Source organism: Erythrolamprus reginae, chromosome 4 (assembly GCF_031021105.1).
Source record: "Erythrolamprus reginae isolate rEryReg1 chromosome 4, rEryReg1.hap1, whole genome shotgun sequence".
Lineage (NCBI taxonomy): Eukaryota > Metazoa > Chordata > Lepidosauria > Squamata > Dipsadidae > Erythrolamprus > Erythrolamprus reginae.
This window is the reverse complement of record NC_091953.1, coordinates 44073660-45227092: the sequence shown is the minus strand read 5'-3', so window position 1 is coordinate 45227092 and position 1153433 is coordinate 44073660. Positions and strand designations below refer to the sequence as shown.

At 38.7% G+C, this 1153433-nt stretch overlaps 14 protein-coding genes, 1 long non-coding RNA gene, 2 other non-coding genes and 2 pseudogenes across 40 annotated transcripts; 9 read left to right on the top strand and 10 right to left on the bottom strand.

Moving 5' to 3' along the window:
• Nucleotides 1-7045: 7045 nt before the first annotated feature.
• On the bottom strand, nucleotides 7046-8150 carry LOC139167127 (calmodulin-1-like; annotated as a pseudogene).
• A 1996-nt stretch (nucleotides 8151-10146) lies between these two features.
• Nucleotides 10147-120079, top strand: POU2F1 (POU class 2 homeobox 1). 5 transcript variants are annotated; one of them, XM_070750186.1, is made up of 17 exons: nucleotides 10396-10527; nucleotides 61217-61382; nucleotides 62421-62489; nucleotides 68078-68172; nucleotides 88129-88182; nucleotides 89658-89777; nucleotides 92498-92677; nucleotides 94450-94576; nucleotides 100016-100110; nucleotides 104670-104843; nucleotides 106417-106558; nucleotides 107596-107741; nucleotides 108529-108708; nucleotides 109109-109214; nucleotides 111489-111831; nucleotides 113499-113584; nucleotides 116364-120079. In XM_070750186.1, the coding sequence occupies exons 3-17, from the start codon at nucleotides 62429-62431 to the stop codon at nucleotides 116672-116674; spliced, it is 2220 nt and encodes a 739-aa protein (XP_070606287.1). In that variant the 5' UTR covers nucleotides 10396-10527; nucleotides 61217-61382; nucleotides 62421-62428; the 3' UTR covers nucleotides 116675-120079. The 5 variants fall into 5 exon arrangements, with proteins under 5 accessions (XP_070606284.1, XP_070606287.1, XP_070606285.1 ...); XM_070750187.1 differs by having other exon boundaries at nucleotides 10479-10527; nucleotides 94459-94576; XM_070750183.1 differs by lacking the exon at nucleotides 61217-61382 and having other exon boundaries at nucleotides 10147-10527.
• Nucleotides 120080-134805: 14726 nt separating this feature from the next.
• On the bottom strand, nucleotides 134806-179885 carry CD247 (CD247 molecule). Of its 2 annotated transcripts, none has more exons than XM_070750181.1 (8): nucleotides 179729-179885; nucleotides 144904-145007; nucleotides 143236-143292; nucleotides 141208-141294; nucleotides 140780-140815; nucleotides 138161-138217; nucleotides 136752-136787; nucleotides 134806-136119 (listed from the first exon to the last, which is right to left on the bottom strand). In XM_070750181.1, exons 1-8 carry the CDS (start codon nucleotides 179784-179786, stop codon nucleotides 136051-136053), a joined length of 504 nt encoding a protein of 167 aa, XP_070606282.1. In that variant the 5' UTR covers nucleotides 179787-179885; the 3' UTR covers nucleotides 134806-136050. The 2 variants fall into 2 exon arrangements, with proteins under 2 accessions (XP_070606282.1, XP_070606283.1); XM_070750182.1 differs by lacking the exon at nucleotides 179729-179885 and adding an exon at nucleotides 145113-145174.
• An 11459-nt stretch (nucleotides 179886-191344) lies between these two features.
• Nucleotides 191345-213492, bottom strand: CREG1 (cellular repressor of E1A stimulated genes 1). 3 transcript variants are annotated; one of them, XM_070750177.1, is made up of 4 exons: nucleotides 213115-213492; nucleotides 205732-205851; nucleotides 196548-196735; nucleotides 191345-191966 (listed from the first exon to the last, which is right to left on the bottom strand). In XM_070750177.1, coding segments are annotated over exons 1-4 (669 nt in total). In that variant the 5' UTR covers nucleotides 213475-213492; the 3' UTR covers nucleotides 191345-191965. The 3 variants fall into 3 exon arrangements, with proteins under 3 accessions (XP_070606278.1, XP_070606279.1, XP_070606280.1); XM_070750178.1 differs by lacking the exon at nucleotides 191345-191966 and adding an exon at nucleotides 193340-194175 and having other exon boundaries at nucleotides 213115-213442; XM_070750179.1 differs by lacking the exon at nucleotides 191345-191966 and having other exon boundaries at nucleotides 196547-196735; nucleotides 213115-213442.
• An 11060-nt stretch (nucleotides 213493-224552) lies between these two features.
• On the top strand, nucleotides 224553-266651 carry RCSD1 (RCSD domain containing 1). 3 transcript variants are annotated; one of them, XM_070750176.1, is made up of 7 exons: nucleotides 224553-224683; nucleotides 225550-225646; nucleotides 249062-249166; nucleotides 249488-249577; nucleotides 251302-251373; nucleotides 260410-260607; nucleotides 263786-266651. In XM_070750176.1, exons 2-7 carry the CDS (start codon nucleotides 225596-225598, stop codon nucleotides 264371-264373), a joined length of 1104 nt encoding a protein of 367 aa, XP_070606277.1. In that variant the 5' UTR covers nucleotides 224553-224683; nucleotides 225550-225595; the 3' UTR covers nucleotides 264374-266651. The 3 variants fall into 3 exon arrangements, with proteins under 3 accessions (XP_070606277.1, XP_070606275.1, XP_070606276.1); XM_070750174.1 differs by lacking the exon at nucleotides 224553-224683 and adding an exon at nucleotides 225071-225214; XM_070750175.1 differs by lacking the exon at nucleotides 224553-224683 and adding an exon at nucleotides 225071-225254.
• Nucleotides 266652-269079: 2428 nt separating this feature from the next.
• Nucleotides 269080-270059, bottom strand: LOC139166515 (uncharacterized). The gene is made up of 2 exons (XR_011558969.1): nucleotides 269799-270059; nucleotides 269080-269157 (listed from the first exon to the last, which is right to left on the bottom strand). It is a non-coding gene; the product is annotated as an uncharacterized lncRNA (long non-coding RNA).
• Nucleotides 270060-270190: 131 nt separating this feature from the next.
• Nucleotides 270191-270262, top strand: TRNAP-CGG (transfer RNA proline (anticodon CGG)). The gene has a single exon. It is a non-coding gene; the product is annotated as a tRNA-Pro (tRNA).
• A 669-nt stretch (nucleotides 270263-270931) lies between these two features.
• On the bottom strand, nucleotides 270932-271003 carry TRNAP-AGG (transfer RNA proline (anticodon AGG)). The gene has a single exon. It is a non-coding gene; the product is annotated as a tRNA-Pro (tRNA).
• A 1216-nt stretch (nucleotides 271004-272219) lies between these two features.
• MPZL1 (myelin protein zero like 1) lies at nucleotides 272220-321253 on the top strand. 2 transcript variants are annotated; one of them, XM_070750208.1, is made up of 6 exons: nucleotides 272220-272479; nucleotides 288325-288480; nucleotides 289067-289280; nucleotides 295855-295987; nucleotides 300204-300309; nucleotides 311434-321253. In XM_070750208.1, the coding sequence occupies exons 1-6, from the start codon at nucleotides 272297-272299 to the stop codon at nucleotides 311533-311535; spliced, it is 894 nt and encodes a 297-aa protein (XP_070606309.1). In that variant the 5' UTR covers nucleotides 272220-272296; the 3' UTR covers nucleotides 311536-321253. The 2 variants fall into 2 exon arrangements, with proteins under 2 accessions (XP_070606309.1, XP_070606310.1); XM_070750209.1 differs by having other exon boundaries at nucleotides 272222-272468; nucleotides 288320-288480.
• A 1129-nt stretch (nucleotides 321254-322382) lies between these two features.
• MPC2 (mitochondrial pyruvate carrier 2) lies at nucleotides 322383-340539 on the bottom strand. Its single transcript, XM_070750210.1, has 5 exons — nucleotides 339834-340539; nucleotides 330764-330804; nucleotides 327383-327467; nucleotides 325557-325668; nucleotides 322383-324132 (listed from the first exon to the last, which is right to left on the bottom strand). The coding sequence occupies exons 1-5, from the start codon at nucleotides 339937-339939 to the stop codon at nucleotides 324087-324089; spliced, it is 390 nt and encodes a 129-aa protein (XP_070606311.1). The 5' UTR covers nucleotides 339940-340539; the 3' UTR covers nucleotides 322383-324086.
• A 75-nt stretch (nucleotides 340540-340614) lies between these two features.
• DCAF6 (DDB1 and CUL4 associated factor 6) lies at nucleotides 340615-410819 on the top strand. Of its 9 annotated transcripts, none has more exons than XM_070750207.1 (21): nucleotides 340721-340922; nucleotides 353322-353383; nucleotides 358088-358180; nucleotides 358909-359094; nucleotides 360041-360154; nucleotides 361229-361364; nucleotides 364772-364986; nucleotides 376133-376226; nucleotides 379622-379741; nucleotides 381412-381654; nucleotides 385246-385413; nucleotides 388802-388913; nucleotides 393153-393268; nucleotides 394863-394934; nucleotides 395366-395684; nucleotides 399013-399051; nucleotides 402384-402522; nucleotides 403317-403473; nucleotides 408743-408831; nucleotides 409277-409382; nucleotides 410386-410819. In XM_070750207.1, the coding sequence occupies exons 1-21, from the start codon at nucleotides 340829-340831 to the stop codon at nucleotides 410448-410450; spliced, it is 2739 nt and encodes a 912-aa protein (XP_070606308.1). In that variant the 5' UTR covers nucleotides 340721-340828; the 3' UTR covers nucleotides 410451-410819. The 9 variants fall into 9 exon arrangements, with proteins under 9 accessions (XP_070606301.1, XP_070606300.1, XP_070606308.1 ...); XM_070750203.1 differs by lacking the exon at nucleotides 385246-385413 and adding an exon at nucleotides 350291-350388 and having other exon boundaries at nucleotides 340736-340922; XM_070750204.1 differs by lacking the exons at nucleotides 340721-340922; nucleotides 385246-385413 and adding exons at nucleotides 348685-348852; nucleotides 350291-350388.
• Nucleotides 410820-411204: 385 nt separating this feature from the next.
• On the bottom strand, nucleotides 411205-411303 carry LOC139167419 (U6 spliceosomal RNA; annotated as a pseudogene).
• A 3913-nt stretch (nucleotides 411304-415216) lies between these two features.
• LOC139167288 (putative CENPB DNA-binding domain-containing protein 1) lies at nucleotides 415217-416439 on the top strand. Its single transcript, XM_070751743.1, has 2 exons — nucleotides 415217-415665; nucleotides 415898-416439. The coding sequence occupies exons 1-2, from the start codon at nucleotides 415257-415259 to the stop codon at nucleotides 416371-416373; spliced, it is 885 nt and encodes a 294-aa protein (XP_070607844.1). The 5' UTR covers nucleotides 415217-415256; the 3' UTR covers nucleotides 416374-416439.
• A 1741-nt stretch (nucleotides 416440-418180) lies between these two features.
• On the top strand, nucleotides 418181-448415 carry GABRR3 (gamma-aminobutyric acid type A receptor subunit rho3). The gene is made up of 9 exons (XM_070751742.1): nucleotides 418181-418314; nucleotides 424693-424805; nucleotides 429506-429573; nucleotides 433171-433394; nucleotides 436574-436656; nucleotides 441363-441503; nucleotides 442497-442649; nucleotides 445616-445812; nucleotides 448119-448415. The coding sequence occupies exons 1-9, from the start codon at nucleotides 418181-418183 to the stop codon at nucleotides 448413-448415; spliced, it is 1410 nt and encodes a 469-aa protein (XP_070607843.1).
• Nucleotides 448416-454336: 5921 nt separating this feature from the next.
• Nucleotides 454337-470565, top strand: RIOX2 (ribosomal oxygenase 2). Of its 2 annotated transcripts, none has more exons than XM_070751740.1 (10): nucleotides 454337-454704; nucleotides 459312-459744; nucleotides 463831-463950; nucleotides 464718-464846; nucleotides 465232-465335; nucleotides 466462-466564; nucleotides 467100-467265; nucleotides 467632-467720; nucleotides 468130-468234; nucleotides 469946-470565. In XM_070751740.1, exons 2-10 carry the CDS (start codon nucleotides 459316-459318, stop codon nucleotides 470105-470107), a joined length of 1407 nt encoding a protein of 468 aa, XP_070607841.1. In that variant the 5' UTR covers nucleotides 454337-454704; nucleotides 459312-459315; the 3' UTR covers nucleotides 470108-470565. The 2 variants fall into 2 exon arrangements, with proteins under 2 accessions (XP_070607841.1, XP_070607842.1); XM_070751741.1 differs by having other exon boundaries at nucleotides 454509-454704; nucleotides 469949-470565.
• Nucleotides 470566-472513: 1948 nt separating this feature from the next.
• CRYBG3 (crystallin beta-gamma domain containing 3) lies at nucleotides 472514-549194 on the bottom strand. Of its 2 annotated transcripts, none has more exons than XM_070750194.1 (22): nucleotides 548769-549194; nucleotides 529733-529811; nucleotides 527598-528031; nucleotides 519342-523896; nucleotides 515228-515275; nucleotides 513838-513953; nucleotides 512517-512661; nucleotides 508220-508353; nucleotides 505854-505968; nucleotides 505284-505319; nucleotides 503993-504126; nucleotides 499360-499486; nucleotides 494658-494800; nucleotides 493366-493492; nucleotides 492040-492072; nucleotides 488614-488723; nucleotides 485939-486065; nucleotides 484488-484627; nucleotides 479013-479136; nucleotides 476586-476744; nucleotides 475287-475446; nucleotides 472514-473067 (listed from the first exon to the last, which is right to left on the bottom strand). In XM_070750194.1, the coding sequence occupies exons 1-22, from the start codon at nucleotides 548900-548902 to the stop codon at nucleotides 472979-472981; spliced, it is 7269 nt and encodes a 2422-aa protein (XP_070606295.1). In that variant the 5' UTR covers nucleotides 548903-549194; the 3' UTR covers nucleotides 472514-472978. The 2 variants fall into 2 exon arrangements, with proteins under 2 accessions (XP_070606295.1, XP_070606296.1); XM_070750195.1 differs by having other exon boundaries at nucleotides 519426-523896.
• Nucleotides 549195-554301: 5107 nt separating this feature from the next.
• Nucleotides 554302-569458, bottom strand: ARL6 (ARF like GTPase 6). Of its 4 annotated transcripts, none has more exons than XR_011559096.1 (8): nucleotides 569386-569458; nucleotides 567076-567241; nucleotides 564028-564089; nucleotides 561723-561791; nucleotides 559009-559103; nucleotides 557381-558235; nucleotides 555990-556045; nucleotides 554302-554545 (listed from the first exon to the last, which is right to left on the bottom strand). XR_011559096.1 is itself a non-coding variant. In XM_070751737.1 (8 exons), exons 2-8 carry the CDS (start codon nucleotides 567196-567198, stop codon nucleotides 554520-554522), a joined length of 564 nt encoding a protein of 187 aa, XP_070607838.1. In that variant the 5' UTR covers nucleotides 567199-567241; nucleotides 569386-569450; the 3' UTR covers nucleotides 554434-554519. The 4 variants fall into 4 exon arrangements, 3 of the variants coding, with proteins under 3 accessions (XP_070607838.1, XP_070607839.1, XP_070607840.1); XM_070751737.1 differs by having other exon boundaries at nucleotides 554434-554545; nucleotides 557381-557510; nucleotides 564025-564089; nucleotides 569386-569450; XM_070751738.1 differs by having other exon boundaries at nucleotides 554434-554545; nucleotides 557381-557510; nucleotides 569386-569450.
• An 11835-nt stretch (nucleotides 569459-581293) lies between these two features.
• On the bottom strand, nucleotides 581294-1056648 carry EPHA6 (EPH receptor A6). The gene is made up of 18 exons (XM_070750196.1): nucleotides 1056540-1056648; nucleotides 1026980-1027044; nucleotides 943083-943746; nucleotides 837888-838043; nucleotides 834379-834714; nucleotides 751988-752112; nucleotides 736062-736224; nucleotides 718403-718511; nucleotides 712889-712959; nucleotides 707520-707645; nucleotides 704841-705026; nucleotides 667844-667969; nucleotides 651800-651861; nucleotides 632971-633180; nucleotides 595547-595696; nucleotides 589523-589716; nucleotides 583710-583859; nucleotides 581294-581646 (listed from the first exon to the last, which is right to left on the bottom strand). Exons 1-18 carry the CDS (start codon nucleotides 1056646-1056648, stop codon nucleotides 581532-581534), a joined length of 3117 nt encoding a protein of 1038 aa, XP_070606297.1. The 3' UTR covers nucleotides 581294-581531.
• On the top strand, nucleotides 585795-587786 carry LOC139167053 (ribosome biogenesis regulatory protein homolog). The gene is made up of 2 exons (XM_070751484.1): nucleotides 585795-585809; nucleotides 587163-587786. Exons 1-2 carry the CDS (start codon nucleotides 585795-585797, stop codon nucleotides 587784-587786), a joined length of 639 nt encoding a protein of 212 aa, XP_070607585.1.
• Nucleotides 1056649-1153433: the final 96785 nt, after the last annotated feature.

The window sequence follows — 1153433 nt, the reverse complement described above, 5'->3', positions numbered from 1 at the left end:
TTCAAAGATCTGCAATAGAAACAGTACAGCAAAGGAAGTGTTTTGAGACAAAAGAGTACAGTGGTCCTTTTAACACAAAAACAATCCATGTCCCTCTTTGGGGCAAGCAGCAGCATGAAAATGGGACAGGTTGAAACATGGCAGACTTTGAACAATACCTAGTGCCACTCAGGGAATTCAGAATAAAGAATGAAGGATACCATGTCCAATTGAAATTACAGAAGAATCTGAGGTAGGAAGAATGTAATTATCCATTTGGAATCTATACTGTGACATTAAAAAGAAGTGCTCAAGGTTGAAGAGACAAAGGCTCTTCGTCAAGCTAGACTGTATACCACAGAAGCAAAGGATATGAACTGGAATAAAAATAGAAAGAAAACGTAAAGGCAATCTTCAAAGCCACTTAAAATCCAACTGCACACTTGTTTCAAAATTCACCCCTATTTTAAGGAAGTACGGTAATTTTGGGACCCTTGGTCACTTTTAAAATAGAATTTTAAAATATAAATAAGATCTGCATTTGGAAACATTAGGTTTTCCTCCCAGAAAAACTACAGCTCAATATAACTTTTATTATCTAGTGAGTACCAGCCATTTTTTTCTGCCTACCTCTGGATGTCAAAGATCAAACAAGTGATCTTGTTTGGATTCATTCCTACTGTTTCAGAGTACTAAACAGAATGTATTTGTTTTATATTTTCTTCCCTTTTATCTAATCAGGTAATTGTGCTGTTGTATGAAAGAAAATATTGAATGGAATGGAATGGAATAGAATAGAATAGAATTGTTGAGGTTGACTCTGGGCCAGCTCCTGCCCCAAGGAATGTGGGGGTGGATGTGAGTGAATCCTCCCAGTGTCAAAGGCCTGTTTTAATGCCGACTGCTTCGGACAGCGAAGTATCGTCGGAAGCAGGGAGTGACTGTGAAATGGGACCCTCAGAGGGGGTCATGGCAGACAGCCAATTAGGAAGTCATTCATTATCCTCCTTATCCTCCTTATCTTCACTGGACTCTGATGAAGAAGCAGTCATGGCATGCAAAGGGCCATGAATAGGAGAGAGCAGTTACGTCGATATGACAGGAGATAAGAGAGTTCACCTGTAGTTGGGTGTGGTGCAACTAATTAGGGCTGCTGTTAAATGGGCAGCGTGCAGGCTTCTAAGTGTGGAAGATTATCTGTTTGTGATAGTGGATTGTGGATTGACTCTCCAGATTCTCCAAGGACTCTGTGCTTGGATATCAGGATTCTGAATGTAAATCATTGTTAAACGTGTGAGTTGGACAACGTCTGAAGGAGAGTAGCTGTGACAACTTCACAGCTACTTGTTAAGTGCTTTGAGTTTGTTTTTGTTTTTGTTGTTTCACTGCTTTCAAGTCTGTCTGCTTTGAACGCGAACCCTTTGACTACAAAAAGGGAGTTTTGCCTTTATTTTTCTGTGGATAAAGAAAGTATTCTTGACTTCTCCAGTGTGTGTGTCTGTTTTTGCTACCGTTGCATTTAATTAGAGGCTTGTGCAGAGAGCCGGCAGAACAAGAATAGAATAGAATAGAATAGAATACTTTATTGGCCAAGTGATTGGACACACAAGAAATTTGTCTTTGGTGCATATGCTCTCAGTGTACATAAAAAGACAAGATACATTTGTTAAGAATCATAAGGAAGAACACCTAATGATGGTCATAGGGTACAAATTTATTTATTTATTAATTAGACTTCTATGCCGCCCTTCTCAAAGCGACACAGGGCGGCGCGAAGCAATCAGGAAATAAGCAATCAGGAAACAATCAGTATCAATATAAATCTCAAGGATACAAGCAACAAGTTACAGTAGGAGAAACATTCTGAAATAAATAGCAATTCCATACAATATTTTTATAAATAACAGCCAGTTGATATATTCACAAAATAAATGAGTAATAAATGGGAAAAATGATGCTGAAGAAAGTAAATCCAACTGTTCTGGCGGATATAAAGTAATAGAATGAAGTATATAAATACATGCAAATTATTTTCTGTTGTTGCAGTTATAGCTCTTTAGAATGACAAGAACAGAATATCAGAGATATAACATTCCATGGCAATAGGAAGCCTGCCAAGTTGGAGACCAAATGTGAAGACTGTAAAAAATATGGCATTACAGATGACAAGTAATGTTAGTAGAAAAGGAGGAAATTTGTTGTGAATATAAAATGGAGCTACAGTAGAGAAACCAGGATAATATACTCTCCAAAAGGTCAATAAATTACTAATACTGTATAGCTTAGTCTTCCTAGCTAATATTTGATTTACCGTAATTTCTCTCCCCTCTATTGTTAAAACTGGGTAAGTTTCTGATATTTCAACTTCAATCAAGAATTCCCCAGCCAGCATGTTCTAAATGGACTTAATGGCTGCCTCTTATAAGAATAATCAATCATTGCTGCAAAAGCTAAATATTAGCAGTATCTTGGGATATCCACCCCTATCTGCACCAGTTGTTTTGAACTGGTTACTAAGATGCACTTTGTAGCATGTTATATGGCTTCCACAAGTTCACTGATACCTACATGTATTACTGCAGAACAGAGTGTGTTGGCAATGAATTGCATGTCACATGGGATCAATCAGAAGAGCTTCAGTGTCCCAATAAACTTAGATTAACTGACGTAACATAGACAATGCACAAATATTGTGTTAATAAGTAGACTAACCCCATGGTTAAATAAACAACAGTTTATTAATTAGCTGTAGCCTGCTTTGCCCAAAACATTCAGTGAACCAGCCACAGTAGTGGGTCTGCACAACATATTGAGTCACTAATTTTAATTAGTATTTATTTATTCTCAGTGTCCCGTTGGCCAGACAGTGTCGGCTGGTGAGACCGCAAGGGAGGGCCTTCTCTGTGGCAGCTCTGGCTCTCTGGAACCAGCTGCCCACAGAGATCCGTGTTGCCCCCACCTTACTGGCCATCCAGAAGGCCCTGAAGCTTTGCTGGCAAGTCTGGAGTGACCATTGATAACCTTGATGGCATCTTGATCTGGCCACTAAGGATATGAATGATTTCTTAATAGGTTTTAGATTTCAGTGGTACTTCTACCTAAGAACGCCTCTACTTAAGAACTTTTCTAGATAAGAACCGGGTGTTCAAGATTTTTTTGCCTCTTAAGACCAATTTTCTACTTTCGGAAAAATTTCCAAGGAAATTTGAGAGCGACACGAAGGCCTGGCCATTTTCCTGCCATTCCCCCTTTAATCCCGGCCATCTCGGGCTTTTCTGGGCTGCCAGAAGAGCCTTTTGGTGGCGCTTAAGGGGCTTTGGCAGTCCAGAGCGAACGAAGCATTTTCCTTTCTCTGGGCGCTTGGAGAGGGAATAAACCTCTGCCAGCACCCAGAGAAAAGAAACGCTCCCTTTGCTCTGGGCAGCCTGGCACATAACATCCACAGTTTAACTGAATTGACATGGGGTGGAGTTATACAACTGGGTATCATCAGCATATTGCTGATATCTTACCCTGTGTTGTTGGATTATCTCAGTCAGTGGTTTCATGTATATGTTAAATAAAAGAGGAGAGAGGACCGCACTCTGAGGCACCCCACACAGGAAGGACCTACCAATATCAACTGCAACTGAGCAGAGTGATAGGAAGAGAACCATCATACCTCCCACTCCCAACTCTTTAGATGTGGCAGAAGGATACCATGATCAATGGTATAGAAAGCAGCTGAGAGATCAAATAGCACCAAGATAGAGGAGTGATCCCTACCTCAGGCTCACCAGTGATCATCCATCAGAGTGACCAAAGCCATTTTTGTGCTGTAGCCAGGCCTGACACCAGATTGAAAAGGTTCTAGATAATCCATTTCATCCAATGACCATAGGAGCTGGAGTGCCACCACTTTCTCCACAACCTTTCCCACAAAGGATAGGTTGGAGACTGGATGAAAGTTGTTCTCTTTGGCTGGATCCAGGGAAGGCTTCCTGAGAAGGAGTCTCACAACCACTTCATTTAGAGGTTGTGGGAAGGACCCCTCCATTAAGGAGACGTTGATCAAAGTCTGGAGCAAGACTCGTGTCACCTCCCTGCTGGCCAAGACCAGCCAGGGGGGACAGGGGTCCAATAAACAAGCGGAGGAACTCACGGCTTGTCCACATCCTCAGGAGTCACAGGATCAAATTCATCCCACACAACAGGCCTTATACCTGCCCATCAATATTGTCCAATCAGAGTCTAGGTTCCTCCGAATCTGGGTGACTTTATCTGCCAGAAACTGAACAAATTCCTCAGCTCTACCTTGCAAGGGCTCCTCTGCTCTCTCCACATTAAGAAGGGAGTAGATCATCCTAAAAAAGGGTGCCTGGGCGCGAATCCCTGGATGCAATAAGTGTGGAAAAATGCAAACATTTTGCCGGCCATATCTCCACTAGATAAATCCTGACAAAGGCCCTTAGTAGTGTTTGGTCAGATTTGGAATTACTGGTTCTCTGGCATTGCGCTAGATGTCTCTTCTGGCATTTCATCTCCCGGAGTTCCTTGGTAAACCAAGGGACTATCCTGGATTTACCGCTATGGAGAGGTCGCAAAGATGCAATCCGGTCTAATGTGAAAATGTCCAGAGAAGAGGCAATTTACATCCAGCAAATATTTTTCTCTAATGGTATAAAAGGCTACCATTCATTCTATCATCTTGATATCATGCTGAATATTCCATTACTTCACTTTCTTATACCCCTATATTCACAAGGGATTAATTCTATATTATATTGGGGATCACTTGTCTTCAATATACAGTGATACTTCGTCTTGCAAACGCCTTGTCATACAAACTTTTCGAGATACAAACCCAGGGTTTAAGATTTTTTTGCCTCTTCTTACAAACTATTTTCACCTTACAAACCCACCGCCGCTGCTGGGATGCCCTGCCTCCAGACTTCCATTGCCAGCGAAGCACCCGTTTTTGGGCTGCTGGGATTTCCCTGCAGCATCGCAAAAACACAGAAGTCCAGAGGTGGGGTTTCCCATGGAGGGGAGCCTCAGGGAAATCCCAGCAGTGCAAAAACGGGTGCTTTGGCTGGCAAAAGGGATGAATTTTGGGCTTGCACGCATTAATTGCTTTTCCATTGATTCCTATGGGAAACATTGTTTCGTCTTACAAACTTTTCACCTTAAGAACCTCATCCCGGAACCAATTAAATTTGTAAGAAAAGGTATCACTGTATTGTTATATTTGTACAAGTCAACCTTATCAAACGCTGCTTTCTAAAGAGAATTCCTACTTGCCTAACATGTTTTTTCTGAAGCTTTATCTAAGAACGCTTTCACATATTTACAATTAATGTAGACCAGATGCTACCATTTTAGGTCTGAATATTAGATGAACAAGATCCAACCCTTTCCATGGATTCAGTCTTCTCAATAGCCCTGGGCAAGTACAATCAACCTAAATGACCTCACAAAGTTGCTGTAAGGCTACAATATGGTTTTGATCGCCACAGAGGAAGGATATGGTATGAAATATTAATAGGATATGGAGCTGTACTACTGCTCCTACTCAGAGTTCAAGTCAGAGATCATGTCATTTTATTTGGATATTTTTTGTGTTCCTGGATGTTTCACTTGTGTTTTTATTATGTTTATACTTTGTCCTTCTTGAACCCCATGGGTAATACAAAACAAACAAATGGCATAGGGACAATCAAGGCAGTTAACATAGGAAAAATGCAACTTCAATATACAATTAAAGATACAGAAATTGATTTAAAATTAAATCAACTTGCATGCAAATTACTGCTGAAATATTTTTTCGATTTTTTAAATTTTTTCTCTGCAAATTCCATTTATATATCAAAACACACATACCTTTAAATATATAAATAGCATAGATTTACATACATTTTAAGTCAATCAATCATAAGTCAGTATCTTGTTTTGCACCAATTTTCAACTCTTATTCATCAGTTTGCCTTTCGCACTCCCCTCCCTCTATTTCTGCTGAAATATGTGGAAGGATTGTTAGCATACTTCAGTTCTTGAATTCTAAAACACCTTTTAGATCACAGAAAATACATTTCAATGAAGTGTAGGTGTGTCTAATTTGAAAGTGAAGTTTGTTTGTTTACAGCATTTTTAACATCTCTGTATTTAATTCATTATTACAATTACGCCTGTACAACTACGCCTGCAACACGATCCCTCCAGGCATATGTGACTAATTCCCACATTTCCTTGTCAGCAAGTCTTTGGGGCATACTGGCAATGGATTCTAGAAGTTCAATGCCTGGAAGACACCTGGTTTGAGATTGCTGCTCTATATTCTATTATTCTATCACAGATTACATTTTGGGAGTGGTAATAATGTAATCAAACTTTACTGTTACACTGCAAGTGGTTTGTTGTTGTTTTTTAGTGTTACTACAGATCTATCTATGTGATTAAAAAAGAATATGGTTATTGAAAATGACTTCAAGCATTTTTTATTAAATTACTTGATTTGATTATTTAAATTTAATTCAATTTTTTAAAAAAAACAAATTACATTTTAAAATGGATTTGAGACAAGTTGTTCCATAAGCATTTTTTTTTTAAAATAAGTGGCTGAGCAAAAGTTTTTAAAAGCCTAGTGACCAGAGAATAAAAATGTCTTCTGGTACAGGACCAGGAGTAGAAAAAATAATGTATGAATACCTGGATAACCTACAGCATGCAATAGTACAAACCTTTTAAAGTTCCATATTGTCAACTGTCCATATTCCACACCAAGTTAATATTACACTTCAACATTTTGCTACATTTCCTAAAATAACTAATTTCAATGTAACTTAGATGAACCCTCATTTAACCAACACCATCTAACCTTATAAGTGTAGAAGGGCTTAAATATCCAGAATAAATAATACCCAAACACTTATTATTTTGATAATTTCTCCAAAATAACAGGATGACAGATAAAGGGGAAAGCATGAAGGAATGAGTTTAGCAGAATGGCAAAATCCTTTAAGTTATAGTCAGAGAAAAAGGCAAATAAAATAATTTGTACAATTAATTTAACACATTCTCTGCAGTGTCTTCACTCTGCTGTCATCATTTGTATAAACTATTCACAGTTTTCTTAATCATCACCATCAATATCTGCTTCTTTAAGCATTTTATTAATTAATAGCTTCTCTCCAAGATATGTCAGCAGATGGCGAAGTTTTGCAGCACTAATATTACTTACTATCCTTGTCAAAAACACAGAATGCTTCCTCATTGTCTTTATCCTTCATTTTTCTTGCCATCATTGTCAAATTCACTTCTGGGATCAGAAGAGGCATCAGCATCTACTTCATTGAGTAAGTCCTGTAATTCTGCTTCTGTTCGATACTACCAAGTGATCTCATCACTGTCCTCCATACTTGTTCTTATTGCACCATCTCCAGCCTTACTAAAAGTAAATAGGCTTATTTGAATTCTGCAGGCTAGTTTTCTGTTGATCTAAGGCTTTTTTTTAATTTATCAACCATTTTGGCTTATGCTTGTCTTGGGGGTGGTTACTTGCAGTTGAATCAAAACTGGTGCCTCTTTGGTTAGCACAGAAGGCAAGAGTGGCACATTGTCTACCTCTTCTGTTCCTAAAACTGGACAGCTATTCAATGTAGTTCATATTGAATAAAATTGTAAAACTATATTTTTATTTATTTATTAATTTTTATATTGGAACTGAGATAGAGCCTTACAATGTTCTCTTTTAGCTTACTTTGGCTGATTTCTCAAAAGTGCTAGAGAGTTGGACATGATTAGGCTGTTGGATGGAAGATTACAGGGTTATAGCCAACATTGCGAAATGGGAAAAAAAATTCAAACTACTTCTGTACAATTACCAAAAATTCCCTGCAAAGTTCCATGGAACCATCTGAACTGAACTGAAGCAAGTCTTTAACTTTTTAAATCTCACAACAAAATAATAAATCAAATGCACTCCTCTATATTGTTGTTCATTAAAACCTTGTGTCTATTTTTGTAAACTTAAATGGTAATACAGTAATGGCTTTGGTAAAAACCTCAATTGATGCTTATTTATATAATATTACATAATCACTGAAATTACATTCTCTCATCTCTTGAGTTGTGGACAATGGAACTTTTCTAAAAATAATTTCATAAGGATTGAATTCTGTTTCTAGTTTTGCCATTGTTGCTTGCCCCTTAGATGATAAGCATAACAACGAGTTGTCAAAGGACACTTTCAGGTTGTTTGCTCATCTCTTTATCTGTGTGCTAAAAGATACTGCAATAAGATATCCTTATGACGCCACCTTTGTTTCATCTATAGTCCATGTTGGAGACAGCTCACTTTCATCTTTAGAAATTCCAGTAATATTTTCCTTCTTCTCTTGACCCAAGGCAAGTCATTGATTATAATTTACCATTTCATCAATGATACAGGTGATAATATATTGTGTCTGGAATCTACCCAGCTCCTATTGGCCACTGTTGACTGCTGTAGCAAGTCTTGCATTTCAGGTTGGGCTGCTGGACAGACTGAATACCTGGCTTAGGTGCAATGCCTCCCTGGTTGGTGTTTTCTAAGTGTTTGTTGGGTATTATGCATATTCCACACAACCTAGGAATATAATTATTTAAAAGGGGTGGTAGTCTCTTTGATATATGTGTGTGCACATTAGCAAAGTGGAATTTGACTTTGAGTTGTAGTGGCGAATCCAGTGAACAAATAATTCTGATCCCAGTCAACCTCACCCCCTCAATTGCTTATTCTCATATACTAGGTAGGACAATATCTAAAATCTCTCATGTTCTTTGCCTCCACATTTAAATCCATTAGTGAACTCCTTCACTCTCCAACACTTTAAACTCCAGAGGAAAAGAAAAAAGAGTAAACATATGCTTATATGCAAAGGAGACCCACGGGACTCTTCACTCATACCTCATATGATTTGTCAATATCTCAAATGCTTTTTTTCTCAAGAGACTGAAGCTTTTTGAGGTTGAAATTTACCAGGTAACCTTTCCCCACACCATCCAATGTACCTTCTCAGGTACTTATCACCTGTTCTGGGATAGATGGCCTGATTTTAAACACCTGTGCACCCAAATGAAAGCATGGTTTGACAGATAGTTAGAGCTACTAGTCTAATCATGTCAAAATCTACCTCCCCCCCCCAGTCCCCCCGCCATTAAAGGTAATTCTTTTCCTACTGGCAGGTGGAAGGAGTAATGAAGCAAAGGGATTATGACCATGATTTTTCCTCAGCCATTTCTTTACTTTCTGACTATCCTAACCTCTTGAGGCAGAGCAGGGATCAGCAGTATGTATAAGTGCACCAGTGTGCCTTCTGTCCTCTGTCCTAATGTTTCTCTCGTACTGGTATCATGTATGTAAACAGTTATATCTTTGCACACTACCGATATGTACTTGACAAAATAAATAAATAAACAAACATTGTTTTTGGTTATGGACATTTTGTAATTCTTTATATTCTGTTAATTCTTATGACAACAGTTTTGTGATTCTTAAACTTCCGCTTGGTATTGTTTTATTTTGCAGGCAATTTGTAAAGAATCGGGAAAACTAAAAGGTAATAGAAATATATAACTGAAATTTCTACATTTTATTATTTTATTTTATTTATTTTTGTTTATTTTTTCCAATACACAATACATATAGAAGAGAATAGACATGAGGTAAGGAAAGACAATTGGATAGGGGACAAAAGGCACACTAGTGCACTTATGTACGCTTAAATCATAAGTGGTGAGAATGAATTTCCAAATGATGTACAGGGATTACGTCTGAATAAAATATGGAAAGGATTGGAATGCTTAGATTCAAAGGCCAAAAAGAACAAGTTTCACACGAAATAATGTTCACTCAGCGGTAGCATAAGGCACGTGGGAAGAAAATTGCAGTAACTGAAGAATTCCCTACAGCTGGCGGGGGGGGGGGCTCTGTTCCCAGGCAATGTGGGAGCTATGAGGTCAGGAAGAACTCAATACGAAACTAAAGCTGGTGCATACGGACAAGTTGAGCACCTCTCCGCGATTCAACAAGAGCAGAGCGTGTTTGTAGTTTGAATAAACTTTTCACGGAGTTCACTTAACCGGCTTGCTTCTGCGTCTGTTACGGCTTTGAGCAGTCGCAAAAGAGCCAGAAAAAGTCGCTTTGTAGATGGTTGAATTTACTTCGGTCCGCGGGGCCATCCCATATTCCGCCCACTCGCCCTCAACGCGTCTCGATTTCGTCCAGCAAACGGAGCCGGGAGGCGTGGGGGGTGGCGGAGCGGCGCGGTGTGGGGGGGGAGCGGAGTGTGTGTGGAGAGAAGCGGTGATGCGCACCGGCCGCGTCAGGCAAAAAAAAAAGGGGGGGGGAGAGGGACAGAGGCATCCAGTCGGCGCCTGCGCAAAACAGGAATGCGAGCAGGGAGGGGGCAGCCAAGGAGCAAACAAGCAAGGGAGGGTTTATCGGGCGGCCGATTTTGATTAAAATATTCAAAATGGCGGACGGAGGAGCAGCGAGTCAAGATGAGAGTTCGGCGGCGGCGGTGGCGGCAGGTAATCATTACTGCATTTTACATATTCATATTCATACTCGTACACGCGCCCCCCCCGCCGCCCGCCTCCCTCGCTTAGCATAATTTATTAGTACTCAGAATTATTATAATTAACGGCACAGGAGGGAGCTTGGTGGGGGGGTAGCCGCCGTGCAGAGACAAGAGACACAAGGCACGCATAGACATACACACACGCGCGCGCGCGGGCACGGGGGGCAACGGACAGGATCCCCCACCCTCGCTCCTGGAGCCCAAACTCGGAGCGCTAGGCCGACCGTTGCCGCCGCTACCCAAAGCTGCTTTGCATATTCATCTACTGTATAATAGTAGGCTCAGACAAGAGGGGTGGGGGGCGACGCAGCAACGGCCGGAGGAGGGGGGACGTGTAGAGAAGAGCCGACAGGAGGACGCTCAGCCTTGCCGCATCCAGTTTTTTAGGGGGCACTCCAATGGATCCGCGTCCCCTCAGAGGTCGCGCTGGCTTGGGGGGAAGGCAGAGAAAAGTGCATTTAAAAAAAAAAAAAGTGCATTCCCTTCAGCCGGCTGCCCTTGTCCTGCAGGCAGCCTAATTTCCCCAGAGGCCGAGGCCTACACGCTGAGGGGAGTTTGGGGTTGCCCTCGGGGTGGGCATCTTTGGCCTAAAAACAAACCTCGAAGGAAGGCGCGCGCGGGCTGCTCGACAGGGATTTGCTCTCCATCATTAAAGTGCATATGGGGGGTGGGGGTGTTGCATACAACCTCCTTTCTTGGGAGGGAGGGAGGTAAGGCTGCGTTTAGGAAATGCACTGGGTCGGTTTTGTCCGCCTGCCCGACAGGACTTGGCTTGGCCTGCCAAATCTTCCCTCAGAGAGATGGAGAAGAGAGCGTGGGGAAGGGGGGGTCTTTCCTTGGTTTGTGGGCAGCGGGAGACTTAGGGAGCGGTCAACAATGCTTCCCCACTTCCCATGTGTTTGTTTGGCAAGGTCCGGGGTTCTGGGGTGACAGGTTGAACGCGCCTCCTTTTTAAAAAAAATTCTTTCCTCTTCAACCCCCCTCCTCCTTCTCGTTCTCATTTGAATAATGTCTAATTCGGGGAGGTTTATATTATTGAAATGGCCGCCCGACTTTCCCCGCCTCTCATGTTTAGTAATTCAGGCCTTTAATAACAGCCACTCAGAGCCCAATGCCGTGTTTATATTTTACATTCGCCCCATGTGCTTTTGTGGTTCAATATGATTCTTCTTTCTCGCTCTCTTGCCTTTTTACGTTTTCTTGGCAAACGAATAAGGGACCTGAGATCAATCCCAGGCTGTGTGTGGAAAGGAGGGAAGAAAGCTAGGCCCGGACTCCTTTGGCAGGCGTTTAGGCCTTGCTCTCTGCTGCTTGATTTATTTACTAATAACAAATGCTCCCCCCACTCCGCCTTGGTAGTGAAAATAAAATCCTCCTGGGACATGGGCAACATCAGATCTCCTCTCAGCTTTGCCTCTTTTTTTAAAAAAAAATCTGCCTCAGATAAGGGGCTTGTTTTTAATTTACTGACCACAACAGGACTTTCTAAAGCTGCCCCTTCCAATTCAGTATGTGTGAGGTCTTTCTTTGTCCTTATTAGCCATGTTTTTAAATGATGAAAAGAACAGTTTGTCATTCACATTTTTGGAGTGTGAAATAAGCTAACAACTCAGCTCAACAGATTAAATACAAAATTGTTAAATACAGAGATAGAATTGGTAATAGTTTTAATCTGAATTACAAATAATGTGCAATAGTTAAGATGATGTAAATCAGAATATTAATCTTGAAAAAGCTGATCGGTACTGTCATATTTAATTGCTAATGTCTTTTTTCAAAACTTTTAAATAACAAGTAAAAAATATCAAGAGAAATGGGCAGTAAATGCAAGGAAAGGAATCTTGAGTTTGTTATGGTTTGATATAGGTAAATTTTGAAACATTCTTGTTCTTTTTAGAACAAATACAATATATTTTGTAAAACACAATGCCCAGTAAAACACAGTTTTGTTAAGATAGCTTTATAAATGCAATATTGCTATACTTGATTGATGTAGTGAGTATTTTCTTCAATCTGTGCAGAAAAATATCTGGCAGGATATTTCACAGAATCTGTTTGATTCTTTAAAAATAATAATTAAGACATGAGGCTAAATTATACACACACATATTTTTTTGTACATTTTATTTAAAATATCATGAGATCAGTATAATTGACCTTATGTTCCTTAGTCTTAGAAATAATATTAAGTGGAAGCATCAGGGGACTGTGTAAGTTGTAATCAAAATTCAGTTACCCCTATTTATAGCAGCAATGTGCACCTGATTGGGCACAAATATATGTTTGCATTATGACTATTGTAAGTTTAAAGCAAATGCTCCACCACTTTTTAAAATGTCAAATTGGTATCATCAGTGATCAGAGGATGAGGTCCTGTTGGTTTGATTTATTATTCTATATAAGCAGGTATAATGGAAAAATCTTATAGGAAAATGATTTATCTGGGAATAATTTCCTTTATAGATTCAGTTTTATCACTGTTGTGATTGTAAATATATTAACTCTAGAGATAAAAACATTATCTCATATTTTGAAAACAAAACATATAATTGATAATCATTTTAAATCATAGATTGTTAGATGCTTATTTGAATTTATTAAGAAAAAATGGTTTATAAATCCAAGCACTTTAGTTTTGCCTTTGTCAGAACCAGTTGCAATATAGTCATGTGATTGCCATTGCAATCTTCTCTGCCAGCTTCACACAAAGTCAGTGGGGAAGCTGTTTCCGATCCCAGTTGCCATGGTTAATGGAGGACAAGCAAAAAGTAATTACAGTACATATACCAAAATTAACACAGAATTATGTATCATAGAAACCCCTCTCTTAAATACTTGTATTCTTGTATTTAATGTAAATACATAAGGGAGTGATGTAAATACATACATAAGGGAATGATGTCATGTATGTTTTGTATTTAATGTAAATGCATAAGGGAGTGATGTAAATACACATACAGTATAAGGGAGTGATGTCATGTGTGTTTTGTTGTGGTCAGCTATTCCAATGTTAAGCACGCTAATTACAAGTTATTTTGTATTTCTGTTAGAAATGTTATTAAACGTATGTTCTGAATACTGTCCAGTATTTAATAGATATCTTTGGCATTATTCTTGGCATCTGAAGGATATAAGAACAACAACTGCAATAGATCTCTTAGGGGAGATCATCAGGGATTACTGAGGTGGGCTTTCTCAATTGCTGTCTCCTTTAGGCTGCGTTTTTCTGAAGATCTGTACATGTTTTGGAACTTATGAAGAATATAAAAAAATGATTATTTCAACAAGACATGGAGTGGATACGTTAGAACCCTGGTTCCCAATGTGGGGACCACACCCCACAGGCGGGCTATTTCATTTTTAATGGGGGGCAATTGGAACCTTGTTTAAACCTAGTTAATGGCCTTTTGAGCTTCCTCAGTGTGATTAGTTCACTTTTTGAATGAGTATTATATGTGTGTGGGGGGGGGGGGGGAGGCCTCAGGATTTTAGAGATGCTTAGGTGGGGCATGGCCAAAAAAAGGTTGGGGACCACTATGTTAGAAGATTATGTTATTTCTTTTGTAGTAATTTATTGAATGGTGACTTTATTGATTCTTGATGTGTGAACAGATGTATGATTTTGTTGTTTCTTGTGGTGTTCATCTTACTTATGGATGTAATGTAGGTAGACTATAGGTAGTTCTCGATTTATGACATTTGTTCAGCAACTTTTGACATTAAAATTGCACTGAATGAAGTGACTTAAAAAACATATCCTAAGTTACATTTGTTGCATTGCCCCCGCTATCACACAATCCAAATTCAGGTGTTTAAAACCCTTCTCACACTTATAAGCATAAGTGTGCTGAAATTCTTTCCACCCACCTATCTTATTATTTATTACTTTTATGTGCCCTGCTGCCCAGCTCATTTTTGCTTCTATTTTTTCGCTTCGGCTGCCGAGAAGGCTGGTTTAATGAAATATATAAATGATCTCAAGAAAGAGGGAAAGAGATGTTTCCTAGGAAGCCTCACTTTCCCATTGTTCTTAAGGTCATTCAGACATTCCATTACAGCAGGTTCAGCCTACCTGATGGTCCTTATGAGGCTGGGAGAAAGAAAAAGGCACAAAGTAGCTTAAAGGATTTGTAGGGTATCAATCCCCTGTTTGTGCTGTGTTCCTGGCCCATTTGGGTCTGGCTTTACATGGCGAAAAAAGGGGAAACCCCTTTAAGTTGTTTTGTCTGGGGTTGTTGTCCCCCCCCCTTTTTTTTTTCTTTCACAAGCATAGTCAGCCCCAAACAATCCAGGAGCAATGTGCATTCACACTTTTCATCATATGAAGCCAGGCCTATGTGCCCAAGTAATTAAATAAATTATGCTGGGCAAATCTCAGCAGCAGCAGAAACAAGAAGACAAAAAAGGTAAGCTGGGGCAACAGCCTGATGGGGGTTCTGTATGGGGAGAGTGACCAGATTGGATTGAGGTGGCTACAGCTTTCCAGGTTTTGCACAGTTCTGAGACTGCTTGCACTCTATAAGGTAAGGTACAGGACAGCCAAAGGGCAATAGTATGGAAGAGATAGCAAATGTGGAGAGTTAGTATCAGTCTCTTAATCTATGAAGATTCAAGGGGTGGGGAGGGACCAAGCCCAGAATGACTTGGATTGGAATGGATATTTACTTTAAAAAAAACTTTTTATTTTGTTATTGGTGGCTCTTAAAAGAGCTTTTGGGTCTGGCAAAGGAGACTTTTTGTCTCAAGCTCATTTACTTGGAGGTGGTGTACTTAGTGCCAGCCTTGGTGCCCTCGAAAATGGTGTGTTTGGCCAGCTCTCTTTCACTATTTTGGCAGTCAAATTAGTACTGTACGCACGTAGTAAGTCCCATTGAATTGGCTAAGGAAAGAAAAGTAAGTCTAGCACCTTAATCACTAACCACACTAGTTTAGTATACTGTCTATTGAAAATTAAGCAATTGTGATGTTCTAGTTGCCAGTATCTTTCTGAAATAGTCCACAGTGCTGCATAAAGCATCTGTTCCTGCAGTAATAAGTTGATACAGGTAGTCGTCAATTTACAACAGTTCATTTAGTGATTGTTTAAAATTACAATGAGACCAAAAAAAGTGAGTTATGACTGTTTTTCACAATTATGATCTTTGTAGCATCATGTCATGGTCCTGTCAGAGCCCAGATCCGAGTAGGAGATGGAACCAAGGCTGATGGAGGGAAAGGGTGCAGTCCCTAAGGCCCTGTGGGGGATGGTAGTTGAATAAAAGTTGTCAAGCTTCTTATTGCGTGTGTTGCTTACATGCCAAATCTGGGTTATAATACATCTCCATGATCATGTGATCAAAATTCAGATGTTTAACAACTGGTTCATACTTATGATTTGCTTATGATGTCCCAAGTTAATGTGGTCAACTTTTGTGATCTTCAGATAAGCAAATCAATGGGGAAGTGAGATTCACTTAACAGCCAGGTTACTAACTTATCAATTGATGTAATTCAGTTAACAGCTATGGAAAGCAAGATCATAAAATGGGGCAAAACTCACTTAACAACAGTAATTTTGGGCTGAATTGGGGTTGTAAGGTGAAGACTAACCGTATTTCACTTTTATTGCTAACATTTGTTCATTATGCTGATTTCATCTCAGTTTTCGGAATGTGTTCAATGAGTTAATGGGCAACTGAAATAATATAAAAAGTGGATGGGCAGTTTGACTAGAAATCAAATACATGGTTAAGCTTGGAATGGAAAGATAAAAGGCAAGGGTGAATGAGAAATAATGCTAGCTAGGCTAGAATTTTCACAAAATGTTATCGCATAATAGAACAATGACATATAGAAGTATCACAGGTATATCTTTAGAAAGAACAATAGGTGAAAGGATAGCATGACTAGAATGAAAAATAAAAATGATGGTGTACGTTGATGAAATGACATTTGAAATACACTGATATTGTGATCGAAGTGTTGAGGATGAAATGACAGTGTACAGAATAGAATGCCAGTCTGCCACATAAGACTGACAGTGTCTTCTATGACATAGCATAAAATAATCCCATGGGTATTTCAGAAGGAGTATACAGTGATCCCTCGATTAGCGCGGGGGTTACGTTCCAAGACCTCCCGCGCTAATCGATTTTCCGTGTTATAGTGGTGCGGAAGTAAAAACACCATCTGCGCATGCGCGCCCTTTTTTTCCTTGGCCGCACATGCGCAGATGGTGGAGTTTGCGTGTGGGCAGCGGGGAAGACCCAGGGAAGGTTCCTTTGGCCGCCCAACAGCTGATCTGCTCCGCAGCGCGGAAGCAGCAAGGAGCCGAAGATGGAGTTTCCCCGTTGCCCAGGCAAAGGGGAAACCCCATCTTCGGCTCCTCGCTGCTGCCGCGCTGCGGAGCAGATCAGCTGTCTTCCTGCTGTCTTCCTGCTGCCCAGGCAAAGGGGAAACCCCAAGAGAGCCAAAAGAGCACCGGGCCGGTTGGTTCCCAACCAAAAGAGTTTACCCCGATTGTCCTCGGTGGGGGAAAACAGCGCGTCGCCAGGCTCCCCATCTTCAAGAGAGGCGCGACGGCTAGCCAGGATCCACGCAGGGGAGAAAAAGCGCACGCTCCCAGCCGCTGCGCCCCGCTTGGAGAGCAGCGGCGAGCAGAGCACAGAAGACGACGAGGCTTTCGAGGGCTCCAAGGCGGGCGGCGGCGCGTCCTTCGAGCACGCCGGCGGCGACCCCAAGCTGAAGGCGGCCACCACACACACACACGCCGCCGCCGCCATCCACCCCGCCGGGTTCCCCGCTTGCTACCTCTTCGCCTTCTCCCGCCTCCGAGGCCGACCAGCCCAAGCCGCAACAGACACACACACACATACACGCACTCCCTCTCTCGCGCTCACACAGACGCACTCAGACAGAAAAGAAAAAAAAATCCCCAAAAGAGAGGGACAAAAGGCAGGCACAAAGCGGGGGCACAAGGGGAGCTGCCCGGCAGAGGTTGCTTTTTTTCTTCTCGTGGGCAAGTGGAGGGGGGGAGAGAGAAGGAAAGAGAGAGAAGGAAAGAAAGAGATGAGAGAGGGAGGAAGAGAGTGTGAGAGAGGAAGAAAGAGAGAGAGAAATGATAGAAAAAAGGGGAGAAAAAAAGAGAAATGAGAAAATGATTGAAGCAGAGAATGACAGGAAAGAAAGAGAAAGAGACAGAGAAGTGACTCTTGGTGATGACGTATGACGTCATCGGGTGGGAAAAACCGTGGTATAGCAAAAAAACCGTGGAGTATTTTTTAATTAATATTTTTTGAAAAACCGTGTTGTAGCGTTTCGCACTAATCGAGACCGTGCTAATCGAGGGATCACTGTAGTGACAATTAGTTCCTTGCTCTTTCATCGATCACCCTTTAACTCACTGTTAAGATAGTTGTTGTCTTCTGCAAGCTTCTTTTTTAATGACAGTTCTTAACATTTGTTTTCCATGTCTTTCCTTATTTAATTTAAACATTTTTTCATGTCATCTTTTTTCTTTTCTGCAGTGTACTCCAGTTTATGCTGACTCTTATGGCTCTGACTTTTTGGATCATTCACTTTATATTCCCTAAAACATCCTCTACATTTTTATTCAGAAAAAATCAGTTTACTTCTGATTATTCATGGGTTATTTAATATGTTTTATATGGAGAAAAATATATTCGTATGTAGACAGATGTAGGCAGGAAAAAAGAAATACAGTGTACTGTCGTATTAGAGATTCACAGGTAATGTGCAATAGATTCAATCTTCACTATGGTTATTAAAATGCATAATAAAATCATAAAAATTAGATGAAGTATCACAGTGGTAGATCTATATGATTATTTTTATTTTAATGCCAAATGTGGTATTTGTAGAAAGTAATATATAATTTGAAAATAATTTTATTTTGTTCAATAATTATTTCCATATTTTTATATATAAATATAAAGGCACTATTGAAAATCTAAGCTTTTTATTATTTATCTATGTTCATTTTTCGCCCTCCCCAGTCATTGATTTAGGGGTGTAGGCACTTGTGCATGGGCATGCCCATGCTTTTTCAGCACCCAATGAAAAAACGTTTCGCCATCATTGGCCTATGAATTCCTTTATAACTATTTATTTATGTATATATGTTATGTATATATTTATTAGATATATTCTGTTTTTCTGCTAATAAGTAGAGTATTTACTAATAATTTTAAAGGAAATAATTAAACACATTTAAAATAAACAAATTGCACCTAACTTAGGCAAAATCGCAAATTGGTGAAATACATAAACAAAAGGGGAGGTTTTGTCTGATGACATTTTGGAAGCCTTAGATTTATTCACTTATATAAAATTACAATTGTAAACTGAAGACTTCTTGTAATGTCTTTTGGCATTAGTATACCCTCTTGAAGAGACTTTCCCTAGACCCAGGTAGTTTGAACAACTGACAGTAATTTCCATTCTTTTTGGACAAAGTTTTTGAGAAGGTGGCATAGTTTTATCTTTAAAGAGTCTTAAGAAATAGATAATTGAATCCTTTTCAGTCAGCATTCAGTCCTAGGTATTGAAAAAGTAGAATTGATCACTGGTAGATTACATATTTTATTCATTCATTCATTCATTCATTCATTCATTCATTCATTCAATTTTTTATGCCGCCCTTCTCCTTAGGCTCAGGGTGGCTTACAGCATGTTAGCAATAGCACTTTTTAACAGAGCCAGCCTATTGCCCCCACAATCCGGGTCCTCATTTTACCCACCTCGGAAGGATGAAAGGCTGAGTCAACCTTGAGCCGATGATGAGATTTGAACTGCTGACCTTCAGATCTACAGTCAGCTTCAGTGGCCTGCAGTTCAGCACTCTACCTGCTGCGCCACCCCGGCTCTATTTGGGAACCTAGATCTGGGAAGTGCATCCTTTCTAGTCCTTTTTGATCTCTCAACTGCATTCACTGTTTCCTTTTATATTGCATACAAAGTTTTTGGATTAAAGCATTATTTTACAATGAAAATAATCCTGACCAGAAGATTCAAATATCTTATGGCAGAGAAGAATAGGTTGGTATAATGGACCCTTCCAATTGAGAAATTTTGTCAGAGAAATTCTATATATCCTACATTTTAATATCTACAGGAACCTCTTTGGAAAGATCATATAAGAGGTTGGGATGATGAAGCATCGTTATAGCAAAGTTGCCCAATTCTATCTTGCCTCTAAATGTGTAGAACTGTGGGCACACCTTAATGGGATGAAACACACTAATGGAATAATGGAGTTACTGCTTGTTCTTTATATGTTCCAATTACAGTATAACTTCCTCTGAAATTCCTCCTGATTTATGATTTCTCCTGGCTGGGCAATTGGAAGCTAGAGAATTTTCAGAAGTTGGAAACTGGAGGTGTTTTACCATTAGTGCAAAATGCTTCTTCCTTTATTCCAGTAATAACTGCTTCATCCATCTTTATACTGATACTGTACAGTATGTATTAAAATAGTTGCTAGTAGGTTTCCAGGAATAATTTTTAAAAAAATGTTTTGATCCTTACAGCCATTAGGGGCTTGTTTCTGAAATATCTTCAGAACAAACTTCTCCATGTAAAATCATAACTATCTGGTAAATTCATCCACAGTATGAGCAGAGTGTCTCTGCACAGCTCTAATAAAATCTACTCAAAAATATAGCTTGCATTTTATCTATATCATATCACTATGTTTTTTCATTTTTTTCAGTTTTAGGCTTCACTAACTTTTATATCCTTTTTTGCTTTTGCTATCCACTATCATCTTATCTCTCCTCTTTGTTCTTTGCCCTGAATAACTGTCTTTCATATTTCTGATTTCCTCATCCTTTTAAAACAACCAATTCTTACATGTATTTTTTAAAAATGTATGTCTATTTCAGTTATAGAGCTGTATGCTATAATTAAAAACTTTCTTTTGATATAACATACAGAATAGATCTATTTTAATAGCATTTCTACTACTGCTCACTACCAAAAAGCCATTTTTACCTGGTACAAAAGAAACATTGATGTGTTCAGTAGAAGCCTTTCAGAATAAAAAATACAAAGGAATCAAAGTTTGCATCAAGAGAAAGAAACAGAGAAGGATGGTAGGATAATGAGATAATCAAATTCAGAACACTTCTTCCCATTTTTAGAATTTTATATGCCCATGTAAGTTGATGATAACTTTCAGTTTAGTTTTGGGGAAACTTAGGATCTCATTTTTTTCTAATGCATAAAAGGAATTATGCAACTATTATCCAGAAAAATTATAAAAACACGACAACTGCTATTTTAAATTTTGCTGAAAACGTGTATTTTCTGATAAATAAATACCAGTTTTCTCTGTTGGAAGATTTCAGAGTCAATGAAGAATAAAATGTGCAGAACATTTAGTTCAGTGGTTCTCAACCTTTCTAATGCCGCGACCCCTTAATACAGTTCCTTGTGTTGTGGTGACCTCCAACCATAAGTCTAGCACCAATTCTCCCAAAAAATCTTTAAGCTGATTGGCAGGAAGATCAGAGGGACACCCCCACTGTAAACGCCTGATTGGTCGGATTGTAAAAATATGTTCCAAGGTGCCCGAATAGAAGCTTTAGTTCCTAACACCGTGGGAAATTTGTCTTTTCTCGTGGTCTTGGGTGACCCCTGTGAAGTGGTCTTTTGACCCCCAAAGGAGTCCCAACCCCCAGGTTGAGAACCACTGATTTAGTTCCAGTTGTGAAATGTGCTACATGACAGAAATGGAAATTTTGCACAGTATACTGCTTTATACAGAAATACCAAATCTTGAAAAAAAATATAAAATGGTATTTCCTTTTTTCAAAAAAAAAGTTAATATAGTTCCTAAAGCCAATTAGACATATTTTAATATGAAACAGTAAAAGAAATTAATACTTCATTCAACTATGCTTTCTAATTATTTCATTTCAACATTTTATAAACCATAAAACAGGAGTGTGTGTATAAGGGTAATACTTTAAGTTGGAGGTGGGTAACCAGTAGTTTGCAAGTGGTCCCTTAATGTCCAAGCTGCACAACACGCCCAGATTATACTGTGAACATGTGGTCATTATAAAATGCTTTTTAAGTACAAAATTATTTTTTAAATGGACCTGGCACAAACTTGCAGTACTAATTCACTCTGTCTGTTAATATCTCCATAAACCAAAATAATAAATTAAGTGTCTATATCCTAGATCAGTGATGCTGAAACATTTTTTGTGTGTGTGCCAAAAATGGCAGTGTGCACTATCACAAATGCGCGTGCCAGTATCCATGATGCAATACGCCTTCCCCATGTGCACACAACACCACCTTCGAACATGCACCACACTGCGCATGCGCCCCATTCAGAATTTGCTTGATAAAAATTGCGGAGGTGCAAAGTCAGTCACAGCCGGTGCGATGAACCCTCATGAGTTCCACTATGCCTGCGGTGATCCGAGCCGCGAAAGGAGTAGAGGGCGGCCACCCAGTCAGCAAATGCTGCCTAATGCGCCTAAGCTGGCTCCCAGCATTCCTTGTGCACAACCCCGCCACCCCAGAAAAGCACCGGCAGTTGCAGGGGGAAGGACAAGAGCTACCGGCCAGCTCATGCACACCTGGCCCTCTTCCTGGGATTCCTTTACATGCCCCTCTTCTTATCAGCCTTTGCTACCGCTGCTGCTTCCAGAAGTACACGCTCCTGTCCCATTTTACAAACCAAATAGGAAGGGTGCGGGGACAGCCAAGCCACATAAACTGCTGGGGCTGCCAGGGAGGGGAGGATCCAGAGTGCAGGTAGGCAGGCGAGTGATACTCCAGTCCCTCCAGAAGCAACTGTGAACTATGCACCAGTGTCAAGAATCCCATTTGATTTATTAGGTGCCTGGAGTGAATCAAATGAAAAAGGTCCCTTTTCCTTATTGCAGGGATAGGGACATCCAGAAAAAACTCCCAAAGTTGATAGATCTGTCTGCAAGGAAGAACAGGTAGCAGCATCTTGAACTTCAAGTTATGTGCTGCTGCCTTGAGATAAAAATCAGATGTAATATAACCTCAGTATGCATTAGATGATCAGTAATCTAGGTCAGGGTCATGTTGATCATGAATTTCTGAGCTGTTTCTAGCTGTGGGCCAGGTAAAGACAGATTGAATGTTCTCTAGTACCATAATCCTAGAGAACCCAAACACAATTTGGCTATAAAATCAAGCAGCAGGCAGGTGGAAATACAAGCAGTGGGCTTATATGATTCCCACAGCCCAACCTTGCAAACATGGCTTCAGATCTGCTTATCTACAAAGCAGCACATCCTGGAAGCTTCCAGAGCTCATGGACTACTGTCCACACCATCACCTCTGCTCCGGAGCCTTGACTAATTTCTACAAACACATCACCAAGTGATCTTTGTCATACATTCCAGATTGGCCGTTTCATCCATGTTTACATAAAAAGGCTTTATTACAGACCCCTCTGGCTGTATTCAAAGCTACCGAAACCCTATTTAGGCCTTAAGAGTATGGAATGTGGCATCAGTACTAAACCCAGAGGCTGCCTTACTGATAATGTCCCATCTCTTATCTCTTACTGTGTAATGGAATGTATAAATGGCCTGAGGGGATGGGAAATAAACTTATCTGGGATTAAACAGTCAAAAGCCCCCAGTGGATTAATGGTCACAAGAAGAAATTTAGGACTTGTCCTAATTGGTCAGACAGTTGAGAGTGATAGGCAGGAAATTTGTAACTTCAGACTTGCACGTTTACGTTAATTTAACCTTACAATAAAATAGAATTAGTTCATTTAGACATGTTTCCTGTCTGAACTATCAGGAAGGATTGACACCTGCCATAGCTTTCTATGGCATCAACGTCATGATAACCTCTTGCTCCTTTTACAGAACTCATCACTTTCAGGTTTCATCTTCCCCTCCCCCAATTATAAGGTCCCATGTCTAGCCCTAGGACTTGAATGCTTTTGACGAACACTGGCCAGTCTTCACTACTTATTCTTCAATATTATGCTCTCCCCCCCCCCCCTTCCCACTCCTCCAATCCCTTCTACTCATCTGGCAGGCTAGAGGAAAACACTGCCCTGCAAATTAGTCAAGCATCTCATCTTTCACCCCAAAAGTGGAAGAATAACAATTTCCTCAGAAAAACACCCCACCAGCATCAAGCTCTGAAGATCAATCAGTCCAGTCTTAGTTTTCCACCAAATCTTCACAAACACAGATGAGATAAAATCAAGGCTGCTGCCAGATAGTGATATAACATCTAGCAAGACATCCATGATAGAATGTGAGAAAGATGTCAAAAAAGTCTTCGGAGGGGGGCGGCATACAAGTCTAATTAATAATAATAATAATTATTATTATTATTATTATTATCATTATCATTATTATTATTATTATTAGTAGTAGTAGTAGTAGTAGTAGTAGTAGAAGTGGTAGTAGTATAAAAAAGAAACCAAAATGTCTGCTGCCACCTATTCTTTGATACATAGTAGCCACAGAATGCAGGTTTGTTCTCTTACAAGACCATGGGTTTATTTCTTCTCCTGCTACCTGAAGTCTGAAAACTCCAAAACTTTGACACACTAAGGATAATGTCATGTGAGTTGGCTGAAATTTGGCTGCTTCAAACGTTTTAATGTTTAAAATTAAAAGCATATAATTCTGTCTACAGTGACAGATAATGTTGAATTTGCTAATTAAATATTTGGACCCAGGTAGTCTTGGAAGATCATTCCCATTTGACAATATTTATATTAAACAAGGCATTGGCTACCAATCTATTTCCAGACACAATTCAAAGTGTTGGTTATGAGCTATAAAGCCCTACATGGCATAGGATCAGATTATCTCTGAGACCGCCTTCTGCCACATGAATCCCAGCGACCGGTGAGGTCCCACAGAGTTGGTCTCCTTAGGGTCCCATCGACCAAACAATGTCGGCTGGCGGGACCCAGGGGAAGAGCCTTCTCTGTGGGGGTCGCAGCCCTCTGGAATCAGCTCCCTCTAGAGATTCGCACTGCCCCCACCCTCCTCGCCTTCTGGAAGAGTTTAAAAACTCATCTTTGCCTCCAGGCCTGGGGTTCCTTAGATCTTTCCCCCTGACCAATGAATGCTTTAGTTTGATTGTTGAATGAATGATATTACTGATATTTTAATTAGAATTTTAAAGACTGTTTTTTAATGTGTTAATTGGATTGCTATTATTCTTGTTTTTCTGTATATGCTGTGAACCGTCCCAAGTCCTCGGAGAGGGGCGGCATACAAATCCAATTAAATAAATAAATAAATAAATAAATAAATGTTTTAGGCTTGTGTTTTAAAGCTGGCACACAGATATTACATGCTTTGCACTATTCATTTGCAGCAAAAGAAATGGAGAGAGCAGTAAAAGCCATTCATCAGGGTAAAAACATAAGTAGCTACTAGTGCAAATGTTATAGAATGAAAAAGTGAGAGAAAATTGATTATGTGACTTTGTACAGAAAGCAGGCATGTGGACATGCAGGTATGATATAAAAGTTTAAATGGAGATATATTCTCCCTAAAGATGGATTGTGATTAGTGTTGGGCGAACACAACAATGTTCGGGTTCGGCAGGTTGGGACGAACTTGGCGGCGGAGTTCGGGTAAGTTCGACGAACCTGAGCCTGAACCCGAACACCTCTGGCCCCGCCCTTCCGTCTTCCGCCAAAGCAGCCCGCGGCCGCCTGTCTCCTTTTGTTACGCCGCCGCAGCTGCACCTTTTCCGTAAGAAATAAAAGGAGACAGGCGGCCGCGGGCTGCCCTGGGCAATGGGCGCAACAGTGGGGGAGAGCCGCGCCTCCGAGCCCAAAATTTCCCCGCCTCGGGAATGGCACTGCAAGCAAAAGGAGGAGGGAAATCCCATTTGTTGCCGCCTATGAGGGGATTCCGGGGGTGGAGCTTTGACATCACGGAGACTCCTTCCTGTCCGGGGCCGAATCGTGGGAGTTGAGGAGGAAAGAAAGCCACGGGCCAGGAAGGAGTCTCCGTGACGTCAAAGCCCCACCCCCGGAATCCCCTCGTGGGCGGCAAGCAGGAGTGGAAGTGGTGCTGGGGTTGTTGCTGAGCCGGCGGCAACCCCTCCCACAACTGGGTCTTGGAAGTGCCCGACTTGGCCGACCCCATGGAGAAACAGTTCGCCAAGCGGCGCCATGAGAAGCGCGAATGGGTGGAGCGCAACAAGTGCAACTGCTTGAGGAACCTGGCACACGCCCAGCGGGCCGACTGGCCGCTGACCTCCACCCGACGGGCCACCAAGACCGGGCCGAGATGAGCCACGTTGCCGTCCTGGCTCGCATCTCCACCACCTCCCGGGGTCGCTTCCAGCTTCGGCTGCCTAAGGAGCCAGCCGTAGCCCAGACCAACATGGCCCGCGGGAAGAAGCTGCGCTTCCAGCCGCTGCTGGGGGACCTGGAAGGGGAGAAAAGCGGCAGCTGGAGCTGGCCCGCAGCCTGAGTAGCAAGAAGCCCGCCCTGGACCTCACCCACGCCCCCCCCCAGCGCTTCACCTCTCACTGGGCAAGAGGGCTCAGGAGGCAGTTTCTGCCGGCTGGCTATTCAGGATTCCAGCCGGCAGCTTCAAGCGGATGGTGGGTGGGAGGGAGTGGCGGGGAAGGCTCTGACTCAGATTGAGCTTTTGTCCAGAGTGGGAGGGGGAAACCCCTCTGCCTGCCGCCACCCCCAAAAACTTTCAAGGAAGGTGGAAGCCCCAACTCCTGGCCATCACCCGTTTGATGGAGCCTGACACCTCCCCCCCCAGCCTCCACGCCGCCGCCCGCTGTCAACTTCTGAGAAGAGGAGGAGAAGGAGCCTTAACTTCCTTATTTATTTAGTCCAACCGTGGCAACTTTTAAGACTTGTGGACTTCAACTACCAGAATTCCTCAGCCAGCTTGGCTGAGTCAGAGCCCTCCCTGCCTCCCTCTCCCGCCCGTCCCAGTGTTCGAGCGGACGCCGAACCTAAACATGGACTTTTTAAAAAGTTCTGGTTCGGGTTTGGTATGCTGAACACTGCAATCAATGTTCGGCATGGACCCGAACTATGCAAGTTCGGTTCGCCCAACACTAATTGTAATATAATAACATAATTACAGTAAATTTTATTGCAAAAAATGACAAAGTTGTATTATATATATTTAATAAAATTAAAAAGTAGTTTACATTAATACATTTGAAATTGTGTATAGGTTATATATTACAGGAAATAGAATGGTGGGACCATGTTTTTGAACTTAAAACTCTCTGAAACCTATAGTGAATTATAGTGATGTGAGCTTCATCTAAGTCTTGTTAAAGTTAAATAAAGATATACTGTATTATTTCTTTATTAAACATTCTTGTTTGGTTTGTGGAGGAAAATATAAGGAAATAAAAATGTGTTGCAGATTCTTTGCCATTGCAGGCTAAAGAAAAGTTTGGACAAAAAACCCCTCTCTCTTCCTCCCTTTCGCTCTATTTCTCCCTCTTTCTCTCTTTTCCTTCCTTCCCGTCTTTCTCTATCTCCATCCCTCTTTCTTTCTTCCTCTCTTTTTTGCTCTCTTTCTCTCTCCCTCCTTCCCTTCCTCTATGTCTTTCTCTCTCCCTTGCTCTCTCTCTCTCTCTGTCTCTTGCTATCTCTTTCTTGCTTTTTTCTCTCTTTCTTGCTCTCTCTCTCTCTTTCACTGTCTCTTGCTATGTGTCTCTTTCTTTCTCTTTGCCTCTCTTGCTATCTCTCTTTCTTTCTCTCTCTTTCTCTCTCTTTCTCTCTCTCTCTGCCTCTCTTATATGTCTCTCTCTCTCTCTCTCTCTCTCTCAGCTGACTGCAAGCGGGAGCCCTGACGGCGGCAGCTGGATGTGCTGCTGGACGCTGTATATGCCAGGCCCGCAGCGCCAGCATGTACGGCGTCCAGCAGCACGTCCAACCGCCACCATCAGGGCTGCCGCTTGCAGTCAGCTGAGAGAGAGAGAGAGAGCTCCCTCTCACCGCCGCCTGGAGCTCCCTCTCGCCGCCGCCATCTCCCCGCGACTGTCTGCGGCCGCTGCAGCCACCCCCCCACTCCCACCACCAGTGCCCTCCCGCCGGGCCCCAAAGGACACTCGCCACTGACACCAGGGAAGCTCCAGCTGGGCGGGGCGCTGCCGGTGCCTCCGACCTGGGGCTCCCACTCGCAGCTGTCCCCCGGCTCCTGCCTGATGCCGCGGTTTCTGGTGCTCTCCTGCTGGGCCCCAAAGAAGGAAGGCGGGGAAAAAGCGCGAAGAATGAAGCTCTCCTTCCTGCCTTCCTTCTTTGGGGCCCAGCAGGAGAGCGCCGAAAACCGCGGCATCGAGCAGGAGCCGGGGGGACAGCTGCGAGCGGGAGCTCTAGGTCGGCATCGGCAGCGCCCCGCCCAGCTGGAGCTTCCCTAGGAGCTTCGCGGCACACCTGACCGTGTCTCATGGCACACTAGTGTGCCGCGGCACACCGGTTGGGAAACGCTGCTCTAGAGTACTCTCTGCACTGTGGAGCAACTTTTGTTGGGATCAGTCCTGGGAGGAATAACAAATGGGGTTACCTCCACTTATACACAACTACCTGACAGTAAATTAACAGAGGGCAAGCCTTGGCAATGCATTTATTGCTCATTCTAGCTATTTCAGGTTCAATACCTTTTTTCTCAAAGAACTGCAAATTAATTATTTAGCATATGGTGGTTAGCCAGGAGACTACAATGTTAGTTCATAGTAGATATGTGGCTGTCGAACAGTGCTTGTCCATTTAGTTCACACTCAAATGCTTATCCAGGATGTACCATATGGGTTGAACTAGCTCCACATCAGAAAGACAGATGGTGTCCTGCGACATCATCCAGGGCCTTGTCTCACTATCAGTGTTGCCTTGTAGTTGGACATTGCATCAGGGCAGATCAAGCATCAGCAGAGGTTAACAGTCTGTACAAAATGCTGTTTCCCACCACTGAAATACCTATCTTATCTTCTTCCATGTAGCATGCTTTCAAATTGCTAGGCTGGACAGAACATGAAGCAAATGATGGGAGTTCACTCTGCCATACAGTGGTAGGATTTGAATTGCCAGAGCAGAGATCATCTCTAGCATCTTTTAAATCATTGAGCCACCACACTTACGACTGCAGAAATCTAATAGATCAGATTCATTACCCAGCCCTAGGTTGTAAAAATAGTTCCACTACTGGGAACCAATATGTATAGCTTTTTTTAAAAATAGAAGAGTGTCTATAAATGGGCTTCTAAAAATCGAGGGGGGGGGGAGACCATATTTTTCAGTGTATAGGGCGCACTTTTTTCCTCCCTAAAAGAAACATAGAAGACTGACGGCAGAAAAAGACCTCATGGTCCATCTAGTCTGCCCTTATACTATTTTCTGTATTTTATCTTAGGATGGATATATGTTTATCCCAGGCATGTTTAAATTCAGTTACTGTGGATTTACCAACCACGTCTGCTGGAAGTTTGTTTCAAGGATCTACTACTCTTTCAGTAAAATAATATTTTCTCATGTTGCTTTTGTTCTTTCCCCCAACTAACTTCAGATTGTGTCCCCTTGTTCTTGTGTTCACTTTCCTATTAAAAACGCTTCCCTCCTGAACCTTATTTAACCCTTTAACATATTTAAATGTTTCGATCATGCCCCCCCTTTTCCTTCTGTCCTCCAGACTATACAGATTGAGTTCATTAAGTCTTTCCTGATACGTTTTATGCTTAAGACCTTCCACCATTCTTGTAGAGAAAAGAGGCTGATAATTTGGGCGCATCTTATACTCTGAATGTAGCTTTTTTTTACCCCCAGACCTAACTAGCTGCTAACGATCTTCCCAGCTCTTACCTTGCAAGCTCTTTCATTATTTCTCTCTGCAAAGAATGTTTTCCAAACCCTAAGTCTTCGCAGGTTTTTTTTCATTACTCTAATTTGCTCTGAGTAAGTTTCTTTCCATCCCTAACCAGGTGCTAATGATGTTCCCGGCTCTTACTGGCTTGCAAGCTCTTTCATTGTTACTTTCTGAAAAGAATAATGTTTTCCAAGCCCTAAGTCTTTGCAGGATTTTTTTCCATTGCTCTACTTGCTCAGACTGTTTCATTTCAGGTGCTAATGATGTTATCAGTTCTTACTGGCTTGCAAGCTCTTTCATTGTTACTCTCTCAGAATAAAAAACTTTTTAAGCTCTTAACCAGGGGATAAAATAATTTGCTGAAGCTGACCAGATTAAGGACGCTAGCCAGATGAATACCTGGCAAACAGATTCTTTTCCCTATTTTCCTCCCACAAAACTAAGATACATCCTATATTTGGTTGCATCTTATACTCCAAAAATACAGTAATTAAAGTTTGCAAAGTATTGCAAGGTCAGAACATGTGCGTATTCTTCCCATATTGCTGAAACAAGTGGCAGTTGCCCTACTGCTTCTAAGATATTTAGCAACATGATTAAAGAATCCTAATCCTTATTGATAAATGGGATGCTAAAGTATGTACATATAGTTTCCATAATCCCATCATTTAATTCCTTTTAACCTTTCAGTGAATCTAGTTAATAAAGCCCTAATGCCTGCCCTGTGGAGATTTAGTGTCAAATCATAATGTTTCTTTGCACTGATTACATGTACAGATCACCCAGCAACCCTCTTTAAAGTGACACACTTTTTTCTGTAGAGGATATAGAGGTCTACCAGCAGGGGCGCTTTGATTTTCTGGAAGACACAGCAGCTTGGATTCATTCTCAGTTAGATGTTGATATGCTGATCTGGTGGATGTATCTGGGACAAGTGTGAGCACCTTCTTTTTAAATTCAAGTCCATTTTGGTTTGGGACCAAGAATAAGAGTCTTTTCCATAGTGTGTGCTTCCCCATGGAACATTGTCCCCACAGAGGCAAGATTAATCCCAAAATTAATATTCTTCTGAAAGATCCTGAAGACATGGTTTTCCAGCAGGTCTGGGGATGTAAAGTTGATATAGAGTCCATCAAATGATTTGTTTGAGTGTTGTCATATGGGAAGGTGTATTGGGTGTTATATTGGGTTTTTTATTCCTGTACACTACTCAAGTCACCAAAAGTTTGGTGGCCATGAATATTTCTTTAATAAATAAATGAAGAAAATATAATTACAGGTAGTCTAATACTTACAGCCTCAACTGAGCCACAGTTCTGGTCACAGTTAAGTTACTCACTACATTTGTTAAGTTAATAACATGATTATAAAGTGGATCTGACTTCCCTATTAACTTAGCTTGTCAGAAGGTCTCAAATTCGGACAGTGCAATTTTCATAAATATGAGCCAGTTGCCAAGCATCTGAATTTTGGTCACATGATCATGGGGATGTTGCAGCAGTTATAAGAGTAAAAAATGTTCATAAGTCCCTTTTTTTAAGTGACAGCGGCAATGAAAAAAACAACGTGAACATTTTTTACACTTACAATCATTGCAGCATTCCCATGGCATCATGATCGAAGTTCAGATGCTTTGCAACTGACTCACATTTATTATGGGCTGCAGTGTCCCAGGTCATATGATCATCACTTTTTTGCAACCTTTAGACAAGCAAAGTCAAACAGTAAGCCAGATTCACTTAATAACTGTGCTACTAACTTAGCAACTGCAATGATTTGTTTAACGACCGGCAAGACAGATAGTAAAATTGAGCAAAGTTCGCTTAACAACTATCTCTTAGCATCAGAAATTTTGGGCTGAATTGTGGGTGTAAGTTGAAGATATACTTAGTTATGGGAGAATAGCAATTTGAAATCATGTGTAAGTTCTATATGAACCCATTCTTTTTTTAACAATCATTTTTTGGTATTCTTTATTATAATTTTTTTTTGTTTTTTTAAAAAGGAGCTAAGGAATTAGGAATGAGCAGTGCAGTTCGTGAAAGAGCCAGTTTGTCTGCTAACGGTCTCCAGCCCTTTTAGATTGAGAGGCTGACCATCCTGGTATGATAGCAGAAAATTCTGATAGCTATTTATACAAGAAGATTGAAGACATGTCTAATTGCAAAGGACCAAGCTCTAGAATTATTTTGTCAGATGATATTTCATAAGATAATATTAAAAAATACATTTCTTTGTATTCTGTGACATAATATTTTAAAAGGGCCTTTGTTGCTTTGAGCCTGTGTATTGGATCCGCTGTTTTTTAAAAAAATGTTTCCTCTACCTCCCATGTACTAATCAAATCTGCATCATAGGACTTGAAACTTTGGAACAGATTTGAACATCATTCAAGAAAAAGGCATAACAGCAGGAATCCTTTTGGTGAACCAAAGTGCATTTCCATAACATTAGAGGTTGCCATGCATTACTATTCTATCTGTTCTCCTGTAAATGGAAATTCTGTAATCACAAAGTATTGTGAGATGTTTATGAGACCACATGGGAAGCTTATGTGGCTGTTCTTTGGGATAACATTGTTGGATACATTCAAGATTCCTTTCTTCAGCAGTGTCTTAACAGTCTCTGTATTCTCCTCCAGACTAGACAATATGGGCAAATAGAGCTTGTAGAATTTTAATTATGAGGATGTAATCCTTCAGATACTTTAACTCCAGTAGTTCAAGAATGTGTATGTGAAAAGCAATATCCTGAATTGTAAATGAAAAAAATAGAAGTAATTGCTGGATATATTTAAACAAATCTCTATCTTACACAGCCTGGTGTTTTCTGAATGTTTTAAACTTTTCCAGCCTTCCTAGTATGATCAATTGCCAAAATCAATGGAAATTCCAGTTAAAAGTATTTTAAATAACAGTATGGTCTGCACTTGCTAGGTTTAATTTTACTAGCCTTAATAATGCATTGTATTACAATATCTGGAATAAACAATAATTTAAGTACTCTTCCAAATGTGCCTTAAAAAATTGATAATGATAATGCATAGTTAAATAGCTGCTGCTTATTTTACAAACCATATGATAAGTATTGTAACTTTGGAGTTGTGTTAAGTTATTCAATATATCAATTGTATTTAACAAACAAAACACCATTTTTGACCTATAAATGTAATGTATGGTGTGATTGGACTGTATGATTGCGTATTACATTAGGCTTTTAGTTGCATTTTAAATGATTAGATTTGTGCTACATGCTTATGTTTGTATCTATTCTGTGAGCCGCCCCGAGTCTTCGGAGAGGGGTGGCATACAAATCTAATTAACTACTACTACTACTACTACTACTACTACTACTATTATTATTATTATTATTATTATTATTATTATCATCATCATCATCATCATTATTATTATTTTGTTCTTTTCAATAGATGCCTGCAAATCAATGCCAAATGTTTCCTTTGTAGTTAGGACTTAATAGCCTTTATTCTTGGATAGTTATCTAAAATATATGCTTCTTTCAATATATTTGATAAATAGATATTTCCTAAAATTTATGTACTCTGCTACAAAGAGTTATCTATTAATGTTCATGTGTACAACTCTTCCAGTATGTATGTATGTATGTATGTATGTATGTATGTATGTATGTATGTATGTATGTATGTATGTATAGCTCTGGCTCTAGTTAGATGCAGTACAGTATATTGTTTTTCTTCTTTTGCTCCTCTAGGTGGCATCTGTGTTCTAAAAAAACATTCCTTGAAATAGTACTACTGTAGTGTCAAATAAAGCTGGTGCTGGTTTTTTTTCCTGGCTTCTAACTCAGTCAAATATTTTAATACTGATATCTCCCATCTTTCAGAAAGAAAGGGAGGGAAGATGTATCCATCATCATAAGTCATTAATTATAGTTTACAAATCACATTAGCTGAGTTTGCACAGCTTAAAATGAACCATGTAAGTGCATTGTATTCAATTCCCAGCCATTGCAAATTGTAAATAAAAGCATCCCAGAGAGATAGCTGGCCAATCTCTATTTTAACACAATCAGCAATGGGGAGCTTGCCACCTTTCTAAATAATTTGTTCTGCTTTTAAACATTCCTTACTGATATTGGGATTTTCTCAATACTGAATATTCTATTTATTTTATATAATTTTGTTACAAATTTTTACTTGAATAAAATAAAAATAATAATGTAAAAATGAAAAGCAAAAGTTAGAAAGGGAAAAACAGAAAATTAAAGATTTTTTCTGATCTTTATTTTTTAAAAAAAGGGTAGATTGGGTGAATGGATGTAGCTGAGTGTTTACCAGCCAGATACCCTCCCTGACATCACACAGAGTTTGTAGCAGATTTTTTTTTCTTTGCTCTCTAAGACAGGAAAAAACTGCCGCTACTTAAGATTGAACTCTCAACTTACTGAATAAGAAGTGAATGTCTACATCACTAGGCCACGAAGCTACTCGTTTCTGACCTTTATTATAGCTGTTAAATCAAACATTACCCCTTTCATTCTGCTTAAACAATCCCTTTTTTCTATTATGATTTTATCTTTTTCAATATTCAACAAAAATCTGTAAAAGGTTCGATATTCTACAAAATTACTTGTATTTATCTCCCATCATGCATACTTCAGTATATATCCATTTTATATAATATTATAATCGTACTAGCTGACAACAGTATTCTTTTTTGTGAATTTATCATAAGATAAATACGTCTTGTGGGCAAGACTGAAGTCCTGATCTTTTGGCCTGATCATCTGGCGGCTCCTCTTGAATATTCACCTATACACCTACAGGACTGCTCGGAGGTCCCATTCCCAGCGGCCCGGAACCTTGGAGTCCTGTTGGATGATAGACTGTCTTTGCGCCCCTTTATTGGAGCAACAGCAAAGGCATGCAATTATCATCTTCTGAATATTCAGAGAATCCGCAAGTTCTTAATAGAGACTGCTCATGTACTTATTCAAGCCCTTGTAACATCACATTTAGACTATTGTAATAGCATATTGGTAGACTTGCCATCTTGCTCACTGCGTCCATTATCCCTGGTCCAAAATAGTGCCGTTCAGGTGGTTCTAAACCTCCTCCAGTCATCCCATGTGTTGGTCTCACATAGATTGCTACATTGATTGCCAATTTGAGCCAGGGCTCAATTTAAACTGTTAGTGATGGTATTTAAGGCCCTGCGCTCAAACACACCAAACTACTTGGCAACCTATTTATCTTGGTACACACCATCAAATGACAGTTTTTTAAAAAGAAATTAGTATTATACAGTATAGTATAATAATATATTAGTATTATACTGTACTATACTAATAGTATGCTATTCTAATAATAGTATATTATTCACCTGTCATCTCCAAATGGTTTGGCCTTTGAACATAAAAGTGAAAAGTAGTAACATATTAGTTGCTCAGAAGTAGATTACTGTATATACCAATGCTCAGGAACAGATGCTGCATATATTTGATTCGTAAACAAATGAATAAAATAAAATCTAGCCTTATCCAGGAAAATTAAAATAATGTGAAACTATCTCTTCTAAAGCCCTAGACGTTGTTATGAGATTAGGTAAGTTTGTCTATCTGGACAAATCTACCTAAATTCGATCTATTATATAAATCTAACCTACCATAAGGAACAGGCATTAGAAATTGGATCACGTGCTTACTAAATTTTTACCATAACTTCTACTGTAGGCCAAGGATTGCAGATGTAGTCCCAACAATGGTTTTATGGATGGCAGATTTTTTTTCTTGTGTGCAGTCCATACGGCACATGCCACTCCATGAATTTAGAAAGATCCTTATAAATCAAACCCCATAGTTGAATCGTTACCCTTACTCTTCACCTTTGTTGTTCCTTTCATTAATGAGTCCTGTGCTTGATGCTGATTTTGGCTTTTGATGCAGTCACTGATCCTGGCAGTTTCTTCATTTGGTTTATTTGTTATGCTTGCCATCTGTCCTCATTTTACCCCTTTATGCTACAGTATCTGCAATAAATAGTCCTTTGGGACTGGACTGTTGGTGAAAAGACCAATACTGTAATATCAAAGCTGACCACTGAAATTCTGGTGGCTAGATTTTCTAATATCATCATAGGTATTGTTGTCAATATGGTTGAATTATAATAATTATACTTATAACCTTATAATATCAGAACACATTGTAATATTCTCTAGGTATTCCAGAGAGAGACCATGATATATGGGATAAGGATATATATCTTGGATACTATAAATGATTTCAAAGAAGGTGGGTCTTCCAAACCTGTGTCATACCTTTCTGTATTAAAAGCAGTTAAAAAGATAATTAAGTGGCACTAAAGTAATTCAATTTCAAGTGAAGATGGTTTTTAAAATTGTACACCTATAATATTCTGAGTAGTAGTATAAAATATTTTAGTAAAGGTTCATATTATCCAGAAGGACTATTGGCAAAAGGGTAGAGCAACAAAATACTGAAACATATCATATAATGAAAGGCATTTTAAGTAGCATGAAATGAGAAATTTAAAAAAATCTTGCATTAGAAATCCTAATTTAGTAATAATATCTTATTTTTATGGGCTTTCATATTAGGAATGCTGTGAAAACCTATAGCTACATTAGTTCTGAGAATCAAATTTAGTAATAGAAAGGGCAAATCCTTCAGTCCATATCATTTAAAGATTTAAAATGTTTTACCTAACATCTGCTTAAACAACTCATAATTGGGAAAAGTAATGTAAATATGAAACAGTATAGCTTCTGCTATGTGATAGTATTTGGCTCTTAGCAACTATATCCCATCTGTGAAAAAACAAGAACAGAAAATAATAAAATTAAAAAGGATTGCATTCGGCGATGATATAACAGCTAGATTTCTTGATGTCATCCATTAGCCAAATTCTTGGCTTGGTTACCTTTCCCTAGTTGGTCATATGCTGCTTATCATCCATAGCAGGTCTGGGCTTGAACGTATCAACCACTGTTGGCTTTGAGCCCAAAGACACTGGCCATCTGCTGCTCGGTTCTACATTAGTGAGTTCCCTGTTTAATTGTCTGCTGGCTGACTTCCACTCTGTATTTTGCTTGAAGGACCTGGCTCAGTTCTTTATTGTCCTTTCAGATCCACCTGATCTTTGTTCCATTTGGCTTCCTCTTCTTCCACCTGGTCTGTTCCAAACAGTTTGATTGAAAGTCACAGTTTTACATTTGGGTGATGGGTAATAAGGAGAGAAGGCATGCCAAATATGATTTAGAACTATAAGTTTAAACAGCAACACCTGCTTGGAAGAAAGCTTTCAAAATAGCAAATATTAGAGCACACGAACATTTAAATTATGTATTTGGAGATTCATAGTATTTACCAACATTGAAGTTGAATAATAATCAAAATTCTCTTTACATGTAAAGTCACAGATTTACATGTGTCTTGAGACTTTTCTAATTCTCTGGAAAGAGCTGCAAAGTCATCTACAAACAAATAATAGGATTTAAGGGGTGATATGAAGGAACAATTTGTGGTTGCAGTGAAGTTGGGTCTTGCCAGAATCCTTCTACCAATAGTCCCTCTTTTCAAATGATGTTCTTTTTTAAGTAACTTGAAAATTCTTTATTTGGGTTTCTTTGGGTGTTTGCAGAAATACTCTTTCTAAAACATCAAAACAAATTTAAATTTCTTTCTGTATATCTAAAGTGATTTCTAAACAATCAAGAATTATTCAGTAAGCATTTATTTATTTTTTAAAATGTTTTTATTTTGTCATCAACTTCATATAAACATCCATACATATTTATTTATTTATTTGGTAATTAAACTTCTATGCCGCCCTTCTCGAAGCGACTCAGGGCGGCGTACAACATAGTAAATACAAACAATATATGTGTAGAAATCTAGTTGTTTTAAAAGAAATATACAAAATTTGCAAAATTCTAAAAAAAAGCCCATACACAATCATCCACATTCATCCAGTTCAGTCATTCACAACATTGGCCGGAGACAATCTTATCTCTCACAGCCCCCATGCCCACCAGCAGAGATAAGTCTTCAGAGCTTTGCAGAAGACCAGGAGGGAGGGGGCGGTATGTATCTCTGGAGGGAGTTCTTTCCAGAGGGCCAGGGCTGCCACAGAGAAGGCTCTTCCCCTAGGCCCTGCCATATGACATTATCTGGCCAACAGGATCTGGAGAAGGCCGACTCTGTGGGACCTAATCGGCTACTGGGACGCATGAGGTAGAAGACGGTCCCATAGGTAGTCTGGTCCTAAGCCATGTAGGGCTTTATAGGTCATAACCAGTACGTTGATTTGTGCCTGGCAACCAGAGTGATGTTGAAATGTTGGCAGATCTTGGGAGCCCCACAAAAGCATTTTGCATAATTTGCAGTCTCTAAACACTCTTCAAAGGCAGCCCCACATAAAGAGCATTGCAATAATCGAACCTCAAGGTGATAAGGGCATGAGTGACTGTGAGAAGTGATTCCCTGTCCAAATAGGGCTGCAGCTGGCGCACCAGGCATACCCATGCCAACTTGCTACAGCTGAGTGATGGTCTTCTAAGCTCAGCTGTGGATCAAGAGGACCCAAATCAGCATGGCTTTACTGAAGGCAAATCATATCAGACTAATCTCATTGATTTCTTTGACTATGTCACAAAGGTGTTGGATGAAGGTGGTGCCGTGGATATTGCCTATCTGGACTTCAGCAAAGCCTTTGATACGGTTCCACATAAAGAGCTGATAGATAAATTAGTGAAGATTGGACTTAAGCCCTGGATAGTTCAGTGGATTTGCAGCTGGCTGAAGCGTAGACATCAGAGAGTTATTGTTAATGGCGAGTATTCTAAGCAGAGTCAGGTTACAAGCGGTGTGCCACAAGGGTCTGTTCTGGGTCCTATTCTGTTTAATATGTTTGTGAGTGACATAGGGGAAGGTTTGGTAGGGAAGGTTTGCCTATTTGCCGATGACTCTAAAGTGCGCAATAGGATTGATATTCTTGGAGGCGTCTGTAATATAAATGATTTAGCTTTATTAGATAAATGGTCAAAGCAATGGAAACTGCAGTTTAATGTTTCCAAATGTAAAATAATGCACTTGGGGAAAAGGAATCCTCAATCTGAGTATTGTATTGGCAGTTCTGTGTTAGCTCACCATTTTTGTGATAATTTTGACCCCATGGAGCTCCAGATCGGGGAGATTATCAGTGGTCTTGTATATCTTCCATTTTCTAATTATTGCTCCCACAGTTGATTTCTTCACACCAAGCTGCTTGCCTATTGCAGATTCAGTCTTCCCAGTTGAGTGCAGGGCTACAATTTTGTTTCTGGTGTCCTTCAACAGCTCTTTGGTTTTCACCATAGTGGAGTTTGGAGTGTGACTGTTTGAGGTTGTGGACAGGTGTCTTTTATACTGATAACAAGTTCAAACAGGTGCCATAACTACAGGTAATGAGTGGAGGACAGAAGAGCCTCTTAAAGAAGAAGTTACAGGTCTGTGAGATGCAGAAATCTTGCTTGTTTGTAGGTGACCAAATACTTATTTTCCACCATAATTTACAAAAAAAATTGTTAAAATTCAGACAATGTGATTTTCTGGATGTTTTTTCTCGTGTTGTCTCTCATAGTTGAGGTCTACCTATGATGTCAATTACAGGCCTTTCTCATCTTTTTAAGTGGGAGAACTTGCACAATTGGTGTCTGACTAAGTACTCCCCCACTCTCTCTCTCTCTCTCTCTCTCTCTCTGTGTGTATTATATACTTCTAGGTATATTTACTATTATTTTAATGCTGCCTCCTTGCCACCTTTTTGTCGCTTGGGTCTACCGCTTTTAATTTTTAATTTTCTTCTAATTATTCACTATAGCTTATCTTCCATACATATTCATTGTTTCATTTACCTCTTTCCTTATTTATCCTTCAGATCTATCCTATTTATATTTTTAATTTTTGACCTTCTCCCTTTCCTCCCTTTATATCTGTGCTCACTATACTTCTATTTTATCGTTTCAAAATGCCCTAAATTTCTAATCTTTTACCTTTTCAGAACTCCCTTCTGAACAGGTGACCCTGTTGCCTAAAGGGGTTAGCTGGAACGAGACAAACGGATTCAGTTTTCTTTAGGACAGATTCGCTTATCATATATGCGGAGGGCCCTCCTTGCGTTCCAAGTTGTGCCACCTTTTCTCCAATAGATGGACTGGGTCAAGGCTAAAATTAGACAATATCAATTCCTGTTTCTTGTGCTGCTTTTACCTTGTGGATGTAGGAGGGATCCAACCGCAAAATCACTCAATTTGTGTGAAAAACACACAGCTCCTGTCTTACTGACAGAGCCAATGTAATGGCTACAACGAACACTACTTTATGTAAGGAAGTGCAGGCTGGCCGCTCGTATTTGGCAAGTCTGACATTGAACCCCATAGTCCTCTTGGTGACAGGCAGTAAGGAGCCTTGTGGAGAAAACTGCTCTTAAGCTCCCTCTGGTGACAGACCCAGTGAGTACAGCCTATTGGAATGACTTAGCTCTCGTATTTCTGAAAGATTCTTTTACTGTTGGCTCTGGCTCAGAGCTTTTCAAGGGCCCTTTCTCTCCTAGGCTCTATCTTTTTGTGCTGCTTTAGAGCCCTTACAGCTATCTCTATCTTGCCTTCAGAGTTTGAGGTACATTTGGCTACTGAGGGGCTCTTATCAGAGGCCAAAGGACCAATCTGCCTTACTGCAGATTCTCCAGCCTTGGGATCAGAGCTGCCTTCAACCATGGCTTTCTGCCATTTTGTTTGGCCTTACAGAGAGGCAAGCTGTCCCAACCAAATGGAGGTTCTCTCTCTCTCTCTCTCTCTCCCTACCTACTGCTGGTCGAAGGCTAGTGAGAGCAGCTATCAGTTTGAATGTGTGGTTCGTTTGTGCTCTTTTTCTTATTATTCTGGGCGAACTAATATTTATTTATTTAATTCAATTTTTATGCCGCCCTTCTCCTTAGACTCAGAGCGGCTTACAACATGTTTACAATAGCATTTTTTAACAGCCAGCATATTGCCCCCTCCTCATTTTACCCACCTCGGAAGGATGGAAGGCTGAGTCAACCTTGAGCCGGTGATGAAATTTGCACCGCTGACCTACAAATCTACAGTCAGCTTCAGTGGCTTGCAGTACAGCACTCTACCTGATGCACCACCCCAAACTAGAGGCTTGAAAGCCTTTTGCACCCCCTCACTCATCTTTTTTCCTTTTTTATTCAGGTACCATTGACAGGTTTTTGTCTTCAGACAGTAATAACCCCAGTATTAGAGCAATCTGGGAGTGTGAAGCTCCTCTCCAACTTTGGCTGTCAGTGGCTGTCAGTCAGTTTAACCGTGAATCTGGGAGTGTGAAGCTCCTCAACCAGCTCTCTTGTAATCAAACACTCAGGACCACAAACCTCTGGGAAAACAAAAAACATCGCCAAAATGCGCCCACACGAACATCCCCGTGCAAGATTTTGTGGGAAGCTAAATTGCGCTCAATCCTGCACTTGCGCTCCAGAGCCATGGAGCTGTGCACAATTAGCCGTTCTGGCAGCAACTCACAGTGGTAAACACTATAACAAGAAGGGATATTTCAGGGTTCCCAACCTTTGGGCCGCAGTCTATTATCAGGCCTTGACCCATTTGGAACCAAGCACAGAAGTGGCAGGCGAGTGCATGGGCATCCCACTTGCACAAGCAGTGGGTGAGCATATGCCCGCATATTCCATTTGCACAAGGGGTGGGCACACATACCTGCCATTCACACAAATAGACCTATGTGCGTTGCCGCCACTCACACAGAACCATCCCCTCCCTGCCGCTCTCCAAAGCCGGAAAGATTGGAGAACTCTAATATATTTCATATCCTCCACTTAGATGACACTTTTCTAAAGGGGACCCATAACATGATCATCATTTGGGTTTTGTGGGACAGCCAAAATTAATTTGAAAAAGTGGTCCAATATGATACGTATGTGGTCAAACCGGAGTTGACTAATGTGTGAATGAGTAACCTTTCCTCTCCAGTCTAGAAGCAGGCACAATTACTACACAAGATGTATTTGTGAAAAGACCCTTGTGGCATTTTATTATTTATTTATTTATTGGATTTGTATGCCGCCCCTCTCCGTGGACTCATCACAAATCAGCTTCAGTTTATTCTAATTTATCCAGTTCTTTCTATATCTTACACAATGGTTGATAGTCCTTTTTAATATTGTTTTTCATTGTTTTCACAACACTTAATATACCATTTAAGTAGAATTGGTCTCATGAATTCTTACATTGAAGATAAAGTATCAGAATTGAATAAAAAGTGAATATAAATTCTGTGAAATAAGGTTCTTGTATTAAGAAAATGGCACAAGCCCCCATCTATTAAGTCTGATTTGTAAATGACATTCTTATTTAATCGTGATCAATAAAAAGGAAAAACTGACTAAAAATACTGCAAAATGTAAAGGTTATTAAATACTTTAATTACTTTCTTGTAACTTCATTTATGCATAGATTTGTTATATGAAATAGAAATTTTATTGTCTCTCCTTTTATTTCTGTGAAAACTGGTAATGGTCTCTTTCTTGAAAACTCTTGTTTTGTTGCAAATAACAGCTGATTACTTTTTATTGCCAGGCTGTGAACAGTGAACCTAGCCGCATGCCCCTTGCATTATTTTCTCCATTGGTCAAAGAAGTACAGATTTCTAAAAAAAAAAAAGTCCTTGTGAGAAGATACTATAATTGACATTTCATTCACTAAGTGTTTAAACTTTCTAAGCAATCTGAGGCAACTACAACCTCTGCTTTGGTGCCAGCTGTGTATGTTGCCATGGAAACTCAGTAGGGACTTAGCTGCTGATTGCTGTTCTAGGGACCACACCTGGCTTATTTGCATTCAATTTAAGTTGAGGAAATTTCAAAAGAAGAAAAGGAGAGCTTAGATTAGCTAGTGGGTTGCCAAAAATGGATTGTCATTTTGACGGTGCCAGTTTGGACAACAAAAGCTATTCCTTATTCATCAGAGGTTTTGGCAGACTCATCCGTTCTTGGAATTTTGTAGATATCATGGTGGTAGATGTTGGTACAATTTTGATTACACTTTGCATTCTCCTGTATCTTTCCCTTTTATTAAACAAATTCATTTCATGCATTGTAGAATTGGTGGTTTGATGGGAAATACTTTCATGGGGGGGGGCACTCTTTCTTCATAAATTTAATCTCGTGTTAATGAAACCTTAAAAGTTCTTATAAATTTTAGTTCTTATAAATTTTATAAAAGAAATATGAGAAGTTGACCTATTAATATGTCAAGTGTTAACTCAAGATATACATGGGTTTGCTGATTCAGAGATTCCCCTTCACTCTTCTTTTTCCAGTCAAAGATGTGACACTGGATTTACAAATGAAATCAACCAATGTCTTAATAATTAAAAAGATACATAGAAATAACAAAACAATTTGAATTTGAAAAACCAATTTTTATTTTGGATTTACAAAAGAGTTGTGCTAAATGTTTGACAGAATTTCTAAGAAGAGACAAAGAGAAAATAAAAATATATTAGGTTCTTGGATACTGGGATTTAAGATTAAGATTTTTAAAAGTGAAGAGGAGATATACAAAGTTGGTTCTTTTGATCAAGGATAAAATATGCATGTTCCAGGCTTTATCCTAAAAACAAAATAATTGTGTAAGAGTACACCCAACTAACCAGCCTGAGAGAGATGAAGGAAAGCTGTAAATCAATACATTTTGTATGGGAAAATGTGCTGTAGAATCCTTAGTGCTCTTGGAGTTTATTTACATGCTTGTCCATCAGAGATATACAAACACAGTGCAGCAATCAGAACACCAGAAAAAATAGACCATCTGTTGAGGAAAATATGTTCAAGATATTTTCAACATCTTCAAAAACATCTTCTAACAAAATGGGTACTTGTGGAACTTTATCAAAAATGCCTGACCACCCAACCCAGTAGAGCACAACCAGTACAAGCTATGGAAATAATAACACTGCGATACACCAGAAATATTTCAGAAATAACCAGTAGACAATACTTAAGTAGCATCACAGTGGCACAAAAAGCAGCTAAAACCCTCCAAAGTAAAGCAGTGGCTAAAGAAGAAGAAACAGAAGTCATCTACAACATACACTACAGTATAACAGCCACTCTGTAAGACAGACAGGCAGAATTAACAGAGTGCATCCATGAATACCATCTAGCAGCCGGAAGGCATAGCAACAGACATACTTAGTCATAGTCTTAGCTCGGAAATAGAGCATTTTGGATCAAGGTAAATTAAAAAACATTGGAGAATTCCTGGAAGCGTGGCATTCAGACAAATCAATAGGTACATGGAGATAAATTACAGTTATACACTATTTAGGACATAATTTAAAAAAGAAAACAAAACACCAGCAGCCAATTTCCAGGTAAGTATGTATTAACATTAGACAACTAAGCAGAAAACAATACCCTAATCAAGGAACTACCAAGGGGAAAAACACCCTTGGCACAGGTCAAGGTATTGTATATAAGCAGGGAGTGAAGTTTACATTCATTCAGATTGATGATATTACCTAGTTTGATAATGAAACATCTGTAAGCAAACAACACATTCAGAGCTGACCAAGAACTCCCCAATTCCACCCTAAACTATATACTACATATTCTCTTCTATTGGAACGTGAGTGTTTGCTAATCTCAAATTAGGCATTAATACTGATTTAGAAAGTAGAGATTAGCCATTGGTAAAGTGCTGCCCCTATACTGGTATAGCAGGATCAAAAAGGTTTTTAAAAAATCTTATTTTTGACAGCTATGGGACAGCCAAGTTTTAAAAAAAAGATATTGTACAGCTACTTGCTATTTCCAGAATTTGGTAAAAATGAAAATGAATTGCCAGATGGGAATTATAGAAATTAGGCATGCTAATTTATCATATCATATTTGCATGATTAGAACTGCTGTTTTGAATAATATGTAAATATTCTGGCTTAGGGAAGTTGGGATGTGACAACCATATCCCCTCAATAGTGAAGAAAAGAAACATCAAGGAAAGAATTGTGATTAAAGAATTGCACTAGATAATGCTGAATGGTTTGTTACAAATTCTGTTAACCTACAATAAAAAATGTATTTATACAGGATCATACAGGGCATATTTCTTATTGTCTATTGCCATTTAGCACCTAGGCTTGAAGTGTTCATTTCTTTTTTCTTCTTCAGTTTTTCATATTAAATGATATAAAAACAAATTTTGGTGGCATCCAATTGTTAGTATTATTTTAATAGGCATTTCTCCCCTGGAAAGAAGTTATTTTTCATCAAGTTTCTCCCTTTCCTGTAGATGCCTAAACCACCTGTCATATCTGCAAAAGTTCTCAAGCAGTTTGGGAAACTTAATTTGGATATTTTTTTGACTTTCATATATTTGGTTTATTTAATTCTAAGTGTAATGTAGGCATTTATAATGAATAGAAGGCTATGAAGAGAGCAAATCAATGCAGTGCAAAACGAATCCATAGGTAAAGGAAGAACCAGAGATGATGTTTGGAGAAAACTGTAGGAGCTGCTCCGAGTCTTCAGAGAAGGGTGGCATACAAATCTAATAAATTATTGTTATTATTCTGAATAAATACAATCCAGAGGAAAGAAATACAGTAGTACCTCATCATACGAACCCCTCATCATACTAACTTTTCGAGATACGAACCCGGAGTTTGGAAATTTTTTGCCTCTTCTTACAAACTTTTTTTGCTTTATGAAGCCAACGCCGGCGGGATGCCCCACTGGACTACCGTTGCAAGTGAAGCGCCCGTTTTTGCGATCCTGGGATTCCCCTGAAGCTCCCCTCCATGGGAAACCCCACCTCCCAGGATCGCAAAAATGGGTGCTCCACTGGGTGCCGCCACCCGGCTGCCACCTTCCAAAAAAGCTGGGGCGCTTCTCGGCATACTACTGAACGCCGAACCCGGAAGTTCGGCAAAAGTTCAGGAGAACGCCGAGAAGCGCTACCGCCTGTCTGTCAGCTGCCGAAACAGCCGGGGAGCTTCTCAGTGTTCTCCCAGGAAGGATGTCTTCGTGACGTCAAAGCTCCGCCCCTGGAATTCCCTATTGGGATTCCCCACGTCCATTTGAGCCTCCCGACAGGCCGACAGCTCCACGGCTCTTCTGCGAAGGTGACAGCCAGGCAGTGGCGCTTCTCGGTGTTCTCCCGAACCCAAACTTTTCCTGAACTATTCGGGTTCAGCGTTCGGGAGAACACCGAGAAGTGTCCGGCTGTTTCAGAAGGTGACAGCTGGGCGGCGGCGCCCAGCGGACTGCCGTTTTTATGATTTGGGGGGGGGCTTGCACGCATTAATCAGTTTTCCATTGTTTCCTATGGGAAACGTTTCGTCTTACGAACTCTTCACCTTACGAACCTCCTCCCGGAACCAATTAAGTTCGTAAGACAAGATATCACTGTATATTCTATTAAGTATAGGAATAGATTGGCAACATAAAAGTATGTCTTATGTCATTTATTCTCTGACAGAATGAATGACAATGATGGCTGCTTAATAGTATTTGCTTGAAAAGAGTCTCTGTATCTATTAATGTTTTAAGTGCCTGTGCTCTCTGAATTTTGCTGTTTGCAGACATTTTGTTAGCTAACTACCGTAGGTAACATCCTCTGTGCTAGTTTTAATGTTTTGATCATATGTAAACTCGCCAAAGGAATGTATATAAAATCTTGCTTGATTTGATTATGATGAAAGATTAATATAATTGATGAAGGATGAAAAATGAAGAATACAAGAGAAACATAAGTGATGCCAAATATGGGACAGACTCTTATTGGCTAGTATCTGAAGTGGAATTTGGTAGAAAGAACAAAAATAGATATGGAAGAAAAGAAAACTAGTGAAACAAACTGGATTAGTAGTGTTACATGTAAATTAATAAATTAATTCCCAAACAAAACTTTCAGACTTCCTTTGCAAAGACTTCTGCTCTTAGGTAGGGTTCCTATTATGCTTTAGTAAATCAGTTCTGGAATTCTTTGAGAACAGGACTGTGGCTCATCAATGATCTAGTTGTGTGTGTTGAATAATGTAGAAAGAAAAGATAGCTTTAAGACACAGAGGGAGCAGGAAAACCTAGAACATTCAGAATAATTTCGATGGAATTAATCAATTATTTGGAAGTGAATAACGAAAAACCTCAAATCAAATGAATAGAATTAAAAATAGAAGTGATGAAAATATGGGTTGAAATGAAATTGAAGAAATCCTGGAAAGAATATTTAAGATATTAATATAGGAATGATAGTGATGTATCAAAGTGGAATGGAAATAAATGTTTTAAATGTTTGCATCTAAGAAAAATGAATGAAAATGAAGTCATAAATGCTGTAAGAAATGGTAAGGTTTGGTTGTAGATGATTTAACAGAAAAATACAGATAACGTTTGTTTAGAAGTGTCACCTGATCTAACAAACATGATGACAATGATCAAAATTTGAAATGCGCACCATACTACATGCCCAATAGTATATATGTAAACAAGGTGTATATTCATCAAATTTATTTAAAAATACAGATTTAAGAAAGTACTGTATGTTTATTGTACAATTGTCAATTTAGAGAACCAATATGATAAAAGTGAATTATACTGAATTAAAAAATGTTTTGCATGAATATAAAGAAAAGTTGATTAATGTGATAAAATAAATATGGTGCCAATAAATGGAATGTTCGTTGAATTATTCAAAATTGAGCAGGACTGCGTTGGCTGCTGATTACTTTCTGGACACAATTCAAAGTGTTGGTCATGACCTACAAAGCCCTACATGGCATCAGACCATATTACCTCAGAGATCGCCTTCTGCCGCACAAATCCCAGCGTCTGGTCAGGTCCCACAGAGTTGGCCTTCTCAGGGTCCCATCAACCAGACAATGTCGGTTTGTGGGACCTAGAGGAAGAGCCTTCTCTGTGGGGGCCCCAACCCTCTAGAATCAGCTCCGGAGATTTACACTGCCTCCACCCTCCTTGCCTTCCAAAAAAGTTTAAACACTTATCTATGCTGCCAGCCTGAAGTCATTAGATCTCCCCCCCTGACCAATTAGTGTTTTAGTGTGTTTCACAGAGTGAATGGTAATGAATTTTTTTCATTATATTAGAACTTTTAGGTTTTTTAATTACATTAATTTGATCCAGATGTATTATTATGTTTTCTTTGATGTGTTGTGAGCCGCCTCGAGTCCTTGGAGAGGGGTGGCTTACAAATCCAATAGATGGATGGATGGATGGATGGATGGATAGATAGATAGAATAAGATAAAATTGCGAGATAACTTCTTAGTTCTTTTAATATATTTATGTCTAAGGATAAATAAGGTGTATTTTTTGGCTGGAGCTATGAATATTTGTGGACTTTGGTATGCAAAAGCACTGTGTGCTTAGCCAAGAAATTTAATGATTTGCAACAAACAATAGGATGTATTAATGAAGATAAATCTCAAAATTGTTTTTATAGAATCCTCACATATTGACTGATGGCTTAACAACCATTTGAAGGCTTCACAAAGGGTGTTTTGTGGCTTATAAAGCGCTTCCATCTGTTGCAAAATATTGCACTACCCTCCCAGCGATCACATGATTGTGATCTGGTTGTGATGGCTCAATAGTTAAAAATGCTTGTAAACTGGAAAGCTTTAGCCTAGATTCAAAACCTAAGTGTTGTGCGATGGAATGAGCGCCTGTTATTTGTCCCAGGTCCTGTCAACCCTGCAGTTTGCACCACTTAGACAGGAAGGTAACAACATTCTGTGTCCTCGGTGTATAATCATGTTGACCACATGAGCATGGAAATGACTTTGGGCAGTGCTGACTCTTAGCTAAGAAATGGAGGTGAGCACTGTCCCCCGAGTCAGACACAACTGGAAAGAGGAAACCTTTACTTTTATCCAGCAGTCACATGATTGCAGTCTAGGTGCAGTCTTTGCACTTACAACTGGGTGCAAAGCACTCCGCAAACACAGGATTGCCATTTGCTATATCCATAAAGTCATTGTGCAGGATGGCAGGGAGGTTTGCAAACTGGTGTTGCGTGCTGAGAGGGCTCCCTCTCATCTCTGGGGCCTGGATGAAAGAGTTCCCTGCCATTTTGTGCCTGCTTGGGTGTCAATAGCCAAAAATCCCTCCCTCCCAATCTCTGCAGAGAATTCCACAGATGTAGAGAGAGATGATGATGCCCAGCTCTGTGCTTTCTTAAGATTGGTAGCCAAACTTCAATCAGGAATGCAATCCAAAATCCCTCTCTTCTCACCTCCATAGTGTTCTAAAGGGACAGGAGAAACACCCAGCTCCATATCTGCTTAAACTTTGGCAGCTAAAATCCAGGCATGCATGGAGCTCAAAATTTTCCCACAGCCATGGAAAGGGATACTACAGTACTAACCTGATGACCTATCTGATTATTTTGCAACTGGGAATGCTGGCATCATGGGTTGTTAAGTAAAGCAGTTGCATGGGCATCTCACTTAACAATTGCTTCATTTAACAACCAAGACTGTGGTCCCAATTGTGGTCATTAAGTGAGGATTACCTGTATCAAGGACCTAGTTTGACCAAGCTAAATAATTACAAATATAGATGAAACCAAATTTTAACAGATGGGAATGGTTTATTAATACCAATATGGTAAATTGAAGATTACATTGTTGCAGCAATTTTAAGTCATTTCCTGAATGATGTCATTGAACTATACAATTGATTTATGATGTAAATCAAAATTTCACATGAATATAAAAAAAACCCTAGTAGATGAATTTGTGTGTTGGTAGCATGTTTATTAAATATGCAAAAATTGAGAAAATTTAAAACATATCAATACTGGAATTAAAATAAGTGTCAAGTGATTTGTTGCAAGGAGCAAATGTCAAAAGAAGCAAAAATGGCAATGAATGAGAATGTGCTTTGACTTAACTTTGATATCTGAATATAGGAAAGGTGGATATGCCAGGAAAAGCATGAAAATGAATTGAATGCAATGGGAATGAGGTACTTAAGAAATGTGTGTGGTAAAGCAAGAAGAGGTAAAGTCAAGAATAAAGGAATGTGAATGAATGTGGACTGAACACAAAAGTGAGTGACCGTATGAAAGAATTTTGAGGTTATTTGTTGCATGGGGTGAATAAGAATTGAATTGCAAAACAAATCTATTGTAAGAAGAGTGGATGGGCTAAGAGTGGAAAGATTGAGAAAATTGTAGAATGGTATTGTTGAGATCCTAAAAGAGAGGTGAGATTCACAGGACAAAAGAGCAATGTATGAAGCAATGTATGGACATAGAAGCAAAGATTGTTTGCAAGGATGAAATGTATGGAAAGGTGTAGTGAATGGTATTGGTATAAATCAGATTTAGCTAATTTCCTTAATTTAAATGAGTTAAATTACCTTAGCATGCTATTTCTTACAGCTATTTACAGCTTTTACATTCCAGCTTTTTACCCAAGTAGCTTCTGAAACAGACTACCTCTTCCAATGGATTAGATATTGTAATTGACCCCAAACATTCTGGAGTCAAACATTTTCTTCACCTCACAGTGTGTCTCTCCTTGTATGACGACAGAGTGGTGGTGGTTGGGTCTGTGGTCTTATGCTCAACCCAATCACTGGTTTCAATAAGATGCAGTAAAACACTGGATGAATTTTCCCCAATATTTTAGGCAATTCAAGCTGAACTGTAACTGGGTTGACAATTTTAATTATCAGGAACGGACCCAAGAACTTTTGCCCTAGCTTCTTGCTAAGCATTCTCAATAGGATATATTTGGTGGATAAGAAAACTTTTTCTCCCACTTAGAAGGGGGGCTGGAATGACCAGTGGTTATTTGCTTGCTTCCTATAAGCTTCCACAGCTTCACCAAGTGCTTTCTTGGTGTTTTCCCATCTCTTCTTCAGCGTCTGCATCCACTCGGTCAGGGACATCTAAGTGGGAGTCTCTGCAGGTAGCTCAGGCATGGGAACGAATTTATTTTATTTATTTTATTTATTAATTATATTTGTATGCCGCCCCTCTCCATAGACTCGGAGTAACCTGTAATGGAGTTAGTCTGCTATGTCCATAGTGCTGCTATTGACAGCGTTGTTGTATACCACTTCTGCAAAAGGTAGCAGCTCTGCCCAATTGTCTTGCTGGTAGTCCACATAACAACAGAGGTATTGTTCCACCATTGCATTCATACATTCTGCTAGGGGCGACGGTAGACCTGAGACAGCAATGAAATGGGCTTGCTTGGAAAACAAGTCGATGACTGCCCGAATCACCGTGTTTCCGTTGCTGTCTGGGAGTTCTACAATGTCATCCATGGCAATCTCCTCCCAGGATTTGCTGGGGTTGGCCACTTATTGTAATAGTCCAGGCAGTTTTCCTGGCTGATTCTTCCTGGTTGTGCATATGGCACAGCTGTTCACCTTCATTTTATTTATTTTATTTATTAGTTGGACTTGTATGTCGCCCCTCTCCGAAGACTCAGGGCGGCTCACAACAAGTAAAAACAGTCACAACAATCCAATTAATTAAAATATTTAACGATTTAAGAAAAACCCCATGTAATAGCAAACACACACACAAGCATACCATGTATAAATTAACATGCCCAGGGGAGATGTTTAGTTTCCCCATGCCTGACGGCAAAGGTGAGTCTTAAGGAGTTTTCGGAAGGCAGGAAGAGTAGGGGCAGTTCTAATCTCCGGGGGGAGTTGGTTCCAGAGAGCCGGCGCCGCCACAGAGAAGGCTCTTCCCCTGGGACCCGCCAACCGGCATTGTTTAGTTGACGGGACCCGGAGAAGGCCCACTCTGTGGGACCTAATCGGTCGCTGGGATTCGTGCGGCAGGAGGCGGTCTCGGAGATATTCTGGTCCGATGCCATGAAGGGCTTTAAAGGTCATAACCAACACTTTGAATTGTGACCGGAAATTGATCGGCAGCCAATGCAGACTGCGGAGTGATGGTGAAACATGGGCGTACCTAGGTAAGCCCATGACTGCTCTCGCAGCTGCATTCTGCACGATCTGAAGTTTCCGAACACTTTTCAAAGGTAGCCCCATGTAGAGAGCATTACAGTAGTCGAACCTCGAGGTGATGAGGGCATGAGTGACTGTGAGCAATGAGTCCCGGTCCAGATAGGGCCGCAACTGGTGCACCAGGCGAACTTGGGCAAACGCCCCCCTCGCCACAGCTGAAAGATGGTTTTCTAATGTGAGCTGTGGATCGAGGAGGACGCCCAAGTTGCGGACCCTCTCTGAGGGGGTCAATAATTCCCCCCCCAGGATAATGGACGGACAGATGGAATTGTCCTTGGGAGGCAAAACCCACAGCCACTCCGTCTTATCCGGGTTGAGTTTGAGTCTGTTGACACCCATCCAGGCCCCAACAGCCTCCAGGCACCGGCACATCACTTCCACCGCTTCGTTGACTGGGCATGGGCATTTTCATCTTTAGCCAGCAAAATTGCTGACGGGTTAGGTAGAGGTTTTTAGGAACAAAGTGCCCTCCTAGCTTGGATCGTGGCTTTGTTGGAGGGCTTCCAGCCTTAAGCTGGACGGTACATATACTGTAGTTTGTAGACCTTCCAGGCCAAGCCTCCTCTCATCGTAAGTTTTTCTTGTTGTCGTTAAGCCAGGCAGGGCTGTTTTCAGCTTTGCGGTCCACTTGTCCTGGTCAGGATTGCTGGGTCATCTGGCTTGGCCGCAGGTGAGAACTTGTGCTGCTGTATCCCCTTGTGAGGAGGGAATTATGGAGTGCACTTCTTGCTCCTTTTGGGGCTCATATTGGGGCTTTTGTGACAAATTACCAGCCAGTAAATTCTTGCCCACTGGGATGTGCTTCAGTTCAAATTTGAATCTCCTGAAATATTGCGCCCAGCATACTTGCTTGGATGAATGTTTCCTAGGTGTTTTCAAGGCTTCAAGGTTCTTATGATCTGTCCAAACCTCGAATTGCATCTAGCCCCCTCTCAAGAATTGTCTCCAAGTGAACAGCACCCAAATATCTACTGCTCTTAGAATAAAAGAGAGTTGCTAAATATATGAAGTAAAACAAGAAATAGAGGACAAAGTACCCAGCATTCTTTTTAAGATGGTATCAGGTTTTTAAATTAACTGCTGCAACTAATCATTTAAATACTATCAAGACTTTAGAAACTTGCCCTTTACAATAATATAGTTAATTGCTTGTAGAGACTGGCCAAAAGATTTAGATATATTGGCATAATTGAAGTTTCATCATTCTTTTCTTTCTCCTAGCCTTTTATAAAGTATATTTCCATATGGAAATTAATTATAAATGAATTAGTTTTGTTAGTTTTAACTTCCTGAATTAGTTCCAGAAATTATATCTTTTTGATATCAGTGAGCCACTCCGAGTCTTCAGAGAGGGGCGGCATACAAGTCTAATAAATAATAATAATAACTTCCCAAGCTCTTAGATTGTGTCCCAAAGCAAGAGCTTTGACATTAAGAGGTTTTGTATTTAAGGAAAGTAATATAATTGTTGGAAATTGAAAGTCCTATTAAAAGCAGCTGGAAAATATATTTTTGTCAATATTGTATGTCAGAATTCTTGAAAAAAATATGGGCAGGGGAAATGATTCTATACTTATGCTAAAATGTACCATGTGTGTTCATTTCTATTTCCTATTCAACATATTTTTTAAAAAAATGTGTAAATGATTTAAATTGAAAAGAATTTAATGCTTATATTAATTATATTATACTGTGTTTCCCTGAAAATAAAACCTATCTCAAAAATAAGCCCTAGATTGATTTTTTACATAAGTGCCTAATATAAGCCCAATAAAAACATAGTTAAGACCCCACCCAGTCAGTCTCATTGTCTTGTTGTATGAGATGGGGCAAGACACATACATAGAAATCAAGTTAGGGTCGGGGTGGGGATGTGGAGCTGTCCCATGTTTCCTGCATCTGCTTACCTTAGGACCTTAGCAGCTAGGCCTCCTACACCCTGCCATCCATTGCCTGACTTCTGTGGTCACTCATGGCTGGATGCCACATGCATCACGCTGGTGCCACCACTTGTGGCAGAATGGCATCAAGTGATCTCTGCTTTCCGAACTTTTGTTTGGGCTGTGTTTTGCCATCCGCAGAGTTCAGGAGGCTTTCCTGAAGCCCGGGAAAAGTGAAGACAGCCGAAAAGAAGCCCAAAAATCAGCTGGAGCGCTGGAGCTAACGTACAGCAATGCTTTGCGTGCCCTCTGATATGGATCCGCTTGCCCCCTATGGCATGCATGCCATAGATTAGACATCACTGTTCTGCATTATAATGCCAAAAAAAGAGGAGGTGTTTTCCTTAATACCACATACTACCAAAATAACACTTGGAGTTGAAATAGGTGGAAAATTGATTCCTGGTTTTATTTATTTTTACTTCTTTTAAAAAATTAAGAGAGAAAATGCTTTTTCTACAGTAGTATTTAAGTTATTTTGTTTTGATTGAAAAACATTTACTTGTTGAAAAAAGATAGTCCCATTTAATTAAATAAAAACTGTAGTTCCAGTATGCCTGACTTATTATTTACAGAGCGAAAGTATTTGTGGTTAAATTCTCATAAGATAGGTGTATCTTCCATGAGTTGCAAGATCTTGTGAACTGTAACCTTTTTTTGTTACTTCATATAGCTATATGCAGCCATAGGAACTGATAATACAGGTAATCTCCGAGTTATGACAGTTCACTTAGCGATGTTTCAAAGTTACAACATAGCCCCCCAGATACATGCAACACATGTTGCAACACCCCAGCAGTCGTTCACACTTAAGAACGGTTCTAATCCAGCTCCCCAATCACGACAAACCATCTGAAGTTAACGCAAAGATTCCTTTGTTAGATTTGGCGGCAACCCCGGCAAAAAGTTTCTTTCTCACCACAGGCTAACAAGCCCATCTGGCCAAAAGATTGATAATTATCTGCCATATCTATTCATCTCCATCCCCTGCCTTTTATGCTAGGGTGGGGCTTCGCTAGCAGTCTTCGCTAGCAGTCTTCCTTCCCAGGGATCGGCCCACAGATTTTCATTGCTCTCCTCTTCTGTGCATCCACATGTCACGCCCTGGATCCAGATGAACCTCCTCTTCCTCATCAGCCTTCACCAGACCTGGGAGCTGTTGACTTTCCATTTGGGGGCTGACGGACAACCCAGGCTTTGGCTCTCTCTCTCTCTGCCAGCTGCACTCTCTCTTCCCCCTGGGAGCTCTCAGGTTGCCTTGATACTCCCAGGCCTCCTCCACCTCTGATTTGGCTGCTTGAGGGACCGGCGGATGAGAGGCCACCACAAGAACGACCACAGAGTCTCTGCAACATTCGCTGTGCCTATCCTCCATTCCCTGGGTGTCTACAGGCATTAAGCCAGTGGATACTCACCTTGCAAAGACCCAGTAAGCCTTTTGTTTCTTGGCCTGTTCGGTGCTTCAGACCTTCAGTGCATTTGCTGAGAGTGAAGGCCTAAAGCAGGGGTCCCCAAACTTTTTACACGGGGGGGCAGTTCACTGTCCCTCAGACTGTTGGAGGGCAGGACTATAAAAAAAACCCTGCGGTTTTCTTAACGCCGCCCTGGGAGAGGAGGAGGAGGTGAAATGGTGCAAGTCCCCAATTCATTGCCAAGTTTTCTCTTTCTCTCTTCCTTCCCCTCCTTTTCTCTCTCTTTCTCTCTCTCTCTCATTCTCTCTTGCTTTTTTTCTCTCTCTCTCTCACTCTCTTTCTCTCTGTCCCTCTCTCTCTCTCTTGTATCTCTCCCTCTTCCTTTCTCTCTCCCTCTCTATCTCTCCCTCTTCTCTCTCTCTTTCTGTCACTCTTTCTCTTGTTTTCTTTCTCTCCCTCCCTTTCTATCTCTCCCTCTTTCTCTCCCTCTCCGCAGCAGCCCCCTCCCCCCGAGTCCTTGCCCAACGCCAAAAGTGCCCAAAAGTGCTCAAACACAAGCAAACCTCACTGGTGCAAAATCTAAAAGAGCAAAAAAGCAGCACTGGAGGGACCAAGACACAGATCGCTGGAAAGCGGGGAGGGCAGCAACAGTTCCTCTCCCTTAAGGCGAGAAAGAAAGGGGCCAATTGCAGGCCCGCTTTCCTCCCCGCACCTTGGCTCTCCACCTCTCCTCGCCGCTGCCAGACGCTCAGCAGCAGACCGCACTGAGTGGACGGGAGATTCGATCGGTAAAATCTTGTGCGCTGCCGCGGGCTGGATAAATGGCCTTAGTGGGCTGTAGTTTGGGGACCGCTGGCCTAAAGTATCACTAGAGCACGTATGATCAGTAGCCTGTGCATCCTTCCAGGCCTTCATTCTCATCAGCAAGGATCTCAAATCCTATGCTAATGAACAGAGCTTATGAGAGGCGCTCTCCAGGCCTCTTTCTCATCAGTAAAGGTCTTTCCTCAAGTCCTTTGCTGACTTAGAAGGGAGTCCAGGAGGGGCATGCATGTCCCTCTCGGCCCCAGTTCTCATCAGCAGAGACCTTTCCTTTCCTCAAGTCTTCCCTACAAGAACAGACGCCCCTATGGCTAAAGATACAATTAATGCCTGTGCAACTACACATTGAATTTTGGGTAGGTTTGAATTAATCAGCTAATTATTTATCTGCAGGTTTCTGATTGAAATGAATCAGTAAAAATACCATTACTTAATTTTTAGCTGAAATTGCTCATCATGGTTTGCATAAAACTCCTTGCTATTATGAATATAAAATGACTTGTTTGAAAATTTTATTTTCCTTCACAATGAAACAAAATAAAACTATCCAGTAGTTAATAACTCTCTTCATTATGAAAGGTTGACTAAATGGTGGATTATGGACAAATCCAATTAAGCTGCAGTAATAAGCTATATCTAATGCTGATCAAAACCAGTGGTAGAACACCCCTTTCTCTTTCCAGAGATCCCCTATTTCTTGAAAGATTTTATCTAGAACACATTTTCAGTCACATTTATGTGTTTTAGTTCTTTTTGGAAACTTCAATGTCATTATGTAATTTTTTTAAAGTTAGTTTTTGAGAGTGTGGTTTTCATTGGATTTTAATAAAATTAGATCTCTTAGGAACTATAAGTACAGTGATACCTCGTCTTACAAACGCCTCGTCATACAAACTTTTCGAGATACAAACCCGGGGTTTAAGATTTCTTTGCCTCTTCTTACAAACTATTTTCACCTTACAAACCCACCGCCGCCTCTGGGATGCCCCGCCTCCAGACTTCCGTTGCCAGCGAAGCACCTGTTTTTGTGCTGCTGGGATTCCCCTGAGGCTCCCCTCTATGGGAAACCCCACCTCCGGACTTCTGTGTTTTTGTGATGCTGCAGGGGAATCCCAGCAGCGCAAAAACAGGTGCTTCTCTGGCAATGAAAGTCAGGAGGTGGGGTTTCCCATGGAGGGGAACCTCAAGGGAATCCCAGCAGCGCAAAAATGGGCGCTTCGACTGGCAAAAGGGGTGAATTTTGGGCTTGCACGCATTAATCACTTTTCCATTGATTCCTATGGAAAACATTGTTTCGTCTTACAAACTTTTCACATTAAGAACCTCGTCCCGGAACCAATTAAGTTTGTAAGACAAGGTATCACTGTATTTACTTTTGCAGATGCAAATAAATACATTTAGGGAACAGCATCTTTAAAGCATCTGGAGAGATAGAAAATATTGCTTGTCATATCTGCCAGTGTTGGCTATTTTTATAAAGTAACTAATATGAGTATCTAGACGTGTTGCTTTTCTCTGCAGGATTTTATTCTTTTGCAGGATTCATTTAGCAAATATCGCATAAATGCACAGGTTGTATTTAGGTAAATTGTGTTCACCTTCTAACTTGTTAATGGGGTGGAAGGGGAGGGTTATTTAGATGGTAAAGAAAGCTTTTCCAAATCTTTTATTACAAAACTAATTGTTGCTAGGAGGAATAAGATTAAAGATGCTTAAGTCTCTGGGGTTGTTTTTAATTTGTATGTGTCATTTCAGTGACATTTTAAAGAGAATGTTCTTACCTCTTTCCCTTCCCAATTTCTCCATGGTACTGTGCTTAAGTTAGGTCTGAGAAGCAAAGCTATTGGAAGAAATTTCATTTTGTTCCCTAATTATTATGCTGGCACTTGGAAGATAATTTTTCCCTTCATGCACTGCCAATTAATATGTAAATGAGCTGATAAATATTTATATCATGATTTAAATTATGCAGGGAGTGCTTTCAGTGTACTCTGCAAATGAATTGTTCATGGACTTCAAAGTGCTGGCTGCTGTGCTAACGAGGGGAGATTTGCATAAGGCCCTAATCAGGCGCATACTGATTAAGCTTCATTATGGAAACTGCCAGCTGCAATCTTTGTTTCTATTTTATTAAAAAAAGGGGAACTTTTCATGCTTCAGTCGCCTTGACAATGTCAGACACAGCTACTAGGAGAGACTAAAAGTCCACAGAGCAACCGAAGTTTCTCCGTTCAGTTGAAGATTGCTATGGTGTAACTGAAGTTGTACTTTTTCCTACTCCTGACCTCCCCTTCTTTCTTCTTTTAAGAGTAGTAGTATATACATTTTATTTTAGAAAGTATTTTTTTACTCTTTCCTTGGACTATCTAAATCTACAGAAGATTGCACAACAATGCTGGACTGCAGCGACTATGTTTTAGGTGGGTATCAGTTCCACTGACTTCTTGCAAACATGTAATATGGAAATAGCACTTCTTAAAATTGACTAAACATACAGACCTAATTGCATATGTACGATTGGGGGATGCACTTGAAATGTTGAAATCTGTCAGTGATTCAGTAGCAAACACCTTCCCCATTCTTCATTTTTCTTCCAGAAAATCATACTCTTCAGCATTGGAGAAATGGAATTGCTCATGACTGTCAAGAATGGAAGCTTACAGAATTTTAAATTTTAAAACATTTGCCTTTTGACAGAAATAAGACTTGTATATATTACTTCTATATATTACTGTATCTATTCTAGGATGTTAGGAGAACACAGTCATCCATTGTAGCTTCATCAATTCATCTTATATTTTAGTTGTGTGTGTGTATATTTCTGCACTGAAGTCATACTTCACTATTTAAAACAAGCAAATGCTTTTGATACCAATGTTGAGCTACTAATATAATCTCCTAGTTTGATTTCTATTAAATGGGTGTTTTTATTTATTTTAAAAAAATATATTTGCAAGGTTAAATAACATTTTTTATCTCCAGGACTTTTAATTTTTATCATTTTGAAACTTATAAAAAAGAATGTTACTTTTAAATAAAAACAGCACGGATTGAAATATTTTTAGAATGATTGTTTCAAGCTCTTCATATAATTTTCCAATGTGACTTTCACTTCGGTTGTATTCAAGGGATTTTCATCTGAAATTTGGGGAATCTGATGAATTAATTTTGATAACATATTTTTGACAAATGTAAAAATATTCATGAACATTAGCTGTATACATAGACTTCAGTGTTAGAACCATTCCCTCCATACCCCTTATTTGTTTTGAAATGGTAACAATTATGTGGTTGGCTAACTTTGGAGTATTAGAGATCTGTCAGAATAGTACTAAGAATGAATCTAGAAGTTAATTGGCATATGACTTCAGTACTGCACCTGTTATTTTCTGTCCTTGCTTCATTAGAATTCATTTACTTTAGCATGCAAAATTGTTTTAGTGCCATAATAAAACATTACATTTGCTGCACTTTATGAAAAGAGAAAGACATACTTAAAATGTGAATTTGTTCTACCATGTGTTATCCAAATTATGGTGCCTTAGCCACACCTTTCCATTAAAAATACATTTGTCTAGTACTTTTGCATTCACCTTTAAATTAGTCTCGAATTGTGGATTACAGCAGGATTCCAATTCTTTCTTAATTTTCTTCTTATATTAGTGAGCCAGATGCCTTTAGGAGTTCACAAGCAGTTCATGGAGGTTCTATTTGCTTTTTAAGTCCTCTTGAGCTACTTAGTGTCACTGTATCATGTGGTTGTAATAAGGCATAAGGGATTATCTGTCTACCTTCAACTAAATTCTAGACAACGTGAGAGCAAGTCCATCTTCTTATTTTAAATATATATGTAATTTCTTGCTCTTCATGGTCTTTTTATACTATTCTGATAATACATCACATTAAATATGTTTCCATTATATTGAAATCTTTTTGTGACAAAATATTGTAGTTGTTTAAATCTCTCTCTGTCTCTGATCTTGTATTAGATGCAGTCTAATAAATTCCTTAAATTTTCAGCGTAGAATATTCTGTTGTACAAATGTGTTTACAATTCGTAGAGATAGAAAAAATAATTTTTAAAGATTGAGTTTTCAAAATAAGACATATTGCAAATACTGTAGTCAGTATTGGGGGCAGCGTGTGTGTGTGTGTGTATGCGTGTGTGTAAAACATTTTCATTTTTAGGCCAAGATGTGATTATGAGGAAACTGGTGTTTTACATGAATGAATTAGTTTTAGAGTGGACAGTACTTTACTATCGTTTTTGGTATGATTTTGCATACTGACTATTACTCTATGATCTGGCTCTGTTTTGTAATATTCAGATGATTGCAAGCATGAAGCAAGAGTAAAGTTTGCATTATTGGTGAAGCAGTAGCTGCTGACATAATCACCTGTTCAAAGAAGAAAATGATAAAACTAGGGTGATAAAACTAGGACGTAACATAATATACAGACACACATCAAACACACATTCATATATACCCAATATGGCATTTTCATACTAAGAGTGATTGCCCAACTTTGTGATTATTTATTTAAATGCATTATATCTGTTCCATGTACTTCAACTGAACCTTAATTGGAAAAATATGTCTTTAATGTTCAACATGCATTTTTCCCATGCTATATTAAAAGAGGAACAAAAGAAATCTTTTGTTCAGAAATCTGCTAATGTGTATATAACATAGTAATTTAAATTTACATTGAAAACGAGCATATTTCTCCATGAGCAGTAGAATTTCCTATTCTTGTATTTCTCCACCACCATCTTGCATACTTACCCCAATTTTGCTCCCAAATTGCCTTCTAGTGGCTGAATGGAATTTGCCAATGAAATGTTACTGTTGGAATCAGACCAAACTTTTAGTTTATAAATCTGTTTTTGAAAACTTGAAAGTATACATACAAGAGAGTTTTGTTTAAGGCTTGTATTGAAACAAACAACTTCATGGAATCCTTATTTTCGAGTTTTGAATTTGAAGTTATTTGTACAATGGCAAGAAAATATATAGACAATCTGAATATAATTCACTCAAGTTTCTTAAAGCTTCATTTTTCAAGTTAATATTCATTTTTCTCTCATCTCGTTTTTTATCTTATGAAAAATAACAGTCTGCCTAAAAGTTAATATTTATATATATAATATTTTCAAGATGTTTTTGTGCATCTGATAAAGTAAGTAAATTATTTTGTTTCACAGGTTTGGGGGATTTGATTTTGCCCTTGGCAATTTTCACTGCAATTTTAACGCAGTCTTTACTTACAAATAAATATTATATATTGTCCTAAAATGGCACTCTCTGTGATCTCCTAGTGGTTAGCTGTTTTTAGTTTTTGCCTGTAAACTTCTATGGAAATCTGAGAACATCTCCAGGTATCTGTTGTACATTACTTGAACTTGACAGTATATACTGTCTGACACAATTGGGCCTATCAATTTACTAAAACTTCATTTTAGGAGCATGTCATTCAAGCATAGTAACAATTCAAATCCAGATATTACTCCTGTCTTCTGATTTATAATTCCCAGGTTGAGTGACAATTTACCCCATTGCTTTCAGAAATGGACAGCTGTTCTTTCTACCCAAGATAATGATGGCTATGAATAGATGTGAGGAAAAAATTACAACAGAAATAAACACAAGGCTTCTTGTACCAGGGATTTCCCCTCACTATCAATTTTTACAGAAAAAATTAAGTTCATGAGGATTTAGTACATTAATAAAGGTATAAAAGACAAGTGGCTTATTGAGTGTTTTTGTTTACTTTGTTTTTCATAATGTTCTAGAAAAATTACCTGGATTGTAGTAATTAAAACCCTATATGTGCCATAAATGGAAAGATGAAGAATAGATGGTATTTTATAAGGAAAACAAATCTATTGGCTACAATATCATTATTTGATATTCCAGCAGAAATTCCAACAAAAATCAGTTTGCTTGCAGAAAAGAGTCTCTTCATAACTGGAGAGTGATAAAACAAAGTTAAATAAATATCTAAAGTATAGTAAGTGATAGTACCTGAAATATGTTCAAAATTTATCTCTTTGCTGCGTCATTTAAATGTCAGAATTATTCAGTTTTATTTTTCTGATTTTTTTTTTACTCCTAGAAATACATAGAACTCTCCTATTATCAGCACAAATTTGTAAATATTGTATTGTTATTAAATGGTATATCTGGTTTGTCTTCCACTGCACAGTGACAATATTAGGGAATTTTCAATGTTAAAGGAGTTCATTCTTAAAAATAAATGTTGGGATGTGTCATCACATTCAAATTAGCATACTTCTACAATTGCACAATGATAGCTAACATATATATGGGAACTTCTCAGAAGATGTATCTGCATCAGTACAAGGAATGTGATTGGCACTGGGAGAGTTATAGTGAAAGGAAACTTGTATAAGAATTTCAGTTAAAAAAAAAGTTTAAATAGAACTCAGTAGCAAATACCAATTAAACAAAATACTGTATCAGTGCAAGACTACTTGTTTAGCCAAAATGTTTTATTTATTGCTGAAATAATTAATTGCAATAGTGAAACACATAATTCTTATTCTAGTAGTTCTTTTTAATAAGTAAGAAGTATTTAAAATTTTGTAGTGATATGAGGGGATTTTTATGCCCTGGTTTTCTTTTAATATGCTCATGAATAGACTGATAAATACAAATGTCACGATTATATCAGTCATAAAGCTAGAGTCAGTAGGACTTTTTTCTCCTAATCACTGTCATTTTTGTTTGTTGTTTATTTCTGATGCAGACTCAAGAATGAATACTCCGTCAGAAACCAGTAAACCTGTAAAAATGGAAAGCGGGGATGGGGAAACAGGTACGGATTATATAGTACTTGAATCAGATTTCTTAACAACACCACAGAATTACATGAACACATTCACTTGCTTCCTACTTTTTTGATGTTCATTATGGTAATATGTTGAGCAAGGCACCTATGCACCAATCCTATGTAAATGTGAATTAATATAATAGATATATATTTTGTCCTGAAGTATAAAGGGCTGTCCTTTATTAATTCCTCTATTCAGATTTGTGGTTATCCAATACATACCTTTTGTTTCCCCCCTCCCCCACACATGGTAGAGAACCTGTTACACATAAAATGTAAAGTTGGAAATCTGTTGCTTTGTGTGATTGTTGGCATGTTTGTGTTTGCTCTTATGAATTAGCTATGCAGTAACAGAAATAATTTCCTATGAAGTAACAGAAGAATGCAAGAAATATTGAGAACCTAGATTTCAGTTCTGTAGATATTTTTTGAGTTTTGCCCATTACATTATTATTATTGTTGTTGTTGTTATTATTTATTAGATTTTTGTGCCGCTCCTCTCCGTAGACTAGTATTTTACACTGATAACAGGGCATTCCAAAAGTTCTGGTCTTTTAAAGCTGTTCTTTAACATGTAAAACAACTATTTTAAGTGACACTATAAAAGTAGGCTATGATATTTGCAGTTGGTGAAGAAACAGACTCAACAATAACTTTTAAGAATTTGTTTTAAATGCATATTGTTTATCTTTCAGCTGTTTTGAGCTAGTGTGTTTTTCTTTACCCTTTCAATTTCTTTGTTACATTGTATTTTGCTTTTGTCTCATATAATCATCAACACTAATTCTACTTCAAAGAAATTTTTTTCATTTGATTTTTTAAAAAAAATATTTTTAAATAATTTCCAGCCTTCATAACTATTATTAAAAATAATCTTACAACGGGTTGGAGCAAAATATGTTAATAAAGAAATTTAATATAGGAATAGTGTAGTTTATTATGGTATACTGGGAATTGATTGGTTATTCCCTGAAGAAATGCTTTCTTTTTATAAATTGCTCAGTAATTTTGTCTGCAATTAACATTTCTGCTTTATCCAGTATCATAAACATTTTAATTAAATTGTAAATTAAATGAAAAAGAGGTCACTGAATTATATTGAGGAGCAGCAGGGTTAAGAATTAGAATTAGGCTTCATAATATTCATAAGCCATATTCTCTGATCCTAATTTTAATCAAATTATATACTGAAATAGCAGAGTCTTCATAGCTTTTGAGAAGGCTAGCAAGTTAAGGGCAATCCTAACTTCAGGAGGCAAGTTGTTGCAGAAGGGACATTTACCTCAGCAGCTGCAGCTGTCCTGATTATGGCCTCCATTTGCTATTCCAACGGGAGTTTAAAGTCCAGGGAGACCCCTTTAAGTTGCAAACCTGATTTTTCAAGGGAAGTGTACCCTGACCAGAGCTAGTAATGGACCAATTCTGGAATTAGAAGGCTTCTGAACAAACAAAACTTCCATCTTGCTGGGATTAATGCTAAACCTATCACCCAGTCCCTCACAGCCTACAAACACAAGAACAAGACTTCCATAGCATCTCCTGCTTCTCCTGGGGTAAAAATGTACAGCGGGTTATTAACTACATACATATTATGTTTCCTTGAGCCAACGGTTAACATCTTCCAGTGGTTTTATGTAGACATTAAAAAGCAGGAGATGCTGAGGAGCCATTCCTCACCATCAACTTGCTGAGACTACCTACTCGGGAAGGTATAGAATCTCTGATTGATAGAATTATTTGCCATTGAGAGATAAAGCAGGACAAACAGCACCACCCTTTCACTATCTAAATGGATAATTTTTGATGACTGAAGAGTTGCCCGAGGTTTTGTGTGATAGGTTGAAGCTATACTGTAAAAGTAAGCAAGATTATTTCTGGTCATCTTTAACAGAACCAATTAGAATTGTCTTCATGCCTAAACCCTGACTGATAAAATGCTTCATCTAGCAGCTTCTCAACATTTGTTAAAAGAAAAGATTGGAGATGAGTAATACTTGTTTATAATGGCTGGGTTAGAGCATGGTCTCTTAAGAAGTGTTCTCCATCTCTTCGAAGTCTGGCAGTATCATTCTTTCCCTCAAAGAAGTATTCATTAGCATCTAATGTAGTTCCTGTCTACTATCTAGTTTCACTAAAAGTTGCTAAATCATATATTTGAAAATCCATAAAGTTAAGATATTTTGTTGAAATGATAGGTTAGGATAATAATTCTTACTCTGTCCAAAGTTCATGTTGTATTCATATATTGTATTAAATAGAGAATGTAGTACTTTTCCATTTCTTTCCAAGAACACAAATTCTTGTTAAATTATGTTCAACCTTGGGGGGAACATTTAAGTAAATTGTTTACTCCTGCCAGCAAACCAGTTATTGCATCCTTGGAAGAATCAATTTGATGGAAAGTGTTCAAGCATCATAATATATTTTAAATGAAACAAATATTAAAATCTTTTTTATTTTTCACCTTTTGCTGTTTTAGTATTTCATTTTTCCATCCTCACTTATTTCTGTGATCTGGTTCCATGTTGTATTTCTTCTGTATCGGTTGTTCCAAAGATGCTTTTTCCAAAGGCAATTGGACTTTCTTTGTTTTTCTTTGAAAAAACACCTTTGGGATGACCTGGATGACTGAAAATTTCCATATACATTCTGTATCAATTGCATGACTTCCAAAGGTTGAAAGGCTTTTGAGATTTTGAGGGTTTTTTGTGACATTTTGAGGGCTGTACTATGCAAGTAGTCAAGGCTATTGACCAGTTCTATGAAACAAAATGAGTACAAATATCTGTAAGACTTTAACTATCAATTGTTCCTCTTAAATTGGCTCAAAAATGCAAAAAAAAAGGGTCTAATTATTTAGCTTCACCCCTTGAAGGAATCTAGGGATCACACACACACACAATCTGGTAGGCTGCTTGTAGCCCCTAATTTGGTCCTACATAATTTAGAATATAAATAAAGATGTTATACTACCATCGTATTTTGAAGAACCAGCACTTCAGCTTAATTTCCGCAATAGTAGATTTTTACCCTTTCCTTTTCATCTTGTCCTCTTTCTTCTCCATAGTGCATGGAGCTAGCATCCAGGATGGGTTGATCTCATCCATTCAATTTATTTATTTGACTTCTATGCTGCCCAATCCCAAAGGACTCAGGGTGGTTTACAGGACTGTATGTTTGCAAGACTGAGTCTGTCAATCTTTATTTGAAGGCTCCGCCTTTGCCTGGAATCCCCAGTTACGACTCACTCCTCATACTGGATGGATATGGCTTGGTCATTTCCATTCCTGTTAGCTTCTCAGTCAATGTACATATCATCAGTATTGCTTTCAATTGCTCTTAATTGAACTGTGAGTGTTCCCCGGCTATTTGCCTGACATTGCTGGTATGCTGGGGGGATCGTGGCTATGAGCTTCGGCTCTAGCCCCTGCAGATGTTGCCCGTGCCTGCAGTGACATTGAGCATGACGAGGCCTGGCTGTGAAGAGGCTGATCTTGAGCTGTATCTATTTGACTGTCAGCCCAGCACAGTTGTAGGAGCCAAGCACTCGAGCTACTCAGCCGCGAAGGGTCCCAATCCCATTTACTGCCTTCCGGTTGCGTGTGTGGGTGGATTTCCCCACTTACCCAACTAACTGCATTGCCGAAAAGATAGCCTGTTGCTGGAGTCTCGTGTTCGTGTGACCTCAGTTTCCCAGGCCGGTTCAGCCAACTCTTAGTCTATCAGTGCCTGTGCATTGGAGCTTTGGATGCTCAACTATTAGCAATTCGCTGTTTTGCCAGGCCGCTCATTTTCCCTGCCTGAGGGAGCTTGTAATCGGCACTTGCTGGATTGCCAATCCGCCAAGGAACTGTGGCTAGAAGTTGTTGGCTGGTGGCTGGGCCTTTGTTAGTCTTCTCAGTGGCCATTTTGAACCCCCTCGTTGAAGCGGGAAACAAACCAGTATCCTGTCACATCGGAGTGCTATTGCCAGTGGCCTTTTTGAAACTCTTTTCAAAGCTCTGACAGCTCAGCAGCCATTTTAAACTTCCCTTCAGGCTCTAGTTTCCTCGGTGGAGTTTTCTGTTTTGATCTCCCCAAAATCTCTCACATGCTGCAACTATGGTGGATGCCTCCTTCTCCATATCAGGAAAGAGGTAGAAAAAGTCAATCCCTGCTCCCATGGCTGATCCTTAGCCCAGTATTTCTAAGGTGTCCCTGGCAAGGGAGGCTGAGCAGCAAAGTGGAGCCCTGAAATAAAGTTTGACAGACTCAGTCCTGTGAGCTGAATGGACAAGGTCAAATCATCCTGGAGGCTAGTTCCACCCTATGCAAAGGAGTGTATCAGGTAGGAACACTGCCTCTTTTCTCCTAATTCTCTTAATTTCATGGATTATTTTATTCAGGCAGCTCTTTTCTAATTTATAATGTAAATGGTAATGTTAAATCTTGTTTTATGGTTACAATATTTATTTTTATTTTAAGTATTGTAAAGTTTTTGTTTTAATATTTTAGGTGCTTTATAATTTTCCTAACACTATATTTATTCACGTGTTCTGATTACAGGTCATCCTCGACTGACTATATTTCATTCAAAGTTTACAGTGGCATTAAAAAAAAAACTATTTTTCACATTTATGACTGTTGCATCATTTCCACGATCATGTGATCAAAATTAAGCTGTTTGGCAACTGACTTGCATTTATGACGATTGTAATGTCCTGATGTCATGTGATCTTATAACAAAGGCAATGGGGAAGCCAGATTCAGCTAACAACCATGTTACTAACTTAACAATTGCAGTGATTTACTTGACAAATGTGTCAAGAAAAATATTGTAAAATGGGGCAAAACTTACTTAACAAATGCTTCCCTTAGCAGCAGAAATTTTGGGTCAATTGTGGTTGTGAGTTGAGGACCATCTATATTACATTTTCATTTTGTCATTCCTTTCATAGTTTCACAAACTCTTATGGATTCATTGTGTTTTATTTCATTTATGAAGTGCTACTTAACACTTGAAACCCCAATAGTGGATAAAATTCTTCTGCCATACAGTATGTGTATCCATCATGTACTGAGAACTTCCTCCAATTGCCTATCATTCTGGGGATGAAGAATGAATCTTTTTAATAGTGATTGCCCATTTAGTAGATGATTTGAAAAGTTTTAAACACTTATTTTTTGCTTGATTTAAGACTAAGACTTCTTTGTTTCTCTCAGTTTTTAAGATGATATCATAGTTCCTTCAGCAATTTAGCTTCTATACCTAGCAACTGTTTTTGATCCCGGTTTATATTTTGTTATGTTGATCTTTATAGATTTGTATTCCTGTCTAGTTGGATTTTTAACTTTCAGGACGGAAATTTTAGTAGCATTATTTTATTACAGGTTGTTAATAAGTGGTTTTAAAAACAGAACAGTAAGCCTTGCTAAAAACAGTAAAAATTTGCTAAATACTGTACCAAGATTTAAAATACAGGCATTTTTAGCTCTTTGTCTTTGAATTGCTACTTGGATTTTAAGGAACTAGCAATTTTTTCAGAATTGTCTTTTAAGAAGAATGTTAATTGGTTATAACTTTGCTTTTCTAGGCACACAAACCAATGGCCTAGACTTTCAGAAACAGACGGTGCCTGTTCCAGGGGCAATCTCCACAGCCCAGGCGTTCCTTGGACATCTTCATCAGGTAAGCATCCCCCCTCTTTTTTTTTATGCAGACCACTTGAAAAAGGATAGATAATTTTTATGTTCGGGATTAGTGCTGGATAAAGCTGATATTTTAATAATGTCTATAAAATCTGCCAGATTCTGGTAATATTCAGCAGCCAATATATGGAAGAAAATTTAAAATTGCAATGGAAACAGCAAATATAAAACCTCAATTGTTTCTTTATAAAAAGAATATATTATGATCATGTAATATGTCCTTCGTTACAGTGTCTCATTGCCATTGCCAGGAATCCATGCATGTCCACAAAATTACATAGTTCCTACCATATGATACAATTGCATATATTAAATAATTGCATGAATTATGAACATTCATAGGTTTTCGGATGCTAGGAGCTGTCAAAAAAACAATTACAGAGCAATGAAATAAGTTCAAATTATCTTTATACTTTACCGATTATAAAAATGCCGAAATTCAGCTAAAAGTTGCGTAAAATTTGATTCTTCAAGAATGAACTAGAGGCTGCAAATCATGAAAATCGTTACCACTGCTGGGACTATTGCTTTTTTTCAGTTTCTAGGTAAAAGCCACTATCAGTAACTGTTGACAACTTTGGAATCCATTTGATTAATTTGTCTAGAATGATGCAAATTTTGTAGCGGGATCACTTTAATAAGGAGAATCAGTTTGATGCAGTAGTTAAGACATCAGGCCAGAGATTAGAAGACCATTAGTTCAAGTACTGAGATCAAGTTTTAAGTAAAGCCAGCTGGGTGACTTGGGTCAGTCATATCCTCCCAGCTATAGGAAGGAGGCACTTGCATACCACTTCCAAAAACCTTGTCAGGAAAACTACAGGGACTAGGCAAGGCTGTTGTCAGGAAGTCAACACGGAAGGCACACATTCACACGCACAAATAAACACCATTTGATCATAATAAGTCTGAAGAATTTCATGCCTTATTGAGTTTGATTTCATTTGACTGTATTTATGTACTTGGAAGGAAACATGACTAATTCAGACGTTTGATTTCAAAATTTCTTAATCTCAGACACTAGAAGCCTAAGTGTTAAACAGGTAATTAAGGGCTAGTTAAAGAAATGCTACGGTAGCAGAAGAATTTCTAGTAGTCATCATGAACAAGGTGAAGGATGTTGACAATGAATTTTAATTATTTTAATTTAGTTATTTTCTTTAACAAATCAAGTGGTATTTGGCAAACATGGAGATAAATATGTAGAAATAGAGGAAGTACTGGCACAATGATTATATGTATATACTGTACATTAAAATATTTCAGTCAAACTATTTTTAAAAAGTGGCAGTTATTAGTAAAAATAGTTTTCCATTACAGGTTCTTACTATCGAAAACAAAAAAAAATCTGAATTAGGAATCTGCCACATAAAGAGTAGTTGAACAAAAATAGTTTCTTGACTGTTTCTATTGTCATATTCAAAGTAGGATGACAGATTTTTAAAACCCATGTTTAAATGAAATGATTATTCATTCTAGAAGTGAAGAAGTTAGTGTAGTGCAACTAAGGAAAGAAAGAAGAGTTTCACATTCTAATGCATTTAAAGATGTAACTTAAACCATAATTTTGCAATGCACTGGTGTTTCCTACACTTGTATATTGTTTGCTTATATGGAATCTTTTGGCTCCCTTACAACATCTAATAAATCAAAATTATCTTATAATATATTAGCTTTGGTGAGATAACAGAACAAATTATTGCTTGCATATCCTTTTTCTGTGTAGCACATATTCTTTATGTAATTAGTACATGGAGGTTCTTGCTCAAAAGAATCAACTTCTTTTATATACTATTTATACTTCTTGCTTATTAAGATACTGCCAAAATCACATTTGTATGTTGGAGGAAGGAATGGGTTGAAAATTCCAAGTTTTTCTCCAGTACCTGATCTTATAATATGTCAAAGAAGTTTTTAATGTTGGCACAGTTAGAGGTTAATTTGTCAGATCCATCACTCAATTCCAAAAGCAAACCCTGCCTCCAAATTCTGAGGAGCACATAATGTTTTTATTTCCTTCCAAAATAGAAAGTGAATTTTGATTTGAAAAGGACAGCAAATGTTTCCCTTCTGAATTTGTTTAACAGATTTTATTTATTTGGAAAATTTTGGAAATTTTGGAAATATTACTAGGGCGTAGAATAGATTGCCATGTCTCACATTTACTTTTTTTTAAAGTGGAGGAGAGTTGTCCTTTTTAAAAGGGTTTTTTTCACTGTTATTTGTAAGAATAAATGGCTGTCAGGTACTTTTTTCCCCATTAAAAATAATAAAGTTGTAACATCCATCCCCCTAGTGTAAGGTCTGCCCCCACCCTCCTATTCTTATGTAAGAGCTTATAGACTTGGTTCTTCCAGTTGGTCTGGGACCCAGTGAGGGAATACCACACTGGAGGTGGCCGTTGGACTAACTAGCTGACTTCACTTCTCCCCTGTGCATCCTGTTCTCCGTACTGAAGGAGCGGGTCCAGCAGTCACATGGGTTGCTCATGTCCAATCCGGTGGAACTGAGCCTAGTGTTAAAAAAGCTTGCTGGATCCGCCCCTTCCCCAGAATTCGCTCAGTTCTCGCATCCTGCGGTTGTATTGTGATAGCTCGTTCAACATTCTAACACCTTCCCTTCGATCTTTCCTTCAAAAGTAGTAAGAATTGTTTATACTTATTTGTTTACTTGCCTTAATAGCGCCAGCCGTTTGCGGCTCGGCTTTTTTCCTTTGGGAGAAGTTGCGGTTTCGTTTTCCCACGGCTTTTTTTGCCGTTTACGATCCCCGCTGCCGCTTGTGGATTCTTTTAATCCTTTGGCCTGGAGGTCCTTGTGCAAGTATTGCTTCATTGATTTATTTATAGTGCTATTGTTAAAGGGCTTAAGAAATACCTCCTGCGGAGCGAGACGCTTGTTTCTAGTCTCCTGGACTTAGTCGATCGCTTCCCCTTTAAGATTTCTATTACGGAGCGATTTTTTCGGCGCGAAGGCCTTCGCGCCCTTTTTTAACTTAGGCCTCTCGTGTTGGCCTTCTGCCAGCCGCATAGGCCTTAGTCCACCGCTCGGATCCCGGAGTGGGCTTTGAGACGCTCAGGCTTAATTCTCCACCGGCTAAGCCTCCAACCAGAGTGCCTTGGTTACTTTAGTTAAAGTTTAGGGAGGCTGGCCACGCTGTATTTGGGGACACGAACTCTGGGTTTGCCCAGATTGCCCTCAAGTCTCAGCAGCTCCGAGGCCTAGGAGCAGGATCCATTCCTCTTGGGAAGTCTTTGAAATTCTTCTCCCTAATCATCCAGTTTTTTTGGCTCAGCCTTGTCTTCTGTTAATTGTCAGACTATGGCTACCTTTCCCAAGAGAGGCACCACTCAAGGTCCCAGAGAGGCCAGGCCTACAGGCGATGAGATTACCAGTATCCCCCAGGCCTCAACCTCCTCTTCTTCAGGGGCCCGCCCCTTGACCAAAGTCACCAGGGCTGAGAAGAGAAGGGACCAAGCCCTACAAAAAATCCATGACAAATCAGCAAAGCGTTTGAAAGTACCGGCCCAAGTACTCAGTAGTCATGACCCCCCAGAGGCTCCTAATCTGCCTTCTTCTGGGGTCACTGTGTTATCTCTGGATGAGCCAAACCTAGACAGACCCCAACCTAACCTATGGGGATTAGGTCCAGAGGAACCAGATATTATTGAAGATTCCCCCCAGCCAGGATCCTCCCAGGCTTTCAGGGATTCTTCTGCCATTCCTGCTGATATTTCTAGTTTACCTCCTGAATTCCAATCTATTTTTTCTGTGTTATCCAAGGCCATTGATGCTAAACTCTCTACCATCAATGCGCCCTCCTTACCTCCTCCACCTCCTCGTCCCTCCCGCCCCTTGGGTTCTTCCCCAACGGTTAGAGCTCCTATTCAGGATGAATCAGATTCCTCTCAGGACGAATATGAGGATATGGAAGAGGATGAGGATCCCTTTCAAGGTCTCTCAGATGATGAGGAATCCCAAATAAAGGTTCCTTCTCCAATTACTATTTTTCCCTCTCAATTGTTCAAATCTCTCCTCCTCAAAGCTAGAATTTCTACAGGATTGGCGGCCCAGGAGAAACAGGCCTCCACATCCACTGAACCCCCGGAGGAGAATTTACCTTACTTCACAGAGGAACAGGAGGATAACGAGGTAATTCCTATGCCTAAATTGTTTAAAGATGCCTTACTTAAGCAGTGGGATTTCCCAGCCTCTGGGCTCAATCCCACAACCAAGGACAAAAAGTTGTACAAACTCTCCTCTTCCTATGAGGAGCTCCTATCCTTTCCCAAACCGGATGAACCTGTCAAGATCCTTCACTCGGCGGCTGCTGTGCCAGGCGAAGCAGAGGAGGTCCTCCGCCCAGAGGACAAGCGGATTGAACAGATGCTCAAAAGAGGATTCACCGCAGATTCCTGGGCCATTAAGAGTTCCGCAGCGGCTTCCTTTTTCTCCAGAGCCATGCTTCTGTGGCTTCGCCAACTTCAACAGCATATTCCTCCCGATGACTTGAGAGGTCAACAGGACTTCAACAAGGTATTTGCAGCTGCTCAGTACGTGGCTGATGCCACTTTACAATCTACTAGATTTGCTGCCGTCTATTGCAGCTTCTACAACGGCAAGAAGACTCCTATGGCTTCGCCCTTGGCAAGCAGGAGTACGTCAGAAGTGGCAGTTATCTCTGGGACCCTTGAAGCGCGACCTTCTTTTCGGGGATCTTCTGGATCCACTCCTCACGGAAACCACGGACAAGAAGAAAGTATTGGGTCCAACCACCAAAAAGGCCACCAAAACGCAGTCCTTTCGTCGCCCAGGGCGTCAACAAGATCAAGCGGCTTCCTATCAGAGAACCCCAGGTCAGTATTCCCCCCGCTTTCGTTCCCAAGGTAGGAACTCCAGGGGCAGAGGTTTTCGCTTCCAAAGGGGAGCGTCCTCTAACAGGGCTTCGAAAAAACCTAGATGGTAGTTCTTCCTCGATTCCCATAGGTGGCCGCCTAGCCTATTTCGCCTCTAATTGGCGTCTCACCTCCAAGGACCCCTGGGTCATTGACACTGTTCAAAAAGGCCTTCTTTTAGAATTTACTTCCCCCCCCCTAAACGTTTTATTTCCTGCCCTTCTCCCAGGTCCTCCTCAGATTGTAACCGTATGGAGGAGGCCATTTCCCACTTATTGTCCATCAGAGCCATTCAACCGGTTCCCCCCGGTCAGAAGGGCCGAGGCTTTTATTCCATCCTATTTATGGTTCCAAAATCCTCCGGAGGTTGGAGAGCTATTTTGGATTTAAAGAAGCTGAACCTATTCATCAAATATAGGAAGTTTAAGATGCACTCCTTATCTTCCATTTTGGCCGCCATCCACCCGGGAGATTTCATGGTTTCTTTAGACCTCACTGAGGCCTACCTCCATATTCCTATAGCCAAATGCCACAGAAAATTTTTACGTTTCTCTTTCCAGGGCAGGCATTTCCAGTATAGGGCGATGCCATTTGGCCTTTCCTCGGCCCCTAGGGTCTTTACAAAGCTCTTGGGGTCTCTGGCGGCCTATATCCGGGCGTCAACCATCCACATTTTATGTTACCTTGATGATATTTTGGTTCATGGGAACTCCCTAGAGAAAGTGAAAGTAGACCTTTCTGTCACCATGTCGGTTCTACAGGACCATGGTTTTTCCATCAACTTTGACAAAAGTCACCTCCAACCTTCCACATCCATTTTACACCTGGGATCCATTATTAATTCAGAATCTTCCCAGGTCTTTCTCTCTCCTGAGAGAAAAATCAGTATAGGGGAGTTAATTTCACGCATTTTATCTCAACCTTCAGTTTCCATAGTAACCCTGTCTTCCCTTTTGGGGAAGATGGTGTCATGCATAGGCATCATTCCTTGGGCTCGCCTTCATGCTAGGGAACTACAGTGGCTCCTATTACCCTTTCAGAGATCGGGGCACAGCAACTCAAGTCGTCGCATTGTCATCCCACCAATTGTTCGCAGATCCTTCAAGTGGTGGAAGTCTCCGGCCATGGACAAAGGATCCCCTTTCAGGTGCCCGGATCAATTTGTCATCACCACAGACGCCAGTCTATCGGGATGGGGCGCCCACGCCCAGGGGATGATAGCCCAGGGCACGTGGTCCCCGGAGGAAGCTTCCAAGCCAATCAATTGGCTAGAGTTAAGAGCCGTATCCCTGGCTCTGAAGCAATTCTCTCCTCGCATCCCCAACCGGCACGTTCTCATTCTCACCGACAACATTGCCACAAAAAGCCATATCTGCAGACAGGGGGGCACGAGATCCAAGGCCCTTATGAGGGAGGCCCTCAAGTTAGGCCTTTGGGCGGAAAAACATCTTCGGTCGCTCCTAGCCGACCACATCTCGGGGAGCCTCAACGTCCAGGCGGATTGGCTATCTCGAGCAACGATAGACCCAGGAGAGTGGAATCTCCATCAAGACCTGTTCCATCAAATCAGCCTCAGATTCGGCCTACCAGTCCTGGATCTCTTCGCGACCAATGCGAACGCCCAACTCCCTCGCTTTTTTTCCAGATTTCCATCCCCGGGAGCAGAAGCAATCAATGCCCTCCGGAGCCCATGGCCTCCAGGCCTACTATACGCATTCCCTCCAATTCCAATTCTCCCGGACGTGATTCACAAGGTCCTCACCGAGAGGGCCCGAGTAATCCTAATCGCCCCTCATTGGCCCCGCCGGCCCTGGTTCGCGGATCTCCAACAGTTGTCCGTCCAGGACCCTTGGCGACTCCCCGTTTCGGGGGATATGCTACGGCAGGGGGCCTCATTCCATCCAGACCCGGAGTGGTTCCACCTCACCGCCTGGCTGTTATCAGGAGAGACTTAGAACTGCGTGGCCACGACCCCGATACAGTGGAGGTCATTTTAAAGGCCAGAAGGGGTTCGACCAATCGAATCTACGACCATACATGGTCCAAGTTTCACCAGTGGTGTCTACAGGAGGGCCTCTCTCCCCTGTGCATCCCCATACACAGGATCATTTCCTTCCTTATGCAAGGTTTCCATCAAGGCCTTTCCACCAGCACCCTCCGGCGTCATCTGGCGGCCATTTCCTCTGTCCTAGCGGGGCCCCGCAGACAGCCTCTCCGTTCCTTTCCAGAAGTTCAGGAATTCCTCAAGGGTATAGCCAACCTCAGACCTTCCAAGGTCCACAGGTATCCATCCTGGGATTTGCCACGGGTTCTCCATTCCCTCACGCAGGCACCCTACGAACCCCTAAAATCGGCGTCCCTCAGGTACCTATCCTTTAAAGTAGCATTCCTGGTGGCAATTACCTCTGCCCGACGCATTTCGGAGCTGGCTGCCCTCTCAATCAGGCAGGACCTCTGCCAATTTCATCAGGACAAGGTAGTCTTACGACTGGACCCCACCTTCTTACCCAAGGTCAGTTCCATGTTCCACAGAACCCAGGATATTGTCTTACCTTCCTTCTGCCTCCAACGGGACCATCCCTTGGCAATTAGATGGCACACCCTGGATCTCATTAGAGCGCTGAGGATCTATATCCAACGCACAGGACCCTTTCGGAGGTCAGAAGCACTTTTTATAGCCTATCACCCCAGAGTCATGGGTGCCAAAGTGTCTTCAACAGTGATAGGCCGTTGGATCAGGGGGACTATATCTAAGGCCTACGAGTCGGCCTCCCTTTCAGTTCCAAGGAACATCACAGCGCATTCTACCAGGAGCGCAGCCACCTCGGCTGCTTGGGCGACTCAAGCCCCGTTGGAGGAGGTCTGCAAAGCAGCCTCTTGGGCCTCGCCAAATTCCTTCATCAGGCACTACAAGATTGACTCTTACGCCTCAGCGGACGCTGCCTTCGGCAGAAGGGTACTCCAATCCGTTATCTCTCACGATAGCAATCTAATCCCACCCTAGGGACCATCTATTGGGTATGTCCCATGTGACTGCTGGACCCGCTCCTTCAGTACGGAGAATAGGCGTTGATTGCTTACCTGAACGCCTCTTCTCGTACGGTGAGCGGGTACAGCAGTCACTTCCCGCCCTTGTATGTGTCTTCTTTACCTTCCTATAACCTTTCTTCCTCTATCAATGAGAGTTGAACACTATAGAGCTTCACATCTGAGCCTAGTCTACGGATTCGCGAATTCTGGGGAAGGGGCGGATCCAGCAAGCTTTTTTAACACTAGGCTCAGTTCCACCGGATTGGACATGAGCAACCCATGTGACTGCTGTACCCGCTCACCGTACGAGAAGAGGCGTTCAGGTAAGCAATCAACGCCTATTCTCTCCTTGTGCATCTTTTAATTCATATTGCAGTACTTTATTTTTATTGTTACATTGTTTTACTATAACTATATTTAATTTTTTTCCAATTTTTCATTCTAATGTTGTAACCCAGCCAGAAGAGCCCCACAGCAAGATGGGTGACAAATATTACTGAATTTTTTGGAGTATAAGAGACATTCCACCCCAAAAAAGTGGGTTGAAATGTCTGTGGACTTTATACAGAGAATATTGGGCCAGGGGAGGGGGGTTGGTGTGGCGCCAATCAGATGTTCTAGAATGGGCGGTGGTGAATGGGCTATGACAGTGATGACGAACCTTTTTTTCCTCTGGTGCTGAAAGAGTGTATGCGCATGCTATCATTCATGCATGAGTGCCTGCATCCATAATTCCTGGGGAAGGCAAAAACAGCTTCTCCTCCCCACTCGGAGGACTTCTGGAGGTCAAAAATGGCCTGTTCCCCAGCTTCTGGTGGACCCAGTAGGCTCGTGTTTCGCCCTCTCCAGGCCCCAAGGGCTTCCTTGGAGCCAGGGAAGGGTAAAAACGCCCTCCCTCATCCAGCTGGAGGCGCTCTGGAAGCCAAAAACGCCCTCCCAGAGCCTCTGTGTGAGGCAAAAATCAGCTGGTGGCACACACAGTCAGATTTGAGCTGAGCTAGGGCAATGGCTCGCATGCCATCAGATATGGCTCCACATGCCACCTAGGTGTCCATGCCATAGGTTCGCCATCACTGGGTTATGACAAATGAGCCACATGGATGCTAGGAAGCATAGGCAGAATTTTTTTTTCTTGTTGTCCTTCCAAAAAAGCTAGGTGCTTCTTAGGTATCTATCTATTTACCTACCTACTTTTCTACCTACCAGCTGCCAGTAGGTTTCAGTATATTTCTGCACCTTGTTTCAGAAGATCAATTTATCTCACACTTCTACTTGTTTGTCTGACAGATGTTAGAATTTTCTGACAAATTAGGTTGTAATTCTGCTTCTATGGAATATATGTTACATATGGATTTCCAAACTGTTTTACTACAATATATTGTAGATGAAAGGGCTTAGGAAATCAGTTACCTGTAGTAGAAAATACAACTATAGACCTAGTTTGTTTCATAGCACATTATTATTTTTTCTTAAAAGGAGAGAGGGAGAGAGAAACTTAATTCACAGGTTGAGTAACAGCGTGTTCTTCAATGGCAGAACACAGAAGCATTCCTGTACTTGATAAACCTTTTCAGATATAGACAAGAAAACAAACCTAAAAAAATATGATTTTGGGAGTTGATTATATTGTAGTAGTTATGTGTACAAAACTTTGTATACTTGTCACAGAACACAGAACTTTGTATACTTGTCACAGAACATTCCGTGGCCTGCATTGGCTGCCGATCAGTTTCCGGTCACAATTCAAAGTGTTGGTTATGACCTTTAAAGCCCTGCATGGCATTGGACCAGAGTACCTCTGGAACCGCCTGCTACCGCACAAATCCCAGCGACCGATAAGGTCTCACAGAGTTGGCCTTCTCCTGGTCCCGTCGACCAAACAATGTCATTTGGCAGGCTCCAGGGGAAGAGCCTTCTCTGTGGCAGCCTCGGCCCTCTGGAATCAACTCCCCACGGATTTTAGAACTACCCCCACACTCCTTGTCTTTCCTAAATTACTCAAGACCCATCTATACTGCCAGGCATGGGGGAGTTGAGACACCTTTTCCCCAGGCTTTTTTATATTTATGTTTGGGTATGCTTATGTTGTTTGCTTTTTTAAATATGATAGGGTTTTATGTGCTTCTTAATATTAGATTTGTTTTCGCTGGAATATTGTTTTTATTGTTGTGAGCCACCCCGAGTCTTCAGAGAGGGGCGGCATACAAATTTAATAAATTGAATTGAACATCCTGATATTTCCTAGTGTGTTCCTTGTTGCCCAAGGATGAGCTCATCCAATCACTGGGATGATTGGAGGCCAATATACTTAAAACACTGTCTCTACTGTTCTTTTCTGTGTTTCCTAATAGAGTTTCCTTCAGATTGATCTTCCCTCCTAGTGATTTTATGTACATAGCCATACTATTTCCTGTGCAAAACATAGACATTATTTGCCTCAGCTTCCAAGCCCAATTCAGGTATTGTAATCTATGTAACCTACAGCTGATAGTGCTGTAAAAATCGGTTAGATTAATCAAGTTTGGTTATGCTTGATGAGATGTGACTGGCTTAGCCTTATGTCCTATAATGTTCACTAAAAATGAAATGCGATAGAATATTGGGTGTTTGAGGCTAATACAACAAGGCAGTAATACACAAAATGATCAGTGATGATGCTAGGGTATATGCATGTAGGAGATCAAGGAACATGCATGAGAATATACATAATGCTATACATGCATTAATTTTACCAATACATATATTCTAACAATTCAATGATTTTGTCTATACTACATCTAGTGAACACCTTTTCATCTGTACTTCCTCTAGTGAACACCTAAATTAAGGTCATTTAGAATGCACATGAATTTGTCACTGGGCAGTCGGAATAAAAGACTAAATTCAAAAATGTCTTTTGCCATCTATATACTACTAATCTCTTGTGTTTTTGGTTTGTATGTTGGTTTGTTTGTAATATTCAGTTGGTGAAACGGTGCATTATAGCAGTCATTTTCAACCTTTTTTGAGCCGCGGCACACTTTTTACATTTTAAAATCCTGGGGCACACCACCAACCAAAATGACACAAAATGACACCCTAAGACACTCTCCTCTCCTTTTCCATCCGTCTCCTCCCCACCCTTGTGTGTGTATACACACTCTTGAACCATTTCCAAAAACAGGTGAGGGTTGGGGGGGGTTTCTCTCTTATTCTTTGGGTGCTTTTTATCATATGCTTTAAATTAAGAGTCACTTCTCTCTCTTTTGTTTCTCTCTCTTTCCTCTCATTCTCTGTCTCAATCATTTTCTCATTTCTCTTTTTTCCTCCCCTTTTTGCTCATTTCTCTCTCCCTTCCTCTCCTTTTCTCTCTCTCTCTCTTGCTTTCTCTCTGTATCACTCTTGCTTTCTCTGTTTCTCTTTTCTTTCTCTCTCTTGCTTTCTCTCTCTCACTCTCTTTTTCTCTCTCTTTCTCTCTTGCTTTCTTTCTCTTTCTCTCTCTTGCTTTCTTTCTCTCTCTCTCTCTCTCTCAGCAAAAAGTTGCGAGACTGGAACCTGAGCTTCCTTCTTCGCGGCACACCAGGCCATGTTTCACGGCACACTAGTGTGCCACGGCACACTGGTTGAAAAACACCGCATTATAGGACCAACATTTTGGAATCGGCATACCTCAGATGGGCTAACTTACAGCATGCATATAAAATCTGTGGGAATAAAATGTAGGGAAGTTGTGGCAACTTTAGTGTCTATACTGCCACAGTCAGTCCAGTCACATGATAGTGAATTTCAAACATTCACTGTCAGTTTCTTACAAGGAAACCCTGGGGGAAAGTCATCCATAGTTATTCTGACGTTTTGTCTAGGCAATGTAATATTTCTGAAATGATGACCCAATGGGCCACAATTGTCTAGTTAATTATAAAATGTTCAATGATAACAGCTTCTATATAGTTCGGCTATATAGATAAGTTTACTGCAGAACATAGCATAATTTACAATTACAGTGATCCCCTGTTTATTGCGTCCCCAACCATTGCGAACAGGGTACTTCGCTATTTTTCAACCCGGAAGTCAAAATACCATCTACGCATGCGTGCCCGTTTTTTCTATGGGCACGCATGCGTAGATGGCAACCGGGAGATCAGCTGCTGGGCGGCTTCCCTGAGTCTTCCCCCTCTTGCTGGCGTCAGCGAGGAGTTTCCCCACCGCCCACGCAAACTCCTCGCTGCCGCCCGCCCTTCGCCCGCCCACGCCGTTCATTCTCGGCGCTTTCGAGCTGAGTCCGGGAGCGAATTCGCTCCCGGACTCAGCTCGAAAGCGGCGAGAATGAACGGCGTGGACAAGCCGTTCCTTGCCGCTTGCTATCGGCGCTTTCGAGCTGAGTCCGGGAGCGAATTCGCTCCCGGACTCAGCTCAAAAGCGCCGATAGCAAGCGGCAAGGAACGGCTTGTCCACGCCGTTCGTTCTCGGCGCTTTCGAGCTGAGTCCGGGAGCGAATTCGCTCCCGGACTCAGCTCGAAAGCGCCGAGAATGAACGGCGTGGACAAGCCGTTCCTTGCCGCTTGCTATCGGCGCTTTCGAGCTGAGTCCGGGAGCGAATTCGCTCCCGGACTCAGCTCGAAAGCGGCGAGAACGAACGGCGTGGACAAGCCGTTCCTTGCCGCTTGCTATCGGCGCTTTCGAGCTGAGTCCGGGAGCGAATTCGCTCCCGGACTCAGCTCAAAAGCGGCGAGAATGAACGGCGTGGACAAGCCGTTCCTTGCCGCTTGCTATCGGCGCTTTCGAGCTGAGTCCGGGAGCGAATTCGCTCCCGGACTCAGCTCGAAAGCGCCGAGAGCCAGCGCCCCCCGGACTCCCAACCCGGGTTTGGGGGGCTGCTAGGAAGCCCTCCATGCCGGCGGCAAACAGCCGCGCCGCCCCCAATCTTCGGCTCCTCGCTAGCGCTGTGGGAGTAAAAACACCATCTGCACATGCGCAGATGGTGTTTTTACTTCCGCAGCGCTACTTCGCGAAAACCCGCTCGTTGCGGGGGGTCCTGGAACGGAACCCTCGCAACGAGCGGGGGATGTATTCTAATGAGGTTTTTTTAAAAAAAAACAAATGCACCATGTTGAACTTTTCGTTAAAATGGTCTTAAGCATTTTTGCCAATTATGTGTAAGAGAAGTGTATTCATAATTTGACACTACAAAAAAAATGAAACTACAAAAAGTTTTTACCTTCGCCATATCTCTATGACAGCTATGTTACAGTGCTGGTTTGCAAACCTCTCTAATGAATATTATTCTCCGTACTGAAGGAGCGGGTCCAGCAGTCACATGGGGTTGCTCATGTCCAATCCGGTGGAACTGAGCCTAGTGTTAAAAAAGCTTGCTGGATCCGCCCCTTCCCCAGAATTCGCTCAGTTCGCATATCCTGCGGTTGTATTGTGATAGCTCGTTCAACATTCTAACACCTTCCCTTCGATCTTTCCTTCAAAAGTAGTAAGAATTTATCCTTATTTGTTTACTTGCACTAATAGCGCCAGCCGTTTGCGGCTCGGATTTTTTCCTTTGGGAGAAGTTGCGGTTTCGTTTTCCCACGGCTTTTTTGCCGTTTACGATCCCCGCTGCCGCTTGTGGATTCCTTTAATCCTTTGGCCTGGAGGTCTTGGTGCAAGTATTGCTTCATTGATTTAATTATAGTACTATTGTTAAAGGGCTTAAGAAATACCTCCTGCGGAGTGAGACGCTTGTTTCTAGTCTCCTGGACTTAGTCGATCGCTTCCCCTTTAAGAATTCTATTACGGAGCGATTTTTCGGCGCGAAGGCCTTCGCGCCCTTTTTTAATTTAGGCCTCTCGTGTTGGCCTTCTGCCAGCCGCGTAGGCCTTAGTCCACCGCTTGGATCCCGGAGTGGGCTTTGGGACGCTCAGGCTTAATTCTCCACCGGCTAAGCCTCCAACCAGAGTGCCTTGGTTACTTTAGTTAAAGTTTAGGGAGGCTGGCCACGCTGTATTTGGGGACATGAACTCTGGGTTTGCCCAGATTGCCCTCAAGTCTCAGCAGCTCCGAGGCCTAGGAGCAGGATCCATTCCTCTTGGGAAGTCTTTGAAATTCTTCTCCCTAATTATTCAGTTATTTGGCTCAGCCTTGTCTTCTGTTAATTGTCAGACTATGGCTACTTTTCCCAAGAGAGGCACCACTCAAGGTCCCAGAGAGGCCAGGCCTACAGGCGATGAGATTACCAGTATCCCCCAGGCCTCGACCTCCTCTTCTTCAGGGGCCCGCCCCTCGACCAAAGTCACCAGGGCTGAGAAGAGAAGGGACCAAGCCCTACAAAAAATCCATGACAAATCAGCAAAGCGTTTGAAAGTACAGGCCCAAGTACTCAGTAGTCATGACCCCCCAGAGGCTTCTAATCTGCCTTCTTCTGGGGTCACTGTGTTATCTCTGGATGAGCCAAACCTAGACAGACCCCAACCTAACCTATGGGGAGTAGGTCCAGAGGAACCAGATATTATTGAAGATTCCCCCCAGCCAGGATCCTCCCAGGCCTTCAGGGATTCTTCTGCCATTCCTGCTGATATTTCTAGTTTACCTCCTGAATTCCAATCTATTTTTTCTGTGTTATCCAAGGCCATTGATGCTAAACTCTCTACCATCAATGCGCTCCCCTTACCTCCTCCACCTCCTCGTCCCTCCCGCCCCTTGGGTTCTTCCCCATCGGTTAGAGCTCCTATTCAGGATTAATCAGATTCCTCTCAGGACGAATACGAGGATATGGAGGAGGATGAGGACCCCTTTCAAGGCCTCTCAGATGATGAGGAATCCCAAATAAAGGTTCCTTCTCCAATTACTATTTTTCCCTCTCAATTGTTCAAATCTCTCCTTCTCAAAGCTAGAATTTCTACGGGATTGGCGGCCCAGGAGAAACAGGCCTCCACATCCACTGATCCCCCGGAGGAGAATTTACCTTACTTCACAGAGGAACAGGAGGATAACGAGGTAATTCCTATGCCTAAATTGTTTAAAGATGCCTTACTTAAGCAGTGGGATTTTCCAGCCTCTGGGCTTAATCCCACAACCAAGGACAAAAAGTTGTACAGACTCTCCTCTTCCTATGAGGAGCTCCTATCCTTCCCTAAACCGGATGAACCTGTCAAGATCCTTCACTCGGCGGCTGCTGTGCCAGGCGAAGCAGAGGAAGTCCTCCGCCCAGAGGACAAGCGGATTGAACAGATGCTCAAAAGAGGATTCACCGCAGATTCCTGGGCCATTAAAAGTTCTGCAGCGGCTTCCTTTTTCTCCAGAGCCATGCTTCTATGGCTTCGCCAACTTCAACAGCATATTCCTCCCGATGACTTGAGGGGTCAACAAGACTTCAACAAGGTATTTGCAGCTGCTCAGTACGTGGCTGATGCCACTTTACAATCTACTAGATTTTCTGCTAAGTCTATTGCAGCTTCTACAACGGCAAGAAGACTCCTATGGCTTCGCCCTTGGCAAGCAGGAGTACGTCAGAAATGGCAGTTATCTCTGGGACCCTTAAAGCGCGACCTTCTTTTCGGGGATCTTCTGGATCCACTCCTCACGGAAACCACGGACAAGAAGAAAGTATTGGGTCCAACCACCAAAAAGGCCACCAAAACGCAGTCCTTTCGTCGCCCAGGGCGTCAACAAGATCAAGCGGCTTCCTATCAGAGATCTCCAGGTCAGTATTCCCCCCGCTTTCGTTCCCAAGGTAGGAACTCCAGGGGCAGAGGTTTTCGATTCCAAAGGGGAGCGTCCTCTAACAGGGCTTCAAAAAAACCTAGATGGTAGTTTTTCCTCGATTCCCATAGGTGGCCGCCTAGCCTATTTCGCCTCTAATTGGCGTCTCACCTCCAAGGACCCCTGGGTCATTGACACTGTTCAAAAAGGCCTTCTTTTAGAATTTACTTCTCCCCCCCCTAAACGTTTTATTTCCTGCCCTTCTCCCAGGTCCTCCTCAGATTGTAACCGTATGGAGGAGGCCATTTCCCACTTATTGTCCATCAGAGCCATTCAACCGGTTCCCCCCGGTCAGAAGGGTCTAGGTTTTTATTCCATCCTATTTATGGTTCCAAAATCCTCCGGAGGTTGGAGAGCTATTTTGGATTTAAAGAAGCTGAACCTATTCATCAAATATAGGAAGTTTAAGATGCACTCCTTATCATCCATTTTGGCCGCTATCCACCCGGGAGATTTCATGGTCTCTTTAGACCTCACTGAGGCCTACCTCCATATTCCTATAGCCAAATGCCACAGAAAATTTTTACGTTTCTCTTTTCAGGGCAGGCATTTCCAGTATAGGGCGATGCCATTTGGCCTTTCCTCGGCCCCTCGGGTCTTTACAAAGCTCTTGGGGTCCCTGGCGGCCTATATCCGGGCGTCACCCATCCACATTTTATGTTACCTTGATGATATTTTGGTTCATGGGAACTCCCTAGAGAAAGTGAAAACAGACCTTTCTGTCACCATGTCAGTTCTACAGGACCATGGATTTTCCATCAACTTTGACAAAAGTCATCTCCAACCTTCCACATCCATTTTGCACCTGGGATCCATTATTAATTCAGAATCCTCCCAGGTCTTTCTCTCTCCTGAGAGAAAAATCAGTATAGGGGAGTTAATTTCACGCATTTTATCTCAACCTTCAGTTTCCATAGTATCCCTGTCTTCCCTTTTGGGGAAAATGGTGTCATGCATAGGCATCATTCCTTGGGCTCGCCTTCATGCTAGGGAACTACAGTGGCTCCTATTACCCTTTCAGAGATCGGGGCACAGCAACTCAAGTCGTCGCATTGTCATCCCTCCAATTGTTCGCAGATCCTTCAAGTGGTGGAAGTCTCCGGCCATGGACAAAGGATCCCCGTTCAGGTGCCCGGATCAATTTGTCATCACCACAGATGCCAGTCTATCGGGATGGGGCGCCCACGCCCAGGGGATGATAGCCCAGGGCACGTGGTCCCCGGAGGAAGCTTCCAAGCCAATCAATTGGCTAGAGTTAAGAGCCGTATCCCTGGCTCTGAAGCAATTCTCTCCTCGCATTCCCAACCGGCACGTTCTCATTCTCACCGACAACATTGCCACAAAAAGCCATATCTGCAGACAGGGGGGCACGAGATCCAAGGCCCTCATGAGGGAGGCCCTCAAGTTAGGCCTTTGGGCGGAAAAACATCTTCGGTCGCTCCTAGCCGACCACATCTCGGGGAGCCTCAACGTCCAGGCGGATTGGCTATCTCGAGCAACGATAGACCCAGGAGAGTGGAACCTCCATCAAGACCTGTTCCATCAAATCAGCCTCAGATTCGGCCTACCAGTTCTGGATCTCTTCGCGACCAATGCGAACGCCCAACTCCCTCGCTTTTTTTCCAGATTTCCATCCCCGGGAGCGGAAGCAATCAATGCCCTCCGGAGCCCATGGCCTCCAGGCCTACTTTACGCATTCCCTCCAATTCCAATTCTCCCGGACGTGATTCACAAGGTCCTCACCGAGAGGGCCCGAGTAATCCTAATCGCCCCTCATTGGCCCCGCCGGCCCTGGTTCGCAGATCTCCAACAGTTGTCCGTCCAGGACCCTTGGCGACTCCCCGTTTCGGGGGATATGCTGCGGCAGGGGGCCTCATTCCATCCAGACCCGGAGTGGTTCCACCTCACCGCCTGGCTGTTATCAGGAGATACTTAGAACTGCGTGGCCACGACCCCGATACAGTGGAGGTCATTTTAAAGGCCAGAAGGGGTTCGACCAATCGAATCTACGACCATACGTGGTCCAAGTTTCACCAGTGGTGTCTACAGGAAGGCCTCTCTCCCCTGTGCATCCCCATACACAGGATCATTTCCTTCCTTATGCAAGGTTTCCATCAAGGGCTTTCCACCAGCACCCTCCGGCGTCATCTGGCGGCCATTTCCTCTGTCCTAGCGGGGCCCCGCAGACAGCCTCTCCGTTCCTTTCCAGAAGTTCAGGAATTCCTCAAGGGTATAGCCAACCTCAGACCTTCCAAGGTACACAGGTATCCATCCTGGGATTTGCCACGGGTTCTCCATTCCCTCACGCAGGCACCATACGAACCCCTAAAATCAGCGTCCCTCAGGTACCTATCCTTTAAAGTAGCATTCCTGGTGGCTATTACCTCTGCCCGACGCATTTCGGAGCTGGCTGCTCTCTCAATCAGGCAGGACCTCTGCCAATTCCATCAGGACAAGGTAGTCTTGCGACTGGACCCCACCTTCTTACCCAAGGTCAGTTCCATGTTCCACAGAACCCAGGATATTGTCTTACCTTCCTTCTGTCTCCAACGGGACCATCCCTTGGCAATTAGATGGCACACCCTGGATCTCATTAGAGCGCTGAGGATCTATATCCAACGCACAGGACCCTTTCGGAGGTCAGAAGCACTTTTTATAGCCTATCACCCCAGAGTCATGGGTGCCAAAGTGTCTTCAACAGTGATTGGCCGTTGGATCAGAGGGACTATATCTAAGGCCTACGAGTCGGCCTCCCTTTCAGTTCCAAGGAACATCACAGCGCATTCCACCAGGAGCGCAGCCACCTCGGCCGCTTGGGCGACTCAAGCCCCGTTGGAGGAGGTCTGCAAAGCAGCCACTTGGGCCTCGCCAAATTCCTTCATCAGGCACTACAAGATTGACTCTTACGCTTCAGCGGACGCTGCCTTCGGCAGAAGGGTACTCCAATCCGTTATCTCTCACGATAGCAATCTAATCCCACCCTAGGGACCATCTATTGGGTATGTCCCATGTGACTGCTGGACCCGCTCCTTCAGTACGGAGAATAGGCGTTGATTGCTTACCTGAACGCCTCTTCTCGTACGGTGAGCGGGTACAGCAGTCACTTCCCGCCCTTGTATGTGTCTTCTTTACCTTCCTATAACCTTTCTTCCTCTAACAATGAGAGTTGAACACTACAGAGCTTCACAGCTGAGCCTAGTCTATGGATTCGCGAATTCTGGGGAAGGGGCGGATCCAGCAAGCTTTTTTAACACTAGGCTCAGTTCCACCGGATTGGACATGAGCAACCCCATGTGACTGCTGTACCCGCTCACCGTACGAGAAGAGGCGTTCAGGTAAGCAATCAACGCCTATTCTATCTCGTAATATTAGTGAAGAGAGAGAGATTAAACTGGATGTTGGCACTGCTGATAGAAGCTTTTTTTACAGGATAATTACTTGTTTGGTGACAGATGGCATGCTTATACTTTTGTGGAATCCAACCCAGAAATGTGGGGAAAGTATGGAAAGTTGGAAGAGTATTTGCTTATAGACTATAACTAACTTATTTATTTCTCATATTTACATATATGCTATCTGAATAATAACTTGTGTGTGTGTGTGTATGTGCGTCTGTCTGTCTCTCTATATCTATCTATCTATCTGTTCCCAGAGCTATGCTGTAGTTCAAGTGTACAGGAAAATTCATATCCTTTATAATTTGGAAATTGGTGTTCTTATAAAAATGATACACAACATGGTCGAAACCTCTACTTTAAAATATTGTTAAGATTCTGTACAAGGATGCCCTAGTCTCTTTGAGAAGAACATTTTAAAATTTTCCATTGGAGTGATTTTTAACCTATAAAGAATGCATCACCATTCACAAATCTAGATTTGCACAATATACCGAAATCTGAAGAAATGTAACATTTGGTGAGATGCATATTATCTATGATTCTCTGTTCCACAAATTTCTAATGAACTTTTAATGAGATTCTAATTTTGATTGCTTCATAAAAAATGCTGTTTTGATTTAGTCAGCTCTTAAACCTTTCCAAATCAGTTCAATTCTGCAATGGGATTCAGCCTCCTAGCAAATTTCCCTCATTACGATTTCATCTCAATGTAGTTTTCTTGGCAATACTGCCAATGCATTCTGCTAACTATAATATTTTTATTAACCTATCAAGATATAGACTTTGAGGTTTAAGTAGTATTTAAGACCTAATACATGTATTTTTCAAACTAGGAAACTTTGCAACCATTTTACTGAAACTATTTATAAAAATGATTTTTTTTAATAGGTTCAGCTTCCTGGATCAAGTTTACAAGCTGCTGCCCAATCCTTAAATGTACAGGTAGGAATTGCTATAAATTTCTCATCTTTCTCAGTTCATTTAGTTAAAATATGAATAGTGTGACACAATAATTGTTAACCTGGGTGTTCAACAGTAATTAATGCTGTTAAAACTATTAAAAAGAGCTCCATATTATGGAAGTGGATATCATCATCATCACCACCACCACCATCATTTTATCCTACTTTTTTAATATATCATTTTGGAAAGTTATACAATGTTGGAGAAAATACATTTATTTTCAATAGTTGAATCTAGAACTTGTTCATTTCTATCAAGGATATATAGCTGACTGAAAAAGCTTTGTGTATTGTATGATACTACACCAAATTGTGATCCTCTGATTCTTATTATTAAGATATTCAAGCAATATATTAAGAAGGGAAAGGAATACAACAAATATATTTTGAATTGGTTTCATTATAAGAATGCTAAGGACCGAAGACTATTTTTGAAGCCCTCTACAACACACATCTAGTTACAAATTATGCTTCTGAAAGGAGTAGGAAAAGTGACCTTCTTCTGTAAAAAAGAGGCTGAACATTGACTTGGTTGCTATGGTAATTTTTCAATCCCAGAGAGAGATGTTGGCAAACAGGCTATATCTCCAGTGCAGAATGTTTACAGTCCTGTGCTGTAATTATCTCTCAATGACTGGCAGAATTAATCAGAGCCTCTATGTTAATTAGCCTGCTCTGCGGTCCCTAAAACAGGTGGTGGGAAATATGCAAATCTATGCAGAATTTTAATGTTCTCCATAAGCGATTTTAATTAGCATAAACCCCTCTTTGGGCTTTTTTCCCCATCTTTCTTTTGCTTTCTTGCTTGCATTTCCTACCTTGTGGCTACATATTAATTTGTTTTTCTATAAAATAGCTTAAATATGTAAACTGAGCTGATTAGAAATAATATTTGTATTCTGAGAGTTGGTTTTCTTTCCCTTGGTACTTTTTGATGCACAAACATTTTGGTATCTTGCTTAAATTGAATGCCATATTGATAAAATGGATACATGGAAATTGCGATCCTGTGGTCCAAACCTTCAGTGTATTAATATTGGTTTTCCCAGTTATTAATAGGGTTGGGCAATGTCACATACTTGGTGAAGGTGTGCATCAGTAACATTACATTAACTAGGAAAGTTTGGAAACTTTAGCAGCACTAATTAATGTATTGGTTTAAACCAATGAATAAGTGATAGGGAGATAATAAATCAAGAGGTTTTATGTTTTCAACATATTCTTTTCTATCCAACTATGAAAATAACCTGAAATTACTGCTCTTTTCTTTTGTTCCAAATATTTTGTTTTTTACTGGTGCAAAAAATAGATACAGCCCATTTATTATCTATGCTTACTTATAAAAAGAATAAACTTTTAATTTCATAGTCAATGAACAGGGAAAACAGTATAATTTTTTTTTGTCCACCCTAATAACTGCTGTGTTCTACAAAGTTTGTATTTTTCTTTCTCTAGTCTAAATCTAATGAAGAATCTGGGGACACTCAGCAGCCAAGCCAGCCTTCACAGCAGCCTTCAATTCAGGCGGCCATTCCGCAAACACAGCTTATGTTGGCTGGAGGGCAGATAACTGGGGTAAGATCAGCTGTAGTGAATGAGAATGAGCTACCTTCTCAAGTTGTGGTATTAGCCAAACAACCCATAAAAGGATAATGAAGTTATCCCAGTGAATCTGCATTTATCAATATTATGCATTCCTGCAAATCTCTTGACAAGGTGATAAAACTGAGATTGTTTTGATTTTCCTGATAATTACTCTATGTAAACAGAGAAAGTACAAAAAGTCTTTTTGCTGTTTCTTATAAATATTGCATTTTCATATGACATTCTGGATTCTAAGTCTTTTGATCTCTAAGCCCAACATGTTTAAGTTTCACACTTTTAGTTTTATATGTGGTGGCAATAGTTGTCATTGCTGGCTATGACAATAAAGAGATTAGGATTGCTCCCACCCTCCTTGCCTTTCGCTCCTTAAAACCCACCTCTGCTGTCAGGCATGGCGAAATTGATTCCCCTGGGCTGTTTCCGTTTTATGTATGGTTTGTCTGAGATGCATGACTGTTTTTTATATTAAGGGGTTTAAATTTGTGTTTAACTATTGGATTTGTACTGTTTTCTTGTTGTGAGCCGCTCTGAGTCTTCGGAGAGGAGTGGCATACAAATCTAATTATTTAATAATAATAATTATTATTATTATTATTATTATTATTATTCTGTGTTAGCAAATACTTCAGAAGAAAAGGATTCAGGGGTAGTGATTTCTGACAGTCTCAAAATGGGTGAACAGTGCAGTCAGGCGGTAGGGAAAGCAAGTAGGATGCTTGGCTGCATAGCTAGAGGTATAACAAGCAGGAAGATGGAAATTATGATCCCGCTATATAGAATGCTGGTGAGACCACATTTGGAATACTGTGTTCAGTTCTGGAGACCTCACCTACAAAAAGATATTGACAAAATTGAACGGGTCCAAAGACGGGCTACAAGAATGGTGGAAGGTCTTAAGCATAAAACGTATCAGGAAAGACTTAATGAACTCAATCTGTATAGTCTGGAGGACAGAAGGAAAAGGGGGGGACATGATCGAAATATTTAAATATATTAAAGGGTTAAATAAGGTCCAGGAGGGAAGTGTTTTTAATAGGAAAGTGAACACAAGAACAAGGGGACACAATCTGAAGTTAGTTGGGGGAAAGATCAAAAGCAACATGAGAAAATATTATTTTACTGAAAGAGTAGTAGATCCTTGGAACAAACTTCCAGCAGATGTGGTAGATAAATCCACAGTAACTGAATTTAAACATGCCTGGGATAAACATATATCCATCCTAAGATAAAATACAGAAAATAGTATAAGGGCAGACTAGATGGACCAGGAGGTCTTTTTCTGCCGTCAGACTTCTATGTTTCTATAATAATAATAATAATAATAATAATAATAATAATAATAATAATAATAATAATATATTTACATAAATATAAATACATTTGAAATCTAAACAAGGCAGCGCTATTACAAGTATTATTGATTATAGATATACATAATTTCAACGAAACCTCTTATTCTAAACTGTTAGTAGATTTTTACTACTACTACTCTTCTGAAACATAAATTTTAGAAGATAAGCAATTTGTGATGAAATCAGTAGCACTGTAGAAACTGCAATGTTTGAAATGAGAAATGTATTGGTGTCTCTGAAGTCACAATGAAATCACTCTCATATTCATGAATATTTAAGATTCATCCTAAAGTGTAACTTTGATTACATGTTTTGGTTTGTTGACATTCTCTTTTTCATATAGAAAAAATGAACCCTTAGATTAACATTTTAAAAGTTGGCATGAGATGAAAAGCTCTTTCTATAGACTTTTCGTTTGAGCTGTTTATACATTTTTCAATTGAGAAAATGTAGCCATAACAATAGCAAAATAACATATAAATCACCACAATTTTACTGTAATCTGAGTATCATTCTTTAAGGCTTATGATAAGATTATGTGTGAATGTTTGCATGGACCTAATCAGCATCCTTCAGGCTTATTGAAATGCTGTCTGGGTCATATTGCTGAAATGTTCTTGCTTATAATATAGGGAATGGATCCAGGTCTTTGAATCTAGCAGCTCTCTCATTACAGAAACTGGGAAGGATATTAATGTGTCAGAGGGAGTTCGATGCCACCTGTTTCATAGAGATAATGCATGTTTGGAAACTGGCAGAGATGTCAACTTACCAGCTCAATGTTATCAAAACAAAAAGACAGACGGGAGAGGGGGTGTCTTGGAAAGGAACAAATGGTGCACATGTTCCTCATCTATATCTTAAGGCATAATGGGGACGGTGGAACATGGCAGGGATTCATACTAATATGAAGCAGCTGGAGTATTATCAGTTGTTTGGTAACCACAGCCAGTATTGCTATTTTTCATTCATCTGCCTAATCGCTTGTGCTACTGGTGGATGTAAATTTCCTTTCAAAGCCTGTCAATGATGGCTTGTTCTTTTTGCTTGCTATTTCCTCTCAGTGCTGTTTCTCTCCACTGCTTGCTTGCTAATTACCTTTTCCACATTAATCTTGAAGAGGAGTCATAGAGAATCTTGCTTCTGTGATCTCAGCCATATGAGTGGTCACAAGCACATGCCAGCACCATTTGGGTGATGTAATAGCTTTTTTTTTTAACTGCAGCAAAAAATATAAAATAACTTATCTAATAAAAACTTCTCAGAGATTAACAATGGTACTTAAGAATATGGCTTTTCCTTTCTTTTATTAACGGATGTCCTAAAACTTGTTTCCAGCTTACGTTAACACCAGCCCAGCAGCAATTATTACTACAACAGGCACAGGCACAGTTGCTGGCAGCTGCAGTGCAGCATTCAGCCAGTCAGCAGCACAATGCTGCAGGGGCCACCATCTCAGCTTCTGCTGCAACGCCCATGACACAGATTCCTCTATCTCAGCCGATACAAATTGCACAGGTGAGGTTCAAACTATCAATGGCTTTAGTTGGCCAAATATTCTCTTGTTGTTCACAGAACAGCTGAAGTTTAACTCCATTATATATCTCTTGTGAGAATGTCTTGGGTACCCAGTAGCTGCTGTGCCATATCCTTGATGCAGAAAGTGTGTAACTTTTTTAATCTATCACTGTTCAATTCAGGAAGGAAGGATTTTTTTTTTTAAGTAGAAAGTGAGAGGACGAAGTCTAGTTGATAAGGCTGAATTGTGGAATCAGCAAAGCAAAACTTCATATCCAAATCTTCATATAACCTCTAGAACAGGGGTTTTCAATCTCTGAGCTGTGAACCATTAGGAACTGGGCCACCATGTAGCGGATGGGCATGTACACATGCAGAGATCCATTTGTGTGAACAAAATGCATATCACGAATGGAGCTTCACGTGTAAGCACGCATGTCTGCCATGCACAAAGAACTATCTCCTCTCTTTCCTGCCAGGCTATCAAGCTAGAAAGGTTGGGGACCACAGCTCTAGAACCTTTTACACTGCAGACTGAAGAAAATTATTTCATCATTTCCTTTATCATTAACAACACGGCTTTTCTTATTTGAATTTCTATTATAACTTACCACTAAATGACTATTTCTTGGAATAGATTTAGTCATTGCAAGCAATCATTTAGGAGATCATCCAAATGGCACATAGATCATTAAGTCAAAATCCTTGTGCTGAGTATAGGAATCAAATTAATTCATCAGTGGCAAATGGTAAAACAGCATCAGCCTCTACCTAAACATATCTAGTAAAGGGAAGACCATTAATATTATTAGGGAACTGCTCTTATTGTTGTAAAAGTTTGGCCTTGACCATTAATTTTCGTGAGATTTTCAAATGATATAAAGCCATTAAGCAGATCTTTAAAAATTATGTAGTGAGGTTTCTTGCCTTCTGTCTAGCTTCTGTTATTAATATTGTTGTGTAACTAGTATATGATAGACTGATGGATAATATAAATAACAAAGCACTTGTTAGCATATCATAAAATAATATGTTTTCACCATTCTGCTTGTTGAGTAATTTGTTACTTCTGATTTACCAATGTTTCAGTGATCATCACATCAATCCATCAGTACAATTCCCAGTATTTATTTTTTTAACATAGAAAAAACAGTAAACATAATTATGATGATGAATTGGTCCTGGCCATCTACAAAATGTGCATTGCTTCATTTATATTTAATCCCTTTCCTCATGCATAAATGGGGAAATCCTGCACATTTTGGTAGCTAGAGAGGAGAAACGGTAATAGAGGCAGAATCTTTTTCCCTTCTAAAAATGTCATCTGCTTGCACAGAAGTAGGACATTAAAAAAGACAGATCTTCCTGTTATTAAAGGCTGCTGCAGAAAAATCTCAGTAGGGTCTGCCTTTTTCATGAATCAATTGACCGATGAGAATAAAAATGGCTTTTCTCTTGCTGTTTCACAACTTTCCTATGAGCAAGGGACAGGTACAGAGACTAAAAGAGCCAGCCTGAAGCATCAGCACTTGCTGTTAAGGATTTTTGTTAAGAACATGAAAGCAAATCTGAAAACTTCAAAAGTATTTCAGTGGGTGATAAAATTTGTTTTATCACATATTGTTCCATATATATCCTTCAGTGGTGTATGTAAGTACATTGTGTTCAGGGAACAAGATGTTTGGAGTCCTTCCTTTGGCTTTATTTTATTCTAAAAAGGAAAAGGAGAAGATGCTTAGTTTTGGAGATCTCATATGTTTTCCTTCTTGAAGGATCTGCAGCATCTACAGCAGCTCCAGCAACAAAATCTCAATCTGCAACAGTTTGTCTTGGTGCATCCAACAACCAACTTGCAACCAGCACAGTTCATCATCTCACAAACACCGCAGGGGCAGCAGGGTAAGCAATACATTTCTGAGATGATCTTTTAGAGTTTTCCATATAGCAAATTCCTGTATTTTTGAAACTCTGCTTTTTAAAAAAAATGGTTACAGCCATGCTTTTTGGGGGGGAAGAAAACAAAGCTGTTACATTGGAACCATCTGACTGACACTGCAACATATTTAGTTAATAGGAGTTGGAGTTCCAGTGTGAACCAGACCCCGTACTACATGTTATATAAAAAGAGACCTAATTTAAAACATCTGAGGATTTTTGGTTCTTTTGCCCGTGTTTTTATTCCTGAAGAGAAACATTTGAAGGGGCAGCCTAGATGGCAAAAACTTGGAAAGGTAATTATTTCCAGGAATGTAAATTTTGAAAATTATCCATGATGGGACAAAATACTTTCAAATAAGGAGGCATATTTAGAACAAACCACGTTAGTTAATGGTGGTCATGATGATGTAGTAAGTTCTTCCAGGATTCAGAGTCAGGTTAAGCAAGAGAATGAGGAAGAACAAATGTTAGAGCCTATAGAAACCTTAGAGATTAGTGAGGATAGAGAAATGTTGTCTAGAAATGAAGAAAGAGTTTTATCTAGGAGCTCTGAAAGATCTAACATAGGTAAGCCACCTGAAAGATTTGGATACGTGCAAGGAGTATATGTATTTAACACTTTAGGTAAGCCACAGAATGATGCAGAAATGTTAAAGAGTCCATCACTACAGGTAAATAAATAGAAACAGGTAAAAAGGGAAAGAGTAGTTAACAATGTTAGTTTGTTAAAAGAGCAAAGAGAAACTGGATGTAAATGTATGTATTCACAAAAAGGGATTATGGACAAAATCGGTTAGCATTTGTTGTTTTAAGGACAAAGATATATTGGTGTTATGTAACCAAGAATGTGAATTATAAGTGCACATAAAGATATAGGTTTGAGTAATGGAGTTGTAAACCAAAAATGTAAATTACAAATGTATGAATTGTGGATTCATGAATGCAATGTATGGTTAATTGATATGTGAACATGGATTTGTATAAGACAGAGAAATGATGGAATATTTGTATGCGTCTGCAATATTGGAATATTAGAAGGGGTGTTAGGATCAGCTAGTGTAATACAGTTGTATCTCTACTTAAGAACTTTATTCGTTCCGTGACCAGGTTCTTAAGTAGAAAAGTTTGTAAGTAGAAGCAATTTTTCCCATAGGAATCAATGTAAAAGCAAATAATGTGTGCAAAACCATTAGGAAAGAAATAAAAGTTTGGAATTTGGGTGGGAGGATGAGGAGGAGGACAGTCGCTGCCGAAGGAAGAAGGTGAGGTGAGGTGAATCAAAAAATCCAAAACTTTAAGGCTTAAAAAAAAAAAAAAGAGGGACGCTGAAGCGGCGAGGAGGAGCAGGCGCATCCCATACACCTGGCACGAAGCTGCCTCCCATACACTGCACCAGAGAGAAACCTAGGCGGTGAGAAGGTGGAACCTCCCACTCCTTTGACCAAAAGGTGGTGGCTGCTGTTGCTGCTACCAGCTTCCTCTTCCTTCCCATGCTGAACGGCACCTCTCTCCTCTCGCTTGCTCGCTTTGTAGCCGCGCCTTTCCTTCACTATGGTGACTCCTCAGTTTGGCTGAAGCCTAGTTGATCCGGCCGGGCCGAAGCATCCCCTTTTGCCTTTCCACGCCCAGACGCTTCGGGAGGCAACCTCGCGCCGGTTGTATGGGAGGCAGCACGATGGAGTCACCACAGTGAAGTGGTTTATTCCCTCTCCAAGCACTCAGAGAAAGGAAAATGCTCTGTTTGCTCTGGGCTGCACAAAGCAAAGAGAGCATTTCTTTTCTCTGGGCACTGGCAGAGGTTTATTCTCTCTCCAAGCGCCCAGAGAAAGGAAAATGCTTTGTTCACTCTTGGCTGCCAAAGCCTCCTTAAGCACCACCGAAAGGCTCCTCTGGCAGCCCAGAAAAGCCTGAGATGGCTGGGATTAAAGGGGGAATGGCCGGTAACTGGCCGGATCTTCGTTCCACTCTCAAATTTCCTAGAAATTTTTTCCGGGCTCCGGTTCCTAAGTAGAAAATGGTTCTTGAGAAGGGGCAAAAAAATCTTGAACATCCAATTCTTATCTAGAAAAAGTTCTTAAGTAGAGACGTTCTCAGGTAGAGGTACCACTGTATTCCAAATTACAGAGAGAAGAATTGTAATGATTTCAACAATGTAAAACTGCTTAGTCACGGTGAATATGCAGATTGTAATGTAATCTGATTGGCTGACAAAAGTATGTATACATAATGCACCTTTGCATAGGTGTGGCTTGGGGCTTGGGTTGAAGGTATTGTGGCTTAGTATGGTTTAGAGTGGTTTGTGAATTAGTGTGGCTTAAGACTTGTAGCTGAATATTGTAACTGAGAAGAGTAGATAGAGAATTGTGAGTACTTTATATAGTAACTGCTAGAGAGATAGCTACAGTGTAAATAGTTAGTGTAGGTTTGCTACGAAAGAAGTAAATATTTTTCTAAGAAACTGAAGTACAGTAATACCTCATGATACGAACTTAATTGGTGCAAGGAGGAGGTTCGTAAGACGAAAGGTTCGTAAGACGAAACATTGTTTCCCATAGGAAACAATGTAAAGTCAATTAATCCGTGCAACCAAAAAAACCCACGCAAAAAAACGGCTTTCGGCGACTGCTGGGAAGCCGCGCGGCTGTTTTAAAAGGTGACAGCCGGCCTGGGGGGCTTGCCAGCACCCCCCCGAACCCGGGTTCGGGGGGTGCTGGGAAGCCCCCCAGGCCAGCTGCGACCTTTTAAAACAGCCGCGCCGCTTCCCAGCTGTCTCCCGAAGCCGAACGCGGAAGTTCGGCTTTAGCGTTCGGCTTCAGGAGACAGCTGGGAAGCGGCGCGGGTGTTTTAAAAGGTCGCAGCCGGCCTGGGGGGCTTCCCAGCACCCCCCGAACCGAACCCGGGGTTCAGCAAAATTTTGCCTCTTCTTACGAACTTTGTTCGAGTTACGAACCGGCGTTCGGGAGGCTTCTGGGAAGCCCCGCCGCCCGGCTGTCACCTTTTAAAACAGCCGTGCGGCTTCCCAGCAGTCTCCGAACGCCGGTTCGTAACTCGAAAAAAGTTCGTAAGAAGAGGCAAAATTTTTCTGAACCCCGGGTTTGTATCACGAGTTGTTCGTAAGACGAGGGGTTCGTATCTTGAGGTACCACTGTACCTGTCTTCAATTATCTTCAAGATAAAGGTTCCTGATATCCTGGTCTGATGCAGGCTGGTTAGCTGCTTTGGCTATCTGGGTGGGCTAGCTTCTGCAAAAGGTTACTCCAGCACTAACGTGAAGTAATTGTTTGCTATGTAACTGTATCTATAGTATACCAGATTCTTAGAAATCACTCCAAGTTGGGTTTAATAAGAGGATGTGTTCTGCTTTAATATGATCATTTTATCTGGTATGTCTTGGTCAAAAATATTGAAAGCCATGTGCACTTGCTTTTAAATTATGCACAACATCCTGTAACATCTGCAGTTCAAAAAACTGTAGTTACTAAAAATTGGAAGTTGGCTTCCTTTTTAAATGCAAAAAAGCCCATTGATTTATGAGGTTTTAGGTTTTGTTTCATTTTTCCTATCCTTATTAAAGAACAGTATGTAAACTTGTTGAATTTTCTATAAACTCTGTATCTCCATCAAACTAATTAGAAGGTAGCATTAAGTCTTGCCCTATCCTCTTCAGTAAAGATTACTGTATACAGTATCCAAATAAATGGCCATCAATTTACAGGTAGTCCTCAACTTTCACCAATTCATTTAATTACCAAACAACACTGAAAAAAGTGACTTAGGATTGTTTTTCACAGTTACAACCTTTGCAACATTTCCATGATTACTTAATAAAAATTCAGATGCTTGTCAACTGATTCATACTTATGACGTTGCAGTGTCTCGGGATCATATGCTTCCTTTTTGTGACCTTCTGATTAGCAAAGTCAATGGGGAAGCCAGAGTCACTTAACCAAGTTATTAACTCATCAACTGCAGTGATTCACTTAACAGCTGTGGCAAGAAATGTCATAAAATGGGGCAAAAGTCACTTAGCACATTCTCATTTAACAGATATTTTGGGCTCAACAATGATCGTAAGTCGAGGAGTTAAATCATAGGGGGATATATCCTAAAACATGATTTGCTGAATGTTGAATAATCACTCAATACATTTATTATTTTTGTAATGTAAGGCCTGTCCAACACCGCTGAGTGACTTGCAATATAACAAAACCACAAAAACATAGCAAGATGGTATCCAATTGTTCCAGATAAAATAACCAAGAACAAATACAAGAGATTCCTTTCATAGTAACTAAAGGCCTGGGATGTCTTTAAAGCCTTCAGAATGCCTTCAGAGACAGAATCGTACTGATTTCAGTGGAAATCTCACTCAAAAGGGCAGGCATCATGATAGAGAATCACATTTCTTGATCATGATAGCACTGTTTAATCAAAAGAGCCTGGAACATACCAACTATATCAGCACATATGGACCAGGCAATAGCCAGGGGAGATAGGTGTCCTTCAAATGATCTGTTCCTAGATTATGTAGGGTTTTACAGATTATATCCAACATATTGAATCACACTTGGAGCATGCTGGCAACCAGTGCAGTTTGGAAAGTGGAAGTCTCACATAGACATTCTCTGGTATGTCTATCACTGCCCACACTCTGTATTGTGGACCAGTTGAAGCTTCTGAATGGTGTTCAAGGTAGTCCCTTTGTATAGTAGAGGGTAGTAGTCAAGCCATGAAGTGAATGGAATATGACTGATTTTATGAAAGGCATCCCAATTTACAAGGGGCACAATTGGTTCATTTAATGGGGCCAAAGGTCTTCCAAACATCTATAATTCTTTTGGATTCTTAATGTTATATAAGGCGAAATTAAATTTATTTAAATTTTAATTTAATCTCATACTTTTTTTTTGCTTTATAATCTTTATTCTGTAGCTCAGAATTAAAATGCAGACTATAGCTTGAGAGACTGTGTCCACATGAGTTATGCTTTCCAAAGCACAATAACATAAGAGTTTACCTAATACTTTTCTTCCCGCTCTGTTTCCACTGTTTTTAAGAAAACAGTGGACTTAATATAGACTTTGTTTAACAGTAGGCTACATAAGAACATAAGAAGAGCCATGCTGAATCAGGCCAAAGCCCATCGACTCCAGCATTCTTTGTCACACAGTGGCCCACCAAATGTACATGGGGATCTTGAGCAGAAAGAGAAGGCAAAACCCTCCCTTTCCCTTGACCCCCAACAAATGGTACTCAAGGGAATCCTGCCTGCCTCAACCAACATAAGAGACTGAGCAACAAGTATGATACACATGAAGAAATGCTGTGTATTTTAAAACCCGTACTGCAGCAAATTATGCTAATTAATTTCAATTTATGTAAATGCAATTTAATTTTCAGGTCTCCTGCAAGCGCAGAATCTCTTAACGCAACTACCTCAGCAAAGCCAAGCCAACCTCCTGCAGTCTCAGCCAAGCATCACTTTCACCTCTCAGGTCAGTTCATTGCTTGTTTGTTTGTTTTGTTTTGTTTATTCTGCTACCTGATGAGATACAATAGAATAAAAGAAATACAGTGTTCCCTCGATTTTCGCGGGTTCAAACCTCACGAAAAGTCTATACCACGATTTTTCAAAAATATTAATTAAAAAATACTTCGCCAGTTTTTTCCCTATACTGTACCACGGTTTTTCTCACCCAATGACATCATATGTCATCGCCAAAATTTCATCTGCCTTTAATAAATATTTTTAAAAATAAACTTTAATAAATAAACATGGTGAGTAATAATCTAAATGGTTGCTAAGGGAATGGGAAATTGCAATTCAGGGGTTTAAAGTGTTAAGGGAAGGTTTGTGATACTGTTCATAGCCAAAAATAGTGTATTTACTTCCGCATCTCTAGTTCGCGGAAATTCAACTTTCGCAGGCGGTCTCGGAACGCATCCCCTGCGAAAATCGAGGGAACACTGTAGTGCATGATTTGAATTCTTGTACTCATACTTTAGGATTATCAACCCAGAAGACTTCAAAATGCCCATCATGTCACCTTGTTTGGCTCACACATTGCTGTGGTTTTTCCAAGGTCACAAATTTACTGGACAAGAGGGCATGAAATGATATTATCAATTCAGTTTCATTTTCAGTTTCCTGCAAACAAATATTTTGAAGGCTACTGGAAGCATAATATTTTAGCCAGAGTTCCCCAACCTTTTAATCTTTGCTCACACTGGTGGGGATATGCACACTCTCTTACTTCTTCTATGGCTCGGATCTGAATGACTCAAGGCCTGGTAGTAGGCCAGGGATTGGGGACCCCTATTGTAGGGGAAGAGGAGAGTGAGAGAAGAGTAATGCTCAGTAGTGGGCTGTTCCATGGATGAACTGATGCACAGTCCCAGTTGGAAAAATCGGGATGTGCATGCAGCTGCGTGTCCCTGACACAAGCATATGCGCCCCCTGTACAAAATTCAGCTTCTGTGCATGCACTGGAAGCAAAATCTCGCGCGAGGACATGAGCATGAGCATTAGTAGAAGCAAAAATATTGGCAAAAATCACTGAAATCTCACTCGTGCGCACATCCTCGTATGCTACCTGCTATTTGGCAGTTTGAATCTTACCAGGCTGACTTAGCCTTCCATCCTTCCGAGGGTCGGTAAAGTGAAGACCCAGATTATTGGGAACAGTAGGCTGACTTTGTAAACCATTTAGAGAGGGCTGTAGAGCAGTATATAAGTTGAAGTGCTATTGCTAAGTGCCGTTGCTAATTTTTCTCTCTCTTTTTTTGTAATATATTTTTTTCCAAACAATACACACATCAATCCATATACCTTTACATGTTGCAGTATTGTAAACACATGCTTGTAATTTTCGTTTTTCAATCAAACATTTATATATTCTTCATTTCAGGTATATTTTCATACAATTATTGTGCTAGGGGAAAAAAAGAAAATTACATAAGTCTAATTTTGTTTTCTGGGATATCCAATATTCGATTTCCAACCACTTCCCCCCAAATTGAACATTATCAGGTTAATTCATCATGATAATTCTTCTTCAAGTGCCTTTTAATATTAAGCCATATTTGCTTATTCACCTTTTATGAATCTTCGTTAATAATTCATTTCCCCCCGCTAATTTGTCATAACTAAAAGCCCTCTAAAAAACAGTACTCATTGGTATAGTTTTCTAAAACCACCATTATAATTCTCATATCAATCTTCATTATTTTACTGACCATTATTGCTAAAATTTTAAATGCTGGTTTTAGCCTATGATGCCTTCTGTGGTTTGGGACCCTTTACAATTGCAGGACTACTGACTCCTATCTGACCTTTTCCAATCTACTCAGTCATTCAGAGAAAATCTCCTTGAAGTTCCATGCTTCCAAGAGACAAACTAAATCAGTGCTAAGAGGCGCCGCTTTTCAATAGCAATATCATTGCTTTGAAATAATTTTCTGGTAGAGATTATACGGACCTCTGCTATGATTGCTTTCAGGAAGATTGAGTTATTTTAGAGAGTATTCTAGATATTTCATATATTATGCCATCTTTTATAGTTTTATGACATAGTATTGATCTTGCTATATGTGTACATTTTATCATTTAGTGATGGAATCGTAATTTAAAATGTAGCATAGATGTTTAAGTTTTTCTGAATCATGGAGCTTTCAATATACAGTAGAACCTCGACATACGAGCTGCTCTATATACGAGCATTTCGAGATGCGAGCTAGGAGGGGAGAGATATTTCTGTTCTACATTCGGGATACGAGCACTCACCGCCTGTCCCTGTCAGCGGCCCACCCACCTTCACCCGCCCGGACAACCGCCAGAGGGGCTCCTCCGGAGGGGCGCACGGGGAAGGGCTTGAGCCGCCGCCTTCTCCTTTCCACGTGGGAGCGCCGCACCTCTTGTCTGCCTGGCCTCAGGCACGAAACCGGTGCTCATGCCGGGCGGCCCGCCTGGAACGCCAGCAATGCCGCCGGGCCAATTGCCGAGCGGGGGCGGGGCGCGGGAGGAGGCGAAGGCGCCGCCGCACCAGCCCCCTTAGGCCACTCCGCCCGGGATGGGGCTCCTCTGGAGCCCCCGTGCGTCCCTCCGGAGGAGCCCAATCCTGGACGGAGCGGCTTGAGGGGGCCGGTGCGGCGGCGCCTCCGCCTCCTTCCACGCCCCGCCCCCGCTCGGCAATCGGCCCAGCGGCATTGCTGGCGTTCCAGGCGGGCCACCCGGCATGAGCACCGGTTTCGTGCCTCTCAGGCCGGGCAGACAAGAGGTGCGGCGCTCCCACGGGGAAAGGAGAAGGCGGCGGCTCAAGCCCTTCCCCGTGCGCCCCTCCGGAGGAGCCCCTCTGGCGGTTGTCCGGGCGGGTGAAGGTGGCTGGACCGCTGACAGGGACAGGCGGTGAGCGCTCGGAGGGGGCACAGCCCAGAGCGAGACTTGGCCTCCGCTGCGGCTGCTGCCCGTCTGCTTCTCTCTCCCTCCTTCCCCACGGTGCTTGGCGAACGGAGAGGCGGTCGCCTCGCCTGCCGCCCCGCTCTGCTTCCCTCCCTCCGCAGCCTTTGTGTTTTTGGCTGGGGGGGAGCAGGATGACCTTCCTGACTGCATGGCATCCTGCATGCAGGGTGACATGCATGGCAAAGGGGCGGGGAGGATCGGGAGGCTCAAGCGTCCTTCGGTGGTGGCGGCCGGTTTCTTATTTTTGGGCTTGCACGCATTAAATCGCTTTTCCATTTATTCCTATGGGAAACAATGTTTCGTCATACGAGCTTTTCAACTTACGAGCCTCCTTCCCGCACCAATTAAATTCGTAAGTCGAGGTACTACTGTACGATAGTTAGATAGAAATGCAATGAATATATAACATTCCTTAGCTTATTCACATTGCATAGGGCTACAGTTCCCAAACTTTGTCATGTCACCTAAGTCACAAGAGCAAACTCACAGGAGCACCATGGGATATTTTAAATTTTAATCTATTTTGAATACTCATAAATGCTACTTTGGCCTGTTTGACCATAAAGTGCCTGTTACATATACACATACATATACACATCGAGTTATCGAAGCGTGGAACTCATTACCGGACTCAATTGTGTCAACACCTAACCCCCAACATTTCTCCCTTAGACTCTCCACGATTGACCTCTCCAGGTTTCTAAGAGGCCAGTAAGGGGCGTACATAAGTGCACTGGTGTGCCTTTCGTCCCCTGTCCAATTGTCTTTCCTTTCTCTCACTTATCATACATATTTTCTTTCTTTCATATATCCTCTCCTCTAAGATCACTTTTACCCTTATATATATAACTACATGTCTATTTTTCTTCCTATGTATTTGTGTATTGGACAAATGAATAAATAAAAATAAATAAATAAATATGTAAATATATATATACATACATATATATGTATGTATGTATATATGTCTATATAAACACACACACATACACACAAAAGTAGTCCTCAACTTACAACCACAATTGAGCCCAAAATTTATGTTGCTGAGTGAGAATTTTTTTAAATAAGGTTTGCCCCTTTTTATCACTTTTCTTGCTACATTTGTTAAGTGAATCAGTGCAGTTGTTAAGTGAATCTGGCTTGCCCCATTGACTTTGCTTGTCAGAAGGTCGTAAATGGTGATCACATGACTCTGGGATACTGCAACTGTCATAAATATGAACCCATTATCAAGCCACTGGATGTAAATCACATGACCATGGGGTTGTTGCAGTGGTCATAAATGTGAAAAATAGCAGTAAGTCACTTTTTAGTGCCATTATAACTTCAAGCAGTCACTAAGTGAACTCTCATAAATCGAGGACTAAGTACTACCTGTATTTAGTAAAAATAATTCTTCAGTATTTCTTTTCCCCAAGGGGCCCTATGAAAAATTTACTGAGAAAGCAAGGATGCACCAAATTTTGAGAATCTCTGGCACAGTGACATTAATTATTAAGTGCAAGTGCACTTGGATTCAAAACAGGACAATTAGAATATCTTGTACGTTATTACTGCATTTTCCATATTACTCTACTTCCTCATCTTTTTTAACAGCCAGCAACCCCAACACGCACAATAGCAGCAACCCCTGTTCAGCCACTTCCACAGAGCCAGACAACACCAAAGCGAATTGATACACCCAGCTTGGAAGAGCCCAGTGATCTTGAGGAGCTTGAGCAATTTGCCAAGACTTTTAAACAAAGACGGATCAAACTTGGATTCACTCAGGTATGATCGCATTTCTACATAGAAGGGATTTGATCAATAGTATTCAGATTTGAGACCCTTACTCACAATTAACAGTGGTTTCTTATTTCTAACTTTGCAATATTAATTAATGCACTTCTATTCTACTATTCTACTAGTTTTTCTCATCATTCCTTTCACCCATTTCCTCCCATGTTGACTGTATGACTGTAACTTGTTGCTTATATCCTAAGATTTTTTAATTAATATTGCTTCTTCATTGCTTATTTGACCCCTATGACAATCATTAAGTGTTGTACCACATGATTCTTGACAAATGTATATTTTATTTTATGTACGCTGAGAGCATATGCACTGTTCTGTCTGGGTCCCCCCAGACGCCAACCCCAACCAAAAGAGTAGCCAGACACACTGGTAAAAAGCAAAGGCAGTTTATATACTTCAAAGCAAACACAGGTAACAAAAACTGTTCTTACAGACAGGAACACTATGAAGCTTCACAGAGGTTTCATGAAGGCCAGGCAATAAAACAGGATTCTTGCTGGCAAAAACAACGCTGGAGATAATAAAACCCACGCCTCCCCCAAGTCTTTCAGACTTCTAGGCCACAAGCCAAGATCAGAGACGCTGAGAATCGAAGCAAGGTCATAGGACTCCTAGTTGATAACTCTCCACAAGACTGTAAGGGCGGGCCTGCCTTTTCAACCCTGCTGAGGAGAACCACACCCAAACCCAGCTGTTGCCAATTCAGGGATGGAAATACCTTTCTAATTGGCCCCGTCTTTGAGCTACACGTCGCTGCCTCATGTCTATTATAGCTTGTGCGTCTTCATCCAATGAATCCAGGCTACTAGCTGGGGAGAGCCCCCCCCCGGGGGTCTCAGGCTGCTCTCCCTCCTCCTCTTCCTGACGTTCCTCTCCCCCGTCTGCCTGGTCCTCCCCCTCCTGTTCATTGTCCTCCTCCTCTGGGCATGGATCCGGCAGAGATCCAGCCGGTCCCTGAGGAGCCTCAGGCTGAATCACAACATGCACCAAGACAAATTCCTTGTGTGTCCAATCACACTTGGCCAATAAAAATTCTATTCTATTCTATTCTATATTTAAATAAATATTTAGTGGATATTTTTCACCCAATTTGATAAGGGACTTTTGAAGCATATCTGTCAGACTCCTAATGATAATGAACTAACAAATAATTTCTGGTTTAGATAGAGCTGACACTTCGTAATTATGGAGCCTTTCTGTCAGCACTGAAGCAGAAAAATAAAAATATTGCCTCAGTTCAGGCAACTTCAGGGTTGATATGGGATGTAACCCTGACATTTGCATCCATAGATAGGGAGCTATGTTATAAAAACATCTTCATAACTTTCCATAGAAAATCTCTTTGGTTGGATTAACTCATCCGTGGCAAGTTTTTAAGACACAACCATTTCTGTTGCAGTTGTAAAATGAAAACATTGTGTGCAATAAGTATCTCAGGCATTCTACAATAAAAATTTACTAAATGTAGAAGACCATCTCTCACATGTTGAATAAAAATCTTCTTACATCTGATAGCCTCAACAAATTACTGTCTTTTTTTTCCTTGTAGGGTGATGTTGGGCTCGCTATGGGCAAACTATATGGAAATGATTTCAGTCAAACTACTATTTCTCGCTTTGAAGCCTTGAACCTCAGCTTTAAGAACATGTGCAAGTTAAAACCACTTCTGGAAAAGTGGCTCAATGATGCAGGTAAATCGTTGTCTAGATTTTCTCATAATTTCACAGCCGATTTGTGGAATTTTTAAAATGCTTCCTGTTAATTTTCCTGAGAATATGAGTACACTTTGCAGGAATATATCTGTAGATGACTTAATACATTATAAAAACATAGAAACATAGAAGACTGACGGCAGAAAAAGACCTCATGGTCCATCTAGTCTGCCCCTATACTATTTCCTGCATTCTATCTTACAATGGATATATGTTTATCCCAGGCATGTTTAAATTCAGTTACTGTGGATTTACCAACCACGTCTGCTGGAAGTTTGTTCCAAGGATCTACTACTCTTTCAGTGAAATAATATTTTCTCACGTTGCTTTTGATCTTTCCCCCAACTAACTTCAGATTGTGTCCCCTTGTTCTTGTGTTCACTTTCCTATTAAAAACACTTCCCTCCTGAACCTTATTGAACCCTTTAACATATTTAAATGTTTCGATCATGTCCCCCCTTTTCCTTCTGTCCTCCAGACTATACAGATTGAGTTCATTAAGTCTTTCCTGATACGTTTTATGCTTAAGACCTTCCACCATTCTTGTAGCCCGTCTTTGGACCCGTTCAATTTTGTCAATATCTTTTTGTAGGTGAGGTCTCCAGAACTGAACACAGTACTCCAAATGTAGTCTCACCAGCGCTCTATATAAGGGGATCACAATCTCCCTCTTCCTGCTTGTATAACCTCTAGCTTATACAAAAAATTTGCGGAATAGGATTTATAAGTAAATAAATGACAGATTTTTCAAAATAAATCTTATGAGCTAAAGCTTGAAACTTTTCACCTCTATCTTATTTATTATTGTTTTCTGTTAAAATAACCTCATAAGCACTGCATAAAATTTTATATTCTTAAGACAAGTGTTAAAGAATATTTGAGCCAAAATACTGAGTGGCACTTTGGAATGTATGTATGTTTTTAGACAAGCACAATGAATGAAATTTACTTTATTTAAGCTCACTTACTGCTTACATTACACTAATTGTCATAATGAACTTGAGCTTTTTTTATAGAAAACCTCTCATCTGATTCAGCTCTTTCCAGCCCAAGTGCCCTGAATTCTCCAGGGCTGGGAATCGAGGGCTTGAACCGTAGGAGGAAGAAACGCACCAGCATAGAGACCAACATACGTGTGGCCTTAGAGAAGAGTTTCCTGGAGGTCAGTACTTGCACTTTGCTATTCCAGTATATAAGTTTTTAGTTTTTATTGCAAACATTTGTTTTTTAAAAGTTCATTAAATTTTCAGACATGCACACTGTTTTAGGGCTTGTGTAGAAAATAGGTCACACACAAACAAGTGTATCTTTGCATTGAAATGTCATTTGCATTTTTATGTTTTAATTTTAATAAATAATTGAAGATGTATTAGAGAGAAAGTATTTAAGAAAAGCAAAAAAAATAGGAAAGTGTTTCACAAGCAATATAAGGTAACATTGGATTAGCACTGGATATAAAGGCAATGGTTATATCAATATAGTATTTCAAAACCATTATTAAAATAATATTCAGTAATTAATAAAGGCAGACAGTACAATAAGATTAATTAAACATAATTAACTATTGGAAGAATATCTATTCTTATTGCAACAATTCCGGCAAGATTTAATCATTTTAAACCTTGTGTTAAGAGAATTCCAAACTTAAGATCCAGTACTTTTCCATAAGCAAAATTAAGATCTACCAAGTTAAATTCAATTCCATATCAGACTCCCCCCCCCCCAAATAAAAAGTTATTTTTATTTGAGGCATATGTTCACAAGTTAACTTGCTACTCTAAATACTTTATTGGGATATAAATATTTGTTTCACTCTTTAATAAGATATAATTTCTATCTAGCATATCGGTGATACTTCTTTTGTTGCTGTTTTCTTTCAATATGGAAAGAAATACAGTTTCAAACTATATCATACAACATAAAATAGTCTCAATTGTTTTACCTTTCAGAACCAAAAGCCTACCTCGGAAGAGATAACCATGATAGCTGACCAGCTGAAAATGGAAAAAGAGGTGATCCGTGTTTGGTTCTGTAATCGGCGCCAGAAGGAGAAAAGAATTAACCCACCTAGTAGTGGTATAACCAGCAACTCACCCATCAAAGCAATGTTCCCTTGTCCAACTTCATTGGTAAAAATTCAAAACCATTTGAATTGTGTTATATTGGGAGATAATGTAACAATTCTTGCTAAGTATAGCAAGAGGATGATGTTGATATTTTACTCTCTGATCTAAAAATCTGATACTTATGAGTGGACATGTACACAGTTCTGTTCTTATTTCTATTTTGCAGTTGGTGAAAAAAATAGTTATGCACCTAAAGCATGTGACTCTGAATACTATATTTAACTTTCTTTATGTAGTATGTTAATGTATTTACACACAAAAAAAGATTAACAATTTCTAAAGATAATAAAAGACAGCTTGTTACGGTGATCATTTAAAGCTATATAGAAGTTTTCATTTGACTCCTTTATTCTTTGCTGACATTCTTTTTTTAAGATTTCAACAATTTTCTTTTGATCTATAGGTGGCAACTACCCCAAGCCTTGTGACAAGCAGTGCAGCTACCGCTTTGACTGTCAACCCTGGGCTCCCTTTAACCAGCGCAACTGTAACTAGTTTGGCAGTCTCAGGTAAGAGGCCAGTTAGACTGTAATGGCATCTAAAAGCTTGCTCTTAAAGATAAAATTATCATATCTATATACTTTATCTTGTCAGGGATGTATTTATGTTGTATACATATATACATGTGTGTTTATATATATACACATGCATGTGAACATGTAACCATCATAATAAACCCTAGTGTTTAACATAATAAATACAAATATTTTTTAAATGTTCATTTAATACACAGTAAAATAATAGAAATATGAGGACCCAGATTGTGGGGGCAACATGCTGGCTCTGTTAAAAAATGCTATTGCTAACATGTTGTAAGCCGCCCTGAAATTAAATAAATAAAAATAAATAAATATTCAAATGCAATCAAATTCTGAAATAATTGTTATACAAAAATGTCAGAGTGAATAAACCTGCAGTGAAGTATTTTTAAAGAACAGAAAATGTAACTAAGCTAAACTTCTGATAATTTAGTTATCAAGTCAATGAATCATTGTGTTACTCACATTCAGATGTACTGCTTTTTAAAACGACACCAAGGTTGGTTTGTTTCAATTTGTAAACTCTTTGTAAACTACTGCTTCCATGTGTAACTCTTAATTCAGATTGAGGAAAAAATTGAATGACATCTGATCATATATTTAATAAATACTTACAGTTCATCTGTATACAGCACCAAAAATGACTTATTCTGCAACTCTTGATTAAACTGAAGTTCTAAATTGTTTTTTAAAACTTTAAAGTTCTTGAGCCAAATACAGAATTACTATTTGAGATATAAAAATGCCTACATTTGTAGAAAGGCAGATTACTTTATTGTATGGAATTCTTTGTTAGTAGAGAGAAATATGATAACAAAAGGTGTTCTGATCTAAAATTTAAAGCATCCATATTATAGTTTGTTTCTTAATACTGTTCTTATATAATAACTTAGTTTCTTAATATTGTGATTGCCTAGGGTTTGGGGCCATATTGAGTTTTTAAAATAAATTACTATTAGTCTTTAATTGTTGATGAAAAATGTTCATGCAAAAATATTCATGCAGTGTGTAAGGGAAGAGAGACTAAAATCAGATCAAGTGATATGCACACTTGACTCCCTATAGTTGTGTTTGAAACTATCTTCTGTAATAAGATTTTCAACCTATAGATACAAGTTAAAATTCACTTTATGTGGTTTATGCTTTGTGTGAAAATGCTTTAAATGGAGCAATAGAAATATTGATATATAATTCCATCCTTTAAAAAAAAAAAATCAAAGATCATTGGTAAATATTCTGTAGCCAAAATAGTTACATTAACAAAAAGGAGACACCAACAGTTTTGGGGAGTTCCCAAGATTTGCACAAGTACCAAAAATATTTATGAAAAATAAAAACCAAAATGAATGAAATGGAAGTATATTTACAAAAGGGGTATTTTCACTGCCACTTAATGTCTGGCTGATTTGTAAAGAGATCAGCAGTGCTGCAGCGATGTACTTTTGGAACTAAGATTAGAGAATTCAGATGGAGGAGGAAGTTGATAGCATCAGGAAACTGCATGGGAATACTGAAAAAAAGTAGTGTTCCAGTTGAATACCAAATGCCATAGATTGCTATTTTTAAACTACGAGTGCCAGACATAGTTGGAAATAATATTGTGTATTTCTTAAAGGAAATAAATTGATTTTGAAATTGGTATACTCCATCTGTGAAGGTTTTTTTTTTTAGCCCTGTCATAACCTTTAACATCACTAAACAGGACAGTTGTTAAGCAAGGATACAGTAGTCCCTCACCTATCGCTGGTGTTATGTTCCAGACCCGGCCGCGATAGGTGAAATCCGCGATGGGGAATTTATCGACTGATAGTACTTATTTAAGTATTTAGATTGTAATTGTTTGGTAAGTTTTCATTGTTTTAAGTGTTTATAAACCCTTCCCACACAGTATTTATTTTAGATACAGTATTTAAATACAGTATTTACAATTTTAGATATATATATTTTTAAAAACCTGCCGATCGAGTTCGGCGGGCTGTTTAAATCTGCCGATCGACTTCCTCAGAAACCCGTGAACTAGCGAAGATCCGTGAATTATTTTTCTCATTAATATTTCTTGAAAACCCGCGATGAAGTGAAGCCGCAGTAGGTGAAGCGCGGTATAGCGAGGGACTACTGTATTTGTATATGCCCTGAGTTGGCCACTATTTAAATTCAAATTCTTACCCTTTTGTTCCATCAGAGTAACATTGGCTTCATTTAGCAGTGTCTCATCCAGGTACTTTAAATATTATATCATTTTAGGCCCCACAGAAACCATACCCAACAATACCGCAACCGTAATTTCTACGGCACCTCCAGCGTCCTCAGCAGTAACATCACCCTCCCTGAGTCCTTCTCCTTCTGCCTCTGCTTCCACATCTGAGGCATCCAGTGCCAGTGAGACAACCACAACACAGACAACCTCCACCCCCCTGACCTCGGCACTTGGGACCAGCCAGGTGATGGTAACTTCTGGTTTGCAAACTGCAGCAGCAGCTGCACTGCAAGGAGCTGCACAGTTGCCTGGAAATGCAAGTCTGGCTGCTATGGCAGCTGCAGCAGGATTGAATCCAGGCTTGATGGCATCTTCTCAATTTGCAGCTGGGTGAGTAGCTTTAAAACTTTCTAACAGGAAATCGTCCCAACAATGTTTAATTTAATAACCAAAATATATGAGGTAGCGGAAATGACAAAGCTTACATACGAACTACAGGACAAAGATATTAAGGAATTCCACAAAACTTGGGGCAGGTGGTATATCTGGATTTCTAAAAATAAAATAAAGGAACAATGAGAATGACGATAAAGTTATTCAAGTTATCAAATTTAGAGAGAAATTAAATTGTAATTAAGAAGAAATATTGTCACTACAAGGCACTATTATACCATAGAAAAAATGAAAATAGAGTAATACCTCATCTTACGAACCTAATTGGTTCCCGGGGGAGGTTCGTAAGACGAAAAGTTCGTAAGATGAAACATTGTTTCCCATAGGAAACAATGTAAGATCAATTAATCCGTGCAACGAAAAAAAAACCCTGCAAAAAAAAGACGATGCCCGGCTGTCACCTTTTGAAACAGCCGGGGGGCTTCTCAGCGTCCTCCTGAACCCGAACGCCAAACTCGAACCTTCCTCCCGGAGGTTTGGTAAAAGTTTGGGTTCGGGAGGCCGCTGAGAAGCCCCACCGCCCAGCTGTCACCTTTTAAAACAGCCGGGGGGCTTCTTAGCGGCCTCCCGAACCCGAACTTTTGCCGAACGTCCGGGTTCGGCATTCGGGAGGCCGTCAAGAAGCCCGGCTGTCGCCTTTTAAAACAGCCAGGGGGCTTCTCGGCAGCCTCCCAATCGCCGAACCCGGAAGTTCGGGTTCAGGAGGACGCTGAGAAGCCCCCCGGCTGTTTCAAAAAGCGACAGCTGGGTGGCGGGGCTTCTCGGCGGCGGCAGCAGCGGGTTCGTAAGAAGGAAAAAGTTCGTAAGAAGAGGCAAAAAATTTCTGAACCCCGGGTTCGTATCTTGGGTTGTTCGTAAGACGAGGGGTTCGTATCATGAGGTACCACTGTAATCTCATAAAAACAAATATGTTAACGGGAAAGTCAACAAGATGTATGTGTAACAATTAACAAAGGGAAAATACTGTTATAAATGAATGAGCTGCTAAATCAATCATCCTGCCACTTAGCAGGTGTAAATATTAAGCTCTGATACCAAAATAACCCATGTATAAAGCATAATGCTTTATTTTTGTTATGAGTGTATATATGTTACTATTTTTGCTTTCTTACTATTTTTTCTCTTTACAGATTTACATGTATATACATTCTGTAAATGTTGTATTGTTGTTTTGTCTTTTCTCTCTTTTTTAATGTATATAATTAATAAAGTATTTTTTTTAAAAAAACTTGTTTCTAAAGAACCAAGTTAAGTGAGAGAACCTAGGAGTCATCACATTTCAGTACCTTTATCTAGAATATATAGCGATTAAAAATCTACATATCTTGTTAGTTCTCTGTTAATGAAAGTATAACAGTATAACATTTGACACTTTTCCTAGTTTAAAAATATTTACTGGATCCTTGTACATATTTCTATCACTTTCTTCCTCAAATATTTAGTGCTACAGTGTGTTATTGTATATTAAAAATTAAATAGTTTATTTCATAAATCGTACTTCAGTTCTCATAGTTAAAATTCTAGAAAAAGATACATTTTGCCTTTTAAATTTACGACTCACCTGGGTTTTTTTGCTTGTTTTGCTTTGCATTTTGGATTTGCAGAGGTGCCTTACTTAGTCTCAATCCTGGGACGCTAGGTGGTGCTCTCAGCCCTCTGATGAGTAACAGTACATTGGCAACTATTCAAGGTTAGTTACTACTACACAATAATTTCTGTCTCTGTTAAGTTTCTATCTTTTTTTCTGTTTCTGTTTTGAAAGCTATAGATCAGACGTGGGTTTCTCATGGTTCGGACCAGTTCACCCGGACAGATAGGGAACGGTTAGTGATGTCACAATGATATCACGGAACTGGTTCAGTTAGTGCGGCTCCGTAGATGCCATCTTTTTTATTTTTTAAATTTATTTTTATTTTTTATTATTATTATTACTATTTTCTTCTGAGCATGCGCAGAAGCCCAGTTTCCGGCACTGTGCATGCGGTCAGAATCTTATTTTTGCCTTTTTTTCCGGCACTACACATGCGTGTGCCCACGAGGCACGCTCACACAGAAGAAAGCGAACCAGCCACGAGATAAGTTAGAATCTACCCCTGCCGTAGATATTATGTATAATTAAAATGTAAAGGTCTAGTTGAAATAATTTAACAAGAATTTGTTTCTTAAAAAACATAGGTAAAGGTTGAGGTTCCCCCACACATGTGTACTAGTTTTTTCCGGCTCTAGGGGCGGTGCTCATCTCAGTTTCTAAGCCAAAAAGCCAGCACTGTCCGAAGATGTCTCTATAGTCATGTAGCTATCATGACAAATGCCGAAGGCACAATAAGCACTGTTACTTTCCCACCAAAGTGGTCTCTATTTTTCTACTTGCATTTTTTAAAGTGCTTTCAAACTGCTAGGTTGGCAGAAGCTGGGACAAATAACGGAGCTCACTCCATTATGCTAGGGATTCGAACTACTGAACTGCTGATCTTCTGATCAACAAGTTCAATGTCTTAGTCACTAAGCTACCACGTCCCTTAGGAAAGAAACATACATGAATAAAAATGTCTATTTCAATCCATCTTAGGATGAAAGGCAACAAGTAAGCCTCTGATATACATCTTCACATATTAAATTACATAACAAATCATTGACATCTTGATTACCTTGTGTTCTGCCTGACTGGCTCAGCAATGCTTAATAAGTCCAATGAAAAGCAATCAAACACATATGTGCTTTGCTAAGCAGCAAACTTGTATTAGATAAACAAAAATAGCTTACTCAAAAAACAGTTCTTAATGTCCGAAAAACAATGCAAGGCTTACTTCAGCTACATACAAAAAAAACACAGGGAAAAACAAACAAAGACAACCTGGAATGAACAAAGACGTTTCAGGAGTCCTTTTGGATTTTTGGAAGCAAACAGCAAGTCCCAGAGTTTTCACCTCCCACTTGTCTGACAAAGCTGGGTTGAAAACTCCAACGGCACAGAAACTTCGAAGCGGGAACCACAAAACAACACAGATAAACAGCCACAGTTTGCCTTGGCCCCTGTTCTCTTTTTCTCCCTTTAGCCCTCATTAAGGGAACCACACCCAGCCCAGGTGCTCCTATCATGATTTATAATACTTCTTAAAGCGATCCCTTCTTTGCAAAGCTCTTCGGTTACAGAAATCAATATATTGCTCTGCAGACGAACTGAGCGAGGACATACTGTCCAAGGGACTGCAGGCCAAATCCCCTGGGCTGTCTGCTGAATCCTCCTGGCTCTCTGCCACATCTTCCTGGCTATCTGCTACATCTTCCTGGCTGTCTGCTGAATCCTCCTGGCTCTCTGCCACATCTTCCTGGCTGTCTGCTACATCTTCCTGGCTGTCTGCTACATCTTCCTGGCTGGCTGCCACATCTTCCTGGCTGGCTGCCACATCTTCCTGGCTGTCTGCCACATCTTCCTGGCTGTCTGCCACATCTTCCTGGCTGTCTGCCACATCTTCCTGGCTGTCTGCTACATCTTCCTGGCTGTCTGCCACTTCTTCCTGGCTGTCTGCTACATCTTCCTGGCTGTCTGCCACATCTTCCTGGCTGTCAGCCAGGCTTTCACATTCACTTTGTGCCGCGTCTCTCCCATCTGTGGGAGTAACGGCTGGCCCAGGCCCAAACACAACACCTTGTAATTTGCTTCGAACTGAGAGAGCTTGTTAGGATCAAAGGTAAAACCAAAATACTTATATACAAAATTTCCCCAAAACGTTGGAAATAGTGGGTAAATGTTACTTTCTCTTTATTTATCTAAAGGTGGCAAAGATACCTAATTGTCCTGCCTCTTTATTTCCTTACAACAGTCCTGTGCAGTAGGTTGAGCTGAGGTCACCCTGCCAGTTTTCATGCCTAAGAGATGCCTGGAATCACATTCTTGTGGTTTCTACACCAGCACCTTAACTGCTACTTCAAACTGGCTCTCACTTGTGAAATAAACAGTCATTTAAAAAACCCCTTCCATTTGAATTTGGTACATATTTAGTAAGTATTTGGTTTCTAAAGCTACAGACCAAAGATTTCTGAGAATATGAGCTCATTGATTAAAGATGCTTGAACTCTGATTAGGCAATTCAAATCTCATTATGTGGTCAATTAGACAGAATTGGCAAGAAAAATACCCAGGCTATGGCAAGATACAAAAAGGAGTTTCTCATCCCCAGCTACTTGATTAGAGTCTAAGGATTCTTTGCCTCAATTTTGGAAGTCATCTCAAGTTTTTAGAAAGGCAATTTTGTGATTTTCATGATGAATCTAATGAACCTTCATTTTTCAAATCTGCATTTCCTATGTCGCAAAAATTGTAAATTTCCTTAAGTGGAAAATGAATTTACAATACAAATCATTAAAGAGACCTTAAAAGGAAGTTCTTTTTTTGTTTTATTTTTGCATGTTGTGTTTTGGGTGGTGGTAGTTATGTTGATGCTGATATTTATTCTTCTTCTTTTTAGCTCTTGCATCTGGTGGCTCTCTTCCAATAACATCACTGGATGCAACTGGAAACTTGGTATTTGCCAATGCTGGAGGTACACCCAACATCGTAACTGCCCCACTGTTCTTGAACCCTCAGAATCTTTCACTGCTCACCAGCAACCCAGTTAGTTTGGTCTCTGCTGCTGCAGCTTCCGCAGGGGCCTCTGGACCAATTGCCAGCCTTCACGCCACCTCCACCTCAGCGGAATCTATCCAGAACTCTCTCTTCACAGTGGCTTCAGCCAGTGGGGCTGCTTCCACCACCACTACCGCCTCCAAGGCACAGTGAGTTGGGCTCAGCTGTGCTACCCCTAGCCTGTTTCGTGCTGCAGTGAGATTGGCTGGCAGCTGGGCTTCTGAACTGCAAATTATGTTTGGCTTCCTCATGCCGTCTTACTGGGGACAAGGGAGAGAAGGAAAAAAAATAGAAACAGGAAAAAAAAACAGCAAGAAAAAGAAGGATTTAAAGCTGGGACAAACAATTGCCTAATTTTATAAGAAACACTGTCTTTTCAGGATTGCTTCATTGATTGGAGAACTTTCTAACCAAAAATGTAAAAAAAAAAAAAAAGGACTACTTATCATTTCCAGCAGTCTCAGTGACAAGTTAAGGTGGGTTATCAACTCAAACATAGGAATGGGTTTCCTTTTTTCTTTTCTTTTTGATCTGAATATCTTTTTTTAATTATCTTTTATTGGTCTGTTGTACAGGCCATAATGTCATTCAAGATGTTTATAATCTTATCAATCGTGTTGGGGGTTCCTTTCTTAACTGGTACAGTTTAGGCAGGCCTGTATTACTTGTGTATCTCTTTATGATTATTATTATTTTTTTTATATAAAGAGAGAAAGAAAGTTTGGACACATTTCTCTTTGCTCCTGGAACAGTTTCAGTGAGTTCCCATGCCATTCAGAGGGAACGGAGAAGAGAGGGAATCATGTGAATCACAAATATTCTTCATAATTTCCTTGGTGGAGAGTTTTATGAGATTCTCTCAAAAGTGTTGGCAGTTAAAATAAACATACTGAAGGTCATGTGCAAAGATAGTCCACAAATGAAAGGTGGGAGTTTTGTTTAGACAACAGTTTGTTCATCATATTTGGCCAAATCTAGCCCTCATTTGCACGTATTTGGCTCTTGTTGATCCAAGGGGGAAAGGATTTGGCCTGCAGAGTCTGTTTCAACTATTGTGGTGATGATTCGCTTATTTCCTAATAAGCATGGAAATAGCATGCTTAATAGGCATAGAAATTGCCACTTTACAACTTTGGAAATACTTCTGTTATTTACTTTCTCAGGAGACTGCCTATATTGTTGATAACTCATACACATCCACTAAATCTTCCTACCAGCTGTTTGGCATGGGATTTCAAAACAAAAAAAACCCTGCATTGGCTCATTTTTAGAAAAAAAAAATTCCTGAAGTCTCTTGCTTTTATGATTGTATTAAAATTCTTTTGCATTTAAAACATTTTTGTTCCAGAAGTAAACTGGGTCACATGAACAGGAAGTACCATTTACGCCAACACAGCCATAACAAGCAGCCTTTTAATCTTGTTCCATTGTAAACAATCTATAGTGTTTTTACCATTGCTGCTGTGGGAAATAGTGGTAAGGGATGATTGGAAAACAGGCCAACTTGCTGTGGAATATGATAAGCACTGGCATGTTGCATGTATTTTGCAATGTTTCATGCTGTTACTCTTTTTTGCTGCTGAAACATTTATGGCAGTAAACATCTCTACTAAAGAGGTAAAACTGTTCTCAAGCATCAAGTAGTATGTGCAAACAACTGCTGACAATGGATGAGAAAGAGAGAGATGGAGGAAAGGAGACAGAGAAAATGTTATATTGACTTGAACTCATATTTTCTCAGAGAAAAAGAAGATGGATCACTACCGCATAGCTGGCACTTTCCTATTTCCTTGAGACAAATTGGAAAATATCAGAACTGTTCAATATTCCTTTCTATTACTATTTGGAATATAGGGAAGAGGGATAATAAAGTTCCTAAGCTCACATAGCTGCAATCCATTACTTGCTCCCCACCAAAATATTATGTCTAATCAGCTAATAACAGAAAAAGAGTTCATTTATAGTGCCATCTCTGCTGGGTGACTCCAGTTTGCAAACCTGTATTAACTATCAACTGGCGCAAATCTGTCTCCTCTCCACCTGCTATTATGCTGCCTGCTCTCTCTGAACTACAACTTCCTGATTCACAAACTATTTAAATATAAGAAATTATTTCCTGAAACTGAAAGAAAAAACTTGTGAACTGTTAAGCAGGGAAATGAGCAATGTCCGTCCACCGTCTTTTAATGTGTGTTTATTTTTTTTTAATGTTTTATTTTTTTAAAACTAAGCTTGAACCAAAGTCAATTTCTAGCAAGCTGCTGTACTAATGGACTAGTTTGTATAAGTGCAGTTCAGATGCAGAGAGGTGATAGATGCTACTGACAATTTCTTTTCATTTGTTTATTGTTTTATGTAAAAATTGCTGCTTATTTTAATCTTTTGGTGGGTCTTTTGATTGATCTTTTTGTATATCCTTAGGGCAAAGTCTTAACTTGATTATTTTCTAATTTTCATGGTTCGGGTTGGGTAAATAGAATGACAATGGCAAATGCTTACTAATTTAGCTGATTCTGCATTCTCCTTAGCAATTTGGATCAGTCTAAATCCTGGGATATGCTATCTTCATAATTCTAGTCTCAGAATACAAACATAATATTTTGGGTCAAAAGTTTAACTCACTTATAGCAACAGCATGCTGCAGTCAAACTAGGTAAGAAGGCAGGAGAATATTCAAGATGCTGGCCTATAGCCCATTATATTGACTAATTTCTACCAAAGTAAATACCAATCCAGTAAATGTTTAATTTGTCCATTGAAATAATATTTTGCTTTTTTATACATGCACAAACATACACATAATTATAAAAGCAAAGAAGGTAATGGTGACTTTTGATTGTGTTTTCTCACCCGTAGGCTTCAAGGGAAAGGTCCTATGGATTTATGAACCAAAAAACAAAAAACACCCATTTTATCATCATAAACATTTCAAAGAATTCAGGGAAATTAATTTGGTTTGTCTACCTGTAGTTGATTAGGTTCGCTGTTTTTGTTAGGTATGAAGGTATGATATAGAGACATTTAGAACTTTAATTAGCTCAGATGATTGCTGTAAAACATTTAGAATTATTTTAATTTGCTCATATAATGTATGAATCCAACAATAAGTATCTTATTTATAAACATTTTTCAGACCTTTCCATTCTTCCCTGTATCGTACGAATAGCCACACTATTAAAGGGTGTTATAACTCTTATATCAGAAAAACTGGAAATTCATAAACAGACAAATCAGCAGTTGTTTGCTGATTGAATTGTAAGTTTTATGTTTGATTTAAACGGTTCACTTATATATCTGATGAGTTATCAGGAGATTGTTGAAAACTTTTGAATAATACAAAAATACTGGAGTTTTAATGGTTGTCATTATTATTTTGCCACCTATTTAGTTCTGCTCAGTAATTTGCTTGCTCCATAAATTAACATTATTTCACAGTCTAAAATAATTATCAGCTTCCATAATATTGTAATAGTTACAATTGATTTAAAACTTCAGCAGAATATCAGATGTGTACAATTGTAGAATGTGTAGAAATAAACAATCTGGAGGGCCGGAAAACACATATTTTACCGATATTAGTTGCGACAACTTTCTGATAGTCACTACAAATGCAGTTTATGCACTCAAAAATATGTGCACTATATACGTATCCTCTAATAACTAGAGACGATCACTTAATAATTCTATCACTTGATGTCATCACTTGAGTCAATTGTGTTACAATCTCCCAATGTTCTAAAATAAGTTACAAGTGATACTGTTCCCATTTCATAGCTACCGGTAAGGTATTTTGTCATCCTATTCATCACATTCAGTGAGACGCAGTTTTATAAACCAAAATTTGCATTTTTCTGGGACCTTATTACCTTATTTTACATCAATTTTCTTTTATCTGGTATACGTCACAGAATTGGATCACCCTTTCCTTTGCCCCAATACAGAAATAACATTGGCTGGGGATGATAGAAATTTCAACCCAGTGTATTTGGTGAATTTCCAATTAGAGATGATTGCCTTAAATTTTATTGGTGATTCATTGTGGAACAGGTAGATTTCTATCCTAGCTTCTCCAGTCTTTGCAGCTGCAGATAATTTCTGAAATTTGAACAATCTGTGTTCCTTTCAAATCAGGAGGAAACTTTTGATTACTAAAATTGAAGAATGTTAAAGATGTAAAAAGAATGACATCTTGAAAAAACAAATCTCTTGACAAATATTTTAAGATACTGTTTAAGGTTGATCTAACTTTAAGTTCATTGTAAATACTTTCTGCAGTGAGAAAGTTGTTCTTCCACCTTATAAAGTATCAAACGTACAACAGGTATTGAAACATTGAACCCATGAAGTTTAGAATTTCAAAATTGACTTTCCATTTTTCATTTTGATCATGTGCTACCAGTTTATACATAATGGATTTCATGTACAGTGTTCATTTATGTGAAAAGTATCATATGAATATTTTTTTGACAGTTTACTTTTGAAGAGTATAACATTCATGTTTTTCTGATATATTATGGCTCCTTTTTTGTTCAAGTTTTGAACTTTATGTAAGACTATTAAATGCAGACTTTTTTCCCTTTCCTTTGGAAATGTATAAATCTATCTATCTATGTATAGATAGATTAGATAGTCACTTTATTGAAACACACCCATTACAGCTATGCCAATAGACTGTCCAGATATCCTGTTGGTTCAAGAATGTCTTTTAGGCCACCTGCAGTAGCTCAATCCACACTGAATTACATTGTTCAAATTGAAGAGCTAGATCTCCAAAAATGTCATTTTAGCTAAGTTATTACTACCAGTAGTTCATATTTCATTAGTTTTAGTGTAAACATCTGGCAATAATATTGATTCTCTGGCCATTTGTAGCTTAATGCTTCAAAGCACCAGAAATCAAGCCAACAGACCCTTTGTTGAACAGTTCAAGTAACACAGGGAATGAGAGCCTATTACTATTCAGCTTGTTTTTGAGTCATAGAGATGTTTTTCTTGCATTCTGATATCTAGGATCTGCAAACTGACTATATATGAAATATAGATTATATATCTCAGATGTGACAGCACTGGGATGGCTGAACTCTGTCTAAAAGTATAGGACTTTTTTGGCATTTCTACATCTATTCCATATACAGGTTTATATGTTCAGTGGTTTTATTTGATGTCTACAGAAATTGGAAATAATACAGTAATCAGTTAATACTCCCAGTACTTAAATAACCCTTCAGAGAGTGGGCCACATTCATGTTAACTTTAGTAACATGATGTGGCAATATAAAAAGGCAAGATTGATCTGAAGAATTCCTTTAAAGGAAAGTGTGATCCCAGGTTACATCTTATTTCTATCAGCAGAGATCAGACCCAATCCCTTAGAAACATTACATGTTGGCCCAACGATGGAGGCTTACTTTGTGGAGGATAGCATGCTTTTCAGAATTTTAATGTAGTGAATTCATGGGGCCAGTGAAAGAAATATAGCAATTTTTCTTTACTGCTGAGAAGCAACACAATCCCAAAGATTGGATTCACTTTTTCACTTTCAGTTTCCAGAAAAAATAATGTTGCGCCCTGATTTGATAGAATGCATTAAATTGTATTACAATAGATGTAGATTTTATCTATATACAATTCAGCCAAAGATGGTATATGTCATTTGAAGATATAAGGAAGAGCAGAGGAATTGAAAAATTTCCAATGCTAGAAACCAGGCTTAAAATCCATCGTTGCCTTATTCTCCTTAACTTTTCTTTTCACTTGTATATGATGTGTGGAAACTTTATTCAGATAGTTTTTGTCTGGGCTCTTTATTTTTATGTCTCTCTCCTGATTGATATACAACAAACAAGAATCTAGAACAATGTAAACTGGCTCTTTGTTAAAAGAGCCTGTGTTTAATTCATTATCACTTTGATTGGCAATGGGGTTTTTTTACTTTTAATTCTTTAGTTTTACTTTTAATTCTGACAGCAAGATATAATTAAACATATATTTGAGAGAAAAACATAAAGCCAATGTGCTCTAATTTTTCAATCCAAGCCAAAAATAGACTTGGAAATTTTTGCCAGTGAGTAAATGTGGATATGCAGCCAACAGTGGACAGGCTCTTAAACTGTGTTTGGCATTTGAGGAGCAAGGAGGGTAGAACAGGACCAGTGAAAAATGGAATTTGAGTCAAATGAAATGTTACAGGCAACAAAGTAGTAAGCAAAGCATATATTTCTAGAACCATTTTTTTCCATACAAAATGAAGCTTGCAAATGGTGAACTCTGAACAATTTTGTTGAGGTCTTGCTTTAGGAACCCCATCCCAATATTAATTTAGCAGTGGTTTCATATGAAAATAATGCAGTTTCCCTTGTAATTTCAAACACTTGAGAAATTTGCATAATAAATATGTAAAATCCATTTCTGACCTAGTAATCATTTGCAAATTTAAAGGATTTGATCTGGCCATCTTGCTTTTGAAGCTACCCAACTATACTGGAGGGGCAAAAGTAAATACACGACTTTTTATTTTGTTAAATTTACATAAAGTGAATAGTAAACCATGCTAGCAAACACATTTTTTCAGTTATTATTTTTGTTTAAAATAATAATGGTAGCATTAAAGTCCAATTCTCAATATGATTCTCATACTATGATGGACCAAACAAATGCCATGAAAGAATATCTTTGACCTGACTCTTTTCCCCAAATTATCTCAAGGGTTTGAAATGCTTTTACTTAATCTGTGTATCCCTAACTGTACTTTTTATCATATAAATCCTACAAGGATTTAAAACTTCATACATGTATATAGGAAAAGGTGATCATAGCGTAAACACTACCAGGAGAAAAATCAGTTGATAAGAGTTGTCTGACCTTAGGATACATTGGCCAATTATGCAAAGCTACATTCTAGTATTCTTAAAGCAATACATTATTTCAAAAATTCAACTGCGTAATTCTTGTTCTTGGGCCAAATATAACTTGTCAGCATTTCAGATGATTAGGTGGGAAAAATAAAATCATATCCCTGATTATTTCAATTGGATTTGAGTTCCGTTGTTAATGGCAAGAAAAGAAACACAACTGTAATTAGTGCCAATTCATTGTCCTGAATTCTTTTTACTTTATTATGGATTATTACTGGTTTTTAACATTTTAAGTAGGTTTTTTAATTGTCAACTTATTTTTTTGCTATTGCTGTCAAATTCATGAAGTCATACTGGGTCTAAATGGAAAAGGAAATGTTCATTGTATTCCATATTTCTACTAGACTATTTTAAATATGCACCATGCAATACTCAACAAATTTCTATTTTCATGATATAGAAAGACATCTAAATAAACTGTTAATGAAAATCTGAAATCAAATCAATCTTTTTTTGAATTTCCCATATCCTGTCCAAATAACAATTTATAAATAGGAATCTTAATTCTGGTTAATTATCAATAGCACCTGCCAGACTTTTATTCCCTTATTTAAGAATATGAAACTATTTCACACATTTAGATTTTTCCTATATGAAATACTATATCCCATTTTAGGAAACTATAACGTAAATATGCAGCGAATGTTTAGCTTTGCTCTGGGAACACAAACTGCATTTCTACTGCATGCCCAGAAATTTGCTTTTAAGGCAAATTACAATGATCTTTGATTCACACTGGAACTAATGTAGCTTTATTATTGAGAAGGGAAACTATTTGCAATGTTTAATGTTGCTGTATTTGTAGACGTCTCCTGGCCCATTCTGACTTCTGTTCAAACCTGTGTTGTTGAACTGAATGTTAGTATCTTTGTTATATATTTTATCACCAGGAGAGCGAAATGGAGACATCTTGACTGAAATAATTTGGAAGATCACTCTTTCCCTTCTCATCTCTTGTTTTTAAAACAGGCAATGTTACAGAATTGTAGAAACAATGCCTTTGGTAGCAGCTGGTTTTCTGGCACCTTGAAAAAGATACCTCAGCATAGCTTTGTTAGTATTGTTTGCAGACTGAAAAATCAGGAGAGAGCATCTTTATAAATAGTGGAGATAACTGTAATGGTAGAATTTAGTTAAGCTTCTGGAAATCCAGTGTATACGTATTTGGAATTCTGTGTTTTACAGGGATAGTGTTGGGAAGAAACAAAGTATGTTGACTATGCTAGAAGGTAGGGGTGTAAAAAAACATTTCAAATTATTTCAAGTGTGAGACATCATGCATTGTTCTGAGTACAAAATTGTTGCCTGAATGTTTTGGAAATTCTTCAGAATTGAAACAGGGCTTTGAGTTCAAATAGCTCTGTTTCAGGGTTGAATACTTGCAAAATATTCAAGCCAGATTCAAAATTGGAAGTTTAACAAAGTTTTACACTTGAATATCAAGTACTGTACACTCCTACTAGAAGTCAAATGCTGCTTACAACTGCCATCTCTCTCTCTTTTTTTAATTTTATCTTGCCAAAGGAAGCAGATGCTTACTCATAAATCTGGGAATCTTTGATTTTATCAATAATTTTCAATATTTCAAACCACAGAATACAGGTTACTAATTTGAGTTGCTATATTGTGTTATTTATACACACAGAAAATTAGCAACCCATTTCAACCTGTGTAGTTGCACAAACTTGGGTGGTGGGAGTGGAATATATCCATCTAAATTAAATCAGAAAGTTATGGTAAAGTGGTTGCTTTTTTCCCCCACTCATTGATTGTAGTCTTTAATAATAAATACTTTAAAAATAATTTTAAAATAAGGTTAACCTTGTCTAGACCAAAAATTGCAAAAGATAAACCAAACAAAACACTAACCTCCTCTGAACACTTAAACATAGTGTACATGGGGAGAAAGATGATCTTATAAGATAGTCCTTGGGAGAAAGGATTTCTTACTGAATATATCATTATTCTTGTTTTAATTTTGCTGAGAGGATGAGTTGTTTTTGCAAATAATGCATATTTTGGTTTGAAGACTGAGTTCTTTAAATTTGCCTATTCCATCTTTATTCTGACATATTCTTTAAAATAATGTTAGTGTGTGTGTGTGTGTGTGTATTTGTGGGCTGGCATATTATTTGAGAATGAAGAACTTAGGATGACTGGAGGTGAGAATTCCCAATGGCTTTTATGCTTAAAGGCACTGGTAATCTTTGCCAACTTTCCTGTTTTTGGAGTGTGCTAAGATTTAAAAAAACAGGTGGTCTTAGAAGTTTATATTAATAGAATTTTTTTCTTTGAGGACATAGTTTATAGTGGTTTTTCTATCTGTACAAATGGGCTTAACTTGGTGGATTTCATTGAGGACATATTGGAAGGAAGAACTGATTAAAGCAAAGCCCAAGGTCATAAGCTATTATTTGGAAACAGAGAAACCTGAAATATTAAAAAAAATGCATCATCTTTTGGCACAGTTCAGATGTACTGGGTGATGTCTTTTTCTTTACATAATGGAAATATTGGAGATAACTTGTTTTTTTTTTACTCACCAGACTATTCTCACATGACGTGCTGTGGCTTGATTAACTGCAATAATCAAGTTCGACGTACGCTCGTATAAAGAAAGCAGTTGTGTAATTATATATGGGTTGTCCATTTCTTACTTTGTAAATCAGCTAAAATGCATAACCTCACTGAAAGCTTTAATAATAGATTTGGTGTTCTGACTTTATGTAAAGTGGTATTAATATTGTGTGATTTTCCTAAACTAGTTAGATTTATAGGTAGAAAATAGGAAAATACTCTCAAAGATAAGAGCACTTGGAACAAAAGATATTGAAAATGAGAGGAAGGAAATGAAACAGTTGGTAGGTGGGATCTTGAGGGGAAAAAATTCTGGAGAGAACTGCAATGATTCTCTTCTGCCTTATTTCTTTGTTTGCTGAAGCCAAAATATTGACTTAAAGTCTGTTGTGAACTCTTCCTCCAATGTTCCTTGTCACAATCTTCTTCTGACACACCAAAAATAATATTGCTTTTTCAGTGGGTTAAACCCCATTAAAATAAGTTTTCCAAATAATTTCTAACTTTATTTGATGTACCAGAAAGTTTTTAGCACTGCTGGTGGTAAGAATCCTATAAGTTATTTTAAGTATATGTTGGAATGTATAAGTCTGCATTTAATTAAGATATACATCAAGCAAAGCTACTTTTTCATTAGTTTTGCAAAGGGCATTATTGTGGGGGCAGGGAGCCATTGTTTGCCCTATATAATTCTTATTATGATTTTAACACTTAAGATTCATTTTCTCTGAACTGCAAGGAGATATTGATATGGCAGTGTATAGATAACTACTTACCTAAAACTCGTTGGAGAAGACTTGCACTTTTCTCTAAAACCCACAAAGCAAAAGATCAGGTACAAGAATCTTTCAGAGCATCATGAGACATTTTCACTCCTTGATCCTACCATGTTGGTGTTCCATTTCCTTTTTCTGTAATAGTATCTAAGGCTAGGTATGAATAGGTGTCGGATATTTATCCGCCACAGGTACAGGAGCTGTCGTATACCTCATTTCTAACTCGTAACCGAGTAACTTGCTTTAACTTTCTCCAAACCCTACAGAGATGCCAAGTCTGCCACCCTTCCTTTAATTAGCATTGAACTCTGGCCTATAGCAAACCGTGACCTGTAACCTGGGGACCGATCCCCAAAAGCCTCTGAATGTTGCTGCTTAAAAGCTACTGCAAACTGAGGGCAAATTGCAATCTTTTATTTGTTTTGGTTACCGGAGGGTCATCTTGTAGCCTTTGAATATCCATCTCTTTCCCAGCCTGTGCATGAAATCTGTATGCTGCCTTCTGCCACCTCCTGGCGAGATGTCAGGGCTCTTGTTTTCCAGGATCAAGCCAGGGCCAAATTGTGTGCATATGTACCACTTCCTACTTTTTAACCTGTTGTTTTTGTCTGTCAAATCCTTTTCTAAAACATGTTCTTTTATTATTTGACAATCTTGTTCATTTGCCACTTCTCCCCTCTGGGTTAACCAGAAGCTGCATCCATACTCTTTTCTACCATTTTAGTTTGAATGTACTTTTTACCCACCCCTATAGAAAGGGAAGCGTTGCCAGGTCACGGTGCCCTGCTATATGCTAAGGGGCGAGCGGTTTCTTTGTTTTGTTTTGTTTTGTTCTTTTAAAAAATTCCAGCCAAAACCAAAGATTTCCTAATGATTGTATAAACTCAAAACAAACAAACAAACCAAAGACAAAGGGCATCTTCAGCACCAATCAAATCTGGGCAGCCATTTTTTCTGGATGTGGAAGAGTTGAACCCCAAAGTGATTTTTGCCTTCCCATCCAAGATGCAATGGATGGCTTGGTCTAAGATAATGTGGATTTGGTCAGCAAGGTAACTTTTCTCCCACTCTGTCTCAGATGCAAAGTACTCTTACAAGATTACCAATCCAAGGGGCATAGAGAAAAGCTTGGAGAAATTTGATGGAGCTTTATATGTTGGTTGTGAAGCTGAAGACCTTGGTGCATGATTGGCTGCTCTGATGGGTACCTTTAACCCTTTGTGAGCTGGGTGATAAATTGATTAATACATGCTAGGGTGCACTTCTGAGCTTCCCCCCGCCACTGCTTGGAAGAGGCTGTCCTATTGTGAGAAATATCTGATTATTTCTTTTTTATTTTCTGCTTTTTCCCCCCTTTTTGTTACCTGTTCATTATTTTTGCAGCACCACTGTGCAACTATGCATTGTATTTCTCAACATTTTTGCTAGGTAGATGCCTATGACTTTTTAAACTTTGGGGGAGGGGGGGTTGCCAACGAAGGAACTTTTTACACAAATCTTTTAAATCTCAGTTGAGTAGGGGTGTTTGGTTCTAGGGTCACACAAGCTCTATCCCAAAGCAAAATCCAAATGTTAATAATATTAGCCTGATGCAGATACCAAAGATAATTTCTTTCCTGCAGAACCTTAGACTTGTGTATTAAGTACAATTACCCAGCACTTGCATTAGTCTAACCTCAGTAATTCCAAAGCTTAGATGTATATTTTGGTATATTTCTGGGATATTAAAATGTGTTTAAACTCTTGTTTGTTTCTGTGTAATGCTCTTAAAAGTCATAGCATGGAGAAAATTGATTGTCTTATTCTTAGTAGTTTGAAATAATAGTATTTTTGTATGTTTTGAGTGTGTATGTACGTATTAACACAATAGTTTTCACTGCCTAGGTGTTCATAATTGAGGAAAAATGTACATAATCTGTAATTTACATCAGATTGTCGATTTAGGTTGCATTTTCTCTTATTGCCATTCTGAACAGAGAGCTTTTTTTTAAAGAGACAGCATGCTTACATGGGTGAAATAATTTGCCCTTCTCGGAAGGCATCGTCCATTCATATCCAAAGGTGAGATAAGCCAGAGAAATCATTTACTAAAGGGTAATCCATAGTTCTGATGTCATAACTTTTTCTGTTTGTTATAAGAAAATTATGTTGCCATAAGGCAATGGAAACATTGATTATAAAAATGTTTATTGCCCTTTCTCTTGTAAAACCTAGTAGGTAATCTTGGTGGCCTGCACAGCTTCATTAACATTGATGAACAGACTTTTTTTAAATTGATTCTTCTTTTCATGATCATTTGTATAACTTAATTTGGAATGTATGTCAACATAAAAGAGTGGTTTACATATCCTACAACATTCATTCTTGCTTTGCTCAGTCTGAGACCTGTATCCCGAGGGAGATCGAAAGAATGCTGTCTCTTTAAAGGTATCTTCTGTTTTTCCCCTAGTGGCTGCCTTGCAAGGCGGCTGTGGGCATTGAGAAACTGTAGATTACAGTGAATCAGGATGAAAATGATAGGTTTTGTGTAGATGCATTTGTCTGCTGTAATTTTTATATATATGAGACTTACTGTAACTGTACAGTTCATTTCTGTTGTAAACTTCATTAAACCATTTTTCCAAGTGTTTTAACATCCATGTGCTTGTTTGTGATTTTTTTTTAAAAAAAAATACTAGAGACAAAATGAAATGCCAGCATTTTCTACTATATTAAACTGACCTTACTTTCTTCCAACTGTCATTTGTTTTCTCAGTGAAAAGCAAAAAACAGGTAAGCTTTTTTCTTGTCTGTATTATAGTCTAACATCATATACAGTATTCCTGATAATTTGGTGACTGGTTATATTTTACAGTGGTTTTCCACTCTGAACTGAATACATACAAAACTCAGTTTATTTCACTATTCATAGGAGGATTTTTCAAGCTGATACTCTCTAAATATACTGTACAGCGCCTGTCTTTCCTAACCTTTAACAACAGCTAATCCATTTATTTATTTATTTATTTATTTATTTATTTATTTATTTATTATTTAGATTTGTCTGCCGCCCCTCTCCGCAGACTCACAACAGAATAAAAACGGCTCACAACAGAATAAAAACAATTCATAACAAAACTAAATTGTAGTTTAAAATATTTAAAAACCCCATTTACTAAACAAACATACATACAGACATACCATTCTTAAATTGTATATGCCCGGGGGAGATGTCTCAGTTCCCCCATGCCTGACGACAAAGGTGGGTTTTAAGGAGCTTACGAAAGGCAAGGAGAGTAGGGGCAGTTCTAATCTCTGGGGGGAGTTGGTTCCAGAGGGCCGGGGCCGCCACAGAGAAGGCTCTTCCCCTGGGGCCCGCCAACCGACATTGTTTAGTTGACGGGACCCGGAGAAGGCCCACTCTGTGGGACCTAATCGGTCGCTGGGATTCGTGCGGCAGAAGGCGGTCCCTGAGATATTCTGGTCCAATGCCATGAAGGGCTTTAAAGGTCATGACCAACACTTTGAATTGTGACCGGAAATTGATCGGCATCCAATCCATTATAAAGGATGTCAAGACAGTAAGAGGATGAATTTTATATTTATGTACCCATATATGCAGTTGTGCATAATAGAAAAAAAGAGTTTAGAGGCAGTTTTAAAATTTGTATTGCGTATTAATTCAGATGTGCTCGTATTTGTGCAATCATATTAGATAATTTAATCTTTAATATTATCTTATAAATTTTTTTAAATTGTTGCCTTTTAGGTTTTTAAACACTGGAGGTCAAGCTGACAGTCGTTTTTTTAAGATTATTTCAAATCTCATCATACATGATTTGATTTCATTAGAGAGAAGAAAATGTTTTTTTTAAATGTTATTAAAGACTGTCTGGTATAGAATTTCTGTAGCATTAGATGGATTGAATTAACACCAACTACTAGCCTGTACAAGAGATACTACGGTAACATAATATTTCCAAACTTTTTGAACTTAAGAAATGTCCTCTATAGCCAGTACCACACTTTAGAATTTGCCATATCTCTCTGTCTTTTGAACTTGATCATAATATGTACTCACCTAACATTGGATAAATAAAGTATAAAAACTACTGTGGTCAGAATTCAAGTTGCCAATTCCCAATTCTTTGACTTGACATCTCTGTTCCATCTAATAGTGAGTAGACTACATAGAAGTCCAGAGTATGGTTATGGAGCCGAATTCTAAAGTATGAGTTCCTTGCTTACTTTCAATTAGGCTTTTTCTTACTTATTGCCCCTTTTACCAAGCATCTTTTTAAAGTTTTGTTGTATTTTCTTCACATGATATAGAGACTAATTCAATCAACTCAAATCCTAGGGGGAGAAATATGAGGCAGGTAAATACAAAGAACATAGTCCAGGGAATTTCAATCTTTGCAGTGGATTTGCTTCGTCCTAATTGTCCCTAATTTTACTCAAACCCTCATTTTTCTTATTAATGTGTAACCCAGTTTTATTTTTATTTTATTATTGTAATGTTATTCTAGTCTTGTCTTTTGATAAAAACTTTGCTTTCTTTGGGAGCTATATTGGACATGATGTAACTTTTGTGCAAGCATTCTATCAGAGCTTGCATTTGCTGAAACTGGCCTGTTTGTGCCCAAGCAACAAACCAGTCCAGCCAGCCCACCAAACCCAAACAGCCAGCCAGCCGCAGACCAGTAGAAATGGAGTTGAAGTCTTCAATGAAACACAGCAGCAGTAGGAAGTTGTGGAAAAATATATTTACTTCTTTATACTACTACTGTTGTCTATACTATACATACAATAAACGAGTATCTTACTAGTATCTTGCTACAACTATCTTAGTTCAGTAACTCACAGGAACCAACTTTTACAGCGTTACAGCTTCTTCAAAGCATACTTCCACGAACAGCAACAGCACACAGCTAACAGCAAACAGACAGAGAGAAAGAGCAGGGAGCTCTTGCCTAGTTAAATAATTTCCATATAATTGCTAGGTTGCTGCTCAACTGCCTCTGAATGATTCAGCATTCTTACCTGAGACCTACTTTCTGCATTATGATATTACCTAGGATTTTTAATTTCTTGACACATTCCTATTTTAAAGCGGGTGGCCTATTGTGATTCTGAGCGGTTTAATGACTTCACCTTTCATGTTCCCTAAAGTTCATATTCCATCTTACTTATTTAATCATTCAAAAATTATGTTGATTTTTTTTAACACGGACATACTGCATAATATCAGTCTGCAGCATCATTATTTTCTAGAATTGAAGCCTCCATCCATCCAATGAGTCTTCGGAGAGGGACTGCATACAAATCTAATAAAACTTAACTTAAAAATAGAAGTAATGGCCAGTTACTTCATACCAGTGTTTTATTTGGAAATATACTCACCTCCCCAGGAAAAAAAGGTAAGCACGATTAATGCATTGTGTTTTACAGAGTGGAGAAAGAAGCATTACAGGTACAATATAATGTTGTAGGTTTGGCCAATAGTTAGCTTTCTCAGAGCTCTTTCCAGCCATCTAATGATTTGTTTCTTTGCAGTCTAAATCTGGTAGCCCTTGCATTGTTACTAAGTTTTCTAAAGCTGCTATTTTGTTAGGAATATCATATACCAGTTATTGGTTATGCTATATACTGCAGCTGATCAACCACTAGATGAGAGGAAGAGGTTTATATCTGCTGCTTCCAATGGTCCATATTTTGCAGTTCAGATACATTGCTCTATACCAAGTGTTTGCAACCTGTGGCTCTGGAGCAGCATGTGGCTCTTTAGACTCTCTGCTATGGCTCCCTGTCAACCTGTCGTGGCAGAGGGATGAAAGAGCCGTCATCCTGTCACAGCAGTGGCATGGCCGGAGCGTTAGTGCAGGAGCAAAGTGTTTTCTACTTGTCTTTGTGCTTGCTGTTTCCACCAGCAAAGAGGGCTGGAAGAGAATGGCGGGGCAGTTCTTGCGGGGTGAGGGCCATTTCCCAATCCTCCCTTGTTGGCGGGGCCAAGAGAAAGGGGCTCCCCTCTCCCGCCAAGCACTGAGAACAGCAGCCTCGGCGGAAGGTATGGCCTGGAACAAGTGGCCACATTGGCAAATTGGACGGCAGAGAGGGCTGGGCTGGCTTTCGGTGCCTTTGAAACGCACTGCTTTCTGTTTCCTGTTCCTCCGGCAGCCATGACTAGAGATGTGGGGGGAGGGGAAGCAAGGGCATCAGCGCTGCTCCTCCCATCAGCAAGCCAGGCCTGGAGGAGCCTGGAAAGTTGCAGGCGAGCCCCAGACAGTCAGAAGACATGCTCCAGCATCACCCCAACACACTATTCCAGCACACACTTCTCTGTCCTGAAGTAGGATTGAGTGGGGAGAAGAGAGCAGGGGGAAGGGGAAAGAGTAGGAAGGAAGGAGAAGCCTGATTGGCTTTCCTTTGGGGAGGAGTGGGGGGAAGACCCAATATCCCCTCCATGGCCTACCCACTGCTCTTGCATCATCTTGCGCAGCACAGTAAAAGCTGGTGTGCTTCACAATCAGGGAGACTGGATCCCCTTCTCCTGGAACCCATTCCCCCCACTCACCCCTGGCCTACCTCTCTCTCTCCGGAGAGCAAACCCAGAAGTAACTGCCTGCCATTTTCCACCAGACACATAGAGTGAGAGAGATTTTTGGATTAATCATTAAATATGTTCACCCATCAGTCAGTCTCACTCCCTGCCCTCTATGTCTCTTCTCACTGCATTTATTTATTTATTCAATTTTTATGCCGCCCTTCTCCTTAGACTCAGGGCGGCTTACAACATGTTAGCAATAGCACTTTTTAACAGAGCCAGCATATTGCCCCCACAATCCGGGTCCTCATTTTACCCACCTCGGAAGGATGGAAGGCTGAGTCAACCTTGAGCCTGTGATGAAATATGAACCGCTGACCTATAGATCTACAGTCAGCTTCAGTGGCCTGCAATACAGCACTCTACCTGCTGCACCACCCCAGATCTTGCATGCTCTCAGGGTCTTTGTTACCCATTTTTCTTTCTTCCTTTTGGAAATCTGAGCTGGCTGAGGAATGAGCATAACCCATAGCGGAGACTTCCCTCCTTCTCCTCTTGTGACCTGGCTGGCTATGGTGGAGCCGTGAGGATGCAAACTAGAGGAGGAGTGGGAGGGAAGCCTCCATTGCGGGTTGTGCTCATTCCTCAGCCAGCCTGGATTTCTAAAGAAAAATGGGTAGCGAAAAGCCCCAAAGAGAGCATGCAGGGCTTTGTGAGAGAGTGAGAAGAGACAAAGACAGGGAGAGAGAACGATACACACAGAGAGAGAGAGAGACAGGGAGAGAGAAAAGAAAGAAATGAGGGAGATGAGAGATGAGAGGGAGGGAGAGGGAGATAGAGAAAAGGAGAGATGAAAGAGAGATGAGGGAGACAGACAGAGGAAAATACCGGTTTCCCATAGAAAACAAAACACAGAGCCACAAAACCTGGGTAGGTGTGGTTGTCGGAGACCATGTGACTGGGTGGGAATGAGTGATGTCAAGTTGGCCACGCCTACCCACGTTTTGTGGTTCCCATTTTGTTTTCTGTAGAAAACTCGCCCAAGTAGATCTTTTGAGTGTTTAAGGTTGCAGACCCCTGCTCTATACTATAAAGGGAAAAGCTTATCAGCACCCATTTTGTCATGGTGTCCAAGATATAATCTCCACATTCAAATTATATATACAAACTCCAAAGGTAGGCGGGCACTCAGCTGGAGATGATGAAAAGGTGCAATTTCCCAGGCAAATTCCCTGTTTTTCTTCCTTGCAGGCCTTCACAGTTTTATTGGACTTTAAAATCTGGTCAGTATTAATCAAAAGAAAGCTCAATAATGGATTCTGGTCAAGTGGTAAACTTTTGTATTCACTGTAGTTAATATGTATTGAAGTATGAGATATAGCCACTAGGAATAATATACATAATGAAGCAACAGTCAATATACTTAACCATTATTTTAATCATGCAAAAACAGGCATAAACTGTACTTGTCCACTTCTTCATAGCACATACTGCTATAATTACTGTTCAAAAGTAAAACTTTTGTTCCTTGACAGAAGTAATTCTAAACCAAAACTAGTTTAGGTTGCTTTATTAAATATAATCATACTTTTGTGTCTAGGGGTTTGTTTGGTGTGGGGTTTTTTTTTGTATTTTGCTTACAAATAATCCAAACCTAATAGTAAAGGCTGTTAGCTTTTTGATGCTAAAGAAAATTACATTTTGAGGGAAATGATCCAAGCTTGTGAACAGAACTTTCAGTTTTCTGAAATTCAAAGAACCATCTGAACAAAATTATTTCTTTCTTATCTTCAATATAGAAGATAACTACCTTCAGTTAAATCTTGATCTATTTAATGATTTGAGAGTTCTCAATTTTTTAAAAAAAAAACCAATTCTTGCCATCCTTTACCACCATCCCTGCTGGTAAGACTGATAGATTGTACAGTAATCCCAATACCTGGAGAGTGATGAAAAGTTCCAGAATATATTCTCCCCGTCTCCTGCCAAAAAAGTTCCTCGGCTTTCTTCAATTAAAAATACAGTGTTCCCTCGCTTTTCACGGGGGATGCGTTCTGAAACCGCCTGTGAAAGTCGAATTTCCGCGAAGTAGAAATGCGGAAGTAAATACACTATTTTGCGCTATGAACAGTATCACAAGTCTTCCCTTAACACTTTAAACCCCTAAATTTCAATTTTCCATCCCCTTAGCAACCATTTAGATTATTACTCACCATGTTTATTTATTAAAGTTTATTAAAAAAAATATTTATTAAAAGCAGAAAAAAGTTGGCGATGATATATGATGTCATCAGGTGGGAAAAACCATGGTATAGGGAAAAAACCCGCGAAGTATTTTTTAATTAATATTTTTGAAAAACCGTGGTATAGACTTGTCGCGAAGTTCGAACCCGCGAAAATCGAGGGAACACTGTACCTTAGAAAACATCTATAGGGAAAAAATATTTTATCTTTCACCTAAGTATGAACCCTATTTTTTATTATTTAACTATCCAGTGAAATAGCAATCACAACTTCTGCTCGTACATATGAGCAAACTATACATTAAGCAGAATAGTTAAACTTATGTACATTTTAAAAAAAACCCTAGTATGTCATTTGGAAATGAAACAGGTTTTGTCGTCTGTACAATAGCATTCTTCAAACAAGGCATTGACTTTGCTGAAATGAAGTCCTCTTTAATTGCTACCATTCCATCATAAGGAATGTTCTTCTCTTCCTTTTTAGGTTGAGTTGTAACTAGCGAGGAGAATGCATCTGCTTCATTTGAAGGACGTTGTATGTATCCTTTGTTGCTTGACTGAGCCCCTGATAAAGAGAAATGATACGATTAGAAAATAAATACTCAGACTTTATTAACCATAGATTCAGATTCAGCATTCTTGTAGCCAGAGTACTAAAGCTAGGGTCATTTATAAGAAGAGAAGAATTCAACTACTTAACCGTGTTGACTTGTCCAACTTTCTTGCAAGCATAGGCTGGCAATAGGATCAAAAGTACAGTACTTAGAGAATGAAGGGGAGATAAGAAGAGTGGATACATTGCTTTAGACCAGTGATGGTGAACCTTTTTTTCCTTGGGTGCCAAAAAAGCATATTTGCATGCTATCACGCATGCGTAAGTGCCCACACCCTTAATTCGATGCCTGGGGAGGGCAAAAACAGCCTGTTTCCCAACTTCTGGTGGGCCCAGTAGGCTCATGTTTTGACCTCCCCAGGCTCCAAACGCCCTCCTAGAGCCTCTGTGCGAGCCAAATATCAGCTGGCTGGCACACACATGCACATTGGAACTGAGCTAGGGCAAGGGCTCATGTGCCAGCAGATATGGCTCAGCGTGCCACCTGTGGCACCCGTGCCATAAGTTCGCTATCACTGCTTTAGACAGATCTCATGAATTAAGAATTAAAGAAATTACAGGGAAGGGTTCTGCTGTTATGTTACCTGATAAAGAATATCATTGCCTTTGCCACCAAGTCTCTAGAAAAAGAAAAATTAGGATTAATGAACTTCAGAAGAGGAGTTAAGCTGTTATTTAGACAGGAATCACTACATAGGCACAGGAGAGCATGGTTCGATCCCTCCCCTTTGAATGTTGTTAAACCTTACCTAGTCTAGTCCAGATGCAAGCTACCAGCCTAATAAGATTCTTGTATTATGGATGTGAGCAATAAAAATAGTTAATTCTTGTGCTGGTGGGGTACCCTTAATTATAGCTGTGCACCAGTTGCAGCCCTATTTGGACCGGGAGTCACTGCTCACAGTCACTCATGCCCTCATCACCTCGAGGCTCAACTACTGTAACGCTCTCTATATGGGGCTACCTTTGAAAAGTGTTCGGAAACTTCAGATCGTGCAGAATGCAGCTGCGAGAGCAATCATGGGCTTCCCTAAATATGCCCATATCACACCAACACTCCGCAGTCTGCATTGGTTGCCGATCAGTTTCCGGTCACAATTCAAAGTGTTGGTTATGACCTATAAAGCCCTTCATGGCACCGGGCCAGATTATCTCAGGGACCGCCTTCTGCCGCACGAATCCCAGCGACCAGTTAGGTCCCACAGAGTGGATCTTCTCCGGGTCTCATCAACTAAACAATGTCGGTTGGCGGGGCCCAGGGGAAGAGCCTTCTCTGTGGCGGCCCCGACCCTCTGGAACCAACTCCCCCCAGAGATTAGAATAGCCCCCACCCTCCTTGCCTTTCGTAAGCTCCTCAAAACCCACCTCTGCCGTCAGGCATGGGGGAATTAAGATAATCTTTCCCCCTAGGCTTCTACAATTTATGCATGGTATGTTTGTATGTATGATTGGTTTTATAACAAGGGTTTTTAGCTGTTGTAGTATTGGATTTTTACATTCTGTTTTTTGTCACTGTTGTTAGCCGCCCCGAGTCCACGGAGAGGGGCAGCATACAAATCCAATAAATAAATAATTGTGGGGTAGCCCCAGTTATAGCCACCCCACAATTTAACCCAACTGATATAGATGCTATGGAAAATTATATTCAGAGAACAAATTTGTCTTCGGTTTTGTTCAACTATTATAAGATAATTTTATGTTGATAAGACAACTTCTCCCTAGCTGGTGCTTTCATCTATATTGAATTAATGCTATCACTATTCTGCATTATGGAATTGTGGTTCAATGCAGTTTAAAGCAGGAGGCAGAAATGTAAGACATTAAAGGTAAAAACCAGCATCTGGAACAAACTGAGCCAGTGCAACTCATGTAACAAAAATAAACCTTAAAATACCTATTCCAGAGAAGTACAACCCTGCCTAGAGTCAATAGTGACAAATTTGTGGATGCAGCTATCTTTTGTGCATTTAAAATGATAGAAAATAGCACTTACCTCTCCTTTCTTTCCAATTTCACTATATGCTTCACCCATCTTATCCCGCTGTAGGGACTAGCCATGGAAAACATTAAAACAGTATTGGTGAAAAGGAAACTAAAAAAATCTGTTTTCTCTAGTGCATTACAGATTCTGATGTACGAGGGTCGCCCAGAAAGTAATGCACCACATTTTTTTCTCAGCCTACAGTAATAGTACAAATGCAAAACTTTAGATATACATTATTTGAATTGTCAGGAGTGCGTGTGTAAATTTTGTCTTTCTTCAGACGGATAGCGTAGCTGCAGCAGTGTTTTGAAATGGCATCTGTAAGTGATGTACGTTACGAGGCTTGCTCAGAAAGTAATGCACCACATTTTCTTTTCTTCAACAATTATTTATTGAACACAATGAAACTTACACACAGGAAAGAATGATGTTTCTTCTACATCTGAGTCCTATGGGATTGGACGGCATAGAAGTCGAATAAATTAAATTAAATTACACTTCCTATTTTTCCATGTAATCTCCGTCCCGTTCTATGGCCTTCCTCCGGCGAGACACAAGGGCGTATATGCCCTGTCGGTACCACTCCTTGTTCTGGTCACAAAGCCATTTCTGCACTGTGCGAATCATCTATTTCACACTTTCTTTGCTGATTGGCAGCTTCAGCGCCAACTGCCAAGTCATTATGCGTCGGTCCTCGCGAATGAGCACATCAGCAAAGCTGACTCTTGTCCGGTGTGACAATGGTGGGGCTACCTTTGAAAAGTGTTCGGAAACTTCAGATCGTGCAGAATGCAGGTGCGAGAGCAATCATGGGCTTCCCTAAATATGCCCATGTCACACCAACACTCCGCAGTCTGCATTGGTTGCCGATCAGTTTCCGGTCACAATTCAAAGTGCTGGTTATGACCTATAAAGCCCTTCATGGCACCGGACCAGATTACCTCAGGGACTGCCTTCTGCCGCACGAATCCCAGCGACCAGTTAGGTCCCACAGAGTGGGCCTTCTCCAGGTCCCGTCAACTAAACAATGCCGCTTGGCGGGACCCAGGGGAAGAGCCTTCTCTGTGGCAGCCCCGGCCCTTTGGAACCAACTCCCCCCAGAGATTAGAATTGCCCCCACCCTCCTTGCCTTTCGTAAGCTACTTAAAACCCACCTCTGCCGCCAGGCATGGGGGAATTAAGATTTCTTCTCCCCCTAGGCCTTTACAATTGTATGCATGGTATGTTTGTATGTATGTTTGGTTTTGTATATTAAGGGGTTTTTTTTAATTCACTTTTAGTATTGGATTATTATTGTATACTGTTTATGATTGCTGTTAGCCGCCCCGAGTTTTCGGAGAGGGGCGGCATATAAATCCAATAAAACTTGAAACTTGAAACTTGGTGGCTGGCAACCCCGAAGGCTGCAAATCTTGGAGCTCTACCGAACCGTCTTCTAATGGCCTCACCCTATTTAGCCAGTAGCTAACTGTACTTATGTCGACTGCAGATTCTACATAAACTGTACACAAACATTTGTAAATGTTCCCAACAGTTTATTTTTCCACAGTGATAAATTCAGTGATGACATCACTTACAGACGCCATTTCAAAACACTGCTGCAGCTTTGCTATGTGTCGATAGCGATTTTACTCCTAACAATTCAAATAATGTATATCTAAAGTTTCGCATTCGTACCATTACTGTAGGCTGAGGAAAAAAATGTGGTGCATTACTTTCTAGGCCAGTGATTTTCAAACTTTTTTTGAGCCGCGGCACATTTTTTACATTTACGAAACCCTGGGGCACATTGAGCGAGGGGAGGGTGGGGGCTAAAAAAAGTCTCTCTTGCTTTCTTTCTCTCTCTGAGCTTCGCGGCACACCTGACCATGTCTCACAGCACACTGGTTGAAAAACACTGCTCTAGGCGACCCTCATATTTAATTAATCTCTTCACTCTGGACAGTATGTCCTTACTCTTCCTAAGCCAAATTGTAAGAAAGAGATTTTGAAAGATGTAAGTGCTTATGGCTGTTATTCTAGCAAAACATTTACTCTTCATTGCTTTATTTATTTATTTTTTGATCAACTATTATAAACTCTGGCACTATTTATGCAGATTTGAGAGAAATGCTATCTGGAAAGCAACCATTTCTAATCTTTCCTCCACAAAATATCCACAAAAAAACTACTCTGATAAACATCTCCCAAAATCCAGAGAAGGGTGACTATCAACAGTGTAGAGCTGTTCTTGCTGTCACTGTTAGTCTTTTCAGGTAGGTCAGGTTAAAAAAAAAATCCAGAAAAAAACCCTAGAATTCTGTTTTATTGATTTAAGCTGTAATAGCACAAGCTTAAAAACCTGATTATTGGAAAAGTTATAGGAAAAGAAAGGCAAAATGGGGCAATCTTGACTATCTTAAGATTCATAAACATAAAAAATAGACTGGTTGATTTTAATATACTTCTATTCCTTTCTCCATTGTGTGAAGAAGTAGTTGTGTTACTTCCCCCCCACCCCCCAAAAAAAACCCTTATTCATATAACTCTGGAAAAAGTTGCATATGAAGACAATTTATTTCCAAATACATAAATCCATTAGTGAATAATTAAGTAAACTATAATAAGTCAATTCTTGCATCTACTCACAGTGTAAACTTTGTCCTGAGGTTTCTTTCTTCTGCGCTAGAAAGAAAAAAAAAATCCTAATCATTCTAATATATCCCAAGTCTGACAATGTAAGAGAAGGCATGGTAGGAGTGCTGACAAAGCAGTTACATCAAAATCCCTTGCACAACTCTGTCATAACTATCAGAGAAGTCACTTGTAGATTGATATTATTCATTCTTCAAAGCACGAGAGGGTGATAGTCTTGGGGTTTCCTCCACTAAGCTATGCTTATATGTTTTGTGCAATAATGAGTTACAAATCCCATCACTACTGCTTCAGGCACAGAAGTGTCCAGGTGATGGGCAAAACCTCCCACTGCTGCCGCTACCAGTTCATAGGACCAAACTGGTAGCAACCCACCATTAGTTTTGTGGCAACTGCCTGCATAGAAAAGATTGTGAAAATACCTGGTTGTCCACAGCCATTTCAAGATCTGTATCTCTTTTTTTTACTGCCAGAGAATCATATTCATCTCTGCGTCCAGCAGATAGTTTCTGCAAGAGAAGAAAAAAAAAGATACTACTGGCTACAAAGTCCAATCTCCTCTTGAGTTAACCAATTTTCCTTAAGTTAAGGATTAATAACCGACAGGATGAGAGAGAAAATAAAATAAAACCTAATCTTTATTTCAACCAAGTCAGAGTTTACTTTTAGATTAAGCACTGGACAAAAAAGTTTCTTTTAAAAAAAACCCAAAGTAGATGAAAACATAATTTCAAAAAAAATTAGTGTTAAATTAATATTTTAATTACATTTTTTACAGGTACATCTTTTCAATTATACTTCAGGTACATAAGCATCTTTCTATATTTATAGCAACAAATGTTTATTATGTAGTTTTCTCATTTTATTTAATCTTTGTAGCAGCCCTTCCTTCCCATCCAAGGATAAATCTCTCACACATTAAGTGTCCTCTGTGGCTTTTTATCTACTTTATCCCATTACTCACATAAAATTGGACATTTGTATAGGTTATGACCGCAATTGAGTCTAACATTTATGTTACTAAGTGAAACATTTGTTAAGTGAGTTTGCCCCATTTTATGACTTTGCTTGCCACAGTTTTTAAGCGAATCATTATGGCATTTGTTAAATTAGGAAAACAGTTGTCAAGTTAATCTGGCTTCCTCATCGACTTTGCTGGTCAGAAGGTCCCAAAAGGTCACCCCAGGACATTGCAGTTATCATAAATATGAACCAGTTGTTAAGCATCTGAATTTTGATCACATAAACATAGAGATACTGTGTGAAAAAAAGGTCATAAGTCACTTTTTTCAGTGCCGTTATAACTGAATGATTACTAAATGAACTGTTGTAAGTTGAAGACTACCTGAATATAACTTCTCAGGAACTGATTTCATTCCTAACCTGGTTCACCCATTAACGTTTTCTATTGTCACCTTAAATAGTCAATGTTCATTATTCAGCTACAGTATTAAATTATCCAGTATAAGAGGTTGTCTTCAACCTCTTATAATATATTCTGTGACCTTAACCAATCGTGTAATAATAAAAAAGATACCCAAACCACCACATAAAGTTTTCATAGTAGCGTTCCTATATGGGTACCAGAGATTTTTTTTCTCTTCAGCAGGATTTAGAGAGTTCTTCTAACAGATAACTAAATATTGGGGGATGAGATTTTCAGGAACATAATGAAAATATTGCAATAATTGCAAATGCCTTCTTAGTTGGAAGTGTTTCTTGCCAAATGTTTTGGTGTGTAAATGTTTGAATTCCTTACCATTGGCTATTCTATAAATCCCAATTGATGTGAGTAAAATCTAAAACATTGGCAGAGTTTTCTCTTTATCAATCTATCTATCCATTAAGAGAAGGGTGTCAAATTCACAGCCCGGATGTGTCACACGGTGGCCATGCTCACCCCTGGTTTAGCAAAGGAGAGGAAAAGTTGTGATACATCACGTGATGACGTGTTGTCATGAGTTTGACACCTTTGATCTAGAGCAGGGGTCCCCAAACTTGGCAACCTGAAGACTTGTGGACTTCAACTCCCAGAATTCTCCAGCCAGCTATGCTGACTGGAGAATTCTGGGAGTTGAAGTCCACAAGTCTTCAAGTTGCCAAGTTTGAAGACCTCTGATCTACAGAGATAGAATGCCTACTGAATAAGCAAAATCCTCTATCAAGTAAACCACTACAATTTCATTAATTAAAAATCAGCTGCATAACTATGGCCTAGACCTCCCCCACCCCTTTTAGTTTGGCAATTTGGTTGCTAATTTTGGAAGAAGAAGGTAGTAGGAAATCCCTATACTATAATAAAAGAAATCATTTTGACCTGACCCCCTGCCTAAATCACATTGGATTCTACAGGCAGACTGTTATTTCAATATTTTCACTTGTATGTTTTCTCATCACTAATTCATTTGCAGATGTCAGATAATATAAAAGACAAGAAATTCACTACTTACATTATATATGTCATTTGCATTTTGAGAAGGTTTGGATTCAGTAGAGCGATTGCCTAGCTGGAAAAAAATATGGACAAACATGTCATACAATGAGCTCACAAAACTGCCCATTTCTATTCCAAAGGCCACTAGTGGTTTATGAAATAGTGACAGTATATTATTGAGCCTTCAGCTAACACTATATACTAGCTCCCTTCAAATATATTAGAACTGCATTTCCCAGAATTCCCTGCGGGTAGGACACCAAGCTGCTATACTTTGTTTCATTTATTTCATTTCTTAAAGATTTCTTAACTTTGATTCTCTCTGGTTCATCATTAAAAATAGCAATATCGAACAAAACAAAAACAAAACAGTTGTTCAAACTTTCAAACTCTTATTTTTAGTTAAGTGCTATTAACAATTTTCCATCTTTTTCAAACTATTTACAAATGATATCTGCCTAGTAGTCTTCCCAACTGAATATGTCCTGATGTTGGACTTCAACTTCTATAATACTGCAAGGCACTGTGGCCACTGCAGGATGCAATGCAATATAGCTGGGAAGCCCAAGATTGGAAAAATGATGTAAATCTGCAATAGCCGATGTTCAGCCGGGCTCTATGGTATGAGCCTCCCGAAATTTCAAGGATAAAAATTTCAGACACACACACAGTTGAAAATTCAAAAACAATGTTTTTTATCACAAAAGTCAAAAGAAACAAAGCACCCTGTTTGTATTGCAAAGAGCACTCTTCCCAAAACAACCTTGTAGGCTGTAAAACCCTTAAACCATCCTTAAGTACTTAGCTAGCAGCTGTGAAGAAATGTCACAGCCCTGCTTCTTCCACGAGGTGAAACACACACGCTTTACTCTGCCTTGGTTTCAAAGTCTTGAAAAATCAACAAACAAGAGTCCTGAAACAGCAAGTCACATCCCAAACCAGTACGATCAGATAATCTTCCACAACGGCGAAGCCAGCACGCTGTTATTTTATCAGCAGCTCTAATTACTGGAGCTCCACCCAGCCACAGGTGGCCTCTCTTATCTCCTGTAATATGTCTTAAGTTGTTCTCTCCTATGCATAGCTCTACACATGCATGGGTCTGTCATACGTTCCTCATCTGAATCCAAAGAAGATAAGGAAGATTGAGCTCCTCTTGGACTGGCAGTCAAGCCCCCCTCTTCCATCCCACCCACACTTCCTTCATCATCGGATAATTCACTGACTCTGTTGGGAGAAAAACAGGCCTGTGACATGTGGATGTTTCCCCCACATCCACCTCCACATTCCTTGGGGCAGGGGCTGGGCCAGAGCTAACCACAATAGCCGATAGCAAAAACTAATAATGAAGGGAATATTTTGACTGGATATTGAACTCTGGGTTAAGATACCAGTGGCCAAGCATCTGGATTTTTATTATGTAACCAAAGGAATACTGTGCAAAAAAAGGTCATAAGTCACTTTTTAATCTTTCTATACTAGTTATATGATGACATTGCTGTGTTGCAGAACTGTTGTGGTGAAAGTTGATTTCATGGAGGAATCTCTTTAAATTTCCACTTCTAAAGGCTTACATCAATATTCAAACATGCAATCAAAAGGATTAAAGTCACAGGGATCTGGTCAAGCTGAGTGTATATAAAAATAATAATAACCAAGAAATCTCTGTGAAAAAAAATCTTACCTTTGCTTTCATGAAAAGGGCTGTGATTATAATAGCATATATTAAAAGGATTCCATCCAGAATGTAGCACAGCTTTGGATCTGTTAATCCCAGTGAATCAGCATCTGTGTGGGTTTTTTAAAAAAAAAAATAAGTAAGTTATACAGGAAAAAGGATTTAAAACAAACCAGGAGCTCATAAACCAATGCTCTCAAGATTACATTTCTTACTTTCTCAATCCGTATGGCTATTGCTTGATTATTTTTAAGCAACTTCAATTTTTGTCAACTCATGGGGGAATCAAAAAGTTACATATTGCCAATCATGTTTTACAGACTTGGCTAGTATTAATTAAAAAGTAATTTGTGTCGAGGTTTGTAAGTGATTAAAGTACGTTAGAACGTTAACCCCCTGGAGGGGATGGATTAAGCCTTAAAGTCATTTGTTCAAAACAAGATTTCTTTTATTATAAAAGTAGAAAAATATAACATGTCATGAGGGACAACACAACAAATATGTCTTCACATGATAGAGGCAAAAGGAGAATGGAGTTTTCAGGATGAAGAAGGAGGAAGTGATGTTAGTTTTGGCAGGATATTACATCATAATAGGAGGATCTTAGTAAGGCACACAAAGTTAACTCTTTAACTACTGAATGTCTCTGGGGCTGGCAATATTTAGCGTGACAATTTGTTATTAAGGTGATACAAAGTCCCTCATTATTTTACATAACAATGGTTCAATGATTCTAGAATGTCCAGGTTCCCCAGAAATAACGTCACACTAAAATCCCAGTAAAATTAATGAGCCATAGATCATTTAATTAATTTGTCCTACTGATTTCAATGGATCATACCCAACGCCACCTTTTATAGGCAATCTTATTTTAACCAAGGGCTATACTTATCTTTAAGTGATATATTAAAGGCCGAACTCTTAAAATTCAAGTTGAATTTAAATACATATAAATACACTTTAATTAAATATTAATCCTCTATGTAATCATTTCTCCCTTTGTGACCTTAAAAATTACAATTCTCCAGTAGCTTTAAGAGGAATTGTGAAGCTCACTCCGGATTTTGCTTTGCTCCCTGGTCTCAGAAGTATTTCCATATTTATTTATTATTACACCCATAAACAGTCTTTTTTGTTATTGAGAGATCTCTAAAACAAGCATCCACTATCTAAAGATATTTTATTATGCTGCAGTATTCCTACTTGAGCAAGTTGAGGCATAAACTTAGGTTTATGCCTCTACTCGTTCACAAAGGTCACTAGTTGACTTTGGATCAAAATTCTCAGCCAAACCTACTTCACAAGACTGTAATTATAAAGATAAAAATAGAGGAAATCTCCACATATGCCACCTTGAGGCTTCTGGGGGAAAAGATGGGTTAAATATGCCAAATAAATATAGCAGCTGAAGTATTATCAACAAATACAGTGATCCCTCGAGTTTCGCGATCTCGATCTTCGCGAAACGCTATATCGTGATTTTTTTAAAAATATGAATTAAAAAAAAAACCACTTCCGCGTTTGGCTTCAGGACTCAGCTGGGAAGCGGTGCGGCTGTTTTAAAAGGTCGCAGCCGGCCTGGGGGGCTTCCCAGCACCCCCCCGAACCCCCAACCTGGGTCTTCCCGGCCGCCCACGCAAAGGAGAAACCCCGGCTCCTCGCTGATGCCCGCCGCTCGCCCGCCCGCCAGCAAGAGGGGGAAGACCCAGGGAAGGTTCCTTCGGCCGCCCAGCAGCTGATCTGCTCGGTAGCGCAGCAGCAGCGAGGAGCCGAATCGTGGTTTCCCCTTTGCGTGGGCGGCGGGGAACGCAAACTCCACCATCTACGCATGCGCGGCCATAGAAAAAAAAGGGTGCGCATGCGCAGATGGTGTTTTTACTTCCGCAACCCTACATCGCGAAAAATCGATTATCGCGAGGGGTCTTGGAACGGAACCCTCGCGATAATAGAGGGATCACTGTACTTATTTGTTAGAACATATGAAAGTATTCTTCCAAAGTCTTTGACAGATCCAATGTGATTATTTTTTAGAAATGTTTACATCAACTACATTGAAGAATAAGCAAAGATCAACTTTCTCATCTGTTGGTAACACAGCAAGAGTTATTCAACACATAAAAGAAAGCAGTTATATTGGATATTACTAACATACTGTAGTCAGTGTTTATCTTCACAAATCACGCAAGCCTGATTAAATTAAACTCTGGTTAATTCTGTTTGCATGAAATATTGAGCTATATGGAATATCACTGTGTGCATGCTGAGTCACAAACCCCATGTTATTTATAGTGTTATGAGAATCCGTCTTTCATTCATTTCTTTTAGAAAAATAGGAGTCAATTCTCCAAAGTCCAACTATCCCCTTGGTATTCTTTGAAAAGTGTAGCCTTATTTTTAGTTATTTACCTTAGCATTACCCAATTAAATAAACAATAAAAGCACTAAATTAAACTTTCAATTATATTAATCAGCCAACATTTTTTTCACTTGATCCCCCCCCCCCCCCACTAAAAGTATTAGCCATTGGGAAAATGCTTTGAAATATATTGCCCACTGGAATCAGTGTAGATCATGGTATACTTTTTACCGTGATTTTCAAACTGAGGGCCACAATTGGTCTATCAATAATATGAAATATTCTTACTCCTAAAATAAGATAGGTGGGGCTTAAGCACAAAGTAAATTTTATCTTATTGAATGAAAATTTAAATTTAAAACCATGCAATTTATGCTATCATTTTCATATATACTGTTGTGGTTAGCTCTGCCCCAGCTCCTGCCCCAAGGACTGTGGATGTGGGGGAGACATCCACATGCTGCAGACCTTTTTTGCCCCCGGTGGAATCTGCTGATGAAGGCTCCTCTGACCAAGAAGACATGAGTGACAGGGTGGAGGAGAGTGGCAGACAGCTCAGAAGGAGATCAATTATCTAGCTCCTCCTTGGATTCAGAACAAGAGTTAATGATACAGCCACGCATGCGGAGAGCGATGCATAGGCAACAACAACTGAGAGATTATTATCAAAGAAAATGAGGCCACCTGTGGTTGGGTGGGGCTGTGGTAATTAGTGAGGCTGCTATAAAGAGCAGCCTGTGGGTTTGGCCATTGTGGAGGATTATCTGATCGTTGTGTTTCGTGACTGCCTTACTGACTTTGACCTTTTGTGTGCTGATTTTTCCCCACTTTGAAACTAAACCAGAGCAAAGTGTGTTTCACTTTGTGAAAGAAGAAGGACTGTGAATTGCCTCACAGCTTCAAGCTAAGTATCACAGAACAGATAAGGGACTTGTACAAATTACCAGTTTGTTTGGAGACGAGTGCTCTTTGCTATACCAAAAGAGGGCTTAGGTTAAGTGAATTTTCATTATAAAGAACATTGCCTTGAATTTTCAAATGTGTGTGTATCAGAAATTTGTACCTGTGAATTTTTGGGAGGAGTCTACCAGAGCCCGACAGAACATATACTTAATAGTTTTTCCACTTGGTTGTGTTAAAATGTAATTATATGGAAAGTTTTGAAGGAGCTTGAGAGGCTGTATCCAAGATTTTGGGATGAGAGCACTGTCTCATGCAGCCTCACAAGTGTGCAAATTACACATCCTTGGTGTAGAGAATTCGAAACTAGATGATAAAAAATCTTTCATCAGGATAAAGCCGTTTCTTCTGTTGCATTTCTACTTAGCCAGCCACCTGCCTTGTGGTTTTCTGAATTGACAGATTCATTTAGACACGATTCTCAAAACAGCCTCATAGAACCACCCATATACTACTATGTTGATGCAATATAAAGCCTCTCCTCACTGCTATTATTTTTTGGTACAATGATGGTTCAGTGGTGCTATAAAATCAATGCTGCATTACTTTGCCTAAAAGGATGCCACAAACTCAGTACAAACACCTGGATGGAAATATATTGTATCTTCAAATCTGTATTTAATCAGCTAATAGACATTTTCCATTCTCTTAGATAAATATGAATCTGACATCAAAGTACTCGCTGATCCATTGGGATGAAGCCCACTCCTCTTTTGTTGTAACAAGGGTCATTAAATTGAATAAAACATTGCCTTGAAAGAAACTTTATATGCTAGAGTTAAAATGGAGCTCAGTTTGACATCAGCACAGAGTTCCCTTAATTGATTGTGGTATGCAGTGTGGTTACTCAGAAATGTTTTCAAACCTCTCTGTTCAAGACTGACAGCTGGGGCTTCTTCCTGCAAGGTTTCCTTTGCTATGTTTCTGTATCAAGATAGTGTGTTAGGCCAATGTAGTTCTTGGGCTGAGAAAAGGGACAAGTTTTTGAACGGTAATATTTATACAGTACAGTCTGAATTCCAGGAAAATTGAAAACAGGTGGTGAATAAAGGTAGGTTCACTCTCCTCCTAGTAGAGAAATGCTCTTACAATATACTGAAATGTTCATAGCAAAGATTGAGCAGCCAGCAAGCATGCAAAGATGGAAGAAGGATTATCAACAGACCTGTCATCTAGGTTTGTAAAGGTGTGCAGTAGCAACCAACTAAATCTTTGATGACAATCTGGAACAGCCTTTCTTAATTAGATTCTCTCCAAATGCATGCCACTTCCAGACTTAACATGGACCCACATGATTGAAAAACTCCACATATGCTCAAGTTAGCAAAGACTACTACTACTCCCGCGCCACAGAAAGAACCAGAGAGCAACAAAGTATTTACTAACCACATGCCAAGTATAAAGCCCTTCATGGCACCGGACCAGGTTATCTACGAGACCGCCTTCTGCCGCACGAATCCCAGTGACCGGTTAGGTCCCACAGAGTTGGTCTCCTCCGGGTCCCGTCAACTAAACAATGTCGTTTGGCGGGACCCAGAGGAAGAGCCTTCTCTGTGGCAGCTCCAGCCCTCTGGAGTCAGCTCCCTCCAGAGATTAGAACTGCCCCCACCCTCCTTGCCTTTCGTAAACTCCTCAAAACCCACCTCTGTCGTCAAGTGTGGGGGAACTGAAACATCTGCCCCTGCCTATGTAGGGTTTTTTGTGTATGATATGACTGTATGTATGTTTTTTATGTATTGGGGTTTCTTGTTTTTTAGACTTTTTAAATGTATTATTGTTATTTTGGATTCTAACTATTAGAGTCTGCGGAGAGGGGCGGCATACAAATCCAATAAATAATAATAAAATAATAATTTGTCATCGTATATTGTTTTTATCATTTCTGTGAGCCGTCCTGAGTCTACAGAGAGGGGCGGCATACAAATCTAATAAATAATAATAATAATTATTATTATTATTATTATTATTATTATTATTCAGTTTCCAGAATTCTGAAAACTGAAATCCACTTTTGGAGGACACCTTAGTTTGGAAAATGACCCAAATTAATGCTAAAAACTTAATGAACGAATGATTTGGCACATATCTCAAACTCTTGGAACTGGTATTTGGATTACCCCTAATTTAGAAGAAATATAAAAGAATTTCTTTCCCACTTGAGCAGTGAGAATAGTTCAAAGAAGATCCATAGATAAGTTCAGCAAATCTTCTGCTCTCTATCTCAGGCTAAATTGCTAGAATATTCTAGAAGTTGTAAATTGACCGCACTCAAGCACAAGAAGGAAATAAGATGATTGCTACCCTTAACATTGATTTATACAGAAATGCTGGCATTGTACCCCACGCCCTGCTTCTCACATTACAAACTGTGAACCACATCAATTTAATGAAATACTTTGTGTGGAATTGCTAACTGCATTTGAACACCAGCTTTTTGCAAGACAACAGCATAAGTAATGCAGAATTTGATATCTCACTTACATTTCCGCTATGAAAAAGTGACCTGGCCTATTTCCCTAGCCAATATTTTTCAAATATCTTCTCCTTATGTCTTATTTATTTATTTGATTGATTGATTGATTGATTGATTGATTGGTTGGTTGATTGATTGATAGGCCACCCTCTTCCTCATGGACTCAGAGCGGCTCACGAGAAATAAAAATAGATACAGTGACAATAAATACAATTAAAACATAAAAAATACTGAAAACCCACAATAAAAACAGACAATCATTCCTTTTTTATACAAGTGGCTGGAGCGAAGCTTTCGTTCACTGTTCCTAGGCCTGCCGGCATATATGTGTTTTTAATGCCTTTTGAAAGGCAAAAAGAGTGGGAGCGGTACAGATCTCCAGGAGGGAGATGTCTGTCATTGGACATTGGAAATCATGTTGGTGATCCTATTTTTAATCAACAGCCACGCGAAAAAGTGCTGTTAAGTTTTGTCCAAACCAGTCCCTTAGATTGTGAAGCCATGATGTCCTTCTTCTGCCTTGATCTCGTTTGCCTTCAATCTTTCCTTGGAGGATTAAATAAATATATTTTTGTGGTGTTGCATTACATGTCCAAAATATTCTAACTTTTCCTTTTTCATGGTTCTGATGATTTCGTCTTGGCTTTCCAGGCGGTTTATCACCTCCTCATTTCTGGTTTTGTCAACCCAACTGATAGAAACATAGAAACATAGAAGACTGACGGCAGAAAAAGACCTCATGGTCCATCTAGTCTGCCCTTATACTATTTCCTGTATTTTATCTTACAATGGATATATGTTTATCCCAGGCATGTTTAAATTCAGTTACTGTGGATTTACCAACCACGTCTGCTGGAAGTTTGTTCCAAGGATCTACTACTCTTTCAGTAAAATAATATTTTCTCATGTTGCCTTTGATCTTTCCCCCAACTAACTTCAGATTGTGTCCCCTTGTTCTTGTGTTCACTTTCCTATTAAAAACACTTCCCTCCTGAACCTTATTTAACCCTTTAATATATTTAAATGTTTCGATCATGTCCCCCCTTTTCCTTCTGTCCTCCAGACTATACAGATTGAGTTCATTAAGTCTTTCCTGATACGTTTTATGCTTAAGACCTTCCACCATTCTTGTAGCCCGTCTACATAACAGTCGCCTGAAATCCACATTTCAGGTGCTTCTAGTCCAGTGATGGGCTACCAAAATTTTTACTACCACACTGTGGGCATGGCTTATGCATTTTGTTTCAACATCTTTCAGTCCAAATTGGGTGCTCTGGGGTAGAGCTCCAAATTTTGCTACCGGAACTGCGTTTCTGACCGTTCCCGTAGGAGCCCATCACTGTTCTAGTCTCTTCAAGTGGCTTTCTGTCAGAGACCAATTCTCTACTCCATAGAGCATGAATAGGAGTCTAGTAACATAAGAATATCGTACGTTACTAGAGTTACAATCCTAGGTATGGAAAGCTTAGAACTACATTGTCTTAAACATGACCTAATCATAGCCCATAAAATCATCTGCTACAACATTCTTCCAGTCAACGACTACTTCAGCTTCAATCACAACAACACATGAGTACACAACAGATACAAACTTAAAGTAAACCGCTCTAAACTCGACTGCAGGAAATACGACTTTAGCAACCGAGTAGTTGATGCATGGAACTCACTACCAGACTCTGTAGTATCATCACCTAATCCCCAAAAACTTTACCCTTAGACTATCCACTGTTGACCTCTCCCAGTTCCTAAGAGATCAGTAAGAGGCGTGCATAAGTGCACCAGACTGCCTTCCGTCCCCTGTCCTAATGTTTCTTTTTTACTAGTATCACGTATATAAATATTATAACTTTGTACACCACCAATACGTATGTGACAAAACAAATAAATAAAATAAAATAAATAAAAAGGTGGCATCTGACAAGCCTGATTTTCAATCTTAGGCTTATGTCGTCACTGCAGAAGACTGTTTTCATTTTGAAGAATGCTATTCAAGCTTTCTGGATCCTTGTTTTTACTTCAGTTGTCATGCTCCAGCTTTCATGTAAATTAGAAGCAAGGTACGTAATCCTTTCAATTTTTTGTAGTGATATTCCTTCCAAAGTTATCGGTGGTCAATTAATGGGGTTTTTGCTGATGACCATGATCTTGGTTTTTGAGGTGTTAAATTTCAAGCTTGAGTTTTCAGATATTTCTGTGACTGTTGAGGAGGAACTGAGGAAAGTGTGTCATAAGTATATCTTAAATTATTGATCTGAACACCGTTTACTTTACATTGATGTTTTCTAGCGCTATTGTTGAAAATTGATTCAGAGTAGATATTAAGCAACAACAGAGACAGAGTACAGCCCTGTCTCACTCTTCTTTATATTTCAGCATCATCTGAGTAGTTTCGGCCTATCACATTTGCTATCTGATGCTAATATAGATTATTTATGATTCAGATGTCTTTGTCTTCTAGTTCCACCTGTTTCAGGATCTCTAGTAGTTTGCTGTGTCTTATTTTATCAAATGCTTTTTCAAAATCAGTGAGGCACATGTATAACGCTGTGCAAGAACTTGCATGTTGAATAGGGCATCTCATGGACCAATGATTAATCATTCTGTCAGGAAAGAATATGGTACCTGGTGAAATTTCACAATGATGAGACTGGCATGACCACCTAGTTGTCATTAGAGCTTCACAAACTACTATTCCAGAGACCAAAAGCCTCATTATAACTTAATATAATTAATTATTGCAATTATGGGAAGTTTGTCATATTTTTATACGTTTATTTTAAATCTTACTGAATTGTCATGCATTCAGAACGTTGCAGCTTTATCTGCAAAACTATAAATACAACTATTGTTATCAATGAAGGGCTACCAAAAATTTTACTACCACACTGTGGGCATGGCTTATGCAGGAGGCCCTGCATTTTCTTTCAACATCTTTCAATGCAAATTGGGTGCTCTGGGGTGGAGCTCCATTTTTTCTACCCCACTGCATCGTTTCCCCCCCCCCCCCAAATCCAGGCAGTAGCCCACCCCTGATTGTTATAAACTAGAACATTTATAATAAAAACAAATAACTTTAATAGGAGGCAATGTATGAATTAAACAAAAAATAATAAGCAAACAATAGCAAAAAGCAGAGTCAATTTTGATTGAGATGGATAGCCACATTTTAATAGACTTGATTATATTGTGTGTTAACTATGGTTTTTTGAATAAGTGATAATTGGAGCCATCCTTAGCCATTAAGAATGTAAGCTGTGCAATTTTTTTTTCTAAATAAAATATCTATAACCTGCAATAGTTGTGCAAATCAAGCAAGCAAACTATAATGTATTACAGGAAACTTTGTTTGTATTATTCTGATCTTTGTGGGCTATACCTACGCATTACAGTATCCGAAGTCCTTTTCTTGACTGCTTATTTCTTTATTGTTAATAGTTGATTCTAAAAGGAAGACATTATCTACTACTTCAATAATCTTATCATCAATTGTAAGGATTGTTGTTATACCTGTTGTAATTAGCTTAGTGTTCTTAATTTTAGTTTCAGACCCCAGATAAGTCTTAATAAAGGAAAATGGATGCAGCCTCCATTTCGTTTTCTCCAGTACAGGTTTTGTAGCAGAGAGTGCAGAAGTAAATCCAGATTGAGCTTCCGCTTCCAAACAATCAAAGGATGGGAAGTCAGCTCTTCTACTCACATTTTTTTATTTTAATAAAAATGTTTAATAAGTACAAATATTTATTTGTTTGTTTGTTTGTTTGTTTATTGACTGACTGACTGACTGACTGACTGACTGACTGACTGACTGACTGACTGACTGACTGACTGACTGACTGACTGACTGGGCTTTTATGCCGTCTTATATAGATCTAAACAGGAGCAGGACAACTAATGGTCCCTATGAAACTTGATTTCTTGCTGTAATCAACACTGACTAGATTATGTCCAAAGGAAGAAAAATAGCACAATACAATAAAATCCACTTCCAGCCTCTAAAGTCAGTTCAGGATACCATGAACAATGGTGTCAAATGCTGCCTATAACTTGTTGTGGTTAGCTCTGGCCCAGCTCCTGCCCCAAGGACTGTGGATGTGGGGGAGACATCCACATGCTGCAGGCCTGTTTTGCCCCTGGTGGAATCTGCTAATGAAGGCTCCTCTGACCAAGAAGACATGAGTGACAGGGAGGAGGAGAGTGTGGCAGACAGCTCAGAAGGAGATCAATTATCTAGCTCCTCCTTGGATTCAGAACAAGTGTTAATGATACAGCCATGCATGCGGAGAGCGATGCATAGGCAACAACAACTGAGAGATTATTATCAAAGAAAATGAGGCCACCTGGGGTTGGGTGGGCTGTGGTAATTAGTGAGGCTGCTATAAATAGCAGCCTGTAGGTTTGGTCATTGTGGAGGATTATCTGATTGTTGTGTTTCGTGACTGCTTTCCTGACTTTGACCTTTTGTGTGCTGATTTTCCCCCGCTTTGAAACTAACAGGGCAAAGTGTGTTTCACTTTGTGAAAGAAGAAGGACTGTGAATTACCTCACAGCTGCAAGCTAAGTATCACAGAACTGATAAGGGACTTGTACAAATTACCAGTTTGTTTGGAGACGAGTGCACTTTACTATACCAAAGGAGGGCTTGGTTTAAGTGAATTTTCATTATAAAGAACATTGTTTTGAATTTTCAAACGTGTGTGTGTGTCTGAAATTTGTACCTGTGAACTTTTGGGAGGAGTCTACCAGAGAGCCCGACAGAACACTTACTTACTTACTTACTTACTTACTTACTTACTTACTTACTTACTTACTTACTTACTTACTTACTTACTAGGAACTAATGGTCCCTATGAAACTTGGATTTCTTGCTGTAATCAACACTGACTAGATTATGTCCAAAGGAAGAAAAATAGCACAATACAATAAAATCCACCTCCAGCCTCTAAAGTCAGTTCAGGATACCATGAACAATGGTGTCAGATGCTGCCTATAGCTGCTCACAGTCCAGGAGAGAAATTGATGTACCACTGCCTTCCTGCTCACATCACAAGCATGATTGATACTATTTCAGTCCCGTATAAGTTTGAATCATAACTGAAATGGTTCTAGAGTATGGTACTTTGAAGCTGCTGCATGGCCATGTTCTCCACAATCTTCTCCAAAAATGAAAGGTTGGAGTCTGGCAAAAATCCCCAGCACTGTTGGATCTAATAACAGTTTGTTGAGGAAGGAATGAACCAAAAGATAGAGGGGGGACTATTTCAAGGAAGAATTCACCAGTGCTAAAACCTAATCACACATCATCTTCAGATCACCTTAGCTAACAACTAAGATGGGCATGGAACAAATATACAGATGGCCAAACTAACAATTATGAGAATCCTTAATCGTACTGAGGTTTATTTCCATTCAAGGAAATATGAAAGTGCCATTCTCACTCATAAACCTTCAATCAATGGTTCTTGTTTGGGGGCAAACCTATGTTCCTTGTCCATGTTTAGAGTTTCCTTGGTTTTAAAATATTGTATTGACAATATCCCAACAATAAAGTATATGAACTTCCACGTCTTCCTTGTATATGTACCCTCACTGAGGTCATCACGCCGGACTATGTCCTATTAAACCCACTGTATTTCTATGAGAGGTGATAGACCTCGCTGAAGGTCAAGAAGATCAATAAGTTGGTCCTTATTAGGACTTGGATGGGATGTCTCTGGGAAATAACATAATGCTGGAAAATAGAAACTGCAGCCTAGAATTTCCTACTGTTGTCAAGAAAACAACATAGAGCCATGTCTACTACATGAAATCATCTACTCTACAATTTACTTTTTCTTTTACAATAATCCATAGTAGCTGTTGTGGTTCAGCCTGAGGCTGCTCAGGGACGGCTGTGTCTCTGCTGGCTCCATGCTCGGAGGAGGATGACAGCGAAGAGGAGGGGGCTGAACATTCGGACGGGGGAGAGGAAAATCAGGAATGGGATGAAGGAGAACAGTATGAGAGCCCCCGGGGGGGCTCTCCCCAGCCAGTAGTTTGGAGTCATTAGGTGATGAAGCTCAAGCCGTCATTGACATGCGACAGAGACGGTCAGATCAAAGAAAGGAGCAATTAAAGAAGTATTATCAGCACTGAATTAGGAACAGCTGGGTTTGGGTGTGGTCCTCCTTAGCAGGGTTTAAAAGGCAGGCAAGCCCTTGCAACCATGTGGAGTGTTATCAGTTTGGAGTTTGCGTTATCCTGTCTTGTTTCTTGGCGTCTCTGTTCCTGGCTTGTGGCCCAGCAGCTTTGGAAGACCCGTGGGAGGTGTAGGCCTGCTATCTACAGCCTCGGCTTGGCAGCAAGAATTCTGTATTGCTGCATGGACTTTTGCCTTCGTGGATATATCTGAAGATACAGCATTTTCCTGTTTGTAAGGACATTTTCTGTTACCTGTGTTTTTCTTGAATTTTATAAAACTGCCTTTGCCTCTTACCAGTGTGTCTAGCTTCTCTTTTTGGGTTGGTATTGGCTTCTGGAGTGACCCAGACAGAACAGTAGCATTAGTTCTTACGGACATGGAGATATATTATGTGAAACTTTACCAATGAAAACAAAAGACCTAGACTTACAAGAATTGATCATTCTGTTGATAAAGACTATCATCTCATATATAAGTATCTAGAGTTGAAACAGCAAGCAAAAGCCCATGCTTGATTTCTTTTCCTGATGCAAAAACCAACTCCACCCCCTCAACCACAGCAGGAAGACACATGAAACTTGTAGAACAAAGTAGAGCTACGTCACACCAATGTTGGATTGATCTTATGCTTAAGACATCCTAAATGATTTCCTCATACAAGATCTTCACTAGGTTTTCTCCCCACCACCCATTGGCTGATGGATTTCACTAGTATGAAAGCCACTTCCTCAATAGGGTGCAACCTTAAGTTATGCCCAATGTGACTTTCACATCTAAACATATTGAAGTGCTACTAGATGGGAAAGAAGCTGAATGAACCATTAAGGTAGGCTGTATTGAAAAAGTAAAGTGATACAGAGCTCTAACAGGGAAAAGATCAGAAACAAACCCAGGATTGGAAAAAACAGAAGAACGGAGAAAGTGAGGCCAAAATTCTACCCATTTATTTAGGAATTGACTCCATTGAACTGTACTTATTGCTGAACAGATATGTATTACCATACATTGCCAAACCACTTAGCCATCAGATTTTCTCTGGAATGTACAGTTTTGCTGATGATATTGTAATAACATTTTTGAGAAGGTCATATCTCTGAAACATTTCCTTCTCTGCCTTTGTTAGGGTGGGATAAATGTTTACTCAGTACAACTCTGAGGAAAGTCCCGTGACAAATGAAATTAAAAATAAAGAATTGAAAGGGCACCAATATCACCAAGTTACTAACTTCTATGGCAAAATAAGAAAGGGATAACAGAGAAAAAGGTGGCTTGACAGAGTCACTGAAGCAGTCGGCATGAGTTTAAATGGACTACATGAAATGGTAGAGAATAGGAAGGCCTGGAGGAACCTTGTCCATGGGGTTGCATTGGGTCGGACATGATTTTGCAACTAACAATAACAATGGGAATAAATTCTGTAACAGTGCCAGAATCAATACAGCTTTCCGTTCAGTTGCCACAGCCTCGCCTTAGGCACTGTGACACTTGGAAATTACACATACCTATAAAGGTGAGTTGACTATGTGAACAAGTTGAAGAAATAACGCAGCTGAAGGCTGTATGTGCTATGCCATATGATACCCTACACCCTAATCTTTCTAGATTGTGAGGTGTAGGTCCCTTGGGGAAATGCTGACTGAGCCAGAGGAGGTGTGAAGAACTTTTAACTAACTAACTGTTCTGCTGGTGTGTTTCAACCGCCCGTAATTACAGGGTAATTAGTCCAGGAAGGCACACACCACATGATAAAAGGAAAACCCAAAAGTTCCCTTTTTAAATGTCAAAGGGATTTTCTGGTACACACAAGGCACAAGTTAAATGCAGTCCAATTGCTCACCCAATAACTGGGAAATTGACTCCAATTCTAAAGTCCAGAGAGTCCACACACAACCTTGAACAGCACAAAAACCACGATCTTGACGAAACAATAAATCAGATAAACTGCCATGAGGCTAAAACACCAATCAGATAAACTGCCATGAGGCTAAAGCATTTTTATATGTAGCACTAATTACAGCAGCCCCACCCAACCAAAGGTGGCCTCATTTTCTCTTGTAATAATCCTTCAGTTGTTGTCTCCTATGCATCACTCTACGCATGCGTGGATGTGTCATTAATTCTTGTTCAGAATCCAGGGATGATACAGATGATTGATCTCCTCCTGGGCTGTCTGCCAAACTCCCCTCTTCCCTGTCACTCACGCTTCCTTGGTCAGAGGAGGCTTTTGTCGGAATATTCCATCGGGAGCAAAACAGGCCTGTGGCATGTGGATGTTTCCCCCACATCCACCTGCACATTCCTTGGGCCAGGAGCTGGGCCAGAGCTAACCACAACAACTAACTAGCTAACTAACTAACTAACTAACTAACTAACTAACTAACTAACTAATTAACTTACTAACTTACTTACTAACTTACTTACTTACTTACTTACTTACTTACTTACTTACTTACTTACTTACTTACTTACTTACTTACTTACTTACTTACTTACTTACTTACTGATTGATTGGATTTATATGCCACCCCTCTCCAAGGGCTTGGGGTGGCTTACAGCATATAAAATAAACAATATAATACAATGTCCTTAATCCAATTAATGTAAAATTCACAATAATAAAAATCAGGCATTCCCACTCAGAACACAAACATACATAACATTCATCGGTCAGAGGGCTAGATTCTAATAACCCCAGGTCTGGTGGCATAGAAGAGTCTTCAGGCTCTTACAGAAGGCAAGGACGGTGGGGGCAGTATGACTTTCTGGGGGAAGTTGATTCCAGAGGGCCGGAACCCCCACAGAGAAGGCTCTTCCCCTAGGTCCCACCCAGTAAAGGGCTACCAAAATTTTTACTACCACACTGTAGGTGTGGCTTATGCAGGATGCCCTGCATTTTCTTTCAGCATCTTTCAGTGCAAATTAGGTGCTCTGGGGTAGAGCTCTATTTTTGCTAAACCACTGCATTCACCCCTGTCTAGGCTGTAGCCCACCCCTGGTCCTGCCAAATGACATTGCCTAGTTGACGGGACCTGGAGAAGTCCGACTCTGTGGGACCTAACCTGTCACTGGGACTCATGTGGCAGGAGGCGGTCCTGTAAGTAATCTGGTCCGATGCCATAAATTATTACCATAAATCTACATTTCCCAGTTTCATTGTATTGTTATCTTTCATTTATGTTCATTTTGCTACTTGGACTTTTAGGGCTCCTGTAGACCACCTAAATTACTCTGGAGGACTACTAGTCTTGATGACATATTGATAATTTGAGGAAATTGCCACTTACTTCAGATTCCAGTAATTATTGGAAAAATAATTCCTTTTTTCCCCTCTCCCTAATACACATGCATGTACAAGTGCATATAATCATACCATTTTCCTGACAGTTAATTACAATTAATCATTGGAACAACTTGGCTCCAGAAGTTCTGAATGCTCGAACACTGAAAGTTTTTAAGAAGACATTGGATAACCATTTGTCTGAAATGGTATAGGGTTTCCTGCCTAAGCAGGGGGTTGGACTAGAAGACCTCCAAGGTCCCTTCCAACTATTCTATTCTATTGTATTCTATTCTATTCTATTCCATTCCATTCTATTCTTCTAATTTGGTATCTTTATGTGCACCAAAGATACTATTGCTGTTTTGAGCTTTTTATCTAGAGAAACTGAACTTTCCAGTTACTTCAGATATCAATAATTAAAAACTCTTTTGTCACTTCAGGCAGAAAAATATGGAGCTCTTCAGAACTTTGGCAACAATTCCCAGAAAAGTGACACTTCGTTTTTGTTTTCCTATGGCAAACAATTTAGCTATTACTGCCTTAATGGCATAATTAAAACTGTGCCTGATAGCTATCTCCATTCACACTTTTGTTCCTAAAGGATTATATCTAGCAGGAAAGAAACAATACAGATACCTTATGATGCTATCCTTTCAGTAATTCTTCCCCTTAAACTGATCCTTACATGCTGCTCTTCATATATATTAATGTGTCCTTCTGTATGTTTTTTTCTCTTTTCATTGTATTCTGCCTGCCTTTCTTTTTCAGCTAAATTGATTCCACAGCCAACATTTCTTTCTTTTTTTCTCACGTTATCCTTCTTTTTATCCTTTTTTCTTTTAAAATGAATTTATAATGGCTTACTTGTTTTCTTTTTTGATAAGGATAAGTTGAGGACAGCTATAGGTATGATTCCTCACTTCTTCTAAATTCCCAAGTTCTCTCTATATCTATGATTCTTGTATTTCTTTATGAATAAAGGGACAAACTTCCTAAGAATTAGGTTACAGATTCCGACCACTTTAAGTTGGAATTTGTTAGTTTCCTAATGTAGAAAAAGAAATAAAAGAATTTTTTAAAAAACTACCAGGTATGTCAAAAAACCCAGGAAGGACTTGTGTCAGGGTTGGGTTCTAACTTACCTCACCACCAATTTGCTTCCTCCCATGCCGTGTGGGCAAAAAGTCACAATTTTTTTTGAAAAGCCAAAAACAAGATGGTGGCATGTGCACAGTGCTGGAAACTCAGCTTCTGCACATGCGCAGAAGAAAAAAATCAGCCCCAAATCTCCCTCCCATCCCCCCCCCAAAAAAGAAACCACCAAAAAAAGACGGTAGCATCCATGAACCAGCACTGACAGAACCGGCCCCATGACATCATCAACCAGGTTTGCTACCAGTTCTATAGAACCAGTGTGAGCCGGGAGGAACATACCTCTGATGTGTTTGGGCACACATGAACGATATTAGATATCATGCTCAATACCCAGATTTTAGCACAATGTGAAAATCCATTCTGTTGTGGTTGGCTCTGGCCCAGCTCCTGCCCCAAGGAATGTGGAGGTGGATGCAGGGAAACATGTCATAGGCCTGTTTTATTGCCGACAGAGTCAGGTAGTGCAGTTTCCTCGGACGAAGAAGAAGGTGGGAGTGACTTGGAAGAGGGAGGTTTGGCACACAGCCCAGGAAGCCAATCTCCATTATCTTCGGTTGATTCGGATGCGGAAGTCTTGGACCCACGCACGCGCAGAGTTATGCGTAGAAGAGACCAATTGAGGACATATTACAGGAGATAAGAGCGGCCACCTGTGTTTGGGTGGGGCAATAGTAATTAGAGTTGCTGATACAAATAGCAGCATGTTGGTTTGGCCGTTGTGGAAAATTATCTGATCGCAGTTCTTCAGGACCGTGCCTTGCTGTTTTCCAGACTTCGTTTGTTGATTTTTCATGCCTTTGAAACCAAAGCAGAGCAAAGTGTGTGTTGGAAGAAGGAGGGCTGTGATGTTTCTTCACAGCTGCTAGCTAAGTACTTAAGGCCTGATTAAGGGAATTGTACAGCCTACAAGGTTGTTTTGGGATGAGTGCTCTTTGCAATACAAAAAGGGTGCTTTGTTTCTTTTGAATTTTGTGATAAAGAACACTGTTTTCAATTTTCAAACGTGTGTGTGTCTGAAATTTGTACCCTTGAATTTTCGGGAGGCTCATACCAGAGAGCCCGGCAGAACACATTCTATAGAAACTTAAGAAGTTGTCTTTCACATTTGTACCTAACCTAACTCCAGCAAAAACATGCCCTGGCAATTATAATAATAATAATTATTATTTTGCCATATCCCTCTGGTACTGTCTTTGTCTTGTACCTGCACAAGATGGTCTTAAGGCTGTACCAAATCTGCTTTATAACTCTGGAGGAGCCCAGCATGGATTATTACTTCATAGTAATGAAAGGGGATTTGCATATCTCAATATCACTAAGAGCTACACTGTCAGGGGGTTACAGTGTCTGAAGGGTCAGCTATGGATATTTAGTATGAACAATTACACAAATTATAATTCACCCCAATATATTCTATAATTAAAATTAAATAGTCACACCCAAAACAATGACAGCTTCATACAGGAAAGTGAGCAGTGTTTAACAAGCTACTAGAGTAGACATGCTAGAGATTATGATGTGGCTGGATTAAAAAAGAAAGAATATCTATCTGCTGATGTGGTCAGAGGCAGAAAGGAAACTCAGTGCTGCAAAGATGTATATGACTGATACCTAAATCAAGGCAAACCTGATATTGGTAGAGCAGAAATGTCAAGATTCAACATTGACATTCTGGGGTTAATGGGCCATTAAAAACACAGGAGGGCTAGGCTTTCTATAATATTTTTTTAAAAACCAGAGGAAATTAAGTACCAATTTTTTAAAAGTTGTCAATGCCCGTACTTTGTTACAGTTCCCAAAATTATTGAATAAAGACTATTTGTATCATACTCGGATATTTATAGAAACATAAGAACAAAGAAGAGCCATGCTGAATCAGGCGAAAGCCCATCAAGTCCAGCATTCTGTGTCACACCCAGGCCCACCAATTGTACATGGGGATCTTGAGTAGCAAGAGAAGGAAAAACCTTTCCTTTCCCTTGACCCTCAACAAATGATTCAAGGGAATCCTGCCTACCTCAACCAACATAGAGACGGCACATGGACATCCATTTCAATAACCTTGAATATAAGACATCAAATGTAAGTCTTTTAATTTTTGATGGAGGCTGAGCCAGAAGTAAATGAAAGATGGGTGGTTGTATAAATGTTAAAAACAAACAAATAATCATAATAACATGTAGGTACCTAACAAGAATCCAATACCAGACAAGCAACATTACCACGATCCAAATACACGTACATTTGCAGATACCGGGGGCGGGGGGAGGGTTGAATGACTCTAGCATGACTTGCTAGCATGACCCTCATGACAGACATCTAAAATAAATCATACTAATGTGTTGTGTTTGGGCCTGGGCCAGCCGTTGCTCCCACAGATAGGAGAGATGCGGCACCAAGTGAGTGCAAAAGCCTGGCTGACAGCCAGGAAGACGTGGCAGACAGCCAGGAAGATGGGGCCACTAGTTCACAGGACTCAGCAGTCAGCCCAGGGGATTTGGCATGCAGTCCCTCAGACAATCTTTCGTCCTTGGATTCCTCTGCAGCACAATTCATAGACATGCGTAGCAGAAGAGCGATGCAAAGGAGGGATCAATTAAGGATTATTACAAGTCATCAGAGTAGCAACTGGGTTGGGTGTGGTTCTTATACTGAGGGCTGGGTGTGGTTCCCTTAATGAGGGCTAAAGGTATAAAAGGGAACAGAGGCACAAGGCAAACTGTGGCTGTTTATCTGTGTTATTTTGTGGTTCCTGCTCTGAAGTTTCTGTTCCGTGCCTTTGGAGTTTTCAACCCAGCTTTTTCAGATACGTGGGAGGTGAAACCTCTGGGACTTGCTGTTTGCTCCAAAGATTCAAAAGGATTCCTAAAATGCTCATTCCAGGTTGTCTTTGTATGCGGCTGAAGTAAGCCTTGCATTATCATTGTTTCCTGACACTAAGGACTGTTTTGAGTAACCCTTTTTTGTTTGTTTAATACAAGTTTGCTGATTAGAAGAGCACGTGTGTGTTTGATTTCTTTTCCTTGGATTGTTACGCTTTGCCTGAGCCCAGTCAGGCAGAACATAATGTAGTGGACAGCAATTAGAATGATAAAGGTGGAAATAAACTAGCATCTGGAAGAGCAGGAAATTTTGATCTTGGTGTATGAAATGCAAGCCCACTAAGTTCTGATATATCTAAATAAGCAATGCAAAGAACCTTAGGAGAATAATTAAATGGAAAAGATATTGATTTAAGAAAAATCCAGTAATCAAGATACTCATAGGAAAAAATGGGTTCAATAAATGACTTAGATGGTAATCCAGAGCCAGTTTGATATAGTGGATAAATTGCTGGTCTAGAAATCAGGAAACTGAGTTATTGGCATGAAAGACAGCTGGGGGACTTTGAGTTAGCCTCTCAATTCAGCTCCCTCACAGGATTATTGTAGGAAAAAATTGTAGGAAAAGATAGAAGGCAGGAACATTGCATATATTTGCTGTTTTAAGTTATATAATTGTAATTAATTGTTAGAACTATAAATAATAAATAAATAATTTATTATATGATGAATCTATGAATCTTTTGGAGAAAAAGACATACCATAAATAGAATTGATACAAATGCATGGAAGAATTATATAGAAAGATCCCCAAATCAATGGTACCTATAAAAGTTTGAATACTGAACCCTAGCCAGATATTTTTAAAAATGAAATTCAGTTGGCTCTAAAGAGAAAGATTGCCACAAGGGCCGGTGACACAATGGATTTGCTTTGGGTTCCCTGAATTAAGCATTTTCAATTAGCAGGTCTTAGGACGCGGCTTACAACCAACAAGCAACAAATAATAACAGAAGAAACAGGTCCAACTTACAATGCATTGTATGACATCACATTGAAAAAAAATATGACTGAATTGGAACAATTTATTTTCATTTAGCATAGAAAACAGCTTTGTTTAGTAAATGTGTTCCTACCTTAATGTGATCCTTTGCAGCTATTTTGTGTATTATGTACAACCCACTAAAAATTATTAATAGGTATCTGTTCTGTCGGGCTCTCTGGTAGAATCCTCCCAACAATTCACAGGTACAAATTTCAGACAAAAACACGTTTGAAAATTCAAACCAATGTTCTTTATAATGAAAATTCACTTAAACTAAGCCCTCTTTTGGTATAGCAAAGAGCACTCATCTCCAAACAAACTGGTAATTTATACAAGTCCCTTATCAGTACTGTGATACTTAGCTTGCAGCTGTGAGGCAATTCAAAGTCCTTCTTTCACAAAGTGAAACACACTTTGCTCTGGTTTAGTTTCAAAGCAGGGAAAAATCAGCACACAAAAAGTCAAAGTCAGTAAAGCAGTCATGAAACACAACAAACGATCCGATAATCCTCCACAATGGCCAAACCCACAGGCTGCTCTTTATAGCAGCCTCACTAATTACCACAGCCCCACCCAACCATAGGTGGCCTCATTTTCTTTGATAATAATCTCTCAGTTGTTGTTGCCTATGCATCGCTCTCCGCATGTGTGGCTGTATCATTAACTCTTGTTCTGAATCCAAGGAGGAGCTAGATAATTGATCTCCTTCTGAGCTGTCTGCCACACTCTCCTCCTCCCTGTCACTCATGTCTTCTTGGTCAGAGGAGCCTTCATCATCAGATTCCATCGGGGGCAAAACAGGGCTGCAGCATGTGGATGTCTCCCCCACATCCACAGTCCTTGGGGCAGGAGCTGGGCCAGAGCTAACCACAACAGGTATCTAATTAATTTCACTGAGATTTTCAACTCTGCGTTAATAGCCACCATTACATTTGTCTGACAAAGGGGTGGGTTTTGTTTTGCCACAATAAATCAAAGTACAGTATGTGATATAAAGGTGTAAAAAGTACATATAAAAAGTATGAAAATATAAATTCAACCTTTTCAAAAGACAGCCAGAATTCCTCTTAGAAATTATTAAAAGTGCTTCCAATGACTGATGGTTTTTACTTTTGCACAGCTGGTGTTGCACTTATGCTAGGTGTACCAGAGACATTGCGTGTATCAAAAAAAGAGAGGAAGAATCGGCAGCTGCAGGTGCAAGCAAGATCAAATAACAAAATCTGCAGATAAAGAGATCTGCATTTGGAAAGGACAGACCTGGCATCAACAAGGGCAAATCAAGACAACAGTGCTGTCAAATCAACAACATCAAGAAATCCTCTGACAATAGTACGTTAGTACTATACTTTAAAGAGCACATGGAGTCCAGGCTATGAGAAGGTCTGCAGGTGATGGAAGTAAAATAGCTGTTGAACTTAGTAGCTAAATATAGAATCTAAAAAACAATTACAGCATCCTCGAATCATACATTCATTAACGGGCATAAAATAATATAGACTACTTTGAAATATCCCCTGGTGCATTTTATGAATGGTAATTATATAGAGTAACAAATGACCAATTGAGTCAGAATATAATACCACAACCCCTCATCCCACTTTCCCAAGCATATAGAGATTCTTTTGAAGATTAAATAATGGCTTTACATATTGTAGATGACCATGACATGAAAATCATAGACTGATGATTTTGATATTAGCAGCCTTGTATAACGCCTTTCTGTTTTATATTGTGGCACCAGGAGTCTATTGTCTCTGCAGTTATCCTTCATCTTCTCAGCTTAAACAGAATAATTACAGGGGTAATATTGAATCTGACCCTGTACTTCTATAAGAGTCTGGTTTGGTACAGCATCCTAAGCAAGAGAGGTACAGACTACAACAAATAATTCGGACTGCAGAAAAAATAACTTCAACCAGCCTGTCTTTCATAGAAGACCTGTATATTAGATGGGTCAGAAGGAGGCTGAAAAAATAACTGTAGACCCCTCATATCCTGGACACAGTTTTAACTCCTCCCTTTGGAGCGCCGCTTTAGGGTACTATCTGCCAAAACAATTAAACATAGGGCAGTTTTCTCCTTCTCATGCCATCATTCTCCTGAACACCTAATCCTCAAAGTTCTATCTTAAGTCTAAATACATTCACCCTTGTTATATGGCTGTAGTATTATTATTATCTGTCTCATCTTCTCTACTACCCCTGCTTATTAGTATCGTTATTATGATTATTATTACTTTGTTGCTTTGCATGTACACTGAGAGCATCTGAACTGGAGACACATTCTTTATGTGTCTAATCATACTTGGCCAAATAAAGTATTCCATTCCATTAAACCAGAAGATACGGTTTGCATTAGAATTTCACTGCATATTTTTATTAGCACGATACCTCTTAGACATTACTTTGAAATATGTTATAACTATTAGAAGGATCAGACAGGTGAGAATTATACCTTTAACAGATGGGCAGCTTAACTTAACTAGCAAAAATATTGTAAAAGTTAATATTCAGTGATTTCATTATCTTAAACCAGTGCTTCTCAAATAGTGGGAACCCCCCCCCGGGGGGGGCACCGAGCAGTGCCGGGGGGGTTGTGATCCTGAGAAACATGCTTTTTTTGCCACAGGGAGTAGAGTTTTTTTACACCGAACAATAGCACACAGCACAGAGCAGGATATATGAAGTGCAGATAACAAACTCTTAAGAGACACCATGGATGTTCTGTCGGGCTGTCTGGCAGACTCCTCCCAAAAATTCACAGGTACAAATTTCAGACACACACACGTTTGAAAATTTAAAACAATGTTCTTTATAATGAAAAGTCACTTAAACCAAGCCCTCTTTTGGTATAGAAAAGAGCACTGTCTCCAAACAAACTGGTAATTTGTACAAGTCCCTTATCAGTTCTGTGATACTTAGCTTGCAGCTGTGAGGCAATTCACAGTCCTTCTTCTTTCACAAAGTGAAACACCCTTTGCTCTGGTTTAGTTTCAAAGCGGGGAAAAATCAGCACACAAAAAGTCAAAGTCAGTAAAGCAGTCACAAAACACAACGGTCAGATAATCCTCCACAATGGCGAAACCCACAGGCTGCTATTTATAGCAGCCTCACTAATTACCACAGCCCCACCCAACCACAGGTGGCCTCATTTTCTTTGATAATAATCTCTCAGTTGTTGTTGCCTATGCATCGCTCTCCTCATGCATGGCTGTATCATTAACTCTTGTTCTGAATCCAAGGAGGAGCTAGATAATTGATCTCCTTCTGAGCTGTCTGCCACACTCTCCTCCTCCCTGTCACTCATGTCATCTTGGTCAGAGGAGCCTTCATCAGCAGATTCCACTGGGGGAAAAACAGGCCTGCAGCATGTGGATGTCTCCCCCACATCCACAGTCCTTGGGGCAGGAGCAGGGCCAGAGCTAACCACAACAATGGAAAAATATTTAACAGAAATGAAAAGAAAGGAGGAGAAGAATGGAGATAATGAGACAAACGTAAGTTTCCCGAAAGCTAAGACGAGGAAATATGATGAAGTGTATGTAGCACTTGGCTTCACTGTGACTACAGTGGGAGACAAGGAAAGACCTGTATGTTTACTGTATCTAAAAATGTTGGCAATGGACAGCATGAAGCCAAATAAATTAAGGCATCACTTAAACACATTACACCACAATGACGCTATAAGCCATTTGAGTTTTTTCAGTGAAAACATGCCGAATATTGCGAACAATCCTCCCGGTGGAGAGTTGGGGGGAAGTCGTGAAATGTTGAGAAGCAATGTCTTAAACAAGCACTGAGACCAAGCTTGATGTAGTGGTTAAGGCATCTCAAGCTAAAAATCAGAAGACTGTGAATTCTATTCCTACCCTAAGTACAAAATGGGTAAGTGACCTTTACCCAATCACTCTCTCTGAATCCTAGGTGGCAGTGGCAAATCACTTCTTAAAATCTTTGCCAAGAAAATTTCTGGGACTCATCCAGGCAATCTCCAAGAATCAGACACAATTGAACTTACTACCTGTTGGGGTTAGCTCTGGCCCAGCTCCTGCCCCAAGGACTGTGGATGTGGGGGAGACATCCATATGCTGTAGGCCTGTTTTGTCCCCCCCCCGGTGGAATCTGCTGATGAAGGCTCCTCTGACCAAGAAGACATGAGTGACAGGGAGGAGGAGAGTGTGGCAGACAGCTCAGAAGGAGATCAATTATCTAGCTCCTCCTTGGATTCAGAACAAGAGTTAATGATACAGCCACGCATGCGGAGAGCGATGCATAGGCAACAACAACTGAGAGATTATTATCAAAGAAAATGAGGCCACCTGTGGTTGGGTGGGGCTGTGGTAATTAGTGAGGCTGCTATAAAGAGCAGCCTGTGGGTTTGGCCATTGTGGAGGATTATCTGATCATTCTGTTTCATGACTGCTTTACTGACTTTGACCTTTTGTGTGCTGATTTTTCCCTGCTTTGAAACTAAACCAGAGCAAAGAGTGTTTCACTTTGTGAAAGAAGGACTGTGAATTGCCTCACAGCTGCAAGCTAAGTATCACAGAACTGATAAGGGACTTGTACAAATTATCAATTTGTTTGGAAATGAATGCTCTTTGCTATACAAAAAGAGAGCTTAGGTTAAGTGAATTTTCATTATAAAGAACATTGTTTTGAATTTTCAGACGTGTGTGTGTCAGAAATTTGTACCTGTGAATTTTTGGGAGGAGTCTACCAGAGAGGACCACAAAACACTACTGAAAGTTCATAATTGTTGTACCAAGCTAGCTAGAAAATGTAATTGTTATTGGTATGCAGGAACAGATCTACACAATGTCCATTCAGCATACTTTTATTTGAATCTACTTTTACTAACTATATTTTTCTTTGCAGCACTTGATATTTTAAAGTAGAATATCACTCATTTCAAAATGAATAAAAAGACGGTGTTGGCATCTACATTCTTATGGGAATTAAAGCAAAAGGATAAATTCAGAACAGTTAAAGAAGTATCACAGTTAAAGAGGATGAGATGTGTGCAGATAATCATTACAAATGTTAATTCATCTAAATAAAACCTTTACTTAACAGAAATCCATAGTTTACTGCTCTTTTCAATAAATTTCCAGCAGTCACTTCTGCCAATGGGTATTCTCTACCCCACTTCAATTCTAACACAATCCTTAAATGAAACTAAGCAACTAACCTCCGAGTGGACCAAATTGGTATGAAATAATAAACAGGCTAATCCTAGGTAAGTGTGGGTGGCTTCGGTTGAAATAATAATACTGTTTGTCATACATTTTCTATAACTGAGTTTATTATAAAAACAAATATTTTCCACTGACTCTTGAGGAAAGTAGCCAGAGACACAACTATAGAAGTCTTGGTAAACAAAGAATGAAGCAAAGGAAGGAGGGGAAAAATTGAACTTTTCATTGTAAAAACAAGTGACCTGGGTAATTGTTTCTCACTGCTTTGTGTACATATTACAAATCACTACAAAAATATGAACTGCACCAACAAATAGATGACATATGGAAACCAATTATAAGAAATATACAAAATTGTGAATTTCTATTTACAGTACCAACCTAAGAGTAAGCCCCATTGTCTACTTATTTATGAGAAGTTACATTAAGGATTGCTCATAAGTAGGCATAAAAAGAGATAAGGCTGCTTTAAAAAGCTACTGTGCTTGTACTCCTGTGGGTTCCAAATGATTTTGGGGGGGTCATTTTCAAAACATGCAGAGTTTTGATGTACAGTATTTCCTTGCTTTTCGATTTTTATTGCTTAAATAACTCTAGAATCTGCTAGGAAAAATTGTATGAATAAATAAATAAATTGCTTAATTGCTTAATGCTTAAAAGGATTTGAATCAAATAGTGGTTAGATGTAAATAATTTAGCTTCCTTTGATAAGAAAGGACAAATAAATTGAAATTAATATTAATTAACGTTTAGTCATTTTTCTCTCAAATGCCTAGTGTAATGAAAATTACAAGAAATGTTACACATAGCTTTCATCATCATGTTTAATCTCTTGAAATACATAGATCTGATGAAGGGATCCCATCTATCAAAGTTGTGGTTTTGCTATATGTGAAAAATAGCAAGGGACTTAGAAAGTTCTCATCTTTAAAGATCTATGACTGCAACCCATGAATGCATAAAATAGCTCCAATTCCTCAGTTATAAAGGTAGCATGTTTTACCTGGGTGCTGAAGAGCCTAGAGCCCTCAAAATGAAAAGGTGGCTGGGAATTAGAGTTCAATTAAAAAAAAATAGAACTAGAGATTACTGATATTCCCCTTTTCAGCTGACCAGAGTATAATTATGTTATTAATCACTGGTTTTAAAAATAGGAAAAATAAAGGCCATATTTAATTTTCATTTATTACAAATTGATGTTATAACTCCATTCTTGCCCATTTTAACCCTCGAGATCAATACAGAGACTCTAAATCAGTGATGACAAACCTTTTTTTGTTCAGGTGCCAAAAGGGCACACACGCTTGATGGCATATGTGTGCTTGCCCACACATATAATACAATGTCCTTCCGCCCGTGCATGCATGCACAACAACTCCCCTGGTGCTGCCCCCTCCCTCCCATGCCTGCACGCAGACCTCACTGAGCCTCTGGACTTTCAGTAGGCCCACTGGGCTGTTTTTCGCCCTTCCCATGCTTTAGGAAAGCTTCCTGAAGCGTGGGGATGGTGAAAAATGGCCCAACGGTCCAACAGGAAGTTCATTTATGAACTTCCAATATTCCTGTTTTTCACCATCCACAGGCTCCGGAGGCTTTCCTGAAGCCTGGGGAGGGTGAAAACAGCCTCCCCCCACTTTCTGGAATGCCAAAAATCAGCTGGCCAGTGCACACATGCATGCTGGAGCTGACGTAGGGCAAACTCTTGCGTGCCCTCAGATATGGCTCCATGTGCTACCTGTGGTAGTTCTCCAGTTTATAGGCAATTTCTGCTGTTAAGCAAGACATTTGTTAAGTGAGTTTGGCCCCACTTTATGAGCTTTCTTGCCACAATTGTTAAGTGAATCACTGCATTTGATAAGTTAGTAACCTGGTTATGAAGTGAATCTGGTTTCCCCATTGACTTTGCTTGTTGGAAGGAGATGACGTGATGTCAGGATGTTGCTCCTATCATATATAGGAACCAATTGCCAAGAATCTGAATTTTGCTTATGTAATCATGGCCAAGCTGCAAAGGTCGTGACTGTGAAAAACAGTCATAAATCACTTTTTTCAGTTCCATTGTAACTTTGAACGGTCATTAAATGAACTATTGTAAGTCAAGGACCATCTGTAACATTTGAACTTATATCTATCAGTCTAGCCTACTATGTCTTTTATGAATAGAATCTAAAACATGGTTGTTTAGTAAATCTGGCTTCCCCATTTTTTTATGATTGTCAGAAGGTTGCAAAAGGTGATCACATGACCCTGGGGCATTGCAAACAATCATGAATGTGAGGCAATTATCAAACATCAAAATGTAAATCATTTGACCATGGAGTTGCTGCAATAGTCCTTAGTGTGAAAAATGGTCATGAGTCACTTTTTTCAGTCCTGTTGTAACTTCAGTCACTAAGTGAACTGTTGTAAGTCGAGGACTAACTGTAAATCTAACTGATTTCCCAAAAACCAACTTCATAAAATTTGCATTGATAAATAAGTTTACTTAAAATAAGAGTAATAGTTTTCATTGATTCCCTAACAAAATTAAGAATGAAGTTTCAGCATGGCTCTATCTTTTAATTTTCATAATCCAGTAATATTATTAATTTTAGCTATTGACTTTTTAATTTATGAAAGATTTGTTCAATAAATTATTGTTTAAAATGGGGATTCATTTCTTATTGTCTGTGGGTTTCTTCTTATCTCTTGTTAAATCTGTTTGCTTATTTTGATCACCTTTCACTGCTAAACAACAAAAACAATATTTTTTTACATCTTGGATGAATTGATATGGATTGATTGCTTAGTACATTTCTATTATTTGTTTATGACTGTTTTGTAATTATATTACTATGATTTTTTTTAAAATGCTGAACAAAATAGACCTCCTGTTAGAAATAATTATTTTTTTTGTTTTCTGACCTTTGGCCAATGAATAAAAACTATACAATAGTTTATTTTTTCAAAAGAAAATAGTAAGTGAGCAGTATACAGTATACAGGTAATCTTTATTTAGCAACTATAATTGGGGTTTAGACCTATATAGTTATTCAAAGAAGTCACTAAGTGAAAAATCATGTGGCTGTGACTATGGTTACAATTTTACTTCAGTTTCTTTGCTTTATGACATCAGAAGGATTGTTCTCAAAACAGCCAGGTAAACCCAAATGGTGGCAAAGTTTTCTGCAACTCAATTAAATGAAGAAGCTGAAAAAAAGGAAATCTTATCTGTCTTTTTCCATACTCCCATAGTCTTTGGAATGGTCACTCTGGTACTGGGTTAATTAGCAAGAAAAAAATGATGTTTGTATTTACCTTCTTTGGAGACAAAAGGATTACAAGAGAGTAAGCAGGCACAGAATGGAGAATACATATGAAAAGGAATGTGCTAACCCTAGGACCATAGTTCCCTCTAAGCTGAGCAGTGAGCCATGGCTCACTTAAAAATCATCATCAACTCAGAGTTTTCCAAACCTGCCCAGAAGCCGAGAGGGAAAGAGTGAGAGGGAAGGAGAGAGAGAGGAAGAGAGGAAGATAGAGAAACAGATAGAAAAAAGAGAGGAAGGAAAAGAGAAATAAAAAGAATGGGAGTAAGGAAGAGAGAAAGAAAATCAAAATCTAGTTTGAAACTAGCTCAACTATTTAAGTGGCATTTTGATATTGATAGAGTTGCCCTATTATGAGCTCACTGTTATAGACACACAGTACAGTATTTTATTTTGAAATTCTCTGAGGCAAAACAGGGTGGGTTTTTTGTTTGTTTGTTTGTTTATTTATTAATGTATTTATTTATTATTTCTGTGCCGCCCAGTCCCGAAGGGACTGCCGCTCAGACACTATACTTTTCCGCCCACCCCCACAAAAAATTAGAAGGAACACTGCCTAGGACACTGATGACTATGAGCCACCAGCTGCTTAAAAGGCAAAAGAAAATCTTATTAGAGTCTTGTCAATTTCAGGCAGCAGCTGACAGCACAGCCTTGTAATCTACTGCTGTAATTAAGATCAGACAAGTGAACTTTTAATTTGCAGTTAGCACTTTTTAGGGACGCATTACACAGTGGAGAATAGCTGCTCAGAAAGAGCTTGCTGGTTTAGGCAATCTCTCTGTTTAGTGTGGGGCCAAGACAATGCATACTAATTGGAACATAATTACAAAGGTATTAAATAAAGGTATTGGTCAAAAAGTTACTTTTTCATCACCATTGTGATTGCAAATGGTCTCTGTGGCAGTCATTAAATGAGGACTATCTATAGTAAGATAACACACCATAAAATTTTATAGTATTCATGTGCATTATCTATTTACCTTTTAAAATTGGACTGTTTTTGCAATCAATACAGATAAACTCTACTGAACATTGTAAGATTTTCTTAAACACTTCAAGGAGGTGAGAAGTTTCTTATATCAAAATAATTGGACCTTGAGTTTGATGTAATGTAAAGTAGTAGTATCCTAAAGGGTATTAGGCTGGAGAAGGTTGTATTCACATACATTCAAATGCTGTTGCAAAAATTCAAAAAAATTCCCATTTCAAAATCAGCAGTAAAATAGACCTGTATAAATCCAAACAGCCTCCATTTTTAATTAATATAATCATTTTAAATACAGAAAACAAGAATCATTCTTAATATTATATGGAAAGAGAGTTAGAGAGACAGAAACTTAAATATTAAAGATATTACTTTCTTTGGTTCATTTTAGCTTTTGAGAAATCTATATAGTTAATTCATAATTGTTGGGCATTTAATTTTCCTCTTGGCATATATTCTGTTATTTTAAACACAGAGAAGATTTTAAATGAAGTAGACATTTAGTTCATACAATGAATATTCAAATTGCAGATTCTATTTTTTATCATCCTTATGTGATTATTTTTAATTTACTAATTTTCAGGACTGAATAAAGTCAACAAAATACAAAGAACGTTTCATTTCTAAGTACATATTTGAATAGAGAAGAATCTATGGTAGATCACATTGATAATTGAAAATAAATATAATGAAGCCCATTGTCTCTCAATTTTTTCTGAGGCACTTACAAATTCAGAAACTATTATACTTTACTTTTGAGATATTTGTGTATAGGAAATGCAGGCTAAACTGCAATTCCTACAAAGTTTAATAGGGCTGATTTTTGTCTTGTCTTAAAGGACCACTTTTTTCCAGCATTCATTTTTAGATCTTTAGCAAGAAACACAACTGAAGGACCACTTATCTCAAAGAAAAATATAGTTATGAGATTCCCAACAAGAAACAATCTTCTTGCGTAGCATGGATCAGTTTTATAAAATTTAAATTTTATAATTTACAAAAGCAACCACTTTCACAAGGTCATGTGCAAAAGAGGTTATGGTAGCTTACATCTGGAATAAGTATTAGGTAGGAATCACCTGAATTGTTTAAAATTAATTCAAATAAAACACCTTTCAGTATTTTCTCTACTTTTGTTCTCTAAATAAAAGTTTAAATAGAGCACTGGTGGTAACGGGCAATAATATACTGTATATTTAAGACTTAGTTGTTACGATATGGAATTCTGGTTTCTTTCTTTTCTTTTTTAAAGGGCGATTACAATAAAAGTAATGCTAAGAAATATATATGAAATTGATATTAAGGATATATTGAGGAGATTGAAGCATGATGGCCTAAATGATCAGATGTAATAAGAAAAGAAGCAGCTAAAAGAAACTGTATTAGTTAATAGCTTTATTTATTTATTTTTAATCCAGATGTCAAAAGTACAGGAGGTAGTACTGGATAGATTATAAATACCCAATTCAAAAATTTTATTATTGTATTGTATTTTAAGATTGATGGTATATTATATTGCAAATGTGATTGATGTGGGGGGGGGAACACTTGTTCCTGAAAAAATAATATACGGTATATAAAACAGAATATCTGCAAGTGAGTTAAGAGAGCTACTAAAAGTAGGGCTAGGAAAGCAGTTCAAAATTCCCTCTCTTCCTCTATTGCAATCAAGTCATACAAAGATCCTGGTAGCAGAGGGCAGCACACAAAAGGGTTAAATCTGATCTGCAGAAATGGCAATACAATGCAGAAAACAGATGGAGACTTTACCACATAGGACATGCAAGCTCAGATACATAGCCTTATATAATAAATCATAAATTAATCCCAAACCTTTTAATAATCTCATCTGTGTAAAAAAAAAAACTCTCTCACACACACCCCTAAAGTATCTAAAGAATGTCAAATAATTTTGCCATTTCAAAAAAGGAAAATCACATATGCATTACTCATCTTCCTTGCCAATAAAAATACAATAACAATACTATAATCAATAATTTCCTGTTTTTATGGTATCCGAAATTATCTGAAATACTGTACTCTTAATAGTACGGCTAGTCCTATCAATATGTACACCACACACAAGACTGTCATTATTTTATGTTCATTTAGAAAACCCATTCTTAGTATAGCCTCCCTACAAAAGACATCTATTCTATTGCTGAAATAAAAGTAAATAATTATGAATATATCTAATATGCCTAATATTCCACAGATTGTTTGTAGATTAACACAATAAATATGACTTTATGTTGAAAAATTCCTGCATTTCCTTGCAATGATAGGGTATTTTTTTTAAACTAAGGAATACAGTAGTGAATTACGTGGTTAAATAAAATACAACACCTAGCATAAATAGCTATGTCAACAATGTAGTGTCTACAAGCTTTTTTCCCCTTACAATCAGGAACTACTTCCATAATATATCACGAACTACTTCCATAATATATTTTTTATGGAAGTAGTTCCTGATCATAAGAAAAATGTTTTATTGTGCAAATATATTTTAGTAATTTAATAGTCTATTATTATATACTAGGACCAATTTTAAAAAGTGATATATTTAATATATATCACTTTTGCTTCACAATGATATATTTAATATATATCACTTTTGCTTAACAATTGGTTAGCAATGAGGAGACTTGACAAAGTTGAACTAAAGTTTATCACGCAACATTATGTTCATATTCTTCTCTCTACAGCTGTATTTCAGTAGAACACATCTTTGAAGTCAAACATTCTATATTTTCTTTCCAAAAGGTTTGCATATGATATTGCTTGGATGTTTAGATGGCCAAAGTATTTGAAAACCTATCTGCTGATTATGAACAAAACTGCACTAGTTTGATGTACCCAAAGCCTACCTTTTAAGACGCAATCGTTTTCAAGACTTAGAAACATAGAAACATAGCAGACTGATAGCAGAAAAAGACCTCATGACCCATCTAGTCTGCCCTTATACTATTTTTTGTATTTTATATTAGGATGTATATATGTTTATCCCAGGCATGTTTAAATTCAGTTACTGTGGATTTACCAACCACATCTGCTGGAAGTTTGTTCCAAGAATCTACTACTCTTTCAGTAAAATAATATTTTCTCATGTTGCTTTTGATCTTTCCCCCAACTAACTTGTGTCCCCTTGTTCTTGTGTTCACTTTCCTATTAAAAACACTTCCCTCCTGAATCTTATTTAACCCTTTGACATATTTAAATGTTTCGATCATGTCCCCTCTTTTCCTTCTGTCCTCCAGACGTTTTATGCTTAAGACCTTCCACCATTCTTGTAGCCCGTCTTTGGACCCGTTCAATTTTGTCAATATAAGTTTTACAGGCAGGACTAATAACAGTCTTAGAAAACTAGAAATTCAAAAACTGACTTTTAAATTTCATAGCAATAATACCCAAATTAATACATTTCATTTGTTTTTGCTATTATTATTATTTTGTTCTTCAACTTTGGACTAATACTGGCCTTGGACTAAGTAGGCATTATGTTGCAATTCAGAAAATCATGAGGTGGGGAGGAAGAGAATATGTGCAATATGTTTTACTTACTACATTGCTATGTAAAATGAACACATAAAAATAGAAGCCTATAAAAAAACTAGTCTGCATTGGTTGAAACTGTTGCAATGGAACCATTCAACATGTACAACACATACAATAGTAATAATCTTAGTGTAGGCAAAAAGTTAACATGTTGACCTCTCCCGATTCCTAAGAGGTCAGTAAGGGGTGCGCATAAGTGCCTTTCGTCCAGAGTGCCTTTCGTCCCCTGTCCTAATGTTTCTCTTTTACTAGTATCATGTACATAAATATTATATCTTTGTATACCACCAATAAGTACATGACAAAACAAACAAATGAATAAAAATGTTTGCATTAAAAGTTTGCATGTGATGGGATCCAGAAGGCTCAAAGCAGCATTTTGTTTTCTTTGATTCAGGGTATACAAACAGGACACACTAATACAGAGCGTAAGATATTTGTATGCTTCTTCTCTATAATGTTGATCATGAAAGTAAAGAAATAAAATTTGACCCCTTTCACTTCTGTTTGTTTTAAATGTTATCCATATCTCTTATAAAGAAGATGAATAGCTAAAACTGAACAGTCTGGGTATGCAATTTAAGTAAAAATGTCTGGTTTATTTTTAAAACGAATCAATGCATCTATTATCTTTTATGTAATTTAACAAGTTTTTTGAATTTGCAGCATAATTTTAGACATATTTATTCAAAAAATCCCTCATATCCACTGGGATTATTCAAGATGTGTCCATTGGATTTCAACCATAGAAATGCTAATTGTTTGAAATGTTGCATAACAGAAGTACATAGTGTTTAAAAATGAGATTTATTATTTTCCCAAAGTTATTCTATGTTCAGTACTTATAAGTCTGTATAATATTTAGTCTAAACCCGCAAAATATTACTTATGTATTCTTTTTATTCATTCCTAATACAGTACAAGTATGTTCTATTTTTTGTAAACTTTCAACACCATCATAATCAACTGATTTCTAAGAAGTGGGAGATGGATTTTTTGGGTAACAGTAAGGCCATATAAGTCACTATGTGACATTTCCCTGATGAAATATAAGAAAATGACAGTGACAATTACCATTGACAGACTATGGGTAGTCTATCCGTCATGAAAAATAGACAGTACTAGTAAATTCTGTTGTAGCAGTATATTATTAGTAAGTGGACTGCAACGTCAAAAGATACCCTTTTTAGTCCAATATTTTTTACAAATAGAACAGACTCACATGGCTTCCAGGCCAAAACCCCAGAATATTAAAATGTTTTTTTAAATGCATCTCCCAGCTCAGCTCTTCTCTTCATCAGGCAATAAAGCTTTGCCTTGCGAATAGCACCGATGATGGAATTGACAAAATGCGTAGCTAATTTTTAACAAGGAGCCATAACTACAAGTTTACAGAGATTTCTTCCTGGTTCAAGGAGAATATGACATGCAAGAGAAGCTTGCTCTTTCCTCCATTTCAGGGAAGAGACATTTTTAACATAGTTTCTTAGAATTTAAAAAGCCTGTCTTACCTGCAATTGGGAGCAAAGCATGAAGTATGGCATTGGTAAGTATTCCTTTCAGCTTCATTTCCCCCCCTCCCCAAGGTTGTAAGCCAGTTGGGGATGAAGAAGAAGGCTGAAGACCACAATTTAACAGATAGTAGGACGAGGAAAAGACAAGAGAAAAGGCTTTGTTCTTCTGAATGCCTTCACAGGAAGTGCAAAGCCCACTGAGATCTTTCAGAAACCACCTGCCGGCAATAAGGCTGAAATACACACCCTTTTGCTCTATCATCAGAAAATTCAATTGAAAATGGCTACACGGAATGATCGGTGATTGTTAAAGTTTGCAGCAGATTGAAACACCAGTAAAATTGTGTTTTATGCAATCTCCAAATTTCAGTGCAAAATGTCTGCTTTAATTTCAACACTGGTAGGTATCTGTCACTTTGATTCCAGCCTATCGGCATAGCTAGACTCCAAGTTTTCTTTTGCCACATTTACTTCCTACAAGACACATCCCCCATGCCCAGGTTGAAAGTGTCAGTTTGGGCCTCTCCAACTCCCCCAATCTTTGGGGTTTTGTTTGTCAGGAATAATCTTTTCAATTGTACCAGCAATATTAATGCAATTATCTAAAGTAGTTTGTTGCTGGGGATTGTCTGGCTGCTCTTTCATTTTCATTTGTTGCCATATAATAATAATAATAATAATAATAATAATAATAATAATAATAATAATAACAACAACAACAACAACAACAACAACAATAATAATAATTTATTGGATTTGTATGCCGCCCCTCTCCGTAGACTCTAGAAATCTAGAAATTGGGGGCGGGGTGCAGTTTGATAATTTACCTATAAAAATAGACTATACTTTAAAGCCCTTCATGGCATTGGACCAGAATATCTCCGAGACCGCCTCCTGCCGCACGAATCCCAGCAACCGATTAGGTCCCACAGAGTGGGCCTTCTCCGGGTCCCGTCAACTAAACAATGTCGGTTGGCGGGCCCCAGGGGAAGAGCCTTCTCTGTGGCGGCACCGGCCCTCTGGAACCAACTCCCCCCGGAAATTAGAACTGCCCCTACTCTTCCTGCCTTCCGTAAACTCCTTAAAACCCACCTTTGCCGTCAGGCATGGGGGAACTGAAACATCTTCCCCTGGGCATGTTTAATTTATATATGGTATGCTTGTGTGTATGTCTGTTAGTATATGGGGTCTTTTTTAAATCTTTAATATTTTAAATTGTTAGATTATTTATGATTTGTTTCTACGTGTTGTGAGCCGCCCCGAGTCTTCGGAGAGGGGCGGCATACAAATCTAAGTAATAAATAAATAAATAAATATTAAATGTTATCATATAAGCTTATTGTTAGCCTATTGGCTAACAAATTTCATTGATACAATAGGGGACTCTAGCCATATGACTGCCAACTGGGCTAAGAGCATCACAGTAATGGTCTTAAAAAATAAAGGCGATCCAGCAGATTGCCCAAACTATAGACAAATTTTGCCCCCAATAAACACAATGAAAATGTTTAAGTGGATCATCAACCAGCGTTTCCATGTCATCATAAAAATCAGTACCAATCAATGTGGCTTTGTCAAAGCCTCTATACAGTGATGGCGAACCTATGGCACGGGTGCCACAGGTGGCATGCGGAGCCATATCTGCTGGCATACAAGCCGTTGCCCTAGCTCAGATCCAGTGTGCATGTGTGTGCTGGCCAACTGATTTTTGGCTCGCACAGAGGCTCTGGGAGGGGGTTTTTGGCTTCCAGAGAACTTCCAAGGTGGTGGGGGAAGGCGTTTTTTACCCTCCCCTGGCTCCAGGAAAGCCTTTGGAGCCTGAGGAGGGCGAAAAACGAGCCTACTAGCCCCCAACATTTTATCCTTAGACTATCTACGGTTGACCTCTCCAGATTCCTAAGAAGTCAGTAAGGGGCATGCATAAGTGCACAAGCGTGCCTCCCATCCCCTGTCCTATTGTCTCTTCTATAACTCTCTATCTCTTTCTTCTATCACTCTTCCTATGTTTTGTATTATTCCTATATCTTCTCCTCTATTCTTTCATTGATTGATGTACTACATGTATATTTTGTGTTTTGGACAAAATAAATAAATTAAATAAATAAATAAATAAATAAATACTGGGGCCACCAAAAGTTGGGAAACTTTCTGGCCTCCAGAGGGCCTCCAGGGGGCAGGGAAATCTGTTTTCACCCTCCCTAGGCACTGAATTATGGATGTGGGTACTCAGGCATACGTGATAGCATGCGCACACGCTCTTTCGGCACTTGAGGAAAAAAAGGTTCGCCATCACTGCTCTACTATTACTGATCTCGAGGGGCAGGGTCAATGGCCGCGGCATCATGGGGCTCCCTTATTCTGATGAGGGAAGCCCCGAATCCCTACCATCTGGGAGTCCCGGCTTTTTTGAACTGGGCCTGATCCTCCCTGCGGGGGAGATGACAGGGGACGCTACCATGGGCCTGGTTTTGGGACGGCATGCCCCACCAGCGAACTGGCTTAGTCTCGCGCCAGCAGTGGCGCGAGGTCAGCCAGGCCGCCATGCCTGGCCAACACTAGCCACAAACGACTACGCAACACAGGGATTGAAGAAGCTTGGAAACATCTGGAAAGATAATGTATCTGAGTGATGGTGAGATGAAAAAAGTTTAAATGATGTGCTGGTGAGCGCGGAAAGACGGAAAGAGATTTAAAATGGATTGTTTTTATTCTTTCTATTCACGGAAGCAGAAATGCCTAAAATTGGTGCGGAAGCAGCTGATCGGCTATGGGGCGATTAGTGGAAAGTTTTAAAGTCATAGCAAATTGCCCAAAGTTCTTGTTCTTTTTTGGGGGGAGGATATTTAAGGAATTTAAAGATTTATTAAGGTATTTTTTCCTGATGATGTCACTTCCCTTTATAACAATTGAAGAGAATGATTAATCGTGATAATTTACTGCCACCTTCCAGTCGGAAGAGTTATTTACAAGGAGTTTCCATGATGCATATTTGTGCCAGATGGTTTTTTATTTGTTTTTTGTTGGAAGAATGGAGTTGTTTGTTATCTATTTATTCTGCTGAAAGAACGTTGTTCCCAGCTTTGTTATAGAACATGCCTAGTTGGAAAAAATCTTTTTGAAGTTGGGAGGAGATATTAGACATAATCTAAAGGACATACTGGACAATCTTATTGGAGATAGATTGGAGACATTCTGGACAATCTCAGTGGAGATAAATTAGAGACAGACTGGAGTCACATCTGGGCAAGTATGGGTCAAGGAACATAAAATGGAAATATGGATGCTGACAGGATTTTCAAAGAAGAAGATTTATACTAAAGGACTTAAATGAATACTCAATTTTTTTTAATTGGGCCATTAATTTAAACTAGACTCTAATTGGACTTTATTATAAGGAAAGTGTAATGAAATTTCAAGGAAGAATTTGCTCTGATGGAGGGGGATTAATTAAAGATTATGATTTTAATTGAGTTGCATATGTTATATTTTCAATCAACATATTCGGGATTCATAAAATTACTCTGGTGGGTAAAATTTTGGAATAATGAAATATTATTAAAAGAGAAATTGAAAATGGTTATGTTTGATAGGGAAGATTAGTATTAATGACTAATGTAAAGACTAAGATTTTAATTGAGTTGCATATATAATAGTGTTTAATTAAGATATTTTTGAGATTTATAAAATTACTTTGGTGGGAAAAATTTTGGAATAATGAAATAATATTATCAAAAGTGAAATTGAAATGACTGTTCAATATTATTTAATTAAGATGCAGTACTTGCGATTCATAAAACTACTCTGGTGGGTTAAGTTTTGGAATAATGAAATAATACCATTAAAAGAGAAATTGAAAATGGTTAGGTTTGGTAAGGAAGATTAGTATTAATGATTAATGTAAAGATTAAGATTTTAATTGAGTTGCATATATATAATATAATAAAAATATAATAAGATATTTTTGAGATTTATAAAAATACTTTGATGGAAAAAAAATTGGAATTATGAAATAATATTATCAAAAGTGAAATTGAAATGATTAGGTCTGATATGATGATTAATATTAATGAATATTGATTAATGATTAATGATTAATTTGGTAAATATTGTTGTTGCTTTAAATATTTTGAGGAGAGGGGTGTTAAAGAGGAAAGGAAAAGAAAATAACAGTAAGAACGAACGTTACAGCTAAGAGGTTTTTACTAGGAATAAACAAAATAAACAAAGATTATGGAATTATATAAGTAGATGAATTATGCTATAGAATGTAAAAAAAAGTATGGAAATAGAAAACAATTATAATTATATTTGTGGATACCTATTTGTTAAAGAAAAGGAAATAATGACAAGTAGAAACATTTATTATAACCTGGAAATGACTATTAAATTTTATTTAATGATTTTTTTTCTTTTTTTTCCCTTTTTTTGGATATGTTTTTATTAGATTGAAAGTGTTATAATTAGAGTAGAGCAGATGATTTCATTGGGTTTACAGTGACTTCTTTTTTAAATGTTTTTACTTAGAATAGGTTATGATGATCATATTGGATTGAAAGTGTTATAATTAAAGTCGGGAAGATGATTTCACTGGTTGTACAGTGATTTTTCTTTTCTTTTTTCTTTCTCTTTCTTAGAATAGGGGATGATGATAGGTTGAAAGTGTTATAATTAGAATAGGGTAGATGATTTCACCGGGTTTACAGTGACTTTTTTTTTCTTTTAGAATAGGGTGTGACCATTTTATGGGATTGAAAGTGTTATAATGAGAGTAGGGAAGATAATTCCACTGAGTTTACAGTGACTTTTTTTTTTCTAGAATAGGGGATGATGATTCTATTGGATTGAAAGTGTTATGGATTGAAAGTGTTATAACTAGATAGGGTATGATGAACATATGGAGTTTTTTGTTTCCTTCTTTCTTTTTCATTTTTTTCTTCTCTTCTTTTCTTCATTTTCCTTGTTAATTTTCTAATCTTCCTTTATTCTTACTTTTTATTTTTATATTAACCTATTTAAGGGAATTATTTTCAATTTGGTTTATCAATTTGGTTTACTAATTTGGTGATATTTGGGATATACTATTTGTTGGGCTTCTTTTTTTGCCCCCCTATATATTTTTATCTATCTTTTAGCAAGGGTTGGATTTAATTTAAATACAGTTGGAGGTAATTAGAAATTTTTGCTCCCTTCCCTATCTGCTGGACCAGATGGTCTCTGTGCATACTTCCTAAGGAAACTTTCTTCTGCTCTTGCTGAACCCCTAAGCATTATCTTCCAAAAACCCTTCAGGACCAGCATGCTCCCCAAGCTGTGGTCAAAAGCAGTAGTCATCCCCATTTTCAAAAAAGGAGACCCTTCACTAGTGGACAACTACAGACCAATATCTCTCTGTTGCGTGCCTTGTAAAATCATGGAATCAATTATAAATCGATCAATCACCCTCTACTTAGAATCTAATAACCTACTCTCAAACAAACAATTTGGATTCAGAAAGAAATTATCCTGCAACCTACAACTACTTCACTGCAAAAACATTTGGACTACCCACCTCGGCCAAGGAAAATCCATTGATGCAATTTATATAGACTTTTGCAAAGCCTTCGACTCAGTGGTCCATGACAAACTACTCCTAAAACTCAAATCCTATGGCATCTCAGGATTCCTCCACAACTGGATTACTGCATTCCTGTCAGGCAACAAATTGTCAAAATTGGTAGTGCCATCTCCACCCACCCCACCCACCCCGTTCCTGTCATAAGTGGCGTTCCCCAGGGAAACGTACTAGGATCTACTCTCTTCATTCTCTACATCAGTGACCTCTGTGACCATATCGAAAGCAACTGTGTTCTTTTTGCCAACGATGTGAAATTTTTCAACACCACTGACAACACACTCACTCTCCAAAAAGACCTGGCCAGTCAATAATAGATAGAATAGATATAATTCTTTATTAGCCAAGTGTGATTGGACACCCAAGGAATTTGTCTTTGGTGCATATTCTCTCAGTTTGCATAAAAGAAAATATACATTTGTCAAGAATCATGAGGTGCAACACTTAATGATTGTCATAGGGTTCAAATAAGCAATCAGGAAACAATCAATATTAACATAAATTGTAAAGATATGATTTAAAAGAAAGGATATGATTTAAAAGACATCCAGCTCCATTCACCCTAACCCAGGACCTGTGTTTAGTTCATTTATTTTAAAGCATACTAATTAAAGTCCTTTCCATGTACATGTTCTGGAGTTTGAAAAGGAAAAACTAATACAGGGAAAAAGAGTGTATTTTCTTTTATCTTTAACAAAGAATAAACGTCCAAAACACATTGATCAAAGCATATGTCTAAATAATATACAAGTCAAAAATTGCATAATTAAATAGATGTAGAATTTAGATGTGATAATAGATACTGTAGGTAGCAATGGGAATATCAATGTAAGAAGAATATTACATTTCTATCAAATATATTTAGAGAGAATTGATAAGTTTTTTCATTAGTTTATTACCCCACTTCTGATTGCTAAATTGGATAGTTTACTTTCTAAAAACTGTTATAAACGAAGTGATCAAGTTGGATTATTCTTTCTTAAAATGTAATAATATTGTAAGTCTGAAAAAAATTTGAAAAATGATTCATATATGAATAAAACTAATCTTAAAAGTTGAAATCACAATTCAACTTGCAATATTTTTATTAAACTTTACAAAACTATATATTCCCTCAAAATAAACTGAGTTATGAGTTACGGAGATCTATTTTGATATCTAGAATTGTGTCTTGAGACTATACCTACAGAGAATGTAAATTAATTTGGAAACCATTCCTAGATTAGAAATAAATACATGGATTTGTGTGGAATATAAAATGTTCTCTCTGCATAAAGTCTGTATTATAATTTTGTGGGATATCTAAATTGTAATAAACTTTTATTAATATAAATACAATTTATTGCAATTTTGAGAGAACTTGTTTGTATTTCAAGTCTTGTGAGGTGTGTTTCTTTGGGTTAACGGCAATCGCAAGTTTAAAGGTTTTACAGGAAGCACATGACTGCTAAAAAACCAAGCCTTTGTCAGAACCAAGTTAGAGTTATAAATAACTCATCTGTTGTTGCCTCAGACAATGAATCCAGAGTCAACACTCATAAACTGCTATTAGGATTAAACCATTTGCCTTTGCAGCAGATTTTCTCAGGCTACTTGATATTAATGGAAGGCAATACGAATGCCTTTGTCATCTGAGAAGAGAAAGAAGACAAGTGATGTGGTTAGCTCTGGCCCAGCTCCTGCCCCAAGGACTGTGGATGTGGGGGAGACATCCACATGCTGCAGGCCTGTTTTGCCCCCCCCCCCCCCCCGATGGAATCTGCTGATGAAGGCTCCTCTGACCAAGAAGACATGAGTGACAGGGAGGAGGAGAGTGTGGCAGACAGCTCAGAAGGAGATCAATTATCTAGCTCCTCTTTGGATTCAGAACAAGAGTTAATGATACAGCCACGCATGCGGAGAGGGATGCATAAGCAACAACAACTGAGATATTATTATCAAAGAAAATGAGGCCACCTGTGGTTGGATGGGGCTGTGGTGATTAGTGAGGCTGCTATAAATAGCAGCCTGTGGGTTTGGCCATTGTGGAGGATTATCTGATTGTTGTGTTTCGTGACTGCTTTACTGACTTTGACCTTTTGTGTGCTGATTTTTCCCCGCTTTGAAACTAAACCAGAGCAAAGTGTGTTTCATTTTGTGAAAGAAGAAGGACTGTGAATTGCCTCACAGCTGCAAGCTAAGTATCACAGAACTGATAAGGGAGTTGTACAACTTACCAGTTTGTTTGGAGACAAGTGCTCTTTGCTATACCAAAAGAGGGCTTAGGTTAAGTGAATTTTCCTTATAAAGAACATTTTTTTGAATTTTCAAACGTGTGTGTCTGAAATTTGTACCTGTGAATTTTTGGGAGGAGTCTACCAGAGAGCCCGACAGAACAGCAGGTATAAAAATTAGTAGAGGGAGAGAACCCACAAAAATTCCAGTAGAACCTGGATTGTATGTAGTCAAAATTATCATTTTTAAGTTCCAAGGGGCAGAAGTAAAACTGACACAGTTTTTCTCATCAATGCTCTCTCAAAGGCTAACAGATTGTGAATAAAAATAAAACTCTTGAAATCAGGATTTCAATTGAGAAGTCCCAGCCAAACCTGCCTCACTACTTCCCTGGGTAAGTTTTCCCTTACAGGGAAGTTTCTTTAAGTTCTTATTAGGTTCACTACACTAATCTCCTAGAAATTCCACATTTGCTGCCAGAGATATTAATTATTGCTTTCTACTGGGATTATCTCACTCCCATTTTGTAGCATTTTTTTTGTGTGGGAGAGGCTTGACATTAATTCTATACCTCTGTGTTTCATAAGATCCACTCCTGACAAAACAAAAAACAAATAACCCAATAGTTAGCCAATAGGTATTTTAGTTTTTCCTGAGAGGTAGTTGTTCTAATCTAGTATTTGTGAACAAAAATAGCTGAGTATTGTGGTACTAAAGAAAACTCAATATGCAGGATTTGGTTTTGTGGATCACAGTCTACTTCATCAGATGCATGTCATATAAACCCAAGAAAGGAGTGTGGGGGATATTGTGCTGTAATAAAAAGTTTCATTTGTTAATTTAAAATAAAACAAGTTGCTAATAAAGGTACAAATGCAACACTGTTTCTGTTTCTTTTTCTTGTGGTTTCTCAAACAAACTCAATCTTCACTTCTCAGGGAACCCATGATTCTGAACGAAAATTTTCCTCAATTTTTCTTTACATATACAATGGTGACAAAATTTATTTGCCCTTCCCTTCTGGAATATTCTCCCATTGGAGGTGAGGTCCATCTCCCATACTTCTGCTCTTTAGCAAAAACCTTAAAATTTGACTCCGCTACTTGGCTTGGGGCCTCAAAAGGGCTTGGTACATTGGGTGACTGAATGAGTAGAGAAGATACCATCGCTGGCCGGATAATTCTTGTAGTTGAAGTCCACAAGTTTTAAAGTTGCCAAGTTTGAAGACCTCTGATTTAACCTAAAGTCTGTGCAAAAATCTAATTTTTTAAAGAGTGTTTGAAGGTGGGTGTGGTAGGACCCATGAATAGAGAATATCAGTAGTGGGTTCCTACCGATACAGATGACATCGCACCAGTAGTAAAACTGGAGCTGTACGTGCAGCTTTGGGTCCCTGGTGTGTGAGCATGCGCACGTCCCAGAAAGATTTTTTGCTTCTGCGCATGCGCAGAAGCAAAAAAACACCAAAATCTCTCATGCATGCCTCCCCTCATAAGATTTTGCTTCCTGTGCATGCACAGAAGCAAACTCTTGCTGGGACACACACGCACGCATGAGACTTGAAGCTGCGTGCACAATGCACTGATAGCAACAGTAGCAACAACGCCTGCCTGGAGCACACCGTTTATAAGAAACAAGCCATGCTCTTCTATGGAGACAGAATGTGTGTTCCATTTATGATAACGTTACAAAGACTGCACATTTATTCATGCTTATCTGCATATTATTCATAATATACATATATATTATGTATGCATAATATCAAATCCCAGTAAGGGTGTGGCTAGCTGATGAGGCCAGAACAAGGCCGAAATGGTGCCATCCTAGTCTCCCTTAATTTTAAAATTTCAGCAAAAAACATGTGATACATACATGCCTTGAAATGGCCCTGGGTTGGGCCTAAAAGCAAAAAGGAGCTGTGACATTCCTTCAATATACCAGGGTGATCCAACATAAAAAACATATATACAGTGATACCTCATCTTACAAACGCCTCGTCATACAAACTTTTCGAGATACAAACCCGGGGTTTAAGATTTTCTTACAAATTATTTTCATCTTACAAACCCACCGCCGCCGCTGGGGTGCCCCGCCTCCGGACTTCCGTTGCCAGTGGGCGCTTTGATGGCAACGGACGTCCGGAGGTGGGGTTTCCCAGAGAGGGGAGCCTCAGTGAAATTGCAGCATCGCAAAAAACACAGAGGTCCGGAGGTGAAGTTTCAAGGACTTCGGTGTTTTTGTGATGCTGTGATTTCACTGATGCTCCCTTCGCTGGGAAACCCCACCACCGGATTTCTGTTGCCAGTGAAGCGCACATTTTTGCGATGCTGGGATTCCCCTGCAGCATCACAAAAACACAGAAGTCCGGAGGTGGGGTTTTCCATGGAGGGGAGCCTCAGGGAAATCCCAGCAGCACAAAAACGGGCGATTCGGCTGGCAAAAGGGGTGAATTTTGGGCTTGCACGCATTAATCGCTTTTCCATTGATTCCTATGGGAAACATTGTTTCATCTTACAAACTTTTCACCTTAAGAACCTCGTCCTCGAACCAATTAAGTTTGTAAGACAAGGTATCACTGTATATATATTCACACAAACAATATTTTCCCTATGACAATAACCAAGGAGAAGCTGAAATTATTTTCACACAACACCCCACCCCCACCCCAAATCTAAACCAGGCTTGGAAGAAAGAAGAAAACCACCAAAGAAGAGGGCTTCCATTCTCAACTCAATGGTATTAAAAGTCAACAAGAAATTAAAAGGAGTTAAGGATTGAGATACCAGCCAAAAACTCAGTCAACCAGATATCATCCACAAATCTGGAAAGTTTCAAAGATCATCTGTTTCCTTCCTCCAAGTCTCTACAATTTCCATAAAAAGGGAAGAATAATAATTATAATCTACTACATTTATACAGCAAGATGCCTGATTCTCAGCGACTCTGGGAAATTGGACAGCATATAAGGTTGAAGGCTGAACAATTGAACAATCCCATTGCATCTAATAATGGACTCTTGAAGAGAAGCCAAATCACAGTAGCACCTTTCTCTTCAACAAAGAAGAATTCACTATCAGCTTTCATTCCTTCAAATTCTGCCACTATGTTACATTCTGGATACAACAACAATAAATGATTTTTAAAATACCCAAGATTGATAAAATATAATCAGTATTCAGAATTTGGAGAAATTAAAAATAATGCATGATTTACATAGATGAAAGTCATTTATACTAAATAGCTAAATTCATCGAACAAAGCCATGGTTTGTTGAATATGCCCCAGTGGCTGGGTTTACAAATCAGGTAACAGCATTAACCATGATTTTAAAACCTTGGTGGTTGGGCCTAGAGAGTGACAAAAGCAAAAGGGAACAAATTTCATTACTATTTAGTGTTAGAGGTGAGCTTAGTACCAGAGTCAAACTAATTGGAACAGCATTTAGGTACTGAAATATACATTATGAAATTATGATGATGTTTGCCCATCATGCTCAAAGAGGACCTTGACATCTAACAGGTTGTGGGCTGTCCACAATGTGTCCACAGGTGGCTGGTAAGGCCTATACGGGCACGAAATGTTCTGCCACATGTTGGGCAAACATGCGTGGGCACCATTGTCGCCACATTTGCAGCTCTGGTTTCTGGATTAAAAAAAAGTTTATATTTCATTACCCTTTCTGCTGGTCTTGTAGGGAATTGAAGAAATTGTTCAGAATTGCCACCTTTTCCTTAGCCTTCATTTTTTTTCTGAACACGGGTCACTGACTTATTCACACATTTCATTACTTTTATTTATTTAATAAATTTATTTCACCCATTTAACAATGACATTCTGGTTGGAGAATAAAAGATAATACATAATATACAATCAAATCAAATCATGGTGTACAATTATTTCCCCAGCTGATTCAAACTGAATCCAAGATGCTATTTACATATTTCTAAATCGGGCATAATGCAGATGAATATATAATAACGTTTGGTCACACCAAAGTTAAGTTTACAATTATTTACCTCCCTTTTTGTTCTCCCAAATTTGCCTTTACTTCTGTTTTATGACTTTATTCTTCTTGCCCCAACTGAATTTTTATTTTTATAGACTTGCTGAAAAATAGTTAAACTCTCTTTAAAAATCTGAGCAAGGCAAAATGAATTATGCAAGCTGTGTCGATTTGCATATCCTAAAAAATGTGTTCATAGTATTAGATTTCTTGGCACGAATCTCAGACTTGTAAAAGATGGTGGGCTGCCTCACAAAAAGTGCATATCGCATAAGCAGTCCATCAGAATTTCAAATGAATATGCAAATTTGGAGTTTTGCATAGTTCCCATAGAGTCCTTATCTTCTTGTTATGGAACTGAGTAGTGAAAAGAGAGATGTTCAGTTGCATCCAAAAAATGTTAATCCCTACAAAGGATAAACAAGAAAAATTGTTATGGTACCTTGGCACCGTGAAATAATCATTTTGGCACGTTTCCTTCAAAATTGTATGATAAAAGCAAAGCAAGATCACAGCTGCAAGGCAGAGAAAAATTCCAACATGAGATTTTGGAAAGCCACTATCAGCCAGAGCAGACAATACCAGAATAGATGGCAGGCTATAGAAACTTCATTATCTTTTAGGCACATTGGGAAGTACTTATGCGACTACACAATCTCATGTAATTCTATTTTGGATATCTACAAACAAGAGATTTACAGGGATCCCTTTTGGAGTATGAAGAAAAAAATGGAAAAAATGTGGAGAAAGCTCTTGAGCGTAGGAAATATCTTTAAAAAATGATTGAAAGGAACAAAAAACAAGAAAACAAAGAGGACCTGAAACAAGAAAAGGAGGAGGTAGAGGAGGAGCAAGAAAATTATAAAGATACAAGGGAAGAGGACTTTAAAGAGGGACAGACTAATGACTACATTGAGCTTTATGATTATACTGAATTTTATGATTATTACACTGGTATTTACAGTGGGGATAGAAAGGATAAGTTGAGGATACATGTATTGGACTAGGCAGGTTAACAGGGGGATGGAATTAAGGAAAATTAAAGGGATATTTAGGCATTATTATTATTATTTTATTACTATTTATTGGATTTGTATGCCGCCCCTCTCCGCAGACTTGGGGCGGCTAGCAACAATGATAAAAAACAACATGTAACAATCCAATTTAATAAAACAACTAAAACCCCTTATTATAAAAACCAAACATACACACAAACATACCATACATAACTTGTAATGGCCTAGGGGAAGGAATATCCTAACTCCCCCATGCCTGGCGACAAAGGTGGGTCTTGAGTAATTTGCGAAAGACAAGGAGGGTGGGGGCCGTTCTAATCTCTGGGGGGAATTGATTCCAGAGGGCTAGGGCCGCCATAGAGAAGGCTCTTCGCCTGGGGCCCGCCAAATAACATTGTTTGGTCGACAGGACCCAGAGAAGGCCAACTCTGTGGGACCTTATCGGCCGCTGGGATTCATGCGGTAGAAGGCGGTTCCGGATGTATTCTGGCCGAATGCCATGGAGGGCTTTAAAGGTCATTACCAACACTTAAGGAAAGAAGGGAAGAAGATGGGAGTGCATTGTTACAAGAAAGAAAAAGAAGGGGAAATTGAGATTAAAAAGATGAAAATTTAAAGAAAATAGTTGATTGTTATCTGATTAATTGATCATTATTAGATTATTATATAATGTTTTTTCTTTTCTTTATATCTACATATACATATAAATCTACATACATACATACATACATATAAATTCATATATACATTTATGAATATATTACCTTATTAATTAATATTTTTGTTTTGAGTAATACATATAATTTAGCACATATATGAATATATTTGATTATGGGAACAAAGTGAAGAAGATAGGAGTGCATTGTTATAAGAAAGAAAAAGAAGGGAAATTGAGATTAAACAGCTGGAAATTTAAAGAAAATGGTTGATCATTATCTGACTATTTGATTATTATTTGATTACTATATAGCGGTTTATTGCCTTTTTCTTTTCTTTATATCTAATGGGATACATTTATGAACATATTACTTTATTAATTAATATTTTGTTTTGAGTTATATATATAATTTAGCACACATATTAATATATTTGATTATGATTGTTACTTGTTTATTTAATATTTGATTACCTTAAAATGATCTGTTTTGTTATATAATGAATTTTTTGACAGAAAATCAATACACAATATATACACTGCTCAAAAAAATAAAGGGAAAATTTAAACTACACAATATATCTCCAAGTAAATCAAACTTCTGTGAAATCAAACTGTCCACTTAGGAAGCAACATTGATTGACAATCAATTTCACATGCTGTTGTGCACAGAACAAAGTATTCAATGAGAATATTTCTTTCATTCAGATCTAGAATGTGTTATTTGAGTGTTCCCTTTATTTTTTTGATATGTGTGTGTGTGTGTATGTTTTCGTAGATTTTCACAGGTACAGGTATGAAGGTCTTGGTATATTCGGGTTTCTTCCCGTGTAAGTTTCAGAGATTCCTGGCGACGATTCGATGAGGTCCTACTTGTCATCTTCAGGCTGGTGCTTTTGGCTTTGTGCTAGAGCGAGCAAAGTGTGGCAATACCCATCGTGATCTCTGGAACATTTAAAATTTATTTAAAACTATTAAAATTACTTAGCTTTTCTTAGTCCTCTACTAACTTTGTCAGAGTATTAAAATCCCCATTGGAGACATAGTTGATCTTATACAATGCTGCTCAATTTGTTCACTGCCTGTGTAATAGACCCACACCCTTCCTTGCCTCCTGCAATTAACTTTGTGGTTTCCAGCTTAGTCATGCTAACAGGTGGAATTGCTGTTGCTTCTTTCCCTTTTGCGTATCACCTTTTCCTCTCCCCAAGGGATAGAGTAGGGCTACGAGGCATTACTTTGGAGGTGCTTATCATTACTTTCTCCCCGTTGTTGTTATTTCTTCCTTCCTTAGGTACATACATTGCCTCTTCTTACATCTTTGTTGCCCATGATCGTGTATTGGGTCTATACACACACACACCGTCTCTGTGCTTTTCCAGCGTACGCCCTTTCATGCGGTTTAAGTTTATCATACCTTCATTGGCCATTCCCTATTCCTTTAGGGGGGAATTTTTTCTCAATCACTATGTAACCCTAATGATATATCCCTCCTAAGCCTTTGCTGGTGTCTTATTTTATTTATTTATTCATTGGATTTGTATGCCGCCCCTCTCCGGAGACTCGGGGCAGCTAACAGCAAAGTCTTAGTGCCTGGTATGCTGGTGGTATATCGATGTATCTATTGAGCGAGTTTTTATTCGAAAACCAGGCTTCTTTTAGGAGACAGCCTCCCTTTGGAAACTTTGTGGAAACCACAAAGCTAATTGCAGGAGGCAAGGAAGGGTGTGGGCTTATGACACAGGCAGTGAGAAAATTAAGCAGCATTATATAAGATCAACTATGTCTTCAATGGGGATTTTAATACTCTGACAAAGTTAGTAGAGGACTAACGAAAGCTAAGCTGGGTGTCAACAGACTCAAACTCAACCCTGATAAGACAGAGTGGCTGTGACTTTTGCCTCCCAAGGACAATTCCATCCGTCCGTCCATTACCCTGTGGGGGGAATTATTAACCCCCTCAGAGAGGATCCGCAACTTGGGCGTCCTCCTCGATCCACAGCTCACATTAGAGAAACATCTTTCAGCTGTGGCGAGGGAGACGTTTGCCCAGGTTCGCTTGGTGCACCAGTTGCAGCCCTATTTGGACCGGGAGTCACTGCTCACAGTCACTCATGCCCTCATCCCCTCGAGGCTCGACTACTGTAATGCTCTCTACATGGGGATACCTTTGAAAAGTGTTCGGAAACTCCAGATCATGCAGAATGCAGCTGCGAGAGCTACCATGGGCTTTCCTAAATATGCCCATGTTACTCCAACACTCCGCAGTATGCATTGGTTGCTGATCGGTTTCCGGTCACAATTCAAAGTGTTGGTTATGACCTATAAAGCCCTTCATGGCATCAGACCAAAATATCTCTGGGACCGCCTTCTGCTGCACGAATCCCAGCGACCAGTTAGGTCCCACAGAGTTGGCCTTCTCCGGGTCCCGTCAACTAAACAATGTCGTTTGGCGGGATCCAGGGGAAGAGCCTTCTCTGTGGCGGCCCCAACCCTATGGAACCAACTCCCCCCAGATATCAGAGTTGCCCCCACCCTCCTTGCCTTTCGTAAGCTCTTAAAAACCCACCTCTGTCATCAGGCATGGGGGAATTGAAATATTCCCTTCCCCATGACTTATAAAATTTATGTATGGTATGACTGTATGTATGATTGATCTCTTAAATTGGGGTTGTTGCTTCTTCATTTATAAATATACCTGGAACTCGCATTTTTAGGACAATTCTTGGTGTGTGTGTGTCAGTGAAAGGGGAGGGGAAAGTGAGAAGATTGAGATAAATTGAAATTGGAATGCAATTTAGGTTATAATATTACTGTTTTTAAGTGATAATATATGCATTTTAAGGTATATGTGATGTTATGTATGTTAAGGCAGTGTTTCCCAACCTTGGCAATTTAAAGATATTTGGACTTCAACTCCCAGAATTCCCCAGCCAGCATTCGCTGGCTGGGGAATTCTGGGAGTTTAAGTCCAAATATCGTCAAGTTGCCAAGGTTGGGAAACACTGTGTTAAGGTACATGTGATGCTATGTATGTTTCTGATGTAGAGAAAAATTAAAAAACCCTTTTACTAAATAAATAAATAAATAAAATGGTATTAACACTTCATGTGATCTTGATTGTCTAATTTCCAAGAGGGAAGGGGATGTTCCATGATGCAAGCACCATGGCAGAGAAAGCTCTGATTTATGTAGATAAAGGATTTTAACTACAAATATATTAAAATGGTTCCAATAAAAAGGAGAGAGAATTCAAGTTTGTACTATATCATAAAAATCACAAGTTCAAAAGTTATATAACAAAATGGAGCACTTACTAGGGTACAGCATTAAAATAGTCTTCTGGGGTCACAGTTTTGATGCCACCAAAGAAGTCTAGAAGCCAGATGTTGATGATGTTCAGTTTGGCAAAAAACCAGTTATGCCCTATAGGCCAAAATGCCATTTCAGGATGTCTGCTGAACAGTGCTGTCTTTGCAAAATCAGCTTCTGTACCATTTTGAACCTTTAAAAAAGAGTTTTCAGCAATATAAAATACAACAAATTACTTAGCCATTATATTTTTCTGCAAGTCTTCTCAAGATTTTACTTACCTACCTATCTACCTATCTACCTTATCAATCTTGTATTAGATAATACATATAATTACAGTGCTCCCTCGATTTTCGTGGGCTCGAACTTCGCGAAACGGCTATACCACGGTTTTTCAAAAATATTAATTAAAAAATACTTTGCTGTTTTTTTCCTTATACCATGGTTTTTCCCGCCCGATGACGTCATACGTCATCGCCAAACTTTCATCCGCCTTTAATAAATATTTTTTTTAATAAACTTTAATAAATAAACATGGTGAGTAATGATCTAAATGGTTGCTAAGGGAATGAGAAATCGCAGTTTAGGGGTTTAAAGTGTTAAGGGAAGGCTTGTGATACTGTTCATAGCCAAAAATAGTGTATTTATTTCCGCATCTCTACTTTGCGGAAATTTGACTTTCGTGGGCAGTCTTGGAACGCATCCCCCGCGAAAATCGAGGAAACACTGTACATACATACCGTGTTTCCCCGATAGTAAGGCAGTGTCTTACTATCTTTTTACCCCCAAAAGCCCCACTGTGTCTTACTTTGGGGGTATGTCTTATATTGTCCTGGGCAATTTTTTAATTTCTTATTTTAAAATATGTAATAAATAAAATCTAGAAGTGGCAGAAGCGCGGGTGAGTGGAGGCGGGCAGGAAAGGCACGAACCGAGGGTTTTAAGCAGAAGGCGGGGGCGGTTCAAGCAGCGTTCCGCCGTCGCCGCCGCTCCTGCGTCTTTCGCAGAAGTTCTTGAATGGTGGCGGCGGCCCTTGATCGCAGCCGATGAGGATCGGCTTTCTTCGCTTCTCCTGCTGCTTCCTTTGCTTTTCCGCTGCTGACTAAGGCGACGCCAGCCGGGCAATTGGAAGGTACCCGATAGCCCTTTTCGTCGCCTTTCCCGGCGGGGAGAGCAAAGGCGGCGGCGGGAGTAGTGGAGGCGAGGCGGAGAAGAAAGAAGCGGCGGATAGCTGGCGAGGCGCCGGCTAGAGGGCTGGACCCCGCCGCCGCCTTTGCCTCTTGCCCGGCAGGAAAGGCGACGAAAAGGGCTATCGGGTCCCTTCCAATTGCCCGGCTGGCGTCGCCTTAGTCAGCAGCGGAAAAGCAAAGGAAGCAGCAGGAGAAGCGAAAAAGCCGAACCTCATCGGCTGCGATCAAGGGCCGCCACCATCATTCAAGAACTTCGCTTCTCCTGCTGCTTCCTTTGCTTTTCCGCTGCTGACTAAGGCGACGCCGGCCGGGCAATTGGAAGGGACCCGATAGCCCCTTTCGTCGCCTTTCCCGGCGGCAAAGCGGCAGGGTCCAGCCCTCTAGTCGGCGCCTCGCCAGCTATCCGCCGCTTCTTTCTTCTCCGCCTTCTCCGCCTCGCCTCCACTACTCCCGCCGCCGCCTTTGCTCTTCCCGCCGGGCAAGAGGCTGGGCGAGCAGGCCGAGGTGCTGGAACTGGGGGTGCCTGTCCTTGGCATGAACGGCGGGCAGGTGGCGCTCGGCACCCGGAATCCCGTCTTCTCGCCACCGCCCGAGCTCCCTCCGGAGCCTGCTGCCGCCGCCGCGCTTCCTCTGCCGGCCGAGGAGTCCTTATCCGCGCCGCGAACTGCTCCGGCGCCTCCCTCGCTTTTAGTACCGTGTTTCCCCGAAAGTAAGACATATGTCTTACTTTCGGGGTATGGCTTATATTAGCCAACCCCCCTGAAACCCCCCATATGTCTTACAATCAGGGGGGTCTTACTATCGGGGAAACACGGTAGTATATACTTTATGCAATACATAATTTGAATACATGAAATGAATAAAAGTAAAAGGGAACATTACAACAGGGACATTAGATACGCAAGTGCACTTATGAATGACCCTTACAGATCTCTTAGGAATGGAGTGAGATCAACAGTAGACAGTCAAAGGTTAACTTTTTGGGGTTGGGAGATGAAACCACAGAGTTGGGTCGTGTATTCCAGGAATTAGCCGGGGTGGTGCAGCAGGTAGAGTGCTTTACTGCAGGCCACTGAAGCCGACTGCAGATCTGTAGGTCAGCAGTTCAAATCTCATCACCGGCTCAAGGTTGACTCAGCCTTCCATCCTTCCGAGGTGGGTAAAATGAGAACCCGGATTGTGGGGGCAATATGCTGGCTCTGTTAAAAAGTGCTTTTGCTAATATGTTGTAGGCCGCACTGAGTTTAAGGAGAAGGGCGGCATAATTAATAAACAAACAAACAAACAAATAAACAAACAAATAAATAAATAAATCAGTCAGTCAGTCAATCAATCAATCAATGAATAAACCACTCTTGCTGAAGTTGTATCTTTTACAATTGAGTTTGGAGCAGTTCATTTTGTCTCTATTGTGTCCTCGCGTATTGTTGTGGTTGAATGAAGTAGTCATTGACAGGTAGGACATTGTAGCAGATAATTATATGAACTACGCTTAGGCAGCTAGTTATAATTTATCCAAGCCCAGAATTTCAAGTCTAGTGGTATACGATATTCTATTGCGAGCAGAGGAGTGGAGGACTCCTCATGAAATATCTCTGGAAACGTTCAATTGTATTAATGTCTGATATGCAGACATGTACATATACACAGATGAGCTGTATTTGAGAATAGCAAATGTTTTGTATGCTCTGGTTTGTAGTGTAACATTACCGAGGAAGCAGCTACACAAGATTAGGTTTACAATTCTTAATCTCTTTTTGGCGATATTGTTCCAGTGGGCTTTGACACTTAGATCCTTAGAAATGAGTATTCCAAGGTCCTTGACAGAGTGAGGGTCATCTACAAGGTCATGTCCACTCAGTTTGTATTTTGTGTTCTGATTCTTTTTGCCAAATACAGAGCATTTGTTGATTGAGATTTGGAGTTGCCAGGTTTTTTTATCATTCTGACAGAAAGTCAGTCTTTTTGAAGGCTAGCAGTATTGTCAGTGGTTTTAAATAGTTTTGCATCATCGGCAAAGAGGACACAGTTGCTTATAGTAATATGACCAAAAAAGTCATTTACTGTATATAGATTATAAAGACTGTTGGTCCTAGAATGCTGCCTTGGGAGATAGCTGTTAACAGGCACAGGATTCGATAGGATGCTCCTTATAGAAATATAGAAACATAGAAGACTGACGGCAGAAAAAGACCTCATGGTCCATCTAGTCTGCCCTTATACTATTTCCTGTATTTTATCTTACAATGGATATATGTTTATCCCAGGCATGTTTAAATTCAGTTACTGTGGATTTACCAACCACATCTGCTGGAAGTTTGTTCCAAGGATCTACTACTCTTTCAGTGAAATAATATTTTCTCACATTGCTTTTGATCTTTCCCCCAACTAACTTCAGATTGTGTCCCCTTGTTCTTGTGTTCACTTTCCTATTAAAAACACTTCCCTCCTGAACCTTATTTAACCCTTTAACATATTTAAATGTTTCGATCATGTCCCCCCTTTTCCTTCTGTCCTTCAGACTACTGTAAACAGATTGAGTTCATTAAGTCTTTCCTGATACGTTTTATGCTTAAGACCTTCCACCATTCTTGTAGTCCGTCTTTGGACCCGTTCAATTTTGTCAATATCTTTTTGTAGGTGTGGTCTCCAGAACTGAACACAGTATTCCAAATGTGTACTCACCAGCGCACTATATAAGGGGATCACAATCTCCCTCTTCCTGCTTGTTATACCTCTAGCTATGCAGCCAAGCATCCTACTTGCTTTTCCTACTGCCCGACCACACTGCTCACCCATTTTGAGACTGTCAGAAATCACTACCCCTAAATCCTTCTCTTCTGAAGTTTTTGCTAACACAGAACTGCCAATGTAATATTCAGATTGAGGATTCCTTTTCCCCAAGTGCATTATTTTACATTTGGAAACATTAAACTGCAGTTTCCATTGCTTTGACCATTTATCTAGTAAAGCTAAATCATTTACCATATTACAGACCCCTCCAGGAATATCAACCCTATTGCACACTTTAGAGTCATCGGCAAATAGGCAAACCTTCCCTACCAAACCTTCCCCTATGTCACTCACATTATTTTAATCACTTGTCTGTTTCACAGGAAACATAGTTATCCAGTTATGTAGAGGTCCAAAGATGCCATACGATTTTAGTTTTAGAAGTAGATTGTCATGTACCACTGAATCAAAGGCTTTACAAAAGTCTATGTAAGTTGGGTCTATTGCTTTGCCCTGATTGAGTTTTGTAGTCCATATGTTTTTGCAGGGTAGAAGTTGGAGATTACAGGATCCTTTTTTCTGAAACCAAATTGTTTATTAGAGAGTAGGTTGTTTGTTTCTAAGTGGAGGGTAATTGATTGGTTAATGATTGATTCCATGTCTTTGCAGGTGATGCATTATAGAGAGATTGGTCTGTAATTTTCAACTAGACTGGGGTGTCCCTTTTTGAACATAGGAATGAGTGTGGCTAGTGACCATAGGTTAGGTAGGGATTTAGTCCTGAAATATATTTTAAAGATTATACTTAGAGGTTTAGCTATAGCAGTGGAAAGATTTGTAAGAAGTATGCACATAGTCCATAAGGTCCAATAGATAGAGATGGCTTTAGGTTGCATAATGCCTCTTCAACGTTATCTTCTGTGAAATATATTTGTGTAATTAATTATGGTATGACTAGGAAATATTGGGCAAGAGCCATTGCTGTTTACAAAGACTGAGCTGAAGAATGTGTTAAATAGTTGCCTTTAACTGCTTCATTATTTACCGTTAGGCCTTTTTAGAAGTAGGATGGATCTAGAGGCTTTAAGTTTGTTGTTCATAAAATTGTAGAATGCATGATTGGATTTCATATGTAGGTTAGAAGATAGGACAATCCATGACATAACAGAACATATAACTAGAATTTGAACAGGTATCTGGACTCAATCCAGTGGAATTGTTGACTTTGAATTGCAACTTCTGTGCTTAGCTAATAATCTCACAATCAATAGCTGGACAAGATGAACAACTTTAATTGCACAGCAGCACAAAACCCACCTCTGTCGTCAGGCATGGGGGAATTGAAATTTTCCCTTAGGCTTATAGAATTTATACATGGTATGCTTGTATGTATGATAGGTTCTTTAAATTGGGGTTTTTAAGATTATTTTAAATATTAGATTTGTTCACATTGTCTTTTTTATTGTTGTTAGTCGCCCCGAGTCTTCGGAGAGGGGCGGCATACAAATCTAATAAATACAAATACAAATATAATACATTCATAAAAGCAGAACATGTGTGGACCATTTGATTACTGATTACTGATTACTACTTGGATGACCACATAGTGGCTAGAAACTAAATAATTTTCGGACTGGATGGTGGTTAAATTTGTTTTCAAAACTGTACTAAATCATTTTTAATGCATTATCAGGTTAGGATACAAATCGTATGTGATAAAAGTTTATATCTGGTAACAATGAGAAAAATTTGAAAAGAGCAGTGTGGCTTTGTGCAGAGATTTGCTCTTCAACATTCACTGAAAAAAATGTATTAAAATGAGAAAGAAGTGCATTGTTCATTTGTTGATTTAGAGAAAGAATGTGATAAAGTCAAGATTTATTTACTGAATGTTTTATTTGAATATGGAGTTGAAGGTTGACTATTGAATGCAACAAGATGAAGATAAAGCATGCATGAGAAGAAGCGGAATGCTTAATAAATGGTTTGACACGGAGTACAGAGTAAGTCAAGAATGTGTACATTTACCTATATATTTATGGATATATTTATAAGGAATGTTTGTGATTAAGGTGAAGGAAGGTTGGCTGGCACTGTTATTTGTATTTTTGAATGCAGGGTGTATCATATTGTTGACTGAGAACTGAATGATGTGCAATAAACACTAAGAATACTGTATTATATGAAGCAGTGATGCATCTGATCTGATAATGTCTCAAAGAATAAGGTAGCTGTTTTTAATAAGAAAAATAGTAAATAGGTTTAGGTTGACATAAAATAATGAAAATATTGAGCAGATGGATGAATTTGTGTATTTTGGTAAAATTGCATAATGGTGTGGTATAATTAATGGCATTAAAATAAGACTAGAATTAGTTATGTTTCTTGAATTGTCCATATATCACATCTTTATTTCTTTTGTTACTTACTATCTGGAATAAATTTGCCTATTGCAAAGAATGTCATGGGCATATGCCACTGGTTGCTCACCCCAATTTTAAACATTGATGTCATTTGAATTTATTTATTATTTATTTATTAATCAGATTTGTATGCTGCCCCTCTCCGTAGAGTCGGGGCGGCTAACAGCAGTAATAATACAATGCAAACAAATCTAATATTTAAGTTAATTTTAAAAAAGAACCCCAGTTTAAGAAACCAATCATACATACTGACATACCATGCGTACATTTTATAAGCCTAGGGGGAAGGTAAAGTCTCAATTCCCCCATGCCTGATGACAGAGGTGGGTTTTAAGGAGCTTACAAAAGGCAAGGAGGGTGGGGGAAACTCTGATATCTGGGGGGAGTTGGTTCCAAAGGGTCGGGGCCGCCACAGAGAAGGCTCTTCCCCTGGGTACCGCCAAACGACATTGTTTAGTTGACGGGACCCGGAGAAAGCCAACTCTGTGAGACCTAACTGGTCACTGGGATTCGTGCGGCAGAAGGCAGTCCCGGAGATATTCTGGTCCGGTGCCATGAAGGGCTTTAGAATTATAATACTATAGACAATTTCTTTGGAATAATCCCTACTATACTCAACAGAACTCACCTTTTCTACCACCATTGGGCTATTTGAATTAAGTCTGAAATGCAAAGCTCCAAATGAAGATTAAAGCAATATTGTTTTATGTGGTGTTTATTTGTATAGTTATGCTGTAGATGTTCTATTGAATTTTTATGAACATGTTGAAACTGTCAAGAGTCTCTTCTGACTGCAGCAATTATGTGCCTACATAAAAATGTTTTGCCACAATAAAAAGGATGTTGAATTTCAGCCTGCTATTTGCCATACCTGGGGGGAGGGGGGGCTGGACAGCCAAACAGCGAGAACAGCATGGACACAGAGCGAGCACAGGTGAGGTTTAGGCAGAGGCAGCTACTTCTGACTGCATCGATCATGTGTTTGTTGTGTCCCCAAACGGCTTCTGGCATTGCTATGCTATCTGTTCACCGGGTGGCCAAGAGGCCACCATCTACCTGCCTACCAGCTGACCAGACCAACGAGCAGAATCCGCCATTACAGTCAAAGAAGGATCTGGACGCTGCACTTTGGGCACCCTGTGCAGATGCCATCCAACATTTCCAGGACCTGGAAAGTTCACCAGATGGTAGCTGGCATGGGAGGGGGGGGCATTTCCAGCCAGCTAAAGGCTATGGGCCCATACTGTTAAAGCATGCTGAGAGGTGGAAGCTCCCAATGGTGACTTTACAACAAACTTTTTTCAAGCATTGGACTGATTGTGTACCGAGGCTCCAGCCTGATTAAAGTTTGGTTGGCTTGTGGGTTCCTGAGTTTGCTTCAGTTCTGCCCAGGTCCAGCCTTGGACCTTTGAGAGAGGAATAAACATGGTATGAAGTTTTCTAGGCCAACGATTAATTTTCATCACCTTGCCAACTGGGAATCAAAAATTATGGGCATATGCACAGTGGCTAAAAAGATGAGCTTGTCGATCAAAAAGTCAGAAGTTCAGCGATTCAAATCCCTAGTGCCGCGCAACAGGATGAGCTCCCGTTACTTGTCTCCGCTTCTGCCAATTAGCAGTTCAAAAGCAGGTAAAAAATGCAAGTAGAAAAATGGGGACCATCTTTGGTGGGAAGGTAACCATTTTCCATGCATCTTTCGTGTTTAGTCATGCCGGCTACATGACCATGGAGACATCTTCAGAGAGCATTGGCTCTTTGGCTTTGAAACAGAGATAAGCACCACCTTCTAGATTCAGGAACAACTAATACATAGCTTGCCACATAATTTGTAAAGCATTGTGAGATGGCTCAATACCAGCAGCAGAGTCCCATACATGAGGAAAGTAGCTGGGAGAAGACAAAGCATTGTCCTATTGTTGTGGTTGGCTCTGGCCTAGCTCCTGCCCCAGAGAATGGGGAGGTGGATGCAGGGGGAAATTCAACATGTCACAGGCCTGTGTTATTGCCGACAGAATCAGATCAGAGTTTAGGTTCCTCGGACGAAGAAGGTGGGAGTGAGGAGGGCTTGGCACACAGCCAAGGCAGTCAATCTTCCTTATCTTCTATAGCTTCAGATGATGACATGTTGGACCCACGCAAGTGCAGAATTATGCGTAGAAGAGACCAAGTAAGAACATATTACAGGAAATAAGGAAAGCCACCTGTGTTTGGGTGGGGCTCCAGTAATTAGGGCTGCTGCTATAAATAGCAGCAGCCGGGTTTGGCCATTGTGGAAGAATATCTGTTGCAGTTTCGTCAGGAATCTTGTGTGCTGGACTTTGTTGCTTTTTCACGCCTTTGAAACCAAAGCAGAGCAGCCTCTGTGTGTGTCTCCCTTCATTGGAAGAAGAAGGGGCGTGAAATTACTCCACAGCTGCTGGCTAAGTACTTAATGACTGCTTAAGGGAAACTGTACAGACTATCTGGTTGTTTTGGGAAAAGTGCTCTTTGCAATACAAAAAGAGTGCTTAGTTTATTTTGACTTTTGTGATAAAGAACATTGTTTTGAATTTTCAAACGTGTGTGTGTCTGAAATTTGTATCCTTGAATTTTCGGGAGGCTCCTATCAGAGAGCCCGACAGAACACCTATGTGGATATATACTCATCAAAAAATAAGAAAATACCTTCATTACATTAGGGACGAATGTTTATATGGATTTTTACAATTAAATATGCAAACTCGGGAGGAAGAGATTATGTTAAGACCAAAGTTTAAAACACCCTATTATAAGAACTATTTTCTAATCCTGAGCTCGAATTTACATCTATTGTCTTGTTACCAGCACAAATATTGGTTTACCTTCTCAACTGTACCATAGAAGATCACATGGGCACATAGAGGATCTTGTGGATCATAGCCTTGCTTCTTGCAATAAGAAGTCTGTGCCAAGGACATGGTTAGGGAGGCATTTGCATTCACCTGAAATACAAGAGGTAAATCGGGTTTAATCAAAGTTCCAGCTGATTGAGTAAAATAATGTTAAAAGATAATTAGACATATATGTTGTCAGAGGTAATGTACCTAAAACACTTGAATTTGCTTGTTTTATTTTATATTGAGAGCAAAGGTTTAGTGCAAATTACATGATGTTGACTCAGCCTTTTCTATAAGCACCAGACTAAATTGTGACCTCTTGAAATATTGAAACACATTTATTTTTGAGGAAAAAGTGAAGTTACAGCAGCACATGATTTCAATATCAGCATTTTACATTTGTTGCTTCAATATTAACCCAGATATATATTACTAAATTCCAAGAATTTGCTGATTCATGACTTAGTATATTATCTGTAGAAAACGTCTCCAGCTGTCATCTGTATTGCTGGAGATAAAAAAAAAAGCAGCACTTTTTCAACTCACAGTGTCCAAAGGTTTCTTTAGGATCTTCATATTTATCTTCATTTTATAAAACATAACAGAATGCTACATTTTTCTCTCTTTTCAAAGAAATAACTTTATAACCATATCCAATGGTTCTCATCTGATAAATTGTACACAATCAATGGACTCTAATATCAAAAACAGTGTTCCAAAATGTACAAGCCTGTCCCAGATTAAGCATTTTTATTGGAATCACCTAAATTGTCACAAATGGGCAAAATGTTTTCAAAATCTTTAGAATTCTATCTTTCTTACCATCTATGAAAAAATATGTGAACTTTTACTACTAAATCCAGCTGCAATATGTGCATAAAGTTCAGATAAAAATAAGATAACAAAAGCTCTTTTGTTAATTGCTAATGAGCAAGACCTCACTAAATGTGCCTTGTTCAATAAAGAAATGAGTAAGTGGAGTAGTCATTATCAAGACTTTTAAAAAGCACTATCCAAATCAAACAAATCTTTGGTTTATATCACTTCATATAAAGAGGGAACATAGTAGAAGGCCATGTTATTTATAAAACTTTGTTTTCTCAAATACTCAAGATAAAAGTCAAGTTGACAAGACATAGCTTACTTGTTTAATTTAATTTAATTTAACTTATTAAATTAAGTCTACAGAGAGGGGCGGCATACAAATCCAATAAATTATTATTATTATTATTATTATTATTATTATTATTATTATTATTATTATTAAATTTATAGGCCATCCAATTCCTTATGGACTCTGGGTGGCATACAACATTTCAGAAAGCATTTAAGAGATATAGCTGAACTTTCAAATAGGAGTGGATAGTTTCAAAATCTGTATTCAGGTCTAGCAACATATAGATTAAGGCTGTCACAACTTCCTGCATGCTTCAGAAGGGAAGAAAAGACATTCCATAAAGTTCAAAGTAAGAGAGCAGAAATGTTTGTGGCATAATTTATTTATTTATTTATTAGATTTTTATGCCGCCCACTCCTTAGGGACTCATAATCCTCATCAATGTGTAGTAATCTATCATTAGAGTGTTTATTTCCTTGGTTGCCAATCAGAAGCAATCATTGAAAACATGCACTAGAAAATAATGACAATAATATTTATTACCACTATATTAAAGAAGTATGAAACAACTTTTAAAGTAAGATAATTATGAATACATCATTACGGAAATTTCTCAATCTGTCTCTCCCCCATTTTTCCATACAATGAAAGACAAATTGAAAAAGAGAAAACATGCAAAAAAAGGAAGATTAAAAAAACCCCTAAAGTTAGAATGGCTTTCTACCTTCTTTTCAAGAGACAGTATAGACACAATTCTTTAATCCCTCCTTCCTCTGGGATATTGTAGTTTTCTCATTGGAAACTGCTTGTGACATTCCTAATTCCCAGTTCACATTTTAGTCCAGATGGGAAAAAGTTCACAAAAAATGCAACTAGACTAGCATACTAGTACAGTGTTCCCTCGATTTTCGCGGGGGATGTGTTGTGAGACCGCCCACGAAAGTTGAATTTCCACGAAGTAGAGATGCGGTAGTAAATACACTATTTTTGGCTATGAACAGTATCACAAGCCTTCCCTTAACACTTTAAACCCCTGAATTGCAATTTCCCATTCCCTTAGCAACCATTTAGATTATTACTCACCATGTTTATTTATTAAAGTTTATTTTTAAAAATATTTATTAAAGGCAGATGAAAGTTTGGCGATGACATATGACATCATTGGGCGGGAAAAACCGTGGTATAGTGAAAAAAACCGCAAAGTATTTTTTAATTAATATTTTTAAAAAACTGTGGTATAGACTTTTCGCGAAGTTTGAACCCGCGAAAATCGAGGGAACACTGTATATTAAAGAAGTATGGAACAACCTGTAAAGTAAGATAATTATGAATACATTATTATGGAAATTTCTCAATCTGTCTCTCTCCCCCATTTTTCCATACAATGAAAGACAAATTGAAAAGAGAAAACATGCAAAAAAAGGAAGATTAAAAAAAACCCTAAAGTTAGAATGGCTTTCTACCTTCTTTTCAAGAGACACTATAGACACAATTCTTTAATCCCTTCTTCCTCTGGGATATTGTAGTTTTCTCATTGGAAACTGCTTGTGACATTCCTAATTCCCAGTTCACATTTTAGTCCAGATGGGAAAAAGTTCACAAAAATGCAACTAGACTAGCATACTAGTACATCTTTCCCATGGTGTGCACCAAATAGTAGACTTCTGAAGAGTTACAACCATGGTTTTAAAAATTGATCTGCATCTGTTACCCACAGATCAATTTTACTTTGTAACTATCCCCTCAGAAAGGATGTCTTGCAAATCATAGATATGAAGGTGTCCAAATGTGTCTACTGAATCACTTGTAACTGAATACCAGTTTGCCATTGTTTCATCTAATTATCTTCATTCGTGAATGTTAACAATTTCTATTCATTTGACTGATAGTCCCTTGTGAAAAAATAATATTTAATTATTAATATTAAATGTACAGACAGGTTCAATTCAAATTAACTCAAAGTTTCTCTAGGCAGCATTTGCTAAGAAACTAATAAGGTAGCTAGAAAACATTTTGTCTATGTTATCTGCCTAGAAATCACCCAGGATCACTGTCTGATTTCTCTCACCCCATAATTCTGGTTAAGAATACTGTGACAGAACACTGCTAATGCAATTTATTTTAAGATCTGACATAGACCATTAGATAGCGGTGAATATATTTCATTCTCATATAGATGGGCAAAGAAAGTTCATTCTTTTCTCCTATCAGAATGTAGAGATCCCTACCTCTTACTAAAAACTGTACGTGACTCAATTTTTACAAATCAAATTTATGAAATCCAATTTAATAAACCCTATTTATTAATATTTATCAGTGTTCATGAAAGCATAAATAGTGGGTGATTTAGTGCTTTTTTGCAGACAAAAATATTCTTAAAGTAAAAAGAAGAAAATAAATGAGTTTTAAGAAATCAAACTTGTCCTACATAGAGTTGGCTTGTACTTACTTTTTCAGGTTAAGTGAAAATTATTTGAGAAAGAGGTTCTTTCTCAAATAAGAGGTATTTTTTCAATACATCTTTTAATCTTTTGTTGATATGAAATTTCATCTCTTTACATTTGAGACCTTCCTTTTATGGTTCTATGTTTTATTTACTTGTACTAAGGCAGAATCCTTAGTACATTGATGTATCACTTATCTATTAGTGTGTATGTAACTATTGGTTTAATAATCATTTATTATATATATATATATATATGTTGCCTGACTCCCGGTGTCTCTCATTTATTCAAATTTGCTGATCACAGCAGTAAATTAAGAACAATCCACCTACACTTAAGTATAATATGGCTTGACGTCTATATTTTAACACACACCTACACAGAGATTACTTCTAATTACACTATTATTTTAGAAGATGATGAAAGACAAAGGAGAAGAATAGATAAGAGGTCAATTATTCCAAATAAACTCATCATACAGTTTTGAGCTACCAAGAAAGAAATGAAAGGAACTCTACGGAATGGCTTGTCATAATGTCATATGACACAAGATTCTAGTAACAGCTAGTTGAATCCCTACAAATTTACAATTTCCCATACTAGGTAAAAAGAATGGGCCAGTTAAAATTATCATTTTAAACAATCTTTCTTGGATGTAGATCCGAAATTCTATGCCCTGTTTCTATAAGAAAATTGATTTGCAAAAACCTAATTTTGTGAATATTCAGCTTATACATTATACTTCTATAGCAGAAATGTTATTGGTTTCTACCTAATCCTTTTTAAGCATTGATATCCCTAAAACTTCACTGCTTGGAAGCAGATGATGCATTTTTTATATTCAGCCATGAACATTTTAACACTGACTCCTCTCTACACGAACAAATATCATTCACACATCACATTAATAATTAAATGAATCCTTAGCTTAGTATAATATTTAAACTGTCTTCTTTGGTTTAATATACAGTGAACCCTCGAGTTTCGCGTCCTCAAGGATCGCGAAAGGGCTATTTCGCGAGTTTTCAACCCGGAAGTAAACTCCACCATCTGCGCATGCGTGCCCTTCCACGCATGCGTAGATGGTGGAGTTTCCCCGCCGGGCAGAGGCTTCCCTGGGTCTTCCCCCTCTTGCCCCCATAAGACCCCAGCGGCGGCGCGAGCAACGGCGTGGGCGGGCGGGCGGCACGCGCGGGGACACCCCAGCTCGGCTCCCCAGCTGGGAAGCGGCCCCAGCAACAGCGTGGGCGGGCGGGCGGTGCCCGCGCGCTTGGGGACATCGCAGCTCCGCTCCCCAGCTGGGGAGCCGAGCTAGGGAGTCCCCACCGCGCGCGCGTTGCTGGGGAAAGCGCGCGCGCTTGGGGAATCCCTAGCTCCGCTTCCCAGCTGGGGAGCGGAACTGCGATGTCCCCAAGCGCGCGCGCTTTCCCCAGCAACGCGCGCGCGGTGGGGACTCCCTAGCTCGGCTCCCCAGCTGGGAAGCGGCCCCAGCTACAGCGTGGGCGGGCGGGCGGTGCCCGCACGCTTGGGGACATCGCAGCTCCGCTCCCCAGCTGGGGAGCTGAGCTAGGGAGTCCCCACCGTGCGCGCGTTGCTGGGGAAAGCGCGCGCGCTTGGGGAATCCCTAGCTCCGCTTCCCAGCTGGGGAGCGGAGCTGCGATGTCCCCAAGCGTGCGCGCTTTCCCCAGCAACGCGCGCGCGGTGGGGACTCCCTAGCTCGGCTCCCCAGCTGGGAAACGGCCCCAGCAACAGCGTGGGCGGGCGGGCGGTGCCCGCACGCTTGGGGACATCGCAGCTCCGCTCCCCAGCTGGGGAGCCGAGCTAGGGAGTCCCCACCACGCGCGCGTTGCTGGGGAAAGCGCGCGCGCTTGGGGAATCCCTAGCTCCGCTTCCCAGCTGGGGAGCGGAGCTGCGATGTCCCCAAGCGCGCGCGCTTTCCCCAGCAACGCGCGCGCGGTGGGGACTCCCTAGCTCGGCTCCCCAGCTGGGAAGCGGCCCCAGCAACAGCGTGAGCAACGGGGTGGGCGGGCGCGAGCAACGGGGTGGGCGGGCGAAGGGCGGGCGGCAGTGGAAGCAAAAACACCATCTGCGCACGCGCAGATGGTGTTTTTACTTCCGCACCGCTACTTCGCTAAAAATCGATCATCGCGTGGGGTCCTGGAACGGAACCCTCGCGATGATCGAGGGTTCACTGTAATGCACAAATCTACCTATACAGTGTTCCCTCGCTTTTTGCGGGGGATGCGTTCCGAGACCGCCCGCGAAAGTCGAATTTCCGCGAAGTAGAGATGCGGAAGTAAATACACTATTTTTGGCTATGAACAGTATCACAAACCTTCCCTTAACACTTTAAACCCCTAAATTGCAATTTTCCATTCCCTTAGCAACCATTCAGATTATTACTCACCATGTTTATTTATTAAAGTTTATTTTAAAAAATATTTATTAAAGGCAGACAAAAGTTTGGCGATGACATATAACGTCATCGGGTGGGAAAAACCGTGGTATAGAGAAAAAACCTGCAAAGTATTTTTTAATTAATATTTTTGAAAAACCGTGGTATAGACTTTCCGCGAAGTTCGAACCCGCGAAAATCGAGGGAACACTGTACAATTGACTCAACAAACACTGCTTAAAAATATGGCTTAGCAGAACTGGAACACTATGGTAGTGAGACTTAACCACTGAATACAAGACAAGTCTATGTTATTGAGATTTAATATAGAACAGAGTAAAAATTATTGTTTCAGGTTGTTTTGAAATTATATTTCGATTTTGTACAGCCTAAAATTCAGTCCATTTTATTGTGATCAGTTATAATTCGGAGGTCCTTTTCACAAACCTTATCCATATTTGTACGTTTTGATAAGACTTTTGCATCTGACAGAATTGCTATCAGAACCTGCTGTTTATCATACAGGATAAAATACACCAGGCCATCTCTACTTTGTTCTGCAAAATAACCATTCTGAGAAAATAGGTTTTGCTATTTAAATTGAAGGTAAAATTTAAAACCTTCTTATCACTACAATAGTTACACTTCATTCCAGATTCCAATATTTAAAAAGTGAAACAAAATCCCATCCAAACTATAACTCAACCTTGAACTAGAGAACATTTGTCTGAAGTAGCGAAGAATCTCCTGCCCAAGCAGGGGGTTGGATTAGAAGACCTCCAAGGTCCCTTCCAACTCGGTTGTTGTTATTTATTATTAACTGGCAAGAAATTCCTATTCAGTTTGGAGATTGAATTATGATTGTCAAATCTTTACACCCAATTTTCCTTATGCCGCAGGCTTCTTAGCTAAAATACAGAAGCATATAAAGTATGTATATGTATTTAAATGGAACAATGAGGACATCAGATAAAAATGTTATTTTATCCTGAAAAATAATCCATAATACTTTTTTGCATCATCCTTTTCAAAAAGTTAGCGTGTACATATGGAATTGTTTTTAATACTATGCTCTCATAGCCACTAAACAACATAATTAGATTTAATTTGAGCCACAACTCATCATCGCACTTAATCTCAAAAGTGGAGCGCATCAACCTGCAATACAAAGGGAAAACTAGTTAGGGGAGGTACATTTAAATAATTTTTGGTAATTCGGACGAGTCTAATTTTCCTCATAAGGAATTTATTAGTGAATATTTCCCTAAAAACTGTCCGAAAATGCTGATGGAGGAAAGTGCATTTTCTTCTTTTAGGGCCATGCTGGGCCACACATTAAAACCCCCCAAACCAGCTGGGCAACTTCCTTCAAAGGCAACGTACCCAGGACGAAGCTGCCAGTCACCGCTCACCTTCAGGTCATGCACGGAGATTTCCAAGTCCGTCAAGTACATATAAGGGACCCCACTACTTTTCCCCGCCGGCCCATCGCTGACGGAAAAGACATTGGCGAAGGGCTGGCCCTTCATCGGAGGGTCCTGCGTGGAGATGGTAGCCAGCGCGCCCCAGTCACACATATGGGCTACGAAGCGGGCGACCCGTGCCGTCTCCTGGTGCGGGGGAATTGCGGTCACTCCCGCCAACAACCACACCAGCCGCCACATCTCCCTTCCTTCGCAAAACACTTTTGGAAAAGATCCCTGATAAAAGTCTGATAGGGGGGAAATCGGGCACTTAAAAAGCGAAGCGGCCCCGCCCCGCCTTCCGCGCATCCAATAAAATACCTGCCTGCTTCTGAAAGCTCCCACGAAAGGCGGGTTGCTAAGATTTTCATCCAATGGGAGCTCAGATTATCCCCCTTTTAACCAATAAGACCTAACTAATGGCGGAAAACATTGTGGGCATAGCTACATGTGGTGGGCGGGATTATATTACTACCCACCAATGATAATACGCCTTAAACTTCAGTAAACGAAAGGTAAATAAGGAGGAAGCGATAAAGTAGTTTTCCTGTTTGACTGGATGCATAAATCATAAATGTCTTCGTGGACCTACGTGGTTGCATTTGCCAACATGCTAAAAATAATTAACCAACTGAAGTGGCTATGTTTTAATGACAGATTGCTGTACAACCTAGGCAATTGAGGTTAGCTTGTGTGTTATCTGAACAGTCTGTGTAATTTATGGTTCAGTAAGTTGTCTGAACCCCAACAATCTTTAAAAAAATAGTTTAGCTAATCAGGAGTATTTATTTATTTATTTATTTATTTATTTATTTATTTATTTATTTATTTATTTATTTATTTATTTAAATTTATAGGCCACCTTTCTCTTAATGGACTCAAGGCAGCATACAGAATATAAAAAAAGGATACAAAATTTAAAAACCCAAATATTAAAAAAAAAAACATTAAAAGACATTCATCCATCACTTATCCATTACTACTAGCATACTACTGGCCGGAGCAGGTAGTATTATCGCTCAACGGATTAGTAATGTAAATAAAGCCATTCTAAGGCAAAACACATAATATGTTTGCTTTATGCTACCTACTGTAGCTTTTAATTTTATAGTTCACTGGTACATTTGAGAAGTTCAGCCTAGCAAGTGAAATTGATTAGAATATTTTTGTTAATTTCCATAGTGGAAAAGTGAAACATTTCTTCCCCCCTTTTAAAAATAAAAATAAACCTGAATAGAAGAACTGGGTTGGTTCTGGCACTAATAAATGGTTTGTTAAATGACAAGAGTTAAACATCACTGTCAAACATAAAAAGAGGGAGCAATTATTTCTTATCCTCCTTGTGGGCTTCTGAAGAAGACAGACTTTATAATATCACTAGAGGTTTACAGAAAGATAAAAAAGATACCTTTGGCCTTAAGACTTTTCTATAACCTATTTGATCCTTAAACTGCCAGTAGAAAATTTTCTGGAAGTACAATATGGGATATTCCAAACCTTTCTCAGGATATTTGGGAAGACATAGGTGCATTCTGGTTTTTCTGCTCATTCCATAAATCATGGTAATAAATTGCAGTGGGTGTGTGAATACATATTAAGCCCAAACCAGTAAAAGCTGAATCATTGCTTTGTGTAATGTGTATACTCTGTTTTCTGCTCTCCTGGAGGACAACAATGATAAATTATAGGTCAAGTTTTAACAGATATAAATAACTTATTTTTTTTAAAAAAGTCATCAGATTTTTGTTTTCATGGAGTAATGCTCCATTATTAGATACAGTATGTCAAAACCTCTGCACATATTTTCATCAGCAATATTACCTAGTAACAACCTTACCTTGCGTAATCTCTTCCACTTCTACTCCATTATCACAAGAGGGTGCTATTTCCATAGTTTGAAATTTCAAAACAGTGGATGCAAGATACAGTATGGTGAATAATTGTGGAACAATACCTGGCAAGTTTTATCTGGCTTCCCATTAGAAAAGTACTTTCAGGGAAGTAGCAGGAGATGGAAGAGTTACTTACTTTCCAGGAGAGGAACAAAGTCAATGAACAGTAGGAAAAAAATGATCTGGATAGTTAAACAAATACAGAATTTCAAAGACATTCTATTCTCTGTCACTGTTGAACAGTTGTCTGTGGCTAAGGACCACATTTTCCCTGTTTCTGAGTAATAAACATACATATTCATTAATCAGAATTGTATATAACAATGATGGTGAACCTATGGCATGGGTATCTGCTGACACGCAAGCCGTTGCCCTAGCTCAGCTCCAATGGGCAGGTGTGTGCCGGCCAGCTGATTTTTGACACACAGAGGCTCTGGGATGGTGTTTTTGGCTTCCAGAGAGCCTCTAGAAGGGTGGGGGGCATTTTTACCCTCCCCTGGCTCCAGGGAAGCCTTTGGAGCCTGGGGAGGTCAAAACACGAGCCTACTAGGCCAATCAGAAGTTGGGAAACAGGGCCTCTGGGGGTGAGGGAAGCTGTTTTCGCCCTCCCCAGGCATTGAATTATGAGTGTGGGCACTCAAGCATGTGTGATACCGCACGCAGATGCTCTTTCAGCATCCGAGGGAAAAAAGGTTCACCATCACTGGTATATAAGATCATGGAATTGTCCCCACCTCTATCTTCTCACTCAGACAATGTGAATCTAATAGGAAGGGTTTTGAAAGAAAAGTTTTTAGAGTTTCTGTATTATTGTTAAAACTTTATGATGACCAAAAACAGTTAGCAGAACAAAAGAAAACATAATCTTTAAAACCAGTAAGGAATTTGGTATTGCTGCTTCAATAGTTTTAAACAATCTGCAAAAAAGGATTCATATGCATCAAACAGAGCATTTGTTTTTATGTTCATGTGTGGATGTGAGAAGCAATAGTGTGCACGTTTCCTATCCTTTCCTGATGATCCCTACAAAGAGCAGAACGGTGGTCCCTGTTGTCAGTGTTTCACTGATACCGTTTTACCTTCTTCACGGCATATTCCCTTTTCAGTATAGTGGGGAATAAATCTCAATATGTAATAATAATAATAATAATAATAATAATAATAATAATAATAATAATTTATTAGATTTGTATGCCGCCCCTCTCCGAAGACTCGGGGCGGCTCACAACAACGATAAAAACAATATTATACTGGCACCTAACATTTAGGCTGCATTTATATGTTGCATTTATTTTCTTTCTCACTTCAGTTTATCCTATATTAGGTTTATTCTATTATCTCTTCTACTTTTCAAGCAGTTCTAAGCTTTCTTGAGCAGCTTTTGGAGCCGAGTGAAGCTTTGAAATAAAATAGGCCACAGCACATTTTATTTATTTATTTATTTATTTATTCATTCATTTGTCCAATACACAAATACATAGGAAGAAAAATAGACATGTGGTAATATACTGTATATGAGGGTAAAAGTGAACTTAGAGGAGAGGATATATGAAAGGAAGAGAATATATATGATAGGTGAAAGAAAGGAAAGACAATTGGAGAGGGGACGAAAGGCACACCAGTGCACTTACGTATGTCCCTTACTGGCCTCATAGGAAGCTGGAGAGGTCAATCGTGGAGAGTCTAAGGGAGTAATGTTGGGGGTTAGGGGTTGACACAATTGAGTCCTGTAATGAGTTCCACACTTCGATAACTCGATTGTTGAAATCATATTTTTTACAGTCAAGCTTGGAGCGGTTTGTATTAAGTTTGAATGTGTTGCGTGCTCTTGTGTTATTGCGGTTGAAGCTGAAGTAGTCATTGACCGGTAGAACGTTGCAGCATATGATCTTGTGGGCAATACTCAAATCGTGTTTTAGGTGCCGTAGTTCTAGGCTTTCTAGGCCCAGGATTGTTAGTCTATTTTCGTAGGATATTCTGTTTCGAGTGGAGGAGTGAAGGGCTCTTCTGGTGAAATATCTTTGGACATTTTCAAGGGTGTTGATGTCTGAGATGTGGTATTGGTTAAAAACAAATGAGCAGTAGTCTAGGATAGGTCTGGCAAAAGTTTTGTAGGCTCTTGTGAGTAGTGTGAGATTGCCTGAGCAGAAGCTGCGTAGGATTAGGTTAACAACTCTAGAAGCTTTTTTGACGATATTGTTGCAGTGGGCTTTAGCACTTAGGTCATTCGATATTATTATTCCAAGGTCTTTTACTGAGTGTGGGTTAGCAGTGAGAGATTGTTTATTCAGTTCGTATCTATTTTCCTTCAAGATATATACTGTAAATGTACTTTCCACTGGGGATACAGATATTATGGCCATTGCGAAATATATGCTGTTATATTGCCTATGAAATTTATTCTCCTGTGGCTAATCCAGCATCCTGAAAACTTTCTCACTGTTGGATGCCAATGCTATCTGGCTAATCTTCCTCTGTCCAGCTATCAGTCCTTTCATGGAAAGCCAAGTTTCTCTCTGGACAATCTGTTTCCTTTGTGAGTTGAGCCAGTCCAGCCCTTGAGTGCAACAGCAATGTTCCATCATAGAAACATCTGTCTTCCTTCAGATACTATTGTTCTTGTCCTGGTCTCCATCATAGAAACATCTGTCTTCCTTCAGATACTATTGTTCTTGTCCTGGTCTTAATGCTCCATTATGCAACATAGGTATATATTGCTACTGTATCTGTGCCATGTCTACTGAAGTTAATTATTTGATGTTTTCATTTTTCCTCTTCTCCATTTATTTCAGTTTTTCCTGTCTGCTCTACAGATAGTGTAACTTGTTTATTTCTCCCATGATCAATCTTTTTTTCCCCTTTTAGATTCTTTTTTTGTAGTAAATGCCATAGCAGAGACTGATAAACTGTATCAACTTCCTCTTTAGGTGCCAATTCATTAATAACTATGCCTGCCTAATCATTATTTATGGTCAGTTGGTCACACTCTGTGCATGTGATGTGGTAAATGACTTTTTGCAATTAGATAAAATTGAACTTTAATACACTCTTGTGTGAAAGCTTCCTCTTTAAGAGTTAGTATTACCATCATAATAATTATAGCAAACATTTCATCTTCTTTCATAATTAGTTGAACAAACATTATTCAACTAAAAAAATATATATGTTCACACATATGCAGTGAGTATAGCCAAACATCTTGGTGGCTATAAATTCTGAAAATTGCAGTCTCAACAGGGTCAACAGAAACAGTCAGATTGAAGAAAATTACAGTATGGTATTCAGAGTTCCTCTTTAATATGCTGGTGTATAAGTAATATGCTTTTTAATCCCCCCCTCCAAAAAACCCACCTTGCTTTACACTAAAATGGGTGAGAACAGATTGTATAAAAACAGTGTATTTTGTTCTGAGGACAGCTTTGTGGTTCCTTCAAAATTGCATTTCAGGAATTTGCCAATGCTCTCTGTACTGTAGAAATATTATGTTCAAATGTACTTAAAAACAGTTGCTCAAAAGCAGTAAAGATTTATAAAGCATCTCTACTAGCCTTGTTTTCTTCAGATAAATCCACAGAAAGCAAGTAAGTTTTTTTTTAAAGATGCTATTATCTAATCTTTGGGTCCAAAAGCAAATTTCTCATACTATGAACAGCCTATATTCATTTCCTGTTGGGATTATCTGAGAAGGGTTAAAGACTTACAACACTCAGGTCAAAACAGGATGTTGGCTTCAGAGTTCATTAAGCTGAAAAATAACTTTCTGTTACTGCTATAAAAGTGAGGTTCCTTGCAGTTAAGCTTGAATCTGGGGATTTCATGGCAATGGGGATTTTTCTTGGCAACAGCACAGAACCATAGAAGAACACCCTTGAAAATGTCCAAAGATACTTCACCAGAAGAGCCCTTCACTCCTCCACTCGAAATAGAATACCCTACGAGACTAGACTTTCAATCCTGGGCCTAGAAAGCCTAGAACTAAGACGCCTTAAACAAGATCTAAGTATTGCCCACAAGATCATATGCTGCAACATCCTGCCTGTCAGCAACTACTTCTGCTTCAACCACAACAACACAAGAGCACACAACAGATTTAAACTTAATATTAACCGCTCCAAACTTGACTGAAAAAAATATGACTTCAGTAACCGAGTTGTCGAAGCGTGGAACTCATTACCGGACTCCATAGTGTCATCCTCAAACCCCCAACACTTTACCCTTAGATTATCTATGGTTGACCTATCCAGATTCCTAAGAGGTCAGTAAAGGGCGAGTACAAGTGCACTAGAGTACCTTCCGTCCCCTGTCCTATTGCTCTTCTATATCTCCTATTCCTTTCTTCTATTCCTATATCTCTTCTTCTATTCTTTCATTGATACGTTCTATTACTATACCTTCTTTTCTATTATTTCTTAGATATATTTTACTATGAGTATCTCCTCTATAACCGTCATCATGTATTTTACTATGTGTATATAGATATATAACCACTAAAACTCTCATTGTGTATTGGACAAAATAAATAAATAAATAAAAATAAACAAACCCTAAAAAAATCGCTCTCTTCTTTTTTCAACAGCTAACTTAGTAGTTCTCAACATAGCAGCTGATGTACCCTTGCTCAAAACCTTATCCAATATGGTATGATTTCCCAGTTTAATGGCTGTTATTATACTGTTTCAGAAACATACCTGTTGAGCAGTTCATGATACACTTTTATACTTTTATCCCAAATAAACATGACTGTGTAAAATGAAATATGCCCTGGACAGTAATATGTTTGTGAACATTTGCAAGTTTCTGTTGTAATAGATTTAGAATTATTTGGCCTATTGTGTAAAAACATAATGGAATAATAGGGAAGTACATAAGAAATTTAGGAAAAAATCTCTTGTGAGCATTAATCATTTTGATTTCCTGAAAGGTTTATTGCAGGGAAAAAGAAATTCCATAGTCTCTTTTTCCCACTGATTTAAATATAGAACAAATCATATTTTCACATAAACTGTGCATTTCAGAGTCTATACTAGTATCTCCAATGCAATGCCTGGGCCACAATACACCAATGTCCCTTTGATATTGCCTTTGATTCCTGTCCAACTTAACTTTAAGACCTCATCTAATGATAACTTTAAGCCAGTTTGAAGAACTCCTCTGGAACTACTTGATCTCATAATATTGGTTTGTGTGTTGTTAGCTTTGTTTCTTTTTCTGCATTGATGTGCGTGAAAAAAGGAGCAAAGCTAGATTTCTTTTCCTTAATGCTGCAGCTGAATGGCCACTTGATGATGGTCTCAATCCCCTTTGCCCTATTTTTGGTTCAAGTAACCGCTAACGCATTCCTGTGTTACCCACCCACCCCAAAGTTCATTTTCTTCCTAAAATCCAAATTTATTTATTTATTTATCTATTTATCTATTTATTTATTTGTTTGTTTGTTTGTTTGTTTGTCATACAAATATAGTATTGTATTGTAGTATGTTTAACATAATATAAGTATAAAGTAGAGATAGAAAAGATAAAAGACATTAGGACAGGAACGGTAGGCACAAAGGTGCGCTTATGCACGCCCCTTACGGATCTCTTAGAAAAGGGGAGAGGTCTATTATAGATAATTCATTTCCCTCTCTCCCCTCTGACTTCAAACAGAGGGGAACATCCAGCGACAAACTTGCTGATATGCTGATTATATTTCCATTGCTTAAAGAATGCAATAAATCTAATGAAGAGAAAGACTAGGGATGACATATTAACACCCTTCCAATATCTAAGCGGCTACCACAAACAAAAGGGCATGAACCTATTCTCCATAACACTTGAAGGAAGGACAAGAAGCAACATGTGAAAACTTATCAAAGAGAATTCCAACCTAGAACTAAAGAGAAATGTCCTGACAGTAAGAAAAATTAATTAATGGAAATGCTTGCCTTCAGAAGTGTTGAGTGCTCTATTACAAGGTTTTTAAGAAGAGTTTGCACTGTCATTTGTTGAATATAACAGAATCTCCTGCTTGAGCTGGGGTTTAGAAGACTCCTTCTGACTCTTTAATTCACAAAATTAATAAACCAAAGGTCCTCAAGCTCCAGGCCATGGCCCACTAGCCGGAGGCCTATTTGCAACTGGGCCATGAAAGTGGCAGACTAGCACCACATATGTATATTGGGGTGGGTTCTACTTACATTCCCCACCGATCGGGTGGGTTGCTGTCCGGACCCAGGGGGGGGGGACACAGTGGGGTAGCAAAAATGGAGCTCCATCCTAGAGCATCCAATTTGCACTGAAAGATGTTGAAAGAAAATGCAGGGCATTCTGCATAAGCCACAGTGTGGTAGTAAAAAATTTGGTAGACCTTCACTGCCACTGAGTCACATTGCAATGGAAGCGCGTGCACCGAGGATGGGGGTTTTTTTTTGCAATCCGCAGCCACCAGAGGACTGGTTTGGGAGCATGAACTGCTGGTCATCAGTGCTAGTTTGGTGAGCGGTGCCAAATTTCCGCTACCAGTTCTAAAGAAATGGTCCAAACTGCCAGCAACCTACTATTTGTCTGAAGTAGTGTTGGTCGCCTGCCCAAGCAGGAGGTTGGACTAGAAGACCTCCAAGGTCCCTTCCAGCTAGCTAGCTAGATTTGATTTGATTTGATTTGATTTGATTTGATTTGATTTGATTTGATTTGATTTGATTTGATTTGATTTGATTTGATTTGATTTGATTTGATTTGATTTGATTTGATTTGATTTGATTTGATTTGATTTGATTTGATTTGATTTGATTTGATTTGATTTGATTTGATTTGATTTGATTTGATTGCCGCCCCTCTCCGCAGACTCGGGGCAGCTAACAACAGTAATAAAAAACAGCATGTAAATCCAATACTAAAGCAGCTTAAAAACCCTTATTTGTAAAACCAAAGATACATACAAACAAACATACCATGCATAAATTGTAAAGGCCTAGGAGGAAAGAATAGCTCAGTTCCCCCATGCCTGACGGCAGAGGTGGGTTTTAAGGAGCTTGTTGTTGTTGTTGTTGTTGTTGTTACCATTACAACCATTAGCACAGCTGACTTCTGTGAGTGGCAGGCCAGCACTTGTGCACATCTCAACTCATTCAAGTGATGGGCTGGCACGCACATACATGCATGCGCAGTTCAACTAGTCGAGCTGCATGTGCATGTGTGCACTTAGTTTGCTGTTCGCATGAGTCAAGCTGCACATATGCGGTGGCTCGCCATTTACATAGCCCGGTTGTCCTCTTTCTCCCCCCAACAGCTGGGCTGTCAAGCCGCGAAGGTTGGGGACCACTTCAGAAGACTTGAATACTAATATAACAATTTTAAAAAGGGTGGCCCGTAGAGACCCAATAAATAAAGTTAAGAATTGTAATCCTCTAAGTCAGTGGTTGTCAACCGTTCTAATGCTGCGGCCCCTTAATACAGTTCCTCATACTGTGGTAACCCCCAACCATAAGTCTAGCACCAATTCTCCCAACAGAGTTTTAAGCTGATTGGCAGGAAGGTCAGAGGGACACCCCACACTGTAAATACCTGATTGGTCGTATTATAAAAATATGTTCCAAGGCACCAGAATAGAAGATTTAGTTCCTAACACCATGGGAAATTTGTCTTTCCCAATGGCCTTAGGCAACCCCAATGAAACAGTCGTTCCACCCTCAAAGGGGTCCCAGCCCCCAGGTTGAGAACCACTTCTCTAAGTAAATAGGGTAAAGGGGATACAGTAACAAAAAATTAGACCATGAGGCCAAATAAGATTGCTCAACTGAATTGGCTTTATTTCACAACTGTTCCATTTCTGCTTTTTTTGTGTTTTATTCTGAGGTTTAGTAAAAGAGTCCATTGAGAAGAAATAGTCACAATTTTTCTGATGCCATATAAACTATGTTGGGGGAAAAAAGAACATCCTCTTCCTCCCCCCAACAGCATATAGAGTGCTGGTGAGACCACATTTGGAATACTGTGTTCAGTTCTGGAGACCTCACCTACAAAAAGATATTGACAAAATTGAACGGGTCCAAAGACGGGCTACAAGAATGGTGAAAGGTCTTAAGCATAAAACGTATCAGGAAAGACTTAATGAACTCAATCTGTATAGTCTGGAGGACAGAAGGAAAAGGGGGGACATGATCAAAACATTTAAATATATTAAAGGGTTAAATAAGGTCCAGGAGGGAAGTGTTTTTAATAGGAAAGTGAACACAAGAACAAGGGGACACAATCTGAAGTTAGTTGGGGGAAAGATCAAAAGCAACATGAGAAAATATTATTTTACTGAAAGAGTAGTAGATCCTTGGAACAAACTTCTAGCAGACGTGGTAGATAAATCCACAGTAACTGAATTTAAACATGCCTGGGATAAACATATACCCATCCTAAGATAAAATACAGAAAATAGTATAAGGGCAGACTAGATGGACCATGAGGTCTTTTTCTGCTGTCAGACTTCTATGTTTCTATGTTTCTTTTCCTTTCCTTGGTAGTATCATCTGTGGAGCATAGATATCTGTGATAAAACTAGGCCCAACCTGACAGAAAGGATCCTCCTGCTGTTTTCTAGCATTGCTTATGTTCTTTTGTAACAAAAAGAAACATTGAGACATTTCACTTGGAAGCTGCTGCCGAAGGAGATACTTATCATTTCCTCCCGTGACAGATTTGTCCTCACTGCAGATGTGTTTACTGACATCCCAGCTATATTTATTTATTGACCCTCTCGTCTCATCCTTGAATCATCTTTTGCCCTTTTTTAGTCTGGTGGAGAATCCTAGGATTTAAAACAATTCCCTCAGCGGCTATCTGGATTTAAATCAAAATAAAACCTCAGAAGAACTGCACTAGTGAAAATTATCTTGTACTGTACCTTTGAAACCAGAGATATACCGTATTTGCCAGAGAGACAGCTGCAGGAATGACTAAAAGCGTGCACACACACACACACACACACACACACACACAAACTACTTCTGCTTGCATGCCATTAAATGTTACGAGAACTACGGAAATATCTACTTCCTGTTTAGCACTGGTAGCCATTGGGGTTTTTTTTTGTACATGTTAAATGATGCACACATGAAAACAAAACATAGTACTTTAAAAGTGTGAGGCTTAATTTGAAGATATTAAAACATAGGATAAGTTATTCCCTAAACGTGAGACTCCTTTAAGATTAACAAATGGTTAATTGGCCCTCTTGCCACTCCTCCTTCTGATTGGCCCTAACGCCACCCACCTCTCATTGAGGCATCAACATTGAGGCAATAAATCACAAGTAATTTATTGGCTTAAAAATTGAGTGATTCTTTAAATGCAGAAATGACTTAATTAGCCTAATTACTTTGCAGAAAAGGTAGCTATTTCCTAAGCTATGATTAAAGCGCCACCACTAAACAAAATTGTAATGGTTCCGATTCAAAATTTTTAAAAGTTCGGCAAATACTTTTTAAACGATATTTCCTTTTTCTTTTTTTAATCGGACAGACAAGGAAGAAAACAGAGGTTACATTATTTCTCATACCAATGGAAAACATTGTTAGGGCTGGACAGACAAGATAAACTTTCTGACAGTCTCCTGATTCCATTCTGGAAGCTGAATTGCTGGAGTGACATTTGGCAGGGTATTAACCATAACTTGGCATATCTCCCTTTGTCTCTTTAAAGTTAGTCTTTCCCAATCTGGCACCCTCCCGATATGTGTGATTACAATTCACATAGCATGACCTTTTGCTGTGCTGGTGAGGAATTATGAGAGCTATAAATCAGCAAAACTGGAAGACACTAGACTGAGAAAGGCTACTCACATGTGACCTAAAGGACAGCTCATAGAACACCAATTTACAGGATTTGCAAATATAAACATCTGCAAACAAGGGCAATTAATATGGCCATGGCAAAATGTAGAGGTTTCTCCACCCCACCTTATCCGCCTTTAAAGTATTTGTATACAATCTGAGACAATTTAAAAGTGGCTTGCTAAAAGCCTTATGCCTCATCTGTTGCATTGTGGTTCTGGAATGTGGCCTTAACATTGCCTTAATACTTTAAACTATTAAATACCCTCCTCTGCTGCTTGTTGGGTTAAAGAAGAGAGATCCAGAAAGCTATAGGAAAATACTAGATCAAAAGCTTTTACCGGAAAGAAAGATAGAGCAAGAAGAGGAAGTAGAGAATTGAGAAATAACGAGAGAGGCAAAAATAGGATGCCTAACTTATTCTGTCTTGCTCTTTCTTCTCTCCCCTCACTCCTGGAAAGGCAGTATCTGTTTAGTTTTGCATCTAAATTTAAACCTTGATTGCTTTGTCTCCCTAAACACCCGCTCTCCCCACCCTCCCTTCCTCTCCTCCCCCAGCTCCCCCCCCAGCCTTTACAGCAGGCCACATAGGACTCTTGACAGTTTCTAAACTAAGCTGGAACTTGGATTTTTTTCACTCTCAAGCAGCGTGTTCTTATTCTTTTCTTCTTTTTTTCTTTCCCTGCCTTCAGAAGCTTTGAACAAACAGAGGAAATAAGGGGAAAATAAAACAACGGGATGGGGGAAGAAATACTTCCCAAGACCATCTCACACCTGCACAAGAGAGAGGTAAACATATTTTATTTTTGGCTTTCTTATTTAGCGCTGTGATTATTTGGAACTTTAAAATAAACATAGTTAAACCTTAAACAGCCCAGATAACCTTGGATATCAAACTTGTACCTCAACTGCTTGCGCAATAATAGGCAATAGTGTTAATGTGATGAATTTAGTACCGTTTTTGTCCTCAGAGAATTTTACCCTTGAACCAGGTTAATTTTATTTGATTCAAAACATCTTTGTGTCTTCATGGGAAAGTTCATATTTAAGGCCAGTGTTAAATAACTGACATTTGGTTTGTCTGTTTATGTTTTGCTTGAAACTAATTATAGTATATTGGGAGAGAATTTTGCTATTCAGTTTTAATAGTTGAGATATTCACAAAAGTTATTGCTTAGGTTGAAGTTTCCTTCTCTGATTCAAATGCTATCTTTTGTATGGTTAGTCCGCATATCCTTGTTCTCAATATCTTATCATCTTTTCTTCATTCATACATGCAAAGCTTCTTTTACTTCTTATTACCTCACAAACACACAAATCCAACATGTCATAAAATCAGTGATCGTCAGGTTTTTTTCTTATTTGAATTGTGCGGCATACAAATCCAATAAATAAATAAATAAATATAGATTCCAGGAAAAAAGTTGCAACTCTGTAGTTGTTATATTAAAAACACATTCTCCCTTTCAAGAACTTTAGTACATTGTACATTTAGTACAATTCTGTCAATAGGACTTAATATTTTAACTTTCTATGGATAGCAACTCTTTCTTTTAATTACTAATTTGCTAGTATCATATCAATACATCTTTAAATGGATAGCTTGGTATTAAATAATTTGAGAACTGATAATCTATTGAGCGGGACATAAAAACTTGTCCATGAAAATATGAAAAGAACACCAAAAAATCATGTCCTTATTTTCATATTTCAAGGCAGGAGGAAAAACATACTAGATCTTTATAGGTACACATATGTCCAAACATGCCTGTATATACACACAGTGGCACGCTTACAACTGACTGGCTATTTAACTTGTGAAGTGGTTAATAGCTAGGCTGATTTGTTATTTATTACATCTGTTGTTTAGATCATATATTTGAAATGACACCCACTGTTTAGCTAGCATTCTCAAGATTTCAAAAAAGTAGGAAAGTGATGATACATATGCTTATCTCATTCCCTGTTATTCAGTTAATTTGTAAAATAATTAGAAGAAGCTAATGTGTACCTTGCGTTATTTAGTGAGAAAGACTGTAATGTTTACAAATAAGATTTCAAAATTGAGATTATCAAAATTAGGTATTATTTAAGGAGAAAATAGTTGTAAATCAAATTGCATACTGAACCTTTGAATTTTGGTTTCTATTTGACTTTTGGACCAAAGAATTGACCAATTCTTTGCTGGGTTTACACATATTAAGGTTATAAATTTTTATTTGTTTGTTTGTTTGTTTGTTTGTTTGTTTGTTTGTTTACATAGAAACATAGAAACATAGAAGACTGACGGCAGAAAAAGACCTCATGGTCCATCTAGTCTGCCCTTATACTATTTTCTGTATTTTATCTTACAATGGATATATGTTTATCCCAGGCATGTTTAAATTCAGTTACTGTGGATTTACCAACCACGTCTTCCTTCCTTCCTTCCTTCCTTCCTTCCTTCCTTCCTTCCTTCCTTCCTTCCTTCCTTACTTACTTACTTACTTACTTACTTACTTACTTACTTACTTACTTACTTACTTACTTACTTACTTACTTACTTAACTAGAGTTGGAAGGGACCTTGTAAGTCATCTAGTCCAACCCCCTGCTCGGGTAGGAACCCTACACCACCCCAGCAAAATGACAGTCCAATCTCGTCTTGAAAGTCTCAAGTGTTGGAGCATTCACAACCTCCGCAGGCAAGCCGTTCCACTGGTTGATCGTTCTCACTGTTAGAAAGTTCTTCCTTGTTTTCCAGGTTAAATCTCTCTTTGGTCAGCTTCCATCTGTTGTTCCTTGTGTGGCTTTCTGGTGCTTTGGTAAACAGCCTGACCCCCTTCTCTCTGTGGCAGCCCCTCAAGACAGCTATCATGTCTCTCCTGGTCCTTCTCTTCGCTAGACTATCCATACCCAGTTCCTGCAAGCTCTCTTCGTATGTTTTAGTTTCCAGTCTCCTTGTCATCCTGGTTGCTCTCTTTTGCCACCTTCTCTAGTGTTTCCATGTCTTTTTTGTAGTGTGGTGACCAAAACTGAATGTAGTACTCTAGATGTGGTCTAACTAGGGCTTTGTAGAGTGATATTAGTACCTCCCTAACCTAATATTTACTTTTTTGCTTTTTAAATTAATAAAACTGCCATTCTGGTTTAGTGTTGTATACAAACCAAGTAGCAATGATCTGTTCAACAAAACATGATTTTAAAAATTCTGGTTTCAAGTTATATGTGAACTCAATCTTTATCAGTCCTTATTTGTTAAGATAATGTTATTTGCGTTATTCATTCATGTATGGAAATACTATCTAGATTAGTGCTTTTATGAAAATATAATAATTTATACAGTGTTTGTATGTCAAAATATTTCTGAATGTCCAATTTCAAAATTCTGATGTTTTCATAAATTTTAAGGCAGTAACAGATTGGATCAGAAGATTTATCAATGTAAACTTTAAAAAGATTAATTTCCTGTTTAGAGAATCACATGCAGAAACCAGCTAACATAGTTTATAAATATCTGTGGGCTTTGTCAGAATGTGGTAAAATCATCTGAAAAAAAGAAATATAGACAACTCAAGATAGGTAAAAATTAATCAAGAAGAATTAATCCATAAATTTAAGATAGTGTAATTGTCACGTGCCCATACAAACTTACAAGAAGGGGTCAATATGCCATCACAATGCAAGCTGTGCCCCTTTTGTATGTGTAAAAGGAAGAATGCCTCTGGAGTGTCATGTTTCATACTTCACAATGTTGGTTCCTCCAGAGAACTTGGAATAATAACAGCTAAGTGGCTAGGCAGGTTAGACTCTGAACCTGTACAGGAAACCACCATGGTTAGAGTCAAGGCAGAATTTAGGAACTTCTTTCTCTAGGAGCCATTCCCCAATTTTAAGATTGCTATGCCAATCTTCTAGAATTCGAAGTGCATTATATATCTTTGTGTTTATGTGGCTATGAAATAGCAGGAGATTGAATCATATGACAGACATAATCTACAGTTAGTCCTCCACTTACAACCACAATTGAGCCCAAAATTTGTTGCTAAGTGAGAAATTTATTAAGTGAGTTTTGCCCCATTTTACGACTTTTCTTGCTGTTAAGTGAATCACCGTGTTACATTAGTAGCACGGTTGTTAAGTGAATCTGGTTTCCCCATTGACTTTATTTGTCACAAGGCTCGAGAAGATTCACATGACCCCGAGATGCTACAACTGTCATAAATGTGTCAGTTGTCAAATTTACGAATGTCAATTATGTGCAGCAGAAGATGCTGCAATAGTCGTAAGCAATGTTCTCTCTAATTTTTTTTCGGTGTGGGCGGGCATTCCTGAAGTGCACTGAGAAAACCCTCTCTCGCAGCCCCCTGGCTGGGAGCACGGATGAGAAGGAGAAGAAGCCGCAGCCACCACCATGGGAGAAGTCGCGCCCCAAGGCAGGAGGCGGAGGAGGAGGAGAGAGGGCAGATCGGGCGGGCGGGGGGCAGGGCCAAGAGGCCAGGGGCGCGAGGGGGCCGGAGGCACCGTGGGGAGACAGGGGCGGCTGCGACTCCCTTTCCTTCTACAGCTGGCACCTCCACGCCCCTGCAACACCCCACCCCCCACGGGCTGGCAGGGGGATGGGGAGTGCGCACCCATGGAAAAGGGTGCGCGGAGGGGTATTTTAGGGCTTGCGTGTGCACACAGGTGCAGCCTATGGGGAACAGTGGTCGTAAGTGTGAAAAAAGGTGATAAGCAGTGATGGTTACCAAAGATTTTACTACCACACTGTGGGCGTGGCTTATGCAGGACACCCTGCATTTTCTTTCAACATTTTTCAGTGCAAATTGGGTGCTCTGGGGTGGAGCTCCATTTTCACCATTGCATTCCCCTGTTTCTGGGCAGTAGCCCACCCCTGGCTATAAGTCACTTTTTTCAGTGCTGTTATAACTTTGAATAGTCATTAAGTGAAGTGTTGTAAGTTGAGGACTACCTGTACATCTGATAAACTGGTGGGGAGATTCCGGCCTGTATAATTACACAATTACACAATACAGCTGGATATGATTGGAGATAGATTCTTCAGATATTTATGTTTCCCAAAACTAATAAGGATACGACAAGAAACAATGGGTGGAAACTAATCAAGGAGAGAAGCAACTTAGAAATAAAGAGAAATTTCCTGACAGCTAGAACGAACTTCCCTCCAGAAGTTGTGAATGCTCAAATACTGGAAGTTTTTAAGAAGATGTTGGATAATCATTTGTCTGAAGTGGCATAGGGTTTTCTGAGTAAGCAGGGGATTGAACTAGAAGACCTCCAAGGTCTCTTCCAATTATGTTGGTCCTCGGAGAGGGGCGGCATACAAATCTAAAAAATAAAATAAATATGCTATTATATATTATAATATTAAAGTAAAGGGTATAAAAGAAAGCTGCAAATGAACTTCAAATATTTCCCATGAATCGCCTTAAAGAAAAAAACATTGCTGATGCTAACTCTGTTATATAGATAATTATAACAATAGAATTTGCAAAACAGACCAGGCTGATGACTCATTTAAACCACTGTCCTGTCCAATGTATCTATTTATTATCACTACCCCAAATCAGTGACAGCTACAAGTAGTAAATTTAAAATCTATATCTATAAAAGTGAAAACCACTCACACATTAATCACAAAATATCCAGAACCGTAAAGTCTACAAACTTGAAATTTGCAATATATATGTTCCTCTTGGCTTCTAGGTACTTACTAAGAAACGATTTTTCAAAATGACCATCAGAGCATGAGTATTTCTTATACATTAACAAGCTCTGATGTTAAGGAGTTTAACTCCCCCTTACCCATCTAAAAAGAAATCCAATCCAAATGCAGAACACAAGCAGAGGAGTTTTAGTTTTGCTTTTGCTTTCACAGCAGCAAGCAGATTTACTACAGAACAGTTTATCTAAGCCAAGCACAGACTCCTTCCAGTCTCCTTCTTGCTCATACAGCAAATACTATTTGAGTTTCCAAACATCCTTCAACTCTCTCACACGCTAACAGGATGTTAGCCACAATAGATGCTGGTAGACAGAGACAGATTTTTTTCTCCTTATTTCCCTCCTCAATTAAGATGAATCTGTTCCTTCTAATGTAACACTAGTTAAAGGGAAAAGAGGCAAAAAACACAATGAAAGATTTACAGATGCAATTAGCAAAATACAAGTAAGGGAAACTGCCTGTTTCTCCCATGGCCAGTTCTATGTGGCATGCTCTGGAGTCAGTTCACCTAACAGCCTGGTCATCCTCTATCCAGAGAGCAAAACCAGATATGTTCTTTACAGGGAGGTCCTGAGCAATTTATCTGAGGGACAAATGGAAAATAATGCAAATATTCAAATAATGTCTTCGTCTGTAACAGAAACTTACCGGTAGCTTACCATCTCTAACAAAATAATACAGTCCCTTTGTTAAGTACTCATTAATTTCAAGCTTTCAATGTCAATTTATCAAGCCCCATCACATAGTTTTATAGCAAAGCCCGGGTTATCAGTTAGTTGTAATATGTGAACAACAAGAAGAGGACAAGTAATTGTTAAACAATGAAAATGGTAATTAACAGAAGTGAGCCACTATAGATTATGCAAATAGAAATTGCCATTTGAGCATAGTACACACATGCCATCTATTATTCTGAAATAAAAAGGAGTAAAGAGAATAGAAGAATATATCCGGGACTGCCTTCAGCCGCACGAATCCCAGCGACCGGTTAGGTCCCACAGAGTCGACTAAACAATGTCGTCTGGCAGGACCCAGGGGAAGAGCCTTCTATGTGGTGGCTCCGACCCTCTGGAACCAGCTCCCCCCAGAGATTAGGATTGCCCCCACCCTCCTTGCCTTTCATAAACTCCTTAAAACCCACCTCTGCCATCAGGCATGGGGGAATTGAAACATCTCCCCCTTGCCCATGTAGTTTTGGTGTATGATTGATTGGGTGCTTGTTTTTTATATATTGGGGTTTCTTTTTTGGACTTTTTAACCTAAAACTGTAATTTAGATTGCTAAATATTAGATTTGTTACTATGTACTGTTTTTACCATTGTTGTGAGCCGCCCCGAGTCTGCGGAGAGGGGCGGCATATAAATCCAATAAATATAATCTAAATCTAATCTAAGAATACTAATAGAAGAATCCTAAGGAAGGTAACTATGCTTTGAGATTTGCTAAGTATATTAGGTTTCCTTTTGGAAAATATAGAAAGAAAAATAAATAAAACATTAGAGTGGAATATTTCTTATTAGACCAGCCAACATTGTGGTATTCTCTTTTTAAAATTTTTATTAATTAATTCATCAAATTTATATGGCTACAGATATCACAGTAAATGACTCTGGGTAATGTACAGCAATCCAGTAAACAGTAGAAATATAAAATTGTCACACCATTAATAATTAAAAAGTATTTAAAAGTATAAAACAAAATTAAAACAGAAGGAAACAAATTGCAGAGGAATATTAACAATATTAACTGAGCTGGTAGAGTGCTGTACTGCAGGCCATTGAAGCTGACTATAGGTCTGTAGGTCAGAAGTTCAAATCTCATCACCGGCTCAAGGTTGACTCAGCCTTCCATCCTTCCGAGGTGGGTAAAATGAGGACCCGGATTGTGGGGGCAATATGCTGGCTGTGTTAACAAGTGCTATTGCTAACAGGATGTAAGCCGCCCTGAGTCTAAGGAGAAGGGCGGCATAAAAATCGAATAAATAAAAAATAAAATAAATGAATATGGGAGCCACCTCACTTGTTTACTTGCTGCCTGGAGTCCTTAGACCTGTGGAAATATACATGTTTTTGAGGGATCTTTGAATACTCAGAAATGATGAGGCTGATCTCTGAAGAGGAGGAGATTCCACAATGCAGAGACCATGGCAGAAAAGCCAACTTCCTTTAGCCCATCAAATGAAGCTCCCTAAAAGGGGCAGCCTATTACAAGTCCATTCTTCTGGATCTGGTAAGATGGGCAGATGAAATCAGGAAGAAACAGTCCCTCAACTAACCCAGTCCCATGCTTTGGGGAAAATTTAATAATTTTTCCTACATTTTGTAGAATTATCTTTGAATTTTAATCATGCTGCACTAAAGATAACATTGTGGATATCTCAAAGAATTGAGGATACTCATTCCAAACATGATGACGCTTAATGTTTGCAACAGCTGTTGCCTGCTGTAGCAGGAAGGAAATTGATAATACTGTTTGTCTGGTGGAATACAAATTGATATAGTTCCAAAGTCTGGATATTTCTACTTTCAGTCCTTATTAGAGTTGTGTGAACCATTTGGAGGAAGTGTTTCACAAACTTACTAAAGTAGTTTCCAGGGAACCCACTGAGACATATATCCCCTGTTGGAAGAAATGTTCATCTGGGTTCAATTCCATGTGGAGAGAAAGACACTAGAAACATAGAGATTGCTTGGAGAGATTCTTTATTGATGAACAGGATCACATGGCTCCTGGACAAAAAAGAACAGAGATGCTAAGGATGTGTAGATTTTATGCCCTCTGTTGGCTTTTGAATTTGAGCTTGTATTCTGATTGATTGTCAGACTCCCATGGGTCATGCAGGGATAACTTTATAGGTTGTCTTTTGAGTCCCTGGCTTGGTGGGTAATGATGTAATGAAAGGGCTTTGGGCAATTAGGTCCCACAGAGTTGGTCTCCTCCGGGTCCCGTCAACTAAACAATGTCGTTTGGGGGGGACCCAGAGGAAGAGCCTTCTCTGTGGTGGCTCCGACCCTCTGGAATCAGCTCCCTCCAGAGATTAGAACTGCCCCCACCCTCCTTGCCTTTCGTAAACTCCTTAAAACACACCTCTGTCGTCAGGCGTGGGGGAACTGAAACATCTCCCCCTGCCTATGTAGTTCTTTGTGTATGATATGACTGTATGTATGTTTTATATATATATTGGGGTTTCTTGGTTTTTAGACTTTTAAAATATATTATTGTTATTTTAGATTCTAATTATTAGATTTTTCATTATATATTGTTTTTATCATTGCTGTAAGCCGCCCCGAATCTACGGAGACGGGCGGCATACAAATCTAATAAATAATAATAATAATAATAATAATAATAATAATAATAATAATAATAATAATAATAATAATAATAATTCCTACTATTGCTCTATCTGAAGGAGGTAGATCTTTGTTATGTAGAACAGATTGGCCCAGGCCTTGTGTCATAGCCCATTAACCAAGGGAAGGGGCCTGAGTTTTTTCCTTCTTTTTTAGGGAAAATATTCTGTCCTTTTAATATTTCCTAAAATATCTCATTTTCTAGGAAAGGGGTGGGTACTAACTTCTACACATCTTAAAAAGCAAGACAGTTATTTTTAAGGCTTCCCCATATTGTCTTAAATTGTCACCAAAGCAAAACTGGCAATTAAATCTCCTTATCCTAACTACAAGGGAAAGGAAAAGAAGATACAGTGATCCCCCAGGTATTGCGACCCCGATCATTGTGAAATGGCTATATGGCGATTTTTAAACCCGGAAGTAAAAACACCATCTGCGCATGCACGCCCTGCTTTCTATGGGCACGCATGCGTAGATGGCGCCGGGCAGATCAGCTGCTGGGCGGCTTTCCTGGGTCTTCCCCCTCTTGCTGGCGGGAGGGCGAGCGGCGGGCATCAGCGAGGAGTTTCCCCACCGCCCACGCAAACTCCTCGCTGCCGCTTGCCCGCCCTTCGCCCGCCCACGCCGTTCGCTCGTGCTGCTTCCCAGCTGGGAAGCGGCGCTGGGGGTGTTACCGGCCGCCGCCTGCCTGCCCGCGCGCCCGCCCTTCGCCCGCCCACGCCGTTCGCTCGCGCCGCTTCCCAGCTGGGAAGCGGCACTGGGGGTGTTACCGGCCGCCGCCGCCTGCCTGCCCGCGCGCCCGCCCTTCGCCCGCCCACGGCGTTCGCTCGCGCCGCTTCCCAGCTGGGAAGCAGTGCTGGAGGTCTTACTGGCCGCTTGTCCGCCGCCTGCCTGCCCGCGCGCCCGCCCTTCGCCCGCCCACACCGTTCGCTTCAGGACTCAGCTGGGAAGCGGCGCGGGCAGGCAGGCGGCGGACAAGCGGCGGGGCGCGGCAGCAGCAAGGAGTGGGTGGCCGGTAAGACCCCCAGCGCCGCTTCCCAGCTGGGAAGCGGCGCGAGCGAACGGCAGGCGGCTGGGAAACCCCAATCTTCGGCTCCTCGCTGCTGCGGCGATAGTAAAAACACCATCTGCGCATGCGCAGATGGTGTTTTTACTTCCACTGCGCTACTTCGTGAAAAACCGGTCATTGCGAGGGGTCCTGGAATGGAACCCTCGCAATGATCGGGGGATCACTGTATGTGTCTTTGGAAGAGAAAAAGCAAACCTAAGTTTTCATGGTTCTTAATTTAGTCTAGGCCGCTGTCTGGAAATTGAAAGGCATTTTCACTGAAATTGAAATATAAAAGGAGTTGTCTTTAGCCACTTTGACTTTTTAAAGTTAGAATTCCATTCTATATGTGGAATTCTGAATCAATGTGGGATAATTATTGTTAAAGTGACACACTATGGTTGGGATCAGTGATGGCTAATCTTTTTTCTTATTGTGTGCCAAAAGTGTATGCATGTGCCAGCACCCATGTGCAGTGTGCCCGCTGCTACTGGCATGTGCGTATGACCCCCATGCTCCCCATGCTCCCTACGCATGCATGCACAACTCCCTCCACCCCCATTTTGGGCCCGGAAAGCCTCCCCGCAGCCTCATGGGACTAAAAATGGGCCATGGGGATGCCACAACATACCCCTTGCACCCTGTTTTGGGCCTAGCAGGCCTCCTGCAGCCTCCTGGGACAAAAAATGGGCCAGGGAACATGGGGACATCCCTGCACTTGTGTGCACAACCCCTACCCTGCACATACACATGCAACCCCATGCATGTGTGTGCATCTCTCACATGCGCCCTGCCCCTCTCATCCCGAAAATCAACTGGCCAGACGGCGGCACACACATGCATGCATGGTACATGATACTTGTGGCACCTGTGCCATAGGTTTACCATCAGGGACATAGTATATTAAACCATGGTTTATTTTACTATTTATTAAATACTGTTGGCCAAATTCATTTGATATCTATCTATCTATCTATCTATCTATCTATCTATCTATCTATCTATCTATCTATCTATTTGATTGATTGATTGATTGATTTGTATGCCGTCCCTCTCCGGAGACTCGGGGCAGCTAACAGCAACAATAAAGCAGTGTACAATAGTAGTCTGATGTTAGAAACAATTAAAAACCCATTAATATAAAAAACCAAACATACATACATACATACCCTGTTTCCCCGATAGTAAGACACCCCCGATTGTAAGACGTATCAGGGTTTCAGGGGGGTCGGCTAATATAAGCCGTACCCCGAAAGTAAGACATATGTCTTACTTTCGGGGAAACACGGGGGTATTGCCGCCTCCCTCTCATCTAGCTGGACCTGGAGAGCGAGAAGGCGGCGAGGGCGAGGAAGGTGCTTGGGAGCGGCGCGGCGGGGAAAGCAGCGGGGGCGGGGGCCGCCTCCCTCCCTCCTTCCTTCCTTCCCAGCTGGCAGCGCACTCCGGGCCTCGCCGGCCGGCTCCCTCCCCATCTGTCTATGTCTTTTTCTGACTCCAGCGTGCACCGTTTTTTCCAATATAAGACATACCCCGAAAGTAAGACATAGTGGGGCTTTTGGGGATAAAAAGAAAGTAAGACACTGTCTTACTTTCGGGGAAACACGGTACCATGCGTAGAATTGTAAAGGCCTAGGGGGAAGAGGGTCTCGATTCCCCCATGGCTGACGGCAGAGGTGGGTTTTAAGCAGCTTATGAAAGGCAATATCCTAAATGATAAATCCTAATTAACAGACTGCAATCCTGTGACAAATTCAGAAACACTAAGCAAATCATACAAAGCAGATTTTGTTTAACAAGGCACATGCACATTATCTATCAGTCAAGATAGCTAGCTCCTCATTTGACAAAAGCCGATTGTATGACAGTAGGCCACAATCTATCAAATGATCCTACAAGTAACACACACACACACATACACACTACTGCATATACTGATATAGATATTATGGATATAGATTTATAACTCATGGCTCAAGCAGATCTAGCACGTGGAGAAATGTAACTGAAATCATCCATAGAAACATAGAAGTCTGACGGCAGAAAAAGACCTCATGGTCCATCTAGTCTGCCCTTATACTATTTTCTGTATTTTATCTTAGGATGGATATATGTTTATCCCAGGCATGTTTAAATTCAGTTACTGTGGATTTATCTACCACGTCTGCTGGAAGTTTGTTCCAAGGATCTACTACTCTTTCAGTAAAATAATATTTTCTCATGTTTCTTCTAATCTTTTCCCCAACTAACTTCAGATTGTGTCCCCTTGTTCTTGTGTTCACTTTCCTATTAAAAACACTTCCCTGCTGGACCTTATTTAACCCTTTAATATATTTAAATGTTTCGATCATGTCCCCCCTTTTCCTTCTGTCCTCCAGACTATACAGATTGAGTTCATTAAGTCTTTCCCGATATGTTTTATGCTTAAGACCTTCCACCATTCTTGTAGCCCGTCTTTGGACCCGTTCAATTTTGTCAATATCTTTTTGTAGGTGAGGTCTCCAGAACTGAACACAGTATAAAGCATAAAGCATTTCATGTGAGAATGCCCAAAAACATTGTTCATCTAATATTTCTCAGTTACCTTTGCCCAACCTTAGCATTGTTATTCAGCTCTGAATGGGACATTTTCTCAAGAAGTATCCATAATACTGCAGCTTTTATAGACTTTTTCAAAAGGAGGTATACTGTAGATCAGTGTTTCCCAACCTTGGCAACTTGAAGATATTTGGACTTCAACTCCCAGAATTCCCCAGCCAGCGAATGCTGGCTGGGGAATTCTGGGAGTTGAAGTCCAGATATCTTCAAGTTGCCAAGGTTGGGAAGCACTGCTATAGATCTATCAACAGAATAATAAGACTTTCTCCCTTCCTTTCCCATACTAGTTGGTGTGTGGGTGTGTGATTGTGCCAGATCCCAGATTCCTTCTGTTCCAGTTTTCTTGAAGCAGGGGGAAGGCAGAATCTGATGTAATACCATGTGGCTGGCACTGGTGCAGTTGTAATGCCGAAAAGGAGTTCAAATTTCTTTTTCTTTATCTACTTATCATGTATGAGTTCAGTGTTGGCAATAGAGTTGAGGGAGATTCACTATATCCTGATATTCATCATAGCTTTGCTCTGCCCTTTGTCATCTGGATCCAGAAAAAGGCAACACCAAATCAAGCCATTTTAACAATGGGGCTGTGTCTAATCAGTTTTTTAGAGTCATAAATAAGTAAACAAAGAAATAGTGGCATTTACAATCCAATTAAACTTGGCCCTCTTTTCCATCATCATGAACAAACCATTCATTTAGAAGACGCCAAACTGTAGCAGATAATGTAGTCCCTTACTAAAGAAAGAAAAACCCTAGACACACATACAGCCTGGGAGAAACCCCACTTAGCAGTAGTGACTGTGAAAGAGATCTTGGAGTCTTGGTGGATAATCAACTAAACATGAGCCAGCAATGTGCAGCAGCGGCCAAAAAAGCCAACACTATCCTAAGCTGCATCAACAGGGGGATACACTCCAAGACCAGGGAAGTATTAATACCACTCTACTACGCCCTCGTCAGACCACATCTGGAGTACTGCATCCAGTTCTGATCACCACACTTCAAAATAGACATTGAAACTCTGGAGAAGGTGCAGAAAAGAGCAACCAAAATGATTAGGGGACTTGAAACCAAAACTTACGAAGAGGGATTGCAGGAACTGGGCGTGGATAGCCTTGAGAAAAGGAGGGGCAGAGGGGACATGATAGCTGTATACAGGTATATGAGGGGTTGCCACAGAGAGGAGGGGGTCACTCTATTCTCCAGAGCACCAGAGGGCCAAACGAGGAACAACGGCTGGAAGCTGACCAAGGAGAGATTCAACCTAGAAGTAAGGAAGAACTTCCTGTTGGTCAGAGCGATCAACCAGTGGAACGACCTGCCTGCGGAGGTTGTGAACTCCCCAACTCTGAACACTTTCAAGAGGAGATTGGACTGCCACTTGGCTGGGGTGCTTTAGGATTCCTGCTCAAGCAGGGGGTTGGACTTGATGACCTGCATGGTCCCTTTCAACTCTAACAATCAATCAATCAATCAATCAATCAATCAATCAATCAATCAATAAATGTACATTTGTTAGATGTGACCTGCTCATTGTAAAATTTTCCAATATACTCTAAAAATATGAATAATCAAATGCATCATTTCAGATAACCAAGCAATAATTGCCTAACAAATAACACATTCATGAACTTATCAAAAAATATCTTGGACATTACATGGTTCAAAAAGAAATATATTAGCCTTCTTATGGTGGGAATTTTTTCTTTGGTTTTTGTGCTTTCAAGACAATGTTGACTCCTTGCAACTGCCTAGACAAGTCCCTACAATTTTCTTGGCAAGGTTTCAGAAATGGTTTCCTATTGCATCCTTCCTGGGAGCGAGAGAGAGAGAGTGGCTAGCTTAAGGTCACCCAGTTAGTTTCATGCTTAGGTGGGACTAGGAGGCACAGTTTCTCATTTACCACCTTGTGCCTTAATCACCACATGTTAACTTCATTTTTTTATATATATTCAGCTTGCAATTGAACTTAAGCTAAAATTGTTGTCAGATTGAAGCTTGACTCCTAGTAACTACTTGGATACTGTACAATCATTGCCAACAGCAAGAAGTGTTTTGCAATTGAATTTTATGATTTCCTGGTCTAGCTTCCAGCTCTAGGATTCATTGATAGCCTCCCAAAGACTTACTTAACTTTCAGGTCCAGCTACCTATTGACAACATTGTAACTTGCCAGGTTCTATTTGCCAATTCAAAAAAGTAGAAAAAGACTCAGCCTTTTCTAAGGCATTTTTCTCTAAACATTAGCAATGAACATTTTGCTACTGAAATTATTTGAGTGCCAAAGATTATTGGGTGGTTAATGAATGTCATTTCCCCACTTCTCTTTAATTCCCTTTTGAAAATACAAGAAACCTCTAAAGAATGCTGTTCTGTCAGCTAATATCTTGGGACACATGGAAAATATTATCTGAATATTTATTGAATATCACATTGCCAACTATTGACAACAGCTCTTGAAGTTTGGTGGAGATCTTCATCAGTTGTATTTAACAACGCCATAGACTAAACTTGTATCTTTCTACATGGGATGTAGTGATGTTTATGTAATTCAAAGTATATCTCTTGGTTCTTGGCTATCTTAAATGTCTATCCATACATAATTTTAGCTGGCTGTTGAATGTGATAAGCTTACTAATATATCTGATACTTATTTATTGTTTCTGGATTTTACTTTCAGATTTCAATCTTGTAATGTTTAGAAAAATCAGCTTCTAAAATTTATTTTTATTTCTTGGAACATTACAGTGAACTTCGATTGAGGCCACTATATATATTTATTGTGCTATGCAGCAGGTGCTATGTCTTTTTGGTAGGATGCCAATCAAGCTTTGCAACCAAGCTGACTTTTACATTGGTTACTGGGAAACATAGCTGTTGACTTCAACATACTGTACTGGCAGATTCTTTTTTCACTGTGGAGCAGTAGCCTTTTCCTCCTTTTCCTTCTTATTCATCCATTAACATTGTCTTCTTACTTATCTAGTAAACTGGAGGAACCCAAGCTTCAATATTTTATGTTCTACTTTTACATTTTATTTGTAGGAGGATCTGTTTGAAGAAGCTGCAAATATGTGTCAAAATGGATAATGATGTAGCCATTTAGGTCTAAATTGATTCTGTCCTGTCAACCATGTTGTGCAACATATGTTACAGAACATAAGGTTGCAAGAGAAGTTTGACTTCCCTCCCTTCTGCTTAAAGATAGTCCTGAAAAAATGGTGTTTGTAGATATTCTGTCTCTGTCTCGTATGTTCCTTTTACATCTCACTTCTGCAGACTCATGTGGGTGGGGATGGAGTGGGGATTGGCATTTAAAAATGGGAAGAAAGGTAGGCATTGGAAAATAATATCTCCATAAATGGAAAGATTTAAAAATGGCTGGCATATTAGGGTGAGTCCAGTGGGGTAGCTCACTTCTTCAGTTATCCATGCAAACAGAGTCATAACTTTTTTTTTTAACACAAGTATGTTACATTGGATCTGGAATTAAATTATGTGTGAATGTTTTTGCTCTACTGCCTTAGTCTGTTTAAAAGTATTCTAGTGACAGGCAAAGTGACCTATATAGTTTACAAATAAACCACAGTTGTCTCTCTGTTATATAATAACTCCTTAATTTGCCAGGAGAGGTTCAGTGGTAGAATTTGAGAAGTATTCTGTTGTAGCGAACTATATAATTATTTAGAAATATGTCCTCTCAAAAATAACTCTTATTAAGACAAATTATTACAAAGTTATTATTATTATTGTTATTGTTGTTGTTGTTATTTTTGCTGCTTATTGTAGCAGGGGTCTGAATTGATAAGTTCAAAACTCGTGGGTAGTGATGGGCGAACCAAACCCGCACAATTCGGGTCCGTACTGAATTTTGTGGTGTTCGGTATGCCAAACACGAACATGAAATTTTTTGAAACTTTCGGCAAAGTTCGTGGTCGCGTTCGGCGTTCGGAGCTTTGACATCACCAGCAGGTTGCTAAGGATGCCAAGGTGATCACTTCCTGGATTCCATGGAATCCAGGAAGTGATCACCTTGGCGTCCTTAGCAACCTGCCAGTGACGTCAAGGCTCCGCCCCCGGAATCTCTTCGTGGGAGGGATTGCCCAGCTCCTTCAAAGGGAGGTCTTCATGTAAAAATAAACAGAGTTATTTTTACAAAAAAGGACGCTGCAGTGGCGCTGCAAGCAAAGGGTGGTCGTTTCACGTAAAAATTAACATGTTTATTTTTATGTGAAAGGACCACCCTTTGCTTGCAGCACCACTGTGGCATCCTTTTTTGTAAAAATAACAATGTTTATTTTTATGTGAAGACCTCCCTTTGAAGGAGCTGGGGAATCCCTCCCACAAAGAGATTCCGGGGCGGAACCTTGATGTCACCGGCAGGTTGCTAAGGACGCCAAGGTGATCACTTCCTGGATTCTATGGAATCCAGGAAGTGATCACCTTGGCATCCTTAGCAACCTGCTGGTATACGTGACGTCAAAGCTCCGCCCCCTGGAATCTCTTGGTGGGATTCCCCGTTCGGGTTTGGGTTCGGTTCAGGTTTGGCCGAATTTTCTGTAAAGTTCGTCCGAACTTGCTGAACCCGAACACCATTGGGTTCACCCATCACTATTCGTGGGACAAAGCAGGGGCAAATCTCAGATATAAGTGATTCTTTCTACGCAGAACTTTTTTAGTTCTAGTATATGTGTGTGTGTGTGTGTGTGTGTGTGTGTGTGTGTATGTAGTGAAGGGCTACCAAATGTTTTACTACCACACTGTGGGCGTGGCTTATGCAGGACGCCCTGCATTTTCTTTCAACACCTTTCAGTGCAAATTGGGTGATCTGGGGTGGAGCTCCATTTTCGATACCCCACTCTGGGCAGTAGCCCATCCCTAAATGTATGCATGTATCAGTGAAGGGCTACCAAAAATTTTACTACCACACTGTGGGCGTGGCTTATGCAGGACACACTGCATATTCTTTCAACATCTTTCAATGCAATTGGATGCTCTGGGGTGGAGCTCCATTTTCACTACCTCACTGCATTGCCTCGCTTCCGGGCAGTAGCCCACCCCTGGTATGTATGTATATGTGTGTGTGTATATATATATATATACCTGTGTGTGTGTATAAGCTTATATTATGTCACGGGGCTTGATAAATTGACATTTAAAGCTTGAAAATTAATGAGTAGTATTGTTTTGTTAGAGATGGTAAGCTATGTTTCTGTTACAGATTAAGACATTATTTGCATAGCATAGACTTTCATTAATCCCTCAGATGATTTGCTGTGTGGCTGGAGGATGACCAGGCTGTCAGGTGAACTGACTCTGGAGCATGCCACACAGAACTGGCCATGGGAGAAACAGGCAGCTTCCCTTACTTGTGTTTTCCTAATTGCATCTTTAAATCTTTTCCTCATTTTTTGGCCTCTTTTCCCTTTGACTGGTGTTACAGTAGAAGAACAGATTTGTCTGAACTGAGGAGGAAAATAAGGGGGGAGGGGGTTGTCTGTCTCTGCCTACCAGCATCCTTTGGTATTTATGTGGCTAGTGTCCTGTTAGTGTGTGAGACAGTTGAGGGTGTTTGAAAACTCAAACAGTACAGTGATCCCCCGTTTATTGCATCCCCAACCATTGCGAACAGGGTACTTCGCTATTTTTCAACCCGGAAGTCAAAATACCATCTACGCATGCGTGCCCGTTTTTTCTATGGGCACGCATGCGTAGATGGCAACCGGGAGATCAGCTGCTAGGCGGCTTCCCTGGGTCTTCCCCCTCTTGCTGGCGTCAGCGAGGAGTTTCCCCACCGCCCACGCAAACTCCTCGCTGCCGCCCGCCCTTCGCCCGCCCACGCCGTTCATTCTCGCCGCTTTCGAGCTGAGTCCTGAAGTGAATTCGCTCCCGGACTCAGCTCGAAAGCGCCGAGAGCCAGCGTGGACAAGCCGTTCGTTGGCGCTGGCTATCGGCGCTTTTGAGCTGAGTCCGGAAGCGAATTCGCTCCCGGACTCAGCTCGAAAGCGCCGAGAGCCAGCGTGGACAAGCCGTTCGTTGGCGCTGGCTATCGGCGCTTTTGAGCTGAGTCCGGAAGCGAATTCGCTCCCGGACTCAGCTCGAAAGCGCCGAGAGCCAGCGTGGACAAGCCGTTCGTTGGCGCTGGCTCTCGGCGCTTTTGAGCTGAGTCCGGAAGCGAATTCGCTCCCGGACTCAGCTCGAAAGCGCCGAGAGCCAGCGTGGACAAGCCGTTCGTTGGCGCTGGCTCTCGGCGCTTTTGAGCTGAGTCCGGAAGCGAATTCGCTCCCGGACTCAGCTCGAAAGCGCCGAGAGCCAGCGCCCCCCGGATCCCCAACCCAGGTTTGGGGGGCTGCTAGAAAGCCCCCCATGCCGGCGGCAAACAGCCGCGCCGCCCCCAATCTTCGGCTCCTCGCTAGCGCTGTGGGAGTAAAAACACCATCTGCACATGCGCAGATGGTGTTTTTACTTCCGCAGCGCTACTTCGCGAAAACCCGCTCGTTGCGGGGGGTCCTGGAACGGAACCCTCGCAACGAGCGGGGGATCACTGTATTTGCTTTGTGAGCAAGAAGGAGGAAAGTGGAGCAAGAAGGTGGCTTAGCTCAAATGTTCTGTAATAAATCTGCTTGCTGCTGTGAAAGCAAAAGCAAAACTGAAACTCCTCTGCTTGAGTTTTGCATTTGGATTGGATTTCTTTTCAGTGGGGAGCAGGGAGTAGAACTCCTTTGCATCAGAGCTTGTTAATAATAATATAAAAAATATTTATGCTCTGATAGTCATTTTGAAAAATCCTTTCTTAGTGAGCACCTAGAAACCAAGAGGAACATACATGGCAAATTTCAAGTTTGTAGGCTTTACGGTTCTGGAGATTTTGTGATTAACGTGTGAATATATATATATGGAATATATGGAATATGGCCCCTTGGAATATGGCACCTGGTGGGGCCAAGATGCAAAAAGGAAGCTGTGATGCTCCTTCAATATACTAGGGTGGCTCAACTAAAACCACACATAACCCTTTCCTAGTACAAGCTGATACTGGAGATGAGCCTATAGTCTAATGGCTAAGGCCTCTGCCTTACAAGGCAGAGGCCCCAGGTTCAAATCCCAGTAAGGGTGTGGTTACCTGATGAAGGCAAATAAACCCAAAATAGATCTATAGTAGTCCTTCCTTTTCATTATCAGCAAAATAAGTTACACACACAAACACACACAACTTTGGAAAAACTACAGAGAAGAGCAACTAAGATGAGTAAAGGACTGGAGACTAAAACATATGAAGACAGTTGCAAGCATTGGGTATGGCTAGTGTAGAGAAAAGAAGGAGTGCAGGTGACATGATAGCAGTGTTGCAATATTTGAGGGGCTGCCTAACAAGAAAGGGTCAACTTATTTTCCAAAGCACTAGTAGGCAAGATAAGAAACAATGGATGAAAACTAATAAAGGAGAGAAACAATCTGGAATTATAAACTTCCTAACAGTGGGAACAATTAACCAGTGGGACAGCTTGCCTTTGGAATTTGTGGATGCTTTATCACTGGAGGTTTTTAAGAAAAGATTGACATCCACTTGTCTGAAAAGGTATAGGTCTCCTGCTTGGGCAGGGGGTTGGACTAGAAGAACTCCAAGGTCCCTCCCAACTTTATTCTGATTACTTATTACTAGTTCTCTCTTCCAAACATCAATGATTCTGCATATTTGAATTTATGTTGCATGCAGCTTTCAAGAAGCCCCCAAGCACGTTACCCTTTCTAAACTTATTCAGATTTAGCCTTCACTCAAATGTATCCTCATGAGAAAAATTCTAACCGCGACTGGACATTTCTCTGGCCAAGTTCTATTTATGAATTTGTAGTTGTCACAAGAACTCTTGACACAGTGTAATGCTATTCTATCCAGTCAGGCAAAGAGGTCACAGAAGCAAGGGGAAAAGAAATTCAATGGAAAGCTTTTTCTGAACAAGAAATATTGTTAACTATTCAAATGGTATAGATTGTTGGTATTCAACTGAAAAAGTGGTCAATTGTTTTTTATCTTTGTGGTTTCCTGCAGTTCACAGATGTTTCCTGTAAATTGTTTGAGAGAAGCTGTGCCAGGCAGTGTTGCATTTGCTTTGCTTCTTGACAGAGCAAATTTTGTCTCTCACAACACTGTGCTTTTATTTCAGGTACAAAATCACCATCAATTTATTCCCATGTTAAAATAGTCGTTTTCATTTTCCCAGTTTGGTTGTTACATTTCGTTTCTACCAGAATTGCAAGCAGATAAATCCTACAGAGTTCTTAGAAAGAACTTATAAATTCCTAAAATATCATGTCTAATATTAAAATATAATATTGAAAGAAAACTGTCTCTAAAAAAGAGCTGCCATATTGAATTTCATTCATCCCAGGCAAACAAATGTATGGAATATTCTTGAATAAGGATTGTTGTGGTTAGCTCTGGCCCAGCTCCTGCCCCAAGGACTGTGGGTGTGGGGGAGACATCCACATGCTGCAGGCCTGTTTTGCCCCCCCCCCTGGTGGAATGATGATGAAGGCTCCTCTGACCAAGAAGACATGAGTGACAGGGAGGAGGAGAGTGTGGCAGACAGCTCAGAAGGAGATCAATTCTCTAGCTCCTCCTTGGATTCAGAACAAGAGTTAATGATACAGCCACGCATGCGGAGAGCGATGCATAGGCAACAACAACTGAGAGATTATTAACAAAGAAAATGAGGCCACCTGTGGTTGGGTGGGGTAGTGGTAATTAGTGAGGCTGCTATAAAGAGCAGCCTGTGGGTTTGGCATTGTGGAGGATTATCTGATCGCGTTTCGTGACTGCTTTACTGACTTTGACCTTTTGTGTGCTGATTTTTCCCCGTTTTGAAACTAAACCAGGGCAAAGTGTGTTTCACTTTGTGAAAAAAGAAGGACTGTGAATTGCCTCACAGCTGCAAGATAAGTAACACAGAACTGATAAGGGACTTGTACAAATTACCAGTTTGTTTGGAGACAAGTGCTCTTTGCTATACCAAAAGAGGGCTTGGTTTAAGTGAATTTTCATTATAAAGAACATTGTTTTGAATTTTCAAACGTGTGTGTCTCTGAAATTGTATCTGCGCATTTCTGGGAGGATTCTACCAGAGAGCTCGACAGAACAAGGATTATGTTCCTATTAAGCTCATAATTGTCCATCAGCAAGAAAAATAGCAATAGCACTTAGAGTTACATACCGCTTCACATTCCCTTACAGCCCTCTCTAAAGGGCTTACAGAGTCAGCATATCACCCCCAGCAATCTGGATCCTCATTTTACCCACCTCAGAAGGATGGAAGGCTAAGTCAACCTTGAGCCTAGTAAGATTTGAACTGGTGAACTACAGCCAGCAGTCCGCAGTAGCAGCTTGCAGTACTGCACTCTAACCACTGCGCCACCAAGCTTGCTCAGTCATTCTAAGAACGCATTGATCCCTGTCACGTATTGCCTTTCTATTCACTGAATCAAGATCGATTATAATCTAAATATTGCCAATTTAGAGATAATAAAAAATACAAACATTTAGGTCACAACTATTACCAGCTTTAAGAGCAGGAATCTCTATGTTGTTACAATAATCTCTATGTTGTTACAATAAAAGTAAATACTAGCCAAACTGTTTCTTATTCAAGAGATAACAATAGGAAACCACAAAGAAAGTTCCTGGCTCTTTTAACTTCAGATGTTTACAGCTACTTCTTAAAACCAGTAGAAGTTTTATAAAAAATGTACGGTCAATATAATTCTGCAGATTTTATTAGACTACCCAGGGCTATAATATAGCAGGGCAAGAGGGAAAAATAAAGCAAGTTGCAAAAAAAATAATAATAATAATTGCTCATTGGAAAAAGGAGATTAGTGTAGCTAGAACTGCAGCCATTTGTTTACTTATCTCTTAGCATGTGTTGTTTCTTCAGCAAGGGGCCTAGCTTGCTCCCATGCTTTCAATCAGAACAGACATTGTGGAATTTCCTTCTATGGAAATAATCAACAGGCCAAAACAAGCTTCACACACCCACTTCCTGAGTAATTTCTGCTGTGTTTGACTCCATACTTCAACTTGTAAAGAAAAAAAAATCTTAATAAAGGCTCTGAAAAAACACTGCCTTCCTTATGCACAGGGCTGATTCTTTGATATATCATCAATTTTATTTGCTTCTTCTTTTTAATTTAATTAAGAACTTTCTTTTTTTAAACTGAAATCATATATTTGAGAACAGTAACAACTTGTTCTTTTTTCTATTCCTTTGGTTTTGGTAAAATGTCTTACTTATTTTAGACAGATAGTAATCCTAAAGGATCACTAAACATTTAGTTCTAATAAAGGCACAGTCTATCATAAGAACAAGTTAATTTCTTAAGAGTATCTCCCACCTGAAATCACAGAATGCAACTGGATGGACCATTTCTTCTGTAATAGTAGTAACTGTTGTTGTAAATTAAGTGTAAGAACCATTACTATGATTAAGAGTATGGGTGGACTTACAGTATGATACTAATTGGTTGTTACAGCAGAGAGTGAGCAATTGTGGGTTCATCTCTAATATTATGGATTATAGTACAATTATAATAATTTAATCCTATTCTGTATATTCGTAGTTCTGAAGCTACTTGTTTAAGCATAATTCTAGTAAAAGAGATCTGGATCACCACAAAGAGCAAAATTTTGTAGAGTTGCATAACATTTCAAATTACACATGTACAAGTTTAGAAACATTAGCTGTAATCCAGGGGTGGGTTCTACTTCCCTTCCTCACTACACCATCACAAAGGAAGTGCAGGTTGATATATCAACAGAACTAGAAAATTTCTGTTCAGATAACAACTCTTCTGTTATGCACAGTTCAGACTTTATAACCATGACTATTTTTGGGGGGGGTCTTCTTAGTCCTGTATGTGATAGCAGTTACTAACCTCCTTCTACTGTCTTCCATTAGATGAATCACTTTCATAATGATGATTTCCCAATCACTTATTCCTTTCTCTCAACTTCTTCCTCTTTTTGAACCTAAATCTTTTTCCATATACCAGTATTGAACTCATCTAAATGTCTGAGCAGTCCAAATAGAGTCCAAAGTGTCATCTTTGTTTCTTTTTCCAGCAACTACCTTCAAATAAATTCATTTTTCCTCTAATATCAACAGCAACAATAATGCTATTATATTGCCAACTAAGTAGATTTGTGGAAAGAGTTGTCAGGTAGAAAATGACATTTAAACCAATATTCATGCTGGTTGCATTCATATAAGAATTTCCTAATACTATTTATTATTCCCTAAAATAGTAAAAGTTTTGAACATATCACTTCTTAAAATGTTAAGGTAGTCAAATAAAGCACAATTTGGTGATCAAGATAAGTGCTACATAACAGTGGGGCTTTTGTTTTTAACAATAACAGTTTTACCTTTACCAACTTTTTACCCTTCTATTTCTTAGACTGAGAAACATTTTATTTTTGTTTTCTTACAGGACAAACCGTCAGAGATCAAAATGGTGGTGGAAAAGCCCACAACTCCATCTGTGGCCCAATTAGCAGGGAAATTTCAAGAGCAATCATCAGTTTCTGGAAAGGAGGTAGGGATAATGCAACTACAAAGCGAAGCTCAATTTGCATATTGGGGTATCCCCCCTCAACTTCATACAGTATATATATTCAGATTTGAGCATTCCTTAAAGCAGTGTTTCCCAACCTTGGCCACTTGAAGATATTTGGACTTCAACTCCCAGAATTCCCCAGCCAGCATTTGCTGGCTGGGGAATTCTGGGAATTGAAGTCCAAATATCTTCAAGTGGCCAAGGTTGGGAAACACTGCCTTAAAGAACCAATATTACATATGTTCTTTTCATATCTATCTCCTTATTCTTTATTTGTCATAAGTTTTCTTCTGCTTTTAGGTCCCAGCTCCTAAACCAGCACGCAGAAAGCCACCTTGTTCTCTTCCCCTCATTACAAATAAGATGGAGCTAGGACAGAATGGTGAGCTAGTAAGTATCAGTATTTTAAGGAAACTGGATTGTACTTCTTTTATAAGATGTGTTAATAAGAACTCTAAAACTGAAATGCTGCAATTGCTGTAGAGGTGTTTGGAATGGTACATGGTAGTGATTGCCTTACATCATGGAGTATGATTCCATCTCACCAAGTTCTGTTCCTAGGGAGTCCCTGTAGTATAGCTTGCCTCCCGATGTGAAACAGCTATCAATTATGTTAATAAGGGGCACTAGTGTGCCTTCCGTCCCCTGTCCAATTGTCTCTCCTTTATCTCATATATCATATATCTTTTCTTCCTTTCATATATCTTCTCCTCTATTTTTATATCTTTTCTTCTATCATTTTCTTTATATATATTACTGTACTATGTCTATTCTCTTCAATATGTATTGTGTATTGGACAAAATAAATAAAAAATTTAAAAAATTTAAATGTTGTGTAAATATGCCTGCACATTACTAGAAGAAACTACCATATTAGTTAGGTGGGTTCCAGGAAGAATTGGGCTTTCAGCAGATGTATAATCCACATAGACAAAAACAGGCATCGCTATTCATTGCTATATATCACTGTTTCCCAACCTTGGCAACTTGAAGATATCTGGACTTCAACTCCCAGAATTCTCCAGCCAGCGAATGCCTGCTGCCCACCCCTGGGCATAGTTCCCTCTAAGCTGAGTAGTGAGCAACCGCTCACTTAAAAATCATCATCAACTCAGAGTTTTCCAAACCTGCCCAGAAGCCAGGAGGGAAAGAGTGAGAGGGAAGGAGAGAGAGAGGAAGAGAGAGAAACAGATAGAAAAAAGAGAGGAAGGAAAAGAGAAAGAAAAAGAATGGGAGTAAGGAAGAGAGAAAGAAAATCAAAATCTAGTTTGAAACTAGCTCAACTATTTAAGTGGCATTTTGATATTGATAGAGTTGCCCTATTATGAGCTCACTGTTATAGACACACAGTACAGTATTTTATTTTGAAATTCTCTGAGGCAAAACAGGGTGGGTTTTTTATTTGTTTGTTTGTTTGTTTGTTTGTCTGTCTGTCTATCTATCTATCTATCTATCTATCTATCTATCTATCTATCTATCTATCTATCTATCTATCTATTATTTCTGTGCCGCCCAGTCCCGAAGGGTCTGCTGCTCAGACACTATACTTTTCTGCCCACCTCCCCAAAAAATTAGAGGGAACACTGCCCCTGGGTATATAAATATTTTTGTGGCAGCAGTGTTGGTAATGCCTCAGAACTCATCTAGGTACCCTCCAAATGTGTAGATGTCAATTTCCAGAATTCATAAGTCCCCCGCGGCCAATGCTGAGAAACACGACATTTTGTAGAGTTTCATGCTTAAGCAGGGGGTTGGTCCTTTCCAACTCTGTTATTCTGTTCTGCTAAGTCACATAGGAATTGCAATCTAAACTTCTGAAAAATGCTATAATTGCAGAAGGTTGTTGAGATTTAAGTAGTATATTTCTATTCAGAGAGAGAGAGAGAGAGAGAGAGAGGGAGGGAGGGAGGGAGGGAGGGAGGGAGAGAGATGTTGCGAAATATTGTTCTTTCCAAGGAGTATTCTTCAAGTATACTTGTATTGGCAACAATATTTTCCTGGAGACTTTTTATTCTTAAAGAAAATTTAATAATTAAAAATAAATCAACTAAACACCAAAGATTTTTGGAAAGGTGACTCTTTCAACCAAATTTTTCTTATTTCTCTTTTTACAGAAACCATCTGCAAATACTTCTCGGCCTATAAGGATAAAGCACAAAAGTTCTCCTCTCATTGAAAAAATGCAGGTAAGATCTGATTTTATCATTGCTCCTCTCCTAATGTTTTTAAAAAATTAATAATTAAAACATTTAGAACTTAGTTGCTGATGTCATGCAGGGGGGAAAAACAAAGCTGTAAAGACAGAATTATAGTGACAATATGGAATGTAAGAAGCATGGACTCAGGAAAGCTCAACATAATGAAAATGAAATACACTGACTACATATTGACATTTTAGGCATCAGCAAATTGAAATGGAGGGAAATTTCAATATCAAAATGCTGACTACTACTCGGGGCAAAAAAAAAATCCACAGAAAAACAGTGTATGGATACAATATACGTAGTTAAATACAGAATAATATCAATTAAACTTCCTGGACAGCTCTTTAATAAAATGATTATTCAGATTCAACTCCAACCACTGAGGCAAAAAGGAAGATTGATGAGTTTTATGGTTAACTTCAACATGAAATCTTCAGTTGGAAAAGTAAGAAGGAAAAATGTAGTTCAACTTCAAATTGATTTTTAAAGGATGCCAGTGAAAATGGAAGTACACTGAAATTCTGTACAGTACAAATGCCCACATCCAACATGGTGAGACAGACTAGCTCCAAGTTAGTGAAAAAGTGAGAAAAGATTGCATATTCTATCTGCATTTGTTCACCTGTGTGCTGAGAGAAGCTAATCTCGTTTCCATCCAATAATTGGATTGGTTGGAATTGGAAGCCAGTATTGGATGGAACCAAATCAAGGACAGAAGCAAACTAAGGACAATACAGTGTTCCCTCGATTTTCGCGGGTTCGAACTTCGCGGAATGTCTATACCACGGTTTTTCAAAAATATTAATTAAAAAATACTTTGCGGGTTTTTTCCCCTATACCACGGTTTTTCCCACCCGATGACGTCATATGTCATTGCCAAACTTTCATCTGCCTTTAAAAAACTTTTTAAAAATAAACTTTAATAAATAAACATGGTGAGTAATAATCTAAGTGGTTGCTAGGGGAATGGGAAATTGTAATTTAGGGGTTTAAAGTGTTAATGGAAGGCTTGGGATACTGTTCATAGCGAAAAATAGTGTATTTACTTCCGCATCTCTACTTCGCGGAAATTCGACTTTTGCCGGCGGTCTCGGAACGCATCCCCCGCGAAAATCAAGGGAACACTGTATTCCTAACAGTGGAACAAATTGCCATTAAAAGCCCCGTCATTGGAGGCTTTTAAGAAGTGACTAGGAAGCCATTTGTCCGAATTAATATAGGTCTTCTGCTTGAGCAGGGGATTGGAGTAGATGTCTTCCAAAGTTTGTTTGTTTGTTTGTTTGTTTGTTTTGTATGCCGCCCCTCTCTGCAGACTCAGGGTGGCTCACAGCAATAATAAAACAATGTACAACAAATCTAATATTAAAAGTAACTAAAAACTCCTTATTTAAAAAGCAAAACATACACACAAACATACCATGCATAAACTATATAGGCCTGGGGGAGATGCCTCAATTCCCCCATGCCTGACAGCAGAGGTAGGTTTTTAGGAGTTTACGAAAGGCAAGGAGGGTGGGGGCAATCCTAATCTCTGGGGGGAGCTGGTTCCAGAGGGTGGGGGCCGCCACAGAGAAGGCTCTTCCCCTGGGTCCCGCCAGACAACATTGTTTAGTCGACGGGACCCGGAGAAGGCCAACTCCTTCCAATACTATTATGTTATGCTGTCACAATTTATTAAGACTGTCTCATAATACTGTAAAGAGAGAATAGGAACTAAATCTATTGATTTTATGGCCATGTTCCCCCTTTCTTTGATACCAAGCCACTGTTGATATATTTTCTTCGCTGAGATGCTAGGAAATTTATAAGGCTTGAGCCAACATATAAGAATAGTGTCTATATTCATCTGTTTTGGAAAGGCAGCTATTCTCCACCTCTGCTCTCCCCCAAATTATTTGTTGACATAGTCACCATTAGATACATCAGTTGGTGAAACAGATATCTTAAGCACAAGAGCTCCCTCTTGTGATTATAATATTACAATAGCAGTGTTTTCCAAAAGACTGCCTGCTAGAAGGCCATCCTAGAAATCATATATGCAAAAATTAACAAGATAGTGAAAGATATTTCTAACTTAATAGGATCCAAAAAATCATTCTGATTTGGATTGTGAATGGGGACAAGTTCATTGGGAACATCAATAAAGCATTACCATGTGCAATAAATAATAAAACATTTATTTTCACAGCCATATTTAGACATAGTACCTTCCAAAGTACCAAATTTTATTTCTTTTTTTTCCAATTTCCAATTTTTCCATCCAAAAATCAGTGTTCTGTACTCACTGAGAATCTGCCTTCCTCATTTAGCAATTTCTAAATATGGCTGTGAAAATAAATGTTTTATTGTTTATTGTATATGATAATGCTTTATTGATGTTCCCAATGAACCTTTTCTCATTCACAATCCAAATCAAACACATGGAGAGCTTTGAAGAGATCTTGGAGACCAATCCCTTGCCTGCTGTAGAATCCACCATTATAGCATCTCTGACAAATGGTCAACCAGCATCTCTTTAAACACACCCAGCAATGAATTACAGTGTTCCCTCGCTTTTCGCGGGGGATGCGTTCCAAGACCGCCCGCGAAAGTCGAATTTCCGCAAAGTAGAGATGCGGAAGTAAATACACTATTTGTGGCTATGAACAGTATCACAAGCCTTCCCTTAACACTTTAAACCCCTAAATTGCAACTTTCCATTCCCTTAACAACCATTCAGATTATTACACACCATGTTTATTTATTAAAGTTTATTAAAAAAAATATTTATTAAAGGCAGACGAAAGTTTGGCGATGACATATGACATCATCAGGTGGGAAAAACCGTGGTATAGGAAAAAAACCCACCAAGTATTTTTTAATTAATATTTTTGAAAAACCATTGTACAGTGTTCCCTTGATTTTCGCGGGTTCAAACTTCGCGAATAGCCTATACTACGGTTTTTCAAAAAAATATTAATTCAAAAATACTTTGTGGTTTTTTTCTATACCACTTTTTTTCCGCCCGATGATGTCATACATCATCGCCAAACTAATAATTTCTGCAAATAAATAACAAAAAATAATAATTATTGTTAATAAATAATTATTAAGAATCACTAAGTGTCTTATTCAATGGCGAGTACCAGTAATAATGGTGAGTAAATGGTTGTTAAGGGAATGGGAAATGGTAATTTAGGGGTTTAAAGTGTTAAAGGAAGGCTTGTGATACTGTCCATAGCCAAAAATGGTGTATTTACTTCCGCATCTTTACTTCGCGGAAATTCGACTTTTGCGGGTGGTCTTGGAACGCATCCCCCGCGAAAATCGAGGGAAATAACCCGTGAAGTATTTTTTAATTAATATTTTTGAAAAAACGTGGTGTAGACTTTTCGCGAAGTTTGAACCCGCGAAAACTGAGGGAACAGTGTACTTCTCAACACATTCTGATTTCATTGTTAAATAGCAGTTAACAATAGGATGTCCAATTGAAGTTTATTTCCCCTGTAATTTTAGCCATTTTTAATGTCCTGTCTTCTGAAAAAATCTGAATTATTCTGCTTTGTCTTCTAATTTCCCTTGAATATGACACTATATATATATATTTATATTACCTAAGATTGCTTTTGTTTCTGAGGAAGTGGTATCACATTCTTGGCTCATGTTTACTTTGTACTTCCACAAAATACTAACATCCCCTTTTACATATGCCATTGCCAATATGGTCTCCTCATACTATATTTCACATGATTTTATATTTTATATTTCACTATGATTTTTTAATGCTGAAAAAAGGCTTTATATTTATTTCATTTGGTTTTTATATATTAAGGGGTTTTAATTTGCTTTTAGTATTGGATTTTATTGTATATTTTCATGATTGTTGTTAGCCGCCCCGAGTTTTCGGAGAGTTTTCGGAGAGGGGCGGCATATAAATCCAATAAAACTTAAACTGAAATTGAAATTAATTTTGCTAGGTTTTGCCATTGTTGTTGCTTATCAAGTTCCTCCTCAATCATGATGCTGTCCCTATTTATCCTGTCCTGTGTGACATTTGCAAATTTAATAATATTCTCTAAACCATCATTTAAATTATTTATGAATATGCTATATACCAGAGAACAGGGCCTTTGATATTGCTTCCAGCTTGACATTAAGATACTGATGTACTTGTTGCCTGTGATAATTTAATTAGTTCTATCATCTAATGATAGTCTAGCCCAGGGATGTCAAACTCACATCATCATGGTGACATCATATGACTTACTGGGACTTTTTTCTTCTTTGCTAAACCAGACACGAGCATGGCTAGTGTGTGATGCATCTGGCCCATGGGCTGGGAGTTTGATAACCCTGGTCTAGTCAATTCCACTTTTTATTACCTTATGTCCTAGAAACTCATGAGAGATGCCTTGCTGAACTTGAGGTTAATCTATGAACAACTAACAACTAGTCATTTTATTTTTTTAAAAATTATAGTTTTGCATGACTTGTCCTTGATAAACACATGTTGGCATTATTCTCAAAATGCTTACAAGTCAACTGTTTGATAATGTGTTTCAGAGTTTGCCTAGGTCTTTTCAACTTTCATGTAAAGATATAAAATACATTCATCTTTCTCAAGGCCTCTGATACCGTTTGTCCTCCATATTGTCAAGAATGTACAGATAAAACTCCAAAATAATACCTACAAGATTTTTCAAGACTCTTAGATGTAATCGGTATGGGTCCTGGACAGTTAAACTTATTTATTATAATTAGGTCGCTATTTTTTTAAAAAATTACTACAGGCCATTTCGTGTGTCAGTTGTCTCAATTAGATCTATTTAAACATAGTTCTCCTTTGCACAGAAAATTGAAGTTAAGTCAGATATGTCAAGTTCTCTTTCCATGGTTTGTTACTATCCTATTTTCCCAAGCAGTAGCTCCTCCCCTTCCCCTTCTTCCTTTTTCTTGGCAAGCCTATCTACTTTCATTACATAGATAATAACTGCTTACTGGTATGCCTGTTAAGGATATCATGTCTCAATTGCCATTTTGTAAACATTTAACTTTCAGCTCCATCAAAATTCGCTATGCATTCACAATTATTTCATCTCAACTATCTCCTATTTTTTCTCACTTTAGAATGGTGGTAACTGTACATCCAGTATCTTATTTTTAGAAATTTATAATTCTCCTGTCAAACCTAAAAGACCAGGCTAAGGATATATCGTCATGAAAAAAATGTAGTTATTAAGAGTCAACAATTCTTTGCTGTTACATAATCACTCAATCAACTTTCCTGTACTCTCTTTGACTTGAGAAATTTTGTCTGTGGGATTCTATTAAGTATTTGGAAAAGTTTATTAAAACTGAATATTTTAACATCTGATATGCAGGTAAAATTCTGCCCAATTTCTTTGCTTAGCATCTTAAAGCAAAGGTAATATGGTATGTTCCCATTGCTTTTACCTGTAAGAAGTTAGTATCTACCCCCATCCTAGAGAAATAAATATTTTAGGAAATATTAAAAGAGCAGAATATTATATAGGCAGGAAAAACCTTAGTTAATAGCATGGACCAGTCTATTCTATATAACAAAGATCTATGCTCTTCAACTCCAGGATGATGGGATTACCTGGGAAGATTACATCAGCAAAACCTGGGACTCAGGACAGCCTACAAGGTTGCCCCAGCATGCCCTTGGAAGTCTGACAGCCAATGGGATACGTTTTTATACAGGAACAGGAAACTCTTAAGGTGGGGCCCAACAGAGGGTATAAACAGGCACTCCCAGCATCTCAGGCCCTTCTCTTTTTAGCATCCTTGAGGCATATGATCCTCTTCTCTCTGGGACCTCAGACTACATGGTCCTGCTGTCCTCCATTAAACCATCTTTCCAAGCAGTCCTGTGCTTACGATGTCTTTTTCCCCACTTGGAACCAAACCCAGAAGGATAAGGCTTACAACATACCTCTTCAGACAGCAGGGTTTTTTTATTTATTAGAATCAGAAGAGCCAAGTGTCCTGTTTCTCCTTTAAGAAACACATGAGAGACAAGAAACAAAATTGGGAAGACAATGACTTTTGGGAACTATATACAGTAGTTTTGGCTGAGTTCATTTTCTAACAGATGTCTTCATAGTTGAAGCCTGGACGTTTTTAAATCTACATTGTCCAGATATCTTACCTGGTTGGAATAAACCTATGGTACCCCTCCATCCTTTTAAAAATATTCTTACCTACAGTATGTTCTCAATTAAACATTAATATTCATACTATGGGAACTTAATATATGTATGCACTTTCTTCACATATAATGCCAATCCTTCACCTGGCATATTACAGTAAATAACATTCTATTTGTTAATCTTTGCATTTCACTCATGCACTCTATCCTGCCAGAATCCCTCCCTACTCATAAACTGCCTGTCTCAAATGCATGACTTTGGTTGACTAACAATAAAGATAAAAAATACTGTGACAAAGTAATAAATAATATGTACAGCAGCCAAGATAAATTTAACATAACATAATTATTTAATTAACACAATCCTGGTTGTTCTCTAAGCTCTGTGCAATTGTATAGAAACAACTGGAAAGCTTAGTTTATCTAACTAGACCTAATATATCAGATGCCTCTGTGTCTCACCTACTCCTCCCAGTAGAATTTCCAGGACTTGGGGTTGCACTATTTTTAGAGTTTTCCTCTCCTCCCTCCAAGGTCTCAATTTAAAGTCCTCTGAATCTGCTTTGCCTGGCAGCATCTAAAAACAATTTTCTCAGTTCTTGTGAGATGCAGCCTACCTTTTGCGTACATTGTTTATTTTGGAAATACAACCCATTATCTTGTAATCCAAATAGTAGTTCCTATTAGACCATTTGTGTTGTTGTTTATTCCAGTATTCTTCCGTCTTCCCAAGTCATATCCCTCAAGAGGAAGGAATGAAAAAATACCATCTCTTTCATTTTCCTGTCCAACTCTTCATAATCCTTTGCTGCACCTCCATTGCCTCTTTAACTATGTAATTTGTTCCCATGTGAATCAACAAAAAGGAATGTATCAACAGGTGTTCAGTCTTTGAAACCTTTTCATCACATCCTAAATGTGTACCCTAGGAAGACAGCACGTTTTTCTGAGTGCATTATTCAGCCAACAGTGCCATCTCAGCAAAGAGTCTCCAATCACCACCCCCACTACTTCCCATTCTTTGTTTCTTTTTGTTTGTTTGTTTGTTTGTTTGTTTGTTTGTTTGTTTGTTTGTTTGTTTGTTTGTTTGTTTTTCAAGCATGTACTGTATTAGATAATATATATAAATATAAACATTATGAATACATGAAATGGATACGAGTAAAAGAGAACATTAGGACAGGGACGCCCCTTACAGACTCTTATGCATGCCCCTTACAGACTCTTAGGAATAGGGTGATGTCAACAGTAGACAGTCTAAGGTTAAAGTTTGGGGAGTTTGGGGAAGAAACCATATAGCAGGGTAGTACATTACAAGCATTGACTGCTCTTTTGCTAGTCATGTTTTTTGCTATCGAGTTTGGAGCGGTTTATCTTAAGTTTGTATCTATTATGTGCTCATATATTGTTGTGGTTGAAGCTGAAGTAGTCATTGACAGGTAGGATATTGTAGTAGATAATTTTGCTTAGGTCAGATAGAAGGCCGCATAGTTCTAAGTTGTCTAAGTCCAAAATTTCAAGTCTGATGGCATAAAGTATTCTGTTGTGAGCAGAGGAGTAGAGTAGTCTTCTTGTGAAATATTTCTGGACTCGCTCTATTGTATTAATGTTGAATGTGCAGTATGGGTTCCAGACAGATATGCTGTATTGGAGAATTGGTCTAGTAAATGTTTTGCATGCTCTGGTTAATAGTACTGTACATTACCAGAGGAAAAGCTACCCAAGTTTAGGTTAACAATTCTTACATCAGAGTGCCATGTCACATGAACAATTGGTGAGAAAGGGCTCTTTCCCTACCAGATCTCTTGATCAATTATATCTCTCATTCTCAAGCTGCTGCCCACTCTCTAAGTTCCACTTAGGCCTGCATTCAAAAGAGGACATTGTGAAACAGCTTCCTTTTTCATAAGGCTTACACAGCTACTGAAAACTATTATCTGTTGTTTGGATATGGTACAATATAGGTGCTAGGTAAATGTGCATTGGGAAGCTATTCTTTAGAATAGTTTGAATATGGTATTCTTGGATGTTAATAGAATATCTGCTTAGAATTTGGTTTATGTTTTCTTTGGTTTTTGTGTATGTCATTTTATTTATTAAGAGAGTGGGCTGTTCTTGCATAATTGAACATCTGATGACACCCCTCAACCCCTCTCCACCTCCAATTATTTCCTATATTTTAATAGGGAACACTAGAGAGTCTCCAATAATTCCTTGCAAGTCCAGAGATAAACAGATCAATAATAATATCTTAACTCCATAGATTACATCTTTTTTTCTCTCACTTCCCTCTTTCCTATTTTTTTTTCTCCCACAGAGCTATATTTTCTACAGAGCCATTGCTGAAACATTGTTGGCTCATTTTTTAAAAAATGCTTATTTTATTCAGGAGGTGAACATTATTAACCCCCTCCCCACAAAATAAAGTTGATAGCAGTTTTGAAGTTGCATGTTCATCCCTGAATGCTGTTTACTTCTTAATAGATGCTAGCAAAGATGCTGCAATTATTCCAGAAAAAAAAAAAGATATACAGTACAGCAGTGTTTCCCAACCTTGGCAACTTGAAGATATTTGGACTTCAACTCCCAGAATTCCCCAGCCAGCTAATGCTGGCTGGGGAATTCTGGGAGTTGAAGTCCAAATATCTTCAAGTTGCCAAGGTTGGGAAACACTGCAGTACAGTATGCCATTCCTTGGCAAATATCTTATTAAACATTTAGGGATCACTCTCTCTGTTTCACTAATATTAAGTGGGCTCCATAAACTGACTTCAGCAATAGATAAAGTGAGTAATATTAAGGCAAAATTTCAAATATTGGGAAGAAAGTGAAAATACTTATTTATGATTCACTCATTTTCTTTACAGGCCAATTTAGCACTTGCTCCAACTTCTATGCTGCCAGGAGCTTCTCCTAAAAGCCCTGGACTAAAGGCAATGGTGTCTCCTTTTAACAGTCCACCAGTCACTCCTGTCAGCCCAAAGACTCATTTAAGTATTCCTGATGAATCTCCAGTTACCTTTGATCAACCACCAGAAGGTACTCATCTTCAGTTTTATAATAAGGTAAGATATAAGCTGGTCACCGTAATATTAACAATTTAACAATGAAAAGGAAATTAAGAAATCAGGAGAGGAGGAGGTCTCTTAAAATGTAACACCATAAAAGCATGAATATGAAATAAAATAAGAATGAATAGCTATAGCAGTTTTCAAACAGATCACACAAAATTTTCCTCAAGTAACAGTTAACCAATGAGTAATTATTTTTAAAGAAATTTTTCAAGGTCATTTGACTGGAATATTCATTTTATTTGTTGAATTTTATAGCAGTACTCTAATAAGTATATTGCAGTTTTGATTTAAAAAAAATACTCTTGAAGTACATGTGATGTTCCTAGTATAAAGTAGCTTCCTGAATTCTGTCCTGATAACCTTTTTAAGATGAAAAAATATTGGAATGTTATTTTTTCATTGCTAGGCAAATGACAGCCATATAGAACAACATTCCTCAGATTTGAATATGTGGAATTCCCATGTAGCTTAATGTATATGTGATTGTGAGACTGAAATTTATTTAAATGTACCACTTCATTTAATTTGCTATTATTACATGAATCAGTATATACCAGTAATTCCAACACTGACAGAGTTTTCTTTCTTCTTTTGTTCACTTTGTTTCCCAGCTCCTATTGCTAGACATCTAGCTTTCCTTGGGGTTCCTTTCAGATGATCAAATTTTGTCTTAAATGATTCCCTACATTCACTAGCCTTCCATACCTGACAGTCCTACTTAGAACATAAGAACATAAGAAGAGCCATGCTGAATCGGGCCAAAGCCCATCGAGTCCAGCATTCTGTGTCACACAGTGGTCCATTAATTGTACATGGGGATCTTGAGCAGAAAGAGAAGGCAAAACCCTCCCTTTCGCTTGACCCCCAACAAATGGTATCCAAAAGAATCCTGCCTGCCTCAACCAACACAGAGGCGGCACTTGGGCATCCGTTTCAATAACCACCGATACACTTGGCATCCATGAATCTGTCTAATCCTGCCTTGAAGCTATCTAGGCTGACAGCTGTCATAACCTATTCTGGAAGTGAATTCCATTAACTATAGACCACTAACTAAATAATTCCATTAACCAAAGGTGAAGAAATATTTCCCTTTATTTGTCCTCACTTTCTTACCTATGAGCTTTAGGGAGTGCCCCCTCTTCCTAGTATTGTGTGATAGAGAAAATAATTTTTCTCTATTCTTTTCTATCCCATGCATGATTTTACACACTTCAATCAAGTCACCTCTTAAATGCCATCTTTCAAGGCTGAAGAGACCAAGGCATTGCAACCTGGTTTCATAAGGGAGGTGCTCCATTTCCTTGATCATACTTGTTGCCCTTTTTTGCACCTTTTCCAGTTCAATTGTATCCTTCTTGAGGTGCAGTGGCCAGAACTGTACCCAGTACTCCAAATGATGTCTCACCATCAATTTGTACAGAGGCTGACACTTGCCAACCTATTTTTGATTCTCTTCCTAATCATGCCAAGTATTGAAATTGATTTTTTCACTGCTGCTGTGCACTGGGTTGACATCTTCATTGAGCTGTCCACCAAAACCCCAAGATTCTTTTATTGGGTTGTCTCAGAAAGCTTGGTCCCCATCAGTTGGTAGGTATAATTGGGGTTCTTTGCCCTGATATGCATAACTTTGCACTTGTTTAATTTAAAATGCATTTGCCACTTTCTTCCCATTCACTCAATTTTAAGACATCTTTCTGGAGCTCCCGACAATCAGTTTCACTTTTCACAATTTAGTGACATCAGCAAAATTTGCTACCTCACTATTTACTTCTACATCCCGATCATTAATGAATAAATTAAAAGGTAAATGTCCCAAAACTGAACCCCGGGGTACACCACTTCTCACTTCTTTCCATCCGGAGAATTGTCCATTTATTGTAACCCTTTGCTTCCATAATTTAGCCAGTTACCAATCCAGGACAAGACCTGTCATCTAATTCCATGGCTGAAGAGCTTTTTTAGGAGCCTTTGGTGAGGGACTTTGTCAAAAGTCTTTTGAAAGTCAAGATATACAATATCAACTGGGTCCCCTTTATTTATGTTTAGATTCCTCTATTCTTAAGCATCTGTAAATGACTCTAAATTTGGCCTGTCTTTTGACTACCTGAAACTGATATTGGATTTTAATCTATCTGTTCCTTTATGCATGCATGCAAGGTCTGAAGTTTTTGATTTCTTAAAGAAATATCAACTCATATAGGAAAGTATTAGCCTTTGGGTCACATCCTTTTCTCCTTTTATCAGCAATATCATATCCTAGTTCATTTACTGTTTCTTCTCTTCCACTCAATATCATCAGTTTGGTGAATGAATACAGAAGGATCCTGGAGCTTCTGCCCAATGTTTATGTTTTAAAACTAGACTTAATTTAAGAATCTGGCAGATTTTAAATAAACACATTTATCATCATCATCATAAAGATGGTGATCTTTACATCGGAAGATACCAGACGATCATATTTCTTATCCATAAAAACCACATTGACCAAAGTAATTGTAATGTGCTAATTGGCATTGAAAAAAATATTAGAATATTATTTCACTTTTTGGTAAGGAACAATCATGTTATTCGATGTGAAAGAAAAGGTAATACAGTGTTCCCTCGATTTTCGTGGGTTCAAACTTCGCGAATAGCCTATATGTACCACGGTTTTTCAAAAAATATTAATTAAAAAATACTTCACGGTTTTTTTTCTATACCACGATTTTTCCCGCCCGATGATATCATACGTCATCAGCAAACTAATAATTTTTGCAAATAAATAACAAAAATATAATTATTATTGTTAATAAATAATTATGTTTATAAATATCAGGATCACTAAGTGTTTTATTCAATGGTGAGTACCAACAATAATGGTGAGTAAATGGTTGATAAGGGAATGGGAAATGGTAATTTAGGGGTTTAAAGTGTTAAGGGATGGCTTGTGATACTGTCCATAGCCAAAAATGGTGTATTTACTTCCGCATCTCTACTTCGCGGAAATTCGACTTTCGCGGGCGATCTTAGAACGCATCCCCCGCGAAAATCGAGGGAACACTGTACCAAAAATCAATCTTACAAATAATATTGTCCATAAATGAATACAGTTTTGTTTGTTGTTTTTAATGATGTCTGGTCTGGGTTATGTTCTTATTTCAATCACAGCTTTATCCACTTTCAGGTAAGGACACGAGGATCAATAAAGCGCAGACCTCCATCTAGAAGATTTCGAAAATCACAGACTGAATATGGAGATGACCTAGATTTAGGAGGGACAGTTTTACCTCAGGAAAATGGTTCCAAAACTGAGGAGAAGGAAGAAGAGGATGTATTTATGGACAAGAATAAAAGTACGAAATCCTCACCTGCCCCCGTGGGTAGCATAGACCATCAGAAGAAACAAAATCAAGTAGCTTCTGGTGAAAAATCCGCATCACATCTACAATCTAGCGGATCAGAAAACAAAGAGAAAGAAGTGGATACAGAAAAAGTAACAAAATCCAAAGAGAGCCAGGAAGACAAAACACGTCAGAATCTTTCGGAGGAGAGGCCAAGTAAGACTGTGAACAAAGAGAAAGAGAAGAATGCAGATAATGATACTACAGAAGACACAAAAAGAAAACCACGGAACTGTAATATTTCAGACATGGAAAACGCTTATACAAAAAAGAAGGAAGAAAAAATAAATGGAAGTGAAGATTCACATCATGAAGCAAGCATACAAGATACTGGAACTTCACAACCTACTGCAGATATGAAAGTATTCTGAATTCCAGGATATGGTGCTAATATAATTACTAAGCAAATGATAAACAGAAAGCCAATTATTAGAGTTCCTATTATAGTTTATTATTTACTATTTCTTTAAAGAAGACACCAAAGAAACCTGAATTATTCCTTTCTGTTGGAAATTTGTAAGCTTTTGTTGAGACAAATTAGGACATCTGTGATGGATAGCAGCCATATCAACTCCTTAAGTTTCTCAAACCTGGGGACAGGCCAAAAGCATGTTTTGGAAATTGTGGTCTATTAAATTTCAACATTTGTGGAGTGTTGTTTTTTTTAATGGAAAGGACTATGATCCATATTAATTATACTTTCTGATTAAAGTTGACATTTCCAAACCATTTCTGGCCTGTGAGCTATAATTATACTGCATACATATCCATTATACAGTCAGCACAGAAGCACCAAAAACACAGTCTCTTCTGGTTTGCTTAGTGGCTATGGAATAACTTGTATAAATGACAAGGCAAAAAACAAAAACAAAACTAATTTTCTACAATATTTCATATCTTTTGAGTTTTTCTGAGTTTGCTATTAAGCGCAGGAGAAATCTATGGCTGGATTCAGCAAAACAGCAGATAGATTCAGCCACAAGATTGCTAAGCTATTGTGATAAATAGGCCATGGCTATTTAGCAAGTGCAAACTCTACTTATATGATTTATTGAGCAAAGAATAGTGAAATTATAGCTTGACATGATATGTGTATTAAATTTGTGTATATTTTTATACAAGAATGTTACAATACGTTTGAGCCTCTTGTGCTATTTATCTAATTCCTTTGGTTATTGTTCATAATTTTAAAAAAGAAGAAGAGTTATTTATAATGTACATACAGAGGTTCCTGATGTCTTGTAAAAATCTATTACTGAATTGACAAGCAATAACATCTTTCAATTTCATTTGTCAAAGTAACCTGCATCTTGAAAAGTCTGTTGTTCTCTTTAAGAAGCCAGTTATAGCAATTTCTTAAGTGGACATCTCCAATTATTTTAGGAACTAGGAATAGAATAGAAATAAAAATAGGAAGGACTGAATCATGCCCCCATTAAGATAGACGTTTAAAGAAATGTAACTCCTAGTCAAATATGAGATATATGAGCAGGGGTAGGCTACTGCCCGGATGGGGGGATAATGCAGTGGGGTAGTCAAAATGGAGCTCCACTCCAGAGCACCCATTTTGCACTGAAAGATGTTGAAAGAAAATACATCCTGCATAAGCCACTCCCACAGTGTGGTAGCCCTTCACTGTCTATAAGTAATAATGGATGAAATATCAAATGGGGAGAAAACATAATCAACAAATTAGGGATTTGTTTGCTGGCTGAGGAAATCTGAGAGTTGAAATACACAAGATGCTAATGTTGGACACTCCTGATCTAAAGAAGGGATAGCATCATTTTTTGAATGGAGAGAATATCAGGTACTGCAGCTAGCAGCAAGATTTAAGAAATATGTTTTCCAAATTGTGATTTGCAGATGTTCTTCTAAAATCCAGAATGGCTACTGCCAGACAATTTTTGTAGCCAGACAATTTTTATTTGTTTTCTTCACATGATTAATGTCTCAATATTATCACAGTGTATGGTGCTGATCTCAGAAGATAGCAAACTGCAGAATATCATCTCTTCCAAAAAGCTATCTTCCAAACAAAAATATAGTTTCCAAAATAATCATAACGCTTCAAGAAGTAATATGATATATTAAACAATTTTGCAATTGAAGATGCCCATTTATACTAAATGGCCAGTTTAATTCTGTGAATTTTTCAAATAGGTATGAAGGAGATAATAGATTCTTGTTGATTGTATAATTAAACTGGTATGTACTGCTTTCTGGTTGCCATAGATAATAGTAATTTTATGTAAATATTTATATAATTCATGCACAATGTCATTCTGCAAAATGAATTTTCTTATGTAATTTTGATTTGTGTAAAATGTATTTGTTAAACTTAAAAGCTATTGTGCATTCATTTATTATTTTATTCAGACAGCTCACATTTTCAAACAGATTGTTTCTTTCTTTTTGTCCCTTCCTCATATAGCAAAGATGCATCCCATATTTGTTGGTGGTATATTGTTTTGATCATTGCTTTTGTAGCTGGAGATGGAATGACTGGTTGTTGTTTTTTCTTGGATTTTTGTAATTTATGGACTGCTAGCTATGGCTCAGCTAAATCATGAACCTGAAGACACTGTAGACATTTTTGTATTTGCTTTACTAAACCATCTCAGTTATTAAAAACTTGTGGATTGTTAACTTGTCCATCATATGTCCTGGATTAAACTAAAAAACTATATATCCTATCCTTGATTTGCTAAGGAATCAGGATATTTATAGGAAGATTTAGAAAAATTATTATTGCAGTGTAGCCTTGATTCGCATGCTAAATCCAGTAAGAATCTAATTGTCAAAACATTTCGAAAAGTTTAGTTGGAAAATTATTTGGAGGTTCTCGGAGATAATACAAAAATGTTATTAAAGTGATCTCACTTAGTTTGCAACTTTCTTGAGATTAATCCCCAATTCCTGCATCACTAAGCTTTTTTCACAGGATCTTAAATTTCAAACATATTATATAAAGATAATGAGGACAGTATCTTTTAATGGAATAAAAATATCTAAATCTGTCCTTTAATTGGTGCTACTATTGGTTCATGTTTATTCAATATATTCACTTAATACTTATCCTTATTGGAAAGCATTCTGTTGTCAGGAACATCCATAAAGATTAGATAACCATGGTTTTGCTGTCACATAAAATCTATTAAATGATATTGTTTGTTGAGTCATGGTTCACAAACGCATGCACATGAATTGTGTATTTTCACTTGATATTAATATAAATGAGAAACAAATTTTATTAATGTAGGAGTGATGGTACAGTTAGGTATACATCACTCTATTTCAGTGATGGGCTCCTACGGGTGAGGTCAGGTACGCAATACTGGTAGCAAAATTTTCATTTTTTTTTCTTTTCCCCCCTTCTGGGCTCTGGATATGTTTTTCCTATCACAGTAAATGAGGTTGAATACGTATAATTTTAGAAGAGCTGTGCGTGCGTGTGTGTGTACATACACTTTATATAGTAGATAATCAGGGGTGGGCTACTGCCAGGATGGGGGGGACGCAGTGGGGTAGCAAAAATGAAGCTCTACCCCAGAGCACTCAATTTGCACTCAAAGATGTTGAAAGAAAATGCATAAGCCACGCCCACAGTGTGGTAGCAAAAATTTTGGTAGCCTATCACTGCTCTATTTGTATATTGACATTTTATTTGTGTTAGGAATATTTTATTTATTTATTCTGCCTTTATTATTCTGTAAGCAACTCAAGATGATGAACACATCTTCAATTCAGAGGATTAACATCTCTCAGGGTTTTTGGGGGGAAACCAGGAGGAATATATGTTGGATCGGTCTTGAATTATTTGCAAAAATAACACAGGCAGGATACAATTAAATAAATAAATAAAATATTCAAAAAAAATTAGAACTTTTCTTCTTCAGAGTGATGGCTATTGGTGGATGTAAGTTATGGAACATTATTTTTATATATAACGAGATAATTATATGCACAAAGTTGGAAAGATTTGGTAATATCTACAATGGATGAATGGTTGGTGAAGATCACAGAACTTTGCATATACTGGTAAATAAATTTATGATTTATAGTTTTGAAGATTAGGTACGAGAGAGAAAAGAGTGATAATGTAATTTTAGAGAGGGGTCAATTTATAATTGTACTTATAAATGCTGGAAATAATCAGAACTCACTTCTTTATATCTTTTTCTTTCCTATTTTTCTGTAACTTTTTTCTGTTTGCACCTTTAGTTTTTTTCTCTTTTCTTCTTCAGTCTGTTTTAGTTTGTATTAGTCTTATTCTTGTCTTTAAACTTATGCTATCTATCTCTCTCTCTATCTATCATCTATCTATCTACCTCCTCCACATTTAGCAAAAACAGTGAGTCCCAAGCTGGGAAAAACTGCCTAATTGATTGGGTTTATTGATTAGGCTTTCACAATCTGTTGCCCTTCAAATGCACTGAACTATAATACCCATCCAACCAATGGAATAATTGTTGTCAGTTTCCTTGCTGATATCTTTGAACTTTAATTCATTTGTGTAGCTGTCAAAATATAAAGAAATGTAATAATCTATTATTTTGATGGAGACATTTTATGTCACACCCAGCTATTCTGCATCTAGTTGTGAATTGGGTGCTATCACTGTATCTTTTTTGGACTACCTCATCTTTCCATATTTTATCTGAACAACCTGTTTTGGGTAAAGCGCAGTGAATTATTTACCAGGACATGTTTCTGGCATTTGTGTTTCAACTAAATTGTTACATTCTGCAGCAAAAATAACAAAGACTTGTTGTAGTACCCCTATATGAACAACATCCATGAAATGGTCTCAGCAGATAGGCATATGTTGTCTAAACATACACACTTAGATTAAATGGTGATGAGATGAATGATGTATGATCATTCACATGTGAAAAGAAAACATGGGCTTTCATACTATCACTTCTTATTGATTACACAAAAATGTACAATGTTTATGTTAAAAGCTGTGATAGGACAGAAACTACTATATGCAATGAGATGGAAGAAAAATACAATTTTCTCGAGGAGATCAATTGTGTGCTCCAAAAAATGTTAGACAATAATTCTCACAAAATGCAGTTCAGCTGGTGTTTATTGATGCTGCTTCAAGCTATCTGGAAAGCATTCTATTAGGGAATGTTGATGGAGAATTCTGAAAAAAAGCAGAGGTTTGCCATACATCAGAATAAAGGAAGCATTTCTAGGACACTCATCTCCCTGTTCATATGGATGTCTAGATTTGTCCACTTGGATGTACAGATTTGTGCTGACCAGATTGGTGCGGATCATTTTACAGACCATGAAAATAGACATTTATGAGGAAAAAAGTCTACATTCAGAATAAATGAATGAAATACTCATTTAAATGCTTCTTGAGATCTGAAAAGGCTAAAGCTGATGCAGGTTAAGCGTTATGTTCAGGTATATGTGTCTAACTAATCCCTCCACTCTTCATCCCTCCTGTACATTATCTTAGATTAGAAAACTCAGCAAAAAGTCAGAAGTCAATGAAGTTTTTTCAGGCTCTTTTACTTATTGTCATGTCTGAGGCATAGGACTCCTACAGACAAATTTACTTAAAAACTTTATTATTTAGAAAGAAGTGGCCAATCAGTTGGAGAGGGCTTTGCAGGTGGCGAAAATAGAAAGAAAAAAAGAAAGAGGGAAAGAGAAAAAGGGAACAGAAGAGGGAAGGGAAGGGAAAGAAAGGAGGAAGGAAAAGAAATAAAAGGGGAAAGGAAAGAGGAAAGGAAGGAGGAAAGGACTTGCCAAAATAAACTTCATAAAGCTTACCGTTTCGTTAGAAACGAACAGATTCGTACCTTGTATTTATTATATGCTATGTCAACGACGGCTTATGAAGAAAGAAGTAAATAATCCCCCCACCCCTTTCCTCGAGAGCTAAGTGGTATAGTCTTCCTCCCAGCAGGCTAAAGCGTCTTCTCTTCGGGTTCTAAGTATAAATGGGAAAGGTTATTCGTGGAGGGTGGGGGGAGGCGCTATAACAGCAGATTTTTCAAGCAGGCGAGAAGCGAATTAAAACGCCACGGCTAGTATCGTAGGCGGAGACACGTTCCCAAAAGAACGAACGCAGTAAAAGAATAGCCAACCCTTGGGAGATTGCGCAGTATAAGAGGGGCGGGATAAAAGTGAAGAAGCCAGCCGAGGACGGTTTTACTGAGAGCGGCTCGTTGGTCTAGGGGTATGATTCTCGCTTCGGGTGCGAGAGGTCCCGGGTTCAAATCCCGGACGAGCCCGTAGTCGAAGGAAGTGCTTTGGTTTCCTTCGTATTTTGGGGAGTTTGAGGCCTTTTTTTTTTTTTGAAAAATTTTTTTTTACAGAATTTTCTATCAAAACAAATTAAGCCGAGAACCGGATGCCAAAAGAAGCCAATAAATAATCTCCCCAACATCGAGGAGAACTGATTGACAAGTACCAGAGCTACGTTCGAAATTCCTCAGAACTATGTTTGTATTTTTGCATTGATACGAATTTGCCGAAAAGGCCGATTTCGTTTATAGTCTTGTCTTTTTTTGATAAAACCTTTTTTTGCATTCGTTATGACAATTTATGTTGTACGCAGGAAAGAGGCGGAGTAAACAAGAGGAAATTATTTTTATTTTCCTGATAACGATATATTTTCCTTATATATTATATTTTCCTTATATATCAATTCAATATGAATTGATCGATAATTTTAAAAAGAGGAGAGAAAAGCTCCACAGTCCCTCACATTGCATAACAATTGGTGTCAACAAATCCCCCTTCAACGTTTTTCTAATGTCCCGGAGTGAGGGGAAAGCAGAACCACTTGTAAAATACTAAATCTATTAAAATACTAATAAAATTCTATTCACGTTTTTAAAAACAAGCGTGTATTATATGGAGAATACTAAAACAAAACAAAACAAACGATACAAAATATAGGGCTCGTCCGGGATTTGAACCCGGGACCTCTCGCACCCTAAGCGAGAATCATACCCCTAGACCAACGAGCCAGTCTATAAATTTGCTGTTATTCTTCTTCTGGACCGTAACTTTAGTCGCTTTACCCATCCAAAGGGAAAAACGATGGTGATTTCGAGGTCGTTGTTTTAACCACGCAAAAGACTGTTTTAATATCTGTGGATTTTCTAAAGTCCGCGAAACCAGTAATTCAATTCAAAGGCAGATGTTCTTTGGACAGAATGTTATGTGAAGTATAACGCAGGTTGCATACTCGCGTGTACGTTTATTACCACAGGAATACGTTTTTCTGTTACGCCAAACAGCCCTTCCCACAACGACGTGGAAGCCCCGCGGGAGGTATCAAGCGTCTGTCTGTCTGTCTTGAAATACGTATTTACGGAATTCTTGAGTCAAATTAAGGGAACAGGAGGAGAAGAGAGACGAGGACCCCGAAATAATCCGATATATTTTCCACAGTTGTCTTCCTTTAGTACAAGGTCTCCAACCGTGTCAACTTTAAGACTTGTGGACTTCAACTCCCAGAATTCCTCAGCCAGCAAAGCCTCCCATTTTGTCTCTCATTTTGGACGGAAAGTTGGCTGAAGAATTCTGGGAGTTGAAGTCCACAAGTCTAGCAAGGTTGGAGACGCCTGCTTTAAAAGTGCAGTTTCCCCAAATATGTCAACGTCTAAAATGAGAGATATTTTTAAGGCTTCGCTGATAACTTCTGGTAGTTGAAGTCCACTCTTCGCTGAGGGTGAAAAATGCTGGTCGAGAAAACCCGCCATAAATTATTTGCTCTGGTAAATACACCGCTATGCCTAACTGAGAAACTGGAGAGTTTTGGTTTGCTGCCATCGTCGAACGGTTTATTTGGGACATGCTTCAAAAGCTTATCGTGCAAGAAATATTTGCCTGCCAAGTTTCACGGCATGGGGGAAAGCCGAGCTTCTGTCCTCCGTCGCGTGGGCGCCTCTCTCCCTTGGTAGGTTTGTCTCCAGTGGAGAGATCGAGAGCGCCCACCTTTCCTTCCCGCTCCCGGCCGCCGAAGAGAGCAGCGTGGCACTTGCAATGAGAGCCATCTCAGTCGCCCTCCACACACACTTGCAAGCCACCACCACCGGCTTGCAAAACAGGAAAGCCGCTAGTGGCAGCTGGCATGTCCAACCCCTTTTCAAGGGAGAGTGGCAGCTGGCATGTCCAACCGCTTTTCAGCAGGAGAAGCGAAAGGCCGAGCCTCGGGGAAAGGGAGACGTGGGATTCAGGAGGTGTGCGTGATTGACAGGGGCGCAGCTCAATAGGCGGGCGGCAGACCCCCTCCGCTTTCCCACCCCTCTCCAACCATGGGCGGGGGTGGAACAATGGGAGGAAAAGGAGATGAAAGCAGGAAAATGGCAGCGGCGTTGGCAGCAGCGGCAGCTTTAGCGGTGGCTTTGGGCGGCGGCTCGCGGCAGGGCGCGGCGCCCACAGCCTGCTTCCCCGCGCTGCTCCTGCTTGCGGTTCTTTCGTTCCTACGTGAGTCTCAGGTTTGTCGTACTGGGCGGCTGTGGAGTGTGGGAGGGGGGGGGGGAACGGAGGGAAGCGCAGATGGAAGGAAAGACTACTTCCTCCTTGGAGACCCGCCGCCCTCTTAGCCAGAGGAGGAAGATCAGCTATGGGGTGCAATGGGGGGGGGGGGCGGGGGGGAGGAGAAGAGAAGAGCGCCAGGCTGGCCGCTGGGCAAAAGGCGAAGGGAGCGGAGATCAATGCTGCTTTTGTAGGATGGATTGGAGGATAGGATGGGATGGAATGGAATAGAATAGAATAAAATTCTAGGAATTTGTCTTGGTGCATATGCTCTCAGTGTACAGAAAAGAAAATATAGATTTGTCAAGAATCATGTAGTAGGAGCTCTAACCAACCCCCCTCCAGTAATTAATATATTAATAGGGTGCCTTGAAAATGAAGAGGGTGTGTGTTGGGTGGGGGATAAATGTACCTGTCAATGATGATGGTGGCTGGACATTTTAACCGCTTTGCAAAACACAGCAATAACAGTAGCACTTAGACTTATATATCGCTTCCCGGTGCTTTACATGGCTCTCTAAGCGGTTTTACAGAGTCAGCATATCACCCCCAACAATCTGGGTCCTCATTTTACCCACTTCGGAAGGATGGAAGGCTGAGTTAACAAAATAATCTAGAACTGGCCCTACTACATACAGAGACGCAGGTGTTCTCTCTCACACACACACCCTTGCCCCGTTTGGAATGCTCTGCCCTCTGTTCTTGTTGCGATCCTGTCAATTGTACAACTAATGGGGAGGTTGCAAAGGTTAAAGAGAGTCGCTAAGTTCTTGAACGAATAGGCTACACACACGACAGGAGGTACTGATTTTAGAGCTTATAGCAGGGCCAGTGTTGTTGGCTTTCCATGACTGCTATTTGACCAAACAAATACACCATGAAAATAAATCACCCCAAATGGGCATAGGTACAATTGTATGCTTTAAATTGTTCTAGAATTTTTGGTTCCTTATTTTTATTTACTAAACAATTTACACTTATTTACCAAGAAACCTGGGAGTTTGTTTTCTTGGGAGCAAGAAGGCAACTCTACAATTTTATTCCTAGTACTATTTGGAATAGGTCATATGTCTCAGAGGTGCTAAATAACTGAAGCTTTGATGATGTCCTGATAAGATCCAAATTGTGTGCAGAATCACTCAGCTCATACACATTATGTTAGACCTGAACATCAGTTTTAGGAATTGGTTCCTATAATATTTGCGGCTGTTTTTCATTAAAACAAATGATAAACATGATTCATATGTTACCAGAAGGCGTTGCTTAGCTGAAAATAGGTTCATCCAATGATACGATATCCTTGAGATCACTAGTTTGCTAATCTATGCTCCAGCCACAGTGTAATTAGGAACATTTTATCTTGATTCTCCCATTTCTGACACATAATCAATGTAGATAATATATGTAAAACAAATAACATGCAAAAGGACAACTAACAACAGTTAGTAACTTAGAACTTAGGAGAAATTTCCTGACAGAACGGTTGATCAGTGGAACACCTTGCCTCCAGAAGTTGTGAATCCCCTAACACTGGAAGTTTTAAAGCAGATGTTGGATGACCATCTGTCTGAAGTAGCCCCTTCTGTTATTGTTATATTATTTAACATAAGCAGGGGGTTGGATTAGAAGGACCTCCAAGGTCCCTTCCAGCTCTGTTATTCTATTCTATTCTCTAAAATGATTTCATAAATCCAATCTATTCCTTAATTAGGGCACAGTGTTATATTTCTAGAAATTAATTGATATACAGTATACATTACCTCATCCTTTCCCAATTTGGCGCCAAGTTCGACAATATTTCTGTCAACTGAAACAATATTAGCAGTATGGAGGTGGCATTATTCCCTTCTTCTGACTTTTATTACCATGAAATTTTTACATGAAATCAGCATTTCATATTTTGATGTATTTTATATGTTACACAGCAAATAGAACAGTATTAAAATTGTGTAGTGTTCATCATTCAGTATGAATGCTACAATTTTTTTCCACATATAATGTGGATATAAGTCAAGTCAATACTAAGATTCAACCAGTGTTGAACGTTATTAATATTTTATTTTGATTATACTATACAGTACTTGCATTTTTAAAAAGTCATCAGTTGAAAACATTGTGTCTTTTTCAAGTTCCATGCTTTGTATTACAGTAGGTACAAAAGAAGTTGTAAGACTTGTTAATTTGTGCTGTATATTTATCAGAAGTGAGATTTTCCCACAATTAAATCATCAAAGGGGGGAAAACAACTAATGGTAATTCTAATGAGATTAGCAGTAGTTTAAAGAATGCAAGTTTTGTCATGGTTTATTGTAACCTTGTGCTCCAGAGGTAAATGTGAAGATGAATGATTCCCCCCCCCTTTTTTTTGTATATGGCATGTTTTTATGCCCAAGTAGACTTGTTTCTCCCAGAAAGAGTAGTTTTAGAACAGTGGCCCTGAACCTTTTGGACAGCAGAGACCGGACCGGATAGGGTATGGTTTAAGTGTGCTGCCTGCATCCTGCAAATGGGGCTTTGCTTGTTTGCATGGCCCATTTCAGGCATGCCATGCCAGGGGTCCTGGGGTTGGTGACCCCTGTTTTAGAAGTACTATATTTATTTTCTCCTTCCCTTCTACTTAGCATTTTGTTTATATATAGGATTATTCAAAAAGAATGAAGCGATTTCATGATGCAATATTTTATTAAGGAAAACTAATACAAAACTCCCGCCAAGTCATAAGTATTCTACTCACAATCAATTTTTATTTCCTGTCTTACAAGTGTTCAATGTGACCACCACCTACAGCATGGACAACATCAATGTGATAAGAAAATTTCTCCCATGAGGAGTCAGCATATCACAATCCATTGAGTTGATCACTGTTGGTTGTTTTTCTATGTTTAAAGACATCGAGGTTAAAGGGTAGTGGTGAAACATAAATGCAATCTTTTACCATTGAACACTTAGATAACTCCTCTTTCAAATGGTCACTGACTCATGACGATTCTTGAGAAATTAAGCAATGTGTTATGAAATCGGTTCATTCTTTTTTAAGAACTCTGTATTTTTGTATTTTTTTTTTACTGGTACAGAAAACCTACAGTATTTTAAATCTTAATTCAGTATTTAAAATCCTAGTTGACTTTTGAATTGGTGGGTTGAGGGCTCAATTCAAAAATCTACTTAGGTACCTTATCCCTTAAATAGAAACTGACTTAGATCTGGTTCCATTGTTACACTAAATTAAAATGTGCCTTTTTAATTTTGTTTAGCAGAGTTATCCAAAACTTTGATATGTAGTTGGAACCATCTACACATCAGAGTAAGCCAAAGGCAAACAATATTTCATTTTAATATTAGAAGTTATGTATTGGATACAATTTATTCCAAAATGGAATAGTTTTTTCCCTTTTTTTCTTAATGTCATCAAAATATTTCCTCTCACATTGCAATTACTGAATAAACATTTTCTTTTCTTTCATGAAACCAATATTTTTTAAAAATAACTGAAAATAAAAGCATTATCCAGTAGTTAAATTTGAGAGTACTTCCATAAAGCAGTCTTTTAAAAAACTTCAATGTAATGGGGAAAAGATCTTAGGATGATTGTTTATATACACTTCTAGAGGAATAAGAAATTTCCTGTGTTTTAAAATGGGTTGCATTTTTAAATCTAGACTTGGCTTTTTGTCTTACATTAAACTGGTTAGATAACAGCGATTTCTCAAAAATATAAAGCTAGCTGTTGCTGTTACACATGTTGAGACAAGAAAAAATTATCTACGAAGCAACAATTAAGAAGTGTGTTCATGTTTGTTCTGTCTACATCTTCTAGAATAAGTAGGATAATTTGACTGGAGGCAAAAATAGTTCCTTTCAGATTGGTTCTGCAAAGTGAACTGGGCATATATTAATAGGAAAATGAAATAATGCTCCAGATGTTTGCCTACAAACAGCTTGCTTCAGGGATAGGCAACCTATTATCTTTCAAGTATTCAGGTGTAAACCATTGTCACTTTGGCCAGCAAGGAAGGACTGTAGGAGTTCTTATCCATACCTTTTGGAGAATACCATAGTAGCAACTTATTGCAGAGTTGTTAATCCAAGTAGTGTCTTGTTTGTTTGTTTATTTCTTTATTCCTTCCTTCCTTCTTTCATTTATTCATTCAATTTTTTAATGCCGCCCTTCTCCTTGGACTCAGGGCGGCTTACCACATGTTAGCAATAGCACTTTTTAACAGAGCCAGCATACTGCCGCCACAATCCGGGTCCTCATTTTACCCAACTCGGAAGGATGGAAGGCTGAGTCAACCTTGAGCCAGTGATGAGATTTGAACCATTGACCTGCAGATCTACAGTCAGCTTTTGTGGCCTGCAATACTGCACTCTACTTGCTGCACCACCTCAGCTCTTTAGTATAATAAATAATATAATCATTATCATTATATTACAAAGTCAACAAATTCTACTCAAGTCTTTGAGTTGGTGATGTACTGGATGCTTACAGAATAGTTACTTCTAATCAAAATAGAAAAGATGAAAGCAATTGTTAAGAGAATGGCATTTGAATGGATATAGCACACTGATAAAACACAGTGTTAGTTTTCCTGTTCCCAGATAAGCGAGATACTGTATTCCACTATTTTGGGGGCGTGGGGGAGTGTTTGAGCTCAGACTTAATTATTATTACAGTGATCCCTCGATTATCGTGAGGGTTACGTTCCAAGACCTCTCGCGATAATCGATTTTCCGCAGTATAGTGGTGCGGAAGTAAAAACACCATCTGCGCATGCGTGCCTTTTTTTCCATGGCCGCGCATGCGCAGATGGTGGAGGCGGGGAGCGACGAGAGTGCGGAAGCCAACAGATTGCTTTGAATGCCAGCTGCCCCCGCCCCCCCAGCATCCGCCCGCCCGCCGTTCGCCGCCCGGCTGCTCGCTCGCCCGTTCACCCGCCCGCCCGGCCGCCGTTTGCCACTCGCCCGTTCACCCGCCCGCCCGCCGTTTGCCGCTCGAGAGCAAGAGGGGGAGAGATAGAGAAAAGAGAGAAGGAAAGAAAGAGATGAGAGAGGGAGGAAGAGAGTGTGAGAGAGGAAGAAGCAAGATAGAGAAAGAGAGAGAGAAAGAAAGATGAGAAAGGAAGGAAGACAGTGAGAGAGAGGAAGAAAGAGAGAGAGAGAAGAGTGGAAGGAAGAGAGAGAGAAATGATAGAAAAAAGGGGAGAAAAAAAGAGAAATGAGAAAATGATTGAAGCAGAGAATGACAGGAAAGAAAGAGAAAGAGACAGAGAAGTGACTCTTGGTGATGACGTATGACGTCATCGGGTGGGAAAAACCGTGGTATAGCAAAAAAACCGTGGAGTATTTTTTAATTAATATTTTTTGAAAAACCGTGGTATAGCGTTTCGCGATAATCAAGATCGCGAAAATCGAGGGATCACTGTATTATTATTATTACTCTAGATAGATAGAGCCGGGATGGCGCAGCAGGTAGAGTGCTGTACTGCAAGCCACTGAAGCTGACTAGATCTGTAGGTCAGCGGTCCAAATCTCATCACTGGCTCTTGGTTGACTCAGACTTCCATCCTTCCGTGGTGGGTAAAATGAGGACCCGGATTGTGGGGGCAATAGGCTGGCTCTGTTAAAAAGTTCTATTGCTAACATGTTGTAAGCCGCCCTGAGTCTAAGGAGAAGGGCGGCATAAAAATTGAATGAATGAATGAATGAATGAATGAATGAATAAATAAATAAATAAATAAATAAATAAATAAATAAATAAATAATATTCATGTAGTTCAAAAGTATATGTTGCAAGTTATATGATTATCTGCTTATGCTAAGCTGTTAAAAATCATTCTACGACTTTCACAATTTTACCATTTTTAATGTTCAATCAGACTGTTTTAAAATCTAAGCATACGTCACAATTTTTCAATAGTAGATCAAAGGAGTATGGAATATTCTTCCATAGCAAACAAAATATAATAGATATATTTTTAACTTCTTTCAATTCTCATTGCAATAGTTCATTGTAGTGTCAAGTACCATGTGACCATCTAGATCAGGGGTATCAAACGCAACGTCATTGAGAGTTGCATCAGGGTTGTGTTTGATCTCGGGGGGGGGGAGGGGACAGGCAGGCATGGCCACCTCAATGTCACTCATGTCGGTGGCCTGGGTGGGGTTGGGGTGATCCATTCTCTCCAGCGGATGAAGGTGAGACCCGGGAGAGTGTCAAACCTTTGTCCTCCATAGGAGCCTCACCATCCCTCTCAGGCTATGCAGAGGACACATGGAAAGCAACACAAGCTGTCCAGAGCCCTAGGCAGAAGAAAGCAAACTCCCAAGCTCAATTTTTCCTGGTAGAGGCACTGCGGGTCGGTCCTTCAAGCCATATCTAGGTACCCTAGAACATAGGCCTTGAGTTTGACACTCCTGATCAAGTTGCAATTTGATAACATTTGAGGTGGACATAGTTTCTCCATGCTTAATCTAAGTGGTTAGAATAGAACAGAGCAGAACAGAACAGAATAGAATAGAATTATTTATGGTTGGACACACAAGGAATTTGTCTTGGTGCATATGCTCTCAGTGTACATAAAATAAAATCTAGATTTGTCAAGAATAATGTGGTACAACACATTGATTGTCATAGGGGTCAAAAAAGCAATGAAGAAACAATCAATATTAATAAAAACTTTAGGATACAAGCAACAAGTTACAGTCACACAGTCCTAAGTGGGAGGAAATGGTAATAGGAATGAAGAGAAAAATCTGGTAGAAATAGAAGTGCAGACTTAGTAAAAAGTTGACAGTGTTGAGGGAATTATTTGTTTAGCAGAGTGATGGTGTTCGGGAAAAAACTGTACTTGTGTCTAGTTGTCTTGATGTGCAGTGCTCTGAAGCGATGTTTTGAGGGTAGGAGTTGAAACAATTTGTGTCCAGGATGCAAAGGGTCAGTAAATATTTTCACCACCCTCTTTTTGACTCGTGCAGTATACAGGTCCTCAAAGGAAGGCAGGCTGGCAACAATTGTTTTTTCTGTAGTTCTGATTATCCTCTGAAGTTTGTGTCTGTCTTGTTGGGTTGCAGAACCAAAGCAGACAGTTATAGAGGTCCAGAGGGCAGACTCAGTGATTCCCCTGTAGAACTGTATCAGCAGCTCCTTGGCCAGCTTGATCGTCCTGAGTTGGCACAGAATGAACATTCTTTGTTGTTTTTTGATGTTCTTTTCATATCAGTTATTATGCTGTTGGGTTTCTTCTTATTGGAAGCAAATCCAGAAAAGAAACACTCTTCATTGAAACCAAAAACTAAGCAACCTAATGCATCTTAAAGATGGCTAATAGCAAGGAAGTTTTAATTCAAACTATTTACTTGGCTTGAATCTAGGAATATTAATCTCTGGATTAATTCAATATAGTATGATAATCAAAATAGATCGCCTCCAATATTTACTTTTTTTGTTGACTAAACTCCAACTCTGGAGTAACAGAGTTGTTGAACAATTATTGTCAAAACTCTGTTTTACAAAATCTTGGTATATCATTTTAGAAAAAAAACCTCATTATTCCAATTCGATTAGTGAAATATGTATTTCATGTATACTGTACTATGTTGGGACTCTTTTAAAAAGTTTTGGCATTGTGAAGTCCAAAAATTGATGGGATCAAGTGTTGCTCTTTAGTATGTTTTGGCATTATTAAAATTGGTAAATATTGACAGGTGGTCTAGAATAATTTATTACTTAGATTTGTATGCCGCCCCTCTCCGAAGACTCAGTGATGATTCTTTGTCCTAACCTCTTTTAAGCAGGTTTTAATAAATACTTTGATCAGGAATATTATTTTAAGTTGATTTGCCTGTGTTTTTGACCAAAATCTGAAACAGCCTTAAACTAATGCATCATGCTGTGATATCTACTAGCTGTGAATATTATGAATCATTCTATGAAAGTCAGGAAATAGCAATAGCGTTAAAAGAGGGATGTTCTTGGTGTTGCTTCAGAGTAATCATAAAGTATTATTTCATCATTTGAAAAGCATAATGTCAACCAGCTCTCCCAATTTGTTGCTCAATGATGGTTGCTGTAACTTTCTTATCTATTCTGGCTAACTGAGTTGTTACAACTCATCCTGAATATACTAGTTTTAAGAAGATGTTGCAAGGTTAACGGTTTCTGAAAATTTATACGTCAAATTCTTAAAAATTGAGACACAAATATTAATGTACATATTTTTATAGAGATATTCACTCAAACGCTGAAACCTAATTTGTGTACTATCTGGAAAGTTAACATACTGTTTGTTTTGGTTTTATAATTGATGCTCCCTAGTTAGGAAAATCTAATGACTTTTTTTTTCAAACTAAAATGCTCCCCAGAGCATGTGAAAATAAAGCACACATTTCAGAATATTGGGATCCTGTAATTATGATTCTCAAATTGTTGTTTGGGTGGAGTGCCTGGGTGGAGTTTTTCAGAGTAAACATTGGTATTGGTTCTTTTTTCTTTCTAATTTCAGAAGCCCCAATGTTGCATTGAAACATTTTGTTACATTGTTTTTCAGAGGAAGTTGACTGGCTACTGAAACAATTGCTTTCTCTAGTTGTGTGTATGAAGTTTGATTATTTAGATTTGTCATTAGAAAACATTTTTGGATGTTGCAACATTTTTGCAAAAGGAGGATTAACAGTTTCTAACTTTGTTACTAGGTTTGCTTCAAAATCTAAATTTTATATATTAAATTATATTCAGGTCTAATATAGTTAGTTAGAAAGTGTAGCCTTTGATTCTTATAGTCACCTGATTTGACAAAATGTGAGGATTCTTCCTAAAGAACCCCAAATGTCACATTGAAATGTCCATATGTATTTTCCCTGATTGATTTTCTAGTACTAATATGCATTCATTGAATGGGTTTTCCCCCCCACCCTTATCTCTAACTATGTCACTAGATGGCTATAGTTTTTGAAAGAAAAATACCATAGTATTTGTTTCAGATTGCTGATTTAAAGAGTGCCGGTATTCAATATTAACATTTCTTATCTGACAATATCAGGTGCATTGGTTCATGGTTACTGACCCTATATGCCATTTTAACATCAAACAAATGTGCCACTGGCCACATTAGCAGCTGGGCAGGATTTTTTTTTTTTTTTGTCTTAATGAGCACTAATGCTACATATAGTTGTAATTGCTGTTTGTTAACAGATAGTTGGGTACCTTCTAGCCTGGAGCAGGGGTTCACATTGCTTTGTACTTTCCTTCGTGCGAGTAGGTTTCCACTTATTTTCAAATGGATCACACATACAATAGTCACCCAGAAAGTAATGCACCACATTTTTCTTCAACAATTATTTATTGAACACAATGAAACTTACACACAAGAAAGAATGATATTTCTTTTACACTCCCTATTTTTCCACGCAATCTCTGTCCCATTCCATTGCCTTCCTCCAGTGAGACACAAGGGCGTGTATGCCCTTCGGTACCACTCCTTGTTCTGGTCATGAAGCTTTGGAGCTCTGCTGATGGCCTCACCCTCTGTGCCCAGAGACTAACCATATTTCTGTCGACTGCAGATTCTCCATAAGCTGTACACAAACGTTTGTGAATGTTCCCAACAGTTTCTTTCTCTGCAGTGAGAAATTCAATGACGACATGCTGCTTGTAACATACATCATTTGCATACGCCATTTCGAAACACTGCTGCCGCTACACTATCTGTGAAGAAACACAAAATTTCTGGCCACATTAGCAGCTGGACAGGATTTCTTTTTGCCTTAATGAGCACTAATGCTACATATAGTTGTAATTGCTGTTTGTTAACAGATAGTTGGGTACTTTTAAAAAAAAAAAAATATTTTGCTTCTCATCCAAGAAGCTTCTTTAGTTCCGTAGACTCTTATGTAATGACCTATGGCCATTAGTGACCTTTCTAGCTCTCTAACTCACAACAATTGAACATACAGAGATTTAAACCTAGCTCTTAGTATATCTATCATCTTAAGTCTCCAATGTTTTATTTTTAACGGTTTAAACCAGTTTTTAAGCAGATGAAGAAGTGACTCTTTAATTTCATATTTGTTTTTCCCAGGGGTACCAAAACCCCTAAGATTCTTCAGTGAGGAATGAATTGTACAAAGAAAACTGTAATGTGATCTAATCTATTTTAAATCATAATTGATTAGAACCACTCATCACACTAATTATAATTCATTTTTGCTTGGCAAATTTTGGAAATTATTATTATTATTATTATTAATAATAATAATAATAATAATTTATTGGATTTGTATCCCACCCCTCTCCGTATAATGGCATTAGACACATGTTCAACACTTTCAACTATAAATGTTTGTTCTGATAGCCAGCTGTGAAAGCAGATTTAAAAAAGAATTAAATTCTGAGTTTGATAGAAGTGTAGTAAAAAAAAAAAAGAACCTATATAGCTCTCTGAGCTTGCTTGCATGCAGACATACCTATAGATTTTGGAAAAAACTTGGTGGTGGTATACCTGTTCTGAAAGACAGTTAATGGATCATCTAATTGGACGAGAACAAATGTTCCACCTATGTTCAAAAAGTGGAAATTTATTTTTGTATATTTTGGAATCTTGCCATTCCAGAAGGGGCAGCATACAAATCTAATAAGTAAGTAAGTAAGTAAGTAAGTAAGTAAGTAAGTAAGTAAGTAAGTAAGTAAGTAAGTAAGTAAGTTAATAAATAATATTCAAAGGATTTTAGTATTATGGATCTGGGTGACTTTGTGCATCACAAGCTGAACTTGAGCTACCAGTGCTGCGTGTGCCCCATGTCTCATAGCAATTATAGTCTTAGAAATAATATAAATAAAGTAGCCAAGAGCAAGATAAGTCATTCTTTTCTTTCTGCATTGATTAAATTGAACATTGTGTCCAATAATAGGTTCCAGATTTTAGAAAGGACTTCAACAAAATACAGCTTGGCCAGAGGAAAGCAATTAACATGATAGGACGTCTGGAAAGAAAAACCATAAGGAATGGGTAGAGGGTATTGTACTATATTTTTCAGAGTATAAGATGCACTGTAGTATAAAATACACCTTAGTTTTGGGGTAGGAAAACAAAGAAAAGAATTCTGCCTCCCAGCAATTTGCCTACAGCAAACAGTACAAATGATATACACTGTTTGTTGTGTATTTCTGTTCCTTGTGTGCCTAACCCAGAGGTCCCCAACCGCCGGTCCGCGGACCGGGACCGGGCCGTTGGGGCTTTTCAGCCGGTCCGCGGCGCCAGGGCCCCCTCGGCCTTTCCGCACCACCAGCGGCGCTCCCCCCGCCAGCCAGCCAAGCCCCGCGCCCGCCGGAACCGGCTCCTCGCTCTCCCCCCGCCGCCCGCCGCCCGCCGCGTTTGCAGGAGGTGGGGAGGGTTGGGCGGCCCGCCAAGGCCAGGAGGGACGCCGCTGCCCCCCCTTCCCTCTCTCCGCCCGCCGCTGCGCCTCCTTGACGCCGAAAGGAAATGCCGGCAAAGGCTTTCCTCAGCGGAGGCCGGCGAAGGTGATATTGAATGTCGGGGGAGAACGGGCGGTTGCACGCGCTCCCTATCTCCCTGCTAGCCCACTCGGAATATTCAAAATAAGAAAAACCTTTGCCGGCGAAGGCTTTTCTTATTTTGAATATTCCGAGTGGGCTAGCAGGGGGATAGGGAGCGCGTGCAACCGCCCGTTCTCCCCCGACATTCAATATCACCTTCGCCGGCCCCGCCTCTCCTGCAAACCCCCTTGCTGAGAGCCCGGGGCGAAAGTGCTCTCGCAAAGGTGAGGCGGGCAGGGCGTGCGCGCGTCATCGCTGAGAAGAACGGAGAACGAGAGTGAGTGATAGCAACAGACAGCAAGATAGAGAGAAAGTGAGAAAGAGAGAGTGAGAAAGGGGGGGAGAGAAAGAGATAGCAAGAGAGAGAACAAGAGAGAGAAAGAGCGTGAGAAAGAAAACAAGAAAGAGTGAGAGAGAGAGAAAGCAAAAGAGACAGAAAGAAAACAAGAGAGAGAAAGTGAGAAGAGAGAGAAAGAGGGGGAGAGAGAGAGAAAGAGAGAGGGGGGAGAGAGAGAAAGAGAGGGAGAGGGAGAAAGAGAGAGGGAGAGGGGGGAGAGATAGCAAGAGAGGGAGAGAGGGAAAGGGGGAGAGAGGGGGGAGAGAAAGAGAGAGGGAGAGAGGAGATAAAGGAAGAGGAGAGAGAGAAAGGAAGAGAAAGAAAGAAAGAGGGATAGAAAGAGAGAGAGAGTGAGAGATGCTCAGTGAGCCTTTCTTTGAAGTTGCCTTTCTTTCTTTCTCTTTCTTGCTTTCTTTCTTGCTCTTTTTCTTTCTCTCTTTTACCTTCCCTTCCTCTATTTCTTCTTTTCTTTCTCCTTCCTACCTTCTTCCCTTACTCTCCCCTTTCATAAGTTTCCTTGCTTCCTTCTGCTGTTCCTGTCCCTTCCCCCTTTCTTTCTTTCTTTCTTTCTTTCTTTCCTTCCTTTCCTCCCTCCATTTCTTGCTTTCCTTTTCCTTCCTCCCTTCTTTCCTCCCTCATTCCCTTCTTTCACTCCTTCCTCTCTTACTCTCCCCTTTCACACCTTTCCTTGCTTCCTTTGCACCCTTCTTTTGTTCCTGTCCCTTCCCTCTTTCCTTCCTTCCTTCCCACCCTCCGTCCATTCATTCACCCATTCCTCTCTTGATCGCCCCTTTTACGGCGCCGCTGACAGCTAGCCCCCCCCCCCCCCCCCACCGGGCCATGGAAAACTGGTCTAGCTTAAAGCCGGTCCCTGGTGCAAAAAAGGTTGGGGACCTCTGGCCTAACCCATAGAAATATCAAAGAATTGGATAAATGTACATTATGGCAGTATATTAATGCCAGCAAGTTTTCTTAAATGTAGTCACACTAACTCTTTCCAATTATTTAAATAGATCTACTCCAAACATGACTACCATATTTTTTTGGAGTATAAGATGCACTGGAGTATAAGACACACCTAGATTTTAGAGGTGGAAAACAAGGAAAAAAGTATTTTGACCCAAATGGTGTGGTAATATATTATTTAATAAAATACCAGTGTGGCAGAATACTTTTTACAAACATGTATACTTTTTACAAACTTTAAAATTGACAGCTTTAAGACTGGTGGACTTCAACTCCCAGAATTCCTCCTCCAGTCATGCTAGGTAAGGAATGCGAGTTGAAGTCCACAAGTCTTAAACTTGCCATGTTTGAATACCCTTGCACCCCTGACCCCTAATCCAGGAGTCTTCAAACTTGACAGCTTTAAGACTACTGGACTTCTGCAACTCCCAGAATTCCTTCTCCAGTCATGCTTGATGAGGTAATTAGAGGGCAAAACCAACCCAATTTTAGGGGAAAATGGGTCATTTTTGGCCCATTTTTTCAAAAATATTGGTTGGGAGCTACTGGGTGCTGGGGGAATGGCAAAAATGGCCACGTTGTTATGAATAATGCCACATTTTTTGTGAAAAATGGGCCATTTTCACCCATTTTTCATCAATAGAGGCATTTTTGCCTTCCCCCAGTCCTCAAGAGCTCTCTGCAGGCTCCCCAAACCTTCTGTTCAAAAATGGGATGTGGCTGGGTGGGGCTTTGGGATAGTCAAAATGGCTGTATTTGCTGTATAAGATGCACCGTCATTTTACTCTGTTTTAGGGAGAGAAAGGTGCGTCTTATACTCCAAAAATATGGTAAGTGAAGGTTTAACTCAGCTGCCTTATCTTAATACTAAACAGGACACTGTTACATCTCAGATTATACTTTTACAGATCTTAAATTGATGTGGCTTTCTGGAAGTATAGTTATAGTAATTCTCTGCTATTTAAAAGAAGATACAATAGTACTGGGCCTCTTCAGATGAAGCATTTATTTAAAAATTCTTCTTTGTTGTCTAGAACAATAATAAAGCAGCCTTTTAAAAATAAGTCTAATAATTTGAACATTCTACAGACATTTATACTTATTGACTTACCTCCTTGCATCCAGAAAATAAAAATCTCCATGTCTCTCTCCCAGCAATTTGCCTCCTTGCAGCTAATTTCACTTTCAGTTTAGCACATGGCCTCAAATCAGCTGAGAGTCAGGAAGCTGGTAATCAGTTGCTTGGCTTAACAGGGTCTGTTCTGTTTGCCACAAGGAGATAAATTTCTAGCAGGCAAAGGCCAAAGGGTGGAGTTGACTGGCTGGGACTACATTCAGTATGTAAGATGCATCCAAGTTCCCACCGTCTTTTGGGGGGTAAAAAGGTGTATCTTATAGTCCAAACAATTACAGTAAGTATGATCAGTTTACAGAAGTCTATTTGTGGCATGATGCCTATTCTCAGATATCTGTCAAGCTGTTGTGAAGAAGACCAGAAAAGAAATAGTGTGATTAAATAACAGGGAAATATATTTTGGTTGAATATTTAAAAAAATCCTAACAATAATGGCTTTTTAACAGTGATATGGAATTACTTGGGAGATGTGGAGGCTTCTCTGCTGCAGGTGTTTAAACAGAAGCTGGATGACCATCTGTTGATGTAATAATGAATAAGCAGGTGGCTGGGCCAAATTACATTTTAAGATTCTTTCCAGTGCTTGTTGTTATTACAGGTAATTCTTGCTTAACAATGATAGTTGAGATTGGCATTTTTGTTGCTAAGTGATTTAGTCATATATCACTTAGCAACAAATTTTGCTACAGCCAGAATTTTGAGGCCTCGATGTAAGTATCATTCGTTCAGCATCATTGGATCTTCAAACAGTCATTGGACAAGTAGTGAAGGACTACCCATAATTGAATATCCCATATTTTAATTATCATGCCACTTCTAGATTAAAAGACATGTTTACAATTCCGGCAAAAGATTAAGTGCCCACAGTCAAATTACATATTTTCCTAAATCAACAGAACCACTACATAGTGCAAAGTTAAATACAGCATCTTTCTCTGTCTTTGAGTTATATTTTCTATTATGTGCAGTTTTTTACACCTTCAAAATTAGCAACAGTGAAAAGTGGTTAAAAAAATATTAAAGTTTAATGTTTTATCAGCCAGAGAAAACCACTTGTTAACCTATTGCACAGTGGGAAACTAAACCACCAATATCTGAAACCCCGTCATTAATTCTAAATTAAAAAGTAGGCAGGGAATAGAAGAGTACATGTATATAGCATACTACATCAACTTCATTAAATGCCTTTACACTTATATAGAGAATACTTAGCTATATAATATTAAGAAGAGAGAAAAACATTTTGTCATTCTGCAATTTAGAATCTTAAGTGGCTGTTCTTATATATTAGGATTTTAGAGATTAGATAATATTTTTGTAATTCTTTTATTGTTGTAAGCCGCTCTGAGTCCTTCGGGGTTGGGCAGCATAAAAGTCTGTCTGTCTGTCTGTCTAAATACATAAATAAGAAGAAAGAAAGAAAGAAAGAAAGAAAGAATGAAAGAATGAAAGAAAACAGAAGAGGGGAGTAATATTGTCTTCTGTCCGTAAATTAGGCTTGCTGGGAAATGAAATTAGGTGTCTGCATAATAAAGATGAAAAATTCTTAAATAATGTGTTGTATTGAATTCCTCTCTTGAGAATCCACAGAAAGTCTGGTGTGCACATGACAGTACATTGCAATGTTGCATCCATACTTTATATTATCAAGAACCAACCGAACACATGGTGGTTTAATTAGATAAGTGAACTGAAACTGATTTTTTTTACTCAATCTCTTTGATTTAATAGATTCTTGAATCTTCTTTTGGATAGTGTTTATATTTATGAAGGATCTGGTATTCCAATTCTTGTAATGATGTTCTTGATAGTCCAGGTTTCGGCTGTGGAGGTATACACGCCAACAGAATTTTCCGTGGAGAATGGGACTGAGGCAAAGCTTTCGTGCACTTTTACTTCCACAGAAGTGATCAGCAGTTCAGCTTCTGTCACCTGGAGTTTTCAAGGAGAAGGATCATCATCTTCTGTCTCCGTAAGATATTGTTTGCAAAATAAAATTGTAAGAAGTAAAATGCCCTGCCTAATCTTGTATTCTCTAAAAGCCTGATTGTTCCCTTGAAATGTTGGTTAAGATATTAATTGTATTTTGCACTAAATTTGGTTGTCACCAAAAACCTTGCTTAAATGAGGAAATGCTTTAACCCACTTCACATGTTTGGAACATGAAATCCTCTTAACATGATTGGAAAAACAATAAATTGATACAAAATTAAATCATGTAACAGTAATAATATTAATAGTTATTGGTTCATTATTTTGAGAAAAGAAAAACAGAATTGAGGAAAGCTAGGCAGAACAAGAGACTGGAGCACCTGAAAGTAGTCTAAAACTTTAAAAATTCTTGTGTTATTATGTGTTAAATATTTCTATAACCCTTCAAGTGGTTTAAAACCGGCTTTACAGGCTCTCAAGTAGATTATTGTCTTTGTCACTCTTGCACTGGTTTGAAATTTATCTATTGTACGACTTGAGTTTTGAAGAAATTTAGCAGATTTGTTAAGATAATAGGTGGAAAGCAAGTTTTTAACACAACATAATTTTTGTATTTTTGATTACAGTTCTTTTATTATTCCAATGGGAAAGAATATCCTGGAAAGAGTACACAATTTGATGACAGAAGCAACTGGGCTGGAGATCTTAACAGGAAAGATGCATCAATCACTATAACAAACATGCAATTTCAGGACAATGGAACCTATATCTGTGATGTTAAAAACCCTCCAGATATTGTTGTTACACCAGGAAAAATCAAAGTCAGGGTTATGGAGAAAGGTATAGTAATAAGTGGATGGAATGGAACATTAATTAATGAAACAATGCATTGAAGCAAGTACTTGTTTGGCTATTCTGCATTTTATTCTGAAGAGTGCAGTAGAAATTTTACCAGCATTTTATTGTATTAAAAGTAAAGGAATAACTTAAAATGAGTTAATGGCAAAAGCCAAAATTCTGTATTCATCTGTGATTTTTGGAATAAATTACAAATAAACTTTTAGCTCCCAACATAGCTTAATAATTTACATTTAAAGAAGTACAAAATGGTCTTTTCAAACGTTAGATTAAATATGTTGCCATCAAATATTCCAATTTCTCAAAGATTTTGTCCTGTAATAGTGTTGACTATTGTATTGTGGTTTTTGAAAGAGTTTTTGGCAGTATATTTATCTGGTGTATTTTAAAATCAAGACCAGTAAAAGGTGCATTTGAACATGTTAACATTTAACCTAAAAAAATCCTAAAATTAGAGCAGCATTAGCCAACTTTTTAACTATGGCCATAAATATAAGTCTTTAGTAACATATCAATAAGATTGAGTTTGTTTGATGTAATACTTATAAATTATTTTATTTGTTATATTATTTCATTTAGTGCCAAATTTTAGATTATGCTTGTACTTTGCTATTTGGATTTTTGGGCGTAAATAAAGCCATATATAAATTTACCAAGAAAAATCAACAAACTTTAGAGGTTCTAATCAGTGCTTTCCAAACCTAAATAAATTACCCAAAATTAGTAAAAAAAAATCTTTGTGTAATGGCATATTGACCTATTGCTCAACACAAGGACATTTAATTTGAGTTAAATATTGCCCAAATATATGTGAAGTTCTCCTATAATATTTCTATTAAGACAATCAATGAATTTTCCAATAGTAATTTTTTGAAATGGTGTAAATATCATTAGGTGATACCATTTTCGTAATATAAGTAGTCCCTGAGTTGTGAATATTCATTCAGTGACCATTGATTGCAGGGATTTATGTCCAGTCCTCAAAGTTTGATAAGACTTTCTGATAAGCAGTTTGGGTTATGAAGGAAAAGCCATAGGAAACACTGACCTGGCATTCTAATGAAAATAGGAGTGGCTTTCCCAAGGAGATGGGGAGGACAGAAAAAAAACAGGAGGCGACCGTGCAGCCTGATCGGCAACGTTATTGCCCTCAGTTAACATTCCTGGGAAAGGCTGATGTCTGCGTATGTGAGCGACAAAAAAGGGGGCAGTCCTCGTCATAATGAGCTGCTGGAGAGTCAAAAACAGGGCCAATAAGGAGCTGTCGACAGCTGGGGACAAATAGGCATCAAAAATATTAAAAATTATCTGGGAAACATACAACGAATCCACAATGAGATTAAAAGGTGTATCAGTTAGCTTCTGAAAGGCCAAAATGGAAGCGGCCAATTCTGTGCGTTGAGCAAAGGTTTGGGCTGGGGTGTGATGTATAACCCATTGGCCATTTCTTTGAAAAACACAGGCTCCCCTGGTTTTTGTCCCATCAGCGAAAACAGTTAATGCCTGCGGGATAGGTTGGTCTCGCATACAAGTGTTAAAGCGGACGGGGACCAACTGAATTAATTGAATGCGAGTGTCCGCAGGTAGATGATATAAAACCTGACCAGGCCAGTCCACAAGAGCCATTTGGAGGTCTGTGCATTGAGGGGGAAAAAATTCCCACATGGGAAGGGGAAGGGGAACATAAAGTGAAACTGGCTCAAAGCCTATAAGTGTTAAGCGGCGGCGGCGGCCGCAAACAATTAAAAGAGAAAATAACGAAAAGCGAAAAGAAATAGTCTTCTGAGGAGTATGCGGAAGGTGAATCCATTCAATGATCAAAACTGATGAGGGAAGTACTTGTATAATACAAGCAGTAGGAATAGAGGGAGTGTTAAGCAAAAGAAGAGACGGGGGATGTTCTCCTAACACCTGTCCACCCATTTGACACGCAACGCACGATTGACCTCAGCCAACGTGTCCAGCTGCTCAGGGGTGAGGTGGATAAGATTTGAGGGGGAGGAAGCCCCTGCCAAAGCAGAAAAGAGAGGGGTCAACTGAGAGATTGTGAATCCCATGTAAGGGCAGGCCCAATTCAGCGATCCCAAATATTGTTGGAGATGTACAAGGCTGATAGAGGAGGGCAAAGACAAGGAGGGAAGAAAGATCTGAGCAAAGAGGGGAGGTAAAGTAGACAGTAGTGGGAGTAGGAGTACCCTGAGAGGGTGTAGGTCCGGGGTCCGGGGAGGCTGTGGGTTGAGGAGGACAGGGATCGGTGAGGGAGGGGGGATAGGGCGGAGGTGGTGCCAAAGGGTCGGCAGAACGAGTGATAGAGAAATCAGAAGGAGACGGAGAATTGGAGGATTGAAGGTGAATGGCAGCAAGAATGGCCTTCCAGGTTAAGAGAATTTATGCAGGAGCACAAGGTTCCTGATGAAGGTAAATGCCTATCTTGATCCAGACGGTGGGTCTAAAAGAGCCGTTAGGAAGATAGGAGGGGCAATGTTGGCAAATATAGGTTAAGAGTTGGTGCAACTCGCGTTTAGTAGAGAAAAGGAAGTTTTTTGTTAATTGAGTTTTAAAAGCTCTGAGAATTTGCCCAAGTTCCTTTACATGAGTGACCTGCTCCTTGGACAAATCTGCCCCCATACTTACAAAAAAATCGTCCGTTTCCACCAGTGGGCGATGAGTGCGCGGGTAAGCGATGGGGTCTCAGGCACGTGGCAAGGGCTCCGACACGTCGAGGTAACAGGATCAATCTGCCTGCATTCTCCACCACCTGAGGGTCTGCAAAATCCCTGAGGGGAACGATGTCTCAGAGGGATCTAGGGCACCCCCAACCAGGCGGGTTACTCACGAACGCCAATCCTGGACACATTTCTCTCTGGGTGAAGTGACACGGTGTTGAGCTGTGCACCTCTTTTTATTGTGAGCATATGCAAATAGCAATGATTACACGTACATGTCAGCTGATACACAAGCATCCAATAACATAACTCTAAGTATGACACAACTTTAAGTCCTTCCTATCCTTATTTATCACGTAACCAATTTCCTTGAATAATTTCCTTTTAGCAAATGTCTCTCACAGCTAATTTCCTTGAGCCATTTGTCTTTATCACAGCTAATCTCCTGTTTACCATGAGCAATGCCTTTTATCACAGTCTCATCCTGTTTACCTTAAGCAATGCATATTGTATCCTTTGATCACGTAGCTTTCATCCTTGAGTAATGTGTACTTGTTATCAGTGAGATGTTGTTGAACTGTTTTATGATGTTATTTCTTTTAGCAGTTTCCGCCAGAAGTGCAGACTATGTGAGTTACGTGTAGTCCTATCCTGGCTATAATGGAGTCAGAGTGAGCAAGGCATATTATGCTAGAAGTACAGATATAATATAATCCTATCCTCACATGTATGCTACATCGCTACACTTTTATATCTAGATATCTGCTAATATCAGGTTAGCTAGCAAGGGGAAATTGTCAGTTTGAAAATTTCATTTCTAAGGAGTAAGTCTAAACAGTCTGTTACAAGAACTAATTGTTTTCCTTGAAACATGAGACACTTATTTTGTCCATTTAAAGAACTACTGAATAACAAAATATAAAATGTATCCTTTTCTGATAAAAGTCCACTAAGCCCTCCATTCAAAAATTACACATTCTCTAGGATAGCCTCTTCCCATTTGGTGTCTTCCAGTTAAGTTAGGTTGTAGTTTCCACCATCAGCCAAGGCTGTAAGCACTTTTGAGAAAAGAATTCCATTATGGAGCAATATTAAAATAATTTTCTGTGTAAATAAAGTTCAGAAAAAAAAGTAATATGGCATTTTTAGCAGTTTTGAGAGACAGCAGTGGGATGCTGTGATAGCATTTAAATTTATTTCAGATAATAAAAGAAGGCAAAAAAAGGAACATGCATTCTTAACTTGATATAAATTGATAAGCAAGACACACAGTAATACAATGATGAGCCTATTCAAATATATCTTGGACTTTTAAGTGAATTTTAATAAACTCAGAATGAAAAAGATAGGACTGAGCTTATGAATGATACAAAATCTCTATAACTTCCCAAGACCAAATGAATTGCACTTGGGATATTGAAAGAATATCTTCTGGTGGCCAGACTTTACAGTATTTTTAAGAAATTCAGGACAATGGGAAAGGTGCTAGTTGCTGGAGGGAAAAACACTCTACCTTAAAATGGGAATGGGGGGGGGAAGAATAATCTAGAGAACATAAACAAGTCATTCTGACATTAAAATAATGAGAAGAGTCTAGAGCAGGATCCTAATGTGCTATCCTGTTCACATACACATATGCATCCCATGGTGTTGGGAGTCTTCATTAAGTCTTCCATGCCTCAATTTGTATTCCCTAGCCAGCACTAGTCTATCAGGCAAAGGCAATTCCAGATGACTAGACAAAAGCAAGTCCCCAAGGCAAAGTCAATTCACAAGGCAAGACAAGTACACAGGGCAAGGAAAGTCTACAAGGCAAAGGCAACTACACACACAGCAAAAGTAAATCCATATGGCAAAGGCAAGACCACAAGGTAAAGGCAATTCCACAGTTGAAGAGGCACAATCCAAAGTTCAAGGCAAGAACACACAACAAGGAAATTGACACATTCTCATTGTTTCACTCCCCTTGCTGAATTAAACTGCTTCCTTGTGCAGCCCACAAAGAGGGACGAGGCTACCTCCTCGCAAGTAGTCTGGCTGGTTGTCTTTGTGCCTGCTTCTTCCCAGCCCTAAATGCTTTCAAATCTGGAGGAGGAAGCAGGTCTTTATCTCCAATGACCAGCTGCAGCTATGAGCCCTCTCCACTCAAAGCCTCTGGGCTTCCCAGCTGTGGTTGTGCCTCTCCCGTCTCTAGCTAAGCCAGCTGCTTGTCTGGTTGCTCCCCTGTGCTCCGCTCCTGGCTTGTAGCCTTCCTCTGCCTCCCCTCCTTCTCTAAATCAGCATCTGGAGAGGTTTCTGAAGGAGAGATCACATCTAAAGAGATTGTTTTCTAGGTGGTATAAGATTGGACTGGTAATTACCAGAAGGCCACATGAATTTGTCAAGAAAGTTTGCCAAATTGATCTTATTCCAGATTTAGGAATAATCAATTAATTAATTATTCCTTAATCGGAAATGAGATTTTTTTTTATTCATAAGTTTTTTAAAAAGTTAAAGAAGTTCTACAATTACAGTGGTACCTCATGATACCAACATAATTGGTTCTAGGAGGAGTTTCATAAGGTGAAAAGTTCGTAAGACGAAACAATGTTTCCCATAGGAATCAATGTAAAAGCAAATAATGAGTGCAAATCCTTCAGGAAAATCCCAAACTTTAGAAGGGAGGCGAACAGAGGGCAGGGAGGAGCAGCTAAAGGGGGCGGGTGGAAGAAGCAAGGCTAGGCTAAAGGGTGACTGGGAAGGAAGAAGGGCAAGGGGGGCGCCCCTCCCTTTTCTTTCTTCAAAAGACACTCTTTCAGTGCCTGTGGCTGTTCTCTGCAAAGACTTTCCTCCTCCAAGCCGCCCCTCCCTTTTCTTTCTTCAAAAGACACTCTTTCAGTGCCTGTGGCTGTTCTCTGCAAAGTCTTTCCTCCTCCAAGCCACCCCTCCCTTTTCTTTCTTCAAAAGACACCCTTTCAGTGCCTGCAAGCACGCTGTTCTACTTTTGTTAATGGAAAGTCTTTCCCCCTCCAAGCCGCCCCTCCCTTTTCTTTCTTCAAAAAAAGGGGGGGGGGAGAAAGCCTTTCATCCCAGCAGCAGTGGCTTGGGTGCGTAAGGTGAAAATAGTTCGGAAGAAGAGGCAAAAAAATCTTAAACACCGGGTTCGTATCTTGAAAAGTTCGTTAGAAGAGGCGTTCGTAAGATGAGGTACCACTGTAATTTTATTTTAGTAAAACCTTTTACAAAGTACTTTATGGTATTCTGATGAGCAAGCTAGTGTAGGAATGTCATTAAGTTAAACATATATGTACCATAGTTGAAAATCATTCTTGGAGAACACTATCAATGGTAACTCCCCACAGTGGAATAAATACCAGTTGGAGTAAATTACTACATAGTCTTGGGCCTTGTACAATTCAATCTTTTTATTATTTATGGAAGAAGAAATGGAGAGAATGCTTATTAAATTGCAGGTGATAGAAAATAAAGTAGGATATTTTAGAAGATAAAAGTAAAATTCAAAATTACCGTGCTGGGTGAGATAAATATGCTAAGAGAATTAAATATTAAAAGAGAAATACAGAGTTCTTTTAAAAAAAATTGCCCAAGAATACAGTTGGGTTCATATGGTAATAATGTTTGTGAAAAGTATTAGTTGATTACAAATTAAATGTGAGCTGGCTGTTAGATGTTGTGGGTTTTTTAAAAAAAAAAAACAAAGATAGGAATCATCCTATATAACATCAATGGTTTTCACTTCATGTTTAATAAGTAAAAAGTATTTTAAAAAAGAATACTGATAATATACATGTACCTACAATTGAATTAAAAATTTTAGTATAATAATGTGTGATCAGTTTTAACAAGGTATAATAATAACTGAAATGAAAGTGTTTTTTTTTTCTCCTCAGGTAATTTGTCTGTATTTCCTCTTACCCTTGTGTTAGGGGTAACCGGTGTTGGCATTCTAGTTTTAATTTTCGTCATCATGCTTATTGTGTGTGTTATGATCAGAAAGAAGAATTCCAAAAAGCATTATTCTGGGTAAGATATTATACTTGTTTCTTTAGATATATGAAGGTGGAGGGGAGGGAATATGAACATTTTGAAACATGAATTTGTGCATTTATATTTTGGATTAAATTACTGGGACAGCTAGAAATCACATCCTTTTGGGCTTATAAATTATCAACTTCATAATATACCTATATTCGTATGCTGCTCCTCTTTGTGAGCATAGGTCCATTTAATTTAGTATCCTTGGAAAGTAGCCTAAAACTGCCCCTTTGCAGCTCTCAGAATAAAGGAGGCTGTGTCACTATCAAGTTACATTCTGGGTGGCACAACTTTTTTTTTCTAAGATTGGGGGTATGGCTGCCAATTCCTTTTACAACAGTCCGCTTTCCATAGCTTTCCAATCTTGGCTTTGGGAAAACTGCCCTTCTGCTATTTTCACTGGCTTTATCATATGCATGACTTCTTTTTGTTCCTGTTGCACTCATGATGCCCCCTGTAATTTGACTTTAAAGGAACTTCTATTAGACAATATATTCAAGGTGGATTATTTGCCATGAACAATTGGCTGATGGGCTTCTTTGAACTGGAGACACTGACTTGGCTTTATCACTTAATTCCAACAGAAATACAGCCCTGTGCACAGAAAATTGCACATAGCAATTCTTTCAGGATCAGTTATTTCATGGCCTGACTTTTTGTTTTTGTAGATCCAGTAAATATTATTCATACAGTGCTAAAAAGTCAATTTGTACTGGGTGTACGTAATTGGCATCTTTTTTGTAACCTTCTTTTCAGCTGCAGAATTTAGAAAGTGCTGCAGTAGATGTCAGTGGTAAGGCTGAATGAGTGCAGTGAGATAACTGCATAAACTCTGGCTCAGTGTGGAAGGCTTAATTTTCCTTGTGCATGTCCTGTTTGCATAACATTTGAATACTGATCTGCACCCAGGATGCCACATCCTAACCTGAATAATAATTTTTTCATCAAGTGTTATTATTTCTGAAGGTTTGGGACTATCTTTGTATAAAATTATTGTTCTTCTGTGGTTGTCAACCAAGCAACAAACATTAACATTGATTCCATTGACTATCTGTGTTTCTGATGGTTACTAAGTGGTGGGATGTCTATTCTAGTAAATACAAATAAGAATGTGTGTGCGTGTACACACACATTTGTGTATATATAATATATATTTAATTTCTAAAGAAACTAACACTAGAGCTGTAACTGATTGAGACAGGTGGTGATGGTAACTCTTGCATGGCATTATCACAATGTTTATTTTTTTCCTTTGATTTCCTCCCCTATTACTCCTTTGGTATGCTGGGATTGGATCCTGCTTTTTATCTTCCTTTCCTTACAGAGATCCTGATATAGATGCAAGACTGGGAATGTAACAGGGCTGGGTCATCTCTTCCAGTCCCACTATATATCATGGTAACTAATCATGCCAATAGTTCTTTGGTACTTCATGTCCATATGTCTATACATTTCTACCTCCCTTGCTTACTATCCTGCTAACCTACTTCCAACACTTGTGCTGAATTTCTGTTTTGTGGACTGTTGGTGAAGGGGCAGCATATCTCATCTGTTGTTTGCATTTCGTGGTCTCATTTCTTCAGTTTTGGCAACAAGGCTATGTACCTTCAGAAACAACTAATTCAGATGCATGTATGAATTGAACATTTGGATTTCTTACCCTATGAGGAAAAAAAAGATTGCTGTCAAAAATAAATGCACCTGAAAATATTTTATGCACAAACTGCGAATTCAGTATTATTAACTGGTTCAGTGCAGAGTTGCACATTCTCTTAGAATAGATTCCAGATGCTTATTTGTCCTTTAATCTTTATGTGCTGGGGTTTAGTCTCAATATGAATAAAGCCCATTGGGTAGCTAGCTCTTAAGTATGTTCTCTTAGTATTGCGTTTCTGTGTATTGCTTCATATGTCACTTCTGCATTTTGAATGTTCAGTGTTTATGTTCGATAACAAAATTGATTAGTGGAGGGCTGCTTTCTGCTTAACAGCATTATTATCTTTTCATTGTCACACTTGCATATGCTTTTAAGTGATGCTTAACATTTTTGAACCTTTAAAAAGTTTCAGTATTTGGCCTCAATATGACCTAAAATACTATTTGTTTTCCACAGAAGACCTAAAACTTAAAAAAAGGAACTTGATTAAACAAATGAGTCAAAAACATACATGTTCATTTATTCATTGAGGAAAATGCCCCCAAAGCTATATAGTTATGTGTGGCAAAAGTTGCTGAACTTCTAGGATCATCTGTTCAATTGAAATCTATCTATCTATCTATCTATCTATCTATCTATCTATCTATCTATCTATCTATCTATCTATCTATCTATCTATCTGACTTCTGTGCCGCCCAATCCCAAAGGATTCAGGAAGGCTTACAACATAGTAACAATACAAAAAGATACAGCAATAAAAAAGAAGTCGAATATAAACTCTAAAAAACTAACCCCAATAAAACTCATTTATATAAAAACCAATCAAATCTTATGCATGCACACCATTCATTAAATAAAATTTGGCCATGAAAGATGGACAATTCATGGCCTGCCAGCAAAGCAGGTCTTTGTGGCCTTGCGGAAGGCCAATAGGGTAAAGTTAGATCAGTGGTACCCAATCTTTTTTTGGCCATGCCCCATCGAAGTACTGCATCTCTAAAATCCTGAGGCTTCCGCCCCATGACATATACTTCTTATTATTCAAAAAGTGAACTACTCACCTAGAGGAAGCCTAAAAGCCCATTAACTAGGTTTTAAAAGGTTCCAATTTCCCCCATTAAAAATGAAATTGCCCCCCTGTGGGGCATGGGCCTGACGTTGCACAGTAATACCACCAAATAATGTTTAAAAAGGACAAAGTAAATGTTTAGAATGACCAGGTCAAAGTTTTGACCTTAATTATATAGAAATGTTGAGGAAGAACCTAAAGCAGGCAGCTGATGCAAGGAATGAGAAATTACATAATTGGAAATGAAACAATGGAAAGGTTGCTTATGTAAGAATTTCTATATATGGAGGAATGGACTAAAATTCTTCCAAACTGATGTGCAACACTGCTTAAAAGTTACAAGAAACTTTTAGTTGCAATTATTGCTTTCCACGGGGGACACACTTGTCTGTTACTGAAAGATTAATATGCCTTTTTCATAAAATAAGTAGCTTGGAATTATTTTCCTCAATGAAAAAAGAACAAATAAGATGTTTTTGATCTATTTGCTTATTTGGGTTTTCTTCAACTAGTTTTAGGACATGTATGGGGAAAAATAATGTTTTAAGTTATATTGATGCAGAAATATTGAAAATTCACTATGTTTGCTATGTAAGAAGAATCTAGATTAGATTTCCCCAATATGATAACTATAGATACTTTGGGTATACTTTCCATCAGTAGCTATTGACCAAAACATTTGGAGATGTTATGAAAAGCTGGTATTTTAGGAAAGGGTTAATAGAATTTATATTCCTATTTTTAGAACCAAGCTAGGTATTTCCCCTAGCAGCAAATTTTATATAGAAAAGTCACTTCCAGAAAATGTAGTACTGTCAACCTTCTTTTATCTGGTGGAGTTGGCAGGTCTAGATTCCACTTTTTAAACTTGGTCAATTCAGGAGATGCCAGAAGTTGTCTATCCAGAGGTAGTGCCTTCTTTCCAAAGATGAAATCCCTTCTTTCCCTACCCTGATATTATTTAGATGAGCTCTTACAATCTAGCTCTTTTCCCAGGACCAGGGCTAGAGTGAGCAGTAGGACCCTTGTTAGTTGTTTTAATTTGAGACAGGATCATGGTTTTCTCCATTAGGTCCCTTTATATTTTTAATTGTGTGGATTGTTTGGTTTAAATGTGATATATTTTATACCACACAGAGTCATAAGTTGAGTGGCTTTTAGATCTAATAAACTCTAAATTAAATTACATTACATGAAGATGGGGGGGGGGGTTTAATTCTTTATGTGGTTTTGAGTTTCTTTATCTAACCTGGAGTAGAGGGACTTTCTTCTTTGTATGTGAAGGGAGAAAATATAGCCATGACTGACCTAAGCAAGTATAAAGCAAGGATGTATGTGTTGTCTGTCATTCACTGAGGTCACTCTATTTGGCCTATTGCCACTTCATCTTGCCATCACTTGCCTTTGTTTTTGTTTTGTTTTGTCTTGGATTTGCTTCTTGAATGTTATTCTGCAAAAACTGCTTGCCACCTCACCAGCTGCAGTACCTCTGAGAGCTTGATGTCCCCAGTTAAGCAGGCTCCACGGAAGTCCCCCTCGGACACAGAGGTTTTGGTAAACAGCGGGCCCATCCGATCACATCAGGTAAATGGTATCATACTCTGACTCAGAGATTACCTAGTAACTGGAAAGGTGGTGTTTTTGTTAAGGGGAGGAAGGGACAATTCATCAATGGAAAACATACATGGAAAAATATCTGGAAAGATTCCTGCTATAATGGAACCTACGTTGAGAAATGAAGCTGTCTTTTGGCTATTATTTTTATTGGTTTGGTCTGGTTTGGTCTGCTTTACTTTACTTTATTTTTTTACTTCACTGTCATTACATCTCATACAACAAAATTAAATGCCATCTTTGGTGTACATTATAACTATAAAAATAAAACAAAAACACATCCTTCACTTGAACTGAAATGATATTAACCTTCTGGAGTGCTGTCCTATCTGCCCCTGTGCAATTGGCAAACCATATATAGGTGTAGTAAGTTAAAATACTCTCTATGGTGCAGCAGTAGAAGGTCACCAAGAGTTTTTCATTCAGTTGTTGTGATATATTCGCTGTCTTTGGCAATGATGAACTACTACAGGGCTATTAATCTTAAGAAATGATTAATTTCTGTAGTGAGATAAATTACTAAAGAATAGTCTACTTTCATGGCATAGAGATTTGATTTATAAAAATCTAAAGAATTGAGTAAATAGCTGTTCCATAGCAGTGTCTCAATTCCTTTCAGCTGTAATTATATGCCTTTGAGAATATTAAGTATTTAATGTTTTAATTATATATAGTATTGTAGGCATTCTTCTTCTTAATCTTTGCCATTAGTGTTGGGCCAACACTAAAAACTGCTTAAGAGTGTAACATGGAAACAGACCTACGGACTTTGGAATCAGGTATAGCAGAAGATAGTGATGCTGACTTGAAATCGAGAAATAAATAACAGGTCTCTCTTTTTTCTACAGTGAATCATTTTTGTTGGATGGAAAGACATAATAGAAATTGTATTGATCACAAAATATTTTACTTTTTCAAATCTGTTCAGAGTTACCTATCTTAGTAGAAATTCATAGACTTTATGATATGATTTGAGATCCTTAAGAATAAAATTTCATCAAACTTTTATGAAGGCTTTTTTGGAAAAATGAGAAACATATACACATGGAGTTATTACTTATTGAGAGTTTGATGTTATAATATAAATTTAGCTATTTTCTAATTAACTTACACAGTTCCACATGATATTTTCAGTGGTTGCAGATTGCTATTAGTAGTCTTGACTATTAGTCCAGAAATTAGCTGGCAATATTTTGTTTATTAATTTTTAGAGTATAGTAGGGGAAGGAAACAAATGGTAGTGTTTGTATAATGAGTTCCAAAGGAATAGTGTCAGCCACTTACCAAAATGGAGTTTCATGTCAGTTATGAATACCGGATGAGTCAGTACTTAAATATAGACCAGGATTATGAACTCCTTAAAATGAATAGTGGTATTGATGACATGTAGGTTTGCTTTGCTGCCTGGCAAATAGGTAATAATTGATGGATGAAGTTTATTTGGTTTTGGAGGCTATTTGTCTAATTTTTATAATGTAGTTGTAAAAGTACAAGAGGCACAATGGCACAGTTAAGACACTGAACTTGTGTACCAGAAGGTCGTCAGTTTGAAACTCTATGAAAAGGTGAATTCCCATTATTTGCCCCAACTTCTGCCAACTTAGCAGTTTGAAAGCATGTAAATAAGTACCACTTCGGTGGGAAGGTAACAGTATTCTGTATGTCTTTGGCATATACTCATGCTGGCCACATGACCATGGAAATATTTTTGGACAACACTGACTCTGTTAAGAAATGGAGATGAGCACCACCCTCTAGAGCAGTGTTTTTCAACCAGTGTGCCGTGGCACACTAGTGTGCCGTGAGACATGGTCAGGTGTGCCGCGAAGCTCAGAGAGAGAAAGAAAACAAGAGAGAGAGAGAAAGAAAGCAAGAGGGAGAGAAAGAAAGAGAGAGAGAGAGAAAGAAAGCAAGAGAGAAAAAGAAAACAAGAGAGAGAGAAAGAAAGAGAGAGAGAAAAAGAAAAGAGAGAAAGAAAGCAAGGGAGAGAGCAAGAGAGAGAGAGAGAGAGAAAGAGAGGGAGGGAAGGTGGGAGAGAGAAAGACATAGAGGGAGGGAGGGAGAAAGAAAGCAAAAAAGAGAGGAAGGAAGGAAGAGAGAAATAGAGTGAAAGGGAGGAAGAGAGAAAAAAAATATGGTCCAAACTTTTTTTAGCCCCCCCCCCCCCCAACTCAATGTGCCCCAGGGTTTTGTAAATGTAAAAAATGTGCCGTGACTCAAAAAAGGTTGAAAATCACTGCTCTAGAGCAGCGTTTCCCAACCGGTGTGCCGCGGCACACTGGTGTGCCGCGAGACATGGCCAGGTGTGCCGCCAAGCTTCAGCTGGGCGGGGCGCTGCCGGTACTTCCGTCCTGGGGCTCCCGCTCGCAGCTGTCTCCTGCTCGATGCCGCGGTTTTCGGAGCTCTCCTGCTGGGCCCCAAAGAAGGAAAGCTCCATTCTTTGCACCTTTTTCCTGCCTTCTTTCTTTGGGGCCCAGCAGGAGAGCGCCGAAAACCGCGGCATCGAGCAGGAGGCGGGGGACAGCTGCGAGCGGGAGCCCCAGGACGGAAGTACCGGCAGCGCCCCGCCCAGCTGGAGCTCCTCTTTCGTCGACGGCAAGTGTCCGATGGGAGCGGGGGGGGGGGTGGCCGCAGCGGCCGCAGGCAGTCGGGGGAGATGGCGGCGACGAGAGGGATCGCTCTCTCTCTCTCAGCTGACTGCAAGTGGGAGCCCTGACGGTGGCGGTTGGACGTTCTGCTGGACATCGTACATGCTGGCGCTGCGTGCCTGGCATATACGGTGTCCAGCACCACGTCCAGCTGCCGCCGTCAGGGCTCCCGCTTGCAGTCAGCTGAGAGAGAGAGAGAAAGAGTGACATATAAGAGGCAGAGAGAGAGAGAGAGAGAGACATAGCAAGAGAGGCAGAGAAAGAGAGACAGAGCAAGAAAGAGAGACAGCAAGAGAGGCAGAGAAAGAGAGATAGAGAAAGAGAGAGAGAAAGAGAGACATAGCAAGAGAGGCAGAGAGAGAGAAAAAGAAAGAGAGACATAGCAAGAGAAAAAGAGAGGCTTATCAAGAGAGGCACAGAGAGAGAGAGAAAGAGAAAGAAAGAGAGACATAGCAAGAGAGACAGAGAGAGAGAGATAGCAAGAGAGGCAAAGAGAAAGAAAGAGACATATAGCAAGACAGTGAAAGAGAGAGAGAGAGCAAGAGAGAGAGAGAAAAAAGCAAGAAAGAGATAGCAAGAGAGACAGAGAGAGAGAGCAAGGGAGAGAGAAAGACATAGAGGAAGGGAAGGAGGGAGAGAGAAAGAGAGGAAGAAAGAGAGGAAGAAAGAAAGAAAGAGGGATGGAGAGAGAGAATGAAGGGAAGGAAGGAAAAGAGAGAAAGAGGGAGAAATAGAGCGAAAGGGAGGAAGAGAGAGGGGTTTTTTGTCCAAACTTTTCTTTAGCCCGCCCCCCCCCCTTTCAGTGTTCCCCAGGATTTTGAAAATACGAATAATGTGCCGCGGCTCAAAAAAGGTTGGGAAATACTGCTCTAGAGCAGTGATTTTCAACCTTTTTTGAGCCGCGGCACATTTTTTACATTTATGAAACCCTGGGGCACATGGAGGGGGGGGTTGCGGGGGGCTAAAAAAAGTTTGGACAAAAAAATTCTCTCTCCCTCTTCCTCCCCTTCGCTCTATTTCTTTCTCCCTCCCTCTTTCTCTCCCTTCCTCTTTCTCTCTCTCTCCATCCCTCTTTCTTTCTCTTCTTTCCTTCCTCTCTTTTTTGCTCTCTTTCTCTCTCCCTCCCTACGTCCCTCTATGTCTTTCTCTCTCTCTCCTTCCCTCCCTCTTTCTCTCTCTCTTGCTTTCTTTCTCCCTCTCTTTCTCTCTCTCTCTCTTTCTTTCTCTTGTTCTCTCTCTTGCTTGCTTTCTCTCTTGTTCTCTTTCTCTCTCTCTTTCTCTTTCTCTCTCTTGCTTCCTTTCTCTCTCTCTTGCTTTCTCTCTCTCTTGCTTTCTTTCTCTCTGAGCTTCGCGGCACACCTGACCATGTCTGGTTGAAAAACACTGCTCTAGAGGACTGAACAGGGCAAATATTTATTTTTAACCTACAGTACCACAGTAGCGAGTTAGAGAAGTAAAAGTAGGTTGTATTTATGTAGTAATGTACCACTAATGCACTAAATAAGTAATTAGTGGTTACACAATTACTACACTACATTTGTACATTTGTCAATTCAGAGAAAGATTATGATAAAATGCTTACATTTATGTTATAGAATTCAATTAAAATACAGAGCCTTGATGCCTATTAGGTATTGTTTCAACATAGTTCACATAGTTCAGAGTTCAAATTATATGTTGTTTTGTGTCTATTTCCCAGCGATGGCTTGCATTTGAACATATCTTGAGAATATTGTATGAATACAAAAATGCGTTCAACCAGGCATCTTACAGTAGAGTTGTCATATCTACTCAGACAGACACTGTGTGGCAACCTACAGTTAATGATTTATTAAATTGTTGCCAAATTGGTGTTCATTGTATTTCAACAGCCCATATGGAATCTCTATTCTACAGTCTATTTTTATGTTCCTTTAATAGAGACATCAAAGAAGCTGTAATGAATTAAATCAAAAGAAATAGAAATAACTTTTTAAAAAATATCAGCACAGACTCTAGTGCCCAGTGTATCAGGGTACCGTTGATTTGTTTGGGAAATTTAGAATAGCCCTTAAAAGTATATTAGAATATGTATCATTTATCCCTTGGTTTCTATTTTTTTTCCTATACTTAAAGTGCTACCAGAAGTTCTGGCAATGAATTAAAACACATCAAATTTAGAATTGGGATACAGTTATTTTACAATACAGTGTTCCCTCAATTTTCGCGGGGGATGCGTTCCAACACCTCCCGCGAAAGTCGAATTTCCACGAAGTAGAGATGCGGAAGTAAATACACTATTTTTGGCTATGAACAGTATCACAAGCCTTCCCTTAACACTTTAAACCCCTAAATTACAATTTCCCATTCCCTTAGCAACCATTTAGATTATTACTCACCATATTTATTTATTAAAGTTTATTAAAAAAATATTTATTTAAGGCAGACAAAAGTTTGGTGATGACATATGATGTCATTGGGCAGGAAAAACCGTGGTATAGGAAAAAAAACCAGTGAAGTATTTTTTAATTAATATTTTTTAAAAACCGTGGTATAGACTTTTCGCGAAGTTTGAACCCGCAAAAATCGAGGAATCACTGTACTTTATTTTCAGGCAATCATTTTTGTTGACATTAGAATGTAAAATTCTGTAGGAATTTGTATTGCTACTGTCAGAATAAGGAGGGGTTTAAAATACACACACACACACACACTGAAGAAGATGGGGGAAATAATTAAAAAAACACTTCACCAGCTTAATACTGTACCTTCAAAGTAACAGCTTGTGCATTACTTATCCACAGTCTCCTGATATCCTATTTACTTTCTAAACATTTAATCTTAAAGTTGCTTGTTCTGAAAGCAGAAACTTGTTGCCCAGGTTGCATTTCAGACAGCATGTCTGAAAACAGCCTTTGTTAGATTCATTCCATCTTCTGCTAGATTCATCATGTTTGCCCTCTTGTCCTTATCAATAAATTCGCCTGAACCATAGTTTCTCACAACTGTGCATGTTCAACTGGTATGTAATACTCATTCTCCTTTGTTTATCTGTAGAATGCTTGATCATTTTGAATATGACAATTAACCATGTGCTCTGCTTTCTAGATCTAGTACTGACCTGGTTGGTTATCTGGGTTCCTATATGTATAATGGATAAATTAGAAGACAATATCTCAGTTAACGTAGTACTCCAGACAGTACTTCTGAATGCTAAATCCCCACCCCCACCCCATAATTTCTACTGAGAAGCAAATATATCTGGCCAATGCAGCTTTTTACTTGAAACTTTTCAGACAACATGTATATGTTTCATTTCCCCCCCCCCGAAATACAATTATCCTGGCATACTTCTCCATGGTTATGCCTTTCTCTTGAGATTTATCTGGCAATATTTACTAGTTACCTAGACTAAGATATACATTATATGGGTATTTTAAAGTGATTGACATAAATTCAAATAATTTATTCAAATGAAATTCAAAAAATTGACATAAAATGATTGCAGATTACTATTTTTGCAGTAAATTACTATTTATATAACTGATCACAGTTGGAAATTCCTGCAGGAGGCTATGGTATTCCCCTGATCAATTCTCCTTGCTAGAAAATAGTAACATAAATCCCCTACAGCAGTTATGGCAAACCTTTTTCTGGTTGCGTGCCAAAAGTGTGTATGTGCACCTGCGATATTACGTGTGTGTGCCAGCACCCACAATGCAATGTGTGCCCCATCTGTGCATGCATGACTGCCTCCCATGCAGCACGCTTTCACATACATGCGCCATCCATACATGCCCCCCTCAAGCCCATTTTGGGCCTGGAAAGCTTCCTGCACTAGACTTTACTAGCACAAATGGTCTGCAGCCACTGGTCCTCATCCTCCTGCCAGCCTTGCGCTCCAGGCAGCATCTAGCATTTCTGGCGCGCTAGCAAATGTTGGTGCCTTAGACTTCTTCTAAGGGAGCATTCTGGGCCAGCACACTCTCACCACTTACCGCAGCCACCAGGGAAGCAGCAGTGTGAGAACTGCTGCCACCAGGCAAAAAAGAGGTGGGGGTGGCAGAAATAGCAGGCAGGGGTTTCCTTCCCTCCTCACCCCCGAGGTTTTCTTCCTTTCCAGACCAGCTCCAAGCAAGCGGTGCACAAACTTCAGCACTACCGCCTGCACCCTGCTTGCTTGGAGCTAGTCTGGAAAGGAAAAAAATGCAGCCAAATTAGGCTGGACTTGTCCCACTCAGGTCCCTCCTAACAGAGCCTCCTCACTGAATTATGCAACCCAACATTGATCAAAAGGAACCTACCCTTCAAGCTCTTCCAACAACCTGCTTTCTGCATTGAACAAACTGTGCGCGCGAAAAACTCTTCCTCTCTACCTGCATGCTGTTTATTACCAGCTCTTCACTCCCCTCTGCGCCCAGGTAGCAGCCAGTGGCCCTAGGTAACAGCCTCTTGTTGGTCTTGGTCAGACCTGGGCAAAATGCAGCCCGAGGGCCGGATGTGGCCCGGATGCTGTCTGTGACCAGCCCGTGAAGGTCAATCCAAGTTTTCTAGATAAGAACTGGGTGTTCAAGATTTAATATATACAGTGATCCCTCGATTTTCGCGATCTCGATCTTCGCGAAACGCTATATCGCGATTTTTCCCACCTGATGACATCACTCTCTTCCTTCCTTTCTCATCTTTCTTTCTCTCTCTCTTTCTCTATCTTGCTTCTTCCTCTCTCACACTCTCTTCCTCCCTCTCTCATCTCTTTCTTTCCTTCTCTCTCTTTCTCTATCTCTCCCCCTCTTGCTGGCGGGCGGCGGGCGGGCGAGCGGGAGCATCAGCGAGGAGCCGGGGTTTCCCCTTTGCGTGGGCGGCTGGGAAACCCCGATCTTCGTCTGCTCGCTGCTGCTGCGCCAAGCAGATCAGCTGCTGGGCGGCCGAAGGAACCTTCCCTGGGTCTTCCCCCTCTTGCTGGCGGGCGGGCGAGCGGCGGGCATCAGTGAGGAGCCGGGGTTTCCCCTTTGCGTGGGCGGCCGGGAAGACCCAGGGAAGGTTCCTTTGGCCACCCAGCAGCTGATCTGCTCGGTAGCGCAGCAGCAGCGAGGAGCCGAATCGGGGTTTCCCCTTTGCGTGGGCAGCGGGGAACGCAAACTCCACCATCTACGCATGCGCGGCCATAGAAAAAAAGGGCGCGCATGCGCAGATGGTGTTTTTACTTCCGCAACCTTACATCGCGAAAAATCGATTATCGCGAGGGGTCTTGGAATGGAACCCTCGCGATAATAGAGGGATCACTGTAATATATAATTACAGTGGTACCTCATCTTACGAACGCCTCTTCTAACGAACTTTTCAAGATACGAACCCGGTGTTTAAGATTTTTTTGCCTCTTCTTCCGAACTATTTTCACCTTACGAACCCAAGCAGCTGCTGCTAGGATGAAGGAGTTTCTTTCCCCCCCCTTTTTCGAAGAAAGGGAGGGGCGGCTTGGAGGAGGAAAGATTTTGCAGAGAACAACGTGCTTGCAAAGGCACTGAAAGGCTGTCTTTTGAAGAAAGAAAAGGGAGGGGCGGCTTGGAGGAGGAAAGATTTTGCAGAGATTTGGCAGTTCTGTGTTAGCAAAAACTTCAGAAGAGAAGGATTTAGGGGTAGTGATTTCTGACAGTCTCAAAATGGGTGAGCAGTGTGGTCGGGCGGTAGGAAAGGCAAGTAGGATGCTTGGCTGCATAGCTAGAGGTATAACAAGCAGGAAGAGGGAGATTGTGATCCCCTTATATAGAGCGCTGGTGAGACCACATTTGGAGTACTGTGTTCAGTTCTGGAGACCTCACCTACAAAAAGAGATTGACAAAATTGAACGGGTCCAAAGACGGGCTACAAGAATGGTGGAAGGTCTTAAGTATAAAACGTATCAGGAAAGACTTAATGAACTCAATCTGTATAGTCTGGAAGACAGAAGGAAAAGGGGGGACATGATCGAAACATTTAAATATGTTAAAGGGTTAAATAGGGTTCAGGAGGGAAGTGTTTTTAACAGGAAAGTGAACACAAGAACAAGGGGACACAATCTGAAGTTAGTTGGGGGAAAGATCAAAGGCAACATGAGAAAGTATTATTTTACTGAAAGAGTAGTAGATCCTTGGAACAAACTTCCAGCAGACGTGGTTGGTAAATCCACAGTAACCGAATTTAAACATGCCTGGGATAAACATATATCCATTGTAAGATAAAATACAGGAAATAGTAAAAGGGCAGACTAGATGGACCATGGGGTCTTTTTCTGCCGTCAGTCTTCTATGTTTCTATGAGAACAGTTTGCTTGCAGAGGCACTGAAACGGTGTCTTTTGAAGAAAGAAAAGGGAGGGGCGCCCCCCTTGCCTTTCTTCCTTCCCACTCACCCTTTAGCTTAGCCTTGCTTCTTCCATCTGCCCCCTTTAGCTGCTCCTCCCTGCCCTCTGTTCGCCTCCCTTCTAAAGTTTGGGATTTTCCTGAAGGATTTGCACGCATTATTTGCTTCTACATTGATTCCTATGGGAAACATTGTTTCATCTTACGAACTTTTCACCTTGCGAACCTCCTCCTGGAACCAATTAAGTTCGTATGATGAGGTACCACTATATATATATATATAATATATAATATACTGTATAATATATAATATATTTATAATTTACAATTTACAATTTACAATTTATAATACAATTAACTCAGTTCTACCCAATAATATACAGTATTGGATAGAACTGAGTTAATTATATCAGTCCGGCCCTTTAAAACCATCCCAATTTCTCATGCGGCCCTATGGCAAAATTAATTGCCCTCCCCCGGTCTTGGGTGTGGTGTGCAGAGCCAGTAACAGCATGGAGGTAGAGGGGAAACGCTTTTCACATCGCCAGCTCATTCGTTTAGGAAAGACTGACTCCAGCCCTGTTGGCATCCCAGCCCCTTTGGTATGCTTTTATAGCTGCTCCATTGGGCCCTTTCAGCTCTGGCATCAAAAAAAGGTAGACATTTTCTTGCTTCGTCCCACTGACAGGGCAACCCAACTCTCACACTCTGCAGCTCGGCACAGGTGCACAGCTTTTGAAGGAGGTTTTCCAAAAGCCTGGGGAGAACGAAAACAGCCTTGCCTCTCCGGAAGACCAAAATCAGCTGTCCAGTGCATGCATATGCGCTGGAGCTGACAGGGCAATGCCTCACGTGCCCTCAGATATGGCTCTGCGTGCCACTTGTGGCACACACGCCATAGGTTTGCGATCACAGCCTTACAGTATTTGTAGTAGCTAGAAAAAGCATGTTAAATAAGGAAACATAAAAGAAACAACTTCTTTTCAAGATGGCAGCTGCATTTTGGGAAAAATAACATCTTTTTTTCCCTACCTGTTTGCAGTTAACCACATTTATTCATCCCAATTATTTTTCTCTTTATAAAATGCTTCCTTATGTGCACTATAAATTCATTAAATGAAGCTTTCTGATTTCTGTCCTAAAGAACTGGAATGTTAAGTCCTATTCAACAACTATAATACTTTTAATTAAGCTATACCTTATATGCATAATTTCTTTCAGTTCAATTTTCATATCATTGTGTGCAGAAATGTTCAGACTACTTTCCAAGTGAAAAAAGTTTTCAAATTGACCAAACATAAGCACTTCAAATGAAGAGTTTTCAGTCCGGGTCAGGGTGACCCCGGAACAGTACAAGTGTGACTTTTTTTTTCAGCAAGAAAGAAACTCCCCACCCCACCCCAAAAAAAATTCTCATAGAGAGAACCCCTGAAATGATGAAAAGTCATGAAATTTCAAGTTTCAGATATGCAGGGAAAATTTTTTACAGGGTCTCAAACTTTGATTTCGGGTCTCAGAGACCCGAACAGAACAGCAGGGTTAAAGATTTGAGGAGACTTATTCTGAAAGTTACTGTAATTAATATAATTTTGTACTCTAATTTTGTACTCTGAATATTGTTGAGAAAAATTCACAGAGTTGTAAAATGTAAATGCTTAGAATTATTCTTCAGCTACTTGCGCTGTTCTTGTTGTTATTCCATGTACTTCCTTTTCTTGAATTATAAATGCCACCTACAAAAATAATATAATCTCTGATGATAAGTGTGTGGAAAAGTGGAATCTTGAATAAGCTGACTTAGCAGGGCTCTGATTACTTGATGTACTTTTGAAGAAGCGTTCATTTTTGCACTGTGTTGTGTGTTGCCACGTAAACTACAAAAGATCTTATCTCCCCAAAACATGAAAGACAGAGAACTGTAAGCCATTTGCTGTTAATTTTATATTCATTTATGTTAACAGATCAATGGTTACAGGAATAATCCACATAATTGGTATGATTTCTAAGACTGGATTTCAAGAAGAAGAAATAAAATCTCTTGTTTTCATCTGCATGTGATTCTGAGTTTTCACTAGCCATTGATAGAATAATTAAATGTTTCTACCATGTTTATTTTTTCTGTTTTTTTAGGGGCCAGTAATTTATGCACAATTAGATCACTCTGGAGGGCATTACAGTGACAGAATCAACAAATCAGAGTCTGTGGTCTATGCCGATATTCGGAAGAACTAAGGAGATTACAACTTATCCAAAGCTTAACTAAATTCAAACTGGAATCGCTTGAAGAAAATTGACCCAGAGGACTCATACGTGGCCTTTGATGCCTAGGCTAAGACCAATGCATGTGCATACAGAGAGAAAGAGATTATATATGAATTGTGTGTAAATAGTCTATTTAATCATACAGAAATGAGAACAATGTTGCATGTTAAAATATGATGATAATTCTGCTTATAAATGGCCAATAGTTCATTATATATTTAGGAAACGTGGGGAAAGCAAACATTCATGTTAAATTGTTAGGCAATTTGTCAATTGTTATATGTAAAAACTGGAAATACTTGGATATTCTAATGGAATTGGTATTTTTTATGTTACTTTTGAAATGGACAAGAACTACTTCTGCATGATTTTTCTTGATTGATATGTTTGCATTTTTTACAGATCTAATTTTTCATACAACTTATGTCTTCTTCCACTCTAATGTCCTCCTTTTCCAGGCGAAGTAATCTTTACCTGCTTTAGTTTCCAACCTAATGGAAGACAAAATTTTGTCTTCAATGAATTTACAGGTAGTGTCCCATAAACAAACTTTGAGACGTATAAAACTTTTAATCAAGTAATTTTTATAGTGCAACATTAACATCTTGAGATGTTTTTATGGCTCTTTTCTGGTTTCAGCAACAAAGATGAAACTCAGTTACCTCTTTGAGCAAAATAGGGTGCTAATTTTGATGTGCGTTTCTATAATCTATAAATCTATTTACAATAGTCTACTTCTAAGAGTTAGTTCTAAGAATTCTACTTCTAAGAACATCAAAGGCTGGTTGATGTTGCAGTTGCAAAAACAAATGGCTACAATTTAATCTTTCATGGGATGGTATACATATGTTAGGACGGTTTTCCTGCTATTAGTTCTTATTCAAATTTACTTTGATACCTAAATAGCTATATCCTTCTCTACTGTGGAAGATGTCTGATCCACTGCCTTTCATCTTTAAGATGTCATTCCTATTAACTCTGAATTTGCTCTCCGTCCCTCCCTTGCTCCCTCAACCTCAGTGTTTCAGGTACACTGGTGCTATTATTGTTTTCTTCTGAAGTACTTTACATGTCTACAATATCTGCTTATACATTTGTTCAGCTTTCTACATGAAAAATAAGTGTAAGTGTTCTTTAAAAAATGGAGCTTTTTCATTGAAACAAGGGCTGGCAAATATTTAATTGCTAGTCTGTGCAGCCCACAAGAAGTATGTTTTATCTACTAACTAGTGCAGTTAGCTCTCCATATATGTGGAGGTTCTGAAAATTTGTGCTCTTGTCCAAATATCTCTAGAGTTAAACACTTGAGCAGCTATTTAGAATTAACCAAAAGATATTTAAATCTGTTTTAAATGTCTTAAGTGTGATTTGGAATAATGAGTAACATTTTTGAGCCATATTTATGGAAACACTGTATCAAAATTATATTACATAGTTTAATTAAGAACAAGGCATTCATCAGGGTATTCAACACAGAATTCATTATTCCTCAGTAATGAAGCCTCAGTGAGTGCACAAAAAACATCTGGATAGTGCTGAGATTTGTGTTTTATGGGGAGAACGGGGGTGTGTTAAGATAGTTGTCTTTTTCAGGAACATTCCTTTTCTTTGACATGAAATCTTAGTTTATAAAACAGGAGGAGAAATATATGAGCGAATGTGAGAAAAACTATAATTAAATGAGGGATTACCACTTTACTCAGTCCGACGTGCTTATAGCAAAATATCACAAGGAATACACTTTCTAATATTATATTATGATATCTGAGTTACATCAAGATAAATCATCAGGTGAAAACTCTACAGGGTTGTGACACAACTTTTTAGGTAACTTTCATATCGGGTGCTCATAATATGAGACAAATTCCTACTGTGTATATATCGATTTGTGATACAGAAGGGGGAATTCATCCAGTTCGAACTGGTTTCGGCGAACCAGTAGAGGCAACTCACCCACCTGGATGCAACCCCTTCCTATATCACTATGTTTTTGGACACAGCATGCATAGGCAGATGGTACGCATGAGTGAATTGCTGTGTTTCTTTATGCAGCGCGCATGCACGCATGCTCATTTTTTTTTGCAAAAAGTTAATTTTATTTTTCTCCACACTGAAAACGTACATACATCATATACCTTAAATACAGCTTAGTAAACATGTATCATTTGTTAAGTATAACCATACTTTTTAATTTCGTATCTATTACTCTCGGTACATATATCATTTATCTTGTGCTACCTCCTTTATCTAATTTTGTCACCTGGATTACACAGATTATTTTATTTTCCAATTAAATTTAATGCTATAGTTTACTTCCCCTGCTGATTGTTTTCTCTTGCTAATTGAATCTAAGCCGTTGTGCTTAATTTTTCTTATTTCCTTTACTCATCAATCGTTTTTCTTAACCGCTGTTTTCTCATAACTAAATGCCCCTAAAAAACCCCATTTACTTGTCTTCAAGAATAAAATATCAATTCATATTGAATATTTTATACCTTTGTATCTTTATCTTTAGTGTTACAAATATGTCATTTTAAATTTAACAAATCCAATTTATACCAATCTATAATATAATTGTATTTTCCTAAAATTATCACCTAATTATATAATTAATTACATTTGAATAATTAAATTAAAATTCTTAAATAAAACTTATTCATCAAATCAAAATCAATATTAATTATCCTCATCAACTATATTTGCAGAGAAATAATCATTCAGAACCCCAAATTTCCAGAGGTTAACTCATTTCATCCATTACTAATTACAATTCCCTCCCTCTAAAAACACCAATATATATTTAACTATTTTAAGTTTAATCCATCAAGTCAAAAATATTTATCATTAACATCCAATCTATATAAAGAAAAATATAAATGTTCATTTGTTCAAAATCTTAAATATCTGAAAATTCTTCACCGATTGTTTTGAAATTTTGACAGCGTTGCATTCAAATACATGTTTTTATATACCTATATTATATACAGTGGAACCCCGACATAAGAGCTGCTCTACTTAAGAGCAACTCGAGATAAGAGCTGGGAGGGGAGATATATTTTTGTTCTACTTACAAGCCCAAATTCGAGATACAAGCGCCAAGGAGCTGTCTCCTGAAGCCAAACGCTAACTTCCGCGTTCGGCTTCAGGAGACAGCTGCGAAGCGGCGCGCGTGTTTTAAAAGGTTGCAGCCGGCCTGGGGGGCTCGGGGGGGTGCTTGCAGCTTTCTTTCTTGCTCTTTTTCTTTCTCTCTTTTACCTTCCCTTCCTCTATTTCTTCTTTTCTTTCTCCTTCCCACCTTCTTCCCTCCCTCCCTCCTTTCACTCATTCCTCTCTTACTCTCCCCTTTCATAAGTTTCCTTGCTTCCTTCCTCTGTTCCTGTCCCTTCCCCCTTTCTTTCTTTCTTTCTTTCTTTCTTTCTTTCTTGCTCTTTTTCTTTCTCTCTTTTACCTTCCCTTCCTCTATTTCTTCTTTTCTTTCTCCTTCCCACCTTCTTCCCTCCCTCCCTCCCTTCACTCATTCCTCTCTTACTCTCCCCTTTCATAAGTTTCCTTGCTTCCTTCCTCTGTTCCTGTCCCTTCCCTCTTTCCTTCCTTCCTTCCCACCCTCCGTTCATTCATTCACCCATTCCTCTCTTGATCGCTTAAAGCCGGTCCCTGGAGCAAAAAGGGTTGGGGACCTCTGTCCTACAGGATTGGGTGGCAGAGAAGTTGAATATATGTAAATTTAAAAGTTTAAGAAAGTTTACAAGTTAAGTGAAAGAAACTTCATTATTCATTTATATGTACATGTACATTTCTTCATTAAAAACATGTCTTTCTGCATAATTTAGACTAACTTTGTGAGTTTTTTGAGAGCTGGAACCAATTAAAATTATTTACATTAATTCCTATGGGGAAAAGTCGTTCGAGATAAGAGCTGCTCGACTTAAGAGCCCAGGTCCGGAACGAATTAAACTTGTATCTCGAGGTACCACTGTATATGTCACACCTATGACAGTAAAACCAGGGAATTGCTTGGCATTGAGGCTGGTGAAAAAGTTAGGAGCCGTGTTTGGATTGGCTGGTGATAATTTGAACCAATGAGAATGGCCCATTTATATGGACTTAGTTAAGTCGCAGCAAAAGATTGGGTCTTTCAATGGGTCCCTAGCCGAGTGGTAGGCATAGTGGTGTTAAGTCCCCAGGGCTGGGGGCTCAACTCCTACAATGAAGCTACCTTTTCATTCTCGATTTCCTATGGTTATTTTCATTTTCACTAAATTCCTTTATTTTGACACAGCGCACAGGGATTTGCTTGCCATTGAGACTGTTGAAAAAGATACGAGGCGCGCTTGGCTTGACTGGTGAAAAAGATAGGAGGTCTGTTTTCCTTGGTGATAATTTAAACGAATGAGAATGGTCCGTTTTTATGGAGTTAGCTAAGTGTGGTCAAATAGGGTTGTAGGTTTGATTCCTACACCCAACGCATCTTTTCTTAATATAATTCTCAATTTCTGAATTTCTTATTTTGACACAGTGTTACATTCGAATATGCAGATTTTTATGCACCTATACTATATATATGTCACACCTGTGACAGGTAAGAACAGGGAGTTGCTTGACATTGAGGCTGGTGAAAAAGATAGGAGGCACATTTTGATTGCCTGGTGAAAAAGATAGGCGCATTTTCCTTGGCTGGTGATAAATTGAACCAATGACTGTTTCGTTTATATGGAGTTAGCTAAGTGTGGTAAAAGATCAGGTCTTACAATTGGTCCCTAGCTGAGTGGGAAGCATAGGGGTGTCAAGTCCCCAGGACCGATTGCTTTGAAATTTTGACACAATGTTGCATTAGAATATGTGCGTGTTTTTATATACCAACCATTACATTATATAGATGTCACACCTGTGACCCAATGTTGCATTCGAATATGTGCATTTTTATATACTTATATAGATGTCACACCTGTAACAGGTAAAAACATGCAGGTGCTTGAAACAGGACCTTATTCGCCGATTGCGTTGAAATTTTGACACAACGTTGCATTCGAATATGCACGTGTGGTTTAGATCTACATACGGATTGCTTCTCACATGGATAATTATATGTTGCATGTTCTAGAGTTGGCAAATCAGACAAATCAGACTGAGCCACAGCAATGTGTGGCTGGGTACAGCTAGTATATTCATAAATGTATTTAATTATATGTAGGAAAAAAAGGAAATCATTGTATAATAATCAAATAACAATCAAGCATTTTCTTTAAATTTCCATCGTCTTAATCTTAACTTTTCCTTCTTTTTCTTTCTTGCAACATTGTACTCGCAATTTCTTCCTCTCTTTTTTTTTGTATATAGTGGTTGTGTGAATTTTCCTTCAGCTCTCCTTGATCCTTTCCCCCTGCTAATTTGCCATGCCCAATGCCTATATCCTTGCCCTATTCTTTTTTAGTCACTGTTAACCCCAGTGTAATATTCATAAAATTCAATATAATTATGGCCTGTCCATTTTCAAAGTTCTCTTCCCTTTTATCAGTATCATTCTCTGTATCATCTTCCACCTGTTCTTCCTCTTGTTCCATCTCCTCTTTATTGCCTTGTTTTTTATTCCTTGCAAACATATTTTCAAAATCCTTGCTCCGCTCAAGAGCTTTCTTTATATATATATATTTCCATTTAATCTTTAGTCTTTCTGTATATTTTTAACATTTAGTCTTTAAACATCAAATGTATAGGAGTTCATTCAGAGTTAATTCTGTCAGTTCAGCGAAGTGATAGATGTGATGTGCCGATGCCTGGAATCCATGAGGGTCTGGATGGGAGTCGACAGGCTCAAGCTCAACCCAGACAAGATTGACTCTCCCTCCTAAGAACTATAACACCTGTCCATCTTTGGTGCTTGGGGGGGGGGGAGAAATAACTCCCTCAGATAGGATTCAGAACTTGGGTGTCCTTCTAGATCCCCAGCTGAGACTAGATCAACATCTCTCATCTGTGGCTAGGGGGGACTTTTGCACAGGTTCATCTTGTGCACCAGTTGCGACCCTACCTAGACCCTTTTTTGCACCAGTTGTGACCCTACGAGGCTCTTTTTGACACAGCTGGTTTAAAATGCAGCCCCGCAAGCTATAGTGGGTGTATCGAGATACACCCGCATTACTCCAATTCTCCCCAAGCTGCATTGGTTATCAGTTGGCCTCCAGATGCAATTCAAGGTATTGGTTATTTCCTTTAAAGCCGTACATGGCTTAGGACCAGTCTATCTACAGGATCGCCTTCTACCTCATACCTCTCAGTGGCCAATTAGGGCCCACAAATTTGACCTTCTCCCGTCCATCAAACAATGCCAGTTGGCAGGGCCGCAGGGAAGGGCCTTCTCTGTGGTGGTTCCAATGCTTTGGAACTAATTGCCTCCAGATATCCACGTTATCCCCACCCTACCAGTCTTCCAGAAAGCCGTTAAGACCTGGCTTTTCCGGCGGGGCTGGCATCATGTATGATTGAGAGTATGTATGGTGTTAAGGGTTATTAATGTTTTTATATTGATTCTTATTGTCGTTATTGTAACCTATATTTTTATACTGTTTTTTAATTATTATTTTTTAAGCCGCTCAGAGTCCAATTGGAGTTGGGCTGCATATAAATTAAACCAGTCAGTCAGTCAGTCAGTCTTGACAGCTAAGATGTCAATTTTATTTTTCATTTTTTCCAAAGTAAAAAATAACCCCAATTGTTCATTGCTATATATTTTCTCAAATTGTCCGGTGTGGTAATTCTTTCAACCAGCAGGTGTCACTCCTCACTAATTCCACAAATCTCTTTTCCTCTTGATTAATATGCTGATGTATTTTAAATCAATTATATTAGACCAGATGTTTAAATCACAGGTAATTCAATGTTCAATATTTTCAAAGTTCTCAAACGTTGGGCTTTGGTTACAGCCTTCTTTAATATTTTTCCACTATAACCTTCTGTGCTAAATAGCTGCTTCGTCTTTGTTTCTTCCCAGTCCTTTGTTCCCATTTTAAGATTAAAAAAAGAATCTCAAAATTTCACTTTGGCAAAATGACTCACCGGCTCAACCTTTGTTCTTCCTTTTTTCTCCAGTGCTTTTCTTAAGTTTCCTTTTTCCAGGTGACTTCCAAACTTCAAAAAACAAATCGATCAGTCTGTTTGTGGCCGCGGCGGCTTAGGTGGTTTTTACAAACCTTTCCCAATGCTGCTGGTCAAGAGCACTTTGTCGAGTCTCTAGGGGGTTTGCCAGTTTCTCCCAGGTCCCCAATGTTGTCTCTCTTCCTCCCCATCCCTACAGGGTGATTCCGACCTGGTTCTGGTTGAACCGGGTCCCCAGGCAACATGGGTATCGGGATTCCCTAGCGAAGCGCAGGGTACTCCGTGTCAACACGGCACTTGGCCAAGCCCATCTCCTCACGTGCACTCACATTTTTGATTCTGGGTGAACCGATTGGTAAATTATGTGAAGCTCACCTCTGGTGTGATAGATGTGATACATCAAGTCAGCCTATATCACAACTATACATCATCTAATAATAATTATTCATACAAATGAGCTTCTGTAAATGTGCTGCTTGACTAATGAAATTCGTGAGGAACACTGTCACAGTTAGAAACATAGAAGATTGACGCCAGAAAAAGACCTCATGGTCCATCTAGTCTGCCCTTATACTATTTCCTGTATTTTATCTTAGGATGGATAGATGTTTATCCCAGGCATGTTTAAATTCAGTTACTGTGGATTTACCAACCACGTCTGCTGGAAGTTTGTTCCAAGGATCTACTACTCTTTCAGTAAAATAATATTTTCTCATGTTGCTTTTGATCTTTCCCCCAACTAACTTCAGATTGTGTCCCCTTGTTCTTGTGTTCACTTTCCTATTAAAAAAACACTTCCCTCCTGAACCTTATTTAACCTTTCACTCAGCAAATGCCCCAATTTATATAGGAGTAACTTCTGGGCGTAGTTGTTCAGTGGCTAAGATGCTGAGCTTGTCGATTGAAAGGTTGGCAGTTCAGAAGTTGGAATCAGTTAGTGCCGCATAATGGGGTGAGCTCCCGTTACTTGTCCCAGGTTCTGCCAACCTAGCAGTTCGAAAGCACCTAAAAAATGCAAGTAGAAAAATAGGGACCAACTTTGGCGGGAAAGTAACAGCATTCTGTGCACCTTTGGCATTTAGTCATGCCTGCCACATTACTATGGAAATGTCTTTGGAAAGGGTTGGCTCTTCAGGTTTGAAACAGAAATGAACACCACCCCCTAGAGTTGGGAACGACTAGTACATGTGAAAGGAGAACCTTTAACTACTGGAAGTGAATGGCACTTATATAACCTATATTGGCCTATTTCACTACCAATAAACTTACACCTCACTAGTATGAATGAATGAATAGATTGGGCTACCAAAATATGGTGAAATGAGCACACACAAAGGAGTTTACATCTCTTTTGACTCAGGAAGTGAGAGATTAGTATGTGCTTGAGATAAAAGTTATCTCCTGTCTTTCCTTCAATCCTTTAATCCTCAGTTCCCTCTATTATACATTATGTATATGGAGGGGGCCAGTGGCTTTGAGGAAAGCATTTGATTGGATGGATAAAGCAGGGATAAGCATGGGATTGGCCGAGTGAATTTAAGTGAGATGTAAGGGACAGAAGTGATGGGCAAGCTGACAGGCCCTGAGGGGTGATACCTGGAGAACTCCTGAACTCCTTAATTTATGAGGGAAATAATATACAGTTGTCAGACTTGCATTATAATGATTTTAAAAGCAGTACTCTGGCAATCATTTATATATATATTATTGATTAAATAAGACAACTATCTACGCAACACAACCATCTACTACCATTACTCAAAGCCCGCTGGTGGCTGTCTGGGTAGTGACTTGTGACTCGTCATTAAGGGACACGTCACTTTGGCTGCACCCCCTGAAATTCCATTTTTCACCTCCCAGGGATGTGGCCAAGAAGTCCAGGTTGCTAATTTCTACTATAAAATGTGTACCACTATTCTCCTAGCCAACTCCTTTATTTCTTGAATGGTTTTTTATTTTGATTGTCTGGAATGGTTCCTAATTTGTCTGGATTTATGTAATGTAAACTTTGGGTCACAGTTTCTTTCATCAGGCATTTAGACTTGTCCTGATGTTCTCCAGTGCATTATTTTTTGAACTAATTATGATCAGTCTTGTAGCTAGTTCAATTTACACTGCAGTTTTTCCTCTATTTAGTATGTTTTGGTACAAGCAGAAGTAATTCAATCATCAACACATGAGCCTGAAGCCCTAGTCTTAATAGATTACAAAATCATGTAACTGTTTGAAACACTTCATAATTATTTCTATTTGTGAATGCTGTGAGTTGCACTTTTCATGTATTGAATTCAGATTCCAACCTAAGGTACAAAAATCTCTCAACTTATGTATGAACAATATTTTTGTGGTGCTGTACTTTTCTATAAAAGACAAATGACTTGTAGTTGTGAAAGTTAACTTCCCAAACCTTAGATGTTCTAAGATTTCCTGTCACTAGGTAAATCCATGCCATGCAACACTGAGCCCTTTTTTACCTTGTTTCTGCACTTTTAAAAAACTGGAATTTTTTATTGTACAAGTCTTCTTCTCCATATTCTCATAAGCAGCTTTATATTGTACTCTTGTGAATATTTTAATAAACTTTTTTTTTCATTAATGGTCTGTTGTAAGTCTCAATTTATCCATCTACTATGATAGACAATGGAATAATTTGTACTTATAGTCAGAATTCAAGTGGCTAGATTCATATCATATAAAACCAGACTAGGTTTTATTTTATTTGATTTGGCTCAACTCAGTGGGTTTATATGACATATAGCACTGAGCAAACTGGAGCAACACAAGTAGTGCACCCAAATGGAGTGTGGATGGGCAGGTTGAAATGAGTATCCTCCAACTATTTTCATGTTTTCCCAGAAGAGAAAATGCATGTTGCAGAGATTGTTACAACATACATGCCCTACAAGAAAAAAAAACATGTTTTCTTTTTTTTAAGGATAGTTTTTCAACTTTAAAACAAGGCTCAGCTTGCATAAGTTGTCAAAAAAGCAATTTGAAAAATATATACCATATGTAGCTTGGGTTTTCCAAATTTTGCAACGTAAAATAACCTCAGCCAGCATAATTTAATCCCAGCAGCCGATAAGGTTCCACAGAGTTGGCCTTCTCTGGGTCCCGTCGACTAAACAGTGTCGTCTGGCGGGACCCAGGGGAAGAGCCTTCTCTGTGGCGGCCCTGGCCCTCTGGAATCAACTCCCCCCAGAGATCAGAACTGCCACTACCCTCGTCTTTTGTAAATTGCTTAAGACCCACCTGTATCGCCAGGCATGGGGGAGTTGAGACACCTCCCCCAGGCTTATATAGTTTATGTATGGTATGCTTGTGTTGTATGTTTTTTTAATGATGGGTTTTTTAGATGTTTTTTAAATATTAGATTTGTTACATTGTTAGTATTCTTGTTGTGAGCCACACTGAGTCTGCGGAAAGGGGTGGCATACAAATCTAATAAATTATTATTATTATTATTATTATTATTATTATTAATATTATTGAATGGTACTGGGAATTGTAGATCTACAGCATCTAAAGATGCATAATTCCTATCTTTACACTGTTGAATTCATACTGCTGGGCTCTAGTGTTATTAATTTCCCCCTGAATAAAAGGAAAAATCAGATAGTACAGTAATTCTTAAAAAATGGCTAAGCAACAACTTATTTCTAGAAACCTCCCCTTTATCTATGAAGTCTCTAGTGCATCCATACAATTAGGCAAGAACAGTATTGTTATATATAATTGCTTTATTTTGAAGTATTGCTGTCTATCCAAGGAAGGGGAAGAAAAGGAAAAAGACTCCTCTGATATTACCCGGTAAGTAAGAAGGCTTGGAAATCATGATGAGTTATCCCAGAAATAAATGTGTTTAACCATGATGAGAACCAGCAGCAAGACTGAAGCAAAGATATGCAATTTAACACACAGGAAGAAATAGCACAAGCCTACTGTTTCCCTTAAAATAAGATGCTGCCTTATATTTTTTTGAACACTGAAATAAGCGCTTGGCCTTATTGCCATGTACTCAAAAGCCTGATTGGACTTAATATCAGGGAGTGTCTTGTTTAGGGGGGAACTGGGTAGAATGAGCAAAAACATGGGCCAGGGAGCTAATGGGTAAAGAAAGTAAGGAAGAGAAATGTAAGTGAAGATTGAGGATCCTGTGACATTAGTCCATCCTACCCTAATGCTTAATGGAAGAATCATGCCTTCAATGCCTTAAGAACAGTTAAAAAGATACACTCCCTCATATCAGGTGAGAGGCTGTTTCAAGGGGCAGCTATGTGGAAAGCATGCTCCCAGAACCTGACTAGGTGGCAATGTTTGAAAGCATCCAGGTGCCCCCGACCCTATCTCAGCTAATGGGATGGACTGATATTCTAAGGCAGAGGCAGTTGGGCAAACAATTTGGCCCTGTGCCATGTGGGGCTTTAAAAGTGATAAATAGTACCTTCAATTGTACTTGGAAAACAATTGGAAACGAATGCAACCCATGCAACACAAGCTCACATGTAGGACACTCAGAATTACATCATCACATTTTAGTTCTGTTATAACTTCTGGATAGTCTTCAAGGACAGACTAATGTAGGGTACATTGCAGTAATCAAATATATGCCTTGCATACAGTTATGAAAGTAAGCCACTTGAAAATAACTCAGCAAATATGAAATGCTTCATTTTCTAGATACATATTCATTTGTAGTTGTTATGTCTACCAATATGATATCCTAAACCTGTCTTTGGATCTATGGCTGAATAAGTAACATTTCTCTAACTATTTAAAAACAAAATATAATATAAATCCTAGACTTCAATAGGCATTTTTACACATGTATTAAAAATAGTTTTTACATGATCTTATGATTCTGACAACTCTTCATACTTTGAAAAGGTGAGTATTTCTAAAATATAGCAAAATATAAATTTGTTCCTGACATCTGTCCAGATTTACTGTAGTTTGTGCTATTTGGGCCATTGGATCTATAGCTATTAAGACTGTAGCAATGTTGTTTTGAAGAAGAATATATATTTGGCACCTATGCACCTCCTGAAACCTAATATGTCTTTTTCTGACTGTGAAGTGGTAGTTCGATAAGCCTGGAAAAGATTATATTTAAGTTGCTGGTGAAAGATAGTGTGAGAGCCTGAGTCCCCTAAATCACCTTTTCTTCTTCAAATTCAAATTAGATAAGCACTTGAAATAGTCATCTTGCTTCTGTTCTTAAAAATACTTGTACCATTTGGGTTTAAGAAGAGACTAGGAGCTTATTAAAGAGTTTATTTAAATGCAAAGAGGCTGCTTTCTAAGTTTATAGAAAAACATGCTCTATCACGTTTAGTAAAAATTCACACTAGACAACTGAACAGGATTAAACTACTGTTAGATCTCTTAGGAAGTAGTTTACATTGAGGTTAAAGAAATTAATAAAATTTCTACTGTTGCTTTTCCAGTTCCTTGGCTTTTAGCTCTTGCTTATACCTGTTAGAAAAAGAGAATACAAATTATTCACGATTGCCAATATATTTTGAAGAACAAAAAAACATTGCATTAAATTAGAAATTATGAAATATATTATTTAAAAACATGTTTGATATACAATAAGAGCTATAACTAAACTGCATTGATTTTAATTTCTTTGTAATTTAATTCAAAAGATGGGCTTTATTATATATTCTGTTTAAAGAAGGCTATCAGATATGGACTGCAAAAATCTAGACAACATTAGATGGTAGGAAAATGTTTATATCTTTGCTGGATCTGGGTTTTGCAGCTCAGATCTGTTAGACTCTATTTTAAATAAAAATAGCTGACAAAGTTTATTTTGCACATACATGTTGTTTCTTGTAGCATGACGTGTTAGTAAAGTTCTGATTCATGTCATATTAATTCAAAAATACCAACTGGACAATTATATCACTTAAAATTATATCTCTTAAGCTTGCTTTTAATATGTATTTTCAATCAGTAGAAACTGATTTACAATAGTGCAGTACTTTCACCAAGATGAAACCTCAAAATAAGTGGTTTTCCACTTTCCACTGCATTTTACTGAGATATATTTTTGACATCCCAATATTGTCTATAACCTTTGAAATCTCCTGGTAGTTGCTTATCCAGATTTTAAAAACCGATCTAGTCCTATTTAGCTTTTTCAAGATCTGTCAAAATTTCCTAGCTGTTGCCAGCTGCTCTGATAATACAATTACTAAATAGAAGATAAGTAACACATACTGTAGGGATTGCATAAAAAGAGAAATCAGTAGAAGAATCAGAGCAATTTTTCCCCAAGGACTTTATGTTTAAGATAGGCAATAAAACTTTATGTTTAAGATAGGCATTTCAAACCAAAAATGAGCAAGATAACTGCTACCAGGTCATCATTTTGCAATATACAAGGGAAACAATGGGTTTGAATATATCTAAATGACTGAAATATTATCTAATGGCAGCCAAAAAAAATGCTTCTATTAAATGAAAACTGTTAAAGCAGGCTCTCAGAGACTGGCCTGTTAAAGAACCAACTAATCTTATCCTGCAGATATAGCTAGTACTGTAGGGAACAGAACAGATGAGCTGAACTAAGGAGAACCAAGGACTAGACTATCAGCTAATTGAGGCATCTAATGCTTCTGTCCCTCACTGGACAATTTTTGTTTTAAAAAATCAGGAATTATTTTTTACTTATTTTTAACACTGACAATTAGAACTTCCTATAATAATAGTTGGGAATAGGATCAGACACCAACATGAGAAAAAATGGTTGAGAGGGCTACCATTTCTTTTTTTCTTCTCTGGTCCTATCATAGTGTCTGTCCTATTTTTAAATACCGTACATTGGAAGTACAACTTTCAGAATTCAACAATAAATGCAACATTGCCAAACATTCTTCCTAATTACCTACCTCCATATACGGTACAGCTGAGAGCCACCAGCACAGCCAACAAAGAAATTAACAGTAAATAGACCCCAGTTTTTAGGAATAATTACTAGAGAATACCTTGACCAGATAAGGCCTGTTGAAGTAGAAAACAAAATACAGATCCATTACCAATTTAAAATAATGATTGCATTCTCAAAATTTATCAAAACTTATTAGGAAAACCTTGTCCTTTCTCTCTTTCAATCTACTCTCTCACCAAGTTTATTTAATAATTATAGGATTGCTACTATTTCCCTTACACCTGAATGAAAGCTTACAGCATCTAGACGGGTGTCAAAATCATGGCCCAGGGGTCAGATGCATCACACGCTGGCCACGCCCATTCCCAGTTTAGTGGAAAAGGGAGGGAAATCACAACATGATACCCTGAGTTTGACACCCCTGATCTAGAACTACTACCTTAATCTAAAACCCAGAAGATCTATAGATTTTCAGGTCTAGTACAAGAAAAGTACACTGCTCAAAAAAGGGAACACTCAAAGAACACATCCTAGATCTGAATGAATGAAATATTCTCGTTGAATACTTTGTTCTGTACAAAGTTGAATGTGCTGACAACATGTGAAATTGGTTGTCAATAAGTTGTTTCCTAAGTGGACAGTTTGATTTCACAGAAGTTTGATTTACTTGAAGTTATATTGTGTTGTTTAAGTGTTCCCTTTATTTTTTTGAGCAGTATATATGTTTGAATGGCAGATTAGAAATGTTATTGAACAGTTCTCTTATCCAGCAATTAACTATAAAATATTGCATACAGTTTTGGCTCGTTTTTAACTATGATGAAATGAAACAGGAACTAATCTTTAAAACTTGCAACCTGTAACATTTGTAACATTTATTTGACAAAATAACTCTGCTCTTTGAGAAAGATAATCTGAAACTTTAAAACCAAGCAAAAGATGAAAAATCATGTATGTAAATCAGTAAGATACACATTTAAAGCAGTGTACAGATTGCAGCCATTTTCATTTTCAGAATAGAATTTAGCAATATTCCTTACTTCTCTGCTGAAAGTCAATAATTTATATACAGGTTAGATATCATTTACAGACTGTTCAAATTTACAAGGGTCATAAAAAATAATTTGGAACCAAGATGCACATTTATAATCTTTAGAGTTTTTCCTCAGTCATGTGACTACCGTTGCAGCCAGTATCTGTTGTCTTGTGCCTGATCCGTTTCCCCCACCCTTTCCCTCCTCATAGGGCAGAAAAATTGGAAAAGATTACAAGAAATAAGACAAGTATATATATTCACACAGAGCTCTGAGTGTGCTGAGAGCTGCAGGCACCAGAGCATTCCTTTCATGTGTGGCTGTTTTTTTTATGCATTCCTTCTCATTGAATATAAATATAAACATTAATTCCCTTCTTGCTAATTATTCCAACACTGGATAACCATTCCAAATGGCAGGGCAGTGTGGAAAAAGGAAAGATAAAGTAAAATCATAGGCATAGTATCCATTATGTGATTTCTTCCTTAGGGACTTCACCATTTTAGCAACCAAGCTGCTAGTCCCAATTGTGATTGCTAAACAAGGACTATGTATGTAATATAAGCAAAATTTCTAGACTAATGTGCTTTTGATTCAATTATACCTATTTTTATGTGTTTCAGTTAGACAGACAAAGTTAATAACTCTATACATATTTCTAAAATTGTACATCTACTGTATATTTCATAAAATAAAATGTTAGTTCAGTTTTGTCTTGATATTAAAACAGAACTGATGATTTAACTCCCCTCCGCCCCCGCCCCCAGATAATTAAAAGATAATACATGCATACCTGTAGCCGTTAGGACAGCAGACTGTGAAGTGCTGAGTTTTTCAGCAGGCCTAGTCATATCAGCCATTCCAGCACATACCAAACCCTACAAAAAGAAAGCAATAGCTTAATTTAATATATCAGTAATAGCATTTTCATTTTTATTAATACCAAAGTGCTATTGTCTATACCAGCAGTTCTCAAATTCTTTGTTTTTGAAGTCAAATAAATATTTTTAAATTTCTCAGTTTTAATTTCTAATACACTAAATATTGATAGATATAACTCACATAAACCAAAGTTCTTTGGATGTCTTCTATCATTTTTAATAATGTAAAGGGGTCCTGAAACCAAAATGTTTGAGAACCACTGGTCTACAACATTTGGTTTGAATTCATATATTTCATGCATGCCGTTTAGACAGCTGGATAACAGAACTGTTCCAGTCCATTTTGAGTTTTAAATAGAATCAAGGAGAACACTAGGATTTGAGTGATACATGATTCCCTATCAATCCAATGGATTGGCATTAACATGCTTATATCAAATAAAACCAGGTTGATTTGAAACTCAATTTCATCTATATCCTGACATATATCAGTCATACAAACCAGAGATGCTCTGTTACTTTTGTGATTTCACTTTTCAGCCTACTTCTATGGTCTCATGGGGTGGGGGAATGGAGAGGAGAAAGGTCTGAAAAATGGGAAGATGAGTATTGATGAGATATACTTTTCATGACATAGTTGATTTTCCCATTCCAATGAGACAGGAACTAGGAAGGGAAGTGACAGCCTCCCAACCTCCTTTACAATGGCCAAGTGAACTATAAAGAACCAGCCCAGATATTTCAGATTGGGTTCAGCTGATACATGAAGATTTTATTTACTTATTTTATTTATTTATTATGAAATGTATATGCTATCCATATACATGGGTAACTGTTGGTATATCTCTGTATAACTAGGCTATGAGACCTTTGACATACACTGAGCAGAGAATTTTAACAGAGTGTGGATGTGTGGTAAAGCCAAAGAAGATTGTCGAGAAAGTGGTGGCATTTCAGCTCCAGCGGTCCTTGGAAGAAGCTGATTATCTAGGTCCTCAACCGTCTGGATTCAGGCCCGGCTACAGCACAGAAACTGCTTTGGTCGCGTTGATGGATGATCTCTGGCAGGCCCAAGACAGGGGCTTGTCCTCTGTCCTGTTGCTTCTTGACCTCTCAGCGGCTTTCAATACCATCGACCATGGTATCCTTCTGCACCGGCTAGAGGCGTTGGGAGTAGGAGGCACTGTTCTTCAGTGGTTCTCCTCATACCTCTAGGTCTCTCCCTTGTGGGGTGCCCTCAGGGGTCAGTCCTCTCCCCCCTACTATTTAATATCTACATGAAACCGCTGGGTGAGATCATCCAAGGGCATGGGATGAGGTATCATCAATATGCCGATGATACCCAGTTATACATCTCCCCCCCATGTCCAGCCAACGAAGCAGTGGAAGTGATGTGCCGGTGCCTGGAGGATGTTGGGGCCTGGATGAGTGTCAACAAACTCAGGCTCAACCCAGACAAGACGGAGTGGCTGTGGGTCTTACCTCCCAAGGACAATTCTATCTGTCCGTCCATTACCCTAGGGGGAGTATCACTGGCCCCCTCAGAGAAGGTTCGCAACTTGGGCGTCCTCCTCGACCCACAGCTCACATTAGAGAAACATTTTTCAGCTGTGGCGAGGGGGGTGTTTGCCCAGGTTCGCCTTGTGCACCAGTTGCGACCCTACTTAGACCAGGAGTCACTGCTCACAGACACTCATGCCCTCATCACCTCGAAACTCGACTACTATAACGCTCTCTACATGGGGTTACCTTTGAAAAATGTTCGGAAACTTCAGATCGTGCAGAATGCAGCTGCGAGAGCAATCATGGGCTTTCCCAAATATGCCCATGTTACACCAAAACTCCGCAGTCTGCATTGGTTGCCGATCAGTTTCCAATCACAATTCAAAGTGTTGGTTATGACCTATAAAGCCCTTCATGGCACTGGACCAGATTATCTCAGGGACCGCTTTCTGCTGCACGAATCCCAGCGGTTAGGTCCCACAGAGTGGATCTTCTCCGGGTCCCGTCAACTAAAGAATGTCGCTTAGCGGGACCCAGGGGAAGATCGTTCTCTGTGGCGGCCCTGGCCCTCTGGAACCAACTCCCCCCAAAGATTAGAATTGCCCCCACCCTCCTTGCCTTTCGTAAGCTACTTAAAACCCACCCCTGCCGTCAGGCATGGGGGAATTGAGACCCTCTTCCCCCTAGGCCTTTATGCATGGTATGTATGTATGTATGTTTGGTTTTTTTATATTAATGGGTTTTTAATTTTTTCTAACATCAGACTACTATTGTACACTGCTTTATTGTTGCTGTTAGCTGCCCCGAGTCTCCGGAGAGGGGCAGCATACAAATCCAACAAATAAATAAATAAATAAATAAATAAATAAATAAATAAATAAATAAATAAATACACTGAGCAGAGAATTTTAACAGAGTGTGGATGTGTGGTAAAGCCAAAGAAAAATGACACAGGCTTAGTTATGCTTAACAAGTACTATTTACATATATACAAAACAGATCCATAAAAAGCACTAAGCCATACAATATAATAATCACTAAACAAACACACTCCCCCTCAAGGCAAAGCAAAAACGAATGAGCGTTAAAGCATCATTGAGGGAAGGAGTACTGGTGCCCTCTTATGGCGAACCAGCCCAAAATATTTAAAGTGATAGTACAAAAGACTACAATAGCTAGTTTACAATGGCAAACCCTAACAACCATGTACCTTGTACTAACAGTAACTACCCAAAAGGCGAATCTACTTCCTCAACTTCTTCTAAGAAGCTTAGAAGAAGTTGAGGAAATTGTATACAAGATGAGATCACTCAGTCAGCCATAGGTGAGTAAAATGAGGACCCAGATTGTTGGAGGCAATATGCTGACTCTAAAGCACTTAGAGAAGGGCTGTAAAGCACTGTGAAGTAGTATATAAGTCTAAGTGCTATTGCTATTACATTAGAATCTAACTGATCTATAATGAATTCCTTGTTTAAGTCTGGCTACATGACTAAGAAGTATTTTTAATATAGACTTTTGAGAAATTACATTGCATCTAAAGTCTGATAGAGATATTAACCAATATTTTTTTCCACCAAGTTCTCAAATGACGCTTCACACAATGAGGAAAGGGTTTGTTTTTTCCCCTTCAAATATTGGGTTAATATAGTCTTTGACTATGCAGACGAAAGACCTCATTTACTAGGAGATTCTCCAGGTTTTTTTAAATCTAAAGTATATAACTGGCCTTTAAAGACAGGAAACACTAGAATTATGTATGATTTGTATGAATAATTGAATCAACTTACCCATTTCATAACAGGTGCCCAAAAAAACACTGTTTTGGGACCTGCAAGAGAAGATTTTATTTAGTCTCAAAAAACTATTATATTTGTTTCAATAAAACATTTTTTGATCTGAAAGCCAAGAAAGAAACAAGGTACGATTAAATTTCTTTGAGTAAAACCTATGTTGTAGTTTATGTTTTGAAATTCATGAAATATTGCAGGAAAAATGAATTGTGATGATGACAAAAATACATTTTTCCAATGCAGATTTTCTTCATTTGTAGAAAATATTTCATGTTTATTTATTTGCAAAATTTATATTTCCGCCTACTCACTCATGGCAATTCAAAGCAGTTCATAGGAAACAAAAACACAATACAAAATAAATTAAAATAATAAAATAAGAATAAAGTAACTCCACCCACCCCCCTCTGGCGCCAACACACACTCATGCCAGCCATTTGATGTGTTGCATCCTGCTCTGGGTTCCCCAGGCCTGTTGGCAGAACCACGTCTTCAGGGCCTTCTGGGAAGCGTGTCAAAGTGGGGGTCAGTCTAATTTTTGGAGCAATTCTCCATGGACCAAAGAACCGAAACCCACAGCTACTTGAGTCTTGCCAGGGTTGTTTCAACCCATTGCTCTCAATCCAGTGCCTAACAGCCTCTAGGCATTGCGAGAGGGAGATCATGGCATCACTTAATTCACCAGGGGCTGAGATATACAGCTGAGTATCATCAGCATATTGATGGTGATGGATAATCTCACTCAACAGCTTCAGGTGGATGTTGAATAGGTGCAGAGGGAGTGCTGCAAAGCAATGGGCCAGACCTGGATCTCTCTCCTCCTATTATCACTGACTGAGAGCAGCCACAGAGAAAGGAAGTGAACCAGGATAGCACAGAATCTCCTACTTCCATCCCCTGAAGTCGTTCTAGAAGGATACCATGGTTGTTAGTATTGAAAGCTGAGAGGTCAAGTAGAGCAAAGATGGATGCATTACCCACATCTCGCTCCTGCCAGAGATAATTAAAAAGTGCAACCGATGCCATTTCTGTCTCATACCCAGGCCTAAATCCTAATCGGTAGGAGCCTAGATTATCAGTGTCATCCAGAAATCTTTGGAGCTGCCACACAACCACCTTCTCAATCACCTTTCCCCCAAATAGAAGATTGGAGACAGGTCAGAAATTATCCAGGAATGTCTTCTTGAGAAGAGGGCAGACCACAGCCTCTTAAGTTAACAGCTATTTGTATCTACACAGAAAAAATTCTTTATAGTAAACTCTTAACAACAAACTCTTGATTCTAGTAGTCAGCAGTATAACAATAAATAAGGGAATGCAAATAAATTAATAATCTCCTATCCTGATATTAACTTCAAATGTAATCATCTAGTATGTAAGTATGAAACAAAACTATCAAAAGTGCTTTGAGTGGTCATAATAAGTGGGACAGAAATAAACAGTAAAAATAAAATGCTATAAGTAAACTTCAGAGAGTTTAGCAGTTAAAGCATCAGGCTAGAAAACAGGAAACCATGATTTCTAGTCCAGCATTAGGTAGAAAGACAGCTGGATGACCTTAGGTCAGCAATTCTCTCTCAGACTTGGGGGGTTGAAGAGTATACCTAATTATACAATGGAAATTCCCCTTATTTTCCTAACCTTTGCCAAATTTGATTCACTCAAATATTGCCACTTCCCAATATTTGTTACTATAAAATATTTAAAATGGATTCATAAAACTGCTTTTTTCCTAGAACATAGAACTTTATATAGTATTTTATTCTGTTTTCTAACAATAAACCTGGTTAAGCTGATTGTAACTGTAAAATCACTCAGTTTAGGAATCACAAAAGTTGATAGTATACTTTAAGAAATATAAATTGCTGCTTGTAAAGTAAAATAATCCAGAGTATAATATTGCTCACTAGAAATAATTTATCTGAAAACTAAGAACCTTCTAAAATGAATTCAAGGGATGGATAATTTTTTTAAATACTTGGGCTCCTTTTTTGAAATGTCAAGTTCTTTAAGTGAAACTGCTTTTCACATTGAAAGTAGGACATTGCATACAGAGCCTCAGAAGAAAAAGCACATATTAGCTATAAGTAAATAATTATGGATGTGTAAAATGTATTGCACCATTATACAAAACTGTTCTACAGTATTCCCTTTGGACCCTACTGGCAGAAGGTTCCGCATTTTATACAAGTAATCCCTCCAAAGCAGAAGCAGGTCATGATATTCCAAATGTAAGCATTCTGCATGAAACTAATATTAGACTCATTAGAATACTTTATTTAGCCAAGTGTGATTAGACACAAGGAATTTTCCAGGGCAGAAGCTCTCAGTGTACATGCAAAGCAACAGAGTAATAATAATAATCATAATACCAAACAGACTAGGGAGTAAAGAAGGTAAGACAAATAACAATAATGTTACAGCCATACAACATGGCGAAATGTACATAGACGTTAAACAGTATTGTAAGAATTAGGTGTTCAGCAGAATAACAGCACAAGGAAAGAAACTGTCCCCACATCTAGTTATTTCGCATGCAATGCCTTATAACAGTGTCCTAAGGAGAAGAGAACAGATCTATTTCAGGGTTGGATCACACTAAGAATATCTCAAAATCATATTGTTTTTGGAGATTGTAGTTGCAAGCACAAAAACAAAGCTTTCTCTCTGTTTTAGCTAAATCAGGGATCCTCAAACCTTTTACACAGGGGGCCAGTTCACTGTCCCTCGGACTGTTGGAGGGCTGGACTATTAAAAAAACCTATGAACAAATCCCTATGCACACTGCACATACCTTATTTTAAAGGAAAAAACAAAATGGGAACGTACTATTTAGAAGGGGGAAGAAGTCTGAAATTCATATATGTTTATGTTTTGTTTTTAATTTTCTTTTGTTAACATCTGATTGGCTATACAAGGTTTTATTGGCTTATAGAAAAATGTATAAAGAAAGAAGGAAGCACTTTTTGAAGGAACATTAAGGAGGGAATTTAATTAAAATAAAATGAATGTAACTGGATTACAAAATTAGAAAAAAACATTTGTAACTTTTTTGATGATTGATATTAGTTACTAACAAAATACCGCATTTTATTCATGAAAAAATAGATGGTACACTGTGTTGTTTGAATGCATGTTAAGAGAAAATTTAAAAAAATATTACACCCCCCCCAAAACAGTCCTTCCTTGCTCTGTCCCTCCATTCATTTCATTCATTCTTCCTTCCTTGTTTCCTCCATTTCTCCTTTCTTCCTTCCCTCCTTCATTCTTCTCCACTTCTCTTTCCCTCCCTCTCTTTCCCTTTTCTTTCTTTCTCTCTCTCTCTCTTTTCCCTCTCTCTCACAAAAACTTTTGTGCCCTGCCATGCGGGGTGGGGGGTGGGAGAGGCTCCGCCATGAATGCCCAAATTATCAATCTGTATTTAAAGTACGTTTAACAAAGCCAATGTCTAAAAAATATGAGAGAATTCTTGAAAAATGAGAGGACTCCAAATAAGAAAGTGGTTTCTTTTTTTTATCCTCACAAAATATCCTGTGAGAACACTTTTTCAATTAAACACATAGCTGAGACCCATGTAATGTGATCACTTATTGTTTCAATGAACAATTCCAATATTAAAAAGTCTAAGGAGGCAGGATGAATGAACTTGAGGGGGTGCGTCTCTGTCTCTCTCTCTCTGCTGAAAAAATGAGACTCCCTGCAAGTCAACTTATGGGAAAGGTGGAGAGAGGGTGAGGCGACAGCTCTTGTGTAGGCACAAGTCTATGCCCGCCGCTTTTCCCCCAGGGCGCCACTTCTGCGCGCAGGTGGCAAGGCCATCCAACCACTGCCTCTTGTTTCCTGGGGTTTATTTTTGCTTCCTGTTTCTTCCCGGCGGCGGGAAGAATATCAGCAGGAGTGGGTGGGGTGTGGTTCCCGGAAACAGCCAGAGAAGCCGGGCGGGGCTCAGAGCCCATGGGGCTTTCTCCCATCTTACAGCAGATCGGCTGTCGGGCGGGAGAAAGGCCCCAGCTCTACCGCACGGGGTTTGAAAAACCTGCACGGAGTTTGTTTTTTGCCTGCGTGGCCACATGACCGCACATGCTAGTGGGAACAGTGGCCAGGAGCACAGGATGCAGACACATCCTGTGCTCCTGTCACTCATCCACGGGCCAGATAAATGGCCTCAGTGGGACGCATGCGGCCCACTGGCTGTAGTTTGGGGACCACTAAGCTAGATAAATGCAGTTAAGCACACTTCTCATTAGCCCTAATGACAAACCAACTTTTCTCTAAAAGAGAGAAACCCATTGTGACTGAAATGGCACTTGATTTGGAACTGGGCAGCTGAAATCTCTCTGAAATTAAAGAGATTAATAGATTATCCACATAGCTGTTATTTCACAAGTTATTTTGTGAACAGAAAAAAAGTTAATCCAATTCCTATTTAAGAATAGGCTTTAAATAAGTTTTGTAAATAGTGTCCATGAATGTCCAAGGACCAAAGGACAATATGAGCAAAACCGCATGTTTTAGAGCAGGGGTGTCAAACTCAATTTCATTGAGGGCTGCATCACGGTTGTGTTTGACCTCGGGTTGGAGGAAGGTAATGTTCCTGCCAAAATGGTATTTATTTATCTACTTGCATTTGCATGCTTTCAAACAGCAAGGTTGGCAGAAGCTGGGGTGAGTAAAGGAAGCTCATCCCATCACATGGCGCTTGGGTTTCAAACCCGAGCTATCGGCTTTTCAGCTGACAAGCCCAGCATGTTAACCGCTGAGCTATCATACTGCCCCTAGAATGAAGTTATTTAGGCTAAATACATATTGTCGGATCAGGCAGTTGCATACATCAAGACTTGGTCAGATTTTAAACTTTACTTTTCACTAAAGTGCTAAACAACTAATAAGATGAGAAGAAAATGTAAAATAATGGTTTAGTCAGGTGAATATGGAACAAGAAGAAATGTGTCTCTGAGTACATGTCCACCATAGGAATTTGTTTTGAATATAAATTGCTTCTCACAACTTCTGTTATTCAGTGCTCTTTATTTTTTTCATCATTTAATTTCAGGTTTTTGTTTTGGTAAATCCTTCATTTACTAATGTTTAGATCAAAATATCTTGGTATATCTATACCTATCTTACACCAATCCTGATCCAGGTGATTATGAATGCTACTTTGAACTATAACTAGCAGCTGTTTTATAAGATTCCTTCTTCATAAATACACTTAATTGTTACAAGCCACAAATTATTTGCCAGCAGGGTTAGTTATTTTTGATTCCTTAGGGATATTCTAAAGTTTTATATTAAGAGAAGAATTACAATGAATAGAAAACACCAGTTAATTTCTTTTACTGCCAACACTTCACTTTTCACTGCATGATAACTAACCATCTTAAATAATAGGATTGTCTGTAGAGTGCAAGGAATTATTAGAATAAGAAATGAAAGTGTTAACTGCAAAGAATATTTCACAAGCCAGAAGTAAAACGTTTTATCTTCAGTACTGCAGGTTATGTTCCAATCTAGGGGAAATGTCATAGTGTATCAAATCAAGCCATCAAACTGTTTGTTCCAGGTTCACATAGTATGGACTTTGAAAATATGTTTAAAATTGAACAGAAACTGACGCTAAAACTAAGGAGACAGAGTCTAACCCTATCCTAATATTGTACTGTAGCTCAGAAAAAACAATGCTTAATTGTGTAACTGTTGAGAAAAGCAGTAACTCTGTTCAACTACCAGTAATATACTGATTTATATAAAGTTATGGTGCAACTAACTACAGTTGGAACATTGAATATATTTGTGTTCATCACAAGTCAAATATAAGCTAGAGAACAGCTACTGAACGAACAATCAAAGTAATCAATAGATTGGAGAAGAAAAGCTAAGGAGTTTGGAAATAAGGTAAATTTGTTTTTTATTCATTATGTTTATTTACCACCTAAGCCACTGGCATCAGCTTCCCATTTAAAACCTGTTGCTAAGGAAGAAAAATAGTAAGATATTGGTGTATTCTTGTTCTTTCTGTGAGTTTTCCATACATACTGGCTGAACACTGTAATATACTAGATTAAGTAAGCACATCTCTTCTTATATTCAAATACAATTCACACTCAAGTGATTGGGAAATAATCTTGTTAATAACTTTTCTCTTCTTACACAGCCCAGCTATTACTCACCTGAAAAAGTATACCAAAGAGATACTAAAGCTAATTTCTTACAAAAGAACAGTTTGTTGTTAAAATAATTATTACATATATACACATATATACGCATTTCCTTTCTTCCACTGAATAAAACCAAATGAGTAAAAATACAGTTTAATATGATAACAACAAGAAATGAGGAATTTGCGCTTTGTAGTTTGCCTATGCAATGCAATAAATGTCTACAGTCAAACTGAAAACATAAAAAATAACTAATGCCTAACTACACACAATGCAACCAGTAACTGATGGCATCAACTAATGTCCAAAAGCTCTTTGAAATAACCATTTGTTGTAATTTATTGAACGTCAATAGTATAGGGCCTGACTGAATTTCTGAAGGAAATGGTTCCAAAGGGCAGATAAATACACACACAAACACACCACCAAAAATATATATATCACTATCTGCAGGCCTCCACCATTCTTACCTCATGGAATTGGGGAATCACAAACAGGTTCTTCCAGGACATACATGATAGGTTGGATAAAACTGGTTGCAAAAGGCAGTCCTACAAGTACTCCAGTTTCAACTATATTCCAAGCCATATAGTTTTTCAAGTTCAAACAATAGTTTGACTTGCTTTCAGAAGTCAACAGGAAGCCAGCACAAGGCCAGAACATAGGTGTCTTGTACTAGCATGTACCTGCTAACAACCATGCGATTGCATTTGAGATCAATTCAATTTTCTTGATACGGTAATCTTCAAAGACAGCATCATAAAAAACAACTTAAAATGAAACAAATAAATGGAGATGGGGCATGAATAACTCTTACAAGGTCCTCATAGTCCAACTCATACCAACCGAAAACAGAATAAGGAATTTTTAAAATTAAAAATACATTTGCCCTTGTTATTGCAGCATGACAGGATTTTAGAACCCCAAGAAAGAGAAGTTCTAAGTCTGTTTGAAGTAAGCTGTTAATATAACAATAGCTGCACCATAGATGTACTTAGTTGCTACTTTAAATATGGGGTTGAAGATATTTTTCCCCTTGCAACTATTTGAAAATATTAGGAAACAGCAGCTATTGTCAATTTTTCTTAGAAGGCTTTGACACAAACCATGAAGCAAGCACACAAGTCAGCATTTTTGGGCAGGCACAAATTTGGCAATGATCTTTTCAGACTAACAAATTTCTGTTGCAACTTAACCAATAACATTCCTTCACCAGAAAGTATCTATTTTGAAATAGATACTATCAGTTACACATTTATTTATTGATATTAATTAAATTTGTTTCCCTTCCATCTCGCCATGAGGCAACTCTGCAGGTTAATCTTAGAATCTTAAATTTAGGTTGAGTGTCAGCAATTCAAGTCACTATTTTGTAGTGCTGCAGCTTATCAATTGTATTTTTCCTGTATGACAGTTTGACTTTCCATTTAGTCACTTTAAGTCTTTCACTCTTTATTGCTAGCAATAAAGATAACAGATCCTATTTCTGAAACTTGTGTCAATAATAAACAGACATTACTTTTTCTGTAAGCTTTCTCAATTCCTTAATGATTGTATTAGTCTAAAACCACAGGCGAAGGAAAAGTAATAGGTGACAAATTTTAAATTATACATGATCTTATAAGATTTAAAATGTATTGAATCTTCAACATACCTTTTTCTAAGGGTGTGGTGGGGGCTTAATAAAGGATGGGGAAGGAGGTTATAGGATATTTCCTGTCTGTCACTGAATTGTAGAAAGGACACTGAAATGTCCTATTTCAGTCCTTACTCTGTCCAGATATTTTATAGCTTTCTCCAAGCTAGTACCTATTAAATGAATTTGAACTAAAACTCCTAAAGGTGATTTTTCTAAAAAGCAACTGGACTTCCTTGGTTTTTTATTTGATAAGATTTTGTTTCTCATCCGTGAAGTGTCTTCTGTTATAACAATCTTTGGAACAAACATGACCTGGATGATTGAGAATCTCCATAGACAGTTAAACTCCTAGAACTTATTTATTCAGCTTATAGGGTGGTTGCTTACTTAGCTGGGACTTTCAATGATATATGGAATTCTAATTCTAAAACATTCAAAGGGCAAGAAATTGGGAAAGGCGGTCTAGCTGTTTGTAAACTCTGTCCTCTAGAGGAGAGATGAATATTTCACAGATTTTCTTGGGGAAAAAATAGTAATGCCACATCCATTTAAACATTGGCCATGCACTAGGTAGTAAAACCGGCGATGCGCAGCTCTCGGTGACCGGTGGACCACCGTGTGTCCTGATGAGATTTTGCTTCCTGCACATGTGCAGAAGCAAAATCTCACCAAGACATGCACACCTGCCCGCTGGTTACCCGGAGCTGCACGCACGTCGCATCGATAAGTAGGAGCTCCCGCCTGGTGAGCTCTGTGACATTTGTGCCATAGGTTCGTCATCACAGCACTAGGTGTACTCTGGTATTTATTTTTATTCTGCCTTTCCTTTCGGAGTTCAAGAAAGCATTGAAATAGGGTTAAAGCACAGTACTTGGCTCAAGGTCACTTAACGAACGTCATGGTAAAATTGGACTTCAACTTCAATTCCTCAGAAACTAGCCAGATATTTGACATTCGACTTAGGGTAACACATGACATATGGACACTTTATGATAAATAGTGCAATAGGAGGGAGGGGGAAACATATCCAAATCTAACGGAAGTAGAGGCTTCTCACAATTGCAATGCCATGTCATATAAAACTTGCATTTCCTGGAAAATTCTTTGAGGCGACTGTTAAGAAGCCAGGCCTTCTTCAAGTGGACGTCGGCAGGACCATTAACTTTTCCTTTGCACATTCACCTTCTCACAGTCTTAACACCGATCACCTCCAGAGACTCAATTGCCGGTCTTTCCCCCTTTCCCTCCCCTCCCTCTTTTCTTCCAATACCTGCAGGGTGGTTATACAAAGGGCGCAGCCGGGCCGGCAACATAAGCTCGATCTTGTCTAAGAAACGGTGGTAAGAAGCACGGAACCCAGCCACGGCGGCCGCCATCCTGTGTGTGCGGTGATAGCGGGAGCCTCCTCGAATTCAGCGACGGCGCCGCTCGACCTGCCGTCCTTCTCTTTCTCCTCCTCCTCACACGGCCTCAGCAGAAGCAAAAACCCGCCCCACGGACATAAGCCGGTGGTAGGACGAGCCCCCTTCGCTTCGTTCTGATTTGCTGCTGGAGGAGGAAAGGGGCGGAGCTTAAACAGCTGTCCTTCGTGCTATTGGCCAGTCCAGGCCTATTGCCACCACCGGCTTTCTCACTAGTGCCGATGACAGGAGAGTCAATTCTTGTCTGCCTTTTATGACGCCGGTAAAAGCGAGCGCGAAGCGGTGACGGGCGAAGCAATTATTTTCTGCTATGGGACACTGGCTCCGAAATAACCTTCGAACGACGACCTTGTTTACACACGGTAGCCAGGGCCGAACCTGCCTTCGCCACCGCCCTTTAATTCGTCCTGACTTGTTTACCCCTTTGAGCGTTCAGTGCGTCGTCGACGTGAGGGAAGGAGGAGGGAACCTTTAAAGCGGCCGGCGGTTGGCTTGGTCTCGGTCCAGAAAGCCAACGCAAGACACGGCAGCCGCGAATAGTCATTCCGCTACCTCTTTTAAACTCTCGCGATGTCTTCAGTTGAGCCGTTCCCTGTCTGGGGGGCGGGGAGGAGCTACTGTTGCTGTGGCAGCTCTCCGAAGAGGCGATGGTGGGGAGGGACGGAGGGAGGGGGGGGAGAGAGTTGAATGGCAGCGGCGGCGGCAAGTGGTTACGCGCGCGCCAGGCGCGCGCACGGTCGCCATGGTGAAGCGGGGGAGGGGTGGCCCTCAGTAAGTGGCAGCGACTGATGTCGCTGGCGCCCGCGGTGGCAGATCCGATCCGCCTGGCCGAGCACGCGGGGCCATGTCCCGGGGGTGCTGCACCCACCTCCTGTGGGATGTGAAGAAACGGAGTTTGGGCCTGGAGGACCCGGGCCTGCTGCGGAGACGGTATCTAGGTGAGGGAAGAGCGGGGGCAGGAGGGCGGGGTCGGGGTCGGGGGGCACCGGGACGCGGCGGCCCTTGTGTCGATTCCCCCCCGCGCGCTCGAAGCTCGGGGTTCGAGCCTTTTGACGGCGAGCCGTCTTAGCGGAGCGCCTTTTCTGACCGCCTTCTGCCCTTAAGAACGGCGCCCTGTAGGGTTTGAATGCCGAAGTGGGGTGCGAGGCGGTCGGACGCCCAAGGGTGGTCGTATAAAAACGGACCGATCTAGCGCTCTTGCGCCCTCCGTGCCCCCTTTGCCCTTTAGTCGGTTTCCCCGGAGAGTCTTGGGGAAAGAAAACCAATCTCGTCCCAAACGCGAAACGTCGAAACTTGAGGTTTTTCCTCTGCTTTGCCTTTTAATATCCTATTTTTTTCGGCACATGTTGCACTTGGCCGTGGAGCAAGTCTTTAAATTAATTGAACAGAGTTCAGTTTCGTCAAGTAGCAACTGGACTATGTGGGGGGGCTGCTCTTCTTTCCCCGTCCACTGCCCTAGTCGGTCTGTCTTCAAGATATACTGAAGAAAGCAGGACGGGGCTTAGTGTCGTTTGTTGCCTTCTTATTAGCATGAGCGAAACGTATGCCCAGGGTGCACATATAAATAAACCTTGGAAGCATTTCACTCAAATGTGAGGAGGCTTTCATGGATTTTGGGATCCCCCTCCGCCAAAGATTATTTTAATTATCATTCCAGAATAATTAGTCATAAAAACACGATAGCAACCTCATTTCTAGGCAGATAGGGTGCTTTTTAAAAAAAAAAAAATCAAAGTTGAGCTAATCTACAATGGGCCTTGAATGTTGTGGGCAGTGAAATAAAATCGAATTGTTATCTTTTGGTGTTAATAAAGAAAAATCAACCTTTACACTAAATTTTCACTGTGTTCTATTATGGTTCTCGACTTTCTAAAACTTTTAAAGAAAAAAGCATTACTTTTAAGCAATATCTAGGTGGTATCCATAGTAATTTGTTTTTCAACTTAACAACTTTGTTTTTAACACTGCTCAGTATGGAAGGAGATGTGTGATTACAAATGATTCCTGTGTGGCTTTGCTGTAGATATATTAAAGTCTAGTACTTTATATGCTAGAATATAATTTATTCAAAGGTTGATATTTGGTAGGAAAAAATGGGATAGCAGCTGTGATTTGCCTGTTTACATCCAGGTATATATTTGTTTGCTCCCAAATTTGTTTTAGTATATACTACTCCAATAAAAATGAATATCTTCTTTCAAAAAACAAGGAGTGTGGGAATAATTTTTCTGAGTACTAAATTTTATTGAAAGTTAGAAGTTTTAAGAGCTGCAGAAAAGATGCTGCCAGACTTATTTTCATTACCATAGACTGTTCTCCCAATAATCTCTTCCAAAAGTATTAATCACACCTGTCAAACTTGGTCTAGAAATCTGCCAGAATAAATTGTGGCTTTTTTGTATGGAAGCTGATTTAAATAACAAAACAAAACAGATAAGAGATTGCTTTTCCTTGTGAATCAGATCATTTAATATTATGCAGCATTACAAGTTCATTGCCACCAGTACATGGTTAAATAGATGAACCTTTATGTGTATAATGGGGTTTAATTATTATGGCACATTAATATCAGTATAAATACAGTTTGATAAGTTTCCTCAAGTTCATTTCAAGAGTAGTCTTCCAATTGCATCCCAATTACAGAGAGTGATATGGTGATATTTTGAATGATTGGCATGTTATTGTTTGAATATTTTATCCGAATTTGGTGTAAGTTTAAGATGGGAACAATTATACATTTTAGATGTGTTGGGCATAGAAACCCCATTTAACTATAGCCAGCTATTTTCTCTTTTTTATTGCTTACCTTTGTTTAGTATAGCTTGCTATTTCTTACCCCTTTTCTGCACTTTGTAAAATAGTGCTTATCTTGAAAGAAATGAGTAATGTCTTGTATGTATATAATTTAATAAAGTACTAGGCCCCTGACTGCCCCTCATCCATGTCTGTTTGGTCCAGATTAATATTTCAGTCAATGCAGTATCAAAAACTGGGCAACAGTTTATCAACTCTTGGAATTCTCCCTCATTGTTATAAAGAGATAAACTAAAATATGTCAGATTGACTTGTTTATATTCAGAATGAATTGGCTTTTCTTCTAAGACCCTTGAATTGTAGAGATACTGTTACACTGTATTAGGTAGTTTCAAAGATCAGTTGTAATTGTTGCTTTCAGTTAAAATACACACACACACACCACTATCCCCCATACACATGCACACAGACCTCACTAAAGCTCTGGACTTCCAGTAGGCCCGTTGGGCTGTTTTTAGCTCTCCACAGGGTTCAGGAAAGTCTCCTGAAGCCTAGGAATGGTGAAAAATGGCCCAACAGGCCAATTGGGACTCCAAAAATGAAAGGAAGTAGAGCTGCCCTACTACCTACCTTCAGATAGTTGCAACCAGGCCTCGCACACCTCAGCCTAATTCTTTTGCAGCTGGGAAGGCTTTCCTGAAGACCTGTGTAGCCGATAACAGAGCTATGAATCAATCTGGATCTCTATTATCGGCTGCAGAGGCCTTTAAGAAAGGATCGATCTAGGGCTCTGGGTTGATCTAGGGCTCTGTTACTGGTTACATAGACCTTCAAGAAAGCCTTCCCGGCTGCAGAAGAAACTGTCCAAAGCCAAAGAAGTTCCTGAAGATGTCTTACAGTGAAAAGGAGACTGAGGGTGAGCATACAAGTGAACTTCCAGTTGGGCCGTTGGGCTGTTTTTGCCTTGGGAAGAGCAAAAATGGCCTAAAAGAAGGCTGAAAATCACCTGGCCAGCACGTGCAGGCTCTCTGGAGCTGACATAGGGCCTCATGTATCCTCAGATATGGCTCCACGTGCCATAGGTTTGTCATTACTGCCCTATTACCAGTCAGAGTTGTTCAGAACCATTCAGCATATAAATGTTAATAAGGAATATGATTGAAACAAGTTTGTTAATATTGGTTGCAACTTAACATTTTAACTATTTTACATTTGTTTTTTCTACTCTATGAGTGATCCTGATAATATTTCCATGAACTTCTGACATAAAAAGGGGGATAAAAGGTGTTTCAGTAAACAGGTATGACCAAAGGTAGATTGAAAAGGTATCAAGAACACAAATTGTAAACATGCTAACAACGTAAGGATTATATACCATATTTTTCGGAGTATAAGACGCACACACACCCAAAAAGGGAGTAGAAATGTCAGTGCATCTTATACACTGAATACAGCCATTTTGGGTGTCACAAAGCCCCGCCCCCTGTGTCCCATTTTTGGACAGAGAGTCTGGGAAACTAGCAGAGAACTCCTGGGTGTGTGTGGGGGGGATAACAAAAATGGCCCTGTTTCCCCCCAAAATGGAGACATTTTTGCCATCCCTCAGCATTCTGGAGTTCTCTGCAGGCTACCCAGATCCTTTCCCCATTCACGTTTTTTGAAAACATTGGGCAAAAAATGGCCCATTTTTTTGCAAAAAATGATGTGGTTTTGCCTTCTAATTACCTCATCTAGCATGACTGGAAGAGGAATTCTGGGAGTTGAAGTCCACTAGTCTTAAAACTGTCAAGTTTCAAGACTCCTGGGTTAGGGATTAGGGGTGCAAGGGTATTCAAATTTGACAAGTGGGCTTCAACCCCCATTCCTGACTGGAGGAGGAATTCTGGGAGTTGAAGTCTACAAGTCTTAAAGCTGTCAAGTTTGAAATTTGTAAAAAGTGTACATGTTTGTAAAAAGTATTCTGCTACACTGTTATTTTATTAAATAATATATTACTACACCATTTAATTCAGAATACTGTTTCCTTTGTTTTCCACCTCTAAAACTTAGGTGCATCTTAGGTGTGTCTTGTACTCCAAAAAATATGGTACTTATTTTTGTTAGGACTGCTGCATCCATTCAATCAAAACATTCTTGATTTTGAGTTATTATTTTGATTTATATGCCACATTTCTTATAAAACTACTTTAATTTGTTCAGAGTAAGAACAACATACATAGATGCAAATAATATGAGGTAAAATATACACAGTAAAATATAAAAAGTGGCATTTTCTTCCTACTACCACACATGAAACACCTAATCAACTTCTAAAGGATGCAACATTTGTGCATGCTCTCAAACATCAGATTAAAAAATTAATCTTAGAAAAGGAAAGCAAATAATGTTTTCTTTGTATTGCAATAATTTTTGATAAGCAGTTAAACATTTTAGTCTATTTATAACTAATAGATGAAGATGCATCACGTTTCTTGAGATAAAAACAGGATATAAATAGCTGGATACTTTTAGAGTATTGTTATTGTGTTGCTAAAATATGCAATATTTAAACTGAAAGCTGAAATGATTGAGGCATAAATTTTGAAATGTTAAGGAATAGAAGGAAAGTATTAAATATCAACATTTCTCTTAAAATGGAAACTCTTACAGTTTAGTAATGGTATATAAACAGTTAAAAATAAACATAAATCAAATTAAAAATTGGACATAGAATTTGGAATAATAAATTATTACAGTTAATATGTATTTAATCTTTGTTGAACAAGAAAGGCACCAACTACCGTACTTCAAAGGTTATACCCTCCCTCCCTCCCTCTATCTTCTATCTATCTATTATCTATCTGTCTAGACCCAGGCCTGGGCAAGGGGTGGCTCACGGGCCGCATCCGGCCCACCCACTGTCTGTGACCGGCCTGCCTGCTATCTGTGGCCGCACAGGCAAAAACCAAATGCCCCGGTGTTTTCTACCCCCGTGCAGTGGAGCCGGTGCCATTTCTCACCGCCGAACAGCTGATCTGCCTCAGGGTGAACTTTTGCGCTCTGCCATGTGGGGGGGGGAAGCTAAGCACTCCTCTGGGAGTTTTAAAGAGAAAGGCGGAGGAAGGGCGAGGCAAGAGTTCCGGTTTGGGCAGCGCCGCAGTAGTATGTGTGTGTGTGTGTGTATCCTGTGGGGAAAAAGGGGCGGTCACTCCTGTTGCTTGGTGACGGCGTTGCCCAAACTGGGACTCTTGCCTCGGCCTTCTTCAGCCTTTCTTTTTAAAGCTCGCACTCAGCTTCCCGCCCCAGAGGCACATGGCCCCTCCCTGAAGAAATGGTTCTTTGCCTGCCACCACAGCCGCACCCCCCACCTGAAATTAAGATGAGAAAAATGAGAGCAAAAGGGAGGAGAAACAAATGAGAGAGAGAAGTGGAGGGAGAGAGGAAGAAATACACAGAAATGAGAGAGACCTGGTGGGAAAGAATGAGAAAGAGGGAAAAGCGAGAAAGTAAGAAAAGGAAAAGAGAGGGAGGGAAACAGAAGGAGAGAGGAAGGAGGGAGGGAAGAATGGATGGAAGGAAGGAAGGAATGATTTGATTTTTTTTATTTATTAGATTTGTATGCCGCCCCTCTCCGAAGACTCGGGGAGGCTCACAATAACAACAATACAATACATAGAATACAAAGCCAATAAAGTTAAAAACGAGTTTTAAAACCCATAGATATTAAAAGCAATCATACTTCACTATCACACCATTCTCATATATTACAGTCAGGAAAAAGGTGGTGGTGGGGGAAGAGATAGTTATTCCTCCCATGCCTGGCGACATAGATAGGTCTTCAACATCTTGCGGAAGGCGGGAAGGGTAGGGGCAATTCGAATCTCCGGGGGGAGTTGATTGCAGATGGCCGGGGCCGCCACAGAAAAGGCTCTTCCCCTGGGTCCCGCCAAACGGCATTGTTTAGTCGAACGGGACCTGGAGAAGACCAACTCTTTGGGACCTGATTGGCTGCTGGTATTCGTGCGGCAGAAGGCGGTCCCGGAGGTATTCTGGTCCGATGCCATGTAGGGCTTTATAGGTCATTACCAACACTTTGAATTGTGACCGGAAACTGATCGGCAACCAGTGCAGACTGCGGAGTGTTGGCGAAACGTGGGCAGATCTTGGAAGCCCCACGATAGCTCTCGTGGCCGCATTCTGCACGATCTGAAGTTTCCAAATGCTTTTCAAAGGAAGCCCTATATAGAGACCATTGCAGTATTCAAACCTCGAGGTGATGAAGGTGTGAGTGACTGTGAGCAGTGACTCCCGGTCCAAATAGGGCCGCAACTGGTGCACCAGCCGACCTTGGCAAATTAATGGAGGGACAGAGGAAGGAAGGACTTTTGGGGGGGGGGTATTTTTTTTAAAAAAATTCTCTCAACATTCTTTCAAACAATACAGTGTGTCATCTAATTTCCCATGAATAAAATGTGGTATTTTGTTAGTAACTAATATCAATCATCAAAAGAGTTGCAAAAGGTTTTTTTTCTAATTTTGTCATCCAGTTACATTTTCTTTTAATTAAATTCCCTCCTTAAAGTTCCTTCAAAAAGTATACCAATTATACAGTATTTCTAACTTATTAACCATTATGCCAAAGTGCTTCTTTCTTTATACATTTTCTATAAACCAATAAAACCTTGTATAGCCAATCAGATGTTAACAAAAGAAAATTAAAAACAAAACATAAACATATACGAATTTCAGACTTCTTTTCCCCTTCTAAATAGCACATTTGCCTAATCCCAAATTTAAATTTTTTTTCAACCCATCTAACATTTAGCCAATTAATACTTATCTACATTTCTTACTTAATTGTTAATCTTAAATTTCAGTCAATTTGAGAAAAGAAAAAAAAGGAAAAAATTCTAAATATTCTCTATTTTCAATCAATTAAAAATCATTAACATCATTAATTTCCCGAACAATTCTAAATTCAATTCCATTTATGCATTAATCCAAATCAGTATCACCTATTACATATCTTATTATAATCAATACTTCTAACTTTATTAAAACAGATCAGCAATTCCTAAATTCATATATCTAAATATAAAAAATAATTAAAGTCCGCCCCTCTGAAACCATCCCAATTTCTCATGCGACCCCATGGCAAAATTAATTGCCCACCCCTGGTCTAGACTGATTATACGGAACATATTTAATGTACTTGGGTGACCAGCTACAATAGATTACATGAACCCATCTACATACTATCCAAGTCCAAGTTTGATGTAGATAGTATTTCTTTAAAATTTAGTCATGGATCACCATGAATGAACTAATTTCAGAGAATATGTAAATACTGTACTATGTTGTTGCTGGGAAAGTGATTTTATAAAAACGTAAGGGACTGTTTAAAATACCTTTTAAAAATAAGCAAACCCTACCAACTATTATAGTCAGAATATTAATTTCATGGCAGTATTTCAATATTTGATACAGATTTATAGTCACAGAATTCCTTTATAATAATAATAATAATTAATAATAATAATAATTTATTAGATTTGTATGCCGCCCCTCTCCGAAGACTCGGAGCATTAGTTTAAAACTAGCTCTCCAATGCAGCTTGAAAAAGTTTATCGGTTTTCTGAGAGGTCTTTGCTGAACATTGCATTTCTTACTGGATGACACAACTATTTGTTCAGCACACTTGGGATTTGACTAGATTCTAATAGAGTTTTGCTTTCTCACATCTGCAAGCATTTCATATGCAGTTAATAGACAACAAAATCTATCGAAATATTATTTAGGGTTTCAGTAATTGTTTTTCTTTAATACAAATGACTAAATTATTTATCATTCAGAATAAATCTCTGGCACCGATATATAAAAACTTTATCCAGTAATAGTCATTTGAAGGTAATACCATGCCAAATTCTTCAGATTCTTTTAAATCTGTTTTTCTCTGTTGCAGACTCTGGAAAACAGAGAACAGAGAGAGAATGCCATGAGCCAGTGTTGTCCTTCATCTGCCTAAGAGATGACAATTCAACAACAGCTTTATAATTTGTAATTATTTAGGGCCTTGTGAAAAAAGTGGAAAACACATCTTTTTACATGTATTCAGATATATATACTCCTGGGAAGGTATAACAGATTGCTTATTGGTATAACTTTTAGTTATAACCTCTTAAGCTCAGTTATCCATTGACTGACTGGACTCTAAATGTCAACCCAAATTTTATGATCAGAAATAAAATATATTTAAAGTATTGGGAATATCTCCAGAATTATGCCTTTCCGTAGAGTACAGGATACACTTTGTCTCTGTTTTTCTGCACATTGGGACGATTGAAAGTATTTGAAGAAAGTCAAAACAGCCCAGTTCCATTTAAAAGTATCAACACAGGTTGCATTTTTTTTCAGGTTATGTACAGAGCAATCAAACCTTTGAGCAGTTACTTTGAAGATAGACTCCCCAATAGCAGAATTGATTTTGGAATGGTGTAAAGGCCATGTATGAAACGGTTTTGAGTTTGTGGGCTATAGTTATTGAATGGGTGTCTAATTTTAATACTGTATATAATCAGGAACAATTTGAAAATGGTAGAAAGATGAAATATAGTTCTATTTTGAGAAAGAAATAATCTGACTGATAACTGCATGTCAAGAAAATTATTTGGGCTGCTTCTCACTCTTAGTAAACCTGACCGGCTTTAGCACTATTAGCTCCTATAACTGAATGCTAGAGAAAATAAACATACAAATTATCCTCCAACTTTCAAAAAAACGTTATGTTTGACTTTAATTTTCTATATAGAAGGGTTTTTTAAAAATACATATATAAAAGAAATCTAACCAAGTGAGTGCTGTATTGTCAGTCACACTTTATGAAGACTAAGGCCTTGGGCCTGTAATTTGCTTCCTATAAAAAATAATCTCTTGAATTTATGCAGTTGTTTTGTAAATAATATAAAACATGGGAAATATATATTCCCATGTATATATTTTAAAAAATAAAGTTATGCAAACATGCTACATTACTGTTGTAGTAGAAATAACATTATTTACCTGCAAGTTAATATTTTAAATCAAGTCTGTTGCTCTAACACTGTTTACTTCAGTTGAACATTCAAGTATGTGTAACATTATCATTGACTAAGCAGGAAGGGTTATATTTAGCTATGTACTCATTTGAATGTGTCGTATGCTTAAAAGTCTAATAAAGATCACAATATTGCTATAGACAAAATTGCTTTTCCTTACATAATAACGTAGCAATCACATGACAGCAAAATGCATTTCAACAATTAAAATTAAAATAAACTGTAAGAATTACTTTAAATTTGATTAATTATGTTAAGCTTTTAAAAATATGATATAATAGTTGGAGTTTAATAATTTTGTCAATCAAGGAAACAAGGTCAGAAATGTCAGTTGCCAATATAGCTTCCTCTTAAAATATGAATTTTCTGGAGAGTCTTTTTTGTTGAGCACAGCTACTTTTAAAATAAAACAATATGTAATGATTTCTTCTATGGAAGAAATTAAGAAATACAGCAACTGGAATCACATTATCTTGTAGGATATACTGAACTTACAGATGCCCACAAATTGTGATGTACTTTGATCTGAAACTTCTTGCTTTAGCTCCAGAATTATTCTTCAATAAAAGAAAATGAGGTATGGAATCAATTGCAGAGGGCAAATAAGTTATTTGATCGCGATAATTGTAGAAGAAAAATACTGTATACATAGTTTAGGAATTAATATTTTTTAAACAGTGATGTTTGCAAGAAATACTAAAAAAAAGTGGTGTGGATTGTTAAGTCCAGCAGTTATAGTGCAATTATTATTATTATTATTATTATTATTATTATTATTATTATTATTATTATTGATTAGATTTGTGTGCCTAACTAGATGCAGTCTAATAAGAGCACAACAGAATGTAAAGCCTCTATAGCTGAACAGCCCATACATTTAACTATGGTTTGAAGCAGTATCTAAATAACCACAGATATCCATATAAAGAATTAATACTTAAATCAGCTTTACTGGTAATACTAATGAAATGTAAGCTATATTTGTAATTCACTGTTGTGTTCTCTTGTGAGATGAGTGTCCATATAAATATGATAAAAAAATAAATAAAAATATTTTCTGGAGGTAGGAAAAGAAAGGAAGTAATATGCTATCTTTGGTAGATAAAATAATATTTACATAGTGATATGTAAACAATGAAAATTTAGAGAGAATATTAGAATTTAATAATTATACCTACTCTAATCTAATGTAAGAGCTACCTTAGATGTTGATGTTGATATAATAACGAATCCTGAAAATTTTGACATATATATTTAAAATTAAATTGATATAATTTACACTGGAACATTCTACATTCCTGGATTTTGCAGTATAATACATACAATTATAAAAAATATGTAGAAACATTATAGACAATTTTATACTGACTATTAACTGAAACATTTCAGTTATGAACTGATTTGTACTTATCTAATTACTTTATATTTCAAGTCTGTTCAAGCACTTATAGGTTAGTTTCATAATCTCCCAACTACCGTAAATGGCATATATGTTTTAATATATGTATTAAATCTCTAGATTTCAAAAATAAAAAGTTTTCCCTTAGCAGATTGAAATGCACTGGGTTAGCCCTACCAATGAAATGTTTTGGCAAGTGATCACAATAATGTGCTTGAAGCAAAATGTGACATTTGACTTGCATTTGTGATAGCGAGGAAAAGCTAGATACAGAATTGGCAATTTCTCTATTTACAGTGTTTATATCTATATATCCTGTATAAATAAATACTAAAAAGAATGCTGCCCTAATCCACAATTAATTTGTATAGATTCATGGAAGAAAACTTCAAAAGTCTAATACTTATGCAAGAATTGACTCATCCATAAAATAAATATCTAGACTTGTATCATATCATTTCCTTAGCTAATCTCTTGCCTAAGTTTGCCTACAATCACTCTGAATATATATATATATTTCTAGATTGGAAAACAATGTGTTCTTTAATTTTTCTTTATCTTTCTTATTTATACAGTACAGTGGAACCCCGACATAAGAGCTGCTCTACTTAAGAGCAACTCGAGATAAGAGCTGGGAGGGGAGAGATATTTTTGTTCTACTTACAAGCCCAAATTCGAGATACAAGCGCCAAGGAGCTGTCTCCTGAAGCCAAACGCTAACTTCCGCGTTCGGCTTCAGGAGGCAGCTGCGAAGCGGCGCGCGTGTTTTAAAAGGTTGCAGCCGGCCTGGGGGGCTCGGGGGGTGTGTGCTTGCAGCTTTCTTTCTTGCTCTTTTTCTTTCTCTCTTTTACCTTCCCTTCCTCTATTTCTTCTTTTCTTTCTCCTTCCCACCTTCTTCCCTCCCTCCCTCCTTTCACTCATTCCTCTCTTACTCTCCCCTTTCATAAGTTTCCTTGCTTCCTTCCTCTGTTCCTGTCCCTTCCCCCTTTCTTTCTTTCTTTCTTTCTTTCTTTCTTGCTTTCTTTCTTGCTCTTTTTCTTTCTCTCTTTTACCTTCCCTTCCTCTATTTCTTCTTTTCTTTCTCCTTCCCACCTTCTTCCCTTCCTCCCTCCCTTCACTCATTCCTCTCTTACTCTCCCCTTTCATAAGTTTCCTTGCTTCCTTCCTCTGTTCCTGTCCCTTCCCTCTTTCCTTCCTTCCTTCCCACCCTCCGTCCATTCATTCACCCATTCCTCTCTTGATCGCTTAAAGCCGGCCCCTGGTGCAAAAAGGGTTGGGGACCTCTGTCCTACAGGATTGGGTGGCAGAGAAGTTGAACATATATGAATTTAAAAGTTTAAGAAAGTTTACAAGTTAAGTGAAAGAAACTTCATTATTCATTTATATGTACATGTACATTTCTTCATTAAAAACATGTCTTTCTGCATAATTTAGACTAACTTTGTGAGTTTTTTGAGGGCTGGAACCAATTAAAATTATTTACATTAATTCCTATGGGGAAAAGTCGTTCGAGATAAGAGCTGCTCGACTTAAGAGCCCAGGTCCGGAACGAATTAAACTCGTATCTCGAGGTACCACTGTATTTTTCTTTATTATTATTTTCCTTTATTTTTCAGTTTTGTGTTTTAAAAAATGTCTACACTAGGTATTTGATTATCATTGCAATTAATGTTACCCTTAAAACAAAAACAATTCAGTCTCCCAGAACTGTTCATTTTTGCCCTCACAATGAAACAAGGGAAGGGAATATGGATATATTACTCCTGAAGGTAAAGTCATCATAGGAAATTTTCATATGCTGAGAGCAAGTGGGGAAATTTACTCAGATTTGGGGGCAGTTGTGTTTTGCCTTTGACATATTGAATGTGTAATGGTAGAGTATATATTTCTGACTAAATGCTTGTTGAATAACTATGCTTGCTTGGCTGATTGGGCTGAATAAATGCTTACTGTATCTGTTGTCCAGGAAAACAAATTCCCAGTCTCTAAATATTGTTGTTTAATAATCTTGACTCTACATACAATGCCACAAAAAACACAGCCATGACATTTTTCATTGGGCTTTTGTAAATATTAAGATATGTCAGTTAATCTTCCGTTTTTTTCCCCAGGGAGAAGAGAATTTATCCAAAGATTAAAACTTGAAGCAACATTGAATGTGCATGATGGCTGTGTAAGTGATTTCTTGTTCCTTTTAAATTTTTAAACACTTTTAAAATTTTAATTTAAAATTGGAACTGATTATATGCTTGCAAACTTCCCTCCAGATAAGAATATGTGGGGCTGATTTGTAGAATAGGCAAGCATCTCCAGAGTAAAAAGTACTCTGTTATTTAAAAGTGAGTGTTGCATAAATAGACAAGCGCTAACAGCATGCAACATTGGTTAATTTAATAAGATAGTTGCAAACAATTTCATATAGTGAAAGAAAGGCTTCTTTAGAAATGAACATTCCATTTTCTTTCCCATGTCTGTACTTTTGGCCTCCAGGTACTATATTGTTTCTGCTCCCCTTGTCATCCTGATGGCCCTATCTGTCCACATTCTTTTTGGCTTGCTGCCTTGCACTTGTTGCCCCTGCTGCCTTGTACTCAATGACTCTGCCACCTGGGCTCTGTTTGCCCTGTTGGCCTGCCATCTTTGCCACTTGCAGCCTACTCATCCTGTTGGCCTTGATGTTCTGTGCCCACTGGCCTTGCTGCTCTGCATTGCAAGATTGGCATATGCTATTTGGGGAACATGCAAGTGGGTTTTGAAAGAAGACCTAGTGCTGCCAGCTGCTATCTTACACATGACCAGGCCACAGTGGCAGGAAGACAGTGAAATAGTAATAGAGTGATCCCCCGGGTATCACGATCACGATCATTGCGAACGGGCTAAATCGCGATTTTTCAACCCGGAAGTCAAAACACCATCTGCGCATGCGCGCCCTTTTTTTTCTATGGGCACGCATGCGTAGATGGCGCCGGGCAGATCAGCTGCTGGGCGGCTTCCCTGGGTCTTCCCTCTCTTGCTGGCGGGAGGGCGAGCGGCGCGCATCAGCGAGGAGTTTCCCCACCGCCCACGCAAACTCCTCGCTGCCGCTCGCCCACCCTTCGCCCGCCCACGCCGTTCCCTCGCGCCGCTTCCCAGCTGAGTCCTGAAGCGAATTCGCTTCAGGACTCAGCTGTGAAGCGGCGCGAGCGAGCGGCGCGAGCGAACGGCTTGTCCGCCGCCTGCCTGCCCGCGCGCCCACGGCTCGCCCGCCCTTCGCCCGCCCACGCCGTTCGCTCGCGCCGCTTCCCAGCTGAGTCCTGAAGCGAATTCGCTTCAGGACTCAGCTGGGAAGCGGCGCGAGCGAGCGGCGCGAGCAAAGCGAATTCGCTTCAGGACTCAGCTGGGAAGCGGCGCGAGCGAGCGGCGTGGGCGGGCGAAGGGCGGGCGAGCGGCAGCGAGGAGTTTGCGTGGGCAGTGGGGAAACCCCAGCGCCGCTTCCCAGCTGAGTCGGCTCCTCGCTAGCGCTGCGGAAGTAAAAACACCATCTGCGCATGCGCAGATGGTGTTTTTACTTCCGCAGCGCTACTTCGCGAAAACCCGATCATTGCTAGGGGTCCTGGAACGGAACCCTCGCAATGATCGGGGGATCACTGTAATAGCATTTAGATTTATATATCGCTCCACAGTGCTTTACAGCCCTCTCTAAGCGGTTTACAGAGACTAAGCATATTGCCCCCAACAATCTGTGTTTTTTTACCCACCTTGAAAGAATGGAAGGCTGAGTCAACCTTGAGCTTATTGAGATTCGATCTGCACTCTAACCAGTGTGCCACTGAGACTCATAAAGTTGACTGAGCATGGTAGGGTCTGTGAAGTTAAGGCTGGCAGAGATGGCTGCGGCTTAGCACTTGATCCTGGGGTGGCTGGCTGCAGCGCAAGGCATGAGACAACATTATACAGTTTTGTTTTGTTTTGTTTTGTTTAATTTAAAAAAAAATTTATTTACAAATACTGTATACAAAACATAAAAAGGATAATCAAAACAATTAACATTTAAATCTTAGTATAGTATAATATATAACAGTTTATAAACATATAGACTTATAGAGAGAAGAATAGAAGAGGGATAAAGAATAGATAGGGAAAGAGTAGGAAAGGAGGTGGGAGAAGATAGGAAAGCAAAGGAAAGAAAGGAAAGAGAGAAGATAAAGGGGTGGGCGAGTGTACGGTGAAGCTGTGTTGAAAACGAGCTGATTTCTAATTGGTTAGCTCATTACCTTAGTTCGGATTGGTCATATAGATATATAAATGCAAGTGTTGAGTTAATCAAAGTATAGAGATTTTGAAAATAAAAGTAAATATGCTATCTTTATATATCTAAGATCTCTTATGACTATGAAAGGAATAAAAAAGAACTATATACCGGATTTATGTCTGGTCAAATTTATATCAATCATTTCAATATTACGACGTAATGTTCTCTTTTTTTAAAGCCATCTGTAGAAGGGATCCCAACAGTTATTAAATGAGGACACAGTTTCATTTCTAACTAGCATGGTTAATTTAGTCATCTCTGCGCAATATTTAATTTTTTTAACTATTGCGTCTTTAGGGGGTATGTCTTCGTTTTTCCACCACTGCGCAAATGTTAGTCTGGCTGCTGTAGTTAGATGGATGATTAGGTGTATTTGGGTTTTAGGCAAGTTTTGTCTAAGAATACCTAGGAGGAAGCATTCCAGGGTTTTTTCTATTTTCAGATTTAATATTTCATCAATCCAGAGTCCAATTATGTTCCAATAATTCTGTGCTTTTATACATTGCCACCATAGATGGAAATAGGTACCTAGGCAACATTATACAGTGATGGCAGCAGTAGCACTAGGAACTTAGCAGAGACTTGGAACAATGATGGCTGTTTGAGGCTGCTGGAGGCTCTGGACCTCTACTTCAGCCCCTTTTGAGAAGTGGCACTGTTGTGAGCAGCCAAAAGGGCACAAATGGTCAGTGAGATAAGCGAGTGTGAGCAGTTGAAGCGCCCCTATGGTCACATGCATAGGTGATCTGTAAGAAATGAGCAGTTGTTTATGTTGACTTATTGCTTATTTTACATATTAAGTATCAAGTCAATATAGGTAGCCCTTGACATTTATTTAGCAATTATTTGAAGTTACAACTGCACTGATCAAAATTCAGGTGCTTGGCAACTGGCATGCATCTGCAGCATTTGCAGTGTCCTAGGATCATGTGGTCACCATTTTGAAACGTCACAAACTTGTAACAAAATCAATGGGGAAAAGCTGGATTTGCTTAATGGCTACAGTAATTAACAATCATGGCAAAAAAGTGAAATCAAGCATGATTGACTTAACAATTATCTTGATTATTTATTGATTGATTGATTGATTGATTTATTGATTGATTGGATTTGCATGCCGCCCCTCTCCGTAGACTCGGGGCGGCTAACAACAGTGGTAAAAACAACATGCGACAATCCAATACTAAAACAGCTAAAAACCCTTAGTTTAAAACCAATCATACATACAAACATACCATACATAAATTGTAGAAGCCTAGGGGGAAAGAATATCTCAGTTCCCCCATGCCTGACGACAGAGGTGAGTTTTAAGAAGCTTACGATTAGAAGCAGAAATTATGGTCCCAATTGTGGTCATAAGTAAATAACTACTATATTGATTTAAACTATATAGACCAGGTCCCAAATGTGTTTTTTCAAGAGGCAGGCTGAACTTTCTGATTTTTCTTTGAAGATGTTTTACTTCTCATTCAAGAAGCTTCTTAAATGAGAAGCGAAATATCTTTAAAGAAAAAACAGAAAGTCCAGTTGCCTCTTGAAAAAGCACCTTTTGGACAATCATGAATTGGATGTCTGAAAATCTCCATAGACAATATAGACCAGGCTAAATCTAAGAGACTAGGAAGTTCCTGAAAACTTTGCATTCAGACAAATCAGCTATCATAGACACATAGATATAAACCACATTTACATACCATCCAAAAGACACAGGAAAAAGCTAAGAAGAAAAGAAAAAGATCAGAATATATTCTCTTTAGTACTCAGCCCCCAGATAAGTATGGTTTAATATAAACCAAACTATCTAGCAGAAAACAATAACCTATTCAAGGAACTATCAAGGAGAAAACCACACCTCCACCAGCACTGGCAGGACAAGCTATTTATAGAAACGGGGCAAGCTCTAGAGTAGTGTTTTTCAACCAGGGTTCCGCGGAACACAAGGGTTCCGCAAGGGCCAACCAGGGGTTCCGCGACTTAATAAGAAGGCAAGGCAAGGCAGGTTCCCCCTTCAATCCCACCCACTTCTGCAGCGGGCAGCCTCTTCCTCCGTCTCATGTCCGGTGAGATCAATCATGCTCAGCACCAGCAGCCGCCAAACAGGAGAAGGAGTGGCAGTGGCGGCGGTGTTGGCGCCGACAGCAGCAGCAGCAGCAGCGCCCCTCTAGTCAGCACTGATGTTACCTAGTTAATAATGTCTGCAAGCAAAGCCCAAAAAGCAACAAGGATTCCACAATTCAAATATTTTCTATTGGAAGCAATATTTCCATGTGCAGAATATGTTTCGTAGATATAGTTTATTCCATGTGTTCAGCTAAATCTTTGTTCACATTTAAATTGGGATTTTCTTTATTCATTTATATTAGGAATTAATTATTAATGTTGAGAGGATTCATCTTTGGAAGGATATTATTTTTGGTGGCTTCAGTTTTCAGAAAAATAGGCATCTTAATGGGAGGCCAAACCAATACTTTATTTATTAATCATTAATATTTTGCTGTATTAAATTAAATACTGTACTTTTAATATCTTGATATGTAATTTTTAAACTCTTCAAAATTAATGTCGCTAGTGCATATTTATTCACAGGTGAATACAATATGCTGGAATGATACAGGAGAATATATTCTATCTGGATCCGATGATACTAATCTTGTAATTACTAATCCATATAGTAGAAAGGTAAGATAGCCAATTGTTTTTCTTCATTTGTTCAAATGATATTATAAATACCTGTTTTTGATAATATGTGTGTCATGTATCCTGTATGCTTACAAAATATTTTATCTGTCCTCAAACGATTGATGTCCACCAATCTCACAAAAACACAGGCAAGATCATATGAATTTCTCCTATTTCGTTTTCTACTACTAGTACTACCTGTCATGCTATCTTGTTAGTATTGTATTAATGCAATGGTCAGATTCTTTTACAGTTATGAAATTAATTGGCTGATTTGGAGATTCTCAACCTGTCAGAAAGAATCAATTATAAATATAAAGTGGAATCATAATTAAGTGATTTTGGTGGATAGATGGGGTGATGATAGAAAAGGTAGACATGAATCAGGCAGGGGTTCCTTGTCTCCAGGGCTACTGGTGTGCTCCTGGAGATCAGTGGAGACGCACGGGCACTCGGTAGGCAGGCATGCATCTATGTGGGATTTGTCTTCCTGCACATATGCAGAAGCCAAATCTCGCGCAAGGAGACTCGACTGCGCAAGATTTTGCTGATTTTTGGTGGTTTCTTTGCTTCCGCACATGTGCATCCACCGGTCATGCGCAGCTGTGTACGCATCTTCATTTTTACTATCATTCTATAAAATGGCCCATACCAGCTGCAACCCATTACTGACATGAATGGTCATCCTTTATTAGTAGCCTGATAAAAATGTTAACCTTGTTTCCTAGGTATTAACAACCATTCGCTCAGGACACAGGGCAAATATTTTTAGTGCAAAATTTTTACCATGCACCAATGATAAGCAAATAATATCCTGTTCTGGAGATGGTGTCATTTTTTATACTAACGTTGAACAAGATGCTGAAACCAACAGACAGTGCCAATTTACTTGCCACTATGGAACTACATATGAGGTACTAGAATATAATATCTTGTTACTATAAAGACATGAGCATTAATTAAATACTTATGCAAATTGTGAGCATAAGTGGAACTTCAGTGACTTGCAAATAGAACAGACCAATGTATATAAATACAGTGGTGCCTCTACAGAAGGCCTCTACTTAAGAACTTATCTAGATAAGAACCAGGTGTTCGGGATTTTTTTGCCTCTTCTTAAGAACCATTTTCTACTTAAGAACGCGAGCCCGGAAATATTTTCCAGGAAATTTGAGAACAGCATGAAGTCCCGGCCAGTTTCCTGCCATTCTCCCTTTAATCCCGGCCATCTCGGGCTTTTCTGGGCTGTCAGGGGAGCCTTTCGGTGGCACTTAGGAGGCTTTGGCAGTCCAAAGCAAACGAAGAATTTGCCTTTCTCTGGGCGCTTGGAGAGAGAATAAACCTCTGCCAGCACCTAGAGAAAAGAAATGCTCCCTTCGCTCTGGGCAACGACTGTCCTCGTCCTCTTCTTCCTCCTCCTCCTCCCACTCAAATTACGAGCTTTTATTTCTTTCCTAATGGGTTTGCATACATTATTTGCTTTTACATTGATTCCTGTGAGAAAAATTGCTTCTACTTACAAACTTTTCTACTTAAGAACCTGGTCACGGAACGAATTAAGTTCATAAGTTCATACCGCTGTACTTGGAAATCTATTTTCAATCCATTACTGAATGGATATATCAAATTCAGTCTCAGCCAAAAAGGCTTCAAATGCTACTCAATACTTTCCTTCTAATTGTATTCTGATTATATAATTCAAGACGAATTCAGTTTCTTATATTAACTATTAATTATAAATTAATAAATTTTCATTACATAAGAATATAGGTACTGTTTATGTAATTTATGGATCTTAATCTTAGTTTTTTAAGGCAATTATTCCTGCCATTTTTAATTCTACATATGTTTACTTTGTAGATCATGACAGTCCCAAATGATCCCTACACATTTTTGTCTTGTGGAGAAGATGGTACTGTAAGATGGTTTGATACAAGAATCAGGACAAGTTGTACAAAAGAAGACTGTAAAGATGTAAGAGAAATTCGTTAAAGACATGGAATTTCACATTAAGTTCAGAACTTGATTTACTTGGTGCTGGCAGTAGAAATTCTGGAAAGGAGTCCAAGATACATAACCAAGTTATGTAAATGTAAACAGTAACCTGGTATTTATGGCTTAGCTAACAGAATTCTTATTGAATAGGAAAAAACTATTATTGGCAAAACAAGTATTTGGATTTAATCTCACATTTAATGAATTATTTGACTTTGCAAATTTTTTTGAAGTGCCCTTTACTAATGTAAATAGAACATAAGATTTATCTAGAATGGAAATAGATAACTAACACTTAATTTGATAAAATAGAGTAAATAGTACTTACGGTATTTTTTTATAATAAATATGCTGATCAAAGGAGTCAAGTATGATTTTAGTGTTCTTCTATACATTATTATCAGTTTTGCACTTTTATATTTATCTACTTATTCACTTATACCCTAATTGTCTTGATATTTATATCCAATTACAGTACTTGTATGTAAAATCAATCTACCCAGATTTTCTAAACTAGGTTATACAATATGTGCTGTCTTTAATATTTCTGGCCTTTTTCTTTTTTCTCAAGAAAATCTAAACATAGAAAGGTTAATGATGATTGGAAATTGCTATTAAATTCAAAACTAGTTATGTTGTCAGCCCTAGGGTGCCTAGGGAAATGGATGCCTTGATTGTCGAGGTGGGCATTTTATTGTCACATGGCCTATGGTTTATTTAATTTTTATTATATTTATTCATATGATATTCTATATTTTATATCTGTTTTAACATTTCTTGTTTTATCTGTATTTTATTTCCTGCTACCCAGAATCATTTTTCGTGAGATGGGTGGCGCACGTACACATACAATGTTTTTGTGGTCTGGTCTCACTCTAGGAACTGTATTCTTGTCTGCTTTTCAGTGATCAAAATCTGTTTTCATGAGAAGCGGACTTAGCTTGTCTTAAATTAGTCATCCATGTTAATTTTGTATAGTAGTCATAACTCAGATAATACAATATTTGTGTGAGTTTTTCACATAAATGCAGTATTTCCTCTTTTCCCCCCTAGGATATTTTAATCAATTGTAGGAGAGCTGCCACATCTGTAGCCATCTGCCCACCAATACCATATTACCTTGCAGTTGGCTGTTCTGATAGTTCAGTAAGAATATATGATCGACGCATGCTTGGCACAAGAGCAACAGGTACAATGATGCAAGCATGAGATGATATATATTTAATTTTGAATATATGACTGAAGTATATTAGAGATGAATTTCCAATGAATTTATGTAATACAAAATATTTTGTCTAGTATTATAAGCTCATAATATTCAGTATACTACTTTATTAAAAGATTCCTATAGTCTGTTAAAGATGTTCTCAGTATTTTTTTGCAATTTGGACTGAAAAGTATTTACATTCTAAGTGTTTATTTAAATGGGATTTGTGTACCCTATCTAACAAAATAAAATTTAGCAATGGAGAAAGTAAGGTTCTACATTTAGGCAAGAAAAAGCAAATGCCCAAGTATAGTATAGGTGGTACCTGGCTCAATAGTAGTAACTGTGAAAAGGATCTTGAACAATTATTGAAATATGAGCCAGCAGTGAGCTGCAGCTGTTAAAAAAGCTAATGCAATCCTATGCTGCATTAACAGAGAGAGAGAATCAAGATGATGTGAATTGTTAATACAGTGTTCCCCCAATTTTCACGGGTTCGAACTTCACGAAAAGTCTATACCACGGTTTTTCAAAAATATTAATTAAAAAATACTTCGCGGTTTTCCCCCCATACCACGGTTTTTCCTGCCCGATGACGTCATATGTGATCGCCAAACTTTTGTCCGCCTTTAATAAATATTTTTTTAATAAACTTTAATAAATAAAAATGGTGAGTAATAATCTAAATGGTTGCTAAGGGAATGAGAAATTGTAATTTAGGGGCTTAAAGTGTTAAGGGAAGGCTTGTGATACTGTTCATAGGCAAAAATAGTGTATTTACTTCCGCATCTCTACTTCGCGGAAATTCGACGTTCGCGGGCGGTCTTGGAACGCATCTCCCGCGAAAATCGAGTGAACACTGTATTACTTTATAATGCCTTGGTAACACCACACTTGTAATACCCTAACCCTAACCCTTCATCCAGTGTTAGTCACCATATTATAAAAAAGATGTTGAGACTCTGGAAAGAGTACAGAGAAGAGTAACAAAGATGATTAGGGGACTAGAGACTAAAACATACAAGGAATGTTGCTGGAATTGGGTATGTCCAGTTTAATGAAAATAAGGAGTGGGGTGACATAGTTAGTAGCGGTGTTCCAATATCTAAGGGGCTGCCACAAAGAAGAGGGAATCCACCTATCCGCCAGTGCACCTGAAGGCAGGACAAGAAGCAATGGATGGAAACTAATCAAGGAGAGAAACAACCTAGAACTAAGGGGAAATTTCTAGACAGAACTATTACCAGTGGAACAACTTGCCTCCAGAAGTTATGAATACTCCAACACTGGAAGTTTTTAAGAAGAGATTGGGCAACTATCTGTCTAAAATAGTATAGGGTTTCCTGCCTGAGCAGGGGGGGTTGGAGTAGAACACCTCCAAGGTCTCTTCAAACTCTGTTGTTATGTATTTAGCCTAGTATTATTTTATGCCTCATGGCTTTCCACTAATTTTTGAATTCCAAATACAGTTATTAGGTTTGATGTAAAAGAGACAAGCTCAAGGAAGAAATTGCATACCCATCAACAATATTTATTTTTATTTTTATTTTTGAGCAGTCATGAGACTGCTTTTAAAAATGGTTTTAGTTGTGGTTTAATGGTTTAAATGCTAAACATCATGGTTCTGTTAATTTTTTTGAGTAGGGCAGCTTTAGTTTTGGTTTTTGGTTTTCTAAAATTGCTAATTTTTAAAACATAGTTTTCTTCTAATTTGAGAGAGAAATCACGTAAATGATCATTTAAACTCAGGAATAGACTTAATGAATTAAATTTATTTTATATATTTTATAAATAACCTATTTTATTTATTAATTTATTACAAATATTTTATATTACCCAACAGAATGTGACTTCTTGCAGTGGCATGTGCAAATTAATGATCTGAAGCTGTGGAGGGAAATATTGTGGAAGCAATTGCATGAAGAAGTCTACAAAATAATTTAATATGAGGAAGAAGGGAAGCTAGGATTTAGGGGTTTGGGGGAAGAGGATGAAAGGGCCTTCTGTGGGGCTATTACTAGTATTGGGCGAACCAAACTTGCATAGTTCAGGTCCGTGCCGAACTTTGTGGGGTTCGGCATACCAAACCCAAACCCGGACTTTTCCAGAAGTCGGTGTTCAGGTTCGGCGTTTGCTCGAACATCACGGTGGGCAGGAGGGGGAGGCGGGGAGGGCTCTGAGGCTCAAGCCGCTGACTCGGCTTGGGGGGGTGGGAGGGGCAACTTCAGACCCGGAGCCTAACCTCCCTCCCAGCGCTTCGCCTCACACCAGACCAGAGGGGTGGGGAGGAAGGTTTTGCCAGCTGGCTATTCAGGATTCTGGCCGGCAGCTTCAAGCAGGCGATGGGCAGGAGGGGCACGTGGGGGAGGTCTCTGACTCAGAGCCCTCCCCGCCTCCCTCTTCCGCCCACTGCCTGCTTGAAGCTGCCGCCCAGGATCCTGAAGTGCTGGAGGGAGATGTCAGGCTCCATCAAGCGGGCGATGGCCCTGCCCCTAGTTCTCTCTCGTTTCGGTGGCTCACGGCCATCGTCTGACACCTCCCCCCCAGCGCTTCACCCCCTTCTGGGCAAGAGGGCTTGGGAGGCAGGTTCTGCCGGGCCGGCTTCTGAGGATCCTGGCGGGCAGCTTCAAGCAGGCGATGGCCGGGAGCCGCCAAAAATCTTTGCCCCTAGTTCTCTCTTGTTTTGGTATAAGATCTCTCTTTCCCCTCTTTCCCTTCCTCTCCCATTGGCATCCTTCTTCCCAGGGATCCTCCTCCAATTTTGTACCCCGGACCTTCGCGGGGTGTGTGAGTGCACAGAGCAGGGAGATACAGTCTTCCTAGGGTGAGAGAGAGACCACGCAGGGAAAGAAGGCTGGCAGGCGACGGGCATCACCCCCCCCCTCTTTTCTCACCTGCACCTGGAAGGACATCTAAATGTTTATTAATTGATCTGACTGCTCATCCAATTGAACTGTAACCAATTTTATTATTTTTTACTAATCTTGATTTAATTTTATTCTACACTACCACTGATGGGAAGAAAATTTTGAACATGTCATATTTGCTTGCTTGTCCATGACCAAATCATGAGCAAATGCAGTCTTATTACAAACAGATCTGTCTTTTATCAGTGGAGCCTGAGGCTGAAGTCATAGGCAATCTTCCAAAACCATGAACAGGCTGGAAGATGAGACTTGAACTAAATTCCCTAAAACAGCTCAGTGATTGCTGACATACTTTCCCTGGCCCATCAAACCAAATATTACAACATATTACAAAACCTATAATAGTTGGCTCTTCTGATTTCTCCATACTCAACTGATTTGCTTTTTTGAGATAAGTAAAAAGGGTTTTGCATTTGAGCAGTGGGGAATGTTTTCAGCTGGTGTTTTTTTCCCCCCATGTAGGTAATTATGCAGGCAGGGGTACTACAGGATTGGTGGCACGTTTTGTTCCTCCTCATCTTAATAATAAATCCTGTAGGGTAACATCTCTCTGCTACAGTGAAGATGGACAAGAAATTCTTGTGAGCTATTCTTCAGACTATATATACCTATTTGATCCTAAGGATGATACAGCTAGAGAATTGAAAGTTCCTTCTGCAGAAGAGCGAAGAGAAGAGGTAAATTTTCCATAATTCTGATTTGATGCCAAGATAATCAGCTATACAGCAATACCTCACCTTACGAACTTAATTGGTTCCAGAAGGTGGTTCGTAAGGTGAAAAGTTCGTAAAATGAAACAATGTTTCACATAGGAAACAATGTAAAAGCGATTAATGCGTGCAAGGGGGGGGGGAAATCACAAAATGTCGCTCCGCTGGGTGGCGCCGCCCGGCTGTCACCTTTTAAAACAGCCGGGGGGCTTCTCAGCGTTCTCCCGAACCCGAACTTTTTGGGTTCGGGTTCAGAAGGCCACCAAGAAGCACCTGGCTGTTTCAGAAGATTACAGCCGGGCGCTGTTGCCCGGCGGAGCGCCGTTTTTGCGATCGGCAACAGCGTTTTCGGCTGATCTGGAGGCTGAAACAGAGGTGGGGAATCCCAATAGGGAATTCCATGGGTAGAGCTTTGACGTCACAAAGACGTCCTTCCTGGAGGCCACGTTTTGGCCGATATAAATAAATATTCATTTTTATTTATAAACATTGCTTGCTATTTAGAAAATGATTACAATGATTCATATCCATATCATCTATGAATTTGACATTTGCAACATGTCCTACCAGTAGTCCTCAAACAGTTGTATTTGTTTAATGACCAGTACAATGGCACTGAAAAAAAGGGACTTATGACTGTTTTTCACACTTCCAATTGTTGCAGCATCCTGGGGAGTGTCACATGATCAGAATTTGGATGCTTTACAACTGACATGTATTTATGATGGTTGCAGTGTCCCACGATCATGTGATCAACTTTTGTGATCTACTGATAAGCAAAGTCAATGTGAAAGCTAGATTCACTTAACAAGATGTTACTAACTTAGCAACTGCAGTGATTCACTTCAGAACTGTGGCAAGAAAGATCATAAATGGGCAAAACTCGCTTAACAACTATCTGTCCTATAGTCTGGACTGGAGGACAGAAAGGAAAGGGGGGACATGATCAAAACATTTAAATATGTTAAAGGATTAAATAAGGTTCAGGAGGAAAATGTTTTTTAATAGGAAAGTGAACACAAGAACAAGGGGGCACAATCTGAAGTTAGTTGGGGAAAAATCAGAAGCAATGTGAGAAAATTTTATTTTACTGAAAGAGTAGTAGATGCTTGGAACAAACTTCCAGTAGACATGGTTGGTAAATCCACAGTAACTGAATTTAAACATGCCTGGGATAAACATATATCCATCCTAAGATAAAATACAGGAAATAGCATAAGGGCAGACTACATGGACCAGGAGGTCTTTTTCTGCTGTCAATGTTTCTATGTTTCTATCTTGCTTAATAACAGAAATTTAGGGCTCAATTATGGTCATAAATTTAAGCAGTAATATAAGCAGTAAATCTGAGACTGTTGGAAACTAAGTAATGTTTAGTTTTCCTTTGTTGTTTTTTAGTGTTTTTAGTTTTTACATTTTATATGTGTTCCAGTTTTTATTTAATATACAGTATTATGAATTAGTATTACATGGTTTGAATTGTTTTGGCTGAACTGTTTGCTTGCTTTAAAGCCTCTATAATGTTGATATGTCAATAGACAGATATGTGTAACAAACAGCAGATAAGCTGTAATAGGTTTGCTTTTCTTATTTTAAAGTACAACAGATAATCCTATTTTTAGCTGATTATTAGAGTTAGGTACACATTTGAAAATGATTCAGGAGTATCTGAACTTTCCACACGAACTTGAAAAAAGGAGGTAGCTTTAATGAATAGTTATTCAAGGTTTGAAGTACATCTTGGCTTGAAGCATATAGTATTATGCTATGACACAGCAATACATTCTGAATTGTTTATTATTGAATCAGGCAAATATTAAAATCCTATTCAAGTAACAGAGAAGTGTCTCTGTGTTGATAACATTGTTTCCATGAAGAATATAAATAGCATCATAAAGAATTTGTCAGGCACTGCTTGTTGAAATCCATAAATACTACTTTACTAAAACATGTTCTTCCCTCTGTGTAATTAAAAAAAAGGAAAATCTTGGTATTAATAGAAGGTATGTAAAGTTATTATTAGATTGAAAATTTTAAATATCAGAGTTAAAATTATTAAGACTACGATCACATGCTCTTGTATTTGACTAGGTTCCACTAGATTTTGTACAATATTGATGAATCAATATGTAAAAATGTTCCAACAGAGTACATTGGGTCTTCTAAATAGAAAGTTTAAAAAATTTAATGGTAAATTTTGAATAAGTATTTGTAGCAAAATATTCACTTATGAAATTGCATTGCATCACGCTGTCATGTGCAAGTATACATATATACAATGGGAAGGGAAACATATTCTCAAAAGATTAGCAATTGCATACAGGTAATCCTCAATTTATAACTGTAATTGAGCCCACAATTATAGGCTGAGTTATACCTGTTGTTAAGTGGATCACCACATAACAAACCTGATTTTCAACATTTTATATAGTGTTTAAGGAAATGTTGTAGTCAGCAATGGGCATTTTTATGCTGGAAACTAGAAATAAATGCTAATTTCTTTTTTTATTTTGATTTGATTTCTATAGCCACCCACCTCTACTCTGTGTGGGTCACAATTTCTGACAAAAAATGTCATAAATTGTATTATTTATTTATTTATTATTTGGATTTGTATGCCGCCCCTCTCCGAAAACTCGGAGAGTTTATATGACCATGTTTATATGACCATGGGATGCTGCAAACAACCAAAGATGCTTAATTTTTATTGGATATCAATTTCTGTTTTCACCAAGCTGCTGCTGATCTAATTCTTTTCCTTTTATTTTGATAATCTGTAAAGACCTTTTTGTTATTCTTGGCGTCTTTTGCTAAACTTTCTTTCCGGGAAATCTGTGGTTTTCTTACTTTCTGGACTGATTCTCTATTTCTGTGTCCTGTTTTTTGTTTTTATTTTATGAAGCCACATTGGTTTCTTTTAATATCCTCCATTTTTCCCCTCCTTGTTGATGTTATATACCAGTGATGGCGAACCTTTTTTTCCTTGGGTGCCAAAAGAGCATGCATGCACGAGTGCACACACCCACAATTCAATGCCTGGGGAGGGTGAAAACAGCTTCCCCCCCGGAAGTCCTCTGGAGGCCGTAAACAGCCTGTTTTCCAATGTCTGGTGGGCCCAGTAGGCTCGTGTTTCGCCATTCCCAGGCTCCAAATGCATCCCTGGAGCCAAGGGGGGGTAAAAACGCCCTCCCTCACCCCCCAGAGGCTCTCTGGAACCCAAAAACGTCCTCCCAGAGCCTCTGTGTAAGCAAAAAATCAGCTGGCCATCACACACATGCACATTGGAGCTGAGCTAAGGCGATGGCTCACATCCCAGGAGATATGGCTCCACGTGCCACCTGTGGCACCTGTGCCATAGGTTCACCGTCACTGTTATATACCTTTGTACTTTCATAAACCTCTGCCCACATTGGAGTCCTTTCCCTGTTAGTTTCCCATGTAGAGTCCTATTTATCATTTCTTTGAGTTTACTAAAATCAAAAGATTCAGCATTACCTGCTATTTCTGCTTTCTCAACCAAGTTTTGCCTGTTGATTAGTGAGATACTTATCCCAAGTCTAGCTGATATTCATTATCTAAAACCAAGTGGCAACTATATTAGGATTTAATGTTAAATCACCAATTCTTAAGAAGTTAACCTGACTGTTCTCCACTGCACTGGGAAGGAGAGTCCAACATGGGTAGGAGAGTCCAACATGGGTAATTACCAATCCTATTGGTAGAGACTGAGTTAATTTAAATATTTAAATGCGAGGTAGTCACCGCCCCTTAGCAGCCCCCAATACCTCAGTTTTAAAAACTCAGTCTAAGTGTAGAGACTGTTTTAGTGTTGCTTCTGTTGAAGTTTTAATGTTTAATAATGTTTAATAATAAATTGATTTGTTTAATTTTTTTCCTTTGTTCCCTTCTCGTTTCAGAATGAAGAGGATTTCTTGGAAAGGGGTTTCTGCCCTCCGTGGGCATTTCCCCCACCGTTTCTCTCCTCGGGGATCCCTTCCCTCAGCGGGCATATCCTGAGCGGGGAGCAACTCAGCCTTGGGTCACTGGCCTCAGAGGCCATACCCGGCTGAGAGCCGAAGGTGAGGGGGTCCGCCCCCCTCACTGGGAGGCTCGGGGATCGCTTTTCCCCTTGAAGAACGTTATCTGGCTTCGCGCCAGCGCCTCTCAGCTGTTCGGCGCTGAGAAGAAAAGCCGCGCCGCCGCCGCCGTAGCCGCCGCCGGTTTTTTTGCTGTCAGAAAGCCCCTATAAGCCGCTGGAACGGCAGAAGGGATGTTGGGCGGGCTCGGCAGGATCCTTCCAGGTGGGGAGACAGGTCCCCGGGAAGAAGACAGGCGGCAAGGGTTTGCGGGGAGCGCTAATGGCCGCGCCCGCCATTTTGGGCAGTTGCCGCACCGCGCCCGCCAAATTGGATGCCTATTAACAGCGCCCGCCATTTTGAAGCGGGAAAGTGTTGCTCTCCGCCCACTTTGTGGGCGCGACCAACGTTGGGCTTACACAGGGTCATTCCCTAAGGAGCCTAAAATCTCCATTTTGGCTGTTAGCTCTCGTTCCGAGCAGCGTGGAATTGCAGATCTATTGTTAACAACAGTACTCGTGAGTAATAATGGAGGAGAAAATGACTGAAAAGGCATCCTCTCCCACCTTGGTGTCCAAAGATAAGGGCAAGTCAAAGCCCAAAGAAAAATCCAAGGCGCAGGCCTCTTCTTCCTCTCTCAAAGAGGCAGAGAGGCGAATTAAAGCATTGGAGCAGAGGCTGGAGGCAGCCATTTTAACACCAAGAATTGCCTCGCCTCTCCCTGCGCAGATTATGTTCCAGGCCAGGGATCCACTAGCTCCTTATCCTGGGTTGAGACCAACTGACACCCTGTCAGAAAGGGATTGGTCCCCAGAGAGGCAGGGCCCATTTCTGCCTGCAGCTGGTCAATCTGCCTCAGGCCTTAGTCAAGCCAGGCCTCCTTCAGCACCTCATTCTATGAAAAGTGGGCCTTCAGCAACCTTCACACCCACTGCAGCTGGGCTTAGAGTGCACCCTGACACATGGCAACAGATGTCTCCAGCGTTGCAGGAGCTTGTCACTGATGCATATTCCCAGGGGATGGCAGCAAAGGTCCAGAACACACGTCACCCTTGCCCAACAAGAAATCCTTGGTCAGTACCGCCCCTCTCGGGTATGGGGTCCTGGGTTGAAGAGCCTTCCCAGTTTGAGGAGACTGAGAAAGACTATGATTTCTCAGATGACGAGACCACTCCTGAACACCCGGTGGTGGCTGGTCTTTTTAAGGCCTCTTATTTCAAGGTTCTACTCCATAAGGCAAAGCAAACAGCTAACTTGCCAGGTTCTACTAAGACTACCGATTCTACTGAGGAACCTAAACCGTCTACTGTACTCTTCAAGGAGCCTCAGCCCGAGACTGACCATGTGCCATCCTCGGATATTTTTCTTCAAAGCATCAAGCGCCCCTGGCAGACTCCAGCAGCGGCCCAAGGACCTTCGGTCATGGAGAGGAAATTCTATACTCTGGATGAGGATATGGAGAAGCTGTTGGAGTTTCCGCCCATTGACCAGCCTGTAATGACTCTTATTTCAAAGGCTTTGGTCCCATCTGAAACTGGCGATAGCTTAAAGCCAGAGGACAGAAAGGCGGAGATTTTATTGCGCAAGTCGCATCAAATGGCCAGTTGGGGGTTTAGGGCAGCCACGGCTGCTTCCTTTTTCACTCGGGCCTCCATAATCTGGCTGCAAGAGGTGCAGGCCCGTTTAGGCCCAGAGGATGGCCGTTTACGCCAGGACATCAGCAAGTTATTAGCTGCGGCGGAATTCTCTGCAGATGCTACCCTCAATGCAGCAAAGTTTTCGGCGCGAGGAATGGCAACTTCACTGGCTTCCAGGAGACTCCTTTGGCTAAGGAACTGGCCAGCTGACCTTAAGTCCAAATGGAACCTGGCTTCCTCTCCATACCAAGGAGAGAAACTGTTTGGGGAAGCCTTGGATCCGGTCCTCATTGAGGACAAGGACAAACGGAAGTCCCTTCCCAGAGCATACAGGCGACAGGAGCGTCGCGCTACCCCCTATACTCGTCGCCAGCCATTTCGTTGGGACTCTTCCTCCTCGGGGGGTCAGACTAGGCCTTTCCAACAAGCCCAGTATGGTCAATCAGGATTTCGAAGTGACCGGGCGGCCTTTCAGGACCGTCCGAGGGGATATCAACAAGCGAGACGGCCCTTCAGGGGAAACCAAAGGGGCTTCAAGCGCAACTCCAAGTGACTTGCATCTGTTAGCGCCCATAGGAGGCAGGCTACAACTTTTCAGTGTCTCCTGGAGAAGTATCTCCACCGACAAATGGGCGCTAGCCACAATTTCTCAAGGGTTGCGTCTGGAGTTTCTTCAGCCCCCACCGCAACGATTTGTCCAATGCCCATCAACACGAGATCCGTTGAAAAGACATCATTTGCAGCAGGAGATAGACCATCTTTTGGACATCAAGGCGATAGAGAGAGTGCCCGAGCATGCCAAAGGCACGGGGTTCTATTCCATGGTTTTTCTCGTGCCAAAGGCGTCCGGAGGCTTCAGGATGATCTTAAATCTAAAGTCCCTGAATGCCTTCATCCGGTATCGGAGATTTCGAATGCACTCTCTCCAATCGATTCTCTCCTCTATTCGTCATCAAGACCTTCTGACGTCGATAGACCTGAAGGATGCTTACCTACACGTTCCCGTTTGGCCGGCCCATCGTCGTTTTCTCAGGTTTTGCCTGCACGGTACACACTACCAGTACAGGGCGATGCCCTTCGGCCTGTCCTCGGCACCTCGGTCATTTACAAAGCTGATGGACATTTTGACGGCGCATATCAGGGCCCAGTCTGTACGGGTGATGGCATACTTGGACGACATCATCGTCATGTCCAAGTCACTGCCCCAAGCGCAACAGGATTTGACTCTTACACGAACCGTCCTGGAGCGACATGGCTATACCATCAACGAGGAAAAGAGCCATCTTGTTCCTTCCACAAGCATCCAACATCTGGGGTCGATTATAGATACTGTTCAGGACACGGTATCCTTGACTCCGGAGAGGATCCTCAACATACGGCGACTGGTCAGCAATCTGTGTCGTCAACATCAGGTATCGCTGGCCCTGTTGTCCAGGGTACTTGGAACTCTCGTCTCATCCATAGGGATCGTACCATGGGCTCGACACCACATCAGGAGCCTCCAATGGTTCCTATTGCCGTACCAAAAGGGCAAGGTGAGCCATTCTCAACGGCAGGTGAGGCTTCCCGCTTACGTCAAACATTCACTGAAATGGTGGTTGTCCCCAGCATTATTCCGGGGTTCCCCTCTCCACAGCCACGAGAGTTTGGTCCTGACCACAGATGCGAGTCTGTCGGGTTGGGGGGCTCACATGGGTCCTCATATGGCCCAGGGCCTATGGTCTCAGGACGACCTAACCCCTATCAACATCAATTTCCTGGAGCTCAGGGCTGTGTTCCTGGCACTTCGAGCCTTTGCTTGCTGGGTTCAAGGCAGAGATATCCTGGTCCTAACAGACAACGTAGCGACCAGGGCCCACCTCAATCATCAAGGGGGCACGAAGTCACAGCGTCTCATGCTCGAGACTACGGCTCTCTTCGATTGGGCCGAGCTTCATCTGTCTTCATTGCGGGCGGAGCACATTGCGGGGACCAGCAACGTGCAAGCGGACTGGTTGAGCAGGGCGACCCTGGATCCATCAGAATGGCGACTCGCCCCGGTTCTTTTCAACGACATAGCCCGCCGCTTCGGAGTTCCATCGGTGGATCTTTTTGCAACTCCGGAAAACGCCCAATTGCCCAGGTTCTATTCCAGGTTCACAACGCCAGGAGCGGAAGGGGTCAACTCTCTTCTGTCTCCATGGCCCAAAGGTCTACTTTACGCATTTCCACCAACATGCCTTATTCAACGAACAGTGGACAAGATGGTGCAGGAGAGAGCGGAGCTGATACTTATGGCTCCCCATTGGCCGAGACGCCCTTGGTTTGCAGATCTAACAGCCTTTTCTGTGTCTCCTCCGTGGAGGATTCCAGATTGCGAGATAGCGTTGAGCCAGGGGTCAGTATGTCATCCGAACCCTCAATGGTTCCAGCTGACCGCCTGGCACTTGAGAGGCTGAGATTGGTAAACCAATGTATCCCGGACAATGTTGTATCTACTATGCAAGCTGCTCGTCGTCCGTCTACGGTGCGAATCTATCAAGCTACCTGGGCGGCATTTTGTAAATTTTGTTTAACACAGCGTGCTAATCCGCAGCAAGCCTCAGTTATTCTGGTGTTACAGTTCCTGCAAGCAGGAGTTGATAGAGGTCTGGCACCAAATACTTTGAGAAGACAATTAGCAGCTCTCGCGACCATTGTGCACGTGCCTCAATCTCGTTCACTAGCACAACACCCTTGGGTGCGAGACTTTATTAAAGGAGCGGTCAACTCTCACTCACCTCAGATACATAGGTTCCCTACTTGGGATTTGTCTCTCGTGCTGAAAGCTCTCACTGCACCTCCCTTTGAGCCGTTAAGATCTATTCCACTTCGACTGCTCACATTTAAGACGGCATTTCTTGTGGCGATTACTTCGGCGCGCCGAGTGTCCGAATTGTCAGCCCTGTCTACTCGTGACGATTTGTGTGTGTTCCACTCAGATAGAGTGGTGTTGAGACTGGACCCGGCCTTTATTCCCAAGGTCAACTCTGGATTCCACAGATCGCAGGAATTGGTCCTTCCTGACTTTTGTACACATGGCCAACATCCTTTGGAGTTAAGGTGGCACAAGGTGGATGTTAGGAGGGCCTTAAAGATTTATATCAGAAGGACTGCTCTATTTCGGAAAACTGACAGAATGTTTGTTTCATTTGCACAAAGATCTATGGGACTTGGGGTATCATCCAAATCCATTAGTCGCTGGCTTAGGGATTGTATTGCGGAAGCGTACAAAGCTAGGTCTCAGTCGCCTCCGACTGGCATAACTGCGCATTCCACCAGAAGTGCGGCGGCGTCTGCAGCATGGCATACCCAAGCTTCTATCGATGACATCTGTAGGGCAGCGACTTGGGCTTCACCTACAACCTTCATTCGTCATTATAAACTTGACTCGGTTGCTTCGGCTGAAGCTTCCTTTGGGAGGCGTGTGTTGCAGAGGGTTTGTTCCTCTCCGTCGACCGTGGCACAGCCTTTTCCCTCCCAAGGGATGTGAACTTTGGTATATCCCATGTTGGACTCTCCTTCCCAGTGCAGTGGAGAAGAACCGTTGTACATACCTGAACGGTCTTCTCGATGCACTGGAAGGAGAGTCCAAACCCACCCGGCGTAGTTGCCAGGTCGCCGGAGTATTTGGGTTGCGAGGTTTCTATGTTAATTGTTATATGGTTGAAGTTCAATAAATTGTGTTACCTCTATACTGTCTTCGTTTTTAAAACTGAGGTATTGGGGGCTGCTAAGGGGCGGTGACTACCTCGCATTTAAATATTTAAATTAACTCAGTCTCTACCAATAGGATTGGTAATTACCCATGTTGGACTCTCCTACCCATGTTGGACTCTCCTTCCAGTGCATCGAGAAGACCGTTCAGGTATGTACAACGGTTCTTATGAAGTGTAAGGGCTGAGGTGGGAATGAGCAGTTCGCAAGCAACAATGGCTGTTATGTAAACGAGCAACAACTGTTAATCTGGAAAAGTGGAAGGAAGAAATCACAAGTTTAATTTTTTTTACTTCTGTTTCCTAGAAGTGGGCAATCCGTTGTTTATACAGCTTCATTCTTATTTTCATTTTAATCTAGCTAAACCTTGTTTGTGAATCTTTTGCCAATCTTCAAGCCAATGATTCATACTAAACAGTGATATTTCAGGAGAGTTCTGATTTATTGCATGACATTCAGCCTAGTTCAAATATTCTTTCTGAGAGATTAGAAGAGAAAAGGCAGTATCCTTTGGGTAGGCGAGAGATTGGTGGAAGGGAGCATATAATACTGTAACCAGATCTCTATTTTCACTAAATGTTACTTCATTCGTTTGTTTGTTTATTTATTTATTCAATTTTTATGCCGCCCTTCTACATAGACTTAGGGCGGCTTACAACATGTTAGCAATACAGTGATCCCTCGATTTTCGCGAGCTCGATCTTCGCGAAACGCTATATCGCGATTTTTAAAAAAATATTAATTAAAAAAAAACCACTTCCGCGTTTGGCTTCGGGAGTCAGCTGGGAAGCGGCGCGGCTGTTTTAAAAGGTCGCAGCTGGCCTGGGGGGCTTCCCAGAACCCCCCAGAACCCCCAACCTGGGTTCGGGGGGTGCTGGGAAGCCCCCCAGGCCGGCTGCGACCCTTTAAAACAGCCGCGCCGCTTCCCAGCTGAGTCCTAAAGCCAAACGCCAAAGGCGAACTTCCGCGTTTGGCTTCAGGAGTCAGCTGGGAAGCGGCGCGGCTGTTTCAAAAGGTCGCAGCCGGCCTGGGGGGCTTCCCAGCACCCCCCCGAACCCGGGTGGCCGGGCGAGCAGCGAGCGAACGGCGGGTGACCGGGCGAACGGCGGGCGAACGGCAGGCGAGCAGGTGCTGGGGGGGCGGGGGCAGCCGACATTCAAAGCAATGTCGGCTTCCGCACTTTCGTCGCTCCCCACCTCCACCATCTGCGCATGCGCGGCCATGAAAAAAAAGGGCACGCATGCGCAGATGGTGTTTTTACTTCCGCAACCCTACATCGCGAGAAATCGATTATCGCGAGGGGTCTTGGAACGGAACCCTCGCGATAATCGAGGGATCACTGTAGTACTTTTTAACAGTGCCAGCATATTGCCTCCACAACCCACTTCAGAAGGATAGAAGACTGAGTCAACCAAATAAATAAATTCCACACTTACTTCTTTGAAACATACAGCCCACTATATATACCTCTACCTTATGGCATACTTTTTTTAACCTGAAAAAAGATTGGAAAGGCATCCAAGTTGTAGCATAGATTTAGCCAACATGTTCCTGTGCTGATAAAAATAAAATAATAAAAGTGCAAGAATTTTAATTTTATGTCATGTTTTTAACGAAATAGAATAGAACGTTTGCATCTATAATTTCCTTGCTTTTTTTCTTTAGTTACGACAGCCTCCTGTCAAACGTTTGCGATTAAGAGGCGATTGGTCAGATACTGGACCAAGAGCAAGGCCAGAAAGTGAAAGAGAACGAGATGGTACTAAATTTCGATATTTATATTTATACTAATTTTTATTCAAACTTTACTTAGTTATACGTATAATGATGCTATAATTTTAGACATGTTCTATCAATAATTGTAGAAAATGAGCATATTTAGACAATTGTCCATGACTTCATACATTATGTTTATTCAGTCTTCAGAAAAATTGTTTCTTCTTCTCTTCTATGAAGCATCAGGGCTAATGCAGAAATTACTTTATGTTAAGCCAGAATTTCCTATTATAACTAAATTGGGAAATTCTAGTGAGAAGACTTCTAATTTCTGATTTTTTCCAAATCTGTTGTGATATATTGCGAACTCATTGAAGCGGGATCATTTGTAGCTATTGCTGGAAGAGTATAAGGAGGGAGATGTAGAAAAACACCATACATGCAATTGATTTAGGTTAAACTCATAGTGACAGTACTGTCAAATCCTTAAGTCCCCAAATGTAAAGTCCTTTCAAAGTCATTCTAGCAGTAACTTTAATTTCTTCTATCCACTTTATCGTTGTCTTCTATCCCCTCAACTTGTTGTCCATCACTGCTTTTCTTACACTTGAGTTTTAACTTGACTTTAATTCCCTAAAAGGAGCAGTCCTTTTTTATTTGACGTAGAACTTTGTTGATTGGAGATTCTCATGATTCATGATACCCTTAGCAATTGTTTCCAGATTCATCATTCAGAATTATTGTTCTCTCCCTTTCTCAATGTCTAGCTTTCACAGCCAGGTGCTACCACTGAAAATTGCAAAGAAAAATCCCATTATTTTAACTATCCTTATCTTTTTCCCTGAGATTAATCTTTTCTTTACATTTCCAGGACATTTTATTTATTTGTTTATTTGTTTATTGTATTATTGACCCTAGCTACCAATTTCACTTTTTCACCTTCAAATAAAGTTCATAAAGCATGTCAGTTGCTATAATCTTTAAGAACAGATTTCTCATGTTCTGTTTTTATTTTCACAATCAGCCTAAGTCACATTTACTTTTACTTTACTTTCAGTTAACAAGACTGTGTTAACTGTCTACACATTCCAGTTCCAATTTAATTTAAAGTCATGTCGTCTTGTTCTATTTTTGTTGTTGTTGTTGTTGTTTATTGTATGAATTCCTCAGGAAAATAATATTCTGTTACACACTTTAGTAGTATTTCAACTTCAGCATTATCATTAAAGCAAAGATTTTTTTTTAAAAAAAAACTTACATCTTCTTGCTCTCTTTATTGATCTACCATCCTAGGCCTTTCTGGTTGTTAATTTGACACTTTTCTCTCAATATATATCTCTAATCTTTTTTGTAAGGATGAAAAATGAAAATTTTGTGTGGAATTAGTGCTGTGATTTGGTAGTTTTTACATTTCATAATTTTTACTATAGATATATCCAGAACTAATCTTCTCTGTACTTTAAACCAGATAATGTTGTTTTATATTTGTTGACACAGAACTGTTTAATTGCCTGTTCTAAAAGTATTTTATCTGTGCTTGGTGCTTTTCTATTTGGACATTACCTACTTTCTATCAGTTCCTGAATATATTTGCATTCTGAAAACGTTTCTTACATTCTAATTCAGAATTTATTTATTTATTGGATTTGTATACCGCCCCTCTCCGTAGACTCGGGGCGGCTAACAACAATGATAAAAACAGCATGTAAGAATAATGTCCATGTTTTCCTTTAATGCAATTTCTTTATGTTTCGTCTGTTATTCTTAAATATTCCTACTTCTCTTGATTTTCCTTTATTTCTCTGATATTCTTTAAAATATCTCTTCTTTTCCTTTTAATGTTATCTCCTATTAGTCACCATTCTTGACTGGTATTTTTCCTTATTTACCCTTACTTGTTGAAAGTTGTGTTTCAGTAATATGTCCTGTAAATTTCTCAAAGTTTTCATCCTTTATGTTTTACTGGCTGTTGTAATAGCGTTACTGAAAACCACTTGGATCTTTTTGTCTTTGGAATTTTGAGAACATATTTTCACTTTGTTTTTCATGTCTCTTAAATCTTAAAGATTGATTTTGTAGATTAATGCATAAATTTGAGGCCAAGAATTCATGGTCTGTTCCACAGTCTGTATCTGGTAGTATCCTGGTTGACTAAATTGCACTTCTTATCATCTGTTTCATATTGTCAAATCAATTTGATTTCAGAGTTGTGCATTTTTTTTATTTATTTATTTATTATTTATTGGCTTTATATGCCGCCCCTCTCCGAGGACACACATTTTTTGATGTGATTGTGCTGAGTCTGCATTTCTAGTCCTTAAATTAGGTATTATGTTAATTAATTAATTACTTTACTTATTTATTTATTTATTAGATTTGTATGCCGCCCCTTTCTGTAGACTCAGTGCAGCTAACAACAATAATAAAACAATATGAACAAATCTAATATTTAAATTAATTTTTTTTTTAAAAACCTTATTTAAGAAACCAATCATACACACAGACATACCATGCATAAATTTTATAAGCCTAAGGGGAGGAAATATCTCAGTTTCCCCATGCCTGATGACAGAGGTGGGTTTTAAGGAGCTTACGAAATGCAAGGAGGGTGGGGGCAACTCTGATCTCTGGGGGGAGTTGGTTCCAGAGGGTCGGGGCCGCCACATAGAAGGCTCTAATTTAGTTCAAAATTTCCTGTGATTCTTTTTCTCTGGTTTCTGTATTAAAGAGACCCCCATTGAACCCGTATTATATCTTTTTAAATACTGTTTTTAACAACACTTTCAATTGGCCATATGATTCCTGATTTTCTTAACTGCATATTTAGCAAGTACATTCATTGATATTCATTATATATACTCATGCAACTAGATCCTATAATTTATTGGGTTATTGTCAAGTACTGTATATGTTTAGCAAATTTCTTTTTGAATATCATTGCAATTTTTTTGCTGTATGGTCCAGTGTTACAAATTATATAATTATATGATTTTAAGTTGGCTTCTCTCATACTTGCAGAACTCACTCAATCTTACGACCATTGTAGATTAACCTTAATTTTGCCACTGTTCCATATTCCTTTGGTTTTCCCTATCCTTTCAGATTCTTTTACAGAGTCATCCTTTTTTACACATTGTGGCATTTTAAAATGATTACATTTTAAAATAATTATTGATGGTTTTAGAAGTTTCCATATTTGCTCTTTAACTTGTTTTTGTTAGATTATTTTTTACCTATGAGCTACCCAGATTTACCTAATTGAGATGGGCAGCCATACAAATAGCAATAACAACAACAGTGGTACTAAAATACAAAAACCCTACAAAATATAAAAATTAAATATAACTTGTTTTTATTCTTTCATTTTTCAGAGATGTAAGTTGCAGTTAGTAAAAGCAAAAGTACAGTAAAAGCACTAACACCACTATTTATACATAGGTGAACAGAGCCCTAATGTTTCATTAATGCAAAGAATGTCTGACATGTTGTCAAGATGGTTTGAAGAAGCAAGTGAAGTTGCACAGAGCAACAGAGGAAGAGGACGATCTCGCTCTAGAGGTAAATGCCTTTAACAGCCTTCACAATTAAGTGACAGTAACAAATCTATTTAATACAAAATATGCTGATATTATAAGGTTGCTATCTCAACTCAGGAACGAATCTTTTCTGAATAATCTTACCTGATTTTTTCATTGGTTAACTGATTGTGGGAGTGCTATAAACATGATTTTTTAAAATTTCAGCATAGCATGCTGATTAATAAATTAGTAAAATGTTGGTTAAGTAATCTGAAGTTCAGTGAAAATCGTTGACTCAAAATTGGCTCAAAAGTAATACTTTGATTGTTCACTAATGGTTCTTCATTAAGTTAAAGACAAATATCAACCCTGTATGTGAAATACTATATAATTCAATAAAATTGAAGAGAGGTATGTTTGTTTATTTATTTATTTATTTATTTTATCAGATTTGTATGCCGCCCCTCTCCGCAGATTCGGGGCGGCTCACAGCAACAATAATACAATGTAAACAAATCTAATATTTAAGTTAATTTAAAAAAAACCCAATTTAGAAACCAATCATACATACTAGCATACCATACATAAATTTTATAAGCCTAGGGGGAGTTTACCATATTTGCAGATGATATAGATAAATTGTATTATAGAAAACAGAAATAAAATTCAGAATTACCTTGATAGAAATTATCTGAAAGTTACAACACCAAATTTAATAGAAAAAAATGCAAAATTCTTTACCTAAGATACAAATATCAAATGCCTAGGCATAGGATGAAATTTATAAACCCTGGCTTGGCTTTTATAAAAAAAGATCTTGGAATAGCTCAGGCCAAACTCAATATGACTCAATAGTGTGAAGTGGCTCAAATAAGTGCAGCAAAAGTGATTGGGGCAAAGGGGGTGGGTGGGAAGTGAGCTTGATGATGAGCATATGTAGCTTTTAAAAGATACAACAAAAAAGGAAACCAACTCCCCCCAGATATCAGAGTTGTCCCCACCCTCCTAGCCTTTCGTAAGCTCCTTAAAACCCACCTCTGTCGTCAGGCATGGGGCAATTGACATGTTCCCTCCCCCTGGGCTTATAAAATTTATGCATGGTACGCTAGTATGTATGATTGGTTTTAATTTGTGGTGTTTTTTAAATTAGCTTAAATATTAGATTTATTTTACATTGTATTGTTATTGCTGTGAGCCGCCCCGAGTCTGCGGAGAGGGGCGGCATACAAATCTGATTAAACTAAACTAAACTAAATAATGCCACTCTTCAAATACTGTATCATGTGGAATAAAACCTCATTTTTTCCTCATTGCAAACATGCAATAATGGATTTCTGTTATTGAAAGGTGTAGACTCATGAAATCAATCAAACAAAAAGCAGACAAATATTAGAAAAAATTTCCTAACAACAAGATCAGTTTGATAGTGGAAATTATGAGCAAAAATAATTGTGGGCTCCCCTTCATTAGAAATATTCAAACACAGTGTTAACAATATGGGAATGATTTAATTGCCATCCTGCCATGAGCACGAATTGGACTTGATAGCTTAAATGGACCCTGCCAAATTTATGGTTCTCAGTATTACATTTAGCACATTTAATCTATTTTGTTGAAGGTATTAATTTGTTATTGTGTTGAATAAATATAAACCAATAATGTTTTTTTTTAAAAAAATAAGGAAAGTTAAGTTGATGCTTTTCTTCAAAGGTGGAACAAGTAGATCAGATGTTTCTACCCCAGGAAATGTCTTGCCAGGTGCTGAAACAGAAAATTCTATGGAAGTAGATGGCCCTGAACAATTGCAGTCATCCTCATCTACAGTGTCAGCTCAAGCGCCCTCAACATCTTCATCAACAGAAAGTCCTCCTTCTACTTCTTTACTCTCCTCTCCTGACAATGAACAAAGGCCTTTCTTGGAGACACCTGCACCTCCCACACTCCATCAACCTGGTATGTAAAGTTTTCTTGTTAAAAGAGCATATGTATTTAATATGTATAAGGCGTTTAAAATACGTATTTATTATATCAGTGTTCAGTCTGGTCATGTACTGGGATGAATGACCTCCAGTTATAAAATATTTTACATTAATCTTCACTCAGAATTTTACTAGTCTAAAGTTTGGCTATAATTTGTTACAACACAGCATATTGCTATTTTTCTCCAAAAAGATCTGCCATTAAATGTTTAGTTCAATTTCTGACCTCCATAACAGTTTTCAAGCTTTATAATGTATGTTGAACATTGTAGGTGAATTGAGTTTGTTTGTTCCCAGATTTTCATTGATAGAGCTTTTTTAAGAATTAGTTCAACTGTAGTTAGATTACACATATTTTTAAATCTATAATGCTAATATGTAAATATGAAGTAACTTTGTTTTATAACCTAAATTAGTAATAATTAATGTGAAGATATTCTTAGGAGAAAAAGGGAGAACTGTACAATTATATAGTCGACCACCTTTCACAAGAATTACTGTATAATATATTGAATGCAAGACACCATTGCCATTTAAAAAAAAACACCCTTTTTCCCTAAAAGTTGCTTACTACATGAATGGAAGCTTATTGTTTAATAAATACAAATGTAAAAATGCTATTTTGGTTTGTAGAACTAATTGTGTGAATCTTTAGGTTCTGACCACATGTTATTTCTATTAAGGAACCAATCAATTATTATCTCTTAATTGTTCTGTTATTTATTGTACTAATCATTTATCAGCAAGAATTAGACTTACATTACAATGGATATTGTCTTATTTTAATTGAACCGTACATCTTGTGCCACATCTGCATTGTTCATGCAACTTAATGAGCTGACTGTTGCAATATAGTAGAAAGTAGTTTTCCCTTCATTAGTTATACTGCTTTTGCCTAGCTTATCTACTTGGAGTTTTATTGTCAGCTGATCTATAGGAAGATTTACAAAAACTGCAGTGGTAGAAAGTAATTGAAAATTGGTATCAAAAACAGTGGCCCCAGCAGCTTTAATAATAACAGAGTTGGAAGGGACCTTGGACGTCTTCTAGTCCAACCCTCTGCTTAGGCAAGAGACCCTACACTACTTCAACATCTGTTTAAAAACTGTTTTAAAAAGTGTTGGAACATTCACAACTTCTGGAGGCAAGCTGTTCCACTGATCAACCGTTCTGACTGTCAGGAAATTTCTCCTTAGTCCTAACTCACTTTTCTCCTTGTTTAGTTTCCACCCATTGCTTCTTGCTCTACCCTCAGGTGCTTTTGAGAACAGGTTGACTCCTTCTTCTTTGTGGCAACCTCTGAGATATTGGAACACTGCTATCATGTCTCCCCTGGTCCTTCTTTTTATTAAACTAGCCATGCCCAGTTCCTGCAATCGTTCTTCATATGTTTTAGCCTCCAGTCCCTAAATCACCTTTGTCGCTCTTCTTTGCACTTTTTCCAGAGACTCAATATCCTTTTTGCATTGTGGCGACCAAAACTGGATGCAGTATTCCAAGTGTGGCCTTACCAAGGTCTTATAAAAGCGATGTATTAACATTTCATGTGATATTGATTCTATCCTTCTGTTAGTGCAGTATAGAACTGTCTTGGCTTTTTTGGCAGCTGCTGCACACTGATGGCTCATATTTAAATGGTTGTCCACTTAGGACTCCAAGATCCCTCTCACATTCCTTTGTAGCCTTTAGAAGTTGAGTATTGATATGTTAGAATTCTTGCTATAATCCAATAGAGACAATTTTTTAAAGTTTACTGGAAATCGAGTCTAGATTTCATTCTATAGACCTTTATTTGTCTAAGTTAACCTGCTTGCTTCTGTACTGGAAGTTTAGTTTCTTAACTGTGAGGTAAACAACATTTACCTGGCTTTGCCTGAGAGTCTCAGGGCACCAATGATAACTTGAGGTGAGACTATTGCGATCAAATCTCTTGTGCGTGCTTTTGTAAAATATGACAATTACATGTTTTTATACTTTTTGCTATATGCCACCCAAAATCACTTCTTGTGAGATGAGTAGCCATATAAATTTAATATATAAACAAATCAAAATGCAACAATTAGAATGCAGTTAATTTTGAATTTATTTCATTTCTTTATATTGTTCAATCCACTCACAATAAAATTCTAGCACACGTCCCTTTCCCAGGCCATGGTGTTAGAAGACATCTCACAGAAAAGAATATCTTCCAAATAAAAAAATGAAGTTTCCTTCGAGGACGTCTCAATGAAACTTTAATAGATACTCAATTTGTTTTCCTGGCAAACAGTAAAAATGGCTTCCCATCCCCACCTTCCCAAGTCCAGTATAGGGCTGAAATTTCTCAATTATCTCCCATTCAAATATGGACTCCACCATCCAACCTTGATTATTTTTTTGAGATGGTTTGATAGTGCCATATAACTGGAATCTTCTATGTACATTTCAGCAATTAGCTCACTGTGTTGTGGCTGTTATAGCCAAACTATTGTTAAGTGATATATAGCCAGAAAAATAAATCAGTTAATGCATTTGAATAAATCTGATTTAAGGTAGTTAATACTCCTTCAAATGGTAATGCTTTAAATATTATTTAAATTGGATGATTACTAAGAAAAGGTATTGCCTATAGGAGACTAATTTGTTGCAGTAATTGTTAGTATTTTATTAGTTCAAGTGATCTTAAATGTTTAATTCATTTTTCTGCTCTTATTTTTAATCATATTTCCCAAAAAATGTCATGAAGTCCGTTCAGAAAAATAATAGTGGTCTGAAAATAAAGCAATGCATTATTATGCTCTGAATTACATAATGTTAATTCTTTACATAAAATCTATTGTTTTAGTGGTTTTTAGTTTCTCACTTATACATGTACTAGAACATGAAAACATTGGAATATATCAAATAGCAATGTTTCCTTTCTGCAGATTGAACACTAAAATCTTCTAATTGTCCTATTCCTCCTGGATGATTACTGCTGAGTATTGAGAAACCTTTTAATATGTTGTGTTGACTGGAATAGAGAAGTAATTCATTACATTCAGCATAGCAGTTGCCTAATCAAACCAGAAACAAAAACATCCCCTCCCTCATTTTAGTACTAGACATCTTTTACAGTACTGTGCTTTATCACAGTCACAATAAATAGGACTGTATAGCTACATTTTATATTGTAATTTACAGCCTAAAATTTTGATGGCAACTTTGATAGTTAGGCTTCAGTTTTCCCCACATACTACATTGATCTCTTTATTCCCAAACAGTCATATGCGTGGAAATTATCATGTATCCATATTTTTGCATCTATATTTTATTTTATTTTATTTTATAGAACTTAACTGCCTTAGTAGCTGAGCAAGTCGAGCTAGGAAACATACATAATGAGCATAATTCTCATACTTAAGAAAATAATAATAAAACAAGTAGAAGCACATTTTGCCTCTGTGCTGATATTAATAGTCTGCTTTTAAAAATGAAATTTGATGCTTGTATTCTCTACATAATATCTATTACCTTGCTCTTTAGTTATATTCTTTTTATCTTATGTTCTATGCCTGTTTCTTTTTTACACCCTTTTTCCTGTCAGAATTAATGGCACCTGAGTTAGCTATACTCCGTAGGGGCCTGCAGCGGCTGAGGCTTAAGAAGGCTGAACAGCAGAGACAGCGAGAGCTAGCGGAGGGTTCAGCACAGCAGTCCTCCAGCTCTGATCAGTCTTCCCCTAAGGGATCCTCACAGGACCCTCAGCCTACAGGTTGTCATTTGTCAAGGTTTATTAAGCAGCTAATGTAGTTACGTAGTTTGTGCTGCTGTTGTTTGCTCAAGACGCTTTCCCTCAAGAACAAAATAGTGTATGCAGTTGCTGCTTGCCTGTTGCATTTGTTGGTATTTATCATCACACAGTTAACTGACTAATACTTGGCTGTATTGTTCTTTACCTCTATAACACTTTTTAGTTAAGGATATGTCATCTCTGGATAAAATGTGATTTTAAAACCCCCACTGTTTGAGCATAATCAGTTGTACCAGTAAGGCCCTTCTCTTCCATCCTGATGAATAGAAAGAATTCATTAACCCAGTGCCAGCGTTTAACTAGGCTTAGTTAAACTTTGTTAAGTATTCCCTGGAATGGAAACTCAAGAGAAATTATCTCATTTCATTTCTGCTAAAACTGCAAAGGTAGCTTTTGTGATCAACCAGGAATGATGTATGATTTTCTAAGATTGTTGTTTGGGTCAATCTGATCTGAGGCTGTTTATGGTAAGGTTTCATAGTAGGGAATTTCCCCTAGGGTTTTGTCCCATTGTGATAAATTTGTAACAATGAAGGGTTTATACATTTTTGGCTTTGTTTTCTTTTATTGAGACACACAACACAACTCAATTTCACATAAATAACAACCAAATTATAAGATCTTTCCATTTGAAGAAGCAAAAATTGTTCAAAACTATAAACTCATCCTTCTACTAGGTGGCATTTTTATTTAACTCACAAATTACTAAAATTTGTCTTATGTATTAAAAACCAATGCATGGTAAAAATAGTTTTACTCTTCGTGGTTTGGATTTTTTAAAATTGATTTTGCTAAACCTTATAAATAAATATAAATATATAAAAGTTCATGAAGCGTTATCCTGGTTTGAAATGAACTTGAGAAATTCCATGTTGCTTATAAAACCATTGATATTAAAACAAACAGAAAAGTTTTTTTCATGCTTTTACGCAGCACAAGGTAATAAGCTTTTTATCTTTTAGTATCTTACACCAGATTTTTTTTTTGCAGAACAAGGTTCCAAACTACTGGCAGAATGAACCTCCCCCCCAAAAAATATTTCAATTTAGTTTCTTTTTTCACTGAGTGACACAACAACATAGAGTGACTGATCTGCATTTATAAATGATTTGCCTTTTAGGGCTTGAGAATATGGATGGTCCCCCTTAATAAACCTCACTTTTTTGAAATGATTGCTTGAGCCAAGGCTACTTGTGCAGGCTTTTAGACAGGCAGTCTGAAGGTACTACACACTACCGGCAGAATATGTGAACTTAGTTCTGCAGTTCACTGAACATAATTGGTTTTGATACAGTAAATGGACATAGGTATGACTCTTAAGTCATGCTTTAGTACTATATGTCAAGTTAGAATACTAAATTTTATAGCATTTATTTCTTTGTAAAGTAGGGTTGTGCAAAATGTGTCAATCTAGAACTGTAAGAATTTTGTTCATCCCTACTTTAAAGTATGTTTAAGATATCAGTTTCAATTGTCTTTTAAAAAATTATTATGATTTAACTGTCATAATTCTTTAAACACCATTGCCTTCATTTTCTTAGTCAGGTATCTTGTTTAGCAACAGGATAATTTTATTCCTCTAGTCATGACATAAGTAAATTGAAAAAGGGGGGGGGGGAGATATTACAGCCTGTTTTTATTGCTTAACCCATCTTTTAGAAGAATGCATCTAAATACTCCTATGCACTATTCAGGCTCCAATAATTTCCTTAAAATGACATATCATGGAATACTTTTGTTGCTACCACACTAAGATTTATATATGAGTTGATGGAAATATATTTAAAGATGTATAATATTAAAAATTCTCTTTCCTTCCTATTAAGTCAAAATATCATGTAGACATGCAATTATTTTGAGATAACAAAATCTAGCTCCAGAACTGTCAAAGGTAAATGTGAAATCATATGTCTAATTAAATATATCACTAAATGGGTTACAAACAACTTTTGAGAGACTGTTTTGAATTCAGGTATTTAATTGCTGATTCACAGTTCTGATACTTTGTACATGTTAGTATGATATAATGGTTAAGGGATAGTCTACAAATAGGGGAGACTGGAAGTTCCAAGCCTCTTTTAGGTATAAAAACTATGTAGGTGGCTTTTGACCAGTTGCTGTATCACAGAAAAGCTATCTCACAGCATTGTTGTTCAGGAAGTAGGCAGGAGTATGAGTTATGCCCACTGCCTTTAATTTTATATATATATAAAGTTTGAATAATCAATAATCATAATAATCTTAAATCTTGTGATAATACCTTTAATATTATTATACAACAATATATGCCTGTCTCAGGTATTTGGAAAGGATTCAATAAAAGGGACAAAAATGGTAAATTCAGTCTAAATATCTGGTTTACTACATAACCATCCATAATATGCATAAAGTGCATAAAGGCGTATTCGTATCTATTGCCAACATGTTGAATTACAGAAATTGTGTGAGATCCTGATTTTTGTAGTTTGTGTCATCCCTTCCTTCCATGACTTTTGTTATATAAGATGAATTTTATAAAATAAAAACAGTGATCTGTTACAAGTTTCTGGGCTCAATTATGACAATTTGCCCTCAGATTGGTGTTGTTTGATAGTATTTATATAGATCAGGATAATGTACCCTAACTTGACTCCTGGTTCATATACGTTTAGTGGCATTCAGATTGATGCACTATGGGTGACTGGATATATACATATTCAACATGAAGCTTATTTTTAAAATATCTAAATTCATGACTTATAATTGTAATTTACTTAGTTCTGTGGTAATAAGAAATTGCATTTTTATTATTATTCCTCAAAAGAAATTAGGCAAGCCACATATAAACATAAGAGTACTAATGTTTTTAGTCTGTTATCCTGCTGACTCCTAAAGTTTTCTACTAAGTTACAATACAAATGAAAGTTATTAATCCTGAGAATATATTCAGTTGCCAATTTAAAATGGTTAAGTATATTTAATCTGGAAATGTTCATACAGCGTATATAATAAACATTATTATTTTAAATAATATAAAATTGCTCCAGCATTTATTAGTGTAAAAATTATTTATTCATTTCTAAATTTTAATTTTGTGTCTCTTTGGCTTATTGCTTTTGGCAAGCAGTACAGAACTATAAATTTGTTACTACATATTGCACATTAATATTACATATTATATATCTTTAAAAGTCTAAGGCTAGCGCAAGCTAAATAGCACAATTGTGTGGGGGGTTATCGGTTTTTATATTGAGGTTTTATCTTTGAAAGCCAACTGGTATCACTTGAGGGAATTGAGCAACCATAATATTTTTATCAATCAATCCATCCATCAATCAATCAATGTGTTTGCATTTGTAACTCTTTTTAGATGATGAAAAAGCAAGTCCACGGCCAGGAGCAAGTGAACCTGTTTTAAGTTTACATTATAGCACAGAAGGAACAACCACAAGTACAATTAAATTAGATTTCACTGATGAATGGTAAGTACTTATAGTAAATATAAGTTATGTTTTGAACTGAAATTTTTATAACATATCTATTTTTATAACATATCTATTGCATACATCTTATACTCATTGTTCAAGTTCTCCCTTAGTCATGAAAGTCAATTGGGTGACTTTGGGCCAGTTACTCTCTCTCCCTCAGCCCAACCCACCTCAAAGAGTTGTGGGGATAAGAGGAGTCCAGAGTTATTAGTAAAATTATAAGTGAGGCATACAAATAAATAAAATGAATAATTGGACATCTGATTTCCATATGCCCCTTGATTAAGATAGCATCATTTACTGAGCCAATATTCCATCCATTTTCTCAATGCCAAGGTCAATTCAGAATATACAAATCTTAAACAATCTTCTGGAACATTAGTAGGAATAAGACTAATTATTCTAGGATACAAGCTATTTCAGAGGAAGAGGTTTATCATCAAGAAGGGCTAAAAATGACACTCTAAAATAACCTTTTCTCAATCCTACTGGACAGATTGATTCTATTCAGAATAGGCTATCGTGTATATCACCATGTCCTAAACCAGTGATTTTCAACCTTTTTTGAGCTGCGGCACATTTTTTACATATACAAAATCATGGGGCACATTGAGCGGGAGGGAGTGGGGGGGCTAAAAAGTTTGGACAAAAAAAATCTCTCTCTCTCTTCCTTTCCCTCTATTTCTCTCCCTCTTTCTCTCTCTTCCTTCCTCCCTCTCTCCATCCCTCTTTCTTTCTCTCTTCCTTCCTTCTTCTCTTTTTTGCTCTTTCTATCTCTACCTCTCTTTCTTTCTCTCTCTTTCTTTCTTTCTTTCTCTTTCTCTCTTGCTTTCTTTCTCTCTCTCTCTTGCTTTCTTTCTCTCTCTCTCTTGCTTTCTCTCTCTCTCTCTCTTTCTCTCTCTTGCTGAGCTTCGTGGCACACTGGTTGAAAAACACTGTCCTAAACTATAAAGTTATCAATATGAGAAATCCTGCTAGATTGCCTGTCTATAACAACAATTCCTTAAGTGGTTATTTCTGCATATCTAGGTTGTGTTTATGATAAACCTCTGACAGGTATTTGGGGCAAAAATGTGTGTTTCTGGCAATAATCATGATCTAAGATAATTCCGTAGGGGCTTTATAGTGCCTGAATGATACATTAGACTTTAAAAAAGCATCTTTATTTTTTTATAGCAGAAATAGGGTACCCCTCAGCTGATCCAGAGGAAAGGCTGGCAAGACTTTCTGCTGCCCTTCCATTTTCTCAGAAGCTGGGCTTTTTTTCTAGGCAAATATCAGTGTACTCTTGTTGACTGGAACATTGCAACATAACCTGGACAAGGAGCAGGACTTCAGAGAATTCAATTAAGTGTCGGTTTTCAACAGATGCTGTGGGGGCCTAAGTTAAGAAATCCAACTCTCCTCTTCTAAAAGGGCAGCCCTATAAGAGAATGGGAAGGGTTTTAAATCTGATTAGTTATAAATTTTGAACCATCGGATCCTATCTGCTCAGAAATAGCCAGCTATTTTATATGTTTACCACTTCCTGGAATACAGTGAAGATATGATTTATATTATGGGTTTTCACAGGGAAACAAGGTGAAGATAATGATATGATATCATGATGTAACTTATGTAGTTGTGATGCAAGTATCAAACCATGTTATTTTTGACGATGTCATGATACATGTGTTATCATTTTGACATTGTTGCAGCTCATTACAAATGCCACTGGTTTCTAGCAGTGTTCCCTCTAATTTTTTTGGGGGGTGGGCGGAAAAGTATAGTGTCTGAGCGGCAGTCCCTTCGGGACTGGGCGGCACAGAAATAATTAATTAATAAACAAACAAACAAATAAAAAACCCACCCTGTTTTGCCTCAGAGAATTTCAAAATAAAATACTGTACTGTGTGTCTATAACAGTGAGCTCATAATAGGGCAACTCTATCAATATCAAAATACCACTTAAATAGTTGAGCTAGTTTCAAACTAGATTTTGATTTTCTTTCTCTCTTCCTTACTCCCATTCTTTTTCTTTCTCTTTTCCTTCCTCTCTTTTTTCTATCTGTTTCTCTCTCTTCCTCTCTTCCTCTCTCTCTCCTTCCCTCTCACTCTTTCCCTCTCGGCTTCTGGGCAGGTTTGGAAAACTCTGAGTTGATGATGATTTTTAAGTGAGCGATTGCTCACTGCTCAGCTTAGAGGGAACTATGAGTTTCTAGCCCTGTTTGTCTTTATTTCTGTGGAGCCCTTCGTGCTGCTTAAAACATTGCTCTCTTAGAAGAGGAAACTTGAATTTCTTTTTATCTTTAATGTCAATTGATGTGGATGCTTTTTTACATTTTTGCTCTCCTATTCAGGTAAGTCCAAAATAGGATGGAATCGCACAGCACAGCCATATAACTTTAGTACTATAGTTCACACTCTTAAAGATGTAAGTGAAAACAACTGAGGGATTTCTTAATAGAAATACTTTCTGTCAACTTGTTTCTCTGCCATCTGAAAATGCACACATTGTTATTGTAATGTAACTTTGTTACTCTTCTGATTTCCATAGACATTTTAATTGTGAGTTTTTATTCCTAATGTTTGAATTTTATATTGCTTTATTCTCCCTCATGGTGGATATAACATCCAAGCATGGGTTAATTCTGTCTGCTCTCTGATTGGACTGAGTCTGTCAAAACTGTTAAGGTCGCACCTCTGTTGCTATGCTTGGCAGATTTTTCACTCAGTCGCTCAACGAGAACATTTGTGCCGTACATTTCTCCAGTGGTAATAACCTGTGACTGGATGCTATTACACTGTGCAGTATTAATAAAATTAGTGGAGTCTTATTCGACGGACTATGAACTGTGAGTCTTGAAACTTTATTACAAGGCTTGGGCATGGACTCCAGCCTCCTCTGGCAGCCTGTTATCGCTGCTGGGCTCTGAGAGTCATTCACGGCTTCTGTAGAGTCTTTAAACTTTGCAGTTTGTGTTTTTGGCTTCAGACTGCCTAATTTGAAGCAGCCGCAGGGCTTCGGTCTATTCTGACGGCAGATGCCATCACAACTGGCGGTTAGGTACAACTGCATTTGTAGGGAATCATCTCTTTGGAGACTGTTTGGAACCGCTACTGACTGAGACTAAGGATCATAGAAAGATCCTCACTTCAGTGACCAGGTGCCCTGATTACAGGTTGTCGCCTTAGGCCAGGAATCCATATTATCGTTCCTCTGGTGCAGGGATGTCACAAAGGTCACAGGGGTTTTATGAGCAGAGATGGCGCCAATGCCAAGACTGGCCAGAATGAGGGTGCCTGTTTGAAAGGCCTTTTCGAGGAGGAGGGGGTCATGCTTCCTGGCACTCCCAGTGAATGCATTTCCAAGCACTCCATCAGAGGCCGGCTAGCCTAGTATGAGTCACTGTTCATCTCATTTCAACTAACTTTGATGGGATGCAACGTTATGCCTTCCATAGCTGGCCGCTGGATCCAATCTACAATAACCAGGGCATACTAACTTCTATCTCGACAGGTGCCTACCAATATCATCACACAGTCTACAAGGAGTGCTGCCATCTCATCGGCATGGGTGACGTAGGCATCCATTGAGAAAGTTTGCCATGCTGTGACTTGGTCATCACCGTCTCCATTTGTGTGACACTATAAACTCGATGTTTACGCTTCAGCTGAAGCTTCATTTGGTCGCAGGGTGTTGCAACAAGTCATTCAGGACTAGGTCCTACACTCTAGTCTCTCTGCTATTGTCATCCACCCATTAAGACAGCCAGCTTTGGTATGTCCCATGCCTGGATGCTGTATCCACCATGCGGGAGAAGGGACATTGGCCTTATCTGATATGCCTCTCCTTCGAAATGTGGATATAGCGTCAGTTTAGTCAAGATTGACTGTTGATTTTAGACACCAGGAGGAATGTCTTAATGTATTCATTGTATATGGCACAACAGAGTCTGTTGTTTTGCTTCTTCATTTCAATCTGCCTAGCATAGCAACAGGGGCATGTCCTGAAAAGCTTTGACAGACTCAGTCCAATTAGAGAGCAGGTAGAATTAACCCATGCCTGGATGCTGTATCCACATTTCGAAGAAGAGGTTTATCAAGTAATACCAATGCCCCTTTCTGATGATTTTAAAGTGTTGCTATATTATTTTATAGAGTTGATCTTTCTATCTATACATTACAAACTTTTGAAGAATAGGAAAAATATCTAAAATAGTGCAATATGTTGTTTCATGCATTTGTTGCTAGGAGTAGTACGGCTTCAAGTTCTAGAGGTAGTGGAAGTCAGAGCAAAATAGAAGGTCAGGAAGAATCCCTAAGAGCTCCAGGTTCAGAAGTACCAACACCAGAGACTGAAGAATCAAGTAAGATATCTTGTAATTTATGTTATAAAAAGCAATATGTTGTAACATTGTTGATCTATTCTCGTGGAATTCCAAAATATTTGTTTAGTTAGGCCAAATAATATTTGTGTTTCATTTTGGATTCAGAGGACAAGCAAAAACATGCAGCTTAAAATCACAAAATGACTTACTCTTAGTAGGAAGCAGACATTAATTAACATTGTGAAATTGGCGACAAAAAGAGAAATGGTAGTAGCTTTAGATAAATTATGTAACACGGTTTTTAAAAGATTTAAGATTAATGAAATATGAATATTGGAAATTTGAGAAGATAAACATGTAACTTTTTATGGTTTTTTGGTTTTTGTTTTCTTTTTTTTAGTCTTTTTAGCCTTTCCTTTGATTTGAAATATAGTTTAGCTGTTAAATGGATGGAGTGATGATTGATCAGATAAAAATAGAATTCTATGTTGATGTATTAATTTACTTTATAAGATGTGTGTGTTTGTTTATACACACCATTAGATATTGATATATATGTGTATTCATTTAGATATGATTGACAGTGATGGTATTTGTCTTTCCATTTATGTATATTTCAAGGTGAAGAAAAATAAAAAAAATATACCCCCAAAATTGGTGACTTTATTTTTATACTATATTTTATACTATTTTTTTTATTATATCTACTTATATATGTAACTGTTGAAAGCTGAGAGATAATACATTTAACAGTGTTGCAGAATTACGAATATCAGTAGTTCTTGGTTTAAGTCTATTTGAATCACTATTCAGAGTTTTTAAAAATGGACGTTTGGCTGGTCCCTAAAGTTCTCTCCCTAGATCCCACATACAGCACCTAAACTGTCTCCCATATTCCCTTACTGGGACTTCTGGCTCTCTCACTTAACCACCCGTGTGTCCTTGGATTATGATGGTATCTGGTACTGTTGGGATTGCACTTTATAACCATGTCACTTAGCAACAGCAATCCCAGGTCCAATTTTCATCATAACCTAAGCTGAACAAAAACCTCTTAAGAGAGCTTGAGCTATATGCATTAAATAACCAAGAATTTTCAGAAATTATAATTGTACATAAGTGCTGTAAAATGCTAGCTCAAAAATTACAGATAGCAAACTTGCTACAACTTTAAATATATTTTAATAATTGTTTAAATAATAATTACGGTAAGGTTTATAAAACTAAATTACTATAGATACCTGGAATCTGCAGCAAAAATAAGACTAAGAAATATATATTCTTTTATTGGAATTATAAAGAAATTTGTGCCTGTTTGTAACCCCACATTTTTATAAAGCATATTTTGGCTGTAACTTTTACTTGCCGTATGAAATATTTGTAAACTCTCAAAATTCTTTAGACTTCATACTTATCACATTTGCTAGTAGGATCAATATCAAATACCTAACAGAACTAGAAAGTGTTGTTTAAAACATCTGGACAGCACCAACTTGCCTCTTCTGATGTAAAATATAGTAGACTTTGAAATCATTATAAACATCATTTATAGTAAAGGGTAGCAAATATTGGAAATAGTTTCTACTGTATCTATCTGCAGAATCCATCTATTTTTTATAATTCTGTGGTTTAGAAATTCCTGAAGAAAGTACAACTACTGAAGAGCTAATGTCAACAAATGAAAGTGCTGGTGCACCACATTTGGGTATGTAAAATAATTACAGATATATATGTTAAAGATAATTTAGAAGTTTTATTTTATTTGGTATCATCAGGTATCAGTAGCTAATACTGTTAGATTTGTTTTATTTTCCTGTCCTGTAATTTTTTTTTAATATTTGGAATTAATTTGTACTGAACTGCCAATTACCTATGATAATATATTATGGTTTTGTTATGGTAACTCTCTGCTAATAGTGCATTATCTAACTACTCTCAAAGAACTGCTTTGAGTAAAATAGTTGTGGAAAATACAGTGACAGCTAAAACAAAATTAAATGTTTTTTCACCAGTTACAGCTATTATACCTCTTAATAGATTGTATCAATTTCACATAGTTCATGTAATTCATATTGTTATTTCCTGTTAAGTATATTCAAAAGCATTTGATTAACCAAATATTATTTGTTCTATCAGAGGATGAAATATCTGACCAGCCTGAAAGTACTATGGAACAAGGAAATGTTCCTGATCTTGATTTAATCTCCCAGAACCCAGGGGAAGATTTATCAGGCAAAACCATGGAACAGCCAGAAAGGTTGAGTCAACAAAGTACAGATTCTTCTACCATCCCAAATAATACAAATAATGAACCTCGTTCTCAACCAGATTCCTCTGGACTTGCCACTCATGAAGAATCGTCCACAAGAGGTTCTGTTTTCCATGAAACTGATGATAGCGACGATGACCCTGTTCTCATACCTGGTGCACGGTATCGTGGAGGCGTTGGTCATAGGTTAGTATTGTGGTTGTTTCCTGTCTTCAAAAACTTTGCAGAATATTTATTCAGATTTCAACATTTTCTTGCCGGCAATTTGCACTGACAAAAAGCGTAGCAGAAATTTCTTCATTTCACCTTTTACTCTTACCTGTAGCTACAATTCTGGCGTTCTACATGAATTTGCACTCAACTTCAGTGACATTATTGAATATAGTATATTCTAGATTAAATTTATTCAGTAACTTACTGCACAATTTGGTGAATAGATATGCACCCAGGGTGGAGTTCTATCACAATTTCCTAACCGGATCATTAAACGTCTGGGGAGATATGTAGGTACAGTGTTCCCTCGATTTTTGCGGGTTCGAACTTCGCGAATAGCCTATACCACGGTTTTTCAAAAACTATTAATTAAAAAATACTTCGCAGTTTTTTTCCTATACCACGGTTTTTCCCACCCAATGACGTCATATGTCATCACCAAACTAATAATTTTTGCAAATAAATAACAAAAAATAATTATTATTGTTAATAAATAATTATGTTTATAATTATCAGGATCACTTAGTGTCTTATTCAATGGCGAGTACCAATAATAATGGTGAGTAAATGGTTGTTAAGGGAATGGGAAATGGTAATTTAGGGGTTTAAAGTGTTAAAGGAAGGCTTGTGATACTTTTCATAGCCAAAAATGGTGTATTTACTTCTGCATCTCTACTTCGTGGAAATTCAACTTTCGTGGGCGGTCTCGGAACGCATTCCCCACGGAAATCGAGGGAACACTGTAATTGTCTTCTGTGTAAGAAGTACGTAGAGTCCAGTGAGGTTTTTGCAATGGCATTTACACACATTTTATTTGTTTGATTTATATCCTGCCTTTTATGCAGCAGCCCAAGGCATCATAGGTATTGTCCCTTCCTCCCACTTTTCCTCACATCAAGCCTCTGAGGTGGGTTCAGCTGAGACAGACTGGAACGAAGTCACCCAGCTGACTTTCATGGTTTGGCTGAGAGAGAATGTTTGGTCCAAAATTAGTCAGGGAGCTTACATGGCTGACTGCGGATTTGAATTTGTGTTTCTGTAGTGTTTTTAATGTCCTTAACATCTGCACCACAATGGCTGTCACACATCAAATGGTGTCACTTGAAGCCTGACCAAAATAGAATATCTGATAAAGTTTCTTATTTTGTGAAAACCTCCTTTGGCTAGTAGAGAATAGACTGGCGAACATGCATACATATATTCTTAACCATTGGGTTAATCCCTTTTGAAACTGTGGTAGAAAATAGAAATAATGATATCAGAAACACATTGTGCAAATGTACATATACATAGACAGTGAGAGCTTTAGTTCCATATTTTTATATTTTTCTCTAAATATAAAATACGTTGCCATTTTCCTATAAACAGTCAAGTTGACTTTTTAAATTTCTAACAGAAAATGCTCCTAGTTCTTTTATTATGTCTTTCAGGAATTTCTTTTTCTCTCTGATTTATTTAAAAAAGATTCTAAAATAAGGGGATTTGGAACAAATAGGTTCTAATATGCATTATGATTAGACAAAAAATATTTTATCTATAATTCAGTCATTTTATTATGGTCACAGACCATTTACAGTGTCTATAATTTACTAAATAGGAAAATTATTTTAAATATATATTTTAATTTGCTCAGAATGGAGTAACATTTTTAATTCAGAGTCTATACTAAGCATTTTTGGGATGTCTAAAAGACCACTAGATGGAGTTATGTGAAGCTAGTGACGCCAGGTTTATCTTGGGTAGATTTGATGAGAAGATAATTAATTCTTTTTTAACCATGTTAATTTAAGCCTACTCAGTGTTGTACTCTAATATATTGCAATTTTTCCTAACTTGGAGTATTGGGAAACCATATTATCACTTTTCAGCATTGGAAAATACAAAAATACAGAAAAGTTTGCATTCTGATGGCTCTGAGGGAATACAGTACTCGATTTCAATTAAAGCAGATTTAGAATTGCAGCCTCAAATAATAATTAATGTCAAATTTTAGAGTCATTAAAACATACATTTTTATTCCTATCAGGCTATAATGTCAAGATGCAAGCTCCTTCCTTTCATAATTGCACAGTGTCATAGTACACACACATGAAAGTGGTAATTTGCAAAATGCTATGAATCATTTAGATTCATATCCCCATCCTCTTGGATACCTGCATACTAGCACTAAATACAGTCACACTTATATCTTGATATACAATGGAAATAAAAATGTTTCTTTCGAACATAGCATTTTATTATTACAGAGCTATATAAAAAGTGATGCTACATCAACAAATAATTTAATGTTGTTTTTATTGTTTTGAAAAGTCCCAATGCATTAACATATTCTGATTTAGAATGTTTTGATGTATTGCCCACTAAAAATTGGTATGAATTTAAATTGTATGTTTTTTGCATACATGTGCATGTTTCAGAAGAATTGAGAAACCCAGTATTGATTTTTAAAAGCAATATTTGGTTTTGCCATAGCTTTTGGTTCAATCATTCAGATCTGTTCATTCAATCTAGATCTCAATTGGCCCATGTTCTTTTTCAGAGAATCAAAAGGGGGCCACAATACCAACTTTCTGTATCAAGATAAGTAAAACTATAATGGAGATAGCTGGGGAAAGGTAAATAGTAAAAAAACCAAAAAAACAGCTTTTCTTTTCTTTTTTATCATCAGAGCACTCAACTGCTGAATGTTCCCAATTTCTTCATCCCAAATCAGCACCTTTTTGTGTATAGTCTGATTATTCATTATAGGGATAGAATTACTCATTAGTTATTAATGATTTGTTGCGATTTGGAACAGAAATATTTAGCTCTTTCATTTATGATTACAATTCCAGTTCTTTTTTCTTTTATAAGACACATGCATAATCTGATCAGGAGATTTGCCATATCCAGCCTAATGATTGAATTCTTCACGAACAATAGGATTTAAGCACACTGCTAAAAGATTTAGAATGAAATCATCTCAGGACCTAGATTGCTGTAATAGTAACAAGATTTTTCTACAGTGATTCTCTGTTAATTGTCACTATTAAATGCAAACCAAAAATGTTTCTTCCACTTTTTTTTTGAACACAAATTATGTATTTGAAAACAACATAGGTATTGAAGAATTAATGGTGATTTTACAAGAAAATGTGTTGCTTCTGGGCCCAATAAGAAAAAAATTCAGTTATTAATACTTAGAGTATTATGAACATTGAAATCAGATGGTTAAGTTGGCCTGAGAATGCAGTTATTTTCTTTAAAATAATTCATATAATATTTTTTCTTGAATGACTTTAGCTGTTATTCCTTTTGCTAGATATATCAGAGGAACAGCAGTAGGTGATAGAATAATGAGGTAATTCAAAATTCCCATTCTATAAACAATTCAATTTTTTAAAAAATGGTTGGTGCAGTATCTAACTATATTAGTGGTTATATTACTTGTTTTAAATCTACTAAACTACATATAAATGATGTTATGGAGCATTGATTTAGCTGCATGTTGTGCCCAGGAATAGTAAGGAGAAAATGTGTACGGTTTTAATAACTTTATTAATATCATTTTTGGAGATGATTTTATGAAAACATAGTGAAAATCAAATTCAGTTTTTCTATTTCCCTTTTAAGCACATAGCATATTTTGCATGAACCACTGCTAATATGAGTTTGAATTAATTTGTTTTGATTGATCATCAACTGTTTAATGTTGTTTTCCAACAGTAATAGTAGACAAAATTTAGAATAACTATAAAATGTGAGTTGGGAACCAAATGAGTATACATTGAAATTTAGCATTTAATATCATTTAATTGATTATTATAAAATATCCCTATCTTCAAACTTCTGAAAATTCAGAAATTAGCTGAGTAGTTATGCATTATTTACAATTTTTCAATTTAGACCGTTCACAATTTAATGCCCAAATTGCTTTTTAAACTTCTGGGGGGGATTTAAAATTATATAGAAAATATAAGCATAAGCGTTTTTGGTTCCTAGCCACATGTTAAAAGCTGGAAAATCTGTACCATTTGCTTCTGATAATAGGATATCTGATTATGCTAAAGAAGGTTTGGAATTATATAGTTACCTCTAGTCTTGACCTTCTTGACATGATACATACATAGCTTATTCCCCAAAAAGTTTAAGCTTGTATCCATACCTAGTTAATTCCTGCCATCTGACAAAATTACAGAGAGAATAAGAACTGTAACATCATCCGGGCAAACAGGTCAGGGATTCTTGATAGCACGTATGGTATAGCTTGAAGCATTCAGGTAAAGAATTTGGGCTCCAGATTCCCTCAACTTCTGTCCAGCTGAGTTTACTGTATGTAGTATGCCTGATTACAAAAATTGGCTTTGGCAAAGTCAGCATTGCTTCACTGTTTATCCATATATTTGAGAGAGTTCAACTATTTTGTGTCTGTCTAGTCATTTATTCATACACGTCATTATTTTGTGGAACTAGGTGGCTCTGGTTTGGATGCAACATACACATCCTCAGGTCAGAATCTGAATCATATGGACTGGGTTTTGTCTGTTTGAAGTTGCTTGGACATTCTTTCTCAGGTATGGGTGAACAGGAAATGGAGGAATTCTTCCACTTCTTTTTCATCCTTATCCTAAACTATATATTAATATGTTTTGCAGGGGCCGTGATACATATATACATTCAGGCTCTATAGTTTAAAACCACATTATTAAGTGATAAAGGTATCTCTTAAGATAAGTTTTTTTAAAAAAAACAGTACCAGAGAATGAGACTTTGAAAACAAATATTTTGCTTGCATATGCGGAAACTTTAAATTAAAATACGTTTTACTGACAAAATACCTGATAACTTTATGTAATTAGAATGAAATACATGTGTCTGTTTGAAACTGCAGTGAAATTGGATTAAATTAGGAAGACGTTAAAGAAAGCATGTCAAGTTTGAATGGAATACAAATAACATGAGACAAATGTACTAGACAAATATTTTTAATAGCCAAATCTACACTTAATTTTATTACTGGCTGGGGCTGAGGGGGGATTCAGGAGGAAATAACGTGCTTGTTTTGCAATTTGTTGCTCAGTTTCACTTCATATTTGGGGGTCTTTAAAAACTGCAAAAAGGTATATTCCATTAGCCCATACTGCCCTGTCTGTCTTCCTATCATGCCACTCATCTTGTGTAGAGGTGTCTTTAGGCAGCTTATAACCAATAAAAGCAACAAGATGAAACACTAAAACAATACAGTGATACCTCATCTTACAAATGCCTTGTCATACAAACTTTTCGAGATACAAACCCGGGGTTTAAGATTTTTTTGCCTCTTTTTACAAACTATTTTCACCTTACAAACCCACTGCCGCCGCTGGGATGCCCCGCCTCCAGACTTCTGTTGCCAGCAAAGCACCCATTTTTGCGCTGCTGGGATTCTCCTGAGGCTCCCCTCCATGGGAAACCCCACCTCCGGACTTCTGTATTTTTGTGATGCTGCAGGGGAATCCCAGCAGCGCAAAAACGGGTGCTTCGCTGGCAACGGAAGTCCGGAGGTGGGGTTTCCCAGCGACGGGAGCCTTAGTGAAATCATAGCATCGCAAAAACACAGAGGTCCGGAGGTGGGGTTTCCCATGGAGGGGAGCCTCAGGGGAATCCCAGCAGCGCAAAAACGGGCGCTTCGGCTGGCAAAAGGGGTGAATTTTGGGCTTGCACGCATTAATTGCTTTTCCATTGATTCCTATGGGAAACATTGTTTCGTCTTACAAACTTTTCACCTTAAGAACCTCATCCCGGAACCAATTAAGTTTGTAAGACAAGGTATCACTGTATTAGGCATTTTAAAAGATATTAAAATAAGATATGATTGGATTGGATGAATGTGTGTGAGTGTACATGAGGTCTTTTTAAATGTTTTAGTAAATTCTCATATTTTTCTAGTTATTAGATTTCTTATATATTATATTTAATGTTGTATGCTGTTCTGAGTCGCCTCGAGAAGGGTGGCATGGAAATCTAATTAATAATAAATAAATAAATAAATAAATAAATAAATATTAAGACTAAAATTGACTTAAGAAATAACAAAGATGGCAAAGAAGGAGCAAGATGTTCACAGACAAGAGGTAGGCTCTTATCTCAGTTTATTAACTACCTCCAGTATGATGTGGCCCTTTCTTCACAATGGGCCCCTAATTTGGTACCATAATTATCCCCAGTTTAAGAACAACTATCCTAAGTATTCATTTTCCATATTACAAGACAACATTGTTTTTCAGGCATACAATACCTCCCTTTCCATTTCTTCACTTTCCCTATATGGTGACTGCTGGTGAAGCGTAGTGTTCTACTCTTTATATAACATTCTCACATACAGACATTCTTCCATTACCTAAATGCTGAGCCATGCTTTAGTTATTTCTTTCCTTAAGCATTTACAGAGTTTTCTAAGGTTCATCTATCAGATGCTCATATCTAACATGGCTATTCTGTTTCAAAATTACAACTGACCATAGGATTCTCTTGCTTAATGATTTACTGCTTTCTTGTCTGTTTCTAGATGCTGCAGAATGTTCTTTTTCTATGTCAGTGGGAAGGCAGGATAGCCAGTTACTATGTAACTGAAAATACCAGTCTTTCTGTCCCTAAAATGAGACTATTATGTAACTTTCTGATAATACTAGTCTTTCTGTTCATAATCTACAGACGATCTGCTGTTGCTCGCATTCAGGAACTCTTCAGACGAAGAAAAGAAAGGAAGGAAATGGAAGAATTAGAAACACTAAATATTAGACGCCCTTTAATAAAAATGGTTTATAAAGGTCATCGGAACTCACGGACAATGGTATTTCATTTTTGCTAAATATATTGCTATACTATCTTCTTTAGAAATTATTATTTAATAATAAAGTTATTTGTTACTTTATTGTTAAATAATGAACATTAGCAATTGCTATTATTATCTTCCTGAACAGGTTTTTCTCAAAGCACCAATGTCTGGTTTATTTATTAAATAAACCTTTAATATAAAATGGAAAAAAAACATGAGAATATTTTGGTACATGCAGATAATAGCATCGTCATTTTCTACACTTATTGTAGATGCTGTATATTTATAATAAATTATTTAACTTTACCTTAACAACTTGCAATACTAGCTCAATTTCATCTCAGAAGCAAGTCAGGGTTGGACCTGGAAGACCATCTAAATATTCCAGATGCCGTACGCTACACTGAGAAAAGAAAAAAATCCCAGAAAAAGGCAGTTTCAACCTATACTCGGCAAACTTTGCAACTCTAAGATTTGTGGACTTCAGATCCCAGAATTCTCCAGCCAGCTATGCTGAAGGAATATGCTGAGTTGAGACCTCGGAGAGGGGTGGCATACAAATCCAATAAAATAAATGAAACAAATAAATAAGTCCACAAGTCTTAAGTTGCCAAGTATGGGGACTCCTGATTTAAACATTAAATGTGAGAGCTTTCCCTTCTGCTAATGAGAATTAACAAGCCTCTGTTCAGGTCCTGTGTGCCTCTGATGTAGAGAAGAGATTGAATGCTTTCTTGTTTAAGTTTCTCAATGATGCTTCTTAAGCATAAAAATAAAGTGCCTCAATTGTTGTATTTATTTACCTGTAGATAAAAGAAGCCAATTTCTGGGGTTCTAACTTTGTAATGAGTGGTTCAGATTGTGGACACATCTTCATCTGGGATCGACATACTGCTGAGCATCTGATGCTGCTGGAAGCAGATAATCATGTAGTGAACTGTCTGCAACCACATCCATTTGATCCAAGTAAGACTGTCTCTATCTGTAATTGACAATCCCTTAGGTTTGGCTGGGGCAAAAATGATAAAATGTGCATTGCAAGATAATCCAAACCCCTGGTTCATCGTTTTGCATCCTGACCTTTGAAGCCTGAACATTACAAGTAGACCTCAACCTACAACAGTTTGCTTAGTGACCGTTAGTCGTTACAAAGACACTGAAAAAATTGATATGCGATCATTTTACACACGATTCAGACACTTGGCAGTTGACTCATATTTATAATGGTTGCCGTGTTCCAGGGTCATGTGATCACCTTTTGTGACCTTCTGATAAGCAAGGTCAATGGGTGAAGCAAGATTCACTTAACCATGTTACTAATTTTATCAAATGATATGATTCACTTAACAATTGTGGCAATAAATGTCATAAAATAGAGCAAAACTCGCTTAACAAATGTCTATTTAGCAACAGAAATTTTGGGCTCAGTTGTGGTTGTAAGTCAAGTACTATCTGTAGTTGTACTTTATATTGTCACTTTCACCCCTGCAAAATAGAAGCCTGTGACTGAAATATCACCTTTTCTATCTTAAAAAAGGTCCTTATACAGTGATACCTCGTCTTACGAACTTAATTCGTTCCGTGACAAGGTTCGTAAGTAGAAAAGTTCGTAAGATGAAACAATGTTTCCCATAGGAATCAATGTAAAAGCAAATAATGCGTGCAGACCCATTAGGAAAATCCAAACTTTAAGGCTTAAAAAAAAGCAGCGGGCGAACAAAGTGAAAGCTAACGGAGTGGAGACGGACAGCGAGGGAAAGCAAGGAATGGAGGTCCTAACAAAGGCTAATGTCGCCCCAAATTACTCCCAAAATCACCCCTCCAGATGCTTACTACGCCACTGCAAATCTCTCCCAAAATTGCCCCTCCAAAAGCTTCTTTCGCCGCCCCAAATCACTCCAAAAATCACTCCTCCAAAAGCTTCCTACGTTGCCCCAAATCACTCCAAAAATCACCCCTCCAAAAGCTTCCTACATTGCCTAAAATCACTCCAAAATCACCCCTCCAAAAGCTTCCTAGGTTGCCCCAAATCGCTCCTAAAATCACCCTTCCAGCCCCTTCCTATGCCACCCCAAATCGCCTCCAATATCACCCCTTCAAACGCTTCCTATGCCACCCCAAATCCAGGTCCTAACGAAGGCAAATGGAGTGAAGAAAGGCAGCAAGGAGAAACAAGGCATTTTGAAAGGAGATGTGATTTTGGAAGACTTTAAAAGCAATTTGGGGCAGCGTAGGAAGCTTTCGGAGAGGTGATTTTGGGAGCGATTTGGGGCAGCGTAGGAAGCTTTTGGAGAGGTGATTTTGGGAGCGATTTGGGGCGGCACAGGAAGCTTTTGGAGAGGTGATTTTGGGAACCATTTGGGGCAGCGTAGGAAGCTTTTGAAGAGGTAATTTTGGGAGTGATTTGGGGTGGCGTAGGAAGCTTTTTGAGGGTGATTTTTCCAGAGAGATGGGGCAAAGGAAGTGGTAGGCTAGGGGGGATTTTGGCAGCAAGATGGGGCGGCTGCGGGAAGCAGAGGAAGCAGAGGGCTAGAGGAAAAGTGGCAGGGAAATGGGGCATTTCCGGCGTTCCCTGCCTCAGGACTGCAGGTGCAAGCAAAAGGAGGCGGGGAATCCCGGCGTGGGCGGCAAGCAAATGGGAAATCCTGGCAGTGGCAATCACAAGACAGGGGGATCCCTGCGGCAGTAAGAGAGCACACGCGCAGTGGGAGAGCCCACGCACCCGGGCTCGGGTTCGTAAGGTGAAAATGGTTCTTAAGAAGAGGCAAACAAATCTTAAACACAGGGTTCGTATCTCGAAAAGGTTGTATGCAGAGGGGTTCGTAAGATGAGGTATCACTGTATTTCATTCTGGTTTTGTCTTTACTTTCCCAAGAAAGGTGCACTTTTTGGGGAAAATGCACCTTTGCCCCTATTTCATGAATTGAAAATTCTACCTTGTGCTACTGTCCATTAGGACCCTATTTTAAAAGACAACAGACTGATTCTAAGCTGGAGTGGAAAACCAATGATTTAAATATTTTTCATTTTCTATCATTAATATAAGCATGTGTTCTGTGGTTTAAAAGGTGGAGAGCACACAGTCTTCAGTGGCATAACTGAAATCAACCAGAGACTTTACAAAATAGTAAAGCATTGCTATAAATATAAAGGATAGCCTCTTCCTTAAAGAATTCTAAAATTAGATAAATAACTCCTTCCTGGAATAGTAAAGCAGTATACTTAGTTTCAACATAGCATACAACAACAAAACAAACACTTAAAAATAATAAAATTAAATATATGGGCAGAATTATAATCTTCTCCTAGATGCAACATCCATTGTGGCTATAGTTATAAGTTATGACAGTGTCACAGCTACTTGGAAGGAATGTGCCTATATGAGAAGATATGTCTTATTCTATATTCAACTACATAGAATCCTTCTGATGAAGGCTAATTTAGGGCTAAAGTTTAACTACTACTCAAAATATCCTAAATGTTTAAACTGATTAATGGCCTGCTACTGGAATGGTCAGGTGTTTAGGGTTTTTTCTCTGTCATCTAGAGAGTCCGAAGGTTCAGCAGAACTTTGGCTCTGGTCGCTTTGGTGATTGTTGGGTCATGCATGGTGGCATAGACTTTGAGGGGCTTTGGCTCAGTCTGCCATGGGAGTTTTTATACTCTATTTTCCATCTTGCACACAAGTTTCAAGGGGCCCTGGAGTCTACTTAAATTGCAATAGTGACCATATTCTGAACCATCCAACGGGCAGTGCGGAAGACAGTTTTATATTACTGTACCCGATAGTTGCAAGCGCCTTGTGCTCAATCGACATGGTTACGAAGGCTCACTACTTTTCAGCCGCTTCCCCACCTGCCACACCGAGGGAGACTCAGGTGTGTCAGGGAGTCTCGTCAGCACTGGAGGGGATTGAACAAAGGTCTTTCTCCAAACATGCTTCGCAGACAGGTAGCAGCTTTCTCATCGATGCTGTATTGTGACCAGGTCGATTCCCTCAACCAGTTTTTTACTGCTTTTCACTTTTTGAAGGGGGATTCCAACTTGTGCCCTCTGGTGATTCACCAATATCCGACCTGGGACCTTCCCAGGATGCTGAAATCGCTCATGGGTCCACCTTAATAACCGCCGAGGGAAGCCTCGCTTTGACATCTGTCTTACAAGGTATCCTTTCTGAACGTGATTACGTCTGTGCACAGAATCTCCAAGCTGTCAGCGCTGTCTGTTTGGAAAGACCGTTGCATGTTCCACTTTGACTGGGTAGGTTTATCTTTATTCCCAAGAAATTTTTTTCCCCATTGGGCAGAGGAACTTGTTTTGCCTAATTTCTGCCCGGACTCGACCCACCTGACAGAAACACTTTGTCACTCACTGGATGTTAGGTAAGCTCTCCAGATATACATAGACAGGACTCATCCCTTCTGTAAGACGAAGGCTCTCCTTGTAGCTTTTCATCCACAGTCTCTGGGTCTTCAAGTGTCTTCCATGACTATTGGCCATTGGATTCGCGGCACTATCGCCAAAGTATACATGTGATCCCTATTAAGTCCCTATCTCGACCTGCAGGGATCACACGCACTCGACGTGCAATGCCTCGGCCTGGGCCACTCAGGCATCCTTGCTGAAAGTGTGTCAAGCAGCCACTTGGGTTTCGGCCTTTCAATTTATACATCCGCGTTGGCAGATGCTCCCTTCAGCCAAAGAGTTTTGCAGATGGTGCTCGAAGAGGTCCCCCAAATGGACTCAGGCTGTCCCATCCGGGAAGGACTTTTGGCTTTCGTATGTCCCATCCCTAGTGCTGGCTCCACCCATCATAGAGAAGGGGCGTTGATCTTACCTGATACGCTTCTTCTCATAGAATGGAGCCAGCATTCAGCCCTGCTCATGGACAGTCTGTTCGGGCTGGCTCCTCATGTGGATTCTCCTAGGACGGTATAGTTTAAGTTTAAGTTTAATCAGATTTGTATGCCGCCCCTCTCCGCAGACTCGGGGCGGGTCACAGCAATAGCAATACAATGTAAGACAAATCCAATATTTAAATTAATTTAAAAAACACCACAAATTAAAACCAATCATACACACTAGCGTACCATGCATAAATTTTATAAGCCTAGGGGGAAGGAACATGTCAATTCCCCCATGCCTGACGACAGAGGTGGGTTTTAAGAAGCTTACGAAAGGCTAGGAGGGTGGGGGCAACTCTGATATCTGGGGGGAGTTGGTTCCAAAGGGTCGGGGCTGCCACAGAGAAGGCTCTTCCCCTGGGTCCCGCCAAACGACATTGTTTAGTTGACGGGACCTGGAGAAGGCCAACTCTGTGGGACCTAACTGGTCGCTGGGATATATTTGGACAGTTGGCAGTTGTTGACCAAATGGGAATCTACAATTAGTTGCCTGTTGCCTGAGTTTTGCTATGTCGGGATTAGTCTTCGGATTCGTCAAAGCTGGGTCTTAGCAAGGCAGATCCTGGCAAAAAAGACAGACTTGGTCCTCATTCTGAGTGGACCAGGACAACCCATCCTGAATGCTGGCTTCCCTCTATGAAAAGAGGCGTATCAGGTAAGACCAAAGCCCCTTTTCTCTGCTATTGACTGCATTTAAGTTATTCCTGAGATTTTTTTTAAAAAAATGCTTTTGTATCAAGGTATTAGCATATTTGTTAATGTGAGAAATCTTTCTGTTCTTTGTTTTTTGAATAATATATCTTTCTATGTCTTGAAGGATATTGCAGGATAGGGATTGCTTATGTATCTTAGTGAATTTTTAAAAAATCCTTTAAAATGCAGGTAATTTTCGACTTAAGACAACAATTGAGCCCAAAATTTCCCTTTATAAGCAAGACAGTTAAGTGACTTTTGCCCCATTTTACCACCTATCTTGCCACAGTTGTTAAATGAATCACAGCAGTTGTTAACTTAGTAACATGGTGGTTAAATGAATGTGGCTTCTCCATTGATTTTGTTTGGCAGAAATCACAAAAAGTGATCACATGACTCCGGGACCATCATAAATACATGCCATTTGCCAAGCATCTGAATTTTGATCACATGACCACAGGGGAAAACACGTATAAATCCCTTTTTTTAGTGCCATTGTAATTTCAAACAGTCATTAAAGGAATCGTTGTAAGACAAGGACTATCTGTAGCTAATGATGTAGCAGAATATTATCAAATGCTATTTATATTTATAAAGCTTTACACTGTTTTCTAATATATTTCTAAACAATTGTTTAGTTTTAGCTTCATCAGGTATTGATTATGATATAAAAATCTGGTCACCATTAGAAGAATCTAAGATTTTTAATCGGAAACTTGCTGATGAGGTAAGATGTGCTTTTGTTCTATTATCAAACCTATGATAAAAGTGATAACGCTTTGTCAAATTAAGTTATCCATATTTGACCAAATTAACCTGTTGCATTTCTAATATCTATAATTTAGAATGAAATACTATTTTGAAGTACTATAGCTGCATTATCCTAAAAAGATCATATGTTGACCTTAGGATAATATGGAGATGGTTATGAAGTTTATGTGACATGGATTGAGATATCATTAAAGTATATATAAAACTTTAGCAATTAACAATTTGTTTCAGTGGTTGTATACGAAATTCAAATTGGCAAGATTTGTTTGCTAAATCTGAGCCATTACTTAGAGAAAATCATTGTGGTGTATTAATATAACAGTTGTACTATTATATATAGTTGGGCAAGAAAATAACTCTCTATTAAATTCTTGTTCAATTGCCATTCTACTCCTGTGTAGGTTATAACTCGAAATGAATTAATGTTGGAAGAAACTAGAAACACAATTACTGTTCCAGCTTCCTTTATGTTAAGGATGTTGGCATCTTTGAATCACATACGAGCAGGTAAAAGATTGTTCCAGAGACGCTTTCTTAATTTCTTTTATTATATCCTCCTCTTCTTGGATGCTTATAAATGTAAGCAATAAAGGCCATCGTACATGTAAGCTGCCTTTTGCCAGTAGGACACAGCCATTTAACAGAATTTGGGTAGTAGATTCTAGTAAGGCACAATTATAAATTAGAAAAGCTTTTCATATACAGTGGTACCTCATCATACGAACTTAATTGGTTCCAGGAGGAGGTTCGTAAGGTGAAAAGTTCGTAAGATGAAACAATGTTTCCCATAGGAATCAATGTAAAAGCAAATAATGCGTGCAAATCCTTCAGGAAAATCCCAAACTTTAGAAGGGAGGCGAACAGAGGGCAGGGAGGAGCAGCTAAAGGGGGCGGGTGGAAGAAGCAAGGCTAAGCTAAAGGGTGAGTGGGAAGGAAGAAAGGCAAGGGGGGCGCCCCTCCCTTTTCTTTCTTCAAAAGACACCGTTCAGTGCCTTTGCAAGCACGTTGTTCTCTGCAAAAATTTTCCTCCCCCAAGCTGCCCCTCCCTCCTCCCTTTTCTTTCTTAAAAAGACACCCTTTCAGTTCCTTTGCAAGCAGGTTGTTCTCTGCAAAATGTTTCCTACTCCAAGCCGCCCCTCCCTTTTCTTTCTTCAAAAAAGGGGAAAAAAAGAAACCCCTTCACCAAAGCAGCAGCTGCTTGGGTTCGTAAGGTGAAAATAGTTCGGAAGAAGAGGCAAAAAAATCTTAAACACCGGGTTCGTATCTTGAAAAGTTCGTTAGAAGAGGTGTTCGTAAGATGAGGTACCACTGTATTTAGTCTTGCATTTTGTTTCTGATATTTGTAGAAATATTTATAGAATAAATGTATGTTGTATTCCATTAAAAAATGACTGTAAGAATAAAATATTCGTTAGAATAAAGAATAAAATATTCGTTAGAATAAAGACTAAAATATTCGTTAGAATAAAGAATAAAATATTCATTAAAATATTGCTTTTATATCTCATAGACCGGCTGGAAGGTGATAGGTCTGAAGGGTCTGGCCAAGAAAATGATAATGAAGATGAAGAGTAATTGGCTATTTTCTGGAAACAACAAAATGTCATGAAATTTGTATAACTCGTGAATTATATTTTTCCTTACAAAGCTTTAGTGCAATTTTAAGGTTTTGCTTTGGGTAATCTAACATTCTGATTTTTGAATGTGTGTGCATGACTTGTGAGAGTGTGCAAGTTAAAAAAGCAAAATGTTTTTAAAATATTTTGCCGTGTATGAGGAGTGCAAGACAATGCAAAGTGCAATATTTTCCCCTAACTTGCAAATATGGGAGCTTGGATCAATGTTAAAATAACTTACCTAATAGTAAAAACATTGGTTCAAATAAATTTCTATACCTGCTATTTGCATGTTTATTGCTTTCTATTAAAAGATGTGGTTGTTTTACATTTGTGGTTGTCTTTTCACTATGACTCAATCAACCAACCTGTTAGAATTTATTACGTTCTTACTATTACAGTGATTTCATTCCTCCTTCTGTTCCCAAGTGATCTTCTGTGGTTAATCTTTGAAAGATTAATCCTTTTAAAAGAAAACACGAGAGTTTCATTTATTTTGCTCACTGCAAGTGTTTGAATGAAATAATTTTAAATTAAGATATTTATAAAATCATGCTAATATTCCTTACAAAAGCAGTTTGTTACATTGTATTTGTGCATTTGTGTACCCCCACACACATAATATACGTTGCCATATCACTCTTGCACTTTACAGCAATTATAAAATACAGTAATATGTCCAGAATAAAAGTTAAAATAAACTTAACATTGAAAGTAATATGGAACAATTCATAAATTGTCATGCCATCTGTATGCATTGGCATGCTAATCTTCTCTCTGTTCCAATTGTAATATATGTCCTGTCAAAGTATAGCATAGAGGGCTGCTGGAGGAGTAATTACAAGGCCATTCTTTGTGTGGATACAATCGTATAGGCTTACAATGAAAGTCTGTGTTAGCAAACCTAAGCTCCACTAATATTATTGTAAACAAAATAATAAAAGGATGCCAGGTGGTCTTTAGATGAGTGCTTCCTAACCATAGTGATCCACAGCAAATAATCCCTTTGGTAATGACAAAAGGAAAAAAAATTAAATAGCTAAACCTTATGAGACTATTACATTTCATAACAGGACATTCTTGCTGGAAATCACAATAGTATTTTTGCCAAATTTTTGCAAGATTACAGATGGGTGCACCATAATCTTGTGACAGTTCACAGTTCATTATTGGTTTTGGGATTTAATTTTTGAGCATCCACAAACACCAACTTCAGGGCCTGTTGTCATATTCTATGTTGTATTTGTTAAAAGCCTTATATGATAGTGCAGTGATGGCAAACCTTTTTTAGTTGGTGTGCCAAAGGGGGGGAGAATGGCGGTCATGCACACATGTGTCCACACCCATAATTCCATGGGACCCCCCGTGCCCCCTCCCCGTTCCCAGCACGCAATGACATGCTTGTTGTTTGCTCCCCCAGACTCCTAGGAAACTGGGGAGTGCAAAAACTGCCTCCCCCCCGCCCCCCCAGAAATGGCCTGTTTCAATTTGGGAAACGGGGTGTTTCTGGCTCCTAGAAAGGCTCTGAAGCTTGGGGAGAGCAAAAAAATGGCCTTTCCCTACTCCCAGTGGGCCCAGAAATCAGTTGGCGCACCGGACCTGAGCTCGCGTGCCCATTGATATGGCTCCGCATGCTGCTTGTGGCACACGTGCCATAAGTTGGCCATTATGGTGCTAGTGCATGCATGTGTGTGGATCTGATTTTCGGGCCTTCTAGGCCCACTGGGAGTTGGGGAAAATGCTGTTTCCAGCCTCCGGAGGGGGTGGGGAAGGCTGTTTTCACCCACCCCAGGCTTCTAGAAAAACTCTGAAGCCTGGAGGGAGCAAAAAACGGGTGTGCCATCATGTGCCAGGAGTGGAGAGGGCTGCATGGAATTATGGGTGTTGGCACGTATGTGCACAATCCACCTATGCTCCCCCCCCCTTTTGCCATGGGAACCAAAAAAGGTTCACCATCACTGTGATAGTGCGTGGAGCCACATAAAGAAAAAGATTGGGAATTACTATACTGCTCAAAAAAATAAAGGGAACATTGAAATAACACATCTTAGAACTGAATGAATGAAATATTCTCATTGAATATTTTGTTCTGTACAAAGTTGAATGTACACAACCGCATGTGAAATTGCTTGTCAATCAGCGTTGCTTCCTAAGTGGACAGTTTGATTTCACAGAGGTTTGATTTACTTGGAGTTATATTGTGTTGTTTAAGTGTTCCCTTTATTTTTTTTGAGCAGTATATTTTAATCTATGGTTTCCTCCCACCTGAAATCATTTGGTCCTCCTACAACATTTTGTATATGAATACTGGGCTTTGGAAATCAAATCTGCTAAGGTCATTAGGGTTATTTTTCAAAACAATACCTCATTTCTGCAGAAGGTATAATTCAGTTTATATAACTGAAATAAAACTCAAAATTATGCATAATATGCATAATCAGCAATTGTGGGTTTAAAAAAAAAACCATTGAAAAGGATCAGCAACAACATTGCAATTGCATAGGCTCTGTCACACCTTTGGATCCCCAAGCCCGTTAACAAAAACCACATCTTGAAGGCCTTGTAAAAGGCCAGCAGTACTGGGGCTAATTTAATCTCTGGAGTGATGTTCCAAAGGGCTGTTGTTTAGCTAGGTTTATCTCAGCCAGCGAGAAAGAAGTCATATTCCCTAGGGAAGTGAGAATGGCCTTGAAGGACATGAAGAGGAGCCACTATCTAAACAATGGTCAGATAAATCGCCCATAATTACAGGGCAATTAGTCCGAAAAGACACATACCACATGATAGAAGGAAAACCAAAAGTCTTTATCAACAGAAAAGCAGAAAAAACTCCCTTTTTAAATGTCAAAGGGATTTTCTGGTACACACAAGGCACAGGTTAAATGCAATCCAATTTCTCACCCAGTAACTGGGAAATTGAGTCCAATTCCAAAGTCCAGAAAGGCCACACACAGTCTTGAACAGGGAAACAGCAAAACCACGATCTTGACAAAATTATGAATCAGACAAACTTCCACAAGGCTAAACCAGCACGCTGCTCTTTTTATCTGTAGCACTAATTGCAGCAGCCCCACCCAACCACAGGTGGCCTCACTTATGTCCTGTAATAATCCTTCAGTTGTTCTCTCCTATGTTCAGAATCCAGGGATGATAAGGATGATTGATCTCCTCCTGGGCTGTCTGCCAAACTCTCCTCTTCCCTGCTACTCACGCTTCCTTCGGCAGAGGAGCCTTCGTCGGGAGATTCTATCGGGAGCAAAACAGGCCTGTGGCATGTGGATGTTTCCCCCACATCCACCTCCACATTCCTTGGGGCAGGAGCTGGGCCAGAGCCAACCACAACATCCCGGATGGAGAAAATAAATATCTCAGACAATTCTCTGCCTAGCTCATAGGAAGATAAAGGGAGGGAGGAGGGAAGTGAATTTAGAAGTACAAGTTTCTGTTACTATAGATTTACAATAAAACTACTGACCTACGTGGCATTGGTTCCCTAGTCTGGATTGCATTGAACAGCTGACATAGAAAAAAGATTTGTTCATTGTATGCAGAAATAACAGCCTACATATATACTATATTTTAGTAATACGCTTCTTCCTAGCTTTGATACAAAAGAACTCAGGCAGATATTACAGTGTCTTTCAGGATGCACATAATGTCGCAAAATCAATTTTTTAATGTAACATACACAATAACATGACAAGAAGGCTGGCTCAGAGGGGAAAAAGGTAGTCCTTTCAAGATACTGTAATCTCATTTGTGTGCAATGCATTAAAGTATGTTTTAGTTAAATATTTGGGTTTTTTTCCTTAGAGGAGATATTTAATATGAAGAGAAAACAAGACAAAGATGTGTACAGTATTTGAAGTAAAAATGAAAAGGTTGCATAGACTACACCTTGACCTTTTTAAAGGGTTGGTCTGGTCCTCTATTTATTACTTTTAAATAAAATATACACTGCTCAAAAAAATAAAGGGAACACTTAAACAACACAATATAACTCCAAGTAAATCAAACTTCTGTGAAATCAAACTGTCCACTTAGGAAACAATACTGATTGACAATCAATTTCACCTGCTGTTGTGCACATTCAACTTTGTACAGAACAAAGTATTCAATGAGAATATTTCATTCATTCAGATCTAGGATGTGTTATTTGAGTGTTCCCTTTATTTTTTTTGAGAAGTATATATTTTAAATGAGATAAAAAGAGATGGGGGTACTCTTAGATAACTTTCTGTTCTTAGTTCTTTTTGTTCTTAAGATATTTTATAACCATCCTATTTGCATTGATGAGATCTGAAGAGCAGTTTCAAATTATAATGCTACAACAATCTGGTAGTAACATCTGGATCAAAGTAACAACCTCTTCAAATTTAATTTGGCATACAGCTATTTTGATGGTTAGGATCACTCCAGAGAACACCAATAACATTTCCATACATGTGAACGAACATAATTCATCTTTCAGTGTTTGAAATAGATTCTTGTTACCTTTACTGGATTCCTAAACATGATATACAGTGATCCCTCGATTAGCACGGTCTCGATTAGTGCGAAACGCTACAACACGGTTTTTCAAAAAATATTAATTAAAAAATAAGTCCACGGGTTTTTTTCTACACCACGGTTTTTCCCGCCCGATGACGTCATACGTCATCACCAAACTGACTGGCCATTGCTGATTGGCCAAAATCTCAACCAATCGTTGCAAACGCAAAAAAAAGCTTTGCAACTGTTGGAACTTGTTCAGACTTGTTGGAAGATGGCTCCTAAACGTTGCACACGGAGTGGAGGCGGCGACGCTAAAAAGAGCAGGAGGATACTCACAATTAAGGAGAAAATTGACATTTTGGACATGCTGAAAGAGGGACGCTCTTATGCAGATGTTGGTCGGCAGTATGGGATCAACGAATCGAGTGTGCGAACCATTCGGAAAGACGAGAAAAAGATAAGGCAAAGTTCTCTGATGGCATTCAACAAGGCTGCAAAAAGAATGGTGACGCCTAGAAACAAACGCCTTATGAAGATGGAAGCTGCTTTGTCCGTGTGGGTACAAGACTGCCGCAAAAAGAGCATTGCTTTGGATACCAACACCATAAGGACCAAGGCACAGCAATTGTACAACCGTCTTGAAGACACAGAAGGAGGCGATGCAGATGAGGGAAACGCAGGTAAGGGCTGGGGTTTTTTATTCTGTCATTACATACTGTATTTAAGTGTTTTTTAAGGAAGGAGGGAGGGATGTTAGGAGGGAGGGAGAGAAGGGAAGGAAGGAGGGAGGGAGGGAAGGAAGGAGGGAAGGAGGAAAGGAAGGAGGTGGGCATTTACCATACAGTACTGTACTGTATGCTTTCATTCAAGTCACTTCTCTCTCCCTTTCCTGTCATTCTTCTGCTTCTTCAGCCCCAGCCACATTCACAGCAAGCAAAGGGTGGTTTGAGAAATTTCAACGGCGCTATGGCCTGAAGAGTGTGTCATTGCATGGAGAAGCTGCCTCAGCAGATACAGGTGCAGCAGAAAACTTTGTCCAGCGCACGTTTAAAGATCTAATTGCGAGTGAAGAAGAGGAGGAAGAGGGAGCTGAAGAAGCTGAGGAAGAAGAAGATGTTGGCCTAACGCTTGAGCGGCTTGCAGAACTGAACAGAGCTACTTCAAATGTACAACGCATGGTGGAACTTTGGGATCCCAACATGACTCGCTCTATACAGTTTAACGCCTCCCTTGACAACATCTTTGCACCATACAGATCCATGTTAGCCCAGAAAAAGAAACGGCGCCAACAACTGCCCATGACCATGTTTGTCACGAAAACCAAGAGGTCTGTCACACCATCACCTGCAGCGTCCATTGTAGAAATGGTGATAGAAGAAGATCCCTAGTTATCCCAGTTATGCTAACCCCCACCCCACCCCAAAAAATGTAAATAAATATGTTATTGTTCATAACTTAAGAGTCTTATTCAATGTGTACAGGTACAGGTAGAGGTACAGTAATGGGAAGGGGAAATGGTAATTAAGGGGATGGGAAATGGTAATTTATGGGTTAAAAGTGTTGGGACTGAGTGGCATACAGTACTGTACATACTGTACAGAAGAATGAATGAATGAATGAATGAATGAGTGAATGAAATTCAAACACAGGTGAGGGCTGGGGGGTTTTATTCTGTCATTACACAGTACAGTACAGTATTTAAGTGCTTTTTGAGAAAGGAGGGAGAGAAGGGAGGGAGAGAAGGGAAGGAGGGAGGGAAGGAAGGAGGGAGGGAAGGAGGGAAGGAGGGAGGGAAGGAAGGAGGGAGGGAGGGAAGGAGGGAAGGAAGGAGGGAGGGAAGGAAGGAGGGAAGGAAGGAGGGAGGGAAGGAGGGAAGGAAGCCATTGCCATTGCCGCCAGCGCTGCCCCAAGAAAGCCGGTGAGAGGAAGGAAGGAAGGAGGGAGGGAGGGAAGGAGGGAAGGAAGCCATTGCCATTGCCGCCAGCGCTGCCCCAAGAAAGCCGGTGAGAGAGGCAAATCGGGCGGGCGGGGGGTAGCGGCGAGGAGCCCGGAAAAATCACCATTGCCAGCCTCCGAACTTGCGTCGCTCCACCATCTGCGCATGTGCGGCCATGGAAAAAAGGGCGCGCATGCGCAGATGGTGTTTTTACTTCCGCACCACTATAACGCGGAAAATCGATTAGCGCGGGAGGTCTTGGAACGTAACCCCCGCGCTAATCGAGGGATCACTGTATACAACAATTAAATTTAGGATGCTGATGGGCTAAATTGGAATGGTATGAAATTTAAAACACAATGCAGAATTCAATATAATTTCACTTTGGTTTTGATCAAGACAGAGACATTTATTTATTTAGCTTCGGTTAATATTGACCTATTTTGACATATTCTGCCCATCTTCTAGCAACCTGATGATAAACAGTTTTATCACAACCAAGTGCCTAGAAGGATTTCCCCCAAATGAGAGACAATTGTGGAGGAGGGAGGGAGAGAAGGACGGAGAGAGAGATCCTTTTCAAGTTGATATTTTATGTAACAATCTAAGTGCCCTGATCAACTATTAGCTTCCATTTTTTTCAATAAATAAGATACTGTAATACTAGGTTCTGATTAAATATCTACAAAGTTCTATTTCATACAAAACTTTTCATAAACCTAATATGTACGCAAAAATAAGCTCAACACTCTGAGTTATTTTCTGCATATGCAGTAAGTTTATTTGCCTGACACAGATTTTCATGGGGAAATGAAAGTTTTTCTTATTAAAAAATCCCAGTAATGTGGAGGATTAAGGAGATTAAATATGACATCATTCTTTTGTCTGTATCAATGTTTATCAAATAGTAGACTGAGTGATCATTAAGGCTTTGAGCTGGAAATGCTTCCAAATACAGAGAAATAATGGATGAAAAAGAGAGTAAACTATGTAGACAATATTATTTAATATATTTCTAGAAGTAATACTGCAACAGCAAGGAGAAGTAAACCATAGGATGTGAATGCCGAGAATTTATAAAACTACAGGAATAAGAAGAAACTTCAGATAAAGAAAAATGGAATGTTTTTTTCTTCTTTGAATTTGCAACATCCCATATTATTTGCACACTTTTCATCGCATGACAAGATTATTCCTTAATAAGCGGACCACTGGAATTAAAGATGATTGATACAAATTGATTTTTGTGATTGGAAGACATGGTCCCTGCGTTAAAACTGCTGTTGTTCACCTGTATTTGGCCAACTTCTGTTTTAACCTATAACAGCGATCATCATAATCATTACTATAGCCACCATCATCCTCAAAGGTCATTCGTGAAAAGACATAACAGGTGAGTGAGATAGCCAGCAGGCATCACAACTGATGTCCTTTTAAACTCATGTAATCGAAGGCTTGTATTTGTTATACAGGCTTTAATTTGGTGAAATTATTTGATTACCATATATAAAGAGAAGCTTTTTAAACTAACTTTTCAATTTCTTTTGGAGTTCATGAAGTTAAAGATGTTTAATGCTGTATTTTAAGATTCAGTCAATTGGAAGCTTTACATTAATGACCCTATCAATATATGTTAAAGAGGGAGGCTATTCTCTAACATCAAAATCTAAAGTTTTTAATTGCTACTTTGAGCCACAACCCAGAGAACAGGATTAACTAAGTTTTATGCTTCTATATACAGATTGTCCAAGTCTATAATGTTCTATATCAGGGTTCTCAGGGACCACCAAAGTTACACTTTTAAATCCTGTGGACAACCAAATTCATAATTTTAAGTCCCAAAGACCAATAATACGATTTTTTAAAAGATAAATACATTTGTAAAATAATGATCAGAAAACTTCCATTTTATTAATAGGAAATGCACCTAATTAACCTAACAAAATTATAAATGTTTATTTAATTATAACAAAATCATAAATAATAATTTAATCATAAAATATTTAAATGTTTAATTGTAACAAAAATATTAAAGTTAGTGTAATTATTACAAAATAATTAAAGCATATTTGACGGTGGCTTGCTGAAGTTGGAAAAGTCAGTCCCATATTCCAGAGCTGTAGCTATAGACCCTTCCCTCGCTGCCCTTCTTTCCTTTCGTTTCCTTCCCTTTCCTTTTGCTTTCTTTTCCTTTCCTTTCCTTTCATCTTCTTCCTTTCTTTTTCTTTCCTTTCTTCGACCTGGACTGGATTAATTGCTCTCGGCCATACCTGGTCCAGGGGCCAAGGCTTCTCCATAGACCACCAAAATTTTCTCACATACCACCAGTGGTCCACAGACCATAGGTTGGTGACCTGTGCTTTAGATCATCCATCAAAATGTTGCAGGTGAAAGAACAAAAAAGTCAAGCAAATTCCTGTGGAATTTTGCATTTCAAAAGTTCTCTGTGGAATTGACATAGATATTTCAAGACATAGACAACTTTTTGTATAGTTTAAGACTTGCTGCACTAATACGTAATTATATATTTATGTTTCCACATCCTCTCGACTTTAACGGGCACCCCCTTCCCTCCCCCTTTTTAATATTTGAAAATCAATAAACTATTTTTTTTAAAAAGGAACCTTCAAGTTGGCAAGGTTGGAGACCCCTGCTCTAAGGCATTACTCACTCACAAACCTGAAGCTGCTTGTGTTTCTATGCTGCTTCCAGCTGTTTTTTAAGCTAACTTCAGAAATTTCTGTCCACTAAGAAAACAGCAGGAAACAGGGGTTCCTATTGTTCCTAACAGTTTTCTGTAAGCCAAAGGAAACTTTGCAGCAATGAAGAAGTGATAACTCACCTTCAAAAAAACAAAACAAACACAAAGTAGCAATGTTTTTATATTACAAATTAAAAACAAAAGGGAAAAGAAAAAGAAAATAAATCTTGCAGTACTCCGGGCAGATATTAGGAAAAGAAAAGGAGCTGTAAAAAATATGACTTTAACAATCGAGTTGTCGAAGCGTGGAACTCATTGCCAGACTCAGTGGTGTCAGCCCCCAGCCCCAAACATTTCTCCCTAAGACTCTCCACGATTGACCTCTCCAAATTCCTAAGAGGCCAGTAAGGGGCGTACATAAGTGCCTATCGTCCCCTGTCCAATCTTCTTTCCTTATCTCACATATCATACATTTTCTCTCCTTTCCTCCAACCTCTCTTCTTTCCTACTTTCTATCATTATATATATTACTTAATGTCTATTCTCCTTCATATGTATTGTATATTGGACAAAGAATAAATAAATAAATAAAAGTTGTAGTAGCTGGAACCGAAAGTAAAAGGGGACCTGGAGAGTTGTAAGGATTAAATGGAATGTAGTTGACAAAGGGGAAGTAGTCCTCATCTTTTGACTATTCATTTAGCCTTCATTCATAGTTAGTTAGTTAGTTAGTTGGTTAGTTAGATTTCTAAGATGCCCAACTCCTTCCAGACTCTGGGCAGCATGCAACAAATTTAAAAACAATCATAAACAATAAAACCCCTAAATATAAAATAACTTATTCTTGCTGACCAGAGCTGGATGCTGCTGCTCAACAACCCCAAGCCTGCTGGCAAAGTCAGGTCTTCACGGCTTTCCTGAAGGCTAGGAGGGTGGGGGCAGTTGGTTCCAAAGAGCTGGAGCCACCACAGAGAAAGCGTTCCCATGAGGGCCCCGCCAACCAACATTATCTAGTCGATGGGACCCGGAGCAGGCTAACCCTGTGGGCCCTAATCGGTCGCTGGGAGGTATGAGGCAGAAGACGGTTCTGATGGCATTGAAGAACCAGTACTTATGACTGATCCTCAGAGCTGTGCTCATCCCTCACAATTACAACTGGTTGCAGTGCCCCCTGATCACGATTCCCAGAAAGTCAATGGGGAAGCTGGTTCTGCCGGCAATTTTCAACCACCCGTAATTACAGGGTAATTAGTCAGGAAGACACACACCACACAATAAAAGGAAAAACCAAAAATTTTTATAAACAGAAAAACAGAAAAAACTCCCTTTTTAAATGTCGAAGGGATTTTCTGGTACACACAAGGCACAGGTTAAATGCAATCCAATTGCTCACCGAATAACTGGGAAATTGAGTCCAATTCTAAAGTCCAGAGTCACACACAATCTTGAACAGCACAAAAACCACGATCTTGACGAAACAATCAGATAAACTGCCATGAGCCTAAAACACCAGGCTGCACTTTTATCTGTAGCACTAATTACAGCAGCCCCACCCAACCACAGGTGGCCTCATTTTCTCTTCTAATAATCCTTCAATTGTTGTCTCCGATGCATCACTCTACGCATGTGTGGATGTGTCATTAATTCTTGTTCAGAATCCAGGGATGATACAGATGACTGATCTCCTCCTGGGCTGTCTGCCAAACTCCCCTCTTCCCTGTCACTCACGCTTCCTTGGTCAGAGGAGACTTCGTCGTCAGATTCTACTGGGAGCAAAACAGGCCTGCGGCATGTGGATGTCTGCCCCACCTCCACCTCCACATTCCTTGGGGCAGGAGCTGGGCCAGAGCTAACCACAACAGCAGGGAAGTTGCAAGTTGCTGAGGAAAGCTTCCCCTACCCATGCATCTTCCTTTAGCTCTTGCCAACTATTGGTGTGCCCTTGCCGTACACTCCCCCAACCCTCATCATGCCACCCTCGCGCCCTTTATGCACCTTAAGAGCCCTAGTGGTGCAGTGGTTAGAATGCAGCATTTCAGGCTAACTCTGCCAACTCTCTGGAGTTCGATCATGAGGGGGCTCAAGATTGACTCAGCTTTTCATCCATTCAAGGTCAGTAAAATGAGGACCCAGATTGTTGGGAGTAATACGCTGACATTTCGGACTACCCAGAGAGTGTTGTAAAGCACTATGGGGCAGTATATAAATCAAAGTGCTAGTGCTATTTGCACATCCCACTGAAGTCTTGCCTTATTTCTACTGTATTGTCACATGCCTCAAGTATGTCACATGTCTCAAATCCTTGCCATGCGTCTCTTATGCTCTCATATCGTGCAAAATGCACCTGCGAGAGCAATCATGGGCTTCCCTAGGTATGCCCATGTAACACCAACACTCCGCAGTCTGCATTGGTTGCCGATCAGTTTCAGGTCACAATTCAAAGTGTTGATTATAACCTATAAAGCCCTACATGGCATCGGACCAGAATTTCTCCGAGACTGCCTTCTGCCGCACAAATCCCAGTGACCGGTTAGGTCCCACAGAGTTGGCCTTCTCCGGGTCCCGTCGACTAAACAATGTCGTCTGGCACGACCCAGGGGAAGAGCCTTCTTTGTGGCGGCCCTGATCCTCTGGAACCAGCTCCCCCCGGAGATTAGGATTGCCCCCACCCTTCTTGCCTTTCGCAAACCTCTTAAAACCCACCTCTACCGTGCATGGGGGAATTGAGATAACTTCCCCAGGCCTATACTGTTTATGTATGGTATGTTGTGAGCATGTTTTTAAATTATGGGTTTTTAGTTTTAATTATTAGATTTGTATTGTATATTGTTTTTCTATTACTGCTGTGAGCCGCCTCGAGTCTACGGAGAGGGGCAGCATACAAATTTAATAAATAAAATAAATAAATAAATAAATAAATAAATAAAAAGATTTAGTCTTTGATAAAAGAACTTGGTGTTTTGTCCCTAAAGTCCCAAGCAAGTCAGTTTTATCAATTCTGCTACTTCTGCCATCTTTAGAATCCATTCCTCCATTTCAATATTTCAGTATTGTATTTCTCCAACTTTGTACATATACCAGTAGCAGGGCCGCCATCAGGAATTTTGGGGCCCCATACAGCCTAAGTGTCTGCCCCCCCCCATTTTAAAACTACTTTATTTTGCGACATACCAATTATGTATTAAATTTACCTTTTAAAAAAAAATTAAACCCTGCCACTACAACAAGGTACACTTGTTTGACAGATTAATAATATGTTAATAACGTAGAAAATATATTCAAGTGACATCAACATATTACATACATATAAATAAATAACCAGAACAGTGCAAATACACCAAATTAACAAAATATTATTAATTTTGCCATCAACAATATTAAAAGCAGCAATAAAATGGCACAAAGGATAAAGACAAAATACTCCTGCATCACACTAGAAAAATATTTGTTTTCACAATAATACCAATAAATAACAGGTAACCAGAAGATAAATTATACGCAATAATGTTTAAAATTATAGTAAACTCCACCATAGGTGTAAAAAGCACAGTGCAAGAAAAAAGAAGAGAAAGAGGAGGGAAGAGCAAAAAACCCTTCTCCTCATTAACCTCTCCACCTATCTCCTTATAGCATTTTCCAAAGTTTGCAAAATTTTAAAATTGCTTTATAAAAAAGAACATACCCTCACGTATCATCAAATCCACATTATGAAGCAAATGTGCAAAAAATCCAAGATTTTTTCTCATACATGTACCTGCTATTGAGTTCCATAACTTAATATATTTAAGCTTTTAAATGTCTCTTAACAAATAGCATGTCCATGGCTCTAAGAGCAACACCTTTTTTTCCTCTTTATTCTTTCTTCTTTTCCTAGGATGTTATAATATCTATAAAACATATGGTGAGATATTACTGTGTATGCATTTAATATAATTTAGAATGTGAAATTTAAAATACCAAACTCCCGCTTCAGATCCCGCTGCACAAGTCTCAAAATATGATGTGGTTGTTTGTTTTTTGAAAATCCTTAATCCTTAGCTCTACACAGCTTCTCCTTTGCATATTCAAATTTTCCTATTTCCCAGAATGCTTGCTTCTCGAATCCAGGATGGTGTTTGTTCTCGAATCTAAAATGGCGAGATGGCTCCAAAAAACATGTCAACTCCAAAGCAACACATCTTTTCCTCACACTTAGAAGGGAACAATTTCGAAAAAACCCTAACACCATAACCAAAATGTATACCAAATTAGGTCTGATCCAAACTTCATCTTTAACAGCTATGAAGCTCTTCAGGCAGAATAGTGAAAATTCGGCATTTTTGCTGACTTGTGCTCTTGCCTGCTCCCGATTGTAACAATTTTGCAATTGAATCCAATTAGCTTCCTTAGCACTCTCGCCGCCCCCCCCCCCTCATTTTTGGTAATAAGTACTGCCATATCGGTGGCCCTGACCAGTAGTCTTACTTTAAATATACAGTATATAACAGTCTTCCATAAATATTTTATCCCCCAGGCTTATATAGTGTTATGTATGGTATGCTTGTGTTGTATGTTTGTTAAAATAATGGGTTTTTAGATATTTTTTAAATATTAGATTTGTTTATTGTATACTGTTTTATTGTTGTTGTGAGCCGCCCCGAGTCTGCGGAGATGGATGGCATTCAAATCAAATCAAATCAAATCAAATCAAATCAATAAATAAATACCCCCTCACATCACCCACCCAACAGTAACCACTTTCCTACTGGCCTGCTTGTGACTTGCCTGTGACTTGCTAGTGGTTGCCAGGAAGTTGCCTCATATAATGATCACTGGCAAAGGAAATTCTGGTCCCAATTGCCTTCATAAATAGCGGACTTCACTCAGAGTTAGCTTGTTGGGGCATTAATATGTGGCTTGGACTAAAACCTGGGTTGGATTATCTCTCCATATTTTGCTTGGACCTTTGACTATCTGACGGTGAATGTTGACTTATTTGCTTTATACACGAAACTAGAATGATCTTATAAATTCTGGGGGATGTATATGAACAGCATATGTATGGATGTTTGTTTGTGTGTTTGTTTATAGCAAACAACAATTTAAGACAAGGAAACTAGACAGCACTAAAGTACCACCCATGAAATCGGAACAACTTCTCCATATAGAGAACCATGATTTTGCCATGAGGCCTGGCTTTGGAGGTAAAAATAGCTCTTCTATTCATTATTTCTCACTATATGATCGAAACATTTAAATATGTTAAAGGGTTAAATAAGGTCCAGGAGGGAAGTGTTTTTAATAGGAAAGTGAACACAAGAACAAGGGGACACAATCTGAAGTTAGTTGGGGGAAAGATCAAAAGCAACGTGAGAAAATATTATTTTACTGAAAGAGTAGTAGATCCTTGGGACAAACTTCCAGCAGACGTGGTTGGTAAATCCACAGTAACTGAATTTCAACATGCCTGGGATAAACATATATCCATTGTAAGATAAAATACAGGAAATAGTATAAGGGCAGACTAGATGGACCCTGAGGTCTTTTTCTGCCGTCAGTCTTCTATGTTTCTATATTTTCAATTTATTTGAGTTTATTTATTTATCAAGTTTTGAAACTACCATCTCCCTCACAGAGAGACCCTGGATAGTATATAGTAACATTAAAGCATATTGTTTTTTGTAGAGAGTAAAAATGTTCCCAGTTTGCCTTCTCCTAAATAGCTGCTTTGTGATTGACCACATTCATCATTACAGCCATTGTGTGAAAATCTTTAACATACTATTAAAATATCTAACTATAAAAAATTGGCAACCCCTACGTTAACATTAGAGATAAGTTTGATTTGTACAAACTGGGGTAACTTACAGTTAAAGGTATACTATGCTCTTTCTTGGTGGTCTATTTGTTTTCTTCAGTAGATTCATAACTGGTTGTACACCTTAACCACAGTGAGCCTAAATGTTTCTTTTTTAAAAGCTGTGATAAATGCTTTTAATAATGGCTTGTTATCTTTTAATGCACCCAAATGAATCTCTGGTGATTTAGTTGGAAAATGGCTATTCTGGAAACTTCTCTCTATTTTATCCACTAATTCTATACAGAATGATTGCAATTTAATAAAAATACTATTTCAAGGACACTTAACATAATAACAGAGTTGGAAGGGACCTTGGAGGTCTTCAAGTCCAAACCTCTGTTCAAGCATATCAGGTTAGTGTCAATGGCTTCTTGCCTTCCACCATTAGGTAAATCCACCAAAGTACCATAAGAGGTTTGTCAAACTTCCGGTAGGTCACCTGATTCATTTGTGATGTGTTTTTCAGAAAATGGATGGTCATGTCATGCTTGCTTAGTTTTAAGTCTTCCAAATGCTTTGAATGAGCTCTCATTATGTACAGTAGTTTGCAACATCCCATCACAATATCTAGAAGAAATTAAGTCATCTACTGCAGTGTTTCCCAACCTTGGCAACTTGAAGATATTTGGACTTCAACTCCCGAATGCTGGCTGGGGAATTCGGGGAGTTGAAGTCCAAATATTTTCAAGTTGCCAAGGTTGGGAAACACTGATATACTTCACCTAGAAGGGAGAAATATATATCCTAGACCAGTGATGATTAGTTCTGTACTAGCAAAAACTTCAGAAGAGAAGGATTTAGGGGTAGTAATTTCTGACAGTCTCAAAATGGGTGAACAGTGCAGTCAGGTGGTAGGAAAAGCAAGTAGAATGCTTGGCTGCATAGCTAGAGGTATAACAAGCAGGAAGAAGGAGACAGTGATCCCGCTGTATAGAGCGCTGATGAGACCACATTTGGAATACTGTGTTCAGTTCTGGAGACCTCACCTACAAAAAGATATTGATAAAATTGAACGGGTCCAAAGACAGGCTATAAAAATGGTGAAAGGTCTTAAGCATACAATTTATCAGGAAAGACTCAATGAACTCAATCTGTATAGTCTGGAAGACAGAAGGGAAAGGGGGGACATGATCGAAACATTTAAATATGTTAAAGGATTAAATAAGGTTCAGGAGTGTTTTTAATAGGAAAGTGAACACAAGAACAAGGGGGCAAAATCTGAGGTTAGTTGGGGGAAAGATTAGAAGTAATGTGAGAAAATATTATTCTACAGAAAGAGTAATAGATGCTTGGAACAAACTTCCAGCAGACGTGGTCAGTAAATCAACAGTAACTGAATTTAAACATGCCTGGGATAAACATATATCCATACTAAGATAAAATAAAAGAAATAGTATAAGGGCAGACTAGATGGACAGTGAGGTCTTTTTCTGCCGTCAATCTTCTATGTTTCTATGTTTCTATGACTAATCTTTTTTCCCCTTAAGTGCTTAAAGTGCACATGTGCATGCTGTTGCACATGCGCCTGTGCCCACACCCATAATACAATGCCCTTCCCTCTGCAGATGCGTGCATGTGTGCACCCCCACCCCATTTTTGCCTCCCATCCCAAAACAGCGCTGATGGGGGAAAGTCTCCCATCCCCAAATGGTGCTTGGAGGGAGAAAAATTCTCCTGTCCCCAAAGGGCACTGGGAGGGAAATCTCTGGAGATCTGGGAAGGCATGGGCAGCAGAAAGTGAGGAGAAAGGTAGTCTCCCCCTGCGCAGACCCGAAAATCAGCTGGCTGGCGGGAGGCGCATGCATGCGTGGTGGAGCTTGTATGCCCACCGAAAGGGCTCCATGTGCCATCAGTAGCACGTGTGCCATAGGTTTACCATCATGGTCCTAGACTAAAACATTCCAGTCATTATATGATATTAGCTGAACTAATAAGAAAGATTATTTTTACAGTTGCACAAGTGCAACACATTAATTATATAATTTACTTTAAAATCAGCAGAATCAATGCTAAATGCATGCATATTTATGTGGTAGCCTGCCTCATTTACAGAAATGATATGGTGTTAACCAATAATTGTCTTCCAATTCCACAGTCCCAAAATGTGATTAAAGAAAAATTACAATCTGCATATGACCTAATATGAAAAGTTATGTAACAACATACTAAATTTTATTAAGAGGCTTTAAATATAAAAGACTGGAGGAAATCTGCCTGTTTATTTGGAAGATTCTAACATTATCTATAAATATTTTATTCAGTATTTTAATAGGGAACTTTTAAAGTGAGTCCATTTTTAAAAACAAAATTGCTTTTATGCATTAACTTTCATTTATATAGCCCAGTGGCTCCCAACCTTTTAGACACCAGGGATTGATTCAGCAGAAAGAGTTTTTTTCGACAGAGCAGGGAGGGTGTGGTTTTATGTGCTGCCTGCATCCAATGGATGGAGCTTCACTTGTTTGCGTGGCCCAGTTCCTGGCATGCCATGGCCCACTGCAGGTCCATGAGCTAGACATAATAAAGGAGAGGATTTATCCTGATGATTAGAAAGATCTGATATGCAATTTTTTGTAATGTAAGGGAGTGAGAAGCCTTAAACTACTTCTTAATGTTTTCCCAGTTTTCCACAAGAAAAGAGACATATACCAACTACAGTGTTCTGACCGGCTCTGTCAATTAACAGCATTTAAGCCCCAATGAAGACTTGAATTTCAAATTAATATGTACAATAGTCTATTTACAGAACAGGGTGCTGGAAACAGTGAGAAACTCAAAGGAATGGCACTTTGCCTGCCAAGACTCCAGAGTTATCAGTCCAACTGATAATAAATGTCCAAAAGAACATTGTAAATTAAAGCCAATTAATTCTCAACCTGAACAGATATTCACAAATGTTTCTTAAGACTAGATTTTGCAGAGTTGCTGATAGAAAAACACTTCGGCTGTTAGCTCTCTCTCTAATCAGAAGGGAATGTTGCAATTATGCGATGACTTTCCTTTTTCCTCCCCTTTTATGCCACCTGTGATGATGTGATCTACGTTGCCGGAAATACTCCTGTCTCCCTCACATTCTTCTGACTCTCGCATCTAAAATGGGGTCCACTCTACCCCCCTCCTCCTCTGACTGACACCATCACATCTGGGGGGTCTGCAGCCTCCAGAGTATCCCCATGCCCCAATTCTCCCTCGTTTTCACTGTTCGACTCCTCTGACAAATACACTAGCGTATGACCCCCAGACAGACCTGGTTCATTCTCATCAAAGTCCAAGACCAAAGGGGCTGGATGTGAGCCAACCACAACATACAGTATATATTTGATCTCCCAGTCATGACTTCTGAAGGTCAGTTATGAAATACATTGGCCTTCTATAGACTTACAATGTAGTAAACGTACAATTTAAATCAGAAGGCCACTAAAGATGATTCCCAGGACACTGCAACTTTCATAAATATGAACCAGTTGCCAAGCATCCAGATTTTGATTTTATAACCAGGAGAACGCTGCAATGGTCACAAATGTGAAAAATGGACATAGGTCATTTTTTTCAGTGCTGTTGTAACTTTAAATGGTCACTAAATGAATGGTTGTAAGTCGAGGACTACTTGTAGCACACATTATATTTCCAAGCTTGTTAGCTTCTCCAGTATTTGCTTGCCCACTTGCCTCTTGTAGACCTACCATACTTTGAGATGAAGAATCCAACATTTTAAATTCCCAAGAATTCATAGCTTTACATAGCGGGTGCCCTGCAATCACCAACCTTTGAAGGAGTAATCAAAAACAGGTGACCAAATGTGTCTACAAGATATATCTAGTACCACTGATCGTTCCCATGGATCTTAGGTTGCTGCCAACTGATGTATATGATCAGAAAGCTCTCTTCTGTTTGGAAAAAAGCATTCATACAGTTGCTTCAAAAAGAACTTCAAAGCAAGCGTGACGTCCATATTTAAGCTGTGGTTAAATTATTGATGAAGCAAAAGACTTAAAATGTTCCTGGACTCTTTCATTGCTGCTGTTTGTTCTTTGCATGTTAAAGGATCACCAATCCCAGTTGGTATTGATGTGCAAGTGGAAAGCATTGACAAAATTTCAGAAGTTGACATGGTAAGTTTTTCTTCAGTTGCTGAAAATGTAATATAGAAATGCAGGTGAAATAATTATCAATTTGACGACAGGAATAAGGGGAAAATGTGGGCAATGGGGAATCTTTAAATAATTGTGTTATTCACTAAACAAGTGACTATTTTTTATACAACTAATTAGTCTGTTTCCTATCTAAGAAATGGAGAAATTCCTTATAAATTTAAATGTCTTTTATATCACACCTATTTGTTCATATAATATGCTATATTTAAATTATTGCTATTTTCACAACAATAATGCAAAAGGGAAATTAAGTATATAAAATAAGGCAATTTCTAAATCGTCGTATCAAAGAAAAGAGAGGAGACTTATTAACGTTGTTGTATAACTGGCAGAGGATGTCCTTTCAGCTTTATAATATTGATTTTTTTTTGTGTGACCATTAAAACTTGTAAGGCTCATTTCCAATACAGGTGATCCTTGACTTACAACTAATTGTCCAATGACCGTTCAAAGTTACAACTGCACTGAAAAAAAGTGACTTATGACCAGTTTCCACACTTACTGTACAATTATTGTAGCATCCCCACAGTCTTGTGATCAGAATTTGGGGATTTAGCAACTGGCATGGGTTTATGACAGTTGTACTGTCCCATAATCATGTGAACACAATTTGTAACTTTCCAAGATGGCTTCTGCTAAGCAAAGTCAATGGGCGAAGACAGGTTCACTTAGAAACTGCATGATTCATTTTACAATTACAGTGATTCATTTAACAACTGTAGCAGAAGGTCACAAGATGGGGCACAACTCACCTAACTATCTTGAAAATTTGGGCTCCATTGCGATTGGAATTCGAGGACTACCTGTATTCTCCCATTAATCTCAAAATTCTTAGTATGTATTTTCGAAATATGCCAGGATAGGCAAGTATATCATATGAAGATTACGTCAAAATTATGATGAGGTAAATCTTGCCCTTATGTACAATTGTCCCTCGATTTTCGCGGGTTCGAACTTCGCAAAACGGCTATACCATGGTTTTTCAAAAATATTAATTAAAAAATACTTCGCTGTTTTTTCCCCTATACCACGGTTTTTCCCGCCTGATGACGTCATACGTCATCGCCAAACTTTCGTCCGCCTTTAATAAATATTTTTTTAAAATAAACTTTAATAAATAAACATGGTGAGTAATAATCTAAATGGTTGCTAAGGGAATGAGAAATTGCAGTTTAGGGGTTTAAAGTGTGAAGGGAAGGCTTGTGATACTGTTCATAGCCAAAAATAGTGTATTTACTTCCACATCTCTACTTCATGAAAATTTGACATTCACAGGCAGTCTCGGAACGCATCTCCCGCGAAAATCGAGGGAACACTGGACTTGTATTATGATCTCTGATGCAATTACACAAGTTATACTTTGTTTCGTCACATTTATCCATGTAGCTGTTCATGAACATAAAGGGTTAGAAAGATCTGTGAATATTAATAGACAAATTGAGATGAATTTTTGAATCCAAGAAGGAAGCTGTTATAAAATTTAACTCTGATATATTAACATTTTGAGCATCCTTTCCAAAAATTAGCTCAATCCTCCAATTTGTTTATAAAAAGATTTATAGGTGTTCAACACAGAGAAACCATTTTTTCCTAAATGCATTGTAATTTTAAATCTATTGAAATATTGAATAATTGAATAATAAATTACCATTTAACATATGCAACCTATACTGTGAAAATATTGATTATGTTGTATGAAATAATCTTCCATCATACAGAAGTATTCTGTGAATAATCTAGGGTGCTTACTCAAGATTTCCGTACAATCATTTGGATTCAAAAGGGAAGAAAGATGTTACAGTGTATATTGAGATGTGAACAAAGCACCTTACAGTAGCTCCACCAGAGATGGGTTCATTCCTGTTCAGACTGGCTCACCCGAACTGGTAGCAACCCACTGGTGATGTCACAATGACATCATGGAACTGGTTCTGTCGGTGTCGATCTGTGGGAGCCACCATCATTTTAAAAAAATTTGTTTTGATTTTTTTAAAAAAATGGTATTTTCTTTTATTTTGAGCATGAGCAGAAGCCGAATTTTGGGCACTGCACATGCATCACCATCTTGTTTTTGGCTTTTGGGGGACGGGATTTTTTTGGAATTTTTGGTAGTGTGCATGCGCATGCGCTCTATGCAAATAATGTCATCTGGCGGGATCCAGGGGAAGACCCTTCTCTGTGGCGGCCCCAACCCTCTGGAATCAATCCCCCCCGGAGATTAGGATTGCCCCCACCCTCCTTGCCTTTCATAAACTCCTTAAAACTCACCTCTGTTGTCAGACATGGGGAGATTGATTCCCCAGGGCCGTTTCCGTTTTATGTATGATTTGTATGAGACATATGACTGTTTTTACATTAAGGGGTTTTAAACTGTTTTTAATCATTGGATTTGTACTGTTTTTATTGTTGTGAGCCGCCCCGAGTCTTTGGAAAGGGGTGGCATACAAATCTAATTAATAATGATAATAATAATGATAATAATAATAATAATAATAATAATAATAATAATAATAATAAAAATAATTGTTCTGTCGGGCTCTCTGGTAGAATCCTCCCAAAAATTCACAGGTACAAATTTCAGACACACACACGTTTGAAAATTCAAAACAATGTTCTTTATAATGAAGATTCACTTAAACTAAGCCGTCTTTTGGTATAGCAAAGAGGACTCATCTCCAACCAAACTGGTAATTTGTACAAGCCCCTTATCAGTTCTGTGATACTCAGCTTGCAGCTGTGAGGCAATTCACAGTCCTTCTTCTTTCACAAAGTGAAACACAATTTGCTCTGGTTTAGTTTCAAAGCGGGGGAAAATCAGCACACAAAAAGTCAAAGTCAGTAAAGCAGTCATGAAATACAAGGATCAGATAATCCTCCACAATGGCCAAACCCACAGGCTGCTATTTATAGCAGCCTCACTAATTACCACAGCCCCACCCAACCACAGGTGGCCTCATTTTCTTTGATAATAATCTCTCAGTTGTTGTTGCCTATGCATCGCTCTCCGCATGCGTGGCTGTATCATTAACTCTTGTTCTGAATCCAAGGAGGAGCTAGATAATTGATCTCCTTCTGAGCTGTCTGCCACACTCTCCTCCTCCCTGTCACTCATGTCTTCTTGGTCAGAGGAGCCTTCATCAGCAGATTCCACCGGGGGCAAAACAGGCCTGCAGCATGTGGATGTCTCCCCCACATCCACAGTCCTTGGGGCAGGAGCAGGGCCAGAGCTAACCACAACACATAATAATAATAATAATAATAATAATAATAATAATAATTTACATGCACGCCCATGAGGTATAGCCACGTGGCACAGGAAGAAGAGAACTGGCAGTGAGGTAAGTTAGAACTCACCCCTGAGCTTAACTATTTCTTCAAACCATGCTTCTTCATAATCCAAATGTTTTTAACTTTTAATGTTAATAGTCGAACTACTAATTCATATTAATAGCTTAACTACTGAAAAGTAATGTTTAGCTATGACAACTTTTATAGATTATATCATTAAATGTATGAATGCGTATCTGTATTTCCCTTCCTCTCCTTTCCATCTAGGATTTCACAATGACTTTGTATCTCAGGCATTACTGGAAGGATGAAAGACTCTCATTCCCTAGTACCAGAAACAGAAGCATGACATTTGATGGAAGATTAATAAAAAAGATTTGGGTACCCGACACATTTTTTGTTCATTCAAAAAGATCTTTTATCCATGACACAACCATGGAGAATATTATGTTGCGTATCTATCCAGATGGCAATGTGCTCTTCAGTTTACGGTAAGCACAGAAATCTTACTTTTCAATCAGGAGAACACACACATAACATGGGAGAATTATTTGAAATGAGGATACATTACTGCTCCCAAAGTTGTAGTGAAGGGCTACCAAAATTTTTACTATCACACTGTGGGTGTGGCTTATGCATTTTCTTTCAACATCTTTCAGTGCAAATTGGATGCTCTGGTGTGGAGCTCCATTTTCGCTACCCCACTGCGTTCCCCTCCATTCAGGAAGTAGCCCCCCCCTTGCACAGTTGGTACCTTCTAGATTTATGGGAATATACCTCCCCATAATTCTTAGGAATGGTACGATTCAACCACATATTTGGAATATGTCTGTTCAGGATGGCTGGTTTATTTATATAACTTGTAGAGGATATGAAACTATCCCTGAATTTACATCAGTGTTGTATGACTTTCAGCCCACACAGGTCACTTTCACTGCAATGTTTCTTCCATGTCTGTCTAAATTTCTCTCTGTCTAGCAGAGGTGCTATTCAGCAGGTTCTGACCAGTTATGGAGAATCAGTAGTGGAAATTTTGAGTAGTTTGGAGTACTGGTAAATACAGTGTTCCCTCAATTTTTGCGGGGTATGCGTTCCGAGACCGCCCGCGAAAGTCGAATTTCTGCGAAGTAGAGATGCGGAAGTAAATACACTATTTTTGGCTATGAACAGTATCACAAGCATTCCCTTAACAGTTTAAACCCCTAAATTACAATTTCCCATTCCCTTAGCAACCATTTAGATTATTACTCACCATGTTTATTTATTAAAGTTTATTAAAAAAATATTTATTAAAGGCAGAAGAAAGTTTGGCGATGACATTAAATGTCATCCGGCAGGAAAAACCGTGGTATAGGGGGGGGGAAACGCGAAGTATTTTTTAATTAATATTTTTGAAAAACCGTGGTATAGACTTTTCATGAAGTTCAAACCCGCGAAAATCGAGGGAACACTGTATTATCTCTGACTGGCCCCGCCTCCATGTATTCTCTGCCTCCCGAATCCCAACTGATTTAAAGGAAATGGGGATTTTGCAGTAACCTTCCCCTGCCTCTCCCACTAAGCCACGCCCACCAAGCCATGCCCACAGAACTGGTAGCAAAAAAAATTGAATCCCACTATTGCTGTCTTGCCATCAAGAGCATTAAACAATGTTTTAAATAAGATAGTTTCTCTAAATATTAATTTATCCACACTGCCAAATGGGAATGAAAATAACATATTTCCTAGTCTGGTGTAAAACCATTAAAATATAGTAATGTATGTTTTGTCAATTCCCTAAGAATACACAAACTTTGCTTCTGCTGATTACATAGTAGCTTATCAACATAACGTTACCATTTTCCAGTGTTGTGAGAAAAGAATTCTTGGGATGAGTTTCAGTTACAAGATGGGCTTCTGGCTCTGCTGATGACCTTGTAAGTTCCATAGGAGATCGGTCCAGCTATTGATCTTAAAATGTCCCAGTATAAGGTTGCAGTTAAAAAGCTCAAAGTAAATAAAATAATTCTGGTTATAAACCAAAGAAGGGGGGGAATAAACAAAAGAAAGAAGGTTGGAAAAGCAGTAATGTATGGCTTCTGGAATCTTTGCAATACCTTTACCAATAGCGGTCTTACGCTCAGATAAATGTATCTGAGTCTATGGAGAGGGGCGGCATACAAATCTAATAAAAAATAATAATTTACTGTGAAGTCTATGATGAGTTGCATAGGCTCTACTCTGGATCAGATGAGTTGGAAGAAGGAAGAAAAGGAGTTTATAATGGAGCAGTCATCTATATTTTAAGCTGCTGCTGAAGTGCCTGTTCTCTAAGAGTATACTGGGAGAATATTTTTTTTGCCTGCAGCCCTCAACCAGATTCTGAAATCAGTTTTTCTTTTGCTACTTATTCCTTCTTAGATCAGATTTGTTCAATGGATTATGCTGCTGATGGACAGACAATTGGAGCTCCTTTGCATACTTTCTTTCCAATATTTTGTTAGTTTGGGAAAATAAAAAGAAAGGAGGAAGGAGGAGAGAGGAGGGTGTGGTAACAGAGGTTCCTCCCAATGGAAGAAAGATAATGATAATGTTAACCGCTATTGTCTAATTTCTGTCTCCAAAATGACAGCAGGAGGGAGTTTCATGGTGTTGGAGAATATCACCCTATTTATTCCGATGTGATTAGGATATGACAAAATGGGAAAGAGAATTGAGAGCATTTCACATTGTTAGATATTTCCCCTGAAAAGTCCTTTGTAGCTTTGTTTTTGCTCTCTTGAAACAATGCACAGTCCACATTTGATATTTATTTATTTATTTATTTGTACAATACACAAATACATAGGAAGAAAAATAGACATGTGATAAAATAAATGAGGGTGAGAGTGGACTTGGAGGAGAGAATATATGAAAGGAAGAGAATATATAAGATAGGAGGAAGAAAAAAAAAAGACAATTGGACAGGGGACGAAAGGCACATCAGTGCACTTATGTACGCCCCTTACTGGCCTCTTAGGAACCTGGAGAGGTTGATCATGGAGAGTCTAAGGGAGAAGTGTTGGGGGTTAGGGGTTGACACAATTGAGTCCGGTAATGAGTTCCACGCTTCGATTTATATTTTACTTCTCTGAATTGAAATGTGAAGGCATAAAAGTACTTTTAAGAAAACTTGAAAAATAAATATAGGCGCTTACTCAGCGGTGGGTTCCACTCAATCAGCACCGGTTCTCATTGAGACGTTTTGCATGCATGAGCATGTTCCATTCACACATGTGCATTCCCTTGTGCAATTTGGCTTCCACACATGCTCAGTAGCTGGAATCAGCCTGAAACACAGCTCTGGAGCTGATCAGCTGTGCTTCGGGTGAAGGAATAAAAGTCAGTTGAAATCCGGGGGCATGTGGGAGGGCCCTTTTTCAAGTAGTAGCAGAGGAAACAGTGTTCAAATGGTAAAAAAAAAAATCATCAAAAATTCCAAAAAAGATAGTGGCGCCCATGGACCAGTAGTGACCGAACCAAGTCCATGACACCATCCTGATATCACCAGTGGATCACTAGCAGTTCGGGTGTCCTCTGGTCTGAAATGGGAGGAACCCACCCCCGAGCTTATTGAAACATTTCATATTTAAATATTTCACATATTGTGAATCATGTTTATTGAGATTGCCTTTTTTTTTGCTTTTGACAGGATAACAGTTTCTGCCATGTGTTTCATGGACTTTAGTAGATTCCCACTTGACACTCAAAATTGTTCTCTAGAGTTGGAAAGCTGTAAGTCTAACTTTTCTGGAAAATATGTTTTTCAAATGTAATAAGTAGACTTATGTATAATTCATATTAAAGGTACGTAAATCAGCATTTATTTGTTGAAGAATACTAATGTTACCAAATGTTTTTGAGAAGTCACCTCCCACCACATTTCTAAACATTTGTGAAAGAAGACAGAGGAGTCCAAAGGTACTTTTCGAAAGGCAACTGGACTTTGTTTTTTTCCCCTTGAAGATGCTTCATTTCTCATTCAAGAATCTTCTTCAATTTGGATTGGATGGTGGGGAATAGAAGAATTTATATTCTTTGCAGTCATGCTTGTTTGATTGCAAAGAATATAAATCCTTCCCTTCCCCACTATTCAGTTCAAACAGAAGTTTCCTGAATGAGAAGCAAGAAGTCTTTCAGGGGGAAAAATGAAGTCCAGTTGCCTTTTGAAAAGCATCAAAGGTACTTTTTCAAAAGGCAACTGAACTTTCTTGGGGGTTTTTTGAAGATGATTTGCTTCTCATTCAAGAATCCTTGCATTCCCTACCATCCAGTCAGAGATAAAGAAGCTTCTCAGATGAGAAATGAAATATCTTCAAAGAAAAACAAGAAAATCCAGTTGTCTCTTGAAAAAGCACATTTGGGACAACTATGACCTGGATGGCTAAAAATCTCCATAGATAAGATAGAGTAACCAGGTCCTATCCTGTGCCAGTATTGAAAATTCTAACTTTTCATCTACTTTATTTCTCTTTGCATCAACTGTGCTCTAAATGACAATGAATGAAAAAAACCCAGAAATAATCCCCAACCATGAGTCATATTTGTCCCAAATCTTAATCACAGCTCCAGAAAATCCTATGGATGACCAGTTAAATATGAGCCAGCAGTGTGCGGCAGCAGCCAAAAAAGCCAATGCAATCCTATGTTGCATTAACAGAGGGATATAATCAAGATCAACTGAGGTACTAACACTACTGTATGTAGTTTTAGTAAGACCATACCTAGAATACTGCATCCAGTTTTGGTCAGCTCACTATGAAAAAGATGTTGAGACTCTAGAAAAAGTGTAGCAAAGAGCAACCAAGATGATTAAGGGACTGGAGACTATAACATATGTTGAACAGTTGCAAGTACTTGGCATGTCTAGTCTAGTGATGAGAAAGACCAGTGGAGATATGATAGCAGTATTTGAGCAGCTGCCACGGGGGAAGAGTGGGGTGTCAAACTACTTTCGATGGTATCTGAAGGCCAGATAAGGAATAATGGATGGAAACTGACCCAGGAAAGATTCAACCTAGAAATTGTTCTGTAGGGCTCTCTGGTAGAATCCTCCCAAAAATTCACAGGTACAAATTTCAGACACACATACATTTGAAAATTCAAAACAATGTTCTTTATAATGAAGATTCACTTAAACTAAGCCCTCTTTTGGTATAGCAAAGAGCACTTGTCTCCAAACAAACTGGTAATTTATACAAGTCCCTTATCAGTCCTGTGATACTTAGCTTGCAGCTGTGAGGCAATTCACAGTCCTTCTTCTTTCACAAAGTGAAACACACTTTGCTCTAGTTTAGTTTCAAAGCAGGGAAAAATCAGCACACAAAAAGTCAGTCAGTAAAGCAGTCATGAAACACAACAATCAGATAATCCTCCACAATGGCCAAACCCACAGGCTGCTATTTATAGCAGCCTCACCAATTACCACAGCCCCACCCAACCACAGGTAGCCTCATTTTCTTTGATAATAATCTCTCAGTTGTTGTTGCCTATGCATCACTCTCCGCATGCGTGGCTGTATCATTAACTCTTGTTCTGAATCCAAGGAGGAGCTAGATAATTGATCTGCTTCTGAGCTGTCTACCACACTCTCCTCCTCCCTGTCACTCATGTCTTCTTGGTCAGAGGAGCCTTCATCTTCAGATTCCACCGGAGGCAAACCAGGCCTGCAGCATGTGGATGTCTCCCCCACATCCACAGTCCTTGGGGCAGGAGCTGGGCCAGAGCTAACCACAACAGAAATAAGGAGAAATTTTCTGACAGTGAGAACAATCAACCAATGGAACAGCTTACCTTCAGAAGTCATGAGATCTTCATCAATAGAAGTTTTCAAGAAGAGATTGGATTGACATCCATCAGAAATAGTGTGAGGTCTCCTGCTTGGGTAGGAGGTGACTTACAACAGGGGAGTCAAATTCGTGGCGTCACATTGTCATCACATGATGTGTCGCAGCTGTCCCCCTTTTACTAAACTGGGGTGGGCGTGGCCAGAGTGTGGTGCATCCGGCCTGTGGGCCATGAGTTTGACATCCTTGACCTAGAATAATAATAATAATAATAATAATAATAATAATAATAATACTGTAATAATAATAATAATAATAATTATTATTATTATTATTATTATTATTTATTAGATTTGTATGCCGCCCCTCTCCGAAGACTCGGGGCGGTCCTTTCCAACTCTGTTAATATGTAAAATATGGCTACCACATTGTAATTTGAATGTGACAATTGAAGCAAGTTCTACATAAGATGAGACTATTATTTAGCATATGATGAGAACCTGATAGAAGAGAAGTAAACACGCAGTATACAGTCCATGTAATTCTAAATAAAACTTCTGCGGGGATATGGCAGTGATCTTATAAGTGGATGTCCAATTCAGCTAACCAGGTGATTCCTTTAATGTTGCTTCGTGCAGAACTTCTAGAAAACCAGAGAATGGATGCTGTAGGCAATCTTGCACAATATATTCGATAGTTATCATAAAAGCATCAAAATTACAAAAGAGGAATACAGTGTTTCCTCGATTTTCGTGGGTTCAAACTTCGAGAAAAGTCTATACCACGGTTTTTCAAAAATATTAATTAAAAAATATTTCGCGTGTTTTTCCCTTATACCACGGTTTTTCCCGCCCAATGACATCATATGTCATCGTCAAACTTTCATCTGCCTTTAATAAATATTTTTTTAAATAAACTTTAATAAATAAACATGGTGAGTAATAATCTAAAGGGTTGCTAAGGGAATGAGAAATGGTAATTTAAGGGTTTAAAGTGTTAAGGGAAGGCTTGGGATACTGTTCATAGCCAAAAATAGTGTATTTACTTCGCATCTCTACTTTGCGGAAATTTGACTTTCACAGACGGTCTCGGAACACATCCCCCGCGAAAATTGAGGGAACACTGTACTGTATTTCCATTCCCACTGATACAGGGCAGAGGCACTTCTTCCAGTACCACATCTACTTTTGTTCAATTTTGATGAGATAAAGCGAGGCAGGTCAAAAATCAGGTGCTTTTTGATAGAGGGATGATATAAGATGATAATAGGGGATGATTCGATATCATTGTTCATTTGTTTAATGGAAAGGCTGCCAAACTACCATCATCAAATCTGGTATTAAGATAGGAAATTAGCAAGGCAGGACTTGGAAATCACTTACCAATGGTTAAATAAAAGATTGGGCAGGCAAAAAAAGATCACGTTGTCAATGTTTACTACTATAGTAAGATGAAATAGACTTCTAACTAAATTATAATACTTTCCAAATTTCCATTTATGGGTTACAAAGTTGAAAGCTATAGTCACTGGGGTACTAGGGGCGGTGTGGTGATGATGGTGGTTTGACCAGAGTGCAGACCTTAGGTTATCTCCACTTAGATGCTGCCAAAGGAAAGGAGGAGGCTAGAGGTTGGCATGGAGTTGGGTCTTGCTGTCAGTGAACTAGGACAACGCTGTCACAGGGGTGGGGGGAAATGTGCCTTAAGCCATCTTTGACTTTGATAATGACCCCTGCAGTTTTATTGGCAGCATTTTTGAGATATTGTTTGCTACTGCTTCCTTCCTAGGGCTAAGAAAAAGTGAGAGATTCAAGGTCATCTTGTTGGCTTTCAGTCTAAGCCAGGATTAGGTGGACACTCTGCTGTTTTCTGCCTGTTGCCTTAACTCAGAGCTCTTCAAACTTGCAACTTTAAGACTTGTGGACTTCAACTTCAAGATTATCTCCAAGACCGCCTTCTGCTGCACAAATCCCAGTGACCAGTTAGGTCCCACAGAGTGGGTCTTCTCCGGGTCCCGTCAACTAAACAATGCCACTTGGCGGAACCCAGGGAAAGAGCCTTCTCTGTGGCGGCCCCGACCCTCTGGAACCAATTCCCCCCAGAGATTAGAATTGCCCCCACCCTCCTTGCCTTTTGTAAACTACTTAAAACCCACCTCTGATGCCAGGCATGGGGGAACTGAGATACTCTTTCCCCCTAGGCCGTTACAATTTTATGCATGGTATGTCTGTATGTCTGTTTGGTTTTTATTATAATGGGTTTTTAATTGTTTTTAGTATTGGATTATTATTATATGCTGTCTTATTATTGTTGTTAGCCGCCCCGCGTCTTCGGAGAGGGGCGGCATACAAATCCAATAAATAAATAAATAAATTTAAATAAATAAATAAAACTCCCAGAATAGAATTCTAGGAGCCAAAATCCACAAGTCTTAAAGTTGCCAAGTTTGAGGATCCCTGTGGGCTTAACTACTAACTACACCCATTTAATTCTCAGCACAGAGGAATGGCCTGTTTTTTGTTTTAAATCTACTTGAGGTGTCAACATGCTAGGTATGTCACTGGTTACACTCAAAGCAGGAAAGCAAAAAGTTGGAGATATGTACATGCATGTATAACAACAATCACAGCCAATTTAAAAAAAATATTTCCACAGATGCTTACAATGAAGAAGACTTGATGCTCTACTGGAAACATGGCAATGAATCTTTAAGCTTAGATGAGTACATTTCCCTTTCCCAGTTTTTCATTGAAGAATTTAGTGCTTCTAGTGGATTAGCATTCTACAGCAGTACAGGTATAGTACTCTTAAGAGTGAGAAATAGATGCCATTTATGTTTTTATTTTGACCTTAGCAAATAAGGTCAGTAGGATTATAAAGAAAATCAGTTCAAAGGAGATGCTATTTTTCTAGATGCAGTGATTATTTAATCTTTGAGTTATATATCATTTTACTAATTTTACATGAAATCCATACATTTGATAAAGATAATAAAATACTTGATTTTTTAAAAATTAAATACCGTACATGAGCTGAATTTTCCTCACATTCTTTCTCAGAAGATGAATGTGGTCATGTTTGCATTTTAAACCTTATATATTGACTTTGATTGTTCTATGTCAGTGATTTTCAACCTTTTTTGAGCTGCGGCACATTTTTTACATATACAAAATCATGGGGCACATTGAGTGGGGAGGGAGTGGGGGGCTAAAAAAAGTTTGGACAAAAAAAATTATCTCTCTCTCTTCCTCCCTTTCGCTCTATTTCTCTCCCTCTTTCTCTCTCTTCCTTCCCCTCTGTGTTCATCCCTCTTTCTTTCTCTCTTCATTCCTTCCTCTCTTTTTTGCTCTCTATCTCTACCTCCTTCCCAGCCTCTCTTTCTCTCTCTCTTGCTTTCTTTCTCTCTCTCTTTCTCTCTTGCTTTCTTTCTCTCTCTCTCTTTCTCTCTCTCTTGCTTTCTTTCTCTCTCTCTCTTGCTTTCTTTCTTTCTCTCTCTCTCTTTCTCTCTCTTGCTGAGCTTCGCGGCACACCTGACCATGTCTTGCGGCACACTAATGTGCCATGGCACACTGGTTGAAAAACACTGTTCTATGTAATTTGTCCATTGGCCTCCAAGGAATTTTCCAAAGGATGTATTTTACCTGAACAACATTTAAGAAAATATTTACCAAGTTTTTCATAAAAGAGAAATGTTGTTCTTTTAGAAAGACACTGTGAAGTCAAAGGTTAATGTAACATTGCATTGCATATTAACATTGCATATTAAGACATGTTTATGTTTTTCTTCAGGTTGGTACAATCGACTTTTTATAAACTTTGCTCTACGGAGACACATTTTCTTTTTTGTTTTACAATCCTATTTCCCGTCTATGTTGATGGTGATGTTATCTTGGGTTTCCTTTTGGATAGACCGAAGAGCTGTTCCTGCAAGAGTATCACTAGGTAAATTTTCATTATAAACTATTTTAGGTTGTGTACTAGAGTCTGGTAGTTAATAGTTAGATTGTATTTATGAAATGTCTTATAAGATCTGTTTGATTATAGGTAAGCGGTTAATAATTACTCTATATGATTTTATATACACTGCTCAAAAAAATAAAGGGAACACTTAAACAACACAATAAAATTCCAAGTAAATCCAACTTCTGTGAAATCAAACTGTCCACTTAGGAAGCAACACTCATTGACAATCAATTTCACATGTTGTTGTGCGCATTCAACTTTGTACAGAACAAATATTCATTGCGAATATTTCATTCATTCAGATCTAGGATGTGTTATTTGAGTGTTCCCTTTATTTTTCTTTAGCAGTGTAGTTTTCCTTTCCATCATTAGGAAAGTGAATGGAGCATCTCCTTCCACAAGTTGTCCATTGATCATAAAAGTGCTCTGAGATTCAATATAACAGGAGGAAAGTATTACCTCAAATTTCCTTGGAAATGGTCTGTTCTGCACTTCTAGATGCACTGCCCTTTGCTGTAAATTCACACAAAATAAACAACAGATGCCTTCTATGGCCATTTTTGCTAAAGGAATTATTTTAAAAATCAGAAAACATTCTCTACATTTTTCTTTATATTGTTTTAAATCCTGTTTAAGATACAAGGAGTCAAGGACACATTTTAAAATCAAATAAATAATCTGATGATTTCTTCTTCTATTATTAAGAGACGAAACATAGAAACATAGAAGACTGATGGCAGAAAAAGACCTCATGGTCCATCTAGTCTGCCCGTATACTATTTCCTGTATTTTATCTTACAATGGATATATGTTTATCCCAGGCATATTTAAATTCAGTTACTGTGGATTTACCAACCACGTCTGCTGGAAGTTTGTTCCAAGGATCTACTACTCTTTCAGTGAAATAATATTTTCTCACGTTGTTTTTGATCTTTCCCCCAATTGTAAAAACAAGTGAACACATATAGTTCACCTGCTTTCTTTCCCAGCTATGATGCTTAAAAACATGTTTAATGGATTATGGCATAATCATTATGCTATCCTAGCTTTCAATCACGGTTTTGATATTTCTGCTTCCAGAATCAGAACTGCAAGAAATATTTAAAAGTAAAGATTAATTTCCCATTAGTCATCCTAATTAATATAACAGTATTTGCCTTGTGGAATTTTGTTTCTACTTTAAAATGTACTGTTAAGAGCTAACAGTTTTTAATAATGATGATCGTAATAATAATAAAAGAATTTTCTAAAAATAGCAGTTGGAGAATGTTTTAAAAGTGAACAATTGCTATTTTCACTTACCACGGTCACCACATTTTGAACTGCTAAAGTGAGAATAAACGATCTTAAATAAGTATTGGGTTTTACATTGAATATTTATAAAATTCTCACCACAGGAAGCATAATCTGGTCCAAACAGTAAATCCAGGATAATTGTAATCAAACATATTCTTCATACAGCATTTTCCCCCAAGCTTAAGTTAAAAGATATCTGATTCTACCTGCTGAATTACTAAGACAAATAGAACTGAATCATTTTCAAAGGAGCGGAAAATAATCAGGGTCAGCTTCAATATTTTCAGTCAAAACCATAAATTAATTAGTGGTTCTATTAACCTATTGGTATGTGTGCTGGTTGAAATCTGGCAACAACTTTATATGAAATGTTTCATGTAGGTATTTGTTATAACAAATGCTACATTTTCTATCCATGGAAAGAAACAAGAGAAGACACTCACAGGCATTTACACACCTAGCATTGTGTGCGTATTTTCATACAATGCAAGAGCAAACTGGTAATTCAGGTAGTCCTCAGTTTATGTCCACAACTGAGCTCAAAATGTATGTTGCTAAGTGAAAAAATGTGTTAAATGTGTTTTACAACTTTTCTTGCCACATATTGACCATTGAACTCACACTGTTGACCCCAGTCCATTCCTAAGATGGCTGTAAGGGTCATGCTTAAGTGCACCAGCATGTCTACCATCCCTGTGCTAAATTCTCCATTTATTTATTTATTTATTTATTTTATTTATTTATTTATTTACCTACCTACCTACCTACCTACCTACCTACCTACCTATCTATCTATCTACCTACCTACCTACCTACCTGTCTGTCTGTCTATCTGTCTATCCATCCATCCATCCATCCATCCATCCATTTTGTCCAATGCACAATAATACATAATGAAGGTAATAAAGGACATTTGTAAAGTATCATATATTCAAAACCATGCTTTTACTTCTTATACATTCATATTAATGTTTATACTTTGTCGGTAATCACATAAATGATTGACAAAATAAATAAATAAAATAAAAGTGTTACATCAGTGGTTCTCAACCTTTCTAATGCCGTGACCCCTTAATACAATTACTCATGTTGTGGTAACCCCCAACCGTAAGTCTAGTGACAATTCTCCCAACAGAGCTTTAAGCTGATTGGCAGGAAGATCAGAGGGACACCCCCACTGTGATTGGTCGGATTGTAAAAATATGTTCCAAGGCGCCAGAATAGAAGCTTTAGTTCCTAACACCATGGGAAATTTGTCTTTGCCCATGGTCTTAGGTGACTCCTGTGAAATGATCATTTGACCCCCAAAGGGGTCCCGACCCCCAAGTGAAGAACCACTATGTTAAGTGAATCACTGCAGTGATTAACTTAATAACACAACTAAGTGAATCTGGCTTCCCCATTGACTGCTTGTCAGAAGGTTGAAAAAGGTGATCACATGATGCCAGTACACTGCAACCGTCATAAATGTATGTTGTCAATCATCAGAATGTAAATAATGTGGCCATGGGGATAATGCAACGGTCGTAAGTGTGAAAAATGGTCATAAGTCACTTTTTTCAGTGCCGTTGTAAATTTGAATGGTCACTAAATGAACTGTTGTAAGTCAAGGATTGCCTGTACTCCTATCTTTTTCTTCCTTTTCACAGGCATAACTACTGTGCTGACGATGTCAACCATAATTACTGGAGTAAGTGCCACAATGCCCCAGGTGTCTTATATAAAAGCTGTGGATGTATACTTATGGATCAGCTTCCTTTTTGTCTTCTTATCTGTTATTGAATATGCAGCTGTAAATTATCTCACAACAGTGGAAGAACGAACGCATCTGAAAAAAAGAGGAAAGGTATATATTTGCAAATGTTTTTCCCATGTAAAAAATATTCAAAAATAAGTAAAACAATAATACCATACTATGTACTACCAATATTTTCTTTATCAGTTTCTTTTGATAATGTTCATTCTAAATATTGAGAAATTAATTTCAGCTTAAAATAAAACCCTTCAGGAAACTAGATCCAATGGTGTTGTCATTGGCTATTGGAAAGGTCCATTTTTGGAGCAGAAATTTATGGGTGGCGGGGGCTCAAAATCTCTGACATCACAAGGTATTTGACATTAAGGGTTCCAGATTTAGGAAAGGAGACTTGGAGACTGAAGAAGCAAGGGATGGGGTCTGAGAATGACTGAGGCTCCTAATTTGCTCTTCCTTAAATTAGACACTGGATGGCATCTCATAAGTTTAGCATTGCTTTTCTTGTTTGAAAAGCAAGGGCTGCAAATGTCGTTTTTCTTTGCAATCTGTCATCTATGCTATAATGGAAATATTAGAGTCTGTTGGAATGTTCTGCTCAGGAGTGCTTTATTATTTGATTTATACTGAGCACCAGGAAGCATTACATGACTGTTTCCTCCAGAACTGAACAGAACTCATCAGTTATTCTGTACATGAACAGGACAAACCAATCATATACAGTCTCCCGGTTCTCAATATTTTCCCATTAAAATAGCATTTCCCCCCTTTATTTGACCCCTATGACAATCATTAAGTGCTGTACCACATGATTCTTGACAAATGTATCTTTTCCTTTTATGTATGCTGAGAGCATATGCACCAAGACAAATTCCTTGAGTGTCCAATCACACTTGTCCAATAAAATTCTATTCTATTCTTAAGCCTCCAACCAGCTGTCCCAATTTTATCATAGGTATGGTACACATTACAGACCATTGACAAAGTGCTGCTGTCAATTGATCTCTGGTGGTGGTATTTACCTGGCACAGACTTGCAAATTTAGGCTGCTGCAGGCCTGGTCTCCTACATCTTCAATGGCCATTTTTCTTTGGGCAGAGAGAGAATGCTGTTCTTTCAAACTGACCCTTGCCCCTTTATCCACCAAGTCTCCATTGTCCCATCATGCCTGGCAGCCTGTTAGCAATTGGACTCTTTTGGACTGCTAATGCTTTGATTTGAAACCGAGTTTCAGAGACATGAAAACAGCATCTCCTCCTCCTTTTTATGGATGTCCTTTCTACTCCAGGTAGTTGACCCCACAGCCAGAAGAGTTAGGAGAAAGGAAAGGAAGGTGTAACAGGCAACAAAACAGAGGCTTGTAGTTATCTGTGAAAACTATTGGAAAATACAGGAGAACTGATGTTACAGGTGATTTTTCCATGGGCTGGTAAGACTAAGAAGATATGTAGGATGCAGACTGCACTTGATGGGAAATGAGGATATGTCCTTCAGTTGCAAGTCAGAACAGAGGCCATTGGTGTTGACATGAGGATACTGATTTTCAAGGTGCTGAGATAAGAAGAGAGTACTTTAGCTGAAACAGTACGTGATATGCATGATATGACTGTGTGTATGTATTTTATCTACTGGGATTTTTTTTTTTTGGCTTTGTAATGTAAAACTGTTATTTTAGATTTTAATTATTAGATTTGTTACCATGTATTGTTTTTATCACTGTTGTGAGCCGCCCCGAGTCTACGGAGAGGGGCGGCATACAAATCTAATAAATAATAATAATAAATAATATAAATTTAAATATTGGAAAATAAATTCAAGTTCAAATGAGACTTGTAATTTATTCCAGATTAACCACTTTCACAAATGATTCTCTTTGTCAGATGAGGAATATCACTGATAAAAAGACTTGTTTGATAAAGAGACTTGTTTTGTATTAAAACAATTTCCAAAATGAGAATATTTAAACTATCAGGGCAATATTTTCCTTAGTATTTGGCTGTGGATGATAGGAAGAGTAGTTCAGGACAATTGAAAACTGCTAGGCTTATTAGAATACAACAGTTTGAAACCAGATTAGTCCATAACGAAGAAATAGGAAGCAATTTCAAGCAATTATACCATGAAAATGGCAAAATAAAAAAGACCAAAGAATATAAACCTTTCGTTCACTATAAACATGGCTTCTATGGGAGACATGGAATTCACTGAAATTCGTTTAGTATTCTTTCATAATGGCTTCACCAGCTTTTCTACAGTAAAACAAAGAAGCTTTTCTATGCCTTAATGCTTGTTGTGTCTGTTTTCTATTCAGCCTGACACAGACTGCGGAAGACTACAGCTGCAACAACATGAGTTCCCCAGTGATCTAAATCCATTGATTCAATTGTTCTTCCTTCCAGGTTGCTGGGTTATATAACATTGATGCAATGCAAGCCATGGCCTTTGATGGGTGCTATCATGATACTGACATTGATCTTGCCACCTTGAGTGTACTTTTGGAAGAGGGAGCAGCACGCGAGCGAGCACCTAGCATCACCCATCTGGAGGAAGGTCCCCTAAAAAGAAGAAGATTTATGAAAGGAACTGTCGGCAGAATTATTTTGCAGAATAACCACGTCATTGATACATATTCCAGGATTGTATTTCCTGCTATATATATTGTATTTAACTTTTTTTACTGGGGTTTATATATATAAATGAAGAGAGTCATAACTATTTTGTTTATTTTATTTTCATATGAACAGCTGAGACTTGGTATAGTAAGCTAAGGAATCCCTTAGGTGAACTGGATTTCTTGTTGATTACACCTTTTAAAAATATCAGCTAAGAACAGATAGGCGCTATTACATTCTAACGTATACATTGTTTAAATATACCCAAGCACCTATCAATATAAAGATGATTGACACTGACAAACAGAATATAGCGACAAATGGACAATTCCACTCATCTGCCGTATATATATGGAAGGCACCAGCCTGCAGATGACGAGTGGGACCTCGTCGAAATGTCGCCAGGATTCTCTGAACCTTACACGGGAAGAAACCCAAATATGCCAAGACCTACATACCTATACCTGTGAAAATCTACGAAAACAAACATACATACATATGTTTTCATAGATTTTCACAAGTATAGGTGTATGGAAAGATGGCAGCTCCGACCATGCTTTGTTCACCCTAGCACGAAACCAAAATACATAAAGAGCCGGGGTGGCGCAGCAGGTAGAGTGCTGTACTACAGGCCACTGAAGCTGACTGTAGATCTGAAGGTCAGCGGTTCAAATCTCATCACCGGCTCAAGGTTGACTCAGCCTTCCATCCTTCCGAGGTGGGTAAAATGAGGACCCGGATTGTGCGGGCAATATGCTGGCTCTGTTAAAAAGTGCTATTGCTAACATGTTGTAAGCTGCCCTGAGTCTAAGGAGAAGGGCGGCATAAAACTTGAATAAATAAATAAATAAATAAAATAAATAAATAAAATAAATACACCAGTTTGAAGATGATGAGTGAGACTTCGTCAAAACCTCCCTAAGACCTACATACACACACAAAAATAAACATAAACTAAAATGCAACATATTAAAAAGGGAAACACAATAGTTTTCACTTACAGTATTTTATTTTACTTAAAAAGTACTGATTGATGAATTCAGCTGATTTGTACAATAAGCAGTATGCTGCTTCCTTGGTGATACACACAGCAATATAGGACTTTTCACAATTCGGTAATCCGACACTCCAGGTTATTCGACATCGTGGCTGCTTGGGAGCGTGGCTGTAGGCATTTCTGTGCCACCAGACATGCCCCCAAACAATGCAGCCACGATGGGTAGTCCCCAGGGACGCAGAGAAGAGCCAGGAGGCGGAAACGCAGGCTGCTGTCCCAGAGAAACACTTCAGGTCAGCTCACTGTCCAGAACTCCTTTCTCAACTTCCTTCTTTAAAGTTACAACTAGGAGGGAGTGGTGGTCTTTGCCCCTCTCTCAGCCCATAGTGACAGCGGGTGGGTCAGCGTGCCATTAAACAGGCAGCTGCAGGGTCCAATCCCGCAGTCTCCGCCCAGGCTTCCTCGGACGTCAGGGAGCCAAAGGGTTTGGAGGGACCGCTTCACCTTCTCCAGCGGCAGTGATGGCGTTTCAGGCTAGTCTGTGTCAGGCTGGGACTGGGAGGGGATTTTTGTGGCTGCCACCGCCAGGCTATAAAAACTCACATTCACCCTTCTGCCCATTGGAGGCAGGCATGACTAAAGAGCCCGTTTCTCCCCGGAGCAGCCGGCAAGCAAGGGAACACTGGGGTGGACGGAATGCTTTATCACAGGATCTCCAATTTATTTTACTCCTGCCTTGACAGTACAGTCTGGATTATCCAACATTTTCAGGTATCCGACTATCAGCCCACCCATTTATGTCGGATAATTGAGACTCTACTGTATTGTCAAACTGTTTTAAGAACAACTTGAGACACTTATAATGCTATATCTGCAAGAACTCTATTCTCATATCTGCCTAATCCCATAAGTTGGTCCATTATGACTCTGCCACTTGTAAAACCAATGTTTCCTCTTTCCCAAGAACTGATTTCATATCCAATTTTGATTACATTATATTATCTATTTCAGAACTCTTGATTTTCAGCTTTTGGTATTATTTTTTCTGTCCCAATATCCACTTCTTGTTAATACTTCAAGAGAATTAACATATACTGTATACACTCATGGGTTAATTCAGCTGCCAGATGTGTATAATCTCCTGTTATTTTTATATACTTAAACTGTATAAATTCTTGAGATTTTTAATTAAAACATAAGTTTTAAGGAGATGGCAATTTCCTTCTAAACTGAGAAAATATAAAGGATGATTGTAACTATTGTATATAATGTATACCCCATAAATTAAATAGGGCGTTTTGCTTATATACTTTTGAATAATTGTGAAGCTGTTTCAAGAACACTTTTGAATACCAAGCTTTCAAGGCTGGTTGGGGATCCTTCTGCATCTAATGAAGCAAAGTTTAATCCATGAAAAACATGTAATACATTTATTATTTAAAACCCTAACATTAATAATTCATATTTTAAAATACTTGCTCAAACCATAATTTTTTACTTATTCTTGATAGCGCCAGAAACATTGGAGTACTACCATTTGTTGCAATAAAATTTCAGAGAAACTGATTTGTAGGTTGCACTTTTAATTAATATTTATTTTTTCAGTTTAATTTACAGTGTAGAAATATTTTTGGTTAAAAGTACTGTATAAAATTTTATGTTGATGGTAATTAAAATAAAGATTACTTTAAAACAAGAACAGACTTGTGTAATATGGCATTTCTTCAATGTTGAAAAATAACACCATAGGCTTATGAAAAAGCAAAAAAAAATTAAATATGTATCATATTTGATGTTACAAAGAATTTTGAAGATGAATATTGAAACTAAATGAGGGCTCCTTTTATTGGCACTTATGAATAGGAAAGATAAAATATTTATGGAAGACTGTTACAGACTGTATATTTAAAGTAAGACTACTGGTATATGTACACGGATGAAGAAATACTGAAATATTGAAATGGAGGAATGGATTCTAAAGATGGCAGAAGTAGCAGAATTGATAAAACTGACTTGCTTGGGACTTTAGGTACAAAACACCAAGTTCTTTTATCAAAGCCTAAATCTTTTTATGAATTGTTAGCTGAAAATACAAAAAAGTAAAATGGTGATTCCCATATTAGATTATTTTAAAAAAGGGAATTGAAAGAGGGACTGAATATATTATAGTAATATTTAGTAGGGGAGGAGGCATAATGAGTATGAAGTGGTTGTAAAGAAGGACAAAAATAATTTATTTAACTGTCTTTTTTTCTTATTTCTGTACTTTTTCTTTATTTACTTCCATATTTGTCTCTTAACTATGTAAAAACCTTTAATAAAAAGTTATATTAAAAAATAAAAGAACACACAGCGTCTTCACTGTCATAGCCTTTGCGCACTAGAAAATCAATTTTCATGAGATACATCTAGACCAGATGTGTCCAGTCTATGGGATGTGGCCCTGAGAAACTAGTAGTGCAGTCCTAGAAGATAATAAAAAATATAAAAAATAAAGGAAGCTCATTATTAATAAACATTAGCTATATATTTTATTTATTTATTTATTTATTTATTTATTTATTTATTCAATTTTTATGCCGCCCTTCTCCTTAGACTCAGGGCGGCTTACAACATGTTAGCAATAGCACTTTTTTAACAGAGCTAGGCTATTTATATGTGGTCTAAGGCAATTCCCCATCATTCATAGTGGATAGCCAAAAGGTTGTACAACCATAATCTAAATCAGTGATGGCGAACCTATGGCAGGGGTGCCACAGGTGGCATGCAGAGCCATATCTGATGGCACCCGAGCTGTTGTCCTAGCTCAGCTCCAACTTGCATGTGCTGGCCAGCTGATTTTTGGCTTGCAAAGAGGCTCTTGAAGGACGTTTTTGGCTTCCAGAGAGCCTCTGGGGGGATGGGAAAGGGTTTTTTTACCTTCCCCTGGCTCCAGGGAAGCCTTTGGAGCCTGGGGACAGTGAAACACGAGCCTACTGGGCCCACAAGAAGCTGGGAAACAGGCATTTTCCAGCTTCTAGAGGGCCTCCAGGGGTCGAGGGAAACTATTTTCGCCCTCCCCAGGCATTGAATTATGGGTAGGGGCACTCGCAGATGTGCGATATTGCATGCCCGTGCTCTTTTGGCACCCGAGGAAAAAAAGGTTCACCATCACTGATCTAGATCCTAACCTGGCTATGTTTAAACCAGTCATGAAAACTTGGCTTTCCCTGAGGCCTTGAGTTAAAGCAGGGATGTCAAACTTGCGCCCCATTGGCCGGATGCATCACGTGATGGCCATGCTCAACCCCAGTTTAGCAAAGGGGGGAAAAGTTGTGATATGTTACATCACGATTGAACTGAATTGAATTGATTAGATTTGTAGGCCGCTCCTTTCTGAAGACTCGGGGCAGCTCACAACAAAGTAGCAATACAGTACAATATAAATCTAACGTTAAAAATTTAAAGCTAAATTAAAATACATTATCATAAAAACCCATTAACTACACAATCATACACACTCGGTCCAGCTAATCAATATAGAGGTCAGAGAAGAAGAGTGGGAGGGTAATCCCCCCATGCTTGGCAGCAGATGGGTCTTTAGCATTTTGCGGAAGGTGAGGAGGGTAGGGGCAGTTCAAATCTCCGGGGAGAATTGATTCGAGGGACGGGGCCGCCACAGAGAAGGCTCTTCCCCTGGGTCCCGCCAGACGGCATTGTTTAGTCGACGGGATCTGGAGAAGGCCAACTGTGGGACCTAATCGGCCGCTGGGATTCGTGCGGCAGCAGGTGGTCTCGTAGGTATTCTGGTCTGATGCCATGAAGGTCTTTATAGGTCATTACCAACACTTTGAATTGTGACCGGAAGCTGATCGGCAGCTAGTGCAATCTGCAGAGTGTTGACAAAACATGGGCATATCTGGGAAAGCCCATGATAGCTCTTGCGGCCGCATTTTGCAAAATGCATCATTGTGAGTTGACACCACTGAATTACAATGAGCCAGTGTCTCCTCTTGTGTGGTTAAGTAGAGCATGGGGTACCTCAAAGGTGATGGAAACCTTGGGGGCCTAGTGCAGGCAGAAGACTATGTGCCTTGGGCCTCCCAAGGCCTCCTCCCACCTCCTGAAATACCTCATATTCCCATTCTTGTCCCTTGGGAGTCCCAACAGCCATGTGGGCCTCCTCTCCATCTCCTGTCACTAATTGTTCATACAAGGATAATTGTTCAAATAAGGAGGAACTTCCTGACAGTGAGGGCGATCAACCAATGGAACGGCCTGCCAGCTGAGGTTGTGAATGACCCAACACTCGACATATTCAAGAGGAGATTGGACTGCCATCTGATGGGTGTAGGATTCCTGCTTGAGCAGCGGGTTGGATTGGATGACCTACAAGGTCCCTTTCAACTTAAGTTAAGTAAGTAAGTAAGTAAGTAAGTAAGTAAGTAAGTAAGTAAGTAAGTAAGTAAGTAAGTAAGTAAATATTTATTTTATTTGATTTATTGATTTTGTCCAATACAAAATGAGGGTTTTAGTGGGTATACACATAGTAAAATACATGATGAAGGTTATAGAGGACATACTCATAGTAAAATATATCTAAGAAAGAATAAAATAGAAGTTATAGGAATAGAACATATCAATGAAAGAATAGAAGAGATATAGGAATGAAAGAAAGGTATAGGAGATATAGGAGAGCAATAGGACAGGGGACGTACATAAAGTAAGTAAATTTGAACCAATTGCCAAAGGATCTGAATTTTCATCACAGGATACTGCTACGGACCCTTGGTATGAAAAGCAGTCATAAGTCACTTTTTTCAGCACCGTTGCCACTTCGAACTGTCACTAAGTGAACTGTTGTATGTCTAGGACTACCTGTATCTTCTCGAAAGACCATTTTTTGGAGGTCAGCCAATCACGGGGGAAAAAAAAGAATTGCCATTGTCCGTCCCGTCCCCCCGTCCCCCTCGGGACGTTTTTCGAATACTGGCAAGCCGGTGGATCTAATCCAATACTGACCAAGTCCAGAACAGCGAAGGACAGGTCTATTTAAAAGGATTTAAAAGGCAGATATTCCGCCGTACGCGCGTTTTCTAAGCCCACGAAGGGCGCGCGTAAGACAACAACACACTCAAGCCGGCGCGCTTCTGAACGCGCCTCAGCTCTCAAGGCCACAGAAAACCGCGAAGGCGGCGCTCGTGTCGTTTGTCAGGAAAGCTGTTGCCCCGCCTGGTCTATCTGATAGGCGGGCATAAAGCAACAGGTCGGGTTCAACGAGAGAGGCTGCCGCGTCCACGCCTCCTCCTTCCCCTTCCGAGCGGCGGCCTTTGCTCGCCCTGCAGCCCCACGTGGCTTTGCCGGCGCCCTTCCAGAGCCAAATTCTAAGCTGGTCAGGTCGGTACGAAGGGCGCGCGAAAGGAGCAGAAGCGGGTGCTGCTATTTTTACCCGCTTCCCAAAAGGGAGGCTGGCGCCTTTTTTGGTCCATTCCCGCTTGGGGTGAGGTGGGGGGAGTCGGGTCTCTTCTTGCCTACCTTTCCCGGGGCGAATGTTGCGCCTTTTCCGCGCTGCTTTAAGCTTTGCTCTTGAAATGGTCATAGTTGGGAGTTGCCCTCCCCCCCGCGCCCGTGATTTTGAGGGAGCTGGGAAGCCACGAGGCTTGCAAATCCAAATTGGGGATCGGGAGCGGCCTACCAAATAGCATGGAAATCTGTTCTTCCTGGTAAAAAAAGTCAGGACGGATTGTATTCGCGGATTCGGAAGAAGCGGGACGAAAGGGATCTGTGCAGAATGAAGTCTGTTCGGGGGGGGGGGGGGGGCTTGGCCCTTTGCAGATGTTAGGAGTAAGGGATTCTGTAGGATGTGAAAACGTGTAAAGTGTCTTCCAGACTGTAGTATCCGCCTACCCCCATATTTTGGGATATACAGTATTATAAGGAATAACTTTTCCATTAATAGCAATCCAGAGTAACTTGTTGCTTGTATCCTTAAGATTTTTATTAATATTGTTTCTTCATTGCTTATTTGACTCCTGTAACAATAAAGGGTTGAACCTCATGATTCTTGACAGATGTATATTTTATTTTATGTATACTGAGAGTATATGCACCAAGACAAATTCCTTTGTCCAATCACACTTATTTGTTTATTTTATTATTAATTTATTTATTAATTGGACTTGTATGTCGCCGCTCTCGTGGACTCAGGGCAGCTCACAACATATAAAAAACCCCAAAACAATATACAATAACACATCTGAAATCCAATTAACAACTAATCTAAAACCGTTCTAAAAAGACTAAAACATTAAAAATCATTTATTCAAATTCAAACCACAAACATACCTCATTCGTTGGCCAGTGACCCCAAGCCTGGTGACATAAATATGGCCAATAAAGTATTCTACTCTACTCTACTCTTCTGGTACGAGGATAAGCCTAGGTATTGCTTTATTAATACTTAATAAAGTATCTAGTCTCTTCTACATGAGTTTGTGACCAGTATGCCTTCAGAAAAGAAAGTATACGCACACTCACAGCCACACCCCTTTATGGGGATAACACACACAAATATATTAAGATACCATTTCAAAATAGCACATAGGTCACGCAAGATGATCAGCAAACAAGTGGGGAGAAAAAGAGGAAAGCCTCTTTTCTATACTTGCTGATAATTTTGCATGACTTACGGTACATGCTATTTGAAATGGTATCAGAACATTTCTTCTTATTATTATTGCTATCCCCATATAGAGGTGTGGCTGTGGGTATGTGTATACTTTCTTTTCTGATGCAGGAACTTGTTCCATTTTCAATTGAGAGCATGCTGGTCACAAACTCATGAAGAAGAGACTGGATATAAGTATTAACTCAAACAACACTTAGACTTATGTGGATTGGATGTAGCTGCATGCTTTCTTTACTACTGGATTAAAGCCATAGCCACTTCTTGAACCATCATAAAGTAACACTGGAATTTGATTCAATTGCCAACTTTTGCTTTGCATCCGTGAGTCATTGCCAGATGCTGATTTTCTGATCTATACAAGTGCCAAAATTGATTTTTTTGGTTTTACTGCTGGATCTTTTCAGGATTGTCAACAGCCATCTGGAGTCCTCATTCTGCATTCCATATGGCATTTTCTACTGTGAAACAAACAGATTGAAAAAGAGGGCATCAAAAGCCCAGAAGGAAGGATACAGTCTCTGCCATGATTATGCAACTAATAAGGACCTGTATACTGGGACTATAGAAACTGTATAGCTGTTGGAACCACATATTTTTTAGAAGGATACTGTTGTGGTTCCGTCTGAGGCCCCTCCGGGAACGGCTGACCTTCTGTCGGTTTCCAGCTCAGAGGGAGAGGCTGAGGAACAGGAGGTGCAGACAGACGAGGAGGAGGAATCCCAGGCTGAAGAAGAGGGAGGACAGCCAGAGTCCCACCAGGGGGAGCTCTCCCCAGCAAGCAGCCTGGATTCCTTAGAGGAAAGTGCACAAGCCATAATTGATCTGCGACAACGAAGAGCTACTCAGAGACGGAATCAATTGGCTAAATACTTTCAGCATTAAAGTGGCAACAGCTGGGTTTGGGTGTGGTGCTCTTGGGAAAGGCTAAAAGGCAGACCCACCCTTCCTGGCTTGTGGAGTTTTATCTTTGAGAGTCGTGGGACCTGACTGTGAACTTTGGCGTCTTGGAATCCTGGTTTGTGCCTTTGACTATTGAAACCTTGGGGGTGTGTGCCAGCAAGAAGCTTGCTGTATTGTCTGGACATCAGGACCCTGCTGTACCGTATTATATCCTGTCTGTTGGGAAGAACAGGTTTTCCTCTGTGCTTATTTTTTCCAGTTATAAAATACTTTTGGCTTTTACCAGAGTGTCTGGCTGTTTTTTCCAGTTGGTGTTGAGGTCTGGGGGAACCCAGACAGAACAGATACCATGTTTGAAACTGACAAATACAGGGAACTTGTAACTAAGGAACAGTAGCAGTTTATATTTTCTAGACCTTGCAATAAGGAAAAGGATTCATTTATTTATGTAAAATATTTATATAGCCTCCTATCTTATAACTAGCTTTGGTTGTCTTCCAATGAAAAAATGTTCCATCTAAGGTTAACACCCCAGGGTTGCCATTTCAGGTACTGTTAATACAAAATTATGTTAATGTATTCTGCTTTCTATCTAAGATTAAACAGCAAAGGTTCTGTTGTTTTCTCTGATGCCTTGTTTATACAAACATCCCGGTTCTTTAGTTTCTGTGCAGGTAGACTTGTAGGCCAAATGAAAAATACTGGTTATTACTTACAAAGCCCTTTATAACATGGCTTTGTGCTGTATCAAGGACCATTTTTCCCAGAACGATTTTGTTGAGCCTATTAGGTAATCTTGAGAGAGCTTGTTGAAGGTCCTACCCACTGGCTAAGTGAAGTAATCGCGGGCACCTTTTCTGTGCTAGCTAAAGGGTTGAGAGGTATCCATGACACTTTCTCAAGGCTCTCAAAACAATTTTACTCAAGTGGGATTTTGAAGCTTTATGTTACTACCCTGTTCTTCTATATGCTTTTATGTTCGAAAGCATCTGTTTTCTGTGATTGTATTTTGTGATGTTTCCTGCCGTTTTTAAAAAAAAATCTATATATTTCCTTTCGTGGTAGGAACAGTGTAATAATAACAATGGGGATAAAAATTAATATATTTTTAGGAGTATAAGATACACTATAAGATCTACCTTAGTTTTTGGGGAGGAAAATGGGGGGGGGGGAATCTGCCAACCAGGTAATTCATCTGGCTAGTGCCCTTAGTGTGGTCAGCTTCAGCATATTATTTTATCCTCTGGTTAGGGCTTTAAAAAACCTTATTTGGAGCAAGTAGCAATTAAAAAATGCCTGCAAAGATGTAGAACTGGAAAAAAACATTCTTCAGAAGGAGTAGCAGTGAAAAAGACTGCAAACAGGGAAGATCATTAGCACCTTGTTAAGGCTGAAAGAAAAAGGTTTTTTTAAAAAAAGCTACATTCAGAGTATAAGACACACCCAATTTTTCAGCCTCTTGGGGGGGGGAGGGGGAGAGGCATTTTATATTCCAAAAAATAGGGTACATATTGTTCTGCAAGGTTTTTTTTCTCTCTGGAGAATCATTCCAAAGAAGTATGTTTTATACAGTGGCCTGTCAACACCTCTGTTAATACCTTGGATAACAAGTTTAGATTAGTTGTGGGGTTCTCAGATTTGCAATATTGCAATTATCACCAGATTTCTGGTGATAAATGAATTGGTGTGATCCTGTGTGAATAAAACTTAAGATTTCTTGGAGGGACTAACTGGTCTTTACAGATGCTGATTTTATTTATTTATTTATTTATTTATTTATTTATTTTGTCCAATACACAATGAGGGTTTTAGTGGGTATATATCTATATACACATAGTAAAATACATGATGAAGGTTAGAGAGGAGATACTCATAGTCAAATATATCTAAGAAAGAATAGAAAAGAAATTATAGTAATACAACATATCAATGAAAGAATAGAAGAAGAGATATAGGAATAGAAGAAAGATATAGGAGATATAGGAGAGCAATAGGATAGGGGACGGAAGGCACTCTAGTGCACTTGTACTCACCCCTTACTAACCTCTTAGGAATCTAGATAGGTCAACCGTAGATAATCTAAGGGTAAAGTGTTGGGGGTTTATCATGTTCTAAACTTTATTATTATTATTTGGGTTTAACATTAATAAGCCCCTTTGTAAGTTTAAAAGAACAACAAGGTATAAAGGCAAAAAAAAAAAAGTTGAACAGGACCTAACTGCTTAAAATTGAATCTAACAGTGCCGGCTATGCTTCCTGATCCTAAGCAACTTTGCACAGAAATAAAATCTACTGGCTTCAGTATATCATGCTATGTCATCCTATCTACATGGAAAATCAAATTAGAATGTACTTGTTGGTTTTACTTGTTTTGATGAAATATGTATAAAATTTTGTTTCTTTGTTTCTTGTATAGCATCATGCCCAAGAAAGGTGGAAGACGAGCTAGAACAGAGAAGGAACCAGATTTGCCAAGCAAGCAAGCAAAAACAGAAGCAATTGATCCTTTGTTTTGGAAACATAACAATCCAGAGATATTATTTGAGAGCTTGATTGCTCCTATCAAGGAAGATGAATTTTTTAGAGAATATTGGGAACAGAAGCCACTGTTGATTCAGAGAGATGATTCCTCTGTGGCATCATATTATAAGTCTCTCTTTCAATTAACTGACTTGAAAGATCTAGTCAAACTAGGTTTGTATTATGGTAAGGACATCAATATATGTAGATGTACAAATGGCAAAAAACTTACATTTAATAAAGATGGAAAAGTAACCTATGCACAACTGAAGAAAGATTTTGATCAGAAAAAGGCTACAATACAATTTCATCAACCACAGAGATTTAAGGTAAATAAAGAACAATTGTTTGCATTTTGTGGCTGCTTTTGTGCTTCTCAACTTTGACTCAGAATTAATGAATTTAGAAAGAAAACTATCGCATGATGTGCGCTCGCTCTTTTCTTTAGGCTAATGTTTTTAAACTGAAAGAAACCCCTCCACAGATTATTTAATTTTTCTATTTAGCATTAATTTTTACTTTTACTTTATATTGTTTGTTTTGTATTTTTAATTTTAAATACATTTGTTTATTTATAAAATTTATAGGCTGCCATCTTACCTCAAGGTAACTCTGGGAGGCTACAAAATTACTCTCTGTATATTGCTGAGACTATCATTTCACATTACAAGTAGTCCTTGTGTTATGATGTCAGCTGGAACCCAGATTGCTGTTTCTAAGTAATGTAAAGTAGAACATTATGTGAATTTATCACTTAATGACAACAATCCCAGCAAATCTAGTTGCCACTGTAACATCAAGACACATGGATTGTTAAGCAGTGTTATAGCCTGCCAGTGGCCAGCAGAGCTGGCGGCAGACTCGGACAGAGAAGAAGTTGGGGTGGAACATGGGCCAGTGCTGGAGTCTGAGAAAGGTTTTGATGAGTGCTCTTCATCGGAGGCAGAGATGGGGCCAGGACTGTCTGACAGTTATCAGCTGTCTTTGGAGTCGGAGATAAGTGGGACAGAAGAACAGCTGGAGCCTGTTCTCAATGTGTGCATGCACAGAGCTGTCAGGAGAAAGGAACAATTAAGCAATGGGTTGACTCAGGAGTAAAGGTACAAGTGGCCAATAGGGAATAAATAGGAGCAAAAGGGGAGTGGTGTTTGCAGGACACAATTAGTTTGTTTATTAGTGTAAAGATTTGATTATCAGAGTCCATGCCTCACTGACACTCCTTGCCAAATATTTCATTGTGTAGCCTTGCGCTTGGAAGCTACTGGCCTGGCAGCTATCCAAAGACTGATAAGATCTGTTGTTGCAATTCACCCTTGAAAGACTACGGAGAATGTGAATGTTAGGAATTCACATTAGCCAAATACAAGGGGCTTTTTTCAGGACAAGGTGTCTGTTTCGTGATTTCAGGAAGCCGAGGTCGGAACAAGGAACAGGAGTCCTAGGTGAGCATAAGGGTGCCATGGGTGGTGGCAGAGTCCTTGGGAGGCGCAACATAGGAACCATGGCAAGGAGAAAGAGACCTTGGACCCGTGCAAGCCCAGGAAGGTGGAAGGAAGGAGGTCATAGTGCTGCAGCAAATGCAGAGAGGCCACTAGTGGGTATGAGCACAAAAAGACTGAGGAAAAGCCCGTGGGTTTGTGTGAGTGCAGGGAAGTTTCAGCATCCTTCTTTATATAGGGAGACCAAGGAAAGGGGGCTATTGCTTGACACCAACTTAGGGTGAGAGGAAGGAGGTTGGGACACCATGTGTACACAGAGTACCAGTCTTTCAGGAGATTGTGAATTTCCAGCAACTAAAATTTATTTATTTATTTATTTATTTATTTATTGGATTTGTATGCCGCCCCTCTCCGGAGACTCGGGCGGCTAACAGCAACAATAAAGCAGTGTACAATAGTAGTCTGATGTTAGAAACAATTAAAAACCCATTAATATAAAAAACCAAACATACATACATACATACCATGCATAGAATTGTAAAGGCCTAGGGGGAAGAGGGTCTCAATTTCCCCATGCCTGATGGCAGAGGTGGGTTTTAAGCAGCTTACGAAAGGCAAGGAGGGTGAGGGCAGTTCTAATCTTTGGGGGGAGTTGGTTCCAGAGGGCCGGGGCCGCCACAGAGAAGGATCTTCCCCTGGGTCCCACCAAGCGACATTCTTTAGTTGACGGGACCCGGAGAAGATCCACTCTGTGGGACCTAACTGGTCGCTGGGATTCGTGCCACAGAAGGCGGTCCCTGAGATAATCTGGTCCGTGAAGGGCTTTATAGGTCATAACCAACACTTTGAATTGTGATCGGAAACTGATCGGCAACCAATGTAGACTGCGGAGTGTTGGTGTAACATGGGCATATTTGGGAAAGCCCATGATTGCTCTCGCAGCTGCATTCTGCACGATCTGAAGTTTCCGAACATTTTTCAAAGGTAGCCCCATGTAGAGAGCGTTACAGTAGTCGAGTGACTCCCGGTCCAAGTAGGGTCACAACTGGTGCACAAGGCGAACCTGGGCAAACGCCCCCCTCGCCACAGGTGAAAGATGTTTCTCTAATGTAAGCTGTGGGTCGAGGAGGACGCCCAAGTTGCGAACCTTCTCTGAGGGGGGCAGTGATTCTCCCCCTAGGGTAATGGACGGACAGATGGAATTGTCTTTGGGAGGTAAGACCCACAGCCACTCCGTCTTGTCTGGGTTGAGCTTGAGTTTGTTGACATTCATCCAGGCCCCAACATCCTCCAGGCACCGGCACATCACTTCCACCACTTCGTTGGCTGGACATGGGGTGGAGATGTATAACTGGGTATCATCGGCGTATTGATGATACCTCACCCCATGCCCTTGGATGATCTCACCCAGCGGTTTCATGTAGATATTAAATAGTATGCAGCGATAAAACTAATGCCTTTTATGAATGAGAATCTACTTGAGTTTTGGGATTGGTTATACGTTCAAAATAATAGCCTCTAATAAAGCTTTAATTTGTTTCTAGTAAGCTGAAGTAGCTATGATACCATTGTTTCAATTCTTGGGAATCACCATGTAACACAGTGTGGAGTGATCTTCTCTATGTTAGCCAGTTACATTTTTCCTTCCTATTCCAAAGGCATTCAACAATCTATAGCTATTATCTGATTTTGTTGGAATTATTTGCTGCTTAACTTTTTCTCACAAGTAATCTTGTCATACACAGATCTTGGGTTTCCTTCAAATATGCTGATAACTCCAGTTGCTTCTTTTTAGCCTTCTAATGATGAGGATAACATCATTGTATTAGGACTTTCATTTTTAAACCACTCTCACTTGATGTTCCCTGCTTGCTTTTTACCCAAATGGCGTTACCGTAGATTGACCAAGTCTTGGTGGTTTAAATGTCAGAAGTGTTTTGTAATGCTAGGATCCTGAAAACAACCTACATAGAAATTTGCTACAGAAAATAACGTTTACTATGTTTTGCTTTAGTTTTTGCTTATTTGAGCATTGATTTGTCTCAGTATTAGTGAGCATTATTTAGGCTTCCTTTTTCTGAGTAGGCTCAATTTTTGTCTTATGCAGATCTTACCATATTTGGAATATTTTTTGGTAATTTATGTTTTTTGTAATTTATTTTGTCAAACAATTATAGGGTGATAATTTGTACAAATAAAACATTAGATAAGTAATGATAAAAAGTAACAAAAGAAGACAATAGGACAGGGACAGTAGGCACAGTGGTGTGCTTATGCATGTCCCTTACAGACCTCATAGAAAGGGGGAGAGGTCAATTGTAGATAGTCTAAGGTTAAAGGTTTTGGGGTTAGGAGCATAGTTCCCTCTAAGCTGAGCAGGTGAGCAATCGCTCACTTAAAAATCATCATCAACTCAGAGTTTTCCAAACCTGCCCAGAAGCCGAGAGGGAAATTTTATTATTATTTCTGTGTCGCCCAGTCCCGAAGGGACTGCCGCTCAGACACTATACTTTTCCGCCCACCCCAAAAAAAATTTAGAGAGAACACTGGTTAGGAGTAGAAACCACAGAATCAGGTAGTGCATTCCAGGAGTTGATTACTCTGTTGCTGAAGTCATATTTTTGCAATCAAGTTTGGAGCGGTTGACATTTAGTTTAAATCGATTTCGTGCTCGTGTGTTGTTGCGGTTGAAGGTGAAGTAGTCGTTAACAGGTAGGACATTTTGGTATATGACTTTGTGAAGTATAATTAAGTCGGAACGACGGAGTTGTAAGTTATCTAAACCAAGAATTTCAAGTCTGGCGGAGTAAGGTATTTTGTTGTGAGAAGAGGAATGAAGGACTCTTCTTCTGAAATATTTCTGGACTCTCAATTGTGTTGATGTCAAATATGCAACACTGATATCAATACAGATTTGTGTGACAAAATATAGTTGATTTCCCATTGATAAAATCATTTCTTTTGTATTAAAATAAGGATGAGCTCTGGAGGATACAAGAAAAACTGGAATGTTACTTTGGCTCATTAGTTGGATCTAATGTTTACATCACTCCTCCTGGATCTCAAGGCCTACCTCCACACTATGATGATGTTGAGGTAAATAAACTCTTATCTGCCTGTAAATTTTCTCATAAGTATTTTCAAGAACAGAAATTTCAGGAGAGTTGTCACGTATGCTATGGACTGAAAAATATGGAAGTTGTATTGTAGTAAATTGGTTAATTGTGATATAAACTGATAATAGATTTTGAGTGTACAGTGTTCCCTCAATTTTCGGGGGGATGTGTTCCAAGACTGCCAGCGAAAGTCGACTTTCCGCAAAGTAGAGATGCGGAAGTAAATACACCATTTTTGGCTATGGACAGTATCACAAGCCATCTCCTTTAAACCCCTAAATTACCATTTCCCATTCCCTTAACAACCATCTACTCACCATTATTACTGGTACTCACCATTGAATAAGACACTTAGTGATCCTGACATTTATAAACAAATTTATTTATTAACAATAATTAATTTTTTTTGGTTATTTATTTGCAAGCATTATTAGTTTGGCGATGACGTATGATGTCATCGGGTGGGAAAAAACATGGTATAGGAAAAAACCTGCAAAGTATTTTTTAATTAATATTTTTTGAAAAACCGTGGTATAGGCTATTCGCGAAGTTCGAACCCGCGAAAATCGAGGGAACACTGTATGTCTACAAGCACATTTTGCTTTAAATGAAAAATTCTTGCTATCTCTATTAAAATTGTTTGTTTATGTGGAATTTGGCTGCCATAAATGTGTATTCTTTAGAAATAATAGGTAAAAGTACAATTTGCTGTAGGTGTTCTGATGGGTGTTGACATGGCACTCCTAGGTGTTCATCTTACAACTTGAAGGAGAGAAACACTGGCGACTCTACCGCCCAACTGTACATCTAGCTCAGGAATACAATGTCGAACCTGAAGAGAGAATTGGAACACCAACTCACGATTTCATATTAAAGGTAGCATATGCAAAGTCTCTCCCTTTATTCTTAAGCCATAAAAATATGATAGGCATAATTCAATGTTTTCAGAACACATTTATGCTCATGTAACAGCATATCCCACTACTGTCCTTTTTCCTTTCCCTGCCACATCTGCTCAGATGATTTCCTAATTTCTAACATAAATTGAAAAAGCATGTAAAAGGAAAAAGAATCTGTTCTGTATGCTCAGTATGGTTAAGATGTAGAATTTGAAATCTGCTTTTATTCCAATCCAGCTGTGCCTGAAATGAGAGCCTGTGTGTCAATGTATTGTTATTAACAGTAGGTAGGCAAATATAGCAACTTAGGTCTAAACGCTTATAGTTCCTATGATAACAGCCATGCTTGCATTTCCTTTCAGCCAGGAAACATGTTGTATTTTCCAAGAGGAACAATTCATCAAGCTGACACTCCTCTTGGAATATCTCATTCGACTCATATTACCATTAGCACATATCAGAACAAGTAAGCATCTTGTATTATATTTCTAGTTTAATTTGGTTAATGATTTTACTGAAAATAGACAGTTGTTGGCACATTGATACTTCAGTCACACCAGAAAAAGTTTTTTTTTTTAAAAAAAAGTAATTCTTGCTGTTATGTGCAGAGATTGCTCTATTATGTTTGGGTTTGTGTATGCCCAGCAGCACAGGAAATGCCATTCGGGTGATAGGAAGAATGGATTCAGCTGAGCAACAGTGTATCCTAGAAACCAGTGCCCCATGATCAATGAAGAAATTGAACCTGAAAAGTGATTGGTTGTTTCAGTAATATTACAGCCTGAAAAGTGCCTCCAAATTATTGATGAAGTAACTTTTGGAATGGACTTCATAGTCCTTCAGATTGAATATTTCTGAAAATCTATGGGTATAGTCAAGAACACTTAAGAATATTTATTAAATCTGTTTTTTTCCCTTTGGGTCTTTCCTTTTCATGTTCAGTTATTGTGAGAGCTGCATAATAACTGTCACAAAATATTCTGTAGGCTATTATGTAAATTGGGAAATTATTTTTACTGAGATTTGAGCACTTCGCCATTTTTCTTTTTGGGGTCCCCTTAAAGGTCTCTTTGAAATTGCAATTAATAGAGGTTTTGCAGCCTGCCTCTTATGGAAAGAGACCAAACCAAGTTTTTAAGAAATCACTGGGATGTTTTAACATTTTAGAATCATTTACAATACTTTGCATTTGACCAACTGCCATGAAAGATGTCACAAAATAGTTGCAGGGAGAAGTTAGACATGCACAAAGTACTAATTTCATGGAAACTAAAATTAGGAATAAAAAAAAGACATGAAGGTGCTCAAAACCTTGAGTACAAGGTAGAGGTGGATCTTGGACAATTTTGTGAGCCACAGGTTCAGTGTTATTCCTTCTGTAAAACATGCTATCATATAGTCCAAGCACACTGGTAAAATTTGAGTCCTCATTGATGTCAGTGGGACTTCTATGAAAATCTGGATGTATGGTATGAGCTTCTGAGCTTTGCTATTTTGGCCAGTTTATATTTTACTTTCAATAAGAAACATTTCTGTAGATTGTTAATATCTTATTTGTTCTTAATAACTTTAATTTGTTTTGTGCATGCCAGCTCTTGGAGAGATTACTTACTGGACATGGTTCCTGGACTTCTTTTAGATATAGCAAAAGAAGATGCTGAGTTTCGAAAGAACATTCCAAGGCAATTGTTAATGGTAAAGCTGCGAGGCTAAAGAAAAATAATTTGTTTGTCTGCTTCTAGAACCAAAATATGTAGCCGCAGAGTTAATTATAAACTAATTCCGTTTAATCACCACTAAGAGTTCCATGTTGTCATTTTTGTTAAAATTGTGAGCCTTAGCTCTTCAGCAAAAGATCTTACAGATGTTTTTATTTTTAAATACCTTTATGTGAAAACAGTATGTAAATAAATCCTCTACATTTCTAATGTGATATTTTTCATGCTGCTTTGTCAGCTTATGGTAGGGTCATAGAACAATTATATTCTGGATATATTTCTTTACCAAAATTTAAAACTTAAAAATAAATAATCTAAAACTAAATCTGAAATATACATTTTCATTTTTTAAAAAATTGTGTTCTTGGATGTATGTAACTGACTTTCTTGTTCTACAAGACTTATTAATATAAAGCATTCACAAATCTCCTTTATCATTACATGAATGGCCTCTGAAGTAATTTAGTTCTCATTTCAAGTTGTTAGTAAGTTATTCTTGTCTTTTTGTTTAGAAAATGGATTTATCTGATTCATCCAAACAGTTAAGTAGCTTCCTGAAACGCCTTGAAGGCCATTTGGAAAAGGGGAGGAAACTGAGATCATCCTATATGAAAAAAGATTTTATTACAAGCAGATTACCTCCATTTACTGGAACTAATTTGGATTTTCTCACTCCAGGTGACATTTAAATACTGTATGGATATGTTTTGCAAAATATAAAGGGACAACTTTTATTGTAACCATAATTACAAAATATTTAAAAATGAACCACATGGAAGTAGCGTTCAAACATTCATACTTAAAGAGACAATAGTTACTACATTTAAAAATCCATGTTTCAGTTTATATTTTTTAAGGGGATTTGTGGAAGATTGCATTAGCAGCCTCTTGATTCTGCACTATTTATCCAGGCTGACACCTGAAGAAGTCATTATTAGTCTTTGTAGTAGCTGCAGCTGCTTTTCTTGTTTGAATGTGACAAGAAGTTAATATTGTCTAAGAGCATTTGACTTCCAAATAATGTGGATGGTCTTTCTTTTTTAGATGGAGCACTACCAAAAGTAGACAGCACAATCAGGTTAAGGTTTAAAGACTACACAATAATTACGACGGAATCAGAACAAGACCTTCTGGTGAGTACAGAGGAGAAAGCTCACAGAAACTCCTATTTTTCCATGAGGCCACCTCTGTGGTCAGCATGCTGTTCTTAGCGTGCATAGTTGTGTCCAAGATCATCTAATTGAGCTGTGTAATTGTATTATAGTAATACTGTTGCTCTGTTCCATAAATAGAAAGTGCAAGTATTTAAGAAGGTTAAAAGGCTATACAGTGTAAACTTGAAATATGAGCTAAGGTCAGAAATCTCATTAAATTTGTAAAAAAATAATAATACGGAGCATAATTTAAGTATTCACACAAATAATAAATGAAAGTTAATTATTCACCCAGCCATGAAGAGAAGGAATGATTGGATAAAAATGCATTTACATTGTGCACTAGCTGGTGCTGATGTATAAAAACATATTTCTTATGGTTTTTCAGAATGATTCAATCAAAGAAATGGTTTTTGTTTATCACTGCTTAAAGAATAAAAGGCAGATCCATATGATGGGAGATGAGAATATGAACGAGAAAGAAATAGCAGAGGTTGGTTTTATTTCTGTTTAACAGATCTTATTGTGCTACAGTTCGTATTTTATTATTTTTAAATCCTATATATCTCTTCTCAAATGCTATTGTTATCTATATTTTCTTCTCTGCAGTTGTCAGTAAAATTAGTCCTCGCTTTATAGCCACAATTGAGACAAGAATTTTTGTTGCTAAACAAAATGCTTATTAAGTGAACTATGCCCAATTTTATGAGTTTTTCTTCCATGATTGTTAAGCAAATCACTACAGTGGTACCTCTACTTAAGAACACCTTTACTTAAAAGGTTTTCTAGATAAGAACCGGGTGTTCAAGATTTTTTTTGCCTCTACTTAAGAACCATTTCCTGCTTAAGAACCCGAACCCGGGAAAAATTCCCAGGAAATTTGAGAGCGGCACAAAGGCCCGGCTAGTTTCCTGCCATTCCCCCTTTAGTCCCGGCCATCTGGGCTGCCAGAGGATCCTTTTGGTGGCACTTAAGGAGGCTTTGGCAGTCCAGAGCGAACGAAGCATTTTCCTTTCTCTGGGCACTTGGACAGGGAATCAACCTCTGCTAGTACCCAGAGAAAAGAAACGCTCCCTTCGCTCTGGGCAGCCGAGGAGTCGCCACAACGAAATTTCGCCGCTGCCGGACCATCTCATCTGCTTGGCAGCCCACACGTTCCTGGTACTGCCGCTGCCGATTTCGCTGCCGCCAGGGCCCTCAGCTGTGTGGCGGCCCATGCGACCCCAGTCGCCACCAATGATCTCGCTGCTGCAGGGCACCAGACAGCTGAGAGGCCCGGCGGTGGCAAGATCTGCAGCGGCGGCGGCAGGGATCCTGTGAGCTGCCATGCAGCTGAGGGGCCCATTGGCGGCGGCGGTGGTGGCGGCTGGGGTTGTGTGGGCCGCCACACAGCTGAGGTCCCCGGCAGTGGCAAAATCGGTGGCGGTGGCAGTAGCAGGAACGCATGAGCCGCCAAGCAGATGATAATAATAATAATAATAATAATAATAATAATAATAATAATAATAATATAATAATAACAATAACAATAATAATTTATTAGATTTGTGTGCCGCCCCTCTCCGCAGACTCGGGGCAGCTGACAACAATAATAATAACAATATGACAATGTAACAAATCTAATATTTAAAAATAAACATCTAAAAAATCCGTCATTTAAAACCATACAACGCAAGCATACCATACATAAAACTATATAAGCCTGGGGGAGATATCTCAATTCCCCCATGCCTGGCGATACAGGTGGGTCTTAAGCAATTTACGAAAGACAAGGAGGGTGGGGGCAGTTCTAATCTCTGTGGGGGAGTTGATTCCAGATGAGATGCACAACCTCCGTTCCAGCCTCTGCTGCCACCACCTGCGCCCTAGAGCGTAGCAAAGCCCCCAGCTTGCCGCCCTGTTGCCCCTGCGGGTTCTGGGGGTAAGTAAAACCAGGAATGAAGGCGGGAGGGAGAGGGAGAAAGGAAGGGAGCGTCTCTACTTCACCGAAATTTGACTTTCGTGGCCGGTCTTGGAACGTATCCCCCGCGAAAGTCAAGAGACCACTGTAATCAATATGAACCTTAGCCAACTGAAACACTAGTTGTATTCACAATTATGTATAGTTATTATTAGGCCAGAGTATGTATTGTTCTGTAAATTAATTTATATGTAACTATCTTTAATTTTATTTGATTTTTTAACAAGCATTTTTCTTCTTTAAGAAGGCACATGGATTACGATTTCCTCTGTCTCACATGGATGCACTGAAACAAATATGGAGCTGTGATACCGTTTGCGTTAAGGACCTTCATCTTGGTTCAGAAGCAGAAAAAGAGAACTTAGTGATATCATTGTGGACTGAATGCCTTGTTGAAGTAATCTAAAAATAGATTCTCATCATGGTTAAGAAACCTTATATATACCTTATATGTATTTTGGATTAATGTAGAGGAATCTACTATGAACGTAAATAAGGACTTGATCAGGCAAACACAGAAATTATTCATAAAAGGCCCATACAACGTCTTGGGCATTTAGTAAGATTGTGAAACATCTGATTCTTTTCAAGATGCCTGAAGGTTATGAATTTAGGCATACAAATCTGAAATATGAGCAGGACTCTACTTGATTACTTAATGTGCAAAATGAGAACACACTGAGGATGCTAAATATAGTTGGGATCAGTGATGAGTTTATACAGAAAGTTGTTTGTGTTACTTAAATTGCTTCCTTAAAGTGTCATCTGATATTGTGACTAGTGGTGTGTTCTTTGAATGAAGCCAAAACATTTCTAATAAACATCTTGCAGTGTAATAAATTTATTCAAATCAAGAAAATTCTACAATTTTGTAGCATCCTGTTTTGTGTCAGAATATCAGAAGCAGCATATGGTTCATGTAAGCTCCTGAGCAGGAGAGTGAAAATTATGGCTCTTAAGTTTATTTTTATTCTTAACCCAGGTAACCAGTGTGAAAATAGGTGGAGTGTGTGATTGCTTTTTCATTGGGTGGAAGCCTTTTTACAATATTCTCTGCGGTTTTGAATCTACATATATTTTAGTATAAGTTCCAAGCAACTAAAACGTCTCCCTTTTTCTTCTTCAATATGCTAATTACATACAGTTTACGTCCATAAACTACATTCTCTTGCAGATATTTTCTCAGACGTAATTGACAAATATTTATCTAGCCTTTCTTAGAATTATGTTTAGGATTGCAGTTTTATGTAGTAATATGAGTTTCAAGAAAGTAGATTGGAGCTGTAGCTACAACAATGATGAATTATGATCTTATCAGAAATGGAGTAAGGATAAAATGAGCTGGAAAGAATAATTTATTTAAAATATGTGTTATCAAATATATATATATTGCTTGTTTTTAATATACATACAAATCCATCTATATAAGTGCTTTAGATTAAAATATCAGTACATTGGCTACATAAAGTAAATGCAAGTACTAAATGATTTATTTTACAATATGAAATGCTACAGGCTTGTAGCTCATGCAGCTGAATAGCATTGTACCACATACTTTCCCTGGTTCATACACACCAAGGTTTACTTTAGGATCTGGAAGCTGCTTTTATTGGTAGGATCTGTGGCAAAACAACATCTGGTTAGGAGGTAGAGATCCATGGATATTCTGTTAACAAAAATCAACATATGCTGCAACCACTGCCTGTGATTGGGCTTGAATAGCTGTGAATATTTGGATATTCCAATATTTTATTTTGATTTGGGCCTAAAAACTACAAGAAACATTTTTGGCTATGATACTAAAAACTAAATTAAATCATACTCAAATTGTGTGAAACAATACTATTGGAGATTAAATGATGGGTAGTAGAAAATTTGAGCATGAAAAAGTGAAATCTTAATTGGAATTACATTTTGACTAGGACTTTTTTACTAGATACTCTGGATATTGTGAAGCTCATATATAAAGGAAGATTTTTTTTAAAAAAAAACCCTGCATAGATATAAATTATATAATAAATGGTTGTATATGTTTCCTTAGTTTGTAGGTAAACAGTATGGTAAATTTCCTGCTGTGACAGTGCTTCATGATGTTAATGACAAGATTTACCAAATTGCTAAATTTAAGCAATAGCAGTTGTCAAAGAAGAAACCATTAGGGCCAAAGACACTTCAGATAAGACATCTATTTCCGAACTTGTTTGTTTGAAAGAAACTGTAAGGCCTTCGTCAATTTTCCAGAAGAAGCATTCCTAGGAGGAATAGGTGTTTGATAATCGCTTGCCCTATGATACTCTGGAATTTTGAATCCATGCCAAGAAAATAAGGGCTTTGCCTATATATATTTGGTATAATTTGGGAAAATACTAGGCAAATAGTTAACCACATATCCTCCCTTAGCCAATTTTGGCTATTTGTAAAAATATCATATCTTTCAGAATATAAGATGCACTTCACCCACCCACCCACCCCACCACCAAAGAGGTGAAAGTTTGGGTGTGTCCTATACACTGAATGTAGCCCACCTGCCAAAAATGGGGCACGTAGAAACAATTGACTATGGCATTCCTTGCAGCCTGAAACAGCTGATCATTGGGAGGCCAATCCAACTGACAATTAGCTGCTTATGGTAATCAAGCTGTGCTGAAGATGAAATGGGCTGTTTGCTATTTGCTGCAAGTAGGCAAATTGCTGGGAGGCGGAGGCAGATTTCCCTCCCCTTCCCTGTTTCCCCCCCTCTTCCAAAAGTGCATCTTATAGTCTGGAGTGTCTTATAGGCCGAAAAATACAGTAAATGAGAGACCACAGACCACTTTTTTGATCTTTTGTTATTTCTAACAAGGTTGTAATTCTTTTAATTAGAATTATATAGAATTCATTACATTAGAATACAAACTGGATTGACAATTTCATCAATTCTTTTAATAAATTTAGAGTTACTGTATCAAAGTATAGAATAAATTTCTAATATTTCAGTGCATAAGTTCTGCGAAGGTATAATCTGTATAAAGTTGTATTTTAAGTTTTGGTTACCAACAATCCAAACTTGTTAAGAATATTTGGCATAAATTACCCTGCAATATTTTATGAATAACAATACTATTGAAGGTAAAAAATTAACAATTTGGTTAACTTTAAATAAGCTGTTTTTTATTTTTCGTTTGGTAGTCTTGGGCATATCTTTAACATACACCAGTACTATGTCTCTTCAGTAGTTCAAGTATTTTCAGACAATTTAATATATATTTTCAAATTAGTTTATCTTTAGAACATCCATTCATAATATTTCAAAGTCCCATTTCTGTGTACATTCACTGATGTTAAGCTGATTTACAATAATGTGGTGTCTGTCATAGTAATCCCCTCCTATAAGAGAAGTTTGAGAAATAAATTACTTATTTTTGTCCTTTAAAACTGTACCTTAATTTTTTTTTACAAAATTATTACTTTAGGATCACTGAAATTTTACTTCAGAAACTGGAGGATAGGCAAAAGAAATCAATTAACCATAACAGAATTTAAGGATTTGAATGACATTGTTTTTGTTTTTGCATCATACTTTCTCCTACTTTTCTAAACTGCATTGAGTAGCTTTCCTTTTTTACAAGCATTTGATGTAAAGTTTTCTTTATGAATACAAGTATCTTGAAATTTGGATTGGTTAAGATGATATAGCACTAGGCAATTTCAATTCAGTTCTTTGTCTTCAGAGGTCAATTTATAGCTGAATATTGAAATGAATGAACCCCAAAATGAATTAAAAACTGCACTTATGATTTAGTCTATGATTCAGTTTTATCCCCTAAACAAACAAACAAAAATGTTCATCTTTGAAAAATATACTATCCAGGAATAATATTTTTCCAAACAGGAAAGCCTTACAAATAAAGTATGTAATTGTGTAAAATCAAATACATATTCCAACTATTGTTGGTATTTGGATATCCAGTAATAATATTTCATTTGCTCATGTAAACGGCAAAATGGGTCAATATTCAAGCATCTATTCCAATGCAGATGCAAACTGCAATTATTTTGGGATAATTAGTATTGACCTAAAACTCTTTAAAAAACTAGATAAATAGCAAGATAAATCTAGGCAAAATTTCAATTATGATAGAAAGTCTATATATCTGTTAAAATGACGCATTTTTAAGATGCCAAAAAATCAGACCAAGATAAATCACTTGAGAATTCTTTCCACCTTTAATATAACATATAAGCTGTAGAATTCAATTGAAAAACAAATTGAAATCTTTTAGGGGAAATAAGAAAAAAGTTAATAGCCATGTTGCATGGTTTCAAACACCTTTTTTATTTTCACATTAAATCTTTTAGGGCAGGAGCCTATCAGCCTTGCAGACCTTGCCTTGGGAATCTTTGCTACTCTTTGGAAAGTGCTGCAAAATTGTCTGATTGGCATCTCTTGTGCACAGCCCATTTCACCTCATACTACCATATTTTCAAATGGATTCAGAAGCTGGGTCATTTAAAAAGTTTTATATTCTTCAGGTGAAGCCATTCTTTTATTGATTTAGAGATAGGCTGTGTTGAAAGATGAAATTTCTCTTCATCTCCAGCATTCTAGCAGATGCCTGATAATATTGTGCCCAAATTGATTGATATTATTCCATCTTGACTAAAGCCCCAGTTCCAGCAGCCCCAAAACAATGCTGCCATCATCACCATGCTTCAGTGTGGATTTGGTATATTTTTAGCAATGTGCAGTGCTCTTTTTATACCTAATTTACTTTTTGGAAATATAGTCAGAAATTTCAAACATGGTCTTAGACCATAATACGTTTTTCCATATGCTTTGTCAGACTTGAAGTAGGATTTTACAAAATGTAGCTGGGCGTGGACATTTTTCCTTGTAGGAAAAGGCTTCCGTCTTGCTATCATATTCCATAGACCAGACATGAAAATTATTGTCATATATAATAATACAACCGATACTTGCCAGAAATTCCTACAGCTTCTTTAACGTTGCTGTAGGCTTCTTGGCAGTCTCTCAGTCTTTTTTAAAATCAATTTTTTAAAATCAATTTTGGAGGGACATCCAGGTCTTGATAATGTCTGTGTTATGTCATATTTTCTTCACTTGCTGATGACTGTCTTCATTCTGTTCTATGGTATATCAAGTGAAATCTCTGATGCTTTGCAAGCTCTTTGCAGATCATAAATTTTGATGTAAGAGGCAACTGAATAAATGACAAAAAAATCCTGCTAGAACAGCTGAACTATATGGGCTTGATCAGACTTTAATTGATGGCACATCATGGCAGGTGTGTACTGACTACTATTTAATATTAGTTTGAATGTGATTCTGAACCCAGCCATATCCGTACTTACAAAAGGCTGTGAACGCTTATGTAGCCACATTATTCTAGTTTTTCTTTAATTGTTATTTTTTTCTCCTAAAATATTTCAGTTTGTTTTTCAACTGAATTATGTAGCGCATATGTTAATATTAAAGGTGGAAAGAATTCTGAAGTAATTTATCTTGGTCTGATTTTTTTTTACATCTCAAAAACCTGGCATTTTAATGAGTATTCAGATGTTCTATATCTATTATATGCTACTACCTTTGATATCAAGAACAAGCTGATCACTGAGATAAGATGTGATGGTTCCATTCTTATTGCATGTCCATTTCTGTCTTGGTTTTCCATGTTCTTCCCACAAGGCAACTTTTGCTCCAGGTATGTCCCTGCCTCCAATGACATCAAGGCAAGCATCATTGACCTAGATAAGTTGGGGGGGAAATGTTGATTGGCTTAAAAGGTTTAATTATGCATACACTTCTGTCAGACATATGTCTAATAAATAATACCATAAAATGTAACTTTTCTTAAGGAAATAGTAGGTCTAAAATGAATTGTTGGGGATAGGTAGGCAGTGGTCTAAATTTGACCAATTGTATTAAGTTAGATATAAATTAAGCCAGAATTTTTTTTAAAAAAACTTTTAAAAACAAAATTTAACCTTCAGACTCCACTTACAAGAACAATAATTTTCTTGAATGACAGCAACTATAATTTGCTAACGGTTTGTGAAAGAATGCTCCTTTAATATGTGGAGCAATAATGATAGGCAGAAATTTGATTTAGTACATAAATAACAAATAATTTCTAGCGTATTTTTTTGTTTAAGAGTCTAAACACATTCAGAACTACTAATTGCCTAATTTACCTTTTAAAACATGGAAATTTGTGTGCATAGCAGAACTTATTACAGATTTTTAGAAAGATGAAACTATTGGACTAAGAGTGATGAGATGAGATTCAAGTCCACCATTGGGCAACCTCATAGCACACTCTCATAATAGGTGTGAAGAAACATTAAAGAACAGTAAGTTGTGTATTTTGCCTTGGGGTTTAGGTGGATATAGATTTAACAAATAAATATTCCTGGAATGTATAAAAAGAGTAAGCACATGTAATAATAGATTATTGAAATTGCTTCAAAATCTGCCTTCACTTCAGACTTACATGTTGGGGATATATAAGGAAGCAAATTCTCATTTTGAAAAATACCAACTTTCTAACCCAGAAAAATATTGATTACAATGATGATCACATTTAGAATGAGTATTTCTAAAACTCTTAGAAATGAAATAATAGTTATTCCATGAAATGTATTATAAACTCTCTCATTTCCTTTTAGAACATGGTCCATTTTTATTCTAAATAACTTGCAGTTAGAAGTCACACTTGTTACAACTGTAAGTGCAATGAACATGGTTTTAAAACATGCAGTAGATATGAAGTCAGTAAATAAGGATGAGCTAAAAATGAATTAATTACCCTGCTCTTGTTTTAATTTGTCTGCTGCTTAGAAGTTAAGATGGACGGCTATATAAATCTGATAAGTAAAGAAACTACCTTGGACTTGATGAGTCCACGACTGTAATGCCAGATCTGAGTATTTTTGCCATTTTGTGGGAACAAACATACTGATGTAGCTCTTCCATCCATTAAAGTGCCAGCTACTGTCAAGTATTTTTCTTGGGATCTGTTCTTTATTCTGAAATACACCGCTGGCTGAAATAGAAAAGCATAATTAACTCATACTTCATGAAGAAATCTGAATTCATATGATAAAACTTGTATAGACAGAACATTTAATAGTACAGATAATCCTTGACTTACAATGCTTTGTTTAATTAGTTTGAAGTTATGACTGTTGAAAAAAAATATTTATGACCTGGTCCTAGTTGTAACTTCACACTACAATGGTGGTATGAAATTACAACTGTCACACCACCATTGTAGTCATAGGATCACAATTTGGGTTCTTAGCAACCAATTCATATTTACAATGGTTGCAGCATCTTGTGATCATGTGATCAACATTGATCACAACACTTTCCGACAAACAAAGTCAATGGGGAATCTGGCAGAGAAGGTAGCAAATTGTAATCAGGTGATTTTTCATTTAATAACTGGCAAATAGGATTGTAAAATTAGTTGACTCTTTTAATTAACCTGTTGCCTAATGACAAATTTTCTGGTCCCAATTATGGTCTCAAGTTGGAGACCATTTGCAGATTCATATCCAAATTTCATATATATGAATTAATGGGATGCAATGGGTAAAGCAATAGATTAGTACCAGTATCAATGGAATTTGAGCAAAAGCGGTAGGCGCCATCACTATTAGTTGTTTCAAATAATTTTGATTGTTATTCTGAATTTTCAAAAGAAGTACCAAACTGAGTACAGAGAGTCATATCTGGGATTAAACTACAGAAGTAATTTGATGTTGTGATTAAGGTACAGGTTAGAAAGCAGGAGACTGAGTTTTAGTCCTGTCTAAGGCGGAAAGCTGGCTGGGTGACTGGGTCAGTCATGTTCTCTCAGCTCACAATGTCAGATTTGGGTGATAAATCAGTTGGTCGATTCCTGTCATAACCAATGGGTCAATACTTGCTTGGTCCCAAAAAAAAGTGGACCTTACACTTGTGGGAAAACAATAGGAAGAATTTGGAGTCACACTGTTTTGCTGCCTTAAGCCTGGAATTATGGCTTCCTATTATAATGTTGGTCAGGTAGAGAATAAACTCTAGTTACACATCAAATCAATCAATCCATACTTTAATAGTCCCTATTTAATCATAGTTAGGCCACTAAAGCTGACTGTAGATCTGCAGGTCAGCAGTCCAAATCTCATCACCGGCTCAAGGTTGACTCAGCTTTCCATCCTTCTGATGTGGGTAAAATGAGGACCCGGATTGTGGGGGCAATAGCTGGCTCTGTTAAAAAGTGCTATTGCTGACATATTGTAAGCTGCCCTGAGTCTAAGGAGAAGGGTGGCATTAAAAAACCTGAATAAATAAATAGATAAATAAATACAGGTAGTCCCCAGGTTATGTCATCCCTGACATACGACGTTTCATCGTTACGACGACCTGGGGAAAGCTTCGAAGCCACCCGTGCTGCTGCCGCTTCCCTTCAGGTGAAGGGATCTCCATGGTGGGCAGTGGCTTCGGAGACCCCGCGGAGACCCCCTCGCCCGAACGGAGGCAGCAGCAGCTTCAAGGGACCAACAGCCGGTCCTTCTCGGCGCTGCATTGCTGCAACCTCGGGGGCTGCCCGCCGCCGCCTCCATTCAGGCAAGGGGATCTCCGCGGTGGGCAGCCTCAGGCTACAGCAACGCAGCGCCAAGAAGGACCGGCTGCTGGTCCCTTGAAGCCGGTCCTTCTTGGCGCTGCGTTGCTGCAGCCTCCGAGGCTGCTGCCGCCTCCGAGACTGCCGCCGCCTCCATTCGGGCAAGGGGATCTCTGCGGTGGGCAGTCTCGGAGGCTACAGCAACACAGCCCCGAGAAGGACCGATTTCAAGGGACCAACAGCCGGTCCTTCTCAACGCTGCGTTGCTGTAGCCTCCGAGGCACCCACCGCAGAGATCCCCTCGCCCGAATGTTCAGCAGGAAGCTTCGCTGGATGTTGGTTTCTTGAAGAAGGGCCCCCCCTACCGCCGTGTAAATCGGAATATTCATGTAAATTGGAATATTCCGACTTACATCAAACTCGGCTTACAACGGGCCGTGGGAACGGATCCCCGTTGTAAGTCGGGGACTATCTGTAGTACTATTCCTAAACAATACTGAGGAAGAACAATACTAAACATATTTAAATTTATTTTATGCTTCCAAGTGAATGTAAAGTGCTAGTATTAGGCTTTGTAGATATTTATGTGTTTCTAGCCTTAAATGGCAAGAACACACACTATCAATTTTCAGTGGTTCTCATCTAAGAACCTCAAATTGCCATTTCAGGTTTAGGGGAGGAAAATCATCTTTATACTAGTACCTGCTTTATGGGACGAAGAGAGCCAATTGCTGTCCATCCACTAAGCTGTGTCCAGTTTGAAATTTTGCTTGATTCAAGAATAAACTGTTTCCCCAAGAAATTGCACCCTTCATAAGCAATCCATCTGTTTCAAAATGCAATATACATTAAGTACAGTATCCAGAGAGTTGCAGAAATGGAAAACACAAAACAACTTAACATTCTAGCTTGTGTTCTATGGCAATGATTCATATAGAATGTGAAAGTTTTATCTTTCTAATTACAGGTAGTCCTGAGCTTAGTCATTCATTGAGTGACCATTCAAAATTACAATGGCACTGAAAAAAAGTGATTTTCACACTTAAGACTTGCAATATCCCCTCAATCACATGATCAAAATTCAAACTCTTGCTAGCATATTTACGACAATTATTATGTCCTGAGGTCATGTAATCACTCTGTGACCTGACAAGCAAAGGCAATGGGGAAGCCAGATTTACTTAACAACTGTGTTACCTATTGCAGTGATTCATTTAACTATGGCAAAAAAAAGCTCATAAAATGGGGTAAAATTCACTTAACAAATATATCACTTAGCAACATAAATTTTGTGCTCAATTGTGGTTGTAGATTGAGGGCTATCTGTAGTTGTTTATTTTACTACAGTTGTTTTTACAAGCGTCCCCTACTTATGTTGAGAGGAAAACATAGTGGCAAAGATACCATTTAACACTAGAACTTTTTCTTCATATTTAACTATAAGGAAAATATTTTAGAAAATTCTACACTCAAGGTTTCTTAAATATATCCAAGCCTTGGCTATGGTCATGATTATTTAAATAAGCTACCTCATGTTACAAAAGACATATCAATAATTCACTTAATACTTTTAAATATTTTTAAGTGCTTGTCTATAGCAGTATGAGACCATGCACTTAGAATCAGCATATCTGTATAGTGTTGTACAGTCTTTTGCACGAGTTAAAATACTGGATATAGTCATATAGTATAAAGGCAGGCAAGCACCTTTTTTTGTACTGATTATTTAATTGTAATATATTTAAAGCAAAATAAAGATATTATGATAATTTTAAGTTCTTAATTTATTTTACTGCTCCCAGTTAGGCTGCTAGAAAAGTATTGCACCATAGATACTGCAGCAATTTACTGTATTGCATGTTTTTAAGATTATCCTAAAATAAGATTATCCTAAAATATTTCATGCTTTTCAGGTCAGAAGCTTTATTTAAAGCTGTAATTTAACTATCCAATTTTGTTAATTCCACTTTGCTTGGAAGATATTATCTAAACAAGACAATTCCACATTATTTTAAATATTTCTTAGTATATTATTATGAAACTTTCTTATCTACATTTACATCTGTCTAAAACATTTTTGGTATTCATTTTTTGGTAAATATAATTATAAGTTGTTTTTTACTGGAAAATTTATCAGTGTAATCAAGTACTTCAAATAAGACATTATTCTTGATTCAGAAAGCACCATATTATTCAGCGTATAAGGCGCACCTTATTCTTCCCCAAAAGAGGCTGGAAATTTTGGTACATCTTATACTCTGAATGTAGCTTTTTTTGAAGCCTTTTTCCATAGCCCTAATTAGATGCTAATGATCTTCCCAGCTCTTACCTTGTAGACTCTTTCATTGTTACTCTTTGCAAAGAATGTTTGCCAAGCCAAGCCCTAAATCTTTGCAGACTTTTTTTCATTGCTCCAAGTAAGTTTCTTTCCAGCCCTAATAAGGAGCTAACAATGTTCCCAGCTCTTACTGGCTTGCAAGCTCTTTCATTGTTATTCTCTTTGAATAAAGTTTTTTTTAAACCCTAACGAGGATATAAAATAATGTACTGAAGCTGACCAGATGAGTATGTGGTAGGTGGATTTCTCCCCCTATTTTCCTCCCTAGAATCTAAGGTGTGTCTTATACTCCGGTATGAGTACATTAGTTTATTCTTATGAATTTATTTCATTAGTAAACACAGTTCAAGACACAAATTAATATCCACAGCAATTTTAACAATTTCAATTCCAAAAACAATGTCTAAGTTTTTATTTTAATATGAGCCAGAACTGTTTGGTTCATATTAAAATAAAAATAAAATAACTTAGTTATGAAACATTATTCTTGTATAGATTAACAGAAAAGAAACACAGAACTTGTATCAAATATATAAATCTGGTGCAAAGAGGAGTCATATACAGTGAACCCTCGATCATCGCGAGGGTTCCGTTCCAGGACCCCACGCGATGATCGATTTTTAGCGAAGTAGCGGTGCGGAAGTAAAAACACCATCTGCGCGTGCGCAGATGGTGTTTTTGCTTCCACTGCCGCCCGCCCTTCGCCCGCCCACCCCGTTGCTCGCGCCTGGGGTGCGCGCGCGCGTTTGGGGACTCCCTAGATCCGCTCCCCAGCTGGGGAGCGGATCTAGGGAGTCCCCAAACGCGCGCGCTTTCCCCAGCAACGCGCGCGCTTTCCCCAGCAACGCGCGCGGGGTGGGGACTCCCTAGATCCGCTCCCCAGCTGGCGCGTTGCTGGGGAAAGCGCGCGCGTTTGGGGACTCCCTAGATCCGCTCCCCAGCTGGGGAGCGGATCTAGGGAGTCCCCACCGCGCGCGCGTTGCTGGGGAAAGCGCGCGCGTTTGGGGACTCCCTAGATCCGCTCCCCAGCTGGGGAGCGGATCTAGGGAGTCCCCACCGCGCGCGCGTTGCTGGGGAAAGCGCGCGCGTTTGGGGACTCCCTAGATCCGCTCCCCAGCTGGGGAGCGGATCTAGGGAGTCCCCAAACGCGCGCGCTTTCCCCAGCAACGCGCGCGCGTTTGGGGACTCCCTATATCCGCTCCCCAGCTGGGGAGCGGATCTAGGGAGTCCCCAAACGCGCGCGCTTTCCCCAGCTGGGGAGCGGAGCTGGGATGTCCCCAAGCGTGTGCCGCCCACCCGCCCACGCCGTTGCTCGCGCCGCCGCTGGGGTCTTACGGGGGCAAGAGGGGGAAGACCCAGGGAAGCCTCTGCCCGGCGGGGAAACTCCACCATCTATGCATGCGTGGAAGGGCACGCATGCGCAGATGGTGGAGTTTACTTCCTGGTTGAAAACTCGCGAAATAGCCCTTTCGCGATACTTGAACACGCGAAACTCGAGGGTTCACTGTATTTTGTCTAAATATGTAAAGATAAGTACAAAAAATACACCTCAGTTTAAATTGTGACTATGGAAGGATTTTTTAAATTCAAAATGGTCTACATAGGTATATTATAGTCTACATAAAATACCTATGTTAATATTTGACATATATTAAAACAACCCATATATTAGTAAAATATTGAAGTAGAACATTGATAATTGTTTCAAAAAGATACAAATACTGTAAATATAAAATCTGTATTTGGAAAAAAACAGATAAGATGAAAATTAAGAACAAAGGAACAGAAGAAAATATTAAATCTAGAAAATAATGTTGTTTAGGGACCGGAGAAATCTCACTGGCTGGAAGACTAAGGACCTACTTATGTACTGATTGTAAAGGAAGAAGAAAATCTTAGTTAACCTGAAATACTGCTACAATGAAAACCCTACATGGAGCCAATCTAAACATTGTTCATTAATGTATAATTGATATATACATTTATTTAGAAAGAAACATGATTTTCAGAAGGAATTTTATGTGAAAATCCAAAGAGCAGTAAAGGAGAATTGGGTTCATTCTCTAAGCCACACATTTCTAACTAGCTCAGCTATCTCCAGCTATTTACAAAGCTGACCTATTTACAAAGTAATCAAATAATAGGGATTTACAAATTCACTGATGTGGCAATGTAACAATTGCCTGAAACGTTCTGTCCCATCCCACTTAAAAATTGTTTAAGGGTTAGAGTCCCAGGATTTTCCAATAATAGGCTGTTCTGTCTGTCCAGGACAAATCAACTGTTACTAGCTTGGAAAACTTACTTCCTGGCATTGCCAAACTGCCTCAAAACAGCATTACTGAATTAGAAATTTTGCCTAATTATAAAGTAATATTTTAAATTCTGCCTTTGTATTTCTAACCCTAATATTTAAAAGACCGATAAGGTTTTTAAAAATAAAAGATGGACCTCTTTTCATAAAGAAAATATTTGCTAAACTCAGCAAATACTGGTTTAAATAGAAAAATGTTCTTTGCAACAGGTAAAGATGAATGAGAAAATTCTTGGATTATATAAGATATAATCACTTCATATCTTAGAAGTCACCATCATCTGTTTTTCTGCAGGTTACATGTAGCCTTGAGTCCAAAATTCCACATATGCTGGTCTTTTAAGAAGACAGTTATAGTTGGTCCAAAATGCAGCAGTAAAGCTCCTAGCTGGCATGAATAGTTTTATAACAGCCATTATGTTGGATACTAATAAATTTCTAGATCCAGGACAAAATGACCTTGTTGAGGTGTTTCGAAACAATTGCCACAAGGAATTTGTCATTGATGTGTACACTGAGAGCATTTGCACCAATGACAAATTCCTTGTGTGTCCAATCATACTTGGCCAATAATTCTATTCTATTCTGTCCTGTTCTATCCTATCCTATACCATACATATCTTCCAGGCTATGTCTGCTACTACGTTTCTGCCTGTCTTTTGCATTCTTTCTGAAAGGATGTTTAGGGTCCTCATCCAAAAAGGTAAAATGAATGGGACCTAGAAGTGATCCTTCTCGGCAAATGTTTCCATTACTGTGGTATCCCCTGAATGTATAGGGCTCCATCCTGTTAATTTATGGAAGACTTACGAAGATGGTAGTTCTTTCACGTTTCAGTTTCTTGATTGATGTGAAAAAAGCAGACCCTGCACTAGGAGGAAGAAGAGAATAAGAAGAAGAAGAAGAAGAAGATAATTGCAAAGTATTTGAAGGAAGTGATATGCAATGTTTGGATAAATAGTTGTTAGTTATTATCTTTGAAGCCCTATGTGGCTCTAGGGCCAAGTCATCTGCAGGCTTGCCTCTATCATTCCTACCATATCAAATAGAGTGGACATGCTTTTTGTCCCTTCCCTTAAACATTGCCATTTTATGGGATCTCGTAAATTGCCCTTTTCCTGTCATCTCCTGCGTTAGGCAATACCCTTCCCCTTGAGGTTTAGTAGGCTTCTATCCTAACCTTCCAAAGAGTACTTAAGACCTTGTTTTTCCTCTAAGTGCTGGGATAGAGAGGTGGATGAGATAATTCAATGATAGACTTGCATGTGGAAGCTTAATTGTGGTGCCAGGTTTTTAATGTATATGGATTTAATGGATGTATGTATTATGTTGTTTTATTATTAATGTTATTTTAATTGTTGGTTGAGAGCCATCTAGAATTTGATATAAGATAGGCAGCTATATAATTTTTTAAAATAAAAAGTTAGTATGTTCATCTATGTGATATGAGTATGTTATTTCTCCAGAATGAGTAAAGGAATAAAATTCTCAGTACATTAATTTATCTTAGCATTGTCATACTTACATGCCACTTTTTATCCATAATGACTGAGTAAGAAAGGGAAAATCTTTATTCGGAATTGAATTGGTAGCTTCTTGCAAGTGTATTTCTTTGCCTTCGCAATTCTTTAGTGAAAAAAGGCTGATCAACGGCTCAGCGAAAACCTGAAAAAAAATACTGTGCTGGTTAATTATATTTAGATTTTCTTTGGTTCCTCCTATGTGATGAAGCTTTTCCTTGGTTTGGAGATGCTTATTTAGAAAGTAAGTTTGACTCCATTATATTCTGCAAATTTTAATCAATAAAGCAAAATTAACATAAATCATGGAAAAACAAATTCAGTACTAGTCCACCCACATTTTTAATGATAATTGTTGAGTTCCCTAATCAACTAGGTCTAGGCAATTTACTGTAAGTGATAAAGATAAACAGATGCTGTCACCTGCCTGTCGTGTTTGGATGGGCTCATAAAAGCCCCCTCCCTTCTCTCATAAACCTGTCACCAGGCTGGGTCTCCGGATTGCAGCCTGCAGCCCGTTTCGCCATCTACCGCTGTGGCGGGCAACGCCAGGACCGCTTGGCTGGGAAGAGGGCGGTTCTGGGCTTGCGAGGGAAGGGAGGGGGCTTTTCTGAGGCCATCCAAGTATGATAGGCAGTTGACAGGGTGCAGCTGGCCACTTCCACGAAGCCCCCTTAGGTCCGGGGAGGGAGGGGGGAGAGGCAAGGAGGCGATCCTTAGCTGGAGACCCCAGGAACCCCGTGGCCGGTGGCAGGTCCTGGGAGATGGGCTTGTCTAGGCTCTGGAGCACCACCGCTGCCGCTCCCACCATGGAAAGGCAGCCGAGGGAAAAGTTGCCGCCGCTGCCTCTGCCAGGGCCAACTAACACGGGTGGCATGCGTTGTCCCTGCCAGCCGGTATTGGCTGATGAGCCGTCCCAGCAGGCTGAAAAACGGCTCAGGCAAGCAGCTCCGCCTCTCTCCGGAGCCACTCACCCGAGCCACTTTTCGGCTGGGAGGGCTCATTGGCCAACTGCTGCTGGTCTCCCGTGGGGAGGGAAGCCATGGGCTGCCAGGCGGTCTCAGTAACATTCGATGTATAAGATGGACCCAATTTTTAAAGCACTTTTTAAAGGTAAAAAGGTGCGTCTTCTACATCGAAAAATATGGTAACTCTAATCCCCTGAAGTCATTCAATACATGTAAATCCTAATTAGTTACATTGTTTAATACAGAAACATTGAATTAAAAAACAATATCCTAAGCAAAATTATCTCTGATCCAATAGATTTAAAGGTAGGAAGTACATGAAAATCAAATGATGAAATTCAACTCTTAGTAGATAAGCCAAACCAAATAAAAGTTGGCTGTAATCACAGAAATAATTAACTAATGAAAATTCATACATACAAATCAGAACCACAACTGCTTGGACTGTATAATGATTTTCTGAATATTGCTAGATGGTAAGTTCTTACATGGTGAACAGGCTTAAGGGACTTGACTTTAGTTGTTGAACACCCACAGGAAGCAAGGTCAGGGTAGAGATCTTCTTCTAGCACACACTGTTCAACAGCAGTTTTTCCCTGATAATAAAGCAACCAACTGAAAAATAAGAAAAAAAATCCACAAGAAGTTGTATTGATTTCTACTAAGTAAAATAATGCAACATATAAATACAGATTTATTATTATGTATTACAACTAATAATAATAATACTGTAATAAATTTATTGTCATTGTCAAAACAACAAATTGTCATTGGCAACGAAAGTTGTGTGACACCCAGAGACCAGTCCCACCATACATAAAATCATAATAGGTAAATTTAAAAATAAAATAAAAAATAGAATAAAATGTCCCACCCACTACAAATATCGATGGATTTATGTGTAGAAACAAAAAAAATGGTAATGGCTAGCATTCATCTCCAAATGCCCTTGATTCACTTCTCAATGGCTTTGTTTCTAGAATTCCCTATTTTTTAAATTATTATTATTATTATTATTATTATTATTATTATTATTATTATTATTAATTCAATTTGTATGCTGTCCCTCTCCGGAGACTCGGAGCGGCTCACAACACAAAACATGGTACAGATCCCGCAATAAAAAGCAATTTAAAACCCTGAGTACAGACAAACCTTGCGTAAAACAGAAAACGGCCCGGGGGAGTCAATTTCCCCATGCCTGACGGCAGAGGTGGGTTGTGAGGAGTTTGTGAAAGGCAAGGAGTGTGGGGGCAATCCTAATCTCGGGGGGAGTTGATTCCAGAGGGTCGGGGCCGCCACAGAGAAGGCTCTTCCCCTGGGTCCCGCCAGACGACATTGTTTCGTCGACGGGACCCGGAGAAGGCCAACTCTGTGGGACCTAACCGGTCGCTGGGATTCATGCAGCATCTGATATTATTAATTAATTAATTAATTTTATTTATTAATTAGTTTTCTATGCCGCCCTTCTCTGCAGACTCAGGGTGGCTCAAAACATTACAACATATTACTCTATTCAGGAGATGGATCAGAGAAAAGCTCTGTGTGGCAGTTGTGAATGTATTATTTTAATTATCATATCTCTACCATAACACTGACTAGAAAGTTGCAATTCAATGTTATGTATTTCAATGACACCGGCTGGATTGCTAAAGGTTGCATTTTAATCTGAAGAATTTCAAATACATTCTTTGAAAACACAAAAATTGGCAGACTGCCCTTAGATGTCCCCTTAAGTCTGAACTTTTAAACTAGCGAGAAGCGGTGAACTTGAGTCCTTATAATTGCTGTTATTCAAATTCAATTAGCAGAGTAATAAAAGTTTTAAAGAATTTGCATCTATCTATCTATCTATCTATCTATCTATCTATCTATCTATCTATCTATCTATCTATCTATCTATCTATCCATCTATCTATCTATCCATCTATCTAGTCAGTCAATCAAGTATAGGATAGTAGTTTATATAACCATAACAGAAAATTATGATAAAAAAAGACAATAGGACAGGGACGGTAGGCACAATGGTATGATCGTAAAATTTCAGATTTCAATTTACTGGAGCCCAACCCACACCAAGCATTTTTACAATTAATTCAACTGCTCAATTAATCTAGCAGGATCTACTCTATCAAATATATTCATTTTCTTCTACACAGCATCTGGAATGTGAAAAATATAGCAGTTGCATCAGCTTTAGTGACTGTAACCACAAACTGTTGTACTAGACTAGGGGAAGCTCTTGGCTAACCCCAATTTCTAAAGTTTCCATAGATTTCATGCTGATAACCAAAAAACATTCATTTTAGTTCTTTGTGCAGATGGTTACAGTTCACTAAGAATTCATGAGTTACCCTAGAACAGTGATGGCAAATCTATGGCACGGGTGCCACAGGTGGCACGCGGAGTCATATCTGCTGGCACGCTAGCTGTTGCTGTAGCTCAACATGCACAAGTGTGCTCACCACCTGATTTTTGGCTTGCACAGATGCTCTGGGAGGGTGCTTTTGGCTTCCAGAGAGCCACCGGGGGGGATGGGGGAGAGCGCTTTTACCCTCCCCTGCCTCCAGGGAAGTCTTTGGAGCCTGGGGAGGACGAAACATGAGCCTACTGGGCTCACCAGAAGTTGGGAAACAGGCCATTTCTGGTCTCCAGAGGGCCTCCAGGGGGAGGGACACAGGGAAATTTTCGCCCTCCCCAGGCATTGAATTATGGGTGTGGACACTCTTGCTTGCGCAATAGCACACACACACACACGGTCTTTCGCCACCCACGGAAAAAAAGTTCGTCATCACTGCCCTAGAATGTCTAAATGCGCATATACATGTTTTTGCCCCTCTCACTATAATTGATAACTCTTTAGAAGCAAGAAAACTTGCATTTTAAACAAGGCAAAGAAATCATGCCTCTCTATAGGTATGTTTGAGGAATTGGTTATAAATCTTTATCTCTGCAATCCTCAATCTTATCTGGCCTCTTTTTTACCTTTGCTTTTTGTTTGCCAGCTTCTCATCACAGGTACCAAATATGAATATCTACTCAGTTTTCAGGAAATTATGGTGCTGATGGCCATTTAATAAATCCTTGTATAAGTACTAAATCACAGAAATAGACTGAAATAATTTTCCAAAATGTTTTAAAAAGTATGCATAAATCAGCTCACCATCCCCGTAAAACTTTAAATGAGTGTGGCATGAAGGATGTCAAATCAGCAGCTTCTGTTGTAAAATCAATACATGATCCCTGGAAGTGTACATTATCAAAAGCTTTGATCTGTAAAGAAGCAAACACTGGAATAAAAAATGTGTAAGAATCAGCTAGAAAACAAACTATGTAATGGAAGAGGTTTTGTCAGGCACTGCTCCATCAACTGAAGTATAAAACATATTTTATGTAAGCTGCTGAGTTTCTGTATTGTGACAGGATAGAAATATAGTTAATAAAAAATAAATTATAGTTGATAAATAATAAAAAACATATGATTCTGTCAAAAGGGTTGTTATAAGCATACACAAGTTGACATAATAGACTGCATGTTACTATTCAATTAGTAAGATGCAGAAATTGCAAAATAAAATATTCCACATATGACTCAGAACATTTTATTGCTTTCCAGGAAGTTATTTGTCAGCAACATACAGATCTAGCTTAAAAACTGACAGAATGTACAAGACTTATTATTAGAAAATATGAAATAATTTAGTAAATGTAGCAATAATCACAAAGAGCATGGGTGGCGGAGAAGGGGATGCAAAATGATCTGATATAAAGTTTGCACACACTGGAAACTGAAATATGACTTGTAGCAGAACACTACAATGCTGCTTTTGTCATTCTGGTGAAACAGTAACTGCTATAATTGAAAAATAGTAGACACGTTCAAGTCAAGTTCTAATAAGGTTGGTAATATAGCACTTCTGGGTATTTGTCAGATGAAAATTCTAATCTTTCATCCAGAGTGGCAAAAACATAAAACAAACAAATATTTTTAAACTATCTGTATTTCATCCTCACACAAATTTGCTTTACATTTCCATCCAGAAAAAGAGACTTCATATATAAAAGAAACTAAGAAATTCAAGGATGGTTTCTTTAAAAAAAATCTTAGAATGAATCCATGCACTATGAAACTGCCTAATAGCCTTTAATATTTTAAATGTTCTTCCACACTGTAAGGAAGAAACTCTGTAACTAAAAAGAGAAAATTAATAATAAAACATAACATTTTAAAAACTTACTTTAGACAGAAAATCTCCAAAATTATAATGAACAAAATGTTTAATATTTGAAATATTTTGCATGAGAAATGTATTGTTCAAGTCTCAGAAGAAATGTCCAATCTATTCTAATCATACTAAAAACATTGTAAGTTTGAAGCAGTCCTGAATTCAACACTGAATTTTTTGCATACCACTCTCCAATATTAATAACTTGTGGTTAGGGAAAAAAAATAGCAGCAGAATATAGCAACATGTTGTAGCACAAAAATATGACAAATATGTTAGATATGCCAAGACTTTAGATTTCAGGTATAGTTATATAATGAAACTCAGATCCTAGAATTTTCAAATGGCTTTAACCCTGCTGTTCTGTTCGAAAAAAGTTCCTAATGTTATGTTCCCGGGTCACCCTGACCCGGACCGAAAACTCTTCATTTGCAGTGCTTATGTTTGGTCTTTTTGAAAGCTTTTTTCACCTGGAAACATGTTTGAACATTTCTGCACACAATGGAATGAAAATTGAACTGAAAAAATTAATCCTTATTGGTTTATTTTGCACATAAATGTGCCTCCCCCCCCGTTTTTGTGAAAGTTTTTTCAATTTATGGATAGTTTTGCTTGCAAAATCCATTCTATTTTACTAAAGTTGGTGTGGGATTGGTAGCTTGAACATTTCTGCACACAATGATATGAAAATTGAACTGAGAAAATTAATCCTTATTGGTTTATTTTGCTCATAAATGGGCCCCCATGCTTATACTCAAATAGGCTTATACTCGAGTAGGCTTATACTCGAGTATAAAATGATATGGTCTTATATTCAAAAATAAACCAATAAGAATCATTTTTTTTCAGTTCATTTCTATTTTTCTTATGTTTAGGATTGTTCAATTTAGTATATCAAAACTTTTGAGTTTATTGATAATTTTGCCTGCAAAATGCATTCTATTTTACTATTCTATTTTGGTGTGGGATTGGTAGCTTGAACCTTTCTGAACATAATGATATGAAAATTAAACTGAAAAAATGATCCTTATTGGTTTATTTTGCTCATAAATGGGCCCCCATGCTTATACTCAAATAGGCTTATACTCGAGTAGGCTTATACTCGAGTATAAAACAATAAACCAATAAGAGTCATTTTTTTCAGTTCATTTATATTTTTCTTATGTTCAGGATTGTTCAATTTAGTATATCAAACCTTTTGGGGGAAAATTCCTTAGGGATTTGTAGCCTTAAAAAATATAAATTGACACGAAATTCAAAAAGGATGGGGGGAGGGGCTTTTTGATCAAAATAAAAATATAAGTCTCAATTTTTCCAGTTCAATTTTCATATCATTATGTTCATAAATGTTCAAACTAGTTTTCCAGTGGAAAAAGTTTTCAAAAAGACCAAATTCAAGTACCTAAAAAAAATCATTTTGATCCGGGTCTATATGACCCGAACAGAGTAAATGTGACTTTTTTTTTGCCAAGAAAAATTTTTTTTCCCCACCCCCACAAATATTTTTTTGATGATCAGCATTGTTAAATTGAGTAAATGAATGCGTAAGATTTTAAAGAATATTTCGGATTTGGAGCATAAAAAAATAAAAAGTGAAAATTGTTGCAAGCAGCCGGGGGGGGGGGGGGAGGCCTTATTTCTGATGTTAAAAAAACAGTAAGAATCATTTTTTTCAGTTCCTTTATATTTTTCTTATATTCAGAAATGTTCAAGGTACCATTCCCACACCAACTCCAGTAAAATAGACTGCATTTTGCAAGCAAAACTATCCATAAATTGAAAAAACTTTCACAAAAACGGGGGGGGAGGCACATTTATGGGCAAAATAAACCAATAAGGATTAATTTTTTCAGTTCAATTTTCATTCCATTGTGTGAAGAAATGTTCAGACTACTTTCAAAGTGAAAAAAGCTTTCAAAAAGACCAAACATAAGCACTGCAAATGAAGAGTTTTCGGTCCGGGTCAGGGTGACCCGGGAACATAACATTAGGGAGGTTTTTTTTTTCAGCAAGAAAGAAACCTCCCACCCCCCCAAAAAAATTCTCATAGAGAGAACCCCTGAAATGATGAAAAGTCATGAAATTTCAAGTTTCAGATATGCAGGGAAAATTTTTTACAGGGTCTCAAACCTTGATTTCGGGTCTCACAGACCCGAACAGAACAGCAGGGTTAAATTAGTTTGAGTAGGACCTACAGATAAACGTATAGAAATTCCTTTAACAAGTTTACAGCTGTCCAGTTTATCTTCTACAATTCCAACAGTCTCTATTTCCTTCCTTACTTTCAAAGCACATTCTTATTCTGCTGCAGCTTATACTCACAAATTGATCAAAATGTACAATACCTTATTTCAAGAACTTACCCAGTGTGTGGGTTGATGATCTCCCAATGGTTCCTATATAAAGAAAATATATGAATCATATACACAGGAAACACATAGAGAAAATAATTCAAGAAAATCTAGTTTGAAGATTTTCCTGGTGAGCTAAACTTTGTGAAAGTTCTTTAAGCACTGAGGAATAACTGAGGTTGATTCATAGATTTTAAAAAAATGACCTAAAACTCTTTGAAATATACTTATGGCAGAACGAATAAAAGACAAATTGAATATGCCTTTTATAAGTTGACTTATTTGACTATATTTCAATTTCCTATTCAAATGGATTTCTTTTAATAAAATATAGGTTCATATACATATGTCATTGTTTATAATTTTATATGTTGTATTTTATTTCAAATTACACTTTTTGTTTGAAATTTGTTACAAAATTGTTTCTTCTTCTTCTCTGGAATGTTTCCACAGTAGCTATTGTATTTTTAGGAATATAAGATGCACCTTTTCCCTCCTAAAAGAGAATGATAATTTAGATGTGTCTTATATTCTGAATGTAGCTTTTTTTTCCAGCCCTAAGTGCTAATGATCTTCCCAGCTCTTACCTTGCAGGCTCTTTCATTGTTTCTCTCTGTGAAGAATGTTTTCCAAGCCCTATGTTTTTGCAGGTTCTTTTTCATTGCTCTACCTTGCTCCAAATACGTTTCTTTCCAGCCCTAACCAGGTGCCAACAATGTTCCCAGCTCTTACTGGCTTGCAAGCTCTTTCATTGTTACTCTCTGCGAAGAATGTTTTCCAAACCCTGTCTTTGTAGGGTTTTTTTTTAAATTCTCTATTTGCTTTGAATGTTTCTTTCCAGCCCTAACCAGGTGCTAACAATGTTCCAGCTCTTACTGGCTTACAAGCTCTTTCATTGTTACTCTCTGCTACTCTCTGGGGATAAAGTAATGTGCTGAAGCTAACCAGACTAAGGCCGCTAGCCAAATGAATATTTGGTAGGCAGATCTCCCCCTCCATTATTTTCCTCCCAAAAAAACAAGGTGCGTCTTATACTCCGGTGCGTATTATACTCTTTAATATTTCTTTACTTTGATGATGCTAGGAAAAATAATAAAAAACCTAACAGATTTTACAGGAATATATTGTAATATATTTTGCAGGAATATATTTTACAGGAATATATTTAAAAGAATAGGAAACCATAATTACATATTATGATACAAAGAGTTTGAATAGACTGTCTTAGCTCTTCAGGTATTGATTGTTATAAAATATTTATTTTATTTATTTATAAAAATGATCAAAAATAGCTTCCAGTTTTTTGCATATATTTTTTCAGAAATTGTGTTAGCTTACCAATTTAATGGGGCGAATTGACATAATAGTTTCACTAGTGCCACCCCAGTCCAAAAAACACTTATATTTTCCTTTCTCCAATATATATTGTTCTCCACAGAAATATTTCTGTTGATAAGCAACCCACCTAGATATAACATACAACAGACATTTTAAGATAGATCAAATATATATTAATAATATGTAAAACACCGTAAAAGTACCCTGAATTTTTCATCTGTTGAACTTTCATGGTTTTTAAAAAAAGGTATTATATGCATCTTCTTATTAAAGCTTTGAACAGGTTGCCTCTTAAAGTTTTTTGCTATACCCTTATTTGATCTAAAAAACGGGATGGCTAATGCACCCAAATTCTGGCTCTCTAGGCATAATATAATGTGAATCCCAGGGTTTTAGACTGGGAAGTTTGAGAATACAACCCAGAAATGGCAAAAACAATTCAACTGCTTAGTGTAGTGTTGCCAAGGAAACAATACTGTATAACATGTCCGTATAGTTACCAAGAATCAAGCTACATTTGAAAAGGAATTACCGAAATATAACATACTGGTATATCATATAGTACATGGTGTTTTTATGACATATAAAGTATTTCCAGATTCAATGAAGTTATAAGCATAAAAAGTTAAAACAGAACCAAGAATGCTTATCAAACCACAATACTGAATTCTTAGGTTCCAAGTGTTACATTTCAGAACAATGAGTTGTTTGACATTTATAATGTATGTAATGCTTTAAATTGTGGCTAAATGTTTTACTAAATCTAAGATGTTACTCTGATAAAAAGAGAGATAAAATATTCTGTTCTTTAAAAGTTTAAGACTAAACCATGTACTGAAGTTCATTTTTAGTATTAGAATCTATACATTAGCATATTAGAATCTACATATGATATGTGTATGCATGTGTAGGTGATTTATGTTTTTATTACTTGATTGTTCCATGACCATAGCTAAGCCCAGCCAGTCTTATCTAAGTTAAGCAGGGATGGACTTGTGCAGTACCTATATGGTAGGTGAGCCCCACCCACATCCTAAGTCAATTTAGATTAGAATGGGAAGTTGAAGGTAAGAATGGGAAGTTGAAAAATATTCCTGCAGAAGATCATAATGAACCACTGCATAGTTATATCTATATGGTCACTGGAAGTCAAGCTTAACCCAAGGGCAACTGAACTTTTATTTACTTATATATTTTTATTAAATTTATTTATGAAGTTAAGACTGAAAAGAAATGTTAAAATAGGAAAATCAGGCAATTCATGTTGCACAAACATTTGAAATTCAACTTACACTCCACTTTTCACGTTAACTGATCTTGTCACTAGGCCAAACCCTTCCCATTCCAAATCAGGAATTTCTTGATTTACAACATTCAATACTTTTCCATTTTCCTCATCAGTTTCGAAAAGTGTTATTTCAGATTCCATAAAATTCTGGAATTTAAAAATTAAATTAGGAACATCTGTTACTACTAAAACCACCCTTCTGTTTGTAACCTTCAGTTATCCCAAACAGTGCCTAACAGAGCAACATTTTTTGAATCAAGATACTTTACATCTGCTAACTTAAAGAAAATCCAGTAACTGTCATTTCTGGGGAATTGAAATTTCAAGCATCTTCAGGCTAGTTGGATTTGCAAATTTGTGACTATCACTGTGGTAAGCTGCAGTCACACAACTGTGTTTTCCAATACTCTCCTCCAGTTTTCTACAAGCAAAAGCAGTGGGGAAGCTGGCAGGAAGTTGAAAGACACTTCTGCTCCCATTGTTTGTTTGTTTTTTGCCCACCCCAAGTCATTCTGTTATTTGTTTAGATAAGCAAATATCTCCGAAAGGACAATCCAGCAGATCATGGGTTATATAGTGCATCCACAAAATTCTTCAGCTAATAAATATATATTTTCCTCAAATTATTTGATTTATTCTGGCCAAAGTACTGGCATACACCAATTCAGTGTGCATATAATTCAATTCATTATTACAATGTATCCGGACCCATCCAAAGCTAATATAAATTGATCTATTTCGACAAAGTTATAATAAACAAATGACTACAGTTATTTAATAGTGTTGCTTTTCTACAAAAAATACATTTTAACCTGTTTTCCTTTGTCATAGAATTTAAATAAAAATACTGAAATTTCCCTTCCCTCTTTCCTCTTCTTAAAATGTTTAAATACAGCGGCGCTTCAAGGTTTGTAAAGCCAAGTGAAGGGGGTATGGCCAACATCCCAGCAGCACCGGTGTCTCCTGTGTGTCATGGGAAACCACAAATCCCAGCTGTTTAGAGACTTGGAACCTGATTGGAACCAGGTCAGGGGCGTTGAAGAAGAGAGGCACCATTTGGTGGTCGGGGGGGGCTTGCAACCCCCCCTTCCCCGAGAGTCGGCACCAACTTCTTAGCTAGCGGCTGTGGAAGATGACTTTGTTGCCATTAGCTGGGATGGCCACGGTTGGAACAATTGAAATTGTGCATTGCCTGTATGAAAAGATCTAAGCATTTGTGCTGGAGAAAGGTGAAAAGGGGTTAAAATTGGGTGACTATTTTGTCGATGTAATGACGAAAGAAGAAATTTAAAATTCAAAAGGAGACAAAAGAGACTCTAAAATGGAGTGAACGGCTATCTAGCAATTGGAAATACCATAGAGAAAATTAAAGGAACATGTTTAAAAGCCCAAATTTGAGGATGACTTTATAATTGGACTTGGTGGAAGTTTAAGACAATGAAAAAGAATAAAGAATGAAGAAAATATCTTATAAGTGCTAAGTGGAGTTAAAATACTTTGGAAACTTTTGTAAAAGAGCTGTTTTATTATATTGGGAACATAACACCATCTGCTGGCTAAAATAAAATATTGAACAGACTGTGGAAAGTCCGAATTAGCTGACAGCTAGAGACTCACCTTGCCCATTAGAAGATAACTAGAAGCTTGAAAAGATTTGAAAGTAGTGTGTGTTGTGCTAGTGTGTTTGATGGTGCACTGTTTTGGTGATAAAAGATAAGAGGATTTTGAACTGGATTGAGATTATATAGATTAAAGCTGCAAGTAAAAAAAACCCTATGAACTTTGTGAATTGTGAACTTGACAAGATGGAGGCATATATCTATGAAGAACTGACTGGGATGTTAAAATACATCTATGAAGGTATAAAAACTTACCTTTTGGAAATCAGAGGTGAAAATAAAATAGAAATGAAGTTGGATCATAAAAAAGACTTAGAATTTACAATGGTGAAAAAAGAAAATGAAGAACAAGGAGATTACACAGATGAAAAAGGGGCTGAAAATAAACAAAACAGACTGATGATTACACTGGGATTTACAGTGATAAGAAAAGAGTAAGAGGGGAGTATTGGTATCAGAAGAAACAATTAAAAATAAAGAGTGTAAAGGGGAGAAGACACTAGGAGGAATTGAGAGCAAACTTTCACAAATAATATACTTAAAAGGAAGCAAAATAATTTGGGAAAAAATAAGTTATTGGTATAAAAATAAAAGAAAGAAAAAGAAAAAGTTGAGAGAAGGGGTTGGAAGGGAAAACCTACAAGGTGGAATTTTTGAAAGACCAGTTAGGTTTAGAATTTGAATTTTTTTATGCTTTGTAAGAAATAAAGAGTATCAATTTGTCTCCAAAAAGAAGTACAGTGAACCCTCGAGTTTCGCGTCCTCGAGCATCGCGAAAGGGCTATTTCGCGAGTTTTCAACCCGGAAGTAAACTCCACCATCTGCGCATGCGTGCCTTTTTTCTATGGCCACGCATGCGTAGATGGTGGAGTTCCCCAGCTGGGAAGCTGGGCGGCTTCCCTGGGTCTTCCCCCGGTAAGACCCCAGCGGCGGCGCGAGCAACGGCGTGGGCGGGCGGGCGGCACGCGCGGGGACACCCCAGCTCCGCTCCCCAGCTGGGGAGCGGAGCTGGGGTTTCCCCAAGCGCGCGCGCGTTGCTGGGGCTGCTTCCCAGCTGGGGAGCGGAGCTGGGGTTTCCCCAAGCGCGCGTGCGTTGCTGGGGCCGCTTCCACGCGCGCGCGCTTGGGGAAACCCCAGCTCCGCTCCCCAGCTGGGAAGCGGCCCCAGCAATGCGCGCGCGCTTGGGGAAACCCCAGCTCCGCTCCCCAGCTGGGAAGCGGCCCCAGCAATGCGCGCGTGCTTGGGGACACCCCAGCTCCGCTCCCCAGCTGGGAAGCGGCCCCAGCAACAGCGTGGGTGGGCGGGCGGCACGCGCGCGGGGAAACCCCAGGTGCGAGCAACGGGGTGGGCGAAGGGCGGGCGGCGGTGGAAGTAAAAACACCATCTGCGCATGCGCAGATGGTGTTTTTACTTCCGCACCGCTACTTCGCGAAAAATCGATCATCGCTTGGGGTCCTGGAACGGAACCCTCGCGATGATCGAGGGACCACGAGGGACCACTGTATATAGAAATAACTGATTTCTGTAAGATATGTATCATGCATTTAACTATATTTTCCTGAATGTTCTGCTGATTCTGTAACCAGAATATTCAAAAATTCATTTATGAAGAAACGACTTTCATTTCTGCACAAATTTCTACTTTACAGTTAAATGTTATGTGACTTTTCATAACTGCAACATAATCAAGAAAACTAGAAATAAGCACACAATCACTTTGACAGTGGTCATAAGCCTGAAGTATAACTGAATGCACATTTATACCATCTGACATTCAAGGGACACAGTATATTTAAACAGCGAAAATGCCAATTGCAGTTTGTACCTGAATGTGTGTATTACTGAAATATTTATAAATTGCAGGCATGCCTCATTCGGATGCCCTGTTTTACATTATTATTGTTGTTGTTGTTATTATTATTATTATTATTATTATTAATTAGACTTTTAATGCGCGCCTCTCCGAAGACGCGGGGTGGCTCACATATCATGTTACCAATATATGCAATGTGGCTTAACTACCCTTTTGCACATCAACTTCCTTGTATCAGAAGCTTAAAATATAAGTTCATTTAGTACTAATTCAATTACTTATTTGTGAGTACTAATTACATTTTACAGTACAGTACTAGTTAACTTTTTTTAAAAAAAATATCATAAATAGGTGTTTCACTGCAGAGACATGAATATTTAAAAATTCTAGAATCGTGACTTGTTTTGCTTCAAGACAAAAATGTCTTTTAAATGCAGCTGCTATGGCTGAATTTTTGGTCTCTTAAAGGAACAAACTGAAGTCAATCTCTGGGAGAAACACTATCTGCAATAGATAGATAATTGTGAAGCTTTATATGGATACATAGCAGTAAAGAGTAATGGATTGGTGGTGGGGTATTGATTAGGAATGCACACTAGAATTGAAATTTGGTCCCTAAGTGTGTTTAAATAAGGTGCCAACAAAATAAAAGACATTTTTTGCAAACAATAAGGAACACAATATATTTTTCTCTTAGATTTTCCCACAAGTGCAGATTTAGTTTTATTTGGGTCAACACTTGATTGTGCCAAGAATTGACTGACTGGCTTCTTGCCTGAGCCTGATGCCTCAAGCTGAGAAAGCGTGACTGGCCCAAAGTGATCAAATCTGTTTTCACGTCTGAGGTGGAACTAGAACTCACAATGTCTTCTATCCTGGTGTCTTAAACTCTTGGCAGACTATTTTATTTTTCTTTATTATGTGAATTATTTTAATGCATGCTTTACAGGTTAAACATTATGGTCTTCAAGCTTCGATAAACATTTATCAGATGTACTGTATGTAAAAAAAGTGACCTTGGATACAATCAAATGTAATGAGCAAAAATAGAGAAAGAAGATGTGCTTTGCAAAGTCAATACTATGAACTTTAAAATATTTTTTCACTTCCTCAATCTCACTGCGTTGACATTTATTTATTTATTTAATGTATGGCACCTCATATATGGAAATGAATTGACAATAACAGCTCTTAATTTACATGTTCAATTGCAATTAAATGTGGAAATAAGATGTTGAAAGAATATTGCCTTAAAGAACAAATTAAGTACTTACAGCTTGCAAAAATCTAACAGAGAGCAAAACACTGCTGACTCCACCCCATGATTGCCAGTGTTCATATTCCCCCTCCTCTAACAAGTATTGCTGGCCTTTATATCGTTCCTTGTCGTAAGCAACCCATCTACAATGTTGATAACACAAATTTTGACAAAGTTAGAGAATGAATGAATATTACAAATGTATAGATAATCATTAAAGCACATCATTTGGCACTCCTCCTCTATGGCATAAATTTAGTAGCTTCATTTACAAGAGGCAACAAAATTATTCTCTATTCTCTTTGTACACTCTTAATCCAAGCAATTCAGAATAACCCACTTCAATATTATGAGATGTTAAGCATACCCACAATTTACCTGTTGACAAATCAATTCTACCTTTGTCAAGGTAAATCTGGGGCTGGAGCAGTTGGCTAATGTTTTGAGAAAAAAACAATTCCCCTCCAGGTTAAATAGCAAAGAAAGAATTTGCTGAATGGTTTAAATGTTGAATTTCCTCTCGGAGGCTTTTTATGACCAGCCATAACCTTGATTTTTATCAGTTCTACCTAGAAACATACGGAGCTACTCTGCACCTCTTCTCCAATCAGCCAGAGACCTTGGCTACATAATAATTCCAAGATTTACAAGGATTTAATGTTGGCTATATTCAACATATGTTACTGAAGGGAATTATTTAGGATCCCTTTTGTACAGAGACTGACTATGTGATGGAAGAATAGTTGAATAGTTGGACTGATAGAGTGTGAGGAAGTAATGTTGAAACTGTTGTCTGATCATTTCAATAGTTGCTGTAGTCATGCAAACATCTTCTCTCAGGCAATACTCAGAGGCATTCAAGCTGATGTTCCAACTACCTGGATAATTGTGCCACACCCGTGTGTTTTCAAGGACACCCAGGGGCAGACTCACCCCACCTAATTTTTGAATGCTAAAACAGAGTGAGAAGAGGGTAGGTATAACAGGAAAGGTGATAGCAAATGACATAAAATAAGGAAGTGGAGTTGACAAGTCTGGAGAATGGCAGTTATTACAAACAGATAAGAGTATTTTCATTGAATTGCCAGGGCTACAAGCTACTGTGATCGGCATATTCTGGTGGGAGTCCTACCTGGAGCTTGAAGCTCTTCCTGGAACTAAGCAATAACTAGAAAAGGAGCAACTACTTCATCCCAACAAGTATAAGAACATTTGGAAAAAGCAACGGTAAAGATTTTGAGATTTTAGTTTGAACTTAGTACTAACAGATTATTAATGGATTAAAAGGTCGCCGCCGGCATGGGGGGCTTCCCAGCACCCCCCCAAACCCGGGTTGGGGGTTCGGGGGGGTGCTGGGAAGCCCCCCATGCCGGCGGCGACCTTTTAAAACAGCCGCGTGGCTTCCCAACTGAGTCCTAAAGCCAAACGCCAAAGGCGAACTTCCGCGTTTGGCTTCAGGACTCAGTTGGGAAGCCGCGCGGCTGTTTTAAAAGGTCGCCGCCGGCATGGGGGGCTTCCCAGCACCCTCCCAAACCCGGGTTGGGGGTTCGGGGGGTGCTGGGAAGCCCCCCATGCCAGCGGCGACCTTTTAAAACAGCCGCGCGGCTTCCCAGCTGAGTCCTGAAGCCAAACACGGAAGTTCGCCTTTGGCGTTTGGCTTCAGGACTCAGCTGGGAAGCCGCGCGGCTGTTTTAAAAGGTCGCCGCCGGCATGGGGGGCTTCCCAGCACCCCCCCAAACCCCCAACCTGGGTCTTCCCGGCCGCCCACGCAAAGGGGAAACCCCGGCTCCTATCTGATGCCCGCCGCTCGCCCGCCCGCCAGCATGAGGGGAAGACCCAGGGAAGGTTCCTTCGGCCACCCAACAGCTGATCTGCTTGGTAGCGCAGCAGCAGCGAGGAGCCGAATCGGGGTTTCCCCTTTGCGTGGGCGGCGGGGAACGCAAACTCCACCATCTGCGCATGCGCGGCCATGGGAAAAAGGGCGAGCATGCGCAGATGGTGTTTTTACTTCCGCAACCCTACATTGCGAAAAATCGATTATCGCGAGGGGTCTGGGAACGGAACCCTCGCGATAATAGAGGGATCACTGTATTGCAATAAAGAATGTACATATATTTGCTATGCTGTGCTAAGTCCTGTCCGCAGAGAGCAAAGAACCCTCACATGGAACACATTACAGTGGTACCTCGTCTTACGAACTTAATTCGTTCCGTGACAAGGTTTGTAAGAAGAAAAGTTCTTAGATGAAACAATGTTTCCCATAGGAATCAATGTAAAAGCGAATAATGCGTGCAAGACCACTAGGAAAATCCAAAATATTAAGGCTTAAAAAAAACAAACAGCGGGGTGGACGAAGCTGAGGCGAACGGAGTGGGGGGAGAGACAGCGAGAGGTGGCAAGAGGTGGCAGTCCCAATGAAGCAAGGCGAAAAGAGCCTCTCTTGAGCTCCATGAGTCTTTGCCTCCTGTTTCTGTCCACCTCACTGTGCTCATTTCCCCCACACTTTTCTCCTCTCTTGAGCTCCATGAATCCTTGCCTCCCGTTTCTGTCCACCCCACTGTGCTCATTTCCCCATTTTTCTCCTCCCTTGAGCTCCATGAATCTTTGCCTCCCATTTCTGTCCACCCCACTCTGCTCATTTCCTCCACACCTTTCTTCTCTCTTGAGCTCCATGAGTCCCTGCCTCCTGTTTCTGTCCACTCCGCTCTGCTCATTTCCCCCACACCTTTCTCCTCTCTTGAGCTCTATGAGCCTTTGCCTCTGTCCACCCCACTGTGTTCATTTCCCCCACACCTTTCTCCTCTCTTCAGCTCCATGAGTCCCTGCCTCCCATTTGTCTGGGCGCTGGGACAGACCTATCTCTTCCCCAAGCGCCCAGAAAATGCAAAACGCTCCCTTGATTCCAGGCTGCCCAGATGGAAGGGAGAGCTTCTTTTCTCTGGGTTGCTGGGAGAGATTTCCTCCCTCCTTGACAGCCCCGCTTTGGCTTCTGCCCTTCTTGACAGCCCTGCTGCCTCATTCTCTTCCTCCCTCACCGGCATCCAAATGACTGCCCCACGTCCTGGATCTGTCCTTTCTGCTGCCGGGATATCCCCTTTGCTTGCCTTAAATTCTGCTATTAGAGTGCCTCTGAAGCCAAGGGAGGGGGAAAAAGAGACTTGGTCATGCAGTTTGGAAGGGGGGAGTTTGTCGCTGGGATTCAAAGCAGCGCCGGCAAAAATGAAAGGAATCCCAGCAAGAGGAGCCTCAGGAAAATTCCAGCTATGCAAAAACGGGCACTTTGGTTGGCAACGAAAGTCCGGAGGCGGTGATTCCCAGCGAGGGGAGGCTCAGGGAAATCCCAGTACTTTGGGGCATCCCAGCGGTGGCAGTGGCTTGGGTTTCTAAGGTGAAGATAGTTCGGAAGAAGAGGCAAAAAAATCTTAAACACCGGGTTCGTATCATGAAAAGTTCGTATGAAGAGGGGTTTGTAAGACGAGATATCACTGTATTTTGTATTATCCCCTACACAGATTTATCTGGGCTTCTCTACATTTTGCACTGAACATCCTGGTCATTCTGACTTGTTTTATTTTGCTTCTATCAGATCAATCTGATTTTATTTTTTTGTCCACAGCTAAGTACTACTCTGCTGTTTGTACAGTACACTGCAGTTTATCTTTTAATCCTTCTTAGATATTTTAGAACATTTTTTTAGCCTAGTTGTGATTTTTTGTCTTATTTGTTAATTTATCACTGAAGAAAAAGTGATTGATTGATATTCGTTTGAGCTATTTTCTACTAATTTTTTAAAACAGCAAAAAAAAGGTTCCCAGGTTTGCTAGGAACATGACATATCTTTATTAAAAGATGCTTTGGAATGGTTTCTGTCTATGCACTCATAAACAAATATAGAAAGATACATTCATCAGCCACAAATGAGCAAGAAAATAATCAAGTAAAACTGCATACAAAATAGAGTTAATTTATAAAATTTGGTTATTAAGCTGACTCTCTCTCTCTCTGTATACTGTATGTGTGTATGAGTGCATAACCAGAAAACATTCTCAAACATCTTTTAATAACGATGTGTCATTTACATAGCAAACCTTAGAAACATTTTTTTGCTGTTCTGAAAAATGTGAAGACATATTCCCAGTTCAGGCGGCTTTATGACATGGGAGTGACATATGTAAATTACTCCCATTACATCCCACAAAAGAGGAATAAATTAAAGAATGGTAGACTGATTTATAGTTGTCTCTTACATGAAGATAACTTTGGCCACATCTTATATTTTATCTTCCTATTGTCAATCCAGATAAGATAAACATACTATTAATACAAAATATCCAGTTGTTAAAATTCTCTAAGGAAGCCCCTCTTGTACATTCTGCAAGCTCCTAAGATTTGTTTGATGAGAATTAAAGAGTTCGGGTTTTTTTAAATGATGATACTTGCACTTAACTTTTTCATCGAAAACTATCAGCTAATACATTTATAAACACTTTTGATTTGCAAGTTAAGACACTTATAGTTGACTGGTATAGGTTTTTATCTATTTTAATGAAATGTGTTTTTTTTTTTACTGATTTAGCTTCCTAGTAGATAGGTATTTATATTTTTTAATATTCTTAATAGTTGTTAATAACCAAATAAATCATACTTACATTCCACCAATGACACGTATTGATCCAATTCCATGGAAAGTATCATAATTTTCAAGAAGTGTTGGAATGCAATCAGTATTCTCAGAAAGGTTTTTACACCATCCTCCAAAGTGTGGTCTTTCATATATTATCATCTACAGAAAATAGAAAAAATTATCCTTTAAAATACATTTCTAATCCTCTGCTTATTTGGTAGATCGAAGAAAGGTTTAATTACAAAATGTCAAAGATTATAAAATGCAAAGCCTGTCTGATCAGCAGCTTCAACTGAGCATTCCACACTTATGATTTCAACCAGAGTTTCTTAAGAGACATTCCAGGGAAACAAGAGAATTTTTGTTGGAATTCTTCCCCCTGCAGAGCTGCCCCCTCAAAAAAAGAGAAAAGAAAGAAAGGAAAAAAGAAAGAAAGAAAGAAAAATAAAAGGGATGGAGAAAATGTATTAATGTTGCTGTTCTTTACTAGTTACTCTGGATTTATATGATTGTAAGAAAGTATTATTGAAATAAATAACAACTTAGTGAAAAGAATATCGATTTGTTTTCTTTAACATGAATAAATTCCTCTTCCTAAGAGGATACTGTTGTGAGTGGTCCATGTCCAGTTCAGCTGGTCACAGATTTCGAGTACTAGGAGATGGATGCGTATTGGTATCCTAGGCCTGTATTCTTGGCACCTGAGCCTGAGAGAGTTAGAGACTGAGAACCCAGCAGAGACTGCAGTATCCCCAGTAGTGGGATTGGGGGATTAAGAGGACATAGAAGGATAATGTAGAATTAGAGTACGAGCCCCCCTGTTAGATGCAACGGTCAGAAAGACTATGCCCAGACAAGAGACTCTGAAAAAAAGGGGTTCTTGGTATTAGTAGATCTATAGGACACTTGGCCACGCCTTGTCAGTATATAAGGAACTGTCTGAGAGGAAGTGGGCATGACGAACATTTGTAATCATGGAGGCTGGTGAATTGAAGCTAAGAGAACTTTCTGCTTACAGGGACTTTTTATCTGTGCCAGTTTTATGTTCCGTGAAGTTTCACTGAATCCTACATTTGGTCAAACTGCCAGAAACACTTCAAGGACTGAGATTAATGACTCTTGGATCGCAGCTTGGGCCTTCTAATCTCCGACTCATTAGCCAGGAATGCTGCCAGCATGAACTACCCTAGAGTTAACCAGTTTTGTGCTTGAATTTGTTTAAAACAAAATACTTTTGCTATGATCAATTTTGAAAGCGTGGGTGGCTTTTATTTCTGATCGTTTACCTGTCCAGATAGAACAGATACTATGCTTACCATAGTATTCATAGGCATCTGCACCTTTAGGCCATCCTAAAGTACAAAATAAAATAAGAAATATGAGTATATACTTCCATATTAAGACATAGTATATAATGTTAATATATATTGATTCTATGAGATACATTATAAATCAATCAATAAATAAGTATTATTTCAATTTCTTCTCCTTGCTTTTATTGTCTTTTAGGAAACTTGATTGATTTAATGAATAAAAAAAGCTTCATCAACATCATGGTTGACTAAATTAATTTGTTATGTAATAAAATGCAGATATGTCTAGTAGAGTGATACCTTATCTTACGAACTTAATTGGTTCCGGGACGAGGTTCATAAGGTGAAAAGTTCGTAAGACGAAACAATGTTTCCCATAGGAATCAATAGAAAAGCGATTAATGCGTGCAAGCCCAAAATTCACCCCTTTTGCCAGCCGAAGCGCCCGTTTATTTCTGAACTCATATCAATATGGCAAAATAAATATGACTTTTCAAGCATAGGCATATTCAGATTTAGATTAAAAGTGACAGTAGCAAATTAAATTGATTATAGACATTAATAACTCCTTACCTTTTTCAATGGTCGAAAAGATTTTACAACAGTGGCTGAAAGTTTACATGGGCTTTGATTTTCTTCTAATATTGTTTTTTCCCCTTTGTAATCAGCATCTGAATAAGCAAGCCATCTATTAAAATGAACAAATAGCTTATTAACATGATAATTAATGTGCAACTTTATTCATATATCTTGGATTAGCACACTTTATTGAAGGAGCATGCGATCTTTCAAAATATGGTATTTCATTTTGCTATCATAGATTATAGTCACATCACACAAGTAGACAACATTTTTGAATATATGGGTGCATTTTGAATTTTAAAAAGTATGAAAGTTTTAAAAATTGGCAATCATGGTAGGTTTTGCTAAAATCAATTTACCAACAACCAACCTAAAAAGTTGGTCTTAGTTGCTCTCTTCCTCCTCAAATGCTTTGTACCCTCTGGGTTTATTTTTGCCTTCTTTTCAAGTGGACATATTTCCAAAGAAGAATTACGGAATCCTTACAGGACATCATCATCATCATCATTGTTATTATTATTTATATGCCGCTCCTCTCTAAGGACTCGGGGCGGCTTACAGCATATCAAAAAAACTATATACAATATAAATATCTAAAAATCCAATTAATTAACTAATTTACTCTAAAAAGCTCTGGTACCATTAAAAACCACTTATTCCCATTCGAACGACAAGCATACATCACAAAATAGCCTGATTCTGATTTTTGTTTTTTAATTAGAATTATCTTAAAAGAAGGATTACCAAAGGGCATAACTTCTATTCAGAGTATCTATTATTTTAAAAGGTACTAGAACATAGGTACAGTTTAGTTACAAATAGAAATGATGACATAAAATTTGAAATAATTCCAAAAGAAAACAGAAACTTTTCAGATTCAAAATAATGAAATAAATATTTCATCTTTTTCCTGCAGCATTACTTGCTACACATAAAGTTTCATAGGCATATGCTGTGAGCCGCCCCGAGTCTGCGGAGAGGGGCGGCATACAAATCTAAATAATAAATAAATAATAAATAAATAAATAAATAAATATAAGAAAAGTCCTAACATTAAACTTAATTTCAGTAAAACTTTTCATTTTATAGTATTATGATAACTTCAGAAAAAATCTAGTAAAGCTATTATTTAATAAATAGAACTGTATCTTGTGGATAATAACCTTCTGATAAACATAAATATAATTTTATGATAAGATAACCATTATTTTGGTTACTTTTTTGCAATGATAACTATAACAACCGCCTCGAGTCTACGGAGAGGGGCAGCATAAAAATCTAATAAATAAATAAAATAAATAAACAAACAAACAAACAACAACAACAAGAGATGGAAGGGACCTTGGAGGCCCTCTAGTCCAGGGGTCCCCAACCGCCGGTCCGCGGACCAGTACCGGGCCGCAAGGCATGTTGCACCGGTCCGCGGAGTCAGCAGCTGCTGTGGAGCCGGCGAGTGCCAAGCTGTTTCCTGTCTCTTTCCCCTCGCGTTCAGTCAGGACCGCCGTTTCCCTCGGGCTGAGAAAACCTTTACTTGCTTGCTTGCTTTCTTCCTTTCCTGTCTTTCTTCTCTTGTCGAAAGTGGTCTATTTCCTCCTTGCGAAGCCCTCGCAAAGCCCTTGCTCTGCCTGCAGCTCAAACGGAAAGGCTTTGGCATTGTGCAGCTCTTTTTTTGCTAGGCTCCCCCACCCTATTCCCGGGGTCCTGGGTGGGAGCGAAGCCAGTGGTGTGCGTGTGACCATGAAACCCCCACCACCAGCTCCGGTAATTTTCTTTTGGAAGGATTCCTTGCTGCAAGAAAATTACTGGATCTGGTGGTGGGCACTCCAAGCAGGCAGCGATCACAAAGGAAGGTGACTGTGTCCATGGAGGCACCTCCCCCTCCTCTGGGATTCCTTGCTGGAATCCCAGCCGGATCGGGCGGTGGCGGGGGGATGTCCTCTGAATCTGCTGAAAGGCAAACGGCGGTCCCGAGTGAATGTGAGGGGAAAGAGACAGGAAACCGCCCCTTCCTACACTTCCTCCCCCTGTCACCTCGGTTCCCCCGCAAAATTAAAAAGGGGGGGAGGGAAGAGAGACAATGGAATGATAAGCTATACCCTCATGCTTAATCCCGCCCAAAACCACACCCATTTCCGCCCCCACCGGGCCATAGAAAAATTGTCTTGCTGAAACTGGTCCCTGGTGGAAAAAAGGTTGGGGACCACTGCTCTAGTCCAACCTCCTGGTTAGGCAGAAAACCCTACACTACCTTCAGACAAATGGTTATCCAAGAACTTCTTAAAAACTTCTAGTGTTGGAGTATTCACAACTTCTATTGTTGACCTTTATTTATATAAATAAAATAAATATTTACTCACACTCCTGCTTTCACAGAGATGATAGGATTTTCGACTTCAAATTCATCTAAATTGGTTATACCAGCCTGAATGCAGATTGGAGAATGACCTGTACTATTTTGTGAGCAAAGTTCAATTTCAGGAATACTACAATCCTATAAAGCAAATTCAACAGAATAAAACAAATCAGGTAAGAAATATTATATGTGTGGACATCAGCTTTCTCTATGTTTCTGTCAGTTTTGCAAGAAGCATGGCTAAATGAGATAAACTTTATTGTAAGATTACATTGTAAGTCTGAAAGTATATTTTTCTCTTTATTAATACTGATTAAATGAGCATTAAAAACTTTCAAAGATGAAATATTTCCATATATCCCAGGGGTGGGTTCTAACTTATCTCGCTTCCGGTTTGCTCCTCTCACGCTGTGTGTCTGTGCATGTGCGCTTTGCACGTGTGCACATGCAGTGCTGAAATTTTTTTAAACCCCCCAAAAAAAGACAAAAACAAGGTGGCAGTGCATGCCCAGTGCCAAAAACCTGGCTTCTGTGCATGCACAAAATTTAAAAAAATCCCGCAAAAAATCCCCCCCAATTCAAATAATAATAATAATTTTTAAAAGATGGTGGCATCCATGGACCAGCACTGGCAGAACCGGTTCCGTGACATCATTGTGATATCACCAGCGCCTTGTACCAGTTTGGGTGAATGATCCAAACAAGGAGGAACCCACCTCTGATATATCCTGTTAAAATGGTTGACGAATTTAGAGTACAGTGGTACCTTGTCTTACAAACTTAATTTGTTCCGTGACCAGGTTCGTAAGGTGAAAAGTTCGTAAGACGACACAATGTTTCCCATAGGAACCAATGTAAAAGTGAATAATGCATGTAATCCCAAAACTCACCCCTTTTGCCTCATTACTGCCGGCATTTGGATCCTTGTTCAGGGGCAGGTGGAGGAGGAGGGGGAAGACAGTGCAGGCTGCCTGGAGGGAGCCACGTGGGTGGACCTCAGAACCCCCGAAGTGGGGACCTGTGCTCCGTTCCCGGCTGCTGGCTCTCTGAAGGAAAGTCAAGCCAGCCGGGTGGGGAGGGAGGGGAGCTGAGAGAGAGAGAAGCCACCGCAGACGAAGCCCTTAGGGGGATGTCCAGCTGGGGGTCTGGAGTCACCCTTTCTCGGCACCCCCAAGCCCAGGAGGGCAGCTCCATGCTTCTCTGACCTCCCCTCAAAAACCCTGGCTCTCAGAACGAAAGAAAAACTTAGAATGAAAGACAAGCCAGCTTGGGGTTGGGGGCTGAGAGAGAGGGAAGCCACCGCAGATGAAGCACTTGGAGGGATGCCCAGCTGGGGGAGGGAGTCACCCTCCTGGGTTTGGGGGTGCCAAGAGGGGTGACTCTCTCCCCCAGCTGGACATCCCTCCAAGGTCTTCGTCTGCGGTGGCTTCCCTCTATTTCAGCCCCGCTCCCCCCTGGCTGTCTTGTCTTTCGTTTTGAATTTTTCTTTCCTTCTGAGAGCCGGGGTTTTTGAGGGGAGGGGCAGAGAAGCAGGGAGCTGCCCTCCTGTGCTTGGGGTGCTGAAAGGGGTGACTCCCTCCCCCAGCTGGACATCCCCCCAAGAGCTTCGTCTGCTGTGGCTTCCCTCTATTTCAGTCCCCCTCCCCTCCCGGCTGGCTTGTCTTTCGTTCTGAGTTTTTCTTTCCTTCTGAGAGCCAGGGTTTTTGAGGGGAGGGGCAGAGAAGCAGGGGTGCTGAGAGGGGTTACTCCCTCCTCCAGTTGGACATCTCCACAAGGGCTTCATCTGTGATGTCTTCCCTCTCTCTCAGCCCCCCCCCCCCCCCGGGCTGGCTTGTCTTCTTATGCACGTCCAGAGGAGGGAAATCCCGGCGGGGGCCGCAAGCAAATGGGAAATCCCGGTGGTGGCAGTCACGCATCCGGGCTTGGGTTTGTAAAGTGAAAATTGTTCTTAAGACGAGGCAAACAAATCTTAAACTCCGGTTCGTATCACAAAAAGTTGGTATGAAGAGGCATTCGTAAGATGAGGTATCACTGTATATCTGATTAGTTAAAGTTATCTTAGAAGTACGATAAGATATATCTAAGTACATAAGTGTTCATTAATAGGATTGTATGTACAGATTTTAAGAACTTTTTTATGACAATAACTTTTCTAGACTGGAAACCACTTCATTAATTATTAATTATTAATAACATTATTAATATTACTTGTTTTGTTTTCTTACTCTCAAAGATTAATAAAGGAAACAGTAGTTCTGTTTAATGTTAAGATAATTCCAAATTGCTTAATAATTTAAGTTGCTTGTAGCACTACATTTTAGTTATTATTATGAATTTATTTATTTAAAATCAATATGGTCATCTGAAGTTTCTCTTCAGGAGAAATTTTTAGAGGCTGCCTCATATTTTAAGAACCAAATTATCTTTTGCAGAAATTTGGCATTTAAGAAAAGCAAAGATAGCACTTTGTGGTTATAGTTTAATTCACAACTTTAAAAATAACCTTTTGGATTCTTTAGAATTATAAAGCTAGGAAAAAAGGCACAATGAGAGTTGAATTTAAATGCCTGCAATTTGCTCTCACATTAAAATTTCAACATTAGCTACTCACTTCCCTCTTTTCAAAAATATTTTTGGTATCTTTATTTTGCTGTATTTTCAAATATACTATTTGACCACATAAGTAGCACAATCTAGTCAAGTCTCATGTACACAGTACTAGTGCTAGTTTAGCATTCTTTAATTGTCAAACAGCAAACAAATGGTAATACAGTGTTTATAAGCTTTGACCTCAATCTGCTATTATCATTGTAATGCCACTCATGCACATTTTTAAAAGGTTGGTAAACATTTGGTTTGACAATAAGCAAAATAAAATATGGTGAACAAAGCGTGATGTAGGAAAGACAAATCTGGACAGAGAAATTATTACAAGAAGTATCAAAGGTGTAAGAAAAATAGCTGATTTTTTGATAATTTCAACTTTAATGCTCTGGGCAGGGAACTAGATAATATATTTCCTAATAAGGAAAGTTAAAGTAGAGTGATAGGGAAATATATATATATATATATATATATATATATATATATATATATATATATATATATATATATATATACACACACACACACACACACACACACACACACAAGGCAAAGGTTGCAGGTTCAAGTCCCAGTGGGTATGGCTAGCTGATGAGGCCAAAATAAGGCCGAAATAGATCTATCCTAGTCTCCCTTAATTTTCAAATTCAGCTTAAACATGTGACACATACAGATAGAATTTATTTATTATTTATTTATTACTTGGATTTGTATGCCGCCCCTCTCCGAAGACTCGGGGCGGCTCACAACATGTAAAAGACAAATCATAAGTAATCAACAATTTAAAATTTTAAAGATTTAAAAACCCCCACAAACTAACAGACTCACACACAAGCATACCATATATAAATTCAACGTGCCCAGGGGGGGGGATGTTTCAATTCCCCCATGCCTGACGGCAAAGGTGGGTTTTAAGAAGTTTGCGGAAGGCAGGAAGAGTAGGGGCAGTTCTAATCTCCGGGGGGAGTTGGTTCCAGAGGGCCGGTGCCGCCACAGAGAAGGCTCTTCCCCTGGGGCCCGCCAACCGACATTGCTTAGTTGACGGGACCCGGAGAAGGCCCACTCTGTGGGACCTAATTGGTCGCTGGGATTCGTGCGGCAGGAGGCGGTCTCGGAGATATTCTGGTCCAGTGCCATGAAGGGCTTTAAAGGTCATAACCAACACTTTGAATTGTGACCGGAAACTGATCGGCAGCCAGTGCAGACTGCGGAGTGATGGTGAAACATGGGCATACCTGGGTAAGCCCATGACTGCTCTCGGCTATCAATAAAATTAACTGCCTTGGAAATGGCCCTGGGTTGGGCCGAGAGGCAAAAAAGGAGCTGTGATGTTCCTTCAATATACCAGGGTGATTCGACACAAAATGTAACCCTTCCCTGGTACAGAGCTGAAGGGATTGGATACTGTAGCCTAGAGGATAATTCTCTGCCTTACAAGGCAAAGGTTGCAGGTTCAAGTCCCAGTGGGTATGGCTAGCTGATGAGGCCAAAATAAGGCCGAAATAGATCTATCCTAGTCTCCCTTAATTTTCAAATTCAGCTTAAACATGTGAGATATATATATATATATATATATATATATATATATATATATATATATATATATATATATATATATATATATGGATATCCACTTGGTAACTATTAGTAGCATCTGATTTTCACAAGAATAGAAGTATTCATTATAATTGTTATACCTTCATTATATGCCTGATGGAACCAATTGTGAAATTTCCTTGACCTTTCTCTCTGTGAAGATTCAAGATGTCAGTCAGCATTCTTTCTCCTTCTTCTAGAACATATTTCTGACCTTGAAATGTTGGTTTCTCATATAAAATCCAGCTACATTAATGAATATATCAATATAAATATGCCACTCACATTGCAAGCACAGCACCAATACTAATAAGGATTCATGTTTACTGGGATAATTATCTCTAGCTTTCACATGTGTAGAATGGTCATATATACACACTGATGCGTAATATGAGCAATGGCTTTTTGGAGCAAGAGATTTATATTGCACACTGCTGCAAGAAAAACATCTGCCACTTATCTGCATTATTTTCATTTGTTAAACATATGTCATATTTTTAAATATTTAAAAAATCAATATGGAAAAATATTGTAAGTCAGTCTTTTTTGTTTGTTTTGTTTCATACGGATGGTTAATTTTCCTAACAAACAATTTTCAAATATTTCTGTCATTCAGAATAGGCAAGGGAATATATATTGTTTTTCTAATGTTAGAGTAAGATAGGTTACAATGATCACAAAAAAATAATTTTACTGTAACATAGTTTTAGGGATACAATAGAAATAAATGATTTAGTGCTTGTCACTTAAAAGATTTTTCTGCACTTTGTCTACTTCCCAGCATTGCTTGGAAAGCTTACATAATTATGTATTGTGAAAATTATTGCAAGGATTGTTTATACTTGTTTCTTGACTTTACACTAGTGACACTTTCTTCCTAATCCACCTTGTGTGTTTCTTGTGGCAAAACTGGAGGTAGGATTATGCATGCTGCCTTGAATTGTACAAAATAATGGTGGAATATAAAACTAAATAAATATTTAATCAATAAATATTATGTATTTCCTGATATCACAATTATTATATACTATTTGGAAATTAAACTATTTTTCTTGTACATTAAACCATAATATTTCCACATCTATATGTATATTAACTGAGATGTTATGTCTCTAGTCTTATTCCTAATGAAATATATTTTCTATATTTTTTGTTTTTTTGCTATGGATTCACTGATAAATATATATTTCTGGAAAGTATACATTTACTTGCTTGTGTTTCAGCTTTCTTAAAGCTCTGACAAAATATTCAAACTAAGAAAAATGCAAAGTATTACTTACCAATAAGTATTATATTGCAAAATTACAGTGAATAAACTTTGCATAGAGTGTTGTCCTTTTTGTATGTCCACATATAACTATTATCAACATTGTCAGGATATAATTGAAATGTGATTCCTGCTATAAGATACGTTTTACTTACCATCCTCTAATAACTCTGATTGATGCTTGTTTTGAAAACACCCAGTTGGTAGCATCTACCACATCACGATAAATTTCTAGTGTATTTGTGTTCCCATGAAAATCACAAATAAGCATCTGTAACAATATGCAATAATAAAATAATATAAAACAAATTTGGTATATTCATTTTCTATTCCTCTTATATCAACTATACTATGTTTTTGGTATAAATATACCATATTTTTCGGAGTATAAGACGCACTGGAGTATAAGATGCATCTTCATTTGGGGGGAGGAAAACAAGGGAAAAAGGCCCCTGTCTCCTAGCAATTTGTCAAACAGCACAGACGATATGCACTGTTTGCTGTGTATTTCTGTGCATGTGAGCCTGACCCATAGAAATAGCAAAGAATTGGAGAAAAGTAGATCATGACAGTATATTAATCCCAGAAAGTTTTCTTAAATGTAATCACACTTACGCCTCCCAATTATTTAAATAGAACTATTCCAAACATGACTGAGTCAGGGTTTAACTCAGCTGCGTTATCTTAATACTAATACTTAATATTAATACTTAATACTAAAACAGGACATTTTAGATTACACTTTTATAGATCTTTAAAACTGATGTGCCTTTCTGGAAGTATTCTCTGCTATTTAAAAAGAAGATACAATAACACTGGGCCTCTTCAGATCAAGCATTTATTTTTAAAAAACTTCTTAATTTTGTTAAGTTGTCTAGAACAATAATAAAGCAGTCTTTAAAAAACAAGTCTTAATAATTTGAACATTCTATAGGCGTTTATAGTTACTGACTTACCTCCTTGCAGCAAAAAACAAACCGCCAGTTTCAGCCTTTGCCTCTCCCTGCAGCAATTTGTCTCCATGCAGTTTTAGTTTCACTTTCATTTTAGCAGGCCTTGCCAGCAACTTCATTGAATGTCAAAAGGCAGATAATCAATGCTTGTGCTAATCAGGCTCTGCTGCAGTTTTCTGCAAGGAGGCAAATTACTCTTTGAGGGTGGCTAGGTGGGGCTACATTCAGTGTATAAGATGCACCCACATTTTCACCCTCTCTTGGGGTGGGTGGGTAAAAAGCTGCATCTTATACTCCAAAAAATACGGTAACATATTTGTATGACAATAATTAAGCTAGTTTTGATGACTTGAATTTTATGAGTGCTAGCTTGTCTAGGTCATAAAATGAAACCATCACAAGAATACGGTCTCAAACCTATCAATTTCCTTATTGCATTTCATTGTTGTAGCAGATAACTATGTTAATTATATCAAGGAAAATGGACTTCCCTTTCTATGCTCATCCCTAATTTATTCCTCACTTTTGAAAAAAGTTTATGAAAAAGCAGGCAATACTGAAATGTTAGTGTCTTACATAACATCACACTCACTTTTCCTGGTCTTGGATTGCACTTGAGTATGTTCCTATCAACAGGACACTATAATCATAAAAAAAGAAATAATTTTAATATTACAATATGCCAAGAAACGATATTTTAAACAACATGTTATGAAGCAAATCTTAGCATATTTAAGTAAAGGTGTATAAATAAACTAACAAACAAAGGTGTATAAATAAACTAACAAACAATTTCTGAAAATTAAACTTGTAGAAAAATACATTTTGCAACATCATTCAAAACTATCAGCAGAGTAATCCGAATCAGTCTTACAATTCCTATTAAAATATAAAAGGCTGTGTACAATACTACTCTTCTCATATTCATCAGAAGAAGATATGGACTATTGTGTTTTAGGCAGATTTGGAAAAGGTAGCATATACGCACATTTATCAAACGTTATTGCAAGAAACAGAACTGTTATACTCAGTCTGCCTGATATCAAAGTGATGGTGGTACTTCTGCTAAGAATGTTCACTCTTCTCACACTTATAACTCATTCATGAAATAACATTTCCTCATATCCCACCTAAAATGCTAGGAGAAAAAATAGTAAAGAAAAGGGGTGTTGATCTTACCTAATATGCCTCATCTCGTAGGGTGGAACAATCATCTAGGATGGGTTGACTTCATCCAATCACCTGAGGACTGAGTCTATTAATTTGAATTTGAGGGGTCCGCATTGCCTGGAATCCCCAGTTGCTGGCACATTGCAGGAGAAAGTTGAAAGAATTTTCTTCCAATCCCTGAACTTAACCAAGATCAGGTCCAGGGCATCCCCGAATAGCTTCTGGCCCTTGAAGGGGGCAGACACCAGATGCCATTTGTGGCACGTCTCTGCCTGCCACTGCCTCAACTACTGCATCCATCTGAACATCATGGAAGCTGCCTTTGAAGCCTGCATGGTGGCATCAGCTGAAAATTGGGTTATGGTGATCAATTTGGTAATATCTTGCTGTGCCCGCAGGTTTGATGCCAGGAGCCCTTCCTGAAGTTGACATAGCCAAATAAGGGAAAAGTGGTTAAAGAAAGATGCCATGGTGGATACCCTAACTGCCCAGGCACCTGCTTGGTGGACCTTCTGGAGTGCCTGTTCCGAGCGTCTATCTTCCAGGCAAAGAAACTTCTCCAAATCTCTTGGCATTGTGGCAAGCAAATACAAGGCCACCACTGGAGCGTCCATGGAGAGAACTGGCAAGATTTGTGAGAGGGCCAGTGCCACATTGAAGTATCGAAGATCAGTGGCACTAGTGGATGGCCCAGAAGCCAGAGCAGTCCACTGACATTAGACAATGTCAACAAAGAGTTGAGGAGCTGAAGCCAACTCCATGTCAGGTGTCTGTTCAGCAAACAGCGGATCCGTCTGGCTGAGGGGGAGGCCTGAGGGGTGTAAAGGCTCTTATGGAGCAGAGAGCTGAAGAGGGCTTGATTAAAATGTGTGGAAGATGCCAATGGTTCTAGAGTAAAGTCCTTGTCCTCCGACAGCTCTACTTCCAGGTGACCCCCATTTCCAACAGACTGCACTGCTCATCCCTAGAGGAACCTTGCAAGTAGAAGAGATGACTCTCTCCATGGCTATGGGTCCAGCTATACTACCTGGTTGGGTCGTCGAGCGAAGCTGGTTGACCCTCTGAGGAGGATGTCTGTTAAACTGGCCTAGCCCCATTGCGATGCCCTGCTCAATGGCCGCAGAAACCAGAGCTTGGAATTTTGTGGGGGCCATATCAATCAAAGGCTTTTCAACCACCTGTCCTGATTAGGAGGAAAAGACATGGGAGCTGAGTCAGAATGGGAAACAGGAGGAAGATTAAGGGGCCCCAAGGCCGCTCCCAGAGGTCGCACCAGATTATTGTCGGATACAGCAATCTGAGTGTTGTCAGGAGAGAGTTGGGCTCTGGAAGGCCCAGGAGACCCTTAAGATAGGTAGAGAAGTCAAAGGCATAGGGGAGCCACCGGTGCCAGGCACTGGGCGCAAAGTTTCTGGAGGGCTTTGTTCCACCTGTGCTCATCCACTCCGTGACTTGAATCTAGTCAGTTTGTTGGATCCACTCATACTCATTGGCATCAGTTGCCTTGGAAGTGGAAGGATGATGGTTGGCCAAAGAATTTGAAGTGTTGCTTGTCTGACCTGGAACCTGATGCCTCAGACATAGTCTATAATTAGCTAAGGACCTGCAGTCCACCAGCAAGGAGAATAAAATGACACCCTGGGCTGGGCTGGTGTTCTTATGTCCGACAGGCCAGGTCCGGAGCCTTCAATGAAAATGGCCGCTGAATTTGAGAGGGGCGTGGTCAGGAGCCACAGTGACATGGAGTTCCTTGCGCTCCTATGGAGGAACTCTGATATTTGTGATGTCTGGGGACGTGCTCAACCAGACCTGGGTCAGAACCACCCTGGAGGGGTGGTGAAGAAGGGAAACACCATCGGCGATCCAGGAGGGGATGGCAACCCCCCCAGGAGCCGATAAAGAGCTCCTGACCGGCAGCACTGGAAAATGGCTTACTAGCCATGGCAACCACAAACAGACTGATTGAATGGAACTTTTGATGGAAGTCATCTGGCATGGAATGGAAATTAAGAAAAGTGCCAGAGAGACGGGTTGGAGATTAAAGTTGAGCTGGTGAGTTACTTTGCCAAAGAAAAGACTTGGGACCTTTTTGGTTGTTTGTGTTTTCAATAATTAAAAAATATATGATAAAATCAAAATCATAATTGGAATGCAATTTAGGTTGTCATACTATTGTCTTTTAAGTGATAATATTTGTATATTGATTTTTATTGAAGGTATATATGATATATGTTTTTTATGTTATGGATGTGGAGGAAAAAAAATTTAAATAAAAAGAAAATGGCCACTGAACCGGCAAGCATGCTGCAGCAATGTTGATAAAATGGCCACCAGCAAATGCTGGGAGCTGGAAGGTGCTCCAAAAACACCCCCGAGGCTGTCCACAGTTGAGAAGGGGATTGCTATAGGTGGCCGGTCTGAACATTCACTTCTCCAAGCGAACAGCTGACAGTCAGCTCAGCGGGCATCCAGCGAATGCCTATGTTGCACGAGTATAAAACTCCAGTGACATGTTCTTCATGGGCAGACAATGAGGCAGCAAGAAAAGGAGGTGGCAAGGGGGAAAGGCTTCTAGGTTTGGCCCGGTCGCTTGATTTCTGCGACTGCGCTGGCTGTTGATTTGAAAGTGCCGATCACAGCTTCTTCTCAGCACCAGAGCTCTTCTGACTTGTGAGGTGGAATATGACGGGTGGGGAGTACAGGAGCTCCCCAGGCTAACACCATGTTGCCGCAGGAACAAGCAGAGCCGAAGTCCCTTGACAGGTGCTGTAGTGGCTGGAAATTAGAACTCTTTGGTTCTGAGGCAGAGCAAAAGCCATGCCTCATGTAGCTCAATGCCCCTGTCACCATGGACAACTGTTGCAGCAGTTTGAGCCTAGGATCATTAATGTGATCCTCCTGGCCTTCCAGATGACAGGTGAGGAACCAGAAAAATACTCACGAACTAGAGGTTTGGAATGCTGACACCGCTATCTTTAAATTGGGGGGTTTTAGATTGTTTTAATATTAGATTTGTTTACATTGTATTTTTATTTTGTTGTTAGCCGCCCCGAGTCTTCGGAGAGTGGCGGCATACAAATCTAATAAATACAAATACAAATATCTGACAGGAATGGAGATAACCAAGCCATATCCGTCCAACCTGAGAATTGAGTCGTAACTGGGGATTCCAGGTGAGGCGGAGCCCTCAAATTCAAATTAATAGTCCTCAGCTGACTGGACGAGGTCAACCCACCCTGGATGATAGCTCCACCCACTATGGAGAAAAGTATTTTACAATTCAAATTCTTCTTAAAATGAATGCTCTCTTTCATTTCACAATATACAGAGTGCATATTCGATATGGTACACTGAAATAATACCATACTATATACCAAATTCTCACAGTAAATTAAACAGAATCAATAGATTCAGAATTTTGTTTATATGGAAAATCTGTCTCCATAATATATTTCGCCTAAAGATGAGTGTACAGAAGAAAACTGAAATGTATATGTTAGGTTGCTACTGTGTATAAATTTAGTGAAAATAATTACCTTTTGACAGGTTACCAATTTCAGCAGCTTTGTAGATTTAGATGGAGGATCAGATGGCAATATCCTGCTTCCAAGTGTACTTACTTTTTCAACTAAATAATTTAAGCCAGGCAGATTTTCAGATGTATCCTTCATGCCACGGTCAGATTTTTGAATAAATGTTGAACTCAAAGATGAGGTCTCTTCTGGATGAAGTAGTTCCTTAGAAATAAATTGTTTAGAAAAGTCTTTTAGGAATTCAGTATTTTTATTGTCTTGCCAAATACTGGAAATAGAGGTTTCCTCCTCTTGATTTTTTCCTTCATAAAGTTTGTCTTCTTGTTCATTTTCATTATACTGATCACTAGATTTCAACTTTTCAGATACTGATTGTAAAAGTGATAAGATAGATAAAGGTTGGTTTTCTTTTGGTGATCTACTATAGTGATTTCTTGGCGAGATATCAGTGGAAGGCAAGTCATCTTGGGAACCATCATCTTCATATATAGGAGACAAAGAAAAGGGGTAAATCCTGTATCGCTTTGCTTCCACAGTCAGGAAAGATTCTGAACAAGTATCACCCAGCATCTCATTCAACTCCTGGCTTTCATCAGCAGGAAAGAGGTCCTCTTTGAATCTGGATGTTTCATACATCTTATGCTTGGTATCCAAGGATAAATCAGGATGGGACAAGGTACTCATTATTTCTTCTCCTGAAAAAGAATAGCTTTCATCTTGAAGACTGTCTTTATACAAAATATTAAAGGAAGAATTGTGTTCCCAGTGTTCTGGGGATTTATTTTCATTTTCAGTGTCAACATCCAGATAATATTCCTTAAGTACACTATCTGCTATTAAACACGGGTCCTCGTTTACTACTTCTCCATGGACAAAATCAATGTTTGATGAGTTGTTCAATAGAGATGATTCAGATATATTAAAAAGGGCACTGAACTTAGTATCTTGTGGTATTATATCTTCATTTTCCATTTTGCTACTGCTCCACTCACTATTTATTTCATAATATCTTTCATGTGGTTCCTTTCTTTCAGCAGTTATCGCTTTGCTTTTTCTTATCTCATTTTTGGGGAAATCATTCTCTATATTATGTCCAGGTGAACATAAGTAATTAAGTTCATCTTGATATTTATCAGAAAAGCTACCATATGTATTAACGTTGTTAAAGGGTAGCACATTTTTTGTTAAAACTGAGTATGCTGACAATTGCTTATAGGTCGTAAAAGCCTCTACTTTTACTAAATTACATTGATTCTCACATGTCCATTTACTGGTGATATCACCAACAATTGCTTTATTTGTTGCCCAATCATCACCTTTATTGTATTTGGAATTATTTATTTTCTCATGCCTGGAATTAAGTTTAGTTATGTCATCAATCCATTCTTCACAAACTGTTTGACCTGAACACACATTCTTTGGTATAATTTCTCCAGAAACCTCTTTACTCTCTTCTTCGAAGCTAAAAGGAATAGACACATTTGTTGCATCCTCAACAGTTATCTTCTGCTTTTCAACTGGGGATACTGGATTTAGGATTAACGGTATTTCAGGAAGCTTAGTTGATAACTCTGCATCAGTTATAGGTATCTCTGATATTTCGGTGTAACACATACTATTTGTATTTTGAGAAAAATCCTTACTTAAATGTTCCTCATATGGCACAACTGCTAGATTTTGTTTGACTGTTTTAATAACATTGTCAGTTATTTCTTTTGGGTTTACTATTAATGAATTGTGTAAATCAGTTTTATCAGTGATATTCAGTGGTTCCTTTTCATTCTGAATATCATTGTCAAATTTAAGTCCAGATAACTTTGTGATATAATTCACATTACAGGGCTTTAATGAAGAGTTCCTTGACTGTATTGTTTTAGATTCTGACAGCATTTTTTTATTTGTATGATCTTTTTGAAAGTTAGAACTTTCCTTATACTTATTATTTTGACAGGTGCAAGCTGTTTGTTTTGATGTAATTTCTTCTATTGCTAAATGAAGAACTTCATCTACTATTTCATCAGCCTTTTTAAACAAGAGTGCTAAATTTTCAGATTTAATTTGCAGTTGCTTTCCTGTTTCAACATTTTTCAATGGTTCCTTTAAAAACTGGGTGTTTGATTTAGGAAATAAAGCAGCAATTGCCTGTTTATCTATTCTAGTAGCAATTTTTGAAGGCGTAGCCACGAGGCAATTAGAATTCTGCCCTGAGGGAGTTTTATGAATTTCTTTGGTCTGCTGGGTAGTAAGAGGCATTTCTAACTCTGTCTTTGAAGAATCTATAGTATCCATGTCATATGTAACTGAGGCCATTAATGGAGGTGAACAAGTAACATCTGATATTGATTCAGAAGATAAACTACTTAATTTATCTTTAGATGACAATTTTACAGAATCTTCTTCAGAAGTTATAGGAAGAAAATTGTTTTTGTCAAAAACAGCCTTGATGGCTTCACAGGTAGGAGGATGAAGGACTGAAGGATCTTTAGAAGAACTTGTAGAAATACCAGACTTGGGCGCATGTACATTGTCATATGTAAAATCTGGAAAGGTCTCTTTTATGAGAATGGATTCAAAATCCGTTGAACAAGAACTAGTCAAATATTTTGTTTCATTTGAATATGGCAAAATCTTTCTTCCAGAATTATCTCTATCAATAGAATCGGGGATAATATGGGATTTAAAGTTATTTTCAGATTCCAGTAAAAAATGTGACTTTAAGACACCTGTAGAGTTTTCAGACACAGAATCAGAGTAGCACATTTCACTAAAGTCTCTCTCTGCAGAATTTGCTGCAGTGGCGACTCTTGCAGATGGCAACATATTTTCCTGTTCATAAGGCAAAAAATACGAACTCTTCAAAAAATTCTGATCTTCGGAATGAGGTGCAGATTTAGCCATAGCATCCAAATGAATGTTATCTTCAAAGATGTTAGCATTACTGGTCAATGCAGGTAAGAGAGAGCAAGAATTATCTGGTAGAGAGTTAGTTTTTTCAGGTTTCACAGGTAGAGAACTGTGGGTCAAGCACTCATTTTCAGAAGAATTAATAGACAGACAAGAGAGTTCTTTATTTTCAGGAGGCTTGACACAATTGCTTATGCTACTGAGCATTGAATTGCTTGTCTTCTCAGAAATAACTAGAGTTTTAATTGCATTAGTTTGTATAGTTTTAAGAGGTGACATATCTGTGTTCTTTACATGTCTTGTGCTTTCCAGTTCGAATAGCTTATTTGGTTTCTCAAGCGGAGATGAACAAATATTTAAGCTGGTTAACGATTGGATCACAGTTTTATTTTCATCTCTCTTGGCAGGATGACAGTCATTTTCAGCTTCAAGACTTTGAGAGACATTATCTGCATCTGTTTTGAAGGTGTCAATATGTGTATATTCAGTATTTAACAAATAAATGTTGGCTTTATTCTCCTCTGTACCATTAGACAAAACTGTGTCAAGGTCCACAACAGGTATTACAGCATTCTCCTCAATCACTTTACTGGTCCCAATTTCAGCTATTATGGAGATCCTGGAATTATTTTGTAAATCTCTAAGTAATAATGGCTCAATAGTTTCTTTACTCTCTAGGCCATTCCTGCTGCTTAAGTGCATCCCAAACTCATTTTCTGTGGAAAGGTCTGACATTTCTGGTTTGAAAACTAATGGCACTTCTTCTGAAACTGCTGATTTATGGAGAAGTAACTGAGAATGATTTTCAGTCATCATATCTGTATTTAATTCTTCATTACTGTTTGTTCCATTATTTACTTGATCACCAGAGCTTTGGCTATTCATGTACAATGATGGATTAAGTGATTCTAATTTGAACTGATCATCAGTCCAAGAATATTTATCTTCTAACAATTGACGATCATTATTAGTTGACTCTACTTTGGGGTAAGATGAAAACTCCTTTTGTATTGCCTCTTTTATTTCTGTATTAGAAAAATCGTATAAATGCCTTTCTTTTTCAAAACAAACAGTGATAGCATTGTTTGACTGTAGCTGCATGTGTACTTCTTCTAATGCTTTCCCATTTTCATCTAATCTACTGTTTTCTGAATTGATTCTTGCAAAATCTATATTTTGGTAGCTGGAACTGGCCTGATTTGGCAGCAATGCTGGTGGCTCTAACAAAAGTTTCCTATTAATTTCTGATTGGTCTGAAAGTGATACACATTTTAAAGACTCAAGTTCTTCCGTGTAGTTTTTGAGGGTTTCAATTTCTCTGTCAGAGGTAATTTTGTTCTTTAGTTCATTGTGCTCACAATCACCTTGAAAATCTTCCTTCTGATTTATTTCAGATAAAAGCATGTTTTCTTGTGAATTTTGTTTGTCATCTTTAGTTTCAGGTTTTCCATTCTGCACTAACGATTCTGGTTCTTTTGTAGTTTCTGAGCTTAAAGTATTTATGATTTCCTCTTTTTTGCTTTCCACAATTCTGGTTCTAGTTACTGTTTCTTGTTCTAAGTCTGCTTGTTTCTTAAGCAACTGTTTAATTCTTGCAGAACCTCGGTAGGTTGCATAACTAATTGTATGCGCTGCGGGCTCACTTTCTGTTTTTCTGGAACAGAAACATTGTTAATGGTATATTAGCAAATGTTTCTAGCCACATAAAATTTTAAATATACCTACTACTCAAATGGTTAACCTATATTATACCATATTTGTGGTATTAAAAATGCAAGTTATGCAATACATTTAATATTTATTTATATAATAGTTGTAAAATTATTGAAAAACAACAATTTTATGGCCAAATCCTGATCTAAAGAATATTCTTCTTGCAATATATATTTTTGTGTATTTGAAATATGCCTTACACCTCACAGGAGAAGTGGCTAATACCACTTCAAAACTGGGGTGATTTTTAGTTATCTTGAATGAATGCCGGATATGAGGTAAAAGCAATGTCTTGGAAAATGGCTGAAAAATAAGGCATGTTTGTGCAATAGATATGTGCAGATAAGGAAGAATCTTTGGAAAGGTTTCTCTCCATGGGAATAAACGTGTTAGCATAGAAACTACATCATTATGCTAACATGAATTACAGTAGCCAATGCTATTAGTAGAAAGATGGTAATTACCGCAAAACATCTTGAAGGTATTGAAGTTAGTCCTCAACTTATAACCACAATTGAGCCAAAATTTCCACTGCTAAGCAAGTCAGTTTTTAAGTAACTGTTATTTTTTTACAACCTTTTTGGCACAGTTGTTAGCAAATCATTGTTTACTGTTAAGTGCATTATGCAGTTGTTAAGCAAATCTGACTTCTCCCATCAACTTTGTTTGCTGGAAGTCAACTGGGACGGTTGCAAATGGTGATTACACGACTCTAGATCAGTGCAAATGTCATAAACCCATGTCAGTTTACCAAGCATCTATATATAGCCAAGATGGTGCAACAGTCTTAAGTGTGAACAATTGTCATGTCACCTTTTCATTGTCACTATAACTTTGAACAGTCACTAAAGAAATTGTTGTTTAGTGAACAAACTACCTGCATATTAATAAAGACTGTTTTACTTTATAAAACAATGTACAAAATCCTCACATGCACACTTTTAAAAAATATTGGGACAGAAAATGCAAAAGCTAAGTATCAATTAATTGATGTTGTGGTTTAAAACCACGTTATTATTAGATTTAGAAACAGTTGAAAATTTCTTTCGTTTGGAGCATTGGGATTTGAACAAATCTACTTTCTGCTCATGTATTTTTGATTGAGTGATTTTTCTTTTAAAAAAAACCCCATGAAGGCTATATCGAAGGCTATGTGCCAATAAACTGTTATTTGAAATTCATGAAGCTAAGTGCACATATGCATGGATAACTCTTAGCATACTTCCTCTATAACATAATATTCTATGATTTAAACTGAATATAATTTTGCCTCCATTAAAAAGCATTGTTAAAGCAATATACATATAGTATTTGATTTGCAATACAGACATTAGTAAGCATAAATGAAGTACATATTGTATAAATGAAATTAAAGTTATTGACTGTAAAATCACATAAGTAGGTCATGTATTCAGCTACTATTGGGATGTACAATAACATGCCTATGTCTCATTACAAAAGATGTAGGATTCAGGTATTAAAAACCTATAAAAAGTGATGTTCTGTCATTATAAATAATTGGTATAATCTCTGTCCTTAAATGTATTTTATAGAACAACAATTGAATAGAGACTAAATGAATCTAAAATAAATACAAATTCTCTTGCACTCAACAGCCCACATAATGCTAATGGAAGCTATAATAATGTTGCCCAGGAAAGATTATTCTGATGCCATCCTTATTTTTTTGGGGGGGGGGGTTGCGGGGAGGGGAGGAAAGCAGCTTATGTATTCCAATAGTTCCATCTGGCATTTCAGAACTCCGGAGATGTTTAATAAACACTTTAATCCTTGTAATAGCTTTCACTGAAATAAAATATCTAACATTTGCTTTTATGTTTACAGAATTTAGTTCACAGCCCATAAACCACTTTATTTTAAGATATATTTTAAAAATTGAAATGGTAATAGAGAAAATTTAGCTCAAACTAGGCTCTTTATTTCTGTTGTAACTTATAGAATATTTTTATGACAAACTACATCTACCTGTTAACTAACTTTACAAAAAATGCATAAAGAACTGTTGCTGTAAAAAATGCAACAATGCATTTCAAAGTCATATATTTTATTGAATACTGTTGAAAGATTGTGCCATTACTGCCCAAGTCAAAAAGTCATTTGAACACCAGTAGATCTCAGTTACCGGCCATTTGTTCAACTGCTGTTTAAAGTTAAGGCACTGAATGACTGGTACTTATAAGTGGTCCTCAAAGTTCCAGCCATCCGGGAATCCTTGCAGTCACATGATTCTGGAAAGTGGCAACCACTTGTGATGTTTAGGTTATCACGTAGTCACATGATCATCATTTATGATCTTCCGTGCTGACTTAAGCCTATCCCAAGAATCACATAGTGTACCTCCCTTCCGGCAGTGGCCATCCCAGCTTGGCCACACCCTCCCATTTGGTAGTCAAACCACCCTTGTGCATGCATGCTCCTTCACTTGGCAATAGTCAGCCCTGATCTAGCACGCTCATGCTGTGCCACAGGAGACCTTTGTGCTTCTTCCTTCTCTAGAACTGCCCCCAGGCTTGTTGTGCCAATGCCCAAAAAATCATTTACCCACTCACTTGCTTACAAGCTATCTGGATTTGCAACTTCTGGCTGGCTTTCCCACTGAATTTGTTTATTGGACTCTAGCAGGAAGTTGTGAGGATATCTTAATTTAATATAGTTTATTAGATTTGTATGCTGCCCCTCTCTGAAGAATGACCTGTGATCCTTGTTTAATGACACCAATGGCTAGAAATGCCATTTCTAAATGATGTGGGCATGGGATGTCATGCTTTATGATCACCCTGCTGAGTGACAGAAATTCCAATCCCAATTTTCGTCATTAAATGAGTACTACTTGAAAGTTCAAACGAGACAGACCTGAAAGGTTTTCAAAACACTGTACTGCATTTTCTCAACTATAAGTCTAATGGCATAAAATAAGCCACTCACATTTCTCTACACATTTTCATTGCGCAAAATACATACATGAAGAAAACGGTTGTTCCATAGAAAGCTATGCTCATATCCAGAGTCCATGTTTATGAAACAAAAGAGTGAACCTGGACATAATCAAATATACATTCCAAATTCTATGGACTGACTTTCTACTGAGTAGCCATTATTGTTTTTATGTACTTTGCATTGTAATGCTTTTTTGTTTCCTGTAAATGGGAAACTCTGTTTTGCAATAGTGAGTGAGGTTTCAGAGTGACTAAACTAGATATTATTATTTACCTTTGCAGAATTTATGTGATTCTCCTTCACTAAGGATAGTTCTGCTATATGTTTAATTATTTTTTCTTTTATTACTGTTTCTACAATTTGCCTGATAATGCCATTAAAATGAGTGGCATAGAATTTTTACAAATTGGTATCATACTGGCCACCTTTCTATCTTTTGATGCCTCCTTTGTTATTCGATTCAACTAATAAGGAATATGTAAAATGTTTATAATCTCTCCTTATCTGCTTTTAACTTTGTAAATTCAAACTTCTTATATATAAGAATATATCTTTTGCATGACTGAATCTTTAAAAAAAGTGATCAAAATGAGAACTATTTTATGTACATTATGCATTGTTAAATTTTTATCATCCTATGAAGTCAAATTAAAATATATATTTAGATACTATATTTGAACTCACTTGGCTGTTTCAGCAGATTGATCCTGAGGTTTCTGTAAATGTTGCGGACTAGATTTAATTCTTAAATTACTGTCTTCGTCTTTGCTTGATATTTTCTGTTCAGTTCCAACATTTGAAATGACAAATATTTCTGATTTGAGATGCTCAGTGGGTCCTTTGTTTTGATGGCTACCTTGATCTGAAAAGCCTTTTTTAGTTTTGCAATGTCCATCTCCAAAATTAGAAGGTTCTTTTTCTTTGAATGATGATTTAGAAGATATACCAAATAAACTCCCAAGATATTGCAAAAATCCTTCTTTAGACCGTTTATTATTATTGTTTGCTTTGTTTTCATGAATCAAACTAGGAAGACTTTTTGCTTTCTTTAATTCCTCTTGAGTGGTAGATCTATTCAAGCTTTCTGTACAGAAATCCTTATTTTTACAGACTGAAACCTACAAGGAAAAAAACAGATTATTTTATCAATTGTTGAAGAGGAACTAGATTTTACTGTCTATATAGGAGGAATTGTATTGCATTCTATCCTGTCTTTCCTAGGAGAAGCATAAATTCTTTTCATTGTATTGTTCCTATAAAAGAATTAATAAGGTCATGCCAGTTTTTAAAGAAATGAGGATAAAGGTCTTTCCAATCGAAAGCTAGAGTTCTTTCTGCTTAAGTGTACTTGCTCTCATTAAGTATACTGGAATACACTAATGTACAATTTTAATGCCAGTGCTTTATTCTGAGAATACATATTGAATATCTAAATCTATAGTACATTGAACATTGCTAAGTATGCATAACACTGACTTTATAAAGGCAAAAACTATGTCTTTTATTAAAAGTTCACATGAAAAAGAATCTCCATACTATGAGATCTGCCTTTTATTTTTTGAAATACATGTATATGTTCTTCATCTGTAATGGATGTAATAGCACTACATAAAAACAAACAGTTGCAGCAATAGCAACTATTTTTAGTTAATAAATCTTTCTCCCCCAGGAATGATTAACGTAGCATGTCTGCCAGGCTTCTTCCTCAAGAAAGCCTATTTTTAAGAGGTCAGTGTCTCTTTCTCTTTCTTCTTACCTATGGGTAGCATATCTGACTACTGCTTAGATAAGATGTGTCTATTTCACTAATTCTTCATACCATTAGTCTTTTATGCAGAGTTTTTTCTTAGTGTCTCTCATATAGTGTCTTTCTTTTCCCCTTACTCCTTGCAAGGAATCTTGCCTTATTTCCCTGTGGAGAATTTTTTATCTTTACAAAATCCCAAATTTTGGGAACTGATGGGGGTTGAAGTCAGAAAAAATGGTTTTTCCATCTTGACACTTATATGATTCAAAATCCAGAGTGCCCCTATGGTTATATCTTTACATAAAGTAGCAAAGACAGAGGAATGAGTATCATTTGAACCTGGATTTTAAAATTAATCTATTATCTTATTTGTATTGTGTATTATTTGCACTAGTTTTATTTTATATGAATCTGTTGATGTTGTGATGGTTGTTATTGTGCTGTATATTAGAAGTCACCATGAGCATATTGTGATTCTGAGAAATTTAAATTCTTTAAATAAATAAATAATAATTCAAAAAACATTTCACTTTCTAAGTAATTATCATTACAAGCATTTCATTATATATAAGGTATAGGCAAAACAGAGAACAGAAAAATCCTATGTTTCATAGATGCCACAATGCTCTATTGAAAACATGCACATGTCCACTTTTCTTATCGCATTATAATAATTAGTTTTGAAAAGCTAGAATTGAAACTGTTGGCATACATATTAATTATGTTTATGCTTGAATTGTATCTATTTTCTTGCTTTTAAGTTAACCTTTCATGCTATTAAACCTTTTAAACAACCATCTAATTAAAAACTATCTACAACTAAAAGATAACAGTCAGAAATGTTCAATTTATCATAACATGATCACTGTAATGATAACTGACTCTAATGTAATTATTTACAATTCCTACTCTCACAATCACATATTCATACACACACACACACACACGTATTTCTGGACAACATTTTCTGCATAGAATGAAAGAGACAATAATACAGGAAAACCTAAATAAAAATAAACTGATATGGTTTTTACATAATTCTGCTTCCTATTATAATAATAAATAGAAAGACCTTTAATAATTCTGGAAGAGGACTGCTTTCTTGTCTTGAACAAATAACATCTGTAGATTCATCTTCCTTAATTTCAAAACTGAAAAAGAGAGAAAGAGATGAGACCTATTTAAAAGTCCAAATTTATTTGAAGCATTTTTGAAAGAAAGTGCAGAAACCAAATGCATTTATTTTGCCTGCTTGCTTTCTATCATGTTGGCATTTCTTGTGTTTAGACAGCTTTTCTAAATCTGATCAAAGCATTTCCTTTATTGTCATAAACTTTCCAAGTTCATTTTTTAAACTACAATATTTTTCCCTATCTATTTTTAACACAACTCTTCTGTAGCATATTTTTAAAACTAGTCACATAATTGGATTTTTAGCTTAAGGTTACTGTCTGTTTAATTTAGAATTTTGTCCCTTATCCTCACATAATGGTAGCTGTAATTGTAACTGACTTACAAAGTTTTGTATGTCAGATTTGTATGCTATCTAATATTCAATGATACTGGATGACTGATATAGAATAAAATTATAAGTGAAAATAAATTTTCAAACAATTTCATCCTAAATTGGAAGAAAGAAATTGAAAATCATATATAAGTCACATATTTAAATTACAGTGATCCCTCGATTATCGCGAGGGTTCCGTTCCAAGACCCCTCGCGATAATCGATTTTTCGCGATATAGTGGTGCGGAAGTAAAAACACCATCTGCGCATGCACGCCCTTTTTTTCCCATGGCCGCGCATGCGCAGATGGTGTTTTTACTTCTGCACCTGGGAAGACCCAGGGAAGGTTCCTTCCGCCGCCCAGCAGCTGATCTGCTCGGCAGCGCCGCAGCAGCGAGGAGCCGAAGATCCGGGTTTCCCCTTTGCGTGGGCAGCGGGGAAGACGCAGGGAAGGTTCCTTCGGCCGCCCAGCAGCTGATCTGCTCGGCAGCGCCGCAGCAGCGAGGAGCCGAAGATCCGGGTTTCCCCGCCGGCCACGCAAAGGGGAAACCCGGATCTTCGGCTCCTTGCTGCTGCGGCGCTGCCGAGCAGATCAGCTGCTGGGCGGCCGAAGGAACCTTCCCTGGGTCTTCCCCGCCGCCCATGCGCCGCTCGAGAGCAAGAGGGGGAGAGATAGAGAAAGAGAGAGAAGGAAAGAAAGAGATGAGAGAGGGAGGAAGAGAGTGTGAGAGAGGAAAAAGCAAGATAGAGAAAGAGAGAGAGAAAGAAAGATGAGAAAGGAAGAAAGTGACGTCATTGGGTGGGAAAATATTTTTAATTAATATTTTTTGAAAAATCGTGATAAAGTGTTTCGCGAAGATCGAGATCGCGAAAATCGAGGGATCACTGTATATAAAAATTTAACATCTCTTAATTTTGTTAAATTTATTACAAATTTGGTATAATAAAGATCATTTCTAAAAGTCTCCTGATTTTATAGTCATGAGACAAACACATGAGAAGTTTGTTCTTGCTCAGTTAAAATGATATTAATTCAACTAATTTCCAATTTAAATGGTTAACAATATATAATTTGAATAATTAGTAAAGAATGAGTTGATTGAAGACTCAGATAATATTTAAGTGTAAACATGGTTAAGTGATGAATATGCTGAATTAGCAGCATCAACATGAGAGGAAATCAACACAAATTTGTGTACCTAAGAGTAACTCTGTGTTATATTTTTCAATACGCAATTTATATTTCAGTAGGTTTGGACTAAAAAGCATTTTTGTAAACTAGACTGTATAAAATATGCAATATCAAATTATGTTAAAACAAATTTTATGCAGGATTTCAGTTAAGCTCAAGTATTTCATTCAAATTCCCTCCAAAACAAACACATTGTTTTAAAACCAAGATCTTCTATAATAATTTTTTTTAAAAAAGTGTTATTACTTCTCCCCCTCTTTCTTTATCTCTGTCTCCCCCTCTCTCCCCTTTCTCTGTATCTGTCTCTGTGTCGCTCTCTACTCCTCCCTCCCTCTCTCCCCTTTCTCTGTATCTGTCTCTGTGTCACTCTCTACTCCTCTCTCCCTCTCTCTGTGTGTTTCTTTCTCTCAGTGCTGCCACCTTTTCAGGCCAGGCAAGGAGTGACTGGGAGGGGAGGGCAACGGGCAGGGCCAGACAGCGGTGGGATCACCCAGCAGGGAGCCACAGCAGAAGGCCCAAAGAGCCACAAGCGACTCCGGAGCTGTAGGTTGCAGACACCTGCCTTATTCCAATACTTGGATGACAAGCTAGATCTCTATAGCCTTCTTAAAGAGATGAAAGCCTACTAGATCTCAAAGGGTAAATGTTCTACAGGACATGGACTGCTATGGAAAATGGTTGCTAGGTCCCACAACAGGGAGTATCTGATGGAATGAGAATACAGTGAACCCTCGAGTTTCGCGTCCTCAAGGATCGCGAAAGGGCTATTTCGCGAGTTTTCAACCCGGAAGTAAACTCCACCATCTGCGCATGCGTGCCCTTCCACGCATGCGTAGATGGTGGAGTTTCCCCGCCGGGCAGAGGCTTCCCTGGGTCTTCCCCCTCTTGCCCCCGTAAAACCCCAGTGGCGGCGCGAGCAACGGCATGGGCGGGCGGGCGGCACGCGCGGGGACACCCCAGCTCGGCTCCCCAGCTGGGAAGCGGCACCAGCAACAGCGTGGGCGGGCGGGCGGTGCCCGCGCGCTTGGGGACATCGCAGCTCCGCTCCCCAGCTGGGGAGCCGAGCTAGGGAGTCCCTACCGCGCGCGCGTTGCTGGGGAAAGCGCGCGCGCTTGGGGAATCCCTAGCTCCGCTTCCCAGCTGGGGAGCGCAGCTGCGATGTCCCCAAGCGCGCGCGCTTTCCCCAGCAACGCGCGCGCGGTGGGGACTCCCTAGCTTGGCTCCCCAGCTGGGAAGCGGCCCCAGCAACAGCGTGGGCGGGCGGGCGGTGCCCGCGCGCTTGGGGACATCGCAGCTCCGCTCCCCAGCTGGGGAGCCGAGCTAGGGAGTCCCCACCGCGCGCGCGTTGCTGGGGAAAGCGCGCGCGCTTGGGGAATCCCTAGCTCCGCTTCCCAGCTGGGGAGCGCAGCTGCGATGTCCCCAAGCGCGCGCGCTTTCCCCAGCAACGCGCGCGCGGTGGGGACTCCCTAGCTCGGCTCCCCAGCTGGGAAGCGGCCCCAGCAACAGCGTGAGCAACGGGGTGGGCGGGCGCAGATGGTGTTTTTACTTCCGCACCGCTACTTCGCTAAAAATCGATCATCGCGTGGGGTCCTGGAACGGAACCCTCGCGATGATCGAGGGTTCACTGTATACTGTCAAGGAGATAATTCCACAAATAACTTGGCCCCATACTAAGATTATATGGAATAATGGAAGAAAACTAGAAGCCCAAGGCCTCTCACACAACGCAAGTATAATATGGACAAACCTAAAGGCGCCAAACACTGTGGGAACTACTGTATTCTGGACCAGTTGTACTTTCTGGGTGATCTCCAAGGGCAGTTCCATAAAGACCACATTATAGTAGTGGTCTACAACAATAGTTGAATGGCTTTTAAGAAGGAAGACATATATTCTACACAGACATCTTTTATACTGCAATGCCACACTTTACAAACATTAGTAAACATACAAACTTATTCCGGAGTTAAAAATATGGCCAGAAAAAGAAAAACTATATTAAATATTAGAAACATAGAAGATTGACAGCAGAAAAAGACCTCATGGTCCATCTAGTCTGCCCTTATACTATTTCCTGTATTTTATCTTATTTATTTTATTAAAGACTGGCAATTATCACCAATTGTAAAAGTAAGGTCCTTCATTTTCAAACTAAATTGATCTTACATTTGAATGCATGTACACACAACTGATTCTTTAGAACAAGAGAATAAAGCATATTAAGTTATATATACTGTGGATAAAGTGTCAAGGGACAATATAACACAAAGTACATTCCAACAGTAAAAACAAGGTTGTAGTAAAAACAAGGAGATACAATTATAGTAACTTCCATAAAATGCAATGTTTCTTACTCCTAGTAAAAGGATATGTTTAGACTACTGTCATAAACGAGGTGTCCCACGGAAACTAAAGAAGAAACAGGTCCTACATCAATGAAGGCGAATCTTTTTTAGCTCGGGTGCCAAAAGGGTGCACACCTGTGCAATAGCATGTACAAGCGTGCCCACACCCATAATGCAATGACATCCCCTCCACCTATGCATGCACAACCCCCCACACTGACTCCTCCCACATGCGCATAGTTCTCACTGAAGCCTCCGGACTTCCAGTAGGCCCATTGGGCTATTTTACACCATTCACTGACTCCGGAGGCTTTCCTGGAGCCTGGGGAAGGCGAAAAAGGCCTCCCCCTGCCCTCAGAGGGCTGAAAATCAGCTGGCCAGCGTGCATATGCACGTTTGAGCTGCCATAGAGCAATACCTCGCATGCCCTCAGATATGGCTCTGCATGCCACCTGTGGCACACGTGCCGTAGGTTTGCCATCGTGGTCCTAGACGGTTTTTATTATTTTTCTTCTTGTTCTTTTCTGTGTGTAAAGGGCAATTTACAAAAGTCCTCAGAGAGGGGTGGCATAAAAGTCCAATTAATAAATTGTTTGAAATGCAGAACCTCCATTGTCCTATTTAGGTGTTGCTACAGGATTAGTGGGGACTAGACAACCATTGATCTGTTGGCTCCTCATTTTATCTGGGTCATTGTTTCAGTTGGGTCATTATTTCAGAGACATTTATTTACCTAAACAGATAAGCAGAATAACCACATGCTAGCAAAAACTCAGAAGTTTTTTCTGATTTCCTTCCTGTTTCCCCATTGGCTTTGTTTGTTGAAAGCTTGCAGGGAGAAAATTAATGGGGAAGGTGGTAGGGAAACTCTCAAGTTGCTCAGCTAAACCTCTTCCACCCATATACTCTTCCCCAGTCCCTCTGTGTTCACACTTCACTGGTCACTCACATACCCTTCCTGCTTCTCACCATACCATGTACCCTCTCTGATCTGTGATGGATCTCTTGCACGTTCTGCACTCTTCTCAGTGTTCATCTCACCACTTACATGCTCCTTTGCTCACTCTCCCACTCATCAGCATTGACTTACTTGTCTGATGGCCTTAAACTTTTAACTCCTCCCAGTTTCCTCATGGAATTTGATTATGGGAAGCTGACAGGGAATGCCAGCAATCATGACAAGAGTTTATAATTTCTGCTAGTTTCCCTAGATTTGTGGGATGCTCTCAGGGAGCACTGAAAATGATTATCATGTGGTTACAGCAGATTGTGGCAGTGCTGAAATGCCCATATCATTTCCAAATTTGAACCCCTCAGAAGTAATGGGTCCTGGATTTTGGATGCATTCTGTAAGTTATCCCATTTGAAATATCTTGGTCCAAAAACTGTTGCCCTGTGATGATCTATTCAGCCAATTGAAGGTTACAGACAGCAGTTTTAGCAGATAAGTCCTACATTTCCTATCTCATCTTCAAAAGCCATCATACTTTCAACAGCTATACTTACAATCACATACTTTATTAGTTAGCATCTCAAATCCATTTTTTCTTTTCCAACAGCTTCTTCTATTCTAAACAATATAAATAATTGTTCCAATTTAAATATAATTTTTGAAGGTCTTCCTGTAAGATACTGTTGCAGGTGAAACAATACTCTTTCAAGCCTTTTTGGATAAATGTATATTTCTGACGATTTGGCACAACATTTTCAAAGCTTTTCCCCATCATGTAGATAAAGTATATTTTGGTTAAAGCCTTTAGCCACTTTTTTTTGTACTTTTCAAATAACAAAATTGGAAGCGACCTTGTAGGCCTTCTAGTCCAATCCCTGCTCAAGTAGAAGACCCGATACCATCCTGGTTAAATGGCCATCAACTCTATTTTTTAAAATCTCCAGTAATTGAGTACTCACAACCAGCGTTCTATGTAAGCTGCGCGCGTGCGCACCATAATACCCCCCCGCGCACCCTTTTCCACGGGCGCACGCTCCCCATCCCCCTGCCAGCCCATGGGGGAGGGTGGGAAGGTGCCGGCAGTAGGAGGAAAGGGAGCCGCGGCCGCCCCTGCCTCCCCACAGTGCCTCCGGCCCCCTTGCACCCCTGGCCTCTCGGCCCTGCCCCCCGCCCGCCCGATCCGCCCCCTCTGCTCCTCCTCCGCCTCCTGCCTTGGGGCGCGACTTCTATCGCGGCGGTGGTGGCTGCGGTTCTCCTCGGGACAAAAGCACTCCCAGCCAGGGGGCTGCGAGAGAGGGCTTTCTCCGCGCGCTTGGGGAATGCCCGCCCCGCCCCTCTCGCAGCCCCTTCGCTGGGAGCACTTTCGTCCTGGACGTTCAGCAAGGGGGCTGCAGTAGAGGCAGGGTAGGCGTTCCCGAAGCGCTCGGAGAAAGCGCTCTCAAAGCCCCCTTGCTGACAGAGAGAGAGAGAGGGAGAAAGTAAGTGAGAAAGCGAGAGAGAGAGAGAAATGGGGGAGAGATAGCAAGAGAGAGAAGAGAAAGAAGGCAAGAGAGATAGAAAGAGTGAGTGAGAGAGAAAACAATAGAAAGAGAGAAAGAAAACAAGAGAGAGAGAGAGCAAGAGGGGGAGAGAGATAGAAAGGGAGGGAGAGAGAAAGTGAGAAAAAGAGAGAGAGAGCAAGAGGGAAAGAGAGAAAAATGACTCTTGATTTAAAGCATATGATAAAAAGCACCCAAATAATAACAGAGAAAAAAAACCCAGCCGTTTGTGTGTGTGTGTGTGTGAACTCTTGAAACATTTCCAATAGCTCACCTGTTATTGGAAATGATTCAAGAGTTCACACACACACACACACACACACACACACACACACAAGGGGGGAGGAGACGGATGGAAAAAGAGGAGAAGATAGTAATAATAGTAATAGATTTTGGTTTTGGTTTATTATTAATTTCTTTTAATAAAAAAAGAAGGATTTTTTTTTCTTATTCATTCATTCATTCATTCATTCATTCATTCATTCATTCATTTATACTTCTATGCCGCCCAGTCCCAAAGGGACTGTCGCTCAGACACTATACTTTTCCGCCCACACCGGAAAAAAATTAGAGGGAACATTGCTCACAACCCCAGGAGGCAAGCTGTTCTATTAATTGCCCTTGTTATCAGAAAATTTGTCCTTTCTTCTAGCTTATATCTTTCTTTGACAGGCTTCCACTTCAATTCTTGTCCTGCACTCAAGAAATAAGTCAGTTTCTTCTTTGTAACAGTCTGTGGGGTACTGGAAGAGAGTTATCAACAAACAACCCCCCCCCCCAATCTTTCTTTTCAATTTATCAGATATTCATCATACAATTTAGTCTCCAGATTCTTTATAATTTGTTGCTATTCTCTACATATTTTTAAGGTCTCAATATTTTTCTTTTCTTATTGTGGTAGACAGAACTGTACACAGTATTCCAGTACAGTGTAAAATGGTACTATCACTACTTGTTGTCTAGGACTGTATTGGCCTTTTTGACAGCTGCAGCAAACTGCTGGTTTATACTTATGTGATTGTCCACTAGGACTCTTAGAGCCTTCCCAATTACTGTTGTTGATCTAGGCACCACTTATTCTATATCTGTGCACTTAAGTTTTCTTATCTAAGTGTAAAGTCTTATTTTCTCACAACTGTACTTTATTTTGCTGGATAGGGCCAAATGTTCATGTCTGTCAAAATTCTTCTGGATCTTGATCTATCTTCTAAATTGTTAGGTTATTACCCCAAATTTATCAAATATAAATTTGATAAGTTCCCCTTATATTCCTTCATCTAAATGTTTATAAAGATGTTGAACAGTATGGGGCCTAAGATATGCTACCTACCACATGCTTCCTTCCATGTCAATGTAGTTCCCTTAAATTCCATTCCAACACACTGAGTGAGGTTGGTCAGCCAGTTACTAATCTGTCTGATGGTGATGTGGCCATTGCACATTTTTTCATCTTACCAAAATGTAGGCTGTGGTCAAATATGCTTTAGAAGGTTACTTATTTTTAGAAGACTACTTATTTTTAGGAAAAAAAATAGAAGCAAAAACAGAAAGTTGAAAGGCTGCATTCTAAGGCAAGAATATAAGTTTTAAGGAACAGGAAAAATTGTGCAACAATTGGTGTAATTATACCAAGTTAGTAACTGATATAAGAAGAAAGATTCAAAAGAATAGGTCTAAAGATAATGTTTGGAACTTGGGTTCATCTACTGAAACAGGAAAGATGTGCTCAAACAAGCTGTTGATGAAAACCTACATAATATAATACTACTGCTTAGGGAAAGATTGATTTCTGCAGAGAAAAAGGAACAGATGAGGGGAAGTACTTAATCTTCTGACACTGCTAATTCTTTCTCTAGACATTTTTCCTAATAGACTCCAAAATGTGAAATAAATTCAGTCTCAAGACACTGGGATGGAAAAGATTACAAACCACTTCATCTTCACTGATACAGTGATCCCTCGAGTTTCGCGATCTTGATCTTTGCGAAACGCTATATCGCGATTTTTCCACCCGATGACGTCACTCTCTTCCTTCCTCATCTTTCTTTCTCTCTCTCTTTCTCTATCTTGCTTCTTCCTCTCTCACACTCTCTTCCTCCCTCTCTCATCTCTTTCTTTCCTTCTCTCTCTTTCTCTATCTCTCCCCCTCTTGCTGGCGGGCGGCGGGCGGGCGAGCGGGGGCATCAGCGAGGAGCCGGGGTTTCCCCTTTGCGTGGGCGGCTGTGAAACCCCGATCTTCGTCTGCTCGCTGCTGCTACGCCGAGCAGATCAGCTGCTGGGCGGCCGAAGGAACCTTCCCTGGGTCTTCCCCCTCTTGCTGGCGGGCGGGCGAGCGGCGGGCATCAGCGAGGAGCCGGGGTTTCCCCTTTGCGTGGGCGTCCGGGGAGACCCAGGGAAGGTTCCTTTGGCCGCCCAGCAGCTGATCTGCTCAGTAGCGCAGCAGCAGCGAGGAGCCGAATCGGGTTTCCCCTTTGCGTGGGCGGCGGGGAACGCAAACTCCACCATCTACGCATGCGCGGCCATAGAAAAAAGGGTGCGCATGCGCAGATGGTGTTTTTACTTCCGCAACCCTACATCCCAAAAAATCGATTATCGCGAGGGGTCTTGGAACGGAACCCTCGCGATAATAGAGGGATCACTGTACTTTACTTTAAAAAATGTGTATCACTGTTATGGAAATGCATAATAGAAGTGCCATCCTGTTAAAACTGGTATGTCAAGAATAGAGAAAATAAAGTGTTTATTAATATACCTATCACATAGTTTTCATAAAGGACATACCATACTGACTACATTTAAATAAATGTAAATAATTCAAAGTCAAAACTTACCTATTCTCCTTTAATAAGCTACCCATCTACATTATGTATACAAAATTTTATTTTCCGCATTAGGTACCAATACTTGAAAAACAAAAGGAAGCAGTACTGGCCGGAGAAAGTAAATATATTCGTTTTGGCAATAAAATTGGCTGAGTTTGGAATCAATCACACAGGAAGATAAAGGTTCTCAAAATAGGTTCCAACATTTGCAGGCTATATAAAGATACTGTCATTCCCTGACTGATATTGGACAGCAATACTGTATAGCTTTAATTCAAGATTAAATAAAATTTGCTCAGAGTATAGGGTAATTCTCAATATAATTTGTATTAAAACTTTTAAACAAGAAGGTAAAAGCTAGCACAAACTACTAGAAAGTAAGAAAGGAAAAAGAAAAGCAAACAGAAAAACAAAAAGTACAAGAATAGAAAAAGAAAAAAGTATAAAGAATTGGCTTCCAAAATTCCTCATAGCCATTACAAATAAATTTTGAACTCACATTATATTACTTTATTTGTATAACTTAGTCTGTCTAATAATTAAAAACGTAAATCCCAAGCTGTTTGTTTTTCATTTTTATGCAAAAAATCTGTAAGAGGCTTCCAAGCAGGAATAACCGTTGCCTCTCCCTGCAGCTATTTATCTCTGTGCAATTTTAGTTTCACTTTCATTTTAGCATTGGCTTGTGGCAACTTCAATCAATCAGCTGAGTGTTGGAAGGCAGATAATCAGTGGCTTTTGCTAATCAGGCTCTGCTGCTGTTTGCTGCAAGGAGGTAAATTACTCTTTGAGAGTGGCTGGGTGGGGCTACATTCAGTGTGTAAGACGCACCCAGGTTTTCACCATCTTTGGGGGGTGGTGGTGTAAAAAGGTGCCTCTTATACTCCGAAAGCAGTTTGGGCAAACTCTTCACTCTGTGGAGTGGAGGAAGAAAAATCCTGTCAGGCACAGACAACACTTACTGACTGTAATGGTGAACATGTGACTGAGATACAGAAGTCGCTACATAGGTTGTAAATGTGGACATATTTATAAAATGACTGTTTTCCTTACTTTCATAACTGTGAACGGTCACTATCCACAGCAGTCACTAAATTAAGACAACCTATAAATCAAATACAAAATTCAAAAGCATTTGAAAAATTAGGATTGACTGGCAGTGATGTGACAAATTAAGAGAACAGCTACTATTGTCAATGTTTTGCTTTTTGTTTTGCCTTATAGTTCAGGCCTTTAGCCCAGCTTCTACATATGAAAGTGGGGAAAGTCTGTCTCTAAAAAGCATGCGGTTTCTTAAAAATTTACACAATCTAAAATGGCTCTAGAATTTCCCATCCCATGAACTGTCCTTCATCTTCCATATCCAGAGTTTATTGTATTATTTATCAAGTTAACTATTCAGAAATTAACTGTTCAGAAACTACCTTTTCTTAAACCTTCTCAACCCTATCTGTTGAGTTCAAGTTTTGACATTATTTATTGTTGTTGTTGTTGTTATAGTCTTTGATAAAGCTTTGCTTGTTTGAATGTGATGGTTCAGTAATTTGTGTAGTATTTTGAATTTCCATTATATGTAGTATATACACCAGTCTTTCCAGTCCTTCAGCTGCAGTTGACCCATAATTGTTAGATTTTTAAATAGCTCTGCTCCCATTATTTTAAATATTTAATTGGTGCCCATTTTCTAATTTGACAACTTATTTACTGCTATCATACCTCATTTTAATTTATTACAGGACTTATATCCTTTAAAAGACTCTGGATGGTTCATAAGCATTAAAATATTCTAATGAAACAATAACAAAAACAAATACTTAAAGGCATTTCACTGTCTTCATGAATACCATCACGCCACCTATCTCTGTATCTCTTGACAGGATGCACCTCAAGCTCCCCCCAGCGGATCAGTCCTCTCAGATCAATTAGACAGGAAACCCAACCACGTGAGCTAATTCTACTTTATTGTATTGTAAAGTTACATTAATAGAATCGTGCAAAGTGCAAACTTCCTATGGCCTTTTTTAATTGCTTGATCAATTAGGGTGGATTCTTCCTAGGTTTCTTTGTTTGACCTTTAAGCTTTTTGAAGGTCTTCCCTCTTCTGTCTGATTGTTTCTTAGCAAGCATCTTTTCCCCTCATCTACCAAGGTCTCTCTCTCACATACACACACACGCACACACAAAACTGTATGCACAGCTCAACCTGTTTCTGCTTGGAAAAGATAATTCAGAAGATATTGAAGACCAAAAGCATGTAAAGTATTTGTAGATCAAAAACAGCACTTGAAATTGGCAGGTTGTACATTTGTATGTATACATACAAATGTATACATACATACATACATACATACATACATACATACATACATACATACAAACAAACATACATTTATTTTATTTTTCTTTATTTATTTTGTCCAATACACAATGAGGGTTTTAGTGAGTATACAGTGGTCCCTCGATTTTCGCGATCTCAATCTTCGCGAAATGCTATACCGCGATTTTTCAAAAAATAATAAATTAAAAATACGTCCGCGGTTCCCTCTCTCTCTCTCCTTCTCTCTCCCCCCCTCCACTTGCCCACGAGAAGAAAAAAAGCAACCTCTGCCGGGCAGCTCCCCTTGTGCCCTCGCTTTGTGCCTGCCTCTTGTCCCTCTCTTTTGGGGATTTTTTTTCTTTTCTTTTTTCGCCTTTGGTCTCCCATTACTGTAAACCTGCCGCTTGGCCGCCGCCGAGGAGAAACAGAGGGGGTGGCTGAGGCGGTGGAGGTATAGCGGCGGCGGCGGCAGGCGAGCTTGGAGCCTTGCTTCAAGGGGGTCAGATGCAGCCTCGGCGAGCCGAAGGTTTCCGCGGCTCTGACCCAGAGCAGGAAGGGCTGGTGGGGGCGGCGAATCCACCTCCTCAGCCACCGGCTCCACCATCTGTGCATGCGCGGCCATGGGAAAAAAGGGCGCGCATGCGCAGATGGTGTTTCCACTATATCGCAAAAAATCGATTATCGCGAGGTCTTGGAACGTAACCCTCGCGATAATCGAGAGATCACTGTATATCAATATACACATAGTAAAATACATGATGAAGGTTATAGAGTAGATACTCATAGTAAAATATATCTAAGAAATAATAGAAAAGAATATATAGGAATAGAATATATAGGAATAGAATATATAGAATATAGGAATAGAATATATATATATATATATATATATATATACACACACACACACACACACACACACACACACATACAGTGATCCCCCGGTTATTGCGTCCCCGACCATTGCGAACGGGCTACATCGCGATTTTTCAACCCGGAAGTAAAAACACCATCTGCGCATGCGTGCCCTTTTCCTATGGCCACGCATACGTAGATGGTGTTCCCCGCCGGGCAGATCAGCTGCTGGGCGGCTTCCCTGGGTCTTCCCCCTCTTGCTGGCGGGAGGGCGAGAAGCCCCCCCCAGCACCCGTTCGCCCGCCCTTCGCCCGCCCTTCGCCCGGCCACCCGCCATTTGCTCGCTGCTCGCCCGGCCACCCGGGTTCGTTTGGCTTCGGGACTCAGTTGGGAAGCGGCACGGGTGTTTTAAAAGGTCTCCGCCGGCATGGGGGGCTTCTTAGAACCCCCCCAAACCCGGGTTGGGGGTTCGGGGGTGGTGGTAGGAAGCCCCCCATGCTGGCGGAGACCTTTTAAAACACCCGTGCCGCTTCCCAGCTGAGTCCTCAAGCCAAGCGCAGAAGTTAGCCTTGAATCCCTTTGAATCCCGCCGCTTCTGCTGGATACGGGCGATGGGCGGGGCGAGCTGCCACAGCCCCTGGCTTCCGCGCCGCTCATCCCACCCACCGCCCGTATCCAGCAGAAGCTGCGGGATTCAAAGTGCTGGGGTGGGGGGCTGTCGGGACACCCCCCACCCAGCACTTTGAATCCCGCCGCTTCTGCTGGATACGGGCGATGGGGGGGGGCGAGCTGCCACAGCCCCTGGCTTCCGCGCTGCTCGTCCCACCCACCGCCCGTATCCAGCAGAAGCTGCTGGATTCAAAGTGCTGGGGTGGGGGGCTGTCGGGACAAGCCGCGCACAAAGGCCGAGGCGAGGCTGAGCAGGAGGAGAAGCCAACCAGCGAGGCGGTGGGCTGGGAGCCGCAGGCGAAAGGAGCTCGGGCATCGGAGCGCGGCGCCAGGCATTGTTCTCCGGACCCCGCCCGCTCAGCCCCGCGGCGGCCCTTTCCCTCTCCAGGCTGCGGGCGGGGTCCGGAGAACAATGCCTGAGCTCCTTTCGCCTGCGGCTCCCAGCCCACCGCCAGTCTCCTGCTGCCCGGTTTAGCCAGGACACGAGCGGCGAAGTGACTTGGAGGAATGGGAAGTCCAAATCGGCCAGTTTCAGCTTCACATTCCTCCAAGTCATTTCGCACCCCCAACCCAACCCGGGTTTGGGGGGGGGTGCTAGCGAACCCCCCCATGTCAGCGGGGACGTTTTAAAACACCCGTGCGGCTTTCCAATGAGTCCCGAAGACAAACGCGGAAGTTTGACGTTTGTCTTCGGGACTCATTGGAAAGCTCCGATCGTTTTAAAACGTTCTCCGCTGACTCCTGGCGAACTTCCCCGCTTTAGGAGTCAGTGGAGAACGGCGCAACTGTTTTAAAACGATCGGACCTTTCCAATGAGTCCTGAAGACAAACGTCAAACTTCCGCGTTTGTCTTCGGGACTCATTGGAAAGCCGTGCGGGTGTTTTAAAATGTCCCCGCCAACATGGGGGGCTCGCTAGCATCCCCCCAAACCTGGGTTGGGGGTTTGGGGGGGTGCTAGCGAGCCCCCCATGTCGGCGGCGACGTTTTAAAACAGCTGCGCCGCCCCCAATCTTCGGCTCCTCGCTAGCGCTGCGGAAGTTAAAAACACCATCTGCACATGCGCAGATGGTGTTTTTACTTCCGCAGCGCTACTTCGCGAAAACCCGCTCGTTGCGGGGGGTCCTGGAACGGAACCCTCGCAACGAGTGGGGGATCACTGTACATACACACACACACATATATATATACACATACATACATACACATACATATACAGTAGTCCCTCGCTATACCGCGCTTCACCTACTGCGGCTTCACTTCATCGCGGGTTTCTGAGGAAGTCGATCGGCAGATTTAAACAGCCCACCGAACTCGATCGGCAGGTTTTTCAAAAAAACCCCCAAAATATCTAAAATTGTAAATACTGCATTTAAATACTGTATCTAAAATAAATACTGTGTGGGAAGGGTTTATAAACACTTAAAACAATGAAAACTTACCAAACAATTACAATATAAATACTTAAATAAGTACTATCAGTCGATAAATTCCCCATCGCGGATTTCACCTATCGCGGTCGGGTCTGGAACGTAACACCAGCGATAGGTGAGGGACTACTGTACATACATATATAGGAATAGAATATATCAATGAAAGAATAGAAGAAGAGATATAGGAGATATAGGAGAGTAATAGGACAGGGGATGGAAGGCACTCTAGTGTACTTGTACTCGCCCCTTACTGACCTCTTAGGAATCTGGATAGGTCAACCGTAGATAATCTAAGGGTAAAGTGTTGGGGGTTTGGGGATGACACTATAGAGTCCGGTAATGAGTTCCACGCTTCGACAACTCGGTTACTGAAGTCATATTTTTTACAGTCAAGTTTGGAGCGGTTAATAATAAGTTTAAATCTGTTGTGTGCTCTTGTGTTGTTGTGGTTGAAGCTGAAGTAGTCGCCGACAGGCAGGACGTTGCAGCATATGATCTTGTGGGCAATACTTAGATCTTGTTTAAGGCATCTTAGTTCTAAACTTTCTAGGCCCAGGATTGAAAGTCTAGTCTCGTAGGGTATTCTATTTCGAGTGGAGGAGTGAAGGGCTCTTCTGGTGAAGTATCTTTGAACATTTTCAAGGGTGTTAATGTCTGAGATGCGATATGGGTTCCAAACAGATGAGCTGTATTCAAGGATGGGTCTGGCAAAAGTTTTGTAAGCTCTGGTAAGTAGTGTGAGATTGCCAGAGCAGAAGCTACGTAGGATTAGGTTTACAACTCTTGAAGCCTTCTTGGCTATATTGTTGCAGTGGGCTTGGCACTTAAATCTTTTGTTATTAGTATACCAAGGTCTTTAACTGAGTGGGGATTATCTGTGATAATTTGATTATTCAGTTCATATTTGGAGTTTAGATTTTTCTTCCCAATGTGTAGGACAGAGCATTTGCTAGTCATTGTTGATTCCTGGTGACTGCCTGGAAAAGTCTCTGTAGCTGTCTTGGCAAGATTTTTCAAAAGTGGTTTGCCATTGCTTCTTTCCTATGATTGAAAGTATGTAAATGGCCCAATGTCACCAAGTTGGTTTTGTGCCTAAGGTGGAACTAGAACTCACATGCTCCCAGTTTCTAGTCCAGTGCCTTTACCATCTCAGCAATTTGAATCTCACTTAGAAATATATTGGTAATTAATGCAGTGCTTCTAATTGAGGCGTAATATTGTTGAAGAAAATCTTATATGGTGCGTTCTATACCATTTAGTTTCTGAGTATTCTTGAAAAGCAGTTCTAGATTTTATTTCTATTTTACCTTTGTATCCCGCCCTGAGTCTATTAGAGAAGGGCGGCCTATAAAATAGATAAATAAATAGATAGATAGATAGATAGATAGATAGATACTGTAGATAGTTGCAATAATCCAGTTTCAAGATAATGAGGGCATGTTTGACTCTTGCCAATGTGTCATATTCCAAGTTTTCCCTTGCCACATGTATGGCACATACAATAAAATTGGACAAAGGCTAGGTGACAGCTTCTTTCTGCTAATTAAGTAGAAGCCGTAAAATGAATTGGGGTGAAGTGATCCCAATTCAGGTAGAATGCAATCTGGATCCAGACTTGGCACAGAACCCAATGAGCAGCCAAGATATTTTTTGAATGAATGGTACTTTCGTCTTGCTGGAATTTAGTTTTAGTTTATTTTATTCCATCCAATCCAATTAGCCACATTAGAAATCTATAGCCAGATATCCATTCATTGCTAATACTTTACCCCAAATGGATGATATCCTCCAGCAGTTTAATACTAATCTTAAAGAGGCCTCTAATATGTCTGAAAATATGGGTGAAGATTGCAAGTACAAACCCTCCATTGCTACTGAATGGAATTATTAATCTATTTAAAACAGAGAAAAAGACATGCCACTCAATCCAATATTGATAGGTAGTACAAAAGAATACCACGTTGAAATATATAAAGGGACCAAGAGGGCTTCATGCTCTTTCTCCAAATCTCAACAAATATCATCCTCAAGACTTTCTATCCCACATCCAAGCCTGAAGGAAAGGAGAGGCAAGGTAGAAGAGATAAAAACAGTTAGATCAAAATATGGTTTCTTCAGACGTGGCTGCACTATTGTTTCCTTTAAGGTAGTTAGTACAAACAAATTAATAAAAGTATATTTTTTGTATAGAAACTTTTTTGTATCTGGTGATATCCCTTTTGTAAACCCAAACAAATCAAGTAGCAGATGATTCGATCTACATTTTGTAAAACTCAAATTGGAAAGAACTTGTCCATTTTCTTACAATCCACAAAGTAGATCTTCACAAAACATTGTCCCAGTCACCTGGGACATGAAATATGCTCAAGTTGAGTCTATGTTAAAGTGAATTGAAGCAACTTGATCAGCAAGAAGTCAAGGAAAAAATAGTCACAATGGAATCACCATAAATGGCATCACTAACTGACATTCCGCTGAAACAACCAGGATAAAGAAGTGTTGATGCTTCACTACTCTAATCACTATAGTGTGGGTTCAGCCATGAACATGCCTTTGAGTTCTATCAAGCTTACTCCTTGTTTCCTACCATCATTACTGGGAATTATAAGTATTTTGGCATTTTAGTGATGCTTTCTAATCAAATAATTTTCAGTCCGGATTATTGAATAATCAGAAAAATTCCATAAACTGTTACATCTTAATTATTGTTGCTTAAATAAAAACTAAAACAAAATGCCCAAAAATTTATAAATGTCCAAACTGAAAATAAAAAAATATATCTATGAAGTAATTATACCTTTAATTTAAACAAAATTAGATTGCAATTATGGTTTATCTAAGAAACTGATCAATTTCTTAAACAATCAACTTTAAGACACAAAATTTCTTATTTATCAAACTATACAGCATGGAAATGCTTTAACCAAAGCCGTGATGCACTAAAATTTGAAATGAAAATCTAATTTAAAAATTGTTAGGCTCCTTATTTTCATTATCTAGCTTTTATTATAATAATCTTGAAAATAAAACATTATAAAGCCACATAATAAAATACTAAATAATTTTAACTTTTTGTTTTTGCCATATATTATATGACCAAAATTACAATGGGATTTCCTCTCATTCTTTCCCCTTTCCATTTCAGGGTGTGCTGAAAGGAAAGGAAGGGGGTGGGGGACAACAAAAAGAATGCATTATGTTGAACTGCTACTGGATACAATCTTGTTTGTTAAGTTTTGGACCATTACATTCCATGTATTGAAAGATTGTCATTAAACAATTTGAACCAAGGGCGTGTAACATGTTTCACACATGAAAGCATTCAAAACATATTGTTTCAACTTCACTGGATTTGTTCTGATGCTCTTTTGACCAGGAGTGGGGGAAAAGACTTTACCTAACTTACAGAAACTTTAAGGATGGATATATTAAATCACCAAAGAATTAGCTTAGATTATCACCATATTTATTAAATGTTACTTTTACCTTGTATTATATGTATAGTACCCATCATAGACCCATATGAAAGGCACACATACACACAGGGGGAGATGCTCATAATAAAATGTAAAATGTAATATAAAACGTGATAAACAGATGCAGTGGCACTCTCCCCAGACCAACTTTTATTATCAGAGGCATATCTTGGAGTTTTCATACCTTTGCAACACAGAAGAGGTTTGCCAAAAAGGCTCTCCCCAAAATGTAAAAAAGCTTGATACTAGTGTTTGAACTTAAGTGATCCATTATTATTATTATTATTATTATTATTATTATTATTATTATTATTATTATTATTATTATTATTATTATTATTCAGATTTGTATGCCGCTAACTCTATCAATGGGAGGAAAAGAAAGAGCCTAAGAGTAATCCCCATCTAGATTTTTGTCTTCCTTGGATGACAAGAAACAGGTTCGTGACCCAGACTTGTGCCCAGTTCATCCGCCTTGCCCCATGTGAAACGATACTACTTATCCTGAAGATGCTCTCAGCGTCTGAGGCTTTAAAAAAATTAAGTTTTTTTTTAAATTTAAACAGAAGCCCACTGCCTAGTTTGCATCACAAACACGCCGCAATTTATCCGGGTTTAACAAAAAAAAAAAAGTTTCCTCAATCTCCCCATTTTGCGGGACATTTGCATAACGCTCTCAACCCCTCCGCGGAACGACGACGACTCGCGCCAGGCTAAGAGGCGCTTTGGCAAGTTTTGCGGCGTTTTGTGAGTTTTGTGTGGCGAATTCAGCCAAAAAAACCCGAAGGGGACGGTGGTGCCAAAGAAGTATCGAAGCGCGCGGGGGCGGGGGAGAAGGATGGCGAGGATGTGAGGGGGGGAAAAAGAGGGGGGGGGGAAGGTGGAAAAGGGGGGGGGGGAGGGAGCGAAGGAGAGGTAGACCGATCGGTAGCCAACCTACTCCAGGAAGGAAAGAAGGAAGGAAGAGTCGCCGCTCCTGCCTTTAAACTTTGCCCCGTCCCCTACCTTGGTGCGCAGTGCAGTTCAGGGGCTACTTTGCTCTCTTCTTCCTGGTCCTTGGAAGAACTTCTCGTAAAAAGGCGAGAGAAATTGCTGTGCCAGGGGGAACCAGTTCTCCTCCGGGTACTCCCTCCAGACATCTTCAACAACCAGGGAAGCAAGGCAGGGTACTTTTTTCCCCCCTTAAGGCTGAGGGGGGAAAAACAAACAAACCCAAGATGCGAATTTCCGACGTTTGTCCTGGGGACGGAAGCCCTGACTAGCTTCCTAGTCCATTATTGTCCCAACGGGACCGAGTTGTACAGCGAAAGCCTGCCTCTGCGCCCTCCCTCTTTCTCTAAGCTGTGGAAGCAGAAATATTTGCACGGCTTCCCTCAGCGGCCCGGCCCAGGAGGCGGGCCTTCGCTCTGACCAGCCCCGCCCCTTTTCTCCAAGCCCCGCCTCCCCCGCCCCCTCACGGCGCAGGAGCTTCGGCTCCCCCGCGCGCGTGATCCGTGAATTTTTCGCTCGCCGGTGTCGCCTCGCCTGCTCCTCCCTCGCGCTCTGTGGCCGAGAAGTTCAGGTTGATCGAGTTTTTTCTTGCTTTTCCTCCGAAAATAAACAAGTTGGCGCCGAGGGGTGTGTTTATTTCTCGACGACAGCGCGAAAGCGATACTGGAGTGACGGCCGCGAACCTGCTGAAAACCTGTTTTAAATGTATTCTTAAAAAGTTTAAAAAAAATAACTTCGCTTCCCTCCCTTTGCCTAACACTTGAGATCCCCCTTATTTGTGGCAGGGAGAAAAAACCCAACAAAAACCAAACCCAGACGACAAAAAACCCCCCACAACAAAACAACAAGCACAGAAAATAGGTTCGTGGAGATCTGGAAGATATGTTGTAGGATACATACTTCTGAGCTTAAGATCACTAAATATTGATGAAATCATGTCCCAGAATTTAATGCAGTCAGAATTGATTAAATAAAAGCTTATTCCTAGATAAGTTTAAACTGACTGCCCTATTTTAATGTAGATGCTACAGGCACTCGATGTATTTTTTTTTATATTCCTCATAAAAAGTTTAACAATGGGGCTGCAGGTTTTTTTCACCAGTATTAAAAACTTGTATAACTAGGACATACCAAAGGCCTGTCTTTCTACATAATCTTAAATGTGTTTATTATTCTTCATCCATTTTCTCTAAGACACTTCCTTTTCCAGAACAAAAAAAAAAAAATGCTCTAAGGCATGTACACAGAAGGAAGCCCTCTGAATAAATGAATTTGGACTGGAGCCTAAAATAATTGCATGCCATTGCATAAATCAGTTTTCTTTTTAAAGAACATTTCAATGTGTTCAAAATAAAAGCCCCAAATGTAAACAATTTGAAACTATTTTTTATTTGAACTGCTTTGAATGTTGTGCGGACAGAAAAATAAGAATTACAAATAAGAATTAAAGTAACTATGTATTACAACACTTCTATAAATGCCAGTGAGAATGCTAAGTGAGTAAGTACAAAAACATGTCTTTCATCCTGCAGAGTGAAACACACTATGTGGGTACAATAAGATCTACTCCCACTTTCTGGTTATCGATTTTGAGTCATATTCCTTCACCATAAAGGGAATATTGTGAGAGTACAATAAAATAGTAACATTCACATGCCAATCAATGCAGATATTACTGATGTTGTAAACAACATGCTTTGTCCCAGACATCCACCTATTAGGAAAGCCAGAAACTTTCTGAATACTGTAACAACTTCAATGTGCTTCAGGCCTGGATACAAGAATGATCCTCTATTGCTCCTCCAGAGTATCACAGCATTCCCTGATTTACAGCTGATCCAAAAGGATTCAATCTGTCCTGTAAGACCTGATCAATCCTCAATAGGCTTAGGACTCAATATGACAGATATGTTAGCCTACTCTGTAAATGGAAAAGCCTCCTTTGGGATGTAGCAGCCAATGTGACTGTGGAACAATGACCTCTGAACACATATAAGGGAAAATCCAGAACTTTTATGGATGTTACACCATCATGCATTGACTATATAGAAACATAGAAACATAGAAGACTGACAGAAGAAAAAGACCTTATGATCCATCTAGTCTGCCCTTATACTATTTTCTGTATTTTATCTTAGGATGGATATATGTTTATCCCAGGCATGTTTGTTTGTTTATTTATTGGATTAATTAATTAATTAATTAATTAATTATTAGAGTTGAAAGGGACCTTACAGGTCATCAAGTTCAACCCCCTGCCTGAGCAGGAAATCCTACATCACCCCAGCCAAATGGCAGTCCAATCTCCTCTTGAAAGTGTCCAAAGTTGGGGAGTCCACAACCTCCTCTGGCAGGCCGTTCCACTGGTTGATCGCTCTCACTGTCAGCAAATTCTTATCTCCAGGTTGAATCTTTCCTTGGTCAGTTTCCAACAGTTGTTCCGACCGTTGTATGCCGCCCCTCTCCGTAGACTCAGGGCGGCATACAAATGTTTAAATTCAGTTACTGTGGATTTAACTATATAATCTACCTTTGAATTTGTTAATATAAATATTTTATATATTTGTTCATTGAGCATATAATTGTGATGCGCTTTCTAAACATATTTGCTAGACTCTACATAAATACACCCTGAAGAGTTGGATCCAACCTTGAGGAAGCCCCGGTATCTGGATTCATGGCAAATATAAGTTGTAAAGGACTCTGTAGATTTTACTCCCTGGTCAACGTGGATGCTATTCATCTCCATTTTGAGGCCATTGAGCTTCACTGCCCTTGGCAAAGGGCCCAATATCTATGTTATTCCAGAGTATGGGATGAAATTTATAAAAACCCACTTCCTGAGTAGAGTATCCTTGGAACAGGGGTGTCAAACTGGCGGCCTGTTGTGATCAATGATGGCAATCCCAGCCAAACCCTTGCTAGGATTAATTCTATATATTAATTTAATATTACATTGCAATTCTGATATTAAAATGGTAAGTAACAAGTATGAAAATAGTTACACAACACCTGAGATTTTATATTTTTATTCTGACACTTTTTGTCAACTCAAGGAAATATACATACCAATTTTTCCCATCTCCTATTTTCCCCGTGGCAACAACCCTGGGAGATGGGTTGGGTTGAATTACTGGTCCAAAATCATCCAACTGGCTTTTATGCCTAAGGGAAGTTTAGAGCTCACAGTCTAGGTTATCACCTTAAGCACTACATCAAATAGGCCCATCCCATTGATTAAGTGGGTAGGTAGATATATTGCCTCTCTTCATCTTCTGAGGCCTTGTCACCTACCCACTTTATGCTTGAATAATTATAGTTTTTCTTTCTAGTATGCAGTAAAATAACCTACATTACTTCTGCTTCTTGTAAGAAGGTTTGGGTCAGTTAGATGATAGTTCCCTATTAGTATACAATAACATTAAACATTTACCCAAAGCATGACAAAGGAACCATAGCAATACACACTTTGGGATTAGCTTACAATCTTGCATTGCTCATTTTCTTAGCAGTTCTGTATGTTATTAATTGTTCAATAGTCTTATTACCATACTAACAACAGAGGTATACAATACTACCTGCAGATGCATGTCAATAGTTGGATATATCAAATAGAAATTGCTTTGGTCAAAAGTTCTATACTACAAAATGAAAATATATTTTTAATTGGATTAATGTCATTTCCCATAAAGACACTTGAAAAGTTGTCTGTTTTTCCAATATAAAACTTATCCTTAAAGTCATTCAGTTGATTCATGCAGTTCCCATCCGTGTGATAGTCCAGAAATGATAAAACATTGGTTGTTCTCCCAGGCTTTATGATTTACATAGTCGTAGTGTTCTCTTTAGTTTATCTTACTTTTGCTCTTCTGGTTAACCATGTTGTCATCTTTAAACTGCTCAAAATCACCAAGGATTTATGTGGCCCAAAAATTATAAAATATAAAACAAATATGGTAATAAATCCCAACTATTCCCTTCTCATGATGCTGCTCAAAGATGTGGAAATTCTGTCCTGCTAACTTGTTTCACTCTCCAATGAAAGCCTGTTCAACATTTAACTAGGAATAATATTAATCCAGGTAACTGATAATATTTTGAAGCAATTCTTACATAGAAACATAGAAGACTGACGGCAGAAAAAGACCTCATGGTCCATCTAGTCTGCCCTTATACTATTTCCTGTATTTTATCTTACAATGGATATGTTTATCCCAGGCATGTTTCAATTCAGTTACTGTGGATTTACCAACCACGTCTGTTGGAAATTTGTTCCAAGGATCTACTACTCTTTCAGTGAAATAATATTTTCTCACGTTGCTTTTGATCTTTCCCCCAACTAACTTCAGATTGTCCCCTTGTTCTTGTGTTCACTTTCCTATTAAAAACACTTCCCTCCTGAACCTTATTTAACCCTTTAACATATTTAAATGTGCTTTGCCTGTTTTGCATTTTCCCCAAGCGAAGTGTGGTCTCTGAAAAATGTTTCCTACAATATTTCAAACTACTTTGCTTCATGATTGAAATTTGTCATCTTAAAAGATACAGAATTCATTATGTCATTTATGTACTTTATTTATCAAAATATTGTTTAAGCTATTACAGAAGTCAATATAATTTAGCACATAAATAGCATATCATAAACATCTAAATAACTGGTAAAATCATAATTCAAATCTAACTAAACATATTGTATGGCATAGCTGATTTCTGTGCAACTTAAAAATTATACCAACTGTCTATTGCAGTGGGATCTTTGTCATGATAAGCATGGCCTACAAGAAATGTTCAATCTCCCTACCCTAAAAAGGTTGATTCAAATGTTTTGTGTCTTTCCTGGAGTGTATTATCCAGAATATCATACTTTGAATGTTACAGTTCCAGACATGTAAAAATCTCTCTGCAATGTGTGGATCATCCTATTGCAGAAGAATTTTTTTTTTGAGAAAATTGAATATTTTGCAAATAATAATAATAATAATAATAATAATAATAATAATAATTTAAAAATCACTCATTTTGCCTAGAGTAAAACAGTCTAGCTTGGTGCTTGTACATCTGTCATTTTCTATTATCTGCCTGGAAAAATAATTTTTTCTTAACCCTTATTTATTCTCTTTCTTAATACTTTGTTATATAAAACGGGTTTATAAAGTCAAATTTCAAACTATGGTTTGAAATTATTTGTACACAAATTAGGGTAAAAACCATGATCTATGGGCTAGTCAATGCTACATGATGATAAAAAAATAATGGATGGGAAAGAATAATGGATGGGAAAGAAAAGTGAAAAAAGTAGTCTTCCCAACTGCAGCAAAAAGAAGTTTAAAAGGACAAGAAGTGTACTAGCTTAATTCTTACAGCATTCCCCCCCTCCTTTCTTATGACTATTAATTTTAAATCTAATTTTGGTTCAGGAAGAGACATGGCCAGTGTGAAGTTCTGAATGTAAGACACTATGCAAAGTTTTTCAGAAATCATTTTTGTGAAGATATCATGTGCTTTCCCCTAAGTTCTAACTAAAAATCAAACAAAAATATACCAAAGGTTTTTGAAAAGTATACAATTACTTCATTGTTTTATTTGACCACAGCTAAATCTCTGGTCATATTATGGCCATTATAAACTATTAGCAAAAATACTATTTTATTTTTAAAGGCTTTTATAAAAACCAACACAAGAAAACACACAGGCCTAAAGTTTTTGTCACCAAGGCCTTTGGTATCTATAAATTATCTTTAATATTTCCATTAGTGTATTAGCTTTTCATGTCTTCATTATCTGGATCTGATCTAGATAAAAACAAATAAAAAAATCACATTAAAATGCAATTTTCTTATAGTATATCATCAAAAGATTTCCACCACTGCTACCATTCAGAAACATTTTAACTACTACCAGGAAGGAATAATGTACAAATATTTTTATAGATTTTCTGGTTCCTGCACAGAAATGTCCAGCAGGTAAGTTTTTGATAGACAGTCCTGAGATACTATTTCAAAATTCTAAATATTTACTAAAGATTTCAGTTTCCATATAATAAATTATTGTAGTTATTTTTGAGGTTTCTCTGCATCTCAGTCTTCAATCTTTGCTGACATCTAGTGGTACTTTTTTGCATAAGATTCTTCTGAAAAGTTTTATAATAAAGTACTGTATTAACCAACTATACGAACTACATATTATTTGCTGTCCAATTATTCTTTTTCAAAAAAGGGAATATTTTTATTGCCAAAACCAAGCTCATTTTTAATATTTTATTTTGTCAAATATTTTAACAGTGATATAAAGGAGTCTAATGATCTGTTAATGTAGATTTATCTGCTATATTCTGCTAGCTGTAGTAAAATAACTTTAGGTTCAGGTTATCTTCCTACTTTTGAAAAAAATGCCTCTAGCTGCTCTTTTGTTATTTATTTATTTATTGGACTTATATGCCGCCCCTCTCCCTTGACTTGGGGCGGCAGGTTAAGCAGCTCTGTTGCTTTGTAGGTAATATTAAAGCAATCAAACTTCAGGTAGTAGGAGTAACAAAACCATCTTCATCGAATTGCTTAAGTAAATGGCTTATGAGGACTAATGGAATAACTAGCCTTGTAAGTAATGTTACATGAAATAATTCGCATACAGCATATTTGTAATGTGAGAACAATCATCTTGGAATGATGTTGTATAAATGTTTTCTGTTCAGTATTTGTTGTTCCCTTTAACTGCTTTTGGCTTTCATATATTTTAATTGCATTTTATTTTTATATTGTGTTTTTAGTATGTTGCTTTCTGCAACTCATTTTAAGATGCTTTTACATAGGAAACAATAAAAATACATTTTAAAAATTGTGATAACAGTAAGAACCTTGTTGTGTGAATATAATTTCAGCTGCTTTAAACAAAAGCTATCATTTGGATCAGTCCAGAAATTAGAACTGTTATTCCTCCTTTTATTGTATTATTTAAAATGAATAAAAAAAGAGAAATGAATATTTTTATAATATTAATCACAGGAATAAAATTATTGCTGATATAGTAATCAAAATTGAGTTTTTAAAGTAGAGTTAACCTTATTTAAATGACAATGTCTCATTGAAAGAAGCATCCAAATAATTGTAAGGATACTTACTGTGTAATTTGATCTGACAGCAGAAATAGGCAGGGGGGAAAAATGAAATGATGAAAAAATATTTTTTAAAAAAAGAGGGCTTGTGGGAATAAAACAAGGAAGGCAAAATTAAGACATACCTTGTAGCCAGTCCACCCCTTCTTGCAATCCTTCTCCTTTAAGAGCATCACTAGCACTGAAAGAACACATTCATGTAAGTGTTATAAGCAATTGAAGAAATATTTTTAAAATTAATCAGCTTCAAGTGAGTCACACACATACACAAGGGTCTTTAGTTATAAGATCAAGTTTCAAACATAGATGGTATCAAGTATAAACTTTATTTATTTATTTATTTGATTGATTGATTGATTGGATTTGTAAAGTTAATTCCTGCTTCCTGATCTGCTGAAGAAGTTAACACACTGGATTTTCTCTACATGGCTAAGTTGCTGCAAGCCAATTTCCCTAAGTTATCTGCCCTACTGTACTTTATATGTTAAAAGCACTTTTAAAAAATCCAAGACATTGGCATCAGAGAGCCAGCTGCCAATGTCCTCTTTTATTTCCAAGAATGCTTCTAGGACCCAAAGAAATCTCATAAACTTTGGAGCAGTTGTAAGCCAGTGTTTTGTAATTGTATACATTTTCACAGAAAAATGGCAATGATAAAGCAGAGGATTAAAAATATTCTAGTTTAAAGTATTCATGCTGTTTCTTGCTGGGAAATCCTTGTGAAGTCCAGCAGCTAGAATGTGTATCCTGTGACAAAGTCAAGTTGCCTGGGTGCACCATGAAGAGGCTATCTATCTAATGGCAACCTAAGGCACTGCTGCCTAATGGTTAAACAATCCAGATATCCGGCCATAGGTTTAATAATCCCAATAACTGCTCATAATTTAATTTATTCATAATTTTATTCATTATCCGTACTGACCAAAACATCAGACAGAAAACATTAGTATTGAGATGTGGTCTGTGGTCCCCACCTACAGAACCACTCCTTTATTGAGTGTGTCTTGATAATTGCCAATAATTTCGATCTGTTGTCTATTCCATTTGCACAACACCATGTAAAATTGATTGTGTTGTTTCCTAAGTGGGCAGTTTGATTTTACAGAAGTTTGATTTACTTGGAGTTATATTGTGTTGTATAAGTGCCCTTTTATTTTTTTGAGTAGTATTTAAATATATATATATATATACATGCATGAATACATACATACATACATACATACATACATACATTGGGTATTTGATCATGTATGAATACATACATACATACATTGGGTATTTGATCATGTATGCATGGAAGAAACCAACTCTCTTTCTCATTTTGCACAAAACTTTGTATTCAGTGAAAATTTGCATATTCATCATTAGGGAAAGTAACATTTTCCAAATAAGAATTTTTAATAGCAAGCTAGTAACTAGTATGCACAATGGAATAAAAATTAATTTGCTTTCATAAGCTTATTTACATTAACAAACATAAAAACATTCAAAATCTAAATCTAAAATATAATATTACCAAATCTGCCATGGCTTGTCTTTGATGTTCTCTAATGTCAGTAAATGAGAGACTTTAACAGCGGATACGGCATCTCTAAGATCCATCTTGTTTGCAAAGAACAAAATTGGTATTCGGCGGTGTTTAAGATCTAAAACATAATCATTTGTTAAATTGTCACTATATAAATATGAAAACTGTTTTAAATAGAAATGGAAAACTAGTCAGTATTTTCTTTAAAGATTACAATACTCAAGATGAAAGCTCTAGGAATGTTTATTTCTAAAGAAATCTCTAAACAAACTTCCACGCTCACATGTTTAAGTTCATGCAAATGAAAACACATTTTTAAATGCACCAACATATCCTGTTAAGTAAAAACTTTTAAAACTCTTCTTTCAAAATAAAGCCACAAAGTATATAAAATTAATGTACTTTTTTCTAAATAACAAAAAAGCAGCACACATAAACCAGAATAAATTTATTGGAAAACATGGGGAAAGCAATTATTAATTGCTTAAAAAAGAAAAGTTAAATCAGTCTGGGCGTATGTGAACTGGGTATCTTGTTCACATTATGATTTATGTTGAACTAATTAAATAGGTACAGCAGCTAACTTTAGAATGGACAATTAAGAAACTGAAGTAGTGGACAGCCTCCGCCTTTCAGTATCAATATTAAAGGAACCAGCTGTCAAGAAATATACTGCAAACTAGCAGTAAGTTGGGTAGCAAAGCCATCATAGTAGAGAAACCCAGATTTGCAATTTATAAAGATCAGAACTGTGCAGGTAATAGTTTTCCTGTGATCCTCTATGGAAATGAAACAGGCTCTGAAGTAGCAGGATTGAAAGTTTAGATGCTTTTGAACTTTGGTCTTGAAGTACAGTCATGTGAAGTTCATAAAAAATGGAAAAACAAAGAAAAGTTCAAATAAATCCAGAATTCTCATTTGAGGGACAAACGACTAACTCAAATTATAATATATAGATACCCTAGGGAAAATCCTAATTCTATTAAGTAAATCTACAATGCTGGTAAATGTGTAAGGAAAGATGAGAAGAGAACAACCAGGGACCAAGGCAGGTGGGTTCTATTATAGTACTAACTGGTGCAATGTTAAAAGACCTAAAAAACAAGCTGGCAACAGACTATCCTAGAGGAAATTTATTTATTTATTTATTTGTTTGTTTGTTTGTTTGTGTGTGTGTGTGTGTGTGTGTGTGTGACCCTTCCCTGGTGCAGAGCTGAAGGGATTGGATACTGTAGCCTAGAAGATAATTCTCTGCCTTACAAGGCAAAGGTTGCAGGTTCAAGTCCCAATGGGTATGGCTAGCTGATGAGGCCAAAATAAGGCCGAAATAGATCTATCCTAGTCTCCCTTAATTTTCAAATTCACCAAAAAAACATGGTTCAATTCTAGAGGTTTTTACTACAAGTTAAACTCAATTTCTTAAGAAAAAAATATTTAATGGATAAAAATTGAATTTTAGTAGTTTTTATATTGAATTAAATACATTGCAAATACATCATGAAAAATATACAAATAATGCACATATTTTAATCACAAAAAGAAAATAAATAATATGAACATATATGTAGAATTATTTCAAAAGCAATTGATTTTTTTTTTTAAAAAAGATTCCTTACCTGTATGACTCAAGAGTGTGTCAAGTTCTTCCTTGGCCACAACCATTCTTAGTAAGTCACTGCTATCAATGACAAAAATAATGGCCTGACAGTCTCTGTATAATATAAAAACAAAATACTACAAATTACATGTGTGAAAAATCTGAATAGTAAAGTGGTAAGAAGCCTTGAGCAAAAAAGTGTTATAGACTATGCCCTTATTTGGGTCATCCTGCTAATAAAAATAACTAAATAAAGCAAGACAACTCTGAAAATTGTTTAGGATCATCAGTAACCCTAGTTTGTCTGTTTGTTACTGGCCAGAACCAAAGGCCATGATTTATTCTTACTTTTTGATTCTGGTTTATTAGGAAAGAACAAGTCAGAATTCCGGGTTTTCACATAATTCCAAAAAGGATTGTTTAAGTTGTTCCTTCCAGCAGTAGAAGTCAGGCTGGAATGATGGGCAGTGGTCCTTAGCAAGCATTTTGTTCCAAGAAATACAGTAACCCAAATAGTGTCAAGCATTTGGAAGGGAAAAAAATCCTACTTATAATAAACTTCAGGTTTTTGTAAACAACAATGATAATAATCATTAATACAAGTGGATTTTTAAAAGAATGACTCTATTAGGCAAATGTGCTCCATGATATCATACTTCTTTGTCATCCATTCATACACCAAGCTACATTAATCACTTTATGCAATTACAAACAGATGTAAAGAGTGGGAAATGTACTAAGTTTGAGAAAGCTCAGTTGAATGTGCTCTAGTCCAATAGAAAATATTTTAAAAACCTCAAAAACTAGCTTGAATACAAAATTGCAATATATACTGCAATACAGCAGTTGTAGAACAGCATTTTTACATTCCCACTCTAAAGCAGCAATCTCTGCCCCCAAAGGAGCAGGAGACAGTCATATATGTGTGATGTGCTGCAAAAATGTAACAGGAGATATTCGTAAAAATGAGATAGTAATTTATCTCACTGAAATTCTGTTTACAGAAACTTTAATCCAAGCTACTAGAGCCTTTAAAAGATAATATGGTAATTTGTTAAATCAGAATGCTTAACTATAAAGTTTAAAAGACAATCTTGTGCTTACATATAGCTCATTGTGATTTACTCTTAGTAAGTAAAGCCTCAATATACAAAAATAGCAACTTTGTTTGAAGTTGCAAAGTGGTGAGGCTTTAAATTTTCTCTACAAACAAAACAAAACAAAGAAATCTATATAGTTATACATACCTATCTATCTGTTTTTTTCTGTCGAATCACTCACCCTTTTTCTTTATCAGTAAAAATTATATACATTACATACACACATACACACACACAACATTTAGAGATTAATGTAGCAGCTTTTAATCTAATTTTTGCAGTTAATTAAGCAGTAAAGTCTAGTATTTTCAAGAGGTAAAATGTTTTAATACTGGAGAAAGGAGAAATAACCCAATGCATATAAATTCATAATAATGTAAAATGTTTAAATATTGGAGAAAGGGGACATAACTCAATCCATATAAATTCATAATCCATAAATTATTTTATATTATTTCATGTAACTATTCAAGGAAAGAACTTTAATTCATTTTATATAAAAATAATTCTATAGGCACTCGGACATTCTTAATATAAGGAAGACCAATATTTTGTAACTTAATTTGTCCATTTATTTATTATATATACACTATTCAACAATTAAGCAGATGTAACTGTATTAAGCATAAGATCCAAGCTGTGCAATTTAATGGGCTACAATTTCTGTAAATTGCTTTACAAGTAGCACTTGTCTTACAATCACAATTGAGTTTAGAATTGCTATATGATGTGTTCATAAAGCATGACAGCATCACTTAGTGATGACAATCCCTGCAATCCAATTGCTATGGTTAAGTGAATCCTGAAGTCAGGAGAAATGTATAGGTCCCAGGCCAGCAGGTAGGTAAATGGCTGCTGCCAGTGGGGGAAGAAATAAGTGGATGCATGGGGTTGGTTTGGGGAGGGTGTGAGGATACACGAGAGGAAGGAGGACACAGTGTATGAGAAAAACATCGCACAGGATGGGAAGGATGCACACATTGCACAGGGATGTGTGAAGGGTGCCATGGAGGTGTGGCATAAGTTAGGAAAGATATGCAAAAGTGCACTGATTTTCTGGGGAAACCAGCAGGGGAGCTTGTAAATGGCAATCACATGATTGAAGGGCATTTGACAGCCAGTTGTTAGGGTGAATGAGTTTTCAAATGCCCAGATCGTGATCTGAGGATGTGCAATGGCCATAACTTTGGGGATCAGTCATGAGTCCTTTTGTTCAGTATTGTAATTGACGAATGAATGGTTATAAATCAAGGACTATATGTACTAGTCAGGACTGCAAGAAAATAAGAATTTAATTTGGGCATTTTAAAGGATGATGACTTCAAAATGTACTGAAACTATGTAAAAGTTAGTATTATACTAACTATGCTACTACTATAGCAATAATTTTCACAGGAATAATTAACTTCCTTTCATATATTATCTAATTATTCCCAGATTTGAGGTTTTTATACAGATTATATATATTTATATTATTTCAATTTATCATTCCTTCCCTTTTGTTCAGAATACTGCAGATAAGTCTAAGAGAAACTTAACTATAATTTTACTCTACACATTATTTTAACTAAATATGTTCATAAATTTAATAGATGAATGGATAGCTAAATCATATTGTTAAAAATGGACTTACTTATAATAATGTTCCCAGAGATTTCTGTATCTACCTTGACCTGACATATCAAACACAGTGAACGATAAACTGTAAAGAAACAATAAAACAGAGCATTAGATCTGTGATACATTCTGAATTGCAATCTTGTATAAATTATATTATGTCAATTCAGTATAATAAAAACTTTTGGACTGGTACATGTTTTTTTAAAATTGACATTTAATTTAGTATGATGCATACATTTTATTGACAAGTGTCAAACTAAATTAAAAATATAGTTTTATATAAAGGAATAATCCTTGTTAAACAGAGAATAACTTAATTGTTGTGTTATTCAATGCTGTGCACTTCTAAATATAAAGAAAACTACTTCTCATCATTCTTTTTTATTCTGCTCCATATTCCCAAAATTTGCCCTTAAGAATATTTGCCTCTGTAATCCTGTTAAACTGCAGTCCAATATATGGTTACTATGTATACTGCTCAAAAAAATAAAGGGAGCCCTCAAATAACATACCCTAGATCTGAATGAATGAAATATTCTCGTTGAATACTTTGTTCTGTACAAAGTTGAATGTGCACAACAGCATGTGAAATTGATTGATAATCAGTGTTGCTTCCCAAGTTGACAGTTTGATTTCATAGAAGTTTGATTTACTTGGAGTTATATTGTGTTGTTTAAGTGTTCCCTTTATTTTTTTTGAGCAGTGTACATACTATAATATAAACTATAATATAGAGTTGCTTCTAATCTGAAACATGTAGCAACTAATTACAGATTTCTAAGCTGTCTGAATAGAATTCATCTTTAAAAAAAGGCCATGTTCCCAGATCATAATTTTATACAACAGTTTTAACTATTAAATTTTAATATGTAATTAAATATTAATTTAATTAGCACCAGTATGCCTACCATCCCAGTCCAAATGTTCCCTTTTATTTGTACCCATCTAATGTACTTAAATAATGTTATGCTTATGTATATTACATACTTGACAAAAATAATAATAAAAGAAATAAAAAATAAAAGCTACCGTGTTTCCCCGAAAGTAAGACAGTGTCTTACTTTCTTTTTACCCCCAAAAGCCCCACTACGTCTTACTTTCGGGGTATGTCTTACATTGGAAAAAAATTGAAAGGGTTGCATTCCCGAAGGCATCTCCCCAGAGTCCAGAAGGGCAGCCGCGGGACAGGAGCCTCGTGAGCCCTTTTCCAAGTTCAACCTCAGGGCTCCAAGCGGCGTGCATGCGTGAAGCCGCAGACGCGTGTCAGGGAAGCGTGTTTCTGGAGGGGAGGAGCCGCTCTGCGCAGTTGGGCAGCCCCACCTGCCTGCCGGAAAGGAGGCGGGCGAAGGAGGGCGCAGCTCCGGCCGCTCGCCTCGGAGCCGGTCGGCCTCGCTGGCCGCTTGCAGCTGAGCCTCGGCAGGACTCGGTTGCTGGGACGAGCGCCTTCGCTGCAAGCCGCCGCCCGCTCAGCTCGCTTCGGACCAGTGCCGTCCTTCGCTTTGCCAAGCCGGGGAAGAGGCAGTGGTGCCGCGGCGAGGCAAAGGGCGCGCGGGGAGCTTGGAAGCGACATCATCGGGCTCCCCCCCGGCAATACCCCTGTGTTTCCCCGAAAGTAAGACATATGTCTTATTTTCGGGATACGGCTTATATTAGCCGACCCCCCTGAAACCCCCGATACGTCTTACAATCGGGGGTGTCTTACTATCGGGGAAACAGGGTAATTAGTAGCTATAACAGTCAACCATCATGTGGTCAGGAAAATGAGCCCAGCTGCAAAGTATTGTTTGGATTTACTGGTCATACCCATCATGTAAGAGATGTGCATGTTTTCCTTGCAAGAAAGTTATCCTTCATTTATCCAACATCTCCTATTAAACGATAAGAACAGTGCTAAAAATGGAAGAAGCAAGGTGGGTCTGCCGAAGAAATCTAATTGTAAACAAAACAACCACATGATTTCTCTCCAACTAGTTTTTCTCAAGTGTCTTTACATGTCTTGAATGCAAGATCTTATTCAAGAAGCAAGCAACCAGTTTAGGTAGATTCTGTAGTTATGCTAATTTTATCTGAAAATGTGTATTCCATTTTTCCAATAAACTTCCCTTCCTAAAAATTTGAATTCATTAGAAATAAAGTTTCTTGTTAAAACTTTCTTCACACATGAAATGCACAACTCAGACTTACCTTATGTGTTTCAGGGCATGACATTTTCAGAATGAAAATGACACTTTAAATGTTATATTTGAAACATTTTCTTTAATGATTTAATGCATGAGTATATATAAAGCTATAACAATATTGGAATAAAAACATACTACCTTGATGTTTTGAATTTCTCTATACTGAACCCTATTGTAGGAACAATGTCTTGAGCTTGAGCCTGTGCAAAAGAAAATTTGAGTTAAAAACAAATTGTTATTTTAATAATTAAAATCAGTAATATATATTCTCTCTTAATTGAAATATTATATTGAAGCAAAATATTCTAGAAATGTGTAACAAGCAATGATACTAATACATATAAAAGAATACATACCGTATTTTTAAGATTAATTACAAAGAAGACTAAAAGTATAAAATTCCACAGCAATCAATATGTGAAACTGAATATAAATTGTACAAAGGACATTACAATTATTTTAAAAACATAGGACTGAAATCCTACAATGTTTGCATGACGTCAAATAAAATATTAATGTGGCATTAAATGTCTCTAAAAAAGATATCCATAATGGGATGCCAAGGCAAAAAAAGTTTACCAGTACCAGTACAAAGGGGCAAGTACAAGTGCACTAGAGTGCCTTCCGTCCCCTGTCCTATTTCTCTCCTATACCTTTCTTCTATTCCTATATCTCTTCTATTCTTTCATTGATATGTTCTATTACTATATCTTCTTTTCTATTCTTTCTTAGATATATTTTACTATGAGTACCTCCTCTATAACCTTCATCATGTATTTTTCTATGTGTGTATGGCTAGCTGATGAGGCCAAAATAAGGCCGAAATAGATCTATCCTAGTCTCCCTTAATTTTCAAATTCAGCTTAAACATGTGACACATATAGATAGAATTGTCGGCTATCAATAAAATTAACTGCCTTGGAAATGGCCCTGGGTTAGGCCGAGAGGCAAAAAAGGAGCTGTGATGTTCCTTCAATATACCAGGGTGATTCGACACAAAATGTAACCCTTCCCTGGTACAGAGCTGAAGGGATTGGATACTGTAGCCTAGAGGATAATTCTCTGCCTTACAAGGCAAAGGTTGCAGGTTCAAGTCCCAGTGGGTATGGCTAGCTGATGAGGCCAAAATAAGGCCGAAATAGATCTATCCTAGTCTCCCTTAATTTTCAAATTCAGCTTAAACATGTGACATATATATATATATATATATATATATATATATATATATATATATATATATATATATATATATACACCCACTAAAACCCTCATTGTGTATTGGACAAAATAAATAAATAAACATATTATATTACATATATACATACTCATTTTCCATTGGGATTTCATTCTACCCTATAATTATGGATAATAAAACTGCAGATAATGAGGCCTGAAGTCTATAGGGACTGGGGAAGAACAGTGACTGATTGGAGGTTTGGAGGGTATATTGTGAAATAAATCAGGGATGAATGACTTGCTGGGAAAGAAAAAAGAAAAACTGTGCTTGGGAAGAAAAGGTGAGAATGCTGATGAGGGGTGAGAGGCAAGCACTGAAAAGATAAAGGAAAATATAGACTGAGAAGACTGGCAACAGACTTCTGGTAAAATGTATTTGAGGACTAATGAATATACTAAATGGCAGACAGATAAGAATCACATCTCCAAACCCACAAATATGCTAAATTCTTTAGTATAATTAGTTCTGGTCCATATATACCAATTGCAAATACATAAAACTGCCTATAGATAGTCTGCAATGTACAACAGTTCATTTAGTGTCTGTTCAAAGTTACAATGGCATTGAAAAAATTATTGCAGCATCCCCATGGTCACAGATTTATACTCAGATTCTTGACAATTGGTTCATCTTTATGACGGTTGCAGTGTCCAGGGGTCAATTATCTTTTGTGACTTTATGACAAGCAAATTCAATGGGGAAGCCAGATTCACTTAACAACTCTGTTACTAATTTAACAACTCCAGTGATTTACTTAACAAATGTTTGGCAAGAAAAATTGTAAAATGGGCAAAAGTCACTTAAAAAATTTCTTACCTAGGAACATACATTCTGGGCTCAGTTGTGGTTGTTAAGTCAATGACCATCTATATAATTAAGGCTCCTATGTATATACAGTAAATTGTATTGGCATGCTGTATTATGTAATCCTAGTTTAAAAGTAATAAAACTGCTAATGGTCCTCAGCAAACTTGGCATGTATTAGTTCTTCACTGTTAATATTGGTTATTTCTTCCTTAGAGGATAAATTAAAGAAATAACCAATATTAACACTGAACCAATGACTCTGAGGTCATAGTAATTTATTTTCATAATGTTCCTGTTTTGAATTCCACTGTATCATTCATTCATTCATTCATTCATTCATTCATTCATTCATTCATTTAATTGGATTTGTATGCCAATTCCCTCCGAGGACTCGGGGCGGCTCACAACATATATAAAAACATAGTAATACATCTAATCCAATTAATATAATTAAAAAACCCAAGAATTTTAAAATAGTTTAAAACATTCATAATCATTCATTCCATAAAACACACTAAAAACACTTGTTGGTCAGGGGGAAGATTTAATGACCTCAGGCCTGGTGACAAAGATGAGTCTTTAAGCTCTTCAGAAGGCAAGGGGGGGCAGTGCGAATCTCCATGGGGAGCTGATTCCAGAGGGTCGGCCCCCCCCCCCCACAGAGAAGGCTCTTCCCCTAGGTACCGCCAACTGACATTGTCTGGCTGATGGGACCCTGAGGAGACCAACTCTGTGGGACGTGACCAAATGCTGGGATTTGTGCGGCAGAAGGCGGTCTCGGAGGTAATCTGGTCCTATGCCATGTAGGGCTTTATAGGTCATAACCAACACTTTGAATATTGAACTAAGTTATTTATTCATTAGATGATTAAAGTTTACAGTTCAAAGAATATTTATTTTTTTAAGTTCAGTGTTACAAATTTAAACACAATTCCTATTAGCATTTTTTTGGAAAGATAAACTGTACAAAATGTATACTCACAATTTTATCCTTCTCAAAGAGGTATATATAATTATTTTAATTGAAACTAAATATTGCAATCTATTAAACATTCCATGTTTCCACAAATATCTCTAGTGATATATATCAGCTTTTCAACAATATAAAATGAATTTGTAATAAACTAAAAATGTATACTTACATTATATGGTTTTAACTTGTTGATAATTGTTGTTTTACCACTGTTGTCTAATCCAAGGCACAGAACATGAACTTCTTTCTTTTTCAGACCAAGCCAACTTGCCAGTTTGTCAAATAACCCCATAATTCCGATTGAATGGCACAGATGATTTGTGTATTTCTAAAGACTGGAGATGGATAGATAGGTTTAAAAATGGAAATTACTATAGATGAACATGAAGGCAAAGGTTCCAAGAAATTAAATCAGAAGCATCCTAGCGAAGAAATAGTTGCAAATCATGTCACAGCAGGTTGGTAGGAGCAAGTAGATAAGCTGCTTATTTGGAAAGTCTTCTGGTCAAAACAGGCTATGTACTTATCTTCCTGTAAAGCACAATATCTTTCCATCAATGAATAAACGTGATTTTACAATTCACAAAGCATCCCACAATGAGAGTAAGTTTTTATTTGTAAAAATATTAGTAGATCTATATTTCTTATAGTTTAACCAAAATCAGAAAATCCTGTACAGTGTAAATATTCAAATATATTTAATAAAATATGTAATAAATATATAATAAAATATTCAAAGATCAAGAAGTGAACCCCATAATTATATCATACCAACAAAAAAGAGTTTCATGCCTTATTAAAAATGATTTGAGTTCTACATTATAACATCAGTAATTTAGCTTTATAAAACCTTTGCATCTTTAAATATAGTGGGACTACAGGGGTCTTTGGGTACAACTGGATAATATTTTCAGTTATAAGTGGCAACATGGGGGAGGGGAAATCACATTTATAACACCATGTAAAGAAAATACACTTAGTCTGCTTCTTCTGGATAGGCAAATTTCCAAATAAATCATTTAAGCTGAAACAATGAGGGTTTTTTCTTTCTCTCTCTGAGTTCCTAAGGTCTAGTTGCATCACTAGACATTTATTTATTTATTTTACGAACATAGCTGTGAGTAAACTTGCTTATTTCTGGTTCCACCCAGATATCAGAATAGTTTAAGACTAATCAAGAGCCACAGCCAGAATATCATATGCCCAAATGTGGAAAAAGGAAAAGATCCCATTGGGAAATAACATCACTGAAAAAATATATAAATGTGTAGAGATGGACGAAATGCCTAATGAAATTAAGGGAACAAAAGATAAAGAATTTAACAAGATTTGGAATAATTGGTACAAATGGATCCAAGATAGAAATAAGATAGAATGATACAATGTGTTAGTTTACATAAAAATCGATATACACATAGTACTAATTTAGGCAACAGTTACAGATGAAATAATTATTCATATGCATATCTATCACTTTACCTGTTAGATTTATTGATACCTTCACATATTTTTACAGTTTTTTGTCCTATTTCAAATATGTATATATGTATGTATATATATATTTATATATATATAAATTTATATATATATATTTATATAATTTATATAATTTGATATAAATTTATATAATTTATATAAATTTATATAATTATGGTATTTATATGGTACAGAGCTGAAGGGATTGGATACTGTAGCCTAGAGGATAATTCTCTGCCTTACAAGGCAAAGGTTGCAGGTTCAAGTCCCAGTGGGTATGGCTAGCTGATGAGGCCAAAATAGATCTATCCTAGTCTCCCTTAATTTTCAAATTCAGCAAAAAAAAAACCCATGTGACATATATCTATATCTATCTATCTATCTATCTATCTATCTATCTATCTATCTATCTATCTATCTATCTATCTATCTATATATATCTTCCCCCCCTTTCTATCTTTACTGAACTGAATATATTGCATAATGAATTGTAAACAAGAATTGTAAAGGAAACGGGTCATGATCTGTAAAAGACCATTGAGATGTATCTATCATTTTGTAAAAATCAATAAATAAACAGACTAATCAAGAGCGCTATTTCCCACGCTGGTGCTTTGCGAATATATGGACTCCAAATCCAGAAAATCCCTTCCCAGCATGGCCTGAGAACGATGCGCCTTTAAATCCTACGCATCTAGGGAACCGCTTTAAAAGAATGACATGGTTCACTAAGTAAAACCCGGATTTAAAACCCTTGGCTCTTGCCATGAAACTGGCTGTGTTAGCGTGAGTCGATCCCGCTCTTTCGTTATTGATAACCTAATCCTCTCCCGGGATTCGTCCAAATAAAAGGAGCGGTGGGGTGGGGGAGGCTGTGGAAAGACGGTGATCTAATCTTGCAGAGAAAGGCTACATAAGGTTTAATTTAAAGTACAAGACGTACCTTCCCTCCCCCCGCCTTTTTTTAAAAGGAGGGCGAACCCGCGCCTTCTACTACACTCACCAAAGCAAACGCGACCAACGAACGTCGTCCGTCGGGCCTGGAAAGAGTAAGACCCCCCACTTCTCTCCCCCCCCCACTTCCCCGACGCCTACGTCGTTACCTCGGAAACAGAACCATCCTTTAAGCCACGCCCTCTTTGAGGCGGAGCGTCTTTTTTTTTTTTTCCAACTCCAGGGTGGCGGTGAACTTTTGACGCTTCTTCGCGGGTGAAGAGTCGCCATTGCCTGGATAGCAAAGCGGGAACGACCAGCCATGGAAGCCCCTCACCTTCTGCCCTGAATCTTTTCGTGACAGGAGGAATTCAGAAGTATCAAGAGACGGAGCTCCGCTCTTCACATTTGGCTTTTGGTTAAAAGAGTTTAAATTAAACGTTTAAAAGCTCAATATGTCTGCCTAGGAGCGAGGTGAGGGTTGGATTTTGATGGGGTGCGTGTGTCAAGAGATTGGATTTAGAAAGACGGCTGCCTGCCTGCTAATACGTATGACACAAATTAACCCCAGCCATTCCTATTAACTCCCAAGTATTAACCTAGCAAGTTATATTGCGCGCCTACTTATAGCCCCTCCCCTTCCTGCTGTGTACTAAGAGTTGACAGTTGTGTTTGTTGGCTTGCTGGAGTTAAAATGTTTTAAGGCAACGGAAATCTGCATCAGAATTTAAATGACCGTTTATTTTTTTAATCCGGTTCTCTGTTTCTGATTCGGTGTGCATAGGGGATCCTTCCCCAAATCATTCCTGAAATGGTTCTATTGATCTTTGGATTTTCCGTGTTGTTGGATCTGGAATAATATGTGATTGTATTTCTTGGCCATATCTGCTATTTGCTAATGCATTTCCGAATATACGTATATTATTCGATATGATACATTGAAGGAGCATCACAGCTTCCTTTATTATATATATATGTACATATGTACAGTATATGTGTGTGTGCTAAAAAAATAATAATAAAGGGAACACTCAAAGAACACAATATAATTCCAGGTAAATCAAACTTCTGTGAAATCAAACTGTCCACTTAGGAAGCAATACTGATTGACAATTTCACATGTTGTGCATTTTCAACTTTGTACAGAAGGAAGTATTAAATGAGAATATTTCATTCAGATCTAGGATGTGTTATTTGAGTGTTCCCTTTTTTTTGAGCAATATACATACACACACACACACATAGATGTGTGTGTGTGTATGTGTGTGTGTGTGTGTATTTGTGTGTGTATCACAAAGGAAGTTGTGATGCTCCTTCAGTATACCAGGGTGTGACTGGACAAAAATTCACACCCACACACCCACATATAACAGTCTAGTTTCCTTGTTTTTAACCTTTGAAATTCTCCTTTATTACTCATTTTGCATACTGTGGGGTACTGATCTGCACAATAGATCAGGGACACTTGTCTTCTGTAATGAAAACGGAGCATAAAGGTACTTGGGGAAGAGGAAAGGAAGTCCAGCATTGCATTCTTGCTTTATAGAATACTGTATTGTTGAATTTCATTTCTTTGCTGAAATTGAGCATTGACTAATGGTAAACTATGTGAATTGTACTCACATAGTCTGGAAGAACCTTGCCCAAACTTAGAAATTATATAAGATCCATACCAATGTTTTCTAGCTTTTGTACTTCCACTCCAGGTAATGGGCAATTTTGCTGACAGTTTGCAAGTTACAGATTATAAAATGTTTCAGTTATTTTGTGTCTAGAAAATATTTTCCCCCTTAGTTTTGTTTAATAACCAGGGTGCAGACTGTTTCTGTTAACATGCTGCTTTAAAGCCAGTTGCTCTGGAACTGACTTATGGCAATTGTTCCACCAATTCCTTTGTATTGGAAGGTTTACTAATAGGAGAATGAAGCCCTGGTCAGTTTAATGTCTGTTTGTTTCTAGAGGTAACGCCAACATTTCAGATTTTGCTAGATGTATAACATCTCTTTCTATAAAAGAATAGAAAAAAATCAAGCTTTTTATCTCTATTTCCCAAGTTAATAGTAGCAAGGTAGGATTAGACTCCCACAGCCAATCTAGACTTTACTCATTTGCCTTTAAATCTGTAGTTCAAGGTCAGGAAGCAGTACAGGCTATTGACTACATTAGTTCTTATTTTCTGACTTATTGAAACAGTACAGGAAACAATGGTTCGTGGCTTGGCTTTGACTCCAGTGCATATGTTATTTTTTAAAAAGTATCGCATTTGCATTATCTGGTTCTAAAAATTCTGAGTTTATTTTCTGTAATGTGTGCATTAATAAAAATAGTTTATTAATGGTTTCTTTCACCTGTAGGATTTTTTAAAATTACACAATTTAGGTGAACAAATACACAGAAATTACCACGAGTACTATACTTTTATTTGCTAATAAATATCTTAATAAACAGGCTTATTCCATTTGTAAGTCTTGATAATGTCTCTTAGGAAATCATAGAAAAATAAAATGCAATAATAATCAGTAACTTGTACTTTGTACAAATATCTTATTACGTTGCTCAGCATGTAGCTTTGCCAAACCCCATACTCTTTCTGCAAATAGATGGCATATGAATGCAATTCACCTTAAAATGCCCTCGTTATGAAAGCTGAGCATTTTATTACATTGCTATATTAATAGGCAAGTTAGCACATGAAAATTCACATGAATTCACATATTATCAAAGTTGATTTCACATAAGGAAAATAAGTCATCTCAAGTAAAGCTATTAATTTTTAATTAAAAATGGGAATCAGGATGAAATTGGAATATACAGTAAAAGAAAGGGGTGTGGCTAGCTGATGAGGCCTAATAAGGCCGAAATGGGACCATCCTAGTCTCCCTTAATTTTAAAATTCCAGCTGAAAACATTTTAACATATATATATATATATATATATATATATATATATATATATATATATATATATAACGTGACACACACATATATACATATATATATAATGTATATGATTACAGTACAGTGATACCTCGTCTTACGAACTTAATTGGTTCCCGGATGAGGTTTGTAAGGTGAAAAGTAAGACAAAACAATGTTTCCCATAGGAATCAATGGAAAAGCGATTAATGTGCGCAAACCCAAAACTCACCCCTTTTGCCAGCCAAAGAGCCTGTTTTTGTGCTGCTGGGATTCCCCTGAGGCTCCCCTTCATGGGAAACCCCACTTCCGGACTTCCGTGTTTTTGTGATGCTGCAGGGGAATACCAGCAGCGCAAAAATGGGTGCTTTGCTGGCAGCGGAAGTCCGGAGGTGGGGTTTCCCAGCAAGGGGAGCCTCAGCGAAATTGCAGCATCGCAAAAACACAGAAGTCCTCAAAACCCCACATCCGGACTTCCATGTTTTTGTGATGCTGTAATTTCTTGTTATTGTTTTAGAAATCTTGTTGAAGATAGTGGTGGCAGCAGCGGCTCTGGCTCCATTTTCAGGCCAGCCGCCACTCCCCTTCCCTTCCAGCTAGACCTCCAAGCCACGAGAAGGCAAAGAGCTCTTGAATAGAATATAATTATTTATTGGCCAAGTGTGATTGAACCCCCAAGGAAATTGTCAGAACTGGCAGCGAAGCAGAATCTGGGCTGCTGAGCACCGCCTATGCTTCCTCTTGCCTCTTGCTTCTTCATGGTTGCTTCACCCTTAGCTAGAGGCAGGGTTTACTTGGGTATCCTGAAACACAAGCAGGAAAAGGGAGAAAAGGAGCCAGCCTCTCAGCCATTGCACGCCACTGCTGCTTCCTTCCTGGAGAGAAGGAGAGTGAAATCTGAAAGGCAGGTGGGCCTGGCCAGGTCCTAGCCTTCCCATCTTTCTCCTCCGAAAGGGACTCACTCCACCCAGGTCCCTCTGAATGGGTCTCTCTGTATAGCCTCCCTGCTGAACTATCCCAGTGTTCACCCACCCAAAAGGAGCCCACCTTCCATCTCTTTTGAGCGCCCACTCTTTCATGCATGAAGGAAGGGAAACCCTAGCCTGATGTTCCTGCCACCCGCATCCCTTCATGCCTGGTGGTGGTAGTTCTCACATTGCTGCTTCCCCCACAGCTAAGAGTTGCACTGGCCGGGAATGATCCCTTAAAAGAAGTCTAAGGCGCCAACATTTGCCAGTGGGAAAGGCCATGTTGGACACTGCCCAGAGCATGAGGTGACAGGAGGATAAGGAGAAGTGGTGGCAGGCCATTCGCGCTGGCAAAGTTTGGGGCAGGAGGCTTTCCAAGCCCAAAATGGCCTGGGGGGGGCATGTGTGCAGGTGGTGCATGTGTGAAAGCACACATGCATGGGGGGCAGTCATGTGCATGCGCAAGTGCAAGGGGAGGCAGGTATGCACACATGCACAAGTGGGGCGCATTGCAGGTGCCAGCACGCACGCATGATATCGCGAGTGCCACACATACATTTTTGGCATGCAACCAAAAAAGGGGTTGCCATCTATACCAGTGATGGCACTGGTACAGATACTTCAGATTTGTTAAAAGGAATATTACACATTTTCTGTAGTTAATCATACCTAACACTAAAGTAGGGGATAAATACTTGCGTTTCTGCCGGGAGCATAATCCTGTATTCTGAATGGTTCATATCTTGTGAATCCAAGTATATAAATGTTATTACAACTTGATATTATTTGATTGTTTCATATTATTAAAATTATTTTATTTTATTTTATTCTATGTACGATGAACCTTATCAGCAATGTAGATTCATTTGTCCCACCAGTATTTATAATATACAACTGGGATCAAGTTCTGATTTTTATTTTAGGCTTATATTACATTACATTATAACAGCACTTTTCTATTTCCAAAAAAGATGTTTTTTGCAGAATATATCGGTAGTAATAGCACCTGTTTTCTGGAAGTTAATTTCTGGAAGTCCATTATAGAGTAATAATGGATGCTATACATAAAGCAAACAGGAAGCCCTTCTAGGTCTATTACTTTTAAGTTTACAAAGATTACTATCACGTAGAAGTACATTATATTTTAGCTAAGTATTGATTTAATGTTGGTCATAAATTCCTTTGTATGAAAAATTAGAACATTAAAAATATTACATGAAAGCTTATGGGATTATAATGATGAATAATATAAATGTTTACAACAATAATAAACCAATTGAATTATATTCTGTATGTATCTTATTTTGTCACAAGATTTAAGAGTACTGTAAATAGGCTACAATTATATGAACTAATAAATATATTTGAAATTCCTGATTAAATTTTGCTTAATAGTATCAAATCTTTCAGTATTAAGGTCAGGCTCTTGGAAAAATCCTCTGTTGGAATTAACCAATTAGAAGAGTTTTCCACAACTGGGATCAGCAAGAACAGCAGATCTTCTGAAATTGACTATTTTCAAAGGAGCATATTTAAAATTAAATTATTTTTTGTGTGTTTTTAATATTGCAATCTGTTTTAAAACATGCCTATAATATTTAATTGTTTCTGACAATATACTTTCCAAAGCGCAAAAGGCAAGTTAAGTTGCTTATAAAACTACATTTTGGGGTATAAAAATGCTACTTTTATTGCCATGTTTACCATTACATAGTTTCTTATCTGACTAAATTCACATACCAATGATTCAGTTATAAAATGGCAACACTTGTAAATAAATTTCTTAAATGAAGTTATGGTATAAATATTCTAGTTTACCTTTTGTTTCAACCAATATCTGAAAAAAAAACCACCAATCAAGTTCATATGCCAGGCAAATATAAATTCTTGGTTAAAAACTTGAACTTTGATTTTAAAATAACAAGGCAGAACATTCTTGTTAATCAAAATATTATACTATATCATCTTGAAGCTTTATTCAAATAATTAGATTTATATCAGAGCTTCTACAGAGTTAACATTTTGTATAATTGACTTAAATACATAAACCAACTAGTTAAAAACTTCATTAACTAGTAGATGCACAATTCACCCTGATCCAGCAAGGTTTTCATAGACTGGTCATCCTTTGCACTCTGATCTTATGTTCACAAAAAGGTATTGAAATGTAGCAAAGAGAAGATTCCAAATTCTTTCAAGCCAGAAACAATAAACTTTTACAAGTTAAAGACTGCATTTGACATTGAGTGATAAACCAGAGTCTACTTCATCAATAAAGTAAGGACAATTGCTAAAAATTGTTTTAATTTGTACACAAACTGAATTAACATATTAAATTGAATACAGTTAATATGATTACGCTCATTTTTAAAAAAATATTTTCTTTTGTTCCACATTGATAATTTCATTATGGGTATTTTCCAAAGAACTAGGACTCATTCAGACCAGAGAACCTAGGGTTCTGTCTTCCAAGTTAAGAAAAAAGAAGTCAGCATTCAGCCTGAATCAGGTTTTTTTTTTTTTTGACAAGGTAAAATAAATAAGCAATCTGGTGAAATAAAACTTAAAGTATTCTGTAGTTTTCAGAAATCAGCACTGATTTAGTGTTAATCAAATTCAATTACTATTTAGGCCCACAGCATAGCTGCTTTATAAAATGTGGACTGCTTTATTATTTTTATCTCCATGGGAAACCTAAAATATTACATGGAAGAAGCTACATTGGGGTTGGGTTGAAAATGAACAATGAACTATACCACTTCTACGATAATTTCCAAAGGGTTACAGGTCAAATTGCTAGGGAATTCTAGATGTTTTTCTGATGCATCTGGAGCACACAACAATGCTGTGTTAAGTGAAAATAATTGTATGCTCTTTAAAGGTTATGTTGCAAATGGCCTTGAACAGAACTTTAAAAACAGCCTTGGAGAGAACATTGAATATGATAATGTTTCTATAGGAAGCTGTGTTATGGAAGAACTATTTATAATTTAACTGAGTTTTACCTACTTTATCAGTAATGACGCGCCAAGATCTTGGGAGATTTATTTATGCCACCTGTTACTTAATCTTTTTAATTGAAGACTCCAGGGATTGAACATAGCCTTATATGCGCCCAGTGCATTGCTATCTGTCATTGATGTATGGCTCATCTCCTAATAGACTCAATTCTTCTTAAGTCTAATGAAATCAGTGGGCTAAAGAACACAACAGTTTTGGCATTGTCTTTCTCTGTATAGTTGCAATGATATGTGTGCAATTGTCTTCTCAACAGAGAATAAACAAAACGTGGCTTCTAAAACTTGGAAATTACACAATCATTAAAGGGTAGGGAAATATAGAGTAAAATAAAATATAGTACACAAAATGAATCCATAAGTAGAATTCAAAAGAACATTAACATAATGGAATGTATTCCGTTACTCTTTATTTAGTTGCTTATTATAAAAATATATTAAATACACATCTACAATATTTTTCTCCTGTTTCTTTCTGTTGAAAATATATATTCCCCACTGAGTGATAAAACAGGAAATAAGTACTTTTTATACTGTAGCTAGATTAATGAATGTGTATCATTTCAGCCATCTGAATGGAAAGATATAGAACTACCTATGTGAATAAGAGCTGTACTGAATTATTTTAAAAATTGAGGGATTACATATAAACAGAAATTCTAGTACCATATGAATGTAGGTTTGTGGGTTTAAGTGTGTGTTGTGTGTGTGTAGGTGTGTGTGTGTATACGTATACATACATACATACATGCATACACACACACACACATAGATACATGCACTGCTAAAAAAAAAAGGAACATTTAAACAACACAATATAATCCCAAGTAAATCAAACTTCTGTGAAATCAAACTGTCCACTTAGGAAGCAACACTGATTGACAATCAATTTCACATGTTGTTGTGCACATTCAACTTTGTACTGAACTATGTATTCAATGAGAATATTTCATTCATTCAGATCTAGGATGTGTTATTTCAGTGTTCCCTTTATTGTTTTGAGCAGTACACACACACACACACACACACACACACACACACATACATACACTTATCTTTTACTTAATAGTAAGGACATTTACCAGTAGTTTCAGATACAGGTAGTCCTTAAGTTATGAACTTTAGTGTTATGGCAGCACTGAAAGAACGGAGATATCACTGTTACCCCGAATTACAGCCGTTGCAGCACTCCTGCAGTTATATGATCAAAATTTGGCTGCTTGCCAGCACTTATGACTGCAGAGGTGCTTCAATTCCCACTTCCCCCTGCCTACTGTCCCCATCTATGCCTTTTTGGCTCTTTGCCATCCATGCCACATGCCTGCTGGCTAACCTTTACTACAGTAGTACCTCTAGATACGAGTTTAATCCGTTCCAGAAGGGAGCTTGTATGTCGAACAACTCGTATCTGGAACAAATGGCTTTAGACTTTTTCCCCCCCTCCAAGATAACCAAAAGCAAGGAGTCTGCGGAGAGGGGCGGCATACAAATCTAAATAATAAATAATAAATAAATTCTTCTGCCACCTAGTGGACGCTCGGCTCGTATCCCGAATTTGAGCTCGGGTCTCGAAAAGAAATTTCTCTCCCCTCATGGCTCGTATCTTGGAATACTCGCATGTGGAGCAGCTCGTATCTAGAGGTACTACTATATCTTGCTTCCACCACTGACCACACATGCCCAGCCTGGCCCTTCACAAGGCAGCTGCTGGCTGCACGAGGGCGCAGTGGCTTTGCATTGTACTGCTGGGATGTCCGAGGCTTCCAGAGGAAGCTCAACTTTATACTGGCGGCAGATGAGGGTCTTTTTGTTGCCTCAGAGTTGCAGTACACCAAAAATCCCTTGAATGCAGAATGGGAAGCAGCCCCGGAGCTATTAAGTTGTGGGGGTGGGTGGGTGGGTTTGCTGCCCTGAAAGACAGAGTGCAGGGCAGCTAAAAGGGCAATGGTAGGCGATGTCCCTTACTTTACTGAGATACAGGGCCGGGACAGATCAAACCTAGAATGACTTAGATTGGGTTAGAATTCAGTTAACGATAGCAATAGGAGTGCAATTATTGCTAACAATAGTAATGAGAGTGCCATTATGGATTACTGTCAATAAGTGATCTGGTCACTTAATGTCATGCTTTATGGTTACATTGCTTAAGGAATGGAACTTCTGATGCTATTTGTGATTTTAAAAAAATCAAGGACTACCTGTATTAATGATTTGGTCATTCCTACACCAGGCCCCTTGCATGGCATTCTGAATCTTGCTGGTGCTTATTATGATCAAGGAAAAATTTGCCTAGCATAAATTATGGGGAATTTTGAAATTAATATACATTTAGTGTTGGATTGGAGGGGGGGGGGGATCATTTCAGATGAATTCAACATTCAAAACCAAGAGAGAGACGGCAGGGGCTGACAGTATTTTGAGAGTAGCCATTATGTTCAAACAACAATTCAAATACCTATAAAATGTTATCAGTGCAGGCCATACAGTTGTCTTTTCCTTTGTTTAGTGAAGGGATTGCTGCTTCTGCCATTGGCTTTTCCTCACAGTTGGCTTTTGGCACATCAATATTGTTCAAATAGACTTTTCCAAAGACATAGCTCCTTGTTTGCTAAGTTAAAGCTGGTCATATGGAGACTGCTTATCTAGCTAGCCAATATTTCATGTACAGTTGCATGCTTCATAGCTTCGATCATAACAAGAACTGTGGCAAGATGCTGTCTTTGTGGGATTAGCAGCTGTCCAGGCAGAGTATATGTTTTTTAGGAGATTGCTTGTTTGCGTAAACTAGTCCGTAATTCATATATGTTAACAAAATATAATACAATAAGGTTGCCAACAAAACAAAAAACAGCCCTATTAGAACAATCTAGAAATGAAACTAAACTTGGTAGGCAAATTGAAAAGCCAAACAAAAAGGGAAGATTTTTTCTATACATGAGGCTGTATTTTTAAATATAAAATATAATTTATATGGCTTTTCCCTTAATAGATAATGAGCAAACCCACCGCAATCATTACAATGATTATTTTTCATAAACAGTATTAAAATGCATAAAATAACATGTTACTTCCAAGCTAGCAAACCTGATGTACTTATATGGTAATCATAGTGCATGTATAACAGTATCTGAAAGTTGTCAAAATCCAGACTATTAGCATCTATTAAATACACGGGCAATAACAGAAATATTGATTCTATTTCATGTCTTTAAAAATAGTTTTTGTTTGCATTTTAGGGGCTTAAGTTTAAGAAAAAAATACCCTGGTCTAATTTACAAATAGGTTATATAGTTCTGAAATCATATGTGAACAAACAAAGAAAGAAACAAAAATCATTTGCATGGGGAGCCAAGTAGAAGTGTTTAGTAAAATTAGACAAAAGACTAGTCAAGATCATTTTCCTGTGTTTCTTTTCTTTGACACAAGATACCCTTCTAAGCATTTCTATTTTTGAATGTAACCAGGAACCAATTTAGTATAGTGGTTAGGGTCACCAGGAGATAAGTGAGTTCCAGTTCTCCCTTGGGCACAAGGGAGGCGAGGTGACTTTGAGCCAATCACCGTCTGTCAACCCTAGTAAAAAAGGAGCTGGCAAAACCCTTCTGAAACTGCCAAGAAAACGTCAAGAGCATAATTGCCAGAAGTAAGACTGACTCAAAGGCACATGCCTACAAACCCACTCTGAACTACAGTAGTTCCTTTATATGGCTAGGGCTAGGCCATCTTAAATCTTCCTTGAATAGGCTAGTCATATCCATTCTTGAATTATAAATGAGAAATTTTCTGTAAATGTTTTTACACTATTACTTATATGCACTTTGTGCATGGCTTTCAGAGCACGCAGATGTACTCATTTTTTAAATTGGAGCATGCAAAGATGAAATGATGTAATCAAATTAGCTCTACATAATTTTTGTAAGAGATAAAAGCATTTTATTTCAGGAATAGGACACGGTGACTAAAGTTTATAGCTCAAACATCTGGCTTATGAAAGGTAACTGTTGAAGTGGCTATTATGAGTACCAATTCTTATATGGTCTCATTTACTACTCAAACATATAGCATCCTTAATGATGCTATTTCTTTTTTTGATTCTGAAGCAGATCTTTTCCCCATTGGCCACAATGTCGGGATAATGTTTCCTGGAAGTAATGTAGTAATTAATTAGAATGTTTTTCCATTTGTACTCATTGGGAAACTTGAAAACATTTCTATCATCGAAAAGTATGATAATTAAACTGATATTTTTCATGATCGTTTCAAGAAAAATGCCATTTTTCTGGCTTAAAAATGGCTAACTTAGAGAAATTAAATATGTCACAATGAATGGTTTAAATAATTGTTTTCTTATGTGTAAATATTAATTTCTTATGTTTTTTCATGTTAGATATATATTTATAAAGTTATATAACTGCATTGTGTAAAATCACTGGTATCTATTATGGATTTTCTTTGCTTAAAACATGGGACTTTGCTCAGTGTTATGGAAGCATATAGAAACTTAAAACATGAATAATAAGGAACTAGCCAATAGTTAAATTTTTTTGTGCTCAAAAGTTTCAAAGATAGGGAAATCTGATGTTCAAACAAATTCATTTAAACACTTGGCATCATTAAAATTGTGATGATGATCTTTGCCAATAATTCACTTTATCTATTTATATACAAATTCTGTAAACATCGGTTTACATAAACATTCACTATAAATTTAATTGTTCATTTTGGCCAATAATTTTTACGCTTCCATTCCAGTTTTCATAAATTAAATATAATAATTATAAAATAAATGTAGTAATAAAACCCTACACTTGGGATTTGGTAAGCAATAAAATAAATACATGTGTCAAGTTCTTTTCTTGATTGCACATTTTATATCGGAAGCTAAAAGGTCACAAAACATGAAAATAAATGTCTATCATCATTATTGTTGTTAGTATTATTATTTAGTATTTTACCATCAAATTCTAATTACAACAAGAAGATAGCAATTCCAAGCCAAGAAAGCCTTTGCTTTCAAAAAAGTTGATGAAAGTTTTCTGAATACTTTACTGTTATATAAAGTTATACATCCATGCCAAGCTATTCAACATCATATAGCAGCAGTCTTTTATTAGGGGCCAGGATGTTACCATCAGTTCATTGAGGATGAAACTATGTAATTAAGTAAAATTTCCAAGCTGGAAGAATTAACATAAACATTTGTGTTTATAGTATGAAGAAGAAGTTTCAGTTTTTGAAGCTGGGAAGAAAGAAGGAGTGAGAGTATTTTCCATTGTAGAAATGCTGAGGCACAAAACACAATTGCTTCTAGAATTTTCATACATGAAATCCTTTGTCCTGTATGTGCATCATGTGTAACCGTAAAGTCTGTAAACTGCTCACTATTCTTCTCTGATGTCCAATAAGAACAACTCCAATTCTTCTAATGTCACTGCAAGATAAAGGTAATGTTGGAAAATATTGGTTGAAGGACAATAAATACAAAAACAAATTGTTCCAAGCTGTTAACTTGAAATATTCAATATATTAAATCTGAAATATTGAATATAATTAAAATATAATTCTCAAAATTATACCTATAATTCTCAAAAGACACCTTACAAAATAATACTATAGAGGGATATAGCATTGCTTCCAGCTGTACGGATTCAACTCCAGTGATCTTAGAAGCCGATGTCTTAGAAGAACTTGAACGATTAAAGATAAATAAGGCAATGGGTCCAGATGGCATCCACCCCAGAGTTCTTAAAGAACTCAGATCTGTCATTGCTACCCCCCTGACTGATTTGTTTAACCAATCCCTGTTAACAGGAGATGTTCCTGAGAATGGCCAGTGTTGTGCCTATCCACAAGAAGGGCAGTAGAGAAGAAGCTGGTAACTACAGGCCAGTTAGCTTGACATCAGTTATAGTTAAAATGATGGAGACTCTACTCAAAAAGAGGATAAATCAGCACCTAAAAAACAATAACTTATTGGACCCAAATCAGCATGGCTTTACTGAAGGCAAATCATGTCAGACTAATCTCATTGATTTCTTTGACTATGTCACAAAGGTGTTGGATCAAGGTGGTGCCGTGGATATTGCCTATCTGGACTTCAGCAAAGCCTTTGATACGGTTCCACATAAAGAGCTGATAGATAAATTAGTGAAGATTGGACTTAATCCCTGGATAGTTCAGTGGATTTCAAGCTGGCTGAAGCATAGACATCAGAGAGTTATTGTTAATGGCGAGTATTCTGAGCAGAGACAGGTTACAAGCGGTGTGCCACAAGGGCCTGTTCTGGGTCCTATTCTTTTTAATATGTTTGTGAGTGACATAGGGGAAGGTTTGGTAGGGAAGGTTTGCCTATTTGCCGATGACTTTAGTGTGCAATAGGGTTGATATTCCTGGAGGAGTCTGTAATATGGTAATATTCCTGGAGGGGTCTGTAATATGGTAAATGATTTAGCTTTACTAGATAAATGGTCAAAGCAATGGAAACTGCAGTTTAATGTTTCCAAAGGTAAAATAATGCACTTGGGGAAAAGGAATCCTCAATCTGAGTATTGCATTGGCAGTTCTGTGTTAGCAAAAACTTCAGAAGAGAAGGATTTAGGGGTAGTGATTTCTGACAGTCTCAAAATGGGTGAGCAGTGTGGTTGGGCAGTAGGAAAAGCAAGTAGGATGCTTGGCTGCACAGCTAGAGGTATAACAAGCAGGAAGAGGGAGATTGTGATCCCCTTATATAGAGCGCTGGTGAGACCACATTTGGAATACTGTGTTCAGTTCTGGAGACCTCACCTACAAAAAGATATTGACAGAATTGAACGGGTCCAAAGACGGGCTACAAGAATGGTGGAAGGTCTTAAGCATAAAACGTATCAGGAAAGACTTAATGAACTCAATCTGTATAGTCTGGAGGACAGAAGGAAAAGGGGGGACATGATCGAAACATTTAAATATGTTAAAGGGTTAAATAAGGTTCAGGAGGGAAGTGTTTTTAATAGGAAAGTGAACACAAGAACAAGGGGACACAATCTGAAGTTAGTTGGGGGAAAGATCAAAAGCAACTTGAGAAAATATTATTTCACTGAAAGAGTAGTAGATCCTTGGAACAAACTTCCAGCAGACGTGGTTGGTAAATCCACAGTAACTGAATTTAAACATGTCTGTGATAAACATATATCCATTGTAAGATAAAATACAGGAAATAGTATAAGGGCAGACTAGATGGATCATGAGGTCTTTTTCTGCCGTCAGTCTTCTATGTTTCTATAATTTATTTTGTTCTTCAGCCTGAAAACTATTAGAAAATGGATTCTGGATATTATACATATTGAGTAACTGGATATTAAATGTAATGAAAGTTTGCATTTTTGACTCTGTACATTTTCATTACATTTCAAATCCAGTTACTACTTTTTATGGAATAAATATTTGTTGATATAACCTAATCCCAATCTTACCCACTGTCCCATAAAAGTTAGAGATCTTAATAAATAACGTACTCACTCAATACTCATTCTTGAAACAAGATCCATAGATGTGTACCCTGCTGCCATAAAATTAGCTTTGTATTGGCCCATTTTTATTGAGTCCAGCCAATCACTGACTGATACAAAGAAGGGATATTCTGGAATTTCACCAGGTGAATCTGGCATTCTGTGAAAAGAACAATACATTATTGATTTAGTTTTATGATACCCTTTTAGTACATTAGACTGACAATTAAACATTACATGATTATATCTTTTCCTCTGGAGATTCTTAGCCATCCAGCTCATACTGTAGTTGTCTCAAATGAGGTTTTTGAAAAGATAACTGGACTTTGCAGGAGAGGCGGAGTAACGACACGGACACAAGAGCTGGATTTAACTGGGTCATTTTATTAAATTAAATTAGCATAATTTATTCAAATAAATTAGCATAAATTTGCATAAATTTGCATAACAATTATGACCCAAACAATGGACCTGCAGGGTCAAACAATTGCTTCCGGGGTGGAAAGTTACGTCACATAAACTTCCTGGGCAACTTATGGGCGTAGCTCGATGCTAGTCCAGGTGAGGGACCCCTCCCTCACCTGAGACCCTGCCATGCCTTGCATGAGGGGGTCACGCCGGCTAACCCCTAACAGGGGACTTAAAGGTGTGTGACCCAAAGACAGGTTCCCCCCAACTGCTCAGGTCGCTTCCACCACAAGCTTGGAGAGAACCTGTCAATCATCCCCAAAGATGCCCAAGGGAGAACACTAGTTGCTAGACCACCACCCAGTTTTCCGCCCCTAACCTGCCTACCCAAATGACCAAAGGTAAGCCAATCAGCCTAATAAATGCAAGCACCCCCTAACCGCACATCCATCATCCCAGTGTGGAATGGGCGAAAAAACGGCCCTGCGAACAGGCAGAGCCGCAAAAAATCCCCTTGAAAAAGAAGAAAACAAAACAAAATTCCTGTCAGAACCCACCCTTCCATCCCCTCCACGCAGTTTCAATTATCAGTGCCTATCCTCCCCCCCCCCCACATCAGATATGATGAAGCTGCATGGAGGAGAAGTGAAACATTTTCTTCTCTAAGGAAAAAAGAAAAGCAGTCCAGTTATCTTTTCAAAAAGCACCTTTGAGATCTTTTCCTGTAAGAAAGTTCCTTGTAATTGGAGAATATCTCTGACCTTAGGTGTAAATATTCCACATTATCATTAATTAAAATAATTGTTACTGTTGTCATGTTTGTTTCAGGTTTTCAAAGTCCACTGGAACAAAATACAAATAATCTTTATACATATAATTTTGGACTGGACTCTTTTCCTGCAATCGCAACAGAACTGCCAACAGCTCTACTTACAAAAGTCTACTATAATTTGCTTAAGAAAAAAGAATGGATTCTCTTGCGAGAAGCAAATAGAAATAACTGAATAATTTGATTTTGTGAATTAAATATGGCTGGAATAAGAGAAAGGTATAGAGTAGAATCTTGAAATGCTCCAAAATTTGCACCTTTCAAGTATTTTGTAAGTAGTTTATGTTGTGAGAAGAAAATACATTTAAAAAATATTTCAGTATATATTTTAGACAGACATTTTTCCATTTAAAATACAAAATGGGTAGACTAGTTTGGCCAAAAAATCAAAACCCAATGTAATATAGGATAAATAAAGTCCAATCTGAGGACTTTTGTCTAATTTTATCTCTTATTTTGCAATAACTGTTTTGTATAAGGCCCTGTCTATTTTCAACAGCTATGGCTCCTCTAAATAACTGACACAGCATTTAAAAATAAAAATGATTCACTGCTACAAAATAGAAGAAAAGCATTAAGTTATCTCTAAACATTTCCATTTAGCAGATGAAACATTGTTGAGCAACGGATTGTCCATGGGGCTGTTAAAGATAAAGTAACAGTCTCATAACAATATCTGCTGTAATTGCCAGAAAATTCAGATCTGAAAAACGATAACACCAAATTATTTATTTATTTATTTATTTATTTATTTATTTAGTTAGTTAGTTAGTTAGTTAGTTAGTTAGTTAGTTAGTTAGTTAGTCAGTCAAGGATGTATTAGATAACAGATATAGTTATAAACATGGTTATTAATACATGAAATGGATACAAGTAAAAGGACACATTAGGACAAGGAGAGTAGGCATGTTGGTGTGCTTATGTGTGCCCCTTATAGATCTGTTAGGAATGGGGTGAGGTCTATGTAAATAATCTACTGAAATGTTTGGTTGACAGTAGATTAGTTATCCAAATAAATAAATTAGTTGTCCCAATAAATATTTATTTTACAATATTGCTTATGCTACAATGATCTCTATGGAAAATTATTAAAAGGGAACAAATTTCCCCATTTCATCACAAATGTTCTCATAAAAATACAAAAGTTGATAAACTTAAAAAAATGTAAGAACCTGAAATAAAGTACTTTGGACTGACAAAAGAAAAACTGAACTATTTTGCCACAACCATAAATGATCTACTGTATAAATATGAAATATTTATAGAAAAGAATACTTTAAGCTAACCATTAAGCTTATATGTTGGACTGTATGTGCATTGGGATGCTGAATCATCCAGGGCTAGAGGGAATGTTACATAAATAGAGAAAATAGATTCAGGTAACTCAATATCAACTAGAAATTTCTACTCCTCAGTCAGTGAAAACAAGTTACGCTGAAAGGCATTGGACATTTTCACAAGACAATAATCATAACCATACCTCCAAGTCAACTATAAAACACTAACAGGAAAGAAAAATAAATATTTTATAATGGCTTTCAAATTCTTGAAACATGAACAGTGTTAACAATCTTTTGGAAGATTTTAAGCATACAGAACATGCAAAGAAAGCTGAGACTATTTTTGAGTTAGAAGGATTCTATAAGTTAAAGCCTTGAAAAAGATCTGTGTGATGGAATAAAGAAGAATTGAATAAAAATCAAATTCTATGACAATATTTGATTGAATTAAAAATTAAGATTATTAGAAGTAAAATAAATTTATAATTAAGGAGGATTAATAAAATAAATGCAATAAATGTAAACATATATACAGTAGAACCTCGACATACGAGCTGCTCTATATACGAGCATTTTGAGATGCGAGCTAGGAGGGGAGGGATATTTCTGTTCTACTTACGAGCCCAAATTTGGGATACGAGCATTCACCGCCTGTCCCTGTCAGCGGCCCAGCCACCTTCACCCGCCCGGACAACCGCCAGACGGGCTCCTCTGGAGGGGCGCACGGGGAAGGGCTTGAGCCGCCACCTTCTCCCTTCCCCTTGGGAGCGCCGCACCTCTTGTCTGCCCGGCCCGAGAGGCACGAAAGCGCCGCTTATGCTGGGCGGTCCGCCTGGAACGCCAGCAATGCTGCCGGGCCGATTGCTGAGCGGGGGCGGGGCGCGGGAGGAGGCAGCGCCGCACCGGACCCCTCAGGCTGCTCCGCCCGGGATGGGGCTCCTCCGAGCCCTCGACGCGCCTGCCCAGGGAGAAGCCGCTGCCCAAACCTCGGCCGCTCACCAAGTGGGAGCAGTTCGCGCGCCTCAAGGGCATCCAGCCGACTCGCAAGAAGCGCGGCACGCTTGTCTGGGATGAAGCTGTCCAAGAGTGGAAGTGGCGCTGGGGTTACCGCCGATCCGGCGGCGACCCCTCCCGCGAGTGGTTCATGGAAGTGCCCGACTCGGCGGACCCCATGGAGGACCAGTTCGCCAAGCGGCGCCACGAGAAGCGCGAGCGGGTGGCGCGCAACGAGCTCAACCGCCTGAAGAACCTGGCGCGCGCCCTGCGGGGCCGCCTGGCCGCCGACCTCCACCCGACGGGCCACCAAGACCAAGCCGAGATGAGCCGCGTCGCCGCCCTGGCTCGCGTCTCCACCGCCTCCCGGGGCCGCTTCCAGCCTCGCCTGCCCAAGGAGCCTGCCGTCGCCCAGACCAACACGGCCCGTGGCAAGAAGCGGCGCTTCCAGCCGCTGCTGGGCGACCTTGAAGGGGAGAAGAAGCGGCACCGGGAGCTGGCCCGCAGCCTGAGTAGCAAGAAGCCCGCCCTGGACCTCACCCGCACCGTCAACAAGCAGCTCCGCGAAGACGGGTGAAGGTGGCTGGGCCACTGACAGGGACAGACGGCGAGTCCTCGGAGGGGGCACAGCCCGGAGCGAGACTTGGCCTCCGCTGTGGCTGCTTTTTGGGCTTGCACGCATTAATCGCTTTTCCATTGTTTCCTATGGGAAACAATGTTTCGTCATACGAGCTTTTCAACTTACGAGCCTCCTTCCGGCACCAATTAAATTCGTTAAGTTGAGGTTCTACTGTACTGCTAAAAAAAAAAAAGGGGAACACTTAAACAACAGAAAATAACTCCAAGTAAATCAAACTTCTGTGAAATCAAACTGTCCACGTAGGAAGCAGCACTGATTGACAATCCATTTTATTTTGTTGTCAGCATATTCAACTTTGTACAGAACAAAGTATTCAATGAGAACATTTCATTCATTCAGATCTAGGATGTGTTATTTGAGTGTTCCCTTTATTTTTTTGAGCAGTGTATATTACCACTGAATTATATTTGATTATATATTAAATTGTATAGGACAATTAGAAGGGAAGATTATATTGTAAGAATAACGGTTATATGTATAGTGTATACAATTATGTGTATTCAAAAGAGATTTGATATAGACACACTGCCGTTGCAGAAATGGAAATGTTATGTATAACAAAGAAAGACGTATAATAAAAATATTTTTTTAAAAAAGAAGTAAAAGAAAGGAATAAAAAGTTGGTTTATTTGATTAAGGTTAAGACACCCCTTGCCCCCCACCTTTTTTGCAATATTCTGGCAATACTTATGGACATTTTACTCCAGGATTGGAAAAAAAATGTTTTATGAATTTTATCAATGACAATAGTAATGACAAATAAAAGGATATAAAACATAAAAAGATAATTACTCAGAAGTAAAGTATGTGATGATGTGTTTTAATCATAGCAGCACCGAAGTTAGTTAAAGTGCTGGGAGGAAAGTAGTAGAATCAGACAGTACAATAGAAACTTGTCCAGTGAAGGTCGTCTGATATTCAATTCTGTCATCAACAAAATAAGACAAGTCCAGATGTCTGTATAGAAATTAAAATGCAGCATAGGAATGAAGGAAACTAAGGCGAATAGTTTCAGTCTTCTCTGAATCTCAAGAGCCAACCTATTTGGATAAGGGGATTTTCAAGTAGGTGCCCAGTTAGGAGTGTTGATGGTCACACATTATCCTGTGCTTGAAAGAAGTTCTTCCTGAAGCTGAAGAAGATAAGACTTCAACATTTGACTACTATATGTTTAGCTTTGGCTTGTGGCTGAAAATAGTGGAGGATTATATCATGCAGATATAACGCTGTAAGATAGTTAATCAGGGCAAAAAAAGGGGAATAAGGGGTGTCTTAACCTTGATCAAATAAACCAACTTTATATTCCTTTCTTTTACTTCTTTTTAAAAAAAATATTTTGAACTACATTAATGTATATATAAATGTGCATTAAAGCTTTTGTGACTTTATTAATTTACACACACATAGACCCAACACAAGGAATTTCCTTGCAAAGTTCTCCATCGACTTTGAATGAATGTGAGAAGTTACAGGAACTACAGACCACTAGAGATATGATAAGAGTCAGCTCTATCTGACATGATAGAGAAAACAAAAAAGGAATAATGATGAAAAAATATCTAGTTTAACGCAGAAACAAAATCATTATCTACCGTATTATGCAATTAACATGACAATTTGAAGGGTAGCAGTCATGCATGCACATACAAAAAGCACACTGAAATGGTTCTTACATTAGTACATCCTCCACTAAAGTATGAAGAGAGCTGGGATTTCGTATCAATTTGTCTAAGAAGCTGACAATCTCTGTGAACTTTGGCCGATGGCTTCTTTCCTTTTGCCAGCAATGAAGCATTAATTGATGGAGGGCAGCCGGACAGCCCATGGGAGCTGGAAGCCTATATCCTTCTTCAATAGACAGAATGACCTATGTAGAAAGTGAGAGAGGAGATTTATTTGTTTAATTATTTATCAAAGTTGTATCCTGTTCACCTCGCCAAAGGCAGCATAAGGACATTGAATGGAATGCATTATAAAACATTAAAACGATAAATAAGGATCTTAAATTTGAAATTCAGTTAAAGTAAAACCAAGCAGGATAGAGAGGGAGGGAGCAAAGTGCACCCAGGAAGGAGGTGAGTCTTTTCTACCCCATTATTCGCCTCCAAAGTGCCACACCCCTATTGGCGCCACAGACTAGTTAGTACAGGAATGTCAAATTTCATTGAGAGCTGCATCAGGATTGAGTTTGTGATTGGGGGAGCAAGGTCAGCTCAATATAGCTCCTGTTGGGGGCACCTATGGTAGTCCAGGAAGGGCTGGAGGATCTATTGTCTCCAGCAAAGGTGAGATCAGGGAGAGTGCCAATTTCTTACCCTCCAGAGCAACCTTGGCACCCATCTGAAGCCATGTGGTGGAACCCTGGTTGGTGGCACAGACTGTCTAGGCAGTGAGAGACAAGCACTAAGTTTGGCCCTTCAGCTCTCAGGACACTGGGACCCAACAGCCCAGCCCAGCCCAGCCCAGCCCAGCCCCACTTCCTAGAGAGGGTGCTCAGCTGTGCTTACCTCCTCCTCATGGCTGCTGCTGCTGTACTTGCTCTCCTTGGCCAGATTGCTCATGGTGTGTGCAGGAGGGCAAAGGGAGACCCATTCCCTCTCCGTGCAAGGAGACCAAGCTTTGTAACCAAAGCATCCTCAGCGATGGGATGGGAGACCACCAGGAGAGGTCAGGGACAAGGGGATGGCAAAAGAGCAGCAGGACTTTCCTCCCTCCCTCCCTTTTCTTTCTTTCCCTTCCCTCTTCATTCTCCTTTCTTCTTCCCTTTTTCTTTCCTTGGTCTCTTCCCATCTTTTCTTTTTCTTTTTTCCCTTTCTCCTGTCCCTTCTTGGATGCTCAAATGCAAAAGGGGAAACTTCTCCTTTTGTTTTGTTTTGCTAGTCCTCTGCCAGCAAAAATGGGGCTCCAGTGGTGGATATGCACAGTTCCCCAACCCCATTTTTGGTCTGGATGGCCTCCTGCAATCTTCTGTCAGCAAAAACAGAGCCTGAGGTGGATGCATAGGCTTCGTTTTCACTGTCAGGGGACTGCAGGAGGCCATCCAGGCAAAAATGGTCCCCAGGGGCCCCATGCATAGCCCCCAAACCTCAGTTTTCACTGGCAGAGGTACTTCAGTCCAGTCCTTCACTGTTTCCACGGTGGCCCACATGTGCAGCCCCCCCAACAAGATCTAAGCACTGCCTGGGCTGCATTTGACCCATGGGCTTCAAGTTTGACCCCTGAGTTAGCACAACTATATCTTCAAGACCTTTCAAAAGCATGCCCAGTGGGAGTAGATCTGACTTTGAGAAGCAAGACGCTTCAGAGGGTGGAAACCATAGTTGTAAAGGCTCTTTTGGATCCCACTCGGTGAAGTGATATTGCTTTTGTTTGTTTTGATATTTGAATTTTTTTTTTCAAATGAAAGCTACATCAAGTATGTAGAGCCATAAAATGTAACTATAAAGGACAATGTTGTATGATAGATTGTATCACATACAGTGGTACCTCAGTTAACGACCACAATCCGTTCTGGAAGGTTGGTTGTTAACCAAAATGGTTGTTATCCAAAACAATTTTCCCATAGAAAATAATGGAAATGGATTTAATTGGTTCCCAGCCTTTATTTCTTATGGGAAAAATTGATCCTTCATTTATCGCAGGTATTCTGTTCCAGGACCACCTGCGATAGAAGATTTTTCTCTCTCCCCCCCACCTATTGTCCCTCACCCCCCCCCTCACCTCTTTACCTCTTGTCTCTCTGCCTTCGTCTCCTCGGCAGGCAGACGCTGAGTTTGCTGGTCCGAGGGGGCTTCTCTTTGAGGACAGTGGTAGCAGAGGCCTGGGGGCCTGGGCATGGACCTGATGTTCCCGGCGCTGCTGTTCCTCAAAATGAAGCTGCTGGAGCTGCCTCAGCCATTGCCGCAGTTACTGCTGCTGCTGCTGCCGGGGCCAGCTGGTGGCGGCAGTGGTAGCAACTGCTGAGGTGGCTCTGGCAGCTTCCTTTCTAGGAACAGCAGTGCTGGAAACATGCCCAGGCCCCCAGACCGCCACCACCACTGTCCTTGAAAAAAAGCTGCCACCGCAGCTGCCACAGCCACCGCAGTCACCACTATCCTCAAAGAGAAGCCCCCCTGGGATAAGCAAACTCAGCACCTGCCTCGTCATAGCCGAAGCGACGCTTTGCTGCTCCCGTGGCGAGGAGCAAAAGACAAAGAGACAAGAGGTAAGGAGAGGTGGGCAGTGAGGGACAATGGGGGGAGGGGTAAAGAGGTAAGGAGAGGGGGCAGGAGTGAGGGACAATGGGTGTAACATTTTGAATAATAACCAAACATTTCTGTTCGGTATCTGAATTTTTGTTCGGTATCCAGAGCAAATTTTTGCTGAAATTTTTGGTTGTTATCTGAAATGTACGCTAACCAAGGTTAACCGAGGTTCCACTGTATACTAAATTATGCTTCACTGAATAAACAACATTATGCTAGATTCATACTAATTAAGTATAATACATTTATAGCCCACCTTTATTTTGTGTAATTCAAGATGGCATATATCATGGTCCTACTCCTAGTTTCCCCTTAACTGTAACCCTGAGATGTAAGTCATCCAGCCAGGTTTCCTGCCTTACTTTTGTTAAATCAAAACAAAGTACAAAGAGTTTTTGGTAACGCTTTTCAAACTTTAGGTAACCTGTGGCTTAATAATATTTTTAAGCTTGATTGAGCTTGCTCAGACAAAATGAGAGTGCTGTGAAAATTCTGAGATTTGCTCCTCATTTGAAGTTGATTGTCATACCAGAATATTAGAGAAACGTACGGTATAGATTAAAATTTAGTTATTAAAAATAAGTGGTATATTTCTTTCTTGCCCTCAATTTTATTTATGGCATGTGAGAATCATACAAATTCATTTATCATTTAAAAGTACTACAATGTTTGAGAAGCATTTGCTTATGACTAGGCACAAAAAGAAACTGCTGATGTATATTATATTCTATTGGTTAGAACCATTCATTCAGTCACTTTTAAAGTTGAAACAGTGATGAACTACTGGTACTTATGACAGATCCTTGTAGTTCTGGTCTTCACAGCATCCGTATAGTCAAGTAATGATTCTCAATGTTCTCATAAGCAAGTTCAATTGGGAAGTCAATAAGAAATTGAAAGTTTTAGTCTCATGAGGTTCTTGCCTATCAGTGGCAAGTGGAAGTGCTGGAACTGCAGTTGTTAAATGATGCATTCTCATGGTATTGTGTTTTACAATCCCCACATGCTAAATAATCGTATCAAGAGATTGCAGTAGAAATGGACAAAGAACAAGAGTTTTGCTTCTATTGTGAAATTTTTCCTTGGCTTCAATTATTTTTCTCCCCAGGTATCAATCTTTGATATCAACACTAAGAATATTAAATAATCTGCCTATAGAAATAGAATTTCAGTGGTACTTGTTCCATGGCAATCTTAATTAAATTATTTACAGCTAACAATGCTCAACGGGGAATCCATTTTTAATTTCCACTTTCTAGCAGCATATTGCAATAACAATGATTCCTATGCATGTTTATTCTGAAGCCAAGTGTCATGGCCTCATTGGAGCTCCAGTCTGAGAAGGAGGAGGAGGAGATGGAACTGGGGCAAGCCAGCGGGATGGTTCAATCCCTATGGCCCAGGAGAAATGATCTGAAAACAAGGATGAGGTAGTCCCATGTCCATCTGGCCTTAGAAGAGTAGGCAGGAAGGAAGGAAGGAAGAGAAGGCTCAGGTTGATCAAGGAAGTGGGGAGGAGATGGAAAGGGCAGGCAGTGGAGCAGAGGAGTGACAGAGTTCTGGAGATTAGCAAATACCTTCCCCTTCCCATCCCAGAGTGCAAAGAATGGAGAGAATGCAGGGCAAACCTACTACTTGGAAGGAAGTGTTTGTTTTCAGACTGCACTCCCTCTGCTGTGACTGAAACTGTTTTGAATATTGTTTTTGCCTTGTTTTGAGGACTGCTCTTGGCTAACCCTAGCCTTGAATATTCTCCTTTCAGATCTGCCTTGCATTGGGCCCCGTGTTGTTTCAAGAAGCGTTCTTAGCCTTTTGGTTTGAACTGTGCCCTTGTTTTTGAATTGTGTTTGTCTGTTGTTTCACTGTGCCCCTTTGAAAAAATTGCTCCTTGTTTTGGACCTTTGCCTTGGTCTGAGCCCTGCCCTTGCTTTCTGTCTGGACTTTTGCTTTGTGGACAGGTGGGTAATTTATGGATTGAGTGACTGAGGGTGGAGCCTGGCTGGTCAGTGTAAGGTTCATTGTTTAACCCAGGGGTCCCCAAACTTTTTACACAGGGGGCCAGTTCACTGTCCTTCGGACTGTTGGAGGGCCGGACTATTAAAAAAAACTATGAACAAATCCATACTCACACTGCACATACCTTATTTTAAAGTAAAAACAAAATGGGAACATACTATTTAGAGGGGGGGAAGAAGTCTGAAATTCATATATGTTTATGTTTTGTTTTTAATTTTCTTTTGTTAACATCTGATTGGCTATAAAAGGTTTTCTTGGCTTATAGAAAAATGTATAAAGAAAGAAGGAAGCACTTTGGCATAATGGGTAATAAGTTAGAAATATAATTGGTGTACTTTTTGAAGGAACATTAAGGAGGGAATTTAATTAAAAGAAAATGAATGTAACTGGATGACAAAATTAGAAAAAAAACTTTTTTGATGATTGATATTAGTTACTAATACTGCATTTTTTCATTGAAAATTAGATGGTACACTGTGTTGTTTGAATGTATGCTAAGAAAAAATAAAAAAAAATTACCCCCCCCAAAACAGTCCTTCCTTCCTCTGTCCCTCCATTCATTTCATTGTTCCTTCCTTCCTTCCTTCCCTCCCTCCCTCCCTCCCCCTCCCTCCTTCATTCCTCTCCACTTCTATTTCCCTTACCCTCTTTCCCTTTTCTTTCTTTCTCTCTCTCTTTTCCCTCTCTCTCACAAAACTTCTGTGCCCGGCCATGAACTTGAAGGGGTGCATCTCTCTCTCTGCTGAAAAAATGAGACTCCCCACAAGTCAACTTATGGGAAAGGTGGAGAGAGCACGAGATGACAGCTCTGGTGTAGGCACAAGTCTACGCAGCTTTTACCCCAGGGCGCTGCTTCTGCACACAGGTGGCAAGGCCATCCAACCGCTGCTTCGTTTCCTGGGGGGGTTACTTCCTGTTTCTTCTCAGTGGCGGGAAAAATATCGGTAGGGGTGGGCAGGGCATGGTCCCCAGACACAGCCGGAGAAGCTGGGCAGGGCTCAGAGCCCACGGGGGTTTCTTCCTTGTCGACAGCAGATCAGGTTTTGGGCGGGAGAAATGGCGCCGGCTCTAGGAGTTTGTTTTTTGCCTGCGCAGCCATGCAACCACACAGGCTAGAGGGAACAGTGGCCAGGATATGGACGCATCCTGTGCTCCGGTCATTACCCGTGGGCCAGATAAATGGCCTCAGCGGGCCGCATGTGGCCCCCGGGCCGTAGTTTGGGGACCGCTGGTTTAACCCTTTCCAGGAGAAATAAAAGACTAGGAAGGGCGGCCTAATCTTGCCCACATATGTCATAACACTAACATAGTTCAGTAGGACTTATTATTAGGTGTGCTCCTGATGATTGTATGGGGTTTTTTTTCTTTTCTTTTCAATAAGCAGTGGAATAAATGCATCCTGAAAACAATAATCTGTAATAACCAGTTAAAGCTTACATCCTGATTAGACATCTCCCAATACGGTCTTTCTCCATATGACATTACTTCCCACATAACAATTCCATAACTCCATGTATCGCTTGCAGAAGAAAATTTCCTGTAGGCTATAGCTTCAGGAGCAGTCCATCTTATTGGTATTTTTCCACCCTGAAAATATATATCGAAAAAAATTCAGTATTTAAAACTAACAAAGAATACTCACCACTAATAATATTGCATCATAACTGAAAACTAAATGCATTTTAGTACTTTAAGGCACTTAATACTATTAACCATGTTCAGATTGAGTAGGTGGTAAATTATTGTCTTCACTTTGATCATGAATTAAAGTGCCATTATTACTGTTTTCTTTGAAAGTTTTTATAAACCCTTCTGAAATAAAGTTTGTTCTCAAATATTATATATAATGTATTGTGGATCATTTGTAATTTGTAGTTATTATTTTCATAACTTATTTGCCTTCTACTTTTTCAACACTGTTCAAAATATGCACATTGGTTAAATTAAAGTCTAAACTACTTCTGCTTATAAATCATGTTTGTTAAATGAGGATTGCAAATGTTATTAGCACAATGTAATACACTATCGTTCATGTAATTGGTTGTAAAATCTGCCAATGGTACATTACATTAGTTATTTTGTTAAATATTGTTGTATTTATCAAATAATACGTTTTCAATCCAAATCCAGATAGCTGTCAAAATATTCTGTGGTCTATTAAACATTGTAATGTAATATATTTATTCATACCAATTCTGTTCTATTTTTAAAAATGTTTTTGAATTTATTCCATTAATGTTCACAATTCCTCCAGGGCAGCAGAACAAAGAGGCTGCTCACAAGAACATTGGCACAGTTTAAATATCAATGATTGATATAACAGAAAATAGCTAAAACTGAGGAAAAAATTATTATGGGCACAAAGTAAATAAAAATACATTGATTATTATTAATACTGTAGACAGCATTATCTGAAGTTTCTTTAGATCTTAGTTCTTTTGCCTTTTGTTCCATTCCTGAATTTTTTCTATTCCTCAAAATCAACAGTAAATTCTAATTCATATACAATAGTACCTCGTGATACGAACCCCTCGTCATACAAACTTTTTGAGATACAAACCCGGGGTTCGGAATATTTTTGCCTCTTCTTACGAACTTTTTTCGCCTTATGAACCCGCTGCTGTGAACGCCGAACCCGGAAGTTCAGCAAAAGTTCGGGTTCGGTGTTTGGGTTCGGGAGAATGCCGAGAAGCGCCGCCGCCTGGCTGTCACCTTCGCAGAAGAGCTGTGGAGCTGTCGAACAGTCAGGAGGCTCAAATGGAGGTGGGGAATCCCAATAGGAAATTCCAGGGGTGGAGCTTTGACATCACGGAGATGTCCTTCCTGGCCGGCCGAAACATGGATTCCAGGAAAGACAACTTTGTGATGTCAAAGCTCTGCCCCTGGAATTCCCTATTGGGATTCCCCACCTCCGTTTGAGCCTCCCGACCAGTCGACCGCTCCACAGTTCTTCTGCAAAGGTGACAGCTGGGCGGCGGCGCTTCTTGCCGTTCTCCCGAACCCAAACGCCAAACCCGAACTTTTGTCGAACTTCCAGGTTCGGCATTCAGGAGAACGCTGAAAAGCCCCCTGGCTGTTTCAAAAGGTGACAGCTGGACGGTGGCGCACAGCGGAGCACCATTTTTGCAATTTTTTTTGGCTTGCACTCATTAATCAGTTTTACATTGTTTCCTATGGGAAACATTGTTTCGTCTTACCTTACAAACTTTTCACCTTACAAACCTCCTCCCGGAACCAATTATGTTCGCAAGACAAGGTATCTTTGAAATAGAAGCATTGCACCAGTATTCTTGCTTCTAAATTAATTCTGATACCTTTGCCAATTAAATAATGAAATGAGATCAAGAGCCTCTAAAATAGAGAAAACTAATAGTATAAAGGCATTTAATTTCTCGCAAAGTTCTAAAATCGCCATACTAACACTAACAATATAATAACAGTATATAATAGCATTGCATGATATGTTTTTAATATCCTTTTTTGAAGGCTTCTGTTTGAGGTATACATTCTTCCCATTGCCAATTATGTTACTCCACATGTAATTTTCTAACCTAATTTTGAGCATAAGCTTAAACTTTTAATTCAAAATCCTAATAAGCATTTTCTTTTTTCTTTTTAATCACATTTCTCTGAATTGTTATCTGGTTTATTGAATAGTAAATGATTCTGTTGTAGAATAAAACAACCTGTTACCCTTTATACCTATGTTAAGTAAAAACATGAAAGTAAGTAATATCTATTCATGAATAATAGAAGGATGTATTTGTTTCTGCATAGTTAAAATATTTACAGTGTTTGATGAAACTACTAAAAGAACTTCAGCCCTTCTATACTTCTCTTTCTGATAACATTGCTATAAGTAAATTACATTTATTAAAATTTGTTATTTACAAGTGCTCTAATCCCAGTGTCTGGTTAGGTCCCACAGAGACCCGTCAACTAGACAATATCATTTGGCGGGTCCTAGGGGAAGAGTCTTCTCTGTGGGGGGCCTGGCCCTCTGGAATCAACTCCCCCCAGAGGTTTGCAGTGCCCCTACCCTCCTTGCCTTTCGTAAGAATTTGAAAATGTATTTATGCCGCCAGGCTTGGGGTCATTAGACCCCAACCTCTGGCCAGTGAATGTGTAGGATGTTGTAGCATGTTTTTGAATGTTTGATTTTAAATGTTTAGCTTTCTTTTAAAATATTTTAAATTAATTATTTATATCAATTGGATTTAGAAGTGTTTTATATATTGTATTTTTTGAATTGTTGTTAGTCCAGCATTAATTAATCGAGTACATTACATTAATATCTGTCTCCCTATTTAATTTTTGTTGATCCAAAAGATATTCCAGAATTGATTTAAAAATAAAAGTAGCATCACTAAAACAAAAAGAAAGAAAATTCAAAGTGCTACCTGTGAGTATGACACAGCTGTATTTAAGATTGCTCACTTTTCAGATAAATATATCAATTATCATACAGAAGAAGAACAAAGCAATCTTATTCTTGTTTCTAAGAGTTTTCCAGAACAGTATTAATAAAAGGGATTCAGAGGAAATGTGATAATTGTTTTCCAGTACTTGACAGTCTGCCACAAAGAAGAGATACCAGAATGTAGGACAAGTGAGGGGTGGAAGCTTGTCAAAAAAAGATTCAACCTAGAAGTAAGGAGAAATTTTCTGACAACGAGAGCAATTAATCAGTAGAATAGTTTGTCTCCTGTGGTTGTGGGTGCTCCATCATTGGAGGTTTTCAAAAATAGACTGGATGGTGTAGGTATCATTTGACCAAGATGATGTAGGGTATCCTGCCTTGAGTGGAAGTCTTGGTGGTAGGACTAAAAAACCTCCAGAGTCCCTTTCAGTCCTATGATTCTAAGAACATTTCTCTATTGTAAAACGAACCAACTTCATTAGTGCCCCTACCCTTAATCAATGTCTCTTCAAGAAGTTCCCACCACCACACAATATATGGTATATGAATGTCTTCTTACTATATGGAAGTTTATTGGCCTTCTGGAGGACAAATCTCAGAGATTTTGACTGAAATTTTGGGTAGTGGTTTCACTTTTTAAAAGAGAAACTTCACTTTTTTTGAGAGAAAAGAAAAGCTCATTCTTATATAAGAAAAGGAGTTCATTTATGACTTAGTTTTCTTGGCACACATTTTTCTCCATGTGAATGAGATAAATTATTTGATTTAAGTCCCTGGGGTCACATTTTGGTTATTGCTGAAAAACTACCAGCTCTTTTGGCCAAGTTATCAGTCTGCAAAAGGAGATTGAAAGATGATAAATAGCAAACTTTTCAGTGTTAGTAGAGGTGCTTCTGCAAGATACATTCAGGAGTGACAACACTTTTTCTTCAGGCAGAAATCTGCAAACATTTTTGAAGTCTTATGAAGGTTATATCTGGGTTTCAAAAGTTCATCTGGTGCAGAAACAAAAAACAACCCCCCCCCACAAACCACGTATAGAAAATTATCTACTACTCATACAATTTTTTTGTAGATCCGATACCTTCTGTCCAATGCTTTACATTACCTTAATTACAGTACAGTGGTACCTCGACATACGAGTTTAATTTGTCCCAGACCCGAGCTCGTAAGTCGATCAACTCGCATCTCGAATGAATGCCTTTAGACTTTGTTTTTCGCGCCGAGATAACTGGAAGCAAGGAGATTCTTGCGTCACCTAGTGGAAGCTCGGCTCATATCCCAAATTTGAGCTCGTGTGTCGAACAGAAATTTCATTCGCGTCATGGCTCGTAACTTGGAATACTCACATGTGGAGCAGTTCGTATCTAGAGGTACTACTGTATTAATATTCTCTGTGTAACGTGGACAAAAATCAGATGAACACCTGAAACTCTTTTAATAAGCCTAAATACATTAGCAATTGTTGGAAAGGGAAACAAATTTAGGGTTAAAATTCAAACTGGTTAGGCTATTGTTGAGATTTCTAATAGCTTTCCCCTTTTTGGAATTATTTATATAGATTATTTAGGGCAGTGATGGCGAACCTATGGGTCGTGTGCCACAAGTGGCACATTGGAGCTATGTCTGACAGCACACAAACTGTTGCCCTAGCTTAGCTCCAGTGAGCATGTGTGCACCGTTCAGTTGATTTTTGGCTCACATGGAGGTTCTGGGAGGGCATCTGGAAGACCTCGAGGGGAACGTATTTTTGCTCTATGCAGCCTAGAGAAGCCCCTACAGCAGGGGTCCCCAAACTTTTTACATAGGGGGCCAGTTCACTGTCTCTCGGACCGTTGGAGGGCCGGACTATAAAAAAAACTATGAACAAATCCCTATGCACACTGCACATACCTTGTTTTAAAGTAAAAAACAAAATGGGAACGTACTATTTAGAGGGGGGAGAAAATCTGAAATTCATATATGTTTATGTTTTGTTTTTAATTTTCTTTTGTTAACATCTAATTGGCTATACAAGGTTTTCTTGGCTTATGAAAAATGTATAAAGAAAGAAGGAAGCACTTTGGCATAATGGTTAATAAGTTAGAAATATAATTGGTGTTGCACTTTTTGAAGGAACATTAAGGAGGGAATTTAATTAAAAGAAAATGAATGTAACTGGATGACAAAATTAGGAAAAAAACCTTTTACAACTTTTTTGATGATTGACATTAGTTACTAACAAAATACCACATTTTATTCATGGAAAATTAGATGGTACACTGTGTTGTTTGAATGTATGTTGAGAGAAAAAATTAAAAAAATTACCCCTCCCCAAAACAGTCCTTCCTTCCTCTGTCCCTCCATTTCATTCTTCCTTCCTTCCTTTCTTCCTTGTTCCTTCCATTTCTCCTTCTTTCCTTCCTTCCTTCCCTCCTTCATTCCTCTCCACTTCTCCTTCCCTCCCTCTCTTTCCCTTTTCTTTCTTTCTCTCTCTCTTTTCCCTGTGCTCTTGTCACTCACTGGCGGGCCGGAAAAATGGCCTCAGTGGGCCGCATGTGGCCCGCGTGCCGTAGTTTGGGGATCACTGCTCTAGAGTCTGGGGAGGGTAAAATGCTGGCCTACTATGCCCACTGGAAGTCAGAAAATGGGCCATTTCCAGCCCCCAGTGGGCCTCCGGGGGGGTGGGAGAAGCAATTTTTGCCTTCTCCAGACATTGAATTATGAGTGTGGGTACTCGTGCGTGTGCGATAGCTTTCGGCACCTGAGGAAGAAAAGGTTCACCATCACTGATCTAGGGCAGTGTTTCCCAACTGTGGCAACTTGAAGATATCTGGACTTCAACTCCCAGAATTCCCCAGCCCCAAATATCTTCAAGTTGCCACGGATGGGAAACACTGATCTAGGGGATGAAGATCAATTATTTAGAAATATAAGCAATACAATATTTTTATAAACAAAATTCATGCTCACATTCATGAAGTAAACTTCTTTTGTAACTCCAAACTTCTGGATAATTTTATATGCAAATTGAAAATGGACAAGAAGCTGATCATCATCAGTATTGCTTCTTTTGATCTGAGAAGCACAGCATCTGCTATGTTAGTCAGGCTACACTGTATATAATGTTAACAGCTGTTCATTTATGAGAGCGATGCTATTAATATTAACCAGATTTTTCTCAAGAGGAACCTAGTTTGAATAGCCTGAGATAGTTGGGGGAGGGATTTTCTCTACATACTTTTCTACCTCATAAATTATATATATACAGTATATATATATATATATATATATATATATATATATATATATATATATATATATATTAATAATACATTTCTCAGGTAGCCTCTCAGAATGATGGCCCCTTGAATCTTAAAGCTTAGAGGTTTTTAAATTACTGTACCTAAAAAAGCATTTCTTTTTACAGGAACCTGCTCTTTCTTTATGCTAATAAATTTAATTATTTGTCTATATCCTTTTGTCTTCATAGGTTGGCTGAAACAGCACTGTAAATCCTTTCTATTAGTCTTTTTTTTTTTTGATAAACTATCATTTTTACTTTAAGTTCTATAAACTTAAAAGTTGCTGCTGGGGAATAGCTCTAACTGCCATTTTAAGTACCTGTTCTGTTTTTTAAAAATAATTATTTCATTGTAACATGATCTTGGAATAAGTTATACCGTAAGTTATTTTTCAGAATCTTCTGCTTAGCAGGAATGTTATAAATATGGTAAATTAATATACTATTAAAATTATTATTATTATTGTTATTATTGTTGTTATTGTTGTTGTTTGTTGTTTGTTCTTCTTCTTGTTGTTATTCTTATTCGTATTATTGTTTATTAGATTTGTATGCCGCCCCTCTCCGAAGACTCGTCATTTCTGTTTGATTATTTTATTTAAATTGGGTGAAACTGTGCATCATATGGCAACAATTTTTGAATATATTCAAAATAGCTAAATTACAGAATATGTCTGGGGCCTATGACTCCCAGATATTGAAATTTGGCAAAGATGTAGCTGCTTCAGTGCTGTCATGCTGCCATAGACAGCTGCTTTCATATGATCATCTCTTGCTCCCAATTCTTTTTTGCTTGCCTGGGATTATTGTTTTCCTGTTCAGGTAAAGAAATATCTTTGAAATGTTCACCCAACGTGTCATGGTTTGTCTAATAACAGGATACAAATTCAGGAGCTCGGCAGATTTATTTAAAGAGTTTTAAGTAGCATTAAGAACACAATTAAATAGAAAGCTATTTACTTTCAGTAGTATAGTTCCCATGCACAGTAATACAACTTTTTCTGCACCTAGAGATAGTATGTCGGGGCCATGGCAATAATTATGACTATGTTTCTGCAGATTTATCTGACTATAGTTGAACTATCCTTGTTGATTGATATTCAGACAGATAAATGCTAAGGCTGAACCAACATATGTGAATTTAGGATCTAATGGCCAGAAGACTCCTAATTCAGTACAACAACATTTATTTATTTAGTTATTTATTTAGTCCAATGCATAATACACATTGAAGAGAATAGATATGTAGTAATATAACTAAAGAAACGAATAGAAGAAAAGATATAAAAGTATAGGTAAACAAATTTGAAAGGAAGAAAAGATAAATGAGATAAGGAGAGACAATTGAACAGGGGACGGAAGGCACACTGGTGCACCTATGCACGCCCCTTACTGACCTCTAAGGAACCTGGAGAGGTCAATCGTGGATAGTCTAAGGGAAAAATGTTGGGGGGTTAGGGGTTGACACTACTGAGTCAGGTAATGAGTTCCACGCTTCGACAACTCGGTTGCTGAAGTCATATTTTTTACAGTCAAGTTTGGAGCGGTTAATATTAAGTTTGAATCTGTTGCGTGCTCTTGTGTTGTTGCGATTGAAGCTGAAGTAGTCATTGACAGGAAGAACGTTGCAGCATATGATCTTGTGGGCAATACTTAGATAATGTTTAAGGCGTTGTAGTTCTAAACTTTCAAGACCAAGGATTGATAGTCTGCTTTCGTAGGGTATTCTGTTTCGAGTGGAGGAATGAAGGGCTCTTCTGGTGAAGTTTTTAAATGTCTTAAAATCTTCAGTAATTCTATTCCTCTCATACCCTTCCCTCCAAATTCTATCTATCCATAAAGTTAATTTAAAGAGAGAGGCCAATGTAATTGCTTAGTAAGGAAGGGAGAGAAAGAAAAGATTGAGAAAGAAGGAGGGGTGGATCCAAGAGCAAGAAATTGAGGGATGGAGTACTCAATTGTATATGTGGACCTTGAGAGTCATTACATTCAGTGATTGCAAGCATAAACATGATTGAAATGCATACCTCAGTCAATAACCCAGGTAATGAATCTTAAATGGGGTCATTGTAAACAACCTCTGCATAGCAAAAGAAAAGAAAATCAAATACAACTTTGCAATCTTGCACTTCTGAATATCTCTTATGTCATAAATCATTCAAACTTTTAAACTGGGTGTAATATTTCTGGGAATTTACTGAAGCTGAAGATAGTCTTGACAGATTAAAATAGCCAGAAATACAGACATAAGACTTACAGTCAACAGAGTTACTTACAGTCAAAAGAGCTTTGAATTGCACTTATCTTCTTGCTATTTTAAAACTACTTTATATAGTTGTGATTAATATGTTTATAGCATCTTCTTTGCTAATGGCTATAAAAATGAGGAAAAAAAGCAATAACAATCTACCTGTATGTTGAAAAGATAAAACTACACAATATAAAATTAAAAAGCTGTAACTTGAAGTTTTTTTCTTTAAAAATCTGCAAAAAATGAGTTCATTTTGATTCTAGAAGGACTTCATTCTCTATCTGTTCAATTAATGGTCTTTTCTCATCAATGGGATCTTTCAAAAAGCCTCTGTTAGATTGCGCGAGAATTAATAGTCAGCAACTTTATTGTTCTTGGCTGGATTGCAATTTGAACTACCAACTGGTTACTGGGAAGCTGCTTTTAAGGGCTTGCCTGTACCCAAGCTGGCCACTGACAGCAGCTTATTTCTCCCGCATATCCGGACTACATACAGCTGTATGTAATACCCTCTATTGCATTTTTTAATAAACTTACTTGCTCACAAGACAAGCATTTTATTAGGATAAACCCTAATCAGAGTCAATCCCAAACCTTAGGGGTTTCATCTTTAGATGACCTCAAAAAACAAATGGTAATAGTTTTTCAGTATTCGTATCATTTTTACTCAGTAAATTAGTTAATACACCTAGTCCTGAATTTATATTCTATAAAATTTCTGGATGTTCTTCCATGATAGTCTTTCATGGAGCTGCAATATAAACATGGTGTAAATAGGGCATGGATAACTGGTGTCACGTGAAAATCTAGAAAGGCTACAATGATATAATAATTGTGTAATCTACTACTTTTATTCACTTGCATCCCTCTCATTTTAATTTTAAGATGTATTTAATATCCATAAATATAAAATGAGAAAGTGTAAGACAGGCTTAAAGCATGTTTATGTTTTAAACTTTTATCCAGATATTGATGATTATGTAAAACTATATAAAGAGCAGTGGAATACATTCATTTCATCGCAAGAATAAAAGCATTTGTGACATACCGTGTTTCCCCGAAAGTAAGACAGTGTCTTACTTTCTTTTTACCCCCAAAAGCCCCACTACGTCTTACTTTCGGGGTATGTCTTACATTGGGAAAAAATTGAAAGGGTCGCGTTCCCGAAGGCATCTCCCCAGAGTCCAGAAGGGCAGCCGCGGGACAGGAGCCTCGTGAGCCCTTTTCCAAGTTCAACCTCAGGGCTCCAAGCGGCATGCACGCGTGGAGCCACAGACGCGTGTCGGGGAAGCGTGTGTCTGGAGGGGAGGAGCCGCTCTGCACAGTTGGGCAGCCCCACCTGCCTGCCAGAAAGGAGGCGGGCGAAAGAGGGCGCAGCTCCGGCCGCTTGCCTCGGAGCTGGTCGGCCTCGCTGGCCGCTTGCAGCCGAGCCTTGGCAGGACTCGGTTGCTGGGACGAGCGCCTTCGCTGCAAGCCGCCACCCGCTCGGCTCGCTTCAGACCAGCGCTGTCCTTCGCTTTGCCAAGCCGGGGAAGAGGCGGTGGCGCCGCGGCGAGGCAAAGGCGAGGGGCGCGCGAGGAGCTTGGAAGCAACGTCATCGGGCTCCCCCCCGGCAATACCCCCGTGTTTCCCCGAAAGTAAGACATATGTCTTACTTTCGGGGTACGGCTTATATTAGCCGACCCCCCTGAAACCCCCGATATGTCTTACAATCGGGGGTGTCTTACTATCGGGGAAACAGGGTAGCTATATTTACATCTTGTTTTAATAAATTGTCACCAATTATCAAAAAGAAAAAATACAAAAACAAATTTAGAGTGCCACATTAATTTATCCAATTAAAGCCCTTGGCATTTTTAATCTTTTACTAATTATTCTGCATAGATTTCTAAATATCTTCATTCATTTCTTGTTAAAATATGCATAGATCTCTTGCCAATTTTAATTCAATTTTTCCTTACTGCTTTAGAATGAAATGTTGGATGTCTGTCTGTTCAGCTAACTAGTTATTATATGTCTAGCTAATTCCATAATAGTATCTGTATATGTATTTTCGTACATTGATCATTTGGCTCTAGAATTTGTTTCCTGAAGAAGGTATAAAAGGGCAATTTTATAAATTTCATAAAATAATGGAGTCTAGATTGCAACCTTCTGGCTTAAGTTTCTATTTAAAGGAATTAGTGTACAAAATTACAATGTGAACAGATTTATATTTAATAGTTAGACGAATGGTTTGTCTGCTCCAATCTTATCCATGGTAACTTGCATAGACTGTCAGAATTATGAAAAAAGGTCTTGATGGTGCTGAAATCACAAGACTGAATCAATTGCGGAACAGTACATTTCAATACTGTAAGTGCATGGTGTAATTTCTATATATGTATATGTATTCATGTATACACCACAATAACACATACAAATAGTGAAGATGGAAGCAGTAGTATATATTTAGGAAAAAATGGAAACCTGCTGGCCTCTGTTTCCATACTATTTTTGATTATCAATAAGGGAACAGTTTTCTACCATTATTTCATTCACGTATTCCAAAGCTCCTTGGCTCCAACTGGTTCAACAGGTCATCAGAACAGAAGCAATGCAAGAGCCAGTTGTAATTTCCTTGTGTCTGCTAATGTGTCATGGAGTGCTCAATGGACAAGGGAAATTATGCAGATTACCTGAGATTTAGACAGTGAATCAATTTCTGGTTCCAATCAAAGCTGCATGGGGTTGATGGATTGATGTGCAATAGGCACAGCCAAGCCTCCATTACAATCTAACCTAAAGCGAATTATTCCTCTGGGTAATACTTTATTTACTGTTATTCATATATGAAAAAAAAAATCATATATAAAATTTTCAATATCACTGTATGTGCATAACTTGTTGAACCCAGTAGCCATATATGGGCAGATTTCAAATATTTATGTGACAACATAAATAGGAAAAGTACATGACACACATGCAAGTCTCATGCTAGCTTAATCGTGCTAGGAACATCTGCAAAGGATTTCTATTTTTTTAAATTATTATTATTATTATTATTATTATTATTATTATTATTATTTATTGGATTTGTATGCCGCCCCTCTCCGTAGACTCGGGGCAGCTAACAACAGTGGTAAAAACAGCATGTGACAATCCAATAGTAAAACAGCTAAAAACCCTTGTTATAAAAACCAATCATACATACAAACATACCATGCATAAATTGTAGAAGTCTAGGGGGAAAGAATATCTCAGTTCCTCCATGCCTGACGACAGAGTTGGGTTTTAAGGAGCTTACGAAAGGCAAGGAGGGTGGGGGCTATTCTAATCTCTGGGGGGAGTTGGTTCCAGAGGGTCGGGGCCGCCACAGAGAAGGCTCTTCCCCTGGGTCCCACCAAACGACATTGTTTAGTTGACGGGACCTGGAGAAGGCCCACTCTGTGGGACCTAACTGGTCGCTGGGATTCGTGCGGCAGAAGGCGGTCCCGGAGATAATCTGGTCCGGTGCCATGAAGGGCTTTATAGGTCATAACCAACACTTTGAATTGTGACCGGAAACTGATCAGCAACCAATGCAGACTGCGGAGTGTTGGTGAGACATGGACATATTTAGGGAAGTCCATGATTGTTCTCGCAGCTGCATTCTGCACGATCTGAAGTTTCTGAACACTTTTCAAAGGTAGCCCCATGTAGAGTGCTACAAAAAGAAGTTTGTTGGTTCTAAAGTGTCTAAAACATGGCTGTCAAACTCCTGGCCGCAGGACAGATGCAGTCAAGCATTGGTCATGCTCAGTTTAGCAAAGGGGAAAAAAGTCCTGATATGTCACATGACACTACCATGATGACATGACTTTGACACCCCTGGACTAAAGGAAAAGACTGTGCTTGTACTTTAGCTAATTTCTTCAGTCTATAACTAATCTTCCCACTAATCTTCCAAATGTGTATTTTATCAGTACAGTGGTACCTCATCTTACGAACGCTTCTTCTAACCAACTTTTCAAGATACAAACCCGGTGTTTAAGATTTTTTTGCCTCTTCTTCTGAACTATTTTCACCTTACAAACCCAAGCCACTGCTGCTGGGATGAAGGGGTTTCTTTCCCCCCCTTTTTTGAAGAAAGAAAAGGGAGGGGCGGCTTGGAGGGGGAAAAGACTCCATTTAAATAACTAGGAGAACAGTGTGTTTGCAAGCACTGAAAGAGTGTCTTTTTAAGAAAGAAAAGGGAGGGGTGGCTTGGAGGGAGAAAAGACTCCATTTAAATAACTAGGAGAACAGCGTGTTTGCAAGCACTGAAACAGTGTCTTTTTAAGAAAGAAAAGGGAGGGGCACCCCCCTTGCCTTTCTTCCTTCCCACTCACCCTTTAGCCTAGCCTTGCTTCTTCCACCCGCCCCCTTTAGCTGCTCCTCCCTGCCCTCTGTTCGCCTCCCTTCTAAAGTTTGGGATTTTCCTGAAGGATTTGCACGCATTATTTGCTTTTACATTGATTCCTATGGGAAACATTGTTTCATCTTACGAACTTTTCACCTTACGAACCTCCTCCTGGAACCAATTAAGTTCGTATCATGAGGTACCACTGCATTACTGTCAAGCCTGTTGCTGGTCTAGTGTAGATGCTCATGGCAGGTGCCCTGATAACACACCTTAAATCGCCAATTATTTTTCAGTGTTCCTGATATCCCCTCCTCTCTCACTCTTCAACCTTCTCTCCTGCCTTTTGTGAATCCTATTATTAAATTATTTATCCCTTTCTATTTCTCAGAAGCTCAAAGCAACATTTGCAAAGCTGTGGCCTTCATCTCACACATTCCCTCCCTTGACCTTCCCAAAAGCCTTTCTCAGTTATCTATTTAATTACTATTTTATTTCTTTATAAAACTTAACGTTCTGCAAAATTCTGAATTTGTCCCCATAAGTTTCTGAGCACACTGAAAGGGCATTCTTCTACTCAGGCTTATCAAAAGATTGACTACATTTACACCGTGATTGGCATGTTCATTTTAGCCAGCTCTATCTGACTGATACTGTTACATTAGGAAACAGTTTTATACCATCTGCATTAAAAGTGAAACATAATTGGAACTGGAACTAAAAGACTTAAATGCAAGAATGCATTATCAACTGTGTTTTTTTATTAGTGGAAAATTGGTAAGAAAATGCAGTAGAAAAATTATTTTCAATCCATCTTTTGTTTTCTTTCTGCTGTGTGTTTTCCAAACTTTTTTCCATGAGTGCATACATAATCTTAAAAAATGGAAAAATTGCCTTTTTATTTCATAAACTGTGGGCACAAGTGTTGAAGCCTTCCTGAAACTCATCTGTTTCTTACCATTCATTGTTGAATAGTTAAGCTTCCAGCTGCATTTATTTTTTACTCCATCAAATTTGCTTTTCTATTGAATGTTCACAGCTTTCAGAGTTATGTTATAAGTCTAAAAAGTAGGCGTAATTTCAGTTCTTTTCTACTTATCTAGCACAGTAATGTTCCTGCAATGTTGGGTAATAGTAAATACAAAAAACAGTAACAGAACTGGTAATAATTTGAGAACACATTTAAAGAGAAAATAATAGCAAAATAAATTCAGGAAACCAAATGAAAGTTTGTGATGACATTCAGATAATAATTATGTGGCAACAAACCCATAATATCTTTCAGAAGTGGAAATAATATGTTAGAAACATTCTTCCAGCCAACCTGTTCTCACAATTAAGAAATCTTTTCAATGCTTGGCATATACCGGTAATCAGCATAGCAATCATGATCACAATGCCTTAAGGCAATTCTTGGGTTTATACCAATCATTTTCTATAGCTTAGTTTCTTTTTATAAAAATTACAGAGCTGTAACATAGAGCCATTTACGTTGTATATGTGAAAGACAAAGCTTATTCTTTTAAGCAGTATAAAGCAATACTAATAATTATATGTAGTCCTAAAATGGCATAGAAAAATTGGCTTCAACAAAAATAATTGTTACTAAAAAATGCCAGTTGAAAGCATCTCGATATTTCTGCTCATCCTAAGCCCAAAAGCAGATGTGACATAAAGCTGCATTTGTTTTCAAATTTCAGAAAGCTGTAGCTTTAAATGGGGCACTTCCTATGGGATGCAAACTGCTAGGGAAGATAAGTGGAACCCACCAATGATCCCAAGTGTAGCAACACAGAAATTACAAAAGGAAGAAGAAAAAAAATCAATTATCTATTTGAGAGGAAGAAATGTAGCTCAACAAATTAGGGAAACTGATTGTTAGGGCTACATAAAAAGAGATAACTTTTATCACTAGGTTTTTGTGCCAAATTGTTTGTTGTGTTGAATTATCTGGAATTTTGGATTGGAGTAGAACATAGAACATAGAATAACAGAGTTGGAAGGGACTCTGTAGGTCTTCTAGTCCAATCCCCTATTCGAGCAGGAGATCCTATTCCATTTCAGACAAATGGCTGTCCAGTCTTTTTTTGAAACCCTCCAGTGGTGGAGCACCCACAACTTCTGAAAGCAAGCTATTCCATTGATTGATTGCTCTCACATTTAGGAAGTTTCTTCTTAGTTCTCTCTTTGGTTAGTTTCCATCCATTGTTTCTTGTTTTGCTTTTTAGTGCTTTGGAAAATACAGTAGTTTGACCACCTCGTTTTTGAAAGAACCCCTCAACTATTGGAACACACTGCTATCACCTAGTTCTTCTAGTCCTTCTAGGTCGGTGATGGCAAACCTATGGCACGGGTACCACAGGTAGCACGCAGAGCCATATCTACTGGCACACGAGCCATTGCCCTAGCTCAGCTCCAAGTACATGTGTGTGCCAGCCAGCTGATTTTTGGCTCACACAGAGGCCCTGGGAGGGCATTTTTGGCTTCCAGAGAGCCTCCAGGGGATGAGGGAGAGCGTTTTAACACTTCCCTGGCTCCAGAGAAGCCTTTGGAGCCCGGGAAGGGCAAAACACGAGCCTACTGGACCCACCAGAAGTTGGGAAACAGGCCATTTCCAACATCCAGGGGCCTCGGGGGGGAGCTGTTTTCGCCCTCCCCAGGCATTGAGTTATGAGTGTGGGCACTCACACATGTGCGATAGCCATTTTCACCCTTCCCCAGGGCCCTAGAAAATTAATAATAATTAATAATAATTTATTGGACTTGTATGCCGCCCCTCTCCAAAGACTCGGGGCGGCTCACAACAATAATAAAACAATATAGCAGTAAAACAAATCCAATATTAAAAAACATATATAAAACCCCAGCAATTAAAACCATACAGCACATACATACCAAACATAAAATATAAAAGCCTGGGGGAGGATGTCTTAGTTCCCCCATGCCTGGCGATATAGGTGGGTCTTAAGTAATTTGCGAAAGACAAGGAGGGTGGGGGCCCTTCTAATCTCTGGGGGGAGTTGATTCCAGAGGGCCGGCGCTGCCACAGAAAAGGCTCTTCTCCTGGGGCCCGCCAAATGACATTGTTTGGTCGATGGGACCCGGAGAAGGCCAACTCTGTGGGACCTTATCAGCTGCTGGGATTCGTGTGGTAGAAGGCGGTTCTGGAGGTATTCTGGTCCACTGCCATGTAGGGCTTTAAAGGTCATTACCAACACTTTGAATTGTGACCGGAAACTGATCGACAGCCAATGTAGGCCACAGAGTGTTGCAGAAACGTGGGCGAATCAAGGGAGCCCCACGATGGCTCTCGCGGCAGCATTCTGCACGATCTGAAGTTTCCGAACATTTTTCAAGGGTAGCCTCATGTAGAGAGCGTTGCAGTAATCGAACCTCGAGGTGATGAGGGCATGAGCGACTGTGAGCAATGACTCCCTGTCCAAGTAGGGCCGCAACTGGTGCACCAGATGAACCTGGGCTCTGGAACTTAAAGAAAACAAAAAACAGGTCTTGTCTACCCCCTCCAGAGGCTGGAAAGAGACTGTTTCCTAACTTCTAATGGGCCCAGAAAGCCCGAAAATCAGCTGATGCATGCTAAACCTGAGCTCACATGCCTACCGATATGGCTCTGCATGCCACTTGTGACACGTATGCCATAGGTTCACCATAACAGCTCTACACCATTTAAGACAAGTGGCAGAAATTTTTGAAGTGTACAATAATGACGACAACTGTATGTTTTTTAAAAAAGATGTAACTAATGAATTAACAATGGATTTCAAATATTTATTTAAAGTAGCAATTAGAAAATTTGCTAAATACTTTATGAGAAGGATTCTTCCTCGATCCATAGCTTTTGATAGTACCCATTTAGCAAAATCTTTAAAAAGCTTTATATGCATTCTGTACATTTTTAAAATTTAATAATTTATGATAAATTAAAAATAAGCTTTCATTTTCTCTATTAAGTCATTTAGTTTTGGCATCAGTATTATATATTACAGCATTTTACACTTCTTTAGCTTCATTACAAAAACCTTCTCATTTACATTCAATATAGTGATGGCAATACATTCTTAATCTGATAACTCAAACATCCATAAATTGATATTTATCAGACTAAGAAAGTATTGCCATCAATAACTGAAAGCAAATTTCATAATGCTATTTTTAAGCTACCTAATGGCTCAGCAGTTAAAGACACCAAGCTTTCAGCTGAAAGGTGACAGTTCGGGTTCGAGATCTGAGAGCTGCATTATGGGGTGAGCTTCTGTTACGTGCCCCAGCAGTTAGAAAACATGCAAATGTGAATAGATAAATAGGTACCACTTTGTGGGAAGGTAACAGCATTCTGTGTGCATCAACGTATAATCATGTTGGTTACATTATCATGTATATATCTTTGGACAAAATGGAAATGGAGATCCATCTTGTAGAATTGGACATGACTAGATAGGGGAACCTTTGAACTACCTAATAGTTGTCACTTTGGATTGTTTACACAAAGCAAGTTACAAGCAAAAAATACATAAATATAAGCACTTTGACTTTTCTGTTGGCTAAAAATGGGTAGTGTGAAATTGAAGATTTAGAGATGTTTGCATTTAATTAATTAAACATATCTTTATGTTGCTGCATTCAAAACAGATTCTCAGTAGCTTGCATTCTTAATTAAATTAAATTAAATTTATTGTATTTCTATACCGCCCAACTCTTGAAGGATTCTGGGTGGCTTTTAAGGATATAGAAAATACATTTAAAAACATCATAAAAGACTAAAAAACAGTTAAAAATAACATATATACATATCATTTAGGCTGGACCTCGCAATTGTGAGGTCCCAAGCCTGCCAGAAAAACCAGGTCTTCAATGCTTTCTGGAAGGCCAATAGAGTGGGGGCAGTCCGGATCTCAGTGTGTAGTTGGTTCCAGAGAGCCAGGGCAGCCCCAAAGAAGGCCCTTCCCCCGCGGGCCCGCCATCCGACACTGTTTAGCTGATGGGACCTGGAGAAGACCAACTCTGTGGGATCTTACAGGTCATTGGGAACTATGAGGTAGAAGGCAGTTTTGAAGATAACCTGGCCCTGAACCATGTAGGGTTCTAAAGGCAATAACCAAAACCTTGGATTGAGCTCAGAGACCAATAGGGAGCCAGTGCAGCTGTCAGAGGATTGGTATAATGTGACTGTACCTAGGTGCACCCACAATCACTCGTGCAGCTGTATTCTGGACCAATTGTAGTGTCTGAACCCACTTCAGGGGTAGCCCCATATAGAATGCATTGCAATAATCCAACTGTAAGGTGATAAGAGCATGAGTGACTGTGAGGAGAGCCTCCTGATCCAAGTAGGGTCACAATTGGTGCAGCAGATGAACCAGTGCAAAGGTTCTCTTAGTCACAGCTGTTAGATGTTGGTCTAATCTTAGCTGTGGGTCTAGGAAGAACACCCAAATTGTGGACTGGTTCTGAGAGGGACAATTTCTCCCTCTCTAGAGCCAAGGATGGACAGTTGATTCAGTCTTTAGGAGGCAGTCTTGTCTAGGTTAGATCTGAGCTTGTTGACACCCATCCAGAACCTCATAACTTCCAGGCACATCACGTCCACTACTTCACTGAACTGATGTGGGGTGGTATCATAAGCATATTGCTGATACCTCACCCCAAAATTTTGGATGACCTCCCCCAGTGGTTTCATGTAGATATTAAGTAGGAGGGGAGAGAGGACCGAGTCCTGAGGCACTCTGCAAACAAGGGGTCTAGGGCTCGACCTATATCCTCCTGCCAACACGACTGTGAATGACCAGACAGAAGGAAAACCATTGCAGCATGGTGCCTCCCAGCTCTCTTAGTTGTCCCAGAAGGATACCATGGTCAATGGTATTGAAAGCCTCTGAGAGGTCAAGTACCACCAAGATAGAGGAATGACTCTTATCTCGGGCTCGCCAGAGATCATCCATCAGCATGATCAAAGCAGTTTTTGTGCTATAGTCAGGTCTAAAGCCAGATTGATAAGGGTCCAGATAATCCATTTCATCTAATGACCATAGGAGTTGAAATGCCATCACTTTCTCTACAACCTTTCCTACAAAGTGAAGGTTGGAGACTGGATGAAAGTTCTTTAATTCAGCTGGATCCAGGGAAGACTTTTTGAGAAGGGGTCTCACCACTGTCTCCTTTAATGGTTACGGGAAGGACCCCTTGCTAAAGAATGAGTTAACTAAAGCCTGAAGCCAGCCTGGTGTCACCTTCCTGCTGGCCAAAACCAGCCAGGAGGGGCACAGGTCCAACAAACAAGTAGAGGAACTCATTTCTCCCACAACCGTGTGTACTTCCTAGGAGTCACAGGCTCAAATTCATCCCATATACAGTAATAGAACTAAGACTTGCCCCTGTCATCTTGGTTGGAATTGTCCAATCAGAGTCCAGGTCTGTCCAAATCTGAGCAACTTTATCTGATAGAAACTGTGCAAACTGCCCTGCAGGGGCTCCTTCATTCCCCCTATATTAAAGAGGGAACGAGTTACTCTAAATAGGGTGGCTGGGCGTGAATCAGTGGATACAATAAGTGCGGAAAAATGTGAACATTTTGTCGCCCGTATTGCCACTAAGTTGTAATAAAGGCTCTTAAAAATGTTTGGTCAGACTTGGATTTACTGGTCCTCGAGCATCACTCTAAATGGCTCTTCTGGCGTTTCATCTCCCAGAGCTCCTCGGTAAACCAGGGAGCTTTCCTGGATCCATCGTCGTGGAGAGGTCACAAACATGCAATCTGGTCCAGTGCCCTTGATGCCTTGATATTCCAGGCAGCCATCAGGGACTCAACTGAATTATGGACTAGGTATCACCCAAAGCTACTTCTGGAACCCTTCAGGGTCCCTTAGGTGTCTGAGGTGAAACTACTTAATCGGCTCCACCTCCAGTGTTCCCTCTCATTTTTTTGGGGGGTGGGCGGAAAAGTATAGTGTCTGAGCGGCAGTCCCTTTGGGACTGGGCGGCACAGAAATAATAAATAAATAAATAAATAAACAAATAAACAAACAAACAAACAACAAACAAACAAATAAAAAACCCACCCTGTTTTGCCTCAGAGAATTTCAAAATAAAATACTCTACTGTGTGTCTATAACAGTGAGCTCATAATAGGGCAACTCTATCAATATCAAAATGCCACTTAAATAGTTGAGCTAGTTTCAAACTAGATTTTGATTTTCTTTCTCTCTTCCTTACTCTCATTCTTTTTCTTTCTCTTTTCCTTCCTCTCTTTTTTCTATCTGTTTCTCTCTCTTCCTCTCTCTCTCCTTCCCTCTCTCTCACTCTTTCCCTCTCGGCTTCTGGGCTAGTTTGGAAAACTCTTGAGTTGATGATGATTTTTAAGTGAGCGATTGCTCACTGCTCAGCTTAGAGGGAACTATCTCCACCTCCCTGCGGTGGGGGAGTAACATCCTAAAGTCTAACCTCAGCAGGAAATTATCACCTTCCCTTTTCTAATTAAAAAAAAAAATCTCACACAAACTGTTCTCAAGTTATTTGAAGTATGGCAATATGGAAGAAAATTAGAAATACTTAAAATCCTTTCCTCTTCTATCTTTTGTGGTTTTTGGGGTGTATTTTTATTTTTTGTGGTTTTTTGGATTGACATTTGTTCTTGGAAAGAAGCAGCTTTTTGTTTAGACTTATATATCACTTCATAGTGCTTTTACAGCCTTCTCTAAGTGGTTTACAGAATCAGCATATTGCCCCGACAATCTGGGTCCTCATTTTACCCACCTTGGAAGGATGGAAGGTTGAGTCAACCTTGAGCCAGTGGTGAGATCTGAACTGCTGAACTACAGCTAGTGCCACCCTGGCCCATGCGCTACTCATACTTCCGAAGAAGTAGCTTGTGGATAACTGGATAACCTTGCTATATTCAAATGCTAAGTTAAGAGTAGGAAATCTATCAGTTTGATGGTCCTAGGGGTATGTTTCAAAAACTTGAAGCATGTATGCATACACACTTAAAAACAAACACAGATAAATATGGTTATCTCAGGGACCGCCTTCTGCTGCACGAATCCCAGCGACCAGTTAGGTCCCACAGAGTGGGTCTTCTCCGGGTCCCGTCAACTAAACAATGCCGCTTGGCGGGACCCAGGGGAAGAGCCTTCTCTGTGGCGGCCCTGCCCTCTGGAACCAACTCCCCCCAGAGATTAGAATTGCCCCCACCCTCCTTGCCTTTCATAAGCTACTTAAAACCCACCTCTGCCGCCAGGCATGGGGGAATTGAGATACTCTTTCCCCCTAGGCCTTTACAATTTTATGCATGGTATGTCTGTATGTATGTTTGGTTTTTATATTAATGGGTTTTTAATCTTTTTTATTATTGGATTATTATTGTACGCTATCTTATTATTGCTGTTAGCCGCCCCGAGTCTCCGGAGAGGGGCGGCATACAAATCCAATAAATAAAAATAAATAAAAAATATATATACATAATTCAGAACCCCCATTTTTGAGTATTGTCACCAGCCGCAAGAGCAGAAAACACGGCTAAACAATGAAAGACCATAGATCAGAAGAGATGTGGTAAAACTTGGTAGATTCCAAATTTTACCAAATATAGATAATTTATTAAAAAGGGGGGCGGGCAACATTTCTGTCCTGTTTGCAATTGATCTGTGATTACCAAAACCAAAAAACTGTGAACTTAGAAGTGAATTGTGAAGCCACTTACATAGTTCTATGGAAGAGTACCATCAGAATGAAATAATGTCACTAAGTGGTTTTGATCAATAATGGAACTATATGAGACCATTTGGCTATACAATCTATACATTATTGTACAATATATACAATAAGAAGCAATACTGAACTGAAATTTATAGTACATTTTTAGGAGAATTCTGAATTTCCTGATGGGTAACTGATGATCATAAAGCATGGAGTAATTATAATGCATCCACAACATCCTCAAGATCAGAGAAGAGTAATAAATTAAGTTTCTTATCTACCATGACAGAATGCTATGTTTGATAAAGAGATATAAATATTGTATTTAAATTAAATCAGGGCATCCTTTGCTGATTATCATACCAAGATCAATTAATAAGATTAGTTTCTGGTTACTGAGAAAACTGGTAATGTTTCACATTCAATACTTCAGCTTTTTGTAAAAATTATGCTCATAATTGTATCTGTGCAGGTTATTTAAAAATTCAAATTTGCGTGAAACGAATACCTTTATTTAAAATCATATAAATAAAGTATTACACTAATTTGCAATAAAGGTGTTCATTAAATTTATCTTTCCATACGAAAAGCAAGTACAGTATTTGTGTCTGCTAATCCCAAATGGATAGAAATACTGTTTTTTCTGGAAAAAAGTGCAATTTCAGTTCAGCCACTGGAGGGCAGTCAAAGGCAACAAACAATATTTATTCTTCAATAACTTGACAGTACAAAACTGTTCATTTACTGACAAATATAAAACTCAAAGCATTAATTTTTTTTGCTAAAATTGAACTTAATTTTATTTTAATTTGACAACAAAAAGTGTATCTGTGACATATATAGGGCAGATTTGCTTGAATGAGGCAATCGAAAAAAGAAACAGGCACAGTTAAATCCATTGTTTCCGATTCTGTATTGGACTATAGCCATAATTTTTAGTCACCCTTAGGCTAGATTCAGAATAAATCACTTAATGCCTAAGCGCATTGAAATCCAAAAGAATGAAATGAAACAGCTGTAACTTTTCAGTCTGATTTTAGTTGGTTCTAGCTGTGACAAACAGCCTGGATCCAGCTCACTGTGTCTCCAGCGTAGCTGTATTTCATTATGTAAAAACAAAACAGAGTAGACTAACACATGCATCTTTAGCATGAATTACAACCATCCATTATTTATCAGAACTAATTAATACAATCTTATTTTAATGGATTACAGGAAGAATCAGAAATAATGTGTACAGACATCTTGAAGTTACCACAATGGAAATAATATATGTAATTGTTTATTACACAGTTATTGCATCCTGTGAGCCTAATGAAAATATAAAAAGAAGATGAATTTAATTTTAAAAAAAGTAAGATAGGTTTTCAGGGCTTCACCTATGTTACTTTTATATTACTATTAACAAGATATATTTGGTTACACCAATACTTTGATTTTTAATTTGATACTTTGATTCCCTCGGAGTAATACAGAATTTTTTTACAGCTTTTCTTATTGTAAATTTCAGTCAGATGAAAATGTTCCTCACTACTAAGAATGAACTGATACAAATAGTCAATGCATGAAATCTTTTAGGCAGGGTGAATCTGAGTAATTGTGCTTTTTGCTAAGTGATAATAAATTGTTGTGGTTAGCTCCGGCCCAGCTCCTGCCCCAAGGACTGTGGATGTGGGGGAGACATCCACATGCTGCAGGCCTGTTTTGCCCCTGGTGGAATCTGATGATGAAGGCTCCTCTGACCAAGAAGACATGAGTGACAGGGAGGAGGAGAGTGTGGCAGACAGCTCAGAAAGAGATCAATTATCTAGCTCCTCCTTGGATTCAGAATAAGAGTTAATGATACAGCCATGCATGTATGCATAGGCAACAACAACTGAGAGATTATTATCAAAGAAAATGAGGCCACCTGTGGTTGGGTGGGGCTGTGGTAATTAATGAGGCTGCTATAAATAGCAGCCTGTGGGTTTGGCCATTGTGGAGGATTATCTGATTGTTTGTTGTGTTTCATGACTGCCTTACTGACTTTGACTTTTTGAGTGCTGATTTTCCCCTGCTTTGAAACTAAACCAGAGCAAAGTGTGTTTCACCTTGTGAAAGAAGAAGGACTGTGAATTGCTTCACAGCAGCAAGCTAAGTATCACAGGACTGATAAGGAACTTGTATAAATTATCAGTTTGTTTGGAAACAAGTGCTCTTTGCTATACCAAAAGAGGGCTTAGGTTAAGGGAATTTTCATTATAAAGAACATTGTTTTGAATTTTCAAACGTGTGTGTGTCTGAAATTTGTACCTATGAATTTTTGGGAGGATTCTACCAGAGAGCCCGACAGAACAGCTACTAAGAATGAACTGATACAAACAGTCAATGCATGAAATCTTTTAGGCAGGGTGAATATGAGTAATTGTGCTTTTTGCTAAGGGATAATAAACATTAGGTTTCACTTTAAACCAATGGTAGAATTAAAACTAGGCAGAACTGCCACTTGAAAGTGTTCCAAGTGAAGCATGATATCTGCTTCAGATTCATGCAGGAGTTATTAGCTTTCCAGGCAGGACCAGGAGCATGTGACAGCAGTATGCTTCATCTTGAGGATTTTTATTCTCTGAGATGAACTGGCTTTCTTACCCCTGACATTATTTAAACTACTAGAATATGGAGTTTGCAAAATCTAGCCTTGCATTATCTTATTTTACCCAGTAAGACTGCAGCACTTAGCTGACCATGGCTGAACTCAGAAAGCAAAGCAGAATTGGACTTTGTTAATCTTGGACAAGAAAACATTATAAAATGTAGAGATGCAAGCTGAATTGCAAAGTTGGAGAAAATATCCTGGAACAATACAGTGACAGACCATCTCTGAACTTCTTGCTGCCAAAAAACTACATTATTTTGTGTTGTGGTTAGCTCTGGCCCAGCTCCTGCCCCAAGGAATGTGCAGGTGGATGTGGGGGAGACATCCACATGCTGCAGGCCTGTTTTGCTCCCAGTAGAATCTGACGACGAAGTCTCCTCTGATCAAGGAAGCGTGTGTGACAGGGAAGAGGGGAGTTTGGTAGGCAGCCCAGGAGGAGATCTGTATCATCCCTGGATTCTGAACAAGAATTAATGACACATCCACGCATGCGTAGAGTGATGCATAGGAGACAACAACTGAAGGATTATTACAAGAGAAAATGAGGTCACCTGTGGTTGGGTGGGGCTTCTGTAATTAGTGCTACAGATAAAAGTGCAGCCTGGTATTTTAGCCTCATGGCAGTTTATCTGATTCATTGTTTCATCAAGATCGTGGTTTTTGCTGTTCAGGATTGTGTGTGTGGACTCTCTGGACTTTAGAATTGGACTAAATTTCCCAGTTATTGGGTGAGCATTTGGACTGCATTTAACCTGTGACTTGTGTGTACCAGAAAATCCCTTTGACATTTAAAAAGGGAACTGTTTCTGTTTTTCTGTTTATAAAAACTTTTGGGTTTTCCTTTTATCGTGTGGTGTGTGTCTTCCTGGACTAATTACCCTGTAATTACGGGCGGTTGAGACACGCCGGCAGAACGATTTTGGAATTAAGGAATTAAGTTCAATTCAAACAACATAGTTTGCTTTTGTTCTAAATGTTGTTTTCTAGGATTTGCATGTTAGCTGAGCTGTTTACAGTCCAGTTCCCTCTATTGATTAAAGGTACTTGTTGCCGATTGGTTTCTCTCTGCTGGGGCACTCTGTTTAAACTGAGGCCTCCACTAGAGCTTTTGCTGAAATTATTCACTATAACTAATAAAGAACTGAAGTCACTCCACAAACCTCCTGCCTCTTCAGTGTTGGGACCCAATATTTGGTGATGAAGGTGGGATACTGAAGAGTATTTCTTCCAAGCAACCAGTGTGGCTGGAAGGTGTGTGGTGCCAAATTTGAATCTGAACAAAGACTGCAATGGGAATCAGAACAAAGACTGCTACAGGAAACCGCAATATGGTCCTTCCACCCGCTGGAAGTTACTCAGCCACTACTTCTAATTATCCAGGGAACCAGATTCCAGTTTTGGGGTACTGAGAGGTCACTGTGAAGTTCAGTGACCAGGAGGAAAGCCTACTACTAACAATTGTCCACGGCCAACTGCCTAGCCTACTGGGGCTCGACTGGTTCAGAGTGCTCAGGATGGAGGTGACTAGGAACGTGACTACTATCAATGCCCTGAATGCCAAATATGATGATCTCCTGCATGAATTCTGATATGTTTATGACCCAAGGAATGTATGTGGGCACCCCAATTTCATTTAGCTTAGACCCCAAGATACCTCCAATTAGAATGAAACCTCACAGGATTCCCTTTGCACTTAAAAAGCAAAAATCGACTAAGAGATAGATAACTTAATAAGTCAGGGAGTGTAAGAACTGATCAACCATGCGAGGTTGCAAACACCAATAGTAACTTCCATAAAAAGTGATGGGTCTATTCACATATGCGCTGACTATAAATGCACAATCAACAAAGCCCTTCAACAGAGTGTATATCCAGTGCCTGTGGTCCAACATTTACTGCATACACTAGGCCCGAGCTCCATTTTTGCAAAGCTAGATCTTGCACAGGCATATTAACAACTTCCTGTCAATCTCAAGACTGCTGAGGTGCAGATGATAGTTGCATATTTAAATGTAATAGACTCCAATTTGGTGTCAGCATGGCCTGGGGTATTTTCCAACACACAATGGAAAGAGTTCTAAGGAAACTGCCAGGTGTCGTCCCATACTTCAACAATGCACTAATAACAACCAAGGGTAAAGTACAACTAAGGGAGAGGCTTGAAGAGGTGCTCACTAGATTCAGGGCTGCAGGGCTGATTAAAGCAAGCAAGTGTCATATTGGGGTACCAAAAGTAGAATTCCTGGAGTATTGGATCAATGGATCTGGATTGTATCCCACCAAAAATAAACTCAGGGTGATTAGGGAAGCCCCAGTGCCCACCAACAGGTCTGAACTACAATCATTACTGGGGCTATTGAATTTTTACAGCATTTTCCTGAATGATAAAGCTATCATCGCTGAACTTATACACAATCTACTATCCAAAAAAGACACCTATATTTGGGGTCAGGTGCAGGACCATGCATGACAAGCAATAAAAAAACCTCCTTTCTGAAGATAGTTTCCTAATTCAATTTTATGAAACTTTGCTGGTTGTTTTAGTGTGCGATGCATCACCTTTTGGAATGGGGTCTGTACTGAGTCATCAAATGGCCACAAGGCTCCCATTGCTTACTTCTCCAGGACCCTTTCGAATGCCAAGAAAAACTACAGCCCACTGGACTGGGAAGTGCTTGCCACCCTAGCAGGGGTCAAGCGGTTCCACAAATAACATTTTGGAAGAGACTTTGTGCTGGTCACTGACCATAAGCCCTTTATTAGGGCTAATAGCAGGAGACAGGCCCACTCTGGTCTCACTTCTCCCAAGACTAACTAAATGGTTGCTATTCCTTTCTGCCTATTCTTATAAACTAATTAATCGACTAGATAAATCCATGGGCCATGCAGATGTGCTGAGCCGTTGCCCCTTCCCAGACTTAGTGGATGACCCCACTCTATTTGACTGGGCAGTACCGGACCTGATCACGTTGGCTGAAGTTGCAGCTGAAACCACAAAAAGCATTGATTTCCACACCATTTTGAACTGGGTGTGGGAGGCGGGGGCACAAGGACCAGTTAAGCCTGAACTTAAACTGTATGCACAGAGGCAACATGAAATATTGCAAGGGGGGGAGGGTTTGCTGCATCTTTGCTTCCCTGTTGTTACGAGAGGCTATTCTAAGGGCACTACATGAGGAGCACCCAGGATGGTTAGGATGAAGGCACTGGCATGGAGCTATGTGTGGTGGCCCAACATGGACAAACACATAGAGGAATGGATCGGAGGGTGTGCTCTATGCCAGGAATCCAAGGCATCCCCTCCCAAATTGCCTGTACTTGAGTGGGAACAACCAAAGGCCCCATGGTCTTGTATGATTTAGTGGGTCCATGTTATGGGCAAACATTCATTATAATAATAGATGCATGCTCAAAATGGCTTGAAATAGCACTAATGTCTATCACTACAACTGATGCTGTAATTAAAGTATTAAAAAACTGTTTGTGGCACATGGGCTGTCAGAGACTGTAATGTCAGACAATGGGATCCAACTCACTGCTATACACTTTGAGGGATTTCTAGCAGGTTTAGGAATTAAACATACACTAGTCGTCCCATTTCACCCAAGAGGGAATGGGCTAGAACAGTTAGAGCAGCAAATGAACACTAGGCCGATTAGGAGAGGGTGATTGGCAGGCCTGCATAGATAAATTTCTGATGGTACAACATATCATGCCTAGTACGACCACAGGGAAAAGCTCTGCTGAACTGCTAATGTGTCGTAAGCTCTGATCAGTCCTCAACAGATTACATCCTAACACCTCTAACAAGAAAGAATTGAACAGCCCAGTAATATAAGAACATTCTCAATAAATGATCTGGTATATACATTGAAATAACCGGCCCTAAATCCTATATAATATATATTCACCACCACCTATATATTCACCAGTCAGTGAAGTGGTGGAAGTGATGTGCTGGTGCCTGGAGGCTGTTAGGGTCTGGATGGGTGTCAACAGGCTCAAACTCAACCCTGATAAGACGGAGTGGCTGCGGGTTCTGCCTCCCAAGGATAATCCCATCTATCCAGCCATTACCCTGGGGAGGGGATTACTGACCCCCTTGGAGAGGGTCCGCAATTTGGGCATCCTCCTCGATCCACAGCTAACATTAGAACGCCATCTTTCAGCTGTGGCGAGGAGGGCATTTGCCCAGGTGCAGCCCTATTTGGACAGGGAGTCTTTGCTCACAGTCACTCATGCCCTCATCACCTCAAGATTCGACTATTGCAACGCTCTCTACATGGGGCTACCTCTGAAGAGTGTTCAGAAATTTCAGATCATGCAGAATGCGGCCGCGCGAGCTACCATGGGCCTCCCTAGGTACGCCTGCCGATCAGTTTCCAGTCACAATTCAAAGTGTTGGTAATGACCTATAAATCCCTACATGGCATCGGACTAGAATACTTACGGGACCGCCTTCTGCTGCATGAATTCCAGTGGCCAATTAGGTCCCACAAAATTGGCTTCCTCTGGGTCCAGTCGACTAAACTATGTCATCTGGCGGGACCTAGGGAAAGAGCCTTCTCTGTGGCGGCCCCGGCCCTCTGGAATCCACTCCCCCCTGGAGATTCGAATTGCCCCCACCCTCCCCATCTTCCTCAAGATGTTAACGACTCACCTATGTTGCCAGGCATGGGGGGATTAACTCCCCCCTCTTTTCTGACTATAGCACTTGAGAATGGTATGACTGTGTAGTATTGATTGTTTTAATATTAAGGAGTTTTAATTCTACTTTTATTAATTGGATTTGTATCATTGTTTACTGTACTTACTGTTGTTGTGAGCCACCCCGAGTCTTCGGAGAGGGGGCGGCATACAAATCTAATAAATAATAAGGAACACTAGGCCAATTAGGAGAGGGTGATTGGCAGGCCTGCATAGATAAACTTCTGATGGTACAACATATCATGCCTAGTACGACCACAGGGAATAATAATAGGGTAGGGATGGGAGAAAATGGCAGCACCATGTGGACCAATTAGCGCAGATGACAGCCATTAAACTCTGACTGGGGAGTAGGCCCTAACAATGCAGGTCCTAACGGTATTTTCCTTTCAGCTAAATCTGGGACAAGGGGGCCAGATCACTTAGCTGATGATTCAGTGGTGCATGCCGGCATACATACACACATACTTTAATACTATCACCTTTGCAGGATAAGTGGTTCAATACAAAGTAGAGAAGAAAGAGAAAAAATAGTAAGCCAAAGAAATGGAAACCAATCAATGAAAGAATTTCATGACACTTAGAATAATCAATTAGTGGAACGGTTTGCCTTCAGAAGTTGTAGGTGCTCCATCACTGAAGATTTTAAAGAAAAGATTGTACAACCCTTTGTCTGAAATGGCATAAGATCTCCTGCTTCAGCAGGGGATTGGGCTAGAAAACTTTCAACGTATTCTATTCCATTCCGTTCCATTCTCATTTAATACATAAAAGTGCATGAGCATTTATGTGTCCAGTGAATATATCTCTTGAAACACAACAAATATTTCTTTCATTTATCTTAAGCAAACCAGTCAGACAGACATCACAAATTTGAATGTTAAACTACATTATTTGTTAAGCATTATTTGTAAGCATGTTTTACTTCATTCAACAATCAAAATTCTTATATTTATACTTTCCCCATTATACCTTCTGTCTTTTGTAAAGAGAAAAGAAATAGTTTGCAAAGTGTCTCTGCATCATAAAAGTGCAATGTATTTTCCAGATTTGGTCACAATTCCCTTTTATACCCTGTCAACAGAAATGTAGCATTTTCCAGGCACACTTTATTAATCACGATAATAAACGCATTTCCCAGTCATTGGATACGGATTCGGATTTAACACGTTAGACAAATTGCACAACTACTCTATAAGCAAATCACATCCACACATCATTTCTTTATTTATATTGACTGTAGTTACATCTCATTTTTCAACATTCAGTTATGACTTTCATTTTTTTTCTTGGATACTAACATTATAATATGTATTTCAATTTTAATCTTCAAAATACCATTACCATTCAGGTCTCTGAACTATTCCTTTGAGCATTCATCTCATCATTTTGTAACTTTGCTAATGATCACCATCTTTTATTACAGTCAAATCAGTCAGACTTTTTGATGTAAATGTCTGTGTAGATGTATGCTCAAATCATGTTTTTGAAAAATTGTTTTCTAAGCAGATGATCACCAATGACCATTCTTTAATCTATGAAAAATTGAAAGAGGAAAAAGCTTTGACATAACACGTACTGAAATATTATGCATTATAATGCTAATGAAGGATTCATTTATTTTTTGAGCTTGAATAATGTAATATAATCAACTGAAGGCTGTGTTCATCTTATTCAGGTATTTGTGTTTTGGTCAATTAAAATCATGTGACCTTATACCATTTCAGGCTGTAGTCACTTGTCTGAAATGGTATAAGGTCTTCTGCTTGAGAAGATGGTTGGACTAGAAGACCTCTAAGGTCCCTTCCAGCTCTATTCTTATTGATTAGCTGATATCCAGACAATGTAGCTTTATTAATCTATTTGCAAGATATTTTTAATGACAGAACAAATAGTACACTACTGCAATTAAGGTATTGTAATGGTATTCAATAATAGTATTCAATAAACTATGATCTCTGAAATCGGATTTTTGCAAGGTAAAATTAAAATATTGAATTTTTAAATCTCAAGTATTAATCTATCTAAATATAATCATTCTGCTCCATTTAAAACTATAGATCCTAGTTTTCTTCTATAAATCTGAATAGCATGAACATTTATTCTAAGGATTTTTTTCTTTACACAAAGTTAAAATGCTGCCTTTCTGAAAGTAATTTGGTTTCTTTTTCTTTTATTAACACAGATACTCTATTTTTGTCCTGAAAATTATATGAATTCATCACTCCAAACAAGGATATATGAAAACAAATTATTGATTGTTTTTCCCAAACCATCATTTAGATGTCATTTACCGCAGGACAGGGAACAGTTCAATTTGAAGGGCTAACTGACTCTGGACAATTAATGAAGGGCTACATTGGAGCTTGGCATAAGGCCACAATCAAAACTGAACAGGATCACTCACAAAATGTTTCGCCATGTAAGATTGATAGAATCTTGGTGATGTTTCGACCAGGTTACACTCATCATCTTCAGGCTGATGCTTTCAGTTTCGTGCTAGGGCAAACAAAGCATGGCGTCCCTCTATAAATACTGGTGGAGTGCTGGTTCAACTGCTACAAGCAAGTTGGTTGGCTGTGTTGTAACATCCTGATTAGTTGATGGGGTAACACCTTGAGTAGTTGATGCAGTTGATGTTTGCAGATTAGTCAGCTGTTTTGTAATGTATGTCTGTGGTGTAACATCCCAGGTTTTGATTTGGCTCCTAGTTTATAGTCTGGCTATGTGTTTATGGTGTGTGTCAGTTTGCTTTGTGTGGGTGTTGGAGGAGGGTGCAGCGGTTGGAGGTGCTATCATGGTTTGGCTTCTGGGTGGTGATTGTATTTTGTCTGTGGGGTGGGTTTGGTTTGGGTCTCATGAGGGTGATTGGTGGTGGCGTCCTGTGTTGTTCTGGGTCCAGAGTTAGTTTTCGTGGCTGGGATTCGTTTATTGATTAGAGCTAGTTTCCAGATGTCTGGTAGGCAGGAGGTATCATCACATTTATTCATGTTGCAGGGGTGCTTCTCTATTTCAATGGCTTCCATAATTATTCTCTTGTTGAAGTGTTCAGTTTTGGAAATTAATTTAGTTCTTTCAAAATTAATTTCATGTCCTTTTGTTTTGAGGTATTGGAAAAGGGAGGAAGTATTTTCTTCTTTTCTGACTGTGTTCTTGTGTTCTGCGATGCATGTGTTTATTCTCCTATTAGTTTGTCCAATATATGTGGCTGGGCAGATTTTGCATGGTATTTCATAAATTCCTTGGTTTTCTAGCTGGATCTTGTTTTGGGGGTTTCTTAAGATGTTGGCTTTTTTTGATCAGTGCCAAAGACTGTCTTGATATTGTGTTTGTGGAGATTTTTGCTGATTTTATCTGTGGTGCCTTTGATGTAAGGGAGGAGGGCAATGCCGTTCTCCTGTTTTGTGTCTCGTTTCTTGGGGAGTGTTTTTTTTTAGATTAGGTTGGTAATTGTGTTTCTTTGGAATCCGTTGGAAAGTAATATGTTTGTGAGGCTGTGTAATTCAGTTTCCAGGATATGGCTAGCTGATGAGAGCAAAATAAGCTTGAAATAGATCTTTACTAGCCTCCTTTCCTTATCAGCAAAAAATATGTTACACACACACACACACACACACACAACGTTATTCTCAAATTGTTTGAGTTCAACAACAATTAATTGCATACAAAGCAATTATTTCACATTGCTTGCCAACTACTTCTCATAGACAACTAACTCAATTAATACATATTCAAAACAATTGTAATGGCAATGGACTGTTAATTGGGGTGCTCAGAACAGTTCCCCAAAGGCTGATTTGAAATCCATTCAAACAAATATGATGGGAATAAGAATATTGTGCTAATACACATCCACTGAACATGCAACATCATGGATTCTGTAGTCATTAGTGTTTCTTCAATGATGAATCAGACTATATGAATGCGATAACATCACACAATTAAATCATATTTGACAGCACATTAATAATGTGGATAATAAATGGTGTACAGTGTCACAGAGTTCTGGGGCAGAAACAATCCCAGCAGGACAAAGACTTATCATTATCATCTGTGTTTATTGGTGGTGCATTACAAAAATGAAATTGTCTAAGTAAATAGCAAGATGCTTTGTTTTTATTGTACATTTTCTGCTTCTATAAGCTTATCCCCGTTTATCATAAGACATTTAGCATGTATCCTAGAATTGATTCTTAAATCTGAAATTGATATAGAATTGTGTTTTCTACATTATATCGCTTATACAGTGTTCCCTCGAATTTCACGGGTTCAAACTTCGCGAAAAGTCTATACCACGGTTTTTCAAAAATATTAATTAAAAAATACTTTACGGGTTTTTTCGCTATACCATGGTTTTTCCTGCCCGATGACATCATATGTGAGTAATGATCTAAATGGTTGCTAAGGGAATGGGAAATTGCACTTTAGGGGTTTAAAATGTTAAGGGAAGGCTTGTGATACTGTTCATAGCCCAAAATAGTGTATTTACTTCCGCATCTCTACTTCGTGGAAATTCGACTTTCGCGGGCGGTCTCGGAATGCATCCCCCACGAAAATCGAGGGAACACTGTATTTCCAACTGACTCTAAGTAATTCTCCTTCTCAAGGCTTCTTTCCTCTTTATCTCCAAATAACTTTTAATAATTGCCATGATAGCCTAACCTTAGTTCACCTCCGCAGCCTGCTATATTCCCCTATCTGTACCCATCTTAACTCTACTTATTTCTTCTTCATTTATTTCAATGTTATTCTCATTTAATATAGAAGTCCCCAACCACTTCTATTGTGGTCTTCCTTGAAATAGCTTTCTGCCATCTTTCTCTTTTTGTTCATGTCCCAAATCTCATTGTGATTATTGTGTTGATATCTTCCAGCATAGCTACTCTATATACAAATGTCTTGGTTCTACTTCTTTAATACTGCTCTTTATTGTTTGTCTTCATCTTCCAAGTCCATTGAGACTACAACTCAAAAGTTATTGGCTTTTTAGAAATTCAGGGAGGGGGGAAGAGAGCACAAGTCATCCTATTCTTCTCCACATTTCTCAGTTATTTACTGCTAAGGACTGGAAACTGTGCTGTAAGGCAATCTCCCTGCTGCTTGTCATTTTCTAAAAGATTTAAATCTTTTATCAGTTGTGCACTAGCCAAATTCTGTGTTTTTACAATATAAGAATATTGTAAAAAAAACACAGAACTTGTTAACATATTTTATCTCACCCATTTTATTTTAATTTTGTGTTTAAATTTTAAATTTTGTTGGTCATTCGTCAAATAAAGATTATTACGCTATTTTAGGCAATCTAAGTCATTTGTCTACTTTATTGTAAAACTGATGACTGGAATTGTGGTAGACTAAAGATTTAAAGCCTTTAATCATCCCAAATAGGTAATCTTCTCCAGCTGTTTCTTTTTGAAAAAAATCAACACTGAGCTACAAGCCACTTCATGAACTTAAATTACACTTTGAACCTTAGTTTAGAAATGTAATGTTTTGTAGAATCCAAATTACATTTAATGTTGTTCCACTAATTAATTGGATTAAAACAATCACATTAAATTACTAGAAAGATTTCAGTTACAGTGCTGGAAAATCATACAGTAATCTTTACAGGATTAGAGCTTCTGAAGTTTTTGAAATTAGGCTAAGATAAGTATAAGCATATTTCTTTAAGATTTTGATTTGGATTGACTTCTTTTGGTTCAGTAAGGGGTGTGCGTAAGCGTACCATTGTGCCTACTGTCCCTGTCCTATTGTCTACTTTTTATCATTACTTATCTAATGTTTAATATGTACAAATTATCACCCTATAATTGTTTGACAAACAAACAAACAAACAAACAAACAAACAAACAGATAAATAAACAAATAAATAAGTATGTGCAACTAAATATAGATATCATCTGTGCTTTTTTTGTGTCTAACTAATCTCAATAACAGGTATTGTTCTGACATATGTCTTAACACTACTTCTTCCATTATTTATATAGGAACATCAGAGTTAATTCACCAAAATTCTCAAGGACCATATTTCAGCAAAACAAGTGAAAAAGATTAAAAATTTTCAACATATGTTTTAAATCTGAAGATATTAGATATTTCTTGCTACTTCTCTGGGAAGCATTTCATTTGAAGATCAATTCTACTTTTCTAGGTTTTAATGTGCATGGGGCAGAAAAAATAATATTAGAGTTGCCATTGGGACAACTAGAACATTATACTTAAATTCAGGGGCATTTCTAATGAGCATCTGTAAAGATACATTATGGGGTGTAGTTATTGTACTACAGAATGTAAATTGCAATTTATTTTACCGTTCCTGAAGTTGTCCTTGCTTAATTTCTAGTATTTCTAACTATAAAAATTGGACTTTAATCATAGTGGCCTAGAATAATACAATATATTATATCTGCGAGTCTTCGGAGAGGGGCAACATACAAATTTAATAAATTATTATTATTATTATTATTATTATTATTATTATTATTATTATCATAATCATCTGTATGGGAATACATAACTGTTTAATTTTCCATCAAGGAAACTCTAAAAAGAGGACTGCTTTTCTATGCTTTATAAATATTGGTGTGCCAAGCATAAGATAACATATACAATATATCTATTTTTATTTTACACTTTCCCAGCGCTTAAAAATTGTATTTTTCAAATCAAAAGAATTATTTATTTATTTATTTATTTATTTATTATTTAGATTTGTATGCCGCCCCTCTCCGCAGACTCGTAAGGCTGGCCGATTCAGTGGTGGGACGGCACTTGCGTTGGGGCCAATGACACAGCCCTGTCTGTTGCCGGATGTTGGGGGGTGATCTCGCACAAAGGCACGAGATCGTCCGTTAGCCTTGTGTACCCGGCATGGGACTAAAGGAGGCTGGCAGGGCAGCGCAGCGGTCACATATAAAAGGGCCGATGTGGCACCCATGCGCTCCTTTTCTTGCCCTGCCAGCCTCAAGGCAAATACCCGCCTGCCCTCCGCTTACTTGCAGTGTGACTGATGGTCGCCTTATGGGGCTGAGTAGGAATTTTTTGCAGTCTCAACACGAGATACCCTCCCCTTGCTCAGCAAGGAGCTATACCCATAGTTGCCCAGGAAGCTTATTGGGGATATTCCATCCCGTTTAGTGGTCTCTGCAGGTCCTTGATATTTATTGAAATAAAGTGACCCATAATACCCAGCTCTTGAGTCCATGTCTTATTCCACATCCAACCAAATAGCTCCCGCACAATAAAATATTAATAACTGAGTCTAAAGCAGTGTTGATCACAATGGAAAAAAATCTTACTGAGCCCCCAAATTATAAATAAATATAAATAAGAATTGAGGCTGAGGCATTGTTTCAAAATAATATCTAATTTTAATCTAATTTCATCTAATTTTAAGGTATATGAGCCATTTCTTTAGTCCTGTTCCTTATAAAACACTAATTTAACATGAAAGCATGGTGATTGTATGTTTCTAGAAATTCAGAAGGCAGTATAAATAGGTATTTGGCTAGAGCCATAACAAATGCCATGAAAAGTTCAAAATACTAAGTCTTTCAATAATCTAATCTATTATGCCAGCCAGAGCCAAAGAGTCAATAAATTACATCAATCAATCATTATTGTCAACATAAATAATATATCCAATAAAAATATTCACACAGAGAAATGAAACCAATCTGGCTACAATGAAAACCAAGCAATTAAAAGAGAAAATTGGTTCAACCATAACTAAAGTGTTATAGGGAATAACTAGAAATGGTGAAGTATAATTTTTTGGTAGTTTTCTTCTAAAAACTACACTACAACTGTTAACATCCCTATATAGCTGCAAAATTATGCGAATTAGTGTCACCATTTGATTTATGGTGGGACTTGAGAAAGGAGCTGAATTTTATCTTTTGGGGGAAATCACGGTTACTTGGTTGACTTGGGTGGCCTATAGGAATTGAATGATTGATTCAAACGTTTCAGAATGCTTAAAAATCTCCTTGTTCTTGTTTTGACTATGCAACAGATAGGTATAGAAGGAGGTACTTTATTGGAAGAATGGCATCTACAATTCCATACTCGTAAGAGCTTTAGAAATTATGCTAAACTCCAGCTTTATAGAAGTGGCTGCTTTCCATACCTGGAATATTAACTTCTTTCATTTGTTGAACTTATGCATATTGAAGAGTTCTGTGCGACAGAATTATCAGGAAATGCTGAAGTGGCCAGTTCTACAGCTATTATGGGTAGAGAACCTTGCCAGAAGCAAGTCTGGTCTTGTGTACATTCCATTAATGTAAGCCAATTATTCCCTAAATAAGCTGACTGAAGCAAATGGCAGTTTCCCATTTTGCTCCTTGGCTTGTCTTCTTTGAAGGAAAACTCATTTTGATAGCCGGCTATTGTATATTATAGGCTATGGAAGAGCTGTACATGTATTAAAAATTCCATTCTCATCCTCAAGGTGACATTTTTGTATTAGAAAAAAAACTCAAACAAACTTACGGTTGTTGTATAAGCTGCTTCAGGATCATCCTCTAGTACCCGTGATAATCCAAAATCAGAGACTTTGCACATAAGGTTACTGTTTACCAAAATATTCCGAGCTGCCAAGTCCCGATGTACATAACCCATATCTGAGAGATATTTCATGCCTGAAGCAATTCCACGAAGCATCCCAACAAGCTGGATGATTGTGAAGTGGCCATCGTGTTTCTGAAAGGAAGATAGAGTTTCAGTTGACATTGTCATGTTGTGCTGGTCAAAGATTTGCTAAGTACAATGTTCCTTCGATTTTCGTGGGTTCGAACTTTGCGAAAAGTCTATACCATGGTGTTTCAAAAATATTAATTAAAAAATAATTTGTGGGTTTTTTTCCCTATACCACGGTTTTTCCCGCCCAATGACGTCATATGTCATTGCCAAACTTTCATCCGCCTTTAATAAATATTTTTTTAAATAAACTTTAATAAATAAACATGGTGAGTAATAATCTAAATGGCTGCTAAGGGAATGGGAAATTGTAATTTAGGGGTTTAAAATGTTAAGGGAAGGCTTGAGATACTGTTCATAGCCAAAAATAGTGCATTTACTTCCGCATCTCTACTTCGCGGAAATTCAACTTTTGTGGGAGGTTTCAGAACGCATCCCCTGCGAAAGTCAAGGAAACACTGTATTGCAATTTATATTTCAAAGGTATAGTTACTTTTCAGTTAAATCATCCCTGAATTTAATATAAAAAATTGATAAATATGCGTACCCAGTTTTTATTTGAAGCATAAATAATCAGGATCAAATTATTATATTTTTGGAATAGTATGAAAGATCTAACCTTGGAAATGTCTACAATACTGGGAAAGGTGGAAATAAAAAGAAGGGACCAGCAGCAAAATGTTTGGATTCAGTGCCAATAAATGCAACATTGCAAGATGTGAAGGACCAGGTTAGGGACAGTGTCCAGGAGAAAATGTACACACTTAGAATTGACACTGACTGATGGCACACATTCAACCAATCAATTTCTACAAGGTGTAAGAATAGCTAACAATTTCTCTAAAGCTATCAACATGTCCAGCATGGAATTAACTAATTTCCGACAACTGCAGGGCATAATGCTTGATTGAGCAATTTTACTCTGCACTTAACTGACAAGTGGTGTTTGCACTGTTATGCCCTGCATGAGTGCATAGATTATTAGGAGAGCCTCACATCAGTCAGTTTAAGCCTCTCCCTCATCTCACTTTAATACCAAGTCTTTCATTAGCCAAGGACTAAATACTCTCTCATACAACTACCAAAGAATGACAGCAGGAATATGTTGGAAGGCAACACATTGGTGTGTACCTGTATGGTGAGGAACAGAAGAGTTCCAGGATATAAATAATGGAGAAAATTAGATAATGGGGTTATATAAATATAAATAATGGAGAAAATTAGAATACAGTATTGCACTGGAAAACAAAACTTTATTTTTGTATATTAAAACTTCATAGGCTGGATGTGTCAAGCGTAGGTCATGCCCACCCCAGATCCATTAATGGGAAAAGCATTGCAAAAGTCATATGACAGCAATTTGACAAATTTGATATCCGTGGTCAATATCATGTTATAATTGACTAGTTAGAGTCTGAGAAAGACAATGGCAGTTTGCATCTGTACATTCCTCTCGTAGGAGGAATTGATAGAATCTAGTTAATAAGACTACCGTGGTACCTCTACTTACGAACTTAATTCGTTCCACGACCAGATTCTTAAGTAGAAAAGTTTGGAAGAAGGAGCAATTTTTCTTATAGGAATGAATGTAAAAGCAAATAATGCGTGCGATTGGAGAAACCACAGGGACGGTGGAGGTCCTGTTTCCTCCCAGAAGATTACTAGAGAGGTCCCATGGAGGCTTTTCCCCACCTTTTCCGGCCCTGTTTCTTCCCAGAAGATTCCTAGAGAGGCCCCACGGAGGCTTCTTCCTGCCTTTTCCTGTTACAGTTTTGGAGGCTTGGATTTGTAAGTGGAAAATGGTTCTTGAGAAGAGGCAAAAAAATCTTGAACATCCGGTTCTCATCTAGAAAAGTTTGTAAGTAGAGATGTTTTTAGGTAGATGTACCACTGTATATGAAAAACTAAGCCTTTTCATTTTAAGCAGCTGCTAGGGGATTGACATTAATCGTGAAGATTGGATATATATTTTAAGATAATGTTTATCAGTAAATTTGTTAGGTAGGGATTCTGTTCCTGACTGCCTCTTGAAGCAGTGGGAATTTTGCAAATGTTTTGGCTATATAATACTTTGCAAACTGACAGCTTCTTTCTCAGTCTTTCAAAAGTCCATCATAGATCCCTAAAGACAAATAGGAGTTTGAAAATAGATAGTAGCTGATGTGAAAAATACTGCATTATATCATGGATGGGCATCCTGAGAGAACATTTGATGCTTTGCAATGGAACAATCTAGTTTATTTGAAACTTATTTTATAGCAAGTTGGTGCAAAAGTATTGTACTCAGCTTTCAAAAATAACAACAATAAAAGTCCTTTTAAATCAGACTGCCATTTCTGTCAGAAATATTGATAACATATGCATTAAATGTTGTGTGCTAAATTTCTTCCCTAAATCTGTAGCCATTTTTAATTAAAGATAAATACCAAGATAATTACAGTAAGCCTAAATAATAATTTCTCAAGGATGTCTCTATTACAATAATGTGGACAACATACCCCAAAAAGACAAACATTATTCATATCATATTATTCATTTTTGTATACAGAAAAATTGACTAAGAACTATTGCTTTCTGTTAATGGTGGTACCTCTACTTACAAACTTAATTCATTCCGTGACCAGGTTCTTAAGTAGAAAAGTTTGTAAGAAGAAACTATTTTTCCCATAGGAATCAATGTAAAAGCAAATAATGTATGCGATTGGGGAAACCAGAGGGAAAGTGGAGGCCAAGTTTTCTCACAGGAGATTCCTAGAGAGGCACCAAAGAGGCTTCTCCCTACCTTTTCTGGCCCTGTTTCCTCCTAGGAGATTCCTAAAGAGGACCCACGGAGGCTTCTCCCTGCCTTTTCTGGTTACAGTTTTGGAGGCTTGGGTTTGTAAGTGGAAAATGGTTCATGAGAACAGGCAAAAAAATCTTGAACACCCAGTTCTTATCTAGAAAAGTTTGTAAGTAGAGGCATTTGTAGATAGAGGTACCACTGTATTGTACCAAGGCTTTGTTGAGTAGAATATGGTGCATAAATCCCAGCGGCTGATTAGTCCCACAGAATTGGCCTTCTCCAGGTCCCGTCGACCAGACAATGTCGTCTGGCAGGACCTAGGGGAAGAGCCTTCTCTGTGGCAGCCCCAGTCCTCTGGAATCAACTCCCTCCGGAGATTCGAATTGCACCCACCCTCCTCGCCTTCTGCAAGAGCCTTAAGACCTATCTATGTGGCCAGGCATGGGGCAACTAGTACATTCCCCCCTCTGACCATTAAAAGTTATGTGTGGTTATGATTGTGTAGTATCGATTGTTGCTTGGGCTAACAGGATCTATGCTGTTTGCTGCATGGAGGCAAATTGCTGGGAGGCAGAGGCCAAAGTGTGAGGGTGGCTGGGTGGTGGGGCCACATTCAGTGTATAAGATGCACCCAAAAATACGGTAAATATATATATTTTTCAAAATGCAGATGCCCTTGCCTTTAGGATATATGTTTTAGCAAGATTCCTGACATAAAATCAATTCACTGATTCCACATAGAATCTCATATAGGATAGCTTTTTAAACCAGACATTTGAATAAATTTATATATACAGTGTTTGATATACAAAATTATCTGCATATTTTTTAAAAAATATTTTCCCACTAGAAATAATAGAAACTTTTTACTGAACATTTATGCTGCATGGTGTCTAGTACACAATTTTGATTCCCAGGGGTTATCCCCAAAATTACTTTTGATACAATTCCCAGTTGTCTGTTAAGAGTGTTTATCAGTCTTGGCAACAATTCATAACACAGTAAATTCATCCAAGGCACTGTTCCATCAAATTCTAAGCAGCCTTTAATAGCTTTGCCAAATAAACTATTCTTGAGAGCCAAAGGTATATCTAATGCCTGGCTGGTTTTACTCTTATATTGCCATTCTAGGGTACATGAAATAAACTATTTTATATTCAACAGCTGATGCTGTTTTACAAAGCTTGTTTCAAGAAATATTCCAGTCCAGTTACAGAACACTGCATAAAATATTGACAAACCCCCCCACTCTTTCCAGTAGAAGCTATCCATTCCACATAAACATTTTGTTCATAAAATATTACAGGAAGCAACCATTTTAAACATAAAATCGTATCAATGAAACTTGCATGTTGTCCTCAACATTTAATTGTAGAGTTTTAGAAATGTATAGGACTAATTTCAGACATTATACATCTGCCTCTGATTGCATGAATCAAAAAAAAAAGGAAGATCAAGACTTTGCAGAATCATTTTATAGTGGAATACAATGGAATGAATATTTAAAGAACTTATGTAATCTACATCCATCATTTAAAGTCGCCTCTAGGCATTTTCCCATTAGTCCACAGCGTCTTGTTGATTGTCTATTTTGTAATGTTACACAGTGCCAAAAGTTTGACTTGCATTAATTAAAATGTTTTATTATTGTTATATTAATAATCTAAGAATCATCTTTCACATGTGCAATATGTGCAATATGCAAACCTCTGAAAAGTGCAAGAGCACACATCTTCCAGCATCCTTAAGAAATATGTCTAACAGTTAGGGATACTGGGAGTTGAAATTAAGCAATAACTGGCCTGCCAAATTTAATTATTCGTCAAAGGTATTCCTATGGGCAGAATCACATGCAGAGAAAAAATAGACTATATATCAATAGAACAGGAGGAAGTTCGGGAGAGAAAGGGAGAGAGAAAAAGAGCTCATATATTTATAAAAATATACTTGTGGCATTAATTTTCAATTGAAAATGTAAAATAGTTCACATTGGGCTCCAATAGTGAATTGGGTGGCCTATAAATTAAATAAATAAATGTTTGTTTTCTAACTTTTTAAGACTTTCCAGAGGAAAGAGCTATATCACTATTGCCTGGGATTTGTGATTTTCCTATTTCCTTTATATTGAGATCATACAGAAGCATTTTTCAAATCAATCGCTATTTAAAATTTAGCAAAGACTCAGAATTTCTATTTAGGAAAACTAAAAGCAGAAAGATTTCAGTATGCCCTCAAGATGTTAGATTTCATTAATGAAAAACTGATTTTTTTTTTAGACCAGGAGAGTAATCTGCCAGTACAGAAATAGCTTGAAAGGATTTTGAAATAACTGGAGTGGTGAATTTATTTAGGATTGTTTGAAGGCTTTGCTTTTAAATATATTTTCCTTAGAAGCTTGGTTTCAGCCAGATTTGCAATTTAGCTAGGCTATTAAAGGAAATGTCAATCAATACTCCACTCAGTGTGATGAAGAACAAACTCTTTCCAGAATATTCTTAATTTCTCTATAGAGTTAAACAGTATCTCATTTTGATCACGACACAGTTTATATTCTAAGACTGAATGGAATACACATATCCCATATGGAGGTCCTTTTCTTCAAAACTACAAAAAACAAAAACAAAACAAGAAAAAAGTCCCCTCTTGGATTCTCTTCTCTATGGGATCAGAAAAACACTTGTCCAGGTGATTATAATGCATAATTGGTGAGCTGTATCCTTCAGGGGTAGGGAACGTTGGCTCTTCTATGACTTGTGGACTTCAACTCCCAGGATTCCTGAGCCAATCATTCTAGTTCAGAGAATTGTGGACTTCAACTCCCAGGATTCCTGAGCCAATCATTCTAGTTCAGAGAATTCTGGGAGTTGAGCCAATCATTCTAGTTCAGAGAATTGTGGACTTCAACTCCCAGGATTCCTGAGCCAATCATTCTAGTTCAGAGAATTCTGGGAGTTGAGCCAATCATTCTAGTTCAGAGAATTGTGGACTTCAACTCCCAGGATTCCTGAGCCAATCATTCTAGTTCAGAGAATTCTGGGAGTTGAAGTCCACAAGTCATAGAAGAGCCAACGTTCCCTACCCCTGTGCTAGATGATTAGCGATATCATTTGTGACATCTGGGGTTTGAATGGGTATGAGCAGTTCAAGAAACTTGAGTTACTTTGACTGTGTGGCATTGATTGATTATGGATGCTCAGGAATTTTGAGATGTACTGCAGTTAATACTTGATAGCATCACTTAGTATACTGTAAGATGCCATGTTTTTTCTGCCATTATACGCTAAAAACTAAAACAGAAGCAGTTGCTCTTAGATGTTGCATGCTTCTGGTTATTTGGAAAAGGAAATATCTTTTGTTCCCAATATTTTAAAAGGCTCTAAATGTTAGATATGAAGAAAATAGGTAAATGTAATCCTTATGAAATGTATCAACCAACCAATCAATTCCAGAACTAAGCCAGTCACATGATCATCAAACCACTCCCATCTGGTCACATGGCTGGCAAGCCACACCTACAAAATAAGCCATGCCCACAGTGTGGTAGTAAATTTTTTTGCAGCCCTTCACTGCCCATGATGGCATGTGTGCCAGAGGTGGCATGGTGGCTACTTGGTCTTTGGGTTTCCAGCATGAAGGACTAGTTGGCCGGTGTGTGACCCAAAGACTAGCTCGCTGGTGTTGCATATTTCGGCTCATACTTAACAGCTGGCACACTCATGTGCACTGGCCATCTGGCCTTTGGGTTTCTGGTTTGTGCATTCAGGTTTGTGAGTGTTTGAGCAGTTTGTGCACTCAGGTTCTCCATCACTGTCCTATACAATCAATCTACTCAATTCAGTGGGGTATATACTGTATATTTATTTCTATGATTTCCATATTGTTTTCATAATAGGTTCTAGAAAAATATACAGGAAATAAAACATAAAACAATTTCACGAGTAACATATTTGATTACTGTTTTAAAAATGTTTAATTTATGAGTTGTACTAGAACATTATAACATACTAACTTCACTAAGAAGCCCTGTTTCTTTTATTATTTTAAATTATGTTATTTTTATTGTCTTACCTATTTAACATAATATTTGAAATGCATTTTTGACAAAGGAATTTTATGATAAAATTTCAAATTCTAGGCATATATGGATAATGGATAAATGAATGAAAATAGCTTTACGTTTGCCGCAGCTAGTGCTTCTTGAATGAGTTGTAAGATAACTCTGCATCAGTTCTTCATCAGTAAACTCATTAATTTATTGTGGTAAGACATACTTTCCTTCCCTTTGTTGCCAGTATATAAAACAACAGTTGAATACTGGCAGAAATAGCGATATAAATACATATTCTTTCTTTCTATGCCAGGAAAAACTTGCCTTATCAAACTTTTGAAATATGCCAAGATTTGTTGAAAATTCAAGACAAGATTGGCAGGGAAGCTTTTTCCTAGTCATCTAGCCTCAATTTCTAAATTAATGTTGCCTGGTTAGATGTTCCAGCTGCCAAATGACCTAGTGTCATAGAGTACCTGGCAGATCTAACAACAATAATTCAGTTACTTTCTCTCTCATTCTCATTATGGCAATTGCAGCGCTCCAGTTAAAAGAGAAAGTAATCTGCTAGTGATGTTCCATTTCCAGCCAAAGGTATCAGGGGCCAGACTGAGAAACTAGGCACTTGTGTTCCGGCACCTGGTCCGTTACAAGCAAGGACTGAGTAGTCCTCAGCTGGATGGTACTTCACTTATGTGATAGATAACACACATATTCTGATGTCTACAGTGACTTTACAACAGAAGTTGTGTTTGCTCAGCTGCCTTTCTCACTCTGCGATTCCTGGGAGCCCACTTTAGATCCCAGGTTATTGTCTGGATTGTTAAAACAGCTGAAATACTGGTTCTATGATTTGTGTAGCCATGCCTGTTATTTCTTTGCTCATGAACTTTTGATTCTGTGTGCTGAAGTGTTAGGGCACAAAATGCAGGCATCCCATGAAACCGGTAAAGGGCTGCAAATTCTTTTACTACTACACTGTGGGCATGGCTTATTTTGTGGGTGTGGCTTGTCAGCCATGTGACCAGGTGGTAGTGGCTTGATGATCATGTGACCAGGGTGGCTTAAAGGTCATGTGACTGGCTTAAAGGTGGCCAACTTGACGTCACTCACGTCAAGGGTTTGGGTTAGGGTTAGAGTGCCTGGCCTCTTCTCGCCTCAAAGAGATACAATTTCACTACTACTACTGCTACTACTACTACTACTACTACTACTACTACTACTTTATTTGATTTGTATGCCACCCCTCTCCGAGGACTCGGAGCGGCTCACAACAATAAAACATCATATACAAATCCAATGTTAAAACAGTTTTTTAAAAAAACTCCTATTAAAAACAGTCATACAGTCCAAACTGTAGTACTGAACATCCAAAATATACTATTTAATTCTCTATATATAGAATAGAATAGAATAGAATTCTTTATTGGCAAAGTGTGATTGGGCACACAAGGAATTTGTCTTGGTGCATATGCTCTCAGTGTACATAAAAGAAAATATAGATTTGTCAAGAATCATGTGGTACAATACTTAATGATTGTCATAGGCTTCAAATAAGCAATGAAGAAACAATCAATATTAATAAAAATCTTAGGATACAAGCAACAAGTTACAGTCATACAGTCCTAAGTGGGAGGAAAAGGATGATAGGAATGATGAGAAAAATACTAGTAGAAATAGAAGTGCAGACTTAGTAAAAAGTTTGACAATGTTGAGGGAATTATTTGTTTAGTAGAGTGATGGTGTTCGGGGAAAAATACATACATATTACACATGGGAACACAAAAATATACATTACCTACTATATAAACTGTATGTGTATGTACACACACGCACACACATACACAGCTCCTCTAAAATTATACACATTCAACCTCATTTACTGCCATAGAAAAAACAAACCCAGAGCCCAGAAGGGAAAAAAATTCAAAATTTTTCTACCAGTTCTGTGTACCTGATCAATTTTTTTTACCGGTTCTGTGCATCTGACCATATGCGTAGGAGCCTATTACTGCACAAAACCATTTCTCTAAATCAGTGGTTCTCAATGTGGGGTCCATGCCCCACAGGTGACCAATTTGATTTTTAATGGGGGCAATTGAAACTTTGTTTAAATCAAATAAAAGGCCATTTAGGCTTCCTATGCATGAGTAGAATTTCACTCGATGAATAGTAAGAATTATATGTCACAGGGGGGGTGGGGGGTTCATCAGGATTTTAGAGATGGGGCATGGCCAAAAAAAGTTTGGGAACCCCTGCTCTAAATGCTTTAATTTCTAATTTGTAAAACGCTTATCCTTGGTTTGCAATATAAACAGCCCAAAGAATTCGGGAGAATTGATGTTAACATAATGTAGTGGTTGAAACTGATGAAGCATGGGATTTTGGTTTTCATGCCAAAAATACCCATTTGGAAAACAAGGAACAGATGGCCGAAAGCTTCAAGGCTGGAAAAAGAGCAGCCAAATGTGCAGTCGCTCAAATAGGCAAGAGAAAGAAGCCCAGAATTTGAACTTTGCACCAATTAAGATCATATCCATACATAATACATATATACACAGAAATATATGGATTTCTAAAATTCAGCAACCTAACACTTATTTCACATGTTTGTGTTTGCCCTGGAATGGAGAACCTAGCGAGAACAAGAGTTTTATCACTGTGTCTGGCAGGAAATTCATGCTACCATTCTTGTTTATTTTGTTGTAAACAATTATTTTCTACATTTATATGGGCTGGTTTGATGAGCTCTACACAACAGTTGGGTGAACTTGAACATGTAAACAATAACATTTCTGTTGTGCAACTTTCATTTTTTTCAAAATTGCATACTGTACCTTTTTCTTTTTTTTGAAAATAAGACTATATATGACTATGTGTGGCTGCATGATGAAGGCTAATAAGCCCAAAATAGATCTATAGTAGTCTCCCTTCCTTTTCATTATCAGAAAAAATATGTTACATCCATAGATTATAGTTGTCGGCTATAAAAATATTACCTGCCTTGGAATATGGCCCCTGGTGGAACCGAGAGACAAAAAAGGAGCTGTGATGTTCCTTCAATATATCAGGGTGATTTGACCAAAAAAAAAAAAAAAATCACACATAACCCTTCCGTGGTACAAGCTGACACAGGAATTGAGCCTGTAACTTAATACCTCTGCCTTACAAGGCAGAGGCCAAAGGCTCAAATCCCAGTAAAAAAGGATGTGGCTACCCGATGAAGGCTAATAAGCCCAAAATAGATCTATAGTAATCTCCCTTCCTTTTCATTATCAGCAAAAATATGTTACATATATATATCTCCTCCAAAAAGATACCAACTGTTATTTGTGTGTGTGTGAGAGAGAGAATGTCATCCACTGATACACCTCGCTTGTATGCATTGCCACTGACCTCTTTTTTGCTATTAGAGGCCTTTAGGAACTTCTTCATTGGGAAAGGCTAGCAAGGCTTTCCTGAACGCCTCTACAGTAGATAACAGAGTTCTGGATCTATCTGGAGCTCTATTATCGATTACAGAGGCCTTCAGGAAAGCCTTTCTGGCTGCAGTGAAAAAAATGGGCCGAGGTGTGTGAGTCCTGGCTGCAATTGTCCAAAGGTAAGTAGTAGGGCAGCTCCATCCCCAAACTCCATCCTAGCTTAATGTTTACATGTGCATCCAGGAGTGGGTGTGGTCTTAATAAGGGCTTATTTTGGGGGTAGGGCTTATATTGGGCACAGGTGTAAGAATCAAGCTAGGACTTACTTTCTAAGTAGGTCATATTTTGGAGGAAACAGTTCAGTTACCAGTCTTTAAGGTTAGTAATCAAAGTATGATTCTTCAGAATCATATATCATAACTGGAAGTATGGTTTTTAAACTAATTATCTAAAGAACTTGCAAGGTTTTAAGTTGTTTAGAATTCTTCATCGGGCTAGTTATTACAAAAATGTTGTAACTTTTGTCAGATAAGACATGGCATCTCCTTTAAAGTCCCAAGTCAAAGCTTCAATTTTTAAAAATAATTTGCCATAATCTCCTGCAGACACTGCATGAATAGAGGACCAATATAGAACCAATGCATTTGTCTAGGCCAGTGTTTTTCAACCAGTGTGCCGCGGCACACTAGTGTGCCGCGAGACATGGTCAGGTGTGCCGCGAAGCTCAGCTTCCAAGATCGGAAGCTGAGCTTAATTCTTCCCACCTCCTTTTTTGTGCCTTTGGGGCCCAGCAGGAAAGCTCTGGCAGCAGCGGCATCGGACAGTAGCCGGGGCGGCGGCTTTGAGCAGGAGCTCCAGGTCAGAGGCACCAGCAGCACCCCACCCAGCTGGAGATTCCCTGGCGGCACCAGGTAGTAGCCGGCAATGTAGCACCCTTTTCCAGGGCTACGCAAGGAGCCAGGCGTTGGAGTTTGGGGTGGGCAGCGACGAAAGTGCGGAGGCTGGTGCCGCGGTCGCCCCCACCCCTCAGTGCCTCCGGCCCCCTCTCGCCCCTAGCTTCTCGCCGCTGACACCTGCCCCCCCAATCTGCCTTCCCCGATCCACCCCTTTCTTCAGCTCCTCCCACATTGGTGGCTGCAACGGCGGCGAGCGTTTGGAAAAAACCTTCTCACAGCGCACGCGCGCTCCCCATCCCCCTGCCAGCCCACCCGGAACATTTAAAATAAGAAAAAGCTTTGCTGGCCTCCGCAGAGAAGAAAGGGAGAGAGAGAACAAGAGAGAGAAAGAAAGGAAGAGAGAGAAAGAGAGAGAGATAGCAAGAGAGACAGAATGAGAGAGAAAAAGAAAGAAAGAAAGAGACAGCAAGAGGGGGAAGGAGGGAGAGGGAAAGAGAGCAAAAGAGAGAGGAAGGAAGAGAGAAAGAAAGATAGCAAGAGAGACAGAATGAGAGAGAGAGAAAGAGAAAGAAAGAAAGAGAGTCAGCAAGAGGGGGGAAGGAGGGAGAGAGAAAGAGAGCAAAAGAGAGAGGAAGGAAGGAAGAGAGAAAGAGATAGCAAGAGAGACAGAATGAGAGAGAGAGAAAGAGAAAGAAAGAAAGAGTGAGAGAGAGAGAGAGACAGCAAGAGGGGGGAAGGAGGGAGAGAGAAAGAGAAAGGAAGAAAGAAAGAAAGAAAGAGGGATGGAGAGAGAGAGAGAGAAAGGGAGGAAGAGAAAATTTTTGTCCAAACTTTTTTGGCGCCCCCCCCCGCTCAATGTTCCCCAGGATTTTGAAAATGTAAATAATGTGCCGCGGCTCAAAAAAGGTTGGGAAACACTGGTCTAGGCAGCGCACAATGCGACACACGCCATCTTGTCTAATCTAGTAGAAACTGACTAGATGATGCTACTAGATGGCAGCAAAGAGATGCGGAACACCTTTTTCAATTTTTGTAATCCATTTCTGATAATTGAATGTTGATTCTGTTAGTTCCCAGACTGTATGTGAGCTACTGTTGTTGTTGTTGCTATTTCTCCAGTTTAGTGGCTTGTGTGAACAAGGCCCCAGCATCCCCATAGTCACATGATCAAAATTCAGACATTTGGCAACTGACATTTATGATGATTTATTTATGTAATAATATATATCAAGGAAAGGATAGAAGAAAAGATATAAGAATAAAATACGCCAATGAAGAATGGAGGAAAAGATATATTAATGAAAGAAAAGATATAGGAGATATAGGAGAGACAATTGGACAGGGGACGGAAGGCACACTAGTGCACTTATGCACGCCCTTTACTGACCCCTTAGGCTTGGGGAGATAATGCTTAGAGGTTCAGCTATAACAGAGGAAAGCTTTTTTAGGAAGTATGCACAAAGACCGTCAGATCCGACTGATAAGGAAGGTTTGAGGTCTTGGATTGCTTTTTCAATGTGGTCTACAGTGAAGTTGATTTGGGTTAGGTCATTGATAGAGATTGAGGTGTGATTTGTGAAGATGGGGGATGAGCCATTACTGTTAACAAAGACAGAGCCAAAGAAAGAGTTGAAGAGGTTAGGTTTGGATGGATCATCGTGTACTTTTAGGTTTTAGGGTCCTATGAGAGGTGGGATAGGTCTAGAGTCTTTGTATCCTGGGGTCATGGATCACCTTTTCTGACTTCTGACAAACAAAGGCAATGGGGAAGCCAAATTTATATGTGACTTTAATACTGTGGCAAAAAAGTTTCAAAAATGGGGCAAAACTCACTTAGCAACTGTGTTGGAAATGGCAATGGAAATTTTGAGCTCAATTGTGACTGTACATTGAGGACCATCTGATATCTTAAACATTTTCCATGGGGTGAGTATGATTTCCCCCCAAAGTTTTTTAAAAGACAAATCAAGGGCGCCAATTCTCTCTCCTCTCCTCTTAGTAATAGTTGTTGTAGTTTGGCCAACAAAATCCATCCAACCAACCAACCAACCAACCAACCAACCAACCATTTGGAACAAAATTAAGAAATATAAGATGATACGTTATGCAGATATAGTATTAATAAGCATGATACCATGAGGTTCCACATAGCTGTTGATGAAATTACTCAAAGATTTTCATTGCTTTTCCAAATATAAAAGAACTTATCTTTTACAGAATAACATTCTGTGTAAAAAGAATCTGGGCATGATATAACAAAAGATCCAGTGAAACATTTAGATTTTACTTGACAGGATGTAACAAATGTAATTGTTTTGAAACAATTACAATAAACTACAGGAAGAAATAAAACAAGAAAGGTGAGAAAAGCTTAAAAATTTCCTGGCTAGGAGCTACAGTGACAATAGAAATGGATATAAACTTTCTCAATATAAATTTCTTATTTGAAATAGCAACATTTTAGAAATAAGTTCATTTTATGTATATTGTTGAAAATGCTGTGAAATTAAGGCTGATATTTATATATATTACTCATATTGGTAACGGTATTGACTTTGATTTGAGATTTAATATTTCCAGTCCTGAGCAAAGAAAATAGATATATGGACATGTGTTCAGCATCAGAAAGATAAATACCTGGCTCCAATTATTATTGGTTTGTAGAATTCATTAATATAGATGTGCTATGGATTACTGAAATGGATCATGGCTTAAATTTCATGATGTGTGCAAATATAAGTCTTGGTGTTCTTGTTTCTTTTTTTCAGCTTTGTTTCTTCTTTTATAATTTCAAAATAACAAAAGAAGGAAAAATGAATAAAAAGGAGGGAGAAATAAAACATTTTATTGTGTATGTACTAAGGGAAAAAAGAGATACAGACAGGCTGTATTTTTAAAGTATCTTTTGTAACTGACAAATAAAACAGGGCTATTAAACTTTGCAGCATCGTGTTAGCCTCTTCAGCCAATCTAAGCTAACTTAGATGGATTTAGAGCACTTTATGGCTAGATTTTATGGAAGTTTCTTCTTTTTCAAGTTATTTAGCAAGGGCTTCTACTTAAATGTCAGGAAGATGAGGTTAATGGCAACACTACACTGGGAATTATAAAAGAGCTGATCCATTGTACACATTGTACATTGATTCAGTGTAAAGCCATATATCTTAACATTTCTTCTCCATAGAAAATTATTTTTCACCTTTCCTTTTCAAGCTTTCTTGAGTAAATAGTTTGAGATACCTTGCTTTAATATATAACATCACAAAAAAGGTTTGCTATTTTAGTATACCTACAGCATAGTTATCAAAGTTTTATATTTTAACATAAAAAGCTTGATGACATACCAAAACCAAATATTAAAACTGGCTAACCAACTGCACTCAACATATAGTGCTCAATGGAACTATGTCTACATGGAGGAATGTATGCAGTGGAGTACCCCAGGGCTCTGTTTTAGGCCCAATACTCTTCAACATCTTCATCAATGACTTGGACGAGGAGATAGATGGAGAACTTATCAAATTTGCAGATGACACCAAATTGGCAGGAATTGACTCAGCCTTCCATCCTTCCAAGGTGGGTAAAATGAGGACCCGGATTGTGGGGGCAATAGGCTGGCTCTGTTAAAAAGTGCTATTGCTAACATGTTGTAAGCCGCCCTGAGTCTAAGGAGAAGGGTGGTATAAAAATCAAACAAACAAACAAACAAACAAACAAACAAATAAAAAAATAAAAAAATAACAAACAAACAAACAAACAAACAAACAACACTCCCAAAGATAGGCGCAAAATACAGAAGGATCTTGACAAACTTGAACAATTGGCACTATCTAAAAAAATGAAATTCAATGGTGAAAAAAGAAAGGTTCTACATTTAGGCAAGAAAAACAAAATGTACAGGTACAGGATATGTGATACATTGCTCAACAGTAGTAACTGTGAGAGAGATCTTGGAGTCCTAATGGACAACCATTTAAATATGAGCCAGCAGTGTGAAGCAGCTGCCAAAAGAGACACCACAGTTCTAGGCTGCATTAACAGAGGGATAGAATCAAGATTACGTGAAGTGTTAATACCATTTTATAAGGTCTTGGTAAGCCCCCACTTGGAATAATGCATTCAGTTTTGGTCGCCATGATGCAAAAAGGATATTGGGACTCTAGAAAAAGTGCAGAGAAGAGCAACAAAGATGATTACGGGACTAGAGGCTAAAACATATGAAGAACAATTGCAAGAACTGGGCATGGCTAGTTTAATGAAAAGAAGGATCAGGGAGACATGGTAGCAGTGTTCCAATATGTCAGGGGTTGCCACAAAGAAGAAGGAGTCAACCTATTTTTCAAAGCACCTGAGGGTAGAACAAAAAGCAATGGGTGGAAACTAAACAAGGAGAGAAGTAACTTAGAACTATGGAGAAATTTCCTGACGGAACAATTAATCAGTGGAACAGCTTGCCTCAAGAAGTTGTGAATGCTCCAACACTGGAAATTTAAAAAAAGATGGTATAGGGTTTCCTACCTAAGCAGGGGGTTGGACTAGAAGACCTCCAAGGTCCCTTCCAACTCTGTTGTTGTTATTATTGTTATTATTGTTATTATCAAAGAGAAACAACAGACCCTTCATTTAAAACCCCATTAAACTTGTTCAGATATATTTATTTGTCTTAATTTTACATATATATAGAACAAAAACCTATGTATTTCAAGTAATGCAAGAATTTCTTCTGCTATTGAAGACTGAAGCATGTACCAATTGTAGAAGAATGGACAAAAGAAAATGAACTTATTCATGTTTAATGTACATAAAGTGCTAAATTATAATCTGGTTTGTTAGTTTAGTTTAGTGTTTTGTGTAAATTTTGCACATACGCCATGCAAGAAGTAAGTTACCAACAGAGACTATTTTGAGAACAAATGCTCACAAATATTCAAGCAGGCTCTTTCTCCTCAGTTCTGACTGAAAATATCAGGATTGTGCTCTACCAATCACCAACATATAATTTTTGACTGTACCTAATCTTTATAGACTAATTTAGGCAGATGTTTGCTATTTACAAATATTCACTAGACCAGAGTGTACATCATCCATGTCACTTTGTGTTATTCGTGTAATATCATCATTATAGAAATGCCACATAACCTCATTTTAATCAATGTGTGTCATTTGCATAATATCATCATTATGCAAATGAAATTAATTGGAATAGAGTGGTCCATTTCACGCAAAGTCTGTTGCTTGAAGGCTGTTATGAGTGTAGTGATGAATATGTAACTCTTGCTAAACTATATTGTTGACTCAATTCTATTTTGTCTCCACTTTTTCATTTCGTCTGTGTTACATGACTCCAAACATTTCTGTACTTTAGCTTAAGCTTTAAGCTCCAGAGGCTGTAAACAATATTTGTAGGAAACAATTCCCTTTTCCAGTCAAAATTGACACCCTTTTGCCCATTCAGTTAAGTGAATCACAGGCATATCTAATTAGAAAGAGGGATCCTAGTTTAGCAGGAGGGAGGATGCTTCCAGTATACAGTGGTACCTTGGTTCTCGAATGCCTTGGTTGTCGTACATTTCGGATACCGAACAAAATTTTCAGCAAAAATTTCCTTCAGTATCCGAACAAAAATTCGGATACTGAACAGCCACAGAAAATTTTGTTAATTATCCGAAATGTTACCGCCGGGGGCAGCTGCAATCCCGGCAGCTTCGGGGGGCTCCTTTCCTCAATGCTTCATCTTGTTACCCGTAGGCAGCTGCACCAACTTTCTCCTTCCTGGCGGCGGCAACGGCGGTGGCTTCCCTTCGAGGAGCAACAGCGCCGGGAACGTCACGTGATGAAGGGAAGCCGGCAGAGCCATCCCAACAGTTGCCGCTGCTCCAGCAGCTTCCCTTCATTACGTGACGTTCCCGGCTCTGTTGCTACTCGAAGGGAAGCCGCCGCTGTTGCCGCCGCCGGGAAGGAGAAAGTTGGTGCAGCTGCCTACAGGTAACAAGATGAAGCACTGAGGAAAGGAGCCCCCCGAAGCTGCCGGGATTGCAGCCGCCCTCACCCTTCCTGCATCTTGGAGCACTTAGACTATAGAGCTCCTCAGATTTTTTATCCCATAGGAAATAAAGAAAATAGATTTAATTGGTTCCCAGCTAATCAACAGGGGCTGGGAACCAATTAAATCAATTTCCATTATTTCCTATAAGATAAATTAATTCGGTACTCAACCAAATTGGTTCTCGACCACACTTCTGGAATGAATTGTGGTCGAGAACTGAGGTACCACTGTACTTTTGTGTTTAGAAACCACAAGAAACAAACAAGATAATAAAAAGAACCAACAAATAATCTTCTGAACTAAGATTATGCCCCTTCAAACTTTCTATTTCCATAGCTATAACCTTGGTTAAATGAATCACAGACATTCAACCTTTTTCATTTTATCCCATAGGTGCTACCTTCTTGAACCTTACTTTGTAATAAAAAGGAAGCCTGGAAAATTATTTTAGGGCCATTAATCTATTGGCACTTTCTTTTGTTCAGTTCAAGAACCAAAGCTATTAATCCAATTCAATCATATAGCCCAATCAAACTTCCTTTATCTCTTTCTAACTCTTCCCCCCTCCCACACACATGAACAAAAGACTTTCATGAATCTTGACCCAAGAGTTCATGAAATACAAATTCTAACAATTTAGCTATAAATGTGCTAAAACTACTGATTATCCTGAAACAAATCCTGCCACTATGAAGGTAACTGTTGTAACTTAAATTAACTAGCTGATATATTTTAGTAAGTTTTTAAAGCATTTGCAGCAGCGGGAGGGGGCAGTAGAAGAAGTGTATGTCAGATATCTTTTCTATCATGGCAACATGTCAATAGAACGACAAACAATTCTCTGTATTATTTATGAATATATTAAAGATTGAGAATTCATCACTGTTGTATTGGGATGCATATGTTATTAATTGAAAAGTTTGTTACGATATTTTTTGTTTACTCCCTACATTTATTTACAACTGACTTAAATAAGATTAGATCATTAAGTCACTTCAGTGGTTTCTAATTCGATTTATTTATGCACAAATAACCATTAACAATTAAAAATCAATTACTAACCTATAGTACTCTTCCAAAGTGAAAAAAGCCCCACTGACAAAACATGCTTTTAAATGAATGAGTAAAATGAGCAGTTGCCATATGGCAAGGAATTCATATTTCAATCATCTTTTTGTTTCATACTAGCAAAAATTAAAATACATTTGGCTAAATATAAAAATATAATTTGTGTAAAGAATCAATTATATTCTTAAGCTTGAATATTCTTTTCTTTCTGGCCATACTTATATATTACTGTATCTAAGATATTTACCTTAAGCAATGTGCTAGTAAAAAATCAATGAATAACATTAGTAGGATAAATAATTTAAAACCTTTTCTTAGAATGGATTCTTATTCAGATGTTCTGAGAAAATGATACCTCACCCGTAGAAAGGAGTCAAGGGATCCATTCTCCATGAATTCTACCACTATCATTAGTGGTCTACCTGAAAAAATACCAAAACAATGAATTAGGTTTATAGAGAATTTGTTATTTGTATTATGAAAATATTAGTTGTGTTGCTAAAATATATTATTTCCCAATCCTTTTCTGTAGCAAAGATGCTCTACAAAGTACAAAATAATATATTCTCCACATGAGGCTGTCCTGAAAGACCACCTTGAAGCTTTCATTGGTCCGGTTATGTAAGGAAGCAAGCAGCAATGGACATGCCTTGATATGTCCATGTAACACCTCTGCTTTGCAAGCTGCACTGTCACTGGTTTGCTTCAATTTGCAATTCAAAGTGCTGGTATTTACCTATAAAGCCATACATGATATAGGGCCTGATTACTAGAGGTACTGCTTGAGCCCCATAACATTTTCCTGATTCAATCCTTCAGGGCTGAAGCACCTTGTTACCTTTGAATAAATATGTCACAAATTGATACCTTCTGTCACAGTGCCTGCCCTCTAAAACAAGATTCCCTCCAACATCTGGATAGGTTCCACTCTGCTGTTGTTCAGAAGATGTGTGAAGACCAGTGTCTTCAGCCTTTGGTGAGGACAGCCTTTGAGTGAGACCCCTAGCTTCACTGCACTTATTGTTTTTAATCTTCATTTTGTGTTATTATATATTTTTATTAATGTGACCTGCCAAGTCTGTTGGGTAGGAAACAAGTTTGATAAATTATTCTTATTACTTCATGATTATTTTCTGGGAACTTATATCTCAGAGGACCTCTCATGGACTATGAATGTCAACATACTTGTGAAGAAGCACAAAAGAGGCTCTACTTCCTGAGAATGCTCAGGAAGATAAATTTATCTCAGCATCTACTGTTGTCCTACTATCACAGCACCATTGAGAGTGTCCTGACATACAGCATTCTTGCATGGTATCAGAGCATCTCTGTAGCAGTTAAAAGGTTCTACAAAGAATGACTGAAACTGTCCAGAATATTGTTGAGCTCCAGCTACCAGCCCTGGATGATATCTTCACATCTTGCTGTTCTAGGAAGGTGCACAACATTCTCAGAGACTCTTCTCATCCTGCTTACAATCTTTTTGAACTGTTGCCTTCTGGCAGAAGATACAGAACAATTAAAACTCAGACCACAGGTTTTCTGAATAGTTTTTATCCCAAAGCTATAGTCGCACTTAACAATGAACTAAAAGGTCACCATCAACTGAGCTGTTGGACAGTATTATTTGGTCTGTTGTGCAGATGTTTGGGTGGTTCAGGGTGGGAAATTTGTAGTGCTGGTGCATTTTAAAAAATATTTTATTTATTTATTTATTTTTGGATTGTTACATATATTTGGACTGGTCTCTAGCATCATGTGACTTTTGTTGTATGTATATACACTGTATCAGTGAATGAACTGAAGTCATAAACTGGATTTATGCTACATTTTTGTTTCAATATCTTCAGTAAAAGGCTAATACGTATACAGTGATCCCTCGATTATCGCGAGGGTTCCGTTCCAAGACCCCTCGTGATAATCGTTTTTTCGCGATGTAGGGTTGCGGAAGTAAAAACACCATCTGTGCATGCGCGCCCTTTTTTCCATGGCCGCGCATGCGCAGATGGTGGAGTTTGCGTGGGCGGCGGGGAAATCCGGATCTTCGTCTGCTCGCTGCTGCTGCAGCCGCCCAGCAGCTGATCTGCTCGGTGGCAGCAGTGAGGAGCCGAATCGGGCTTTCCCCTTTGCGTCTGCTCGCTGCCGCCGCCCGCCAGCAAGAGGGGGAGAGATAGAGAAAGAGAGAGAAGGAAAGAAAGAGATGAGAGAGGGAGGAAGAGAGTGTGAGAGAGGAAGAAGCAAGATAGAGAAAGAGAGAGAGAAAGAAAGATGAGAAAGGAAGGAAGAGAGTGACATCATCGGGTGGAAAAATCGCGATATAGCGTTTCGCAAAGAACGAGATCGCGAAAATCGAGGGATCACTGTAACCGGTATCTTTCATGGATACAGCACTTAAAAGTCAGCTAGAAGGGTTTCTAAGTAAGTTGTAACAATTGAATCCTTTGGGACAGACCACCATAAATAGATTCCACACAAAGATGACAACTACACCTTATTGAGAAAAATATAATAGAATGTTGCAAGGCTGATTGTGTTTTGCCCCTTTCCTTCTTATGCCCCACTCTCAGAGGAAGAAGTCTACCTGAGTTTCTTCTGATGCTATCTTGTTTCCTGGCACTTTAAAGAATATTTCAATTTTCTTTGTTTGCATAATAGTTCTTGCCTATTCCCCTCATATTCTTCAATCTCTGTATAACCGCAGTCCTTCCATTAGATGTACAGTGTTCCCTCGATTTTCGCGGGTTCAAACTTCGCGAATAGCCAATACCACAGTTTTTCAAAACATATTAATTAAAAAATACTTCACGGTTTTTTTCCTATACCATGGTTTTTCCCACCCGATGACGTCATATGTCATCGCCAAACTAATAATTTTTGCAAATAAATAGCAAAAAAATTAACTATTGTTAATAAATAATTATGTTTATAAATATCAGGATCACTAAGTGTCTTATTCATTGGTGAGTACCAGTAATAATGGTGAGTAAATGGTTGTTAAGTGAATGGGAAATGGTAATTTAGGGGTTTAAAGTGTTAAGGGATGGCTTGTGATACTGTCCATAGCCAAAAATGGTGTATTTACTTCCGCATCTCTACTTCGCGGAAATTCGACTTTCGCGGGCGGTCTTGGAACGCATCCCCCGCGGAAATCGAGGGAACACTGTAATATCTTTAGACAATAAAGACCATGTGCTATGCTCCACTGATAAATGATAACAATTTCATGTATCCCAAAGATCAGTTTTACCATTTTACCTAAGCTAGAGAATAATATCAAATCACCAGTGTTGAAATATGGTTCAGGTAGTAGCAAATATATATAATCTATTGATGATTTTTAATTTACTGTAACTAGCCATAATTGTAATCATGACTATATAATGAAAGCATATGTACATTTACATGTACATATATGCATACATACTGTATATATTATATATACATACATGTACATAGATGGACATACATATATCCACCCCAAAATAAAAAGCAATTTATAATAAAAAGTATAATGCAATATCAAAATATTTAATGCATTAAAATTAGCAATACTATATACTAAGATATAATTCAATGGAAACATGTTCTCAGTGAGACCAGATGATATTTCTTCAGAGTTTCAGAAAAGGCATTTTTTTTTCTGTGAAAAAGGCTAGGATTAAACCTGAGTATTCTGCGTTCAGTTGTTCAGCATTCATGAATGGTCTCTATTCCTGAATGACAGTCTTTCATTTTAAATAAAATGTACCATTAGCATTCAGTGTTTGAGATTAATGTATCGCATCACTTTGGTACTAATTTTGTTTTCCTTATTTACTTGAGAAGCTTTTACTGTTGGTATTCAGGAATAAACTATTACTCTAATATAACATAGAAAAATGGTCCAATTTACATGCTAATCAGGGCATCCCATCTGATGTTATTTAGGTAATGCTAATAATACAAAGCAGTGTATAATATATGCAGAACTACTGTCATGGATAATCTTACAGGCAGGGTTGAAAAGAATATAATAAAACAACATACATATTTGTGGAATGAATCTATTCTGTTTGAAATGAATATCAGATAATATAATAAAAAGGATAAAGAACATGGGTACTTCCAAGGACTTGTATCTACATTTTGCTTGCTATTATTTTTCATTACTTCTGCCCAGAGATATAAATAGATATATACAATATGGCCTGTCAGAACATAACCTTGATGGAATTTTATGCTTCTAGCAATCTATTAAATATTATTCAGCTTTATTTGTGAATTGAAAGATGTTTTAGGTAACTACCAAGGCAAAAAACAAAACGCAGGTATTATTTAATCCATAGAAAGGCCTGCTACATTGAAATACAGTAAATGGTGGATTACTTGACAGCAGAAATAAGAATAGCTGGTGAAGAAATCTATTGGAAATATCAATAAGCAGAATTAAATAAGGAATGGATTAAGCAAGGGAGTATCAGTGATATAGAATAGGCAGGTATCATCTTCATCATCCTCATCATGCATTCTGATGACTATGTTTCATTTTTAACTATATGCGCTCTTGGCTGTATGGAATCTGTTTATGGGATTCAAATCTTCCATAAAACAGGAAATTCATTGTATTTCAGACATTATTGGACTATAATTTCAAAAACCATTAGAAAGAAAAGACTGGTGAAGAATATTAGAAACAGATTGCGGGTTACAGATTGCCTATTCCTTTTATAACTACTACCATACCTAGTCTGTTAGCATATGGAGGAAATACTGTAATAAGATTGGGAGAATGAGAGGAACGGGTATTGTCTTCCAATAATATTTCTGAACATCTAAAACATTTTAGAATTTATTTGGTCTATAGGTATAAAGCTATCTATTTCATCTTTCTCTACTTTCAGAAACAAGTAGGGGATTCTTCCAGATTTTTCCTTGAAAGCCACCACTCACACAGTGCATTTAAAATATCAGAAGATTAGACTGAAGAGATAGTTGAAGATGTGGAGATTGAAGCCTGGCTCTCTGGAAAACTTTAAGAGAGGTTTCTGTTTATAGCTTACCATATATCGTGCAATCTTTTCTAAGAGACTTAACAGAATGGCTTGCACTTCTGTTATTAACAATATGATGATCCTGCCTTATTTTTCAATAACTCCTTATTGACATTCTAGCAGCTAAAGTAAGCCACATAATAGTGTTAGAATCAGATAGCTTGACTAACTATGATTTAATATCCCGGCTAGGGTATGGCTGTCTATGCAAGGTACTTCTTTGTCTTCCTTATAGAAAAAGGTTAAGGTCAAAATAATTTTGAGTTTTCTTGCACAGAGTAGCAAAAGTTTAATTAACTGATATCCAGATCTATTGCTAATGCTGTCCTAAGTGTCACTTAAACCAATTTAGGTCTGACTTTCTGAGCAGTACTAAGTTTCATTTAAATATTCACTATGATCTCTTACAATAATACAGATTACTATATTGATGTCACTGTAGATAATTAAAAGGGCTAGCCATAGTTTGGTGCCTCAACACTGAGTGCTATTTCTATCAAGTAAGCTTATCACATTATTTGATTTGAATGTATCTGAAACAGTCACAAATAGGTTATAAATATGTAAGAAAGAAACACAGAATGTTTACAAAATTTAAGCCAGCCTTGTTATGGATTGGGAAGATACTATGTCTTAATAAAGTTATTACTGACAATGAATAATTGTGATAACAACTGTATTGAGTAGCCTACTGTGCCCATTATTTAAGTATTGTAATATATCACATATTACTATGCAAACTATATCAACAAAATGGCCATCACTATAGCTAGGAACCCCAGCCAAGAGACATTACCTAGCTGTCTTGGCTGATCCTGAATATTAAACAAGATAGGATCTGGTTAACTCTTTGATGCAGGATTATCAGGAAGTTGGAGAATAAACTGGGAAATTTTTAAAAAAATCAGAAGATGGTAAAAGCGAAGGTCTTGTTTCCATTATAAGAAGAAGGCAGAAATGTCCAAGATGAGCCCACCTCAAGAGAAAGTTTATTCTACAGCATGAAAAAAGACAGAGGGACTGTCTACTATATTTTATGTGGGTCATGTTGCATGAAGTTGCCAATTGTTTAATAGACATACCATTTGCTTCCCTATTAGTAACACAACAACACACAGTAGGTGATACTATCTTGAATGGATAATAATGAATTGGCTACTGTCAAGAAAGCTGCTGAGGTTACATTAAAAACTGCCACATCTGAGTCCTCATTAGCAGGACAAGTGTAAATCAATTGGTCTTTGGTCTGTTTCCAAGAACCATTTAATCTTCTTTAGACTTAAAAGAAAAGGAAGGAAAGGAAAGTACGTTAATTGAAAACTGATGGGATATAGGGAATAAGATTAAGGCAACAGAGTTAATGCCAATGCCAGTGAGCATAAAAATCTTTTACGTTGATGGGCAATGTGAATACATTTAATACTTTATCCATGTAGTTAAGAATAATTAAAGGAACCAACAAAACAAAGGAAACCATGCAGATCATAAAACAACTGAAATAATACAGTGTTTCCTTTAGGCCAATGAAAAGTCACAAATATTGAGAACACTAGAAATCTTCGGAGAAAAAATTAGAGGAGGCAAAATGAAAATACAATACATATATGATTTTAAAACTGGGGAATCTACATATAGTCACAGAAAGTCAGAGGAGAGTGTAGACAGTCATCTATTTTATGATGATTTCAGATTGTATTTAGAGTTGCACATTTTTTTCAGGGCTGATTCAATATTGCATTCTTGATTTTGTACTTATTACATACAATGTTACTATGGATAACCACGACAACCCTGTTTACCTTCCTCTACTCATTCTGTGAACATGAGCAGAGGATCTTTTATTTGCTGGAAAATAAATTGTATATTCATGTTACTTTAGATTGCTGGGTGAATTGCTTTGTAGATTGGGTTTACTAGATATTCCCTCATTTAGATTTTCACAGGTACAGGTATGAAGGTCTTGGCATATTCGGGTTTCGTCCCGTGTTACCCCACTGACTCACCAGGAAGTTTCAACACAGCTTGCAGGTGCTGAGCCATCAAACCACACCCATCCATCAGTATTTATAGAGGGAAGGCAGCTCAGGTCTCGCTGTATTCGCCCTAGAACAAGGACAGAAGTACCAGCCTGAAGATGATGAGCGGGATGACGTCGAAATGTCACCAGAAATCTCTAAATCCTACACAGGAATAAACCCGAATATACCAAGACCTTCATACCTGTACTCGTGAAAATCTACGAAAATATATATATATATATATATATATATATATATATATATATATATATATATATATATATCACATGTTTTTGCTGAATTTTTAAAATTAAGGGAGACTAGGATAGCACTATTTCGGCCTTGTTCTGGCCTCATCAGCTAACCATATATATATATAGTTATATATATTATATATATATAAATTATTAAATGTTACTACAAAGCATGTCATTTTGAAAGGATCAATTGTTTAAAAATAAAATAATAACCACAACTTTTTAAGAGAACAATTTGGATAGCAATTCAATAATAGAATGATAATAAAAATGCAAATGTAAAGTGTCAAACTGTTCAATAACTTTGTTTAAAATAGTGAAACAAGGCAGCAGTCCACATGCCGTTCTTCAAAATTCTTCCTCTGGCACAGAGTCCCTGTTTTTGCATTCCTGCTGGTTTCTGAATCTGTTCTTTTCATGGTCAGGAAACTTTCCAGAAACCTGCAAAAAGTTGCTGACTGACACTTGGAAGGATATATGAGTTTCTGAGCCATTTTTTTTCTCCAAGCTTGAGAAAATAGTACTGTTCATTAAAATGGATGTAGTTTACTATAATTCTAGGTGTGCACAAAACAGTCTTGTTTTAATTTCTCACTTTCTATTTTCAGGCACTTTTTTGCATAATTAATTTTTTAAAGCCTTGGAATGTGTCTGTTTTCAAATTTCTGCATTGAAGAAATCCACTTTTCTTACTGAGTTTTAAATGTTTCCCATTGTAGTGAGTCTTAGTCGTATTAGTAAGTTCAAAAAGGCTATCTCTGGAAATTCTTTGAAAAATTTGACAAGGCTTTTAGATAATTTCTATGAACTTTATTTACTACTACTAAATAGGGGGAATTTCATCAAAAACATAGTCAAATAGATAATTTTCATAATTAGTATAAACACAATTTTTATATTGAATATTAATAACCAGGCATTTTCAGAATAATTTTATGCATTTTAACAACTACTTTAATGATGTGCAGAGGGAAGTAAAAATAAAAGGTGACTTGTGTAATAGTTATAGTACAGAACAACCTTCATTCTTGTCATGCCAAGAATCAGATGATCTATATACCTTAATAAATACTCAGTCTAATAATTTTCAATCATTTTTCATTTAACAAGCACCTCAAAAGCAGGAGTTCTGTAAAATGATGCGGTTGTTGTTTCTGATATTAATATTTTGAATAGAAATGTGTTAGTTAACTGCTTTCTGGGTAACAGTGTGATTTATAATAATAGGCATACATCAATGGATCCAATTAAAGATGTCAAGCTGGAGAATGGGTAAGAGGTAGTATAATTAAAGCACTGTGCAGAGCTTTGGAGAATATCTATTGACTCCTGATCTTGACTTCCTATAGGTCTTGTTTGACCTTCAGAAAACAAAGCAGCACTCATCCTTTGTGCCAAGGCCTTGTGCTGGTAAGGATAATTAGTGTATACATAATTCAGAAATAGATTGTATTGTGCTGTTATGTTCAATAACATTACTTGCATATCAAATTAAATGGTGTATTTTTTCATTCGAATGGTAGGTGAAATACACTATATAGGCAGAATTCACTTGATTATAACTAGCAAGGCAGTAAGACCACACCTAGAATACTGCATCCAGTTTTGGTCACTACATGTTGTTGAGACTCTCAAAAAAGTACATAGAAGAACAACTGGATGATTAGGGGACTGAAGACTAAAATGTATGAAAAACGGTTATAGGAATTGGGCATGGTTAGTCTAGTGAAGAGAAGGACCAGGGGAGACACAACAGCAGTGTTCCAATATTTTAGGGACTGCCACAGAGAGGGAGGGGTCCAGCTATTTTCCAAAGCACCTGAAGGCCACAGAGGAATAATGGATGGAAAGTGATCAAGGAGAGATTCAAGCTAGAAATAAGAAGATATTTTCTGATAGTGAGAACAATCAGCCAATGGAACAACTTGCTTTTAGAAGTTGTGAGAACTTCATCATGGAGGTTTTCTAGAAGAAATTGGGCTGCCATTTGTCAGAAATGGTGTAGGATCTCCTCAGGGGTGGGCTACTGCCCGAACTGGGGGGGGGGACACAGCGGGCTAGTGAAAATGGAGCTCCACCCCAGAGCATCCAAGTAGCACTGAAAGATTTATTTATTTATTTATTAGATTTGTATGCCGCCCCTCTCTGTAGACTTGGGTCGGCTAACAACAATAATAAAACAACATCTAATCTAATATTTAAAATAACTAAAAACCCTTATTAAAAACCAAACATACACACAAATATACTATGCATAAATTGTATAGGACTGGGGGAAAGAAATATCTCAATTCCGCCATGCTTGATGACAGAGGTGGGTTTTAAGGAGCTTACGAAAGGCAAGGAGGGTGGGGGCAATTCTGATCTCTGGGGGGACCTGGTTCCAGAGGGTCAGGGCCGCCACAGAGAAGGTTCTTCCCCTGGGTCCTGCCAAACAACATTGTTTAGTTGACGGGATCCGGAGAAGGCCAACTCTGTGGGACCTAACTGGTCGCTGGGATTCGTGCGGCAGAAGGTGGTCCCATAGATATTCTGGTCCGATGCCATGAAGGGCTTTATAGGTCATAACCAACACTTTGAATTGTGACTGGAAACTGATCGGAAACCACCGCAGACTGCGGAGTGTTGGTGTAACATGGGTATATCTAGGGAAGCCCATGATTGCTCTTGCAGCTGCATTCTGCACGATCTGAAGTTTCCGAACACTTTTCAAAGGTAGCCCCATGTATAGAGCATTACAGTAGTCGAGCCTCGAGGTGATGAGGGCATGAGTGACTGTGAGCAGTGACTCCCTGTCCAAATAGGGCTGCAACTGGTGCACCAGGCGAACCTGGGCAAACGCCCTCCTCACCACAGTTGAAAGATGTTTCTCTAATGTGAGCTCTGGATCGAGGAGGACGCTCAAGTTGCGGATTCCCCCCCCCCGGGTGATGGACGGACAGATGGAATTGTCCCTGGGAGGCAAAGCCCACAGCCACTCCGTCTTATCAAGGTTGAGTTTGAAAGAAAATGCAAAGCATCCTGCATAAGTCACATAGAGTAACAGAACCATTGCTTTCAATATAATTCTTGTACTCAGTGAATATGGAAATACAGTGTTCCCTCGATTTTCACAGGGGATGCGTTCTGAGACCGCCTGCGAAAGTCAAATTTCGCCAAAGTAGAGATGCGGAAGTAAATACACCATTTTTGGCTATGGACAGTACCACAAGCCATCCCTTAATAATTTAAACCCCTAATTATTTATTAACGATTATTATTATTTTTTGTTATTTACTTGTAAAAATTATTAACATAACTAAGGATCTTCTTCAATCACCACTTCATCGGGCACTTCTGCAATGGACACTGAAGGCAATGGCGTGACAGTCCTCTTGGTTTTTGTGATGAACATAGTTATGGGTAGTTGTTGATGCAGTTTCTTTTTCTGGGCTAACATGGCTATGTACGGTGCAACGATGTTGTAAAGGGAGGCCTTAAATTGTATAGAGTGAGTCATGTTGGGATCCCAAAGTTCCACAATCTATTGGAGATATGCAGCGCTTCTGTGCACTTCTGCAAGCTGTTCAAGCATTAGGCCAGCCTCTTCTTCTTCCTCAGTTCATTCAGCTTCTTCTTCTTCCTTTTCTTCACTCGCTGACTTAGCCAGCTCCTCCAGATCTTTGTCTGTCAGCGGTAGGCCATACTCATCAAGCAAACCATTGACTTCATTGGGTGTCATGTCACTGAAGCTTCCTCCACCCAGTAACTGTGCCAGCTTCACAGATTTCTGGACTGCAGTATGTTGAATTTCTTCGGGAGCAAATCCCTTGTAATGGTGCACCACTTCTGGCCACAATTTCTTCCAGCAGTCATTCATTGCCTGTGTCTTCATATCCATTAAGGCATTCTGAATGTCCTTCAGACACAATGCAATGCAATGTGATGATATCCAATGAAATGCTCTTCTTACAATCAGTCTTGTACCCACACGACAAAGCAGCTTCCATTTTCATAAGCTGTTTATTTCTAGGCGTCACCATCTTTTTTGCTCCCTTGTTGAATGTAATCACAGCTGTTTGTCTTATCTTCTTTTCATCCTTTAGAATGTATCTCACACTCGATTCGTTTATTCCATAATGCTGCCCCACTTCTGCATATGAGCGCCCCCTTTTTAGCATATCTAACAGTTCTGTTTAATCGTCAGCATCTTCCTACTCTTTTTACTGTCGCTGCCTCCACTCCACATAGAATGTTTAGGAAGTATCTTGGGCATGTCTTCTAATAAGTGTTAATAGTTGTAAAAGTACTAATGCACACTGGACTAACACCACTGATTGGCTGAGATTTCGGGCCATCAGCAATGACGGGTAAAATTTTTGCGATGACGTATGACATCATCGGGCAGGAAAAACCATGGTATAGAAAAAAACCGTGAAGTATTTTTTAATTATTTTTTGAAAAACCGTGGTATAGGCTATTTGCGAAGTTCAAAACTGCGGAAATCAAGGGAACACTGTATATGTGGATTGTGTGCTAATTTGAAAACAGTGAGCAACTGTTGTACGGTTGCATGAGGTCAGCTGATTCTGAGAATCAAGTCACTTTTCTAATTTTGACGAAGTTAATTTGATTTGATATCAGAAATAGCTGGTGCTTTCTTTTAACACTGCAGCTTGGCTGAACATATAGTATGTCCTGTTCCCATTTGGACAAACATTGTCCTCCCTATTTATAGTAGCTTTGACAGGCAAAGATTTTCAAGAAGAAAGATGTTATTCTTCCCTGGAACTCTTTGGGGTTTTTTTGTATACAGCCCAGCAAATAAATAGATCCGGAAATAAAGATAATGAATAAAGGGAAGACAGGTATAAGCAATTTATTTTATTTTCCTTCTGTATGGAATAAGGAGATTTTTTGCTTTTCTAGCCAGCCTTTTATTCTCATGTTGTGATATTAGAGATAATGAAGATAACTATGCATCACCTTTAAACTGTTTTCAGTTACTGTCATTGTAAACAAATACAGGTCACTTAATAATTGGGACAGGAATTTGCATTGCTAGGTAACATAGTCATAACAGGTAACATCACCTTCTCTTCCTCCTCCTCTCCTAATATAAAATATAAAATTTGGGCAAAATTCAAAGTAAGTAATTACTATCTACAAATAGTAATTTAATTTATGACTGAGTTTTCCTGTGAATACAGGAATATTTTTTATTTTTCATCCTGCCTTTATTATAATTTCTTTATAAATAATTCAAGGTGGCAAACATGCCTAATACTCCTTTGCCTTCCTATTTTTCTCCACAACAACCCTGTGAGGTGAGTTGGCTGAGAGACAATGATAAGGCCAAAGTCATTCAATGGGTTTTCATGTGAATACTAATATCCCAGAAAAATATTTCTGAATAGGTCTTTCATTGTATTTTTTATTATACACAGGAGGTCAGAAACCTACCGTATGTGAATAGTTTTAAAAATTTTTATACAGCAATCAATTACATTTAAGTAGAACTTATTAAAAAAAAATCAAAAAAAATCTGGAATCTTCATTCAATTTTATTATTAACTCAACACCACTAGAAATATTTGTTTACTTTATAAAATAATTAAAACAGGATACTTAATGTTTACAAAATACACTGGGCTCAGCATGGAAATGCTGTTTTAAATCACATTGAAACCCTAAAGAAAGTGTAGAAGAGAGCAAACAGGATGACAAGGGGACTGGAAACTAAAACATATGAAGAGAGGTTGCAGGAATTGGATATGGCTAGTCTAGCAAAGAGAAGGTCCAGGGAAGACATGATAGCATTATTCCAATACTTTAGAGGCTGCCACAGAGAGAAAGGGGTTATAATGTTTTCCAAAGCACCAGAGGGCCAGATAAGAAATAACGGATGGAAGCTGACGAAAAAGTGATTCAACCTGGAAATGAGGAACTTTCTGATGGGGAGAGAGATCAACAGCCTGCCTGCAGAGATTTTGATAACTTCAACACCTGAGACTTTCAAGGGGAAATTGGACAGCCATTTGTCCGAAATGGTATAGGTACGTGATGGTGAACCTATGGCACACATGCCACATGTGGTACACAGAGCCATATGGGAGGGCACGACGGACTTTTCCATGTTTCAGCTCCAGCGCGCCTGCGTGTGCTGGCCAGCTGATTTTTGGCCTCCTGATACTTCAGGGAAGGTTCCTTAAGGCCCTGGAGGCAAAAAAATTCACCAAACGGACAAACTGGAAGTTTGGAAAAACATGCTTCTGGTTTGCCCATTTGGGCGGTTTTTTCACCTACCAGCAATGGTAGGTTCATACCGGTGTGTTCTGGAGTGACACACTGTTGGGAACCCACTGATGCAATTTTCAGCTATTTTTTTTCTGGCATCTCCTGAGAAGGAGCTTTTCAGTTGTGTTTTGGACAAAGACATTAAGACGAGGGCGGCCAGAGGGCTTCTTCTGACATGGAGGCGCTGGAAAAAATAGCCAAAAATTGCATCAGTGAGTTCCTACCAATCAGGCACTCCAGATCACATCAGTATGAACCCACAATTGCCTACCAGGCTTCAGAAAGGCTTGTGCACATGCGTGGGAGGCAACAAGGGTGTGTGCACATGGATGGGGAGGAGGGAAGGGTTGTGGAAATGTGTACGCATGCTAGCACACCCAAGCACACCCCCTTTTTGGCACATGAACCAAAAAAGGTTTACCATCACTGGTATTGAGCAGGGGGTTGGACTAGATGACCTACAAGGTCCCTCCCAACTCTAATAATAAATAAATTAAAAAAACAGTTTTGATACTGAGCAACATTAAACATATGGCAAGCCAAAAACAAAGCAAGAGCTAACACAGAACAACATCAGAATCACAGATAATTAAAGCCATAAATTCTATCAAGACATTGCCAAGAGCTCATTGTTATCTTATATTGGGTTTCAGGTACCTTTGCCCAGAATTTGGTATATTGTATATAGTGTGTGAGTGCCCATTATGAAGGCAACATAGTAATTGGCTATGGTTGGTTACCCTGCAAGTCTCATAACATTTCTAATAAAATAACATACATAAATCTGTTTACCAGATATAGATACATTTTATTTCTCATAAGGAATTTTATTAAGTGGCCCTCCAACAAGGCAAATAACAATATATTAAAAATGAGCTTGAGAGCAGATTCTGTGATAAGTAGGCATGTCCATAACAGATAGTTAGCCAACTGCAATATGTAACATATTTGGTATATAACCTCCTAATGCTGACCTGCCTTTCCATATGTGGTCTTTGAAAGAGCAGGTGTGAAGACTTGCAATATCAGAAATCTAAATGTCATTTGAAATGTTAACATGGGAAAAAAACATTAGATAGAATTAGACAAGATGTTTCTATGGCAATTTTTCTATGTCGAAGTCTTGCTTGGGATATATCAATTAAAATAAATATGATTTTGAGTTTTAAAAATCCTATTATGTGCAAATGGCACAGCATGTATGATAGTCTGACTTCCACTACATATATCTGTTTGCTTGCTAATTTGCTTCCTAAAACTAATGCAGAAGAAAAGGCAGGTTTTTTTTCAGGATGTTGAAGTCAAAATTATATTGTGCAACTAGAAAATTATTTATCTATCTATCTATCTATCTATCTATCTATCTATCTATCTATCTATCTATCTATCTATCTATCTATCTATCTATCTATCTATCTACTAGATTTGTATGCCGCCCCTCTCCGAAGACTCGGGGCGGCTAACAACAATAAAGAAGACAATGTAACAAATCTAATATTAAAAAATAATCTAAAAAACCCCAATTTAAGAGACCAATCATACAAACAAGCATACCATTATAATATACTGAATGGGCTTTTTCTTTGGTAAGCTACAAGTCAGTGAAGTTCCATTTCATTGGGTCTATTTTAAATTTGACTAATTGATGGACCAAATAATTATTAGTTTGTTCTGAACTTGCCAAATCACTGTTCTTGTTTCCATGCTATGCAGAAAAAAAGAGCAAAATTAAGGAAAACTTCCAAACAGTTAGCCTCAAATTAAATCTAGTTAATTGTATTCCATTGATTCTAATAATTTTTTAAAAGGGGAATCAAAATATTCCTAATCCTATCACATTAGGATAGCAGTGAAAATCAAATCACAAAATAATAAATAGAACGATGAATAATTTATCAGGAAATGGAAGCCTGATAAAGTGACAGATGGTTGAAGTTAATGAGATCTGGAAAAAAGAAAGATGATAAATTTAAAGGACAAAAGATAATATACAATGTGGTATGTGGATGTGAGGAAAACAAGAATTGTTTGAAAGTATAGACAGGTATGAACAGGTATTATGTAATGAAACTTGTGGCATAAACCAGATTTAACCATTTCCCTTTTACGTCCTGATGTCATCATTTAATTGGTTTTGTATTCCATTTTTGCTTTCTGCAGAACATTAGCCCAAAGAGACTGGCATGGTGGCTTGTACATATGCATGGCATTTTAAGATGACACCTGAATGAAATATCGCTTTCTGCAAGACCACTAAATTTTATTTTGGTTTTGTTAAAAAGGAAAGAGATGTTTCTGTTTTGGACAATAAACTGGTTGTCATATAATAACTGTCAGAGTTGGCTCCTCCTTTCAAGAAGTATTCTCCTCTACACAAAAGAAGTATGCAACATTTAAAGATCTTTGAATGATATGCCTGGAGAATTTTTCAAGCTTTGTAGGGCCAAAACCAAGAAATAGACAGGGTCAGATTAAAAACTAAATTTGATTTGACATGATGTTTTCAATATTAAATTTAACAACTATTTCTGCATTTAATAATTTTATAACAGCTAGGTTTGGAGGTAGTCAGCATAGTAGATGTAGATTGTCCCCTCGCTGTTTAACCTGTTATTTTTTTTTAAACTGCATCATATTAATTTAAAACAAAGAAAAAAAAACTTCTCTTTTTTGTAATGGTAATTTGGATTTTATGCACTTTTTTAAACTCAGTCTGATGAGTAAAACCTACAAACCTATGGTATATTTGTCTGATCAGAAACAAAAGTGACATACAAAATGTCCATAAATAGGGTGCTTTGAAAATTTACATGGAATACCTACCGGAAAAAATCCTGGAGGGTAAAGATCCTCCCCCTGACAAAGGATGTGGGGCTGCAATGTTATTTAAGAATCCTTCCCTCAGGAATCTTGGGCAAAGAGACTGGAACCCAATGGCCGGGAAGGGTCCTTATAAAAGATAAAAACTGTCATTAATTATAGGCAGAGATTTTAGTTGTTGAAAAGAAACTGCTTGCAATAGAGACAGACCATGATAATATTGAATAGATTAATTATTATTTTACAACCAGTTGTATAATCAACTCATGCCAGCCAAACAGATATTACTCCAAACAGTTTCATTCTGGTGCCACATTTGAATTGAGAAAAATGTGAGATTTGGAGAAACATCTTTTGTGGTTATCAGCTTGGTGATCTGTATTTTTTGTAGTTTTTTTTAAATTTAATTTTCCATTTTCTGTTTTTTTCCCTACTTCTTCCTATTAAACTTATTAACATAAGTAAAAATGAAAAATCACATAATGCTAGGCAAGAAACTATTGTTAGCAGATTTTATTAGGCTAAAGCAAGCCAATACATTTTTATATGATGCAATTAATGAATTCACCACTATAGATGCCATTCATTAAAACCTCTCTGAACATTACCACCAACTTTGTTTCCTTGTAGATACGTCTGTTAAACAGGTAAAGTCAGAACATTACAGTGAGCAACATGATATTTATACTTGGGGATTGCAAACTACATTTTCAATTTGGTTTAACATATTAATTTCTAATCAATACCCGGAACACAATGTGGATATTATGGGATACCAGGAAATCATCTTATTGTTCCATCATACCATAATAGATTGGAACAATAATAATAGGACAAGTTCATAGATTCTGCAAACCTCAAAGTACAAAGGTCGCCCAGAAAGTAATGCACCACATTTTTTCTTCAACAATTATTTATTGAACACAATGAAATTTACGCACAAGAAAGAATTATGTTTCTTCTACGCTCCCTATTTTTCCACTTAATCTCTGTCCTGTTTTATGGCCTTCCTCCAGCGAGACACAAGGGAGTGTATGTCCTGTTGGTACCACTCCTTGCTCTGGTCATGAAGCCATTTCTGCACTATAATGGTGTCACGCTCTGTGCCCAGTGACTAACCGTACTTCTGTCAACTGCAGATTCTCCATAAACTATACATAAACATTTATGAATGTTCCCAACAGTTTCTTTCCCCGCAGTGAGAAATTCAATGACGACACGCTGCTTGTAATATACATCACTTACAGACATCATTTTGAAACACTGCTGCAGCTATGCTGTCTGAAGAAATGCAAAATTTACACATACACTCCTGACAATTCAAATAATGTATATATCTAAAGTTTTGCATTCGTACCATTACTGTAGGCTGAGAAAAAGAATGTGGTGCATTGCTTTCTGGGTGACCTTTGTATTAATAGGATCTGTTAATGAAAAATAGTATACTGTTTTATACATATTGAAAAGTCATAGATGGTAAATTATGAAAGTAATCTTTGCCTGACTATTTGAATTTGATTGAAAAATACAGAAAGCCATAATTATGTATATATGTCTTATTGGATTTAATAATTACACAGGGTCTCAGGGATTTCCAAATTTTCTGGCTAGTTGAACATTTGGAATTTTGGCAACACTGGAAAAAATTCAGATCTAATAAGATACTGCATAACATTTATTTAGAGACATTGTCAGTGATAATTTGAGCAGAAAAGTAGATCCTTCCCTACCATAGTGCATGTTACAGGAGGAAAATACAAGTTCACAGCCTTCTTACTGTGTAGGATTTAACTCTCCTCTTCTACCTCCCAGAGTTTGATTACAAAACTTTAAGATATGGGGCGTTGGTCTTACCTAACATGCCCATTCTCATGGCGATCCAAAGGAGAGGCCAAGATGCGTAGCTCTAACCCTCCAGTTCTATGACTGAGGTGTAACATTTAGGACCACCCTCTTACTAATAGTCCAGTTTGAAATGAAGCCAATGTGACACTCAACGTATTCCAGAATCTGGAAAGTCTGAATGTCACCTGCGCTGGATGATGCCACAGTAGTGCCTCAAAGTCTGTGCAGAACCAGCCAGTGCCAATGAGAAACCCTACTGGGGCCAAGAACACAACAACAACCCCCTTCCCCCTGCAAAAGCAAACCAACCAACCACTGGGCAGGGTCTGGCCTCTCCTTCGGATCACTGTGAGAATAGATGTATCAGGTAAGACCAATGCCCCTTCTTCATGACATCCTCTGGAGAGGCCATGATGGGACAAACTTTGGCATGCCTTATGGGTGGGAGTACAAACTTTTCTGTGGTCCCTAGTGATCATGAATCTGCTGAAGGACCCTTCTGCCAAAGGCAGCCTCCACTGATGCAAAGGAATTCAATCTATAGTGGTGGATGAAAGGTGAAGGGATGTCCATGCATATCTCTTCCATGGAAGCTTAGGTGGCCCATGCAGCGGTGGTAGCCATGCTTCTGGTCGAACGAACAGTGATCCCACAGGGCACTGGGAGTGCCTGTACTTCATAGGTGCAGATGATAGCTGCGTGCTGATGGTCAACTGAAGCCATTGAGATTCTGAATGGACTACAGGGCCTTGGATGAGGGAGACCCTCTCTGGGAGGTTCCTCCAAGATCTGACAATGGACAGGCTTACCAGGTTGGTGAACTATGATCTGCAGGGCAAATGGGGAACCACCAGAAGGAGTTCCACCTTCTCTGATAGAACCTTCCTGGTCACCCCCATAACTAGAGGAATTGGGGGAAAGGCATATAAAAGCCTTACAGGCCAAGTACATCATAGGGCATCCAGACCTTCCACTCCCAGGACCAGAAACCTTGAAAAAAAAACCTGTGGAGGTGAGTATTCATTGGAGAATCAAAGAGGTCCAGGATCATGCACCCGAACTGCCAACACAGCTCCTCAAACAAACTGGGTGGAGTCTCCACTACAAATGATCCACTGTGGCTCTGCTCACCCACATCCAACTGCACATTGGAAGTGCCTGCAGTATGAGGTGCCTTGAGTGACAATAAATGAATCTCTGCCCACTTACACAGGGACTCCACCACCCCCATGAGAGTCTAAGACCTGGTCCCCCCGTCTATTCGCATAAGCCATGGTAGTCACATTGTCCATGAGCAGGAGGACATGTTGGCCTGAAACTGCCTCCTCAAAGGCCCTGAGAGTGAGGTGAGCCGCCCTGAGCTCCAGTCAATTGATGTTATATTTGAGCTCCTGTGGGGTTCATTGAGCTTGCAACACCCTGGAACCAAGATGGTCCCCCCAGCTGAATTGATTGGTGTCAGAGGTAATGGTTACTCTGTCCTGCTCCAAAAAGGGGCAGCCCTGTGACAGGGTTCGGGACTCCCACCAGTGGAGTGAGCGAAGCATCTTTAAAGGTATGCGGACACTGTCTGAGAGGTACCATGACCCAATCGCTGGAATAGAAGAAGGAACCACTGAAGTGACCTTGTTTAGAAAGGAACCCAGGGATGATATCAATGCAGGATATCATCTTCCCTAGAAGCTGAGACAAAGAGAACAAGGGAACAACTCTCTCTCATATGATTGTCTAGACAGGACCTGGATGCTGGTCCATTGCTCCTGGGGAAAGGAAGGCAAGTCCGTTGATAGTGTCAACAAGGGTTCCAAGATGAATCTAGCAGAAGGTCCTCAAGGTAACACAGCATGCAAATAGGCAACAACCTGAGGTAAGCTGCTAGCATGGCCATGATTTTAGTAAATGTTCAGGGGGCCAAAGCCAGCCCAAATGGGAGAGACGAATACTGACAATGGTGGCTGGCACAGCAGAACATCAGGAATTTCCTATGGGATGGTGAATTGGAGTACGGAGAGGTCTAACGAAGCGAGGAAATCTCCTTCCCAAATGCACGCCAGGATGGAATGGAGGGAGTGCATTTTAAACTTCTGGTACACCAGATATTTGTTGAGACCTTTGAGATTCAGAATCACTCTGCATCCCTCTAAGGCTTTGAGAACTATGAAGAGAATGGAATAGAACCCAGTCCCATGCTTATCTAGTGGAACCAGTTGAATGGCCTGAATATCCATCAAATGCTGGATAGCCAATTCCATCAGTGCCTGCCAAGTGGGTACCTGGAAATTTATTTATTTATTTATTTATTTATTTATTTATTTATTTATTTATTTATTTATATTTATTTTGTCCAATACACAACAATACACAATGAAGGTTATAGAGGTTATACTCGAGTAAAATATATTAGAGAAAGAATAGAAATGAAAATTTAGGAATAGAATATATCAAATAGAGAATAGAAGGATAATATGAAAGTAGTATAAGAAGATTAGAATAGAAGAATAGTACATATAGTATATAAGATATAGGAGAGACAATAGGACAGGGGATGGGAGGCACACTAGTGCACTTATGCACACTCCTTACTGACTTCTTAGGAATCTGGAGAGGTCAACTGTGGATAGTCTGAGGATAAAATGTTGTGGGTTAGGGGAAGATACTACAGAGTCCGGTAATGAGTTCCATGCTTTGACGACTCGATTACTAAGGTCATATTTTTTACAGTCCAATTGGGAGCGGTTAATATTAAGCTTGCATCTGTTATGTGCTCTTGTGTTGCTGTGGTTGAAGCTGAAGTAGTCGTTCACAGGCAGGACGTTGCAGCATATGGGCAATACTTAGATCATGTTTAAGGTGTTGAAGTTGTAAGCTTTCTAGACCCAGGATAGTGAGTCTAGTTTTGTAGGGTATTCTGTTTCGGGTGGAGGAGTGAAGGGCTCTTCTGGTGAAGTATCTTTGGACATTTTCGAGGGTGTTAATGTCCGAGATGCGGTATGGGTTCCAAACATATGAGCTGTATTCTAGGATGGGTCTGGCGAAAGTTTTGTAAGCTCTGGTAAATAGTGCGAGATTGCCAGAGTTGAAGCTACATAGGATTAGATTAACAACTCTTGAAGCTTTCTTGGAGATGTTGTTAAAGTGGGTTTTGGCACTTAGGTCTTTTGTTATTAGTACTCCGAGGTCCTTAACCAAGTGGGGGTTATCTGTGATAATTTGTTTGTTCAGTTTGTATTTGTGGTTCTGATTCTTTTTACTGATGTGTAGGACAGAGCATTTGCTGGTAGAGAAATTGGACAATGTAGAAAAAACTTCAGGGGGAGGGGGAAGAAATTCCAGGGAGAGACCATGTGTGATGGTCTCCCTGACCCAGGCATCCTGTGTAGTGTCTTTCCAGCAGTCCAAAAACAAACCAAGGTGATCCCCCCAATGGGGGAAAGGGGTGAGCTATTATTTTCTGTAGCAAAAAGGCTGAGAGTTGATTCTGAAAGCACTCTTTCCTGGAAGTTGTTGTCTGCCTCTACTGGATGGACCGGAATGGTCGCCCTGGAACTCAGACCTGTAAAAGAAGGGCTGCTGCTGATAGCGGAAGCTAGCCCTGACTTCCCCCAACCTGAAGGAGGACCGTCTATAATAGGGCATGGACCTGAGATCGGGGCATCTACTTAAGGATGGCAAAATCTTCATCTTGTCCCTAGTCTTGATGAGAAAGGGCTAAAGAGAGCACCCAAACAAGGCCTGCCCTTCAAATGGGTCCACTGCCACCTTCCATTTGTTTTTCATATCCATTTTGCAATGGTGGAGCCAAATCATCCTGCATGCTGTTACAGCTGACGCCATTGCTCTGGTGGAGAATCTGTCTGTGGCAAGAGAAATGTCCGCAGTATATTCCATAGCTGCAATAATCTTACTGAGGTCCTGATGGACACGCAGGTCCTCAGCGGGCAGTCGGGCATGCAATTGATGCAGCCACTGCAGTGAAGCCCTAGTAAAAAAAGAGGAAGTAGTTAGGCCTGGGTTGCTCAGGAGACCTCCACACAAGTCCTGCAGAGCGCCATCTCCTGCTTTCTGTCCTCTACCTTCAATGCGTCCTCCTCATCTGGGGGGAGAATAGAGGAAGAGGTTAGTGCCGCAACCAGAGTGTCCATCCTGGAGACCTTAACTAGATGCAGAAGATCAGAATCCACCCCTAACAATGTAGGTTCTGAGCCACTAGGTTTCATAGTGGCCGCAGGACAGGTCCACTGTTGCCAGATTATGTTCAAAAACATCAGAGGGATGGGAATGGTGTCCAATTCTGAGATCCATTCTGTGAACAGAAAATCATCCTGTTCAGTCACCTCAGATAGTGATTCCAACCGGATAAACTCCTTAGGAAGTTGTGCTGTGCTGTCGGCCTTTAAGAGAAGGGGTTTAAACAGAGCCAAATTAAAGAGTCCCTTGAATGCCAGTCTGTCTGAGAACTCAACAACACAGTCAAACAGATCCCCCTCTTCCGGCAGCTCTCCTTCTGAAAGGGAAGATTCATCCCACTCAGATGGGATAGTGGGGTAGGAAAGTTGAAAAAAGACCTCCCTGGGGGGAACCCCAAAATCTCTGGTGACACCTAAGGCCTGCCACTGAAGAGGATAGTTGTAAGCTGTGGCCCAAATTTTCCCAAATGGCCTCCAGTAAAAGGAGCTGGTGATTGGGCTCCAAAGACCAACTCCTTCCAGGCTCAATCCTTATGGAGAGCCAACGGGAAAAAATACTGGCTCCAGGGACTACAATAATAACACTTGCAGTGCTGTAGTCAAGTCAAGGCAATCCCATGGGAAGAACCAAGGGAAGCCGACAAGCGAAGGTTTTGTCACTAAAACCAACTGAAAAAATATAGCCACTCCCTCAAAGCTTCAAACCACCCCGGGCGAGGAGCCAAAAGAAACCTGGCCATAAGCTCACCAATGTCCTTCTCAGGCAGGGAAGTGTCCCAGCACAGCCAGCAAGCTCAGAAGCCCCAGAGGCTTGAATTTCAAAATGACAACTTTTTCCCCTTCAAACGACAAAGTGCTTCAAAATGGCTGATCACTCCCTCAAAGCTTCAATCCACTCCAGTGGAGAGCCAAGGAGCCACGGACAGACCACACTCACTAAGGACAAAGTCTGATAGTCCAAGCTGGCTAGCCCCGAGACTGGAGCTAGCCTCCGATGATCCAAGGGTTGAGGGCAGCTGCTCTGCTCTATTTACATCCATAGAGAACACCACCAAACAACTGACCAAGCTGACAGTTTGTTTCTCAATAGAAGGAGAACATAAAGATTGCCCTTTGGTAAAATATTAGGGAATTTTTTTCACTAACAATCCTAACCTAAATTTATCTAGGGAAAAATCTCCAGAGCGTCCTTCAGAGCTAGAACTGAGTTGAAGAACTGGACATGTTGGCAGGGAGGAGGTCCTAAATGTTACAACTCAGTCATAGAGCTGGTGGAGGACTCAAGCTACCCATCCTGACTTCTCTGGAGGATGCCATGAAGAACTTGTTATTATGCTTTTTAGTGACTTTTTTGGTTTTTTTATTTTTTGCAAATAAAACTTCTCACATTTGGTTCAGTCTGGAGAGTTAATTATAGGAGGATCTGGTGACTCATTTTGTTAGACTGAATCAATTTGCAATTTGTGACTTCCAAAGATATAGACAGGTTGTTTGGAGCAGTAAATTCCACCACTTATCCATTAGGTCTTTACCCAATTTGGTTTGTAACTTCTAGGTGGCAGGTTATTAGACATCCTTAATTTCACTGATTGCCTGATTTATATTTAGCAGTGAGTTGAAAGTGGGATAGTAAATTGTCACTGAATCTAGATATGTCAGAGGTGTTCATTCTGAGTGGGTGTGTTCCAGAGAAGTAATTGACATTGCTGTTCTGAATTGGGCTATACTCTCCTACACAGGATAGATGTTCATATGGGGCAGTTTCTGGATTCAACTGTCTCTCTGGTTGCAAGAGTCAAGAGTACTCTTTACCAGCTGTGTCTTTTCCAGCAGCAAAATGACCTAATACTGCAGATCACATGCTGGTAACTTTTAAATATGACTACCATAGCACACTTTATATAACTTTTGTATTTAACATGAATACCTCAATTAATGTCAGATTTAGCAATGGGATTGGTTTCTAAGAAACAACACCATGTAGTAAAAATAGAATTTTTCTAATTTTTTTAGCAAAAAAGAGAAAAAAAGCTCTACCTAAGTGGAAGAATATACCTTTCTAAATGAACCCATACCCTGGTCACTGCAATCATCTTAGAAGGATACAATGCCATATACTCACCTCATAATTAAAAGTATCTAGTCTTTTCTTTTTATCTGCCAGAATTCTTTGCAATCCACTCACTAAGTTAAAGGGCTTAATCTCTTTATTCATTAAAAGAGCCTTTTAACAATTTTAATTGCTGATTTTAATTTTATTATGATTGTATTAATTTTGAGTTTATGTTTTATTGTAAATCACCAAGAGACCTCAGAAAGCAGTATAAATCAAATGAATGAATGAATGAATGAATGAATGAATGAATGAATGAATGAATGAAAGAATATAATAGCATACTCCTGTGAGACTCACATGTAGGAATATGCTGGAATGCACAGATTTAAACCTGCTATTCAATATTTTATGCCTTTGTCTTGACCAAGAACATGAAAGAGGAGACAAAGGAACAAAGCTCCACATTAAGGGTAATTTACATTGCTTGTTTGTCACATTGTTCCTAGCTGCTTCTGAAGCTTATTTCATCAATTCAAATCTGTATTGCAGTACATTGGCAGATGTGTGGCTGAAGATGGGATTGGTTGTTCCCCTACTTTCCCTTTTTTATTCATGTAAGTAGCAGTGAATGGCTTATACTACTAATGTACCAGTAAAGATAAATCTGTCCTATAACACAGATCTGTGTTTAATCAAATACTGAAGTTCATGATATTTTTCTATAATTCATACATCAGAAATTACTTTGGTCAAGAATACTGAAATGTACCTTTTTAGAAGAGAAAGAATTTCCTGGTTTTAAACCAAAAGATGAAAGGCATGGAATATCAGGTGGGCTTTGAAATTTCATTAATTAGAATATATTTTTGGAGAATTTGAACTCTGGACCATGAATCTTAATTCAAGACCTCACCCCTGACTGTTCAATTCTTTGTTCAATCTAACCTTTTGTCCATAGGCTTCTATTCAATTTTCCCTCTGCCGATGTGATGACATTACATTGTTCTCTTTACCACAAAGAGGGAAATAAAATAAAAATAAATAAATAATAAAAAGAACTTTCCCCCCAGAAAAATATAACGCATTTACTTTGAATTTAAATTTATTCTTCTTATTAATTAAAACTCTAGCCTATTTTGAGTTTTCAAAGCCAAAATCAATCTCTGTGAGCCAGAGTATTGTATTTCTCCTTAAACTGAAAATTTGTTTCTGTTGCTAATTTGCTGGGATTTATTCAATCCTGTGTAAAACTAAATCTGTTTTGGACTGAATCTAACATGCTGGAGATCACTTGACAGGATCAGTTGACCCCTTTTTGGCATAATATTAATAGCATTCATTAATCAACTTCATTAAGAGTATTGTAAGACTAAATTATTGTCTTTCTTAGGTGTGCTGGTAAAGCTTCACCAAGCATTTCCCAGTTATTTCTTTGATTATCACAAATAATTTAGTATCAAAACTCTGAGGTAATTAAAAGGAATATTATAATGCTATAATTTCTAAGCTGCAAATATCCAGATAACTACCAGATGGCTGGATAAAATACAGAAAATGTAAAGATATACAGTTATATAGTCCTTAGAAAGATCTGAAATAATTCACTGTAATTGTATGTGCACGGTATTCAGGAATAAGGACAGACTCTAGCGGTTGTTGCTCATATCATACCAGCAGTCCATCTTTCCTGACACTTACATTTCTGCACCAGTCATATTAGGTAGGGTAAAATAATTAGCGTGTGAATAATGGAGAGAAGGGAGTCTGAATCCCTTCCCTTTGCTATATAGCCTTTACCATTTCTTTTAGAAGGCTCAAAGATAAATTTTATTAAGTAGACATTTACTTCCAGCTAAGAGTAGATAATATGGCACTTTCTGAAATCAATCATCTGACTCATTAACAGCAGTTTCTTAGGTTCCTGGGAACTCTTTGTTTGTCTATGGAATGTTTATGTTTAGTTGATCAGTTGGTAGCTTTAAGTCACAGAATATAAATATTTCACATTTAATAGCATTTGAATTGTAGCTACATGGTGACCTCATTGGCAGCATAGTAAATGCCACACTACTTTTTGTTGTAGAGGCCAAAAAGCATCCTATTTCATCTACCACTATGTGCAACAGCCCTTATCAAAATGTGGTAGAGAGTTATCCCCAGTGAACCCAATGGAATATATTTGTGTATAAACAGCCACATCATAATTTTAGTGCCAAAGGTATTTAGAGAAAGCAACAAGAAATTAGGGAAATGGGAAAGGTAACATTTCATGGTTGTAAAAAAGCAAACAAACCTGTAATATTAATGAATGATTACATTTAATGTATCAAATACAGGGATAATAAGTTAGAAATATAGAAACATAGAAGACTGACGGCAGAAAAAGACCTCATGGTCCATCTAGTCTGCCCTTATACTATTTCCTGTATTTTATCTTACAATGGATATATGTTTATCCCAGGCATGTTTAAATTCGGTTACTGTGGATTTACCAACCACGTCTGCTGGAAGTTTGTTCCAAGGATCTACTACTCTTTCAGTAAAATAATATTTTCTCATGTTGCCTTTGATCTTTCCCCCAACTAACTTCAGATTGTGTCCCCTTGTTCTTGTGTTCACTTTCCTATTAAAAACACTTCCCTCCTGAACCCTATTTAACCCTTTAACATATTTAAATGTTTCGATCATGTCCCCCCTTTTCCTTCTGTCTTCCAGACTATACAGATTGAGTTCATTAAGTCTTTCCTGATACGTTGTATGGTTTCTCTCTATTTAATATTAATAGGCATAGGGTACAGGTCTTTTTATACCTATGAAATTCTTCTCAGCTGGAATTATGATTGGACAAATGAAGGAATGAATGAAACGTGATTCCTAACAAATATTACAGTGTTATCAAGCATGGCAGCTGCTTATGAGACATTTGTAACTATTCCCAAATATCAGGGAAAGCCCTATTAAACTGTTTTATGAAGAAACTCATCCAAAATGACTGTCTATTGATTACTTTAGAAACCCTCAGTTGCAGAGGGTACTTTCAGCTGATGTTTACTTCTAGTCTGGGGGTTGGGGTGGTGAAGAGGAAATGTAAAGTACTTTGGCAGGAAGTTTAATAACACATTTTAGCTTCCTCTGGCTTCTGCTTCCATTATTTTCAAGCTGAACTGCATGTTTGTTCCTCAGAGACAGCCAACACCTGCCTCTCATTATAATCAGGAAAGAAACAGGTTCCTTCATCTTCATGAGATGTAATTTTGCAGTGATTAACAGAAATGAAAAGGAAAAAAAGGCCCAGAAAGAAAAATCAACTAAAATATAATTCATTTATATATTCCAAAGTTTACTTAGGCACAGTGACAAAAAGTAATGTTAGCTTTATGTAAATTTAGAAACACATAAATGGATGATAAATCGCTGAGCCTCCTTGCCTAAGCATTATCCTTCTTTTGTATATAATATGCTTCACTTCATACTTTCAGCTAGATGCATTTATATCATCGGAGGAACAAAATTTGATCTGATTGTATATATACAATAAGAAGGGACTTTGGTTGTTTGACTTTCCCATTCATCACTTTAAGTTGTAGGTAATCAGAACTTCATAAATGCAGGGCACAATATACGAGAACAAACGCATCAGGACAAGATTCCGCAGCCCATCTGCATTTAAAAGACAAATACCACTCTTTTGAAGACAGCAAAGTCCACATTTTGGACAGAGAGGACTGCTGGTTTGAAAGAAGGGTCAAAGAGCCATCTATGTCAAAACTGAACAGCCTTCTGAACAGCCACAGAGTGGGAGGGATACAATATCATCTATTTCCAGTCTACAGCGCAGTCCTTTCAACAGTTTCAAGAAGGCTCTGCATACTTTTTCACTATGCAGGTGACCATGATGACACAGATAAACCTCCAACTGGCCTTAACAACTCCCCCAAAGAATGCAAATGACCAGATGTCTGTCAAGAAGTACAAATCCTTCCATTCCCCATCATCGATGAACTGAAGAAGGTTCTTGGATGAGAAGCAAAATGTCTTCAAAGAAAAACCAGAAAGTCCAGTTGCCTCTTGAAAAAAGGCGCCTTTGGCGCAACCATGATTTGAATGACTGAGAATCTCCATAGATATTTTCCTAACCTAAAAATGGAGTTTGTCTTTTATTTCTTTCCAAAAAGATTTATTCACCCTTTCTCTCATTATTTTTGTTTTAGCAATATATAACTTTCTTCCTTCAAGACAATAAATGCTGTCATTTTACCACTTGGTCTTTATACTCAGTTATAAATGAACAAACTCTTAGGAGACTGTCTTGAATCAGAAATAAAGAAAAAAAAAAGTTAAGCTTTCTTCTATCTCCTGCTTCTATATTTTTATATTTCTACAGTACACAATGTTATGTGGATCCTCAGATATACAGTGGTACCTCGGTTCTCGAACGCTTTGGTTTTTGTACATTTCGGATACTGAACAAAATTTTCTGCAAAAATTTGCTTCAGTATCCAAACAAAAATTCGGATACTGAACAGAAAATTTTGTTTATTATCCGAAATGTAAGAGGGGACGAGGTGAGAGGGAATGGGTGCCGGAATCCCTGGCCGCCCTCTTAACAGCCTCCCAGTCTCTACCTTGTAACTGCTCCAAGCTGCAGGAAGGGTAGGGCTGGCTGCAATACCGGCAGCTTCAGGGGGCTCCTTTCCTCAGCGGTTAAGTTGATTACCTCCAGGCAGCTGCCTCAACCTTTTCTTTCCCGGCGGTGGTGGTGGCTCTGGCGGCTTCCCTTCAAGGAGCAGCAGCAGTGTCAGGAACGTCATGTGTTGAAGGGAAGCCGCCGGAGCCGCCGCTGGGAAAGAAAAGGTTGAGGCAGCTGCCTGGAGGTAATGAACTGCTGAGGAAAGGAGCCCCCCGAAGCTTCCGGTATTGCAGCCAGCCCTACCCTTCCTGCAGCTTGGAGCAGTTACAAGGTAGAGACTGGGCGGCTCGAGCAGCAGCAGTGCCGGGAACATCACGCGGTTCAGTTGGTTGCCTCCAAGCAGCTGCACGAACTTTTTCTTTCCTGGCGGCGGCGGCTTCCCTTCATCACGTGACGTTCCCGGCCGCCAGGAAAGAAAAAATCCGTGCAGCTGCTTGGAGGCAACCAACTGAACCGCTGAGGAAAGTAGGCCCCCGAAGCTGCCGGTATTGCAACCAGCCCTACCCTTCCTGCAGCTTGGAGCAGTTACAAGGTAGAGACTGGGAGGCTGTTAAGGGGACGGCCAGGAGGGGCGTGTCGGTATTCCGACTCCCCTTCCCTCTCACCCCGTCACCTCAGATCTTTATCCCATAGGAAATAGATGAAATACTGTAGATTTAATTGGTTCCCAGCAAGTCAATGGGCTGGGAACCAATTAAATCCATTTCCATTATTTCCTATGGGATAAATTAATTCAGTTCTCAACCAAATCGGTTCTCAACCACACTTCTGGAACGGATTGTGGTCGAGAACCGAGGTACCACTGTAGTTTATAACCAAAATACAGATAAGTCTGCTATAATGAATAACAATGCGAAGGGCGAGGTGTTCTTGAGAGGGACAAGGAAAACACACAGAGAGGATACACCAAGACTGTATATTATCCAAAAAGTTGCCCAAAATCTATTGGTCATACTAGTTAAAGCAAGAGGTGCTTATATAAGGCAGCAGCAGCACAGGTGTTGGAGGTAAAGGATAATTTTAATGGCAATGACTAAGATTGTGTGGGAGAAGGCAAAAATAACCAATGCTGTATTTAATTAAGAACACTACATGGGGAAAAACAAGTTAAAGTTGGAAATGGTAAGAAGGAAAATATAATTGGTCTGAATAGCTCGGAAACAGCTTCAGCCCTTCCACTATTTCTTCAGTAGTAAGCATCCTTCAAGCAAGCAAAATAATAGTAGTATACATTAGTGGCATCAGATGAAGCGTATTGAAATCAAATTGACTTAATTATTGATATAAAAAAGTTGAATAAATAATTTGAACAGCAAAAAGATGGCTAGAGACTGACAAGTGAAACAGATCACAAACTGCACAAACTTCACCTTTAACAACAAGAACACAAGAGCATGCAATAGATACAAACTAAATGTAAATTGCTCCAAACTAGACTGCAGAAAATACGATTTCAGCAATAGAGTGGTCAACGCCTGGAATTCACTACCGGACTCTGTTGTTTCTTCCCCCAATCCCAAAATCTTCAACCTTACATTATCTACAATAGACCTCTCCCCTTTTCTAAGAGGTCTGTAAGGGGCGTGCATAAGTGTACCTTTGTGCCTACCGTTCCTGTCCAAATGTCTTTTTTATCTTTTCTATCTCTACTTTATACTTATATTATGTTAAATATACTACAATACAATACTATATTATATTTATATGACAAATAAAATAAAATAAATAAATGCACATCTGCAAGTTCCAAATTAAGCTAAAATGGAAGAGGAGTCAACCACATTCTACAACATGATCTTGAGCATGCGATCATCATTTACAAATTCAATACCAGGAGTTATTTTAAACTTTTGAACTGATAGGAAACTAGAGAACTGTGAAATATAATCAAACAAATTGTAAAGGAAAATGTGAAAAAAAAGATTGCCCAAAAAACAAGAAGTGAAAGTAAGCAAACACCTGGTGCAAATTGCCAAGAAGGGAAGAGAAGACAAAGTCAATACAAACAAAGCTGTCAGGATGATGTCAAAGAACTTCAATTTACTGTCATAAGAGTCAAGAAACAATACTTTAATGTCATCAGCAAAGACATTAAAGATAGAAACAATAACAGAAAGCTTTTCAACAGATCTCCAAAATCAGGAGGTTTTAAGATGAAATTGATATGCTAAAGCAGGGGTCCAATGGACTCCTATAACTGTTTCAAAGAAGATAAGGCAAAGATAAAATGAGTATAAGGAAATTCTGTATATACAATAAACTCTAGTACTAGAAGACAGAATTAGCTCACCATTTTAGTGATAAGCAAGTCAGAAGATTATAAGAATTAATGGAATCAGCTGTCATGTTTACTTGCTTCCTGGACTTTGCTGTGTTTAAATGCTTGCTGTCCACTTCTGATACAGCCTGATACTGCTCAGTGCTACTGGTATTCGGCTACCAAGGTCTGGCCAACACTCAGTATGCACCTATGCTACAACCTTACTTATCTAAACAGACCTTTCTCTCCTACCTGTTGCAACTGTAATCACCATCACTCCATTAGGTCTCAGAATGTTCTTTAAACTGATTCTGCTTTTTGCTGGCATTATGTCACCAGTGTTCTAAGTCTGGTAAATGAAGTGTAGCATGCTATAAGCCAAAAAACACTGAATTGTATGCTCATTGCTTGGCTGTTTATGACTTTCTGGGCTGAAATAAACATAGAGCAGCTATTGCACAAATATAAAATTTATTCTTTCTTCAACTTTATTATACAGATTTTCAAATAATTAAGTTAAATAGTTATTTTAACACATCCTTGTCTCCTTCATCATTTCTGGCTGAACTGAAAAAAAATTGGATATTTATTTATTATTTATTTATTTATTAGATTTCTATGCCACCCTTCTCAAAGTGTCTCAGGGCGGCATACAACATTGTAAATACAAACAATATATATGATAAATCTAATTATTTTGAAAAGGATATACAAAATTAATAAAATCTAAAAATCCCTTATGCAGTCATCCACATTCACCCAATTTAATTATTCATCAGCTGGGGGACAATCTTGTGGCTCACAGTCCCTATGCCCGCCGGCAGAAGTAGATCTTCAGAGCTTTATGAAAGACCAGGAGGGAGGGGACAGTATGTATCTCTGAAGGAAGTTCATTCCAGAGGGCTGGGGCTGCCACAGAGAAGGCTCTTCCTCTTGGCCCTGCCAGGTGACATTGTTTGGCTGACAGGACCTAGAGAAGGCCAATTCTGTGGGACCTAACCAGCCTCTGGGATGTATGAGGCAGAAGACGATCCCATAGGTAGTCTGGTCCTAAGCCATATAGGGCTTTAAATGTCATAACCAGCTCTTTGAATTGTGCCCGGAGACCAATTGGCAACCAATTGGCAACCAATGCAGCCCGGAGACCAATTGGCAACCAATGCAGCTCACGGAGTGTGGTTGAAATGTGGGCAGATTTTGGGAGCCCTACAATAGACCACAATTGTGCATTTTGCACAATTTACAGTCTACGAACACTCTTCAAAGGCAGCCCCATGTAGAGGGCATTGCAGTAATTGAACCTCGAGATGATAAGGGCATGAGTGACTGTGAGCAGTGATTCCCTGTCCAAATAGGACCGCAACTGGTGCACAAGGCATACCCATGCTAACGCCCCCCTCGCCACAGCCAAGAGATGCTCTTCTAAGCTCAGCTGTGGATTGAGGAGGGCGCACAAGTTGCGGACCCTCTCTGAGGGGAGTAAAAACTGTCCTCCCCTCGGGTGTTGAATGGACAGATGGAATTGTCCCTGGGAGGCAAAACCCACAGCCACTCCGTTTTGTCAGGGTTGAGCCTATTAATACCCATTCAGACCCTAATAGCCTCCAAACATGGGCACAATACTTCTACTGCTTCACTGAGTGGATATTGATGGTAACTCACCCTGTGCCCTTGGATGATCTCACCCAGCGATTTATTAAACAGCATGGGCATGAGGAACGACCCATGAGGAACTCCAAAAGGTAGGGATCTAGGAGTCGACTTCTGGTCACCTGCCAACACCGATTGTGACCAACCAGAGAGGTAGGAGGTGAACCACAGGAACAGAGCCTTGGACCCCCAACCCCTCCAGCCGGTGCAGAAGGATACCATGGTCAATGGCATCAAAAGCCACTGAGAAGTCAAGAAGCACCAGGATAGAGGATTGATCCCTATCCTGGGCCCACCAGAGATCATCCATCAGTGCAACCAAAGCAGTTGCACTATATCCTAGCTCACCCAGGAGCAACAACAAAAATAATCCTTTTTTTGCATTCAATCAGAATTCCAAAAATAGACAGCAAAATATATATTGAATGCAAACAAAAATAAAACCAGGTGAAATACTACTATTGTTGTGATCAAATGTTTAATTCTGCAAATCATAAAACATATTTTGAGTACATTTAAAATAATACGTTAACTGGAGAGTAGCAATTATAGATACAAAGTTATGTTAAATGAATTATAATTGTCATTTTTAATAAAAAGAGTAATAAAAGGGAACATGGATAGTAAATAAATTGTCCTTTACCACAATGAGAAAATTTTAATGTGTACTGTATAGGGTTTAAAAAAAACCATCCTCTATAACAGCTATTAAAATATATCAATTAGGATTTGGTGGCTCATTTTGTTAGATTGAATCAAATTGTGATTTGTGACTTCCAAAGATATAGGCAGGTTGTTTGGAGCAGTAAATTGCACCGCTTATACATAGGTTCTTTGCCCAAATTGTTTTGTACTCCTAGGTGGCAGGTTATTAGACATACTTAATTTCCCTGCTTGCTTGATATATTTATATTTCTTATATTTACATTTACATTCAGTTGTTCAGTTGTTTTAGTAGTGAGTAAAAGCAGGGCCTTTTTGGTTAAAATATCTACCTAATGTAGTCTGGTTCAAGGAAGTTTTAGTGAATAAATAGGAGGAAAATAAGTTGAGCCATTTGAGAGCAATATATAGCTGTGTTTCCCTGAAAATAACACTGGAACTACTTTCTTTTGGGCTCCAAAATAAGGACCGGGGCTTATTTACAGGGATGCCTTATTTTTCTCCCATGTATGGAAGGCCCACTTCGGCTTGCTTGCAGCAAGACAGGAAGCTGTGTAGTACAACAATGCCACTACCGCGAGATAGGAGTGGAACTGCCTCATATACCCCACACTAGCTTACCTCAGGGTCCCCAAAGCCAAGCCATCCAAGCCCTGAAAACCACATGGTCTCCTGCGGTACATGGCTGTCAGTGCTGCCGCTGCAAGGCAGATGTGGTGGTGTGGATGACCTGGCTGTGGGAGCCCTGAGGTTAGCAGTGCCAGGCACGTAGGGCAGCTCCACCATTTTTCTGTCTTGCCTCATGGCTGCTGCACCACGAGCTACCAGACAGAATAGATGGGCGGCAGCTGCCCATAAGTAGGGCTTATTTTTGGGATAGATCATATTTTGGGGGAAATAGGGTACATATCCTGATGTTCTCTGGATTTGCGAAGAAGGAATTAATCTGTCTTTAAACCAAAACTTGTTCTGTCGGGCTCTCTAGTAGACTCCTCCCAAAAATTCATAGGTACAAATTTCAGACACACACACGTTTGAAAATTCAAAGCAATGTTCTTTATAATGAAAATTCACTTAACCTAAGCCCTCTTTTGTTATAGCAAAGAGCACTCGTCTCCAAACAAACTGATAATTTGTACAAGTCCCTTATCAGTTCTGTGATACTTAGCTTGCAGCTGTGAGGCAATTCACAGTCCTTCTTCTTTCACAAAGTGAAACACACTTTGCTCTGGTTTAGTTTCAAAGCGGGGAAAAATCAGCACACAAAAGGTCAAAGTCAGTAAAGCAGTCATGGAACACAACGATCAGATAATCCTCCACAATGGCCAAACCCACAGGCTGCTCTTTATAGCAGCCTTACTAATGACCACAGCCCCACCCAACCACAGGTGGCCTCATTTTCTTTGATAGTAATCTCTCAGTTGTTGTTGCCTATACATCGCTCTCCGCATGCGTGGCTGTATCATTAACTCTTGTTCTGAATCCAAGGAGGAGCTAGATAATTGATCTCCTTCTGAGCTGTCTGCCACACTCTCCTCCTCCCTGTCGCTCATGTCTTCTTGATCAGAGGAGTCTTCATCAGCAGATTCCAAGGGGGCAAAACAGGCCTGCAGCATGTGGATGTCTCCCCCACATCCACAGTCCTTGGGGCAGGAGCTGGGCCAGAGCTAACCACAACATAACTATTCTAGTTATTTATGAAAAAAAACCTATAATTGACCTAAATTCAGCAAATGAAATTCATTACATGAGCTCACAGGAAAAAAGAATGAATCAATCCCAAGTGTGTTCTGTCTTCAAAATATTTTTTGTATATTTGCTGCACTTTCTATCTCATGTGAGTAGCTGCTAACTCCTGTTATTAAGTCCTGGAAGCATTTCCCCCCCAGCATCATATATAAGAAATGTTAAAGAGGTAGAACTGTCTTCAATAACTGCTTATATATTATCCTGGGTATATCTAATGATGCAGGCCAGATAATGTTATTGCAGTGTTCTGCAGTTAAATCTTGCTCAGCTTTGCCAGTCCATAATGAAAGAAGAGGGAGTTAGGCATATTCAATTGTAAGGATGTACTGTTAAAAAGATTCATGACTTTCATTTAACCAAAGGGGGGGGGGGGTTGGCAGTGGTTTGCATTGTTGATAATGACCTCATTAATGGATTCCTCAGAGTAAAATTACAAGTATAATATTCTGGAATAAAAACAATTACTAAGCAATTGCACCTGGCTGCTTTTGTAAAGTGACATCTCATTCTTCAGTATTTGTGAAATTATGAAATTCAGGGCCACACCACCACTTTATATTTTGTACAGTATTAAAAAGCTGGCACAATGAATTATAGCAGGATCTAGCTAGAATTTTAGGCCAGTCATCATGTTAGCAAAACAGCCGGTTGGTGAATCAGATTAGATTTTGAGTTAAGATTCATTGGGAAGGCAAGCTGCCCAAATGAAGCTGTCATTTGGATGCACCTTCTTGAACTTTTTAGTATCTCTTCTCTATTGCCATAGGTACCATAGGTGTTTGTTTCACCCACAGTCCATCCCTGCATCCTCTCAGGGATTGTTTGTATTGTAACTTTTTATTTCTCCTGGCAAATGCTGCATACATACTGTTCTGTCTGGGTCACTCCGGAAGCCAAGACCAACCCAAAAAGAGAAGCCAGACACACCGGTAAAAGGCAAAGGCAGTTTTATAAAATTCAAGAAAAACACAGGTAACAGAAAATGTCCTTACAAACAGGAAAATGCTGTATCTTCAAATGTATCCACGAAAGCAAAAGTCCATGCAGCAATACAGGATTCTTGCTGCCAAGCCGAGGCTGTAGATAGCAGACCTACACCTCCCACGGGTCTTCCAAACTGCTGGGCCACAAACCAGGAACAGAGATGCCGAGAACAAAGCAGGACACCGTAACTCCAAACTGATAACACTCCACATGGCTTCAAGGGCTTGCCTGCCTTTTAAACCCTGCTAAGGAGGACCACACCCAAGCCCAGCTGTTCCTAATTCAGTGCTGATAATACTTCTTTAATTGCTCCTTTCTCTGATCTGACCGTCTCTGTTGCATGTCAATGACGGCTTGAGCTTCATCACCTAATGACTCCAAACTACTGGCTGGGGAGAGACCCCCCCCCGGGGCTCTCATGCTGTTCTCCTTCATCCCATTCCTGATTTTCCTCTCCCCCGTCCGACTGTTCATCCCCCTCCTCTTCGCTGTCATCCTCCTCCAGGCATGGAGCCAGCAGAGACACAGCCGGTCCCTGAGCAGCCTCAGGCTGAACCACAACACAGGCTAAGCATACATTAATGAGAATTTACACTTTCTATGGTTATTGCTGTCTTTAATTAAAATTGATTGATTATATGTCATCTAGTCAGTGTTGATTTTTAGCAACAACAAAGATAGATTTTTCCCCCCATAATGAACTGTTCCTAATTTGATCTTTCAGATCCTCCAATAGAGTACCCATTGGCAGGGTAAAAGACTATCATTTGTGCTTCCACAGAAAACTATGGATTGATTTGCTTGATGATCCATTAATTTCTTTTCTTGGCTGTCCACAGTATTCTCAGGAGTCTTCTTCAGCATCAGAGTTCAAAGGCATCAATGCACTTTCTATTTTGATTCTTCAAAGTCCAGCTTTCACCTCTATAGAGAGTCATAGGGAATACTATTGCTTGCATTAATCTGCTTTTTGTATGAAGACACATCGTAGTACCAGAGTATTTTTTTCCAAGTCTTCCTGGCTGGGAAGTGCTATGTGAGGAGTATTTCTTGTCTGCTTTTTCATTTACTGCTGATGGTTGAGCCTAAAAGACAGAAGCCATCTGCCACTTCAGTATCTTGATTATCAATTCTGGGGCTCATCGTCTTACCTGTTTCATTAATTTGGTCTTTTCTAAAATTTCATTTTAGTCCCATTTTTCACTTTGCTCCTTGATCTTTATTAATAGTCTTTGCAGATCCTTTGCATTTCCAGTTACTAGAATAAAGCATAATGCATGTTATTGAGGTTCTTTGTCCAATTTTAAAACCTCATCCTGTTGCAATCCAATTGAACTTAATTCAACATATAGGTTGAATAAATAAGGGAAAAGTATGTAGCCTTATCTCACTCCTTTCTCAACCTAGAGCAACATTGTTTTGCCATGTTCTGTCCATACTGCAGCTTCCTGATCTGTCTTACGGGACCGCCTTCTGCCGCATGAGCCCCAGCGACTGGTTAGGTCCCACAGAGTCGGCCTTTTCCAGGTCCTGTCAACTAGACAATGTCGCTTGGCAGGGCAGGTGAAGAGCCTTCTCTGTAGGGGCTCCAAAACTCTGGAATCATCTCACCCCAGAGATTCATACTGTCCCCATCCTTCTTGCCTTCCGCAAGAGTCTGAAGATGCATTTGTGCAAACAGGCCTGGGGACATTAGTCATCAGATCCTGCCTATGAGTGGAATGTATGTTAAATGGAATGTATGTTTGGTCTGTTAGAAGTAACTGTTTTTTAAAATTAAATTGGAGTTTTAGCTTGTTAGTTTTAGTTTAATATTGCATTTCAGATATTTTGTATTGTTCTTTTTATATGCTTTAAGCTGCCCCGAGTCCTTGGAGAGGAGCGGCATATAAATCCTGTAATAATAATAATAATAATAATAATAATAATAATAATAATAATAATAATAATAATAATAATAATATAGGTTTTTCATGAGGACAATGGGATATGATGGAATATCAATTTTTTCTAAATATATGCCACACCTTGATACAATCAACATAATCAAAGGCCTTTATATGATTTAGTGTTCCTTCAGCCTTGGAAATTTGAAGATTTGTGGACTTCAATTCCCAGAATTCCTCAGCCAGCAAGCTAGTTGGGAAATTCTGAGAATTGAAGTCCATGCATCTTCAAGCTGCCAAGGTTGAGAAACACTAATATAATCGAAGCACATATTGATTTCTTTTGGGCATTTTTGGGCCTTCTCAGTTATCTAACATGTATCTGAATAGCGTCTAATATTCTTAAGCCTTTTCTAAAGACAGCTTGAACATTTGGACCTCTTTTTCCATATAGGGATCCAGTTTGATTGTATTCTCTTAAGCATAATTTTGTTAGTACGTGAAATTAAGGATATTAAATGACACAATGTTATTACAGTCTTACAAAAGATGGAAGAAAATGCCTTTATTATGACAACCAATTGGTTATTTCATATAATAACTGATTACATGTGATTATTATATTAAATTTTAGCACTCAAGGGCTTAAGACATAATTCATGCATTCAACAGTTAAAATTGCTTAATAAAAAGTTACCTGTTTTATAAATGATAAAATAAAGATCCATCAGGACAAATTATAGAAATGATCTGATGAATGATTGTTTAATGTGTGAACGATTGCATATCATGTAATGTAAAAAACTTTATAATAATATATCTTTTGTACACACATATGCTCCTTCGTGGATTACTACCTTGTTGTGGCAAAGGGGCTTGTGTAGCTCAATGAAGCTATGAACTGTGCCCTGCAGGGCTATCCAAGATGGATAGGTCATAGCAGAGAGCTCTGACAAAATGTGATCCATTGGAGAAGGAAATGGCAACCTTGCCATGAAAACCCTATGGACAGTACCTTTTGTGGTTAGCTCTGGCCCAGCTCCTGCCCCAAGGACTGTGGATGTGGGGGAGACATCCACATGCTGCAGGCCTGTTTTGCCCCCGGTGGAATCTGCTGATAAAGGCTCCTCTGACCAAGAAGATATGAGGGATAAGGAGAAGGAGAGTGTGGCAGACAGCTCAGAAGGAGATCAATTATCTAGCTCCTCCTTGGATTCAGAACAAGAGTTAATGATACAGCCACGCATGCGGAGAGCGATGCATAGGCAACAACAACTGAGAGATTATTATCAAAGAAAATGAGGCCACCTGTGGTTGGGTGGGGCTGTGGTAATTAGTGAGGCTGCTATAAATAGCAGCCTGTGGGTTTGGCCATTGTGGAGGATTATCTGATCGTTGTGTTTCATGACTGCTTTACTGACTGACTTTTTGTGTGCTGATTTTTCCCTGCTTTGAAACTAAACCAGAGCAAAGTGTGTTTCACTTTGTGAAAGAAGGACTTTGAATTGCCTCACAGCTGCAAGCTAAGTATCACAGTACTGATAAGGGACTTGTATAAATTACCAGTTTGTTTGGAGATGAGTGCTCTTTGCTATACCAAAAGAGGGCTTAGTTTAAGTGAATTTTCATTATAAAGAACATTGTTTTGAATTTTCAAATGTATGTGTGTCTGAAATTTGTACCTGTGAATTTTTGGGAGGATTCTACCATAGAGCATGACAGAACAGTACCAAAGGCAAAAAGATATGACACTAGAAGATGACCGATTCAGGTTGGAAGGTCAATATGCTACTGGAGAATAGCAGAGGACTAGTACTAGTAGCATAAGAAAGAATGAAGTGACTTAAAGGACACTCAGCTGTGGATGTATAAGGTGGTGAAGGAAAGTCCGATACTCTAAATATCTATATTCAATAGGAACCTGGAATGTAAAAACCAGGAATCAAGGCAAGCTGGATGCGGTCAGACAAGAGATGACAAGACTGAAGATTGACATCTTAGGAATCAGGGAACTAAAATGCACTGGAATGGGTGAAATAATTCAGATGACTATGGACAAGAATCCCTCAGAAGAAATGTAGCAGCCTTCATAGTCAATTAAAAGAGTAGGAAAAGCAGTACTAGTAGGAAAAGCGTGCGCGAAAGCAAAAAACCGCACCAAAACACAGGCGCACCTGCGTCTCCATGCACGATTCTGCTACCTGCACAGCTGCAGTAGCAGAATTGCGCTGAACTCAGCTAGCATTCAGAGCCACATGAGCACACGTCACCATTCCACCTTAGCAGCCCACCTCTGAGTAGATCTATTTAAATAATTGGGAGGACTTAATGTGATTACATTTAAGATTAATATACTGCCATGATGTACATTTCTCCAATTCTTTAGTATTTCTATGGTCAGGCACACATGCATAGAAATACACAGCAAACAGCATAGATTTGAAAGCTTAGGACTGCGGCGCCTAAAACACGATTTAAGTATTGCCCACAAGATCATATGCTGCAACGTCCTTCCGGTCAACGACTACTTCAGCTTCAACCGCAACAACACAAGAGCACACAACAGATTCAAACTTAATATTAACCGCTCCAAACTTGACTGTAAAAAATATGACTTTAACAATCGAGTTGTCGAAGCGTGGAACTCATTACCGGACTCAATAGTGTCAACTCCCAACCCCCAACACTTCTCCCTTAGACTCTCCACGATTGACCTCTCCAGGTTCCTAAGAGGCCTGTAACGGGCGTATATAAGTGCACCGATGTGCCTATCGTCCCCTGTCCCATTGTCTTTCCTTTCTCATATATCATATATATTCTCTCCTTATCTATCTATCTATCTATCTATCTATCTATCTATCTATCTATCTATCTATCTATCTATCTATCTATCTATTATATATATATCATATATATTCTCTCCTTATCATATCATATATATTCTCTCCCATCTACTTCTCTTCTTTTTACTTTCTATCGTTATATATATTACTTAATGTCTATTCTCTTCCATATGTATTGTATATTGGACAAAGAATAAATAAATAAATAAAAAATTCTGTACTGTTTGCTGTTTGGCAAATTGCTGGGAAGCAGAGATCTTTTTTCCTTGTTTTCCTCCCCCAAAACTAAGGTGCGTCTAATACTTATGCTTCAACAAACCCAGTATATTTTTATCCATTTTCATTGTTTTACTTTCTACAACACCTTTAACTGCTACCTACTATATGTTATCTTTCAATATAATTGGTCCAACAAGTTCTACCATGGTTGAGAGAGGAGAAAGAACAAGAAGTTCATTGCACAAAAGCAGAATAAAAAAAGTGCTCCCAGGAGAAAGAAGATAAAAGCTCTGGAACCTAAACCCACAATTTAGATTCAGATTTATTTGAATCTAACAATCCATAGATATTTGATAACAGTTATTTTAAAAAAATAATTGAAAATACATATGAAAAATACATACTACATTCAGGTAAATCTGTGTTTTTAAGCGTCAGCATATGTTGCCTTGAACCAATAAGAAAACACCAGTCACTTCTATTATATATATTTTATCACCTTATTGTTCAGTGATTGATGTGTGCTTAATATGTATGTAATTTTGAACACTAAAGCTTTAAGATATGTAGATAGAAAGATGCAGGACTTTACTGCCCAAATAAACTCAGCTGTAGAGATGGGAATTAAGATCGCTTGCTGCTGTACTATAATTCTAATGCACATATTTGAATTCAATAGCTTTCAAAAAAAAGGTCAAAACTGTCATTTGAAAGACCTTTAATATAACATCCATTTGTTATATTTTTCTTGGAAATGATAATAAGGGCAAATCTTTGCTCTATCCTAAAAAAACTCTGGAATTAAAATTAACAGCAAAAAGTCTACAAGCGTTTTAAATACATAGCCTAACTCATTCTCCATAAAATTTGACAGAAGTATTGCAAAATCAGTGACAGAGATTTATTCAAATTTGCAAAAAATAACGATGGCTGCTAGCATCTCTAAAAACTCTTTTACTGCACTGTCACCACTCCTAAGTGTCTATTTTTCTTATAATGAAGGCTGCTACTGAGCTTTGAAAATGTAGGCGGTCATGAAAGTAACTGCAATTAGTGTTTCTGTACCATTCTGCTGCCATTTAGTTGTCCAGATTCTTAAAACCCAATTATACCAGCTCTACCCAACATTTGATGGATACAACAATAGCCAATTTAAGGCTGCTTTTAGTTCAAGAGACAAGGCTCCCACTGACCCTCACGTTCTCATTGTCCTTTCTCTTTCTTCCTGAGCCACCAAGATTCTGAACTGTAATCTAGCATCATTGTCATTTCCAAACACATCCTAGAGCAGTGATGGTGAACCCTTTTTGGCTTGTGTACCAAAAGGGTGTGTGCACGTACGCTATAGTGTGTATCCACACATATATCACCTCCTGCACATGCGCACTTCCCACCTGTTTTCCCCCATGCATGCACACAGGCCTCATAATGAACTCCTAATCCTAGGGACAGCAAAAAATGGGCCAATGGGTGAACCAGAAGTTCAGAAACGAACTTCTGGTTGGTCCGTTAGGCCATTTTTCACCATTCCCAGGCTTCAGGAGGCTTCCCTTAAGCCTGGGAGAGCAAAAATGGCCAAAACGAAGGCCAAAAACCATCTGGCCAGCACACATGTGTGTACTGGAGCTCACATATAGGACAATGCCTCATGCATCCTCCGATATGACTCTGTGTACCAACTGTGGCACATGTGCCATAGGTTCACCATCACAGTCCTAGAGTAATGGTAGGACATTATCATGGAAGTCAGTCAAAAGTATCATATTGCTTAGATAGCCAAATAAAATATAAACAAACAAGTATAAACAAGATGAATAGACATCAGCATATGGGCCCTAAATAATTTTCCAAATAAAAATACAGTAGTCCCTCGCTATACCGCGCTTCACCTACTGCGGCTTTACTTCATCGCGGGTTTTCAAGAAATATTAATGAGAAAAATCATTCGCGGATCTTCGCTGGTTCGCGGATTTCTGAGGAAGTCGATCGGCAGATTTAAACAGCCCACGGAACTCGATCGGCAGGTTTTACAAAAAATATATATCTAAAATTGTAAATTCTGTATTTAAATACTGTATCTAAAATAAATACTGTGTGGGAAGGGTTTATAAACACTTAAAACAATGAAAACTTACCAAACAATTACAATATAAATACTTAAATAAGTACTATCAGTCGATAAATTCCGCATCGCGGATTTCACCTATCGCGGCCGGGTCTGGAACGTAACACCAGCGATAGGTGAGGTCTTACTGTACATGTGGAATACAACTTCTTGAAAATTACATTTAGACCAGTATATTTGTCGACTACAAAGAATAATGTTTAAAGCTTTTCAGAAGAGTATCAGGAAGGAAAAGAAAGTACTGTAATCCATTCATGCAGAATCATCATATGACATTTGTCTATTTGATTATGCTTCACGGATGAAGATAGCCTGTTCAGGTATTGTCCATTTGTAATACTTTGGAAATACAATGATAGGGCAGAGCATCTGCTTAGTCATTTTTATCTGCATTGTAATTTTTTGCTGTGTTTTTAATTTATAGCAGAATCCACATATCTAATTTCCCATTTGCATCATAAAAGGTTACATCTCCATAAGACAATAATGTATGGTTATTCTGAATGTATGTTCAACTATACAACAAAACGATTAATAGTTTAAAACTATTTCCTAGTATCCATATATATAATTATATTCAAACAAATAATTTTAGTATATCTGCCAGAGTAAATTAGGTAGGATTAAATTTGTATTTCCAATTTATATCATTCTAGGATTTTTCTTTATATTGTAAACGTAGGGGCTTAATCTGGAGGACGATGTGCTTTGAATTAGCATTGGAACCATTGAAAATTTTTAAAAAGAATGTTACAATTCTGAACACATGCTGTACATTTCAAGGACATTGGAAGTTCCACTTTTTGGCATGTCTTTGCAATATCTTAAAGTAATGAAGCTATCAGTCATCTTGTCAAAATAAGCAAGACAAGAATAATGTTTGCATTTATATTTTATCCAAAAAGGCTTCCGCTTTAGTTAATCTCTAAAAGAAACCTGGTTAAAAAACTTTTGGTTTAGATGTATTATGAGTATGGAATAAAAAAATAACTACCATGTATTTTCCAGCCAATATGAGATGCTTATAATTACAAGATTAATGTAAAAAAATCAACCACATAAATAGGAGATAGTTCTTCCTTTACTAATTGCAATACCAAGAATATAACAGGAAAAAAAATAAAAGTTCACAGTTGCATCGTATAAGCAGCCTCTTTAAGATGTATCAATGAGTTTTGAAGAAACTAGCAGAGACTCTTATATTCCCTTTGTATTTTATGTCTTCATTAAATGCCCACCATGTAGAATGATCTTAACTTGATTATTCTCCAAATAGAAAATAAACCAATATGCTGATGACCCTGTAATGATAGGAAATAATATTTACATGTTTTCTTTTGTAATCTCTACCATAATTTAATACTTAAATTCTGCACCCTGGATCAAGATTATTGAATATGAATGTGAATGGTCCAGTTTATATGGTTAGAAGCAAACTGTGAGTCGGTTAAGATCAGGCCATTGACACAGAATATTTTTTTGTGATATGATTCAGTTAAGGACCACATCGGTATTAGCTTTAACTTAAATACATTTTATGCAAAAATGTTACTAGTATTAATAATATTTTTTCTGATATTAATTATATTTTCATTGACCTTTCCCCCCAAAACTTCTATTTTCAAAGTCACAATTTGAGTGTTCTGCTTAGATCTATTTTTATTATCTTGTGACAAACAAACTATTGCATTATTTCACAGCATGTTTATCCTGGTGATGAAATGAAAATTAAAATGATTCTATTATGAATTACTTGTGACAATGACTATAAAAGCTTGCTGCAAAATCAAAACCAGAAGCACACACAGATGACTGATTCACCTGGATTCATTAACTTCTTTATAAACATAGTAACATATGAATTTACAATACCATTAGCAGAGTTTTTTTCAAGCAGTTACAGATAGCAGAAAACAGTTACTTTCATTTCGACAGAGTTCAGAGAGAGAGAGAGAGAGTACAGAGTGCAGAGTGGAGAGTGCAAACTGAGCCCCGCCCAGCCTTAAGCTTATTCAGTTTTGATTCTCTGCACAGACTCAGAAGTGGTTAGCTCCCATTGGCTGACCTAGTTACTATGCCTATTCATTGGCTGAACATATAACTACTAGCTCTCCCAGTCATGAATATACTAACAATTACTTGTGGCAGAAGAAGCAAAGAAAAAATGATGGGACCCAAATGTAAATAATTTTGGTTACTTTCTATATCAGGGATACGTGAACTTTTTAAACAAGAGGTCAAGTCACAGTCCCTCAGGCTGTTGGGGGCCCCCGACCGGCATGGTTAAGTCATGTGATTTAATAGTCCAATAATGCACACAAATTAAACTTTAGTTCATTTTGCTCTAGGGAGTGTTTTATTTGGTTTGCTTTTCATGTTTGCATGATCTTTTGGTTGACTTTTCTGTTTACTATATCAGTTTTTCAGTTGTTTAGGTGTCTAGTGGTCCACTTCAGAAAACTCAGTTTTGCAGCAATTCTTCCAGCCCCAAGGAGCTTGAGAAATCTCTCTCTGTTTCTCTTCTCTCTCTCTCTCTCTTCTGGTTTTTTTTGGCCTCCTAGGCCATCTGTGCCCCCCATTTTTCACCTCCTCCACCTCCAGAACACCTCTGAAGGCCATAATTGTTGGCCTTACCTTTCAGTTCCAGTCTGTGGGGATTACAAAGTCCTGCAGTCAGCCAAAGGATGGACAGGGTGATGTGGCAGGGCAGCCTCATGGTCCTGCGTGGGCCAGATTAATGGCTTCGGCAGGCTGCATGCGGCCGGCGGGCCATAATTTGAGGACTCATACACTAGATAGATATTGACATTCTTGCAAGTAAGCATAATTAACATTCAGTTGAATGAAATACTGATCTCTTACTTTCAAAATATTTTCCCACTATATAGTGTAAGTATATACAACATGCTGAAATATTTATCTTTATTTTTTAAAATGCTTTGATCAACAGATTTAAATCCTAATATTCCAAAATACTTATTTTGCTACAATAGTGAATAAGATTTTATTAGAATAAACATTGTTTTTTTAAAACAAGCTATTATTCTAAAATGTTAGTGTTAACTTCATTCTTCATAAAATTGCTGATTGTATTGCATTAATAACAGTACAATCACAGTACTTTGCCTTTTATATAAGGAAATACCTAACAACTGGGAGTGCATCTACTAACATGCTAATATGTGATCAAAATATACACTTCACAGGTTGTTTTGGGAAAGTAAATTCTATAGAGTTTTGAATTAAGATAAACAACATCAGCATGAAATCCAAAATGAGCATATAAAATTCCATTGGAATAGTGAAATAAAAGTAAGTAGCAAAACAGACTGACCTGAAACATACATATTTCCATTATTACAAAGTTTATTACTATATTTTAAATATCAATGACTGTCAATGAAATCTTGATTTTATTTTTAAAATTTAATCATAGGTTTTTGAAATATTTCAAAAGGGAGTTTTACCTGTGAAAGTTTCCGTAAACTAGTTGATTAAAATGTTCTTTCTGGAAAGGCTGATCCACTTGTTTTATTTTACTTTTAAGGTTTGTCTCTGACTTTCAATGAATTATAGACACTCTGCAGTGTCCTACTAATAGTGACGTGAATTTCAGACACATATTTTGTGAAAAGCCATGATCAAAGTGCTCTCAAAATTCATTAAATGTACATTTAAATATAAAACTGAAATCCAGGAGGCATTTATTCTACAGCAAGTTGTCTCACTTCAAATGAATGAAAATAGTTCAGCATCTACTGCTTCATTATTATAAATAATGTCAGACGAGAAGAACTGTGTTTGAACTCTGCAGTGAGACAGAATGATTGAAGTACTCTGTACTCTGTACTCTGTCCACTGTAAATCTGTGTATGGTATTCCAATTGAAGAACATTTATGATAATATTAGTGAAGTGGCCATTCTTTCAATTCTTTTGTCCCCAACCTCCGTAACATCTTCCATACTTGGCAAAACTGCTACATAATATTGGATGACATTATCAGCCTTATTAAGCTAAAGGACAAAATATCTTCTCCCCATTCAATGTAGCACCAAAATGTTATTTCAACACCTTGTACCAGTAGAAAAATCCATTTTTTACTACTTGTTCTTTGGATGTGGCTTGGAGGATGTGGTGTGGCTTGGTGGGTGTGGCTTTATGGGCATGGCAGGGAAAGGATACCCTAAAATCCCCATTTCTTCCCCACTCTGGGGAGAAGGATATTGCAAAATCTCCATTCCCATCCCATTCTGGGGCCAGCCACAGGTGGTATTTGCCAGTTCTCCAAGCTACTCAAAATTTCTGATACTCATTCTCTAGAAACGGTCAGAACTGTGGGGTTTCCACCTGGCTTGTACCATAGTCTGCATATGTCCTTTCTTAATATTATGGGTTTTTTAAAATTCACAGTAATTTCACCATACTAAACCACTCCCCACACTTTTTGTCTTATTGAGCAGTAATTAATGAGTGGGCAGAAGAGCCCTTCACTCCTCCACTCGAAACAGAATATCCTGCGAAAATAGACTAACAATCCTGGGTCTAGAAAGCTTAGAACTACGGCACCTAAAACATGATTTAAGTATTGCCCACAAGATCATATGCTGCAACGTCCTACCGGTCAATGACTACTTCAGCTTCAACCGCAACAACACAAGAGCACACAACAGATTCAAACTTAATATTAACTGCTCCAAACTTGACTGTAAAAAATATGACTTTAACAATTGAGTTGTCGAAGCGTGGAACTCATTACTGGACTCAATAGTGTCAACCCCTAACCCCCAACATTTCTCCCTTAGACTATCCACGATTGACCTCTCCAGGTTCCTAAGAGGTCAGTAAGGGGCATACATAAGTGCACTAGTGTGCCTTTCGTCTCCTGTCCAATTATCTTTCCTTTATCTCATATATCATATATATTTTCTTCCTTTCATATATCTTCTCCTCTATTTTTACATATTATCTTTATATATATTACTTCATGTCTATTCTCTTCCATATGTATTGTGTATTGGACAAATGAATAAATAAAATAAAATAAATTCTAAAATCTATTGCACTTAATTAATTTGGTCTTTGTTTTTAAGGCAAATAGATTAAAATTTTGTAATGGATCACTTTTCTTATTACCTGAAGCAAGTGGTGCAACTTAATAACTAATGGCCTTCAAAGGGGAAAGTACCTGCCTCCTTACTATAGATTAGCTAAGTTTTTCACAACCAGACAGTGATTCATTAACCACCTCTAATTTGTACGTCTTAGGATTCAGTATCAGATTGCACCATAATTATATCTCAACTCAGTATTTCTTTATTCTATAGTATTCCCATAAAGCCAATTTGAATTTATATATTTCAAGTGATTCTCAAATCAAACTTCCTATTCGGCAGGCACTAGCTTCTTTTAATTAATGTATTAAAAATAAACCAGTTTTTCATTTAATATTTAAAACTCTGCTTAGTATTTTTTGAGCTACATAACAGAATATATTTCTTAACATAAATAAAAACTATAATTCTATAAAGACCATGCAATTTATATTTTTAATTTCCATATTAATACTGTAACAAAATATAATTAGATACATACATACATACATATAAGCATAAATTAAATAGTAAACCTTATTAAAAGTTTTTTCATTAAAGTTTATTAGACATAGTCAAAAATATTGACTAATATAATTTATTAGTAGGATAATAAGCAAATGCAAGAATCTTCTCTATACTTGTAATTGCAGAATGAATCATTTGTTTTTTATAACAATTAAGAAATAAATTATGTTCTATGAATGTTTAGATTTTTAAAATTATAATATTTAAAATCTGTATTTGTAGTTCTGTATTTTAATATTCAGTGAATATTATAACAGAATAGAAAAATAAGTAGAAAAATCTAATTTACTTGAAAACATGTTATTCAGTAACAATACTGCAATATATGTTCATGAAATTCTCATTTTCTCCTTCTGTGTATTTGTACATGTAATATGTATTTTAATGTTAACCTATTTGTATTAGGATCTAGTATTTTTATGTACTAGTTAAATGAAAAGCAGAAATAAAACTGCTTTTAAAACTAATTCTGATAACTAAAAATCAAGTATCACCAATCAATATTCTAGTCGACAGCCCTTTTAGATTTATAATGGAGATTGTGCAAAGAATGACATAACAATTAAACAATATACAAATGGTGTTCACCAATAAAATACTCCCTGCTTCTGGTACTTCTTTGAAACACAAATTGGTTTATTTCTAATCATGTTGAGTCTAATCAAGTCAATCCTAAATATAGCTACATGGAAATTAGGTTCTTAGAAGTATATAAGAACAAAAGCATGCTAGAACCTCAATTCTAAACATGTTATCATGATCTGTATAATTTTTAAAAAAAATATTTTAACCATGAGTAAATGTTTGAGAAAAAAGAGCTGACTATTTTTAGTACTTTCCATCCATGAATGGAAGTGATTGAAATGGATTAGATGGAAATTTTATTAATATTATGGACTTTTAAACTTGTTTGGAAGGCTAGACATATTGCTATAAGGTATTTTAAAATGAAAAACCGACAAACCTTTTGCTCCAGAGAGAGTCCTCCTAAGAGAGGATATAATTCTCCTGAGACAGAAGTAGAAGCTGGGGAAAAGCAGCCTGAAGGGAACTGTTAAGTTTCTAGAATCTATACTGATTCTGCCTGGGGCTCAGCCTTATTCATACTGGTATCTGCTTTCTATTTATAATATGTAAATATGTAAGCAGAGTTTTTCACAAGAGCTCTTTGCTAGTCTTCTCTTGAGAGTCTAAATTTAAGCACTGAATTTAAGCACTGAATTTAAGCACATGGTCTTAAACTTTACTCAAAGCTCTCAAAGAGCAAGTTAAGAATGTTATTTGTTATTTGTTCAGAAATGCCCGACCGGCGGCTTAAACCGCCGGCCAAAATTGCCCCTGGAGCAGGGGGATGCTGCTGGCGGCTCCATGGAGCCCCGAACTTCCGGTTTCTGGTGAAACCGGAAGTTTGGCTTTTGGCAGCACGCCAAGTAGGAGCGCTGCCTTCTGGAGGTAAGGGGAGATCTGGATCACCCTATTTAAGGGTGATCTGAGCAGGACCTCCTCCTTGTCTGGCTGCCCTGAGAAGCAAACTCCCGCCCACCCTCCTCTATCAACAGTGTGTCCTTAGGAGGTCGCTTTGGGGCCAAATAGGAATTTTTTGTGGCCTCCCCTTTAGAGGCAGCCGTTTTTTCACCTATTCCCAACTGACGGTATGGATGGAATGGTTAGGGGGTGCGGCGCACATATATTTCAGATTAGGCCTCCCTTTAGTTACTGGGGTTGGCAGGTTAGAGGTGGAAATGGGCAGTAGAAGCGACTGCGCATGCTCCTTTGGGCATCCTTTTAAAGGGTGATGGACCGCCTCTCTCCAGGAACTAGAGGTTAGAACAACGTCGGGGATTGGAGAGAGGATGTCCATGAGAATCACCGGATCCAATTTCCTTTGGGGATTGGAGGGTGAGCTCCTCCCACACGACAAAGAGGCGTGGCCTGGATCCAGGTGAAGGTGGCTCAAGGTGAAGGAAGATCAAGAAAAGAAATACTCCTTGTGAAGTTGCCATCCAAAATTGTTGGTTGGAAAGAAATATTTGCTGTATGTAATGAGTGTTTCAAGGGTATAAAGATCTGCTGTAGGCATCTCTTGAAGTGCCTTAGACAGATATTAGAGTGATTTATTGACAAAATAATTACTACCTAGATTATTTATTCTTTTAAAACTGATCAGTTGACAACATTCCTTTGAGTAATGCTACTTGATTGTCAGTTTTATTACCTTATAAGTTGGAAAAGAAAATTTAAGAAAATAAACCCAATGCCAACAACCTTTATGATCGGTATGAGAATGTAATTTAGGATAGTTAATTATGGAGCATTTGTATTCCAAGGATTTACAGCATCACCCAGCCATTGCTGTAGCAATACATATCCTGCTTCAGTGAAGATATATTGCTACAACAATAATTGAGCAGCTTGATACTTTAAATTGCTACTGCAGAAATGCTCAGTAACTTGTTACTACTCACCAAGTTACTACTCATTAATTTTGTTTTTGTTCTTATTTTGACTTTTATATAATTAAGAAATAAAATTAAAATTTAAAAAAAACTTAACCATTGCAGTAAATCAGCACATTTCTCATCTTGTCAGCACATAAATTTTCAGAAAGCTCAAGCCAATTTTAAAATAGTAACTAACATAAGGAAGCATTACAAGTTATCAAATCTGATGAGGTGATGATAGGTAGTCTTAATGTAGTGCTTAAAAATAAATGTAGATTGTTTCTTTTAGATAAATTATATGTACCATGTAGAATAAACTGCTTTGTTTTTTTCCTAATAATATTATGAAAGAAGAAAAAAAAAGTAGATGGAGGTACAGTGGTATCTCTACTTAAGAACTTAATTCGTTCCCTGACCAGGTTCTTAAGTAGAAAAGTTTGTAAGTAGAAGCAATTTTTCCCATAGGAATCAATGTAAAAGCAAATAACGCATTCAAACCCATGAGTAAAGAAATAAAAGTTCGGAATTTGGGTGGGAGAAGGAGGAGGAAGAAGAATAGGCGGAGAGTCGCTGCTGAAGGAAGAAGGTGAGGTGAGGGGAATAAAAAAAATTCCAAAACTTTAAGGCTTAAAAAAAAAGAAGAGGAACTCTGAGGCGGTGAGGAGGAGCACGCACCTCCCATATACCTGGCGTGAAGCTGCCTCCCATACACTGCGCCAGAGAGAGAAACCCAGGGGGAATGGCAGGAAACTGGACGGACCTTCATGCCACTCTCAAATTACCTGATAATTTTTTCCGGGCTTGGGTTCTTAAGTAGAAAATGGTTCTTAAGAAGAGGCAAAAAAATCTTGAACACCTGGTTCTTATCTAGAAAAGTTCTTAAGTAGAGGCGTTCTTAGGTAGAGGTACCACTGTATATGCAAAAATTTTCCATTGTTTTGACCAGATAATATTTTTATTCTTATCCCTTTATTCAAGAATATTGCAATGGCAGATATGTAATTTTAATTTATGAATTCATTCACAGTTTTATTTGAATCATAACTAATTTATAAAAATCTAACTGATTGTGCAGCCTAACGTTTTAAACCTACTTTAAAAAACAAGCGATTGGAACAAATATCTTGCCAGAAACATAGCAATCTAAGAATATAGGAAAAATAAGGAAAGGTAAAAAGATATAATAGAAAAGACAGAGGGACAGGTTACTTCCACCTGACAAAATGTGGATTAGTCAAATTTTGGTTTCATTCTTCATTTAATTGAAGAAATTCACAATACTTCAAAAATTCAGAACACTTTTCCAAATACAAATATATTTATTCTCACATTTTCGTTATATCTCCAGTAAAATTGAAATAACATTCAATTTACAACAGTGAATGAAGCTTCAACAAAGCTTCATTCACAATGTATTGAAACAGTTAAGATGGTATGAATTATGTTGATTTCAGTGTAATTATTTGATGATAGTATACAATGTACAGATTACTCCCTTTATCCATACTGATAAATACTGATTTTGAATAATCATTTAAAGTTAATCATTTAAAGCTAAAAAACTATTAATAGATCTGAAAATACATATTTACACACAAATATTTAGTATTGCACATATGGTTTCAATGCCATAACCAAGCCTACATTAAACAATACATACACATGCACTTTTAGATACAATATTATTTACCTGTATACGTAGATCAAGTATATTTAGGTAAGGGACTGGGGTGGATAAAGGAGAGGAAGAAAGCAATAAATAATATATCTTAAAGAACTTACTCTTTGTGACAACTCCTTCAAGGCGAATAATGTTTGGATGATCGAACTGTCCCATGATACTAGCTTCTCGCAGGAAATCTCGTCTCTGTCTTTCTATATGTCCACCTTTCAAAGTTTTTATGGCTACAGGAACTTCTCTTTTTCCAGGTGTTTTTAAACGACCACTGCACACTTCTCCAAATTCACCTAAGAGCAATATAATAATTATAACCATTTACTATCTTCTAATATTTTAAATATGTGAATAAATATATGAAAATATTCTGGCAAAAGAAGCTAGATAAAAATAATACATACAGTCATACTTACATAAGTTATTTACAAAAAAAATACACCTCCCCAATGACTGATTAATAAACTCAATTAGTTACAAATGAAAGCACAAGTTACACAATTATCCACAGCAATGGTTAAAGTCATATAATATCAAAAGAGATTAGATTTAATTTCTTTTCAGTGAATATAATTGATTATAGACTAGTTCTGAAACAAAAGCATACTAATATTCTCTGGTCTAATCTAATATTATATGGGCAGTCCTCAATTTATGATCACCATTGAGCCCAAAATTTATGTTTCTAAGAAAGAAATTGTTACTTGAATTTTGCCCCATTTTATGACTTTTCTTGTCACAGTTGTTAGCTGGTTAATAATAACCGCAGTTGTTAAATTAATAACATGGTTGTTAAGTGAATCTGTTTTTCCCATTGACTTTGCTTGTCAGAAGGTTGCAAAAGGTGAGCACATGACTCCAGGACACTACAACTATAAATGTGAGTCAGTTGTTAAGCATACAAATCGAAATAAATAAATAAATAAATAAATAAATAACATGACCACGGGGATTCTGCAACAATCATAAGTATAAAAAAAGGTCACAAGACACTTTTTTAAATGGTCACTAAACAAACTGTTGTAAGTTGAGGACTTCCTGTATTACCGATAGATAATACACAATGTACATAATGTGGCCAAGATATCATCTGAGTAGATCTAAACAAATGGATAGAGTAATTTCTATATGCATTCCCATCTAAAGCTATAGAATATAAAATTGCATACATAAAACCAATATACTCCATAACGAATTTCTCAACAAGAATCAAGAGAAACAGTAACAGAAATTTTGCTGAATAGAAATGAAATGACAATGTGTTAAAAAATTAAATTCTAATTCAATTGTGGAGGTAGACATGGATTTGTTCTAATTATAACAGACAATGATAATTTATACACTTTTTAAAGAGAAAAAAATCTTAGGGAACTCACTGTAGGTTACTTCCGAGTATAGTGTCTGTCTGTCTGTCTGTCTGTCTGTCTGTCTGTCTGTCTGTATGTCTGTATGTCTGTCTGTCTGTCTCTATCGATTTATTGAACTATCTATCAATCTATAATCATCTATGTTTCTGAACTGTCCTCTTTCATATTATCCTTATACAGTTGCATAGATAGTGTTTTATTTATTTATTTGATTTGATTTATAGGCTGCCTTTCTCATCAGGGACTTTTGTAGAGAAACCAAATAAACCATTATTTAAAATAATGTCAAGAAGCTTTTTACAAATTTTCTTTATATAAATTTAAAATGTTTCAATAATCTTTGAAATATGAAATGTCTGTTGAAATATTAAAAAACTTGGGCTGGTGAAACTATTACATTTTGTATACACCCACACCCACACCACACATACACACACACATATCCACTCAGATAGTCAAATAGGATTCATTAGGTTATTCCACTACTGTTTCACAAATAGAGATAGTATTTGACATTGGTTTAACAATGGTTTGAAGTTATAACAGCCTTGAAACAAGTTACTTATGATTTTTCTCAAAGATGACTGTCATGTCATCTCTATTGGCACGTGTAATTGTAATTTGGAATTTGGCAACTATTTATGATAGTTGCAGCATCTTATGGTCACATAATCCTGATTTATGACTTTCCTGGCTGGCTTCCAACAAACAAAGTTGATTGGAAAAGCCAAATTTGCTTGATGATAGAGTGAGTCACTTAACCATCACTTAATGATTTGCTTAATAATCTGATAAAAGTGGTCATAAAATTGGGTTCCATCAACCTTTATGACTATATCAATGTATGACAGAAATTCCCAGTTGTGGTTGAAAGTTGAGAATTACATGTAAAATGACTAGTGTTTGAAATAAAGAACATCTGATATTTCTTTAGAGTAGGGGGACAATGCCTCTGTGCTAGTCAAGTGTCTAGCAATGTGAATTGGAATTAAGCAACATTTAGAGGGCTAGAAATTGCTCATTTATGTTCTATAATACATAATAGAAATTATTCAAGTTTAGACGGCTTCGACATTAGTATGTATGGTATGTATGTATGTATGTTTGGTTTTTATATTAATTGATATTTAATCATCAATACCAAATTACTATTGTACACTGTTTTATTGTCGCTGTTAGCCGCCCCGAGTCTCTGGAGAGGGGCGGCATACAAATCCAATAAATAAATAAATAAATTAGGGCTGGGATTATTTATGTTCAACTGAGACTCCGTTAAAATTGATGTATTATCTACATATGTATAAAGATTTACCTTCTAGAATATTTGATTGATCATCATACAATTTTTATGGTAATATTATCACTAGATTATTATAAAAGTGCACTTATTAATCATGGGAAAATTTGATTAATTTTTACCTGCTCCAATAACTCTCTCAATACGAATCCTTGTTGGCTCTATCTCCTTTGCAAACTCATGAACAGCAAGGGATGGATCTTCGTAAGTATCTGGATCAATATATGTTTTGGTTCCTGGGAATCGTACTGTAAAGGCAGAAAAGTGGTTCATATACAAATGATTGCAGCATTTAAATTAAAATAAAACAAATGAGATCATTAAGACCCATAATGAAATTTAATACTTATTATTGTTCTAAGTTGCCTTGTTATTCTAAGCTGTTAGTCATGATTGTTTAATTAACATTCATCCCAAACAATTTGTGAAAAGGCTGCATATGGAGAAAGGTAATAAACACTATATATATTAGCAAGTATGCAAATGGATACAATTATAATTGGGCCAAGAAAGAGAGCAAATTAGCTTCTACCTCTACCTTCTTTAATAAAGGTGGGATGAAATGAAGATGATTAGATGTCAAGCATGGGCCTCTCCAACCTAAATTTACTAAATTTCCTAAGTCTGCATTACTATTAATCTTCTCATCGTTCCGCAAATGACTGTATGACTGTGTCCTTATAATTTATATTGACTGGTTCCTAGTATGATTTGATTGCTTATTTGTACCTGGATTATCATTAAGTGCTGTACCTTATGCTGTACCTGGATTATCATTAAGTGCTGTACCTTATGATTCTTGACGAATTTATCTTTTCTTTTATGTACACTGAGAGCATATGCACCAAGACAAATTCCTTGTGTGTCCAATTATACTTGGACAATAAAGAATTCTATTCTATTCCATTTCATTCCATTCCATTCTATTCTAATATGGCATTCAAAGTTAAATGTTTACATTTTTATTTCTTTTAAGATATATTTATGGAAGAAAATTTCCAAGCTATTGGGTAGTCTGGACCTAGCTGATGAAGAAGAATGAAGAAGGCAGTTGGCTATATGATCAATTGTCATTCTAATTTTGCAATCTACAGGTACAGTACTAAGTAACAGCATTTTTCCTGCTGTCTCAGAAAAACAAGTAACTGTGAGGTCATTGGTACTCTTTGAGGTTGGTTGTTTTCTTGAAGACATTTCATTACCAAACTTGGTAACATCATCAGTGCTAGAAGGAAGTTAGGTTTGCTCTCATTTTACATGAAAGTGGCTTTCAATGTTGGTGGTAATAATCTTAGGCTGTTGTCTGCAAGAAACATCTGCAAGAAAACCATCTAGCTCACAGAGCACTAAGGATTATATAGTTCATGGTTGTCAAACAATGTGTTGTCACATGACATTTCACAACTTTTTCCCCTTTGCTAAACTGGAGGTAGCCATGCCAGTGTGTGATGCATGTGCCTGAGCTACGAATATTCTCTTCTATTTAAATAAGGAATTATTCCCTTTAAGATGTGCAGTACATGATTATTTATTCTGCATTATCCTTTCACAAGTATACTACAAAGCACTGCAAATAAAAAAATGTTATTTTTAGATCTGGCTATCATTATTGTGACAGGCTAACTGATATTTAAACATATGCTATTGCCTTCAATTTTTATACTAAAGTCTTTAATCATATATTCTGTCAGGCTATATTTTTTCTCAGGGGAAGATATTTCATCAGTGCATTGACCAGGCCAATATATTTTCAAAAGAACAAACAAATGGGAGATGCTGGGAAACTAGGATGAGTGATAGATAAATAATCAGTCTGCCTCTCTGTCCAACTTCAGAGCAAATGGTTACTTAATAGTCACTTGATTGTCAGGATTTTTTAGATATTTCTATTGCTTTGTTTCTGCTCCTTACTCTTTTAATAATGTAATATTATTATTTTTTACTTGATAAATTTCTGTTTCTGTTGTATTCAATCCCACTGTTCCATTGCTTGGCTTCAGTGTAATGACTTGGTGGCTATTGAATCCCCTTAAGCCTAGGGGTTTAAAAGCCTTACTTTTTTCAGATTTCAGTCTTTATTTTGTAGAACAACTTCTGGAGAGGAGCATGGCAAAGCATAGAATTAAATGCAAAAAATTACTGAAAATCTTAAGGGAAACATTTCATGAAGATTAAAATCAAACAAAATTAATGAAACTCAGCTATGAGGAAGACTTGAGAGTACTAATATAAAAGTCTGTCTTATTTTAGTTGTTTAGGACTCTAACTAAAATGACTCATTTGAATTTCTGAATCTTAACCAGATACTTAATTAAACACTGTCTTTAATATTTTATTTATTTATTTGTTTGTTTGTTTGTTTGCTTGTTTGCTTTTTTGTCAAGTACATATTGGTAATACAGTATACATAAATATAACATAGTTGCTATACATAACATGGGTACTGGTAAGAGGGAACATTAGGACAGGGACGGTAGGCACGCTGATGTGCTTATTAGAGCTAATTGCTCTACTGACTTAAGTTTCCAAATGTAAAATAATGCACTTTGGGAAAAAGAATCCTCAATCTGAGTATTGTATTGGCAGTTCTGTGTTAGCAAAAATGTCAGAAGAGAAGGATTTAGGGGTAGTGATTTCTGACAGTCTCAAAAGGGTGAACAGTGCAGTCAGATGGTAGGGAAAGCAAGTAGAATGCTTGGCTGCATAGCTAGAGGTATAACAAGCAGGAAGAGGGTGATTGTGATCCCGTTGTATAGAGCGCTGGTGAGAACAATTTGGAATACTGTGTTCAGTTCTGGAGACCTCACCTACAAAAAGATTGATAAAATTGAACGTTGCATAGAGCGCTGGTGAGAACACATTTGGAATGTTGTGTTCAGTTCTGGAGACCTCACCTACAAAAAGATATTGACAAAATTGAATGGGTCCAAAGATGGGCTACAAAAATGGTGGAAGGTTTTAAGCATAAAACTTATCAGGAAAGACTTAATGAACTCATTAAGTCTGGAGGACAGACGGGAAAGGGGGGACATGATCGAAACATTTAAATATGTTAAAGGGTTAAATAAGGTTCCGGGGGGAAAAGTGAACACAAGAACAAGGGGACAGAATCTGAGGTTAGTTGGGGGAAAGATCAGAAGCAACATGAGAAAATATTATTTTACTGAAAGAGTAGATGCTTGGAACAAACTTCCAGCAGACGTGGTTGGTAAATCCACAGTAACTGAATTTAAACATGCCTGGGATAAACATATATCCATCCTAAGATAAAATACAGGAAATAGTAAAAGGACAGACTTAGATGGACCACGAGGTCTTTTTCTGCTGTCAATCTTCTATGTTTCTATGTTTTTATTACAGAAAATATTTGAGTGGATTTTATTTTATTTTATTCCTGAGTCCTTTAGGATTGGACAGCATAGAAGTCGAAATAAATAAATAAATAAATAAATAGGTAAATAGATAAATAGATAAATAGATAAATAGATAAATAGATAAATAGATAAATAGATAAATAGATAAATAGATAAATAGATAAATAGATAAATAAATAGATAAATAAATAGATAAATAAATAAATAAATAAATAGATAGATAGATAAATAGATAAATAAACAAACAAACAAATATTGGGGCCTGATTATGTTATTTCACTTAGACTCTTTAGGAGAGAGCATCTAGGATAGGTATCGGTGTAATTATTACATACAGCACAAGTAGACTTATACCTAAACTGTTAATTCAGACTATGTTGATGTTAGTTTTAAAACTCAGATGAATTGTGGAAAGAAAACTATGGCAAAATTCTCTGGGCGCTTGGAGAGGGAATACAGTGATCCCCCGAGTTTCGCGATCCCGATCATTGCGAATCGCTATATCGCGATTTTTCAACCCAATGACGTCACTCCCTTCCTTTCTCATCTTTCTTTCTCTCTCTCTTTCTCTATCTTGCTTCTTCCTCTCTCACACTCTCTTCCTCCCTCTCTCATCTCTTTCTTTCCTTCTCTCTCTTTCTCTATCTCTCCCCCCTCTTGCTCTCGAGCGGCAAGCGAGCAGCCGGGCGGGCGAACGGGCAAGCGGCAAGTGGCAAGCGAGCAGCCGGGCGGGCGGGCGGGTGGGCGAACGGGCAAGCGGCAAGCGAGCAGCCGGGTGGGCGGGCGAACGGGCAAGCGGCAAGCGAGCAGCCGGGCGGGCGGGTGACGGGCAAGCGGCAAGCGATCTTGGGGTTTCCCCTTTGCCTGGGCGGCGGGAAGACCCAGGGAAGGTTCCTTCGGCCGCCCACACGCAAACTCCATCATCTGCGCATGTGCGGCCATGGAAAAAGGGGCGCGCATGCGCAGATGGTGTTTTTACTTTCGTGCCGCTACATCGCGAGTTATCGATTATCGCGAGGGGTCTTGGAACGGAACCCTCGCGATAATCGGGGGATCACTGTAAACCACTTCGCTGTGGTGATCCCTGGTGCTGCCTCCCATACACCCAGCACGAGGTTGTCTTCCGGAGCATCTGAATGCTGAAAGGCAAAAGGGGGCGCTTTGCCCTGGCTGCATCAACTCGGCTTCAGCCAAACTGAGGAGTCACCACAATGAAGGAAAGGCACTGGCTAAAAAACGAGCAAGCGAGAGGAGAGGGGAGCCCTTCAGCATGGCAAGGAAGAGGAAGAAGGTAGCAGCAGCAGCAGCCTTTTGGTCAAACCCACCTGAGTTTCTCTCTCTGGAACAGTGTATGGCAGGCAGCCTCGTGGCAGGTGTATGGGAGGTGTGTGCTCCTCCTCACCGCTTCAGAGTCCCTCTTTTTTTTTAAGCTTTAAAGTTTTGGATATTTTTGATTACCCTCACCTCACCTTCTTCCTTTGGCAGCGACTCTCCTCCTCCTCTTCTTCCTCCTCCCTCTCCCACCCAAATTCCAAGATTTTATTTTTTTCCTAATGGGTTTGCACACATTATTTGCTTTTACATTGATTCCTATGGGAAAAATTGCTTCTACTTTCAAACATTTCTACTTAAGAACCTGGTCATGGAACAAATTAAGTTATTAAGTAGAGGTACCACTGTAAATGCTAATGACAAGTACCATATCTATGTTGTACACTTCAAAGGTGAACAAAATTATTCCCCCCCTAAAATAATCTGGAATACGGTAAATGCTAAATTTAAAATAAAAACACCTAACAAGGTGCAGAAATTGTTTGCTATTTGGTTATTTTGATTTGGCTGATTTAGAAGCTTCATTAGATTTATGATACAGTCCTTGTTTTAATCATTTCAAAATTTCAAAACATTTTGTAGGATCATGAATCTTTGTCGGCTTTGAAATGAATACTTCTTTCCTGTAAAAAATTCCACATTCAGTTGGACAAAGATGTAAAACGTAATTTTAGCTAGGACATAAATTGGCTTTATTAGCTTGATATGCAACATAAATGCAAGTTAAAACCACAGTGTTGAAACTAATTGAAACATTAAAAAAAAATTCAGTTACGTTTGCTTACAATTTCCATTTTGCAAATTATTTCTTCGTTTTTCTTCAGACTTCATTTTTGCCTTGATATACCATTGGCATCTTTAAGAAAACAAACACTATTTTACATAAAATGAATGATATTGAACTAATATGTTATTTATATAATATATAATAACAATAAAATACTGAATTTAAGTGAAGGGGGCTAGGAAAACCAATAATCAAATTAAGATAGTAGTTACCATGTCCTGTTAAAATATATATTAAAAGGATTCCAGTAACATATTAATTAATTAAACACAGGTTTTAATGGTGCACACATTGTTCATATCTCTTCCAAGTATACGAAAACAAGGTTCCTTCCAAAGGGAAAAACTCCCTTTAGACTGATATTTCTCACATATAGTTAGAAAGAAATAATTGGTGTCTAGCACTTCAGATCAGACTGAATGTTTTTGAAAAGCTTTTTTGTTCATTATCAAGGGCTTAAGTATGAAAGCAGGTTCAGGATTTTGAAATGCTTAAAATTACAATTATAATCAAAACACCACATTTTTTTCATGCATGGGAATATCTTATCACCCTATCACTTATGGTGAAAGAGCCGTGGTTACCAAGAGTTTACATGCTGATTTAGTTTCATCTTTGCACTTAGTAGTAAGGTTATACATTCCTTCTCTCTAGTGACCAAGGAAACTAGGCTACATTTTGGGACAGTTATAAAGGGATAAATCTATTCTCTAATTAGAAGTCTTCAATCCCTGGGCAAGGTTGTGTCATGGCTGCATTATACCTCAGTTCATCTTTATTTTCTCCAACAAAGCCAATGTGTTGGATAATTGGGGACACCAATGTGGCAAAGTCAAAATCTTTTCATAATACTGGATATTTTGTGGTCAAAATACCACTGGTATATATTCTTAAGATCTAAAATCAGCTATTTTTTTAAAAAATCAGTAAGTAAATCTTGGAAGCACTGCCAAAAAGGGAAGATGTATTTTTAAATTCTGAAATATAGACATTCTGTGAGCAACCACAACAATTGTAATTACATCAGTTGTGGTATGCTCCATGTCATCACCATAATTAAATATCATGGACTTAAATCAGGATTTAAATTTGACAATTTTAGATCTTTGGCCAATAGGTAGCTCACAAATAAATAAAGTCCAAAACGCCCTAATTATTTATTTGTTTTTACCCTCTCCCAGCTCCAGGGAAGCTTTTGGAGCCTGGAGAGGCAAAACATGAGCCTACTGGGCCCAGCAAAAGTTGGGAAACAGGCTGTTTCTATCCTCCAGAAGGCCTGCGGGGGGGTGAGGGAAACTGTTTTTGCCCTCCCAAGTCATTGAATTATGATAGCATACACGCACACTCTTTTGGCACCCGAGGAAAAAAGATTCACCAACACTGATATACACTGTCTGCTGTGTGTTTCTGTGCATGTATATCTGACCCATAGAAATAGCAAAGAATAGGAGAAATGTACATTATGGTAATATATTAATGCCAGAAAGTTTTCTTAAATGTCACACTAACTCCTTTCAATTACAATAGATCTACTCCAAACATGACTAACTCAGAGTTTAACACAGCTGCCTTTTTCTTAATACTAAAATGGACACTGCATTTCATATTATACTTTTACAAATCTTTAAATTTGATATGACTTTCTGGAAGTATAGTTAGAAGATGATACAATAGTACTGGGCCTTTTCAGATCAAGCATTTATTTTAAAAAGTTTCTTCATTTTGTTAAGTTGTCTAAAACAATAATAAAGCAGTCTTTCAAAAATAAGTCTAATAATTTGAACATTCTATAGCATTTATAGTTATCGACTTATCTCCTAGCAGTTTCAGCAGTCCAACTTTGGGAGCAATTTGACTCCTTGCAGCTAGTTTCACTTTCAATTCTAGCACTGACTTGCCTGTTTCTGAATCAGTTGTGTGTCAGAGGTTGATACTCAATTGTTTATGCTAAAAAGGCTCTGGGCTGCAGGTGTTTGCTGCCAGCAGGTAAATTTGCAAAGGAGAGATCAAAGGGTGAAGTGGCTGAGTGGGGCTACATTTGGGGTATAAGACACACCCAAGTTTTCACCCTTTTTGGGGGAGCAAAAAGGTGTGTCTTATACTCTGAAAAATACAGTAATGGTTTTACATTAATACCTTATAAACTTTTGATTAATGAGTGATAATTTAATCATGCTGAGATACAGATTCTTATGACTTCCTGTTTCTCCAATCTACATAAACCCATAAGCAACCGTAAGATTCAGTGTGGTAGCATCAAGCATCCTTTGGCACAAAGAAGGAAATACTGTACCTAGTAAAAGCCAAATTATGCACTTTGAAATTTATTTCAATTCAAATAATAACTTGAGAGTTTCATGTGAGTTATTCTGTCTCATTTTAGCATTTAAATTTCAGGAAAATAATTCATTATATTACACAATTGAACAATTCCATTGAATGTAGAAAACAGAAAATATAGAATGGATAAAAGCTAATTTTTTTTGTCATGTTCCTAATATCACCTACTAAATCTAGAAATGAAGAAAATCTCATATATATTTATTTCTCTTACCACTGTAATAACAAGTCTTAGGCATTATACTGGAATGTTATTTACTGTGCAATTTTTTCACCATGATAATATTATGATTGCATTTATTTATTTTCATTTATTTATTTTTATTTTGTTTTATTTTATCTTTTATACTTTTAGATGTAATCAAAGTACAGTGATCCCCCGTTTATTGCGTCCCCGACCATTGCAAACAGGGTACTTCGCGATTTTTCAACCCGGAAGTCAAAATACCATCTACGCATGCGTGCCCTTTTTTTTTTTCTATGGGCACGCATGCGTAGATGGCAACCGGGAGATCAGCTGCTGGGCGGCTTCCCTGGGTCTTCCCCCTCTTGCTGGCATCAGCGAGGAGTTTCCCCACCGCCCACGCAAACTCCTCGCTGCCGCTCGCCCGCCCTTCGCCTGCCCACGCCGTTCGCTCCCCCTCTTGCTGGCGGGAGGGCGAGAAGCCCTCCCCAGCACCCGCTCGCCCGCCCTTCGCCGCTCGCCCGCCCTTCGCCCTGGCGGAGAAATTCCAGCCCCCACCTGGTCCCGCCCGATCCTCCACCCTGAGGCAGCTCGCCCTCCCATGGCCGCTTCCTCCACCCTCCATCGCAAGCCCTCGCCACCGCAGCCAACGCGCGCTGCGATCTTCAAGCCCGGCTCCTTTCGGCCCAGCATCCCGGGCCAAGCAGCTGCCTTCCGTGACTGAGCCTGGCTGGCCCGGAAGATCGTAGCGCGCGTTGGCTGCAGCGGCGAGCGAAGCCAAGCCGGCAGCAATGTCGCCGCCGCTGCAGTCAATGCGCGCTACGATCTTCCGGGCCAGCCAGGCTCAGTCACGGAAGGCAGCCACTTGGCCCGGGATGCTGGGCCGAGAGGAGCCGGGCTTGATCCGCTGAGCCTGGCTGGCCCGGAAGATCGTAGCGCGCGTTGGCTGCAGCGGCGGCGACATTGCTGCCGGCTTGGCTTCGCTCGCTCGCCGCTGAGGAGCCGAAGATTGGGGGGCGGCGCGGCGAGCGAGCGAAGCCAAGCCGGCAGCAATGTCGCCGCCGTTGCAGCCAACGCGCGCTACGATCTTCCGGGCCAGCCAGGCTCAGTCACGGAAGGCAGCCGCTTGGCCCAGGATGCTGGGCCAAGAGGAGCCGGGCTTGATCCGCTGAGCCTGGCTGGCCCGGAAGATCGTAGCGCGCATTGGCTGCAGCGGCGGCGACATTGCTGCCGGCTTGGCTTCGCTCGCTCGCCGCTGAGGAGCCGAAGATTGGGGGGCGGTGCGGCGCGCGAGCGAGCGAAGCCAAGCCGGCAGCAATGTCGCCGCCGCTGCAGCCAACGCGCGCTACGATCTTCCGGGCCAGCCAGGCTCAGCGGATCAAGCCCGGCTCCTCTCGGCCCAGCATCCCGGGCCAAGCGGCTGCCTTCCGTGACTGAGCCTGGCTGGCCCGGAAGATCGTAGCGCGCGTTGGCTGCAGCGGCGGCAACATTGCTGCCGGCTTGGCTTCGCTCGCTCGCCGCTGAGGAGCCGAAGATTGGGGGCGGCGCGGCTCTTTTAAAACATCGCCGCCGACATGGGGGGCTTGCTAGCACCCCCCCAAACCCGGGTTGGGGGTTCGGGGGTGTGCTAGCGAGCCCCCCATGTCGGCGGCGATGTTTTAAAAGAGCCGCGCTGCCCCCAATCTTCGGCTCCTCGCTAGCGCTGCGGAAGTTTAAAACACCATCTGCACATGCGCAGATGGTGTTTTTACTTCCGCAGCGCTACTTCGCGAAAACCCGCTCATTGCGGGGGGGTCCTGGAACGGAACCCTCGCAACGAGCGGGGGATCACTGTATACCTAATATTCCTTCCTCTTTCTATTTTTCCCTACAACAACTCTGAAAGGTGAATTGAGGTGAGAGATACTCATTGGCCCAAATAAATGCCTTAAGAAAAGGATTTGCATACAGTTTGAAAATTAATGGTCACAATTAGAGCTTTAATAGTGATATCACTCATTTTGAATGAAGAGCCTTGTTAATCATTTTGATTTTCCATGTCACCTGAATCACAGGAAAGTTATACCTTAAAATTAGTGTAAAGGAGAGCTGTATTAAAAAACTTCCCAAAGAAGCAGAACATAGGAACAATGTTATTCCAAGAATCTGAAGACTACAAAAACTTAATAAAGTGCAATAAAATTGGGGAAACCCCTTTGATAATTCCATTACCAATTTTATTTATCAATGAGAGAATAAAACACTTTATTGTTAGGGTCAGTTGCTGTGCTGTGAATTCTTAGATCTAAGTAAAAGGCAATAATATTTGATAATATTTATTTTTAAGAAGTGGTTCCTGATGGGAAGATTTAAAAAATGAAATTGAACAAAACTGGGTCTTTAACTGATATATCCCAACAGTAAAATCGCTAAACTAAAAATAAAACACATGATATTGTTTAAGCAATGAAATAACCTTAGGTTTGATAAGATGGTAAGTATTCAATACTTTTTACTAAATTAATATCATTTTTCCTGAGAAAATGTACTTTTCAGTGAGTGCAAAAATTCCTTAAATATTTATCAGCTTCCTCTGCCTTTCAGAACCAATTTGGAGAAACACAGAAGCTATTATTTCCTAGATTTCAATTTAAGAGACATGCAGAGTTGCCATTAGTGTCTAATATTTTATATAAATCTGGCCTAGCCCTTTTGCAAAGCCGTTATTTTCCCACTATTTTCAGAGTTCTTTGATTTGTTACCACCAAATGGTAATCATAGTTCATGGTGCGATCAGGGGAAGATATAGGGTTGTATTTTGAAACTATAGCAACATGGTCAGGTGCTATGCAATTATCATCATTTTATGTACCAGTAAGTAATATCGTTTTAATCTAAAACTGAGGAATTTAGTTCTTTATGTTACTTTAATCTATTATAATCAGAGTTTAAAATTTAAATTTGTCCATCGGTACTTGGTTCCATTGAGAGTTACAGTGTCAATATTACCTTCCAGTAATGAGAAAGAAAAGAGTGAGAATGACTAGAAGAGTGAATCCACCCACAGCGGCTGTGGCAATGACCAGAATCTGCCCTTGTTCTGCTGCTATATCTGAAGCTGAAAAACAAAACACCAAATAGAATTTTTGAACAATACCTTTAAGGAGAAATTACAATCTTATGACAGGCCAGCTACAACCTCAGACAAAAAACAGAGTTATTAAAAATGGTCTTTCTGAGTTTGATTGGATAGTTTAACAATCTCACACTACTTACCAGAGCTTACAAAACATTTGCCAGACCCATCCTCGAATACAGCTCATCTGTTTTGAACCCATATTACATCTCAGACATTAACACCCTTGAAAATGTCCAAAGATACTTCACCAGAAGAGCCCTTCACTCCTCCACTCGAAATAGAATACCCTACAAGACTAGACTTTCAATCCTAGAAAGTTTAGAACTAAGATGCCTTAAACAAGATCTAAGTATTGCCCACAAGATCATATGCTGCAACATCCTACCTGTCGGCAACTACTTCAGCTTCAACCACAACAACACAAGAGCACACAACAGATTTAAACTTAATATTAACCGCTCCAAACTTTACTGTAAAAAATATGACATCAGTAACCAAGTTTATTTATTTATTTTTATTTTATTATTTAGATTTGTATGCCGCCCCTCTCCGAAGAGTTGTCGAAGCATGGAACTCATTACCGGACTCCATAGTGTCATCCCCAAACCCCCAACACTTTACCCTTAAATTATCTACGGTTGACCTATACAGATTCCTAAGAGGTCAGTAAGGGGCGAGTACAAGTGCACTAGAGTCCCTTCCGTCCCCTGTCCTATTGCTCTCCTATATCTCCTATACCTTTCTTCTATTCCTATACAGTGATCTCTCGGTTAGCGCGGGGGTTACGTTCCAAGACCTCCCGCGCTAACCGATTTCCGCGTTATACTGGATGCGGAAGTAAAACCACCATCTGCGCATGTGCGCCATTTTTTTCATGGCCGCACATGCGCAGATGGTGGAGTTTGCGTGTGGGCGGCGGGGAAGACCAAGGGAAGATTCCTTCAGCCGCCCAACAGCTGATCTGCTCCGCAGCGCGGAAGCAGCGAGGAGCCGAAGATGGGGTAAAGGCAAAGGGGAAACCCCATCTTCGGCTCCTCGCTGCTGCCGCGCTGCGGAGCGGATCAGGTGTTGGGCGGCTGAAGGAACCTTCCCTTGGTCTTCCCGCCAGATCACTTGCCGCTTGCCGCTTGCCAGTCCACGCCCCCCTGGATGAGCGGCCCCGCATGGCCCCAGCGCCGGACTCCGTTGCCGAACGTCGAAACCGGAAGGGGCGAGGTGGGGGAGAACGGGAGGCTCAGCATTCCGTCAGTCGCAGCGCTGGCTGTCAACTTTTCTTTTTAGCACTGGGGAGGCAAGTCAGCTCCTGCCCAGTTTTAAAAAGAAAAGTTGACAGCCAGCGCTGCGGCTGACGGAATGCTGAGCCTCCCGTTCTCCCCCACCTCGCCCCTTCCTGTTTCGGCGGTTTCGCAGCGCTGGCTGTCAACTTTTCTTTTTAGCACTGGGGAGGCAAGTCAGCTCCTGCCCAGTTTTAAAAAGAAAAGTTGACAGCCAGCGCTGCGGCTGACGGAATGCTGAGCCTCCCGTTCTCCCCCACCTCGCCCCTTCCGGTTTCGGCGGTTTCGCAGCGCTGGCTGTCAACTTTTCTTTTTAGCACTGGGGAGGCAAGTCAGCTCCTGCCCAGTTTTAAAAAGAAAAGTTGACAGCCAGCGATTGTTCCGCTGCCGCCAGCATGGCCTGGCTGGCAGCGGAAGATGTAACGGAGCCCACGGGGGATTCGCCTTCCTCCCACCCGCAGCCGAGACTGATCGTGGGCTCCTTCGCAACCTCGGAGAGCTTCCAGGGCATGAAAGCTCACGAAAACCAGGAAGCTCTCCGAGGTTGCGAAGGAGCCCACGATCAGTCGGCTGCCGGCGGGAGGAAAGCGAATGCCACGGGGCTGGGCTCGGCTCCCCCAGCCCCGCCGCGGAACGCTCCATTCTGTTCCCTGCCGGCGCGATTGAGCGGCCGGCGGTCTCCATTCAGGGAACAGAATGGAGCGTTCCGCGGCGGGGCTGGGGAAGCCGAGCCCAGCCCCGTGACATTCGCTTTCCTGCCACCCGCAGCCGAGTGATCGTGGGCTCCTTCGCAACCTCAGAGAGCTTCCTGGTTTTCGTGAGCTTTCATGCCCAGGAAGCTCTCCGAGGTTGCGAAGGAGCCCAGGATCACTCGGCTGCGGGTGGCAGGAAAGCGAATGTCACGGGGCTGGGCTCGGCTTCCCCAGCCCCGCCGCGGAAGGCTCCATTCTGTTCCCTGAATGGAGACCGCCGGCCGCTCAATCGGGCCGGCAGGGAACAGAATGGAGCGTTCCGCGGCGGGGCTGGGGAAGCCGAGCCCAGCCCCGTGACATTCGCTTTCCTGCCACCCGCAGCCGAGTGATCGTGGGCTCCTTCGCAACCTCAGAGAGCTTCCTGGTTTTCGTGAGCTTTCATGCCCAGGAAGCTCTCCGAGGTTGCGAAGGAGCCCAGGATCACTCGGCTGCGGGTGGCAGGAAAGCGAATGTCACGGGGCTGGGCTCGGCTTCCCCAGCCCCGCCGCGGAAGGCTCCATTCTGTTCCCTGAATGGAGACCGCCGGCCGCTCAATCGGGCCGGCAGGGAACAGAATGGAGCGTTTCGTGGCGGGGCTGGGGAAGCCGAGCCCAGCCCCGTGACATTCGCTTTCCTGCCACCCGCAGCCGAGTGATCGTGGGCTCCTTCGCAACCTCAGAGAGCTTCCTGGTTTTCGTGAGCTTTCATGCCCAGGAAGCTCTCCGAGGTTGCGAAGGAGCCCAGGATCACTCGGCTGCGGGTGGCAGGAAAGCGAATGTCACGGGGCTGGGCTCGGCTTCCCCAGCCCCGCCGCGGAAGGCTCCATTCTGTTCCCTGAATGGAGACCGCCGGCCGCTCAATCGGGCCGGCAGGGAACAGAATGGAGCGTTCCGCGGCGGGGCTGGGGAAGCCGAGCCCAGCCCCGTGACATTCGCTTTCCTGCCACCCGCAGCCGAGTGATCGTGGGCTCCTTCGCAACCTCAGAGAGCTTCCTGATTTTCGTGAGCTTTCATGCCCAGGAAGCTCTCCGAGGTTGCGAAGGAGCCCAGGATCACTCGGCTGCGGGTGGCAGGAAAGCGAATGTCACGGGGCTGGGCTCGGCTTCCCCAGCCCCGCCGCGGAAGGCTCCATTCTGTTCCCTGAATGGAGACCGCCGGCCGCTCAATCGGGCCGGCAGGGAACAGAATGGAGCGTTCCGCGGCGGGGCTGGGGAAGCCGAGCCCAGCCCCGTGACATTCGCTTTCCTGCCACCCGCAGCCGAGTGATCGTGGGCTCCTTCGCAACCTCAGAGAGCTTCCTGGTTTTCGTGAGCTTTCATGCCCAGGAAGCTCTCCGAGGTTGCGAAGGAGCCCAGGATCACTCGGCTGCGGGTGGCAGGAAAGCGAATGTCACGGGGCTGGGCTCGGCTTCCCCAGCCCCGCCGCGGAACGCTCCATTCTGTTCCCTGAATGGAGACCGCCGGCCGCTCAATCGGGCCGGCAGGGAACAGAATGGAGCGTTCCGCGGCGGGGCTGGGGAAGCCGAGCCCAGCCCCGTGACATTCGCTTTCCTGCCACCCGCAGCCGAGTGATCCTGGGCTCCTTCGCAACCTCGGAGAGCTTCCTGGGCATGAAAGCTCACGAAAACCAGGAAGCTCTCCGAGGTTGCGAAGGAGCCCACGATCAGTCGGCTGCCGGCGGGAGGAAAGCGAATGCCACGGGGCTGGGCTCGGCTCCCCCCTCGGCTCCCCCCCTTACCAGCCCCGCCGCGGAAGGCTCCATTCTGTTCCCTGCCGGCCCGATTGAGCGGCCGGCGGTCTCCATTCAGGGAACAGACGTCCACCTCCTCCTCGGAGTCCCCGGCACCCAGCGTCCCCACGCCGCCTCCACCTCCCGGTAATGCGCCCGACCTCTGCCTCTTTCTTTCTCTCTCATATACCACGCCGGCAACAGGGAGAGAAAGAGAGAGAGAACTAGCGTGGACTTATTTTTTATTTTTTAATATTTTATTTTTTTAATTAATATTTTTTGAAAAACCGCGTTGCAGCGTTTCGCGCTAATCGAGAATGCGCAAATCGAGGGATCACTGTATCTCTTCTATTCTTTCATTGATATGTTATATTACTATATCTTTTTTCTATTATTTCTTAGATATATTTTACCATGAGTATCTACTCTAAAACCTTCATCATGTATTTTTCTATGTGTATATACGGTATATATATATATACCCACTAAAACCCTCATTGTGTATTGGACAAAATAAATAAATAAATTAAAAAAAAAAGCCTGAAATAAAATTTCTGGTATAAAATGGTGGCACTTTTAGTAGAAGACATATCTTTATTTGTTCATTTTGCATGATGCCAGAGAGCATTACAGGAATATAGAAGCACTCACTCTACTATGCATCATTCATAACTTTCACAACACTTCAAGTGACATTTTATCCTTAAGGCAATCTTGTGAGATAGACTTTTAAAAAAGCTTGTGATCTAACCCAGAATGTTAAACAAATACTGGGTCTCGTTTCCAAATCTAGCAATCTATTTATATAATATCTTATAACAGCCTGGTTCCTCTGGATATATTTTGCACTGAATATAAAATAGATAGTGGTTTTAACATGCTTACAGACATTGAATATGCTATAAATATGCTATCCTGATAAGAGTTTGGAGTAGACCCCCAATTGGAAATGAAATGAAATATGTTTGGTTTGTATTTTAATAGAAACCAACCTAAGTCTCAGCTCCTAAACTAATAAATTTACGAGAATGTGATTTGCTCATGGTTTTTACACTGTTCTCAATTTTGTGATTTGGTACTGCAATGTTAAAAAATCTCTATTATTGAAAGGAATGTTGAAATGTGAATAAAATAATAGTATGAAAAAAATGAGAGCATACATTACATAGAGAAATAGCACACAAATATTAACCTAATTCATTTTCTCCAGAATTGAAAATTCTACCAATCCTGTCAGCAACACATTAACAACCGCAGCAGCAGCAACAACAACAACAACAACAACACAACAGAGTTAGAAGAGACCTTGGAGGTCTCCTAGTCCAACCTCCTGCTTAGGCAGGAAACCCTATACCACTTCAGATAAATGGATATCCAATTTCTTAAAAACTTCCAATGTTGGTGTATTGACAATTTCTGGAGGCAAGCTGTTCCACTGATTAATTGTTTCAACTGTCAAGAAATGTCTCCTTAGTTCAAAGTTGCTTCTCTCCTTGTTTAGTTTCCACCCATTGTTTCTTGTTCTACGCTCAGGTGCTTTGGAAAATAGTTTGACTACCTCTTCTTTGTGGCAGTGATATAAGATATGAGAATACAGTGATCCCTCGATTTTCGCGGTCTCGATCTTTGCGAAACGGCTATACCACGGTTTTTCAAAAAATAATAATTTAAAAATAGTCCGGTTTTTCCCGCCCGATGACGTCATACGTCATCACCAAACTGACGTGTGCCATTGCTGATTGGCTGAAATCTTCTATGCTTCTATGGACGTGGGGGGTATTTTGGGGGGGGGACGCACGAGCTGCCAGAGCCTCCTTTTGTTGCAAATCCGCCTCCGTGTTTCCCTAGTCCAACAAAGCTCAACCAACGCTACTAAGGCTTTCTCAAGCCCGCCTTCTCTCTCTCTCCTGCCGCCAGGTACGTTTACCTTTCCCAACACTTTCCCGCGGCAGTATCTCCTTCCCGTGGTGGGGTCGGTGATAATCCGAGAGATCTCGGGTGCCGAGTGCGAATGGTGGTGATGGTGGTGGTGGTTGTGGCCGTCGGAAGACTCCGCCGCCTTCTTTCTCCGCGAGTCTCCGCCACAGGCTTTGCCCAGCGCCTGCTCCCCCATTTTAGTGCCGGCGCTGCCGCCACCACCGCCGCCTCCACTAGCGGTTGTACCGGTCGGCTGATAAGCGATAGTCCTCAGTAAATCCATGGCTCCGTCGGCTGGCCCTTTACGCAGCTCCTCCAGCCAGCTCTTCCGTCTGCCCGCCTTGCTCCTCCTCCACCTACTTCTACTACTACTCCTTCTCTTCCACTTGCCAGCCTCCGCAGTTTCGCCGCCTCCAACTTCAAGCCCTTGCACGGCCATGGAAAAAGGACGCGCATGCGCAGATGCTGTTTTTACTTCCGCGCCGCTACTTCGCGGAAAATCAATTTTCGCAGGAGGTCTTGGAACGTAACCCCCGCGAAAATCGAGGGATCACTGTACTGTTATCATGTCTCCCCTAGTCTTTCTTTTCATTAAAGTAGAAATATCCAGTTCCTGCATCTGTTCTTCATATTTTTTAGCCTCCAGTCTCCTAATTATATTTGTTGTTCTCTGCACTCTTTGTAGAATCTCAACATCCTTTTTAGATCCTGGTGACCAAAATTCTATGCATAATTCCAAGTTGTGGCCCTACCAAGGCATTATAAAGTGACATTATTGTTGTTGTTGTTGTTATTATTATTATTATTATTATTATTATTATTATTATTATTATTATTAATTAGATTTGTATGCTGCCCCCCTCCGGAGACTCGGAGCGGCTCACAACAACAAAACACAGTACAAATCCAATAGTTTAAAAAACAATTTAAAACCCTTAATCTAAAACAGTCATACATCTCAGACAAACCATGCATAAAATGGAGCGGCCCGGGGGAATCAATTTCCCCAAGCCTGATGGCATAGGTGGCTTTTAAGGAGTCTGTGAAAGGCAAGGAAGGTGGGGGCAGTCCTAATCTCCATGGGGAGTTGATTCTAGAGGGTCGGGGCCACCACAGAGAAGGCTCTTCCCCTGGGTCCCGCCAAACGACATTGTTTCATCGATGGGACCCGTAGAAGGCCAACTCTGTGGGACCTAATTGGTTGCTGGGATTCGTGCAGCAGAAGGCAGTCCTGGAGATATTCTGGTCCGATGCCACGAAGGACTTTACAGTTATAGGTCACAACCAACACTTTGAATTGTGACCGGAAACTGATCGGCAACCAATGTAGACTGCGGAGTGTTGGTGTGATATGGGCATATCTGGGAAAGCCCATGATTGCTCTCGCAGCTGCATTCTGCACGATCTGAAGTTATTAACACTTCATATGATCTTGATTCTATCCCTCCGTTAATGCAGCCTAGAACCGTGTTGGCTTTCTTTGGCAGCTGCTGCACACTGCTAGCTCATATTTAAATAGTTGTCCACTAGGACTCCAAGATCCCGCTCACAGTTACTACTGTTGAGCAAGGTACCACATACCGGTACTTGTGAATTTTATTTTTCTTGCCTAAAGAACATTCCTTTTTTCACCATTGAATTTCATTTTGTTAGATAGCACCCAATGTTCATGTCTGTCAAGATTCTTCTGTATCTTGAGCCTCTGTATCTTCTGGACACTTGGCTATTCCTGTCAATTTGGTGTCATTCACAGAGGTGTTAACAGCTTGTGTGGGAAGGGCAGAAAGGAACAACTGACTTCACTTGGAAAAAGGCATAAAGATAATTTGCCTGGGATTCATGGCTCCAAAAGTATAATGAACTGGAATATATATAGTCTATGTTGCCTACATTTTAAGATATTATAGGAAATAAGTGAAGAAAAACATCTAGCACACAATGTTGTTTTAATTGCTTTGGTGTAAGTACAAGCAGTTGGGGTTTCTTTTATTAGTATGAAAAACAGACTTTAGGATGTGAAAGTGTGAAAAGCAATAAAAATTACTGCAAAAAAGAAAAGAAAAACAGACTCAAGAGTAAGTCTGTAAAAATGAAAATTGTAATCCAATGTTATGAGCTTAAACTCAAAGACTATGGCTGTATTAGAGAGAACTGCAAATTCAGATAAAAGGAAATGTAATTCAATTTCAATTTGCATTGCAAACTGTTACTGGATGATGAGGATTTCTTATCTTACATGTGGTAATAACAGCACATTTTATAAATTGTTCAGAATCAAGTCAGGCTGTTTAGTGGCCACATAGTAAGTATCATATTGAAGTCTGTGAAGTATTAAATAATTAGTTTCTCAAATTTCAGTTCATTAATTATGTTAAAACTATCAATTTTATAAATCCCCTGATTTCTGTTCTTTAATGCCCCAATTACTGGGGTGGAAAATAAGCATAATACAGTAGTCCCTCGCTATATCGCGCTTCACCCACCACGGCTTCACTTCATCACGGGTTTTGAAGTCAGCGTTGGCACAGATACGGCGCTTAGAAGTTTGGAAGGGCAGGACAAGCCAACCAGCCCGCGGATGGGCGAATGATGAGCGGGGCGGGGACCGAGCTCCGGCAGAGGCCCGTCCCCTCATTCAACCCGCCTCGCCAGTGCCGAGAAGGCAGTCTTTGGAGGCGCGCTTAGTGGTTGGCAGCGGCGGCGGTGTGCTTGGGGTTGTAGAAAGAGCTCCCGGCAGCGCGCTCACTCGTTCGCACAAGCAAAAAAGGAACGCAACGCGGCGGGGATTTCCAGACTGGGCTCGAGGGCGGGAGAGGAAGTGCTGGGTGGGTGGAGGGGAAAAAAAAGAAAAGAAAAGAGAGAGAGAGAGACAAAAAGAACCAGCCGGGGCAGCTCACCAGGGACTTTCCAGCCGGGGCAAGGCAAAAAAGACAACGTTTGGCTGAACTGCTGCAAAGAATAGCAGTGGGTCGGGAATGCTCGAGGGCGGCGATTCTTTTGCCCCCTCCCCTTCTTTTCCTCAGGTGCAGAGTAAGTAGTAGTGGGGAGGGGAAGGTTAGCTGGCCGTTGCTCGCCTCCAGGCATCCGGAGCTGGTGGGAAGGAGGAGAAATTCCCCATCGTGGATTTCACCTATCGCAGCCGGGTCTGGAACGTAACACCAGTGATAGGTGAGGGACTACTGTAAATTATTTTTACATGCATTATTTTGAGTTGTATTGTAAAAGTCTCAGGACTTTATTAATTTAATTGTTCATTAATCTAATCATAGTTTTGAGTAGTCCAATGAAAAAGGTGATAGAGGGAGCTTTATATCAGCCAAAACTTCACAGCAGTGTTTTGTATGTTCTTTCTGTTCCTCAGACCCATAAGAAACCAGATTGTCTTAAAAAGGGCCATTGGATGGCATTTTACAGATGCAATAGAGGCATAAAAATAATCACATTTTGCCAACTTGTCCAGCCAATGAAGCAGTGGATGTAATGTGCCGCTGCCTGGAGGCTGTTGAGGTCTGGATGGGTGTCAACAGACTCAAACTCAACACTGATAAGATGGAGTGGCTGTGGGTTTTGCATCCCAGGGACAATTCCATCTGTCCATCCATCACCCTGGGGTGGGGGAAATCATTGAGCCCCTCAGAGAGGGTCCGCAACTTGGGCATCCTCCTCGATCCACAGCTCACATTAGAGAAACATCTTTCAGCTGTGGCAAGGGAGGGGTTGCCCAGGTTCGCCTGATGCACCAGTTGTGGCCCTATTTGGACTGGGAATCACTGCTCACAGCCACTCATGCCCTCATCACCTCGAGGCTCGACTACTGTACTCTACATGGGGCTACCTTTGAAAAGTGTTCGGAAACTTCAGATCGTGTAGAATGCAGCTGCAAGAGCAATCATGGGCTTCCCTAAATATGCCCATGTTACACCAACACTCCGCAGTCTGCATTGGTTGCCGATCAGTTTCCGGTCACAATTCGAACTGTTGGTTATGACCTTTAAAGCCCTTCATGGCATCGGACCAGAATATCTCTGGGACCGCCTTCTGCCGCACAAATCCCAGTGACCAGTTAGATCCCACAGAGTTGGCCTTCTCCGGGTCCCGTCGACTAAACAATGTCATTTGGCGGGACCCAGGGGAAGAGCCTTCTCTGTGGCGGCCCCGGCCCTCTGGAACCAGCTCCCCTCAGAGATCAGAATTACCCCCACCCTCCTCGCCTTTTGTAAACTCCTTAAAACCCACCTTTGTCGTCAGGCATGGGGGAATTGAGATATTCCTTCCCCCAAGGCATATACAATTTATGCATGGTATGTTTGTGTGTATGTTCCATTTTTAATAAGGGTCTTTTAATTATTTTAAATATTAGATTTGTTATATGTTGTTTCATTATTGTTGTTAGCCGCCCCGAGTCTACGGAGAGGGGCGGCATACAAATCTAATAAATAAGTAAGTAAATAAGTAAGTAAACAAACAAACAAACTTAATGACCAAAGGGGAGCGCAACCTGAAGTGGAGGGGAAGGCAAGCAGGCGGCAGTTGGACTAGCTCAGCGAGTCTTCCTCCCACCCCAGCATTGATCTTACCCTTGGCTGCTGCGGCAAGTGAGGTCCTGGGGCTGCTGCACATGCACATGCATTGGACTGCTGGCACTCTAATATAATATCAGACTGGCCAGGATAGGGCCAGAGCACATGTGCAGCCCTGGGACATCCGCTTGCAGGGTGAGTGACTGGCGACCAGGGGACCAGTTCGGGGGTTTGGCTAGCCAGCTGCCCCTTTTGGTTTGGCAAACCACCAGCTGCTTCCACTACCGTTATGCCACAACTGGTAGCATTTCATCCCTGACCTGCTAGATCTATTTAGCCTCCTGAGGGTAATTGAGGATTTCATGAATCTATGGTGGGCAGTTACGAGGGGGAGTCTTGGCAATTTTGGACTGGATTACATTTGGAGTCCTGGACTCTAGGTTCTTATTCAATGAGCTAGTGGCACTTTAATCAAGAAAACTTTCCACTAAGCCATTTTGTAGTACCAATTTGTCCTTATCTCAATTATGGTTCAGTTTTCAGTTCTACCTGTAATAAGATTAAGGGAAAGATTAGATTTTTTAACCAACTTTTTGCAAGTGATTTTGGAACTCTGCACTGAGTGTCTGTCAAAGAGACAGAGAGAGCAAGCGAGCGAGCAAGTGAGAGACCAGCAATCTGTTTCTTTTTTGTCCATTATAATACAAGTTTCTGTGTATTTCTCTTTTGTTTTTCTTTTCTGTTTAACATATGCCAAGAAAGTTTTGTTTGCCTCTAACCACAAAGTAGAAAATTTAATTTTGGACATTTGTTCAAAAATACTATGACAGAGATGTTTGTTATAAATATCATGGAAAGAGTTAATCTGTAGTCAGTGATTAATGGTGCCCAAGATTTCCCTCCATATGTACTATCTCTATGCACATATATTTTTAAAAATTTACAATTTTTCATTTGTAAAAGAATTGAGAAGTTTGTGTTGTAATAGTTTAAATATAATCAGATTATTTATTATTTTATAATATTTCAAGTATTCATATTTTTGTAAGAACATGATGCAAAGTTTTAGGGTGTAAAATAAAATATAAATCTACTTAGATTTTTTTTATCACATGTAATGCAACAATGGCTATTTCCATGCAATGTTTATCTACTTTAGGCCTTAATTCCTATAAAGACAAGCAATTAAAGGGAATCAGTACATGCAATAACAAATAAAATAAAGGTGGGTTTTTTTCTAAATTGAGAAACTTTGGAAGGCATCCCTAGCTGAATAGCTGCTCTTATTGTTCTAGTAAAAAGACTCAAAAAATATTTTTTTTATCAGGGCACTGATCAATGTTCCCTCTAATTTTTTTTCGGTGTGGGCGGAAAAGTATAGTGTCTGAGCGACAGTCCCTTTGGGACTGGGCGGCATAGAAGTATAAATAAATAAATAAATAAATAAATAAATAAATAAATAAATAAATAAATAAATCTTTTCTTTTTTATTAAAAGAAATTAATAATTTAAAAAAACCAAAATCCATTACTATTAAAACTAAAACAACCAGCAAAACTATTAATAAAAACAGGTGAGGGTTGGGTTTTTTTCTCTGTTATTATTTAAGTGCTTTTACCATATGCTTTAAATCAAGAGTCACTTCTCTCTCTGTTTCTCTCTCTTTCCTGTCATTCTCTGCCTCAATCATTTTCTCATTTCTCTTTTTTCTCCCCTTTTTTCTATCATTTCTCTTTCTCTTCCTTCCACTCTTCTCTATCTCTCTTTCTTCCTCTCTCTCACTCTCTTCCTTCCTTTCTCATCTTTCTTTCTTTCTCTCTCTTTCTCTCTCTCTTGCTTTCTTCATCTCTCTCACTCTCTTCCTTCCTCTCTCATCTTTTTCTTTCTTTCTCTCTCTCTTTCTCTATCTTGCTTTCTTCCTCTCTCTCACTCTCTTCCTTCCTCTCTCATTTCTTTCTTTCTCTCTCTCTCTCTATCTTGCTTTCTTCCTCTCTCTCACTCTCTTCCTTCCTCTCTCATTTCTTTCTTTCTTTCTCTCTCTCTCTTTCTCTATCTTGCTTTCTTCCTCTCTCACACTCTCTTCCTTCCTCTCTCAACTCTCTCTCTCTTTCTTTCTTTTCTTCTCTCTCTTTCTCTATCTCTCCCCCTCTTGCTCTCTCTCTTTTTCTCACTTTCCCTCTCTTGTTTTCTTTCTCTCACTCTTTCTCTCTCTCGTTCTCTCTCTCTTGCTATCTCTTTCTCTCCCCCTCTTTCTCTCTCTCTTTCTCACTTTCTCTCTATCTTGCTCTGTCGCTCTCACTCTCGTTCTCCGGAGGCTGGCGAAAGTGATTTACAATGTCGGGTGAGCGGGCCAGCGCACGCTCTCCCCATCTCCCTGCCAGCCCTCCCGGAACATTCAAAATAAGAAAACCCTTCGCTCTTACTTTGAATGTTCTGGGCGGGCAGGCAGGCAGGGAGATGGGGAGAGCACGCGCAGGCCCACGCGCCCGCCAGCCCCCGGAGAATGCCTGCCCCGCCTCTCTTGCAGCAGAGGAGAAAGAGAGGCAGATCAAGCAGGCGGGCAGGGGGCAGCCGGCGCGCGCTCTCCCCATCTCGCTGCCAGCCCTCCCGGAACATTCAAAATAAGAAAACCCTTCGCTCTTACTTTGAATGTTCCGGGTGGGCGGGCGGGCAGGGAGATGGGGAGAGCGCGTGCTGGCCCGCACGCCCGCCAGCCTCCAGAGAACGCCTGCCCCGCCTCTCTTGCAGCGGAGGAGAAAGAGAGGCGAATCGGGCGGGGGGCAGGGCCGAGAGGCCAGGAGCGCGAGATGGCCGGAGTCACCATGGAGAGGCAGGGGCAGCCGCAGCTCCCTTCTACTGCCCGTGCCTCCCCGCCCACCCCCCCGCAGGCTGGCAGGGGGATGGGGAGCGCACGCCCGAGGAAAAGGGTGCACGGGGGGTATTTTGGAGCGCACTCGCAGCTTACGGGGAATGTGGCACTGATACTGGATAACTACAGTACTATCTAGTCTCAAATCTTTTTTAAGCTGAGAAAGTGTTGGGCCTACAATTGTTTTAAGCCCTGAAGGAAATGAAATATCTATCCAGTCAGCTTTCATGTCTGGCTATGTGAACAAAATCATATTGGCCTTTCTTATGGATCACCTGTGGTACAATATAATTCCAACTGTCTTGATCTTGCTGGACTTCTTAGTAAATTTTTATATTACCACTCATAAAACTACTAAACACCACAGAGCTTTCTGTTATGGGCTGCTACAATTTCGGTTTGACAATCTTGTTTTTTATTCTTATATGATGGGAAAAACAATCCCTATCAGTATAGGGATAGTCAGTATAAGGATGATACTTAATTGCATATATCTTCTAAAAATATTTATTTATCATTTTAAAAAAGAAGAAAAGAGATAAAAAGACCAATAAAAAGAAAGTGAAAAATAAAAATGTGAAAATATAATATCAATAAGTATACAAAGGAATTGCCAATATTATACAGTTAGTGCTCAATATATTGTTAATGAACAATTAACCACAAAAATAGGGTAATTAAATTAATGTGACTATTTAGATTATTTTAAAACCATGAGAAATTATTTGAAACTCTGAGCTGTGTCACATTCTCCTGTTTGCTGTTGTGGAATATGCCTCCTGCCTCCAAGAGGTAAAATCATAATAGATAAATATTCGTTTCTAATTTCCACTTTGTTGTTCTTTATAAAGACTTAACATTTTGTGTGTTTCTGATTTCAGTTCTACTCAATTCTCTCTCCCCCCCCCATATAGCCATATTCTATATCCTAAGTATACTGCTCAAAAAAATAAATGGAACACTCAAATGACACATCCCACAACGTGGGTCTTCTCCGGGTCCCGTCAACCAAACAATGTGGCTTGGCGGGACCCAGGGGAAGAGCCTTCTCTGTGGCGGGCCCGGCCTCCTGGAACTAACTCCCCCCAGAGATTAGAATTGCCCCCACCCTCCTTGCCTTTCGTAAGCTGCTTAAAACCCACCTCTGCCACCAGGCATGGGGGAACTGAGATACATTTTCCCCCTAGGCCTTTAAAATTTTATGCATGGTATGTCTGTATGTATGATTGGTTTTTATATAATGGTTTTTAACTGTTTTTAGTATTGGATTATACTGTTTTATTACTGTTGTTAGCCGCCCCGAATCTGCGGAAAGGGGCGGCATACAAATCCAATAAATAAATAAAATAATAATAATAATAATAATAATAATAATAATTTATTAGATTTGTATGCCGCCCCTCTCCGAAGACTCGGGGCGGCTCACAACACGATAAAAACAGTATTATACAGGCACAAATCTAATATTAAAAAAAAAACAACTAAAAACCCTATCATAATTAAAAACCAAACAGCACATACATACCAAACATAAATTATAATAAGCCTGGGGGAAAGGTGTCTCAAATCCCCCATGCCTGGCGGTATAGGTGGGTCTTAAGTAGTTTACGGAAGACAATTAGATCTGAATGAATGAAATATTCTCATTGAATACTTTGTTCTGTACAAGGTTGAGTGTGCACAACAGCATGTGAAATTGATTGTCAATCAGTGTTGCTTCATAAGTGGACAGTTTGATATCACAGAAGTTTGATTTACTTGGCGTTATATTGTGTTGTTTAAGCGTTCCCTTTATTTTTTTTGAGCAGTGTATATAAAGGGACTAGAAACTAAAACATACGAGGAAAGGTTGCAAGAACTGGGCATAGATAGTCTAGCAAAGAGGAGGTCCAGGGGTAACATGATAGCAGTCTTCAAATACTTGAGAGGCTGCCACAGGGAGGAGGGGATCACATTATTTTCCCAAGCACAGACAAGGAGTAACGAGTGGAAGCTGACCAAGGAGAGATTCCACCTGGAAATATTGAGGAACTTTCTGACGGTGAGAGCCATCAACTAGTGGAATGGCTTGCCTGCAGAGATGGTGAATGCTCCAATACTAGAAACTTTCAAGGAAAGACTGGACTGCTATTGAACTAGTGTGATGTAGAGTCTCTTGCACCAGTGGGGGATTGGACTAGATAATTTGCAAAGTCCCTTCCAACGCAAGCAAGCAAGCAAGCAAGCAAGCAAGCAAGCAAGCAAGCAAGCAAGCAAGCAAGCAAGCAAGCAAGCAAGCAAGCAAGCAAGCAAGCAAGCAAGCAAGCAAGCAAGCAAGCAAGCAAGCAAGCAAGCAAACAAACAAACAAACATGCAGCTAACTTTTCCATTACTGCATATTTTCCAAGTTTAAATTCTCAATATATGTTAGAACAATGGTGATTAACTGACTCCATGAAATCTGGAGATTGGAGTGCTCTCCTCTTTTAGAAAGTGTGAGCATATTCTGCTTATTCTACAGCATGAAAAAAATAACTTGATATTAAATTTAAAAAGTGATCATTTTTAATACATTGACCATTCAACCATTGGTTGAGCTTACAACCTATTACCAGCTCAATTTTATCTGTTAGTTACATGCTTTAGTTATTGCAAATTGACATCTGTCAGCCAGCAGACCCTCCAGCAGAATGAAAAATAGGAAAGTTGACAGAAAGACAGCTGGACAGATAAAAGAGAGCAGCTGCAAGACACATAGATACAAACTGCTATGATTGGAGCTCTAAAGGAAATGAATTAATGTCAAGAGTATAGATAAATGCAAAATGCATTATAAAGAACAAAAACAAATGTCGCTTTTAAAGGCATGGGCCAAGGTATGATTGCATCACATTTTTCCTTCTTCATATTCTACATATTTAATCCTATTGAAGAACATTTTAAAATAATAATTAAAAAAGTTAAGATAATTGTTAAACTGACTATTTCAGAGGATCAAAATGTTTGGCATTGTAGATCGTTACATCAATTATTTTCATTTTATTATATTTCATAGAAATAACATTCAATAATGGGAAATTTACATTGATCAAATGATTTAACTGATATTAATTCAAGAGTGTCATCCAAAACTAGATGGACTACAATCTCAGGAAGAAAGAATAGCCACTTCCAAATGAGATGGACAACATGTAAATGTAATAAATAAATATATAAAAAATATTCTCATTGTGTACATGGAGCCATGGCTTCTCTCTGGAGCCACTTAAACAGACTCAGATGAGGTACATTCATGTAAACATTCTCTCTCTCCCTCTCTCTCCCTCTCTTTCTTTCTCTCCCATGATGTATATATAAAACAAATTACTCCTGTGGTGCCAGACAATCCTCTTTCTGCTTATGCACCACCATTAATAATAATTCCTAAACTTCTGACTGATCTACATAATGATGTATCTAATTCCAACCTAAATAATTGAAATAGCATAGATTGCATTCCACCCAGAAGAGACTGCATTTTGAATCTCCTATATATAAGGTGGCAGTTTAGTCTTTTGAGGTCGAGAATAGCTCTCCACCCATCCGAGAACCACAAACAGAATCAAATAGAACCCTTGCCTTAGTTGGTTCTCTGGGACCTGCTGGAATGCTCAAATGTCCAGTAGGTGCTGTATAGCAGAAACCATGAGGGTCCTTTTTGAAATGTCTTCAAAGTGGATAAAAAATCTTGGGCGGGGGGTGGGTGTAGAGAGAAATTCTAGGCAGAGGTCTGATTTCACTGTCTCCCTGATCCAAGCATCTGATGTAATATCCTCCCATCAGTTAGCAAAAGGAGTCAGATGACCCCCAATGGGAGGAATGGATGCGCACTTACTTGGGATGGTGAAAAGAACAACTTCCTTCTCCCCGAAAGGGCTGCTTCATCTGCAACTGTCTACCTCTAGCTGGTCATCTGTCTTGATGGGCTCTTTGTTTCAAGTTGAAAGACCTCTAAGATAGGAAAGGACCCACCCCGAAGTTGGGCCTCCAAAACGAAGGGTGGTGGTGGAATGGTGGATGGGGCAAAATTCACCTCTCCTCTGCGATGATGGTAACATCTTGTGCTTATCTCTGGTTCCTTTTCATTATCAGCAAAAATATGTTACACACACACACACACACACACTATTTTAAACTACCCACAGTTACCCTGTTTTAAGAGGTTGGACAATAAATTACATAAGCAATCAATCAATCAATCAATCAAACAAACAAACAATTAAACAATCAATAAATAAGATAAGCGGTCAGGATTTTCTTTTCAGCTCTGCATATTTAAAGGACACGTTGCAAATCAAACCAAACCACTCACGTCTTGGAATCTGAGTGATAAATACACTAATGCGAATACATACAGACAAATATTTTCAGTCAATAATTCAGTTTAGATCTAATATTCCAAATTGCTAGTTTAATTTTAGATGTATAATCTGTTAGTTATACAAAGGTTTGGCCCCTTTGTCTGAGACTTACTTTCATCGCCAGTTTCAAATTCAAACTTCTGGCTGTAGCCACTGTATCCTGTTGCAGTCCTGAGTCTGATATGAAATATATATTTGGTGGCTGGTTTGAGACCTGTGACAATGACACTTGGAGCCTTTGACCTTGTGGAAGAATAGCTGAGCTGTTCATTCTCCTGAGGGACAGAAGAAGAAAAAATAGGATGTGACATACTAGCAACCTTTCAAACGAAATTTTGTTATTAATGTCAAATTGCATTCATTCAAGGGCTAAAAGCCATCACTATGGGTTGTGGCACAGACTAGGCTTAGCTATATATTAAGAAATGTTTGTTTTTGTTTGTTTTTATTATATAGGAAGAATTGACTAATTTGTTTGTTTTTCTTATACAGCAAAAGTTGACTAATTGTGAACTCAAGAGTTAATAATTAGACAACAATTAGATAATATAAAATTAGTACAAGACTACATGGCATTGGACCAGAATACCTCCGGAACCGCCTGCTACCGCATGAATCCCAGCGGCCGATAAGGTCCCACAGAATTGGCCTTCTCCGGGTCCCGTCGACTAAACAATGTCGTCTGGCGGACCCCAGGGGAAGAGCCTTCTCTGTGGCGGCCCCGGCCCTCTGGAATCAACTCCCCCCGGAGATTAGAACTGCTCCCACCCTCCTTGTCTTCTGTAAACTCCTTAAGGCCCACTTATACCACCAGGCATGGGGGATTTGAGACACCTTTCCCCCAGGCTTATTATAATTTATGTTTGGTATGTATGTGCTATTTGGTTTTTAATTATGATAGGGTTTTTAGTTTTTTTTCTTAATATTAGATTTGTGCCTGTATATATTGCTTTATCATTTTTTGTGAGCCGCCCCAAGTCTTCGGAGAGGGGCGGCATACAAATCTAATAAATTATTATTATTATTATTATTATTATTATTATTATTATTATTATTACACTTATAGAAAATGGCGATTATACATTTGGATTGCAAATAACTACTAAAAAATAATGTATAAATATGGGAGTATTCCAATGTCTGTTACTCACTTCTACTGGCAGGTAGTGCCAAAATGCCGGCACTATCTGTAGGCAAAAGAAAGGAAAATTAACTCTGTATTTTTCCTTGTAACCCTGAAACAGAGTTATTAGCTTCTTAGATTGGAAATTGGTTTTTATGCATACAATTATCTTGTAGATTTGTATTTTGTTACTGAAGTAGCACTGGAAATCCACTCTCTAGGGAGAACTAAAAGCATCTATATTTTTTGTATGTTATAATGGATTTCCTTCAAAATCAGTGTAGTAAAAATTCTTGAATTAAATTATTTTTAGACATAGTCCAACCACTATAACTGCTGCAAGATTGATAGGACTATTAGCAGTTTAGTGGTTCTTTGAGAATTTCTTTGATTCCTCTTTTGTTCTGCCCCAAAACTTCAATATACCACATGTGAGCATGTTCCAAATGATTAAAAATGTTTCTATACATCTCATTTGGTAATAAGTGAAACTAGATCATTTTTTTAGTTTGTAAGGCTTTGAGGGATAAGGCAAAATGATTCACATATTTAATAATAATAGCAATATTTTTCCAGTTCACTACATAGTTGCAATTTTGAGTTTTTTTAATATATATTTTCAGCCTTACCTTAACTTCAATCTAACAACTAAATCATAATTCATCCTAGAAAATAATTATTATGTAATGAATAACCTACGTGGTTTCATTTACATTTCAGTTTTCAGAATTCTAAGTGCAACCTATGGAATTCTGGGAGACGAATAATTAGCAAAAAGTATCCGCTTGGTATGCTTTATCTGTGATAAAGCAAAAATATAGTGTATATAGTATTAAAAGGCATTTTATGTCTAATGTTTTAGATTAGATTCAGTAATCTAAACATTTCAATGTTCAGAATTCTCAGTGTAGCCTAAGGAATTCTGGGAGCCATTGGGAAGGGCTATGATAAAGCATAAATACAGTGTATTAATAAGGACATTTTATGTCTGATGTTTTATATTAGATTCAATTATGAATTATGAAAAAACAACCCGTAAAAAAAAGGAAATTTTCTCTCACCAAGGGATTCTGTTATATTAGCACTGCAGGTTTGAAATATGAAGCCCTGTAAATAAAATTGGTCTAACTGTCTCTAATCTTATGCAACTAAAGTGAAAATATTTATGGCATGGCATAGTTTTACATGCTGTTCTAGAGAAACAGTGCATCATCGCTATCTTTGCAGTATCTAACAATTGCTATATGATTAAGTTGTTTTCAGGACAAAGGAAGCACTGGGGGAAATATTAAATGATCTGTCACATTCATAATTCAAAAGAGGATAGACAGTTAAAAAAAATCCCTATCCTATAGGGTGTCTTTATTTTGTTATTTATTTTTAATGACGTCTTCAGAATATTGTTACATTTTGCAATAGCAATCCATTGGTAAACTGAACAAGAAAAAAATATGAAATATTTCTGTATATATAGAGTATGCAAGCCAGAACATAATAATAATTCCCCCAAAATGAATTAAATTTTGCCTATTCATTAAGTGTTATACTATCACTGAAAAGGAAAGAATATGGTTCCAATGTCACTGTTCCTTCAAAGCCCAAAATAATATTTATTTCCCACTTTGAAAAAAAGTAGTAATAAAAATATTAGCTGACATCCTAAGAGAGTCTCATTTTGTTGGCAAATACTGGTTCCAACATTTAACCTTAAAAATCAAAGAAAATAATTAATCCATATCCAAATTGATTGTATAACTGAAACTCCTTCATTTTATTGCTTTCATTTTATTTATTAAAATAGATCGATTAAACTCTGCTTTGTCTTATTAAAATAGGTCTATTAAGTCTTAAATACCCTTAAAGAGTTAAGATGAAATAAAGAAACAACAAAAGGGAAATAAACAAAAAGAAAATCACATAACATTTTACTTCAACACCCTGATTATCATATTATCACAACATGCTCAACGTACACGCCTAGAGTCCCTAGGGAAATGGGCAGCATAAAAACTGAATTAAATAAATAAAATAATAAGTACCCTGAGGAATCCCATCACATTATCAAGTGAACTATGGTCCTTCTGTATAAAAAAGTGAAAATATATTATTATTATTATTCAATTCAATTCAATTTATTAGATTTGTATGCCGCCCCTCTCCGAAGACTCAGGGCGGCTCACAACGACAATAAAAACAATATAACAATGGAACAAATCTAATAATAAAATTACATTAAAAACCGCCAACAATTTAAAAACCATACAACACATACATACCAAACATAAAATATAAGAAAGCCTGGGGGAGATGTCTTAATTCCCCCATGCATGGCGATATAGGTGGGTCTTGAGTAACTTGCGAAAGACAAGGAGGGTGGGGGCCATTCTAATCTCCGGGGGAGTTGATTCCAGAGGGCCGGGGCCGCCACAGAGAAGGCTCTTCCCCTGGGGCCCGCCAAACGACATTGTTTGGTCGACGGGACCCGGAGAAGGCCAACTCTGTGGGACCTTATCAGCCACTGGGATTTGTGCGGTAGAAGGCAGTTCCGGAGGTATTCTGGTCCAATGCCATGAAGGGCTTTAAAGGTCATTACCAACACTTTGAATTGTGACCGGAAACTGATTGGCAGCCAGTTCAGGCCACGGAGCTGGTGTATAGATTTGTATTACTAAACTAGAAACATCTAAGAATACCAAAATTATATTGGTAGAACATATAGATAATATACTGCTCAAAAAATAAATAAATAAAGGAAACACTTAGATAACACATCCTAGATCTGAATGAATGAAATATTCTCTTTGAATACTTTGTTCTGTACAAAGTTGAATATGCACAACAGCATGTGAAATAGATTGTCAATCAGTGTTGCTTCCTAAGTGGACAGTTTGATTTCACAGACGTTTGATTTACTTGGAGTTATATTGTGTAGTTTAAGTGTTCCCTTTATTTTTTTTAGCAGTGTATTTGTTTTGTTTAATAATAATTTTTTTTAATCAGTTTGATTGTGATAGAATCATTCTTCCTCAATTGAGATCTGGTGCAGGATCAAAACAAACCTATGAATAGATAACTAAATCTCTTAGTTCAATGATATAATTTGATGAGAAGCATGTTTGAGATTTTAGAACATATAAAGGATAATAATACTGATTGTAATAATACTGATTACATTGCTTAGTCCACGAAATGAAGCTTGCTTGTTCGATATACTTCTGTCTAACATTATGAGGAATGGAATGAAAATAATAATAATACTGTAATAGAGATAAGTGAAAAAGGCAATATTGCTTTATGAAAGAATAGTACAATTGACAGTTTCTATTCATTATGAGTTTTGGAAAAAAATCAAAGTAAAAGCATAGCAGTTGCAAATTGGGAATGGAATTTTGGTGGCAAGTTGTGATGGTCATTAAGTCAAAGAACTCACTGAACTTGACTTGATTTTATGATCATTTTTACAGTTCGCACCACAGGCATCTTTTTCTGAAAACTTGCATAAAAAAAAAAGGAAAATAGCAAAAATTGATTCAAATCACACTCATTAACTATGAGCCAGTTGCCAACTGCCTGAAATGTCATGTGACTGTGGAGTGAGGGTGTGGCACAACATATCATGATGGCCAGAAGTTCTTTATGGGCTCTAAAGAATTCTGTCCAAGGTCATTGTAACCCTAAATGGTCATTATGTGACCAGTCGCATGTTCAGGACTATTTATAGTTAGAAAGATAAATGATGTGATGGAGCACACAAATAAGATTTTTCCTTGTATGGTAAATACATATGAAAGAGAATATAATACCGTAGTAGAAATAATATTCCCATGTATAATTGTTCTGATTTACCTATACCCGTGATTGTTCTGTTTCGTAGGCTTCTGATAAATTCCAATCTCCAGAAAATCACTTCTTTAATAATAAAACTCACTCTTTATTCAAGCTCAAGCAAATACATGAATGCAAATGCGGGGTTAAAAGTAGCATAGAAGCAAATTCTATCTCATTTAGAGCCAGCTTTGATCTGGGTCTGGGAAGTGCGCCAAACTCAGTCTTTACCTAACACTCATTCATTTACTCAAAACATATGCATTAGCTCACTGAAAACTTTTCCTAGTGCAGCATTTAGCACAGATTGTCTTTTTGAGGCAGAAATCATGATTTTAAAACTTCTTTTTAAGCACACACCCGGTTTCTCGTCTCTTCCATAGAACTATTAAGGTTCCACGCTCCATTTCCCACAACCCCATTCCTTTATATTGCCTGGAAGTGACATTACACCTTAAAGAGCTAAGGCTGTGAATTAATACCTTTTACTCTGGATCTCCTCTAGCCTTCTTGCCATTCTTCTATAGTGAGGGTTTATCCAATTGTTTTCTACTAACATGTCTTCCCCACTGTCTGGCTGAGACCATTCTCCCAATATCATATCAGCCCTCTCAGGCTCTCCCCAATCACTTTCTGTCTCACTCTCACTCTCATCTTCCTCTGGCAGCCCCCCTGGCCCAGGGTACCCAGAGGGGCTTGGCTCATCCTCTTCAGAATTAGACATGACTTGAAGTGGACAAGGAGCACTCACAACAGTAATCAGGATTCCTCTTATCTGCTGCTACCAGTGTGCTGTGCATGCAGCATGAGGACTCTTGCATACCTGCATGTTCTATGCGCATGTGTGTGCGTTTATCCCCACATGCTCAGGAAGTAAAAATGTGGAAATCTCATGAGGGGATGTGTGCACGAGAGAGATTTTGGCGATTTTTTGCTTCTGTGCATGCGCAGGAAGCAAAAAGACCAAAAAAATCAAGAAAAAAATGGATAACTGCTGAAGAGATTATTTATTTATTTATTTATTTAATTCATTTATTAAATTTGTATGCCGCCCCTCTCCGTAGACTCAGGGCGGCTCACAGCAGTGATAGAAACAATGTACAATACAAATCTAATAATACGAAGTTAAAAACCCATAATTTAAAAAACATGCACACAACACACCATACATAAATTATATAGGCCTGGGGAAGATATTTCAATTCCCCCATGCCTGATGGCAGAGGTGGGTTTTGAGAAGTTTACGAAAGGCAAGGAGGGTGGGGGCAATTCTGATCTCTGGGAAGAGTTGGTTCCAGAGGGCCGGTGCCATCACAGAGAAGGCTCTTCCCCTGGGTCCCGCCAAATGACATTGTTTAGTCGACGGGACCCGGAGAAGGCCAACTCTGTGGGACTTAACCGGTCGCTGGGATTCGTGCAGCAGAAGGCGGTCCCGGAGATATTCTATATTATATTCATTCATTAGCTACTTGAACAGACAAAAAACGACATAAACAAAATAAACATAAATAATAAATCAGATTTTTGAGATAGCTTCCTTCTTTATTTGTACTTTTCCAAAGGAAGTGTCAGTGGCTTAGAAAATGAGTTTTTTCTTTCTTTCTTTCTTTCTTTCTTTCTTTCTTTCTTTCTTTCTTTCTTTCTTTCTTTCTTTCTTTCCTTCCTTCCTCCCTCCCTCCCTCCTTCCTTCCTTCCTTCCTTCCTTCCTTCCTTCCTTCCTTCCTGTCTTTCTGCCTGCCTGCCTGCCATCTATCTATCACAATTTATAATCTATAATATGAATGTCTTGAATGTCTGTACCTGCTAATGTGGTTCCACTACGATGGGTATTTCATGTGGGCTGCCACCCCCACTAACATTAGGTTATTCTTTTCTAACATGGTGATGACTAAAAAATTTGTGCTCTTCGGATTTTGATGATTTATTTTAAACAGTAAAGTTGATTGCAGGTTATAAGGTTACAAATAAATCAAACACCCCTTCTTTATAACTATAGGTAAATAATATAAAAAATAAGTGTTGTTCCTTGAAATTAATGAATATGTATTTTTCTTTTCAAAAATTTTATTAGTTTCGCAGAACATAACTGCCAGAGGATGATGGATTAGTTATACATATAATTGACCCAGGTCAATTGCAGTTTAATAAAATTATAACTGAATTATATATCAGGAAGAAAAAAGAAGAAATAAGGCAAAATGAACATAAATCAGATTGGAAAAAAATAGACTACATCTGGAACTTATAGCTTACCATAATTAATAGAACAGCGATTATCATAATAAAAAATTTAAAAAAGATATATTAAAGTTTTCATTTTAATTTTAAGGGAGTTTGAAAAGCATAAGGTCTTATAAGGTTCAATAGTATAGAAAAGTTCAAATTTAGAAGAAATTAGTATAGCTGAAATGGAAATAGCTGAGGGAGAAATATACCCTGTAAAACACTAAAACGGCTCAGATATTGATTGCTCCTTTTCAGCTGTATATATCACTTCATTAATGCCAATTTTCCTACACAAAAACTTTGGAATCAATATGTAGAATACTAAGCTGTGCATGTTTATGAAATTGCTCCCAAATAATAGAAGCAATGTCATTAATACCAATTCCCAATGTTGCAGAGCAGTGAAATAAAAGCAGATAAAACAATCCTGAAGATAATGACAAACAGTTCCTGTAAAATGCTCAAAACATTACAAGTATTGTTTTAAGATCTTTCACATTAATTATATAGGTAATCTCTGCATTTTATAAATCTGAAGTGAATTCCCCCCCCCCCCCCAATGGATTTAAGCCTAGCTGTCTGAATTAAACAGGTTTTAAACAAACATTTATTTGTATGGCAGTAGAACTTGAAATCCCCTCTGTAAGATCCTACTATTATGTTTTTCCACAGTAAATTATCTTTGACTATAGATTTATTGAATATCCCCACAGTTCAATGACTGGAGATAATAGCTTCTAAAATTAGAACGCTAACCCAGTATTTCTATATATTGTATTACCTTGGGGTAAAAAGAGTTACAGGCAGTTTTACCTCTTCTGGGATAAAAGACACATTAAAGGGTATTATTTTGTTTGAAAGTAAATTAGGAATCCAATCCTTCGTAGAGTGGAAAAGCAATGAAAGATGCCCAAAAAAGAATTGAGACGTATTTATCATTTTCTTCTCAGATGGTGAAACTGAGTCTTTTTATCTGCCATATTTTGTTACTTTCTAAGAGCTTGAATTGGACATAATGTTACACTAGAGCAGCAGTCCCCAAACTAAGGCCCATGGGCCAGATGCAGCCCGCTGAGGTCTTTTAACCGGCCCGCGGCAGCACACAAGATTTTACCGATCGATATAATAAGCTCCCGAATCTCCTTGTGAGCACACCTCCACTTCTCTCTCTCTCCACTTCTCTGGCAGGCACCGCCTCTGCGCCCTCCCCTTCACTTTGCCCCAACAGCAGCTGCCATTGGTGCAGTGACAGCGGCGGCTCCTCTCAGACCAGGCCCCACCAGTGGGTGCTGCTTTCCGTGCAACTCTAGCCTTCTCCCACGCCAGCTGGTGCGTCCACCTCACTGCTGATACAGGCGGCGGGGACCGTCCTGTCCCCCTTCAGGGCCTCTTTGACATCCCTTCCCGGCAGAGCTGCTGCGTCTGTCTTCCCAACAGCTCCTGCTGCTGGCACGCAGCTGTGCTCACCCGAAGCCTGGCATTGATGCTGGACAGCGGGCTTCGGGCTCTCGGCATCAGCAGCTGCCACGGGGCCGTTGTTGTTGTCGCGGCAGCTGCCCTGTGCCGGCCAGCAAAGCTGCTTTGGAGGGAGTTTGTTGATTTAAGTTTAAATTTACTTGTTAATAAAGAAGTATAAATTACTTTATTACTTTAATTATTAATTACTTAATTACTTATTACTTCTTTATTTTAAATATTGTATTTGTTCCCATTTTGTTTTTTACTTTAAATAAGGTATGTGCAGTGTGCATAGGGATTTGTTCATAGTTTTTTTTTATAGTCCAGCCCTCCAACAGTCTGAGGGACAGTGAACTGGCCCCCTGTGTAAAACGTTTGGGGACCCCTGCACTACAGCCATGATAAAGAACCTATGACATGCATGCCACAGGTGGCATGGAGGGCCCTCTCTGCGGGCACACCAGCCATTGCCCCAGTCCAACTCCACCAAGTGTGCACGAATGCCTCCTACTGGCCAGCTGGCTTTCAGGTTTCTGCCACACATGTGCAGGGGGTGGGGCGGGGAGAACACGTACAGAGGGTGCTTGCATTGCATTTTGGGGCCTTGCCTGGTATTCCTGCACCCCATTTTGGCTTTCAGGTTGATGCAGGAGCCCTTCCAGTCCCAAAATGGGTCATCAAGGGTGCAAACCTCCCGGTCACAATTCAAAGTGTTGGTTATGACCTATAAAACCCTCCATGGCACCGGACCAGATTATCTCAGGGACCGCCTTCTGCTGCACGAATCCCAGTGACCAGTTAGGTCCCACAGAGGGGCCTTCTCCGGGTCCCGTCAACTAAACAATGTCATTTGGCGGGGCGCAGGGGAAGAGCCTTCTCTGTGGTGGCCCCGGGCCTCTGGAACCAACTCCCCCCGGAGATTAGAATTGCCCCCACCCTCCTTGCCTTTCGTAAGCTCCTTAAAACCTACCTCTGCCATCAGGCATGGGGGAACTGAGATACTCTTTCCCCTTAGGCCTTTACAATTTATGCATGGTATGTTTGCTTGTAGGTATGATTGGTTTTAAAATAAGGGTTTTTTAGTTGTTGTAGTATTGGATTTACATGCTGTTTTTATTATTGTTGTTAGCCGCCCCGAGTCTACGGAGAGGGGTGGCATACAAATCCAATAAATAAATAAATAAATAAACAAACAATGACAAAATGTTTAGCTGCACTATAGCTTAATGTTATAAGCTACTCTACAAAACCTCCCAGGGCAGTATAAAATTAAATCAAGAGAGCAACTAATGCAGAGAAATATAGTTGTCAATGTTTTTTTTTCAATTACAATTATTTGAAAGATTTAAAACATATAAAAATAATTATGGTATGAGCAAAGTAAGCTAGAATCTGAACTACAATTGTGTATTACTGATGAACATGTAATTTCTAAAATGTACAAATCTCATCTTCAAATTCAAATTCAGATCCATGACTTCTTAAAAAATTAATTATTTTTGAAAAAGGCAACTCAATGAACGGTAGGTGGATATTGACTTATTCCTACATGCCACAACTTATCGTAGTTCATTCTAAATAATGAAAAGCTCTGACTTAGCTGTTGTGCAGGGGAATAGAATAAATAGAACATGACTTTGAGCCTCACTTCTACATTTAAACAAAATGAAAGATCCATTGGATTTAATGCAATATCAGTGAGAAACCTGTTTCATTGAAAAAGTACACAATCAATCCACAGTTAAGAATGAACATGTATTTTTACTTAACAAAGTTAGAGGTAATGCAGAACTAGGTGACTGAAAGTGATGTAAATCATTTGTTTATTTCAATTATCTTTGATACAATATGTCCAAATTTTATATGTCTATAGTTTCATTCATAAGTTGATTCATGAATTTCCATATTAGAAATAACGGAAAAGCTTGAAAAAAAATATAAAAACTTGTATATTTCAGTTTCATATGCTTCAGTGATACTGTCTAGCTACTTGTCTACTAGCCATTCTGTTGGGCCATCCTATTGGAACAATGATCAATGCTGTACCTGAGCAATCCAATGTTTCTGCATATTTTAGACCAGCATGTGTCCTTTGTTCAGCTTGCCTCATCTTAGAAAAAACAAATAGTTTCTTGTATAGTTCACTAAAAACTCCCAACCTGTGCTTTATTTATACTAGGTTTAAATAAATAAACATACAGCCCCCCATATTTTTTAAAGTATAAGATGCACCTTTCCCTCCACCACACACGAAAAAGAGGGTCACAATTTGGGTGTGTCTTATGTTCTGAATGTAGCCTCGCCCAACATCTCACACGGAGCTACAGAAAAGAAGCCTCTCAAATGGAGCTACAGAAAAGAAGCCCCTCAGAAAAGAAGTCTCCCAAGCAGAGTTTCAGAAAAGAAGCCTCTGAAATAGAGGTTTCAGAGGCAAAACAAACAAACAAACAAACACAGAGTGGGCCTTCTCCGGGTCGGTTGGCGGGCCCCAGGGGAAGAGCCTTCTCTGTGGCGGCACTGGCCCTCTGGAACCAACTCCCCCCGGAGATTAGAACTGCCCCTACTCTTCCTGCCTTCCGTAAACTCCTTAAAACCCACCTTTGCCGTCAGGCATGGGGGAACTGAAACATCTCCCCCTGGGCATGTTTAATTTATACATGGTATGCTTGTGTGTGTGTCTGTTAGTATATGGGGTTTTTTAAATCTTCAAATATTTTAAATTTAGTCGGATTATTTATGATTTGTTTCACTTGTGAGCCGCCCCGAGTCTTCGGAGAGGGACGGCATACAAATCCAAATAATAAATAAATAAATAAATAAATAATAAACAAACAAGGAGCAGAGCTCACAATCAAGGAATCTGTTGCTAAAATTCATTTCTGAGAACATCTAATTTGGGGTATTCCAGGAACACCTGCCAATCAGTTTTTTTCTTATTTTCCTCCTCAAAAATGAAGGTGCCTCTTATACTCCGGTGTATCTTATACTCTGAAAAAATGGTATGTGTGCTGTGTGTGTATGTATAGTTGAAACAAACAGAGAATAGAGCAGAATTCAATGCCCTATAGTTAATGTTTTTTGTGATTTAGAAAAGATATAATGTAATCCCTATTCTAGAATGTTTTGGTATGCAATAACTTCCAGATGCAACAAACAACTGCCCACCAAATTGTAGGCAAAAACTCTCTGGAACCTGGGAATACATCAATAGGTCTCTTAGAATTGCGATTGGGTACTGCCTCCCAAGGACAATTCCATCTATCCATCCATCACCCTGGGGGGGGGCACCTTTTGACCTCCTCAGAGAGGGTACATAACTTGGGCATCCTCCTCAATCTACAGCTGTCCTTAGAACATCATCTTTTGGCTGTGGTGAGGGGGACGTTTGCCAAGGTTCACATGGTGCACCAGTTGTGGCCCTACCTAAATAGGGAGTCTTTGCTCATGGTCACTCATGTCCTTATCACCTCAAGGTTCAACTACTGCAATGCTCTCTACATGGGGCTACCTTTGAAAAGCGTTCAGAAACTACAAATTGTGCAAATGCAGCACAAGCAGTCATAGACATGTGCATCTCCATCCAACTCTATGCGGTCTGCATTGCCAATTGGTTTCCAGATTCAATTCAAAGAGTTGGTTAGGACCTATAAAGCCCTACATGGCATGGGACCAGAATACCTCCGAGACCGTCTTCTGCCTCATGAATGCCAGTGATCAGTCAGGTCCCACAGATTCAGCCTTCTCCAGGTCCCGTCAACTAGACAATGTCATTTGGAGGGACCTAGGGGGAGAGCCTTCTCTATGGGGGCCCTGGCCCTCTGGAATCAGCTCCCCCCAGAGATTCATACTGCCCCAGGCCTGCTGTCATTAGATCCTTGCCTTCTGGCCAATGAATGTGTTGAGAGAATGTTGAGTGAATTTTTATGCTTTTGGGGTTTTTATATTTTTAATTAATTAATTGGATTCAAGATGTTGTACACTATTTATTATATGTTGTGAGCCGCCCCAAGTCCTCGGAGAGGGGCAGCATAGAAATCCAATAAACAAACAAACAAATATATTCTAATCTGTCTCCTACACTGGCTGAGATTTTTTTTTGGGGGGGAGGGCAACAATATACTGTATAGTGTAATATTAAGTCATTTGTTATTTCCTCCACCATTTTTTAAAAATACTGTACCAGCGGCAGGTTGTACTTACCTGCAAACCGGTGCACTGTATGTGTATCCTCTTCATTTGGGTGCGCCCACATGCATGCATGCGCATGCATCCCTCATGTGATTGTGCATAAACAGGAAGCAAAATCATGTCAAAATCTTATAAGGGGATGCTTGCCCATGTGTGATTTCATGATTTTATTTTCTTCTTTGCATGCAGGGATGCAAAAAATCTTCAAAATGTCACATGTGCAAGCACCCGCTCATAAGATTTTGCTTCTGTGCATGCGCAAAAAGCAAAAAAAAAAAGGAAAAAAAAATCAAGGAAAAAGATGGCACTTCCCAATGGACAATCACCGGAGCAGTGTGCAATTGCACAATCTAGCAGCCACTACCAGTGCAGAATCGCTGATCTCACTGGTAGGAACCCACCATTGTACTTTACATATGACACAACTATGGTTATTACTCTTTAATTAGATAATTTTGCTCCTCAAAGGTCTGGTTTTCTGACCCAAAGTTCTGGCATATCAGAGGAACACAATATTACATTCAGTAATCATAAACATACTATACAGAATGTGACAGAAATGGATGCATCCAGCTCTTCTACATTTATGCTAATTGGCTAGGTATACAATGATTAGAGCATTATATTTTGTTAACTGGGCTTAGTTGGACTGTGAATATGCCCAGTGGGCAGATATTCATGACTATGTTTTCTTAGTAATATGAAAAGATTCGAGATGAAAAACCAAGGTGAGAAGTTGTATCTCTTTGTCCCTTTATTAGTTTTTAACATTATTATTCATGTGAGACAGATAAATGTGATTTTGAACATATTTTTCCATCTCTCTATTCTTAGCAGAAACAACTTTTTAAAATATCCCTGTAATATACGCTACATCATTTTACTGTCTTCTTCACTATTTTCTATTCACATAATTGGGTCTATGAGAGTGTGTTGAACTAAGATTCCAGATGTAGTAGTATTTCACAAATGATTAACTCATGTAGTAATATTTCACAAATGATTAACCCATGTAGTAATATTTCACAAATGATTAACCCATTTGCTTTTTGTACATTGTTATAGACTACATTTTGTTTCTTTAGGCTTTTCTTAAAGTCCAATAAAGGATTATAGATTTTTTTTTTAAAAAAATTCTATATACATATATGCATATAACTCATATTTACATGCATAGATCAGAGGTAGGTTTCTCCAGGTTTGGACTGGTTTGCATGAACTAGTAGCAAGCCACTGGTGATGTTACGATGACATCACAGAAATGATTCTATCAGTGCCAGTCTGTGGATGTAGCCATCCTTTTTTTGGATTTTTTTCCAGGTTGTTTTTCCAGATTGTTTCCAGCACTGCACATGTCATTACCGTCTTGTTTTCGGATATTATTTTGGGGAATTTTTTTTTATTTTTGTTTGCACTGCACATATGCACATGTATGAAGTGCATGCACGCCTATAATGCACAGCCACATGGAGCGGGAGGTAATGAGATAAGGTAAGTTAGAACCCAGCCCTGGTATAGTTTTGCAGGTGTAATAAATTGCATTATGAATGATTTGAGTTTTAAGTAATGGAAGTACTGTATATACTGTATTCACACAACAGTATGTCTGACATTATTTCATTATTGGTTGATTATGATTGAAAGGATATTTGCCACTTACAAAAAGCAAGGTACTTATATCCAGAAATCTTTTCATTTTAACTCATTGATTAAGAACGTCTAGTTTATACAAGGTCACTGTAAATATAAGATTAATTCATTCATTCATTCATTTATATTTTGTCTGTCTAGACTACCTATCTCCTTTAAGATATCAATTGAACGAATTACTATAACTTACAAACATTTATGTGCACATGTATTCCTCCAGAAATTGTAACACTAATAACTGCTCAGTAGAAATACAAACTGATAGAACTGAACAGCTCTAAGAAAAATGGAGACAAAGGATACTTGCAAATCATTAGCAAAGCCTGCAGAATAAGTAGATACACTATATACTATGATTTTGTTTCAAAATGGCTTTGAGATAAAATGAGTTCAAGGAATGAAAACTTCTATTCCCGCAACCCCATTGTGGGGATGGGAGACACTCCTAAATTATATGAGATTATAAAGAGGACTAGTTGAGAAAGACGAATCAAAAAATAGTGAATATTATATTTTCTTGTAATAGAAGCCTTAACCATACAAAGTTTGGAAACTGCCCAAACTCTGGAAAACAGCTCTGGTACAAATAGAGGGTGTCAAAAGATTGAAAGTTGGAAGAAGAAATGGGAAAATATATTTCCATTGTGAATTAAAGTTCATTTTAAAATGTTTTGTGTTTTTAGGTTTTATTTTATTTTATATGATGTACTTTTTAAAAACTGTAACCAATCAAGAAATATTTTAGAGTAGGCACCTCAAAATCAAACAATCAATCAATCAAACAATCAGTCTAAGCCATTGCTGTATTCATATATTTGTATATATGCTGGTGTATTATTTCTGATATATTTTTAAAAAATACTGTTTGTTTCATAGACACATAATTAGCCTCTATATAATTTATGTGATCTATGATTAGATTCAAATTAAATATTAGCATTTATTCAAAGCACTAAAAAAAATCTGCCAAACTAATATTTGTTTTGCAGAGACTTCCTACAAACTAGGGTCTCATACAATATCCAGCCATTTACTGACATTCTGTAAGATGTAATGCCAACATACTTTAGGAAAACTTACGTGTATATATACTGATGTGTCTTTCTTCAACATTGGGATTAAAAAGCAATCAAATTATTTCTGTAGTGTGACATATTACAATCAGAAATGTGATGTTGACTGATAACAAGTTGCACATGGAACTAATAATTAATTTCCTATTACTAGTTTTAAGTAGTTAAGATGCTATTTATTTTTTCCAAGTGTGTGATATTTTGTGTGTGATGAAGTATGGTTGGAATTTTTCACCATAAACTGGGGTCACCACTGAACAGACCCACTAGAAGCAATTTCATTAATTAAGAAATTGATAAAATCTAAAATGAAAAAAAACCCCAAACCCTGGAAATATCAGCTGTCTGGAAAGTGGCTTTCTAAATTAAAATGCCAATTGTTTGGTACAAAAACAAACAGCTTCAGGCTATACTATAAACTGATGTGCAAAAAGGGGATAATGTTAGAATATGAGGCTAATTCAAGGGTTTTATTTTATTGTAGTTAAGACCTACTTTCTCATAGTACTTGATCTCGTAGTCCAGAATGACTCCATTAGGAAAAGCAGGCTCTTGCCATGAGAGGGCAATGCTGTTTTGAGAAGCCCAGTCCTTCCTGACCATACCTATCAAGGAGGGTGCTGAAAAGGAAAAGGATAACTCCAGGTTAAAGACAATGCAATTTGGTTAAACCATCATAAAGCGACAACTTGGAATGATGCTACATAATTTGATCCTTTTTTGCAAAACTAAATTAGTGGTGCTAGAATCATGGTGCATAAAAATCAAGAGGATGATTGTGAGCATGTGATAAAAGTTCTACCCCTTTGTACACATGTGTATCGTCAACGTATGTTCAAAAGGTGGACTCTTTCACTTCAGGGTTCATAATATTCTCTGCATTTTTTTGACCTCTCTGCTCTGCAGTAGTAAATCTTAGTAGTTTCGATTAGCTTCTATCAAATCTATAAACAATGTTCCCTTGCCACTTCGCGGTTCACCTTTCGTGGACTTGGTGCATCATGGGGTTTTTGCTGCAATTTTCGTGCTGTACTGCAAATTACTTATGCTGATCACCAGCTGCCAGCAGTTTGGCAGATCAAATCTCTCTTCCTGAATTGCACATAAGCAGCGGTGGGCGATGGAGAGAGAGAGGCACAAAACTCGGCCCGACTCTTCTCTCCCGCACTCTCTTTCTCTCCCCCGCCAAAGCGATGAGCCATTGCTGCTGCTGCCACCACTGCAAATGCATGAATGCTCACAGTGGAGCAAATGCACTGACAAGGCTGGCACAAAAAAAAGAGCTGCCTCTGCTGAAGCCCAGGATGGCAACCTCTTGCTCCCCCCGCAAGGGGCGGGGCAAGTGGAAGAAAGGTGCCTTGAGGACAATCCCGGCATCCAATCAGAGTACTGCTCCTGCAGCTGTGCGTCTTGTGCAGCTTGGGAGCTGTAGTTTCATTGTAAGCCATTTTGTTCGAGGCTGGCTGTAACTTTCCCAGAGAGCAAGGATGGTTCTTAATTGTGGTGTGAAGCTGCTCCTTTCTCTTCTTCCTGCTGCAGGTGAGGTTGAGTCCGCAGGGTAGCCCGCTTGATCGCCTGCCCGCCTGCCTATTGCCCTCAAAGAAACCGGGAGATGTAGCCGGACAAAGCTGCATTTGCTCACCAGGCAAGGGGGGGGAGGGCAAGGGAGGGCAATTAAATCGCTTATTGTTTTACGTTTACAGTGTTCCATGTACACCACTTCACGGATTTTCATCTATCGCAGGTGGTCCTGGAACGTAACACCCGTGATAAACGAGGGAAAACTGTATTTGTCTTTGAAATCACTATGCCTTTTCCTAGGATTGGGTGATTTTTCACATGATTTTGGGGGGAAAAATGAATTGCCTTTAAATGTTGCAGATTAAATTCATAACTGGTATGTACCATAGATTTGGTTGGAATAGATACACCACCCTAATAAATTGACTCTTAAAATTGGATTCACTTAGAAATGTATTGAAATGGAACCCAAAAATGTCTCTAGTGTGGAATGGTTCATATTACAGTGTTTCTTATTTCATTGACCATAAACGTATGAAATATTATCCTGTAGAAATATTTTATAATGAAACTTAAGAGCTACTGCCTCTTTAGTACATTTTTCAAATAATGGAGTGGTTTATAATTGTTTATAATGATAATTTTATGTATCAGCAAATGCTTATGTAAACAACCTATGTAGTTGTTATAAAGGATTTAGGCTCTACAGAGCCTAATCTAAAAATGTGGATTTTACTTTTATTTTTTATATTTACTATGTAAGTATCCATTACCCAAAATATACACAGAGCAAAATAAGAACTAACCAAGTTAATATAGAATGTTTGCTAAAAGAAACGAAGATACCCTGTTGATAGTCAACTGCCACACCTCCTAACTCAAGGCTGCGATTGTCAAAAAGGTGTCAGTTAAATTTAGTTAAACAGTATAAATGCTTAATAGAACAGATATAAGAAAAGTATTCATAAGAGAGACTGGGAATGAAAATAAAGAAAAGCTCTGTAAACATTTATGAAAAATTGACAAAACATTAGAATATAGATATGGAGCCTCTAGCTTTCCAGATGTCATTACCCACCTTCCTCAACTAGAATGGCCAAGGATAATAGGAACTGGTGAGCAACATATTCAGGCTTACAAGTTCCATTACATATTTTCATAGTAATCTCTTAGGATATAACAAAGAGAAAGATTCTAAACATTGTTATTTTATGTTTGCTTTTCCTGGAATTTATTTGGTATTATTTATTTTAGCCTAAAATATTCATTGTAAAAAGAAATACAAGTTGGCATTTAAGATTACTTTTTCACATACTATTATTGAATATAACACCACCTGTTGCATTTTAGCACACATTATTTATTTATTAATTAGATTTGTATGCCGCCCCTCTCTGTAGACTCAGGGCGGCTAACAACAACAATAAAACAGCATATGGCAAATCTAATATTAAAATAACTAAGAAACCCTTATTAAAAACCAAACATACACACAAATATACCATGCATAACTTGTATAAGCCTGGGGTGGAAAGGAATATCTCAATGAAATATGAAATACAAATATTTTAAATACAACATTTGTAACATGATTATGTTTTTGTGAAGTATCCATGTTGCAGTATGCATTTTGTATCACATGATTGAAATAATTTTATTAATATAACACTGCCCACATGCATGCATAGATGCATAAATACTTAGATCCACATTTATTTATACTACATGCAATTTGTACAAATTCCATTTCCTAAAATATTTGAAACTCCTTTGAATTTATCTCAGAAGGTCAAAATATAAATATTTAAATAAACAGATGAACAGATTTCACAATAAGAAAATATACAATACAGATAGCTTAGGGATAATACTTTGAAAAATACACTTTGAAAGATATTTTAATTATTTTAGGCAAATTAATCATACAATAATTAATTGTATAATTAAATTGCATAAATAATTTACAATTAATTATTGATTATCCAATTTTGTTTTAATAGGAGATATATTTTTAAATATATATATTTAAATAATAAATGCATAGGAATCAATATTAAAAAACCCTATAATTTCCAGTGTCTCAAACTATACATTATGTATACGTAGTTCACACAATTACTTTTGTTTTCTAGCATTAGATGCTAAAGGCAAATGCTTCCGTTCTCTTAAACCCTGCAGTCACAGGAGAACATATTTCTAGAAAAGATATGTGTCTGAGAAAGGATTCTGTGAAAAACCAAAGCAACCAATTTTTCTCTGAGGATGTAACTGATTTAAATAAAAAGAATAGATACAGTTGCAGGTTTATTTGAAGCAGAGCACCACACCTCTGTTTTATTCTGCCTCACTTTGCTAATGCTACCTTCAAAACAACTATCTGGTTGCAGTAAAGAAGATGACACGGGTTCTGCAAGAAAATATTGAATTTTATATGTTAAAGCAATTTTTGCAAATGTAATAACTATATCCATCCAGACTTTAATTGCTTCCTTCACTTGTCAACAATTCTGATTTTTATTTGTACAAAATAAACAGGCTACTGTAAGCAGGAAAATAAATTGACACAGATCAAACACTGACAGTCAACCATCACAAACTATTTCCATCGACCATATCTTGCAATGATCTCACACTACCATAAATAAATAATTTTTCAAGGAAGGCTTTTGAGAAACTTGAACTTATCAAAGTGTTCATTCTATTCAATGTAGACATTTCCTTGTATGACGATATTATGAAGATCTATTTCTATTTTATTATACAGATATTTGGATACTCTAATTAGGAAGAAATTGCTTTGATTATCTGATGAAGAGGGCTCTAAGATCCCTTAGTTATCCTCCAATAAATAGTTAATATCTAAGTTGCCATAACAGTCTTTTGTAGTTTTTGTAGCACAACTACCCCCATGGAATTTGTTACCTTGCTGTAGCCATCTGCCAGCTCACAGTTCTCCAATTACTTTTTGATAATGCCATCTGGAATTGTCAAAGGCCTTGCCAAAGTCACATTATATATATTGCATTCCCCTTATCCATCAAACCAATTACCCTGTCAAGGAAGGGAATGAGATATGGTTAGTGATATTTCCTATTCCACTTTCTGAAGGGATGGGGAATTTAGAACAGCCTTTAAAGGTGAAGAAGTAGTGAAATAATAATATTCCTAAACTATTACAAATAGGAGGAGGAAGCAGTACTATGTTTGCCACCTTGAGTTACGTGAAAAGAAAGAAAGGCAGAATAAAAATAAAATAGATCAAAAAGGATTGATAGATGTCATTGAAACTAAATTAGCGATTGCATGCACTTCTTTCATTCAAGCACTCTTTTTTTTCACAATAGCCAAACTTGCTATTTTGATGTTTTGACTGCCTGAGATGAAGGGCAAGATAAGAACCCCCTTTACAGATACACTGAACTTATTTCCAAATAAATAAAGAATAGCTCCCTTCTTAGGACTGGTTAGGGTTAGGGCTGATTTAAGGATCGGTTTTACGATGATTGTGAAGTGAGTCATTTTAAGTGAACTACCGTATTTTTTGCTCCATAAGACGCAGTTTTTTTCCTCCCAAAGTAGGATGAAAAATCAGCCACGTCTTATGGAGCGAAGATGCAGGCAGGGAGGGGGGGGGAGGTGCTGGAGCAGAGGGGGGGCGGCGGCGATATACTCATCTGGAGACCGCCGCCTCTGTCGCCGCCTCTCCTCTTCCCAACCCCGAAGAGAGCCGCGCCTTTCGGCCTCCGGAAGTGCTGGGCCGGGGAACGCCTCCACCCCGCAGGTTTAGGAGGCAGAGTGGCACCGGAGGAGCATTGGCGGCTCCGAGCCTTTGGGAAGGCTACGGGAATCGCTTCAGGAGGTGGGGAGGTCTCGAAGACCCAAAACCCAGCCAGTCGCTCGCAGCCGGCCGCCGCCTGTGCAAAGTTTGGCTGCGAACTCGGCTGGCTAGCTGCTGCCTGGCCCCCTCCCTCCCGGAGGAGGGTCTCCCTTCATACCACCAGCGGCGCTCCCCCCGTGGCGCTCCCCCCGCCAGCCAGCCAGCCAAGCCCCGCGCCCGCCGGAGCCGGCTCCTCGCTCTCCCCCCCGCCGCCCGCCGCGTTTGCAGGAGGTGGGGAGGGTCGGGCTGCCCGCCAAGGCCAGGAGGGACGCCGCTGCCCCCCCTTCCCTCTCTCCGCCCGCTGCTGCGCCTCCTGCTGAGCCCCCTCGGCCCTGCGCGGCACCTGTCAGAGGAAGCTGCCCTGTCCCGGCCAGGATCCGGGGGGCGAGGTCGTCGGGGTTTGAGGGGCCCTAAACCGCCCACAGCAGAAAAACAGAAAAAATAAGGGAGAGAGAAAGAGAAAGAAAGAGAGAGAAAGGAAGAGGAGAGATAGAAAGGGGGAGAGAGAAAGAGGGAGAGATAGAGAAGGAGAGAGAGAAAGAAAGAGAGAGATACAAAGAGAGTGAGTGAGAGAAGGAGAGATAAGAGAGAGAAAGAAAGAGGGACAGAGAGAAAGAAAGAGAGGGACAGAGAGAAAGAAAGAGAGGGACAGAGAGAAAGAAAGAGGGACAGAGAGAAAGAAAGAGAAGAACAGAGAGAAAGAAAGAGAGGGTCAGAGAAAGGGAGAGGAGAGATAGAAAGGGGGAGAGAGAAAGAGGGAGAGATAGAGAAGGAGAGAGAGAAAGAGAGAGATACAAAGAGAGTGAGTGAGAGAAGGAGAGATAAGAGAGAGAAAGAAAGAGGGACAGAGAGAAAGAAAGGGACAGAGAGAAAGAAAGAGAGGGACAGAGAGAAAGAAAGAGAGGGACAGAGAGAAAGAAAGAGGGACAGAGAGAAAGAAAGAGAGGGACAGAGAGAAAGAAAGAGAGGGACAGAGAGAAAGAAAGAGAGGGACAGAGAGAAAGAAAGAGAGGGACAGAGAGAAAGAAAGAGGGACAGAGAGAAAGAAAGAGAGGGACAGAGAGAAAGAAAGAGAGGGACAGAGAAAGGGAGAGAGAGAAAGAGAAAGAAAGGTAGAGAGAAAGAGGGAGAGATAGAAAGAAAGAGAGAGGGGGGCTTGTTTGTATATTTTCCCAATTCCCCTAGGGCAGTGTTATTGTAATAAATATTTTAGCCTACTTTTTGGCTCAAAATATTTTTTTCTATTTTCCTCCTCTAAAAACTAGGTGCGTCTTATTAGCAGGTTCGTCTTATAGAGCGAAAAATACGGTACCTCGTTGCTTAGCAAACCGTGAGGGCATTAAGTGAATCCAATGTAATAAATAGGTATTTTTTCTGCTGTAAAATAACAAATAAATAACTAATATAATATAATAGGTTATAGCCATGCTGTAAAGAGTTATAATTACAAGCTTTTTGCCAAGAACCCAAAATACAGTCAAATGTGGTGGTGCAATATTCCACAATAATTAGAAATTATTTACAGCTGTAAAGTCATTCTTAATGACTTTGAACAATCATTAAGCAAGGCCTCTGAAATGCTGCACAAACATACTATTTTCATTATAGCTATATACAAAATAAAGGAACATGGGAATGGGATGGTCTACTGTACAGGTATGTGGATCTTTCCATTATAAAAGTCCTTGGCATATAGAGACTGAGTGGTATGGTGACCTAGAAGTGAAGATGCTTGTATCCCACTCAGAAGACTGAGAGTTCAATACAAAACAGTGACAGATGTTCCTTTATCAGAGCATAAAGGAAAAATATCTCCTGTGAACTCTGAATAGGAGTTAGGAAGGGTATCTAGTCAGTAAATGCTTAGCTCCATTCAGTCACCCTGAGCCCATCCCAATAAAAGGAATTAAAGCAGGGCTGTCATACTCCCAGATCATTGGCAGATGTGTCACATGCTGGCCACCCCCATGCCCGGTTTAGTGAAGGAGGAAAAATTCTGATATGTTAGGTGACACTGCCGTGATGACGCAAGTTCGATAATCCTGGATAAAGGGTCATAAAAAGAAAAAAATGTAGAGAGTAAGGGGATGAAAAATGAAAAATTTTATATTGGAATTAGATTTTTCTGTGTCTTTTCCTTTCTTTTTTCCTTTTTTGAAATATTCTTTTCTTATTAAATACCGTATATAGTATTTATAGTAAATATAGACAAAAATGGTCTCACTTAATGTAAAAACGTATAGTTTCATGTGTGCTTCTGATGAAAATTGGGATATAAGTCATCCTGGATATGTGTGTTTTTCTTTTATGTTTATGGTTTTCATGTGTTTTGTTTTAAATAAAAAAATAAAAAAGTTTTATATTGTAAAGTTTTATATTGAAAGAATAGATTTGTCATCACTAAATGTGTGAAGAAAGACTGCTAGTCTGGTACTTTCCTGGGCATACCCAAATAAAGCACCAACATTCTTGGAACTGTCTTTCTAAGCTTCTGGAACAAATAATAATAATAATAATAATAATAATAATAATAATAATAATAATAATAATAATTTATTAGATTTGTATGTTGCCCCTCTCCAACGATTCGGGGCGGCTCACAACAATAAACAAATGATTCTTGATTCAATTTAATATCCTGAAAATAATCTTGATGGTGAATAATGAACATGATATACTGCCTTTTGATCTATACAATGTGAAATGAACTGTAGCTTCTGTTTCATGTAAAGCCAGATTTTTTTAGATGCTATTAAAAAACCCCATTATTTCATAGAGATAGCATTGGGATTTATTATCAAATAAATTAATTAGTAATGTATTTATATTCTCTGTTCTATCATATTTTCTTTCTTTAAAGATTTAACTGTTTTTCTTTATGACTTTCTTCAAATTTTACTGTTCTCTCTTGAGCTCTGTTGTATAAGAAATCTGAAGTACTTTAAACATTACTATTACTGCTGCAGTTCACCAGACACTATCATTACTGTAGTTCACCATACAAGCTGTGCTGATTTAGAATATATGTCAAAGATCATTTACCTCAGTGTTTCCCAACCTTTTTTGAGCCGCGGCACATTATTCATATTTTCAAAATCCTGGGGAACATTGGGGGGGGGGACTAAAAAAAAGTTTGGACAAAAAAAAAATCTCTCTCATCCTCCCTTTCGCTCTATTTCTCCCTCTTTCTCTCCCTTCCTTCCCTTTTTTCTCTCTCTCCATCCCTCTTTCTTTCTTCCTCTTTTTTGCTCTCTTTCCCTCTCCCTCCTTCCCTCCCTCTATGTCTTTCTCTCCCTCCTTCCCCCTCTCTTGCTCTCTCTCTCTCTCTCTGTCTCTCGCTATCTCTCTTTCTTTCTCTCTCTTTCTCTGTCTCTCTTGCTATCTCTCTTTCTCTGTCTTGCTATCTCTGTCTCTCTTGCTATGTCTCTCTTTCTTTCTCTTGCTATCTTTTTCTTTCTCTCTCTCTCTCTGTCTCTCTTGCTATCTCTCTCTCTCTGCCTCTCTTGCTATTTCTATCTTTCTGTCTCTCTGTCTCTCTTGCTATGTCTCTCTTTCTCTCTCTCTCTCTCTTGCTATCTCTTTCTCTCTCTCTGTCTCTCTTGCTATCTCTTTCTTTCTCTCTGCCTCTCTTGCTATGTCTCTCTTTCTCTCTCTCTCTGTCTCTCTTGCTATGTCTCTCTTTCTCTCTCTCTCTCTGTCTCTCTTGCTATCTTTCTCTCTCTCTGTGTCTCTCTTGCTATCTCTTTCTCTCTCTCTCTCTGCCTCTCTTCCTATGTCTCCCTCTATTTCTCTCTCTCTCTGGAGCTCCCTCTCGCCGCTGCCATCTCCCCACGACTGCCTGGGGCCGCTGCAGCCGGCACCCTCCCGCTCCCACCGCCAGTGCCTTCCCGCCGGGCCCCAAAGGACACTGGTTGCAGCCGACGCCAGGGAAGCTCCAGCTGGGCGGGGCGCTGCCGGTGCCTCCGACCTGGACCTCCCACTCGCAACTGTCCCTCAGCTACTGCCTGATGCCGCTGTTTCCGGCGCTCTCCTGCTGGGCCCCAAAGAAGGAAGGCGGGGGAAAGGAGGCGCGAAGACTGAAGCTCTCCTTTCCCCCGCCTTCCTTCTTTGGAGCCCAGCAGGAGAGCGCCGGAAAGAGCGGCATCGGGCAGTAGCCAGGGAGCAGCTGCGAGTGGGAGCTCCAGGTCGTAGGCACCGGCACCAGCAGTGCCCTGCCCAGCAGGAGCTTCCCTAGGAGCTTCGCGGCACACCTGACCTTGTCTCGCGGCACACTAGTGTGCCGTGGCACACCGGTTGGGAAATGCTGATTTACCTTATATAAGTTGCTCCCTAATACATTTTATGAAAACCTTTTGATTTATAAATGAATCCATTAGAATTGTAAATGGATTACCTCTAAATGTTTGTGGATAGAGTGAAAATTAGAATTTATGATAGTGATTAATAAAACAACACTGAAAGGCATCAGTATCAATTTCTGCTGATTCCAAAATGATGAATGACATTATTGTGCAAATTATATTCCATACTTTCATCCTGGCATTTGATATATAAGTCATGACATTTATGTGATGATATAATTATGCAGGTCTTATAATTTTATCTTCTGCTCCCATGATCTTTCTATATACTTCAGAAGTATGCATTATTTACCCCAATAGCGTATATTATCAGAAAGGAGTTGATAAGATTGCAGGGAGTAAGGGAGTAAATCTCAGGGAGCAGTATAAGATATAATTTTGAGTAAACATGCAAATAATTGCTGTGTGCAAGTAGAAAATTTGAGAAATATATAACTGTAATGAGTAGGGGGTAAGTTTATTTGATTAATAAGATGTACCGGTATTTAGAGAATATATCCAACCACTGTGAGATTAGAAGATTTTGATTTATTCGTTATCATTGATAGTAATCTTTCCCAGTTAGAGTGGTTCAGTGGTAGTCCATACATTATTCATGCAAAAGATTCTGTCTTCAATCATTGTCATCTCCAGGGAGACTGAGAAACACACAGAAACCTTAGAAACATCATACTTCCCATCATGGGCAATAGTGAGAGAGATCAGTGATTGAATTCAAAATAAATTTAGGTATTGTAAAAACACCAATGGATTTAAGAAGAAGCTGTCAGAAACTAATATATTTGGACCTAATTAATGGATATAGATTAGGCTTTGCCATTGGGACCAATTAATATTTTCCTTTTAGTTTACCATTGGTTCTGTTCTTCACCTGTACTGTCCGAGACTTTCTTCCATTTTAGAAACATAAATCTTTCTTTATTTAATTCTCTTTTGGAAGATAAGAATGCCTGCCATGAAAATACCAGGGAAAGAATATTTTTAAATATTTTTTTCCAATTTTTATTTTTATTTTTCTCCTCTGCATCATATTCAGGTTCATATGTACATACCGTAATTTTTTAAAAATAACATACATAATTACACATTTTTATCAATGGTTCAAAAATCCATATCTTATTCTGGCTTTATATCAACAGTCATCAGTCTCCCTAATCTTAGAATCACTCTGTCTGAATGGAATAGGCACAAGTCCGACATGACCAATGAGGCCCCCATCCTCCTTGCCGTCCGTAAAAAGTCTTAAGACCCACCTATGTCACCAGGCTTGGGGCAATTAGGTCTCAGCTCCCTGGCCAATGAAATGAGATATGTTGTATGACTGAACTAGTATGATTGTTTTTAAATATTGGACTTTTAAACTGTAATTTTAAATTTAATTAGATTTGCCTTTGTGTTGTATTGTTATATTATATGTTGCGATCCACCCCAAGTCCTCGAAGAAGGGCAGCATACAAATCTAATAAATAAATAAATAATCCAGAAACTAGCCTGGCTAATGTAATGGCAACCAAAAATGCTACCTTACATGTAAAATGACTCGAAGCAGCCTCCCTCAATGGTTCATATGGCGTTTGTCTGTCTGTCTGTCTGTCTGTCTGTCTGTCTGTCTGTCTGTCTGTCTGTCTGTCTGTCTGTCTGTCTATCTATCTATCTATCTATCTATCTATCTATCTATCTATCTATTTCTATGCAGCTCATTCTGAAATGGACTCAGAGCGGTTGATAGTCAGTAATGGTCTCAATGGCATGGAGTGCTGAATAGTTGTCTCCATGAGGATTGGCTTGGGCAGAATTCTAGAGACTGGACAGCAGATACAAAACCTCAGGGGATTGGAGTGGAATTCAAGAGAGAGAGCTGTTGTAATGGTCTTTCTCACCCAAGCATCCTTAGTGGATTCACCCCATCAGTCTGCATACTAGGCTAATCAGCCTCCGATGGGGTTCTTGGGAACACATTCACTGGGAGCTTTGGGATGAATGACCTCCTCTTCCTTGAAAGGGCCATTTAGCTATAAATGGGCGACCCCTATCATGCCAGTATTGGCATTCATTCATTCATTCATTCATTCATTCATTCATTCATTCATTCTAAGGAGAAGGGCGGCATACAAATCAAATAAATAAATAAATAAATAAGTTCATTCGTTTATTTGGATTTATCTGCTTCCCAACTCCAATAGAACTCATTTGCGAGGCCTCTGCCCAAAACCCCCTTGTGTCTGTTGTGACATCCCACCCGAACCATAGGATCGGTGGTTTGGAAGTCTGGAGTAAAGCAATGGGCTATAATCAGGACTCCTGATTAATAGTAGGGAGGATTTTCCTATGGTCCTTAGTTTCAGCCAGGAGAGGTTCAAAATATTCTCCAAATAGCTGGTGTCCTGCCAAGGCAGATGTAGTTAATTGCCGCTTATGGTGGTATGCCATAAAAGACGGTGAGCGGCAACTGAAGCACCAATGGATTTAGTTGCAAACCTTGCAGAGTTCAAGGTAGTGTCCACCATTTATTGGGCTGCTGCAAATAACTTATTTATATTCTGTCACAGCCATGCATCTTTGAGGGGCTTCTGCTCCTGCAGCTGTTGAAGCCAGATAAGCGATGTTCAGGAGAAAAATGATGCTGTAGTTGACGCACAAATTGCACATGCCACTGTCTGGTGGATCGATTGTAGTGATTGTTCAGCTGGATCCCCTGATATGCTAGATAATGAATGAAGTGCTGCTACTGGTGTGTCAATGGAAGGCACCTGAATAGGTTTTGCTAAATCTGGTGCCACATTATATATGGTTTTCTCTGCTGAGGATGGGTTGGTACCCGATCCTGGAGAACCCATTAAAGGGTGATGAGGTCAACAAACCTTTTAGGTGTAGCAGGGGCCTGAACAGGTAAATGGGAAAAATAGCCATGACCAAAGTGATGACAGGCTTCTCAAGGGGTGCAAGAGCCAACCCTTAGACTCTAAATAAAACACCAAAACTTACACTTTGTAGTTTGTAGACTGTAATATAGTTCAAAGAAATTTAAAGCTGTAAATAAGCAAGATTTCTGGGTCTCGCAGACCTGTAACTTCTTTAAGAGGCTCTTCTGTCCTCCACTCATTATCTGTAGTAATGGCACCTGTTTGAACTTGTTATCAGTATAAAAGACACCTATCCACAACCTCAAACAGTCACACTCCAAACTCCACTATGATGAAGACCAAAGAGCTGTCGAATAACACCAGAAACAAAATTGTAGCCCTGCAACAGACAGGGAAAACTGAATCTGCAATAGGCAAGCAGCTTGGTGTGAAGAAATCAACTGTAGGAGCAATAATTAGAGAATGGAAGACATACAAGACTATTGATAATCTCCCTTGATCTGATGGTCCATGCAAGATCTCACCCCGTGGGGTCAAAATGATAACAAGAACGGTGAGTAAAAATCCCAGAACCACACTGGGGAACCTAGTGAATGACCTGAAAAGAGCTGGGACCAATGTAAGAAAGCCTACCATTAGTAACACACTATGCCGCCAGGGACTCAGATCCTGCAGTGCCAGATGTTTTCCCCTCCTTAAGCTAGTACATGTCCAGGCCCATCTGAAGTTTGCTAGAGAGCATTTGGATGATCCAGAAGAGTATTGGGAGAATGTCATATGGTCAGATGAAACCAAAGTTGAACTGTTGGTGGAAACACAACACATCGTGTTTGGAGGAGAAAGAATGCTGAGTTGTATCCAAAGACCACCATACCTACTGTGAAGCATGGGGGTGGTAACATCATGCTTTGGGACTGTTTCTCTGCAAAGGGACCAGGATGAGTGATCCGGTTACATAAAAAAATGAATGGGGCCATGTGTCATAAGATTTTGAATGCAAACCTCTTTCCGCCAGCAAGGGCATTGAAGATGAAACACGGCTGGGTGTTTTAGCATGACAATGATCCCAAGCACACTACCAGGGCAATGATAGAATGGCTTCATAAGAAACATTTCAAGGTCCTGGAGAGGCCTAGCCAGTCTCCAGATCTCAGCCCTATAGAAAAACCTTGGGGGGAATTGAAAGTCTGTGTTCCCCAGTGACAGCCCCCAAACATCACTGCTCTTGAGGAGATCTGCATGAAGGAATGGGCCAACATACCAGCAACAATGTGTGCCAACCTTGTGAGGACTTACAGAAAATGTTTGATCTCTGTCATAGCCAACCAGGGGTGGGCTACTCCCCAGACGGTGGGGTGGACATAGTGGGGTAGCAAAAATGGAGCTCCACCCCAGAGCACCCAATTTGCACTGAAAGATGTTGAAAGAAAATGCAGGGCATCCTGCATAAGCCACACCCATAGTGTGGCAGTAAAATTTTTGGTAGGCCTTCACTGTAGCCAACAAAGGTATTGAGATGAACTTTTGTTATTGACCAAATACCTATTTCCCACCATAATTTGCAAATTAATTCATTAGAAATCAGACAATATGATTTTCTGGATGTGTTTTCTCATGTTGTTTCTCATAGTTGAGGTCTACCTATAATGTCAATTACAGGCCTCTTTCATCTTTTTAAGTGGAAAACTTGCACAATTGGTGTCTGACTAAATATCGCCTCCCCACTATGTGTGTGTCCGTGTGTGTGTATCCTAGTCTCCCTCAATTTTCAAATTCAGCAAAAACATGTTTTTGCTGAATTTTTAAAATTAACGGAGACTAGGATAGCGCTATTTCGGCCTTGTTCTGGCCTCATCAGCTAGCCATACCCCTACTGGGATTTGATCCTGGGGCTTCTGCCTTGTAAGGCAGAGAATTAACCTCTAGGCCACCAGATCTGATCCCTTCAGCTTTGTACCAGGGAGGGGCTATATGTTTTTTCTGTTGGATCAATCTAAATGAATGTGGACCGTAAACTATCATTTAACTATGGTAATTCCGTACAAGAGAACCAATACAAAATGTTTTATAGGTGGCAACTACCACCGGCCAGGCTTGCTAAAATGTACCCAAATATGTCACCTCTATGCTGGAAATGTGGGGAAAAGCCTGTAACCTACTACTATATTTGGTGGACCTGTCAGATCTCCAAGAAATATTGGCAAAAAATCAAAAACTTGTTAGATCAGATTATATATCTCAAAATATTCAATTAAAACCTGAGTTATTTTTATTAGGTATTCTTAGACAAAGTATTAAAAAAGAAGATCGTTACATTATACTCCACATTCTCACTGCTGCGAGAATTTAATACACTCAATTCTGGAAACAAGAAAAAAGTCCAACTATTCTAAATCTTCTAATTTGGAATGTGCCGAAATGTCAGAATTAACAATGGAATTGCAAAATAGGGATGTGTCAGATTTCTACCGAGCCTGGGACAAATGGTACTACTGGTTAAGACAAAAAAATATTTAAAAATCTTTTAAAAAGAAGACTGTCCAACAACCACATCATCTATAGATAACAACTTGTGACATAATCTATATTACAATACTTATATACAACCTACATAAGACATCAATTGATATAACTTGTCGGCATCCAACAAACTTTATGTACAAACCCTTAAAATATTGATAAATTAGTAATATTGTATATTAGACAAACTTCATTTATACTTGTTAAAATCAACTACTACTTTACCAAGAGTTAATAAAACCGAAGGGAAGTTTACTCCATCTACATATTCAAATCAGAGGTCATATATTATTGATGTGCAAGATATCAGCTGCTATTCTTTTCTTCTCCTATAATCTTCTCTTTCTATCCACACCACTCTTTTTTCCTTTTTCTCTTTTTCTCTATTCTTTTTCTTAATTTGTTATTCAATATGATATTTATGATTGTATCAATAATTGATATATGTGTTATTTTCCATTCTACCTTTTCTTCTGTTAATGTATATATTTAATAAAGATTATTTTTAAAAAAGAAGAAGAAATAAATACAGTCCATTATTCATAGTTTTTGGCTATTTTAGGGTACTGTAACAAAACTAATTACTATTTTGAAAACTCGGCCAGGAAAAATAGTAAGATTTAAAAAAAAAAAAAAATAACTTCCTTAATCAGCAGGCCTGGACAAGGGGGCGGGGCATAGTGGGATAGCAAAAATGGAGCTCCATCCCAGAGCCCCCAATTTGCACTGAAAGATGTTGAAAGAAAATGCAGGGCATCCTGTTTAAGCCACACCCACAATGTGTTAGTAAAAATTTTGGTAGCTCTTCACTGTTAACTAGGGAATATTATTCCACATTCCCAAATAATTTGTGCTACCATAGAAATTCAGTGCCTTGAAAGTAGAGAATTGATGCATTATTTTATATATTAAAAAAATAATGGTTTCTATATTTGTGGAGGTACACACCATACTTTCTCAACCATGGAATCTCATTTGCTTTGCTAGTCACCTTGAATATTATGTGTTAGCAGACATCTATAGTTTCCAATGTGTATATTTCCTGATTATTCACAATAAAATATAGTAGAATTTTGTTAGAGTTTCTAAATGCATTTATTGTAAATTATTGTATATTAAAATAATTATAATTGACAAATGATTTGTCTATACAGTACATTAATATAATAATAGTATAATATATTAAAATCCTAATGTACTTAAACATATATTAAATTATTGTTTTCATAAAAAATAATTGAAGCACAAGCACAAATAAATAGTGACTTGCATAAATTGATATAGATATGTATATTAGTTTAAACTGTTTTAAGCAACCACTTTCTCATTCCAATACAGTATTTATTTTATAAAATTTTGCCTTTCAAAAAATCATCTATCAACTTGGGAACAGATTTGCTAATTAAAAATACTTTTTGCCAGGTATTTATGATTAGAAATTGATTAGTAATTAAGATTTTTAGTCAACATTTGTTTTCTGCAGGTAATGAATATTAATGAAATTCAGATGAATAAACACTACCTATATCTATCAGATGATGTCATAAATATGCAGTTAAAACAAGAGTTTTCTGCATAAATGTGTGACTTGGTTCAGATTTCAATGAGGTTTGTGTTTAGTAGTCACAGTGTACAATTTCTGTGGATTATTTGTTCTACTACCACAAATAACAGAAACAAAGCATACCTTTGATGTGCCGGTGCCTGGAGATTGTTGGGGTCTGGATGGGTGTCAACAGACTCAAGCTCAACCCAGATAAGACGGAGTGGCTGTGGGTTCTGCCTCCCAAGGACAATTCCATCTGTCTGTCCATAACCTTGGAGGGGGGGGGAAAGTATTGACCCCCTCAGAGAGGGTCCGCAACTTGGTGCACCAGTTGCGACCCTATCTGGACCGGGACTCACTGCTCACAGTCACTCATGCCCTCATCACCTCGAGGTTTAACTACTGTAATGCTCTCTACATGGGGCTACCTTTGAAAAGTGTTCGGAAACTTCAGATCGTGCAGAATGCAGCTGCGAGAGCAATCATGGGCTTTCCCAAATATGCCCATGTTACACCAACACTCTGCAGTCTGCATTGGTTGCCAATCAATTTCCGGTCACAATTCAAAGTGTTGGTTATGACCTATAAAGTCCTTCATGGCATCGGACCAGAATATCTCCAGGACCGCCTTCTACCGCACGAATCCCAGTGACTGGTTAGGTTCCACAGAGTTGGCCTTCTCTGGGTCCCGTCGACTAAACAATGTCATTTGGCGTGACCCAGGAGAAGAGCCTTTTCTGTGGCGGCCCCGACCCTCTGGAACCAGCTCCCCCCAGATATCAGAGTTGCCCCCACCCTCCTTGCCTTTCGCAAGCTCCTTAAAACCTACCTCTGTCGTCAGGCATGGGGGAATTGAAATTTTTCCCTTCCCCCTAGGCTTATAGAATTTATACATTGTATGCTTGTTTGTATGATTAGTCTCTTAAATTGGGATTTTTTATATTATTTTTTAATATTAGATTTGTTACATTGTCTTCTTTATTGTTGTTAGCCGCCCTGAGTCTTCGGAGAGGGGCGACATACAAATCTAATAAATAAATAAATAAATAAATAAATAAATAAATAAATAAATAAATAAATACCTATTCCTACCTTCATTGTGTAATTCAGACATAATAGTCAGAAAAAGACTATATATTAATGTTCTTCATTTAATAGTTAATATGTTCAACAGATAACAGATATTTCTGATCTGAAGATCAGATATCAAGGCTAGATTTCCCACTTGGCTACCTTAGTTCAGTCACTTTACAAACAGTACAGAAACAAAGAGAAGATTTGGATTCTGATGTTCATTTCTGCCTCACTACTAATTGCTTTCATTCTTACAATTTCTTAAAACTGCTGAAACTAATCTCACTCAGCTGAACTATAAATTTTGTATTTGCAAGTGTACATTTTAAATCCTTATTTGGTCATTATTTTAGACCTTTCACTTTTAGATTAACTCTCCTCAAAATATTTCTGATTAAGTCCCTTGAAGAAATCAAACCTAGATGCAAAAAACTACATGACTTCAAATTTTTCATTATCACCTCACTATTCTTAACCAATGAACAAGAAAATAATTTGCAGAGATAAATGTACTACTAAGTATGTTGAATGCTTGAAACATTATTTGTCTTTATACATGCTTGATTATGGGTTATTTTTAATTAACAAAGTGGCACCTGATGCTTCACCAGCAAAACAATTACAATTTCATGGAATTAAAAATGCTCTGCAAGTCAGATTGTTCCAGAGAAAAACTTATTACTTAATAAATCTGGAGTATACACCAGTGGGTGGGTGGATGGGGGCAAATAAATCATGAAATCTTGATGCAGCTCATATTCAGCAAGTATATAAAACAATATTCTAACGATAAAATATACCTTAAAATAACTAAATATAATGAAAAAATGTTTAAGTAAATACTGAAATATTATTAATTCTTGGCTTCTGAATGATATTAGGATTACTTTAAGTTCTTTTATTACTCAGAGTTCTCAATGTGGGAAAACACAATGATTTTCAGAACAAACATAAAAATTTATACTACTAAATCAGAAGAGAATTTTTAATATTTAATTCTTAATTAATATTATGCAGTTCAATTAATTCAGGAGACTATATTAAATTTTAACTTCTTGCAAATATTTAATACTTAATAAAGTTTCAAAATCAAACTTAGGTTTTCTATATTATTGAAAATCTGCAATAAAAAATTAACTTTCCAAGAACTACCTCAGTATATCAGATAATTATTATTATATATACTTAACTACATTCCATGTATTATATATATAATTCTAAGATTTCTTTATTTATTTGTATAGCTGCCTATATTAAACACATGACTCTCAGAACCTAACAATAAAAAACCCCCAGATAAAATGTATCTAATATAAAAGACATAGTAAAGCATTTGACAAAGTAGATCATAACTAGAAGTTGGTTCCTATCCATGTGCCCTGGTACGATAGTCTGGTAGTAGCCTGAGGATTGTGAAATATGCGCACAACAGTTCTGGTGCTGTCTTTTCCAGTCTGTGCATGGTATCATTCTCATGTGCACCTGATTTTCAGTGCTTTTTTTGCTTCTATGCATGCGCAGAAGCAAAATCACATGAGAGAATGCGCACACATGTGAGAAACATTGCAATGTGTGTGCAGCACACTGGCATGGAAACAAGAGGAAACCGCCGCTGATCATAACCTAATAATGTGAGTTAGACAGCATCACCACCAGATGGATTCATAACTGGCTGGCAAACCACACTTAATGTGTAGTCATTGAACTACATCTACATGGAAGTAACCAGTGTGGTAACTCAATGTTTTGTCTTAGGTTTAGTTCTCTTCAATATCTTTGCAAATGATTTAGATAAGAAAATAGAACATGAACTCATAAAATTTGCAGGAATAGCCAACACTCCAAAAGATGGGTTCAAGATCCAGAAGGATCTCAAGCGATTTGAACACTGGTCTCTATTTAACAAAATAAATTCAAAGATAAGAAAAGTAAAGTTTTACACTTAGGTAAGAAAAATCAAAGATATAGAATAAGTGGAACCTAGTTCAATAGGGGCAACTGTGAGATTCCCTCACCACTGCTAAATTATTCATTAAGACTGCATTACTACTGTTATTAGTCTTTCCATGAATATTAATTCATTCATTTTCCTTTGGGGGAAATGGTTGGAAGAGCAGGACTGACAAATAGTTAACATGTTTTTGGAATGAAGCTAAAAATTTACACTTGTTTTTCATGCTAAGTTTCCAGTGAAACATGTTAAAAAAGAACCATGGCAATGTTTTCACATACACACACGTACGTATGTATGTATATGTATGTACATGCACATGCACATGTTTATTTATTTATTTATTTATTCTATTTTTATGCCGCCCTTCTCCTTAGACTCAGGGCGGCTTACAACATGTTAACAATAGCACTATTTTTTAACAGAGCTAGGCTATTGCCCCCACAATCCGGGTCCTCATTTTACCCACCTCGGAAGGATGGAAGGCTGAGTCAACCTTGAACCGGGGATGAGATTGGAACCGCTGACCTTCAGATCTACAAGTCAGCTTCAGTGACCTGCAGTACAGCACTCTACCTGCTGCGCCACCCCGGCTGCATATGTATATATGTATATGTATATGTATATGTATATGTACATGTATATGTACAGTGGTACCTCTACCTAAGAATGCCTCTACTTAAGAACTTTTCTAGATAAGAACTGGGTGTTCAATATTTTTTTTGCCTATTCTTAAGAACCATTTTCTACTTAAGAACCCGAGCCCAGAAAAATTTCCCAGGAAATTTGAGAACGGCAGGAAAGCCCGGCTAATTTCCTGCCATTCCCCTGTTAATCTGGGCTGCCAGAGGAGCCTTTCGTTGGCGCTTAAGGAGGCTTGGGCAGTCCACACTGAACGAAGCATTTTCCTTTTCCTGGGCACTTGGAGAGGGAATAAACCACTTTGCTGCCTCCCATACACCTGGTGCAAGATTGCCTCCTGCAGCGTCTGGGCGTGGAAAGGCAAAAGGGGCGCTTCGCCTCGGCCGGATCAATTGAACTTCAGCCAAACCAAATCACCACAGTGAAGGAAAATTGACGGCTACAAAGCGAGCGAGTGAGAGGACAGGGGAGCCCTTCAGCATGGGAAGGAAGAGGAAGCAGGTAGCAGCAGCAGCCACCTTTCGGTCAAAGGAGCGGGAGGTTACCCCCTTTCACCTGCCTAGGTTTCTCTCTCTGGTGCAGTGTATGGGAGGCAGCCTCGCGCCGGGTTTATGGGAGGTGCATGCTTCTCCTCACTGCCTCAGAGTCCCTCTTTTATTTTTAAGCCTTATTTTTAAAGTTTTGGAATTTTTTTTTTATTCCTCTCAACTTCCTTTGGCAGCGACTGTCCTCCTCCTCTTCTTTTTCCTCCTCTTCCCACCCAAATTCCGAGCTTTTATTTCTTTCCTAATGGATTTGCATGCATTATTTGCTTTTACATTGATTCCTGTGGGAAAAATTGCTTCTACTTACAAACTTTTCTACTTAAGAACCTGGTCACGGAACAAATTAAGTTCTTAAGTAGAGCTACCACTATATATGTGTATGTGTATGTGTATCTGCATCTGTATCTATGTGTATGTGTATGTGTATGCATATGCATATGTACAGGGGGTTGGACAAAACAATGGAAACACTTGACTTTTTGGCATCATAATGTTTGAACATGTTCAAATCAATCAAAACTTGACATACTTTAATGTTTTTTTTAAAAAAATCTGTTATTTGATATGTTTTTTTAAACTACTTTTTTTTAAACAGAAATTTAAGGAAATTGGTCATAACTCTCTAGAAATAGCAGACCTCTCAGACTTTCAGAGGCCAAATTGTTGGTGCTCGAATGGCAAGTGCTAGTGTAACAGAAAGTGCCCGAATGTTTGGCATTTCAAGAGGTAATGTCTCAAAAGTAATGACTGCTTTTGAAAGAGAAGGGAAAACATCCTCAGCCAAGCACAGGTCGGGTCAAAAGTCGAAGTTGTCTGAGAGAGACCGTCGGACTCTAAAGTGAATTGTTAGATCACAAGACCACAGCTCCTAAAATCACTACAGAGTTCAATAGACATGTACAGAACCCAGTTTCCACAAAAACTGTTCAAAGGGAGCTTCACAAATCTGGATTCCACGGAAGAGCTGTAATTAGAAAACCTCTGTTCTAAAAGACAAATGTTTCAAAGCATTTAGAGTAATGTAGAAACCTCCAGAAATGGTCCCTCGAGCAGTGGCAAAATGTGATTTTCTCTGACAAATCATCGTTTACCCTTTTTCCAACCTCTGGCTTTATTTATGTTTAGAGACAGTCAAAAGAATCATTTTATCCAGACTGCCTTCTCCCAATCGTCAAACATGGTGGGTGTTCAGTGATGATCTGGGGTGCTATTTCTTGGAAATCTGCTGGGCCAATGATTTCCCTTCATGGAAGAATTAACAGCCATCACTATTTAGGACTTTTGGCCAACCAAATTCATCCTATGGTTCAAGAACTGTTTCCAGAGGGGGATGCCATCTTTCAAGATGATAATGCACCAATCCATAGAACAAGAATGTTAAAGAATGGCACGAGGAACATTCTAATGAAGTTCAGCATCTCATTTGGCCACCACAATCACCAGACCTCAACATTATTGAGCATTTATGATCGATTTTAGAGATTCAAGTAAGAAGTCGATTTCCACCACCACCATCTCTAAAAGAACTGGAGGGTGCTTTAACTGAAGAATGGGCTAAAATTCCTTTGGAAAAAATTCACAATTTATATGAATCAATACCTCAGAGAACTGAGGGTGTATTTGCCGCAAAATGTGGACCAACACCATATTAAAAGATATTTTGATGATTTTTCAAGGTGTTTCCATTTCTTTGTCCGCCCCCTGTATATATAAAAGACTTTCTGTCTATTTGTTGTTACTCACACATACACAGCAGTCTAGTCCAGTCTGCCATCTCGCTTCATTGTAATTAATGGAAATATTGTTCTTAGCTGCTGTGTACATACTAAACAAATGTTACTTCTCCCTAAAATCACAACAATTTACATTTATATTTATAATTAAAATTTGCTAAAAATCCATGTATATTACTGTAATTTTTTTTGCAGGGTTATGCTTCAGTTAGTAAACATATAATTTACAGTTAGTAAACATATAATTTACAATTAGTAAACATATAATTTACAGTTAATAAACATATAATTTGGTGCAGCAGGTTGAGTGCTGTACTGCAGGCCACTGAAGCTGACTGTAGATCTGAAGGTCAGCGGTTCAAATCTCATCACCGGCTCAAGGTTGACTCAGCCTTCCATCCTTCCGAGGTGGGTAAAATGAGGACCCGGATTGTGGGGGCAATATGCTGGCTCTGTTAAAAAGTGCTATTGCTAAATGTTGTAAGCCACCCTGAGTCTAAGGAGAAGGGCGGCATAAAAATTGAATGAATGAATGAATGAATGAATGAATGAATAAATAAATAAATAAATAAATAAATAAATAAATAAATAAATAAATAAATAAATAAAACCAATGTTAAGGGAAAATGGAAACTAATGGGGAAAAAACCAATGAGGGTTCTAGCAAATCCAATATCTTGCTTCTTTCTAGAAACACGAACAAAATAATAGCAAAACCTAGGAACAATGAATAATAATCTCTCTTTTTTTTAAATAAACAGCACATTCAGTACTTTACAATGTCATTTGATAAAAGGGATTTTTAATCGTTTGCTTCAGTAACTAGATAACTTCAATCTCTTACATTCTTTGAAAAACTGATACACAGCAAGCAAACAATAGCATTGCTTTCTTCCTGTTATATACAATCCTTTCTTCAATCAATACACAGGCAAAAGTTTTTGAATGGACCTGTGCCATTTAGCTCAGTCCTGAGCTAAATAGAGATGAACATATGTAGAAAATGTCTTTGTTCAGGATCTTTTGTTGGCATGGTTAATTGGACTAAAATGCGATTGATGAAAAGTGAATTACAGATTCGATAGGCAGTGCTGCAACAGATGTAGAAGGTCATTCAACAAGGACTACTCATTACTTTAAATTATTACCCTCATGGAGAAGCTATGGTAAATGCCAGGTTGGAGTGCTTTCATTGAGAACTCATCTTTCAGATTTGCCCCGGAGGCTATCTTTCTCTTTTTGTGTTAACATGGCCCAATTAAAAGCAGTTGGCTTAATGAAAAAGAAATTCTTTGCTGTTTTAGACAAGATTTATGCAGCTGATTGTATGAACACTGGCTACAAACATTTTAGATAGCTGTCAGATAGCTGCCAAAAGGCTGTGTTATCATTGTATTTATATTGTTATCATTGTTATTATTACATTATTATTCCTGCACTGGTTAAATTTTTGGGCTGGTTACATTTTCCATTTTGTTAATCTGTTGTGTATTGTATTTTTAAATTCGGTTTGCATGATATTGTGAGATGTTCAGAGATGGTCTGGAATCATGCAGTGTGTAATGAAGTAAATAAGAAAACAAATAAATATTTACTATAAATAAATAGCATGTTCCATGGATCCACACCTGCTTTTTTTACTGATATACTATGAAATACAGTGGTACCTCTACTTACAAACTTAATTTGTTCTGTGACCAGGTTCTAAAGTAGAAAAAATTGTAAGAAGAAGCAATTTTCCCCATAGGAATCAATGTAAAAGCAAATAATGAGTGTGATTGGGGAAACCACAGGGAATGTGGAGGCCCTATTTCCTCCCAGGAGATTCTAGAGAGGCCCCACAGAAGCTTCTCCCTGCCTTTTCCAGTTACAGTTTCAGAGGCTCGGGTTTGTAAGTAGAAAATGGTTCTTGAGAAGAGGCAAAAAAATCTTGAACACCTGGTTCTTATCTAGAAAATTCCGTAAGTAGAGGCGTTCTTAGATAGAGGTACCACTATAAATAGATATTTAGAACAGGGTATGTATTAAACTGGTAAAATTGTTAGGTACATTTGTCTTTTGATCATTTATTTTTCAAATATATTAGTTCTGCATGTTGATTACTGTTTATATCCATAAATTTTTATGAAGTAAAGATTCTATACAAATCAGGAACTGACAGAGAGAATACTGGTGAATTAATGAAAAACATTTGTAGTGCATAAGCTGAGTAACTATAAATGTGCTAACAGGACATCCTTCATTTCTGAATTATGATTTGAAAACCATAAGTACCTGTTCACAAAAGTACACCACTACTTTGAATTCAATTAATGTCATGATGTGATATAATTTAGGTTACTATGGAGGAAAAAAACTTTATTTGTTACCAGCAGTTGTTTTTATATGAACAAGTCCTATATATTTAGTGATAGTTTCCCTAGAAAAAATGTTATGCAGCTGGTCGTTGAGAATCAATATTATAGACACAATCAATGATATTAATATATCACAAAATCTATGCCATATACAATATATTTACAAATATAGTGGCGATGCTGTTGTCAGTGAACCAAATAGTATCTGAGAAATAAACCATTTCCACGCCTGTGCTTTTCGCAGGGTATGATTTATTAACAGCCACATCTGGACTCGACTTGAATCATTCCAACTCTGAGTCCCTTAGATTACATCTGGGTCAAAAACCCATATCACATCTCCACACCCACAAGTGCAGTCATGAGGACAAATCCTATGCAGGATTCCCAATTCCTTCCTGTGTTCGTTACTATGGCATTAGCAGAAAGGAATGTGTGGTAGCATCTCTCTCTCTCTCTCTCACTCTCACTCCCCCTGTTTCCTCTATCACTACCAAACTGTGTCAGGCCAACCTTTGACTTTACATAATGACTTTGGGCCTGACAGATGGCCTCTCTTTCTGCAAAACCTGTCTCTTGGAATGATAGAATAAGTATAGGGGTAGTACCGTTCCAGACCATCCTATCTTCCCCCTCTGGGACCCTTTGGCTTGTTCGGATAATTCTCATGGAACTGCTTGACTAATCTATCAGCACTGACATCCTGACTCTTTACCCAGATAGCCTCCGACAGAGGGTACCCCTTCCAATGAATTAGGTACTGCAAATTTCCCCAGAAAATGCAGGAATCCAAATTTCTTTCACTTCATAGTAAGGTTCCCCCTGAATTACTACAGGGGAAGGGGACAGCTGTGCGTGTGGCCTAATGTTGGACCCGATCACTGGCTTAAGCAGGCTGCAGTGAAATACAGGGTGGATCCTCCCTAGGATTCTAGGCAGGGCAAGCTGCAGGTTGATTACTTTCACTATTGGGAAAGGGCCCAGGAACTTTGGGCCTAGCTTTTTGCTAGGCAGCCTTAGCTGAATGTATTTGGTAGACAGGAAAACTTTATCTCCCACTTGAAAGGGGGTTGGGGAGATCAGTGCTTATCTGCTTGTTTCTTGTAGGCTTGCAATGCCTCCCTCAGCACCTTCTTGGCATTCTCCCATTCTCTCTTCAGCTTCTCCATCCATTCTACCAACGTGATAGACGAGGAAGGTTCTGTAGGTAGTTCTGGCATGGGAACGAAATCTTGACCACTGGTAACCTGGAAAGGGATTAGTCCCATGCTGCTGTGTATAGAATTATTGTACGCTACTTCTGCAAAATGCAGCAACTCAGCCCAATTGTTCTACTGGTAACTCGCATAACATCTAAGGTACTGTTCCACTAGTGTGTTAGCTCTTTCTACTGCTCCATTTGTGGAAGGGTAGTATGCAGAACTGAGTCCTTGGGTGAAACCAATGGTGTGGATGAATTCTCTCCAGAATCTGGCTGTGAATTGGCCCCCCCGATCTGATATGATTCTGCGAGGGACTCCATGCAATCTGTAAATGTGTTTTAAGAATAACTTAGCCAAGTGTCTGGCTGTGGGTAGCCCCAAACAAGCAATTAAATGGGCTTGTTTGGAGAACAAATCAATGACAGTCCAGATAACAGTGTTTCCCTTGCTCTCGGGGAGCTCCACTATGAAATCCATTGCTATTTCTTCCAAGGGCCTAGTAGGGTTGGCTACTTGCTGCAGCAATCCGGGGTTTTTTCTGGGCTTATGTTTTCTGGTGGCACAGGTGGCACAACTTTTTCACATAATCTTTGACTTCTGCTCTCATTCTGGGCCACCAGAACTGTCTCCGCACCAGATGCAATGTTTTCAGGAACCTGAAGTGGCCCTCTAGTCTGGAGTCATGACTCCATTGGAGAATATCTAGTCACAGGCTGGCAGGCACATACAGCTTGGTTCCCTTCCAAGCCAACCCTTCCTTCAGTGTTAGGATATCTTTATGATCATTGAACCACGGGTCAGTGGGCAAAGTCGACTTCAATTTGTTTTCCCCTTCCCCCTTCCCTGGTGGAACCTGTCTCCTGCTCTGGTCTCAGGTGAGAACTGGTGCAGCTTTCTCCTTACTTTCAGGATGCGGGTAAAGACATGGCATGATCGGATGTACTTCTTCCTCTCTCTTGCTATTGTACTGTGGTTTTGGTGACAGAGCGTCAGCAATGAGGTTCTTCCCAGCTGAGATATGTTTCAGTGTAAAATTGAACCGTCTGAAATATTGGGCCCATTGTACTTGCTTAGGGGAAAGCCTCCGAGGGGTCTTTAATGCTTCAAGGTTCTTATGGTCAGTCCACACTTTGAAAGGAATGGCTCCGCCGTCCAGAAAATGTCTCCATGTCCCCAATGTTACACGTACAGCAAATGCTTCCTTCTCCCAGATAGCCCACCTCCTCTTGGTGGGGGTCAGCTTCTTGGAAAGGTATGCATAGAAAAGAACAGTTTTGCAGATATTACAGGAGATAATAGAGTCCACCTGTGGTTGGGTGGGATTCAAGTAATTAGGGCTGCAGCATGCTGGCCTCGCAGTGTGGAAGATTATCTGATTGTGCTTGTGGAGTTTGCATTGCCATTCTGGATTTCCCCAGGACCTTGTGTTTGGATTTCAGGACTCTGACCATAAATCATAGAGAGTTTACAACGTCTGAAAAGGAATAGCTAGTCACAGCTACTAGTTAATGGACTTAAGTTGGTTGTTTTTGTTATTTCACTGCATTCAAGTTGTTTGTTTTTATAAGTGATCCCTTTGAATACAAAAGAGGGGTTTTCTTCTATTTCTCTTTGGATAAAGAAACTATTGTTGCCTTGTCCTCTGTGTGTGTCTGTTTTTGCTACTTTTACATTTAATTGAAGGCTCGTGCCAGGAGCCGGCAGAACAGAAATACTGATATTAATAAGGAAATATATTGAAAGTAAAAAACTGTAAAAGAAATCATTTAATCGTATGAAATATGACAACAGTATAGTTTACTGTAAAAAGAAGAGATTTAGAAGTTGAATTTTTTTCCTTTTTTTTCTTTTCCAACTTTTTTTCATTCTTTTTTTCTTTTTTTCTTTGTTTATATGTCTGTTTATATGTATTTATGTTATGTTATGTGTGTACAGGTCTAATCAACGTTCTAAATGTATTTTTAATATTTATATCCAATAAAAACTATTCTTAAAAAAAGATATCATCAAATTGGATCAGTCAGTGCCAGTCTATGGGCACTGCCACCTCTTTTTGAATTTTTTTTGAGTTAAAAAAAAATCTTTCTGAACATGCACAGAAGCCAAGTTCCAGCATTGTGCATGTGGTCACCATCTTTTTTGTTTGGCTTTGGTTTTTGTTTTTTTAGTTTTTTCAGATTTTTGAAAGGGAGCGAACCAGCAGCGAGGTAAGTTGGAACCCACCTGTTGTGACCTGTGCTGCACAATTAATAATGGACCCAGAGGACTCAGGGACAGTGGAGGCATGGTACAGGCATTCTGTGTTCTTGGCACCCAAGTGTGACAGCAAAGAGGATGTGGTGTCAGATGCTGAAGAACAGCCAAGGCCTTCTGCACTTCCTGAGATGAGTGACTCAGGAGAAGAGGAGGAGCCTTTTCTTGTGGCTCTTCTTGTGGATTTGCAGGGCCTCTAGGAGGCATGAGTGGTTACTTAGGATGATATTTACTTGTCAGTAGCACTGCTGGCTATTGGGCCATGCCCTCAGGCTATTTAAGACAGAGTCAAGCATCATTCCAGTGCAGAGAACAACATCATTCATCTTAGAAATCTAGTTTCCATTCCTGTATTTTTAGGCTTGTGTTTTAAGAGGACTACATTCTTGTCTTCCTTGATGAGTTCCGAGCTTCCAGCCAAATTATATGTCGATGATAAGAAAAACTATTACAACCAAGTAATTATTTGTTATATTTATCTATTCCTAGGACTTTGGCCAACTGCTAAGACTTTATGATCAGAGCGGTAAAGTTTTTGCTAGCATTTAATTATTTGCGAAAAGACTCAACTGCATAAGACTTTTGTACATAGTAAATCCAGTGGTTTTCATCTGATTCTTGGGGGGCTCGGCGCTGGGACAGAACACCACCCCTAAAATTTGGTAAAATTCATCCATTCTTTGGTTCATGAAACAAATAGATAAATGATTGGCTACTGACATGAATGAATGAATGAATGAATGAATGAATGACAAATTACATTGATAAGAGATATTTGTTTTCTATAACCACATGCTTTCATTAGCAGGATAGTTATCAGCTGTCCCAGGACTGAACTGATTTCAAAAATCCAAGGAAAATAATCTTTTTTACTGATTTTGATTGAGAGAATTTAAATCTTATCTATTGGAATGGAAATCCAGGAATAAGAATTTAAAATGAGCACTTGGAAATTATAAGAATGAAAGAAAATAAATTGAATCCTATGAGACTTTGAAATAAAAATTAGAAATAACATATTGAAGTAAATAAGATTGACTAATTAATTGTGAGATCTCAAAGAATGGCTCTCATGACTAGAATGTAAAAAATAATGCACAAAATTGGTTCAAACATAATAGAAGCAATAGAAAGGGAGACACGGAAATTGTAGTCATCTTGTAGAGAGCAACTGTATTAAAATAAAATAACTGTTAGCAAGACTGAAACAATATTTTTAAGAACAAGACTTAGACTGGCATTATCTTTTTCATTAGTTGGATAACTTCTTTAGCAAAGTTCAAAAATAGTATACAGTGGTCCCTCGACTTGCGCGTTCTCGATTAGCGCGAAACGCTGCAACGCGGTTTTTCAAAAAATATTATTTAAAAAATAAAATATTAAAATATTATTTAAAAAAAAAATTTTTTTTTTAAAAAATTTTTTTAAAAAAAAAAATTTTTTTTTATTCTGTTCCCTGAATGGAGACCGCCGGCCGCTCAATCGGGCCGGCAGGGAACAGAATGGAGCCTTCCGCGGCGGGGCTGGTAAGGGGGGGAGCCGAGGGGGGAGCCGAGCCCAGCCCCGTGGCATTCGCTTTCCTCCCTGCCCCGGAAGCTCTCCGAGGTTGCGAAGGAGCCCACAATCAGTCTCGGCTGCGGGTGGGAGGAAGGCGAATCCCCCGTGGGCTCCGTTACATTTTCCGCTGCCAGCCAGGCCATGCTGGCGGCAGCGGAACAATCGCTGGGTGGAAGGCGTGCTCGGCTCCAGCCGCTTTCGGCCGAGCCTCCCCGGCCAAGCAGCCAGGGAAGTCGAGCCAGGCGTGGCGGCGGCCTGCGCCGATGTTCCCCGCTGCGACGGAAGGCAGTCGCTTGGCTAGGGAGGCTCGGCCGAAAGCGGCTGGAGCGGCAGAGCCGAGCACGCCTTCCACCCAGGGAGTCCTGCCCTTTCATTCCCGCCGACCACAGGGGCGAGGGGTGGGGATGAAGGGGCAGGACTTCCCGGGCGGAAGGCGTGCTCGGCTCTGCCGCTCCAGCCGCTTTCGGCCGAGCCTCCCTAGCCAAGCGACTGCCTTCCGTCGCAGCGGGGAACATCGGCGCAGGCCGCCGCCACGCCTGGCTCGACTTCCCTGGCTGCTCGGCCGAAAGGGGCTGGAGCGGCAGAGCCGAGCATGCCTTCCGCCCGGGAAGTCCTGCCCCTTCATCCCCACCCCTCGCCCCTGTGGCCGGCTCATCCAGGGGGGCGTGTGTGGACTGGCAAGCGGCAAGCGGGAAGACCAAGGGACATTCAGTTCCTTCAGCCGCCCAACACCTGATCCGCTCCGCAGCGCGGCAGCAGCGAGGAGCCGAAGATGGGGTTTCCCCTTTGCCTTTACCCCATCTTCGGCTCCTCGCTGCTTCCGCGCTGCGGAGCAGATCAGCTGTTGGGCGGCTGAAGGAACCTCCCCTTGGTCTTCCCCGCCGCCCACACGCAAACTCCACCATCTGCGCATGTGCGGCCATGAAAAAAATGGCGCACATGCGCAGACGGTGGTTTTACTTCCGCATCCAATATAACGTGGAAATCGGTTAGCGCGGGAGGTCTTGGAACGTAACCCCCGCGCTAACCGAGAGATCACTGTACTTAAATTGTCTGATAATCAGGTTCTTGAAAGAATCATATTTAGAATGGTATTCTGTCTTATAGCTGTCATTGTTTCCCCCCATACAGGGGCGCCATCAGGAATTTTGGGGGCCCATACAGCCTAAGTGTCTGCCCCCCCGCCATTTTAAAACTACTTTATTTTGCGACATTCCAATTATGTATTAAATTTACCTTTCAAAAAAAAAAATTAAACCCTGCCACTACAACAAGGTACACTTGTTTGACAGATTAATAATATGTTAATAACGCAGAAAATATATTCAAGTGACATCAACATATTACATACATATAAATATATAACCAGAACAGTGCAAATACACCAAATTAACAAAATATTATTAACTTTGCCATCAACAATATTAAAAGCAGCAATAAGATGGCACAAAGGATAAAGACAAAATACTCCTGCATCACACTAGAAAAATATTTGTTTTCACAATAATACCAATAAATAACAGGTAACCAGAAGATAAATTATGCGCAATAATGTTTAAAACTATACGAAAACTCCACCATAGGTGTAAAAAGCACAGTGTAAGAAAAAAGAAGAGAAAGAGGAGGGAAGAGCAAAAAACCCTTCCCTCTTCTTCTCATTAACCTCTCCTTATAGCATTTTCCAAAGTTTGCAAAATTTTAAAATTGCTTTATAAAAAAGAACATACCCTCATGTATCATCAAATCCATATTATGAAGCAAATGTGCAAAAAATCCAAGATTTTTTCTCATACATGTACCTGCTATTGAGTTCCATAACTTAATATATTTAAGCTTTTAAATGTGTAATGTCTCTTAACAAATAACATGTCCGTGGCTCTAAGAGCAACACCTTTTTTTTCCTCTTTATTCTTTCTTCTTCTTTTCCTAGGATGTTATAATATCTATTAAACATACGGTGAGATATTACTGCGCATTTAATATAATTTAGAATCTAAAATGTAAAATAACAAACTCCCACTTCAGATCTTCTCTGCACAAGTCTCAAAATATTATGTAGTTGTTTGTTTGTTTTTAAAAGTCCTTAGTAGATCTACCCAGCTTTTCATTTGTATATTCAAATCTTTCCACTTCCCACAATGCTTGCTTCTCGAATCCAGGATGGTGTTTGCTTCTCAAATCTAAAATGGCGAGATGGCTCCAAAAAACATGTCAACTCCAAAGCAACACGTCTTTTCCTCACACTTAGAAGGGAACAATTTCGAAAAAAATCATAATCAAAATGTATACCAAATTAGCTCTGATCCAAACTTCATCCTTATCAGCTATGAAGCTCTTCAGGCAGAATAGAGAAAACTAGGCATTTTTGCTGATCTGTGCTCTTGCCTGGTCCCGATTGTAACAATTTTGCAACTGAATTCAATTAGCTTCCTCACCAGCCAACTCACCAGCCAACTCACCAGCACACCGTTCAATCGCCGGGTCCCCCTACTTTTTCAATTTGGCCAGGCCCCTGACGCCAGTACTGGTAATACTGCCCTATCGGCGGCCCTGCCCCCATATATAAACTTTCTGGAAAGGATCCTAGTTTAAAGCACTTCTTTATAGATTTCAACCTTTTGGCAGGGTGATTGTGTAGTGTTCATCCTAGATTGCAACCTCTGTGTGATGTGATGCCATGCTACTTTATATTCCTCGAATATATTTTAATGAAATCATGGCTAATTTTTCTCTTATATGGGCTAGAAAAGAAAGCTGACAGAATGGATGTCAATTTTACTTAGTTTTATTTTACAAAAGAAGCAGATTTATCATTCATTATTCCATCAATTAACCTATAAAAATACAAAGGGGAAAAAGAGTGACTAAAGGAAGGAATATTAACTATTTTAAAAAAAATCATTTTCTGAATCATTATCTTCCTCTGTCACTTGGGTTTTATTTTAAAACTTTTCTGTTTGTACTGCATACTTAAAAAAAATCCAATATATATGATTTTGGTAGATCTGCATCAAGCAAGATTTGTTTCATATCCACCATTCCTTAGTTTTTTTCTTCTATTCATGGAAGTGAACGTGGTTACTAATATTGTTAATATTGTGGCTACTGATTTCTGGCTCCAATCTTGTTTTGTAAATTGTAGCACTGATAAAAATCAAAAGCAAGTTTACCCTTTGTTCTTTTTTCCTGGAATATTTAGTTCCTGCTAGAGTCCAATTTAAATCATAACATCTTTTAGCCCTGTTATGATGTACAATGGGCAACATAAATTTATTTCCTACAAAATCTGCTTATTTTATATAATTTGTTCCAAAATCTTGTAGTAAAAGTTTCAATATTTAAATTGGTCAATGGTTGACAGTTTTCTTGGTTTTTAGATTGCAGTGGGTGGCGATGCAGGTCAGGAAAGGTATGTGGAAATGGCCAAGATATGACACATAGGTTAGGGAAGGCACATAGAGACAATGTGCATGGGGACATACAAGAGGTGCCTCATGATTCTATGAAGGTACATGAGGTGGCACAGATCATGGAGGGTATGTGGGGAGAAAGCAAGAAATGTTGTGTGAATTGGGAAAACAATAGAGGCACAGCAAAGATCAGAAGACTGTGGAAATGTGTTCTGCCAGACTCTCTGGTAGGTACCTCCTAAAAATTCAAATTTCAGACACACACACGTTTGAAAATTCAAAACAATGTTCTTTATCACAAAATTCAAAATAAACTAAGCACTCTTTTTGTATTGCAAAGAGCACTCATCCCAAAACAACCTGGTAGTTTGTACAAGTCCCTTATCAGTTCGTAAGTACTTAGCTTGCAGCTGTGAAGAAAGTCACAGCCCTTCTTCTTCCATGAATTGAAACACACTTTGCTCTGTTTGGTTTCAAAGTGGTGAAAAGTCAACAAAGGCCGGAGTCAGAAAAAGATTCATGAAACACAACGATCAGATAATTCTCCACAACGGCCAAACCCACACGCTGCTATTTATAGCAGCAACACTAATTACAGCAGCCCCACCCAACCACAGGTGGCCTCATTTTCTCTTGTAATAATCCTTTAGTTGTTGCTTCCTATGCATGACTCTAGGCATGCGTGGATGTGTCATTAATTCTTGTTCAGAATCCAGAGATGATACAGATGATTGATCTCCTCCTGGGCTGTCTGCCAAACTCTCCTCCTCCCTGTCACTCAGGCCTCCTTGATCAGAGGAGACTTCATCGGCAGATTTCACTGGGAGCAAAACAGGCCTGCAGCATGTGGATGTCTCCCCCACATCCACCTGCACATTCTTTGGGGTAGGAGCTGGGCCAGAGCTAACCACAACAAAATGTATGGTATGAGACAGGAAGTATTCCTCCCTGCCCCTTTCCTCCCCTTCTCTTTTCAGCAGACAATAAGTTGCTGTTGTTGATTAGGGGAGTGGAAAAGAGATTTCAGAACTGGTTGAGAAACTGTCATGGAATATTGAAAATGAAGATCACAAAACCACTGCAACAGTTGTAGCCGGCAGCAGGGAAACACCCACAACTGTTTAAATTTCATTCCCCCAGGAGTCATGGGGCCCAGATTTTGGACCTATTCTATAAATTATCCCATATGAAGCAATTTTCCCCACCAGAAATTTCCCTATAATGTAGTGGTTCATCCTATTAAATATAATGGCAATACGAGTTTTAATAGTACACAGAATAGCACAATCAGACAATTTTAAAATGTGACAAGTTGAAGTACTAAAAGGCATTTTTACTAACTAAAGGCAAAAATCACATATGACTTTTGTATAACTGGGGTAATGTTTTTTGGGTAATTTGAATTTATAATATTAATAATAATAATAATAATAATAATAATAATAATAATAATAATAATTTATTAGATTTGTATGCCGCCCCTCTCCGAAGACTCTTGAAACTTGAAAAGTTTCAGTAAATTTTACTGAATTTCTGATAGAAGATATTTTTAATGAGATGCAACAACATGTCCCTTCTCCACCTATTCTAGATGGGAAAATGCTTTACTGTAATACCCTATTTACAACCATTTGTTTAACATCCAATTAAAGTTATGACAATGCTGAAATCCTCAACTTACAACCATTGGAACCTCATGTGAGTGCTGAGTCCTTGGAAACCATCTTGTGTTTATGATAGTTCTAGCATCCTGGTTTCACAATTGATGTTAGTGACCTTATCAGCTAGCTTCCAACCAGCAAATTTAATGAGGAAAGTCTGATTCCTTAACAACTATTGCAAAATGGTTGTAAAATCAGGAACAATTCAATTAATGATCACATCACTTAATGATAGTTAAGTTAATGATAATGACAGTTCTTGTGCCAATTATGGCAATAAGTTGTATACAATTTGTATTTAATTCTGAGAGTCAATAACCAAAGTACTGGTCCTGAAGATAAGAAATCTATATTCAAATCAACTATGCAGTTTGATGAGCAGCTTTAAGACTAATCATTAATCCCGGTCTATTTAGCAGGGAAAACAGCCCACTCACTGTCATACCTTTTTTCCAGCTGTAGAAAATAAATCTCATCAACTAGCTGAAGATATCAGACTTCAGATCCATGAAATCTCTGACTGATTTCTGCACATAATGATGTATTTCACATTTACAAATTTTCTCATGTATAGAAGGCTCCTTGGAGAAAAAAATAAGGTATTTTTGTGGTTGAATATATTGAGATGCTGAATATCTTTTTTAGATGTTTCTGATATTTTCTAAATTGAACCAATTTGCTCTTTTTCTATAAATGACATATTAGGAAACTGCAGAAGATAAAAGCAGCTTATGGATTCCACACTCAGTCAATTCAGTATTGGTGTATCTTGCCTACTGTTTCAAAAAGATAAGTAAATGAATTAAACATTCTACTATCCAAACATTGAGAACCAGGCCTTATGCCTGGTGTTTCCAAAGTAACAAATCTTAAATGAAACTATGTTAAATGCCACAATAAAGGAGAATGAAGAACTATGCGATATAGCTATCATCTTTAAATTATCGGTTTCATGTTTTTCATGGGTATTACTTTTCAACCTACAACAGTTATTTCCAAATGTTTTCTTTAAAAAACAACCAGTAGCATAATTGTTATGATTTGACACAGAAAAACCCAGGGTGTAAGATTTGGAAGAAACTTATAAAATCATCTAATCCAACTCCTTGCTTGTTGTGGTATACAATCAATTATTAAACATCCCTGATAAATGGCAGGAATTCAACATTGCTTAAACAACTTCCCAAGAAAAGACTTTAACATTAAACAAAGCAGTCTTATCATTTGGATTGTTGGGCCGATAATTAATCAAAACCTACTGTTTCTTGTCATGTCTTTTAGGTTACTGTCATATCTCTCTAAAGGTTTCAACTACTCCTCATAAAATTCCTTATCATTGTAGTTGCTGTCTTCTAAATACATAGTTTTCTAATGCTTTTCTTAAAAAGTGCAGCCCACTACTTCACTTCATAGTTTATGTCTGGTTTGAGCTATGCAAAACAGGGTGGAAGGATGGCTTCACTTGCACTGCTGCTTAGCATGGTTCCCATGTTATATTTTTTATATCCAGATGAAAGGCATGAGCATACAATGTTGTGAACAAAACACATATTTCTTTTTCCTAAGATTTGTGAAATTGGACCCTTGAAGAGAAGATGACAAGATCCAATTACCATATTTTTCCTCCCTAAAAGAGGCAGATAATTTGGGTGCGTCTTATATTCTGAAGGTAGCTTTTTCCCCCAGCCCTAAGTAGCTGCTAATGATCTTCACAGCTCTTTCATTGTTTCTCTCTGCAAATAATGCTTTCCAAGTTCTAAGTCTTTGCAGGGTTTTTTTTTCATTGCTCTAATTTGCTCTGAGTAAGTTTCTTTCCAGCCATAACCAAGTGCTAACAATATTTCCAGCTCTTACCGGCTTGCAAACTCTTTCATTGTTAGTCTCTGCAAAGAATGTTTTCCAAAACCTGTCTTTGATTTTTTTTTCATTCTCCATTTGCTCCAAATGTTTATTTCCAGCACTAACCAGGTGCTTACAATATTCCAGCTTTTACCGGCTTGCAAGCTCTTTCATTGTTACTCTCTGCCAAGAATGTTGTCCAAGACCTGTTGTGGTTCCGTCTGAGGCCCCTCAGGGAACGGCTGATCTTCTGTCGGTTTCCAGCTCAGAGGGAGAGGATGAGGAACAGGAGGTGCAGGCAGACGAGGAGGAGGAATCCCAGGCTGAAGAAGAGGGAGGACAGCCAGAGTCCCCCCCAGAGGGAGCTCTCCCCAGCAAGCAGCCTGGATTCCTTAGAGGAAAATGCACAAGCCATAATTGATCTGCGACAGAGAAGAGCTACACAGCGAAAGGACCAATTGGCTAGGTACTTTCAGCATTAAAGAGGTAACAGCTGGGTTTGGGTGTGGAGCTCTTTGGAAAGGCTAAAAGGCAGACCCACCCTTCCTGGCTTGTGGAGTTTTATCTTTGAGAGTCTTGGGACCTGGCTGTGAACTTTGGCGTCTTGGAATCCTGGTTTGTGCCTTTGACTACTGAAACCTTGGGGTGGGTGTGCCAGCAAGAAGCTTGCTGTATTGTCTGGACATCAGGACTCTGCTGTAAAGTATTATAGCCTGTCTGTTGGGAAGAACAGGTTTTCCTCTGTGTTTATTTTTTCCAGCTATAAAGTACTTTTGCTTTTACCAGAGTGTCTGGCTGTTTTTTCCAGTTGGTGTTGAGGTCTGGGGGAACCCAGACAGAACAAGACCTGGTTTTTTTAATTGCTTTACTTGCTCCAGAGGTTTATTTTCAGCCCTAATCTGGTGCTATTAATGTTCCCAAGCTCTTTCATTGTTACCCTCTGCCAATAATTTTTTCCAAGCCCTAAGTCTTTGCAGGGTTTTTTTCCATTGGTCCAGCTTGCTTCAAATGTTTCTTTTCAGTCCCTAACCAGGTGCTAATGATGTTCCCAGCTCTCACCCACTTGCAAGCTGTTTCATTGTTACCCTCTCAGATTAATTTTTTTTAAACCCTTAACCAGGAGATAAAATAATGTGCTGAAGCTGACCCGACTAAGGACGCTAGCCGAAGGAATATATAGTATGAAGATTATTTCCCCTATTTTCCTCCCCAAAAACTAAGGTGCATCTTATACTTCCAAAAATATGGTATCTAAGTTATAAGTACTGTATATATTTCCTATCTCTAAATATTAATTAGTTTCACACAAGGTTTATAAATAATAATGCATTTTGTTTTTCCTTGAACTTTCTGCTCCTTTTCCAAAAAGCAAAGAAACTCTACCTGCCTACTTGGATATCAAAAGATTACCAGCTATTTCTTAAGCTACTCTTTGGCAAGACAAAGGGACACATGTTGGCTTTGGGCCAAAAAGCAGCTATCTAGCTAGTTTTCCATTATTTGAAGGAAGGAGAGAATTCACAAAATGCAGTGCTATCAAGCAGAGTTACCAAGTTTAAATTATTAGTTTACAATAAGGATAACTTGCAGGTACAGTTCTATGTGTCAATTTATTTTCTGTGGATGTTTTTGCATGGAAGACAACTCCTGTGAGACATTTCTTGCAGTTGGAAGAGATCCAGTTCAGATACAGGAACATAAATTCATTTCTATTGTGACAATAAAGCCTCAGTTCATGGAACATTTGGTTAGCTTGGTTCCCTTAACATGAAAACATTTCTAAGCTTCATTCTCCCAAGAAACCCATATAAAATTAATGTTTTCAGAGCAAGCAAGAAATGGTTATTTCACGGGATCTTCTGTGCTTAAAAAATAAGTACGTTATTCTTATACTAAACACTAACAAGTCCAGTTTTCACAGGCCTATGAAGACAGATTTATTTAATTGGTTCATATTTTCAAGGATTTTCCAAGTTATTTCTAAGAAAAACCACTCAGCGGGACCTTGGTATCCTTCTGCACTGGCTGGAGGGGTTGGGAGTAGGAGGCACTGTTCTTCAGTGGTTCTCCTCCTACCTCTCCAGTCGGTCACAGTCGGTGTTAGTAGGGGGTCAGAGATTGACCTCTAGGTCCCTCCCTTGTGAGATACCTCAGGGGTCAGTCCTCTCCCCCCTGCTATTTAATATTCTGACGATTTAACATCTGGACCAAAAAATAATTATTCCAATTCCTCTTATGATAAAAAAAAGGAAAAAAAAAGAACTGTTTACATTTTAGGTTGTTACTATTCTTAATCAAATCGAATTAATCAGATCAAAATGTTTCAATTTTCTCAAAAATCTCCTCCATATCAATTTTAATTTATATTTTAAACCCTCTTCCATAATAAATGCCCTTTAAAATAAAAGAAAAAAAAGAACCTTAAGGGGAAAGAAAAGGAGCAAATATTTCCACCTTATTTAAATTACTATATATATAAAAAATGTAGCTAAATATATATATAAAGGGGGCAAAAGAAAAAAGAGAACCCACCATATAGTATATCCCAAATATTGCCAAATTAATAAACCACATTAGAAAGGAACCTAATTAAAAAATAGTTCCCTTTCATGAATAGAAATACAAAATAGTAATAAATATTAAAGAAAATTAGAAAATAATAGGGAGAAAAAATATATAGGGAAAGAGATAAGAAAAGGGGAGGTTAAAAACAGAAACTAAATACTCCATGCATTCATACATTCATCATATTCTGTTCTGGTTATACAACTTTCAATCCATAACACTTTCAATCCAGTAACACCATCCTACCCTATTCTATGAAGAGAAAAAAAAAGGTCACTGTATGGCCAGTGTAATAATCTTTTCTATACTAATTATAACACTTTTAATCCATCATCATACCCTATTTTAGAAACAAAAAGGTCACTGTATAGCCAGTGTAATAATCTTCCCTATACTAATTGTAACACTTTCAATCCATCATCCTGCCCTGTTCTAAAATGAAAAAAAATCACTGTATAGTCAGTGTAATCATCTTCCCTATATTAATTATAGCACTTTCAATCCATCGTCATACCCTATTCTAGGAAAAAAAAGTTCACTGTAGATCAGCGGAATCATCTGCCATACTCTTATTATATCACTTTCAATCCAATAAAATCAACTTATTACATTCTGAAAAGAAGTGAAAGAAGAAGAAAGAAAAGAAGGAAAGAAGAAATTTAAATTTAATGACCATATTCCAAATTATGTTAAAAATATAGTCAACATTTCTAGTATATCATTATTCCCTTTTCTTAAACTTTAAAAAATTTATATCAGCATATATCATTAAAAATATTTTCTATTTCCATGCTTTTTCTTTTTACATTCATCATAGTTTATCTGCTTATAGTTCATTTACTTATATAATTCCACAGTCGTTCTCATTTATATATTTAAATCAACAACAACATTAACCAAATTAATCCTTATACCTTAATCATTAGTATTAGTCATCCTACCAAACCTAAGCTTACCTAAACATTTTCAATTCAATTTCATGTTCAGTAGTATTATTTCATTATCCTAATAATGTCTCCATCAAAATAATTTTATACGTCTCAAAAAAGTAATTTAGTTAACCATTATTTTATATGCAACTCACTTAAAATCTTAATCTTTACATTAATCATTAAAGCTAAACAACACTATCAAACCTAACAATTTTCAATTTCTCATTTAACAGTAATATTTCATTATTTCCCCCTAGAAAAAATTCATTATTTCCACCAAGACAACATTTTTTAAAAAAATCTCAGATATCTTAGTTAACCAATTCATCTCATTTAAAATCTAAATCTTTAATTAAATCCTCCTGCATTAAATCAATTTTATTCCTAAAAGTTTCATTACATTCTTTTATAATAAAGTCCAATTTAAAATCAATTTAAAGTCAATTTCATTTAAAAAATCTATTTAAAAGTTTTAAACCCTCATTTAACTCCTTTATTTTTAATAATATTATTTCATTATTCTACAATTTTACCCACCAGAGTACTTTTATGAGTCTCAAATATCTTAATTAATCAGTATAACATATGCCACTCTAAGTCAATTAAATCAATTAATAATCATAGTCTTAAATTAACCTCCTCCATCAGAGCAGATTCTTCCTTGCAATTTCATTAAACTTTTCATATAGTAAAGTCCAATTAGAGTCCAACTAGAGTCTAGTTTGAATTAATAGTCCAATTAATTTTTTTTTAAAAGTCCTTTTATGTTCTTTAGTATATTGGACAAAGAATAAAATAAAAATAAAATAAAATCTTCTTTGAAAATCCTGTCAGCCACCATATTCCCATTTTATGTTCTTGCTCCATACTTGCCCAGATGTGACCAATATATTCTTTAGTTAATGTGCAGTATCTCCCCTCGGTTACAAACAATAAATTTTTCCAGTTATCCATGTTCCAAAACAAACCTGGAGACAATCTTTTTACAGCAGTATACATAGATATCAAACAACTTCATCTTTCCAACAAGCAAAATAAAATAAAAAGCCAGCTGGCACTGATTGCATCACAAAACTCCTTGTAGTACTTCCTCCGACCTGAGGGTGGCAGTAGATTATCACAATTTATCATTCTTGGTAGTTGTTATAACTGGAAGTGACATCATCGAGGGGAGAAAGGAAATGCCTCAATAAATTAGAAGAAAAAATCCCGATTTTTCCCAAATCTTTAAATTACTTAAAATTCGTCCAAAAAAAAAAGAATAATAATAACTGTGCAATTTGCTATGACTTTAAAGCTTTCCGCTAATTGCCCCATAGCCGATCAGCTGCTTCCACACAAATTCCAGGCAATTCTGCTTCCATGAATAAAAAAAGTAAGAAACAGTCCATTTTAAGTTCTTTCCGACCCTCCGCATTCACCAGCACTCCGCTTAATCATTTTTCACCTCGCCATCACTGATATCCATTCTCTTTCCAGGTGTTTCCGAGCTTCTTCAATCCCCGCGTTGTGAAGTTGGTTGTGGCTAGTGTCTGCCAGGCATGTCAGCCTGGCAGACCTCGCGCCACCGCCAGTGCAAGACAAAGCCGGTTCGCCTGGTGGGCCATGCCAGCCCCAAAGCAAGCCTCCGGTAGCATCCCCTACATCACCTCCCTGCAAGGAGGATCGGGCCTGGTTCAAAAGAGCTGGGACCCCCAGACGGTGGGGATTCGGGGCTTCCCTCAGAGCGATCTGTGATCATTGCTGTGATCATTGCCCCCCCTTTTCCGTGTCTAACTTCTCTTTCTAAGGCCTGCTCTAGTGATCTACTTCTTGCCTCCAATATTTTTGCTGCTTTTGTAGTGATTGTATTATTAAAATCCAAAAATGAAAGTCTCAAATAAGGGAAACAAGGGAAAGAGAAAAAGCAAGTGCCAATTCTTTTATTCTGCTTTGTTTTTCTGTATTCAATACTTTCATTTGAAGTAGCGCTTTGTAATTACAGTCAGTATCACCATCCAATTCACATTAGCTTAACTTATATTTACAATGTTTTGTAAATTTACCAATTGTCTTGCACTCTTCAATAGTAATTGAAAAACATTTCCAAAAATGTCCAGTCTAGTTGAATTCCAATTTATTCAAAAGCATTGTCACTAAAAATATCATCTTTGAAAATAACTGTTCTCTTTATCCATTTAAAACTCTATTATCTCAAGTCCTTGTTAAGGTTTTTGCTAAAAGTGTTTAAATATTTAAAACTTTTTTCTTTATTCCTTTGTAATTGAGAAAGAATAATATCTTATTCTTCTTACAAATAATAAGTGGGATTTTTATCCCGCCACTCAGAAAAATCTCTCTTTGTTGTAAATTAATTACATCCAAAAGTGTTTAAGAAGTGAGGCTCATGTGAATCTTATGTCCATATAGTTGCATTCTGGCTGCGAGTTTGATTAAAATCCTTTGACTCTCATCTGCTTGTAAGCACATACCTTTTTGTAAGTACTTTATTTCCTTTTCTATTCTTCTTTTACTTTTTTCCTTTCCTTTTACTTCTCTTTACATTATAGTAGTTTGAATTAGATTTTACTCTTCATTAAAAGAAATCTAATATAAATTGTTTATTCAGTGCATGACAATCTTACATGAGCTAGGAGACTAATAATACAGAGTGGTAATTTGGCTGCCTAGGGCTGCTAACCTGTTTGGTTGAAGCTTGCATGCACCACAGGAGGAGAAGAGCTTCTCATCAGAAAGAAAGACAAATGGCATTCTGCAGGGTTTATTTATTTATTTATTTATTTATTATTTGGATTTGTATGCCGCCCCTCTCCGCAGACTCGGGGCGGCTAACAACAGCAGTAAACAGTAAATAACAAAATTCAATATTAAAAAACAGTTAAAAACCCATTATATAAAAAACCAATCATACGTACAAACATACCATGCATAAAATTGTAAAGGCCTAGGGGGTGTATTTCAGTTCCCCCATGCCTGGCGGCAGAGGTGGGTTTTAAGCAGTTTACGAAAGGCAGGGAGGGTGGGGGCAATTCTAATCTCTGGGGGAAGTTGGTTCCAGAGGGTTGGGGCCGCCACAGAGAAGGCTCTTCCTCTGGGTCCTGCCAAACGACATTGTTTGGTTGACGGGACCCGGAGAAGACCCACTCTGTGGGACTTAACTGGTCACTGGGATTCGTGCAGCAGAAGGCGGTCCCTGAGGTAATCTGGCACTTACTCCCTCCACCAAAATCATCTAGCAAGCTGGAGTTGCATCCAGTAATTTTCAATCCTAGCAGGGTTCTGACAATCCTCATAAAGCACAGGCTTGTCTTCCCACTGAAATAGTGCCTATTTATCTACTTGCATATAATGTGCTTTTGAACTGCTAGATGGGAAGAAACTAAGGCAAGTGATGGGAGCTCACGCTCGCCACATGATGCTAGGATTCGAACCATCAGAACAAGGACCATCTCAGCATCATTAATAGAAATGATATATAAAGAGAAAGTCATCTAGTTTTCAACATGATTTTTCCCCTCAGTTGCCCACTTTAGTTTATCACAGTGTCAAACCAATAATGCAATGTCCATTTTTTATTATAAATATGCCAACCAGACTTTTACAATATGATGTATAGATATCAGCTTTTCAAAACCTGATGATTTTTAAAAATTCATCAAAACATGGTCAATAAAATACAAAATAAGGCAACATTTATTACATTGGAAAAGCTCATAGTTCAATACTTTCTTTAAAAAAACGTTTAGCTTTTGCTATAAAAATGATTCATAGACATGAATTTAAAAATATCATTTCAAAATAAATAGATGGGAGTGCAAATTGATTTCCTCAAAAGAATTGTAATAAAGGAATTAGGCTCTGGGGTGGATATCAACTGTAATAAAAAATAAAACTGTTGATGTGGCATGATTTATTTTTCTAAGCTTTCCCTAAATGTTAGAATATAGGCATTCATTAGAAAAAGGGTGAGACACATATTTTCAGAATTATAGGAATCTAAAATGGTTCTGATAGCTACAATACATTTAAACAAAACTATCACTAGAGAAAGAGAATGGACCTCAAGACATTAAGAAAGTTAATAAGGATCATATTACAATTTTAAATAAGTTGGAGAAGTTATTACAGAAGAAAGAAGATCCTGAATTTGGGTTGTTGTCAATATTGTTTTAATCATATTTATTTTTGTTTTTGGATGCCTCTTATACTCCAAATTTAGTGATGCCCACTCACTGGCTCCTAACCTTCGGCCTCCATACAGCGTCTTCCTGGTTACAGAGTTTGCCACTGAAATGGCTTGTGTTTGTAGAAACACAGAAACATAGAAACATAGAAGACTGACCGCAGAAAAAGACCTCATGGTCCATCGAGTCTGCCCTTATACTATTTCCTGTATTTTATCTTACATGGGATATATGTTTATCCCAGGCATGTTTAAATTCAGTTACTGTGGATTTACTAACCACGTCTGCTGGAAGTTTGTTCCAAGGATCTACTACTCTTTCAGTAAAATAATATTTTCTCATGTTGCCTTTGATCATTCCCCCAACTAACCTCTGATTGTGTCCCCTTGTTCTTGTGTTCACTTTCCTATTAAAAACACTTCCCTCCTGAACCTTATTTAACCCTTTATTTAAAATGTTTTGATCATGTCCTCCCCCTTTCCTTTCCGTCCTCCAAACTATACAGATTGAGTTCATTAAGTCTTTCCTGATAAGTTTAATGCTTAAGACCTTCCACCATTCTTGTACACTGTCTTTGGACCCGTTCAATTTTGTCAATATCTTTTGGTAGGTGAGGTCTCCAGAACTGAACACAGTACTCCAAATGTGGTCTCACCAGCGCTCTATATAAGGGGATCACAATCTCCCTCTTCCTGCTTGTTATACCTCTAGCTATGCAGCCAAGCATCCTACTTGCTTTTCCTACCGCCCAACCACACTGCTCACCTATTTTGAGACTGTCAGAAATCACTACCCCTAAATCCTTTTCTTCTGAAGTATTTGCTAACACAGAACTGCCAATGCAATACTCAGATTGAGGATTCCTTTTCCCCAAGTGCATTATTTTACATTTGGAAACATTAACCTGCAGTTTCCATTGCTTTGACCATTTATCTAGTAAAGCTAAATCATTTACCATATTACAGACCCCTCCAGGAATATCAACCCTATTGCACACTTTAGAGTCATCGGCAAATAGGCAAACCTTCCCTACCAAACCTTCCCCTATGTCACTCACAAACATATTAAAAAGAATAGGACCCAGAACAGACCCTTGTGGCACCCCTTCAGAATACTCGCCATTAACAAACATTATACTTTGGAGCGTCTCATGCTCCAAAAATTTTCTTTTCTTTTAAATCAAGTGAACTTTTTTGGCTCCCTGTGTTACATTTTCAGTCTCCAAATGTCACGTGATGCCCAAAATGACTATCCAGAACAGCTGGTGCCTTCTCTTACTCCTTACACACTTTGCCTGCTTTAGTCACTGAGCTTTCTCCAAGGATAAGCTGTGCTTTTGAAGCTGTTTTTCATCCCAAACATGAACTAAGCGATGTTCCATGCTTTGCCTGCTTTTCTAATTGCTGCTCCCTCCGACAATAAGCTTTGATTTAGAAGCATAGCCCCAACCATGTAATGTGCTGAAACGTATCCCCCACTATCCTCAACCTTAAATCCAGAAGATGAATAGCTGATAGGCAGAATTCCTTCTCCCTATTTTCTTCTCCCCAAGCTTTGGAGCGTCTCATGCTCCGAAATTTTTCTTTTCTTTTAAATCAAGTGAACTTTTTTGGAAAAATGAATAAACAAACTCGATTCTCCATCAAATGTTTCAAAGAGGATATGATTTTTTTGGATGAAGAGATGCATAATAATATTTAGCAATGAAAACTGCTATGACTATCATAATTTTGGGAAAAACAAAAGCTGCTTGATAAATACAGTACATTTCCTATCACAATTCAGTGACTATATCTTTGAAAATATTAAGACACTTTAGACTAATCACAAAAGTTTGCATTCATGAAAAAGACTATTTCAACAACATAAAGTTGAAAGGGGCGGCATATAAATTCAATAAATAAATTCAATAAACAAACAAACAAACAAACAAACAAACAAACAAATACCTATCTAAGTCACATGGGACTTTCTGCTTGATATATAAAGTAACTCATATAGAAATTACAGACTGACTTAAAAGTAACCCAAGGAAGTTTATTAAAAAATTGAATTAGTATGCACGATGATTTTAATGAATGTTTAATAGATTACTTTCCCTTTCTCTTCATTACCTTAAAGTTATATGTCTACAATGCATTTTTCTATTTCTACAGAAAATGGTGAAAGAACACCTGGTAGTAACAATGGCTTATCTAAGTTTAAATATTATATGTAGATTTATTATTTCATTTCTGTTTTAAATATTATACAGTAGTCCCTCACCTATCGCTGGTGTTACGTTCCAGACCCGGCTGCGATAGGTGAAATCCGCGATGGGGAATTTATCGACTGATAGTACTTATTTAAGTATTTATATTGTAATTGTTTGGTAAGTTTTCATTGTTTTAAGTGTTTATAAACCCTTCCCACACAGTATTTATTTTAGATACAGTATTTAAATACAGTATTTACAATTTTAGATATATTTTTTTTTAAAAACCTGCCGATTGAGTTCGGCGGGCTGTTTAAATCTGCCGATCGACTTCCTCAGAAACCCGCGAACCAGCGAAGATCCGCGAATGATTTTTCTCATTAATATTTCTTGAAAACCCGCAATGAAGTGAAGCCACAGTAGGTGAAGCGCGGTATAGTGAGGGACTACTGTATTTGGTTTTATGATTTACACATTACATTACTTTGGACAATTTATTTAGAAGAAGCATTTGTATTTACCGTATTTTCCGGCGTATAAGACGACTGGGCGTATAAGACGACCCCCTAACTTTTCCAGTTAAAATATAGAATTTGAGATATACTCGCCATATAAGACTACCCCTCTTCTATACATCATAGACCTGACTGAGTCTAGGTCTATGATGTACTTGCATTGAGAAAAAAATCATTTCTGAACATGATAACACAATATTTTAATTACTAATGATGAAGATCTTATTGTTAAAATTATGAATGAATTATTTAGAGAGAGAGAGCCAAGTGGGAGCACTCTTCTGTCTATCTCTCCATATGTCTCTGTCTATCTGTCTTGTCTGCCTCTCATATTTCTCCTCACCACAATTAAGTTTATTATTGTAACTCATCATAATTTGTCAACACAAAAAGGTGAACCTGGCTATTTTTCTTTCTCCTACCATCTATTCTGCAGGTATCTTTCAGTCTAACATGCAGCATGCTGACACCTATGTGAGAATCTATTATGGAATGAGAATCTGTATGTGATATCATGATATGGCAATCCAAACAGCCCATCCATTTTTTCCTCTTTCCGCACTTTCTGTCTTTATCCTCTTGCAATGTCACTTAAACAGATTTTAACTTGTCGGGTTTAATTAGTGACCCTGCCAATTTTCAGTACTGTGCAGTGTGCTATGATACAGAGCAGGGTGAATAATATGACCTCAGCTTTTAAAGTTATTTTCTAAAATGTTGCCTAAGAAATATGGAAAGAGGATTCTTTTTGGAGGAAAAGTACATTTTCAATGGTTAAACATAAGAACAAATACAAACAGGCAGAAATAAATGCATCCAGTTTAACATTCAATTTTGCAACCACTAATAATGTTGGTCAAGTAGGTACAAAAATACCTGGGGAAATGATCAAAGTCTGGGAAATGGGTCCCTTGTCAGTTAAAAGGAGTGCTGATTTACCACCTGCTAGAGTAGTGATTTTCAACCTTTTTTGAGCCGCAGCACATTTTTTACATTTACAAAATCCTGGGGCACACCACCAACCAAAATTACACAAATCTAATAAATAAATAAATACATACATACACACACACACACACACACACACACACACACACACACACACATAAATAACCCCCTCATATATACAATCCCATGTAACATCCCCTTATAAATACAGTCAATCATCAATCATCCCTCCTCAAATTTATACCACTGTCTCATTTCTGGGTTATTCTCCTGTCTTTCCCCCTTTTCTCTCTCATGTTTCTCATTTCTCTCTCTTCCTCCCTTTTTCCCTCATTCCTTCTCCCTCTCACTTCTCCTCTTTTTCCATCCCTGTCTCTCTCCCCCCCTTACGTGTGTGTGTGTATACACACTCGAACCATTTCCAAAACCAGTTGAGGGCTGGGGTTTTTTTCTCTTTTATTCTTTTCAAACACAGGTGTGGGCTGGGGGGGGGTGTTTCTTATTATTTGGGTGCTTTTTACCATATGCTTCAAAAATCACCTCTCTCCCTCTCTCTTGTTCTCTCTCTCTCTTGTTCTCTCTTATTTTCTTTCTGAGGCTCCTCCCACAAAGGGTGGCTACAGCGGCGCTGGCGATCCGGCCGCTAGCCGCTCCGAGCGCTGTGGGAACGCCCACCCCTCTCACAGTCCGGTCCCGGGATGACAGTAAAGGGGCTGCTTCCCATCCTCCTTCTCAGAAGGTTTCCTTCTGAGCAAGCTGGCAGGAGGATGGGAAGCAGCCCCTTTACTGTCAGCCCGGGACCGGACTGTGAGAGGGGTGGGCGTTCCCACACCGCTCGGAGCGGCTAGCGGCCGCATCGCCAGTGCCGTTGCAGCCACCGCTAATGTAAAGGGGCTGCTTCCCGGCGGCAGGAACTGCGGGGGGTAGCCGGCGTAACGAGCCCTTGCCACAGCTATCCGCCGCTTCTTTCTTCTCCGCCTCGCCTCCGCTATTCCCGCCGCCGCCTTTGCTCTCCCCGCCGGGCAAGAGGCAAAGGCGGCGGCGGGAGTAGCGGAGGCAAGGCGGAGAACAAAGAAGCGGCGGATAGCTGTGGCAAGGGCTCGTTACGCCGGCTACCCCCCGCAGTTCCTGCCGCCGGGAGTGGCGCTCCACCCCAGCAAAGCCGGCGGCGGGAGTGGCGTCGTCCAGCAATAGCAGCGCTTCGATGAAACCGGCGAGGGAGCTCCGGAATCGGTTGGCGCTCGCCCGACGCCTTGTTTTTTTATTTCCCCCTTTGGTTTCTCTTCACAGGCGGGAGTTCGGGAGGCAAGGGAGCGCTCGAGGAGACAGCGTCTTGCGGCATTGCCTCCCGTTGGGTTTATGACGAAGGGATGCTCAGCAACTTCTTTTTCCTTTCGGCGCCATAGCCACCCGCAGTCCCCGGAGCCGGCGGGTTGAGGCAAAGGGCTGCGTTTCCCTTCCCTCCCTCCCTCCTGCCCCCGTCCTGAATGGAAGCCCCGCTCGGCCAAGCAGCCCGGGATCTCCGCCGCTTGCAAACCGGGCGGGCGGAGCGGACCCGCGCTCACTTTCGGCTCCGGGGACTGCGGATGGCTATGGCGCCGAAAGGAAAAAGAAGTTGCTGAGCGATGCCGCAAGACGCTGTCTCCTCGAGCGCTCCCTTGCCTCCCGAACTCCCGCCTGTGAAGAGAAACCAAAGGGGGAAATAAAAAAACAACGCGCTGCTGTTGCTGCTGTCGCTGCCGCCTGAGGCGGCGGCACTCGAATCTGGCGTGGTGGAAAATCTTTGCCTGCCTCCAGATTTTCCACCACGCCAGATTCGAGTGCCGCCTCCTCAGGCGGCAGCGACAGCAGCAACAGCAGCGCTTTTTCCTTTCGGCGCCATAGCCACCCGCAGTCCCCGGAGCCGAAAGTGAGCGCGGGTCCGCTCCCCCCCTCCTCCCGCCCGCGGCTGTGGAATGGGCGCAGTATCCGGCCTATAAGACGACCCCCCACTTTGGAAAAGATTTTCAGGGGTTAAAAAGTCGTCTTATACGCCGGAAAATACGGTAATTACTCTGAATAAAATTTTATTATACAGTACTATTTATCAATGGCAACAAATGTCATTATACAGGGCAACTTGACAGTAAGATAGTCAACATATAATTTTGAGTAAATAAATAAATGAAAACTCTGGACTTGCTTTATATTACACAGATTCACTGGGAATTAATATGGTTCTGCCAAGAGAATGATGGTGCTGGTGTTCAATTCTCTCAGCTGTTTGGATCAAACTTGAAAATGTTTCATTATCTCTTGACTGGGTAATGAGACTTTTCAAAGAGCACAAAAGGTTGCATGTAAAAAGAAAATCTCTTGCAAGAGCTTGTTTTCCTCCCACACAATGTTGGCTTTCATCCTCTAACTAATGCAAAGATAAGATAAATCAACATTTCAAATTCAGAGTTAAATTCAGAGTTTTTTTAAAAAAAAATCCCATCTGTGCACAGTGGGTAGAGTCTGTCTACTACTGAAAACTACGTATATAAATTGTTGTTTAGAAGTCCTAAGTAAAGAATAAAATTAAAATGGCCTTTCTACTGGTATTAACATTATTTATATTTCTATGATATTTGAAAAAGCTATGTTTTCGCAAGTCAACAATTCCTTTTTCCTGGCTCGATTTACACATACAAATCCACTCCCATAAATAACATGCATGGCAAATATAGCTAAGCTTTAAATTATTGTTTCCCAGTAGTATCCTGTTTATCCAACTGAGAAACCTTATTAATTTCAAAGGAAAAGGAAATTAATTAAAATATTTTTTTAAAGAGATAGAAGATTTGCTTTTGCTTATATGCTGTGGTATTTGACTTCACCTTTCTGATTGTTATTCATATTAAGAAAAAGAAAAACCCTAGAAGTCCCTAATTCCAATGCTGCTCTCAAGACAGTTTCTTAATATGCTGCTGTAATAGAATCTGGGAACAGGTGGCTAATAAATTAACCAAAGGTATGCAATCTATTATTGCCTGGCACTGTTCCAGTCACATAGCTCACATATGACAGCTTGTTTCATGTAAATTTTATTGTATTGCAGGTTTCATTTGTCACCAAGGGATTGCCTTGTTAATGAGTAGAAAATGCAAATGATATTTTATGCAAAACGTACTAAACAAAAGGCAGGTGTGCAACACTCTTATTATCAGATTATTCTTTATATTGTAAATTAATAAGGAAGTTAGATACAGCAAAAATAATTCATTAATCTATTGAGAACATTCCAATTCTATATGAGTTGTTTGAAACACTAAGACTATTCCAAATGAAGCCATTATTATTATTGCTATTGCTATTGCTATTGTTATTTTTATTGGCATAATTATATAGTTCTACTTTCCAACTGGTCTCAGGATCAAGCAGAATGAGGTAGTTTATTTGAGTGTTCCCCCTTTCTAGCAAATATCCTAAATGAAAGAAAAATATCACATTTTTTGTATCATTTCATTTTTTTTAGTTTGAAGAAGAAAGATTGATTCTTGCTACCTCTTACAATGAAAGGCAGACATATTTAATTAGGCTTCATTATGATGCTGCCAATTGTTCTGCTGCGACCAATTATATCACTGTATATACCAGGGGTCCAAAGAGACTACAAGTCTTAAAGTTTCTAAATTTGAAGACCTCTGGCATATACCTTAACACAGTGATGGCTAACCTTTTTTTCTTCAGGTGTCAAAAGCGCACTTACATGCATGATAGCTCATGTGCATGTGACCATACCCATAATGCAATGATCCCCCCTGTGCCCCTATACATACCTCTGTCCCCCCATACATGTACACATGACCCCCCGGCTGCCCTGCTCTCTAGATATGCTCATGTGATCCCCTCACACCTGATTTTGGGCCTAGCAAACATCCCTAGAGCTTCCATGGGCCGAAAACAGCTCTTTTCTGGACTGTTTTTTGGCCTCCCCAGGCTCTGGAGGCTTTTTGGGAGCCTGAGGTGGACAAAAATTGTCTCCCTCGGCACTTCCAAAACCAGAAATGGCTGTTACAGACTTTGAAGGCCCATTTTTGCTCTCCCAGAGCTCCTTCCAGAGTTTCCTGTATGTATCTGGCATCCAAAACAGGTTGCATAGAGACTCATGGGAGGGGAGGGTGGTGCCAGCCTAAAATCAACTGGCCAGCACATGTACACATGCACAGTAGAGGTGACCTAGGGCAAAGGCTTGCATGCCCACAGAGATGTCTCCATGTGCCACCTGTGTCACACATGCCATAATTTAACCATCAAGGCCCTACCATAATACTGCTACTAAGCATTTATCTTTATTTTATTTATTTATTTATTTATTTATTTTGTCCAATACAAATTGAAAGTTAAGGAGAATAAAAACGTGTAGTAGTAAATATCAGGGAAGGGATAGAAGAAGAGATATGAGAATAGAATACATCAATGAAGAGTAGAGGAAGGATATATGGATGGGAGATAAGATATATAAAATACAGTGATCTCTCGATTAGCGCGGGGGTTACGTTCCAAGATCTCCCGCGCTAATCGATTTCCGCGTTATAGTGGTGCGGAAGTAAAAAACACCATCTACGCATGCGTGCCATTTTTTTCATGGCCGCACATGCGCAGATGGTGGAGTTTGGGTGTGGGCGGCGGGGAAGACCAAGGGAAGGTTCCTTCAGCCGCCCAACAGCTGATCTGCTCCGCAGCGCGGAAGCAGCGAGGAGCCGAAGATGGGGTAAAGGCAAAGGGGAAACCCCATCTTCGGCTCCTCGCTGCTGCCGCGCTGCGGAGCGGATCAGGTGTTGGGCGGCTGAAGGAACCTTCCCTTGGTCTTCCCGCTGCCCAGGCAAAGGGGAAATCCCAAGATCGCTTGCCGCTTGCCGCTTGCCGTATTGCAGCTTGGAGCCTTGCTTCGCCTCCTTCGCTGCAATACGGCAAGCGGCAAGCGATCTTGGGGTTTCCCCTTTGCCTGGGCGGCGCTGGGGCCATGCGGAGCCGCTCATCTAGGGGGGAGTGGACCGGCAAGGTGCCCTCCGCTCTCTCTCTTTCTCTCCCTGTTACCGGTGTGGTATAAGAGAGAGAAAGAAAGAGAAAGGAGGGCGACTTGCCAGTCCACGCCCCCCTGGATGAGCGGCCCCGCATGGCCCCAGCGCCGGACTCCGCCGTTGCCTCCGCCCTTGTTCGGCTCTGCAGCTGAGAGGCCACGTCCACCCCCTCCTCGGTGTCCCCGGCACCCAGCGTCCCCACGCCGCCTCCACCTCCCGGTAATGCGCCCGACCTCTGCCTCTCTCTTTCTCTCTCATATACCACGCCGGCAACAGGGAGAGAAAGAGAGAGAGAACTAGCGCGGACTTATTTTTTAATTAATATTTTTTGAAAAACCGCGTTGCAGCATTTTGCGCTAATCGAGACCGTGCTAATCGAGGGATCACTGTATAGGAGAGACAATTGGACAGGGGACGGAAGGCACACTAGTGCACTTATGTTCGCCCCTTATTGACCTCTAAGCAATCTGGAGAAGTCAACTGTGGAAAGTCTAAGGGAAAAATATTGGGAGTTGGGGGTTGACACCACGGAGTCTGGTAATGAGGTCCACGCTTCAACAACTCGATTGCTAAAGTCATATTTTTTACAGTCAAGTTTGGAGCATGTATGATTATCCACAGGATAATCAAAGTCCAACCTCTTTGATGCACACAAGAACTGGATTTTTCTTTCCACTATTTTGAAATTTGGAAGAAATTGCCCTTCCACAATAATCTTCACTGTTTTCCCAAGGTTTCTCAAAAGTGATGAGAGCTTCAATATTAACTAGCAATAGCAATAGCATTTAGATTTATATACTGCTTCATAGTGCTTCTACAGCCCTCTCTAAGCAGTTTACATAATCAGCATATTGCCCCCAACAATCTCATTGGATCATGGATCCTCATTATTTCCACCTTGGAAGGATGGAAGGCTGAGTCAACCTTGAGCTGGAGGTGAGATCTGAACTGCTGAACTACAGCTAGCAGTTAGCTGAAATAGCCTGCTCAGGCTACTAGTTTGCTCAGTATGATATGATATAATTCATATGGTCTGGTGATATGAATTCATTCAAGGTAAGTAATCCATATTCATCAAGTTTCTGCTAGAGTCATATTTTTTTATCTTTTTTTTAAAAAAAGATGATTTGGTAGATACTCTGTTCTTAAGGAAGACCAAACAAAGTACAAAAGGAATATTATGACATCTTTTTGGACAAATGTAACAAACTTTATTAAAAGGTATAAGTTTTTATTAAAAGATGTTTTAAATGTATTCACTTGAAGGTGCTACCAGACTAATATTTTTTTATTATCAGTGGCTAATATGGTTTTCATTCTACAATGAATTAAAATAGTATTGCTCTCATTTCTTTGTTATCTTTTGCTAAATTTCATAATCAGCTGTAATACTGATTTTCTTTTCTTTAAAAAAAATTCTACATGTCTAACTTTAATTCATTAGCTTTCCTAATAACATTGGTATACGTTATAGATATTACAGATAAAAAGGATACTAATTCATGCATCTTCAAACAATCTACAATTGACAACAAATGTCAACAAAGGGTTCGTTTTTATTTTTTCTTTGATCACTTTAATACAAATCTTTGCAACTGTGCTATCAAATCAATTTCTTGCATTATGTGCTGATAAGGATTTTTCCCCCGCTATATACATTACAATCAGAGATGAGTTGCTACTGGTGCAGTAGGTGACTGCGCACCGGTAGCGGCTGCCAGATTTAATTTTAATTTTTTGTAATTTTTGCTTTCTGCACATACACAGAAGCAAAATCTCACGAGGGGATGCTCACGTCATGAGATTTTGGCACATTTTTGCTTTGTGCGCATGCACAGAAGCAAAATCACACTGGGGACATGCATGTGCACACAAGACAACCCAAGTTATGTGCGCGGTGCATCGGTAGCAGCCAGTAACAGCAATCCAACCCTGATCACAATGTAAGTTTTCTTTTCATTCTACTGCTTCTATCCTTTATAATCTTCTGTTTTCAATTTATATATTTCAATAATAAAATCTGATTGCAAGTTTTCAGTTGTATTTATTACAAATAATCATTGTTTAGCAACTGTTTTGTTTAGAGACCTTTCACAGTTACAACAGTGATTGGAAAGTAACTTTATAGTCAATCTTGATATTTATGGCCATCATAGGTTAATAAAGCAAAGGAAAGCCGAAGTAAGATCATAAGTACAATCACAGTTTTACTTAACAATTGCTTTACTTAATGAACGATTGCCATCCAACTGCTAAAAAAGGAATACCTCTAACTTGTATTTTTCCTACTGTACTAGATTCAAACTGATCCAATTCAGCATGCCTCAATGAAAGGGCTCTTTTTATTTTCTGAAGTCCACTTTGGTATTAGCTAGCTATGATTCAGCTATGAAAATATAATCTCTAAGAAACATTTTAAATCATGTCATTACAATTGCTACAATCAATGAATCACCTTTATCGTCACTTGGTTCTTTATCTTCCTTTCTAGAGCTTCAAAATCTGAAGTGATATGGTAATGTTTGCAGCAGTATCTGTTCCCATCTAGTGTTGATGAATTTGCTGGATCAGATGTTTTATATACAGTATTCCCTCAGTTTTCGCAGGGGATGTGTTCCGAGACTGCCCGCGAAAGTCAAATTTCCGCGAAGTAGAGATGCGGAAGTAAATACACTATTTTTGGCTATGAACAGTGTCACAAGCCTTCCCTTAACACTTTAAACCCCTAAATTGCAATTTCCCATTCCCTTAGCAACAATTTAGATTATTACTCACCATGTTTATTTATTAAAGTTTATTCAAAAAATATTTATTAAAGGTGGATGAAAGTTTGGCGATGACATATGACGTCATCGGGTGGGAAAAACCTTGTTATAGGGGAAAAACCCCACAAAGTATTTTTTAATTAATATTTTTGAAAAACCGTGGTATAGACTTTTTGCGAAGTTCGAACCTGCGAAAATCGAAGGAACACTGTATAGTCTGTTATAGTACATTTTAGAAGGCAGAGATCTAGTTGTCCGATATTAGATTCTGTTCCTCATACCTGGAAGTCACCAACTACTACAACCTTTCTTTTTAAGAATCATGAAAGACAGGTGAGTCCCTTGTGTTGCTCCTTAGAATTCTATTATCTGTTTGGCCTAATCTTTTTACTGTTCCTTTTCTGAGATTCAGAACCCTTTCCCCACTCGAAGCTATTTCTGAGTTAAACTAATGAATATCTTCCATGTCTCTAGTTTTTCACCTTGCGCTTGTCCATGTTTTGGAGGTTATGTCTAACTAAGAATTCCTTTTCTGTTAGTTCTTCTTCCAATATTCATCTTCTATAATTAATAAATATCTCATGAGTTGTAATGTGGCCGTTTTTAGCTTCTATTCTTTTATTTTTATTTATTTATTTATTTATTATTTAGATTTGTATGCCTCCCCTCTTACTTATTGATGCATCATTATAAGCGTCTTCTCATTGCAAATGATTTACAAACAAGAAAACAAATATGCCACAGGTATTTCAAATCATGACTTGTATCTTGTATTTGTTGATCTTTGCTTCTTTTTCTTAGGGCACTATTATTTTAAATTAAAAAAAAATCAGGTTAGCCAGGCAAACACTTTAGGCACAGACAGAAAATTTGTCTGAAATTTCTCCCTTGAAGTCCCTGCCAAAATCTTGTTAGTTTACCATTTGTTTAGTCAGCACATATTCCTTGACAGCCGTTATGTGCCAGAAAACCATTTACGTATGTTTGATTGGAACAATATTTATTGATATAGGTTATAATAACATAACGTTTAAAGCCTGATTATATTTTAATAACATTAATATTAATGAATGCTTTACTTTTATATGCTCTCTCATTCCCAGAAACACCAAGCCATTTACACACACACACAAAAACCCCTATCTCCTTTTCTCCTTATACTCCAGGGAGTTAGGCTACAACCAGTATGAAAGTTTCTTCATAATGCTTTGTTTCCTGGACTCAAAGGATATTTGTTTACATGTTGTTGTACTGTCTCTGCATAGTTTCTGTAAGGTGTCAGATCTGCCATACATTGCCTCATTTTGCTTTGATGACATCCTGCCGTACAAAGGGGGAAGGGGCAGAGGTGGGCTCCTACTGGTTCAGACCAATTCTATAGAACTGGTAGTAACTTGGTGGCCTGGGTCGCTGGAACCAGCAATGACCTAGGCCTACCACTCCCCTGAGTCCATTCTCTCGGTGATGCCATAGATGCCACATCATGGTTGGGTTTTTTTAGCACTGCTTATGTGTGCAATGCACATATGCCCATGAGGTGAGTACCTGAGCGAACTGACAGTAAAAGAATCCCGAACCCACCCCTGGGAAGGGGGAAATATAGGGAGGGGAGATGACAGGAACCAGAAGTGCCAACCAAAAACAATGGTTCAAAGATCCAAGGAAAATAAATATTGGAATGGAATGCAAACGCCCACAGAAGAGGTGCCAAACGTAGAACTGTTACCAAAACATTGAGTTTGAATGCCATTGGACACTGACAAGATGACCAAGGGGAGGAGGGAGAATCCCTGGGTTTATGTAGGAATATTTGGATCTGGATTTGCTTGCGCTGTAACCATTTGACTTTAGTAAAAATATACCTTACATTACAAATGGAGTCAAGAGTCTTTCTTTCCTAAATGCCCAAGCTGGAACAAGGCTAATAACTCTTTCTCTATACTTGGAAACTGATTGATTCATATTCCTGTTTCAATGGCTGTAGGGTACTCTGCTTACACAGCAGGAATCAATAATTCAATCTTTTAATGGCAATTAGCATAAATTAACACATACTTCTTATAAACAACATATCTTAAAAATATAATTTCATCCCCAAAGCTGAGCACAGAATTTATTAAAACACATAGATTCCCTGGACATCTGTTTTTCATTCCTCTTTCCTGAATAATTCCATCTTACTGTTTCATTATTTTCCTCCAACTTAGGTTCACCCCTTTTTTCTTTTCCATGATGATGAAAAATAACAGCAAAGATTAGTAGCTATATAACTGGCACATATCTCTCTTTTTGAGCCATTTAAGACTATTACTTTACGCTGCAGTTACCAATTTATCAAGAAAGACAGGCAAGCACTGTAGAATACACTGTAAGAATTCAAATCATTCAAGACTTTTAATAAAAATTCTTCAGATTCTCTTAAAATAGGTAAAGATAACTATAATTAAATAAAAGAATAAAAGAAGCAAAATGACTATAATAAGTCGTAAGAGCCAAGGTGGCGCAGTGGGTAGAGTGCAGCACTGCAGGCCACTAAAGCTGACTGCTAGATCTGCAGGTCAGCGGTTCAAAACTCATCACTGGCTCAAGGTTGACTCAGTCTTCCATCCTTCTGTAGTGGGTAAAGTGAGGACCTGGATTGTGCAGGCAATATGATGGCTCTGTTAAAAAGTGCTATTGCTAACGTGTTGTAAGCCGCCCTGAGTCTAAGAAGAAGGGCGGCATTAAAAAAAAAATTGAATAAATAAATAAATAAATAAATAAATAAATAAATAAAATAACCATAGGTAAAAATACAGGCTGAAATATCATAAATAAGATGAATTGCTATTGTCATTCCTAATGTTTGCCAGAATCTCCAGCCCTCTTTTAGTTTATAGCTTAGCTTTTTATACTTTATATAAGCTTTCCTATGAAAGACTTTCAGCCATAAATGTATGTCAATTCTACAATAGAAGTAGATTATTTTTATATATTTTCTATTCTCTGATAATGACTTTTATTACAGAAAGGTATTTTATTTTCCATGTAAAGCAGAAAGATTACATTGGAGTTTTGCATTATTTTATTTTAGCTTTCGTAAAAGATCAGTAGATAAAGTGTCAAGTTTGCTTTGGTTTATTCCTGACCCACTAAGGGTACATAACATTTGAAAATGTCAAGCTTTTATTCAATATGAAGTGAAATTCTTGTTAACAAGTAGAAACCAATATGAAGGGAAGCTAAATGTTGCCACTACTTTCTCTTTCTTGAAATTACAAATCTACTGAGTAGTGTATTCAAGAGACAGTGATTTTAAATGTTTTGATTTATCATTATTACAGTTTGTTTGATGGAATTTTGGGATAAAGACTATTGTAAATATCAATCACCAGTTCTGAGTAGATTTCTTCAACCATCTTCTCTAAATAGCACTTTTTTATATAATAAACATTCAGATTAAAAAGCAATGCCAGCACAGATTGAGAAACTTTAAGAATGGATTAGTCCTTATCAGTGTAATATACAGTGATACCTTTTCTTACAAACTTAATTGGTTCCGGGACGAGGTTCTTAAGGTGAAAAGTTTGTAAGACGAAACAGTGTTTCCCATAGGAATCAATGGAAAAGCGATTAATGCGTGCAAGGCCAAAATTCACCCCTTTTGCCAGCTGAAGTGCCCATTTTTGCGCTGCTGGGATTCCTCTGAGCCTCCCCTCCATGGGAAACCCCACCTCTGGACTTCTGTGTTTTTGCGATGCTGCAGGGGAATTCCAGCATCGCAAAAATGAGCGCTTCACTGGCAATGGAAGTCCGTAGGTGGGGTTTCCCATGGAGGGGAGCCTCTGGGGAATTCCTGCAGCACAAAAACGGGTGCTTCGCTGGCAACGGAAGTCCGGAGGTGGGCCATCCCAGCGGCGGTGGTGGGTTTGTATGGTGAAAATAGTTTGTAAGAAGAGGCAAAAAAATCTTAAACCCCGGGTTTGTATCTTGAAAAGTTTGTATGACGAGGCGTTTGTAAGATGAGGTATCACTGTAGTTTGTATATTTACAGGGTGAGACCATAGTGGTCTTCACAAATAAAAAAATTGTTAAATTTGACATTTAAATGATAGAAGTTTAAATAATAAGTTGCATCACATACTTGTTGGCATGTTAAGAAATCTGTCTTTTCCTTTTGAAATTCTTCTCTAATTCTGTAAAAGACAGTTCCTTAGAAACCTGAAAAGGAGGAGAAAATAACAGACTTTCACTTGGAAGAGAGCCTATAAATACTGCTCAGAACCTGAAATAAGAAAAACACTATGCGCCTGGCAGAGTTGAAGATGTGTCACATCAGAAAGCAACAGAATGTACTCTTTTCTGTTGTCATTCTTCTGTTTTTAGGGTGAGAATTTCCCATCTCTAGTTTGAATGAAACAACTAGGCCATGTCAGTAATACAGCAACCAATGGATTCTAAATAATTGTCAAAGAGGGAATAGAAAGATTTTAAACACAAGCAACCTGAATGATTTGAATGCATCTTTAAAGACATAAGTGAAGAAATACCTAGCATGCTTACTGGCAGAACAAAAGGTTCTTTGTAGCATAATAGCCTCACTTCATTTTGCTTTGGTACTTGATATTTATCCATATTATAAAACTTCAGTTAAAACAACTCTTTGACAACTCTTTCTTGAAATTTCACTCTAAAAGATACTGCAAGTTAGATGATGGAGAAAAAGCTTTATATGACTGACCAAATAGATATGCCCAAATTGTACTAGCTGTGCCTTTGCTACTGGCAGTAAATTTCAGTTTTGCATGTTCTGCAAAGAATAGTAAAATCTGTAAGATCAAACACCTAATTTCTTCTCCGGCACTGAAACCAAATAGTGGAAATGAAGAAAAAAAATCAGAAAAAGAAAAGAAACAGTTAGGGAGAAATAAATAAACAAATAAAAGTGTAGATGTACATGGTGAATATTGACGTTTTATTCTTTGCTACCCCAGGTTCATACAACACTATGTATGTGTCCACAGTTCTGTTCTGGAAAATCATTACATATGCTTTCTTTCAAGACGGATTTTGATATTTAAAGATCCCATTATGAATACAAACACTTAATAGAGATCTTCAGGTAGAATAGGTTGTGTAAATTAAAAAATAGCTATTAATCTATTGACTAGTCTCACAATTTTTGCTTGCAGCTATACGGATAACAGTGTGTGTGTGTGTTTGTGTGTGTGTGTGTGTGTGTGTATTTTGGTATTCATCCACTTCTATCTGGATCGGATGAACCAGGAGCGCTGACTACAGGTGGCCCCACCTGGATGTAAGATAAAGTCACATTTATCCACGATTTTGAGGCTGTGCGTCTGTGCAGAAAGCTTTGCGCAAAAGGCTTTGTGTGTTCACATTTGTGAACCAGTAGGGAAGGTAAGTGAATATCACCCCTGGTTTGTGTGTGTGTGTGTGTTTCTTCCATTCAATCCCTGTCCAATATTTGCCTAAACTAGTCCCTGCAGTTTTTGTGGTAAGGTTTTTAAGAAGTGGTTTGCCGTTGCCTCCTTCCTAGGGCTGAAAGTGATTAATCCAAGGTTACTGACTTGTGACTAAAACTCATGATTTGATGCCCTCACCCCTACACCAAAATGATTCTCATGTATATGGATACATGTGTGTGCATGCAGGTATATGTACAATATATACAAACATATGCACGTACTTAGGATAGGTGGCCTTTTAATTCAATGAACTACAATTCTTTCCAAAGACTACCATTTTAGCAGAAGATTGCTAATGATAACAGTCTGTTATGATTTAAAAATGTTGTATGTTATATCAATAAATGTCACTACAAGTTACTGTTGTTAAGAAGGTCCTTAAATAAGACATGTAATATTACAATTAAGAGTTTTTGCTTATGAGAAACATTACTCAGATAATGAAAAATTTGCAAAGCTTTATTAAGCAGAAGCAGTTTTATTATCTGTTTGGTAAATTTATTCAAAGCAAAACAGATTTTTTTAAAAGATTTTTAAAAAGGCAACATAATGAACAGAATGAGCATTTTTCCATTTTTTTCTTTACCCAGAGGTATGAAATTGCCCTGTGCTTGCCTTACATATGAAAAATTGATGAGAACAAATTAGTTTGTAAGTGTGTCATTAAATTGTCACAGTGAGAGCTTTCCTGAAAATCTCCAAACAGGTCATACACTACCTTCTTTCCTGATGCAGTACGGGTATGAATAAATAATTATATCCTATTCTATATTGTGGTTATACAGTATCTTGTAACTAGTGTCTATGCTTGGAAGCTTGATTAGGTTCTGGCTTATTGTTATAATATTGTTTTTCCCCAAACTAACTCTTTCAAGAGACAAGACAGTTTCTTCTTACAGGAGGAATGAGTTGACTGCTTCAGTTTGTAGGTGCCAACAAGTGAGACAATAGATTTTGGACAATGACAGTATATTTTGTGAAATGCATATAATCAAGGAACAAAGAATATCACTATGTATGTTAATGAATAATATATCAATATTAACTCCTTTTTATTATTTTTATTTTCAAAAATAATTCTATCTGCTGTTATTCCCTGCTCTAGTCCAAATTTATACTACGTATATGAGAAATAACTAATCTTTTCTTTGTCATTTTCACCTTTAATATTGTTTCTTCCATGCATGGCATCTTCCAACAAACAAACAAAAAAAATGAGTCAATGTACTGAGTTGGTTGTTCTGTTAGAAACAGAAATTCAGGAATTATTATTAAATATTTTGGCATATTTGATCAGAATTACACATAATTCTTGATTCCCATTAACTTCATTACATGCGCCTTTTTGGATCTATGTCATTATGACTAATCTGGAGGCCTCTAGGCATGCTTTATTAGGCCTGGAAGTGGCTCAAACATTTATGGCCATGATGGTGACCATGGACAACCCTGCTTATTGACAACCTTACTGAGAGTGGATTAGATCTGGTTGTTGCTGTTTTTTTAAAAAATTGAGAGTGGTGGTGACAGGATTAAGAGATGGGAATCTTGTTATCTGTCTTGTGATCTATAAGGCATGGTCATAGATGACGTCTTACCAAATGGCTAAGCCATGGAGAAATATCGGTAGCTGAGGAAGCAAGTTGTTGCCACAGTTATGCTCATTTTTGTTTGACTCTGCCAGGCAACACGATCTTTTTTTTAACACGATTTCCCCCTGACTTTTAAACATTTTAATACAGTTTGTCCCCCCCCTCCCCGATTTATTCTGGTTTTTTTCACAACTTCCCTGATAATTCCCTGATTTTCCTGTTTTCCAGGTTTGCTGGACACCCTTCTCATAACTTGTTGCCATGAATGAATTCCTTAAAGATTATTGTAAGGATTATGTTTAATATCAAATAGATATGACATCTGCTTAGAAATGGACTTCATTTGTGATTGTATCCATCTAATATTAAACATAATCTTCATAATAATCTTCAAGGGATTCATTCATGGCGGCAGAGATTGAAGGACAGATAACAAGATTCCCAACTCCAGACCATATCACCATCATCTGAAATTTATTCCCAGTCCTGACTTGCTACCAGGCTTATAGAATGGGAGCTCTAGCATGGATGTATGGCATAGGTATTTTATCTTTTCAATGAGAAAACTGCAGCTCAGGTTTCTGTTTTATTGTTAATGTTTTATATAGTACTTGAATTGATTGGCTGGGAAAGGCTTACAAATTTGATTAACTAATACATGCAATTGGCATTTTTGAAGTTTCTGACCCACAACATCTTTATTTTCATATCTTATGAAATTAATATCTCTACTCACTGGTAATAATTTAAAACTTGATTAAAATTAATCTTAAGGAGCATTTACCTAAAGCATTTTAGACAAGTAATGTAAATTAGCAATTGATTATACTCTATCTTTTAATTTGCAAATTGGTCAGTAAATTTTTATTTTAAATACAATTAAAATGAGAATTTCCCCCCAAAATGTAATAATAGTGAATAAACTTACCATACTAGCTATCCAACATGTAAAATAGTCAAGGAAATTTCTTGGGGATAAAAATATGGTATCAATAATATCACAATTTTGGGCACCCTTGGAAGACTAAAGTCCTCTTCCTCAAAAACATATCAAAAATTTCCCAGTCATGTCCACCATTTGAGAATATTAAAATAAACATTGATTATTTAATTATTTTATAGGTATGGATGCTTTAATTTGTGATAAGTATAATTTCAAAACAATTTTTTTAATACAGACTAGTAATTATCTTATTTTTATTGGAAAATTTGTTAAAATATCTGGCTCCTTTAGGATCTATGTCTTACATACATAGAGGGAGTGGCATACAAATCCAATTAATAAATAAATAAATACATACATACATTTATGTTACTTTATAAGACTTTACAAGACTTTGTGTAAAAATCAATAAAATAAATTTATTGTTAAAATATATATACTCCAAATTATTAAGTTTGATCAGTAATGCTGTCATAATTTATGGAATTTCAAAAAACTGTTATTACTAAAATCAATTGTTACTTAGTTTGAAAAAATAGTTTTGGTTTACCATGTTGGCCATGTCACGCTGTGGATTGACAGCCTCCAAAGACATTAAGAAACATCCTGTAGTTAAATGGTTAACTCTGTTTGTTAATGTAGCTCCTCCCTCTCTATGATGTAACCCTGTTTGCTCACTTCCTCCTTCTTGCAGGAAGAGAAGCTATTAGCAGACATTGTTCTTTCTCTTATTAAAGATGTAAGACGTGCGTTTAAGCCTCTCTGGCTAAACTTACTTTTTTTCTACTTTTACAATAAAAAGTTTAATTCATTTGATAATGAATGCTTGTGCTTTAATATCCATCGACCTCCGGAAAGCCTTACTTCAGTTTTAACGGACTGAGCCCTCTGCCGGTAAGATTCTCTTTCCGTCATGGTAATCAGAGTTTGGCTCGCTATTAAAGCAACAAGAGCTTACTTACCGTAAGCACTCACTGGGCATACCCTGATGCCGGCTAAAAGGAGAAAGAATCCTCCTTTAACTCAGAGCTACATCGATGGAATTTCAGAAGGCCAGCTAGCTGACCTCAAACAACTCATTCGTACAATGGAAGAAAAAAGGAACTTCATCATGTCTCAGCAGCGAATGCTGGAAGTCTCTGATGCCGACAATTCTCAACAAATCGTAAGTCATGCTTGTCTGATTGAGAATGGGGAAGAAGAAGTTAAAACAGTCATGGGGTTCCCCATAGACAGTGCTTCTACCCAGCCAAGTGACGAAGAGATAGAGGATGAAACTCTAGTCCCATCCCAGAGCCAAAGCTTTCACTCATCAACTTTGCCTTCTAAAGCTAGCGCTAAGACAAAGCACATTGATGATCAGGTTTCCCAAGCTTCTAGCAGAAGTAGGAAAACCCCCCCGCATTTGGATACAATCGAGGGCATAATTGGAAAGCTTGAGTTTGAAATCCGGGATTTAGAGTCATTCTGTATTCACCTTGATAATCAACCTGGTGGGAAAACAGTGCAGCAGCAAGATTCATATGTGTGCTACTTGCAACAAGTTACTGAATCCAGAAAAGAATTAAGGGAATTAAAGAAATTGCAGTTTAAATTGCTAACTGACAAAATGGAGTGTGTTTCTCTGGCAAGCCACGGGCATGCGCAAAGTAAAGAAGCTGATAGCGATGGAATTCTATTGTCTTGTCCAGCTCAAACTAGCCATGCGCAGTACAGCCAAGCCACTGGGCTTGCCTCACACTGGGCATGCCTCATTTTCCCATTATTTTCCTGCTGCCACATTGCAAACAGAAACTTCTTTGTTAGAAGCAAAAAGGGGGGTTGAATTGCCCACAGCAGCTGCAGAAAGGGGGGTCAGCTTGCCCACAGCAGCAGCAGATAATGCAACAGCGGCCTCTAGTGGATGGTATGGCCACAAAACAAAGCCATTTCCTGAAACGAAAGCTCATGATATGTTTCATCATTTTGATGTCAAACCAAGTTTCTCACAAGCTTTGCAGGCTGCACAAATGCAACGAGATGGTCCTCCTCAAGTTCCAGGAACCTCTGCATCACAACAGAGACCTCCAGTCCTGAGTCCTCAACTGCCAGCCCAGCTTCCCCAACCTTCAGCCTTGCCACTGGGTGCTGTGGCCCAACCGCAGCAGCCACAAGCAGCAATGCCAGCTGCATCTACAAGGCAAGCTATCACCTCATCAATCCTGAAAGGTGAGTCTGTTTTGAAGGGGAATGGGCAGAATTATAGAATTTGGCTCCATAGGATAAGATTGCTCCTACTGGCTCATCAGATAGATCAGATCGCTCTGAATCCTCCAGTAAGGCGCTGGACTGAAGAAGAAAGAGAAGCAGACATAAAAGCCACGCTCCTCATTCTTATGAGTATTGACTCAGAATTATCAACCAGGTATTCACCTGACATTACTTCCGCTGAGCTGTTAGAGTCATTGGACGGTATGTTCAGGCCAATTTCAGAAGAAGGCAACTTCATTCTGCTATCCCAATTCCATAGTGTCAAACTTCCTACTGGGAATGAACTTGCTCCACACTTGTCCAAGATGTTATCAATGCACAAGGACTTGGAGGAGAGAGGATATCACATGGACTTTGTGCAAGTCAATGCTGCTATCATAAATTCCCTTGGCCCTGAATGGAAGGAAGCAATTTACAAGTTTAACACCTTCCCATTGGCCCACAGAACAACACAGAGACTCTGTAACATGCTAACTGAAGAAGAACAGTTGCTGCACACTAGGCCAATGTCAGGCACATACAAACCTAGCTTGGCCAAGAGCGGTCAACAGAAAACTAGCACACCGAGATACACACGCCAGAAACAATCTAAGAAAGATGACACTCATAAGTCTAGCGATTTGCAAAGTGTTCAATCTGGCGAATCTGATTCTCCCACATATCCAACTCAACCCAAGGGAATGCAGAAGAAAGGATCCAGAGGAAAGAGTTCCGGGACTGCTAAGTCAACTCCCAAAGACTCCAAAGGTGAGAAACGTGTTTATGTTAACACTCTCCTCCTCAACACTGTTCCTGACAAGAGTCCACTCTATGACATACGTCATTTATGGACACTAGACAGCAGAGCAGCCATGCACATCGCATACCAGAAGGGATTCTTCACTGAGCTCCACCAGACAGATGTCAAAGAGGTGATTGGAGTTGCAGAATGCCTCTGCAAAGTGGAAGGAGAAGGAAAAGTCTACGTCAAAGAACTGGACAGCCACATCTCACATGTTTTCTATGTTCCAAGTGCCAAGAACAACATTCTCAGCGTGTATCGCCTGAATGAAGAATTAGGGACTGTAGTAACCCAAGAACTTTCAGAAGCTTACATTATGAAGGATGGCAAAATCCTTGCCACTGGCATTCCTATTAGAGGTGTTTACTATTTAAAACCTAAACCTCCACCCAAGGGTGATGTAAGTATAAAAGTTCCAAAGGGCGAAAGCACAGGTCCAGAGAGAAAACCTGTTGCCACTATAGATTCAGAGGCTCCTAAAGCCAATGAAGTCTCTGAGGTTCCTAATGCTGTTACAAATGTTAAACCTGTATTAACAAACAAATCTTTTCATTCCAGGTGTGTTCACAGATGGCACCGTCGCTTGGAGCATGCTTCTTACCCCATTTTAGCAAAGATGCCTGAGTTTGTGAATGGTTTCAAAGTCAGTGGTGCTTGCAAAGTTCATCTAGACTGTAAAATGTGTAACACAGCAAAATCTAGGGCTGCTCCTGTAGCCAAATTTGCCCTTCGATTGTCAACACGCATTTTTGAATTGGTCCACACCGACGTTGTCGGTCCATTTCGGCCTACAAAAGGTAACTGTAAGTATTTCTTAACTGTTGTTGACAGTTACTCACGCTATGGCTTTATTTTTCTAATGAAGCAGAAATCTGAGGCGTTTCAGGTCTTTAAAGACTTTGCTGCAGAGGTACTTACCCAATACGATGTCTGGATCAAGTGAATTCAAAGTGACCGTGGAGGCGAATTCATGTCCCAACAGTTCCAAGGATGGATGACAAGGAATGGAATCCGTCAACAGACCTCTCCTCCTCACTCACCCCCTCAGAATGGAATTTCTGAGAGACGGAACGGAGTTCTGCAGACGATGTTTCATTGTCTCCTCGAGGATGCAGGCATGGACTTTTCATATTGGGGCAAAGCATTAAGGTATGCTAATTACATTGTTAACAGAACATGGAGTAGCGCAATACAAGAGACTCCTTATTACTTGCTTCATGCTAAGAAGCCTGATGTTCAAAACATCTACATTTTTGGTTGTTATGCCACTGTTAACATTCCACTTGACCAAAGAAGAAAAGGAGGTCCTGTGTCAGAAAGAATGAGATTCATCGGCTTTGATGAAAGCTCTAAGTACTACAAATTTGCTGACACTCACCATAGAGCTGTTATTTCCAATTCAGCCAAATTTGAGGAAGACACTAATTGGTCCAGTATACATAGTAATGATACTTCAGTTTATTTTCCTAAGGACACAGATGGTATGGCGGAACCTGATTTTCAGGCAGCTGTTCCAGATGATCCTGATGTTTCAGATGATGAACAGTCTTCGACAGTCGCAGAGGAAATCCCTGACGATGAACTTGGAGATGGAGATGATGATGATCAATGGACCAAGGTTCCAAGGCGTTCAAAGAGAACCACCAAAGGAACTCCTCCAAAGAGATTTGCACAGCAAGTATCTCAATCTCCTTTCTCTTTCTTGTGTAACAATCTTACACTCCCACCTGAACATTTTCATCAGATTAAACTTTTGCCTGAATCTGAACAAGAAAAATGGTATGAGGCTATGGAACGTGAACTGGACTGTTTAAAGAAACTTAAGGTGTTCCAACAGGTGGAGCCTCCAACAGACAAGAAAGTCATTGGCACACGCTGGGTGTATAGAGTCAAACAAAAACCTAATGAAGGCAAGCTGCACAAAGCTAGACTTGTAGCTCAAGGATTCTCTCAAATTTATCCAGATGACTACACTGACACATTTTCACCCACAGTCAGAAATGAGAGTGTCAAAATTGCCCTGATCACTGCTACTGCTTTGAACTTAGAGGTTTTTCAGTTCGATGTAGAGACTGCCTATTTGAAGGCTGATCTGAATGAAGAGATCTACATCAAGAGTGCTCCCGGGTTCCAGGACCGAGAAGGTGATGTCTGGTACCTGCACAAGTCTCTCCATGGCCTGAAACAGAGTGAAACTTTTGCTAAGGGTCTTGAGAAACATTTCACTTTAAAAAGCCTAGGGCATATTAATGATTATCTAGGTGTTCAGATTGAAAAAACTGAGAAGAACATCCTGAGTTTGAGAACCAAACGCTGTATCGGTCAGTGATTGGATCGCTATTGTACATCAGCAGTTGGACAAGACCTGACATTTCACTGAGTGTGAATCTACTGTCCAGATACGTTGGCAAGGCAACTACGTTTCACTGGTCTTGCATAAAGAGACTGTTGAGATACATGAAGCTTACAAAGGACATGAAGTTGTTCCTTGAGCCGAAACATGATAAGTACCCTGAAGTGATTTGCTACGCAGATGCTGACTGGGCAGGTGATGTAGAAACACGAAAAAGTACTTCTGGTTACATACTGTTTTTAAATGGTTATCCTATCTTTTGGAAAGTTAGGAAACAGAAGTTTATTTCTTGCTCTTCAACTGAGGCTGAATATGCATGTGTTTCTGATTGTTGTAATGCATTAACTTGTGTTTCTGCTCTTATTGATAGTATTTGGAAATGTCCAAAGAAACCAATTGTTATCATGGAAGATAATGTTTCAGTCACATATATTGCTGAAGCTGAATGTGTTGGAGCTCGTTCACGGCACATTGACACCCGGTATAGAAATACCAGAGAGTATGTGAAAGAAGGATTCGTGAAAATCCAGTATGTGCCTACTACTGAGCAGATCGCTGACTTGCTGAATAAGCCGTTGCCAGCTGATCAACATGAATACCTCTCCAACAAAATGTGCCTTAAGTGAATTGATGCCTTGATGTCTTGATGTCCCTTATGTCTCTGATGACTGCCAAAGAAGGGGTGCCACGCTGTGGATTGACAGCCTCCAAAGACATTAAGAAACATCCTGTAGTTAAATGGTTAACTCTGTTTGTTAATGTAGCTCCTCCCTCTCTATGATGTAACCCTGTTTGCTCACTTCCTCCTTCTTGCAGGAAGAGAAGCTATTAGCAGACATTGTTCTTTCTCTTATTAAAGATGTAAGACGTGCATTTAAGCCTCTCTGGCTAAATTTACTTTTTTTCTACTTTTACAATAAAAAGTTTAATTCATTTGATAATGAATGCTTGTGCTTTAATATCCATCGACCTCCGGAAAGCCTTACTTCAGTTTTAACGGACTGAGCCCTCTGTCGGTAAGATTCTCTTTCCGTCAGGCCACTCGTATGTTATTTAATAAATAATAATAATCTATCATGGCTTAATGGGATACAAAAACATTAGCCATAAAGTAGAGAGATAAACTATTAAAAGATGGTAAACAAGGAGTCGTGGTGGTGCAGTGGTTAGAATGCAATTCTGCCTGCAATTTGGCAGTTCAAATCTCACCAGACTCAAGATTGACTCATTTTTCCATGCTTCTGAGGTTGGTAAAATGAGGACCCAGATTGTTGGGTGCAATATGCCAACTCTGTAAACTGCTTAGAGAGGGCTATAAAGCACTGTGAAGCAGTATAAAGTATAAGCTATTAGCTAGGAAGACTGTCTCCTTTTTGCAATGCTTACTTATCCTAATACTTGAAGCTCCATTCATTATTCAAAGAAAAGGTGGAGAAGTATCATCTTTTAAATACTTCACAATTTACAATGTCTTTTAAGTCTTTAAGATCACAATCTCTTGGATATCAGTTGTTTAGTTTAGTATTAACTGTTTAAATAACCGTAACTTAATAGCAAGATTTGGTGTACATACTATACATCAAACATCAAACTTTTAATGAAAATATACAAAAATACAATTTTAGATTACTCCTGTGAAAAAAGATGTATTTTTGTATGTAGATGGAAGTGGAGCTTCTGTAGGCAAAAATATATTGGATATAAACCATCATATCTGCTGATGTTTTTGTAGAAGAAGGATCTTTGGTAGGTCTACAATGTGACATTTTGTTTTACCCACGCATGGCCAAATTATGCAGAGAAATTATTTATCTAGAGAAATTGTCATTCAATGGTAACTTTCTATCCCTATGCAAAAACAGGTGCTATAAAATTATATATTTTTATAATGTTTTAAAACATGTAAAATAGATACAATCCATGAAGAATAGTATCTATACACATTTAAGTGAGTTACATGCAACATCCAGTAGATATAAATGTAAACGTAGTACTACAGGTAAAAAAAATATAGAATAACAAGTCTCACTACATAACGTCTATATCAGAGGAAAAACAGAAGCTACTCAATCATATACATGTACACATGGGGCAAAATTAAGCTTATAATTACAATTCATGACTAAAAATGCAGATGGGGCAGACTTAAAGTTCCTTTAATAATGCTAAATTACTCCAGGGAATGAACTGCTAAATAACTGGCATAGCTGTATTCTGGATAAATGCATTTTGGCTTTGATCTTAATACAGAATAATACAGAAACATCTTACTTAAACTTTAAATAGGAACTGCAGTTTTAAACATGTTTGAAAATTACACTCAGTGAACTATTGGAAAAATTAAATGGTTTTCTATTCAGCTATCTTTATCTAGATAAAGGTTTGTAATTTTTCATAAAGTCAAGATAGTTATAATGTAAGTTAAAATCTAATCAAATAAATCCATCCTTCCTCTCTCCTTCCCTACCTTCCTTCTAGGATTTTTAAACCACTCTGATCAACAAAATCTGGATGGTATAGATAAATATTTTTAAAATGACATTTAACCGATATATATCCCATCCCCCAATTAAAAACTACAGAACAATAAAAGAGGACAAGCAAAACAAAAGAAAAAACTGATCAGACAGACAATGCAAAGTGCAAAGAATTTTACTTATAATGGGACTTCTTAGTTCAAACTTGAGCAGACAATCATGGAGCAGTACCATATAAAGACAATAAGCTATTAAGAATGAGAAGTTTCTCTTAGACCAATGGTTATCAATGTGAGGCCCACGCCCCACAGGGGAGCAATTTGATTTTTAATGGGGGCAATTGGAACCTTGTTTAAACCAAGTTATTTTTGAATAATAAGGATTATATGTCACCGGAAGGGGCATTAGGATTTTAGAGATGCTTAGGTAGGACATGGCCAAAAAAAGATTGGGAACCACTGTCTTAGACTATTCATTATCATTACCACCACCACAACCACCACCACCACTACCACCACCACCACCACCACCACCACCATCATCATCATCATTTATTTATTATTATTATTAGAATTTATAAGCTGCCCTTCACCAATGGACTCAGAGTGGCATACAAAGATAAAACAAAGATACAATATAAAAACCCCAAACCTTAAAAGGCATCACTCATCCATTCCACTAACACATTATTGGCCAGGGTGTTATTGTTCAGTGACCCCAAGCCTGCCAACAAAGCCATGTTTTTAAAGCCATTCGAAATGCCAGAAGGATGGGGGCAGTGTGAATCTTCAACGGGAGTTGATTCCAGAGGTCCGAGGCCATGACAGAGAAGGCCCTTGGCCGATGGGACTTGGAGAAGGATAACTCTGTCAGATCTGACCGGATGCTGGGACATGTGAGGCAGAAGACGGTCCTGTAAATAATCTGGTCATAAGCCATATAGGGCTTGATAGATAATAACCAACACTTTCAACTCCATTCAGAGACCAATCGGAAGTCAGTGCATCTTGCGGAGTGATGGAGATATGGGTGTATCTGGCTAAACCCATAACAGCTTGTACCGCTGCATTCTGGACTAACTGAAGTCTCTGAACATTCTTTAAAGTTAGCACCATGTAGAGTTCATTGCAGTAATCAAGCCTCAAGGTGATGAGGGCATGATTGTCTGTGAGAAGAGATTCCCTGTCCAGATAGAGCCACAACTGGTACACCAGGAGAACCTTTGCAAAAGTCCCCGTTGCCATAGCCGAGAGATGTTACTCTAGTAGTAGTAGTAATAATAATAATAATAATAATAATAATAATAATAATAATAATAATAATAGTATGGATCATCGACATCACAATCCCAGGAGACAGCAGAATTGAGGAGAAGCAGCTAGAGAAATTAGTGAAATACTAAGATCTAAAAATCGAGCTGCAACGACTCTGGCATAAGCCAATGAAAGTGGTCCCAGTGGTACTTGGCACGCTGGGCGCAGTACCAAAGGAACTCAGTGGACATTTGAAAACCATCAGAATTGACAAAATCTCCATCTGTCAATTGCAAAAGGCCGCTTTACTGGGATCGGCAAACATAATTCACAGCTACATCACACAGTCCTAGGTGCTTGGGAAGCGCCCGACTGGTGATGAAATACGAAATCCAGCATAGTGATCTCGTTTGCTGTGCTGTATTGACATAATAATAATAATAATAATAATAATAATAATAATAATAATAATAATAATAATAATAATATCAATTTTATTAGTATTATTATTAGTAATAATAGTTGTTGTTGTTGTTATGATGATTATGATGATGTAAATACAGGAAAGAATGGTTAAATTGTGACTCTTTCTTTATGACCCTAAGTTTATTGATTGGTATGCTCTCATACCTTCTAACTCTAAGAAGTAGCCCAAGTATATGAATGTTAGAGCTTCTTAGTAAAGATTTCAAATTCATTTAAACATTAAATTGACATAAAACTTAAAATGCTGTGATAGCACTGTGCCAGTTTTGTATGACAAATACCTAATTTGTATGAGAAATGCCTGAGAATTATCATAAATTACTATTTGGAAAAAAAGTATGGCCATTATCATTAACTAGGCTGAGTGCAATTCAACATTTTCAAAGAGTTTTGTAATAGTTTTTCCAGATTCATTATTCATGATTATAATCAACTTCCTTTATCTCAGTATTATTTTCAACAGAATCGAACCAAATCTATTATTTTCAAAAATGGATAATAAAAGAGTGCATTTGTGCTGGAAAAAGTGATAATAATTGTACTGTTAAAATAATTTCAGAGTGTTATCTAATTTTACTAGAAGATTATTTAAAATAGTTTTAGTCTAGTATTCAGAAATATCTAACATAATAAATTTCCATCTCTCCTAAGAAATAATACAGTATTAGAAAGTGATACTTGATGGATTTATACTACTATAAATCATAGCACTATATCAAAAGAAAATGAAAGATAGGACTTAAGAATTATCTTTTCACAGTTATAACAGCTTGCTTCTATTCATTCTACAATAACACTTGAACACAATATGTTATATTTTATGCAATCACTTAGAATTGGATAATAGATTTTTTCTTTTGATTGCAATAATAAAGAAATGATATTTTCCATCAAAGAAATATTAGAATTCTAATTATAGTTTGGAAGGAAAATGGTTGATCCTCTAGCAGATATGACCTACAGTAGTTAATAATTTAAACAGATTGTTTTTTTATCAATGCTTTCCATTTATTATTTAACACCATGATTGCTTCCTTATTGTTCCCATAAACAGTAATATATAGCTGCAATTAACCAATCAAATGCTGAAGTTAGTTCCCACTGCTTCAGCAAGATCATCAGTGAACAGAACTGAGCAATGCAACCCAAACCGGCACATGGGTAATGTTTGAATTTTTTCCTCTTGGATATAATAATTTTAAAATAGATATACTTCTATGCATGTAGATACTAGGATCTATAATGACAACAGATCAGCTGCATATTACATTGCTCTTGTTAGAGGCAAATTAATGTATGAATATTTATATAATAGTGATGTAATCTTCTTCTTCTTGTGCCATATCCATCATTGAACATTGGTGATCATGTTGGTGATCCCATTTTTATCAACAGCTGCACGAAAAAGTGCTGTCGAGTTTTGTCCAAACCAATCCCTTAGATTTTGAATGTTCTTCTTCTGCCTGGACCTTGTTTGCCTTCAATCTTTCCTTGGAGGATTAAGTGATGTATGCCGTATTTTTCTGGGTGTTGCATTACATATCTAAAACCACTTTCTCTTTTTTTATGGTTGGATAAATAACTGCTTCATGTGTCTCACACTAGATAGCACATGTTTAATGTTAGCATGTGCTTAACAGACTGTATCTTCAAGCACCTTTGTAAATTGTGATTCGTACCAGTCACAATTTTTAGATTACACTGGAAAGGAAGAAGGCAGACTATAGACTGTATTTTGACCCAAATATCGTTTTATTAAATTTTATTAAATTTTCCTTAGTCTTCTTTCTTTTCTTTTAAAGTAGGATTGCCTCTTAGCTCACACAGATAAAAACATTGCTTAATACTATACAGTGATCCCTCGAGTTTCGCGATCTCGATTATTGCGAAACGCTATATCGCGAGTTTTCAACCCGGAAGTAAACTCCACCATCTGCGCATGCGTGCCCTTCCACGCATGCGTAGATGGTGGAGTTTCCCCGCCGGGCAGAGGCTTCCCTGGGTCTTCCCCCTCTTGCCCCGGTAAGACAGCGGCGGCGCGAGCAAGGGCGTGGGCGGGCGGGCGGCACGCGCGCGGGAAACCCCACCTCCGCCTCCCAGCTGGGAAGCGGAGCCGGCAACAGCGTGGGTGGGCGGGCGACTCGCGCGAGCCTGGGGACACCCTTGCTCTGCTTCCCAGCGCGCGCGCGTTGCTGGGGAAAGCGCGCGCGCTTGGGGACACCTCACTTCCGCCTCCCAGCTGGGAAGCGGAGCCGGCAACAGCGTGGGTGGGCGGGCGGCGGCGCGCGAGCCTGGGGACACCCTAGCTCTGCGCGCGTTGCTGGGGAAAGCCCGTGCGCGCGGGAAACCTCACCTCCGCCTCCCAGCTGGGAAGCGGAGCCGGCAACAGCGTGGGCGGGCGGGCAGCGGCGCGCGAGCCTGGGGACACCCTAGCTCTGCGCGCGTTGCTGGGGAAAGCCCGTGCGCGCGGGAAACCTCACCTCCGCCTCCCAGCTGGGAAGCGGAGCCGGCAACAGCGTGGGCGGGCGGGCAGCGGCGCGCGAGCCTGGGGACACCCTAGCTCTGCGCACGTTGCTGGGGAAAGCCCGTGCGCGCGGGAAACCTCACCTCCGCCTCCCAGCTGGGAAGCGGAGCCGGCAACAGCGTGGGCGGGCGGGCAGCGCGCGCGAGCCTGGGCGCGAGCAACGGGGGGGGCGGGCGAAGGGCGGGCGGCAGTGGAAGCAAAAACACCATCTGCGCACGCGCAGATGGTGTTTTTACTTCCGCACCGCTACTTCGCTAAAAATCGATCATCGCGTGGGTTCCTGGAACGGAACCCTCGCGATGATCGAGGGTTCACTGTACTTAAAAGAACAAAACTAAACAAAAACTAGGATCCATTCCAATCAAATTTATTTGTATTTACGACCAATTGTACAATGAACAATCACTTAATTAACCTAATTGTTTGTGATGACATTTAAGGAAAAAATACAGTTTACAATTCTAAAGCTGAATCCACTATCAACTCTACCTCTATTCTCTAATGTATGATTACTCATAAAATAACTTCACTTCTATTGGTTTCTTTCAGCAGGAATCAGAGCAGATCAAAATTTTACGATTCTGTTCTGTGCTGTTTTTCCAGAGTTAACTCAATTTAAATAAAAATATGGTTATCGTTCCAGCTCATGTTTCCTTGGATCTTAACTACAATTTCCTCTTGCTCTGTTTAAACAGTCCTTAAAAATATTTTGTTAGTGTTTGCTCAGAGAAAATGCTAATGCCATCACAGTGTGAATATGTTGTCGTGATTAAAAAATAGTGCCGTTTAGATTTTTATTTTGGATGGCATTTTAAAAATAATCATATTGTTTTTCTTCACTGTTGCTGGGGTTTTTTTTTGCTGTGGCGGAAACAGAAAGGTTTCAAATACTTGAGACTTTTAGATACCACATTTTTCAGTGTATAAGATGCACCAATGTACAAGACTTCGGAGAGGGGCGGCATACAAATCTAAGTAATAAATAATAAAATAAATAAAGACGCACCTAGATTTTAGAGGAGGAAAACAAGGAAAAAAGCATTCTGAACCAAATGGTGTAGTATTATATTGTTTAGTAAAATACCAGTGTAGCAGAATATGTTTTACAACCATGTACTTTTTAAAACCATGTATACTTTTTAAAACCATGTACACTTTTTACAAACTTCAAACTTGACAGCTTCAAGACTTGTGGACTTCAATTTCCAGAATTATCAACAAACTGTGGGAAATTGTGCCAAGAACTAAAATTGTCTGCATGATAGGACTGACAACAAGGCTGCCACCTATTGTTGAATGGTGTTGGGGGAGAAAACTTTGTGCGATCCCCATTGGAGGGATTTTAGAATCTTAGGGAGTGAGATCTGTAGCGGCAAACAGCCCTCTTCATCACACCAGGTACATAATGATTTCCATGTCACCAAATTGATGCGCTCAGTCAAGGGACTCCTAGAGTCTTGGATAGTAGAGATGACTGTGGCATCATAGCCCAGTTTCTTCAGAGTGCCTTGCTCAATCTCCTGATGGTCAGTTGATACCACCATGGATCTGGGTGTACCAATTGTCCCTGGCTGAAGGAGTCCCCTTTCTGCAGAATCTATCACACTACATTGACAGCACTTTCAGATCAGTAAACACGGTCTTCTGAAGCCAGTGTAGACCCAAGAGAATTACCACCACCCTTGCTTCTATCACTTTCTGTGTTATTTTGGGCAGGATGGACAGGGCGGAAAAGACATAGTGAAGGTCCTTGAAGGCATTGACTCTCTCAGTCCCTTGAGACTGAAACTGAGGGAAAAACCTCAGTAGTTGGAGTCAACTATTGGGTGACTGAAGAGGCTTGTGAGATTGTGAATGATGATCAGCTGAAGATGCCACTCTGCATGATCCACTGTTATGCAACTGTGCCAATCTGCTTTGTATTCGAGACCCCAGAGATGTGATCTGCCAAGATGTATAGAAGGTGATGTTCTGCCCAGAGTCCTAGTTTCATTGCCACCCTCATCAAGGTCTTGGATTGAATGCCACCCTGCCAGTTCATATAGGTCTTGACCGCCACATTTTCCTTAAGCACAAGGACTATGCTTTCTGGAGATCAGTCATTGGAAATACTTGAGGGACAGGAACACAGCTCAGATTTCTAATCTGTTGATAGAACAGTTGGCCTCTACTAGTGACCATTGACCCTGGGCTATGAGTCCTTGAGAATGGGTTCCCCAGCCAAACAGGCTAGCATCCATTGTTATCACCATTCTGAGTCGCTCTCAGAAAAGGCACCCCCAAGAGATTGCTGGCAACTGCCACCAGATGAGGGAATACTGTGCCTCTGGAGGAACCAGAACCTTGGATCTTGAATAACTGTGGCCAGCTCTCTTAAAGAACAAGAGGAACCATTATAGACCCCAAGAATATGGGTGTGGCCAAGAAGTTATGTCAATACATGAAATCATTTTCCCCAGGAGAGTGGACAAGAGGGCTAGGGGGAACCTTAATCACACATTGAACTTGAGCAGCCAGATATTTAATGCTGTCATGCCTCTCCTGGGACAGGGAAACCCTACACAAATGAATTGTCTCCTGGACCCATTTATCCTGGGTGGTCTGGTCCCACCTGTTGACATAAAGGGCCAGGTGACTCCCCCAATGGGTGGATCTGGAAGGGTATTATCTGGGACAATGGAAAGGACGGCCTCCTTGGAAGGATCATTTAAATTGCTTCCCCCTCCATGATCTATCCTGGGACTGGCATTGCCTGGATCTGTACTGACCTTGGGGCTAGGAGAAGCTGAAATCCTGGTCAGGTGCCCAAAAGGGCTACTAGGAATAAGGAGATAGACAGAAATTTCTCTTCCTCGAGAAGGAAGGGAGGACCTTTTTCCTATCTTGGGATTTGACCAGGATTGGATGCTGGTACTTCCCAAAGAGTGCTGATCCCAGAAAGGCACTCAATTCAAACACCACTTGTGGTAGGTGTCCGCTGGCCATTGGCTTGGCAATGCATGTGCCTGGCCACAACAGATGTGGCAATGGCCTTAGAAGTGAATCTAGATGCATGTAGTGTAGCATACACCAAAAATCAAAGAGCTGCGATAATAATAATAATCATAATAATCATAATCATAATTATTATTTATTAGATTTGTATGCCGCCACTCTCGAAGGACTCAGAGCGGCAATGGCCTTGTTGTGGTCTTGCTGGGCCCTTGTCAGAAGCTGTAATGTGTTCCTGAATTTGACACAATCAGTCAAGAGACATGCGTGCAAAGAACGATGCCATGGATTAAGCACTGACCACCCAGGCCAGCATCTGCTGGGCCTTCAGGGGGGCTTGTTCCCTCTGTCAATCCTTCAGCTTCAACAATTCTTCCAACTTCCCAATGCCACTATAGTAGTAGAGTGGAGTGCTGCCATTGGGGCATCCACTGAAGGAACTGTCTGGAAAGAGGCCAGTTCTGGTGCTACATTGAAATATTTCCAATCAGCTGAAGAAATTATGGGTCCAGATGCCAGAGATGACCACTGATGTTGTACAGTGTCCAGAAATAGCTGAGATGATGGATTCCATAACAATGGATCTGGGAGCGCTGACAAAATTCCAATCAGAACAGAAGAAGGAGCTGCAAATCTAGCTACATTGTGGGCCTTGAAGAGTAGGGATTAAATAGGGCCTGTAGAAATAACCCTGATGACATTGGTTGCTCCAGAGATAGAACTTCATTTTCCAACAACTGTAGGTCTCCTTGCTCCTCATCTTCAAGGACTTGGGCCTGGTTCTCAATGTTCAATGTATGAAGGTAGTTCCAGTGTGGTCGCCCTGTAGCATACCAGGGAACAGCCATTCAGATTGCAAAAGAGGATGCCTGCCAAGATTTGTATACCCATCAGGCCTTGCTGTACAGCTGCCACAATCATCAGCTGTTTATTTGCTGGGATAGTTTACAAGGAGACTGTAGAGCTCGGGCCACTGGTAGAGGTCTCTGCAGGCAATGATACAGCCCTGGATGTTTGGAAGATTGTGTTGACAAGTGCTGCAGATTCCCAGATATCTGGGTTAATGACAGGCGGGGCTGGATTGTTGAGGGCTAACTAGTCCCCTGAGGGCCCTGGAATATTCTGGAGGCTAGTTGGCACATTGGAGGTGGCTCTGTTCTCTTGTATTTTGTCTGAATTTGTATGTAAGGCCACCAATATATTTTAATTCCTTATGTTTGCAATTCCTAATTTGATTTCAATTTCCTTTGTTCATCTAACAATTAATTCTTTGTCACTATCTTATTTAAGTCTATGACATTTGGATAAACCATTACTTCCATTTTTGAAACCCATCTTAAGAACATAATATAAGTTTAAGTGCTATTGCTATTATTGACATAGATACTTGTTTTTTGGTTGTTGTTTTTTTAAATCTCCTTTGTTAATCTATGATAGGTTGACAGTAAAACTTATGTACATTACCTGCATCTGTACAATAATTATTATATTACAGTAATTATACTGAAAAAAGCTTCATAGAATAGAGGATAATCAATTACAGAATGAAACATTGTCCTTGACTATATTCAGAAAGTTTTATAGGGAAGGATACAGTGATACATAAAATGGTAATCCCACATTTAAAAGATTATAATCCATTTTTATGTATATATGTTCATAAAAATGCACAAAATATAACTGTCAATAAGTGCCAGTTATTCATTAACATGGTTTAAACAATGACAATGCAGTAGGTGTATTTTCCCCCCAAGAAATCTGGAAATAGGTAGAGAATCAACTGTGACCTAAATTAAAACTCAACTGATAAAAAGGCCTTGGAATATTTCAAGGACTAGGATAGTGGCTCTAGGATTACTAAAACGATTCAAACTTCATATTAATTACTTTTAAAACAGCATTCTATTATTTCAGCATTAGTTATGTAGAGATATGTAATGAAAAGCTAAGAGCCAGTTAGGAATATTAGGAAAAGGAGAAAAATGATTGTATACATTTTTCTATCTTGAGGCTGTTCTGTTTTACCTTCACCATAGCAGGAGGATACTGATCCCTTTACCTAGAAGTTTTGCTAACTGAAGAATTATATACTTCGTTGTTTTATTTGTTTATATAATTTATTTCTAATAATGCTAATAATCTGCAGTTATTCTAATAAAAAGTATATAATACGCTAGAAAAACATATTTTGAATATAAATATATTTTGAAATGGATATAAATGCATTAAAGTAAATAAGGGTATTAAAGCAGCTTAATGCTTCAATTCAGTTTCACACATTGTTTAACATATTGTTTTTAATGGCATCGTTTAAAAATGTTTGGATCTTCAGATTATTCCTTTGTCTAACTGATTTATATTCTACCATTGGCGAAGCAAAGCAACTCAAGCCATTAATAATAAAATGAAGGGCTTCAGTTAAAAAATAAAGCTGAATAAAATTTAACATAATTCGTGAATGATAAAACCCACAGTAAAAATATTAAAATGGAAAAAAATACAGATTAAGGAAATTGTATTTTTTAAAACTACAGACCTCTCCCATTTACATGTAGTAATATTAGTGACATATGTTATTATTCAAAACAAGTGTATAAAAAGAGAATGAAAAATAAGTCAATATTGTAACCATAATTACATGAGAAAAACTCTGTTATCTTTTTACACTCACACACACACACACACACACACTACAACAAGAAGGGCTTAAATCATATGATTACAGCTGCCCACTTGACTTTTTTGATCTTATGAATGCCCTTGTTGCTCAATTAGATAAACAATGGAATAATCTTTATTTTCATGCACATGTAGAAGATTGTTTGATCAACTGGAAAATATCTCTAAATTCGTATTTGACAGTGTATTCAAGATCCCCGCAAAATTCATTCATTACAAGGCTTATTAATGCAAGATTTATTAATACAACCTTGTAAATATACATATTGTTGTCTGCTTAAAAAGAATGTTACATCTAGACTTAACAAACCAAAGTAATTTTTGTGAAATTATATTAATGAAGCATCAGTTATGTGTTAAATAATTGAAATGTAGTTTTTCACATATAAGCAATAGTTTCTTTATCTCATAGATTGATAGTTGACTCCTAAATTAAAGTCACAAACTAGTACTAAGATAGTAAATAGACTAGCAAAATTTCCTGCATTATACACACGATAAAATGTTAAAAATAGACTTCTCTAAGGAAAAATAAACTGCGTCACTTAATATCACTTAAATAAAAGCAAGCTAGGCTTGTTTTGACAATCTGTTTCTGAAAACTTATTATGTATCCTGCAATCAAAATATGACTATGGAAGTACAGTGGTACCTCGACATACGAGTTTAATTCATTCCAGACCCGAGCTTGCAAGTCTATCAACTCGCATCTCGAACGAATGCCTTTAGACTTTGTTTTTCGCGCCGAGATAACCCGAAGCAAGGTGATTCTTGCGCCACCTAGTGGAAGCTCGGCTCGTATCCCGAATTTGAACTCGGGTGTCGAACAGAAATTTCACTCGCGTCGCGGCTCGTAACTTGGAATACTCCCATGTGGAGCAGCTCGTATCTAGAGGTACTACTGTATAAATAATTTGAAAAAACACAAGCATACCTTCTTCATATTTATTAATGATGATTCACAAAATATATTATTAATCGTATTGTGTGAGCTCTAACTGATACACAAATAAGAAGAAACTCACCAGTGTGATCTGTGGTAATTGTGATGGCTGTGAACTGCTTTGGTGAAAAGCTTAATTCAGAGACACCATTCATGGCTTCTATTTCAAAAGTGTAATTCGCATGGGACACAAAATCAAGCACAGTCACTGAAGAATTGATAAGCCCACTGTGTCTTGGAACAAATCGGATTCCTCCTCCACATATCTCACACCGGGTAGTATCAGATCCACATTTTTTACAAATTACACTATAGGTAAGGTCTTTTCTCCCTCCTGTGTCACTTGGTGGAGTCCATTCCAACATAAGGGCTGTTTCATTTATATTAAAAATTACATTCCTCGGAGCAGAAGGTGGTCCTACAAAAGGAAAAAGGCAATAATCAGTTTATAAGTAGCAATGTATTATAATAACTTGCACAGTAACACAGAACATACTTTCCATCCTTGATTTACAAACACAAATTGTGTAGGGCAAATATATATGAGGATATACTGAAATAAATGACACAAAAGCTGTAAAGAACTTTTTTAAAAAAATTCTTCACAAATAGCATATAGAAAGGAAAAACATTCATTTTTGCTCCTACAATGAATATGTAAAATATTTTATAACTGGACATCAGAATTTAACTAAGCAAACACAAACAAATTCAGAACACATTTAGGATATGGCTTGCAAAATCTAGCAGCTGATGAAGCAGTTATAAAATATGGGTTGATTGTTTTGAGATTTGACAAAATGATTGATAATCTTGAAGCCTCTTTTAACTACTTTACAGTTGCCACTCATAATTTAGCTAATGACTCCAATTTGCAAGCAGCGAAAAGCCCTGGAGAAAGTTTAAAAATATGACAGAAAGAACAAATATGAATTCATTGTATTGTTCATACATGATATATTCATGAATCTTTTACCCATTGATTATTTATTATTTGTGAACTTTAACAAAAGAGCAAACTGAAAAATATGGGTTTCAGCACACATATGCATTCTGTATTCTTGCAGAACCAAAATCAAGTTATTAACATAAAAATATCAATGGATTTCTCATCTGTTCTCAAAAAATTATGGAATTGTTGTATTAAAATGCTTCAAATAATTTTAGATCCTATTTGTTTTGTCCTACAAGAATAAATTGAGATAAATGTGATATTTATGATAAGTGTTGAAGTGTTTATTGGTAATAAATGCTTTATGCTTTATTGTTGTGAGCCACTCCGAGTCTTCGGAGAGAGGCGGCATACAAATCTAATAAATAAATAAATAAAATAAAACAATACCTTTTTAAAAAAAATATTATTGGCTATACCAACTGGCCATAAATTTCTGTATTTCCACTAATCATAATTTGCTTGTGCTGCCAATATTTTCTGTATTTAATTTCTCTTTAACTCTTCCTCCATTAAGGTATATGTTTTTATTTATTTATAATTCAGGTTATAATAAATTGTATAGATGAAATAAATTGTAATTCATAGAAATGTAATCCATAATAAATTTTTAATCAGTATGATACCACCACAATCCTCATTTTTTCTTGTATAAATAATATTTTAACACCAAATTATGCCCAAGTTATTTGTTTAAAAATTACAATTTGCTAATGATTTTCACTGTTAATAAATGTACAGAAGAATTTAGACTTTGTTTATAACAAAAATATGATTTATTGTCTATTTGCACTGCTGTGAACCGGAAAATTATTATCAATTGTGGTAGGAGTGTTTAAAAGTATAGAAATGAGAGTGTGCAGATTCTTAAGAAATAGACACCCTTCATACTCAAGGGCCCTCATGCCAATTTGCATGACGATTAAATAGGTTTTTAATTGCTATTAAATTATGCCAACTAAACTGTGATTTCATGCAAATATTAAGCTGTAATGACATGCAGTGAATCATTTACTAAGATTTAGAACTTGGAAAAAGAGAGACAATTAATTATAATCCACAGATTCCGCTAAATTATGTGTCATTGGGATTTTATGAATGTGGACTGATTGCTTTGTTATCACTTATACATTATACATAGATTATATATCACATTGGGGAAAAAAACCTGGCAGTCATAGCCTTTTTGGCAGACATCTGTGAGTAATACCCTCTGGAATTTCCTTATGTTATATATTTTGTTTAGGCAAGCAAATACATAGATAGTTTTAAATTATTCATGCATTATATTCCAATCTTCTTCAGATCTAACAAGTAGTGAATGCTTATTATTGTATTAAAGGAAAAGTATATGATATGCACTACATAAACAGGTAATTGGGTCCCACCTAAGAAACTTAGTATAATCAAAGGAATAAAATGAATATTTCAGAAATATCAGCAACATTAATATCAAGGATATGCATATAATCTTATTCGTCCACTCTCCCAGACTGTGCAGGGAAAGGTAAAAAAAATTACTCTTACACATCTTGCAGTTTAAGTCCTGGATCCTTTAGAAGGTTTATCTATATATTGCTGAGTTCACACTGACTTGATACCGCATAATAAATTTATAGTACAGTGATACCTTGTCTTACAAACGCCTCATCATACAAACTTTTCGAGATACAAACCCGGGGTTTAAGATTTGTTTGCCTCTTCTTACAAACTATTTTCACTTTACAAACCCACCGCGGCCACTGGGATGCCCCGCCTCCGGACTTCCATTGCCAGCAAAGCACCCGTTTTTGCACTGCTAAGATTCCCCTGAGCTCCCCACCTCCGGACTTCCGTGTTTTTGTGATGCTGCAGGGGAATCCCAGCAGTGCAAAAACGGGCGTTTCGCTGGCAACGGAAGTCCGGAGGTGGGGTTTCCCAGAGAGGGAAGCCTCAGTGAAATCGCAGCATCACAAAAACACAGAGGTCCGGAGGTGGGGTTTTGAGGACTTTGGTGTTTTTGCGACGCTGCGATTTCACTGATTCTCCCTTCGCTGGGAAACCCCACCTCCGGACTTCCGTTGCCAGTGAAGTGCTCATTTTTGTGATGCTGGGATTCCCCTGATGGGATTCTCCTGCAGCATTGCAAAAACACAGAAGTCCGGAGGTGGGGTTTCCCATGGAGGGGAGCCTCAGGGGAATCCCAGCAGAAAAACGGGCGCTTCGGCTGGCAAAAAGGGTGAATTTTGGGCTTGCACGCATTAATCGCTTTTCCATTGATTCCTATGGGAAACATTGTTTCATCTTACAAACTTTTCACCTTAAGAACCTCATCCCGGAACCAATTAAGTTTGTAAGATGAGGTATCACTGTATATATTGTATACACTCAGAACCATATCCAGAAAAACAAACTCTGCAGTAGTTACCACCCAAATGTCCTTAAACTATAATTATTATATTAATAATGAAGGTAATGCAGTGTGTTGTTGTTTTGATGATACCTAAGACTGAGATATATTTTTTCAATATGGCAGTGTCTTGGGTCTAAAAGAAAAATTAATTTTCATTTTTGATTAGCAAAAACAAATGCTGTTTTTATCTTTTAAGATAAAGAGGGATAAGGGAAGAATTTTAAACACCAAGATCAATTAAACTTACGGGTACATGCCATAGTTGGTGGATCCTTATCAGCCCGGAAATAACTTTTTTCACAACCACATACAGATGTTGCTTCCACGAAGGTTTGGCTGTGTGGAGGGCACTTGGAACATTTTATATTTCCAGCAAATGCTTTATAGAATCCTGACCGGCAAGCTGTGAAAAAGAGGAAAGCAACTTAATGTATACTGAAATTGCCTATTTCTATATAAAAGCATTTTCTCTGTCTTTTTCATAGCATGGCCAAACTGTAATGTGACTAAGAAATGGAATCCAGCTTTTAAATGTACAGGTGAGTACAAACTGTATCCTGTATGCTGTTCAAATCAGGAAAAGGAGAATATAGACTGTCCTACAATTGGATCATCTGTGAGAATGTCTCTTTACTTTTCATTGGGATGGAGACTTCAGGGGCCCAACTGCACTGAGAGGAATTGCACAGCTTGTGTAAGTGAACTAGAGTGCACAATACAGAGACATCTGGGAAATACAAATATAAAATACAAATTGACCTGTTTATATATGTACACATAATATTTATTAATGCTTTATAGATTATATATTCCTATTGGTCGGAATATTATAGCCTAGTCTATAGTATAGGAGTAATCACCAGACTTACAGATACTAAGATTATTTTCCATATAGTAAATGTGTGGCAATCACATAGTATAATTATTCATAAATAATTAAAAGTTCTTTATTCTGAGGTCAGTAAAATGAGGAACCCGAATTGTTGGGGGCAATATGCTGACTCTGTAAACTGCTTAGAGATGGCAGTAAAACACTATGAAACCGTATAAAGTCTAAACGCTATTGCTAATTCATAATATGCCAAACATTTGCATTAAGTTACAAATGAGATTTAATAAAATTAACAATCATCCACAGGGATCATGATGTCTATTTCTTTCATAATCATTAGGAGACAGAAGAAAAGCATTATGTGAAATATGCTATTTCTAAAAAAAAAAGAAAAACAAAAACCAAAACTTGCTAGTTTTAACAATTTCGAACCTTTAGAGCTGAGAGGAATATTTGAATTTTTGAGAAAATATTCGGATCCCTTTCTACCATAGTAGAATAACCTCTGTATACTGGTAGATACTTTAGAAATCTTTTGTGACAAGTCACAAAAAGATGATTTCCCAAAAGTGGCTGATAAAGGTGCTCCTTCCTTTTATCCCATAATTCTCCTGTTTTTACTAGATTAATTTATCTCTATATTGTTCTTGTGTGTAAATGGGCAACTTAAATCAAAGATTTGATTACTTGCTATTTAATGTTCTGATTTTCTTATGATCCCTACATGGAGCCAATGGCATCTTTGTAAATAACTTTAATGCCAGAGTTTAGTACTCTGTTTCTAGCATGCTAGTTTTCTAACATTAAACTTACAATTAAGTTTAGCTCACAACAACAAACAATTGTTATTGTTGTGAACCGCCCTGAGTCTTCGGAGAGGGGCAGCATACAAATCTAATAAATCTTAATCTTAAATTAGAATGAGTTTTCAAATAACAAAGTGTGAAATATACTGTCAAAGTGTATTATGAAATTCTGTGCAATGCATTTTTAGTAATTCATTTCTCGACTTAGTTGCACTAAGAATTACAGTTATATATATATATGCTTTAGTTGGATAATAGCTTCCAGGCCTGGACTACAAAACTCTGTTAAATATTAGCAAAGGAATATTCTGTATCTCTACTCTCACTCTATGCTGCTTCAAATTTTTTCAATCCAGATCTGGTAGAGGTTAATGGAAAATATAATAATCATTATAAATTATGCACAGGGGACTATAAGATGTTGAAAAACATTGCCTATGCAAGAAGTTAGAGTACGATTGGACTCCAGGGACTGATCAGACTGCAGTCAACCAAAACTTGGTCTTACTATCATATATTCTTCATTTTTTTTCTCCATCTATAAATTTACAAATAATCCAATTTTTTAAAATGCTGCCATTGAACCAGCTGATCAACATCCAAATGTGAAAATAGATTTAAACATGAAAAGTAAACCAATGATTTCTGTACATTCTTGATTCAGATTGATTTAAATTGTTGACTAAAAGATATAAATAAATATTTTAATATTTGTTTGTTTGTTTGTTTGTTTGTTTGGTTATTTATTTATTCATTCATTTATTGATTCGATTTTTATGCCGCCCTTCTCTTTAGACTCAGGGCGGCTTACAACATGTTAGCAATAGCACTTTTTAACAGAGGCAGCATATTGCCCCCACAATCCGGGTCCTCATTTTACCTACCTCGGAAGGATGGAAGGCTGAGTCAACCTTGAGCTGGTGATGAGATTTGAACCTCTGACCTACAGTTAGTGGCCTGCAGTACAGCACTATACCTGCTGCGCCATCCCGGCTGAAATTTCGCCAATTATAAATTCAACAGGAGAAAAAAGATCCCAAACGACACTATATTAATCACTAATTAATATTCTAGATTTGCACATAGTTAAAAACACAGTTATGAAAAGGAAAAAAACTATACATTAATATAAACTGTTCTGTCGGGCTCTCTGGTAGAATCCTCCCAAAAATTCACGGGTACAAATTTCAGACACACACACGTTTGAAAATTCAAAACAATGTTCTTTATAATAAAAATTCACTTAAACCAAGCCTTCTTTGGGTATAGCAAAGAGCACTGGTCTCCAACCAAACTGGTAATTTGTACAAGTCCCTTATCAGTTCTGTGATATTTAGCTTGCAGCTGTGAGGCAATTCACAATCCTTCTTCTTTCACAAAGTGAAGCACACTTTGCTCTGGTTTAGTTTCAAAGCAGGGAAAAATCAGTACACAAAAAGTCAAAGTCAGTAAAGCAGTCACGAAACACAATGATCAGATAATCCTCCACAATGGCCAAACCCACAGGCTGCTATTTATAGCAGCCTCACTAATTACCACAGCCCCACCCAACCACAGGTGGCCTCATTTTCTTTGATAATAATCTCTCTGTTGTTGTTGCCTATGCATCGCTCTCCGCATGCATGGCTGTATTATTAACTCTTGTTCTGAATCCAAGGAGGAGCTAGATAATTGATCTCCTTCTGAACTGTCTGCCACACTCTCCTCCTCCCTGTCACTCATGTCTTCTTGGTCAGAGGAGCCTTCATCAGCAGATTCCACTGGGGGCAAAACAGGCCTGCAGCATGTGGATGTCTCCCCCACATCCACAGTCCTTGGGGCAGGAGCTGGGCCAGAGCTAACCACAACAATAAACCATAGCAAACACAGTAATAAGCAATATTAATCACTATACTTTTAAATGCTCTTATTTATGATAATCTTGTACAGGGGTGCCCTTGCCCTGCCCACTCTTCCCAGGACTCCCCACACGTTTTGGATTCAGGTAAGTGCAGGAGATGCATGGAAGGCTTCTGGAGCCTGGGCAGGCTGTTTTCACCCTCTTGGAGGCCTGACAAAAGCCTCTGGAGCCCAGGGACAGGAAAAATGATCCCCCAACATTTTGCAGGAGACTGTCTAGCCGGGCCCACACCCACACCCACCTAGCCGTGCCCACACCCACCTAGCAACTGGGCAGAGAACCCTAACATTTTTGAAGCCCACCCTTGGTCTTATGTGGCTTCTGATCTGGCAACATGAAAACAAAGTCTTCACTTCTATAGTCATCTATTCAATCAATCAAAATATATTTTTACTGAAGCCATGTTTAAAGTCAGTTGAATTGAATCTATAATAGATTTATTAAACATTCAAATTTAGTTCTGATTATTATTCCAAATCTTAATTTTGCCTCAGTCTATTTTCAGATCAAGAGTATCAGCAGCAAAGTGTACCTATCTAGATGTGCAAAAGCCTCCCAAGTCAGCCATCCACGGTAAGATAAATATTTGTTTAGATTGTCAAAATCTCATTAAATTGCTGCCTTAATGATCTCTTGGGCAAATATTACAGCTTTCATGTGAAAAATTCAAAATCTTTTATAATGTCATAAAACAATGCTAAAAACCCAAGAGAATTTTAATAGAAATTCAAAATCCAATGATAAGCCTTCAAATGCCAGATCAACTTACAAGATCAACTATCAATAATTCATGACTATACTCATCCACTGAGTTCTTAAAATAATTGTTAGTACCATGTACAAAACAATATATAGGGTTTACAATATACAAGCAAGCTAACAATGAATGTTTATTTGTATTGAAGTACTATAGCTTTAAGAGGTTATTTTGAAAATTGCCATAAGAGGGAGCCAGAAAGCATGATTCTCTCTCTCTCTGCTGTCTCCATTCTTTCTGCTGATTCACTGTGACTGATGTAGTAAGCTCGATTATAGTTTGATGTATTTGTCAGGTGTAATATATGTCTGATATGTAAGACAAAGACAGACTTATAATATTATTATTGTATTGAGAGATATTGACTGTTTAATTTGACTGTGCTATTTCTAAAGTAAACACTATTTTATACACTATAATGTATCTGTCTTTTATGACTGAGTAACTAGTCATATCTCCTGAATATCTGCAGGAATCCCACATTTTCCTCTGTGCATGACCTTTATAATGCAAGAATCGTTCTACACATTCCTTAACAATAATGTAAGAAAATATGAATGGATTTGAGTGCACATTTATTCTGATATATTATTAGAAAAATAAAATTTCATAACAATTTTCTTCAAAATAACTATTTCCCTTAATATATGCATAGTGGTAGAGTTTGATTTAGGAGTTAAATCATTGCAAATTATAGAAAGTGCATGTCATAAATCAATAACGTCAATCAGAATAGAGCTGGAAAGAACCTTGAAGGTTTTCTAATCCAACCTCCTGCTCAACCATACACCATTTCAGATAGCTGTTCAATTTTTTCTTTAAAATCTCCAGTGATTAAATTAAATTTAATGTATTAATTAATATATTTAATATAATATATTTAATGTATTAAAAATAATATTTTGATTTTTAAAATAAATCTGGTCTACAGAGATCATCCTAAAGGGAAGAAATACATTTTGATAAATAGTAACCTTTCATTTCATTGCAACATCAGTCTAAAAATAACTAATAATCCAGTTATCCTTTCACACACACTATATAATGCAGGAATGTTATGGTTGATTTTACAAATCTATTGAAAAGCCCTAAAGCCAGACACAAAATGAGATAATCATGGTGACTCAATACATTGAAATATGAATCAGTCCTTTATAGATATATGATAACATGCTGAGAAAGTCCAAAGAATCAGTCTTGGAATAACTGAACTGTGGAGAGTACTGGATTCAAAATAAATATAAGGAAGCTATTTTAACAGGTCAAAAGCTTTCCACAGAGACTTTCCCAGAACCTGAATTACTCTGAAAGTTGGTCAAATGTGCTTTAAGAGTTTTATAATACTAATAAAATAAAGTATACCATAGAACAGGAAGAAAACATTTCTTTTTGTAATCTATTATATATTTTAAAGAAATATATGTTCAATATTGCATTGCAGGTTTAAAGAAAATACTAGTAAAGAGAATTGTGCTAAAAGAAATGAACACATGGTTTCCTGGAGGCTGGAAAAGTATTTTTTTCCTCATTTAGAAATGAGAACGATAGTGCCTTGGGGCATAGTGAAACATTAGCGAACATACTGGAAAATGAATGTCATTTATAGCTTTATCTATCTAATTCTATCCCTACTCCATATCTATACCAAACTATTCCAAAGTTTCATGCCTGATTGTCCAGAATCATGAGTAAAACATATAAAATTCAAAGAAAAACTTTATAAAATAACTTTATACAAAATTGTTTATATAGGGATCGTTTCAGGGCTTTGCAGGGTGAAATTAATGTATTATCAAGAAGATTACAAAATGAAATTGGAAACGCTATGTATTCCTATAAACTATAAATGTATGGTTTCAAAATCAGATTTAAAAAATCCAGCTTAATCCTACAACAGACCAATAAATTCCTGTCAAGAAAAGTCTACAAAAAATGAATAGTTGGTCAGTGGTTTCCTAAAAGCTGGAAGCTATCAGCCAGATGGAGTTGTATGCACTGGGATGTTCTATGCATTGTATTTATGTGCTGCTTGGCCTTGTATGTGTCTTTTAATTGTTAATTTGGATATTGATGACCAACTATTAAGTTGTTGAGTGTTGTTTCCTTGTGCTTTGTGCTCTTGGCTCCAAATAGCTGGTAAATCAGCACTCCTATTGATTGATAAAGGGGTGTGTTTCCTAGACCGAAATCATATCTCTGGATGACTTTGTCCCTGCTCAGCCAATAATCTTAGTAGCTTCAAAATTGCACCCATGTCCTTGTTCATTGCAATATGAGGCTACCAATGAGTTTGGGTCTTCTTGTCTAACTTTTGCTCATGTGGAAACTTGAAAACTGGTGATTAGCTTCCTCTTCGTGTCCTACATAATCAGAGGGACAATCCATACCAGGAGTCCTGTAAATTAAAATAGAATTTTTTTCTGCTTACAATATTTGTATTGCATGTTTTGTCCTCATACGGTAGTTTGTGGACAGTGGATGATGCCCACTTGCAGATCAAATTGTGCTCTACACAAAATGTTTTTTATGTATGGCAGTGTGTCATATAGTTGGTATTTTACCTACTTTCTTCCTTTCTATCCCCAATTTGTTGCATGGGCATCTTGTGATAAATGCTTGGTACCCATTCTGCCTGAATTGTTCACTTTTCTCCAGTTATTTTGCTTGCTCTGTACTACAATGGGTTCTCATCCTGCCATATAGTGTTGTGTTGCAATTTTTTTTAATGTGACAGTGGATAGTTGCTATTGAAACTCAGAACTTATAAAGTTTTGAAACAACAGCCAATGAATTAATTGCCAGCAATCAACACCCCAACCTGCAAATAAAAAAGTCACACACAATCAGGTAGACATAAATATAACATATAGAATGGTCCAAAATAAACATTCTAGTAAATAAATATTCCCTGAGGACAGTCTTCACACATCCAAAAGCTCATAGGACTAATTCTCTGGTCCCAGTTAGTGACCCAGATTGGATCCTGTAAGAAATAAAATGTTTATTGCACAACTATATTTCTAATTATTGCATTTGATTTTATGTGTTTATTAATGAGGTTTAACCTCATCCTTAATCTGAAGGAACACTAGATAGTATGCAGGTATGTCTATGAATATATACAAAAAGTATCTATTTATACTTTATTAGTCTTTAATCATTTGTTCCTTACATAAGAAATACCTTTGTACTCCCTTCAGCTTACAGAGTAAAATTCAACATCATTTGTCAATATTACTAAAGCAAATGTCAGTTTTAATAAATAATACATTATTTGGTATTATTTACTCCTATATTAGTTGAACTTTCTTAGCTATATTGAATATCACTTCTACTAATTATCTAGTTGAATTCATTTGCAAGTGATTTTATGATATGTAAAACTCTTGATGTATTAGAATATGTCAATGACTGCTCTTCACATGTTAAATAGAAAATCAGACACAAAATTGCTCCATACTAAAACAGAATGTTAATTGAACTGCCACAAATAATTTTGTACTATAAAATTTAGTAACTGCTATTTTCCTGACTTAAAGCTTAGATTGTTGATTCAGAAAAGGCTCGCAGGAGTTCTAGCTACTATAAAATTGCTTGTTCATTACTATCTATCCAACATCTCAACATGAATAGTTTATTAACACTGCTTATTCACTGCATAGAATATTGGGATTACATTTACATGAATTCTGACAAATAAATAACTTCAATATGTTCGGAGATAGTATTAGTTCTTTTCAGTCATAAAAAAGGTTGTCACTTTCTATACATGGAAACACCTGGAAATCTCCAATATTCTTTTTATGATCTTCTGCATCTTTCTTCATTTTTATTGAAGTAAAACACATTGGTGAATTTATGCTATTTTTGATGTGACATTTGAACAAATGTTAAAATATATCTTTATATTTTAGCAATATACACAGGTTTTCCTTCTGTCTCAGCTTCCACCAGGAAGAGAACCTGTGACCTAGAGGTTAAAACTACTGCCTTATATACAAACTGCCCAGGTTTAAATCCCAGTAAGGGTATGGTTAGCTGATGGCAGCAAAATAGTTTGAAATAGATCTATACTACTTTCCCTTCCTTTTCATTATCAGCAGAAATATGTTACACATATAGAATATAGTTTGTCTATATAGCTATAAAAATTAACTGCCTTGAATGGCCCCTGGAGGACCCGAATGGCAAAAAGGAAGCAGTATACTCCCTCCCATATGTTCTAACTTAGTGCTGAGCCCAATAATCAGATGCACACAAATTGTCTAACAAATAAAAGGATTTAATATTTACAAAAGTCCCAATATGTAAGAGGCTTTTAAGAGACTTTTCAAAGAGAGAAGCAAATCTAGTAAAATCTTATCAGTTCGCCAAAATCCCAGAGTGAAGATAAACACAATAATAATTACCAGCAGTAGCAAGAATTCAAATGTGTAGTTCTCAGAAAGTAACTAGAAGACCGAAGTTCATTAGCAAAGCTAATAATATGCTCTTTTGAAACACGAACTGAATTCAAGAGTCAAGATGAGAAGATTCTGAAATGAACAGTGTTGTTTTCTGCAACAAGATGGAGCATGACTCACTCTTAATTAGTGTGAGGGTGTGACCCAATAGCCAGCAATACTACTGATGGGTCAATCTCCTTTTAGCCAACCATTCGTGTTTCCTAGATGCTCTCCAAACTCTGGCATCCAGAAGAGGCTCATCCTGTTCCCCTGAGTCACTCAGCACAAGAAAAGCTAAACCATTTCTCATGCCAGGAAGTGCAGAAGGCCCTGGTTGTTCTGACCCTGACCCCTCATCAATTTCACTGTCACACTCAGGGGCCAGGAATACAGGACACCTGTCTTGCCCCTCCACAGTCTCTGCATTCTCTGAGACCATAGCTATTTGCTCAGGACATGAGCAAACCATCACAGGTATACCAGCAGCAAAATCGGCGGTGGCATCCTGAAAGCGGAGGAGCAGCTCCCGACGCTGACCAGCCCAAGCCGTTGCCCCCCTTTGCTGCTGCAGGCAGGTAGCTGCCCATCAATCAGGCTGTCTTCTGCCTCCGGATCCGGAGGCATGCCCATGGCCACCAAGGGCTCCTCTCCAAGTGGTGTCAGCACCGAAAAAAGACGGGTCCTGCGAGGGGACTGAGCCTTGGCCGCAGCTGCCCAGATTGCACCTCCTGCCAGCGTGGCGGCCAACAGAAGACACATGGGCCTCCAAACAGCTGAGGGGCCCGGTGATGAAATCGGCGGCAGCAAAATTGGTGGCAGCGGGGGCAGTAAGGCTCTTCAAGTGGAGCATACCAATGCTCCAAGAATTAAAGGGGAAGGATTGGAATGTAAGGCACCCCCTGAAAATAAGATGTAGCACAACTTTTGGAGAAAAAAATAATATAAGACAGTGTCTTATTTTCGGGGAAACATGGTAGGTAGTGTAAAAGAGAGAAGATGAGTAAAACTCACCCCCTTTTCTTCATTCAAAGTAAGTATTTTTGTACTGTATCCATCTTGAAGAAATGTTGCAGAAAAAAATCTGTCTGACATGCAGACACACACACACACCATTTTACATTAGTGATCATATATATTAGAGAAGAACATTTCAGAAAGATTTCCTACAAGAGAATAATAGTTTTCTAAGCAAGAGAACTTTGGCAGAATCAATTTAAGCAGCCAAATGAAATTTGGCAGCTTTCCTTTCCTTATGTGATTAATCCAGCTGCTGCCATACAGTATCTATTGATTCTTTTACCTATTGATTGGTTAATTTAATGAAATATGAAGCATTAGAAATAGAACAAGTACAGTGCTGACAAAACCGGAATTTGACAGCAACTATTTCTAAAAGTAAAACCAATAGTGCAGAATTTAACACAAATGTCTTTTCACATTTAACCCAGTTATGTATTATTAAACTTATTGCTCTTGAACATAAAATAAAATGGACTATTTTTTTTCAAGTAGCTGGTTACATCTTATAAAGCCCATGGTTTTTATTACTCATTACATAAAGGCCTCTAATTGTACTATCATGATACTTTGATTATACACCGTAATTTTATATTATATTTCAAGAAGATATCTTGGAAATATCTTAGTGTAGCAGTTGCTAGGATGACTTTCTTTAAGCAAGATATTTCTACCTAGCTAAGAATTCAGTCCCAGAACATTCAGTATTTACCAGGTTGAATCCTTTATTCTGTAAGGATAGTTATTATTATTATTATTATTATTATTATTATTATTATTATTATTATTATTATTACTTAGATTTGTATGCCGCCCCTCTCCGAAGACTCCAGGTTCCCACTTGAGATCTCCCCCCATTTTTATTGCTTTATGAAAATATAAAATACAAAGATAAATAAATAAAAGTAATAGACTAGAGGGAGGGAAAAAAAAGAAAATATGGGATAGAGAGGGAAAAAGAAAGAAAAGGAGCATGGTCTTAACTTATACGGTCTTCCTCGTAGAGTGGAGCTAGCATCCAGGATGGGTTAACCTCATCCTTCATCCTATGGGATTGAGTCTGTCAAATTACTAACCTTTGCCTCTGTTTCTAATGGCCAGCTTTTTCAAAGTCGAAGTAACAGACTGTACATGTGGTCTCCTGTAAAACAGTGTCCAGTAGAACCAATGTCTTCAGACGTGAACCAGAGTGATAATGGGTGGGGCTGGATGCTAGCTCCACCCTACAAGAAGGACTGCATCAGGTAAGACCAACATCCCTTCTCCATATTGAGTGGAATTAGCCTCCTGGATGGGCCATACCAAAGCCATTTGTCCAATGGGAGAGTTAATTCTGGTCCACAGACTCCGACTGAGGAAGAACCCTTTGAAGAACTCGATAACCAAAGGCTGCCTCTGTCAATGCAAAGGTGTCAATCTTGTAATGATGAACAAAAGGAGATGGCCACTGCTGCCACCTCAATCAGACACAATGCTTCTGGGGCAAGTTGGCAGGGAACAGCTTCCGAGGTCTGGTCTGGAGCCAAAGCTCCATTGCTGTGCTCCATCTTGTGACTGTGATCCAATGATTTGATGATCAAACCAGGGAGAAATAACTTATGGTGATGGAAATCAGTAGTCAGATGTTATTGCAATGCCACCTGATCTAGTTGGTGAAGAAGCAATCCAGAATAGGAGCACTTGAACACATGTCTGATCAGTCTGAGGACTGAGTCAAACGTTGTCCCTTAGAGACAGAGGTGGAGCTTTGCAAATTGACAGACTCAGTCCCATAGGCTGAAGGATGAGGTCAACTATCCTGGATGCTAGTTCCATCCACTAAGGAGAAAGGCATTGGCCTTTTCAATTCAACATTACAACCTCAGAGGTTTACTTTTACACAATAGTATATGCTAGCCATTTCTATAACAACAAACCTATCAGCAAAAAACAAAATCAAAGTTTCACTTTTTCTCAGTTACAAGCATAAAATCTGGAAGCAATTTTGAAATAGAAACAAAATTAAATATATTCTCTTCTTTGGATGAAGGAATCAGTATGACCATCTCTACTTTTCATTGCTGTGGGGAATAGTATATGCTTCTGTTTACTCATTAATCTTTATAAATTGTCATAATTTATATTAAAATAATTCCCTATATTACTTCAGATTTTTTAACCCTAAAGGAAGAAAACACTTTTTAAAATTTAAAAACAGTTAATTTTTCTTTAAAAATATTTCTAAAATAGTAGATTCTAATATATATTTTTTTACTTTACTTTTTTTACTTCCTCTTAACATACATACTTTAAAGTTCACACTAAATGATATTTTACAGAATTTAAAAATTACTCAAACATTATATATAAAAGGGAAAAAAACTAAAACTACATGAAACCTAGAACTACACGAAATCTTTCTTTCAATTGTATATATCACACCAACAAAAATTCAGTTAGCTCATTGCCTTTAAATATTTCCCTCAAATTTATTGTCATGGAATAGAAGTTTTATTCTCTTTAGATATTATAACCATTCATATTTTCAAATTTGATAAATAATATTTTACAAACTTTGGGAATTATTCAAACATTATACAAGATAGCAAATATATATTTACAAACTCATGTTATAAATACAAAACTATATTAAAATGTTCTTTCAACATGTATATCAGACTTATAAAAAAATGATCCTAACTCTAATTAACTTACTAAATTTTAAGTCATTCACTTCAGCTTGTCTTCATAGAATAAAATCTTTTTCATTTCATGAATGTCTTTTCAAAAATGTTTCTTTTCTTTAAGAAATTCTTAACCTTGTTAATATCCATAACAACAGTCCCAAAGTTGTTATGTTAACAGTTGTAGATTACCTTGAAGTTCTTCCTTATAACATACAATCTTTTTCTCTGAGATATTTACCAAATCCTTTTTTTCTCAAAGGATTCTCAACCTTGTTAGTTTTCATGAAGAAAATGCCAAACTTGACTTCTTAAAAGTTGTGTGTTTACTTCTTAAAAGTTGTGAGTGTAAAATCTTGTTTCATTTGCATTGAAACCATCATCATAATCAGTAATGGGCAGCCAATTTTTTCCCTGCCACACTGGGGGTGTGGCTTATTTTGTGGGTGTAGTTTAATGGTCATGTGACTGGGTAGAAGTGGCTTGCCAGCCATGTGACCAGATGGGAGTGGCTTGAACAATCATCATCGTTCAAGTGAACTGTTAAGTCCTCGACTTACAACCTTACCAGTGTCACTCGCTGGGGGTGACAATTTGGTTCGCATTTCCTGTGCTCTCCTTCCTGGGTCGCCCCTCCCACCTCAGGCTGGGTAGCTAGGTGAATAGCTGCTGCCAGAAGCATAAATGCTGCCAGCGCTGCTTCCACCCACTCCTTCTGCTTGCACCTCAGGTGGAAGGTGGCTGTGTGAGTCTTGAGGGGAGCCGGGCAGGAGAGAGGAAAGCTCATCCAAGGCCAGGAAGGAGGAAAGAGGAAAAAAGCAAGGAGCACAGGTGCAGCAGAAGCAGCAGGGGGAAAAAGGAGAGCCGAGGCGAGACTGGTAATTCAGAAAGTGACTGCCGCTGATCAGCTAGGGCTGTGCACGCATTTTCATTTCCGCTGGTGGAACTGCATTCTATCCCATCCTACCTGCTGCCCACCCGTGATCATAATAATAAACTGGTGTCAGATTTTATATTCAAAAATTAAATTTATTTTCATTGTCTGATATTTGCGGAATTGTCTCAGTGGTTTGACAGCTGATAGTTTTCTTTTCCTAATTGTGTATCTTACTTTTTAATATCTCATTTGTACCTTTAATACATAATCAATTTATAACATGGGGGATTCTCTGTAAAGAACTTTCAAAGACATCTCTAATAACAGACTTTAGCTCAGAATGTAAGCATCTTTGTACAGTAGTTCTCTCTAGTGGTCCAAATTCTTGTTTATTTATTCTGCCCAGAGTTTATAAAAATCAGAGAATTTCAACTATCCATAACAAAGAAATCGAAGGTGCAGATTATTTTAAAAATACAGTTTCTTTCCAAAAATAAGACCTATCCTGAAAATAACCCTAGCCAGATTTCTTAGTATGCTCCTAATTTAATTCCTACCCCAAAATAAGCCCTAGTAAAGGACTGTAGGCATAGCCATCATAGCAGAAGGTGAGTGTGCACAGGCCGATGGTGTGTGGCAGTAGCTGTAGCCTATGCAGTGCAGATGAATTGACTACCTGTCTAAGCAGCAGGTGGATGCAGAGGTGAGAGAGACATGCAAATCTGAACATGCCACAGGGGCAGTGGGAAAGCTGAGAGGAAGGGGATGTCTTGGCTTGCCTGCAGCCCACATGGTGCTTTGGGGTTGCCTGCTTTTTGCCCTGCCTGCTGCCAGTGTCACCGTGCACAGATAAGTCTCCTGTGGCTGGTCCCCCACTCTGACCCACCACCTTTCGGCTTTCCTGTGGCCTGCATTGCATGTCTGGAACACCTTCCTCCATCCATGCTTCTGCTTCCACCTCCTGCTTGAACAGGAAATCAACTCACCTGTGCTGCACAGGCTGCCCAGCCCCAGAGTGCACCAACAAAGAGATTGGTGGGCTGTGGCTGCTGCTGGATACCATCAGTCCCCATATGCTTGCTGACTATTGTGCATGTACAGGGAGGTGGGGTACCCAGCCAGGCTGATCATCCTGACCTTGTGTTTCCCTGACAATATGCCCTAATGCTTATTTTGAAACCTCCCAAAATATAATTATTTTGGGGGAAACCCGGTAGTAAAATAAAACCATAATTTTTAAATTTTTGTTTCTTCATTAAAATTAAAATTAAAAAGAAATGATACATCACACTTTCTTATTTTAGCTTGCCTCCAACAACTTTGTCCTTTTCGTTTAATGATACAAATTCTCAAAAATGATGCAGAGCTTCAAAAAGGAGTAAAAGTCTGTGACTAAAGAGGGTCTCTTAGTTAATAAAGATAATAGTTTCATAAATAGGTTAAGAAATGAAAGGCATAACTTTCCATTTTAAAAAGAAATTCCAAAATGGCTGTTTTGTCCAACAACGAAGTGATTGCAGGATGATGCCCAACTCTGGCTCCCCAGCTGCTTTGAAGTATGGCTCCTGAGATAACTTTAAAACTGTTGCTGTATAGAGGATCTTATGGGATGATTCTAGGACTCTCCCTAACCCAGGAAGTAATAAAAACAAAGGGGAAGCCTATTCCTTCTGTTGTTAAATTGGAAAAATGATACTTCAGAGAGATTCTCTGGATGTGTTAATTGTTGGCCATATAACCGGAAGTCTCTTCACTCTAGATTTTGATGGTAGTAGTAAAAAGAAGATAGGTAGTAGAAAGTAAACTGAGATTAAGCCAAATGAAAGGCATAGCTAGGAGTCAAAGATTGTAGGGAGGCAATACAATTTTGTTAAAAAAAAAACCACCCCTACCCCATTTTTAACACTTGTGTGGTGTTTGTGTACATGGATCAGTGTTTGCCTTAATCCAATTAGAGTTTTGAAAATCTAAATTACAATTGTTCATGAGTAATCTCAGTAATGCTCCCAAGTTCAAAATAAGACAAGGAAAACAATGCTATATTTTTTTAATGAATTCCAATTACAAGAAAACATTGTGCAAATTGCTATGGAATAAAACAAAAGAATTGCCTACACATGTGATCCAGAAGTGTGAAAATAAATCGTTTTGTGCACCTGCTTGTTATTGCTTTTCTCAGAATATAGAAAATTTAAGGAGCACAGCTGCAAAATTAGTTGGGCTTCAGAATTTGAACCTATTTGTGGCGTAGTTGTTGTTTTAAAGCAGATAATTATCACTTCTGGGATCAGTTTAGAAACATTATAAGTTGGTTACAACAAAGTTGTTTAAATAATACATCCTTATTACTGCTTATAGACTTCCCGGTCACATCTCTCTGATTATTACAGAATCAGAATAGCAATGGGAGTTTTATAGTATCCTGCAGAACATAGGCTTATTTTTATCTTTGATTATTGAATCCCATCATCATCCTCTATATTAGAAATTTTGTTCCTTCCTTAAACATTTTCTTGATATAACTGTATTTTAAAACATGGCCCTTAGTTATGTAGCTTGGTTATCTAACAGACCATCTTTCTCTGATAATTTCAGCCAGCTCATAAGATCTATGAATAAATAAAATTCTGCTGTTTATTAATGAATGCCATCTGATGGACCATAGAAAGCATGCCCTCCATGTTTTGGCACCTGTCCCCTGGAATACTATCATTTTCTCAGAAAAAAGACTGCAGTTTGCAATTAAGAATATGCTCTGCTGAAGATGTGCTATGAAAATGGAGATGCTTCTATGAATAAATAAAATTGTTAACAATGCTAAAAGATAATTAGGATATGTGTGTGTAATTTAGAAAGCAAAAGTTTGCAGAATCTTGGGATCCAAACTATAATTATTGACCAGTAAGTTATGTATTAATAATGATGACTATTATTGACTATGGCTAGTAATACACATGATATTTATTATTATTAAAATTCAGTTCTTGGCTAGTCATATTAAAAATACAAATAGTCAAACTGACAATGAGAAAAAAAATTGTAAGAGGACAAATTAACCATTTCTTTTTCTTTCCTCCTTCCTTCCTTCCTTCCTTCCTTCCTTCCTTCCTTCCTTCCTTCATCTTCTCGCCTTTTTTTAAAAAAAAAATATTTTAAGGCATGAAGTTTGCAAGATATATGCACTTTTGTACTATTGAAAATATAACAATGAAAAAGATTCAAAGTGAAATGAAGGTTTCACTTATTCTATGAAATAGTATAAAACAATTGCTGACCTGCCAGATGTATGAAAAGTGCTGTTATATCACTTTTTAAAAACAACTATCTTTGGAACAATGCCCCTCTGTTAACAAAAGACTAAGGGTGGTTCTATTTGTCTAAGGCAGATCACAAGTAAAAACAATAAATCAATATTTTTTTAAGAAAAACAACATCAAAATGTACCATTAAAAATACATTTTTTAAAATCTGTAATTTTATAAACAAGCCAAATAGCAATATAAAATTATAACTGCATTACTTTATATTAAAAACCCTATCTGTTATATTATCTAGAAAAAAATCCATACAGTCAATACTAAAGAAAAAGGTAAAAAAGCACTATAAAATATAGAAAAGCATACAATATAAAATGGGGAATGGGGGAGAATTTTTAAAACATTTTTCTGTTAAATGAAATGAAAAAAAAACCCCCACCTAAAACATCATTCCCATCTAAACTCATGCATAAATCAATTAAAAGCATATATTTTCATTTTTGTTCAACAAAGGATTCAGTTTCTAAACAATTAATTAATATAGAATCCTATTGCTTCTCTTTTGTTAAAAAGTTAAATCAAAGGCTAATGTTTATCAGTTGAGGAAAACTAATATTTTTCAACAATATATAAGTTTTATGCACAGTCCAAGTTCCTTATATCCAAAGTTTATCACAGATTGAATAACAGATTTCTGAGATATAATTTAACAAACAAATAACAGTATGTCTAAAATAACTCTGAAGTACTTGATTCTCCATAGAAACAAATATCTAATAACTAAGGCATAATTTGTCACACTCATAATGCATGTACAAAGGTTCCTGAAAATTTATTTGATCTGTGACATACAACAAAATTTCTAAGTTTTTAAAACCAGTAAGATTGGATTATGCATATAGATACTGTATGTCTATTCCAAACTGTCCAAATATGGGGAATACTTTTTTGTTAATTTTTGTTAAAAATACATTGTTAGTTTAGGTTCAATCAAGCCTTTCTCCAACACATTCAACAACACTGGAGCTATTGAGGGGGCAAAGTACTTATGTTCAATTCAGTCATTGCAGGTAAATTATATTCCTTTTATAAAATCTGGAAAGTTTTAGAAATACCATTGTGCAACAGCTGAATATGAGGATGATAATTTCTTTCTTAGTTCATGTTAAAAAGATATTACCAGCCTTTTTAAATAAGAATTTCACCAATGTTAATTTCTCATGAGAGAAAATATCAAATTTAATTTTCTGTCCAATAATGATCAGATATATTTAACTGATCTCAGTGCTGGAAAAGTAATTGAATTCCTACTATGATTAGAACAAAGAACTTGCCAAGGCTCTAATTATTTTCAAAATAAGCTCACAATGGTAAGAGTTCAATATTTTTGCATTTCCATGCAAGATTGTGATGGAATGTGCTTCTCTAGAAGCACTGGGGAATTATTATTGCAATACAGCTTCCCAGATAGACACCCAGATTAAGAGACTGCAGTGCTGAGCTGGATGGCATAAGAAGAAGAGGTTCCGGATAGCCATACCCTAGAATCTCTCAGGATATATGCTGTAATTGGAAGATTATAATTTTAGTTTGGAAATATTCTGTCTAGTTGGGTAAGCAAATGACAGGTTGAACTCAAATGTATTTTCCTAAGTTGCCCCTAGCAATGATTAACAAACGTTAATCCAGACGTCTTCATGACGTCAAAGCTCCGCCCATGGAATTCCCTATTGGGATTCCCCACCTCCTTTCCAGCCTCCAGATCGGCCGAAAATGCTGCCGCCAATCGCAAAAATGGCACTCCGCTGAGTGGTGCCGCCCGGCTGTAACCTTCTGAAACAGACGGGCGCTTCTTGGCGGCCTCCGGAACCTGAACCCGAACCCAAACTTCCGGGTTTGGCGTTTGGGAGAATGCCGAGAAGCCCCCCAGCTGTTTCAGAAGGTGACAGCTGGGCGGCAGCGCTTCTCAGCGGCCTCCCGAACCTGAACCCAAAAAGTTCGGGTTCGGGAGAACGCCGAGAAGCCCCCTGGCTGTTTTAAAAGGTGACAGCCAGGCGCCGCCGCCCAGCGAAGCGCCATTTTGCGATTTTTTTTTTGCACGCATTAATCGCTTTTACATTGTTTCCTATGGGAAACAATGTTTCGTCTTACGAACTTTTCGCCTTACGAACCTACTTACGGAACCAATTAAGTTCATAAGACAAAGTATTACTGTATTTTGTCTCCTAATTTTGCACAGGAAAATTGTAATGAAAAGAAAAGAAAAAGAGACAATGTCAAAACTTTTATTTTATAAATTCAAAAATAGCTTTAAAGATAAGAGCATCTACATTTTAATTTTATCTTTATTATTTGTCCTATGAATTATATGCACAAGCATAATATTCCCAATTGCATGTAATTAGAATAAATGTCAGAAGCTTGATAAATTTTGATGTATACTGGTAACTTTTACAAACTTTTACAAACAAGCCAATGCTGTCATCCTCATTTCAATCATTTATATAGAAATGGTGACATATACTCAATCCCAGCTACTGAAAACAGTTTTCATTAATCAATCAGTTCTGGCATGCATCCCTCACTGCCAAAGAAGCCAACCACTGATTAATTTCAAAAGTAGTTTATCTGTTCAGCAATTTGGAACCTTGGCTTGTTTAAGAAATTCTTCTGATAAGTATGGAAACAACTGTCAGCTATGTGTTAAGTTCTGCACTAACCAAGTTCTGAAGGCTCCTCTGGCTTAATTTCACAAAAACAAATTAGCTATATTTTTATATAAACATAAAAATAAAATACAACATTATTTTCAGGAATTTATGTAATGTAGAAATTGAAATATGTAACATTTATTTTAATGTGATATATTGAATATTGCTTGATTTTATGGTGACTAAACAAAATTCATCAAGCCGAAATTGTTGATCAAGATTGGGTACTGCATTTGAGAAATATAACATATAGTATAGTGATGGTGAACCTATGGCATGGGTGCCATAGGTGGCACATGGAGACATATCTGCTGGCACATGAACTGTTGTCCTAGCTCAGCTCCAACATGCATCTGTATGCCAGCCAGCTGATTTTTGGCTTGCACAGAAGCTCTGGGAGAGCACTTCTGGCTTCCAGAGAGTGTCCAGGGGGGATGAGGGAGGGTATTTTTACCTACTGGGCCCACCAGAAGTTGGGAATTAGGCCATTTCCATCCTCCAGAGGGCCTCCGGGGGTGAGGGAAGCTGTTTTCGCCTTCCCCAGGCATTGAATTATGGATGTGCATGTGCAATAGTAAGCGGGCATGCTCTTTTGGCACCCAAGGAAAAAAGGTTCATCATCACTGATATAGTATGTGTCCTCTAACTCCGTTAGAAACACAAGTAGAAACTTCCACAAGTAGAAACTAGGTATATCTGTGTAAGAATTGACAATTCCTCAAAAAAGAAAATTGTCTTTCCCTAAATCAAAACAGAACAAATGAAGAAACAAACTTTTCTAAATGTTTTACTGATGTCAGGAACATTGTACACAACGTCCCAATATTCACAGTGATAGAGATGTCAGAAAGTTAAAAAAAGCCAAAGAGAATTTTTTTCTTCTTCCATTCTGACACCTTAATTATGAGCTCTAGTGAGATTGTGATGAATGATCAGGGAAATTGGTAAGATTTACCAATTTCACAATTATATGAAAAAGATTATTCATATTTAGGCTTCTGGTAACAGCATTGACATCTTAAAGGCAAGAAACAGCCTTTGAAGAGTTTTTGAGCCATGCTCAGTAATAAAATTGCTGGAGAGACGGAGTAACGACACGGACACCAGAGCTGGATTTAAAATTGGGTCATTTTTATTAACATAAATTTGCATAATTTATTCAAATACTTTTGCATAAATTAGCATAAACAACTATGACCCGGAACTGGACCTGCAGGGTCAAACAAATACTTCCGGGGCGGAAATGACGTATGCCAGCAAACATTCCTGGGCAACTCATGGGCGTATCTCGATGCAAGGTCCAGGTGAGGGCCAGGCCGTCACCTGTGACCTTTTCTGCCATGCTGTGCATGAGGGGGGTCCCACCGGCTAACCCAAATCGGGGAATTAAAGGTGTAGGACCCAAAGACAGGTTCCCCCCAGCTGCTCAGGCAGAAACTCCCTCCATGAGCTTGCGGAGAACCTGTCAATCATCCCCAAAGATGCCCAAGGGAGAACGCGCGGTTGCTAAACCACCCAATTTTCCGCCCCTAACCTGCCTACCCAAATGACCAAAGGTAAGCCAATTAACCTAATTAATGCAAGCACCCCCTAACCGCACATCCATCACCCCAGTGTGGAATGGGCGAAAAAACAGCTCAGCTAAGAGGCAGAACTGCAAAAAATTCCCATTCGGCCCCCTAAGGGCGACCCCGAAGCACACTGCAAAATAGTGGAGGGCGGGCGGGTGTCTGCTCAGTAGCTCGGTACCGGGCGAAAAGGAAGAGCCTCGGGCCTGCTCGCCCTTATATAGGGCAAGCAGGCCCCGCCCGGACCAATCAGGGCCATGGCCAATCAGGCCCTGATTTCCCGAGCGAAGTCTCGCATCGCGAGACTTCGCCCGGGATCCAAAATGGCGGCCGCCATGAGGGACCGTGTCTCCCGGTCCCTCCAGCAAAGCCTGCCTGCCGGGTAAGTCCGGCGCTGCCCTTGCTGGAGAGACGGAGTAACGACACGGACACCAGAGCTGGATTTAAAATTGGGTCATTTTTATTAACATAAATTTGCATAATTTATTCAAATACTTTTGCATAAATTAGCATAAACAACTATGACCCGGAACTGGACCTTCAGGGTCAAACAAATACTTCCGGGGCGGAAATGACGTATGCCAGCAAACATTCCTGGGCAACTCATGGGCGTATCTCGATGCAAGGTCCAGGTGAGGGCCAGGCCGTCACCTGTGACCTTTTCTGCCATGCTGTGCATGAGGGGGGTCCCACCGGCTAACCCGAATCGGGGAATTAAAGGTGTAGGACCCAAAGACAGGTTCCCCCCAGCTGCTCAGGCAGAAACTCCCTCCATGAGCTTGCGGAGAACCTGTCAATCATCCCCAAAGATGCCCAAGGGAGAACGCGCGGTTGCTAAACCACCCAATTTTCCGCCCCTAACCTGCCACAGGAGCGGGGGTCAGATCTCTATCTTGGCCCCCCGACTCCCCCCTCTAGCTGCGCCAGCTCACGCAGAGACCGCTGCAGGTCCTGTAAGAAGATGGCGTTCCCCTGGTCAGACAGGTGAACGCCATCAGCACGGTAGAGCCATGGCTTATCTATTGATATAAGGGGATGAGGTATTACCACTCCACCCAATTCCCTAAATGTTTTACCCATAGCCCTATTCACCCGTCGCCTAGCCCGGTGAATGGCCCTAAGGGGAGAGGCGTCCCTCCAAACAAGCCTAGGTAATAGATCTGACCACACCACTTGCGTGGTGGGCCAGACCTCACGAAGCCTTCACAGGTCTTCGCGTGCCTGGATGATCAGCGCCAGGCCTCCCAGTATGGACAGGTCATTGCCACCTAAGTGCAATACCAGCCACCTGGGTGCGGCCACAGGACACTGCCCACCCAAACCCACTTGGGAACGACTCCAGGAGCCGCCCCCCCATATTGCCGGGCGCAGCCACAAAATGCTGACCGCCCAGCCACACCGGTAGGAGACCCTCCCACCGAATACCTCTCCGGCCCATCCAGGCAACCCTGACCCACCGCCCCAGGGACGGCTGGGTCCCGACAGCGCTCCTGGCCGCCAGGCGGCCAGCCCAGCAATTATGCTGTGGCCACACAGCAGCGCCGTCGGTGTCACGTCAGCCCGGGGACCCGCAAGAGGAAACCCACGCAGAGAGGTCACCTAGCCTAAGCCCTGCCTAGGATCCTCAGCGGGCCTAGCATAACCCAAATATGCCGCTGACCGCCAGCGGCCGATCACCCGAATCCTGTGGGCCGGGAAACCGGAAAGTGCCGTGCTAGGCGGCGCCGATACGGAACGACGCGTTCCATAACCGGCGGGATCCGTGCCCACCTGGGCCTTTGCCCTGGGTACTAACGCACAAAAGTATAAACGGGTCAGAAGGGGTACCGTCCCAGTGCCTAGACGGGTACCCCAGACCTGATCCCCACCGCAAACACCAAAGCTGTAGGGCGGCCACCGTACACACCGATTGGGCGGCGGCCGCACTAAGGTAGATGGTAACCCCTCTGCGTAGCTGATCTGACTTTGATCGCCTTACCACAAGGGACCCCCCCCCTTGTTTGACGGCCAGATCAGCGTGCTGGAAGGCACGGAGCGAATTGCCAGCCTGAGATGAGGCCAGGCCTCGCTGACCCCAAGGGCCCCAAACATGACACCAGACGCTGCACCAAAAAAGACGGGCCTCTTACAATGAGGAACACAGACTGCCAAAAACCACGTTGATTAAAAACAGCTGCTCCACCGTCAGAGCCTGACGAGTGTCACCAGGGGCCCCCGCTCGCTCCCCATACAGCCCTCCAGCACCTGCCGGATGCAAAGTCACCCGAAACAAGCAACAAACCCCCCGCCTCGGACAGAAAGGCGGGGCCGGCTAACCAGGACCGGACCGTCCTAACTGACAGGCCACGCTGCCAAGCTGGACGCAGAACCCGGCCAGGCGCTATACAGGGACGGGCCAGCTAAGCTGGTAACCCCTACCCTGCCTGAAATCCCCAAACTCCTTACCCGCACGCTGGTATGCCCCAAGGGTGCCGGGCGTTACAGACAAGGGGATTGCCCGGGATGCCTCGCCTCTCCACCACTCTGGATCCCTCCCAGACTCCAGAGGTGGCTGGGGAACGCTTCTGGCAATTCTCGGGCCCACGGGGCCAGGGTCCGAAACCTGGACAACTGACCCCGGGACAAGGCATCAGCAACCCCGTTATCTAACCCGGGGACATGCTTAGCCAAAAACAATGCGTTTAGAGACAAGGACCTGTGCACAAAATGGCGGACAAGCCGCATGACCCTGTCGCTCTTCGAGGACAGGGCATTCACCACATGGACAACCGCTAGGTTGTCACACCAAAAGTGCACGGTCTTGTCCCTAAACTGCTCCCCCCAAAGCTCTAAGGCCACTATTAAGGGGAAGAGCTCCAAGAACGTCAGGTCCTTAACCAACGAAGAGGCACTCCATTCCGGAGGCCATGCCGACCAGCACCACTGGTCACCTAACACTACCCCGAAACCACAAGTCCCCGCAGCATCAGAGCAGAGCTGCAACTCAGCTTCCAAGAGAAGCTCGTGCCTCCAGAAAGACAAACCGTTAAACCTGACCAAAAAGTCCCGCCACACGCCGAGGTCAGCCCTGACCCCAGCGCAAAGGCGGGTACGATGATGGGGCAAACAGAGCCCCTTCATCGCATCATACAACCTCCTGGAAAAAGCCCTTCCAGGAACAACTACCCGACAGGCAAAATTAAGAATGCCTGCCAATTCCTGGAGCTGCCGTAGGGTCACCTTCCGGCAGCCCAGGACCTCATCAAGCTTCCGCTTAATCTTAACCAACTTCTCTAGGGGCAATCTAGAAGATTGCTCCTCCGAGTCCAATTCAATACCCAGGAAGGTAATCCTGGTGGCGGGGCCTTCGGTCTTCTCAGAGGCTAGAGGCACCCCTAATTGAGCACAAAGGGCTTCGAAGTCCCGCATCAAAGCAAAACATTGCTCCGAATGCGCAGGCCCCGCCAACAGGAAATCATCAAGGTAGTGAACGACCGTGCCCAGACCACTTTGCCTCCTGAGCGCCCACTCCAAGAAGGTGCTAAAACTCTCAAAAAGAGAGCACGAGACAGAGCACCCCATGGGCAAAGCTCTGTCCACGTAATAGCCCCCCTCGAAATGGAAGCCCAACAGCTCAAAGTCGTCTGGGTGTATGGGGAGGAGCCGGAATGCCGACTTAATGTCGCATTTACCCATAAGGGCTCCCACCCCACACTTCCTAACCATGGTCACGGCTGCATCAAAGGACGCATACCGGACCGAACACAACTCGTCAGGAATGAAATCATTCACTGACTCCCCTTTTGGAAAAGACAAATGGTGAATCAACCTAAATTCACCACTCGCCTTTTTGGGGACCACACCTAAGGGAGACACCCGAAGATTCGGGAAGGGCGGCTCCGAGAAGGGCCCAAGGACCCTGCCCTCGGCAACCTCCTTCCCAATCTTCTCCCTAACAATGTCCTCATGACCAACAACCGACCTAAGGTTGTCAGACATGAAGGCCTTCCTAACACCCTGATAAGGGATCCTAAATCCCTCTGAAAAACCTAGCAAGAGAGCGGCTGCTCTCGAGCGAGGGTGGTAGTCGCCCAACCAACCCTCAAGCACCACTAAATTAATTGGGCTGGGCCCCTTTTCCCCCAGCAGGTGGGGGAGGCTTTGGGGGACCCGAGCCTTTCTTTTCAATCCCCTTCTTGGGGCGGGGGCACACGGCTGCGGAATGGTTTCCCCCACAACTTCCGCAGGCGTGACGAAACCGGCAAAAGGGGCGAAAACACGCCCCCTTCGCCGCAAATTCGTGACACACGAGAGTGGCCCCTTTACCGACTACCCCCGCCACGGCCTTGGCCGGCGCGGGCGTAGCCGGCTCTTCCTCCATAAAGTGACCGCTATCGGTCCTATCACAGCCCTCCTTCCCCGACATATGTGTGGCCTGGAACCACAGGTCCGGAACCACCATATCCCAGGGCAAGTAGGGGTCATGGGCAATACGCATACGGAAGCCCTTGTCATAATGCCTCCATATGGTGCCCCCATATTCGAAATGGGCCCTCGCTATAAGGTCGATGTACTTCAGCAAGGCAGCGGCCCTCCCCGGCTGCCTCTGAATGACCACCGACGCAAAGGTCAGAAAGGCATACAGCCACGAGCTGAAGCATTTCGTGACCTTTGTCTTTTTTACCTTCTCCCCCGGGACCACCTCCTTATCCTGTTTAGGGACCTCCCTGTTCAAGATGGAGAACAAATCAACGTACTCCCCCCGCCAGATTGCCTCCTTAACTGACGGGTGCAGATGGTACCCTAAAGGCGTGGCGGGCAACCCGCAAGGGATGGCCCCAGGCTTGATGCTGGCGAACGGGTCCCACACCGTGGTGGCCCCCGAGCCCAGCACCCCAAGCCCCGGTGGATACATGAATGGGACCGGTGGCATAATGGCCGGTGGAGGAGGAATCCAACCCCCCACCCCCGCCGCAGGTGGGACAGGTACCCCCAGCGCCCCCACTGGCGGAGCTGGCGGGGACCAGACCTGACCACAGGTGCCTGCAGCAGCCCCCGTGAACCTGGTGCCACCCCCCAAAGCTGGCGGGATGAACCCGGGACCCTGGATGGGCAGGAGCGGAGATGTGCCTGCATGTGGTGCAACCTCACCTGCCCCGTAAGGGGTAGAAGCCATCCACGGTGGGCCCATCCTGGTTGGGCCCTGGAACGATGACCATTGCCCAGGCTGGGCCATCTGTCCAGCATGGCCCGTCTGCCCGGTGCTGCCCGCCTGTCCGGTGCCCGCCCTCTGTACTTCGTGGGCCACTTGCCCAGCTGGGGCCGACTCCTCTTCGGGGTCTGCGCCCCAAGCTGCGGTGGCAGCCGAGGAAAGCCCCTCCGGGCCTGCCCCCGACCGCCACCTCTCCAACTCGTCGAGCCGCTCCAGGACCCTGGCCCAGGAGAGAGAAGGGGACACCTCGGGTTGAGGGACTGTGGGCATAAACCCTACCACCCCCCCAACCGGGATCCCCCCCGGGGGCCCCTCTGCCGCCGCCCGAGCCCGGGCAGACGGCCTAGCAGCCCTCCTAGGCCGCACCACAGATTGGGCCGGGAGGGCCTTAGCTGGCCGCTTTTTAGGGGCCATACCACTAAAATCTATTTTTTACACAAGAAGGAATAGGGCGGGACCAAGCCCTCCCCAAACGGGCCCTGCACCTCCTGAACAAGGCCTGCCCTAACAGCAGGCCTCAGTAGTGCAAAACCCTCCCAGGAAGCCAATCCCCCCTTCCAATGGGCAACAAGGCCCGATACTAGGCCTTTATCCCAGGCCTACAATCCCCCCAGCGACCCCCGCGGGCCCGCGAGGCCACCAGAAGGCAGCACCCCCCTCCCTACTACAAAGGACAATGAGGCTCCAAACCGGAGCGGAGCCCAGCCGATGCTGGCTCCGCTAATGCTGAGAAAAGGCTTTCCGCCCCACCACAGGCCTCAAAATGGCGCCTCGCACGAGGTCGCCACACAAAATGGCCGCCGGAGCAGAACGATCGAGTGTCTGCTCAGTAGCTCGGTACCGGGCGAAAAGGAAGAGCCTCGGGCCTGCTCGCCCTTATATAGGGCAAGCAGGCCCCGCCCGGACCAATCAGGGCCATGGCCAATCAGGCCCTGATTTCCCGAGCGAAGTCTCGCATCGCGAGACTTCGCCCGGGATCCAAAATGGCGGCCGCCATGAGGGACCGTGTCTCCCGGTCCCTCCAGCAAAGCCTGCCTGCCGGGTAAGTCCGGCGCTGCCCTTACATGCCACCATGCAAACTTTTTAGACAACATTGCTTAGCACATACTGTTTTTAAAATGTAACTATTATGGTTTTATTTGAATTTTTTAAAATTAAAATTCTATTAACTATGAACCTACAGTAAATACCAAAGGGAAAGGCTTTTTTAAAAAAAGAATTCAGGTACACTATAACTTAAAATAGTTAAAGTTTGGAGACAGAACATTCATTTTGTCCTCAAAGCAGATTAACCTTATTCTTCTAGGACAAGACTCTGAACATCTTTACTTACTACAATTGCTCACATCACTGAAGTGTCAAACTCAAATTTATAGCAAAAAGACATACTGTACTTTAATTAAAGTAGTAGACATATTAAACCATCTTTTAAATGATTTTCAGAGGTTAAATGGATTAAGAATTGTATTAAATTTACTGTATCTTCTGTTTCATTTCTAAGGCTATCATGGTGATTGTCATTTTGTTATATTTATTTTTTAAACAAAATCTAATCCATGGTTATACCAAATATTTTCTCCTAAGTTAAGAAATAATCATCAATAAATACAGTTACTCTTCATTTTGGGATATATTCAGGCAAGGTATGTTTGGGGTAAAAGTAAGATGTTCTCATCTTTTTTCTTTGAAATTTCTATAATAATTCTATGTATGCATTTACTGAAATGATTCTATTTGCCATACAACACAACTCTATTGAATGTGAGACCTGATGGAGATGCACCATGGTGACCTGATTTAGGTAATGGATTAATTGGGTACCTCTAGCCAATCTTGTCTAAGCTAACATACAAACATACAAACAGACAGACAGACAGACAGACAGACAAACAAACAAACAAATAGACTTAAAAATGAAAGAAGGAAAGCCCAGGAAACCTATTTAGATTTGTCCATGAAGTTACAAGAACCTGAATTCATCTTCAGATAGATAGATCATCGTAGCATAATCTAGCTGCCCTATTTCCTGCAGGAAATTCTACTGCTGAAATGTGATTTTACTGTCCTAAGTACAGTAATGATATCACTGTGGAATTTAAATCTGGCAACTGAAAATATTTATTGGGCATACACCAGCAAATTGAAAAAAATATGAACTAAGCTTTCTCCAACTGATTAAAAATTATCCAGTGAAATGTAAAAGAAAAAACTATAAAAGAGATTGAACTTATAATGAGTTGTATATTATGAAAACACAAATATTTTAATATTTTAATAATTAATATTTATTTTCAAGCTTAATTTTTCTCATATCCCACATAGCATTTTGAACTCTCCAAAATTTATCATATTCCTTTTGACTTTGGAAACAATCTTGATTAAATATGAAAAAGACATTTTAAGAAGTATAATTTCTTGTTCTTGCTTTAATCAAAATTATTTCTAAAGAGAGTTAGCTCTTTGTAATAAGTCTGTCTATACTTTTATAATTGGATGTACAGTGGTTAAGAGATTTCAATTAAAAAGTAAAACATACCAAACACAGAACTATAATCTCTCTGTTGATATCAGGAAAGGGATGAAAGTTTGATTCACTCACATTTTAATAAAACAACTATTTTTCGGAATATAGTCAGTCTTCAGTTAATTTTAAAATGCAATTTTCTGGTTAGAAAAATTCCATACAAAGATGCACATAACAAGGAAATTGATATCCCTGTTTTAGCATAGCAAAATATCTATATTTTAGAGAATAATGTATAAAACAAAATAGTCCCTAAGTAAAATGCTAACAAATATTGAAATGAATATTATAAAATAGTATTTATTCATTCATTCATTCATTCATTTATTTATTTATTTATTGGATTTGTATGCCGCCCCTCTCCGTAGACTCGGGGCGGCTAACAACAATGATAAAAACAGCATGTAACAATCCAATACTAAAACAACTAAAAACCTTTATTATAAAACCAAACATACACACAAACATACCATGCATAAATTGTAATGGCCTAAGGGGGAGGAATATCTCAACTCCCCCATGCCTGGCGGTATAAGTGAGTCTTGAGTAGTTTACGAAAGACAGGGAGGATGGGGGAAGTTCTAATCTCTGGGGGGAGTTGGTTCCAAAAGGCCAGAGCCGCCACAGAGAAGGCTCTTCCCCTGGGGCCTGCCAAACAACATTGTTTAGTCGATGGGACCCAGAGAAGGCCAACTCTGTTGGGGTTATTACCACTCATTTGTTGACCATTTCAATTTCAATTTCGATTTTCAAATACAACTAGTTCCTTGAAGTTCCATTACTTGGAGCATTTCTGTCACTAGGTGATTGTGATTGTAACTTACAATGGTCATAGTGTCCAATGGTTATGATATTGACATTTGTGAGCTTCTCTGCCAGTTTCCCATAAGCAAAATCAATGGGAAACCTGACAGGTCTCAAAGGTCTCTTCAATATGTTTACTCCCAAAGCTTTTCTCCCCCAAGTAATCCCCACTTTAAAATTTGAGATCTCAGGGAGCATCATGTAGTAACTCTCACCAACACATGTTTCCCCCATCTGGCTACAACTACTGACAACCCATAGGCCGTCTATCCCACCATGCTCTGTATTGTCAGTCTCCACTCGCTGGTAACCAAACCACAGCCGCCATTATTTCGCATGTTATGTAGCACCTCCCCACAGCAACTGTGCATTCTTCTGTTGCACCCAAGCACCCCGATCACTTTTCTTGGGACTCAAGATTAAGTCCCAAGAACTCATACAATTAAAGTTTTTTACATGTGTGTATAGGCAGTGCTTTGATTGCCCTGCTGTATTCCACCATACATATCTTTTTTGACAATTCCCTACACACACTTCTGTTTTCTTTACAAGCTAAAGCACTTCCTTCAAATGGTTACTCAGCATGGTACATTATTATTTTATCTATAAACTAGAATAAAGCCAGCTTAGAAATTACATAAGTGAACAAAATAATGAATTCGCTTTGAGAAAGAGCTTACAGTTTAAAATAACAGGAGGACAGGCAGGCAATACGTTCTGTAAATTTATCTCATTGATGATCTCATTGATGCTTAAACTGACACATACACACACACCAGCACAACTTTCCCCCTAGGCCTTTACAATTTTATGCATGGTATGTCTGTATGTATGATTGGGTTTTATATAATGGGTTTTTAACTGTTTTTAGTATTGGATTATTGTCATATACTGTTTTATTACTGTTGTTAGCTGCCCCGAGTCTGCGGAGAGGGGCGGCATACAAATCCAATAAATAAATAAATAAATAAATAAATAAATAAATAAATAAATAAATAAATAAATAAATTATCACTATTCCAAAATATTAGTAAAAATATAATTTCATTGATGTAATTAATAGAAGTGCACCGTCTTTAATTCATGGACCTTTAAACATTCAGAATTACTCTAAAATGTTTGCTGCATTTTTAATCCACTGGTGAAGTTGCCTTTATCAATTCTAAGCTTCTGAAAGTATCTCCAGAAGATGAGTTATGCCACCAAAACTGGGAACTCAGGAAATGGAGGAGTTTGTGAAATGTTTTCATTATTATTATCATCCCCTTGGTGGTTATTTTTGTTTTGGTTTTTATAATTTTAAAATGTTTTTTCATAATGATATAAATAACTGAAGTTCTGTATTTATTCACTGTTTTAGCCACAACTGAGCCCAAAATGTGTGTGGTTAAGTGAGACGTTTGTTGAATGAGTCTTGCTCCATTTTACTACTTTTCTTGCCACAGTTGTTAAGCTAATCATTGCAGTTGATAAGTTAGTAACCTGGTTGTTAAATGAACCTGGTTTCCCCATTGACTTTGTTTGTCAGAAGGTCACAAAAAGTCACAAAAGGTAATCACATGATCTTGGCACACAGCAAGGTCATAAATATAAATCAATTGTCAAGCATCTTAATTTTGACCACAAGATCATTTTGACCATATGATCACAGTTTGTAACTATGAAAAACAGTCAGAAATCACATTTTCAGTGCTGTTATAACTGTGAATGGTCATTAAATGAACCATTGTAACTTTGAATGGTCACTAAGTGAATTGTTGTAAGTTAAGGACTACCTGTATACAAAATATTACACTCTAAGCAAAATATTTTTTTTATTCAGCTATAAGTTCTTTTCAGATGACAAGTTGCCATAATTTTCAGTTTCAGAGTCTGCAAAATTAGTCCCATGGGTTTCAACTGGATTTAAGAATATATATCAGGCATGTAGTTCCATAGCATGAAATAATAATTCTGGCACAATATTTATTGATCCTGTTTCTTTTGTGAACTGAAAGAGCTTCATCCTTAACATAAATCAAAATCTTGTTTGAAAAGATATATGGAACCTAGTAGAAGTCTTTAGATGAGTAGAAAAAATATGGTGAAACACTGACTTGAGTCCTTCATGAATAAAAACTGGAATTCATCCACTCATTTTCTTTTTTTAAAAAATAATAAAGCCATCATTTTAACCACTACTCTTCATTCTCTTGTTTACTCTAATAAGTTCGGTTTATATATTTCAAAGGAATTCAATAAAATGAGAATAATTCATTTTTAATGAGACTGGCTTAGTATTCTGATGAATGCTTGAGATATTTTAGTAACAAGGTTTTTAAACAGAGGCTATTTAAACTTCTCTTAGTATTGAAACGTTTGTGAACATTGTGCAATTCCAGATGTATTTAGCAGAGTTTATGTAAAACTAGTAAGGAAAAAAGATTAAATTTTATCCAGAATAAGGGAAATACAGATTTCAAGGAACAATTATAAAAATTTGAGAACTTCCCCACCTCCACTCACAGTTTAATACAAGAGGCAAATCTATCTTACATATTGCTTCCCAGCTGCCACTGTCTTGGCATGAAAATTAAAACTATGATGGCATATACTACTTGTGCTTAAAGCTGAAACCAAAACCTTAAACAGTAATATAGCAAGTTCTGTATTACATTGAATAAATAATAAATGCTGGAAATACAGTATATATATGAAGATCTCGTTCTGTCAGTGCCGGTCTCTGGAATTATGTGTAAAATCATGCATGGGATAGAAAAAGTGGATAGAGAAAAATTCTTTTCTCTATCACACAATACTGGGACAAGGGGGCACTCCCTAAAGCTCATAGATAAGAAAGTGAGGATAAATCAAGGGAAATATTTCTTCATCCAGTTGGTTTATGGAATTCACTTCCAGAAGAGGTCGTGACAGCTGTCAGCCTTGATAGCTTTAGGGCAGGATTAGACAGATTCATGGATGCCAAGTGTATCGGTAGTTATTGAAACAGATGTCCATGTGCCACCTCTATGTTGCTGGAGACAGTCAGGATTCCCTTGAGTACCATTTGTTGGGGCTCAGGGAAAAGGGAGGGTCTTGCCTTCTATTTCTGCTCAAGATCCCCATGGATAATTGGTGGGCCACTGTGTGACGCAGAATTTTATTTATTTATTAGATTTGTATGCCGCTCCTCTCCATAGATTCGGGGTGGCTAACAACAATAATAAAACAGCATATGACAAATCTAATGTTAAAATAATTAAGAAACCCTTATTAAAAACCAAACATACACACAGATATACCATGCATAACTTGTATAGGCCTGGGGGCAAAGGACTATCTCAATTCCCCCATGCTTGACGACAGAGGTGGGTTTTAAGGAACTTACGAAAGGCAAGGAGGGTGGGGGCAATTCTGATCTCTGGGGGGAGCTGGTTCCAAAGGGTCAGGGCCGCCACAGAGAAGGCTCTTCCCCTAGGTCCTGCTAAATGACATTGTTTAGTCGATGGGATCCAGAGAAGGCCAACTCTGTGGGACCTAACTGGTCGCTGGGATTCGTGCGGCAGAAGGTGGTTCCAGAGATATTCTGGTCCGATGCCATGAAGGGCTTTATATGTCATAACCAACACTTTGAATTGTGACCGGTAACTGATCGGCAACCAATGCAGACTGAAGAGTGTTGGTGTAATATGGGCATATTTGGGGAAGCCCATGATTGCTATCGCGGCTGCATTCTGCATGATCTGAAGTTTCCAAACACTTTTCAAAGGTAGCCATGTAGAGAGCGTTACAGTAGTCGAGCCTCGAGTTGATGAAGGCATGAGTGACTGTGAGCAGTGACTCCTAGTCCAAATAGGGCCGCAACTGGTTTCTCTAATGTGAGCTGTGGATCGAGGAGGACGCCCAAGTTGCGGACTCTCTCTGAGGGGGTCAGTGATCCCCCCCAGGGTGATGGACATACAGATGGAATTGTCCTTGGGAAGCAAAACCCACAGCCACTCCGTCTTATCATTATTTTGAGTCTTATTATGAGTTTGAGTCTGTTGACACTCATCCAGACCCAACAGCCTCCAGACACCGGCACATTACATCCACTGCTTCGTTGACTGGACATGGGACGGAGAATGCTGGACTCGCTGGGCTTTGGCCTGATTCAGCATGGCTCTTCTTATGTTCTTATGTTCTTATGTTCTGGGCACCACCGTCTTTTTTGGGATTTTTTTCTGAATTTTTTACTGTTTGGAAGTTTTTCCATCTGCTGCTGCTTGAGAAAGGGCCCTCCCACCTGTCCTCAGGTTTATACTTACCTTTATTCCCTTGCCTGAAGCATATCTGATCAGCTCCTCAGCTATATTTCAAGCTTATTATAGATCCTGAGCGTGTATGGAAGCAGAACTGCATGAAGGAAACAAATGCTCCAAATGTTCTTTCCAGCCCTAAGCAGGTGCTAACAACATTTCCAGCTCTTACTGTCTTGCAAGTTCATTCAATTGTTATTTTCTACCAAGAATGTACAGTATTTCAAACCTGTCTTTGTAGGGTTTTTTTCATTGCCTTACTTGCTGCAGATATTTCTTTCCAGCCCTAACCAGGTGCTATTAATGTACCCAAGCTCTTTCATTGTTACTCTCTGCAAAGAATGTTTTCCAAGGCCTAAGTCTTTGCAGGTTTTCCCCCCCATTGGTCTAACTTGCTCCAGATGTTTCTTTCCAACCCTAACCAGGTACTAACAATGTTCCCAGCTCTTACTCACTTGCAAGCTCTTTCATATTACTCTCTGAAAAGAAGAATGTTTTCCAAGCTCAAAGTCTTTGTAGAGTTTTTGCACATTGCTCTACTTGCTTTCTTTCCAGGTAGTAATGATGTTCCCAGCTCTTATATTCTGGTGCATCCTATACTCCCAAAAATATGGTAAGTGACATATTTTTTCTATTGTCCAGAAATTTTTTCTTATACCATCAGTGCAGTACAATGGTTTGTTTTTTGTTTTTCAATATCATCTTTCTGTATCAAAAGCAGGTTTTGATGTCACAGAGCAATCTGAGTAAGCATATATTTGGATTTTTTTTTTGCTAGGAAGGAGGGTGGCGGTACCAAGCAGTCATAAATTACTTGTTTCAGACACGCTATAGTGCTATCTGAAAGTTTTCTCACATTCCAGCCATATGGACCATGTTATCCATGATTTTTCTAATATGACACCTATTATGCATATAATGTATAGATACTGTTTTGAAAGTTCAATACAGGAGTGCATTGCCTCCTTTATTGAACTGTGCTGTTTGGTAATAAGCTATTCTGCTAACATCTGAGATTTCTTCTTGAGTTAACATTGGGACCCTTATAGAAAGCCTTTTGCTCTTTTCAAAGACAAAGTAAAGAACCATGCAAATCTAATTTTGAGGTCACACTTGAGCAACCTTGTGGTCTTCTGCATGAATTCCTCATAACAATTTGGATTTTGTAGTTAAATTAATCTTAATACGATCTAAATTAAATTTATCTTGATGACTGAAGGGAAAAAAGCTACCTGTGATACAGATGGTTAACTTAATGTAAGAATTTGTGAACTCTAACTGTAGCCGACTATTGTGACCTCCTTTTGAATTTGAATATAGAAAGAACTATTACAGCAAAACAAAGCTGCTTAAGCAGGTAATATTTTCATTTTGTTAATATCCCCAAAATTGCTTGCATAGGCAAGCACAGGAAAAACTTTTTAAAATAATATATAGCAAAGCCTATACACAGTTCTATATCTTCCTGTATCGAAATGTAATTTTTATGGAAACAATATAATGCAAAATATTATTTCAGCTGTATCGCCACTCTGAACCCAACAAAGGCCCTGGCTCCTGCCCTTATTAACATTCCAATGAAGTGCAGTGAAATCTGGTAACACAGCTGGGAGCAGGTGGCAGAGGAGCAGGCTTAAAATGAGTTGAAAGATTCATTAAGCTATGGACTAAGTAATTGAAAGCCACAGCATTAGGCTTAGTTGGGCTTGAAAAGAATACTTCAAATTCTTGAAGTGCTGCAATAATGCAAGTTCCAATAAAATAAGTCTTTTGAATAATTACCATGAGGAAAAAACTGCATGAACTTCAGAAAATGGGCACACCGTAGAGAATTTTATACACACCCACACCTACCCACCCACACACTTAAAATGTCTGAGAACAAATTAAACTGTATATAGTGTTTGTGATATTTACAGTGATACCATACATTGTAAGGCCATGCTCAAGGACTTTGATTGTTCACTGCAAAACCATTTATATAGAAATAATTAATGAACAAATCAACAGCATGGCTTCCAACCTGTCTGAGGTAATAATGATAATAATGATAACATCTGTTATCGTTTACATTAATCAGCAGATATCAACCAACAGGGGAACTTTATGAAATTGTAAAACCCTGAAGCCTAGCCATCAGTGGTGTGTTTTAATTTTTTTTTTTTACTACCAGTTCTGAGGTGTGAGTTGGTGGGCATTGCAGGAGAAGGATACTGTAAAATTTCCATTCCATCTCTACTCCAGGGAAAGATTATTGCAAAACCTCCATTTCCTCCAGATCAGCTGGGACTCGGTAGGCAGAGAATAGATAGAGGCATAGCCAGTCAGAGGGGATATTTACGGCTTCTCCAAAATGCCACTACTGGTTCTCCAGAACTGATCAGAACTTGCTGAAACCCACCTCTGCTACCCATCGTAAGATCTGGCCCTTTTGTACTCTATCTTCATTTTTTTCAGCTTGTAGTAGACTGAGGGTGGGGACTAAGAGTGGCTCTTTTATGACCTGTGGACTTCAACTCCCAGAATTTCTGACCCATTATGCTTGTTCAGGAATTCTGGGAATTGAAATCCACAGGTGATAAAAAAAACAGGCCATAATCCCCACCTCTGCAGTAGGCAAAGTGCTAATTTGGTATATTTATATATTCTGCCGGGCTCTCTGATAGGAGCTTCCCGAAAATTCAAGGATACAAATTTCAGACACACACACGTTTGAAAATTCAAAACAATGTTCTTTATCACAAAATTCAAAATAAACTAAGCACTCTTTTTGTATTGCAAATAGCATTCGTCCCAAAACAACCGGGTAGCCTGTACAATTTCCCTTAAGCAGTCATTAAGTACTTAGCTAGCAGCTGTGAAAGAACTTCACACCCCTTATTCTTCCAACGAAGTGAGACACATGCACACGTTGCTCTGCTTTGTCTTCAAAGTTGTGAAAAAGCAACAAAGTCCAGCAACACAAGATTGCAGAAGAGACGGAGTAACGACACGGACACAAGAGCTGGATTTAGACTGGGTCATTTTTATTAAAATAAATTAGCATAATTTATTCAATTAAATTAGCATAACTTAACATACCCAACTATGACCCAAACAATGGACCTGCAGGGTCAAACAATTGCTTCCGGGGCGGAAAATGACGTCAGATAAACTTCCTGGGCAACTTATGGGCGTAGCTCCATGCTAGTCCAGGTGAGGGACCCCTCCCTCACTTGAGACCCTGCCATGCACTTGCATGAGGGGGGTCCCGCCGGCTAACCCCTAACAGGGGACTTAAAGGTGCGGAACCCAAAGACAGGTTCCCCCCAACTGCTCAGGTCGCTTCCACCACAAGCTTGGAGAGAACCTGTCAATCATCCCCAAAGATGCCCAACGGAGAACACGCAGTTGCTAAACCACCACCCAGTTTTCCGCCCCTAACCTGCCTACCCAAATGACCAAAGGTAAGCCAATTAGCCTAACAGGTGCAAGCACCCCTAACCGCACATCCATCTCCCCAGTGTGGAATGGGCGAAAAAACGGCCCGGCTAAGAGGCAAAGCCACAAAAAATTCCCATTCGCCCCCCTAGGGCGACCCACAATAGCACACTGCAAAAATAGGGAGGACGGGTCGGTGTCTGCTCACTGCTGAGGTCCGGGCGAAAAGGCCGAGCCCGGGCCCGCGCGCCCTTAAATAGGGCCAGCAAGCCCCGCCCGGACACGTCAGCAGTCAGGCCACGTCGGCCGAGACCCAAAATGGCGGCCGCCAGGAGTCCGGTGTCGGCCCGACCCTCCTGCAAACTGCGCCAGCGGGTAAGTCCGCCGGCGCTATTCCTGATGAACTGCGATCAGATATTCTTCCACAACGGTCAAACCCACATGCTGCTATTTATAGCAGCAGCCCTAATTACTGGAGCTCCACCCAAACACAGGTGGCCTCCCTTATTTCCTGTAATATGTTCTTACTTGGTCTCTTCTACGCATAATTCTGCTCTTGCGTGGGTCTAAAACGTCATCATCTGAATCAATGGAAGATAAGGGAGATTGACTGCCTGGGCTGTGTGCCAAGCTCTCCTCTGCCAAGTCACTCCCACCTTCTTCTTCGTCCGAGGAAACTAAACTCTGAACTGATTCTGTCGGCAATAACGCAGGCCTGTGACATGTTGAATTTTCCACTGCATCCACCTCCCCATTCCCTGGGGCAGGAGCTGGGCCAGAGCCAACCACAACATTATATAACTAATTTCTAATCCTGACTAAAAATATTAAAAATGTGTTTATGGATTATTGCCAAATCTATACAGTTATATTATTGCCAAATCTATACAGTTATATTATTGCCAAATCTATACAGTTATATCTATCTATGGATATATTATGCATAAAAATATTATATAGACTTTTTTTGTCAGAAATTACAAAGCCATTAATTTTTGTGTACAACCTCAAAACTGTACAGTCTTTTCTTTATGAAGCTGGATGAGATATTTTTAGTGTATTAAAGGTTTAATTAATGTTTCTGAGTACAAAACGGAGTTAATGTGCAATTTACTACAATTCCTCAAATAATAGACTGGAGTGAAATTGTATTCTGTATTTTATAAGGTGTATTAAATTGCATTCAGTTTTGAATGAATGAAACTGATACCTGATATAATTTCCCCTTTTTTGTGTGTTTAAAATATGGAATACTTAAAACTTTATCAAAAAATAATTCTGATATGGGTCTTTTAAATATAACATTAAAAGTGATAGAATGTTATGGTTGGCAAAGCACAATCAAGAGGTTCTCAATCTGCTTGCTGGAAATAGATCTCCCAACTGTGATTAACAATGAGAGTGCTTATATTGAATTAATGAATATACATGTTACTTTCAGCTTCAATTCACTGGAATAATTATTTCACATTAGCATATCAACAAGCCAAGAACCAACAGTCTAAAGTTTCAGGTCACTGACTATCTATTATAAAGAATATTCTTTAGGTAGTTTATTTCAGCAGCCTCATTGCACATTTTATGCTGTTCCTGCATTTCTAATAGGACCGTTTTCTCCTCCATATATAGCAAATGAACTAGATTATTAACCTCAAAATAATTTTTATTCTAATTTTAGTAAAGATTAAAATCTGGTATTGAAACCTATATGTGAAACTCAATTATTTGTTTGTTTGTTTGTTTGTTTGTTTACTTACTTACTTATTCATTTATTTATTCATTTATTCATTCATTCATTCATTCATTCATTCATTTATTCGATTTTTATGCCGCCCTTCTCCTTACTCAGGGCGCCTTACTGTTTTCTGCCTATGCAACTCCTCTGTCTACTGAAATTCACTTCCCTACAGTTTCTAAATCTGAAATAGGATTTGGAGTAGAAATACAGGCAAAATAAAAGATCAGTGTGAAGACAATACAAAAATATTGATGAGTTACTACTCTAATTACATTGAATTTCGTTTATTATCATTTATAAATGTTACTAAAATGCTAAATTTTAGAGGATTATGACCAACTATATTATTCATTACAATGGACTACTATAATATTTAAATAAAAAGAAAATCAAAAGTGTTTAAGAAGTTAGATTACTGCAGCAGCTGTTAATATAACAGTCATTTCTCCATCCATGGAGTTTCCAAAACATGTTCTGAGACGGAATCTTGGGAAAACTATATTAATTTGACTATTATATTGGTTTAAATTATTTTTATAATAAATGTATTAAGTATTATAACTGAATAGATAGAAATTAATAGAAATTAAGTATGCTAAAATAATTAAAAATATAAAAATATAATAAAATAATAAAGAAAGAGAAAAGAAATATATAAATAAATGGCTTCCTCCTTCATTACAATAAGTACAAATAATTTTAGTAACTTTTCATCTTCTCTTCATATATAATAAATGATCTCTTCTTCCCATATTGCATGCATAAACATATTGTTAAAGCTTCATTGTCTAGTCCCAGCCAAATAAATCTCAATTGAAAGTTATCAGAGGTAATAATGTAGTATTTTAACTTTGATCAAATAAAGCAATTTTATATTTCTTTCTTTTACTTTTAACATCTTGATCATTTATCCTTTCAAAAGAACTTTATTTCTGTTCATATTTTTGTTCCTTCTTACAAAATGATTCAAAACTTTAACAAGTTTTTTTGTAAATCCAATAAAACAAGTGTATCCAAGCCACTTTTTTGTTTTGATATTTGTATATTTATTTTAATTGTCAGTTTCATTTGTATGTCAATTGAAGCATCTTTTTCCATATTAGTCTTGTAGACTTTCCTTTTAAAATCCACTTTCAGATCAGTAAGTCCATCAAACAAACTTAGATCCACCAGGCAAAACTGAAAGAATATCCACAAAAGCTCATTTATCAAGAGTGTCCAAGAGTTCAGAGTGTCCAAGGCACAAAGTCAGGTAGGAAGCATGAGAAATAACTACAACAATAAATCCAACAAGTTGTCCCCAACAACATCTCCCTCTTCCTGATGTGATAAATAGCATTCTGGTGCAGCCCATCAAGATGGGCAGTACCTCCTCCCAAATAATCTGGCAGATTTCTGTTGCTCTTCCCCCCCCTGCCCTGTGTGCTCTGGGATCCACTATGGAAGGCAGTTCCTCCTCTTCCTCTTCACTGACTGTCCATCCCTGCAAGCTGTCCTCATCTGAAGCTCCCTGTAAATCTGTTTCAGCCTGCCTGGATAGAGTCATTAATTAAGCCAGTTCCTGATATGCCACAAATAAGCTCATCCTTCCTTGAGCCAACCTCTGAGGAAGAATCTGAGGAGTCATCAAAGGGAGACATCACATAAGCTTAAATACTATTGTTCTTGTGACCTGTAAAAATCATGCACTTTTAAATACATTTTTGAATATATTTTTCACTGTTATGTCCAATTTTATATCCTCCAAATTCCTTTCTCTATTAATAAATCACATTTAGGTGCCATTTCCTTTAATTGTAATATTTAACTCCTTCTGATTCTTTTAATGTCCAACCATCATCCTATCATGTTTTTTTAAGAATCTAAAATAACGGAAAGAATATCATTAATGCCATAATTTTATTTAAAAACCATCTAGAGCTTTAGTCCTTTTTCCAAAAACAACCTTTTAATCAACCTTTTTCTTTTTATTCAAAAAATATTTTTTTCAAGTGCTCAAAACTTGTTTTGTTAATGATTAAAGGAAATTCTCTTGATATTATAAAACCTGTCACTTTGAAGGTTTTACTGCAAATTAGTGGCATCCAAAATGATTAAAAATGAAACTGAAAAAACCTTATACTATCTGTAAAGGCTACATTATGACTGTGAGCTTAATGAAAAAAAATCTATGAACTCTTAGCTGTCAAACTCAAAAATCACTCAAAAATAAAAATCTCAGTTCCTGCAGTCTACTTATGAGGAACACCTTTCTGAAGTGCATATAAACAACCTCACAATCTTTCCTTTTCCCAGAGAGATTGCAACAACCAGAATTCATAATTTTGCTGTCTACTGTCATCACATTGCCATCTGTCAGGGTTCCATATAGCATCCAAAATTAAATCAGAGTCCGAGTCAAAGTGTTCCTCAAAGTCCCAATTTATTATTAGAGTCATGTTGGTACATTTGGCTGAATTCCATATCTGAAATCCTCTGGGTTTCACCATCCAGTTGAAAGTTCATGTCCTTGCCTTCACACCCACAAATCAGAGGTAGGTTCCTCCCAGTTTGGACTGGTTCGCCCAAACTGGTAGCAACCCGCTGGTGATGTCATGGTGACATCCAAACTGGAGTGCTGTCTGTGAATGCTGCCATCTTTATTTAAAAAAATAATGATAATTAATTTTATTTCCTTCTGAGCATGTGCAGAAGCTAAATTTTGGCACTGTGCATGAAGCCGCTATCTTTTTTTCTATTTAGTTCCCCCCCCCCTGATTTTTTGTTACTGTGCATGCACATACCCACTGTTCTGTCGGGCTCTCTGGTACACTCCTCCCAAAAATTCACAGGTACAAATTTCAGACACACACACGTTTGAAAATTCAAAACAATGTTCTTTATAATGAAAATTCACTTAACCTAAGCCCTCTTTTGGTATAGCAAAGAGCACTCGTCTCCAAACAAACTGGTAATTTGTACAAGTCCCTTATCAGTTCTGTGATACTTAGCTTGCAGCTGTGAGGCAATTCACAGTCCTTCTTCTTTCACAAAGTGAAACACACTTTGCTCTGGTTTAGTTTCAAAGCGGGGAAAAATCAGCACACAAAAGGTCAAAGTCAGTAAAGCAGTCATGAAACACAACGATCATATAATCCTCCACAATGGCCAAACCCACAGGCTGCTATTTATAGCAGCCTCACTAATCACCACAGCCCCAGCCAACCACAGGTGGCCTCATTTTCTTTGATAATAATCTCTCAGTTGTTGTTGCCTATGCATCGCTCTCTGCATGCGTGGCTGTATCATTAACTCTTGTTCTGAATCCAAGGAGGAGCTAGATAATTGATCTCCTTCTGAGCTGTCTGCCACACTCTCCTCCTCCCTGTCACTCATGTCTTCTTGGTCAGAGGAGCCTTCATCATCAGATTCCACCGGGGGTAAAACAGGCCTGCAGCATGTGGATGTCTCCCCCACATCCACAATCCTTGGGGCAGGAGCTGGGCCAGAGCTAACCACAACACCCACGAGGCGAGGAAGGGAGGGACCAAACCGGCAGCAAGGTAAGTTGAAACTCACTCCTAATTTAGGCTGGAAACCCCCCCACATCCCCACCTTTATCCATTGGAGTTGTCTTTCTGCTTTCCCTGCTTGCTTCCCTGATTACAACAAGAAAAAAACATTGAAAAATCAGAACGATTGGCTCTTTTTGCAGGAGGAAAGGAAGGGACTGGCAAGGTACACTGAAACAGTATGAGGAAACCTCCCAGTACTGTAGCAACACTGCTGAATTTCAAAAAAGAACCCAACAGTTCCTCCCCATGTGAGTTATTTGTGCCTGTGCAAAACAAAACTTTGCTGAAGGAAAAAAAAGTAACAGGAGGAATCAGAGAAGCAACTGGGAAAAGCAGAAAGACATCTTAATATTAACCGCTCCAAACTTGACTGTAAAAAATATGACCGAGTTGTCGAAGCATGGAACTCATTACCGGACTCCATAGTGTCATCCTCAAACCCCCAATAATTTACCCTAGGATTATCTATGTTTGATCTATCCAGATTCCTAAGAGGTCAGTAAGGGGCAAGCACAAATGCACTAGAGTGCCTTCCGTCCCCTGTCCTATTGCTCTCCTATATCTCCTATACCTTTCTTCTCATGTAATATTACATATTACACGGGGCAAAACCCGAACTCAGAACAATATATATATATATATATATATATATATATATATATATATATATATATATATATATATATATATATATATATATATATACACAGTCATACCTCATCTTACGAACCTAATTGGTTCCAGGGGGAGGTTCGTAAGACGAAAGGTTCGTAAGACGAAACATTGTTTCCCATAGGAAACAATGTAAAGTCAATTAATCCGTGCAACCAACCCCCCCTGCAAAAAACAGCGTTCGGTGACTGCTGGGAAGCCGCGCGGCTATTTTAAAAGGTGACAACTGGGCTGGGGGGCTTCTCAGCAACCTCCCGAACCCCGAACCCAGAAGTTCGGCAAACATTCGGGGTTCGGGAGGTTGCTGGGAAGCCCCCCAGCCCGGCTGTGACCTTTTAAAACAGCCGCACGGCTTCCCAGCTGTCTCCGAACGCCGAACGTGGAAGTTCGAGTTTGGCGTTCGGCTTCGGGAGACAGCTGGGAAGCCGCGTGGCTGTTTTAAAAGGTCACAGCCAGGCTGGGGGGCTTCCCAGCACCCCCCCGAACCCCGAACTTTTGCCGAACTTCCGGGTTTGGGGTTCAGGAGGGTGCTGGGAAGCCCCCCAGCCCGGTTGTGACCTTTTAAAACAGCCACGCGGCTTCCCAGCTGTCTCCGAACGCCGAACGCGGAAGTTTGGGTTTGGCGTTCGGCTTCGGGAGACAGCTAGGAAGCCACGCGGCTGTTTTAAAAGGTCATAGCCGGGCTGGGGGGCTTCCCAGCAACCTCCCGAACCGAACCCGTGGTTCAGAAAAATTTTGCCTCTTCTTACGAACTTTTTTCGAGTTATGAACCGGTGTTCGGGAGGCTGCTGGGAAGCCCCGCCGCCCGGCTGTCACCTTTTAAAACAGCCTCGTGGCTTCCCAGCTGTCTCCCGAACGCCGGTTCGTAACTCGAAAAAAGTTCATAAGAAGAGGCAAAATTTTTCTGAACCACGGGTTCGTATCCCGAGTTGTTCGTAAGACGAGGGGCTCGTATCTTGAGGTACCACTGTATACATATATATGACGGTCTTGGTATATTCGGGTTTCTTCCCGTGTAGGATTTGGAAATTTCTGGCGATGTTTCGACGAGGTCCCACTCGTCATCTTCAGGCTAGTGTTTCTGTCCTTGTTCTCAGGCGAACACTGCGAGACCTGCAGTGACACCCCCCCTCCATTTTTCCCACAATGGAAAATGCATGGTGTTGTGGTTAGCTCTGGCCCAGCTCCTGCCCCAAGGACTGTGGATGTGGGGGAGACATCCACATGCTGCAGGCCTGTTTTGCCCCCGGTGGAATCTGATGATGAAGGCTCCTCTGACCAAGAAGACATGAGTGACAGGGAGGAGGAGAGTGTGGCAGACAGCTCAGAAGGAGATAAATGATCTAGCTCTTCCTTGGATTCAGAACAAGAGTTAATGATACAGCCACGCATGTGGAGAGCGATGCACAGGCAACAACAACTGAGAGATTATTATCAAAGAAAATGAGGCCACCTGTGGTTGGGTGGGGCTGTGGTAATTAGTGAGGCTGCTATAAATAGCAGCATGTGGGTTTGGCCATTGTGGAGGATTATCTGATTGTTTGTTGTGTTTCATGACTGCTTTACTGACTTTGACTTTTTGGGTGATTTTTCCCTGCTTTGAAACTAAACCAGAGCAAAGTGTGTTTCACTTTGTGAAAGAAGGACTTTGAATTGCTTCACAGCTGCAAGCTAAGCATCACAGGACTGATAAGGGACTTGTATAATTACCAGTTTGTTTGGAGATGAGTGCTCTTTGCTATAACAAAAGAGGGCTTAGGTTAAGTGAATTTTCATTATAAAGAACATTGTTTTGAATTTTCAAACGTGTGTGTCTGAAATTTGTACCTGTGAATTTTTGGGAGGATTCTACCAGAGAGCCCGACAGAACACATAGTAAAATAGTATAAAGTGTGGACGGCCTAAGATTCCAAATAAAATGGCTTTGGCTTGACAGTATCCTTGCTCCTTCATCCTGTTCACTACAAATTCACACCAGAAGTGTGTATTGGCTTATATTTTTTAAAACAAATCTCTATTATATTTTTTCCAATGAATTTGAATAGATCTGAAAACTATTCCAACTCACAGTCAAAAACAGTCTATAAAAATGAAACCTGCAATGTGTTTTCTGTAATAAAAATGAAACCAAAATGAAAAAAAAAAGTGGTTTTCTTGAACTCAGGCTTGGACAATGTATTTACATTTAATGCTTTGTGACTAGAGTAATAAATTTGGAAACTTTACAATGGAACTCAGGACTTAAAGAAGAAAACATTTACTACTGTTGGAGAATCAGTATATTTCCCAAAACAGCCTTTTTAAAGCCAGTTATTTTCATATTTATTTATAGGTATTATAAGTATTTTAGTTTTAAAGCATTTTAAATGAAAAAGTACAAAAGTTCCAATGTTAAATATTAAAATATGTGAAATCATTTTGAATCCATGTTTTTAAAATTTATTAAAATTGCATGAAACTTATTAATGCAAATCTAGACTGATTCCTTCTGGCTAGGAGGGAGAAATCATGTAGTGAAACCTGAATAATACCAGTTTGCCAAGTGAATCATTTAAACCAGCACAGATGTTTTCTCAAAGGAATTAGGACTTCTATATTAATGAGCAAAAACAACCCTTTTCAGGTAAGAAAATAGATAGTTTGGAAGAGATATATTTGGTCTCCATGTGGATTTATAAAAAGTGCATCCTTATGTGATAATTTTTAACTATCCACATTAAAAATCATACTTTTTCTAAGATTTATAATAGATTTCTATATCTGATGACATTATTGCATCTGCTGTGAGTATGAAAATATTGGTACCTTATTTAAATCTAGAAGTTAAGATTTACCTACCATTTGCTACTTCCTTCTGTTGTGTTGGCAATGAAAGAGCTCACAGTGTTCTTAGAATTAAGAAATGGTACCATTTATAATCACAACAATCACAAAATTACTGAAATATGAGTATATGCATTCTTAATTGTATATGTATTGGCAGCATATAATAAAAGAATATTATAATAGAATAGAATAACAGAGTTGGGAGGGACCTTGGAGGTCTTCTAAACAGTTGTCCAATCTCTTCTTTATAACTTCCAGTGTTGGAGTATTCACAACATCTGGAGGCAAGTTGTTCCACTTATTAATTGTTCTAACTATCATGAATTTTTCTAGTTCTAAGTTGCTTCTCTCCTTGATTAGTTTCCATCCATTGCTTCTTGTCTGATCATCAGGTGCTTTGGAGAAGGGGCGTTGGTCTTAATTGATATGCGTCTTCTCTTACAATCAGCTCAGTTCACAACCAGAGCAATGGGGCATCAGTGGTGGCAAGGAGGATGCTCTGGCTGCATAGATAGCAATCAGACACATGCCATAAATGGCAATTTGTGTTGCACCTTACAAGGGCCAGCTACTATTTTGGGGAAGATTGGATCCCATCTTAATTGAAACCTGGCCTAAGAGAAAGGTCCTCCCTTCTTATTCCCGTAAGAGCTCCTTTCATCCTGCTCCTTTCAGGAGCCTGATCAGAGAACAGGTTATGGGAAATTCCAAAATCAATCTACCAGAATCAATAGGCTGACAAGGCCAGGCAATACAGGTGGCCCTTTCAAGGCACTAGAGGTCGCCGCTTCCATTGTGCCAAATAATTCCACACTGGATTCCCCAATAGAGGGTTGGTTGGCCCTCTTTGCCAGTCAATTTGGGGAGGGGGATTACAATTGATGCATGGGTGATAGATAATAAATAAAGAAAGAAAGAAAGAAAGAAATATAGTGCAGCTCCACATCTTCTTTTATTTGGTCTATTTCTTTTAAATAATTTAAATTCCTCTAGTTGTATGTTCCATTTGTGGGTTTCATCCCATCAAGTTTCCATAACGGCAACAATATCATATCTGCCCTCGATTACTTTAATTTCTAATTCACCACATTTATTCCTCAAACTTTATTATGAGTTACAGAATATAGACACTACTGTACAGTATCTCTAAAATAGCAATGTGCTTTTAACAACTTTATATCTTACCCCAAACAAGCAGAATTTACAATTTGGAAATACAAAGAGCCCATCATTTTCCACTGTATAATTGAGAAAAATTAATTACATGATTGGACTTGAAATTCTGCCACTATTTCTAAGTGAGACTGGAACAATAATATAAAGTTTTAAAGTATGCTAAAAAAAGAGAGGCCTAGCAAGGAATGCTTGAGAAATGCTGTCATTTCTGTACACATGAAATCTTGATCTACAGTATGTCTGCCAAACTAATACACATATTTAAATTTGGTTGCAAGGGTAAAACAGTTCCATAAATACAGTATGTTCCATGGAATCATGATTTTCTTTATGAATAACTTGCAATTCTTATATAATTCATTTCATTTTACAGTTTCAGTTTTTCACTTCATTAGGAATGACTAAAGTTACTTTTTGTTGTTGTTTTGAAGTGTATGTCTAGTGTTGGGCAAACTGAACTTGCACAATTTGGGTTCGTACCAAATTTCGTGCCGTTCGTGACGCCGAACCCGAACCCAAAATTTTTTAAAACTTCGGGCAAAGTTCGAATTCGGGTTCGGTGTTCGCTCAAACACCGTGAAACACCGCCGCATGGGAGGAGAGTGGGGAATCCCATCATGGAATTCTGGGGGCGGAGCTCTGATGTCACGTATACTTCTTCCTGACCTCCCTTTACTTGCTTGGAAGAGAGGGCAGAAGCATCGCTGGTTCTATAGTGTAATGGGTAGCACTCTGGACTTTGAATCCAGCAATCCGGGTTCAAATCTTGGTGGAACCTCCATTTGTTTATTTGTTTATTTGTTTATTATTATTATTATTATTATTATTATTATTATTATTATTATTATCATCATCATCATCATCATCATCACCATCACCATCACCACCACCACCACCACCACCATCATCATCATCAGGCTTCTTTATATAATAAAAGGGGTTTGGGTCCTTTTAATACTTTCTTAGTGGGGAAAAAAAGAAAGCATTAAAAGGACCCTCCAGCTCTTTCGCTGCAAAAGGGAACCTTCCCAATGTGCCCATGGAAATAATTAATATATGATGATGATGATGATGATGATGATGATGATGATAATGATAATAATAATAATAATAATAATAATAATAATAATTTAATTTTTTTTAAAAAAAGGAGGTTCCACCAAGATTTGAACCTGGATCGCTGGATTCAAAGTCCAGAGTGCTAACCATTACACTATAGTCAACGAAGCGGTGGAAGTGATGTGCCGGTGCCTGGAGGCTGTCGGGGCCTGGATGGGTGTCAACAGACTCAAACTCAACCCGGATAAGACGGAGTGGCTGTGGGTTCTGCCTCCCAAGGACAATCCCATCTGTCCGTCCATCACCCTGGGGGGGGAATTATTGACCCCCTCAGAGAGGGTCCGCAACTTGGGCGTCCTCCTCGATCCACAGCTCACATTAGAAAACCATCTCTCAGCTGTGGCGAGGGGGGCGTTTGCCCAGGTTCGCCTGGTGCACCAGTTGCGGCCCTATCTGGACCGGGACTCATTGCTCACAGTCACTCATGCCCTCATCACCTCGAGGTTCGACTACTGTAATGCTCTCTACATGGGGCTACCTTTGAAAAGTGTTCGGAAACTTCAGATCGTGCAGAATGCAGCTGCGAGAGCAGTCATGGGCTTACCTAGGTACGCCCATGTTTCACCAACACTCCGCAGTCTGCATTGGCTGCCGATCAATTTCCGGTCACAATTCAAAGTGTTGGTTATGACCTTTAAAGCCCTTCATGGCATCGGACCAGAATATCTCCGAGACCACCTCCTGCCGCACGAATCCCAGCGACCGATTAGGTCCCACAGAGTGGGCCTTCTCCGGGTCCCGTCAACCAAACAATGCCGGTTGGCGGGTCCCAGGGGAAGAGCCTTCTCTGTGGCGGCACCGGCTCTCTGGAACCAGCTCCCCCCAGAGATTAGAACTGCCCCTACTCTTCCTGCCTTCCGAAAACTCCTCAAAACCCACCTTTGTCGTCAGGCATGGGGAAACTAAACATCTCCCCTGGGCACGTCAATTTATGCATGGTATGCTTGTGTGTGTATCTGTTATCATATGGGGTTTCTTTTCTTAAATCGTTAAATTTTAATTAATTGGATTGTTGTGACTGTTTTTACATGTTGTGAGCCGCCCCGAGTCTTCGGAGAGGGGCGGCATACAAGTCCAACAAATAAATAAATAAATAAATAAATAGAACCAGTGATGCTTCTGTACTCTCTTTTAAGCAAACAAAGGGATGTCCTTTCAGCAAAAGGAGCTGGGAAATCGCACAATGGATTCCGGGGTCGGAGCTTCGACGTCACTGAGTGTTCGGGTTCGGGTTCGGTGAACTCACTCGAAATTCATGGCCAGTTCGGGCGAACTTGCCAAACCTGAACACCGTTGGGTTGTCCAATGTCTGTGTTCTATATAATATTTGTAACTGTTTAAAATCCTTATTTCCCCATTCAATGGAGATTGGGCATCACTGCATTTGGATATACAGTATTTACAATTTACATACCATAATGAACATATGAGTAAGTATGTTTCATTTTTTTAATTCAATGGAACGGTTTGCAGAATAGCCTTGTTGTTAGCCTTTCTTTTTTTTTCTTTTTCTTTGTCAAATAAACTTTGATGCCAGTGTCTCTAAAGGACATCTGCTAAGAAGCTAGTGGACTGCTTTGTGAAGTGGTTAGCTACTGTGAGAATAGACTGCTGAATTAGATGGAACCAAGGAATATAATATATAAAGATAACATAAGATAGTCAAGAACATCATGTTCTTGACTATCTTACGTTATCTTTATATATTATATTCCGCTCTCATTGGTTGCTTTAAAAAAAGTGAAGACACATTTAAACACATTATTTAAATTGTCTTAAGATAAATAGAAATCCCACATAAAACATAGAGCTGAAGAGAAACAAGATACCAGAGATCTTTCTCTCTTTTTGTTTGTCTGTCTACAGTGATAAATTCTAAACTATCTTTTTATATGAAAGGAAGAATCAGTTCCCCATTTTATTCTCAAACAAGGTTTCATTTCTAATACTAAAATTGTAACCCCATTGAAAAGCAAAGTTTGTTGTGCACATTTATTTTCAAACACTACTAGTCTTCTTATTGTAAGCTGAAACTATAAAGGGGGTTTGACTCCACTGTCACAGAACAGTTGTATTGTGGATTTATACTGAGTTATTATTCTGTTTCTGAATTTTATATCAATGGCAACAAAAAATAAACTTCCATTTCTTTTGTGGCTTTTCTACCCTAAACTGATATTTTTAGAGAGTGATACTAGATCAAAAAGATCCTTAAAATTTCTCACCAGGATATAACTTGAGACAGAAAAAATTCAACTAGATATGTTTAGAATTTATAACCCTCAGTAACAATATTATGTGACTATCCACCTGTCTGATTAACAGCACCATAAATATTTAGTGGCTATTTTTTGCTTTTATCTATTTAGAAAAAGTAAAAAAACTACAAGCCTTTTGCTAGAGCTCCTTCTTTCATTGAGCCTTTCTGCAGCTGACATGCTTTTTCTGACCGAAAAAATTCAATCAGCCATTCAACACCGATTCTTTAGGAATTTCTAAAGCTGTTTCCTGAAAATATTGGTATCATTCAAAGATTCCCATGTACTAGCAAGGTGTGAAAACAGAAAAAAAACCTAATACATTAGGCCAAGGCAAATGCTACACTCTATGGGAAATTATCTGAAAATTCCAGCTGCATTGTGCCTTATGGGAGCAAAAGGATGTTAAATTTGTTTTTTATCCAAAGGATCACAATGCTGGCATTATCTCAAAATCCCCCTTAATTATGCTTTAGATTTGTGGTATTAATCTTGAAATCAGCAATGTACTCTGTTGTTTATTTAAATATTAACAATCTGGAGCAGTGGTTTCCAACCTTTTTTTGCCCATGCCCCACCTAAGCATCTCTAAAATCCACATGCCTCCCCCTATGACATATAAGTTTAGTTTAGTTTATTAGATTTGTATGCTGCCCCTCTCCAAAGACTCAGGGTGGCTCACAGCATAGCAATAATACAATACATTACAAATCTAACAATAAAAAATTAGATCAATTTAAAAGACATTATTAACATAGTAAAACCCCTAGCTATACAGTCACACACATCCAACCTAATCTATCATGCAGTAAGGCCAAAAATATAATAAAAGGGGGAAAGATGGTAATTATTCCCATGCCTAGCGACAAAAGTGGATCTTGAGCATTTTACGGAAGGCGAGGAGGGTGGGGGCTATTCGAATCTCTTGAGGGAGTTGGTTCCAGAGGGCCGGGGCCGCCACAGAGAAGGCTCTTCCCCTGGGTCCCACCAGCTGACATTGTTTGGTCGATGGGACCCGGAGAAGGCCCACTCTGTGGGACCTAATTGGCTGCTGGGATTCATGTGGCAGTAGGCGGTCTCGGAGATATTCTGGTCCGATGCCATGTAGGGCTTTATAGGTCATAACCAACACTTTGAATTGTGACTGGAAACTGATCGGCAGCCAGTGCAGTGAGTGTTGGTGAAATGTGGGCAGATCTTGGAAGCCCCACGATGGCTCTCGCGGCCACGTTTTGCATAATCTGAAGTTTCCGAACACTCTTCAAAGGTAGCCCCATGTAGAGAGCGTTGCAGTAGTCGAACTTCAAGGTGATGAGGGCATGAGTGACTGGGAGCAGTGACTCCCAGTCCAAATAGGGCGGCAACTGGTGCACCAGACAAACCTGGGCAAACGCTCTCCTCGCCACAGCCAAAAGATGGTGCTCTAATGTTAACTGTGGATCGAGGAGGACGCCCAAGTTGCGAACCCTCTCTGAGGGGTCAATAATTCCCTTCCCCAAGGTAGTGGATGGACAGATGGAATTGTCCTTGGGATGCAAAACCCACAGCCACTCTGTCTTGTCAGGGTTGAGTTTGAGTTTGTTGACACCCATCCAGTCTAACTATAAAAGTGAACTCCTGTTCATGTGGAGGAAGCCTAAAAAGACCATTAACCTGGGTTAAACAAGGTTCCAATTGCCCCTATTAAAATTTAAATTGCCCCCCTGTGGGTCATGGCCCCTACGTTAGGAACCAGGGATCTAGAGTCTCAATCTTAGAACGGTTTGGAGCTAAGTGGAAGCAACATCAACACTCTTTGCTGAGATCTGAGACATTAGCAACAGCAGGAAATGGTTGGAATAGTCTTTATACTATTACTTTTAATGGTGCATTGTCGTCTATACCAATCTTACAACACAACACCCAAATCTAGTTTAATCACTTTATCAGCATGCAATAGACCTGTCAGAACTGCCACCATACCCTTAAGTTTCACAATTGCTAGTTGCTAGTCTGCCGGGGAGACGATACCAATCGGTAGGGAGAAACCTCTTGCTATTGTATTTATTCATCAAGGTGAATAATGTCATGTGCATGCTGAAATATTTGTACCTTTTTGAATATATATATATATATATATATATATATATATATATATATATATATATATATATATAGCATGTTTTTTTGCTGAATTTGAAAATTAAGGGAGACTAGGATAGATATATATGTATAAAATATTTGGATGAAAAAAATGAGAGATAAATTCTGCATAAGACTGACAAAAAATGAGTTTATGTTTTTTCCTATATGGAGGGTAAAAAAGGAAATATTGCCATCATAATGGCAATATTATTCTGTGGGAATATAATAAATGTTTGTGCATTCTACTCCCACAACGCTACCCAATTTGGAACACGGTCAACATTATTTCAATAGAGATTATTTTTTTAAAAGGAAAGGAGTCAATGTGCAGAATAGCTGTTCTCTATTAGGAAGACATATAGTCTGCATGCTGAAGGTTACCGATTTAATTCCAAGAATTTCTAAATAGGAGAGAAAAAAATCTGTCTGAAACCCTTGATCATCTTGACAGTAGTATTAATATTAATGGTTTAAATGGATCAGTAATAGTACCTGAAAACTATGCTAATATTTGCAGATATTGGCCCTCAGAAATTGGGAAGTCTAAACTCCTTTCCCTCAAACTGAGGATAAGCATAAAGACTTAAAATGATAGAAAGCCTCCTATTCCTAGTTACATTTTTTTAAATTTGAAAGCTAAGGATCAGGGATAATCAACAATCATGACTTATGTATGACTCTCCTTTTGAGGGAGAGAGGGGGAAAAAAGAAGAAATGAAACAATAATTCCTTTGAGCATTTGGGTCCTAACCTTGCACTTTTTAAACTGATGCCCTTCAGGTTTGTTCATTCAATTTTTGATTTGTTAAACTTAATAAAGAATCAAGATTAAAATTATAAACAACTCACAGAAACTACTTCATAGCATCCTCCCTCCAATCGCATAAGGTTTAAACTGATTCTTTTAAACTAAATATTTTTTGAAAGCCTTAAACTCAATTTGCATATTACTTTTCAGAGAACTCACAGAAACTACTTCATAGCATCCTCCCCCAATCACATATGTTTTAAACAGATTCTTTTAAACTAAATATTTTTGAAAGCCTCAAACTCTATTTGCATATTACATGCAAGTATATTTTTCAGAGATCTAGCAGATATTGAATCACTGCAAGATCATGTGCTAAGAAATATGAGAAACTTAGATATTGCCATGCCTGCTACGTTTTCAACATTATTTTATATTGTGTTTCCCTGAAAATAAGACCACATCTTATTTTTCTTTGCACCAAGAGGCACATTAGGGTTCATTTTGGGGGAAAGATGGTATCAGGGTCTTCAGACCCAACCCCTAGTGCCTGCACAAGAGGTGGCAAGCGTGCTGAGGCCTCAGCCTGTCAGCCCCTTGTTTGGCCCCTTGGCTGAGGCACTCTGAGACTGTGCATTTCATGCAGCACCAGTGACTCCAAGCACTGCAAAGGCCAATCCAGCCTCAACGCAGCAGGCAGACTTATCCAGATTCCTAAGAGGTCAGTAAGGGGCGAGTACAAGTGCACTAGAGTGCCTTCCGTTCCCTGTCCTATTGCTCTCCTATATCTCCTATACCTTTCTTCTATTCCTATATCTCTTCTTCTATTCTTTCATTGATATGTTCTATTACTATACCTTCTTTTCTATTCTTTCTTAGATATATTTTACTATGAGTATCTCTTCTATAACCTTCATCATGTATTTTACTATGTGTATATAGATATATACCCACTAAAACCCTCATTGTGTATTGGACTAACTAACTAACTAACTAACTAACTAACTAACTAACTAACTAACTAAATAAATAAATAAATAAATAAATAAAGTAAGGTATGCGATCCAGCCTGCTGGGTATGCCTGGGACAAGCAAAGACAGAAGATGGGACAGAGTGGGTGGCTGGCCATGGGAGGCTTGTCCCAGTGGTTGGTTCCTATCGATGAGGTCTGGTGCACCACTTCAGTGGCAGCCCGCCGATTGTGCAATTCTGGTCTGACAGCTCAGGTCTGTCTTTGCTGGTCTGTGCGCACAACCATCTTTTAAAATATTTTTTCACAATTTTTGGCTTCTGAGCATGCCCAGAAGGAAAATTATCCTTCTGCGCATGCATAGAAGCAAAATCCGGCTGGGGACGTTCATGCACAAAACGTCGCAATGCACACAAGCACACCAGTAGGAATTGGTAAGCAACCCACCCCAGGATTGTCCTATATATGCGGTGGAGCTGGAAGATGATGTTGGATGGTGGTGGCCAAGTTTGCAATGGCCATAGTGTGGTACTACCATTACTCTATTCCCCACCTTGCCTTGTTTTGGCAGGACAAGGAGCAGATAGAGGCAGAGGCACGGACCTATCCACTCCATGTCCAGCAGCCACTACAAACACATTTCAAGCAGCCATGTCCTCATCTGGTTCTTGATCCCTCCCAAGCCACCAACAGGGAAGAACCTTCAGCCAGAGCAGCCTGATGCAATTTAATGCTTAGAAAATCTGGTTACTAATTCTAACATTTCTCCTTCTCCTTTTTCTTGCCCTCACACTGTTGGCTAATACTTAATTGATTGTCCACTAAAACTCCAAGATCCTTCTATATTTACTGCTATTATGCTTGACTTCACCTAGTCTATATTTGCACTTTTGATTTTTGTCCAAGTGAAAGACTTTATTTTTCTCTACACTGAATTTCAATTTGTTAAATAGAGCCCAGTGTTCAAGTCTGTCAAGATTCATCTGGATCTTGAGCCTATCATCTGTGGTGTTGCCAGCTTAGTATCTTCTACAAATTTGGTAAGTTCCCCTTTGATTCTCTCATCATTTATGAAGGTTTTGAAGAGTACTGGGCCTAAGATAGCACTTCGTGGTACCCCCCATGTAGAGGTAATACCATTAAGTATTAAATACCATTAAATTGAGTAGAGTTTGTCAGCTAGTTACAAATCCATCTGATGGCGATGGTATCTATCCCATCTACCCCAGGATGATTGGTCTGTAGTTTCCTGAGTCTGTTTTTCCCCTGTTATGCAGATGTAACGATGACCAAATGTGTTATGACAATTATCATAAACTCCTGAAAACCCACCTTTGCCATCAGGCATGGGGGAATTGAGATATTTTCCCCAGGCCTATACAATTTATGTATGGTATGTTTGTGTGTATGTCTGTTTAATAATGGGGTTTTTAAAATGTTTTAAATTATTAGATTTGTTATGAATTGTTTTATTGTTGTTGTGAGCCGCCCCGAGTCTGCGGAGAGGGGCGGCATACAAATCCAATAAATAAATAAGTAAGTAAGTAAGTAAGTAAGTAAGTAAGTAAGTAAGTAAGTAAGTAAGTAAGTAAGTAAGTAAGTAAACAAACAAACAAACAAACAAACAAACAAACAAAAAATTTGCTTCCCAAAAAATTAAATTTGGGGGAAGGAATAACACCTCCTTAGGAATAAAAAAGTTCAGAATGAAAAGAGTATGAAACTTCTTTCTTCTCCCAAATAAACAAAATAATGACATACTGTTAGTCTTGTTAGAATATCAGTAAATAGTACTCTGAAAATTATGTTTGCTATTCATAATTTTTCATTGGATATAATGTTACAAAAGAAACCAATTTGCCATCTTCTTTTTAAAGAAATATCTGATACAAACTCAGAAGAAAATATTGGGATATCATTAGCATGTCAGAGATGTCTTATATATACCTGAAAGATTTTGTTCACCTTTGTTAGGTTTCTAACATACTACTACTTTGTCATTGCCTTTAACTGGGTGAAATAGTACACCATACAACTAAAATTTTTGAACCAAACTACCTCAAATGGACTAATTTATGGAATATGCCCAAAATTCAGGACTCATGACTGTGAAAGAAATGAAATTTGAGAAAGTTATGGCTGCTTTAATGCTGCTACAATCCTGGCTCCAGATGCAGTCATTTGATGTTCATTTTCAATATTTTGTGACAGTTTCCCAGCCAATCCCACAACTCTCCACGGCCTGTCTCACCCAGCCACTTATCTGCTTGCCAGGAGGGGAAGAAAATGAGAAGAAATTTCCAACGCTCTCTGCCAGTTTTCCACAAATAAACTCAGTGGAGATGTGAGTATAAAGTTAAAAGTTGTTCCGGCTCCCACTGCTTTTTTGTCTATGTCTTCCTGTTTAGGATATTTCTCTGAAATGATGATCTAGTAGGACACTGGTTGTTAGTATCACTTTTTAATATTACAGTAGTACCTCTAGATACAAGTTTAATTCGTTTCAGAAGGGAGCTTGTATGTCGAACAACTCGTATCTGGAACAAATGCCTTTAGCCTTTGTTTTTCCCTGCCGAGATAACCAGAAGCAAGGATTCTTGTGCCACCTAGTGGACGCTCGGCTTGTATCCCGAATTTGAGCTCGGGTCTCGAAAAGAAATTTCTCTCCCCTCGTGGCTCGTATCTTGGAATACTCGCATGTGGAGCAGCTCGTATCTAGAGGTACTACTGTACTAAATAACGTTTTGGAAAAGAACTTAAAAGAAAATGAACAATGCAGTCATATTCTTGCAGAGTCCTTTCCAAAATTACTCACACAGCAGACTCTTAATAATGTAGATAACAGTAATGTTATGTACAATAAATGAACAGATATATGAAAACAGCTTCCCAGACATTATCAGTCATAGAGTAACTGAATAACAGAAATAAGTGAGAAACAGTTGATTCGTATGCTGTTGATGACTTAGAAAACCTGGCAAGCATGAGGAAACCTCTCCAGAGCCGGCAACAGTTTACATTTTTCTTCTTTTATTTACTCTTGGCTAGAAATGTTGCCCTAACTTAACACTGAGCCAACCGATTACTCAGCAGAAACCAGAATGGTTTTCTTCTTGAGCCAACTTGAGTGAGATAGCAAATTTAAAGTTATTAGTTATTTTTGGATTACATTGTGAAATTCCAAGGTCCCACCTGGTGAGTTAAAAATTGTGTGCTAAAATGCAACTAAAAGAAATAATAACTTTTTAATATTGAGCCATATTAACAGTGATGGGGTCCTACAGGTACGGTCAGGTACACAGAACAGGTATAAAAATTTTGGTCAGGTATGCAGAAGTGGTAGAAAAAAAATTGAATTTTTCTTTTTTTTCCTTCTGGGCTCTGGGCATGTTTTTCCTATCACAGTAAATGAGGTTGAATGTGTATAATTTTAGAAGAGCTGTGTGTGCATGTCTGTGTGTATATATACATACATTTTATATAGTAGATAATGTATATTTTTGTGTGCCTGTGTGTAATATGGCATATATACATAGAATTAAATAGTGTGTTTTGGATTTTCAGTAATAGTAAATAGATAGGAAATTGTATATCTTTGAGGTGAGGAGAGGCCAGGCACCCTAGTTGGCCACCTTTAAGCCAGTCACGTGACCTTTAAGCCACTCCCGGGTCACATGATCATCAAGCCACTCCCACCTGGTCACATGGCTGGCAAGCCACACTCACAAAATAAGCCCCCCCCAGAGAGTGGTAATAAAACTTTTTGCAGCCCTTCATTGCATATTAAGTATCTGCTCTCAAAAAGGGAGTAGTAATAAAACAATGCACAATGCATTGAAGGATAAGCTTTCATTCTACAGCAAGCCAGTAAGAGGCATGCCTTATTTTCTCTGATAAAATACCTCATGAGGCAAAAGTGGAGCAAAGCACACCCAAAAGGTTAAAAGACTATGCAATTTATTTTCTGAGATGCTTCTCATCAGTTACCTGGTGTACTTGAAAAATAAGAAGCAAAGCTTGAAGTAGCTGAAAAGTAGTGTGATTCCTGCCACACCACTTCCACCATTCCATGCTGATGTACTGGCTGACAGGAAGTGCTGGGGGTTGAGAGGACTCAAGACCTATAGAGTTCTTGTGGCTGTATAATTTCTATACAGGACTCAGGACCATTTCAAGTGCTGGAAGAATTTTTTGGATAAATGAACTAAATTAATATGGCAGTGTCATTTTCTGTTAGAGCTGATAGGGCTGCATTACTTCTGAAATAGTCTAGTTTTAGTCAATAATCAGTGGGATTCCTATCAATTTCTCCTTCAGATTATTTTTAGAGGGAAGGACAAAGACTATCACATCTTTAGTCTGTGGAAAATTAATCTAATCCTGGATCTGCTGCAGTAAGAAGCTGTAAATTATTCCAAGCACCATGTGCTTTATGACAAAGAATCGTCATTTTTGCCCAGGATGAAATTCAATTTTTTCCCCCACTACTGGTTTTGTGGGCCTGGTTTGGTGGGCATGGTGTGGCTTGGTGGCCTGGCTTGATGGGCATGACAGGGGAAGGATACTGCAAAATCTCCATTCACAACCTGCTCCAGGGGAAGAATACTGCAAAATCTCCACTCCCACCCAACTCTGAGGTGGTATTTGCCAGTTCTCCAAACTATTCAAAATCTCTGCTACCAGTTCTTCAAACTACTCTAAATTCTCCAGAACCTGTCAGAACCTGCTGGATTTCATCCTTGGTTTTAGCCCAAGGAATTGATTAGTAGAAATAATATCTGTGTATGGCTAATATATTGCACACAGATTTGGCCAACATAAAAATGGGCTCTTTATTGACATGGCATTATTTTAGATTCAACAAAACAGAATTAGATCTCATCTTGAATAAACTGTTGTAAATTTCCAATTAACATTTTATATTACAAGAAGATAACAATTTTGTGAATGAGACCTCTACTAGAACAGAAAATATGGGGGCAATTACAATAATCAAATATAATTACATTTAAATGATTAGCTATTTAGCTATCAATTATAGTGCATTGCATTGTACTTAAAAAGACAATTTAAGTTTTATTATGCTATTTTATATTCAAAACATCACATGTGCTGATATTAAATGTCTCTTTTTATGTATGTCATGTTCTTTACTCAATTATAACCCTACTTTTTCTTAATAGAATAGCCACTGCCAATGATAAAATGTCAAAACAGGCATTGATCTTACTTGATATGCCACTTTTCATAGAGTGGACCTAACAGCCAAGAATGGGATGACACCATCCATTCAGCCAATGGGGACTGAGTCTGTAAAATTGTAGATTTGTCCACCTCTGCCTCCATTTCCCCCTCTTTGGTGAAGACCGGTGGACAGACTCTGCATGTGTTCTCTCAAGTTTCACTCATGAAAAAAAAAGATCACAATTTGAATGGAGACCAGACTGACATTGGGAGGGATTGGATCTTAGCTCCACTCTATAAGAAGAGATATATCAGGTAAGCCTCTTCTCCATAGTGGGTGGAGCCAACATCTAAGAATGGGACATACCAAAGCCATCTGTCCATTGGGCGGGTTAAGTCTAGCTCATGTTCTCAGTCTGAGACTGTACTCTTTGAAACACCCAGTGATTAAATACCACCTCCACCAAAGCAAAAACATCAATTTGGGCAGATAAAGGGCCTTGGTGAGGCCCAGGTGGCTGTCCTGCAGAGCTCCTTGATGGACACTTGCATGGCTCATGCTGCTGTTATTGCCGCATTGCACGTTGAGTGCGTCATCACATTGCAGGGCCTTGGTAAAGGCTGGAAGTTGTAAGATCTCTCAATTGTGCTAAGCAACCATCTTCAAACAGTGGAAGGCTTTACCTTCTGGCCCAAGGAATTGGGTTAGAAGGAGACAAACAGAGCCTCTGACTTATGCAGCATAGACATGCACTTAATTTATTATTATTATTATTATTATTATTATTATTTTATTTATTTATTATTTTATTATTTAGATTTGTATGCCGCCCCTCTCCGAAGACTCGGGGCGGCTCACAACAAGATAGAACAAATCATAAATAATCCAAAAAACATTAAAATATTTAAAGATTTAAAAGAACCCCATATACTAACAGACACACACATAAGCATACCATGTATAAATTGAACATGCCCGGGGGAGGTGTTTCAATTCCCCCATGCCTGACGGCAAAGGTGGGTTTTAAGGAGTTTACAGAAGGCAGGAAGAGTAGGGGCAGTTCTAATCTCTGGGGGGAGTTGGTTCCAGAGAGTCGGTGCCGCCACAGAGAAGGCTCTTCCCCTGGGGCCCGCCAACCGACATTGTTTAGTTGACGGGACCCGGAGAAGGCCCACTCTGTGGGACCTAATCGGTTGCTGGGATTCGTGCGGCAGGAGGCGGTCTCGGAGATATTCTGGTCCAGTGCCATGAAGGGCTTTAAAGGTCATAACCAACACTTTGAATTGTGACCGGAAATTGATCGGCAACCAATGCAGGCTGCGGAGTGATGGTGAAACATGGGCATACCTAGGTAAGCCCATGACTGCTCTCGCAGCTGCATTCTGCACGATCTGAAGTTTCCGAACACTTTTCAAAGGTAGCCCCATGTAGAGAGCATTACAGTAGTCGAACCTCGAGGTGATGAGGGCATGAGTGACTGTGAGCAATGAGTCCCGGTCCAGATAGGGCCACAACTGGTGCACCAGGCGAACCTGGGCAAACGCCCCCCTCGCCACAGCTGAAAGATGGTTCTCTAATGTGAGCTGTGGATCGAGGAGGACGCCCAAGTTGCGGACTCTCTCTGAGGGGGTCAATAATTCCCCCCCCAGGGTAATGGATGGACAGATGGGATTGTCCTTGGGAGGCAAAACCCTCCGTCTTATCCGGGTTGAGTTTGAGTCTGTTGACACCCATCCAGGCCCCAACAGCCTCCAGGCACTGGCACATCACTACCACTGCTTCGTTGACTGGACATGGGGTGGAGATGTAAAGCTGGGTATCATCAGCGTATTGATGATACCTCACCCCATGTCCTTGGATGATCTCACCCAGAGGTTTCATGTAGATATTAAATAGCAGGGGGAAGAGGACCGACCCCTGAGGCACCCCACAAGGGAGAGACCTCGGAGCCGACCTCTGACCCCCCACTAACACCGACTGCGACCGGCCAGAGAGGTAGGAGGAGAACCACTGGAGAACAGTGCCTCCCATCCCCAACCCCTCCAGCCGGTGCAGAAGGATACCATGGTCGATGGTATCGAAAGCTGCCGAGAGGTCAAGGAGCACCAGGACAGAGGATAAACCCCTGTCCTGGGCCTGCCAGAGATTATCCATCAACGCGACCAAAGCAGTTTCTGTGCTGTAGCCGGGCCTGAAACCCGACTGCTGGGGACCTAGATAATCGGCTTCTTCCAAGGACCGTTGGAGCTGGAGTGCCACCACCTTCTCAACAACCTTCCCCATAAAGGGAAGGTTGGAGACTGGACGATAGTTATTAAGTACGGCTGGGTCCAGGGAAGGCTTCTTGAGGAGGGGGCGCACGAGCGCTTCTTTATAGAGTGTTGGAAAAACTCCCCTCCCCAAGGAAGTGTTGGTAATCTCCTGGACCCAGCTCTGTGTCACCTCCCTGCTGGCCGAGACCAACCAGGAGGGACACGGATCCAGTAAACAGGTGGCGGAACTCACAGCTCCAATGGCCTTGTCCACATGTATATCTTGAGGCCTTCCTAACATCAAGGGTGTGCAACTGTCTTTCTAAGATGTGATAGGGTTTTGGACAAAAATTAGAGAGGACAAGCTCCTAAGCCCTGTGAAACCAAAATTGAGGTTGGGCACAAATATCGGGTCCGGGTATAGGATCATTTTGGCAGCATGGAAAATGCAGAGGTCCTGCCTAACCGACAGGACTGCGAGCTCAGAAATTATTCTGGTGGAGGTGATCGCCCCCAGGAACACCACTTTACCAGTAAGGAGGTCCTCCGTTAGGGAATTGAGCACCTTAGTAAAGTCCCAGGTGGGATACCTGTGAACCACAGGTGGGCAAAGGTTAGTAGCCCCTTTTAAAAACCTGTGTATCTTTGGGTGCTGCAACAGAGACTCTAGAGAGCCAGAAGACAACATAGAAGATAAGGCCAGCACCTACCTCCTGATTGTATTGGGTGAAAAACATTTATTCGGCTCCTGTTATAAGAATTCCAGCAGTTTTACCATAGTCAAATTTACCGGAGAGCAGCCCTATGTAGAATAACAGGAACAAAAGGCTTTCCAGCTGGCAGAGTAAATCCTCTTGGTGGAAGAACATTTGGAGGACTGGAGCATTCTGATGATATAGTCAGACATATTGCAGTGCTTCAGATCACACCACTCAAGCACCAGGTGGTCAATGAGAGGTCCAATAACCCCTGGCTGAGCAATGCCTCTGCAGAATCTGGCAAGGCTGGCACAATCATACAGATCTCAGGTTCGCAAACCAAGCCCTCCTGGGCCAGTAAGGAGCCAGAAGCAGCACTTCTGTCCTCTCCTCCAGGATCTTCCTAATGAGAGGCAGCAGGAGGAATACATATAGTATGCTTGATTGCCAGATGCAATGGTGAGAGTCTGTCCCTTCCATGCCGTGGGTAGTGTCTGAGCCACAACCACCCATTCCATGTACTGGTGAAGCATGGTCAGCTGCTGCCATTGGGAATACAAAAACTCCATTCAAATCCAACAATCATTGCTACCCATTACCTCTCGGCAACTTCACATGAAGTGTGTGATCCTTCAAGGGATTAACCCTTCTTATGCAGCTGTTATTGCAAAGGGGGCTGTTTCCATGTGTTTTAAGGTAACCATAAATCAAATGGCAGTCTTCCAATCAATTTTGCTGCTTCAAAATGGCTGCTGGAACATCCAAAATAACCACTGCAACTGCCAGCATTCAAAATGACCACCAGAATTTGCCACCACAATCAATGTTCCCTCTAATTTTTTTTCGGGGTGGGCGGAAAAGTATAGTGTCTGAGCGGCAGTCCCCTTGGGACTGGGCGGCATAGAAGTACAAACAAACAAACAAACAAACAAACAAACAAACAAATAAATAAATAAAATCCCTTCTTTTTTATTAAAAGAAATTAATAATAAAACAAAACCAAACTCTATTACTATTAAAACTAAAACAACCAGCAAAACGAAAAACTTAACTATTAATAAAAACAGGTGAGGGCTGCAGTTTTTTTTCTCTGTTATTATTTAAGTGCTTTTACCATATGCTTTAAATCAAGAGTCACTTCTCTCTCTGTTTCTCTCTCTTTCCTGTCATTCTCTGCCTCAATCATTTTCTCATTTCTCTTTCCCCCCTTTTTTCTATCATTTCTCTCTCCCTCTCTTTTCCTTCCACTCCTCTCTCTCTCTTGCTTTCTTTCTCTCTCTCACTCTCTCTCACTCTCTTCCTTCCTCTCTCCTCTCTCACTCTTTCTTTCTTGCTCTCTCTCTCTTCTTTCCTATCTTCTCTCTCTCTCTTTCTCTCCCTTCCTTTCTTTCCTTCTCTCTTCCTTCCACTTTTTTCTCTTTCTCTTTCTCTTTTCCTTCCTTTCCCTCTTCCCCTCCCTCTCCCTCTCTCCCTTTATATTTATCTCTTCCTTCCTGCCTCTCTTCCTCCCTTTCTCTCTTCCTCTCGTTCACTTTTCTCTCCCTTCCTTCCCTCCCTCCTTCTTTCCTCTCCTCTTTCCCTTCCTCTCTTTCCCTTCTTTCTCTCCACGTCTCCGGATTTGCTGACTGGCACAAGGCTCAAGCCAGCTGCCTGGGAAAGCCAGGAACGTCCTCCTGCCTCCCCCAGCCGAAAACACAACGGAGGTCTGCCGCCACCAGCTTGAGCCTCCCATTGCTCCACCACGCCGCTTTGCCTGTCATCCTGGACCTCCATTGTGTTTTTGCAGGGGAGTGGCAGGAAAGCCCTGTGGCAGCCAGGAAAGCCGGCTTTGCTTTCCGGGAAACTTTCAAATGCGCTGCTTTCTTGCAACTCTTTCCTGAGCAGGGGGAGGAGGAGGCCACTCCCCCCCCAGGAAAGAGGTGCAGGAAAGCAGCGTACGGGGAATGGTGACCACAATTTCCAATGTCCAAAATGGCCATTGAGCTTCTAAAATGGCTGCAACTGTCAGTGTCCTGAAATGGTTGCCGAAGTTCTAATGGCTGGCGAATCTACAATATTAACACCATCCTGAAATCGCAGCCCTGAGGGCCCCATTGTCAAGTCAAAACAGGCTGAAGCCATTGCAGCTTCAAATTGCTGATCGGAGCAAGGCAAACAATAAATTTGCAATTTGACTGCCACAAGCCTTGATCAGCTCTGACAGATAAGCGAATGGTGACAGTTTTCCTGAAGTGACTGGAGCCAAACATCAAGCCTCTCATAGAGTAAAAGACTTACTGATCACAGTTTCCCAATGATCACTGTAAAGGAAATCTAATACAGTAATAACAATTGGCTAAACAAATTACTTAGGTGGAATAGCAACCAGAAATTTACTGAATTCTATGGGAGGAATGGTTGTCACAACTGTCCTCACTGAGCAACTGAATAAAAAAGCTGCAAGAGTGGGACCTGAACATCCTTGGCAGACTCAGTCCAATCAAAGATGAATCTTAATGTCTTTGTATTTTGAGTGGAACTTTGCCTTAGAAGAATATGTTTGCCAGAAATTACTTAGACCTCTGATACTGATTTCATTTGTGGTCTTTGGTAGCTCCTGGCTTCTTGCTTAAATGTTCCAGTGCAAATAGCAATATCAATAAGCAGAGCAGGGTTTTTTCCCCTTTTTTCCAGATGCAGGTTTAGTTATTTGTTGTTGTTGTTTTTAAAGAAATATATAGAACCTAGATATATAGGCTAAGATATAATGATTAAAAATGGTTGTGTTTGATCAATTTCTCATTTTTGTTTGGCCTGAGTCACTCATGGATTTCTATGGTGATACACAATTTGATTAGCATGACATAATACATTACCTATCCTTGCTTAGATCTGAAAAACAAAATCCTGCCTATAGGAAGTGTTATGTCCTGCCCGGATACTGGGGATGGTTGTGCTATTGGTTATGTGTGTTACTAGGGAAGTCAGGTTGGTTTTGGTGGGAGGTTTACTTCAAGTTAATTGGTTGCTTGTCTTAGGGGAGGGTTCTTTATTGCCTGTCATTTGGAGGTGCCTCAGAGCTGTTTATTCTGAACTATGTGGATTCCAATAAAGCTGTGTTCAACGCTGACTGAGTGTCCTATTTAATAGGAAACCCATTATATAACTAAAGAGTTTCATTTAATTTAGATGGTTGCATATTATAAGCTTGCTGTTTGGTATAACTTGCAGTCAAATTTCTTCATTTTTCACTGAAAATTTATCATGAAAATTTAACTCTTGGTTTCAATATGGAAGATTTCCATAATCACCTTTGTATTTTTCATATGTAAACTATTATATATAATAGGTCTTTTGGATATCACTTCAGGTAATGGATGGAATATACAAGTAACTATTGCATGATATGACTGTTCACATCAATTTAGTAAGAAATGATATCAAAAGAACCTAAATATTATTGAACACAAAATCAGTAGCTAAGAATCTACCACTGGATCTTTGGATGACTAACACATTAATCATCCAAATCAAATTACTTCTGATTTTCAACTATAATAATAAAATTACTTCATTTCTTTCTATCAGTATTTCTAAGTGAAAAGGAGTTAGAGAAAAGTGAGAAATAAAACGTAGAGTTCAATCAGAGTGAATGCCAGATAAAAGTACAGATAAAAAATTGGAGTCCAGTGCTGAAATTTCCAGTGAATGTTTTGCAGTAGAATTGATAGAATCATTATAGGGTTCTAGAAGAAGAATTAAAAACAAAATGAAGTGGAGTCAACAACTCTCAGATATTAGAATTGGCTTGATGATTTTAAATTTGATTCAGCATCCCAGATTCTGAGATTTGAGTCAATCAGCTCTGAAATAAGTCCTTCAATCAAAGCAGTGATAGGCATATTTAAAACAAAAAACAACAACAACAATGTGTGAACAAGAGTATAACATTTCACTGGTTAACATGTTGACAACTTAATGTCTTGTTCATCAAGCTCAAGTGATACATTGTGAAAACTGCTAAATACTTTTCAGCATTCAAGAAGCAGCTTATCTAAGGCAAGGTCATATGCAAACATTAAATCACCTAGACATGAAGCGTGAACATGTTAGCTACTGTATATGGTGCATCACTTTATTTTTAGCACCAATATTATTACACTTTTATGACCCGGAATCTTCTATCATTTAGGCTGTTAGTCAAAAACTATAATCTCATCAATCAAGATGTATATTTGAAAGAACACGGTGTTGGCTGAAATAGATTTTTAACCACTGATCTGAAATGTTCTATTAATTCAACAGTAGAATCAAACTGGCAGTAGCCAGGAAATAATGCTTGTTGAATTTTCATGAAATAAAGAAACAATAATCATTTTAATAATGCACATTTATATATCTTTCCTTTGGAGTTCTTATTTTATATAAAAAGTGAAATGGATAACCTTAATTGTAATTTGGTAGTGCAGATTTACAAATCTGTATTTGTAACACATGTACTGATGATTGATCTATTGCTTGTGACAAGACTGGCTTGTCTCCTGAGCCTGTTATCATGAATGGAGAGAGAGTGACTGATCCAAAACATCCAGCTAGCTTTCATATCTAAAGTAGCATTACAATTCTCAATCTCCTGGTTCTAGGATATAGGATTCAACATCAGTAGACTAGATTGGTTCTCAATCAAATGAATAAAATATTAAAAAAATACATTTTGAAACATTAAAATTCAATAAAATATAGATTTTGCATAAAATACAGACACCTATAATCTAAGAGATAGTTGTTCATTCTCTACTCTATCCATAGCCTAGATAGATGATGAGCTGGACTCTGTCACTTAGGGTTATTATTTAGATAGGATATCCAATGGGAAAGCTACACAGCTAACATTTGATTCAAGCATAATAATAATAATAATAATAATAATAATAATAATAATAATTTATTAGATTTGTAATAATTTTTATTATTTTTTGTGTGAACTTTACTCTTGGATTGACTTTTTTAGATATAAGGAGTAGATAAGATCCACATGAGAAATGTCATGAGACTAAATGAAGGAGATAATTTTTACTTCTTGTGAAGGAAATCTCATGATAAAAATACTTCAATAAATTAAAATGAGATAATGCATACAATAACAAGTAGCAAGCCTAAATAGGACATATCAGTTAATAGATTTTCAGCCTTAAATTTTAAATTAATTCAACACCTATTAAGTGATCTTGTAGCACACAAATGGGAGGAATGCTATCATAGAAGTTACGCGGTAAGAGTTATCCCCTCTGTGGTAAGACATCTGGTCCATAAATTTAATAAATAAATAAATAAGTAAATAAATAAATAAAATATTGTTACCTCCCTTCCTTTAAAAAAAAAGGTAACTGATTTAAAGGAGAATTTCTGGTTGTTTTGCAAAAATTATAAGCAGAAATAACCCAGGAAGTTCAAAGTGTCTCCTTGGAAGCAGGCTAGATTTCTACCTGATGACCCACCCTCATGACTTTGGGATGGGCTTGCATCTTGGCAAGGATGTTGCTAGACGTCATAACTAAATTAGCATACTGTGTTATTACATCTTTCTTATGAGTATTTTCTTTGTACTTTACTAAAGGGATTAACTGAAAATAGAACTCTATTTTCTATATTTATTATTTATTATTATTATTTATTATTTATTGGATTTGTATGCCGCCCCTCTCTGCAGACTCGGGGTGGCTAACAACAGTAATAAAACAGCATATAACAATAATCCAATACTAAAACCAGTTAAAAACCCATTATTATAAAAACCAATCATACATACAGACATACCATGCATAAAATTGTAAAGGCCTAGGGGGAAAGCGTATCTCAATTCCCCCATGCCTGGTGGCAGAGGTGGGTTTTAAGCAGCTTACGGAAGGCAAGGAGGGTGGGGGCAATTCTAATCTTTGGGGGGAGCATTTAATAATGTATTACCTTTTTAGTCAAAATTGTTTTATCTATGTACATTAAAAATATTCCATTGCATTTTTAAATATTCCTTTAAAATGTCAGTGCTACCTGATGTATCACATTAATTTCTTGATTTTGTAGTTTCCACCTATTAAGAAATTATGTAATATTTTAAATTATGTAATTTTTTTACACTGATGTTGCTAGTGCTTCCCTTAAATCTGTATAAATGCCCATATATAGCAGCTAAACAAAAGGGTACAAGTCAGGGGGCTGCTGCATTTGGTCATTTTCTTCTATCCCCAAATCTTTCCATGTTGCCCTTTTTTGTCAAGGAACTCCAGTCAGGCCATCTTCATGATAATCTGCCTTGTGGGAGGAAAAGGCAAATATCTGCAAGTGCAATGCAATAAATATGAATGAGAAGGATGCTTCTCTTGTAAAGACCCTAATAATATCATGCTCATAGGAACACATTATTTCACATTCACCATATGCTTCATTTTAATAGCTACATTGATAGGAAATGCCATTTGAATAGAAAATGCACTTTTCTAATGCTACTTGCCATGTCAAACATTTCTCACAAACTGAAAACAAGCAAAGCAATGTAAATTCAGATTCAGGATCTCTCCTGTAATTTGATTATACTATTACTGAATAAATTTAGTCAATAAAGTTATATTTATAGTTTATTGGCAATATTACGTTTATATAATAATTTTTATTTTCCAGCATTCTTAAATTTTATCAAACATTCCTTATTATTGGAGCTATTCGCTAATTAATTCACATTAATTTGCCAACAATCTCCAATAGTGTCTGTGTGCATACAAAACTTAAAAATCCATAAAACAATTAAACATCAAAACTAACCTTGGCTAAAACAACCCAGACTTATATAGGAACTTGGGCCTTAGCCAGGTTTTAAGTTCCTTAAATTCATTTTAAAGTTTGAAGTATATGTTATGAAAGGGAATAAGAAGAGAAATGGAAAACATAAGCAAAGTTAATACAATAGTAGAAAATGCAGTTGTACTGTTGTAATGCACTTGTACTGTTGTTAATGATCACCAGCTGGAACTGAAATTACTCAAAGAGAGGAAGAGCCAAAAATGGCAGATATTCAAATAGTGTGACACACAGGTCTCTTTTGTTTTTCTGCTACAGCCTGGTTAAAATGGCTTATGGATTATAAACAGTGAGTGAAGGTATTGTTAAGGAGCTGGCTCTTTACCCAGAATAATAGAGAACCTCCTATTTGCAGCAATATTACTAAATAAATACATGGCCTCAGGACTGCAGTACTGTTTACAATATATTTTTGTTAATGCAAAAATCCAATTCTTATTATATTAATATGCATTTATTTTTAAGATTGTTATAAAATAGATAATTGAATAAATTTATAAATTTAAATAAATAATTGTTTTTATAACCAAGGTTTATGATGGAAAATTGTGTTCCATAATTTGTTAAATAAGTGTTCTCAGAGTTATAATTCACAAAAATGTGGATGCCGATTGAGTAACAGAAAAGAGACAGGAATTTCTGCATCTCTTTGCTATGGACTAGAGACAACCTTTTGCAGACTTAATTTGGTGTCCTTATGAAGGAGCAAAACCAAACAAGCCATCTTGCCCTTAGTGACATATGTGAACCCAGGAAGAATATGAATAAGACAATTAATCAATGTTAATTAATCAATCAGTCTTTGGAGAGGGGCGGCATACAAATCTAATAAATTATTTATTATTATTATTATTTCTTGACACCACTAAATTCATGCTCAATGTAATAATTTTTACATCATTAATTGGGTAGGCAAATATCTAGAAATAAAACTGGGTTTTAAATGATATTCTTTTACATTTTTCTTTTTCTTATAATTTGTATGAAGTTAAAATGTCTATATCTGTATATGCATATCTATATATTTATCTATATACTTGCCATGTTTTTCTGAAAGTTTTTACATTTTTTTTGGTTGCCAAAATAAGCACTAGGGCTTATTTTTGGGGAGGTCTTTGTTTTTTCACTACCTCAATGTTCTGCCGGGCTCTCTGATAGGAGCCTCCTGAAAATTCAAGGGTACAAATTTCAGACACTCACACGTTTGAAAATTCAAAACAATGTTCTTTATCACAAAATTCAAAATAAACAAAGCACTCTTTTTGTATTGCAAAGAGCACTCTTCCCAAAACAACCGGGTAATCTGTACAGTTTCCCTTAAGCAGTCATTGAGTACTTAGCCAGTAGCTGTGAAGAAACTTCACACCCCTTCTTCTTCCAACAAAGTGAGACACACACACACACATTGCTCTGCTTTGGTTTCAAAGGCGTGAAAAACAACAAAGTCCAGCAACACAAGATTCCTGGCGAACTCCGATCAGATATTCTTCCACAATGGCCAAACCCACATGCTGCTATTTATAGCAGCAGCCCTAATTACTGGAGCCCCACCCAAACACAGGTGGCCTCCCTTATTTCCTGTAATATGTTCTTACTTGGTCTCTTCTACGCATAATTCTGCGGTTGCATGGGTCCAAAATGTCATCATCTGAATCAATGGAAGATAAGGGAGATTGACTGCCTGGGCTGTGTGCCAAGCCGTCCTCTGCTGAGTCACTCCCACCTTCTTCTTCGTCCAAGGAAACTAAACTCTGAACTGATTCTATCAGCAATAACACAGGCCTGTGACATGTTGAATTTCCCCCTGCATCCACCTCCCCATTCCCTGGGGCAGGAGCTGGGGCAGAGCCAACCACAACACTCAATAGAGCAGGAGAGGAGAAGAGGGTGGGGTTGAGAATGGAGCAAGGTTATGGGTGGATGGTGGATGAAACAAGGCAGGGGAGTGGAGGACAAATCCCAACAGTATCCTTGGCAGCCCAGCCTACAGAGCTGTGATGCTGGAACAGCCCCTTTCTTATGTCACTCGGTGGTGGCAGCCACTAGGGTGCCTCCTGCCATCAGTCACATTCCAGCTATTTCCTAACTTCCCTCGCTCCCCCAAAGCATCCCTTTACTAACCTGCCTTCTAGCTTCATTCTCCGCTGCCATGTGCAGGACAACAAAAAAGACTACCAGTTTTTTAAAAAAGTTCAATCAGACATTCCATCTGTGAGATCTTTTTCTCCACGAGAAGTAGTAAGGTCTAACTGATATTTTTTTCTTTTAGTCCCACAAACTTCTTTTGTTGATCTGCACCCAGCAGTGGGAGAACGGAGCTGGAAAGCAGGTTAGTGAAGGAATTGTGGATGTTCTGGGCTGGGAATTGTTGATGCCAAATCCTATCCCCCACCCCATTACAGAGCAAAATCTCAACCCCACCCCATTACAGAGCAAAATCCTAACCCACACCCCATTACAGAGCAAAATCCTAACCCACACCCCATTACAGAGTAATCATAATTCAAAATATTAACCCCTCCCCATTCTAGAGCAATCATAATGCAAAATCCTAACCCCACCCCACCTATCCCAGAGCAATCATAATGCAGAATCCTAACTCCCACCCCACCCCAGAGCAATCACAATGCAAAATCCAAAACCACACTCCAGAGCAATCACAAATCCTTACTTTCCAGCTCTGTTCTCCAGTGTGCAGAACAAAAATAGAAGACCATAGGACTATCAGTTTTTTTTAAAAAGTTCATTCAGACCTTCTAACTTCACGAAATCTTTTTTCTCAGAGAAGTTGGAAGGTCTGACTGAATTTTTTAAATTGGTAGTCCCACAGTTTTCTTTTGTTGCCTTGCACATCAGAGAAGGCACTACAGAGAGTGATTAATTCAGCGCAAGAAACCATTGGATTACTCTTAATACCACTGGATGACATCGCCAGATCTCACTGTTTCACCAGAGTAAGGAAGATACTTAGGGATGATTCGCACCCTGGCCAGTGTCTCTTTTTGTTTTTACCATTGGGCAGAAGACACAGAAGTATAGCAAGCTGGACAAACAGGTTTAAAAACAGCTTTTACCCATAGGCTATCAGACTCCTAAACACAAACAGAATAATATCACGAATTTCACTGGTGCCAGTGTAGTTGTTATATATATCGTCAGATAGCCATAGTCTTATTTAGTTCAGTGAAGTTTTTGAAAGTGTTCCAGAAGATTTGTAATTGCGGTCTTATATTACACTACTTGTTTTAAATATGCAGGGCATTCAAATTTGTATTGAGAATCAGCTTTTAAAAAATGTTCACTCCAACTCTTTAGATTCAGTAACATTTCCATTCATCAACCCTTTCTCCATGCCATTACTAGAACGCTTGAAAAGCAGTGTTTCAGATTTGTACTTTTTGTGTGTTGGAGTTGTTTTTTTGTGTGTCACAGAATCCATAATTTCTTAACAGTAAGTGATACCTCGTCTTACGAACTTAATTAGTTCCAGGATGAGGTTTGTAAGGTGAAAGGTTTGTAAGACGAAACAATGTTTCCCGTAGGAATCAATGGAAAAACGATTAATGCGTACAAGCCCAAAACTCACCCCTTTTGCCAGCCGAAGTGCCCATTCTTGCGCTTCTGGGATTCCCCTGAGGCTCCCCTCTATGGGAAACCCCATCTACAGACTTCTATGTTTTTGTGATGCTGCAGGGGAATCCCAGCAGGGAATCCCAGCAGTGCAAAAACGGGTGCTTCACTGGCAATGGAAGTACAGAGGTGAGGTTTCCCAGCAAGGGGAGCCTCAGCGAAATTGCAGCATCGCAAAAACACGGAAGTCCTCAAAACCCTACCTCCAGACTTCCATGTTTTTGTGATGCTGCGATTTCACTGAGGCCTCCCCTCACTGGGAAACCCCACCTCCGGACTTCTGTTGCCAGTGAAGTGCCCATTTTTGCACTACTGGGATTCCCCTGCAGCATTGCAAAAACACGGAAGTCCGGAGGTGGTGTTTCCCATGGAGGGGAGCCTCAAGAATCCCAACAGCCCAAAAACAGGTGTTTTGATGGCAACAGAAGTCCGGAGGTGGGGCATTCCAGTGGTGGCGGCTTGGGTTTGTAAGGTGAAAATAGTTTTGAAGAAGAGGCAAAAAAATCTTAAACCCTGGGTTTGTATCTCGAAAAGTTTGTATGACGAGGGGTTTGTAAGACGAGGTATCACTGTATATTTGTTTTATTCTCAATCAAAACTGCTGGTTAAAATATAAATTTTCAGTTCTTGTTTCCTTTAGCTGCTGGATAAATCAGAAACAGAGGTAGTAGCCTCTGTCTGATTTTGACATGACTAGCAGAAAAAACAATCCAGAAAGTCCCAGTATGCCTTTTTGTTAAGTGAAGTTCTATAAAACGCTTGACCTTCTCTAACTCTAGCTTCCTGAAGTGATCAAATAGTTGCCCAGAATTAACCTTGAGATGAATTGTTTAGACTGTGATAAAGTTCACCTGAAAAGATCATCCAGCATTACTGAACAATTCCATTAAAAAAAAAATATCTGAGAACTTATTTTCCACAAAAGTGCAAGCTGCTTTAAAACAAAAAAGGTGGCAAGAGAGGAAATGAGCTTTTTGCTCTGATATGGAATCAAATATCAGATATGTAGAAGTTGTGCAATTTTTAAACCTCCAAAGGTTTGCAGAATTTTCATATTGCATGTTAATTTTATGCAAGTGTGCAAATTGTATTGGATACTGAATATCTAGAATAGAATTAGGCACATATTTGGGGAAAAATTATTTCAAATTAAAAGACCATTTCAACTGGCACACTTATCTTTGCGTTAGGGAGCATCTCTAAAGAAAATATAATTATAACATAATCATAAAACCTACGTTGATTCAGAGATCAATTTGTGTAGTGTTAAGACATCAGGTATAGGCCAGTTGGATTACCTAGAACCAACCAGTCTCTTTCAGCTTAGAAAGGAGGCACTTCTTAAAAATATTGACAAGAAAACTGTAGGGAATAGTCCAGGTAGACAGCATGAGTAGAAAAAAAAAGCCAACTTGAAGGCATGCATACATGTACACACACACACACACACACACACACACACACACGTTCTGATTTGAGATTTCACATTTTAACAAATTATATATACACAGGGGTGGGTTACTGCCCAGACCAGGGGAGGGGATGCAGTGGGGTAGTAAAAATGGAGCTCCACCCCAGAGCACCCAAGTTGCACTGAAAGATGTTGAAAGAAAATGCAGGGCATCCTGCATAAGCCATGCCCACAGTGTGGAGGTAAATTTTTGGGTAGCCCTTCACTGTATATACATTATATTAGTCATAAGTAATTTCATATTGTTTGAATATTGAACTGGATATAGAATGATAAAAATGACTGAATTAAAGTAATTACAAGTACAGCAAATCTAGATAACACATAAAAGCAACAGGGAAGTGAGAAGTTTATCTCCTATTCTGATTATTTCCTCCGTCAAATGGACTAATAACATGGACTTACTATTTGACCTGGTATTGTTGTAGTTGCTGATTGCTAAATAAACAAATTTTGTACTGTATATAACTCGGACATTTATGGAGTAATATTTGATAGCACAGGTCAGGTTGGATAATCAGAAATGGGGAGTAATCTATAGTGATTTTATTTCTATGGCTTTGTCATCTTATATCTTAAAGTGCCAATCTAAAGTATTTGCATTTTGTTTCTGATATTCTGGATATAATGGAAATTCTGTTGATATACCAATATCACCTCAGTTTAAAAAAAAATAAAAAATCATGCATTTGAGAAAACACTGTTATTGACTGCAGAAATGCAGGAGAGATATTGGTGAAATTTTCAGGATTTGAACATTGGTTTGTATGTTGTAATGTTTGTATCATTGTTTGTATCATGTTTGTATTTTTTTATATTTTATATTTTATTTTATTTTATTTTATTTTATTATTTTATTATTTTATTTTATTTTATTTTATTTTATTTTATTTTATTTTATTTATTTTAATTCTATTTTATTTATTTTATTTTATTTTATTTTATTTTATTTTATTATTTTATTATTTTATTTTATTTTATTTTATTTTATTTATTTTATTTTTTAAATTAATTTGTATGCCGCCCCTCTCCGTAGACACATAGACCCCTCTCTGCAGACTTATTATAAGCTTCAAGCAAACTATTGGTTGGGGAAGGTTCTTCTATCCACTTATCTGGGAGTAAGTCACACTGAACTCAGTGAAGCCTGTTTTCAGTTAGGCAGACATAGGCTATTGTGGTTAGGGCCCTCTTTTGACAGGCCAGCTTAATCAAGCGGATGTTTTGGTGTCACCGGCCTGGCTCATAAGCGCTGACTTTGCTGGGCACTCACAGCAAATAATGTGGAAGGAGGCCATTTGAAGCTTGCACCCAACTGCAGAGGATATTTCTCCTTGTCCAGCAGCAGGTTCACAACACCGTTCGTGGCTACTGTGGCAAATGCCGAGAACAACAAGAACCCATGCAGCCACTTTGCCCTACATGGCTGCCTTCTCTTCTGGGCTCAGAGCAGCATGCACCTGGAAAACACTCCCTGTCTGGGGGAATCGATCGAGAAAGGCAACACATGTTCCCTGGCATTGTTCCAAGGGGACACACCCACTATTTCAGAAGGACTGATTTAAAGAGACAGCATTCAGAGAATCAAACAATGTGTTTGATTCTCAATATGTCATTTCTAAAACTATACTAAAGCAACAGTCCTTTTATTATGCTTCTGCAGATAGGCTAGTAAAGGTTTCAGAAAAGACAATTCTGTCAGGTAATTATTAGTTCTTCAATGCTAAGAGATGCAACCTTATGAGACTATCCTTTGAATTTAGTGGTTCCTTATGGTACTGTGGGTCCTGAATTTTTGGTGTTCAAGAAAACTGGTAATGAATGGCAAATTTGTTCCTGTAAAATCAGGAAATATATTGTAGCACTGTACTGAAAGAAGCAAAGAAGATCAGAAGGCATTCCTTCTCCCTTTAGGAAATGCTTGCATTGGGGTATAAAGCTTAAAGAGTCAATGAAAGCTATGAGAATCTGCTTGTTACGATTACAATAGCTGTTTGGAGAATTTCTCTGTCAGGCCAAATATAGTGTTCCCTCGATTTTCACGGGGGATGCGTTCCGAGACCGCCCGCGAAAGTCGAATTTCCGTGAAGTAGAGATGCGGAAGTAAATACACCATTTTTGACTATGAACAGTATCCCAAGCCATCCCTTAACACTTTAAACCCCTAAATTACCATTTTCCATTCCCTTAACAACCATTTACTCACCATTACTACTGGTACTCACCATTGAATAAGACACTTAGTGATCCTGATATTTATACACATAATTATTTATTAACAATAATTATTTTTTTTGTTATTTATTTGCAAAAATTATTAGTTTGGCGATGACGTATGATGTCATCGGGTGGGAAAAACCGTGGTATAGGAAAAAACCCATGAAGTATTTATTAATTAATATTTTTTGAAAAACCATGGTATAAGCTATTCGCGAAGTTTGGACCTGCAAAAATCGAGGGAACACTGTATTGGTTAAAATAGTAACCTCATGGAATACATTTCATAAAGTTGCTACTCCTATCAGAGAAAAGAAAGGGAAAGGCAAAGGGGAAAAGGAAAAGGTAGGAAAGTACTGGATTTATTATCACCAGCAGCCCATTTCTGGGTTGTTTCACCAAATATACTCATGTGAATGAGCAGAAATCAGATGGTTTCTTTCACAGAGACAATAATAATGAATAACTTATTAAATTATATGCCGTCCAACTCCTATAAGCTCTTGGCGAATAACTCTTCAACTTATCCAGAATGAATAAACTCCTTTTCTGTGAAGTAAATACTTATCATTGTAGAAAAACTGAAAGTGGAGGGTGGGGAAAAGGAAAATACTGACTTTCTATTCTAGCAAGCCAGGACATATTGCGAACTGCACTTGACAAAAATCCAAAGCCCTCCTTTTGCTTTTGGTGATTACAGATCATGATAATGGCATGCATGATCTTGGGCTTTAGTCCTAAAGGCATCTATTATGGACTAAGTGCAGAAGACACAGTATGACTTATTTCTGTGTGAATATGCATTTGATTGTTTTGTTAATAAAATGCAAACTCTGTGGGAAACGTTAATTGATCATTTGTTAAACTCTAACACCAGGGAAGTCTTAATACCACTCTACTATGCACTGGCCAGACCACATCTGGAGTACTGTGTTCAGTTCTGGTCACCACACTTCAAAAAAGACATTGAAACTCTGGAGAAGGTGCAGAAAAGAGCAACCAAAATGATCAGGGGTCTAGAAACCAAGATTTACGAAGAGAGACTGCAGGAACTGGGCATGGATAGCCTAGAGAAAAGGAGGGCCAGAGCAGACATGATAGCAGTCTACAGGTATTCAAGGGGTTACTACAGAGAGGAGGGGATCACTTTATTCTCCAGGGCACCGGAGGGCCGGACGAGGAACAACGGCTGGAAGCTGACCAAGGAGAGATTCAACCTGAAAATAAGGAAGAACTTCCTGATGGTCAGAAAGATCAACCAGTGGAACAACCTACCAGCGGAGGTTGTGAACTCCAATACTCCGGACATTTTTAAGAGGAAATTGGACTGCCATTTGGCTAGGATGCTATAGGGTTCCTGCTTAGGCAGGGGGTTGGACTTGATGACCCCCATGGTCCCTAACAATAAATTTATCTAACAATAAATAAAATAAAATAAAATAAAATAAAATAAAATAAAATAAAATAAAATAATAAAATAATAAATAAATAAACAAACCCAAGGTTTCTCACCCCCCATTAAAATTGTTCCTACAAACAAAACAAATAACTATAACATTTTAAGATGCCTGGAAATCATTTGAACAATTATTCTGTTCAATCCTAAAATCTGCAAAAGCGTTCTCTTAAAATTGTTGAGAGGAGATTATTCCCCCCATATTCTTTGTTTTATTAAAATACGATTTAAACCGGAGAGAGAGGCAGCTACAAAACCTTTGGAATAAATACAACATTGCAGAACCCACTATAAAATACTAAAGAAAAACAGCATTGGCTATGATTGTTTGTTCTTATTTTAGGTCTCAATGGGGGAATGATATCACAGATGGAAACATGACAATGTTTACTCATACCAGCGCTTTGATATGCAAATTGCTGTTCTGAGAGAATTAAAAATGCACTGACCAGCAGACATTGCTTCTGAAGAGAAAACCATCACTTCCTAAGGGAGATAAATATTTCTAACTGCAGACACATGGTGATTCCTGACTGCTTTCCTGAGGGAACACTTGCATTTTGTACACTATGTATATTCTATCTTTAAATGCAAAAATAAAAAATAAGTTATAATAGACAGAAGGATAAGATTCTGAATATAAATTTTGCATGCTTTATTTTGGAAGAGGGAACCCAATCAATGAATTAGTCAGGAGTTATTCATCGTTGCAGACTGATGACTTTAGTAATTATAGTGTTCAATTTATTTAAATCATTTATTCACTACTAAATGCTGTTCCCAAAAGATGTGCCCAACATCTTTGTAATGTCTGACATAATTTTTGTGGGTCCTCCTGCACTGGTTTAAACTGACCCATCACATCCAAAATAAAAATCAGCTTTCAAGGTCTCTTTGATTTAAGCAGAAATATTTAATGCAAGATGGTGATTTGCTGTTTGAGAATTACACACATAGTTAAATTCTCTTTAGACTATTTAACAACTGGACCCTGCCAGTTTTCAAGCATAATAAGGAATTAATTAGGCCGTTCACCTACTCAAATCACATTAATGACTTTGTTAAATTTAATTTCAATCATGGCGAAGATGTTAGCTGTTCCCAGGCAGAAAAAAAGGTGGACTCAGCCTCTATTGATCAATATTGCCAAAGCACACAACCTCACTTACTGTATAAGTAAATACCATATTGTTTGGAGTATAAAATGCACTTTCCCCTCCCCTAAAAGAGGTTGAAAATCTGGGTGCATCTTATACACTGTTCTGTATGGGTCACTCTGGAAGCTATGACCAAACCAAAAGGATAAGCCAGACACACCGGATGAATCCAAACACAGTTTTATAATGGTAAAGAGAAAAGAAGCCAACAGAAAATGTCCTTGCAAGTCAGGAAAGCACTGGAACTCCAAATAGATACACGAAGGCAATTGTTAATACAAAAACACAGGCTCCTTGATGACAAACGAGGCTGTTGCTAACAGGCACAAACCTCCCCCGGGTCTTCAAGACTGCTGGGCCACGAGCCAGGAACAAAACGCTGAGAGAAAAGGCAGATAACTCCAACTCCACTGTGATAACACTCCACGCTGCTGGAATGGTTCTCATGCCTTATAAACCCTTCCCTGCTAATGAGGACCGCACCCAAGCCCTGGTGTTCCTCATTCAATGCTGATAATATCTATTCAGTTGCTGCCTCCTTTGATCTATCCGTCTCTGTCACATATTAATTATAGCTTGTGCCTCATCATCCAATGACTCCAGAGACTCCAAGCTACTTGCTTGAGAGAGCCCCTCCCCAGGGCTCCCAGGCCCCTCTTCCTCGTCACTTCCAGATTGTTATCTCCCCAGTCTGGCTGCCAAGAACTCTCCTCTTCGCTCTCAGCCTCCCCCGGGCATGGAGCCAGCAGAGACGCAGCTGGTCTTTGATCTTGCTCAGGCTGAACCACAACATACACTGAATGTAGCCACAGAGGCTGAAAACAGTATGTGAAACCTCTGTTTCAGAGGCTTTTTTCCCCAGCCTACAACATAGATTTTAGAGGCTGGAAAACGCCTCTGAAATGGAGATTTTACAGGCTGAAAAAATGCCTCTGAATTGAAGGTTTCACAGGCTGGAAAAATGCCTCTAAAATGGAGATTTCATAGGCTGAAAAAGCAAGACACAGAGCTCACAACCAACGAACCTGTTGCTAAAGTTCACCTCTAGAAAGAGCTGGTTGAGGGTATTCAGGAAGGCCATCTACCTCCCAATCAGTGGGTTTTTTTTGTATTTTCCTTCCCCAAAACAAAGCTGCATCTTATATTCTGGTACATCTTATAGTATGAAAAATACAGTAATATAGTGTGTGTGCCAATGGTTTTCTTACTTCTAGGCAGAAAATGTTTGTACAGTACGAGATGTTATTTACCAAGTGTTTATAGAGAATTCCATCCCTTTCTGTGGGTTGCCCTTAGTGAGCAAGGATAATTATTCTCATTAACTTTTTATCACCATTGTGTTTTCTCAAATACTAGTGAAAAATATGATTTTGGATTGGAATAAACAAGATATTGGATTATATGCAACTTTAGTTCCAAGAAAAGTTGATTGTTTCTTGGGCTTAATTCACACTGTCTGGTTTCCTTGATTCCTTGAGAATAATTATGCAAACATTTATGGAAAAGAGAAATGAATGATATGGTAATATATCAACTTATCTATAGAATATTTTAAAAGTTATTTTTTAACAGAGCCCTGGGTATGATTTTTTAAAAAGTCTGAATGTATTTGAAATAGATAATGGATAAGAGATGCCTACACAATCCTGGAATCTAGATTTAGAAATGCAATGACATAATAATCCTTTATGGCAATGTGGGAGATTCTTTTCTGTAATTCTTTAATATCTGTAGGGATATTAAACCTGGATCAGAATCTAACATATTATCTTCTAAGTGAGCGGCTAATGAGACTGCAAACTGAATGGAACATTCTTTTACTTCTGGTGAGAATATGATAAAGTATCAGAGTTTTGGAAGAAGGCATATAATGAAATGTCATATATATGCATGTCATGAATCGTACAATATTTTATTTGATGCAAACTATAAACTGATATCAGATTATAATTAATGCAAGCGCAAATGCAGTTAACACAAAGTTAGCATGTAATAATTGCGACTAGCACATTTGGAGTTGGTATTAGAACTCCAGATCCATTAGTCTTGCAGATGCTAATTGGTAAGTATGGAAAATGGACAAAAGAAAAGCTTCATTCAAGGAAATCTCAAAAAGAAGAAGCTCCTTTTGACGCACTGCATCAGAACTCAGGAGACAGCAGGAAAATTCTAGATATGGGTTTATCCTCCAGTGTACCCTTTGTTCATATGATTTATTTTAAATATTTGAGATCTATCTATATGAAATTTAAAAAAATTGTGCTTTCCATAACTAATGTCTGATTTTATTAAAATAAATTTAAATTATAATTATATTCTTTTAATATTTTACTGTTACATTTCATTAATAAACATAAAAATATGTTTTAAAATTTTTATTGCCTATTTCCATCAAATTGGAAGCAATTACTTTATTTTCCATAGAAATATAATTTTGAATAGTATGAATCTGAATAATATGGCCATTTCTTGGGTTTCATAAACTGCACCAATCAAGGACTATCTGTATAACTAAAGTTTTTCCCAAGTTAATATTGCTACATAACTTTGGCAGAATAAAAAAATATTGTAAAGTAAAAAACTGATGAATTTTCTTCTTCTATCAGCCAAATTGCTGAACAATAGTAATATCTAAATAGCATCTCAATGTATAGTTAGCATGATAACATCTGGACTACAGCTTTGCTTGTAAAGTCTGTGATAAAGTCTGCATAGCTAGAGGTATAACAAGCAGGAAGAGGGAGATTATGATCCCGCTATATAGAATGCTGGTGAGACCACATTTCGAATACTATGTTCAGTTCTGGAGAACTCACCTACAAAAAGATATTGACAAAATTGAACGGGTCCAAAGACGGGCTACAAGAATGGTGGAAGGTCTTAAGCATAAAACGTATCAGGAAAGACTTAATGAACTCAATCTGTATAGTCTGGAGGACAGAAGGAAAAGGGGGGACATGATCGAAACATTTAAATATATTAAAGGGTTAAATAAGGTCCAGGAGGGAAGTGTTTTTAATAGGAAAGTGAACACAAGAACAAGGGGACACAATCTGAAGTTAGTTGGGGGAAAGATCAAAAGCAACATGAGAAAATATTATTTTACTGAAAGAGTAGTAGATCCTTGGAACAAACTTCCAGCAGACGTGGTAGATAAATCCACAGTAACTGAATTTAAACATGCCTGGGATAAACATATATCCATCCTAAGATAAAATACAGAAAATAGTATAAGGGCAGACTAGATGGACCATGAGGTCTTTTTCTGCCGTCAGACTTCTATGTTTCTATAAAGTCAGTTGTACAATAAGGCAAAATAAAAAAATGATTATTTTATAAGGAAAAGTAGGATTTTGTTGTCTAAATTAAAAAATGAAACATTATGTCTAGAAACATCATCAAACAGTATGAGCATACCAGTATGAATATACCAGCACTATGTACATTTTTGAAATTTAAATAAAAGATTGGATTATCACCAGCTCAAGGTTGACTCAGCCTTCCATCCTTCTGAGGTGGGTAAAATGAGGGCCCGGATTGTGGGGGCAATAGGCTGGCTCTGTTAAAAAGTGCTATTGCTAACATGTTGTAAGCCGCCCTGAGTCTAAGGAGAAGGGCGGCATAAAAATTGAATTAATTAAATAAATAAATAAATAAATAAATAAATAAATAAATAAATAAATAAATAAATAAATAAATAAATAAATAAATAAATAAATAAATAAATAAATAAATAAATAAATTATGACCTGACAGGAGCCATATTGGAGCTTCAGTACTGCCACACTGGAGAAGGGGATTAGAGATAGCACGGGTTGTGTAGCCAAAATAAAATACTTTTTTTTGAGAACCAAGGGCATTCTCACATTTGGACTGTGGAAGCAGGAGTAAAGTCACCAGACAACCGGACAGCATCTTGTTTGGACCATGTGACTGAATGTTTGGGGTTGTGGAAAAACATTATCTTTTAATTAAGTGAAAACCATGGGAACCTTCAGATTTTTGCCAATATGATATTTCCAATAAAGCTATTATTTGAGGAATTCATCTCCCTCAGGGTTTTGCTTGCTATGGGACTATTACTTGGAACCCTGACAGATAATGCACAGTGATTATGATGTTGCCTAATATATAGAAGGCTACCAGCCTGAAACTTTTACCTCCTAACCTTTTTGTGTTCTAAAACCATCCAGTGTTATATTTTTATAGTTCCCTGAATTATAATGTACAAAGGGTAACTGGGAAAAAAGAATTATAGATTATATCCATTGATGTTCATTTATTTACAGATGACAAACAAGCTGCATAGTTTTTAGTAACATCCTGGATATGGTGAACTTAGTAACAACCTAGTAAAAATAGTCTTTTCTCATATAAAAGGCCGTTTTTGGATCCTCTTTGTTATCATTTTCCTCTATAGAGTGAAAGAATGGAATTACAAACCTAGCATACTACCTTAGAACATTTAATGCTACAAACATATGCAGTATTTAGAGCCAGATATATTTAGGTAAATAGGTTTGTTCTAATAGTATAATATTAATTACACTCATTACTATGGAACATGAATAGGAAAGTTTTAGCTATGTTATGCATATTTAAACAGCCATATATAAAAATTTTATTGAAAGCTTGCAGTACAGCATTTTTTAAATTTTGGCATTTTGCAAGATAAGTAGCAATTTTAAAATGTCAGTACAAAACATATACATGCAAATGCCGGGTAATTGTTATAATAGCTGTTTAAAACAGATCTATAAGGCTTATGACAGGTTGTTCATGCACCAGTCATTTATATCCAGCACATTTTTATGCACAGAGAGTTTAGGTATAACAGCTACTACATATGTATAAAATCAGTAGCTCACACTAATGGGAAAGTATTAAGGTCACATTGCTTGCTCTTATCTTCTTAGTATATTCCTCAATATCATTCAGTTCCAAAAACTAATGTTAAATATTTATATTTGGTAAAAAGATGTGGCTGAATCAATGTTAGATTATACATATACTTGATAATTTCATTCAGATTTGTATTACATTGGTAATCTGGTGCTTTTGAAATATCAATATTTTCTAGACAACAAATCCTCTCCAAGTATGGAAACAATTCACATGGATCCCATTCAACAAATTGATATGTATAAGTGTTCAAGGCATGTAAATTTAGGGCACAAAACAAAGCATAGTGAGGTAGATTACAGCAGGTAGAGTGCTGTACTGCAGGCCACTGAAGCTGACTGTAGATCTGAAGGTCAGCGGTTCAAATCTCATCACCGGCTCAAGGTTGACTCAGCCTTCCATCCTTCCGAGGTGGGTAAAATGAGGACCCAGATTGTGGGGGCAATATGCTGGCTCTGTTAAAAAAAGTGCTATTGCTAACATGTTGTAAGTCACCCTGAGTCTAAGGAGAAGGGCGGCATATAAACCGAATAAGTAAGTAAGTAAGTAAGTAAGTAAGTAAGTAAGTAAGTAAGTAAATAAATAAATAAATAAATAAATAAATAGCGCTGGTGAGACCACATTTGGAATACTGTGTTCAGTTCTGGAGACATCACCTACAAAAAGATATTGACAAAATTGAACGGGTCCAAAGATGGGCTACAAGAATGGTGGAAGGTCTTAAACATAAAACGTATCAGGAAAGACTTAATGAACTCAATCTGTATACAGTGTTCCCTCACTTTTCGCGGGGGATGCATTCCGCCCATGAAAGTCGAATTTCCGCGAAGTAGAGATGCGGAAGTAAATACACTATTTTTGGCTATGAACATTATCACAAGCCATCCATTAACCCTTTAAACCCCTAAATTGCAATTTTCCATTCCCTTAGCAACCATTCAGATTATTATTCACCATGTTCATTTATTAAAGTTTATTTTAAAAAATATTTATTAAAGGCAGACAAAAGTTTGACGATGACATATGATGTCATTGGGTGGGAAAAACCGTGGTATAGGGAAAAAACCTGCGAAGTATTTTTTAATTAATATTTTTGAAAAACTGTGGTATAGACTTTTCGCGAAGTTCGAACCCGCGAAAATCGAGGGAACACTGTAGTCTGGAGGACAGAAGGAAAAAGGGGAACATGATCGAAACATTTAAATATGTTAAAGGGTTAAATAAGTTTCAGGAGGGAAGTGTTTTTATAGGAAAGTGAACACAAAAACAAGGGGACACAATCTGAAGTTAGTTGGGGGAAAGATCAAAAGCAACGTGAGAAAATATTATTTCACTGAAAGAGTAGTAGATCCTTGGAACAAACTTCCAGCAGATGTGGTTGGTAAATCCACAGTAACTGAATTTAAACATGCCTGGGATAAACATATATCCATTGTAAGATAAAATACAGGAAATAGTATAAGGGCAGACTAGATGGACCAGGAGGTCTTTTTCTGCCGTCAGTCTTCTATGTTTCTAAATAGATAGATAGATAGATAGATAGATAGATAGATAGATAGATAGATAGACAGACAGACAGACAGACAGACAGACAGACAGACAGACAGACAGACAGATAAATAAATATTGCATTATAGCACAGTGGTTACTACTGTATTTCCCCCAAAATAAGACCTATCCTAAAATAAGCCCTACCTTGATAAAAAGCAGTATTGCAGGCTAATTTTACTGACTGCTGATTGCCAGCAGTTCGGCAGTTCCATCCTGACTGGCTCAAGCCTTCCATCCAAAATTGTTGGGACAATATGCTGACTCTGTAAAGTGCTTTGATTTGGCTATAAATCACTGTGAAGTGGTGCATAAGTATAAGTACTATTGTTATTGCTCTAGAAAACTATTGTTCTGGAAAAGTCTTCCTCCAGCAGATATGTTCATTGAACACTGTTAAGGAAGTTGTTTAACAAATAAAACAACTGGATGTTGTTTAACAGATAAAATATGACATTTTTTAACAAATAAAATATGACATTGCCATCACCCTCTAAAGATTTAAGGTGTAGAAAATTGCTTCATTTTTATTCAAAACTTGGTCCAATAAATTAAACAGCCTCTTTTCAAAGACAACTAATCCAGTAAAAATTTGGTTATGATTGAAAGTCTTTTAGTATTTATGAACAATTCCAGACTGAAGCACAAAATGAATTACATTTAATAGTTTAAGATTCAAAAGTATTCTTGGGTACAACTTTTGTAAAATATAATAAAATATAATAAAATAAATATAATAAAATCAGTAGCTCACACTAATGAGAAAGTATTAATGTAAATATTAACAAAAAATGTATTTTCTAGGCTCAGAAAATACCTCAGGAAACAAAAAGGAGATGTGAAATTTTGACCCTGAAAAGAATTCATAATATAGTTATACTTTGTTTTGACTGAAGATACAATATTTGAAATGTTATTCGACTGTGCATCATTTTAACTAGAATTAACATTTTCATCTGGTTGGTTAATGGTTATATGATCAATTCTGAAATATTTTACATGTGGGAATACAAGTCATAGTGAAATTAATATATTATTTATTTATAGCAACTATTATTTAATAAGCAAATTCCAAATACATGTCGGCATTTTAGACTAAAATCCTTCTGTGCATATATTCTCATGTCCTTTGGGAATTTATGCATACTTTGATCATTATCCCTTTGAAGTAAAACTTGTTTTAAAAAAGACATTTCAAGTGCAGCCTTCAGCTCCGTTAGATGTTTCACTAGTAGGTAGAAACTTATTTTGCATAATTTATTTTTCACTCAGAAAATGTATGCTGGTGAATGCAAACTATATAACGTAAGCTTAAAATTCCCATTTTTTAAAATCTCCTAGAAACATTTACTTTGTGGCTTATACAAGATTCACATTTGCTTGAGAGAACAACTTGATTAAGATAAATACAGTAACTCAAAATGTCAGTATCATACAAATGTAGACATTATTTTCCCTTATATAAAAACTGATTTGATAAGAAGTGTTTGTTCTCATGCAGGCAAGGGTTCCCCATCACTGGCACTCCCAATGTGCTCCCGGTGACTGGCGCCAAAGCATTTGGAAGGCGCATGAGCATTGACATGAAATTTGGCTTCTATGCATGCACAGGAACCCAAATCTTGTGCAAGAATGCTAATGCAAGAGAGATTTTGCAAATTTTCAGCTGATTTTTGCTTCGCAGAAGCAAAAAACTCACCTAAAATCAGCAAAATCTTGTACACGCAAGCATCCTCATGTGAGATTTGGCTTCCTGTGCATGTGCAGAAGCCAAATCCCATGTGGGCACGCGGATGCATGCTTCAGGGACACATAGCTGTGGGTGCAGCTCTATTTTTCCTATTGGAACACTGTCGGCCACCATCCCCCCCCCCAGGAACACAATACTGTTCTCATGTAGGGAATACAATTTTTAGGAACACGTTCAATATGTACTTATTTATGTGACTGGGATCTCCTCTGTATACAAAATCACATGTTAAAAAAGCAGTATATCTCAACAGACTCAGCTTTACTATTTTCTATGAAACATAAAATGGGCTTAGTGCAATAAAACATAATTGTTCTGCCCTTATTACATCAGTAGTTAACTGCCCAGTAGCCTGGTTCTGGGTGATCTAGTCCCAATTAGGACTGAGGTTCATTTTCAGTATCACTATCATGAATATTCTAAGTATCTTGTAGATATAACTAACTGGATTTGCTCTGCATTGTACTTCAGCCAAAAGGCAGGACCAGTGGAAGTTACATGGCTGAGTCTTGCATGGTTATCTTGGAGTTTGAACTTGTGGAATTGAACACGATTCTTGTAGCTATTTGTTCAGACACTTTTGTGTTAGAGCAGACCTGGGTAAGATGTGGCCCGGGGGCCGGATGCAGCCCGCCCACTGTCTGTGACCGGCCCGCGGAGGTCAGTCCAACCTGTGCGCGCAGGCCAAAACCAAAAACCATGCGGCGTTTCCAAAAGCCGTGCGGTGGTGTCGGACGGCCTCACCACCTACGCGCAGAAGCAAAAAGTGTAAAAGCGGCAGTCGCGTTGTGCCTGTTGCTCGTCTGACGGCACTGCCTACACTGGAGCTCTTGCCTCGCCTTCTCCACCTTTCCCATAAGTTGACTTAACCTTCTTTGGGAATTCGCGGTGGAGCCTCTCCCACACCCAGTGGGGAGGGAACAGGGAGAGAATCGGAAGACTGAGAATGGAGAGAAGTAAGGAGGAAGGAAGGAAGGAGAAATGCAGGGCAGGAGGAAGGAAGGAGAAATGGAGGGAGGGAGGGAGGGAGGAAGGAAGGAGAAATATACTCTGGAAATATAAAACTATTAAATATGAATCTCTCCCCTTGCAGATCTACAGTCAGCTTCAGTGGCCTGCAGTACAGCACTCTACCTGCTGTGCCACCCTGGCTCTCTATATGGATTGAATGAATTATTAACTTAAAATTGGATAAAGGAACTTTCCAGGATCATAATGTTTCATAATTTGGAATTATAGGGAAGTGATAATGACCAAATGATTTCAGCTTTTTTCATTTAGTGTCTGTTACCAGCATTTTCTGCACAGCTGGTATAAGCACAGTCTCTTGTGTGGCTTACCATAACCATAACATAAGAAAGGAAGGAAGGAAGGAAGGAAGGAAGGAAGGAAGGAAGGAGAAATGGAGGGAGGGAGGGAGGGAGGGAAGAAGGAGAAATGGTATTCCTCTGGAAATATAAAACTATTAAATATGAATCTCTCTCCCCTTTTATGGAAAGCAAACAAGTTCCTTGATAGATAAAAATAGAAGTAGAAAGAAACTAGACAACTTTAGCATTTTTTTTAAAAAAAATGAAATAATCAGATAGCATTATATGAATTGGATGAATTATTAACTTAAAATTGGAAAAAGAAACCTTCCAGGATCATAATGTTTCATAATTTGGAATGATAGGGAAATTATAATAACCAAATGATTTCAGCTTTTTTCATTTAGCATCTGTTACCAGCATATGTATACTATATACCGGGGTGGGCAATTAATTTATAATTATAATATAATTATAATATATAATATATAACTTTTCTAGATAAGAAACGGGTGTTCAAGATATAATATATAATTATATATAATATATAATGTAATATAATATAATATAATAAATAATTATAATTTATAATTATAATATAATTAACTCAGTTCTACCCAATAATATACAGTATTGGGTAGAACTGAGTTAATTATATTAGTATATTATCTATGTTTTTGAATGGAGAGGCACTGTCTAAAATTGACCTGATATACAATCTGAGAGTTCTCTTGGACTATTGCTTCCTGCTGGAAGAGCATATGGTAGCTATGAGCTAAAAGGGCCTTTGCAAACCTTCAGATTGTCTGCTGGTTATGCCTGTTTCTAGACCGGGTTCTGCTCTTTGTCACTAATGGACTATTGCAACAAAAGGTACCCTTCAAGGACATTTGAAAGCTTCAGCTGGTACCAAATGCAGCTGGTGGGTTAGTTATTTGGCAAATGTAATACATTGCATGTATTGCTTTGGTTGCCAGTATGTTTCTCAATGGAATTTAAAATGCTATGAGTCACCCTGGAAACCCTTTCTTTCTTTCTTTCTTTCTTTCTTTCTTTCTTTCTTTCTTTCCTTCCTTCCTTCCTTCCTTCCTTCCTTCCTTCCTTCCTTCCTTATTTACTTATTTATTTATTTGCCGCCCCTCTCCGAAGACTCGGGGCTGTTAACAGCAATCATAAAACAGCATACAATAATAATCCAATACTAAAAACGATTAAAAACCCATTAATTTAAACAACCAAACATACATACAGACATACCATGCATAAAATTTTAAAGGCCTAGGGGGAAAGGGAATCTCAATTCCCCCATGCCTGGCGGCAGATGTGGGTTTTAAGTAGCTTACGAAAGGCAAGGAGGGTGGGGGCAATTCTAATCTCTAGGGGAAGTTGGTTCCAGAGGGCCGGGGCCATCACAGAGAAGGCTCTTGGGATTGGGTTAACTGAGACACTTCCTTTCCCAGTTGTTTCTACTTATTTATTTATTTGTCAAGTACGTATTTATAATAAACATACATATAGCATTTTGTCTATACATAAGATGGGTACAGATAAGAAGGAACAATTGGACAGGGATGGTAGGAACACTGGTGAGTTATGCATGCCCCTTACAGTCCAGTACTGATTGGCAGGATGGACGAGCGTCCTTCGGGATTGGGTGGCATACAAATGTAATAAAGTAGTAAACAAACAAACAAAAAACAAATAAATATCTATCTTTTCACTCCAGGAATGTCAGCTAGCAGGGATCAGGAGACATGATTTCTTTGGCAGGCTGCCTGTCCTCTGGAATATTCTCCCCTTTCAGTTTAAGATAGAAACATAGAAACATAGAAGTCTGACAGCAGAAAAAGACCTCATGGTCCATCTAGTCTGCCCTTATACTATTTCCTGTATTTTATGGATATATGTTTATCCCAGGCATGTTTAAATTCAGTTACTGTGGATTTATCTACCATGTCTCCTGGAAGTTTGTTCCAAGGATCTACTACTTTTTCAGTAAAATAATATTTTCTCATGTTGCCTTTGATCTTTCCCCCAACTAACTTCAGATTGTGTCCCTTTGTTCTTGTGTTCACTTTCCTATTAAAAATACTTCCCTCCTGGACCTTATTTAACCCTTTAACATATTTAAATGTTTCGATCATGTCCCCACTTTTCCTTCTGTCCTCCAGACTATACAGATTGAGTTCATTAAGTCTTTCCTGATACGTTTTATGCTTAAGACCTTCCACCATTCTTGTAGCCCGTCTTTGGACCCGTTCAATTTTGTCAATATCTTTTTGTAGGTGAGGTCTCCAGAACTAAACAATAGTTCTGATCACATTGGCTTTGAGTCTTGACTGTGTGTAAGGTCTGCTTACTGGTTATGTTGACATTTATGAAATATTATGGATTATAATATCTCTCAGCTACTACCTGTATTTCATTTTTCTTGTTGTTTTATGTTTTAATTGGCTTAATTGATTTTATGGTTGTTTGCTGGCCAGAGTCACTTGTTTGAGATAGGCAGCTATACAAATGGATTAAACAAAAAATAGTTAAAAATTAACACGTGAGGTGAGATTGGACCATCAAGCAAACTGTCAAGAATATGCTAATTTGTAAAAACAGGAGAATAAAGTTCAGTTCTAAATATAGATCTATATAAAAGCTCCGAGTGCAGAAAGCAAATCATTGGTGTGTATATAGTTTTATTGTTGTTTTCAGTAGGGTTTTATCTAATAAAGACATGAATGAAAGTCTTTTGCTGAGTAAGTCTGTTTATACAATTGCAATAATGTTCACAAAGGGACTAAAATAATCCCAGAAAGTTTTTAAGAACTGAACCACATATGAATTGATTCACATTAGTGTGTGTGTGTAGTCAGTAACAGTTTCAAATTCTTTAAAAGGAAGAAACAAATCAAACAATTGGGAAGGAAGTAAAGAAATTTAATTAGAGAAGAAATAAAAAATGTGGTAAATTTTGCAATCAGAATGAGCCAATATTATAGTTGGTGCAGTTAGCTGCTGAAAAAAATTAAGAATGTATAACACTAAATTGATATTTCCTATATGGTAAGATGGGTTATTTTTTTGAGTTTAGGTTTTTTTTTAACTACAGCATCCAGTTTGCTTTCCGGATGGATGATCAGCATCAGGATATCTAAGGAGCTCTGGCAATCTATTCAGTTGATAAAGCACAATTAGTCACTCAGAAACTTATTAAGGAAGTCTCTAATAAAGTCGACTGAGACAGATTACTTTTAATTAATGTTTTATTTCATTCACTTGATTATTGTGTGATGAGAAAAGTAAGAAGTAAACAAACAGCATGTCATTTGACCTTTTGCTGAGCAAGGATGTTTAACTGTAAGGAAAACTGGATCCAGTACTGTAGGTAATGGACCTATTATACTAACAGAGATTAGTATAACTAATGATTTAATTTACTATTAAAATCTTAGTTTTAGTAATGTATAATTCATAGTCACTGTGCTTATCTGGTTGTGTGATCAGCATAATCATGTTATTGGAAAGCTCAACTGATTGCTTCTAAGATAAAGAAGTATTTCCTAGTTATTACTTTTTAATTAAATGTGGCAAATATAACTTGACTTATTTTGGAACTAGTGATATGGGAAGAAAGGTTTTAATGTTAAAGTAATAGTGAACTTTCTCCCTGATTCTGCATCTTTTGCCTTGAAATCTTTTTTCCCTTATGAACATTATTACATTGGATCTGACTTGACTGGAGTTTGGTTTGTAATTCATTGATTTATAAAATAATTGCATTGGCTGGGTTATTTTATTTTAGTATTACCAAAATGATGCAGCAAAACAAACTGGCCTTGGCTTTGGGGATTCCAGGGCATATTTATTTATTTATTTATTCATTCATTCAATTTTTATGCCGCCCTTCTCCTTAGACTCAGGGCGGCTTACAACATGTTAGCAATAGCACTTTTTTACAGAGCCAGCATATTGCCCCCACAATCCGGGTCCTCATTTTACCCACCTCGGAAGGATGGAAGACTGAGTCAACCTTGAGCCGGTGATGAGATTTGAACCGCTGACCTTCAGATCTACAGTCAGCTTCAGTGGCCTGCAGTACAGCATTGTACCTGCTGCGCCACACCGGCTCATGGTTTGAAACTCTAAAAAGAAAGGGACCTGACCAAGTCTTGAAAAATAGGGAAAGATGGTTCTAGAAAATTGATGAGATGGCCTTATGGTGTAAATATTCCTAATCCTTAGGAAGAACATTCCATTTGACTTTAGATTTAACTAAGAATGAGCATATTAAAAAAAAAATTACTTAGTAGGTTTTTATTTCCACCACTCATTTATGGGTGGCTTACAAGCATTAAGAGTATATTATATTAAAAATGAACTACGTTAGGAGGCCATACTAAAGCAAAATTCTATAACTTGTGGGGACTGACATGTTTTTCTATTTAGTTTTTAATATCATTAATAATATTTTCTCTTTGATAATGTACCACCACTTTTCTTCCAAATTAAACTTTCAAATACTTCAGCATTTTTTCTACAAGGATGATGTTCAAATCCTGCTTTTGCATTTAGGCTTTTAGCATATCTTTCCCCCCCAAATGTGATATACACAACTATTAAAAATATTCTAGAATGGAGGCCATGCAAACAGATTCAAATTAGATATAAGGATTTAGAACAATATGGATTCCAAAAAGAACTACAAGAATTAGACAAGATTTTACAGGATTCGGGGGACAAATTGATCAAGAAAATCTATAACTATTTATTGAAGTATAGAATGGAGGAAGAGGTGGTTAAGGAAGTTATGATAACATGGGGCAAAAATTTCATTTATAATATTGAATTGGAGAAATGGGAGAGAATTTGGGATAAAAGCTAAGTTGACAATGTCAGTAGCCTTTAAAGAAAATTTGTATAAAATGTTTTATAGATGGCACCTTCCACCAGCAAGATTGACTAAAATGTTCCTAACAATGTCATAAAATCATATGCCAAAATGTCCTGCCTGTTAGTGACAATTTCACCTTCAACCGCAACAACACACGAGCATGTAATAGATTCAAACTTAACGTAAACCACTCCAAACTAGATTGCAGAAAATACAACTTCAGCAATAGACTAATCAAGGCCAGGAATGCATTACCTGACTCTGTGTTTCTTCCCCAAACCCTGGAATCTTTAACCTTAGTTGACTTCTGCCCTTTTCTACGGGGTGTGCATAAGCGCACCATAGTGCCTACCATCCCTGTCTTACTGTCCTATTTTCTTCTTTTATCATTGCTTTCTACTTATGTTATGCTTATACAAAGTACAAACCTATACTTGTTATAAATAAATAAATAAATAAATAAATAAATAAATAAATAAATAAATAAATAAATAAATAAATAAATAAATAGACAGACAGACAGACAGACAGACAGACAGACAAACAAACAAACAAATAAATAAATACACCACCAGATTTTTGGAAATGTAATCAGGCAACATATTACCATATGTGGTGGAAGTGCCCAAAAGCCAAATAATATTGGGATAGAATAAGAAAATGTCTTGAAGAGGTAACCAATCAGCAAATAGAGATAAAACCAGAACTATTTTTATTAGCAATTTAGGAAATTATGAAAAAAAATCAATATATAATTTTACGCATTATAACAGCAGCGATAAATAATATATGCACAAAATTGGAAAAACAACAATATACCATCAGAAGAAAATGTAATTAGGAAAGTTTTAGAGTGTGCAGAGATGGATAGACTCATTAAAGAAATAAAAGACAAAGGAGAAACAGAGTATTATATGGTACGAAAAGATTGGTATAAATGATTAGAAGATACAGTAGATGTCAAGGTTAAGGAAGATAAGTGGAAGCAGGAATGTGAGTTAAAAATCAGTAACAAATTATTTCCATTGGGGAAAAGAGTCTTTTCCCCTTCCCAGCTCTCTTTGGGGAAAGAGACTTTCACCTCCTCCTGGCTCCCTTTGGGGAAAGAGCGTAGGGTACCTCCTTCCTTGAGTCTATTAATATCTCAATCAAGCCCAGACAGTTTGGTGACTCTAGATTTATTTCTGCAGAATCTGTTATTATCTCATGCTCTATTTGTCTTCATGTGCTGCTTTTGTCTTTGATTACTATTTCTACCAATTTGCCCTGAACAGACATTAAACTGTTAATAATAGTAATAAATCCTATAAAGTATCTTGTTTTCACACTTCTCAAATAATCCATTTCACTGCATATAAATTACTTTCATATTTCTCTTGACATATCTATCTCTCACTTCCATATAGCTAAGCAGCAAAAAACACTTTGTTATACAATGTCATTTTTGCTACTTTCAACAAACCTTCATTCTTTCAACAAATCACTTACTGTGAACTACCAGGCTAACTGCAATTACACATTTTAAAATTTCTCTATCCATTTTTCTCATCTTTAATGAACATTAGACACCTGTGACCTCTTGGATCACATCTTCAAATATACATCCTTATCTAATCAAGAAACAAAATGACCATGGGCTGGAAAAAAGAATCGGTGGGAGCAAAATCAACTTTCAACTTCCTGTTAGCTCCCTTATTGAGTTTCTTTGTGGGGAGCTGGTAGACAGCATGGGAAATCCTTCCCTCTTTTTCTCTCCCTCCATTTTCTGTTTAACACAATACTTTTGAATTTTACTATACTAATATAGTATAGTCTTCGGAGAGGGGTGGCATACAAATCTAAATAATAAATAAATAAAATAAATAAATAAATATAACATTCATATTTCTAACATTCATTGCAAATATATTTATTTATTTATTGGATTTGTATGCTGCCCGACTCCGGAAACTCAGGGTGGCTAACGGCAATAATAAGACAGCGTACAATAATAATCCAATACTAAAAACGATTAAAAACCCATTAATATAAAAACCAAACATACATACAGACATACCATGCATAAAATTGTAAATGCCTAGAGGGAAAGAGTATCTCAATTCCCCCATGCCTGGCGGCAGAGGTGGGTTTTAAGTAGCTTACGAAAGGCAAGGAGGGTGGGGGCAATTCTAATCTCTGGGGGAAGTTGGTTCCAGAGGGCCGGGGCTGCCACAGAGAAGGCTCTTCCCCTGGGTCCCGCCAAGCGGCATTGTTTAGTTGATGGGACCCGGAGAAGACCCACTCTGTGGGACCTAACTGGTCACTGGGATTCGTGCTGCAGAAGGCGGTCCCTGAGATAATCTGGTCCGGTGCCATGAAGGGCTTTATAGGTCATAACCAACACTTTGAATTGTGACCGGAAACTGATCGGCAACCAATGCAGACTGCGGAGTGTTGGTGTAACATGGGCATATTTGGGAAAGCCCATGATTGCTCTCGCAGCTGCATTCTGCACGATCTGAAGTTTCCGAACACTTTTCAAAGGTAGCCCCATGTAGAGAGTTTGACTTCATAGCCAACAAAGCATCATCTGCATAAAAATATGCTTTAAATATTATTGCCAACAAACACACATCTAATGTCTCCCCATGCATTTCTTAAATGTTTACTATTAAGGTATTAAATAAAGATCTTTAACACTTCCTTCCATTATACCTTTCTCAATGTTTATCCATTCACTAAGTATTCCATTTATTCTTAAGCATGACTTATTTTTGTCATATATAGAGGTACCTTGGTACTCACCGTTAATTGGTTTCATTGTACCAAACATTATAAGTATCAAATAAATTTTTCCCACAAGGAATAATAAAACAAGTCACAAGGCATCTGATACTGACAAGTTCTAGCTTTTTCATTGAGTAGCAAGAAAACAATGAGTGCTGGAACATTTTTGTGTCAGAATGCATTGAATGTCAAATTCAATGTGTTTCAAAGCAGTTGGGGGCCAGTGTACCACTGTACTGCTCATAAGTAACCAATTTTAAATTTCATAGTAGTGGAAAATATTTCAAATGTATAGATTGTCACTTTATTATGTTCTTTGTAAATCAATAAACATGCATAAAAAGAAAATCATTATAGCAAAATTGAAAATTAAGTATACAATATTGAAATGAAGGATATTTTAATGTATATCTATGCCACCAACATGAATGATAATTTAAGATTCAAAATTTGCATATATGTACAGTGATACCTTATCTTACAAACCCCTCATCATACAAACTTTTCGAGATACAAACCCGGGGTTTAAGATTTTGTTGCCTCTTCTTACAAATTATTTTTACCTTACAAACCCAAGCCGCCACCACTGGGATACCCCGCCTCCGGACTTCTGTTGCCAGTGAAGCACCCGTTTTTGCGCTGCTGGGATTCCTCTGAGGCTCCCCTCCATTGGAAACCCCACTTCTGGACTTCTGTGTTTTTGTGATGCTGCAGAAGAATCCCAGCAGTACAAAAATGGGTGCTTCGCTGGCAACGGAAGTCCAGAGGTGGGGTTTCCCAGTGAGGAGAGGCTCAGTGAAATTGCAGCATCACAAAAACACAGAAGTCCGGAGGTGGGGTTTTGAGGACTTCTGTGTTTTTGTGATGCTGCAATTTCGCTGAGGCTCTCCTCACTGGGAAACCCCACCTCTGGACTTCCGTTGCCAGCGAAGCACCCGTTTTTGCACTGCTGGGATTCCCCTGCTGGAATTCCCCTGCAGCATCACAAAAACACGGAAGTCCAGAGGTGGGATTTCCCATGGAGGAGAGCCTCAGGGGAATTCCAGCAGTGCAAAAACGGGCACTTCGGATGGCAAAATGGGGGAGTTTTGGGCTTGCACGCATTAATTGCTTTTCCATTGATTCCTATGGGAAACATTGTTTCATCTTACAAACTTTTCACCTTACAAACCTCATCCCGGAACCAATTAAGTTTGTAAGATGAGGTATCACTGTATTTTATATGTGATTATTCACTTTACATACTAAACATGGCATCTGCAACCTCTGAAAACCACATAAAAGCATGGCTGTCTTATGCAATTTTCAGAGGGTTCAGAGGCCATGTGCAAGCATACTCCATTCTACCATAGCCTTTGTAGCCTCCAGCAATTCCACAAGAACAAAACATGCTTTGGAGAACCATGGTTGGATGTTGGTGAACCTAACATGTCACCCCTTTGACACACATGTGATAGGTTTCTGATCACTGGTCTAATGCAAATAGTTTGAAAAATCTGATATTCAGAATGAAGTTATGACTTCATTAAGTCTAACTACCCAGATTTAAATACTGCATGAAAAAAGAAACCAAATTATTAACTCTTTTTAAGTTATTTACAGGTACAAGATTTTAGGAAAAAAGTATTTCCACTACTGATGAGCTGCTCTTAGGCACTGCATTTAAGGTATACACTTCATTTTACAGAAAATAAGGAAAAAATACTTTAAAACTTGTGGGACTGCATTCGTATCAACTGCTGGATGCATAAAATGGTCCTTAACCCAATCATTATTTTTCTTATAGCTAACCTCAAATGATGAACAGGAACTAAAATGTCCTTTTGAAGTAATTTGAGCAAAAATGCTGTGATATGAAATACATTTCAGATCATTTGAATTCAGCAACTGTAATTAAGCTGGTGCTGCAGAAATATTTTAAATGGAGATACTTTTAACTTTTCTTAGAAACTGAGCTTTTGATTCATCTTGCATATTTCTTAAAGAGAAATGCAAATGAAAGAGAAAGATAAATAGAAATAGAAAGTGGGACTGAAAGCTCAATTTTTGCTAGTATATAGAAAAGCTGTGAAGTTCATCATATTTGATTCCAAATTGCATGTGATTGTGAGGATATTTCACTTGTAGCCAATCTCTGAATGCAACTGAGTCTTTTCTTTGGGCTGCACAAGAATTTCAGACAAGTAGTCCTGAGTGCTCAAAGCATCATTTTATTATCAAAAGTAAAGGACTGCACAGCTATACTGTAGTGTTATATTGACATCACTACGTAGTAACTTTTAGTAATGTTATATTCAAGCAGTTATTCTATATGACGTGTGGTTTAAAAGGAAAACAGTGAACATTTTCTTTCGGGAATTGCCATGTATATCTTAATTTATGAAAAATCAAACTATCATAGAGTAGTTGGTAAAGTCTAATATTAAATGACAGGAACAATTTTAATAAATTTGAGTATCAAAAGGTGTTCCTTTCTAAAAATCAAGCTATCATTGATCATTGCTCTTTTGGAAAAATAGTTGTTTGGGAATTTTGGCAGTGCAAATAAATAAATCAATGTAACCAATTATGTTTATCACACACACACACACACACATACGGATATTTACTGGAAAACCAATTGTTTTAATTTTATTATTCAGTTATTATCTATCTTCCTGAAATGTAACGATAAAAGGAATATGATGATCAGACCTGTAATGAATTACCTCCACTCTTTTTTTTGTCTTCTTCCAAAAAAAGCTAAAACCTATTTTATTTTTGTATGAGAACTATTTTTGAAATTTATGATTTTAATTTTGAAAATATATGTTTTCATGTTACATGTAATTTTCTATTTAATATATGATCTTTATATTTGTCCTTTCTTCTTCCTACAAAGCAATTGCCATTGGTCAAGAACAAGTACATGGACTAATTAATCAATTTTCATTTTTTAAAGTTATCTGCATTCTGCTATATAAGAAGAATTGAACTGAACTCACTGACTGGGGAAACTTCACTCTATAAATAGAACTAAGGCTTAGAATATCAGGCAATTAAGAAAGTGGAGAAATGTTCAGGTAGAAAAGTCTTTTCATTGGAAAAGTTCAGTGACCGTTTTACAGGAAAAGTACAGCCATGTGACAAATAAACTGGATATAGCTATTATAAACTTCCTGTTAGGACAAACTACTAAATGGGGCTTATTTGTTTAGGATTCTCACAATTATTACTTTTGCAGTATATTTAGCATATAACTAATTTAAATAATTAATTAAATAAATAAAAACATGCATACTTTTCCCCTACTAAATTACAATGCCAGAAAATAAGAAATAACTATTTTTTCTGGCAATATTGAATCAAGAAATACTGCCTACTGTTTCTGTCCTGGTTCCAGGACAAGAACTACTTTTCAACAACAAATCAATATGACAAGATATCTTACACGTTGAGGTCCTATATACTGTTTAGGACTTTAATGATTTAATACTTTCTAATGATGATTGTTTAATAATAATAATTTTATAAAGATGTTACAACTACCACAAATGTCAATTGAAAATAGAATAAAAGTCCCTGTGATGGAATGGAATTGTTCTCATAAAAATAAGATGGGTAGTCATCAGATTTGGTTAAGCAGTTAAGCTTGGCTTAAGAATAGTATTATATTATTATTCATAGGAATAATTTAGCAACAGGAAGAAAGGAGGCGAAGTGATTTGCTTACACAACTACACAAGTGCACATATATACGTATACACATTTTCTGCCCCAAATACTATGTTAGATTATTTACTACTGTGGTTTTGGGATTTCAGCATTGCTACTTGTCTGAAGTCTCAAAATAAATGGTGATAGAGTTGAAACAAAGAGATAGAAATTAAAACATATTTAATATGGTCAAATGCCAGCATACATAATCTTATACTGTTTCAGATGATAGGTTCTGGAAAGGAAAATTAGGAAAGCAAATTAATTGGAATGTGGATGGGAAGTTGAAGATAGAAGGAAAGGTGGTATCTGATCTACAGAATAGAACAGAATAGAATAGAATAGAATAGAATAGAATAGAATAGAATTCTTTATTGGCCAAGTGTGACTGGACACACAAGGCATTTGTCTTTGGTTCATGTGCTCTCAATGTACATAAAAGAAAAGAACATTTGTCAAGAATCATGACGTACAACTTAATGATTGTCATAGGGTACAAATAAGCAATCAGGAAACAATCAAGATTAATATAAAGTGTAAAGATATAAGGAACAAGTTACAGTCATATAGTCATAAGTGGGAGGAGATGGGTGATAGGAATGATGAGAGGACTAATAGTAATAAGAATTGCCCTCACCCTCCTTGCCTTTCTTAAGCTACTTAAAACCCACCTCTGCTGCCAGACATGGGGGAATTGAGATACCCTTTCCCCCTAGGCCTTTACAATTTTATGCATGGTATGTCTGTATGTATGTTTGGTCTTTTATTATAATGGGTTTTTAATTGTTTTTAGTATTGGATTATTGTTATGCGCTGTCTTATTATTGCTGTTAGCCGCCCCGAGTCTCTGGAGAGGGGCAGCATACAAATCAATCAATCAAACAAACAAACAAACAAACAAACAAATAAAAATGGGGCGTAATAGTAATAATATGTAATAGTAATAGTACGGGGTGCTCAGGGAGGCATAGGGGCATGTTGTGTCCTTTTACGGCTGCCCATTTAGGGTAGCTTTTAGGGCAGCTTGTTCACCTTTGGTCCCCACCTGTCACTCAGCTCTCATCTGTGGCTCCTAGTAGCTGTAGCATGCACAGCAGTCACACCCCAGGCAAGTGCTTCGACAGGCTGGCCAAACCAGGCTGAGAGTAGCTGATGGGTCATTGACCTTTGGCGAAATAGGGATTTGTTTATCCCGAGCATGTGAAGACAAATTCCAGAGGACTGAGCGGATGAAACCTACTAGAATAGGTGAATGGTCATGAAGGCAGTCTCTGCAAGCCATGTGGTATGCTAAGAACATGGCAAGACACAGAAGACACCCTGGTCCCTCCTCCACTAGGAGAAGGGAAACTCTGACTGCAAACCTCCACTGCCTTGTGGCTATATCCATAATTGGTAAAGGTTTCAGGAGTAAACCTTGAGGCAAAATCTGGAGCCAGAGTCCCGGCAGCAGTTTGTGACTGTGTACAGCCACATTCTGATAGCTCCTGCGATGTAGCTGGAATCAATTGTATTGGCTTTTGCCATTCTATTGGATTATTTCAGAAACATGGAGAGGCGGGATCTGCTGCTTGGGTAACAGTCTATCTTCCAGGCTCCATGCTCTGGGAGTCCAGAGCATGATACAATGGTCTTCCGAGATGGAAGGATGCCAATACAAAATGTAGTCTTAGGGAATAGTTTAACAGTGGTGGGGAATTATTTGTTTAGCAGAGTGATGGCATTCAGAAAAAAAAACTATTCTTGTGTCTAGTTGTCTTGGTATGCAGTGCACTATAAGCGTTATTTTGAGGATAGGAGTTGAAACAATTAATTTGTTTGTTTGTTTATTTATTTATTTATTCAATTTTTATGTCGCCCTTCTCCTTAGACTCAGGGCGGCTTACAACATGTTAGCAATAGCACTTTTTTAACAGAGCTAGGCTATTGCCCCCACAATCTGGGTCCTCATTTTACCCACCTCAGAAGGATGGAAGGCTGAGTCAACCTTGAGCCGGTGATGAGATTTGAACCGCTGACCTTCAGATCTACAAGTCAGCTTCAGTGGCCTGCAGTACAGCACTCTACCTGCTGCACCACCCCGGCTCATTATGTTGAGGATGGAAGAGTCAGTAAATATTTTCATGGCCATCTTTTTGACTCATGTAGTATTCAGGCCCTCAATGGTTTCACAAATTGAATATTAATACTAGTATCTTGGTAATGCAAACTGTGTGTCAAAAGAGGTCTACTTTTTCAAGAGAAGATTTAATTCAGATACTGTTCATTCACTGCATTAATTATTATGGATCAAAGGATGCATTCCTCAGATAAAAAGTATGACATTTTACCAGTGAATCTGCCAAAGGGCTAAATAATTGTTTAGCTAATACTTTGTGGAGTAAAAAGAACAAAACAGAATTCCTCTTTTATCGATGATAACAGTGTGGCTTTAAGAAAATTGTAAATTAGCAATTTGGTAAGGCATCTTTTAAGACTAAGTGAGAATTATCACACTGATTCATTCTGGGACTAATAAAAAGGATATTTTTTTCCTGTTTTACTGATTTATACTGAGACATAGAGAACAAAATGACTCTACTGACCCACTAATGCTCATGTTCTTTTACTGCATATTTTTAAATCTTGGATACTGAATTTCCAGACTCTCATGTAGCATAACAAATAAACAGTATGGCAACTGAACCAGAAGATTTCTGCTGCTCTCTGTTACAGTTAAGTTTTATAGCATAGTTTGTGGACAGAAGATCAATTTTAGAGCTCTTAATATTGCACCCTTCCTTAGAATTATTCACACATGCATGGACACAAATGTACTGTATGGTATGGAATATAAAAGCATAGTATGTGCAGCACAGTGCTAAAATAATAATTCAAAGATGAACAGATGCATGAAAATTTATACATAGATCAAAATGAGGCAGTTATTTGGGGCAAAAGATTGGCGAGCAGGGAAACCATATAATTCAATTTTATTTGACCTAGCATATAAGTCATGCCCTTTCTTCCTGTTGCTTTAATCTGAAGTAGATTTAATTGGGTGCCACAGGATTTTTAATAAGCTTATTTTTATATAAATACCCTTCTTTGAATCCTATTTATCTATTAGATTTGTATGCCACCCCCTCTCCAAATCTTCATCATCTTTAATAATCTAAATCCAGTGATGGGCTCCTATGGAATGGTTAGGAACGCAGTTCCGGTAGCAAAATTTGGAGCTCCACCCCAGAGCACTCAATTTGCACTGAAAGATGTTGAAACAAAATGCATAAGCCAAGCCCACAGTGTGGTAGTAAAAATTTTGGTAGCCCATCACCGTCTAAATCTAAATCTAAATATATAAATATTTAGTTGATCAAAGGCTAACTATCAGCAAATTTTACAGTCTGAAGAGTATGAATCAAAATTGCTGGAATAAGCTTAGATTGTAAAGGATTCATATGTTGTTCAATAGAAAAATGTGCAATTAATTGCTTTTTACTTAGAATTTAATGTATGACGTTCATCATACATTGAAGCTTTTAGATTATCTAGTTCCATGCAACCTTTTTGATCAAAACAAACATCCAAGTAGCTAATATATATAATCACCAGCATAAATTAAATTTAGTGAATGTTCTTCATAACTGAATTAAACTATGATATTCTATGTAGGAATAGCAATCCCAATCTTAATACAATTATGCATAAGTATTTTCATCCATTAATAAAATAAATTTATTTTTCTTTTACTTAGGAAGCATTATTCCTTCCATCAATACCTTAGCAGTATTTATTTTCACTGACAAAATTAAATATCATACTCTGATTTAAAAAAAAATGTCCATGATTCTAATCACTACAATTAGTGTTTCTAACAAAGCAAAATATTTCCTCCCTGCTCTTTTTCCCCTAGCAAATAACTTTTATGCGACATCTACAGTATTTATTCTCAATATAATAATAATAATAATAATAATAATAATAATAATAATAATAATAATTTTTTCCCCCCCAATATACAATACTTATCATAAGTGTTGGGCGAATCGAACCCACACAATTTGGGTCCCACAAAGAGATTCCAGGGGCGGAGCTTTGACATCACATATAACGGCAGGTTGCTAAGCATGCCAAGGTGATCACTTCCTGGATTCCATCCTCCCTCCATTATTCTAGTGCCTCCCCCGGAATCCAGGAAGTGATCACCTTGGCATCCTTAGCAACCTGCCGGTATACGTGACATCAAAGCTCCGCCCCCAGAATCCCATCGTTTTTTATTTTAACAGATTTTTTATTTTTATTTATTTTTATTTTTACGAAAAAGGACACCGCAGTGGCATCACAAGCAAAGAGAGGTCCTTTCACGTAAAAAATAAAAAAAATATTTTTACGTGAAAGGACCTCCCTTTGCTTGCGCTGCCACTGCGGTGTCCTTTCACATAAATAAAAATAAAAAATCCGTTAAAATAAAAAATGATGGGATTCTGGTGGTGGAGCTTTGGCGCCATGGACCATTCGGGTTCGGGTTCGGCCAAACTTTGCGTAAAGTTCGTCCGAACTCACCGAACCTGAACACTGTTGGGTTCGCCCATCACTACTTATCATCTATTATAGTGTTTATTACTTCTGTATTCTTTTGCTATTAAACAAATTTATATAACATATCATTCTTCAAGTATTTTGGTACTCTAGCCGGGTCAACAAAGCTACTACATATTTGAACAATATAGTCTATACCAGTGATGGCAAACCATTTTTTCCTTGGGTGTCAAAAGAGCATGAGCAGATGCTGTTGGGCTTGTGCAAGTGCCCACACTCATAATTCAATACCTGGGGAAGATAAAAACACCTTCCCCCACCCACTGGAGGCCCTCTGGAGGCCAGAAACAGCCTGTTTCCCAGCTTCTAGTGGGCCCAGTAGATTCTTGTTTCGTCCTCTCCTGGATCCAAAGACTTCCCTGGAACTGGGGGAAGGGTATAAATGCCCTCCTCCATCCCCTGGAGGCTCTGTGGAAGTCAAAAACACCTTCCCAGTGCCTCTGTGCAAGCTCAAAATCAGCTGGCTGGCACACACATGCATTTTCGAGCTGAGCTAGGGCAACAGCTTGCGTACCAGCAGATATGGCTCTGCGTGCCATATCTGCTTTCGCTACTGCTGGTCTATATCAACTTCTATTATACTCCTAATTGCTCAGTATACACACTAGAAATTGTTTACTTATCTTAAGAACAAATAACAATTCCATTTTATATATTTCTTGTATGAGTAAACATTTTTTTTCTGTAAATGAAGCGTTCATCATTCTTCATTGATGACATACTTGTTTTCAATATATGAACTTCACCCGATAATTAAATAAATAATGAGTTTAATGCATTCTGTATTGATACATGAAATTCAGTTAAAAGTTAAATATGGCTGAGCATAGTTCGAAACTTTTCTTAGAATTTGATTAAAGCAATTGTCTTACCATGGCACGAACCATCCACTTCTTCATAGCCAACACTGCATATACATCGTCCTAAAGGAACTAGCCAATCCCCATCAGCTCCACAATATAACTTTGGAGTATCCCGTTCTTCAGCACTCTTCACACAGGAACCTCGTACTTCCACTAAAGAAGATGAATCAACCCTTGGAATGGTATCAGGAAACATAGCCAAGTTCCGAACAGTGAAAGGACACTTTTTGTAGTAAACACGGACAGAAACCAAAGCAATGCATGCCCCGATATCTTGAAAGGCAAGAAAAAATCCTTTCCGGTTTATTGGTCCCACCTCACGAACCTCTGTATTCAGTTTCAGGATACGATCTCCCAAATCCATCTGAGTAAAGCTCTCATCAGCTGCAATAGTATCAATTTTGCTGTATTGGTTTGGCTTGAATTTAATTCCATGGGATTCATCTGATTCCAGATAATAAAGGTTGAATGTTTCTTTACATGTCCCCAACACCCACGGAATGCTGTTGCAGTCTCTCAGTGTAAATTTCATTTCCACATAAATTTTCTGGGTGGCATCACGCGAGATCCAGTTTGTACGAAGCCAGTTGTTTTGGTTGGGTTCCATAACATTACATACCTGATATGTGTGGATAGGACGATTATATTCATCCATTTCTGTTATAGAGTCCCACTAAAAAGAAAATACAATCCATTGAAAAATCATCATCATAATCAAAAACTGTAGGCATATTTTATTTATTTTAATTCAAAAGATCGCAACATTGCTAACATATATTAACTGATATAAAACTGAAATTGCCAGAAGTAGATAACTATCATATCAAACAGTTATTTCATTAGAGGGCAGTACTTTACCAAAAAAATGCAGGTACCACCCCAAATACTGGTAGGTTCTGGAAGTAGAGTGATTGACATTAATCTGGATGATTGTTTGCACCAATGCTGTCCCTTCAATAAAACACAATTCACCAGAGACACTTTGAGCTGCATTTTTTTCTTTTCACCCCAATTGCTGCTTTTAAAAACATGTTTGGCAACTTTCCCAAAGCTCTCGGTAATTACTGAGCACATCTCTGCTTGGCCCGTTCTCAGCATTCAGGTCAGATTTTAAAATGTACGGATGTGTGGTATGCTTAATATTTCAATAATACATAGACATGGATATTAGTAGAGTCCTTCTTTCCAAGGACAAAGAAAGAAACATAATATACAGCTATTTTATTAATAATCATATAAAAAGAAAGAAACTTTAAAATAAGGATTATTTAAGACATAACGTAGAAAACGAGACTGTCAAATTGAAGAGATTATTTATTAATGATTGGAACAATATATGTTTGCAAAAGAAGTAAAAGCATGAAAGTAATGGAAATTCAAAAACAAGCTTACTAAAAGAGGGTCAAATGGGAACATGAATGAACATGAAGGTAAAATAAATCTGTCAAAATCCCTATCTGCTACAGAAACTGCCATCATTCAAGGCAAGAGTCTGGACAACAGTGAAGTTAAGTAAGAATAGTTGAAAATAAGATCTATCTTCACTTCATATCTTTTCACCTATCCAAAAGAATACAAATGGGGATATCAGTAATGGACTGATGGTAAGAATCATTCTGATTTTAAGACAGATTTGTTGATCAGTGAAGACATTATGTTTCTTTCTCCTATCTTCAACAAGGCATAAAACACCAACAAATGATAAAAAGCTATTGATACAGCTTCTGCAGCCTAGTTATCTTTAGAGCAGTGAAATTACATAGTGCAGAAGCTTGGCTGAGACTTTTATTACAAACACCTTCATTCTATAGAAAAGGTAAATTCGAGATGACTGGTGGAAACCAAATATAGTATTCCCTCGATTTTTGTGGGTTCGAACTTCGCGGAAAGTCTATACCACGGTTTTTCAAAAATATTAATTAAAAAATACTTTGCGGGTTTTTTCCCTATACAGTGGTCGCCCGATTATCGCGAGGGTTCTGTTCCAGGACCCCTCGCAATGATCGGTTTTTCGCGAAGTAGCGCTGCGGAAGTAAAAACACCATCTGCGCATGCGCAGATGGTGTTTTTACTTCCGCCGCAGCAGCGAGGAGCCGAAGATTGGGGTTTCCCCGCCGCCCATGCAAACTCCTCGCTGCTGCCGCGCCCGCCACTTGTCCTCCGCCTGCCTGCCTGCGCGCCCGCCCTTCGCCCGCCCACGCCGTTCGCTCGCACCGCTTCCCAGCTGAGTCCTGAAGCGAACTTCCGGAAGTTCGCCTTTGACGTTTGGCTTCGGGACTCAGTTGGGAAGCCGCGCGGCTGTTTTAAAACGTCGCCGCCAGCATGGGGGGCTTGCCAGCACCCCCCGGACCCCCAACCCGGGTTTGGGGGGCTGCTAGGAAGCCCCCCATGCCGGCGGCAACGTTTTAAAACAGCCGCGCGGCTTCCCAACTGAGTCCCGAAGCCAAACGCGGAAGTTCGCCTTTGACGTTTGGCTTCAGGACTCAGTTGGGAAGCCGCGCGGCTGTTTTAAAATGTCGCCGCCGGCATGGGGGGCTTGCCAGAACCCCCCCGAACCCGGGTAGCCGGGCAAGCAGCGAACGAAGGGCGGGTGGCCGGGCGAAGGGCGGGCGAGCGGCGAGCGGCGGGCGAGCGGGTGCTGGGGGGGCTTCCCGCCCTCCCGCCAGCAAGAGGGGGAAGACCCAGGGAAGCCGCCCAGCAGCTGATCTGCCCGGCGCCATCTACACATGCGTGGCCATGGAAAAAAAGGGCGCGCATGCGCAGATGGTGTTTTTACTTCCGGGTTGAAAAATCGCCATATAGCCGTTTCGCAATGATCAGGATCGCAATACCCGGGGGATCACTGTACCACGGTTTTTCCCACCCGATGATGTCATATGTCATCGCCAAACTTTCGTCTGCCTTTAATAAATATTTTTTAAAATAAACTTTAATAAATAAACATGGTGAGTAATAAATGGTTGCTAAGGGAATTGAAAATTGCAATTTGGGGTTTTAAAGTGTTAAGGGAAGGCTTGTGATACTGTTTATAGCCAAAAATAGTGTATTTACTTCCGCATCTCTACTTCGCGGAAATTCAACTTTTGCGGGTGGTCTCGGAACGCATCCGCCACAAAAAGCGAGGGAACACTGTATTTCTCTTTCTTTTTTTTAAGGGCTAGGAAGAGGGGCAAAGGGAGATACAGCAAAATACAGATTAACCTGGACAATTTGATATGATGATTCTAAAGAAAATATTTAGAAACTGATCTGTAGATACAGCATTGAGGGGTGTGAAACTCAAAGCCACCCAGGCTGCTTCTGGCCCATGTGGCCATCCTGGAAAGTGTAAAGGTCCAGACCGCATCACTTCTATGTGCCCATCCCATCCCAGCAGTCTTCTGTGTATGCGCACAGGCCCAGTTCTCTCACAGTGCACTGAGCACTCATATTTCTCACAGTGCAGTGAGCACTGGTTTCAGTCTGGGTATTTAGGTTGCTGGCTGCGGCAGGTATGATGCCCTCTTACCTCCACAAAGGCTGCCAGCACTTGAGCCTGCGGCCACTTGAATCAGAGGATAAGAAGAAGAATTGCGAGACCCAGGGAGTAGATCAGATGGAACTGGCTGGCTGAGGATGTGGGAATTATGGCCACTGAGATAGCTTCTGCTGCCCCCATAAGAAGCTTGGGTGCCCAGGGGAAGCACGGATGGTACTGTCTCTCTCATTGACACACAGCCACAGTCACAGTCACAGCCACACACACACATTCACAAACACACACACTAAGTGCTTTCTTGAGTGCTCTCTCTCTCTCACTCACACACACACAGTGTGTCTTGCTCCAAGTTTCCCTTGTGCATGTAGACATCCCATTTGTCTTGTGCATGTAGACATCTCATTAAGTAGTGAAAGGGAAAGTAGTTGCAGGAGGAGCAGGAGACCGTCAAACACTTTGGCACTGAGAATGAAAATTTCTGGGTCTCTGACTCTCTGCAAAAAGAGGATGGGTACCTGAGTCTGTGCGATATTATAGTACTCAGGAGTGTCTCTTATTGGCACAAAAAGTATTTCCAAGCCAACTCTCCTCTCAGGTGTTTGCAAGATAAGTGAGTCTATGTGGCAGAGAGGGAGGTATCTTAGTGGGGCAAGTAGGCTTTGTGGGTTTGTTCTATCACAAACCTCCCATAGCATCCTCCACCCTGAGATAACTCATGTGCATGAGAGAGATTTCCGGTTGTTCACTTCTGTGGATGCCGAAAATAGGCCAAAATGTAAGTCACCGCCACCACTCATCCCGCTGCTTGCCCCACTGCTCCGCTTGCCACCGCTCGCTCCGCCGCTTGCCACCACTTATTCTGCCACTCGCCACTGTGAGTTATGGGTCAGTCCCACTGTGAAAGACAGCTCTGCCATGAGCAGCCCGTCCTGCCAACCCCACTGCTCCACTATACCGCTTGTGGTGGCTCCTCCACGAGTGGTCTGGCTGGCCCTTACCTAATTTGATGCTCATCTCCTGCAGGGGCACTGAGAGGATGCAGAGAGTAGGCCGGGTGACCCCGAACTCTGGCTGCGCGGTCTGCTTTGTGATCTCATGTGCCACAGGCATCTCTCGGCGTGGTAATGGCACCCCGAACAAGTCATGGCCTTTGGGAGTACAGTGTGCTCCAAAAGGCCATGACTCGCTTGTGGTGCCATCGCCATGTGATGCCTGTGGCCCTGAAGAGCAGAGAGCAGGCAGCGTGGCTGGAGCTTGGGCAGGCTGCATTTGCCACTGGCCCTGCTGCTCTAGGGGACACAGAGAAATTCAGCTGCTGTGCATGTGTAGCAGCCAAAATCTTGTGCACGGACATCCTTCCGGCATCAAAAATTGCTGGTTTCTTTGCTTCTGCACATGCTTGGCAGCAAAAAAGCTGGTAATTTTTACCAGAATCATGCCAGTTGCATGCCTGGCAGCCATGAAACATAGAAACATAGAAACATAGAAGTCTGACGGCAGAAAAAGACCTCATGGTCCACCGAGGCTTTGCGCTCCATTTCTGCCACTGGAATGGCATTCCCATCATTCCTGGCCCATTATGGCCCATCCCTGCATATCACCTTCTTACAGATTTCAGCTTCTCTGCCATTTGGGTCAGCTTCATTTGGAGCTCTTTGAAAAGTAAGTACTGTACAATAAAGCCATGGAAAGTGGAGTGGGGAGAACCAGATGCAGCCGACAGAGGCTCCATTTTGGCTAGCAATTGGGCAGATGATGCCTCTGGAGACCCCCCCTCCCAATGGCCCCTTTTGGATGGCAGAATGCTGCAGGAGGCTGTCCAGGTCAAATGCACCACAGGCCAGTCATTTGCAATTTCTAGACAGACATCGTGGGCCAAATCTAAGTATCTCCTGGGCTGAATTCGGCCCACAGGCCTTGTGTTTGACACCCTGCTCTAAAGTTAGCAAATATTTAAAATTGAATTTTTTTCATGCATGAATAATCAAAGCAATCTTTTTTTTTTTTTTTTTTTTGTAAGGAACAACTTTCTCCAATCTGGCCCTCTCCAGATTTATTACATTTCTTCAATTTCCTGCTGAGAATTCTGGAAATTAGTTTAAAGCATCTGGAAGGCATAGTTGGAATGCAACTATTTTTCAGAACTTAACTGATAACTCAGTACCGTAACTGAAAACTAATCAGTTTTCAGTTACTGTATAGACAGTGACAATCAGTCGCTTGTCACTTTTCAGAAAGAGGAAAAGCACTTTATCTGGTAAATAAAGAGATAAGAAGGCATATTTCTCAGAAATGTGTGATTTTTAGTAAATTGTTTCTGAGTGAGAAATAAATTTATATGAATAAAATATTCATAAATACTTTATTTTATGCTTTTTAGAATTGGAACTAACTAACCGTAACATCATTTGTAAAGCTAGTAGCCAATCATTCTTTTTCAAAGACCACTTAAGAACTTGTGGTTGTTAATTGTAGATCATCAACTTTTTACTAATCCTTCTTAAGATCACTTAATTCATCTATATCTTCAGAAAATCTGTATATGAGGCTTATAGTTAGATTTATTCCATATTATCTTCGAAGTCTGCATGGTAATTTTTTCTTATGCACGGAGTTAATAATGTCATATAGATTTTGCCTCCAATATTATTTGTTTTTTTTTAAATGTCCACACTGTGAAGAGCATGATCAACCCTGTGAAACGCTGATATAAAATTCAGAAATAATGTTTTCTGGAGGGCCCTTGATTAAGGAAGGCTGAAATAGATTTATAGCTATTTCTTAAATGTGTTTAAGAATGAAGAAAATTTCGCAAGGCTGAACTATCCAAAGTGATGCACTCTACTTTTGGCAAATCAGTACCGATAATTAATTTAAAATGAAATATTTTAAAAGTGTTTTTTAAATTTTGTTAAAAATAATAATAATTAGAGAAGACTTGAATGACAGTACTAGTTTAGATGTTGAAAAAACAGGGCACACAGATGCCCCTGGATGACGAAAAAAATGGGCCATATTTGCTTGGTTTTGGTCTGCACAATGCTGCTGGAGGTAGGGAAGGTGAAAAATGGGGCACACATAAGTCTCAGGAGGCAAACAAATGGGCAGGAAGATAGTTAAAGATAGATAAATGATAGAAATAGATAGATAGATAGATAGATAGATAGATAGACAGACAGACAGACAGACAGACAGACAGACAGACACAGAATGAATGAGAGAGGAAGAGGGAAAGGGAGAGAGAGAAAGAAAGAGAGAGGAGACACGCATAGAGAGAGATTTCTCAAGCTCCCTTGGGCTGAAAATAATTGCTGCAAAACTGTGGACCTCTTGACTCCTAAACAATTGAAAAAATGATCTAGTAAGAACAAAAGTCAACCAAAATGGCAACATGCAAACAAAAGCAAATAAAGCACCACAGAAGCAAAACAAATTAAGTTTAATTTTTGTGCCTTATTTAATGGACTGTTAAATTGATCACATGACCTAACCATACCCAGCCAGTCCAGTCACCCAACTGTCACATGACCTAACCCAGCCAGTCCAGCACCCCCCAACTGTCAGAAAGACCATGAATTGGCCCCCTGTTTAAAAAGTTTGAAGACCTCCATGGTAAGGTATAGTAATACCCTGTTAGCATCTAGAATTTACCTCTACTTCCTTTTATATCAAATACAATCAAAGTAAGACTATTTTTAATTTATTTCTCATGCTATTACTTTTCTAAGAATTGATTAGTCTTTTATTACCATATCTCCATACCTTTGTCAAGGTTATCTCCGAATTCCTCTATATCTTCATATTATATGAAAATAACTTTCAGATCATTATCAACCTTGCAAGTTCTACTAAGAGTTTCACCTCCACTTCTCAACTCCCAACTTAAATTGAAATTTAAATAAAGTATCAGTTTTATCTATTGTTAAATAGTTAAATGGTTATCATTTATAAATTTGCCTTTCTTGTTATTACTCATTGAAATTTAACTCATAGCATCCATTTAGAACTCAAATTAATGTATTTGTTTTTATAGCAACAAGAAAGATAAGGATGAAACAAAGCAAAAGCTATTATATTTAGTTTTATAATTAAAAATCCAGAGTACCTTTCAAAATTAATCCAATTAATTCAAATAAAATAATTCAAAATCTGGAAGATAAAAATATGAAGAATTTTGCTCCTAGAACACTGCCTTGAGGGACACCCTGTTGACAGGAGCAGGATTTGATATGGCACTTCCTATTTTGACCACTTGTCTTCTAGACAGGAATGTGGTTATCCAATCATGCAGTGGTCCAATACTATTAGTTTATAAGCAAAAACACATTAAAGCAATGTCGCTGACTTGCAGTTCAGTGTAACTCATAACATCAATAGAGCTGGATAATTTTCAGCTTTATAAAGAATAGAGAAATGTTGATAAAGTCACCTTCAACTAAACATCATTTCTGAAATGTATCATGACATATTTAGTGTATCTTTTACTGCTTTGTGAGCATCCTACATAAGACAACCCCCATATTTATTTAATTTAAAGCAGTTTATGTCTATATATGTAATTTCCATGACCTCAGTACCTACAGTGGAGTAGGGTTTGGGTGTAAAAAATGTGACCTAAATACTTTTTACCCAAACACTTTACATAAGGATAGAGTTTATTTCATGATGCCACAGAGTATATGTTTACATTTTGATAAGAATTGACTCTATAGTGGGCACCTATCCCTTTGTCTATTCTATCCTTACAACATTTGGTTAAGGTGCAGTGAAGTGCCAAGGAAAACAGTAAATTTCATGGGTGAATGTAGGTTTCACCCTACACTTCCACCTTTCTTTGCCTAAAAACATAAAAAGAAGTTATATCATGTCTACAAATCTCATAAGCTCTTCTAATACATTTGCTGACATTGAAAACATGACCATATCTTCTCAGAACTCGGAATTATGCCTTGTCATTACAGTGTCCTTCATAATATACAGAATACATTATTGCCTCATATATTCTACTCTGTGAAGCCAAACCACTTTCCATTTAACAAATGGGTAACCAAGTATAAGATCTGTCCATCAGCTGAATACACAGCTGAGTTGAACTTTATACTCATTGCAGGGTTTCTATAAATGACTGTGATTCTCTTTTGAAACTTACTGTGATTATTGCAGGAACAAATCTGAATCCTTTACTAAATTTTTCATTGGTGCACCACTATTTAGTCATAAAAAAGGCATTTGTGGTAATACCAAAGCATGAAGAATTCTGATGAAGCAATGCTAAACATTTTTCATTAGGTACACTTTTTGTTTGTATAAATAGCACCCCAAAGGAAGGAGCAAAGTAATTATTTAAACACAATATGAATCTTCTGTTAAAACATCAGATCTGACATTTATCGGTCAGTATGGAAAATCTTGCATGTAACCAGGGATGAAGTCAGCAATATTTTTTCTTTACTTAAACAGAAGATGAATTTTTTATGAATTGTCTTGGGGGAGACAGAATGTAACACAAGGTGAAATACTCTGAATGAAATGCTTGATTTATTAACAGTTCCTCTCTGTTTATATCAATGCAGTTCCTTCAGCTGCAAGGATTCTTGGTTTTGAATCAAAGGAGACTGCAATGATCTTCCAGTCTTAAGGGAGGTTCAGCTAAGGAACAGAAAACTAGCTAAGGAGGATGGGATATATATGCCTTTTTTGTACTTATACTTTTGTACTTATATTTCAATTTACTTTTCATTTTGACAATGACAATCAGTTTGCCTATGGTAATAGCTGTTTCAGACACAACTGTACAATATAATCTCGTTAGCTTGTAATCACAGATTCACTTTTCTACCTTTTGGGAATGATAAAAGGTACTGCTAATTATTTGTATCCTGAAACAATTCAGATTTGCATAAAATCTGAATTTACAACAATCCACTTGGGTGATTGCAGTTGTATAAATGAACTGCATAAAATTGAAGCCTTTTCTGGCACTTTGCACTTTTTATATATTAAAGATTTAAAATAAAAGATTATGTTAATATCTGTGACATTCTTCAGCAATAGCATTTTATAACCAAGCAATCATACATGCTCGAATAAGCATTTCTATGTTCAGTAAATTTTAAGAATTGCTAGTAATTATTATTTTTATTTCTGTGGATCATTCGTCTTTGTGATAAACTCATCGGTAATGCAATTCCTATATCCTTATTAAAGATCTGAGACTGAATTTGGAATTGAGTACTAATGAAATAATTTAGCTGTGTATAGAGTGCCAAAGATGAAACTGCAGTAGCTAGTAGCAGAACAGTCAGGACAATGCTTTTATTGCCTTAATAACAAAGAAGATAAGAATCCACTACTCCAGTCTAAAATACATAATATCCCAAGATTTAAATCTTATATCTATCCCGCTTTTATGTGGTAATGGATTTCTTGCTACTTGTTTGTTTGAAACTTGAATGTTCAAAGAACCTGCACCTTGTTGTGAAAATAATCTGCTCTACTCTGGTTGGTTTGTTTTTTTGTTGCTGATACTGACAGCCAAATAATAGAGTATGACAGTTTGGTCTAGTGATTAAGGCACCAGGCTGTAAAGCAGGAGACTCAGAGTTCTTCAATATCTTCATCAATGATTTGGACGAGAGGATAGATGGGGAATTCATCAAATTTGCAGAAAACACCAAGCTAGCAGGAATAGCCTACACTCCAGAAGATAGGCTTATGATACAGAAGGATCTTGACAGACCTGAACATTGGGCGCTATCAAATAAAATTATATTCAATTATGACAAAAGTTCTACATTTAGGCAAGAAAAACAAAACAAAATGCACAGGTACAATATATGTGGTACCTTGCTCAATAGTAGTAATAGTAGTCCTAGTGGACAATATGAACCAGCAGTATGCTGCAGCTGCCAAAAAGCCAATACAGTTCTAGGCTGCATAAACAGAGGGATAGAGTCAAGATATAAGTGAAGTGTTAATAACACTTTATAATGCTTCGGTAAGACCACACTGGGAATACTCCATCCAATTTTGGTTGCCACAATGTAAAAAAGAAGTTGAAACTCTAGAAAGGGTGCAGAGAAGGGCAACAAAGACTGGAAACTAAAACAAATAAAGAATAGTTTCAAGAACTGGATATGTCTAGTATGATGAAAAGAAGATAAAGGGATGACATGATAGTAGTGTTCCAGGGGCTGCCACAAAGAAGAGGGAATCAAGCTAGTTTCCAAAGCACCTGAGGGTAGGACAAAAAGCAATGGGTGGAAACTAATCAAGGAGAAAAGCAACCTAGAACTAAGGATAAATTTCCTTACAGAACAATTAATCATATACTGATAAATTACATCACTGGGTGAACCAGTAAATCTTGATAAACCTACGAGTGAATATCTATAATGTGCTTTATGCAGAATTGCCTTTGAAGATAATACAGAAACTTTTGTATTTGTTTGTATGAAATGCTGCAGCTTGATTTGCAAAAAAATCCAGTGCTGATTCATGATTACTTCATCACATGATTACAAGCACACACACAGATGTTCTAAAATACAAGTAAGAAATCTAATGCTGAAGAAGCAAGTGACAAATTTAAGTCAACTCTTCTTTCACTTGATGATTTTAAATGTTTTCAAGGACTAAATTTGGTAAAGTGGCATCCAACAGTTCCCAATTTAAGGAGAGCTATTATGTGAACATAGGTCAGTTGTCTCACAAGGCTGTCAAGACAATGGACAAGCAGAAAAAGCTCTTCTTTAAACTGAAGATGGCAAATTATCTCCTGTGTAAATCAGACTTCATTCTTCTCTGCAATATAGAATCTAATCTAATCAAGTCTTGTGTAAGAGTTCTCAGACGAGTTAAGTCAATTGTTGAAGAAGGAGTTAAGTATCTGAAAAGCTGAAATTTGTTAATATGTCCTGGTGTGAAGCTTGATAGTACTTATAAAAAGATTCTGAAAGTGTAGTTGATTATAATCTTCCTTTTAAAAGGCAAGTGGATTTTATGGTGCATCAATAAATAGCATCTAGAATATGCTCTCTTCACTGTTGATCAGACACTACCCCAAGTACAGTTTTGGACAACAAATATGAAGAAAATTAATTCAAATCATTATTAATATTTAGACAACCTTCATATTTTACAATGAATTACAAGTCCCAAGAGCAAAATACAGAATTTCTACGTAAAAGTAGCTTTTGAATAATAAATAGTATATGAAGAATGCTGTATGTCATCAATGGTAATTGATTTCATTATTTCCTATGTACTGAGGATGATTATGCATCTATTCCTTCCAAATTATCAAGATGTAACCTTAGGTTTAATTTAAATTCATTTTGCTGTGTAATGTTAATAACAAAAAAAAAATGGTGTTACGGAGCTCTGAAAAAGTGTCAAAGCACAAAGACACACATGATGAAACATGCATTTTAATCCAAACTGGCTGTTAAATATTGTTTTGTTATTGTGTTGCAAATATAAAACAGTAGTTTGTGCTTTGAGGAATGCTTCATAATTTTGGCATCAGTGATCTATCTGAAAATCCATGTTTATTTGTGTATTTTGTACACAAACCCAAGGATACTGCACAGTTCAAATTCTCAGACAAGCTAGCTGAAGATTCCGTTAATTGTTGCGGTGTAATTCAATACAATTCCATTAAAAATAACAATCAAGGACTTAACATGCTTGTCATTTTGTGGAAATAGGAAAAGTCTATTAATACAAAGCTGAATAAAAATTCTCACAGACTTACTCTAACATACATTATAATTTTTAAAATATGTAATGTATTATAGTATGAAATAGTCCCAAAAAACTCTCCCCTTGCAGAATAATTGCAGGCTATATCTGGGCTTCAGAGTCTCAAATGACTGAGTCAATCCTTCATTTCCTCGCCTACCTATTCTTCCACAACCAAGAACTTGAAATGATTGCTTAAACATTTCTCACTGGAGCTATTAATATTTAATGGTATTTTAACTGAAAGAATGTGAATAACTTATGTTCTTTCTTGCAATACCCCCTCCTCTCGAAGTTTCTTCCTGGTTTTGTAGTGTCCGAATTTCTATTTCCATATATTCACTAGTAGAATACACTGATGTGTATTCACACATCAGTATGAAGAGCTATCAAGCTAGATAGTTATTTTTGCTTAATTAAAATTCACTGAGGTGAAAATCATTAGCATGGTATTAAAACATACACACACACGTACTCATTCCCTTTAGTCTATTTTGCATGGGTAATAACATTTTGTTTTTAACTCCCTGAGAATAGTCTCTGAAGGTCTTGGTGAAGGTTAACTCAATGGAAAGAAAATAAGCCCGATTTCTGGAGCTTCCTTTTTTCTCACAGCTGCAGGAATTTTATATGAATATTGTGTATCATATCTCTCTTTATTTCTCACAAACACATGATTATATGAGTGTTTCAAAACATTCTATAAGTCTGCCTATAAAAATGCAAATATAAAATATGCATTAATACAAATAGGACATGTTTAACTTTAGAACAGAAATGAATCAGGGAAACCTCTGAATAATCTAAAATCTGATATTGTAAAAAGGGTTGCAGTTTTTTAATGTTCTGTGTATTTTGCAAGAAGGAGAGAGTTTAGAATGGGTTGTGTTGCAGAAGAAGATGCCCTTCCATTTTAATTCCAAAACTTAAACAAAATGAAATGAAGTAGTTTTCGTAGATGATAATTTACCCTTTGATTGTCAAATGCATATTGCCAAGAAACTCTTGGATGAGTTGTAATGATACACATTTGAATATGTTTGATCACACTAAGTGCATGCAATGCAAAACCCTGCTTGTTGCTTAGAATCACTATTTATAAGACAAAATCATCTGTTTATGGTATTTATATCTGTATAGTGATGGTCATTTATTGCTTGTGCTAAAGATATTACAGCTTGTTTCCAATCATTCTGGAATCATTCATTCATTCATTCATTCATTCATTCATTCATTTATTCAGCAAGATGGGATCTGATTGCTCTGCAGATGAATTTTAAATCTTAAACGACCCAACCAACACTATTAGCTAATTTTTGTGTAACAGTATTTTCTGGAAAATTTCTCATATTATGAGTACTCTCCAGAATGACAAATCAATGATACACATCAAGACTCAGAAAGAAAGAGATAAGAGGAAGAAGCAAAATGTATTTGTTAAGACAAGAAGTTAGTTTAAAAAAAAAATGTTAAAAGTGTACAGTGGTACCTCTACTTAAAAATTTAATTCATTCCGTGATCAGGTTCTTAAGCAGAAAAGTTTATAAGTAGAAGCAATGTTTCCCATAGGAATCAACATAAAGGCAAATAATGCATGCAAACCTAGGAAAGAAATAAAAGCTTGGAATTTGGGTGGGAGGAGGAGGAGAAAGAAGAAGAGGAAGACAGACACTGCCGAAGGAAGAAAGTGAGGTTAGGGGAATCAAAAAAATCCAAAACTTTAAGGCTTAAAGTTTGACTCTGAGGCGGTGAGGAGGAGCACATGCCTCCCATACACCCGGCACGAGGCTGCCTCCCATATACTGCGCCAGAGAGAGAAACCCAGGGGAAATGGCAGGAAACTGACCGGGCCTTCGTGCCGCTCTCAAATTTCTTGGGAAATTTTTCTGGGCTTGGGTTCTTAAGTAGAAAATGGTTCTTAAGAAGAGGGAAAAAAATCTTGAACACCCGATTCTTATCTAGAAACGTTCTTAAGTAGAGGGGTTCTTAAATAGAGGTACCATTGTATATTGGTTTCTCAAAATTTGTAAATATAATTTACAGAATGACATGTTTAAAGTCTGATAACTGAAACAATCAAGTGCTAATGAATAGATTAGAGTGTACCACTTCAAGGAGCAAAAATGAATTTCATATGCCCCATGAAAAATCTAAGGACAAGATAGAATAATGTTTTATCTGATACAAGTTGAAGGCATTCATACTTGTACATTATGACTTAAAGCAATTCAAGTTGTTTTAATTCAAGGTGAAGAGAGCAAGTGTTTCATTCAATTGTCAGCTCTATGAATTGATATATTTCCTACAATATCAATATATTTCCTATAAAATTGATATATTTTCTATAATAACAGGTCTATGAATCGATATATTTCCTTTTTTTTTGAAAAAAATATTTTTTATTAAATACGTATATACAGCTTTTAAAAAGACATGTGTCAATGAATTATTCATGAAAAACTATAATTTATTTATTTATTCATTTATTGGACTTATATGTCACCCCTCTCCATGAACTCGGGGCGGCTCACAACATTTTGATTAAAAAAAATACAATACTGTATAAAACATTTCTAAGCCAATTAATAGAATAATTAATTTAAAAATTATCTTAAAACTAATCCTTTTCTCTATATATTTCGTATAATGCTTTATTATTTGCTTTAGAAAACCAATACTTGATCTGTGGGGGGTGGTGGTGTTTCTGTTGTTTTTTTAAACGTGGAAAAACTATAATCCTTTACGTTCACAATATTTTGAAATGAACAGGGTCTTTGTACACATTGGACCATAATCTGTAAAAATTCTTCATGAATAATTAATATACTTTCCCTGACACATGTTTTTAAAATTCATATTCCTCTGATATAAACAAACTCTAAAAACTCCTTTTATCATGATTTATGCACAATATGCAGTACTGTAAAATACTGTACCATTTTCAGGATTTTTGGAGAAGGACTTTATATGAAAAAAACTAATGTCAACATACTTCATGTTAGTATTCATGTTCCTATACAGGAAAAAAACCCCAAAATTTATAGATTTAATGCTTTTACAGCCTGAAGCTTTGATCATTCCTATATTTCTTTTAAATAGCAAGGTTAAAAATAATACAATACAAAAATAGTCTATTGAAATAAAAATGACAGTCCTTTGTCCAGTTTAATTCATTTTATTTATTTAATATATAAACAACTTTCTTTATTATTTCTTTCTGTGATTTTTTGGCCTGCGATATAAAACCAATTTACTCTATATAATAACATAATCAGTTTACTATCCCCTTCCACAACAAACCTAGTTATTGCAAAGTGAAGATGCATTCAGCATGGTAATTTTTATGTATTCAATATATATAGTTGTGTTAAGCCCTGATAAAATGAAACTAACCTTTAGGTGACCCTAACTGTTAACTTCAACTGTTTTGGAGGGAAATTTAGAACATTCATATTTGGGCAGGCTTTTTGAAGTACAGGTATTATGATTGGTTAAGGCCCTGTGGGTCAGAGTATAAATTACAGTGATTTGCAGCTGCGAGAGCAGTCATGGGCTTACCTAGGTATGCCCATGTTTCACCATCACTCCGCAGTCTGCATTGGCTGCCGATCAGTTTCCGGTCACAATTCAAAGTGTTGGTTATGACCTTTAAAGCCCTTCATGGCATTGGACCAGAATATCTCCGAGACCGCCTCCTGCCGCACGAATCCCAGCGACCGATTAGGTCCCACAGAGTGGGCCTTCTCCGGGTCCCGTCAACGAAACAATGTCAGTTGGCGGGCCCCAGGGGAAGAGCCTTCTCTGTGGCGGCACCGGCTCTCTGGAACCAACTCCCCCCGGAGATTAGAACTGCCCCTACTCTTCCTGCCTTCCGTAAACTCCTTAAAACCCACCTTTGCCGTCAGGCATGGGGGAACTGAAACATCTCCCCCTGGGCATGTTTAATTTATATATGGTATGCTTGTGTGTATGTCTGTTAGTATATGGGGTCTTTCTTAAATCTTTAAATATTTTAAATTGTCAGATTATTTATGATTTGTTTCCACGTGTTGTGAGCCGCCCCGAGTCTTCGGAGAGGAGCGGCATACAAATCTAAGTAATAAATAAATAATAAATAAATTTGCCTGTTCCATACTTCCATTTTGAATCAACAAATGCTGTTGTATCTATGCTGGTCTGTTCCTGCCTATTTCAGCTCACTACACAATAGTAATATCAGCACAGACGATGAACAGTATATTATACTGAATGTAATAAATATAGAAAGGGAGAAGAAAGGTAGGGGAGGGAGAAGCAGAAGTAGAAGCTGGATTTCATCTGTTCAGCACTGCTCTTCACAGCATTTTCTCCAAGATTACACTGCACTGAAATCAGATCCATCGGCATGAAATTGCAAAAGTAGCCTATTAAACATTTACCACATCTTTTAATTTTACTCTCTGAAGCTGTCTGGCAATCCTTGAACAAGATTAGTGCTTTATTGAAAGGCGGAAAGTGCCATGCTTGCATTACATACAACTGTGTAAATATATTAGTTACAGTGTATACATATAATCTACTTACATACCTGTGAGTGCATATGCATAAAATTTCCACGTAGCCCAACAATCCTTAGCATTATAATTACATGTTGTTGTAAAGTGCTGGAAAATTCTGTAGAAGATTCTAGAGTGCAAAACTGACTAAAGCATTTTGATGCTAAGTAATAGTGGCAGAATATGGAGGAAGGAACTGAGATATTCTTTCCCCCTAAGCCTATACAATTTATGCATGGTATCTCTGTATGTATGTCTGGTTTTATAATAAGGTTTTTTTTAGTTGTTTTAGTATTGGATTGTTACATGCTGTTTTCATCAATGTTGTTAGCCGCCCGAGTCCACAGAGAGGGGCCGCATACAAATCCAATAAATAAATAAATAAATAAAATAAAGGAATTAGAGGTTGCCAAATAAGAGCTTCAACTTCATAATTTTTGGGTTACATTTTTTAAAGTTATTATTATCCCTACTAGTATCTGTTACGTTAGACTATAGAAACAAAAATAAGGATACAGAGAAAAAGCAAAGATTATTAGAAGTCAGAAACTATGAGCAGGAATTCAGTAAGAAGGCGGATTGAAAATGTTTTCTGGGTCACAATTTAGACAATTTAAAGATTAAAAAAAGAATTTAAACTCTCGTGAAGTCAATGCACTCAGAATAAATATATTCTTTGATTAGTCCTACTGTAAAACTGTTTTGGATGCTTTTATATTTTTAATTTTAAAAAAATGCATATTTCATGAAAGGAAATAGATAGCAAGTATTGTAAAATTATATTCAACAGTATTATACATAACTTAAGGTTTTGTATATAACTAGTTGAAAGCATTTTTGCCATGGTTAATTATTGGCATAATAAACAATGTATTACTTAACTTTTTTAAAAAAATAATTGTAATAACTGCACAATAAAACAGTTTGGGATGCTTTGCTGTTTTTAAATTTAAAGAAGATGCACATTTCATGAAAGGAAATAGTATGATAAAGTTAGATTCTACATTATTTTACACATATAAATATTCTATATATTCATGTTATTATCATCATAAGTCAATGAATTATTAACTTTTAAAAATAATTGGTGATAGACTTTTGTAAACTATTCAGTGAGGTATTTGAATGCAACAAATAAAGGAAGCTTATGCAGTAACTAAGACCGGCCGGTTGCTTCAGGTGGGTTGACGTTGCGGCAATGGCCCTGCAGGCACATGGCCACCGCCAATTGGGTGGCAGGAAGGACAGTTGTGCGCGAGAGAGCACGACTGACCGGTAGGCCCTGCGATCAGCACTGGGCAGGTTGAGATGGGTGAGTGGTGACCTCTCAGTGGCTTTTGATACCATTGATCATGGTATCTTTCTGCGCCGACTGGAGGGGCTGGGAGTGGGAGACACCGTTTTACGGTGGTTCTCCTCCTACCTCTCTGCTGGGTTGCAGTCGGTGTTAGTGGGGGGTCAGAGGTTGACTCCTAGGTCCCTATCTTGTGGGGTTCCTCAGGGGTTGTTCCTCTCCCCCTTGCTGTTTAATATCTACATGAAACAGTTGAGTGAGATCATCCAAGGGCACGGGGTGAGTTACCATCAGTACGCTGATGATACTAAGCTGTACATCTCCACCCTGTGTCCACTCAGCAAAGCAGTGGAAGTGATGTGCTGGTGTCTGGAGGCTGTTAAGGTCTTGATGGGTGCCAACAGGCTCAAGCTCAATCCAAACAAGATGAAGTGGCTGTGGGTACTGCTTCCCAAGGACATGTCCATTTGTCCATCCATTACCCAGGGGGGAATTATTGACCCCCTCAGAGAGGGTCCTCAACTTGGGCATCCTCCTCTATCCATAGCTGACTTTAGAACACCATCTTTCGGCTGTGGCAAGGGGGGCATTTGCCCAAGTGCATCAGTTGCGGCCCTATTTGGACAGGGAGTATTTGCTCACAGTCACTCATGCCCTTATCACCTCGAGTGTTGACTACTGCAATGGTCTCTACATGGGGCTACCTCTGAAGAGTGTTCAGAAACTTCAAATCATCCAAAATGCAGCCGAGCAAGTGGTTATGGGCCTTCCAAAGCATGCCCATATTTCATCATCACTCAGTAGACTGCATTGGCTGCTGATTGGTTTCCATACACAATTCAAAGTGTTGGTTATGACCTATAAAGCCCTACATGGCATAGGACCATATTATCTCCGAGACTGCCTTCTACTTCATGAATCCCAGCGTCTGGTGAGGTCCCAAAGAGTTGGTTTCCTTGGGGTCACATCAACCAAACAATACCAGCTGGCAGGACTTAGGGGAAGAGCCTTCTCTGTGGGAGCCCCGACCCTCTGCAATCAGCTCCTCCCAGAGATTTGCACGGCCCCCACCCTCCTTGCCTTCCGAAAGAGTTTAAAAACTCATCTTTGTCCCCAGGCTTGGGGTCATTAGATCTTTCCCCCTGACCAACGAGTGTTTTTAGTGTGATTTATTGAGTGAATGTTAATAAATATTTTAAAATTAGAATTTTTAAATATTTTTAATTATATTAATTGAATCAATTGTATTATTATGTCTTTTATATATGCTTTTATATATACGAGTCCTCGGAGGGGGATAGCATACAAATCCAATTAAACTAAACTAAACTAAATATGTTTATTGCAAATTATTAAAACACTGCTATCTACAATTATTTCAATTTTAATATTTTAAATATTATTTGATATTTTGATTGCTGAAATGCAGAATCAAAGACATTCATATTAGAATGTTAACGGAATAACTTCTTTTCTAATTTCTTGTTTGTGAAGTTGATAAATAAAATTTAAATGGTACTAGGCTGACAACAAAATATGGAACGAACATCTAAACAGGATGTAAACTGTTTTGGGAATATATTTGAAATTAGAAGCTCTAGTTAAGCTCTAGTATCTATTTCAAAACAAGAAAACAGTAATAATATTCTGGATTTAACATTTATGGATTATTATTATTATTATTATTATTATTATTATTATTATTATTATTATTATTGTTATTATTTAATAGATTGGGATGCTGCCCCTCTCCGGAGACTCGGAGCGGCTCGCAACATAAAACAGTACAAATCCAATGATTAAAACAATTTAAAAACCCTTCATATAAAGAGCAATCATACATCTCATATAAACCATACATAAAACAGAATGGCCCAGGGGAATCAATTTCCCCATGCCTGATGACAGAGGTAGGTTTTCAGGACTTTGCGAAAGGCAAGGCGAGTGGGGGCAATCCTAATCTCCGGGAGGAGTTGGTTCCAGAGTGTCGGGACTGCCACAGAGAAGGCTCTTTCCCTGGGTCCCACCAGATGACATTGTTCCGGAGAAGGCCAACTCTGTGGGACCTAACTGGTCGCTGGGATTCATGCGGCAGAAGGTGGTCCCGGAGATATTCTGATCTGTCATAACCAACACTTTGAAATGTGCCCAGAAACTGATCGGCAACCAATGCAGACTGCGGAGTGTTGGTGTAACATGGACATACCTGGGGAAGCCCATGATTGCTTTTGCAGCTGCATTCTGCACAATCTGAGGTTTCCGAACACTTTTCAGAGGTAGCCCCATGTAGAGAGCATTACCGTAGTCGAACCTCGAGATGATGAGGGCATGAGTGACCATGTGCAGTAACTTCCGGTCCAGGTAGGGTCGCAACTGGTGCACCAGGCGAACCTGGGCAAACACCCCCCTCGCCACAGCTGAAAGATGGTTTTCTAATGTAAGTTGTGGATCGAGGAGGATGCCCAAATTGTGGACCCTCTCTGAGGGGGTCAATAATTCCTCCCCAGGGTAATGGACGGATAGATGGAATTGTCCTTGGGAGGCAAAACCCACAGCCACTCTGTCTTATCAGGGTTGAGTTTGAGTCTGTTGACACCCATCCAGACCCTAACAGCTTCCAGGCACCGGCACATCACTTCCACTGCTTCGTTGACTGGACATGGGGTGGAGATGTACAGCTGGATATCATCAGCGTACTGATGATACCTCACCCCATGCCCCTGGATGATCTCACCCAGCGGTTTCATGTAGATATTAAATAGCAGGGGGGAGACGACCAACCCCTGAGGCACCCCACAAGGGAGAAACCTAGAGGTCGACCTCTGATTCCCCACTAACACTGACTGCGATCGACTAGAGAGGTAGGAGGAGAACCACTGAAGGACAGTGCCTCCCACTCCCAACCCCTCCACCCGGTGCAGAAGGATACCATGGCCGATGGTATGAAAAGCCACTGAGAGGTCAAGAAGCACCAGGACAGAGGATAAACCCCTGCCCCGGGCCTGCCAGGGATCATCCATCAACGCAACCAAAGCACTTTCTGTGCTGTTTGTTTGTATACATTTTCAGTCTTAACTTTCTCCCCAATATGGTGACAAAGTAACTCATGCTAATTTATGTGCCAACATTCCACACTTCAAAGATTATGTTTGAAATGGATCTTGCAAGAGTAGGATACCTGATGTCTGCAAATAAAAGGAGAATACATACAATTGGAAAGGAAGATTAATGAAGGGAAAAGAACAACACACAGCCTGCTTAATTTCTTGGAATGTGTGACAAAATTTACACACAACCCCCCCCCCCCCCAAATAACCCTGCAAAAGCAGTATCTAGGCCTTCATGTATATGAAATTACCTTTTCCAAGCTGCATAAAAACTGCTTTTCAATCACAACATTTTTCCTATATTTGAAGAACTTGTCTGAAATCAATTTCTAGAGTCAGGGAATAACAAAATTTTAACTGCTGAGTCTGTCTCTGAACAAGGGTCAGAAAAGAAAAACCTGACAATTTACAAGATCACATCAAATGAAAGTTTGAGCGACTACTGAAAAAGTTCAAAAAGTCAGACAATATTTGATTTTAAGGCTATGCCTATCAGACAGAGGATATGATGACAAAAAGACATACATGACGTTCTTTTGCCAGATGTCTAAGAATGTAACTACATTTAGGAATACATATCTGAGAAAACCCAGAAAATAAAAATTATCTCCAGAGTTTCCAACATTTTAGAAAAAAAACATTATAATGAGATGGAAAATGTTTAGTAATGGAAGGAAGGGCATTTAAAATTCTTTCTTCATCCCTAAATATGTGGGAACCATCCTGATGGGGTGATAATATTAATATAAGGCAGATCAAGCTGTTTGATGTCTAAGGGATTTAGAGAAAGTTTCTTTAAAAAACAACTAAACAGACATATCCATAGGGTTTTTTTTAACATGTCTTGTTTTATTTGTGTCGGACATGGAATAAGAACACGGACACCAAGAGCTGGATTTAAATGAGTCACTTTAGTAAAGTTAAATGAACTTTAACTGATTATCAACCAATAACCAGGACTTGCAGAGGCCACTAGAAAATTTGGGGCAGAAATAATTCACAAATAATCTTCCTGGGCAGCTATGGGTGTAGCTCCTTGCTGAACAAGGTAAAGATACCATGCCTTCACTTGGTTCCTGACTATGCCTTGGCATGGGGGGGGGGGGGGCTCACCATCCAATCCCCTTCCAGTTATCGGGTTATGTGAGTCCCAAGGGCATCCCCTCTCCAATTGCCCAGGTTGTGCAATACCTTAAACTCCTGGTGAGATAGTGCACATCATCTTTCAAAAGATGCCCTAAAAGAGAACATGCAGTTGCTACCATTGCCCATTTCCGCCCCTAACCTGCCCACCCCAGTGACCAAAGGAAAAACCAATTATCAAATTGTGACTAAATACGACCCCCCCAAACAGTCCATCCTCACTCCCTAGTGTGGAATAGGCGAAAAAACAGTCACAACTAAAGTGCTGAGACTGCAAAAAATTCCTATTTGGCTCTGTGGATGACCCCTTCAAGCCACACTGAAAGATAGGGAGAGCGGGTGGGTGTCTGCTTCTTCAGCAGCCAGGGGTAAAAGGAGGAATGCCTGAGGTGTAGCCCCATTTATAGGGCTTGCCCAGGCATGCACCTAACTCCAAAAGGCTGCGCACAGAGGGATGAAGCCGGCAATGGCGATCTCGTGATACCCCAAGAGATTGCCGCTGCCCAGACCAGCAGCAGTGCAGAGGCCATATTCTCCTTGCCCCGGCGTAATTCTAGGCCAGCTGACCGTGCATTTCTTAGTAAATGAATAACTCACTAAACATTTTGTTGTTAAATAATAGTGGATTCCTAATCTGAATATAAATTGTTTATGGGGATATGTTATTTGAATAGTTTTCACAACTTGATATGATTGGCACACTCAAATGTTTCCAATATTCATCACATGTAGATTTTGGAATGCAAAATGTATTAACTAAAAATGCAAAATAAATATGTAATTGGTCTTTATAATATGCATATTTCTTCTTGCAATCCTCTGATGAACTCTGGTAAATTACAGATAGATTTAACTTTTCTCTTGGGAGAGATCAAGCCAGAAACTTCCAAGATATATTTTTTTTATTTATGCGAATTTACAAATTGGTACAGATTTGTAGGGTGTCTGTCAGCTATTAACGTTAGAGTTGGAAGATAGTTTCACTGTTGATTATATTTCCATTTACAATAAATAGAGCCATCTGGGATTTATTTAGGAAATAAACTCAATGGGAACGTGCTCTTTTGAAATAAGGAAGGTTTATTCTGAATATATATGATTTAACAGGAACTATACAATCCTATATAACTCTGTTCAGATGTCAGATACATTGAATTTACTGGAACTTACTTTCTACAGAATGGAGAAAAGATTGATGACAAGTAATTTCCAATCTTTCTATACAAAATTTAGAAATGAAATATTATCAGCATCCAGTTACAATCACATTGTTTATCACAAATACTATCTTGTAGCTAAGAAACAACCGGGATATGCCAATTTATGCATCTGTTGTCCCATTCTTCCTTTTTCTATTGAACCTCTACAGTAGTAAAACTGAAACATTGCTTTCATTGTGAAGATTTCATGGGTGAACTGTTAAATGTTGTGGAAAAAAGGCATACAATTTTAGAAAATTAATCAACAAGGTTTAAAAAGCAATGCATTTTTTGCCAATATAAAAGAAGATGTTTTACATTAATAATTTCAATCTATGACAAAAATATACTTCCATTATAGCTCTGTTGTGTCCCACTTAAATCTTGGATAGTACCTGTTTGCAATAAGATGGTAGCAGCAAATTAAGGTATAAAGTCTCACAGCTGTTTTGAATCAATTATACTCTCAACATAAGATTGAGTTGTTCAATATATTTCCCACCATTTTATATGCAACTAAATGGTAATCTATTTAGCTATGAATGCTTTACTGTTTAAATAAATAAGCTTGAATTTGCTCATTCATGAATGACAACTGAAACATGTCATCTTTAATTTAAAATGTTAATATAGTAAGGTAACAAAAATTGTATTTGCATTGAAAGACTACCTTAGTGGAACTTCTGAAGAAGAAATAGTAAACTGAAATGATTAACCAGCAAGTAGACTAATAGTTAATTCCTCTTTGAACAAGGAAAGGCCCTGAGATTAGCCAGAAATGGTCCATGCAGTTTTCCCCTGTGAGGTCACCACAAGACAGCAGACCCCTGGGGCTTTAAAGCTCTGGAAGATTAAGAAATAGCTATATTTTGACTCATAAAGTTTCAGAGCCAGTATCCTCAAATGGATGTTGAAGAGATGTTGAATCTTTCAATCAATATGTTTTGTACCACTGGGTGATTTTCCTTTGATCCTTAGCAAAAAAAAAAAGTTTTAAATAACAAGTTTATGGATTTTTTAAAAAGCATATTATTTTAGGATGAACAGCAAAAGAATGATTATAATTTGATTTTGGAATATTAAAAATAGAACAAGGCTCAGATGAATTTGAAAAAGAATTTGGAAATAATTATAAAAATCCTTCCCATGCATCTGTGTTTTAAAAAAATATTATGGAACAGAAAAAGGTTTTACCAGACAAAACTGAAACTACTAGAATGATAGAAAAAAAGATGCTCCACTGGACATACAAATTAAACCAGCTGATGTATTAATAACTATAAGGGATATACAAATAAAATGAAACTTTGAAACTGGACAAATTTCCTATAGTGGATTTACAAAAAAGACTTGAGGTTTTTACTTTTGTAAGAAGGGGTAATGAAACAATAAAAAGAAATAACATTCTGGAACATTATTTGAAGGGAACAAAGACCAGGATTATTAAAAGTAAAAAGAAAGGAATATAAAGCTTATTTTAAATAGAAATGTGATTATCTTTGTTAATCTTTAACAGACTTTTGCTGATCAAAAATGAACAATGAGGCTTCAGGAATTTATTTATAGAAAGGAGGTGATATAGGGAAGAAGTTATCATTTGTGGTATATTAAGAGAAGATGATGTTAGTAAAATTGTTTGAGATAATTTCTTCATACTGTATATTTCTTTTTCTTTACTACATTCTTATTTTTATTTCTTTACTATTTTTATATTTTATAGATTTATTTTTTCTTTGCTACTTTTTCTTTTTCTTCTTTTGTTTACGTTGCATCAGTTTTAAAAGTCATTTTAATCGTTGTTTTAATAACATTACTATAAAAGAAAAGAAAGAAAACCTTATTGACAGTTTGATAAATTATAGTATCAAGATTAGTAAAGTTAAATCCAAAAATTACAGTAAAAGAAATAGTGACAAAATCAGGTGTTAGTAAGGAGAAAATTATATTTATTTTGAAATAATTTTTTTTTGTTTAAACCTATTAGATAAAATAGCTAATTAAAATATTCTGGGTTTTAGAACATCATAAAAGTATCCTTTTTATATGTGTAATGTGCAAAAAGTTATGGTTCTTTCAAAGCCTTTTCTAATTTTATGGATATGCCTTGACTCTGCTACCAATTCTGCCAGTGACTATGATAATGATACAAAAAAGAGTTTTATTGGTACTACCAAAATCTAGCCAAAAATCACATAAAAGAGAAGGCTCTTCCCGTAGGTCCCGCCAAACAACATTGTCTAGTTGACGGAGCCTGGACAAGGATGACTCTTTGGGACCTAACCAGTTGCTGGGACTCATCTGGCAGAAGGTGGTCCCAGACGTAATCGGTTCTGCTGCCATGTAGAGCTTTATAGTCATAACCAACACTTTAAATTACATCCGGAAACCAATCAGCAGCCAATGCAGTCTACGGAGTGCTGGAGAAATATGGGTATGCCTTGGAAGCCCCATAACCACTCGCGTGGCTGCATTCTGGATGATTTGAAGTTTCCAAACAGTCTTCAAAGGTAGCCCCATTTAGAGAGCATTGCAATAGTCAAACTTCAAAGTGATAAAGGCATGAGTGACTGTGAGTAGAGACTCCCTGTCCAGATAGGGCTGCAACTGGTACACCAGCTATTATGCCATAAAAAAGAAAATAATTCCATGAGAAATAAAAACAATAAACTTTACATGTTTCAAATATAAAATTATGCACACACACACACACATTATATACAGTATAATCACTAAAAGTATTAAAAGTATTTTGATATTTTAATTTTATTTATCATTTTATTTTTGCTAGTAGATTTGCTTTGTTTATGGTGCTAAGATTTTTTTTTAAAAAATAGTTCCTATATTCATCTTAATATTTAATGACAGTTAAACATCTGTTGGGAAGTTGGTAATAATTCAGTACTCAAAAAATTTAATGCACGAACCGCTTCAAAAACTGAACTTCATTTATGACATTTAAAGACTGAAACTTAGATCCTATAATTGTTTTTCTCCAGAACTGGCTTTTTAACAATTTAAATTCTAAAGCTACAAAACTAGAAAGTAGATAATAATGGACGTGAAATAAAATTAATAGCTTCAAAATACATTTTGTTCTAAAAGTAGTCTCAGAGTATATTAAGTAAAAAATGAAGATGGCTATGAATTCACTGTGCAGTCAGAATTATTGCCTGTAATAGATTTTTTTTAGGTGCAACATAAAGAGCAAACGGAGAACAAACCTAATATTTCAATATGTGTGGGAGGACAGATTCCAAATTCTTCAAAATGTCCTGGAGATACAAATTAAATCAGAAATCAATTAATGTTTTCATCATTTGAAAACATTTTTCAAATGTTTTTCTTATTTTTTCTGGATGTTTGACTTCGGTAAATAAAATATATTGCATAAGGAGCCATTATTATTTGTCCTGAGCTGAAATTTTTGCAGTTACAAATGACATTACTTTTATAGTGATGAAACTAATGAGATTTTTACACCATAAAGGTACGTCAATTTATCAAAAACCATTCCAGTCTTTGAATAAATTGAGTTGCTTGTTTCTTGGTAACTTAAGGAACTCAGTTCTCTGATGTCGGATCTTTGTACAGCAGAATAGGATTCGGTGACTGAATATCAGAGACTGAGATGCTGTCAATGGGTCCTGGAGACTTGTTGGATTTGCCTCAGCCAGAGTAGAGTCATTGGTTCCAATTCTACTGGTACCACCCATTCAGACTACAGTAATACCTCATCTTACGAACCTAATTGGTTTCAGAAGTAGGTTCGTAAGGCGAAACGTTCGTAAGATGAAACATTGTTTCCCATAGGAAACAATGTAAAAGCGATTAATCCATGCAAAAAGAAAAAAAATCACAAAATGGCGCTCTGCCGGGCGCCACCGCCTGGCTGTCACCTTTTAAAACAGCTGGGGGGCTTCTCGGCGTTCTCCTGAACCCGAACCCGAACTTGATGTCTTCGTGACGTCAAAGCTCCGCCCATGGAATTCCCTATTGGGATTCCCCACCTCCTTTCTAGCCTCCAGATCAGGTGAAAATGGCACAGCCAATCACAAAAACGGCGCTCTGCCGCCCGGCGCCGCCTGGCTGTAACCTTCTGAAACAGCCGGGTGCTTCTCAGCGGCCTCCGGAATCCAAACCTCCAGGTTCGGCGTTCGGGAGAACGCCGAGAAGCCCCCTGGCTGTTTTAAAAGGTGACAGCCGGGTGGCCCAGCGGAGCGCCATTTTGCGATCTGCGGTGGGTTCGTAAGCCGAAAAAAGTTCGTAAGAAGAGGCAAAAAATTTCCGAACCCCGGGTTCGTATCACGAGGGGTTTGTATCATGAGGTACCACTGTATTACTAAATACTCATAGCTCCAGTTCTTCTCCAACCTTCTTCTTGAAGACAACTCAACAGTCCAATACCAAAACCAGAATAGTTCTCGAGTATTTGCCCTGGAAGTGAAAGGGTGAAGGCACCTGGATTATTCTAAAATGGCAAGAGGGCAGTTCCAAACAGGTAATCTGACTGCAAATTGGTCTCAAGTTTCTTTATCATGGAAAGCAAGTTTAAAACAAGAAAACCTAAGAATGACTTCTAGGGTAAATTACAGAAAGAATGAAGGAAATAGCAGGGGGGAAATGTTTTTCTGTGTCCACTGTGATTTACCTTAAGTTTATATTTATTGTGTGCTCGTGTATTGTTTTGGTTGAAGCTGAAGTAGTCATTGACAGGTAGGATATTGTAGTAAATAATTGTATGTATTACTCTTAGGTCAGATTGAAGAGGGCATAGTTCTAAATTGTCTAAGCCCAAAATTTCAAGTCTGTTGGCATAAAGTATTCTTTGCGAGTAGAGGAGTGGAGAACTCTTCTCATGAAATATCTCTGAACACTCTCAATTATATTAATCAAATGCAGTGATTAAAGAGAAACTATTCAACATTCCCAGAACCATGTTCATGATCAGACTGTAAACCGAAGGTTTCATTAGTTATGAGGAATTACTGTGAGTATGGAATTCATACTATGTAGTTCTTATGTAGTATGCACTTCATATGTAGTCAACAAGTCAGTGGTGGGTTTCAATTTTTTTTACTACTGGTTCTGTGGGTATGATGTGGTGGGCCTGACCTGGTGGACATGGTCTAGTGGACATGGCAGGGGAAGGATACTGTAAAATCTCCCTTCCCACCCCACTCCAGAGGAAGGTTACTGCAAAACCACAATTTTCTCCAAATCAACTGGGACTCAGGAGGTGGAGAATAAATGAGGGTGGGACCAGTTACAGGTGGTATTTTCCACTTCTCTGAACTACTCAAAATTTCCACTACTGGTTCTCTGAACTAATCAAAATTTATCCTACTGGTTCCCCAGAACTGATCAGAACCTCCTGAAACTCACTTCTGCAACAAATATTCCCTTTCTGTCTCTTTAACTGTAATATGCCCAAAATCATGCAAACCAAACATACTACAAGTAGTGTACAAGTTCTAGTCAATTCTGTTCACATTTTCATGAATGCACAAAAGGTGGCAAGTCAGTTGCTGCCCCTAGACCAGGGCTGTCAAACTTGCAGCTGCGGGCTGGATGTGTCATGCTCTGGCTATGCCCATACCTGGTTTAGCGAAGGGGAGAAAGTTGTGATACATCATGTGATGATGCTATGATGATGCAAGTTTGACACCCCTGCCTTAGAAGAACCATTATGCCACACATTTAGTCATTCTTGAGGGAATAACATAAGGCAAGTTCTACTTTTTTTAACAATATGATTTTAAAGATCTCTAAACTATGTTGCAAATACATGCAAAGTGCAATTTATAGCTCTGCTGCAAATTAAACTAAGGGGAAGAAATAGGACAGTTAGTTGGTGCATAGGATTTAAAAAAAAGAAAAAGGGAAAAGGATAAGAAAATGGTGTGTGAGATTATTTTTTGTGTGTGTGTAGATCACTGTAGTAAAAATGCATATTATAACTGCCAATGCCAGGCATGACTGCCTTTTTCCTACCACATTTATAGCCTATAGCCATTAAAAAATTAAGCTCTTTTCTCACATATTGTAAAGAATTATGTTATAAAGATATCCAAATCCCTTGTGAGCATTCAAATAGACTACAAATTATTCAAATGTTATTACATAGATGAAGAACACTTAGAGAACATTTATTTTTTAGATTTATACCCCATATTTCCCTCTAGAATAACACTCAAGACAGCAACTAATTCCTTGATCTATCTTTTGAGTTATCAGATGCATCTCCATCTAATATAAATTAAAGAATTTTTTTAAAAAAATCCAGACCATCTACTGCTTTAGGAACATAAAATATTCCTTGAATTTCAATCTTGAAAATTTTAGCCATAGGTGAAATAAGTTTTTTTTATTTTTCAGGGATAATCTTTCTGCTATTTAAAAACTGTTCTATAGGTTGTTACTTTCCAGAACTTTTAGAGATTGCAGATATGTTCTTAGATACTATCAAGCTTTTCTTAAATTATTGGTCAATGTGAAATCAGATAAAAAACCGGCTTTAAAAGGATCAAGTACACAGTTTCAATAAGAGCATTTGTGCCATATAGGGAAGATAAAAAGCAAAAGCAGTATTTTGTGCTTAAATAAATAAGAAAGTAAAAATAAAGTGAGTTCAAGCATCATCAGTATATTTATTTATTTCTCTCCATCACCACTGCAAAAAATTATCTGAATTTATTGTCACTCTATAGAATATCTCCAGTATTATGAAAAGGGAAACTGAGTGATAGAGTTCAGTTCTATCACTGATCTGGCATCTTCCACATACAAAGAACATTTCCTTATATGTGGAAGATGCCAGATTTAATGGTTAGTGTTAGTACTCTGTACACAATAGTTGGGTTGGCAATATATAAACAAGCTAACAATAAATGTTTGTTTGTATTGAAGTACTATAGCTTTAAGAGGTAATGTTGCAAATTGCCATAAGAGGGAGCCAGAAAGCATGATTCTCTCTGCTCTTTCTGCTGATTCACAGTGATTGATATAGTAAGCTCTGTGTGTTCGATGGTAGTTAAATGTGTTTGTAATCTGTAATGTATGTCTGATATGTAAGACAAAGACATGCTTGTAATATTATTATTGTATTGAGAGTTATTAACTGATTTGAATGTGTATGACTGGACTGTTTAACTTGACTGTGCTATTTCTAAAGTATGCACTATTTTTTACACTTTTTTACACTTATCTCCTGGATATCTGTCTTGTATGACTGAATAATTACTCATATCTCCTGGACATCTCCTGGAATCCTGTGTTTTCCTCTGTGCATGTCCTTGATAATTAAAGGGTTCTGCACATTCCTTAACAGTTGGCCATTCTGAATAAACTGGGAAAAATTCCAGTTTGAAAATTTTGTCAGTCATTGCAGCTAATTAGCTATGAATAAAATTTGGCAGTTTTTCATATTGATATCATAGAACTTGAAGCATTCTTCTTGATAAACCATGTAAACTTGCCAAATAGCAAACTAAATTGCTTAATATTGTTAAACTTGAAACTTAATTTTATTATGGCTAAAGACCAGCATAGAGAAACACAATATAAAAATGAAATAATTTAGGTGATGAGGAAGGGAAACATACCTTGATTATGCGAGCAAACTAACTACATTATTAATGTGGGCAGCCTCATCCCCATACCCCATTAGCTTTCTTGGTGACCTCAATTTATTAATGGGATCCTAAATGAGTGCTCAACTGAAACAATACAGTCCACCCTGTATAATGTCATCACTACTTTAGACTCGATCAATTGGTAACTATCAACACTAGATTAAACAACCACCTCAATATAATTTTATGCTACAGTTTAAACACAATTTATAACCTTCATATCAAAGAATCTTTTTCCAACAGTGACCACAGCATGATTGACTTTTGTCTAAATTTCCATCCATACAAAGAATCTCATAATAGGACTCCTAAATACAACTTCAAAAAGACAAATTACAATTTCATAGCCATTGACCTCTCACCTCTAGATTAGCAAATCCTATTCAATGATTGCAAATCTGCAGAAGACTACTATAACACTTTTCTACTTGAAGTTCAAAGAGTCATTAATCTATATATACCTTTAGTAACTCCCAAAGCCAAAGGTAACAGATTACCCTTATCAATAAGTTAACTGCAACCCTCCCCCCAAATCCCTTTGATGGAAAAATAAAACTGCCTATGTAGATAACATCAAAAACTGATACAAAACCTTATGTTGCCAAATAGAAACAGAATGTACCAATTACCACTGCAAACAGGAAGAAGAGCTGTTACACAAAAAATCCAATTGTACCTTCTATAATTTTGTAAACATCAAACTTAAAGACTCAAAAACCACCCCACCTCTAAAAGGACAAAATGATAAAGATTGTAACAATGATTAAGGCTAATCTCTTCAACACTTTTTTCAGTCCAGTCTTTGTCAACAGCAATGGCATCTTTTCCTAGTCATACCTCAACCAATTACAATGATCTAATCCTAGTTGATTTAATTGAACCTATAAGCACCATCTATGAAGTATCTTTTAGAATGAGCTCCTTGCCTTTCCTATGGTCATTAGAAACAGTCATACCTATCTTCAAAAAAGGTGACCCCAGCCTTGTTGAGAATTATAGACCAATTTTCATTTGCTGCATGACCTGTAAAGTCATGGAAGTCACCATAAACAATCCATCTCCCTCCACTTAGTGACAAATAACCTACTCTCTAATAAGCAATTAGGTTTCAGGAAAAATATGCCATGTAATCTGTAGTTCATACATTGCAAAAACATTTGGACCTCTGAACTTGATCGGGGTAAAGTAATAGATGCAATTTACATAGACTTCTTCAATGCCTTTGATTCTGTGATACATAACAAACTTATGTTAAGTTCTTATGGCACTTCTGGATCCTTGCACAAATGGATAGCTATATTCATATCAAACAGGTACCAAATAGTTAAAATTGGAAATACTATATCAAAGTCAGCACCAGTTAATAGTGCTCCCCAAGGCAGCATTCTAGGACCAACACTCTTTTTGCTATGTATAAACAATATTTGTGATCATATTGTAAGCAGCTGCATCCTCTTTGCTGATGATGTAAATCTATCTATCTATCTATCTATCTATCTATCTATCTATCTATCTATTTATTTTCTTAAAAGTTACAATGATAAAATGGATACAACTAGATAAATGGCAGCAATTATGGGAAAGGAATGATAAAAGAACTACTTCAACAGTGTATAAAGAGAATATGTATAATATGTTCTATAGATGGCACATATCACCAGAAAGATTAGCAATTTTTTTTAAAGATAAGTCTATGAAGTATTGGAAATGTAAACAGATACCAAGCTCTTTTTATCATATGTGGTGGACATGAAGCCAAAAACTTTTGGACTATGATTAAATTATGGATTGAAGAATTCTTGGAACAAAATACTGAGTTTAAACCAGAAGTATTTCTTTGTGGTATTTTATCAGAAAATCTTAATAAAGAAGAAATTTATTTAACTGTTCATATGATGACAGCTGCTCAGATAGCATATGCCCAAAAATGGAAATTAAACTGAAACCGACGGAAGATAAAATTTTGAAGAAAATAATGGATTGTGCAGAAATGAACAGATTAACAATGAGAATTAAAAATGAGGGAGATTTGAATTAGTATAAAGTGTGAGGGAAATTTTATGTTTGGTTAGAGCGGAAATAAATATAGTGATTATGTAATCAAGGATAAAAGAACTAGAAAAAATGGGAAATAATTTAGCTAACTCAGATGACCCAATTAGTTTAGGAGGCAGTATTAAATAAATGTCATATACTTAAAATAAGAATTTAGTTGTAGAAATTTAAATATGAGATATTAAGAAATATAGAAATGATCAGTCTGTCCTAGTTAATACTTGGTACAATAGAATTATATCACTCAGGGGAGGATATAGAAGGGAAGAGGGGAAGTAGAGTGAGAGAAAAGGAGGAGGGGAGTTAGAATGTAATTGAGAGAGAGGGAGGGGGAGAGGGAGAAGGGAGTGAAGAGTGACAAGATGAACAGACCGATTAATAATAATAATGGGACTGAAAATTGTACTAAATCAAATCAAAGGTGGCTTGGATATATGCTTATAACATATGGTATATGTGTTGTAATGTTATAATTGATACAAATGTGGAGAAAAATATGGTTTTTTAAAAAGTATTGGCACAGAGGCTATAGAGACAGAATCAGAACCGGCCAGGGAAATGCCATATTTAGACCAATATAGTTTGTAATTATTGCAAGTATGGTTGAAACATAGCAGAAGAGAAACATCTTATTTTAAAATCTTTTTGACTTTTTCTCCTTCCTTCTTTCCTTCCTTCCTATAATTTTCTAAATCAAATAGCTTTTAGCTAACTTCATCCAGTTATAGGATAGTCTTTTTATTCAATATAAAATTTGTGATCTTTTAAATTCCAGTGATGATATTCTGGTTTTAATCTTAGTTGAAGATGAAATTTTCATTTTTGTTTTATAAAGGCAACATGTTTTTACACCAGTATGAGTAGTGGTTCCAACGTTTCTAAGCTACATGCATTTGCACCCACTCACCCACATGCATACAATTATAAATGCAAAAGAATGAGAATATCTCAGGTATAAAGTCAACTGATGGACACATTTTTATTTATTATCTGTTACGTATCTTTTACACATAAACAGGAAAACTTCCAATCATGGTTATATAATATGAAATTAGAATTTGAATATAGATTGCTGTGAATTTTAGATATTTATAATATAAAAATTCCTCATTACTGCTTTGGTTGCTGCAGGTTCATCTTATGACAACTCTTTCTTTATTCCCACATCAGCTTTTTGAAATGCCCTTACTACAGAGTTGAGGGATCCAATTTCTTTATTTTTTTACGACTCCTAAAAGACACATTGCATTAAGACTTTAAATCTTGTCTTTAGCTGTTATTTTGAATAATTGATTCTTCTTTTATTTGTTTATTTCAATGCCTAATTTAATCGTTTTAATGTTTAACTTTTATTTTTTAAATTGTACACCATCATGAGGATATAGTAGCTGGTAATATATTAAGTCAAAGAAAAAAAAGAATTAAAAATGGTGTATCCTCAAAGCAGATTAATAATAGCTAGTTTTTAAGTAAATGGACAGGTTTGATTGGGAGGAAAGAGCAGAAATAGCAGTATGAAATTAAAAATGTTGAGGAGTTGGGCAGTTCTTTGTTCTTCAGTGAACACCTTAACTGTTACCGTGTCCCTGGATAGCAGCAACCTTTAATGTATAAAAATCAAAATTGAGCTAAGCATTCTTGATCCCCTGGAAACTTGAAAAGAGATGTTATACCGAGTCATTTCTAGGATGCATAAGTGATCATATGCTGCAGGAAGGGAAAAAAGATGTTCTGTAGACACACTAAACCTCTGTTTAGCAATGAAGGAATTTGTCAGTGCTTGGGGCAAAAGAATATCTGCTAAGACTGCTTTTTCCCATGATATATTTTTAGCCTAGCCTAGCCTGATTTATGATCTTTTGATCTTTCACCCACATACCCACTGAGAAAGAGAACATTTGAATTAAAATTAAAGATATTTTCCTTTGGACACTATTGTCAATACATCATGCATTCTGTTGATACCAATAAAGAAGGCTTGCTAGTTTATAATGCAGCAAGGATTTTGCAGCAAAGTGGAGTTTATATTTGATCAAAACTAATTAACTAACTGCCTCTTTGCATCACAATGAGGGGCTAAGAAATCTGATTTGCCATTTAACAAGCTGTAAAGTTACTGCCCTACATTTCTTTTCTGTGAATGGTGCATAGTTTCAGGGAAGAAAATGTCAGTCTTCCTCCTTCCCTCCCTTCATCCCTCCCTCCCTTCAAACATATTTATCTTATATTTGAAAATTTTCTCTGAAAATATCTTTTATAGGAAATTAAATTTCAGCAAATAAAATAGATTATCATATTTTTGAAGAAGTCTAAAAACCAAGCTTATTAAATGCTATTCTGATTAACCAATTAACATCTTTGGTTTGAAAGAATCATTTATGAAAAGTATCAGTGCAGGGGTGAGTTCTAACTTACCTCGCTGCCGTTTGCTTCCTCAAGATGGCGACCGCATGCACAGTGCCAGAAACTTGGCTTCTGCACATGCTCAGAAAAAAATAAAATTTAAAATAAAATTTAAAAAATAAATTTAAAAAAAGAGAATGAGATGATGACCACAAGCATAGTGCTGGAAACCCAGCTTCCACACATGCTCAAAAGAAAAATAATCAATTAAAAAAATTAAAAAGATGGCTGTGCTTATGGACCAGCGCTGACAGATACGGTTCGGTGACATCATCATGACATCACCAGCGAGTTGCTACCAGTTCAGGTGAAATGGTTCGAACCAGGAGGAACCCGTCCCTATATCAGTGATATGAAAAAAAATTGAGTCTGGTAGAAATTTACTCTTTTCTATAAGATATTGTACAATTCACATGTGACTCGACAGTTCTGTTGATGAAACATTACTTTTCATAACAACAGCCATAAATAAGGTAGGTTGAGATGAACATTTAAAAAATGTTCATCTTAGTGTTGTTTGAAAGGTGCCAGTTATTGAGCAAATGCTTCAAACTACATCTTTTCTGTTTTGCATTGCAAGGACCATAAATATCAATTTGGGAGATTTTTGCATCAATCAAGAAGTCAATTAATTTACAAAAGATTTATAACTAGCAGATTTTCAACACTGCTGACTTTGACATTCATTTTTTTCCATTTCACTTTGTCCCAGGATTGAATCATAAACAAAAGTGTGAACTCTAATTAACATTTAGTATTTGATACAAAAGTGTTTGTTTGTTTGTTTGTTTGTTTATTTATTTATTTGTTTGTTTGTTTGTTTGTTTGTTTGTTTGTTTGTTTGTTTATTTATTTATTTATTTATTTATTTATTTATTTATTTATTTATTTATTTATTTATTTATTTATTTATTTATTTATTTATTTATTTATTTATTTATTTATTTATTTATTTATTTATTTATTTATTTATTTATTTATTTATTTATTTATTTATTTATTTATTTATTTATTTATTTATTTGATTTGTATGCTGGCCCTTTTCATTGTCCTTCTCAGATAATTTCATTTTTGCATTATTTATTTATTCTTATATAGGTGACCAACTGTGTGCGGTATTCAATAGTCAAATTTAAAAAAAAGAATTAACAGTGAATTGCAGGAAGAAAAAAAACATTATTTCACTTTGAAACAAAAATGAATCCAAAAGCTGAAACACAGACATAAACACTCTCTCTCTCTCTCTCTCTCTCTTTTAGTGGTCAATGTTCTGATTAATTACTGTATTTAATTTCATAAATTGAGTTGATTTGCTAAAATACATTATTAAGCTATGCAAAAAGGCTCTTTGTTTTTAATCAGTAAATAGTACTTAAAGGAAAATTATCATTATATGGCATTTTTGTTTTTTAAAATCCTCAATATGTTCTCAGATAATAAAATTACAACATTTTAAAAACTTGTTTAAATAGTTTGACCATGTAAAGATACTAGTAACATATATTTTGTTTAATGTTTTTTTTTATTAAAGTCAATAAGGACTATAGTGTTTGGTGTTTAAAAAGCCATTTAATGCTATTCCAAGGGAGAAATATAAAGATAATGGGAATGCTAAATTAGTATGCACTGAATGTTTGCCCATTTCAATTTCGGGGCTGCAAATAATAATTTAAAAGTGAACAAAATATTCCTAAAGCATTCCTGAAATTATTATTTTAACTGCACAATAGTTATCTTTTCCACTATTTTAAATGGAAAAGGTTATTTTTGCTTTACATTTTATTAATCTTCTCTTTTGAAAAATTGAACAATAAATCTTCTTATGGTATCAAGCTGAGTTGTCAGAATCAACATCTCAAATTATTTGGATGCTATTTACAATTTTTCATATTTGTTCATATTTGGATATATCAACTCTTACTACTACATACTACATACTTATTTTGGGGTCTCAGGAAGGGATATTCTTGATAATCTTGTATCTCCAGTCAGTTTTATTTGCTTCATCTTGTGAAGCTTCAGGTTTTTTTGCTCATTATTAATTTTGATCTTGCTTTGCCTTCTACAAATAGAGATGCTGGCTATATGCTTTCCCGTTTATTTATTTATCAAATTTATTGGCTGCCCATTTTACCATCAGGTAACGATGGGTGGCTTATAATAATAAAATATAAATATATACACCTTAAAAACATAAAGAATACCAGCCAATTATAGGATCCAATTACAAATTGGGAAGGAAAGGACAGGTGGGGGGGCGGGGGGAGGTAGGATCTATTATTACAACTTTAAAGGAAATTGAGAAGTTTAGTTTCATTTAAGCAAACTTTTACCTTTGATTTATTAAAATTTTGTTCTACAGTATTAGAAGCAAGCATGAAGGCTAAATTGCACTGCTTGGTTGCCTCAACATTAGAATGGGACATCAACCACTTTTTGCAGGTAAAATGGATGATGTAAGCCTGTATTCATCTTCTTCTCATTGCCAATTCAAGCCCCTGCTTTGAAAATAGTTTTTTTCCTTTAATGTCACTTCAAGTACATTTGACTGTTAGGCTGGTCTGCTTTATTTCCTTTCAGGCTTGCTTCAGAATTTACTGATTTCTCCTCAGAACCACATCTTCCTCTTTGCTCTGGTAGTTTTTAGATTTCCTTTTACTGTAATGGCACAGCCAGTGTAACCTATATAGTATTTGGAAGCAGGCGGGGGAACCCTTCTAATTCTGTTAACTGCATTATTGAAAGCCCAGATAAGTAGCATATTCAGAAAGGGGAAAAAAAGTAATTATTGGAAATGATTCTATTTGGTTTCAAATCAGCCAACAGCTGATGTTAAAAGTGGGATAAAAAGACCTTACGGGAAAAACAAATACAGTATTAAAAAAAGAATATCCTTAAATAAAGTCTTGTGCCTGTTTACTTGTGCATTTTTATCTTTTATATATAATAATACAAAGATAAAATATTCATGCATTAGCAGACACATTAAAGCATAAATGTCTCATTCACAAGAAGGAAGAAGGGTGGTAATTTGCTTCACTGGAAGAGAAAGATAGGAAGCTGCATCAACAGCCAATTGTCCATTGGGAAGACCTACAGTCTGTCTTGAATACCTTGCAAGCTGTTGCACAATTTCTTTTTTGGGGGTATAAATTTTAATTTATTTTTCCTCCACACCTTACAGAAATACAAATTCACATACCTTCAAATTGGAATACAATACAATATAATATCAATTGCCAAATTCTTAATCAAAAGTCTTAATTGTTTATCTGTTTTGTTTTGTATACATCATTTATCTTGTGCTATCTCCTTTTCTAATTTTGTTATCCGGATTTCAAAGATTGTTTTCTATTCTCATTCGGGTTCAAAATGCAATTAGCTATCAAAATGTCTCTTGGCTATTTGCTTTTTTCTACTAAAATTATGCCATAGTGCTTCAGTCCATTTCTTATATTCTTACTATCTCTTTCATGTTTTTTAAACCCTCATTTTAATATTACTGTCCTTTACAGGGAAAATTCCAAATTTACTTCTCTTCATACAACAAGAAAAAAAATTGGTTCATATCATGCCTTAAATCTAATTATAACAATAGCAATACAGGGGGAAAGAAGGTTGTTATTGTTATGCTGGGCTATTGGCAATTAGTGAATTTAGAATAAGTTTCAAACAAACACAGTCAAAAAAGGGATAAAGCAAATTTATATAACAGGTTTGGAAACACAAGCTCCGAGAGGAGTCAAATTACTCTCACCCGAAAGTCCTTGGATGCTAAAGCATGCCAAAACAAAATAATAGATAAGACAGCTGTAAATTCCCACAGCTACACAAGCCAAAGGTCCTCAAGAGTTATTTAACACTGAAATTTCCAAAGTTCACTAAAAGTCCTTGAATACGCTGTAGCAATCATCTTCCAAAAGTCTTTCTTTCGCGAACAGATAAACGCCCAGAGCCCATACTTTCCAGTGCCCATTTTTATCACCAACTCATTAACATAATTATCCCTTGAACAGGTGTGCTCACATCTTCTGAGATGCCTGTGCAACTGTTCCCTTCTTGCCAGAAGCCTGTGCACATGGGCATCCACAAGTGGGTCCTCCTCCGATTCTGATGATTCACTAATTGGAGCACTGACTGGTGGGCTGGCTGCACCCATCTCCCTATCTGTTTCCTCTCTCTCACTGTCTGTCCCTGGCTGTGAGCCAACTTCACTGTTCGATTCTGCTGGCAACAAAACAAGTCTCCGATAAACCGAAGATTCCCATAAATCAACATCAAAATTCCCCACTGCAGGAGCTGGCCCATTCCTTTCATTTTACAAATATATCATTTCTAATTTAACAAATGATAATTATAGTATGACGTATTTTTCTATTCATTTTTCACTGAAAGTATCTTCCATTGTCAATCCTAGTACAGTAATATTTAATATTTATGTTTTTCACTGTCACTCCCAGTGTAATAATCTTCCCTAATCTATATATCACTGTCATTCCCAGAGTAATAATCTTCCCTAATCTATTTTGTTTCACTGTCATTCGCAGTGTGATAATCTTGCCTAATCTATGTATCTTCCCTATTCTATATATTTTCCATGTCAAACTCAGTGTAATAATCTTCCCAAATCTATTTAATTTCACTGTTATTCCCAGTGTAATACTCTTCTCTACTTTATATATCTTTCACTGCCATGCCCAATGTCATAATAATCCCTAATCTGATTTTCACTAATCATCTCAGTGTAATAATCTTTAATCTATTTGTTTTCACAATATTTCTGAGAATAATAATCTTCCCTAATCTATTCAGTTAAAATCCCAGATACTTTCCTCCCCCAAAATATCATAATTAGTACTAATTTTCTCTCTCAGCTGATTAAAACCAATTTACTAAAATTCATAAAAATGGTTCAATAATCTGATAAACAATTTTTAAAATCCTCGATCTTAGGCTTTCATTGTCCTTTCAGAAGCTTTCCACCATTGTATCCAATTGCCAATTAGCTGCTTCCTCTCCCTTCCCCCCCTCAAGCTTTTGTTCCCATTTAAAGAAAATCAATCCAATCTCCAATCAGCCAAATCACTCTCCAGCATCATTCTTAACTCAGTTCCTCTCACTCCAAAATGTTTCTTAGTTTCTCTCTCCAGGTGACTTCTAGTTTATTTTTAAATGCTTTTGTTGCGGTGTCAGCTTGGCTTCGTCAGCTTAGGCACAGCAGCCAATTTCACACTGCTGACAGGCGAGACAAGCTGGTTCATCTGGTGGGTTATGCCAACCCCAAACCAGATCCCCAGCAGCATCCCCAGCATCACCTCCCCTTCAGGGAGGATCTGTCTTGGTTCCACCTGAACTAAAGCCCCCCAGGCAGCGGGGATTCAGAGTTTCACCACCGGCCAAGGGAAACTCTGTGCCACCAGTGCCATTGACACCCCCCTCTCCCTGTTGCACAATTTCTTAATGCAGGCATAATTTTTTACAGCCATTTTAAGATTGTCATGAACACAGGAGCAAAACACTTAACTATAGATATAGTTTTAGGTTTCTTTGTTTTGAATAGATGGTTTTCTTGACCCTATTGCTTCCTTCTTATTACTCACAAATCCATCAAGAATGACAATGTGCAGAAATAGCTCACAGTAAGAATATGTAGTAAGCTCTAAAATCAGATGTTCCCGAAGCCAGTGGCTTTCCTTGGGTAATGTTTCTTTGTATGGAGAACCTTTAGCTGAAACTAAATCAATGGGGCTTTTATCACAGCTGGGAATATCTTTGCTATTTGGATACAACATTGATTTAAATACCTTACTTGTATTTCATACTGCATGCCACAAAGTTAACATGTCTCAGGTCAGAAAGATAAAGAAACAGAAATAGGCCAGATGCCAATCAGTGTACAGGAAGTAATACGGTAGTTTAAATGAATTAATAAAAAGAATAGTCATCTGATATTTAAAAACCTGCAACCAATATGGTTATGGTGGTTGACAAAGTATATTTGTAACTTTAAATGTATGGACGTAGTCTAGATTAATAATATGTTTTCATGCATGTACACATTAACACTTTTCAACTGCAATCAACTGCATTCATGTGAATAAAACTGGGAAGAAAAAGGACAGAATCTCAGTGACTCAGAACATCACAACTAAAAATAGAAATAAGTTAAAAATCAAAGAACAATTTAAAAAGCAGTGCAAAATGGATACATTGATAATAAATGCACAGCATAAATTTAGCAACCACTTAAACAATTCAGGGGTCACCAACTAGCAAATCAAGATAGTTGCCAAATAACAATTAGCTTCTCCCCCCCATGAGAGCAAATTCTACTGACATCAAAGCTTCCTAATATAGCTGCCAAGTTCAGGGGTGGGGGTGGGGGGGATGAAAAGCAAGAGAGAGAAGCCAATTTTAGAAAGGAATTATTTGTCATGAATAAAGAGCGTATCTCAAAGAAAGGGAGAGAAGAGGAAAATGAAGTCATAGAGGTGAAAAGAAATAAATTCAGAGAGCAGATGAAAACCACTGAAGAGTTATAAATTTGCATGAAAAATGTCCTCAGCAAAAACAAACACAATCTTTCTCGTGCAGTCTAATTTGCAAATAACCATTCCTGTCTGAAAGTGTGCATGAAATGTTTAAAGTCATATAGCTCTAGCTGTGTGTCAGATTTTCAGGAAATATTCAGTCTTTTTTAACTTACTATGGAATTTCATTTCTTTCCCTTAAATAAAAACTACCAAGTAGTTTAAAATAAAACTCAATATTCACGATTCATGCCTCAAACCAACAGTTGACAGTGAAATAAACTGGGCAACTGCTCTGAAACCTTGGCATGGAAAACAAGCAAAATAAATTGGGAATTTGAGGAAGTAAACAAAACTCTAAGGCAACCTTATAACTGCCAGTACACAGTAAATTTTAAATGTATGATTTAGAACAAAGTTTGGAAGTTACTGGGCATATTTAAAAAAAGAGTTGACAATGAAGATGGCACTATAGACACAGTAGCACATGTTTCTCATGCTTTTAGATAGAAGATAGATAGAATTCTTTGTTGGCCAAGTGTTATTGGACACACAGGAATTTGTCTTGGTGCATATGCTCTCAGTGTACATAAAAGAAAATATAGATTTGTTAAGAAACATGTTGTTGTGTTTGGGCCTGGGCCAGCCATTGCTCCCACAGATGGGAGAGACCGGCACAAAGTGAATGTGAAAGCCTGGCTGACAGCCAGGAAGATGTGGCAGACAGCCAGGAAGATGTGGCAGACAGCCAGGAAGAAGTGGCAGACAGCCAGGAGGACGAGGCCACTGGGACGCAGGATTCAGCAGACAGCCCAGGGGATTTGGCCTGCAGTTCCTCAGACAGTCTTTCCTCCCTGAGTTCTTCTGCAGATCAATATATTGATCTACGTAGCCGAAGAGCTATGCAAAGAAGGGATCGCTTTAAGAAGTATTATAAGTCATTATAGGAGCACCTGGGCTGGATGTGGTTCCCTTAATGAGGGCTAAAGGGATAAAAGGGAACAAGGGCCAAGGCAAATTGTGGCTGTTTATCTGTGTTGTTTTGTGGTTCCTGCTTCGAAGTTTCTGTGCCGTTGGAGTTTTCAACCCAGCTTTTTCAGACAAGTGGGAGGTGAAAACGCTGGGACTTGCTGTTTGCTTCAAAGATTCAAAAGGACTCCTGAAACGTCTTTGCTCATTCCAGGTTGTCTTTGTTTTTTCCTGTGTTTTTGTATATGGCTGAAGTAAGCCTTGCATTGTTTTCGGACATTAAAAACTGTTTTTTCAGTAAGCCATTTTTGTTTACCTAATACAAGTTTGCTGATTAGCAGTCCTTGGACTATTACGCATTGCCAAGCCAGTCAGGCAGAACACATGTGGTACAACACTTAAGGATTGTCATAGGAGTAAAATAAGCAATGAAGAAACAATCAATATTAAATCAAAAATCTTAGGATATAAGCAACAAGTTACAGTCCTGAGCGGGAGGAAATGGGTGATAGGAATGAGGAGAAAAAACTAGTAGAAATAGAAGTGCAGACTTAGTAAAAAGTTTGACAGTGTTGAGGAAATTATATGTTTTATTTACTATTTCAAATATTTAAATAGTCCAAATATTTAAATCTATTTAATTGATCTTATGAATTTCAGCTGGCTTCTTTTTAGACGTCTGTCTTTCTCACTTGGCAGGACTAGCTACAAAACATTATAAGCCTTTCTGTTAATTATTTCACTAATGGCAGTAGTGAAAAAGAAGGATGTTTGTTCAAATTTAGGAGACCTGAATCCCAACAAATCTCCAAAGCAACTGAGAACTGATAAACTAATTCCCTTTCTGGGCAGTAACAGGGTAAGTGGGGTTTTTTTTAATTAAAAGCAATCTTAATAATCCTCTTGACTTTATTGAAACTGGAACTGTTTTATAACAATTAACTGTGAAATATACTCTCCCCTATTTCCAAAAGAAGGTTCGTGAATAGGCAGAAAACCTATTCACAGATTTCCACAGCAGCATTCGTACAATCTGAATTAATAATAATAATAATTAAAAAACACCCTCACTTGTGGCAGAATTGTCAGTCCACTTAGTGCTATACTAAAAATGACACTTAGAAATGTGTAATTGACAAAATTTTCACCTGTCAATTTACAGATACTATGCAATTACATTGTGACATCCTAGATTCTTGGGAAGAACTTGATGCATATGAACACCAATTCCAGCTTTCTAAATCATAATACAAAACTGAGTGTAGGCTCCTTGGTGTTCTGTCTGGGTGCCCCCAGACTTCAGCACCAACTGGAAAAAACAGCCAGACACGCTGGTAGAAACAAAAGCACTTTATAATTTGAAAATAAACACAGAGGAAAACCTGTTCTTCCCCACAGGCAGGCTATGAGCCTTCACAGCAGATCTCTTGCTGGCACACCCACCTTTTCCCCTCAAGGTTTCAGTATTCAAAGTTACAAGCCAGAATTCCAAGACGCCAAAGATCACAGCCAGGTCTCACGACTCCCAAACCAGGAAGGGTGGGTCTGCCTTTTAGCCTTTTCGGAGAGCACCACACCCAAACCCAGCTGTTGCCCATTCAGTGCTTGAAGTACCTGGCTAATTGTCCCCTTCGTTGGTTTGCCCTTCTCTGCCGGAAATCTATTATTCCTTGTGCCTGGTCATCTAAAGAATCCAGGCTGCTTGCTGGGGAGAGCTCCCCCTCGGGCTGAGATTCCTCCTCCTCGTCTCCCTCCTGTTCCTCATCCTCCCCCCCTGAGCAGAGAGCCGGCAGAGGGTCAGCCGTTCCCTGTTCCTCATCCTCCCCCTCTGAGCAGAGAGCCGGCAGAGGGTAATCCGTTCCCTGAGGGGCCTCAGACGGAATCACAACACCTGGCTCCATTTTTTCATGGATAAGCTGAAATCCCTCCATCAGGCAGCAACTACAAGATGTTTACTCTACTCTGGACATTGCAAATATCTTCTTCAAACAAGCATAATTTATCTGGTTACTAGAATCAATAGAAATAACATTCAAAGACGGAGTTCTCAATGACTTTCTCTCTGAAACAGTGTCTTCCCATTTCAGTCTTGAGAGATAATTTAAAAGCATTAGGCTCACTACATTCCATACCTAGCATTTGGAAAAGTATGGAATGTAAAACTTCAACCATTCTCCTGATTATGCTTAAAATTAAAAATTATCTTACTTCCCTTACAAATCTATCACACACACACACACACACACACACACAAATAAAAAAAAAAAAAAGGGAGACGAGGATAGATCTATTTTATCCTTGTTTTGGCCTCATTAGCTAACCATATCCTCTCACTGGGATTTGAACTTGCAGCCTTTGTCTTATAAATATTACTTGAACATTCCTTACTTCCGAGTTCCAAGGTAGGCAAACCATGTAATCCACAGAGTTAAAACTATCTTGGATAACCTTTAACACAATTATAAGTCAGCTTTGAATAATAATGGAGAGCTCCAGTCTTAGAAGAACCAACCCCTTAAGCTCTCACAATCTTATCAGAAGAAACCCCGGTGATAGATGCTTTCTCCCAGATTTCAAGGCAGAGAAGCTACTATTTTGCGAAGACTTCAGAATATAAAGCAAGCTCTTTAAAAACCATATCTTAATGCAAAGAGCCATTAACATGCAAAAGAATAATTAACATGCAATCAGGCATGCATCCAGTGTCAGCAAACATGCAATCAGGCATGCATCCAGTGTCAGCAAAAAATATACAGGGAAGTAGTTTTCTTAATTTTAAATTGCCAAATATATTGGCCTCTCAGATCCCAGCAAAAAAGCTTATGCCACTTGCATTTCAATTTTTCTTCACATCCCTGTCTCTCATACCTTCAGGTCAATAATTCACACTCATGAAAACTGAAAGCTGTAGATTTTGTTGGCATAAATACCAATGTTGATTCAATGCAAAAACCTGACATCCAAATGCAGAGATGGCATTAGCAAGAGGTTTTAATGCTCTGATGAAGAATCCTTCTTCTAGTACTTCAGTTCTGTACACCCACACTTAGATAGATTTTATCTACTTGACCTTCTCCATTCTAAGGTCAAGGCTGTTAACACAGAGGATGGATGTTGGCCCAACGGGCCATTAAATTGTTTTGTTAAAATTAAAATGGCACATTCCCAGGGGAGCTCATTTTTTGGAAGGAGAAGCGCTGACATGCCTGATTGCATGTTAATTATTCACAGACTGGCTCTTTGTGGTCAGATTATTATATCATTTCCCTCTCTAACAATGACCACCTCCTTTTACAGCCATCATTTCTCTCTCCTTGAAAAGTTGATAGCCTGATGGGTCCAGAAAATACTACAGCAAGTCTCTCTACTTTAATACTCAAACAAGTTAGCAAACATTTGCACTTGATTTTTAAATATTTCTAAAAGGAATCTCTGTGTTTCCTAACTCTGCAATTCTAGCTATAGGACTCCTAAGTTATGTTTCACAGCAACAATTGTGTGGTTAAACTATTAGGTTGAACTTTTTACAAATATATCTCACTACTGAGTATTTTTTAAAAAATCCGAGATATTTGTATTTTAACAACAATTTTGTTTTGTTTGGTCTATTGACTGTAAATTCTTTAATAATTAATGCTTCATGTTGTAAATATTACCTGATAATTAATATAATTGTTCAGGATCAGAAACAAACTGCCTCTAAATGCTGCTTTCAGAGAAAAAGCAAAAGTTATTGACCATTTTTCTCTTGTTCTGATTATGTTTCATATGGCCATCTGGTTGGTTGTGTGGCTTTAAAATATTTATATGAAAATGTGTGTTCTTTCTTGTAGCCAATCAGGAAGGTAGGAGCTCAGAATTAATGATGTATGGAAAACAATTTCAGGCTTTTGTTTTGCTTTCCTCTTAATTTGATGTTCACTGTTCAGAATAATTCTGGTTGCTAGAATATTAATGTTGCTAAATTAATCAATAAATGGTTTGAGATTTTCATGTGAGAATACAAATTATAGAATTTAGTGGACATACTGCATGAAGAACATTTTTAATAGTTCAAAAGAGATTTAATTTCCTATGTTTGTTTTAGTCCTCCATTGTGTATTTAAATGTTTTATATACACAAATAATATACATTTATTTGTTAGATGTTTATACTTTAAGAGTTCTGTTCTGTCGGGCTCTCTGGTAGAATCCTCCCAAAAATTCACAGGTACAAATTTCAGACACACACACGTTTGAAAATTCAAAACAATGTTCTTTATAATGAAAATTCACTTAAACTAAGCCCTATTTTGGTATAGCAAAGAGCACTCGTCTCCAAACAAACTGGTAATTTATACAAGTCCCTTATCAGTCCTGTGATACTTAGCTTGCAGCTGTGAGGCAATTCAAAGTCCTTCTTTCACAAAGTGAAACACACTTTGCTCTGGTTTAGTTTCAAAGCAGGGAAAAATCAGCACACAAAAAGTCAGTCAGTAAAGCAGTCATGAAACACAACGATCAGATAATCCTCCACAATGGCCAAACCCACAGGCTGCTATTTATAGCAGCCTCACTAATCACCACAGCCCCACCCAACCACAGGTGGCCTCATTTTCTTTGATAATGATCTCTCAGTTGTTGTTGCCTATGCATCGCTCTCCGCATGCGTGGCTGTATCATTAAGTCTTGTTCTGAATCCAAGGAGGAGCTAGATAATTGTGTTGGATTTCTAGAAGGGACCGTTACCTTAAGCAAGGTGCTCAGCCCGCGGGACTGAGCCAGGACCTTCCGGAGGTGATGGTTATTAAAGTACAGACGGAGCATGTTCGAATGAACAATTTCTTTTATTAGAAAAGTAGAAAATAAAGTAATGTCTGAAGAGACATAAAATGCACATCTACATGGTTAATGAAGATGAAGCGTAAAGGAAATTCTCTAAAGCTAGAGACCGCCTTCTTCTCCAAGAAGGAGGATGTGAGCAAACAGGTTACATCACAAAGGAGGAGCTACATTAATAAACAGAGTTAACTATCTAACTACTGGATGTTTCTCAATGTCTTTGGAGGCTGTCAATTCACAGCGTGACAAATTGATCTCCTTCTGAGCTGCCTGCCACACTCTCCTCCTCCCTGTCACTTATGTCGTCTTGGTCAGAGGAGCCTTCATCATCAGATTCCACCGGGGGCAAACCAGGCCTGCAGCATGTGGATGTCTCCCCCTCCTCCACAGTCCTTGGGGCAGGAGCTGGGGCAGAGCTAACCACAACAAGTTCATAGTAGCATGGCATTTCTTTCAACAAAAGCTCCAACATGGGAGGGAAAATTTCAAATTACACTATCCGTATTACTTCAGAGCCCAGCATTTTTTGAGTACCCAGAAATGTTTTTCTTTTAATGTATTTAGCTCAGTATTGTACATTCTGACTCATAATACCTCTGAGAGAAATCTTTAGGATAACCTCCTGATATCCTCTTCTTTTTTAGAGCATCCTATCTCTAAGGAAGCAATTTTTATACATACTAACTATGTGCTTTTATTACTGAGCTATTGCTCTTTAACTGAAGTGGCATATCTTTCCCTGTGAATATTCTACTTACAAGGTATAAAATGTAGTTTAAATAGTAATAAAAGCACATTATATGGTAGCAATATATCAAAAGCACTGCCACTGATAAGCACTTAAGTACCCATTTAGTGTCCAGTATGGTCCTAATATGAACTCACAAATCATCACAACTATAATATATTGTATGCTATGTACTTTGAATAATTTAAACATTTATGTTAGCTTTTAGAACCTAACTCTAATTACTTTAAAAGAAAGTCCATTGTTGTAAATATACATATGGCAAGTCAATACCATGTATTGAAAAACCTGCATATTTTCCATTTTAATCTAGTCAATAATTTATTCTTAAAATATATCATAGTTTTTAAAAAATCAGGAAAAATAATGCATAGCTAAATCAAATGTATCTCCATCACTCCATAAGCTGCATTGGCTACTGATTGGTCTCCGAACGCAATTCAAAGTGTTGGTCATTACCTATAAAGCCCTATATAGCTTAGGACCAGGTTACATATGGGACCATCTCCAGACTCATGTATCTCAATGATTGGTCAGAGCCCATAGAATCGGCCTTTACCAGGTCCCATCAGCCAAGTAATGCCATCTGGCAGGCCCTAGGAGAAGGGCCTTCTCTGTGGCAGCTCTGACCCTCTAAAAAAATTCCTCCCAGAGGTTCGCACTTCCCCCATTCTCCTGGCATTCCGGAAGGCCTTAAAAACTCACCTTTGCTGGCAGGCCTGGAGCCGTTGAACTCTAACACTCTGCTCTGGCTGTTAGTATGACTGTGATATGAGTGAGTGTGTCCAGGGGTGGGCAGCAGGCAGGATGGGGTGGAACACAGTTCCACCAGTGGAAATGAAGATACATGCGCAGCTCCAGCTGATCGGCAGCTGTCACTTTCTGGATTACTGGTCTTGGCTTGGCTCTCCTTCTTTCCCCTGCTGCTGCTGCTGCATCTGTGCTTGTTGATTTTTTCCTGTTTCCTCCTTCCTGGTCTCGGATGAGCTTCCCTCTCTCTAGCCTGGCTCCCCTCCAGCCTCATGCAGCCACCTCCTGCTTAAGGTGCAAGTAGAAGGCGTGGGTGGAAGCAGCACTGGCAGCATTATGTTTCTGCCAGCACCCGTTCGCCTAGCTACCCAGCCTGAGGCGTGAGGGCAACCCAGGAAGGAGAGCACAGGAAACACGAAGCAAATTGTCACACCAGCGAGCAACACTGGTAAGGTTGTAAGTTGAGGACTTAACAGTTCACTTAAATGATGATGATCATTCAAGCCACTCCCACTTGTTCACATGGTCAGCAAGCCATTCCTACACAGTCACATGACCATTAAGCCACACCCACAAAATAAACCACACCCACAGTGCTGCAGTAAAAATTTTGGCTGCCCATTACTGAGTGTGGCTATATGGTTTTAAAATGAATTGGTGTGGCTATGTGGTTTTATAATTTGGGTTTTTAAGATTAGTTTTATAATTGGATTTTGGAATTGTTTTTTGTATTGTCTCTATATGTTATGAGCCATCCTGAGTCTTTAGAGAAGCACGGCATATAAGTCCAATTAATAATAAATAAATAAGGCTTCTAAGAAGAAGCTTCACAGAATTATCTATAATATTTTTTTTATGTTTCTTCTTTATATATTTACACATAAAATATTCTAGATTCATTGTACCTTAGCACTAATGTTTCAATTCAAATCTTATTTTGGGAGTTGGAACTGTCTATCAATTAATTAATTAATTGATTGATTGATTGGTTAATTAATTAATTCTCTAACTTTCCTTTCAAAGAGAAAAATATTGTTATCTCATAAATGGAATGTTACTACTAGACCCCCAAATACTTTAGGATGAAGTCCCATCTATTAAGCTTTCAATCAACATAGATTCATCTCACTGTTAGGTCTCTAAATTGTAGGATGACCATAATAGTGAACCAAACAAACATATACAGCAAATTTAGCATAAGGCCTACCAGATGGAACATATAATCTTTGCAATCATGCAATCTTTGAAAACATCCAGTCTATTTATTTATTAATAAACAACTCATGTACAATTAGATATATGTGAACCAAAACTCAATGACCAGACAGACCCAAAAAAGGGAGGGACTTGGAGCTAATTACAACCTAAGAGAATATCAGATAAGTCCCAACATCTTTTCTGCATCATAGGTGGAGCTAGGGCACCCAACCTCAACGTAACCACAGTAATCCTGTGGGGTTCCAAAAAGCAAGTGCCCTTGCTGTTGGCAGGAAAAGCTCACCACTGGAGGGACTTCTAGACTGATAGTGGGATTCTGAACCTGGCCGGTGATGCGCTGCATCCTGACTGCTGAAAAGGGAAGAGAAACCATAGAAGATCTCTGGAGTGCAAGTGATCCCATTGGGTGATATGGATAGCAGATATCAACCTGCTCAGGAGGGAAGAAAAAAGGTTCAGAGAAACCAATGTTTGAGATAGAACTTGCTGGACTAGGTCCAATAGATTGTCCCTTGTCTCCTAGGACAGGTACACCCTGTACTGCAGGGAATCAATAATGAGTAATCCTGGTGGATGGACCAGTTTGCTCTTACCCAGGTTGACTAGGAACCCGTGGTGTCCAAGGTTGGTAAGGGTTACCTAGATGTCCTTCTCTGCCCGAGACAGAGAGGAAGATTAAATTAGTATGCCATCCAGGTAACACTGGACACACAGAGATATGGCTCATAGGAGGGCAGTCAAAACTGCCAGGACTTTACTAAAAACCCTTGGCACTGAAGATAGGCTGAAGGGAAGGGCCCGGTATTCAAAATGCACTCCTGCATAAGCAAACTGCAAGTATTGGTGATGAGATGGCCGAATGGGAATATGGAGATAAGCCTCCAAGGGATCAATGGATGTAAGCAGATCTCCCTTCCTAATACTTGCCAGGATTGATTGCAGGGTGTGCATTTTGAATTTGTTATACAAAATATATTTGTTGAGATGTTTAAGGTTGAGAATGACTGTCCATCCACCCAAGGATTTGGGCACTACAAACAAAATGGAGTAAAAGGACCCCTGTTGGTCCTCGGGCAACTGCTGGATGGCTTGAATGTCCAACATGTGCTGGATGGCCTCATTCATAAGGATCCTCTTTTTAGAATTTGATGACAAGAGGCAACATAGAAAAAACTTTGGGAGATGGAGAGGAATTTGAGGAGAGCCCAGATGAAAGGGTATTTCAGTCATTTTGCTTAAGCATCTGGACTGAAGTATCTGCAGTCAGAAGCTGCTGCCAGTTTGTGGAGGAGCTTTTCTCTAGGCCAGTGAGTAAATGAGATGTTGGGAGTAAAGTTGGTCCCAATAAGAAGACTCATACTTTTTCTCTGGCTGTGTTACCTTTCATGCCATGCCCTGGGTCACTACATGAACTTTGGTCAAATTACTATCCCTCAAGATTAAATAATCTCTCAAGATTAGATTTTTCCTCTTTTTATTCCTAAACATAAGAGAAATATTATGCGGACTGCTAGATATTTTCATGAGGGGGCAGGTTTGCTTTTTAGGGCAAGATTTCTATGGTAAAGTTATCTCAAGCAAACCAATCTTTGTTCAATCTATTTGGACTGAAGGTGCTACTTGCATATTAAGGAAACTAGGTGACTGAGGCAGCTGGGAAAAGTAAAGATCATCAAAGGAAGGAGAAATATAAGACTTGTGAGCTGCAGGAACAAATGGAATAAGGTAGGGCAATATGCAGAGAGACTGCTGGGGAAATGATTTGATAATGAAGAAAAGGAGCTATGGTAATGGACCAACCAGGAATATCAAAGGTTGAAGTGTGTCCAAGCTGTAGATGTGAAGGATGCCTGGAAAATAGTGATTCAACCCCCCACCCCATCACTTTAACTTAGAAAAGGAGAAAAGCAGAAAAGCAAAGATGTCTGAACAAGGAATTTAGCAACTGTATAAGTGATTAAAACTGTTAAGGAATTGTAAGGAAATTCCATCAATTCTTTTGGATTGCGGCAGGTTACAAATGTGATGATCAAACAAAGTAAAAGTAGTTTATAAGACAAGACTTGAAAATAGGGTGTATATACTCCAAATAGAAAGAAGAACTTTGAAAAATAAGCTCGCATATTTTACTGCAACAATTTAAAACACTCTAGCTAGCACTGCCCAACTCTGTCCTTTTCCTATCCCTTGATAACAATATGCCACAGAAGCAATATTAGCATAGGTACAAGCACATGAGGTTAAAGATCTGACATGTAAATGCAGTTTTTACTTTGTTGAAAACATTGTCCAGATAGTCAATAATGTAGTCAATAATGATGTTGCCCTAGTTTTTTTATTGTGCTTGTGTTATTTCCCCCTCTATAACTGTTCTGTAATTTTTCATTTTTCATAATGTTTTTTTAAAAATCAAATTTACCTACATAGGCCAAAGGGTACTTATAAGTCAGCATTGTTCGAACCCTGTAGACTGATGGTTCCCAACCTTTTTCTGGCCATGCCCCACCTAAGCATCTCTAAACCCCCGATGCCCTCCCTGTGAAATATAATTCTGTATTCAAAAAGTGAACTCCTATTCACTTGGAGGATGCCTAAAAGGCTATTTACTTGTTTTAAACAATGTTCCAATTGCCCCCATTAAAAATCAAATTGCCCCCCTGTGGGGCGTGGGGTCCATGTCGGGGAACCACTGTTATAGAATTTACAGATTGCTTTTGATATACATTAGACTAAAGGATCACCAAACAAAAAGAGATGTTAGCAATTCATTTGTGTATAATAATATATAAGAATGTTCCAAATGTGTTTTTTCAAAAGGCAACAGTTTTACTTATATTTCCATATAAGAACATTTCATTTTATAGCTGTTCAGTGAGAAAGCTGACTTCTTTTCCCTAGACAATTTCATCTTTGCACTGGGACTTTTTCTACACTTAAGCTCTAACAGTTGAACCATTACACACTATAAAATATGTGTTGGTATTATTTATTAAAATATCCATCTTAAGGAATTCTGTGTAGATTACAACAAACAAACAATAAAACATTCATCAAACAGAGTCAGCTGTTCTTCTGCACCTTTTACCCATACTTCTGGCTGACAGCTGCTCTCTAGATTTCTTAAATCTAGTCAATATATTGTTCATTTACAGAAAAGAGGTTAAGTTAATCAATTTATGACTATATAAAGGACACATACTTTGTGTCCTAATAAAAGCACACAGAAAATCAAATTAACATTCTTTTAAAAACTGATTATCAGCAGAAAGAAGATAAAATAGTTCTAAGATGCAGGCATTCTTAGTGTATCTAAATGGGCAATGCTGGTAAATGCCCTAACTTATTGTAGCATGAAATGAGAAGCTAAAGCTAATCCCTTTAGCCATCCCACATGAAAATGAGATCTCAAGCTAATCCTTTTACAGTAGCTATACCATATGAAACAGGGTATTTAAGCAAATCCCCTTAATCATCATGGCAAGAATGAGGGAGCTAATGTCAATCCCCTTAGTTCTCCCATATGAAATAGAGAGCCGAAGCCATCACGTTAGCTATGCTAGAGTTAAAAGAGAACTCCATCAACTCTTTAACTATTATGACTTGAAATGGTTACTTTTGTTTTATCAACGTAGGAAGAATCCAATTAGAGAAATAACCATGTTTACTAGTGCAAAGAGCTGAAATTTGTCCTTATTATTTGTTTAGTAATTTATTCCTTCTTCTGACAACATAAATCACAGCTGGCACATATTGTATTGCATAAAAAGTAATTAAACCAAGGAACAGCATACAAGAAGGAGAAAGTTAAGAATAATGGTGAAATAAAATAAAGACTAAACAAGGACTAAAACTGTAGGGTCTTTTGTCATGGTTAAGGAAACTGAAAGTGATAACTAAATAAAGTTAATTATGTACTTTTTATCCAAGTTAACAGACTTGCCCTTGATCATTAATACAAATACACATTATTTTTTATGCTGGATACACGGTCTTGCAATGCTCAACTCATATGTAAAGCCAGACATAAGCCATGAATTGTTTTAAGTCTCATGTGATTATAGCAGTGGTGAGATTCAATTTTTTTTATTACCGGTTCTGTAGGCGTGGCTTAGTGGGCATGGCAGGAGAAGGACTCTGTAAAATTTCCATTCCCACTCCAGGAGAAGGTAACTGCAAAATAATAATTTCCTTCCTAATCAACAGGGATTCAGGAAGCAGAGAATTGATGGAGGTAGGGCCAGTCGGAGGTGATATTAACTGGTTCTCCACACTATTCAAAATTTCCGCTACCAGTTTTCCAGAACTGGTCATAACCTGCTGAAATCCACCTCGATATTATAGGGTACAGTACAAAGATGCAGGCAAATGCTAAAAAAAATATCAGTACAAATGCAATGAACAATGGCATGTAAGATGGCTAAAAATGAATTGGGATTGGGCTGCATGTTCAAAGTTCCAAGCTTTACTGAAGCATTTCTAATTCATTTCATTTTTATATTAATAATTTCCCTATGGCTGCAAATCTATCTGCCCACTTGTGGAGCTACAACAAATGGAACTTTCCTAGTGGCTATGGTTGAAGAAAGTGTCCAACTTCTGCGAAATCAGTTTAAGTCAGCACTTTTTATAGGATTTAAATCAAGTATTCCCTTCACATCTGTAAGAGTGCCTGCCTATTGCTTGAAAACAATTAAAATCTATGTGATACTTCTCTGTATCATATATGTGTGTGTATGTGCAATTATGGTATAATTTCTGCACCTGGAAACCAAAGACCTCACCAAAACATGGACGCGCCTGCATCTCCATTCACGATTCTGCTACTTGCACAGGTGCAGTAGCAGAATTGTGCTGAACTCTGCTAGCGCTCAGAGCCATAAGGACAAGCACATGTCATCCTTCCACCTTAGGAGCCCACATCTGATCAAATCCATAATAAATCTACATGGCTGATTCTCCATCTGCTGAGGACCATACATGTTGAAAATTGTGACTTGGAATGTAAGAAGCAACTGTAAGAGATGAAACAGCAATGAAAACGTGACTTAATGAACAAATAAAAATAAGTAAATAAGATGAAAGTAAGAAAAGGAGGTTTTAATAGATCTGAATGAAGGTGATCTTGAACTGATAAACACATGCAGAAAACTTAACTGTAGATTTAATTATGGTTGGAATTAAAATATCTTCAGAAAGTATGAGCTGGTATCATTTGATTGTTGTGCATGCCTCTACAATTAAAATACTCAGTCTGGTAACAATTGCATTTTTATACTCCTGTAAATGATGAAAATGAAAAAAAATCAAAAATGAAAAAAAAATCATTAAAAAGATCTGCATCATTTTGAATTAATGCTTTTAATCCTTTCACCTATCAATTTTCTGCATATAGTTGAAACATTTCTTATGTTAAAAATGAACAACATGATATTAATAATGACTTTGGAGAATGCAGGGGTCACCAACATAAAATGGTGATTACAAATGGACACTTAATGCACATTTAAAAAGTGATGGAATTTCAATAAACATCCATCATTTGACACTGTTGACCAACCTCTATGCAACTAAGTAATTATGCTTTACTCCTGGAATCTACAGTTATCTCTCCCCCCCAGTGTGATTATTGTGTGACCCTTTGTAATATTATTTTTAGTATCATTAAGACTTCTGAAAAGATTTTAAACATTTTTTAAAAAAATATGTTTTAAACATTAACATTTGATAATTATAAATTTTGGATTGTATTTGCAGCTTCAAAGAGACTGTAAGATGGAGTTACTTTTTAAGTTTGCAGAGTTGAAATTCCTTAAGTTGATATTTAATATTCATTAATTCTCTATTTCCAATTCCTCTTTATAAATTCATCACTGAGATTCTATTTCCTTTCTTTGAAAACTCAAATTGGAGAATATATAGCTTATAGCTATAACAAAACCATCCACAAAAAGCTTATACAAAAGGAGTTGCAACTTATTTCAGTAGCTTTTCTGTGCTGGCACTTTTGGCTGCCAACCAACATGATGGAACCTGGATCTCTGAAGATAGGCACAATTATATATACACAGGGAAAAAAAATAGGAACAAATTATCCTTTTTACTTAAAGCTAAAGATTGTAATTAAAATATACTCAAGGTCTGACAAAGGTCAAGACCAGGAATTCAATAAACAAATGACAAATCCAAGGGAAAAGGTGACACGGAAACCAGAATTCAAAGCATGGCATGACAAACTAAATATGGCATAGTTGAAAATGGCTTGAAAAGTTGTTCTTAGTTTTTTTCAGAGAGTGAAGTCAATAAATAAACCATGTTGTGTCATCACTCAGTTGCAAAGTTTAGGTGCATTACTCATTACAGAACACTTTTCTGGCAGTAGGCCAGTCTATCTGACATATAAAACTCCATAAATACCAAAGATGACCAGGCAATAGGGGAATTTTGGCAATTGAACCTCAACATGTCTAAGATTATCAGGCTGAAAAAAGCTGCTAAAGAACCTTATGAATGCATTGTGTATTTCATAAATAGACAAAATATTTCCCAAGATGAGTTGCTATAGTCAGGGGTGAAGCTTTAGCTGAGATATTGTGTACTTCGGATAACCCCCAAGTCCCACTCCAGTCTGGCCCTGCCCTGACTGGAGTGGGACCCCACCCTTCCTAGTAGTCCCCACCTCTCTTAATAATCCCCATAAGGCCCATTTTGGATGCAGGTAAGTTCAGGATGTGCACAGAGGCTCAGAGAGGGCAAAAAAAGGACCTACTGGAAGTTGGGAAGGGCCTCCAGACCCTTTTTTTTTGCCATCCTGGAAGCTCTAAGAAAGGCTCCAGAGCCCAGGGAAGGGCACCCCACACTGCCATGGTGCAAGAGGCCATCTAGGCCATGCCCTCAATGGCCATGCCCACCCAGCAACCGGGAAGAAAATCCCTTGCTAATTTTTTTTGAAACTCATCCCTGGCTATAGTGGAAGGATATCCCAAGGTTTAGCAAACCAATAAATATTTTAATTATAGTTTATCAGTTTAGATATTAAGTCAAATCACTGTCAAGCAATTTTTAAGGAAACCATTGCCTCAAATCAGAATTCATAAGAAAATCAAAACTCCACAATTGGTTATTTAATTTTAAAAGTGTCATAATTACCTACTTACATAAATATGAAAAGATGAAGAGGATGATAATACTGTGTGCAGTTATATTTTGATTCTTCATTAAATAAATTCTACAAGAAGAACAATTTAATAAAGGCAATGAGAGTAATTGCAGACTCAAAACAAGATTCATGTGAAACTAAGTTTTCTATATTTAAGAAAAATATAGAATAATTCTCATTTTAAAATGTAGAACAGATAGTCTTTCAAAGATACAGTGGTACCTCTACTTAAGAGCTTTTCTAGATAGGAACCGAGTGTTCAGGTTTTTTTTTGCCTCTACTTAAGAACCATTTTCTACATAAGAACCCGAGCCCGGAAAAACTTCTCAGGAAATTTGAGAGCGGCATGAAGGCCCGGCCTGTTTCCTGCCATTCCCCCTTTAATTCCGGCCATCTTGGGCTTTTCTGGGCTACCAGAGGAGCTTTTCAGTGGTGCTTAAGGAGGCTTGGGCAGCCCAGAGTGAACGGAGCATTTTCCTTTCTCTGGGCACTGCCTCAAGGTTCCTCCTTTTTTTTTAAGCTTAAAAGTTTTGGATTTTTTTGATTCCCCTCACCTCACCTTCTTCCTTCGGCAGCGACTGTCCTCCTCCTCTTCTTCATCCTTCTCTTCCCACCTAAATTCCAAACTTTTATCTTTCCTAATGGGTTTGCACACATTATTTGCTTTTACATTGATTCCTATGGGAAAAATTGCTTCTGCTTAAGAATTTTTCTACTTAAGAACCTGGTCACAGAACAAATTAAGTTCTTAAGTAAAGGTACCACTCTATCATGTATTTAAGTTAAAGTTTACTATGGAATTTCCCTTCCATAGTTCGGTTGAATCCAATTCATTCAGATATGGCAAATCGCCGTTAGGCTAAGATAAAGAATTATAATTACTCTTTTGCAGGACTATCAGGAAAAAAAAATTATGAGAGCTATTGGTTTACTAAAGAAGTTAATGTATAATTTTGCCTCAACTTTTTAATATTATAGATATTATAATTTCTTACAGACTATTAAAATGATAAAATCTTTAGCTCTGTCTACTTTGCTACCATCTCTATCTCAACTGTCACTTCATTGTTCTTCTTTATACTATATACCTGCAATAGAGTCATGCTAAATTTAACAGGCAGAGAGCTGAGTATAAGTGGCCAAAATCTTGGCTGCAAGGCAGGTTGGAATCTTTTTGTGTGTCATAAAATCAGTAACGACAAGCGCTTGAACTTTGCTCCTGCATCACTATATATGTAGCAAAACGGCAATTTCTGAGACAGTGACATGCAACTGCTTCACTTGAGATTTTATAAGAGATGATACTGAATAAAAATGCTCTCAGGGTACTTTCCCGAGCTCTGAAAATATATAGGACGCATGTAAAAAACTTACAATGTATCTTGAATTTCCACAAGATAGATTTATTTCCATTTCCCATATTTTACTATGGGGTTCCACTTTGGATGAACATGACTATGCTTGTTTGCCTTATGATTCTAATTGGCCATTTTGATACTGCTGTATGATCTTGATTTATGTTTGATTTCATAGTTAAATTTAAAACCTATTTGTTATAAATGTTTTATTTCTTCTTTGTTTAATACAATTCTTATCTTTGTTAGTGCATATTTATTTATTTATTATTTAGATTTGTATGCTGCCCCTCTCCGAAGACTCGGGGCGGCTCACAACAGAATAGAACAAATCATAAATAATCAGAAAACTTTAAAATTTATACAAGATTTAAAAGAACCTCATAAACTAACAGATGCACACACAAACATACCATGCATAAATTAAACATGCCCGGGGGAGGTGTTTCAGTTCCCCCATGCCTGACGGCAGAGGTGGGTTTTAAGGAGTTTACGGAAGGCAGGGAGAGTAGGGGCAGTTCTAATCTCTGGGGGGAGTTGGTTCCAGAGAGTCGGTGCCGCCACAGAGAAGGCTCTTCCCCTGGGGCCCGCCAACCGACATTGTTTAGTTGACGGGACCCGGAGAAGGCCCACTCTGTGGGACCTAATTGGTCGCTGGGATTCGTGCGGCAGTAGGCGGTCTCGGAGATATTCTGGTCCAGTGCCATGAAGGGCTTTAAAGGTCATAACCAACACTTTGAATTGTGACCGGAAACTGATCGGCAGCCAATGCAGACTGCGGAGTGATGGTGAAACATGGGCATACCTGGGTAAGCCCATGACTGCTCTCGCAGCTGCATTCTGCACGATCTGAAGTTTCCGAACACTTTTCAAAGGTAGCCCCATGTAGAGAGCATTACAGTAGTCGAACCTCGAGGTGATGAGGGCATGAGTGACTGTGAGCAATGAGTCCCGGTCCAGATAGGGCCGCAACTGGTGCACCAGGCGAACCTGGGCAAACACCCCCCTCGCCACAGCTGAGAGATGGTTTTCTAATGTGAGCTGTGGATCGAGGAGGACGCCCAAGTTGCGGACCCTCTCTGAGGGGGTCAATAATCCCCCCCCAGGGTGATGGACGGACAGATGGGATTGTCCTTGGGAGGCAGAACCCACAGCCACTCCGTCTTATCCGGGTTGAGTTTGAGTCTGTTGACACCCATCCAGGCCCCAACAGCCTCCAGGCACCGGCACATCATTTCCACTGCTTCGTTGACTGGGCATGGGGTGGAGATGTAAAGCTGGGTATCATCGGCATATTGATGATACCTCACCCCATGTCCTTGGATGATCTCACCCAGCGGTTTCATGTAGATGTTAAATAGCAAGGGGGAGAGGACCGACCCCTGAGGCACCCCACAAGGGAGAGACCTCGGAGCCGACCTCTGACCCCCCACTAACACCGACTGCGACCGGCCAGAGAGGTAGGAGGAGAACCACTGGAGCACAGTGCCTCCCACCCCCAGCCCCTCCAACCGGTGCAGAAGGATACCATGGTCGATGGTATCGAAAGCCGCTGAGAGATCGAGGAGCACCAGGACAGAGGATAAACCCCTGTCCCGGGCCCGCCAGAGATCATCCATCAACGCGACCAAAGCGGTTTCCATGCTGTAACCGGGCCTGAAACCCGACTGCTGGGGACCTAGATAATCAGCTTCTTCCAAGGACCGCTGGAGCTGGAGTGCCACCACCTTCTCGACAACCTTCCCCATAAAGGGAAGGTTGGAGACTGGATGATAGTTGTTAAGTGCGGCTGGGTCCAGGGAGGGCTTCTTGAGGAGGGGGCACACAAGCGCTTCTTTATAGAGTGATGGAAAAACTCCCCTCCCCAAGGAAGCGTTGGTAATCTCCTGGGCCCAGCTCCGTGTCACCTCCCTGCTGGCCGAGACCAACCAGGAGGGACACGGATCCAGTAAGCTCCAATGGCCTTGTCCACTTCATCAGGTGTCACCAGATCAAACTCTTCCCAGACAGGTGGACAAGTACGTGCCCCAGTCACCTCGACTGACTTGTTGTCAGTCGACACTGTTTTACAATTGGAGTCGAGGTCGGCCCAGATCTGAGCGACTTTATCAGCGAAAAACGTGTTAAACTCCTCGGCACTACTCTGCAAGGGCTCCCCAACTCCCCCCTGGTTAAGAAGGGAGCGGGTCACCCTAAACAGAGCGGCCGGGCGGGATTCCACTGATGCAATCAAGGCGGCATGGTACGCGCATCTTGCCGCCTTGAGCGCCACTTTGTAAGTCTTAATAAAAGCTCTTACAAGTGTTCGATCAGATTCAGACCTACTCTTCCTCCATCGCTTCTCTAGACGTCTCTTTTGGCGTTTCAACTCCCGGAGCTCCTCGTTGAACCATGGGGCTCTACGGGGTCTAGCGCCACGGAGAGGTCGCAAAGGCGCAATCCGGTCAAGAGCCTCCGCAGCAGTCCAACTTCAGCAAGAGAGACTCGCAACCCACAATTTCCGGAGCAATGAGCCTACGCAGTCAAAGGCTCTCTCTGGCTACAATAGCCACTCCTCCCCCCCTTCCCTGGGGTCGAGGTTGATGCCATATCTGAAACCCGGCTGGGCAAATTTCAGAGAGAGGAACACCTCCCTCTGGGCCCAGCCAGGTTTCAGTAATACAAGCCAGGTCGGCCTCCTCATCCAGGATCAGGTCCCGGATGAGGAGAGCTTTATTTACCACCGACCTGGCGTTGAGCAGCAGCAACCTGAGTCCAGGGCCAGAGTTACACTCATCACCAGTACCCAAGGTTGGGCTCACAGAGCCAGAACAAGGGACCGTTATTAAGCAACGGTCTCTCGTTCCCCTGGAACGGCTAGCTCTGTGGCCCCCGCCATATCTGCCTCTCCCCAGCAACACAGGGATATTCCGACCCTCCGCCACCCCAGAGATCGGTGCCCCCTCCCCTCCCGCATATATCATGATTAAGTTTAAGTTAAGTTTAAGTTTAATCAGATTTGTATGCCGCCCCTCTCTGCAGACTCGGGGCGGCTCACAGCAATAACAATACAATGTAAAACAAATCTAATATTTAAGTTAATTTAAAAAACACCACAAATTAAAACCAATCATACATACTAGCGTACCATGCATAAATTTTATAAGCCTAGGGGGAGGGAACATGTCAATTCCCCCATGCCTGACAACAGAGGTGGGTTTTAAGGAGCTTACGAAAGGCTAGGAGGGTGGGGGCAACTGTGATATCTGGGGGGAGTTGGTTCCAAAGGGTCAGGGCTGCCACAGAGAAGGCTCTTCCCCTGGGTCCCGCCAAATGACATTGTTTAGTTGACGTGACCTGGAGAAGGCCAACTCTGTGGGACCTAACTGGTCGCTGGGATTCGTGCGGCAGAAGGCGGTCCCGGAGATATTCTGGTCCAGTGCCATGAAGGGCTTTATAGGTCATAACCAACACTTTGAATTGTGACCGGAAACTGATCGGCAACCAATGCAGACTGCGGAGTGTTGGTGTGACATGGGCATATTTAGGAAAGCCCATGATAGCTCTCGCAGCTGCATTCTGCATGGTATCATAATACATTTTTTTTTTCAATTATCCTGTTTTATTTAGTTTGCACTATTTTAATTTAGTGATCTGTAACAATTTTGATTTTCATTGGCTTTTGATTGGTAACCCACAGACCATATGATGAATGTTTACATCCCCAGCATAGTTTGATTATGTCTGAACCCACATTAGACTTTTATTATTTTCAATGACCTTACAATTTAACATTTAATTCTATTAATCTAGGGCTTCTAGAATTCTTATCAAATCTGCAAACTAATCTATATTTTACCTGACAGAATTCAATTGTCATATTTTATTCCATATCTTTTCATTTTAATTAATTCTCTTTATAAGTCGTACACTTAATTTTATGTGTGAGTTCTCTAAATTCTAACATAGTTATTTATATAAGTTGAAAGTGAAGCCTTCTAGGTTTTCTTAGAACCAACAGTTTTTCTTTATGACATCATAGAAATAATTTATACTATGCATATTCATGATTAATTATAGTCATTACTGTTTTCAAATTGATGTCAAACTTTGTCATGTCAAAATACATCCCTCCAAAATTCATCACCATACAACATATATAGAATAAATTATCATTATTATAATAATAAACTCTTCTTCAAGAGTTAGACAGGATTTTTTTTGGCCAGATAAATTATTCCACTATGCATTGACTTTATGTCTTTTCTTGGTGATTAATAAGAAAATGTATCTGAGCTCAAATTATCCTACTTTGGATACATTATGCAAACCCTTAGCTCTGTTCAGTGCTGGGAAAGATAGAAGGGAAAAAAGAAGAGAATGACTCAAAGCAAAGTGATTGATTATAGTAACAATGGGTAAACTGTTGGAAGACATGAAAGATCAGATTAGAAACAGATTGTCATGGGGAAAATTTGTGGTTACTAGGAATTTTCAATGACTTGATGGAACATAATCGTTTTTTTTTAAATGTAAGCATTATGTTGTACAGCACATTATATTTTAATATTATTGTCAATCACTATCATTTTGTGATCTTGAAGTGGTCCCCCCTCTCTCTGCTCAACCCATTCTCAAGGTTGTTTTTAATGGGAAGCTAGGAAGAGAAGGAATATTAGGTAACTTCACTGCCTTAAAATTATCTAATATACTATGATAAAACAAATAAAACCAAGATAAAACCTAATAAATAAAAAATATTTATTTTTTGTTTCTACTTTTATTGAGTTGTTAATTATTGTGTCTGTGTATGTGTGTGTAGCATATTTTTGCTGATAATGAAAAGACTAGTATACATCTATTTCAAGCTTATTATGCTCTCATCAGCTAGTCATACCCTTACCGTTATTTGAACCTGCAGAGTCTGCCTTGTAATTTGACAGGAAGAAAAACATATCTATCTATCTATCTATCTATCTATCTATCTATCTATCTATCTATCTATCTATCTATCTATCATCTATCTATCATCTATCTATCTGAGATAGACACAGAGAGAGAGAACGCAAAAGCATATACAGTGGTACCTCATCTTACGAACGCCTCTTCTAACGAACTTTTCAAGATACGAACCCGGTGTTTAAGATTTTTTTGCCTCTTCTTCCAAACTATTTTCACCTTACGAACCCAAGCAGCTGCTGCTGGGATGAAGGGGTTTCTTTTTTTCCCCTTTTTTGAAGAAAGAAAAGGGAGGGGCGGCTTGGAGGAGGAAAGATTTTGCAGAAAACAACGTGCTTGCAAAGGCACTGAAACGGTGTCTTTTGAAGAAAGAAAAGGGAGGGGCACCCCCCTTGCCTTTCTTCCTTCCCACTCACCCTTTAGCCTAGCCTTGCTTCTTCCACCCGCCCCCTTTAGCTGCTCCTCCCTGCCCTCTGTTTGCCTCCCTTCTAAAGTTTGGGATTTTCCTGAAGGATTTGCATGTATTATTTGCTTTTACATTGATTCCTATGGGAAACATTGTTTCATCTTATGAACTTTTCACCTTACGAACCTCCTCCTGGAACCAATTAAGTTCGTATGATGAGGTACCACTGTATTTCTTAATATGAAATGTATATAGTTGGCTGTATATAAACACTTCTTTGACAGGGTTTTCATCATCTAGTTCTGACTGGAGAAATTGTTCCAATATGTATTGACTTGTTGGTTAAGATGACAGCTGACGAGCAATCAGTAAGAAAACTGCTTAAAATAATTCCTCTACTAGGATATGAAATATTCATCTAGGCTTTCTAATCTTAACACTGTGTCCCTTTCTCACTATTATACATGAAAACCTCCACATGATTTATACTGTTATGGATGGTGAACAACAGAATGAAATCAATTTCTTCATACAATTTCTTCATACTGTGTAATAAAATACTTTGGATTTCTGGTGGCTTATAAATTGTAAAAAAAAATTGCAAACTCTTCTTTCCTGAGTAGAGAAAGAGCTTTAATGATACCAATGATTTACTTTGTTTTAGATTGATCTTGAAAATTCAATGAGCACTCGACAGATGTCAGCTAACAATAATATAATATTGTTTTACAAATTTTTCTTGGGGAAGCAAAGGCATATTTTAAATTAAAGATGACAGCATTCACAGCTATTAAAAATTAAAAAGTGTACCACACAGTACAGACTTTGGAGATGGCTGTGAAAATTGGTTGTAGTTGTGTTTAAATAGGGAAAGGAAATAGCAGTCTGAAGCTGAGTATGATATCACAGAAGGTAAAATTTGAGAGTATATTTGTCACTTTTTAATCTCACTAACTTGTTTTCCTAGGAAATGATTTTTTGGATGAATATATGCACATCATGGTACAATACTGAGATTCTTCCATGGCATTTTAAAGAGATTCTAAATTTTGAAAGTTTGCCAAAGGATCCCTATGATTGTAACAAAGAAAATAAAGGATTTTGAATCTGTTTCTCACTCCCTCTTCTCAAAGACTGAGTTGTCACTTAGTCATATTTTTCCTAACATACATTTGTCAAGATGATCTCTGCACTTCTTTGCAGGAAATGTTTCCATTTCCTGTTCAGCTATCATGGCTTCAACATTTTATTTCAATAGAAGCATGTGGAAAAATCTGCCACTAACTAGCGACCCATGGGTTGAATGCGTCATATGCCGGCCACACACAGCCAGTTCCATGAAGGAAAAATATCATGATATGTCATGTTACGGCATCATGACACAGTAAGTTTGACAACCATGATCTAAAGCAAAGTTAGGATTCTGGGATAAGAACAAAAAAGATGCTGAGTAATTCCAGATTTATTTTATCTTGGACATGTGAAAGTATGACCATTTGATTTTAAGACCAGTTGGAGGGGGCAGAGTCAAAATTTACTTCTCTGATACTACTTGATGGCACATAAAGACTGTTTACCAGCCAAGTCTCATTTTCAATAATCATCACACTGTATGTGTGCATAATATAGTGGCTGTTTAATTGTCACAAATAAAATACATTGTCTATATACTGTAACTAGATTAAAAAAGCAACAACAATAAGAAGAGCAGCTACAAGACAATAAGAATATCAAAGAGATTTCACTTCTAAGAAAAAGAATCATGATGGATTTACAAGCTCAGTAACTCCATCAAACCATTTCTGGGTTGACTTCGTATTCTGAAAAGACAGGGCTAACAGATCTGAGTAGAGAATAGATGGAAAAGATTTGTTTAAAAAAGCAGAGAGAAAGAAAAGTATGAGAGCAGAGAAGAAAGGGTTCTTTGAAAGATGAAGTGATCACTGAAAACAACATTGTTAGCTGCAGGTGTTTCCTGAACATAAAATATATTTTGAAATGTAATATTTGTACTTTCTTTTTATAGACAAGGTAGAATTACGCACTGATATCATTGTTTAGTTAAGAAATTTTCTGTATGCTTTTTAAAGATACACAACTGGCATTTACTGGTTTTAAAATTAGATTCGTATTTTATTTCTCTAGAATTATTTTATGTAGTCTTCAAAGGAGATGGAAGGAGACATAGGCTTAATATATAGGTTTAAATAGAGAGAATGTGTTTGATTAAATTTGAATTTTATCTAGACATTTCCTCCTCCTCCTTTTTCCCACCTTGAGTCTTTTCTGCAATTTCAGTTATTGTTAGGAAGAAAGAAATTCATGAAGATCCGACATGAAGTCTTTAAAGGCATGCTGTTGGAATAGATCTAACTTTACAAATAAAAGTATTTTATTAGATAACAGACCACATTAATATCATACATGTGTAAAATTCACAAATACAATAGGTTAGCAGATCAGAGGCTTCCCTGATAAATAACATTCTCTCACAAGTGACACTATTTATACCTTCATCATAGAGACAAGTGCTTCATATTTACAAAAGTATTCATCTATATTTTAATATTTGTATAATGTGTTAAGCACTGTGGTTGGCTTTCCCAGGCAATTTTTTAGGAAATTTTGGTTAACTATAAAGAGACAATAATTAATATGAGCAAGGATTTCAATAATCCAAGCATTGATATTTTGCACACACAACTTTGTATTGATATATTTACTTGCCAAAAATTTGGACATTTTATACTTGAATTACAGCTGCCATCTCATAATATTTAAGTTTCAAGTTTCAAGTTTAATCAGATTTGTATGCCGCCCCTCTCCCCAGACTTGGGGCGGCTCACAGCAATAGCAATACAATGTAAGACAAATCCAATATTTAAATTACTTTAAAAAACACCACAAATTAACACCAATCATACACACTAGCATACCATGCATAAATTTTATAAGCCTAGGGGGAAGGAACATGTCAATTCCCCCATGCCTGACGACAGAGGTGGGTTTTAAGGAGCTTACGAAAGGCTAGGAGGGTGGGGGCAACTCTGATATCTGGGGGGAGTTGGTTCCAAAGGGTCGGGGCCGCCACAGAGAAGGCTCTTCCCCTGGGTCCTGCCAAACGACATTGTTTAGTTGACGGGACCCGGAGAAGGCCAATTCTGTGGGACCTAACTGGTCGCTGGGATTCGTGCGGCAGAAGGCGGTCCCGGAGATATTCTGGTCCAGTGCCATGAAAGGCTTTATAGGTCACAACCAACACTGTTTATTCCATCATAAAACTACTTCACAACATCTATTCAACACTGCATTCTTCTGGATGTGGCAAAAGCTGTATGCATTCATGAATTATTAGCCAAGAAACGCACAAACTGAATCCATATCTAAATATTCCCACTATAATATAATGCAGAAAATGAATATTGATTTTAAATTAATATTGATTTTTCATTTGCAAGAAAAGAATACCTTGCACCCATATTTCAAATTCTCAAATTCTGCTAGAATGTCATTAATCCAGTTAATTTTATATTGTCCCAAGATTTACAAAAGCTTGTTAGTTTGAACTTTGTGCACATTTAAATTTTACCAATACTTTTCATGCTTTGCTTATATACTATAATTACTTGAAAATAATTTTGAAGAGGTGCTTCAGAGAATGAATGCAGCATCTTTTTATTGCAATACTATCTTTTTCATATTTCAATGCAAGCCTATAAAAAATAGCTACTTTGATTACTCATATTTAAGATACTGATAGTTTAACAAGTCAACTCATTAAAGCAGCCACATTTTTTCAGGCTTAAAGAAAAAAACTGACATCCCACCAAAAAACCCCTTGCTTTAAAAAATGTTATGCTAACAATCCTATGCATTTTAAAGCACCTTTTCTGAAGTATTTTTAAAACAAATTTGATCAGTGATGGTCACTTTGAATGCCAAATGACAAGGATGTTTTAAAGACAAATGTAATATAATTTGTTTAAGGCAGACAAAAGCGAGAAGCTTTTTTGTGAACTTGGCCCTAACAGACAGGATGACTCATGAGCTATCAATTACCCACTGGGCAGACTCAATATAAAAACTGTGACTTTTTTGCAAGGCAAAAAGAAAAAGGACCCCCCCCCCCTTGCATGTCTAGCTGAATTCACTCAAAGGAGTACTACAGCAATTTGGTAGTTAGCTCTAAAACCTTCCTCTTCTTTCTAAGGCTTTAATTATCCCAGTGAGAATTTTTTTAGAGTTGTCTATGGGCAGATATTCTTAGCAGACCTGATCTTAACTTAGCCAATATAATAAGGAAATGAGTAAAGATTGCTGGAGAACAGAACAAATGATGAAATGAGTTGGGATATTACCTGCAATCTCTGCACCCTTTTTATGTATAGCATTTTAAGAGGTTCTTCGTGCTCCTTGAGGTTGTTTTTTTGCAGACATTTCATTACCAAAACTAAATAGCATCATCAGCTATCTCCAGGATGGCAGAGGGCTGAAGTATACCAGTTCTGACTGGGAGAGGTGGGAGTCGAGGGATAGGCTGCTCACAGGGAACCAGGATTCACTGCTTAAAAGTGATTCCTTGTTCTGGTCACTCTGATACATCTAACACAACCCATATAACTGGTGATAGGTGAAGTCTGGATCCTGGACTCAGGCTGTTGCTGCTCAATGCCAGGTCAGTTGGAAATAAAGCTCTCCTCATCCACAATTTACTTGTGCATGAGGAGGCTGACCTGGCATGTGTAACCGAGACCTGGCTGGATCCAGAGGGAGGAGTTCCACTCTTGGAGATGTGCCCAATCAGGTTTCAGATGCTGCACCAGCCACAACCCCAGGGGTGAAGGAGTGGCAGTCATAGTCTGGAAGACTTTCAGTCTGCACAGGCCTCCTTGCGCCCAAGATAGCCAGATGTGAATTCCACCTCCTGGGGTTGGATCTAGGGGTTCAGGTGGGCTAGTTGCTCACATACCTGTCTCTCAGCGAAGTGACAATGGCCCTGCCTGTGCTACTCAAGGCGTTAGCTGAACTGGCAGTGGAGTTCCCCAGACTTATAGTTGTGGGGGACTTCAATCTACTGTCGGTCAGTGAATCCTCAGAAGTGGTGCAGGAGTTCATGGCTTCCATGGCAACCATGGACCTGACCCAAGTAGTTCAAGGTCTGACCCACGATGGATATGATTTTAGTGTGATTGCTATTTTCTTTCTCAAGGCCACCTCCCCTTTCATATTTTCACTGTATTGCCTCTATTTTTGTGTTCATAATCTGTTTTTTGTGGTGCTGCTCTTGATACGTTTGGCTGTTTTTGCCCTTTGTGTTAAGTCAGATGCAAAAAACAACTTAAGTAGTTCTACTTTCTTCCTGTTGCATGTTACTTTCTTGCCACTTTCTGACCAATGGACCAATTGTTTCCTTGACTTTTTTCTTGTTTTTAACATGTTGGAAGAAACTTTTTTTTGTTATTTTTTAAACTTTTGTCACAAGCTTTTGTTCATTATGAGCTTTAGCTTTCCTCACTTTATCTTTGTAGGCTCGGGCTATTTGCTGATATTCTGCCTTAGTTATGTGTTCTCATACAGTCATGTTCACTTTGGTGAGCATACATCAGTGATATGGGGAGCAACAAAGATGAAAAAGAACTGAAAACTGGAGAAATTACTGCACAGTGTTCATTGTAGAATAAGGTCATATTCCTACAGTATCTGTTTGAACTTAAAAATAAGACAAATACATTTGAAAATACCTAGTTTTTTATGGGGACAAATTTAGAAACATTGTGAATATTGTCACAGGCAAAAGCAAAGAGCGAAATAGAACAGTGATTATGACTTATGCTGTTTCTTAAGATATAACTTTTGTCTTTTTAAATAAGACATGTTTCATTTTATAATGAGGAAACAAACAGGATTATTTAAAACTAGCTAAATACTCATGCTCCACTATTGAATTATGTGATTGGACTTCATAAATCGACACATGCAGCTTGAAAATTAATGAGTAGCTTTGATCGGCCTCGCCTGTCCCCTCCTCTCCTCAGACTTGCCCCAAAGAATTATTTCTTCTTCCCTTCTCTCCCTCAGCCTTGCCATACAGAAGCCTCCCCATCCAAAAAGAACATACATGGCAAATTTCAAGTTTGTAGGCTGCACATTCTGGAGATTTTGTGATTAAATGCGTGAGTGGTTTTTGCTTATATATATATATAGAGAAATTACATTTAAATGGATAAGAAAGACATATAATTATTTAAACTTAGCATCCCTTGAATTTGTATTTTTAAGCAAGACAGATTGTGAGTTAAAACAGTCCAAACTGAATATTGCACGAAGGCCAAAATAGTTTCATGTCAAATTTATATTAAATGTAGATTCCCCCGCACCATTTCAACATATTCATTCATATTGAATGATGATAGTGTCTGCTAATTAAAAAAAAATGAAAATGGAAAGAAAAGCATTTAGTATCATGTAGTTTTTGGTAGTCTTGGGATCCTTGAAATAAGGTCCCCAGTGTGAACTAAATCTCACTTTGAGTTCAGAATATTGATTGATTCAGGCAAGGTAAATTTGACATTGCTTTCCTAAATTCAATAAAGGAGGCTGGGAGAATTCTTGGAGGGCCATGGATTTTCAAAACACAACAAATCAAGCTTTCTACTCTTATCCAAATTGTAGATTTATGTAATTCAATGAACTAGAAGCACTAAACATATATCCAAAGGCTGTAATAAGGGTCAGGGTTGGGGGGTTGGGGAAAAGCAACAAATGTACCAACATATATCTGAAAGATATAAATTCCAAGTTATTTGGGGGTACAAAATTTCAACATCTATGAAAAGACTTCTTTTTTTTTCTTGCAATGCCTTGGGAAGTTATAAACCAGTATCACAAAAAGAGAAATGAGTCAAACTAAGAAACTGGCTAGTGGGTTAGCAGGAATGAGATTAACACTGTAGGGATGGGGCAGAGAGAGAAAAGTTGTTAGAGAATTTAGTTGAGAAAAAGACAGTCTAGCACAAACTGAAAATGTTGCTGTGAGTCATTATAAAAGGATTGGACAAAATCATACATCTACAAACTTTTGTCAGACCCATCCTTGAATACAGTTCATCTGTCTGGAACCCATACCACATCTCGGACATCAACACCCTTGAAAATGTCCAAAGATACTTCACCAGAAGAGCCCTTCACTCCTCCACTCAAAACAGAATACCCTTCGAAAGCAGACTATCAATCCTAGGTCTAGAAAGCTTAGAACTACGTCGCCTAAAACATGATCTAAGTATTGCCCACAAGATCATATGCTGCAACGTTCTACCTGTCAATGACTATTTCAGCTTCAATCGCAACAACTTAAGAGCACGCAACAGATTCAAACTTAATATTAACCGCTCCAAACTTGACTGTAAAAAATATGACTTCAGCAACCGAGTTGTCGAAGCGTGGAACTCATTACCTGACTCAGTAGTGTCAACCCCTAACCCCAAATATTTTCCCCTTAGACTATCCACGATTGACCTCTCCAGGTTCCTTAGAGCAGTGATTTTCAACCTTTTTTGACCCACGGCACATTTTTTACATTTACAAAATCCTGGGGCACACCACCAATCAAAATGACACAAAATGACACCCTAAGACACTCTCCTCTCTTTTTCCATCCCTGTCTCCTCCCCCCTTGTGTGTGTGTGTATATATACACACTCTTGAACCATTTCCATAAACAGGTTAGGAATGGGGTTTTTTTCTCTCTTATTCTTTGGGTGCTTTTTATCATATGCTTTAAATCAAGAGTCACTTCTTTCTCTCTCTTTTGTTTCTCTCTTTTTCCTCTCATTCTCTGTCTCAATCATTTTCTCATTTCTCTTTTTTCCTCCCTTTTGCTCATTTCTCTCTCTCTCTCCCTTCCTCTCCTTTTTTCTCTCTTTCTTTCTCTCTTTCTTTCTTTCTCGCTCTTTCTCTCTGTCTCTCTTGCTTTCTTTCTCTCTCACTCTTGTCTTCTCTCTCTTTCTCTCTTTTCTTTCTCTCTCTTGCTTTCTCTCTCTCACTCTTTCTCTCTCTCTTGCTTTCTTTCTCTCTCTCTCTCAGCAAAAAGTTGTGAGACCGGAACCTGAGCTTCCTTCTTCACGGCACACCTGACCATGTCTCGCGGCACACTAGTGTGCCACAGCACACTGGTTGAAAAACACTGCCTTAGAGGTCAGTAAGGGGCGTGCATAAGTGCACCAGTGTGCCTTCCGTCCCCTGTCCAATTGTCTCTCCTTATCTCATTTATCTTTTCTATCTTTCAAATATGTTCACCTATACTTTTATATCTTTTCTTCTATTCTTTTCTTTACATATATTATTACATATCTTTCTTTTCAATGTGTATTATGTATTAGACAAAATAAGTAAGTAAGTAAGTAAGTAAGTAAGTAAGTAAGTAAGTAAGTAAGTAAGTAAGTAAGTAAGTAAGTAAATAAGTAAATAAATAAATACATAAATAAATAAATAAATAAGCCAATAGCCACCACTTGCCCATTCAACAAGCTCTATAAAATGACAAATTTAGAAGCATGCATTCCTTCATCAAACTTGTTTTTTAAACAAATAAATAAATAAATCAGCAACTGGAAATTATTCAAAGCTTTAGAAAATCTCTCTGGGGAATGAAATACACTTCTGAAGTGAAGTAATTACATCTGTGGTTAATTTCATTGGAAGCTTGCTAACTGACAAGGAAGCATTTACAAAAGCTGCAATCACTGGGATTACATGTACTCAGGAGTCTTGCATAGCCATACAATCCGGGACGCTCGCGCTCAACTCTTCAGTGCAGATGTGCTCTAATTAGATACGTTTCAGACCCAGGTGTGCATATCAAAAGGTAAACAGAGCATACTGATGAGTTGAGAGATTCCCAAGAAATTCTCCTTAACAGTAGCACTGTGTGATTTCCAGACTCAGAATGCATTTGAAAATTAAGGCAAGTTTGCTGCCCTTTTCCTTTGTAACTATAGCCTTGACTATAAGAATGCAAATGTAAATTCACCTAAATGGGAGCAATCACTTTTGAAATGGTGGTAGACAAAGTTATTTTAATAATAGCCTTCCTGCTTTTTACCATTTGCAATTTATGACTTTTTGCACTTTCAACTACCCTTGCTTCATTAGGAACAAAACACAGGTAAAATCTCTCTCCCCTTCATTTCAGATAGATGGGGTTGTTTAATAAATTTTTTTTTGGGGGGGGGAGGAAGCAATCTATTATTTGATACTTTATTTAATGGAGATTTTGGGGTATGCAAAAATTGTGAGGTGTGAGGTTTCCTGGAGAATGCCAAAGTCGCTTCTACTATTTATTTTTTAAACTGTTTCTGGAGGAAAGTTTGAGCAATCACAGAATATTATTATTATTATTATTATTATTATTATTATTATTATTATTTTTATTATTTTTATTATTATTATTATTATTATTATTATTATTATTATTATTATTATTATGTCAGTACAACACAGCAAACGAGATCACTATGCTGGATTTCGTATTTCATCACCAGTCGGGCGCTTCCCAAGTACCTAGGACTGCGTGATGTAGTGGCGAATTATGTTTGCTGATCCCAGCAAAGCGGCCTTTTGCAATTGACAGATGGAGATTTTGTTAATTCCAATGGTTTTCAAATGTCCGCTGAGATCCTTTGGCACTGCACCCAGTGTGCCAAGTACCACTGGGACCACTTTCACGGGCTTATGCCAGAGACGTTGCAGATTATTATTATTATTATTATTATTATTATTATTATTATTATTATTACTACTACTACTACTACTACTACTATTATTATTTATTAGATTTGTATGCCGCCCTTCTCCAAAGACTACAGTTGGATATAGAAAGTCTGAGCAATCATAAAATATATACATTTGGATATAGAAAGTCTATACAATACACCCCTAGTAAAATGCCAGGTTATTGAGATGTAAAAAATCAGACCAAGATAAATCACTTCAGAATTCTTTACATCTTTAATGTAATAATCTGTACAATTCAATTGAAAAACAAGCTAAATTGTTTAGGGTTAAAAATAAAGATAAAAAACTAAAATAATGTGGTTGTATAAGTGTTTGCACCCTCTTATAAATGGAGACGTGGTTGTGTTCAGAATTAATCAAAAAACATTCAAACTGATATTAAATAGTAATCGCTAAACACCTGCCATCTATTAAAGTGACTCTGATCAAGCCTGTATAAAGTTCAGCTGTTCTAGTAGAACTTTTCTGACATTTACTCAGTTGCTTCTTACAGCAAAAAACATGTTCTTCAAAAAGATTATAAAGATTATAAAATCCGCAAAGGGATTATGCAGCATCAAAGGGACTTCTTGTTAGAAGGTGTAAGTTGGGTGAACACACTGAAGACAATCATCAAGTGGAGAAACTGTGGCATAACAGTAACATTACCAAGAACGGGATGTTCCTACAAAATTGATGAAAAAGCAAGGATAAACTTGTTTGCAGAGGCTGCTGCTAAGAGGCCTCTAATGTTGCTTATTATAGCCAGTATTGGCAGACATTCCTACAATTCCTTTAATGTTGCTGGTAAGCAACATTAAAAGAGCTGTAGGAATTTCTGACCAATGCTGGCTGTGTATTACATATGACAACCATCTCCATATTTTAAATATGTCTGGGCTGTGGGTGGCAAGATAAAAACCTTTTTAATAAAGAAAACCATTCAGACTGACTATATTTTGTAAATATCTTTATCGAGTCTACCAGATACATGTGATGACATATTTTTGACATTGACATATTTTTTTCTCTGTGTTAGGTTTGATAGTTTGTTCTGGAAATCTCTTTGCTATCAAGAAGGAACATCCTTACCATTGGATCAGAATGGAAGACACTCAATGGCAGTAGTCAAAGCATCTAGGATTGTCAGAAGGAAGAAGAAGAACATGATAGATTCTAAAGCTCAACTATAGTTTATGACTTAGAGGTTCCTGTTTATTTAAAAATGCATAGTTTAAACGAGACAATGGGTTAATGCAATATGGGACCCAATTCTAATCCGATTGAAAATATATGGATGTAACAGACAGACAGATGGAAGGACGGATGGACAGACTGCACTTGAAATATAGCATTGGTAGACTCATGTTTCTTGTCTTGTCTACAGTGCAGGTAAAAGAATGGATTATATTAGCTTTGTCCCAGCCCATTGTAAATGCACTGCCTCTATATTTTACATAATTTTATTCCAATCTGTTTATGGATCCAAGCTATATTTATCCCTTTAGAATGGATGCTTTGTTCTGTTCTAAAAATATTTCCAGCTGATTTGCTCCAGTGTCTGGCATGCCCCTCCTCTTTAGCAACTGGCCATTGCCTGGTGAAGCAATTTTATCCTGAGCTGCTAGTGGATATACATGATTTTGTGATAAATCCATATTTTATTTTATTTTATTTATTTAGTCAAGTAATTCATAGATATAACATAATTTACATACAGTACATGGGTACTGATAGGACAGAACAATTGGACAGGTATGGTAAGCACACTGGTGCACTTATGCACGCCGCTTACTGATCTCTTAGGAATCGGGTGAGGTCAACAGAGGACAGTCTAAGGGTAAAGTTTTGGGGGTTAAGTGACAAAATCACATAGTGAGGTAGTGAGTTTCAGGCATTAACCACTCTGTTGCTAAAGTCGCATTTTCTACAATCAATTTGGAACAGTTTGCTTTGAGTTTGTATCTGTTGTGTGCTCATGTATTATTGTGGTTGAAGCTGAAGTCATCATTGACAGGAAGGATGTTGTAACAGATATGCCTAGGTCATGTCAAAGGTGACATAGTTGTAGGCTTTCTAAGTCTGGTTGCGTAAGGTGGGTAGAGGAGTGGAGGGTTCTTCTCATAAAGTATCTCTAATGTCTAATGTTTCTAATTTCTCTCTTTCTTTCTCTCTCTTTCTGTCTTCTCTTTTCTTTTTCAAATGGCTTCACCAATGCCTACTACAGTATTCATGCACTTTTCTAATGTCTAATATTTCTAATCTCTCCCTCTTTCTCTCTCTCTCTCCTCTTTTCTTTTTCAAATGGCTTCATCAATGCCTACTATTTACGCACTTTTCATGAAACTATTTTCTGATTTTTGTATTTCCCATGACAAATAACTTGGCAGAGACTTACCCTAAACATATTGAATATTCTTACAAAATGGTAGGGGGGGATGACAAATCATTGAACTGCATGCAAAATCATGTGAAGTAATAGTAATAGTAAAATAGTAATAGGCTGGCTGCCTACAGTGAATATTCTGTGGAGAAAAGGCTACAATGGTAGTTTGAAATCTGCTGTTACATAGTTATTGAAAGCAGAGGAAAGAAACAAGTGTTACCATATCTGAGAATACTTCTTTCTTCTTTTTTTAGACAAGTGCCTATAATAAAAAGGTGCATCTGACACCTAATGTTTTTAAATCTGATGTCAAATCTTTTAGCAGAAAGTTTCATTTTTTTCATGTATAAACTTAAATAAGTTTACAATTGTTAATTCTTCAAAATAGAGCAAAGTTATACATGTAATTCAATTATTTAAACAGATCTGCAATGCATTTGATTCCAGCATTTGGGTAATTTAACTGTTTTGAAATATAAAGGAAAGGAATGTACACTATAATAATATCCGGGCTACTGCTGCATTGTTTTCAGCAACATCTTTCCATCTTTTTAGATTTCTAGATTCAAGTCCTTTTTCCTCCTATGTGGAATTCCTGCAGAACTAATCGTGACTAATCACCTTTATGCTGATAATTATCAAAAATGTTCTGGTAATGCCATGTTAGCAAATCATTTAAACATATTTATATAGCTTATATTTAATGGAAATCAAATGCAAAGATATTTAAGAAGAATCGATAGCTAAGCAATTATTATGCACATTGACAGATGGTGCTTTACTGCTCTAGACCTATAAACACACACACACACATACACACACAAACAAACACCACAGTGACTGCCCTATGAACAGACTCTTCATTGAAGTTCAGAAGATCTTGCTTCTTTTAGCCGTAAATCTGCCCTACCCAATAAAATCCTTAATGATAATAGTAACCACAAAAGTCTGAATATTTTTATTTTTGAATAACCAGTGGTCTTCTTTCTCTGCCCATTTTCACATGCTGGATAAAGAAAAATTAAACTTATGTTTTATTTATTTATTTTATTTATTTATTTTGTCCAATACACAATGAGGGTTTTAGTGGGTATATATCTATATATACATAGTAAAATACATGATGAAGGTTATAGAAGAGATACTCATAGTAAAATATATCTAAGAAAGAATAGAAAAGAAGGTATAGTAATAGAACATATCAATGAAAGAATAGAAGAAGAGATATAGGACAGCAATAGGACAGGGGACGGAAGGCACTCTAGTGCACTTGTACTTGCCCCTTAGCTATGCTATGTGTGTTTGTATGATGTGCCAATTTTGTGCCAAGACCAATAATTACAAAAGCCATCCTGGAGGTTAATGTGTAGTCTTACTCTGGCTACTTAGAAATGGCTGCAGTTGGCAAATCTGAAAAAAGCAACTCTTAGATATTGACAGACTTGGACAGTTTTATCTTTCCCTACTTTCTAAATTTAAAAACCAGTCCATAGGCTTTGCTTTAACCCTAGTGAGACCAAGTTGCTTTAGGTATTGTAGGTTCAATATTTAAAGGGTTGCTACAAAGAAGAGGAGTCGAACCTATTCTCCAAAGTATCTGAAAGCAAAACAAAAGGCAGTGGATGGAAACTAATCAAGGAGAGAACCAATCTAGAATAAAGAAGAAATTTCTTGACAATTAAAACAACGAATCAGACGTCTGGTAGTTTTAAAGAAGATATTGGACAACCATTTGTCTGAAATAATATAGAGTTTCCTGCTTGAGCAAAGGTTGGACTTGAGCAAGGCAGGTTTCTTGTTTCATTGTATGAAAAATTAAACATTACCATTGTAATTTTGCAGAGAAGTTGGTAGCTTACCGTCTTTTTTGGAGTATAAAACACAATGCCCCTAATAAAAGAGGCTGGAAATTCGGGTGTGTCTTACACTCCAAATGTAGCTTTTTTGAAGCTTTTTTTCCAGCCCTAATGAGGTATTAGCAAGTGAACTGATCTTCCGTGCTTTGCCTACTTTTCTCATTGCTGCTCCCTCTGACAATCAGCTGTGCTTTAGCAGCTGTTTTTCAACCCTAACAAGATGTTAGCGAGTGAAGTGATCTTCTATAGTTCACCTGCTTTTCTCATTGCTTCTCTCTCTCTGATGATCAGCTGTGTTTAGAAACCACTTTTATCCCCAACCTTAGGCTGCAGTTGGCAAATGGCTGCAGTTGGCAATGGGCAAATCTGAAAAAAGCAACTCTTAGATATTGACAGAATTAGACAGTTTTATCTTTCCCTACTTTCTAAATTTAAAAACCAGTTCATAGGCTTTGCTTTAACCCTAGTGAGACCAAGTTGTTTTAGGTTTAAGAAGTTCTTGGCTCTGGGATATTTCCATCTCATGTTTTGAATGGATTTCTCCAAACTGATCCTGTGCACAAATCTAGGAGTTCTCCTGAACTCATGGTTCCTGCTCAAAAAAGAACTGGTAACTTTGGTTGAGAGGGCTTTTGCAAGCTTTACATTTTGCAATATTGGTGCCTGTTCCTGGACTCCACTCAGTCATGGCTTAGTCAGTGCTTTTTATGGGCTGCACAAGATTATGCAGACATTTTGACTGGTGTAGTGTGAGTCATTTATTATTTATTATTTATTATTTAGATTTGTATGCCGCCCCTCTCCGTGCTAATTATTTGACACACATGACATCTCTGCTCTATGACCTGCATTATTTACAAGTGTGCTTCTGAATGCAATACAAGTTGCTGGTGGTTATCTTAAAAACCCTTCTTATCTTCATGCTGGGTTACTAACAGGACTATTTCTCCTCAATAGTGCCTACCTATCCTATTAAATTCAGCAGGAAAGACATGCTCCACAGTATATTTGCATATTTGAATGTAGTGTATTTTTCGGAGTATAAGATGCACACCTTAGTTTTGGGGGAGAAAAACAAGTGAAAAAAATTCTGCCTCTGTCTCCCAGCAAACAGCACAGATTATATACACCGTTTGTTGTGTATTTCTGTGCACATGTGCCTGACCCATAGAAATAGCAAAGAATTGGAAAAATGTACATTATGACAGTATATTAATGCCACATTTGAGACACCTTTCCCCCAGGCTTATTATAATTTATGTTTGGTATGTATGTGCTGTTTGGTTTTTTTAAATTGATAGGGTTTTTAGTTTTTTCTTAATATTAGATTTGTGCCTGTTCAATGTTGTTTTATTGCTTGTTGTGAGCCGCCCCGAGTCTTCGGAGAGGGGCGGCATACAAATCTAATATATTATTATTATTATTATTATTATTATTATTATTATTATTATTATATGTTTTCTTAAATGTAGTAACACTAACTTCTCCCAATTATTTAAATACATCTACTCCAGACATGACTAAATCAAGGTTTAACTCAGCTGCCTTATCTTAATACTAAATTAGGACACTGATACATTTTAGACTATACTTGTACAGATGTTGTTAAAATTGATGTGGCTTTCTGGAAGTATAATTATTCTCTGCTATTTAAAAGAAGATACAATAGCACTGGGCCTCTTTAGATCAAGCATTTATTTTAAAAAGCTTCTTCATTTTGTTGTCTAGAACAATAATAAAGCAGTCTTTAAAATTAAGTCTAATAATTTGAACATTCTACAGACATTTCTAGTTATCGACTATAGTTAACTCTTTGCATCCAGTTCAGCAGAAAATAAAAATCTGCCCCCCTCTCTCAGAAATTTGCCTCCTTGCAGCTAGTTTCACCTTCAGTTTAGCACATGGCTGCAGCCTCAAATCAGCTGAGGGTCAGGAAGCTGATAATGAGTTGCTTGACTTAACAGGCTCTGTTCTGTTTGCTGTAAGGAAGTAAATTGCTGGGAGGCAGAGGCCAAAGGATACAGGTGGGTGGGGCTACATTAAGTGTATAAGACATAACCAAGTTTTCACCCTCTTTTGGGGGGTAAAAAGGTGTGTCTTATACTCCAAAAATACAGTAGTTTTTTTATTAAATTTGTTGTTTTTTATTCTCTTAAATATTATCTGGGTCTCTAGGGATAAAACAGAGGTATTTAAAAATTTTAAACGGTAAACGGTAAACATTCAGTATTCAGTGTTGGAGTTCTGCTTGTCATATTACATAGAATAATGGAAAAAGTCTAAAGCACATAAAAGCTTTATTAAAAAATTCATCATTGTTACAGAGAAGCAGAGCATAAATGGACCACACAGCTGGTTTCCTAGAGTATATTCCATTATTGGTTTAAATAATTTTGACTATGTTTGGCACAGTCCGTAATACATAAATCAATTCATGAATACATATAAGCATACTACTGAACCAGAATTTTGAAAGGATAGTGACATTATCAGCATGCTACAGTAACACAAAACTCTGATATCTGTGAATGACCCCAGGATGTGCTACGTTTGGCTGTAATAATATATTAAAATGTGTAATGTTGTAACTCTCCTTGTCCAAGCAATCTTAACAGAAATACAGTGGATAAATATAATTTAAATATACTATAAGTTATTTATTTATTTTATTTATTATTATATCTTGCTCACTCAAAATTTTCTCCTTATTTTCAAGGCAAATAAAATTCTGAATTAAACAAGAAAAAAATAGTCCTTTTCATACAGGAAATATACAGTACAGTAAATATAAATGTTACCCAAGATTATAGAGATATAAGGATTGTAAAACTCTGAAAAATATAATCCATAAACTAAAAAAAAAAACCCCTGGAACCCTATATTCAGGGTAGATATTTAAAGTATATATTATAGTATTAAGGAAGTATCATTTATCTTTCTAGAACAAAGTTGCCCAGTAATAAAACTTACTTATTTTAACGCTTCTAGTCTTTTTAGTGAAATGATTTTTTTTTAAATGAAGGAAAATCGCCTTCATAATCTCTCCATAATTAAATGGAATGTATATCATATTGTTGGTAGAGTATGAAAAGTAGAAATTTTTGCACTGTTTTGTGTGTGTATCTTTGTATGCATACCCAAACACATATACTGTATGTGTGTATGTTTGTGTGTATATTATCTCAAAAACAAGTACTCAGCATTGAAGATGCAACATATAAAAATAAATTATACATTGACAATGAGGTATCTTAAATTAAAGTGTTCTTAGAAGCTAATCAATAGAATGGATTAAATGTTTAAATATATGGATTCCTAATTAATAGTTGAAATATCCAAGTTCATTCAATGCACTGAAGTGAACTGGCTAAGCATAATGGCTAAAATCTTATTTATTTTTTATATTTGTCCTCAACTTTATCTTATTATAAGGAATCAGCTTACTTCAGCTATAGAAACCTGTATTTAGAACATGCATAATGGATTTTGACTTGTTTTCGAAACCTGTTGCCTTTGATCCATTAAATCTGCTTTAAATATCTTTCTTAGGATCATATTTCAGTCAAATGAACAGTGTGACAATTATTACAGTCCAGAATTTCTGAAATGGAAAAATAAGAAGTCTGAGACCATGTGAAATGAGTTAGTGACTGATTCCTTATTATAGGTTCCCATATGAAAAGGGAACAAATTTAGATTTGACAGAAACGATATTGTAATTTATAAAGTTAATCTCCCTGTCCCTCTCTTCATCGCATCTCTTCTGCTAACTGACTGGTAACATTCTATAGTGCTACCATATGTCATTGTCATTGACCATGACATTCTATTGTTTTCACCTGTATCACCTCCTGATATACTGTATTTTAGACACAGGAATGCAGCACCTTATAAGAAATACAACAGGTATTATCAACACGAGAACTTTACAACATACTTCCAACAATTATTATATTCATTATTCTAAATTTCTAAATTTAGAAGAATGAATATTTGGCTAGATTCCAACAGCTGAGTATTGCATAAGTAGCTAGGGCTTTCATTACTGTGAATAGCTTGCGTTTACTCACTTATAAATTCCATAGTTAAATATTAGGCTCTATTCTCCAAATAGTATTAATGCTTCCAAAACAGTATTATGGAAAATATTTATATTTTGAACATCAGTTACAACTTACAGGTCAAATATGATCAGAAGGATTTCATTGAATTTCATTCATATTATTTTTTAAACAGAAAACCTTTTCCACAATTATCAAAAGGCATTTTAAAAAGATATTCATACTTAAAAGTTGACTTACTATGTAAGTCCATAACTATTCATAAATAAACCATGAAAGGTTTTTAATTATTTGTGACATTTTGTATGCTTATTTATTTTACTTATTAATTGGATTTCTATGCTGTCCCTCTCTGAGGACTCAGGGTGGCTCACATCATATAACAAACAATATATAATATCTTGGATCCAATTAATTAATTAAAAATCTAAAACCCAAAAAACCCCATAAAAAACACTCATCCCATTCACTCAACATTCTCTCTATACATTCATTAGCCAGGAGACAAGAATCTAATGGCCCCAAGCCTGGCAGCATAAATGAGTCTTAAGACTCTTATGGAAGGCGAAAAAGGGGGGGGGCAGTACAAATCTCAGGGGGGAAACTAATTCCAGATGACCATGGCCCCCACAGAGAAGGCTCTCCCCATAGGAGAGTGGGACCTGACCTCTTGCTGGGATTCATGCAGCAGAAGGTGGTCTCAGAGGTATTCTGGTCCCATGCCCTATAGGCTTTATAGGTCATAACCAACACTTTGAATTGAGTCCAGAAACCAATAGGCAGCCAATGCAACGTGTCTGGGCAAGCCCATGACTGTTGTGCAATTGTGTTTTGCACAATTTGTATTTCAGTAGTCGAACCTCGAGGTGATAAGAGCATGAGTGACCATGAGCAGAGACTCCCTATCTAGGTAGGGCCACAACTGGTGCACCAGGTGAACCTGGGCAAACACCCCCCTCGCCATAGCTGAAAGATGATGTTCTAAGGTCAGCTGTGGATCGAGGAAGATGCCCAAGTTCGAACCCTCTCTGGGGGGGGGGGGGTGTCAATAATTCTTCCCCTGGTGATGATGGACAGAATTCTTGTCCTTGGGAGGCAGTACCCACAGCCACTCCGTCTTGTCGGGGTTAAATTTGAGCCTGTTGGCATCTATCCAGACCCTAACAACCTCCAGACACAGGCACATCACTTCCACAATATAAGTACATGCTTCTTCTTGTGCAGGTTTTTTTTTTAGAAATATTAACTAAAATGCAGTTTCCAATTCAATTAAATATACAGAGTACAATGTATATTTCAATGCACATAGGATACATTCCAAAATAGCCAATGAAACCTACGATGATTGACTTACCCCATTTAGAGGATAGGTTTTCCATCCCAGCTCTCCAATTGCAGTGGTTGTATCAAGCAATACAACTAGAAATAAATAAATAAAGTTAATTAAGAATATGCTTTAAGCAATTTAATTAGCAAGCTACACAACTTTATAAAATTACTATATTTTTCTATGTTGCATTAGGCAACATTTCATGAAAATGGATATCTTAAAATATATATTTTCCATTTAAACTCTTAATAAACATAATTTTAACAATCTTGTTTATAGATTGTCAAATATGCAAACCTCTCTAGGATATTTTAAAATGCTTTTTTGGCGCAGGAATCTTTAATAACTTGTGTATAGAAATGAACACAGATTGGCAAAAATGTCCTCAAATATAACAGCAAAATGAGACCTCATCTACAAAAAGATATTGATAAAATTGAACGGGTCCAAAGACGGGCTACAAAAATGGTGGAAGGTCTTAAGCATAAAACTTATCACCAAAGACTTAATGAATGCAATCTGAATAGTCTGGAGTACAGAAGGGAAAGGGGGGACATGATCAAAACATTTAAATATGTTAAATAAGGTTCAGGAGAGAAGTGTTTTTAATAGGAAAGTGAACACAACAACAAGGGGGCACAATCTGATGTTAGTTGGGGGAAAGATTAGAAGTAACACGAGAAATATTATTTTATTTATTTTATTTATTTATTTATTATTTAGATTTGTATGCCGCCCCTCTCCGAAGACTCGGGGCGGCTCACAACAAGATAGAACAAATCATAAATAATCCAAATAACATTAAAATATTTAAAGATTTAAAAGAACCCCATATACTAACAGACACACACACAAGCATACCATGTATAAATTGAACATGCCCGGGGGAGGTGTTTCAATTCCCCCATGCCTGACGGCAAAGGTGGGTTTTAAGGAGTTTACGGAAGGCAGGAAGAGTAGGGGCAGTTCTAATCTCTGGGGGGAGTTGGTTCAGAGAGTCGGTGCCACCACAGAGAAGGCTCTTCCCCTGGGGCCCGCCAACCGACATTGTTTAGTTGACGGGACCCAGAGAAGGCCCACTCTGTGGGACCTAATCAGTCGCTGGGATTCGTGCGGCAGGAGGCGGTCTCGGAGATATTCTGGTCCAGTGCCATGAAGGGCTTTAAAGGTCATAACCAACACTTTGAATTGTGACCGGAAATTGATCGGCAGCCAATGCAGGCTGCGGAGTGATGGTGAAACATGGGCATACCTAGGTAAGCCCATGACTGCTCTCGCAGCTGCATTCTGCACGATCTGAAGTTTCCGAACACTTTTCAAAGGTAGCCCCATGTACTTTTACTGAAAGAGTAGTAGATACTTGGAACAAACTTCCAGCAGACATGGTTGGTAAATCCACAGTAACTGAGTTTAAACATGTCTGGGATAAACATATATCCATCCTAAGATAAAATACAAGAAATAGTATAAGGGCAGACTAGATGGACCATGAGGTCTTTTTCTGCCGTCAATCTCCTATGTTTCTATGTTGGAAATGTAAATACAATCAAAGGACCTACTGCCACATGTGATGGATGTGCCTAGAGGCAAAAAAAAAAAAAAAAGGAGAAAAATTCAAAAATGAATAGAGGAAATTATGGAACAAAAGTTTGAATTAAAACCAGAATTGTTTTGTTGGGGATTATAAAAAGAAATATAGACAAAAATGATTAATACATTATACTTCATATAATGACAGCAGCCAGAATTACATATGCCCAAAATTGGAAATCAGAAACAGCCCCTACAAGCTAAATAAGTAAATAATGAAAACATAATTTATCATACTTTTATTTAAAGGTAAATACTGGTTTTTGATGTATTCAAAAGCAATGTGATATTTGTAGAAGCAGTGTAGAATATTTCAGAAGGCTTTTGTTTATCTGAATAAAAATGTGGAAATTGGTGGAATATATTAAATTAAATGTTCCTATAAATGCTAGCAGAAAGGAGCAGCAGCATGCTATAATATTTACAGGAAAACTGTTTTGTGTTAAGGTGATGTCTGAAAGTCCTCTGTGCTTTATATTTGTAGAAATTTGATATTTAATGAGATTCATGTTTAGTTCATATTTCTTTCAAGTGGAAATACTTAACTGTACCACAAAAATAGCACATACTATAACTCTAATCTTGATCTTTTATATGGAATAATAACAAGAAGTGAATAATGCTTCATAGGTTCTCTTCTAGAGAACTCTAGGCATTAAACACCCACATGCTGTTGATACAACCTTCTCTGTATTTGAATATAATGTATACGAATAAGTAGCATAAAATATAGCTTGCATTTTACAGGATACAGATTCTGAGATTTATGTTAAACTTATAAATGTTATAATGTTATCAAGAAAATATGGTCTTTTTCCTACCATTTGTGAATAAATAACATATTAATTATTCTGTTAAATAATAAGACCACACTTAGCTACACAGTATGTAGGATGTTTTGAATCTTCTCAACAATAATTACAACCAGATTCAGTCATTAAATAGGAAAGAGCACAATTTTAACTGCCCTTCTAGACACCAGCAGATAGGCCAGTCTTATTTCCTTGACTAAGGTAAGGACAGAGCATAAATTGAAAGAGGGTTTGGCCACCTCCTTGACCTTGAGGAATAACACAAAAACAGTCAAAACAAATGCATGAGATGAGTTAATTTTTTTTTGAAGGGGAAGTTGTGAATCATTCAGCTATCAAGACATAAAGGACTTAACCCCTCCCCAAAACCAGTATTTTTAATGGTAATCATAAATGCTGAAATCTAAATCAGCACTATATATAATACATTGCAGTAACTGATTCTATAGGTAAAATAATAAATGTTGGAAAGCTATTGCCAATATCTTATGCTCCAGAAAGAATTACAACTGATGGATTAGTCATAGCAGAGCAAAGCTTTTCATAGCTATGAGCGACATGCATCTAGGACAACACCTATGTTGTAGGTTCAATATCTAAGGGGTTGCTACAAAGAAGAGGAGGCCAACCTATTCTCCCAAGTATCTGAAAGCAAAACAAAAGGCAATGGATAGAAACTAATCAAGGAAAAAACCAATCTAGAATTAAGGAGAATTTTCTTGACAATTATAACAATGAGTCAGAAGTCTGGAAGTTTTTAAGAAAAGACTTGACAACCATTTGTCTGGAATGGTATAGTGTTTCCTGATTGAGCAAGGATTGGACTTGAGCAAGGGAGGTTTCTTGTTTCATTGTGTGAAAAATTAAACATTACTATTGGAATTTTGCAGAGACGTTGGTAGCTTACCATATTTTTGGGAGTATAAGACACAATTCCCGCCCCCCCGCCCACTAAAAGAGGCTGGAAATTTGATTGTGTCTTACACTCCGAATGTAGCTTTTTTGAAGCTTTTTTTCCCAGCCCTAATGAGGTATTAGCAAGTGAACTAATCTTCCATGCTTTGCCTACTTTTCTCATTGCTGCTCCCTCTGACAATCAGCTGTGCTTTAAGGAACTGTTTTTCAACCGTAACATGATGCTAGCGAGTTAAATGATCTTCTATACTTCACCTACTTTTCTCCTTGCTTCTCTCTCCGATGATCAGCTTTGCTTTAGAAACCACTTTTATCCCCAATCCCCAAGTGTTTTAAAATGATTTTCACTGTAAACAATGCACTTGTGTATTTTTTTTACAAAAAAATTAATAAATGAAAAATAAAAATACATATGAATCTGACAGCTAAAACATGATAAGGAAAATACTGAGTTAGGCAGGACACCCTGAATAAATCTCACCAAAATGCCAAATGTATTCTAGAGAAGCATTTAAGTAATAGCTCCCTACAAACAAATGACATAATAAATCGCAGCAACCAGTAAAATGCTTTTGTAGATTTGGGAGGGTTTTTACCCGCCTTTAATAATCTCAGAGTCATTAGATTTTATCCCAAGTAAGTCCTGTACACTAGTATTGTAAAGGAATTTACAATACTAGTCTACAGTATTGTAAATTCCTAATCCGAAGCAACTAGAAAATCTATTTTCCTTGACATCTGAAAAAAAGAGGAGTTACTTTCACTGTTTCTTGCTGTATTATCGAACCTCTTCCCCCACATCATTGCTGATCTGCAAAGAGCCCATGAAATGAGACATCTGAGATACAAAGGCAAATGTCCTAGAGAGTCAGACAATGGAAGCCCTGACCCACTTTCTTGATTCACTCAGCAGCTTTTCCCTGTCTCACCTCACTTTCTCATCCTTGATCCTGATGATTGGCAAAATGCTAGTTCTGGAAATCCCCCAATCCATCTCCTTGTACTGAAGAACTTTCTAACAATGGTGCTTCGATAAATGTTGTTAGGATCAGACTCCATCAACCTTTCAGGCAAATATATTTTTCACTTCTGAAAGAAATGCTAAGTCCCTTGTGTAAAGTTCCTGCTTTTGGAATTGATGGAATGTCTGCTGCAGAAGGTGTTTTAACAATAGCTAGGTGACTATCCGATGGAGATGCAGTAGAAGTGGATAACCACATTGGGGAGGGTTGGATTAGGTGTTCTTCAATTTCCCTTCCAACTGGTTACTTTCTGTGATTTCTTATGCTATTATGGGTTTGATCTCTGAACTAAGTTATATATAAATTTCAGAACCTTGGTGGTTTTCTTTATGCAGCATAAAATACATTTCTGGGCAATGGAAACTGATCTTCTTTGTGTGCCTTTTAGTACTTCTGAAGTTATTCTCTGAATTGACTAAAAATACTGGAAAAAAACTTACAATGTGTTGTGATTCAGCCTGAGGCTCCTCAGGGACCGGCTGGATCTCTGCCGTATCCATGCCCAGAGGAGGAGGACAGTGAACAGGAATGGGGAGGACCAGGCAGACGGGGGAGAGGAACGTCAGGAAGAGGAGGAGGGAGAGCAGCCTGAGACCCTCGGGGGGGGGGGGGCTCTCCCCAGCTAGTAGCCTGGATTCATTGGATGAAGACGCACAAGCTATAATAGACATGAGGCAGCGACGTGCAGCTCAAAGACGGGGCCAATTAGAAAGGTATTTCCATCCCTGAATTGGCAACAGCTGGGTTTGGGTATGGTTCTCCTCAGCAGGGTTGAAAAGGCAGGCCCGCCCTTACAGTCTTGTGGAGAGGTATCAACTAGGAGTCCTGTGACCTTGCTTCGATTCTCGGCGTCTCTGATCTTGGCTTGTGGCCTAGAAGTCTGGAAGACTTGGGGGAGGCGTGGGTTTTATTATTTCCAGCGTTGTTTTTGCCAGCAAGAATCCTGTTTTGTTGCCTGGCCTTCGTGAAACCTCTGTGAAGCTTCATAGTGTTCTTGTCTGTAAGAACAGTTTTTGTTACCTGTGTTTGCTTTGAATTATATAAACTGCCTTTGCTTTTTACTAGTGTGTCTGGATACTCTTTTTGGTTGGTGTTGGCGTCTGGGGGGACCCAGACAGAACAACAATGTAAGCCATCCAGAGTTATCATGTGGTGAGATAGATGGCTACTACATTCTACAAACAAACAAACAAACAAAAACAAACAAACAAACAAACAAACAAACAAATGAAAATCAACATAGAGAAAATGTGGCTGGATCAAATTCAGTGGTAGAATCATCAGGGAGGTGTACATAATCCAATATCCACAAATCTGTTTTGCACTGCACCTTATAAGGAACAAAAATATTTGCTTTCAAAATGTATTGAATTTAAGGACAATATCATTTTACAAATGTAAAAAGATGTTTTTGCAAACATTTCATGTTATGAAGTGGGAAAGGAGAGCATACGCACATCCATTGCAAATTATACCTCCCTTCTAGTTTCTATGAATGTTTTCATTATCACCCCCAGTTTTGGAAGTATGAGCAGCCAGAGAGGTTTCAGATGTGAAATGAGAAGTAATACCAGCAAATTTCTCTTTGTTTAAGCAATATAGCTCCAAAATTTGGGGCCCCTTCTCCTTCTCTCTCTCACTCACTCTTTCCCTTTATTTCTCCTTTTTTCCTTCCTTCCTTCCTTTTTTTCTTTTTCTCTCTCTCTCCCCGTCATCTCAAAGTCACTCATTCCTCACGTAGTAACTATCATCTCCATATGCACAACCATTGCAAATTATGTCTCCCTTCTAGTTTCTATTTAATGAATGTTTTCATTATCACCCCCAGGTTTGGAAGTATGAGCAGCGAGAGAGGTTTCAGATGTAAAATGAGAAGTAATACCAGCAAATTTCTCTTTGTTTAAGCAATATAGCTCCAAAATTTGGGGCCCCTTCTCCTTCTCTCTCTCACTCACTCTTTCCCTTTATTTCTCCTTTTTTCCTTCCTTCCTTCCTTCATTTTTTTCTTTTTCTCTCTCTCTCTCCCCATCATCTCAAAGTCACTCATTCCTCACATAGCAACTATCATCTCCATATGCACATCCATTGCAAATTATGTTTCCCTTCTAGTTTCTATTTAATGAATGTTTTCAGTACCACCCCCAGTTTTGGAAGTATGAGCAGCCAGAGAGGTTTCAGATGTGAAATGAGAACTAATACCAGCAAATTTCTCTTTGTTTAAGCAATATAGCTCAGAAATGCCACCAAGAGAATTCAAAAATAATTCTCAAATATTCCGAATATCAAAACAACAGAAGCCTGTTTTAAAAATAAAGAATGGGATCGAGAAAATGGAAGACAGATTTCTGCAAAACATTGCTTTAATGATTTGAAAAGTTTTTTACGTGGCACTTTAACATTGTGTTGTCTTTGGGGAATAAGAAAATGCAGGAGGAAAAAAAAATCAGGCTACTAGAAGGAAGATATAGCCTAGTACAAATATAATAATCGCAGATCAGTTCACTGTAGTTCAGAGAAAAAGAAACAATATTCTTTTCTATGCTGTAAATACAAACAATACAACCAAGGTTAAAATAGTTTATCTTATGGTATTCTGCTGATGTATATCCCAAACGTGAGACACAATTAAGTCTTTTCTTTCCCTTCTTCACTTGCATCTCTCAAAACCTTTCTTCTTTCAACTTTAAAATAAAAACAAGAGCCATGTGTCTTAGAAAAAGAAATAATATCTGCTAATGATGCATATTTCAGGGCTATATGGAGCCTGTTTATTTGTTTACCACATTTTGTATAGCCACTAATTTTATAAGAAAATGACTCTGGGTCCTGTACAAATGTCAAAAAAAGAAAACCAATAAATGCATGCTGTTTAAAACTTTATTAGAATATATTAAAAAGCCCACAAAACAAGAGAGAATGAAATTAACTACATTAATCACAAAAGCTCCCCATTTCCCTGCCGTCCCAGGCCTGATAACAAAACACGCCCGCCAGGGGTCAGTTTTAAAATCTTTTGCTATCGGTTCCTTTAGGCGTGGCTTATTTTGTGGTCAGGGTTTAATTGATGGGCATGGCTTCCTGGCCCTGTGACTCAGTGTGCATAGGTTCATGTTCATGTGACTGGGCAGACGTAGTTTCATGGTCATGTGACTGGGCAGGTGTAGCTCGCTAGTCATGTGACTAGATGGGTGTGGCCAACTTGACATCACTAACATCAGGGATTAGGATTCGGGTGTCTGGCCTCTCCTCATCTCAAAGGCCTCAACGAGATACAATTTCCCTGACTATTTATTTACTGCTAGTGAATATCCAAGATATATTATCTAATTCTATGCATATATGCCATATGTGTTACATATTACATAGTATATAGTGTGTATAGGCACACAAAAATATACATTATCTACTATGTATGCTGTACACACACACACACACCCCTGGTCTAAAATTATACACATTCCACCCTTACTTACTGCGTTTTGAAAAACGCACCCAAAATCCACTTTCTGCCACACATTTAACTATAATTCCTTTACATTAGAACATTACACACACACATAGATATTCTTTCCTAACTTGCACATGACAGTTAGAGCCAGATGTCATAGATTGAGTAAAATGTAGTGAAACTCACTTAACAATGTTCTGGCTTAGAAACCAAAATTTGGGGCTCCTTCCCCTTCTCTCTCTCTCTCTTTCACTCCCTCCCTCCCTCCCTTTCTTTCTCATTTTTCCCTTCCTTCCTTCCCTCCCTCCCTGCTTCCTTCCTTTTTTTCTTTTTTTCTCTCTCTCCCCCTCAATTTAAAGTCACCCATTCCTCACGTGGTAACTATCATCTCCAGTCATAGTCATGAAAAATCATAGGAGCCTAACTTGTTAAACCTTTGCTTCCACCATTTCATAAGATAAATTATTGCCAGCTAGAAAACACTTTGCTTAACCAGAGGGAAACACCTGATGCTTTAATTTCAGGGGGGTGGGGAATAAGCTACTGGGAAAAGTGAAATACCCAGATCCTACAAGTTCTGATTTTACACCAGGAAGGAAGTCTCTGCATTCTTCTCTGCATATAGGCAGGTAATGGCCTGTTTCCCAACTTCTGGTGGGCCCAGTAGGCTTGCGTTTCATCCTTCCCAGGCTCTAAAGGCTTCCCTGGAGCCAGGGGAAGGCAGAAACACCGCCCCCGTCCCCCTGGAGGCTCTCTGGAAGCCAAACACTCTCCCAGAGCATCTGTGCAAGCCAAAAATTAGCTTCCGGGCACACACAGGCACATTGAGGCTCAGCTAAGGCAAAGGCTCGCATGTCATCAGATATGGCTCCATGTGCCACTTGTGGCACTTGTCCCATAGGTTCACCACTGGCTTATAGCTTTTGATTGATATAATGGGGTGTTGGGAGGGGAGGGTTGCACTTGTGTCAGAAGTAACAAAGTGCTTCTGGGTTAAAGGAGTATCCAGTGATATCACCATTGCTCTGGACTGGAGATATCCAGCTTGGGGCTTCCTTATGTCCCTGGCAGGAGCTTGAGTGAAGGACGAGCATTCAACCCTGCCCCATAGCAGCTCTCAGGTCTCTAACATGGGCTTGCCCAGTCTCCCACTAGAACCATTATGCCCCAAACATAATAATGATAATAATAATAATAATAATAGTAGTAGTGCAGAAAGAAATTTCATTTCTTATTTTTTTATCATTCTAACATATGGCTGCATGATACTGGGCAGCTTACAACAATTAAACACCTGTATAAAAGAATAAACAATAGTATAAAAACAATATAAAATCATACAAAAAGTTTATTTACATTTAGTCTTATGTCTTTTTAACTGCTTGAACAGCTAAGCAGTCTGATGTTTTCTCTTTTATAATAATTCCTTAACTGATCCAGTCTGACACTTTTGCACTCACTGTTCATTTATTATTTACAATGTTAAGCAACAAGCCTTAGCAGCATGTGCATTTTACAGGTGCATGGCCAGGCTGTCAAACTGAAGTACATGCTTGAGAACAGCAAGCCTTGAAAATCTCATTCTTTACGGTACACAGTCTGTTATCTTGTTATTGTTCCAAAATAACAATCCGTCTGCTGTTTCTAATGTATGCTAAAATGTGTGGGCTTTAAAAATACATTCCACACTGCCAGCTATCACTTGACTACTTTTATCTACTTGTTCCATTTGGTTTCCGCTGACCATCTTGATAATTTAAAAGCAAAGTGAAAATAAAGAAACTTTCTCCCATATGATAAGCTATTTTATATATGGAAAAGAAAATGTTCCCTCTTTGCTTAGAAATCAAATGATCAGATTTCTGAATCATGTCAACTGTGCTTCAAATACTAAAAATTTACAATGGATGCCTATTGGGAAAGTGGATATTCCTACCCTTGTAACCTTACAACTATAAAAATAGTCTGTCAATATGTACCTTTCCAATTAATTCAGGTTTTCGTTATACAACATCACAGCTGCTCACGTTTCCTACAGGGTTGGTTTCTAAAGTTTTTGCCACTGGTTCTGTGGGCGTGGCTTATTTTGTGGGCATGGCTTCCTGGTCATATGACTCACTGGGCATAGCTTCATGGTCATGTGACTGGGTGGGCATGGCCAACGTGATGTCACTAACGTCAAATGTTAGAGTTAGGGTGCCTGGCCTCTCCTTGCGTCAAAGACTCAATGAGATACAATTTCCCTATTTACTACTACTTAACATCCAAAATATACTATTTAATACTATGTATATATGTCATATGTATACATAGATATTACATAGTATAGTGTGTATAGGTACACAAAAATGTACATTATCTAATGTATATACTATATGTGTATGTACAAACACAGCTCTTCTAAAACTATACACATTCAACCTCACTTACTGCATTTGGGAAAACACACCCAAAGTCCACTTTTTGCCACACATTTAACTATAACTTTTGAACATTAAAACATTACACATGCCTTCAGATGTTCTTCTCTGGCTTGCACATGACTATTAGAGCTATTAGAGGAGATGTCATGGATTGAGTAAAATGTAGTGAAACTCACTTAAAAATGCACTTGCTTAGCAACCAAAATTTTGGTCTCAATTGTAGTCATAAGTCAAGGACTATTTCTGCCTTCCTCTGCACTGCAGCCTTGTCCTGATAAACTCCTTTTCCTTTCTGGTAATTTTCCAGGTGATATAAGGTTTCCTGCTGCAGCAGGGGGTTGGACTAGACGACCTCTGAGATCCCATCTAGCCCTAGATTGCTGTGCTGTTTTAAAGTGTCTTCTGAAACTATCTCTAGTGCCAGGTTTTGTGGTCCTTCCTTCCTTCCTTCCCTCATCCTTCCCTCCCTCCCTCCCTCCCTCTCTCCCTCTTTTTCTTTCCTTCTTTCCTTCTTTCCTTCTTTCCTTCTTTCCTTCTTTCCTTCTTTCCTTCTTTCCTTCTTTCCTTCTTTCCTTCTTTCCTTCTTTCCTTCTTTCCTTCTTTCCTTCTTTCTTTCCTTCCTTCCTTCTTTCTTTCTTTCTCACTGCCTCAATGGCTGCTTGCTGTTTTTGCACTTAAACTTAGAATGGACAAAAGTGGCTGGTTTTCCTATTTGTTGTTTTTTAAAAAACAGCAAATGAAGAGCACATGGACCAGCTCTTGCAATGTGACTTTGGGAGGTGCTAGCCTGGTGGGGTGATGGCAGGGATGGGTGAAAGAAGAACTCTAGGTGGTGAATGTGGTGGTGGCCCTCTGGGCCTTTGAATAGTGCAGGCTTTCCCAATGGACGGGGTGGGTTCTAACTACCTCGCTGCTGCTTCCTCCTGTGCCACATGACTGCCTGTGCTTCTTGCATGTATACATGCATGTACAGTGCCAAAAACTCAGGTTCTGCAAATGTGCAGAAACACAAACAAGTAATTTTTTTAAAAAAAATAGGAAGTATATTTGAAAAACGTTTTTTAAAAGATGGCGGTGGTGCCCACAGATCGGTGCTCACTGAACCAGTTTTGTGCTGTCAGGGTGATGTCACCAATGGGCTGCTACTGGTTTGGGTGAATTGGATCAAACTGGGAGGAACTTGCCTCTGGTTTCCTAGTGGGGTAATAATACATCTTCCATCAAACAACCAAACTGTGAAAGCACCAAGAATTCCATAGTTCGATCCTGAGCGATAGAGATTGTCTTCTACTGAATTTTAGATCTACACAAGGACTGTTGCTTAACAGTAACACTCCCACCATCTGCTTCTTCTGCATATAAGATTTATAAGCACAGGTATACAATGAAGAATGAGATTTGGGAGTAGGGTTTTCATTTCTTAAATACATCGTACTTGGCAATCAAGGTATGTATCAGTGGTGGGATTCAAAAATTGTTACTTCCGGTTCTGTGGGTGTGGCTTGGTGAGCATTGTAGGGGAAGGATACTGCAAAATCTCCATTGCTATCCCACTCCAGGGAAAGTATACTGCAAAATCTCTATAGATTTTACCAGTTTATTTATTTTATTTATTTATTCATTTGTCCAATACATACATAGGAAGAAAAATAGACATGTAGTTATATATATAAGGGTAAAAGTGAACTTATAGGAGAGGATATATGAAAGGAAGCAAATATATATGAAAAGCAAGAGAAAGGAAGACAATTGGATAGGGGACGAAAGGCACACCGGTGCACTTATGTACGCCCCTTACTGGCCTCTTAGGAACCTGGAGAGGTCAATCGTGGAGAGTCTAAGGGAGAAATGTTGGGGGTTAGGGGTTGAGACAATTGAGTCCGGTAATGAGTTCCACGCTTCAATAACTCGATTGTTGAAATCACATTTTTTACAGTCAAGTTTGGAGCAGTTCGTATTAAGTTTGAATCTGTTGCGTGCTCTTGTGTTGTTGCTGTTGAAGCTGAAGTAGTCATTGACCGGTAGGACATTGCAGCATATGATCATGTGGGCAATACTCAAGACGTGTTTTAGGCGCCGCAGTTGTCTGAACTACTCAAAGTTTCTGTTACCAGTTCTCTAGAACTGGTCAGAACCTGATAAAACCCACTTCTGGTGTGTGTGTATTATATATACACATAAAAATATTCCAGGTTATGAGTTAAATTACAATTTAGTCTCAAGAAGCTGCATACTAGTTGATGTGCACTCATCTGTGCTTTATAACAACTTTGCAAGGAGCATTATAAATGCTACTTAAGCTGAGAGTATGATGAAGTGAAATTCAAATTAGGGTTTTCTAAATCAGATTAGTTATATTATTCCATCTTTCTGTAATCGCCATCCTGAATATATATGAGACTTCATTCCACTTCTTTACCAATAACAGGCTAAAGCATCCTTTGTCAGGCTGAAGCCATCATGTAGAGTTAGAGACTTTGACCTGCCACAGTAGATCAGTATTAGGGGAACTGGGAGGAGTAGTTGTATGAGAGGGAAAGTTACTAGCCACAACAAATTCCTTTCTTAGAGTCCAAGGTCATATTTTGTTCTGAATCAACTGATGTAAAGAGAAAGTCGGTGAAATCCCTGCACTCGGACTGGTGGGTGTGGGGATGTGGGATGAACCTTAACCTGGGTGGGGAACTGGAAGGAAGTTAGTATCGGGATGGCAATGTGTGACCAACATGGCTCTGCTAATAAATTGAACCTTGGATGAGAGAATTGGACTGGGATCTGATTTATTTCTCAGATGCTACTTGGGGGTGTTGACAATCTTATTATTACTACTAAGAGTCACCAGATGCTGATGGTGCTGCTTAATTGTCTTTACTTGGTAGCAAAAATGTAAATTAATATGTCAATCTTTTGTCATATCTGAACATTAACTGAAATGACATTATTATGGCGGGATAGACAAACATATTTATTTATACAGTCAGTTTGTACAGTTATCAACATCACACAAAGTAACTCTGGGCAGCATACAACAATAAATATATGAAAACAAAAAATGAAATCATATTGTACAGGAAAGATTGAATTAAATGCAATGCCAGAGCCTTCATAAGATATTCACAATCTCTTGAGATTGCTAGACTTGATAATATAGGCATGTCTTGAGACACTTAAGGAACATAAAAAGGGATAGGACATTTTTCCACACAATATTTTTGTATGGAAGAATATTCCATAAGACGGGCACTACAGCAGAGAAAGTCCACATCCTAAAACCTCTCAAATGTAAGTCCCTAACAGACAGGACCTGAACCATTCCCTCTCAGCTACATTTAATGGAAAGGAAATGTGTCATTGGGGGAGATGCTGTCCCTCTGATAACTTAGTCCCATGCCATAAAGGACTTGAAAGATTTAAACCACAATTTGAATTGGGCCTGGGAGCAGACTGGCAATCAATTCAGCTCATAGATCCGAGGTGTGATATGCTGTTGTAAGAACACACACAACTACTCATGGCACTTCAGTCTGAACTGGTAAAGTTTCCAGATCCTGTCCAGGCAACATACAGTTCACTACAGTAATCCAATGTGGAGGTATCTAGGTTGGCTATTTCTGCTCATCCTGGTTCCTGAAAGGTTTAAAGGGATCCATATCATCCACTTCTTCCAAGATCCTCTGAAATGCTATATAACCATATTTTCAATTATTTTCCCCCAAAATGGGGCATTAGAAAACTAGAAGAAAATTGTTCTTTATGGTGGGGTCCAGCAATGGCTTTTTGACAATCAACCAGAACCTCATTAAAAGGTAAAGAAACAATCTCCTTTCTCAAAGAAGAATTAATCATGGCTAACAACCACTTACATGCCCCCACAGGAAGATATGATTCTCATGAGAAGATGGCTGTGCTCATAGACTTAAGGGTCCTGTCCACTTCCTCACTCCAACAGGATTCAAACCATTCCCAGATAATAGCACAAGACTTCTTTCCAGACAACTTCACTAGGCCTGGACTAAGGTTGGCATTCAATCACAAAGGAATTAAGTTAATAATTGAGAAGTTCAGCTTTTAAATTATTCATCTGAATCCATTTAACTATTGCATGTTAGCCTTGCCTTAAGGCTAATGTAATTTCAAACTGGTAGCATACAGACTTTGGAACAATTATTTGGCCAGCAAACATTTTTCGAAAGTGCTTTATATGAATATTATTAATTAACCAATATTGGTTAATCTTGAAAACAAACAGGTTCAGACTTAATTAATATTTTGATGAGGCATTCAGGGCTATTTGAGAAACCACCACCTTCATCATTACATATAAATAACAATATAATGATCTGCTGTATTTATGCTTCAAATATCGCCATAGAGTTATTAGGAATCTAAAATAAAATATATTTTAATTTTACTTGATTTGATTGGATTGGATTGGATTGGATTGGATTTGTATGCCGCCCCTCTCCGTAGACTCGGGGCGGCTAACAACAGTAGTAAAACAGCATGTGACAATCCAATATTAAAACAGTTATTGTAAAACCAAACATACATACAGACATACCATGCATAAAATTGTAAAGGCCTAGGGGGAAAGAGTATCTCAGTTCCCCCATGCCTGGCGGCAGAGGTACTTAATATGTTTGTATATACATACATTTTAAGCAACTTAAAATCCTTAAAATAGTTTGTCAATGATGCACAAATCATGAACTGTCATTGGAAGTCTGAGCTTTCAAAAAAGGATACTTTTGGCAATACAATGGGCTAATGTATTTCAGACAAGATACTTTGATTTTTTTTCTCCTTTTTTTGTCCTAATCAGTATTTATCTTTCCCTCTTATCCATGTTTCTTTCTGTGATTAGATTAGATTAGATTAGACTAGATTAGGTTTGATTACATTAGTTGTATTATTTATATGGGGGAACTGTAGAATATGTCAATCTAAAATGCTTTTAAATTATTTCCTAATGTTGCAGAAATCTGAAGTCCCACTGCAATTTTTATCACATTCTTGTCCTCAAAATGTAGTGCTTTAGGGCAGGAAACTATGTACTGTATTACATAACTGAAAGCGATAACATAGAATGAATGAACTCTGCTATTATCTATATAGATGAACAAACATCATGTTTTCTTAATCATAGTAAATATCAGCTCCGATAAGGTTTCCATCCAATGAACATTTTTAAAGGATCAAGATGCAGAATTTTCTGGGATTTTCTTACAAATGACATCATCATCATCATCATGATCATCATTATTGTATCACAAAAACAGTAATACACAGCAAATGAGATTTATATGCTGGATTTCATATCATAATATCAGAAATCGTACACTTCCCAAGCATCTAGGATGGTGTGATTGATTATTATTATTATTATTATTATTATTATTATTATTATTATTATTATTATTATTATTATTATTATTATTACTACTACTACTACTACTATTATTGTTGTTGTTGTTGTTGTTGTCGTCATCATCATTACTGTTGTGGTTATGTAAACACTCAGTAAATCAGTTTTCTTTTTCAGATAGCAAGACATAACCATTATCAGAATACACCAAACTATGTTGACATGAAACCAGACACTTTTTCTCAGTTCTCTATTCTTCCTCTAGTTTTACTAATAATAATATTTATTACATATTTAATATTTAAGAATATTGCTCAGTTTTCCTCAAAGTAAAAACACCTTTCTGTCCAAATTTCAAAATAAAATCAGCTATTTAATACGGTATGAGGATGCAATTTGGTTAATATTTATGCCTAATTGTTCCCTCTGTATGTTAGAAGTTACAAATATTCTTCTCCTTCCAAATGATCAAAACCTCTTTAATTTATTTTTTAAAAATGGATTTGTGAGAAGTATGTTCTAAGAAATCAAATCTTGAGTGATATACAACACCATAATAGGAATATGTCTAAGCAAAGGATGATTAAGAAGGGAGAATATACCAGAAGCATTGCATTGCTATTCTAGAAAATAATGTCATTTTGAGTCACTTAGTTTAAAGTAATTCTCTAAAGGGCCACTTCAATCTTACGTGCTTCTTATATAACCCAGTGAAACAAGGGGAATGCCACTGAGACTTTTTACAATGCTTCTGAATAGTTGCGAAGAGCCAGACAGATATATGCATATACATTATCCATGAACATATACACATACACATAAATATTTTGGAGGTATGCCTTCGAGTCAATTTCAACTTTTGGAGAATGCTTGCATATGTCCGGGAGCAAAAAGCTCACAATTCGCTCATGCCTGTCAGTTGTTGGAGAACCGATCATGAAGGGAATGGAGTGGAAGTGATGTGCCGGTGCCTGGAGGCTGTTGGGGTCTGGATGGGTGTCAACAGACTCAAACTCAACCCGGATAAGATGGAGTGGCTGTGGGTTTTGCCTCCCAAGGACAATTCCATCTGTCCATCCATTACCCTAGGGGGGGGATTACTAACCCCCTCAGAGAGGGTCCACAACTTGGGCATCCTCCTCGATCCACAGCTCACATTAGAGAAACATCTTTCAGCTGTGGCGAGGGGGGCGTTTGCCCAGGTTCGCCTGGTGCACCAGTTGCGGCCCTATCTGGATCAGGAGTCACTGCTCACAGTCACTCACACCCTCATCACCTCGAGGCTCGACTACTGTAATGCTCTCTACATGGGACTACCTTTGAAAAGTGTTCGGAAACTTCAGATCGTGCAGAATGCAGCTGCGAGAGCAATCATCGGCTTCCATAAATATGCCCATGTCACACCAACACTCTGCAGTCTGCATTGGTTGCCGATCAGTTTCCGGTCACAATTCAAAGTGTTGGTTATGACCTATAAATCCCTTCATGGCACCAGGCCAGATTATCTTCGGGACCGCCTTCTGCCGCACGAATCCCAGCGACCAGTTAGGTCCCACAGAGTGGGCCTTCTCCGGGTCCCGTCAACTAAACAATGTCATTTGGCGGGACCCAGGGGAAGAGCCTTCTCTGTGGCGGCCCCGGCCCTCTGGAACCAACTCCCCCCCAGAGATTAGAATATCCCCCACTCTCCTTGCCTTTCGTAAGCTCCTCAAAACCCACCTGTGTCGTCAGGCATGGGGGAACTGAGATATTCTTTCCCCCTAGGCTTCTAGAATTTATGCATGGTATGTTTGTATGTATTATTGGTTTTATAACAAGGGTTTTTAGCTGTTTTAGTATTGGATTTCTACATGCTGTTTTTATCACTGTTGTTAGCCGCCCCGAGTCCACGGAGAGGGGCAGCATACAAATCCAATAAATAAATAAAAATAAATAAATAAATAAATAAGAGGATCTGCCCACCTGCCCAGATGTCTTTTACCCTCTGTGCATGTACATAATGTTTTGCACATGCACAGAGGGTAAAAGAATCCAAATGGTGGCATCCAGGCAGGTGGTGGCGGAACCTTGCACTCCCTTCAAGATTGGATCTCTGACAATTGACAAGACGCGGGAGAATTGGGAACATTTCACCCATGGATCTGTCCCTGCAATTTTCTTGGCAAAGTTTTTGAGAAAAGGTTTGTCTTTATATCCTTCCTAGGGCACAGAGAGTGGGGCTGACTCCAGTATTCCTCATAATTTTCTTAAGTACTAATAATATTCCTAATATTCCTAATATTTTTTAAAGAAATGGACAAAATCTTATCAGTATAGTTTTTTTAGATCATTATTTTTGTTGCTGTACAATGAAATGCCGGCAAGGCACTTAAAGATCATATCCATAAGAGCCATTGTCTTAAACCTCCTGTCTCTTACCAAATAATCACTTCTTTAGAATGTTTTCCTATCTTCTCACATTTCAAATAAATTTCAAGGAAATAGGGCAGTGATGACGAACCTTTTTTTCCTTGGGTGCTGAAAAAGCATGCATGCACCCAATTGAACATGCACGAGTGCCCGCACCCATAATTCAATGCCTTGGGAGGCTGAAAACAGCTTCCCTGGTTCCCCAGAGGTCCTCTGGAGACCAGAAATAGCCTGCTTCCCAACTTCTGAGGGACCCAGTGTTTTGCCCTTCCCAGGCTCAAAAGGCTTTCCTGGTAAAAATGCCCTCCCCCATCCCCCTGGAGGCTCTCTGGAAGCCAAAACCACCCTCACAGAGCCTCTGTGTGAGCCAAAAATCAGCTGGATGGCACACACATGCATGTTGGAGCTGAGCTAGGGCAATGGCTCCGGTGCCAGCAGATAGGAGTCCACAAATCCACATGCCACCTGTGGCACCCATGCCATTGGTTCGCCATCACTGAAATAGGGTATATCATTAAGGAAACTATGAACAGCTAGAGAAAAATTGATGTGCAAGAAAAAGCAATTGCATTGGCAATATCTTCAGTTACTTCCACCAATAAACTAAGCTGTTCTGTTAGTACGAATGAGATATGATTCTCAAATCTACAAGAAGTATTGTGAAACAAATATTAGGAACAAGATTTTCAATTGTACCCTCAAATGTGTCCAGAAGGATGCAAATCTGAAGGATCATGTTTCAAACTAGTCAACATAGCAAGTTGATTCTTCTGCTTAGTTTTAGCATCATATCCACATTAACCTTTAGCCAATTGTGTTCAGTGCCTAAACGAAGAATAAAAGGATCTGTGCAGATGAGGAAATGGGGGAGGCCAGGGTGGTGTCAATAAATGCTAACATGCTATGTATAGAGTACTAAATGTCAACATGTAATCAAACCTAATTTATTATTGATTCTGTCATCTTCATTGGAAAATATACAACTCTTTCTCTACTTTCATTAAGCAGATACAGTAGTTTAAACCTTCCTCCTGACATTTTATATTGAAATAGACAAAAGGGTGTTCTTACAAATTGTAGTCATCTATTAGAACAAGAAAGGCAGAAAGCAGAAAGTTTCGGAATAAAATAAGAAATGCTGTTGCTCTTGACATTTCATTTATTTTTAATTAAAGCATCTTAGTTATTTATTTGTTTCATTTGTAACCTATTTTCCTAATCACAAATTTAATTTAGCATAGCTTTCATGTATCTTTCAATCATCACTTTTTATCTTTTTGAAAACAAGTATTTCCAGCAATAGTAGGTTCTAAATCCCATTGCTACTGGTTTGTGTGTGCACTCTTGTGCGTGCATGATGCTTCTGCACATGCGCATAAGTGTCCTGGGTAGGTGGGCAGGGCCTCGCACCACCACTGTTACTGGTTCACAGAACCAGGCCAAACCAGATGCAACCCATCACTGATTACCAGGGTAATCACTGTCTTGGGTTTGGTTTACATTCAAAATTACTAATACTTGACAGCTGATCCAGATTTATGAGGACAAAATGTAAATAATTTAATGTTATAATTCTATTCTAAGGGAAGGTGCAATAAAGCATGAACTAATACAGTTTGCAATGGCTTCTTTCCTTGTACAGTATTAGGTTCCTAAAACATAATGTTTATAAATGGAATATGGGTCTGACTCACACTAACACTGTAGAATATAAAATGTTTATTTTCTTCTGTGCAGCTTTATTAAATTGGATATTTTCTTTTTCACATTCCAGTGCTGACATGCTAACATTGTGATATATGTTAAAATAAAATGCTGTTTTATACAAGGCCATATTATTTAAGCATCAGGAAAGTTGTATATCATCTAACTAAAAACGTCTGGAAATGATCTGGGATTTAATTATGCAAATAGTACAGTCTGTGAAGTCAATTCATGTCTACTAATGAAGAATTAGTATTTTAAAATCATACAGTCCAGTTAGTGTTCATGATATTCAAATACTTTAAAAATATTCCTTGCTATTTCTGTTAGTAAATGTATCTGAAACATTTAGAAACAGAGATTCATAGCCCAAACTCTTTTCATTTCACTCATTTAATTTTATTCTTTCTGTTTCTATATCTTACTTTGAATTCCTTGAAATAGACTACAATTTTAAGGCTTTAGCTATGAAACACAAACCTCATTACCAGCTATCACAAGTGTGAGTGGAACTATTCAAGGAAATTATAGCAGGAAGCCAGTATTCAATGTACAGAGCATTTTAATAATCTTGAAGTACAGTTAATGAGACTGCTGGGGGCTTCCTAATATGTGTAAAATTTCTTCTCATCTTTGAAGTATTATTATACTCTGCAGTCATTTAACGGATAATTTTCACTGACTGTAGTTGAAATGAAGAATCTCAGTTTGAAACTACCATAAGTTGGAAGGGAGCTAGAATTGGAAGGAACAATTTAAAATACTGAGTTCAAATGCCTTAGTGAAGAAATTCAAATTAAACTAGCCAATGAAGATGACTTTACCTTTTCCCTAAATTTCCATTGCACTGATATTATTTTTAAGTATTTGCCTTCAAGTAACTTTAGACTATTATTTCACATATTATTGTTTGATAATAAAGAACTGGCCATGGTATGTATCTTTGCATCAACCATTGTAATGATGTATTTCTCATCAGGCCTATTTTTTCAAGACTAAATATGTTTATTTTTTACCAGCTTCTATTCTATTACTTATAAAGCATAATTTCCACTGTCCCAATCAACTTCCTAATTCTTTAAAAAAAATATATAATTCTATTCTTTTTTAAAAAATATATACCGTACTTTATTTATAAATATAAAAAAAGGGAGAGGGAAGTAGGGGGTAGGAAGGGATGAACAGAAAAAAAGGGGGGGAATGGGGAAGGGAAATACAAAATCAAGGGGTTCAGCTAAGTAATAAGTTTGTACATTATAGGTTGTGAATCATAATACATGTAATTCTTAATATCATTATTGTGTTTCTTAAGCATTGTAAATAAACAGTAAGTAAACAATATCCTTAGTATTATCAAAAATTATCTTAAATTTTAATAATAAATGTTACATCTCGTATCTATATAAATTAGGTAATAACAAATAAGTGAGAATATTTTCCAAATGTAAAAAGTAAATAGAGAAAGGTACCAGATTTGTAGGAAGGAAGATAGGTAAAAGGGGGAAAGAAGAAGAAAATGAAAAGGAGAAAAAGAAAAATTCTTAACAGTGTTTGAATCTATGGTTGGTTTGGCTACTCACTGATAAAATATTTTTTCTATTGCTAATATTGAAAAGTCACATCATTAAGGTCAGTTCAGAATTTTTTTCTAGTCGGAAAAATTACCACTAATACCATAATGTGCAAATGATATCCTAAACTATTAACCTTTCAATAATTTACTATTTACCTATACAATTAACGCACTACACACAAATACTCTATACTCTAAATTTACATTGAAAATAGCATAAATATAGAAAAGAATAAGACCTTGATTTCCACTCACACTACATAGGAATTTCAGCTTTCATGTTGGCTGAAATTTGTAGTCTAAATTTATGGAGAAGACCAAGTTGGGGAAGACTGGATTATAGGCAATCTCAATTAACAGTTATTATGAGTGTAGGAACCAGTTACAATACAACTGGATAAATCATTTCAACTTGTGCAAGTGTGGTGGTGTTTTCCCCACAGCAAAGTAATAGGTAGTATGGAAAATGCTGTGCTCTACTTCATAAAGAACGGTGAAGTGAGACAGATACAGGGAAATTATAGAGGCAGAGGTGAGATCTCTCTTAACCTCTTTGTGTTCATTAATAATAGTTCTCTCCTGACAAAAACTAACCGGTTATCATTTCAAAGAGGAGTGAAGTTTAAATTAAGTGAAATGCAACTTCAGAGGTATACAAGCCCAAACAGCTACCTTAACTTCCTTAATTGTGCAATGATTTCAATAGAGTCTGAATTAATATCCACATGGAGAATATTATTTTACATTTACGGTATATTATCATGGAGACCATCACAGATCTTCACAGACAAATATCTATTATAAGATTGTGATGCAAGTTACAGCCAACTCTTAAAAGGATTTTAAAAATTTTCCATAAACAAATACATTAGCAAGTTTCTTATAAGATTGTGCCAAATAAATTAGAACATTTGGTAATAATTAAAGAAAGAGAGGGGAAGCGTAGAACATTTCTTATTTTGGAGAATGACTAAACACAAAGGATATAGTGAATAACGTGGTCTCTTAATCTTTAACCCAGTCTTCCTCACAATGTATAGATCCAGCTTGACAAAGTAATTCCAGATATTATGCTGTATGTCCTTCTCATAAAAATGTAACAGAACAAATTTTACAACGAAGTTTTAAAACAATGCACAAATGTTTTTTTTATATATCCAACAGTAAGAATTGCCAATGATAAATAAAAAACATCTGGTATCTCTCTTTCTCTTTTTCTCTCTCTGTCTCTCTCATTTTGAAAGTTATAGCTGACCTTCAGTAGCTATGAAGCAGAACAAATAGATGATGGCCAAAACATCAACTTTCCTAAAGGATATCAGATGGAAAATGAAACTTAGTCCACACAACATTCTTAGTATATATCCTTCCTATCTTTTTTCTTTTGATGTAATTACTGAAAGGTAGCCTAAGATTTTAGAGGCAGAATTTAGAGGCAGATTTTAGAGGCACCTTTCCCTGAAAATACAACCTATTCTGAAAGTACTGTAAGTCCTAGCCTGATTTTTGCACTTATGCCCAATATAAGTCCAACCCCCAAATAAGCCCCCAAATAATTAAGATCCCATCTACTCCAGGGTGCATGGATAAAAATTAAGCTAGAGCGGGACGTGTGAGTGGAGTTGTGCTACTACTTACCTTCAGACAATGCAGCCAGGCCTTGCACACCCAAACATCTACCTTACTGGCCCATTTCTTCTACAGCCATCAAGGCCTGAAAGGCTTTCTTGAAAGCCTCTATAGCCAATAATAGAGTTCTGGATCAATCCAGAGGTCTATTATTGGCTGCAGAGGCCTTCAGGAAAGCCTTTCCTGCCTCAGGAGAATTTCCTGAAAGCCTTTGAGAGTTAAAAGGTGGCCTGGGATGATACAGGCAAGTGATGTGTTATTAAGCCCCCCCCCCAAATAAAACTGGGGTCTTGGTGGCAAAAAAAATATAAGACGGTCTTATTTTTAGGGAAACATGGATTCAAATGTTTTCCCACCTAATCTGGTCAGCTACATTTATATATTACTTTATCATATAAAATAAAAATAAAACATCTCCTGTGTTATTATCGATGACAAAATATAATATGATATCCTTCATATAATGGAAAATTATGTTGAAAATAAATTCTTCACATTTATCAAGTTAATAAGGAAAATCGTGCTCTCACCAATCTGTATTTAAATTAGTGGATATTATCACATTTTTGTGATGGAAAATTCTGTATTTTACTTGCTTTTTGTTGTCTAAGCTGAAGGGGGGGAGAGGGATGGAGGTAACAAAGGAAGGAAGGAAGGAAGGAAGTGAATTTTAGGCATTTCTTGTTTTCATTTTTTGGTCTAAATTAGAAAGCCCAAATTATATAATATTGCCTGGCTATATTTATAATATAAGGCATTGGAGTCCTAGTCATAATATTAGAAATTTGTAATCTTCTTAAGAATGAAGAAGTATACATATGGGGATTTTTTTTAATAACAAACTGGCATATAACATTTATATAATTTGCTAGTTTAAGCTAACATTGTAAGTTATCAAATTTAGGAATTTATAGATGCAAACATTTGCTATTTTAATTATTATTGAACTATTTCCTATATGTTTACATTATTCACATAGCTTTAATCTGGGACAAAACTTTTGCTATTCCCAGCCGTTGTTTATTAATATGCAGCCAAGAACAACATAATTAATGATTCACTGATTTAGAAATATTTTCTTTTGCAGATTACATGCAATTATTTTATCAGAGGTAACTCCAGGGCAACTTTTAATTTATTACAGTTAGCAAGTAATTGGATATAAAAAAAGAAGGTTGAGGCAAAAGATGTTGGATGGCCTGTCTGAGCAAAGTCAAATTCAAATTTTTATTATAGTTCAAAGAGAAGGAAAAGAACCTTTTCTGAAATAAATTGATTGGTAAAAAAGCCTCAAGGAACCCATTTAACTAATCAACTTCTTTGTGAAAAATACATACATACATACATACATACATACATACATACATACATACATATTCTCTACATATATACATGTACACATACTCAAATGCAATAAGTACACATACGTACATACATAATTATCAGGTACCAAGGAAAATAGTTGTGCAACCATCAGTTCTATGACTCAGTGCTCCTATATACATTATTCTGCCTGAAACATATCTACTTGTTTAATAGTTGGAAAAATATTTTCTGCTGAAGTTGTTTTGTTTGTATTTTTTTTAAAAAAATATAATCCATTGTATTCTTAATCATTCCAACACTGATACATAGATGTTTAAAATTTGACATGACTACATGAACTTTCCACTATAATATTTCAAAGAGTGCTGGAAATGGAAAAGCAAAGAATAATTAATAATTATAATATTTTATTATGTTTTGAAAATTCAACTGTTAGGCATTTATTTAATGAGTTGCCATCAATATTTCCAGAGTTCTTCAGTTCCACATCGCAACAACGTAGAACTTTGAACAATTGTTAATTTAATTATTTATTAATCATGCCCCCACACCTATTAAGCTGACATCCTATGACCCCAATGGCAGAATCCCAGATACCATTGAATAACCTCAAGCAAAGACATAGAGTTCTAATACAGAGCGATGCATACTAATAACCCCATCAGTCCTCTAAGGAACATGCTTACTTTTCCTAATCTTATGTAGTCAACTTTAACAGACCAAAAATGTTGGAAATACAAGGTAGGAGGGGGAAAGCTTTATGTACACCACCTTTAAGGATCTTCAGTGCCCTCAGATCAATGAAAACATTAGACTATCTTTGATCTGATTTAGCTTATTTCCCTTCACTTATTTAATGAAAAGAAAACTAATTTAATTTGATAAGAAAAAAAAAGCAAACTAAGGATAACCCTCAATTTATCACTACAATTGAGCCCTGCATTTCTGTTGCTAAGCGAGACATTTGTGAAGTAACTTTTGCACTATTTTACGACATTTCCTGTCATGGTTGTTAAGTGAGTCACTGCAATTGTTAAGTTAGTAATATGACTGTTAGATGAAGCTGGCTTCCCTTTCTATCATAAGGCTACAAAAGGTGATCATATGACCCCCCAGGAAACTGTCATAAAGATGGGTCAGTTTTCAAGCATCTGCATTTTGATCACATGACCAGGAGGATTCTGAAATGGTCGTAAGCATAAGTCACTTTTTTCAGTGCAGTTGTAGTTTTGAATGATCACTCAATGAACTGTTGTAAGTGGAGAACTACCTGTATTGAATTAGTAAACCAGTCACTTCCAACCTGCTATCGAGTTTCTTTACAATTTCAGCCTAAGTCAATCTGATACTAAGTTTCTTCCATGGGTGGACACATGATGAAGTAAGCCCCGTTTAGGTGTTTTGCTATCCAGAACCCTTACTACTGATCAGTGGTGGGTTTCACTTATCTTTGCTACCGGTTTAGGAATGGGAGCACATGCGCGCAACACTTCTGCACATGTGCAGAATGTCTGTGATGACATCTGGGTGGGTGGGTCGAGCCTCCCACCACTGCTGTTACCAGTTCGCCTGAATCATGTTGAACCAATAGAAACCCACCACTGCTATTGATACAACTCTTGTCATGATATAATTAGCTTCAATGTATTCACTGAAATCTGTATGACGAGTGTTTGTTGTATAGTAGTGATTTTATTTAAGCCCATCTCAGTGATGTCAATAGAGAGCTTTCACTCAATATTTGTGTATATTAAAGTTCTGGTTATGATAGCAATATGGATTACTAAAAAGTATGAAATTAAAACAATTTGAGTGTTATCTATGCAATACATGATAAAATGGAATACATTTTAGCAATAAGTATAATAGTACTAGTTAAATATATAGGCTGGGTAAGTTTCTAAATCAAATAGCAGTCCATTGAAGGCAAACAATTGCTTACTCACAATCCAGCAGTTTTGGAATTCCAGCAATCTTTCAAGTCAGAGAACAGAACTGCTTGCTGTGATATATTGTAGGATTGATGCTTGAATTACCAAGCCTTTACCTCAAAGGACTTGAACAACAGTTTCTATTTGTCTGCAACTTCATCTTCTAGCAATTGGATTAAACTCCAGCCCCATTAAATGGCATCAGATTAAGCCCTACTCTCACCATATTATTCAGTGAAATCAGCTTTTCTTCATCATTTGCATTTGTGTAATTAACATTAGATAAATAAAAGTTTGAATTATGGTCCAGGCTCATATGGCTCAAGAGTAAATGTCTTCAGAGAAGCTAATATCATTAAATATGTATCCGGGTAGCAATGAGTCACCTGAACTTCTCTTGTCATGAGCATGCTAGACTTGTAATGCCTGAATGGGTCTTCTGAATGCAACAGACTCAGCAGCTACAGAACAGTATCATGAAAATTGGACCATGAAGAATGATCATTGCTTATATAAAAGCAACCACATAGTTTGTTTTACTGTACATAGCTATTGGTGAAACAATATTGGGTAAAGCTAAAGGGAAACGCTAACCATATTCACCTAGTAGCCTAAAACAAAGCCCAGCAATAAAATATTGGAAGCGTTTAGGAATCTTAGGAGAAAGCTCTAGACATCTGATAGTTAAAATTAGCCACACAATGTAGAATGAATTTGTTCAAGTCAATTTAATAAAGATATCAATATATTTTTATATAATGTCATACCATATTGCTTTTGCTTTAAGGGTATCATTTTATTTTAATTGCAATTGTTAATGAATCTATAGAGTAAAAAATGTCTTGAAGACAACATCGATGGCTGCAGATCTTAGCATTCAAAAAATCTGCTTGCTAGTGACTTTCCAGTTATATTTCTCTACTATTTCTGAAAATAATTTTTGCTGTGCTTCTTAGCAATGAGACAAGAAAGATGTTAATACAAGCCATCTACTTATTAAGTTCTATCTGACATCTTATATCTCTATTTACGTACTTATGTAAATACAGACAAAATTAATTCTGATTTGATAGTTTTTATGCTGAGTATGTTGAAAAACATAAATATGAATGAACTAAATCTGAAGTTGCAAAAGCAATCACCTGGGGTATATACAGGTGTGTGTGTATACATATATATACATATATATATATATATACATTCACACAAAACCACCATAACTCTGCATACAAAATTTAGCTTAATTAAAATATGTCATCATCAAAACCCTAAAATGTAAAGGTACTCAAAATAATATAATTTATTCATTTCTCCCTCCCTCACTCTCCATTTTTATCGTACTATCATTTTCAATTGCACATTAAATATAAATTCCACCAGATCATTATCTCTTCTCCCTATACATAAACACAAATGAAACACATACTTACACCCATAGGTGTAGTACAGGAATTGCCTGAAAAGCTAATAAGATCTCATGCATTTAGAACAAGGACCTTGCAGATCAGACAGTGGCTAGTGAATAATTGTGCTTCTCTGTAATTAAGCTAAGCATTACAAGATGGGAACCATACATGGATTCTAAAATACAGATAAATTGAATCATTAGTTTCTGTTTGAAATACAAAGATTCAAAAGTGCCACTAGTCACTCCACTTGTAAACTAGATTTTCATGGTAAAGATTCAATTAATTTATAAGGACAATCAATTTCTGGTAAAATCATTTTTGATCCCAAAAATGTATTAAACTCTTCCATACTATCAAAGTCTGATCTTTAAAAAAAGAAGAAACTGCCTTCAGTTTTCATTGCAGGAGTAGAAATTGATATTTTCTTTTATATTAGCTATATGTCTGCCTAACCATTCTCATTTCTAACCAAGTAAGAAAATTTTGCTATACATGGCTGTATGTTATTTTGAAGATTAGATGCATATATGAATATACATATATTTAATTTCCTTCAGGAATAGAATTATTCACTTGAACAAATCAATAATAGTTCATTTGTTGACATTCTGTGGTTTTCCGGTCAGCATAAGTGTCCACAGATCATTAAGTAGTAACAAGATTAGTTACCATGATATTCCCCAAAGAAGAAAAGCAGGGTCAAGAATGAGTCCAAGGACACTACTTATTAAAATGATTATGCAGGTAAAGCAAAAGATAAGCCTTTGATTTGCCCAGATCTCCTAAGTGCTATTTTATTGTGCTCAACCGGTAGAGATGATCCTTTAAGCTTCCATCTGAACAGATTTGGAGAGCCAGAGGTGTTTTAGATAGACTCTTGGATCATAAAACATGATCTTGATGTCTTAATTTCCCTTTGCAGATGTAAAGTAAGGACAAAGAAGTAGTGAAATATTGCATATTTACATAGTGTTATTTAAATAGTACTCTCTAAATTTATATTATTATTTTCAAATAATCTTGTCTGTGACCAAGGCCAAGATTCATAGAATGTCAAATGCATGCATACTCAGGGGATTTAGAGGAACTGTAAGAGTTTCAGACTCTTGGTGGGCCTCAGAAGCCATGTATAGACAGCAATATCCATTCCTTAATGGTACAATACAATTACCTCGAACAGAACAGAAAAGAACAGACAGAGTTGGAAGGGACCTTGTAGGTCTTCTAATCTAACCCTCTCTTCAAGCAGGAAACCCTATATACCATTTCACTGATTGTCCTATTTCTTCTTACAAAAACCACAAGTGATGGAGCAGCAACGACTTCTGGAGGCAGGCCGTTTTGACACAAAAGTCAAAATAAGCTTACAGGAACAATCCAATGAAAAACAGCTTTCCTTCATTTCATGATTAAGAAAAAAATAATAATCTGGGCAGAGGAACTGTCTTTCAGGTTGCTTTCAGATTATCCCACTTAAAGCGTATTTCCACCCTTATTTTAAGTTTTAAAACTCCATTCTAGGACAATTAGTTACACAAAGAAACATGTGCTTTGAACCAGAAGTGTAAGTTCGAAGTCCATATTCTTGCTCTGTTTACCAGGGCTTACTTAAGCAAAACAAGATTAAAATGGAGAGGGCATTCCATTCAAAGCTTTATTGAGTTTAATCAGTGGAATTGCATCTTTGCTCTGGTCTGGGCCTGAGAAAGCTTTGAATTAATGCAGAAACTTAACTTCCTTTCTACCATGCATGAAAATGTTTTCCTCTCCATCTGTCACTTAAGTGGGGCAAATCAATTGACACTGCAAGATGAGACAGAGCGACCATTCCATTAGCCCATGAAAGGAACAAGTGATCCCTTCTTGCCTATGGGAATTGTCTTCCCTGGCAGCTACTTTGCAGACTTTACAGAACCTGGTGAGTTTTTAAAAAAATAATATTAACACATTAAATAATATTCTTTATCAGTCCAGCCATTACCCCTCTCACTGCCAACAACTCCCTCTCCATTTTTTCATCTCTTTTACCTTGATTGCTGGAAACATGACTGCAGCCTCCCAGGCACACCAGCAGCAGCACCAAAGAAAAGAACAGGTTAAATTTCCAAAGGAAGCTCCTCATTTCACTGCTGTCCATGGCTGGCACCTCAGACCTTTTTCCTGGTCCCACACCGGGTGTCAAGTTATTTGCCTGTCCAGGCTATTAAGCACCGTGGAAGCCCTGAGAGAATGAAGGAACAGGTTCGCAGTTGTTGCCAAAGCTGAAGAAATGGGGGACGTAGTGGAGTGGTGGGGAAATTGCCCTGAGAAGAGCTTCCTTCCCCTCTAAAATAGTGGCTGGAGGGCAAAGGACATCGTTGAGCCTGTAAGACTTGAAAGGCAAACAGCTTAGCCAGAAAACTTTCCTCGGTTCGGATGCAGTGTGTGTGTGTGTGTGTGTGTGTGTGTGTGTTTGTGCGCGTGAGTGAGTGTATGTGTCTGTAAGAAGGGTACCCAGGCTGGTGTCGCCCACTTGGCTGCCTTCTTCCGTTTTGCTTCCTTTTCAGGTTCTCATCATCATCGACAATCGTTTCACTGACGACCCCCCGAACCACTGCAACCACCGCCTGGGGAGCAGCCTCTCCACCCCTTTGGTTGATTGCCCATCCCCGCGCTTGACCATAAGGGACAGCGCCGGGACAGGGAATAATTTCCGAGCCGCGAAAGGTTCCGATTTTTTTTCCGCCCACGAAAAGCTGCGCCAGTCGCGGACTAGAAGGTGCTGAAATGCTGGACAGCTCCCCGCTTCTTCTCCGTCAAGAAAACTTGCCAAGCAGGATTTCCCAGCCGCCGCGACGGACTCCCCTTGGCTGGGACGGAGGCTCCTTGACGCCAAGCCACTCGCAAATCAGACTCAGTTGGGCTGCTTCCCTTCCTCCCGCCTACTGACATCTCCGTTTTTTCCCCATCGGCTTTTCCTTGGGACTGAACGAGTCCTTCCTCCCCACCTTTTTCTTTTCTGGAGGATTGTGCGTGCCAATTGTATATCAAGCCAAGCAGCCCTTCGGAGGCACTCCAGAGGAGCAGGATCAATGCTACCTGGCGTCCGAAGCGGCAGGAGGGCTGCTGAGGTTTCCTGAGCCGGCAACCCTTGGAAGAAGCAGCCACTGTATGCTGCAGAAAACCCCTGATTCCTGTTTCTCTTTCCCCTTCTGCCAAAAGACGGGTGGGAGGAGAAATTACATTTGCACTGGATCTTTCAAGATTTGGGGAGGGGTTGGAAGGAAAGAAGCAAGCAAGAGAAGCAAGGCAGGAAAGAGGCTGGAGCTTTTTTTTCACCTGCTCAGTTGTTCTTTTCAGAAGAGGTGAAATATTGGTGGGTAGCTCTTGAAGAGCAGGAGGCAGAAGCTAGTCCAGCTTGGTAGCTAAGGAGCAGCCAGCAAGTCAAATGCAGCCTATTCGGCACTAGAGGGGGTTAGTTGACAAGATAAAAATAAATAAATAAAATAATAAATAAATAAAATTGCTCTGTTCGGCTTTTGGAAGGCAGTAGCAGCTAAACTTTAAAATTGCATTAGATAAAAAGACACTGGTAATCCTCAGGGCATGGTGGCAATTTGCTATCTTTAGCTTTTTCATCCTTCCTGGGGACAAGCAACTTCCTGGACTGTGGAATAATGATTCCCTAAGTCTGTTGAGATGTTGCAGGCTAAGGTCATGTACAAAATGATGAGTTTCAAAGTTTGGGTCAGGGAATCATGATATTGTCTTCAGTGAACTAAACCTATACATTTTTTCTTACATGTCCAACAGAGGAAGAAATAATAAAAGACTGATGGATGAGAATAACTGTCTGGTGGTTATTATAGGAGCTAGCCAGAAGGTGTATTAAAGGAATAGAACAGAAATAAACAAACCAAAACCATATTTTCATGAATTCAGCAGTGTTAGCATTTGAGAAGCAGAGAAAAAGGACCTCTTAGCTCAAAATGGCAGCACCTTACTTGGTAATGTGTGCGAAACTTTGCCCAGAAAAACATCACTCCTAGTCTGAAATCAATCATTAGAAAGACAGTTGTGTAAAAGCAGTAGTAAATATATTTAAGTGATTGAACTGGTTGATTCTAGTCTTAGAGGAAAATAAGAAAAAGGAGCTGAGAAAGACCTCACATCAGGACCTTGTGGAAGAATTTATAAAGGTATGAAGATGAGAGGAGAAAAAAACACCAAGGCTCAAAACCTGAGAGAGAGAATCTAGGTCTAGAAAGTTAGAAAGGAATAAACAAGGGTAAAAGAGGTTTCACATAAAAATTGGTAGGTAGATAAAATACTATTACCAATGGTAGTAAAGTAGGGGAATGAAAAAAGAATTAAGAGCCTCCCACCTGTATCATAGGTAAGGAAAGGGAAAATGATACTACCATTAATAGATACATGGTATTTTGATGGAAGGTCGCTAGGAAGAAAAACCAAGAAATATGATATATGACTCTCTTGTAAGCACAGAAATACAACATGTATTTATTTATTTAAAACATTAATATAGTAACTCATATACCTGGATGGCCCCTAATCAAAGTCTGTAATACATTTAGAAAAATAAATTTCATAGAAGGGCTATTGGAAAGTGCATCAATTAGAAGAAATAAATCAATTTGAATATATTTAAATACAAGAGAAATAAGATAATATTTTTGACTAAATGCAAGCTAAAGAACCTCAAAAATTCCATTGTATGAGTCACTATTTAGCTTGTGTGAATTAGTATATTTTTCTTTGGGCCTGAGCTCTGGGTCACATGACTTGATAGCAGTGCTGAACCTTCACAAATATCTCCTCCAAATGGTAAATCTAGAAGCAAGGAATAAAAAAAGGACAAAATAATATTATCTCATCCATTTTATATTTTATAATTTACATTATTATAACTGAGATAATATATAAATATCACACCATATGCCCTTTTGTACATATCAAAAAGTTTACTTTCAGGTTTACAGTAAATGTATTCACTCGGCCTTTTCAAGATTATTTAGCAAAGTTTGAAATCTTTTCTTTTTATTTTATCAATCTTTGTTATAATTTAAAGTTCATAGATAATTCAGATAATAAACATTCAGATAATAAACTAAAGGCTTTTTAAAATGATATTCTTTCTGATTGCAGTTGAAGTTAAACTGCAGATACAATGACATTTTAAAAACACTGTAGAGGAGCTTTATAGGACTATAGAACAGTGGAAGAGTTTAGAAATCAGTATTGTAATAAGACTGTATAATAGAGTGATACAGGTTCAATCTATAATCTAGAAATCTTCCGTCTAAATTACATTTCAGAATGAACTCTGCTCAATATGAGTAACGCAAACATGAAACACTTTGAATATTTAGGAGGAATGTGTGCAATAGAATATAATGAATACTGAACTTGTGTAATAAAAATTGGTATGGCTATATCTAGCACTGGATAGCAAATGTTCTTTACTGTACAGTCAAGGAGATTATGATTATGTCTATAGACTTTTCACAACAAGTTATTCTTTTCAATCAATGTTGAAGGACAAAATGACAAGGAAATTGAAAGAACTGTTTCATTTCCAGAATGAAAATGAAATGCTATGGGCATATATCATATAGCATATAAAGAGTGTTACTGATTTGGTATAGGTATATGAAATTATCTAATTTCAAGTAATGATACCACTCACAGTTGTAAAAGGCATCCAGGTCTCTGGCAAAAACTTCCTTAACTTAGACACAAAAATGTATTTGCAATCAAAGGGCAACTCCTGAATCTAAACCTACATCTAATTGAATCACTCTACTAGTTTTGAAAATATAACAATGTTGGCATACAAAATTATTCTATTTTGCAAATCCAAAGCGATTTTTTTATGTTTTGACCCCTCCTACTGAAAAAATGAATTGACTAATGTCTGTATCACAATGTGGAATATAAAATCTATAAACAGTTCTTTCTATATCACTTAGGATATTTTTTTATTAAATAATGTCCCAAACCAACTACAGATTTAAGACACTTGGAATTTATTTTTATTGCTTACAAAATGGTAACTAGCCACATGGAGGAAACTTGCTTTCACTATCAACTTCCATAGAGGTTGAACTCCAAACAGATATTAATTATAGAAGATCTAGAAAATAATGCAAAAGAACAATTGAGTGTGGTGTATGTAAGTATATGATTTTATTTTGTTGTTTGGTTTTTGTTGTGTGGTTTTCTGATTTTTAAACAATAATTGTTGATGTAACTAATATTTATATTATTTTAATATTAATCCAACTTTATAAATAAACATAGTAGTATATAAGTATAATAATCATTTTGACAAAACACACACACACACACAAGAAGGGGAAAGAGAGAGACAGAGAGCACAATTATCTGTGCTGGAAAGTTGAATATAAATTTAAAACTATTGTATACAATTATATTTTTTAATAGAAGCTTCAGATTCAGATAAAGGATTACAATAAAGGATTAGCAATAACAATTTATTACATTTTACAAAAAATTAAAACACATACTGCATAATATTTTATTTTATATTTTATAACAAGGGGAAAATTTTAGTCACAAGATCTATTTTAACAGTCATAAAATATTATTTTAAAACCTTATTTGAATGCCAAAAAAGTGGGCTTATTATTGTGAGGAAGACACAGTCTTTTTATTATAATATACAGAATTTTCAACAAAGCAGTAATTTCTAACTAGTATACATCAATACTATTTATATACACCATGCATTGGAAAAGGCACTTTGTAGTGCTACTCTTGAAGTGAAAGAAGGGCCATTTTTATTCTTTATAAATCATGTAAATCAAAATTACATGTTGTTATTCTATAAAGTGCTCTTTGGAATGTAATGTTCAATACCATTTGATATTTTAAAATTGAATACACTTTATTATTTAAAATGTCATTGTATTATATTTGTTAAACAACTTACTTTTTAAAAGTACATTACTTACTGCTAATACTTTGAAATATGAAAAATAAATAATTGTAATAAAGGCAATTCCAAATTCTAATGAATCACTTAGGAATGTTGAGACAATAAGACAATTCAATATTTCAAATTCTGAATAAAGTTAGAGAAAGGTTATTAAATTGCTATTTAAAAGTCATACACATAATGACTAGCCTACAATTCTAACAATGCAGTTTATGTGTTATGAATTTATTTTTAAATGTGTTCTTTTTACAAAAGAATATTTTACACTAGGTCATTTGGCATGACAAAACAGTTAATAAAGGAGCATACATATTGCAAAAGCATTTAATATCAAAATTTTAATTTCCTGATACTTTGTTTTATATTTTTCTGTAGATTCAACTTTAGGTATATTCCATATGTTATGATGACATATATGCAGACATGTAAAAAGCTATTTTGGTGTGCATGTTCCATCTCTGTTTATTGTGACTCTTTAACGCCATGGATAATATTTATTACAATATACTCCAGAGCTTTACTAATAGCTTTTATGATAACTCGTTTTATTATTCTTTCTGTGCATAGTTAAAATATTTTACATCAATTTATGTTTGCTTTATATTCCAGTATGTTTCTGAAATAAGGTGGATAGAGAACATAACTTTCTCCTTATTTTAATTAGTGTCACACGAGTGGAAGTTCCTTCAGCTTCTCCCTTTACTACATCTCTTATGCATATTTCCCTAATTCAAATATCTACTTTTAAAACAATTATTTTTAAAAGTATATAATAGAAATTGAATCTGATGAGACAGATTTAAATTCACACATTATCTTGTCATGGAATGGTTATTTTTTGTTGCGTTAGTTTCTTTTTATAACTAAAATGAAACTAAATCTTAAGTACTTCTTCTACTGCATAATAGCTGGGCTCTACATGTCTTGCTTAAGAGTGTATAAAAGCTTTTTCCCCACAAATGGGAACATGAGAATTGTTACACAGTTTTCCATCCAACTGTTAAAACTTTTATTGCAGGCTTTTGTGCAAAAGTTAAAAAACAGGAAAATATGACATATTTTTAATCCAACTTTTACTGCTAAAATAATAAATGAAAAATAAATTCATAACACATAAACTGCATTGTTAGAATTGTAGGCTAGTCATTATGTGTATGAAGAAGTGGAATTATTTTATTTTACTATTTATCTCCCATGAAAAATCCATGCATGCTCTAACATACATTAATTAAAATTTCAAATGGTATTCAAGGATTAATAACATTTTAAATCTTAAACAGTCCATTTGGAATAATGTTTCTAATATAAATAGGCACCTGCAATGTTCAATAGAAACATTACTCTTCCATTCAAATATTTCTGCAATTCATCTTCCTAAAAGTTCATACAGAGCACCTGCGCTATTTGATGATGAAGACAAACAGTCAACATATATGACATTTCAAAAAGTGACAGAAGCAGCAAAGGGCTTATATTTTAATTATGAGGTTAGTAAATTTATAAAAGTACACAAGCTAAATACTACATAATCATTCTATATAGATTCGTTTGACAATTAATCTCTTATACTCAACATAATTCCTCTTGCTGTGGATCTGATTTTTCTAAAGCAAAATTTTGAATAAGATTTAAAAATACTAATCTGAAATATTAAGTTGTATCTTATGTTCCTAAAGGAAGATTTGAAAAAAATAGTCTGGTCATTGTTTTGGGATTGGAAAAAAAGGAGGCATAGATTCAAAACAACATTGGATGTGGAAGCCTAATGAATTACTTTGGGTCACTATTGACTTCTCAGACAACCATACTTCTCAAAAAGATTGTTATTAAATTAAAATAAGAGTATTATACATTTTCTTTAAAATCCTGAAAGAAAGCAAGACCACAAATCTAATGAAATAAATTAAGACATATAATATAAAGCATGTATTATATGGCGCAGTTCTTTCAAATTTAATTTTTAGAATTTATTTAATTCAATAAATATTATATCTGAACAAGCATTCAAGAACTATATGACCACTAAATCATATCAAAAATTTAAACTTATTGTAAAGTTGGGAACTATTTGAAACCATTCTTATATATTCTATTTGAATTTCATGGCACTGTTACTTTAAGAATTAATGAAGAAGCATCATAGCTTATGTGATTTATGTTGCTTTTGCAATAGAAGCATTTGGCTAGAGGTTGATTAACATGAGCTACAATGGAATCTGCTCAGAGATTTTAATCTTCTTAATTGTTTTTCTCTTCTTCTTTTCCATACAAGTATCTCAGAGGTGAAAATGAGAAAGCATTGAGATTGTAAGGCTGGAACAAAAAGCAAATAATGTGGACAACCAAATTGAATACATGAAGGCATAGATTTTTGCCCTTAGATCAGTAAAGCAAACAGAAGCTGACATTATATTCAAAGAATGATGGTTCCTTTTGTTGTTCTAGATCAGTGTTTCCCAACCTTGGCAACTTAAAGATATTTGGACTTCAACTCCCAGAAACACTGTTCTAGATCACGAGTGTCAAACTCATGGCATCATGTTGCCATCACAAAACTTATCATGATGCTTTTCTCCTTTGTGAAGCTAGGATGAATGTGGCCTGTGCGTGACATATTTGGCCTGGTGCTGTCAGTTTGACACCCCTATTCTAGATCACCTTAACAACTTCAAAATGTCTGAACTTCAGCTCGCAGAATTGTCCAGCCAACGTGCATGCATTCATACTATTCCTGATTATCATATCGGCTATCATTGTAAGATACATGTAATTGCTTAGACTTGCTAACATTGTTTAAAATAAAAAGAAATCAAATTATGCTGTGAGTATGGCATAACCACATAGCATTTGATTTATTTAGCTGGGATTTTTTTGTAATTTTCACACACATATTGTCACCTTCTTGCACATTGCACCTTCTTCTTACAGAACCAGTGATTGCTTCATATGTGACAAATAGGAATTCAGCTATATCGTCTCACATCAACATTTTCCCTGAATTTTATTGTCTGATTGCAGAAATTTCATTAATCCTTAAAAGGGTTCTCAGGGTTAGAACAATAACAAAATCAGAAATATAAAATATAAAATAAGATAAAATGCAATAGATTTATCAAGACCTAAAATCCAATTAGAACCATTTAAAGGTCCTTGTTGTTCTTTGAACTTGATTGTCTTTTGCAGATGTTTCATTATCAAGTGCTAGCAATGACCATATACAGTAACCTAGTTTGGTTAATGAAACATCTGCAAAAAAACAATCAAGTTCAGAAAGCACCAAGGATGCCTCATTTCAACCTGGAGCTGCAAATATTCTCCCTTATTAGAAACATTTAAGACCTTACGGGGATAAATTATTCACCAACCTTTTAAAAACATAGTTCTCTCAAATGAAGTTAAATGAATCTTTTGCTTTTCAGATTATTGTGAGTTTTTACAATTACATGGAAATTTTTGGTCATAAATTATATGTGAAAAGTAAGGCAAAACCACCATTATTCACATGAACACTTCAGTAAACCTGGTATATATATCTATGCTACTATGCTAACTCCTCTTTGAATGAATCATAATTTTCCACTTTTTAATGAAGAGTTTCTTATAAACCTCTCCTTTCTATACTTACTCTATCAGTATCTGTTGTGTCTATACTTTTTAAAATATAATACTGAACATAGTAACCATGGTAGACTTATACACAAAAATTACAGCCTCTATTGTTTAGATCAAATTTCACAATGTAGCTCAAGGCTGGATTACCTACTTCAAAAATAAAAGTCCCAGGTTAATTTCCAAGTAGACATGACACCTGCTGTAAAGGCATTGTCAAACATGTCAACAGTACCATGATAGACAGATCAGTGATTTGACTTGATATAAATGCTCCAGGTAGACCATCACAGAGCGCAATGCAACAATCATTCTAAAGTCATCTTTTCAGGGTACTGAAAAAGATTAGGATAGTTATTGATAAACCCAACAAGTAAATAAATTATGATTCATTTGAGGATCCTGTTATCAAAAAGATTAGTTCTTCTATTACTGGCAGAAATTATCGTTGCTTGCCACAGACTGGAGAGTTACTAGTTGTGTCTTGCTTACAAATTGTTTTGTCTGTATTTAAACTGGTGGCCTCTAAATCTAATCCATGCCATGTTGGAGGACATTTGGATAATGTAGGGAACGATTTACTAGAGTTTGCTGAACGCATGGCTGATTCCATTCACGGGCATTTAGAATGGATTTGTATTATATTCACCAGTTCAAAAATTAGAGAAAAGGGACTTGAACTTCTATCTAGCTTTGATTTTCCATCCAGAAGATTTTGCTACGCTTAATGGCATTTGCTCTGAGATTATTCTGATGTATGTATAATATGTGAAACATGGCCACAAAGAAATGGAGCCATCACTAACTGTATGAGGTGGTGAAAATGCAGCAACTGAATCTGATCAGAATATGTCTGTGTTTGCTTGTTGATCAGAAACTTTCACTGAATTTTGAGCACTTATTCTGTTGTAAATGCAACATCAAATTACAAATGTAGCTTTGTTAAGCTTTCTTTGAAATATGATATTTTGTTGTATTCTTACAAGTTGTGCCTTTTATTAGATAATATATCATTTTTAATTTAATAACATTTTGATTCTTAAGTTTAATTCATCAATAGAATGTTTAGTAATACTATATTTACACATTATGCATAGCTCCTAAAGGTTTGTTTCAATATACTTTCCTTTATAAAAATAAATAAATATTGATTGATTGATTGATGGATGGATTTGGGTTTGGATTTGGATTTGGATCCCGCCCTTCTCCGAGGACTTGGGGTGGCTAAATATGAAGGATGGATGTAACCTTAATATATTACTTATCTAAAAATAACTTTTGCCCTTTGTATCCAAGAGGGATGAATATAAGAACATAGCAATAATAGGAACAACTGTGATATTAAATATATTGTTAAAATTCTTAATTAGCCATTTCAATCAGCTAAGAAAAGTGACGTTTCCATGAAGTATTTATTTTTTGACTTAGTATCTACATATGTAGTTCTAATATTAGGCATATAAGGTTAGTATACATGAGTTTATACTAATTAACTTGACCCTGGTGTCTGCATGTATATTGTCAATACATATTTAGAAAAATGCTGCATTTTTATCAAGAAATAGTAGTATACATGAAATGAAAAGTTAATTTTAATTACCAAAATAATAATAATAATAATAATAATAATAATAATAATAATAATTTCAAAACAGCTATAGTGCTCAGTAACATGTCAGAACAAAATTCAAGACATTTTGACTGTTCCTGAAATATTTCATATATAGCTGTTCTCATGTATGTTATCTCAAACCTGTAAGAGGAAATAAATGAAGGTCCATAGTGCAGATAATTAACTTATAGCTGTCCAGAAAAAATGGACAGTGTGATATTTTAAAATGTTTCTTTAAAAATTTCCTAAGATTAGAATTGAAGCAAAGCTTTGATTTGTTCTTAGAAAAGGCTGCTTCCTCCACACTGTTATACAGCCCTTAACCAACACATATGCATTTCACACAACACATGATTGCTAATTTATCTCAATTGGCACTTATTTAGCAGATAAAACAACAAAACTCAATCTCACCACACCCCTTTCTGGGAAGAACAAGTAGAAGTAGCCAATTAAATTCTACACTTTGCTGTGGACTATTGCATTACAAAATACATTGCATCAGCAAGCACACAATACTATCCAAGGCTCTACAATCAGCAAGCTAATCACAATCTGGAGAGCTCAAAGGACAAAAAGAGCAATCACTCACAGTTGGAGTAGAATCAGCAAAATCACACAACAAGGGGGCAGGAAGGAAGAGCAGGCACTCACTGTCAATGCCAAGCAATATTCTTCATTCTTGGCATTTTAAAATTCACTTTGAAAATTTAAATTAAAAAGGCACAAGAATGTATATACAGTGTATATCAAAGGCACTGAATACATACATACTCATGGATAGTAAGAAGGTGATGGAACATACCATTAACAGGGTTAAACGTAGCACATTAAAATATACTGTGCAGAGATCACAGACTTCATTTATATGGACTTGCTTCTAACACAGTTACATTTGAATCAAACTTTTCCTTAAAACTGATGATTTCATATTGAAAACTTAGAGTATGCACCTTTCAAAAGTAAATTGTTTTAAAAGCAATCTGGAAGGAGTTGGGCGAAAATAAATAAACAAACAAATAAATAAACAAAATAAATAAATATTGATGATATGACCTCCTTGGTATGAAGCTGCTGGTAAGAATATTTATGATTATTAATCAATTTGCTATCAATTTTGTAACCCAATTACATTGTAATCCAATTTTTTAAAAAAATCAAAATTTCTAAACTTTTGTCTAGACATGATTGATCATAATGATCTAAAGTATAAGTGCCAAATTTTACTTATTTGAAGTGACATCCATATTCATCTTAAAATTTCTTGCTTTATAGAAGTTTCTCTCTTTCTCTCTCCCCTTACTCTCTCTCTCTCTCTGTGTCTTCTCTTTTCAAAGTACTGTATTCCTGTATTTTTTTTAACCCATAGGAAAGGGCATTGGGAATTGTAACTAATATGCATTTTCTAATCTAATATACATATCTAACTTAGAGATCCTGATGACCTTTCGTATATAAATTGGTTTCTACATTGTACCAGTTTCTACACAGGAGAGTTATTTCTGCATTTTCTCAGTTTTTCAATTCCTAAAAGATTTACTAACAAGGGAAAAGGTGAATGTAAAAGAAATTTATATTGGTTTTTATGGATTTTAAAAAGGAACTTTTAACTTGATTTTACCCTTATTCCTCTTCTTAACATTTGATCTGGACTCTTCCTCTTGTTATACACATCTCGGAATGAAAAACAAAAGACAACAACAGTTCATTGACTGAACTTCAAATGTTTGTCCTGGTAGAAACTGTAATAATTAGTCAGTGAAAGCATCACAGTAAGTAAGATTTATAACAACTCATTGCTGGTGATTGGATGAATGAATTTAGCATAGATTTGGTTCCATTGGTTTAGCATAATTTAGCATAGTTTTACTCCAGTATTCAAATAAAATATGATTCTATTTAAATTTGCAAAGTATTGTTTGATAAGAAGTAAAGAACTGGTTGTGCCTCAGTGTTTGGTTGAAAGTTATTTGAATACGGCTATTTTCCAGGGCTGTGAGAATGTGAATGAGTGAGTGACCCTAAGCCAAACCTGAGCATGTATGTAACATTGTATTAAGAAATTGTGAGCAGAAAATGTGGAAATAGTTTAAACCAAAAGAAAGCTATGTTGCTTCAAAACTATTCTGATAACTAATGGATTTAATGAGGTGATAAATCGCATTCGCCTGCAGATTATATCAATGTCATGAACCCATCACTCCATAATATCCACCTTACTATTTCCCTTTAAGTATATATTGTATTATCCATTACAACTCCAGAAACAGCTGAAAAGCTACTGCATTTTAAAAATACCGGTAGTTCACAAAGCAGCCTAAATTGATTTGTTGCTTCGAAGGGCTCCACATTTGGATTTATCAATCAAATGATCCAATATAAGTTTCACAAAGTGATATTATTCTTTTAAAGTTTTCAAAAACTCTACTGTTTCTGCCAAATACTATTAATTCAAGTAACAGTAACACGTTATTACTGGAAACCAGTAATATTCAGAAAATTTAAAGTAATGTTTAGCCAATGCAAGATTATCATCAGGAATTATTCCAATATACCCTTGCCATGCCTTTAATTTAATTATCACATCAAGCAGATGATAACTTTAAATTAGGCTAGATTTTTTCCCCTATGCTCAGATTAGTTAAGGGCTGTAGCTGAGGTATAAATACCTTTTCAATTGTATTCCTGGAAAATTACACTTGCTATTTGAAAGTATAGTTGCTATGTATGTGTCATTTTTACAAAATTAAAAATTAAATATATTAGAGAAAAGCAGAGAGGTTGCTTTAGTCAATAGTTTGTAATAAATAGTTTTTTAATGTCTGTTGTCTATAGAAATTAGTTTCTTTTTTTGTGTCCCCCCCCAAATCTTTGTAATACCATTTTTAGCTTAGAAATATTTTAGATCTCCTTGCACAGTGCTTGTTTGAAATCTCCCTAAAGGTTTCGAATAATATTATGGTCTAGAAAGGCCACAAAACTATTATCTTTATTTCAATAAATGATAGATGACTTGAACATATATTTCTGTACTCCAAAGAATTTTTTTTATTTTTCTCTCCATTCACAATACAATCAAAGAAATACCAATAACATCAAGTTGCTTTACAATAGGTCAATTTTACAACTTACGGTATGCAAAAACCAATGCTACCTTCTTAACTTTTGACATCTGGATAAAAAATAGCTGCTGAGTTTCTTACATTGTACAAAAATGCTATTAGCTAAAACCTACTTTAGGCATTTTCAATATCTGAAGATGATTAGGCTATAAAATTTCAAATGTCTCCTTATCTCTTCTATGTCAATTTTCATGTATATTTAAAAACCTTTTAAAATGATAATCGCCCATTAATGAGAAACCTCTAAACTAAACACCAGGAAACTTCCAGTAACAGACTCAAGGGGGAAGAGCCAAAAGAAACAAACAAATAACATTTCATAATAATGCCCAATTAGCCAAATAACAAAATTACAAAACCTAATTAATAATTCCTTTATACAAGAATTATAAACAAATAAAAATAACTAACAAAAAGGAAACTAAATTTAAAAATAAAAAAATTAAATAGTGAGAAGAAAAGGTTTATAAAAGGAAGAAAATACGAAACAGGGAAGAAAAGAAGAATAAAAGGGAAAAGGAAGGGTACAAACCAAAAAAAAGAAAAAGAGGAAGAAATATGCAGGTAAACTTCTTTTTCTTCTTGCACATCACCTCCTATCGTCATATAAAACCAATGAATTTTGTGAAACCTTAACGTTCAACCATAAGCCCTTATTTGCCTCCAATCCTCTTTAAATCGTGTATCTATAAGTAGTATAAAATAAATAAATAAAAAAGAATGTAAAATGGGGAAATAACCAAGAAAAGAAAATTCCCCTATTAACCCACTGGAATCAACTCCAAGATAAAATGCTGTAAACCCAGCTTAATCTTTATGCCCTAATCTAAATTTATCCCTGCATGCCCAGCGGAATCATCATGCCCTAACCTAGATTTGTTGAGCCCAGTAGCCAAAAGGAAAAAAGTTCAATTTCTTTAATCCTAATTCAAGTAATAACCTTTCAACCCTTAGTATATCTTTTTGAAATTGTAATCTATATTTTCAATAGTTTAATAATTTCTGTAATCAATTGTTATTTTTATAATAATTTGTCATACCTTGTACATTAAAAAAAGAAAAAATAATTTAATCAAAGAAAAAGAAGCTTCTCCAAAACCCCACTGGAATCAAGTTACGATATATATCTTTGTGCCCTACTCTAATATTAGTGCTGCGTAGGCAGCGGGATTCTCGTGCCCTGTTCTAATAGCAATGATCCAAATAGATAAAGAAAAAAGTTTCCCCCTCTCAAATCCAAATCAATTTATACCTTTTTATAAAATTAGTACACTTTTCAAAAATTATAATCTGAGTATTCTGATGGTCCCTAAAATCTGTTACCAATAGTCTATAATCTATATATTATCAGTAGTCAGTACAATGTATTGTATAAGTTCAATCTTTAAAAAATATTTCAGACATACTCTATCTTCTGACTTAACCATTTTTATCTTTTTAAATCAGTAAATTTTATATTTTTAAATCAGTAAATTGAATATCTTAATTCTATTTCAAAATGCTTTTCATCAAGTATCAATTCATTAATTATCCATCAAAATTCATTGCATTCATTTTTCAAAGAGCACCTTCCCTTGATAGTATTAGTAATACCAAACAACTTTAAATCAATAATACTTGTTTGAATATAAATCCATATTATAAGTCCAATCCAATCTAAAATTAATAGAAACCAAATTTTTATAAAAAGTAAGATCTCATGCCACGAAGTGTATCCGTATCTCTGCAGGTTCCCTTCAAATAATACTGTCCTCTTTTAAAAAAAACTTTTAAGTTCCCACTCCGTAATGCTCCGTAGCACTCCATATTACTAGGTAGCACTCTGTAAAACATCTCCAATTGTATCTCCAAGAGTAACTATCATAACTAGAAAAAAATCCTAAATTTGATGACTTATTTTGTTGAAAACTTTTAATAATATATCTCTGCTGAGCTCCTCTGTGCCATAGCAATGTTAGTACCATACTTTCTTCTATACAATAGTTCCTCGAATCAAAGATGATGAATCGTATTCAGAGCTAACACGTCACTTCCTTCCTTAAATACCCAGGGAAATCATTTCGATGAAAACCAAAAACGCTCGATCAGATACCAACCAGATTGTCCCAGATCCAAATTCCTCTTTTTTTTCAGCCATTAAAAACTCTTCAAAGAGAAGAAGAGAAAATATTAGGCATTATGCTGCCTAATTATGCTGCCACTCTATGCCTTCATTCTCAAGCAGCCGCTGCGACCCATTTTCAGCTTTCCTGATTCTGATTGCAACGAATTCTCCAACAGTTCTTTTTAAGTTATTTTAGCACTCCTGACTCACCAGCACACTGCTTAAAATTTCTTCATGTAGCCAATGATTTATATTTAATCTCTTCCCAGATGTTGCAGCTCTTCTTCAATCTCCTGCATTGCGATGTCGTCCACGGCTAATGTCGACACAGGCATTGCAGCCTGGCCAACTTTGCACCACCGCCGGCGTGAAACCAAGTCAGTTCACCTGGCGGGGGTCTGCCGATCTCCAACCAAGCCCCCAACAGCATCCTCTACATCACCTCCCCTGCAGGGAGGATTAGGTCCAGTTCACAGAACCGAGACCCCCAGACGGTGGGGATTCGGGACTACCCTCATGGGAGCGAGGGAGCCCCGTGGCGCCGCGGCCATTGACCCCATCCCTCCTCCAACATATATTTCTGATTAGTGTTTGCTGGAATACCCATCCTTTTTTTAAGCTTAAATTTCTTTACTGAATAGTCATTATATTTCTTAATATTATTGAGCTAAGATTTTCCAGTGATTAAAATGGTTTAGGCTATGAAGTAAAACATTTTTGTACATTGCAATGTATTCTGCAAAAAGCCCTAAGCTGAGAAAATAACAAAAATGTCATTACTCTATAATCCTACACTGATTAAAGATTAAATCTGATTTAAATAATATTTTAAAGCATTTCAAGAAAAGAAGTGAAGAAACTGGGAAATAAATCTCAGCAGTGGATACCAATCCACTTCAACACTGTTACATACGATGGATTTTCAAGATGCATTCAAAATATATCTTGAATTTTTTTGATTGCCCATCTTTAATATCTTCTGATAATTAAATTTTATCAACCATCAATACACCATACTACATTCTGTGATAAAATGAAAACTGATAATATAGTGCAGGCATTTCCTATTTTTGTTGAAATAGTGAAAGATTATGGATTTCGGGATTCTATGCTATTTGGCATTTACATGAAATGATCAGAATAGTCCACTGAACATGTAATTTGAACTATTGTCTATATGCAATTCTACTTTCCCTCCGTTCATAATAGGTATGAGATGCTATTTATATTCTGAATCAAAAAATAGGTATAATGAGGATCAATATGTTCTTTCAAGGGAGAAATACTGTTAGCATGCAATTTATTTGCGTAGTTTATTAGTATTTATTCTGTTCTGAATAGGATAGCATTTTCAATAAAATTTCAAGTATCTAATTAGGGAATGCTATTAATTCCACTAGTATCACTAGGTGTCACATATGGTCCTTGTGTGCTGAATTTTCATTTTCAGCTTGTAAGACCCATAAGAAGCTGATGTTAATGTTTTTGCCATTCAGCTACCAGCTATTTCTGTGATTGCAAAGTAGGTTCATATGTCAGTGTATCCAATTTATTGTGACATTCATACTCGTGATACACTCTAGTTAATCAAGCACTTCAGATAAAACTAGCATTTTAAATCCCTTTCTTCTTCTTGCTATGCATGGTAAACAAGATTCTCAAGGTCTGATTCTCTTCTATTTCCCATGATTTTTTTCTTTCCACCAAGAATCGGTAGATTTTCAGTGAAGTTGGTCCACCCAAGAACTTACAGAGGACCTACAGAAACTTTCTGAATCCATCTGGTTTGTCAGCCATCTGTTTCTTCGCTGTTATATCAACTCTACTAATATCTCCATCCTTAGAGTTCCTTTGCCCATTTCCACTTTCTCCCTCATCTCCACGTGTGAAAACCTTACCACCTTCATTCTTCATTATTTTACCAGAGTTGATCAGCCAGAAATATACTGCTCCAAAAAATAAAGGGAACACTCAAATAACACATCCGAGATCTGAATGAATGAAATATTCTCATTGAATACTTTGTTCTTTACAAAGTTGAATCTGCACAACAGCATGTGAAATTGATTATCAATCAGTCTTGCTTGCTAAGTGGACAGTTTGATTTCAGAGAAGTTCAATGAATAGCCATCAGACCACAAAGATGGTGTGTATATGTGTATACACTCTCATGAGGGATGCACGGGTGCAAGAGATTTTGGTGCATGCACAGAAGCAAAAATTACCGAAATCCCTCTTGCGCGTGCATCCCTTGTGAGATTTTATGGAGTCTACGGAGAGGGGTGGCATACAAATCTAAATAATAATAATAATAATAATAATAATAATAATAATAATAATAATAATAATAATAGTAATAATAATAATAATAGTAATAATAATAATAATAATAATAATAATTATTATTATTATTATTATTATAATTTTGCTTCCTGTGCATGTGATGAAACAAAATCTCACTGAGACGTGCAAGCTGGACACTCAAAGCTGAACACCCAGCTCTCATTTTACTACCTGTGCAGTAGGGACCAGATATTGTTGTGTTTCATGGTGAGTTTTAGGACATAGTTTTATATTGGAAATTTTTTGACATAGTCATATAACTGTTTTCAAGGATTAAAACTGCATATTCTACAACAAAGGAAATGAAACCGAGTCCCAAACAACATTGTTGCATATCTATTTAACGATTCATAATTTCTGTCTTTATTTCAGGGATCTTTTATGAAATAGTTTTTCAATCCATATATCCACCATTCAGTCTGAATTCACCATTCATCCACTCTATTAAGTCCTAAATATATCTGATCTGTGTTTTAAGGAAACCACTTATGTTTTTGAATGATCATGCTAAACACTTTAATTTAAATTAATAGTTTATTTCACCTTGTTTGAAACTTGTCTCAAGTGTAATTTAGTTACAGTATTGGATGGCAGTTTTAACTGCCTGAAGGAATATAACTGCCAAGCAATCTGGTGAGTTACTGCCTTATTAATTACATTTATTTGATTTTGTGCCACTCAACTCCAATCGATTATAGAAAATGTTCTTCATATGTATGACCTATATATACAATATTTGGTCCATTATACTTGTTACCGATACTTGTTTGCACAAGAATCTTTATAATTTAGAGAAAATATTTCTTTTCTTAATTCTGCTTTTTTCATTACAACATTATCCTTTTCTTATTTTCTCTCTTTGCCGAAGAGACGGAGTAACGACACGGACACAAGAGCTGGATTTAAACTTGGGTCATTTTTATTAATTAATAATTTGCATAATTTATTTAATTAAATTAGCATAAATTAGCATAAATTAGCATAAATCAACATGCTTAACTATGACCCAAACAGTGGACCTGCAGGGTCAAACAAATACTTCCGGGGCGGAAATGACGTAGCAAATCAACATTCCTGGGCAACTATGGGCGTAGCTCGATGCTAGTCCAGGTGAGGGACCTCTCCCTCACCTGAGACCCTGCCATGCTCTCGCATGAGGGGAGTCCCGCCGGCGCACCCCTACCCGGGGACTTCAATGTGCGGGACCCAAAGACAGGTTCCCCCCAACTGCTCAGGTAGCACCCCACCATGAGCTTGGAGAGAACCTGTCAATCATCCCCAAAGATGCCCAAGGGAGAACGCACAGTTGCTAACCACCACCCAGATTTCCGCCCCTAACCTGCCTACCCAAATGACCAAAGGTAAGCCAATCAACCTATTAAATGCAAGCACCCCCTAACCACACATCCATCTCCCCAGTGTGGAATGGGCGGAAAAACGGCCATGCCTAATGGGCAAAGCCGCAAAAAATTCCCATTCGGCCCCCCTAGGGGCGACCCAATAGTAGCACACTGCAAAATAGTGGAGGGCGGGCAGGTGTCTGCTCCAGCTGCCGGTCCCAGCGAAAAGGCTTGGCCCAGGGCCTGCAGGCCCTTAAATAGGGCCTGCAAGCCCCGCCCCTGACCGGCAGCAACGTCAGGCCTCGTGGGCCTGATTTTCGGCCGAAATCTCATCTCGCGAGATTTCGGCCGAAAACAAGATGGCGGCCGCCATGAGGGAGTCCGGTGTCTGCCCGGTCCCTCCGGCAAAGGCTGCCAGCTGGTAAGTCGACCGGCGCTATTGCCGAAGAGACGGAGTAACGACACGGACACAAGAGCTGGATTTAAACTTGGGTCATTTTTATTAATTAGTAATTTGCATAATTTATTTAATTAAATTAGCATAAATTAGCATAAATTAGCATAAATCAACATGCTTAACTATGACCCAAACAGTGGACCTGCAGGGTCAAACAAATACTTCAGGGGCGGAAATGACGTAGCAAATCAACATTCCTGGGCAACTATGGGCGTAGCTCGATGCTAGTCCAGGTGAGGGACCTCTCCCTCACCTGAGACCCTGCCATGCTCTCGCATGAGGGGAGTCCCGCCGGCGCACCCCTACCCGGGGACTTCAATGTGCGGGACCCAAAGACAGGTTCCCCCCAACTGCTCAGGTAGCACCCCACCATGCGCTTGGAGAGAACCTGTCAATCATCCCCAAAGATGCCCAAGGGAGAACGCACAGTTGCTAACCACCACCCAGATTTCCGCCCCTAACCTGCCACGGAACGGGGGTCAGATCTCTATCTTGGCCCCCCGACTCCCCCCTCTATCTGCGCCAGCTCACGCAGAGACCGCTGCAGGTCCTGTAAGAAAATGGCGTTCCCCTGTTCTGACAGGTGAACGCCATCGGCCCGGTAAAGCCACGGCCGATCTACAGTGATGAGGGGATGGGCCACTACAACCCCACCTAATTCCCTAACTGTTTTACCCAGGGCCTTATTCACTCTACGCCTGACCCGGTGAATGGCCCTAAGGGAAATAGCGTCCCTCCATACGATCCTTGGGAGGATCTCTGACCACACCACTTGCGTGGTTGGCCACACAGTGCGAAGCCACCGCAGGTCTTCGCGCGCCTGGATGATCAATGGTAGACCACCAAGCAGGCATAGGTCATTGCCACCGAGGTGCAAGACCAGCCATCTGGGTGCGGCTATGGGCTGCCGCCCACCCAGTCCCATCTGAGCGCAACTCTGGGTAGCCGCCCGCCCAGTAGCACCGGGTACAGCCCTGAGATGCCGCCCCCCAGCAACGTCAGTAGGAGCCCCTCCCACCGCATACCTCTCCGGCCCATCCAAACAACATTGACCCAACGTCCCAATGACAACTGGGTCCCGATGGCGCTTCTGGCTGCTGAGCGGCCAGCCCAAAATACCATGCTGTGGCCACACAGCAGTGCCGTCGGTATCTGATTGGCATGGGGACCTGAAAGAGGACACACACAGAGAGGTTACCTAGCCTAAGCCCTGCCTAGGATCCTCGGCGGGCCTAACATAACCCAAATATGCCGCCGACCGCCAGCGGCCGATCTCCCGAATCCGATGGGCCGGGAAACCAGAAAGCGCCGCGCTAGTGGCGGCGCCGATACGGAACGAATGCGTTCCATATCCGGCGGGATCCATGCCCACCTGAGCCATTGCCTTAGACACTAAAGCCCAGAATTGATAACGAGTCAGGGGGGTACCATCCTGATGCTTAAATAGGAACCTTGCCCTGACCCCCTTAAGGCACAAAATTGCTGCAAAGCGGCCACCGGGCATACAGACTGATCGGTGGCTGCACTAAGTTCTATCTTAATCCCTCTGTGCAACTGATCTGTCTTGGAATGTCTCACCAAAAGTGAGACACCCCCTTGTCTAAAGGCCAGATCAGTGAACTGGAAGGCACGGAGCGACAAGTCAGCCTGTGAGGAAGCTATTGCCTCGCTGACCCTAAGGGCCCCAAAAAACATTACACAAGTGGCTGCCCTAAAAAGACGGGCCTCATACAGAGAGGCACACAGACTGTCCAAGGCCTGATTAATCAAGGACAGCTGCTGAACCGTCAGGGCCTGACGAGTGTCAGAAGGGACCCCCTGTCGCTCCCTCAACCAGCCTTCCAGCATCTTCCGAATGCGGAAGTCACCAGAAAAATCCCTGAAACCCCCAGCCTTGGACAGAAAGGCGAGGCCGGCTAACCTGGACCTAATAGTCCTAACTGAAAGGCCACGCTGCCTCAGCAGGACACAAAATTCCGCCAGGTGTTCAACTGGGGCAGGCCAACTATGGGGGTAACCCTTACCCTGCCTGAAATCCCCAAACTCCTTACCTGCACTCTGGTAGGCCCGCAGGGTGCCCGGTGCTACCGAAAGGGCGATCGCCCTGGAGGCCTCGTCTCTCCAATGCTCGGGAGCCCGCCAAAAAGACAATCCATTAAAGTGTTCCAAAAACTCCCGCCACACGCAGAGGTCAGCCCTGACTCCTGCGCATAAGCGGGTACGATGATGGGGCAAACGCAGCCCCTTCATCGCATCATACAACCGTCTGGAAAAGGCCCTGCCCGGCACTACTACCCGACAGGCAAAATTAAGGATCCCGGCCAGTTCCTGGAGCTGCCGAAGAGTCACCTTCCTGCAGCCCAGGACCGCCTCCAGCTTGCACCTGATTTTTTCCAACTTGTCCAGGGGCAATCTAGAAGATTGCTCCTCTGAGTCCAATTCAATACCGAGGAAGGTAATCCTGGTGGCAGGGCCTTCGGTCTTCTCAGAGGCTAAAGGCACCCCTAGCTGAGCACAAAGGGCTTCGAAGTCCTGCATCAGCGCAAAACATTGCACCGAGTGTGCAGGCCCTGCCATGAGGAAATCATCAAGGTAGTGAACGACAGAGCCCAGGCCACTACGCCCCCTGAGCGCCCATTCCAAGAAGGTGCTAAAACTCTCGAAAAGAGAGTATGAGACAGAGCAACCCATCGGCAATGCCCTGTCTACATAAAAACCACCTTCGAAATGGAAGCCCAGGAGCTCGAAGTCGTCCGGGTGTATGGGGAGGAGCCGGAATGCCGACTTAATGTCGCACTTACCCATAAGGGCTCCAACCCCACACTTCCTAACCATGGACACGGCCGCATCAAAGGATGCGTACCGCACCGAACACAATTCGTCAGGAATGAAATCATTCACTGACTCCCCTTTAGGAAAAGACAAATGGTGAATCAATCTAAATTCACCACTCGCCTTCTTGGGGACCACCCCCAGAGGGGACACCCTAAGATTCGGAAAGGGCGGCTCCGGGAAAGGCCCAAGGACCCTGCCCTCGGCCACCTCCTTCCCAATCTTGGCCCTAACAATGTCCTCATGTCCGACAACCGATCTAAGGTTGTCGGACATGAAAGCCTTCCTGACCCCCACATAAGGGATCCTAAATCCCTTAGAAAAACCTAGCAAGAGAGCAGCCACTCTCGAGCGAGGGTGGTAGTCAACCAACCAACCCTCAAGCACAGAGACATTAATTGGGCTGGGCCCCTTTTCCCCCAGCTGATGCGGGAGGCTTTCCTGGACCCCCACCCTTCTTTTCCGCCCCCTTCTTGGGGCGGGGGCAGACAGCAGATGCATGGGGCCCCCAACAATTCCCGCAGGCATGCTTATATTTGCAAAAGGGACGAAAACACGCCCCTTTCGCAGCAAATTCATGACAGGCGGGTGAGGCCCCCTTACCAGCTGCCCCAGGAGTCACCTTGGCTGGCGTGGCCACCGCAGGCTCCTCCTCCATGAAATGACCGCTGTCGGTCCGCTCACACCCCTCCTTGCCAGACATATGCGTGGCCCTGAACCACAGGTCCGGTACCACCATATCCCATGGCAGGTTGGGCTCCACAGCCATCCTCATCCTAAACCCTTTATCATAATGGCGCCATATGGTGCCTTTGTATTCAAAATTAGCCCTGGCGATCAAATCAATATACTTAAGCATCGCCGAGGCCATGGCTGGCTGCCTCTGAATCACCACTGACGCATATGTCAGAAAAGCGTACAGCCAGGAGCTGAAGCACTTGGTGACCTTTGTTTTCTTGGGCTTTTCCCCAGGAATTACTTCTTTCTCTTGTTTAGGGACCTCCCGATTGAGCAATGAAAAAAGGTCCACGTACTCCCCCCTCCAAATGGCCTCCTTCACAGACGGGTGAAGGTGGTACCCTAACGGGGTGGCCGGCAGACAACACGGAATGGCCCCCGCCTTAATACTGAAGAACGGGTCCCACACCGTGGTGGCCCCCGGCCCTAGCACCCCGAAACCCTGGGGATAGGCCATCAATGGAAGCGGGGGCATAACAGCAGGAGCTGTAGGGGTCCAACCCCCCACCCCGGGCACCCCGGGCACCCCAGCCCCCACCGGCCCGAGCGGCGGCGCCGCGCCATGCGCAGGCACCCCCGCCAATGGGGCCGGCGGTGACCAGACCTGCCCGCATGCGCCCGCCTGGGGGCCCCCAAAGCTAACCCCATTTCCCAGCCTCGTCGGGGGAAAACTCGCACCAGCCAGGGGGAGAAATGAAGAATGTGTATTGTGTGGTGCAACCTCACCTGCCCCGTACGGGGTTGAAGACATCCAAGGGGGCCCCACCACCGTGGGGCCCGGAAAAGCCGTCAAGTGCCCCAACTGGGCCGCCTGCCCGGTATGGGCCCTCTGCCCGGTATGGGCCGTCTGTCCGGCCTGGGCTGCCGATGGAGCTCCTCCCAACGCCGCTGGTACCTGCTCGAGGGCCCCCCAAGGGCCCGAGCCACTCCACCAGTGCTCGAGCTCATCGAGCCTCTCCAACACCCTAGCCCAAGAAAGGGCAGGAGAAACATCCGAGTGAGGGGCTGTAGGTAAAGGACCCACCGCCCCCTCTGCGGGTACCACCCCAGGGGCCCCCTCCATACTTGCCCGAGCCCGGGCAGAAGGCCTAAGGGCCCTCCTAGGGCACGTAGCCGCAGGCTGGACCACAGGGGCCCTGGCTTGCCTCTTCTTTGGGGCCATGCCACCTTTAAAAAATTAGCAGTGAGGAAAAAACCCCTTTCCTCTCAAACAAAACCCCTGTAGCAAGGCCCAACCTTGCCAGGAAAAAACCACCCTGGGGGATTAAAACAATAGAACCCCCCCTGGAGCAGAAACAGGGCCCCTTACCCCAGGAACCCCTGAGGACCCCAAGGCCAAGAAACCCCTGAACCCTGGGCAAGGCCCAACCAGACCACCCTCCCAGCTGGGAGCGAATCACCACTCCCCCTCGGGCCCGAGGGGGACTAGGACACCAGCACTGCCGATCCAAGCTCTCTGAAGTCCTAGGCACTGCTGGGCCTTGAAGAAAGGCCTCTTCGCTGGATTCAAAATGGCGGCCGCAACACGAGGCCACCACAAAATGGCTGTCAGGGGCAAAAACAAAACGAATGTCTGCTCCAGCTGCCGGTCCCAGCGAAAAGGCTTGGCTCAGGGCCTGCAGGCCCTTAAATAGGGCCTGCAAGCCCCGCCCCTGACCGGTAGCAACGTCAGGCCTCGTGGGCCTGATTTTCGGCCGAAATCTCATCTCGCGAGATTTCGGCCGAAAACAAGATGGCGGCCGCCATGAGGGAGTCCGGTGTCTGCCCGGTCCCTCCGGCAAAGGCTGCCAGCCGGTAAGTCGACCGGCGCTATTAGTTTTAGTATGACCTGCCTTTTCCAGATTGAGCCTCTTGTCACCACTTCCTTGCTAAAGCTAAATATAGGCAACAAAAATAATTGTATGTTCATTGATATTACCATCTAGCCAATCTGATGATTCATTGACAGACTAATTCAGAGGTTGGAAACTATGGCCCCTTTATGACCTATCTCAGGAATTCTGAGAGTTGAAGTCCACAGGTTATAAAAGGGCCATAGTTCTCCACCTTGGTGTAACTGATAGATAAACAGATCTTTTGCTATGTACATGTTTCTTTTGAATTTGGGAGTTTCATTGGCTGAATGCTAATACAGTGATACCTTGTCTTACAAACTTAATTGGTTCCGGGACAAGGTTCTTAAGGTGAAAAGTTTGTAAGATGAAACAATGTTTTCCATAGGAATCAATGGAAAAGCAATTAATGCGTGCAAGCCCAAAATTCACCCCTTTTGCTAGCCAAAGCGCCCGTTTTTGCGCTGCTGGGGTTTTCCTGAGGCTCCCCTCCATGAGAAACCCCACCTCCGGACTTCTGTTGCCAGCGAAGCACCCGTTTTTGCGCTGCTGGGATTTCCCTGCTGTGATTCCCCTGCAGCATCACAAAAACACGGAAGTCCGTAGGTGAGGTTTCCCATGGAGGGGAGCGTCAGGGGAATCCCAGCAGCTCAAAAATGGGTGCTTCGCTGGCAATGAAAGTCCAGAGGCGGGGCATCCCAGCGGCAGTGGTGGGTTTATAAGGTGAAAATAGTTTGTAAGAAGAGGCAAAAAAATCTTAAACCCCGGGTTTGTATCTCGAAAAGTTTGTATGACGAGGCATTTGTAAGATGAGGTATCACTGTATATCATAATTTTATCAAGGCACATACAGTACTTAATCAACATTATAATCATTTTAGTCTATGAGCAACATAATGTACAAAATATACTATTTTGTCCCTTTTCATACAAATTATTTTTGTATGGATACGGAGACTATCTGTGATATAGTCTCCGTATCTCATACTTAGTATAAGAAAAGTAGTTGCATTAATATGAATATTGATACTGAGAATGTTTTATAAAACAAATTTCTGCAATATAAAACTATGATATATATACAAAATATAATTACAATATCATTTTATTACACTAGAGGGACTAGAGGGACTAAAGCTGAAAATGTCTTGCATCAGCTTAGAAAAAGGCATGCAGTAAACAGATGATTAACACAAAATGGACAAATGATTCATTTTCATATTTAAACTATCCATTTCAAATGGAAAATAAAATGAACATCAGAGGCCTTTTAATGTTTGTATATCCTTTAATTATACTTGTCTAGAACTCTCACTTTTCTGCAGTTACGTAAAAGTGTTGTGCTTTGTAAGTGTTCTACATTCTTCCACAACTGAAGACCGCTACTGGCAAAACCAGAGATTTTATCATTTTTGTGTAGCTGTACTAATTAAATCTGTGGAAACCTTATAAATAAGTATTTGCAAAAAGTGACTTATGACTGTTTTTCACACTTACAACCTTTAAAGCATCCCTATGGTTATGTAATTAAATTTCAGATGCTTTGGCAACTGACTCAGATTCATGATGGTTCGAGCATCCCAGGGTCATATGATTCCCTTTTGTGACCAATTGATAAACAAAGTCAATGGGAAAACTAGATTCACTTTACAACCATGCTGCTCTTTTTACAACTGGGGTGATTCTATTAACAGTTGTGGCATGAAAGGCTACAAAATGGGGCAAAATTCACTTAGCAAATATTTCACTTAGCAACAGAAAGCTTAGGCTCAATTGTGGTCATCAATCCCAGAAAAACAGAATGGAATGTCAGTGTCCTTCATGGTACAGTGCTACCTCTACCTAAGAACGCCTCTACTTACGAACTTTTCTAGATAAGAACCAGGTGTTGAGCATTTCTTTGCCTCTTTTCAAGAACCATTCTCCACTTAAAAATCTGAGCCTCTGAAACTGTAAACGGAAAAGGTAAGGAGAAGCCTCCGCGGGGCCTCTCTAGGAATCTCCCGGGAAGAAACAGGGCCTCCACCCTCCCTGTAGTTTCCCCAATCGTATGCATTATTTGCCTTTACATTGATTCCTATGGGAAAAATTGCTTTTTCTTACAAACTTTTCTACTCAAGAGCCTGGTCACGGAACGAATTAAGTTCGTAACTAGAGGTACCACTGTATTTGATTCTACAATTGGTTAGAAGAAACAGCAACACACAATCCTAGTTTCATCTTTGGTTTTTTTGTGAATAGTAGAAAAGACCACAAATGCAGCAGTTTTGGATAGCACTGTAAGTACTCACAGTAGTACTTATTGTCCATGAAATGTATCATTCTTTCTTGCATCTTGTGGAAAAATAAGTGGATATACTACTTATTTTCATTTATTTATACTGTACTTTACTTCCTCTGCATTTTTATCTCACAATTCATATAAATATGGACTTTCTCCCTTCCCTGCTTTTTTTTCCTATATCAGTTTCTAAGGAGGGATATATTAAATTTAATTGCATGTCTCTGTTGATCCACATCAAAGATCTCATAGCCAAGGCTATGTCCTGATCCTAGTGGCAAAAGCTCACCATCTGCTTTCTTTTGAATCAGAAAACCATGCCCAGAATTTCATTTCAGTGTCAGGCTGTAAATCCAGCCAATTGAATGGAACTTCACACTTTTTAATCACTGGACAAAGAGTACAATTGCTCATAGAATCTTAGACTTCACCATTGTTGCACTTTTTCTTTATTTGTCTCTCCTTCACACTTCAAAGATCTCTGCCTATTGGGCAGAAATAGTAATCACTGTTCTTAAAATGGCTTTAGCTTGCTGCAGAAGAGTGTTTTCAGATAGAACTGTCACAGCTTGGAAATAATTCTTTTAAGAATGTAGGATTACTAAATATGTTAACAACCATAGGGTTTCCCCCCCCCTAATGAAATATATAATTCGCAATACATTTAATACAGGTAAGGTATTCCCTTTCAACCTTGTAGGATTTAATTCTGCATCACTACCTATGGGATTTATCTGTGAATACCTTGTTAATATACACAAATATGAATACTCAATGAATATGAATGTAACATTAAAAACATACATTTGCAATAAAATATTACAGTTTGTAGTACTGGACTTTATCTCAAGATAATCTACTCCAGCCAGTTCAGTTTTCTTCCCTCACATAAATACATATGAACACATCACATGCTAGGCCTACTAAGTAGTCCGCCTTCTGCTGCACGAATCCCAGCGACCGGTGAGGTCCCACAGAGTTGGCCTCCTTAGGGTCCCATCAACCAAACAATGTCGGCTGGCGGGACCTAGGGAAAGAGCCTTCTCTGTGGGAGCCCCGGCCCTCTGGAATCAACTCCCCCCAGAGATTCGCACTGCCCCCACCCTCCTTGCCTTCTGAAAGAGCTTAAAAACTCATCTTTGCTGCCAGGCTTGGGACTTTTAGATCTTCCCCCTGACTACTGAATGCCTTAAGTATGATTGCTGAATGTTTGGTTGATAAGTTTTTATTTTAATTCTTTTTAAATGGTAGTATTAATTGGATTTACATTATTGTTTTGTTTTTATATATGCTGTGATCCGCCCTGACTCCTCAGAGAGGGGTGGCATACAACTCCAATTAAATAAATAAATAAAATAAATAGTCTGGTCTTACATGATCTATTTTGATCTGAAAACATGATAAACAATTTACAATAAAATACTACTTACTACATATTTACTGATGGTTTATTTATTTTGTTAGTTAACATCTATTTCTCTTTAATACTGAATGATTCTAGGAAATTACACCATACACCATTAAAACTTCAGACAAATCCAAAAGATTATGTAGAGAAACAATGGAGAAAAAGGACACAAATGTTATCCCATGCTTCTATCAAGAAGCAAATTCCTTCATCCCATCCTAGGGAGTGACAAAAGTACAATTCTTTACATTGCTGCAAAACCCAATTAGGGACAAAGGTCTTATGGAAAGCAAGATGAGTGTTGTTCCATAGGACAGTATGAATCTACTAAAACGTTGTGGCTTCCATGACCTACAATATGGCAATGCTTTATAGCTGAGTTCTAGAATCTACCAAGTCTTTCTGACCTTACTGGTCTCACAGAAAGAAACAAGAAAACATGTCTCATTAAATAGCCAGGACCTGGGCCTGTAGACCTCAGAAAATCAAGGAAATAACAAAGACACTTCTCAGGTGCACTCCTGCTTCATTCCAGAGACTACATTACTTTTGTTGAACAGCCAACTACAGACTCAGAAAACTGATCTAACAGCCAGCTGAATGATTTAGATCAATCATTTTCTCTCAGCCCAACTCACCACACATGATTATTATTGTGAGGAAAGTATGAAGGTGGAGCATTGCCACCTTGAGTTGACAAAATAAATATGGAATATAAACTCTAAGAAAAAGTATTTACCCTGTACAAATGTGAGGTACACTCACTACCAAGCGAAGCATCTCCTCCACCCCCTCCACATACCATAAACATTGTTCTGTCTGGGTCCCTCCAGCAAACACCAACCCAAAAAGAGAATCCAGACACACTGATAAAAATCAAAGGCAGTTTATAGAATTCAAAGCAAACACAGGTAACAGAAAATGTCCTTACAAACAGGAACACGCTGAAACTTCAAAGATGTTTCATGAAGGCCATGAAGTAAAACAGGATTCTTGCTGTCAAAAACAACGCTGGAGATAACAAACATACGCCTCCCCCAAGTCTTCCAGTCTTCTAGGCCACAAGCCAAGATCAGAGATGCCGAGAAGCAAAGCAGGGTCACAGGACTTTCAAGTTGATAACTTTCCACATGGCTAAAAGGGCTTGTCTGCCTTTTAAACCCTGCTGAGGAGACCCACACCCAAACCCAGCTGTTGCCAATTCAATGATGCCAATACCTTTCTAATTGGTCCTGTCTCTGAGCTGCACGTCTCTGTCTCATGTCAATTATAGCCTGTGCTTCCTCATCCAATGAAGCTGGGCTACTGCCTGGGGCGAGGCCCCCCCCCGGGGCTCTCAGGCTGCTCTCCCTCATCCTCTTCCTGACGTTCCTCTCCCCTGTCTGCCTGGTCCTCCCCCTCCTGTTCACTGTCCTCCTCCTCCGGGCCTGGATCCAGCAGAGATGCAGCCAGTCCCTGAGGAGCCTCAGGCTGAATCACAACAAACATGAACAACTTAAAATGCTTTTGTAAGAAACTATTCAGAGATAGCTGAAATGACCCTTAATGGCCACAGGGAGAGGAATCTGAAAAGGACAATAGCCCATTGAACCAAATTGTTTATTTTCACTATATATGACCATAACTTGGGGATAGTATAGCTGCCATGCTGACCTATAGATGATAAGAATGTCACCAAGATGGATTTATGGAAAAGACTTCAACATTATTTTGTAATTTAGCATGTCTGCCTTTTGCTTTCTTTTGTCTTTGAAATGTGGTAGGACAAAGGCATGAAAGCAGTGGTTCTGCTTTTGCCCAGGGCTATAGAGTGAGCTGCCAATGCTTTGTGGACAGCTCAGTATCCACTGTACTTGATTGCATGCTTAATAAATTTATTCTGAATCTTCAAAATTATTGTTAGCTTTAGGTGAGACAGGTTTTTGGCACAATAGTTTGGTGCTGTGACATGAAACAGAAGGATGACAGAGGAGGCAGGCAATCACTTATAACATGTCTCTGCCAGTTTGCAGGCTGGTAGTTTCTTTTTTTCAATGTATTCTTGACCTTGAAAACCACTGCACCACAGGCCAGATATAGCAGCAGCAATCCAAATTTTCTCTAATGCCAAATTTCACAAGAAGAACTTTTACATCTGGTTGTCTATGACACAATGCCTTTGACTATCACAACATCCTTTGAATAAACAACAGCTACTCTATCTTCTATATCTGGAAGTAGTGGCTTGATGCCAAACTTAGAAAATCAATGGATCCATTCCCAAGAAAGAATATCTTCTTGGGCAGTCAACCAGTTTAATATGTAGCAGATACATCTGGTCATGCACTTTATGATTACAATTGAGGAAGAATTTGCTGCAGATTGATCTGGTAGTGGACAGCAACAGCCAAAGCCCAGGTCATAAAAACCTGGTCTTGGAGCTGAGGATAGAAAATAGGCATGTGTGAAAATTTAAATCTTGTCCTCCAAAAAAACCAATCATAACTTAAAGTCTCTTGTTTTCCACAGATCCCTCTATCCCACAATTCCAGAATCTGAAAGACTCTTTCCTAAACCCAACATATAAAGGGGAGTACATAGGTGCACTGGTGTGCCTTCTGTCCCCTGTCCAATTGTCTTTCCTTTCTTTCACCTATCTTATATATTCTCTTCCTGTCATATATCCTCTCCTCTAAGCCCACTTTCACCCTTTTTATATTATCACATGTCTATTTTCTTCCTATGTACTTGTGTATTGGACAAATGAATAAATAAATGAATAAAATAAATATTACATGCAAACTATTGACAAAGATACTACTCCAAAGCAGGGGTCACCAAGCATTCATAATTTTTAATCCCGTGGACCACTAATATGAATTCAGTGTGCCACTTGCTGAAGTGCCTGGATTCCCAGTGATGGAATGGGCTCCTTCAGGCATATAATGTGGATGTCTGTTTCTGCAACCCTAGACACAGTGGTTGGTGACCTATGCTCTAAGGGGCTGCATCTGTACCTTATCAACCTCTCAGGTTCCTGTCACAAATATCAACAATTGGCCACACCCAAATTCTACAGAAGAAGGGTACTGTAGTTGGAGCACTCTGCCTTTTATCACTAGACAGGCAAATGATTAGATAATCCTGGAAATTTACAAAGTCTTGAGTATAGCTCTCACTCAGCAACAATTGGTGTAAGCCTAGTTAGGTTATGGTAAACAACCCAGGTTGGTGGAATTCCTTTCCATGTGTCCCCACATTGTTTCTGCTAGTTAGGAGGAGAAAAAGTAGAAGCAAGTACATTCATTATTTTTAACTAGAGCAGCTACGTAGCTGTGATCAATGCTCTACTGATCATAATTAGGCACTGCCTTGATCCCTTTGTCTATACCAGGAGTAGGCAAAGTTGGATCTTCTATGACATGTGGACTTCAACTCCCAGAATTCTTGGTCTAGCATGATTGGCTCAGGAATTCTGGGAGTTGAAGTCTACAAGTCATAGAAGAGCCAACTTTGCCTACCTCGGCTGTAATCCCCTATGATTGTACACCATCATCCGTCTCTATTGTCAATGGCTATATAGCTATCTGGCTATGCATGTCACAAATGGTCCATTCTTAACTACTTTTGATGAAGCTAACCAGTCACCTCCAGCAACAGATCATTCATTGAACCCATAGTTCATTGGCTCATCTTTTTGCTGTTGCTGCTCACTGCTATTATTTTCTGCTGAAGTTTATTTATTTTATTTATTTATTATTTAGATTTGTATGCCGCCTCTCTCCATATGCTTCTACGACTTGCTACTGTTGCTATTGACTGAGCAGTATTCTTTGCAAGAAAATTCCTTTTGAAGTTACTGACACTTCCTCACACTTCATGCTAACTTTTAATTCAAGAATACAGGTTTTTTAAAAATACAGTTTATACCAGAGGTCTTCACACTTGGCAATTTTAAGTCTCATGGATTTCAACTTCAGAATTCTGTTGAAGACCTCTGGTTTATACAGTGTTTTTTGAAATCACTATGGTATGGCTTTCCTGGGAGTATATGATATATATAAATATAGAATACTAATCAGCCAGTAGATAAATACTTATTTGCCAAGATCAGGTATACAATGCATAATGCTTGTCCAATGAAGGCATGTGATGCAGTAGTTTTTGTAATTGTATGAGTATTCATAGACTAGAATAGACATGGCAACAGGTCAGCCACTGAGGACTGTTTGGAAACTGAAATATAGTATTTGTTTGTATAGGGCCATAAGTTTGGAGTCTGGGCATGGCTTAGACTTGCTGAACTGTATATAAGTTTCTATTTGTCCTCTGTAACTTCATGTTCTACTCTATATTTACTTGCTTCTATGAATATTGCTTTTGTGTCCCTCAGTTTGTATGCTGACTTCTGCTGTACTGTATATAAAGAAGGTTCTTATATATAATTGAATCCTACTTACATTCATTTAATTGTGTGTTGGTCAGATGTACTGCAAACTCCTACAGTTTTGGTATAAGAGGATGTCCTTTTATGTATCTTATAGTTTTTCTACACGTTCTTTAAATTTGTTTTGGAAGATTGAGGATTTGCAAGAGAAGATTTTTAAATCATGTAAGGGTCTATGTTAGGATGGGAAACAGTTGTTCCTATTCCAAGCCCAGTAACCTGTTCATGGGTTTTACCCTTATATAAAAAGTTAATATGGATCTTACCATTGATGAGCTACTAAAATTTTTACTACCACACTATGGGCGTGGCTTATGCATTTTGTTTCAACATCTTTCAGTGCAAATTGGGTGCTCTGGGGTGAAGCTCCAAATTTTGCTACAGGTACTGCGTTCCTGACCATACCCGTAGGAGCCCATCACTGGATCTTACTTTTTTCTAAAATAAGGCTTTTTAAGGGCAGCGCCGGACTTACCCGGCAGGCAGGCTTTGCTGGAGGGACCGGGAGACACGGTCCCTCATGGCGGCCGCCATTTTGGATCCCGGGCGAAGTCTCGCGATGCGAGACTTCGCTCGGGAGATCAGGGCCTGATTGGCCAGGCCCTGATTGGTCCGGGCGGGGCCTGCTTGCCCTATATAAGGGCGAGCAGGCCCGGGGCTCTCCCTTTTCGCCCGGACTGAGCTTCTGAGCAGACGTTCGGTCGTTCTGCTCCGGCGGCCATTTTGTTTGGCGACCTCGTGCGAGGCGCCATTTTGTGGCCTGTGGAGTGGCGAAAAGCCTTTTTTGCAGCATCGGCGGAGCCAGCATCGGCTGGGCTCCGCTCCGGTTTGGAGCCTCATTGTCCCTTGAAAAGGGGGGGGGTGCTGCCTTCTGGTGGCCTCGCGGGCCCGCGGGGGTCGCTGGGTGGCTTCAGGCCTGGGATAAAGGCCTGGTGTTGGGCCTTGTCGCCCATTGGAAGGGGGGATTGGCTTCCTGGGTGGGTTTGCACTACTGAGGCCTGCTGTTTCGGGCAGGCCTTGTTCCTGGGGTGCAGGGCCCGTTGGTGGAGGGCTTAGTCCCGCCCTGTTGAGTATGTTAATATACCATGTAAATAGTTGCCTGAGGTGAATGCTGTTACCAGGCAGATTGGAAATACTAGGAAGCGTCTGATTGGCTCAGACGCAGGACAGCTCTTTTGGCGCGAGCCTTAAGAGTATAAATAGAGCCGAGTTTCTCATTGCCGGCTGGTGAGTTCCCAGCTGATTGTCACTTGCGGAAAGAGCTGAATAAAGGGAACCACTGTTTTAGCAATTCGTCTGGCGTCTCAATACTTTTCACTGGCGACGAGAACCGGAGAGAACCTACAAGCAAGATGAATCCTTCGCAGATCGGCCGAGCACCCGACTACTTCGACCCCGAAAAAGCGTCTTGGGAAGCCTACATGACCCGCTTCGAAATCTTCCTGGAAGCCGCCGGAATGGGGACCGCCGAAGACGACAGAAAGCGAGCCATCTTCCTTAACTACTGCGGCCCCGAGATTTTTGACTTGGTTCAAACTCTCACCGATCCGCTTCCTGCAAAGAACGTGCCGTGGCCAGACTTACAATCCAAGCTTGCGGGTCATTTCAAACCCACGAAGCCAGCTGTGGTCTACCGCCATCAGTTCTCCAGGATGGCCCAACGAGAAGCTGAGTCTATCAATCAATTCGCCACAAGACTCCGAACCGTCCTGTCAAAATGCCGTTTTGACAGCCCAGAAGCTCGACTAACAGACGCGATCATATTCGGCATGAAAAACGCCACCGTACGAGGCAAACTCCTCACCGAGGACGAACCTACCTTGCAAACCGTCATCAAGCTTGCCCAGACAGCCGAGGTCGCCGAAGCGGCTGCCAAAGACCTCCAAAGCCACGTCAACAAAGAAACCGTCTCTAAGATCTCCTCCACAGCCGATCCAGCCGACGATCTCAACCCGCCATCCACCACCGACGATTCCTGCCTCCTGCTTCCCAGCGACCCCTCACGACAACCGAGATACCCTCGCACACAAGCTCCATGCCCGGGATGCCGGGGAAATCATCCGCGACTTCGCTGCCCGTTTCGGGAAGCCATCTGTCGCCGCTGCAATCGGCGCGGTCACATCGCTGAGGCCTGCCGGGCTCCCCAGCCAGAAGAAACCTTCTCTGCTCCGCGCCAACCGCGTTTCTCCTACCAGGCTCCACAGGCCCGTGAAAATCGGCCTCCAAGATCTTTTAACCGGAAAAACAACTTAGCCGCTAACCGCGACTACAACAGAGGTAACTGTCAAACTTACGTAAATTGCGCAAATTCAACGCAAGGCACCAAAATCATTATTTCCCTACTTTTAAATGGCAAGCCTTGTGATTTAGAACTGGACACCGGGTCTAGGCACTCTATTATGCCTTGGGACAAATTTAAAATGTATATGCCACATGTCTGTAAGTCTAAGTTAACTCAAACTGCTTTGATTATAAGGGATTTCCAGGGACATGTAATCCCTGTATTGGGTAAAATTGATATTCCTGTACAATTCAAATCTGTTAATTGTTCCCTACCTTTGGTAATAGTGGATGGGGCAAGGCATTCCCTCCTTGGGTTAACCTGGATGGCCCCCTTAGGTATTGAGATCTCTGGCATCTGTTTAGTACAGTCCCCTTCTGATACCCCAGATTTTGTACATGAGTTTCCTGAAGTATTCAGCCCCACTTTGGGAACGTATAAGGGGGACCCTATCTCTTTCTCCATAGACCCAAAGGTTCCGCCCATTCGCCTGAAACCACGAAGGGTTCCTTTACCTTTACTGCCTAAACTAGACCTTCAGTTAGATCAACTTATTGCTCAAGGAATCCTAGTCCCTGTAGAGCAAGGGCCATGGGAGACTCCAATTGTCACTCCATTGAAACCAGACGGTTCGCTAAGAGTCTGTGCAGACTACAAGTCTACTATAAATAAGGCCCTTCAGCATCACCCCTATCCCATACCAGTAGTTCAGCACCTCCTACACTCCCTAGGAGAGGGAAAAGTCTTTGCAAAGATCGATCTTGCTCAGGCATACCTGCAGCTTCCGGTCGATGAGCCTACCTCTTTGGCTCAGACAATTGTCACGCACAGAGGTGCTTTCCGATGCACAAGATTGCAATTCGGGGTAAGCATAGCCCCTGGGATTTTTCAGAGCTTAATGGAGCGAGTGTTAGGGGGGCTTGAAGGAACCATACCCTACTTCGATGATATACTAATTTCGGCTAAAACCATTCCCCAATTGAACCAGAGAATCAGGGCTGTCCTACAACGACTCCAATCCAAGGGCCTCAGGGTAAAAGCAGACAAGTGTGTATGGGGCACCTCTAGCATTGAATTTCTAGGGTATAGAATAGATAGTCAGGGCATCCACCCTACAACCGATAAATTAAAAGCAATTACCGAAGCGCCTGAACCAACCAATAAGACTGAACTACAAGCTTTTTTAGGTCTTCTGAATTTTTATTCTATTTTTTTGAGACAGAAGGCAACGGTCGCAGAACCCCTCCACCGACTCCTTCAGAAGGGAATTCCCTGGACCTGGGGCAGACCTGAACGCCAAGCATTTTCTCTAATAAAGACCTTATTGACTTCTAATAGTGTGGTGGTTCAGTACAGTTCAGTCTTGCCCATAAGGCTTACATGCGATGCTTCGGCTTATGGGGTGGGCGGAGTACTGGCCCACGTAATGCCAGACAACACTTAGGCACCTATAGCTTTTTTCTCCAGAACACTAACCCCTGCTGAACGGAACTATAGCCAGTTGGATAAAGAGGCCCTGGCTTTAATAGCTTGCACTAAGAAATTTCATAATTATTTATTTGGAAGGAGGTTTGAATTAATAACAGACCACAAACCCCTTTTGGGACTGTTGCCTTCAGATAAACCTACCCCTCCGTTCATGTCCCCTAGACTGATTAGATGGGCTCTCTTCCTCTCCAGTTATCAGTATACCTTAATACATAAGGGAGGGAAGTCCATAAGCCACGCTGATGGACTAAGCAGGTGCCCCTTGGCACAAAGAGGGGAAGAACCAGTTCCTTCAGAGGATGTACTACTGCTAGATATAGAAGAAACCCCCCCCAACTTCAGCCAGGGAAGTGGCTGAGCATACTAAGGCAGATCCCATTCTTCAAAGAGTGATAAATTGTATACTCAGGGGTTGGCTTGGGGGACCAGAGGAGGGGGGACTGGCAGACTTTAAGACAAAGCGACTAGAATTGTCATACATGAAAGGATGTGTACTATGGGGGGATCGAGTGGTCATTCCAACCACACTTAGGCAAAAGGTGTTGACTATGTTGCATGTGGGACACCCAGGCATTGTCCGAATGAAGGGTTTGGCAAGGGGATACCTGTGGTGGCCGGGCCTAGATCTCGATATAGAACATTGGGTAGCTCAGTGTGACCCCTGTCAGGAGTCACGACCCAATCCCCCTCGAACTGCCCCCGTAGAATGGGGAGAGCCCACTGGGCCTTGGTCCAGGATACATATAGACTTTGCTGGCCCCATCGGGTCCCAGTTTTTCCTGGTGGTCGTAGATGCTTTTTCTAAGTGGGTAGAGATAGTGACTATGCAGAATATAACAACATGTGCCACCATAAAGGCTCTGTATCATTTGTTTGCAACCCATGGGTGTCCTGATGTCCTTGTTTCAGATAATGGACCACAACTGACCGCACGACAGTTTGAGGTGTTTTTGAGTAATCTAGGGGTCAGACATGCGCTAATCTCCCCTTACTCCCCATGGGCTAACGGGTTGGCTGAACGTTATGTGCGTGTGGCGAAAGAGGCGCTGCGCAGAGCAGGCCCTGGGGAAGTACAAAGTAAATTAGACCAATTCCTGTTAATGCAACATATTACTCCAAATGCTGCCACCCATAAAAGCCCTGCAGAAGTCTTAATGGGGCGGAAACTAAGGTCCCCTTTAGACAGGTTACACCCCCGATTTTTAAATACCATGGGTCAAGGTGAAATGTCTGTAATACCTGAAAGAAGCATGTATCTAGGCCAGAATGTATTTGCCCGAAATTTTGATGGGGGAGTTCAATGGGTAAAAGGGAAAGTCCTACAACAAAAAGGGCCTAAAACATATTTAATACAATTAGAGGATGGCCGTATTTGGAAACGGCACATTGATTACTTAAGAGGGCGGATTAACTCTGAAAATACGCAAACCGCCATTGTAACCTCTTCCCCCAAAGCAGACTCTTATGTACAACCCGACTTGTTGGATGTAAATTTGGGCTCACCGAGGCTGGAACGCTCCCACGACACCAACGAGCCACCATCATCCTCCTCCGACGTCGATTCAGCCTCTATCCGGACTTCGCTGCAGGCAGGAGCCCCCACTCGGGCCCAGCCAGGCTCCGGATCCGACAGAGAGCCAACCTCCACCAACGAAGTTCCAGACTCTACTGATCTGCGCAGGTCTGAGCGAGCTTCGCGCAGACCCACTCGATTGGAGGACTTCATCACATGGCTAAATTGATGGACAGTTTGCAATTGACTAAGGAGGGAGGGGTGTTGAGTATGTTAATATACCATGTAAATAGTTGCCTGAGGTGAATGCTGTTACCAGGCAGATTGGAAATACTAGGAAGCGTCTGATTGGCTCAGACGCAGGACAGCTCTTTTGGCGCGAGCCTTAAGAGTATAAATAGAGCCGAGTTTCTCATTGCCGGCTGGTGAGTTCCCAGCTGATTGTCACTTGCGGAAAGAGCTGAATAAAGGGAACCACTGTTTTAGCAATTCGTCTGGCGTCTCAATACTTTTCACGCCCTATTCCTTGTTATAAAATTAGATTTGGTGGTATGGCCCCTAAAAAGCGGCCAGCTAAGGCCCTCCCGGCCCAACCTGTGGTGCGGTCTAGGAGGGCTGCCAGGCCGTCTGCCCGGGCTCGGGCAGCGGCAGAGGGGCCCCCGGGGGGGATCCCGGTGGGGGGGGGGTCGGGTTTATGCCCACAGTCCCTCAACCCGAGGTGTCCCCTTCTCTCTCCTGGGCCAGGGTCCTGGAGCGGCTCGACGATTTGGAGAGGTGGCGGTCGGGGGCAGGCCCGGAGGGGCTTTCCTCGGCTGCCACCGCAGCATGGGGTGCAGACCCCGAAGAGGAGTCGGCACCAGCAGGGCAAGTGGCCCACGACATGCAGATGGCTGGCACCGGACAGACGGGCAGCACCGGGCAGAGGGGCCACGCCGGGCAGATGGCCCAGCCTGGGCAGTGGTCATCGTTCCAGGGCCCAACCAGGATGGGGCCACCGTGGATGGCTTCTACCCCTTACGGGGCAGGTGAGGTTGCACCACATGTAGGCACATCACCGCTCCTGCCCATCCAGGGTCCCGGGTTCATCCCGCCAGCTTTGGGGGGTGGTAACAGCTTCATGGGGTCTGCTGCAGGCACCTGTGGTCAGGTCTGGTCCCCGCCGGCTCCGCCAGTGGGGGCGCCGGGGGTACCTGTCCCACCTGGGGCGGGGGTGGGGGGTTGGATCCCTCCTCCACCGGCCATCATGCCACCGGTCCCGTTCATGTATCCACCGGGGCTTGGGGTGCTGGGCTCGGGGGCCACCACGGTGTGGGACCCGTTCGCCAGCATCAAGCCTGGGGCCATCCCTTGTGGGTTGCCCGCGACGCCTTTAGGGTACCATCTTCACCCGTCAGTTAAGGAGGCAATCTGGCGGGGGGAGTATGTTGATCTTTTCTCTATCTTGAACAGGGAGGTCCCTAAACAGGACAAGGAGGTGGTCCCTGGGGAGAAGGTTAAAAAGACAAAGGTCACGAAATGCTTCAGCTCGTGGCTGTATGCCTTTCTGACCTTTGCGTCGGTGGTCATTCAGAGGCAGCCGGGTAGGGCCGCTGCCTTGCTGAAGTACATCGACCTTATAGCGAGGGCCCATTTTGAATATGGGGGCACCATATGGAGGCATTACGACAAGGGGTTCAGGATGCGTATTGCCCATGACCACTACTTGCCTTGGGATATGGTGGTACCGGACCTGTGGTTCCAGGCCACGCATATGTCAGGGAAGGAGGGCTGTGATAGGACCGATAGCGGTCACTTTATGGAAGAGGAGCCTGCGACGCCCGCGCCGGCCAAGGCCGTGGCGGGTGCCGTTGGTAAAGGGGCCTCTTTAGTATGTCACGAGTTCGCTGCAAAGGGGGCGTGTTTCCGCCCCATTTGCAGGTTTCGTCACGCCTGCGGAAGTTGTGGGGGAAACCATTCCGCAGCCGTGTGCCCCCGCCCCAAGAAGGGGATTGAAAAGAAAGGCTCGGGTCTCCCAAAGCCTCCCCCACCTGCTGGGGGAAAAGGGGCCCAGCCCAATTAATTTAGTGGTGCTTGAGGGTTGGTTGGGCGACTACCACCCTCGCTCGAGAGCGGCCGCTCTCTTGCTAGGTTTTTCAGAGGGATTTAGGATCCCTTACCAGGGTGTTAGGAAGGCCTTCATGTCTGACAACCTTAGGTCGGTTGTTGGTCATGAAGACATTGTTAGGGAGAAGATTGGGAAGGAGGTTGCCGAAGGCAGGGTCCTCGGGCCCTTCTCGGAGCCGCCCTTCCCGAATCTTCGGGTGTCTCCCTTAGGTGTGGTCCCCAAAAGGGCGAGTGGTGAATTTAGGTTGATTCACCATTTGTCTTTTCCAAAAGGGGAGTCAGTGAATGATTTCATTCCTGACGAGCTGTGTTCAGTCCGGTATGCGTCCTTTGATGCAGCCGTGACTATGGTTAGGAAGTGTGGGGTGGGAGCCCTTATGGGTAAATGCGACATTAAGTCGGCATTCCGGCTCCTCCCCATACACCCAGACGACTTTGAACTGTTGGGCTTCCATTTCGAGGGGGGTTATTACGTGGACAGAGCTTTGCCCATGGGGTGCTCTGTCTCGTGCTCTCTTTTTGAGAGTTTTAGCACCTTTTTGGAGTGGGCGCTCAGGAGGCAAAGTGGTCTGGGTACGGTCGTTCACTACCTAGATGATTTCCTGTTGGCGGGGCCTGCGCATTCAGAGCAATGTTTTGCTTTGATGCGGGACTTCGAAGCCCTTTGTGCTCAATTGGGGGTGCCTTTAGCCTCTGAGAAGACCGAAGGCCCCGCCACCAGGATTACCTTTCTGGGTATTGAATTGGACTCAGAGGAGCAATCTTCTAGATTGCCCCTGGAGAAGTTGGTTAAGATTAAGCGGAAGCTTGATGAGGTCCTGGGCTGCCGGAAGGTGACCCTATGGCAGCTTCAGGAATTGGCAGGCATTCTTAATTTTGCCTGTCGGGTAGTTGTTCCTGGAAGGGCTTTTTCCAGGAGGTTGTATGATGCGATGAAGGGGCTCCGTTTGCCCCATCATCGTACCCGCCTTTGCGCTGGGGTCAGGGCTGACCTCGGCGTGTGGCGGGATTTTTTGGATAGATTTAATGGGTTGTCTTTCTGGAGGCACGAGCTTCTGTTGGAAGCTGAGTTGCAGCTCTGCTCTGACGCCGCGGGGACTTGTGGTTTCGGGGTAGTGTTAGGTGACCAGTGGTGCTGGTCGGCATGGCCTCCGGAATGGAGTGCCTCTTCGTTGGTTAAGGACCTGACGTTCTTGGAGCTCTTCCCCTTAATAGTGGCCTTAGAGCTTTGGGGGGAGCAGTTTAGGGACAAGACCGTGCACTTTTGGTGTGACAACCTAGCGGTTGTCCATGTGGTGAATGCCCTGTCCTCAAAGAGCGACAGGGTCATGCGGCTTGTCCGCCATTTTGTGCACAGGTCCTTGTCTCTAAACGCATTGTTTTTGGCTAAGCATGTCCCCGGGTTAGATAACGGGGTTGCTGATGCCTTGTCCCGTGGTCAGTTGTCCAGGTTTCGGACCCTGGCCCCGTGGGCCCGAGAATTGCCAGAAGCGTTCCCCAGCCACCTCTGGAGTCTGGGAGGGATCCAGAGTGGTGGAGAGGCGAGGCATCCCGGGCAATCTCCTTGTCTGTAGCGCCCGGCACCCTCAGGGCATACCAGCGTGCAGGTAAGGAGTTTGGGGAGTTTAGGCAGGGCAGGGGTTACCAGCTTAGTTGGCCTGTCCCTGTAGAGCATTTGGCCGAGTTTTGCGTCCAACTCAGGCAGCGTGGCCTGTCAGTTAGGACGATCCGGTCCCGGTTAGCCGGCCTCGCCTTTCTGTCCAAGGCGGGGGGGTTTGCAGATCTTTCGGGTGACTTTCGCATCCGGAAGATGCTGGAGGGCTGGCTTAGGGAGCAAGCGGGGGCCACAGGTGACACTCGTCAGGCTCTGACGGTGGAGCAGCTGTCTTTAATCAACGTGGTTTTTGGCAGTCTGTGTTCCTCATTGTACGAGGCCCGTCTTTTTAGGGCAGCGGCTTGTGTCATGTTCTTTGGGGCCCTTCGGGTCAGCGAGGCCATGGCTTCGTCTCAGGCTGACACTTCGCTCCGGGCCTTCCAGTTCGCTGATCTGGCCTTTAGACAAGGGGGGGTGTCCCTTGTAGTGAGGAGGTCTAAAACGGATCAGCTACGCAGAGGGGTTACCTTACAACTTAGTGCGGCCACCGACCAGTCGGTGTGTCCGGTGGCCGCCCTACAGCTTTATTGTGGTATGAGGGGGTCAGGTCAGGGGTACCTGTTTAGGCATTGTGATGGTACCCCTCTGACCCGTTTCCAATTCTGGGCTTTAGTATCTAGGGCGATGGCCCAGGTGGGCATGGATCCCGCCGGTTATGGAACGCATTCGTTCCGTATCGGCGCCGCCACTAGCGCGGCACTTTCTGGTTTCCCGGCCCATCGGATTCGGGAGATCGGCCGCTGGCGGTCAGCGGCATATTTGGGTTATGTTAGGCCCGCTGAGGATCCCAGGCAGGGCTTAGGCTAGGTAACCTCTCTGTGTCTGTGTCCTCTTGCAGGTCCCCAGGCTAACACGAAACCGACGGCGCTGCTGTGTGGCCACAGCATGATTTTCTGGGCCGGCCGCGCGGCAGCCAGGAGCGCCATCGGGACCCACCTGTCCCTGGGGCGGTGGGTCAACGTTACCTGGATGGGCCGGAGAGGTATGCGGTGGGAGGGTCTCCTACCGGCGTTGCTGGGCGGTCAGCATTCTGTGGCTGCGCCCGGCAATATGGGGAGCGGCTCCTGGAGTCGCGCCCAAAGGGGTCTGGGTGGGCAGCGTCCTGTGGCCGCACCCAGGTGGCTGGTATTGCACTTAGGTGGCAATGACCTGTGCATACTGGGAGGCCTGGCGCTGCTCATCCAGGCACGCGAAGACCTGCGAAGGCTTCGTGAGGTCTGGCCCACCACGCAAGTGGTGTGGTCAGAAATATTACCTAGGATTGTGTGGAGGGATGCCTCTTCCCTTAGGGCCATTCACCGGGCTAGGCGACGGGTGAATAGGGCTATGGGTAAAACGGTTAGAGAATTGGGTGGAGTAGTAATACCTCATCCGCTTATATCAATAGACCAGCCATGGCTCTACCGTGATGATGGCGTTCACCTGTCTGACCAGGGGAACGCCATCTTCTTACAGGACCTGCAGCGGTCTCTGCGTGAGCTGGCGCAGCTAGAGGGGGGAGTCGGGGGGCCAAGATAGAGATCTGACCCCCGCTCCTGTGGCAGGTTAGGGGCGGAAAATTGGGTGGTTTAGCAACCGCGCGTTCTCCCTTGGGCATCTTTGGGGATGATTGACAGGTTCTCCGCAAGCTCATGGAGGGAGTTTCTGCCTGAGCAGCTGGGGGGAACCTGTCTTTGGGTCCTGCACCTTTAATTCCCCGATTCGGGTTAGCCGGTGGGACCCCCCTCATGCACAGCATGGCAGAAAAGGTCACAGGTGACGGCCTGGCCCTCACCTGGACCTTGCATCGAGATACGCCCATGAGTTGCCCAGGAATGTTTACTGGCATAACGTCATTTCCGCCCCGGAAGTATTTGTTTGACCCTGCAGGTCCATTTCCGGGTCATAGTTGTTTATGCTAATTTATGCAAAGTATTTGAATAAATTATGCAAATTTATGTTAATAAAAATGACCCAATTTTAAATCCAGCTCTGGTGTCCGTGTCGTTACTCCGTCTCTCCAGCAAATGAAAAATCCGAGTTTTGCATGTAAAATCATGGTTTCTTTTATAAACTAAAATACCATTTCTAAACTCTAAGTTACAAAAGATGAGTTTTAATAATAGACTTTGATTTGTTAAGTATATTCTGATTAAGTATTCAAAAACAGACAGCAGTAATTTATGTTTTCCACTAAGAGCATGTCTATCACACCATTTCCAGATTGTAAATTATTTACAGCAGTTGAACATTATGTCATTAATAATTTATTTACTTATGAAATTGTAAATTATAATGTACTGACAAATTCCATGTGAGTTGTTGTAAGTCATCAGATAAATCAGGTGTAACCCACTGCTGGTATCATGCTGAAAAGTGCATGTTTGATTGTAAACGCTTCCTTTATTTCTATGGAAGGTATGTATGACAAACTTTGATTGAACCATGGCTGCTGAATGTTAATACAGTATTATTCACACCGTATCAAGGATATAGAAATCATATTGTCATTGTTCACAAGAAGCATAAAAACATCAAAGCTCCTTTCATATTAAAATACAGATATCCTTCTATTGATTTCATGGACATATTTTTTTTTCATAGACAACCAAAATACCAAGGGAATAAAATGTCTAGATCTAACATACTGAAGCTGTCCTACATTTTATCCTCAGCCATCCCAAAGTGGTTAATGTTCAAGTGAGGGGATAAGGATTTTTTTTTATTTGCTGAGTTCCCACTGGATTGGTAATTAGTTAGCCTGCCAAATATTTGAGGGATTACTGGGTAATTCTTGATCAGTGGGATACTTGGTATACGTCAGTCCCTCCCATGTTTGTGGAAATATTGAATGGAAATCAATAAGCTGCCATGCCAACAGATAAAATCTAAAGATTTTACAGAAATAAACTGGCATTTAGAAAAAGTCTGTTAAAAGCAAGCAAACCCACAGAACAGAGTTCAAAGCTGCTTCTGCACAGGAAAATACTTTTGTGATTAACTGGCATATATATTGTACGATTGAATCTCTGCCTTAGTCGCTATGGTACACTTGCTGTTGAATAGTTTAACTCTTAATCTGCAGTCTGATTATGATCTGCTTGTTACCCTTTGGAAAAACAAAGAAAGCAGAACTAATTTGCTTATAGATACTTTTCTCATGCACAGTTCAAACAAGTGATTTGGGAGCTGATCCTCTTAAATGTCTGCATTTCTATTCAGCCTAAAACTGAAAAGCATCATAGGTATCTGGACTTTGGATGGTAAATGACTTTTCATATGAAAGTGAAGTATGTATTTGTAGTTTATGTAGTAAGATTTATTTTGGAAGAATTCAAAACAAGTTATCCTACTCCATTCCATTAAATAAGCATACATACATACATACATACATACATACATACATACATACATGCATGCAATTTTATTATTAGATTTGTTTCATTATTATACTGTTTTTTATTACTGTTGGGAGCCGCCCCGAGTCTTGGGAGAGGGGGGGCATACAAATCTAAATAATAATAATAATAATAATAATAATAATAATAATAATAATAATAATAATGCATAAATACATACAGTACATACATACATATTCTCAGAGTGGAGGAGAGCAATTATGCAAACTGTGAGGCAGGGGAGGGAGACAGAGATTTCCTAGATAAATAATTTTAGAAAATTGCTGCCATGTCTACATTCTCTTTTATACTGTTCTTATACTGTACTAATGGCAGTTCAAGTGTAAAATGACTTTTAAAACTTGTCTCGACTGAGATGTTTTTGGCAATATTTTTAAAAGGATTCAAACCAGGTGTGACATTCAGCAGGTTCTGGAGAACTAATAGCGGCTTGGAGATTTTGCAAAATCCTTTCCCAGGACTGGCAAGGGAATGGAAATTTTGCAGTATCCTTGCCCTGCCATGTCCACCAAGCCACGCCCACCCAACTGGTAGGAAAACATTTTGAATTTCACCCCGATTCAATCTGGACTGCAGGCTGCCAGAGTATTAGACTGGACAATTTTCCTGTTTTAGTTTCTGTTTGCCATTGCAGTTTCACCTTCCTGCCCAAATTTGTGAGTAAGAATCAGGGGTGGGCTACTGCCCGAATGCGGGGGAACGCATTGGGGTAGCAAAAATGGAGCTTCACCCCAAAGCAGCCAATTTGCACTGAAAGATGTTGAAAGAAAATGCATTAGCCACGCCCACAATGTGGTAGTAAAAGATTTGGTAGCCCTTTCCTGGTAAGAATGTTTATCCAAAAATACACTTCATATATATTTACTGTCTTATGTGTCTAATCACATTTCTCCATTTTCATAATCAAAGACCAAGAAAATAGACATTTTAGATCTTGCCTTGTATGCTAAAATTTGTAAATGTTGAAAGATAACTGCTAATAAGGTAACTTCAAAAACCAAGTATCTTCCAACAATTTTCAAAATTGTTCTTGTTGCTCAAGATTAAAGAAAGTAAACATCTCATTCTTCACTTCATACACTTGTGACATTTTCCCTCTTCATAACTGCCTGACCTCTGGGCAGAAAATGAAATTTGTTTCAGTTTCTTCACAAAATGCAATGACAGATGTGACTTAAATGACCTATAAGTTACATTTTCAAACTTTGTTCAGGTCAGTTTTCAACTCACGGTTAATTGCTTTTGGAATCAATGCTTCCTGTTGCGGTAAGCAATATTGCCATTATTTTCTCTTATTAATGATACAAATCCCTTAATTTTTCCAAACACTGAAGGAACATTAACTATGCAAATTTTACAATATAATTTACATGGTAAATTCCAAGTATAAATATCTTAGCTTGTTGTTTACAATATACAAATGAAATTTCCTGTATTATTTTTTAATTATAATTGGGACGAACATGCTGGCGTTATCTATAAGAAATGATAGAAGCTGTGCTTAACAGGGTAGAATGGAGGCCACATGCCTGTAAAGTTTCCAAGATTGGATATGATTGAATGGTTAAAACAATAACAAATTAGTATGTATGAATTTCAGTAATTGATTTTTTTCCTACTGATTTATTTTGGATTTCCCCCCACTACCCTATAATCCTTCAGTTTCAACTAATATAACATTAACCCATATACTAATTATAGTCCCTAAATGAATAACTTTTTATTTTTATTTATTTGTATCCTGCCCTGATTATTTTCATAAATAATTCAAGCCAGTGAACATATGCAAAATACTTCTTCCTAGTATTTTTTTTCCACAAGAACAATTCTGTGAGGTAGTTTGACTGAGAGACAGTGACTGCTCTAAGGTCACCCTTAACCACTAGACCAATCTGACTGTCTTTTCAATGGCAGAGAATATATAGTTTATGTAGCTCAGGGTGGAGTTGTGGAGCTCTTGGTACTATCTAAGCTGTTATGTTTGCTTACAGATGCTTCATTTCCTAGTGAGTTAATATCATTAATGACAGTGCACTAGCAAAATCTGCATTTAGTATCATTGATGATGCTAATTGGATAATGAAACATCTGCAAGTAAATAACCAAGCTCTAAGAACATCAAAACCTCCACAAAAGTTTTTTTAAACTTCTTGTTTGATTTAGAAAATATCTTTCTAGTAACACTGCAAACAGGAAAAATCACCGACTCTGTCTGAGTTAATATAGTCATATTATTTCCAGCATTTTTTACCAAGATTTTATATGTTATACACAGAAGATCTTTCTCCCTGGCTGTATCAATGCTTTATTCAATAGAGTGATATGCAAGCTATCTTATTAAAACTGCACCAGAGGTGGGTTTTAGCAGATTCTGATAATAATAATAATAATAATAATAATAATAATAATAATAATAATAATAATAATTTATTAGATTTGTATGCCGCCCCTCTCCAAGGACTCTGACATGCAAATTGAATTGGTATCACATATTCTGTTAAGGAGTCCTTGGTTCTCCCTGAACTTGGTTGTTTTCTTGGAAATGTTTCATTACCCAAATTATGTAATAACATCAGCATTGATGATGTTACCTAGTTTGAGTAACTAATGAAATATCTTCAAGAAAATAATCAGGTACAGAGAGCACCAAGGACTCCTCATTTCAACCCCGAGCTACAAATATTCTCCTTTATTGATAACCTGTTAAATTGCTAATTTTGCACTCAGTAAGGAATGGATTTCATAACACTAGTTGCCACCTGTTTAGCTGATGTTAGAATCAAGATGTTATCACTCTCCTTTCTTGTGTCCAATTTCCAGGTACCTTTTTTTGAGGGCAAGTATTTTACAGCCTTTGGTTTAGCAAGATCAGATGAACTGATGAGCCAATAGAACTTTTGATTTCTGATTGGTGTAAAAAACTCTCTGACTTTTTGCAGCTTGTCCAGCTGCAATAAACTATTTTTTCCAGTGACCCTGACATCACAACCATATTTTATTTCTTTTTTTCATTTTATAGTTCATGATTTACAATTTTATTCTGACCACTAAATGCTTATATTCTCCAAAGATGTGCTGTAGCTATATCACTGGTCCATCTGCATGATTATTCTTAAAGTCTCAGTGGTGACTGCTCTCCTAATGAGCCAAGATGAAAATCATTAAAATGTAATTGTGTGCAGGTTTTACAGATATGTTTCTGTTCTGGGATGAGGCAGTCCTGACAAACTGCAATATTTCTAAGGCAATATACTCCTCCCCAGCTGTTTAATGAGCCGTATATATTTAATCTGGGAGATTCTGATGCTAAGCAGAATGAATACCCAAGAGGCTTTGTCACATCTTATATGAAAATGGTGATTATGTGCAGTTGAGTTGGGCATAGGCAATGAGAAGAAAGACATCTTGACACACAATCCCTGGTGATCAAAAGACTATATTACAGTTTCTTCCAGAAAGTTGCAATAATTTTTGTCATCTAATGCTGCCTAATGCAACAATGCCAAGCACTTTATGGCTACGGTCTGCTTGAATAATTGTACTTTTTAAAAAAAATCTACCATTAACATAAAATAATTTTATTAATCTATTTTGGTCTTGTGTCAACAGTCTACAGTAAATAAAGTTTAAAAAAACCCTATATAAAAACAGACACACAGAGATGAAAAGTTGCGATACATATGTAAAACAAACCATCTCACTATTTTGTATTTTACCCATGAGGTAATGAAACACCGTTCAAAGAAAATGTTTAAAATGTTAGAGTATGGTTGACATTTTGCACAACAGTAGTTATATGTTAAACATTTTAAACTATTTTCCCTAAGTAATAAAATTTCCTGTTTTATCTAATAAATTTTAATATAAGAATATATATCATTGGCTTATGGGAGAATATAGTCAAACTTTGTAATGAGAAATGTGCTAGTGCACATTTTAAAAATAATTTCATATTTTGCTGTTTATATTTTTGTGTATAAATGAATTGAATTTCAAATCATCCTTTCTCTTTTTAGGAACAGAAGATTTATATTAAAAGTTCCAAAACATGTATGCACTGAATGCGTATATTTTACAAAATTCAAGATAGTTATAATTGTATCTGTATTTTAAAATAAATATAATTTAAACAAATATATATTACAGAAGAGACGGAGTAACGACACGGACACAAGAGCTGGATTTAAACTTGGTTCATTTTTATTAATAATAAATTTGCATAATTTATTTAATTAAATTAGCATAAATTAGCATAAATCAACATGCTTAACTATGACCCAAAACAGTGGACCTGCAGGGTCAAACAAATACTTCCGGGGCGGAAATGACGTAGCAATCAACATTCCTGGGCAACTATGGGCGTAGCTCGATGCTAGTCCAGGTGAGGGACCTCTCTCTCACCTGAGACCCTGCCATGCACTCGCATGAGGGGGGTCCCGCCGGCTCACCCCTACCCGGGGACTTCAATGTGCGGGACCCAAAGACAGGTTCCCCCCAACTGCTCAGGTAGCACCCCACCATGAGCTTGGAGAGAACCTGTCAATCATCCCCAAAGATGCCCAAGGGAGAACGCGCAGTTGCTAACCACCACCCAGATTTCCGCCCCTAACCTGCCTACCCAAATGACCAAAGGTAAGCCAATCAACCTATTAAAATGCAAGCACCCCCTAACCGCACATCCATCTCCCCAGTGTGGAATGGGCGAAAAAACGGCCATGCCAAATGGGTGAAGCCGCAAAAAATTCCCATTCGGCCCCCCAAGGGGCGACCCACTAATAGCACACTGCAAAATAGGGAGGGCGGGTGGGTGTCTGCACTCTGGCTGAAATCCGGGCGAAAAGGCTCGGCCCAGGGCCTGCAGGCCCTTAAATAGGGCCATCAAACCCCGCCCGGACTCAGCATCATGCCAGGCCACGTGGGCCTGGCTTTTCGGCCGAAATCTCATCTCGCGAGATTTCGGCCGAAAAACAAGATGGTGGCCGCCATAGAAGGGTCCGGTGTCTGCCCGGCCCTTCTGCAAATGCTGCCGGGCCGGTAAGTCGACCAGCGCTATTTTAAACAATACATACAAACACAGTATATTTGATGGGTTAACTTTGATACTACCTAGGGAAAAATACTTAAATGTTTAGATTCTATTTCTAGTACCTTGAACCACTGCATTTTATTCTAAGCCCTGACTATATGATGACATTTTTTCCATATCACAACCAATTTAATTGCTGCCCATGCAGCTTGAACATGGCTATATAATTATCAAATCAGCTACCTAATCAAAGAAATCATGCCATGCATATGTGTTATATATAAAAACAGAATGAAAAAGTCTTTGGAAGTAGCTGAACAACTTTTAGAAGTACTTTCAACTCTCATACAGAATGGAATTCTCTTTCTCTATACTGAATTAGCATGGAATTAATACAGAGGCCATAAACATTGGGAAAGCTACCTCAATATGTTTATGTGGCTACTTTTAGTAGAAATCTAATATGACTACAGAGTATAATAAGGCAGAATGGGTGAAATAATTAACCCACATCGTGAGTCTAGTGCCAATCTCTTTATGATTCCCCAAAAGAAATGCCATTAATTTACATTACATTATATCCAGGCGGGGGGGGGGGGGGGTTTCTACTCATCGCTGCTACCGATGCAATTCACATGCAGCTCTGGGTGACTGGCGGGTGGGTGCATGCGTTGCGGTGAGATTTTGCTTCTGCGTTCGTGCAGAAGCAAAAACTCTCCGAAATCTCTTTCTCGCACGCACGCACGCATCATAATAATAATAATAATAATAATAATAATAATAATAATAATTTATTAGATTTGTATGCCACCCCTTTCCGAAGACTTGGGGTGGCTCACAACAATAATAAACAATGCAGTACAAATCCAATAATTAAAACTATAGCTAAAAACCCACTATCATTTCAAAACAGTCAATACTACCCGATCATAACCACACATAAATCTTACTAGCCAAAAAGAGATACATCAATTAGTTCATGCCTGGCGACATAGGTAGTACTTCAGAGTCTTGCGGAAGGCGAGGAGGGTGGGGGAAGTTCGAATCTCTGGGGGAAGTTGGTTCCAGAGGGCCGGAGCCACCACAGAGATGGCTCTTCCCCTGGGTCACGCCAGATGACATTGTTTAGTTGACGGGACCTGGAGAAGGCCAACTCTGTGGGACCTAATCCACTGCTGGGATTCATGTGACAGAAGGCGGTCCTGTAGGTATTCTGGTCTGATGCCATGTAGGGCTTTATAGGTCATTACAAACACTTTGAATTGTGTCCGTAAACTAATTGGCAACCAGTGCAGGCTGCAGAGTGCAAGATTTTTGCTTCCAGCACATGTACAGAAGCAAAATCTCACCAAGAGTGCATGCCCACCCACTGGTTACCCAGAGATGTGCGCGCAGCATGGTTTTCACTAGTGGTGGGGAGAGTGACACATACTGGTAAGAAACCCAATACTGATTATATCCTAAATCCAGGTTAAATAAAGCTTGTTTGCCCAAAACATTATATCTAAGCAATTTCTTATAGCTTATTGCAGCAGAGGCGGAATAATGACGTGGACACAGAGCTGGATTTAAAACTGGGTCATTTTTATTAATTAAATTATAATTAATTTAATTCAACGTAACATGGACCCACAGAGGTCAACTGAATTACTTCCGGGGCGGAAATGACATCATAAAAACTTCTGGGGCAACATTGGGCGTAGTTCCATGCTGATCCAGGTGAAGGGACCGTGCCCTCATCTGGATCCCAGCCATGCCATGCATGTGGGAGGTCTCACCATCCAATCCCTGAAAGAGGATTGAAATGGGCGAGACCCAAAGGCAGGTTCTCCCCAATTGCTCAGGTACCATGAGCCCTTGGAGAGAGTCTGCCAATCATCCCCAAAGATGCCCAACATTTTAGCATACTAGGGAAGTACAGCCTGAGTTAAGTAGATCTTGATACTAATCTTTACATTCTTGGTTGACCTACAGAATGTTTCCCTTCTAAAATCTTTGGACTTTGTTACATATTAACATCCACCATCGCTCAACTGGATATTCATTTAATACTGTAAATTTGACATAGGAACATCACCATGCATTTATTTTATGTTCTTTATATTATATAGGTTATGTTTCTATATATGATTAGGCAGCTTTTCTAAAACACCACTTAGCGATTTATTTTTTAAAGTCACATAACAATGATTTTAATATTTTTAACGTTATTTCTTTATAAAATTCATATATTTCACCTGTTTCTCAAACATACACAATTTTGTACATGCTTTTCATAAATGCTTTGTTTTTAAAACAATTGTGATAAGAACTGTATCATTTATTCTGATTCAGTTATTGATATGGGAAAGATAAGATGTTCTCTATAATTCCAATGTTTTTTATACTTTACCTGCCTATATTTATTCATATAACTCTTTCTCCTTCTAAACTTCTAAATTAACTCCCAAGCTTTTCTACTTTTACTAATTAATTGCTATAAGAAAAGAAAATGTACACTTTCAAGGTGAAAAAGTTTCACAGGTCTTTCCAACTCATTCTTGTGTGAATTTATATTAGGAGATACCTAACTATTTGAAAAGCACTCTTTGGAAGACTGCACTTTTGAAGGTTAAATAATATCTTTTGAACTTGATATAATTTTTGGTAGTATTTATAACTAAAATTCATGTTCAATGTTTAGCCAGCCATGTATATCAATTTAGTTATAACAATAAATATAGAATACTAAATCCACAGCTTAAAATATTTTATGAAACAGCAATTGACAATGAAGACGGTCGAAACAGGTATTAATACTTAAATTATCATTCCTTTATTTGGAAATGCTAAAAACTGTATCTAACAAAATGTTACACTTATCATAATACAATCCACAATAGATAAAATTAGGATGGGTTTCCTGCACCTGATCCTATGAAATTATTTGAAAACTATATGGGTAAATGGGACAATCCTGACAATTAGCCATTCCAAGTAAGTATATGACATATTACTGGGTTTTTAAAAAAGCATTATCAATAAGTAAACATTTAAAGTTTTGATAAGGTATTTTGAGATGTTTCAGTAAAGTATTTTCTCCTCCCACCAGAATTATGACTTGATCAGGACTGTTGTTTCTGTTTTGTAAATCGAACCACTGTCTTTCCACTCAATGATCTTAGAGAAAACTGTATTTTGAAAATGAGGGTAGTACGTAAAACAGAATATCAGTATTCTGTCTGATATTTGATATCAGGTACATAAACTGCACTTTATTAAAGTGCAAATACCTCCAATTGTATATGCATTTTGCAGAAAAGAAACTCAGCAACACTTTTCTCAAAATGAATTTCTTAATTTTTTTGAGATATGAGTTGATTCTAGAACGGCCACTTCTCACTGCATTTGTACCAAATTCTCCAGGACTCTTTTATGTAAAATATATACACAGACCTCCTTCCCAGCCCCATTTAAAGCTATTTTGACGCCATTGAAATACAGCAAAAAGAATTAGAGATACGAGCACAGCAATAACATTTTCTATGTAGAATTATTCACTAATAGAATTCTATGAACAATAGTCATGTAAGATGCTGGGAAAAATGTTGAGAATAAATATTTATTTATTTATTTATTTATTTCAATACACAATGAAAGTTTTAGTGGGTATATATATTTGTTTTCGTAGATTTTCACGGGTACAGGTATGACGGTCTTGGCATATTCAGGTTTCTTCCCGTGTGTGTGGGATTTGGAAATTTCTGGCGATGTTTTGACGAGGTCCCACTCGTCATCTTCAGGCTGGTGCTTTTGGCCTTGTTCGCCCTAGAACAAGGACAGAAGCACCAGCCTGTAGATGACGAGTGGGACGAGTGAGTGCATTAAAGAAAAAAGAAAAAACCTCATCCCTTTTCCAACACTTCAAAACTACAGAACATGAAATTGATTTTGACAGTACTAAATTAATTTTCAAAACAGAACACTACAGCAAAAGAATAATCATAGAAGCCATCGAGATAAAAAAACATCCCCCAAATATGAACAAGCGGGATGATACCTCCCACCTACCAGACATCTGGAAACCAGCCCTCATTAACAAACACATCCCAGCCATAGAAACTGAAACCAGACTCAGAACACACATTGCAAAACAACCAAGTAGCCTGCAAGCTCCAACTACTCAGGATATCACGCCTAATCCACAATCATTAACTAATCAGCATACCTCAGTTAAATCAATGACCCCAGATGCTACTCCACTGACTCACCAGGAAGTTTCTACACACAGGCAATTGCTGAGCCATCAAACCACACCCAGCCACCAGTATTTATAGAAGGAAGGCAGCTCAGGTCTCGCTGTGTTCACCCTAGAACAAGGACAGAAGCACCAACGTGAAGATGACAAGTGGGACCTCGTCGAAACGTCGCCAGAAATTTCCAAATCCTACACAGGAAGAAACCCGAATATGCCAAGACTGTCATACCTGTACCCATGAAAATCTACGAAAACAAATATCTATCTATCTATCTATCTATCTATCTATCTATCTATCTATCTATCTATCTATCTATCTATCTCTATCTCTATCTCTATCTCTATCTCTATCTCTATCTCTATCTCTATCTATCTATCTATCTATCTATCTATCTATCTATATACACACACATAGTAAAATACATGATGAAGGTTATAGAGGAGATACTCATAGTAAAATATATCTATGAAAGAATAGAAAAGAAGATATAGTAATAGAACATATCAATGAAAGAAGAGAAGACGAATAGAAGAAGAGATATAGGAATAGAAGAAAGAAAGAAAATAAACTTTTATTTATTACATTTGTTTTCCATCCATCTTGTTGTTGTGGGACTGTGAGCAGTTTACAATCCAATAAAAAAGTAATATAAAACTTTAAAATGATAAAACAATTAAAAAAATTAACATAGCTAAGTTAGCAGAAGGAAGGATCGTTTGTGAATACATCACATTCAAATTCTAGAGCAAATGCCTATATAATGTAGCATTTTGCTATACACAAAGTGATTTTAATATTTCTGAACATGGAGGTTTAAAAATTTCCATTATATTAAATGTATAATGGTTTTAAAATGGATCACCATTCAATTTTCCAGATTTCCTCCAGTAGTTGTCTGATGTGGCTTAGCTTATTTGGATATGAATGCAATATGTGGAATCACTTTGCACTGAAGATATATGCTTTATTTTATGATAACAATATTATGATTTTTTTAATGCTGATACTAAGCTGCCTTTTATGTCTTTGCTGTACAAAACCATCTGAGCATGGAAGCCTCAGTAGTCTTAGAAGTCACAGGGGAAAAAGTTAATATAGACTAGGTTCAAAGATAAGGTTTCAGTCCCAAGAGTATCACAGCCCATGGGTATCTGAAGAAATTACTTTGCTGATGGTTAGTGTAATTCACTTGATAATCTTTGGCAACTATATTACTTTTGGAGATGATTCATTGTTTTGAAGTCTGCAATGAATCTTGCAAACGTGAGCTAAATTAAGACAAATTTATTTTACCATAAATCTTTCCTAATTTCTATACTATGAATATTCTTGTTGTTTCTTATAGCAAGGAAACAGAAGTATTTGAATAAAACAATTTGCGCCTTGGCATAAAATATGGAAAGACTAAGATACTGATGATAGTAGAATTGCACTCATCAGAAAAAATGATTGTTCACAAATTTTGAATAGAAAGAAAAAAGGATTTCTGTTCCAGTTAATGTAGGAGCTCTTAGTGTGATTGTTCTTACTATTTGCAATTTTAATATATTATGGTTCTATTCACAAAACAAATTACATGTGAAATTCTAAAGGAGATAAAGGTAGATTTGAAATGCAATATGATGCTCAATTCAAATATCTAGCTGTGAGGATGTATGGGACCTAAATACATGTTATTTGGAAATATAGTGAACTAATAAATGTTAAATAATTTATATAGCTATACATTGAAAACCATCATTCATTGTTACTACCCATGTCTGCCTGCTGCCTCTCTCTCTCTCCCTCCGTCCCCTTCCCCCCTCTCTGAAAGCACTTTATTTGGATCAGACAATTATATAATATCATCATGGCAATAAAACATAATGGATGTTAGTTAGAATCCCCACCACCACCAGTATGACATTTCAAAGACTAGATTTTGTCCTAGGAATAATTCACAGAATTCATGTGAAGTTACAAAAATGGCCTTTAATTTCTTTGGACAACATTTTTGCTTATATCTCAAAGGCAATGAATAACCTAGCCCGATAACTTAAATTTAGCTATACTGGAAGGTTGATTACAATACCAGACCTGACGTTCCTTCCAAGGGGACTCATTATAAGCAGATTTTATTGACCATGCATTTATTAAAAATTGGTTTAGCTACTAACAGATTCTATTTTTAAGGCTGCTGCCATTATGCAACTATATATAATTATGCAGTTACATGAGATTATGATTGCTGTGAACAGGGTTTCTGATGTACGTGTATAAAAGCATGCACCCACCTCTTTCAATGGCTGAGGGGAACTCATCCTTACACTACCTGAATCTTTTGGAAATGATAACTGGAATAGGAAGGGACTAGAAGACTGAGAAAAAGATTTGGCTCAAGGGCTGGAGAAAAAAAGACAGTGAAATAGGAAGAAACAGAAACAGAAAAAAGGGACAACGGGAAAGAAAAAGAGAGAGAGAATAGAGACACAAAGAAAAAAGGGAAGGAAGGAAAGAAAGAAAGAAAGAAAGAAAGAAAGAGAGGAAGGAAGGAAGGAAGGAAGGAAGGAAGGGAAAAAAAATAAAAAACATAAAGACAGGTTGAGTGGAGGAAAGTAGAAGGAGACCGTCTTCTGCCACATGAATCCCAGCAGCTAGTTAGGTCCCACAAAGTTGGCCTTCTCCAGGTCCCATCAACCAGACAATGTCGTTTGGTGGGGACTAGGGGAAGTGCCTTCTCTGTGGTGTCCCCAGCCCTCTGGAATCAGCTCCCTCCAGAGATTCAAACTGGCCCCACCTTCCCTGCCTTCTGCAAGAGTCTCAAGACTCACTTATATATCGCCAGGCCTGGGGCAATTAGATCTAGTCCCCCTGACTACTAAACATGATGTATGGTTATGATTGAATTGGTTGATTGAGTTTAATATATTGGGGTTTTAGATTGTATTTTTAACTAATTAGATTTGTTTGTCTGCATTGTTTTATATTGTATCTTGTGAGCTGAGCATACAAATCTAAATAATAATAATAATAACAACAACAACAACAACAACAATAGCAATCTGTTGTAAATATGCATGTGTGTTCATTAAGCAGGGCAGCAACAAAGAGGAAGAAAGATAGAAAAGTCCTGGAGTGTATTGATAGGGACAGAGCTGAGCCCAAACTGGAATAATGAACAGCAGCAACATCCCAGGTAAGATGGAGTAGTGTAGCCCTATATGTATTTAGAGAAGAGATCAAACCAGAAGAAGAAAAAGCATATGAAGATGGCTTAATCTCACCAGTGCCTTGCACCCAAGGTTTTGGAATACTAAGTAATCAATCTAGAATAGTGTTTCCCAACCTTGGCCACTTGAAGATATTTGGACTTCAACTCCCACAGTTCCCCAGCCAGCAAACGCTGGCTGGGGAACTCTGGGAGTTGAAGTCCAAATATCTTCGAATGGCCAAGGTTGGGAAACACTGATCTAGAAGATGCTCATCACCAACTTGAATACTGACTAATAGTCAGAAAACATTATGAAAACTCATTAGTTATACAACACATTGACAGACTTAATTCATTAATCATAGTTTGCTTGTGTGGAAGAAACAAAAGAATTTTTTCACCTTATTTGACTTATGTATAGATTTCTGTTGAAAGAAATATACTTATCATTTCTTTTGTTATTAGTTTAACCCTTCTCTAAATAAATCTTATTAATGTAACTCAGAAAATCCTGTTCTTGAGACAAACCACTTTCTCCAGGCTGCTACCAAAGTCTCCTCTGACTTTGTCTCTTTGTCTCCCTTCCTTTTAGTCCATGGACTGATATATCGAATTCAAAGAAGTCATCTTGCTTAGATTTTCAAGATCAGTTAAACTCTGGCTAGGTATATTCTATTGTATTGTTTTGTAAATACACATCAGTCTCTACATCCCATCCAGCAGTACACATGTAACCGGTTATATGGAAAAGAATCAAGAAACAAAGATTTAAAAGCTTCACTATAAAGAACACTTTTGATGCTATCTGCTACAGCAATATAGTGAAAAGTAGTTCCCCACCCCTCTCTTTCATCACAGCATATTCCAAATAGTATTCATTTACACAAGGAATCCATTTTTGTAGACAGGTATTATCGATCATCATATGACGTATGTGTCTCTGAAACATAAAGTATTATAAATGATTGCATGCTCCATCTATACATAGGATTATTCCACAAAAAATATATTTTTAAGTATTTTTACTTGCATTTCTTATTTAATTTCATTTTGAAAGCATTTCAATAATATGCCGCATTTGTGCCAGGAATTACTAATTTTAAATATCTTCTCAAATTACCCCAATAATAGAGATGATTATTTTCCTGGCATTCACAATCTCCTATATTATATAGAGATTGATAGGAGTGCAGTATTAGAGCTTTTACGAAGTAAGCAGTCCTTCTGTATTAAATAATGGAGCTTGATGGAATTAAATGCTAAAACTAAAAAAATGTTTTAAACACTCAGCAGCCCTAATGGCAAAATCTAAGTTTTAACTCTTAAACTACTCCTTTATATTTAGTCATTCTTTATGATCAATTAAGTCAATAATAGAATCAGTGGTGAATAATGCTTTTCCATCTCAAAATACCTAAATTAACATCGGTGGTCATATTAATACAAAATAGAGGATAGAAATCAGACTCATTCCTTGCCCGTAGAGATGTATTACTAACAAAATATTATGTTACATTTTTTGCATAAATACAGATTACTAGGGTGTCTTTGTACAAATCACTCAATTGAATATGTTCCAGGGTTCACTGCTGGTTTGGTCTCTCACATGGATGCCACCTGGGCACGCCACATGGCCGTGCTGCAGAGGTGCGCTGTGTGGGTAGCGCCATGTTGTCACATGGTGCAGGGATGTACACAAGCACAGTAACAAAAAATCTGAAAAAACCCCCCAACAAAGCTGAAAAAAAGATGACAACTGCATACACAGCGCTGGCTTCTGCGCATACACAGAAGGAACAAAAGTTAAAAAAATTAAAACTTTTTTAAAAAAAAGATATGGTGGTGGCCATGGACCAGCACCGACCAATCCAGTTTTGTGACATCATTATGACATCACCAGTGGGTCAGTACCAATTCAGACAAACAGCAACCCACCCCTGATACGTTTCTATTTTCAATTTCAATTATAGTTTCAGTTTCATTCTTATGATGAACGGTTAACAAGTATCATAAATTTAAGTAAGGATTTTTCCCCCCTGGAAGTTATTCATTAGCTGTTGACATTTTTAATTTCTTTATATTTAATGAAGAATAACAATCTCTAATTAATTTGAAATATAAGCTAACATACTGTAGTCTATGCAAATTCCACACTTTCCATAATCTTTTCTGTAGCTGCATTCAGTTTGAGTCTATTTATAAACACCAAATGCAACAACCAATACAAATAGGAGAAAAAAAATCAGCTAAGACAACTACTTATTGGTCTAGGATAACTCGGGTTGAATCTAACAACTGACATGAACTCAAAAAGCATAAACTGATCTGTTTATTATTGCTGTAGTTAGAATGTTAGACAGAACGTTTGGGTAAAAATGTACATTATTTTAATTTATAAAATCTATAATCTCTATCAAAAATTTCAGAAGGTAGAAAACAATTCTTATGTTCCTAAAAGCATGTTTTAATAATTGGGAGGAGTGGCAGCCTGGACCAACAGAAGCAGATGGCACAGTTCCTATGGCCCATGAAAAATGACCTGCGACAAGAACGAGGAAATCTCAGGTCATTCGGGCCTCGGAAGAGTAGGCAGGGAGAGAGCGAAAGTGCTGCCTGCCCTTCCCATCTCCTCCCCCCTTCCTTGGTCAGTGTACACCCTCTATTCCTCCTTGCCTACTCTTCAAAGCCCCAAGGGACACAGGACTGCCTCATCTTCATCCCAGGTCATTCCTCATGGGCCATAGGAACTGCACTATCTCCCTCTGTTGGTCCAGACTCCCACTTCTCCTCAACCTCGGACTCTGGCTCTGATGGGGATAAAAATGTTAACCCAAATTGGACACTGTTCTGTCAGGCTCTCTGGTAGACTCCTCCCAAAAATTCACAGGTACAAATTTGAGACACACACACGTTTGAAAATTCAAAACAATGTTCTTTATATTGAAAATTCACTTAAACTAAGCCCTCTTTTGGTATAGCAAAGAGCACTCGTCTCCAAACAAACTGGTAATTTGTACAAGTCCCTTATCAGTTCTGTGATACTTAGCTTGCAGCTGTGAGGCAATTCACAGTCCTTCTTCTTTCACAAAGTGAAACACCCTTTGCTCTGGTTTAGTTTCAAAGCGGGGAAAAAACAGCACACAAAAAGTCAAAGTCAGTAAAGCAGTCACGAATCACAACGATCAGATAATCCTCCACAATGGCCAAACCCACAGGTTGCTATTTATAGCAGCCTCACTAATTACCATATCCCCACCCAACCACAGGTGGGCTCGTTTTCTTTGATAATAATCTCTCAGTTGTTGTTGCCTATGCATCGCTCTCCGCATGCGTGGCTGTATCATTAACTCTTGTTCTGAATCCAAGGAGGAGCTAGATAATTGATCTCCTTCTGAGCTGTCTGCCACACTCTTCTCCTCCCTGTCACTCATGTCTTCTTGGTCAGAAGAGCCTTCATCAGCAGATTCCACTGGGGGCAAAACAGGCCTGCAGCATGTGGATGTCTCCCCCACATCCACAGTCCTTGGGGCAGGAGCTGGGCCAGAGCTAACCACAACAGACACATTGGATAAAAAAATGTTAACTCAAATTAAGGAAAGTCCATGGCTATAATTTTGTGATTATAATTTAACATTTTTTTAAACTGTGCTGTCATATTCACGATATATTGAAATAAAGGCTGTATGATCAGTCCCATTTCAGTCAGTTTATCCTTCAAAGGTATGTAGGAAGAAAATGTTCACTCACCACTTGTATTACCCATCTCATCCTTTGATATTCACTCCACTTGCAAAGCTTTGATCTCCCCTGACCTGCCACATACAACAAGACTGCTGAACCTCTTTTGGCCTGAATTGACATATAGGTTGAAACTGTCTGTGCACATCTCCTAATAGGAAATTGGCAAATACCGACAACAAGATCATAACTAAAGAAATTTTAAAAACTATCCTTTATCCACGTAATACAACTCTCCTAACACTAGACACAGTAGCCAAGAATCCTATAACTACTGTTGATGCAGAAAAGAGACAAAGGATTATCAAACCAGCAGGGTAAGAAAATTGTTTCCTCCTTTGTATGCATTTTAGCAGGTCAAAACACCCCAAACAAAGGTGCACAATAAGATATTGGTTTATGAAATATTGAAAATGTGTATGTATCTTATTAATATATTTCAAGCATATGTGTTTTTTTAAAAATGGAATTTGTGGAGAAAAATAAAAATAAAAAATACAAAACCCCCCAACAACCTGTGTTTCTTCCCATGTAAGTTTCAGAGAGTCTTGGTGACATTTAAAAGAGGACTCACTCGTCATCTTCAGGCTGGTGCTTTTGGCTTTGTGGTAGGGTGAACAAAGCATGATCCAAGTTGCCTTCCCTCTATAAATATTACTCTGCAGGCTCCAGCTACTCAGCATATCACCCCTAATCTGCACCCCTAACCTCGTGCCGGGTGTATGGGAGGCACGTGCTCTTCCTTGCCGCCTTAGAGTTCCTCTTTTTTTAAGCCTTAAAGTTTTGAATTTTTTTTTATTCCCCTCACCTCACCTTCTTCCTTCAGCAGTGACTCTCCTCCTCCTCTTCTTCCTCCTCCTCCTCACACCCAAATTCTGAGCTTTTATTTCTTTCCTAATGAGTTTGCACGCATTATTTACTTTTACATTGATTCCTATGGGGAAAATGCTTCTACTTAAGAACGAATTACTTTCCTAAGTAGAGGTACCACTGTATGTACTGCATGCATGCATGCATGTATGTATGTATGTATGTATGTATGTATGCATGTATGTATATATTAGCAATTAAATATCATTGGATGACCCAGCTTGTAATCAGAGAGAAAATTTGGGATGGGTGTCCTTCCCAGCTCCCTACAAGGATGCAATTGTACACCCCCTCTTCAAGAAGCCTTTCCTGGACCCAGCCGTGCTTAATAACTACCATCCAGTCTCCAACCTTCCCTTTATGGGGAAGGTTGTCAAGAAGGTACGGTCGCTCCAGCCCTAGCGGTCCTTGGAAGAAGCTGATTATCTAGGCCCTCAACAGTCAGGATTCAGGCTATAGCACGGAAACTGCTTTGGCCGCGATGATGGATGATCTCTGTCCTCTGTCCTGGTGCTTCTTGACCTCTCCACAACTTTTGATACCATCGACCATGGTATCCTTCTGCACCGGCTGGAGGGGTTGGGAGTGGGAGGTACTGTTCTTCAGTGGTTCTCCTCCTACCTCTCCAGTCGGTTGCAGTTGGTGTTAGTTAGTCGACCTCTAGGTCTCTCCCTTTTGGGGTGCCTCAGGGGTCGGTCCTCTCTCCCCTGCTATTTAATATCTACATGAAACCGCTGAGTCAGATTATTCAAGGGCATGGGGTGAGGTTTCATCAGTACGCTGATGACACCCAGTTATACATCTCCACCCCATGTAAAGTCAGCGAAGCAGTGGAAGTGATGTGCCAGGGCCTGGAGGTGGTTGGAGTCTGGATGGGTGTGAACAAGCTCAAACTCAACCCTGACAAGATGGAATGGCTGTGGGTTTTGCCTCCCAAGGACAATTCCATCTGTCCGTCCATTACCCTGGGGGGGAATTATTGCCCCCCTCGGAGAGGGTCTGCAATTTGGGTGTCCTCCTTGATCCACAGCTAACATTGCAACATCATCTTTTGACTGTGGCGAGGGGGACGTTTGCACAGGTTCACCTGGTGCACCAGTTGCGGCCCTATTTGGACAGGGAGTCATTGCTCACAGTCGCTCATGCCCTCATCACCTCGAGGTTCGACTACTGCAATGCTCTCTACATGGGGCTACCTTTGAAGATTGTTCAGAAACTTCAGATCATGCAGAATGTGGGCACGAGAGCTATTGTGGGGTCACCTAGATTCACCCACGTCTCTCCAACACTCCGTGACTTGCATTGGCTGCCTATCAGTTTCCAGTCGCGATTCAAAGTGTTGGTAATGACCTATAAAGCCCTACATGGCATCGGATCAGAATACCTCAGGAACCGCCTTCTACTACACGAATCCCAGCTGCTGATAAGGTCCCACAGAGTTGAACTTCTCTGGGTCCCGTCGACTAAACAATGTCATCTGGTGGGCCCCAGGGAAAGAGCCTTCTCTGTGGTGGCCCTGGCCCTCTGGAATCAACTCCCCCCAGCAATCAGAACTTCCCCCACCCTCCTTGTCTTTCGTAAATTGCTTAAGACCCACCTATATCGCCAGGCATGGGGAAATTGAGATATCTCCCCCAGGCCTATATAGTTTTATGTATGGTATGCTTGTGTTGTATCGTTCTAAATGATGGGTTTTTTAGAAGTTTTTTAAATATTAGATTTGTTACATTGTCACATTGTTATTATTATTGTTGTGAGCCGCACCAAGTCTGCGGAGAGGGGCGGCATACAAATCTAATAAATTATTATTATTATTATTATTATTATTATTATTATTATTATTATTATTATTATTTTCTTCTAACAGTAAATGCCACAGCTAAATTTATCAGTTGTGTTTTTATAATTTCAGGATTTTGATTATAGAATGCAATGCTATAGGAAACTACTGGTACACATAAAGTATCTCATTCTGAAGTGCTTTAGTCCAAATGCAGGAAGTCACTATGATAAACATTATCACCGAGCAAGTGCAGGACCTGCACATTTAGTAGTCAGCTGTCTATGGCCTGATAAAAGACTATCAGACTTTTTGTATGAGATTTCCTGGTTACTCAGTTAAACTCTGCAGAACCAAAGACTCTAAGAAGTTATCCATTCCCTGTAAAATTTACAGCTGGTAGAACAAATAAGTGAAGACTTAATTTCCAAATATATAGGAATGATGGGGGGGGGGGGAAAGGCTTCAAATTTAAAACAAATTAGTGTACTTTTTGTGTGTATGTTTTACAATACAGTTTTCAGCTTCTACTAAAATATTCTTTCTATATGGAAAATGATCTAATCCAATGAATACTGATGTATTGTTGAATTCTGTACATTCAAATGCAAATGAAAGTGAAGAAAGGAAGTCTGTGAATAGGATTATTGTACAGAACCATTTCCTGGAGGTTTTACTGAAATTTACAGACAATCACACTTACACAGTAATAAAACAAGCTACAGTAGGGAGCCAGGCACTTCCACTACATTGTTCAAAATCCATTGTGATAATACTAAGGCATTCTGTAAGAAAAAGAGTGAGAAGTTGGTTATCATTTTCTCCAGCAAAAAGCACTGAAAATAATCTTCTAAACTACTTCTGAAAACCTTAGTTGATAATGCTTGTTTTAATGAAATGGTGGCATCAAAGAGAGTGAAGAATAATGCTCATAAAATTCCAAAAAAGAACCAAGGAATAGAGAACAAGTTTAAACTCCTGAAATATTTATGTTTAAGTTTATTAATTATTTTGCATTTCATTGAAAAAATAACATTGTTGCATTGGAAATACGATTTTGAATAGGCAGGTCATCGAAAATTAATCAGGTTTTAAAAATTGTAATGAAATGCATTGCCCACAATGTATCTGTGGTACTAATTAATATAATGTTTAACTGTCACGTAAGTATAAGGAAGAAATTCTTTGTTATGTAGATGCTCAGAGATGTGGATTTTCTGTTTGTAGGTGATTGCACTTCGCATTTTTTCACTGACATTAGCCTGATGCCTTTGCTCAAGAATCTAGTTTGCTCTGGGATGAGCAGCTAAGTCAGAAAAAACAGAATTTCTAAGAATGAAGAAAGTGCCCGAGGGGATCATGGAGGAGGGTCAGGGCCTCATCGTTCATGTGTCTCCTTCATTGATTACCTGAAAGAGAGTTATGTGACTCCTCAATTGATTAAATTAAAGAAGTTGCTCTCACAAGCTGTGCAACTGTCATGGCTAATGGGGAAGCTTAACCCTGGGAAACTAATTTGTATTAAATACCTCCCTCTCCCAGAATGAAGAAATTTAGTAAAATGTTCCTCTCAATTTGCTGCCCTGGATAAAAATCCAAGTCCATTTTTAAACTCCTGCTAACCTCCTGTTTGTTTTTTAAAAAAATTATTCAAGCTATAGGGAGTAGTCCTTGACTTACAACAATTCATTTATCGACCATTCAAAGTTAAGACAACACTGAAAAAAATGACTCGTGACTAATTTTCACAGTTACAAGCAGCATCCTCATGGTCATGTGAACAGAATTTAGATTCTTGGCAACTGATTCATACCTATGACCATTGTTGCAGGGGTGGATTCTTCCCAGTTTGGACCAGATCACCTGTAAGAAACACCTATAGAGGATAGGGCCTGAAAATGTTATGTTCCATATATTTTAGAGAGAAAAGTGAACTTTTAAACCTTGGCACTCGTAACCAGTTAGGAAATTGCACAAGACAGTGAAAACATGTTTATTAAGAAATAGACTGCTGACAGTGTCAGTTTTAGGCCAAAGAACTTTCATAGAGTAAGAAAAACAAGTATGATCCATGGTTCTGAGGAAACATGAAGAAATAGGAAGTTGGCCTTGAATAACATGCCCAAATATAGACAATAGGAAAAGGGCGGTCGATGTCATATTCAATACTATAAATATATCATTGTACTCATTGGTAGGGTATCACAGGTTTTAATTTGCGATCCCATATATGTATACATATCTGGTTGCTAGACATACCTTTTATGTCCACTTTTTTTCTCTAAATAAATTTTTGATTATTATACCAGAGCTCTGTGTGTTTTTTTAGATTTTTCTGTCATCACCTGAACTGGTAGCGACCCGCTGGTGACATCACGGCTGGTGCCGGTCTGTGAGCGCTCCCATCTTTTCTTGAAATTTTTAGCTAATTTTCCCCTGTTTGGATGGCTTCTCCTCTTCCACTGCTTGAAAAAGGGCCCCAGGTTAATACTGACTTTTATTTATTTTCCCGAAGCACAGCTGACCACCTCCTCAGCTGTGTTTCAGGCTGAATTCTGCTACTGAGCATGTGCAGAAGCAAAATTTTGTGACTGGATGTTCACGAAACATTGCAAACTGGTGGCAAAGGTAAGTGGGACCCCCCTCTGCATTGCTGTGTTCCAAAGTCATGTTTTTATCTTTTGCAATCTTCTGAAAAAGAAAGTCAATGGGGAAATCAGATTAATTTTACAGCCATGTTAGTAACTTAACAATTGCAGTGATCCACTTAACAACTGTGGCAAGAAACACCATAAAATGAGGCAAAGCTCAGTTACCAAATATCTCACTTAACAGCAGAAATTTTGGGCTCAATTGTGATTATAAATTGAAGACTACCTTTATACGTGCAGGCTATTAAAAACTGGCAACAAAACCGTGGAATCAGATGACCATTAACATAGAAATCAGTAATGCAAAAGTGCTTGGATGCCTTGAATGAAACAAACCATGTAGAATATAGGATATGATAGTGCAGGAAACATCTAAGCTTACAAGGTTTTTCAGAGCAGAATCATGAGAAAGAGAGACTCAATTATTGGGCCACTATACTTTAAACAGATAATTGCTTCTTTGCCCTTTCCCTTATTATTACAGAAGTAACATTTCCAAACCTGAAATTAATATTATTCAGTTGGGATCTAATGGGGTACAGTAGAGCTGTATAGTGCAGTAGAGATTTTTTAACTCTTTATATTTTTCACGTGGAATTTAAAAGTCCAAGGTGCATATTGTTGAAGTTCTGACACTAATTTATGTTTAGACTACTTTTATTTTTGCCTGGTTTCATTTAATAAAAGGCACATATATAAGTTTAAAACCAATACTCCAAACTCATTAAAATTAATATTCATGCAGTATAACAGCCTACGGTGATATTGAGCAATGTACTTCTGTGAACTGATCCACTTCCTCACAATTTTCATTACAGAATCTCAAGCTTTTGAAAACCCCCCTGTAATATATTGTTTCTTAGGTAGAGGACAGTAGCTGTCACTGATGAGGAATGGGAAGACAAAAACTTTATTATTCATCATGCATAAAATTAACCTACATTTCAGAACTAGAACAGCATTTTAATACACATCTGAAGCCTTCAGAATTTGATATTTAAGATTGTTTATTCAGCAGGTTTCCATTTCTGTCTTTCCTTCTTGTGCTAACGTAGTTAAATTTTTCTAATAAACTATGGTTTATCCTTATTGCTAATGCAACTTATATTTTACTTACTATTTAATTGCAAATATCCAAATAGCATTTGGAGTATTGTTTGGTTTTTGGAGGAGCTCTGGGAGGTGAAATGGTATAAGAGATACCTGTTCTTAACATTTTTTTAAAAAGGAAAGCACAAAGCAATTCAATGAACTTTATCCTTTTAAGACTACCTCATTGGAATAAGGGGAGAAATGTGAGGCAATTTCTCAACCCTTACAGTATTCATAGAGAACTAGCCACAGGCCCTGTTTAGTATGACCTCAGGTAAGGAATTGTTGCATTGCTTCTTGGTAGATTATTCTAGGTACAAATTGGATTAAGTTATGCAGATACACTTGGAGTAAGACTTCTACTGTGTAGGTCCTTAAGTGTTGTCTAAATCTCAGCATTGCCTGATTATCTGGGAACAGTTTAACTCTGATGAAATGCATAGCATCCTTGGGGTTGTGATCTTGGCTACCTGTGGCATCTGATATCTCCTGGTTATTTAAGGTTTCCTGGAAAGTAACAGATGGCTAAATCTTGCAGTAGTATTTTTTTTGTGTGGAAGGGGCTATTTCCGTCCATTTAAAAAGGAGACAATTGTCTATCCTCTTTTTAAGAAACGATCACAGGTCCCAAGCAATCTAGATAATTTTCATCCAAACACCAAGTTTTATTATTTAGAAAAGGTTTGTTAAGAAGGGGGCACTCCCTAAAGCTAATACGTAAGAAAGTGAGGACAAATAAAGGGAATTATTTCTTCATCCAGAGGGTCACTGGTTTATAGAATTCACTTCCAGAAAAGGTCGTGACAGCTATCAGCCTTGATAGCTTCTGTTATTCCGGGCTTCACGTTACGAGCCCCAATTAAGTCCAAAGTATAAATTCAAGAAAACACGGTTGTAAAGTAAACAAAGAGTCAATTTATCAAGAAGAAAATATTGTATACATGCACTTTAAATCAGCCCAAAGTGCTCTCCCACAAACCACAAGCCTCGAATGCTGTGAAAAACAAAAACAAAAGCAGAGCAGATAAAAGGCAGCTGTGAAGATGTCACAGACACCCCCCTTCAAGAGTCCTCACACAGTACTTAACTGTGAATTGTTCAAAAAAAGTCCTTGTAAATCCTGAAGCAGTTCAAAAGCAAACAACATTTCTCTCTCACCAAACGGATAATTTCGCACGCACATTCCCAACCACACTGACAATTTATCAGTAGCCCCATTAGCCTAATTGCCCCAGCCACAGGTGTTCTCCCTTATTTTCTATAATACTTGCACAGTTGTTCCCTCCTTGTTATAAATCTGCACCTGCAAGCATCTACGAATCCCTCTTCTTCTGAGTCTAATGATGATGATGACTCACTAATGGGGTAATTAGCTAATGGGCTGCATGTAATTACCTCCTCATCCAATCCTGCTTCACTCCCAGAGCCTTCCCTTGACACAGAAGCTTCACTGTCTGAAGCTGTTGGCAGTAAAACCAGTCTCTGATAACGTGAGGATTCTCCCAAACCAACACCCACAGTCTTTGGAGCAGGAGCTGGCCCAGAGCCAACCACAAAAGCTTCAAGGCAGGATTAGACAGATTCATGGATGCCAAGTGTATTGGTGGTTATTGAAACAGATGTCCATGTGCTGCCTCTATGTTGGTTGAGGCAGGCAGGATTCCCTTGAGTACCATTTGTTGGGAGTAAAGGGAAAGGGAGGGTTTTGCCTTCTCTTTATACTCAAGATCCCCATGTACAATTGGTGTGGCACATAATGCTGGACTTGATGGGCTTTGGCCTGATTCAGCATGGCTCTTCTTATGTTCTTATGAATTCAAAAGGATCCTAAAAAGGATCCTAAAATGGCTACTTAGTAACATACAGTATTTGTTAGTTACTTGTGGCTGATGTTATTCTTGTTGTTAATATAGATTTATATACTGCTTCATAGTGCTTTACAGCGGCTCTCTAAGCAGTTTACAGAGTTAGCATATTGCACCAACATTTTGGATCCTTATTTTACCAACCTCAGAAGGATGGAAGGCTGAGTCAACCTTGAGCCTGGTGATATTCAATCTTCTGGTAACCAGTGATCAACTGGTGATCAGCAGAAGTAGCCTGCAATATTTCACTCTAACCACAGCATCACAGAACTTTGCTGTTATTATCCATAAACAACTTGAGCCTTTGTAAAATGGATTGTTCATAAATCTTTGTACAAGTTAGAATTATAGCAAACAATGGTTTGCATTTTTCTGTATGCACAAAATAGTCATTAAGTGAATATGCACAGACATAAATATTGTGTTGGACACAGAATGAGGATAAGGATCAGAAAACACAAACTACTAACTGCTGTACCTAACCCAGTTTTGATTTAACGCTGTTGGATAAGCAAATAAGATCTTCTCTATATAGAATGTGAGGGAACTTATGAGAAAAAAAATCAATTAGAGTATTGATTCAGTACTTATAGGGAGATCAATGCAACCTATCCAAGGTAGTTGCTGGCAATTAGTATAATTAATCCTCCCTTAGCAGCAAGAATTTGTGCCCTGAATTTGTGGAGACTGGTTTAGTTATTGCATATGTAAAGAAATAAAGCAGTATGAACCATTATTCCATCCACTTGTACTTTTAGCCATGTATATATTTTTGAAATGTGGAGGGAATCAGTGCCAATGAATTCTGAGAATAGAAAAAAGCTTAGCTCTCTTCTACTGAAATCAATAGCACATAGAGACAGAGCTTAACCTTGGCTGGATGCATTTTTCCTAGTATCTTTTGATTTATTTTCTTTCCCCTGTATGATATTCATTCAGTCATTCAAGTGCATTTTCTTCTATTGCTTTTCTTTCTTGTCTACAACATGACTGCCATGCAATTTCTTCAGTATATGTCTGATTTATTCAACTACCAATCAACAGGGAATGCCTAAATTACCTACATGGAAGAAAATCCCATAAAATCAATGGGCCTTATTTCCAAATAAATTTGTTTAAATTGAAGCATTGTCTGAACAAAGCAATTAACAGGTGCATTTTCAATATTACTTTTGCATCATATTTCACAATGGGCTAAATATAGAGGTTGAGGCTGAAGCCAGGAACAATATAAAATATTACTTCTTCTAATTCTTTACACGAGCTGTGCTGTGCACTGACAGCCATATTTTATTATATAAATAAAGTATACATGACTTCCACTGTGAGACTGTTAAGCATTCAATAAGTTGTTATAAACATTCACAGGGGGGAAACACTTAATATTGTCTATTGATTCATTTGCTCATTGCTATGAATATTTTAGTGAATTGGAAACATCATATTTTGTTAGTTTTCTATTCCCCCCATCTCTCTTAGAAATGAAGGTCTTCATCATTTCTCCCTACCCTGGAGGAATGTATATCTCATATAACAATAATTACACACTGTCACACTATTTTATTACCAAGGTACACAGTCATCCTGCTGTCTCAAGTATAAGTCTTAGTTTTTTGATACCAGAAAATATCACTCTGTCTACAAAACTGGTAAAGATAAAAAATTATTCAGGAACACCAATAAAGTGATAAAAAATATAAAGCAATAGTTTTCTTTTGAGAGAAAATAACTTATCCTACATTTTAATTTTTTCCCTAAATTTCTAAAAAAAATATTGTATTGTAGAAATTTAGATCTGGTCTCCCACTTCCTCACCTTTGGCTGAGAAATTGGCTGATATCGTATTAAATAGTTAGCAAATAATGTAGCTGTGGAATATTATTTTATCGTGTTGAATTTCCAATCTTCTCTTTCTGAATAAGATTGTAGCTAGCGGGATTGTTCAGCAGTTTCCTAGAAGTCTGTAGGAAGCAGATTATCTGGACCTGTTCAGTCAGGATTCAGGCCTGACTTTGGGACTTAGTAGGCACTGAAAATACTCTTGGATAGTGTGGTAACCGAGGCCTTATTAGAACAACACTTTATTAACAGAAGTCATGCCAGAACAAGGCAAGTACAGGCTTAGGGAATATACAGTAAAAACAGGCTTTATACATTTGGCTGGCTGAGGCAGAAACCAATCCACGAACAGTAACCTTCCCGCTTACATTGTAACCAGGCGTCTGTAACCAATCAGTACCCTGGATAGCGGCTACCAATAGACTGCTCTCCCGGCCGGCTGTTACCAAGCGGACATAACAGATAGCTTCTACTGGAATTGGAGGTAGTGCATCTGTCCTTGATTCTCTTGACTTCTCAGCTGATTTCAATTAGTATTATTACTCTAGGGTATTCTTCCGGGCAGTTTCGGGAATTGTATTGTTCCCTGTTCTCTTTTTATTCTTGGGAAAGTTCCAATTAACAACGATAAGGGGGGGAGTCTAATGCTCAAAATGCAAATGACAGTGGGCAGGAAAACATTTGAACAGCTTTTCTGCCTTGATCACGGACATATGTCTCGGTCTCCTCCAGTGTTCCCTCTAATTTTTTTGGGGGGTGGGCAGAAAAGTATAGTGTCTGAGCAGCAGTCCCTTCGGGACTGGGCGGCACTCTTTCCTTCTCACTCTTTCCCTCTCGGCTTCTGGGCAGGTTTGAAAAACTCTGAGTTGATGATGATTTTTAAGTGAGCCATTGCTCACTGCTCAGCTTAGAGGGAACTATGGTCTCCTCCCAATTAGGCCACTGCAGTTCATTTACACAGAGCAGCTCTATTTGGAAGCTTAAACCGGTGCAAATGCAGATATGGGTTTCTAGCCTGGCCACAGAAGATCTCTGCACTAAACATTAACAAAATGTTTCTGGGTTCAATACATTCATACTTTCCTTTAAAGTCCTTAATGGCTTTGGAATTTAGAAACTTATGGGACTGACTCTTTCCAATTCTCCATCAATCTGTTAGACGTATTTGCCTTGTAGTAAAACATAATATTTTTCAAAACTATTTGATGACTAAATTTGTGAGGGTTTAGGAGAGGAACTCAATGATTTATAGACATCTATGAATTTGTGTGGAACCTTTGTTAATTTAAATTGTGGTAGTAAAACAGAGTGTTTATTTCCTCTATATGCTTCTCCTTTATATTTTAGTGACTGGGTGCTTGCAAAAAACTTCATATGTACACAATACAGACAACACCTGGACACAAAATCCATTTATTCCCTGATGCTCTCTGGGGATGGTAGACTGAATAAAGAAAAATAACACAGCAGCAGCTTCAATATGTTTAAGTCTGTGGCTGACACAACATAATATAGAAACAAAGGCTTAGTTGGGGACACTTCATTGATCAAGGAATAACATTGGCAGACACTGATGATATTCACACAGAATACATTCCTAAAGAAATAGAAAAATATGTTTCCTTTTTCTAAAAAGAATAATAACAGGTTGTGGTTGTTTAAATACAAAATATCCTAAAATAGACCAAGGTTGGTTATGCAAAGACAGGGAGACTAAGATTAAACAAGACAGAAAAGAAATATAAATTTTAGAATGAATTGTTGAAAATAAAGATTAGTCATATACCAGAATGCAAAGATATTAAATTGCAAATATGTGCCATACTGCAGCTAAATATACTAAATATTCATAGGAGTAAGATTCTATACAATTATAACAAGATAGAAATAAAAATAAACAAATTAAAATGAAGAAATAAAATAAAGTTTCTAAGTATAAGTCTTATTTTCAGTGTATTTGCTTTATAGTTTTCAATTGTGTGTTTGCTAGTAGAATTTTGTATATAATTTACCATCATAGGTGACAGCACCTAACCAACAGGTTGGGAGGCCCTTGAGATTCCTCCTCTGCATGCCGAGGCCTACTGGCCTTGTCCTTGCCCTGCTTGGAGCCTTTGTCTGCCATTGTATTGATTGATCTGAGTGCCAAACGGTGCCAACGTCTTAAAATGGCCATGGAGTGGAGAACATTGCAGCAATGGGTGCCTGTCAGAGAAGGCCACTTGTACTGTAAAAGTGGCTGCTGAGCTTCTCAGGGCTTTCCTGACACAATCTTTGTCAGAAATGCAGGAAAATGCCAGAAATAGCTGATGAGACTGAGAGAAGAGCGCTGGTGACATACCATTAATAAATGGGCATGCCAGCTGTTGGGACACAGGTCTCAGCTAGAGGAAGAAGCATGTTGGTCACATAAGCCAGAAGCTTCTGTGCCATGGTGATGGTCGTCTAGTGATCCCTCTCTCCCTGCGATCATAGCAATGCAAGTGGAGAGCATGATCGGAAAGCACTAGCTCATTGCCTACAATTTTTCCTCAGGAGCTTTCTGACAGCCAGGATGAGTGAGCCAAAGCCCTTCCAAATGAGCACGTCAGCCGGAAGCTCACCCTACAGCTGGGCCTAGGGCCCGTTGCTGCTGTCGACCCAGGAGCAGGTGACAGCAATCACTGGGATGGTAGAAAGATTATTATTAGTATGCAGATGGTTAGAAAATAATTTTAAAGCTAGCTAATCTCCAAAGATGGGACCAAAGCACACATCCTAGCTAACGACTGAGCCTAAAGTGAGGGTCACTATGCAGAGGGACACAATTTATACTTTTCAGGTTCATTCCTGATTGACTAGCCTCCCATCCTTGGAGGCTAGCTCCATCCACTAGGGAGAATTTGTCTTTTAATTGGACTCTGTAAAACACCTCCAGATATTTGCGCTATAATGATTGAAATAAAGAGAATATACCTTGAACCATAGTTGTTAAGAGAACAGTAGAGGAGAGCTGCAGCAGCTTTGTTTTGCTGGTAAGATTCCTAAATGTATCTGATTGGTTATTTTGAAGCATATTTTTTCTTGTTAACTCCTTACTTTGCTTTTGTATTAAAAGATAGAAGACATATAGTTTCACAGAACCCTGAAGATTTTCTTATAATTTACATTTTGGAATGGAATGGAATGGAATAGAATAGAATAGAATAACCTACTGTATTTTTTGGTGTATACGACGCACCTTTTTACCTTGGGCTATCCTCAAGGCCGTGGGCAGTTGTTGGCTGGAGGCCGGCGGCTTGGCCCCAGGGATGAGTGGGGTGCGTGGCAGCAGCTTTGGAGAGGTGGGCGGGCATCAGCTCAATGCATCCAGCAGGCAGAGGAGCCCGTTGGGTGGATTAGATCATTCGACAGGATGGGGCTCAGCTCTGTCAGCCACCACCCTAATCTCCTGCCTTCGGGGCCCCTTTGGGAGGGTGCAGTGGTCGGCAAAGGCGCTCTGAGAAAAGCTGCCTCAGCTTGGAAATTCTGCAGCTGGCGCCCTCTGCTCGGAGTGCCTTTTCCGACTGCTGCACCCTCCCAAACGTGCCCATGAAGGTGGGAAATTAGGGTGGCGGCTGATGGAGCCGAGCCCCGTCCTGCCGGATGATCAAAACTGCCCCATGGGCTCCTCTACTGGCTATATACGTTGAGGGGATTCCTGCCCACTTCTTGGAAGCTGCTACCGTGCGCCCTGCCTCAACTACCTGGTGGCGGGCTTTTCGGGCATTCCTCCCAGGGTCCCTTCTGGCACTGCCCCAGCAGCGGAGGTGGCTGTCCCCAAGGCCACCCAGGAGTCATCAGCTGGAGGCCGGCAGCTCAGCCCCAGGGATGAGTGGGGTGCATGGCATCCAGCTGATGGAGGACCATGCAGGGCAGCACACGGGGCTCAGCTTCATCACCGCAATCTCTGAGCAAAGTGCCTTCACCGGCTGCTGCGTCCTCCCAAAGGCACCCCCGAAGGTGGGAGATTGGGGTGGGGGGCTCATTCGGGCTCCTCCACTGGCTGGATTCCTCACGCCCCACTCATCCCCAGAGCACAAGCTAAGAAGGAGTGGGGTAAGCTGCTGGCTCATCCCCAGAGAGACAGAGATGGAGGGAAAGAGAGGGGGGGAGGGAAGTGAGAGGTGGAGGGAATGTGAGAGAAAATGAGAAAGAAAAATGAGAAACTGATGGAGAGAAAGAACGGAGAGAGGAAGAACAAACAAATGAGAGAGAAGGGATGAGAAGGAAAAAGAGAGGGAGAGAGAAGAGAAATGAAAGGCAGAGAGTTAGAGAGAAATGAGGGAAAGATTGAGAGAGGTGAAAGAGGGAAACAAATGAGAGAGAGAAGGGGAGAGAAATAAAAAGGGAGAAGAGGAAAGAGAGAAAAACAGAAATGAAAGAGAGAAATTAGATTAAAAAGGGGGAGAGAGAGGAAAAATAGAGAGAGAGAGAAGTGGAGAGAAAGAAAGAAAAGGGAAAGAGAGGGGGGAGAGGAAGAAAGGAAGGAGGAAGGGAGACATTTCCCACAGAAAACATCAGGAGCCACAAATCCACCCCTCGTGGCTGGAGAGGTTACTATTACACTGCACACCAAGACAACTAGACACCAGAACAGTTTTTTCCCTGAACGCCATCACTCTACTAACCAAATAATTCCCTCAACATTGTCAAACTTTTCACCAAGTCTGCACTACTATTACTACTAGTTTTTTCATTCCTATAACCCATTTTCTCCCATTTAGGACTGTATGATTTAAATCTGTTGCTTCTATCGTAATATTTTTATTAATATTGATTGTTTCTTCATTGCTTATTTGACCCCTATGACAATCATTAAATGTTGTACCACAAGATTATTGACAAATGTATCTTTTATTTTATGTACACTGAGAACACCTGCACCAAGACAAATTCCTTGTGTGCCCAATCACACTTAGCCAATAAAGAATTCTATTCTATTCTATTCTATTCTTATTGTTTAATGCTACACCATTTGGTTCAGAATATTTTTTTCCTTGTTCTCCTCCTCTAAAATCTAGGTACATCCTACACTGGTGCGTCTTATACACCGAAAAATATGGTATTTATTTTATTTTATTTATTTGTTTTGTCAAGTACATATTGATAGTATACAAAGATATAATAATATTTATATACTACTACCACCACCACCACCATTACTACTACTACTACTACTACTACTACTACTACTAAAAGAGAAACATTAGGACAGAGGACAGAAGGCACTCTGGTGCAATTATGCATACTCCTTACTAACCTCTTAGGAATTAGGAGAAGTCAACAATATTTTACAATATTCTTGATAAGTTAATTAAGCTGAGATACTTAAAATATGAGGAGTGTTCAGAATGGTTATGGTTTCGGAATCAAGGGGCACAGTAACTTCTAAGTTGGCATCTTTGATAGGATTTTCAAATGTTTCCAAAAGGAGCGGAACAATGTTTCTACAGTTCTAAAATATATGCCATTAATCTCTGTATCTAATGCCAAAGGTTATCTGATACTTCAATGGCTTGTAAAATATAAAAAATTATCAAATGACATAATTTGACAATAAGATTGAACATAATAATAAGTGCTTTTGGGAACTGTATGGGCACAGTTGGGAGATACTGAAACAATGGATATTGATATTTTCCCTTTTTAAAAGAGAAATTGATTGTTAAGAACTCATTGTAGTGTCTGAAGAAAGCATTGAGATCAGTAAATTCTGACAACAATTTTCATTTTGATTAACAAGTCTCTATCTCCAAATAAAGCATGTTAGTAGCACAAATATTCAAATGAAACTTATTTTGAACAACATGCCATGGGGGATGGGGGATTTGGGACATCTTTTCCCCAGGCTCCTTATAATTTATGTTTGGTATGTATGTGTTGTTTGGTTTTAATATGATAGGGTTTTAGTTATTTCTTTTAATATTAGACTTGTGCTACTATAATATTGTTTTTATCATTGTTGTGAGCCGCCTGGAGAGGGGCAGCATACAAATCTAATAAATTATTATTATTATTATTATTATTATTATTATTATTATTAATTATACTTTCACACTTTTCTATCCCCAGTTTTAGATCTCAAAATATAAAACCAAAGTTTCAGATCTTTGAGTCTGGGTGGCACACTGGTTAGAGTGCAACACTGCAGGTTACTTCAGCTAACTGCTAGCTGTAGTTCAGTAGTTCAAATCTCACCACTGACTCAAGGTTGACTCAGCCTTCTATCCTTCCAGGATAGGTAAAATGAGGACGTAGATTGTTGGGGGCAATATGCTGATTCTGTAAACCACTTAGAGAGGGTGTAAAAGCACTATGAAGCAGTATGTAAGTCTAAATGCTATTGCTCTTTATATTGTATACCTTATATTGTTCTTAAGGAGGTTGAAATAAAGTTTTGGGGACACATTTCTGCAACTTCATATGTTAAAAATTTGTTCCAGAAAGGTTGACTTGCCCTTTTTCATGACAAGCCAATAGTTACTGGATATTGCTAACCCCAAGGGATTTTACCAATATAAATGCTATTGAATCTTTTCCTTTATTATAGTCATCCATAAATATAGTATTATTGTTGGTTGTAAAGACAGCCAGATGCTTAAACTGGATTTGGTATTTTTTATCCACATATTGAGTCTTTCCAGAGGACCTGAAATAAGCAGATGCTGTTTAATGGTGTAAAAGATATTGTTGCAGTAAAACTTTCCAAGTTTACTATTCCAAGTAAAACTTTATTTTGTAATTGACTGATGATGATTTTGTCAATGCCAAAGGTGTTCAAGTCGTGCCCTAGATGTTTTGGAATTGCACCCAAGGCTAAAGTGACCAGATTTTAGCATTGCTAAAGCGGGACACCATTGATGGGAGGGGGTGGGGGGTGCAAAAAAAGTTCTCTTTATTTTTTTTCTCTCTCTCATGCTCTCACCTCTGAGCGATGTACAGGCTGCTGGTGCCCAGGCTGTGTCCTGCAAGCATGGCCTCAGTAACGGGTTGCTGCAGCCGGATCCCCTTGCCAGGTTCCGAAGAAGAATTCTTCAGGAAGCTCATCACGAGTGTGAGGCCTACTCTGAGCTGGGAGACACAGGAAGTACAAGCTACCCTGGGATGACTCCAAGACACTTCGCTGTTTCCTTCCACCGTCACCATAGAGGAGAGATAGAGAGAAGAAGGAAGAAAATTGGGACATTTTTGAAACGGCATGAGACAGATTATGAAAAAAGCATGACTGTCCCGTGGAAAGCGGGACATCTGGTCACCTTGCCCAAAGCCCTATATAAGGTATTGGTAATGTTGTGGTTCTGCCTGAGGCTGCTCAGGGACCGGCTGTGTCTCTGCTGGCTCCATGCCTGGAAGAGGATGACAGCGAAGAGGAGGGGGCTGAACAGTCAGACAGGGGAGAGGAAAATCAGGAATGGGATGAAGGAGAACAGCATGAGAGCCCCGGGGGGGGGGGATCTCCCCAGCCAGTAGTTTGGGGTCATTAGGTGATGAAGCTCAAGCCGTCATTGACATGCGACAGAGACGGTCAGATCAAAGAAAGGAGCAATTAAAGAAGTATTATCAGCACTGAATTAGGAACAGCTGGGCTTGGGTGTGGTCCTCCTTAGCAGGGTTTAAAAGGCAGGCAAGCCCTTGAAGCCATGTGGAGTGTTATCAGTTGGAGCTACGGTGTCCTGCTTTGTTCTCGGCGTCTCTGTTCCTGGCTTGTGGCCCAGCAGCTTTGGAAGACTCGTGGGAGGTGTAGGTCTGCTATCTACAGCCTCGTCTTGGCAGCAAGAATCCTGTATTGCTGCATGGACTTTTGCCTTCGTGGATATATCTGAAGATACAGCATTTTCCTGTTTGTAAGGACATTTTCTGTTACCTGTGTTTTTCTTGAATTTTATAAACTGCCTTTGCCTTTTACCGGTGTGTCTGGCTTCTCTTTTTGGGTTGGTATTGGCTTCTGGAGTGACCCAGACAGAACAGGTAATGCCTTTGTTTTCTTTTGCCATTGTCATTTTCCTTCTAGATACTATTTACTATTATTTTGCATTCTGTAATTTTCTCTTCTATTTTGCTGTCTTCAGATATTGCAATACAGACTGGGGTTGTTGGGGTTTTTTGGTATTTCTTACTGTCAATTTTAACTCTGGAGTGTTATGGGACAGTTGCCTGTCTATTTGGATTCTAATGTCCCAGTGCACTTTATCGTCTTCATTTTCTATTACTTTGTCTATTTTATGGTCCCACCAGTTCTTGCTTGCAGGCAAATGATATTTCTTACAGATATTTCAACGCATCATTGTTGCTCATTTGTCATGTCATTGTTTGTAATAAGTTTGTGTGACCCTTTTTGCAGCTAGGTGGTCCACAGTTTCTTCAGCTTCTTTTACAGAGGAGACATTTGCTGTTCTTTTTCTGTATTCTCAATCCTGGCTTTGTATGCATAATTCTTAAGGCTTGGTCTTGTGTAACCTGAATTAGCCCTTCTGTCTTGTTCTTTAACTTTCTTGCTCTAAATAATTGCTATCTGCTGTACGCTGATGATAATGATGATGATATGTTCTATGGGTAAGTCTAAGTCCAGTGGAAACTTAATAATTCAAGTTCTCATCAAGAACCTAAACATTCTTAAGATAATGTCTCAGAATATAGAATTCCAATCAGGGTGAGGATTTTTCGGGTTTTTTTGTTTGTAAAATTATCATGTTCAAGTCTCACAAATGTAATATTTCCAGTTATTCGGGAAATTATTTAGGTATTAATCCAAGGATTCCAGTTATGATGGGTTATAGCAATATATTTCTTTTCCATAAGCTCTTAACTTTGAAATGCAAGTCCTTATGTTTCATATTTTTTTTCTCAATCCTAGCATCCCCTGGAATAGCAACATCAATATTGTAAAGCCAACATTCTTCTTTCCAATAACCTTTATATCAGGAATGTTATAAACAAAATGCCTGTGTATTTGGATATTCAAATCTCATAAGATCTTTATGAGAGCTTATGAGCTTAACAGCTAATTTTTGAAAACTTTTTTAACTTGATGGTCTCAGTAGTTTTACTACATTCAAATCCAAACCACTGCCAAATTTATAATTAATAAGACTGCTAACTCTAACATCAGACTGAACTGGTTCTCTTAAAGTACTTGAGAGTATGGCATTAGACAAATACATCCTATTCCAAGATTATAACTTTGAGTATAACTTAAATTCTGAATTTTTACTTTGTTGTACTAATCCAGTACATTTTATATGTTCATTTTTTGGAGGGGGGGGGTAGTTATAAAATGAGAATACATTTTTTTTACTTCTTTTGTCATTTCATCATTTTTATTCAAAAACAAGAGAAATCTTGTTTCATAAAGATTTTATGAAGTCTAATTTATAGACGAGATAAGTTTATGCTGCAGATAGGATGCTCTTGTGAAACAAGTAGTTAATCAATTTCAACCATAGTAGTAAAATCACTGGCATGTAAACACCTGACTGTCAGCCAAAGGCAGTTCTTTTCCAACTGTAGCTGACTTTTCTTGATGGAGCTCTACATTATTACTAAATTCCTGCAGGCTCTGCAGTGTCAGTTCCAGCACTCTTTTGCCTGTATCAAGCAAAGCAAGGCAAGGCATAAGCATGCAATAATGATGGACAGACAGAAACATCTGTCAAATTTATCTCAATTACTGAAGCTGATACAACAGAGTATTGAGCCAAACCACATTTTTTAGTTAAGAAATTTCCTGCATTCTATTCTCCTTTAAATAGGGCATTTACTCCCTTAGCCAGCATGGCTAACGGCAAGTGACTGAACACATATAGAGGCCAGGAAAAAGTAATCAAAAGAGCTTTCCTCCCCCTGTCTGTCTGTGTGTCTGTCTGTCTGTGTGTCTGTCTGTCTGTGTGTCTGTCTGTCTGTGTGTCTGTCTGTCTGTGTGTCTGTCTGTCTGTGTGTCTGTCTGTTTGTCTGTCTGTCATCTATCATCTACCTAATCCAGTGGTTTGTGCGTGAATGAGCTCTTCTGCATATGTGCAGAAAATTCCCAGGCGGGTGGGTGGAGCCTCCTCCCACTGCTGCTGCTACTGGTTCGCCAAATCAGGCTGAACCAGAAACAAGCCACCATGGATCCAGATAGCTTTCATGCCTGAAGTGAGACTAGAATTAACAGTCTTCTGGTTTCTAAACTATCATCTTATTCCAATCAGGGTCTATGTAAATATAAATGGGATTGGCTGCCAATTAGTTTCTGGACCCACTTCAAAGTGTTGGTTATGACCTATAAAGCCCTCCATGGCATAGGACCAGATTACCTGTGGGACCGCCTTCTGCCGCACGAATCCCAGCACCCGGTCAGGTCCCACAGAGTTGGCCTTCTCCAGGTCCCGTCAACTAAACAATGTCATTTGGCAGGTCCCAGGGGAAGAATTTTCTCTGTGGGGGCCCTGTCCCTCTGGAATCAACTCCCTCCCAGAATTCGCACTGCCCCCACCCTCCTTGCCTTCTGTAAGAACTTGACAACGCACCTATGTCGGCAGCCCTGGGGTCACTAGACTCTACCCAGTAAATGTATTGAATGTGACAGTATTGATGTTATTCTTCTTTTTTAGATGACTAATTTTTAAGACAATTTTTAAAAGTAATTATTCTATTAATTGGCTTAGAAATGTTTTATATTGTATATTTTTATTGGAGTGTTGTGAAAACTGGGTCTAAATATTTATGGATATATATTATCATCTTAATATCTTTATATAAATATAAAAATATAAAGGTATTAAACAGTTCTTGAATGTGTTACTTTTTTCCCTTTGTTATAAGAAAACACAATTTTTTGAGCTCTGGAATAACCAATGTTGGTCTCATATTAGAAGCATTTCTATGAAGTTTATGAAGAAAATAACCCTTACAATTCTCTTTTCACATAAGTGATCTAGTAATTTCCAAGATGCTGTCTAATCATATCTTAGGATATGGCAATTTTAATTTGCTATGTTCATGGGCTACATCCCAAGGGGTCAGTTACAAAATTGCCATTCTGTGGTGTTTATGATGACTGCAAGATTCCCCTAGTATGATATTAATAAATCATGCATTTATCTGTTTGGATGAAACAACTGCATTTTCTTTTCACTATCTCTGAAAACTTTATCAAACTATTTCAAGTATAAATATCATGCTGCCAGGCTGTGAAACTAATGTTAGGCTTTTTTAAAGAAAAAAATATCTCAGTATTAATGTCCCCCCCCCTGTTCTCTTTCTTTCTTTCTTTTTTAATGCAAAATTATCTCAGCCTAATTATTTTGACCTAAAAATCAGAAGTATAAGTTGATCTCCAAGTACAAAGCAACTGGAGAAAATAATGCATCAAATAATCTCCAAATGCTTATTCCTTTTCCTTGAACGATTGCTTTATATAGAGGATTCTGCATGGTAATTAAAATGTATCTTTCTTTTTATCTGCCTTTGTAATATTCTGTCTCTTTTTCCTGCTTCCTTGAATTTGTCTATTACCAATTTATTCTAGGTTCTACTTTCAGAACTTTTCAAACATATGCCATTTACCTACCATAATAATACATGTTTTATATATCTGTTATTCTAATATAGTATATGAAAAACAGTATATGAAAAATATATTTTTCATATACTTTTTTTAAAATCAGAAATCTGCAATACAATATTATCTGTTTCTCCTTGTCCTAAAGAAAACACACTATTATTTTTTTTAAGTTTCTTGCCCAAATAATAACTGACACAATCAGTAGAATAGATGACCAATGTTCCTAATATTCTTGACGGGGAGATTAAATATATGTTATGTATTATGTCTATGTATTCTGGCAACAATGAGATATATGAATTATTACTGATTCTGTCTTTCTTACTTTCCCCTCCTTGTTTATTATGTGTACATAAATAAATGCAAGTATTTTGAAAACATATAAGTGATATCTGTAATTGACTTTAATAGTTTAATATTAATTCATTAAAATGTATTGTCTTTGAATATACATATTCAATATATATTAGAGAATTTAGAAAATATTTTTACAGAATATTGTATTCTGGACTAGTAGACAGTGACTATCATTGAATTTTTTCATGTGAACCTTCTGATTTATTTTCTTTGTAATGCAGAGGCAATAAATGTGGGAGAATAAATAGGCGTAAAAGTTCTATATCTTTTGTAATGGCATGGTACAGTAATTTGCATTGCGCACAAACAGCAATATAAGTTTGGGGTTCAATATTTTTTGTAAAAGAAAACAGAAGTATTTACTTTTGAAATATTAGAATATATGTGGAAGATTGCTTTAAAGCCTTCTGGATCAGATGAAAAAAATAATAATCTGTGATTACTTCAAAAAGAATTTCTTACTGAATGTTGACATAGTAACAGATGAAAACTAAAAGTCAAAATGACAAGAAACGGGCAGTACAGCACTACAAAGTCTGAAAATAATAACAAAATAATCACAACAGTATGGGAAATAATTCTGCAGCCAAAGGTCTTCTGATTAAGCTTTATGAAGGTCCTTGTTTCATACCAATTTTTGTCCAGAGAACTCTATAATCTTTGGGGAAATATTGGGATGGCTATTTTGGAATATCATAGAAACTCTCTAGATTCCACCCAGCCCAATTATATACCACTGGAGAGATGACATTTATGTGTTTGTGGTCGCATAAAGGTCAGTGTGTTAACTGCTATTAAAAGGATTCTGACAATAAATTTCTGGAGGCTGAAAGATTGTATCTGTTTTGCTCTTCAGAACACTGAATGAATGGAGAAGAGTTTAATATGACATATAGCATTTAGATAAGAATCCCTTGCGTCAGAGACTATATTACATTTCACACCTCTATATACCGTATTTTTCGCTCTATAAGACGCACCTGCTGATAAGACGCACCTAGATTTTAGAGGAGGAAAATAGAAAAAAATATTTTGAGCCAAAAAGGGGAGAGTAAGAGAGGAAGGACTGAAGGGAGGGAGGGAAGAAGGTAGGAAGGAGAAAGAAAAGAAGAAATAGAGGAAGGGAAGGTAAAAGAGAGAAAGAAAAAGAGCAAGAAAGAAAGCAAGAAAGAGAGAAAGAAAGAAAATGAAAGAGAAATAAAAATAGAGAGGGGGAATGAAAGAAATGGAATGAGGGAAGGAAGGAGAGAAAGAAAGCAAGAGAAAGAAAAAAGAATGAAAGAGCAAGAGAGCAAGAGAGAAAAAGAAAGAAAGAAAGAAAGAAAGAAAGAAAGGCAACTTCAAAGAAAGGCTCACTGAGCATCTCTCACTCTCTCTCTCTTTCTATCCCCCTTTCTTTCTTTCTCTTCCTTTCTCTCTCTCCTCTTTCTTTATCTCCTCTCTCTCCCTCCCTCTCTCTTTCTCTCCCCCCTCTCTCCCCCTTTCCCTCTCTCTTTCTCTCTCTCTCTTGCTATCTCTCCCCCCTCTCCCTCTCTCTCCCCCCTCTCCCTCTCTCTTTCTCTCTCTCCCTCTCTTGCTATCTCTCCCCCTCTCCCACTCTCTTTCTCCCTCTCCCTCTCTTTCTCTCTCTCCCCCTCTCTCTTTCTCTCTCTCCCCCCCTCTTTCTCTTCTTCTCACTTTCTCTCTCTTGTTTCCTTTCTGTCTGGGCAGATGGCTGCCTTCTGCCTTGGGGCGCGATTCGCCCCCTCTCCTCCGCCGCCGCCGCCTTCTGCCTTGGGGCGCGATCCGCCCCCTCTCCTCCTCCGCTGCTTCCTGCCTTGGGCGAGCAATCCCGGAGTCCGGGACTGTGTGGCTTTGCGCCATGAAGAGGAAACAGCTCCGGCAGCAGGGAAAAGTCGGCCGTTTTCTCTTCATGGCGTAAAGCCACCCTGTCCCGGACTCCCGGATTGCTCACCCAAGGCAGGGGGCGGCGGAGGAGGAGAGGGGGCGAATCGCGCCCCAAGGCAGAAGGCGGCGGCGGAGGAGGAGAGGGGGTGAATCGCGCCCCAAGGCAGAAGGCAGCGACGTTGGAGAGGGGGCAGATTGCGCCCCAAGGCAGGAGGAGGCAGCAGAGGAGAGGAGGCAGATCGCGCCCAAACGCAGGAGGTGGCAGAGGAGGCGGTTCGGGCGGGCAATAGGGCAGCATGGAGAAGCCAGGGGCGCATTTGGCCGGAGGCACCGTGGGGAGGCAGGGGCGGCCGCGGCTCCCTTTACTCCTATTGCCACACCTCCCCGCCCCCGCCCACCTCCCCGCGGGCTGGCAGGGGGATGGGGAGCACGCGCCCGTGGAAAAGGGCGCTCGGGTGTATTTGGGGGTGCACGCCTGCTCACGGGCGTAGCTTACGGGGAACGGTGGGCCAGGCAGCAGCTAGCCAGCCAGCCGGCGGGATGGCGCTTCCGAATTCGCAGCCTCCCCCCCCTCCCTGCCTGCATCTTCGCTCCATAAGATGAGGCTGATTTTTCATCCTACTTTGGGAGGAAAAAAACTGCGTCTTATGGAGCGAAAAATACGGTATCAGTATAATCACCATATAATCATACAATGAATATTCTTCCATTTTCTCACCCAAATCTAGAAATACTTCAGGAAAAACACTGTTCTGGTGAAGACAAATGTGGCTGGTTCTACGAATAGCTGCTAAATCTTTTCTGGAATCTAAATTATAGTCCTAGAACTGAACTGTTACTGAGAATCAAAATGAAATCTTCCGCTCCATATCATTTATATCAAACCTTAATTTATTTTAATTATATCATCCCCCCCGTTAATTTAATAGCAAAGAGACTAATTTTAATGATAATTTGTTTTTTTTAAAGTAATTCTTAGATTTGATGCGTAAATTACCACCAACTTGTTTAGCTCTCACAATTAATAATGTTGATGAAGATGCTAATATACAGTCAAGAGTTTTAGGATTTATCTTTTGATGCCTCCAGTTACACAATAATTGGTAAATAGTAGTAATAGTAAAAATAAAAGCTTTATTATAAAGCTTCCGTGTACTGGTTATAAATGCTTAAAGAAAAAAAAAATAGCTACCTTTTATGCTCAACTGCTAATAGCAAACTATTTTCAAAAATCAATGCTCTTAGTTGGCTTGATTTTTTTTTAAAAAAAGAACAGCAGTTTTCAAAGCAACTAGTCTGAAAATTGTTCCTTAAAAAAACTACTCTTTCCTTCTGTCTGAAGTGCCTCTTAGACAAATTAAAATTATAAATAGTAAGAGATAGAGCAGTAGCGAGTGAGAAAAAGATGAAAATTTTCCTTGTGATCAGTGGCATCAGCATTTCATTCACCAACATTTTCACTTTCTGTTTCGAGTACAAATTTAGAAAAGTAAAAAGCATTTTCCTAGACATTAAATTCTAATGGTCTTTCTTCATTCTATTATTTTTATGCTACTGTATTAAACATGCCGTGTTGCAAATGCAGTGGACTGTAAATATATTATATTATAAATAATAGATAGAATGCGGTGTCCTTAGGAATATGATAGATTCCTGGTGCTTGTGTTTACATATATTCACATATGTTTTTTCTTGTATTCCACTGTATGTTAGTACACTGCATATAATCTTCTAGTAGGTGGGATATGGAAACAAAATGTTGTATTATATGGCAGTCTCCAGACTAGACATTATAGCTTATATAGAATAACATGGCAATATTCTGTAAAATTGGACTTTTACTGGTGTTATGGAAAGTATGCCCAAGTTAACTGTATGGTCTTCAGTGTAAGCAAGAAGAGCTGTATATAGCAATGATGGGGAGGATATCTAATCCAAGCCCCATAGCATACTCCTTACTTTATCTTACCAAAAGACATTATATGAAAGCTTCAACTGACCAAAGACATAATAGGTAAGTTGGACACCAGAGTTTCATATTTATGGACTTCACTGATGATGATTATGGCATATGGAGATCTTAGACCTGTGATATAGTTCAGACAAGGAGCACAACATTAGTGGGTTCTTGTTTTCTTTACTTCCAGTCAGGGGTGGGCTCCAGCTGGAATGCTAAATTGGGATCGTCACCGCTGCTCGTGAGAGCTTGCAAAACATGGGTGCACCTGCGGCCCTATGCGTGATTTTGCTATTTCCACAGGTGCAGAAGCATTCCAGCTAGCAGCCCACCCCTGCTTCCAGTTCACTTCTTTACAAGCCGCACTTTGCACATCTGCTACACGAATCCCAGCGACCAGTTAGGTTCCACAGAGTGGGCCTTCTCCGGGTCCCATCAACGAAACAATGTCGTTTGGCGGGACCCAGGGGAAGAGGCTTCTCTGTGGCGGCCCCAGCCCTCTGGAACCAACTCCCCCCCAGAGATTAGAATTGCTCCCACCCTCCTCGCCTTTCGTAAGCTTCTTAAAACCCACCTTTGCCATCAGGCATGGGGGAATTGAGATACTTTTCCCCCCTAGGCCTTTACAATTTATGCATGGCATGTTTGTATGTATGTTTGGTTTTATAATAAGGGGTTTTTAGTTGTTTTAATATTGGATTGTTGCATGCTGTTTTTTATCACTGTTGTTAGCCGCCCCGAGTCTATGGAGAGGGGCGGCATACAAATCTAATAAATAATAATAAAATAATAATAATGCTGTACATTGCTCATGCGTGCATACACAGTGCTAAAAACCAGCTTTCGTACATGCACAGAAGCAAAAAATAGATGGTGGCATCTATGGCACTGCCAAGCCAGTTTGAGGGTGTGCTAGGCCTGGGTCACTGCTGGTTCAAGCAAGCAAGCAAGCAAGCAAGCAAGCAAGCAAGCAAGCAAGCAAGCAAGCAAGCAAGCAAGCAAGCAAGCAAGCAAGCAAGCAAGCAAGCAAGCAAGCAAGCAAGCAAGCAAGCAAGCAAGCAAGCAAGCAAGCAAGCAAGCAAGCAAGCAAGCAAGCAAGCAAGCAAACAAACAAACAAACAAACAAACAAACAGAATCTTGTAAGTCTAAAAGTAGCTCTCCTTTCTTTACTTTTATTCTCAGAAAAACAAGGGAGGGTCTCTTCTGAAAAATTTCCCATTCACTCCTTCCTTCTTTAGACTGAAATATCTTTTATATGTCAAATTTCCAGTTTGCAATTTTCCCCTTGTCTCCTAAAGTCATTCCCACATGCCATTATAGGCAGTTTGTGGCTTGGAGGGTAACAGAAGAAAGAGTTACAAATAAGTTTTTAGGGGAAAGAAACCCTGTAACATCCTAAATCAATATGATTAAGGGGTTGGAAATAGAGATATTTTGTTAGGTTAAAAGAAGGTTCAACACAAAAAACATGAAACCCTTCCCTCGTACAGAGCTGAAGGGATTGGATACTGTAGCCTAGAAGTTAATTCTCTGCCTTACAAGGTAAAGGCTGCAAGTTCAAGTCCCAGTGAGGGTATGCCTAGCTTATGAGTCCAGAATAAGGCCGAAATAGATCTATCCTAGTCTCCCTTAATTTTCAAATTCAGCAAAAACATGTGACACATACAGAATATAGTTTGTTGACTATGAATAAATTAACTGCCTTGGAAATGGCCCTAGGTTGGGCCGAGAAACAAAAAAGAAGCTGTGATGCTCCTTCAATATACCAGGGTGATTTGACACAAAAAACATGTAACCCTTTCCTGGTACAGAGCTTGATGCCATAGGATATTGTAGCCTAGAGGTTAATTATCTGCCATACAAGGCAAAGGCTGCAAGTTCAAGTCCCAGTGAGGGTATGGCTAGCTGATGAGGCCAGAGCAAGGCCAAAATAGATCTATCCTAGTCTCCCTTAATTTTCAAATTCAGCAAAAATATGTGACACCCACACCCACATACACACACACATACATATTCATTCAATTTTTCAGCTTTCCACATTTAAATTATATTTGTTAAATATACATATTAGTTTAAAGATTTCTTTATTTTTTCAATTAAAAGTATATTTATGTATCTACATCCTCATACATATGTATATGTGTGATTTTTAAAAACTTTTTAGCCAAAATTGTGTGTACATTCTTTTGAAGAAATGAAATTGAAACTAAATTAAATTGAATGCAGATTTTTACATTGTCCTTAATCTCTGAAGCTCACTGGATTCTTTTCTTTTACCTGCATTTTACAATTGTTATAAGAATAAAGCCCCTTTACTTACACCTTTACTCATGCTAATTAGGCAACAAATGAAGAGCAAGTGTTTAATTTTAAAAAAAAATCTCATTTTTGGAATGCAAAACCAAAATATCATTTACAGGTACTTCAATAAAAGTAAGATTCCAGAGTTGGAAGGGACCTTGGAGGTCTTCTAGTCCAACCCGCTGCTTAGGCAAGAAACCCTACACTACTTCATACAAATGGTTATCCCACATCTTCTTAAAACCTTTCAGCTTTGGAGCATTCATAACCTCTGGAGGCAAGCTGTTCCACTGATTATTTGTTCTAACTGTCAGGAAATTTCTTAGTTCTAAGTTACTTCTCTCCTTGTTTAGTTTCCATCCATTACTTCTTGTCCTACCCTCAGGAGAATAGGTTGATTCCCTCTTGTTTGTGGCAACCCCTTGTTTGTTTGTTTGTTTGACCTCTATGCTGCCCTATCCCAATGAGACTCAGGGTGGCTTTCAATAATATAAAAAGTACAATATAATAAAAAGAAGTCAAATATTGTAACACAGCTATAATGTCTCCCCGATCCTTTTTTTCATTAAACTAGACTCACCCAGTTCCTGCAGCCGTTCTTCATATGTTTTAGCCTCCAGTCCCTAATCATCTTTGTTGCTCTTCTCTGTACACAACATGCCACTAAATATTAGTTTCTGTTTTTTGGTTATGCTTTTTTATTCACTTTGTCATTTTGGTTAAGAACTGGGGGGAAAAAACAGATGGCAACTTTCTTATTGAAGCCCAAGCTCTTGTTTTGCAGCAGCTGTTGCTCTTTTGAGTGATCCAGTACATTATATTTCTTTGTCAAGTTTGAAGAAGCTGAGAAATAGAGAGGCAGGTGCTCAGTGCAGATGGGTAAAGGTGGTAAATGTGATCTGTCACATTGCCACCTTTTGGTTTTTCTCATGCACTGTTATTACATAAGCATTTATTTCTGCCACCCATGGCAATGCTGCCTAAAAAATGTTTGGCTTTCCAAGTCAAGTATTTACTTTGCATAATTATTACATGTAGTCATCATCTTATGACCATACATTTAGCAGCCACTCAAAATTGTGGCAGTACTGAAAAGTGACTTATGACCTGTCTTCATACTTGCAATCTTCACAGTGTCTTTATGGCGACAGGATCAAAATTTGAGCATTTGGCAACTGCTATGTATTTATGACAAGTCAGATGATCACAAGGCTGGCTCCCAACAAGCAAAGACAGTGGGGCACTTGCTTAACAACTGCATGATTCATTTAATGAGTGAAGCAAAAAAAAAGGCCCAATGGCCCAACTCATAACTCGTGTAATAATTATTCATTTAGTGATGGGAGTTTTAGGCTAATGGAAGAAGATGTTGTTCTTTGTTATCTAATTTAGGTAATGAAACATCTTCAAGAAAACAACCAAGGTCAGAAAACACAAAGGACAGCTCAGATTCCAATGCATGATTCAATCCATAGTATAAGTACATTCTGGTGTTGTTTATACTCTATTGGAATACAATCGCTAATGACATTACTCATTTTTAGTTTTATATAATATGCATTTAACAGTGGTGGAAACAGGCACAATTTTACTTTATTGACATGTATGGTTTGTTCTTGAGACACTATCATTTTTGCCTTCATTTCTCTCTCCCCCCCCCCCATATGTGTCATACACTGGCAATGAAGTGAGTGAGCGTCTTATCAAATGTTCATCCAACTTTGAATTATTTCATTCTTATATTACAATTCAATTTCTGTTATTTTGGAACCTTTCCCTGCAAATTTCCATAAGTTCAGTCTCATTACTTTTTTCTGATATAATCATTCAGATCCTTCTTTTTTAAAAAAAAACCTTCCACATTTTATTTTATGCATGATGTATTGTTATTACTTATTTTATGCATGATGTATTTTATGCATGATGTATTGTTATTACTTCCCTTGTTTTCTGATCAAAATTGTCCAGTTTGGCTTGGATGCAGTCAATTGTACTGGTTAAGACAACAGGCCAGAAAGTGGAGGACCATGGGTTATAGTGCTGTGTTAGGCACAAAGCCATCTAGGTAATTTTGGGCCAGTCTCTCTCTCTCAGCCCAAGAAAGGAAAGAATGGCAAACTGTGTCTGAAAAATCTTACCAAGAAAACTGCAGGGACTTCTCCAGGCAGCAACTTGGAGTTGAAACTGAGTCAAGCCATCAACATACCATGTTGATTGCAACGCTGAAGGCTCGGAAGGAAAACACTGTTTAGAGAAGACATGCAGGCTTAGATCAGCCGACCTGCTGCCCTTTTCAGAGCCTGAACATCCTCTACAAAACAACAGCTGAGCTGAGCCTGTATATCTTCACTAAACAGCTGATTTTGTTTTGTAGAGTTGTTTAGTGAATCCATGTAGGCTTAGCTCAGCTTTTTTGCAGAGGAGGTTCAGGGTCTGAAAGCGGTGCAGATCAGCTATTTAGTGAGACCATGGAGATGCTAAGTAGGGGGGCAGCCCATCACCCCTACTCTTCCTGATACCTGAAAAAATGGTGAAAAATATAAGACCTTCCTGAAACTAAGACCTGGTGCCTTTTTTGGCAGTCCAGCAATATAAGACCAGGTCTTATTTTCAGGGAAACATGATACATATACTGCTAAAAAAAATAAAGGGAACACTCAACATATCCTAGATTTGAGTGAATGAAATATTCTCATTGAATACTTGGAGTTATATTCTATTGTTTAAGTTACCCTTTATTTTTTTTGAGCAGTGTATTTCATTATAGGCATTATAATTCATTATTGAATTTAAATCTGGAAAACAAGCACATATTCATGCGCAAGGAACTTTGAGTATAATCTAATGCTTGAACAATGAGAGGATAAGTGGCATAAAGGTTTAAAATTTACATGAAACTATAATTTAAAAGAAAGTTTCTATAAGATGATGTATTGTTGATATTTAACTTCAGATAAGTTGTAAAGAATGTATAAAGGTATTTCAAATGAGTGTTGGAAATGTAAATGCAAAGAAGGGAACACTCAAATAACATATCCTAGATTTGAGTGAATGAAATATTCTCATTGAATACACGGAGTTATATTCTATTGTTAAGTTACCCTTTATTTTTTTTGAGGTGTATTTCATTATAGGCACTGTCCAGGTTGTTCCTGCTTTAACAATATATCTGCAATTAATATAAAGGTTTTATTTAAAATGAATTCATTTAATCTAATATTTGAACAAGTACTTTTTAAAACTTGTGATGAATAAAAAGCTTTTATTAGTCCTGCATACTTTTTCAAATATTCATGGCACTTTTATTTATTATCTATCGGTGATTTTCTCTAGAATATCTTCCTGAATTTGCCAAATATCTTCCTGAAAAGCACTTTTGTCCAAATCAGATTTGCTTCCTATATCTTCAATAGATATGTAGACAATGCTCAATAGAGACTTAATTTCAGTTTTGATTTAGCGTAGAGTTTTAGGTAATCTATAGCAAATACATTATTTAAGGTTTTGTTTGTGACTTGCAGCCCACATTTGATTTTGTTCAGGATAGAATGAATGAATCCTTGCCAGTGCAAAGATTAATGGCGACAACAAGTCTCCTTGGAATGTGCCTTGTTTTATGTTTGATTCCCAAGTCCTCCTCAATTACCATCAGTCATGTTTTTTTCATGAACTTACTGACATTTCCAGGAACCATCTCATCTTTCTGCTTATTCTTAAAATTTCCAAGCATTTTAAAAAAAAATTCAACTATGAATTAAAATGCCTTTTTAAAGTATATCAAAACTCATTAATCCTACCCTCAAATTTAAGGAAAAACTAGAATCAGATGGTCATATCTGTCATTTGTTTACATATTTACAACTGAAAGAAAGATTTAAATTGAACAAAAAAGAATCATGGGTTTAACTTTGTTAAAAATGAATTGGAAATCCTATTTTATGGTAGTGATGAAGATATTATTTCTAAACCCCATAAAATGTTATTGAATTTAAATCTGGAAAACAAGCACATATTCAGTGGGCAAGGAACTTTGGGTATCATCTAATGCTTGAACAATGAGAGGATAAGTGGCATAAAGGTTTAAAATTTACATGAAACTATAATTTAAAAGAAAGATTCTATAAGATGATGTATTGTTGATATTTAACTCCAGATAAGTTGTAAAGAATGTATAAAGGTATTTCAAATGAGTGTTGGAAATATAAATGTAAAGAAGGGACTTTTTATCATTTATAGTGGATGTGTGATAAAGAAAAGAAATATTGGAGTAGGATTCATATCTTAATACTGAAAACTCTTAAAGCGAATATAGAAAGAAATCCATAGACTTTTCTTTTGAGCTTAATGTAAAAAACCCCTTTGTGTATGTGTGTGGTGGAATCAAAACTTTGGTCTTATATCCGTTGACAGATCAAAACTATGCACAGAAATGAAGGTTGTCTCAATCCCCACAATGGATGAATGACTGAAAAATAGATGGAATTAGCAAATGTAATAATAATAATAATAATAATAATAATAATAATAATAATAACAACAACAACAACAACAACAACAACAACAACAACAACAATAATTTATTAGATTTGTGTTCCACCCCTCTCCGGAGTCTCGGAGCGGCTCAAATGTAACTAAATTGACTGTTTTGATTAAAGAAAAAAAAATACAAATTATTTCTATTTGGCTTCTGAACTTTGTGTTTGAGGTGGGAAGAAAATGAAATTTGCATTCTGGGTTTTATTGACTAGATAGATTTGTTGTTATAAAAATGGCTAGATTATGTAAAAGTGAAACTTGAGGTTTCATGTAAATTATTTACTCTACTGCACAAAGGTAGTCAGAAATCACTGCCTTTTTTATGTTCCCCCTTTTTATTCCTCCACTTTTTTATTCCCCTTTCCCTTCTCAAACTTCCTTAATATTTACTTTTGTATTTTATTTGTATGCTGTATTATAAACTAATAAAAAAAAATTTTTTTAAACCCCTTAACACTTTTGTTTTGTAACTGAATTTTAAAAAATAATTTCATCAATTATCTAATATTGAATCATACTAATTTAATATCATACCCTTTTTCATTGGGATCCACATTATTTATAGTGTGTGTGTGTGTGTGTGTGTAACATATTTTGCTGAATTGAAAATGAAGGGACACTAGTATAGATCAATTTTGAGGTTATTTTCTCTCATCAGCTAGCCATACCCTCACTGGGATTTGAACCTGTAGCCTCTGCCTTGTATTATTAAGAATTAATAATAATATTACACAAACACACACACACACACACTTTCAAATATTATAAAAGAATAACACTATAAAATATATTGTCCAGGAAAGTCTGCCTATTTGGCAATCACTTTTCTGGAAGAAAAAAAATGAAGGGCATAGTAGCCAAAAATTGTCTAAGAGGACAACATAATGTTATGCAGTCTAGGCTGAATACCTTGCAATATGTTGCCAAAATATAACAGCAGGCAGGATTTTAAAAATCATATTAAGAGTCAAACCATTATGAAGTACAGATATTCCCCTCTTCGTTAGGCCAATATCCATATCCACCCACTCTTTCTTTGTTATTGTCTGTTCTTAAGAACTTCTATTGAGATATTTTCTATGCAAATTTTATGGAGAGCTTGCAATTAAGTAATATGGCTGACGGAATGGGAAGCCTGACTTTTATCAAATAATTATGCAGTGAGACTTTAAACTGTCTTTGTGGTTAATAATTCCTAGAGAATGGATTTTTTTTTCTTTTAGTATTTCTGGATTCTGTGGGTGGCACTAAAATTATAGAGGGAGGATGGAATCCAGGAAGTGATCACCTTGCCGTGCTTAGCAACCTGCCGGTATACGTGATGTCAAAGCTCTGCCCCTGGAATCTCTTCATGGGATTCCCCAGCTCCTTTTGTTTGCGATGCTGCAAGCAAAGGGAGGTCCTTTCATGTAAAAATAAAAAAGTTTATTTTTACATTAAAGGACGCTACAGTGGCGCCGCAAGCAAAGGAAGGTCCTTTCATATAATTTTTTTTTTTACATGAAAAAACCTCCCTTTGCTTGTGGTGCCGCTGCGGCGTCCTTTCAAGTAAAATTTTTTTAAAAATTTTTTACGTAAAAGGACGCTGTAGCGGTGCTGCAAGCAAAGGGAGGTCCTTTCACGTAAATTTTAAAAAAAAAATTTACATGAAAAGATCTCCCTTTGCTTGCGGCTGACAGAGTCCAACTATGGAGCATAGAAAAGGCTCTGGAGAATAGTCAAACTAAAAGCATAAATCTTCACTAATTAGTAATGTCTGGCTTTCTTTTTACTTCATTCACTGTTTGGAGCTAAAAGATCTTCTGTAAAAAAAGGAACAAGGATCCAGGAATTCTGGAGCAGTTTCTCGGAGCAGCATCTTCAAGCTGAACATTGCTCTTTTCCTAGCAGCCTGTTCTAAATATGGGCCAAATGTCCCATAGAGTTATTCAATGTCTAAATCTTCATCTATAGAGATATTAATGTCTGTCTTTCATTCTTCTGACTCCAGTGTCTAATATAGGGTCCTGAATGTCCCCATCATCCTCTGACTCCAACACTACACTAACTGGAGGGAGTTCTACAGTCTCTGGTGGTTTCCCAGGCTCCAACTCCTTCACTCTCAATCTCGATTCAGATGGCAAGAACACTGGTCTGAAATACCAGTGTTCCTCCACCTCCGGGTCCTCAAAATCTGTGACCAGCTTAGCCAGACGGGACTATTCACAACGCAACCAATCTGAATTAAGTGACAAATCTGTCAACTTCAGTGCATTATATACTCTTTATCGTATAATATTTAAAAAAAATTCTTTCAGCGATATATTAGACTGTTTATATTATATAATTGCTAGATTTGGTAGAATGTTTTATATTTGAACAGCACAAAGCATTATGTTCTATAGAATAAAGGTCTCAAGTTGAATGAAAGTATTATTTCATTTTTACTTCATTTTTCTTTTATTTATATTTTTTTCTTTCTCCTTCGTTCCTTCCTTACTTCCTTTTTTCTTTTTTATGCAACAATATTTATGTACAATTGTATTTCATTTT

Excerpts from the sequence above, each read along its gene's own strand:
- RIOX2 (XM_070751740.1), top strand. The coding sequence starts at position 459,316 with ATGCCCAAGAAAGGTGGAAGACGAGCTAGAACAGAGAAGGAACCAGAT. Across the intron at positions 464,847-465,231 it reads CTCACGATTTCATATTAAAG|CCAGGAAACATGTTGTATTT; the intron begins GTAGCATATGCA and ends ATTTCCTTTCAG. Across the intron at positions 466,565-467,099 it reads TTCCAAGGCAATTGTTAATG|AAAATGGATTTATCTGATTC; the intron begins GTAAAGCTGCGA and ends CTTTTTGTTTAG.
- CD247 (XM_070750181.1), bottom strand. The coding sequence starts at position 179,786 with ATGAAGCTGAAAGGAATACTTACCAATGCCATACTTCATGCTTTGCTC. Across the intron at positions 145,008-179,728 it reads TGCTTTGCTCCCAATTGCAG|ATGCTGATTCACTGGGATTA; the intron begins GTAAGACAGGCT and ends AAACCCACACAG. Across the intron at positions 140,816-141,207 it reads AAATGGCTGTGGACAACCAG|CGCAGAAGAAAGAAACCTCA; the intron begins GTATTTTCACAA and ends TTTTCTTTCTAG.
- EPHA6 (XM_070750196.1), bottom strand. The coding sequence starts at position 1,056,648 with ATGGACAGCAGTGAAATGAGGAGCTTCCTTTGGAAATTTAACCTGTTC. Across the intron at positions 651,862-667,843 it reads ACCCTCCAGGATTTTTTCCG|GTAGACCACTAATGATAGTG; the intron begins GTAGGTATTCCA and ends GTATTTTTTCAG. Across the intron at positions 583,860-589,522 it reads TTAGTGGAGGATGTACTAAT|AATGCCAGATTCACCTGGTG; the intron begins GTAAGAACCATT and ends TTCTTTTCACAG.
- GABRR3 (XM_070751742.1), top strand. The coding sequence starts at position 418,181 with ATGGTCCCTGCGTTAAAACTGCTGTTGTTCACCTGTATTTGGCCAACT. Across the intron at positions 433,395-436,573 it reads AATGTGCTCTTCAGTTTACG|GATAACAGTTTCTGCCATGT; the intron begins GTAAGCACAGAA and ends TGCTTTTGACAG. Across the intron at positions 445,813-448,118 it reads ATCTGAAAAAAAGAGGAAAG|GTTGCTGGGTTATATAACAT; the intron begins GTATATATTTGC and ends TCTTCCTTCCAG.
- CRYBG3 (XM_070750194.1), bottom strand. The coding sequence starts at position 548,902 with ATGTCTGGAGGGAGTACCCGGAGGAGAACTGGTTCCCCCTGGCACAGC. Across the intron at positions 523,897-527,597 it reads CAATCTGCTGAAACAGCCAA|AAAAACAGAAAGTGAGCCCG; the intron begins GTGAGTTCAAAT and ends TTTCTGTTCCAG. Across the intron at positions 513,954-515,227 it reads GCAATCCAAGACCAGGAAAA|ATGCTTATTTGTGATTTTCA; the intron begins GTGAGTGTGATG and ends ATATTGTTACAG.
- ARL6 (XM_070751737.1), bottom strand. The coding sequence starts at position 567,198 with ATGGGGTTATTTGACAAACTGGCAAGTTGGCTTGGTCTGAAAAAGAAA. Across the intron at positions 556,046-557,380 it reads GACAAGCCATGGCAGATTTG|TGCTAGTGATGCTCTTAAAG; the intron begins GTAATATTATAT and ends GTGTTCTTTCAG. Across the intron at positions 554,546-555,989 it reads AGGGGTGGACTGGCTACAAG|ATCAGATCCAGATAATGAAG; the intron begins GTATGTCTTAAT and ends GTTTTTATCTAG.
- RCSD1 (XM_070750176.1), top strand. The coding sequence starts at position 225,596 with ATGGGGGAAGAAATACTTCCCAAGACCATCTCACACCTGCACAAGAGA. Across the intron at positions 225,647-249,061 it reads CACACCTGCACAAGAGAGAG|GACAAACCGTCAGAGATCAA; the intron begins GTAAACATATTT and ends GTTTTCTTACAG. Across the intron at positions 251,374-260,409 it reads CTCTCATTGAAAAAATGCAG|GCCAATTTAGCACTTGCTCC; the intron begins GTAAGATCTGAT and ends TTTTCTTTACAG.
- DCAF6 (XM_070750207.1), top strand. The coding sequence starts at position 340,829 with ATGTCCCGGGGGTGCTGCACCCACCTCCTGTGGGATGTGAAGAAACGG. Across the intron at positions 408,832-409,276 it reads ATCGGAAACTTGCTGATGAG|GTTATAACTCGAAATGAATT; the intron begins GTAAGATGTGCT and ends ACTCCTGTGTAG. Across the intron at positions 409,383-410,385 it reads TTTGAATCACATACGAGCAG|ACCGGCTGGAAGGTGATAGG; the intron begins GTAAAAGATTGT and ends TATATCTCATAG.
- CREG1 (XM_070750177.1), bottom strand. The coding sequence starts at position 213,474 with ATGCGCGGAAGGCGGGGCGGGGCCGCTTCGCTTTTTAAGTGCCCGATT. Across the intron at positions 205,852-213,114 it reads TCTCCGTGCATGACCTGAAG|GTGAATGCAAATGCCTCCCT; the intron begins GTGAGCGGTGAC and ends CTTGTATTTCAG. Across the intron at positions 196,736-205,731 it reads TCTATGGTACAGTTGAGAAG|GTTCAAAATGGTACAGAAGC; the intron begins GTAAACCAATAT and ends TCTTTTTTAAAG.
- POU2F1 (XM_070750183.1), top strand. The coding sequence starts at position 10,470 with ATGGCGGACGGAGGAGCAGCGAGTCAAGATGAGAGTTCGGCGGCGGCG. Across the intron at positions 62,490-68,077 it reads AAGCGGGGATGGGGAAACAG|GCACACAAACCAATGGCCTA; the intron begins GTACGGATTATA and ends TTGCTTTTCTAG. Across the intron at positions 107,742-108,528 it reads TAGAGAAGAGTTTCCTGGAG|AACCAAAAGCCTACCTCGGA; the intron begins GTCAGTACTTGC and ends TTTACCTTTCAG.
- MPZL1 (XM_070750208.1), top strand. The coding sequence starts at position 272,297 with ATGGGCGGGGGTGGAACAATGGGAGGAAAAGGAGATGAAAGCAGGAAA. Across the intron at positions 295,988-300,203 it reads TCCAAAAAGCATTATTCTGG|CTGCAGTACCTCTGAGAGCT; the intron begins GTAAGATATTAT and ends CCACCTCACCAG. Across the intron at positions 300,310-311,433 it reads GGCCCATCCGATCACATCAG|GGGCCAGTAATTTATGCACA; the intron begins GTAAATGGTATC and ends CTGTTTTTTTAG.
- MPC2 (XM_070750210.1), bottom strand. The coding sequence starts at position 339,939 with ATGGCGGCCGCCGTGGCTGGGTTCCGTGCTTCTTACCACCGTTTCTTA. Across the intron at positions 327,468-330,763 it reads GGGCACCTGTTATGAAATGG|GGTTTGGTATGTGCTGGAAT; the intron begins GTAAGTTGATTC and ends TTCTTTTTGTAG. Across the intron at positions 324,133-325,556 it reads CAGCTGTACCGTATATGGAG|GTATAAGCAAGAGCTAAAAG; the intron begins GTAGGTAATTAG and ends TTTTTCTAACAG.
- LOC139167288 (XM_070751743.1), top strand. The coding sequence starts at position 415,257 with ATGGCTCCTAAACGTTGCACACGGAGTGGAGGCGGCGACGCTAAAAAG. Across the intron at positions 415,666-415,897 it reads TGCAGATGAGGGAAACGCAG|CCCCAGCCACATTCACAGCA; the intron begins GTAAGGGCTGGG and ends CTGCTTCTTCAG.